The sequence below is a fragment of the Podarcis cretensis genome, assembly GCF_951804945.1.
Source record: "Podarcis cretensis genome assembly, chromosome: 4".
Classification (NCBI taxonomy): domain Eukaryota; kingdom Metazoa; phylum Chordata; class Lepidosauria; order Squamata; family Lacertidae; genus Podarcis; species Podarcis cretensis.
Window position 1 is genome coordinate 77181157 of NC_137173.1, and position 978013 is coordinate 78159169.

Below are 978013 nucleotides of genomic sequence, written 5' to 3' on the forward strand. Positions count from 1 at the left end.
GCTTGATATATTATGCCGGGCAGCCTCTGAGAATTTCCTTGTCACACAGTCCTAATGCTGTGGTTTGTGTGAATTACCGTAGTTCTAATCTTCAAAACTCTGAGTCCACTCCTAGTTAGGGAACTCTGCGCTCTGCCAAGATTGTTTGCCCTCTGGGACGAAAGAGGTTGTCAAACTGCATAGCTTGAAAAGGCCAGGACAGCATTCTCCAGTGAATCCAGCTGCACAAAATATTACTGAAGGGGGGGGGACAAAATAACTGTGGGAAATTCAATTCTTTGCTGCTCTAGCAGAATTGCACATCCCTTTCTCCTCATTTGTTCTAAAAATACCATTTGCAAGAACTTGTTTATTCAAGAGGGAGCGATTCAATATATTTCCAAAAGTTCATCGGGACATGCTATTTCCAGGATCCCATATGGTAAGGCATGTTTAGATAATGTGTTCCTGTGCAGATCAGGGTCTCCAAAGATTCCACAGAGAGAGAGAGAGAGAGAGAGAGAGAGAGAGAGAGAGAGAGCCTGCATACACATCAATAATAATAATAATAATAATAATAATAATAATAATAATAATAATTTATTATTTATACCCCGCCCATCTGTCTGGGCCTCCCCAGCCACTCTGGGCGGCTTCCATAAAAACCAAAAATACAGTAAAATATCACACGTTAAAAACTTCCCTGAACAGGGCTGCCTTAAGATGTCTTCTGAATGTCAGGTAGTTGTTTATCGCTTTGACATCTGCTGGAAGGGCGTTCCACAGGGCGGGGGCCACTACCGAGAAGGCCCTCTGCCTGGTTCCCTGTAGCTTTGCTTCTCGCAATGAGGGAACCGCCAGAAGGCCCTCGGCGCTGGACCTCAGCGTCCGGGCAGAATGATGGGGGTGGAGACGCTCCTTCAGGTATACTGGACCGAGGCTGTTTAGGGCTTTAAAGGTCAGCGCCAACACTTTGAATTGTGCTCGGAAACATACATCAAGACTATGGGAGAGGCCAGAAATGCATGATAGAACGGACTGGTTATCTGCACCAGAAGCTTGGTCAAATTTAAATGAGCTGGGCAAATAAAATACACTGAAGACACCAAATCTCAGTGGATTTTAACTGAATGGGCGCAGTGCATTGCAGAATGTGTTGATGGCTGCCACAGGTAAATGAAAGGGCTGCTTCAAACCTGCTGAAGGTGGAAGGAGGTTTGGCAATGATACATTCAATCCAGCAGCTGATACCTGGAATGATCTGTGTTAACAAGCAGTCCAGGGAGTAGGGAGGTGAAAATCAATTCCACCAAAGGAAGATGGTATTTAACATTAGCGCTGTGCAGAAATCTGTTCTCCGCTTTCTTCCTCCATTTTTCTGCCTTTATTCTCAGAATGCTTTTGGTGTGTTTGGATTTTGAGCTTCACATGTCGTTGAGAAGAGGCCAGGAATATTCCTCTGCCCTTTGCCATTAAACATTTCTCTGGCATTCTGATGCCTCCCCAGCTGTCCACACTGCTGTTGATTTGAAAAAGCATCCTAGCAGCAGTTAACTGAGGAAGCCTTCCTTTCAGACCGCTAGGGGCATCATTTGCAGAATGAAAGAAACAGCACTCCACTCACAAATACCCACCTCAAAAATAATGTAAGTGCAATGAAAACCCCGCACCTCACCCATGAGAATTTCACTGACATTTTATCTGCCTTTTGATAATGCTCAGATACAATTCTGTTTCTCATTAATTGACAGAAGAAAATTTTGGCACACTATTAAGAATTGTAGATAACTATTGTAGTTTATTATATTTATTTCTTGCCTTCTTTACACAAAAGCAGTGCTTTTTTCGGGGGGGGGGGCACAGGGGTACACATACCCCTAAACATTTTGTGAATCTAAGTCTGGCCTCATTGAGGGGCAGTATTTCAATATTGTATTTCAGTATTTCAATATGGAAAATGAGGAAAATTAGAATACCCCCAAACTTTTTTTTTTTTTTTTTTTAGAAAAAAAGCACTGCACAAAAGTGTTTCGAAGTGACGTACAGTGTGGCAACAAAACACTAAATCCAAGTATAGGAGCAGGAATAAAAACCTGAAATGCTCATCCATAAATATATTTTAAAGAGTAGGTCCAACTAACCCACTAAAAAAAAGTCCACAGATGGGTATTGCATACATCCAATATACTCTTCCAATTAAGGGCTGTAAACCCAGGTAAATAAAAATAAAGGGTTGCATTGAAGGAGTTGTTCCATTTGTGCAAGGACTTTCCCCCCCACTCGCTTGTGCAAATGAGCTATAGCGGGTTAGGGAAAACCACAAAAAGATTGGGGGTGCATGGAAGGAGAGGGAGGGGAAGTTGTGTTGCACCAGTGAAAATCCTTGTGCGGTTGGAATAACTTGTTGGATACAACCCATAGATTCCTATGTACGTACAGAAGTCATGCTGTTGGAGAGGAAGGATGACAATTCTGGCCTTTGTAGTTTCTTTCCACTGAATCAGTGCTGAGATTTAAGGGACCATAGGCATGACACATCCCCCACCAAGAAATATCCGTTGGGTAACATCTAACCCCTGCAATTCCCTCTACATTTCTCACAAATACTTCTCACACTTCTCACATACCTTTGCAGGATACTTAAGCAATATTCCTGCATCCTGTCTTGCCAATATAGAGTCGTTGAGTTTAATTGTCTTGCCACACATCTTGCCAATTGTACAATCCTATCTTAAGGGGCTGATGGTGCTTAACTGAAGCTTTCTGTACTATAAAGGTAGAGACAATAAAATGATTCTGGATCTTTGGATCAGACCCAGCAGGGATCTTATGTTTCTTCCCCCAGCTCCTGTGTGACCTTTTTGGGAAGTTGACATGGAGCCAGTCTTTAAATCTCCAACCCAGTCATGAGTATTTTCCCTATCGTTTTGTTTCTAGGTATAATCTTATTGCTTCAGGGGAAATGTTATTGTGGTTCTGTCTTCCTTCACTGATCTTTCGCTTTGCTTAATTTTTGCCTTTTAATCTTTAGTTGAATTCCCATAACTCTCCTATGGTTAATGGGTGATCAGTTGCTTCTGCAGGGAATTTGCTAAGCACCAATAACTCAGGCAACCACATGTTGAACTGGGAACATTGAACTGAGGAGGGAAAATGCCATAAGAATAGGAAAATAAATTTTGTACTACAAAATAAAGCTTGCACCATAAGATTATAACCTTGTTGATCCCTGCTTTTGCCTGTCACAATTAAGTTTCTACTTTCATGAAACTGATATTTAATATGCTCCAAGACATTGCTCACTTTGTTCTATTATACAAAGGCAGCCAAGACTTACCAGCTGCTAAGAGCTGATATGGAAAGCTCAAGTCTTCTGCTTCTCATCACCATTAAAACCTGCAGGTCAGAGACCACCTGATCATTGACTGGCCTCAACTTGAGTTATACCAGCACTATTGTGCATATGTTTTTGCAAACGGTGCAGAAAATTGTGAATGCTTGTCATAGATCTTTAATTTGTGAATAATATGTATGTATCGTTTAACCAGCCAATTAAAATATACATTCCCCAGAAATCAGGATATTTTAAATTTTAGTGATCTAGCAAGCATTTATTATTGGGAGAATTCAGACTAGTTAGCCTGTTCACCTTCCTTTTTATTAGTTCCAGCTGCTATCACATAATGAAAACCCCCTCATGATTTGGACCAGTTATATTCAGTTGCTTGAGGATGCTGGGACAATGCACTCTCGCGGCTCAGGCTGTTCAGGGACTAGACAGACACACGCAAAGCAGCAAACATTTTTACAAGCAATGCTAATATGCGTTCTGCATGTTATTTTCACTGTCAGTTTTTTAATGCACGTTTTCTCCTAATATATGCATTTGAATAAAGATTGCTTGGTGGAGAACTGACCTGCAAGATTCTGATAACTTCAAATTTTCATGGATGACTGTGCTTTGGTTCTCATACAGTTTTGAAATCTGCAGTTTTGAGAGAGCCACTTTTAAATGTAAATGGCATCAAATCCTTCCTCCATCCCTAGCTGGATGTCCCCTGTCTGAAACCCTGGAGAGCTGCTTGTGGTTGGCCACTATGTGAATGCTGCAGCAGACAGGCCATTGGCTTGGCCCAGCAGGCTGCTCTAATGTTATTCTGCCAGCCAGTGTAGACAATACTAGATGGACCAGTGCCCCAATTCAGTATAAGGCAGGCTTCCTATGTTCCTGTCCGTGGGGAAAGCAGACAGCAGTGATTACTTATGACAAATAAATGCCAGAGGTAGTCACAGCTCATGACAGAGTGAAAGAGAGGTTTAATGAGCTACGTGATTTCTCCCTAGGTGCAGAATCAGATTCGACAAGGAAAATGTTATAAAATTCTTTATTCTGTGGATACAGTTGTTCCACAGAACAGATTTCTGAGTCATTTGGAGTGGTATTCCCCCCCCCCCCCTTAGGAAGTCTTAAACTGAACCTTCCTGTTCATTTCAGGTTTATGGCAGACAATTTATAACCTTTTTGAAGAGGGGAGGAGTTACCTTTTACTTTTTCTTCCCATTGTTGAAGGTGGCTTTTTACTAAGAATATGTGTAGGGTTGGTTACACAAGACAAATTATGCAGACACCAACTGTAAGTTTTGAGGGATTTGTTTACAGCCAAGTTACCTTGTATGCTTCAGTATTTCGAAAGAGCATATCTCTTGTTTGTTTTTGGTACCAGGCAGTCTTGGAGGAAACCAGTTTTCTGGATCTGATTCAGTTTGGGTTTAACTTTGATTTTGGCACAGAAACTGCTTTGGCTTCCCTGTATAATGACCTCCCTCAGGAGATAGACAGGGGGAAATGTGTGCCTGTTAAACCACCTTGACCTTTCAGAGGTTTACAGTACCGTCAACTATGGTATCCTTCTGGAGTGGCCATAGATTATTGTGGGTGTTTGTGTTGTGGGTGTTTTTGCTTTGTTACTTTGTTACGTAGTTTTGTGCTATTATATTGTAAATTGTCCTGTGGTCTTCGCATGAAAGGTGGTATAGAAAGTTAATGAATAATAAAAAATTATTATATGTTATAACCAGTTAATGGTTATAATGTAGAAGATCAACTTAATTTCTTTTTTTCTGGCTGACAGCCCTACAAATGCTAACATTGTCAACTGACTGGCAACAGCAAAAAGACTTTTGTTGTCTGAGGTTAATTGCAAGTTTTTCCCTCCACTGGAAAGAAACAGCGTCATAAAAAAGGAAGTCACTTCCCCTTGCTTTGAACAAGTATTGGGTTTTTTTGTTCCCCATAGCCTCGAAACGCTGGAAAGGTGTACCTCATACCTCTTTTGTTCTGACAAAACAGAATTGGGTAACTTGGGAAAGTTTTCGTAAGTTTTTCTGATATATATAGATATATATAAGTCCATCTGCTGAGACTCTTCCATTAAGATAAAGTACTTTACACCTCTTCGAAAAGTTCCAAGACAAAAGATGGAGAGATCTGGGTAAGTGTGAAATGTTTCTTTATGGAGATAGCAAAGTAATAAAACATGGACAGTTTGATTGTTTATTCAAAAGTAGGGGCGGGGGCGCTAATGGACCAAGCATATGAGTGCTGATGGTTCTTGCAACTATTTATTGACTATAATATGTATGCAGAGGTCTTCACAGAACTGTATTTGGTGAAGTAAAACTCTGTAGGTTCCATGTGACTAAAAATTGAAACATTTTGTCAAGGAATGAAAGACTTTTGGTTTTGGTTTTGCTTTCATGCATGAAGGGCATGAAATATAGTCAACATTGGTCGGTTTGCAGCATGGGGCAATGGGTGGCCCTGTGTCTGTTCTGCTGAGAGGTAAATGGACACTGCTTGCCTCCTATAGCCCACTCCAAAAACTCAGGACTAAAACCACCCATTGTGGGGTGTTTTAGTGGGTGGTCCAGGGGCTCTTAGCCCTGGATCTGCTGCCCCTTCCTGCTTTTCCAACTTTGCTTATAGGACAGAAGTCAGTCTAAATTTGCATCTATGCATATAAACTGCTATATGCAGATTTGTGGCACATGGCTTTGTACTCCTAGTCTTCTAAGGACATAGAGTTCCATTGGTCCCTTTCCACATTCTGTTGCCTGTTCCCCCTTGACTTTATACCAAAGGGGACTGATTTGCATCTCAGCATTTCCCTGTGCATGCATGTACCTCTCTTTCCCACCAGAGAAAGATCCCCCTTTCCCTTGCCCAAATCAATCATGTATCCATCACTCTCACTGGGAGCCAATGGACCTGGGTTCTATCTGATGTCCCCAAGGATAGGAAAATCATTCTCACAATCTAGGGGGCTAAGGTTGGCCAGTGGCTGGAGTTGCTGCCAGAAGAACTTTAGATGGTACAGAAAAAGCTTGGTCAGCTATATTCAGAAGGTTAAATTTTAGAGAAATACAGTGTGCCCACTTCCCGTATTTTGATTTTGGCTTATATCCTGGTTTGGAGGACATGACTCACGTTTCAGATTAGAACCGGAAACATGAACTTGCACAAAATGTATTGAGTAATGTGTAGACCATGCATTTTCAGTGCTCAGATACCTAATAGTTGGTAACCATGAACTTAACTCAAATATCCTTCAGCAAGCTTCTTCCTGTGGAGTTTAGGAAACAGCAATAAGAAACCAGAATAATAAACCAGAATAATAATTTTAAATTGCTGAAAGTTGAGTTCTAGCCAAAGTATTTAAAGTAGCCATACTTTACATACATAAATAATCTAAGGAAAGATTTGGGTTTGCTCACAACACACCATAGAACCATCTCTTGTTAGCAAACAGTATCCCTTCTAAAGTAAACTTTGGTTGTACAAAAAAGATTGTGTGATGATGACAAGCTTAAAATACAGTGTTTTGGAAGCCTTTCAGCAAGCAATACTAGAAACACCTGGCTTTAAGTCCCCTGAATTTAGGAGGTCACAGGAGTTAAATGTGAATATATGACTGTGGAGAAATGTTGTGCCCATGATTATGTTTTGTGCTGGGAGGAGGGGAAGTTATGTGGTCTGTGTTGATGTCAGAGTGTGACTGTCAAAGTCACGACCTTGTGCTGTTACTATATTGCAGGCCTGTTTAGCAGTAGCTGCTTGGCAGCAGATTCTGAAAACTGAGATTATCACTTTTAGTATTTGTAGATGTGGCTTGGATCACGTAAATTCATTTTGATTGGTCTGGAAAACAATAAGACTTTGGTTGGCTGATGGTTCTAGTCAGCAGAGAAGAGCAGCCAACTGTCAGTTGGGAGAAATAATGTGGAGTGGAGAAAATTGAGGTGAAAATGGAATCCATATTACGAACAACCTATTAAGTTGTTCATCTCCAGTTGCACACAGCCCAGCTTCCAAGTGTTGAGAGACTTCAGGGGTGCCAACACATTTATTTTGATTTGTTATGTTTACTTGTCAACTTACAGTACTACAAAAAGAAGCCTCAAAGTGATTTACATTTTTTAAAAAAAGCATAGAATACTTTGGTCTTGGTTCATTGGTCATTGGAAGCTGTGGTGCCTTTGTGATATATGAGGGTTGTTGTTTTTTTACACACATATATACAGACTGAGCATCAGATGGTGTTCAGTGTTGTCCCAAACATCTGACAGGTACCAATTTGGTCACCCTGGTTTTAGAACATGCCTGGCAAATGTGCCACAGGCAGCTGGAGATTGTGGTACTTCAGGATGGAACAGGAGGGTCCCATGAGTTCATCTATGCCATAATCCAGTCTGAAGTCTTCCAGTCCAGTACTAGACTATCTGCTCCCAAGTTACTCCAAGCACTTGTGATGGAGCAGTACAGCATATGCACTTCACTGTCCACAACAGAGACACTGTTTTGTACTCTGGGCTTGAGTTGTTAAGAAGGTTGACCACCACTATGTAAAGGGAATCCAATCCATGTTTTCATCAGAGTCTGGAGCTATGCCAGTCCCAGTTTTAAGCCCAGGAGCTCTAGAGACAAGGCTGTCAGGCAGTTGAAGAGATATTTCTGGCGGGCTTTTCTCATGTCTTAACAGTTTGTTCTAAAAAAAGTAGTTTAGTCACCATCTCGTTTAGAACACTTCTGTTGTTATGACACTCTTCTTCTCATTCGCAGGTTCCAAGGTGTCATCCATCTTTCTTTTTCCTGTTTTCTACGGAATATGGTGCCCAGGCTCTTATGTATTTTCATTGCCAATACACTGGATACTTCTGCCTTCAGAATCCAGCGTACGGGAAGTGCAGGTGAAAGCAGTAACCATTAATAGCCAAGTCCTGGTTTAGAACATTCCAGTGTTTCTTTCTTCTTCTTTTTAATACAAAGCCATTCTTTTTTTTTTTTTTTTTACGTAGATAATTGCCACGATCGCACCGTGCATTTCAGGTCCACTTTTGTACTGGCAGGAGAACCAGTGGTCCTCAAATGCCCTCCTTTGAGATACAAACATATGGATGCTTTTGATCAGCCCTTGAATCTCACCTGGGGGAAAAATGGTTCAGCAACAATTATCCCTGCAGGATACAGAGAAACAAGAATTCTCTTACAAGATGATGCTCTTTGGTTTTTGCCAGCTTCCAGTGAGGATTCTGGGGAATATATCTGCACTCGAAGGTAGGCATTCTAAGACACAAGACTGTTAGCCTAGGCTACATAGGGTTAACCAGATAACATGCGTATTCACACATCACTGAAGACTTACTGGCAATGGATTTACAAGACAGATCTGGGGTACTGTTTATCAAGTGTTGGAGAAGGTAAGATGCATTGAGAAGTAAGAGTTCTTTAGAGCAGAGACTGAATGTATTGAATTTTTTTTGCTGCAATGTATCTGAGGCCAGGGACGTGGTGGCGCTGTGGGTAAAACCTCAGCGCCTAGGACTTGCCGATCGTATGGTCGGCGGTTCGAATCCCCGCGGCGGGGTGAGCTCCCATTGTTCGGTCCCAGCTCCTGCCCACCTAGCAGTTCGAAAGCACCCTTAAGTGCAAGTAGATAAATAGGGACCGCTTTATAGCGGGAAGGTAAACGGCATTTCCGTGTGCTGCGCTGGTGCTGGCTCGCTAGAGCAGCTTCGTCACGCTGGCCACGTGACCCGGAAGTGTCTTCGGACAACGCTGGCCCCCGGCGCGCAACCCCAGAGTCGGTCACGACTGACCCATACGGGCAAGGGTACCTTTACCTTTACCTTATCTGAGGCCATCTTCATCCACATAACTTCGGTGTACCAAAGGTACCATATTGTACCCAATATTGGTGTGTGTGGCATGTGGCGTGCATACATGTCCTATGTGCGACTCGCATCTTCAGGGAGAGGCCAAGCAGGGAACCCAACATGGAACAGCTTCCTCTCTCACGCTCAGGAGGAGCCACCCAGTGAACTGTGCTGTGCTAGGCCTCCTCCACCCCCTCAATATTAAGGGGACCTGATCCCCTGCCAGCAAATATTGAGGGGGCCAAAGACCCCTCTGCCCCTAGGAGTTGGGCACGCTTCAGTGTAACTAATCTTTCATTACTAAGAACAAGGCTCAGATCCTATAACTGAAGCTTGGTGTGACTGTCACGGGAAAACCAGCTCCCCCAAAGTCAGTGTTGCATTATAATACAGTGGTGCCCCGCAAGACGAATGCCTCGCAAGACGGAAAACCCGCTAGACGAAAGGGTTTTCCGTTTTGGAGGCGCTTCACAAAACGAATTTCCCTATGGGCTTGCTTCGCAAGACGAAAATGTCTTGCGAGTTCCTGCGGGGTTTTTTTCCTCCCCCCCTTTTTCTAAGCCGCTAAGCCACTTATCAGCTGATCCGCTAAGCCGCTAAGCCGCTAATAGTGCTAATCCGCTAAGCCGCTAATGGGCTTGCTTCGCAAGACGAAAAAACCGCTAGACGAAGAGAATCGCGGAATGGATTCTTTTCGTCTTGCAAGGCACCACTGTAATGTTTAGCTGCATTGGATCATGTGGCTACATCCAACTCAGGCATTATTGTTCCTGAGGGAAGTGCAGCCCTTGCAAGAGAAGGAACGACATGTTACATCCATCACCAGTACAATGTGAAGCCTAGCCACAACAGGGTATGGCTCCTCAGCTCTGGACATTATTATTACTACAATGGTGGTCGCAGAATGTGGAAGTGACTTACGCTTCCTTTCTTTGACATCCTTGTTTCTTGTGTGGAGTGAGGAGGACAGTCATGTTTCTCCTGCAAGGGGATGTCTTGAACTCTGTGTATGTCTGGCACTACAAGGGATGAGGGTGGCGCTGTGGTCTAAACCACTGAGCCTCTTGGGCTTGTGGACCAGAAGGTCGGTGGTTCGAATCCCCACAATGGAGCCAGCTTCTGTTACTCTGTCCCAGCTCCTGCCAACCTAGCAGTTCGAAAGCACACCAGTACGAGTAGATAAATAGGTACTGCTGTGGTGGGAAGGTAAACGGTGTTTCTGTGCGCTCTGGCACTCGTCACAGTGTCCCGTTGCACCAGAAGCAGTTCAGTCATGCTGGCCACATGACCCAGAAAACTGTGGACAAACACCAACTCCCTCGGCCAGAAAGCGTGATGAGCACTGCAACCCCACAGTCGTCTTTGACTGGGGTCCTTTACCTATTTTTTACCTTTACCTATGCATGTGGCACTTTGCAGGTGGTATGGAAAGAGGAAGGGCAAAGCACTCACTGAAATGCAACTAGTTGAGGGGAAGAACTTGGGGCATCTGTATCTTTTGCAAGGAGAGGAGCATGAAATGAGCTTTGAAGACCCTGCAATGTTTTGATGATTATTAACATTATCACTCTAGAAAGCACCATGCTTACAATTGTGGTTATTAATGGTCACATTAAGTGCTGCTTTGTTTTTAGTGTGGGCTAATGAATAGTCCGGGACGCGGGTGGCGCTGTTGGTGAAACCACAGAGCCTAGGATTTGCTAATCAGAAGGTCGGCAGTTCGAATCCCCGCAACGGGGTGAGCTCCCGTTGCTCGGTCCCTGCTCCTGCCAACCTAGCAGTTCAAAAGCATGTCAAAGTGCAAGTAGATAAATAGGTACCGCTCCAGCGGGAAGGTAAACGGTGTTTCCGTGCGCTGCTCTGGTTTGCCAGAAGCGGCTTAGTCATGCTGGCCACATGACCCAGAAGCTGTACGCCGGCTCCCTCGGCCAATAAAGCAAGATGAGTGCCGCAACCCCAGAGTCGGCCACGACTGGACCTAATGGTCAGGGGTCCCTTTACCTTTACCTAATGAATAGTCCATGATATGGGGTTGGAAAAGAGAAGCTTCCTTCTGGGCTTGATGAATGCAAGTAGCCAGGCAGACACCTTGCGGCAGCCTAACGTACACTTTCCATCTTTATTGGTGTGATTTTTATTGAAAATGGCTCAAGGAAAGGGAAGGTCAAGAAACCTCCCCTCCACGGCATCAATTTTCCTCCTCAAGTTATAGCCTCAGTGTCTGCATTTTGTTAAAAAGCGGAAGAAAAGAAGTAATTAAAAAACCAGTTCATGGGCGATAGGCACCAGCAGCTGGCAGGGTTTGGCCTTAAACTGTCCGTGATGTCTGTTCAGGGCATGCGTTTAGAATAGGAGCCTGTCTAGAGTGCAGAAAGTGGTGCCTTACACAACTGGTCTCTTGTGGTCCCACCTGTTGCCACCTGTTTGAACATCTGGATTTGTGTCATCCTTGTAGCAGTCAATGGCTAAAAGTGACATCTGCAAGTAATTTCGATCACATTTAGCCCTCCAGTAAGAAACGGAAGATGGAAGGGGATGGGCTTGTATTTTCAAATGTCTTACATTGGTCATTGCTAATAAACAGAAAATATGTCCCCCCCAAAATAAATTATCTCTGCTGAGAGTGATACTGATGCTGTTGAGCCTGATAGTGATGAAACAGCTCTTACACTACCTCTGTGCAATATTTTAGCAGTCTTGCACAGACAGAAAAGTGTCCCAAGGCAGAGAAACACAGATGTGCTCAGTGTCCTGTGGCGTTGGAATGTACTTAATACCAGAAGTTACTCCACTGAGTGGAAAGAGACATGTGCAATGAAAAGTATGCAAGACTTCCAGTATAAACCTCAGGGGGACTGGCATACGTGCAGAAAGAGGTCACTTATTGCAGAGGACATGTAAATGATTTTTTTCGGTGAAAAAGTCAGCGGCTGATGTCGTTTTCTTTCATAATGTCATTTCCATTATAATGCCTCTATATTAATCCCACAAGCAAATTCATCTGGAAGATATTATGTCTGAATGAAAAATCCAAGACAAACCTATGCAGTTCCTTGCCAAGTAATCATGAGTCGAACAACATACACCTTTTTCAGCCCGGTCCTCAGGTTGCAAAGGACTTCCCTTTATCACAAATAAAAAGGTAAAGGTAAAGGGACCCCTGACCATTAGGTCCAGTCGTGACCGACTCTGGGGTTGTGGTGCTCATCTCGCTTTATTGGCTGAGGGAGCCGGCGTACAGCTTCCGGGTCATGTGGCCAACATGACTCTGGCAAACCAGAGCAGTGCATGGAAACACCATTTACCTTCGCGCCATAGCGGTACCTATTTATCTACTTGCACTTTGACATGCTTTCGAACTGCTAGGTTGGCAGGAGCAGGGACTGAGCAATGGAAACTCACCCCATCACGGGGATTTGAACCGCTGACCTTGTGATCAGCAAGTCCTAGGCTCTGTGGTTTAACCCACAGCGCCACCCGCGTCCGTATCACAAATGTAGGCTGGTTTAATAGTTACAGCTTTTGCTCAAGGAACCGCAAACAACAATTTTGTCAGGGCTTCTAAGGACAGAAAATCTATGTGCAAACTAACTTATATTCAGAAGTTTTGATTCCACCAATATTAAGAAAAAATATATGGTGACGAACAGCATAAAATCAACCATACAATTACTTTTTTAAAAGAGAGAAAAAAAGAATTAATATACACCAGAATTGTATATAGCACATCAATATAGCTGGATCTTTTAGACAATGTACAAACCTGGGGCTATTTCAAACATTACACCAAAGAAGGGCCCCCATCAGTGAAAAAATTCCATACTCTCTGCGGTTGGTGACCCTGGCTTCTCTTCTGCCTCAGATAAAATATTTTAAATGTTTAATCTAGCTTTTAAATAACAACACACACCCTGAGCTGTATTCAATGGTGGCTTTGCATTACAGGACTGTTTATTTGTTTTTTAAGCGGATTTTTCCAACTGCATAAATTCCTCATCAGACCCTCCACACAAAACAAAACAACAAACAAATCAATGGAACGCAAAGTGTGCATTGCTCCTTGCTTACACCCTGGTGGAATCTAGACGCACACATATAAAACGCTGCGAAAATGCTTTTTTAAAAAAACGTTTTGAAAATATATATTGAATTTGACATAAGCTCACCATTGCCATCTAGTGCCACATTTGTATAATGCACTTAAAACACACTTAAAGCATTATATTTGCAGCTGCATAGCTGAGTCCCCAGTATACATGGCAGCTTCTCCATAGGAGTCATAGGTCATGTCTATTATACAGCATCTAAATGGCAACCCAATGGCCCTTGCATTGATGTGAATCCTATCTCTGTGACACTTACACTGGTGAAAGGGCCACTGGATCATTCTGAAGCAGCGGTGTAGCGTGGGTTGTCAGCACCCGGGGCAAGGCAAGTAATTTGCGCCCCCTAACCCGGGGCAAGGCAAGTAATTTGCGCCCCAACCCCTAACCTGCCGCCACTGCCAGCTTCTTCTTGCTGCTGCCTGGGCTGGTCGGGTGTGGTTCTCTCCTGCGCTCAGCGCTGCGCCGGGCGGCCGCTGCACTGCCCCTCCCCCAGATAGTCCCTCCCTCGCTCTCTCTCCGCTCCGCACGGCAACGCACGCCTGGCACCCTCCCCCTCCACAGTGGGCGGCGACCCGGCAGCTCGGATCGGATTCGCACAGCCAGCACTGCAGTGAGAGAGAGTGAGTGAGCCAGGTAGGGGCAGAGAGCTGCGAGTGCGAGCGCCCCCCCCAAATGTTGCGCCCGGTGCGGCTGGCCCCCCCTGCACCCCCCACGCTACGCCACTGTTCTGAAGGTTATCTGTCTATTGCTGCAGCCTGATCAAACTTGTGCTGCCAATATCGGTACCTCTCAAACACCTGGGCTTCTCCTATTTTCACCAAGATTGCCATTTAAGCGCAAGTCAGCTGATGGCTTTACTGATCCCTTTTATATCGAAGTCAATAAGGCAGATTTTCAGTTCTGGCTGTTTAGCTCACAAGAGGAAGCAGGACAACTCCCAAGTCCTGACATCATATGGCAGAGGTTTTTGGCCTTTTTGAGTCCACGGATCCCTTGACCAACTACAGTGCTACCTCTGGTTAAGAACTTTATTCGTTCTGGAGATCCGTTCTTAAGCTGAAACTGTTCTTAACCTAAGGTACCACTTTAGCTAACGGGGCCTCCCGCCGACGCCGCGTGATTTCTGTTCTCATCCTGAAGCAAAGTTCTTAACCCAAGGTACTATTTCTGGGTTAGCGGAGTCTGTAACCTGAAGAGTCTGTAACCTGAAACGTCTGTAACCCAAGGTACCACTGTACATTCTTTCTGTGGCACCCCTGTGGGGCTCAGGAGCCCAGTTATGTCACCCCTTGCCTGCAGAGCTGGCAGTCCCTCACCCTTTTTTCAAACACCCTCCCTTGTGGAGTGTTCCCTCAGCCTCCTCTCCCCTCTCCTTGGGAGTCCCCTGGACAGCTGCTGCTGGTCTTTGAGCTGCCCTCCCTGCCCCAAAGAGAGCTGCCCCCCAGAGGCAACATTCACAGGTGGAGCTTATTGCCAGGGCTGCCGCAACAAACAGCTGCACAAGCCTTTGAGAGGCAGAGATGCACGAGGGCATCAGAATAGTGAGGGGAGGAAGGAGTGAGGGACAGAGGCCAGAGTTGCCCACAGCACCCCTGACCATCATTCAAGGCACCCTGGTTGAAAACCACTGCCATATGATATTATTGTTTGTGTGTTTGTCGAGTTAGACGTACAGGACATTCATCTGAGTAAAAAAAAAAGGGTGGGGGGATGAAGCAGGTTCCTGCCTACAAACATCCCTGTACACTCTCAGATACAAACCTTGGCTTGTGCTTCTCCTCATGAGCAAGGAACTTTAAACAACAACAACAAACAGTCTCCAGAAGCAAAGGATCTCTTCTGTCCGTGAGTGTCTTCTTCCTCAGTCCTTCAGTCCTGGTTCCGCTAACTTGTTACTGTACAGTGGTACCTCGGGTTAAGTACTTAATTCGTTCCGGAGTTCCGTTCTTAACCTGAAACTGTTCTTAACCTGAAGCACCACTTTAGCTAATGGGGCCTCCCACTGCTGCTGCGCTGCCGGAGCACAAGTTCTGTTCTAGTATACTAAAATCTTAATAGATTTACCGAAGTATGTCTATAAAATACTTTCCAATTGTCTAAAAATACATTTGAATGACATGTATCTACTGATATTTGTCCTTCCACAGCTTAACACCCCCCCCCCACACACAACAAAGCAGAAATAAGCTCAGTACAATTTGTTCCTCCTGTCGGGAAGCCAAGCCAATCCAGTCATATTGCCACTTGTGTTCAGTGTGCTCTGAAATCAGCAGGGGGTGGGGTCTGCTCAGGTCCCTCAGCCAGAGTATTTTGTATTGTCTGCAGAATCAAGTTGCCAACCAATGATGCTTTTTCAGAGGGCGGTGATTTTAGTGTCCTGTGTGTACTTAATTGTTCAAAATGGTTACATCTGAATAACAAAAAGCAATGGTGTGTTATGGTGCAATGACAAATCTTCCCTTGTTGTGTATGAATGTCATGTTTCTTCTTCTCCCCCCCCTGCCCATTTGCCCTCTGCCTGCAGGAATTCTTCTTACTGTGCTGATGTGTCTGTTCATCTCACAGTTGTGGAGAAAAGTGCTGTTCGAAATATTTCCTATCTCCAGAAGGCTTTCACATTTAGTCCTGGAAAGGTTGTCTGTCCGGCCTTGGAGAGTTTTGTACAAAAGAATACAAACTACGAACTCAAATGGTACAAGGTATTATTATGGGTCATTTCTTCATGGCAGTTTGGGAATTTGAACTTGGACTTCCAGTATCCAAACCCACAAGAGACTATCATCTGCACTGCACTCAGAACGAAAGGCAGAATAATATAAGACGTTGACTGCATGGTAGAAATTGCACAGGGTCCTATGCAGGGCTATGACATGCCTAAGCCCATTCATTTGAATTGGCATCTTAGTGTAATTGTGGCCAACTCTGCTAAGGCAAGGGACGGGGCTGCAATGGTCCTCCAGATGTTGCTAGATTTCCACCATCTGCAGCTGGCATGACCAGGGTCCAGGATTATAGGAGCTGTAGTTCAATCACATCTCAAGGGACATAAATTACCCATCCTTAGCCTAGATTAATTAGCTGTAGCTTTGAAAAAATACCTTAGATTATGGTGGCCTGCAGATGTGCTCTTGAGTTAAAGCTTTGATACAATAGCCTAAAAGTTTCATTAGGTTGCTTTGTTTTTAGAATATTTGCATTTAAGATGACAAGCTGTTTTCACAAAGAAGAGGTCCATCATGAGCTCCCCCCAACCCCCCCCCAAATGTTCTTTATGTTCAGAGGCAGCATAGCCTAAGGTTACCAGATGTCCATGTTTCCTGGGGGCAGTCCCCGGATTTACAAATCAGTCCCCATACAAAATCCTATCATTCCTACTGAAGCTGAAAAGTGTCCCTGGATTCATTGAAAAAAAATCTGGTAACCTTAGCATAGCCCTGAACATCAGATACTGATGCCAAAAGAAAAAGGTTGCTGCCATTGTGCCTTGGTTATGTCCAGAAGCATGTTAGACTCAGAATGCTAGACTAGATACAACATTAGTTCTGATCCAAGAGAACCATGCTAAGTTGAGTCCAAAGCCTGAGGCTATTTTATTTTTTTGGAACTGCCCAGCACTTAATTTAGTTCGCCAAAACTATTTTCCTCCTTTTCTCTTGGTTAAAGCCATCCACTCTGTCCAAATTCTAAACAAACAATTTTCCACGTGTTAATTTTATTGAATTATGAATGTGCATGGTGCACATTCAATTTTGACACTAATGACTTGGGCAGTAGTTCTGAAATCCTGCAGAGCCCTGCTAAATTTATCTGTAGTTTATAGCCCTTTCACCAGAAACCAGGTCTGTCAGCAACTGACTAGACCATGAGTTTTTATTTAGTGATAACAGTGTCTGGCCAGTAATGGAAAGTGAAGCCCAGGATCACAATATCCTTTTACAAGTTATTCTGGAATCATGTCAAACTGACTTTGTGGTGGAGAACCATTTTGATCAGGTTTGCCTGAGGAATTTGATCATTGCTCATTCTGATATAAACTGACCTAATCTGCAGTTCCTGGACTGACTAATGTATGGATCAGAACACGCCCGTCAGATCTCACACTTCTCCAGCTGCTGTTGACATAATTTTCAGTTCAATATAAATTATCAGAACATGTTTAAAGGTACATACCTGGAGAGAAAACAAAATGCATGTTTTAAGAGAAAATGCAGTTAAGAACAAGCACTTAAATGTTGATTTTTGTTCAGATTTTAAATAAATAAATAAATAAATAAATAAATAAATAAATAAGGGATGGAAAAGTTTTCTGGGTGAACACATGTGAAAGTGATATGGACCAGAAACGGAGGCTTTTCCTCATTTAATCTATCATTGGTTGATCAATACAATATGGAATTTTCCACTTACGCTGCCACTACAACAGTTAGTCATTATTGTGTAACCATGTGGCTTATTGCAAGACTTTAACAAAGAGCTCTCTCCTTTCCTGGCACCACACGGAAACTGAAGAGATTCAAAGTGTAAACCAAATAGTCACACTTGCAAACCCTGCTTAGTTAAGGAAGCCAGCTTCATAATCCATGGTTTGTTTGTTTTTTAAGTTGGCCTGTTTTTAAACTGGTCAGAGCTTGTTTTAAACCACTGCCCTTGGTTTGAATGTAATAAACCAGGATTCGTGGAAAATGAAAATAACTCTTATTCCGACTCTGTGGGGGGAGAAGGAGGGGGAAAGGTGTGAGTCTGGTGCTTGCTGCAAGATCCTCTGTGCTTATGTACACAGTAATAAACAGTGGCATTTAAGCTTTATGTGGACATTGTGTATAAAAAGCTTATTTGAGGCACTTTTCTGCTTTGGAATCTGTCAGGAATCAGACCCCTACCGCAGTCTTCCCAGTGTTTCATGGCCTTTCCAAAATGCCATCATTGCTGCATCAATGGATGTTAAACTAGCTCAGTGACATTAAGAATTCACTGAAAAAAAATCACCTCAAGACTCCTTGGCACTGAAGCATTGTATTTCCCTACTAAATGTTCGGCTGCCCATTTTATTTGTGTACTTTTGTTTTTTTGTTTCTAGGACTCAATACCTTTGGACATTGACAATAAGAAATTTGCTGTTTTGAAGGGCACAAATTATCTCATCATAAACTCTGTGTCCTTGGATGATTCAGGCTACTATACTTGCCAGCTGAACTTTCGGCACGAAATGGGACAATATAACATCACCAGGACCATTCAGTTAGAAACACTAGGTAATGTTTACTCTTGAACTACTAAAGTACGCAATGACGAGCAGGACTGTACATACAGATGATCCACTTTTCTTTGATTAAAAAAATACAAATTTGGTATGAAGTAAACTTTATATTTTCCGCATGGATCAATTATACAAATGTGCATATTGTTGAAATATGCGTCACAAGGAGTCATTGCTCAGAACACAAGATATGCAAACGAAAGGTTAATTTGTGGCATTTCTTTGCAAGGCAGGAAAATACTGCAAACCTGGAGAGCCATTGCCAGTCAGTTTAGACAAGAGGTGGAGAACTTATGCCCCATGGACCAGATGCGAGCCATGGGGCCTCCCCATCTAGCCCCTTACCGCTCCACAGGGAGTTATTCAGACTTGAAAACAGTTCTCTGTTGTCAACAAAAGAAGGCTACAGTGGTACCTCGGGTTAAGAACTTAATTCGTTCTGGAGGTCTGTTCTTAACTTGAAACTGTTCTTAACCTGAGGTACCACTTTAGCTAATGGGGCCTCTCGCTGCCGCCGCGCCGCCGCCGTGTGATTTCTGTTCTCATCCTGAAGCAAAGTTCTTAACCCGAGGTAATATTTCTGGGTTAGCGGAGTCTGTAACCTGAAGCGTCTGTAACCTGAGGTACCACTGTATTTTTGAATCTCCTGTGTGGGGCTGAATTTTCTTGTATGGGGTCACTGATGGGAAGGAAACGGGTAACCCTCTTCTCCCCATGTATCGTCACAGCCCAAAACACTCTTCTGTTGAGGTCAAAAGAATGTCTCCCTCAGGGTCAGAAAAGTTGCCCAACTGCAGATGCACGGAATATGCACGTCCTGACTCTAAACAGCTTTCCTGGGATGTATTTTGGCAGCGAAAGAAAAGACTCCTACTCTTTCTCATCATTGCAACTGCCAATTGCTAAAGCCCTGAGCTTACCCAGCACAACATTCCAGCTATTTGCTTCCGATAAGAGCCTGAAATAGTTTCAGAAGAGAACTAAGATCGCTGGCTAGTGGCCAGTGGAAGTGTGAGGAATTTGCAGCCTTTGTGGGAGGTAGAATGCTTGTGGCTTAAATGCCTCCGCTTGCAAAACCAAGTAATTTTTGCCAAAAGAGAGCCCTGGGAGGTGATTTCCATTAGCTCGGGGAATGCAATATTTAACTAATAGCGGGAAAGGATAGACAAATACACCTATCTCACTCTCCCCTTTTTATTTTTAAATTTGTACAGGTTTCTTTGTCTGCTGCTCTGTTAAATAAATATAGATATATATGTTAATTTACCTGTTAGTCAGGCTGACCAGCAGGGGGTGGTAGTATGCTTAATGTGTTTTCAGATCAATGTATGAACTGCACATTCTTCCCCCATTTCAATTTATTTTAAACCAGCTGAGAACCTCTGAAAATTTCACAGAGCAAAGAGAGAGGAAAGAGAGAGAGAGACAAGATCTCTGAATGCACTGGAATTCTGGTCGATGTTCATTCTAGTGATAACAGTTACATTTCAGCCATGCCTTATTATTTTGAGCGAGGTTATTTCTTTATCCTGGTAAATAATGGAAACTATTGCTGTATCAGAAAAGCGGATGTAATTCTCTGCAACATGTTTTCTCTGAACTCTCACTAGGCCAAAAGAAGAGAAGCCGACCTGTGATTGTCTACCCAAATGAAAAGATTACATTAGCAGGTCTCGGTAAGGCCAACAAATTTATTCAAGTCGTTTCTGAAAACAAAGTACCATTATGTTACAAAATAAGAATTATAACTCAGTTCTAAATTTCTTACCAGTGGGTTTTAGTACTATATTAGTTCCAACCATAATAACAGCTAATGGTGGCTTTACTGACTTTGCTATAATTGTGGCAGAATTAATGATGTCTGTTGCATCCTGAGGAGTATCTACAATTCAGCCTTTTGCAAACAGGGCCAAACCAAACTTACACATCTTGTGTCATGTCATGATTCTCTCCCCCCCCCCCCCCGTCACCCCTTGTTCCTTCATGTCTTCAAAACTGAGGAAAGGAGTAGAGGAGCTGAACCTTTTCCTCGCCAGTTATTTGGGCAGAAACCAGACTGGTGTGATTTTGATTGAACAAACAGCTGGCGGGACATGGTGACCACTCAACCACCTACGGCTTCCATGTATTTTAAAACAAATGGAACAAGAACAACTTGAATATAGGAAAATAGGTTTTTGGCTCTAATTCTCCTTATCCGGGGATCTTTCGAAACTGGAGTTCTGTCTAGGGGTGGTGTAGGGGTCTAGGTGTTAGAGCTCTTAGCAGATCACCCTCATCAAACTACAGTTCCCAAGACATTTTGTTCCTTGCACTTGAGACACGGGGTCCCTTTTTTCTTTGGACAACACTTTAAAAAGTCTTGGCACTTTGTTCCTCTACCATGGTGTCAAAGATATGGTGTCATAGCTCTGTGAGAACCTATGCATGACACTTGAAGTAGAAAAAAAGATGATATTTGTGTAGTGCAGAAAAGGGTGTTCTGTATGCTTGGGGAAAAGTCATCAAAGTGGAACACTTATTTCTTCTGTTTAATAACTATTCCGGAAATGTAGGAATGTATGTGCTCTTTGGATAAACCAGTCTTGTGAAAGAAATGAAAAAGCCCCCCCATCATTAACCTAAAGGTTTTCACCAGACCTCCTACCAAAATCTTTTAATTTTTTTAAAATTTCTATATTGCCCTTCATTTGAGGATCACAGGGTGGTTTACAAAATAATGACACCGAAATGCATACTGTTGTAACAAAAGAAAACAATACTGTTGCCCTCCCGACGCAGTTTTAAAAGGCTATATATTGTTTAATTAGCCAAAGGTTTGGGAGAAGAGAAATATTTTTGCCTGGACCCTAAAGATATGTCATGAAGGCTCCCTGGGGAGAGTGTTCCACAAGCAAGGGGCCACCTCAGAAAAGGCCGCTTTGGTCCTTGAAGTATTGCAGTCCTGAGCAGTTTAAGGCTTCATAGATCAAAAATGGCACTTTGAATCAGACCTGGAAACTAACTGGCTGCCAGTTCAGTCAGGCCATGATTGACATTACAGTGGTACCTCTGGTTAAGAACTTAATTCGTTCCAGAGGTCCGTTCTTAACCTGAAACAGTTCTTAACCTGAGATACCACTTTAGCTAATGGGGCCTCCTGCTGCTGCCATGCCGCTGCCACACGATTTCTGTTCTCATCCTGAGGTAAAGTTCTTAACCCGTTTGTAACCCAAGCTACCACTGTATATGCTCATACCAGGGGATACCATGGTAAGCAACGACTGAATTCTGTACCAGCTGAAGTTTCTGAACCATCTTCAGAGGCAGCCCCATGTATATAACACATTGTGGGAACATTGTGGCTGGGATATGGAGCCCAGAACCTGATCTGAGATGTGTGCTTGTCTACAAATGGTCACATATACCAGGTCCTAAAAAGAATTGATGCAAGTTACAGGGACTCTGGGTAATTTGAACCAAGAACCTCATGGTCTGGGGCCTAGCCTAGAGAGCTACCATAGATTCTGTGTGAGCAAGTGTCAGGGGCTCAGGAGCAGAAGCACAGGGAAGAGGGGAGATGGGGAGCGTAGAAGAAGATGACAGTGGCCCAAGAGATTCCATGAGCCTCTCCAGCGAATCGGAAGATTCACAGAAGGGGGCACCAGTGGCCAGGGCAAGGGGATTCCCAAGGGGGACACTCCAGGAGCAAGGGGCCAGCAGGGACTCCCAGAGTAGCAGTTGGAAATCAGGACCAGCTTCCCCACCAGAGCATAGTGGGGGGGGGGAAGAGTCCCAGGTATCGAGGGCAGAGGATTCCACACCAGGGAGTGAAGATAAGTCAGGGCTGGCCACGCCTCCGTCGGAGAGCCAGACAACGGAGGGGAGGTCAGATCCGGGCAGTATCCCGGAAGAGGGAAGCAGTGACAGAAGCAGTGTGACGGTCAGGAGGAAGGTCACTGGGTTGGCGCGAGAGGCAAGTTCAAATGTACAGGAGCGCGGGACAGCAGAGAATGAGGATTGGGAACCGGGTCCTAAAGCCCGCCGGAGACAGGGGGAGGAGTCAGCCGACTCAGCGTCGGAAGAGTCCAGAAAGGGGAAAGCCCCGGCAGGCAGGAGGACCCAGAGGAGGAGAGAACAACGGAAAAGGTGGAGCAGGGCTAGGATCTTAAACTGGTGTCATAGGGGAGGAGACTCAGACGGGACTTCGCCGGTCTAGGGTTTAAGACGTAGAGCTGCGCGCTGCGGCTTGGAAATGGAAACTGAACCTCAATAAAGACTTTTGTACATAACGACAGCCTCGCGTTGGTCCTCTGTGAGCTGGGACCTAGGGGCAGCTCTGACAGCAAGTCTTCAAATGTAGAAGGAAATGAGGATGTCAACATGACCTCTGCAATTGATAGGCAGTAGGTTTCTAGGCTGGCCTCTATTGTCGCTAAACCTAGGCTGTTTTTTCATCTTTTAAAAAAATAATTTGTATAAATTTTAAACAAATTGTATCACCAGTCAGACAATTTTACAACAACATGTGTAATTTTATTGCATCTTGGTAATCATTCGGACAAGTACAGATGGTATGTATCAAAGGGTTCACTGTGTTCTCAAGTCTAACTTGGCATATTTGCAAAAAAAAAAAAAAAAGCGTTGAGGAAGTGATCTGTATTGCTAAATATTTGCACAAGTTTGAAAGTGATTTCCTTTCAAACAAAGTATATATTTTTATTGTGCCTTCATGGGAGAAGGATATTTTGTACCTAATGCCCTGTGAAGACAGGGCCATCTCCGGCTGATACCGTGCTTTTGAATGAGTTCCAGCAAATGTCATAAAAAAACCCAAAAACTTCTCTGCAGCAATAAAATATTCCATGTGCAAACAAGTACAGTGACTCATGATATTCTAGGCTATTGGAATGTTTGCCTTAGTCAAGAAGGATGTGGTTAAGCCGCATGTTGCTGGCTAGCATAAATAGAAAGGGTCATCAGCTAAACAAGCTTGACTCTTATTGCTTTAATTCTGTAAGAAGCTGTTCAGACTCTGCTCAAAAACTCACCTGCCATCAGCATCTCTTTTTGTGATGTTGACTAAATAAGTGTTTTTATTTTGAGGCTTCCGGCATCTCTGGGAAATGTTGCTTCTTTGGGCTGTTGTTGCTCATCCAGGGGATGCCTGAGGTATTTCACTCAGCCAGGACAATTATCTGTCACTTTTGCCTTGAGATTGTTGGGGTTGGTTGCATTTTATTGATCCTATTAGATTCTTGTTAGCTGATGATAAAAGCTCTGGAGTGTGGCAGTTGTTTATTGCAATGCTCTAGAACTGATCCACCTATTTCTTGGTTCCCCTACTAGGCTGGATGATTGGTCAAAAAAGGCTTGGTCAAATGTTGCCAAATAATACTCAAGTATTTTTAAAGCATTCTTTTTATTAGGACATTCAGTGCTATTTTTCTAGAAAAAAGAGGTGCTGGAACTCACCATGACTGCCTCCTTTGTTCTCTTATAATGGTGATACATTTCTTTTGTTGCGACCAACCCTGAATTGCTTGGTGATGAAAAGTGGGATATAAATCTTACAAATATATGAAAATTGTAAGCTGCTGTCTATACCGTGGCATTCCTGGCACCATGCAGTGTTTAATGACAATATTTGACTGGCGTATGCCAAGCGCTGAACTGGATGCCCAATATTTGCATTGGAAGTGGGCCAAAAACCAAGACATTTGCAACACTTTAAGTGTCCACAGGTAATCAGACTCCAGAAGAAGTGGTGTGAGAATTGTATTTTCTTCTTCCACCTGTTTTACTAAAAACATTTACATTTATTTACATGATGAATCTCCTGCCAACCTAGCAGTTTGAAAGCACGTCAAAATGCAAGTAGATAAATAGGTACCACTCCAGCGGGAAGGTAAATGGCATTTCCGTGCGCTGCTCTGGTTCGCCAGAAGCGGCTTAGTCATGCTGGCCACATGACCCGGAAGCTGTACGCCGGCTCCCTCAGCCAATAAAGCGAGATGAGCACCGCAACCCCAGAGTTGGTCATGACTGGACCTAATTTTCGGGGGAACCTTTACCTTTACGTGATGAATAATGGCTAATTGCTTCTCCGGGTAGACTTCTTGGTTTATTTAGTTCAGTTTCTAACACACCTTTCCCAAGGAGTCTGATTTGGTAACAATTAAAACAAAGGGCATGCAATAAAAACAAAAATACACCTACTGTACTTAATCCTGGCCGTTGAATGTCAGCTGAAATAAGAATTTATTGAGCTCTTCAGAAGACTTAAGAATTAAGGAGTGGTGATATCCATTATTGCTCAACATAGTACTCACCATTTGTTTGTTCTTACTTCCATGTTTCCTTTTCAAACTAGGTTCTCGACTGACAATGATATGCAAAGTGCTTACTGGAGAAAGCAGCCATTTTTATACTGAGGTTTGGTGGCTAGCCAACAAGACTTACATTGGTAGGCTATATCAAAAGGGCAGAGTTACAGAAGGAGAACGTCAGTAAGTATTATTATGCTCACCCCAATCTCTGAGCAGTGAGAGGTGCCAAAACATACCTTGTGTTTAGTTCTTTAAAATGGAGGTCACTTGAGATAGCAGTATCTTTGGGATATGTGGTTCTATTTACACATATATACACAAGAGGAAAAGGCTCACAGCATTAACAGATCTTGGTCCTCTGATAGGTTTCTAGCCACTACCGCCCTGCCATAACTTTGGATTCAGCAATGAGAAGAAAGCGTCTCTGTGTCTCCTCCCATCCCAGTTCAAGATCAGGCTGACCATTTTTGTATAGTTCTTTTACACTTCACTTTTGCATCACCTCCAGCTAGCCACCTAACTGTAGCATTATTTAGCTCACCAGCTTCTCCACAAGACTATCACGTAGGACTTTGTCGAAAGCCTTACTGAAATCAAGATGTGCTACATCTCCAGCATTTCCCTGATCCACCAAGTCTGAAACTCTATATAAAAAAAAGAAATACGATCAGTCCGGCATAATTTGCTTTTGAGAAACCCATGCTTCGTAATCACAACATCCTTTTCTAAGTGTTCACAGACAGACTGTTTAATTATCTGTTCCAGAACCATTCCTGGTATCGATGTCAAGCTGACCAGTCGGTCATTTCCCGGTTCCTCTCCCCTTCCCTTTTTTAATGCTTCCAGTCCACAGGGACCTCATCTGTTTGCCAAGAATTTTCAACGATTATAGACAGAGGCTCTGAGACTGTATCTGCGAGTTCTTTTAGTACTCTTGGATGAAGTTCACCAGGCCCTGCAAATCTTAATTTATTTATAGTAGCTATGAGGTCCCTAATACCTGTTTCCCTATCTTGGGCTGCAGCTTCCTTTCTACATCATTTATTATATTTTCACCTTTAAACCTCATTCCAAGCAGATTCAGTCACCACAGTATATTTCGTGGCTGAATGAGAATATGAATCTGCATTGTCCTGGTTTTAGTCTGAAAGTGCTTCCAGACAGGTGGCTGTTGTGGGATTGGTGCTCCTCCTGCATGCAAGTTTTTGCAGGGTCCATATGATGTTGTTGGCATCAAAATGGCAGCCCATATTCCCTCCCATTGAATCTGGATTTTTCCTTCTTGGGGGAAATCCAAAAGTTTAAGCATGCCAACACCTTGGTTGCGGTCTGGAAGCTCCCTGACACACTAACTGCATTACAATGGTTTACTACTGAGAGCCTGTCAAACCCACTTTTTTTACTATTTTGAATACAAAATATTCAAAATCAGGGTGTTGCAGTGAAATGAACGTATTCCCATGTGCTATAAAATGCTGTGCCCATAGTTATGCACCTCGCCAGCCACCCGCCACACAATGCTAGACTAAAAAAAATCAAATTACAGTGTTCTTGAAATGCTTTCAATTAAAAAAAGTGATCCTATAAATTACTGTTTCCTTGTTTTAGGGAACTTGTAGAAAATGATGAAAATTACATTGAGGTGCCCTTGATTTTTGACCCTGTGAAAGAAGCTGATTTCAATACAGACTTCACGTGCGTTGCCCATAATAGTCTCGGGCATGAAATACGTGCAGCACAAGTAAAGCAACAAGGTATGTGTCTGTGTACAAATACTATTATTGCCCTACTTGTTAATGTATGGTTCAGCTCTGCAAGACCTTTACCAGGGTTGAGAACCTGATTGTGCATCATGGCTGCGTTGGTAACTGCAAAGAGAATATCTAATTCTTCCAACTCAAGATAGGGCTAACCCCTTGTTTGAAAGCCTGGGGGGCGCGCTGTCAGTCAGTCATTTGGCTACATGGAACAATTCTCAGACAGTATAAGGGTATTTGTTGGGCTAAGAGAGAGTGGTTCCACGAGGTACAGTGGTACCTCGGGTTACAAATGCCTCGAGTTACAAACTCCACTAACCCGGAAGTAGTACCTCGGGTTGTGAACTTTGCCCCCGGATGAGAATGGAAGTTGCGCAGCAGAAGAGCGGCGGCAGCAGGAGGCCCCATTAGCAAAAGTGCGCCTCAGGTTAAGAACAGTATCGGGTTAAGAATGGACCTCCGGAACGAATTAAGTTTGTAACCCGAGGTACCACTGTATTATGAAAGAGGGATCAAGGGACTCCCTATCCACTTTCTTCAAATATGGCTGGCCTCTCTTGGAAATGGGATATTGGGCAAGAGTATACCGTATTGTCCTGAATATAAGCCGCACCCAAATATAAGCCGCACCTTTAAAATTGGAGTGGGGGGGGGGAAAGAAACAAAAGAAAAAATACCTGAATATAAGCTGCTCCCTTCCTCACTGCTCCTGGCTGCATACTGGGGGCAGGGTGGTGGGGCAGCCACACTAAGTTGCTGGCGGCCTTTCCTCTTCCTCGCTCTCTCCCTTCGGAATTGGGGGGGGGGGGGAGTGAGGCTTATATTCAGGCCAATACGGTATTTCCCCAGATCTAGCAGAGCTGCTCTTCTTTTATGCTGTTAAACATTTTAACTTAGTTTCTTCCATTTTTCTTCCTCAAATGTCATATGACCTTTCTGGGAATTCAATACTCCATTTGAAATATGTGGGCTTTATGAAATAACACCCCTGCTTTTTTATTTAGGCTGTGCAAAGTTTGACACCAACTTTTATTTTATTTTTATAGAACGTGATACGTCTTGGTACTTGGCGCTCATTCCTGTGGCTCTCGTTGTCGCGATTGCGGGAGGAGTGTGCCTGCATAAATGTTGTAAGAGAAGATCAGCAAGGGGATATATTGCAACCAAATCCTAAAGGACAAAATGTTCTTCTTTTAGCATGAAAACAAACCAACCGCTCAGTAATCTACTCCAATATATCAAGAAACCTTTTGGATGGAAACAAAAATCACCCAAGACATTTTGCTGGCAGAGGCAGAAAAGCCTGATGTAATTTCCCATGGTGGTAAAAATATATATTAATGAAATAAATTGCAAATTGTTGCCAGTTAATTTACCTCTCAAATCTGCCGCTTGAGGCTCCTCACACTAGTCAGAAATAAGATTGGGCCTTGCAGAAGCAGAAGGTGTGTCAGAAGGGCCATAGCTCATCTTGTTGTTGTTTGTTGTTTAGCCGTTTAGTCGTGTCCGACTCTTCGTGACCCCATGGACCAGAGCACGCCAGGCACTCCTGTCTTCCACTGCCTCCCACAGTTTGGTCAGACTCATGTTCGTAGTTTCGAGAACACTGTCCAACCATCTTGTCCTCTGTCGTCCCTTTCTCCTTGTGCCCTCCATCTTTCCCAACATCAGGGTCTTCTCCAGGGAGTCTTCTCTTCTCATGAGGTGGCCAAAGTATTGGAGCCTCAGCTTCACAATCTGTCCTTCCAGTGAGCACTCAGGGCTGAATTCCTTAAGAATGGATACGTTTGATCTTCTTGCAGTCCATGGGACTCTCAAGAGTCTCCTCCAGCATCATAATTCAAAAGCACCAATTCTTCGGCGATCAGCCTTCTTTATGGTCCAGCTCTCACTTCCATACATCACTACTGGGAAAACCATGGCTTTAACTATACAGACCTTTGTTGGCAAGGTGATGTCTCTGCTTTTTAAGATGCTGTCTAGGTTTGCCATCGCCTTTCTCCCAAGAAGCAGGCGTCTTTTAATTTCGTGACTGCTGTCACCATCTGCAGTGATCATGGAGCCCAAGAAAGTAAAATCTCTCACTGCCTCCATTTCTTCCCCTTCTATTTGCCAGGAGGTGATGGGCCCAGTGGCCATGATCTTCGTTTTTTTTGATGTTGAGCTTCAGACCATATTTTGCGCTCTCCTCTTTCACCCTCATTAAAAGGTTCTTTAATTTCTCCTCACTTTCTGCCATCAAGGCAGAATAGCTCATCTAGTGGGCTCTTAAAGTGGTAGAGCATTGGCCTTGAATGCAGAACGCCCCATGTTCAGTCCAAGTCACCTCCAGGAAGGACTGGGAGGGTCCCTGTCAGAAACCCTAGAGGGCCACTGCCAGTCCGTGTAGACAATATTGAGCTTGATAAACCATTGATCTGACTCAGTATAAGGAAGCTTCCGATATTCCTAATTGCAATTTCTTAGACTCAAACTAAATAGGACGATGATAAGCTAATGCCTTCAAATATTGCTCTTCCAAAGGGATGTGAGGCCGGGGTGTGAAACCCTCTGCTCCCTCACAGGTCTTTTATCCCTTCAACTAGGCTCTGACACTGGAATTGAGCCAGTTTGAGAGAAAAGTACACAGCTGGAAGGGGCTGTTGTTGTTGTTGTTTAGTCGTTTTAGTTGTGTCCGACTCTTTGTGACCCCATGGACCAGAGCACGCCAGGCACTCCTGTCTTGCACTGCCTCCCACAGTTTGGTCAAACTCATGTTAATAGCTTCAAGAACACTATCCAACCATCTCGTCCTCTGTCGTCCCCTTCTCCTTGTGCCCTCCATCTTTCCCAACATCAGGGTCTTTTCCAGGGAGTCTCCTCTTCTCATGAGGTGGCCAAAGTATTGGAGCCTCAGCTTCAGGATCTTTCCTTCAGAATGGAGAGGTTTGATCTTCTTGCAGTCCATGGGACTCTCAAGAGTCTCCTCCAGCACCATAATTCAAAAGCATCAATTCTTTGGCAACCAGCCTTCTTTATGGTCCAGCTCTCACTTGGGAGAAAAGCAATGACAAACCTAGACAGCATCTTAAAAAGCAGAGACATCACCTTGCCGACAAAGGTCTGTATAGTTAAAGCCATGGTTTTCCCAGTAGTGATGTATGGAAGTGAGAGCGGGAAGGGGAAATGGCAGGCAGAGGAAAGGGGCCCACAAATCTCTTTGGCGCTTGAAATTATGTCGTCTACTCTAGACATTATTGGAGCTCCCAGGTCATAGAATCATAGAATCATAGAATCATAGAGTTGGAAGAGACCACAAGGGCCATCGAGTCCAACCCCCTGCCAAGCAGGAAAAACTATCTGAGCACTCCTGACATATGGTTGTCAAGCCTCTGCTTAAAGACCTCCAAAGAAGGAGACTCCACCACACTCCTTGGCAGCAAATTCCACTGTCGAACAGCTCTTACTGTCAGGAAGTTCTTCCTAATGCTTAGGTGGAATCTTCTTAGCATCTTCTTAGGTCAGGCACCATCATTAGTTGTTTGGGCCTTTAAATAGCTTTGGAGAAGATGGGACAGGACATATTCCTTACTTAATCCTATTTACTTTTATCTAATTCATTCACTGAGTGAGGATCCTTGGTAGCCAAAATGGCACTGTCTATATACAAGAGGTGGGTATCAGGAGGCTTGGGATTTGTAAAACTACAAAAAACTTAAGGGGGGAGGGACCAATGGGGGAGGCAAACCATAAACAGCCCAATAAAGACTGGGCATGGTCAGTGGGCAAGGAAGGCTGACTGACACTTGTGGGGAGGTGGTGTGGAATGATGCATTCTTTAAAAATGCATAGCTGCAGGGACCCCGAATAAGAGTACTCCACATTGCAGCATTTTGTGAATAGGAGTACTCCACTCCCAAATAGGAGTATTCAATACTACTCTCATTTCTTGAAACTACTAATGTGGAATGAATAAAGACACTTTGATCAGTAATCGAAAGAACTGTTTGTGCAATCCCCATTAGAATGTCCTCATAACTTTGAACAGTTTTTCCTACCCAATATTCCAAACTGCTTTGAATCTCCCCTCAGTTCTAAAAGCTGTTCACCATGCGGCGTTGGAAGGCGCTGTCTAAACCTGTCAAAAGCTCTCTTGAAATGAGTTTCTCAGATATTTGGATGCTGGCAAATCTGTCTAATGTGACTAGAATATAATGTATGGATCTGTCAGCGTCTTACCTGTGTATGCATTAAATAAAAAGGGCTTACGAACAGTCTGGGAGCCAAGATATTTTTTCCAGCTCTAGTAGTTCTAAGCTTTGGAAAGCTTTTGTTCTGAGATTAGCAGCTGCACCCTAGGGACAAAGATAAAATCTGTGTTGCAACGCTTTTGCTGAAAGAAAGAAGTCAGCCTTTCTTCTTTCAGTGCCAGGAGCTGATGTCATAGTCACCGAAAATTGGCTGGTTTTCCAAAAACCTCTCCATATTTGTTCAGTGACCTCTCTCTGAGAGTTGCTTCATTTTCAAAGGATCCATTTAATGATTCTACATTAGTAGAAAAGAAGGCATATGTAACTATAATTACTTCCATAGGTGACTCTGTTTTTTGTTTTGCTTTTGTTCAAAGGTCGGTAGCTAGAGAATGAAAGGCAGCTGTCATGGTAGACGAGCTGTCTTTGGGGAAAATGGGAAGGGAAATGTAATATTATTACAGACCCAAGTTGATTTTCCAGAAACGACTTGGCTCGTCATTATCTTCTTTCCAGAAAATGATGTGATCAGCAACGCAACAATGCTTTCTGTCCCTTGTTGTAATCCCTGAAAGGATATTGTCTGTGTTGAGTTAACCACAGTGTTTCCAAACAATAAATTCTGTATGTAATTATGATTTTAGATTCTATTATCTTTTCCTTTTGGAAGGTAAAAGATAAAACACAACACAACAAATGAAGGGATCCAATGGGTAACTCAGAAGTTTTGTTTTATCTTTCACAAAAAAGTTTTGTGTCAGACGCCTTGTTAATAGTAGAGAGCACCATTCAGAGGTTTTGAACTGCTATTCCCATCTGTCCTAGCCAACATGTGGTGGCTGAGGCTGATGGGAATTGTATTACTCAACAGTTGGGGGGCACCAAGCTGGGGAAGACTGGATGATGATGATGGTGGTGGTGATGATGATTACCCTGCCCATCTGGCTGGGTTTCCCCAGCCACTCTGGGCGGCTTCCAACTGAGTATTAAAAACATGATACAACATTAAACATTAAAAACTTCCCTAAACAGGGCTGCCTTCAGATGTCTTCTAAAAGTCTGGTAGTTGTTTTTGTCTTTGACATCTGATGGGAGAGCATCCACAGGGCGTTCCACTACCCTCTGCCTGGTTCCCTGTAACCTCACTTCTTGTTTTGAGGGAACTGCCAGAAGACCCTCGGAGCTGGACCTCAGTGTCCGGGCAGAACGATGGGGTGGAGATGCTTCTTCAGGTATACAGGGCCAAGGTTGTTTAGGGCTTTAAAGGTCAGCACCAACACTTTGAATTGTGCTCGGAAATGTACTGGGAGCCAATGTAGGTCATTCAGGACTGGTGTTATATGGTCTCGGCGGCCACTCCCAGTCACCAGTCTAGCTGCCACATTCTGGATTAATTGCAGTTTCCAAGTCACCTTCAAAGGTAGCCCCACATAGAGCTCTTTGCAGTAGTCCAAACGGGAGATAACCAGAGCATGCACCACTCTGGTGAGACAGTCCATGAACAGGTAGGGTCTCAGCCAGCGTACCAGATGGAGCTGGTAGACAGTTGCCAAGGACACAGAATTGATCTGTGCCTCCATGGACAGCTGGGAGTCCAAAATGACTCCCAGGCTGCACACCTGGTCCTTCAGGGGCACAGTTACCCCATTCAGGACCAAGCAGTCCTCCACACCCACCCTCCCCCTGTCCCCCAAGAACAATACTTCTGTCTTGTCAGGATTCAGCCTCAATCTGTTAGCCGCCATCCATCCTCTAACCGCCTCTAGACACTCACACGGGACCTTCACTGCCCTCACTGGTTCTGATTTATTTATTTTTTTAAATATTTTTTTATTAAGTTTTCTATTTAACAATCCAATCATATCACATTAGTTATTCCAAATTATACCAATACATATCGAAAAGTCCAAATATATTGCCAAATTTTAAATTTTTGTTGGGGGTTCCCATGCTTCGAGTTCAGTGAGGGTCCAATAATCTCATATTTCTGCTGCTTTGGGATTCACAAGTCCCATATTTCAATCTTCTTGTTATTGTTTTTCTTCTTAATAACCTCTGAGTTGTTTCCACAAGCGAGTTAAGGCAGGCATTATTATGTTTCTGTGTGAATTATGTTTTTTTAAAAAAAGCTGGTAAGTCTTTTGTTTGCAGTAAATCATCACACACTGATCCAAAAGTCCTGCTCGGGCGGCAGGCGCCATTTTTGTCAGTTCCGATGAAATAAAATTTAAGCGTTTGCTCATTAATTTTCCCAGACCAGTTGCACCATAAATCAGTCTTTCCAGGGGAGATTTTGCCAAGTCAAACTTACAATCCAAACATGATAACAGAGCAATGGCTCACTTCCCCCTCTGACTATCAATCTCGCAGCACAGTCTGTCTCATAATGGTGGATCCCAATTAAGAACTGCGTCACAGGAGAGCCTTTCATTTTCTTTCCAGATCTTCCCAAAAAACAAAGCCTTTAGTTATTTCCACACAGTTTATTTTCCATTCTCACTTGCTATCAGTCATGTGACGGTTCTTCTAGGGGGGGTGGTTGTTAGGTAGTATCATAATAAAAAGAAGAAGAAGTCCCCCCTCCTTTCCGTTCCGTTTCAACATACCGACATAGCTGTTATTCTTTGATGTTATCTTCTGTACAGTCCATTCCATCACTCTTAACTTCTCAGTGGCAGGCTTAATTAGCAGCTGATATACCCTTTTCTTCGCTCGAAACATGTGCAATTACTTTTATATCCAATATTTTATCTTAAGTAATGCAACTAGCGTCGCTCTCAGAAGCAGCGTCCGGGAGATCCAAAGCTCACTCAAGGGCTTTCCGTTCAGTGCCCTCACCCGCTCCTTCTTTCGAACTCGGGGGTGATTTGTGGGCAACCGCGAACGAGGCTGCACCTTCCCTTTCCCGGGAAGAGTTTTGGGAGGCTGATTTACTCCCATATCAGCCTCTTAATTACCTCGTGTGAGCTGGAGAGATGGTATTGTCGGCCATCTTCTAAGGCGCCCCTAGCAGCCCCCCCTCACTGGTTCTGATTTAAAGGAGATGTAGAGCTGGTATAGAGGCTGTAAGTAAAACAGTATGTTCCCTTGGAGCTAATTCCCACAAAACAAGATTCTATATGCCCATAATGTACATAGTCTAGTATGTATTGTATCCAAAATTCAAGCTGTTCAGTACTTTCACACAGTTTTAATGAAAAAATGTTACTTGTACTGTAAGTTTTGTAAGGAAGTCAACCTTTCATATTTTTATAGGGTTTTTTAAATAGCTTTTAAAAAATAACATATGATTTCTAATGTTCAGAAACTGGCACAACAAGATCTTGTTTATTTCATTTAAAAAGCATATGTTCTGACATTGAACCAGGTAAGGCTGCTTACAACAGCAAAAGTCAGAGATGAAATTGGGCAACAAAGCTAACAAATGAATTAGAACAGTGCAATAGGCATTCATCAGTAGAACTATTGCATAATCATTGGTCAATAGTTATAATTTGCAGGCACCACACAGAAGCTTGGTTAAGAATATGTGCAGCAATACACCATTTCACTTCGTGCCACATTATTCCTCTAATCTAATTTTGTAAGTGTAAGGTGTATGGGACGCGGGTGGCACTGTGGTGTAAACCACAGAGCCTAGAGCTTGCCGATCAGAAGGCTGGCGGTTCGAATCCCCACAACGGGGTGAGCTCCCATTGCGCGGTCCCAGCTCCTCCCACCTAGCAGTTCGAAAGCACGTAAAAGTGCAAATAGATAAATAGGTACCTCTCCGGCAGGAAGGTAAACGGCATTTCCGTGTGCTGCTATGGTTTGCCAGAAGCGGTTTAGTCATGCTGGCCACATGACCCGGAAGCTGCCTGCAGACAAACGCCGGCTCCCTCGGCCAATAAAGCGAGATGAGCGCTGCAACCCCAGTGTCATCAGCGGCTGGACCTAATGGTCAGGTGTCCCTTTACCTTTAAGGTGTATAGGATTCAAATTAGATTTTTCCTCTGGTTGTAGTTGTCTGCCCTTTTTCTTCTATGTCAGGACTATGGAATAAATCTCAGGGACCCCCCCCCCCGCTAGTGGTTGTTGTTTTTTACATATAACATGCTTCAAACATAAGCAGAGGAAGTGGTAATGTGATATGTGCAGTATATTTACTCTTTGCGGTTAATCCCTACCTCAGAGATATTTTAGAGGTAAACTACCAGCTTCCTCACCCTCTTATTTAGTTAACTGTTTACAAGCCAAACCTTTTTTATAGCAGAACAAGCACACTTTATTTAATTAAAGCAGGCATGTCCAAAGTCCATTTTGGGGGCCTAACCGAGCCCGCCCTGTGGTAGTTTATTTTCTGGGGTAAAATCTTTTTAAAAAACCCCCCAAAACTTCAATCTTTTAAAAAGCTCAACAACTTCATTCCTAAAAAAGGCCAAATCTTCTTCAAATCTGGCCCTCTTTGAAAAAAGTTCGGACACCACTGAAATGAAGGAGAAACCTGTTGATCACACATATTGGGTTCCTGATTCTTTTTACTTTTTTTGTGTGGGTGGGCAGATTCCATCTAAAACTGCAGATGCATTTTCATTCCTTTCATTAATTGACCAGCTCTTTATTTTTTTGATTATTTTCTTTTATGATTCCTTCCTTAGGGATTACAGTAATGTCCTTAGGCTGCTCATAAGCCTTTCAAGTGTCGGGTTTATCTCTGGGAACAGAGTTTCCCTTTGCTGTTGGACGATGCTCAAGAAAGCAGCTGGAATCAGTTGTGCGACATAATTCCAAATCACTTGACAATTGTTTCTGTGTATCTGTCTTCATACGTATCATGTTATGAAGGCAGAAGGAAGATTGCCTCCCGCCTGTGGCATTTCCTCCTAGACGCTGTTAACTGTATCAGACTTCATTTATTTGTTTGGCTGCTTGAAGAGGTTTCCTTGATACATAAAAATCTGCTGAACAAGAGCGTGAACTGACTGAAATGCTTATGGGTGGTGAAAGTCAGTGTTTCAAAAACTGGTTGACCCAGGGATGTTCTAGGAACGAAAAACCAAACAAAGCCACAGTGTGGGCCTGATCTAGATGGGAGACAATTGGGAATCCCATGTGTGATCAGAATATAATACAGTAAGTATTCTAAAAGATTTCCAAATGATCAGGAAGTGCCTTAAAAAGGAGAAGGATTGTAGAGCATCTGGTTTGCATCTAGGCTCCAGGTTCAATTACCGTACTCCACCATCTCCACGCAGGGCTGGAAGTATTCATCTGAAGAATACAAGGGTCATACAAGTCTTGCCCACAACATCCCTTTGCTTGCTGGCCCAAGTTCAAATCTCTTCACTTTCAACACAAATGTCTAAAACTGGGAGCTCTCCAGTCTGCCTAACAGCCTTTTCCCCCGTGCTGTTAAAGGTAAAGAGTAAAGGGACCCCTGACCATTAGGTCCAGTCGTGGACGACTCTGGGGTTGCGACGCTCATCTCGCTTTATTGGCCGAGGGAGCCGGCATACAGCTTCCGGATCATGCAGCCAGCATGACTAAGCCGCTTCTGGCGAACCAGAGCAGCGCACAGAAACGCCGTTTACCTTCCTGCCGGTGTGGTACCTATTTATCTACTTGCACTTTGACATGCTTTCAAACTGCTAGGTTGACAGGAGCAGGGACCGAGCAATGGGAGCTCACCCCATCGCGGGGATTCGAACTGCCGACCTTCTGATTGGCAAGTCCTGGGATAGTCCTGGGATCTGTGGTTTAACCCACAGCGCCACCCACCTATAGATAACTTTCAGAGTGAGTTCTCTTCTTTAGACTGAGTTGGTTTTAAATGGTGGTTTAGAACACCTGATTGACCATTGGGTGGAGTTTATTTTGTACCATATGTCATGCTCCCATTGGTCTTTAAACATGGTGAGGGGATTTGTAGTGTCTTAGAGTAGTATTTTATATATTGTAGATACCATCCCTTTTCTGTGTCCCTCCGTTTTTCTTTGGTTAATGTGGTTGCTGGGTTTATGGGGTCTGGGGTTGTGACCATAAAGTTATCTGCAAAGAGCCCAAGTTTGTAGGTATTCAAAAGCATGCTTACTCCAACCTCAGAGACAAAGTACAGGCATCCTGGCTAGTAGCTGTGCTTTTCTTTCTGAATTCTAGCTGTAACATCTAAATTGCAATGATGTTTATATTAGTTAAACTCAGTGATAAATCTGCTGAAGAACATAGACTGAGAACTAACATGGGGAGGAAATTGGCAGGAGAAGAATGAGATCATGTATCTTTTTGTAATTTGTAAGGAAATACAGTAAATATGTTTCCCACATTCTACTCACATGTTCTTTTGTTAGAGCCAGCCATGAAAAAATGCCAGAATTATTCAGAAATCATCTGCCAAGGCTTGCTTACATTCTCATACTGTGATTCCTTCTGGGTGCAATTAAATGCATGTTAGGAAATGCATTCCCCTACAAACTACCACAAGCTGTTTTGCAAGCCACAGATCCCACAAAGCTATTTAGAGCTCAGGTAGAACATTTCGTTTTCTCTCATTGCAACTATTTCAGTGCATTTACATGCATTACACATGGCTAAGGTGGTGTGGCAAATCATGGCTCAGTGCAAATAGCAGAATAGTCGCTAATAGCTACTGCCAATAATATACACAAGGTGCCTTAAATTCTGAGCTGCACATTCCTATGAATATTTACCAGGATGTGATTTCCACTGTGTTGAGTGGGAAGTGTGTGCATAGGATTGCCCCATGAATTCCTAACATAAAGCAGCTTTTATTCTAGAAAAATTCACAAAACCTAGGCTGATAGAGCCAGCAATCAGAGCCATTATAAAACAGCACTCTTCTGTTTTCATCTTCTTATCAGTCACACATCATGCATATAATTCTTACATGGCTTCTACATCAAACCAGATTGCTTCTTGACATTTGTCCAAAACCAGGTCATTCAACCACATCACCCGGTGGGTGCTCATAAACATCTTTGTTTTCAGCTGTGCTCTTTGAAATCTTCCAAACAAATTGAAATGAACCACTGTTCTATTTTCAAAATACAAAAAGGAAACCTTTTGAAGAAGACTTGCTTTTGCAAATAAAGAAGAGCAACTAAAGGTAAATATCTTCTTCTTCTTCTTCTTCTTCTTCTTCTTCTTCTTCTTCTTCTTCTTCTTCTTCCACATTTTCCAGAATGCTTTATTTAGTCTAAAGTCTTAATACATTTACACAGAACAAACCCTATCTAATAAAATGTTGCCTCAAGCTAGAACTCATCTTGCTATTGATTCAATACTATCTTTGAAGTATTGCTTAGATGATTGGATGGCGTTGAAAGAGAATTAGACTCAACCAGACTCACCCAGCCCTGCTATGTTAAATACGTATTCTGTAGTTGACCTCCTTTGTAATGTTTTATTTTAAAATCTTTAAGATAATATTCTAGTTTTCTGTTATGCTGCTTTGACTATGTACTCTATATTTGACTTTCTTCAGATTGTTTTATTTATGTTTTATTGATTTAATATGCTGTAAACCGCTTTGAATTTTTTCTTAAAAATATAAAGTGGCATAGAAATTTTTTTTAGAGACATTTATGGAGAAAAAGGCTAAAAATGGCTGCTAGCCAGTGTTAAGTATAATCGTTTAATTGACACTGAAATGGAGAATGTCTGATTGTGTGTTACTGAAGGCTTTAACATGGGGGTTTTCTATATTAAGCTCACTGAACTTCTATATAGGTTGATAACTGTTACTGTTTTCTGCTAATTCTGATGAGATGTTTAACTTTAGATCACTTGGGAGGCTACTGAGTTGCAAATTCGCCATCTTGGAAGGGTGGTAGCTGTTGTCTTTTGTTCCCAGCCAGTGTGGGAGTAAGGTGCCTCTCCAGGAACTGCATAGCCTTTGTGGCTGGAATGCAGGCAGGCTAATGGAGCCTGTGTGAGAGAAGCTAGGTTTGTCAGCTCTAATTATAAGCGATTTTATTTTTTATAAGACGCTGAGCATGTATTTGGACAAGATATTGTGAAACTGTTTGGATGTAACATTTATTGGGTTTTGTTCTGTTTTGAAGAAAGTCATGCAAGGAAGGTTTTGAATAATATCTGATGGGTCTGGATAATGTTTTATTCCAAAAGGAGTCCGTTTTTATGCACCCAGTGGCTTCAAGCTGCACAATACTTTAATATCTGCAATTGCTGCAAAGGCTAGGTTCTACCACTACTGTTGGAGTTGATATGCCTCCAAATGTCAGTTCCTGGGAATCACAAGTGCTGTTGTGCTTAGCCTTCTATTTCCTTAGGCACATGGTTGGCTGATATGAGAAGAGGATGCTGTACTAGATGGACCACTAACCACTAACCAGACCACTAACCACTAACAGCATAGAATCATAGAATCATAGAATCATAGAGTTGGAAGAGACCACAAGGGCCATCGAGTCCAACCCCCTGCCAAGCAGGAAACACCATCAGAGCACTCCTGACATATGGTTGTCAAGCCTCTGCTTAAAGACCTCCAAAGAAGGAGACTCCACCACACTCCTTGGCAGCAAATTCCACTGTCGAACAGCTCTTACTGTCAGGAAGTTCTTCCTAATGTTTAGGTGGAATCTTCTTTCTTGTAGTTTGGAACCATTGCTCCGTGTCCGCTTCTCTGGAGCAGCAGAAAACAACCTTTCTCCCTCCTCTATGTGACACAGAGGCAGGCTCTATGTGACATAGAGGCAGGCTCTTCTCATCTTCTTATGCTGAGATTTCTGAGTCTACCTTTATTTAATTTTGGTGGGGGGTAGAAGAGAAGTATTGGTCATCTGCAATACCATTTTTGTTGTCCTTGACTACTTAGTTATAATGTTTCTTGAACAATACTTCAGATACAGACTATTTCAAACAGAGTATTTTATACTTTGTTTAAAATAGTTACTAACAGGGGGAGGCCTCAGTGAAACTACAAGCTGCATATTTGCTTGGCTCTGCCTTCCTCCTGCAAAAACATTTGTTTCACAGCAAAAACAACTCCTGATTCACTTCTAATTACTTGGTAGGTGTGAAGGGAACGTTACCAGGCATTGCCAAAAATAAAGATGGTGCTCTTACTGATTATTTCCATCCTCTGAAAAAGATGGGCCTAGGCCAGAATTGCGAATTGCAGCCAGACAAGAAGGCTCCTGGAACACAAAGGTTTGCCTGGCAAACTCAGACCCAAGCCAAGCTAGATGGCTCTGGCTTCAGGAAAGAATTAGGGGCTCAATTGCTCATTTTTAAGCACGAGCTCATGGAGAGCTGGAGCACAATGTTAAAACCTCTAGGAGCCAAGATGGCTGTGTTTGGCATGCATCTTGGTCACATTGCAACATCGACCTCTGAAACTCTAGACATGGGACTTCAGAACTCAGAGCAATTATTATTACTGTGTTGAGAAAGCAAATCGATTAAGAAAAATCTGGAGGCAATGCAGCTTTTCATCAGATGAAGAAATGTTCGTTTTTGTGGATTTTGGAAGGCACAGAAGACTGGGAGATTTTGGCTTTCATGTAAGTTAACATGGTTGATGACAGATATACTGGAATTTGAAATAATAGGTGCCCACTTTGAACGAGCACACAGCATGCATACATCTAAAGACACCACTCTTCCAATATACATTCCTTCTCACAATTCATTAAAAAAAGAGAATTAATTATGAAATTGAGAAAAATTAATGATTAATGAAGGAAAGCCAATAATGGTACTTCAAAATCCTAGCCAAAAGACTAGGTGCAGAATTCAGTGGCCAGGTTCTTCTTCTTTATCATCATCATCATCATCATCATCATCATCATCATCATTTTTGAGGCTGGTAATGGCCATGTTGCGAAAGGCAGGAATTCAGTACTGCTGGGGCTTCTGTTTTCATTTATCTGTTGTCTGAAATGGTACCACTCACTCTACAATGAGGAAGCCCTCATGATTTCAACAGCATGTGGCTTGGAACCCCCTGAAGCTACCAAAGTAGCTTGTTGAAGAAGGAGGAGAAGGAGAAGCGGGACCTTCACATTGACACATTGCTTGGGAGTGACAAAATGGCGGCTGAACTTCACTGAGGAGACCAGCTCTGAATGACAAGCCAGGCAGATCAGACAAAGGACACGCACCAGGACCAGCTCAACAAAGACAGATACATATAACATTCCAAGTATCATGATGCCTACTACTTTGCTTGATGTTTTCATCTTTATAGGCTATATTTCTAGGAGTCAATTTACTACATCTTCATATATTAATAACATGGGTTGAAGCGCGGGGGCGGGGGGGAAATGAGTCCCATCCCCATATTTTATAGTTCACTAAGAGAGAGGCGGGACGCGGGTGGCGCTGTGGGTTAAACCACAGAGCCTAGGGCTTGCCGATCAGAAGGTCGGCGGTTCGAATCCCTGTGACGGGGTGAGCTCCCGTTGCTCGGTCCCAGCTCCAGCCCACCTAGCAGTTCAAAAGCACATCAAAGTGCAAGTAGATAAATAGTTACTGCTCCGGCGGGAAGGTAAACGGCGTTTCTGTGTGCTGCTCTGGTTCGTCAGAGCCACATGCTGGCCACATGACCCGGAAGCTGTATGCCGGCTCCCTCGGCCAGTAAAGCGAGATGAGCGCCGCAACCCCAGAGTTGGCCATGACTGGACCTAATGGTCAGGGGTCCCTTTACCTTTAAGAGAGAGGCAGGAGTGGGGTTTCTTCTTGGTTTTCCTGAATTTGTATTAAATTCACTGTTACAGCAACTTCCCCCACAATGGAGTAGTTTTTACCTTAAAGTCTAAGTTCTCATTCTATGCTTAAGGACATAGACAAAGATTCTGTGAAAGTAATATAGCCTTTTTGATCAGACCATATACTTTCTTATCTATTTGATACGTCTTGCCAATTTGTTGTGAAACTGAGGACTAGGTAATTAACATTACAGCTTTCTGTTCTCTGTTACATCATTTTTTGTCCTCTTCTGCAAATATTCATGTCGTGATCGAGAAGGATCTATGTTCTCATACTACTAACATGCCCGGAGAACCCGAAAAATATATTTGTTTGGGGGGCACATGAAACTAAAACATGATGGGTCCCTTTTCATGGAAAACCTCCATGTAGAACCTCATAAGGTGATTTAAAAAAAAATATTGAACTGAAAAAAGCAGATGAATCACTGACTTCAAACTAATATATTGCTTGAATGCTTCACCTATAGCACTGCCATGATGTCCCTATTTTCACCAGAGAAATGTTGGAGGGTATGAAATAAACAAAACAGCACATGGAAGGAACTGGAATTTAGTCTAGCTCTGAGCACGTTTGCAGATCCTTGTTGAAAAGCTTTGAACATTAAATGTTTGGGATGTAATCTTAGGGAAGGTCCTGCTCTGTGGCAATGATATAATCACTATAAATAAAAGTGGGGAAACAGTTTTTGTTTTACCTGGAAGCATCCTCCCCACCCCACCAAAAAAAAATTGGTTCACCCATGGAGTCTGCTAGAGTTGGGCTCTATTTTTCCTAACTACTGCAGGAACTTACCAAATGATCTCATATGCTGTCTGCTCCATCCTAATCCCTGTCACCTGGAACTCTTACTAGAGTCATAAATCATGAGTGGGGTTGATAGTCATTTTGGCTCAGGAATAGCCTGTCAAATGCCTGTGTTGGCAGCTATGGTGGTGACAGCCAGAAAAAGGCCTATCAGGCATATTTCAGGAGCTCTTGCCAGACCCTTCCTTGAGAGTGGTATGCGCTGTTCTGGCAGTTTTAATTTTGGAGGGAGGGTCCCCCAATGAGAAGATTTAAGGATATATTACTGCATCTGTTCTGAAGACAGGGGTTTCTCCTCAAAAAACTTTGTTCAGACTGGTGTGTTTGTTCAGACACCAGTGCTGGTGCTAACACTAATACTGCATTAAAAAAACAAAGCAAAACCAAAAGTGAAACTGATGAGGCTACTGAAAGTCAAGAAGTAGCACCATGAAGGATAATGCAGGAAGGCAGAGTTATAGGCTGCCACCAAACAGGGGTGCCAACTTGAATAAAAATATGTGGGGGCAGGTAAGCCCCGTATCTGTTAGGTTTCCAGCTCTGTGTTTGCAGTCATGGGATTGTTGTCTATCACATGATGGTGTATGTTTTCATTCCACAGTGAATGTGACAGAGACAGGATGTTTGTATTACTGTGTTGTGTGAAGTGGGACTATTGTCCTTTGTTTCTTTCTCTTTGCTGTCTGATGAGAAAGAGGAAGGAGCTAAGTCAGAATGCTCTGAGTGTATTATATGTAAATAAAAGTAGATTAGCCAAAATGCTGTGCTACTAGGTTCTGTTACTCAAACTGCCAATAGTCTGCAGGATCGTAAGTGTGCTGATGCCTCAGTTGCTGTGATGTTCGGGCTGAAGAAAGCTTTTGAAGCTCCTGAACGATCGACCAGGAGGGAGAGAACATGCCAGTCGGGCATGTGTCTCTACCAGAGTCCTACACGAGAGTAGGATGATCCTAACAGTATCATCAATCACAAGACACGGTGCACGCACACCATTTGAATGGCAATGCCCATTAACTTGGGGGAGGAGGGGGGTGTCTCAATTTTTTTATTGGAGGGCCCGAAAGGACCTCAGCTCCTAGGAGTTGGCTCCAGAGCCACTAACCATGCCACTGCCCACTTCTCTGTGCTGGTTGAGACGGTAGTGCTACTCAGTTGTGCTGGAAGGCTGGAAAACAGGCAACAAAGCAACACTTTGGGGCAGGGGAACGGGAATATACTTGATGAAAATCACAGGAATGCACTTGTTTGGGAAGGATATTGTTTCGATTCTGCGGCACAAATCAGTCTGCAAATTTTGTCCATACCAGATGAAAAGGCTGCTGTGCAACTACCCCACATGGGATGTCCGTCCACCCATAGTGACTGGAAATGTATTCAAGTTTATTATCTGCCCTCTCTGCTCCAACATTTCTGTGTGATGCTGAGGCTGAAGAAAGGTGGGTGTGGGCCTGGCAGTTGATTGGCTCCCCATGGATGCAACTGTTCCCACCATGTGGAAGGGGAAGCAAGACTGTCTCCTGGTTGTGCTCCTCCCATAGTCTCTGTGCTCTATTAAATATATTACTATGTTACTCTTGCTGCTATAATTTGTGAATTTGAATAAATAAGGTTGTTTGGAAGAGAGAGAGAGCTAGAGCGCTACCTTGCCACCCAAAATGGCACCCCAATTTTTCCTGGGTGGGGGCTTGAACCAGAATTGAATAGGAAGGAAGTAAAATAAGCCCTTGACGGACAGTACACTGTCCTGGGTGCTGACCCAAGAGCTGCATAAGATTAATCTAGAAGCCGGTGAGGAAACTGCGTAGGACTGGTAGTTTATAGTATGTCTGAAAGAAAACCATATGCCTATTTCTACTTCAGTGAATAAAGGTCACAAGAAAAACATCTGGGACATGACTAGCTATCACACAACCTTTTAAATAATGCTATGGACAAATTAAGGGCATTGTGAAATTACCTTTTAATAGGCTATGTTCAGTCTGCGCCAAATCTTGATTTCCTGGAATCATTTTTTTAATCATCTGTTTATCATTCTTGCTGTGGAATCAAGCCAAGTGATGCAGCACAACTAGATACTTTGAAATCTAGTAATGTTACCACAATTTCCACTGTGTGTGCCTGAACAACTGACAGGCTGCCTTTCCAATTAACAAAATAGCACTTAGCTCGGCTTCCCCAGTGTGACTTTCCAGGATTTCAGGTATACAGTTCCTGTGGTGGCTGGATCATTAGGGCAAATGGGATATTGTTCTACTAACCTCAGTGTTGATTCCTCTGAGACCACCAGCCTGCATTCTTACTTAAAACCAGCCCTGGCTGCCTGCGTCCTCCTCTGTAGTCCTTGTACAACTGAGCAGGGAGGTGGATGGGGACAAAGTAATTAGCTGGCTAGTCCAGTAATGTCTAGACCAGGCACATCCAACAGGTAGATCATTATCTACTGGTAGATCACTGGACGTCTGTGGTAGATCACTGGTAGATCACTGGTAGATCACTGGCTCCCCTAAGAAAAGCTCAATTTTTTTTGCCCTGCACCCCCCAAAAAAACGGGGCTTTCCTCCTCCCCAAAAAAGCTCAACAACTTTGACTGAACCCCCCAAAAGGGGGTAGATCACTGCCAGTTTTTAACTCTGTAAGCAGTTGCTTGGGAGTTGGCCATCCCTGGTCTAGACTATGTAGAGCAGAGATAGACAGCAAGATGTTGCTGAACTACAACTTGCACCATCCCTCACCACCAGCCATGCTGATAGGAGTCATAGTCCAACAATATTTGGAGGGTGCAACAGCTGCTACCCTTGCTCTAGAGGGCTTATCCTTCTAGGTGGAGATGCCTAGATGGCAGACTAGCTGAGAGTTAACCTGTAAACTTGCAATTCAACTGGTTTCAGTACCTTGATCTGTGAAACTCACCTGGGCTGGATCTACACTGACCTGTTTAACATTATTTTCTGCTGTTAGAAAGATATGTCATTCGAAAATGCCACAGGGCATACCTGTTAATCACTTTGGCTTGTGTGCGGGGTTAAGTCTAAGTAATACCCGGCCACACCATTTTCCAAAATTCTTTTTCTTGCCCCGCTAGGATGGAAGAAGCAAAAAAACGGGAGGAGAAACTGAACACTGTCCCTTGAATACCATTGGAGAAGGGATCAGAGTTTGAATGCAGTAAAAAAAAAAAAAAGGCAAAACACTACATAGGGACATATGAGCAGTGTTTCACCTATATGGCAGCATAAAATAATTAAAAATTAAGTGATAGAAAGACAAGGTAATAATGCATTATGAATGTAAAAAGTAGGACGTCATGTGTCCATCTACACCAGGGGTAGTTTTAGGATTCCAGGTGGGCGGTAGGAGGTTCTACAGCACATGTTATTGCAGTACTGGGCGGTAAGGAATTTTTACCATCAAGAAAGTTGCATTAGTGGGTGGTAGGTATAAAAAGGTTGACTACCCCGATCTACACTATCAAAACCATTCCTTAACCTTTCCTTAATGTTAAAAACCATGAGTGTAGATCTGCCCCTGCTTTTAGCTGCTTGTGGCTTCCCCTCTGGAAAAAAATATATTTATCATAGCATCATATTGCATGATTCTCAGTGATGAGGCCAAGCACATAGGATCTTGGGTGGTACTTCAGACTGAAAGAAAAAACCCCTCATAGCATTCATTAAGCTCTACTTTGTATATTCTATACAAACTGACTGTTCCAAACCAGACAGTTACATAGCAGTTAAATAAACTGGGATGCCTGTGGTAACAAAACACAGTTGTCTCAAGTGTTCAGCAAATATTATTTTTCTCCACATTCTTCTTAAAGCAAATGTAGTGTTTTCCTGGAACCCTGCATGCCACATGCTGAAAACTTTGTTAATCCTGTACCATGCTAGGGAAAAGTTCAAGCTCTTGCTGAAAACTTCATTTTGTTAACTTAGAAACCACCAGTGTGGCAACAACTGCATTCCATTACTCAATCTGGATGAGAAAGGCATTTAGCACATTCTATGGTGCTGATTCCTGCCACTGTAAACTGGATCCTGAAGCATATTATATCAATTTAACCAGATTTTCAGTGAGTATCCAGTTTCAGAAAAGCGTGGGGGAATAAAGGGTACAAGACTTTTAGCTCAGGCTCCCATATTATAACCTCTCGTTTTGCTTATTTATTACTTCACAGGGTAAATGTGTCCAAGCCTCCAAAAAAAGGGTCAAGGGACAAGCTGTACAGCTGTTCCCATTATGCATATTTACTTAGGAATAACACCCACTGATTCCCATAAAGTGTGTATAGATTGTAAAATGCTAGTGTCACATTTTAGCATGGTGCTTTGCCTGTTCGCTTTATTTTTTGGTGAGAACTACTTGTTCGCATGAAGCCGTGAGTACTTGAGAAGTACATGCAGGGCTGTCGGTTGGATAAATACAAACACAGCCTCTCAGTTCAATTTGGTGCCCCCTCAGACCCACAACCCTTGCAACCGCCTAGTTCACCCACCCCTAAGGCTAACCCTGGTTAGGTAAAGGTAAAGGGACCCCTGACCATTGGGTCCGGTCGTGGCCGACTCTGGGGTTGCGGCGCTCATCTCGCTTTATTGGCCGAGGGAGCCGGCGTACAGCTTCTGGGTCATGTGGCCAGCATGACTAAGCCACTTCTGGCAAACCAGAGCAGCGCACAGAAACGCCGTTTACCTTCCCGCCGGAGCAGTACCTATTTATCTACTTGCACTTTGATGTGCTTTCGAACTGCTAGGTTGGCAGGATTCGAACTGCCAACCTTCTGATCGGCAAGTCCTAGGCTCTGTGATTTAACCCACAGTGCCACCTGCGTCCTTGTTAGGTGACACAAATAAAAAAATATAAATAACAGCACAGTCTGGTTGTGCTCGTTTTGCCTGCTTCAGCCAAGAAAAGGGGGCTTGCTAAGGGCCCAATTTGTTTGCATGTATTATTATTAAAAATAATAATTAGTTGCTTTTTTGCATGGCAGTTCAAAACGACTTATAATATTTTAAGCAAAAACCAAGCACATACATATATGGAAACCAGCATTTAAAAAAAGAATCTGAAAGACAATTCTATTTTTAAAAAAGGTAGATCAAAACAGCCCAACCCCACAAAAGGCTATAATTAAAAGCCGAAGCCTGATGGAATGAATGTACGATCTTCCCTAGAAGATAATGTAATTATGGCACCAAGCAGTGCTTTTTTTAAAAGAAAAAGAAAACAAAAAATGTCGGTACTCAACATGAAGTTTTTACAGTAAGCGCCACACTTTTAATATTGGGGGGTGGGGTGCTGGTACTGTGTACCCTTGAGTACTCCCGTAAAAAAACCAACACGGGCACCAAAGGAGACTCATTCTATAAACAGGGAGCCACCACTGAAAAGGCCCCTTCTCTTGTTGCTATCTTCTAGACCTCCTGCTCAAATAAGGGTCCTCAGATGATGATTGCAGTTTCCAGATGGGTTCACATGGGGAGAGGCAGTCCTTGGAGAATTGGGGTCCTGAGCCACAAAAGACTTTATAGGTCAAACCCAGCACTTTGAATGGTGCCAGTTTTATTAGAAGTGCCATCCAGTTAAAGGAGTCTTCAGAATGGGTTTGTAGTTATGCTCTCCCCAGGGAGGTTTGGCTGGTGCCTTCATTATACCCCTTTAGGCGGCAGGTGAAAAGGTTTTTCTTCCACCTGGGCCTTGGGCTGATGGACATGTGAAATATAGAATCCTAGACTTGGAAGGGACCCTGTGGATCATCTAGGCCAACCTTCTGCAATGCAGGAATATGCAGCTGCCCCATATGGCGGATCACACCTGCATCCTTGGGGTTATCAGACCATGCTCTAACCCAGTTTTTGTTGTTGGAGGGGGAGGTTATTGGTTTCTTTTAGTTCTAAATTTTATTATGCATTTTGTGGTTTGTTGGTTTGTTTTCATTCTTATTTTTATTCTGTTTTTCATACTGTCATGTTGATGTTGTGAGCCGCCCGGAGAGGTGCAGATGAAAGGCAGTCCACAAATTTAATACAAAATAGTAATTTTTAGTGATGTGTGGAATTAATAGTGATGTATGGAAGTGAGAGCTGGACCATAAAGAAGGCTGATCGCTGAAGAATTGATGCTTTTGAATTATAGTGCTGGAGGAGACTCTTGAGAGTCCCATGGACTGCAAGAAGATCAAACCTCTCCATTCTGAAGGAAATCAGCCCTGAGTGCTCACTGGAAGGACAGATCGGGAAGCTGAGGCTCCAATACTCTGGCCACCTCATGAGAAGAGAAGACTCCCTGGAGAAGACCCTGATGTTGGGAAAGATGGAGGGCACAAGGAGAAGGGGGCGACAGAGATGGTTGGATAGTGTTCTCGAAGCTACCAGCATGAGTTTGACCATACTGCGGGAGGCAGTGGAAGACAGGAGTGCCTGGCGTGCTCTGGTCCATGGGGTCACGAAGAGTCGGACACGACTAAACGACTAAACAACAACAGCAAGTAATTTTTATTCTTATCCTCGCTCAGTCCCTAGGGCTGATTTCTGAGGAGCCAGGCAGGTGAGGATCAAGCTCGCGAGTCTCGGCTTGTTCCCTGAGCCAGGTTCCGGGATCCGAGTCCATTCTTCCGCGCCTGGGTGATTCAGAGCAGCCCCGGCGCTCCTGGCAGCGACGACCCACCGCCTCCTCCGTCCCGCCCAAGCGTCCAGGGCCGCCAAAGGGCGGGCTTCGCCTTAACGGGCAGGGGCGGAGCTCCCCTCGGCCCTCGGCGCCTGAGGCGAGTCGTGGCGAAGCTGCCGGCCGGGAGAGTCCAGGTGAGGAGAAGGCGCTGGGCGCTGGGCGCGCGGGTCTGGGTCGGCTGCTGAGGGGTTGAGGGTCCGCGAGGGGGGACAGCTTGCCGCCGCCGCCTCGCCTCTGTATGAGGATTAGGCGCAGCCGTCTTGCGCGGCTCTTTCTCGAGCACAAGCGGAGCGCGCTGTGTGGGGAAAGAGTTTAGGCAAGTTCCTGGCACCGGGTGAGTCACGCTTTGGACCCGGCAGCGCGGCCTCTTCTTGCCCGCGAGGACAGGCTGGCCTGGGGCGGGAGGGGGCAGCAGGTTCTTCCAAGAGCCGCGGGGAAGAGACCGGACGGGTTCCTCTCGCCTCCGCCGCGGGCTTCGCCGTTGCCTTTCCTGGCGCCTTTGAGGGGGGCAGATCAGCAGGTGGAGAAAGGGAAAGGGAGCTTCAGCTGCAGTCGTTTCTGAGGAGCCCTGACAGACAGACAGAAGCCAACTGGGCATCCCTCTATAGAGGTGTCTTGTTTAGGCAGGTTGCTGTCAGTCTTGAATGTGTACCTTTTTTTCAGCAGCCTGCCTTGACGGACACTTTTCCGAAATGGGCTTCAGAGGCCCTTTATGAAGTTGACCTGAGTGGATTTAGAAACTCGCAGGATCCAAACAGGTTAGAAACCTAATCTGGTTTCCGACTAGGGCCTGTTAATATCCTCTAGAGTTCTCTACCTTGAACAAACTACGGTTTTTTACCTCTTTGAGGATTTTTCAGACTTTTTACTAAAGTGGGCAAAAGGACAGCAGGCAAGATACCTCCTTTTCAAAGAAGCACCTTCTACAGAATCAAGGGATCGCTTTTAACAAGCTGCTAGTCCCTATGATTTTCAGAGAGAGGGGAAGCACCAAAAATCTCAGTTTTTAAATTCCACTCCGTTGGCAACAACCCATCTCCAAATGGCATATTTAATTCTCCTAGATTTATGAATGCTAACTGATCTCCCCCAATGCAAGGCCTGTCTTTGGAAATGGCAGTATTTGGTATATGATGTATAACTTATTTCTGTCCATACCATACCTATTCCAAATGCCCTGACTCAATAGGTTTGGTTTAGTAATTTGGGAAGGGAGGCAGCTTCACATAGAGTTAAAAACATAGGATGGTATTCAACCAACTCAGAGTAGACTCATTGAAATTAATGCACTAGACCAAGGTCCATTAATTTCCATGGGTCTACTCCAAGTTAAAATCACTTGAATACCACTCATGGGGTTGTATCCGTCTAAGTCATGTGCTGGAAACTAATTGCCTTCCAGATGTTGCTGAATCACAACTCCCATCAGTCCTGGCAAGAATGGCCAATGGCCTGGGATCTTGGGAGTTGTACCTCAGCAACATCTGGAGGGCCAAAAGTTTAGCACATCTGATGCATTTCACAACTTAACCTAAATTCATTGATTTCAGTGGGTCTGTTCTGAGTATGACAACTTGGTAGGTGTGGGCAATTTAAATCCACCCTTCCCCAAACAAGAACCAAGTGATTATTGTCCTTGGTGGCTAGCATGTTAAGTCTTTGCTCGGAACTATTAAGTGATTCATTGGTGATGCATTGGCAATACATTTAAAGTTCATAAGTGATTGAAAATCCATGCATGCCATTACATTCCCTCTGGTCCTGGTGTTAAGTGTTTTCAGTTATATAAATCCAGTGAGCCTTGGCTTCTTTTGTTCCTTCGTGTCTCTCACAGAGTTAAAGTCCTTGTTTGCTATTTTGGTGCAATGTGTAAATGGGACATTGTTGACTTTGCTGCATATTTTCTGGGTGATGGTAACTATGAGGTGCTGAGTGAGCTTTCCCTGTTAACTTACTCTTGCCTTGCTTTTGACCACTCCTACATCTGGAGGGGAACCAGTTGGACCTATGGCTTGCCTTTCTCTTGAATGTGGCCTGCATAGATTGTGAATGTGGCCAACATTGTGTGTTGGACATTCTGAAGTTCTAGTTGCTAAACCAATGATTATCAGAAGCAGAATGATTTTTATTGGATTTCTCATTTGTCCTTAACCATAAGGTTCCAGGTTACAACAGTATTTTTTTTAAAAAAATATGTTTAAACAATTTGCAATCAGGATATATACAAAGGCCAGGGTAAAAAGGTGAAAGTTGAAAATACGTAGTATGGGGGTCTTTTGTGAGTTGCATTCCTGTAATGAATGTTCTTACTTCCAATTCTAAGATTCGATTATCCAGAATTGAAGTACAAGCTCTAAGCTTGCCGTGGTTTATTGCTCTTCACTTTTATGTTGCAAGTGACCTGCTAATAATGTTAATAAAGGCTTAAAAAATAAAAACAAACTTGTGACTCACTTGATAGTGATATTCATTTTAATAATAGTAATTGAAACTTTGTATGGGGGGTGGTGGTCCTAGTTTGCTTTTAACCATCACCTTTCTAAAAGAAGAATGTGTGCTTCTGGCTTATTTAGCATAGAGCACTGCGTGTGTTTTATGGAATGCTGGCTATCTCTTTCCAGGCATTAATAAATAAACTGCTGACGGAATAAATAACAGAAATAGCTAAGTTAAGGTCCAAGGCTAAGTGCAAGGCTATAATTTCTTGTAACTCCTTTGTAAAGTTTGCAGTTGGATTGTGTCTATCCAGCCTGGGCTGTGGTTTGTCTGCACGTGTTGGATGTAAGGAGGAATGTCAACTTAGGATGGGTTAGGTCCTCACATGACTCTGTGCCAGGTAATGTGGCTGTATTATTCAGCCTGGGCACGCTGGATTCTGTGTGCAGAGGTGCCACTTACATGTGATAGTCAACCATTGTAGATAAGCTGGGTGAGGTTTAGGCAATGTGTGTGGAAGGGAGCTGAGCCTGGTGGCTGCAATCTTGATGCAGTGCTGCACATTTGTTAATTTGGGGGAAAGGATTTGGTGCTTCCAAACTATTAACCCAAGAGCGCTGTTCTGAAAGTCAGTGACCAAAACAGCATAGATATGGATTGTTGCTAACATCTCCTGTTAGCTGCTTCCCAAACCAGCAGTTGGAACACAGTGGATGCAGAGTAAATGTGAGTATTCCAGAATTCCAGAACTTTTTTTTTTAATATAAAAAATCATGTTTGAAATTGTTGTGTCAGAATTTAAACTTCAAGAGTCAGTGCTGAAGTTGTAGGTGCTAGGCCTTAAGAATTGCCACACACACACACACACACACACACACACACACACTCTGTAGAGCTACATTTGGAAGAACACTGTGTGTGTTTCATGGGTGCCAACTCCCACAAAATCCCTATGAAGGGGCTAGGCACCCACAAATCTGGCTGCAAGGGCCATGCATGCTGCATGGCACCTATGACCCTGGGCACCCACGGTCGCAGGGCCAAGGTGGCACTCCTGGTGTGTGTGTGTGTGTGTGTGTGTGTGTGTGTAAGCTGAAGCAATAGTGGCAACTTTTCAGCCCCTGTTGAATACCTGCTTTGAAAAACATACTACCCTTTTGCAAAAGGAAGGCTGAGTGGAGTTAACCGTGAGCAGGCTGAGGACAAAATACTAACGGTGGCTTTTCACTTGACATTTTGTACTAAGTGTCAGGGAACATGGACATCAGGCCACTTGTGAAGGGCATTTGTACGTTTCATTTATTTACAACTAAATACTACTACACTGCAGTTTGATTTCAGGTGGCTTACAATCACCTAACATCCCAGTAACACAGCACAGTAAGCAAAACCTCATTATCCAAAGTTGACAAATTTTAACTTTAATCCTGCTTTCTGCCATTTTTTATTAGGAAAGAAATTAGACTGCAAGTCTTATAATTCCATCACGCCTCTCTTAAAAACTGGTGCCACATTGGTTGTCTTCCAACCCTCCCATGAAGATTTTGAGTTTAAAGACATTTTACATTTTTAGCATTAGATGACCAACTGCTTCACATTTTTTTGTTATTTACGAACTCCTGATGCTATCCAGACCGAGGGTTGGCTTTTAATGTGGTGTTTAGCCCTATGATTTTAATCTTATTTTTATCCAACATCCTTTGCAGAGAAATCAGACGCAAATATTCTGTTTCTCTCCAAAGTCCTTTTCAAAGTTGTTTTTCTAATGGTCTGATACTCCCAGGCTCGCTCACTGCTTGTGATTTTGAATAAATCCCACCCCCTGTGCCCCTAACAATATGCTCAAATATCTTCTCATGTGCCTCACTGGTAACTTGTGTTTGTTTTAGGAGAGCTTATTTTCTCTTTTTTTGTCCTCTTTATTTAGATGAGACTTGCACTTTTTAAAGAAAAGAGTCTTGGCTTTTGCAGCTCTATTGACGTGCATTACTAACCACACATCCTGTTGGGCTTCTTTCTTAATCCATGGTGTGCACTCCAGACGAGCTTCTGTTGTTGTGGTTTTAAATAACTTCCAAGACTCCTGAATACTTTCCCTTTCAACTTCCTTATGATGCATCTCCACCATTTGGAGGAATTTTCCTTTCTTGAAATTGAACGTGACCCTGTTGAACCTTGTTGGTGGCTTTCCACTTCCATTTAAGTTGATTTGATGGCACTGTAGTTAACTGTTCCTTCCTAGTTTGACAGCATCTTCATCTTGTACCAGATCCAAAGTATCTCCAAGAATGAAGGACCTCTCGATTTCAGCTGTATAGAATGAAACTTGACAGGAAATCTAATTTTGTTGATTATGGCCAACAAGAAAACAATGCTAGCAGAATTTATTTCAAGGAGAATAGGTCTTCCGAGTATCCCTATTTTCCAGGAACAGTCCTGGATTTACAGAAGCCATACTGGTTTCTGATTTGATCCTGAAATGTCCTTTTCCTTAGGACGTCCCTATTTCCATCAGAGAAATGTTGGAGGATATAGGACATGCCCAGGGCTTTTATAGCCAGAACTCACCAGAACTGAGTTCTGGCACTTCTCAGGTGGGTGCCATGGCTGTTCTAAGAGAACAAGGGGGTGTTCGTGGTGAGTTCCAGCACCACTTTTTCTAGAAAAATAGCACTGGATGTCCCTATTTTCATTGGAGAAATGTTGGCGGGGATGTATCTGTTTACATCAGAGAAATGTTGGAGGTCATGGGATCGTGAAGGGCAAACTGCCCAAAGTATATACAGCATGTTTAGCAGTGATCACTACTTTCCCCCAGAAAAAGCAAAGACTTGAAATCTCCCATGCAGCACATTTGCAGCTCTTCTGAATGTGGAATATTGGGTAGCAGCTAATGCAGGGAAGTGTCATGATCAGCTGTGGAATGTTGTTCGTGGCAGTACCATATTTTTCGCTCTATAGGGTGCACCGGACCATAGGGCGCACCTAGATTTTAGGGGGGGGGGAATAAAGAAAATTTTTTTATTTCCGCCCCAGCCCCAAAGAGCAAAGAAGCCAAGACATCCCGCTCGCTGTCTTGGCTTCGTTTTTAGCTGCGGGGCTGGGGTGGGGGAAGCCCGAGCTTCCCCCAACCCCAGCCCCCAGAACGGGTCTGGGAGCGGTGGCGAGGTTGCATGCAACCTCGCCTTCGCTCCTGGAGCTGTGGTGTAGTGGTTAAGAGCGGTAGTCTCGTAATCTGGTGAACCGGGTTCGCGGCTCCGCTCCTCCACATGCAGCTGCTGGGTGACCTTGGGCTAGTGACACTTCTCTGAAGTCTCTCAGCCCCACTCACCTCACAGAGTGTTTGTTGTGGGGGAGGAAGGGAAAGGAGAATGTTAGCCGCTTTGAGACTTCTTAGGGTAGTGATAAAGCAGGATATCAAATCCAAACTCTTCCCCCCACCAGACTTCCGGGTTAGCGCCAGTGGCAATGGCGGAATTCCTCTGACTCAGAGGAACCTGCTCTGCTAAAATTGGGTCGTGCCACCGCGGCGAAGGCAGAGACCCTTCAAAAATCCCAGGTGGAGGAAGCCTGGGAACGTGGGATTTGGCTCACACCAAGAGTGCCCCCCCTACCCAGACGGAAACCCCTTTTCGGGGGCTCCGAAGGGACGCGGGGTGAGTGGCGCGGTGTCTCGAATCAACTGCTATTTTCGCGGAGTGAAGCCACACAGCCGTTGCCGGAGAGCGCTGACTTCTTTTTGTGGACATTCGGATTTCAAACAACAACCCGTGAGTAGTACGGAAATTGGATTTTACAAAAAATATCTTTAAATTCGGTACGATCGGGGAAGGTCCAAACAGGAAGTCCGCCTCCCCTTTCTGTAAATAATTTAAAGCAAAGAACCTGTCAACTAAGGTCGTGGAGAGTTTTTCCTTTGTCTTTTTTTAAAGGACTTTAATTCTACGGATTGACACTATAAGAAACTTTATTTGGAAGCAGGGGAGCCTGCAAGATAAGAGCTAAATTTGGAAATTGATGGGTCACCCCCCCGGACCCGGGAGTGGTCCGTGAGAGCCTGTTGAGGAAGTATAGAACAATTTCACAGCTGTCAAGTTAGCTGTCAAGATGCAAGAAGAGGACTTTGTTTCTGTTGTCTACATTTGTTACAAGTTTGCTCTTGGAAAGAAGGAAGGACTGTTACAATTTAACTGGACTTTTGGATCTGTGCTGAATGGAGTAAAAAGAAATCTAAATTCCCCTAGAGGGAGCTTTGGAATACTGCAGAGAATGGCTCTTGGAAAGAAAATCCAGTTTGAACTGAATAGGTCTTTTTTTCTCTTGGGAAAGCTGCAAGGTCAAATTGGTGTTTTGACTACAAATGTCACAACTTTGGACACAAGTGTGAGTGCTATCATTGAACTTGATAAGAACTCGGCACAGGAAATTTATTCAACTGAACAAACAGGAGAATTGGAGAAGGAGAATTATGTTGCCTCTGAAGAGAAGAAAGGGGGAGACGTAACCCTGCAGGTGCGAAAGGAGAGCTGTAATCTGAGCTCTGACATGTTGGCAATAAGGATGGAAGTTTGGCCTGAATTGGAAAGTGAAAGATAGAGAGATCTCCTTATGGGGAGACCAGACAACTCTAGGATTATAAACTTGATTCAGTTGGAAGTTGAAGTTTTGGGGACATTTGGATCTGAAGGGAGAATGAAACAAGATTTGGAATACCCCATAGGCCTTACCTTTAAGTTCAGAGGCTTGGCTGGAAGGAATGTGGAAGCTGCTGGGTTGGAGCCTCCCCGAGATTTGGCTTTCAATATTAAGGACTATCAAAAAGACTAGCAGAGGGGACATGAGAGAGATTTAAGGGCCTCGGACGTAAGATCTCCAGGCTAATGTTTTTGTTTTTGTTTTTTTTTAGTTGATGGACTTATGGTGGGGACTGAAACCGGGAAGGGGGCATGGGTGGATTGGAAATGGGAAACTCAAAGGATATACAATATAATTTGCTTTTTTGCTTTTTATTGTTTTTTTTATGAGAATCGGGAAATTCGTGGGAATCGTTTTTGACCTTAGAGAAATGTCTTAAGAATAAATATTGATACATAGGTTTGAATGAGAGTTAAGATTGTATAAAGTAAAAGTGTTTTTTTTTTTAAAAAAACAATTAATTAAATTGCTTAAATGAAAATAAGGTTGGAAGGATTTGCAGAAATAAAGAAACAAAAATGGGAGGTGTGAGGAGGTCAAGGAAATAAATTAAGGAGGAAAGTTTTGTAAAGGTTAAAACTGTTTCCTTTTGGTTTTTTTTCTAAGTGAGTGTATTTTCTTTTTTGATGTTGTTATATTTTTTGTCTTTTGTCTTTTGTATTTTTTTCCTTTTCTCTTTGTAATTCTTAAACTTTGAATAAATATTATATATATATATAAAACCAAACTCTTCCCCCCACCCCAGCCCCCAGAATGGGTCCGGGAGCGAAGGCGAGATTGTGTGCAACCTCGTCTTCGCTCCCGGAGCTTGCTGCTATCTGCAAGCCTTCTGAGCCCGGTGGGAACTCCTGCCGTGCTCCGAAGGCTTGTGGATAGCTGCCTGAAGCCTGGAGAGCGAGAGGGGTCGGTACACACCAACCCCTCTCGCTCTCCAGGCTTTAGCGAAAGCCTGCATTCGCTCCATAGGATGCACACACATTTCCCCTTCATTTTTGGAGGGGACAAAGTGTGTCCTATAGAGCGAAAAATACGGTACTTCTTCCGAGGTAGTGTTTTTCAACCTGGTGCCCTCCAGATGTGTTGGATCACAACTCACACCAGCCCCAGTCTTTGGCTGTGCTGACTGGGGCGGATGCGAGTTAGCTTGGGAAAATCTGCTGTAGAGTATGTGGTCAGGTTCCTGTGTACCTAAACCACTCAGCGAAGAGCTAAGAAATTTCCTGTGTTTCTGTAAATGGGGTTTCAGTAGTCTGTTTTCTTGCTGAAAATGATTGTGGCAATGGTTGAGCTGTTGATGCAGCCTGGAAATTACTGATATATCTCAATTTGTGAATGCATATAGGTATGGCAGAAGCCAAGCTTAACATGAACTTTCAAATAGCCGTTTGCTTGGTGGGGAGTATCACTTTTTAAAAATCCTTTCAACCCTCTGATGTAAATTACACTGAGAGATGGTAACTGGTCTAAGGACACACAAAGGGTCCAGGATCTGAAACCAAATTCATTTCATACACCAGGTGATCAAATAGGGCTCTTTACGAAATGTTTCTTCTTTTACACTACTGATGGCTGGTAGGTAAGTGTAGCTGCGCTAGTAATTTTTGTGGACTTATTTTTGTGGTTTATTTGACTCTCTTCTAAATGCAATAGTCCTAGCATCGGATATGTCATCCTTCCTCCTTTATACATACTGTGAAAATTTTGGCTGTAGCAGAGAATTTTAGAAAGCTATTGCAGACCTGAATATCTTTCCTTTCCTTTGCCAGCAGAAGATGATATCTGTGTTGCAGCTCTTATGCTGGATCTGTCTGGCTTATTCTTCGTCCAGTATTTGTAAGTCAAATTTATGTTTCTTATTTGTTTGTTTGTTTGCTTGCTTTAGCTACACCACGGTGGATGTAATCATACTCCCATCTAGTTTCTCCACAAAGTTACACAAATATAAGTGCCACTTCCATGAGGGGCTGGTTTGTTTGCGTTATTCTGCAGATGCATAGCTCTTACTTTATTTCTCCCTGCTTGCTTAATTACACTGAGAATGCAGTGCATATGAGGGAATATGAAGGCTGTGTCTGTAGTCTGTAGCGCTTCACTTGTGTGTACATGCATCACTAGTTAACCTATAGTCAAGTGATGAACATCCATCACAGTTTTCTATCTCTCCCTCCGCCCACCATGATGTATAAGTCAACTGGGGTTGCAGTTTCTCAAAATGCAGCACTTTTCCCAACAAAAATGGGAAGAGCTGTTCTTAAACCCATTTATTTTTCAAAAAACCTTTTAATTTTATGTTTCATATATACCGTCATACTGGCTGTTGCCTGTATATACTTTGATACTGTAGTGCCTCTTACTTTGCTCAATGAATGCAATATTCAGAGGTGAACTTCTTATGAACCATTCTAGAAAATCTCAAGCAAAATTCCTCTCATCTGAAAACTCTTAAAGAAGCAGCAGATGCGCCAACACTCAAGATTACATTAAATTGCCGTATTTTACATCACCAGCGATTATATTTTGTTTGATAACGAATGGGGTGCGGAATTGGCTTTCTGGGCTCTTCTTTGTGTTTCTGTTAAGAAGCTGAATTGCATTCTCAATTAAATGTTGCCAGTTTTGCATTAAGAACGTATCAGATGTGCATTGCATAGTGTTACGCTTGCATTTCTAAAATTCTGAGAGCTGCGTCGCACAAGCTGTGATTTGCAGATACTCATATATGCACCCCCTCTCCTGACTCAGTAAACTTGACTTCTCTACATGCCCCCCCCCCTCGGCCAATTCCACATTAGGGCTCTGTGGCATTCTCTGTGCCTGCAATCCTAACCCTACTTACTTTGGAGTAAACCTTGCTCCTGAGTAGATGTGGTTAGGATTTCGCTGTTTGGGAATGAAACGGTCAAATAACAATCCTGCCCTTGCAAGGCTGCCCTATCTGTTGCTTGCAGTCTTCCCACGTTCCAGGCTAGCTAGAGGAAGGGAGCCTTTCTCAAAAGCCTCCAGTCAGATTTTCCAGCTGCAGCAGTTGCCAGATAAATAGAAGGAGACAGTTTTCCACCCTGGGTTTGGAGTGGGGAATACAGGGGAAGATGCAGGTAACCTGACAATGCACCACCTCAGATTCAATTGGAGCTGGAGAATGATTTGTGGCACGGAAGTGCTGTTAGTTTCATAATGCATCCGAGCATTCATGGGACAAGTTCATACTACTAGTTGGACGAGTTTGTGCCAGCTAGATAGTAAGTTTGGGCAGGGTTGCTAATTGCAAGGCGCAAGGAAGAAAGGCAAAGTTGGCACAAATGAGTTGGCACACAGTGGAATGATGGGGAGCTGTGTTGTGAATTTTCAAGCTTACTGCAAGTGTGTCTGTTTGCACTAGCAAAGTACACCATTTGTCACATATTATATGCAATTTACTCATTAGGTGTACGCTTAGCGACCAATGTGCGTGCAGGGGAGCCTGGGGTCATCTGCTGTCCGCTGCTGTTTTCCAAACAATCCAATTACTCTGTGACTTGGCACATAAACGGTAGTGATATACCCATAACTACGGATAACTACTCCAGGATCCATCAACGAGGAGACAGGCTTTGGTTTAGCCCTGCAATGATAGAAGACTCCGGATTTTATGAGTGTCGCATTCAGTAAGTTTCTGCAAAGTTTATGGTTTTTTTTCTCAATTGAAAGTAGCTGTTAGGTTCTATAGTTCTGACTTGAGTGAGTTCAGCAACGATAGGGAAACATAAATTTAGAATTTTGCCCGTTTTGTCTTAACAATTTTTGGGGGGCTTCAGTTGTGTAATGTTGAAGTGAGAAGCAATCTGCAGGCTGTGTATAAACCCTGCTGAGACTTCTCTGAAATAAAACATGCATTGGAGTCAACTACATTTCCCCCCCTATGTGTTTAGTAAAATTGATACAGGAGGTAAGTTTTATTTCTCTCCAGTCACTGTAGTTTCTTTAAAGCCTCATGCACACAGTTTGGAGATAACAGGGAACTGTTGCTGAATGCAATCCATGCTCTTTGCTCAGAAGGTAATAATAATAATAATAATAATAATAATAATAATAATAATAATAAATTTTTATTTGTACCCCGCCCGCCCTGGCTGGAGTCAGGCTCAGGGCAGCTACCATCATAAAACTAACACAGTATACAAAGAAGATAAGAACATAAAAACAGGCAATCAATTAATTAAAATACATCGTAAAATTAGTTCAAAGGAAATTAAAATCTGGACAGATGGGAGTCCATGGGTAAAATTAAGAGTGGTTAATATTTTCCAGGGCCAACTGTTACTACTGGTCTTATAAAGGACCTGTGAGCGGGCTAGGAGGCCTCTTTAATGCTTGTTCTTATACAAAAAGAAAAGAATCAGACTGAACCCCAATCAAAGGCCTGGCAGAACAGCTCCGTCTTGCAGGCCCTGCAGAAAGATGCATGATGCAGAGGGATAGGAGAAGGGATTAGCAGGCAGCCATCATGTTTGTATGTGGCTTCAGCCATGATTTGTGAAGTTGGCCATCTGAACATGACCTCAGCCTAATAACCTATCAACCTATAGTTTTCAGGCTATAAAATACAATTCTTGGAAAAAAGAGCAAAATGCAAAAGTAAGTATCTCTGTAAGTGGTGCACAGTGGGGCGACTTTTTTCTGTGCACCCCAAATTCTGCCCCACAGGGTCCACAACGGGAAGCTCTGTTGCACAAGTGGAGGTCTGTAGTGCATGTGAAATGGCAGCACTGGCTACAATCCAATATAAACAAAAGGATCATTTTTGTTTCCCCCCAGTAATTTTTTTAGAACTGTTACATCATGTTATTCCAGCTAATTCTGGCATTTTATGAACACCATGAAACCAAACCTCCTGGCCACAATGTTGCCTCTTAAGCCATCCCTTACACATTTTTATATTCTGTCCTTCATTTATTTTCTTCTTCTACTTCCTGGAACAACAAACTAACAATAAACAGCCAGACACTTCTAGAGTATTATTATTTTGAGTTGGTTCTTGTCTGCTGAATTGTGATCCAATTCCACATCTTACTATTCTAAAAAGTGCACCCAGATCTGGTTATTCTCATGATGTTTTTCTAATCATTAAATGCTAATATAATGCCAGTATCCTGTGGGTATCTCTTAATAATTAATAGATGTACTGATATCCCTTTTTTTCATAACAGAAATTCAACAAGAGATAGGAAGGAGCTCCGTGTTTTCAAGAACGATGATGGTTTATGCTTTAATAGAAATTACGTTTATCCACAAAGAATACATTTGCAGAATACTGGAAAGCTAAAGTGTCCCGACCTCCAGAATTTTGAAAGTGAAAGGACTCCACTTCAGTGGTCCAAGGTTGGTGTCTTTCTGTGTGATAACAGCCTTTTGAATGTTTTATCTTATTGGCGGTATCTTTTTTTCCTAAATCAGAGGTGGGGAACCACATTCAGGTGGTGGGCCATATTTGGTTGTGGAGAACCTTCTGTGGGTCTTGCATGAAACATTACAATTTAAAAGACACAGCACAAAAACTAGGAGGAGGAAGGCAGCAAACTAAAGCACTAGATATAGGCAATCAAGTTCCAACAACAACCAGCTGAAATAGGAATAGTTTAAGGCAGGGGTTGGGGAAGCTTTGACCCCTTAGGTGTTGGTGAATTGCTGCTCCCATCATCCCTGGCTATTGCTTATGTTTGCTGGGGTTGATGTGAGTTTGTAGTGTAACAACATCTGGAGGGCCAAAGGTTCCTCGTACCTGGTTTAAGGAAAAGATGAGCCAAACGTTGCTGATGTCTCAGTAGGGCCAGTGGGATAGTCCTGCTTCCCTTCTCTCCCTCTGCTGGTGAGAGATGGCATGGTTGTTGCTGGATGAGCAATTCATACTGTTTTCTGATACAAACTTCAAAATATGGTACATGTGGCTTTTGGCTTTTTGTGCTGCATGTTGGAATAGTTGGCGATAGGCCAGGGGGGTTAGTGGGAATGGGGATAATTTGCCTACTTAATAATAATAATAATAGTAATAATAATAATTTTTATTTATATCCCGCCCTCCCCAGCCGAAGCCGGGCTCAGGGCGGCTAACAACAATCAAATAATCCAACATTCTAAAAACATTTCATTATAAAAATTAATTAAAATCAAATTGATGGCAACCGTTAAGCAAAATCCTGTGCAGATTGCCAGAGGAGGGAGTCAGGCTGCGCCCTGAGCAAAGGCCTGGTGGAACAGCTCTGTTTTGCAGGCCCTGCAGAAAGATGTCAAGTCCCGCAGGGCCCTAGTCTCTTGTGACAGAGCGTTCCACCAGACTGGAGCCGCAGCCGAGAAAGCCCTGGCTCTAGTTGAGGCCAGCCTAACCTCTCTGTGGCCTGGGACCTTCAGGATGTTTTTATTTGCAGACCGTAAGTTCCTCTGTGGGACATACCAGGAGAGGCGGTCCCGGAGGTACAAGGGTCCTAGGCCGTATAGGGCTTTAAAGGTTAAAACCAGCACCTTAAACCTGATCCTGTACTCCACCGGGAGCCAGTGCAGCTGGTATAGTACCGGATGAATGTGATCTCGCAGCGAAGACCCCATAAGGAGTCTTGCCGCGGTATTCTGCACCCGCTGGAGTTTCTGGGTCAGTCTCAAGGGCAGCCCCACGTAGAGCGAGTTACAATAATCCAGTCTGGAGGTGACCGTCGCGTGGATCACAGTGGCTAGGTCAGGGCGAGAGACTGCTTAGCTTGGCGGAGATGAAAAAATGCCACCTTTGTTATAGCTGTAATCTGCGCCTCCATAGAGAGGGAGGTATCTAAGATTACACCCAAACTCTTAACGAATGGTGCTGGCACTAATTGCAACCCCGCAAGAGATGGGAGTTGCCCCCTCAATCCCATATCGTCCCGTCCCAGCCAGAGGACCTCTGTCTTCGAAGGATTTAACTTCAACCAGCTCCCACGTAACCATCCAGCCACAGCTTCCAGACATCTGGTCAGTGTGTCTGGGGCCGAGTCAGGATGGCCATCCATCAACAGATAGTTGGGTGTCATCGGCATATTGATGGCAACCCAGCCCAAAACTCCGGACAAGCTGGGCGAGGGGGCGCATAAAGATGTTAAAAAGCATTGGGAAGAGTATCGCACCCTGAGGCACTCCACACACCAAGGAGTGGCGCGATGACAATTCCCCCCCAAGCGCCACCCTCTGTCCCCGACCAGAGAGAAACGAGCGCAGCCATTGAAGGACTGTGCCCTGGATCCCCACGTCGGCAAGGCGGTGGTCCAGGAGTTTGTGATCGACCATGTCGAAGGGTGCTGACAGGTCTAGAAGAATCAGCAGCCCCGACCCGCCTCGATCCAGCTGCCTGTGGAGATCATACTTTCCCCTTCTATGCTTTAAACATGGACTGTGGGAACCTGTTCACTGTTGTGGGGATTTTCTTTAGTTTGTTTTGGAGAAATGGGTATGTTGCTTTGGGGATGATTTTGATGGCCTCTCTCCCAAGTGGACCCATTGTTTTGTCTCGTCTTCTTGAATATACGGGATTATGTGGTGTACTTGGTTGGTGATATAATATGATTCTATGTTGGGGATTCCCCATCCTCCTTCGGAGGAGGGGAGGTACAGGTACTTGGGGCTTATTCTTGGCTTTTTGTGTGAGAAAATAAATGAGTGCAGTTTTTTCTCTATTTTGTCTGAGAGGGTGAAATTGGTGTTGTTCCATTTCCTCAAGTCTCTGTTGATTTGTCACCACAGGGACTTGTAATTGTGGAGGTATAGTTTGTTGAGGTTTCTGGTTATTTGAACCACTAGGTACCTGAAGCCTGGGAAGGTTCTGAACCCACTCCATGAATGATAATGTTGTTGTTGTTTAGTCGTTTAGTCGTGTCCGACTCTTCGTGACCCCATGGACCAGAGCATGCCAGGCACTCCTGTCTTCCACTGCCTCCCACAGTTTGGTCAGACTCATGTTTGTAGCTTCGAGAACACTGTCCAACCATCTCGTCCTCTGTCGTCCCCTTCTCCTTGTGCCCTCCATCGTTCCCAACATCAGGGTCTTTTCCAGGGAGTCTTCTCTTCTCATGAGGTGGCCAAAGTATTGGAGCCTCAGCTTCACAATCTGTCCTTCCAGTGAGCACTCAGGGCTGATTTCCTTAAGAATGGAGAGGTTTGATCTTCTTGAAATCCATGGGACTCTCAAGAGTCTCCTCCAGCACCAGAATTCAAAAGCATCAATTCTTCGGCGATCAGCCTTCTTTATGGTCCAGCTCTCACTTCCATACATCACTACTGGGAAAACCATGGCTTTAACTATACGGACCTTTGTCGGCAAGGTGATGTCTCTGTTTTTTAAGATGCTGTCTAGGTTTCTCATTGCTTTTCTCCCAAGAAGCAGGCGTGAATGATAAGAATACCTTGCTAATAATACCTTTTGTGCATGGAGATAAATCCTTATTTGCAACTCTCCGTTCCCTCCCAACAGTTGTCCTTAGCTTTGTGAGTCTACATTCTGTGGATTACATTTCTCCGCTTTTTATTGTGCCAGTCTGTGTTTGGGTTCTGTAAATGAACTAAGTTTGTTGCCTTCAGCTTTTAATAATATTTTTCTTGCCTCTTTTTATATTTCAGGCATGCACTCCTGGATTACCTGAAGATGGGAGATTTAGCCATTTTGAGGATTTCCTTGCAATTAAAAATGCAACGGAGAAAGACAAAGGAGTGTATATATGCCAGCTGACATACACCTATCTGGGAAGACAATTGAATGTATCTCGTGCCATTAATCTAACTCTTTTTGGTAAGTTTGTGTAAGAGGGAAGCAGGGAAAGACCACCTCCCAGCCTGCTCTGGCTAGACTTTCCCTCCCCACTCCTACCAGTTCCGTTACAGCTGGTCCATTAGGGCAAATGGGACACTGTCCTACTAATTCAGCCTTCATTCCCTTAAGACCACCTGCCTTCCTTCTTCTCTGCATCCAGACCACATCCTCTGCTCCCTCCTCCTTAATCTCAGGGTTGACATTTCTTAGCAGGGGAGGATGGGGACAAACAGAATTTGTTGGCATTGCCTGTCATTGGCTTGTGGTTTTACCTACTGTTGGCCTTCATCCCTTCTGCTCCCTCAGTCCCAATGGGAGCTAGCTGACATTGTACAAGTCCACGTATCAGCAAATAAGAAAACTATTCCTTTTTGCCAGCTGCCCTGCGTCAAGAACCCTGATGACATCTTACATGCAGATATTTGTGGGGCTTTTAAAATGTAGTTTAGTTTTATTTGTAAAATGCTTTGGAAGAGTTTATATCCTGAAAGATGGGGTATAAAGAAGTTAATATATATATTTGCTTCTTGATACTTTATTGGTTAGGTCTGCCACATCTCCGAGTTTTCCTGAAAATACTATTGGTAAGCTACAGAATGTAGGTTATCTAATAATATCACAAATGCATCATAAATGCATTGTTAAGACAAACGTGATTTGTTCCAGAACAGCACTGGGCAAGATCATATTTTTGTTTTTGTATTCTTTTGTCCTTTTACTCCCATGCTGCTTCTGGATCTGTTGAACACTTAAAGTGGTATTTGACTCTGGCCGCTTTTGGAGTTAATGTATGGTTAAGCGTATCTATGTTAGGTTTCAAAAGTCCGTCTTTTCTAGAGAGGAGTCTTGAATCTTAACGAAAAGTATTGTGACATAAATGTGCAGAACGTTTGCATCAAGATAGTCTGATTTTGTTCATAGTCTGATTAATAGCATTAATAGCATTTGTGATGTACTTGCATGTAATGTCCGGTCAAGATACAAATATTTTGAATTGTAGCCAGCAATTACACAAGTGAAGGCAGTTTGCACCAATCAGTCTCCCACCCCCTGCAGTTCCTTGAAAAATCCCCTTCAGAGGGTTGTCTGGGAAGGCTTTTCAGGAGGTGAAGGGGAAGATTGGTTGTGCAAGCTGCCATCTGTTGGTTCAACCACTAGGTATAAACCTTTGTTTCTAGGCTGCCAATAAATGTTTTACTTGTATCTGGATATGCACCATGAAGCGGCTTTTTCCAATGAGTAGTGAAATAAATGGTTACTAATGGACGACAGTCCGCAGTAACAAGAAAATAATAACAAGAACTTCCTAGCAGAGCAACGTGTAATAGATTGTGCAACGATGATTTGTTGTTTCTGTTAACACTTCTTTCCATTGTTAGCGCCTCCGAAGAGAATACCGCTGGACATCATTTATCCAAACAATAATTCAGTTGAAGTAGAACTTGGTAAGCAACTACTGCACTTAATATGAAACTATTTTTTCATGGTCCTAAACTACATCCTAACAGTTTCTGTTATTTGCAATTATTCTTTCATGTTTTTAGGGTCCAGTATTGCCGTGACTTGTAATGCCTCGTCAGGTATTTGGGATGAACCATATGTATCCTGGAACCTTGAGGATAACTCTACTCGGGATTTAAAAGCAACACTCACCCAGTCTCTGTAAATACTAACTCAGTTTCCTTTGGTCTTTGGAATTAGGACAAGTTGGGGGTTACTTGATGGGACTAGACATTGAAATCATTGTAAGGCGGCATGGTATCTAATATGGTGCTTTCCAAATGTTGTGGACAGTGTCGCCCGACCAATTATCAAGGATTAATTTTATCATTATTATTATACTTTTATTTATACTCTGCCTGTTTTCCCCTGAGAGGGAAATACAGGTGGCATACAGGTAAAAATAAGAACAGCTAAAAACATATTTAAAAAAAACAACCATTAAAAACAATTAAGCATTGTTAGAATATATATTCTATTAAAATCAAACAGCTAATTACAATAAAAAAACAGCATGGCACCACAGCTCTTTCATTAAAAGCAGTCAATTCCCAATTCCCTTGTTGGAACAAGGAAGTAGTCACCTGATGGCAGAAGGATAACAAGAAGGGAACCAGTCTAATGTCTCTAGGGAGGGAGTTGCAAAGTCTGGGAGCAGTCACTAAGAAGGCCGTCTTCTGTGTAATTTGGATACTGGTATGATTCATAGTGAAACTGAAGGAACGTGGCTTTTTGCTGAAACCAGGAAATTTAATAATTCCCCTCAGCATTTAAGCACAGTTTCTCTATCTTTAATCCTTGTAGCTTTGTTCAAGAAAAGTGTGACACAACATTATACAAATCAGCTCTGTTAAACTTTCATGTTTCTTATTTTTTCCTGCATTTTTATGCCACCAGGTATAGGTCACCTAATGGAGAACTTCAGCTAGTGAGACAAAAGTTTAATATTTCTGTAGTGAAACCTAAACACTACCAAAAATACTTCTGCACTGTATGGTCTATTAGAACTGCTCCAAGAGTTGTATACATCATGCTAAAACCTCCAGGTAAGTTTTTTATGTATAAGATGGTATCATGCAGCCTCATGTTGTGTGGTTTTCTGTTGTACACACAGCTAGTGCAACAAGTGAAGGGACAAAGCAAGCATCAGAAACACGCTTGATAACATTTGTTTTAGAATTTTTTTAAAGAAATGCTTCTATTTGGGCAGGCGATATTACGGGAAACAATTGTAGTCATGGGTGTCCACAGGAATTTTTCTGGGGTGGTGGAAGTCAAATGCTGAAAGCATTTAGGGATGCGGGTGGCGCTGTGGGTTAAACCACAGAGCCTAGGACTTGTCGATCAGAAGGTCGGCAATTCGAATCCCCGCGACGGGGTGAGCTCCCGTTGCTCGGTCCCTGCTCCTGCCCACCTAGCAGTTTGAAAGCATGTCAAAGTACAAGTAGATAAATAGGTACCACTCTGGTGGGAAGGTAAATGGTGTTTCCGTGTGCTGCTCTGGTTTGCCAGAAGCGGCTCAGTCATGCTGGCCACATGACCCGGAAGCTCATAAGTCGAGAGGCTGGAGACATCCAATGAAGCTGAACATTAGAAGATTCAAGACAGAGAAAAGACAACTATTCACACATAGTTAAACTAAGGGACGCGGGTGGCACTGTGGGTTAAACCACTGAGTCTTGGGCTTGCCGGTCGGAAGGTCGGCGGTTCGAATCCCCGTGACGGGGTGAGCTCCCGTTGCTTCGTCCCTGCTCCTGCCAACCTAGCAGTTCGAAAGCATGCCAGTGCAAGTAGATAAATAGGTACCACTCTGGCGGGAAGGTAAACGGCGTTTCCATGCGCTGCTCTAGTTCGCCAGAAGCAGCTTAGTCATGCTGGCCACATGACCTGGAAGCTGTACGCCGGCTCCCTCGGCCAGTAAAGCGAGATGAGCGCCGCAACCCCAGAGTTGGCCACGACTGGACTGAATGGTCAGGGGTACCTTTACCTTTACCTAAACTATGGAACCTGCTTCTACAGGAGGCAGTGATGACCACCAAGCAGGATGGCTTAAAAGGAGGATTAGACAAATTCATGGAGAAGAGGACCATCAGGGGTTACTAGCCATGATTGCCATTCTTTGCCTTTGCAGTTGGATTCAACAGTGCTTCTGAATACCAGTTGCTGCAAACACAGAAGGGGAGAGTGCTCAAGGGCTTGACTCCTGCTTGCAAGTTTTCCCACCGGCATTTGGTTGGCCACTGTGAGAACAGGATGCTGGACTGGGTGGGCCATTGGCCTGATCCAGAGTCCTCTTCTTATGTGGGCACAAACTTCTTATGCAATCTGTCACCATGACACTGTGCACCATTGTTTATTCGCCTCGCTTTTTTTTTAACTTCTTGTTTTACCTTTGCCAATACAGCTCGCAACTTTCAGGGTTATTTGATTGGAGGTCTTGTTTCCTCGCTCCTTGTTATACTGGCAGTTCTGCTCATCTACAAGTTTTTCAAAGTTGACATTGTGCTTTGGTATCGGGAGTCCTGCCAGGTTCTTCTCGGTAAGGGAGGTAAGTTTGCTGCTGTATTTTCAATAGCTTGATGCCATCTAGTGGTCAATGAGAAATAAAAGGGTTTCTCCTCCCCATCATTTAAAATTTTTGTTGTACAGTGGTACCTCAGGTTACAGATGCTTCAGGTTACACACTCCGCTAACCCAGAAATAGTACCTCAGGTTAAGAACTTTGCTTCAGGATGAGAACAGAAATTGCGTGGCGGCGGCAGGAGGCCCCATTAGCTAAAGTGGTACCTCTGGTTAAGAACAGTTTCAGGTTAAGAATGGACCTCCAGAACGAATTAAGTTCTTAACCCGAGGTACCACTGTACAGTGTACTTTGGTTCTCAAACTTAATCTGTTCTGGAAGCCCATTCCAAAACCAAAATGTTCCAAAACCAAGGCGTGCTTTCCCATAAAAAGTAATGCCAAATGAATTAATTTGTTCCAGACTTTTAAAAAACAACCCCTAAAACAGCAATTTAACATGAATTTTACTATCTATTGTGACCATTGATCCATAAAATGAAAGCAATAAATGTACTGCAGTGACACAGTCAATCAATAAATCAGTAACTGAACTGGGTTCCACACAGTCACAAAAACAAAACAAAAAAGCCGCAAAAAACAAAAATGCAAAATAAATAGCAAAAACAGACAGAGCTCATTGTTACACTCAAAATGGAAGTGTGGCACTCAAATTGGAAGCGTAACACTCAAAATGGAGCACGTTTGGCTTCTGAAAATAGTTCACAAACTGGAACACTTACTTCCAGGTTTGCAGTGTTTGGGTTCTATGTTTTTTGTGTACCAAGGCGTTTGAGAACCAAGGTACCACTGTAACAAGGAGTCAATACTTGCAGGCTTCCATGAGGGATTATGTTTCACTCGCCATTTCTGTCTATGCTTTTTATAAAAAGGAGGGATTGGAATGCTTTGCCTAGTTTCAGCTGAGAGGCCATGATAGTATAGCAACCCTTATCATACAGCTGTGGTCGTCCAGACCTTGTTGGAATGCAGCTCCCATGACTGACCATTGGCTATGCTTGCTGTTCAGCAACATCTAGAAGACCATGCATATGTTTAATAAGAAGCAGATACTTCTTCTTCTTCTTTTTTTTAAGTACCCTGACTCTGGACCTTTGATCTTAAATCTTTTGGGATACTGAGTAATTTTGATTTCATTGGTATTATTTGTCTCTTGGTCCTTTTAACAGCTAATGGTATAAAAAAAGATATGTGAAAATTTCTCAGACTTGTTGGAAGCCACCCAGAGTAGCTGGGGCAACCCAGTCCAGTGGGCAGGGTACAACTAATAAATAAACGTTTCTATTTATTTATTTATTTGATATAGTCAAACACATAGTGGTGGTTCACACACTAAGTCTCCAGCAACAGGAAAGAATGAGATATTGTTTCCTTTAGGAAAACTTAGAAAGCACAATGTTTTAAAACTACATTTTCCTTTCTCTAGTTTCAGACGGGAAGCTCTACGATGCGTATGTGTTGTATCCCAAAAATTTAGCGAACTGTGCATATTCATCTGATATCTTTGTCCTGAAAGCATTGCCTGAAGTCTTAGAAAATCAATGTGGCTATAAGCTCTTTATATGTGGAAGGGATGATCTGCCAGGGCAAGGTATGTATATTAAAGAAGTGTGTTTACATTTGATAGAGCATTGTTCGGAGACAAACTCCGTGGTAAACTCCTTGAAATTATGATTGTATCTCAGCTGCTTGCAGAAGGTCCTTGGCGATCTCGATTTAAAAAGATCAGATACATACAAGCTATGGTCCTGAAGCAAGGTCTGAGGGCATACATTATTCAGCCACCTTGCTGAAGCTAAGCAGGCTTGGTTATGGTCAGTGCCTGGATGGGAAACCACTTAGGTACCCATCGCATGCCACTTTATTTACTTCACTTTAAAAGCTGGGGGCCATGCTCAACCATGTGTGGGTTAGAGCCCATACTTTGCATGCAGAAGGTCCCAGTTTCCATCTTTGGCAGTTCCATGTAGGCTAAGATTGCTGAAAACCTGGAGAGCTACTGCCAGCATAGACAAGACTGAGCTAATTGGACTAACGGCTTGACTCTGTATACAGCAGTCTCGTGTGTAGATTTAAATGTGTATATGGTTTTCCTCCACATTTGTGGTTCTAGATCATCATAATGCCCACCCCAATCCCTTCTCAATAATTGTTTCAGGCCTTTTCCTTGACCCACTTTCTTCCTTTTTCTTGACATTTCATCTCGCTTCTTGGATATTTCAGTGATAATCCCTCTGCCTTCTCTTGTGTCTCTCTGACCTCTACCTTTGGACAGACACTTTCATGTACTGCCTTGAGGACACCCTTTTGTCTTCACTTTAAAAAAAAGGGTTCTGTCCCTGACCTCTCGGCTGTGGAATTCCCCCGCCTAAATACCACTTTGTCTTAACCTTCAACAATGTTGTCCACTCTGCTTGTAACACCATCTGGTTATTTTCTTACCCATGCATTTCATACATCATTTCTTCTTCTGCTTTCCCTCTCCTGTGTCAGTCTGAGTGGGAAATACATAGCTTCTTCTGAGGGTTACCTGTCAGGTAAGAATTGTCAATACTGGCTGTTCTACCTGCCATAAGGATCAGGGACAAAGAAAATGAGGACTAAGGCTCGGTTTGCATAATTGACTGCTATAATAATACAGTGGTACCTCGGGTTAGGAACGCGGGTGGCGCTGTGGGTTAAACCAAGGAGCCTAGGACTTGCCGATCAGAAGGTCGGCGGTTTGAATCCCCGCAATGGGGTGAGCTCCTGTTGCTCGGTCCCAGCTCCTGCCAACCTAGCAGTTCGAAAGCACTTCAAAGTACAAGTAGATAAATAGGTACCGCTCCGGTGGGAAGGTAAACAGTGTTTCCGTGTGCTGCTTTGGTTTGCCAGAAGCGGCTTAGTCATGTTGGCCACATGACCCGGAAGCTGTTTGCCAGCTCACTCGGCCAATAAAGCGAGATGAGCGCTGCAACCCCAGAGTCGGCCACAACTGGACCTAATGGCCCAGGGTCCCATAACCTTTACCTTACCTCAGGTTAAGAACTTAATTCATTCTGGAGGTCCATTCTTAACCTGAAACTGTTCTTAACCTGAGGTACCACTTTAGCTGATGGCTGATAGCTGTTCTCACCCTGAGGCAAAGTTCTTAACTCGAGGTAGTATTTCTGGGTTGGCAGCTTCTGTAACATGAAGCGTCTGTAACCCGAGATGGTATAATAATAATAATAATAATAATAATAATAATAATAATAATAATAATAAAATAATTTATTTATACCCCGCCCATCTGGCTGGGTTTCCCCAGCCACTCTGGGTGGCTTCCAACAAAATATTAAAATACAGTAGTCCGTCAGACATTAAAAGCTTCCCTAAACAGGGCTGCCTTCAGATGTCTTTTCCTGAATTAGATGTTTCTTCATTAAAACTAAACAGTCTTAATGTTTAATTTATAAACATATTTAGTTGTACATATGATTCCTTAGTTAACCTATACTGATGCTTCCTTTACATGCAGCGGTGGTCAACGTTGCTGACGAAACTCTGAAGCAATGCAGAAGAGTGATCATCGTGTTGGTACCGGATTCATCCTGCTTCAGCACGCAGAGACTGACCTCTGAGCATGAAATTGCGGTGTACAGCGCTCTTATTCGGGATGGAGTTAAAGTGATACTGATTGAGCTGGATAAAATAAAAGACTATGACAACATGCCAGAATCATTAAAATACCTTAAACAAAAACATGGAGTGCTCAGGTGGGAAGAAGGCCTTTCGGAGAAATCTCAAAGGGCATCAACAAAGTTTTGGAAAAATGTACGGTACCAAATGCCAGCCAGCCGGAGACCACCTTCCTCGGAGTTTCATTTGCTGCCAGTACTTTTTAACTCTTCTTGGATACCAGAAGGGTCATAACAAGACCACACATGCACTGTTCTCTTGAACATCTTCAAACAAGGGGTGCAAGGCATGGTTCTAGGTGTGCTGCATGAATAACCCCAGAAAGCAGCTGTTGAGAGTTGCGGTCCCTAGGAATGTCTACTTTTGGTCACTTGGGAAGAGCCTTCTCTACCAGGATGCGATCAGCCATAGACCTAGGAAGTTTCTGGTTTGGTTCAGTGAGTTTCTTGGACAAATCGCAAAATGTGAATGCTTGAGCCAAAAATTGTTTTACAGAGGAAGGAAGCGAATGTGAAGGAAACTGTGTTTCCCCCTCCCATGTGCAGACTTTATACGTAGTCAGGTTTTAACCTGAAACATAAGGGCTCACTTGGAACAGCTTAAATAGCTGCTTCATTTGTCCAATACTTGTTCGTTCCCCTTTTAAAGGATAATTCCATATACTATGCATATTATTACGGTATCTCCCAAGGAGAAAAACAGTAAGAGAGCACCATATTTTTGGGGTGGATTGTCTTACCAGTGAGCAGATGCAAAAGCAAGTGTGAATTCTCTGTGATTTATTCACATTTTAATTAAATTGCACATTTAATTAATGCAGCAAAAAAAAAAAATCATATTTGTGACTTTAAGTGAAGTTATTAGATGGTAATTATTTTTTTACACTTCTGAAAAGATTATTTGCATGAAGTTTCAAAATGGCCAAACATTTGCAGACTCATGAGCACTTTACCTGTATCTCTATGATATGTAATGTTTCACATTATTTTTAGAGGCTGCGTGGAAGCCCAGATTTGACGTTTTAAATCTCAACCAAATATGTAAGACTAGAAAGTGGCATCAACTTTTTTTTGTACAACTGTGTAATTATTTCTATAGGTGAAATAATTTTGTTGTAATTATGTAATAATTCATTTAACTTGCACAATACATTGATTCCTATGAAATTTTTATATCTGTCTCTATTGTGGATGGTTTTGCGAAGCCCACATCTGAAGCATTGTTGAGGAAGAAAGCACCTGAGCAGCTATATCAGTTAGAAAACCAGAGAGGATGTTTTAGAGCTAATTGTCTAATTAACAAGATGCCATTCACCCAAGAGTTCTTTTAAAAACCGAAATGAGATATAGCCAACAAAAAAAGGGCAGTTGGTTGCAGAACTCTAGCTACTTTGCAATCCTCCAGGAAAGAGATAAGGTAACATCAATTTTAAGCAATCCATTAGACCTGTCAAAAGCTGACCGTTGTCCCACAGCCATGATCATTAATGCCTTGTTGACATCAAGGCTGGGCAACTCTTAACACACATTCTGTGGATTTGCCTTTGAAAATACTTTAGAAACTTGTCCGAAATGTGGCAGTTAAAGTTTTAACTTCTTGTTGTTGCTGGGTTTTTTTTTTTAAAAAAAGGTATACGGCTATTTATTTATTTAGAGTATATTTATTCTACCTTTTGGCTTTACATAATAATAATAATAATAATAATAATAATAATAATAATATATATATATATATATATATATATATATATATATATATATATATATACCCCGCCCATCTGGCTGAGTTTCCCCAGCCACTCTGGGTGGCTCCCAATCAAGTGTTAAAAACAGTACAGCATTAAATATTAAAAACTTCCCTGAACAGGGCTGCCTTCAGATGTCTTTTAAAGATAGGATAGCTGCTTATTTCCTTCACATCTGAAGGGAGGGTGTTCCACAGGGCAGGCGCCACTACCGAGAAGGCTCTCTGTCTGGTTCCCTGTAACCTCACTTCTCGCAATGAGGGAACCACCAGAAGGCCCTCGGTGCTGAATCTCAGTGTCCGGGCTGAACGATGGGGGTGGAGATGCTCCTTCAGGTATGCAGGACCGAGGCCGTTTAGGGGTTTAAAGGTCAGCACCGTCTTCCGGGTTGGTGCCATCGCCGAATGGCGGACTCCCTCCGAGCTCTGGAGGGAGCCTGCTCGGCAGGGGCTGGGTTCTACCGCGCCGGCGACGCGGGGACCCTCAAAAACCATGGGCGCTGAAACCCATGGGCATGGTGACTCGGCGGGCACCGTTTGCGTCCCCCCCGACCCGCGAAGGAGCCTTTTTAAAGGCTGCGGAGTGGGTGACAGGGGGGGGGGGTGGTGCTGTGAGTCCTCCGCTTCCCCTGCCGAGCGAAGCCGCATGCCATTCGACGGAGAGCGCTGACTTCTTCCATTGAAAATTTGGACTTTAAAAGAATAACCCGTGAGTATTTGGAACTTGGATTAAAAAAGGGGAAAAATTCTTTTTAAATTCGGAGCGAGCGGGGGAGGTGCAAAAAGGAAGTCAGCCTCCCCCCTGTTGTAGAGGAGCTAAAGCAAAGGATTTGACAACTAAGATCGAGTGCAACCTTTTTTTGATAAAATTATTAACTTCGCGATGGAAAATTATAAGACTGGGCTGGAGGAGAAAAGTGGAATGTGAATTAAAAGGCAATCCCCCCCCGGAAACCCCGGGAGCGATCCATAAGAGCGCCGGAAGAGGAGAAATAGAGGTTTTGACAGCTGTCAAAGGAGCTGTCAAAGCGGAAGAACAAAAAGAGAACTTTGTTACGAGGACTTTGCTGGTCACATTTGTTACAAATTGGATATAAATTGTTTAAAACAAGGAATAATAAGTTACTTTGACTGTTGGGTGTGATCGGGAAGGAAACTGAGCTACTATAATCCCTCTAGAGGAGCTGTGGGACACTACAAGTATTGTTGGCATCGAATTTGAATAGGACTTTTTATCTCCTGGGAAACTGCAGAAATGGAACACTATTTTGTCTACAGAGGTCTACACACTAAAGGAGACAATAGATTTATCTACTGAAGAATGGAAGGGACTTGACGTAATGTTTTGTTCCTGAATAACAAAGCCTCTGCAGAGGAATTAGAAGCTTTTTGGAATTAGAACATTTGTGCAGGAGAGCAGGAAAAAAAAAAAAAAAAAAAGAGGAGGAGAGAGAACAACAAGAACAACAAGAATAACAAGAACTGGACAAAGTTGGAAGGTAGACTCCTTCCAAGATTGGACATGTGAAATCAAAGATGACCAAAAGACAGCAAAGACTAATAAAAAGACGGCAAAGCGGACTGGTGAAGGACTGTGGTTTAGATGTGGGAGCTCCAGGATGACAGTAGATATTGACGGACATTGGGAACGCAACCGGGAAAGGGGGGAGGGAAATTTGGAATCCAAAGGGTGTTAAATTACATTTTATTCTTTTTTTCTATTTTTCTGTTTATTTTAATCTGTATTGCATATTAAAGAGGGGAACTCGTGGAAGGGAACAGGTCGATTTTAGGGGATGGGAAAATATTTTTTAAATTGGGTCAATGATAAATAATTTTAAAATTTGGGGTAAGAATTTCTTGAATCTATTTGAAAGAATTGGAATACAAGAGGGGGAGGGGAGGGGAAGTCCTGGAAGGATGCCAATGAAAATTAGGTTTTAAATTTGGATGTTTTTCTTTTTCTGTTATATTTGAAAATCTTTAATAAATATTATTTTTTAAAAAAATAAATAAAGGTCAGCACCAACACTTTGAATTGTGCTCGGAAACGTACTGGGAGCCATGTATGCCTTTTAAAACAACAACAGCAACAAAATCACATATACTATATTTGCCAACACATCCAATAAGACTCAAAACAATATAGATGGGTAATAAGTTATATTTATTAAACTATAACAACTAGAGAATATTCAGAATGATTCAACCAAATTAATCAAAACCAATAAGGTTCAGGCAGTGAGGTGGGTTGCTGGAGGTATTTCAGCTTTCCCATCTTCTGAGCCAGCTACCAGGCGCATGCTGTGATCACCCAGCAAGGCCTGAGGGAACTCCTCCCCCTCACTGCATACTCCTTGGGTAAGGTAAAGGTAAAAGGTAAATGACCCCTGGATGGTTAAGTCCAGTCAAAGGCAACTATGGGTTGCGGCGCTCATCTCGCTTCAGGCCGAGGGAGCTGCCATTTGTCCACAGACAGCTTTCCGGGTCATGTGGGCAGCATGACTAAACCGCTCCTGGAGTAACACAACACCATGACAGAAGCCAGAGCACACGGAAACGTCATTTGCCTTCCCTACCACATCAGTACCTATTTATCTACTTGCACTGGCGTGCTTTCAAACTGCTAGGTTGGCAGGAGCTGGGAAAGAGCAACGGGAGCTCACCCTGTCACGCAGATTCAAACTGCCGACCTTCCGATTGGCAAGCCCAAGAGGCTCAGTGGTTTGGACTACAGCGCCACCTGCGTCCCTTGGGTATATGAACATGACATGTACACTGTGACCCTCTCAGTGTGGTGTCGTGGTTAAGAGCAGTGGACTCGTAATCTGGTGAACTGGGTTCGCGTCCCCGCTCCTCCACATGCAGCTGCTGGGTCACCTTGGGCTAGTCACACTTCTCTGAAGTCTCTGAGCCTCACTCACCTCACAGAGTGTTTGTTGTGGGTGAGGAAGAGAAAGGAGAATGTTAGCCGCTTTGGGACTCCTTTGGGTAGTGATAAAGCAGGATATCAAATCCAAACTCCTCCTCCTCCTCCTTCCTCCTCCTCCTCCTCCCTCCTCCTCCTCCTCCTCCTCCTCCTCCTCCTCCTCCTCCTTCTTCTCAGCCAGTGTTGACCCCAATGCGCCTGACAGGCCCACACACTACTCTGTCTTTGATATTAGTCAGCTATGGAGTGGGCTGAAATAGCCTGTTCTCCACTTCTATAGGGCGCATCATCCCATGTGGTTGCCCACATGGCCCCTGTGGGAGAGTCCACCTCTCCTCATCTTGCAGGGGAGGAGAGGGTGGCAAATGCATCCCTTCCCCGTATTGAGAAGGAATGGAATTTTATCAACCCCACTGGCTTCTCTGTTCATTCTGAGCTTTCAGGGGCTTAAGACCAGGCTACTTGAAAGGGACTTTTAGAGAAGAGCTGTGGCTCAGTGGCAAGAGCATCTGCTTTGCATTCAGAAGATTCCGGGTTCAATTCCTGGCATCTCCCCAAAGAATCCTATATGAAACCCTGGAGAGCTGTTTGCCATTCAGTGTGGACAATGCTGAGTCAGGTGCCTCAAAGGTAACTGAAGATCTAAGGTAGGTTCCTAAGGACACTTCTCATGTGCTCTTGCCCACTCACTCACGTTGTTGGGGAGGCTCTGTTCTGTGCCTTATCTCTGGAGGTGGGGTTGCCAGAAACATGGGATATTCTTCCCTGCTTCAGTTTAAAAACTCTGGAATTTCCTGCCTCAAGAGGTGAACTTAGCTCCTCCCCGAGTGAGGTTTAAGGCAGCAAGCAAAAATATGTTTGTCTTGGCATGTCTGTGACTTGAATAACTCCTACATTGTTTTCTTGGTGTCCCTGATTATTGGCAGCAATCCTGGTTTGCTTACATTTAAAATAAAATAAAACGGTTGCATGGTTTTTTAATCTTCATCGATTACTTCCTTGAGTGCCTTATTATGAAATGAAAAGGCAGCTTAAAGCCTTGCCGCATGGCTTATGTAAAAGGAAGTCTTGCCACATGTTCTGGAGTGCTTTGAAAGCGTACGAACGAGCGTGAAGTCGGGGCTAATCTGGTAGACATCATCTATCTTGTTTTCCAAAAGCTTTGGGCAAAGACCTTCCCTTAAAGCTCCTGAATGAATTTAGCAGTCATGTGTTAAGACGAAAAGATTTCCTTATGCATTGGTGACTGATTAAACGAAGCAGAAGGAAGGTGCAAGCAGAATGTGTTGTGATGGCATTTATATTGGGACTTCTGCTTTTTAATTTATTCATAAATGATCCGGAATCAGATGTACAGTGATGATGGCTACATTTGTGGATTACACCATACTACTCAAGATTTTGAAATCTCAAACAGTCTGTGGTCATGAGATAGCAACCAAGTTCAGGAAGTGTAAATTGATTCATACGATTACCCCCCCCCCAAAAAAAACCCCCAGATCACATATGCTAATGAGCTCTGAAGAACTGGCATTGATTCATGAGGAACTAGATCTTGCGATTGTGGACACAACAATGACCGCTCCCCACATTAAATGGGGGGAGCCCTTTGCGTGGTCGCACGCAGCTCCTGAACCCTATGCGGCACCATTAGAACAGGCTTGGCTTTGCCTCCCCCCAGGTGGGATACCTGGAGGTCTCCGCCTACCTCAGTTGTTGTCCAATCCCGCTGGGGGAAGTGTTGCCAAGGTGATCAGGCCAGGTAGGGGGAGGGACCACCTGCCCACACAATAGAGGGAGGATCTTACCTGGGAATCGTCAGTTGGCTCCAGAGCTTCTCCCACCCTACCCACCCTCAGTTAAGATTTCTTTTGCAGTTTAACCTTTTCTCCACAGGTACACGGGCGCTGCTACGTCAAGGTCACTGTAGAAGGGCCGGAAAGGAATTTCCATGCATTGGCAGGTTTGCCTTTCCCATAGCAAAACGTCACGACTTTGGTGGTATCAGGCACTGGGCAGAATCCTTTAGTGTATCTTCCTTGAATGGGGTGGGGGCGTGCAGCAGTGACCCACTCCCCCTTCCTCTTTGCGGTGGCGATACCAGGGTTCCCTGTTAAAGGGGTTTTTGAGGGGAGGCTTTGACCGTATGCCTAGAGGTCGTCATTGCTCTCCCCTGCGACGGCGGCATAACGGGGGTGGGTTCTCTTTGCTTGAACATATGTTCTCCAGAGCCAGCCTATCCCCCCCTACACTGGATAACCCTGGTGTTCCCCAGATCCCCGGCGGGGGACTGGGAGGGATAAACGCCCAGTGCCTGAGCCAAGGTCTACCCACATCTGAAACTTAATAACGTTGTGGCCAATTTTAATCCCATAGCACATTGTCTTGAGTAGTTATTCCACATGGGGGCTGCCTGTCCACGCAATAGAACGCTGTCTGGCGTATTCTTGCTGGGTGAAGATATATTTCTGAGTTTTGCTTGTTGAGACCTATTTTGAACTGTGCCTCAGGAAATTAGCAAGACACGTATAGACAATTAAAATGGGCACATACCAAGGATGAACGCTGCTAAGATTGTCTGCATGTTTTGAAAGTATCTCTGAATTTCCATACCATGTTCTAGCCTAAGGATATGGTATACACAACTTGCCTCAGAAATTGTTATTTGTAAAACTTTGAAAGCTATGGAAAGTTCTGTCACCATCGCTGTAAATTCCTGTTGGCCTTTCCTTTTGTTTCTGTACTCCAAGGGCATTGAGGGTCTTGCAGCTAGAAGTTTGATTCACCCAACAGAAAGGTTGCTTACTTCTAGGTGTACTTGGGTTTGTGCAATGCATTGTGCTATGCATACTGGTGGGGATGTAGAAGTCGGGTTGGTTGCTTTGCGCTGAAAATGAATGGGATCTTCAGATATGCAAGTCCTAGACTACCTGCCCCATATGCAATGCACCCAAGCAGACTCCATAGAACGTTTCCAGCTACCCCAAATGTAATGGTGAAGGGTCACTCATTTGGGGTGATTACATATACACCCACTCCCTACAGTGACCAACAGAGGTCTACCCAGGGTCCCTTGCGCCTTTGACCACGAGCTGTATCAGCACTCCTCCCAATGAAAAAGAATCCCTTTACCACAATAGTCACGTTAGAATAACTACCGTATTTTTCGCTCCATAAGACGCACCTGACCCTAAGATGCACCTAGTTTTTAGAGGGGGAATGCAAGGAAAAAAATACTATTTTAAGGGAGCGCTGAGCAGAGCCTGTATGCATCCCTGAGGAGGAAAAATCCCCCAAGAGTTGCACACACGCTCCGCGCAGCTCTGTCCCTTCCCCCACCTCCCGCAAGAGCCGTGCACTAAGCCAGAAGCCAGGACAGCAAGCAGGATTGCTGCGCAGCGATTCCCCTTGCTGTCCTGGCTTATGGGATAGCTGTACACAGCCTCTCCCGAGCAGCTGGATGAAGACTCCCCCAAGAGCCACGCTCCCTTTAAAGAGCGTGCCGAGCGTGTGTGCGGCTCTTGGGGGCTTTTCCCCAAGAAGGGAGAAGGGCAGCCCTTCTCCCTCCTTGGGGAAAAGCCCCTAAGAGCCACACACATGCTCCACACGGTTCTTTAAAGGGAGTGCTGAGCAGAGCCTCCCGCCTGCATTTGCTCCATAACACACAAACACATTTCCCCTTACTTTTTAGGAGGGGAAAAGTGTGTCTTATAGAGCGAAAAATATGGTACATTTTGGAGTGAGGGTGAGGCAAGGAGGAAGGGTGGAAAAATTCACACACTTTTGACCTGTGGTGCGAGGAAGGTTCTCCCACATTTGATCTCACTGCGACAAGCGGCACATTGCAACACACATATGCACCAGACATGGTCTGATAGGTGATTTTTGTGCCCCTGGTTTCACTAACCCCTAGATACACCTCTGGTGACCAACAATAAGGATGAGGATGTGGTGATCACTACAGCAGAAGTGATGTGTAGACCAGGTGGCCAACTCTGTAGCTGGTAACCCCTAAGAAGGATGTGGCAATTTCTTAGCTCTTCTCCAAGTACTTGACAGACATTCTTTCCATTCTTGACTTGGTACTTTGACTTCCTCTCACACGGGTTTCATGATGCCATGCTCTTTACTTCTCTTGGAGGGTCCTTTTCAATGTAGAGTTGAAGAACTGTTCCAACTAGTTTTGCAGCAAGGGATCCAGTGAGATTTGAGAGAGTTTGACTTATCTTCTTGTCAATTACCACAGACACACATACTTGTGCTCTCTCTCTCTCTCCCCCCACTCCCTCAATTCAAAGTGAGGTGATAAAAATATCACCCTCTTTTCTGAAGCATCCATGATTTGAAACAGAGGTGCAGTTGGGTAATATTAGACTCTGGACTGCATACACGCCATACATTTTAAGCACATTTTCCCTCTCAACTTGTTTGGTCTGTCATACAGATGACTCTTACTCAATCAGGGGCCAGAAGAATTTCCTGCGTGAAATTCCATGTTTGTTTCAGATGAGATTATCTTTTCCAACTTATCTCTGGAGAGAGCTCAGCACACCCACATCACTACAAATGTTGGGAAGGAAGCCACCCCTTTCAGAGTTTTGATTTGTGCTGTTTTGAAGTTGGTGCATAATTGTTTGCTCTGCCCTAACAACTTCCTTGCCTACAACTCTGTAAACTGGTAAAACCCGTTTAAAGGAGAGGAGTGAAGCTCTTGCCACACATCTGCTTGTGGGTTTCCACTTCTATCCGGTAGGATACGGATTAGACTTGCTTCTGTAGCTTTCCTTACGCAGCGAGAAGTGTACACTGGCAAGTTCGGTATACACCAGGCATTCCGTACAATGGAACTACTCCACAGGGTGCTAAATTTCATGTTCTTCACCATCAGCAAATGTGCACACTTCCATAATGCCCAAAGCTGATTTTATAGAGGAGAAGATCAGAATGCAGCAACGGGTTTTTCTCTTCAACAGAGCTTCAAAAAGAGAGATGTGGTATGGCTGTTTTGAGCTCTCATCGGACATAAGGGTGTTTTGAGATATTAATGAGTCTTTTGTATTTCCATTTAAGGAGTACTGTAGACTTTCCAGCCTTTTTATATTGAACTGTTGCCAGAATAGACCCACACTCTATTCTTCCATGAAGGATTACAATAACAAGGGGCAAGGCAACTTTGGGGTGGAATTTTCAAGAAGATGTTTGGTGCTTCATCATGAGACACTACAGAGTTTTTGGACCTGAAAGGTGGTTGATTCTCTTCTGTCCCAGGTTTGTGGAATTAACTTTATAAAGGCTAACAATAAGTGTCCAATATTTGAGAAAGGTTAATGAGAAAATTCTTTAGTATTTAGAAATGAGCAACTTAATGTGCTGGTATGATCTGCCATTGTATACTATTGTTTTCTTTTTAAAGGAATGTACATTTCTTTATTAAAAATATTTGTATAGTGCTAAACCATGAACTGTATCAAAGTGGTTTACAACATTAAAAAAGATAAAAGCCATACAATGAAAGCATTAAAAAATGATTAAAAGCAGATGAGTTTACAATGGTTTACCATTGTAGGAGATTGCTTGCATAGGCGCTGGTGGAATAAAAAAGTTTTCATCAGGCGTTTTAAAAGTTGGCACAGAAGACACACACTGAATCTCTATTGGCAGAGTGTCTGGACCGATGACACTAAAGACTCAGTTTCTCATTGTTGTCAAATGTGACTCACAAACTCAGGGATGGACCAGCAATGCTCCTGAAGACGATTTCAGTGATTGTGCTGGGATATGAGAGTTCAGGTGATTCCTGAGATACCCTGGACCTAAAGATCCTATGAGATAGTAAGAAAATACTTTTAAAGCACTGATAATTTTAGCAGAAGCTAGGAATGGAGGCTAGAAATAATATTTCAGACTGTTAGAAACAACCATCTTTTTTAAAAAAAAGTAAAGTGGGAGACTTGAGCATCTTGGATTTTCACAGCTTAGTTGAAAATGCACTTTTTTCTTTTTTTTTTACAATCTCACTGTTAGATGACTGTATTATTAGAATAACTTCTTTTCTAGCTGCCATTGGTCAAATATAAATATTGCTCAGGAGATGCTCTCCATTCCTTCAGAGAAGCATTTCGGGATTTTTCTGTAGTATCTTGCCATTGGCCAAAGTTCAAAACTGGAATGTGAAAATCCTTCATGGTCTTCCCCACAATAACGAATAGAAGTAAAGTAAAATATTTTTTTTAAAAAATATTTATTGAGATTTTTTAAATACAAAAGTGCAAAAATAATAAACAATAAGACATGTTTCATAACATATTTTCAAAACTTCTTTGGACTCCCTCACTTCCCCCGCTCCCACTTGCATCGTCCCAAAACTTTTTCCAGCAATTTATCAACTTGTTTACATTCTTAAGTCTCATTCATTTAATTTAGTCTAATAATTCTCCAAAAAGAAAAAAAGTTTATATTTTCCTCGATCTCATTTATCATCCAAATTACGTCTAATTTAGTGGTGCTCAGTTGTTTATGATCTAGCATCCTTCTTAACACTCAACCAAATTACAGTGTTTTTGTAAATAAATCCTAAATTTCTTCCAGTCTTCTTCAACCCTCTCTTCTCCCAGGTCTCGGATTCTGCCAGTCATCTCAGCCAATTCCATATAGTCTATCAGTTGCATCTGCCATTCTTCCAGTGTGGGTAGATATTGGGTTTTCCAGTCCTTAGCGATGAGTATCCTTGCTGCCGTTGTTGCATACATGAAGAAAGTCCTGACCTTCTTTATCACCCTCTGGCCGACAATACCCAGGAGGAAGGCCTCTGGTTTCTTAGGGAAAGTATACTTAAATACTTTTTTCAGTTCATTATAAATCATTTCCCAGAAAACCTTCACTCTAGGGCAAGTCCACCAGAGGTGAAAGAATGTTCCTTCAGCTTCTTTACACTTCCAACATTTATTATCAGACACATGGTATATCTTTGCAAGCTTGACTGGGGTCATGTACCATCTATATATCATTTTCATTACATTTTCCTTCAAAGCATTACATGCAGTGAAGTTCAACCCAGTGGTCCACAACCTTTCCCAGTCCTCAAACATAATGTTGTACCCAATATCCTGTGCCCACTTTATCATAGCCGATTTAACCATTTCATCTTGTGTGTTCCATTTTAACAGCAAGTTATACATTCTTGAAAGTACCTTAGTCTTAGGTTCTAACAGTTCTGTTTCCAATTTCAATTTCTCCACCTGGAACCCTAACTTTTTGTCATTTTTAAAAACTTCTTTAATCTGAGCGTAGTGTAACCAGTCTCGCACTTTGTCCTTCATTTTCTCCAAACTCTGCAATTTCCAATTGTCTCCATCTTTTTCTAGTATTTCCCAATATTTTGGCCATTTGACCTCCATATTGGGTTTTTTTCGGGCCTTAGCTTCCAGCGGTGAAAGCCACCTTGGAGTTTTATTTTCCAATAAGTCTTTATATTTTGTCCAGACATTAAACACTGCTTTTCTGACAATATGATTCTTAAAGGCCTTATTGATCTTAACCTTGTCATACCATAAGTATGCATGCCATCCAAAAGCATTGTTAAAACCTTCCAAATCCAGAACGTCAGTGTCCTCGAGAAGTAGCCAGTCTTTTAGCCAGCAGAAAGCTGCGGCCTCATAGTACAACTTTAGGTCTGGCAGGGCAAAGCCCCCTCTTTCTTTCGCGTCAGTTAATATCTTAAACTTAATTCTGGGCTTTTTGCCCTGCCAGACAAACTTAGAGATATCTCTCTGCCACTTCCGGAAGCACTCCGTCTTGTCCACAATCTGTAGCGTTTGAAACAAAAACAACATTTTTGGCAATACATTCATCTTAATAGCGGCAATTCGGCCTAACAAAGAAAGTTTCAATTTTGTCCAACTGTCTAGGTCTCTTTTAATTTCAGACCAACATTTTTCATAGTTATCCTTAAAAAGACTCAGATTTTTTGCTGTTATATTTACCCCTAGGTACTTTACTTTTTTAACCACAGTTAGTTCTGTCTCTCTCTGAAACCGTTCCGACTCTGTATCTGTCAAATTTTTTCCCAACACCTTAGTTTTCTGTTTGTTTAATTTAAATCCCGCCACCCGACCAAAGTCTTGAATCAATTGTAACACTCTTTTCGTACTAGATTCTGGCTCCTGCAAAGTCAAAACTAGGTCATCTGCAAAAGCTTTAAGTTTGTATTGTTTCACTCCGACCTGGATTCCTTCCACCAACCGGTCCCCTCTGATCATGTTCAGGAGCACCTCCAGAACCGAGATAAATAGCAAAGGGGAAATAGGGCAGCCTTGTCGTGTTCCTTTTTCAATTTTAAACTCTTCTGTAACCACATTGTTAACTATCAATTTAGCTTTTTGTTCTGAATATATTGCATCAATCCCATTCTCAAAACCCCGTCCCACTCCCATTTCTTTTAAATTTCCCTTCATAAATTTCCAAGAGATATTGTCAAAGGCCTTCTCCACATCTATAAAAATTAACACTGCTTTTGTATTTATGTCTGTTTGCAAAAGTTCCAAAATGTCAATAATATTCCTTGTGTTAGCAAATAAGTGTCTACCTGGGAGAAAGCCTGCCTGGTCTTTATGAATTACTCCATTTAATACTTTTTTGAATCTACTTGCCAAAACGTCTGCAAATATTTTGTAATCCACATTTAAAAGGGAGATGGGACGATAGTTCTTAAGTTGTGTCTTTTCAGCTTCCGATTTTGGTATCAATGTGATAAAGGCTTCTTTCCACGATTCTGGCGCCTTCTTCCCCTCCATAATTTCATTGCTGACCTCCATCAGTGGTTGTATCAGATAGTCTTTTAATGCCTTGTAGTACTTGGAGGTCAGCCCATCTGGCCCTGGGGATTTGCCCAATTGCATGTTCTGAATGGCTTGTTCAATCTCTTGTCGTGTTATTTTGCAATTCAGGATTAATCTATTTTCTTGTGACAATTTTGTTAGTCCATTTTTTCCCAGAAATTGTTTAATCTCGACCTCATCTTGCGGCCCTTGAGTATATAATCTTTTGAAATATCTTTGGAAGCACTTTCTGATCTCCACAGGGTTCTGAATGTTTCTTCCTTCAATTTCTAAGTTTGTAACTGTATTTAGTTTTTGTCTCCTCTTCAACTGCCAAGCTAGCAGTTTCCCACATTTATTTGCCGATTCAAAAGTTTTTTGTTTCATTAATTTAATCTTCCACTCTATTTCCTGGTTTATCAATTTAGAATATTGTGCTTGATGAAGTTTGATTTCTCTCAGGGTCGGCTGTGACTTCGGATTTGATCTTAACTTCTTCTCCAATTCTTTAATTTTCTCCAATATCTTATCTTTCCTCTCATTTTGTCTCCTTTTCTTTACAGCATTCTGTTGTATCAAGAACCCCCTCATTACAGCCTTACTTGCATCCCAGATAGTTCTTTTTTCCACCGTAGTGTTCATGTTTATCTCAAAATAGTCCTTCAAGGCTTTTTGGGCCTTCTCAACAATCTCCTGATCTCTGAACAAATTGTCATTCATCTTCCATCTAAAGGAGCCGGTTGGTATTAGTGTCATGTCCATTTTTACTGCATTATGGTCAGAGCAGGTCTTTGGGCAGATTTCCACCTTTCTAACCTTAGGTGCCAGACCTCTAGATATCCATATTTGGTAAAATAATAGAATGCAAAAATTGATATTGAAACCAGCAACAAATAAATATGATAATGTTTGATCTAAAATGGCAGGTGACAAAAGAGGATCATAAATGATCTCAGGTAGTTAATTATCTTTAATTTAATATTGATGACAGCCAGGGCAAAATTTTTATTTGTTGTTGTTTAGTCGTTTAGTCGTGTCCGACTCTTCGTGACCCCATGGACCAGAGAACGCCAGGCACTCCTGTCCTCCACTGCCCCCCGCAGCTTGGTCAGACTCATGCTGGTAACCTCGAAAACACTATCCAACCATCTCGTCCTCTGTCGCCCCCTTCTCCTTGTGCCCTCCATCTTTCCCAACATCAGGGTCTTCTCCAGGGAGTCTTCTCTTCTCATGAGGTGGCCAAAGTACTGGAGCTGATTTTCTTCAGAATGGAGAGGTTTGATCTTCTTGCAGTCCATGGGACTCTCAAGAGTCTCCTCCAGCACCATAATTCAAAAGCATCAATTCTTCGGCGATCAGCCTTCTTTATGGTCCAGCTCTCACTTCCATACATCACTACTGGGAAAACCATAGCTTTAACTATACGGACCTTTGTTGGCAAGGTGATGTCTCTACTTCTCAAGATGCTGTCTAGGCCTGTCATTGCCCTTCTCCCAAGAAGCAGGCGTTCTTTAATTTCGTGGCTGCTATCACCATCTGCAGTGATCATGGAGCCCAAGAAAGTAAAATCTCTCACTGCCTCCATTTCTTCCCCTTCTATTTGCCAGGAGGTGATGGGACCAGTAGCCATGATCTTCGTTTTTTTGATGTTGAGCTTCAGACCATATTTTGCACTCTCCTCTTTCACCCTCAATAAAAGGTTCTTTAATTCCTCCTCACTTTCTGCCATCAAGGTTGTGTCATCTGCATATCTGAGGTTGTTGATATTTCTTCCAGCAATCTTAATTCCGGCTAGGGATTCATCCAGCCCAGCCTTTCGCATGATGAATTCTGCATATAAGTTAAATAAGCAGGGAGACAAAATGCAGCCTTGTCGTACTCCTTTCCCAATTTTGAACCAGTCAGTTGTTCCATATCCAGTTCTAACTGTAGCTTCTTGTCCCACATAGAGATTTCTCAGGAGACAGATGAGGTGATCAGGCACTCCCATTTCTTTAAGAACTTGCCATAGTTTGCCATGGTTGACACAGTCAAAGGCTTTTGCATAGTCAATGAAGCAGAAGTAAATGTCTTTCTGGAACTCTCTAGCTTTCTCCATAATCCAGCGCATGTTTGCAATTTGGTCTCTGGTTCCTCTGCCTCTTCTAAATCCAGCTTGCACTTCTGGGAGTTCTCGGTCCACATACTGCTTGAGCCTTCCTTGTAGAATTTTAAGCATAACCTTGCTAGCGTGAGAAATTAGTGCAATTGTGCGATAGTTGGAGCATTCTTTGGCACTGCCCTTCTTTGGGATTGGGATGTAGACTGATCTTCTCCAATCTTCTGGCCACTGCTGAGTTTTCCAAACTTGCTGGCATATTGAGTGTAGCACCTTAACAGCATCATCTTTTAAAATTTTAAATAGTTCAGCTGGAATACCATCACTTCCACTGGCCTTGTTATTTGCAGTGCTTTCTAAGGCCCATTTGACTTCACTCTCCAGGATGTCTGGCTCAAGGTCAGCAACCACACTACCTGGGGTATATGAGACATCCGTTTCTTTCTGGTATAATTCCTCTGTGTATTCTTGCCACCTCTTCTTGATGTCTTCTGCTTCTGTTAGGTCCTTTCCACTTTTGTCCTTTATTATGGAAATCTTTGTACGAAATGTTCCTTTCATATCTCCAATTTTCTTGAACAGATCTCTGGTTCTTCCCATTCTATTGCTTTCCTCTATTTCTTTGCATTGCTTGTTTAAGAAGGTCTTCTTGTCTCTCCTTGCTATTCTTTGGAAATCTGCATTCAATTTCCTGTATGTTTCACGATCTCCCTTGCATTTTGCTTGCCTTCTCTCCCCCGCTATTTGTAAGGCCTCATTGGACAGCCACTTTGCTTTCTTGCATTTCCTTTTCATTGGGATGGTTTTCGTTGCTGCCTCCTGTATAATGTTACGAGCCTCCATCCATAGTTCTTCAGGCACTCTGTCCACCAAATCTAAATCCTTAAACCTGTTCCTCACTTCCACTGTGTATTCATAAGGGATTTGACTTAGATTGTATCTTACCGGCCCAGTGGTTTTTCCTACTTTCTTCAGTTTAAGCTTGAATTTTGCTATAAGAAGCTGATGATCTGAGCCACAGTCAGCTCCAGGTCTTGTTTTTGCTGACTGTATAGAGCTTCTCCATCTTTGGCTGCAGAGAAAATAATCAATTTTTATACCTGCGGTTAATTCTGCATCGATAGCTCCCAGCCTGAGTCAAATTTTTCCTTTTAGTGATTATAACTGTTAGATTCTAATGTCCTTGTAGAAGAGCAGTTCAAGCAAAACTGGATGAAAGCAATAATAACTATGTAAGCAATAACAGCCTACTAAATATTCTGTGGGCATTGCTTGGTGCCAAACATACCGTGAGGCAGAGTGTGGCAGCTGCCTCAGGTATCAAATGCTGAAGGGAAAGGTGTGGACAGAGCTCTGTGTGTCATGAGGCACCCTAAACAAGCTTGCTAACCTCAGGTGCAGTGAAGGATGCGGTCCTAGTGCCTTTGCAAATATAAGATTCAGCTGCCAGTCCATTCAACTTCTGCATGTGGAATGGAGAGGGGGACGCCATCTTGTCTACTGCCCGAGGCAACAAATGTCTTGGCCCAGCCCTGACCTTACAAGCAGTGGCTAATGAAGGCTAGAGTCACAGTTACTTAACTATGTGGGCCAGGGAAGTGGGAAATTGCTTTGATTTCTCACTTTTTAGGTGTGTTGTTGTTGTTTATGTGTTGTAGCTGTACCTTTTGCCTTAATTGTCCGTGTCTTTTGGTCACTGAATAATGAATTTGCGGCAATCTTATTCCTTACACTTGAGGTTACTTCATATGCTTCATTTTTTAAATGTACCTGCTTAACCTCTATCTCAAAATATAATGCATGTTTGCAACTGTGTATATTAATACTGGGATGTGTGTTGTTGAGCAGGAATTGGCTGCAAACGCACGTGTGGAAATCAATGACTCTCTCACAAGTTTCAGCCACTTTCTTCTGACCCAACCGTGTGGTGATTCTGATAATCGCCTTGGGCTGAGACTCATCTCCTCATAAACATATCCAGCCAGGGAACAGGCGGCATCTCTATATCTAGCAAGGCCTAGATGTGACCAGGCAATGGTGTAGCAGTCAGGGTTGGACCTACAATGGCCCCTCAGGGGTGGGGCAGGTGCTGGGCGCATGGAGTAGCAGAGAGAGATGTAAAGGCCATGCTAAGCTAGCCTGTTGCCCTCAGGTGAAGTGGAGGAAGCGTTTTCCTTGGCGGCCTTATTAGGATTTTGTTTGTGGAATGAGGGGTTGAGGAAACCATCTTGTTTGACTGAGGCAGGTAGATGGCTTGGACCAGCTGTGGGAACAGAATGAGTTTTGTGTATGTACAGAAAAGCTTAACATTTGCTTGCTGCTGCATGAACTAACATGTTGTGCACTTTCAAAGGGATATGTTTCTCCGTAGAGAGCTATTTGTGTTACTAGAGCACAATAGTTATTAAGGTAGCTGCACCTTACTGTGGATGGTTAGCACCACAAAGGCTTCCCCATTCTCCATGTTGTAGGAGAATGATTTTCTCTTCATAGATGGAAAGATGAAAGGCTTTTCTTTTTGGTTTCTGTTGCATGAAGTGCTAAGAAACTTTTTCTTTTTTGAAAGAGGGAGAACAAAAAAATAGGAAAAAACTGCATTCTTGCAGCTGCAGATACCAGTTACTAGTAAAAATAATAATGAAAGTGTTTTGGGGTTACGTATCAAATTAAAAGGGCATTAATGAATTTTTCTCTCTCTTTCCTTTCATGTAGTAAAACATGAAGACCTCATTAGGGATTTCCTGCACTGTTATGCTATCATTCTTCTATGTACTCAAATCAGGTGGGTGATACAGAAATTGATTTTGTGGGGAATTTTCCAAATATTTAAAAGGGGGGGGGGGCAGACACGGAGCAATAGTAAAAACCAGCAATCTTTGTTAGATGCCCAAAATACTCTAGGATTAAAACTGTGGCTTTTCACTGCTGTGCTGCCGATATTTGCTTTGTATGTTCACGATTATTCAAGGGTAAGTTTAAACTTATTATTTATTTCTTACATTATGTATTTATTTAATACCTCTGTAGTCCACCTTGTTTTTACCAAGGAGCACAAGGTGGTATACATGGCTGTCCCCCCCTCATTTAATTCCTCACAACAACCCTGTGAGGTAGGTCAGGCTGAGAGGCAATCACTGGCCCAAGGTCACCCAGTGAGTTTCATGGCTTAGTGGGGATTTGAATCCTGGTCTCCCAGGTCCTAGTCTGACACTATAAACTAAGATTACCTAACTTGCAGCATTGTGGGTAGATGTAGTTGGCTCCTATCGGCTAGCCAAAGTTGATTTCTCCTTTAACAGTCAATAAAAAAACTCACTCGAAACTAAAAATAAACATTTCCTCTCCTCCTTGCAGAGAAATGCATTGTCCAGGATATTAAAATTGCTGACCCATATGTTGCTGAAGGAGAACCTCTAGGACGGCATTGTTTTTTTTACCCAACACCAGACCTTGAAAACACACCCTATAATTTCAGCTGGTATACAAGTGGAAATGAAACACCTATAACGAAAGACCCATCCTCCAGAATTCATCAGCGTGGAACAAAGCTGTGGTTTATTCCTGCAAGATATGAAGATTCTGGATTATATGAATGTGTTATACGGTCAGGACTTCCATTTAACTGTGGTGCATGTGTGTAAATGGCGGAGGGTGGTAATTCAAGCTATACCATGGGAAATCTGACTACAGTGGTACCTTGGTTCTCAAAATTAATCCGTTCCAGAAGATGGTTCCAAAACCAAAGCATTCCAAAACCAAGGCGCGCTTTCCCATAGAAAGTAATGCAAAATGGATTAATCCGTTCCAAACTTTTAAAAACAACCCCTAAAACAGCAATTTAACATGAATTTTACTATCTAATGAGCATAGCTGTCAACTTTCAGATTTGAAAATAAGGGATCAGCAGCCTCGAAAATAAGGGATCAGCAGCCTCACCTGTCCCAGGGACAGTCTACGGGATATCTAACCATCCGGGATAGCAGCGGGAAGCAGCGGGAAATGGCACTGGAACAAGGGAATTTCCCTCAAAAAAAGGGAAGGTTGACAGCTATGCTAATGAGACCATTGATCCATAAAATGAAAGCAATAAACAATGTACTGCAGTCACACAATCAATCAATCAGTAGCTGAACTGGGTTCCACACAGTCACAAAAACAAAACAATTTTTTTTTTGCAAAAACAAAAACGCAAAATAAATAGCAAAAACAGACAGACCTCAGCACAACACTCAAAACGGAAGTGTGGCACTCAAATTGGAGGTGAAACACTCAAATCGGAAGCGTAATACTCAAAACGGAGCATGTTCAGCTTCCGAAAAAAGTTCGCAAACCAGAACACTTACTTCTGGGTTTGCAGTGTTTGGGTTCCAAGTTGTTTGAGTACCAAGGCATTTGAGAACCAAGATACCGTTGTATTTCCCAGTGTAACAAATCTGAGATAAGCAGATACTGTTTAATTACTGCTTGAGGCTGTGCTTTGGAGAGAGGTTGCAGATCATAGAATCGTAGAATCGGAAGGGACCCCAAGGGCCATCTAGATCGAACATTCTACTCAAAAGCAAAACGAAAACAAAAATTGCATACAAAAGCACCCCAATTTGATTCCTTGCAAGTGGAGCAAGTCTGTGTTCACAGCTTGGTGTAAACAAAGACTGTTTGACTTCAACCTCAAGCACCTTCTCCTGCTACTCCCAGGCCCAGCAACTTACCTGCAGCCATAGGGAAGGCAGAAGGTGGAAGCTGGCTCTCCACTCATATTAGAAACATCCATTTCCACCAGGTAAGGTTTGGGAGTTCATGTTCCAGTATGCCCAGTGGTAACACAATGCTGTTTCCATTAATCTCCACTGGGAAGAAGGCCCTTGAAGCTATTTGCATCAATTTCCACAAGAGATGCTGGGCCATACTTTCATCTCCCTCCCCGACAAGAGTAGATGTCCCCCTGGGGAGCGGCAGTGCATGCGGTTACTTCTACTGCCTTCCCCATTACTGAGGGGAGTCCCTGGTTCCTCGAGGGCAAGGAAAGGGGGAGGTGGCTGAGGTTGGTGTTCCATGAGCACCACTAAACTTTTTACAGGTGCTCTAAATGGGCATTGGGACGCGGGTGGCGCTGTGGGTTAAATCACAGAGCCTAGGACTTGCCGATCAGAAGGTCGGCGGTTTGAATCCCCGCGACGGGTTGAGCTCCTGTTGCTCGGTCCCTGCTCCTGCCAACCTAGCAGTTTGAAAGCATGTCAAAGTGCAAGTAGATAAATAGGTACCGCTCCGGTGGGAAGGTAAACGGCACTTCCGTGTGCTGCTCTGGTTTGCCAGAAGCGACTTAATCATGCTGGCCACATGACCCGGAAGCTGTACGCCGGCTCCCTCGGCCAATAAAGCGAGATGAGCGCTGAAACCCAAGAGTTGGCCATGACTGGACCTAATGGTCAGGTGTCCCTTTACCTTTAAATGGGCATTAGAAGCTTGAACTTTTGCAAGTGCTCAACTTGAGTGGCTTTCAAAGTATCAGGGTTTAACTTGTATATCATACCTTGCATGCTGCCCCCAACGTTCATGTATATAGACAAAATGGCAATACTTGTTTTTGCCTTCAAAAGTTTGGCTGCCCATTGCCAGCTACACTTTCATTGGAAGTTCTTAACATAGGAAGAATCTTAACAGTAAAGACTCTTGTGGTACCTTAAAGACCAACAAATTCATTGTGGTCTAAGCTTTCATGGGCTGCAGTCCATTTGATCCGTTCCATGCAGCACTATCTTAAGTGGAAAGTATACGGTGGTACCTTGGGTTACAGACGCTTCAGGTTACAGACTTCACTAACCCAGAAATAGTACCTCGGGTTAAAAACTTTGCTTCAGGATGAGAACAGAAATTGTGCGGTGGCAGCGGGAGCTGCCATTAGCTAAAGTGGTACCTCAGGTTAAGAACAGTTTCTGGTTAAGAACGGACCTCCAGAATGAATTAAGTTCTTAACCGTAGGTACCACTGTATACACCTGTTAGTCTTTATGGTGACTTGAGACTTTTTGTTATTTTTGCTGAGTGATGACTGCCTTTTGGGGAATATTGTCAGATTTCATTCGAAGTTCTCATAATTCTAATTGACTGACACATGATTGTATAATAGCTCTGAATGTGTTTGACTCATACCAGTCAGAGCATCCCATTTCTTAGTATTTTCCAGCACTAATTCCTGCTCCCCCTTTTCCATTGCACAAAGCCATTCAGCCAAAATGGTATGCCATCTATCTTTGTCCTAAAATGACTGGTAATCTTTCGTTTATCCTCCCATCACCTAATCCTCAACTCGATGAAGTTCAGTAAAACTACACTCTCTGGATGAAAGCATTTCTTCAGGCATTCACAGTTATTTGACTGTGGAATGTGCACATTCCAGTTTATTTCAGTGTTTGTGCTTGCATTCCAGCAATATTGCCTAAGTCCAGGACAATCCGAACGTTTTCAAAACATCGTTAAAAAACACTGGTAAACAACTAAAGGGTTTTGTTTTGGAAAACCTTCAAACTGACGTAAGATTGGAATGACTGTGCTCTTCCATTGGGCAACCAGATTGAACTATTTTGGCAGAGATCTATTAGAAATGATTCCTTTGCAAATTGGGAGATTTCAGATGTTGCACCCTTAGGTATGGACGCGTCAGATTTAGGTCCTGTAATTTTAGTGGGTATTCGTTTATGACCATCTATTTCCCCATTTCCATTTGTTTACATATTTGGTCCAAGAAGTACAATCCTATATGTGTCTTCTCCAAGGGTGAGAAATCCCTTTTTTCTGCCCGAGGGCCGCATTCCCTCTTGCATAACTTTTCAAGAGCCACATGGGTGGGACCAAGAAGTGGGCGGATCACTGAATGTAAATTTTACCTTTTTACTGTAGGATAGTTTTTACACGCAGTCATGCATTTCTCTTTATCCCCCATCCAGTCAAGAAAGGCCTTCTTACAGTTCAAGTACACATTCCACCCAGGCAAAGAACATTCAAGGAGATTATGAATCAGGCCCAGTGAGGGGTCTGGAAAGAGTCCTGGGGGCCAGACAGAGAAGCCTGGAGGACTGCAATTGCCCCTCAGGCCTGACCTAGTCATGGGGGAAGCCAGGATTTATGTTGTGATGGGGGCAAGACACCTACCTGTCACCATCCTCTATCTGCCCCCGTCTGGCAGCTTCAGAATGAAACATTTCAACAACAGTTGTTTTAAAATTACCGTATTTTTTGCTCTATAAGACTCACTTTTTCCCTCCTAAAAAGTAAGGGGAAATGTGCGTGCGTCTTAAGGAGCGAATGCAGGCTGCGCAGCTATCCCAGAAGCCAGAACAGCAAGAGGGATCGCTGCTTTCACTGCGCAGCGATGGTCCCTCTTGCTGTTCTGGCTTGTGAGATTCAGAATATATTTTTTTATTGTTTTCCTCCTCCAAAAACTAGGTGCGTCATGTGGTCTGGTGCGTCTTATAGAGCGAAAAATACGGTACTTTCTTCTGATGCCAAGTTTTCAGAAAAAGCTGTCAAAAACTTCAATCATTTGAAAACTAAGTTAAATAAAAAATTGATGTCAGGGAGTACCTTTCATGTGGTTAACGAGTATATTTTTCAAATTTACAAAGAACACACAATTTTTATCATTTTTTAAAAAATCTAGACTAAAACAACTTTTCTTGGATTTGCTGAAAACCTTTCACAATATAATCCAAGTGGCCGCAGCGTGCATTTCAATTTCAAATATTCTGATTATTTCTACTTTTAGTTAAATATTATTTATTTATTTATTTGATTTAGGGGTGGGGGAGCTGCCTCCATGCCCCTCTGGCTACACCCATGCCCCTAGTCTAGGCTGAAGTACGCCCCTATGAGTTCAATGGGACTTACTCTGGAGTATAAGATTGCAGCCTCCATAAAGTAGACAGGGGTCTATTTGGTAACAAAAATGTGCTTGCTATTGTGTTGTCACTATGACAAAAGGTATCCAAGCACCTACCTTCCTTATCTTATGCTAGGTGCTCCTTTGGGATTAGCGATAAGGAAAGAGCGTAAGATAATAATTGTGAGGGTGGGGGGTAACACTTGGAATGGTTGTGTGTATGCTTACTCTGCAAAAGCATAAAACTGAAGTAATTTTAACTCTGACACTTTCATGTTTAGTTACCAGAATTCGACAATATGCTACAGAAATAGGATTAGAATACTGGTTGTCAATGACAGTGCCGCTCTCTGTTTTAATGAGAAGTCCAGCTACAATCAAACGATACCAAAAGGATCAGCTGCAAAGATTGTGTGTTCTAACACGGAGAGCTTGGGACGAGAGCTGGATTTTTTGTCTGTTCGTTGGTATAAGGTACAGACCCTTATAGGTCCCCCTCTTCTGTGGTACTTCCCCATTACTTCTTTTCTTCTAAAGAATACTTAATGTTAAAATTAATGTTAGTAATTTCTCAATGCCACATTTCTCTCACAACTGAAGTGCCAGGGCAGTTGGGGGGGGGAGTATATCTGAAGGAGTGTCTCCACCCCCATTGTTCTACCCGGACACTGAGGTCCAGCGCCGGGGGCCTTCTGGCGGTTCCCTCACTGCAAGAAGCCAAGCTACAGGGAACCAGGCAGAGGGCCTTCTTGGTAGTGGCGCCCGCCTTGTGGAACGCCCTCCCACCAGATGTCAAAGAGAAGAACAACTACCAGACTTTTAGAAGACATCTGAAGGCAGCCCTGTTTAGGGAAGCTTTTAATGTCTGATGTATTACGGTATTTTAATATTTTGTTGGAAGCCGCCCAGAGTGGCTGGGGAAGCCCAGACAGATGGGCGGGGTATAAATAATAAATTATTATTATTATTATTATTATTATTATTATTATTATTATTATTATTATTATTGGGAAGCATAGTCAGATGGGGAGGGAGCACTCACCCCTTCCATTGCCCGCTTTTTTTCTCCAGCAAAATCTCCCAGGCTACAATTAAAATCATTTATTTTTCCATCTGGGTTGTGAAACTGGAAGTGAGCCCAAGGCAGGCAACTCCCTTCATTCCAGTTTTCTCAGCAAGCGTGGAACTGCATATTCTCTTAGGCAGCTCAAACTAGACATAAATGGGATGGCACATAAATTTAGTACGTTGCAACTTCTCCACAGCTCATTACAGCATAAAGTATACAGGGCAGGCAGACACACGCCACTTTGCCTCTTTCTTCAAAACAAATAATGTAACATATATTAACATAATACAACCAGGTTATTTCATAAGAAAAAGTCACTAGCACCATTTTAAAGGTTGGTGTACAATATTGCTCTTCATGCTGAATGTTTGACTGAATAGTTATTGCGTACATTATATAAAACAGAGGAACATTATAATTTCTCTTAATTTTGCCTTCCTCTACAGTGAATTTGTTTAGCATAAGACTCTATACAGGGATTTGTTTAGGATAAACCAAACTAAGAATGAGCAAATAGTATGTACTTTTCACATTCTGTGTGCATTTAAACTGAACCTTTGTTTGCTTTTAGGAATGCAAGGCAGTGCAGCAGGATGAACGAGTTTTTGTCTTGCAGTCATATCTTGTAATAAACAACGTGAGAGAAGATGATGAGGGAAAATATGAATGTAAAGTAACGTACACTTATTTGGGGAATCAATATAATGTTTCAAGGAGCATTTTTGTGATTGTTAAAGGTAAATCTTTATGTTTTAGTTCCTTGGTAAAGCCTGTATTTTGTACAAATATTCCCTATGTAATGGGGTTGTATGCAATTTTAATTTTAAAACTTTAATCCATTTTAAGTTTTATTGTATGAGGTCTTCAGTACATCCCTTAGAGATTTCCTCACACCTCCATCACATATGGATTGTTGTTCCTAGTTCTTTGCCACATCTCCAACAAAGGTTGGATTTCAATTTATATATCTTTGCCAACTTAACTGGTGTTAAGTACCACCTATGGAACATCTTGATAAAATTTTCTTTGTATACAAGGCGGTAAATATAATATCTTCTCACCAGAGTTTCTCCCATTGCTCTAGATAAATAGTATGTCCGACATCTTGGGCCCATTTAATCACTGTTTCTTTCACTTCTTCATCCATCAATTCCCAGTCCAGTAAAAGATTATATGTTTTAGATAGCAATTTCTTATTGTTTTGAATTATTATAATATTGAATTTTGAATCCTCTTTTGCAAAGCCTTTCTTTTGATCAGAATTAAATATACTTCCTCGTTGTATATAATGCCATCTCTCAGTTTCAAGTTGGTGTATCTCCTCAAAGGGTTTTAATCTGAGTTTCCCTTGTTCTTCTTTCAATAGTTGTCTATATGTTGGCCAATTTGTTCTCATATTCAGTTTTTTTACAGCTTATGTAGCTGCCCTGTAAAAAGTTAGTGAGCAAAGCATGGCTATTATGCAGTAAAAGCACAGTTTGGAAGCACCCCTTGTTTTCTCTGGGCAGGCCACGAGATAGAGATGGAGAGTTGCTGTTGGATGTCAGATATGTAGTTATTGTCTTTTGCACTTGCAGGAAAGCACTCCCCACTTTTGAAAGTCCTTGTCCTTCGTTGCTGCCCTGTGGAGTTTGGGCACAGTTGTCTGAGTTAGGAAAAGAGAGAGGGGCTCTTTGAAATCCTTGAAAGGCAATCCTGGCTATCGTTCAGGCAGAATCCACCAACAGAGGGCAGACAAGATCCCCTGCTGGGGAAAATGGGAGGCCAGCTGCTGCAGAAAGCAGAGTCACCTGGTACCCAGAGCCAGCCCTACTATGAGTGAGGTAGCTATCTCAAACAGCCGACTTTGAGTTGCCATGAAAATACAGCAGACTGTTAGTTATTTAATTCATCATCATTTTACTCCCAGGGAGAGGTGGCTGAGTGATTTTCTGGATCAGGTGCTGAAATATCTTGGCCGGTCTTGGGTACTGTGTGTGACAGACAGGCCCTGGGTCAGCCTCCTGGGGATCCAGCAACCAGTGAGAGCTGGTTGGGCCATCAGCCAATCAGGAGGGATTGGCAGGTCAGAAATCGAGAACCTGGAAGTTTAACAGTCAGATAGAGACTGTCAGTCGGTGAGGGCAGATGGCAGGGACCTTGATCTGTCTGAGTGAGCTCAGATAGAGAATTGACTGCCAGTTAGTGAGTTAGATAGCTACCTGCTCTGTCAGGAACAAGTTTTAACCAGGCAGGGCAACCCAGTTTGATTCCCTGAGGGGGAAGGTGAAACCCTACAAAGGGTTGAGTGAGTGTTGCTGGTTTGTCTAGGTGGGAAAAGTCTATATTGAGACTTGATTTTAAAAAGAGTGTGGGTTAAAGCTCTTTGCAAAGAGTTTGTGCTTTGGACCAAGTTTTGTGCCTTGTTTATGTAACTGTCACATTTGGAATCCTCATTAAATGCCGTTAAATAAATAGTTTTGTTTTGTTTCAGAAGTGCATCCTCATACCAGTGGCATGTGGTCAGTGGACTAGCGGGGACTAGGCTAGTCCCCTAAATGTTCCCCTGGTGCCTCCTTCCCAAAGCCTTGGAAGCTTCTGCCCAGTTTAGGGAGGAAGGTGCTATGCTGTGCTCATGCGTGTGATTCCCCCCACCCCCATTACACTTGCAAGCTGATACCTCTGGCCCTCACTGTTCTCTTACAAAAAATTCACCGTATGCCACTGCCTCATACATTGAACCTCTGGGAGTGGGCAAGGGGCAGTCTTCAAAGAAGCACAATACCTTGCTTCTGCTGACTCACAAATGCTGCCACAAACAGTCGATTCCAGACCTCTCCTGTGTTAAAAACAGGAGAGTTGTGTCTTTTAACACACTCATAAAATTGGTCATGTTACCCAGTGCCCATATTTAGTGTGGGTGTCTGTCACACTGTTTGTGGGCAAGGCACTTGCTGTTCTGCCTCTGGCAGCAAAATGTCTCAGACCAGTCCTGATGGTAGTTCAGGAGAGTATCAAGTCAGGGCATTTGGCTTCTCCTCTGACTTTCTCCTTTCTTCTCTAGCAGACTTTGGCTTCCAGTTTCTGGGCTCCTAAGAAAGGAAGGAAGGAAGGAGTGGAAATTAAATAATAAACTGGGGTGGAGAGAGCTCTCTGCCATCTCCCTGAGGTGTGGCTGGGTGTGGCTACTTGCCCTGGAGCCTAGGGAACATCTTCTGTTGTAAAGACCTCTGGGCCATACTGAGGCCTGGACTTTCCCCCCCCATCATCAAGAGTCAAGACAAAATCTATTATTATATATTGACCATATCTATTACCTGAACTATTATGGAAATCCCATCCCCCCAAAAGAGTTATTGTTCTCTATCTGATCTTATAAAAATATTTCTGTCTTCTTCTGTTGCTAGCGAATGAACCAAAGAAAAGAACTGAGATTCTGTACCCCAGAAATAATACTATTGAAGCTGAACTTGGTAAGTCATTTAGTACTTTCATATTTTAAAGAGAACTGGCCGAACAAAAATGCCTACAACAACACAAAATGAACAAGAACCTAATCATTTCATTATTTCCATGAGTCGAAGGCACTGTTATCAATAGTTATCGCTAGCATTGCACTTTCTAAGTAGTTCCTTATTTGACTGTTCAGTGTCTCCCTGGTTTTGCTACAGAATTTCCCCCCTAAATATTTTTTGAAATCTGCAGAGCTCTGATAATTGTATTTTGTGCATGGTTTACTCTTGTTGTCGTTGGTATCTATCTGTCTCAAGAGGGGATGGAAGAGTTTGCCATCAGGGTAAAGTCAAACTGTTGGAGAGTTATAGTGGCTGTAGAGACCAATATAGGAGAGACATGTTTTATTGCAGATGGGGCAGATGAAGGCATCTGGTTTCACTGTTACAGATGTACCATGACATTTCTTCTCTCTGTGCTCCTCCCAGAGGTCTCTTCTGGGCACTGCTGTGGATACATGACCCCACTGTCTGTCTTCATGCCCTGCAGTCATCTGCAAGGGATACCCAAACATTGGGGTTAATGTTGCCAGCCTTCATGTGACATTTGCAGACATCTTTATAATACAAGGTTGGCCTGTCAACAGGCCTGGTGCCTGAATCCAGCTTTCCTGTAAAGCACATCTTTGAGGTTCCTGCCATCTTTCATTCTGTGTACATGACCAAGCCAGCGTAGACATCACTGAAACACTACATTAGCACAAAGACTGAGAGATTATATACCAGAAGATGTGATGACAGTCACATGATTGTACAACTACAATTTATTGAAAGTGTCTTATGGCCATTTTCTGATAATGAATTTTGCAGGCTCCAAAATATTTACGATGTGCAATGTGTCAAGTTACAGAAACTCTTTAAATAGCATCACCTGGAAAGTCAATAATACTCCAGTAAACTTCCTGTTTAAAGGTAGAATTGAAGAAGGATTCGAGTAAGTATATCTTTTTTTTAAATTTTAAACAAGTTTTTATTATTAAAATAATCCAGCATTAATACACACATGTTTCGAATATACAAACATACAGTGGTGCCTCGCAAGACGAAAAGAATCCATTCCGCGAGTCTCTTCGTCTTGCGGTTTTTTCGTCTTGTGAAGCAACCCTATTAGCGGCTTAGCAGATTAGCGCTATTAGAGGCTTAGCGGCTATTAGCGGCTTAGTGGCTTAGCGGCTAAGCGGCTAAGCGGCTATTAGCGGCTTAGAAAAAGGGGGGGGAGTGAAAAAAATCGCAAGACGAAAACGTCTTGCGAAGCAAGCCCATAGGGAAATTCGTCTTGCGAAGCGCCTCGAAAAATGGAAAACCCTTTCGTCTAGCGGGTTTTTCGTCTTGCGAGGCATTCGTCTTGCGGGGCACCACTGTACAAACATACATTTCATACAATCCTTAAAAATGTTCATACATACCCACACTCAATCCCACAGATACTTCCTTTTCCCATCACCATCCCTCACCCCTCACCCCACCTTTGTGTTAGACTTCCAATCTACTCAATTGCAATGTGTAATAGAGAAAGAAGCAGAAAATTGGTTTAAAGGTGTGTGAAAGAAAGTAATAGAAGTGGAAAGAAATTGCAATATCCATTTTTAACGTAAATAAATCCAGCATGATTTGTTTCCTCTCGTTGTGTACCCATGACAAATGGCATGGGACACTTCTGTCCTTCAGCTTTGTCCACAGCAGATTCCACACAGGATCTTGTTTAGGAAATGGCCATGTATACAATCTGCACAGCTGCATGACAGGGTAGATTGAATCGGCCCAAGAGTGAGTGATGTGACCTTGTCCACCAAACAGCTAGTTTAAATCTGGGCTGCAGTTTTTGCACCTGGAAACCCCTTGCTGCAACCCCCACAATACTCCCTTAGAACACATTTTCAGTGTGTACTTCTACTACTTTTTGAACAGAAAAGACTTCCCTGTTGAAGGAGCATGGGCTTATGTAGTCCCTCTGACCATCAATGAGGTGAAAAATGAAGATTATGACCAGCAGTTTGTTTGCCAGGCAGGCGAAGTTGCTGCATACTTCTTAATACAACGCCCATGTACGTATGTCATCTGGTATTTTTATTAGTAAAAAAATGAATAATTGTGAAGAATGCAAATGAATAAACACACCTTTCAAATTGCCTCTGGAGGGTTGAGGACCCTCAGGAATCAGCGTGTTTTTACATGAGTAGAATGTGTGCTTTTATTTAAAATGCATCTCTGGGTTATTTGTGGGGCATAGGAATTCATTCATATTTTTTTCTCCAAAATATAGTCCGGTCCCCCACAAGGTATGAGGGAGAGTGGACTGGCCTCCTGCTGAAAAAGTTTGCTGACCCCTGCTCTAGGATAATGGGAGTTGTGGTCCATCTTCTATTCTGCAATGCATCTAGCTGATGACCCTTCTGGTCCCTTCCAGCTCTATAGTTGTATGATTCTAACACCTGGAGGACCCAACATTTCCAATTCCTGTCCTAGTGGGATCCCAGTTGCATACCCTACTTTGAAATATTCATATATGCTTTGCTTGTCTGATTCTGGTACATCTGAGTGGCTCCATTTTTTTCATTTTCATTTTCTTTTCCATTTCAGCCAAAAATATCTTGGGACTGATTGCACTCGTATTGCTCATCTTTATTCCTGTGCTAATCTGCGTATTGTTCAAGATTGAGCTTGTACTTTGGTATCGGAAGTCATGCCACCCTTTTCTTCATAAAAAAGGTAATGGTATATTATTTACTGCAAAGTACTATGAAAGAGAAGGAATGCAGTGCCCGTATCTGCGGCCACAAAAATAAAAGCAAAGAAGGGGGTGCGGAAAACATGCCATAGCAAAGCAATGGGCAGCTGTAGTCATGTGATATCTACAGATGGAGTGGTTGCAAGACAGTTGCTAATGGTTGGGATTCAATGCCGATTATTTTGTTATCAGAGGTGCCATTCCATTGCACCTTCCATGCTGTTGCTGTAGAAACCAGATGGGCAGGGCTAGTAACGTGGCTCATCTCTGACTCATCCACTTCCAGGAGTTGACCATCTTGGCTTTAGAAGTAGCCACAATGCCAGGTCCTCGCGTGCAAACTCCTAGGATAAAAAATGGCTGGAGGAAGGAACCGAAATAAAGCTCACAGCCCAAGCTGCCCCTGTATCTTGTCCCAAAGCAGGCTTGCCCATTGAATGTCACTTAAAAACATGAGATATATGCTGATCTACTTGCTGATAATAGGCAGCATAAAAATAACACAGTATACCTAGCACCTTATGTTATTATTTAGCTCTGCCAATTACCTTGGTCTGTGGTGTTCAGTTTCTTTCTTTTCTTTTTTAAAAATAATATTTATTAAAATTCCATTTTAACAATCCAATCAAACTATATTATACATTCTAAATTATACAAATTATCCAGTAATCGAACACTCCCAATATTATGCCTAATTATAAATTTTTGGCTGACTTCCCATGCTTTGAGATTGGAGGGAATCCTAATCACCTCATAGTTCTACTTCATAACCATTACAATAATTCCCATAATTCATTCTGATGTTAATCCATTATTTTCAACAATCTCTGAGTTCATTCTGCAAATGAGTTAAGTCAAAACATTTCTGTGTGGATTTTATGTCTTTCTTCTTCTTTATGCTCCAAATCTGTAATCCAAGATTCCCCTCTGTAAATTCGCATAATCTCTTCACAAACTGGTGTTGCCTAATCAGTCCAGGAGTCTTCCACTGCAGGCTGCTGCCATATTGACACGCAGTCCAGATAGAATCAAATCATGGCATCTGCCCAATGTTGTTCCTTAACCAGCTGCTATTCAGAAATTAGCTTTTCCCGGAGGGGGTTTACTAAGTAAAACTGGAAATGCAAGTATCAAAGAGTAAAATATTAGAGGTTTACATGTGGTGTTCAGTTTCAGATGGCAAGATCTATGATGCCTACGTACTGTATCCAAAAACAGATACCCAAGATTGTTTTGCTCTGAAAGTGCTTCCTGAGGTTTTGGAGAAAAAGTGTGGGTATAATCTATTTATCCTTGGCCGGGATGACTTACCAGGAAAAGGTAAAAAAAGAAAAGAAAAAAGCATTCATTCATCATTGTTCTTTAAATGAAAGAGGTTGTCTCAGTCTCATCCATAAACTAATGAGGTGTTAATAACTTGCAATAACTAATAGACATCTTGCAGTTCTGTTTAATATGGAGCACGAACCTATCCATCCTGCTTGCTTGCTTTTGAGCCAAAGTTGGATACCCACACAGAGTTGAATACGTATTTCAAATCCCAAGGCATCAATATGTTATGTGCATATAGTCAGATATCTGGGATTTTTCCTCCTAAGAAAAATTCCTGCATCGATAAGAATCCATGAATATCACAAAAAGTAGGTGATTTACTTGCAGAAGCCCATATTTGATGTGGTATTTATCTTATTTATTTATTTAATTTACAGCTGTAGTCAACGTTATTGATGAAACCATTAAGCAAAGCAGAAGGCTAATCATTATTTTAGTACCAGGATTCCAAACCTACAGTATATCACAAGGTGTTCCTGAGGAGCAAATAGCTTTGTACAATGCCCTTATGAGTGAAAGTGCTGGAATGAAAGTCATTCTGATCGAAATGGGTAAAATAGAGGATTACAGCAGCTTGCCAGAATCCATTAGATACATCAAGCAAAAGCAGGGAGCCATTAGATGGAAAGGTGACCTTACGAAGAAGCATTCTTATTCTGCAAATACCAAGTTCTGGAAAAAGGTCAGATACCGAATGCCACCAGGACACCAGATTTCTCCAGAACTACCTTTGGTGCCAACCTCTCTCAATACAACAGAAACCCTCGTATCCTTTTAACAACTTCTGGCGCAGCTGTTTCAAAAGCCTACTTTGATGGATGATGCTGTTACAGCCACCATTTGTACATGGTAAACGGACTCTTTTGACAACATCACTTCCACTAGCATTTCTTAATGTACCAAATTCACATGGTGTTTCAAACAAAAAAATGATCAACTTGCAACGACTTATTTCTACTAATGAACGATGAGCAGGGTTTTTCATTTGTTTCTCTTGTTGTGGGAGGAAAACTACGTGCAGTGGCTACACTCCAACTGAATGCATGTGGGTCAGCTACACCCGTGTATCCTGTTTTAAAGAAAGCTGAAATGTTGACAACCAGCTGTTTAGTGAATCTAGACCACCACCTTCCTCCTCCTGCCAATCAGCCTTTCAATAGGATTTTAGCTTTGTGCAAAAGGTTGGCTCATAGAAGAAAATCACATCTGGAGCATAGGTCTTTGTGTCTGATACACCACCCGGCTAGAGACAGATCCATGGAAGCAGGGCTGCCTTACTTCAAAAAGTGAAAATCTGGACACTGTTCAGCGATTTCCACATGGACACTGTTTCCTATGACTGAATTCCAGCCATGTCCAGGAAATTCTGGATGTATGGTAACTCTAATGGAAGTCTCTTTCTGTGAACATGTAGCCCCTAGCTACATTTGACCAGTTGTTTCTTTGTTCTGCTGAAATTCAACCTTGCAGTTTTTTCATTGTTTACCCTTACTGTATTATGGTAGCACTTGACGAGTGACTTAGACGTGGCTGAAATCATTTGCAGCCTCTTATATGCACCATTTCATTTGAACTCACCCTATGCAATATTCAGGGAGTAGTTGGATCACTTTTGTTTAAGTTTTGATGTAACAGTCAGACTGTGTTTTTTATATTTTATTTCCCTTGCCCCTCACTGCTTATTCTTTCCCTGCAAATACATGCACACACCTGCCCCAAATTTGATTTAATTCACAAACACCATGGAAACGGCTATCCTTCAAAATCCACACTTCTCTGAACTTTGCAATGTAGTTTTCCAGACAATTAATTTGTACAAAAATGCATCTACTCGGGTTAAGTGTCCATAAAAATGTGCATATACATGAAAATAACATACATTTAGAGGAGGTGGCTTTGCAAAAATGTGTCTTAGGCAAATCACATATGAGCGTGTGTATAACAGGAGTAATTTGCATTAAAATGCTGGTGGATTTTAATGAGAACTCAAAAAAAAAAAAAAAAATTCACAAACTGATGTGGAAATGTGGACCTAAGATTGGAAAACTGGGAAAATTGAAATGAACAAGTTTGCATATCCTTGCTTATATCAGTGCTTCATACATTGAGTGAACAGGACTCTAGTTCATGAATGCTTATGTCTTAATAAAATAATTATCAGTGAATCCAACATTAGTCAGAGTAGACCCATCAAAAGTAATAAACATGACTGAGGTCCATTAATGTAAATGGGTTTACTCTGTGTAGTTGGGTACAACTCTCTGGCTTAAAGTACCATAAGAATGTTTGTTCCTTTGCAATATTTGCCTTCTGCGATTGTTGTTATGAATAGTAATGATTCTCAGGAAATACATTTATTTTTTTTAATAAACATGTAATGTTTCAGAGGTAGAGATGTTTTAAACTTCCAGTTCTTTTATTGATTTAGAAGGGGCAAAAGAATACTAAAAAGTAAAATGTGAAATATATTATTATTATTATTATTATTATTATTATTATTATTATTATTTATTGAATTTATATAATGGCCTATACCTGGAGGTCTCAGGCTGGTTCACAGAACCAGCAGTGTCAAACTGTAAGAAACTTACTTGTGAAATAACTCCAACCATGATAAATTGGTGAATGGACAATTATATACACTCTTTTTATTGACGAAAATGTTCAGGAAGGATGAAGTGGTTTGGACTTTATGCTGAACAGGAATATAGCAAAGCAGCATTACTTAACTAAACCCACAATAGTCATTATGACAATATGCTTCTGCTCTTCATATTTTACTCATGAAACTTTTCATTATCATTCAACATATTCAATCCACATTGCTTGTATTTACAGAGCATATTTTTTAACGTTGAGAGAATCTTGTGTTTGTGCCTACAGGAAAGCATAATTTCTATGATGAGGCGGGTCATGCTCTCAGGAAACAGTCTTTGATTCATAAAGGCTGTTGCACAATTTTAAAATAATCATGCTGTTTGGGTCTCAGTCTGGTGGCTTCCAGGTCACCTGTTCATTAAGCATTCAGCCTGATTTGTTTGCACAATTTTTGTGAGGAGGGGTGTCACATGACGGCTGTTCAGCGGTCATTTTTTAAAAAATTCATGACAATCTGTGCTCCTGATGCTTTTGGAGCAGTCATAAACAATCCCACTTTCAGTACTGTATATCCTGTAACTTACTGCTGAAATCCCACCTTTTTATCGCATAAATGTTCTAGTTTTATTGTATACCTGAAGGAGCGGCTCCACCCCCATTGTTCTGCCCGGACACTGAGGTCCAGTGCTAAGAGCCTTCTGGTGGTTCCCCCGCTGTGAGAAGCCAAGTTACAGGGAACCAGGCAGAGGGCCTTCTCGGTAGTGGCACCCGCCCTGTGGAATGCCCTCCCACCAGATGTCAAAGAGAAAAACAACTACCAGGCTTTTAGAAGACATCTGAAGGCAGCCCTGTTAAGGGAAGCTTTTAATGTTTAATAGGTTATTGTATTTTAATATTCTGTTGGAAGCCGCCCAGAGTGGCTGGGGAAACTCAGCCAGATGGGTGGGGTATAAATAATAAATTATTATTATTATTATTATTATTATTATTATTATTATTATTATTATCAGTTTTATTGTGTGCTATAGACAGCAATAATGCGGTACCATTGCGGAAGCACTGCAAAGCAAACTGCAAGCAGAATAAATCTACAACTAATGCACTAATGTTAAGAAGATGTTTCAGAATACACACACAATAAAACAGTAGTCTGGAGGAGCCCTCTGTTTTCTTTTAGGAGCAGCAGTCATTGTTGCCACAGAAGATGGTCACAGCATCAAATTAACTATGAAATCCAATCATCAGGCAAAGGAATGGGAGGGTCTTAACATCCAGCCTGGGACAGGAAGCTAGCTTACTGGTTTATGGCTTTTAGTTGATCCTAATAAAGGTGGTATTCTGTTTCTACTGCTGCGGCTGTATTTTCCTCGAATGAATCTACATGGCACAGCATTGAAAACCATGATGGGGGGCTTAATCTGGCCTGCCGGTCAGTTTAATGAAGCCCCTGTGGCAGTTTATTTCCTGGGGCAAAATCCAAAAAACCCCTCAACAACACTTCAATCCTAAAAAAAGGTTAACAACTTTGGTTGGCCCTTTGGTCGGCCCTCACGGTCCTTCACTTCATCAAATCTGGCCCTCTTTGAAAAAAGTTTGGGCCTCACTGGATTCATTCTGTTGGCTAACTACTTGGCAGTGTGACTCCCAGACCAAAGAGTTATGCCATTTTGCTTTAAAATAGCACACTTTGATATTTATATGATACGGGGTTCCACTTACGCTCTGTGAAGAGCCCACATGTTCCGGGGGGCCATGAAAGAAGGAAAGTAGCAAATGTCAAAGTAGCTGCACAATTTGTACTTGGGGTTTCTATTTGCAGTTTGAAATGGCATTTAAACAACCTTGTTAATGTATTTAATAAATTACTTTGTATTATATCAGCTGTAGGGATCTCTTACCAGGAGTACCTAACACATTGTGCCAGTCTTGTTTTAATCAAAATAGACCTCTTTCTTTGATGCTTAGGGACCTAGAAGTACCCAGAAGAGTTATTTGAGGTACCAACAGCAGAGCTTTTACTAGTACCCAAGAAGAATTCCTTGCGCTCTTCACTTGCTGCAATGCACAAAACCATGATCAGGTTCCATTTTAGATATTTCTAAATATTTAGATATTTAGATATTTCCTTCCTTTCTTTTCCGCAGTTTCAGTATTTCTAGAAACAAGTCGTTCATGAAATTGAGAATATAAGTAATCAACTTTAGAGCTGGATTGTTATTTAGATTTATTAGACATGTTCTTGAATAGGAATTTGAATTTGAAAAGTGTTGGGAAGTTGTGTTTTAGTGGCAGTGCAACTAATGATTGCACATTTCATGAAGAATTTGGAAGGAGCTGTGAAATACTATTGGTGTTAAAAAGATTTGGGATGCAGCTTTGGTTGAAATGAGCCCTGTCATCCTGGTCTCTGCTGGTGTTCTGCAGAAGCTTTCCTGCGTGCACACAGAATACTCTATGACCAAATGCAGTTCTTTTTTGGGGGGGAGGACGCAGGGGTATACATACCCCTAAACATTTTGTGAATCTTTGTACTTTGTCCATTTACTGCAGGGGTGGCCAACTCTCAAGAGACTGCGATCTGCTTTCAGAATTAAAAACTGGCAGTGATCTACTCCCGTTTTTGGGGGTTCAGCTCAAAGTTGTTGAGCTTTATTTGAGAAGGAAACCCCCTTTTTTGGGGGGGGATTCAGCACAGAGAAAGCTCCATATTCCCTTCCAGAGATCAAACAACAATGGAAGCCAGGGCAGGAGTCAGTTTTAGCAACGCTAAGGAAAGGGAGCCAGAGATCGACCGTGATCTACCAAAACCTCAGGGAGATCTACCAGTAGATCGCGATTGACCTGTTGGACATCCCTGATTTACTGTATTTCTTTTTCCTGATTTGAACCATAAGATAGTGATTTTCTTGACTCAAAATAAGAGTACCCCCAAACATTTATATTATTTTTTTGGGGGGGAAACCACTGACCAAATGTTTGGCTACCAAATGCTGCTTAACAACTGAAACTGCTAATAACAGAAGAAAGAACAGTTGATAGTTCTAAGAAGTTCAGAAGCTTCCTGAGGAGGTTCTGCTTACAATGAGATTTCCTTTGAAGCTGCTTATCTTGCACAATGTCTCGTTTTGTAGCAGATGCCATGGCTATTAATAGGTGTTCTTTCCCCATTCTTTGAAAGCACACAGTGAATTATTACATTCATACACATTTCAAAAATATCCTGATTCTAGTCCTAAATTATAACTACAAAGCAGTATTTAACTTTGCACGTTTCCCTCTTATTCTAAAAAGAGGATTTCTCCATGACATATTGTTATTAGTTTGGTGGTGAGTAGGCTGTATACCAAGACCCTTATAAATAATTAAGATTTTTTAATTGAGATTTTTCCATAATACAGTAAAACTGAAGCTACAAAAGATTCAAAGTAGAAAAGCAGAGGAAGAAAAGAAAGGGACAATAGAAATAAAGAGGAGAGAGAGAGAGAGAGAGAGAGAGAGAGAAAGAAAGAAAGAAAGAAAGAAAGAAAGAAAGAAAGAAAGGAAGGAAGGAAGGAGGGAGGGAGGGAAGGAAGGAAGGAAGGATGAGGTAACAGGCCATTAAGGTAACCAAGGAAGCGGATCTGTGCCAGACAACAAATGGGTGGCCCCCTCCCCTTAGAAAATACAGTAAAGGCTGAGTTGTTTGTGTGTAAGCTAGAAGCTGGAGGAAGAAACAGGCTGAAGCCTCTGACGGAGAGACATGCCTGATTTCTGCTCACATCCAAGGCTGTGGCTATGGGGGAAGCAAAACCCTCTTGAGATGTTAATGCTTTGATGTGCCCCCCCCCCCCCACCATTGTAGGCTCAGGTTGCATATATGTGTAAATAAACCATATCTCATAAAGACACCATAGCCTCCACTGTCCCTCATTCTGAAGGAAACACAAACCCTGGGGAAGCGCCTGGGACTCCTGGAATCTCGCAGCCCTCAGAGATTGGGCTGCTGTGTGACAATATTTAACTAGTTGCTATTTTCCATTATCTGATCAGTTATCTGTCTGTGCTGGTTTCCTTCCAGTAAAAATAGTTGTAAATTTGAATACTTAGTTGCTTATATCTCCCCTCCCCCCTGAAATGCATGATAGTGCTGTGGTTCAATGTTTGTATTTTAACCTGATGAGAAGGAGATTGTACTGCTGCTCTCAGATAGGGGCTTTGACCGGGTGAGTGTCTGCAAAAAATGCCTATAAACATATTATTGATGGTTTTTATTTCTTTGTTTAGCAAAGGAAAGTCTTCCTTTGAAATGTTTCTTCTTGAAATGCCATCTCAGCCACTCTTATTCAAAGGCAGCTTCATTTTTCAGTTTCTTCTGTTTCTGCATATTGCTCACCTCATGAGAAGAGAAGACTCCCTGGAAAAGACCCTAATGTTGGGAAAGATGGAGGGCACAAGGAGAAGGGGACGGCAGAGGACGAGATGGTTGGACAGGGTTCTCGAAGCTACCAGCATGAGTTTGACCAAACTGCAGGAGGCAGTGGAAGACAGGAGTGCCTGGCGTGCTCTGGTCCACAGGGTCATGAGGAGTCAGACACAACTAAACAACAACGTGCAGAAAAATGTATGAGTGAAGGAAGACAGAGCTTTCTTTCTTTCTTTCTTTCTTTCTTTCTTTCTTTCTTTCTTTCTTTCTTTCTTTCTTTCTTTCTTTCTTTCACCAACATGCTTCTGTTACCTTAATCTATAGGGTGATGGACAGACTGCTATAAGACAAAGTTGAATGCAGTTTACATTGACTTTGGACTTTCTTTAATGGAACCAATATATAATTATTATTACAATTCCCACTACTGCTGGTTTGGTCATCCAGAACTCTTACTTGGTGGCAAAGCATGGGAAATCCTCTAAATGTAGTTGCATCCCTGTAGTTGCAACAATGGTGAGATTTAAGTCTGAGCTGTTAGCTGTTAGAATGCAATTAAACAAAATTGCCTGCAACCTACTCTTTGAGTTTACAGTTAGAATTAGAGTTAGAGTTATTGGTTAGAATTCTGGAAGATGGGTTCGGGCTTACTTTGTAAGGACAATTGAGCAAAAAATTGCTCAACTAAATTTCCATAAATCAATGGACTAGAGGCTTAAAAAAATAAAATAAAGGGACTTCCAGGTTGGCGTCTCTGGCAAATGGCGGAATTCCTCTGATCGGGAGGAATTAGCCCCGTGGAAATCAGGGTCTGGCCGCCACGGCGAAGGCGGAGACCCACTAAAAATCACAGGCGGGAGAAGCCTGTGAATGTGGGATTTGGCTGGCACCTTTTGCACCTCCCCTACTCACGGGGAGACCCGGTTTCGGGGATCCGGAGCGATGTGGGGTGAGTGGTGCGGTGCTTCGAATTGACTGCTTCTTTCACAGAGTGAAGCCGCATTGCTGTTGTCGGAGAGCGCTGACTTTTTCCTGTGGACAATTTGATTTTAAACAACTACCCGTGAGTGGAACGAAAAATTGGATTTTTAAACGTCTTAATTTGGCACCGAAACGGGGAGGTTTCAAACAGGAAGTCCGCCTTCCCCTTTTGTAAATAGATTGAAGCAAAGAGCTTGTAAGCTAAAGTCTTGGAAAGTCCTCTGTAGATTAAACTTCCATCGGCTAAAATCATTAACCCCCCCTTGGAAGCAGGAGAAGAGGGGGGAAATTTTGGATCACGTAAGCCTGCAGGAGAGAGTGAAGAAAGTTAGATTACCACCGCTCTGAACCTGGAAACGGGCTGCTAGTAAGACTGACGTTTTGGGAAAGTTCATTGACTGTGAATAAAACGTTTGTTGACAGCTAGTTAAATAAGAGAAATACATTGCTTCCATTGTCTCCTTCTGCGTTTAAAAAGGAGTAAAAGTAACTGAAAATTGAAACTGGGCGTGGGCTGCACCACTTCCTCGATAGGTTCTTGGGAGGCATGCATCCCAAAATGAACAGCTCAGCAGAAGAGAGGAGGTGGTGCAACTAGCCTTAGAAATTTCTAGCAGAAATATGTCAAGTGTCCAGCATCAAGTTTGCTAATTAGACTCAGTAGCAGCTTGGTGGAATCACCCTCCTTCCATTTTTGATTATAGGGAAGATGACCGCCAAGCCTACCTGCCATTTAGCTTCTGCACTTCAAAGAAAGCTAGTCCACCCAGGAGAAGACCACCAGAGCCAGTGTGGTGTAGTAGTTAAGAGCAGTAGACTCGTAATCTGGGGAACCGGGTTCGCGTCTCTGCTCCTCCACATGCAGCTGCTGGGTGACCTTGGGCTAGTTACACTTCTCCCAAGTCTCTCAGCCCCACTCACCTCACAGAGTGTTTGTTGTGGGGGAGGAAGGGAAAAGGAGATTATTAGCCGCTTTGAGACTCCTTCGGGTAGTGATAAAGCGGGATATCAAATCCAAACTCTTCTTCTTCTTCTTCTTCTTCTTCTTCTTCTTCTTCTTCTTCTTCTTCAGATAAACTCTTCTTCCTCATGCATGCTAGCTTCTGGGGAGCAGTCAAGCACCGTATCCCTAGACTAGTCCTCAGCCTCAGAACATGTTTCTGGTCCAAGGTTTGGAATGCCTGGTAGCATGTGCTCGAAAGAGCAGCACCTGAATGACTTGTTAGTATGCACATAGATCCCCATCGCATGCTGCCCAAACATGCAGAAGGCATGGCTGGTTTGTGCAGCAGGAGCAGGGCTACTCTGTGTTAACCATGATATGAAAAAATAGGAGTGTGTGGCTTTTGCTGCCCAACTCCACAAAGAGACTGAGTACCCTAAGTCCATGATTGGTCAGAGATGAATGGATGGAGACAGGATGCAGTGAAAGCAAGGCAGATCTTTATTTTTCTGTTGCAACAGAGCTCTCTCCCCTTCTAGCAAGGAGACAAGAGAGACCAGGAACCAAGAAGAAACATCTCTTTTAAGGGTTTGCATTTTGGCGTGGAGAAGAAGGACATTGCATCTACAAACAGTCAGAATTTACATCACACACAAGGTGGGGTTACTGTGGCTCAGGCAGGCCAAGGTGTGATATTCCTGAGGATTTAGCAAGTTTTACATGTTCCAGACACAGTTTACACAAAACATTAGCATTTGATAAGACAATCAGGATGCCGGTCAGATATCCCTCAATGCAGAGCATCTGGGCAAACAATGGCAATTAATACAAAGGAGGTTCCTAGATATAGGAGAGGAATCCCTTCAGAAACTTCCTCTGACTGCTATCTGCCTTCATGTTCTCAGGCAAGGGGGATTAAGGAGGCAGAGGAAATAAGTCTTCAGGAGAGCCAAGAGGGTTTTTGGATTGCTCTCCTGTATTATTTTAGACATATGGTATATACAGTGGTATCTCGGTTCTCGAACATAATCCGTTCTGGAAGACCCTTTGAGTTCCGAAACGTCCGAAAACCAAGGTGCAAAGGGCTGTCTGCAAATTCAATTGAGAAAATTGAAAAACACGCAGCGGAAGCCATTCGACTTCTGAGGTGCTTTCAAAAAAAGGAAGCATTTACTTCTGGGTTTTCAGTGTTTGGGTTCCGAAATGGTCGTCAACAGAGACGTTTGAGAACCGAGGTACCACTGCATGTGTGTTTACCTTGTGCAATTATCAATATTTATTCTATATTTGAGATCTTAGAATTCCTATAACAACCACATGACTGCCTTCAGTCATTGAAGGTGTGTGGCCAGGACCTGAAAACAGCAGGATGAGGAAGAATCCTGCTTGTTCCTGTCTTCAGGAACGTGAGTGCCAGCTGCCAGGCTCAGGTGTTATTGTTAGGTGGCTACAGCTATTGGACAGTAGGCATTTTGCACAGGACTTTGTATCATTACTTTGTTTAAGCACCAACAAATTGTTATAGGTTTGAGGGACCACACTACCTGGGGTGTACGAGACATCCATATCTTTCTGGTATAATTCCTCTGTGTATTTTTGCCACCTCTTCTTGATGTCTTCTGCTTCTGTTAGGTCCTTACCACTTTTGTCCTTTATTATGGTAATCTTTGTACGAAATGTTCCTTTCATATCTCCAATTTTCTTGAACAGATCTCTGGTTCTTCCCATTCTGTTGTTTTCCTCTATTTCTTTGCATTGCTCGTTTAAGAAGGCCTTCTTGTCCCTCCTTGCTATTTTTTTTGGAAATCTGCATTCAATTTCCTGTATCTTTCACTATCTCCCTCGCATTTTGCTTGCCTTCTCTCCTCCGCTATTTGTAAGGCCTCATTGGACAGCCACTTTGCTTTCTTGCATTTCCTTTTAATTGGGATGGTTTTTGTCGCTGCCTCCTGTATAATGTTGCGAGCCTCCACCCATAGTTCTTCTTCTTCTTTTTTAAAAATAATAATTATTTAAATTTTTAAGGGTTACAAAAAGCAAAAGTAAAAGTAATAACACCATATTAAACAAAAACAAAACAACACATCACAATAAGGGAAAAAACAAAAACAAAAAAACAAAAACAAAAAACACAACTAATCTTCCCAACTTATCTTTCATTTGCTTGTTTCCTTGACCTCCTCACACCTCCCTTTTTTGTATTCTAATTCGATTAACTATTTCAGCAAATCCTTTCCATCTTTTCCAATTTTTGTTCTGTAATTTATCTCAATATAACGTAACTTTACTTTCCCTCCTTTCACCAATTTTTTAACCTTATTTTAACATTAAAACTAAAATACTTATATATGCTTAACTCCTTATAACATTTCTGCTAAATCCATAAAATATCAATCCACCATTTTTCTATCACTCATAAATTTTGCGATATTTCTATATATAAACTTTAAATTTTCCAATCTTCTTCCATCAACTCCTCTCCCTGGTTTCAGATTCTGCCAGTCCTTTCCGTCAATTCCATATAGTCCATCAACCTGGAGATCTTATGTCCGAGGCTCTTAACTCTTTTCCAGGTCCCTTCTGCAGATCTTCTTCATATTCTTTAATGCTAGAGAGCAAATCTCGAGAGAACTCCATCCTAACATTACTTTTATTCCTTCTGGACCGTTCAGCCAAATTTCCATAGTTGAAGCTAGGGTCTATACAGTGTTTCAGGATGTATTTCAAGATTCCTCCAAATCCAAAGGCCCCCAAAACTTCAATCTCCTTCAAATCCAAGTCCATGTCCCAAAAGTCAATTAATCCCTGGATAGAGAGATCTTTCCAACTTTCCTTCTTCAGTCCAAGCCGGGATCCAATCCTCAAAATCTGGCTTTTTCTAGATTCAATCATAAAAGGCCTCAATTTATAGTCCTCAATTTGCTTCTGTAGAACTAAGGATCCCGCTTGTGTTATTTTAGGTTCAAAAACAACGACTTTCTCCTTTTCCTCCACCATTTGTTCTGCCAAGGTAGGTTCCTGTGCCAGGTCCTGAATTATTTCTGTGTTGGTGCTCGCTTTTTGTCTCATATTAGTCACTTTCTGTTCCAAATTATCAATTTTAAAAGTCATGTCATCCATCTTTTTATGAATCTCTTCCAGCAAATAGTTTGTCTTACATAATGCAGTCAAAATAACTTCTCCTATTAACATTTTGAATGGTCCAAGGTCAATCTCTGGTTCTCAGAATCCTTATCTTGCAGCTGGAGACCTCCCAGTTACACTCCTATAACAATTTCAAAGGCTCCCTCTAGAGGGAAACAGTCTCCACTTGTATCAGTTCTTTCAAGCACAACTCAGGCAATAAACATAGTTTCGATTTTCAGTTACTTTCCCCTCCATTTTAAATGCAGAAGAGGACAATGGAAACAGTATCTTGCTCTTATTTTAGCTAGCTGTCAAATCCGTTCTGTCAATAAACTTTCCCCAAGCGTCATCTGGCAGCCCGTTCCCAGGTTCAGAGCTGTGGTAATTTGATTTTCCCCTCACTTCTGCAGGCTTACTAAGTTCAAAATTTCCCCCCTCTTCACCTGCTTCCAAGGGGGTTTTTGTATTTTTAACCGATGGAGATTTAATCCTTTATCAAAAGCTTTCAAAGACTTTAGCTTGTAACATCTTTGCTTCAGTCTATTTACAAAAGCGGAAGGCGGACTTCCTATTTATGACCTTCCCGCTTCGGCGCCAAATTAAGGTACTTAAAGATCCAATTTTCCGTTCTACTCACGGTTAGTTGTTTAAAATGCAATTGTCCACAGGAAAAAGTCAGCGCTCTCCAGCAACAGCAATGCGGCTTCATTCCGTGAAAGAAGCAGTCGATTCAAAGCACCGCGCCGCTCACCCCACGTCGCTCCGGATCCCCAAAACAGGGTTTCCCCGCGAGTAGGGGAGGCACAAAAGGTGCCAGCCGAATCCCAGGTTCACAGGCTTCTTCCGCCTGTGATTTCAGTGGGTCTCCACCTTCGCCGTGGCAGTCAGACCCTGTTTTTCACGGAGTAAGTTCCTCCCGATCGGAGGAGCTCAGCCATTGCCGGAGGCGCCAACCCGGAAGTTTCTCCATCCATAGTTCTTCAGGCACTCTGTCCACCAAATCTAAATCCTTAAACCTGTTCCTCACTTCCACTGTGTATTCATAAGGGATTTGACTTAGATTGTACCTTACCGGCCCAGTGGTTTTTCCTACTTTCTTCAGTTTAAGCTTGAATTTTGCTATAATAAGCTGATGATCTGAGCCACAGTCCGCTCCAGGTCTTGTTTTTGCTGACTGTATAGAGCTTCTCCATCTTTGGCTGCAGAGAATATAATCAATCTGATTTCGATGCTGCCCATCTGGTGATGTCCATGTGTAGAGTCGTCTCTTGTGTTCTTGGAAAAGAGTGTTTGTGATGACCAGCTTGTTCTCTTGGCAGAACTCTATTAGCCTTTGCCCTGCTTCGTTTTGAACTCCAAGGCCAAACTTGCCAGTTGTTCCTTTTATCTCTTGACTCCCTACTTTAGCATTCCAATCCCCTATAATGAGAAGAACATCCTTCTTTGGTGTCAATTCTATAAGGTGTTGTAAGTCTTCATAGAATTGGCCAATTTCAGTTTCTTCAGCACCAGTGGTTGGTGCATAAACTTGGATTACTGTGATGCTAAAAGGTCTGCCTTGGATTCGTATCGAGATCATTCTATCATTTTTGAGATTGCATCCCAATACAGCTTTTGCCACTCTTTTGTTGACTATGAGGGCCACTCCATTTCTTTTACGGGATTCTTGCCCACAGTAGTAGATATGATGGTCATCCGAACTGAATTCGCCCATTCCCATCCATTTTAGTTCACTGATGCCCAGGATGTCAACATTTATTCTTGCCATCTCATTTTTGACCACATCCAACTTACCAAGGTTCATGGTTCTTACATTCTAGGTTCCTATGCAATATTTTTCTTTACAGCATTGGACTTTCCTTTCGCTTCCAGGCATATCCGCAACTGAGCGTCCTTTCGGCTTTGGCCCAGCCGCTTCATCAGCTCTGAATCTACTTGTACTTGTCCTCCGCTCTTCCTCAGTAGCATGTTGGACACCTTCCGACCTGAGGGGCTCATCTTCCAGCGTCATAACTTTTATATGCCTTTTGTCTTTGTCCATGGAGTTTTCTTGGCAGGGATACTGGAGTGGCTTGCCAGTTCCTGCTCCAGGTGGATCACGTTTGGTCAAAACTCTCCACTATGACCTGTCCATCTTGAGTGGCCCTGCACGGCATAGCTCATAGCTTCTCAGAGTTATTCAAGCCCCTTCGTCACGGCAAGGCAGTGATCCATGAAGGGGCCCCTAAATCCTAGAAATTAATAAATGGTTGGCTTTTGATTAATTGGTATATGGATGAAAGTTCTAGCTGCAGAGGACTTCCGGGTTGGCGCCATCGCCGAATGGCGGACTCCCTCCGAGCTCCGGAGGGAGCCTGCTCAGCAGGGGCTGGGTTCTACCGTGCCGGCGACGCGGGGACCCTCAAAAACCATGGGCGCTGAAACCCATGGGCATGGTGACTCGGTGGGCACCGTTTGCGTCCCCCCGACCCGCGAAGGAGCCTTTTTAAAGGCTGTGGAGCGGGTGACAGGGGGTGGTGGTGGTGCTGTGAGTCCTCCGCTTCCCCTGCCAAGTGAAGCCGCATGCCATTCGACGGAGAGCGCTGACTTCTTCCATTGAAAATTTGGACTTTAAAAGAATAACCCGTGAGTATTTGGAACTTGGATTAAAAAAGGGGAAAAATTCTTTTTAAATTCGGAGCGAGCGGGGGAGGTGCAAAAAGGAAGTCAGCTTCCCCCCTGTTGTAGAGGAGCTAAAGCAAAGGATTTGACAACTAAGATCGAGTGCAACCTTTTTTTGATAAAATTATTAACTTCGCGATGGAAAATTATAAGACTGGGCTGGAGGAGAAAAGTGGAATGTGAATTAAAAGGCAACCCCCCCCGAAACCCCGGGAGCGATCCGTAAGAGCGCCGGGAGAGGAGAAATAGAGGTTTTGACAGCTGTCAAAGGAGCTGTCAAAGTGGAAGAACAAAAAGAGAACTTTGTTACGAGGACTTTGCTGGTCACATTTGTTACAAATTGGATATAAATTGTTTAAAACAAGGAATAATAAGTTACTTTGACTGTTGGGTGTGATCGGGAAGGAAACTGAGTTACTATAATCCCTCTAGAGGAGCTGTGGGACACTACAAGTATTGTTGGCATCGAATTTGAATAGGACTTTTTATCTCCTGGGAAACTGCAGAAATGGAACACTATTTTGTCTACAGAGGTTTACACACTAAAGGAGACAATAGATTTATCTATTGAAGAATGGAAGGGACTTGACGTAATGTTTTGTTCCTGAATAACAAAGCCTCTGCAGAGGAATTAGAAGCTTTTTGGAATTAGAACATTTCTGCAGGAGAGCGGGGAAAAAAAAAAAGAGGAGGAGAGAGAGAGAACAACAAGAACAACAAGAATAACAAGAACTGGACAAAGTCGGAAGATAGACTCCTTCCAAGATTGGACATGTGAAATCAAAGATGACCAAAAGACGGCAAAGACTAATAAAAAGACGGCAAAGCGGACTGGTGAAGGACTGTGGTTTAGATGTGGGAGCTCCAGGATGACAGTAGATATTGACGGACATTGGGAACCCAACCGGGAAAGGGGGGAGGGAAATTTGGAATCCAAAGGGTGTTAAATTACATTTTATTCTTTTTTCTATTTTTCTGTTTATTTTAATCTGTATTGCATATTAAAGAGGGGAACTCGTGGAAGGGAACAGGTCGATTTTAGGGGATGGGAAAATATTTTTTAAATTGGGTCAATGATAAATAATTTTAAAATTTGGGGTAAGAATTTGTTGAATCTATTTGAAAGAATTGGAATACAAGAGGGGGAGGGGAGGGGAAGTCCTGGAAGGATGCCAATGAAAATTAGGTTTTAAATTTGGATGTTTTTCTTTTTCTGTTATATTTGAAAATCTTTAATAAATATTATTTAAAAAAAAAAAAAGAAAGTTCTAGCTGCAGAACTGGGCCAGACAAGGAATCCCTGGCTGGCCTAGTGAAGAGCAAATCTGTTAACATGACAAAAAGTGTTGATAGGCTATCTGAGAGCAATCCTTTGGTCTGAGGAGACAGATGTTGCCAAGGTGATGGGGGATGTTGAAGTGACAGGAAAAAGGAGTCTGGTAGCAAGGGATTCTGGGAAGGAGAAGGAGAAAGAGTCCGGGATCCATCTTGGGAAGGCTGGCTGGGAGAGATGCCTTGGCTGCACTGCTGTGGGGGACAATTCTCTCTTGAAATGACCATGCTGTAAGATCTGGACTCCCTCCCTGAGACTGAAGGTGTAAATAGGTGATTAACCCATATTTCTTAAATCTACGACTATCTCTGCTGTGTCTCAATTCTCCAAAGAAGCACAGACCCTGGAACCCCCCTAGGCTCTTGCCACCGCTCAGCAGAGAGATGGGAAAGCACAGAACTTTTGTAAACAATATCAGTTCAGGAAATAATTTTGCAATTTGAGGAGGTGGCTGCTTTGCTTACGCAACAAAATCCTTATCTGCACAGCATTTCATATGACACTGATAGCTGGTAAGTTCACAAACCACACAGGAGGAGGAGCCTCAGCTATAGATATAATGAAAACCCTTTAGAGTTTTGGATCAGCTAAGCATCTCAGTGAAAGGAAGAGGAACAGGAGACCTGCCAAGTTTCTCCATTTCGCACTCTTCAGTCGGTGGGTCATATGCAATAATAATAATATTATAATAATTAATTAGGATATGTTGTATTCTGCCTTGTTATACTTTGTCGTAAAGAGCGGCTTATAAATTCATAAATAAAGAAAAACGTTGAGATAATCCTTGCACTCGGAAATGCTCGGATAAGATCATTACATAATCTTGTTATTTCGCTTTGCTATGTTGTTATGAACTTGTTTTGTAATGTTTCTTGGTTTGTAAGCTGCTTGGAGCATGAGTGTGTGTGTGTGTGTGTGTGTGTGTGTGTGTGTGTGTGTGTAAAAGCAGTATACAAATAAAATGAATGAATTAATGAAGGTGGTTTGCTTCAACAGCTGGCTGATGGCTGCACAACTTTCATTTCTGTTGTGACACCATGGACAGTAGCATTGCAATAGTAAGTGGTTGTATACGCATACTGTGCATTTAAAGCACATCCCCCACTTAAACAGTCCTGGGAACTGTAGTTTGCTATGGGTGCACTCTGAGGGGTAAGCAACAGTTCCAAGGTTTCTTGAGGGGGGGGGGATGTGCCTTAAATGTGGGGTGTGTATGCAGCCAGTGTACTGCGTTCTAGATATTCCAGCAGGACAGTCTCAGCTCTGGATATTATTTTCTTATAGCCAGATCCTATATTAATATCTGAATCATGATTCTGAATATTGGAACATTCGGTTCCAACATTCAGCTACTAAGCAGTTCACAAACAGATATTTTAACTTATTTCATAAAACGGAAAGTGGGAGGGGATTTCCACAAAGAAGATAAAAGTGCTACTGTGAAAGAAATGTGGAGGATGTTTAGGGAAGCTTTTAATGTTTGATGTATTACAGTATTTTAATATTTTTTTGGAAGCCACCCAGAGTGGCTGGGGAAGCCCAGCCAGATGGGCAGAGTATAAATAATAAATAATAAATTATTATTATTATTATTATTATTATTATTATTATTATTATTATCATCATCATCATCATCATCATCATCATCATTAGTTATGGAGCTGTCTTTTTTACTCGCTGTGTTGAATATCAGTCTCTGAGCTGAAACCAAAATGCTGTGCAAGTACGTATTCAATACAACAAGGCACAAGTTGTTCAGGTGCCAGCCGAATCCCAGGAATTTTGCGAAACAATGTCTTTCCAATTGAAAAAATGTAGATCTTTCTCTTTCAGCATGCTGATAATTTTGAAGAGTCAAATAACAGGGCTTTCTTTTTTTACTTTTTCTAATGTGTTTCCCTTTCCCCCCCAATTTAGCAACACAATGACTCTCTTGTATTTCATCTTGCTCATGGCTTTCTCTGCTATTGCTGGGAAACCGCAATACTGTAAGTCTTACTTTGCGCTGATTTTACTCACAGAAATACCTTGAATATGATTGATTCATTCTGTTGAATGAACTGCTGGTCACAGTTGTGTGTCTAAACTAGAATGATCTAGACATCCATTTGTCAGTTTTCATTTCTTAGTGCAGAAAGTATTAATCTGATGTGTAGAAATATTTCCTATTCTGGTTAGTTCAAGAGTGTTCTGGAAAGGTTTATTTCTATGTGGGAGAAACAGGAATAAGGTTTCTAATGGTTGGGTTATTTCTCTGGGAAGCTGTGTTCAGCTGTTTTAAACTGGTTCTGTTATGTTTCTGTCACGGTCATGCTGACTTTTATAGTAAGGCAATGAGGAGCCTGGGCTCCCATTCTTGCTTCATCTTCCTTTGTTCTTATGTTCAGTTCTGTATGCTTAGTGCTAAGGTTTAATCTTATTCTACGTTTGTAAGTTTATTTTAAATGCTGCAACTGGATTTTTTAATGGACTGTGCCAATCCTGATTGCATTGGATTTGTGACCATTATGTATCCAGGAATGGCCAAACTTGGCCCTCCAGCTGTTTTGGGACTACAACTCCCATCAACCCTAGCTAACAGGTCCAGTGGTCAGGGATGATGGGAATTGTAGTCCCAAAACAGCTGGAGGGCCAAGTTTGGCCACGCCTGATTTCAGTATCAGTAAAGCTCTGCTGGATGAAGTACAATTGCCTCTGGTCTATTTTTTGGAACTCTGCTGAACTCTGTTACGTGTTTAAGTTTTTCCCTCTTCCGGCGCTGACATAACACCATTACTATTGAAAAATTTCCTTAAAATATACATAAACACCCCAATCCAGTTTCCATGAGCATTGCAATTTGATCAATGAAAACCAGGTTCTACCAGTGCAGATGGATGCCTATCTATGTCACTGTGTTTATTTGGGCTTCATTGAACTGCTTTGATAGATCTTTTGATAGGGATGCACTTTGTACTGGGATGGTGGGAAGATTCATGAGCTGGATCATGTCCATGTCAAAAGTGCAATTCTTAATCCAGAAGAGCGCACATGTAGATGAATGTTGTTGTTGTTGTTGTTGTTGTTGTTGTTGTTGTTGTTGATTTGCATTTGTTTCCAAGACACAGTTACTGGTTTTAGTATGACATTACCAGCAGCATTAAACAAGCTAGGAAATCTCTCCTGATGTAGGTATGCAGAATGTTTTTCTTCAAGCCCCCATCACTTGATATTTTGCAAAGGAATTTTGAATCTATACGTATGTTTGCAGGGCTTACAATAGCAGGTGAGGCTTTTGTTGTAAAGTGCCCTGTGCATGACACTGCGGTCTGGAAGCGTGGTGATACAACCATCTCTACAGACAAAAGGGCCCGAATACATGCTTCTGGGAATGAGCTTTGGTTTCTGCCCGCATCTGTTGAGGACAATGGAAATTACACATGCATCCATCCTGAGTAAGTAAAAAATGAGCAAAAGCTTTCTGTGAGTATGTGTCATAGAATCATAAAATTGGAAGGACACCAAGGATCATCTAGTCCATCCCCCTGCAATGCAGGAATCTCAGCTAAAGCATCCGTGACAGATGGCCATCCAACCTCTGCTGAAAAACCTCCAAGGACTCCCACCAGCTCTCATGGGAGTCTGTTCCACTGCTGAACAGAAAGTTTTTCAGAATATTTAGTCAAGAATCTCCTTTCTTGTACAGTGGTACCTCAGGTTAAGAACTTAATTCATTTTGGAGGTTTGTTCTTAACCTGAAACTGTTCTTAACCTGAGGTACCACTTTAGCCAATGGGGCCTCCCACTGCCGCTGCGCCGCCACTGCGCGATTTCTGTTCTCAACCTGAAGCAAAGTTCTCAACCCAAGGTACTATTTCTGGGTTAGTGGAGTCTGTAACCTGAAGCATCTGTAACCTGAAGCGTCTGTAACCCGAGGTACCACTGTAACTTGAAGCCATTGCTTCGAGTCCTACCCTCCAGAGCAGAAGAAAACAAGCATGCTCCCTTTTTCCATGTGACAGCCCTTAAGATATTTGAAGATGGTTAGCATCTCCTCTTTTCTAGGCTACAGTTGATGGTTAGCATCTCCTCTTTTCTAGGCTTCAGTCTCCTCTTTTCTAGGCTAAACATACCCAGCTCCTTCAAGAGCTCCTCGTCAGGTTTCATTTCCAGACCCTTGATCATCTTGGTTGCTCTCCTCTGCACATGTTCCAGCTTGTTAACATCCTTCTTAAATTGTGGTGCCCAGAACTGGACACGGTACTCCAGTTGTGGTCTGACGGGCAGAATAGAGTAATACTATTAATTCCCTTGATCTGGACACTATACTTCTGTTGATGCAACCTAGAATAGTGTTAGCTTTTTTTTTGCTGCTGACTCATGTTAAGCTTGTGGTCTACCAAGACCTCTAGATCCTTTTCACATATACCGCTATTAAGCCAGGTGTCTCCCATCCTATGTTTGTGCATCTGGTTCTTCCTGCCGAAGTGCAGAACCTTACATTTGTCCCTAATGAAATTCATTTGGTAGCTTGCACCCAACCTTTTAAGGTCATTTTGAATTCTGATTCTGTCTTCTGCGACATTAGCTACCCCTCCCAGTTTGGTGTTATATGCAAATTTGATGAGCATCCCCTCAGTTCCTTCATCCAAGTCATTTATAAAAACGTTGAACAACAGACCCAGAATGGGCCCACCTCACTTGCACTTTTTCCCAGGATGACAAGGAACCATTAATGAGTCCTCTTTGGACTCGGTCAGTCAACCAGCTACAAATCCACCTAACAGGTACCCACATTCAAACCACATTTTACCAGCTTCCTCATGAGAATATTAAGGGGGACTTTGCCAAAAGCCTTACTGAAATCAAGATACATTATGTCCACAGCATTTCCCCGATCCACCAAGTTTGTAATTCCATAAAAAAAAGAAAAGAAATCAGATTGGTCTGGCACGACTTATTTCTGAGTAAATACAGCATCCTTTTCTAAATGCTCACAGACTGACTGTTGAATTATCTGTTCAAGGACCTTCCCTGGCATCTATGTCAAGCTCACTGGTCGGTAGTTACCTGGGTCTTCCTTTCACCCCCTTTTGAAGATGGGGGCAACATTTGCCCACCTCCAGTTCTCACCTGTTCTCCAAGAATTCTCAAAGATAATAGACAAAGGCTCTGAAATTACACCTGCAGTCTCCTTTAGTATCCTTGAATGCAGCTCATCAGGCCCTGGAGATTTGAATTCATTTAAAGTAGCTTAAGAAAATATATCTTAAGAAAATATATGGGAGTTGCTTTGTATTCACAGGTATGCTCCTAAAACGATGAGTGTCATAATAAATCCAAATATAGAAGGCACTTGTTATTATGAAGATGCTCTTTATTTGGAAACAACTGGAAGCCCTAGATCCGCTAAAATATTCTGCCCTTCCTATAATGACTATGAAAACGCATCTGATACGAAGTGGTTCAAGGTATGTATCATCGATATCTGGCTGTATGGTTCTAGAGAGACAGTGTTGGATTTGAAGGTTCTCTGTGTAGCATCAGCCGCCTCTAGAGCATGAGAAGGGAAAGTCTCAATTACCTGCTGAGATGCCATCTCCTCTGCCTGGAAGTAACTGTTGAACACAACCACTTTCGAATGTATTAATCTGATGTTAGGCTCGCGCACTCCCTTTCTGACTGTGCAGGTGAAATTTAGGACTTGGCATTGAAATTTTGGAGGACTTCAGCATTCATGCCCAGGCTGGCTTGACAGGTATAATTCACGACCATGAGACTCTCCGGCATATTATTGAGTGAGCTGTGTGGTGGATTTAGGGAAGTGCGATGGGTTCAGAGCCTCAGGGGTGCCAGGTACGATGCAACTGTGATTTGCAGTGGAGCACAAGAGGTGTAGGGCCACTAAATTTCAGACCCCAACATCCACCACTGAGGTCACACACTAGTTCTGTCATCCTTCACTGCCCTGGAAATGGCAGTGGTCTTGTTCATGGGTAGATCATTATTTATTTCCTCATACATATCCCGACTTCCTTCCCAATAAGGGACTATGCGGCTGTTGACAATATGGTATCACATACATAGCAGCACTCAATGTTAAAATATCATTTTATTGTTTGCTGTTACTTATTTGTGCACCATTTGGTTGGGTTCCTCGGCTATAGCAGTCAAGGTGTAAGATGTCCTTAAGATTATAATTTCTCATGGCCCCAAGTATGCAGATAGTATACTTGCAGAGGCATTATGAACTTCTGGAAACTTCGGCTTCTCTGAGCATGCTGATCCTTCCCTCTTGAGTCTCAGTTTTCTGTTCTGACTACAGTCTTATTGACAGAGGTGGCAGAACTCACCATGAACACTCCCCACATTCTCTTAGAATGGCGATGGTGCCTAACTGAGAAGTGCTGGGATTGAGTTCCAGAGAGTTCCGGTTGGGAAAAAAGGCTGTGCTTGCCAGCACGCAACACTGGAGTTCACATTTAGATCAGAAGGTCGGCGGTTCGAATCCCCATGACAGGGTGAGCTCCTGTTGCTTGGTCCCAGCTCCTGCCAACCTAGCAATTCGAAAGCATGCCAAAGTGCAAGTAGATAAATAGGTACTGCTCTGGCGGGAAGGTAAATGGTGTTTCTGTGAGCTGCTCTGGTTCGCCAGAAGTGGCTTAGTCATGCTGGCCCCATGACCCAGAAGCTGTCTGCGGACAAACGCCGGCTCCCTCGGCCTTTAGAGCAAGATGAGCGCCGCAACCCCAGAGTCGTCCGTGACTGGACCTAACGGTCAGGGGTCCCTTTACCTTTACCTTTAGTAATATTTAATAAGTCATTAAACAGTGGTGAAAAATGAATATATGTTCTGTTTTTTAGGACTGTAAACTTCTTCATGGAGCAAGGTACAAAGCGGTTAAAAACATCCTTTACATTTCTGATGCAATTAAAAGTGACAGTGGATACTATACTTGCCAGTTTACATACCACCATGGTGGAAGAGCATTTCCAGTAACTGCAACAACGCCTTTTACAATTACAGGTAAGATGATAGTGGACATTAACCAGTTTGAGCCAGCAGTGGTGTAGTGGTTAAGAGCAGTGGACTCATAATCTGCTGAACTGGGTTCACTTCCCCGCTCCTCCACATGCAGCTGCTGGGTGACCTTGGGCTAGTCACACTTCTCTGAAGTCTCTCAGCCTCACTCACCTTTTTGTTGTGGGGGAGGAAGGGAAAGGAGATTGTTAGCTGCTTTGAGACTCTTTAAGGGGAGTGAAAGGCGGGGTATCAAGTCCAAACTCTTCTTCTTCTTCTTCTTCGATAAACAAACAAACAAACAAATATTTCGTAGTGTGTTTGTACATACCAAGGTTGCTTTGGTTCCTAAAAAGATAGTGTGGTTCTATTAGCACAAACTGGTGTTGAAGTGGTATTAAATGATGAGCCAGTCTTTACAGTATTATGCTGTTCTATTCAATTAAACTTTTTATTGCACTAACCATAGGCCATGGCATCATTCAGAAGGAGAAAAAAAACAAACACACAACAATAACCATAAAAATCATTGGGCACCACACATACAATAAAACCATAAAATCATTTGTTGCATTAAATAGAATGGAATAGCAGAAGATTCTCAGGTAAGATGTGCGTAATTAAATATCCGAATCCCCTTTGCAGTTGACTGCTATTTTATCTAGTTCTTCCCTCCTGATCTTCTTAGCTGCCAGTGCATAGAGTGCTACTTTATAAGTAAAAAATGCGGGAATGTTCAGGGATGCAGGAGAGGATATATTGTCTGATTATATCCTTATCCAACTTGTGTTAACAAGTTCCACAATTCAGCAGAGTAACATTCCCCTTATTTTTAAACTTTGCAGTGGATGCGTTTGCTCAGGCTCTCTAAAGCCTCTATAATAACTGTTCTGGTATTTTCCCCTTATTCCCTCATAAAAGATAAGACACGACACAGTCTTCTACAAAAGTATAAAAAGAGTTTACTCACATTCTGTTCACAATCAGATCTCAGAAGGCAGACTTAGCTTAATGAAGTAACATACACTTGGAATCTATCTCATAAGAAGACAGTCCCTTTGTCCTCTCTTGGCTGGAAGCCAAGAGGGCATCTTTGGCTTAGTAGATGTTGTTTCTTCGATGCATGTGGTGAAAAAGAGAGAGATGGCTGCCCTGCCCTGTGCTTTTGTTGTTACCTGCACAGGTGAGGCCACACCCACATTCCTCACATGCAGAGGAAGTCTGTCCCAGCCCAGAAGGAATCAGGAAGTTTTCCTGCTGCTTGGACAAATATTCCTCCCCATGTACAAACATGTTCACTCTAGGAATGTTGCACTTGACTGCTCTTGTGTTTCACATCCTACAACAAAGTTGTCAGTGTTGCTCAGCAGCCATTTCACCCTTTCCACCCTATTCAAATGTCTTCCATTCATAAACAGGGGGTGCTGCAATAAATAATGGCACCGGTCCTAGACGCAGGGTTGTCCACGCAGACAGAGTCTCTCTTTCTAATTTGCTTTGCCGTACCATCCATCCAACACCGCCGAGGGCATCGATTGGAATTGTAGTTCTGTAAAAGCGATTCTTGGTACGGCAAGTGGGAGCTTTGTCAGGTATCTGGTTTGGGCATGCTCTGTTTTGATAAGTGGGAACCATGGTGAGCTCTTGGTAGAAGCAATCATGGTTAGATCTCTTTCTGCATCAGACCTAAAGAGACAGTCTCTTAAGTGCCTCTTATCCATCTTCATGGTCACCTGAAGATCTTGTAATTGGTATTGGGACAAGAGGTTTTGGATGCCAGCCTTCCAGCATTTGGTCTGTTCTTGTTCTGTGTGAGACATAGCGGAGAATCTCTATGCTGTTCTATATTTCTGTCTGACGTGATTATTCTAACAGTTGTAACCAGTTCTATTTTTCTAGGGGGGGGGGGAAGGTGTTGGAACTCACCATGAATGCCTCCCTTGTTCTCTTATAATGGCAATGGTGCCCACCTGAACTGAGTTCTGGCAAGTTCCCGCTGAAAAACAACAACCCCGGGTTGTAATTGTCTTTGCCGTGTAAATTGATTAGTTTGTGTGGTCAGCGCTCTCATCAATGGGAGTGTGCCATAGAAGTAGCCAGAAGCAGAGGGGTTTTCTGACTGGGACTGAAGTGCTTGAGAAGGAAGGTTTAACTCTTCCTTCCAGCTGCTACAATTTTGTTTAGACCACAGCGCCACCTGAGCCCACTGAGCCTCTTGGGCTTGCCAATTGTAAGGTCTGCATTTCGAATCTGTGCAACGGGGTGAGCTCCCATTGCTCTGTCCCAGTTCCTGCCAACCTACCAGTTTGAAAGCACACCAGCACAAGTAGATAAATAGTTACTGCTGCAGCAGGAAGGTAAACAACATTTCCATGCACTCTGGCTTACGTCACTGTGTTCATTGCTTCAGAAACAGTTCGGTCATGCTAGGCACATAACCCGTACAGTTGACTGTGGACAAACGCCGGCTCCCTTGGCCTGAAAGTGGAGATGAGCGCCGCACCCCATAGTTGAATTCAACTGGACTTAACCATCCAGGGGTCCTTTAATCTTTACCTTTACCTCGCTACAATTTTGTCCCAAAATGGCTTTGGAAAATCTTCCCTGTAATCTCTGAATGTTCTGGTCCAAAATTCAGCCTGAATTCTACTAGAGTTGAGCTCAGCAGTAATCCTAATTTATATTTGTGGGGTTGAGTTGTTTTTGGTTTGGTTTGTTTTTGAAAATAAGCAATAGGGATTACTCTTCTGATATCACACTGAAGTAATCTAAGTGATGCCGTATTTAAAATAACTTGGAAAATATTATGGATATAAGCTATAATTCTAAATTGTGAAATCACAGCTTAAACATTATTCTAATGTTTTCTATCTCTGTCTCTTCCACAGATTCCTTTTTACTGACACCTCCTAAAGTTTTATATCCAAAGAATGGTGATGTTATAGAAGTAGAGATTGGTAATGATACTATTTCTTCAGCTGTTTATTTTTGTTTGTCTGTCCTAAATCTCCACCCATTCGGTTTCATCAGATGACCTGGGGGGGCGGGGGGCGGGTCTAATTTTATGCTGATGATGTATGTATTCATCCCTCTAGGTTCTCCTGCGCAACTTTTATGTAAGGCATGGCTGGGCCACGGAAAGCAAGACATAGCCATAAGCTTTTGGGAATTCGATGAAGCAAACGATTCCAACCGCTTTGTTACATCCAATAAATCGTAAGTAAAAAGATGTCCATTGTTAGGAGGTGGGGGAGGGGAGAAATAATTTAATTAGCTAATTTTTTATGTTGCCAGAATTTCTAGAGTAGTTTACAAAAATGCATATTAAACGATAAGAGCTTAATATCACAAAAAATCAGTTGCAAGCCAAGTGAAGCAAATTCCACTTCTAGGTTGCCAAAGCTGAGCTGGTTCGAATGACATTCTTTCTACTAGGTATATGGTACCTGGCGAAGGACAGTTTGCGGAGGCTGAATTAAGCATCACAGAAGTGAGGGAAGAAGACCTCAGCTTAACCTTTAGATGTGTCCTGGCCAATGATCTGGAGTTTGAAACAACAGAAGTGACACTGGTGCCCAAATGGACAGGCGAAGGTGAGAAGAATTTTAATCCTCTCTTTGTTCAGCAACTGTCAAATCTCAAAGCGTAAGAAGGACGTTGTTCCTATCTTTCCCTCGGAACTCTCCCACCAGAACTCTCTCACCATCCCTGCTCTTGGCCTTCCTCGAGTGCCTCTAAGTGGCTGGAACAAGGCCTATGCAACTTGTTTGCCAGGGTACAGGGGTATATGTGTGCACAGTCACCGGGGCAGCTCAGGACATGTTGACACCTGAAGCGAATCAGAACATGCAGCCATCTCTGGCCTGGGAACTCTAGTTTGTGAAGAGTGCATTTGAAATATACAAGGAAGAGTCGCTCCCCTCCTTTGCCTTCTGCCATCCCTGCAGCCCCACCAGCAATGAGTAGCATCAGTGGCAAGCAAGCCCCCTGTCCAACGCTGGGTGGGGTGTGTGTGTGACACTGTGTAGTCACTGTGCAGATGAGCTGGTGGCCAAAGGCAGCAGGAAGGGTGGCAGCTGTGGACCACACACCCTGCCTCCTCTTCCTTCTCATAGCGGCTTCCATGGGGAAGCCAGAAAGCGTGCCAGGAAGTGGAGGCCATTGTTGCAGCTAAGCTCACCCAACTGGGGAGGACAGGCCAGGTCACAGGCTTCCTCAAATTTGGCCCTCCAGATGTTTTGAGACTACAATCCCATCATCCCCTCCACATATGTTTATAGTTACCCCTATCACTACACCCCCTCCAACAAGCTGCTAAAACATTCCTATAAATGTATGATAAGTTTACCAGGGTAAGCCACCACTTTTGCAATATCTTCAAATCCTTTATTGCTAATTGAGTGGGACGTCAGCATGGCCAGTAATCTGGAATGGTGGGAGTTGCAATCTAAGGGGCACCCATTCCCTCCTTGCTGTTTGTCTGATCAAAATCATGCTCTCCAAGTTCTCCTTGCCACATGGTACTTTGGTTTTTGAATGCCTCTGTAGTCGAACGTTTCGGAACTCGAACGCCGAAAACCCGGAAGTAAGTGCCTTGGTTTTCGAACGTGCCTCTGAAGTTGAACAGGAAACGCGGCTTCCATTTTGAGTTTTCTGTACTGAGGCTTGCGTTTTGAGGCTTCCGCTTTCCGAACATTTCGGTATTGCAACGGACTTCCGGAACGGATTATGTTCGAAAACCGAGATACCACTGTACAGCCAATTTAAGGATGCCAATCTTTTTTCTCTACCCTTTAGGCTTCTTGCATAGGCTAGATTAGTAGGAGTTCCTTTATTAGCTGTAGAGATGGTAAGAATCCCAGTCACCACAAAAATTAAATGATTGGCCTTGTCCCAAAATGGCCTTTGAGACTTGAAGGGTTCGATCCATTCAGAGATTTATTATTAAATCCTTGAATTTCACTTCAGAGACAATAGAGAATCATCAGTCAAGATACAGAAGCACTAGCATGGTGTGTTTTCTAGAGCAATCACTGTATGAAACAACCATTCAACAATCCAATATGACCCTACCCAGCCTGTACTTAGAAAATCTTTCTCAGAAGCTCTGTTTTGAGTTGTCCACCATCTTTTGGGTAGTGGAACTTCCTTCCTAAGGAGGTTTAACCTGCTCCTTATCTGCCAGTGTCAGCTCTGAGGCACCAGGCAAAGATGTCTCCCTGCCGCAATTGTGCTTTTGGACCCACTGATTATTTGTTGCTTTTATAAATATGATTTCCTACCTGCCTTTCATCATACGCTCCCAGGGTTACAGCAATTTAAGAACACATTTTGTGACAGTCTCACACAAATTGCGGTCACAATAACAAAGTGACCTGAAAATATGTATCTCAAGTGTCACAATTCAGGGCAAAGAGGTAAATCTTCACCATAGGCTGGAGTTTTAGGTGAAGATGGTGATGAGTAAGGCTGCTGGTCCTGGATATACATAGTCTGTTATAGTTTTAATTTGTTTTTTCCCTGAACAGTTTTAAGATTTTAAAGTCAGTTGGCTCAACATTTAATGTTAATTGCTATGTACAGGCAAGGAGCATATCTGTTTTATCTGTTTTTCTTCTATGTGGGCTTAAAAGTCATATATTTTAATTGGAGAACAAGCACTGGAGGAGTGGCTGTTTTGGCTCGATGTTTTTAACTGATAAGAAACACTTAGAATGCCATCTTGACCAGTGGATACTCTCCAGTTTTAATAGTTATGTATTACACAAGCCCAGACCTGCAGTGCTTTGGTTAAAGAGTCCAGAACTACATTGCCAAATGTCTTCCAGGAAGTTGCCACAGAACTCAGACCCCATTTGGTAACGTCTAACAGTTACTACGTACACAAATCAATACACCTTGGCTGCTTTGAGGGTCAATACGCAGTGACAGGAACTGAGACTAGCAATAATGGAACAGAGGGAGGACTCATTCTGGGAAGTGGTGGCCTGGGGTTTAATTGAAGTGAGGTCATCACAGGAAGTTCCTTTAGACAGGAAGTCAGCCCATTAGACCTTCTAGTATTGTCTGCACTGCAGAGGAACACCTCTCCCAGTTTTAGAGAAGGGCTTTCCCAGCAAAGCATGTGAGCTGGCTCTGAGCTCCAGCTCTCCCCTCCTCATGACACAAGACATCCCGGATAGTCTACTCCAGACTTATTATTCTAGCATCTCTACTTTCGCTGCTGCTTGGTGTGATTGAAAATAGAGCCCAGGATATATTTATATTTTTGGTAATCTTCTATATTTTCTTTTTGTCAGGTCATAGCAACACCTACGTGATTGTGGTGTTTGCTATTTTAGCAGGTCTTACAATGATCTTGGTGATGGTTTACCATGTTTTTCGTGTTGACATTGTCTTATGTGTCCGAAGGATATTTAACTGCAATAATTCCAGGGATGGTGAGTATGAATGCACAGTTACAGATAGGTAGCCGTGTTGGTCTGCCATAGTCAAAACAAAATAAAAAGATTCCTTCCAGTAGCACCTTAAAGACCAACTAAGTTAGTTCTTGGTATGAGCTTTTGTGTGCATGCACACTTCTTCAGATACTTCTTCAGGTATCTGAAGAAGTGTGCATGCACACGAAAGCTCATACCAAGAACTAACTTAGTTGGTCTTTAAGGTGCTACTGGAAGGAATCTTTTTATTTTGTTATGAATGCACAGTTTGTGCAAGCAGTAATGAGCAGTTACATGTCCCAGAGCCAAGAATTTATCCATGATCTACAGATGACTGGCTCCTTATGTAGCTGGATGTTCACCATGGTGAATTACCACTTGATAAAAGGTTGTATGGATCTGAGCGGATGTCACACTACAAGGGCCTTCTCTGTAGTGGCACCCACCCTGTGGAACACCCTCCCTTCAGATGTCAAGGAAATAAACAACTATCTGACTTTTAGAAGACATTTGAAGGCAACTCTGTTTAGAGAAGCTTTTCAGGATTGACATTTTAAATTTAAAAAACCATTGTTATTATTATACAAGAGGAATGCAAATTTGCTTTCCGGGAGCAGAGCAATGAATAGCTATAATGGGTGGGAAATGATGAACTAACTCTGTTTTGATGGCAGTACCAGGAGTGGCTTAAATTGGATCAAGTTGCTTCAGAAGGCACACAACATGTTGATTTTATCACTTGGCAGTTGCTTCCTTTGAATTTGGAAGTGTGTGGTGCAATGGACTATGACCTGGAATACCAGAGTTCCAATTCCCACTCAGCCATGAAACTCACCTGGGGCCGGTCACTGTCTCTCAGCAGAACATGCCTCGTAGGTTTCTTGTGAAGATCAAAAGGGGGGAGAGAATCATGTGCACCACCCAGAATTCCACATTTACAACATCTGTGCAACTCACTCTCAAACTCTGGGATTGTTGAAACATATACAACAAAAAATGAATCAATTCGAGTTTTGCAACTCAAATTGGGTCTACTAGACCTAACGATTTTAAGCAATGTGGACTGAATTTGCTTCTGGGGCCCCTCTGGCATTAGGGGCCCTGAGGCTTAAGCTTCATTAGTCTCCTAGTAGATCTGCCCTTACTAAGGACTGTGCTTTCAAGTTCTTGGAATTCATTTCCCCTCTTTAGCTTTACTAAGGTAAAGGTAAAGGTACCCCTGCCCATACGGGCCAGTCTTGACAGACTCTGGGGTTGTGCGCCCATCTCACTTAAGAGGCCAGGGGCCAGTGCTGTCCGGAGACACTTCCGGGTCACGTGGCCAGCGTGACATCGCTGCTCTGGCCAGAGCCAGAGCCAGAGCCAGAGCCGCACACGGAAACGCCGTTTACCTTCCCGCTGGTAAGCGGTCCCTATTTATCTACTTGCACCCGGAGGTGCTTTCGAACTGCTAGGTTGGCAGGCGCTGGGACCGAGCAGCGGGAGCGCACCCCGCCGCAGGGATTCGAACCGCCGACCTTTCGATCGGCAAGCCCTAGGCGCTGAGGCTTTAACCCACAGCGCCACCTGCGTCCCTACTGGACGTCACCTGCGTCCCTACTGTTCTCCAACTGGAGCGCTCGCAGGCCAGTGTTTCCCATTTGTCAGTGTTTATACTACTTTTTTTAAAGCTTTACTAATTTGATATAATAATCCTAAATACAGTGGTACCTCGGGTTAAGAACTTAATTCGTTCTGGAGGCATAGCTGTCAACGTTTCCCTTTTTTAAAGGGAGATTCCCTTATTCCGAATAGGACTCCTCGCAAGAAATGGGAAAAGTTGACAGCTATGCCTGGAGGTCCGTTCTTAACCTGAAACTGTTCTTAACCTGAGGTACCACTTTAGCTAATGGGGCCTCCCGCTGCCACCACTGCACGATTTCTGTTCTCACCCTAGGAACTATTTCTGGGTTAGTGGAGTATGTAACCTGAAGCATCTGTAACACGAGGTACCACTGTAGTATAACAAATATGCACAATTAATGCTATGGTGCATGCAACTTTATTCACATTCAATGGGCTGGTTAATTTCAAGTCTATCCGTGTTCTTTTCTTTTTTTTTTTTTTTTATAATAATTTTTATTAATTTTCCACACAGATAATAAACAGCAATATAACACAATATAACTTCATACTCATCGGTTCATAACCTTTTTTCTTTGACTTCCCCATACCTCCCCATCCCTGCATCCTTGTTTAATAATTCTTTAGCAACCCTTAAGTCCATTGTCTTAATTCCTTTTCGTAAATATTTCTTAAGTTTTTTTTTTTTGTTTACTGCTGCAATTCTTTACTTCTTACCCGCTGACATCTTAACATTCCTCAATTTTACAATTATTTTTAAGATATATTTTGAAATTCTTCCAGTCCTCTTCCACTGTCTCTTTCCCCTGGTCCCGGATTCTGCCCGTCATCTCGGCCAGTCCCATAAAATCAATCACCTTTGTTTGCCATTCTTCCAGAGTAGGTAATTCTTGCGTCTTCCAATACTTTGCCAGTAAAATTCTTGCTGCTGTAGTGGCATACATAAAGAAAGTCCTATCCTTTCTTAACACCACTTGGCCCACCATACCCAAAAGGAAAGCCTCTGGTTTCTTAGGAAAAGTCCACTTAAGGACCTTCTTAATTTCATTATAGATCATTTCCCAGAAGGCTTTAACCTTTGGGCAGGTCCACCAAAGGTGGTAGAAAGTGCCTTCAGTCTCATTACATTTCCAACACTTATTATTAGGCAAATGATAAATCTTTGCTAGCTTGACTGGGGTCATGTACCATCGGTATATCATTTTCATAATATTTTCTTTTAAAGCATTACATGCAGTAAATTTAATACCGGTGGTCCATAATTGTTCCCAGTCAGCAAACATAATATCATGACCTATATCTTGTGCCCATTTGATCATAGCTGATTTCATCGTTTCATCCTGTGTATTCCATTTTAACAGCAAGTTATACATTCTTGATAAATTCTTAGTATTGGGTTCCAACAATTCTGTTTCTAATTTTGACTTCTCTTTCTGAAATCCTATTTTCCTGTCCTGTTTAAACGTCTCATTTATCTGATAGTAATGCAACCAATCTCGAACCTTAGGTTTTAGTTTCCGTGTTCTTTTCATGCTTGTAAATTCTAAAAATTGTGCTAAGCATGCTGCATATATGGTACATGATTTACAAACAGGCGTGCTAATAATCTGTAATCCGGCTGTTTAACCTGTACAACCAAATGAATTCTGCATTTCTAGCTTGAAAAATAACAGCTTTCTAAAATTCATACTTCAGCTTTGCATCTATTTCTTGTTTTATTTCGCAGATGGTAAAGTACATGATGCATATGTTATCTATCCCACAAATGACACTTATGAAAATAATTTTATGGGCTCTTTTGTTCATCAGATTCTACCAGAGATTTTAGAAAAACAATGCGGGTATAGATTGTGCATTTATGGGAGAGACGTGTTCCCTGGAGAAGGTAAGCTGTTGTGCAATAAAGAAGCTGTGAATTACAAATTGCACTGCCATGATCTCAGCTACATACCACTACTAGCCTGAGAATAAAGGCTAGTCTACACAGAGCTCCAGTATGGTAGATCATGGATATGGAACCTGTGGCCCTACACAGGTGTTGTTGGACCAGCCTGATTCATGGTCAGATATGATGGGAGCTGAAATAAAATATAATCTAGAACAGGTCTAGGGAACCTCCAGCTCACAGGTCAAATAAGGCCTGTTTGTTTGGCATTCTTCCTTCCTCGGCTCCCAGCCACAGCCATCAAACTCTTCTTTCTTCTTCTTCTTTGGCGATCATTTGTAGTCAGGTAAGATTGTCTTCCATAAACACAGTTATAACAGTGAGTCTGTAAGTGGCTGTGGAGGCCAATTCTGGATCCACACATCATTCCGCAGTGGGAACATTAGTTTTTGGGCGGGAGTTGATCACTATGAGGGTTTGCCAAGCGCATTTCTCCTTTTCGTTCTGAGTTTAAGCGTCTTCAAAGCCCATGACACCTTTGGTAAAGGCTGTTCTCCAACTGGAGCGCTCGCAGGCCAGTGTTTCCCATTTGTCAGTGTTTATACTACTTTTTTTAAAGATTTGCCTTGAGAGAGTCTTTAAATCTCTTTTGTTGGCCACCAGCATTACGCTTTCAGTTTTTAAGTTCGGAATAGAGTAGTTGCTTCAGAAGTCGATAATCAGGCATCCACACAACATGACCAGTCCAATTAAGTTGATGTTGAAGAATCATTGCTTCAACACTGGTGATCTTTGGCATCAAAGGCGTGTTAGAGTGCGTTCCAATTGTTCCTCTGCAAGCAAGGCTTGCAATTGGCACTGAATTTATATTTATCACTGAAAGCAAACCCTGCTTGTGGTGGGGGCTCTTCCTTAGTAGACAAGGCTCAATTCAAGCTGCGCCAGAAATAGTCCAATTCTGGCATGGTAGGCTCTGGAGGTCTTCAAGCAGAGGCCCAGCTAGCCATCTGATGAGGACGCTCTAGCTTTCTCTTCCAAACTCTCTGATTCTAAGAGTCACAAGAAACCACTTGAAAAACCACAGACAGACTGCACTGCTGGTGCTCTTTACTTTAGATGCAGTGGCCAGTGTTGGTATAGTGGGTATATTCTGAGCCATAGATTTTTAATAGCCTTCTGAAACATGCACCATAGAGTTGGAAAGGTCTTGTGCTATTTCTTAACTACGTACTTTATACATTGGCAGATGCTATTAGTGCAATTGAAAGTAGAATACAAAAGAGCAGAAGACTGATCATCCTTCTAACAGAATGGCTGGCCAAGAATGAACATTTTGCATACGAGCATCAGATCGCATTCTACAACGTCCTCATCCAAAATAACGTGAAAGTGATTCTGTTGGAAATGGAGGAAATTGGGGACTACGAACGGCTGCAGGAGTCTCTCAGGCACCTCATTCACCAGCAAGGAACTATAAAATGGAGAGCAGAATACATGGCCTCTCCATCCTCACCCAACACTGCCTTTTGGAAGCACGTGGAATACCAAATGCCATGGAGGCATCGTTTAAAGAAGCCAATCACAGCAAATCCTGCATACGGTTTGCTGTAAATAAGCCCGCAAAAGCGACTAGCTTGCATGAATGTTTGCTAGCTCGCTGTGGGCCTCTTACAGCAGCCCGTTGCATTTCTTTGCTAGGTGTAAGGGGAAGGATGGAGCACTCTGGCTTGCGGCCTGCAGTTCCCTGTTGCTTGTGGCTATCAGGCTAGCACTTCAAAATACATTTTGAAAAGAAGAAGTAAAGCGTGCAGATCATTTTGCTGTCTTGAAATTTATTTTAAATGAAAGATTTCTTAATCAACAAAAACACGTGCATTGTCCCTTTTTTTCAAGCTGCATTTTCTACAGATCAGTTTCATTTGTTGTGAGACATTAGTGTTACATATCGTGTCAGGTTAGGAAGAAAAGGGGGAAAGAGGTGGAGGGGGGGAGCAGTGAGAGGAGTGGCGTCGAGTGCTTCTATTCTTCTACTGAGTGTATGTGTGGGGTTTTGTGTCAGCGTCACTTGTGTGGGTTCTCTTTACTATTTGCTTTTTGCATTTCTCTGTTGGTGAGAGAGGTTGGAGGTGCTTCTACTTCTGAAGGAATTTTCCGTCCCCTCTTTTTCAAATTATTGCACACTGTCCTGGATCTTTCAAAACATTCCTCTCTAACCCAGGCTTTCTCAACCTGGAGCTTTCTAGAAGTTGTTGGGCTCCAACTCCCACCAGCCCCCTTAGACAGCGTTGTAGGGCAGAGGTCAGTGGCATGCGGTGGCATTTTCGGTAGGGGAACAGTTAGGGCACCAATGCGGGCATGCACGCTCCATTCTAAATAATAGTTGTGGCTCCCCTGTGACACTCTGTGCAATCGAACTAGCCGTGCTCCCCTAAATCTGACTGGAGGGGGGCATAGGAGCCAACTCCTAGGGGCTGAGGTCCGCTTGCCTTCCCCCACGGGTGGCGCTGTGGGATAAACCACAGAGCCTAGGACTTGCCAATCAGAAGGTCGGCGGTTCGAATCCCCGTGACAGGGTGAGCTCCCGTTGCTCAGTCCCTGCTCCTGCCAACCTAGCAGTTTGAAAGCACGTCAAAGTGCAAGTAGATAAAGAGGTACCGCTCCAGTGGGAAGGTAAACGGCGTTTTCGTGCGCTGCTCTGGTTTGCCAGAAGCGGCTTGGTCATGCTGGCCACATGACCCAGAAGCTGTACGCTGGCTTCCTTGGCCAATAAAGCGAGATGAGCGCTGCAACCCCAGAGTCGGCCACGACTGGACCTAATGGTCAGGGGTCCCTTTACCTTTACCTTTAATAAAATATTTGAAGGGGTCACCCCCAAAATTGAAGGATATTGCCGTTCAAATAGTTTGTGTGTTCCGTGTCATGTGATTGATTATGTGAGGCAGGGTTTACTACCCCCCCCCCCCCCATATTTTCTTTTATTTTATTAAAGTTGGCGGGGGAGTTAACTTCTTCAAAGAGACTTACAAGCAACTGCTGGCTAGCTTGCAAGAGAACAGCGCCGTCGTGTGGTTTAAAGCAACACCTGCATTAACTAGAAACTGAAGGCAATGCATTGGCTCCCCCCCCCCGCCCGCCCGCCCCAGCATAGGAGACCAAGGTGCCGCGCGCTTCTCTTTGCATTGCAGCAGCAGCAGTTGAACCTGTCGTCCTGGGAATTTCCTCGCTTCGCAGGGCAACCCGAATACTTTCCTTAGCGTGTAACCAGCTGCGGTTGCTGCGCACACGCGCACGCATCTGGGTCACAGGGCGGGACTTCCAAGCAAGCCTAAACCTCAACACTGCCGCCTCTTCTTTTTTTAAAAAAAAGAAGAACCCCCCCCCCCAAAGATTTAGGACCCGATCCTTTCTTTTCCCTCTTCCGCCTTGATCACGGAGCCCCCTGCCGGCTTGCATCGCCTAGATACGCAAATCAACGGTTTGGAGGAGAATCAACCGTTTCTCCCTTTGCTGCTGGGGTTTTGTTTTTTGTTGCTATGTCTGCCTTCCAAGCGACGCGCTAAGTTTTCGGTAGGAAGGAGCTGGCCGCGTCTCCCTCGTTCACTCCCCATTCTCCAGTCCGGCTTGGTTCCCGCAAGGTAAGTAGTTCTCGCCGGGACGATTCCCCCCCTCTTGCAATCTCGGTTAGGTGGTCGCGCAAGTGGTAGTAGCTGATGTGTTGTGCGTTTTGCAATCAAAATGCTGTGCAATCCTGTACAGTTTTGAGTTTTTTTTTGGGGGGGGGGAGGTGGGAATTAAGACCCATTGAAATCTGCTGTCCCAATCCTAAACATGCTTACCCATTGCGCTCAGTAGGACTTTTCTTCTGCTTAAACAGGAAAGATTTGCATTGCTGTTGCTTCAAGACAACTTGCTAATTTGAGCATTTCTCCTGATTGTGCTTTTGCACAAAGTTTCCAGGTAGGTTACAAGGCTCCTGATATTTACTGAGTGTTTATTTTCTCTCAATTTTTTTTGCGGGGAAATGATATGTTGTGTCAACTGGGATAGAGGGCAGTGTGTTGAGATTTCTCTTTTTTCAGACAAATCCTCTTCAATTGAGCAGCCTGATTTTGCTGCTCTCTCCTCGACGCTCACTCACAAAACAGCGAGACCGTCTGAAAGCAGCCCAAGTTAGCAGGTAGAGGGGCTAAGGGTACTTCTAGACTGTTGCTGTCGTGTCCTGGGATCCAGGCACATCTTTGCAAATTACAGTATATCTAATTCTGCATGGTTCCTTGTTTTATTCCCTCCCCCCCTTTCCATCAAGGAGCTCGGAGTGCAATTTTCCACCTCCCCATTTCATCCTCAAATCAATCATGTGAGGTAGATTAGGCTCAGAGACAGTGACTGGCCCAAAGTTACCCATTGAGCTTCGCGGCTGAGTGGGGTTTTGAACCCTGGTCTCCCAGGTCCCTAGTCCAACACTCTAACCACTGCACCGCACTGCCTGTGTGTGGACATTGATATGACAGAAGATGGGAGGATGTAACTTTTGCGGCATGGAAAATTATTTAGCTTAAAGTGGGAGAATAATGAGTGGGCATTGTTAAAAACCCTCAGTGTAGATACACTTGATGCTTAGTATTTCAGCTTTAGGACCCAGCTGGCTTCCAGGTCAGTGGGCTTAATCTCTAAAGTCTAGAAGGCATATCTAGAATGTGATAGTAATTCACAGTATTCAGCAAAATCATTAAGCCATGAGCAATACGAAATGAGCCATACCCAAATACCCAAATATGCAAATATTTCCTTTTTTTATGTAGTAATAACTTTCCCGTTTTTTTTAAACCCTCCAGTTATAGTTGTTTCTCATATTACTCATATCCTTAGATTAAAACCTCTACTGACGAATCAGACGGCCTGCAAATCCAGACTCTGCTTTTTAAAATCAAAGCCTCTAGCTTTTACTTTTCTTTTTTTTCAGAAAAGAAGGTGCAACTCAAATTAATTTTGAAATGTATGTTGGAAATCTGTCTGTTCTCCTGCTGATGATTCTTAGCAGTGCCAGCCTAGGTAAGTATAACTCAATTTTTCCTCTCTTTAAACAAGGTTTAGCAAGCCACACACACACACACACACACACACACACACATAGTATAGAAGATAAGTCACTGTTTTTGGATCTTCATATAAAGCTCCCCAGAAACATTTCTAGACGTTAATTAAAAACAACAACTGTAAATGCAAAGTGGTTACTCAGTAATCTCACTGTCCTTCAGTGTGTTGGTTCTATTATTGGTAAATGTCATTTTCACTGAAAGCACATATTTTTATTTCTCAGGAATTACAGTGTGGGGTGTGATACTTAGAGCAGAATCCTTGAAATAAGTGGATTTAAATAACTTGAAGTCAATGGGTTTCTTTGGGTATGACTAACCTTTGATACTGAGTTGTGTGCGCTTGTCCCTCCAACCACCCTGCGTAGTTGAAACTTTATTTTTAAAAAACCTTGTATCCCACCCATCGTCCAAGGATCTTCTGGACAGCGTTCAACAATATATAAACCAATAAATAAATAAATGATGCAGTAAAGTAAAACCAATTTCCGTAAGCTATCTACTTCTACATAAAGATGCCCTATGAAAAAGGCAATGATTAGAACAGTGTTTCCCAAAGTTGGGTCTCCAGCTGTTTTCAGACTACAATTCCCAACATCCCTGACCACTGGTCTTGCTAGCTAGGGACGATGGGAGTTGTAGCCCAAAACCAGCTAGAGACCCAACTTTGGGAGCTACCGATGAGAAGATGCCTAAAGAGTTTTGGCACCAACCCAACCCTCTTGGGGCAATGGATTCCACAACTGTGAGGTTGTTACCAAGAAGTCCCTCTGGTGTGTTAGAGACCTCCTGGGCCTGGGCCTACCAGCTGGCCCTCCCAAGTAGGTCTCAAGCCATGGACAGGTTGATATATGGAGAAGTGGGTCCCTCTGGTATTTGGGAGTTTATTACCAGTGGTATTAGCAGTTTAGGGAGTTACATGTCAGGGCCAAAACCTTGAACTGGGTTTGGTAGTTAACTGGCAGCTAGCACAGATCTTTGAGGATTGGTGCCATGAAGTCTTGAAACATCAGACCCAACGTGACTCTGGTGGCTACATTTTGCGCTAGCTGCAAATTCTGAACCCTCTTCAAGGGCAGCCCCTCGTAGCGTGCATTGCATTGCAGTAGCTAAACCGGAGGTTATATGAGTGTGGATCACAGTAACCAGGCTACCCCTGTAATTTGTGTACATCAGTAGATCTGCTGTCCATGCCTGCTGTCCCTCTCTTCTTGCATAGAAATAGCCACGACTATCTTCCCATGCTCCTAAGTTAGAAAACACTCTAAGGCCTCACTCAAGAGCTGTCTCTTTCCCCAGCTGTTCCTTATCTGGCTCATCTCCCAGCTACTATTTATCAGCAGGCCCAGCTGTCCAGGGCCTGATCCTTCATGCAGGAAGGAAGCCTAGGGAGCAGTGGATCGGTCCCTAGTGGTCCTTTGTAAGTGATGAACCAGCCTTATCTGGCAAGAGAGACTGCATAGACTTCCAGGGACAAGGTGGAATTTAGGTAAAAGGTAGCCCAGTCAAAGGCGACTCTGGGGTTATGGCACCCATCTCACTTTCAGGCCGAGGGAGCCGGTGTTTGTTCACAGACAGCTTTCCGGGTCGTGTGGGTAGCATGACTAAACCGCTTCTGGCACAACGGAACACCGTGACGTAAGCTAGAGCGCATGGAAACGCCATTTACCTTCCCACCGCAGCAGTACCTATTTATCTACTTGCACTGGCATGCTTTCGAACTGCTAGGTTGGCAGGAGATGGGACAGAGCAACAGGCGCTCACCCCGTTGTGGGGATTTGAACCGCCGACCTTCTGATTGACAAGCCCAAGAGGCTCAGTGGTTTAGACCACAGTGCCACTTGCATCCCTACCTGCAGACTATGAAGCTATTCTTTCAGGGGAAGTGCAAGTGCATCTAGAACAGGTCACCTTCTACCTCCTGGATGTGGGTGCCACTGATTCACAGCACCTCTGTCCTGTTTATTGGTCCTCATGTAACCCATTACAACCTCCAAATACTGGTCAAGCACCTACACAGCTTCACCCCCCCTGCTAACCATATCTTCCGCACACTAGTGCATTTCCCCCCCTTCCTTAGAAGCTTCATGCTGCATTGCACAAACATGCAAGATATTGTGGATCCTCTACAAACAAAAACAGGGGCATGGACAGAGCTGCATTGCCATTGCCTTCTTGTTTTGTTTCAATAGTGCCAGCATACTCCGTTTCCTGTCTCAATAGTCAGGCCAAAGAGGTGGAACGACAGTCTGTGTTTCATGAAGCTAGGTCACATCAGGGCTAGTGTTAGCATAGCTCCAAGAATGAGATGTGCTCTTTTGCCCCCCTGTTTTCTAAGAAAGGCCACATTTATTTGTTTCTTTGTGTACACTTTGAAGGTCAGCTTTGCCCTATACGCTCGATCATTAACATTCCGGAAGGAGAATATTTTTCAATTTGCTGTCCCGGGGTGGAACAAGATAGAGGCTACGCTGTGCACTGGTATAAGGAAAGAGGAGGAGATTGGACATTGATTCAAGGAGACAACAGAACTGAGTTGAGCGGGACTTACTTGGAATTTTGGCCAGCTGTGCTGAATGACAGTGGAAACTATATGTGTAATTCCAGGTAGGTGGAATATGTACCAAGAGGAGTATATACAGAGATGTTTGGAGGCCTTGGCCTGTTTTGCCAGGTCTTCCTTTCATGTAAAGAAGATGTAAAAAGGTAAAGGGACCCCTGACCATTAGGTCCAGTCGTGGCCGACTCTGGGGTTGCAGCGCTCATCTCGCTTTATTGGCCGAGGGAGCCGGCGTACAGCTTCTGGGTCATGTCGCCAGCATGACTAAGCTGCTTCTGGCGAACCAGAGCAGTGCATGGAAACGCCGTTTACCTTCCCGCTGGAGTGGTACCTATTTATCTACTTGCACTTTGACATGCTTTCGAAGTGCTAGGTTGGCAGGAGCAGGGACTGAGCAACGGGAGCTCACCCCGTTGCGGGGATTCAAACCGCTGACTTTCTGATCGGCAAGTCCTAGGCTCTGTGGTTTAAGCCACAGCGCCACCTGCATCCCACAAAGACAGCAGTCCATATTTGCATAGGAAGCTGCCTTTCCTCTAGCTGGGTTTTCTCCCTGCTGTACCTGAAAACACCAGAGTTTGAACCTTCTCAGTGCTTTTTTTTTGGTGGTACTCTGTACCGGCACCTCCCCGCCTCCAAATCTTGCAATGACCCTTGTGGTCCCCTTCCATCTCTACGATTCTACTATTCCCTCTCCCACCCTCCCCACCCAGTTCCTAAGAAAAGGCTGGTTATGTAGAAAGGCAGGCATCAATGCTTTTATCCCCTTGCCCTTCCCAGCCCTGCTTTAGGGGTCCTCGGCTGTTGCACAAGCACACTGCCTTCCCACCCTTTAGCCGGAATGGAACAGTTTTTTTTTAACTGGTGCTGACAGTTCAGCAACATTGCTACTAGCTGTATCTTGGTGTGGTTTCAAAGCAGGAGTGAGACTTGCTACACTGTGAACATCAGTGAAAGGCAACAGTGTCAGGAGAGCCCTCACAGTGAGTTCCTTCACTTCCTTCTCAGTTAGTAAAGCACTAGCAGCTTCCCCTCTTCCGAAAGCGGGCCTTTTCCTGTTATGCATTCTGGATTGGGCAACTCTTTGAAGCAATATGTTTCCTGGATCATCAAGGGGATGACCCCGTTTGACCCTTAAGGTGAGCGTGGCAGAGACATGTGCTGCAAAATACAGGACTGAGAGCGTTGCAGATTGCTTATGTAGCACCTCTTTGGTGATCCACGTGCGACAGCAGCTGCATGGGTTCCAATAGAAGAGCTGGCTTCTGGCACTCACAAACCACACGAGGACTTTAGCGGTAAGAAGTGCCTGGAATGGTTGGATCCAGTACCAGAACTAATGCAGCACAGTTAGCTCCAGCAGGGGCCAAAGAGGCCCATGGCTGCTTCCAAACAAAGCTAAATGGGGATTTCTGGTTTAGTGCTACTCTCAATGCAAGAAGCGTCCATTTGGATGCCATTCTGCAACTAGTTACAGTGGTACCTCGGGTTACATACGCTTCAGGTTACAGACTCCGCTAACCCAGAAATAATGCTTCAGGTTAAGAACTTTGCTTCAGGATGAGAACAGAAATTGTGCTCCGGCGGCGTGGCAGCAGCAGGAGGCCCCATTAGCTAAAGTGGTGCTTCAGGTTAAGAACAGTTTCAGGTTAAGAACGGACCTCCGGAACGAATTAAGTACTTAACCCGAGGTACCACTGTATTTTATTTATTCATTTATATACCACTTAATGCCAAAATCGTCTCCTGTTAGTTCCCAACCTTTTTGCAATGGCAACCCACAAACCCAAATTTACATGGCATGGCGACCCATCAAGTTTATTGTGGCATGAATTTTAGATCTTATTTCTTTATTGCTCTGAGTTTTTGTGACTGATGCTCCCTCACCCAAATCCATACTGTGGAAAGTCCAGCTATCTCCCGTTGGTCCTGAATGTGCAGAGCAAACGATATTGATTTTGTACCACATACACACACTGATGATGTTGCTGCCTAGCAACAACACAGAACACTCTCCTGTGTGAATGATAGGACTTGAAAGCAAATAGATGCTATTGTCTAGGGTTGCTCTCAAGGGCTTGGGTGCCAGTCAAGAGAGGCATAAGTTTCCTTTCCAAAGTTCTTGGCCAATGAAAGCTGGGATGATGGTGCAGCAGTGACCAGAACATACTGAGGTTGAATCAGTCTAGGGAATCAGTCCAGGTCCAAACATAATCCAAATGCAGGGTCAATAATGAAGGGAGTCCAGGTGAGTTGCAGGAAGACTAAGGTGGAATCTCTACACACTTAAAAAACTGCTCTGGAAATGCATTTTGTAATAAAGCATTCTTAAAAATACACTGAATTTTCCATAAGGCTCACCATCACCATCTGGTGTCACATTGCATATTGCACTTAAAACACACTTAAAACATTTTGTTTGCAGCTGTATAGCTGAGTCCTAGGTCTGAGTTTAAGGAGCCAGAGACCTGGGTTGTTTTGAGCAACTGAAGGGCTCAAATGGGAGGCATCTTTGGCTACCCTTGCCTTATAGAAAATGCTTTATTTGGCCGTCTGGAGTCCCAGGTAATTTTCTCAGTGGCATCTATCAATTCAGTTTTCAGATGGCTTTTTTAAATCTAAAAATGACCCAGGAGCGAAAGTCAAGTTAGGTAACTGTTATCCAAAGATCTTGGGTTGGGCTGCTGCTTGTTGTTTTCTTCCTGCCCCCTTTACTGACACCTTGGCTCTTGTGGCTGTCGCAAATTAGGTCACAGAGACCTCACTCGAGTATGCGATTCTGTGCCTTGAGTGTTCCAGTTTGCAAACGTTCTTTGGAACCTGAATGTCCAACGTGGTTTACACGGCTTCCGATTGGCTGCAGGAGCTTCCGGAAGCCAATTGGAAGTTGTGCCTTGGTTTCCGAACATTTTGAACGGATTTCTGGAACGGATACCGTTTGACTTCCGAGGTACCACTGTATTGTGATAATGATGAGCTATCACAATCATTGCATTTTTATACCACCCTTCATCTGAAATTGCAGGACTGTTAACAACCTAATAACTCAAAATTACTACTACTACTACTACTATTCTTATTATTATAAAATAACAAATTTCCCACCCACCCCAAGACCTAATTTATGAATTATTTTGTTTGTTTTGGTTCATTGCTTTTGGTTTCCTACTTTCAATGGCCTAAATGCCTGATTTGTTCAGGAACTCTGCCCAAAAAACCATTTACAAATATGCAAATATGGTTTTGTCCTTGTGAGAGAACTGGGCTGCAAAAATGGCTTTTAATGTGTCATGGGTTCTAGGGCTGGCTCACCCACCCCATGAGGCATGATGGAGGGAGCAGAATCTGCAGGGGCAGCTGACCCAGCCTTCAAGGAATACATTTCTTGGAGCCCAGATCTGCCGCCTCCTTGGTGACCTCCCCAACTGCCACCTCTACAGCAGGTTCTTGGCAAATAGGAGGTGCTGCTGGTCTCCTCACACCCTTGTTCCTGATGTAGATCTTCACTCACCCCTTTTCGACTAGCCGGGGAGGGCCGCCATTTTGTGGTTTGCCTCAGGTGTTAAAATATGCCTTGGGCTGGCCTTGATGGGTTCACTCATGGAAGGAAAGCGGGATATAAATGTAAGAAAATATAGAAAGCCACCTTAACACACACACACACGCTTCTTCCTTCCTCTCAGCAATGGAAAACACAATCCAAAGAAATGGTCTTTGATTGTCCTCCAAAGAAGTAGAACAAGTTGCTTCAATGCCAACCACGTGTCATCTGCTATACATGGAATTCTTGGAAGAACCTATCAACTGAAATGCAATGATACATACCACAAGGCAACTGTTGCCAAGATAACATGGTACAAGGTATTTATTAACACAACATTCTATGGAAATTGAGTTCCTTTACCTTTTAAAAAATTAAATAATAATTAATATTTGTCGGGGGTGGGGCTGGAGGGCTGGAACGGATATGCGCTCCAAAATCCACCTATATCTGTAATCAATAAAGTTGTGGCCATTTCTTATCCAGTTTATTAATCACATCTTACATTTAGTCACTGCCTGGGAATTGGGGTAGGGTGGGGGTAGGGGTGGCACTGTTACTGGATCTGCAGCAAACAAACAAACAAACAAACTTTGTGGTGAGTTTCCCCTTCCTTTTCCAGAAAAAAAGCACTGCACACAACTAACTACAAGGTTGTGACAAAATATTTATCATGACAAGCAGTTTAGACTCAGGGGTCAGCAAACTTTTTCTGCAGGGGGCCAGTCCACTGTCCCTCAGACCTTGTGGGGGGCCGGAGTATATTTGGGGGGGGGGAATGAACAAATTCCTATGCCCCACAAATAACCCAGAGATGCATTTTAAATAAAAGGAGACATTCTACTCACGTAAAAACATGCTGATTCCTGGACCATCTGCAGGCCGGATTGAGAAGGCGATTTGGCCAGATTTGGCCCCCGGGCCTTAGGTTGCCTACCCATGGTTTCTTTAGAGCAAGATAATGAAGGCAGAATGGAAGGGAAGGGAATGGCTCACCACATTGTTTGCGTACTTGTTCATGTACTGTATTTTGAAATTTTATGTTGCTTCTAATACATCTTTTGGAACATCTCCACTTTAAACAGGACTGCAGGAAGCTCCCTCAAACAAAGGAGGAGTGGTCTATCGATGAGCTAACAGCGGGAGATTCTGGAAATTTCACATGCGTGAAGACATTTGTTCATGCAGGAAAGAGATACAATGCTACCAAAACAATAGGACTAACGGTGGAAGAAGGTGAGAGGCGGAGTGAAAAATAGGACGATAGTTTGCTTTGCATTAAAACCTCAGCACCTAGGACTTGCCGATTGCATGGTCGGCGGTTCGAATCCCCGCGGCGGGGTGCGCTCCCGTTGTTCGGTCCTAGCGCCTGCCAACCTAGCAGTTCAAAAGCACGTCAAAGAGCAAGTAGATAAATAGGTACTGCTTTATAGCGGGAAGGTAAACGGTGTTCCGTGTGCTGCGCTGGCTCGCCAGATGCAGCTTGTCACGCTGGCCACGTGACCCGGAAGTGTCTGCGGACAGCGCTGGCTTCCAGCCTATAGAGTGAGATGAGCGCACAACCCTAGAGTCTGGCAAGACTGGCCCGTACGGGCAGGGGTACCTTTACCTTTACCTAAACCCTTTAAATCTCAACTTACCCAGGAGCCCCTATACATATTAGCAGGTGTCAATTTTATGCCCATTTGTGGCACGTGGCTGTGCTCTGAATCTTTTAAGTGCTTAGCAATGCTGCTGTTTACTCAGTATTTGATTTTTAGGGTGTTTTTTTTAAAGACGTGATATGTGGATGCAGGCCTTACACAAGCACCTTCAGGTGTTATCCACATGAATGGGTCTCCCATGTGTAAAAACACCAAGGGAGCTGGGGCTCGCAGCTATAGTGGAGGCCATTTTGTGTGGATAATACATGGCAGGGGCCTACAATCTGACTAACGTTTGGTTTCTGGAGACCCTCTGCCTCCTCTCTGTAGGCTCAGCTGCCATCAACACTCTGTAGCAACACACGGCTAATAAAAAATGAGCAATAATCAATTATAATGTACTGTTTCACAATAAAAAATAGTATGTACGTGATGTTTCAAAGTACATTAAATCAAAATAGTAAGCGTAACCACTCACTATAACAGAACATCACAATTAAGGTCAGATACCTTTAAACAAGCGCATAGCGTTTAAGGTCCCATCGGTACATCAAATAACAAAGGATCACATATCAGTGTCTGCTGATCCTTTGTTATTTGATGTACCTGTAGGTAGACATTTTAATCGCTGATGAAGATTCATCTTCAAAACAGTACGTGTATCTGGAAAAACTGTTTTTCTGTTTTCTGCTGGAGCACCTACTTTTTTTGCAGGACATTGATTGACTGTTTAAAGGCATCTGGCCTTAATCGCTATGCGCTTGTTTATAAGCATCTGACTTTAATCACCATGTTCTGTTATAGTGACTGGTTATGCTTACTATTTTGATTTAACGTACAGTGGTACCTCTGGTTACAAACTTAATTCGTTCTGGAGGTCCATTCTTAACCTGAAACCATTCTTAACCTGAGGTACCACTTTAGCTAATGGGGCCTGTCACGCTGCTGCGTGATTTCTGTTCTCATCCTGAGGTAAATTTCTTAACCCGAGGTACTACTTCCGGGTTAGCAGAGTTTGTAACCCGAAGTGTTTGTAACCTGAGGTGTTTGTAACCCGAGGTACTACTGTACTTTGAAACATCACGTATGTACAATTTGTTATTGTGAAACACTACATTATTATTGATTATTGCTCATTCTTTATTAGCTGCATTTTGCTTCTGGTTGGTCTAGTTTTGTCTGTTCTGCAACACAGGGGATTTGCTTTGTTGCATCAACACTCTGTAAGCTGACAGGTTCCTATCAGGCACTTTTTGTCAACCCTGGATTTATGTGAATAATGATGATGATGATGATGATGATAATAATAATAATAATAATATTACTTTCAAATCATATAACAACAATTATAACAACAACATTATTTCACCCAATTTCAAATATGACAACATTAGACTGAACTGTTAGGGGAAAGGGTGGCTTATGTAACGTGCTGCTTTGCATCCCCCAGGTCTTGAGGAAATCACAAAGCCTGGGCTAATTGGATCCGAAAGTTATAACATCCTAACGGAAATAGGTACCTCTTCCTTTCTCTAAAATGAGAGAACATTTTCTAAGGCTAGTTGTGTAAGTGTGTGTGGTTTTATGGGCCGGTTGTGTGGCGTGCAAGTGAAGACAGCAGGCATTGCCACATTTGTCCCAAAATGTGTAGATGGGTAAGACATTACATCCTGAGATACACTGTGGTGACAGAGTAGATGTATTTCATGAACCTTGTGGACTGCCTATTGCATATTATGCATGCATGCATGTATTACAGGTAGAATTTTTTTACAAAATAAATTTAAAGTGACTTCTGTTGATTTGAAACACAAAACTGCCATAACATAAACAAACCATTATTATTTATTTACAATTCATTCATCACTTTGGTTGGCCCTGTAGAGTGCAAGTTTTCATAGCTGTTATCTGCACAAGAAGCTTATGGGAGACTTTTAACTGCATATTTAACCGAACAATGCATATCACTTCCATCTCTGTGGTAGATGGCAACCAACACCAGTTTCCTCATGAGGCAGTATCCTTCTGAAATCTTGAAAAAAACTTTAGCAAACACTCTTAAAACCTTAATATAGGACTACAAAATAATGGGAGTTGGAAGCAAAGCAACTGCTCCCAGGCCTTTGGGAAAGGGTGAGGATTTTAATGGAGCCATTCAGCTGGTATTGTTTATTGTCTGTTTTGATGCAGCCGGAGGACTCTTTACTTTTAAGGTGTGGGTTGTTAGTTATATTCAGAGTAGACCCATTGAATTCAGTGGACATGACAAACTTAAGTCCACTAATTTCAATGGGTCTGCTGTGAGCACAATGTGGTTGAACTTAAACCACTGTCATCAAGGAAACGCTGCTCTGAGTATGACTTAGCTAGATACCACCCTGTGGGGTTTTAGTTGTATAGTTTTAGGAATGTTTGTATTCCTGCCCTGGGCCTACATAGTGGAAGGTGGGCCAGAAATTTCACAAATAAATAAAAACAAATTAGGCAATCATTTCCGCTTTAATAACAATTGGGTGTATTTATTAAAGCCCCCCTAAATTATTAATTTTGAAACATGTTCTGCTTAGGTAAAAAGGAAATCCTCAACTGCACAGCTTTTTTAGGTTATTCTAACAATGTAGTTGGAGACTTTCTGCTTTATTGGTCACACCAAGATGACATGATAGGTCGCTGTGAGGACAACGACTTGCCATGTGAAATGGAATACCATTAGTAAGTAATGTTGGTAGAAAAATACTGTGTATCAATGTTTATATAGTGCAATCCTTGGCATTTTGGCATGTTGTGATTTCCTGTGCTCTCTGCCTTGCATTCTTACCTAACCAGCTAAAATAAAATATAACCATATGGCTTCTTTGTATGACAGACACAAACTGGTGTTTAATAGCCAGCCGTGTCCATGGCAGGATCTAGAATCAGTTTAGATTGAAAGCAGGACATTTACATGGATTGTTCCAGATTGACGAAAAACTACATTTTTGGTGCTACAAATGGGTTAGTGTGTAGCTAGCCTGAGCCTATGGGACGCAGGTGGTGCTGTGGGTTAAACCACAGAGCCTAGGACTTGCCGATCAGAAGATCGGCAGTTCGAATTCCCACGACGCGGTGAGCTTCCCGTTGCTCCATCCCTGCTCCTGCCAACCTAGCAGTTCGAAAGCACGTCAAAGTGCAAGTAGATAAATAGGTACTGCTCTGGCAGGAAGGTAAACGGCATTTCCATGCGTTGCTCTGGTTCACCAGAAGCGGCTTACTCATGCTGGCCACATGACCCAGAAGCTGTATGCCGGCTCCCTCGGCCAGCAAAGTGAGATGAACGCCGCAACCCCAGAGTCGGTCATGACTGGACCTAATGGCCAGGGGTCCCTTTACCTTTACCTTTAGCCTGAGCCTGGATTAAACCAAGTGTCTAGAGGATTGGGAAGGTGCATAACACAACAAAATTATCGCTTTCAATTTTGCGCTCTTCTCTGCAACTATCTGCCTATTTATGTTTATTGCATTCCTCTCACTGTCTCTTCCACCTTTCTTTAATGTTCATATTGTCTGCATTATCTGTGAACTGGTTTGGCATGTTATAGATTCCCCTCTGTCTTTGGATTGGATAAGGTACACTTCTTCTTTTTCCTTTTTCTTCTTATTCTTCTTTCAATAAATTTGTATACTGCTTGATTATGAAAACAAACAAAAAAAACCTCAAAGTGGTTTACAAAAAGATTAAAAAAAAAATATGAACAGCAACAATACTGAAAAGGATTTTTTAAAAATCAATATTATAGCATTGTGGCAGCGGTATCTCATGTTTCCTGTCTGATGGACTACAACTCCATCAGTCCTGGGCCAGCATGGCCAATGATAAGGAATGATGGGAGTTGTAGTCAAACCACAACTTGAGGATACCGTATTGGCTATCCCTGCATGGTGTTACTTCACTAGACCTCTCTCACTTCAGCTTGGCATTTTCCAGCTTGTGATGTTAACCATTATGGGTTTTAAGTGTTTTTGTTTTACTTTGGACTTTGTATGTAATATTCTGTATTTCCATTTTGCCTGGAAATGGCAATACGACGGCATACACGCCATACATTTAAAGCACATATAAATCAAATATCCCCCCTGCAAAGAATCCTGGAAACTGTACTTTACTCCCTTGCAGAGCTGCAATTCCCAGTACCATTAACAATTCTCAGGATTCTCGCTTTAAATGTATAGTTTGTAAGCAGTCCAAAACAGGTGGTATATAGGTTGTTTTTTTTTTTAAAGTCCATAAATACATGCTCAGGCTAAATAAAAGATCATAAAAAGGGTTTATAAAGCAGTGCCTTGCAAAGATTGTGTGAACTATTATAGGATCATCCCTCTGCATGACAGAACTTCACCCATAAACAGTGACTGAAGGAATCATAGAAAAGCCACACTAAATATCTAGGGTTGTAGCCAACATTAATCATACTGAGAGTGGGCCCCTTGAAATTAATAGATCCAAGTTAATCAGGTCCATTCGTTTCAATCTGTCTACTCTGAGCATTGCTAATTTTGGGCACAGCCTCTAGTTTGGAAGTACCCAATGAAGCTGCAATGAGAAGATTTATTTAGTTGGAGAGGGTGGCTTATTTCTCATATAATTACTGTAGCACACTGCATTCCTTGTGTTCTTCAGTCACAAAGGGCACTTCTTCTGTTATGGATTCTTGATCTGAGATTCCTGCATTCCAGGGGGTTGGACTACGATTCTATGATTCTAAGATTTTCTTCAGTGATCTGCCTTTGAAGATTTGTATCCTGAAATTAGATTACAAGAATCAAGCTGACCGATGAAAGACGTCTCACATTCTTTTCTTTTCTTCTAACAGTCAAGAAGAAGGGAAAAACTATTCTTTAAAGCAGTTGTGGATCAAGAGTGTTAAAGAGGCGGACATCAATTTTTCATACACCTGCAATTTTGTGGCAACTGGTTACCCTGAAAAGCAAATAGTTACACTGCAGAGAGGTACTGTATGGTTTTCTTCTAATGCCTGGCGCCCACAAAGAATATTAACTGGGGCCCGTCTGTGGACCAGATACAACGGAAGTGCAAAGCACTTATGCAAGGAAAATCAGAGCTTTTGTGTGGAAGCCTAAGAAGTAGTCCTCTGGGGGCTTCAAATTTTTGATAGTACAACAATTTGTGCAGTACTGCAGTACTTAGTAGTTCTGTTTCAATTGAGTGCTCCCTTCTTTTAGAATTAGTTTTACCTTATTTGAAAGGAAGTGGGAAATAGCAACGGCAAGGGTAGCTCAGTCAGTAGAGCATGAGACTCTTAATCTCAGGGTTGTGGGTTCAAGCACCATGCTGGGCAAAAAAATCCCTGCCTTTCAGGGGGTTGGACTGGATGACCTTTGTGGTCCCTTCCAGCTGTTCAATTCTATGATTCTATGTTTCTGCCCGCGGCTTTCTCTCTTAGCTGACAAAATTGGTGATAGTTCCCGAATTGGATCTAGCATCCTGGTGTTGGTGTGATCCAGGAAAAAGACTAGTGCTGGATCTCTCAGCACAGGTCAATGTTTGTAGTGGTAAATACATACAGGGCTGCTACTTTTTCTTGCCGATCTTGGTCTGAGATTGTAATAGACATGCTTTCCCCCCAGCTGGACATTTTGACTCCTGCAGTCTTGCTGTGGAGACAGCTTGTCAGGAAGATTTGGTGGGGAGGGGGAAAAGTGTTAAGCACCCACCAGTTCTCTCTTTCAAATGCTCCTCCTCACAATCACATTATCTCAACAAACATGGGGGGTTTTTTTGGGAGGGGGCACTTTGGTCGCCTCTTGGATGTTGAGTGTAAATGAACAAGAACAAATGGATTTCATGGGGCTCAGTTTGTTAGAGTTTGAGAGCAGATGAAGCATGAGCTCACAAATTGAGGATAGATAATCATCTTCATTAAGGGACGCAGGTGGCGCTGTGGGTTAAAGCCTCAGCGCCTAGGGCTTGCCAATCGAAAGGCCGGCGGTTCGAATCCCTGCGGCGGGGTGCGCTCCCGCTGCTCGGTCCCAGCGCCTGCCAACCTAGCAGTTCGAAAGCACCTCCGGGTGCAAGTAGATAAATAGGGACCGCTTACCAGCGGGAAGGTAAACGGCGTTTCCGTGTGCGGCTCTGGCTCTGGCTCTGGCCAGAGCAGCGATGTCACGCTGGCCACGTGACCCGGAAGTGTCTCCGGACAGCGCTGGCCCCTGGCCTCTTAAGTGAGATGGGCGCACAACCCCAGAGTCTGTCAAGACTGGCCCGTACGGGCAGGGGTACCTTTACCTTTACCTTAATCATCTTCAATATACTGTAGTAATAATAATAATAATAATAATAATAATAATAATAATAATAATAATATACTATTTATACCCCACCTATCTGGCTGGGTTTCCCCAGCCACTCTGATTGGCTCCCAACAGAACATTAAAAACACAAAAAAGAGCAAACATATTTTTTTTCCCTAAACAGGGCTTAGATCATAGGATCCTTCTTACACCTTGGGGCAGAAGCAAGAGGCATGACAACATGTGTTATCCCTTTTTCTGCCTAAAAACATACTGGGCAAACACTTAATAGCAGAGTGTTCTGGCATCATTATAGATCAGAGCCCCCCAATGTGGTTCCCTGCAGATTTTGTTGAACTCCAGTTCCCATCAGCCTCAGCCAGGGGGATTATGGGAACTGTAGTGAAGCAACACTGTGGCGGGAGGGGTATGTTGGCTACCCTTGAGATAGACTTATTGCAGTTTTTCTTGAGAAGAGTACTTATTTGGAGGGCTCTGTCTCAATCGTGTGTTGCCTCTGTTTGTTTTCCAGAAACGAATCGAGACTTACCCTTGCGGGTCTTTACCCCTGGAATTATCGCAGTGATCTTGCTTTCCCTTGTTTCTGTTCTTGTGGTCGTTCTGTCTGTGATATTCAAAGTTGACCTTGTTTTATTGTACAGAGATGTCACAGGGAAGGATGAAACGATTGGAGGTAAAACATAGTAAGGTTTGGTTTAGGGTGGGGTGGGTGGAGAGCTGTTTTGCCTGAGCAAAAATGAATTTTGTAGGTCTTGGTTGGGGAGGTAGACAGGGTTGTATTTGCTTTTTAAGCTTTTCTGTTGCAGCATTCCCCGGTGGCGACGGGAATGACCTTTAAGTTTATTAGGCTGCATGGAATGAAGGATAAGTTGCTACCTTCAAGAAATGCAGGAGGTGCACAATTAGTTCCAGTAATTGCACAAGGAATGTCTTTTTTAAAAACAGACAGAACACATAAATACTTCACGGGTGAATTAATTTTTTACAGATGGAAAAATATATGATGCGTTTGTGTCTTACCTGAAAGACTGTGTACCCATATGTGATGAAGAGAGAAAATTTGCACTGAACATATTGCCCACAATATTAGAAAAACATTTTGGATACAAACTTTGTATCTTTGAACGGGATATCTCTCCTGGAGGAGGTAGGTGGATGTGTTGTAACTGTCTTACTGAGTAGTTTTTGACAATATGCAAAAATTGTCAATAATAATAATAATATTAATAATATATTTACATGCCACCCAACTAACTGCGTTGCTCCAGCCACTCTGGGCAGCTTCCAACAAATTAAAACATCAAACACAGCAAACAACAAACCTTAAAAACTTCCTGATACAGGACTGCCTTCAGATGTCTCCTAAGTCAGATAATTGCTTATTTCCCTGACATCTGATGGGAGGGCGTTCCACAGAGCGGGTGCCACTGGTTCCCTGTAATTTCGCTTCTCACAATGAGGGAACCATCAGAAGGCCCATGGAGCTGGATCTCAGTATCCAGACTGAACAATGAGGATGGAGATGCTCCTTCAGGTATACAGGGCAAAAGCCATTTAGGGCTTTAAAGGACAGCACCAATAACCCCTTTTCATGGGTGTTAACCCTGATTCTTTTTTGAAAAATTAAAATGCATACTAAAATGAGGGATGTTTTGTAGCAGAAATTAGCCATGCAAGATGTACTTGAGCAGTTAGGAGCTATGTTAGAAGAAATCTGTTAATCTATTTATAAGTCAAATCTAGTTGCTCATAATTTTCAGATTTGTAATGAACTCTGACTTGGCTCCAACTGACTTCAGTATTTTCACAATTCAAACCAAGGTCAAGTTAATGTATATTTTTTCTACCTTATGGGCTGCATGACTAAGCAGCCAAACTCATCTTTGTGCATGCTGAGTTGTTTGGAAATAAACAGATTGCGTCTACAAAGGAATAAAAACAATATCATTTGCACGGGTGTGGGATGACTTAATATTGTCCCCTTTACTCATGTTTTGCCAAGGGAACCAATCATTTTAGAAGTCTGGACCTGAACTATCTCTTGCTGGAAGAAATAGCCTTATCAGCCTGTATGTTTTCAACTATCTGCTATTGGGCTTTGATTCACATTACTTCCCCCATCGTCCTTGAGGTCCAGAGAGAACGTTGGACATATGAAACCGCCCTATACTGAGCTGGACCACCCAGTATTATCAATTTTGACAGACAGGAGTCCCCTGCTACATTAGATCTGACAGATATATTAAAATTTTGGAGGAGAGAAATACCTTTTCTTTCTGCTGCATTATTCTAAGGCGCTTTTCAGATTGAGGAAAAATGGATGCTTAGCCCTTTTACCGGGTGGCTGGCCTTGACCGCCTGGGCAGCCGGCTCAAGCTCCCACCAGCTGCTTTAATTCATACTGGCCAATGGGTGGCCTCCTCTCAGTGGCGTAGCGTGGGGGGTGCAGTGGGGCCGGCCGCACCGGGCGCAACATCTGGGGGTTAGGGTTAGGGAGCGCAAATCCACGGTTAGGGGGCGCAAATCCACGGGTTAGGGGGTGCAAATTACTTGCCTTGCCCCGGGTGCTGACAACCCACGCTACGCCAATGTCTCCTCTTGGAGGTGGGGCAGTGCCTTGCTAGCTGAAAGGGCATTACAAATGTTTGTTATCGGGGGAGAATGTAATATCTTGTCCTTCTGTAATGGAAGGGGGAGGGAAGCCTACCAGAGAAGGGGCCTTGGCCTTGTTACCCTTAAGGCTGACACAGATGTTTGTTTTGCTGGAGAGCAGTGCTGGTGGTTTATTGCTCTGTGCCAAACAAGAATCTGTGACCATAGTAGGTGATGGTTTTATCGTTTGGTTAACAAGTGGTGTTGATTTAAAGGAAGAATGAGTTGCTTCTGATAATATTGCAGACCAGGTATGAGGTTCTGCCGTTTACATGCCCACATGCCTTCCTGCCTTCGTAGAAGTCATTTCCTCACAGTTTCTCAGAGACCTCAGAACATCACATTAGAGTTGTGCAGAGTTCATCAAGGGCAAAAGAAAACAACTGGTGTCCTTTAAAGTATTTGCAACCTGCCTTTTTCTTCTTTGACTCCAGGACTCTGTCCTGATGCTGAAAATAGACTTCTTAGTTGAAAATGGACTTCTGACTTTAAATTCTTAATTCTAAGTGTGGGATGGGGGGAGGAGGATGAAATTGCTTGGTTGTGAGTGAAAGGCATCCTGCACATGCCCAGAATTGCTCACTATTGCCGTTTACTGGAATTTTTGCTAAAGAATTCTTTGTCATGAACTCACTGACTAATTGTGGGCTAGTCACTTATTATTGTGCCTCAGTGTTCTCCAGCTGTAAAATGTGATACGACCCATAGTTATATAGTTATATTGTTACACACACACACACACACACACACACACAAAATATATACATAATCTGTATTCTAAAATTAGAAATAATTCACTTCAAACTTTTCCATGCTGCTTTGTGGCAGAAGAGACAGCATTAGCACATTTCCACAGGCCTCTCATGTTTGTAATTCATGTAATGTATTAATAGACCAATGCTATTTCAGATGTTTCCATTATAACTGCTCCCTCTTCTGCCTGCAGCTGCTGTCGATGATGTCCAGTCATATATTGACAGGAGTAGAAGATTAATCATTATACTGAGTAAGAACTACATCTCTGACAAAGTCATGTTTGAACTTGAAACCGGGCTTCACAAGGCCTTGGTTGAAAAGAACATTAAAGTGATACTAATCGAATATATGCCTATTTGTGACTTTGATTTCTTGCCCAAGTCTTTGAAACTTCTTTCACCAAGCCACGTGGTGAAATGGAAAGAAGAGAAGTCACTCGCTTTAAATTCCAGGTTTTGGAAGAAGCTCCGCTATGCGATGCCTGCTAAGCCCTTCTCAATGATGGAACCGGCTAGTTTGTGAGATGTACATTCAGGACAAAGCATGACCAATTCAGCCACCCCTGATGGGCTTCACTCAGCTTTCATCTTAGTAAGGCTACTAGCCTTATATCAGAGTCCCTTTAGAACAAGATGTTGCTACAGGCTGCTGACTGTTTGCAATTAGAGTGGCTATATTTGGGAAGTTTTGTGTCTCATATCCCCAAAACAAAATGTGTCAGAAAATATACCGTGTGGTCTTTAAGTAGATGCAGCACTCTCTGGAAGCCAACTCAACATAGGACTCAATAGAGAATATTTTGTCACAGATGTCATTCATAGGTTTGCTGCCTTCAGTGTTGCAGACCCTGTCCTGTGGAACTCCTTGCCAAGAGAGGATCAGCAGGAAACGCTCCTGCCTTCTTTTATAGTTCTCTTAAAATTGTAATATTCAGACAAGCCTTTGCCATGTGAAATTATTTTTACCAACCTATATTTATTGATTTTTTTAAAATGGTGTTTATAATGATTTTTTTAAAAAATATTATAGTAATTTTGTATGCTGTATATTGGCTTGCTGTATTTTTTATGAAACTGCAGTCTATAGATATTTCCAAAAAATAAATGTCTGCATCTATGTGCACACACTCCAACTGTAGTGCTATTTTTACTTTCAAAAGACACGCTGGGTGGGAACAAGATATTTGTAGAAATATAATATATGTTGCCTTGGTTTGTTATCTCACTTTTAAAACCAGATGTTGCTGAATCTGATAAGGAGCTACAATAAACCACAGTGGATTAGCTGTCTGTCTTCAGATTTATTGAATAATGAAAAGAAAATGTCAATAGTATTTTAAAGGTAAAGGTAAAGGACCCCTGATCATTAGGTCCAGTCGTGACCAACTCTGGGGTTGCTGCGCTCATCTCGCTTTATTGGCCGAGGGAGCCGGCGTACAGCTTCCGGGTCATGTGGCCAGCATGACTAAGCCACTTCTGGCAAACCAGAGCAGCGCACGGAAACGGCGTTTACCTTCCCGCGAGAGCGGTACCTATTTATCTACTTGCACTTTGATGTGCTTTCAAACTGCTAGGTTGGCAGGAGCAGGGACTGAGCAACGGGAGCTCACCCCGTCGCGGGGATTCGAACCGCTGACCTTCTGATTGGCAAGTCCTAGGCTCTGTGATTTAACCCACAGTGCCACCCGCGTTCCACAAATAGTATTATACTTGGTTGCAATAATACCTTGGTGCTGTATCAAGTATGCAGAGAATGACTAAATTTTCTACAGTTATCTAGTACTGTACCAACTCTCCTGTCTGATTTTCAAGTAGCAAGGTGTCTGCTGATTGGGTTTACTCGCTAGGAGGTATTCCATATTGCCACTTCAAACTGCAAGCCTTTTTCACTTGCCCATTTTTCGCTCTCTGTACATATACGTACTACAGCACTCCTGAAAAAAGCACAAGAGCAAAGAAGTTGAACGAGATGCAAGGTCGAAAAGTTTCAGGACTCTGGTGCACAACAAGTGAATGTGCATGCTCCGTTGGTAGGGCCACCATATTTTGAAGAGCAAAAAAAGAGGACACATTTTCTGACTTCTACTTTTAACTATGGGTTGCTATGACATCTCTCATGTTACATACCTGAGAGAAAGAGGACCTGTCCTGGAAAAAGAGGACACATGGCAACCCTGCCATTGGAGAAAAGAAATTGAAGGCTGGTGCAGGGAACAGGAGTCTGAATAGCTGGGGCAAGGTTCAAGGATGGGATTATAATCCATTGTCTGGGATGAAACAAGTCAATTAGTTTCCCTACTCTCTATAGCAAGCAGTTTAACTTTCCTCTTGATGAGAGATTGTTGTATTCACATTGCACCCATTTCCAGCTTCAACAGCAGTCTGCAGGGGGCAAGCACACAACATTTTACCTGATCACAATCATATAAATGCTGGGCTTTGTGGTTTTATGCTTGGTGCAGGAAGCAGCCTTCTGACTCATTAACCACAGCCTCCATAGGGTGAGGAATGCTTATCATGACTACATGTCATCTGGTAGTTTAAACTGTCGCTTCAACTGGACAGAAGTTCATTCTTTTCATATTCACTAGATACTACAATGACAGATAAACCATGGATGTAAACAATCTGTATATTCCGGTGCCAGACTGGCACCAACCATATACCACATTTGGGTGGGTGGGTGGGGGTTATTGGGTTGTTTTTATTTTGATTATGTGTTTTCTGGTTTTATCTTGTGATTTTTATCTTGGGAACTGCCCTGAGACCTGCAGGTATAGGGCGGTAAACAAATCTAATAAATAGTAATAAAATAATGCAAAATAATATTGAAGGGGCTAAAATGCTTTTGTTTGTAGTGCATTTATTTATATTCTGGAAGTGGCAACTGCCTGTAGGTGTTGTTTATAATGGATGAGCTAATCCAGGCTTCCTCAGCCTCGGCCCTCCAGATGTTTTTGGCCTACAACTCCCATGATCCCTAGCCAGCAGGACCAGTGGTCAGGGATGATGGGAATTGTAGTCTCAAAACATCTGGAGGGCCAAGTTTGAGGAAGCCTGGGCTAATCTGTCTTTTTGGATTCTGTTTCCCTTTTTTCCATTCCTAAATTCTCCACATTTCCACAGCCGTTTGCATTTTTTAATAAAAAGAAATCCTTGTGAAAATTCATCTGCATGTTTATCCACATTATCCCAATTTTGCCTAATATGCAATATTCTTGCAAAGCGGTTTCCCCTAAAATAATGAATTTTTGTGCTCTATTTTCACCAATATGTAGCATTTTTACTCCAGTGTATAGATTTTTGTAGACATTGCTTGGCTGAAGGAACTGCATTTCAAAATTTGGACAAGTGTGAATTTTAGTTTGCCTTTAAATGCAAACTGAATCAGATTTCTCTTCCATCCCTAATTTTCATTATTAATCCATATGACCGGCCCTCAATACATTTTTATGTATGGCTTACAAAACAATCATGCAATATCGAAAAATACAGAATAGAATTCTTAAAACAGCGCAGTAAAAATAGCAACATAAAACTTTCTCTAGTGAGGACAGAATAAATACTTTTTAGTTTGGCTTAAAATACAAATTTAAAAGGCCTGTGTAAATAAAAAGGTCTTCAGCAGGTGATGTAAAGAAGGTACCAGATTACCCTCTATGGAAAAGCTGTTCTATTACTAGGGTGACACCACTGAGAAGACCCTCTCTGTTGTAACCACCAGTTTCATTGACTTGATGGCAAATTGAGCTGCACATCCCGAGGGTATCTTGGGTAGTTATATGGAGAATTGTAGTTTCTACCCACAGAGCTACAGTGCCCAGTGCCTTTAAGAACCTCATGTTCCCATGATTCTTTGGGGGGAAATCATGTGCTTCAAATGTAGGCTGTGGGTCTTCAGTTTTTCTGGCTCCCTCTTTCACTTGCAAAGTCAGAATGATGGCACTGTTGAGATCATGCCCACAGACTCCTTTTATCAATATTGAGGCTCCCTCAGAGGCCAGAAGCCTCTCTGTAATTTGATAATTTATTGTACAAGGATGAAAAGGCAAGAGGGAGAGGAATGCTCAATACCTTCATCTTTTCCCACCCTTACACAGTTGTACCTTGGATCCCGAACACCCTGGTACTCAGATGTTTGGCTCCCGAAACCCAGAAGCGACTGTTCAGTTTGTGAACGTTCTTTGGAACCCGAACGTCCGATGGGGCTCTCGTGGCTTCCAATTGGCTGCAGGAGCTTCCTGCAGCCAATCGGAAGCAGCGCTTTGGTTTCCGAACGTTTTGGAAGTCGAATGGACTTCCAGAACGGATTCTGTTGGACTTCCAAGGTACGACTGTACATTGAAATAAAAATAACTGTGTAATATGCTTTTTGTTTCAGGGCAGAATTGCAAGGATCCATTGCTCGTGTGAAAGGGCAAGAGAGGATTCACTCAGTGCCTTTCCCAATTGTCAGAAATGACCAACTCACATCGTGTTTCACTTCAGAGGCCCAGAACTGGATGCCAGTTGGTGACCTAGGATGATGAACTGAAGGGAGAAGGATAGGGAGGGGAAAAGTGGGGTAGGGGAGAGAAAACACTGCAAAGGAAGCCTCTATTAGTCTACACCCTTCATTACTGATTGCAAATTTAGGAAGTGTAAGGGGAAGCAATGTTGTTGCAAACTTGAACCCTTTTCACATAGTAGCAGTGTGTTGTAACCATGTTTCTTACACTGTTTTCCCCTGCCCTTTTTACAAGAAAAGTTGCTGGAAATGTGTACTTGATGAAAAAAAGAAAGAAAGAAGAAGTGACGAGGCAAAGGAAATTCTGATTGAAAGGAAACTCACACGCTATATCCATTTGAGAGCTAACCACAGCTCTTAACACAGCTGCGTAGATGCAGAGGTAAGATAGTATTCTCAGATAACAGTCTCTTTTCAGAATGCAAAACTTTTAATACTATTGTTCTCTGATTACTTTTCAGCAAACCTTTCTATTTACTTAAGCTGAAGAGGTTTATTTTCTGAATGTCTATTTCTCTTTCCTGTTTTGCCACTGAGAATTATATTTCAGGGGTGATCGTGATCCCCCACTTTCTGTAAGTGAATGGAAAGAAATCTATAGGGTTTTGCAGAGGGAATATCACATAGTGTTAAAAGCCTCTTTATAATAGCTGATTTATGTGCTGGCATCCTTTATTACAAAATCTGAAGTAAAAGTAAGGCTCTCTGTAAATGGGTGATGTAAATGCTATCTGAACAGTCCCCTCCCTGAGTTGTTTAGTGGAGAATTTAAAATATAATCAAATTTACCTCCCCCTTTTAACATTCTACTCTAACGCTGTCTTGCAATAAATATTCTGAAACTGTAATACTGGCTTTGTATTCCAATACACCAGTCACATATGTTCATTTCACCATAATACCCTAATAGAGCAATTTGACGCATGTCTGTCTGAAGTTCAGAGGGACTTACTTGCCTGCAAAGGGGCAGGAAGTGTACATAGGGTTGCAGCCTAAGATTTCTCCAATACCTTTTTTAGTATTTTGAATGAAAGCTATAATACCATCCTATTTCAGAAGACAATTATTTATTATTTCATTTCATTTTATTTACTAGATTTATATACCGCCCTTCAACATAAGTTCTCAGGGAGGTGCACAGAATAAAATACAGGACAAAAACAAGTAAATAAGCTATTCAGTCTATTTATTAGATTTAGATATATAATCTTAAATGACAGATAAAGATGCCACTGGGTTCACCAGTGAAACATTTCCTTGTGATGTAGGAAGAGCAATTATTTACCTTAGTATTTTGTAGCACCCAACTAAAGTAATAAACATTGTCTTTCTCAGCAATCCCAAAGGCAACACAGTATCAGTGGTTTTTTCCATATTATAGATGGTGAACGCCAATTGACAGCAGAACCCAGAAAATCCAATGGCTAAACCAAACTCAGAACCCGGAACTTCCAGGTTTATAGAGGGTGCTCTTAATAACCACACCAGACTTGTACTTGTTATGGGAACATTGGTTCACCTAGCTCAGTATTCTTATTTTTTAAAAAACACAAATTTTATTTGGTTTTTAAATAAATACAAATACAATTGCCTGGTCTGAATGCTTTGCATAAGCCCCTACTTTTACATAAAGCTGTCTCTGGGTTTTTTGACAAAACGCTTTTCACAGTCCTAACTGGGAGATGGCAGGGATCAAACTTGGGAACATGCACCTAGCCTCCTATCAGCTGCAATGCTGTGCTTACTAGGAGGGGGAGAGGTGAAGTGAGAGCCACTGCTGTTCCTGCCTTGCATTGACCTTCCAACCACCACACCCTTCCTCCCATCTCTGCCAGAAAGCACTGTGTGATGCAGCCAAGGGGAGGTCAGGTGTGTGGCAATACACTTCCTTGCCTGCTGTCTGTGTTGGGACCTGCAGAACAGCTGCTCTGTCCCTGAGCTCTGGCACTTAATCTCTATAGGTGGTTCTACAACAATGTTCTTCAAGGTTTACAGCCACCTTCTCCTGTAATGTGCAGCTATGGTGTGTGTGTGTGTGTGTGTGTGTGTGTGTGTGTGTGTGTTCAGTGACTGCTGGGCCTGAGCCAAAACAGCAGCCGTACTTTGGGACATTCTGTTTTGTTTGTTTTTTAGAACTTTTTTAAATTAGGAATTTAGACAGAGCATATTATCTTAAACATATCATCCTTAATGACTTCCCTCAGTTCCTATCTCTGGTTACTCTATAAATGCTATTATCTGCATGTTACAAAATTGTATAAATCCTTAATTTGTCTAACTGGTTATTATCAATAAAAAGTTTGTGAGTGTTTATTCAAAGCCTGCCAAGGAGTCCAATTCACTTTGTTGGATCTTTAGAAACTTTGTAAAAGGTTCCCATTCATCTTTAAAGTCACAGTCATCCTTGTCCTGTAATTTATGTTACAGATAGGTAGCCGTGTTGGTCTGCCATAGTCAAAACAAAATAAAAAAATTCCTTCCAGTAGCACCTTAAAGACCAACTAAGTTAGTTCTAGGACTAACTTAGTTGGTCTTTAAGGTGCTACTGGAAGGAATTTTTTTATTTTGTTCTGTAATTTATGTGTCAGTTTTGCCAGTTCTGCATAGTCCATCAATTTCTCTTGCCATAATTCTTTACTCGGGATTTCCTCGTTCTTCCATCCTTGTGCTTTTAAGACTCTCGCCGCCGTTGTCGCACACATGACGATATTTTTCAACTTCTTTGGCATACTTTGGGACATTCTGGATATTTTTCAAGGTGGGCAGAATTGGTGAATTGCTGGGAGGTGTGGCTCCTTCCCTTCCCTTTCTGAAACAAAATTCTCTAGGGGTTTTGCAAAATGGAAAGCAGCTCCTGGGAAGGAGGAATCATGTGCAGGAGCCGAGGCTAAGAGCCAGAGATTCTGCTTAGCTGAGCAGGTCCAACCTGATATGATGGGGAGATTACAAAACTAAGCTGTAGCAGGTATAATACTTTCTTTACAGAAGAGGCGCAGAACCTATGGCCCTCCAAATGTTCCTGCTCTGCAACTCCATCACCCCTAGAAAGATCTGATGGGAGTTGAAATCCAATAATATCAGATAGACAACAGGGTTCCTACCCCCTGACTTTCCCCACCACAAACCCCTTTCCCATTGGCTATGAAATACTCCATTTTGCCTGGGCTATCTTTTCACCTAGCAGCCATCTGGAATGAGTTAGTTTCAAAGAGAGTTGGCCACTTATTGTTTTGTTTTCTTTTGTTATGTTTTTACAGCTGTAGAAAATAATCCCAGGGAAATACATCAGGCCATCTCTGCCATGAAGGTTCATTGCCAAACGAAGAAACACAGTTGTAGAAAGCAATGCTAATACTCTGTTATCTTTTTCTGACGTTAATGGAAAGAGCAGAAGTCAGAGGTTTTAGAGGTAAGACATTGTGTTATACTCTTCCTTAATATGCTTTAAATGCTCATTTTCAAAGGTGGTACAGTCCTCTCAGCCCACATTTTCATAGAATCATAGAGCTGGGAGGGTCCCCAAGGGATGCCTAGTCAAAGCTTCCTCAGACTCAGCCTTCCAGATGTTTTGAGACTACAATTCCCATTATCCCTGACCACTGGTCCTGCTAGATAGGGATGATGGGAGTTGCAGTCCCAACACAGCTGGAGGGCCAAGTTTGAGGAAGCCTGGTCTACTCCAACCCCCTGCAATGCTCACAGGCCATTGCATGTTTTATGCCTGCATTGAAAAGTTTGAAAACTGTCATCTTCTCAGTAGCAGGTTTTTGATATTGCACCCGATTTCTGCACGGGGAGGCCTTCAAGTAAATGACAACTCAATGTATTTTCTTTGACATTGACTAAGCTATAGAATCCCACAACTAGCAATGGCAGTAGCACAGCTTCCATATTCCACCCCCCTTAATGTCCCTTTCTGCAGGAGCAGGAAGTATGTTGGTTGCCTCAACAATTTTGCATCCTTCACATTGCCTAGGTACCAGTGGAGAATATTCAGATAAAATTCTGCAAAGTTTTCTAAAGGGGCGAGAAGAATAAAAAATCTCAGGGAGTTTACAGACCCCTCCTCCCCACTATTTTATGGTGGGATTCAATCACTTCTTGTCCAATTTAGGCTGCACAGTTAAAGCTGATTTGGAGCTGTTATGAAACAAACCCAGAATATTTTCTCTTTTTTGTGATAAGTGATGGGAAAATGAAGGCAAATACTTGCTGCAACATCATTTAATCTCCCCACAGTCAAATGCTTGTGGAACAGGTTGTCTGGAATTGACCCAAGAATGGAACTTTTACCTGATTGCACAGATCTCTTTATCTTTTCAGAATGTCTTCGCAAACAACCTGATGTGAAGTACCGGGCCATTAGTGGCCAGGCATTTGTTGTGTCATGTGACGTACCACCAGAGAACCCTGCCTCAATTTTTAACTTTTCTCGTCTTCATGAAAGCCAGCTTCAGTGGATCTGGCGATCAAGAGATGGGAGAGACCCAGTGCTTCTCAGAAAAGAAACCATCAACCCCAGACTACAGGGAAATGCCCTTTGGTTTAATCCAATAACAGTTCAACATTCTGGAACATATGTCTGCAAGAACAGGTCGGTTGCCATGACACATCTCAGTCAGACCTTTTGTGGATGTTTGCACTAGTATTTCAAGAATTCTACACAGAGCTTATTTTCTTCATCATGATTACTATTTATTTCTTAATTACATTCAGTGTGGTCTACCCAGTTAAACACTTTTAAGTCTTATTTGTTAATGGGGGAGAAATGTAAGCATCAACTTCATGTTTGGAAAAAGAGAGAGAATTAATTGTGCTTAATGAAGCCAGATCATTCATTTTAAAAGGCTTATATTTCATCTTTGTGCTTTCAGGGGCCTCTCAGGCTGTTATTCTATTAAGTACTATACATACGCGGGTGGCGCTGTGGGTAAAACCTCAGAGCCTAGGACTTGCCGATCGCATGGTCGGCGGTTCAAATCCCCGCGGTGGGGTGAGCTCCTGTTGTTCGGTCCCAGCTCCTGCCCACCTAGCAGTTCGAAAGCACCCTTAAGTGCAAGTAGATAAATAGGGACCGCTTTATAGCGGGAAGGTAAACGGCGTTCCGTGTGCTGCTCTGGTGCCGGTTCGCCAGAGCAGCTTCGTCACGCTGGCCACGTGACCCTGAAGTGTCTGCGGACAGCGCTGGCTCCCGGCCTCTAGAGTGAGATGAGCGCACAACCCTAGAGTCTGTCAAGACTGGCCCGTACGGGCAGGGGTACCTTTACCTTTACCTTTACTATACATAAAATATGAACTCTGTCTGCTTAAACACATTCCAAATCAAATAGCACTTGACTTTGTTGTTTATATCTTGATACATTCTCTGGACAATTTCTATTTAAAAAACCCCACTGTTATTTTAACAACATTTTACAAATGTTCATCATTCAGACTTTTTTTTAACCTAAATTTTACATATTACCTTAGTACCTTATTATCTGATCGTGACAAATTACATTATAGTATATTTGAAATGATAAAGGTAAAGGTAAAGGGACCCCTGACCATTAGGTCCAGTCGTGGCTGACTCTAGGGTTGTGGCGCTCATCTCGCTTTATTGGCCAGGGGAGCCGGCGTACAGCTTCTGGGTCATGTGGCCAGCATGACTATGCCGCTTCTGGCAAACCAGAGCAGCGCACGGAAACACCGTTTACCTTCCCGCCGGAGCGGTACCTATTTATCTACTTGCACTTTGACGTGCTTTTGAACTGTTAGGTTGGCAGGAGCAGGGACTGAGCAATGGGAGCTCACCCCATCGCGGGGATTCAAACCGCCAGCCTTCTGATCGGCAAGTCCTAGGCTCTGTTGTTTAACCCACAGTGCCACCCGCGTCCCTCTTTGAAATGATAGTTAGTGCTAAATTATTATTATTGTATTTTTGAACACATCTTCTATAACCATTTCCCCGCAAATTTTTGCTTTGAGTTTCCTCTGAGTTTACTAGTCAGTTGAGCCGTCTCCACCAATTCCTGTAATTGGATTTGCCAATCTGTTATTTTTGGAGCCTTGTGATCTTTCCATCCCTTGGCCACAAGTATACGAGCTGCTGCGGTTGCATACAAGAATACCTCTCTTAGATTTTTTGGGATATCTTTATCAAAAATACTTAATAGAAATGCCTCCAGTTTTTTAGTAAAAGTTATCCCCATCATCTTTTTTAATTCACCGTATATTTCCCCCCCCAAAAAAATCTTAATCTTTTCAGCACCTGCCAAAAAGGATTTTTTGTTTGAGCAAACCGACCCAGACATATAAATTTATTATATATTCTAACATGTACTTTTATTCTTTTCATGTATGTTTTTAAACTGCTGATATTATTTTGAAAATTGTTAGGCTAACTTGTTTTTTAACGTTGGATGTTATCAGCCATTTTAATGTATATTTTTGGTAAACTTTGTAGAGGTTTAGTGGCAAGTAAATAAATGACTACCGCTCCCATCAGTCCCAGCCAGCATGGCTATGCTGACTATGGCTAATGGGAGTTGAAGTCCAAACCATATGGAAGGCATCAGACTGGGGAAGCCTGATCACATATATCTAGTCCAATATATATCAATAAATTGATATATCAATATCAATATATCTAGTCCAGTATATATCACTTTTCACAATCTAGCTTTCTCTGTATGATTTTGCATGTGTTTTCTTTTCGTGTCACACAGGAAAAGAAAGTGTGCCAATATTTCCATAGATGTTCAAACAAGGAAGATGGCCAATTGTTCAGATAGTAGCGTGAGTAACTTGAACCTACTTGTTCTCAGAAAAGGAGTTATTCCTTGTCCAGGAAAAAGCTGTTACAGTGATTTTCAGCCGTCAGAGGTGAACTGGTACAAGGTACGGGTGCCACTATCTTTAGAGCACTTTGTTTTATCAATCTGAGTCACACTTACATGCAACAAATATACTTGTGGTGAGTGTGGGTGAGGGAAACTTGCTCTCTGGTAGTGCAATGAGTTGAAACTATTTCCACATAAGGTTATTTGATGAATGAATCACTCCGTTGCCTGGACTGGTATCTTGGTAAATGATGGCATGTTGAGAGCACAGTTACAATAAACTTGGAAAGACATTCCCAAGGGTGTTTGGTGAAGCGTGGATATGAAAATTCACCAGTCTTTTTCGTAAATATTTTTAAAGGCCTCTTTATTTCCATTTTGTAATTGTTTGCATTATAGATCTTGCTCCAAAGTTAATGTGCTTTTAAAAGACCTTTGAGTCACAGGCTACAAATAAAATTTGGAACTATAGATCTGTATGGGTATTTCAAGTCAATATTTGAGGTGGTTACCGTGTCCTCATAGTTCCCATTCTATGTTACCTTCAAATCCACGCACAACCCCTCAAAATGTTCTATTTAAAACCCTGTGGCAGGGAAGAGAACATGGGAAGGGATTTGGAGCAGAGAAATGGTGGGTAGACTTAATGACTTTCCAACAAGTTTCCTTTCCATCTGGGTTGTTTTACACTTGCAAAATTCATGGTAGCCCTTATGATAGGACTAGGGCTGTGTTGTTTAACCATGTACCCTCAGTCGTGCTTGGACTACAGGTCCCATCATCCTTGACAATTGGCTAGGCTGCTAGGGATAATGGGGGCTTAAATTCCACAGCTTCTGGAGATCCAAAGTTGAAGATTACTGGACCTGGGGAGGAAATGTAAAATTACTCTTGCAACATCACCCCTGTGACAGATGTTTAGACTGGTTCAGAAACTGTGGGAGAGGGAGGGAGATGGATTTGTGAAGGGAGGGAGCAACAGTGAAACAGGAAAAGAAGAATCTCCCTGGATCTGGGATGGGGGACATCTAGCTTTCCAGGCGTTGTTGAATTCCAACTTCCATCAGACACAGCCAGTGGTCCAGAGCTGATGGGAGTTGCAGTCCAGGAACATCTGGAGGGCTGCAGGTTCTGCACTTCTGCTCTACATCCTCAAACTCATTTAGCCACGCCTCTTTCATTTTCCTGAGCCACCCCCCCACTGAGATGGGGGAGAAAGGGACTGGAGCTATACCAACAAGAGGAAAAGGGGTGCCTCTTTCCCTCACATTGATTCTCCTAGCCATTTTAAAAGTTGTGGAAGATAAAGGGAAGGGGTTGGTAATTTGGGGGAAGGAGGAGTATAGATCAGCTCAATAGATTCAGCCTATGTCAGCTGCCAATTCCTGTTTTACACAGCATTGCAATGTTTGTTTGCTTCTCTTGCCCCTTAGAATGGATTAAGAGTAAGACTTCAAAAGGACAAAAGACCATCTCTGAGATTTGAGGATGATAGTATAGTATTATATCATGTCTACGATGCAGATAATGGTACTTATGTATGTGATTATACACTGACTGACAACAATACCCAGTGGACCATGAGAACAATAGTAAATGTAACTATCATTGGTAAGTCACTTTACATCCAGCTTAATAAATGGTTCTGATGTAATGCTTTATATTCTGGCAGTTGTATTATATTACATTGTCTCCTACGAAAAATATATATCTATAAATGCTATTTGTGTAGGTTGACTGAACCTGTCATATCAGACTACTGTAAATACAAGATTACATTAAATAACTTTACTTCGAAGTAACAATGTGCTTTGTGTCTATTCTATGATATACTGCATCATAAAAAATTCCTAAATCCTTATTAACGCAATACCTTTAATTTGGCCAACTAAAAGGGCACAAAATAGTTCTCAAGTCCTAATAAATGTTTTGGATTCCACCCCCCTTAAAAGCTGACGCAGCTGCCTTAACTGTTTGTGTAACTTAGGATATATAGAGCTTTTAAAATACGATGTGTATGCTAATGAATCACCCTGTGACCTATGTATGTGATTTTAAGTTGCTTCCAGGAGCCATAGAAAGCTTCTTTCAGTCTCCATGGAAATAACATGACATGCCTAATTGCACAGTATATCCATTTCTGGCTATTTGATGCCCTTCTCTTTCTCCACCAACAGAAAAGTATTATCTGCGATTTAGTCATTGATTTTCTCACAACATGTTTAATCTGGTTATTAATTCTACATGCAAAAGGTTCATTGGAAATTCCCTAATAGACCCCTTTTTTCATGTCGTAGCAAAAGACACTATCAATCACCCAGAGGTTCTGGATCCCCGTGGTGTGAGAATCCTTGAAGTAGAACTTGGTAAACTGACTACGTTCTTAATTTGTTTTGTAATGTTGGCAATAATCCAGTGCTATTATCAGTGCTATTTTTCTAGAAAAAGAGGTGCTGGAACCCACAATGAACACCTCTCTTGTTGTCTTAAAATGTCAATGGCGCCCACCTGACAGGTGCCGGAACTGAGTTTTGGTGAGTTCTGGATGAAAACAAACTCCTGATGATTATTATATCAAATATTATTATATATGACCACTATTGAGCTCATATCCTGCTTATGGGTTCCTCCTAAGCATTTGGTTAGCTCAGGCCTGGCATAGCAATTGGACAAAGTGAGGCATCCATCCCTCCAGCACATTGAAGGCAAAATCCATGATGCCATTTTCCCATTTTTCCTCACTCAAGGACGGCGGCCATTTTGGGTGCCATGATTGTGTGCAATTTCATGCCAAGTTCCCCTCTGAAAAAGCACCTTTTCCCGGGCACAATACCCCAAAACACACTTTTTTGGGAGGGGGGCGGATTGTGGCATGGAACCACGTGAGATCACAGCGCCCAAAATGGTCATTGTCCTCTCGTGAGGGAAAACAGAATGCCCCAGTTTTTCTGGGACACTTGCTGGGTATGGCAGTTGCCTCAAAAAGCTGGTGCTTTGTGTGGGTGGGTAAGGAGTGGGATAAAGCCTCTGGGCTCCATTTCCAAAAGGTGGAAAATGATGAAGTTGAAGCGGCTCTCCTGGTGAGGCAGAGCTGCAAGGCTAGCTTCTCAGCAGACATGTTGTTCCTACTTACTGGGGGGAGGGATGCAGTAACAGGCGCATTGGCACACCAGTGGGAGGGAGCACCAGATTGTCTCCATGGCAATGTTTCTCCAGCCTCTCCCCTCTCCCTCCCGATAAGTGGCAGTGACACACCTTCCAGTGAGTTAGGGGACTTCTCCTGCATGCAAAGTCAGGCTCTGGATGAAACCAACAGTGGGCCCAATGGTCAAAAAGGCGGTTTCTGCATGCACTATAGAGGGGCAAATGGGGCTTGTCAAACTGGGAAGGCAGCCCATCTAGAAGAAGGAAAACTCTGATCTGATCCTAAACCCCTGCTGCCTTGCAGAATATCTTCAGGAGGAGAAAAGGCTAAGGTATAAACCCTACACAAATCCAGAGTGGAGTCCCTAAGATGGTTGGATGGTGTCTTGTACGCCTCCTTCCAGCAACTCCTGCAGCCAAGCTGGTGCCAAACATATCGCTCTGCTTTCCTTTGGACCACATCAGCAAGGCGGCGGGGGGGGGGGGGGAATCTTGTTGTTTGAGCAGCCGAGGACCGCCATAAACACTGTTTAGGCTTGTGCCCAGGGAAGGTCATTTTTGTGTTGCCAGCACAGTGGTTTGACTTCACCCCAGAGGCCTACTCCATTGTCTCGCTGGACAGACGGCTTACAACAGCCAACAATATCGCCCTTCATCTGTAGATCTCAGGGCGGTTCACAACATGAAAATACAAGAGAAAACACAAAATGCACAGTCGACAACGACAACACAAACCAATAGCCCATATCCCCATGCTTCCACTTCAGATCTAAAAAATGTGCATACATACTGATTTTTACGTGTGGTTTTTCCTCAGGGCAACCGCTTCAGCTCAAATGCCGAGCACAGTTTGGTTTTGAACTAAATGCTTCCTCTTTGATGCAGTGGTACAGAGAAACCGGTGAAAGGAAGCAACTGCTAAAGCAAAAATGGTATGAACAGTCTCCAACTTGAAAACATGTATTTGTAGAATGTAAGCAGCTAGCAAAAGAACAGGAGAGCCAAAACTGTTATGTACTGAAGTTCTCACCCTGTGGGGTACTGTAGATAGTTATACAAAAAAGGGATCGAAAGTGACGTTCAGTGATTGGATAGTTTTAGAAAATTGTTACAGTTACGTTGTACTGGAGCTCTATATAAGCAGGCTGACTGAACCCTTCAGTTCAGTTCTGTTCTGGCCTGTGAATAAACAAGAGCTGTTTGAAGAATCGCTGTGTCATCTTGATATGTTCACCCACAACTTAACAAAAACAGTATTCTTGGAGTGGTGGGGGAATTGATAGGAAAAGTTAAAGATCTCTCGGTAAGAACTAAGGCTTTGGAGGACTCAGTGAAGAGGGTGCAAAAGGATACGAAAGATAGCAAGAAAGAGATGGACAGGGTTAGACTAGAAGTTAAAGAGATAGGAGCGACACAGGAAGAGTTGTTGGATAACATGGCTATGACGCAGATGCGACAAAATCAATCTAATCTAAAATTTAGAGGAATATCAGAGGATTCAAATGAGAATATTCGAGTTAAAGTGGTGAAAGAGTTGGCAACATGGTTAGATAGAAAAGAAGAAGAGATAAACCATTCCTTGGTAAACATATTCCGAATAAGAATAAAATCGGCCAAAGCCAGAGGGAAAAAACTGCCAGGAGATGTAATAGCCATGTTTAATTCATTGGAGATAAGAAATGAAATTTTGAAACAGAATTACGTTAAAAGGTTATATATTGAAGAAAACCCAATTATTATTTATAAAGAGATTCCTTCGAGATTTCTTCAAAGGAGGGACCCATATAAAAAATTAACAAACCAATTGAAGAAAAATGGGATCTTGTACAGATGGGAGTTCCCGGAAGGTATCTCATTTTATTTCAAGGAAAAAAAGTTTAAACTGTCTACCATCTCAGAACTTCAAAAATTTGCAAGGAGATACGAGAAGGACCTGGGGAAAATGATGGGGGAGGAGGAGGTGGAGAACCAGCAGGGGGAAGAAATGGGGGGGAGTGAAGAAGAAGAAAGAGAGGACAGTTCAATAGGAGAAAGAGAAGAACTAGAGAAAGGAGACAAAGAACAGTAGATTGTGTATAGGCCTGATAAGTTAATTAATATTACATAACAGATGGCGTTAAAAATACTAAACTGGAATGTGAATGGGCTGAACAATAAAAATAAAAGGAACCAGATTACACATGTACTATTGAAAAAGAACTGTGATTTAATATGTCTCCAAGAGACGCATATAATAAATAAGCATAAGAGATTATTAAGCAATAAGAGACTGGGACTAGATTTTGTGACATCAGATAGGGTGAAGAAAAGAGGGGTGGTAATTTATATAAAGGAAAAATATGACCCACAACTATTGTATAAAGATGATCAAGGGAGAGTAGTCATAGTTCAGATGGTGTTTCAGGGAGAAAAAATAATTGTTGTGGGAATATATGCTCCAAATGATAAAAAATCCGCCTTCTATTCTGAATTAGGAGACAAATTGATGGAATGGATGGACCAAAAAATGATAATAATGGGAGACTTTAATGGGGTGGTGTCTCCAAGCCTAGATAAGTCAATAAAAAAACAAGAGAAGAAGGAAGGTAAATTACCGCGATCCTTTTTTGATATGTTAATAACCTGGGATTAATTGATGCTTGGAGACTCAAAAACCCCACTATAAAACAATATACTTTCTTCTCAAACCCAAATCAAAGTTGGGGGAGAATAGATAGCATTTGGATTTCGAAGGAACTGATTCAGAATTTAACTAAATCGGAAATTCTTCCACGAACTATATCTGATCACAATGCGGTTTCCATTGAGTTAAAAGGTAAGGATATCAAAACAGCTAGATGGAGAATGAATGAATTTTTATTTAATGACCAGAAGATTGTGAATAAGGCAATAGAGACAATAGAAGATTATTTTAAATGGAATTTAAACGGGGAAACTGCTATAGAGACGGTGTGGGACGCAGGAAAGGCAGTTATGAGGGGCTTTTTAATACAGAAAAATAGTCAAGTAAGAAAAGAAAAAGAGACAAAGAAGGAACAGATCCTAACACAGATTATGGAAAATGAAAGAAAGTTAACTATCAACCCCAGTGAGGAGACCGCAAAGCAGAATATAAAGATACTACAAGCTAAATTTTCTACAATAATTGACCAAGAGGTAGAATGGAAAATTAAAATGATGAATCAGAGGACGTTTGAATCTGCAAATAAGATAGGCAAATATTTGGCGTAGCAAATAAGAGAAAGAAGAAAACAGGAGGCTTAAAACAATGTAAAGAGTGGCAGAGAGCCTTGGCGAAATATATTTGGCAGGGGAAAAGGCCACGGATAAAAATGAAAATTTTGATAGATAAAAAAGAAAGAGGGGGCATTTCTTTCCCGGACCTAAGTCTATACTATGAAGCGGCTTGCATACTCTGGTTAAAAGATTGGATAAAACTGGAGAATAGAGACCTATTGGACCTGGAAGGTTTTAATAATTGGTACGGATGGCATTCGTACCTTTGGTATGGGAAAGTGAAGGTCCATAAGAGCTTTTTAAATCATATTTTTAGGGGACCGATATACCAAGCATGGGAAAGGAATAAAAACCTCCTTGAAAGAAAGACCCCCTGGTGGATTTCACCAATAGAGGTTTTAATGGTCAAGAAAACAATCATGGAGGAGAAAAACGCCACCTATGAAGAAATGTTAAGAAAAACAGACCAAGGGCCCAAACTCAGACCTTATGAAGAGATAAAAAGCTTATTCACTGGTTGGTTGCAATACCACCAGGTGAATGATTTGTTAAAAGAGGATAAGAAGAAGTTGGGTTTTGATGATAAAAAATCAAAATTTAACATAGAAGTAGTAGAAGGCAAAAACAAAACCCTATCCAGAATCTATGATATACTATTAGAGTGGTATACAAAGGACGAGGAGGTGAAGGAGGCAATGATTAAATGGGCAATTGACTTTGGTTATAACATCGATTTCGAAAGGTGGTCGGAAGTGTGGAATTGTAACATCAAGTTTACAGCATGTATGGCACTGAGAGAAAATGTTTGGAAGATGTTATATAGGTGGTACCACACCCCTGTGAAATTGGCCAAAATGTATAGATTAAAGGATAAGAAATGCTGGAAGTGTGGTGAGGTGGAGGGTGATCTATATCATTTATGGTGGACATGTAAAAAGGTGAAAGGCTTTTGGGAATCAATTTATAACGAGCTTAAAAAAATACTTAAGTACACTTTTCCCAAAAGACCTGAAGCCTTTTTGCTGGGAATGACGGGCAAAGAAATCAAAAAGGAAGACAAGACGATATTCCTCTATGCCACCACAGCAGCGAGAATTATGTTGGCACAATACTGGAAAGTGGAAACCATCCCCAGCATAAATGACTGGCAGATTAAAATGGTAAATTATGCTGAGCTTGATAAATTAACAGGTAAAATAAGAGATCAAGATGAACAGAAATTTCTGAAAAATTGGAGCAAATACTGGAACTATATTGGAATAAATGTCTAATGTGAACTGGCGGGGTTAGAACAATACTACCAGCGAGTGAATTTAGGATTATAGATTAAAAATCAAATACGTAATGGAAGTAGATATTCGATACTTACCAAAAGAGTGGAAGGGAGTTCAGGGTTTTTTTTGTTTTGTTTTTTTTTGCATGATGTAGCTAAACTATTTTCTTTGTATAGTTGGAAAAAGGAAAAAGTTGGCTTGTATATCTCTGTTGTAGTGACCTCTTTTTTGTAATCTTTTCTGTATATATATATATATATATATATATATATATATATATATGTCTGTTTTGTGTATAACTTTAATAAAAATGTATTTAAAAAAAAACAAAAAAACAAAAACAGTATTCTTGTTTAGTTTCATACTACAGTTCCCTTCAGCCTATGCCAGCATGGCCAACGATAGAGAATGATAAGTTGGGGAAATCTGTTGTAGCACATGATCAAAATACTAATGTAACTGGAATAGGATTAGTGAAGGCTCTTCCATGTTTTCCTCTCCTGCCGTACACAGATGGGATTTCTCTCTTTCCATGTGATTCCAACCTTGGTCTTGGTAGCAGTTCCATAACTGTGAATCTTCAAGTCCTCTTTTTGGGAAAAGGATACAGGGAAGAGGATACAGTAAACTGAATGGGAAGCATAATGCAGTCCAACCTTTGCTGGAGATCAGCAATAATGTTTAAGGCAGCAGAATGTTTAAGGATATGAATTCCCTGGGAAGAGGGGTTGTTGTTAAAGCACTCTAGGAATGGTAGCTGTGTGAGAGGATTGTCTTCTAACAATTCCCAGTGCCCTTAACAAATTACAGTTCTACAGTTCCCAGGATTCTTTGGGGGTAAGCCATCATAGAATTGTAGAATTGGAAGGGATCCGAAGGGTCATCCAGCCCAACCCTCTGCAGTGCAGGAATCTCAGCTAACGCACTTGTTATGTACTAAGCTTAGATCCTAGAACAATAGGCAAGTAGGATCCTAGAATGCAACAACTGACTGGCTTGCAGGAGAAGACCAATCAGGCTCCAGGAGGGAAGCAAAATCAGCTAATCAGACAGGACTCATTGTGTAAATAATGTATATAAAAGCCTGATGTTGCGGGGGGGGGGGCAATTAAATCACTGTTTTACAAGCTGCAGTACAGAGCATGAAATCACTACAGGACTCAGTATGTTTCAGCATTCATGACAGATGGCCACCTAACCTCTGCTTAAAAACCTCCAAGGAATGAAAGCCCACAACTTCCTGAGGGAGACCGTTCCACTCCTTGAAGGGGAACATCAGCTATCCTTCTCTGGGTGTCCTCACCAAATGAGGTCCATAGAGTGGCTACTGAAGAGGTGGCCTTTTCAGTGTTGGCACCCTGCTTATGGAACACCCTCCCCAGAGAGGCTTTCCTGGAGCCAATGTTATGGTTCTTTTTCCTACCAAATGAATACCTTTTTTAAAAAAAATTCTGAAGAATTTTCAATGTTTCAAAGTACTTTTAAGATTTGCTGTCCTGGCCTATTTCCCATTGTTGGCTTTAGATTTTTTTTTTATCTTGCGTTTTTGTATTTGGTGGCACTATTGTTGCTGTGATTATCTTATTGTTGGGTGGACTATAGACAGGAAGAGTAAATAAACGGAAGCAACAAATGAATATTTTCTAAAGAGTGTGTCCATGGGCTGTGGCTCCTACATGGGTTCATCAGCCAGACTCCAGGGGAGACGTCGTAATCCTGTGTTTCCATGAGGCTGGTAAATATGCAACTGCCCTGATTTTTGCAATTTAGGTCATCATCACCTTTATAGAAACCAGAGCCATCACCTGCACAAATACGGGGTTGGTGGCACCAGGGACTACTGTAACTGTGAGAATGAATGCTACAAGTGGCTGACGAAAGCATTATTCTATTTAGGGTCAATCCAAAGGAACTAGAAGGCAGCTGCTTTGATCTTGCTTTCAACCTGACCAATTTAACTGAAGAGGATTTAAGCAGCCAGTTCGTCTGCCTGGCTCAAAACTCCATTGGGAACACCACTGGGGTGTTCAGATTTAAGAAGAGAACAGAAAGAGGTAAACTGGCAAACCACCTAGCATGCGGTGTTCTTTTATTTTTATTTATTTTACAAGTTACGTTGGGGATAACATCCCTGGTCTGCTCCTTGATTAAAATTGCCTTTCCATTTTCCGATCGTCAGAGAGGTTCTTTAAATTGTGACAGCAGGGAGGGGGAACAAGAGTAGAAACTCTGAGATTCTAAACCTGAAAACGATGGTGTCATTTTAATTTTTTTTTTACCTGGGAAAGACATTTGGCAGCTCAGTCTTCACATGCCCTACTCCAGAATCTCCTTATCTTCTTACAAACAAAATTTAAGAAGAGAACAAACCAAACCCCATCAAAAATAAACAAATGCTTCTCTTATTTTTGTTTCCTTTTAGCTCTTCACTTCTTGCTCACTTTGTGCTGTTCCATGACAACTGTATTTCTAATCTTTTTGGGAAGCATGGTGGTTTACCGGCACCGGATTGAAATAGTGCTGTTATATCGGCATTATGTGGCCAAAGGTGAAACTGTCAGCGGTAAGAGTTTGTGTTCTACTTTTCTTACCCTGGCGAACGGTCTGTTCTCTGTTTATTTATGACACATGTATCCCGTGTTTGCTCCAGGAAATGCACATTGGCGTATGAGGTTTCCTTATTTCCTCACAGCAACCCTGTGAGGTAGGTAAGATGGAGAAGTTAGTGACTGGGACAAGATCGCCAGTAGCAGTTTGTGGTGTGCTGCTCACTTGGCTTCCCAAAGCCAAGAGGTAGAGGGTTGAGGCAGCAGGGAGATGGAAGTGATATGGGAATACAGTGGTACCTCGGGTTACAGATGCTTCAGTTTACAGACTCCGCTAACCCAGAAATAGTACCTCGGGTTAAGAACTTTGCTTCAGGATGAGAACAGAAATCATGCTCTGGCGGTGCGGCCCCATTAGCTAAAGTGGTGCTTCAGGTTAAGAACAGTTTCAGGTTGAGAAGACAGACCTCCAGAACGAATTAAGTACTTAACCCGAGGTACCACTGTCGTGACAGGACTGCTGGATGAGCTCTGCTGCTGTCTGCACTGCTCTGAGCTCCCTGCTTCCTCACTTCTCTCACTCTAAGCAACCAACAGTGGTACTCAGCTTTGGGAAACAAGGTGCACACTGGTGGCGCTGTGGTCTTGGGCTTGCTGATCAGAAGGTCGGCAGTTTGAATCCCCACAATGGTGGTGAGCTCCCGTTGCTCTGTCCCAGTTTCTGCCAACCTAGCAGTTCGGAAGCATGCCAGTGAGTGCAAGTAGATAAATAGGTACCGCTGGGGCAGGAAGGTAAACAGCGTTTCCGTGCGCTCTGGTTTCTGTCATGGTGTTGCGTTGTGCCAGAAGCGGTTTAGTCCTGCTGGCCACATGACCTGGAAAGCTGTCTGTGGAACAACGCCTGCTCCCTCGGCCTGAAAGCGAGATGAGCGCCGCAACCCCGCAGTCGCCTTTGATTGGACTTAACTGTCCAGGGGTCCTTTACCCTTTTACCTTTAACATAAAACTTCATATGTTGTGAGTTTTAAAAATAAATAAATAAATGCAGATTTGGGGAGGGATGAGGCATTAAAAGCATCAGGTAAAAGGTGAACTCAGCTGGATAACGCCAAAACTTTGTGGACAGCAGGATCTAGAATCAATAGACTGAAAGCAGAATGTTGGGGGTGAACAATTAGGGATTGAGAAAAGCTACATTTTTGTACACAGCACCCAAGGCCAGGTCACTTATTCTGGCAGGTGAGGTAAAAAATTCCACAAATGCCTTTCTCCGCCCCCCCCCATGTCAGTAAAAATAACAATAAATTAAATACTATTAATTTTCTGCTCTTCTATGATGCCCTAAATCAACTGCCTGAGGTGATAACCTCACTCTGCCTAATTGTAAGGAACCTGAGAGGTCATGCAAAATTACTAGATAAGTTTGATTAGCTGTGCACTAATGCAAGTTTTGAGAGGATGTATATAGCAGAGTGTTGAGTGGGTGGAACACAATTAGTGGGATTTTACCATGGATTTAGCTTTTGGCTTCTGATTTTGTGCTTATTTTCTTAGAAATCACCCTGCATTTATTTATGACATTTCCTGAATATATAATTATAAACGACATTATATGCATAGTTGAAGATCTGGGCAATTATAAATTATGAAGTGTATGCTCTGGGGGATTTGAAAAAATACTACATGTTAAGGTCACACAATTGGGGACTCTTGATAATAATACCTTTGCTGTCACCTCATGACTCATCATTTGGAAGTGGCAGGGAGGAAAGAAGGGGAAAGTCCTCGGGAAAAGTTGTGTTTCAGTATGAATCAGGCAGCATGACCTCTCAAGGAATACTGCTCAAGGCAGACTCCTAATTTTGTGTGGTGTGGGTGGAGACATACCAGAATGATGAGCAAGATCTTGTTAGTATAGAAAGGCCTGTTTAGCCTAGCATAAAGAAAGCTGAGTGAAGAGACAATTAAGCTCAAGGACAAGGCAGGTGGGAAAAAAAATAAACCTCATGAAATAAAATGAGGTCAAAAAGCTAGAAGATTTGTAAAACAAAAAACCCTGAAATTCTGAAGAAGAAAGAACAGCTGGGAATCTGTTTTATTTTGAATACAGTTGTACCTTGGTTTTCAAACGCCTTGGGAATCTAATGTTTTGGCTCCCGAACGATCAAAAACCGGAAGTGAGTGTTCCGGTTTTGCAACCTGAATGTCTGGCATGGCTTCCACGGCTTCTGATTGGCTGCAAGACCTTCCTGCAGCCAATCACAGGCTGCACCTTGGTATCTGAACATTTTGGAAGTCAAACAGACTTCCGGAACAGATTCCGTTTGACTTTCAAGGTACCACTGTATTTTGCTCTGCCTTAATGGTTATGTTTAGTTCGGAGAAGCTAGGATTAAGAGGAGATATAGCCATCTTCAGATACTGTGTGTGGAGAAGGCTGTCCTGCAGAAGATGGAACAAATTTGTTTTCATTGCTCCAAAGGTGGGACCAGAACGAAGGGGTGGGTGCTGAAAAGAAGCCGATTGTGGTTAAATGTTAGGAGAAACTTCCAATTGCATTGGAAAGTGATGAGCTGTCCTTTGCTGTAGGTATTTAAGCAGAAGCTGGGTGGTCAGGAACGCTGTAGTTTCATCCTGCATTGTAGATACCGCACAGGGAATATGGATAGAAGGATCTGTCAGTTTAAGTTCTCTCCGTTTCTTACTTTCCCAATCTTAAATCCAGTTCCCCACATCTTGACATCAATTTGTTGATTTTTTTTTTCAATCCTCATGGAAATTATCTAGCATTTTGGTTGCAATTTCTCCTAATAAACACATTTTTGCATGCAGTTTTGACTTATGTATGCATTGCTGCTAGCAATTTCTCCTAACCTATACTATTTTCACTGATGTATTAATTTTAATGCATACTTTCTCATAATATATGTATTTTCTGGTTGGAGAACTGCATCACTAAATTCAAATAAGTGTGAATTTCAGAGGGAGGCTGTGTTTCAGTCCTCATGTTGTTTTGGGTAAGTGCAAACTTGATAAGTTCATCTATCTGAACTGAATTGATTTTTCTCACCAATTCCTAATCGGGGGTTGGACCATATGACTACCTCGCTCACTTACAGTATTTCTCCAAAATTCTTGCACAGGCAGCTTGTACTTATGAAAGATATTGAAGATACTTTAAAGTATCTAAAACACTCTCTGGAAGACTAGAAAGGTCACTTGCTGATGGACCAGATTATGTACAAAAGGGGTGGGTTCAAAGGGGTTTCAGGAAACAAAATGTTCTACTTAAGGTTGCAAGGCACATTATTAAAATAGAAATCGTTTCCATTTTGGGCACAGCATAGATTCCATATAATAGGTCATGACCTATGAAGATACTACATGTGTGGTATGTACATGTTCTGAAATATTGTGGTTGACCACAGTTTCCCAGAATGTGTGCACCATATGTACACACACACACGTCTGCACAGGGGGTTCACTCAGTTGTCTACAAGGAAGTGACTTTCATGTGAGAAATTTGTTAACAGGTGAAACTTACCTCAGTTTCTTGAACCCCAGCTTACACTTTGTAGTGTAAGAAACCGACAGTTAACACTCTCTTGTCTTGTAGTGGCCTCTGCTGGTCAAATTAAGAACCAACTATTTTTTGGTGTTTTTAAGGATTCATTCTGAAAGATGAAGATGCCGTACCCCTGATTTTACTGGGACATCCCGGAATCACAGAAGCCATCCTGGCTTCTGATTGGATCCCGAAATGTCCCGTCTTTTGGCCCTGCACTCTTGCGCGAGCCAAGGGGTCTTTCACAAGCCAGGTGAGGGGTGAGCGCATAATTTTGAGAACAGCAGTGTCAATGTTTGTACTTTTGTGCGGCAGATGGACAGCCATGTCTCATTGCATACATATGAAGAGAGGAGTGGGTGATTTTTTTTTTACCCTCGGTGTGACTCTTTACACTATGCCTAGCAGGGGTAGCGGGTGCTGTATTCTGTTCTTTATCCTGTTTAATAACATCAGCTTCATTGTTACACTTTGGAGTCTTGTACTTCTAATGAAAAATGTCGTTATACACACATCACTGTGTTCCATGCTTCCCTGCCATAGAAAAAACAATAGCCAATGGAATCTGCTCCATTAGGGTAAATGGGGCATTGCCCCACCAGCCTCAATCTGCCCTCTGCCTTCCTCCCACCTTCCTTCCTTCCTTCCTTCCTTCCTTCCTTCCTTCCTTCCTTCCTTCATATATTCTTTATAGAAAAAGGGAAAGTACAAGATTACAAGCGTCCAGATAAGACATGATAAACAGGAAGGAACAAGAAATAGTACCCATGTAGAAACAAAACAGAAGAAGAAGAAGAAGATATACATGAAATAGTATATGAGATGCTCTTATTTTGTTACATTGAGCTGCTCAAGGTTTATTGGCAACTGTGTAACAAATACTTGCAAGAAAATTGGCACGTAATTTTAAAATATAATTTATTCATTAAATTCATTTGCCACCTGCCAACAACAGGGCAGCGTATGCAAATCAAAGCAATGCATGCAATGAAACCATACAAATATATTGATTTTTTTTTAAAAAAATACTTCGCTTTTACAAAAAAACCCCAAACCCATATTTAATATTCAAGATCTCCAAGAGCAGGGATCTGGACTGTGCTGAGAACATACTGGCACCAGCCTTCAGGTGGGACATGGGGGAACAGAGAATGCCATCTTTCTTATAACCAACTCAGGAAGGAGCATTGCCTATCAGCTTCCTCCTCCTCCTCCTCCTCCTCCGTCCCAGGGATGCCCTTCTAGAACTTGGCAGAGAAGAGATTGAGAAAAAACTAGGACCAATTGGCCCCGCCTTGTTGTTGTCCCTGCCTCTGCCTACCATGGACCTTTGTGCCCTAAGAGTTCCAATAGGCATCAGCCACCACAAGCTTTATCAGGATATAATACAACCCTGGGCATTAGATATCCAAAGAGAGAAACTTTGAGTCAGATGTCAGTGGTGGTTGCTCGTGAGTAACCAGGCAGGACTCCGACCTGTCTTTAACAGGTTTTATTTTGGTGCAAAACTATTTACAGTGCAGAACCATCAGTTCATGTCTGCCTCAATCGCTAGCAGTATCCGGGAGTGGTCGTTTCCGGGTCCTCCCCCAACATAAGAGCTTAGTCACCCCCAGCCTTTTCCTTCCTTCTTTGAGTTTTACACCTCTGCGCAAGGTGGGCGACGGAAGAGGCGTGCTTCCCTCCTGGCTGGCTTGGCAAGGAGTCGAGGCTCCTAGCAGCATCCTCTAGCCCTTTCTCCTCCTTTACCTGGGAGGTGTGGCTTCCCCTACCCTCAGATTGACCGGGTACGGTGCTGGGGCTCCCAGCAGCGTCCTCTGGTCCCTTCCCCTCTTCCCCACTGGAGGTGTGGCTTTCCCCACCGCAGGAAGAGGAACTGCTTCTAAAGATTTTCGGAGGTTCCCTGTATTCCAACTGCCCCTCTGCCTCCCTTCCCTGTTCCGATGGCAGTCCCCTGACACTCTGTTGAATGGCAGATGAAAAAACAGAAGAGGAAGAGAGGAGAACAAAACAGGCATTGAAAAGCTACAGGAAAAACCTGGCAATCTCTGGGGTGGATCTAGACACATCAAGAAAAGCGATTCAGTTAAACGTGTTGTAAACTTCATACAGGGAAATCCCGTTGGCTAAAGATGGCACTCCACAATGCCATCTGGTGTCATGGTAAAAGGTAAAGGTAAAGGTACCCCTGCCCGTACGGGCCAGTCTTGACAGACTCTGGGGTTGTGCGCCCATCTCACTTAAGAGGCCAGGGGCCAGCGCTGTCCGGAGACACTTCCGGGTCACGTGGCCAGCGTGACATCGCTGCTCTGGCGAGCCAGAGCCGCACACGGAAACGCCGTTTACCTTCCCGCCGGTAAGCAGTCCCTATTTATCTACTTGCACCCGGAGGTGCTTTCGAACTGCTAGGTTGGCAGGCGCTGGGACCGAGCAGCGGGAGCGCACCCCGCCGCAGGGATTCGAACTGCCGACCTTTCGATCGGCAAGCCCTAGGCGCTGAGGCTTTAACCCACAGCGCCACCTGCGTCCCACCATGGTGTCATGGTGTTATAATGCAAATAAAGCGCTTTGTCTTGACGAATGTAGCGGAGTCCCTGCTCGGTTCAATATGGAATAACTAGCTGTTTGGGCAAGGCGTATTTGCATCTAGGGTACAGTTCACCCAGAATACCAGAGATGGTGGTTTGACTCAGAGAGGTTATGGCTGAAAGTGAGATTTGAAAGTGAGATGTGTCTGCTTACTGCTAAGAAACAAAGGGGGGATTTTAATTTGCCTTTCACTTTTTCGTATTTTCCATTGTGCTTTCAGTAGTACTTTTTACCATCTCTACAGCTGGTCTCCTTTAAGAGGAAAAATAAGGGGGATTCATCCGACTCGTCTTCCATAGCCATGCCCCACTATTTCAGAAAAATGTTGTTGCCTCCCGTCTTTTCTCACCTCTCATCTTTCTTTAAAGGATGCTTGCTTCTTCGCTGCTTCATTTAACTTTGTCCTTTAAATTTTTTTAGATGGCAAAGAATTTGATGCATTTGTGTCCTGTGCAAAACCAGATCTCCCTGAAGCAGATCACACGCTACTCAATGAGGAAACATTTGCTTTGGAGATTCTCCCTCAAGTTTTAGAAAACAAATATGAATATAAGCTATGTCTCACTGAGCGGGACATCCTTCCAGGAGGAGGTAACATCTCACATAATTGCATAATAATAAAACCAACTCTTCAAACACCTCTATTTGTGTTAGGAAACTTTATCTGCCCCTAATGTCCATGTGTAGATTTGCATACACAGCAAAATTGGCATTCCTTCACCTCTCGCTTTCTGTTCTGCTCGCTTTGCTACGTCATAGTTGTGGCGCCCTGCAGTGCCCCCTAGGCTTGGCGCCCTAAAATCCACCAGCGCTTGGGGGAGGGTGATTTTCAATGAGAAAATAGGACAAGGAAGCAGCCACCAAATTTGTGCCTTAAGTTACAATCCTCTACTTTTAATTACCTGGAAGTGAGCTTCATTAAACTCAGTGAGATTTACATTTTTTAAAATTTTTGTAATTAGCTTTGAGTTTTTTAAAACACACACACACACAACAACAACAACAACAACAACAACAACAACAACAAGGAGGAGGTATATATTTTTTGCGAAATAAGATAACTAATACTTCTAACTCACAGACATGCTTATTCTTAGTTCACATGGGATGGAGCAAAGGGTTTGCAAGCACAATTCCTCCCTCTTCCTAAAACGCTGTGAAACATTTTATTTCATGCTTTAAGAAAACAGAACAAGACTTGGGTTTGGTAGATGAATTGCAGGTTTTCAGCTTGGGGGGGCTGTTCCTTCATCTCTTTCTCAAGGCTCAAAGACTACAGCTGGTTCATGGTGGGTTTGGAAAAGAAACCCTTACTCTGCCCCTTACACAGCCCTTAGAAAAAGCCTTTTGATGGATTGGAGTGTGGCATGTGTGGCTAGAATGTCAGTTGGAAGTAGGACTGGAATGAGGAATAGGACTCTTCAACATTCCCTTGTCCATCAGGTTTAAAGCACATTCAAGCACATTCCAGTTTCTGCCGTTCTTCACCACAGATGTTTTTCATCATCCTTGCATTCAGCATTCTGTGCCAGGGTATAAGAATATCTGCAGGGAGGCAGCATGTTTTGTATGATAAGTTGGTAATAATATATTGTTATGTACTGAAGTTCTCACCCTGGGCCAGCAGGGGGATACTGTAGATAGTTTTCACTCAGGTCCACATATGCAAATAAGGGATTGAAAGTGACGTTCAGTGATTGGATAGTTACAGAAAATGGTTACTGTTGCGTTCTAGTGGAGCTCTATATAAGCAGGCTGGATGAACCCTTCAGTCAGTTCTGTTCTGTTCTGTGAATAAACAAGAGCTGTTTGAAGAATCACTGTGTCGTCTGATATGTTCACCCACAACTTAACATATATATTTTTTCTTTTCCCAGCATACACTGATGACATTGTAAATGCTGTCAAGAAGAGCAGACGGGTGATTGTGGTGTTAAGTCCAAACTATGTCAATGGCCCAGCCCTCTTTGAGCTTGAAACAGCCGTCAACACTGTCCTGGAAGATAAGGCAATAAAACTCATCCTAATTCAGTTCAAGTCTTTCCAGGAGCCTCAGTCATTACCTCACAATGTGAAGATAGCTCTCAGGGTTTTGCCCAGGGTTACCTGGAAAACATCTGCCTCTCCCACTGTGAATAAGCAATTCTGGAGAAAACTGCTGCATCACATGCCAGCCAAACATCCCAACGAAGCTGAGGACAAGTGGTGTTGGTTTTCCCACCTTCAGCTATTGGGCACGGATAAGAAAAACGCCACTGCAGGGAGGACAAACTGGACCAAAAAATGGAGGAAGATTTGGGAAAGAACTTCCCTAAACTGAAGACTTGTCAGGAGAGGGGCTGTAGCTCAGTTTTAGAGAACATGTATCAAATACAAAACCTTCCCTAGCCTTAAAAGGATGTTGGGTTTTGGAGCTGAGAGAAACCTTGAGCTGAAACCACAGAGAGCCATTGGCGGTTTAAACAGACTTCGTGGCCCAATGGTCAAACATCATATGTTAAAGTGTGGTTATCTTTCACTCATGGAAATATCCTTATAGAAGTCAGTATTTTTTAATAGTAAAAGGTGCTGAGTGCTGTTGAGCTGTGCCATGCTTTCAGAACATGACTATTTATTGATAATTATTACATGCATCGGGGGTTATGCCCACCTGCTGGAATAAACTTTGGACAAATAAGTGTTTTTGTACCATCTCTGATAACTGGAATGAGATTGTGGTTCCCAACTTACAGGCTGTGTTCAACTTACTCCCTAATTACTGCAGTTTCAAGACATCAGTTTGTATAATCTAACATTCCAGTTATATGCATGCTTAGTCAGAGGCTATATATGATCTGTGTAACCCCTTATTTTATGGGACGCAGGTGGCACTGTGGATTAAACGACAGAGCCTAGGACTTGCCATTCAGAAGGTTGTCATTTGTGGTATGACAAGGTTAAAGTACATAAGGCATTTAAAAATCATATTGTCAGAAGAGCATTGTTTAATGTCTGGACAAGATATAAAGACTTACTTGAAAATAAAACCCCAAGGTGGCTATCACCTATGGAAGCGAAGGCTCTGAAAAAACTCAATATGGAGGCCAACTGGCCAAAATATTGGGAGATTTTGGAACAGGAGGGTGACAAACTGAAATTGCAGAGTTTTGAGAAACTAAAGGATAAAGTGCGAGATTGGCTTCACTACTTTCAAATAAGGGAGGCCTATAACTTGGATAAAAAAATTGGCTTCCAGGTGGAAAAATCAAAATTAGAAACAGAATTGTTAGAACCCAAAGCTAAGACACTATCAAGAATGTATAATCTGCTGTTGAAATGGAACACTGAGGAAGAAATAGTAAAATCTGCTATGATAAAATGGGCACAAGATATCGGACATGACATTATGTTCACTAACTGGGAACAGTTGTGGACCACAGGTATGAAATTTACGGCATGTAATGCCTTAAGAGAGAATATTATGAAAATGATATACAGGTGGTACATGACTCCAGTCAAGCTTGCAAAAATCTATCATTTGCCCGATAATAAATGTTGGAAATGTAAAGAGACTGAAGGTACATTCTTTCACCTTTGGTGGACGTGCCCAAGGATTAAGGCTTTCTGGGAGATGATCTATAATGAAATGAAAAAGGTATTTAAATATACCCTCTTGAAGAAGCCAGAGGCCTTTCTCCTGGGCATGGTCGGCCAATTGGTGCCAAAGAAGGATAGAAATTTCTTTATGTACGCTACAGCAGCAGCAAGAATACTCATTGCAAAGCATTGGAAGACACAAGACCTACCCACCTTGGAAGAATGGCAGATGCAAGTAATGGGCTATATGGAATTGGCGGAAATGACCGGCAGAATCCGAGACCAGGGAGAAGAGTCGGTGGAAGAAGATTGGAAGAAATTTAAAATCTATCTACAGAAATACTGTAAAATTATTGAATGTTAATGACGTTGGAATGAAACGAAGTGGTTCTAGCAAATAAGGAAAAATAAGAATATGCATGAAGGGATTGATATTAGATGAAAATTTGAAGTTAGAATATGTGAGGACAAATAATTAAGGGTAAATTAAGAGGGTATGAATTTGCTGAACAAATTTTTAAATGGAATACAAAAAAGGGAGGTGTGAGGAAGTCAGGAAAATAAGTAAATGATTGTAAGATATCAGAAAGAGGGATTTTTCTTTTTTCTTTTTTCTTTTTTTGTTAAATCTTGGTTTGTGTATTGTATTTGTATTTTCTTTGTGTGTTTTTTGTTAATTGTTTATTTTCTTCTTTTTGTTAAAAACTTAATAAATATTATTTTAAAAAAAACAAAAACAGAAGGTCAGCGGTTCGAATCCCCGTGACAGGGTGAGCTCCCATTGCTCGGTCCCTGCTCCTGCCAACCTAGCAGTTTGAAAGCACCTCAAAATGCAAGTAGATAAATAGGTACCGCTCCGGCGGGAAGGTAAATGGCGTTTCCGTGCGCTGCTCTGGTTCACCAGAAGCAGCTTAGTCATGCTGGCCACATGACCCGGAAGCTGTACGCTGACTGGACCTAATGGTCAGGGGTCCCTTTACCTTTACCTTTAATCCCTTATTGTGGACACCTTTACATTGTTGGCAAATTTGACACCACATTTGCCCTGGCACCCTTGGCATTTGATTATCATTGAAAGGACTAGAATTTTGAGTAAAGACCTTTTAAGATGCCCTCTTTTCCCTAGGACTCATCTACACTTTCCTTTGTCCCACAATTTCTTCCATTTGGTCTGTGACTTCTAGGCATGCATCCAATAGGTTTTTATGCTGTGTTTGAGCAACTCTCAGTTATTGCATGTAGCAAATGCCAGCGCAGCGTTTGAGTGCTGGAATTTATTAAGGGCGATGCATGTCAGAGAAACTGCTGGAACTATCATTTCTCTGACCAGAAGGCTGTTCAGGACTGTTATGGAAGAAGGTCAGAGTTTGGCAACTCATCTTCAAACGCTGAAATCTCTGTTTCTTCAACTACAGCAGAGAGGTAAGTGTTATGATGAGACTGACCAAACATACATTATCCTTTCAAGTTTGCCTGAAAGCTGGTTGCCCGTGATTAACAGCATGGAGAGTATGCATCCCCGAGATCTGACCCTTGAGTATGTGGTTGGAAGATTGACCGAAGAAGCAGAAAGAAGGTCAGATAGACAGGCTGAACTCCAAGAGCAGAGGAGTTACAGCTGAGGGGGCCAGCAGCAGAATCTGCCAATGGAGCAACGCCAAGGTTTGGACCTGGCCATGGCAGTGAGGAGATGCTATAGATGCAACCAACCCGGGCATCTCCAACGTCAATGCAGGGCAATGGTTGGTTAGTGCTGGTGTGTATAGTTATTCAGTCATGTTTTGCACAAAGACTTTTAAGAATAAAACTCTGCAAGGATATTCTCGTGGACTCTTTTATGCAGACAAGGGTCCAAGGACCAGGCTGAAGAGACAAAGGGAGGTCAGAACCCTTTCCTTCTTTTTTTTTTGCTTTTTACAAACACTGACAATAATGATATGTATTTTTGATTTGATTGAATATCTAGAAGTGCATTAAGTCATTTATAATAAGATTTGGTTTGAATTATTATTAGTGAATATCAATATACGTATCAAGGTTTTGAGATTAGACCACTGAAGAAGCCCAGAGAACTACAGTAGTACCTCAGGTTACATACGCTTCAGGTTACAGACTCCTCAAACCCAGAAATAGTACCTCGGGTTAATAACTTTGCTTCAGGATGAGAACAGAAATCGTGTGGTGGCAGCAGGAGGCCCCCTTAGCTAAAGTGGTGCTTCAGGTTAAGAACAGATTCAGGTTAAGAATGGACCTCCGGAACGAATTAAGTATTTAACCCGAGGTACCACTGTACTTTGGGAGTGTGCTACCTGCAAGCCCCAGTAAAAGGGCCCCATCGGGGGTGAACAGCGGCTTCTTGATGACTTGGACTGCCAGGGCGAAACAGGTGCAAAACACCGGCACCCCGTCTACAACTTCATTAACATCCATCTACAACTCCACTAGCATCTCTCGGTATTGTGAACAACACTGAACTTACCTTTTGTTGGTATTTTGATAAACTTACCTAAAAAGATAAAAGAAAACAAAAAACTGAGTTAAGCATTTGAAAAATCTATTGAAATCAGACATTAAAAGTTCATCTTAGACTGGGTAGTTCGCAAGTTTCTGTGGCTTTGCACAAGGTTTTGTATTTTTCTCAGAAGATTGATAAAGAATGTATAATTATTTTGGTAATTATTGTGTGTATATTAGTCGCCAACGTGTTGCATGAATCGTACTACCAGCGGGGATGGGGCTAGCTGCCTGCCGGGGCGAAGCGAGCATCCCAGGGGGCTGGGCGGCAATGTCACCCCCCTCAGGGATGACACCTGGGGCGGCCCACACTCACTGCACCCCCTTCCTCCGCCAGTGCACATGATTGTTGTTTCCACTGTGTCACTGCATGGTTAAACCTCAGCTCTGGGTTTGAGACTCATCAGTGTGCAGTAAATATGACAGCAGATAACTGTGCGTCAGTAGAGACACTGCAATATTGATTTCAGTACCTGGCTAGTTGCTACAGGTAACCTGCTCCTCACATACAGTCATAATCTCACCTTGCTGAGTTTTACAGGGTTGGGCACCTGGTATCAAAGGCTGGCTTCAGTTCTGGCTAGTAACCACTAGATGTCTCTAGCATAGTAGTTGACACAGTTACATATGAGAACTCGTTTAGTACAAGGTCATAAATGTTTCAGCTCAGGTAAGTAGAGGAGGAGGAGGAGGACAACCTGTGGAGCAGTCTCGTGTCTTCTGGTTCCCAGGGTCTGAGTGAGTCCATCACACCAGCTCATTACCTTCTCAACTGACAAAAAGCTGTGTTACTTTCCTCGCAAATGGAGTGAGAGACTACAGTTGCCAGCAGCGGGTTGCAGAAGTTTGAAAAGTCCTGGGCTTTACAGGTGAACCTTACTTTCCAGTCAACATCTGAAGAAGATTGTTAATTCTGGACTACTAAAGCATCCGGACACGACATAGGCATATTGCTGGAGCCAACTGAAGCACCCAGGACTAAAATGGGCATTTCATAAATGTGCAATATAGTTGCCACACACTTTTTCAAACAGGAGACAGAGTTTTGCTCCTCGCCATGGGGATTCAGAGATTTGTGTGCCTGAGCTGGCTGGTATTTCTCTCAGTCCCAGAGAGTTCTGTTGCCACGTTGTATTTGAAATTGCCTCACAGGAATTCGAGCTCGTTGCAGGAGGCTGACCCATTTGACACTACAGAATCGGGGCGAGACGAGAGGTTGCATGTTTTCACTGTGGATTATGAATACGTCCAAATACCATATGAGGTCACCCTTTGGATACTCCTGGCTTCCCTTGCAAAAATAGGTGAGTGAAAATTCCTTTGGGAATTCCAGATGGGAGCTTAATTTTGGACGTGGTGATTCGTTTATTGCAAATAAGTCTCTGGCAACAGGTTTTGCAATTGTTTTTAAACTTGTCATGGGCACAGCAAAAAAAATATATGTTAATGCAGAGCATCCAACTCACAATATAAGCCTCTGGGGAGCTCCTTTACTATATTTTCTACAAATAGAGAAGCAATCCACCAATAAAATTACCATCAAAATCCCACATAAAATTTGTCATCAAGCAAACAACTGAGGTGCTTGCAAACAGGAGCTTATCATTGCAAATGCAACATTTAGATGCCACAAATGAGTTGATGGCAACAGGTTTTTTGATTTAAACTCATTGGATTTCTCTTCAGAAAGCATGAGTTAAGTGGGAGGGGGATGCAGGATTGCATTTTGATGTGAACAACCTTGTGTGGATGCTGTGGAAAGGCTTCATGCATGAGGAGCACTGTTGCTACCATAAACAGAGATTCGGTAGCATCCTTAGTGAGATGGGTTTGGTCACTGACATCCGCAGTGTTTATTCCTGGTGATGTGTGATGGTGGTAGGAACTAATACATTTGTTGTTTTAAGTGGATGATTCTGTTGTGCTTATACCCCAGCCTGGGATCAGTTTCAATGAAGCAGGCTTTAGAAATACTTTGAACAAATAAAAAAAGCACTTCTAAATTCCACAGATACCAGTGAGCGAGTTCAGCGAGTGCTTAAATTTGACTTGACTCTGTTGAAACAATTCTGGGCATTGTAACCACATTTTGGTTGCTCAGAAATGGTGAAGGCTTTGCACTTAGCCAAGATATGAGATGAGGAATAGCTGTAGGATTTCTTTTTCACACTCTTATCTTTATTCTTGTGTTTTGTTTTGTAAATATTTTTTATTTTATTTAAGCACTGATGGAAGGAAGTCATATTTTAGTTTAAAAATTGTTATAAGTATAAGTCAAGGTGGTGGGTGGGAAAGGGGGAAATATTTGGTTTGATCTGTGATTTTTTAAAAATATTTCTCTATTTTTATTTTTTTACTCTTCTTTTTCCATATTTTCTGCATTTTTTGGTATTTGGAAAATTAATAATTTTTTTTATAAAAAATGATTTTTTATAAAAACCCAACACTGCTGTGATTATTTCCCTGTTGTTGTTGCTTTATTCTTATTCAAGGATTCCATCTCTACCATAAACTGCCACACTTTATGCCAGAAAGTTGCCTGCACATTGCCATGGGAGTCTTGGTTGGCGGAATTATTTTTGCCACTGATCATAAATCCCCCCCAGTCATGACCACAAGCATTTATTTCCTGTATCTGCTCCCGCCCATTATCCTGGAGGGAGGCTATTTTATGCCTACTCGTCCCTTTTTCGAAAACTTTGGGTCCATTCTCTGGTGGTCTTCCATGGGGTCTCTCATCAACGCCTTCGGCATTGGAGTCTCTCTTTACGGGATCTGCCGCATCGCAGCCTTCGGCCTTGAGGACGTCAACCTACTTGACAGCCTGCTGTTTGGCAGCATAATCTCGGCTGTGGATCCTACAGCTGTCTTGGCCGTGTTTGAGGAGATGTCTGTAAACGAGCAGCTTTACATGATGATCTTCGGAGAGTCTTTGCTGAACGATGGGATCACTGTGGTAAGTACATTGCAACGCTTGTAGAAATGGGAAATTTTGGGGGCGGGGCGGGAGGCTACATAATTTAATTTTAATGAGTTTATCCTGTCGTTCCTCTAAGGCGGTCAGGGAAGAAGGGGTGTGTCAGATGCTGTTGTGGTTGCTCGAGAGTAACCAGGCAGGACTCCGACCTGTTTTTTACAGATTTTATTTTGGTACAAGTGAAGAGCGTCATAAGTTCATGTTTGGCTCAATTGCTAGCAGAACCCGGGAGTGGTCTGTTCTTGTACCTCCCCCAACATAAAAGTTTCGTCATCCCAGCCTTTTCTGCCCCTCCCTGCGCCTCAAACTACTGCGCAGGATGGGCGACAGCAAGGGCATGCCTCCCTCCTCTCCGGCTTGCTCAAGCGCAGTGTTAAGGATCTTTCTAGCATCCTCTAGTCCTTGCACCTCTTCTCCACTGGAGGCTTTCCTCTTCGGCAGAAGAGGAACTGCTTGGCAAGATTTTCGGAGGCTCCCTGTAACACAATTCCCCCTCTATCTCTCACCTCTGCGCCAATGGCAGTTCCCTGACGGGGTGCCAAATCATGGGGGCCGAGCTCTTCACCCACTCTCTTGCAGCTGCTACAAGCTACCAGCTGCTACAAGCTGCTACAGGCTGGCAGTGGCAGTCATGGCTAGACAACAAGATGCTTCCTCCTGGCCCAAGCTGTAGCTTCTCAGGACAAGTGTCGGCTCACCCTGAGCTTGGCGGTAGTGGCACTGCCGGGGAAAATAGGGACATTCCAGGATGAAATCAGAAGCTGGGATAGCTTTCATAATTCCGGAACTGTCCCTGGAAAATCAGAACATTTGAAGGGTATTTTATTCATTCATTCATTTATTGATTGATTTTATATACCACCCTATGCTTGGAGGTCTCAAGGCGTTTCACAGGAAAGATCACAACATATAAAACCAAAATAAAAATAATAACCCATAACACCCCCCCCAAAAGAGCCACATTTTAAAAAGGTATAGGATGTCCATCAGGTCAACCATAGACCTGGTTAAAAAGGAATGTTTTTGCCTGGTGCCTAAAGGTGTACAGTGGTACCTCTGGTTAAGTACTTAATTCGTTCTGGAGGTCCGTTCTTAACTTGAAACCGTTCTTAACCTGAAGCACCACTTTAGCTAATGGGGCCTCCTGCTGCTGCCGCACCGATGGAGCACGATTTCTGTTCTCATCCTGAAGCAAAGTTCTTAACCTGAAGCACTATTTCTGGGTTAGCGGAGTCTGTAACCTGAAGAGTATGTAACCCGAGGTGCCAGGCGAACTTCCTTGGGGAGAGCATTCCATAGATGGGGAGCCACTGCAGAGAAGGCCCGTTCTTGTGTTGTCACCCTCCAAACCTCTCGAGGAGGGGGCACATGAAGGAGGGCTTCAGAAGATGATCTCAGGGTCCGGGTAGGTTCATATGGAAAGAGGCAGTCCTTAAGGGTATGAGTTTGCCTGGCCACATTGTGTGATGGTCAGTGCCTGTGCGGTTTGTTCCAAAGTCACTGTGAATGAGGCTGCCTAGGCCTGTGCACACCATGCATTTAATGCACCCCCCCCCCCCCAAGAATCCTGGAAATTTATGAAGAAATCAAAAAGATGTTTAAACTATCTTTCAGTAAAAAACCAGAGGCATTCCTTTAGGTATAATCACAAACGATATTCCCGACAATCAAAGAAAAGTATTCCTTTATGCAACGACAGCTTCCAGGATGCTTATAGCAAAAAATTGGAAAGGGAGAAAAATTCCATCAATGAAAGAATGGCAAATTAAATATTGTGAATATATAAATCTGGCAAGACTCACAGCTTTCATAAGGGAACAATCAGACCAGAAATTATTAAAAGAATGGTGATGTGCTACAGAGTATATGAAAAAACATTGTTCTGGAGTAAGCATATCGGTACGTAATGAATGATGCCTTACAGGATTAAAGAAAAAGAAAAATGGTGTAAAAAAGTACAAAGATGGAAGTAATCTACATTAGACACAACAATACACTAAGAGTAAAATTTTTGAGGTCTTAGAACAAAGGAAGGAAGTCAATATGTGTATATGTATGTAATGACTAGATTAGAATGATGATATGGTTTTATTTGTAGATTTATGCTTTTTTGTTTTCTTTTTTCTTCTTTTTTCTTTTTTTGTATGTTCTGTTTTTCTTTCTTGTTTGTATAGTATTATTTTGGATTCAATGTTTGTAACTTTTGTTATGATTTTGCATTGAAAATAAAAATATTAAAAAAGAAAGAATCCTGGGAACTTTAGTTTGTTTAAGGTGCTGGGAATTGGGGTTCTGTGTGGGTGTAAATGACAGTTCCCAGGATTCTTGGGGGGTGAGGAGGAGTTTGCTTTAAGTGGGTTTGAATGTGTGGTATGTACAGGTGACGATGGTAATATTCATCTTTGAATAACCATATGAACCTGTTTTGTTTTGCTTTGTTTCCCCACTCAGGTCTTATACAACATCCTCATTGACTTTACCCGCATGCATAAATATGAAGAGATTGAACCTGTGGACATTCTGGCTGGATTTGCTCGCTTTTTTGTCGTGAGTCTCGGCGGGCTGCTCTTCGGCGTTGCCTTTGGGTTTGTGGCAGCCTTCATGACTCGCTTCACGCAGAACATTTCTGCCATCGAACCTCTCCTGGTCTTCATGTTCAGCTATCTGTCATACTTAGCTGCAGAAACACTGTACATTTCTGGCATCTTGGCGTAAGTACGGCAGCAAGTTCTGTTTATTTCTACACCAGCCACCATTGGCTCAAAACGATTCCCATCTCCCATCTTTTATACTCTTAGCTAATTGACTCAAGTGATAAGAAACAGTGTTCAAATAACAAGGGTGCTTAAGGAAGTATGCAATAAGCAATATAAACAGCAGTTCTGCTATAATTTTTTGCTGGTATTTAAGAACAATGAGCTCAGCACATCATACTGCTTTATATGTTTGCTAAGTGCTGTAGATGCTAGTACACTTCTGGGGCATATTTTCAAAATGGGTTGATTTTTATTGCCAATGTAGATTTAATTTGGCACTCCATGAACCCAAGTTACCGTAAACAATTTTTTGAAATGCTGCGGAATTCTAAAGAGTATTTTGAATTGCACATTCAACGATGGACCTACAACAAATAGTTCAGGTTTTTAACCAACCTGCCATTAGGGTTGCAGAAAACATTTCAATTTTGTTCACTTTTTAATGTGAAAATGCCTGATTTGCAGTTTATTGGTTTTTTTTAAAAAAAATTATTAACTTTCTTTTGTATTTTAACAAACATCTCATATCAATAACATACATGTTACAAATCTTCATCCCCATTCCTTCTGGGCTTCCCCCAGCTCCCATTTCTGGTTTGTTACCCCCTTATCATATACTGCTGTTTCAACCAATCCACCATATCGTTTCTTCTTTATTTTAAATGTCCTATATATAAAAAAGTGTGTATGTTTATTTAAATCCTACCATCAAGTCAATGTTCTTTTTTTGTTTTGTTTCTGCAAATATAATTTAAAAGGTTTCCACTCTTTTTCAAAGTCACTGTTGTCCTTTTCTCATAGTCTATCTGACAAATTTGCCATTTCTGGGTAGTTCATCAATTTCTCTTGCCATTGTTGTTTTGCTAGAATTTCTCATTAGAAGAAGCTACTAGAAAACTATGTTAAAAATAGCAGTCTCCCAAAGATAACAGAGGAACAAAGGAGGATTTTAAATGTAGAAATATTATCCCAAGAAATTATAGAAGCAATAAAGAAAGCAAAGGGAGGGAAGTCTCCAGGGCCAGATGGAATAACAGCCAAATACTATAAAAAACTGAGTGACCAGCTTGTGAACCCTTTGAGGGAAATGATGGATAAAGTTTTAAAAACAGGTGAAGTCCCAGAAACATGGAAAGAGGCCTACATAACCTTGATACTAAAACAAGATGCAGATGTAACATTCGTGAAGAATTATAGGCCTATATCATTATTAAATAATGATTATAAATTATTTGCATTTGTTTTAGCAAACAGATTGAAAATTTTTAAAAAGATTTTATCCATCATGATCAATCTGGATTCCTTCCAGGTAGACAAATTAAAGATAACATTAGAATTGTATTAAATATAAGAGAATACCTAGAAGTGAGAAATGAGAAGAAAGTAGCGCTGATGTTTATAGATGCAGAGAAAGCATTTGACAATATTTCTTGGGACTTCATGAAGAAAGCGATGGAAGAAATGGGATTTGGAACAAATTTTAATGGGGGATACAGGCTGTTTACTCGGTACAAAATGCAAAAATAATTGTCAGTCGGGTGGTAACAAATAGATGTAACATTCAGAAAGGAACAAGACAAGGATGTCCGTTATCACCGCTGTTGTTTATTCTGGTACTGGAAGTACTGACAAGGAAAGTAAGAGAAAATAAAGAAATATTGGGAATAAAAGTAAAAAGAAGTGAGCATAAATTGAAAGCCTTTGCGGAAGATCTGGCAATCACTGTGGAAGATCCGAAAATCTCCCTCCCAAAAGTAATGAACATAATACAAGAGTTTGGACAAGTGGCAGGATTTAAATTAAACAAAAATAAGACCAAATTGCTATTAAAAAACCGTAAAGAACATGAGAGGAAAGAAGTAACAGAAATGATAGGAATAGAAGCATATAAAAAGGTAAAATATTTGGGTGTATGGATAACAGCAAAAAACATAAACATATATAAGGACAATTATGAAAAACTGTGGCATGAGGTAAAAAAAATCGCTGCAATAAAAATGAATGTACTTCCAAGGATGTTATTCCTCTTTCAAACAATTCCAGTAATAACAGGGAATGCATGCTTCAAAGAGTGGAAAAGAGAGATTTCAAGATTTATCTGGAGTGGGAAAAGGTCAAGGATAAAAATATAAGATTCTTACAGATGTGAAATAAAGAGGCGGATTCTCACTTCCATATTTAGAATTACACTATGAAGCTGCATCCCTAACATGGATCTGAGATTGGATCAAGTTAGATAAGGAGGAAATAACGGAACTGGAAGGACATGACAATAGGTTTGGATGGCATGCCTACCTATGGTATGGAAAAGCAAAAATACCTAAAGGGTTTCATAACCATATTGTAATGGGTTAAGGGGCTGCTTGTGCGTAAATGGTTGAGTTCTCAACTCATGCAATCAGTTTCTAAACTCTCCCAGTCCGCGGAGCCATGGGTGCATGGCTACCTCAATCGCTGGCAGAATCCGTCAGTGGGCGCTTCCGGAATTTACGCCAACATAAGAGTTCCTTAACGGAAACTCTCCTTCTGGATTCTCTGCGTGACAGTTTCCTGCGCGGAGTAGGCGTCCCCAGCGGAGGTCCTGAGACCTCTCCGCTGTTCTCACTGGAAGTATCTTGGAGCCCTCCCTCCGACTGAGTTTCTGCGGGAACTCTCTCTCTCCTCCTGCTGGTTCCTTCCTCAGCATCCGAGGGTCTCCTAGCCTCCTTGAGCCCTTCCACCACCTGACTCTCCGATGGCAGTTCCCTGACACATATAATAAGGAAATCATTGTTTAAAGTGTGGGAAAAAATATAAAGAACTATTAGAACCTAAGGCCCTTTGGTCGTTATCACCTATTGGTGCACTATTACTTAAAACACTGGAAAGAAAGGGAGAATGGCCAACATATAGAGAAGTATTGGTAGAATAGGAGGGGAAACTAAAACTGAAAGAATATGAAGAAATTAAAGAACATCTTCAAAGCTGGTTGCACCACAGACAACTAAAGGATGTTTTTAAAGAGAACAATAAAAGAGGTTTTTCATATTCGGTTTCCAAATTCCAAAAGGAAGTGATAGAAGAAAACTCTAAATTGTTAAAAAAGGCATATAATATCCTTTTGGAATGGGAAACCAAGGATGAAGAAGTAAAGTCAGTGGTGATGAAATGAGCACAAGATATAGGTCACAATATACAATTCGAAGACTGGATAAAATTGTGGAAAGTAAATTTGAAATTTACGGATTATATATTGTTGAGAGAGAAATATATGTAGATGATGTATAGATGGTATGTATCACTGGTCAAACTAGCAAAAATGTACAAAAATGAACAGAAGAAGTGTCAGAGGTGTGAAGCTGAAGGTACTTTTTACCATATGTGGTGGAATTGTAAAAATGTAAAAACATATTGGGATTTGCAGTTTATTGAACTAATGCACAGACTGAAACATAATTGTATCTTAGCAGGAGAAAACGAATGAATGTTTATTATCATGGCCAAACAGCCAGCATACTAAAACCAGAATTAGGGGGAAATACGCATTAAAATGATATATTAGGGGAAATTGCCTGCAAAAATGTGTAGATTGGTCAAAACTGTATACAAAAATGTGGGGGTTTGGGGGGGCGGTGTCATACTTAAATGCTGACAAATTCTTGTGAGAAATTGTTGCAGAAGTTTTGAGAAGTGACTTGAAGGTCGGAAATAGGAAAATGTTTGAGTACTGGAACTGACAGGTCTGTCCATCTTGATGTGCCGCGCCTTCCTTTCAGGTGCTATAAGCTGTAATTAGCTGAAGCAGGGCTGTAAAAGCCACTTCCAGGGATGCGGGTGGCGCTGTGGGTTAAACCACAGAGCCTAGGACTTGCCGATCAGAGGGTCAGCGGTTCAAATCCCTGCGACAGGGTGAGCTCCCGTTGCTCAGTCCCTGCTCCTGCCCACCTAGCAGTTCGAAAGCATGTCAAAGTGCAAGTAGATAAAAAGGTACCGCTCCGGTGGGAAGGTAAATGGCGTTTCTGTGTGCTGCTCTGGTTCACCAGAAGTGGCTTAGTCATGCTGGCCACATGACCCGGAAGCTGTACGCCGGCTCCCTCGGCCAATAAAGCGAGATGAGCGCCGCAACCCCAGAGTTGGTCACGACTGGACCTAATGGCCTTTACCTTTAAAAGCCACTTCCAGGTAGTGTAGAGCCTGGGGGTTCCTTCCAGATGTTGCTGGATCCCTACCCTCACCAGCCCCAGCCAGCATGGCCAATGGTCAGGGCTGATGAGAGTCGAAGTCCCCCTGTATCTGGGAGGAAATGAGTTCCTCATCCATGACGGATAAACAATACTGAGCCAAATGACCACAAAAGACGTCTCGAGGTGATTGTGGGAATAATCATCCCTTCAGTGGGAAAGATGTTTTCTTTCTTTCTTTCTTTCTTTCTTTCTTTCTTTCTTTCCTTCCTTCCTTCCTTCCTTCCTTCCTTCCTTCCTTCCTTCCTTCCTTCCTTCCTTCCTTCTTCCCTTCTTCCCTTCTTTCTTTTTTACCTTTGCTGTTTCCAACGGCTCATACTTCCTTCCCTTTGTGAGCCAACAGGATAACAGCATGCGCAGTGACCATGAAGAAATACGTGGACGCCAACGTTTCCCAGAATTCCTACACGACAATAAAATACTTCATGAAAATGCTGAGCAGCGTCAGCGAGACCCTGATCTTTGTGTTCATGGGAGTGTCTACGGTCAGGCGGAACCACGAGTGGAACTGGGCTTTTGTTTGCTTCACGCTGGTCTTCTGTGTGGTTTGGCGGGCACTAAGTAAGAAACAAATGCTTTAATAATCGAACTAAACCAGGTGGATGAAAGGCCTTGCGTCACTGAAAGCATCGTTCAGTGCAGAGAAAGGCTAGGAAGTTCAGAGCTAACTGGTATAACCAGTTTAGCAAAGACTTTTCCGCAGGTGTGTTGTGTTCGACGGGTCAGGTCACTTCATACAAAACTGAACTTTGCTGAGAGAAAGAATTACTTATAGAAGAGCAACCCTAGATATATTGTTGAAGGAAATTATACCACAAGCATAATTACTTTTCATCGTCATTCAGGCAACCATTTGCATATAAGCCATTTACTGATAAATTTTAAAAAATCTTAGCAATTTTGACATTTTTTAAAAGCACTTCCAGGGAGGCTGGGTAGGATCATATTTACTTATTTATATCCTACCTTTATATCCAACCTTAATTAGCATTAAAACATGTCAAATTCTAGCAGTATAGGTGGTTTAGAAGGTTGTGTTTCTCCCTCACAAGATAAAATGATGATCATCTGTTGATGATAACAGGCCTTTTCATCTTTTATTTGAACATGTTAAGGATGGAAGGAGTGAGATTGCATGTGCCATCCCTGCTCCTCCCCTCCACACATTTATTTGGAAATTCAGAACAGAGCCTGTGGGTGTACAGTTGCATGGATATCTAGGGAACCCTGAAGCAGAAGGATTTGCAGTTGTACACCAAGACACCCCCCCCCCTTCTGATCTCCAAACAAACACATAGAGGTCAGGATAGAAGACCATATGGCCTCATTTCCCCAGGAGGGACAGTGTGCGTCAACATCTCCCCATTGTTCTAAAAATGTGCAGGAAAGACTGTCATGTATTTCCATTTTTGGTAACTACTTTTTCATACCCCCCCCTCCCAATTTCTTTCTTCTCCATGCTTAATACAATTTTATATCATCTCAATATCAGGGTTGTTGAAGTGACAATCTCTTGTTAATTCTTTTAGAGATTTATTTTCCACTGTTTATAAATAAAACGGCCAATCTCTCAATATAGGAGAACTACATGCCAGTCTACACATGTAAATACCTGTACTGTACATGTAAATGCTGGTTGTGTATGCATTCCATACTGATTTATCCTCAACCTCCAATCATGATGCCCAGTGTTCTTCAAGATCCCTAGCTATCTCACAGGACTACAATTCTCAGAGTATGCGATGTGTGTGGATTTAATCGGGCGCAAGTTTATGTATCAGTCTTCCCCAGTGTGGTGGCTCCCAGATGTTGTTGCATCATTCAAGACCCTGGGCTGTGCTAGCAAGGGCTGGTGGGAGTTGTAGTCCATCAACATCTGGAGAGCTCTACATTGGTGGAGGCTGTTATTGACAATATTATAGAGATGTTTTGAACATGGACTTCCTACATTTCAGCTGTTACAATGCAATAGAACACACTGTGGTTTGGGGGCAGTGTGTATGAAAGCACAAGTTTGCATCCTAGTTTGGTGGAAGTTTCCATTCCGTTACTTCTCTTTGTTAGTTTTGATTTTTTTTTCTTCATTCCTTAGGTGTGCTTTTCTTGTTCTGCATCATCAACAAGTTCCGGACTCACAGATTCACTCTTAAAGATCAACTCATTATCATCTACAGTGGCTTGCGAGGGGCCAGCAGTTTCTCCCTGGCATTCTTGCTCTCTGCATCTCTCTTTCCTAGAAAGAAGATGTTTATAACGTCTACTATTGTGGTTACATATTTCACTGTCTTCATCCAGGTAAGAAGATGAGTTACCTACCATATCATGGTATTAGTGCTGAAAGGGCTGTCTCTAAGGAGGTGTGGAGCTCAGGCCAACTCAAACTGTGTTGAGACCTTCACTTCCTCATCCCCCTGCCTTTGGCGAGAGAAGGGACGCTTTCACTCTTCCTTCACATGACAGTCCAGATGGGAAGAGAGGTGCTGTCCAATTTGGCAGTCTCAGTTCAATGAAGATTAAGCATGCTTCACAATTTCACGGGGAAATGAATATTGTATCAAAAGTTAACTCGCTTTCTTTGTTCCAAATGAAGGGAATCACCATTAGACCACTTGTCAAGTACCTGGACGTTAAGAAGACCAATAAAAAAGAGTCTGTCAATGAGGAAATTCACATACGAGTAAGATGGAGTTTTAAATTTATCTTAAAAATTATAATTTTAATTGAATGTCAGGGAACTATTTGTCCATGGTCTGTTCTGTCTGGGAGTGGGTTCTGAGTCCTAGGTAGAGATATTTCACATTGCCTCCTTCCAATTGATCCTTTTTAAATGGGAGATACAGGGGTGGTATTACGCAGAGTAAACCTGCTGAATTTAATTGACCTTACTTAGTCGTGTTGCTTGATTCCAATGGGTCTACTCTGATGGAAACTTAGTTGATTATTACCTCAGGATTCAAACCTGGGAGCCTGCATGCCGTCTAAGCATGTGCTCTGCTACTGTTATAAGCCTTCCACCTTAAAATGTGTTGGACCTTAATAACCTGGGGAAGAGTCATAGCTCAGGTGTGAAGCATGCAGAAGGTCATGGGTTCAACCCCAATTTTCAAGTAGGGCTGTTTGTGTTAAAGCTGCAGTCCTATGCATGGGATTAAGCTCCATTGAGCCCCATGTTAGGGATGGGGCTTCAATTCTATTCAGTTCACATTAATAGGCAAATCTACCTATTTTTCAGTTTTTGAAACCAGCTATGAACCGAAACATAGCCACCTTCTGAAATTTCCACTTCTCCCAATTTTGGAATGCAGTTCTCCAGCCAAGCAATGTGTACAAGGATGAATATTTTAGGGTTAACATGCACTAAAATGCACATAGTGGTGAAAATAAAAAAAGCAAAGATGCATTGTAGCTGGGCAAATTGCTTTGTAAAAATGTGTACAGTGGTACCTCGGGTTACATACGCTTCAGGTTACATATGCTTCAGGTTACACACTCCGCTAACCCAGAAATAGTGCTTCAGGTTAAGAACTTTGTTTCAGGGTAAGAACACAAATCGGGCTCTGGCGGCGTAGAGGCAGCAGGAGGCCCCATTAGCTAAAGTGGTGCGTCAGGTTAAGAACAGTTTCAGGTTAAGAATGGACCTCCGGAATGAATTAAGTACTTAACCTGAGGTACCACTGTATAGTAATCAAATTCTCAAACAAAATACGTATGGTAGGAGAAATTAGCACTCAAATGGTGGTGAATTTTCACAATGACTTCTTAAAGAAAACACTTGTAAACAGATGTCGAAATGTGGAGAGCTGGAGTTAAGACTGGGAAACTAGGAAACTGAGAGAAACTGAAATGGACACATTCACCCATCTCTACTCCTACGTAATTACATATACCTAGCTATGACATTTGTTAGATTAGGAAGTGGAATTATTTTTATCGCCACCTGGGACAATTAGAATCAGTCTTCTGACATCTTCTGTCAGGATGGCATAACTTGATGCTTGAAGAATCCTGCCTTTGGGCAGAAGAACTTTCTGGTAGTGTTATTCTTAATGGTGGTGCTGTCTTAGTTCTGTGCCATAGCTCAGTGGTAAGCACCTGTTTTGAATGCAGAATGCCCTAGGTTAAATCCTTGGCCTCTCAAGGAAGGGCCAAGATGTTCCCTGACTGAAACCCAGGAGAGCCACTTCCAGTCAGTGTGGACAGTACAGAGCTTAGATGAGCCAATGGTCTGGCTCAGTTTTTTTTTGTATTCTAGATTATGGCTGTTCAAAATTGTGTTGTCATCTTCTTTGCACATAAACATTGTTACAGCAGCAATGGCTTTAAAACGTTGTTCACACCTTTCTCCAACTTCCTGTATGTCTGCAGCTGATGGACCATTTAAAGGCGGGAATTGAAGATATATGCGGACATTGGAGTCATTATCAACTGAGAGACAAGTAAGATTGTGTCTGCCACGGTCAGGTAAAAGAAAATAACTGAAAATGTTACTCTAATAATAGTAAAATGGACCAGACTGAAAATACTCTACGGTTGTTGACTTCCACTTCTTTGTGTTCTCTTTGGCTTCGCATTATAAGTCTGAGAGCCAGGTGTTTTACTTACTTCTCATTGAATTTATTACAGTCATACCTCATGTTACGTCTGCTTCATGTTACGTTCTTTCAGGTTACGTCCCGCAGTGACCCGGAAGTACCGGAAAGGGTTACTTCCGGGTTTCGCCGCTCGTGCATGCGCATGCGCAGAAGCACAAAATGACATCGTGTGCATGCGCAGAAGCAGCGAATCGCAACGTGTGCAGATGCGCTGCTGCGGGTTGCGCTCTTTTCATGTTGCGAATGGGTCTCATTTGGAACCAGAGATACTACTGTACCGAGGTGCTGTGTTTAGCCCTATTCGCACAACTAGTGCACAACTGGGTCCCCTGCTTCTGGCTTGCATGTGTTCATCTGAGCTTTTTTTTGTTTAAAAGAGGAAATGGGGACTGGGGATAAAAATACCACATACATCAGTGGTAGCATGGTGAATTCGGAAATGTTAAGAAAAGTGTGTGTGGCATAGGCGCACAATGTATGTGAGTGTGTCCCTTGCAAATCCCATCCATTGTTTATAGGCTTTTTCCAGAGCACCTTCAGTACATCACATCTTGACCATTTGCTTATGGTTTAGTGGTGTATTTGCCAAGATAGCAAATGGTAGCAGTGGCGCTAACAGATTAAGTGTGCATAGCATTGCAACCTCAGTCTCTCTGTTCCCTGCTAAAAGAAAAGTGTAAGCAATGCTGATTGGAGCTAAGGCAGCCTGTATTTACCACTATTGGGTTGTTCTTTCTCCAAATTGTCCATTATTTACATAAACTTTTTATTGGTACCTTTTGAAATGCTGATGGACACAACAGACTCAAATGAACAGATCATTTAGAACTTTGCTGTGGTACATTATGACTTTAAGCAGAGCTATTCCTCTTATGCCTTATTAGAACACTCTCTTTCTACAAAGCAAATCAGAATTTCCCTTTCCCTTTACAGCCATGAATGCTTTCACCCTCTCTCTCCCATTACTGTAACTTGTCCTTGTCTTATCAGTTCAACACAGTGTCTTTGTTGAACTGCACCTCTTTGCTGTTTGATGTCTGGTCCTTAAGAAGCTCAAGAAGATGCCTTAGGCTTGTCCATTATTTAATTCTTGAGTGATGATCGAAATAATGTTTTGCTGTTGTTGTTGTTGTTGTTGTTGCTGTTGCTCTTACCAGATTTAAGAAATTTGACAACAGAGTCCTCAAGAAGATTTTGTTACACAAGCACCAACCTAAATCCAGCATTGTCTCCCTGTACAAGAAACTGGAAATAAAACAAGTCATTGAGATGGTAGAGCGTGGAGAGGTGAAGCCACCTTCTTCCAAATCATCATCTTTGTGAGTATCTTCTTGCAGCTCAGATAAGTGGCACTGGCAGAGGAAGAGGAGTGCGGGGGGAGCACACCACTCCTGGCAGCGCTGTCCTGGTGGGGTGCCATCACGGCTGCCCCCCATGCCTGGCACCATGCCCCTGCAGGCAGTGTGCCACGCCCCTGGGGGCGGCACACCACACCACGCCTCCAGGATGCACACCACACCCCTTCAGGCAACGCAGCACACCCCTGGGACGCGCACCAGCCCCACCCCTGCCTGCTCTCCACCCCCCAGTGCTGGAGCATGAAGCTCCGCCACTGATCAGTGGGATATGGACACGTACTTGAAAATAAGGATTGAGAGTAAGTTAGTCACACTAAAGCCCCACTAAAATTAATGTGAAAAGCCTGAGACAACTAACTTAAGCACTGCTGATTTCAATGAGACCTGAGGGCAACTTATTTTCTTTGGATCCAAACTCATTACTTTGTGATTCTGTGATACATATAAAACGCAACTGAGATTATGTAGGAGCCAGATTTGATTTTGTCCAGTCACCCCTTGGTGTATGGTGGCTTCCTGTTTATATTACTATCTTGTGTTAAGGAATAAATACAAATAATGAAACCTGATGTTTTGGACTACAATTCCCATGAGCCCCATGTCGACTGGAGCTGATGGGAGTTGTAGTCCAAAACACCTGGAAGGAACCAGGTGGATGAAGCCTGACTTACCAGATGCTGGAATACAATCACAGTAAGAGTAGAACATTAGGAGAAAGTTACAGCCTGCTTTTAAAGAAATCAAGGATGTTACCTCTGAAGCCATTTTTCTCCATGCAACTATAATACCTGCACTAACCTTACTATTTAAATACAAAATGTAATAAACAAGCAAAGGCTCTCAATAAAATAAACATTTTTATTGAGTGGTTAACAGGTCTCCTTTGCTTTACCTGAAAACAGGTAAACAGGTAAGTTGAAGCGCAAATGTAAAAGGAAGTGGGTTTATTAAACAGAAAGTTTCCTGCTTCTCCCTGAAGCAGATATGCTTACCATTATCAAGTTGCTTGGTTAATAGCTAACTTCATGAAAAGAGTTTTCCATTTTTATATTTGAGTTCTAGATGTATGACCAATTGCTTTCATAATGTTTGTGGAGTTGCTCATTGTTCACCTGAAACTAAGGTTATTTTAATTGAAACATCTAGAGAACTAGATTAGCACACAATTATTTCTTCTACGCACAAGTAGTCCTAACTCTGGACTAAGCCTGGAACAGATTTGCAGCGATATAGTTAACTAGACAATCCTCACCGTATCCTACAGCATTTCCCAAGATCGTGGCATTTAGAAAAAGTGTCAGTGACAATAATTGCTATTGGGTGTATCCAGTACTTTGTGGTTGTTGTAAAAATGAGGCGTCAAAACTCGTATCTTGATAAAAGTGCTGTGGGTGCCAGCACAAAAAAGAAAAGAAGAGGCTATTGTGCAGTGCACCAGTGATCACAACACGAAAAACACTGAATGTATCTGTGATCTCTGATTTTACAGTGTACATTACAAAAGAATTTGAGCTCAAGGACAGTTAGAACTGCTCTTGCTGTACAGAGATGTCATGATGTGTGAACTGTCCCCTAGAGTAGAGCTGTTTTTGCATGGTGGTGCATCTGTAAGGATTGAGTACCTATTTCTGCAAGTGATAGCTGTCGTGATTCAGCTCCAGTTACATTTGGGGAGTTTTCTAAGATTTGTTGACTGGTGATCTTGGCACATCTGTGCGAGTATCATATGACTTGAAAGTGCACAAGGCTCAAGCTAAGCCAACGGGGGAGAAAGGTGAGCTATAAAGAAAAGAGACAAAAGATATTAACATAAAGTCGATATTGCAATGTGTTTTGCAACTTGCGGTGATTTGCTTTCATCCAACTGCTCTCACATAAGAAACTGGCCACATGACTCAAAGGCGTTGCTACCACATTTTGGAGGAAATAGGGATAGGGTGGGTCAGAATGGCAAGGGAACTTAAACCAGCATTAAGGAATAAGCTGTTACAGTGGTACCTTGGTTCTCAAACTTAATCCGTTCCGGAAGTCTGTTCCAAAACCAAAGCGTTCCAAAACCAAGGTGTTCTTTCCCATAGAAAGTAATGCCAAATGGATTAATCCGTTCCAGACTTTTAAAAACAACCCCTAAAGCAGCAATTTAACATGAATTTTACTATCTAACGAGACCATTGGTCCATAAAATGAAAGCAATAAATAATGTACAGTGGTACCTCGGGTTGCAAATGCTTTGGGTTATGCGTTTTCAGGTTGCGGACTGCGGGAAACTTGGAAGTACCGGAATGGGTTACTTCCGGGTTTCGCCGCTCACACATGCGCAGAAGCACCAAATTGCGTTACACATGTGTGCAGATGCAGCGCTGCAGGTTACGAATGTTGTGGGTTATAGATGTGCCTCTTTCGTGGATTACGTCCGCAACCCGAGGTTCCATTGTACTGCAGTCACACAACCAATCAATCAGTTGCTGAACTGGGTTCCACACAGTCACCAAAACAAAAAGAGAGAGCTGCAAAAACTGAAGCACAAAATAGACACTCAAAACGGAAGCGTGGCACTCAAATCGGAAGCGTAGCACTCAAAATGGAGCACATTTGGCATCCGAAAAAAGTTCGCAAACCGGAACACTTACTTCTGGGTTTGCAGTGTTTGGGTTCCAAGTTGTTTGAGTACCAAGCTGTTTGAGAACCAAGGTACCACTGTACTAGGTTCAGGGTGAAGCAATTTCCAAGAGCAGCAGCAGCAACAACAACAACAACCTCCTTCCCTTCCTTGTCCCCAGCCTTGGAATGCTGGTTGGTATGTGTGCATTCCAATGCAATGGCATGAGCCAGAAAAAAAAAAAACAAAACAGAAAAATGGGGTTGCCATGCAGAGATGATTGCTGCAATGACATGTGATCTCCAGTATGCAGATGGTTACTGCAGCTTCCAGACAGTTGAAGCGACATGAGAAGAGTTCTGTAGAGACTGACCCCATCATGATTTTAAAGATAGGAATATACAGGAGGTTGCTTAATACTGAGTCAGACCTGCTGGTCCATCAAGCTAAGCATGACCTACCTGGACCGGCAGCAGATCACCAGGGTTTCAGGCCGGGGATGGCCACCTGTCATGGATGCTTTAGCTGAGATTCCTGCTTTGCAGGGGTTGGACTAGATGACCCTTGGGTCCCTTCCAGTTCTACAGTTCTTTGATTCTGTACTTAGCTAGTGGTGTCAGGGATTAAACCGGGGACTTTTCGCTTGCAAAGTTTATCTTTTACTCCTCAGCTACCGCCCAGTGGCTTACAGACAATCTGTAAATGTCCTTGTGATAAGATCCTTGGTAGCTCCCAGAATGGGAGAAGCACCCTTTTCCTGGAGACACCCTAGGATCTGAATCTGAATTCCTAAAAGAACTGGAAGATGCTTTTATTTGGATTAGCTCCTAACAGGCAGAGCCACACAGCTATAGGGTAGTTGGAATTATAGTACAGTGGTACCTCGGGTTACGAACTTAATTCATTCTGGAGATCCGTTCTTAACCCAGAACCATTCTTAACCTGAGGCGCACTTTCGTAATGGGGCCTCCTGCTGATGCCGCGTGATTTCCGTTCTCATCCTGGGGCAAAGTTCACAACCCGAGGTACTACTTCCGGGTTAGCAGAGTTTGTAACCTGAAGTGTTTGTAACCCAAGGTACCACTGTATTATGTTTTATAGTTTTGAAGATTTTTTTTTAATTGAATAAGTTCAACTAACTTTAGTTCTTCATTACTCAACTTCTGTCAGTTTTCGACAAAGCGACGCTTTCTATGTAGGTCCAAGACTAGAGATTTTATGTGGATTTCTTAACTTTTCTTTTTTACAATTGTTTTAACTTGCTTTCCTTTTGGACTTGCGGATTGAAATGCCAAAGGCAATAAAATAACATGAATGTACGCTTACTCATTCATGCGCACATTCACACTACAAAGAGATGGCTTGCTTCTTTGATTTATGAGTGATCCTTTGCTATCGCTTCTTGGCAAAACAGCCCAAGCGTAACTAATACATGCCAATATTAGTGTGTACATACAACCACTATGCAGGACTAACCGTTGGCCCTTTGACTTAGTCATTCTATTGTTTGCTTTCCTTCTCTGCAGGAGGTTTAGAAATCGAAGGATGCAGAGACTTTCGCCTGCAGAGGTGGATTCCATACAGAATATACTGGCTCACAATCTGTATCAAGTGAGGCAAAGGGTCCGTTTCTCTTTCTGGTAGCGTGCTTCATATCTATAGAACAAAAGATCATGTTTGCACAGTCTCTGAAGCCTTAGCAACGGTCAGCGAGAGCAGAAATGTTAGCGTTACTGGTTGCAGCTGAGCCACGGGACAACATTATGGAAAATATAGATTCAAACCCGCAGTTAATACATAGTTAAACAGTGGAATTCTCTACTTCAGGATGCAGTGATGGTCTCCAATGTGGATGGCTTTAAAAGGGGATTAGACAAATTCACAGAAGGTTAGATACAGTGGTTTAGTATCTATGATAGCCATGTTGTTGGAAATCCCAAGTGGAGGGAAAACGGTTGCACTCAGGTTTTAATTTTTGGCTTTCCATAGGCATCTGGTTGGCCGCTATGAGAACTGGAATGCTATTTGGGCCTTTGGCCTGATCCTGCACCCATCTTATGGTCCTATGTACTTGTTTTGTGTGTTTGTGTTTCGCTAAGGCGATGGTGTTTCCCGCAAATTCGATATCTGCACTCACTGGGCTGTTTCCCCAAAATACAAAAGAAAAGAAACCCCTGTCCTTTCCTTTGCGAATATTTGCTTTTGATTGCCACTACACTGCCAGATAGCAGGAGACTCCCGAGACTGGCACCAGGGGGCAGACATCCCTTGCTTTAACAACACAAATAGTACAAGTGTCTCTCTGGTTGTTTCTAAACAAGGGGGTAATCGTCTTAATCTGTCGCAGCACAAGCCAGCAAAGGCTCCTGTGGCACTCTGTAGACTAGCAAATTTATTATAGCAAAAGCTTCCATGGACTAAAGACTATCTTTGCAAAACAATTTCCAGAGGGATAGTTGCAGTAGTCTGTTGTGGCAAAACAGCAAGGAATCTTGCGACATCTTGAAGACAAACAGTTTTGTATTTTAATATCACAAGCTTTCACGGATTAGTGGGCAGTAATTCATGAATGTATATGCCACCGTAAATACAGCACCACAAGACTCCATTGTTGCTTTCTTAAATCTAGAGTTGCTTAATACTGTTGTTACATAACCGTAGCTCCTTTAGGCAGGGGTGGGAAATCTCAGGCCTAGGGACCAAATCATAGAATTGTAGAGTTGGATAGAACCCAAAATGTGGCCTTTCTGCCCGGCCCGCAAGACTCTTCCCCAATTATGGCCTTCCCCCAGACCACAACACTTCACTGGCCCATAGCTGTCAACTTACAGATTTGAAAATAAGGGACCAGCAGCCTTGAAAATAAGGGACCAGCAGCCAAAATAAGGGACCTGCAGCCTCACCTGTTCCAGGCACTCCAGTCTTCCTGTCCTCCTGCAGTCTGGTCAAACTCATGCTGGGTAGCTTCGAGAACACTGTCCAACCAACTTTGTAACCAGAGGGTCAACTGAATAGAATCTGAATCACATGCACCACAAGGCCTATGCAGCCTCAACTTAAGATGGCTCCCCGGCCTGGCTTTGCACTGCAAAGTTTGCAGCAGCACGTGCAACAAAATGGCATCCAGCATTCAAAAAACCCCTCAGCTTGCATTAACTAGCCACACACAAGGCATGCAAGCTCCACCCCACTCCCAGTTGTTCTTAGACTCCTTATTGGGTGAGCAACACAGCCAAGCAACACAGTTGGAGCCTCCCTCCTCCCTGGCTGGCAGGGAGGGAGGGAGAGGAGCTGCTTCCTTTGAAATTTAAGGGACATCATTTAAGGAACATTTAAGGGACATCCATCAATAAGGGACAGCAGCGGGACATGGCGCTGGAATAAAGGACTGTCCCTTCAAATAAGGGACACTTGACAGCTATGCACTGGCCCTCCTCTGTTTCCCCCCTCAGGTACTTTTGACTGGTTTGTGTCCTTGAGTATGGAGAGATTGCATGTAGCTCTCACTTCTGCATAGCTGGAATGCACTGTAAAAAAATGTCAGAGTCACATTTGTCATTCTGTTCACTTGTTGTTGTTCTCTGTCCTCACCCACCACGGCCACGTAGACTCCAAACATTTGTCCACAAGCAAAATGGTCTTCAGGCTAAAACATTGTTCCTACCCACGGCATACAGACTATGTTAAAATAATAATAATAATAATAATAATAATAATAATAATAATAATAATAATAATAATTTGTACCCCACCCATCTGGCTGGGTTACCCCAGCCTCTCTGGCAGCTTCCAACAAAGACCAAAAATACACTAAAATGTCACACATTAAAAACTTCCCTAAACTGTGCTGCCTTCAGATGTCTTCTGAATGTCAGGTAGTTGATTATCTCTTTGACATCTGATGGGAGGGCGTTCCACAGGGCGGGTGCCACTACCGAGAAGGCCCTCTGCCTGGTTCCCTGTAGCTTTGCTTCTCACAATGAGGAAACCGCCAGAAGGCCCTTGGCACTGGACCTCAGCATCCGGGCAGAACGATGGGGGTGGAGAAGCTCCTTCAAAAAATGTACATTGTTTGATCCATGTTGGTGGAAATGAAGGCAGGATCAAGTGCGTTGACTTGGGTCAAAACCCAAAAGCCACCTGCTCTAGAAAATCACACAGAAAGAATATCAAGTTGTAATTTCCTTGTTTTCAGACGCTGTCGTACAACAGGTACAGCCTTGCCGCAGACGCAAATGAGGAGCAAGCCAAAGAAATCCTCATTCGGCGCCAGCAGAGCCTGAGGCAAACCGTGAGGAAAGGATACAGCCTTCCATGGGGAGGGCAGGTACGTCTTACACAAGAGGTGGTATTGGTGTGGAATCGAGGTTTGCAAATAGCTGCGTCCCAGGCACTCTCTTCCTCCCTAAGAGTATCTATTGTTTTACAAAGGTGCATACACAACAAACAGCAATAGCCATGTGCCACAGTCTCCATGTGGGCTAGACAGCCATAAGAAAAGAGTGTGAAAGCTAGAAACACAGCTGCTCAGGAAAGTAAAACAGTAAAAAAGGTAGTTGCCAAGTTTTGTTGTTTAAATAGAGATGTGAGCAGGTGCCAGTAGACAGTGGCGTAGCATGGGTTGTCAGCACCCAGGGCAAGGCAAGTAATTTGCACCCCCTAACCCGTGGATTTGCGCCCCCTAACCCTAACCCCCAGATGTTGCGCCTGGTGCGGCCGGCCCCCCCTGCACCCCCCACGCTACGCCACTGCCAGTAGATAGTCCTCCTTGACATTTGTTTCCCCAAGCTGGAGGCATTGGTTATTGCCAAAAATCTATCTGCTGTATCTGATTTAGGATAGTCCAATTTGCTTCCTTTATTTGCAAGTAAAAAGGTAAAGGGACCCCTGACTGTTAGGTCCAGTCGCGGACGACTCTGGGTTGCGGCGCTCATCTCTCTTTACTGGCTGAGGGAGCCAGCGTACATGTGTCCAGCACGACTAAGCCACTTCTGGCAAACCAGAGCAGTGCACGGAAATACCGTTTATCTTCCCGCCAGAGCGGTACCTATTTATCTACTTGCACTTTGATGTGCTTTCGAACTGCTAGGTTCGCAGGAGCAGGGGCCGAGCAATGGGAGCTCACCCCATCATGGGGATTCGAACCACCGACCTTCTGATCGGCAAGTCCTAGGCTCCGTGGTGCAAGTATCTGCTTTAATTACAGGTTCCAAATATTTTGACATATGAGTACTTCACTCAACCCAGTTTTACAGTGGGGTTAGTAGACTAGAGCTGTGGTATAAGTTACGTGTGACATGTATACTTGCTTATTTTGCCCACAGTTGTGCTGGCCAGATTTTTCAAGCATAACAAACAAAATGAGCATCAGTCTGAGTGAGCCTTAGGCTTGTAGAACCCTCCTTCCCTCCCTCCTAATGCATGCTGTAAGGGATTGAAACATGCACTCTCACTTTAAAATAAAAGCTGCAGTTTCCTGTTATGTTTGAGCCAGGAAAACAGTGGTTTATTCTGATGCTGGTTTGTTAAAACAAGCCATGGCCGTCCCTGGGTCAGCTCAAACTACCAACCTTCTGATTAACAGCAAGACACACTGATCCATTGTGCCACTGGGACCTTCTCATTGTGCACATTCACCAGGCCTCATGCACATAAGCTTTCCACAAAGAGGGAATTATGCACATTTCTTGGTCAATATGCATAATCTCCAGCAGACCTTGGGGAATGTCCATGTATCAACTGAATTTTATGTGTTCTCCAGTTATTATGCATAATCCCAAACAGGCCTTGGGGAATGTGCATATCTCCACTTTATCTTGTACATCCTCCAGCCATTATGTATAATTCCCCAAAGGGCCTAGGGCAATGTGCATATCTTGACTGCAATCTGTACTGTACATACTCCAGGCAATACAGTAGGCATTTTTCTCAGGGCAGTATGCATAGTTTCTAAGAATCACCCACCCACACCCACACCCCTTTTAAGTTCATAAGAGTGTAATCTGTGCTCCCTGGGCTTCTTCCCACAGCCTATTCTCATATGGCCCACAATATGGCTTCTGCTAAGCAGCAGAAAAAAAGGGGGGGGGGCCTCCAGATAAAGTGGTTTTCTGCCCTCCAGCCATTTCACCACTCCCAGCTCTTCTTCATTTAGCTGAGCAGCATAAAGTGAACTGGAATGACAGAAAAGTTTAAACCTCCCCACACCACCACCACCACCACACACACACACAAGTTTAATAGTGGCAACACTGGGTCCATCAAATTTGCAGTATTGAAAATATTATGGGAAATCTGTCTCTGATTCTGAAACAAAGTCCAGTTTTGAAACCTTAATGCTGTATCTGTGTAGTCAAATGGAATTTATTTAGAGGAAAAACCATCCTTGCCTGTAAAGTTGCCATGACCAAGGTAAGATATTGTAGAGGCCTTTTTGGAAATGTTTAGGTTATTCAGTGTTCACTGGTTGTGAACTGCAACAAGGTACAATCATTTGCCATTCCTTAGGAAGCTTCTTCTCTACCTTTGCCTCTCTTCATGAAGATGTAACTTAGAGAATTTCCACTTTTCAATCCTTTCATCTGCTACAGACAAGTTACTTCCCATTCCTGTCTTCTCTTCTTGGAGGTCCCACTAATTATTTGCCCTGATTTCATTAAACCACAGCTATATTCCAACCTTCGAAAAGTTACTTCCCACAGGAAGCATTATTCTAAAATATGTGATTCTATGATTTGCGCCACCTTGATATTTTATGTGCGTGGGCATTATATAAATACTTCTATAGATAAAAATGACCTAAATAAATTTGATAGCATAAAGAACTACCGTGCAAGGTTTAGCATGAGTTCCCTCTGTTAACTTCTGCCTTGTAAAGTGTGCTTTGAATTGATGTTCTAGATGTTTCAGGTTTGTTTAAGCTACTTTTTGAAGGTTTTTTTCATTTACAATAGAGCAATACATTAATAACTCATTTCAAATGTAACCATCAATTCTCACTGACATACTTTCCCCCCAGAGTCACCAGTATTCAAATCTGTTGAAAGTATAACACATGACACACTGCACATTTGAATCACCTTGTCTCACACTTATTTGTCCATAGGCTGCCAGCAGAAGTATGCGCTACTTATCTTTACCCTTTGGTAATGCTCAAGCAACCAGAAGAGATGATGATGATCTAACAGGTAATTCTCTCTGATCAAAATAACACAGGGAAAATGCCGAACTGCTGCCAATTCACACTATTTATGAATTTGCAAATAGCTATGAAACACACATTCCCGCTAAGTGGAAGTTGGGACAAAGGATGGATGAAATGGTGTCCACCGGAATATTTGTTTTCCCTTGGAGAGACACACTCATCCTTTGCGATGACATTACTGTAAAGATATCACAAAGAATAGTAAACAGGACTGATTATTTTTTGACTTAGTCCTTTGACCAAACAAGATTGGAGATAGGGATGCCACTGTTTGCAAAGGTGAGAAAAATGCAGAACCCAACAGCGCCTTGTGCAAAAAGAAAGCAGTTGGGCTGGGCTCAATTCTGTAGCAGGTGTCCCCCTGGTGTTGTAGATGTCATTTGGGGTGGTCCAGTCCTTGTTTTGGGGTGCACAGCTGCAGACTCCTTATTCATTTATGGCAACTGTGGCCATTACTCTCATGGGGCAGTGCATTTGACAGTGTCTAGTGCAAAGCAAACAAACAAAAACAAAACAGCAGTGGGCCAGGCTCAAGGCTAAGGCGTGTGTTAGGGGACATTCTCCCAGTGATGTGAATGTTTCATTTGTGGTGGCTCAGTGCTTATTTTTTGGTGCACAGCTACAGATCCCTAATTCATAACTATGGCCTGGGATCATCATCCATAATGTGCCTTGTGCAAAAACAAGACTTTTCATTCCGGAGAATAACAACGCATCTCAAAAGAAAAGTGTGCTAGTGGTTGAGAGTATGTGGGGTATTGCAATTAATATTTTGTAGTAGTAGTAGTAGTAATAGTAATAATAATAATTTATTATTGATACCCCACCCATCTGGCTGGGTTTCCCCAGACACTTTGGGTGGCTTCCAACAAAATATTAAAAATCAGTCATTAAAAATACAGGGCTGATACAGGGCTGCCTTCAGATATCTTCTAAAAGTCAGATAGTTGTTTATTTCCTTGACATCTGATAGGAGGGCCATTACCGAGAAGGCCCTCTGCCTGGTTCCCTGTAACTTCACTTCTCACAGTGAGGGAACTGCCAGAAGGCTCTTGGCGCTGGACCTCAGTGTCCAGGCTGAACGATGGAGGTGGAGACATTCCTGTAGGATCTAAGAAACTATTTAAGCTATATGCACATCCTGGCTCTTGTGCTATGTCTGAAACAGTCTTCAGCCTTTTCTGACAAGAACCCACACATACACATCTTAAGGAACCATTTTTTTTTTTTTTTAGTCACATGTATGGTTGCAATGCTGGTGGTGCGACCAACTTTAGAGTAGGTTGTGACACCATCTATAAGATTGTATCTAGTATGCTCCCCCAATGAACTCATTTTTTATAATTAATAGTTCAAAGCATGATTTGGAAAAAGAAAGGTATAAGTATAAGTAGCCACAAATGCTTTCAAGCCCTAAAGCACCCAATGTGTGCCAAAGGGTCTGTGTTTCTTTATGGGACTGTATTATGATCATATGATGCTGATGAAAGACTTGCCCTCTGCAACCTAAGGCTTATCAAAGGCCCCTGAAGCTAAAATTCTTTGGTCTTGGGGCTTTTAAACCCTGGTGCCCCAAAACCCATCCTGTTTTTCGACACAGGATAATTAGAGACTTGCCTAACTTGGACTTTTTGGTCTTGCGTCATTTAGCCATGCCAAAAATAGTGAGCAGAAATTGCAGCATAAAAGAATATAGGTGGCAACGGAGCCATGTGAGCTGTGTAGCCACAGGAAAGGGGGTCGAAGATCTGGTGAACTAAAAGAAAAATGCTGAGGTGGGTGTTGGTGATATAATTTGGAGGAGAGAAGGATAAGTGAAGGCAGGGGCAGGAAGGGGAGCATGGCAGATAAGCTGGGCTGACATTTCTCATAAAGTATATGCTCATAGGCAGTGCTTTTTTCTGGGGGAATGCAGGGGTACACATACCCCTAAACATTTTGTGAATCTTTGTACTTTTGTCCATTTACTGTATTTATTTTTCCCGATTTGAACTATAAAATGGTGATTTTGTTGAGTCAAAACGAGAGTATCCCTAAATATTTTTTAAGAAAAAAAGCACTGCTCATAGGAATGGGAATGGCATTAGAAAAATCAGGTGAAGAAGACATCAAGTAGTTTAGAAACAGTTCTGATTTTTGTACAGTGAATATGCTTTTCCCCAGTCATGAGGGCTAAAGCCTTGCAGGTCTAAAACCGAGGCCTTGCCTTTGCGTAATCTATGAAATGGCCTTAAGTCTCCAAATATTGACCTTAACCTACCCAGATTCGCAGAAGATGTACATATCTAACAATTCAATCCTTTGCATTAAGTCCCATTAGGTTCAATGAAATGTACTCCTAGGTGGTGCTCTTTTGAGGGGGGAGTAAAAAAAATGAGGCGTAGGTACTTGTATCATGATAGAAGTGCTGTGGGTGTCAGCACAAAATGGCTGCCATGGGCAGAAAAAATAACAAGAGATTATGTACTGGTGAGAACCACCACAAAACAGCACTGCTTCTAGGGCATCAAAGAAGCGTTTCAGTTAAACGCATTGTAAATTTAAACAGGGAAAACAGGTAGAGAAAAACGGGACTCCACAGCGCCTTCTGGTGGCACAGTGTTATATCGCATATACAACATATACAAATCACTTTTTCTTTGCCAATCTAGCTGAGTCCTAGTTAAGCATGTATAGGATTGCAGTGCAAGCATAGCACATTGAGCAAATGCCCTCAGAGAGAACAAGTTTCCATATTATGCTGTGTTATGTCCATTTATCAACAATCTCTTTGTGTCTGAAAGGAGAAGGAGGTGTAGAAGGAGGCGGAAATGTAGGGGCTGAACCCCGCTGATATTATTCACTTGTTTCTGAATCCAGGGGAGTGTAGCAGCGACTCCGAGTCTGTGTTCATCAGGCTCCATTCAGAACCTCGGCCAGGTTCGCAGCGAAGAAAGTGGCAACAGCGGGAATCACTTCAGATGAAGCAGCTGCATTCAAGAGTCGAGCCAGCAGGTTTTAAAGGTCAGAGAAGAAGAACAAATGAATGGGTTGAAAGAGCCAGAATACAAGGGCCACTGTTAGGGTCGAAACCTCAGCTTACTGCAGTGCTTGAAACTGATATTATTCAGGAACTTGAGTCAGAGGACGAGGGGAACAGGGCATCGATACCATCAGCGTCTTCTAACAAATGGACAGCAGAACCCAAAGGTGATTTTTGTGAGCGAAAAAGCCACTTTACTAGAAGAAAAGAGTGATTCTTCCTCTTCATGGAGCATAACTGCCGTTTGAGCAATGGCATGATTTGTATCGGAATTTGATTTAAAACACACACCCTCTGAACTCATCCTGATTCCAGCTTAATGGATGGAAGAGGTCAATGCATAACAAAATGTGTGAGACCTGATTGGCAACAAGGTATACATTGCCGGGGCTGAAATCTGCAGGAAGTTTTGGCTGTTCATGCGGAAGTCTCATTATAAAATTAATTTACGTTTCCACTCTTTAAGGTGGAAAAACCTAGCCGTTGTAAATGTCCACAATGAACAGAGAAAGCTGGATAGGCGGTGTTAACTGAAGTATTGGCAAGGGTTTCAGTAATGCAAATAATCACTGGGAGTTGGCTTTAGGTGTGATTCTGCACACAGTGCTATGAAATGGGCTTGGTCACGTGCTCAGGGCCTTTTCCTCGGGGAAAGGTAGGGAAGAGGGGCAGGGGGGCAAGAAAGAGCTGTGTCTTGACAGCTGGGTGGTACCCAAAGAAACAGGAGGACCAGAAGGCAAGTGGGATGGCCAGAAAAATGAGACAGGCAGGTTGGAGGGGGCTGCCAATTCATCACTCCCATGCACCCGCAAAAGTGGTCTCATTCTACCAGATGGATGATTCTGATATATCTCTTTCCCATCACGGAGACTCACTTATGGGTCTGTTTGCATACCCTCCAAGTCTCCCTCTTTTCCAGAGACAACAGTCCCGGAATTACGAAAGCCACCCCGGCTTCTGATTTGATTCTGGAATGTCCCTATTTCCTCTGCTGGTGCCACCACTACTGAGCTCTGGGAGAAGGATGAGTTAACACTTGTCCTGAGCAATGGCAGCAGTGGCAGCAGCAGTGGCAGCTGTGAGGGAGCACCCTGTAGCCTCTGCATGGTCTCTCCATGGCCACTGCTGCTGGCCTCTTCTCTCAGGCAGCTTGTAGCGGCTGCTGGAGAGTGGGCGAGGAGGAGAGGCTGCCTCTGCCAGGCCCTGCCCCATGTGATGTGTAGGCTCTGTGGGGTAGGCTGAGGGCAGGGCCATCCTGGGTGGGAAGAGCATAAGGAGTCTTAATTATTATTTGTATTTTTTAAGCTCTGTGGGTCTGCATCTATTCTTGCTCCTTTCTAAAACGTATTTATTGGTGTGTTTCTCTTTTTGTAAATTGACCAAAGAATAAAATAACATTGAGATTCAGGGTTTTTCTCAGGAAAGTGGAAGGCGTGTGTGCTGTCTCCTGTCATCGTAGAGGTGTTGGCACTCACCCTTCTTCGATAGGAAATGCTCTGTGGGAGTGGGGACAGATAAAAATGGGGTGGGTGTGTCAAGGAATGAGTGAGAAATGTCTGTATTTTCATCTGAGGAATGTTGGAGGGTATGTGTTTGCCAACATTTGGGGCCCTGCGTGTCCAGTGCTGCCCCTCTTGTGAAATCATCCATTTTTGCTGAACTTATTTCAGTTGTACCTAATGATTTGTGTAGCCCTTAAGCCACAATTTTTCACTGGGGCTTTTTGCAAAAAAGAAGGAGAAACCTTCAAATAGAGCCTGTCAATTTGCAGTCTATCTGCCTACCCCTGCTTTGAAGAATGTTTAGTGTAATTGTTAATCATGCATCAAAAATTAGACTCATACCCGTTGTGCAAATAATGGATTAACTATTCATTGTTGCTTAGTGTGGCTGTACACATACTTCAGATTTGCCTCTCAGAGGCAAACCACACATTTTGAATGATTTCAGGGACATATGCCAGCCAGAGGTTTTGGACAGACTACAGTATGAAGCATAATTCATTGTCAGGTCAAGTCAGGTGTTCTGTTGAATTACTTCTTCAGGCTAGGCCTGGGATTCAATCCGATTGTCTCACGGAAGTCATGATATGTGGAGCGGTTTCTTATGGTTGGTTCCTTATGCTAACAGCTGCAGCAGTATGCAAGTTTTAAAATCAAGGGTGATTTGCTCAGGCAGGTACGGGAACCCTACACAGCCTCTGAAAACCACTGGGTCAGATTCAGAAATGGATTCCAAGATTGGCGCCAGCAACCAGATAAATATTCCAACATCCCACCTCAAAAGTGAGGAGGGATTCTGGCATTTGGAGAGAATGTTGGGGCTTAACCTCATTCTAAATGAAAAGGTGACGAAAGAGAAGGGGAAGCCGGTGCTGATACTCGTTGCTTCAAAACATTCTGTATACTGAGCAGCTTTGGAATCAGAAGATTTGGACTCTCAGCTTTAGAAACGCTGGAAATCGAGACCGCCCAGTGGCCTAACACCTTGCTTTCTGCTGAGACATTTTTTCCTGATCCTTAATTGCAAATGAAACTTTTCAGTCAGTTTCACCCGTGTAAAGTTTCAAGAGTCAACACTGCGTCCTTCTCACAGAACACTTTGTTTCTTTCAAATAGAAACAGGTGGGTGGGGAGATGATTTTGGAGCAGTGTGTCAAGGTCAGTAGCAATATATAATTCTTTGTCCCTGTATAAATTCGCACCAACTGTAACTGATTCACTAAATATTGCTAAGTGCTTTGCAAGTGGCCAAGCTGCTTTGGAGTAATTTAATAAGTAAAAGTTATTTATCAGAATTATTATCATATGTAGAGTTATACAGTGTGTCCCCTCTGACCCTGTTTTGTTCAGACTTTTTTTTGTTTGTACTGATACTTGTGAAGTATAAACCTCACAATTAACAAATAGGTCTGTTAGGGTTTGTATGTGTGTGCAGGCATCCCATTCTCTTTGTGACATTTTCTAGATGCAATTTGCCAGGGGGTGTTCAGATGCCATTGTTATTATTACATAAGCTTACTTTGGGTTTATGCCCTCGGCATCTAAAATGTTTTGGTGGCTCAGTCCCAGCACATGGTGTGTAGAAATCTAATTATTTAATTTATTACTTATTTAGTGATAGGTAAACATTTGTAAGTTGCTTGATCAAAAAGAAAATATTCTCCACGTGGTCTGCAGACCAAGTCTGTTTTTGATTACTCAGTTCATTGCCCAAAGAACTATAGTGCTAGCACTTCCATGTACTAACATTATATTTTTTTTAAATCCTTAGAACATCGGTGAATTAAGGATATGTGTATTTTATGTATGAATAAGGCATGTGATTTCAGAGAACATGATGTTTTTGAACTTTCATGAGGCATCCCAGAAGAAGCTAGACATACAGTTAAATACTTATATCCCCTTGCTTTCTGCAGGGGTGTCCTAAATTCATCTGGATTTTTTGTTCCCATTATTATTTTATGATTTTAAATTTGCAGAGTGCTTTTTCATTTTGTTTTCATTCATATCTTCAATACTGTGAATCAGATCATTCATAACCATGCTGAGATCAGTTAGGAAGCTGACTGTAGGGTTAGGAATCAGCCTCAACTGCCTAGCATGGGAGTCTCCAGGTGAACTGTGGTTTAAACTTGTGTTTCTGAGGCTCAGGGATTGTGCTGGACCAGGCTGAATCCAGCGAATTCTCTTGTGAAACCAGGAGTGAGATGCCTGCACTTTGACACACACACACACACACACACACACACACCCATTTGACATCATTCTTTCTTTTCCCAACCAAGCAAACAGGTTACGTACCTGAAGTAAAGCAGAGAAAAAGGTTGAAACTTGAACTCTCGAGGCAGTGAAAGTGGAAGAACTTGAATAGAAAGTTACTTCTGAGTTAGGCAAACACACCTCCAGGTCTGCTTTTATGAGGACTTCGCCTTCTTTCTTTTTTAAATCAACCACATAACCTTTACTTTAATGCATAAGTTGTAAACAGACCTCAGTTTACAACTTATGCATTAAAGTAAAGGTTATGTGGTTGATTTAGAAAAGAAAGAAGGAATGTAACAATTGCCTTCCTGGATCAGGGCAAGATCCATCTAATATATCCTGTTTGCAGGCTTCTCATGAACATTTGGTTGGCCAATGTGATAGGTAAGGTAAAGGTAAAGGACCCCTGGACTGTTAAGTCCAGTTAAAGGTGACTATGGGGCGTGGTGCTCATCTCACTTCAGGCCAAGGGAGCCGGTGTTTGTCCACAGACAGCTTTCTGGGTCATCTGGCCAGCATGACTAAACTGCTTTGGAACACCATGACGGAAGCCAGAGTGAATGGAAACACCATTTACATTCCTGCCACAGCAGGACCTATTTATCTACTTGCACTGGTGTGCTTTCAAACTGTTAGGTTGGCAGGAGCTGGGACAGAGAAATGGGAGCTCACCCCGTCACGGGGATTTGAACCGCTGACCTTCCGATCAGCAAGCTCAAGAGGCTCAATGGTTTAGACCACAGCGCCACCTGTGTCCCGGCCACTGTGATAATAGGATGCTGGACAAGGAGGTCTTAACCAGCAGGTCTCTTCTTATGTTCTTAATCCTTCATTCTTCTTCCAACAACAGTCAGCCAGAAACCTATAGATATTCAAAATCAGGGCACAAGCAAGCAATGGTATTTCTCCATTGTATGACTCCGTTATCTAGAATTCAGAGATACACTGGCTTTATGGAGTTTTTATATATTTTAATATCTATCAGGTGTTGAGTAGTGGGGGTACTACTGCACCAAAATGTTGCAGTGTGGAGTAGTCCTGCTCAGGGTTCTATCTAGTCTGCCATGGACACTTTCAGGATAATATATACCATGCCTCCTGCTTCCCACCCAATTCAGCCTTCTGTGGCCATTCAGTTCTTCTTTGGCTGTTTTGGTTTGTGAAGGTTTTCCCCACCATCTCCCTTAGGTTTTTGTTTCCTAAGTATATATTTTGGTACTTCTGCAAGCTTTGGGTTTCCCTCAAGCTTTCTGATACCACTACAGTCCAGCTAGGTGAGTTCCACTGTTAGAAAGAATGATAGATCTTTTTGTTCTGGTAATTTCATCCCAACAAAAAATGGATCAAAGTTATATAGGTTTTAAATACCCAGAGTTTTCTTTTCGAAAATGAAAAATAGACTGGGACGAAACAACAACAACAACGGAGAAATCTGTTGATTTTTGTCACTTGGGCGCTCTTTGTTCTAAACCTCAACTTTGGCCCTCCAGATGTTTTTGACCTACAACTCCCATGATCCCTAGTTAGCAGGACCAGTGGTCAGGGATGATGGGAATTGTAGTCTCAAAACATCTGGAGGGCCGAGGTTGAGGAAGCCTGTTCTAGCCCATGTTAAAGTATTGGGATAAACAAAACCAGAAACCAGGGAAACAAACCTAAATGCTCTTCTTCTGATGCAAAACAAGTGGATAAAATTATATCCCTGGTTCACTTTTCATTGCAGAATTTAAACAGAAGTCTACATTGTCACCTGCACTGCAGCTTTTGGACATTTTACATTGGAATTTTACCTTGGAATAGGGGGGAAAAACCCTTTCCAACCTGCTAATGTGGCAGAGCAGGGTCCTCATATTATTTGTACTGTAGATATAAAGAGGAAGGTGGCACTTTTAAAAGATCAGTTGGCTGAAATAATATTGCATTCTGCATATTTGGAGAGCTAGTGAGTCAAAGTAATCAAATGAGTCAAAGTAAACAGTATTTGAGGTAATGGATTTCCTTTGAATTTTAAGAAAGGTGTCTACTCTTATCTGTGATTAACCGAGATATCATGCATCACCGTATCTGCTGTGCAAACAACAACCACCCAGCAGAAACTCTAATATAGGGGAAATAAAAAGAAACACAGTACAAAATAGAATTATGAAATACAAATATTATATATATATATATATATATATATATATATATATATAACAGCAGTAAGGTAAAGGGGACCCCTGACCATTAGGTCCAGTCGTGGCCGACTCTGGGGTTGCGGCGCTCATCTCGCTTTATTGGCCAAGGGAGCTGGCGTACAGCTTCTGGGTCATGTGGCCAGCATGACTAAGTCACTTCTGATGAACCAGAGCAGCGCACGGAAACGCCGTTTACCTTCCAGCCGAAGCGGTCCCTATTTATCTACTTGCACTTTGACGTGCTTTCGAACTGCTAGGTTGGCAGGAGCTGGGACCGAACAACGGGAGCTCACCCCGTCGCGGGGATTTGAGCCGCTAACTTTCTGATCAGCAAGACCTAGGCTCTGTGGTTTAACCCACAGCGCCACCCGCGTCCCATAACAGCAGTAGCAATGTGCAAAAGCAGTCAAAAGCAGCATAAAACAAATTATTGATTTGATGCCTGTCATCAATGTCTTTAAAGAGCATCTGAAAACAGGAAGAAATGGAACCTGAGAGGTCTGACCCAGGAGCATGTTCCATAGTTGCGGTGTCACCACTAAGAAGGCCCTGTCCTTAGTGCCATATTTTCATTGGAGAAAATTTAGGTGTGTATTCTAGAAGTGCCTGCCTATTCACTTTCAGGGGTGGTGGTGGACATCGGGCAATTTTAAATAGTACCAGCATCTATTTCTTTTTAAACAATAATTCAATTTATTAGCCTCTGAAAAGCAAGGCTGTGTTTCTTTGGGGTTTATGAAAAGGTAATTTTTGTGACTGGTGCTAACAACCGACTTGGCTTGAGTGAACACATGCATCATAGTGATGGTTCACCCACCTGCTCTCTTGTCTCTAAGTTATACAAAGCAATTAGAAAAACCTACCAATTTGGTCTTGTGTGTAAAGACCCTCTTTTAAATTATGGCAAAGAGCTGAAATGTATAACTGTCCTGCAGTATGATTATTCGATTATTTATCAATATCAAGTGTAATTCATCTCCTTCCTATTCATCACAAATAAGACAATTTTATCGACACCAGTACCAATTCATAGTTCACCCTCAACTTTTAAATGTTTGAATCCAAGCCTGAGTCATTCCTTCTTTAAAAATGTAATGAAAGTAATCCACTCATTCATCCTTGGCTTCAAAATGAGGGAACACTCTGACTGATGCGTTTCATATGTCTGCCTCTCGCAAAATCTAATGTGATGTTTATTCCTTGCCAGAAAGACAGATGATCATCTAGGGGTTTGCATTGCTCTCAGATGCTTTCTCCTGGCATACACAGAAGAAATAGCAGGCAGGAGCGCTTAAAGTTCCTAATAGGAACCATGCATCACTGAAATTAAATTGAACGTGTCACTGGGGGGGGGGGGGAATCACACAGACTGCAGGCGGATATCTATGCATGGAGCAACCCAAATACAGTGGTACCTTGGGTTAAGAACTTCGTTTCGGAGGTCTGTTCTTAACCTGAAACTGTTCTTAACCTGAAGCACCACTTTAGCTAATGGGGCCTCCTGCTGCCATTGTGCCGCCAGAGCACAATTTCTGTTCTCATCCTGAAGCAAAGTTCTTAACCCAAGGTACTATTTCTGGGTTAGCGGAGTCTGTAACCTGAAGCTTATGTAACCCGAGGTACCACTGTAAAGAGATGGACTTTTTCTCTCCTCCTACACTATCCCTTCCTATAGATTCCACTCCTATGGATTCTACCCACAGTTTCCACTCTCTGGAGGCTAAAGGCAGGGGTGGTATAATGTGCCAATTTTTGTACTCTGTAATCACCCTCACCTATAAACCCCCAAATCCTGAGCTTTCAAGCAAAACAATTCCAACTGTTTCCCTCCCTCCCTCTCTCTCTCTCTGTCTCTGTCTCTGTCTCTGTCTCTGTCTCTGTCTCTGTCTCTCTCTCTCTCTCTGCAATGATTCTCATTCCATCTGTTTGTAATGGAATGTTTTTTACTATAGTCTCAAAGTGCAGCAGTGACCTCTGCTGATAACAGGTTGTAATGAACTCCAAAACCCACAGGTGGGCAGTACTTTAAAGGTAAAGGTAAAGGTACCCCTGCCCGTACGGGCCAGTCTTGACAGACTCTGGGGTTGTGCGCCCATCTCACTTAAGAGGCCAGGGGCCAGCGCTGTCCGGAGACACTTCCGGGTCACGTGGCCAGCGTGACATCGCTGCTCTGGCAAGCCAGAGCCGCACACGGAAACGCCGTTTACCTTCCCGCTGGTAAGCGGTCCCTATTTATCTACTTGCACCCGGAGGTGCTTTCGAACTGCTAGGTTGGCAGGCGCTGGGACCGAGCAGTGGGAGCGCACCCCGCCGCAGGGATTCGAACCGCCGACCTTTCGATCGGCAAGTCCTAGGCGCTGAGGCTTTAACCCACAGCGCCACCTGCGTCCCAACCAATTTGATAGGTTTTAGGCAACGACCTGTTTATTTTGCGTCTATTTTGTTGCAATTATAAACACTATATATTTGCATGCGTATCTGCGGAGAAAGCATAGCAAAACCCAGTTTAGTGGGAATTTACACCTCAGTGGGACAGTTTAGAGCCATTCCAATCTGGGTTTCAGGCCTGGCAATGGAACTGAGTCACCCTTGGTCACACAGGCGCTGAATTTGCACCCGACAAGTTCTGTAATGGATCCTCTGTTGCTTCATATGAGTGGCATGAGTCCAAGTATCATCCCACTTTCTGTGTGCAGGGAGTGGGAGTGGTTTTGGAGATTTCTGTTTCACGCCACTTCCCTCTGACTTGTTGACCTGCAAGATATTCAGACAAAATGAAACCTCCATAAGGCTTCATGGAGATTTCAGGAGATACATTCCAGAGGTTAAGTTGGTGTCAGTAGTTACCTAAACATGTGGCGTCATCCTTTAAATTAATATGTAGTATTCTTGAATTACCGTAGTCTTTCGCTCCGTAAGGTGACCTGACCATAAGGTGCACCTACTTTGGGCAGGGGGGGGGGAATTCAAGAAAAAAAAAATATATGGCTCTTGGAGGCTTTTGCGGGAGGTGGGGGAAGTGAAAGTGCCTTGCTCTGTGCCTTCCCCCACCTCCCGCAAAAGCCAGGGATAGCCGCATGAAGCCTCTCCAGGGCAGCGGGATGAGCTGCTCGACCCAAAGAGCAGGTCGGGGAGCAGCGGAAAGGCTGCACACAGCCTTCCCGCTGCTCCCTGGGGCTACTGGTGGGGGAAGCGCGGCTTTCCCCCACCGCCAGCCCCACAAGCTTGGGGAGCAGCCTTTCCGCTGCTCCCCGACCTGCTCTTTGGGGAAAGCCACCGCCAGCCCCAAAGAGCAGGTCAGGGCTGGTGATGGAAGCCCGGGTCTCCCCCCCCTCCAGCCCCAGGGACCACATATTCGCTCCATAAGATGCACAGACATTTCCCCTTAGATTTTAAGAGGAAAAAAGTGCGTCTTATGGAGTGAAAAATATGGTACATTATAGTCAATAAGTTTATCATCTCAGCAATGACATCCAGCGAGGATTTCTGTGGTCAAAAGGCAACTTCCCCCTTTTTCTTTCTCCCCCCTCCCCCCAACTAATCCCCGCATGACAGTGTCTGAGAAGAAAATGCTTGATTGCAATGGGGTGTTCTGGGATGAGCTGTAGCTCAAACACACAGAGTTACAGCTAACCTGTTCTAACTTCCTATAAATCCACAACATGAGAGTTCTGGAATACTATTTAAAAAAAAAAAAAATTACTCTCCCTGTACACATGCTCTTAACTCTGACATTTACTGACTGAAGCAACTTTGAGAGTGTGACGATAACCATGGGACGTTTTTCAATTCAGGCACAACCCACCATTAGTGTGGGAATTAAAACCTCACTCACTCTGTAATAGCAGCAACGTATGACTGAAGGTGCCCACAATCAGCCCCAAATCCACTCCTACAAATGTCAGATCAAACAGCAACTATAAAAGGCAAGTGTGGAAAGACCCAGAGCTTTTGAAGACCTGAGCTTTCCTGCCTTAGGCCTGCATTAAACTCTGATGCACGAAAAAGATCGTGCAACCTGCAGCCATCATCAACAATATGATGAACCACCTGTTTTTACTGCTTGTCTTGGATTGCCTAAACAGCATGGGGAAAGTTGTCAAGCAGCCAGCAGGTCTGCTGGAGGGCACACTCGGCTGGGAGAGATTATGAGCTGTGCAGACCATATCTGCTTAGGCCACCTTCTAACCAGGCATGGTAAAGTGAATTCAGCCTCAGCAAGCCAGCAGTGAGCATACTTACTTACGAAAGGCGATGCTGAATGTGCTCACAAAGCCTGCTTTGGTCTTTGAAACCACCTTGCTCTCTAAAAGCTATTGCTGAAGAGATTCACCTGAAAAGTTAAATGCATAGGCAGTGTGTCACTTCAAAACTAAGAACTCTTGGGATTAATGAGCATGTGAGGCAGAAACTTTCACTGAGGCTTTGCTGCTTGGGGTGATTTCAAGCTTGCTGTTTTGCATGAGCATTTTGTGATCTGTTTTCAGCAGGCTGTATTTTGCCTTATCGCTGAGAGATCAGTCATCTCCCTTATCGCTGAGAGATCAGTCACTTTCAGAAAATAAGGCTGAAGTGAAGTGATTGACACTGCAGGGCATGGGGCAGTGTATGTTTCATTAAGATAATGACCGCTCCCCGCTTAAAACGGGGGGCGCCCTTTGCGTGGACGCGCGCAGCCCCTAGATCCGGAGCGGCTCCATCAGCATAGGCTTGGCTTTGCCTTCCCTCAGGTGGGATACCTGAAGGTCTCTGCCTACCTCAGTCAGTTGTCCAATCCCACCTGGGGAAGTGTTGCCAAGGAGGCCAGGCCAGGTAGGGGAGGGATTACCTGCCCACACAATAGAGGGAGGATCTTACCTGGGAATCCTCACTTGGCTCCAGAGCTTTTCATGTGTTTCATTTGTGGACTTGACTGCCAGGACTTAACCTGAAAATCCCCCCTTATTTGAGCACAAATGTGGCTGGTTTGCAGGGATAAAAAAAATAAATGTGGGAAGGTACATATCTGATTCACCAAAATTTCATCAGGCAGAGGTATTGTGATCAATGATAAAGAAGGGAAGGAAAGAATAATGAATTCAACCAGACCACCAACATTATCATCATCATCATCATCATTATTATTATTATTATTATTATTATTATTATTATTATTATTAGCAAATGCATGACAGTAAAATGAATAGTCATATCAAGCTTGTGGTAACATTACATAATGCTAGATATCTCTTGAAAGAACTTGATGCACTTCCAAATGGGCAGCTTAGCCATACTTTGGATCAAAAATGCAAATCCTTTAATTGGTTATAAGCATCAAAATTCAAAGCTATTTCTACTTGGAAACAGATTTGTGCCTCATCCCATCATAGTCCTATGACATCCAGCTTCTGGGGATCTTGCTTATTCACATAAATGGGTTAAATAGAAAAATATGCATTTCATAGCATATAAATGGCTACTGGACTATGGGGAAACTGCAGAAATATAGAATTACAGCTGTATGCCACTAACTAAATTTTTATGAAAGTACAGCCTATAAATATTTCAATAAATCAGTTTTGCTTTGTTATTTATAGAGGCCTATCATTTTATGTTTTTAATAATTATCTTTTATGGTCAACCCAATCATGGGCTGAATAGGTTTCAAAAATAGCCATTGCTTTTGCACAATCACAATATGTCCTTGCATGTTTTTCACATAGATGTACCTCCTCAGAAAGATAAGGTTTCGCCAAAACAATCCTTCAAAAAAGGATGTGAGGAATAAATGGTAATTTGAAGTTGTAAGGTTGTCTTTACATATATTATCACACTGCTCTCTCCCCGACACACAACTATTGTCCTACAATTTCCTTCAATATTGCTTTCCCCACTTAAAATAATATTCTACTTGCAATACTGAACTAAGGGACTGAAGACTGTTGTCATTTCTGGAAAGCAATCACAGCTTTTTGGTCCATTTTATGAATTTTTTTTTAATTTTTTTTTTGCAGAATTCAGGGCAATTGGATAAATAATGCATATGTTTAGGCTTCACCCTTGCTAGGAAGCAAACACACAGAATAATCAGCTGTGCATTTGCTCCTAAAGACAAAGGACTCAGAATGGAGTGGCGCAATCTCCAAGATCACTTCTGTCCTCCAGTTATATCCATGAACAATGTATTCTATCGTACTGCGAACCCTACTCAAGATTAATTCCACGACTTTGACGTAGACAAATAAGATTGTGTAATGAGATATGCTTAGTCCAAGATTTCTTGTTTAACCAACTGAATTGTTTCAACACAGGAGATACAATGTTCCCCAGAAGAAATGAATCTGTTCCAGCTGCTACAAATTCAACAATGTGACGTTCCCCTTTACAGATCTGTCCTGCTTCAGTAAAAGCTGTCCACAGAGACCATGTAAAAAACATCTTTGAAATCAAATGAGGCAGTGTACTACAATGGTTAGGGTCCATGGGCATAGCCAAGAGGAGCAGGGAAGGGGAAGCTGTCCCCCTAAATCAATCAAAACAATACAAATCTGAGATTCTGCAGCCCCCAACAAAGTCTGCTCCCTCTAACACAAATCCTAGCTACGCCCATGTTAAGGTCCCACTCTGCAGATGGTGGGACTCAGCTTCAAATCCCAACTGCTGAACTCTGATACTTTCTGGTCCCTTTTGGTGCATATCAAAGAACCACCACAGAAGTATCATTTTTAGGGTTCCTTCTTTCCTAAGGAGCCGTAGCAGTTCAACAGGCCATTAGGTCCAGTCGTGACCGACTCTGGGGTTGCGGTGCTCATCTCGCTTTATTGGCTGAGGGAGCCAGCGTACAGCTTCCAGGTCATGTGGCCAGCATGACTAAGCCGCTTCTGGAGAACCAGAGCAGCACACAGAAACACCGTTTACCTTCCCGCCGGAGCGGTACCTATTTATCTACTTGCACTTTCGAACTGTGCTTTCGAATTAGATTAAATGTGTTGTGTAGACATGCTAGGAATCAAGCAAGCTTTGATTTTTCAGTGCCACATTCAGTAACCACCTAGCTGCCTTGTAAGTATGGTTTAACCAAAGTAAGATGGCCTATGCATCTTGCTACAATGGCACATCAGTACCATCTGTGGGCAGCTGCCGAGTCTACATGCCACTTGGGGGACAATTCTCTTTCTTCTTTAATTGTGCACTGGATTACAGCCTAGCTCAAATATATATAGTACATGTAACAAAAGCCTGCAAGAAGTCTAGAATGGGACCTTACCATGAGAATGGGACCTTACCACTCTTCTACTCTAGTATTAAGCACAGGAGCCCCTCAGGGGTGTGTGTTAAGCCCCTTCCTCTATTCCCTGTACACATTTGACTGCACCCCACTGTATAAGTCCAACACAATCATCAAATTTGCGGATGATACAACAGTGGTGGGGCTCATTAGTGAGAATGATGAGGCTGCTTATAGGAAAGAAGTACAGGGGTTAGTTCAATGGTGTAAAGAAAATAATCTTATGCTTAACACCAAAAAAACCAAAGAACTCATAATTGATTTTAGGCGAAAGAAAAGTGTAGTTTTACCATTGCACATAAATGGCGAGGAGGTGGAGAGGGTTGGTAGTTTTAAATACCTGGGCACTTACATCTCTGAGGACCTCTCATGGACTGCAAATATTAATATGGTTGTGAGGAAGGTGCAGGGGAGGTTGTATTTCCTGAGAATGCTCAGAGGATTGAATCTATCTCAGCACCTACTTCTGTCCTATTATCATAGTACCATTGAGAGTGTCTTAACCTATAGTATATTATCGTGGTATGGGAGCAGCTCTGAAATGGATAAAAAAGCCTTACAGAGAATAATTAAAATTGCCCAGAATGTTATTGGGCTCCAACTACCAACCCTGGATGAGATCTTCACGTCTCGCAGCTTGAAGAAGTCACACAATATCCTGAGAGATCCCACCCATCCTGCTCACAACCTCTTTGAACTGTTGCCTTCGGGCAGAAGATATAGGACAATGAAAACACGAACCACACGCCTTCTGAATAGTTTCTATCCAAGTGCTCTGATTGCACTAAACAATGATCTCAGGGCCAGTTGTAAGAAATAGCAAGCAGTGAGTAGTAAGGAATGAGATAGGTTTTAGGCTATGCTATGCTTCTAATAGGTTGTGTTATATTCTGGATTATGTATGTTTTAATAGATTATGTCTGAATAGGATGAGAGTGTTGGAGATACGTGCAAATGTGTATGTGAATCCGGTCTTGGGTGTTTGATTTTCGTTGTTGTGTATACTGTGTATATACGGACAATGACAATAAATTTATTTATCTATCTATCTATCTATCTATCTATCTATCTATCTATACTACTGTGTATTAAACACTGTGGCCAACAATTCTCTTAATCTGACATGTTTGCATAGGATTCACCTGGTTTGTGTTAAGAATGGTAAACATTGTTTACATTACTGCTGATACTTTTCCTCTTTCCAAGGGGAGTAAATTATTTTTAACACTGGTTGCATGCATGGCTGCTTCAAGGCATTTTGCTGCCTGAGGTCAAGATGACAACCCTCCCCATTCCATGTACAGAAGCTGACCGCATGGAGAGCTGAATCTTACTCCAATACTGGTGACAGGGTCGCATGCTGCACTTACTTGGAAAATCAGGCTAGTTTAGGGAGCTCGGAGCAAGCTGGTGTGGCATATTCTTCCAACAGAAAGGAATGATTGGATACTTCAGATGCACACAGCCACAGTGAAGCTGCCACTGCTCCTCAGGACCTGTGGCCCAAGTCAATCATCTCACTCTGCCTTTTGTGCCTATAGTAGAAAATATCTCAGTACCTGCATTTTGCAGAGGGAAAAGGAGGTTGGGATGGCCAATTAGGAAAACGGCAGAACCAGGAAAATGGCAGAAAGGAAAGGATTAAGCAGTCCCTTTCTTTCCACAGTTGTCCACTCAATATTGCAGCCTCCTGAGCCTGCTGTTGGTTTAAAATGAAACGGGGGGGATATAAACGCAACTGCTTCCCTAATGCAGTTTCAGTCTCAGAAATCTCCAAAGTGGGTTTTAAATATTTATGAAAATTATGCTTGCATTTGGAAAACGCCCAATGTGATATTGAATGCATCCTTTACGTAGTGTATAATATAGAAACCCGAAGTCGTGTTTCTTAAACCAAATGAAAATAAAAACATTTTTTTTTAATGCTACATTGTCTGATGTTGATTTTAGAGTCCAATCAATTGTTGTGCTGCAATTTGGTGTTTGCTTTTCCATTTTGAAATAACTTTTGTTTAAATATTAAGCAGGTAGTTCTGTATGAGCCTAAAAGGTTATTAAACATGGTCGAGATGTCTGTGTCGTCTCTAGTTTGGCTCTACATTGTCACATTATCTGTGATCTCCTTTTACCACACATGGTGTTCCAAATGGGGAACATCCAACAAGTCCATTAATAAAACACATTAGTGCCCCAATGGGGAAAGGATGATGAATTCCTAGTTATTTCTGTGGCTAAGAAAATACATTGTGGCAATAGCCAGAACTTCAAACACACCCACACTTCTTGGGCATGAGGTTTTCTATTCATTCAGTGGAATGTTGCTACAGTCCTCGAATCCACATATCATCTACCTGCCTAGGAGGCTTGCCTTCACAAGGGTGTGGGCTGATGGTGGGGTGAGGCAAGTGACTGTTTCAAATGGAGAGGGAGAAGTTTTTTATTTATTTATGTGCCTTTATTAATGTTGTGCTGTCACACACAGTCATTTAATCATTAATTATAAGTTGGTTTTTAATTGGAATTTGTTGTTTCCTACTTTTGAGTGTTCAAATCACACATTATCTTGTTAAAATTCTTAGAACAACTCTGAAGGGCAGGACCCATTTTAAGGAGGTGGAGCTGGGTGTTAGAATAAGAGCTCGCCTTAATACCACCCAGCAAATTCACTGTTAAAACCTGGGGCTTCCTGATTTGTCTCACAGTCCATTCAGCAGCTCTTATTATTTTATTTGCCACAAAGAGTTAATTGGCCACAGAAACAACGTGATAACCTGTCTGTGTACAAAGCTTACTTGGTAGCCTAATATTCTTTCATAAGTGGCAACTCCGTATCAGTTTTTCTAAAATATCAAAATAAATAAAAAGCCCTGGATAATTGAGTGCTGTGATAGAAAAAGACCTGATTCCACAGGACAATTCCAGTGCTTCTAATTAATCAGAGTAATCCAACCTGAATTATCCAGGCTATGAGAAGCTTGGCCTCCTAGTATCTAATTCTGCACTGACACAAAACTATGGCACCTAGTCATGGATATTATTGGAAGCAGAATTCTATTTATTCACAGGACACCGGGGTTGGCAGCATCCAAGACATCAACACTAATGTGATCGTAAGTGCAAACAAGTGCAAAGCTCTCAAGGGAGCCAGTGGCATGTCCTTTCCAAGGGCTTTTGAAATATTAAGCTTGAGATATATGTGTGCATGCATGCTGCTGAGTGAGAGATCCATAGCTCAGTCGTAAAGCCCATGATTTTCAATGCAAAGCACCCCATGTTCATTTTCCATCATCTCAAAGTATAAGGCTGGGAAAGAGTCCCTGTCTGACATCCTGGGCAGCCATTGCCAAACATTCTGGGTTGGATGGACGATGTTCTGGCTCTACAAGGCAGCCTCCTATATTCCTATGAACATTTGACCGTCTAGCTGTTGCTGGACTACAACTCCCATCATCCCTGATCACTGACCACGCTCCCTGATGGGCTGATGGGACCTGGAGTCCAACAACATCTGGCAAAATGCAGCTTCTCCACAGCCTACAGAGGGGCTAGCCTTATTCCGTTGCAGCAAGAATAGCCACGGTTAACACTTATGGTGGCACAAGCTTTGCTGGGCTGTCACTCACTTCATAGAATCATAGAGTTGGAAGGGACCCCAAGCGCCATCTAGCCCAACCCCTTGCAATGCAGGAATGTCAGCTAAAGCATTTATGCCATCCAACCTCTGCTTTAAAAACTTCGCAGAAGCAGAGCTCACAATCTCCTGAGGGAGTCCGTTCCACTGTTGAACAGCTCTTGCTGTCAGAAAGTTCTTCCAGATGTTCAGTCAGAATCTGAATCTCCTTTCTCCTAACTTGAAGCCATTGGTTTGGGTCCTAGCCTGTGGAGCAGGAGAAAACAAGCTTCCATGTGACGGCCCTTGAGATATTTGAAGATGGCTATCATCTCTCTTCACAGTCTCCACTTTTCCAAGCTAAACATTCCCAGCTCCTTCAACTGTTCCTCATAAGGTTTGGTTTCCAGACCCTTGATCATTTTGGTTGCCCTCCTCTGCATACATTCCAGCTTGTCAATATCCTTCTTAAATTGTGGTGCCCAGAATTGAACACAGTATTCCAGGTGGGGTCTGACCAAGGCAGAATAGAGTGGTACTATGACTTCCCTTGCTCTGGACACTAAACTTCTGTTGATGCAGCCCAGAATAGCATTAGCTTTTTTTGCTGCTGCATCACGCTGTTGACTGGTAGGATGTGAGTGGCACAGTGGTCTAAACCACTGAGCCTCTTGGGCTTGCCGATCAGAAGGCTGTTGCTCTGTTCCAGCTCCTGCCAACCTAGCAGTTTGAAAGCCTGCCAGTGCAAAGAAAGAAAGATGTTAATTGATTAAGTTAATTTTATTGGAAATTAGTATTGGAAAACTGCTACAATGTGCTACATGGAAACACAGCTTGAGTGATTTGAGGAAGTCATTTAATAATGGTTATAAAAGTATGATAACAGGTGGGATAAATGTTTGTATGTATGCTTTTTATATTGTAATGTTTTTTTCTTTTATGTTGCTTATGCTTGTTATAAAATTGGAAAATTAATTTGAAAATTTGAAAAAGAACAGAAAAGAAAGCATGCCAGTTCAAGTAGATAAATAGGTACCACTGAGGTGGGAAGGTAAACGGTGTTTCCATGCGCTCTGGTTTCTGTCATGGTGTTCCGTTGTGCCAGAAGCGCATACTGGCCACATAACCCGGAAAGCTGTCTGTGGACAAACGCCGGCTCCCTCGGCCTAAAGCGAGATGAGCGCCGCACCCCATAGTCGCCTTTGACTGGACTTAACTGTCCAGGGCTCCTTTTGCATCAAGTAAGCAAGGGGTTTCGCTTTCAACGTCACAGATCTGCATGCTTTTACTGGCACAAAGCTGCCAGCATTTAATGGGCAAAGCTGAGGAATCCGTTGTCGCAGCCAAACGCACCAGAGGGACTGTCCCAGCCGAATAGGCGCCCGCTTCCCGGTAAGCTTAGCTCCAGGAAATCTCCAAAACAAAATTTTTTTTTTTTCCCCAGCAGCACCTAAAGACCAACTAAGTTAGTTCTTGGTATGAGCTTTCGTGTGCATGCACACTTCTTCAGATACCTGAGCACACGAAAGCTCATACCAAGAACTAACTTAGTTGGTCTTTAAGGTGCTGCTGGAAGGACATTTTTTTATTTTGTTTTGACTATGGCAGACCAACCCGGCTACCTATCTGTAACAGGAAATCTCCAGTTACCGAGATGTGGAGTCTGCGCGGGCTTTCCTCACTGTCCTGCCTGCTCCTCACACCTCAGGTAGTTCGCCTGCCTCCCCCTTCGCCAAGAAACGGCAACTGAGGGAGGGGGTGAGGTGCCGGGCGCTCCACTCCCCCCGCCCCTCCCTTCGCCCCAGAGATTTGGCGCGCGCCGCAGCAAGGATTCTTCTAGCAAAGTATTGGAAGACACAAGAGCTACCCACGCTGGAGGAATGGCAGGCGAAAGTGATTGACTTTATGGGACTGGCAGAAATGACCGGCAGAATCCGTGACCAAGAGAAAGAGACTGTGGAAGAAGATTGGAAGAAGTTTAAGATGTATCTTAAGAATTATTATAAAATTGAGGAGTGCTAAAATGCTGAGGGAAAGGAAGACGTAGAATTGCAGCGGCAAAATTGTGTTTAATTTTAGGATGGAATTGAAAAAGAGAATGAATTTATATTTAATTGGTTAAGAAGGGTTGCTGAATAATGGTTTAAAATTAAGGATGCAAAAAGGGGAAGATATGGGGAAGTCCGGGAAAAGAGGGTTATGGAAATAAGGTAAAGAAAATATGATTTTTTTTTGTGTGTGTTGTTTTTATGTTGTTTTTGTCTATGTTAAAAATTTGGAAATTAATAAAAATTTTATTTAAAAAAAAAAAAAGAGATTTGGCGCGCGCCGGGAAGCGGCAGCCGCCGCCGCCGCCGCAGGAGCCGGTGTGTTTCCGACCGGCTGGGCGGGCGCGTGTCTATTTGCAGCCCTGCCTGTGCCTCGTGTGGGTGACCTTCGCTGAACCCGAAGCGGGTCTGCTGGCTACAGCACCTGTCCCGGCTGAGGGAGGAGAAAGAGCTGCGGAACACTCTGAGGCAAAGCTGGGAGCCACCAGCGGCCGCGTCCCTCCTCGGACCCTGCCCGGCCCTCCTCCTCCTCCTCCTCCTTGCGCCGGAGCAACCCGCCTCGCGCGCGCCCCGCCGGGCACTGAAAAGCGCCTGGCGAAGCGAGACGGGTTGGGCGAGGCGGACCCTCGGGAAAGGGGCGGGGCCAGCAAGCAGCAGGTGCGCGCGAGCTGCCCGCCTCCCGGCCGCGTGACGCCTGTCTCCCCCTGCAGGCGGCGAGCGCAGGACCCCCCGACGCCACACAGCGCCGCCGACCACGGCGCGGCTGAGGCGAGCGGGGAGCCGCGCCTGAGGGAGGGAAAGCGGCGGCAGCTCCGCGAGATGGGCGCTTCTCGGGCCCTCGGCCGGCCGGGCCCCTGGCTGGCGTTGTCGGCTTGGCTTCTGCTGCTTTTGCCCGGCGACGTCTCCTTCGCCCTGTCGGAAAGCGGAGCGCCCGAGCCGGCGGCGATGCTGGGCGTCAGCCCCACGCCCGGGGCGGAGAGCCCTGCGCCTGCGCCGCCCAGCGGGACCCCCTTCGAGGAGACCAGGCTGCACGTCTTCACCTTGGATTACCTGCACGTCAGGGTGCCCTTCGAGATCACCCTGTGGATCCTGCTGGCTTCTTTGGCCAAGATCGGTAAGGGGCGGGAGAACCCCACCAGGTCGATTTCGAGTTTTGCTTGCTTTATTAAAAGAGGGGAACAGGCGTGTTGCCCTCATCCAGCTTGCGGTTGATCTCCAAGTAGCCCCCTTTTCCCAGTCTAAGCCCTGTTCTGTGGGGAGGCAGAATGATAGAGTTGGACAGGGGTCGTGTAGTCCAACCCCAGCAATGCAGGTAGCTCAGCTAGCTCTCCAACCTCTGCTTAAAAATCTCCAAGGAATCTGAATTCAGATTGAAATTCCCAGGTGTCAAAAAAGGTTATTTATGGATGCAGTGGCGTAGCGTGGGTTGTCAGCACCCGGGACAAGGCAAGTAATTTGCGCCCCCTAACCCGTGGATTTGCGCCCCCTAACCCGTGGATTTGCGCCCCCTAACCCGTGGATTTGTGCCCCGTAACCCTAACCCCCAGATGTTGCGCCCGGTGCGGCTGGCCCCCCCTGCACCCCCCACGCTACGCCACTGTATGTATGCCACTACTGTGGCATCTGGTGTTTTGTTAGCCAAAATATGAAAAACTAGTGAGGTCCCAACCAAAGAAGAATGACAACTTAAGTTGGCAGAATATGCACAGCTTGCAGGCTTAACATATAGAATAAGCGAAGGAGAAGAACATACATTTAGATTGGGAAACGTTTATTGAATATATGGGCTGAAAATGTTGGCAGCATTAAGATAAATCCAACAGCATAAAAAAGTTTTGACGGATGTAATAACGGAATACTGGATTTTGTAATAGTTTTTGTAAAATAGGCAGGGATTTGTGATATGTAAAATGAACCACGGAAAGAGAAGAAGGGAACTCACTGATATCTTAAGGATTGGAAAAATGAGTACTTTAAATTGTAAAACAGAAATATATGCCTCCAAGGAAGGAGAGTCCACGTTTGGGAAGTCAGATCGCTGCTGCTCTTTTTCTTCACAAATTGCCACAAGAAGCAGGACAAGGAGATCCTGAGGGGGCTCAACTTTGCTGCCTCCTCCTCCTCCGCTTCTTCCCGTGGTGAAGATGTTTTTGCACTGCAGTTGTTATGCATAAGGGAATCAGGGTGGATGCCTGTCACTGAAGAAACAGTGAAGTAACAGGCATCTCTTTGCTTTCCTGACCTGACAAAGGTCTAGAGTGGAGATAAACATCTCTTGGGAGGATTCCTGCATAATAACTTGATGGTGTGTGTAACCTGAAGCCTTTATGCATTTTTGCTGGCAGGTTCTGTTTGTGTTTCTTCAAACAAAATGAGAGAAAGATAGAGAAAGGGGGAGGGAGGGGGAGGTAAAAAATATATTGTTTTAAAATAAATTTCATTAGAGTTTATAAAGAGAAATACAAAACTTAATCTCAAATATATATTTTTTGTCCAACATTAAGCTAAGTAAGATAAAAACACAATGAAAAATAAAGAGAGAGAGAGAGATGGAGAGATGAGAAAGAAGAAATAGAAAAGAGCTTTCAAGAGGAAATAGAAAAGATAAAGTTCAGAGATTTAAGAACTTCTGATTCATCATCTGCCCACTATATATAAACAAAAATCACTTCCTTTACTCTACTATAACACCTAACAAAACCACTTTCTATAAACAAACATTATCTTCAGCCTTCAAACCCAAATGTTATTATTTCTTTTTCACACAAAAAGTCTATGAGAGGTTTCCAATCTTTAGTAAACATGTCACTTTTGCTATCTCAGCTAAGTCTTAATTTCAACAACCATTCATTTATTGTTGGTACTGATGAATCTTTCCGTCTTTGTGATATAATATGTGATTCTTCACATATGGCAGAGGGAAGGGCATGCCATCTTGCAGTGAATGTATGCACAATATTGCATATTTCATAATCACTAGAAATCCTTTCAGCATTTCAACAGTTTTCATATAGCCCCTTTAGTAGTCCAGTTCCAGTGTAATCCCATGTCGGCATTATTCTCTTAGTTGTGCAAACTGTCCAATATCAGAATGTGTTTAATTCTCCCAATGAAGTTTAAATGAGATTTAAAAGTGCATAATTTTGAATGCATCCCACAACTGTTTTAAAGTACTAAGGGTGTTGCACTTACTTGGGAATAATCTCATTGGACTGATGGTGACAGTGGTCTCACCAGGATAAGATTTTGGGGGCAGAGATCCAGAACCTCACTCAGCAGAATGAGTGGGATGACTCTCAAAAGCTGGCTTGCTTGTTTATTTATTTCACTTAGAACCAGGACTCAAGGAGGCTCATGGAAAATGAAAGAAATGCAGATAAAACATAAAGGTAAAGGACCCCTGACAGTTAAGTCCAGTCACAAATGACTCTGGGGTTGCAGCGCTCATCTCGCTTTACAGGCGAGGGAGCTGATGTTTGTCCGCAGACAGTTTTTCCAGGTCATGTAGCCAGCATGACTAAGCCGCTTCTGGCGAAACCAGAGCAGCGCACGAAAACGCCGTTTACCTTCCCGACGGAGCGGTACCTATTTATCTACTTGCACTGTGTGCTTTTGAACTGTTAGGTTGGCAGGAGCTGGGACCGAGCAACAGGAACTCACCCTTTTGTGGGGATTCGAACCGCCGACCTTCTGATCAGCAAGCCCTAGGCTCAGTGGTTTAGACCACAGCGCCACCCATGTCCCAGATAAAACATACATAGCTTAAAAATATAAGAGATTATGGTTAAAAAGTAATTATACTGTATGTGGAATTAAAGTTTGAGCAGCACTATGTAGATTCCAATAATAAGAATAAGAATAAGAATTTCATTCTTTATATCCCGCCCATCTGGCTTGGTTTCCCCAGCCACTCTGGGCAGCTTACAGCACATAAAAAAATTGAAAAACGTCAGACACTGAAAATTTCCTGATACATGCACCTGAGCAGTTTCAGTTGCTCTTCCAAATAATTTTTATAAGTACTGCATTCACTTATCATTGTAAACTATAAAAGTGCAGAAGAGTAGTAAAAAGCAGCTCACAAGACACTAATGTACAAGGAAAGCTACGTTTTTAACTTTTATTCCTAGTCATCTAGGAAAGGCTACTGTGAAATTTTGGAGCTTGCCAAAAGTCAAGGGCACTTAAGTGTCATCGTAGGATGTACTTCAGAACATAGCAACTTATGACTTCTAGTTGAATTCAGTGGTGAACCACCAACGGCTGATTCTCCTTCCGTGAACAAGAACCATAAAGCTATTTGGGAGCGGTTTATTTTCTTTCTCCATTGGGTAGCTGTGTTTTCAGTTCATCAAGCTGTATAATTATATGGGTTATATATAGAAAAGGAGAGGTATGGGTCAAATGTGAAATGTGACCTTTAGTGCCTGGGGGGACCATTTCGACATGGAAAAGGAAAATGAGCCATACAAGAAATACTGCATGGGATTCACCATTGGGCAACATATTCTTAAGCATGTTTGCTCAGGGCTATATCCCATTGGGTTCAATGGGGCCAGCACCCTAGTAAAGTGCTCTTAGGACTAAGTGCACTAAGACTGCCATCTAGAGCACATTGACTTGGGAGCAAGCCATTTAACACAGTGAGTTTTACCTGGATGTAGACATGGATAGGACTATGTTGTAGAAAATTTGACCAAGGTCCTTCAGAGTCTAAGAACCAATGACTGCCTGTGAACCAACTTCTTGCTTTGTTAGGACACAAGCAATAAAAAGCAACGAGTGGGCCTTATGAGTCCTTGCATCCAGTTTACCCCTCCTAAACTCTCATCCTTTTGCCTAAAGTGTGTGGATCCTTATAGAGGAAACCTTCTGGCCCTAAGATGAACGCTTCTCCTTCTCTATGTAGCCTTCAATGTGGCACACTCAACATGCTGTTGTGGAAGATCAGACTGTTCCCTTTCTTTGTGTGCTTCAGATACAGGACCATTTTTAAAAATTTTTTTGACAGTCATGGTTTTGATTGGCACTTAAATTTTGCTGGTGAACATCAGCCCACTGCATGGGTGTAGCAACTGGGGCAGCTGCCCCTCCCCTGATCAAGTAAAACAATAGAAATACAGTGGTACCTCAGGTTAAGTACTTAATTCGTTCCGGAGGTCCGTTATTAACCTGAAACTGTTCTTAACCTGAGGTACCACTTTAGCTAATGGGGCCTCCTGCTGCCGCCGCACCACCAGAGCACGATTTCTGTTCTCATCCTGAAGCAATGTTCTTAACCCGAGGTACTATTTCTGGGTTAGCGGAGTCTGTAACCTGAAGCGTCTGTAACCTGAAGCGTATGTAACTCAAGGTACCACTGTACTTAACTAACTGACCAATCATGTTGGTTCTGCCCCTCCTAAGAAAAGTCCTGCTCCTTTCCCCAACAAAAACCCTGACTACACCCATGCCCCTCTGCATACCATGTTATCTGGATTTTCGCTCTTGGTTTATTGTATGATGCTTTCTCTCTCACCTGTATGTTGTTAGGTGCCTTCAGCATCCCTTCACTGAGGTGTAAATTTATACCAATAGATGCATAAGTAGATAATTTAAGGACAGCATGGCACTGGCTTTCATTTTGTGCACAAGTTAACCGTCTCTATCTCTCTCTCCCAACCTCCCATCTGTGCTTTCATTCTGAAGGTTTCCACCTGTACCACAAGCTGCCCCACGTAGTGCCAGAGAGCTGCCTCCTTATTCTGGTTGGATTAATTCTAGGTGGAATTATGTTTGGAGTACAAGAAAAGTCTATAACGGTGATGAACAGTGATGCCTTTTTCTTGTACCTTCTGCCCCCAATTGTCCTCGATGCCGGCTACTTTATGCCAACACGCCTCTTCTTTGAGAACTTCGGCACCATTTTCTGGTATGCGGTTGTGGGGACTCTTTGGAACGCATTTGGCATTGGCATTTCCCTCTTTGCCATTTGCCAGATTGAAGTATTCGGCCTGAGTGATATCACTCTGCTGCAGAGTCTGCTTTTCGGCAGCTTGATTTCAGCCGTGGATCCCGTGGCAGTGCTGGCCGTTTTTGAAAACATTCATGTCAACGAGCAGCTGTACATCCTAGTTTTTGGGGAGTCGCTGTTGAATGATGCCGTAACGGTGGTAAGTCACTTTGCTTAAGTGTTTCTCATTGTTTCAAACTCTTCCCACTTCCCACATTTCTTTCATTTGGATCCCTTCCAGTCGGGATTCAGGCCTCATCATGGGACTGAAACTGCCTTGGTCGCACTGGTTGATGACCTCCGGCGGGCTAGGGACAAAGGTGAGAGCTGTTTCCTAGTTCTGCTGGATCTCTCAGCGGCGTTTGATACTATCGACCATGACATCCTTCTGGACCGTCTTGAGAGGCTGGGAGCTGGGGGCACTGTCATACAGTGGTTCCGCTCCTTCCTCCTGGGCCGTGTTCAGAAAGTGGTGGTGGGGGATGAGTGTTCAGACCCCTGGGCTCTCACTTGTGGGGTGCCTCAGGGTTCTGTCCTCTCCCCCATGCTTTTCAACATCTACATGCAGCCGCTGGGAGGGATCATCAGGAGGTTTGGGCTGGGTGTTCATCAGTATGCAGATGATACCCAGCTCTACCTCTCTTTCAAATCAGAACCAGTGAAGGCGGTGAAGGTCCTGTGTGAGTGCCTGGAGGCGGTTGGAGGATGGATGGCGGCTAACAGATTGAGGTTGAATCCTGATAAGACAGAAGTACTGTTTTTGGGGGACAGGAGGCGGGCAGGTGTGGAGGATTCCCTGGTCCTGAATGGGGTAACTGTGCCCCTGAAGGACCAGGTGCGCAGCCTGGGGGTCATTTTGGACTCACAGCTGTCCATGGAGGCACAGGTCAAATCTGTATCCAGGGCAGCTGTTTACCAGCTCCATCTGGTACGTAGGCTGAGACCCTATCTGCCTGCAGACTGTCTCGCCAGAGTGGTACATGCTCTGGTTATCTCCCGCTTGGACTACTGCAATGCGCTCTACGTGGGGCTACCTTTGAAGGTGACCCGGAAACTACAACTAATCCAGAATGCGGCAGCTAGACTGGTGACTGGGAGCGGCCGCCGAGACCATATAACACCGGTCTTGAAAGACCTACATTGGCTCCCAGTACGTTTCCGAGCACAATTCAAAGTGTTGGTGCTGACCTTTAAAGCCCTAAATGGCCTCGGTCCAGTATATCTGAAGGAGCGTCTCCTCCCCCATCGGTCTGCCCGGACACTGAGGTCCAGCTCCGAGGGCCTTCTGGCGGTTCCCTCATTGCGAGAAGCAAAGCTACAGGGAACCAGGCAGAGGGCCTTCTCGGTGGTGGCGCCCGCCCTGTGGAATGCCCTCCCATCGGATGTCAAGGCGATGGACAATTACCTGACATTCAGAAAACATCTGAAGGCAGCCCTGTTCAGGGAAGTTTTTAATATGTGATATTTTAGTGTATTTTTCATCTCTGTTGGAAGCCGCCCAGAGTGGCTGGGGAAACCCAGCCAGATGGGCGGGGTACAAATAATAAATTATTATTATTATTATTATTATTTCAGCTGTATAACAGAGTGAAAATGAAGAAGCTGGGGCTTTATTGTGTTTTAGGAAAAAAATAATTAGAGCAGAAGAATGCTTGCGATACATACTAATGGATTTAGTATTGGATCTTTTAAGTGATTTGTGCACTTTATAACATTTTGGGTCATTTTAATCAGGAAGCAGAAGTGTCTTCGTGAAAGGGGCCAGAAGAGGTCTTTAGCACTGAATAAGTAATAGGACAAGTAGGTCTGCTGATCGAATGGCTTTTACAAACAGATGTTTCGGTTATCACTACCTCGTTGTGGATATACTGTACCTATCTGCTTGTAGGTGGACTGAGATTGCCAGTTTATTTTATGCAGCACACTTTGCAGCCGTTACATGGGAGCAATGTTTAATCATTAACTGGATTGGTTTTTGAAAGATCATAGACTTCATCCATCTACCAATTCCCCAAGCTATCCATTTCCATATGAATGAATAATCACACCAGGAACATTGCTAGACTTTGTACTTACCTCAGGTTCCTTTTGGAAAAGTATTGCTGCACTGATCGCTTCCTGCTATAATTGTTTTAATTGCCACTTTATGGGTAGTGTAAAGACTCGCACCTATATAAGTGCATGCACACCACACAATGCATGCATTCACACACCTGAACAAGCACACATAAGAAGGGGAAGTGTGTGAATGGGTGGTAGTTGTCGTATACCTCAGGGCAGGCTCATGGAGAGCTTGTCTGAGGCCTGGGGTTGAAGTCTTGTTATAAACTAAACTAAACTAAACTAAACTACACTAAAAAAAAAAAAAAAGCCAGTCCCTAGCAAGTCCCCTCACCGGCCACCTTAGCCCTCCGAGGCGCGGTTTGGTCAACCTCTTCTAGCTAGCTCTTACAACCCAAGATACACAACTACTGAGAGCACATGTGGCAGACTGAATGTTGTGAAGCATCTTGTCCACATCCTTACACCATAGTAACGGAAACTGCTCCTAAATAAATTTAACTAGACAGTGCACTGGACACTCCTCTAGAACTGCCCCGATAGTGAAGTCTACTTCAGAGTGAATCTGAGTAACTTTGCCCTTAAAGTGCTTACCACTGGTCTCCCAAGATTTTGAAGGCCCTAGCAATCAGCTGGATTCAACAGTCTGGAAATTTCTCATACGTTTTCCAGACCGTTTTCTACCAATAAGTGAGATAAAAAATTGCATCTGACAACAATCAAAGGGAAGAGAAAACTTTGGTGAAGTTCTCAGTGGTGAGGTACAGTTTTTTGTTTGATGCAATTGTCTTGAATTTGATATGTTCGAGGGGTGTCTTTCATTCTACAAATTATCTAACCTGCATTGCAGGGAGTTGGACTAGATGACCCTCGTGGTCCCTTACAATTCTATGATTCTAACCAGTGGTCTGCGCTCTGAGGCCTTCCTGGTGCCCAGGCTTCAGTCAAGGCCCAGGGGAAGACATCATGAGGTAATTCCACCTATGGGGCTTTTTCAGTGTTGGTGAAAAGTTTACCCACCCCAGTAACAAATACATTCCAAACCGATCCTTTTTTCTATGTTTAACACGACATTACCTGATCTTCTTCATGTTGCTGAGCGAAATTGCTATGGCCATGGCAATGTTCTGTATTGGAGATGATCAATAAAACCTGATCGGTCCAGGCAATCCCGTAAAATCAACACCCTGTGATGCCTTACTACGTTTCAAACCAATGTAGCATAATTCACAACATGCTAATGTGAGTCCTTCTTGACTGTACTCTCTTCAAAGTAAAAAATTAAAATAAATGAAAAGGACTAAAATATTGATTCCCTTCTTGCCCATATAATGTATCTGATCTAATAATATGAAAAGCGTATTTCACCAGCCAAGCTCTGGAGATTTATGGAATATTTATAAAATGTGCTAGTATTATTCTAGGGACATAAGAGCATAAAACGAGCTGTGCAAGATAAGACCATAAATTCATCTAATCCAGCCTTCTGTTTCCTACAGTAACCAGGCAGTTGCCCTTCCCTGATGTTTGCCTGTCAGTGCTTGCTGTTTGGAAACATGCTCCTTATGGATCTGGAAGATTCCATCCAAGTATCATGACCAATAGCTGCTGACAAACCTATCAGTGATTAATTTGATCTGAACTCTTTTTGAATGGTTATGAATTCCATATATTATTCAGACATAATCTTATTGGCCTGTCATCCTCCATCCCCAGTTTTCTTTTCCCCTCTTGCTTCAGGCCAGGGCCGGCTCACACATGAGACAGGGCGAGGTAGCTGCCTCAGGTAGCAGAAGGCCAAGAGGTGGTGCTTCCTTGGGCATCCCACTGCCTCTGCCAGAAGCTGCCATCATTGCCACTGCTCCACAGGTGCTACCATGCAACCCAAGCAAGGGAAGCTGTGGTGTTGGCAGGGCAGTGTAGCAGCATGGGTCACAGTGGTACATTCCTGTTTCACCTCAGGCAGCACAGTGTGATGTGCCACCCATGCTCTAGGCAATTCTTCCATCCCCTTGATCATTTTGGGTGCCCTTTTCTCCATGTTTTCTGTTGTATCCTTTTTGAGATGGGATCACCTCTCTCATTATGATGCAAGTTTGTGTTATTTTCACTAATATATTCATTTTTTTACACATTTCCCCCTAATACATGCATTTCTGTAAACACTGGAAAGAGAACTACTGCTAAACTAAATTTAGATAACTGTGAATTTTGAGGATGGCTGTGTTTTGGTCCTCATATTGTTTTGGAAAGTACAAGCTTGATAAAATTGCCTTTAAAGTATGTGTATTCAAACATGCAAGGTCTGCCTTCTGCAAACTAAAGTGGTACTGTCCAGGAAAAGCCTTGCTGCTTAGTTCTGCTGAGTATAAATTGGACTGATGCCTAGGTTTAATGGATATCATTTGATAGCATCAAGGAATGCCTGGGGAATGGAACAAGGAAGTGAGCTTGCTGCTTTATTGTGAGATGGGAATGTACTACTGAGAGTTCCATTTCTATCTTCTATATTGTGGATTTACATTGCATGTTAATATATTTTAAAATAAATGCTGTTCTGGGGCTTAAATGTGGTGACCAGTCTTTCAATTATGCAAGCGTCTTATCAAATTAAATCTGTTCAGGTGAATGCATCATGCTGTTGCATCCTTTCCAGGCTTTTTGCTTTTTCTGTGTCCCAATTCACAGTACTGTGATTACTGCATTTTTTTAAAGCAGCAACGTGGACATTGTTCCATGCAATGAGTCATAGCTTACCGTACATGTAGCATGATCCCTGGGCTCATGCGTTCCTCTATCCTCTGGTGTGGTCATGAGGAGGAGATCAGAAGTGATAGCTTCTGTTTTCAGTTGACTGCATGTGGTTCATCATGTCTGAATGAGGACAAATTGTGAGTAGTTTTAACTATGGTTTGTCTGAACAAGCCAACTTCAATCATGGCTAATTATCCTGTTGGGATAAACTACAGTTAATGCTAACCACAGTTTGTCCTAGTTCAGAAACTAGGTTGGGCCGGCAAGATAAAAAGATGAATGGAATAAGAGTCTGATGTATGCATGTTTCTCCTATATGAAGCAGCATCAAGTCAGCTACATTTTTAAGCAGTTACTGTGCTGCACTGTGCTGACTAGACGAAGATAATCTAGTCTGTAAACAGAGACCTCTGGTGTAATACCTTGTATATGGCTAGAAAGAACACAAACATACTTTGCATTATTTCAGGGCAATTGCTTGTCTAACTAATGGGATGAGTGACAGATCATTTTCACTGGGATAGTATCATGGTCTTCAGTTACATCAAACTGTACTATTGTCTAAAATTACATAGTAGCAATATTACATAATTTAAATTTTCCAATTAAAGCTACAGTGAGGATTCTAAAAGAAGTTAACTTTTTTTCTCCCTTTCATAGGTCCTGTACAACCTCTTCAAGTCTTTCTCCAAGATGCGTACAATTGCGGCTGTTAGCATATTTGCTGGAATTGCTAATTTCTTTGTAGTTGGAATCGGCGGAGTTTTGATTGGGATTGTTATGGGCTTTGTAGCAGCTTTTACGACACGTTACACCCATAAAATCCGAGTGATTGAACCACTGTTTGTCTTCTTGTACAGTTACCTGGCATACATAACAGCTGAAATGTTTCATCTCTCAAGCATTATGGCGTAAGTATCTATGAAAATATACTGCGCTAAGAATACCGTGGATATATTAGAAACATTAACCTTTGCTCTTATAAGACCACAGCCCAATGCTGACTCAATGGGAGCAGGACAATGATAGAGTTTTGTTCTGCATAGACATGCATAGAATTTCACTGTCAGTTGACTAACATCTTGTCATCGGTCAAGATGGCAACTGGAGGGGTAGGTGCATGCCAGAGTTCAAATTCAAAGCTGGGTTTTGAGCAGCTTTTTATCCAGATAACCTGAACTTCTAGTGCCTTGCTTTTACTGATAAAGCAATGTGAATTGGTCAGTGCAGGAACCTTTTTTGCTTTTGAAAACAACATTGTGTATGTACTCACTTTTTAAATTCTTGCATGGAACAAGCAGAACATCCTGCCCCCCCCCATTTACTCATGTTAAAATTTCCCATTTAATTTATTTTTCATTTGGATCCCTAGTAAAGTGACCCTAGTGAAGTGAAATTTAGAAGCACATTGAAACTTTTGCAAAGTTTAGTAGCAGGTCAACGAAACTTGATGACTGCATCCAGTGATCTAGATTTTTCCAGTCACCAGACAGAAACTGCCTTGTTTGTGCAAGGTGACTTGCATTACTGGTATAACCATGATGAAATGCAGTTTGTATTATCATCAAACTTTTTTCTTTCCCTTTCCTGCTGTAAAGATGGTTTTAGATAAGTGAATATGATTGCTTTAAGTGTGCTTAACCCAACTGAAATCAATAGAATAAAGTATGCCTGACTCTTTGTTTGATAACTGGGCACAGAAATAAAATAAAAATTAGGAGAGCAGTGGCATCTTCTTAGACATATGATATTATTAAATGCTCTGAGTCTGGTGCAAATCTTGAGTAATATTGATATATTCTAGCCCTTATAGCTGGAGTTCATAGTTATACTGTGACTAGCTAGCATTACGACGATCAGATACCATACATTGGCTATGTGGCTGATTTTCAACATTCCATTGCAAACTGCAAACACACAATCAAGCAGAGGTTATGTGAATGGGTGGTGATGTGATGAATTCTCCAAGAACTGCTTGGTGAATTGCTTCACATCTCTGTCTTCCCTCAGTGGAGCAACCTCCATGCAGTTTACTTGACCTGCAGTCACAGTGCTGGCTGTTGAGCTCTTCACACTTTAATTGGGAACCAGAGTGTGTGGACCATAGGCCCATGGCCAGGCCACACAATCGAGCTTGCAGACTCATGTGTCGTCTGCAGGTTTATGGTGCGTGCAACTGTAGCTGAAACAGAAATAATTGAAAACCATATAAACTTCCTGTTTTCTACCTGTCCCCAGCAGATGTGCCTTCTACTCACTCAAAGCATTCTTTGTATCTCAGCCTTTATGTTTTTAAAGTTATATGGCTGATTTAAGTATACACCCCAAAATGTGACATATAAATGTAACCATATAGGTTTGCTTCATATAGGTTTGCTTCTACAGAGCCAGTGTGGTGTAGTGGTTAAGAGCGGTAGTCACATAATCTGGGGAGCCGGGTTCGCGTCTCCGCTCCTCCACATGCAGCTGCTGGGTGACCTTGGGCCAGTCACACTTCTTTGAAGTCTCTCAGCCCCACTCACCTCACAGAATGTTTGTTGTGGGGGAGGAAGGGAAAGGAGATTGTTAGCCGCTTTGAGACTCCTGAAGGGGAGTGGAAGGCGGGATATCAAATCCAAACTCTTCTTCTTCTTCTACATGATGTTTTAAATGGCTGTTCGTGTGTGAATCTGGCCTTGGTTGGCAATGGAAGACATTTGATAGGTGAGGCCGTTCAACATCATGGAAAATACCTTAGAGTTCAAAATTAAAACAGGATGCATAGCCCTAGGTCCACCCACATAAGTTATCTGTTTGAAGTTCATCCTCTGTCATGAAATGGCATCTTGTGAAAAGTGAAATCATGACACGTTGAATCCCACAACGCTGAGTAACTAAAAAGGAGATAATTATAGCAGTCAGCTGGTGCCCATGATGCACTGTGGCAGCATGTAATGTCCTTACAGAACAGCAAAGGAAACAGAGTTTCCTCAAAGAATGATCACTTCGTTTTCTGCAAGTAAATTGAAACGGAGCCTTCCCTTTAAAAAAAGTTTAGGAACGAAGCAGTGTGTGCATGTTAATTTACCATGGCTCCCTGGCACTGCTTTGCAAACAGGTTTTTAAACTTCCTTGCATTTAAACATCAGTTTGTAATATGAAGTTATGCAAGAGACTTGCTGTTCAGGAACAGTGAAACAATGTCCTGTGACGCACACAGATCTCTCAGTCCCATTGAAGTCCATGCAGTTCCCTTGTATTTACTAACGCTGACCCACACAATCAACCGACAGCATGATCCTATCAAATGTCTGGTTGGAAGGAAGCCCCAATGAGTTCAATTGGATGTACTCCAGCGTGTGTATAGGATTACAGCCTAAATTCTCAGAGCTCTTCCTTCCTGTTCTAGCTAAAGTTGGTTCCAGCTTTCAGTCAATCGCTTTTTGAACCTCTCCATGTGTTTAATGCTTCAACAGCAGCTGGATTGCTGAAATGGAAACTTAAGCAGAATTTTGCTAATCTGAGGAACCGCCTTAAAACCTTCCTGGGATAACAGGCTATGCTTTTCATGTTGGGCTGTGTAAACTTTAAGTATTTTGGAAGCTGAATTAAAAGTTGCTTTCTTCTGCAGGATTACAGCTTGTGCTATGACCATGAGTAAATACGTGGAGGCAAATGTTTCTCAAAAGTCCTACACCACAATAAAGTACTTCATGAAGATGCTGAGCAGTGTGAGCGAGACCCTGATCTTTATTTTCATGGGCGTGTCCACAGTTGGAAAAAACCATGAGTGGAACTGGGCCTTTGTTTGCTTTACCCTCCTGTTTTGTTTGATTTGGCGTGCACTAGGTAAGAGACACTTAAAACGGTATAGATTGCACTTCAACATACTTTACACCTGAAACATGCTTATCCTTTATGGAAGAGTGTGCTTGACCAAAAAAAGAAAGAAAAGAAAGCTGCCATCAAGAGAAAAAGCAAAAACTGCTTGAAAGAAAGACATGTTCTGGACATGGAAGACTGTGGGTCTTTCCAGACAATCCTTCAGTGTTATTTCAAGTGCTAAAGTAAATCAGTCCAGCAGTCTATAAGCTATGTCAATTTGGTTGGCTTCTGTGCTTGGGAGTGGTGTGGTGTCTCACATTTCAATGGCAGCCCGTCTGCAACACCAAAATTAGGCGCCTCTTCCACTTCTCCATTTCCATTCTGCATTATAGTTGCAGCGCCCCTGAAGCTTTCATTTGACCAAATCAGCTGGCCTCCCATAAATCTGCCTCTGTTGGTGGGAATGTTGCTGTTCATTTCAGGCAGTGAAATGTTTTGGGCTGGCCCTGGTAGGGGAGCTTTTTAAAATTCCTCCTTTTGATTTCGGTTATCATGATACTTCCATTAAGAAAGTGTCCTTGGTTCAACCCCCACCAACTACAGTGAGAAAAGTCTCTCTCTCTCTCTCTCTCTCTCTCTCTCTGTGTGTGTGTGTGTGTGTGAGAGAGAGAGAGAGAGAGAGAGAGCGAGCGAGCGAGCGCAGGAAGTGCAGGAAGTGTGGAGAGATGTGCAGGGACACTCAGGTTGCTTGTGCAACAGAAGCCCTTGGGAAAGTGTCACATGTAAATAAAACTTCTGCACCTCTTTTTCATACAACATAAAATGGAAGATAACATTCTTACATTTATTTTGGAAACATTATTATATTTGTCTTAAATTTAAGGTTCTGAACCATGCTTGTCTTTCTATATTTTCCTTAGGAGTTTTTGCATTGACTCAAATTATTAATGTGTTCCGGACAATTCCTATAACATTTAAGGACCAGTTTATTATTGCCTATGGAGGCCTCCGAGGAGCCATATGTTTCTCTCTTGTTTTCTTGCTTCCTTCTGCCGACTTCCCTAGAAAGAAGCTTTTCATTACTGCTGTTATTGTGGTGATATTCTTCACAGTCTTCATTCAGGTAAGAATATCCCTCTTTTGTGATGGGACTAAATAGTTATTTGCACTAAAACCTGCAAAGAGCCCAGTCAATGTTCCAATACTTATTTTGGCCAGGGGACTAATATAGTATTGGCACTGACAGCCTGTAAGTAGCCTAGTACAAATGTCACCTGAAACTTCTACTGGAATAAGTACTTTCTTCCTCTTGTCCCCCAAATATCTTGTATGATCATATTTTACTTCTGTAATGAATATTCTGTAATTTGGAAAAGATATCTCACAGAAGGACCTATACACAACTTAGTAAATCATATTCTGAATTAGTTAACACATCTTGTCTCCAGCTTTACAGACAAATAGCGAAATCAGTTTTAAAAACAAAGATTGCAATTCGTGACTTGCCAGTAATATTCGTGACTTGCAATTCGTGACTTGTGCAACCTCGCCATCGCTCTCGGAGCTTGCAGGGCTGGGGGCGGGGGAAGCCCGAGCTTCCCCTGATCCCAGCCCCCAGAACTGGTCCGAGAGCGATGGCGAGGTTGCAACCTCGCCATTGCTCCCGGAGCTTGCGGGGCTGGGGGGATGGCTTCCTGAAGCCTGAAGAGCGAGATGGGTCGGTGCGCACTGACCCCTCTCGCTCTCCAGGCTTCAGCGAAAGCCTGCATTCGCCCCATAGGATGCACATGCATTTCCCCTTCATTTTTGGAGGGGAAAAAGTGCGCCCTATAGGGCGAAAAATACAGTACATAAAAATGCAAGGCTGTCATTATGCTGCAGTCCACATGGCCGCCAGTAGGAGACCACACCAGCTCCAGTGTGGTGGCAGTCTGTCAGCTGAAGCCGCAGTGTGGTTGACAGGTCACTCAGGTGAACTGTTTCATGGAGGGGAGAGCTTCACAGAGCTTTTTGACAAACCGCATTGTAAATTTGTTGTCTCCCTCTGTTAAACATGGCTGCAGCCACATGTAATGGAGAAGGGAGGTGCTTCATTCACAAAAGGTGGGGCAAACTGAGAGAGGAGGGGGAGGTGAGGTTTGGCTGAGCTGCGAGAAGGTGGGTGAGGTGTAAAGGGAGAAGGGGTTGGCCAGGTGTGGAGGAATCAGAACAAGCCGGGGTGGCAGCCCCTAGTCATTTATAAATTTGACTCAATGCATTTTACAGCTTGTTGACTTCCAGCCTCATTTTATCTGGAAATGTAGTGGCTCACAGAGAACATACTTTGCTTTTTGCCCTGTTAATACCACAGATAGAAATCTAGGAAGCTAGCTTATTCCAGAGCTGTGTATACACCACACATTTCATGTACCTCCCATCAGAATCCTGGCCACTGTTGTTTACTCCTCATAGAGCTATAATTCTCTGCACCCTTAACAAAATACAGTTCCCAGAATTCTTGGGGATGTGTGTGTTTACATATAAGCAGCCCCAGGTCAGACTGGTTCTCCACCTAGTCCAGCATGGTTTTCTGTGAAGGACAACAGATTTCTAGGGCCAAGGCCAGTTTTTCACAATCACCTACCACCTATATTTCTTGGGCAACTGGATTCAGACATCAGCAGTAGATCTTTAAGGCCTGTGCTGTCTGGTTTCGAAAATAAGAAAAAGAAAGAAAGCCAGGTACATTTTGGGGGACTTTATTTTGCTGTTATCTGAGGCAACATGCAACTGTTCTACTGCTTCTGAACATTCATTTACCAAGCTACACGCTGAACAGAATATGAGAGTGACACAGTGGAAAGGAAATTTTAGGGCTGATGTGATTTTCATGCTTGTTTTTGTGTTTCCTGAAAACAGGGAATAACAATTCGCCCACTGGTGGAATTTCTGGATGTTAAAAGAGCAAATAAGAAACAACCAGCTGTTAGCGAGGAAATTTATTGTCGGGTATGTTGGAGTTTTGGGTGAACAACATGTAGCATGTGCTTGTTACATGAATTACCGTATTTTTTGCTCTATAGGACGCACTTTTTCCCCTTCAAAAATGAAGGGGGAAAGTGTGTGCGTCCTATGGAGTGAATGCAGGCTTTCGCACCGACCCCTCTCGCGTTCCAGGCTTGAGGAAGCTATCCGCTAGCCTGCAGGAAGCTAGCCTGCAGCCCAAAGCCCGGGGAGCATGGCGCTGTGCACCCTGGGCTTCGGGCAGCTCTCCGCAAGCCTGTGGAGCCCGGCGGGAACTCCCCAAACAGCGAGACGGGGAGCTGCTCAGCCCTCCGTCTCGCTGTTCCAGCTTTGGGATGGCTGCGCAAAGCCTCCACAGGGCGGTGGGGTGAAGGCACCCCGCCGCCCTGTGGAGGCTACAAAGGATGTCCCTGAAGCCTCAAGCCTTTGGAGTGCAGCTGCGCACCAAAGGCTTCAGGGACCTTTGAGGCTGGCTGTGGGGGAAAGCAGTGCTTCCCCCCATCGCCAGCCCCACAAGCTCGGGGGGCAGCGGCAAGGCCTGCTCTTGAACGCACCTTGTTTTTGAGGGGGAGAACAAGAACCCCCCCTATTCTCCCCCTCTTATGGTCCGGTGCATCCAATAGAGCGAAAAATACGGTAATTCAATTTGGTACTGCATGTTTCACATACCAGTGTGTCTTTGAGTTTGTGAACACCTTTTTAGCCTGCAGTTCTGGCCTAGTGTCTTGTATCACATTCTCTCCCCCCCCCCCTGCAATCTTAAGATAGTGACTTTAAAACACACTAGTTAGGCACAACAATTTAATTCGGTTTAACCTTTATAGCTCAGTCCTTCATGTTTGCTTGGAAGTAAGTTTCAACAGAGCTCACTGGTTGTTAACTCCCAAGTAAGTACTGAAGCTCAGTTAAATTCTGCACATAATGAAAGCAGGGGTGTGATCTACTCTCTATAGACACAGCTGTGCACATGCGGCTCAGGGCAAGCTGCTTACTTCGCTTCCCTCTTTCCCCTGGAGCCTGAGCTACTGGTATACCAGGATGCTGGAGAAAAGAAGTTTGGCTTCTGATACATAGACGAGGCACGCACATGTCACCCTTTGAAACTAACAGCTGGTTAGGTACATTGTAAAGGTAAAAGGTAAAGGACCCCTGGACAGTTAAGTCCAGTCAAAGGCAACTATGGGTTTGTGGTGTTCATCTCGCTTTCAGGCTGAGGGAGCAGGCATTTGTCCACAGACAGCTTTCTGGGTCATGTGGCCAGCATGACTAAGCCACTTTGGGCATAACGGAACACCATGATGGAAACCAGAACGCACAGAAACATCATTTACCTTCCTGCTGCAGCAGTACCTATTTATCTACTAGCATTGACGTCCTTTCGAACTGCTAGGATGGCAGCAGCTGGGACAGAACAACAGGAGCTCACCCCATTGCTTAGATTCAAACTGCCAACCTTCCAATCAGCAAGCCCAAGAGGCTCAGTGGTTTAGACCACAGCGCAACCCGCTCCCCTGTGCGATAGTGGCCAAGGGTTAACTAGGGTGATACAGTTACACGAGCATCATACATTTAAAGTACATGACTTCCCCAGAAGACTCCTGAGAACTGTAGCTTACACCTCTCAGCACCATTAACAGACTATAGTTCCCAGAATTCTTTGGGGTAAGCCATATGCTTTTAATGTATGGTGTGAATATAGATTTAGAGAGAAGAAAGAAATACCATTTTCTCTCAGCTATTGTGTTCTTGTAACTGGGCCATTAGGTTACAAACATGGAATGACTTCAAGAGTAGCTTAGATAAAGAATATTTATATTGGTTGAAATTTTCCTCAGTGATTGCATGTGGCTTAAGTCTGTGGCACATACAAAAGCAAGTAATGAGTCTGTTTCCACATTTTAGTTCTTTGATCACGTGAAAGCTGGAATTGAAGATGTGTGTGGACACTGGAGTCACAACTTTTGGAGAGATAAGTAAGTGTACTGAAACATTAGTGGAGTGGGGGGAACGTGAGAAGCCCAGCTTGATTCCTCAGTTCAATAGTTACATTCTGAAATCTGCCAATGATTTCTATAAAGCATTATTTTGTGTGCCTTTGTGGATGAGATGATTTTAGCAAACCTGAATACTGATATATAATTAGTTTAAGCATTTGTACTCATCAAACTACATGAATTAAAAACCTGACTTTATTTCAAAAATCCTACATTCAAAATACAAGTGTTTGTTAATATTCATGAGGTAATCTGCTGGGACTTCGGTTTAGCTATTGGACCATTCTAGTTCAAATGTGTTGTTATGAATTGTGTCCAAACCTGCAGTTCTTCCATGCAAACCTGACACTCCTTTTTTTGAATCTTTTGACTTTGTGGCCCGAGTGTGTCCTGAAAGTGGTACTTCATGGAGTCAAAGAATACCACTGAGTATCATTCAAGCATCTTATCGGAATAACATGGATTTAGCATACAGTGGTACCTCGGGTTACATACTCTTCAGGTTACATGCGCTTCAGGTTACAGACTCCGCTAGCCCAGAAATAGTACCTCGGGTTAAGAACTTTGCTTCAGGATGAGAACAGAAATCGTCAGCAGCGGGAGGCCCCATTAGCTAAAGTGATGCTTCAGGTTAAGAACAGTTTCAGGTTAAGAACCGACCTCTGGAACGAATTAAGTACTTAACCCGAGGTACCACTGTATTTCTTAAAAAGGTGTTAATTAGGACTCGGACTTTCACAAACAGCACGGTATCAGTAGACTTAACCCCTAATGATTCAAGCTACCCATTCAATCAGCATCCATACAGGTATATGGGAAAGTTAGGATGTGGGGAAATTGGTCAGAGAATGTCTCTCTGTGTGTAGGGTAGCTGAGGCTAGAAGAAGCTTGTGGGCTGGACGATAGAGGCAGGGGGAAGAGAGAGGACGAGAGCAAGCAGTAAGCTGCTTGGGAATGTGAAAGGGTGAGGGGTTGACTTAATACCTGAGAAAAGGTGGCTTATAAAGGAGACATGGAAGGGAATGAAAAGTCTGACAGCTGAGGGACTTGCGACGAAACAGAGTATGTGATACCAATCCTTTACTTCTGTGAAGCTGGAGTTTGATGGAAGGGAAATGGCATGGAGGCCCTTCCACGCCAGGAAAAATAGCTAGAGGCATAAGAAAGAGAGAGACTAACAAAAACTAACAACCCTCCTTTCCTTTCTCATTGAAGTCAGGATGGGTACTACACCTGGATTAAGAAGTTACAGTATTGGTTAAAGGTCTTGTCCAGGCTTCCTCAACCTCGGCCCTCCAGATGTTTTTGGCCTACAACTCCCATGATCCCTAGCTAGCAGGACCAGTGGTCAGGGATGCTGAGAATTGTAGCCTCAAAATATCTGGAGGGCTGAGGTTGAGGAAGCCTGGTCTTGTCCCTTCCTGGGCTAAAAAACAGAAGGTGAAAATTAACGGTAACTGGGACCATCTCCTTCAGTTACTTCTAAGCTGGGAATTTTTCAATTTGCCAGGCAGTTCCAAAAAGGAACAGAGGAAGCAAAAGGATTAAGCTGGAAACTATAACAGTGGGCATAACCCAGGGGTGCTGACTGTGTGTGTCACATAGGAAGCATTTCAGAGTATGTCTTCCACCTGTCTTTTGGTTATAGCTCAGGCTGCTCCTAGTCCTGCCTTTGAGCAGAATTTTGGCTGCCATTCCCTGTGCAGGCTACCCATATCAAAAACTGAAAGTTGACCTCGTAACAGTGTTTAGAAGACACTGCAGCATTTTAGAATTTAATCTGCAGCATTGCTTCTGCTCCCCACAGGTTTATAAAGTTTGACAAGAAATACTTGCGAAGGCTTCTGATTAGGGAAAGTGAGCCTAAATCAAGTATAGTTTCCCTGTACAAGAAACTTGAAATAAAGCATGCGATAGAGATGGCAGAGTGTGGAATGATAAGTACAGTACCATCGCTGGCCTCTATAAGGTAAGTTGAGGGCAGTAGGGTGCAATATCATTGCTAGCTTGAATCCTGACTGTGTTGCATTTTGAAGTGTGCATTCTACAGTTGCCAAATCATAGCCAGAAGTGAATTAAACAGTATTTTCTACATCTAGGATTAACTAGTCTGTATATTTATTTCAAAGAATTATGTTGTGTCCAAAACATTAAAAACATCCTGATGGCTTGCAATAGAAGAAAAAAAAAACAGTTTACAATAAAAGAAACTTACTATTAAATAAAATAAATAAAAAAATAAAATTAAATAAAAAAATTATTATGTTGTAAAGCTAAATACATCAATGGCAGTACAATATATGGATCCAACACCAACAATAAAACATTTAAAATGCCTGGGATTTATTATTATTATTGTTATTATTATTGACAATAAAGAAAGTGGCATGTGAACTTCTCCCAGCAGAACATTCCATGACCAGGGTGCCACCACTGAAAAGGCCCCAAACCTGTTGTATCTACCCATTGTATCCACAAAAGTGGAGGCACTGCAAGAAAGGCTTTTAATAATGTTCTTAGTGAATAGGCAAACTCAATGAGACTTCAGTTGGTAAATTAATCAACCAGAGCTGCAACCCCTATACCCGCTTACCTGGAATAAGCCCCATTGAACTTACTTGAACTTTCTTCTGAGTTGAAATACAAGGGATTTTGGTATCAGACATCTAAGCTGTAATCCTACACGCACTTAGCTGGGAGTAAAGTCCATTCAACTCAATGGATCTTGCTTCTGAGGCCCATGATTGTGCCATCTTGCTCAATACTGTCTAAACTGACTAGGAGTAGCTTTCCTGGTTTTCAGACTGGAGTGTCACCCAGCTCTATCTGGAGATTTCAGGAACTGAGTCTCAGAACTGATGCATGCATAGCAGATACTCTACCAGTAAATTACAGCCCTTTCACAAACAACTGTGCTACCGTAATATGGAATGGAAACTGACTTCTCAAAGATAGTTTTTCCTTCTAACAATTAATGCATGCTTTTTACTGTGAGGTGCCATGATCTTTTTTACACTGAAATTCCTTGCTGTCTGATGTTTTCAAGTTTTCTAAGCAATCTTCAGTCGGTTGACATACCCACCAGTAACAAATGTGAACAAAATTCTATCATGGTTACATTTAAAAGAACCCATGGCTCCGTCCTATTTGGGATTTTGCTAGAATTCTATTTGTGTACTTGCATATATCTTGAAATTGTTTGAAATGTAATAGCTGTAGTTAGACCAGCCGGGACTTTTGTTATAGAAATTGTAAGGATAGGCATTCCCTGCCCTCCCAGCACCCCATTTATGGAGAAATGTGAGTAGCAGTGAAATTCTGTATACTCAGAAGTAGGCCCTGCTGAGTTCAGTGGCAATTACTTCAAGGTAGCTGTGGCCTTGGGACGTGGGTGGCGCTGTGGGTTAAACCACAGAGCCTAGGACTTGCCGATCTGAAGGTTGGCGGTTCGAATCCCCGCGATGGGGTGAGCTACCGTTGCTCGGTCCCTGCTCCTGCCAACCTAGCAGTTCGAAAGCACGTCAAAGTGCAAGTAGATAAATAGGTACCGCTCCGGCGGAAAGGTAAACGGCGTTTCCGTGCTCTGCTCTAGTTCACCAGAAGTGGCTTAGTCATGCTGGCCACATGACCTGGAAGCTATCTGCGGACAAACGCCGGCTCCCTCGGCCTATAGAGGGAGATGAGCGCCGCAACCCCAGAGTCGGTCATGACTGGACCTAATGGTCAGGGGTCCCTTTACCTTTACCTAGCTGTGGCCTTATTTATAGTATTGCAAGTTATTATGTATTTTCCTTTATATTTTGTTTCACCTTCTTACAGTGAACTTAAAGAAGAAGAAGAAGAAATAAGACCTTCCTATCCTGGCAAGATGGATGACATAAGATACATTTTAACAAAAAATCTCTATCAGATACGGCAAAGAGTAAGTAGAATACAGCATTAATGGAACACCCCGTGGTGAATGTATCTAGTTTCTCAGCTGGCGATGTTTTTTCCTCCCTTAATAAAATCACCAGGATGCCATCCTAAGCAAACTTACTTGGAAGCCATTTCCATTAAAATCAGTGGGACTCGCCTCTGGGAAAATGTATTTAGGATTAGTGTATGGGAAAGCTGATAAATAAACATGGTAAAGACAAAGAAGTATGAGATGTTGTACTCCAGGCTTTATAAAATGTCTTAAGAAGAGGAGTTTGTGAGAGTTTTCTAGAACACAAAGATGTGCCACTCAACACTAGGCACATAAATTCTGAATATTCTGAGCTACACACGCACACAAACATACACTTAATACATACACAGATTTAAGGTGCTGTGCATAGGTGAGTTTCACAGTAGCTTAAAATAGTTCCTTATCCGCTGGTCTAAGAGAACCCTGTGCGGCCAACCTCTATGTAAATAGGATGTTGAAGCTTATTGTAGCTGTTAATGTTCACGATCCTATTGTTTAAGCTGGAATTGATCACCCAGGGTTTCTGATGATTAAATACAACTCCACATAATGTATTCCACTGCATTTTACAGTGGGCCCTCCGGATACGAATTAAATTCGTTCCGGGGGTCCATCCGCAACCTGAAAAGTCTGAAAAGTCTGAAGGCAGAGGTGGTGCTTCTGCATGTGCATGATTGAGCACTTCCACCCATGTGTGTGGCGCACAGAGCGCTTTTGTGCATTCGCATGCAGCGAAACCCAGAAGTATACACTTCCAGGTTTGCCGCATTCGTAACCCGAAAGTTACGTATCCAGAGCAGTACGTAACTGGAGAGTCCACTGTACTGTGTGATAATATAGAAATGTCTAAATGGGCCATCTCTTTCACATTCCTGTTTGTACGATGCCCGTAATGGTGTCTGTCCTTAAAATCTTTATAGACATATATCCCATCAAAGCAGGGAATATATATTTTTGAAGGAGAGGGAACTTTTAAAAAATGAAGAATTATGTCCAATGGTTTAATGCATGGGTAGGCAAACTAAGGCCTGGGGGCTGGATCTGGCCCAGTCACCTTCTAAAACCGGCCTGCGGACGGTCCAGGAATCAGCATGTTTTTACATGAGTAGAATCTCTGAGTTATTTGTGGGGCCTGCCTGGTGTTTTTATATGAGTAGAATGTATGCTTTTATTTAAGATGCATCTCTGGGTTATTTGTGGGACATAGGAATTCGTTCATTTCTCCCCCCCCAATATAGTCCAGCCCCCCACAAGTTCTGAGGGACAGTGGACTGGCCCCCTGCTGAAAAAGTTTGCTGACCCCTGGTTTAGTACAAGTGAAAAGTAGCCTGTTCAGCTGATCTTTCTATTCCCCTCCTCCGCCTCTTTCTTGCCATCCTTGCAACCTCTGAAAGCCTTCTCCAGAGGATTGGGGATCCTCCTGAACAGGAGGGGGAGTCCTGTGGGGCTCCAGGGCAAGGGGGAAATCACCCAGAATGGAGTAGAGGGATATTGCAGTTGCATAAATGTTATGAACATGACTTGCAATGCTTAAAATTCTTATTTCTTGTATGCATAACAACCAAACAACAACCAAAGGTCCAAAGGCTGAACAAGCATTAAATCACACACCTTGGTTGCATATAATTCATTGTAAACATTATGCTAGTTTGAGTGTTGTGAGATTTCTTAAAGCACTGAATTATAGCTAGTTTGAAGCCCTGTACCACTCATGGCAGGGATGCGGGTGGCGCAGAGCCTAGGACTTGCCGATCAGAAGGTCAGCGGTTTGAATCCCCGCGACAGGGTGAGCTCCCGTTGCTCGGTCCCTGCTCCTGCTGACCTAGCAGTTCGAAAGCACATCAAAAGTGCAAGCAGATAAATAGGTACCACTCCGGCGGGAAGGTAAACGGCATTTCTGTGCGCTGCTCTGGTTCGCCAGAAGCGGCTTAGTCATGCTGGCCACATAACCCGGAAGCCTCGGCCAATAAAGTGAGATGAGCGCCGCAACCCCAGAGTTGGCCATGACTGGACCTAATGGTCAGGGGTCCTTTTACCTTTACCTTTTACCACTCATGGCATTAATATGGCCGTTGCTTTTATTCTCGTTTTAGACTCCATCATACAACAGATACAGTCTCGCTGAAGATGCAAGCGAAAAGCAGGCAAAAGAAATTTTGATTCGTCGCCGACACAGCCTGAGGGAGACCGTGAAGAGGGGCAGCAGCTTGTCAAGACAGGTACTTGTATAACACAGAACTGTTGAATTGTAGAGTTGGAAGGGACCACGGGGGTCATCCAGTCTACCCCCTGCAATGCTCAAACCCATGACCCTGAGTTTAAGAGTCTCATGCTCTACCAACTGATCCATCAGAGTTTGCACTAGGGAGTTGAAAAAATAACGGCCCCATCACAACTCACAGTGTAATATGTATTTTATACTCTTTCATTTGTCCGCAGGTACAAAATGTATCAGAAGCTGCCGTAATACTAATCATGCGTATATTTCACTTTGCTTGTACAGAACACATTTCATGTTTCTTTCTGCAGGTGGCAGCCAAACCACCCCGTTATCTGTCACTGCCTAAAAACACTAAACTCCCCGAGAGAGTACGGAAAAGAAATCAATCTTCTTATAAAGGTAATACAGTTTCTGAGTAAAAAGAAAAGTGAATTTGGCTTTTGTTTCATTTCGTTAATGAAGTGGTTGCCTGGAAAACAAGCAAATGTGCCAGAGAGGATTGTGGGTTATTTCCATACTTTCCAAGAAAACTGCTACTCCTCATGCAAAGGGGTATGATGGAGCCATATTTGCCTCTGCGGCACCCCCCCCCCCATCCTTTAGGCCTTATATTGTAGATCTTATCTCCACAAAAACCTACCAAACTGGTTTGGCCAGGGACAAAAGTGGAACATGGGATGAAGTGGCTCTATCACTACACCTTTAATTTTCAGGGAGGGTAAAAGAAAACTTATTGTCCACCTCTGACTTTATAGCCCTAGGCCTGGATCCAAAGCTACTTTAGACACGCCCAAAGGCTTCAACATACAGTACCATTCTTGGCTTTCCTCCTTTGCGCTGTAGATTCCCAGCCATGAACTGCTTTGGAACGGCTCCATTGTTGCCAAAGCAGTCAGGGAGGTGCCTGCTTGTAGAACCACAAGCCCAAAGGCCCGGGGTGTGAGGAGCTAGTTGTGTGATTCTTTGGATCTCAGCCATCGATTCACCACAATGTTGAGTTCCCAATAGCACTGCATTGTGTATTCACCTGTTCCTTTCATACCCTCTGCTTTAAACGGAACATCTCTTACTCAGCACATGCATGCAAAAGAAAAATAATAAACAAATAAATTGTTATGTGAACATCAGGTTCAAGCAAATGGCAACAACTTTTGAATGGTTACTTTGGTGACTAGGACACTTAGCCAGATTTTCATCAGATTCTCGCAACTGTCTAATGTCTTAGACTCTTAAGACCATGGGTAGGCAAACTAAGTTCCGGGGGCCAGGGCCGTCCCATTCGCCTTCTCAATCCGGCCCGCAGACGGTCTGGGAATCAGCGTGTTTTTACATGAGTAGAATGTGTGCTTTTATTTAAAATGCATCTCTGGGCTATTTGTGGGGCATAGGAATTCATTCTTTTTTTTTTTCTTTTCAAAATATAGTCCGGCCCCCCCACAAGGTCTGAGGGACAGTGGACCGGCCCCCTGCTGAAAAAGTTTGCTGACCCCTGCTTAAGACCTTGCTTGTTAGTTACATGCCGTCGCAAAAACAGCTTTTTTCATCTCAAAAGTCTGTCCTAAGATGTCATGTTCTCTCTCTGGAACAGGAAAATAATGACAGTGTTGTTGTTTATCTGCCTGTTGTGATTTCCCAAGCTTCATCATTATCATCATCATTTATTTATTTATTTATATGCCGCCCATCTGACTGGGTTGCCCCAGCCACTCTAGGTCACTTCCAACAAATTAAAACATCAAACACAGTAAAACATCAAACACTAAAAACTTCCCTATACAATCATCACCACCCAATGTTTTCTTTGTTTTTTCTCAGACCTGAAGTTCGGCAATTCTTTTTCCTCACAATGCAATTGCAGCACCAGCCTGTCCAGTGTGGGCAGGCAAATATAACATCTCAGGGCTTCTGTGCCTTTGATTTAATATCTCCTGTTTGCAGGTCTAACCTTGCAACTTCTTCTCCTGCAGAGAATTCCTTACAGATAGCTTTGAAAATTATGTAACTCTTACTTAAAAGTAAATAAGCACTCAGTTCCAGTGCACCATCAGTGTTTCCCAAACTTGGGTCTCCTGCTGCTGTTTTTGGACTATGATTCCCATCATCCCTGACCACTGGTCCTGCGACCTCTCACTTGAGAGGACACCAACAACTTTTCTGTCTTGATTTTCACTGTTTGAAGTCTGGCAACCCTGGTATAGGCAGCTTTGGGTAGGTAGCCTGTGCAATTTTCGCTACAGAGCTGGGGAATAATGTGGTATGTGACCCAAAGTTAAGTTGCGAGGGTGGTAAAAATCTCTGTGAAATGTCCTTCGCCAATCATTTTCCTGTACGGAGACTGACTGTGCCCTCATGTGGTAAGACTTGGTATTAGCAGTGGCAGCATGAACTGTCGTTTTTCATTAGGAACGCCCCCCCCCCCCCCCCCGCTGCTGCAAACCTTAAATTCCAAATAAAAACTTGCTGGCAAAAAATGACAGTGTAAGGATGTGTTTGACGATGGCAGGAAGCTGGACCATAGGTAATGAAATGTACCACAGATTTAGTGGAAACTAGTAATACATTAGCACCTGGGCACTGCTCCTTGCATGATTAAATACATGACGTGTGGGGAAGGATAGTGGGAACTCACTTTGTTGCTGCCCCCAATCTACATATGGGGGAGCAGACATGTGTAGGAGGGCACTTGCTTTATGCAAGTACAGTGGTACCTCAGGTTACAGACACTTCAGGTTACAGACGCTTCAGGTTACAGTCTTCGCTAACCCAGAAATAATACCTTGGGTTAAGAACTTTGCCTCAGGATGAAAAAAGAAATCGTGTGGCGGTGGCGCGGGAGGCCCCATTAGCTAAAGTGGTACCTCAGGTTAAGAACAGTTTCAGGTTAAGAACTGACTTCCAGAATGAATTAAGTTCTTAACCTGAGGTACCACTGTATGATCTTCCCCTACTGCATGGCGTGGAACCGTGATTGCACCGGAAAGCATAACTCTGTGCTCTCCTGATTCATATAATTGTTAGCGGTGTTAGAGAAACCACCCGAATAGGGCCATTGTTACATCATGGTACTTTGTGTAGTGAAGCATTGGGCATGCTGAGATTTTGTTTGTCTCCATTTTTTCTTCTTCCAGTGATGCATATATTAAAATATACTTTTAATTTACAGTAAAGGACGACAGCGATTCTGAATCTGATCAAAGCACAGTGCTGAATTTGAAATCCCAAGCAGGAAAAATTCTGAGAGACCAGAGGCTTCAACAGCAGCAGTGTAGGATGGAATGGAAAAACGAAACGGAGAGGAACAACAGAGAGACAGCAAGCCAGGGAAACAGAGGCTTCAGACAACCTCTTTTGCCAAGACCAGCATTTGGCGCACTGAACGAGGAAGAGTCAGTGGAAGATGAGGGACCCGCCAAACCACTCCCACCGCCTCGTTTAATCCGACAGGCTTCAAAAAGGCCTAGTGATAAATCCGAGAATAAACCATGTTGAAAGCAGCTAAATGGAGCCATTAACAATGAACAGCAGAGGGAGGCACTTTAAACTGGACAGATGGAGCCATTTAAGGTCATGGGTACTGGTTCGGGATGGGAGGGAAAGAAATCATGTTATTTCACTACGTGGAAAAAAAACAAAACTCTTCACCTTCTGTGGAACCAAATAATGCAACTATTTTGTTTTATATTTTGTTTTTAAACTTCTGCGATGAAGATAAGTTTTATCAGTTAGATACAGTACTTTTGAATGTAAATTGTGTTTTGTGTGTTTGCCAGTGGCAGGTTTGCAGTATAAGTTGCACTAAGAAATTGCACAATGCACTTCTTTTTAAAATAATTCATCCTCAGAAAGCAATTCTAAGAGTGCCTGATGCACTGAAACACAATTAGGTGTTGCAAACTGTGAAACTGAACAAATGCAAGAGATTAAGGCCGCAGTACAGCCTGAATCCCAAATTCTGAAATTCTGAATTTGGGTTTCTGAAACCCAAATTCTAACACTATGTAAAGATGTAAATGGAAAAGATTTTGTTTCTATTGCCATGCTTTTTACTGTAATAGAAAAGTGGTATGAGAATATACTGCTCTTATGCATTGTCAGAAATGCCCCTAAACTTGATAATTCCAAAAACTCTTTGGATTTAGTTGTTGAAGCTTATCACTTGAAATATATTAATTTATAAATATATATGCACTTTTCTGGAGCATTTTGTCATTTTTGTCTTAAACCTACAAAGTTTGAACAAATAAGTAAATGAGCTCATGATTGGATAGTCACCTCAATACGTTGTTTTCAGTCCAAAATTGTTTCGTTTATTGACTTCAAAATTGAATTTGATCCTCTCGGTAGGTTTTATGGATCTGAATTTTATTTCACGGAAAATACAGTTATATTTGCTTAATAAATGAAAAGATATATATACAGAATGGCAAAGTGTGAAATGAAGCATAAACTGGATGGGGCTATGAAAAAATATGATTTTGACAAACATTTCCCAAGCAGTTCTAATAGCATAATACATCTTAATTTGGCGGTAAAATGGCTAGTTTTTCCTGAGTTTGTGCTGCAGTAAGTTTATGGATGCTTTGAAAGCAGAACTGCTGAAGTAATACCTAATCTCTAGTGCCATCTGTTGGAAGATATAAAACACAACTTTCTTTTCAGTTTGCTCTGTACCAACACAGAATACTTCATGTTTATACAAAAATATCAGTCATCAGCTAACGGTGATTAAAAGCTCTGTGAGAAGAGTTGATCGTTTGGAGACAGAGTCCTGTACATACTTACCTTGGATTAAGCCCCACTGAAGATTGCTGAGTAATGTGGGTAGTTTATGCCTCGCATAACAAATATTTTAGGAACTAGGCACCGTGACAAAGTGAGGAAGTCCAAACTCTATAAAAAATGGAGATTCATCATTGGGCAATATACATGTGATGTAACAATTTATCATTTAGTACAAAAATGTCTGTGATTTATAACATGGCTAAACTACAAGGTTTGCTACCACCACAGGACTCTCGACACAATCACCTCAAACAGCCCTAGGAGTGGTTGGTAATGGTGTGAAAACTCCAATTGATAATCCATATAGCAAGTTGTTCTACAAGTGCCCTTTTAAAATGTGGGGTTTTTTTTGGGGGGGGGGTTATTGGTTGTTGTTTTTATTTTGATTATATATTTTTGTGGTTTTATATTTTGATTTTGTTCTGTGCACCACTCTGAGACCTCCGGGTATAAGGCGGTATATAAATTCAATTATTATTATTATTAATAATAGTGTAAACATTTCACAAGTGTAAATACTCAGCACATGGAAGCTGTTTGGAACAGCCTCTGTGTGGGATGTGCAATCTATAGACCAGCAATTATTTTGGCTGGAATAATGAGCAAATAGACAACAATAACTGAAGACAAGCAGAAAAGGTGGACATTCTTTTCCCTTTTATTTCCAGTTACCAACATTGTTATGTAACTCCAAGAGCTCTTAACTTTCAAGAGAACAATGCAAAGCCACTTTAAGCTGCCTTCAAACAAAGCACAATGCATCCCTGAGGGACTCTTTTTACAGATGTTCTTTGTCCCGAATGCTCCACAGATACGAGAAATGATTCCTAAATGTTTATTCTGCTACATCATGTAAGTAGTTAAGATTGTTTTCTGAGCTCGCAGTTTCAAAAGAAACTTTGCAGATCAGTTTTGAACTGTGAGCAGGTAAATGTTCATACGCACATTTCCCTAGGAATTGAGCCTCTTCCTGGACGGCACTAAAGCAAGCAAAGGTTCGCTTGGGCAGAGGTACTTAACCAGTTCCTGACTCACCACCTCTTTGCTCTGATCCCCATCTCACCACAGCTACTCTCACATGCTTTGAAATTCCAGCCTTAAATTTTATGACAAATGCAACTGGACTTTCATCTGGAGGGTGTGGAGAGTAAAAGCGGAAGAGGTGCAACCTGGAGTGCAGAAGCAGCAGGCAAGGAAAATGTTCAACATCATCCCTTGCCAACCGGCTTTTCAGGATGGTGAGGCCATCAAGGTTCATTTCCTTGCTTTTGCGTGCAATATGTAGTTAGGCCCTAAATAAATACGCTAAGAATTGCAGCCATAGTACAGATGACAGTTCTATCTTGCCTGTTTTGTAAATGTAACACATTTTCCCCCTTATCTGTTTTATTAAATGCTAAAAGATGCCTACACAACTTGTGACCCACTGGATTGAGTGCAGCCTACCAAGCGTTCTTTTTTTTGCTGCCTCCCTCAGATTGCGGTCTACAGTATGCATTCATTTTAATGGGACCAAGTTGTACAAGCCTGCACCAATGCCATTTTAACTAAAAAGCAGGTCATTATATTTCAGCTGGAGTTGATTGGACAATTGTTTCTATTTCAAGCAGCTGATCAAAAAGGGATGAATACAAAACAGGGACATCCCTATCTATGTATTTTTGAAGTGAGTTCCATCTACTTGTTTTCAAAAAGGCATACCGTTAGTTTATGGTTTGTGGCTCTTGAGGTTTGAGTTACATATAATACAGATTCCAGCTCCAATGCTCTCATGTTACATCACGTTATTACACTTGGTACCAAACCAAAGCTCCTGACAAACAAATGATCTCTCCTGACCAGGTAATTCCTTAAAGCCCCCAAACTCAACAACAAAATTGCCGCCAAGCAAGTTATAACTCTCTTCTAAATATGTGGCCGCTGTCACAAGCCTCCTTTAAGGATGTCTGCTGCAGAGAGCAGCCTTTCCCCATTCCTGTACTATTTCAAGTATAAAGTACACATGCATTCCTTGAAACACAACACTTCAGTAAACCATAATAAAGAGGAAAAGACTTGCTTAGAATGTCCTGTAGCAAAGGAGGAGGCAGGAAACTCCTTGAAAACCCCCAATATGGACTCTTCCTGCTTTTGAGTCTTTGCTGCGGCTTTGTAAACCCCACAGCTGATGACCCTGAGTGGTAGTATTCTTCCCAAGCCGAAAGCACATTCGTCATTAAGGTCCCCTTCCCCATTAAGTGTTCAGTGTTAGAATTGCTCCAAACCAAGATGGCACAACCAGTAGAACACCACCTTTAATAAATTGCATGTTAACTACAAATTCATTCCCTCTGCAAGCGTATACAAGGACCACAGCCCTGCAGAAAGTCCAAACCTTGCCCTGCATCTTCTGGCAACAATGTGTGAGGCTTGAAGGAAGTCTGCCCCACATTTTGAGATCTAACTGGACCACAGCAGAAACGGATAATATCTCTTCCATTCTCCTTTTTTCTTTTGGAATGACACCAGATACCTGGAGTCAGGTTCTAGTCCTATTGTCATACTTGTTTTAAAAAAAAACATACACCAGGATTTGAATCACAATTTAAAATTATCTGAATAGATGTAATGTTCAGCAGCTTTCCCTTTGCACTACAACCAGCAAGATTTCTTATTAGCTGTGTGAATTAACTCCCCTTCACCAGCCTCAAATTTACCTGTTAAGTTTACTGGTCAGGATGAAAGATAAGGGAACTGTTCTTTCCTTGACACTATAGTGTTTCGTTATAAAGCGTCCCAACAACAGTCATCCTGAACCCTTAACATTTTCATTTCTCTCAGTTGTGTTGCTTTTGTAAGTAGCAGCACTAACAGCTTATCTCATTTTAACTCTGGCACCCCTGATGACCGTGTATCGTGATTTGTTGAGGACCATGATGAGAACAGCTATAAATCCCAACAGGCCCCCGAGAATGGGGGGCCCACAAGGGCTGAACTCCTGGGCGATTCCCTGACAGAAGAGGGGAAAGTATGCGGCCGACGGCCGAGACCGACTGACCGACACCTATGAGCATACCACTGGCGTGGTCCCCTCCAAGGTCAGCTCGAGGTCAGTAATGCAAGTACGCCCGATGGTGGTCGAAAATGCTAAAAAGGTGGAGGACAGGACCACTGCCCATACGTTCTTCGAGAGAGAATATATCATCGTGAGCACGCAGGTGAAGATAGTGGACCGCAGTAAGATGGCGTAGGTGTTGTGCTTATATAGTCTTGTAATCGGTCCGAGCAGAAAGCCGGCAGCCACTCCAAGCGCGCTGCTGTAGCTTATGAGGTAACCGGTGAGTTTAGGTTTGATCCCAAACCTCTCTTCAAGTGCCAAGACAAAATTGCTATGGTAAAGCATGACTGCGATCGACATCAGTAGCCGTACCAGGAAGACGTCCCGCAGATCGGAACGGGTAATGCTGCGAATCCTCTTCAACACAGAGACAATCTGAGCCCAAGAGGTCTGGGGGTGTGTACTGTTCCTTGTGGCTTCGCGAGATAGAGGGTCCTTCTGCAAGCTGAGCTTTGCCACTGGTAAGGGACTGCCTTTTGCTGGGTTAATAATGCTCCAGTCGTTACCATGCTTTTTCTTTTCGAGCCATAGCAGTATCCAGAAAAGACCTGCAAAGGAAATTGAGACACCTTTACAAATCGAGGATGTGCTGCTGGTTTTCTAGAAATAACCTAGTGCCCATCGAAATGTATTACACAGGCCCGACGTAAGATGGAGCCAAACTTTGGGGGCAAGGCAGAGAAACTGTTGTGGGCAACATATGCATGCCACAACCAAGCGCACACTGCTACCTATTATATTGGAAATAAATACAAAAATTGTCCAGTAGCACCTTAGAGACCAACTAAGTTTGTTCTGGGTATAAGCTTTTGTGTGCATGCACACTTCTTTTTACCCAGAACAAACTTAGTTGGTCTCTAAGGTGCTACTGGACAATTTTTTTAATTTATTTTGACTGCGTCAGACCAACACGGCTGCCTACCTGAATCTATTACATTGGCTACAACAGAATGCTGCCTATGGAGATCTGACAATTACTTGTAGGGCAAATGGATGTCAATTGGCCAAAATGGCCCAGAGGACAAATGGAGAGGGTCTGTGAGGTTCCCCTTCCGTAATTGATGCAACTATTGCAGTTGGTCAATAAATACGCAAAAGACTGATAACAATAACAACATTTATATTGTAAAAGGAGGGGCATCAAGAGAAAAATATCAAGCAACATACCAGCATTCAAGATGAAAATGGAAGCACAGATGAAAGCTGTGATATAAAAGCCACCCTCGAGCTCTGTAAGGTAGCCTCCAACAACAGGCCCCAGAATGAAACCAATACTGGCAGCGGCGTTGAAATGTCCTATTACCCGGAGGCGGTCCTTCTCAGAAACCAAGTCAGAGATGAGAACTTTGGAAACTGAGTGTGTGTGTTTGAAAATACCTAGAAACGAACGAGAAATGTGTTTAGAGAAGAAATTTACTTAGAGAAGTGCAGATCCCAAACTGTCAAACCCATGTCATAAAGGCAGCAGAGAAGCAAAGAAAAGTTGAAAATGCAATAAATAAAACTATAATATCAGCCTTAAAAATATTGCAATTCATGGTTTCTATCACATTTTTATTCTGCCTTTCCCTCAAATCCTCACAAAGGCCCTGTGAGCAAGGTTCAGCTGAGCCTGCGTGCGACAGGTCCAAAAGTAACTAACCAGCCTCCTGACTGAGTGAAGATTTGAACCCGGATCTCCCTGGTGCCCTTTACTCACTAGGATGTACTTTTTGCAACTGACTGCTATTTCTGTTCTTGTTTAGAGATTTCCTATACCTTTAGCAAACAGCCGGCGGGAGATACTTTGCAATGTTGCTAGCTTTACTACAAGGCTGGAGGACAAGATGCTCCCACTTTGCTAACCCATGACGCCATAATGAAATTAAAAGGTTGCATTTTGGGAACTTTTGACTGTAACAACAACAACAAAAAATGTAAGCTACCCTAGGAAGGTTTTTTTGAAGGATAAAGCTATCCTAAAAGTAAGAACAGCCCTACACTGAATAATTCTATCACTCATAGCAAGAATGGGCATACCATGGCCCTCGTTTCAAATCTTGTCCCCTTAATTAAAATGGGAGAAATATAGCTTTCCCACTGGGGAAAAACGGTATTAAAAGTGCTTAACTGGCTCTATTACATATAATGCATTTAACTCTTCAGAATTTGTGCTTCTCAGAAGTAAGAGGAATGAACTATGCTATGATTATCCACTACTGATTGAAAGATGAACTGAGCTCGGGTATGAATAGCCAAGCAGCTACTTACCCACAAAAATCCGGGCAACAGCAAATAAAACCACATTGCTGGAGACACTAAGCATAAAATAACCCAATGCGCTGAAGATAATGCAGACAAGTAGGCAATAAGGTCTTCCCACCACATCACTCCAGGATCCCTGGATAATACAGAAGGAGCCTGTTCAAATCAACACAGCTGCCTACTTCCTATTTCCATGGAATTATAAATAACACTAATTAAAGGGGTGGGGTTGTTGCTCAACCCTTTTCATTAATGCGTTCTGATAATAATTTCACTCTCTTAACATAGTGTGACAATAACAGTTAAGCTAAATAAAGAAGTTGATATTTTAGATAGATAGTGGCACTGACTAGTACTGAGCACGGGTATGATTACAAACGTAAAAATGTGTTTTGTGATATCTGGTTTGAACAAGCAATTTCTGCTTGGGTTGGTGTTGGTGTTGGAGCTATAGAAAAGGAGGGGGAGACATAAACATTTGGTTATAGGCTGGGATTAAGGGGGGGGGGAGGAAGAACCTAAATGCCACCATTTAGGGACCCCATCCTGTAAAAGCTAAAGAACCGCATGGCATTTCCCTGATGTATTAGATAATTTTCTAGAACTGCAGTAACAACAATAAATAAGTAAAGTCCAGCTACAGAAAGGGCCGCTTCTTATTTTGAAGTACATGCGGAAATTTCAAAATTAATCTGAAGTAATTGTTTAATTACTCTGTTATCTCCAAAAATGAAGGCAGCCCAAGAGGCTACCTATAATGCACAACAAATTGCTTTTGAAATTGAGGAGTTTCAAATACAGTTTGCCATATGGTGGTCATTTGCTGAACAACAATGGAAGCTCCCCTACGTTTGTTTAGCAGACAGGGGTCCACTGTCCCTCAGACCTTGTCAGGGTCCGGAATATATTTTGGAAAAAGAAAATGAACGAATTCCTATGCCCCACAAATTACCCAGAGATGCATTTAGAATAAAAGGACACATTCTACTCATGTAAAAACACGCTGATTCTCGGACCGTCCACGGGCCAGATTTAGAAGGTGATTCAGGTGGATCCGGACCCCAGGCCTTCGTTTGCCTACCCATGGAGCTCTGTCACTATGCATCCCACTCAAAAAATACACTTTTAATTTGATCAGTTTTTATCACATCACATCACTTCCACAGCATATGTATGTATTGTCGCACTAACCTTATGGGACAGGCTCAGCTGAGAGATACTGACTTACTCACAGCGACCCAATAAGCTAAAGGGTTCAACAAGAAATTGAAGCTGGAATGCCTGTATTTAAATACAACATTCTATCTACTGCATCACACTATTCCAGACATTAAAAATGGTGACCAAACTTACCACTAAGGTACTGGAAATGAGCTGCAGAACGCCATATAAAGATCCTAAAAGTGAAGGAAGCATTTTTAAAAATCAGAGTAGAATTATAACTTCATAGACTTTCTTTTTTAAAAAACCTTTATGTATGCAGTTCTAACTTTTATTTACGCAATTTACCAGCTTTTATACACACATCTTATGTTATCCACCACTTAGCTCTTTTCCTAAGACTTCCCAATCCATCTCTCTGTGACATTCTAGGGAAATCTGGATCTGAGGCATATCCTGATATTTCACCCATTATCATCTCAAGTCTTCCTTTTTTGATGTTATCTGCTACTCATATGTTAACTCCTACTTGTAGGTTAAATTGCATATTGTACCCTCTAAAATAATCTCCAAAACACCTCCACTCTTCTCTTTAACTCATCCTTATTCCTTAGTTTCCTGGTCATGGTTACTAGTTCTATGTATTCTATCAATTTGTTCTGCCAAATTTCTTTTGTGGGTATCTCTTCTCCTGTTCCCCATTTGTTTGCATATACGGTACTATTTTAGCTGGCGCGGTTGCGTACAAAAAAATATTGAGTGCCTTTTGCAGATTTTCAATGAAGGGGGAAAATATATCCTGACTTGTTCCAGCTACAAACTTTGGCTCACTGACTCTTCCGGCTAGGAAATTTAAAAACAAAATAAAAAAATAGGAAAAATCCCACCATTTAGTGAGTCTGTGTCAAAGACAGATGAAAGAAGAGGTATGAAAAACTCACTGAAAGAAGCCAAGGTATGCCTTATATTTTCTGCAATACTTGGGATATGATGCCAGACAAATCTGTGTGGGGTTACCTTCCCACAAATTCATGTGGGAAACTTGAATCCACTGCTTGAGCCCAATGGAACTCTGCAGCCGTGGAACATTGAACCAATCAGGAACAGTCTATGAAGCAATGCCATTTTAACACACCTTTCCCAACATGGTGCCCATCAGATTTAGAGACAGCAACTCCCATTAACCCAGTTTAACATGGTCAAGGGCCAGGGTTGGTGGGAGTTGCAGTTCAACAACACCTGGAGGGCCACAACTTATCTGTCCTTGATTCAGACATGGGCGGCAGATGGCAGCTGATCTTAAGAGGCCACGACAGGATGCCGTTTGTACTGGGCAAGTACAGTGCATAGTTACATATACTAAAGGCCAGAATTGTGCACAGCAAAACTTCAGAACTTTCAGAACTTTGAGAAATAGCATGTTTCTAAATTTTACTAAAAGAAACGCTTCCAGATATATCATTTTTGTTTGAATTTGGAAAAAGGCCATTAAAGCGTATCACCTGTCTACTAGCAACAAGGAACTGCATGAAGGCAAGCACATGGAATTCCACAAATGTGAGAGCAAATTGGTGGAGGAGGGATGGAGCAAACATAGCACAAAACGAAGCAATCACAAGAAAAAGGAAGTCCCCCTTCTCTGTATGCAGCATACAAATCAGCAGGCTGCTGCAGGCTGGTAACTTTTGTAGGTTTATTTATGAGACAAGTTTAATTCGGATCAGAGTTCTCTTTGGTGGCAATGCAATGGAACGGTATAGTAGACTGGAGGTTTTACAGTAAAGTAAAAACTCATTGGCATGTATTTGAACACAATAAAGGCAAACCACTGACATTCTTACTGTGTAATTAAGTGATTGCAATGTGTTGAGTCCTTAGTTATAAACTCAGGGTTTGATTTGGGGGTCTCCTGATGCTGACATGCATAAAGTAGTTTGGAATAATTCACTTTGACTTGCACATGGGAATATAAATAGTGTGAAAACAGTGGTGAGAAAGAAAAAAAGAAACCGTCTTCAATAAGTTAGAGCACAGGTACATCAGTGCAAATTACTGGAATAGGTTCAGGAGAAAAAGAAGCATTTCTTCACATAAAACATACAAATTTCATTATCATAAGCTGTGGTGATGGCCATCAACTAAGCATACTCCAGCTGCGATGCTAAGGAAGGGGAGGCAAGCCCCAGAGATTGATTGCCTTAGACAAAGCTCTCATCAGGGCTCTTATCAGCAGAGTGGAAACAAAGGCAGAGGAGCACTTTTGCATTTTTCTGCGCTTTTTCTGGTTGTAGATTTTTTAAACCAACCAACCAACCATTTCCTTCCCTCTGGAAACTGTAAGAAATTCACAAAGTTTTCTAAATATCTTCCCAGTTTGGGAACATCCTGTGTTGCTAATATGGTTTGGATCCAGGCCAATTCTTGGTCTTGCCCAACATGCCCCCAAACTGTTTCCAACTCCCCCCCACCTGCCTTTGGCTCTACCAATGCCAGAGCTCTGGTGGTAGTTAGATGTTTCTACAAAAGGGAGGATCCAACATTGGCTCTGAAGTTAGAGGTGGAGTTCTGAGATATTATATGACTCCCAGCATGTTCTCGGTAGGATTCTTCCTTACAGATTTAATATCTAAACAGCAGTTGTAGTGGATTTACCCCCTATGGTATAATTAAGCCCAGCTTCTTCCTGCCTTACTAGTAACGTAATGCAAAATGTAAATGACAACTGGTTTAGTCATTAGACTTTCTGTTTCTTTTATGATAATCACAAAGGGTGATATCCAACTATGTAATGCTCAGAGAAGACCCACTGAAATAAAGGAACTTGCCCACGTGACTTTAGTGTGTGGGCAGCTGGTATGGGAGGGAAGGTATTCCTTCAAATACTTAGGTCCCAACCTATTTAGGGCTTTAAAAAGCACCAGCACTTTAAACTGGGCCCAGAAGTCAATAGGCAGCCAGAGAAGTTCTACGGTTGGCAAGAAATGATGCAAGTAAATAATCAAAACTCTGGTCAGCACAACCTGCACTAACTGAAGTTTCAGAACCATTTTCATAGAGAACACAGTGTATAAGAAGAAGAAAAAGAAGAAGAGTTTGGATTTGATATCCCGCCTTTCACTCCCTTTAAGGAATCTCAAAGCAGCTAACATTCTCCTTTCCCTTCCTCCCCCATAAGAAACACTCTGTGAGGTGAGTGGGGCTGAGAGACTTCAGAGAAGTGTGACTAGCCCAAGGTCACCCAGCAGCTGCATGTGGAGGAGTGGAGACGCGAACCTGGTTCCCCAGATTACGAGACTACCGCTCTTAACCACTACACCACACTGGCTCCCACACTGTATAATGCTTTGCAATACTTCAGGGGGGATGTAACAAGCGTATGGGTAACTATGGCCAGACTATCTCCGTCCAGAAGTCTCAGCTGGACACACCAACCCAAACTGCTGAAAGGCGCTCTGTGCTAAAGGCTTTCAAGTAAGTCAGTTGTTCAAGAGCCAGCCTTGTGATGTCACAGACAGACTTTCAAGAAAAGGCCCTCACTGCTGGCTGCTTAGCAGGGTATAGGGAAGTCTTTCATTTTCTACCCCCAGGTCCATTAACAACTGTTGCTAACTTAAATGACAACTTGCACATTTTTATACCGGAGGCTTCTGAGTGAGACCCTGCTGCTTCGGACTGGCTGGTTTCCACAGCCTTTTGCTGAAAAGGAGGGCACACTTCCTCCAATTGCTTACAAGGTTAGATGACGTGCTCACCTACCACTCCTGCAACTGTTGGGCTTGCTCCTATAGACTTGATGTGAAGGCTTAATAAGGGGACAATCATGCTGACACCAAAGAAATCCTGGAAACAGACAACACAGATTTTCAGCGACTTAAGCATATATATATACCCAGGCCAGTTATGCACTGTGATGTACAGTTATGTATTGTCACTGTAATTTCACACCAACTTTTGCACAACACAGAAACCTATTATGTTGTGGAATCACTTGCTTTTGCTTCACGTTCTATTGTTGCATCCCAAGGAAAAGACCTGTCCCGGTAATATAAAACAAATATGACTACACTTGCTTATAAAACTCCCATTTAAGGAACACCTCTGGACTATGGGGGTGGGGAGGGTGTGCGAATTATGTGGCATGGTTGCTGAATGTAGTGTGTACACCTAATGGTGTACGCCATTAGGATTTTAGGCCTGAAGGAACTCTTCAAGACAGCATTGTGCATCATTTCACTTACAGATGTGATAAACTAGCCCTACTGCATCTGAGAGCAGGGGGCTGTCCTGCTCATTCTGCAGTGGCATGGTCCTGGACATGTGCCCCCCAAATCATCCCTGGTGGTACCACTGTACCATTTGATTAATTTTCAGTTACAATCCAATAATACCCTTATTATAACACCATATTATAATACAATTACTAATACCAATCATTCAAATGCCGAATTACATAACTGAGGTGCCCCCCTGCCCCGCATGCTAGATTTGATGGTTTGATGACTTTTCTTTACAGTGGTGCCTCGCAAGACGAAATTAATCTGTTCCGCAAGTCTCTTCGTCTTGCGGTTTTTTCATCTTGCGAAGCAACGGCTTAGCGGCTTTCAGAAAAAGGAAACAAACTCTCAAGAACACGCAACACGTTTCGTCTTGCGAAGCAAGCCCATAGGGAAATTCGTCTTGTGGAACGACTCAAAAAACAGAAAACTCTTTCGTCTAGTGAGTTTTTCGTCTTACGAAGCATTCGCCTTGCGGGGCACCACTGTATTTCTGTGTTCCAAACGGCCGTGTACATTTGGTGCTCATGGTCATAGCTGTCAACCTTCCCTTTTTTGCGGGAAATTCCCTTATTCCAGCGCCGTTTCCCGCTGCTATCCCGGATTGTTAGATATCCCGTAGACTGTCCCAGGGACAGGTGAGGCTGCTGATCCCTTATTTTCAAATCTGAAAGTTGACAGCTATGCTTATGGCATGTGCGCATGCACACGAAAGCTCATACCAATAAACTTGGTTGGTCTCTTGGAAGGAATTTTATTTTTTATTTTGTTCCTAAAACATTGCCATCCCTAGCCAGCAGTCAGGGACGATGGGGGAAACTGTAGTCCAAAAGCAGGTGGGAGGCCCAAGTTTGGGGGAAGAAAAGACTGTTTTTTTAGTGGCAGGATTTATAGCTGGCGAGGAGCCAGCCGTGCAGTGCGCGCGCGCGCCTCTGAACATGTGCAGAGTGCATTCTCCTCGGTAGGCACGAGTTCAAGGGGGGGTGTTTTTTCTGAGAGAGGTCTCTCCCCGACCCCCTCAGGGGGCTTCGCCTGCCGGCCTCGGGGTCTCCCCCGGCCTCCTTGCCCGCCGAGGCCCAGCTCACCAGGAAGCCCACGGCGTAGAGGCAGAGGACGAAGCGGCTGGGCCAGGCGACCCCTCCGCCGCCGCGCAAGGACGACGTCGACGGCACCGAGGGCATCCGCAGCGGCGTCGCCGCCACTACCACCTCCTCTTCGGCCGACTCCGCCCCCGTCTCGGCCCCCTGCGCGGCGAAGGGGCCGCCCAGCAGCGCCGGCGGCCCCCGGTCCCTGCCGCGCCTCCCACTCGCCATGCGAGGGCGGAGGAGCCGCGGGGACCAGGAAACGGGGAGACACAACCGGCGCAGCGGCCGGGAGAACAGCGGGGAGGCTCCGCCGGGGAGCGGCAGCCGCTCCGCCCCGCCCCCGGGAGGCGGGGCCTAAGAGAAGTTCCGCGCCTACGCAGCGCTCGCTCGGCGTTCTGAGGGGAATCGTCATTCGCTTGTGAGGAGAGGGAAGGAGAGGATGGGCGGGGCATATAGCCTCGACAGGGCTTTTTGCCGAACTTGGGTCGCATAACCTCCCATCATCCCCGACTACCGGTCCTGCTAGCTAAAGGGACGATGGGAGTTGTAGTCCGGTGTTGCCTCAAACGTGGAGCTTCCCCCCTCGTTGAGCTACAACTCCCATCGTCCCTGTCCTGGTCGCTAGGGATGATGGGAGTTGTAGTCTCTGGAGAACCCCACGTTGGGCTAAATAAGGTTGGACTCAGTGACTATCGTCATCCCTTCCAGCGCTAAAGTTCTGTGACAGAAATACTTTCCCCTTCAGCCTTTTGTAAAATAATAATAATAATAATAACTCTCTCACAGCTTTGTGACATTTCGGCTTGATGACCTAATAAAGTTGGCTTTGGAGTGTTTTCTCAAATCCATTATCCTGATTTTTGATTAAAGAAAAAGGGAGTATTTATCCTCATGGATTATATATCAAACTGCAAGATTTTTAGTGGGGGCAATTAGAATAAGATCTATTATTTGATTGTGGATGTAAAACCCCAAAATGTATATTCTGTAGTTAAGTTTTTACCTCTGTATTCAGTACATTTTATTTTATTTTATTGCTGATGCAAATAAAGATTCTTATGATTCTGATTCAAACTGTGATCAAAGAAGAACCCCTTGTTCTTCTGGATGGTAATAGAAATGTGTTAAGGAATGTGGTTGGTGTGCATAGGTCATAGCTCTCTTACTAGGCATGACCTCTTGACATTACTGGTTCCTTTTCTGAAGCTTGACTCTGTCACGAGCTCACTGTATACATTTTTTTTTAAAGAAAGCACATTTAAAGTGCCCCCACCACATAACCCTAGCAATTGTTGTTTACCCTGCACAGAGCTACAGTTCTCAGCACCATTAACAAACCCCAGTTCCCAGGATTTTTGGGGTGGGGGTGAACTGGCTTTAAATGCATGGCGTTTAGGCAGCCTGGGCAATTGCAATCTGGGCCAGTGCCGGATTTATGTATAAGCTAAACAAGCTATAGCTTAGGGCCCCACTCTCTTGGGGCCCCCAAAAAATTAAAGAAAAAACAATAACCCTGGATGTACATTTCCAAAACATAAGATTAAAAAACAAATAAAATAAAATCTACATATAGCAACAGTGTTTTGTGCTGTGTAGGCTGCTATTTGTTATGTGCAAATAGTTTAGATACTAATTAGGTCCATAAATTGTTGTTGTTTAGTCGTGTCCGACTCTTCGTGACCCCATGGACCAGAGCACGCCAGGCACTCCTGTCTTCCACTGCCTCCCGCAGTTTGGTCAAACTCATGCAGGTAGCTTCGAGAACACTGTCCAACCATCTCGTCCTCTGTCGTCCCCTTCTCCTTGTGCCCTCCATCTTTCCCAACATCAGGGTCTTTTCCAGGAAGTCTTCTCATGAGGTGGCCATGGTATTAGAGCCTCAGCTTCACAATCTGTCCTTCCAGTGAGCACTCAGGGCTGATTTCCTTCAGAATGGATAGGTTTGATCTTCTTGCAGTCCATGGGACTCTCAAGAGTCTCCTCCAGCACCATAATTCAAAAGCATCAATTCTTCGGCGATCGGCCTCCTTATGGTCCAGCTCTCACTTCCATACATCACTACTGGGAAAACCAATGCTTTAACTATACGGACCTTTGTTGGCAAGGTGATGTCTCTGCTTTTTTTATATGTCCATAAATTACCATATAGCATATATTCAACACAAAAAACAGTGACAATTTCTTGTTGACAAAGGACAGCTGGACATATAAAGGACCTCATTACCTTCAGTCCTCATCAAACCTAAATCCGGTCCTGACTGGATGCCGAGCAAAGCGGTATTGTGAACATATCCGCAGTCTGGATACAATTTATGATGTTCAGTTGAGCTTTCTTCAACATAAGCCTGCATATAGGATTGCAACGGAAAGATAGGCACAATATGCCAGATCGAACCCCAGGAAACGCAAAGTGTGTGTATGGTTAACCAAACATATATTTGGCCCAGTAACTTCTCCATTAAGAAAAAAAATCTGAATCTTAAAAGATTTTATCTTTATCAGGGGAGCGAATAATTGTTTCCATAAGGCTGGAGGCCATGGCTGTAAAGGCTACAATTTATTTCTTACAATGAAACATCAGGGCTTAATTTTAGTGTAAGAGATGCCACTGCGAGATTTCCCACAAAGATTCATGAGGTGGGCAGTGTTTATTTTGTTAGTTTCATAAGCAAAACGTATGAAACAGCGACCTCTGAAAGTGAATTGCACAGCTTTCGAAGAATGGAATTCTAAAAGTTTTACAAAATGGCAGGACGTGGGCGGTAGGTAGAGGGTAACTGTGGTGGACATTGTAGGAGAGTCAAAGGAAGTTGTTTTGGTCCCCCCCCCCCCGCCACCGCAAGTTTATTGCAATTGTACGTTCCGTTTCCTAAAAGGTCTAAACTTTCACAAAGGTGAAAAAAAACATTACCATCACTTCCACTGATTCAGGGACACTGAATATGCCTGAAATTCTCTTATTTAGATATTCAATATATATATTTATATGTAACAAAGCAGTTAACACATGTGGGCCTTAGAGAGGTTTAAATTTGAGGCATAGTTTTGACGTGAAATAGAAAAAGGATTCTGAAATGTGGCTAAAAAGCTGAATGTCTTTGTCCTTTATATCAGAGGTCACTATTATGGTGCTCAGAAACCTTTGCGTCCACAGAGGTCTTCAGTAGCACCTACAGGGTCCCGCCTCTCCACTGTTTCCCTTCTGATTTGGCCTGAAGGAAGGACATTGCCACCAATGGAATAGCTTGTTGGGCATGCATGTTTGCCAATGACTGCTTCTCCTTTTTTTTAGCAAATGCGCCAAGTCTACTGGTGCTGGTTCTGCTGCTATGAAGTAGACTCTAGCTATGGGTTTGGGATTAAGGCATAAAATTTCCTTTTCTGGGGGTGGGGTGGGAGGGTGGGTGGAGCAAGAGGTTGATAGATTGTCACTTTTTAAAAATTTATTAATTTATTTAACATAATTAATGTAATCAAAATATTGCAATACATACAGACACACCGACATACATACATACATATTTCAGATAAGCACACACATATGAAAAAAGAACAAAGGAGACAAAAAAAAAAGAAAAAGAAAAAGAAAAAATGGAAAGAAAAAAAGAAGAAGAAAAGTTGGAAGAATTTCTTCCAAATTTATTCCACAAATATCTCAATATGAAAATATTAATAAAATTTCATTGATTGACTTCCATCGCTTACACTGCACTTCCTATATACATTTTAAGCAAGAATGTATCTGTTATTCCATATTTCCCCCATACAATCTCACACAAATATTCTAATCAATAAGTTTTCTAAATCTATTCTAAATTGTCACTTTTAACGGGTCAAGAAAGCTCTGTAACAACGCCTGATATTTGTCTGGGTGTGCTCGTCGATCAATGAGGCCCAAGCTTTCGGTGTAGCATGTATGTTCCTGGGTGTAGCATGTATGTTCTCAGCTTGGCTCTGTGCTTTTGTGGGCTTGTCTGCGATGGAGGCTGAGCCAATTCCTTGCCTGCTTATGGGAGGTAGATACATTGATTACATGGCGTACATGCTTGCTGGAGTTGAAACTCAAACCTGTGCCCAGTAACAAGGGCACGCAGTAACTTCATCCCTCTTCCAGGTCTGTTGATGCACCAAGTGCCACAATATTTCCAGTCAATACCCAGCTAAGGGAAGGTCAGCTATTTTGGGCTGGCCACTCCTAGCGAAGGGAAAGCCTGTCAAGTTCCTTCTTCCATGGAGTGTCCTAAAATAGAAGTCCTGTCTATTCGTTAGGCTGCACTTTAATGGAGCACTAATCAAACCACAGCACAAGTGGGAAACCCATTGAGAAAGATTTTTTTTTTTTTTTTTTAAAAACCCCAACTTCTTTCAAGACTTCAATTCTTTCGGAACAACTTCTGGTCCGGCAGTTTAATCCTCGATGCGCTGTTTTTCGGGGGAGGTTTTTCTTTCTCACTAAAAGTATATTATAAATCTTTCACGTCCGTTTTGTCAAAGAACAACAACAAATAAACAAACAAACAAATCAGCAATGAAATTGAGAGTCGCGATCTTTTTTGCAGGCTTATTCGGAGCTCTCGGAATCTTGTTCTTTTTGGTTGCCTTTGGAACGGACTATTGGCTTCTTGCTACAGAGGTTGGAAGGTGTTCTGAAGGCTTGAATGACACCAGGGTTAGTATATATTTTTATTCCTCTGAATGGCATCTTGCAGTAGGACCACAAAGGTGCTTGCTTCTTTCTCACCAGAAATATCTCTTACAGATGAGGAGCGCTCTGTATAGGTTACGGTAAGCCTCATCTAAATCCTATTAACATCCAGGAGATGATATTATGCGATTCTCATTTTGGTCAGTTATGTTCAGAACCAGCAGAGATATTAACCCCCCTCCCCATAATTTTGTAGGCGTCTTCAGAAACCTTTATTAACATTTCCCCCCTATTTCTTACTTTCCTGTATGTGTCTATATTTGCACAGGGAGTAGAGCTCCAGTTGGTGAATAGCAATTTACATGTTTCTTTTATACAGGAAGAGAGAGTAACTTTCCACCATGAGGGTTTTTTCTGGAGGTGCTGGTTTGATGGGAATGTCGAAGAGAATGCCCACAGTATGATAAAGTTTTGGTACAGTAAGTATCCCCCCCCCCTTTTATTTTGGCAATATAATTTTACTTAGAATTGGTGCTTTTATTTAAAGTATGTCTACATTTCCCAAAAGAGCACTATTTGTATAATGCCCTGGTTCTTAAAGTGGTGGTCATCATAGATGTTTGCTCACACATTAGGAGCGACAGTGCTGTGATGTTTCGCAGTGATCACAGAGATGCAATTCTGCAAATGCTTGTACAAGTACATTATTCAAATGTGTTTGCAACAGCTCGTATAAGAGTTCACACACTGCTATAGCATTTGTCAACAGCCAGGATAGATGGGGCTGATAAGAATTGTAGTCCAAAGCTCCCCCAGAGTCTTTTCTGTTGGGGATAATTCAGACTGAAATTTCCAGGTGTCAAAAAAGATTATTTATGTATGCCACGACTGCGGCCCGTGTTTTGTTAGCCCCCAAATGGAAAACGGGTGAGGTCCCAACCAAAGAAAATGGCAACTTAAGTTGACAGAATATGCACAGCTTGAAGACTTATAGAATAAGAGAACGAGAAGAACATACGTTTAGAGAAGACTGGAAAATGTTTCTTGAATATATGGGAAATAACTGTGTGCAGCTGAAAACGCTGACAGCATTAAGATAAATTCAACAGTGTAAATAAGTTTTGATGTATGTAATAATGGAATACTGAATGGTATAGTTTTTGTAAAATATGCAGGGATTTATGATATGTAAAATGAACCATGGAAAGAGAAGAAGGGAAGTCATTGATGCCTTGATGATGTAAAAATGAGTACTTTAAATTGTAAAACAGAATATATATATATATGAATTGTAGTCCAAAATATATGGAGGGCACCAGGTTGGCAAAGGCTCTTGCACTAGGTTTTATGTCATTTTGGATGTCTCTGTTTGTTCAAGAGGTTGAACAGGTAGGAGAATATACTTGGATTTGGGTTTACTTTCCTCATGCACCACTCTAGCCCCAAATATATTTGATTTTTATTGCAAACCCACAGGCAGGCAGGCAGGGTCTTTTTTTTAGTTTGTACTGCACCTCATTATCCTGGGAGCTTTAAAAATAACAAATCATAATGAAAAACAGGTGGCATGCAGAACAGGACAAATTAAATGATGAAGTATGAGCTGCTTGCAGTGCTTGAGAAGCTCAAATATGATAGCTGTTAATTATTTTATTGAAATATGCATGGCCCTCCTTTCAATATAACGCACAAGAACGCTTTGCAATAACATAATTTAGAACCATACAATCAGTAAACAGTAGCAATACTTTAGCCAAACAACAAAACTCAGGAACAGACACTTAGTGCAGGTGTAACCAATATGAAATAATAATCTGGGTCTTTTGAAAAAAATGTTTTGAAATTTGTTTAAATGTTTTAAATGTTTAAAACAAAGCAAAACATTTGTTTGTATTGCTTTGCAGTTTTGTTGTTGGCCACAGTAAGCCCATTTGGGAAGTAGAGCAGGATAGAAATTAAATCAAGAGGTAGATAAAGGAATATTGTGTCCTCCAGCTCTCATAATCTCTGCCCATTAGTTGAAGTTAATGGGAGTTGAGGTTTAAAATATCTGGATAACACCCCACTGACCACAAGTGGTACCTTGGTTTTCGAACATAATCCGTTCCGGAAGACTGTTCAAGTTCCGAAATGTTCGAAAACTCAAAACTCAAAATGGAAGCCTCAAAGTGGAAATCTCAATACGGAAGCTGTGTTTCCGGTTCGACTTCTGAGGCACATTCGAAAACCGAAGCATTTACTTCTGGGTTTACGGCGTTTGAGTTCCAAAACGTTAGTCAATGGAGACGTTCAAAAACTGAGGTACCACTGTACCCCATACTTACAAAAGCCTTCTTAATAAAACAGCAATAAAACATCCGTATCAATCACAATAGCTAGAAAGCTAGGAACTGATATAAACTGTTGGGAAAACCTGGAAAAGAGGCATGTTTTGAATTGTAAGCGAAAGCGTCCAACATTGATTGCCTGCCTGATGTCCATTGGAGTTTGTTGCACCATGGATAAAATCCCTGCTCTGTATCACTGTAAAGATTGACATGTCTAGGCTATGGTATGTCTAATGGCTTCCTCTGCAGATTCCAGTAAATGCAGGACAGTAGTTTTAATGTGTGCTGTTGCTGTTTTTCAGCAAACCAGTCGCCTACGAAAAACTGCACCCATGCCTATCTCTCTCCGTTTCCGTTCTTCCGAGATGAGCACAATTCAACTGCCTACAACTCAGCAATTAGTAAGTATTTTCCTGTTCACTGCTGTGTCAATAGCGCTATCACTTTCACGACTTGCTTGAGAGCTCTCCTGTTGGAAAACAGAATCCTAGGCTAAAAGGACCATGCTGCAATCTGAGTAAAGCTTAGTTCATGGGGAGGCAAACTAAGGCCTGGGGGCCGGATCTGGTCCAAGCGCCTTCTGAATCCGGTCCACGGATGGTCTGGGAATCAGCGTGTTTTTACATGAGTAGAATGTGTGCTTTTATTTAAAATGCATCTCTGGGTTATTTGTGGGGCATAGGAATTCGTTCTCCCCCCCCCCCACAAAAAATATAGTACGGCCCCCCACAAGGTCTGAGGGACAGTGGACCGGCCCACGGCTGAAAAAGTTTGCTGATCCCTGGCTTAGTTGATTTCCACCCACTATTTCATATGTTTCAATCAATATAATTTGCTATTGCTGTTTCATTAATGACTGCTATACAGCAGCACCTCCTAAATGTGTGCACTGAAACTGATTCTTATCTACCATAAGTGCTTTAATTGGAAAAAAAGTCCTACTTACACCTTGTTCCATTTCTGTCATGTAAGCTTTTGTGTCACGTGACTTGATTTGGCGTCATATACTATTTTATAAAACGTGTGCTGTGTTTATACATTGGTGATGTTTCAAATTGACCTAATCGCACCAAGACTTCAGTACTTAAAACATAATTGCATTATCTTTGATTTTAAATGATCCACAGAATGACCGCTCCCCGCTTAAAACGGGGGGCGCCCTTTGCGTGGACGCGTGTAGCCCCTAGATCTGGAGCGGCCCCAACAGCATAGGCTTGGCTTTGCCTTCCCCCAGGTGGGATACCTGGAGGTCTCCGCCTACCTCAGTCAGTTGTCCATTCCCACCTGGGGGAAGTGTTGCCAAGGAGACCAGGCCAGGTAGGGGAGGGATTACCTGCCCACACAATAGAGGGAGGATCCACAGAAATGTAGCTTCCTGACTGTTCTACTGCTGCCTCAAAGGCAGTAACAATTTGTTAACCCATTCTAAATAGTCGTGCCTACCTAAAAGAAAACATAAGAAATTTGATGTTATTTCAGGCTTACTTACAGACATTCTTAGGCTGCAAGCTCATTCCCACTTACATAGTAGGAGTAAGCGTCAATGAACTCAATGGGGCTTACTTCTGTGTAAAATGTATAGGATTGCAGTGTTCATGAGACTTGGAAATCACCATGACACAGAAATCTTTAATTTCTTCATATGGACCAATCTCATTGCTAACTACGATCCTAAGATTTTCACTACCCAGAGCAATAGGATTCAGTAAATGTTCAGATTTTAAATTGCTGTTTTCCAGAGACAATTGAAAATGTGGAGTTCTAAAATTTAGATCTAATATTCGCCATAAGCTGGCACTACCACATAACAAGTCAGTTCACAGTGAAGAAGTAATGCAACTACAGTGGTACCTCGGGTTACATACGCTTCAGGTTACAGACTCCGCTAACCCAGAAATAGTGCTTCAGGTTAAAAACTTTGCTTCAGGATGAGAACACAAATCGTGCTACGGCAGCGCAGCGGCAGCGAGAGGCCCCATTAGCTAATGTGGTGCTTCAGGTTAAGAACAGTTTCAGGTTAAGTACAGACCTCCAGAAAGAATTAAGTACTTAACCCGAGGTACCACTGTATTATTATTATACCGCATTTGATATATTGTTGTTTGTCTTTGGGGCCCTGCATTCTTCTTTTTAGAATCCCTTTTCGTGTCCTCAGCTACCCATTTCCCAAGGTAACTCTTAATTTCTAAGACAAGAAGTATGCGGCAAAGTATTTGTCACCTTTGCTTACAATGTGCGCACACTGAAGATTATATGTGTTCTGAGTGTTAAGCGCATTGCATTTCTCAGTCTATTTGTCACTGATGTATGCCTGGCATTCCATTTCTGTTAAACGTTATCTCCCATTACATCTTTTAATTCTAAGTATAGCATACTCGTCTACTGTCCCACTGAGCGGGACCTCCCAAACTTACAGGATCCACACTGGCTTCTGATGGGATCGCGGGATGTCCTGCTTTGGTTCCTGCAAGAGTGTGGCCCCCAAAGATCCCTGCTTTGGGGGGCATGCTCTCGTGCAAGTCACCTGGCTCCCACGGGAGTGTGGCCCCAAAATATGCACGTCCTGATTTTCTTCTGTGGGATGTTGGAGGGAGGGTATGCTATGGTGATGTTATGCATTTTTAAATGTCTTTTCCCAACTGGGCATTAAACAAGGACTAAGTCTAAGGGGGGACGCAGGTGGCGCTGTGGGTTAAAGCCTCAGCGCCTAGGGCTTGCCGATCGAAAGGTCGGCGGTTCGAATCCCTGCGGCGGGGTGCGTTCCCGCTGCTTGGTCCCAGCGCCTGCCAACCTAGCAGTTCGAAAGCACCTCCGGGTGCAAGTAGATAAATAGGGACCGCTTACCAGCGGGAAGGTAAACGGCGTTTCCGTGTGCGGCTCTGGCCCCTGGCCCCTGGCCTCTTAAGTGAGATGGGCGCACAACCCCAGAGTCTGTCAAGACTGGCCCGTACGGGCAGGGGTACCTTTACCTTTTACCTTTAAGTCTAAGGGACGCGGGTGGCGCTGTGGGTTAGACCACAGAGCCTAGGACTTGCCGATCAGAAGGTCGGCGGTTCGAATCCCCACGACAGGTCCCTGCTCCTGCCAACCTAGCAGTTCGAAAGCATGTCAAAGTGCAAGTAGATAAATAGGTACCGGAGCGGTGGGAAGGTAAACGGCGTTTCCGTGTGCTGCTCTGGTTCACCAGAAGCGACTTAGTCATGCTAGGCACATCACCCGGAAGCTGCACGCCGGCTACCTCCGCCAATAAAGCAAGATGAGTGCTGCAACCCCAGAGTCGGCTGCGACTGGACCTAATGGTCAGGGGTCCCTTTACCTTTTACCTTTACAAGTCTTCTAGCCTGACATATATGCTTACTGAAAGGTGAATCCCACTGAACTCAAGGAATCTTACTCCCAAGTAAACATAAGTAGGATTGCAGGCCTTATCAGGTGTTATTAATCCCACATGCCTACCCAACTATGATAAAACAGAAACATTATTTCTACCGCTTAAAGTTAGCAGTTAATTCTTTTCAGGCTGAAACTGCAGGCAGGCAGCTGAACCTGACAGATCTTCTCAGAAATCTATGCAAATGTGATCCTTCTATAGCTTGCACTTTGCCTTGTGCTGTGTGTTGATGTGAAGCGTTCCAGATTTTGTATTTGCAAATGGGAAAAAGCACCTTTAAAAAACAACAAACAAGCACCCTTGGTAAAGACAGTTGTTTCTGTTAGCTGTGAGCAACAGCAACTGAAAGTTGTGTGCCCCATTCTGGAAACTGCTCTTTGCTTTTAGAGACGTCGTCTATGAGATTTTCAAATAAGTGAGCACATATTGATTGAACAAATAATTGGTTAAGAGCCAAACAGTTGTCTAGAATATTGGTTTTTTAATAATAATAATAATAATAATAATAATAATAATAATACAGCCATAAAGAACAACTTTTCTGAACAATCATGAATTGAAAATTCAAAAAACCCGCTAACTCCTATTTGGTGGTGATGATGATAATAATAATAATAATAATAATAATAATAATAATAATAATAATAATAATATATTAGTTCTGGCCAGTGCTATTTTTCTAGAAAAAGTGGTTCCAGGATTCACTATGAACACTTTCCTCATTCTCTTAGAATGGAAATGGCGCCTACCTGAGAGATGCCAGAATGATATTGCTATTTGAGAAATCAGACTTGGGTACAGCCCATTCAGTTCTGTCTTCCTTGTCCTGTCCTGACTCAATTATATTTTTAGCTTTGGGTAACATTGCCAAGGCAAGTGCTGTGACACGATGAAGAAAAATGTTGCACAGTTAAGTTATGGAAACTATTCTCTGTCATCCTGTTGCAACAACACAGAGTAGCCAGACATGGAATACCAAGCCCTGGTCGAATTTCTCTGCTACTTTACTTTAGAAAGATTTTGAATGTAAATATTGGAAATAAAACTGATTTATATACAGTATAGGAGACATACTATAATATTTGTAAACTGCTGTTTATGTGCAGCAGTGGAAGATATAGTGCATTATGTACTGTACTGTTCCTGTAGTCTAAACCACTGAGCCTCTTGGGCTTGCCGATTGAAAGGTTGGTGGTTCGAATCCCCGTGATGGAGTGAGCTCCCATTGTTCTGTCCCAGCTCCTGCCAACCTAGCAGTTCGAAAGCACACCAGTGCAGGTACCTTGGTTGTTGAACGGCTTGGCCGCTGAACAAATCGGCTCCCGGACGCCACAAACCTGGAAGTAAGTGTTCTGGTTTGCAAAGGTTTTTTGGAAGCTGAACATCCGACGCGGCTTCCAGTTGAGTGCAGGAAGCTCCTGCAGCCAACTGGAAGCTGTGCCTTGGTTTTTGAATGGTTCTAGGAGATGAAAGGACTCCCGGAATGGATTAAGTTAGAGATCCAAGGTACCACTGTAGATAAATAGATACCGCTGCAGCAGGAAGGTAAACGGCGTTTCCGTGCGCTCTGGTTTCCGTCACGGTGTTCCGTTGCACCAGAAGCGGTTTAGTCATGCTGGCCACATGACCCAGAAAGCTGTCTGTGGGGAAATGCTGGCTCCCTCGGCCTGAAAACGAGATGAGCGCTGCAACACCATAGCTGCCTTTAACTGAACTTAACCATCCAGGGGTCCTTTACCTTTTACCTTTTATTGTTCCCAGGGATGGATTTCTCGAATGGATTCTTCAGAGAGTTTTCTTTTTTGAACCTTAGGGAGAAAATGTGCTACTTGCTGATAGATGGGGTTAACTGTACTACACAAAAGATTTCTGTGTTTGCTTTGGTAGACAAAATTTCATTGCACAATATGGGCCCCCCTGTGATAATGCTAGGTGGCACTGTGGGTTAAACCACAGAGCGTAGGGCTTGCCAATCAGAAGGTCGGCGGTTTGAATCCCCGCGATGGGGTGAGCTCCCGTTGCTCGGTCCCTGCTCCTGCCAGCCTAGCAGTTCAAAAGCATGTCAAAGTGCAAGTAGATAAATAGATACTGCTCCGGTGGGAAGGTAAATGGTGTTTCTGTGCGCTGCTCTGGTTCGCCAGAAGCGGTTTAGTCATGCTGGCTACATGACCTGGAAGTTGCACGCCGGCTCCCTCAGCCAATAAAGCGAGATGAACGCCGCAACCACAGAGTTGTCCGCAACTAGACCTAATGGTCAGGGGTCCCTTTACCTTGACCTTGACCTTGACCTAACTAGCCCCCCAGCTGATGACCAAAGTTTTTAAGCAAATAATTTAAACTGTCTAACTGATATATGGAAGATAATTTGTATCAGGTTGTATCCAACTCTGTTTAAAACTTCCTCTCCTCCCTCTGGCAGTCTCATGTGCCCCCAATATCAGCTCTGAAGAGTTGTGGATCCTTTTGAGCAGATCTTGGGAAGGCTGCAGGAGGCTGCAGGAGGAGGAAAGGAAGAAGACCCATTGCGTGAGTGGATTCAACCCATAGTATTTAAGTACAGTCTCATGATTGCACAGCCACCTGAAGACAACTGATAAATAGCCCAATTTCTACATGCATATGTGGGCAAATGGTAAAACCTTATAGAAAAAAATTATAGGAATTAATGAAGTTTAATTGGAGTGATATCTTATCCACGCCACGGTGTCAGAGCAGACAGCAATATATTAACTATCCTACCTTATCTCTATCTTGCACTATTCCTGGTAGTTTGAATGAACACGATCAACCAATAAAATTGAATGAAAAGCTCTTACACCATTTAAAGAAGGCATGCTTTGATGAACCACCAATGGAAAAGACTTCTAAAGTTGAGGACCTTCATGGTTCTGGATAATCTAAACAAATAATCTACGCAAAATAGGCATAAATGGCATGCCCCAAAATAGAAAGGTTCTCCACATTTGAACCTGCCTACAGTCTTCAGCTTTAAAAGGCCTCATTACATGTCCTGGTACCATCACAGAGCACAATGTTCATGGGCATCAAGGATTGGGTCTACTCAGTGCCAACCACATTGTGTGCATGTCTAACTTTCATGACTTCCAACAATTGTTTGGTTGTTGTTTTTCCTTATGGAATTTTTGTCTGTAGCCACAAATGAAGTTCAACAAGTAGCTGCGGAAAACAATTTGGCCAAAGTAATAAATTCCAGGGTGTGGCAATGTGGGGTGCTTGTCATGCAAGAATATATTTTTAAAACAATGGAATGACCTACAATGACTCTATCATCTATCTATCTGTCTATCATCTATCTATCTGTCATCTATCTATCATCTATCTATCTATCTATCTATCTATCTATCTATCTATCTATCTATCTATCATCTATCTATCTATCTCTATCATCTAGTTATTTAATATATTTTTAGAATTATATTTGCAGAATAGTTATAAACGAAGGAAACTAAAGGTCAATTTATGAAATGAAAATACAAATGTCTGCTTCCATTGAAGATAATATATACAGTGTGGATTTCTAGAATTCTCATATACTGTAAGATTTATGAGACATCGTCAGTCACATATGATTGGTTGAATGAGTATAGGTTGTCTTAGTTCAGTGCTATTAATACCAAAACCTGGTATTAAACTGTTTTTGATATCCACTTATTAAACTTAAACTGTCACCCATGATACATAGGCCTACACTTTCTTTCCTTATCTCCTCCATTTTAGCTCTAGGAAAACAGGCTATAAAATAATTTGTCTAACAAGAGGAATTGATATTCCCCTTTTTACAATGAATTTATTTCTGCAGCCACGGTCTTTAAAGTGTCTCCGAAAATAGATGTGTAATTAAGCAGCTAAATTATTGTGTTATGAACATTTTTTGGGGGCCACCATATGTCACAAAACTCTCAGCCCATTTATCACCAGCTGCTTCCATTAATTCAGCATTGCTTGCCCTTGGCTCAATGAGATTCTGTAGTTTTGCATTTTGAATTGAATAATATACAAAGAACAGAATGGCTATGGCGATAGGCAGACTTGACTTCCTCATTTGATATATTTCCCTCCCCCGGTTGTCCTGTTGGTGTTTTCAGTTTCATTTAAAAACCACACACCAGTGTCCTAGGAATGACCAAATGAGCTTTCTTTCTTGTGTCTGTTTCTACTTTGGTGAACTTGGCTGTTATCTAGCAAAACCGTATAATTATCTAGAAGAATCTTGGCTACAGTTCAGCACACCATTTTATGAACCATTTCCATTCCACAAGTAAACGAACTTATTAACCGCACACGTATACTGTATACTTATTAACCGTATACACGTATACTTAACGTTATTATATTCCAAGATCATCTGATAGGATTTGGCGTTCAAGTCTAATGAAAGACATATGGCGTCTTAGATCACTAAGGTACAGGAAGCCGTGTTAGAATAAATGATCAGCTTTGGTGATGAAGAAAATGAAAATGGGAGGCGGGGATGGGACTTTGTAAATGGCCTTGTGTTGTAAGGATGTTTTTGAAAAATCCTCTTTCTGTATCTTTCCTACCTTCCCCTGATAACCTCTAGTTTATCGTGGCTTCTGGTCTGTTCTCATGTTGGTGGGAGTGGTCACTGTGGTCGTGGCGAGCTTCTTCATCATCTGCGCTGCACCCTTTGGTAGCCACGCACTGTACAAAGTTGGGGGAGGCTTTTTCATCACTGCTGGTAAGTGTTAAACGTTTTAATCCAAATTCAACCACCCCTGCTCCTTTAAAAACAAAACGAAACAAAAAACTTGCAACATTCGGCCTAGAATTGTGGGTTTGGTTTTCTTTAAAAACAAAACAGAACAAAACAAAAATACACATCAAGGGAATTCTGCGTGCTATTTTGGAGGTTTTCTGGCAGAAGGCTCGCAGAAGAAAATGGGCACTGGGGAAGAATTGGGAGAGTTCATGTTGCAGCTATGGTTCATTTTAATAGGTCTAGACCAGGCATAGGCAAAGCCCGGCCCTCCACATGTTTGGGACTACATTTCCCATCATCCCTAGCTCAGGGATGATGGGAATTGTAGTCCGAAACATCTGGAGGGCCAGAGTTTGCCTATGCCTGGTCTAGGCTAGGGCTAATAATAATAATAATAATAATAATAATAATAATAATAGAATCATAGGATAATAGAATTTTAGAGCTGGAAGGGTCATCTAGTTCAATCTCCTGTAATGCATAATAATTTTATGTAATTATATAATATATGTGTAATCATACTAATAATTTATATAATGCAAGAAGGGCACACAAGATATTATTAAGTGGTAATAAAGTAGGATGGTCCTAGGATTGATCTAGTGTTCTCAATCTGTCTTCCAACACTGCATAAGACATTTATTCCTTCGTGGTTGGAAGGATTATAATGTCAAGAAAAGGGAACAGTGTCAAGGCCACACTGTCATGGAATCACAGAATCGTACATTTGGTAGCGACCATGAGGGTCATCTAGTCAAACGACCTGCAATGCAGGAATCTTTTTTGCCCAGCGTGGGGCTCGAACCCACAAGCCTGAGAGTAAGTGTCTCACGGTCTAAATCTGGGAAAGCTTCTTCATGTAGTTTTCTTGCTGGTCTGTGTGATTTGCCTGCGAGGACCAGTATGTCAAGAGAATGCTTGGCTTGGGTTTAGAACACCTGAACTGAAATTCCTACTTGCCCAAGGAAGCTTATTGCTATTGTCTCTAACCTCTCTTTCTTTAATCAATAAGATGGTAATAATAGTCAATATAAAGGTGCTACACTCAATATGCCAGCAAGTTTGGAAAACTCAGCAGTGGCCAGAAGATTGGAGAAGATCAGTCTACATCCCAATCCCAAAGAAGGGCAGTGCCAAAGAATGCTCCAACTATCGCACAATTGCACTAATTTCTCACGCTAGCAAGGTTATGCTTAAAATTCTACAAGGAAGGCTCAAGCAGTATGTGGACCGAGAACTCCCAGAAGTGCAAGCTGGATTTAGAAGAGGCAGAGGAACCAGAGACCAAATTGCAAACATGCGCTGGATTATGGAGAAAGCTAGAGAGTTCCAGAAAGACATTTACTTCTGCTTCATTGACTATGCAAAAGCCTTTGACTGTGTCGACCATGGCAAACTATGGCAAGTTCTTAAAGAAATGGGAGTGCCTGATCACCTCATCTGTCTCCTGAGAAATCTCTATGTGGGACAAGAAGCTACAGTTAGAACTGGATATGGAACAACTGACTGGTTCAAAATTGGGAAAGGAGTACGACAAGGCTGCATTTTGTCTCCCTGCTTATTTAACTTATATGCAGAATTCATCATGCGAAAGGCTGGGCTGGATGAATCCCTAGCCGGAATTAAGATTGCCGGAAGAAATATCAACAACCTCAGATATGCAGATGACACAACCTTGATGGCAGAAAGTGAGGAGGAATTAAAGAACCTTTTATTGAGGGTGAAAGAGGAGAGTGCAAAATATGGTCTGAAGCTCAACATCAAAAAAACGAAGATCATGGCTACTGGTCCCATCACCTCCTGGCAAATAGAAGGGGAAGAAATGGAGGCAGTGAGAGATTTTACTTTCTTGGGCTCCATGATCACTGCAGATGGTGACAGCAGCCACGAAATTAAAAGACGCCTGCTTCTTGGGAGAAGGGCAATGACAGGCCTAGACAGCATCTTGAGAAGTAGAGACATCACCTTGCCAACAAAGGTCCGTATAGTTAAAACTATGGTTTTCCCAGTAGTGATGTATGGAAGTGAGAGCTGGACCATAAAGAAGGCTGATCGCCGAAGAATTGATGCTTTTGAATTATGGTGCTGGAGGAGACTCTTGAGAGTCCCATGGACTGCAAGAAGATCAAACCTCTCCATTCTGAAGGAAATCAGCCCTGAGTGCTCACTGGAAGGACAGATTGTGAAGCTGAGGCTCCAGTACTTTGGCCACCTCATGAGAAGAGAAGACTCCCTGGAGAAGACCCTGATGTTGGGAAAGATGGAGGTCACAAGGAGAAGGGGGCGACAGAGGACGAGATGGTTGGATAGTGTTTTCGAGGTTACCAGCATGAGTCTGACCAAGCTGCGGGGGGCAGTGGAGGACAGGAGTGCCTGGCGTTCTCTGGTCCATGGGGTCACGAAGAGTCGGACACGACTAAACGACTAAACAACAACAACAACAACAACATAAAGCACTTTCTGGACTAAGTATTGGAGGAAATGTTTGGGGAATTCTGTTTGCATTGTGGCTCTGCTTTTGCAAGATGAGCATTTGTAGTTTGTGGCCGGTGTCTGTTTGCACATAATCCAAGAATTCATGCCCAATGCTGGCAGCAATAGTTCTGCATTAGCGTAGCAGTTTGGTACTGTTCAGAATCTACTTCTTTTCAGTTCCTGTTGGTATGTATTATTTCAAAGTATTTGGAGCATGGATGGGAGACCACAGGTTTATGGGCCAAATGTTGCCCTCCAGGACTCCATATCCGGCCCTTGAGCCCGGGCAATATTCCCTTCATAGGCCACACCCCTTTCCTCAGCCCCTCCTTGCCAGCCCTGATCCATGCCCACCCTGACTGCTTTTGCCTGACTAGAACGTGTCCTTGAGCTGTGGCAGTGCTTCTTGCTTGTCTGTGTTGAGGGATTTGCATTCCGCACGATGCGAAAGTCAGAATGGGGGAATACACTTGGGGGTTACACGGAGCAGGGAACCTGCCCTCACCCCAAATGCAACCAGGAGCTCTTTGCTATGGCCCAAGCCCCCTTGACAGAGTGGACAAGCAATAGTTAGCTCCCAATTCCTTTAACGGAATCCCTTGCAGCAGCAGCATTAGAGGGGCAGGCACAGCCAATCCATGCCCCTCAACCAACCAAACCATAAACCAATGCCTAACCGCGAACCTTACAAGTTGTGACGATTTGCTACACAGTAGGCAAAAACCAAATGGCCCCAGCCAATCAGCCAGATGGACAAAATTCCTACCAGGCCCCCGCTCCAAAGCAGACGACCCCATGACAGGCATAGCAAGGTCAAAGAGAACAACCCTATTCTAGGGAGGGAGGGAGGGACGGGCAATCCAATGCACGGGCTAAAAGAGGAAGCCCTAGCCTCGTGCAAGGAGTTTTACTATTTCTGGCTGTCAATCAATAAATGGCAACATTAACTTCTTCCCAACAACAAGGGAAGCCCCAATTGCATCAGTGGCCAACGATCAATTAGCCCGCCCCCCAACTTTGGAGTGTCCTGGTGGCCCCCACCGCAACACGTGCTCTCCATGAAGGAGAACACGCTTTGTGGGTAGAAACCTCCGACATTGGCATGGCTGAAACGTGGCCTACAGTACAAAAGTAGGAATCACAGCTGTCGCCCTGCCCTATGGCACCAGCCAACACTGGTATGTGACCCATGCCCTTCAACATTTTGAGTCCCAAAAACAGGACGCATGTCTTCTTGCCATGCTCCTGCGTGAGTCACATGATCTGCGCAAGGATCCAAAAGACACTTTTTTTCCCTGGGACGTGCTTGCATAGCACCCAAAAACGTGTTTTTTGGGGGGCATCACACAAGAACATGGTATTTTTTTGGAGCAAAATCTTGGTGCAAAATCGCACGACATGACAGCACTCAAAATGGCTGCCATGCTCTCTTGTGAGAAAATGGGATATCCTGTTTTTTCTGGGATGCTTGTGGGGTATTGTGCGGAGTCCCCCAGATTACTCATGAGGAGATGTGGCCCTCAGACTAAAAAAAGCTTCCCCCTCTCTGATTGAGAGGTACTCATTTAACCTCTGTTGCCTAGACTGTATTCAAATCTAGAGGGCCACATGCAAAGCCCTCAAACCAGAATAATCGTCAAGAAATTATCCTCTCTGCTCCCAACCATGACGATTGATTGTATGGGGCCTAACCCATTTATTCTCAGGGAGCTTCTGGTTTACAATTTGAATGCAGCAAGACTTGTACTTGAAACATTTCGGCTGAGATCCTATAGCCACTTAACTTGAGATTAAGCCCCATGACATTTAATGGAATTTACTTTCTGAGTTGGATAGTGTTCTCGAAGCTACCAGCATGAGTTTGACCAAACTGCGGGAGGCAGTGGAAGACAGAAGTGCCTGGCGTGCTCTGGTCCATGGGGTCACGAAGAGTCGGACATGACTAAACGACTAAACGACAACAACAACATTCTGAGTTTACCTGTACAGAAGTGCGCTGCGAGTCTCATGTATGGGGTGCAAACCACCAATACCCTAATGCCAAGCACAAACTGGAATATGCTCCCACAACAGGTGATGACGGCCACCAACTTGGATGTCTTTGCAAGAGGGTTGGACTAGCTGATGGACAATAAAGCTATCCAAATCTAGCCATGACAGCTGTGTTTTAACCCCGCGGTTGGAGGTACTTTGCCTCTGAATACCGGTTGCTGAGAATCAGAGATGGAGAGAATGCTGTTCTGCTCAGATCCTTCCTTCAGGCTTCCTGTGGATATCTGGTTGGCCACTGTGCGAACAGGATGCCACTGGCCTCATCCTGCAGGGCTTTTCTTATGTTCTTGTGTTCAAAGTAGAGACTTGAGTTGGCAGCAAAGGATCTTCAACCGTGCAAGTCTTCTGAGGTCGGTGCAAAAAACGCCTGCTTCGGTTTCCTTGCCTGCTGTTCCCTAGGCCTGTTCAGCCACTTGTTTGTGGAACACTTTGGTTCCTTCTATTCGTCTCTATCATTACAGAGACAGCTGTGCGGATGGGTTTTTCTTCTTCTCCTTTTGCTACTAAGCTCATGCTAAATTACACCCTCAGATTTTCTGCCAGCCTCTCGCTGCAGTAACTTGGGTCTTACGAAAAGTCTCAGCAGCGGAAAACTTCTCAGTTATTGACTCGCGTAGAGAAAGCATCAATACGTAGCCCGACGACACCTGCAGTGGGGGCAAAGTCTGCGAGGTAAACCTGTGAGCAAAACAATTGCTTACAAATCAGCATAGTTCTACATTTACCAGCGGCGCCCGCCTGAGGCTCCTGTCACTCTCTACAGCACCTGTTGACTTCTTGTCTGTGCAATGGAAGCTTTGTGCCAGAAACAGTCATTCACAGCTGAGGAGCAAAAGACATTTTGCTGTGCAGGAAGAATAAGGAAGGCCTGAAAATTGCTCTTGAATTCCTAGGCATTTATAAAGATTCTGTGTTCTTTTTCTCTTCCCGCAGTGAGCAGAAGTGTGTGTGTGTGTGCATGAAACAGATTAAAAAGAATAAATGTTAATGGCAGAAATGACTGACCTCCGAGGAGCCTGGGTCTTATCTCATTCCACAGTGCTGTGTATCAAACATGGGCCTCCTTTAAAAATAAAATAGGAAAATAGAAAAGGCATGGGGAGAGGGGAAAAAAAGAATGAAAGTGCTTATTTATCCTAATCTCTCTGAGACATATATTTTACTTTTTAAAAATAATTGCCCCCAGTCGCTTGTGATTCACTGCGGCTTTTTTTTTTTTTTTTTTTTTAAATCCTGTTTGACTAAACAACAGATATTTGTGCCCCAAGCAAAGGTCTAACAAGCTGAAAACGAAGAAATATGTTTGCAGCCTGAAATGTTTCTAAAAATGCTTGCTTCTTGAAGTTGATGGCAGGGATGAGGTTAATCTCAGCCACTGGGCTCGAAAACACGGCCCTTCCTGACAATTGTCAGCGTAAGAGGCTGAGAACAGCCTTCCCAAAATAAATGCATTTCGTTTGACACGTCCCGCTTCATAATTGACATTGCAATTAGACTTGTAGTAGATCCTCTCCTGCCTTTCAAAGCATGATAAATGTTCTGAAAGAAGAAAGGCAAGAAAGAAAGGCAGGCAAACAGAGATAGCTTAAGGTTACAGGAAGGGGCTTCAGCAAGTTATGATGTGACTGAATGTTAGTTCCTAAATAGTAGTTTTACAAAGATGACTCTGGATGCATGTCTGGTGGGATAGGACCCTATCACACGTGCATTTGCTCTGTATGGCACTTCATCTGAACTCGGCTCATGTCCATATTGGTCCCTATTCACCACATTTTTTTCCAGCTTTCAATGCTATTGAGGACACACCGATATCAAGCTGATTGTAGGGTGCAGTTTGACAGTGACTTATTGCAAACCTGCATGTGTGCGGGTTCCCAGAGAGATGATCACGGCTGCCGTTCTCCTCCTTTGGCCCTCTTGCTGCTGTTCTGCCATGAGCTGAGCAATGGTTTGGCTTCGTGCGGCCTCCTGAGCATGGGTGTCACACAAACCACAAGCTGTGAGGAAGTTTTGTTCTTGGGTTTGCAGCTCATGGTTTGTCTGGTGGAGACAAACCATTTGTGCTAAGGCTTGGTTTGGCTTAGTGTTAGGGGAAAACTTGACCGTTGTCCTTCACTGGCTATACCAAGCATTTCTCAAGCAAACTGAGCCATCATATATCTTTACTAAAACTTATTTTTTCCCTCCTTCCTTCAGGTATTGTCTTCACATTGGTGGTAATCCTTTACGTCATCTGGGTCCAGGCAATGGCTGATCTTGAAAACTATGTGAATATGAAGAAAATAGACTGTCCTGATTTTTCTGTCTATGTGCGTTATGGCTGGTCTTTTATACTGGCTCTAGTTGGAATTTTTTTTACCATGTTTTCAGGAATGCTGTTCCTACTGGTAGGGCGTACAATTTATCTGCACTCTGATTAATCAGATGTCGGCTGTTTGAAATGTTGGAATTATGGCGAGGTTTTGCTGAAAAGCTATTTTTATACATTATCCCTCTTATAGCCGTGTGTTTGCTGGTGCTATTCTAGATCTGCTTACGTAGCTTATGCAATCCCATGCATATCTACTCAGATGTAAGTCCTACTGAGTTCAGCGAAGCTTATATCCAGGTATGTTCTTATAGGATTTGCGGTCTCAGTTATATATCCTTGTCATAAAGGAATAGTGACATAAATTAGACTGTTCAAATTCCTTCAGATCTTGATGAACTGCATGCAACACATGAGATATTTTGCAACTTCACATCTCTGTGTTGAACGCACTGGGGGACAGATAAAAATATGAAATGATTCATATAAGAATTTTGTCTTAGGGCCAATTTAACCATTATCTTCTTAATGAAGGAATATACAATGAAACCACGCCTCCTGCTCATATATATTAGCCACAGAAGAAGGGAATGGGCAGCACAGGCTGTAGATCACCCTTCCAGTAGTCGCCTAGCATTCACCTTGTGCCAATATGCCATTCTTTTAGCAAGGCCAGAACTATTGCCCTTTGTCTGCCACAAATCTAGCTTCTTCAAGTGACAGTGCTTGGCTCATCTTAACAATGGCTACCTTCCCTTGATGTACGATTGCATTTCTCCATCCTCAGAGTCTCCTTCCAAGGGGAAGGTTTGTGTGCTTTGAGAGGAATTGTCATGGTCGGTAAGTGAGGTGCAAGTGTTAACACTGGCTAGGTTTGCGATGAGCGCAGGATCTGGTCGTGGCAAGGCAACGGGAAAGTGAATGCTGTAACTCCCATCTGCAAGCAACTGTGCTGCTTCCTGGAAGAATGAAACCTATTCCCATCTCCCTGTGGATAACCTAAGCAAAAGTAAACTCGGTCATGTGTTTTCCCTCATTAGGAAAGGAAATGTGTGAATTAGTCCTGGTTCTGCTTATGCAGAAGAAAGCAAGTGTCCACAGAATCCCTTAATCACCTGTTTCGGTATTTGGCATTAGCTTTAATATGAACAAATATTTCTGCTCTTAAAAATAGAGTGCAGTTGCCCATGTATTGCTTTAGACAAGGTGGCAGTAGTACAGAAGGCCAGGTCGCGGAATTAGTGCTGTGGGGCTGCTATGAATACAGAACTGTTTTTTTTAAAAAAAGCATTTATTAATTTTCCAATAAAAACATCCAATTAACATATCAAATCAAATCGAATAAAAATAAAAAAACTAAAATAAAAAAGGTCCAATTGTCTTCCAAATTGTAATAATTTTGTTTTGACTTCCCACGGTCTGAATTTCGAAGCACATTCAACATCATAGTCCTGCCTCTCATCATCCTCAATGTTATTCATAATTCCATGTCCGATTTCCCCCCTCCACAGTTTGACTCTGGTTCTACGATCCTCATTCATGTCAGAAAACAGATACCTTTTTTTTTCTATGGAGTGCAGATTTGTCCGTATATTGTACTCCTTCAGCTGTTTTTTTCATCGCACCGCTTCATTTAATTGCATCCAATTTCAAAGTTCTGTCCAGCTCTTTGAGAGTTGTTATTTTGGCAGCTCCCAGATCGTTAATCTTTCCCATCCAGGTGTTATCAAAGAAACAGAGAGAAATTTCCTTCTGTAACCTCCTTGTTGATTTATCTTAAACAGACTGTTTGCAATGTAGCCATATATCAGACAGTTAGCAATTGGCCTTTGGAATTCCCCCAGTCCCCCCTCCGGGCCCTAGAGGGGGCTGCCAGACATCCATTTAGCCCTCTCTCTCGCTCGTAATCAAAAAAACATCTTTTTGCAAACAGTTGTATATGTAATATTGTTTCCAGTCTTTATAACCAACCATCCGTTAGCTCCTGTTTCTCTTAATCAGGGAAGTATTTCAGATATTCAATAACGGCATGGTGGGAGAAGCCATTTTGTCCTTTGTCCTTTGTTTTCGTCTTTAACAGACATTTCCAGTCTTAGAAGAGAAGTGGCTGCGAGTAGATCCCAATTATATATGAAAGTCCATCTGAACTCACTTTCTGAAGAGCAATTTAAGTTCTTAATGAGGCTTGGCATGCATTACGGATTGTTGATATTAAGGATAAAAGAATGTTTTTTTACATACCAAGCCCCTCCACATTCCAAACGTCATGATGAGGATCTCTTTGAAGTTCGATCTTTTGCACCAGAGACTGTACATACTGCAGGTTTTTCCCAGCTTCTTCAATTCAGAGCATGTCTGATTGTTTTCCAAATCTTTATATTTTCCCAAACAGATGCGTCCGGCTATGGGGTGGCGTCGCATGAGTGTCAGCCGTTCCTAGCTCCATGACCCAGTGCCCCTGCCGTCTGCCACATCGGCAATCTGGGGCAGACCGCGGGTCGTTGAGACAGTGCTCCCCTGCCCTGGGGAGGCTGCCAGGGCTAATTACCCCCATATCAGCCCTGAATTATCAGAACGGCTGAGGTCCGATTGTGTGGGATCATCCATTTTCCACCGCCGGAAACAGGAAGTATGAATACAGAACTGTTGGTATGCTTTCATGTGGTCCAAGTCATAAACATTTAGTGTAATGGAACTGGGAAGTTTATGGGTCATTTAGTTCAGTTCTCTGCAATAGCAGATTTCCCCTCCCCACCTGGGCTTAACAAGAATACATGCTTTTCTGTTGTCCGTTATATATTTTTTATTATTTTTGCTTCCCTCTGTACTTTACGGCTTGACTTGTTTGGCCAGGTCACCTTGACTGGTGTCCATCAGTCACCTTCTTGCAGCCAGCCTGCTTTCTTCTTTTGACATACAAGGAAATCTGGGAACCATGCAACGGATATGTGAAATCTCACAATGTGAAAAGGGTATCTGAAACCTGCTGACAATGTGAGAAGCTTGCCACTCCCACCACACATGGATGCCTGGACCTCTGAAGAAGCAGGAAGTGTGGTAATGTGTGTCCTTCCAAATTAGCTGGAGACTATTAATAACTCTGCCCCTTTCACTTAATATCTATAGGACGCTGATGGAGAAATGGCCCGGCCTTTCAGCCAAGCCTGGTGTTGGCACCTGGAATCTTTGGGCAGTTGTCAGGGCCCAATTATCAGCCCTGCACCCCCATTTTTTCCTCGTCTGACACTCTAGCCACCTTTTTAATTTCCCATGATGCTTCTGGTGTAGCACTCTTCTGGGGCATTGAGAGAAAATTAAAGGCTGGCCAGGCCTTCTTGTTTGGTGCTGTTGGAGGGCTGCCATCACAAGCCCACCAGGGCCCACTGGCAGGGAAGGCGGCCCACCAGAAGCTACTTTATCCAAAGAGGAGTCATGCTTGCTGTGTTGAGTGCAACTACATGGCCCTGTATACCTGAAGGAGCATCTTCACCCCCATTGTTCAGCACAGACACTGAGGTCTAGCTCCGGGGTGCTTCTGGCAGTTGCCTCACTGTGAGAAGTGAAGCTATAGGGAACCAGGCAGAGGGCCTTCTCGGTAGTGGCACTCACCCTGTGGAACGCCTTCCCATCAGATGTCAAGATGACAACCTTTAGAAGACATCTGAAGGCAGCCCTGTATGGGGAAGACTTTTAATGTGTAATGTTTTATTATGTTTTTATATATGTTGGAAGCTGCCCAGAGTGGCTGGGGCAACCCAGTCAGATAAGCGGGGTACAAATAATAAAATTATTATTGTTATTATTATTATTATTTGCTCCCTTCAAATTATTGCGATTCTGTAGTTATCCCGTTTCTCGTTAAAACCATCCAACCAGGCAAAGACCTTCCATAAGTTTACTAAGCAACTTACACTTCTGGGTACTTATATATTTAGAAAACTGATAACCCACTTGATCAACAAAATCTCCTGGCAGTATGCAAATAAAATCTATGATGATGTACAATACGACTTACTTATAAACAAATTTGTGGAAGTCCTGTGACCCAGTCCAGGAATTCCATGCAGCTCCATTTCTCAGTCTCCCTAGAGCTTATTCCCTTTGGGGAATCTCCATGTCCAGAAGTTCTATTTGTGTCTATCAGAGCCAGAGAGAGAGAGAGAGAGAGAGAGAGAGAGAGAGAGAGAGAGAGAGAGAGAGAGCCTCAGATCCTCATCAGCTTTATATTTATTGCATGATCTGTCCCAGGAGGATGGGATTAACAACTCACAAGTCTGCCAAATCCACATCCTTAAAATATGAGCAGATTTTTCAAAGATAGACTCCTTCTTTCAGCAGTACATGATGACTGGATACCTTTAAACATATATATATATATATATATATATATATATATATATATATATATATATATATATATATTCGACATGTGTTTTTATGTAAAAATGGCTTGCTATGTTCTACTTTTTTAAAAAATAAAAAGTTAATTAAGAAAAGATCAGCACAAAGGAAGCTTTCTTCCCCACCACTCCCTCTCGCCAACCCATGAAGTTGAATTCCATTATTTTAGCACACTCTGTTGTTTGCTTCTCTGTGTACTTTGCTTATTTTAGTTGTTATGCTTATATTCTATCTTATCCCCCGCCATGGATTTCCAGGTGGTGTCCATTGTTTCCAAACTATCTCGCATTCAGTGACTGGCCACATCTAGACATACAGCACAATTCAAAGTGTTGGTGCTGACCTTGAAAGCCCTAAACGGCCTCGACCCTGTATACTTGAAGGAATGTCCCCACCCCCATCAATCAGCCCGGACACTGAGGTCCAGCTCCAAGGGCCTTGTGGTGGTTCCCTCACTGTGAGAAATCAGGTTACAGGGAACCAGGCAGAGGGCCTTCTCGGTGGTGGCGCCCACCCTGTGGAACGCCCTCCCATCAGATGTCGAGGAAATAAATAGTAGGTGTGTGGCAGACAGAGGGGAAAGGAGCATCTTGTGCTAGTGGAGCCAGACATTTTGCTGTTGGAGGTGGATTACCAAATGAGAAACCCATCTTCCACACTAGGGGTGGATCTACACACAGGAAAAAAACATGCTATAAATAAGTCTGAAATAAAACCATTATAACAAAAGAAAAAAAAAACACTATGGAAAATCGCATTGTTGTTTGCTTTTTTGCTCTCCAGTGTCGTCTGGTGTTGCATGTTTATGAGGTATTCGGGTGGCGCTGTGCTTAAACCAGTGAGTCTCTTGAGCTTGCCGGCTGGAAGGTCGACGGTTCGAATCTCAGTGATGGGGTGAGCTCCCATTGCTCTGTCTCAGCTTCTGCCAACCTAGCAGTTCGAAAGCATACCAGTGCAAGTAGATAATTAGGTATCGCTGCGGCGGGAAGGTAAATGGTGTTTCTGTGAGCTCTGGCCCTCATCACGGTCCTCCATGCGCCAATAGTGGTTTGGTCATGCTGGCTGCATGACCCAGAAAGATGTCTGCAGACAAACAGTGGCTCCCTCAGCCTGAAAAGCAAGATGAGCGCCACACCCCATAGTCGCCTTTGACTGGACTTAACTGTTTGGGGTCCTTTACCAGCATTCAAAATGCTGTTTTTTGACTAATGTAGCTGAGTCCTTAGTCATGGTACACAGTATCTAAGGTTGGTCAAGTTGTTGCAACCTATGAGGCAAAAGATCCTACAAGTATCTCTCTTCTTTCATTGCAGTAAAATATAATACAAATAATAATACAAATAATAATACAAATAATACAAATAATATAAATACAAATACAATATTGAGCAATCTGGTACCTTTTCATGACACCCCAAATCAGTTGCCCTTATGTACACTGAGCGAGTGAGTGACCATCACCACCTTATGAAGCCAAACCCTGTCCCCCACAGCTGTCTCTGGGCATTGCCAGTGCTGGAAAATTGCACAAGACAATGCAGGATACCAACCACCAGCTGGAAACATAGGTGCTGACTCCTACCGACCAAGGCAGTTTCAGTCCCCCGAATTTTATTTTTAGGGGACTAGGCCCCCTTAATATTCAGAGGACGTTGTGCGACGTCATGTGCGTGACGATGGTTCTGGTTAAAACTGAGCTGATCTAAAAATGTGATAAAGTTACACAGTCCGCATGATACGATGCTGGTTTTGTAGTGAACTCTGCTTCGTTCCACAGCTGTTCTGAATAGTGAAGTCAACGAAACAGCGACCACCTAAGAGTTGCGGTAAGCTAGCTGGGATCTCTCTCCCAACCGAGCACATTCTGCAATTGGGAAATATCTAGAACTTTCCCCTGCTGTTTATTCCATTTTCAAGATTAGCCCCTTTTGCTTTAGAACGCAGCTCAGAGGTGGTAATCGGAAAGTCCTGAAAATAATTTCACAGAGGCCTAACATGATTTTGCAATTATTCTGCTAACTCGGTGCAGCGCATGGCCATATAATATATCAAGGCTATTTGATAACTTTGTTATTCCTCATGCATCTGTTTCCAGCCACTTGCACTTCCTATAGACATCTGTTGAGCCATTGCAAGAACAAGGATGCTGGACTAGAAGGGCCATGGGCCTGATCCTGCAGGCTCCTCCTATGTTCTTAGCTTTGACAAAGTGGCAGGATCAGACTATGCCCTTGTTGCTAATTGGCTGGCGCTCATATTGTTTGTGAGCCATTATCTACTTAGCGCAAGTACTTGCCCATAATACTGCCTCTCTCTCCCAGTGGAAATAAGCTCTCTTAAATAGTTACGGATTTATTGATTCATAAGAAAGTCACTGACACCTTGTAGACAATTTCAAAAGTATTTCCCTTGGTTCATTAACTTCTAGGTGCTCTCCTGGAGTTCTTGCTGAGTCTTTCATTAGATTCCTGGTAATTTATTGAGGCGTAAGTGAAAAAGGTAAGGGACTCATCTCATTTAACAGGGAAGAAAGCTGGAAAGTTATTGTTTCTCAGTCTAACTTCATCAGGGTGTCTGTTAATTGTGGAACCCCCCCCCCCAAATGCCCCAGGTTATGCTACTCAACTGTTAACAGAAGGACTCCTAGTAGCGCAGCAATAAATCTGTTAGCACGTTTGGTAAAGCTAAGCAGGGTCTGGTACGGTTTCACACTGGAAGGGAGACCACATGTTGAGATCTCTCAGTGGACTAGGTGACCCCTGGAGTCTCCTCCAACTATGATTCCAATGATATCAGTGGTGTTTTTACGTCACACAGATGCCTTGCTTTTATTTATTTTTAACTAAAGTGAAGGAATAGCATCTAGAATTCCCCTCTTCTGGTTTTGCTTGAGTAAAAAATGCAAGTATTTCTAGCATTCTACTAATAAAGTCAACATAACCCCCCCCCCTTTTACTGACCCCAACACATCTTGCTTACAGACTTTGAAAGCACTCAAAAGTGCAGAGAGATGAGGGTCAAAATAAGTCAAGTGAAAAGTCCTGCCACATTCCCATTCATTGGTAAGACACAGCTCTGGAACAGTAAGGTTCCCCATCATCACTGAGGCTGCCTCTCTCCTCATTTCCAGTTCCAGCTACAATCTAATGTACTTTAACTGTTCTCTAAAGTACAGGAGCTCCAGTCCCAAATACAAGCAGTTGGCTTTGTTCCTAATGGGAACGCCCTGTGTATTTTGTTACTGGTTAAGCATGGCATGAAGCATTGAAACAGATGTCCCATAGTCCATCAGATTGCAGTGGGACAGCTTGAGCAGGATAGAGTCGGTTCTAATATTGTGAAACACTTAATCTCAAATCATTTACAGATTAACCTTACTTGGAAGTAAGTCCCATTTAGTTCCAGAATGCATAGGATTGCAGCTTTAAATCTTTTCTGTGGTCCAGTTCTTAGATACCCCACCGCAGAATTGTGGCTACTTCTGGGACCCTATGCAGATCCTCCAAGTGCCCCTATTTTTCAGGAACAGTCCCAGATTTACAGAAGCCATCCTGGTTTCTGATTTGATCCCAGAATGTCCTTCTTTCCTTAGGACATCCCTATTATCATTGCAGGATGCGGGTGGCGCTGTGGGTTAAACCACAGAGCCTAGGACTTGCCGATCAGAAGGTCGGCAGTTCGAATCCCCCTGACAGGGTGAGCTCCTGTTGCTCGGTCCCTGCTCCTGCCAACCTAGCAGTTTGAAAGCACGTCAAAGTGCAAGTAGATAAATAGGTACCACTCAGGCGGGAAGGTAAACGGCGTTTCCGTGCGCTGCTCTGGTTCGCCAGAAGCGGCTTAGTCATGACCCGGAAGCTGTACGCCGGCTCCCTTGGCCAATAAAGTGAGATGAACACTGCAACCCCAGAGTCGGCCATGACTGGACCTAATGGTCAGGGGTTCCTTTAGCTTTACCTATTTTCATTGCAGAAATGTTGGAGGGGGTGGCCATACTATTTGCCTGGACCATGCAAATCAGGTGGCTGATATGGTTTTCTTTGAAGGCAGGCAGCAGCAGACTGGCTCTCCTGGAGCATAGGAACTTGCATTATATAATGTCAGACACAATTTGTCCATTTAGTCCAATGTAAAAAGTAAAGGTAAAGGACCCCTGGACTGTTAAGTCCAGTCAAAGGTGACTATGGGGTTGCAGCGCTCATCTCGCTTTCAGGCCCAGGGAGCCGGCGTTTGTCCACAGACAGCTTTCTGGGTCATGTGGCCAGTGTGACTAAACTGCTTCTAGTGCAACGGAACACAGTGATGGAAGCCAGAGCGCACGGAAACGCCGTTTACCTTCCCGCCACAGCGGTACCTGTTTATCTACTTGCACTGGTGTGCTTTCGAACTGCTAGGTTGGCAGGAGCTTGGACACAGCAATGGGAGCTCACTCTGTCGCGGGGATTCAAACCCTGATCAAATCTGATCAGCAAGTCCAAGAGGCTCAGTGGTTTATACCACAGCGCCACCCGCATCCCTGTCTGGACAGGTACACTCAAAGACCCTACCTGGTCCTTTCAGCTGGAGATGTTAGGGACTGAACCTAGGAACTTTCTGTACGCAGTGTACATGCTCTATGCCTGTGCTGTGCAAGCTTTGTCCGACAGGTGGGAACTGAAGCCCAGCCCTGAGAAAAGAACAATTTGCCTGAATTAAATGGCCAGCTCTTGAGGGAGACTGAAAAAGTACAGGAGCGTGAAACTTAGGGGAGTTGCATGGAAAAACATTCCTTTTCTACACCAGCATGGCTTGATGTTATGTGGCTCTGCTTTGAAAGAGATCATTCGCGCTGCAACACATTTAATGGTGCCAGTCACCACATGGTATATTTGGCAGCTATTTTAAGCTCAGATCACATTACCCCATTGCAGCAGTTGGCACCGGCTTCCTCAACTAGCATGCGACTGATCTAAACAGAAATCATCTTACACATTTTTGTTCTCTGAAATTAAATTTGACGGCATGAGCCCTATGATCCTTCCCCCCCCCTTTCCTTTTCTTTTTGGTATGTTATTACTTTTTGGAACAGTGTTTTGCTAGCACCACAGGGGAAATTCCACAAGGTTGTCAGTCAGATATAGTGAATTATCAGATACATTAGCTTTTCCTCCCTCTTACATTTGCTTAAGAGCTTATAGACCGCAGAGAATAAAAAAAGAAGAAGTGCTAAACAGAATGAAATGAACTGTCAACGGTACAGTATTTGTGAATGACTTAGAGAATTCTGCCAGCTTCCAAACACACGGGTCTTGTATCTCTTAGTTTATATAATAAACATGGGTGGAGATCTTTGGGTGGTACAGTGGTACCTCTGGTTAAGTACTTAATTCGTTCCGGAGGTCCGTTCTTAACCTGAAACTGTTCTTAACCTGAAGCACCACTTTAGCTAATGGGGCCTCCCGCTGCCGCTGCGCCGCCGGAGCACAATTTCTGTTCTTATCCTGAAGCAAAGTTCTTAACCTGAAGCACTATTTCTGGGTTAGTGGAATGTGTAACCTGGAGCGTATGTAACCCGAGGTACCACTGTATAGATCGGGGGGGGAGGGGGATTGGGATGGTGGACTACTGTTTTAAAATGAGAAAGAAGTGTCAGAATTACATTTTGAATACTATGTATGCCATAACCACATGTTGTGTATTCTCCACATCGCAAATCATGGATTTGGTGAGGGGAAAGTACAGAAACAGACAACAGAAATGATTAAGGGACATGAGGATCTTTCCTACAAGGAAAGGCTATGAAGTCTGGTTCTTTTAAGTCTAGGAAATAAAATAGGATAGTGAAAGAGGGGGACACAAATGTGATAGAGGTCTATACAGTCGTACCTCGGAAGTGGAATGGAATCCCGGAAGTCTGTTTGACTTCCAAATTGTTTGCGGCATTCGGGAGCCAAAATGTTCAACTCGCAAGGCGTTCGGGATCCAAGGTACAACTGCAAAGCTATGTGTGGAATAGAGAGGGTGTACTGTGTGAAATATTATAAGTCCATGAGACTGATTGGTTCACCATAGACAGAAGGAGGACATACTTCACTCAGGGCCAGATTTAGGTTTGATGAGGCCCTAAGCTACTGAAGATAATGGGGCCCTTTATATGTCCAGCTGTCCTTTGTCAACAACAGATTGCAGCTGTTTTTGTGTGTTGAATATATGGTAATTTGGGGGGCCCCCCAAGAGAGTGGGGCCTTAAGCTATAGCTTGTTTAGCTTATATGAAAATCCGGCACTGTGTCTTCACCTAATGAACACTTAATTAGTGGGATCCATTGTGTTCACCACTGGTTTTGAGGATCATCACTGCCTTAGGTTGTTTTTTAAAAATGGGTTTCCGGTGGGTAGCAAGCAAAGGCATTTCAACCAGCCCCCTAATACTGCTTCCTTTACAGCAGCAAAAATAGAAGTTGCAGCATCTCATTTTCTTGGTGCATCTCATTTCCTCAGAGAAATGGGAAAAATGGAGAGATGGAGCAGGATCTGGCTTGAGCAGTATGGAAATAGCAGGTGAAGACGGTTGAAAGATATTTGGGTGCATCCCGCAACAGATTTCCACTAGGGTAATATGGCTTCCAGCCTTAAAAAGGCTCCTGATGGCTAGATCAGATGGTTTTTTGTTTTTTGATAATTGGTCTATCACTGACTATTACTCAAGACAGTTGAGTTAAACTTCTATGAACAGATGTTGTATAGCTCTGAGTAGCAGATGCTGAAGACAAACAATGGGTTATCGTACCCTAAAAAAGGTAAAAGGCAAAGGAACCCTGGACGGTTAAGTCCAGTCAAAGGCGACTATGGGGTTGCAGTGCTTATCTTGATTTCAGGCTGAGGGATCCGGCGTTTGTCTGCAGACAGCTTTCCGGGCCATGTGGCCAGCATGACTAAGCCACTTCTGGTGCAACAGGACACCGTGACGGAAACCAGAGCTCACAGAAATGCTGTTTACTTTCCCCCTGCAGCAGTAACTATTTATCTACTTGCACTAGTGTGCTTTCAAACTGCTAGGTTGGCAGGAGCTGGGACAGAGGAATGGGAGCTCACCCCGTCATGGGGATTCCAACCACCAATCTTCTGAGCAGCAAGCCGAAGAGACTCAGTGATTTAGACCACGGTGCCACCCTCTTCCCTACTTGTACCCTTCTTGTGGTTGGCCACCATTTGACTAGACTAAACCTGGTCTAATTGAGCAAGTGTGTTATCATCTCCTGGTGGAAATGTCCTGATGTTTATATGACAGTCTGCCATTTTGAGTGTTGAATCCAAAACTCTATATTTTGCCTCTGGTTGCATAGGGTGTTAAGGGAGGGGTAGTATTTTTGGTGGGGGGGGAAACGTTGTGCTCCTTCTGGGGTAGTTTGACCACCTTTGGTCCCTACCCTGAACTCAGCTCTCACCTGTGGCTCCCAGAAGCGTGAGACAGCCTGGGAAACAGCTTTGACTGGCTTGGTTTTTATATACAGTGGTAACTCGGGCTAAGAACTTAATTCGTTCTAGAGGTCCGTTCTTAACCTGAAACTGGTCTTAACCTGAGATACCACTTGAGCTAATGGGGCCTCTCACTGCCGCCACGCCGCTGCTGCACGTTTTGCGTTCTCATCCTGAAGCAAAGTTCTTAACCCGAGGTAATATTTCTGGGTTAGCGGAGTCTGTAACCTGAAGCGTCTGTAACCTTCAAGTTCACAAACACAATTGTGAAAAGAACTTCCTCTCTGTGTGTATGGTTTGTGTGTGTGTGTTGCATGAGTTTGTTCTGTCCTAGCAGGGTAGGAAGACATCACCAGCAACAGAAAGAATAAACAATCTGATAAAAGACCCCCTGCTTTAGAAATCTCTTTGGGTAATCCCTCAGTTTGCTCATACTTTCAAGACAATACATTTTCATGAAATTCCGTAACTGACAAAGCTTTCTTTCTGTTTACGTTTAACTGGTTTTCCCCTCGCCCCTAATTCCTCACAGCGAAAACAGATCAGATAAATTACTACCCTGCCAAGTGAAATCTATGGTGATAGTTGTCATTTATTTTAAAATACTTTGTCACTTGTCTCCCAAAGTCATCATTCTCCTAAATTAAGACGTAGTGCGCAGAGGAGGCGGCGGCTTTCGGTTTTGGTACACATGCTCTGCGTTTGCATCGACACTGACGCAGCGTTTGATCAATGTCCTCTCCTCTCCTAATGAACTCCCTGTCAAGGGGGCAACAGGACATCCTTCCCCAGGATTAACTGTGCGCAAGAGCGAAAATACTGGAAGGCCAGGGAACAGTTCAATTGCAAAGAGGAAATCCAGAAAAAAAACCATTGCAGCAGCACAGCAGTTAGCACAAAGGTTAAGTAGACAGCAGGGTAGTTTAATACAATTTGAAATTATAGGGGCTAGCCAAGCCTTTATCTTGCAGAAGGGCTTCATTAAGAACAACACCTGGGGCGCTCAACATGTCAGGAACCAAGACTGGAAGCCTATGAATCTAGGTGTGTGTGAGTGCGGAGCCCCGGGAGCTGTTTGTGTGTGGGATGAGTGCGGACTTGTTACTAATCTGAAAGATGAATAGTCCATCAGACAGAAGTCTTGCACCTCACTGCAGTGCTGGGTGATTGCAGTGTTTTATGTCTGGAAATCAGATCAGATTTGGGCATCTCAAAATCCTTTGCTTCCCATTCCCCCCTATGGTATGCTACCACCACAGTGTACGCGCTATTCCTGTTTTAAAACTTCCTTGTGTGTTGAACCTGCAGAAGCCAGCACTGCAAGCAGCCTCAAACAGGCCTCCCCAACTGGGTGTCCTCCAGCTGTTTTGGAGGACACCTTCCAGTAGCTCCTGCTGCGTATTGCTGATGGCAGGGGTGTTGTGGTCTAAACATCTGGAGTGGCCAAGGCTGGAGAAAGCATTGGGTGGAAACCTTAGTCCAGTGCAATGCGCTCTGTGTGGGGCTACCTTTGAAGGTGACCCAGAAACTACAACTAATCCAGAATGCGGCAGCTAGACTGGTGACTGGGAGCAGCCACTGAGACCACATAACACTGGTCTTGAAAGACCTACACTGGCTCCCAGTACGTTTCTGAGCACAATTCAAGTGTTGGTGCTGTCCTTTAAAGCCCTAAATGGTCTCAGTCCAATATACTTGAAGGAGCGTCTCCACCCCCATCATTCTGCCCGGACATGGAGGTCCAGTGCCAAGGGCCTTCTGGCTGTTCCCTCACTGCGAGAAGCCAAGTTACAGGCAACCAGGCAGAGGGCCTTCTTAGTAGTGCCACCTGCCCTATGGAACGCCCTCCTGCCAGATCAAAGAGAAAAGCAACTATCAGACTTTTAGAAGACATCTGAAGGCAGCCCAGTTTAGGGAAGCTTTTAATGTTTAATAGATTATTGTATTTTAATATTCTGTTGGAAGCTGCCCAGAATGGCTGGGGAAACCCAGCCAGATGGGCAGGGTATAAATAATAAAGGTAAAGGTAAAGGTACCCCTGCCCGTCAGGGCCAGTCGTGTCTGACTCTAGGGTTGCGCACTCATCTCGCTCTAGAGGCCGTGAGCCGACGCCGTCCGAAGACACTTCCGGGTCATGTGGCCAGCGTGACGAAGCTGCAGCTGGCGAGCCAGCACCAGCGCATCACACGGAAATGCCGTTTACCTTCCTGCTATAAAGCGGTCCCTATTTATCTACTTGCACGTAAGAGTGCTTTCAAACTGCTAGGTGGGCAGGAGCTGGGACCGAATGATGGGAGCTCACCCCGCCGCGGGGATTCGAACCGCCAACCCACAGCGCCACCCGCATCCCATAAATAATAAATTATTATTATTATTATTATTATTATTAACCTTAGTCCAGTGTTCTTCAACCTTTTGGAGTCCACGGCTCCTTTGACCAGCCACTTTATATCTGCAGCCACTTACACTGGGGTTCCATTGACAGACACAGGTAAGATCTCCCCATTCTGCCTCACTCCTTTTCGGCACCATTTTTGGCACACATGTAAGGGAGAGCACATGTTTTGATGGGGCAACGCCACCGCTCTGCAGGGCCAAGCTGACGCACTCCACTTGGCAGCCCCAGCCTCCCTTTCCAGAAATTGGTGTGCACATGGTGTGTGTGTGTGTGTGTGTGTGTGTGTAGAGGGCAAAAAAGGAGAAAAGATTAATATCAGAAGCAGAATTATCTTGTTACTGTGGGGAAGGAAAGCGAGGAACACACAGCACAGGAAAACACACGCAGACACAGACCTTTCCTGTACGGAGCTCACCACAAACTTCTCCCTTGTTCTCTTTGAATGGCAATGGTGCCCACCTGAGAAGTGCCGGAGCTGAGCTCTGGTGAGCTGTGAATGAAAAAATTAAAGCCCTGGTTGTGAGTTTTAAAAACTTGTTTTGTATTTCAAATGGTTATAACCTGCCCTGGGATCTTAGGATGAAGGGTGGGCAGTAATAGTAAAAATAATATCAGCAGTAGCAGCGGCAGCAGCAGCAGCAAAAACAATAATTCATACATATGCATTTGACCATCTCCCTGACCTATCAGCCTCAGACACAGGTATGTGACTGAAATATTTTCACTGCTACTGAAGACTGTGAGACTGTGCAGAGGGGAGTATTAATCATGCCGGCATAGATATTCTTCCCGTGTGATGAGAGAGCAAACTAAGTCTGGAAGGAAGAGAAGAGAATCAATCTGCTTGATTGCCCTGGCGTCTTTCCTTTTGCACTCCACAACCCCTTGCTGGGTTTAGCAGCGGGGGAGCCGGCGCCTGCTTCTCTAACATTTGGCCGCCAGGTGGCAGCATGGACTGAAGAAATGGCAAGTGTGGAACAAAACACATTTCTGGCAGAGCTGCGGCTTATTAAGCAGCGAATGGTGCTTTGAACCGGATCATTTCCCTTGTTGCCGTTGTTTTCAACCCTATCCTACAAAAGTAGAAGGAGGGGTGATGCTTCAACATTATCATTTTGCTTTGGAAACTTTTCCAGGGCGATCGTCCGCACTGCCCGTTTCCTCCTTTCCCTTCCCGGCAAGATGCATGCCACTAATACATGGACAAGTTGCAATTTGGGGCTTTTGAGAGCTGTTGCTCCTACGCCTGCCTTTGTGCCCTTTTGGCCACGAATCTAGGCCAGCCTGAGTTAATTGCTGGCGCTAATTATTCCTTCTGACGTGTTCAAATCTGGCCCATTTGATCAATAAGCGAGATCTTATGAGGGAGAAGTGTCTACTGCTGAGAGCAGCAGCCATGTGCCTCTACCCCCCGTCCCATGGTTAAGAAAGAAAGAAAAAAAGACAAATGGAAGAACATAATTGCAACCAGAGTTCGCCCACCGCCATTAAGGCCTTATCTGCACAATACATTTGAAACAATATTGCACCACTTTGAGCAGTCATGGGAATACTGGAGAATGTTGCAAAATTGGCACAAGACACAGCACACACGCTGCATTAGAACAGCAATGTCCATCAACTTTGCTGTGGCCTGGATGCCTCAAAATTTTTATGGGGGGGGGGCAAAGGGACCTCGGCACCTAGGAGTTGGCTCCTATGCTTCTCAGAGTGGTTGAACAGGTGATCCCTCTTCTGAGGGATCTCTGGCTTCCTGCTTTAGCTCCGACCTTCTGCTCATGTTTTCAGTAGGCCTCTATAATCCAGTTGTTTCCTCTGGCTCTCCCAATATTGCCATGTCTCTATCCCTCTGCCCTCTGTGGTGGTGCAGCTTTTAAGACAGCCACCCCTGGTTAATGGCTGTTTTTTTAAATTGTGGTTTCCCATTGTCGGCCGGAAAGGAAAAGGAGGATGGTGGCGCTAAACATTGATGAAAAAGCAGACTGCGAAGAGTAGGGCTTGGTGGTCGGTCATTTGCTCTGCATGCAGAAAGTCGCTGGAGGGACCTATCAGGATAGAATGTAGGCCACTGGTACTGAAATGCTTGCCAACAAACATAAACTAGCATGGGGACGAGCGATGGAGGATGCCCTCACCCCGGTGTGGCTCCCCTTTGTCACATATACAGCATGACAAGACAATGACGTATCCGCCTCAACAGTCTGTGAATCAATATGGCTAATCTGAGGCCCTCACACATACAAACAAACCACACTGCACCAACTGAATGCAACCAATCAAGTCCTGGATCCCCTAATCTCTTGCAATGCAAATACGAATAAATAAATGTATAAATAAAGGAACTACCCATGTGATGCTGGCTCAAGCCCTACACTAACACTATGAAATAGAATGAAAGAACATCACCCTCATCTCTCTCTCTCTCTGCTTTCTTTCTCCACAAACACATGAAGTATATGACAACAGTGTCTCTTACCGAACGTAAATGAACTTTGAATCGAAAATGGAGAGGCAATACAGTTGTACCTTGGTTGTTGAACGCCTTGCAACTCTAATGTTTTGGCTCCCAAACGCCGCAAATTCTGAAGTGTGTGTTCCGGTTTGCAAACTTTCTTTGGAACCCGAACATCCGACGCGGCTTCTGCAGCTTCTGATTGCATGGAGGAAACTCCTGCAGCCAATCGGAAGCCATGCCTTGGTTTCCGAATGTTTTCAGAAGTCGAACGGACTTCCGGAACGGATTCCATTCGAAAACCAAGGTACGACTGTATGTACTTTTCCTTGTTTATTTGTTTGTTTTGTAGCACAAGAAAATCTTTCATAAAAACTAAAAGGAACAGAAGGAAAATTCAACCCTGGTATCTCCAGGTAGAACAGGGCTGCAAATTCTGTCTAAAATCCTGAAAACCTGCCGCCAATCTGTGTGGACAGTTTTAAGCTTGGTGGGCCAATGGTTTGACTCTGTACAGTGGTACCTCGCAAGACGAATGCCTCGCAAGACGAAAAACGCGCAAGACGAAAGAGTTTTCCGTTTTTTGAGTCGTTCCGCAAGACGAATTTCCCTATGGGCTTGCTTCGCAAGACGAAGCATCTTGCGAGTTCTTGCGAGTTTGTTTCCTTTTTCTTAAAGCCGCTAAGCCGTTAATAGTCGCTAAGCCACTAAGCCGTTAATAGCCGCTAAGCCGCTAAGCTGCTAATAGCCGCTAAGCCGCTAATAGCCGTGCTTCGCAAGACGAAAAAACCGCAAGACGAAGAGACTCACAGAACGGATTAATTTTGTCTTGCGAGGCACCACTGTATAAGGCCTCATCCTGTGTTAGGCCCCCTTATCTATGGTGACATTGGCTCTTCAGCCTGCTTGCTACGAAGTTCCGAAGAGGTTTTCAAGGAGAACATTGAGATGTGCAGAATGTAGCGGGAAGCAATAAAACCTCCAGCAGAACATTACAAACCATTAGGAAAACCAAACTTTATTTATCTGACTGACGGAGGGCAATTTGGGTACGATTGCAAGAGCGAGACCTTGCTTTGTCCTCCGTCTGAGATTGCTGTGGAAAGGGTTTGGCAGAAGAGTTGCTTTTGTCTTGGCCAAGAGTGCTTCCGTTGTGGGAAGGGGGGGGGAGAGAGAGCAGCGGCTCCATCTTCACAATGTGGGCTCTTGTTAATTGTTGTCTCAAAGTTTCCCACAATATAAATTAAGGTAGTTTAAGGCTTCTATCTACGGCTGCTGATTATTTTGACACAGCCCCCATGTTAAACAGCGAGCAGCTTTTAAACCTCAAGTGAGAAGGGCACTTTGTTGTCTTTCGGAAAGCAGGAACAGCAGCAAAAGAGAAATACAAGGTGTGACCAGAAAGTTTGGTCAATGATCGCAGAAATCGGACAGAGAGAAATATTTGAACATACAATTGGCATCGCAAACCCACGAAATGCTCACAATTGTGTACGGAGATGAAGCTGTAACTCAAAAGACAGTGTATGAGTGGTTCAAGCATTTCCGTGAAGGGCGGCAAACCATTGAAGATGACCCACGGCCTGGCAGACGGTCGACGAGCAGAACAGTGGCAAATGTTGACAGAATTCATGAGTTATTGATGCAGGATCAGGGTCTGTCTGTCTGAATAATAGCGGAAGAATTGCATACAGTGGTACCTCGGGTTACAGACGTTTCAGGTTACAGACACTTCAGGTTACAGACTCTGCTAACCCAGAAATAGTACCTCAGGTTAAGAACTTTGCTTCAGGATGAGAACAGAAATCAGGCGGCGGCAGCGGGAGGCCCCATTAGCTAAAGTGGTACCTCAGGTTAAGAATGGTTTCAGGTTAAGAACGGACCTCCAGAACGAATTAAGTTCTTAACCCGAGGTACCACTGTATTTCGCATGAAATCATTACTGAGGTTACTGAGTAGTCCGACCCTCCATATTCTCCCGATCTTGCCCCACCGGATTTCTTTATTTTTCCAAAACTGAAATCTGAACTGAATGGGCACAGATTTCCCAACATTTCACACGTTCAAGCTGCTGTGACGAGGTAACTGAAAGCAGTACGAAAAGAGGACTTCTCCAGAAGTTTTCAACAGTCCTAAGAACGTTGTCAATGCTGCATTGTATCAGAGGGAGCCTTCTTTGAAGGCCTGTAATGTATGTATGTTCGAATATTTCTCGCTGTCCGATTTCTGTGACCATTCACTGAATTTTCCAGTCACAGAACTGTATATTGTATTTATACTGAAAGTGGAATGATTTGCCACATGATGATTATGAACGATGCTATTTTTATAGAAAAAGAGGTACCGGAAGTGACCTCGAACACTTCCCTCGTACTCTTAGAATGGCAATGGCACCTACCTGAGAGGTGCCAGAACTGAATTCCGGTGAGTTCTGGCTGGAAAGAAAGCCCTTATTATGAAGATGTTGCTGTTTATGGTGCCCACTTTTAGGCCTGGCTGTAATTCCAACCCTCATTCCATCCTGAACATCAGTACATTTTGGAATTTCCTAAATATGGAGAACCACAGCTTTTTTGAACAGAGAGGCACGGATGGAAGACTAGAATGTGCAGTGCCTGGGTGGAAGAGGAAGAATCAATATATTTCTACCATCACAGAGGAGTTTCAAAAGTCAGAGCAGAATGGTTACAGGTCGTTGCCACCTAATGAAAGCAACAATACTGTAATTTAAAATAATCAGACAAATGGCACCATTGGTTTTAAGAAACCTATGCTGGAATCAGCTAATTAATTTTTGGCCTCCTTAACTACAGGGTATTTGATGCCACATGTTATGAATCATTTTCAGTTGAGATATTAAAATCAGATTACAAGAGAAAAGCCTTGTAAATATTTGCCTTCAAATGAGTCTGAGAATAAATATATATTCAGTAATTCATCCATATTTAGCAGATATTAAAGAGACAAAGCATAGCTTTAAATTCAATTATCATTTTATACAAAGGGAGGAAATATGAAACTTGGCTTGATTAGCTTGTTTCTTCCCATGCTTTGTAATACCTTATTAAAATTTGAACTTTGAAATTGATATTATCAGTCAAATAATGTCAGAAGAAATATTTAATCTGTGGTTAGAGCCTCTGTTAATAGAAATTTTATTTGAAGTGTGTTACGTCTAAAAGAGAGAAAATATATGAAGGAGATCCAGACTTGATTTGGAAGGTTGATTTCACTACTGTAATTCCATTTGAAATCCTCCCAGACCTAAACAAATTATTTGGAACTCATCCAAATTAGAATTACAGGGTTTATTTAGACTTGTTGAGGAAAGCATTGGCACCCAGTCTGGCGTTATCCCTGAGTTAACCACTATGCTAAATATGTTGTAGGGTAAGGACTTGGCCAAAAGAAGCCCCTGTGGTAACAGTGCTTTGTCGTGGAAAGTGTGTGCTTCCTGTCCGCTTTGCTCACTTCCTTCAAAAGTACCTAGGCGTCCTGTAGGGAATGTAATACAGTGGTACCTTGGGTTAGAGATGCTTCAGGTTACATACGCTTCAGGTTACTGACTCCACTAACCCAGAAATAGTACCTCGGGTTAAGAACTTTGCTTCAGGATGAGAACAGAAATTGTGCCCTGGTGGTGCGGCGGCAGCGGGAAGCCCCATTAGCTAAAGTGGTACCTCAGGTTAAGAACAGTTTCAGGTTAAGAACGGACCTCCAGAATGAATTAAGTTCTTAACCCAAGGTACCACTGTACACCCGGGGAGTAGTAAAGTAGAAATTACCAAATTCACACTTTCTGAAAGAAACTGCGATGTCAGGGTCTGGGCAGAGGAGGAATGGTGGAGACCACATCCCCAGCCTGACCTTCCAGAAAAAAGGAAGACAGTTTAGATTTACAACAGGGGTTTGAGGCAGGTCACAGCTCAGAGGCAGATCAGGGGGAAAGCTGGGAAATCATAGGAGAGTGAGAGCAGCTGGCTGACAAGTTGTCATTAGAAAGCATTTCATGCCCACCATCTCCCAGAACTCAGAGAGCCTTGAAAGTAGGAGAGCAAAGAGCTCAAAGACACAGGGCACTTATCAGCACCCGTAGAGGAGGAGATGATGATGATGATGAATGAGGAAGTGGGAGAGACATGGGGTGGAGATTCACTCAGGACAACACCATTATCCAAGAGGCTGAGTTCTGTAGCCTCTCTCTGTAAAGACTGAAATGAAAAAGGACTGTAAGAAACTTTTCCTGGTCTTTATACTTTCCTGGGCAGCCAGCCAGGAGCTGCTGACAGCATCCTGACATGCAAACAGAACCACAGCCATCCGTTGAAATTCACACTTGTCTGAATTTTGCATTCAACTAATGTGTACCAAAACGCATATACCAGGGCAAAGTGTGCCTAGAAATGTATATATACAATGTATTGTACATGGGGTATGATGCTTTCCCACTAGGCTCCACCCCTCAAGTTCATGAGGTTCTGGAAGTGGGTTCCATTTTGCCAGAATGACTTTCCAGAAGGGTCCCAGCTCTTGAGAAAGTGAGGATGAAGACCACTCACCTATATTCAGACGCATTAGGGGTAGTCATATGACCCTCATCACATGCTTTGTACAGATCTTAAAGTCCTCTTTTTCACTAACACTGTATACAGTGGTACCTCGGGTTACATACACTTCAGGTTACAGATGCTTCAGGTTACAGACTCCGCTAACCCAGAAATAGTACCTCAGGATAAGAACTTTGCTTCAGGATGAGAACAGAAATCGTGCAGCGGTGGCAGCAGGAGGCCCCATTAACTAAAATGGTGCTTCAGGTTAAGAACAGTTTCAGGTGAAGAACAGACCTCCGGAACGAATTAAGTTCTTAACCTGAGGTACCACTGAGCATGGTCCTGAGATCAGTGGTCAGTGGGCATATCTCCACTTTCCTGTCATGTATTTGGTTGGTTTTTTTTTGGTTTTTTTTTTTGCTCTTCTGCTTCTTCCCCCATTTATAACTTTTCAAATCGACAATAATATGAGGAGGAATATCACTTACGCTAACCCCTTTCTTGCCCGCAAGCACAGCAGACTGACTGAAGGGCAAGTGTACCGAGTTCTATGAGAATATTGCTTTTGCTAAAGAGAATGAGGACGTGTTCTCTAACCTCAAAAAGGACAAAACTCAACGGAACCATTTTTTAAGGCTTTGTTTGACTAGCTGGCTACATTGATAGGAACCTAAGTGCCTGCCATTTAGAGCAATCCCTGCTCATGGACGTAGCAATGTCACTATTTTATAGTCTCCTTGTAAAATATCCTTCTCCCGCACCCGTCTCCACTGACACATGTATAAAATACTGCAGAATGTCCTCCTTCTAAAGAGATACACATGAGCGTGAGAGCATCAGGAATTCTTGCTGTGTGCTGCTTCCCCCTCTAACATATACAATCTGGCAGCTCAGTTGCTTATGCATTCGTATAGATTTCCCTGTGATAGACCAGGGGGTGTGGGCTGCCTGTGACCGAGATGGTGGTGGCAGTGATGAGAGAAAGAGAAAGGGAATGCATCACTCAGAATTCAGTGTCTCAGTGTGAGGTGAAAAAGCACTAAAATATAATGTTTTCTCGGAGAATTTAATCTCAGCACCACTCAGTCTTTTTCTTTTTTCTTTTAAATGAATGTCATTATTAATCAATATACACTTTCCAGTGCCATTTTGTGCGGGAAGGAGGGAAAGGAAATCAGGAGAAAAGATGACTTGTGGCCTTGAAATGTTGGCATTTCTGTTTCCTTTTCTATTTGCAACAGCCATGGTAAGTCTTCTGAGTTGCTTAGCCAGGGTATGACTGGAAGGGAGTGTTGTGGCGGTTCGAGTTTATTCTGCAGTGACATTAGGGAGAAAATGGAATTGCAGGACTCTTGTTTCCAACTATGGCCACTGTGGTCCATCTCGTCCCAGATGTTTTTAAAGACCTTCAGGAAACTGTTTGGAGAAGTCATCCAGAGGTTAGGGCTAAAACAAAGGGCGGTCAACTTTGTTGAGTCCAGGAAGTCTGAGAGAACCATCCCCTCTTTCTGTTTCTCTTTTCATACCCAATAGATAGAAAGAAAGCACACATTCCTGCACAACACACAACACAAACACAGATTGATTTTTCCACAGGGTGTGGGTGAAAATGGAATCCGGTGGAATGAAACCACATCCTTGTGAATTTGCATGATTTTACACACAGTCCTTAAAAAGCCCACTATAAAATTAAAGATTTCACCACAGCTTGCCAGCACCCAAAAGCTTTAATCCGAGGCTTTGTCCCTCACAAACCTTCATGATTTTGTTTTTCATATGACAACAAAATTACTAACAAATCACAGAACACATCTGTGAATACAGAGGTGACGTAGGATTGGATAGTGGCTTTGAAGAGATTCCTTGTAAAAATTATGGGGACCCTAATCTATATTTGAATCTCTATTTTTGTGCCATGGAAGCTCTGGAAAACACCAGGTCTGTGATTTTAATTGCTCATGAAAGAGAAGTGATTTGTGATGGTGGTTACGGGTAGTGCCTGATGAAATAACGCCCCCCTGCTCTTTTAAATGTGTTACCCATTTTGTGTTATGCCACAAAGCCAAGGTAGCCATTTTGTGTCATACCACACTCACCGTGGCAGCTATTTTGTGACTAGCGGATACAGCACTATTTCAAAATTCCAAATGTGCCCACTGGCCCCCTAAAGATTGGTGGTCCTCAGACTGGCTGGTTGCTAGGTGAGGGCACCTCTTAGGACACCCAGGGCCAGCATGTGCCACCAGCCCACCTAAGGGAGGAGGAAGAGAGTAATTCACAAGACTTTCCCTTCCCCTGTTTGTGGTTTCCGCTATGTTTTTGCCTATTACTTTTACGATGAAATACAGTGGTACTTCGGTTTACGAACTTAATCTGTTCCGGAAGTCCAAAACTGTTCTTAAACCGAGGCACACTTTCCCTAATGAGGCCTCTTGCCGCCGGTGCCCTTCCACCATTTGGATTCCATTCTTAGACTGAGGTAAAGTTCTCAAACCGGGACAATATTTCCGGTTTTGCGGAGTTTGTAAACTGAATTGTTCTTAAACCGGACTGTTCTTAAACCGAGGTACCACTGTTATAGATGGTTATTTCAGTGCTCTAACATTCCACATGGGAACATTTCTATCTACCCTTGTCGGACTCCTAAAGATCCACTCCACTCAGGGTTTTCAGACTCGTTGACCCAAGGATGGATGCTTTTTCTGCAGGCTCCAAGTTGCCTTTTCCGTGGCATGATTTCCTTTCCCCTTCTATTAGCTCCCACCTCTGTAAGCAGGAAAGGGTGCATTTAATTGTGGCACTTTGAAAACCAAGGTTAGGAGAAGCTGAGGATGTTGATGTTGGCTGGTTAAAACTGTTGTGACAAATACAGCTCCAGGGAACTCTCTAAATGCACTGGATGAATTATGGTAGCAATCTAAGGAAGTCTGATACAGTCTCGGCTGGTTTACAGTTCTTTGACTGCCCCTAGTCATCAGGTATTAGCAAGTTATGCTACAGAGTTTACAGCACAGTGAATATACTCTAAGGCCTGTTATAACCATAATCCTTTTTTAATGCTTTATGTCAGGCCTCCCTGCTGCACTCTAACCACTCTTTAATAATAAGACAAAAGTGATATTTTAAGGTTAATAAATAACGTGACTTATCCAATCACACCTTTCACTAAAATATTATTATCTTTTGACAGATTCATTACAGTGGAGGCATCGGGAGCTGATGAAACACTCTCTAATTCTACCACTAGTACATTTTCCGCAGTTGTCTTTCTTTTAATTTAATTCTCCTATTCTGAAAGCATACTGTCCATTGCAATTATCGAGTAAGCATTTAATCTAGCATAACTAAAGCATTTTAATCTTTTCTTATGGAAAAACGATTAAATGGTCATAACATCACTATGATGTGCATTCATTTACTCCTGACTTTTAGAAGTTTCTTGGAACCAAATCTCAAGTGAAACTAAACTTCTTTGCAAAAAGGCAGTCTGTGTGTGTATTTGCTTGCTTAGGAGCACATATACATACATACATACATACATACATACATACATACATCTCCTCCAATTTGCTCAGAATAATTTGCTTTTTTATATAGGCTACGAGGTGAGACACATTATTGTATAATTAATGGCAAACACCTAAGGTCTACATAATCTTTGTTCCATTATTTTTTTGGGGGGTGGGCCATAAAGCCACAAACCTTGGGTTAAAAGTTCTTCTGCAAATTTCCTTCCAGAATTTTGGTAGGACACATTTCAAAGAACATTTGCAAAATGGAATTTTGTACCTGGTTGGTTTAAGAGTTCAGAATGATACCTTTCACACCCTTTCCCCAATTTGGGCTCAAAGGGTTCACAGTGACCAGAACGTAGCTGCAGTATTATGAAAATATTTGTGGAGGCTTCATGGAAAAGATGCATGCCAAACAGTGCAAAACAGGCAGTGAAAAGTGTGTGTAGTATGAATATTCAATTTTTATTTTAAATTAAGGAAAAAATAGATTCTAGGGCACCAAGGCCTAGGCTTTCAACTCAGGATTGTACACCAAATTTATCTCCATTTTGAATGCAATCCAATCCATGCCTACTCAGAAGTAAGCTCCACTGAGTTCAGGTAATTGTGAATAGGTCTGCAGTCTAACAGAGCAATCCAGACTCTTGGTTTCAATATTCTTTCAGCAAGGATATGTTATCCATGGAAATTCTATCCTTGCAGTGTCTAGAAACATGTGCATTTTAGCTTATGTTTCAGTAAATATTTTCTAGAAGAAAATAGATATGCTTCCATAGCAGATACGTTTCCTTTTCCCCTCTCCAGAACTGTGTTTCTCCTCTCTGTTCCACCACTAAACAGCTATGTTATTTTTAAATTTCAGAGCACACGTTCCTCACACAGCCCCTCTGCGTCAAATATTAGTGGTCTGATCTGCCCCGCCCTCAATTTTCTTTTTTGTTTCGATTGGTAAAGAGGAGGGCAGTCAGAACTGGACAGCAGAGCCTGTCAGGACCAAAGACAGACAAAGAAAGCAGACTTGGAGAACAGGCTTCATCAGAAGACTTGGGCAGACCAGAGAAATGACCACTAGTGATGGGCGAATCCATTCATTTCGGTTTCTCTCAGTTTCTCATTTTTACAATCTTCTGTCCAGTTCTTGACATTTCCACATCAGTTTGCATTTTTAAAAATAATAATAATCAGCCCTTTAGTGTGCATTTCTCCCAAGACACACATTTTTACATGTAACCTTGCCTAATATAATCATTTCTGCAAAACAATTTTCCTTAATGCAATGTGTATTTTGCATGCTGTTTTCTACATTTTTATGCACACCAGCAGGTTGTTGTTGTTGTTTTTGTACCCGTTACTTGGATGGACAACTGTATTGCAGAAATTTGGAGAAGAGTGAATTTTGAAAGATGGCTGCAATTCAGTTTGTGTCATGTTTCGGGAAGTGCAATTTACATAGGTTCGCCTTTAAATGAGACTGGAAGCCAATTTATCCCCCATCCCCAGTGACAATGGCAGTATCAGGAAGGGAATTTAGCTGGGACGTAGTATCTGTCAAACCATAATGCCACTTAGGCTGAAATTTAGCCCCTTTGAACATCATGTTGTGTCCTTAGGAGTGTGCTCTTCATGTGCTCCACCGCTTATGAAACACCATGTTTCATTTTGACAGGTGTTAACCTTGCCCTGACAGGTGTAACATCACCCCCAACCACCAAGTGCATATGGACAGCTTCCTCAATCCAAATTATCTCTCAAGTGGCTTTCCCCTTCTCTTCCCCCTGTGGGGTTCCAAACACATGTTTATGAAGGTCTAAAAAGGTAAAGGTAAAGGACCCCTGACAGTTAAGTCCAGTTGTGAATGACTCTGCGGTGCTCATCTTGCTTTACTGGCTGAGGGAGCCGGCTATTGTCCGCAGACAGTTTTTCTGGGTCATGTGGCCAGCAGGACTAAGCCGCTTCTGGCGAAACCAGAGCAGCACACGGAAACACCGTTTACCTTCCCGCCGGAGCAGTACCTATTTATCTACTTGCACTTTGACATGCTTTCGTACTGCTAGGTTGGCAGGAGCTGGGACAGAGCATCGGGAGACCCCATTGCGGGGATTCAAACCACCAACCTTCTGATCAGCAAGCCCTAGGTTCAGTGGTTTAGACCACAGCACCACTCGCATCCCTGCTTTGTGAAGGTCTAAAAGGTAAAGGTAAAGGTACCCCTGCCCATACAGGCCAGTCTTGACAGACTCTAGGGTTGTACGCCCATCTCACTTAAGAGGCCGGGGACCAGCGCTGTCCGCAGACACTTCCGGGTCACGTGGCCAGCGTGACAAGCTGCATCTGGTGAGCCAGTGCAGCACACGGAAACGCCGTTTACCTTCCCGCCAGTAAGTGGTCCCTATTTATCTACTTGCACCTGGGGGTGCTTTCGAACTGCTAGGTTGGTAGGCGCTGGGACCGAGCAACAGGAGCTCACCCCGCCGTGGGGATTCGAACTGCCGACCTTTCGATCGGCAAGCAGTAGGCGCTGAGGCTTTTACCTACAGCGCCACCCGCGTCCCTGTGAAGGTCTACTGAGGCTCAATTAAATTTTAGAGTAATTTGTTGGGAATGTACATATATCAGACATTCAAAAGGCCTTCATTGTCTGCTAATTTGACGTGGAGGAAGGAGTAAAGTCTACCAGGGGTGGGGGGAACGTATGGCATTGACAAAGTAGAGAATATGAGCTTTCTTCACACTTCCTGTAGCTTTCCTTTTCTTTCTGCCTCATATGGTTCCTGAGATAGAAAACATTCTTCCTTTGCTTAAGGGGGAAATTTAACGCAACCTTTATAATTTGTGTTACGCGCAAGTATAATTAGCAATTGAATGCCAGCAGATAACTGTTCAGAAATCAATCTGCATGGCGGGGCGGGAGGAAAATAACAGTGAATATTGTAGTAAGTGAGGAAGGGAAGACATTATTCACAACAAATTTGTGTGATAAATTGTTTGCTCTGTTACAGTCTCAATACTGGCTCCTCTTCAATTGCATTGTTTGGTTTATAAAATGGCTGGGTCTAAATGCTCTAAATTCCTAAAAAGTGGAGGGATTTGAAACTCTGTCCAATTTTTCATCAGAAGATCAGTGGTCTGTAACTTGAAGTGTTTGTAACCCGAGGTGTTTGTAACCCAAGGTACCACTGTATTTGGTGTTAAATGCACTTTTGGTTTAATTCTGGTTTCTTCATCTCATACAGCTAGAAATGATACAAAAAAAGACTATTAAAATTAATGAGTAAAGACTAAAGAGTTTTGAGCATGTTAGTTTAGAACAGAGGAGGGGAACCTGTGACTGTCCAGTTTTTGATGAACTACAAGTCCCATCATTCCTGACCAGTGGTCATGCTGGCTGGGGCTAAAAGGAGCTGAAGGCCAACACCATTTGCAAGGCCACAAGTTCCCTGTCCTTCCAACAATGGTGAGGAATGACAGGTATTTATACACCTATGAACCTTGTGAAGAGAAGGAATTTGTCCCTCAAAATATAGAATGGTAACTGAAGCTGATTAGCAATAGTTCAGTACTGTCAAAAAGAAGTACTTCTTTACACCACTCCTAGGGTTGCCATGTGTTCTCTTTTTCCAGGACACATCCTCTTTTTCAGGGGTAAAATTTATGTCCAGGTGGATTTTTTATATTTGCCAAAATGTCCCTGGCTATACTTTCTGGATGAGACATAGACGTAACTGGTGGCCAAAGACTTGCTTTCCTCTTCTCCTCTTCTGTCCCCCTCAGCAATATATCTCAGCTTCTATAGCCTACATATAGTAGGGGTATTTAAAATGAGAGTTGTCATAGCGTCCTCTTTTTGCTCTTCGAAATATGGCAACCCCACTTAACCTATGGAATTCGCTATCGCAAAATGTTGTATGGAGTTCTTAAAAATAGGTTATTAAACATGACAGAATATACATGTGTACCCAAATGATATGTGTTTGGATCTTTTACTAAGAATTATAGTGCTTGTGGTAGAAATTGGGCTCTCAAGGGGATGAATTAACAAGCCAAGGTTTGAGAAGAAGAAGAAGAAGAAGAAGAAGAAGAAGAAGGAGGAGGAGGAGGAGGAGGAGGAGGAGGAGGAGGAGGAGGAGGAGGAGGAGAAGAATTCATTAGTTATACCCCACCCATCTGGCTGGGTTTCCCCAGCCACTCTGGGCAGCTTCCAACAAAATATAAAAAATACAATAAAACATCAGACATTAAAAACTTCCCTAAACAGGGCTGCCTTCAGATGTCTTTTAAAAGTCAGATAGTTGTTTATATCCTTGACATCTGATGGGAGGGCGTTCCACAGAGAGGGCGCCACTACCGAGAAGGTCCTCTGCCTGATTCCCTGCAACCTCACTTCTCGCAGTGAGGGAACTGCCAGAAGGCCCTTGGAGCTGGACCTCAGTGTCCAGGCTGAACGATGGGGGTGGAGACGCTCCTTCAGGTATACTGGGTAATCTAATACACACTTTATTAAATAAACAAAAAGCTCAATTAATTACATAGACAGCATGCAGACTGAACCCGTAAGTTAAATAACAGATTGGGAACCTGTGGCCCTCTAGATATTGCTGGCTTACAACTTATTATATTATTTATTTAAGCAATTTATATGCTGCTTAACTTTCACGATCCCTGAAAATTAGCCATACTGGCTGATCGGAGTTGTAGTCAAAGAACATTTGGTTCCCTATCCCTGAGACAAATCTATGAGGGGCAGTAGGAGGGGAAGTCAGAAGAGAAGAGCAGCTTACTTGTGATACAAATGAGAAAGAGGCCGATTCCAAATGGTATGTTTAGCATGGGAAAGAGGAGACTGAGAGGAGATATGATAGCCATCTTCAAATATTGCAAGGGCTGTCACATGGAGAATGGAGCAAGCTTGTTTTCTCCTGCTCTGGAGGGTAGGACTCCAACCAGTGGCTTCAAGTTACGAGAAAGGACAATCCGACCAAACACCAGGAATAACTTTCTGATGGTCAGAGCTGTTTGACAGTGGAACGGACTCCCTCAGGGAGTTGCGTACTCTCCTTCACTGGAACTTTCTAAGCAGAGGTTGGATGCCCATCTGTCATGGATGCTTTAGCTGAGATTCTTGCATTTGCAGGAAGTTAGACTAGATGGCCTTTGGGGCCCCTTCCAGCTCTATGATTCTGTTACATGCAAGTAAACATGCATGGGCTAAGGCAACAAATCTCACAAGAGTTGCAAATCACGCAGTGTGGTGTGAAGCAAATGCTATTGGTAGCACAATAAACAGGTAGCCGAAGGCAGAAACTGTTGTCTAAAATGCTGTAGCCATGCGAAAGCACAGAGCATTTTACAGAGGGCTTCAGGTAGCAAAATGTCTTGTATATGCACTGGAAATTTCTATTAAATTATATCATCCATTTCCCCCCACTTGAAATCATTTGGGTGAACCAAACATTTAAGGCCTTGCCAGACATCTTTTTAGTATTGTGCATACACGATCATTTGTGCTCATGATGATATTGGGGTGTTTATTTGGGAACCCAATGTTCAATGCTGTTTACACCTGCAAAATGCAATGTTGCAGAACATACCTGCAAAAAAGCCAAAACAAAGCCAAAAGTCTGAAGGGCACTTAAAATGTATGTATTTATGCTAAAGTGGCATTAAAGGTAAAGGTAAAGGTACCCCTGCCCATACGGGCCAGTCTTGACAGACTCTGGGGTTGTGCGCCCATCTCACTTAAGAGGCCGGGGGCCAGCGCTGTCCGGAGACACTTCCGGGTCACGTGGCCAGCGTGACATCGCTGCTCTGGCGAGCCAGAGCCGCACACGGAAACGCCATTTACCTTCCCGCTGGTAAGCGGTCCCTATTTATCTACTTGCACCTGGAGGTGCTTTCGAACTGCTAGGTTGGCAGGCGCTGGGACCGAGCAGCGGGAGCGCACCCCGCCGCAGGGATTCGAACCGCCGACCTTTCGATCGGCAAGCCCTAGGCACTGAGGCTTTAACCCACAGCGCCACCTGCGTCCCAAAAGTGGCATTAGATGCTTCTAAACTAGCCATTGTTCCTTCATTTGGGGGCTAAATTACAATAAATTAAGTGAAAAAGTTACAATTTATTTCCAAACTGTTTGATGGTATTCTTCTTTCCAGATGGAAAGCCTATGTAGCTTCACCTAGCCCAGTTTGGTAGAAAAATCTGATTCATCTAGTTATTTCATGCACTTTCAAACTGCTATTTTCTTGGTTAGTGGTTTTCTTGAAGACCTTTATATTTAGTATTAAGAGAATTCGTCCTGATTTGTGTGTGTGTATGTGTGTGAGTGCTGCTGGGCACTCCCCTTTCCTTCTTTTGTGCTGCCAAATTAAATTGATCCTATCTTGAACAGAATCTTAAATGGAATGTTAGCACGTATTAATTACATTTATGGTAAAGGAGACCCTCTGGATGGACATGCAAGTGCCTGATGTGGGCAGAGCCACAAACCATATGTGAGTCGCTACGTGCCTCTTGCTTGATTGTTATATTGTGCAGTAAAATATAATTAATATATATAAAAAAATCAAATTACATTTTAGAAACCCAGTAAGAATCATAATCTGTCTGATAATTAGACATGGGGATCAGGGGATCAATGAGCTGAACTTTAATTTTAGTCAACTCTTCACATTTGGTATTATAGAAGCAATGTTCTCTCGTTTATGCAAACATACTGTAACGGCAGCCACCCAAAACTGGGATCTGAAAACTCTTGCTAAAATGTTTGACCCTCTGGAGGAACCAGACTCCAGGAAACAAAACAAAACAAAAACCCTTTGAACGCTGCGAAAATGTTTAATTTATCTTGTTTCTTACTGGCTTGCATATTATCCCATAGTTTGCTATCGCTTCATCTTTGCCTTTAGCTTTTGTTTCAGAATACGGATTAAGGAGACCATCTGAGGTGCGAATGTGGCTGTCACAAATATCTGGAATTGTTTAAATCTGGTGCATGCATTTTAGAGGACAAATGAAGAATGTGTGTTATGTCTTTTTATAATCTTGCAGCTGGCAGGTAGGCATAAAAATATTTGATTCGGGTAGCTGTGGCGTTAGCAAAAGGATCCTGCATTTTACTGTTTTTCTTCCTTAAGTCTCACCTAGATATGCAGGGCACTTTGAGCGACAAAATAAATTAAAAAAACTTGCAATCCTCAAACTAATCCTTAATTTGGTGTAGTCCATTCAGGCTTACATGAAGTGAAGGGTTTGGAGACTGCAGCGAAACCTGACAAAATTCTTGCCCCCCCTCTTTTGCAGGAAACAATGTACAGTGGTACCTTGGGATGCGAATGGCATGCGCAGGTCGCGTTTTGCCACTTCCAGGCATGCGCGTGACATCATTTTGAGCGTCTGCGCATGCGCGAGCGGCAAAACCTGGAAGTAATGCGCTCTGTTACTTCTGGGTTGCCGCGGAGCGCAACCTGTAAGTGCTCAACCTGAAGCACATTCAACCCGAGGTATGACTGTAGAATGAAAAGTAATTGTGTAGGAAAATATGCAATTTGGAAGAGAAAGAAAACAATGCCTGGAATTTATGCTAATTTAACCTTTGAACTGGCTCAAACAAAGCCTGTTACCTTTTGCAACAAGGTTGTTGGCATCTGTAGGTATGTTCCAGGAGTGAGCCAGCAGTCAATCACATGAAGCAAGTGGAATTAACTCTTTATTAGGAAAAAAACCAGGATCTGCACAGGAATGTCAGGCCTAATGAACACAGCAACTCTTCTTCCGTAGGTCTTGCCCCCATAAAGCAGTTGCTGAGACTAAGTCCCATCCTCTCCAGGGTTTTCCCCAAGTGATCGTAGACTGTGCCTGTGTTGCACTAATTTCTCCTCCACCCTCTTCATGCCTCTCTTGGTCCTGGAAGACTAGAGGGAAGGGAAGCTTGTTGCTTGAAGGGGAGGCACCCATGCTTCTTCACCAGCTAGACTCATCTCTGCTTCTTGGCCTTCCTCCTCTCCTGCTTCTGCCTCTGAGTCTGGACTGCTCTCTGCCACAAACTACCATTGCTCACTAAGCCCTGTTACCTCTACAGCTTCCCATACCACCTCCTTCTAGTCTTCTCTCTTTTCTTCCTCCTCTGGTCACTCATGGTCATCCCACCAACACTTCCTGGGCTCTGAGCCTTCTACATTTATCTACACACCTTAGGTGTATAGGCCACTTTTGCAACAAGCTTCATCTCTGGACCACCCAAAACTGCTGCCTTCAGTTGCCAGGACTTCCTCAAACCACTGGGCTACATTCCTTTACAGTCATATGTACCACTGGGATACACTGACTCCACCATCATGCATACTCTGGAACCTGCCCCTAAATCCTACAATTCTGATTTTAGGACTCAGCAACCCTAGACTCATATGGACCGTAAAGATTTATAGAACCTTCTGCAAGGGATAGAGAGGGCCTTACTCACACATGGACCATAGTGCCCCCTCCCACAAGTACCATATTTTTCGCTCCATAAGATGCACCTGACAATAAGATGCACCTAGTTTTTAGAGGAGGAAAGGGGGAAAGCCCAATTTTTTGGGGGGATCAGCTCACAGTTGTGCAGCTTCTTTTGCAAAGGGGAAAAACCCCTTTTTTGAGGATCAGCTCAAAGTTGTTGAGCTTACTTTGCAAAAGGAAAAAAAATCCTCTTTTTATGGGGTTCAGCTCACAGTTCTGCAGCTTCTTTAGGAAAGGAAAGGGAGCCATTTCTACAGTTTCCAGACAGATAATCTAATCAGCTGAAGCTGAGGCTCCAATACTTTGGCCACCTCATGAGAAGAGAAGACTCCCTGGAAAAGACCCTGATGCTGGGAAAGATGGAGGGCACAAGGAGAAGGGGACGACAGAGGACGAGATGGTTGGACAGTGTTCTCGAAGCTACAAACATGAGTCTGACCAAACTGCGGGAGGCAGTGGAAGACAGGAGTGCCTGGCGTGCTCTGGTCCATGGGGTCACGAAGAGTCGGACACGACTAAATGACTAAACAACAACAAATCTAATCAGCCAGTCACATGTCACTGGGGAAACAAACAGCCTCCATCTGCAGAACATTCAACAATGGAGGCCTGGGCAAGGGGGCGGGGCCAGAAAGGGAGTCAGCAGTCGACCTCACATTCGCTCCATAAGACGCACAGACATTTCCCCTTACTTTTTAGGAGGAAAAAAGTGCGTCTTATGGAGCGAAAAATACGGTGATACATAGCTCATCTTTAGATAAAAGAAGGAGAAGGATTGCAATTCCTTAAACTTTGCAATGGAAATTAGTTTATTCAGTGCTGCTCCCATCCCATTTGGACAAAAGGTTGCTGACTTACTGAAAATTTCTTTTGGATACAGGTCTTTGGATGGCACAAATTACTTGCATAGAATTTGCTGGCAGTGCAACCCATTTCCCTGCCAGTGTTGTAAGAAACATCGGAGACCTACTGAATTGGGCGAAGAATCTTATTGGTTGCATCATTCTGCTTCCAATGTAGGCCAGCCAAACACTGTTGGAAAGTCTACAAGCAGGGTGTGCCGACAAAAGCTCATTCCTGCCCCAGTCTTGTTTGACCTCAGCACCTGGTTTTTCAGCTGTATGCTGCCATTGGGCATGGGGATGACATCACTGGGAAAGACCTCCTTAGGGCAGGAGATGACCTCAGCGCCTCTAGGGTTCTTGGAGGTCCTGCGGAGGCAGCCTAGAAATAGGCCAGAGATGTGCTGCAGGCAACATTGATTTCTCTAGTAAAGCTATTAAGGGGTGACTAGGGGTCAGCGGAGGAGCTGGTGTCATTATGCGAGTGGCCGTTTTCACCTGGCAGCCCGGGCAGGGGAATTGGCCCTTCCTTTGTGATGGCCACAATACCGCCGTCCGTCCTTGCTGGTCTCCCTGTGTGTGCCATTGTAACCCTTTTGCCTAACCCTTTCCCTTCATTAAAAGTCTCAAGTTAAGCACATGTCAGTTTCCTTTTGTGCTTATTGATCAGACGCTGTCATCTTCTTCGCCGTCCTTATCTGCAATTGAACCCTCCATACCCGGAGACTTCTCCCTCCCTCCCGCGGAGCACCCTCCTTAACCTGGCCTGTCAGCATAATGAAGGCTTGATTTCAATGCGACTCCCTCATTTCTCTGTTCACTGCTCTGCAGGTTAATGCAGATTCCAAACTTCAACAAGCAGCTGTTAAACATGTCATTAACACTGCTCTGGCTGCAAATGAAACTCAGCTACTGGGATTATTCTGGGAGCTCCAGTTTTGTGATGAGCTTTGTCAATCACAGCTGACCTGCTGTGTACAGAATGAAACTCAGATTATCTTCTTTCTTCCTCAGACTCTTGTCATTTTTTCTCTCCCCCCCCTCCACAAAGAATTACTATTCTACTCCCAGAAAGATTGATTACTTGCACAAATAAGAGAGTCGGAGACATTAATACAAAATTCCACAGGCTTTTCTTTATCTCAGACCTGCAACTCCCTCTACATTTCCCTCCTGGTAATTATATTAGAATTGTGTACACTAGGAATTGCCATCTGATTATTATGAAACTAGTTTTGTCATGACAAAAATGAGCTTAAGTCTTGTTTTTTTGGGAAATGATCAGTACAGTGCACTGGATGAGAGAGAGAAGGAGATTAAATCCAACTTGCTTTCATCCATGAATGCTTTCATCTCTTTTTCAAACACAGGAAATGATTACCACTGCTATAAGCTGCAGTTCATAGGAGTGAAAAAAAGGATATGAAAATATTGAAAATTCTGTAACCAGCGGTAGGACATAATATAGGTCCCTGGTACCCACTGAGAGACATGTGCTTTATTTTTCTATACTGCCAATGTCAAGGGTTTCTCATTTGAAGAGCTGCCTCACAACGAGGTCCCATTTTATATTGGGGAATATGTTAACCAGCTTGTGATTTTCCTAGGTTAGCATTTTTATTGCACAGAATACAAATATGAAAGAAGCTTTCATAAATGGCTCTTCTTGTTAGCCCAATAACAAGCCAGATGTTTTGTCCTGACAACATTCCAAGGTGCCATGCATAGAGAAACATAATTTCAAGAGGAATGGGAGGAGGGCAAAAATGTTTATTCGGAAATCTTCTGGCATGGCCAAAAAGGTCCAGAGATAGATTGGCAACATGACAACAAACAAAGGATATGGTGGCTTTTCATAGTCATTTTGAAACATTAAAATACTTGTTTCTCTGTTCCATTGCCAGACCACATAATCATATAAATCTATCTTTGTGGTACAGAAAAAATTAAAAAATTAAGAAGAATACAAAATAGAACAAAGAAAATAGAAAATATAATAAAATGCAACATGTTCACACAAGTCCACAAAAAATGCAATATGAGTAATATTCAAGAGAAGGTTTGCTGGAACAACCAAGTTATAATCTGGTGACGAAAACACATTGCACACAGGGGCAGTCCATAGTCTCAGTGCCACCATATTGAATGCACTATTTCTAATCAATAATAACACGACATTACATGGAACTGCCATTTGACTCCAGTTTAAAATTTCTGAGTATAACTGGCTTTGTTTGCGACTCTCGGAATTCTCACCGGTTTGTCATCTAAGTTCGCTGCATTTTCTTCTTATTTACAGTCCCCTGCCGACAAACTGCCAGTCCACTATTCTGCTACTCTTCTCTCTTTTTCCCCCTTCTCTTCTCAGGCAACTCATCCCCATCCCCCTTTCTCAAGCAAGGTTCTCATTCTTCTTGCCTTTCATCCTTACAGAGCCTATCTTCTTTGTCCAGTATTTCCCCAGTTCTGCAATCCAAAGTCCCCATGCCCAGGTAAGTGTGCTTGGCCTGGGTGGTGTAACATGCAATTGAATCCTAGTATGGATCGCAGTGTGAGCTGGGCAAGAGGATGTAGCTGAATTAATAGAGTAGTGAGAAGTGTTGGCAACGTGATGGGAGTGATTTGGCCTACAAAGGCCACTGAGATATAGATGAACATGTGTGTGTGTGTGTGTGTGTGTGTGTGTGGTCAGTCCACCTTATCTCTGCTATCCACATGGATTTGGAGTGATCCACATTATTCTGGATACCCAGATCATGTGTGTCAAACTTCTGGAAAATTAGAAATGAGGCCTTTTTTTTCTTCAGAGCTCACCTGAGCTCAGCTCTGGCGTCTCGCAGGTGGGCAGCATTGCCATTCTAAGAGAACAAGGGAGAAGTTCATCGTGAGCTCCAGAACCCTTTTCCCCCCTAGAAAAATAGCACTTGGAGTGACATGGTACATGGACTTTGGAATAAGCAGAATACATGCAAAGGAAAACTGTTTCTTTGCAACACAAACTTGCACTTAATTTTGTCATTTATTTATTTGATTTGAAAGCTCACACTTTATCAGTTGACCCTAGGGGAAAAAACCAACAACAATTAAAAAAATGGAACTATAGAACATTGGCTAAGAGTTACCACAAATGCAAATATACAACTGGCAGTGAAATCAAGAAACAACTGGTACCACAATAACACAATCCACAACAACAACAACACCTCACTCATCTGACTGGGTTGCCACAGCCACTCTGGGCAGCTTCTAACACATAATAAAACATTTAACATTAAAAAAAACCTTCCCTATAAAGGTCTGTCTTCAACCTTCTAAAGGTTGTATAGTTACTTATCTCATTGGCTCAGGGGTTGCAAAACTCCATACCCCCCTACATTTCTCTGATGAAAATGGGGACATCCTAAGGTAAAGCAGGACATTCCAGGATGAAATCAGGAACTGGGATAGCTTCTCTAAATCCATGAGTGTCCTTGAAAAATAGAGACACTTGGAGGGTCTGCAATAGGCAGGTAGGTAAAGGGAGAGGCATTCCTTCAGATATTTTTCTTGTTTAGGTGTTTATATGTCAGCATCAGCAGAGCTCAGAAACATATACGCAACCAGCGCTTCTTCTTCAGGACCAGTGTTATATGGTTTTGACTGGCTAAAACATTCAACATACTGGCACCTTTATTTGGCACTATCAGTTTTCTGCTGAAGATAGTAGTCTCCATAGCTACATTTTGTAAAAAAAGAAAGATTTTTTTTTGGAGGGGTGTGCTACATGTAGTTGAACATCATACAGTGGTACCTCGGGTTACATTCGCTTCAGGTTACATACGCTTCAGGTCACAGACTCCACTAACCCAGAAATAGTACCTCGGGTTAAGAACTTTGCTTCAGGATGAGAACAGAAATTGTGTGGCAGTGGTGCGGCAGCTAAAGTGGTGCTTCAGATTAAGAACAGTTTCAGGTTAAGAACAGACCTCCAGAACGAATTAAGTACTTAACCTGAGGTACCACTGTAGTTACAGTTTCCGAACTGTCTTCAAGGTGCAGACCCAGAGAGAGGACATTACAGCTGTTCAACCAGGAGGTTACCAGAGTGTGGGTTACTGTAGCAACGCAGTCTCTGTCTAGGTGCGCAAGGCACAGCTGATAACAGGCCTTCCACACCACTGACATCCGCTGAGCTTCAGGTGATAATGCTGGACCTAGGAACACACCCAAGCTGTGTAACTGCTCTTTGAAGTAGGAAAAACCCCATTTGGAAGATGCCATCTACCTGATTCTTGGATACTCTGGTCTTTGCTTTCTTAGTCCTACATTCAGGATAGGTCCCTACTAAAGAGAGACAGAAAAGCGAATAGGCAGAGAACAGACAGGATGATAAACCACTCACCAAACAAAAAAGAAGAAGATTCCCAACTATTAAAAGCTGAATGTTTCATATTTTGATTCATTCAGGCTTTGTGAGCCCCAAATAGCACTTTTACATATTCAATTTTTTTCTCCATTGACTTTAATTAAGCTTGCCCCAGGCTGGCAATCCTGATGAACATGGTGAATGTTTTTTTTCTAAAGGTGCAGGCTCTCTACCTAGGCAGAGTTTTCCCGCCTCCGTTGAGCTCACCCAGCTGCTATTTAAACCCCATCGCTTATTATGTCATCAAGTTAAAACCTATGAAATATAAAACACCCATGTATTTAACTGCCACCCCATAAATATTTTCCACCTGGCGACTTTGTGGAAATTATCATATTATTCCCTTATTCAGATGTGCCTGAAGATGCTAATATCTGTGATAAGTGATTGCAAAGTAGATATTGTAGCTTCGGGTAGGCTGGGGCTTGCATCTAATACTATGAAAGGGTAGTTCAGGATTTCCATTCAGAATTATCTGGAATTATGGGTCTAGCTTCGGGGTCATTTAGCTACCTCAACAGTATGAACAGAATGATAGTTCAGAGGGATGGTTCACACACGAACTGTTTGTATAGATTAAAGATGTTGCACAGAATATATGTGGTGTCAAGAATGTGCACTTCTTCACCTCATATGAACACAGGGACAATGGCCAATCTAGCTTAGGGCTGTCTACACTGACAGGACTCCAACCTGGAGGTGTTGAACCTGGCATATTCTACATGCAAAGGAGATGCTCTAACACTGAGCTATGCCACAATGTAATATGAACCGTGTTCCTATGTCCATAAATGCAGATGTGAGCAGCAAGCTTCAATGCATGCTATGAAGGCGAAACAATGTATTTATTATTATTATTATTATTATTATTATTATTATTATTATTATTGAACAAAGTCGTGATTTCGAGTGGAGAAGTAGGGGAAAGGAAATGGTTGATGAAGAAAGAGATGAAACCTCTTGCCACCTACAGCTCACCCCTTGAAAATAGCACTTTCCTGAACTACAATTCACAGCGTGGTCTAGCAATCAATCTCTCTTCCAAGGGAACTCCGTCAATCTGCGAGGGAAATTGGGGTCTTCTAACAGCTCTCAGCGCCCTTAGCAAAACACATTTGCCACAATGCTTACAGTGTTACAATACTGATTTAAATGTATAGGATGGCGATTACCTCAGCCAGGCCTCCTCAGCAGTGGCACCCTAGATTTATTTCTTGATGGCCATTCTGTGCTCATCTCAGTACCAAGATAAAACTGCTTATTTGAAAGACGTTTTAATGACAGAAAGTTTGAGGGTACATCTGCTGCTGCTTATATTTATTAAACTGTTTGGCGCTGCTTTTTGGGATCTAGCTGTATTTGGATCAAATGTAGTTTAGTATGCTTTTGTTTTTATTTTGTTTAAGGAGTGGTTTGTACCTGCCATGGTCAGAGTGTTGGACTAAGGCCTGAGAGACCAGGGTTCCAATTCCCACTCGGCCATGAAGCCTAACCTACCTCACAGGGTTCTTTTGAGGATAAAATGGTGAGGGAAAGAACCACGTAAATTTATTACTATTATCATCTATTTATCATCTATTGCATTTATTACTCACTTCTTTTTCATGAGAAGTGACCCAAAACAACTTACAAAGGTACATCACACTGAGGTACCTTTAGAACCTTGGAGGAAAGGTGGGGTAGAAATGGAATAGTAATAAAAATAATAAAAATAAATGTTGGTTTTCTTGTACACAGTAATGTGGAAATGTAGAATACTAATATTCTAAAAAACAAATGACTAAGTGAGTACATTGGGATTTGTTATTATGGTACTTAATAAATAAAGAGGTGCATTTTGGGGAAGAACTTACAAATCTATGGATCTCTCCCAGAGTGCACCCTCACTGCAACCTACGTATCTGGGGCATATGGGAACTGAACCTATAATCTTGAATTCTGCGAATGCAGTAAATATTGTGTATAACAATGCACTGTGCCCCTACTCCCATTTGATGGGAGCTGTCTTTCCCATTCAAGAGAATGTACTGCCACTCTCGCCCACGTCAATAATGATTATGTTAGGGTAACTGTCCTCTTGACTCCAGTCAATACTGAAATTTATAACAAAAAAGGAGAAAAGACATTAATAAGATTTTCCCCTTAACATAGGGTTTATGTTAAGCACCCTGGTTTTGTAACTATGTGGCGGCACTTTGCAATTTCTGCCCCACAGAACCGTCAGAGAGAGAATCTCTTGACTTACGCTATGAACTTGATGGCACTGAGACTTACAGGGGGCTGCACAAATCTGGTTGAACAAAACTGTGGTGCCTGCCAAGTCGATCGTGCATCAAACTCAGTCCTTTCCATGCAGTGACTGCAAAAGTCACTTAGACAAAACTGGGCTCTTAAAATCCCTCAAAGTTTAATTTACTTTGTCAATTACAGTCCAACTGCTTGTTCCAGAGAAACATTACTATGATCTAGGGATTAATCAGCCAAAGCTGTTAATCAGTAGGGCTGGAAGATAACGGCACACTTTCTTTTTCTTTTAAAATGCAAAAATAAAAATAAATGTTTTGCTATAGAGTCTTAATATAAGAAGGAATGAAAAAAACTGTTGCTGATGTAACAACAATGGGTCACTTACCTTTATTAAACTGGAAAGTATATGAGACTTTCTTCTGTATCGCCCAAAGATTTTGATAATATATGAATGTATTTAATTTCAACCGATCATTAACCAATCAGTGAAAAGACAGATAATGACTCAGCTACAAGTCTCAGTTGGTTAGAATGTGGTGCTGGTGCTGCCAAGGCTGCAAATTCGATCCCTGTATGGAATAGGTGCATATTCCTGCATTACAGGGATTGGACTAGATGATCCTCAGGACTCCTTCCAACTCTACAACGCTATTATTCTAAGTCTTTAATCCACAGTCTGCTCTACTACCACCCCATTGACATGCATTACTAAGGCTGCACCCATGTGCCTATCACCCAAATTGCTCTCTATGATACATGATTGTACTGAAGGTAGGGCAAGTCCTGTGCAATATTTGCTCCCTGCTGCATGGCATCTCACACCTGTCAAAATTCCATCTTCTACCAAGTATTTCTTTGAGGAAAAGGAGAGGGTTTCCCTTTTTACATCAGGCCATCCTTAGTCGGGCAAAAGCTCGGCTTTGCCGTTTTAGCGAAGCACAGCGGCCATGACCTTTTCACAGAAGCTGGACCGAAATGATAACGAGTGGGGGCAGGGAATAGAGATATTTGGATCAGTAGTTTAAAATATCCTGTCTATTGCTTAGTGGCACATTTGCAGTCATCCCTGTTAATAACTCTAATTGTGTCAAAATTACTCCGTGCCAACTTCTCTGACCATGCTCTCCCTTGAAAGGAAGCTTGCCTTAAAAGCCAGCCGCAGACAATTCTTTTCCTGCAGAGGGTTAGGGATTCTCAATGCACATTCCGAGCCACACGCCCAAGTGCAAATAAGTCAACTACCACAGCTATTTAATCAGGAGCGTTTGTTGATTTGAGCAGAGCCCCTATGCTGTGAAATGAAAAAAGAAAACCAAATTTTCTTGAGCAATCTTGCCGTTCCTGCTTCAGGTGCTAGGGCCATTTCACTAAAGCAGCTCAGACGAGAATGTCATTAGTTCTTAAGCCCCAGGTGAATTTGCCACTGTTCCACATGATTAAGCCAGATAATTGTGTGTTGATAGCGAATGTGGTTGGTAAAATACAATTTCTGGGACCTTCCTAAACAAACACAATGTAGAAGGGAGTCAAAGTGCTGTCATTTCAGTCCTTTGTCACAGGCTTTGCGCCCTGCAGACACATCTCTGGCAAGGACCGGCGAGGAATTCGACGGCACGTCGCCGTTCTCTTAAAGGTGACCCGGCTCAGAGAGTGGATCGTGCATCTTTTGGCATTCCGTTCCGGGGAGGGGGAAACGCCATCTCATTAAAGGCGTTTGTGCAATGGAGCTGTACTGCTTTTAGCTTGTCTTAGACAATAAATGTAAGTGCTCCTTTTAAGTTTGTCTGGCAAAGCAGTTGTGATCGCAGCTGATACTTAAAAAGAAAGAGAGAAAGAAAGGGGGGGGGAGGAGACAAATGCTCATTAATAAGCTTAAATAGGACGTGCCAAAGATCCAAGCATAGGAGAAACATGTATGAGGTATTTGAAACACAGAATATAGAAATATACAGAGGAATTCCAGTTTGGGGCTTGAACACACATAATGCTTAGATTGGATTTATATGTAGAATGAAAGTGACTGCAGGTTTTGATTATCATTATTATTAAGTTTTAGGAACGCCCACTAATTGCGTGCCAAGGCCCCGTGCCTCGTTCCCTAGTGGATAAATAAAGCACACGAACAAGCAGATTTTGGTTTATGGGTTCAAATAGGCCACAACTTTATTGGTTACAGATGTGAGTGGTTTTGGCTTAGGCATTAGGTGATACCAGACTATATCCCGACTCCCGTCTGTCTGCAGGGAGTCCAACTAAGGGTAAACCACCAGTAGGGGGAGCCCTATGACTTACATCAAACAGGGGCACCCCGAGGAGTTCCCGTTGGGGTAGTGATACGGGCCTAGCCCACATCCGGGCCTCAGATAGAATCCACACCCCCAGATCCCATTAAGGATACCCTTAATGAGGAGGGGTAGGCAGAGGCTACAGCCTCCCTTCAATCCAGACAAAGGCTTACCCAATGCCTAACATCACATCATCATCAAACCTTTTACTGGCATCACATCCAAACATCCAAAACAAATCAATACAGAATTGCCACTTCCCCAGTGGCACAAAACATTTGCTAAAGGAAATGAGGCAGAGCAGTCTATCGTCACATCTCTAGGTCTCCAGGGAGACAAAGTTGTGACGATCTCTATGAGATAGGTGAAAACCAAATGGCTGGAGCCAATTTGACAAGTGGAAAAATTCCTGCCCGGTCCCAAAAATATGGCGACTAACATTAGTCCACAGCAAGGTTGTAACGCAGGAAAGCAGAAAAAGAGGACAGGTGGGAGGTAGATTTGGCGAAGGGTGCAAGAGGATGATCTCCTCGCCGGGCAGTGGTTTAAATTCCCCACGGCCATGCCCCCGTCACTGCTCAATGGTCACTGGGGCCTGCCCCTTGAGCAGGGCCCTGCCCAGTGCCAACAGCATCACCGAGGGGCCCGGGGCCCGGCTGCAACGCTGCCCACCCAATAAGTTGAGAGGACTTGGCAGTATCTCAGAACTACAAGCTCCTATGGGGGGATGTCATACAATTTAAATTATAAATATAAACACAAAATACTGTTTTGGAATTGGGGTTGGGCTGCATGCCCTCCTGGGCTGTCCCTTTCAGCCCTGCGGTTTTATAATTTTAAAATGTAGGTCTTCAGAAGAAAAGGAAGATGATGGTGATGATGATTAATGGTCAGACTAGTTTCTTTTCTTATGTAGATAGCCCACACATTCCTTTTTGCTGGGAAACTTGGTCTCTGCATAACTAAAGAAATAGTCAAGTACAGGTGATTTGTTGCCATTAGAGCTAATAGCTGGAGATCCTTCTGGAAAGTGTCTTCCTTGTCTGCTCTCCTGGCCATATCACCTCTGTCACTGGCAGTCTTGGGAATGGACCTTGAAAAGGACAGAGACTTGGCTGTCCTCTAGAAACTGCATGGAGCATCTGGATCTGTTGGAGTGTGAATACTGTGAGTCTTCCGTCTTATGTTCAGCATGTAAAGGTAAAGGTAAAGGGACCCCTGACCATGTTCAGCAAAATGAAAATTTTGTATAGTCAAAACACATTGGTTTCAGTGGCAGGTAGGATTGCTAAAGTCTTTTCTCCTTGATGCCCATGCCCTTTCTGTCTTCTTCTTCTTCTTCTTCTTCTTCTTCTTCTTCTTCTTCTTCTTCTTCTTCTTCTGCCTAATGTGTAAAGCTGAATGCACAGAAGTTAAAGGTGCATAAGTTGTAGGCTTACTGTATCACAGAAAATGCTGCAAGCTTCCAGTGGCCTTCATTCCAAGGAAACAAAACCCAGAGTATGCACTGGCCCTCTGAAATCTCTTGCTGCTCAGAAATGGGTATGCAAGGTTCACTTAAAAATATAAATGTTAAACACGGGGAGCAATACCCAATGAAGTAATTTTGCTAGGGCAAAGACTCCTCTCCTGGTGTGCCCTGTGACCCCTAAAACTGCTCTGGTAACTCCCCCCCCCCAAACCTGCAGAGCAGATTTGGGAGGAAGAGGGAGGGAAGTTCTGTTGCACAGGCATAAATGATTGCACTTGTGGAATCACTTCATTGGACACCATCCACAGCTTGATAGTGTCCACTGGTGGGTTGGGATCTAAAATGGTTTTTTGATTTAATATACAGGGGGTGCATCAAAATTACTATTTCGGAAAATGGAAAGAGCAGAGAGTAGAATAAAGAAAGGGAAGGTAACCAGCAATCCTATATTGCTAACTTGGACCACTGTTGTTGTTGTTTAGTCATTTAGTCGTGTCTGACTCTTCGTGACCCCATGGACCAGAGCACACCAGGCACTTCTGTCCTCCACTGCCTCCCGCAGTTTGGTCAAACTCATGCTGGTAGCTTCGAGAACACTATCCAACCATCTCTGTCATCCCCTTCTCCTTGTGCCCTCCATCTTTCCCAACATCAGGGTCTTTTCCAGGGAGTCTTCTCTTCCCATGAGGTGGCCAGAGTACTGGAGCCTCAGCTTCACGATCTATCCTTCCAGTGAGCACTCAGGGCTGATCTCCTTAAGAATGGAGAGGTTTTGATCTTCTTGCAGTCCATGACACTCTCAAGAGTCTCCTCCAGCACTATAATTCAAAAGCATCAATTCTTCGGCGATCAGCCTTCTTTATGGTCCAGCTCTCACTTCCATACATCACTACTGGGAAAACCATGGCTTTAACTATACAGACCTTTGCTGGCAAGGTGATGTCTCTGCTTTATAGGTGAGTCTAAAAAGATGAATATTGCTATATTATTATTGTTATGTTACTTTTAATCATGTGTACTATGAAGTGGCAGGACAGTTTTACAAGCCCTATTTTATGTATGCTTATTTTACAGATGGGAAACTGAGACCTCCCTCCCTGAGGTGTGGCTGCAGTGGGACTTGGACTTAACGTTTCACAGATCCATATTTAATCTCCTATCCAATGATCCCAGTTTCACATGCTGGGAACAGCTATTCCTGGTTGCATCAAATCCAGGGTAGAGTTAGGATCTAGGGCTACCCTTCTAGGTTAGTTCTGGGGCAGTGAGTGCCTCATTCAATTGGACTGTGCTTTCCCCCCAATGTTCGTTGAGGTTTCTGATTGGTTGGAATGGAGAAGGATGTGGTCCAGTGTACATCTATGAATGTTACTGTAAACAGGACAGCAAGCTTGGCACTTCACTTATTGATACGATTTCTTACCTGCCCTTCACCATAAGGTCTCAGGTATGGTTTCAACAACATAACCATGCAATTTAAGACAAGCAAAACTGTTTATATAATTATATCGGTCATGCCATCTGTTTCTACTGTCCACAGTGCAAATGGTGGTAAAAGGATCATTAAGGCCCAGAATGAAGTATGCATGGCATGAAGAATGATGAGGCTGGAAAAAGGAATACCCACAAAATTCCACATAGTGCCAAATTTACTCTCTTGACTCAACCTTACCTGCCATCAGGGCAATCTTTAGTGACTCCACAGAGTTCATCATCATCATCATTAAAAGGATCAGCAACTGCAATACATGTTAAACATTTAGGTGAAACATTTTCCCCCATAAGGGTACCAGGGTTAGACCACGCAGCAAAAAAACAGCAAAGAATCTTTAGTCTCTTGTTAGTCTTTAAGATGACCCCAAGGCTCTTCAAAGTTTAACATGAGTTACTGAGAAGTGATGTACTCTTTGCATTCTTTCATTTCAAAATACGTTTTCCTTGCAACCAACCATATTTCATATTGCCAGCTATGAAATGCCATTACTTTTTCCCATCATGGGTGGGCAGGGGATGGATACAAAGGACAGTGTGCAGGTCTGTTTAAGCAAAATTCTGCTCCCTCCTCAAAAATAATAATAATAATAATAATAATAATAATAATAATAATAGGTAGGTAATATTATTTTCCAAGATGGGTTTCCCCAAGAGACAGCAGATGATTAGATTCAGAGGGGAGAGTGAGGAAGTTAAACTTAACATTCTCCATGTGCTAGGGTCTCTTTTTAAATCTCACTGCACAGATATAATAAGAGTAAACAGCTATACATAATATATTATCATGTGCCTTCAAGTTTCAAGCTCAGATCTTGCTGGCGCAATAGAAGAGGGGATGGTTTTTGTCCATCAGAGCATATTTAGACATGAACTTGCTCATTTTAGACCCCAATAAGAAGATATCCATGAAACACTATCATCTATCTATCATCTATTATCTATCACCTATCTTGCTTCATTGATACATTCTTATAGGAAGATGATAGATGATAGATGATAGATAGATGATAGATAGATTATAGGTAATGATTTTTTGGGGGGTGGGAGTAGGATGTATGCAAGATCTTCCTAACCCCTTGATCCAGCAAGTGTTTAAATATAAGCCAGGCTAGTTTTCTGTGTTGAGGTGGTCACCTGTGTGATGGGCCATTAAGGTTATAAGAGAGGGAGCAAATATTTCCTATATCCACTTTCTTCATGCCATATACAATTCTATTAACTTCCATCATGTCAGTTCTTACTTGCCTTTTCTCTAGATGAAAACGTCCGAAATGTTGCAACCTTTGAATTCCTCCACCGCCTTGATCATTTTGGGCTGCGTTCACATAGCAGTTTATTCCAGTTTATAACTATTCATTTCCACGTTATATCTGAGCTTTCACATGATGCAAAAGCCACTTCCAGAAAACTAACGGAATGTAGCACTTGTTGAGCAAACATTTCTGTGTTGCTTGAGTCCAGAAGAAAATCTATTCGCAGTCCCCTTAACCTGTAAAATTGTAGGAGTAAGGTGATGAAAGTTGGGGTGGTATTCTGGCATAGATTTCTTGGGTGACCCATGCGGTGGGGGGGACAGGATAGAAGCACACATGTGTCAAAAGAATGCAGGACTAGCAACATTGCACAATGCCATTCACTGTTGTGTTGCACCATACCCACTGGTGTGAGTGAAATTTAGTGTGACATGTCAGTATATTGGTCAAAAAGCCTCAGTTTTATAACTAAAATGAACATTAGAAAATGGGACAGAAGCAGGAGCATTATAATCAGGAAAATCTAATATCCAATAATCGGGAAAATCAGAAAAACTAATACAAGATTCCCCATTTCTGAATGCACCCTTGTCTGGCCTTTTCCAACTTTGCAATGTTTCCACTCTTTTTCACTTTGACAAAGAAGAATCTAACTTTTCGAGAGAGTGAATGGCCAATGGTAGCACACTCAGACACTAATTTGAGGTCATGCAGGTCTGGTCCAGAATTCTAGTCCCCACGGACCACATTCATTCTCATTTAGCAAAGCAGGTGCCACTTTCCAATTGTACAAAACAAGAACGGAATTAATTGGGTTATGGTCTCCGTGTGGCCAATAGGGCCTTAATTGTATGACTCAATTTGATTCTAATGAAATGGAAATTTTAATTTTAATGGGAACTCATAGGTCGAAATCACCAGACACCACACTAAATTGTTACTTTTTCATACTTAACCATGTTAACTGAAGACACCTGAGGCTTGGGGAAATTACTGAAAAGTTTCTGCATTTCTGATAATATCTTGGTTGCTCCTTAAACCCTCCATAGGGACAAGAAGATCCTGTAAAATAGTGATTGGATTTGTCATGCAGAGAACTGTCGATCAATTTTTTTTTCCTTTTTAAAAAGTGATTATTAGATCCCATTATGAAATATGCATTGTAGGCATATATTCCACTGAGAAAGGAGACAAAAAGTTGATATGCGGTTCCATTTTCACCGATGAATTGCAAAGTGGTGTCAGTTTTGTTGTTTCACTAATTAAATAGTTTACTTATGAGAGGTGCAATTGTAACGCACTGTTCTTCGGCAGGCGTATGTGTGTGAACCCTGTCAGGGGGGAAAATTCCTGATTCGGCAGTAAAATAATACAAATTCAGAACAAATAAAAATCAAATCTGTGATCTGAGTAATTCTGTGGGAAAAATTCCTAGGTATTGATCCAGGAAAAAACACACATTGGCTCAAAAGGGCAAAATGCACAGCTAGGCATTCAGGCCTGTGCTTCATGTCCTTCTTGTACTGGGTAGTTGGGTCTTTTATTCAAAAGAACCAAGTAGGAAATGTTTTAAGTAAGTATGTAATATATATATATATATATATATATATATATATCAAATAGAATCATAGAAGTGCAGAGTTGGACCACGAGGGTCAACTAGTCCAGCCCTCTGCAATGCAAGAATATTTTGCCCAACATGGGGCTCAAACCCACGACGCTGAGATTAGAGAGTCTCATGCTCTTCCGACTGAGCTGAATAAAACATGGATATTTCACCACAGCTTTCACCACATTCTGTGCAGCATTGCAGTTTCCTGTAAAAGCTCCTATTGAAAGTATCCATTTAAAATCTTACTGTACAATGAGCCAAATTTTACCGTGTAGAAGTTCGCTTCCGAGAGAAGAGTTAAAGGACCTCTTCTCTCAGAGCTGTCTTCGCACTCCCGAAATGAGCAATTGAGAGGGAAAGCAAAGGGAATTTTAAATAATATGAAATAATTGTGGCCAAATAGCCTTGCTATTCCCTTGAACTATTAAATCTTCTTAATGCCTCTGCATCTAAAAAAAGAAAGAAAAGAGACTCCAAATGGGCTTAAACAGATTTGATGAATGTGGAACTCATCTCAGGGGCTAGCAACATTTCTGGCAACTACGGTTAAATTGATTTTGTACATGAACACAAATCATTAGAAAATTGGACCCTTTGTGTTTCAAACGACTTTGGGTGGTGGTTAACCCTTGGTAAAATGAGCTGTTTCCCCTAATCATAGCTTTGAAAGGTGGGCTTTTTGAAGAGAGGACTGATTTCACATAATCTTTATGTATCATTTCAGGGTTTTCAAAGGTTCAACATTCTGGCCACTGGCATTTGCTTGTCCTGCTCTTAACTACGCTTAGTAGTTGCACGGAGCTTAAGAGCCCAAGGCAAGTCACTATCGCAGAGCCTCCTGTCTGCAATATGGGGAGAATAGTAAAAGCTGGACCAAAAGTTCTGCTGAGAAATTTCTATTACTATTATTTAATTCATATTCCGCTTAATTGGCAAGGCGGCTTCCAACTGGTTCACAAGTATAAAACAAATCACGGAAACACACACACACCATTAGAATGCACAATAAAACAATTCCATCAAAACATTAAAACAGAACTCTACAGTTAAATGTCCAATGAAACAAGCCCATAGAGAGAGAGAGGGAGAGGGAGAGGGAGAGAAACATTTTCAGAGGAATGGAGAGATTAATCAGCAACAGAGGTTTTCCCTTTACAGTGGTACCTCGGGTTAAGTACTTAATTTGTTCCGGAGGTCCGTTCTTAACCTGAAACTGTTCTTAACCTGAAGCACCACTTTAGCTAATGGGGCCTCCCGCTGCCACTGTGCTGCCGCCACGTGATTTCTGTTCTTATCCTGAAGCAAAGTTCTTAACCCGAGGTACTATTGCGGTACCCTAAAACCACTTCTAGTAGAATGGGCCTCATCCTTTCACCTCCTGGTAAGCAGCAGTGATCTGTTTGCCAGGAAGTGAGTGTAATAGCTCTGCCCCATCCAGCAAGCTGTTTCTGGTGGTTTCCTGGGCATTAGTCCTCTGTTGGAACAGAACAAACTCCAGGGATCGACATTTGAAGACATTTCTAAAGGTCCCAGTAAATTTCATTGCCAGTGGTGAACTCAACAGCAACGTTCATAACACGACATGCTTCCTCTAAATCGTATGCGAAGGTAAAGAAAGGTAAAGGTAAAGGACCTCTGGATGGTTAAGTCCAGTCAAAGGCGACTATGGGGTTGCGGCGCTCATTTTGCTTTCAGGCTGAGGGGGCCGGCATTTCTCCACAGACAGCTTTCCGGGTCATGTGGCCAGCATGACTAAACTGCTTCTGGCACAATGGAACACTGTGACGGAAACCAGAGCACATGGAAACGCCGTTTACCTTCCTGCCACAGTGGTACCTATTTATCCACTTGCACTGGTGTGCTTTCGAACTATAATAATGATGATGATGATGATGATGATAATAATAATAATAATAATAATAATAATAATAATAATAATAATAATTTATTTATACCCCGCCCATCTGGCTGAGTTTCCCCAGCCACTCTGGGCGGCTTCCAATTGAGTGTTAAAAACAATGCAGCATTAAATATTAAAAACTTCCCTAAACAAACTGCTAGGTTGGCAGGAGTTGGGGCAGAGTAACAGGAGCTCACCCCATCAGAAGGAATCAAACTGCCAACCTTCTGATCAGCAAGCCCAAGAGGTTCAGTGGTTTGGACCACAGTGCCACCTGCACCCTAAATCGTATGCAAGCCACTCCCTGCAAGCTGACTCGTGTGCAGATTTATGACAGCGGTCAGTTTCAGGCAACCATTTTGCTCATGAGGAGTTCCCTTTGCTACTAGAACAGTGTGTTTACTAACATTCAAGCTTTGAAAGACGAGTTCAAAATCTGAACTGCTATCAGTCTGGCAAGATGGAAATAGAAAATTGGGAAGGGGGTATATGTGACAGGTGGCTTTGAGAGCCTCAGGCCCTGTTTGGAAAGTTGCCTTTAATACCCATTAGGAATCTGGGTGAAGGTTAAACTTGTCAGGCGGTGAAAAATGGAATCGGTGTTGGCTGACCTGCGAGAAGGCCGTAAAGTTCTATTCTTCACAATAGCAAGATATATTATTGCTGTAACGCCATTATTCCGCTCCATCACTTTTAAACCTTGTTCCCATTATCTACAAGTTAAATATAACCCTATGTAAAAACAGGAAGGACAGAGCTAAGTTGTCCGGCTTAACAGCACACACTTAAAACATAATAGAGCACTTGTTACTGTATTTTATGGAACGGAAACTCCAAATGTAAAGACGTATTAAGGAAATATCTCAAAGTTATTAGGAAAGGATATTTACAATTACAGATTGCTTTATATTATGCTTTTATGAACATCTCAGGAAATGAAATAGCCCTCAGCTGTAGCGAGTGAAGAGGGAGGTAATTTTCCTTAATACGGGTGATAAAATTAATCTGATTGAAATCGCTAGCGATTATTTCACAGAATACTGAGTGGCAGTACAATCACTTACACTCTTTTATATATTTTTTTTTCAGTCAAAGCTCGTGTAGATGAAAGCTAATTACAAAGTAGTGATGTGAAGCGCTAAGGAAATAGTTTGTGTATAGCAGAGAACAGGCACAGCTAATTGGGGTTTGTGATTACACAGATTGTTGTTAGGGAGAATTAACTACCAGCAGTCTCTCCTGCAAAGCTCCTCATCAAGGAAAATAAAAATAGACACTAGATCTGTTATTTATCTAATTATGCCATGAATATTTTCAGTCATATGGTTTGTTGTTCAAAAACCTTCGGTCCCCACGCTGCTGGTGATCAAAAGTATCCATAGGAAGTTTTTGACATTGGGCATTCTTCCAATTACCTTGCCTTAAACCTCTTGCCTGAGGGTATTTTGCAGTTACTTCTATCTCCCCACCCCCAGTTGCATTCCTACTGTATTTTCAGCACAAGTGATGTTACTCCTGAAAAAACAATGCACAGTCTTCCATTGAGTTTTGTTTTGTTTTTAAGCCGTTTGTGTTTCCATCTCTCATAATGTGCAACGTATTCCCAGACGACTGCCCTAGAATGCTTCCCTGTTAACACATTTATTCTGGATTCCTCACTCTTCGCTCACTCACTTTTTGTGGGATCTCCACACATCATTGTCATCAAGTCATTCTCCTGTGCTTTTCTCCCTTTTCGATGGGGAGAAATTCGGTTTGGTTCACACTCGAAAGAGAACCTACCCACTTCACACTTCCTGAAACAATATGCAAATTGAAATGCAGCCACCTTTGAAATTCACACTTCTCTGAATTTTGCGGCATGAGTCTCTATCAAAAAAAGCTAAGGGAAATGTGTGTATCAGGGGAAAGTGTGCATAAGAACACACATGTTGCTGAAAATTACATACAAAATTGGAGTATATTGGAGGAAATGACGCGCAAGAGTGTGTACAACAGACAAATATTATTATTATTAATAAAAGAAAAAATGCATACTAAAATGCTGATGAATTCAGCGCTGTTGAAATGTGCCTGAAAATGCTGGTGAACTGTGAGGACTCCCCCCTCTTAACAAAACAGTTTGAAACCTGATGCTCAAACACAGTAGAGTAAACTTAAGATCAGAAAAAGAGGATCTCAGAGAAACCAGCCCTACACTCTGCTTCATTTTCTGATATGTTCATAAAAGCACAATACCATACTGGCCTGAATATAAGCCTCACTTCCCCCCCCCAAATTCCAACCGTGAAAAGTTAAAGTGTGGCTTATATTAGTGACCTTACGGTATGCAGCCAGGAGTGAGGGGCAAACAGCGCCAGGAGCACGGCGAAGCAGCGCCCGCCCCACGCATAGTCCCCCTTCCTCTCCCCCAAGGCCAGAAAGGGAGAGAGCGAGGAATGGGAAAGGCCGTCAGCAACACAGCGCCCCCCCCCCCCGTATGCAGACAGGAGCAGCAAGGAAGGGAGTGGCTTATATTCGGTTATTTTTTATTCCACCCCTCCAATTTTAAAGGTGCGGCTTATATTCAGGTGTGGCTTATATTCCAGCCAAAACAGTATAAAGCAATCTGTAGTGCGATGTTTCAAGTGGGGCCTGATAGCTACACACCTTCATTTCTGCTCCTGAACACACTTTCACTGTTACCTTTCCAGTCAGCAGCCTTGCAAGAACATTGCTTTTAAATCCGTTTATTATTATTATTGTTCTCAGTACCCTTTTTGCCCACATTAATTCAAAAGTTCATGCAGTAACGCTTAATGGTAACCGAGCCTTCGTTTCATTGAAGTGTAAGTGTGAAAATGAAAAATGAGATTTTTGAAATGAATAAATTGTGGGGTTAAGAAAACAAGCAATTCAAGAGTGGGAGGAGATTCTTTCTTCTCAGCGCCACCTGTGCAGAGACTCTCAGTTTGCATTTCTTAGTGCAGAAAGTATTGATCTGATGTGTAGAAATCTTTCATATTCAACTTAATTCAAGAAGGTTCTGGAAGCTTCTCTGCGTGAAAGAAACAAGCAGAAGGTTCATGATGTCTGGGTTATTCCTTCAGAGAAGATGAGTCCAGCTGGTGTAAACTGGTTGTCATCTCTTTCTGTCATGGTCATGCAGACTATAATAGTGAGGCCAGAAGGAGCCTGGGTTTCACTTTCGCTTTCTATCTCTCTTCATTCTGGTGTGGTGTTCTGCACATAGTATGCTTAGTGTTAAGGTTTAGACTTATTATAAGTTATTGTAAGTTTATGTTAAGTCTGCTGCAACTGGATCTCTTATGGACAGGGCCAGTCCTGGAGGCAATTGGATTTGTGACCATTATGCTCATTTGCCTTCACAGTAGCAGTAAAGCTCTGCTGGATGAAATACAATTGCCTCTGGTCTATTTTTTTGGGAATCCTTCAACGTGTTTAAGTCATTACTCTGCTAACTATACATTGGAATCTACTCTGGATCAATACTGAGTAGAATTCCAATGACAGAGACCATTCACAACGCCATCCCAGAGCCAGCCTATTAGATGGTGTCCCATGCAAGCTTACCACTTCTGATACAAGCCCTTGCCAAATTCATTCCCCTACATTGTCTCTGGGCTCCAGGCATTTTTTCTGAAAATAGGGACATCCTACCATACCCTCCTAAGGGACGCGGGTGGCGCTGTGGGTTAAACCACAGAGCCTAGGACTTGCCGATCAGAAGATCGGTGGTTCGATCCCCGCGATGGGGTGAGCTCCCGTTGCTTAGTCCCTGCTCCTGCCAACCTAGCAGTCCGAAAGCACGTCAAAGTGCAAGTAGATAAATACTTCCTGCAGCAGGAAGGTAAACGGCGTTTCCGTGTGCTGCTCTGGTTCACCAGAAGCGGCTTAGTCATGCTGGCCACATGACCTGGAAGCTGTATGCCGGCTCCCTCGGCCAATAAAGCGAGATGAGTGCCACAACCCCAGAGTCGGCCACGACTGGACCTAATGGTCAGAGGTCCCTTTACCTTTACCTTTAAGGAGGGTAAACAAAGCATGCATTAGATATAGCCCAGAAGATACAAGGGCTAGCCCAGAGCCCTAGCACAGTACCCAGACAACCAGAGTCCATGCAGCACAATCCGTTTTATTTTCTTTAAGAATAGTGGTTGAAAAGGAAATGTGCATTGTCTCAGTCAAAATTATGGGAAAACCACTCAATGCACTACAACTGTCTATCTGTCTGTCTGATTTCTTCTTCTTCTTCTTCTTCTTCTTCTTCTTCTTCTTCTTCTTCTTCTTCTTTTTCTTCGTATTTATATCCTGCCTTTCTCCCAAGTTGGAATTGAAGGCAGCTTAAAACATGTAAAACATTATAAAATACAAAGTATTAAAAAAAAACAAACTTAAAGGAATAATTAACACAATTCAAATCAATAATTAAAATCCAGTTTGCCCTGGCAGCAGCCCTTTTGTCACTTGAGGTGAAGGAGGGAAGTGCCGTCCTGCTGCTGCTGCCTCCACCTCCAATTTTGGGTAAGATCTCACCCGAAATTGGCACCAATACCAGCACTGCTTCTTCGCTCTTGGCGGAGGTGGCACGGCAGGCTGTGCAGGCTTCACCTTGGGGGGCTTGCATTGCCTGAGGTGGCGGCAGCACCCTGCCTGCTGGGTGCACCAGCCCTGGTCCCAGCCAACAGGGCCAGAAGTCAGGGATGCTGGAAGCTGGAGTCTAAGAAACATTGGACAGTCACAATTTTCTATGCCTGGGCTCAGAATTCCTTCCATTATATAAAATCACCTTCCTGGGGTCCCTTGGTAATGAAGATGGTTTTCAGTAAGCCTGAATGATTCAGCAAGATAACACAGTCTTTTCTCTTCCAGTGCAGAGTTAACCTTTCCATGTACAGTTCGGGGTCTGTCACAAATAATGTGTATTAGTAATATTACATCTGTTCATAGAAATGAGAGTTGATGACATCTGAAGGCAGCCCTGTTTAGGGAAGTTTTTAATGCTTTACTGTATTTTTGGTTTTTATGGAAGTCACCCAGAGTGGCTGGGGAGGTCCAGCCAGATGGGCGGGGTATAAATAATAAATTATTATTATATTATTATTATTATTGTGTTTTTAATATCCTGTTGGAAGCTGCCCAGAGTTGCTGGGGAGGCCTGGCAAGATGGGCAGGGTATAATAAATTATTATTATTATTATTATTATTATTATTATTATTACGTCAAACCTCTACTTACCACCGCCTCTTCTTATGGTTGTTCCAAGTCGCAACTGCGGCAAACCCAGAAGTAACCGGTGGGTTTGCCGCCATTCACGCATGCGCAGGAATGGCGATTGCCATTTGCACATGAGCAGAAGCGGGCAGTGGCCCCCCACGCCTGTGCACAACAGCACCTCTCCCAGCGACCCGTTTCAACCTCCGAACGGACCTCCAGAATGGATTATGGTTGCAAATAGAAGTTCCACTGTATTATTATTATTATTATTATTATTATTATTATTATTATTATTATTACGAACTACTAAACCATTTGGCTTAAGAGTTTTCACTCAGTTTGGTCTAGCTGACCAGAATGGAAGAGCTAATTTCCCCCATTGAAAACAATGGAACCTACAAGTACTTAACAATGATAGGGCAGGACCCAGTATAATTACAAAAGTAAATAATAATAATAATAATAATAATAATAATAATAATTTTATTCATTTATTCATTCATTCCCTGCACACTCTGGGCAGCTTCCAACAGAATTAATGATGATAATAATAATAATAAAGCATAAAACATCAGACATTAAAAACTTCCCTAAACAGAGCCGCCTTCAGAAGCCTTCTAAAAGTCAGGTAGTTGTTTATTTCCTTGACATGTGATGGGAGGGTGTGACGTTACCATTTATGAGAGAGTGCTGGAGGGGAAATAGTTAAATAGGCTGCACAGACAGGACCCAGGGGGGTGGAGTCAGTGGGTCTATAAAACTAGTTCTGGGCCACCAGGTGGCGCGTTGGAAGATGGCCGACAATAACATCTCTCTGACCCATATGAGGTTATTAAGGGGCTGCTATGGGAAGTATGCAGTCTTCCTACCCCCCCCCAGGAGATGGGGGGGCGCTGCCTTGCCAGCGGTGTTCACAATGCACCCCCTGATCCGAGAGATGGGGGTGCTGAACACTTGGCACGAGCCCTCGGTGAAGTCAGATCTTCCTGACGCCGATTCCAATTAGCGCGTGCTGGTTGCTTCAGCTCGGAATTATAATTGGAAACATATGATTGGAAATGAAGCTGAAGCACATACATCAAGTAATGCTCGAGAGATAAGACAGCTGATTAATGGATCTCTATGACCGGAAGTGACGGATGGATAAGTAAATCTTCTGATGAATCACCACTAGGAGACTGTATGTTTGGAACGAAGGGGGGGGGTGTGGAGGAAAAAACTTTTTTTTTCTTTGCACGATGTGATATTAATAACCCTTCACCCCAGATAGAAATAAGATCGTTGTGTTTTTATTAATCACAAGCAGGAATTTAAGAACTGTGTGGGATGGATTATAACAGGAGAGAGGATTGGTGAACGGTGAGAAAGAGGAAATTTTTTATGACGCAGTTAAAAAATGGCGTCTCGCCAAGATAGGCTTGCCGGAGAAAGAAGGACAGGGGGAGGAGAATCAGGATTGTTCGAAAGGGAAGGAATGTTGGAACGCAAGCTTGACCTGACAGAGCCCCGTGATTCATTTGATTTATTTGGCAAGCCTGAGAAAAATAAAGGACAGACCGAAGATTAATTTTGTTTATGGAAGCGTTGAACAGAGGCTGTCCCTGAGCGATATGATCTTTGAAGAGTACAAAACCCACACAGAGATGCCTGTTTTCAATCTGCTTGTGAAAATCATCAGAGATCGCAAAGAAAGGAATATACGATAACAACAAGAAGAGAAAGAAAGTAATAAAGGACTATCCGGATCGAACTGGATAGAACTGTCTAATTAAAGCAGTAATATAAGTGATGCTTGGACTTGTCCGGAGTTTTGGACTCATGCGGAGCTTGATGTATGGGTACCCCCAACAAAATTTAAAATTTGGCTGTATAATTTGGAACTAATGTGATTTGGATAATGTGATGTGATTGGCCTGTTAATAATTTTTTTTTAAAAAAAAAACTAGTTCCGGAGGAGTTCGTTGGGAGTTGTGGGTGGGTAGTTGGTTTGAGTGGGTTGGCTGGTTGGGAAAGGCAGTTGGCAATAGAGAGACAGTTAGGGCAGTTGGTCCATGAGTGTGGGGTGGTAGCAGAGATAGAGAGAGGAACATAAGACTAAGAAAGTAAACATGAACACAGTTTGGTATGCTGTAAAAGTTTTGTTTTATGTCTGAAATAAAATACACTCTTCTTTATTAATTGAAAAGCTGACTGAGACTGAAGTGATATTACCAGGGAAGACCTGGTTGGTGGCAGCGGATTAGTGGTGTACGGGTCAATAGTCCGTGAGATGACCGGGGGCTCCGTACTAACGCCACAGAGTTATTCCACTAGGCAGGCGCCACTATCGAGAAGGCCCTCTGCCTGGTTCCCTACATCTTTAGTGTAATATAACCTTTACTTTCCTAAGGGGTTTAAAAGTGTGTTAGGAAAAAAATGGTTTTGGTTTCAATTGGACTCACTGTCTGAGGTTCCTTATGTCGCCATAGGGGCATGGTCTGCACACCAGAGGAAGAGATTGTCAGACTTGGAGGAACCCCACATTGTGTAGGAATGCAAAGAAACGAGGGATAACCCCCAAAACAGCCTCGTGAGCATACAGAATGCTGGCTGACTATTGGAGGGGCAAAATGGGGTGGAGGAATGCAACAAGTGAAGTGATGGCTAGTTGGCAGGAACCCTGAATCGGATCACACCATTTAGTTGCAGGACCCATTAACCACTGCCCACCCTTCCAAATGGATACTTTCCCATACAAATGGCAAACACATAGCATGTAAGGGAGGCAGTGGGACCATAGCTCATCATGCACCTAGCCTGTCCTGGGGCCTAATTTCTGTGCTGTAGCAATAATGGAAAATAGAAAGTCTCTGTTGATGCATTGCAGGCATGAGGCTTGTACATGCATTGGGCCATTTTCCCACCACCAACTCCACTTGCTTAAGTGGTGGTCCCATAACCATTTAGCAGACCATAATATCATGTCTGTGCGAATGCTTATCCCAAACTCCAGCTAGGTTTGAATAGCTGGGTCCAGTGTTCGGCAGCCCCTTATTAATTCAATACTGCGATATAACTTAAGCTCGCACAGAGTCCTCAGTACACTTGGTAATTTGTAACCTACTATTTACCAAATAGATAAGTGCACAATTAGATTAAAATCCTGTTAGTTTTGCTCCTGACGGTACTGCTTTTCTAAGTCTCCCAGGGTGTTAATTGATATATTTCCCTTAACAGCTACATACAGCTCTCTGTTAGACCGATGAAACATGGCATTTTTCTGACAGTGCTTGCGATTTAGAAGCCAGCCTCCTCTTAACATGCATATGAACTGGGATATTCAGCCAGAACAGCAAAATATTAGTTTGGCTGCATTCTGAAACCTTCAGAGAACTACATTGCTTATTGTCGAGCTTTCTTCTCAAAATGTCTCAGTTGTTCCACATTATTAGAAGAAAGAGGTGGTGGTGAACACTGCAATTTGTTCTTAATTTGCAGGCCAGTCTGGTGTAATGGAAGGGTAGAGTGTTTTGGTTTAAAATGTAAGACAGCCAATTCTCTGCTCAATCATGAAGCAATACCTTTGACCTCATCAAGCTGCTAGTTCTCAACATGAACCTGGCACCCTTTTATTATGGGGATAAGACAATATCCCCATTGTAAGTCGTAAGGGTAAATTAAAAGGATATTATAAAAAAGCAATCATTATTCTGGGAAAATGAAATTGTTTGAATGTTGCATTTCTGTATCCTGCTTAGAGATTTTGAAATATTAGGGAGTTTAGCAATGCTTTTTGAAAAAAGAAACTTAAACCCCCACACCCTGGCTGAAACTCGATAGAGACCTTTGTCCACTCATTATGTAAAGAAAAAAATAATACTAAGGATTCAGGTCTAAAAATGCTTATCAGGAATGTAAATCTGAGGCCTCTGGGTTGGGGGGCAGGAAGGAGATTTATTTCTGAGGCAAACATGTCTTGGGCCGTCTTCCACGTAATGATGCTTCTGTTTTCATTTCTTGAAATTTTCATTTTCAAATCCATCTTATTCGGAGTGAAGAAGTACACGCAAAATGCAACCAATATTTCATACCACGTAAGTTCATGATGTAAATATTATGCCACACAATCCATTTGTCTTTAAGATGCTCTATTACTGTTACTACTGGAACACAAAAAACATCATGTCCCTTACGGACTCCTTTTAGCAATTGAAAAAGGAGGCGAGGAGCATCCTGCGGCTTCTTAAAGATAAGGCACATGGTGGCATAACCACTTACACCACCAATCTCACAAAAAATCTCACAGACAGGTATCTTTCTTCCTATGGGACACCAGAAGGACATCATACTAAAAGGACTGAAGTGTGAAATGTTGGAGTAGAATTTGTTGGCAAGTCTGAGTCTACTGTTTAGGAGCCATTACAGGTGTTGGGAAGCCAGGAAGATTGTGTGCTGATGATGTGAATCATTGCTCTGCTTACCATGTATACATTTGAGAGTCAAACAGAAATTTCACAGACTGTGCCTCTTACCTGCTCTTCTGCCCCTACTCTTTACAGCTTTATGCATGCCAATGAAGAATACACTTCATGCATAAGGATGGAAAAATCTGTCAGTTTCAGTTTCTCAGTTATACCAATCTTAAGTTAGTTTGCCACATTTCAAGATCAGTTTGCATTTTGACTTCTTTTTTTAAAGTCTTTATGAAAATTCACAAACTATTTAGGCTATATTTCTTCTAAATATACGTTCGGTACACAATTTTGCCTGACGCACATATTTATTAAATCAATTTCCCTTAAAATAATGGATTTCTGTATGCTGCATGCATTTTTATACACATTTTCCTTAATACACACATATTTTGGTAAGTTTCATGGTTGGAGAATTGCAAATCACAAAAGTGTGAATTTTCAAGGATTGCTAATGTTTTGGATTGCTTAGTGTTTTGTAAAGTGCAGATCAGTTAAGTTTGCATAAAAATGTGAACCAAAGAAAATTTCTTTCTCATTCATAGTCATCCAGATGATGGAGTAGGCTTTTGTCCATAAAAGCTTATACCACAATTAATCTCTATGTCTCTAAGGTACCACAAGTTTCCTTTTTATTTCCTCTCTTAAAGTACTACATTCAACAAAGCAGGATCTAGTCCACAAAACCTGGTGACATAATAAATCCACTGGTCTTTAATGTTCTCCAGGAATCTTCTTGGTTAAGGCTGAAATCCTGTGCGCACTTACCTGAGAGTAAGCCCTGTTGGAACACAGCAGAATTTCCCTGCGAATAAAATGCACAGAATTGTGCTGCATGTCACTTTCTTGTCCAGTAGGAGCCAAGTACCTCAGTAATCGAAATGGAAAAAGTAGTCGCAGGCAGTAATCTACCTAGCTAAGGCACCTTTTGCAAGAAATATCCAGCAGGGGAAGCTCTTAGCACACAAGTGGACTGGAAAACTTTAGTGAAAATTGGAGTGGAGAAAAGGAAGTAAAAGGGGAAAAAAATATAGACTCCACTTAAGAGCTATCCTTGCATATAATTAATGAGCACATATATTTGTTGAGTGCGATTGTATGTCTCAAATGCCATCTGTGGGCTACATAGTGTTTTGTCTGTTTAAAATTGATAAATAGAAGCGGTCTGCAAGGCCATGTGCGAGAAGGAATCCGTTCTTAGGGTGACAGCCTGCTTCTATGTCCCATCCCACCTTGTTCTAGCAAAAGCATCATTGTTATGTACACAAATTCTTCAGTGAGAACTGTGATTGTGCCCCATTCACCTTGGTGAGAGGAGAAAGAATTCCTAATTCCACAAATTCCATAAATGATAAATTCAATGTCTGCAGAAAGGCAGTCACCTAATTGCACACTGAAGCAGAAGAAAGCTTTGCAAATGGTATACAATTTTCAAAGTGTTCCAAGCCTTAGGCAAAAGCCTTTCAACTGTGTCTAAAACTGAATGATAAAATATGTTGTACAAATTATCTGTGAACAGGAAACATGTGGTAGTGGCAGGGGACTGAAATGTAACACTTGTAAAGAAATGGGAACTGCCAGTCATTTATATACCCTTTCCCTTTTTCTTTCGCTTACAAGTTCCATCATTTCCTTTTTAAATGCAAACTGACGTTCAAGTTTTTATAATAGGACGTTTATCAGATCTTGCTGAGCCAATTGCTGCTTTTGTATTTTAGAAAGAGAGAGAAAGGAAACCTTAAAAGGACAACAAGAGAAGCTCTGCATGGAAGCAAAAAGGCCTCATGGTGTCGGTCCCTTTTGCTACAAGATTTCTGATTTATCATTTTGAGAGGACGCAACTGAAATGGGGGAAAAAACGGTAACTCTGGAAATCATGCATGACATGCCAATCCACAACACTGAAGGCCAAAGTAATCAAAAGTTTGAAGAAGCTTTCTGAAGTCTTCTCTCTCCCCCCCCCCCCCGTCACACACACACACACAAAATGGAGGGAGGAAAATGTAATGTGCAATTGCTGTTCAACAAGAAGCTGAAAAGCAACTATTTGGAAAGATTGTTTCTGCTCCTTCACACTTTAAATTCTTACCGGTAATGGTGTATCGTATGATAGCTCCTTTTTAAAAGATGTAATCTTCATCACCAATACCGACCACTGTGCACTGTGGTCCTCATTGATGGGTTTTTTTTTTGATAGATTATGTTTCAAAAAATGCTTTCAGATAGGGAGAAAGAAGTCCTGTGTTCTCTGTTTCAACTTCTGAAGGCATAACTCTATTCATGGGGCCAGTAGGAATGAGCGCCTGAAATGGTCTTCCTTCTATGCACATAGGGTTTCCAGTTTAGGGACAGGAAGCCTGAGGCTGTTCGCATCTTGGCCAGTGGTGTGACTTGTTTTCATGTATATGACGGGGAGCGTCTAGTCCCACTCATTCCCCCTGGCCCTATTCATGTATTTGGAACTGATCACCTGAACTAGGCTCGAGAAAGTGTATGGAACTAGTAGATTTATTGCATCAAATCCTTTCTTTGAAAATAATTATAGCGCGGTGCTTCTCATGATTCACCGCCATGTCAATTTATTTATAAGCCACATTCCCCACAGCTACATTTGTGGTCCAAGCAGTCCACATAAAAATAAACCAAAACCAGTCTAAATACAACAGAACAATAATAGGTAATAAAAATATATAATATCACCATCACCACCACAACAGAACACTAGTCACAATTAACACTTCATTGAACATGCATCAACATTAAAGTAAGCATAAACCTTGGTTAAATAAAAATATCCATTCAAAAGTAGCCCCCAAACTGATAATATTAGTGCTTAGTAACACCCAACCCAGTCTTTTATGCCTCAACCCAAAAGGACAGAAAGTGCACTCAGTTCCCCCCCTCCCCTCGATGTAGCTTCATTATGAAGGTTCGTAGAGCTGCAAAACAAGAGCTATCCCCTAATGGCAAACACAGAGTCTCTCTTCCTTTTATCACACATACCTGAAATCATACCCACCAACCTTAATTTTTAAAGGCCACCATCCTGCTCTCTCTCTGTGTGTGGGGATGCCTTTGATGTGTCCATTGTGGTTCTTTTAACACAAAAACCGAGGTAGTAATAGGGACTTGCTCTTGATTATGCACTTAATTTTATCCATGCACTTAATTTTATCTCTGCTATAGAAATTATTAAGTTGTCTTAAGCACCATTTCACTCATAATTGGTAATTTCATTGCTGTCTTTGTGGGAAGGAGAAGACCTTAGATATCACAATGACATCAGCTTCGGAAATGTTGGTAGCAAAGAGAAGTAACAATTTGTTTTAAAAGGAACCCACGGTAGTATTAATGGATACAGAAATCAAATGCCTCTCTAGGAAACATCTACTCTTGATCTTACCATGGGAAAGAGCTAGTGCAGGATTGCACTGAGAGCCTCAGTTCCTATTGCATTGAAAGCCCAATGATATATCACATCTTTCCCCCTCTAGTCAAACTAGTATTGTAATGATGAGGGGTAGAGTTGGGTGAGAAATTCAATTCACTTCACATTTAAAAGCAAACCTACCCGATTCACACTTTTCCGAAGCAACATGAGAACAAAAACTGTCATTCTCCAAAATTCACACTTCTTTGAACTTTGCAATGCAGTTCTCCAGCCAAATATGCATATTTTGGGGCAGAATGTGCATAATAATGCAAGTATTAGTGAAAATAACATACAGATAAGCATTATAACCACAGAATTTCTTTTGCAGAAATAGATATTTTAGGCAAAGTTATAAAAGTGTGTATATTAGGGGAATTCCAGATGGATGAATTTTCATGAGGACTTAAAAAATAATAATGTGGAAATGTGGAGAAATGAGATTGGAAAAATAAGAATCCAAAATGGACAGATCCACCCACCCCTAATGAGGAGTGAATGTTTTCATGTATGTGGAGTGGCTATATAGATGCTAATCACCAGTACAGTGAACTTGTGCTAATGACACCATATAAATACGCTCATGGTGATATAAAGAAGTAATCACACTTGGGTAGAAAAATATTATATGTCTAGCATTTGTACCAGATGATGATGTCAAATGTTCTAGTAGATTAGTTTGGAGCATAGGAAAAATCACTTTGTCAAGTAGCACTGCGTGTTGAAAACTCTACCAATGTTAGGGAAATATAATTCATAAAATTATTGTGTTTTCGTTGTTCCATTCTAAACCACTATACTTCAAATCTTCCCATATAATTCCAGAATCTTCCATCCTCACCGCTTTGACTGTTATCTACAGGAATGGCAATTAAGTCAAAATCATTCTGGTACTGCTTGGAAGAGTAATAATGACTCTTAAGTTTGATGATTCTTCTTCTTCTTCTTCTTCTTCTTCTTCTTCTTCTTCTTCTTCTTCTTCAAATAAAAAAGCTCTACGTTTGAATCTTATGCTAAATCAGCATTGTTTCCAGTGAAATATCTGCTAATCAGTGTTTGTTACAGGATACCCAGCAGGAACATATGCTGGTACACAAGGATTAAGGGCAAAATTGATGCCTGACACATGACTGCTGCCAAAGTGGTAGCCCCCTTCTCCTGTTTCTCATTCTCATTCATAATATTTAATTATACTTATCCAGACCATTCCCCTACCTTCACCAGCAGACCATTCTGTGGAGCATGGATGAATTTCACAGAGAAGTCTACCAAAACAGAGGGAGGAAGATTCTGCCATGGTACTGCCATTGTTTCTCTTCCCCAGATGATTTGAGAATGGCCACCTAAGCCTTTACAACTTGGGAGAGATTGGGGCACATTTTACAAAGCTCCTGGACCTGATCTGAACAACAAAATGGCCTCTCCGTAGCATAAATATTTCAATTGCTTCCGTAAAGCAGCTAAGGATTGCCCAAGTGATTAAACTATTTAAAGGGAACTAGACACAGAGCTATCATTTTCGGTGGTAGCCTCTGCTGAGGGTGACACATCCAGTCTTGGCTCGCTAGTGCTGCCAGAGAGCTCATCTGTGTGAACACCAAATTTGCTGCATCGTTCCTTCCCCCCTGTTTTATTTTCAAGTTTGAACTTGACGGGTCAAGAAACGGGAACATCCATTTGCTCAGGGGCCAAACACAACTTGGATTACCTGCAGGAAAGAATTTGTAGCACTTCTCAGAACTGCACATTCTTTGTCCAAAGCCTTTGATGAATGTTTATGAGAATAAACACATTTGAAAGACTCAGGATTACTTCATTAATTATTTGTGAGCTAAAAAAAAGGAGGGGGGGAAGGCTATATTCACAATGAATATTATTTGCAGTGCATAATTCAGCCAGCTCTAATTATTTAACACCTGTAGAGGAGGCAGAGGCAAATAGATATTCAGATAGGGAACTTGCCTCTTTACTGCCTAACTATGACAAATCCACAAAGTCAGAGAGGGGGCAAGACTCTCCCCGAAATCTCTGATTGGCAGCCAAAGAAGATGGCTTAGCTTTTGCAATGGATGTTTGTGTGTGTGTGTGTGCGTGAGAGAGAGAGAGAGAGTGGCTAAACAAATTTAATGCATGGGTGACTGTGCAAAGAGATATGGAAGAAATCTTAAAATGGGTTGAACTGAATATAAGCATAATGAACACAATATAATATGATAATCAAATGGATAAAAAAATTCAAAAAAATGAAAGAAATCAGTGATGCAATAAAATATAACTCATAAATACACTATTCAAATGATACAAAAAGAGCACATCCAGAGCTGCAGCAACAAAACGTAAATAAAACAGCATTCTGAGCAGTAAAATATATTGGTTAAAAGTCTGGTGGCTTTTCAAAGCCATTTTAAATATTGCAAATGAGCAGGTCAGCTATAATTCTTTTGGGAGGGTTCTATAAGACAGGGGCCTCTGCTGAAAAGGCCCTGCCCCCCGTACCTGCCAATCTAACCGATCTTAAAGAAAGGCCAATGAGTAGGGTCTCCAATGTTGACTTTAAAGCATGCTTAAAACAAGTTTCCCTCACATTTAAAGTTTTTGTGTGTTTATATTTTTCAAAAACCTATGCCATGCGGTATGGATTAATTTCTAAATGATAGGTAAGGAACTCATTCTTGGGATAATTCTTGGGCCCTCTTATATGGAAACTCTTCCCCGATACACTTTTTTTTAAAAGAGAAGAGGGGACAATGGAACTCTGCACATGTGCAATGGCACACTTTCCTTAAAGAGTACAGTGCAAGTCCTACATTGGCTCCCAGTATGTTTCCGAGCACAATTCAAAGTTGCTGCTGACCTTTAAAGCCCTAAATGGCCTTGGCCCAGTATACCTGAAGGAGCATCTCCACTCCCATCGTTCAGCCCGGACACTGAGGTCCAGTTCCGAGGGCCTTCTGGTGGGTCCCTCACTGCGAGAAGTGAGGTTACAGGGGACCAGGCAGAGGACCTTCTCGGTAGTGGCGCCCACCCTGTTGAATGCCCTCCCATCAGATGTCGAGGAAATAAAGAACTATCTCACTTTTAGAAGACATCTGAAGGCAGCCCTGTTTAGGAAAGTTTCTAATGTTCGATGTTTTATTGTGTTTTTAATAACCTGTTGGAAGCCACCCAGAGTGGCTGGGAGGCCTGGCCAGATGGGTGGGGTATAAGTAATAAATTATTATTGTTTTTACTACTACTACTACTACTACTACTACTACTACTACTAATATTGTGATGAAAACAGCAAGGTTAAAAATTGCCATCCTACCTGCAAGTCAAAATGTTGGGTGAGTGGGCCAGGTTTGGTGGTAAGGAAATATTTCCTGAAGGCTGTTTGCTCCTCTTAAGGTATACTTTCTCCTGAAGTACCTGTTTTGTTCTGTTTCCCCCCTAAAATAGTGAACATATAACCCTGCCTTGCTCAAACCAATTTCTCGTCACCAGCGAAATGGCTACCTGCCCCCTCCATTATGCAGGCACAGCACATTCTGCTACCAGCTCTCTATACTTGTTAAAGCGAGCATAGCTTTATTAATAGGAAGGTGCTAAAAAAGATTTAGGTCATCATTAAAAACTCTCTGTTATATTGGAATCTTTCATGCATTGCATTGTGTAGAAAAAATGGAGCCACGTGTAGTTTGCTCGTTAGGATCATGTCGCTAATCTACATTGCTCTTACCAGTACAATGCCTTATTTATTTATCTGCTAGTAGTTTTTAAAGACCAGCAACAATGCCATATAACAGAGTTCTCAGGTTGGCTCATGATTGGGGAGGGAGGAGGCGGTGGCAGCAACTGTCAATCACAATATAAAAAATTAAGATATAAAATGACGTGAAACAGAGTTAGAAAAACAGCTTAAAGGTAAAATGTTTGGTTTGGCCATTTAATGGTGACCTACAAATATGGGGCGTATTTTAATGATTAACACTTATATATTTGAAATATAATGCATTCCTTAAAATGTTAAAAATAATGGCGATTGAATATTGACCAAAAGAGCAAACTGAACAGCAGTCATATATAATATATTTGTATATATTTTTTTTTTTTGGGGGGGGGAGTTGCAGTCATACCAGCCTGAATGGATAGTCCTCATCTCATCTGTTTTCTATTTTGTTACTCAAGTCATACGCACCTTAGTAAGTATAGATAACAGCTGTTTATTTTTGCCTACAAGGGAAAACAGCTGGCGGTGGGGGTTGTTTGTGAAAAAACATGCCCAAGGGTTATGAACTGCCATACCAGTTTTCTGCTGAAGATAGTAGTCTCCACAGCTACATTTTGTAAAAAAATAAAAACTTTTTTTGGAGGGGTGTGCTACATGTAGCTGAACATCATATATAGTTTGGTTTCATAATTTGCTCCATCTACCAATAAGTGCTCAGAATGGAACGGCTAATCTACTTACACAAGGTTATAAACCAACATGGTATTCCAGTACTTCAGGGACAATTTATCAGATGCTAGCAGATAGCAGTAGTAGAAGGAGTACTACTACTACTACTAATAATAATAATAATAATAATTCCCTATCTCAAAATAACTCATTCATTATGGATTACTGGGAATGTTGGGGTGAATACATTTTCTTCTTTCACATTTTCTCAGTAAATTTCAGTTCTTATAATCTGTCTGGATAATCTCTTAAACAGAGACAGAGCGGGGAAAGAAGCTAAAACCTTGATTGAAATTGGATCTAGAATAACTTATTGCAAACAACATGTTTATCTTCTTTCCTCTTGAGTCAACAAGAGCTCAGACAATGAACCCTAGGAGTTCTTCTCTTTTCTTATCTAGAGGCTTGTGAGGAATTTTTGTTTGTTCAATTGTGCAACGCAGTCTTCTGCTGACACCAACCCCTGCTTGGCTTTTTCAACAGAGCCTGTTCTGCTGAAACTGAATAGCTGAATGTTTCCCGTTGCTTTGAAATGCTCAGTATGTTTTGGCATTGATCCTAATAAACTACAAGTTGGGCATACGTCACTCCAGACTGTACTAGCTTTCTTGAGTTGGGCTCAGAAGTGTGGAATCTTTGGCCGCCCCAAATGACGCTGCACTACAACCCTTTCTTTCCTGGCCATGACAGGTGGGACCTGCCAGAGTTGTAGTTCATCAACATCTGGAGGATCAGGGGTTACCCATACCTGATCTAGATGGACCAATGATCTGACTTATGTGTTGGGAGCTATGAGACATAAGAAGCTACTTTATACCGAGTCAGACCATTGGTCTATCTAGCTCAGTATTACCTGCATCATGGTGGCTAACAAGTTTTTGGCCCTCATCCAGCCCTCCAAGAGCTGTATGCTAGCAGTGGGTGGGGCCGCTTCATACACTCCAGACACACACGGAGACACACATACTTTCCTCTTCCATGCAGATCAAGGAATTATCAACCCTCCTCTGCTAATCACATGATCAATCTGATGACTGATCATTTGCTGAGGTGGGAGCAGATCAGGCTCCCACACAAGCTACACACTTCCTCACAGTTGATCTAGAGGGGTGTCTGTCTTAGCTCTGTTTGGAGATGCTGGGGCTTCATCGAATCATTGAATTGTAGTTAGGAGGGACTAAAGGGTCATCTGGTTTCAGCCCCCTGCAATGAAGGAATCACAGCTAAAGAATCCTGGACAGATGACCATCCAACCACTGTTTAAAAACCTCCAAGGAAGGAGAGTCCACCTTCTGAGTTTGTCTGCTCTACTGTTGAACATCTCTTACCATTAGAGCGTTCTTCCTAATGTTGTTTCAGCATTGCCTTGTCATTCAGATCTGGTGGTTCAGGTCCTACCCACTTGCTCTACCATCCATGTGGCAACCCTTCAGATATTTTAAGACAGCTATCATATCACCTCTGGGACTGCTAGGGCAGAAGGCAGGGAGACCAAAGTTGGTGGAGCCAAGGACATTAACAGGCAAAGCCAATTAATCCTACCTTTGTTCCTGCTGAGTTCTAGGAAGGATAACACTGAGATTTAGGAAGAGGAAGCTAACAGGCAGATAAATTCATACTTACAAGCTGGTGGGATTTGGGTGATGGGAGACCTGAGGTTGATGGGGCAGTGCCCCATTTGCCCAAGTGGACTAACCTCACCTGATCTAAATCCATTGGGAAGTTGGGAAACTGAAAAATTCCATAGACACAGGGGATGGGGCAAGAGGAATGCCCTCCCTTGATTCCCTGGGTGCAATAGTCCTGATCTCTGCATGACAACAACAGCAGCATCCTGGGTATAATGAACTTTTCTTCCACCCTTGAAGATATTCAGTGACTTGCAGTTGCCCTTGTTTTTTTCCTACATACCTGGTAGGTTTTACAAGATGCATGTAGAATTCTAAGGCAGAAAAAAACACCTCGATTGCATCCTTTGTATGAAAGCAAGGACTGCATTACACCCATTTTGTCTTTGAAATTGCCTTTAAATGTAAACTTCACAGAGCAGAATTGAAATTGGAATAAGGTCTTAGCAGAACACCCTGAATAAAGCAAAATCCACATGAAATATTCCAGCACGGAAACAATTAAAGCCGCGGTACCATACATAAAGTGTACTCTATTTCTAAATAATAATAATAAAAATAATAAAAATCAGATAAAATCTGGAATAAAGTAATGTGTTGCTTACCACTTTAGAAGGCTTTGCTCCCTGGGGAATAAAAGGATAGTGAAGAGAAACATTAATACAAACTATGCTTTCATGATCATTTTACCTCCTTCGCTTTTTTCTTTCCATTGGCATATCATAGCTGCACGCTGTCCTCTTCAGATTTACTGAAGCTTTCATATGACTTTATATTTCAAAGCTACAGGTGGTCTACAAGTGTTGCACTTCAAAGAGTGTTTTGATTAAATGAAACAATGTTTGTGTAATACGGATCCCCAGATCTTTGAACTTTTCCCATTCAATTCATCCTACAAAAATTCAATTAGAGAAGATCAGAGGGACCCAGTGCCATCCCCAGTTTGCATCTGTCACTCAAGTTTGTCTTATCAAATAGCTTCGATATGAAACCCAAGGCCAAAAACATTGTTATGATACCATAATAATGATTATACTTTCCCCCCTCAACTAGCAGATTATCATTTATTCTAACAATGACAACTTGCAACAGTAAGGGTATTCGTCCAAGTGATACTAAGCATATCTTTTAGTCTCTTGGTCGTGTTCTGTTGCTAGTTGATGGTGTGTTGTTAGATTTTCTTATTAAATTTCCAGGCTTATACAAACAACCCCATCTTATCCTTGGTGTATTGACCCTCTACCCACCGGGACAGGATAAGATTACACCAGCGATGCTCCAATATACACTGATGTGTGGTGACCCCATTGTGTTCATGCACGTAGAACACCATCAATAGAAGGAAGAAATATGGAATAATGTAAAGGAGAAATGGATATCGTCATGGTCCTTGGCTTGCTCAGGTGTTAACCCCACCCTGATGCTGGGTTTGTAAAGAGGGAGACATGGGCTGGAAATAGTTGCAGACCCACTCAAAGTGACCCTCACCCCCAGGGAGCAACGCCTAGTCTATGAGGGTGTACAAACCAGACAAGACAATGTTCTGGGATTTTAAATTGGCCACAACTTTATTGATTCCAGATGTAGGTAGGCTTCGGCGTAGGTGTTGGGTGTATATCCCTTCCCAGCTTCCTGGTGGATGGCTGACGCAGGAAGAAGAAGAAGAAGAGAAGAGTTTGGATTTGATATGCCACTTTATCACTACCCGAAGGAGTCTCAAAGCGGCTAACATTCTCCTTTCCCTTCCTCCCCCACAACAAACACTCTGTGAGGTGAGTGGGGCTGAGAGACTTCAGAGAAGTGTGACTAGCCCAAGGTCACCCAGCAGCTGCATGTGGAGGAGCAGGGAATCAAACCCAGTTCACCAGATTACGAGTCTACTGCTCTTAACCACTCTATGGGTCCTCCACAAGATGTGGGTCTACTGGGGTGGCTCCCAAGCTGCTGGAGGAAGCTCTATGGCCCATGTGCCGCTCATCTTGGTTTGGAACAGAGACTTCCAACTAGACCCCTCTAACGGGGTACCCTGTGATCACACCTTTTTTGAGGTGGTGGTGATGCACCACTTCACCCTTGTCTGATATTAGTCTAAAAGGATTCCACCCAATGCCTGATCTGCCTAGGTTTGCTCAGGTGTTAACAACACCCTGATGGAATGAGCGATGTTAGATCTGTAAAGAGAGAGACATGAGCTGTAAATAGCTGCTGTTGAAGGCAATGCCTGTCTCTCAGTTCCCCCTATTCTGGCACCGTAGTAAGGATGTAAAGAAATTCCTGCTGATCTAGTCTAAGATTCTGTCCTCAGAGTGGCCAGTCAGATGCCCATGGGAAGCCCACAAGCAAGACAGTGTTTTTTCACCCAGAATCTCCACAATGGAAAGTAGGCTGTCCAGGAACAACATACTACCAGGGATATATAAGACTCAGCCAAGAACACATATTTTCTTCAATCGTTCATTTAAGGTTTTATATACCATTCTTCAAGAAAAATTCCCAGGACAATTTACAAGAATATAAAAACAACATCATAAGAACCAACATCGTAGGAACCAAAACACCACATGCCCATGCACACAGAGACAGAGTCAAACAGCACCGGCAGTGAAAACAGTTTGGAAACTCATGGGAGTATTAAGAAGGCATTTGCCTTGCATTGTCAAAACAACTGCGTAGATCACAGAAGAGCCTCCCTGAGGAGAAACTTCGAAAGACGAATCTTCTTCATGTCTTACTCATGTATATCTTGAAAGTATCCTCAGGGCCATGTTCTTAGCCCAGGTCTCAATGTCATGCTACTCCCCCAACATTGCCTTCGTTATGTTGAGAATGATGTCCATGGTAGGGATGGATAGACTTGTCCATTCCTGTTTCTCTGTTTTCCCTCTTTACATTTCTTCATCAGTTTGCATTTTAAAAAGTCATTATGAGCATTTATCATTTTGCCACAGCAAGATGAGTAACAGCTTTTGGTGGAAGACAAACTGGAGCAGAGTGGAAACAGTGCTGCTGCATGCAGTGACTACAGGGCAGAATGAAAAATGGTGCCTGTTTACATCTCTGGAGGTGACCAATCACCCCTGGCGTGTGACCATGAAAGGGTTGGGTGAGGGTGAATGTGGTCCTTGGGCCAAGAAAGGTTAGCTACCTGTGTCCTGCATAATGACATCATAACGTGTGTAAGCATTCGTAAACATTATGAAGGAACATGACTACCATTTGGGAAAGAATCAGAGATATCTATAATGTATACCATAATTTCACAGGAGAAGCAAGCAGTGATTTCAGTCTCCTAAAAGTGACTGGATCAATATACTATATTAAGTGAATAAGCACATTCCAGCTTCCTTCTGATTCATCATTTTGTTACTACTGCAAATCTTGCTGTTGTTAACACCCCCTTCCTGTCAACAAATGCACCAGTATCTGTGACTGAAGCCTCTTTAACATAGGTGCATCAGGCAAGGTTCGTCCTCCCATCCCCCATTTTGCCGCCAGCAAAAGAAAAACTGATCTTAACAGTTTTAAACTTGTTAATTCAAGCCATATGTCAGAAAGCCAGCTTCCATATGGTGTAGAAGTACCTGATACTGGGTGCTGCTTTTCAGGAAGAGTGTGTGTGTGTGTGGGGGGGGAACAATCCACATTTCAGAAACATCTCTGCAGAGTACAGGATGACATATCTTCACACTGGGACAAATTTAGCTTGTAGGATAATGTGGTCTTCGTTTGGTACTGAAAACAATAGCAACCTAGAGGGTCAGCCAAGCCTCTTTGAGGAGTGAACCACCTGTCAAAGTACTCTGGTGGTGGGGGCACCCAGTGACAGAGCAGCAGCAGATGATATCATTCCCAGCACCAGATAAGGCGGCAGATGTTTCTTCAGGTATCCTCATCCTGAGCCACATAGAACTTTGAAGGTAGCCACTAGCATGTCTGCTTTGAAATGAACCAGTAACCAATAAAGAATGAGTGCAGCATATTCTCACATATTCAGTGGAGGCCAATCTATAAGGGAGAATGGGGCACTGCCCCACCAACCTCACTCCATCTTCAACCAACCACTCCCTGCCTACCTTCTTATTTACAACCTTTCAGGGGGTGGCTTTGCCTTGTCAATGGCTCCTGTTCCACTGTTCTCCCTGCCCCACCAATAAGTGCTAGCCACTGCTGCATCTATTGATAATCATGGCTGCCTGAAGTTGAATGGCCACCATGACATGAGCACTTTGTCGAAGGAAGGGATATTAATGATGTTATATCAGTGTTCAATAACTTTTGCAATCCTCAGGGGCCAGAGACAATCCTTTCAGCCTCACAGATGCCTCTTTCAAGACAGAAGGAAAGGAAGCATTCATCACATATTGGACCCACTTGGCCAACCCTCGGCTCCTAGATATTTCATCAGCTGTGGTGGGCAAGGATTGAGCAAACAGGTGGTGGCCTGAACCTTCCAAGCACATTGCCTGCAACCTCAGACCACAATAACTGAAAGTCATCCAATGAAATATGACCTGGGAGTGTTATGATGTGGAGCCAAATGCAAACACAAGATGGCCCTGAATCAATAAAGGAAATGGCAAGAATTAAATTAAAGCAATTAGGTGTGCTCATTGCTGATGGGAGTACAATCCAGCTGTGCCTAGCCAGCTGTTTTCTACATGCACAGTGTTTCACCAGTGCACATTGGTAGAAAAATGTGTGGTAGAAAACAGCTGGCTCAGCTATGAAAACACCTAATTAATTTATTGTCATTTGCTTTATTGATGCAGGACCTCCTTGTGCTTGCACGTACCAGTTTGGGCCCATTCCCCTCTATATAAAATAAATCTTGATTTCAGGGGTTCTGCTTGTATGAGGCAATTTATACAACCAGAAACTTCTACAGGGAGTCACTTCTGCGTTTAGAGAAACACATGGAACCTGGTCTTGTGAACAAGTACAGCTCACGCTTGGCTGCCCGCTTCCGGCAACTTGACTTTTATTTTTTAGGAAGGCATGTAAATATACTTTCTGACAGATAGAAATAAAAAATAGCTTCTGATTTTGTCATTTTTTTAAAAAATAAAGAGCATAGAATCCAATTGCATTTTATGAATTAGTATCTCATCACAGTGAAGATAATACCAGGACATAAGTTACATTGAAGTCCCATGGACCTTACTCTGAGTGGATATGTATAGGATTGAATTGTTAGGTTGTCTTCTATACACACTTATCTGCGACTAAGTGTCATTGAACTCGATAGGACTTACTCTTGGTAGATAAAAATAAATAAATTCCAGTAGCACCTTAGAGACCAAGTAAGTTTGTTCTGGGTATAAGCTTTTGTGTGCATGCACACTTCTTTAGATACATGCACACAAAAGCTTATAGCCAGAACAAACTTAGTTGGTCTCTAAGGTGCTACTCGGACATTTTATTTATTTATTTCGACTGCGTCAGACCAACATGGCTACCTACCTGAATCTAGAATCTTGGTAGATATGCATTGATTGGCTTGTTTATATGGATAGCTCAATTGGTGGAGCATGAGATACTTAATCTCAGGATCGCGCTGTTAATTCTGTAAATATATTCTTGAGAGTCCCATGGACTGCAAGAAGATCAAACCTCTCCATTCTTAAGGAAATCAGCCCTGACTGGAAGGACAGATCGTGAAGCTGAGGCTCCAATACTTTGGCCACCTCATAAGAGAAGACTCCCTGGAAAAGACCCTGGTGTTAGGAAAAATGGAGGGCACAAGGAGAAGGGGACGACAGAGGACGAGATGGTTGGACAGTGTTCTCGAAGCTACCAGCATGAGTTTGACCAAACTGCGGGAGGCAGTGGAAGGCAGGAGTGCCTGGCGTGCTCTGGTCCATGGGGTCACGAAGAGTCGGACATGACTAAAAGACTAAACAACAGCAACATATTCAAAAGGCCACCTCTTATTTGCATCCTTCTCCATCTATCTATTTGTATGTCTTCTAGAACCTGTTGATAAAGATAAGGGTGACGGGGCAGTCATTTCATATAAGTACGTAAGTCCATGTCATTAATAAACTTTGCAAGCACATGTACACAGCTGTAGAGCATATGTGACTGAAGAGCCTTGGGTGGGTGGAATGATGCTGCATTTAATAAGCAGAACAGCATAAATGTCACTGTCGTAAGTTAACATTAAAGTTCTCCTAGAAAACGGGACCCATGCGAGCTAAATTCTGAAATGAAGAGGCACGAACAAGTGAACCAAATTGTTTTGCATCTAACACCACTGGTCACAAAGCCCCCCCAAAACAACAGCAACCCTATTTTAATTGATTATCTTCTGAAATACACACAGGTTGTTTATTTACAGTGTGCTTTTGTACATAGAGGTTTGCAGTTATACACACCTTCCTGTGATGAGATCATCTAAAGCATCAGCTACTATCGGTGTTGTCTGTACAAACACAGATGTTTTCAAACTAGGGTGCAATGGTGTTCTTTATTCGCCTCCCCTCAATTAGTGTCCACGCAGTTCTTTCAAAGTGAGGGGTTGGATACTGGTGTACAGTGGTACCTCGGGTTAAGTACTTAATTCGTTCCGGAGGTCCGTACTTAACCTGAAACTGTTCTTAACCTGAAGCACCACTTTAGCTAATGGGGCCTCCTGCTGCTGCCGCGCCACCGGAGCACAATTTCTGTTCTCATCCTGAAGCAAAGTTCTTAACCTGAAGCACTATTTCTGGGTTAGCGGAGTCCATAACCTGAAGCGTATGTAACCTGAAGCTTATGTAACCTGAGGTACCACTGTATTGATATTTTGATGTACAGGGAAAAAAGGAATGTCAGTATTGAGAGACAGCTAAGTTACTAACAGTAGTGCTTCCTATTTCATTCATAGACAAGTTAAACATGGTGAGTAGGCTGGAGTGAGGGTGATATATTGCCTATCATTTGAATACATTCTGTATAAAATGAAGTTTTTTAAAAGAGGGAGAAGCCTGTATTCAAGACAGAAAGCAAAGATTAGTGTTTATGACAGTCTTACTTGTTAAGACCATGCCTGGAGAGTCCACTACGTGATATAATGTCTTAGTCATTCACTGATGACCTCTTGTAAAGACTAAGGAAGAGTAATATGGCATGATTTACGGTGGCAGATTAGCCAGGTGATTATTTCAGTCAGGAAAGGTGTCCTTTCTGATAATAGCTCTGTCAAGTTTCTCCTTGTGCTGCTGAACAGAAATATATATTTTGCATGCAAGTTTTACTGGCTTCATTAGCAGTGAAATTAAGAGGTTAATGCTTGGGTCACCACCAATGGAAGCCCCAACTGACTCAGAAGTCTGGATGGAAATATATGAGCCAGAATAGCTTTCAATACAATTTTTAGGCACTTCTGGTATCTACCCTTCCTTTTCCAGGAGATCCTCATATGCCATTAATGGAAATAATGGGCAGTGGACCTTGACACTTAGTTGTTTGCAGCAGGCAGGTTTTGCTATTATAAGGAGAACAGTCAGATACCAGACTCAAGAGCAGGTTTCAGATGTCCTTGAAGAGGAATGTAAAAACACACACACACAAAACAGGAAGCTGCAAACAAGAAGGTCACTTGCCTCAAATACAGGCATCTCTAGCTAACCTTAGAGAATCGTCCTAGGCCACCTGTTTTGCACCCTAACTGTTTCCTACCCCTGTTCTAGTACCCCATTCTATGACACCCTTGGTGATGCCCTCAGTCCCACAGTTCTCCTGCACTAGCCCCATTGAAATGAACGGGAGTCCCTAAACTTGTCAACTTTCCTATCAGCTTCAAAGAACTAGTCCTATTGTCAAGGAAGCATGTACATGTGAGCATGATCGCATCTAAGACAGCAATCCTATACACCAGTGTTTCCCAAACTTGCGTCTTAGGCTGGAGTACAACTCCCATCATCCCTAGTTGGCAGGACCAGTGGCCAGGGATGATGGGAATAGTAGTCCCCAAAAACAGCTGGAGACCCAAGTTTGAGAAACACTGCTATACACACTTGGTTGGGAGTCAATCCCTTTTAATTCAACAGGACGACCAGACACACATGCTTAGGATTGTGTTGTACACTGCATTTTCATTAGGCAGTATTTTCCTCAGAGTTTTGGAAGGCTCTACAATGTGTAAAGCAGGCATCCCCAGCCTTCAGCCTTCCAGATGTTTTGGACTACAATTCCCATCATCCCTGACCGCTGGTCCTCTTAGCTAGGGATCATGGGAGTTGTAGGCCAAAACATCTGGAGGGCCGCAGGTTGGGGATGCCTCATCTAAAGCAGCCCCTAATTGGCAGAGTCGCCTAATACATTACAGATTAGGTTCATGGACCACTAGCATAGTTTCCTTCACAATTAATTAGTCACCCAGGTTTTTGCTTCTAATAAGAAAGGTAGTAGAACAGAAGTGAAATGTTTCTTTTCCAGCTGTATGAAATATCTTTAAATAATTTTTTGTTGATTTGTTTCTACATAAATAAAAGGAATAACAAATATTAATATTAATCAAGCATTTAAAATGTTTAATAAGAGATTGTGCCACTTTTTTAAAAAAAACACCTTTCGGCTCGTAGGCTGCAATCCTTAACCTCACTTACCTGGGAGAAAGTCCCATTAAATTCATGTGAGTAGGACTGCATTGTTAATGTGTTTTGCCCTATTTCTGTGATACTGCTTCTACGTGAAGTCAAGTCAAGTTATGTCAAGGGAGGCTACATCTTCATAAAAAGCTGGAAGAAATGTTACGTTAAATAACGAGGTTTTAAAATAAGCAGAATAGAAAGGTCACATATTTATTAATAAGCAGAACATCTCTGATTATTCTGGTAATATTATACAGCTGTCGTGCCTTCATTGCATGCCTGTTTAGCTATTTGCCTTTGATGCATAGAAAGCAGTCATGTGTTTTCAGGTATTCTTATTTACAGCCTGATCCAAAAGTAGACATTGAAGTGGAAGGGAAGGAGCTATGTTGCTCTGTGTAACAAACCATCTCCCTTTCTGCACAGTAATAACTATAGAAATATTTAAATATTAAATATTAACAATGTTTGTGCTTTTGGAGGAAAGTAAGAAATACTGTGGTTTGAAAATTGGGATAATGCGATTTCCCTGGTATAAGAGTTTGCTCTCGTGGAAATGAGCATAACAAATGGACGTTAACGTCCAGACCTGTTCAACAGCCCTTGTGCACCGTACAGAAGTAGATGTGGTGGTGCTGCTACCTCCTTTGGCTTCTGTAGCCTGAGACAACCACAAATGTACCCAGAGGCTGGATAGCACACAGCTCCTGTTGTCATCCTCATTCCAGTGACATTACTGCATATCCATAATTCCCTGTTCCCCATGGACCCTTTCCATCCAAGTAGTTGAGACACCACTCAGCTGTGATTGGGGAGAAAATGGCATCACTTCTCTCAGCAGCTAAGTTCTCTTGCCCCATGTGTAGAAGGAGAACAGCAGCAGGAGAAGAGCCTGCAAGCCTGCGACAATGACTGGGAGGAGAAGAGGAGGGATCAGATCAGTCTTCTGGTCACACATGGTCTACCTGTCCCCCTCCAAAAAGGAGAGACCAATCAGAGTCTCTTTCCTCTAGGAGGGGGTGGAGCAAACTTGCCTCCATCGACAGTGGGAATGCAATTCCTGAACTCATGCCTGTAGGCTGGCCAGTTATGCAATGCCAAAATGGGGGATTGACAGTTTCCAGGATTCTCTGGATAAGCAGTTGATTGAAATGTGCCTTGAAGGTATGCTTTAAAGGTAAAGGTAAAGGTAAAGGGACCCCTGACCATTAGGTCCAGTCGTGACCAACTCTGGTGTTGTGGCGCTCATCTCGCTTTATTGGCCGAGGGAGCCGGCGTACAGCTTCCGGATCATGTGGCCAGCAGGACTAAGCCGCTTCTGGCGAACCAGAGCAGCACACAAAAATACCGTTTACCTTCCTGCCAGAACAGTACCTATTTATCTACTTGCACTTTTGACGTGCTTTCGAACTGCTAGGTTGGCAGAGCAGGGACCGAGCAATGGGAGCTCACCTTGTCGCAGAGATTCAAACCGCCGACCTTCTGATCAGCAAGTCCTAGGCTCTATGGTTTAACTCACAGCGCCACCCACATCCCACAGAAGGTATGGTTTAGGTGTGACCTAAACCAAACTAACACTATTTCAATTGCACCCCAAGCCCAAATATGGTTTGGTGCAAGCACACAAGCCCGTAGACTTCTAGAGAGGAAATTGTGGTTGCTCTGCTCCTTCTCTGGTCCTGCTTCTGGGAGCTAAGCCATAGTTTGGCTCATGATGTCTTCTGAAATTGGGCTCATGACTTGAGGAAAGCAACAAATCCAACTTTTGATTATGTGCTAAAGGAAACCAAGGCTTAACTCATGGCAGTGCAGCAAAGTGCGGTCTGAGGAAGGAGCACAGCAGCTACAATATTCACTCTGGAAACCCTCATGCTTGCACATCCACACTAAACCATGGTGTGGTTGAGCATCACATCCACTCACTATGTAATTACATGGTTGACATTTAATCAGTTCTGCTGTTATTTCCTCTCAGTGCTATGGCTGTAATGCAGAAGAAGTCAAACACTTTCCTCAAAGAAAGAGACCTGTCTTCTGCATCTAGCATAATTCTACCTAAAATCTTACTATGAGAGTAAGGTCAGTCAGGAAGCTGAAGGGAAAATGAATTCTCTGAGGAAGGTATGAATCAAAATGACAGGGCTCTCAAGGGTAAAGCAAAAGACAAGATGACAATAGGACTTTGCTTTTCATGAGTTTCCTATGCTCAAGGAATTCAACAGGCTTCTACACTTTGCTTTTGGAGGGTAATAAGGACCCCCCTGTAATGTGACAGTCTGTAGGAAGAAGGCACTGGGGTATTAAATCTGCACTCATGGAGATCATGCTGGAGTGTTTGCCAAAAGCTACCAGCTGGGAAGGCTGAAGAATTGGAGGAGTCCACCCTTCCTTACAATATGTTTTTTACAATTTGAAAATGAATGAATGTGCATGGATGGGTGGCCTAGCCTGTCTTACAGGGTTGTTGTGGGGATTCAGTTAGAGGGAGGGAGGGCCATATACACCACCTGGAGCTCCTTTGAAGAAAAGGTGGTACAGTGGTACCTCGGTTCCCAAACGCCTCCGTTGTTGTACGTTTCAGTTCTCGAATGCTGAAAACCCGGAAGCAAATGCTTCCATTTTCAAACGTTTTTGGGAACCTGATCGTACGATGCGGCTTCTGCTGAGTGCAAGAAGCTCTTGCAACCAATGGGAAGCGCATGTCAGTTTTTGAAAGTTTCAGAAGCCAAATGGGCTTCTGGAACAGATTCCATTTGAGAATCAAGGTACCACTGTAAGAAATAAATAGATAGATAAATGTAAGAAATAAATAGATAAATAAAAAGTTTGTAGGACACCATGTTGTAGCAGTGTTCCCCCAGAGTTTCAGACCAGAGTCTGGGAACAGGGAAATGTGTTATGTTCACATAGCAATAAACATAGATCTTTCTGTTTTCACTCTCAGGACATTAGGAAGTGTGTCCTCCCTAAAAGAGGGCATGTGTTGTGGTCAGACCTGGAGACTGACCTCCTGGTTGTGGGTGGGTATATTGGACAGCCGCAACACCCAATTGGTAGGTCCCTAGTTGCTGGGTTTAATCTGGCCAATGGGGAGCTGTCTAAACGGACCGAGGGACATATATATCCCTCTGCACGTGACCCAAAGCTTCCTCTTTCAGCTTGTGCATTGGAACACCTGCCCACACCTCCCTATATTTAGGGCATTTTGTGATTGACCTTGCTTTGCCATCGTGTTTCGTCTGTCATTCGGCAGGAATTTCCCCCACTTGGCTGATTGGCTGTTGCCATTTGGGTTTTGCCTGCCACGTAGCAAATCATCACAACTTGTAAGGTTGCGGATAGGCACTGGTTCAGGTGACAGGGATGGGAGAACGGTCTCGCCATCCCTATGTGAAGGGTATTCCGTTAAAGGAATCCAGGGAATCAACTCGGTTTGGTCAACCCCCGAGATGGGGTTGTGCCTGTGCCTGAGTCCAGGGGAGCATCTGGGGAGTGGACATAGTCTGTTCCCAGGCTTTCCACCTACCCCAGGTGTTCACTCTTGGCTGACCTATGATAGAGCTCTGGGTCAGTGCTACCTGCAAGGGTGCAGGGAGCTAGTTGAACCAGAGCCTATGCAACCACTCCCTTTCTGCAATCAATAAGGTTGTGGCCTAAATTCTGCCAAAAAACAAAACTAAAATTTGAGTCAAATGTGTGTTTATTTAGGGGGGAGGTCTCTGGGTCTGAACATGCAACAAGGAAGAAATCAGTTTAAATTCTTGGACATATTTCCATACACCAGGTGTTGGAATTTTTAAATGTATTTTTGGAATTTGTGTTATCTTGTTGTTTGTTCTTACAAAGGCTTTATCTTGTTACTCTAACAGAATGGTGACTGATAGTAAATAGAGAGACTTGTGCACAGAAGAGCTCAAAAGGAGGCTGGGTGTGTACTGGCACATTTCCATGCAGGAAATATTTAACGTATGAAGTAGCTGTAAGGTACGTAATTTCAACCATATACAGTTCTACTAAACTAGAATCCACTTGGGGTTTTCACTGCTGGGGAAGAAAACTGAGATGCTACGACCTAACATTAAATCTGTCTCCTTCCTGCGCATTTTCTCTAACTATTGATTGGGTTAGCTATGTATTATGTTAATCATGTTAACAACAAGAATAGTAATCAAGTTGTGTGTGTTTAGAACAATAACAAAACAGGCACAGCGAGTTAGTGGGATAGTCACTGGAACCTTGTCCCACCACAATCATGATAAAGACTGCCTGATAGTTAGCATTAATCAGCATTAATCAGTATTTTTCCTAGAGCTAATTGTCATTTGAGGAAATCACATTATTAACATAACAGGTAGTTAGACCCTAATGTGTATTTGTACATGTAGCCTTGCTGAAGAGGTACATACATGCACTCTGATTCACTTAGGAATATCATAAGAACATAATAAAAAGGCTGCAGGATCAAGCCCAAGGCCCATCTGGTCCATCATCCTGTTTTCACAACGGCCAACTAGGTACCTGTGGGAAACCTGCAAGCAAGAACTATGGAATAACAAGCTTCATATAACCAACATGTTTAAGTCTAATAAATGCATGAAGGGGTTAAGACCATAGAGTAAGCGGTCCTGCCAGGCTTCCTCTCACTTTGGGAGGAAGGTAATCAAGCCTATTGTTCCCCTTCAGTCTACAAGAAAAGACCAGCATGTAAAGAGGTCTGAGCTGGTTGCTCCAAGCTCAGACTGCATGGCTCTTACAAGCCATTCTTGTGTTCCTAGGAACTTTCACCACCAGTGCAACAAACCCAAGTTTTACTGCCTGTGTTTTCTGACTGATGTATGGAAAAAGCACATGAATCTGACCTTCGGAGAGTTTATGAGTAAATAATTTCTAACTTAAGAAATGTGTGGTCTTTTTTATGCTAAGGGAAAGTTTTGAAACTCATAGAGGCATATTTTAAAGGTCTAACAGTCTATCTTTCCATGCTTAATTTGCTGCATATTTTGTGATTTAAAAAAAATCTCTCACCAGATTATTTGCCCCCAAATGTGGATCTTGGCATCCAGGGAATTTTTGATTTTTAGAAAACCTATTTTCCCTTTGCCATCAACAAAGAGCACATTCCCCTACTTTGGTTTTGAGCAATTGGCGTTAAGAAGTGTAACTGTTTTTGATTGTGGACATCCATGGCTAGAAGGGGCATAAAGCTCCAATCCTGTGTGCAATTGGAGGTAAATCCACTTAAACTGTGGGATTATTCTGTGAGTGGTGAGTGGATTATCCTATACAGTGGTACCTCAGGTTAAGTACTTAATTCGTTCCGGAGGTCCGTACTTAACCTGAAACTGTTCTTAACCTGAGGCACCACTTTAGGTAGTGGGGCCTCCTGCTGCTGCCGCGCCGCTGGAGCACGATTTCTGTTCTCAACCTGAAGCAAAGTTCTTAACCTGAAGCACTATTTCTGGGTTAGCGGAGTATGTAACCTGAAGCGTATGTAACCTGAGGTACCACTGTACTCAGCTTACTTATGAGTATATTTCTATATAAGATTGTACTGAAAGGCTTTGTAGAAAACATACTACGTGTTAAGCAAAGTAACTTTCTGGCAATTATAAAACATTTCTTTTCATTAAGAGATAAATATATACAGATATGTTGGGCGCTTAAACTCTGTTAATATGTGATTAAATATATATGAATTATTAGAAGTTAAACTTTACAAAAATAATATAAACAGGAAAGGGGAGAGAAATAGCCATAGGTTAATGATGAATATTTAACAAGATAGTGTTCAAAATAATAAAACAAAACTTTTATGTTCATTAATTACATTCATTGCCAAGTTGCAGAGGGATACGTTGGTGGGGTACAAAGGAGAGAAATAAAGTGAAAAACAATCAAAAGGAACAGTCTTGAAGTTATACTTCAAAAGAGCAAATGGAGCAGTCGAGAACAACGTATGTTAAATATATAACTAGGGGAAAATACTCTTTTTCTAAGGTTTTGAGGGCAGACAACGAAAGCTTTTTCATTATTGCAAAAGCAACTGAGCAGTGATATCACTGACACCATAATATTGAAGGGGCTTGAAGATATACCTGAAAAGAAAAGTGTGTGCTCTCTCACACACTGATGTCTACACCATGTACACACTGGCCATTAAAATGATCATTCTGGGAAGCCCATGACCAGGGAATAATGGCAAACGCCCTGCCAGAAAATGGAGAAAGAGAAATTGACAAGTGGAACCTACAACAAAATGTGGCTTTGTCATGTGTTCTGGTTCAGGATTCTAGCCATTTAATTCAATTCGCCCACATTTTCTCTCCTACTCACAAAATGCACATTCTATGGCCACATTCTCATTGGGCTGTTTTGGGGACTCCCCACCTCATCCCCCCTTTTTTAGTTCTAGAAACTTTGGGGTTCCTCTTAATACTTTTCTCTTGTGGAGCCATTTTGGCAACGCAAGTAACTCACACCTGATCACTGTGGCTGAGGGAATGACTTTCCCGCCATTAGCTAGCCTGGTTCTCCTTTAAAGCTATCTAATTCGTGGCAGTGGATTCCTCAGGACAATTCCATAGACCAGCCTAGTACCTGGGGATGCTTGGGAATTCTGAGATTCCAGTCTGACCAGTAAGAAGCCTCTTGAACAGTAATGGGCCACAGCAGGTCATGTGACAAGGCCTGAGCCAGGGGAAACCAATGAGGTGCCACCCAGATGTTATTGGTCTCCATTTCCCATCAGCCCTGCCCATGCTTGGGCTCATGGAAGACCAAAGGTTCCCCACACCCAATCTATACTATGACAACAGAAAGTAGATTCCCATGGCATACCCCAACATTTTAAGAGGGCAAATCAGGGCACCCCCCCATCCTGCTGACCCCACCACTCACCCCTTCTACCCTACTACCTTTGTCTGCTGATGTCTGCCAGCCTCCTCCTTCACAGACTCCGCCACCTTGGGAGATGCTCCACCGACTGGCACAGTCTAGGGCAGCAGTTCTCAACCTGTGGGTCCCCAGATGTTGTTGGACTACAACTCCCACCATCCCTGAGCTCTGGCCTTGCTAGGGGTGATGGGAGTTGTACAGTGGTACCTCAGCTTCAGGTTATATATGCTTCAGGTTACATACACTTCAGGTTACAGACTTCGCTAACCCAGTAATAGTACCTCGGGTTAAGAACTTTGCTTCAGGATGAGAACAGAAATCCTGCAGCAGTGGTGCAGCGGCAACAGGAGGCCCCATTAGCTAAAGTGGTGCTTCAGGTTAAGAACAGTTTCAGGTTAAGAACAGACCTCCAGAACGAATTAAGTACGTAACCAGATGTACCACTGTAGTTCAACAACATCTGGGGACCCACAGGTTGAGAAAGACTGGTCCAGGGGAAGGGGCAGTCTCCTCTTCATCCTTTTGTCTGCACTACAGATGTACGTCCGGATACCAGCTTCCAGATGAACCGCAATGGAAGGAAGAAGAAGAGTAGTGGGGTCAAGGTAAATTTCCCCCCGTTTTTTTGGTCCCATGCTCTGGTGTGAACCAAAATGGGACATCCCGGATTGGGATCAGAAGCCAGGGCGGCTTCTGTCAATCTGGGATGTCTTGCTTAAAGTGGGACACATGGAGGGAATGCCATATTCAACATCAGTCTGGTGCCCTCCATCTGCCTCAGACTTTGTGACCATGCTGCTGTGGGGTGATGGCCTTTGTAGTCCAAAACATCTGGATGGGACCAAGTTGGGGAAGGCTGATATATGGGGACAACTTTGAAAACAACAGCACAGACTTGAAAAAGACATCTGTTCTTCAATTGTGTGAACAAAACCCAAGCTTTGACAGCCAAACGTTTCATTCGACTCCTATCTTCAATAATCCCCCCCCCCTTGGTAATTTGTCCCTCTGAACTCTCTCCCTCTCTCTTTAAGCACAGGAAGTAGTCTTTCTCAGCAGTATGATATTTGGTTGTAGATGACGATGAAGCAAAAAGCACACCGCTATTTCATATCGCTAAAAAAGAAATTGCTATTATATTGCCGCACGATAGGCTACAAAGAGTTAGTGTGCATCATTAAAAGAATCAGGGAGCTTTTGATTTTAATTGTAATTGTAATCCTCTCCACTGAAGCCTCAAATGCGGCGTTTGAAATCTAGCAGGGATGCGAGTTTCCACAGCAGCCACTTTACATCGGTGAGACATTAAAAGGTGTAATCCAAGTGAAATGTAAATCACTGTTCTTGAAAACAAATTACAAATGAAGATAACAGGGCAGCCGCAGCACAAAAACATCCGAGGAGCCATTGGAGGAGGTTTCCCTTTCAGGACCAAATTGCAGCAGCCCCTGTTATCACGGCTAATAGGGTGCTGCTAAGGCAGGTTGATTACAAGCCTATGGTAAACAATCCTTTCAAATGGAGGCCCGGGATGGAAAGGCGCCCACAACATTAATCAATGGAATTCAAACAGAACCGTGAGGGGGAAAGTAGCTTCCTTGCCCTGTTGCTTTAACTCACAGTAAGTGGTCAAAGAACGATGCCTGCTTGTTAAAACACTAGTGGTTGCTCCTTCATAATCAGCAACACACTTTTTATTTTTTATTTTTTGGAGGGGAAGGGACATACACGCTTAATTGCAGACCCTGCCCACCACAAAATGAACACTTTGACTCCCATTCTTATAATAAATTGGGATTTGCTCCTGGAGATTGGCATTTCCAACAAACAAAATAAGTGGGGGGAGTTGTCTCACAGTGTTTGGCTGGCATGCAGGCTTTAGGAAGTACTTAAGAAGGTGCAATAAACAAACTCTTATAATGCGATTTGGGTTTGTGTACCTTGGCACCCTGACTTCGCAACGGTTAGATGATGTGCAGAAGAAAGGACAAGAACATTTGCTCTTGTTTAAAGCAAAGGTAGAGGACTCACGGCTCTGCAGATGTGGCTGGACTATCATGGGCAGTGCCCCTGGGCATTGGCTATGTTCGCAGAAGGTTGGGAGTCCAACCACACCAGGAAGCCACAGGTTCCCTATGTCTGGGAGTGGGATCGCACCGAGGGAAGGATGAAGGGAGAGACAAAGCTAGTGATGGATGAGTGCAGCCTCGTGACATTGTAAGTACTTCCATTTCATTTCAGTTGGGAGTGAGGAACAAGGACTTAGGCTAAAAGGTGTTACAGAAGTAATGGCTTTGTCATGGCTGCACCTTCAAGCAGTGACTGGGGCATGGATTTGGGTTACGGAAACGCCAGATACAGGCTCTGACGACACTCGAGACATCGTTTCCCAAAGCCAGAAAACTCCAGAACTGGAGTCTGTCCAAGCCAAAACACTCTGAATTGGCACACCCTCCTCCTACAGATTACTGCTGTGTTCATCCAGATTCAACCATCTCGCTATCACCGATGGAAGATGAAAATGTGCCTAGCTTGACACAACTAAGCGACAAAGTTATCAGCCCACAACTGTTCAAAACCCTGCTGTCCTTGACTGACTGGGTCAGCTACCAACAAACCTATGTATGGCTGCTATCTGTTTGAAGGTCTATGACTCAGTCTGCTCCCTGCTCCTAAAAGTTCCTCTTGGCTGTGGTTAGGGCCATGACAAGACAGGTCTGAAGCTGCAGAGTTCAAAGGAGCATTTCAGTGTGGAGGAGGAAGCATTTATTACCTCAGGGAAAAATGGAAAAACAAGTGAGCAGCATAGATGCAGTTGGCAGAGAGACAGACTGAGGGGCAGCCTCATTTCCCCCCCATTTCATAACTATTTTTAAACCTGTTTTTATTGAATTTTCAAACTCTCCAAGTGTCCCTATTTTCCAGGGACAGTCCCAGATTTACAGAAGCTTGTCCTGGTTTCTGATTTGAAATGTCCTGCTTTTCCTTAGGGCATACCTATTTTCATCAGAAAAATGTTGGTGGGTATGGAGTTATGCAACCCCCGAGCCAAAGAGATAAGTAACTATACAGCCTTTAGAAGACATCTGAAGGCAGCCCTGTCTAGAGAAGTTTTTTTATATAGTATGTTGTAAGCCACCCAGAGTGGCTGGGGCAACCCAGCCAGATGGGCAGGGTATAAATATAATAAATCTACTACTACTACTACAACTACTACTACTAAATAGAATAGGATGTCCCTATTTTTATCAGATAAATATTGGAGGGTAAACATTTTGCACATTGCCTTGAGATGTGTATATGTAAGGCAAAACAACAACAACAACAACAACAACAACAACAACAACAACAACACTTTGATTCATATCAGATCAGCCAGAGAAAGTGGAAGCTGAAACATTTTCCTATTTAAAAAATAATCTTTGTTTTGTTAGTTACTGCATTATAGGCAATGCTTTTATAAAACAAGCAAAATCCAAAGATCAATGGATCTGTGCATATAGATCTGTGTAAAGGTATCCTCCGGCAAATTCAATGCCATGAATGAAGGTCACTGACAGCACAAATTGGTAACAAATTGAGCAATCTAAGATGCCGCTGTAATCAGGAGTGGCATGAAACACAGCCATTCATTTGTGCAAAAGGGGTTGGAAAATATTCACTGTGCTTCTCTCGCAACCCCCCTTGCTAGTGATCATAATCATACACCGAGGCTACAGGATAAGGCCTGCTTTCTCGGTTCATGACCATTAGGAAACAACTCCCCCATTGTTGCTTTGCATGTGGAGAGGCTGCAAATGGTGGGCCGCGCAGGAAACAATGATGTGGGAATCATTTAGTGCAACCCTACACTGCGACAGGTGCCACCATGAGACGTTTTAATTGATCTCATTTGTTAACTTATACCTGTAAATCGTGCTGCTTATCGTCATTGAACAAGCCATGGAAACCAGAATTTGTCACCGAGTAAAGATAGCAAAGTAGGCCCCCAAATGGACTAGTAATATAGTTTTACTGGCTTAATTTCACAACAGTACATTAGATTGAAAGGGGATCCTTGGAAGAATCCAAATTACACGCAGGCCTCTTGTTTCTTTATGTTACATTGACACAAAACAAGATTCAAAAGGTACTGCCAAGAGGACAGCATATGTTATAGTTTTCTTCTTTTATATGGAGGAGAGAGAGTCAGTCATTCCTGAAGTTGTGAATGGATCTCTGTTACTAAGAGCTAAAATGAATCTTTAACCTTATCTGAAGCCGTGGAAGATTGCAATATATGTTATCATGCCGGATATACCATTAACAAGGGCATTATAGATCTGGTGGCTGAGAGACCTGCAGATGTGCTGTTCTCAGATTCTCAGAAAGGGGAATTATATCTCTCACAGTTCTGTATTAAAGCATCTCTCTAACCACACCACTGTGTCCCAGCATCAAGAGCTACTAAGTGAAGTTCTTCTAATATTATAAATACGAAAAGTGTGCTTAGGGAGAAATGGTCTTTTGGGAGCAAGCATTTTCACAAATGATGACAGGAAACCAACACAGCTTTCTTGGAGTCAAAGCTCTGCCAGTAGTGAATCTTGACATGAAGGATGTTTCTTCCCATAGAAAGATATTCCCCATTTCTTCTTCCCAAAGGAAATTTGAAATCTGGAAATATTGTTTATACCCATGATTTCCTAGGGATTGTTAAGAAACTAAACAGGAAAACAAAAGCATAAAATATGCATATAATAACAGGAATTACAACACTGCAGCTTCAAAGTCCTGAGAGGTACCCTTCAAGATGTGGAAATAAATCAATAGATATTAAAAGCTGAATGTGCTTGTGAAGTCAGTGGTTTAAAGCTGTAAGGCTCAACATGAAAGATTGCTGTGGAAAAATCAGAACAATCTGTTATAATGCAGAGGGGGCAATGCATTTTAAAGCAGAGTTTGGGTTGACCGAGAACCAAAGTGAACATGGGGAGAATGTCAACAGACATTACCCCATGATGGAACTGAAAAGCAACAAAAGGGAGTTGGGGTCTTCTGCTGTGCTTCTGTCTTCACGTTGCCATGGCCAGCCTTTTCTTGCTCCCTAGACATGGAAAGGACTGAGTTTAACAACAATAGATGTATGAACTTTGACTGCTTATTTAGGTCTTTGGGCACATTGAATTTTAGCCAGTCTTGGCTGATGGCAACATACAAATATGGGCAGAGCTTTCATATCACTCAAAGACAGTATGCTTGTGTTAAGCAGGATAATTTTTGCTTTGTGTTTCTTAGGCTACTTTCTTCTTGTCTTTCAATCTCTCCTCCAGATGGATTTCTGTCTTGCCTTGTGGCACCCATAGGAGCCAACTCCTAGGGGCTGTGGGAGCTTTGGCCCCCACAATAAAATATTTGAGGGGGCTGGCACCCCACAAAGTTTATGGGCATTCCCATTCAAATGATGTGTTTGCACTGTGTCATGGGATTGATTATGCAGGGCAGGGCTTACCTGGGCCCGCACAATAGTTTATTCAAGTTGACACCCCTGGTGTCACCTGCCCCTTCCACTCTTCATACTCAGTTGTTACCGTGACATTTCTCTTCATTTTTGTATTGTCTACAGTATCCTTCCTTCCTTCCTTCCTTCCTTCCTTCCTTCCTTCCTTCCTTCCTTCCTGGTTTTCAATTTTATACATTTCAATAATTTTACAGTCATTTTAACATTTCAAGACTTGACTGCCTTCTCCCTCTTTCTGCGGTTCCTTTAATTTATTTTTAAATATTTTCTGCATATCCAAATTAACTCAATTTGTTCATTTATTCATCTACTTTAAATATATACCCTCATGAAACTGCAGGTTATTACAATAAACCTGCCAATGTTCTTAGCTGTTTATAATTAAATATTCAATAAACCATTTCCATTCTTTTATAAAAAGTTTGTTATCTTGATTTCTTATTTTTCCCCCAGTAAGTTTCACCAGTTCTGCATATTCCATAAGTAACGTACAGAATACATTCTAAATCCTCTGCGTAGGACTATACAGTTCTGTACAGGCTACTGCATTGCACTTAGCAGCTTATAGGGAATTAAACCTCAAATTACTGAATGACTTCTATTGTAAGAGGGCCTTCACAGAGAAGCTCATCTCATATATTCTGGCTTTTGGAAGGTCCCCTTTGTTGACTGTAATACACAAAAAGCACCACGAAAATTTCACCCCTGTGGCGCATCATTCATTATAGGTTCACATGGGTAAGATCCATAGGAAAGGACTGAACTTAGATGTTCTTCAGTACACACAATAAGCTGGTTTGTTAACAGCTTGTAAAGTGTCCCAGCCTGAAGGGGAAAGGACTGTAGCTCGGTGCTGTGCACACACTTTGAATACAGAAGATTTCAGGTTCAATTCCAGCCATTTCCAGGTAGTGCTGCAAAAGACCCATCCCTGGAATTTAGAGGCTTCTAAGTTGAGACAATACTGACCTAAATGGACCAATCTCAGATTTCTCTGTTTCTAAAGTGACTGTAAGGTATGTGAAGCATTTGGAAAACTTTGACAAGCACCACAGAAATGCTAGTTACATGAATATGAGCCAGGGAATGTGCAAGAACAGGAATTTTGCCAGCTCTGCCAGTGAAGCAACAGTTGGTTGAATGTATACAGTGTTTTTCTTTCTCTCTTCAGGACATCTCAGTATCTTACATTAAAAGCCTAGTGCTTTATTTTTCTTCAAGGACAAGGATGGCTGATGCTTTTTCCCTTGGACACTATGCATTTCAAGAGTACCAGGGGATTGCAAGTCTCTCTCTAAAAACTGATGTGGAAATCATTGCTCTCTGGCACTCTGCTTCTCACTGCACAGTTCTTTTCCTGAGACCCATGTGCAATTACCCAGTGTGTTATTTTATCCTAATTTCCTAATAAATCACATCACTGTTTTTTCCTCTTGTATCCATCATCCACGTATCTGCCTGGAAGACAAAATGGATCCAATGATTAATCAAGGCCAATGGCACCCGCTCTGGTACAGGGGCACCATGTTTCAACTGTCAGGTGGCATCCATCCCAGCCCCTCTTTGTCAGCAATAAAGAAAATGAAATTGGACTAATATGAGTCTTACTTCTGCCCTGATTAAAGGCCTATGTTTTCCCTAGGCACTGCCTGACCAGGTCTTGACTTGTGAGATATTCAATGTTCTTGTAATGTCATTCGGACAGAGTGCGCTTGTCTCCTTAGGTCATCGTTCTTCAGATTCACTTGTTTTACACGGAATATAGGCTAGAAAATCTAGACTTCCTTTGGGGTGTTAATTAAGAGGAGCATCCAAAATTAATCAGCAGATTCACTAGGGCGAAGGGGAGCTGTCTGAAGGCCTTGATATAAAAATGTGCTTCTAGTGCAGAGAAATGAGCCTTCGGCTATTGACAAAGAGAAAACAACTGCACAGACGGCAATCTGACATAAACATTCATATACGTATACAATTTTACATTCATTTTTCTTGTCAGCTTGTCACCTTTAATTATAAAGGTTGATTCGCTATTTGGCAGATTTGAAAATTGTAAACGCTTGGCTATTTGAATATGATCATATGGTCAACGTCTTCAAAAAAGAATGACACCGGAATGCGCCCAGACAAGAATGTTGAGAAACCCAGACCGAATGGAGAGTTGTAGACTGACCATATTGAAGAAGAATTTCACATACAACCTCATGACAAGTGACCATGGACTCTGGCTCAAAATGTCAACACTTGGGATGTGGCATATATGTACAAGTTGCAGAATATGTACAAGTTGTACATTCTTTTGCATAGTCTTTTTCACGTTCTATTTCCTCTATTAGCTCATTCTAACATTATTAGTGTTTCATGTTGTGGTTTTGCTTGGCCTTTGGGCTAGGAATGATCTTTATCCTGTGTTTTGCCCATTAAAAAAAAAAAAGACTGCAAGACACTGCTTGTTCATTCAACATCTCCAATGAATGCTTAACTCCTTAATGCCGCTAAGTCTGAAAGACATTTTCTGTATCTCTGCAGATGCGGTTGTGGAAGTTCCCATAAATGATAAGGGAGGTTATGTGATTTAGTAGCTATCTGCCATATTTATCAGTTCATTGAAGCCTTCCCCTCTACTGAAGATGCCTTCTGTGCATCATTTCTGGGATTTGGGAAATGTAGGGGGTATCATGAGGTGACAACAAATGCAGCACATTTCTGTTCCAAACCTGTAGCATGTTTCTTCCTCAGAACTGTGAATATCTGCAGAATTCTTCTTCTGCCATTACTAACAAAGAAACTGTGCAAAACAAATATCTCAATGAGGTAAGAAGACAACTCAGTTGGAGACCCAAAGAGCCACGTATCAGAGAGAATCCAAGGTTGTTTAATTGCAATAAATCTCAGATTGGAATGAACTTACATGTTATTATCAAATATGAGGATACAGGCAATTTGCAACATATATTTTTTTTTTGTATTGTAAACCAAGGTAATCTCCTTTTTTAAATAGCTATTTCATAGATAGGAAAATACTGATAACTAGTTTCTTAAAATCCAGGCTGCCCAGTATTCAAAACTTGACTCCACAGATTAAATATCATAATAGTAGAAATAACAATAATGAATAAAATCAGTAGTCATCCATGTTTGGCTACATAATTTTATGGATAGTTAAAGTCTACTGAACCTCATAGATGGTGGAACTATGGCACCAGGCCTGAACCTCATAGATGGTGGAACTATGGCACCAGGCCTGTAAGTGGTTTACAGAATAATAAATTCCTCCTTTTATTTTTTTTTTTGCTTCTACAAAATGGGCAAGTAAAGATAGACTAAATCAAGTTCTGTTAAGAATGATTTTGACCAGTCCAAAAGTGAGCCATTTTCTGCTGAGGAAATTTTTAATCTTTCAGTTGAAGGATCTGTATTCATCCGATGTGTGGTGAGTGTCTTGACTTTCTTTTCAGAACTTTATTCTGTTCATCAGTGAATGCATCCAGAAAACTCCCTGAATACTCAATTGCAAGTGAAAATTTTGAGAGCAATAATTAATCAGTAATTAATTCAGAGTAAATTAAAATTTTAGTAACTCAAGGCATTTCCCCAGCTATTTTTTTTTAACCTTCTTGAGAACTTCACAGGAGAGTTTTGTTATGGTATCATGTAGTGAAATTCCCCAAGCTTTTCCTGATGTGATTCTTCCAAATAAAGAGAGGGAGAGAGAAGACTAAAATAACTCACGTATTCCATGGAATGCAGGTTCGTAAACAACCTGAAAGCAGCAGGACACATCTGAATATTTTTTCACATCTGAATATATTTTCCCAGAGCTATCTATGGTTAGCTTCTAACAGAAGTGCCTGGCATTAAGAAACTCAGAGAGTTGCAATTTCCCCTGTCTAAGCAATTTGGGTATACTGCATTTCACAAATTGTTGCGGACTAACCACATAAATCTGCTATGGAGAGAGATGGAGGTGAGGAACACCTGGGCTGGGTTACTTGCTTTTCCTCTTTCCTTCTGTAGTAACAGCACTTCTTCGTTCTTAGGTGAAGAAGAGTTGCTGCTACCATTAAGAGAAGCAAGAATGGTGAGAAGCCTTGCTTTCTTCTTGCATCTACATCCTTCAGAGATCAGCCCATTGGTACCCACTCTTCTGCAAGTAATGACAGTGGTGCAAGTGCAGAGACATCATATCTTTCCCCCTCTGCTTAACTTGACCAAAGAAGTGAGCCCTTACTCTGGCTGTTGTCACAGGTTCCCTGGCTATTTAGGAAGTGGTTCCATATACCCCACTGTCACCCCCATGTTGCATCCCCCCATCTTTGCTAAGAGTTTGTGGGTGACCAGGATTCGATCCAAATTGGGTGAGCAGGAGAACCTCTCATCCACCTCCTTTCCCTCTCTGCAACCTCTCACACCCTTTGAAACAGGTGCTCTGGAGTATTGAAGACACTTCATAATGGTGTCAGATGTGCACCAGAGGGGTGGGGGAATCATAGCAAATGAAGTGGGCTCTTCTTGCATGAGTGACACTCTTTAGTAGGAAAGACCAATCAGGAAAGCCCCGTGGCCTAAGCAGAGTTTGGCTCAGACAACCCTGGTTCTACCCTAATTTGCTGATAATGGAAATGCAGCACCATTTTTTATTTTTGCAAAAGCCTGTGGTAGAAGCAAATCAATGAGGCATTTCATCAAGAACCGGGGTGGGTGGGTTTGCCTGGGAGCCTGACAGAGACAAGGCATTGTCACCCACTCTCTGTTTTTCCCCAGTTGTGTTCAGAAGTGCAGAGTAGGGAATTTGAATCATAGAATCATAGAGTTGGAAGAGACCACAAGGGCCATCGAGTCCAACCCCCTGCCAAGCAGGAAACACCATCAGAGCACTCCTGACATATGGTTGTCAAGCCTCTGCTTAAAGACCTCCAAAGAAGGAGACTCCACCACACTCATTGGCAGCAAATTCCACTGTCGAACAGCTCTTACTGTCAGGAAGTTCTTCTTAATGTTTAGGTGGAATCTTCTTTCTTGTAGTTTGGATCCATTGCTCCATGTCCACTTCTCTGGAGCAGCAGAAAACAACCTTTCTCCCTCCTCTATGTGACATCCTTTTATATATTTGAACATGGCTATCATATCACCCCTTAACCTCCTCTTCTCCAGGCTAAACATGCCCAGCTCCCTTAGCCGTTCCTCATAAGGCATCGTTTCCAGGCCTTTGACCATTTTGGTTGCCCTCCTCTGGACACGTTCCAGTTTGTCAGTGTCCTTCTTGAACTGTGGTGCCCAGAACTGGACACAGTACTCCAGGTGAGGTCTGACCAGAGCAGAATACAGTGGCACTATTACTTCCCTTGATCTAGATGCTATACTCCTATTGATGCAGCCCAGAATTGCATTGGCTTTTTTAGCTGCCGCGTCACACTGTTGGCTCATGTCAAGTTTGTGGTCAACCAAGACTCCTAGATCCTTTTCACATGTACTGCTCTCAAGCCAGGTGTCACCCATCTTGTATTTGTGCCTCTCATTTTTTTTGCCCAAGTGCAATACTTTACATTTCTCCCTGTTAAAATTCATCTTGTTTGTTTTGGCTCAGTATTCTAATCTAGCAAGGTCGTTTTGAAGTGTGATCCTGTCCTCTGGGGTGTTAGCCACCCCTCCCAGTTTGGTGTCATCTGCAAATTTGATCAGGATGCCCTTGAGTCCATCATCCAAGTCGTTGATAAAGATGTTGAATAAGACCGGGCCCAAGACAGAACCCTGTGGCACCCCACTAGTCACTCTTCTCCAGGATGAAGAGGAACCATTGATGAGCACCCTTTGGGTTCGGTCAGTCAGCCAGTTACAAATCCACTGAGTGGTAGCATAGTCAAGACCGCATTTTACCAGCTTCTTTACAAGAATATCATGGGGCACCTTGTCAAGATTGAGATTGGGTGGCAATTAGCAAGCATAAGTTCTCAGTCTTAGGCTCTAGGCTGGACTGACCACCTTCTTCTTCAGTCACACTGTTTTTCTCTAAATAAAAGATATTTAATAAATAATAATACTAGAAAAGAATATTTATGTTGTATTTTGTGCTCAAAGTGCTTTACACACATTAATGTAGCATTTCTGACAATGCCCCTGCAACATAGGCCAGTGTTGTTATCCCCAAATTACAGGTGTGGGTCTCAAGCTAAAAGAAAGTAGCTTGTTGAATACGACCCAGTATGTTTATAGCTGAGGGCTTACCTAGCTCCTAGCTTGTCCTCTTAATCATTATGTCACACAAGCCATGATTTCTATTTTCAGTTCTGGTTTCCCGTATTTACATCCCTTAGTTGGAGGGCAAAAGAACTTCACAATTTTACATATAGTAGTATGAAATTTCACATTCAACAAAACCCTTCAACAAAACCCATTTCCATAATATTCTCCTTGTGTGTGTGAGAGAGAGAGAGAGAGAGAGAGAGAGACTTTACACCACATGACTGTGTGTAAGTTTAATAATAAACTTATTAAAATAATACCAAAGCAGGCCTGAACTAATATGTGTGATATTTACTGTACATTATCATTTAGATTCCGAAACATGGATGTAAAAAATAAAATAAAAATCAACCTGCTTCTTGAGTTATGTTGCACTTTCTTTGTTTGCAAAGCCTTTAAAGTCCGACTAACAAATATTTTATCGTTTGGATGACAAATGTTTTTATGAAAGATGTGTGCAAGAGTTCATTTCTCCTAACATTATTTTTCATGGTTTTCTCCTCTTAGATTAAAACTTGCTTGTGACTACAAGAACAGTTGAATCCACTTAATTGGTTGTTAAGTGGCTTTGGATGTGCTAAAGGAGCAGGGAGACAGGAAGCGCAGGTGTAGTAGTTCCTGTCACTAAGCTTTTTCACGTAACATTTAAAAAAGGAATATGGGAGAGTTGAGAACGTTTAAGCTTTTCTTCACACATCTAAAACTTGTGAACCCCATTCCTGTGCAAATCCTTTTCAGATTGGCACCTCAAGAGAATGTCCACAGCCATTCTGTTCATTATTTACTTCTTTGCTAAACAGGAGCATGGAAAGCTACATCATACCATGTGGGACCACTGGTTTATGTCAGAGGTGTTCAACGCTTTTAGTTCCATGGCTCCCTTAACCAACTACATTCTTTCTGTGGCACCACTGTGGGGCTGAGGAGCCCAGTTATGTCACCCCTTGCCTGCTGAGATCTCAACCTCTCACTCTTTTCCGGACACCCTCCCTTGTGGAGTGTTCCCTCATCCCCCTCTCTTCTCCCCTCTCCTTAGGAGCCACAGTTGATACCCCTGGTCTCTGAGCTGCCCCCCCAAAGAAAGGTGCCTCCTCACACTGCCCCACAGGGGCCTGGAAAGCACACACTCCCCCGGCCCGGCCCGGCGGCACCATTTGCCTGGGGGCTTGTAACCAGGGCTGCTGCAACAAACAGCTGTGCAAGCCTTTGGGAGGCGGAGATGCAAGAGGGCATCAGAGGAGGGAGGGAGGGAGGGAAAGAGGGACAGAGGCCAGTGCTGCCTGCGGCACCCCTGACTATCATTCAAGGCACCCCAGGGTGCCTATGTAGCTTAGAATTGCCTACAATGACTGGGAGCAGCTGTCAGGTTTCAGACAGGGCTGCACCCCAGCCCTACTGGGGGATGCTGAGGATTGAACCCAGCATACAAAGTAATATATTACCGCCACGGTATATTTCCATGTATATTTTCACCTGGGTTTTAAACAAACTAACAAAATCAAAGCAGTTTAAAACACAACGGAACATTCAAAGATCTTGCTACTAAGAAGTGTTCTTCTGTGGATGTTAACAGGTTTGGTCTGAAGCTTTCCTTTCTAGGCTAATATGTTTAGAACTGGGAGAATTTGGCTTTTGTCATCAATAGCCACATCAATGCAAACATTTCTGTCTCCGTCCCCTGCCCCAAAGTCACAGTTTCAGCTTTATACAGTTAGAAGGCAAATTCAACTGAGAGAATTATTCCAAGAAATGTATTTTCTCATTTCAATATTTATATGTATGAAACTAGGTAGGGAGGGGAAAAAGTTGCACAGACACAGATTTCAGAGATATATCTTCCTAGTTTGAGAGAAAATGGCATATGCTTAACAATGTATATCAGTCAGAAAATCATAGTGCTAATACATGAAAATAGCAACCAGCAGGAATTGCCTAGTTGTTAACTGTTGCTTAATTCTCATTCTTTAACCACACACACTTCTAAAACCATTATGCCCTAAATGAATCAGAAAGAGCATTCTGCCTTCTCTGAAGTTAACATTGACGGTACATATATTGACTTTACTGGATTGCCGCAGAAGAATCTCCTATTTCTTTCCTTTTTAAAAAAGTTAATGAATTAACAGTGCAATCATGTCTACTCAGAAGTAAGCCCCATTGGAGTCAATGGGATTTAGTCCAGGAGAAGCTTGCATATGATTAGAAAAGAATTAGTCTAACAGAACAAGCCTCTGTATGTCTCCTCTGAAATAAGCCCCATTGGATTAGCAGAGATAGGCAATGTGATGCTGCTCAGATGCTGTTGGACCATGTTCAATGGTCAGAGATTATGAGAACTGTAGTCCAATGGCATCTAAAAGTCACCACATTGACTACCCCAGGATATGGGATTGCAGCCTAAGATACTAACTGTACTGTAGTTCTCATAAGAGATGCAAGCTGGGGTCCAAAGAGACATTTAGCCTTACGTAAGAGGTGTGAATGCTCCCAGTCAATTTCTTAAAATATTTTTTCTTTGCAGAGCTGACCCATGCCCTTTCAGAAGGAGTTTGCTGTTCAAGGGGTGGGTGGGGGCAGTAGTCTAAATCTCATTTGGATTCATGGAACAAATTTTGTATTTCTTTTGATCCTGACACAGAGAAGCAAACATAAAAACATGTTGGCAGAATTTGCATAATCCTGAACATACTTTAGAGACCAACATTTGGTGCTTTTCTATGCACTGATGTGCAAGAGCTCTCCCAAACAATTGTGCACAAACAGTGAGGCGTGCACGGGAACGAATTAGTTCTGCAAAATTCATCCTCTCCTGGAAGTTGGATTTTCCTTATGTGGAACAGGTTCTCTGAGTGAGTCTTGGTTTTCTTCTTCAGCATCCTTGATGGTCTTGCTAACAGTCGTTAGGTCTGATGTGTGCTGAATCGAGAGAACTAAACTTTTCGTAGAGTTGGATGCACACACAAATACTTCATAGGAATAACTGGTAGGTCTTTTGATCCCATAGACTGAAGAGCACTCCAAATTCTGTACAGCTTCTGTCCTCTGAAAACAAGTGGCTAATCTGATCACATGTGTAGTGCCTATTTAGGAACGGAGTGATGCTATCAATATATATAAAACTGTGTTTGCCGACAGAGTGTTGCTGTCCAGGCAAAACAAATCTAAAGCCCACTTGGCATGTAAAACACATCACCTCAAGTTAACCTTGTTGTTAGCCACCCTGAGCCCGGCTTCGGCTGGGGAGGGTGGGATATAAATAAATTATTATTATTATTATTATTATTATTATTATTATTATTATTATTAACATGGATGCATTTTCACCTACCCTGAATGATGATATCTTTTCCTATTTTTATGATGTCACTTTATTTTTTAATATTTTATGTAAAATTGCAGCACTTGGGGACACAATCTGTGTACATTGGGGGGGGAAGGAATTAAAATAAGATCCATGTGTATTTTGTATCAAGAGGAAGTATTCAAAAAAGTTGGGTTTGCTCTTTAAGTTTGGAGTCTTGACACCATTTTATGTTTTTATAACAAATCGGACAACATGTATTAAACTAGCTGGCACTGGCTACATTGCTTTATTAAATACATCTGAGTACAGATATTTGTAAGCACTGCTTACATTTGTGAAGAAATGTATCAATACTGATGGCATAGTTCATGCTTGATATAATTGTAATAAATTTTGCATTTAAAGTGCATAATGTCTGCATGAGAATTACAAACACTTGCAAGCATGTATGAAAAATATTATGACCTACAACTGTGTGAAGAAAACAACTTCTAATTTTCTGACATGGCTGTACAGCTGATCGATTCTGCTTTATTATCCTTGTTAATTTTATTTAAATTGAATTCTGTACAGAGTGAAAGACAGACTGGGGTGCCATTTTTGAAAAAAGAATAGAATAGCATAAAACTATGGCGGGCAGTATTCTGTTCTAAATATATTGTTTCCCTACAACCCCCGCTCTAAATATTCGCTTTTTAAAACCACCCCAATAAAACTTTAAGCCAACCGTTTTAGTCAAATAAGGCCAATAGAGAAGATACTTTTTTTAAAAAATTGCAAAAGTAATTCATAAAATAGTTGTTGCACAAATGACTGAAGGCAACTTTTTAAAACAACAATAAAAAGTGCGCTTTCATTTTATGGTAATATTTCACCTATAAAACATGAGGATAACAAGTTTGTATTCATACAAAGGTGTTAATTAATGAAAGACAAACCTTTGCCAATTATTGACACATTCTTCTGTAATCCTGTTAGGTGGGACATTCTAATGAAGTCATAGTTTATTACTAATGATCTGGCTTGATTTCCCCCCTGAAAAAAAAAGACGACTGTGAGAGGGGCGTTGAAATAATTTATTTGCTTGGGTGTATTTTTTTATCACAGCAGGTATGAAGGCAGCATTTTGACTGCCACATTATCTCTGACAAGAAGGGGTATGACCCCAGGAGCAGGGATCGAGAACTGGCTCCTTCACACTTCACTACACACCGCTGTGATCCCACAATTTGGTCATATTATCCCCTGCACCACAAAGCTGGCCACTAATTATCTCTGAAAAAGCATTTGATTGAACCTTAATTTTCAGTAATGGGCCCTGATAGTTGGCAAAGAAAGACAAAGGAGGAATTCCTTTGTCTTTTCTAAACAATAACCGCCTGCCGCCGAAGGATGGCAGAACTCATTAAACGCAACACGCTAAAATATGATCGCATTATTTCCTTCTTCTCCACAAAACAGATTGTCCATCTGCCTAGAATAGAAAAAAAAGCACATTACACATGGTCTTCCAATGATTTCTTTCCTATCTAGAAGCTTCCTACTTGTCAGGAGATAAATCTTTGCTTCCACTGTCCAGGCAAACAAGTTTTGCCTAAATCTTGCATCCGAGTAAGGAAAGCATCCCATGAATAAATAAGGTTCCCCTTTTCCAAATTATCAATTTCTTCTGGCTTGGTAGGAAAATGGCAAAATATAAATATAAACTATGCCTAAAAGAGATCTACTCAGTGTAACAGCAGTAATGCACAATATTCATATTGCAATGCACAATGGAACGTAAGAAGCAACTTTCTGCAGTTCAGCAAGGATGGACATAATTTGTCTGAAGGCATCGTTGCTTCTGGGGTTTCGTATTGTCTTCAGCCTTCTGAACACATCTTCTTTTAAACAATGTGATTGTAAAAGATTTTGTCCCCCCCCCCAGTGAGTTTGTGAACCTGATGCATTAATATTGATCTGCTGTGATGAAGACCGAGCCTATTTTATCTCAATACAACAATGCAACTCAAGAAGCAACTTTTTGCAGTTAAGCGATGGCAGACATAACTTGTCGGGCTTAACCATGTTTTCCATGTTTCACAAGAATGAGGGACAAATAATTGTGTGTATCCAAATATGGAGGCCAAATGGCTGAAATATTGGGAAATTTTGGAACAAGATGGAGACAGAATAAAATTGCAGAGCTTTGAAAAATTGAAAAATAAAGTGCGAGATTGGCTTCATTATTACCAAATAATGGAGGCATATAGTTCGGACAAAAAAGTTGGCTTCCAGGTGGAAAAATCAAAATTGGAAACAGAATTGTTTGATCCAAAAATTAAGAATTTGTCAAGAATGTATAACTTGTTGCTGAGATGGAACACTCAGGATGAAATGGTGAAATCAGTTATGATTAAATGGGCACAAGATGTTGGACATAACATAATGATGGCAGACTGGGAACAGTTATGGACCACAGGTATGAAATTTACGGCATGTAATGCCCTAAGTGAAAACTTAATGAAAATGATTTACAGGTGGTACATGACACCAGTCAAGCTTGCAAAAATTTACCATTTGCCCGATAATAAATGTTGGAAATGTAATGAGATTGAAGGTACATTCTTTCACCTTTGGTGGACATGCCCAAGGATTAAGACATTCTGGGAGATGATTTATAACAAAATGAAAAAGGTATTTAAATATACCTTCCTGAAGAAACCAGAGGCCTTTCTCTTGGGCATGGTCGGCCAACTGGTGCCAAAGAAGGATAGAACATTTTTTATGTATGCAACAACAGCAGCAAGAATACTCATCGTGAAGTATTGGAAGATGCAAGATTTACCCACCCGGGAAGAATGGCAGATGAAGTTGATGGACTATATGGAACTGGCGGAAATGACTGGCAGAATCCGAGACCAGGGAGAAGAGTCGGTGGAAGAAGACTGGAAAAAGACTGGAAAAAGTTTAAAGACTATTTACGGAAATACTGTAAAATTAATGAATGTTAGAAAAATGTTGGAATGAAGTTATATGGCTTTAGTAGAAATGTTATAAGGAATTAAGGATAAATAGATTAATAGAGTATTAAAGGGAAAATAAGGTTAGAATGTGTTAAGATAATTATAGGATTAAAAATAGAGGAAGATGGAAAGGAATTGCTGAAAGAATTAATAGAAGTGGAATACAAAAAGGGAGGTGTGAGGAGGTCGCGGAAATAAGGGAATGAAAGATAAGATATTGAAATTATTTGATGTGTTTTAAATTGTGTTTGTTTTGTTTTGTTAGTTTAATGTTAGTGTTTTGTTAGTGTAATGTATAGTTGTTGTTGTTTTGTATTGTATTGTATGGTTTTTATTTTTTGTAGTGTTTAAATTGTTGGAAAAGGTAATAAATATTATTTTTAAAAAATAATAATTGTGTGCATCCATATTCAATTTAAATGAAAGGTATCCAGAATTCTCCTGTTTCCCCTATTTCTATACAACTATACAAGTCATCTGAAGACAGCTCTGTATTGGGAAGTTTTTAATGTTTGATGTTTAATTATGTTTTTATATGTATTGGAAGTTGCCCAGACTGGCTGGGGCAACCCAGCCAGATGGGCAAGGTATTATTATTATTATTATTATTATTATTAGAACATTTATCACTCCACCCCCCTGTAATCTTGAATACTCACATTTTGTCCTGCTAGAAATTTTCTTCCACAAATAATTGGTTATTGAGAACTACCATGCTTGTTATGCAATAATCACAGAGTCAGTTATGTAGCCAAGTAATACATCTCTGCCCATCATCTGATACCACACAGCTTCATGGCAAGTGTAAATCTGAGAGCTCAAAGCTCAGTAGTTCTGCATATGGTTTTCATGAGTAAGGCCCTATGTTCATTCCCAATGACACTCAGCTAATACAGTTAGGGAAAGTCTGTTTCTTGGACTTTGGAGAGCAACTGCTGGTCGGAATTGACCACAATGGCGTACATGGTCCAACAATCTGAATCAACCACCAGGTAGATTTGTAATTTGTGTCATGCAATCTCTCTGGAGAATTCATTGGTTTGGAGAAGCTTCCAGAAGACTAAAACACAATGTTAATGAAACCAATAAAACAATGATGAAGGAGGAAAGAAAGCCCAGCATTCAAAATTCAAGTGGAAGCAAGTAAGCTTAAACATCTTAAGCAAATTCACCATGCCATGAGATCAGGATGGTAGCAGCCAATCCTCAGTGGGAAGGTTTTTCCAAACACAGTCAAAACTCCCTCCCTGGCTTCTTGCCCGCCTGATTACTGATAGGGGGAGGTTGCAGAGAAGGGTCTCAGAGGATAAATACTCGGGCAGATTCATGCATTTAAAATTCTGAAAAAGATCATGCTCCGGTTGCTTCAAGACCATAGGCACAGTCGATCTATTAAGGATGGCACTAGGGATGAGGATGAAAGGCAATTCTGTTTGAATTTAAAGGCGAATCTGTCTAATTTGTACTTTCTGAAACAATAGCCAAACCAAAACACTGCCATTCTATGAAATCCAGAATTCTCTGAATACTGAATTTTGCAATGCAATTCTCCAGCAAGAAAGAGGTTTAAAGATGCACATTGTAAGGTAAAGTGTGCATAAAAAAGCCATAGATTAGTGAACATAAGATAAAAATATTACTGTGAAGCAAAATATAAATATTAGGGGAAATATGCTCCGCAAAAATGTGTTTATTAGGCAGCACTGGGTACCAAATTTGTATCTCCTGGGAGAAATTTGCACTAAAACGCTGAATTTTCAAGAGGAATTTTTAAAGGAGTATTTGCAAACTGATGTGGAAATGTAGAGAATTGAAGAGTGGAAAAATGAGGAACCAAAATTGACAGACACAGCTCTGTTCATCCCACTTAATCTTGTGTGGAATTCCCACTCAGGATTCATGGAAATGGACTATCCATTCTTTCTTCCATTCAACTTATTTTAAGAAATGCTGCTTCTTTAACATTCTTTTGGCGAAAAGAACAAACACACGATTTCCTGAAAAGATCCATAGCCTTAAGTTTTCACTTCTTATTCCCACTCCATCCCACAACCTCTTCCTTATAAAAACAACAACACTTTTTAGAACAAAAATGATAGCAATGCACATTAAATGGGGCATGATCCAGTTAAAGCAGGATCCATCAGTTGTGTTCCCATTGATCTCAGTGGGAGAGTTGAGTATGTGGGGTGCGTAACTTGGACTGGTTTGTGCACCTCATTAGCTACATCCTGGAGAGCCTTTAAAATATTATAATTCACAAAGATGCAATTGGTTGGGATTTAGGGGTTGTTGGTTTTTTTAATGCATCCAGAATGAGCACTCATCACTTAGTGCCATGAGGGCTGCCATAAGATGCAGATTGCAAAAGGAAGCAACTTTTTGACAACATAACTTACGTTCTCTACAGAATGGATTCTTACATGTTTAGGTATCCTGTGACTGGCGGGGTAATTATTTGTCCCATTTTAACATCTATGCATATGATCTCTTGCATTTTCTTTAAATGATTAAAAATATATAAGTTTTAAAAGTCCTAATGGTACACAGGGAAAAAAGCAACTGGTTATATTTTCTACATATTTGTCTTACTCGTTTTCGTTATCAGGCTGAGGGAGAGAAGCAGAGTAAGCCTTCTGAACCACCAAGAATCAGGAAGAAAACTAGTGCAAGGCTTATAATAGCATATGTTAATAGCTTTGGTTTTACAATGCAATTTATTAAAAAAAATTGTTTGTTTGTTTAGAAGATTTCAGGTAATTTTGTATAAAACCAGGACTCTTGACTTGTTTCTGCCTGATTTTTGAGGAGGGGAAAACCCCCCCAAACACCTTAGCATCTTTCTCTCTCCCCAAAAGAAAAACACACTTAGGAAAAATTAGTTAGCATGCAGCTGATCACAGTGTTGAAAAATGGGTTCAATAAAATCTGATGCAAACATTTTTAATACCACTGGCCCCTTTGATACTTCTGTCAAAAAGCTACTTGCATGTAAAAATTATACCCCTTAAAGAATTCATATTATTTGTTTGCTTGATTATAGTTTCAGATATATATATAACTAAAAAAATAATGGCATCAACAGATTATCCTATAATGCAGTATGTGCACTAATAGGTATTGGATTACCATTGTGTGTACATGTATTAACTGGGCAAGAGTAACAGAAGAGAAAGTATTGTATATTCAAATAGCTGCATTAGAAAAACTGTAGCTTTCATTTCAACTATCACCACCTTGCAGTATTAGAGTTCAAATTTTCCAGCATTTAGAGATGTAAATATATTAAACAATACATCTGTTTGTGCAAAGCCTTTCTTATGAGCAGCTTTTAATCAGTTTCATGCTGAGTGAAGGAAAATTGCAAAACTATGCATTAAAAGAAGATTTAGCCAAAGTTATTTCTGCAGTATCAACTGCATTCTAATTCACTGCTTCTTTCTTTTGCTTTCAGTGATAATGTACGTAATCTTCTCGCAACATTCATGAGGAAAGTTTGATGTGGATTTACACTAGTGGAGCTACATTACAATGGGTAGATTTAAGGTATTATAAAATGAGTTTGTGGATTTGTTACAGAGGTATGAAACCCCTAAGACATAGGCAGATAGGTTTTTCCAACATATGGCAACCGTTCTGATTATAAAACAAAACTGTGTTAAGTCAAAGTACCTGATTACAATTCGCTAGTGCAATGTAGCTGTGATAGCCAGGCTTATATTTAATACCCCAGAAACAATATCATTTATTTTTCTGTCTCTTCTTATCCTTTAGTTATTGGGTATGTGGGCTTTGAAACCTTAAACAAAAAGGATAAATCCAAATTATAGAAAACATCAAAGTGTAGACAAATCACATTATGCCACACAATCCTAACCAAGATAGGGGGAAAAGATGTTGTTATATTGATAGATATAAGATGTATAGACAGATATCTTGCTGTTACGAGAAGAATTTAGTTGCTGTAATTAGAAATCTTGTAGGAGCCACACAGTCACACATTTATATGTTTTGTTTTTAATGTTGATTTCCCAGCTTTTAATAAACCATGTGATTAAAAACATTTCCTCAGATGTTGACCTGTCATGAAAGACGGCTTAATAAACTCCGAGGCTGACAATATAATGGTTTAAATAATAATAAAAAATAAATAAAAACAACACTGTATCTGTAATTTCATGGTAATCTTGTGATGGAATAAATCCATTTTTATCAAAGGAGCTCTATGAAAGATGTTGGAAGGCACGTGCTGTAGGTGCATATTTGTAACGGCCGCGGTTAAGGCAACAACGTCCACTTCTAACGAGCAACATGTTGTGTGACATGTTAAACGAACGAGCTGTTAAGAGAGAGGGACATGTATGCACCTTGGATTCAGAAGTATCAAATAATGAGATAATTTATCCCCGTTCCGAGTTAAAGCCATGCTTGCCTGCGTTGGCCTCTAGTTCCCAGGCACTGCGATCTTATTAACAAGACTTTAATTCTAGTAGTGACAGGCCAAAGTGTTGCACTCTAATGAACTGTCTTCTCCTTGCAGAAAATCTGGTGGTAACGTATGATGTTAGTTACAATAATGATAATCTTTAGTATTTTCTAGCTTGTCAGAACCTGCATAGGCAACAACAATGAGTCTTTTACTAAAACTCCACCTCATCAAAGTAACTTAATTAGCAATTCAACTCCTTATTTTTGTTTTGGATTCCCCTCTGGCTACTAATTAAAGCTTAATCGAAACTGCTGAACTGAGGTTGTAAAGAATTCATTAATATTAAAATTAGCCCCAACAATTTTTTGGGGCTGGTGCAATTTGTATTTGTTACTGTCAAGGGTTTAAAACTCAGTCAAATGGCTTCGGAAAGCAGTACCAGAATTCTGTTGTATATTCATATCAGGAGCTGAGCAAATATGATGAATGCCAATGGTTGAAAGCACATTTCACTTACATCACTGGTGTCATTGTTTAATAAAAATAGACATAATAACATTCTGCTTGCCCCCACCCCCAAAATCTCCCACATTTTCTTTATCCTCCTCAGTGCTTTTGTACTTTGAATAAAAGTGAATAAAAGGGCTATGTGAAAATCAAAAGAAAGGCAATGATTTATTTTATATATTGTCTTGACAAGAATAATATGTTTGAAAAATGACCAGATTTAGCACTTCACTTTGATTTTTCCACTTTTCTTAACATCAAAGATTATTCCAGCTGCAATAATAGTGATTTTCAAGACTTACATCAGCAGAAGCTAGATCCTTTTGCTAAGCACACGGAGCTTGTTGGTAACATCTCTCCTCAGAATCTTTTTAAAAGTAAAATATTACTTTTGAAAGGCATGTCAGCATGTGATGCTGTATAAATACATTCCTTTCTGAAATAGTGTTGATTCTGTGTAATGAGTTTAAATTGTGTGTTTTTAATTAAATTACTTTCGTTCACAATAAGACATTCTTTTTTAATATATATCTGAGACCTGTTCAGTCCTCTCCACAAGAAGAAAGAACAGTTCAACTGAGTTTATTAATTTGAAAAAAAATAAATTCCACGAGAATGTAAATAAGGAAAGCAACCTTTTTATAGAAGATTAAAATAATTTTCATAATTTGAGTTCACTTCATTTTAACTTTTAGATTTGATTTTTTTTTTTCCAGAGCATGTATATTTATTTTACCCTACAGGAAATTTTTTCAAGTATGTTGGTAGGAAACAAACTTGTTAAGACTAAAATATACAGCAACCGGTACCATTTATCATATTTTATTAAATATAAAGATTACCATACATTTGAAGCTAAACTTTTAAAAAATATACAGAAAAATTACATATGCATCTAGGCTTCATTTAAATAACATTTATGACAAAACAATCATGCGCACATTTAAAAAATCAACACATGTCCATTTTTTACTCACTGACTAAATCAACAATGGCATACAAGGCACACAATTTAAAATCTTGGTGACAATTTCCGTGAAGTTATTCAAATACAATTTGACTTCTGACAAGAGGATGTAATTTATAAAACAGAACATGCCTATCAGTGGGACCCAAATTTGCATAATGAGGATACTTTCATTTCTGCAAGCACAGTTTCTGACATCCCAACTTGGAGCCCTAGAAGATTCGAGTGGAAAATGTCAATATACATAAGTAGAAAAATGATGAATAAAATACCCATAACATTTATCTGATTTGAACAAACAAAATAAAACTTGGTTTTCATTTTTTTTTTTAAAAAAATAATAATTAGTTATTATTTTCCCCAAACTACAACAAAGTGCTTCTTAAACATCGCAAGGCTTGGCATTGCCTCTAGCTGCAATCATCCTTGCGAAAGCAGAGAGACGGTTTGAGGTTCTCAATACTTGACAAACTCAGTGTTGCGACATTAATGTTATGCATTTTTAATCACTGTTTTGATTTAATTCTTTTCTGCACTTCCTATAAATACACAGCATGGGAACAATAGCCTGAAAAAAATTGCCTTACTAATTCCCCCTTGACCCACCCCCTCCCTATTTTGTTAACTTGGCCATCTGGGTGAAACCAGAAGTTATAATTGTATCTGATAAAAGACACTGTGAGTCTAAGGGAAAGGGGGAAAGGAGAAATATTGTTGGAAATATTATGCTTTCTAAACCATTTTGTTTTTTAAAAAGAAAACCCTATGCACACAAGAAATAACATCATAACATTTTCCTCGATTCTACGCAAGTTTTTTCTTTATAAAACGCAAATCTCAAACCAACTGATCTATGTTCCATTTGATAGTATATTTTAGAAGCAAAATTTTCTCTTACCTAAAGCATTTTTAAATAAGTTTTCAGCTTATTATCTATATACTGTATTTGAAAATAAAGAATAAGATAACAACTAATTCTACAAGCATTTTAAAATGAAGGTTGATAGAGAAAATTGTCTTTTACCTCAAAAGTATACAAGCAATATAACTACTTGCTACAGGCTCACTTGATTTAAATGCACATTAAAAGATATGGTCAATTAATGGAGAAAGCCTGTTTACTCAGAAGTAAGCCCCCATGGAATTGATTCAGACTCACTCCCTAGTAAGTCAGTGTCATCTACTGAGAAGCAAGTCCTATTTAATTCAATGGGCCTTGCTCCTGAGTAAATGAGTTAGGACGGGGGGGGGGGTGAGGGAGAACAGATGGGGGAAGCATGGGGTCATGTGGAGAGTAGAAAAGGAGAAGAAGCCCCATTGTACACGCAGAAGACCTTGGACTAATGGGGCAACTTTGTTGGTTGCAGCATGCAGTCCTCAAAAACAAGAATTCAAGGCTTCCATGGTTTAAAAACTCATCTCCATAAGGACACACACAGCTGCTCTCCATCGTTCATAATTAATTCTACTGTAATTATGATAGCTAAGTTATGTGGAGGATTCATATATATATATATATATATATATATATATATATATAATTTTTTATTAAGTTTTCCACTTAACAATCCAATCCAATCATATCACATTAATTATTCCAAATTATACCAATACATATTACATAATCTGAATATTTTGCCAAATTTTAAATTTTTTGTTGGGGGTTCCCATGTTTCGAGCTCAGTAAGGGTCCAATCATTTCATATTTCTGCTGCTTTTGATATTCACAAATCCCATCTTCCAGTCTTCTTGTTGTTAGCATTTTTCTTCTTAATAGCCTCTGAGTTGTTTCCGCAGGCGAGTTAAACCATTGTTATATTTCTGTGTGAACTTTGTAAGGCTCTCCTTAAATCACCACACACTGATCCAACAGTCCTGTTCAAGCGGCAGGCGCCATTTTAGTCTGTTCCGATGTAATAAAGTCTTAAGTGTCTCATTAATTTCCCCAGACCAGTTGCACCATAAATTAGTCTTTCCAAGGGAGGGTTTGCCGACTCAAAGACACAATCCAAACATGATAACAAAGCAAAGTTATGTGGAGGATTCTTATTGGATAGCAGAGTATAATTATTTTGTTGGCACCATGGGAGCATAAACACTTGTTGTTTAGTGTAGATGATGACTGGGGTTTGTGTGTGTGTGTGTGTGTGTGTGTGTGTGTCCAGATTCAAATCCTTCGCTCCCTCTCAATCTACCTTGGCCCACAGGGATGTTACAAGGATAAAATGGAGGCAGGGCATGATTTATGTAGCCCTGAGCTCCTTGGATGAAGGGCAAGGTGGAACTTATAGGGCTATTCCCCCACCTCCACAATTTGGTCCCAATTTGGGGCCCCTCATTCTTTTGCTCTCGGTCAAACTAGGGGCCACCAGCTCTACCCTAGATCCTGTTCTGAATTAGTTTGGGGGCTTTGCTAATGTTTAATTATGGTTTTTAAAGCAACTAATGAAACAGTTGGCAGGGGAGGGGAGAAGGTGCTTCATCTCTTCAAACACACGCACACACACCAAGAGCAGAGGGGTCAATTCTTTGGGGTGCTCCTTCACAAGTGGCTTTTCTGCAGGGAAGCTGCTTTCAAAGGAGCACCTTGCAGGGTTGATGTCTCCACTGAACAGCTGTTGCACCGCAGCATCAATCCTGCAGGGGGCTGTTTCAGCAATGGACCATCAGTTGGAAGGGGAATCTGGCCGTGTTGGGCTCATACCTGAAGGAGCGTCTCCACCACCATCGTTCTGCCCGGACACTGAGGTCCAGCTCCGAGGGCCTTCTGGCATTCCCTCACTGTGAGAAGCCAAGTTACAGGGAACCAGGCAGAGGGCCTTCTCAGTAGTGGCACCCGCCCTGTGGAACACCTTCCCACCAGATGTCAAAGAGAAGAACAACTACCAGACTTTTAGAAGACATCTGAAGGCAGCCCTGTTTAGGGAAGCTTTTAATGTTTAGCAGACCACTGTTGGAAGCCGCCCAGAGTGGCTGGGGAAACCCAGCCAGATGGGTGGGGTATAAATGATAGATGATGATGATGATGATGATGATTCTGTCTTATGGAAACATACATTTGTTGTTGTTTAGTCATTTAGTCGTATCTGACTCTTCGTGACCCCATGGACCAGAGCACACCAGGCACTTCTGTCCTCCACTGCCTCCCGCAGTTTGATCAAACTCATGCTGGTAGCTTCAAGAACACCATCCAACCATCTCATCCTCTGTCGTCCCCTTCTCCTTGTGCCCTCCATCTTTCCCAACATCAGGGTCTTTTCCAGGGAGTCTTCTCTTCTCATGAGGTGGCCAAAGTATTGGAGCCTCAGCTTCACGATCTGTCCTTCCAGTGAGCACTCAGGGCTGATTTCCTTCAGAATGGAGAGGTTTGATCTTCTTGCAGTCCATGGGACTCTCAAGAGTCTCCTCCAGCACCATAATTCAAAAGCCTCAATTCTTCGGCGATCAGCCTTCTTTATGGTCCAGCTCTCACTTCCATACATTACTACTGGGAAAACCATGGCTTTAACTATACGGACCTTTGTTGGCAAGGTGATGTCTCTGGGAAACATACATACAAAGAACAATAGAACCATAGAATTGTAGAGTTGGAAGGGACCACAATGCAAGAATATTTTGCCCAACGTGGGACTCAGACTCATGATCCTGCTCTACCGACTGAGCTATCCAACACAAAATATGTTTTGCATTGGCTGGGAATCGAACTCGGGCCTCTTGCATGGCAGGCGAGAATTCTACCATAGAACTACCAATGCATACATACATTGTTTTATTGGTATGCTGCCTTCCCATAGTTAGAACGCTGCTCATGACAGCTTACAGCATGAAAAAAATCACATAATTACGATCACAACCGAAGTAGTCCTAAACAATAAATAAAACATCAAAAGTACACTACCAAATGAAACGATTTCCACATAAATGATGATAAGATCTAAATTAAAGGTACAAAATATTAATACTGAAAAGAGCAACAACCCTCCTCCCATTGGCTCAACAAACCCCCTACTAGGTCATCATGGATAGAGTCTCCTGAAGCTCTTCACAAGGTGGTGGTGAAATCGTTTCTGCACTAAATATCTCATACGGCACCTGAAGCAAAAGGAAGATTTAAAAATTTCAAAGCATTGGACTTTTGTCTCAGTCCCCAAACAGTTTTATTGCTGACAGTGCCTTAGTTTACCCAAAGAAGAAAGTCAGAGTTCTGTGTTTTTTGTTTATTTCATATTTAAGGGCAAGCCTGTGATTTAGAAATTCACTATTATCTATTTGCAGGAATTATTGGTACAATGCAGAGGGAGAATACAAACCATTTGTATGATTTAAGAGCAGATCTTTGTCCAGTGGCTTCAAAAGTTATGCTATAAATGGCTTGTTTTATTGTGGTGACACACCAATAAAACTAGGTACAGAAAGTTATGTTAAGGGGGGAAATCATAGATCTCTGTGACATAAATGTTATTTATTTACTACAGCTTAATAATGGAACTGTGGTCTAAACCACTGAGCCTCTTGGGCTTGCTGATCAGAAGGTTGGCAGTTCAAATCCCCGTGATGGAGTGAGCTCCCGTTGCTCTGTCCCAGCTTCTGCCAACCTAGCAGTTCGAAAGCACACCAGTGCAAGTAGATAAATAGGTACCACTCCGGCAGGAAGGTAAACAGTGTTTCCATGCGCTCTGGTTTCCGTCATGGTGTGCCATTGCACCAGAAGTGGTTCAGTCATGCTGGCCACATGATCCAGAAAGCTGTCTGTGGACAAACGGTGGCTCCCTCGGCCTGAAGTGAGATGAGTGCCACAACCCCATAGTCGCCTTTGACTGGACTTAACTGTCCAGGGATCCTTTACCTACATTTTTACCTTTTTAATAGCAATAACAACAGTAACCGAAGACTGTTCCTGCTATCAGGCTTACAGTATACAGGACATGACACAAAGGGGAAAATGAGTGGTGAATGAAGGGAGTGGGAATCAAATTTAGGCACCATTGCTTAAAGCTATAGAGTTCTCACAAGGATCATCTGGGATGGGAATAGTTCAGAGGGGAAAAGATCCATAGCCAGCTTGCCTCTCCTGCTACAGCCTGACAGAAGTGCTGCTGGCAGGTGGCAGCTGAGGGAGGGAGGACTCCAAAAAACATTTGACCAACTAACAAAATGTTGGCTGAAACATGTTCCTTTCCTGCCGCGTCTGTAAATAACAATGCAGTGCTGAAATGCTCTTAATAGGAGAACAATGTGTTCTATGGTGTGAGACTGAGTTCAGGTTTGTGGGGGTGCTGGTGGGTTTTGGCCACCTCTCTGAGTAGCAGTCAGGCCCTGACAATAACCATCGTTCCTCAGTCTAACCATCTGTTCCGGGAGCAGATGTGTCATTGCGTAAATGCTGTTCGTGCATCAAATCCTTTTTTATGCATGGATCTGGGATAGGTCAGTCGGTAGAGCTGGAGACTCTTAATCTCGGGGTTGTGGATTCGAGATGCATGGTGGGCAAACAATTCCTGCGTTCCAACTCTAAATCTCTCTCGGTATGCCCCACGGAGGACCTTAAGGTCCATAAATAGCAACACCCTAGAGGTCCCGGGCCCTTAGGAAGTTAGATTAGCCTCAACCAGAGCCAGGGCCTTCTCAACACTGGCTCCAACCTGGTGGAACGCTGTGTCTCATGAGACCAGGGCCCTGCAGGGTCTGATTTCTTTTTGCAGGACCTATAAGACAGAGTTGTTCTGCCTAGCCTTTGGCTTGGAGCCAATTTGATTCCCTCCCCCTCTTTCTTTTTTCCTTTCTCCTCCTGTGATGAGGCTGCATTTTAATGTTTTAATGTTGTATTTTAATCTTGTTTTTAAGTTGTATTCATTCAACTTGTTTTTATTATTGCTTGTTAGCCGCCCTGAGCCCAGCCTCGGCTGGAGAGGGCGGGGTATAAATAAAATTTATTATTATTATCTATGATTCTCCCACTAATGACATGAAGGGGATGCCCTGGCATGCAACCCTGAGTACTTAGGACAAGTATCTGCAATAACAATAGACAAGCTTGCTCTTTAAGTACAGAAGACGAGGTCCTATTGGCTATCCCTTTGCAGTATGAAATATGTGGTGTAGAGCAGGGCTTGGCAATTTTTTTTAGCCACGGGCTGGTCCGCTGTCCCTCATACCTTGTGGGGGGCTGGAGAATTGGCACCGCGGGGGGGGGGAGCTGGAAGAAGAGGCGAGGGGGGGCAAGTAGTCCTTCTCCCCAGCCCCAGCCACTGCCCTTATCTCCTAGGGACTGCTGCCACCACCACTGCTGCCACTGCTGCTTCTCGTGGATAGGCAGAGTGAGCTTGTCCACTCCACTCTGGCCCACAGGAGACCAGGGTGGCGGCAGCAACGGGAGGAAGAGGCTGAGTGGCGGCGGCTCTGCCAATCAAATGCCACGCCTGGTTTACCTCAGCGAGGCGTGAGGACGTCTCTGCCAATCAAACACCGCTGAGGTAAACCAGGTGTGGCGTTTGAGTGGCAGAGCCACCGCCGCTCGGCCTCTTCCTCCTGTTGCCATCGCCGGGAGTCTCGGCTCTATGGCAGGTTCTGGCTTCGCGGCCCGGGAAGGATTTAGGACCCAGGTGGGCCTGATCCGGCCCGGGGGCCTTAGTTTGCTGACCCCTGGTGTAGAGTCCCAGGAAAAAAGCCTTTTCCCCCTCAGTGGCAGTTCCTTATATGTGGAGCTCTTTCCTACTGAGGTGTTCATTTAGGCAGTTCATTACAATGAATCCTTTTTTGGTAGCCATTTGCAGGAGGAGTTACCTAGTTGCTGCTGCGGCTGTAGTAATTGGTATTCAGTGGCTTTTAAAGGATGGTGCCATTTTGATGGATTTTATGTATTTAAACCATTTTGTTGTGAACAGGCCTGTGGCTTATGCAAAGAGTGGTGTTTTAAATCACCTAAATAGAGAAACAGATATATAAATTAAATGTCAGGTTTAAAGAAATATCCTAGAAGGGCATTTCTAGGATTGTGCATCATATTCTTTGTTGTTGTTGTTGTTGTTGTTGTTTAATTCACGCATTCCCCCCCCCCCCATTTTTTAAGGGCATACATTTTAAGGACATACATTTACTCTATAATGGAGGAGTGCATGTGATTATTTTTAGAACTGGAAAAAAATGCTGTAATATTTCTATTTTGGTTTCTCAGTTTCTTGCATGAAGAAGGGGTTGTTATTTTCTGGTCATCTGCAAGTTTTACAAGGAAGTATTATATTACCATCATTAGACCACAGAGAAGAGAGAGAGAGAGAGAGAGAGAGACTCCAGTGGTTCCATTGATTTGTTAATCATTAAAAGAGTTGTCAAGGATCGTTAATTATTCAATAACTGATAATTAATTTGGGACAAATGATCTGAGGCTCTGGGGTCTATTTCCCCCCCTTGACTCAAAGACAGAGTGAAATCTGCTTTTTCTTAAAAAAAAGAAAGAAAAAATAATAATAACATGCTACATGTCACTTAATATTCCTTTTCATTTTGCATCAGAGGACGTTTTAAACAACCTAATTAAATGTTGTAAAACTTCTAAGGCAAACCTATCATTAACAGAAAACTTAAATACCGAGTAAATGGAATTCCTGCCGTCTTTTTAACCTTTTGTCTTAACTGACAACTAGCTAGCAATCAAATGTGAAAACACTTTTTTAAGAAAAGTCTATAAATTTATTATTATTCCCCATAGGTTTTCTAAGGGTAAATGCAAGCTTTCACATCTACGGGGTTTTCATGGCATTATTAACAGTTGAAGGCTCGCCAACCTGCTCTTTTAAATGCCATTGACTTAAAAGGTACAGCCTTGAAGCATTAACAGAACATTACAATAATATAATGGTCATTTCACATTGTCAATAGCTTCGCTTGCTTTAACTTTTGTCGCATGACCGTGTCAGTATATTCTGAGCATAGAAGCGAGGATCCAAATGACCGCTCAGCTAATTCCACATGCCCAGATGGGCTTTTCAAACAGCAATGCCCCATGCTGCATGGCAAACTGTTTTTGAAAGAGCGAAGAAAGCGGCTCTCATGGCATGGCTGTTTGTTGTTCAAAGTAAAAGAAAAACAAGACTCCACTGGCTGCATGCAAGCCTGGGGGTGCTCTGCAGCAATAACAGGTTGAGTTTAGAGTCAGTCGCTTCCATGATTGAGCTAGAGAGAGACAGGAGTTTCAAAAGGGCACCTAGAAAACTGAAAGGAACTACTGAGTGCACCACAATGGCTGGAGCTATTTGTTAAAAAGTATTCCTTGTGTTTAAGGGACACGGGTGGCGCTGTGGGTTAAACCACAGAGCCTAGGACTTGCCGATCAGAAGGTCAGCAGTTTGAATCCCCGCAACGGGTAGAGCTCCCGTTGCTTGGTCCCTGCTCCTGCTGACCTAGCAGTCTGAAAGCACATCAAAGTACAAGTAAATAAATAGGTACCACTCCGGCGGGAAGGTAAACAGCGTTTCTGTGCGCTGCTCTGGTTCGCCAGAAGCGGCTTTGTCATGCTGGCCACATGACCCGGCTCCCTCGGCCAATAAAGCGAGATGAGTGCCGCAACCTCAGAGTCGGTCACAACTGGACCTAATGCTCAGGGGTCCCTTTACCTTTATTCCTTGTAAGTGTTTGTACTTAAATATTTGAAAATTATTGAAGTCAAGAGTAAATTTCGGTGCCGTTCCAATGGGCATTTTACAAATCATCTTGCGGGGGGGGGGGGGGGGGTCTGCTATGCAGCCTCCCTGGGCACCCACACATCCCTTCCATCTCTGAGGAAGATGTCATGAGGTAACTTTTTCAGATCAGGAAATGTGGGCAGGCAAGGAGGCTGTATGTAGAGAGCTGGAAAAAGTGCTTACAGGAAAGAAACACACATACAGCATTCTCAATGGTAAGGTATGGTAAAAATTAAAAGGTGACTATAGGGAGCGGCACTCATCTAGCTTCAGGCCGAGGGATCCAGTGTTTGTCCACAGCTAGCTTTCCGGGTCATGTGGCCAGCATGACTAAACTGCTTCTGGCGCAATGGAACACCATGATGGAAACCAGAGCACATGGAAATGCCGTTTACCTGCCCGCCGGAGCGGTACCTATTTATCTACTTGCACTAGTGTGCTTTCAAACTGCTAGGTTGGCAGGAGCACGGACAGAGCAACGGGAGCTCACTCTGTCATGCGGTTTCGAACCGCCAGCCTTCTGATCGGCAAGCCCAAGAGGCTCAGTGGTTTAATCCCATTCCCTCCATGGTAAGGTAAGCACCCACTGAAATTCTCAAGTGCCATGAGAATGAGGCAGGTTTCTCAGAGGAAGAGAAGTTTTGAGAAACAGGTGGACGGATTTCAGAACAGCATTCCTTAAAAATGCTTATATTTTAAATGGATCATGCCCAATGAAAATAAATAAAAATACAATAGATGTTAAGTATTAAAAAAATCACATGAATGCAATGTAATTCTATACAGCAATTCTTCCCAATTCTATACTCATATAAATGGTTGTGTGACTGCAGTTGAAATCATTTTTTCTTTCTCTCTCTGCTTACCTTTTACAGGGGTGTGTACTTATTTATATGAGGTGGGATTCAAACAGCTACTTCTCATAATTGTCAGTCTGCTTAAATGTAAATACTTATGGAAGAAAAAAGACTAACTTCTGAAGTCTCATTTTCTGACACCACCTCTCTCCGTAGCTCAGTTTCTTCCAACACATTTTTGTTTATGCTTTCTGCCTGGATTTTTAATTTCCTGGAATTGTAACTCAAGCCAGTTTCCCAATTTGCTGCTCTTTTTCTATCCAACATTATGAAAACAGATATTTTCAAGTGAATGGCGATGTGACCTTGGGACGTAGGAGCTATTAGGTGAGTCTCATCCACCTTGTGAAGTGATGGTTTAAAATTTTAACTACATTGCAGGGGGTTTCACTAGATGGGACCTCCTTCCAACCCTACAATTCTACACCAGAGAAGTTAACCTGTCTCTAATTCTAAGTGAATTTTCAAGCAAGGGGAAGAGAAAATAAACTAACTGAGCTCTCCACAATTGTACAATACTCATCCTTGTGACTGGGTGGTATAAATACCTCTTACATCTACAGGTGTACCTAGAGCACATGTGATACCTTTCAGCTTCAGGGGATGGGGGAGTTCTTGCCATATGCTTTTGCTATGAAAGCAGTTCTTGTGATTCTCCAAGAGGTTGCTCTGAAATGTGACTTCTGTGTTAGGTCTAATTGAACATGCTGCATGTGGTCACCAGAGGTCAGTATTAGCACAGAGAGAGTGGGGCCCAATGTCAGAAAGCAGGGCATAAGGTCTTATACTTACTTGAATTTCCCCCCACCATGTGCAATATATTTTTCACAAAAATGATTCTTTTTTCTTAAGGTGGGAGTAATTGACGTGATTGCTGAGAGTCCAGGGGATGCAGGAGGAACAGAACACTAAAAAGCAGCAAGGAACAATTTACACATGATTGTACATTACTTAATTTCTCAATACATGTTTGAATGTGAGAAGTGATTTCACGAAAAGGTATCGTGTTTGAATGAATACGCCTTTAATTGAACCGAAGTCATCAAATCATGAAGTTGTCTATACATAGAAGTTCATTTCTTCCTGTGAGAGATTTGGCTAACCAGATGAAACTCATATTGCCTGTCAAAATTATGTGGACTCCTACACTGTCAAAATCTTTAATTACAACTGCACAGAAAGGTACAAGGAGGTGAAGTTATAATGTGAACCACCTTAAAAGCTGGACAATGTAATAAATCAGTTACAGGGCCAAAGTTACAATTGATTACTGATTCTATCCAATGTTATGATGCTGGAATGAAAACTGATATTTTCAAGTTCAGTGCTTTTTCTTTTCTTTAAAGAAAGGTGGTGTGACTTTTGGGAGTAGGAGCTATCAGATGAGCCTTATCTACTTTGTGAAGTGATGGTTTAAATTTTCATCTATCTACATTGCAGGGGTTTGGACTAGAGGACTCTTGATGACTGCAGTAAAAGTTTTGGGTGAGTTTGGAAAATTAAAAATGCTCCCTATCTAAAGCTAATGAGTGATCCCATAAAGAGCCACCCTGGACTTCTTTGGGAGGAAATGCAGGATATATATTTAATAAATAAAAAGAAATGAATGAAGTAGGTTCCTTCAAGGCGTTGACATATTGAACCCAAAACTAAAATGGATTTTCCACTCTGTTGCATGCTAGCATATTGGGGCACCCTCCACAAATTGAAATGACAGTTTAGGACAAAAGCATGGTCTCTTTCACTTGGCTTAATAACTCTTGCTCCTCCAGGATGTTAGGATGCAACTCTTAGATCATATACTGCTTCATTGATCTTCTTAAAAATACATCTGTCTCAGCTTACTGCACATTCCTATGGAAATCTACTCAGAAGTAAGCCCCACTGAATTGAAAGACACCTATTCCCAGGTTAAACCTATTCCCAGTTTAGTACTTCTGGTGAAAATTTTCTATACACATGATAGGTGAAATATTTAAAATCAAAAGAGGGGAAGTCTTGTTTCATGTGACAATGACTGTGTGTGTATATGGCATAAATGAAATGGTTAGACCTGTTTTTAAAGGGGAATATTTAAATACTCTACAATAAATTGTAAACATGCGATCAGACTTCAGGATGCAAGACCTATCTTGCTGTTCCTCTTTATGGACTTGTAATTTACACAGTTGTAATTGTTATATAAAAGATACAGATAAGCAATTTCCACTTCTCGGGTGATAGAAAGGGTGTATTCTGAGATGGCTGGACAACAGATTTCTAGATTCCAGAAACTTGCAGGAACAATTCTTTCCTCTCTTAAAGAAATATATACCTAATCCTACCTGAGTGTTGAGATTTTATCTAACTGTATCAGCTGCTTCAGGTTCACCTGAAGGCAAAGTCTGTATTGTTCTGAGAAGGGGGGAAACGATGCCATTCAAAATGAGTTTTAAGCTTTGAGTTTCAAGATTCAAAACGAACTGGACAAGCTGAAACAGCAGGCCAAAACCAACAAGATGAAGTTCAACAGAGATAAATATACTACAGCCAACCCTACCAACCCCTCCAATTTGCTTTATACCTCACCTAAACCTCCATCCCCTCACAGTACTTTCAAGCCAGCTGGCTAGCTTAGTTGGTTACAGTGTGGTGCTGATTATGCCAAGGTTTCAGGTTCGATTCCCATATGAAACTGCTGCATTTCTTTCAGCATTGCAGGGGGTTGGACTAGATGATCCTCCAGGTCCCTTCAAACTCTACAATTATATTATTCTAAGCCCCGCATCCTTGCAGCTCCTCTGTGTTCTCCAACCCTGTTTTATTCAAACCTCTGAAGTTGTGTAAACCCGACCTCTTTTGCTCCTCCCTCCTGCCCAGACTTCTCCATGCAAATGCAGAAATGTGTTGTTGTTGTTGCCAAGCACTCCTGTCTTCCACTGCCTCCTGCAGTTTGGTCAAACTCATGTTAGTGGCTTTGAGAACACTATCCAACCATCTCATCCTCTGTCGTCCCCTTCTCCTTGTGCCCTCCATCTTTCCCAGAATCAGGGTCTTTTCCAGGGAGTCTTCTCTTCTCATGAGGAGCCTCAGCTTCACAATCTGTCCTTCCAATGAGCACTCAGGGCTGATTTCCTTCAGAATGGATAGGTTTGATCTTCTTGCAGTCCATGGGACTCTCAAGAGTCTCCTCCAGCACCATAATTCAAAAGCATCAATTCTTCGGCGATGGCCCTTCTTTATGGTCCAGCTCTCACTTCCATACATCACTATTGGGAAAACCATAGCTTTAACTATACGGACCTTTGTTGGCAAGGTGATGTCTCTGCTTTTTAAGATGCTGTCTAGGTTTGTCATTGCTTTTCTCCCAAGAAGCAGGTGTCATTCAAGCCCCTTCGCCACAGCAAGGCCGTGATCCATGAAGGAGAGAAATATGTTACAGCACTGCAAATTCTCCAATGGGGGCATGTCCTATGACAGCCTGACATAGCATATAGAGTAGGGGAGACCTGGCTTAGCAGCACTGCATGCAGAAAGTTTCTAGGTGTTTTTTGTAGATCACAGGTTGATCAGCATGTGCCAGCCCTATGATGTAGTGGCTAAAAGGTTAATACAACCAGGGGCTTGTGCAACACATTGTGCCACCTAAGTCAGGCTGCTGCCACTGCTTCCTCCTCCTGTTCTCCCTTTGTGGTGGAAGGTGGTGGGCCCTTGTTCACGGGAGATGTTTAAGCAGACTCTGGGTGGTTATCATTCAGGCATGCTGTAGCTGCAAGATTCCTGCCTTCCTGACAATGCATTTGGACTGTATGATTTAAAAGATCCCTTCAAACTCTAAAACTCTATAATTCTACACATAATTTCAGACAATAGCATAGCGGATATTTTTCAAACGCTATAGCCCATCAAATTAGGATGGATTCTGCTTCCCATTGCAAATGACAAATTGATTTCAGCAACAAGTGAATATCAGGTCATTCAAGATAACAACTAATCAGGGATATATAGCAGCCACGTTGTCTTGACGTATGATCAGAAAAATAATTCCATGTATTATTTGCAGGATATCCTCTTTCATCTCAGGCAGATCAAATATATGTGTGTCACAAATCCATTGCAAAGTAAGCAAGCACGCTTTTACTTATTTCTATTTATTGCTCACTTTGTTTTTGGCCTTTCGTTATATATATAGATGACCCATCACGCTGTGCTCAAGCTGTGTGGCATCTGCAGACATGTTTTCCAGAGAACCTTAATTATTCATACCCCCCCCCCCACATTTAGCAGAGGAAAATAGGTGCAATTGGTGTATGTTTTGAGGGAAAGGGGCTTGTAATGAGACTGCAGTTTCTCTATTTTGCATATTTATTTATTGAATTTAGAGGCTGACCTTCCAGAGCAGCAAATAACAAGTGATAGATAAAACAATAAAAACAATTCCAGTGCAGAAAAAATACTGGGAGGGATCTCAGCTTAAAAGGCTTGTTGAAAGAGGAAGGTCCTTAGTAGATGCCAGAAAGATAGCAGAGATGGCACCTGTCTAATGTTCAAAGGGAGGGGATTCAACAGAGTAGGTGCCACAACACCAAAGGTCCACTTCTTACCTTGTGTGGTACAGCCTTCCTAATAAGATGGTCTCATCCCTTACACACCCAATCTTGCAAAAGAGTGTACTACTCTATAGATCTTGGGCCATGCTGCCACCAGATAATCTTTTAAATATTAGCTTTAGAATACACTTCCCTTAGAACTTTAGAAAACAAATCTCCATGCAATATCATGAGTGTATGTATTTTGCTAAAATGTTCACAGCTTCAAAAGTCAATACAAATTGAGAACAGAGTTACCATGTAAGGAACAGTTCTCATATTCCGAGAAAAAGGAATTTGCCACTTCAAGGAGACTACCCCACACTGTTCCAGTCATGTTAGAAGTCAGGTTGGCTCAATATCCACTCCCTACTTTCACAGATGCATTCATTTCACTGGAAGTGAAACGGAGGAATACTGTTGACTTCCAGGGGAGAAGCTGAACTACTTCCGGGTGGCTTAGCTACCCCAACTGCCTGGTACCATTCACTTCTAAATTTGGGTCAAAATGCCCTTTGGAACAGAGCAACACTACATTATGATGCATGGTGCTGGGCTTGAAGTGACAGCACCAGGCTTTTTTGTTGTGAAAAGGAAGACAAACATTGACCAACCCAATCAAAATGTTAGAATACTCAAGTTACAAAGGAAGGGACCATGAGAGTTGATTCATTCCCAGTGGGCAAAGAAGGAACCACACCATTTGATCTCATTTCATATGTTACCAAAGGGCCTTGATGAATGACAATACAGGATCAGTTTTAAGCCTAACAAATAAGGATGGGAGAATCCTACATGATTTGTTCCATACCATTTTCGGAAACTGTGTTTTCCAACCACCTTCACTGACATGCTGAACATTTCTTTTAAGCTCTGTGGAAAATATATCTTAATACTGATTAGTGAAACTTCAACTCCCTTGTGGAATGAAGTGTAATATTGACATACAAATAATATAATTACATGTAACGTATGCATAATAACATTATATTAATTAAATGTAAACTTGTAACACTATACGGTCCCAAGAGTGAACTTCTTAATATAACTGAAGACATCATTGCTCCTCGTCCTGTGGTCACCTTTTCTTTTTCTAAAATAGGCAATTGCCATGAAGTTGAAAAGTATTTGCTACCATTAAAAAAAATGGGCTAAATATGTATGATGCAAATATATATAATTTAAGTTTGTAAAAGCACAGAAAATAATTATTTGCAAATCATTTGTTTTCTTTTACATTATTGGCACATGCTTTGCTCTTGAGGCTGATGTCAACTGTGCTACGAATAGCCTGACTTTGCTGCTGTAATTAGAAGGAAGGTAAGAAGTTGGGATGGTGCTCAGATTCTCTGAGCAGAATCAGGGCAGGTGGTGCAGCCCATCTTCAGTATGTTGCCCTGCTCAGTTTTGTTTCCAGGCCCCACCAGTGTCACCCCTATACTAGAATAATAAGAGCTGTATTTTGTTACTTTGGCAAAAAAAGGCACTACCAGCACAACAGCATTAAGTTTACTTGGTGGGAAGGCAGGGACCTTCTCTCCTCATTGGAGCAAGACCTGCTGGGAAGAGTGGCTGTGATCACTAGCCCTGAGCTGTTTTGTTTCTTTGAAGAAAGAATTAACCTCGCTGACACTTTCTGATTTATTGCTGACCTGCTCCCGGTTCCTGCCTTGACATATGTACACCAAATACTGACAGCTGCCAACTGAATGACTTGAGACCCACATATATGTGAGAACTCCTGCTCACAATTGGACTTGCCTGTGCACTGAGATCCAGAGATGAAACTCTCTTGGGGGTCCCTATGTTAAATGAGGTGCATAATGCAGGTGTCTGGAGCAGAGCCCTTCTGGTGGTAGCCCCATAGTTTCAAAAGGAATGCCTCTCCAGAAGTACTGTACATATTGTCCCAACTTGATATTCATTTAGATACCAGGTTAAACACACACACACACACACACACACACACACTTTTTATGCTTTAGAGGCTAGCAGGTTAATTTTAAATTATGGTGCTGATGATTGGTTATTCAGGTAGTTTACAATATTTTTTATGTTTTAGCTCATGATGCCTTATGTTGACTTATTTTGCTGCCCTGCAAAATATCCTGTGACCATTTATGCTAAAAGGTGCTATTTCCTAATGATATATCAGTCAATCAATCTGCACCTATTTATCATTTGGTGTAAATAGACTTCTTTATTTCAAATTGACGATGTGGTTATTGCAAGACTGGGAGGCAACAAAGATTCTCATTGGATGCCCCACCTTATAGTCAGCCATATAGTTTAGCAGCTGCTATAGCTACTGTGAGGAAATGGAGTTAAAACATTTTATTTTTTTTTACAGGACCTTCAGAGAGATGGGCAGGGAGCTAATGTTATTCCTTACCAATATACATTTTCCTGTGGTGTGCTGCAGACTGTTAGTCTTACTTTAATGTAGTTTTTTGTTTTGTTTTGATGTGAGCTGGTTTATAGATATGCTTGAAAGATGCCTATTAGATAAGTAAGTAAGTAAGTAAGTAAGTAAGTAAATATGCTTGGGTTATCAGGGTGGAAATATCTCTAGGACAGGAGGAACTCTGTGTTGTGGAGTAGTAACTTGATGCAAAGGTTCAGTTCGGCGGTTCATAGCTGAGTTGAAAAGAGAATATCAGCAGGTGCAACTTTCTGATCCTGGCATGAGAAGCCTCACTGCTAATATTCTTCCTCTGGCATAACTATAGAGCTGCAGGAGTGCTGCTTTCCTTTGTATTTGGTCACTCCAGTGGGCTAGTTATTGGTAAGAGGCATGAACATGTAGGGAAAGGACTGAAATTCTGGAGGACGGGAATGCCAAAGAAGTATACCTGAAGGAACATCTCCACCCCCATTGTTCAGTCCAAACACTGAGGTCCAGTTCTGAGGGCCTTCTGGGGGTTCCCTCACTGTGAGAAGTGAGGTTACAGGGAACCAGGCAGAGGGCCTTCTCGGTAGTGGCACCCACCCTGTGGAATGCCTTCCCATCAGATGTCAAGGAAATAAACAACTATATCACTTTTAGAAGACAGAAGTCTTTTAGAAGACTTTTAGATGTCAAGGAAATAAACAACTATATGACTTTCAGAAGACATCTGAAGGCAGCTGTATACAGGGAAGTTTTTAATGTCTGATATTTTACTGTGTTTTTATATTTTGTTGGAAGCTTCCCAGAGTGGCTGGGGCCAGTCAGTCAGATGGGTGGGGTACAAATAATACAATTATTATTATTAAGCAGGGGAAATGAATTTGTCATATTGATTAAAGAGAATAGGCCAAATATTTGACCTCTAGTACCTTTCAATATTTACATTCATTCAGATCAACTTCCTAAATTCATGCTTAAATAAAAACTTTAAGGCTGCACTCCTATACACAATTGCACTGGAATCCCACTGAACTCAACAGGGCTTACTTTGAGTAGACATGTTTAGGATTGCCCTGCATTTCTTGATTGTTTTTAGAGTGGGGTGAAATTTCTGAGATTTTCCCACCCACCAAAATTGCAAAGACTACTTTGCAGAATTTTTATATGAACAGCTGAGTATTCCCCGCCCCCTTTTCTTGGTTCCACTTCCAGATTACAATATTCCAGAATCATCCTATGTGTGGAGCGTTGTACAGATGCAAAATGGTGGCCAGACTGCTAACATAGCCTCTGCTAAATAAATAAATAAATAAATAATCCTTAGGAAAAAGGAAAGAAACTGAGCTACTGTCAGTGATGACGGTGAACCTCCTCTTAATAAACTATTGGAGAATTTTGCCATCCTCTTGAAGAAATTTGCTAAAACGGTCTCACCAATTTCTTTGCTCACAAGCAGGTTGGAGAATATAGAGAGGCTTCTGTGTGCAGCTCGAATTATTTTACATAACATCACAAGTTCTAGGTTTTTGGGTTTCTTACTAATTCTAAGTTTTCCCAGCCCAATATCTGAGGGATAAAACTAAGGACAAATATTTATTACCCTATTTTCATTAACATTCACATACGCCTACCTTTGTGAGAGTTTTATGATAATATAGAGACACTTTAAAAGGCTGCCTTGGAAAGCTTCTAGATTTGCCCAAGAAGAAAGAAAAGGGAAAATATAACTAGATCCCAGTGCTCCTCCTATGTCTCAGAGTTTCTATGTTAATATGTATTAATTATACTCCTGCACACTACTTTCCAGAGTTCTGACATGAAGATTCAATATTGTAGTATGAGATTCATGTACATTCTTTGGCCCTCTGACACTACAGTAGTTTCTAACAGTTTAATGTATTTTATTACAAATGAGATTTAATTAGAAATACATATACTAGACAATCTAAGGCTCTGATCATAGAAAGGATTAACATATACCTGCTGCATTCAGAAACCGCCTCACTACTTATGGCAAAAAGTGGATATGGCAGAAAATTCGCTCGTACAACTCCTGGCTTACTTTTTCGCAAATAAAAAGTTCCATAGCTTGAATCGGTGCATATATTATGAATAGAATAAATCTCTCCTGTCTCCTTCTTATGTATTAGAAACATGCGTGCTTTCATTTGTATTAAAGAGGAGCATGGTTTGATTGGTCATGAACTGAATATTCAACAAACGGAACGGAGACAATAGTATGCTTCCAACCAGGCCTTTGGGGGGAGGCCTAATGGTGAATTGGCAAAACATTATACCGTCTCCTTGGGGCTTTCAGGCAATGGGAAGAGAACCACAGGAGACAGTCAATTCCTTTAACCCCAAGGGAAGAGCATCTGGTGTTTCTCCCTATCACCATTTCTAGATGACTGAAGACAAGGATGTAATGAGCTGCCGTTCATTCCAGAACCAGCCTTTCCTTCAGGGGACAAAAGTCCCAAACCCCTCCTTGCATTTTGATGGAGATGGCATGTTTTGCTTCTCACTTTCCTCTAACGCTCTGTTTTACCTCCAAACAACACTACCACTCACAAATTTTCAGATATTAAATATCTAGGAGTCACTGCTTAAGAAATAACTACGCCTGAACATTTGACTGAGCAGTTCGTGATATATTGCTGATCCCATTTATAATCTGGTTTAAGGAATTGTGAGGGATTTGGAAACTGGAAAGCTGGATGATTGACTGCTGAGAATTCTAGGTGCAGGGTACTTATGAAAGGTTTTCGTTTTTTTGCCGCGGCACATTCTGATCAATGTGAATAATAGCATTTTTGTTCCACAAATTTGTTGAGACTAGAACATGGACTATGCAGAGGACTGAATTGAAATTGTGAGGGAAAGAACGGTGGATGCATTTAAAAGGTCTACCCGAAACATTATTGGGTTACACATAGTAATGTCAAGTAGAGGAAGTAAATGTTGAAAAATTCACTCTGCTGGAAAGCCTCTTCGCTTAAAGCCTTATTCTTATTTAAATGGGGGGGGGGGATTTCAATAATTGTTTGAATATTTTTACCTAATAACCTTCATTTCCAATAAAAAACTCTGTAGCCCTTTTCTAGGCGGGTGTGTGTGTGTGTGTGTATTAATTGGTTCGGAAAAACTGGCAGAAAATAAATGTTCAGGATTTCTGTGGGGACACTAGATGGAGCTGTAGCTTTATCAAGCAGCACCGGGAGGCCAGTTTAAAAAGCTTACGATTGAAAATATATATATATTTTTTTAAGGCTAGGGCTAATAAATTATGTATCTTCATGGTTACAAATTCCAACATACTTTGAAGGAGGGAAAAGTAAGGAGTGGGAAAATAAAACCAAATGCTCAGATATACAATTGTCCAAGTAAATTATTATTTTAAAAAATATACCGATGCTTTAAGTCTTGGAGAATAACTGCTTAATGTTAAAAACCACATGCTGAAAATGCACATACATTTCATTTTATTCACATACCAGTTGCAAGCTTCTGCTATCAGCAGTTAGATGCAAACAGATAAAAACTACCTCAATTTCAAACTTCACCCAGTGGAAATGTGCCAGCAACTGGCAGATTCGAGGTATGTATGTGGGATCAAGTTTAGAGAACTGTTTCTCATTAGGGTGTCTTTCCCCCCCAGCTTTCTCATTAAATTCTTGTATAAGAAATAGTTCTGTGCTCCTTTTCAGCTGCAATGTAAAACCGAGCGCAAGTTACTTTTTCTGTTTTGTATTTTGCACTGGGCTTCCCCCCCCCCATGTATGTCTGAAGAAGCAAAATAAGCCTTCGTTTATTTTGATTAACACCGCCCTCCACACAGGAAGGGTGTTCACACATTCAGTGAATGCACAATCTGTGTACACAATTTGGGTACCTGTGCACACAAATAGTTGAACTGCAAACTCATACATTTATTCACAGGTAAGGTTCAGTGAGGGACGCGGGTGGCGCTGTGGTCTAAACCACAGAGCCTAGGGCTTGCCAATCAGAAGGTTGGTGGTTCGAATCCCCACAACAGGGTGAGCTCCCGTTGCTCGGTCCCTGCTCCTGCCAACCTAGCAGTTCGAAAGCACCTCAAAGTGCAAGTAGATAAATAGGTACCACTCCGTCGGGAAGGTAAATAGTGTTTCTGTGTGCTGCTCTGGTTTGCCAGAAGCGGCTTAGTCATGCTGGCTACATGACCTGTACGCCTGCTCCCTCGGCCAATAAAGCGAGATGAGCGCTGCAACCCCAGAGTCATCCATGACTGGACCTAAAAGTCAGGGGTCCTTTACCTTTAAGGCTCAATGAGTGGTACAGTCTCTATATCAGTGATAGTTGAGCTGCACAAATCAACAAGACATGTGTAAAGACAACTTGTATATATAGTCACTGTATTGTGCGAACAAGCCTACACTGTTTCTAACTAAACTCTTCTGAGCCTTCTTACCTCTCTTGTCCCATAGGTTTCAGTCAGATTAAAGCCTGACTTAGCCTGGAATCAACCCTCTGATTCCCACAATTTCCCCTTGCTTTATTTGTGACCACTCAGCTCACTGCTTCAACATTCATGTTTGTCTACATTATCATGTAGCCAGTTATTTATTTATCTATTATTTATTTTCGTTTCATAAATTTTATACACCGCTTGATTGTAAAACAAAAGCTGAAAGAGGTTTACACAAGTATAGTGAGCATTACTTATGTGGACGAAACCCAGTCAGATGGACGGGGTATAAATAAATTATTATTATTATTATTATTATTATTATTATTAATGAAACATAATAGTGTTTAGATCAAACCAAGGATTCACACACAGCTATTCGGGAGGCAGTTAAAAATACATCCAATGTTTGTTTTTCTTGTGATTCTCCACGGGTTTTAGGTCCCACACCTTATTCATTCTTTGCACCAAGTTAAATCAAAGCGATTTCTTCTGTGTTCTCTCAGCTTTGGCACTTTCTCCTGAGATTGGATCCATAAAAGACATAAATATTTGTATTTTATTCCTACATTGCAGGGGGTTAAATTAGATGATCCTCGGGGTCCCCCTCAACTCTACAATTCTGTGATTCTACAATTATCAAGCTTCAGAATTAAAGTGTTTTTCATGACCTTAACTTATTTGGTTGCAGTTGATCACATTATGTGATTTTATGCATTCCAGTTTTGAAATTTTATTATATTCTGGTGTGGGGATCAAGTATGGGTTTAAATGGAGTAATTTTGTTCAGAATATAAATACATAAATACATTTAATCCACACTTTTTAGACTGTACCTGGCCTTGCATCTTTTTGCACCACAGAAAGACATGACTGTATGAATTAGCAGAAACTGGTATTAGTGTAAGGATTTCCTGGACCCCATAATACCTGCTTTGTTAGGTACGCTTCCTGTAGTTCTGTTATAATATTTGTGCACCAAGTTTTGAGGGCAGGAAGCCCTCATACTGTTATGCAGTAAGTTCCTTCTATGCTTCTGGACTTGAATGTAATTCACATTTTTTTCCTGCAACTGGTCCAGCACGGTCTACCTACAAAATAACCAAATCTTCTCAGTGAAGTCTATAGCCCAGATCCTATGCAAACAAAGCAGCTGAGGATTCATAGATCTTAGGAAGTCACATTAGTCTATTTTTGTGCTTTATTAATCTTACGAGAAAGGATATCCTAATAAGCACATTTTCTGCACAGACTATTCAGAATTTGCAATAGATTTAAGAATGATTCTCCCTTTTTCAACAGTCCTTGGAGATCGTCTTGCTTTTGGCCCACTGAGAAACATCTGCAACACCATTTTGTATAAACTCTGAGAAGTCTAACCCCCTGGTCCAAAAGATATTTACTGCAAAACTGTATTTTAGCAGAACCTGCTTTCAAGTAGATAGCTGTGGATTGAACCTCATCTTGTGATCCAGTTGGCGGTGGAAATGTAACATATTGGTTAATTGTTTTTCATTTCTGAATTTTAAATTGGTGTAACCTGCCCTGGGACCAGCTGGTGGAGGACAGGTAATGATGATGATGATGATGTCTTGATTTCTTGTGAAGACTACTTGTTTTGCTGGCAACACAGCGAATAATATTTCAAAAGTAAAAGCAAGTTGTGGCTGGATTCTCCCCCACAGTGGTCAGGTAGCTATTTCCACAATTGAGGGGAATTTTCTAGTGCCACTGGGAAAGCAAACATGGATGGCAGCAACTACATATTTAGGGAATATGTTTCGGGAAGCTTTTAATATCTGAAGGACTGTTGTATTTTAATATTTTGTTGGCAGCCACCCAGAATGGCTGGGGAAACCCAGCCAGATGGGCGGGGTATACATTATTATTATTATTATTATTATTATTATTATTATCATTATTATTACATATTTGCACTTTCAGGTAAAGTAACGTAAAAGATGGCAGAATGCCTGGCATTTGAAAAAGAGGGGGAGATGTTAAATGATCCCAGAATAAAAACACATGTCCCCCGTGACGGGAATTGCTGTGAACAGTTTAAAGAGGGCTCTTCCATGATTTAAAAAAGGGAAACATCAGAAGATAAACAATAACAGAACCCCCAGGAAGATCCACCTTTCTTGCCAATAAGCATTCTGGTTTCTAGAAAGCGGATCCCTGCCTCCAGACAGTAATGAGATAGCATTATATAGGCATTGCCAAATGCTAAACCAGGATATAGGTGTTGGGTCTATTGGCTGTAGTCTCTATAGAGTGCGCCTCCCAGGTAAAATTACCATGAGGTAATTTTAGCTTAGAAAACACACTTTTCTCAGGGCAATGACTGCCCCAAGCAGACACATAAGTGAGGCACAGTAGGAAGCTTCGTGTGGAAGGAGAGGACGTGAAAAGAAACATTCAGAAGTTGAAAGTAGAAAATAAAGTTTTGTCAGAATTTTGAAAGACATTGGATGGTCATTCTTCAAGTTGACTTACTGTGTTCCGGCAAACAGTGACCGGTGTGTTGTTTCGTACTGTTAAGTAAGCTTGCTCTCTCTTGTTCTTCCTCCCCAAAGGAAACACATCTTTATTTCTGAATCCAGCACTGTTTTTCTCTCCCTCTGTATCCTCACACACTTTAAGCAGGCTGTCTGCCTTGAAAAATAAAATAAATTCATGTGCCTCACAGGTTTTCTGACTGACCCTTCTGTACCTTGCTTATTTTTAATCCATTTTTTTAAATGTAAAACAAGCTTGAAAAATTGCTCTGTATCTTTGTGCTTGATGCCCTTCTCCCAAATACTTCTTGCATTAGAGCCGAGTTTGACAGAACAAGGGTAGGACTTCTTTTTTACATTTCTTTCTTTTTTTGTAGAAGTTCCCCAACTATGAACTATTATTATTATTGTTGTTGTTGCTGTTGTTGTTATTGTTAATATTATTTCCCCGGTATTCTAAAACATCTTTTCCTCTCTTGAGTAATTAACATTTAGAAGACATCTGAAGGCAGCCCTGTTCAGGGAAGCTTTTAATGTGTGACATTTTAATGTATTTCTAATCTTTGTTGGAAGCCGCCCAGAGTGGCTGGGGAGACCCAGCCAGATGGGCAGGGTACAAATAAATTTATTATTATTATTATTATTATTATTATTATTATTATTATTATTATTACTCGCCACTTTTTAATTCTGCTTTTTCTATGTATTTATTGTTCAAAGTTTTGTAAACCACTTTGAAATAATTGATTAAAAGTGGCATGTGATTTTTAAAAATAATAATAAATAAGGTTCAGCCTATCAGCACTGTGCAAAGAGAGTGGACCTACTAGATGTGCTGTTATTCACATGTTTACCCAGGTGTGTATGATGTTTAAAACATAACCAGCATGGGGGACCAACAGCTCGATCGGGACTGTGGCATGGAGGAGAGGGGCTTCAATTTATGGTCACAGTGGTGGTCCCAATCCAAACCAGGAGGTGGCGCGTCAGCTGCCTGCAATAGGAGGAAAGCTCTCATTGGTGCCAATGGGAGCCTCTTTGCATCGTAGATAGCACCCATGTTTGGCTGATGAATGAGCTTATCCTGAACTTGGTGCATCAAAGAAATGGGAAGAATTACATATCCCTGGTTGCAATCTTGAGATACTCTTTCCAGGCATAAGCTACGAAAACATGAATTCTCCCATCTTCTGAACCAACATTTAGACTGAGAATTTATTTCATCCATCTTTATTTGCCCAGTTAAGACAATCCATATCTATTCTCTCCTCATCAGAGAATATGTCCATTTATTCATCCTACATTAGCTCTGCATGTCTCCTAATCATTTGCAACCTAACTGGCTTTTCTTTCTCACGTGATGGGAGAGGGGGAACTTTTTTCTCCTTAAAAAGCTTGTCCTTTAACCCTCCCTCTCTCCTTACATTTACCACCAAATGTTTACCGCAGTATTGGGAGTTTCTGAAATAAGCATTTCAGAATCAACATGGTTTTCATTCAGTTCTCATGGAAAGATCTATCATATCTCCTGCCGCCGCCACCACCAATCTCAGCTAACAAGGCTAGTAATATATAAAGTGATTTCTGGCAGAGTGATGATTTGCCACTGCTGGCCAATAATTCCTCCCCATCCCTCTTAACTCCTTCTGTGCTGCTCCTTTGAGCCACACCTTGCTTGTGCGTCCAATAAAAATGGGACAAATTGCATCTGAGAAAGTGACTGAAAGAGGCAGGAGTAATTCGTTTAGCTTCAGTGCTCAGCTGGCAGAACAATGACCGTTGCCTGTCTGTGCAAGCAAGTTCACAATATGCCCCTTTTCTTCCAAGCACCCTTCTCTTCAGACACTTCAGCGTCCGAAGAAACAAGGTCTGAGGGAATGAATGCACCTCCCTTAAATTCTCTTGAGACTGAAACTACACATATGTTATATCACATACATGCTATGTTTGTGTATCACAACCTAAAATGAATTTGGGAAACTTTGGTCGCAACCCATACACACTTATTTGTGACATAGTTGCATTAAATACAGTGGTACTTACTTCTGAGTAAGTGGACTGCACAGTTTTTGCCTCGTCCCACAGATGCAGTAGAGCTGTACAACCCAATACTTTATATTCTCTCTCTCGCTCTTTCCTAGGGCAGCTCTCTCTTTCAGAGGGAGGGAGTTAATTTAAAAGTGTGCATGTGTGTGTGTTTCTAATACAAATCCATTGTTAACAAGGCAAAAGGGCTGGGTGGGATTTTTGTCGTACTTGCTAATCAGATCTCAGGAAGGGAAAAAAAGAGAAATTTGCCTCACTTTGAAACACTTTTTGCTCTCAGCTGAGAATACATTTTACCAAAACACTGTGCCATTCATCTTATGTGGCTGTTTGTCGATCATAGCTCCTGGAAGGATAAGCAAACCCTATGGAAAGACATTTATCTAAATTATCCTGATAAAATGCTATCACTTCATGGGAAAAGAAAAATGAGGCAGAGTGCTAGTTTGTACACAAATGTTCTGCAATTATACCAATTGGCGGGGAAGTAGGGAATAATGTGGCTTGAGCGACTTTTTCTTTCTTTCTTTTTCTTTCAGAAGTTGACGGTGCAAGAAACAAGGGGATACTTTAATATTAAATAAAGTGAATATCAGTCGCCAACACGGTGCTAACGACCTTCTTTGTGCAAACAAACATACAGTTAGTGTTTGTGACTCTGTCCCCTGACAAGCAGATAAGAAGATAAATGTGTGGTTTCTCTTAATTAGCCTTTCTTAATTAAAAACACCAGAGGTATTGTAATCATAATGAACTCTGCTGAGAGGATGGTCACTTTGTTCTCCAGGATGTCACTTCTGGAAAATTAGATTTTTTCCCCCCTCCTCAAACCCAAACAAGAAAGGAATAAATTCTGTGTAGGAGTAGTAGAAATAAATGATGCCTGCAAAGCAGTGTCCCTTTGGTTTTTATCTGAGTGAGATGGATGTGCATCTTGTGGTTTTCAGAATGGTGTGGGGCAGTATTAGCCGTCATTAGCACCCCAGTATGGATCCAATTCACTAATTACTTATGCTGTCGTGGTTCACTGAGATTTAAGTACCAAGTCAATCCCATTATCTGCACTCTCCCAAGCTTGCCAGAGTCATCCGTCTTTTATGGAAAAGAAGCACAAGGGTTATCAATAGGACCCTGAAAATACTTGGGATTTTCCCACTTCGGGAGGAGGCAAGATTAGTTGCGAGCAAAGTCACAGATGTCTAAGCTGCTAGTTTGGATGCGATAAAAGTGAGTGGTGACAATTATCCATAACGGAGAGAGAGAGAGAGAGAAGGGTGTGTGTGTGTGTGTGCGTGTGTGTGTAGGAAATGGGAGGCAAGAGAAGAAAAGAGGGAAAAAAGAACAGAAGAAACCTTGCCGTCGATTTCTGCAGCTGCCCTATGGTTTCGGGCAGCTTTTCATATCACCTCGGAGCTACAAATTACAATTCGTCTGTTACAAACGCATGATAATATAGTCAGAAATCAGGAATTAAAATATTCCAAAGGCCTCAGGCCTCCTCTGCAAGAGAGAGGTGGGGAGAGCGGGAGAGCGAGAGAGTACATGGAGCCTGCAAGATCCCTGTGTTGTCTGTGCCCTCCTTCCTACATGCTGCATGTTTAATGTCTGCAGCGGCCTTGTCTGTTTGGGATGGTTGATTGACATCTGCTCTGCCGAGAGGAAGGCCCTGGCAGCTATTGGCAGCACTGTCACGTTCATTTGCACACTTTATGAAGCAGCAGTGTGGCTACTAATACAAAAAGAAATCTTCTAAGCAGCATGACATCTCTTGGAATGGAATATTTGTCTTTACAAATGATTGCACTGCTGCCAGTACTTGACATAGCGCTCACAAACATGTGTAATTGTTGGAAGTGTAATGATGATTATTTGCATATTTAATGTTCAAACAAGTGCTGGAGAAGCAACTTAGACTAAACCTTTTTATGAGGAAGATTTAAATACGTACAGCATCGCCCTGACTGAGTTTCAAAAGTGGATTCAAAAGCTAAGGAAGCAGTGTTGCCCACATGAAGGAGAATTGAAGGGAAATTGATATGGTTGGGATATGTTTAATCTTCATTGACAGTTCTTATTTGTTTATCGGGAGGTTATTTGATAAGCATCCTGATTTGCTTGCAGTGTGTTTACAATTCTTCCCATTAATCAGTCATTCAGCCCACACTTTTCTTTTCTTTTCTTTTCTTTTCTTTTCTTTTCTTTTCTTTTCTTTTCTTTTCTTTTCTTTTCTTTTCTTTTCTTCCTTCCTTTTTTTTTTGTAAATGATATGTGTGTGTGTGTGTGTACATATATATATATATATACATATATAAAACAAACATACAAATCCAATAATTTCCCAATGGACATGTATATCCTCCATACCTTGCAGTCCCCCCCCCACGCTTTTTAGTGAACTATCCCAACATTTTCCTAACTACAAATAATAATAATAATAATAATAATAATAATTATTATTATTATTATTATTATTATTATTATTATTTGTAGTTAGGAAAATGTTGGGATAGTTCACTAAAAAGCGTGGGGGGGGACTGCAAGGTATGGAGGATATACATGTCCATTGGGAAATTATTGGATTTGTATGTTTGTTTTATATATGTATATATATATATATATGTACACACACACACACACACATATCATTATATATGTATGTATATATATATATATGTACACACACACACACATATCATTCTTGCTAACCTTGTATGTGTTCAAAACCAGTAGCTTAATCTTTCAGAATGTCACTTTCTTGACATTTTATTTTATTGCTTCCTTGCTTGGATAGATTCCATATGCAGCCAACAGCTAATGGGTCCCTGGGATGGTTCACATAAATACAGTAACGATAAAACCAACTCAAATTCAAATATAAACCAGTGCAAAGACTCTCCTCCCTGAAAGAGAGGGGAGTGGTTGTGGGCGGGAGCCTGAACACCGCCCCTAGCAGGGGGCATAGCCCCCTGCCTCCAGCTCACCTGGCTGGCGCTCACGCCCCCCGGTGGCCGTCCAACCAGGTGCCGTGGGGGGGCGGGTCCAGCAGGCTTGATGCTGCAGCGTCAGCCTCTCCCCGGCCTCATTTCTCTTCGTCTTCCTGTGCGAGTCAGGAGTCATCGTAGGGAAGAGCTCAGCCACGAGGTTTGGAGTTGGGGGGGTGTTTGTGTGTGTGGAGGCTGTCTGGTTCCTGGCTTGCCTTTTTAAATTTAGGAGGCTTGCATGTGCTCATTGCTTTACTGCTTTTAAAAAACCTACGCACCCAAGTTTGCCTTGCTGTCTTGCTGTGTCCTCTTTTCTGTGTAAAAACCTACATTTAACCTTTTATTTCCCCCCACTCCTGGTGCTGGATTTGTTTGGGTGTTTTTAAGTGCGAATTACCATTCTTAAGCTGCAGCTTGTTCCTTTGCCCAGCACATGGTCACTCCACCAGCAGCGAGGTCTGAGTGTGAATGCCATCTTACTATCTCCCTTGTCTCCTCACTTTCCTTCCCTGGCCTCTGCCTTGGTGGCTGTGCGTTTTATTTTAATTTTGGCCAGTGTGCATGTATGTTTTTTCCCTTCTATTGCCCTTGCCCGTCCGATTGCCTGGCTGGTCTGGGTGACTGAGTGGGTTTGCCTTTGGGTTTGCCTTACATTTTAATTTGTTGGCCAGGGTGCTTGTACGTTTTCCCCCCTCCCTTGCCCTTGACTGTTCCTCTCTAATTTTAAGTTGTGTGTGTGTGTGTGCTGGCAGCGTGTGTTTGTGCCTGCCGTTTGTTGATTTATTACTCTTTTAGTGTGGGTTTGATTTACCCTGCCATCCATTGGTACCACTTAAATCGGGAGCCCCCTCTGAAATTTTAAATGATGCTGGGGCTTAGAATAGACTGTGCATTTAAACCTCACCCCTCTTACTTTATCTAAGCCACCCCCCCCTTTTCGCTTGGCGTTTGGGGGAAGAAATAAGGCAGGGCTTGGGGGGGACAATTCAGGGTTTCTGACCAGGGAACCATTCCTCAGCATTGTACATTTATATGTTTAGAACCTTTGAAGGTGTACCTTTGCCTGGTTCTTGTCATTGGCTTCACTTGCCAGTACAGGGTCCCTAAAGAAAACCGCTTTTAAACAAAACAAAACAAAACAAGACAAAACAGGTTGCGGTTTATATTTCCACTTCATTTTGGCTTGCTGTAAAGGACAGCTATTTTCCTATTATTCTAAACTTTTCCTTGCCCGGCATGTTCATTTTACCCCCTCCTCCCCCCAACTCCCCCCAGGCTTTTCTTCTCCTCCCTTCACCCCTCCTCCCTCCCAGCACCCCCACCCTTTCAGAGTTCCCTTTGCTTCTGGCCTGAGTCATCACAGTTACCAGACAAGTTTTTCAACTTGCTTGCCTGCAGGCTTGATTGCTCTCTGAGTGACCAGCAGTTTGTTAGGCATTGTCTTTAAGCACCTGGCAGTTCAGCAGCTCTAGTTGCATTGTCACTTTAACTAACCAGCAGTTTGACCATTTGCAGTCTTTTGTCTGTTTAAGCACTCTCATGGAGCTGACCTTGTGGCCAAAATTTTACTTTTCTTTGTTTGACAAAGTTTCCTTTGTTTGGTAGACATTTTCCCAGTAGTGAAATATTCCCCTTAAGAGCAACCTCACCCCTCCTTTTCAGAGGGCCATTGGTGTGGGCCTGGAATCTTGTTGATTTCCTTTTCTCTTAATTTGGCTGCAGCTTCTGGGCATTTCCTAGTAAGCAGTTATTTTCAATCCTGATTACTTGGTGTTGCTATGCACCTAGATTTGCCTATCATTTAAAAGGGGCAACATTTAATTGTAGGCAATTATCTTCCAATTCTGTCTGACTGCAGTTGAGGTTTCTTTGTGTATGGGTCTGTTCCTTGGAGCCAGGTGCTAACAACTAGCTGAGCGCTGCTGCTTGAACTCTTGCTGGGTTGTGATTTAATAAATATAAATAAATACAAGCGGTGCATTTAAGTGACGTATAGCTTATTCTGTATGGGACACCGTGCATATTCCTGCATTGCAGAGGATTGAATGAGATTTTATTTACTGATTGATTTAAAAGGCTCACTGTTCTGCCGAAATGCTGGTAGAAGGACCATTTCCTTAAGTGTATTTTCCTACATTTTCATTTGATAGCAGTTCCTGTGTCTGTTGTTCTCTGATTGTTCTATGGTACCATCCCTCTAAATCACTAGGAGTTTTACCTGAGGAAGCAGCTCTATATAAGTGATTGTGTGCATCTGCCTGAATTGTATATTGACTAACAGATGCATAAATTAATAAGGAAGTACGTTCTGAGTATACTATTGCATGGAATTTGCACAGTGTAGTTAATTCAGCTGATGTTAAGAATTTATATAGCCAAGCGTTAATAATCAACTCAAGGAAACATTATATAGCCAAGCGTTAATAATCAACTCAAGGAAACATTGTTTTTGGCAGCATTTTCCTTCTGCTGGGCCTCCAGCATTACCTTTTGTTTTGCAAAGTGTTAGTTAAAGGACATTTCCCTGAGAGCGATTTTCTTTGATTCCATTTGATTGCAGTATGGGGGCTGCGTTGCTCTGCTGTTCCTATTGTTTCATCACTACATGCTTGTGAGTTGCTCCTCAGGAGGCAGGTCTATCCACCTGACCCATTTGTTTGGTGTCAAATAAATTTATAGACATATACAAACAGAACAGTCAAGTGATGAATAATTATTTCATATCATCGTCACTTACGGTAGACAATTGATAGTATCAGTAATTAATTCTACTTACAGTGGTAATTGATTGAACAAATAATTGGATTAGATTCTAGTAAATAACAATAATAATAAATAATAAGAACAATAAATAAATAAATAATAGATAAATAATAATAGAATGATAATAATAATAATAATAAAATAAAACATTAAAATAAAGAATATTAATAATAATATATAATAAAAAATAAATAAAGAGAATAAGTGGAATGGCATCACATAACAAGATTAAATTGATTAATTAATTAAGTAAATCTAAAGATAAATATATAAATAGACAAATAAAACTAATAAAAATAAAAATAAAATTAATAATAAATATTTGACATATATTTCGGAACCCTCAGTTGCTTAGATCATGGTGACAATAATGCCAAGGTTGTAGGTTCGATCCCTGTATGGAAAACTGCATATTCCTGCATTCCAAGGGGTTGGACTAAATGACCCATGGGGTCCCACACAATTCTAGAGAGCCTGGATAGCTCAACTGGTTAGAGCATGGGGCTGATAATGCTTGGGGATCATTGTTTATTATAAGTAAAACAATCATTAATTAGTATATTTGTTCCAGAATCAATAACATGTCCCTGTACAACTGCTTGTAAGCGGTAGCTCATGTCTGTGGCAGTAGCTTTAGCATGTTATCCATGGCGCCTAAGAGGAAGCGCTCTGCAACGGAATCAGCTCACACCTCAGGCTGCATGGGTGCCAATAGCCGTAATTCATCGGGAGTGCCACATGGACGGGATAATAACCTATTTTACACTGCCTAAATGCATTTAGATCGTTCATTGATGATTATGAGCAGCTTTTTTTCCAATCAATCCCCTAACCCCATGCCCTCCACTGCTACCCCTGATATGCTCTTGGACAGTAACTGCAGCAGTGCAAACTAGGTCTCGGGCTCACTTGGCATCATCTGGTCCTCGGAACTGCATTGGGTCGCCTGCGAGGAGGCCGCCGGCCTGTGTCAATAACCCTGTTGTGTCCAGTTCTTCTAGTCCTTCGCAGAATAAGCAGCCCTGGGTCCAGCTTCCAGAATTGGGCACCTCGTCAGCCGGTGAGGAGGAACAGCAGCTGGAGGGGGAACTTCAGACAGCTGAGGGGGACAAACTGTCAGGCAAAAGACGCACCAAGAAGAAGCACGTTTGTAAGAAGAGCAAGTTGAAAACGGGCAACACGGAAGAAGAGTCAGAACAGCCTATGTGCCTTATGGGGGGCCGCCACCGTTAGCTATGATAAAAGTTCTGAAGGAAGGCTTCCAGGATCCCGCTAGCATGCTGGGATCAATTTGAAAAGGGCATCTGGTCGGTGGCGGTCATCCCGTATGTTGAGAAGAAACCATTAGATTCTCATCGCATGGGTAAGCCGGACTTAAGAAGGGAGCCAAAGCGCAAGGTGTGTTGGAAATTCAATAAGGGGTCATGCCAAGGCAGTCTGGTAAGTATCCGCACGAATGCGTGAGGTGTGCAGGGGTACACCCAGCTGCAGCGTGTTACAAAGAGAAGCAGCCCTTTCGGGGAGGTCGGGGGTTCCATCATTCTAGCTCCAGAGGAGCCCCCGCAGCAGGGAACAGACGATAGGGACCCTCCGGGTCTAGCATTTTCACTGATCCAGCTTCCTCCTCTCCGCAACCTCTTGTCTAGCTATCCAGATGGAAGCGCAGCATCCTTTCATTGGAAGGGTTTTGTCGGAGGGTTTCAGAATACCAGTAACCGACTCTTTAATTGCAAAGGATTTCCCCTAACCAGATGTCAGTAAGGGAAAGGCTTGAGGTTGCAGAAAAAGAAAATAGCTAAGGAAGTAGCCGCAGGGAGGGTGGCTGGTCCATTCGTACACCCCCCTATCCCAAACCTGCATATCTCGCCCCTTGGTATTGTACCCAAAAAGACCCATGGTGAGTTTAGATTAATCCACAACCTTTCTTACCCTAAGGGTCTCGCTCTCAGATGTCTCGCTTCCGGTGGCTAGCACCTGGAGCTCATGGGCTTCAGGTCAGGGATATTGGGGCTTTTGCCTAGCGTGCCACCCACCACAGATTACATTCTGCAATACCTTTCCCATCTTGACGATTTGGGACGGGACCCCAAATCTTTAAAGATACACGTAGTCGCCATCAGCTTCTTTGTTAGAGCCATGTTTTCCTCTGACCTGTGCAGTGACTTCCTGATCCGCAGAGCTATTGAGGTTTGGGGCAGGCTACAACCCCCCTAGAGCCGTAAGCCAATTTCTTATGGGCTGCTATCTCAGATACGCACAAAGCTTAGGTCAATCTGCTGGGCCAAGTTCGAGGCCCACCTCTTTTCCGCAGCATATGCGATCGCCTTCTTTGGCGCCTTGAGGGTTGGTGAAGTGGTAGCCGAGGTTAACGCAAGTGGGAGGAACTGCAGTTGACCGAAGCTAGCATGACTGTGCGCATACGTCAATCCCAAATGGACCAGGCAGGTAGGGGTTCCCTCGTAAAACTTACAGCTTCAGCGCAGCGGGGCCCATGCCCGGTCAAAGACACTAGATGGTACCTTTACCTCAGACTGCCCGGTCCTGGTTCACGAGGATGGGTCACCTTTGTTGAGACACCAATTCACAAGGGCACTCCGCAAAGTTATTGATGCCTGTGGTTCATCTTCCCAGGATTATGCAGCACACTCATTTAGGATTGGCGCCACCTCAACAGCGGCACGCTTGGGCCTGCCAGTGGATAAGATTAAGGAAATGGGCCGGTGGAATCCGACGCTTATAAAGGCTACATTCGTTAGAATTCGCCCTGCTCCTTTACCTCTACTTATCCGTAATTTTCTTTTCTTTTTCTTCTCCTTTATTTTCAGCCGTTCTGAGAAGTGTCTGGATTTGTGGCCAAGGTATAGTCCATTGGCCCACGTACGGTCAGTTAGCTGTGGCCTCACCCCTAACCTTGGATTGCTACCTGGAGTGCGAGTTTCCTGGTTTTCGAGACGAGGCATTGCTTATGCCATTGCTGAGAGGGGGAGTTGCCACGTTTGGCCCTCCTGATAGCCACCTGGAGTGCGAGTTTCCTGGTTTTTGTGACGAGGCATTGCTTATGCCATTGCTGAGAGGGAGAGTTGCCACGTTTGGCCCTCCTGACAGCCACCTGGAGTGCGAGTTTCCTGGTTTTCGAGATGAGGCATTGCTTATGCCATTGCTGAGAGGGAGAGTTGCCACGTTTGGCCCTCCTGACAGCCACCTGGAGTGCGAGTTTCCTGGTTTTCGTGACAAGGCATTGCTTATGCCATTGTTGAGAGGGAGAGTTGCCACGTTTGGCTCTCCTGGCAGCCATCTGGAGTGCGAGTTTCCTGGTTTTCGAGACGAGGCATTGCTTATGCCATTGTTGAGAGGGAGAGTTGCCGCGTTTGGCCCTCCTGACATCCTTATCAGCAGAAGAAGTGTGGACTTGTCGTGGCACATAAAGAGAGATTTGGATGAGGTGGCTGCCTTGTGTCCCGGAACAACGGTGTTCTGGTCCTCCTTCCTGAAGAGAATTGTGTGACGCAGTGTGCAGAACTGTATGGCCATTGAAAAATCCAGGAAACTCTTAAATTGTGCAATAGCCCGTTGGGTGCACTTTTTGTATGGCCGAGTCATTTATCATGACCGTATCCGGATCGGTGTCCACTTATCGGATCTGGGGAACGACAGTTGGTTAGCTAGTGTCAGCAAATGCATCTGGAATTGGTTACAGCTTTGAGGGTATTGGCGGCAAGCCTTTCGGCTCAGGTGGCGGTTAGGCATTGGAATAATGTGCTGTGGTGTGTCGAAGTGCTAGGTGTGGCCATCGCCTATGCCTTCAATTTCTAGGGGTATTCCGTTAATGGAATCTGGCGGTCGTATATTCCGTCCGAAGCCTGCTTGGCGGGAGGCCATGGCACGACCCTCGGTGACAGCAGGGGTGAGCCTATAGTTGGATTAGCATCAACAGGTGATGAACCCCTGGTGAATAAACCCACTTGTTTCGCGATCCAATGCCTAAGCCAATACCTTTTCATTGCTGTAATCAATAAAGTTGTGGCCTTTTCTAGCCCATTAACCTTATATCACGTGTCCCTGTGTCTTCTTTTCATGTCGCGGTGGTTGGGTCCTCGAACCACAACTTATTTATCTGTATTAACCGCATTGAATTAAGTAGGAATTGTGGAAACACATTTTCTGTTTACTTCAGTCAGTGGTTAGAGAGCTCACAGTTGCTCAACTTGCAATTACTTCAAGTTCCTCTGGACTTTTTCTGGCAAGAAAATTCCCACTCCCATCATGTTGATGCATCCGAGAAGGCTTCCTTGCAATGAAACCCATCAGCCATCTTTCTCCCAACTTTCCTTTCTGTGGGCATTGTTGGTGTGGAGGGTTTGCAGCAGTGGCAGACCTCTTACTTTTAAGGCCTCTGTTTTTGTGAGGTCTGGGGTATCATTTTCTGATGGGAGGCTTGGGAAAGGGAGTCCCCCATGGCTCATGATTCAATTAAATTAGCCAATGAAAACTTGGAATTCCATTTTCCTGGTTGCTTGGTGGCAATGGACTCTGCTGACAACTTGAGTCCCAAGGCTTTAAAAACGTGGTCTCCACTGCTGCTGCAAACCTTTCCTACTCCGGATTCCACTACAAATATATGTAGGTTTGGGTGAAAGAACAGGCCTGGCAATGGAAGAGGTGATTTATGGTGTCTTGGGCTCAATTATTCATTTCAGTGCCATCACTAATTTCAGTGTGGTATATATATGGGAAGATACTTTAGGCAGATACTTCCCATTATATTAAAATCACAGTGGGTACCCAAAGCTAAGTGGCAAAAGACATGCTTTGCATGCAAACATTCCCTGGTTCAATCCTGGCATCTTCAATTAGGACCAGTACTTTTTTTCTTAAAAAAATGTTTAGGGGTACTCTCATTTTCTTTCTCATATTGAAATACTGCCCCTCAATAAGGCCAAACTTAGATTCACAAAATGTTTAGGGGTATGCGTACCCCTTCGACCCCCCAGAAAAAAGCACTGGTTAGGACTTTGAAAGACCTTTGTCTGAAACCTTGGAGAGCTGGGATGATGCCAATGGCCTGACTGAATAAATGACAATTTCCTATTTTCACACTTTCACTGGCAGCCCACCCTGAGGCGAAACCAGTTTCCTCAGCAGAAAGTCAAGATATCACATATGAAAATTGGGGCACTTATGTGACATCAATTTTTCCTCTCCCCTCATTCACAGGGTGTTCAGTGTTCAGTGACTTTTCAATAACCGTACATAAAGGTAAAGGTAAAGGTACCCCTGCCCGTATGGGCCAGTCTTGACAGACTCTGGGGTTGTGCGCCCATCTCACTTAAGAGGCCAGGGGCCAGCGCTGTCCGGAGACACTTCCGGGTCACGTGGGCAGCGTGACATCGCTGCTCTGGCCAGAGCCAGAGCCAGAGCCAGAGCCGCACACGGAAACGCCGTTTACCTTCCCGCTGGTAAGCGGTCCCTATTTATCTACTTGCACCCGGAGGTGCTTTTGAACTGCTAGGTTGGCAGGCGCTGGGACCGAGCAGCGGGAGCGCACCCCGCCGCAGGGATTCGAACCGCCGACCTTTCGATCGGCAAGCCCTAGGCGCTGAGGCTTTAACCCACAGCGCCACCATGTTATTTTTTAAAAAAAGAAATAATAATGTAGGAATGCTTATTCTCACCATGGATCTCGCTGTACTTATGCTAGAAAGACCACCCCTTAATTATAATTACCAGCATTTATTATTTGGATAGGAATTTACAGGTGGAAATGAAAGAGGAACAGAGATCTGGCATTTTGTGGTCATATGCCTGTACTATTTACATCAGGAATAAGGAACCTTTGCCCCAGATGTTGTTCGATTTCAGCTTTCATTAGCTGCAGCCAGCAATGGCCAATGGTCAGGGATGCTGGAAGCTGTTAATTCAACAACATCTGGCCAAAGGTCCCCATCGCCAAAATAATCATTGAAGTGCAATACATCCAAGGCCCACCCCACTTAGATATTTCAGTGAAAATCTGAAGAACTCTAGTGCATCTTGTACAATTCTTCTTCTTCTTCTTCTTCTTCTTCTTCTTCTTCTTCTTCTTCTCCTCTTCAAAAAAGCCATAGTCAACATACGGTAACTACAAAACTATGACCAAAGGACAGTATCACTTGACCAAATGCAAGTATAGAAGTTCCTTCCTTGACACCAGGCACTTAATAAGCACTAAAATACTGTGTTGTTTAGTAGCACAATAAACTTCACTCAGTGATCATGTCATAAATTGACTTTTTAAAAATATACTGACGGATGAAGACGGAACATCTTTGTCTCTGACCCTGCTGTATGATCAGCAATTCTTTGGCAAGACTCTCGCTTGATAGACAACACCGCTAATGAAAACTGTCTTAGGCCATGTAATGATTTACCTGCAACGAACAAGGTTTGGCAACACTACCTTTGCATACCTGTCAGACAATTAATTCCTCAAAAAATAGATATATTGTCTTGAACCCTGACAGGGTCTGGAAATTAATAAAAATGTGAAGCGAAAAGATTACTACATGGTAGCTCATTAAGCTAATCAGGTTTGCTTCACTGTTCACCTTGTCCCGTGCTGAAGTACACCCCTTTCCATCAATTTGTTCTCCCCACCTCCATGTTTCGTCAGCCCTTGAAGCCTTTCAGAGGTCGCTGCACAAAATTTACCCTTTGCCATGACACACAGAAGAGGATTAGACATCTTGGCAGAGGGTAAATGGAAGCTGCTATTGTCCTAATTGTCTGTTAGAATTTATATGAACTTTCTTTTTGGAACATGAAAGTATAACATAAAATCATTATTATGATTATTATTGACAAGTGTCTGTCCTGAACTTGGGAGACTAAGAGCACACTCCTCAAGTCACTGGGCTGGTGTCCAAGAAGCTGTACCTCTGTGAGGATCTCTGTGTGGGTAGTCCTTGTTGCAGCTGAGGAAATCCCCACAGCTCTTCCTCTTCTGCTATTGGCACAGAGAGTAGGTAAAAAGGGGTGTTTGGGGCATGTGTATGTGTGTAAGAGAAGCTCAGAGTCTGCTAGATTCCTGGAACCAGCTTGCCGAGATCATTCCCATTGGGAAGCACAGAAAGAAAATCCATGTGCCTCATTGGAAAGAAATCAAAGATTCACTCACAGAAGAAAAGATACAGCCCTCTCCTCAAATACCTTCCACCTTGCTGATGTGAACCTAGCAATGCTTTGGCTTTAAAGGTTCTACCATGTTTCATTCTCACCCCCACCATCCCCTTTGGATTGATCTGTGACAGTGCAGTCCTACATGTCTACTCAGAATTCAGTGGAGCTTCCTCCCAGGTAAGAAGGTATAGGACTGCAGGCGGAGATTCAGATCTCCACACAGCTATGAGGGTCACTGTATGATATTGCACCACTACCGTTTCTTGGCCTAACAACCTCATAGGGTGATTGCGAGGCTAAATTGCTCCCATTGTACACTTTCTAGGAGGAAGAGCAAGACAGAAAGATAATAAATGGATCATTACTTTTTGCTGCCCAGTGGTACCTCGGGTTAAGAACTTAATTCGTTCTGGAGGCCGTTTCTTAACCTGAAAATGTTCTTAACCTGAGGTACCACTTTAGCTAGTGGGGCCTCCCGCCATAGCCGCACGATTTCTGTTCTCATCCTGAAGCAAAGTTCTTAACCCGAGGTACTATTTCTGGGCTAATGGAGTCTGTAACCTGAAGCTTCTGTAACCTGAAGCGTCTGTAACCTGAGGTACCACTGTATCTCTCAATGACCTGCTGGCAAATCTGGCATTTCACTTGATATTATTTGATTGTCTTAGAGTTCTAAACACTAATTCAGAGGAGAGCATGCAATAATATACTGAATTTTAAAATGATTAAAATGACCTCAAGAATGCTGTAACTCTTCACTTCACCCCTGAAGGCGCACTCTTCCATTGTCTCCCGAAATTTTACACTGTTGTTTCCTGGCCTTGTGGTGAAGGGCATGTAACCTGGGAGATCAGGCTTCAAATTCCACTTGGCCATGAAGTTCACAGGATGGCCTTGGGCCACTCACTGCCTCTCAGCCTAATCTACCTCACATGGTTGTTGTAGGGATTGAATGAGGAGGGAGAGAACCATGTACTCCACCTTGGACTCCTTAGAAAAAGAGTGGGGTATAAATGCAACAGATAAATACACCCATGTCTTCAATATATCGCTTCTGCATTTCAGTGCAAGAAGGATTAGTAGAATAGCAACATTTAATCACTTTAATTGGCATATTAATCCATAGAAACCAGTTGATTAATCCATGTACTCTGTTTTAGTCAATGAGATTAAGGGTACACTGGTCATTTTTTGGGAGACCATTTTTGCTCCAGTGTGGTCTTTGTAAAAGTGAATGAAAAAGAACATATCAACTTGGCACTTCCTTCTAACAATCAATGGCAAAATGTGTTATCTCACAGTTTGTTGTTATTTTTAATACACTGAGATTTTGATAAAATGCTCTTTTTGTCATATTTAGTCAATAAATTCATTGGCTGGTCAATTAAATGACAAATGATTTATCAACTAAAATATTTTAACTACCTTAAGCAAGAGCCATTTTAAAATCAAAATCACTCCCTGGTCAACATTACTATTTTCTTTGATTTGCAAATGTGGGAAACAAAAAAATAACCATTTTTTGAGTCATTCACAAAGAATCCCCTTGGCGTGCCATTATATTTATCCAACCTAATTTATGCATATGTTCTGAGAGGGTTCATCTTGAGGGTTACTTAACTCACCATCACCATCATAATCACTACCACATGCTGGAATGGGCAAGCATTTATGCCTATTTGATGTGTATGATATGCAATGCAATTAGTTTCTTAACACCAGAGAAGCCAAATTCTATTTTCTATAACTTTCCCATCTTCTACAGAGGATGTTCAATAACCACACTTTATTCCAGTATTGTATGAACATCTATAAAACAGGTTCAGCAGGTTTCCAAAACTTCTGGCTCACTATTGAAAACCTTTCCCCTGCTTCCATCTCAGACCATATTTTTGCTCTCCTAGGCAGGCTGAAAAAAAAGGAGATTTCTCAAACGAATACTGGGCCACCATACATGGCCAGAGGGATGTGTTTGGTTGGGTAGGTGGCAAGAAATGCAGGCCTGAGCATTAATATAGTATTGATGAGATGTTCTTGAGAGAATGTCAATTTTGTGAAGGAACGTGGTTTTATATATTTATTCTGATAATTGCATTTTTGATGCCAAATGTTCTCTCCTAACCTTGAGACCCACCAGGTTACCTAATGAAAAGGCAATCTAGCTAGTTAACAGAAAAGGCTGGAGCTGCAGGACCTCAAATGAACCCAAGGGTGCAAATTGTACCAAGAAGATCTGGAGTCCAAATGAAGCCTTTTTCTCTTTCTTCTCTTGATGGAAAGGGATGAGGTGGGTGTTCCTCAGTCCATCTGGTTTGCAAGGAGAAGGTTACTAATCTTTGGCATAGCAAAACAACCCGTTGAAGAAGTTAACATGCAAGCTAACACAATGAAACTTCATGTGGTGATGACTTGAGGGCAGGTATGGGACATCGTGAAAAAAAATGTTTTAATGGCTGGTAGTGGCTGAGTTGGAGTAGCCCTCTTGTAAATGACTGCTAGTTCAGATAATAACAGGAGTAAATTAAAGGCATTTTGTGGGGACACGGATAAAACGATTTCATCAGCTGGTATAGTCATCTTATGAAGGACAGTGAGTTTGGATCAAAATAACAGGGGTTGGTTACTTAGAATACGAATCGTGTACTGCAACCAAGAGATGAAAAACTTGCACATTTGTTTTCTTCTTATGTTTCCTGTTGAAGAGTAGATGAAAGAACCATCTGATCATGTTTACACTTCTTTGTCAGGCTATGTTGAACAACTTCTATAGGCTTTGATTGCTCGACCAGGAAGTCACTTATAGGATGCCAATTGTCTGAAGTGTAGCCTCGCAGTGTTGATACCCATGTAAAGAGATAATTGCTCTCAAACAACTTGGGGGGAGGCACAGGAAAGTGCACACCATAAAAGGAACATTTGAGCTACAATGCAGAGTTTTGTTCTTTTTAAAATTCTTTGAAGGAAAGTGTTTAAAAATATGACAATAATTAGCCATATTTCTTTGGGGATTTGTTTGACCTTAGCCTCTTAATCTGTCAAATATGCTAATAAACCTTAGAGACGGAAAGATAAAGTGAAGAGACAAGGGGAACTAGCATTAGTACAGTGCTGTATACACATGGATGAAGAACGGAGCTCAGTTGCGTGTTACCTTCATTGCACTCTAACTACTGTTAATACAGGTGGATACAGATCTGTGCAGTAGGTCTGTAATGCAAAATGAGGGAACTTTGTAGATTTCACTCTTCAGAATGAGAAATAATGGTGTGGTGGATGTGTCCCAAGGTGAAAGACTTCTGGGAAAAGATTTATAATGAATTGAAAAAAATGTTGAAATATACATTTATTAAGAAACCAGAAGCCTTTCTACTTGGAATAATAGGTCTGGAATTGCCCAAGAAAGATGTCAGATTGTTTTTGTACACGACAACTGCAGCTAGAATTTTACTGGCTAAAAATTGGAAATTACAAGAAGTACCAACAGTGGAGGAATGGCAGATGAAGATAATGGATTTTTTGGAGCTAGCTGACCTGACTGGAAGAATCCGCGACCAGAAGGAGGAGGAGTATCAAGAGGAGTGGAAGAAATTTAAAGACTATTTAGTTAAATAAGTTAAGATAACTTAAAAAGAAAGACTTGTGAGTAACAGATTGGCTTAGGATTTAATTATTTGGAATTGTATAATACCATGGATAGAAGTCAAAATGAAAAGAAAGAAAGATGTTAACTGAACAAGTAAATTTTATATGAAAATAGTGTTGGAAAACTGCTACAATGAGCTATATGGAAACTCAGCCAGAGGGATTTGAGGAAGTCATTTAACAATGATAACAAAAGTTGATTATAACAGTTAAGATCCATGTTTTTCTGTTTGTTTTTTCTTGGTATTGTAATGTTTCTTTTTGTTGTTATGTTTGTTATAATATTGGAAAATTAATTTTAAAAAATTTGGAAAAAACCCAGAATGAGAAATAGTGGAACTTTTTAAATGTTTGATTGAGCAACAATTCCTCAATATTCACTAACTGGAACTGTGATTTGTTATAGTTGACCAACAAGTTGTTGAGCAAGGCCAGCAATTTTATTACTATTGTGTGGATGGCTCAGGGCCAATTCAAATTATGCATCCCATCTGTCATTGCCCGATACGTCTTCTTCATGGAGACAATTCAGAGGACTACGCTGGCTGAGGTTGATGGGACCTGAGGGGACCATGGGTTCCCCACCTCTGGTCTGTAATACAATATTCACTACCCTCAGGGCTATACAACAATAGCATGCAAATGCTCTAGGGGTTTAGACCACTGCATGTGCTTGGGGCATTTAAATATTACCTTGAGCTTCATGGCTCACCTGCATAGAAAAGCTTTTAGGGAAACTATAAGAGTAACATATATTGAATTACATCATGTATGTGACGAGGGACCTGTTTTCAGAAAAGCATGATAGCTGAAACAGTATTGTCATCAAAGCTGTGATTATATTAGTGGGGTTGGTAATTTTTATTTTAAAATAAAAGCAATGCAATGGAGGTATGATGAATATGAATACTTTATCTAGTACTCTCAAATTTTCCATGCCCTTCAGAAGTGCTACATAACCTCCATTAGTTGAAATCATAGAAGCATACCGGAAACACATTCGCACAAAACATTTAGCCCAATACCCACATTATATGACAACGAAGAAAAACACATCCAGCACCCTACCAACTCAATGACAAATCATTCTACAGGAGAGACGGAAGGATCTGCCAATTTTGGTTCTCTCAGTTTCTCATTTCCCAATCTTATATTCAGTTCTCCACATTTCTGCAGCAAATGGCCTTTAAAAAAACCCTCAAGAGAATTCACCTGCTTCTTAGCGCAGATTTCTCCTTATAAATAATTTTTTTTTTTGCTAGCAACTTTCCATAAGATAACACATTTTAAAGTTATTTTCACTTATATGTTAATTTTATGCACACTTCCCCCTATTTATGCATCTTTGATAAAAAAAAAGATAATGGTTGGAGAACAAATACAAAACTTGGATAAGTGTGAATTTTGGAGGAGGACTCTGTTTGGTTCTCATATTGTTTTGCAAAGTGTGAATTTGATAGATTTTCCTTTAAATGCATTCTGACTTGAATTTCTATCCCCATCCTTATTCCACACAAACAAACCACCAGCAGAGGGCTGGTGTCATGCAGAAAAATGGCCACAGCACGAAGCTTTCCAAATGGTTCAAGCAAATAAATAACCCCAAGAAAAGACCCCTCTGAAGGTCATTCATAAAATCATCTAGGGATGGTTTTTAATTGTGGCCATGACAGGTAGCCCTATAAAAGGGTTCTACAGAGATATCTCTTTCTTGACCATATGGTGTCCTTTGTTACAATAAGACATTTAATATGGTGTCGTCGTTTAGAGTGTTTGGCTAGGGGTGGAGATAAAGGTAAAGGTAAAGGGACCCCTGACCATTAGGTCCAGACGTGGCCAATTCTGGGGTTGCAGTGCTCATCTCACTTTATTGGCCAAGGGAGCTGGTGTACAGCTTCCGGGTCATGTGGCCAGCATGACTAAGCCGTTTCTGGCAAACCAGAGCAGCACACGGAAACACCGTTTACCTTCCCACCGGAGCGGTACCTATTTATCTACTTGCACTTTGATGTGCTTTCGAACTGCTAGATTGGCAGGAGCAGGGACTGAGCAACGGGAGCTCACCCCGTCACGGGGATTCAAACCGCCGACCTTCTGATCGGCAAGTCCTAGGCTCTGTGGTTTAACACACAACGCCACCCACGTCCCACAGGGGTGGGGATACCAAACTTTAAATCCCAGCTCAGCCAGGAAGATCATTGGGTTATCTTGAACAAGTTACTATGTCTTAGTCTAACCTACCTCATAGGATTGTTTTGAGGATAAAATTTGGGTGGCAGAACCATGCATGCCGTCTTGAGCTCTTAGGAACAAAGGCAGGATGGAAATGTAGTAACACAAAACAACCATGTCTATGCAATTCCACACATGAATGGAAATTGTGCAGCCATATAATTCCAGGGGTTGTCAGCATTGTCAGATATTTCGAACATAAAACAACACAACCTTCTGTTGACATAGGCTCTGACACAAATACACATACAGTGCTAAAAAAACCAAACCACGGTTCCTTCAAAGTGCAAAGTTAGGCTCACAAGAATTGTTTCAGCTGCCAGAGAGATAAGAATGATGGAAGTGGCTGATGTCACTTAAATTGACATGAGTGTAAAAGGAAAGAGAAAAAGGGGAGGCATTTAATGTTTTGACCTCTTTGTAAGTCTTGCCTGTGTGGGCTCTCAAAAAATGAACTAAACCCCGAAGAAATAAATTGTAGCCAGTTCCTAGGAAGGTTCATTTGCATGACTGTGTTTTTGTCAAATAAAACATTTTGCTTATTATAAAGTTCTTATTCTTTAAGTGAAGCTCACACGTCACAGTGAAGCTCATTAAAAACCTGTATTTTCCTGCTGCAGCTTCCTTTGGCCTCAGTGAGTAACCTCCTAAAAATCCACATCTGTCCTGCTGTGTGTCTCTCCTCCCTCCTTTCTAGAAACTGGCACGGCAAATGTTTAAACGAAAACGTAACAATTTATGTAAGCTGAGTCAGCATTGTCATGGTACAAAAAGCCATACAATTTATGCCATTTTAACATTTAAAGGTTGTCCAATGTAAATAAAGGATACAGTACACTATTTGGTTCTGTTGTGTGCATTGCCCTCTGTAATGAACGCAAGTGCCTTAATTTCAGTGAAGCTTGTACACAAGGATTGCCTGGTGAATTTTCCTCATAGTGCATCTGAAAGTAAGGCAGAGTGATCGTGAGGAAACATGCACACAAACACATTAAGAAACCAATTTGGACAATTTGTTTCAAAGCAGACACTGCCTTACTCTTTCCCACAAACAACGTACAGTTCATTTGTACTCAGGAAGAAGATGCCCCCATAGAGTCGGCCATTGTATTCTGTGGTTCTGTAATGGGATTATCATTACCCAGATAGTGCTGGGGGGAAAGACTTTGCCTTTTCATCCAGGCAGCATTCACCTTCCTTATCTTCTAACTTAAGAAGTTCACACAGCTGCCTTGGAGTTATTGGCCTATGAGCCCATCATAATGCATACCAGCCATGATTATGTGATGTCATCTTTCTGGTTCTGTTGTACTGATATTGCTGCTGATGGCAATCATTTGTTGCTCATTGATGCCCCTGTCATGCCGCAAAGCTTAGTATGGCATTGTTGTTTTTTGACTCGCTTGTGCTCTACAATTGGCTTATGAACAAACAAGGAGAGCTCACTTAACGCTGAAACATAGAACACTCTTTCAGGAAGTCATTGAAGAAAGATACGGTAAATGATTATAAAGACACACAAACTCTTAAGTAACTTTAGACCAGCTTACAGATGGCTCCCGATGACTCCCAAAGAACTGAGGAGGTCCACACCCATTTAGCCAACAGTGATGCAGCTTCAGGTGCCGCCAGGCTGTACACTGGAAACGACCCCATCATTCAGGTACCTGACACAGGGACTTTCCCAATTCATTCAGCTGAGCCTCAGTTCTCGGCTGATGCCTTCTCAAAGGCCAGGCCAATGAGCAAACAATGCTCCTTGCCCATTTCCTATTATCCCTTTCACACACACACACACATGCTTCCCATCCCTCTCTTTTCCCCTTTTCGCCATTGGCTTTTCTTCAGCCTCAAATAATAATAATAAAAGATTTTGAAAAGTGCAATGTAGTTAAGTTTAAATTTGCAAAGCCTTAAAGGGAGGAGGTCCCCTTCTCTGTGGAGGTAGGCTAGGCCTTTGAAAGAGAGGTGGGGGAGAGACTGAAAGATCTGAAGTTAGGGAGTCTGAATGAAAGAACACTCAGCTAACAAAACAGTACGCCACAGAAGAAGCTTCATCTGGTCTGGCCAAATCCCTTCTTTCTTTCCATCTTTTCTCTCCTAATAACAGCTGCCCTCTCATTCCCTGTTACTCCGCTGTGAAGAACAAAACCTCCCTCTGACTATCTGTTTTTCTTTTCTTCCCCAGAGTAGGTCTCATTACTGGTGATTAGCAGATGATTAAAACCAATTCAGCTTCCCCCAGTAGATATTTTCTCCCTGTTTGTGACTAACGCGTCAGTCTTCAATGAACGTGCTCCTAAGCTTATTAACAGGCTCAGAGGATTAGCTGCCACAGAGCTTCGTGGCTTCGATATTGTGATGCAGCGAGTGACATGGAACCATTTGCCGAGCACAGACGGGACCTTGGGGACTAAATATCTAAATCGCAATTTTATTTCCATGCAGAGTGTTGGAGCGGGCCGTGGTGGTGGGGGGCTATCCTAACAATAATTACTGAAATCAAACATTTGGATAAGTACGAAAATAGCCTTAAATTGAAGGGCAGCAAAACAAGCAATCGAAAGAAACAGTCGATCGTGTGTCTATACGGTGCTTTGCTCAAAGACGGCTCTGTAATATTTAGTTACGACACCAATGAAGCCAGTGGAGGCTTGGCTAGTCTTCTGTGACTTGGTAGCCTTACTCCAAAAGCTGAAACAGGCAAGTTATTCCTCAAAGATGACAGCCATCCCAGTTTGCGAACAACAATTCCAGTTGCATCAACTAGGAATGCAAAGATACAAAGCCGCTCTCTTCCTGTAACCCTGAAGTTGCCCTCAGAATCACTTTTCCTATACAAGTAGATGCTCCTCACCTTTCATAACTGTTTTTGACTTCAGGGACAGCTTCTCCTCACACGTCTCTTCCTCTGGAAATCCATAAGACATGCACTCCAACTTTCTTTTCAACTCTTTAGGTCACTAGATATATGTTTGTGGGCCCAGATTGTAATCTAAGGAGATTTTTTTATTGATTTGTCTTCCTGTCTATGGTATAGCCTTCCATCTGTGTTTGCTTATATGTTACAGTGAATGTGCAAAATGAGGTGGATGTTCACATGTTCACATTTACATGTGAGACAATCTTGGGAGGAAGCTACCATTTAAAGAGAGCTGTACTTCTTGTATTCCTGTGTGATTCTAAAGCGGTATCTCAGTGGGAGATGATCTGGCAGAAGGAGCAGTCACTTGCAAGATTTCACTTCTTCCAATAACCACTCCATAATTGTGTAAATAATTATAATTGGACACGAGCTATTTGTTTGGCTTGCTGCAATTTGGATCTGGAGACTTTTCACTAACAGAATATGCCATTATACTGGAAACACGTGGTTGCTATAAGTCCACTGCAAATAAATAAATAAAAGGGAATGCTTTTTTTAAAAAATTGCTGCATCAGAAGCATTAGTTTTGTCCTAAGAGTTTGCATCTGAGTGAACAAATTCCAGAGCAGTAGCTGTGTTAGTCTTGCAGCAACAACAGAATGAGTCTTGGAACATCTTAAAGATTCAACATATTCATTGTGGGGATTGATTATATTATTAATCTGGCAGATTTATACCCCACATTTCCATAAAACATAGCCAAGGCTGCATTTATTATTAAATTTCTGTTCCACAACCTTTGGCACTAATGAGCACTCACACTTTACATTGTAGGTGCCCTTTGCGGGATCACGTGTGGTGCTACAGTTCCCAGGGAACTTAATGGCAAACAGGGGCTGGCCTGCCTCTCAGTGTTATTATTGGAGGTTCAGGCCCAGGCCCAGTAGTCAAGTTTCATTGCTGGGAGGTGGGGCCAGTCCCAGTTATATATAGGGGGTGGAGCCAACAGTAGCCAGGCAGTCGGCTCAGGAGATTCACCCACCCTACCCTCCTTTAGTTTAATGTTTCCTTGTTGTGAAGTGGTGACTCACCCCCCTGCGGCGGCGATTCCAGGGTTCCCTCTTAAAAGGGGTTATATAATGGGTCTCACTGGCCATACACTGAAAGGTTGTCAGTGAACTACCCTGCGTGCGGGGATATGGGCTGGGCTGCCTTCGCATACCTACATCTCGCAGTGCACCCCCATATCCCATTTACCCTGATGTGCCCCAGTTCCCCCCGGCTGGGGGGCTGGGAGGGATACACGCCCAAGGCCTATGCCAAGGTCTTCCTACATTCGGAAGTTGAATAAAGTTGTGGCCTAATTTTAATTCCATAACACGTTGTCCGAGTCTTTATTCCTTTCTTATGATCCCTGGGGGCTGGGGCTGTCGCGGCCTGGTCACGCAATACTCTCAGGTTGGCTAACAACAAAATGCATTTTTGGTGGGATTGAAGTGGTTATTCTAAAGTACCTGTATAGAGAAATAAAATTGTCAAGAGTAGGTCCAGAACTAAGGTATACAAGATATACAGTATGCTGATGACCTTTCTTTGGAAAACTCAGATTTTCAACCACAACTGCAGTAATGCTCAATGACACAATCTTAATTGCTTTGCTATGGCAGTTTCAGAACTGCAATGGGATACAAATCCTTGGTTCTAATTAAGACTGGAATCAGCAGAATCAAATTTTCTGATAAATTTTAGCTGTAACCTTTCTTTAAAACATGTTAAAGTATGGAGTATGGTAGATTTCCAGGTCAATAGCAGAGTGTTGTGATACACAGAAATATTTCCCCACTTGTTTCTTGATTGCTGACACAAACAGATTTGTGACTGTTTAGAGATTTTGATGAGATATTAGTTTTGTAGCTAAATACAGAAGGAAGGAAATCTTTTGCATCCGTCATTGCAGACCTTCGGGATCTAAGTGTTAGAGTGGGAAAGACACAATATATCAGGAACATAGACATATACATGGCTTCAGGCTCAGCTGAAAGCCCATTTATTTGATGAGGCTAAATTGTAAACCATACTTGAGGATGTTCATGCAGACATTTTCCTTGCAGTGTTGTATTGCTAGTCAGTGCCTAGATCATATAAGGTTTTTGCAAATGAAACGAAATAAAAATTAATTGATAATGGTGTGGCAGTCCATCCCAACAGAACCAAAATGATCACTGCCATAGCTCCAGCAATAAATAAATAAATAAATAGGTTTAATAAAAATGTAGGGGCGGGGGCTTCCGGGTTAGCGCCTCCGGCAATGGCGGAGCTCCTCCGATCGGGAGGAACTTGCTCCGTGGAAAGCAGGGTCTGAACCGCAACGGCGAAGGTGGAGACCCTTGGAAATCACAGGCGGAAGAGCCTGTGAACTTGGGATTCGGCTGGCACCTTTTGCGCCCCCTTACTTGCGGGGAGACCCGGTATCGGGAATCCGGAGCGACCTGGGGTGAGTGGCGCGGTGCTTTGAATCGACTGCTTCTTTCATGGAGTGAAGCCACATTGCTGCTGTCGGAGAGCGCTGACTTTTTCCTGTGGACAATTGGATTTTAAACAACAACCCGTGAGTAAAACAGAAAAATTGGATTTCTAAATACCTTAATTCGGCATCAAACGGGGAAGGCTCAAAACAAGAAGTCCGCCTCCCCTTTTTGTAAATAGACTGAAGCAAAGTATTCATAAGCTAAGGTTTTGGAAAGCTTCATGTAAAGGATCAAACTTCCATTGATTGAAACTATTAAACCCCCCTTGGAAGCAGGGGAAGAGGGGGAAAATTTTGACCAAGCGTGCCTGCAGGAGAGAGTGGAAAACTAAATTACCACGTCTCTGAACCTGGGAACGGGCTGCAAAAAGGAAAAAATAGGAAAAAGTCCATTGATGGTGAACAGTACATATTTGACAGCTAGCTATAAGAGAAAGATACTGTTTCCATTGTCCGCTTCTGCGTTTTAATAGAAGAAAAAGTAACTGAAAATTGATATTCTTTTTCACCTTTGGAACTGTGTTGGAAAGGACTGAGTTGTTGAAACTGTTACAAGAGTGGAGCGGAGGCATCCAGCTGTAAGATAAGGACTGTGAGAAACCAGAGCTTGACCTTGAACATCCCAAGAATGTCTGTTAGGGAAGATTTAGTGTCTGCATTTTATACAACAAACTATTTGCTGGAAAAGCTTCATAAACAGATAGATGCTATGGCTATTAAAATTGACATCTTGGGATCAAAAGTGGGAATTAACACAGAAGTTGTCAAGGATCCGGCACAGGAATCTATCATGACTGAACAAATCGTTGAAAAGGAGAAGGAGAAAGTTGCTGTGGTTGAACCTAAAGTAATACAAGGGGGAGCCTTAACCTTACAGATGCAAATTGAGGATTACAAATTGAGGCCCTTTATGATTGAAACTAGAAAAAGCCAGATCTTGAAGATTGGAGCCTGGCCTGGTCTGGAAAAGGAAAGTTGGAGAGATTCCCCCAATGCAGGGATCAATTGACTTTTGGGATATGGATTTGGGTCAGGAGGAGATTGGAGCTTTTGGGACCTTTGGTTTTGGAGGAATTCCGAAACAAGATTTGGAATGCTTTATGGATCCTAGCTTTAACTATGGAAATCTGGCTATCCTGTTAAGAAGGAATAAAGGCATTGTTGGGATGGAGCTCCCCCGAGATCTGCTTTTTAGCACTAAAGATTATGAACAAGATCGGCAGAAGGGACGTGAAGAAGAGTTAAGAGCCTCGGATATAAGATCTCCAGGTTGATGGACTGTTTGGAGTTGACAGAAGGGACGGCAGAGGCCAAAACCAGGGAGAGGAGACGGTGGAAGAAGTTTGGGTATTTAAAGTTTATATTTGGAAATTTTGTAAAAATTTAATGAGGGAGAGAAAAATCGTGGAATGAAATTTGTATGACCCTAGAGGAAATGTTTTAAGAATTTAAGTTCAAATAGATATATTAATTTTAAGGAGAAATAAGATTAAAAAAGCAAAAGCAAAAACGGATTGTTAATTGGTGAAAGATGAGAATGTAAAATTATAGCGTATTAAGATAGAGTATAAGGATAAAATAAAGAGGGAAAGGATTTGCTGAAATATTTAACTGAATTAGAATAAAAAAAGGGAGGTGGGAGGAGGTCAAGGAAACAAGCAAATGAAAGATATATTATGTGAAGGTTTGATGTGTTTTTTGCTTTTGTTTTTCCTTTTTCCTTGATCTTTTTTTTTCTTTTTTCTTTGTATGGTATTCTTTTTTTCTATTGTGATACACTGTTTTGTTTTTTGTTTAAATTGGTGTTTTTCTGTTTTATCTGTAACCTTTAAAACCTTAATAAATATTATTTTTAAAAAATAAAAATGTAGGGGCATAGTGAACTTTGTTAAATAACGCATCTCTAGTTTAGCAGTTCACATGGTTAATTCCAGAGCCCTGCTGGGTAGAAATGTCAGTGGACATAAGGTGCTATTCATAATAAAAGTGTTAGAAATCCTTAAACAGCTGCTAAAGGCAGGGCCCATTCTGAGAGCTATGCCTTTATACAGTTCTGCCTGTTCCAGATTAAAAAGGATATCACCTTTACAGACTTTGTAAAGGTGCAGTAAAGAGTGGGCAATTAAAATAATCAAATTAAAATAAAAAGCAGTAGGGTTGAAGCATTTGGGACCTTTTGGTTGGAACAAGGGAAATAAAAGGGGTTGGGACACGATAGAAGTTTATCAAATTGTGCATTCTGGAGAGAGCGGGCAGGGAAATCTTTCTTTCCTTCTCATACTAGGATTCAGGATCAGCCAATGACATTATTGGGAGTAAATTCAGACAAAAGAAAGTACTTCTTCATGCAACACTTTAAGTCACACATAGAATTTGCTCCCACTAGATGTGGCGATTGCCAAGACGATGTGACAAGTTCATTGAGAAAAGGCCCATCAGAGGCTATTAGCTATGACAGCTAAGTGGAATGCCCATATCCAGAGACTGCATGTCTTTGAATAATAGTTGCTGTCAATCAGATGATAGGGGAGGCCTATAGTATAGGCCTCATGCCCCACTTCTGGACATCTCAAAAGTAGTGGGCTGGCCACTTTAGAAAACAGCTTGCTAGTCTAGATGGCCCCTTGCCCTGGTCAATCTGGACTCTTCTTATGTCCTTAGGACAGCAGACTCCAAATTATTAGGTATAAATTGAATGCACTATACAGCAAAGTGTACAGTGGTACCTCTGGTTACGAACTTAATTCGTTCCAGAGGTCCGTTCTTAACCTGAAACTGTTCTTAACGTGAGGTACCCCTTTAGCTAATGGGGCCTCTCGCTGCCACTGTGCCACCGCCGTGAGATTTCTGTTCTCATCCTGAGGTAAAGTTCTTAACCCGAGGTACTACTTCTGTAACCTGAAGTGTTTGTAACCTGAGGTGTTTGTAACCTAAGGTACCACTGTATAAGTAGAAACCCCCCCCCAAAAAAAAAGATGGGGCAAATGCTGTGTAATCATAATCTAGAACGGCATGTGACAGTGGCTCTCAGTTTTCCATCTTCCTCAACGCAATGGGATAGCTCAGAAGATCCCTCTCTCCCCGCTCTGGCCTAGTGTGATTGAAAAGTGAATGCTGCTGCTGCCAAAACGACGTGTCAGGTTTTAAGGAAATTGGGGAAATTGTCAAAACTACAATAGGACAGGAAAGGTGTTTTCTAATCTACTACCCTGAGCATGAAGTATAATGAGTGTGTGAAACACTTTTTCAAAAATGGATGTCACTCTTAAGTCTTCTAATTTAGTGCCTTCTTTAAACCGTTTCTTATTTCTAATGCTTATCTTCACCCAAGGATTATAAAATCTGTTCAGCCAGCTGGCTAAGGAAGATTGAAGATTAAATGTGGTGTCAGTCTCAGCATAACTAGGAAACTGTAGCCCTGTTAAGGTGTTATGAAGTAGCGTTCATAGAGGGGCTGTGGGGTCGTGTGCACTGCACTGATTCCCTTTACCCCCAACCACTGAGCCTGGATGTTACGAAGAGGGATTGCTTGTTTGTCTCAATGCAATTACAGTACTCTCCATGACAAGAGATGGAATGATCAGGGTTCCAGAACATAGGAAGGACCTTAACCGTGTTCAGCTAAATATACTTACAGTCCCCCTTCTGACCTTCCCACCCAAGGGGGATAGGTGGGAGTGGAGAGGAAATGACCAGTACATGCAGTCATAGGAGCATGGGAAACAGCCTAATACTGAGACAGACTTTCCTGGATTTCAGGCACGAGTCTCTTGCAACCCTATCTTGAAGACTGAACCAGGGACCACCAAATCACTGTGTGTCCTCCAATTCATCCACAGACACCATTTCAGAATGCCTGCATAGGACTTGTTCTATGGTTGTGACAGTGTTGCCTACCCAGATCTTTCAGTATAAAAGGAGCTACAAATATGTAGATAATACCTTATTGGACCATAGGCCATTTAAAAAATGTAATAAATTGCAGAATCAGATTCAGAACAAGATGATTTTGCTATGGTGATGGGCTGTCAATTTTAGTTTCTCATTTTTCCCATTTTCAGTTCAGTTCTCCACTTTTCCAAATCAGTCTGTGAATTTTTGATTTACGTCCACACGAAAACGCATCAGCAAATTTCTCCTAATACACATTTTTTTTTGTATACAATTTTTGTATACACATTTTTGCAAAACAATTTCTCCTAATTTAATGCACTTTTGCATGTTTTTTCAGGGCCGTGTGCCTTTATAGGCACACTTCAATGAATTATATGCTTTTTTTGTTCATATTATTTGGCTGGACAACTGCAAAGCAAAATATAAAGACGTGACAGTTTTGAATGATGGTTGTGTTTCAGGTTGGTTTTTTCTTAAAACAAATGCATTAACTATCCTGTTCTGATTAATATTTTTCAGTTATTTTCCACCTTTCTTGCCCAAAGTTAAGTCACTTAAAACTTGTTTAAAGAAAGTAGTTACATTTGGTTTGTAGGATGATTTAGGAATGTGGGGAGCTGATCATGCATTTTGCTTGGGTCAAGTGTTAGCTCATGACTCTGCAGATGCTGCCTTCAAATGGGCAAATGCAGTATATCTTTTATCCTTATCCTGCTATCACGTGATATTAATGTTTAACAATGTTTTACAATCACATGGTGGAGTGTAAAATAATAATTCTTTATTGTCTTCCCAGGCTTGCAAACAATGTAAAAAAAATATGGCAGAAACATTAACATCTGTCTGGTTAAAGGGTCAACAATTAATAGCCTTATTTTTGTTAGATTTCTTATAAACCGTAATAGTGATGCTAAATTTTCAGTCCCAGAAATAGTATCTGAGAAATTAATGAAATCAAGTAGTTTGCAAGTCAGAGACTCACAAGTCTGTATTATTTTTAGTAAGTTCAGCAGATATGCTGTCTTTTGGAGGATCATTATTATTTGCAAAAAATGTGAACAGCTTAAGAATCTCCTCAGCAGTGGCTGGTGACCAGGGGCTAAGAGCCTCAAAACGTTTCCCTTCACAATAGAACAGATTATGTCACAGAAGAGAGAATTAAAATGACTTTCCCATGCTTCAATTGGAATATAGTTAACCAGTAAGTTCTGGTCACCACGATTACACTTTTCCAATTTCCAGAAAGTCACACAATCCTTTGATGCAGCACCATCCAGGATTTTACCCCATTTGTGCTTCTAGAATGTGTGTGCTTGTAAGCCCTTAATTTCCCCTTTCAGCAAGGCCAAAACCACATCCTCTGTATTGCTGCATTTTATCCTCCTAGCCACTTGTTTTATGAGCCTCTTCACTTGTTTACATTCATTGTCAAGCCACCCAGTTTCCTTCTAATAGTTTTAATAGAATGTCGGGGAAAATAAACATGGCCTTGACTTCATTTATAATTTGTAAGCATAGCTCAGTAACAATTGCTGATGATATAGCAGATGATAAAAGCAAAGCCCTTAGACAAACTAATTTGGGTGGCAATAATTTATCATAAGTGTCTGCCAATAACTTTGCATTCCATTTTCTTCTTCTCGAAACTCTTGGTTCTGATGTACAAGTGGGATCCAATATAAGACTAGATGTTGATATAGGGGCTACAAAATTCGTTGTAATGATGGTCACTGGGCCCAATTCAGATATTCCCTCAGAAAGCTGCTTATGAGACTTGTTCTTGGCTACAGCTATGCTTAGTGGAGATATAACTTTACCATGAGTCCAGGTGTGGACTTCTGCCTGAGTAGACATGCGTAGGATCGTGCCATTAGGGTCCTACGGTCTTCACCTTTTCTTTGCATGGCTGTGCTGATGGAACAATTGGGATCAAGTTAGAATTCATGATCTCCATATGTTATGGTTTTCAGTAGTACCACTACCAACTCCTGGGATCGAAATCTAGTTATTTTTTACCCTGTAATTCATACCAGGAAATTTAAGTTCATCAAAATGTGTTAAAGATGTGTTTAGTAATGGACTGAGAAAAAACCGATCTCTGGCTACGGACAGAAGTCACTTGGCAACCCCCTCCCTTTTCAGTCATTCCTCAGCATAGCTCCCATTTCAAGGCCATGGCTCTGCCAGAGAAGTAAGCCACTCTGCACACCTTGGCAATAGAATTCAAGGGAATTCGATGAAAGACTACACAATTAGAAGCAATCATTTAATTTTAAACTGTCTTTGTGAGCAGTGAAGACGGAACAATATTCTGACATAGAAATTTAGTATTTGACCTTATGGGGATGCCTTTTCAAGCTTTCTCCAGTATTCTTTTCTGCTGAGAATGATTGACAATCGGGAACGAGCTTATTAGCCTTTTCGCTATGAGGTGCTCTGTATCGTTTTTTCTTGGAGGAAACCTGTTAGTCATGCACATAGGTTGATCATTAGAGTTGTTAATTACATCCACACTGCTGGAAACATGGCTCAGTGACAGTGAGTCCCTCTTCTCCCCTTGTGCCTGTTGACTTAGCATGGTACTGATATTTTGGTAATAGCTCTAGGCCTCCAGCTTGAAGTAGTAAAGAGCAAATCTTTTAAACAGTGCAGTCCTATGGAAACCTTCCAGAAAATAAGCCCTATTTGTAAGTATGCACTGTAAATGTATTGTGCAAAAAACTAACTCAGTTATTAGTCAGGGGATCCTTAGAAAATATCAGAGGGGAAAAATACTTTCCCTATATTGCAAATAGTTGATGTCCATATTGATTATCCTAATTTGTCCCAAACCACCTCCCCAGAGGAGAGTTGGTTGGTTAACTGCATTAGTTGGAAAGGTTCCATTAACATTCCTAGTTGCTTGAAATAATTTCTGTACTGATTCACTATTTGCACACTTAATGCTTCTAATGCAAAAATATATATTAGCCAAAACATGATCATAGAAAGCTATCCAGTCATATAAGTCATTTGGCCTGATGAGTGGCATCCATAGGCATTGCCATTTTCCTAGGTGGGTAGTTTCTTATGTAGACTGAGCAAGTGAAAGACTTCCAGACTAGAAGGATGCCAGTTCTCCTTTTGAGCAGATGGAACACACTCAGCCCAGCATGTAAGTTGGTATCTCACTAGATGCGAGCCAGAGACAAAGAAATACTAAGCACCCATTAGCCCATTGTTTATGCAAAGGAAGGGGTGGGGCTACATGCCTGAGTCAAAGTACTCTGTGATCAATGCGACAAAATAGTTCTCCACCATCTTTAAATATTTTCTTGGTTCCAAGGCTGAACTAGAAATTGATATAAGGAATTCAGAATTCTAATATGGATATTAGAAAAAGATATAATAATTTCTAATTATATAATAATTATATTATTTGTATGCCACCCATCTGACTGGGTTATGCCAGCCACTCTGGACGGCTCCCAATACAGTATTAAAAACACAATAAAACATCAACCATTAAAGACTTCTGTGGCGATCACACAGGGCCCGCAGACGTTTGACGGTCTATTGACCCTGTGCCACCACTGTGATTGCTTTTTCTGCTGCCACCACCCCGTATCTCACGGGGACACACGGAGTCCAGTCAGTTGTTAACATTAAAAAATAATCAAATTTATTTTTAAATGCAGGAACAAGCTTATGGTTACAGTTATTTTTTCTTGGCAGTTTCTTAATCTTAGTTCTTAACAATTTTAAACTGATTATTCCCAACTATCTATCTGACTCCACCTAACAATTCCTCTCACTCTCTCACAATACAACTCTACCAACCCACACATAATTTTCCCTCTTCCTTCTTCAACTCCCAAACCTCAACTGACTTTTAAAACCTCCCACTCTAACTTTTACTCTTCCCTTGCATTCCCAGTGGCCAATCACATCACACACTCATTTAACCCTTTCCTTATGACCCACCTAGGAGGCAAATGCCACAACTTCCCTTAACAGGACTGCCTTCAGATGTCTTCTAAAAGTCAAGTAATTGTTTATCTGTCTGACATTGGATGGGCGCCACTGCTGAGAAGGCCCTATGCCTGGTATAGATACCAGGAAAGGTGTTAATGATACTTAAAAAAGGGGATACAGTGTGGAGTAAAGTGTTTGAGCTAGTCTACAAGAATCCTTCTCAGAAAAGTTATCCAGTTCAATAGAACTTCACCCAGCTGTCCTGTATATAACCTGACTCACAACCGTGTGTTGTCTTGTGATAGTGAGCAAGTTCTATGGCTGAATGCAAGCTCTAGCTATTGCACCACTTATTTTCTGTTATCTATATACCGTATTTTTTGCCCTATAGGACGCACTTTTTCCCCTCCAAAAATGAAGGGGAAATGTGTGTGCGTCCTATGGGACAAATGCTGGCTTTCGCTGAAGCCTGGAGAGCGAGAGGGGTCGGTGCGCACCGACCCCTCTCGTTCTCCAGGCTTTGCGGACCTCTCCGCAAGCAGCAGGAGCGCTCCCGCTGCTTGCGGAGAGTTGCCTGCATGCCGAAGCCTGCGCGCGCTGAGCTCAGCACGTCCAGGCTTCGCGGACCTCTCAGCAAGCAGCGGGAGCCAGCGCTGGGCTCCCACGGCTTGCAGAGAGCTGCCTGTTTGGGGACTGGGGTCGGGGGAAGCTTGGGCCTCCCCCGCCCCAGCCCCGCGCCTGGGGGAAAATATTTTTTTTCCCTTTATTTCCCCCCCAAAAAACTAGGTGCGCCTTATGGGATGGTGCGTCCTATAGGGCAAAAAATACGGTACTTTACACATTTCTGATATTTCATTGCCATGAAAGAGAATTCAGGATTAATATTCTGATTATGGGATACAATGGTCCTGAGAAACTTAACACAATTGGCAAATCTATCAACTACAACTCAGGTTGGAAACAAATTTGGTGGCCATGGTTGTGCTCTTGGAGAAATTAGGTCAGTCTGGAAATCCAGCTGCTCCGAAATTGAACTAAGCTCCTAATACCAGGCATCCTTTTTGGATGTTACAGTTCAGAAAGGATTACTAACCCAACAGACATAATCCTGGCTGAATTTCGGTTGATTTCTGTGGGGTAAGGCAGAGCATTTTGTAGAAATATTTGGCAATAAACCTCTAATGCAAAGGTGTGCACACTGAATCATTTGTGTACAAAATGATACCTTTCCTCTCCGATTCCTTATGTTCCTTCCATTTTCCATTTGTCCTCCTTTCCACTGCAGTTTAATTCTGGGTGTGCTGAAGCTTAAAATGTAGCTTCCGATTTATAATAGCAACAGGGCATGCAGCAAATGTCAACAAATCCCATGGCACCTTGGAATGTAGGAAATGTGAAAGGTAAGTCGCAGCAGTCTGTTCCAGCAGCTGAAGAAAAGAGGGGGGAAACCCTTACAGAAAATAAATCATATGAGTTTGAAGGGAATGCTGGAACGCTAACTTCCCACCATGAAGCAAGCGTTTATCGACCAGGCTCCCCTAACACACAAACACACCAGATCAAGTCCAACAATCAACACCTGAATATTTCAGAAGTCAAAGGAGATACACTGCCAGGTGCTTCCAAAAAAAGTTGGGAATATAAAATTACAGGAGTTATGTATGTATAATCATCTGTTAATCTGCATTTGGATAGACCAACTTGTTGCCATTTCTAAAGGGTGTAGCTACCACTGACTGTTCATTGTTTTCTCTTGAGATGCTGAATTCGCAGTGGACAGGAGAAGCCCAGGTTTGTCCTGGCAAGCCTTGCCCTATATCCTAAACGAGGAAATCTCTCTTAAACAAGGTTATGCTTGTGCGCACCAATTTTGCAGCCACATTTTCCTATCAATTTGCAGTCATGTCTTTTGTTATGGATCTTCAGTTTGGGCTTAGCAGATTCCATCGTGTATCTTCTCCCAAAACAGCACACAGCAACTTTGATTTCTGACTCCAAACTCTGTGATTTTATTGATATTTTATAGCCGCATAAGATATAACCAGTCCAATGGTTATTGAATATCAGCTCCTATCAACCCCAGACAGAATGGTAGATGAATGGTCAGGGATTAGTTATTTATTTAAAAGCATTTACAAACCACACACACATTCAATCTAAACATGGCACACAACATAAAACAATAAACAATTGCATAAAAATACAAATACATTACTATAAAAACATATAGAATAAAAAAGGAATTCTTTTATTAGCTATTAGTGCCAATTTGCATTAATGATTTTAATTTAACTTCCTGTAGCTTACCTAGAAAACTCAAACCATACAAAATAGACAGTCATGGTAAAGACGCAGCTGGGAAACCTGTCAAAATAGATAGTTGCTAGCTATCATATCTCAACAGGAATGCTATTGTGTGGACAGGCGGAGTCCCCCCAACCCCAGGTGACCCCTGAGCAGAATAATGACTCAAGACAACGTTCTATGGGATTAAAATTGGCCACAACTTTATTAAGTTTCAGATGTAGGGAGACCTTGGCTCAGGCATTGGGCGTTTATCCTTCCCCGTCCCCAACTGGGGATCTGGGAGACATCAGGGTTATCCAGAGTGTGTGGGGATTGGGCTGGCTCTGGAGAACATATGTTCAAGCAGAGAACCCGTCCCCTGTTTCGCTGCCATCAGAGGGGAGAGCAATGACAACCTCTCTGTGTATGGCCAATGCCTAAAGACCCCTTTAACGGGGAACCCTGGGATCACCACCGCAAGGGGGGGCGTGGGTCACCGCTTCACCCCCCCTCCCGTTTAGGAAGATAGACTAAAGGATTCTGCCCAAGGCCTGAAACCGCCACCTGATGCCGCAAAATCACGGTCTTGCCGCCAAGGCTACCTACACCTGGAAAGACCCTTCTCCATCCACCATCTATTCCAAAAGGCCATGCCTAATGTGCTCAGCCAATAATCATTACCAATGGCTGAGAGATGCACTCTGTCGGGCCTGAAGAGTTCCTTCCTGTAGATTTTGATGCTGGAATGCTTCACAACACGACCCCTGATGTGCGAGGTTGCCAAGCGCAATGCTGGGAAACCTGTCAAAATAGATAGTTAGCTATCATATCTCAACCGGAATGCTATTCCACTGAACAGGGGAAGCCACATTAAAAGCCCTGTTCTAAGTTACTGCAGAGTAAGCTTCTGAGAATTTTGGAACTTGCAGGAGAAACTCCCACAGACTACAGCAATCTCCTGAGTCTATAAGGGATAAGGTGGTTAACTTGGTCCTGAGCTGCATAGTTTAAGGTGAAAAGGAAAAGAGCCTACGTACAATGACATCACTTCCTTTGTGCATCTCCACTGCTGTTAGAGATATATGCTATAATTACATTTCTGTTAGTCATTGTGCACTGCTCCACAATTGCAAATGGGGCTACATTTCTCCTAACACTGGCTGGATCAAGACATGTCAAAGAAGCGATTCAGTTAAACGCGTTGCAAACTCATACAGGGAAATTCAGTAGAGAAAGACAGGACTCCACAGAGCTATCTGGTGTCACAGTGTTATATCGCACATACAACACATATAAAACTTTTTTTCTTTACCAATCTAGCTGAGTCCACTATTGAATAGTGACCTTCCTCTGCATCCTAAGTTGAAATATAGCCAGACCCTTAAGATTCTCCTTAACCTCAGATACATTAATTGCTATAACTCCATGCCTCTCCTCTACAAACTTCCAGCATTGTCTTGGTCAGTATATTTTTTCCTAAATACAAACTGGGAAAGCAGTTATTGCTGGGCCATCCCAAAATGCTCCTTAGCCGCCTTACCATCTTTTGCAAGCAATGACCTCACAAGATCTCTTGTGTGTCTTTTTTATTTATATTAAGTACAAAATCTCTTGCTATTTGCCTCTCTGCTCTGTGCGAGATTGAATTCCACTTGGCTTTTAGCCTGTGAAACCCCAGGCTAGCCTCCAAATCAAAATCAAAATTGACACAATAGGGAAAATAACAGGAGCTCAGAAAATCTCGGTGTCAACTGCTGGAAAAGCAAACCAACAATTATCCGTATAATTTATGCATATCTATTACACAGCTATGTCACATTATGCATATAATCTGAGCTAATTAGGCATACATGCCTATACACATGTGTATAATTATAGAGGGTTGTGTTGTGGTTTTTTTTTTTTACCTATAGCTTAGTGAACAGTGAACATGAGATTCAAAATGGAAAGCAAGATAGGAGAGAGTAGAGGGAGAACATTCTTATGAGATAAATTGGCCATAATCAACAAAACGTAAAACTACTTCATTGACCTAGACTGACACCAATAAATAGGCAATTTCTAAAGAATCAACTCCCTTGTCACAAAACAATGGCCACAAACTAAGTACAGAACAGGTAATCAAATGATGCTGGAGGGTACTATGGGATTACAGAGCAAAAATAATGGTCTAGGAACAAGGAGCCAGGTTACTATCAAGGCTGTTTTATAAAGCAAAGAAATGCCTACATTTGCTCTAAATTGAAAAGCTCAAGGGAAAAATCTCCTTGGCTTTAGATGGAGTGATAAAGAAACTCTGCTTAGCCAAAACTTTGTGAAATGCAACTCAATGCTTCTGTGTTATTAGTGATGTGTGTCACTGGCCACCAGGCCCACACAACTCTGGCGTAGCTGTTCCTTAATGATGAGAGTTGCAAATGACAAAGAAGAGAGGAAGGGCTATTACTCAGTGGTAGAGCATACAGAAAGTCTCAGGTTCAGTTCCTGGCATTCCCAGGCAGTGGAGAGCCAATGCCAATCAAAGTTGACAACACGGAGGTAGATGGACCAGTGGTCAGATTCTATAAGGCAGCCTCCTATGTCCATTACATTTTCTGTAGCATCCAAGTGGATAGGAATGATGTATTTGTGGTGATTACCAGCTCTCAGTTGTGCATGCTTGTCACACTGGTGAAGCAGCTGTCTCCACAGCCCCCCTGTTATGCGCAATGGAATAAGGTCCTTGGCGCATGCAGTGGACATCCAGGGCAGGCAAGGACAGAGGACAAGTGGCTAGAGCATCTGCGGACATGTGTATAAATGTGTACATGCAAAGGAGGCCAACTGTGGCACAACAAGCCAATAGGTCCAATGAGATGGGTGAAAGGATGCTCAGACCCCAAAGGGGTAGAATTCAGCAGGAAGAAGATGCTATATACGGGGAGAGGAAGTGGATAACCTTAAAATGGAAAATGACCTAAGTCCTATTTCAGGCATAAGCAAACTCCAGCCCTCCAGATGTTTGGGACTACAATTCCCATCATCCCTGAGCACTGGTCCTGTTAGCTAGGGATGATGGGAATTGTAGTCCCAAACATCTGGAGGGCTGGAGTTTGCCTATGTATGCCTGTCCTATTTGAGTGATGCAGGATTAGAAGCACATGAGGGAGAATGGGGAATGCACTTCCTGACCCCACACCTTCCATTGCATCCCTGTTCCCACACCCTTGTACTCTACACATTGAAGGATGACCATCTGCCGTGGTGTCAGGGCTGGGTTATGGGCAGCAGATTGAGCTGGGATCTAGGAGACGTGGGATAGACAGGACTGAAGGGCATACCAGAAGGAAGAGAAGAGGAGCAAGCCAGAAGTCACAACCTAATAATAAAACCAAAGTTACAGGAGCACATCATAGCTCAGGAATATGTTGTTGGTTCATTTGCTTGCGTGAGACCCAACTACAGCAGGAACTGGGTTAAAGCTCTTTCATGCCCAGGAAGAGCTGATGAACAGATTGAGTGGGTGGAGTCAGCTCAGTTTCACAAGTTTCTCCTCTACCTAGAGCTCAGTTATTCATCACATAGAACAGCCACATAAAGATGCAGCAGTCCCTCACAAGTGGGGAGCTTGCTATATTCCTGGATGCTTCTTTTGTGATTCAGAACCTTGCACCATCAGGGTTCTAAATCGTGGGGGAAGCCTGCATAAAAATAGCAAGTCCCCTACTGCAGACACTTGCCCTCCAGGATGTGGAGGGGGCATTGATGGGGCTGGAAACAGGGCTCAGCAGAGGTAGAGAGGCTATTTGTCAGGAGTCCAGGTTCCCAGCTTGATAACACAGTAAGGTAAAGGTAAAGGGACCCCTGACCATTAGCTCCAGTCGTGGCCGACTCTGGGGTGCGGCACTCATCTCGCTTTATTGGCCGAGGGAGCCGGCGTACAGCTTCCCGGTCATGTGGCCAGCATGACTAAGCCGCTTCTGGCGAACCAGAGCAGCACACGGAAACGCCGTTTACCTTCCCGCCTATTTATCTACTTGCACTTTGACGTGCTTTCAAACTGCTAGGTGGGCAGGAGCAGGGACCGAGCAACAGGAGCTCACCCCATCGTGGGGATTCAAACAGCCGACCTTCTGATCAGCAAGTCCTAGGCTCTGTGGTTTAACCCACAGCGCCACCCGCGTCCCATGACCGCAAAAGCAAACAGATAGCTCTGCGCGGCTCTAACAAAGCCTCCAGCATCATCATTCAAGATGACCCTTCTGACTCCTTCCGGTTCCTACAGAAGTTACTGAACTTTCACACCTTACGTCTCTTGTTTTGTTTCTGGTCTAGCAGCCCTCCCATTTGCCGACTTTTCAGAGAGATTGGATCAGCTCCAACCTCTTCTTGTTCTGACAGACTGCTTCTCTCTCTGTTCACTCCTGTTGGAGCTTCCTGAGAGCTTTGGCTATGTTCCAGTCCGCTTTCAGTTGTTCCCTTGGCAATTGGCATTTCCAGGTCCGTGGGAATCGGCTCTGGCCGCTATCCAGCCTGCATGAAATTTAACTTTCTCTGTTCTGCAGCCAACTGCAAACCTTCGCTAGGAACTGGCTCATTCCTGACACTATCCAGCAAGTCTCTGCTCTTCCTCATTGCCTCTCATTGCATGGTGGAACTGCATGCCGGGGAAACCCAACCAAATGGGCGAGGTATAAATAATAATTTATTATTATTGGACTAGAGTGAAAGGCATGCCAAGCTTTTGAAATCCTTAGCTTCATTTAGGCATTCTAATTCTGAATTAGAATGGTGTGTGAGGTGGCCCAAAAATGGAAGCAAGAAGAGTTACCGTCGATTGAAGAATGGAGGATGAAGTTAATGGACTATGCAGAATTAGATAAACTAACGGGAAGGATTCGAAACCGGTGAGACCAGAAGTTCATGGAAGACTGGAGTAAATTTACGGACTATTTGAAAAGTAATTGTGAAGAACAGATGACGTTTGTAGGGTTGCAATAAGTTTTGTGAGGAGTATTATTAGAAGTATTGTAAAAATGGACAAGGGGGAGGATGATTTGTTAAGAGATGTAAAGGCAATATGAAGTTAAGAAATGCATAAGAAGTGGTTAAAACGGTGGATCATCAGAGGTGCTGATGGAAGTCCAAAAAGATTGTATAAGTGATAAGTTTTGTGGTACATTTTATAATTTATATGTTAAAATTAATAAAAAAATTATATAAAAAAAGAATGGTGTGTGAGGGAGGAGGGTGAGGAAAGCATTTTTCAACCCACCTGCCACAAACTCTGCAAGTCGGAGAGGCTTGTGTAGGCTATTTGTACAATTTAGAACCTTGGAATATCAGAGCTGTGCATCATGGGAAGCCACATAAGTAGAAAATGCTTCCCACTGTAGAAGCTATCATTGCAATTCACAAAGGGTGATGAGCCAGGGGGTGGAGGAAGCATGTTCATCCTCCCTCCCCTCCTGCCCCACATTGCATGTTGATTTGACTCAGAAACAGAAGGCCTGAAAAGGGCTCCTATGATGAGATGTGATTCCCTGACAACTATCAGATTGCAAGCCACACTTCAAAGACAACCCCTATCCCAGCGATCATATTTCCTCCCTCTTAAAAAAATAATCAAAATCAAAAGGATGCTCATGCCCCCAGACTTAAATCTTCTAGACACCTAGGCACTTGGATAAAGCAAGCATGGATTAACCAGGTCTCACTATTTAAAGGGACTTATGTTTAGAGGCTTCTACCTACACTAATTTTAAATGCGGTGCTCTTGATTAGGGGAGCCAAGTCTTATGAGCTCAATGAGCTTACAGGGCTTTATAGCCTCTCTGCAAGCCTTCATGAGCTTAAACGATGATAAGAATATACAAACTCGCTGCATTGGTGTGAAAAGAGAAATGGACGTGTGAAGAATGTGGGCATGACTGGCCAATCAGAGAAGCAATTTCATCACGTAGTGACCTACGCTGCCTCCTTCCCTTTGCAATTAACGTACATTAAGTACAGTGGCTGATGAAATGGAATGCATTGGAATAAAATGCTGTCCCATTTTCTTTTGTTAACAGTAGCACTAGGCGATCAAATGTTGGTTGTCAAGTGCTTAGATATTCGACAAGCCTCCAGTGTTTCATGCTACAAACTAAAATTAGCATGGCTCCTCTCCAGGGACTGTGGGGAGTGTGTTCTTTGGAATGGCACGGGAATCCCTAGCTTTGCAAAGCTAAATGGACAGCTGTGTTGGTTATTCACGTACAATTGCCCTGTTCACACCTAAAGAGGACTTGGGGTGTACCAGGAGTGCCGACGTGACTAAAATATTGGGGGGACCCAAGTAAGCCCTGCCCCACATAATCGATCACAAGATGCGGCACATATACACACGCCATTTGAATGACACTGCCCATCAACTTGGGGGGAAGGCCCCCTTAAATATTTTATTGGGGAGCCAAAGGGACCTTGGCCTCTATGAGTTGGCTCCTAGGGGTGTACATTCTTCCTTTTAAGCACAAAAAGGAGTGCATGGGTGAGAGGAGTTGAACTGTCCCCTGCCTCATCTCCCCACATCCCATTGCTCCACTTCCATTTCACTAATTCAGGTATCCCCAAATCCCAGCTGTTTTGGGACTACAATTCCCATCCCTGACCACTGGTCCTGTTAGCTAGGGATGATGGGAGTTGTAGTCCCAAAACAGCTGGAGGGACGAGTTTGGGGATGCCTGCACTAATTGATACTACTGGAGCCATGTTGGGGTTTGTGTGTGTGTGTGGAGGAAGTGCCTGAAGCAGCAGAGTCTAGAGTTCAGCCCTCCTTGCTCTCCTGCCATTTCTCAGGTGGAAGGAAGAACAACAAATATGATGGTTCCTGTCACACTTAGACTGGCCCCGAGCCAATATTTGCATATGGGTAATTTCTCCCCTACCCTGCACATGTGAGTAGACAACTTACATGGTTAAATGTGCATCGGTACTGGTGCATGCGGTGGAACAGAGATGCCCGCAGGTGTAGCTGCTGCTTCACTGGATGGGACTGTGATGAAGTGGTCGGAGAGGTCAGGCCATGAGGATGCACTGCAGGTATATGGTGGTGGGAGTCCCACCAGCACAAAAGCACATTCCCACCATTGCTGCCGTCCTGTCCAGTGAAGCAGCTGTGATTCTGGTGCTGTGGTCCATCCACTGCTACTGGTGCTATCCCAACCTAACTCTCATTGTGGGGCAGCTTGAGAGTGATTTGTGAGGGGAGCATCCTTTGGGCCAGGATGCTTCTTCCATCCAGTTGCTGTCCACCAAGGCGGATGCCCTCAGCTCACATTTAAAGTGAGCCATGAAAGACATGGATCAGTCCATTAGCTGATCCAGTGCATAACCAGGTTGGTGTTGCCCACATGAGGAAACAGGCAGAACTTTTTACACACACACACACACACACAGAGAGAGAGAGAGAGAGAGAGAGAGAGAGAGAGAGAGAGCTAAAGAGAGATTGAGATTAAGGTTTGGATGGAGTTACCTCATTACAGGGTCCTGCTTTGTTAGATAGATATTCCAAGTGAATTTTTATTGTTTTCCTTACATATTCTTTTCCAACAAATTGTAATAACACCATACATTCCCTTTGACTCTGTTGAGTCGTGACCCCTCTCCCTCCCCACAACTGGTATATTTATCCTCTTTCCATCGCACACATCATTCTCATATTAGTACTATTATACATTGGAGGTATTATGTCAATCCTGCTAGTGTCTTGACCTCTTTACAATTCTTCTTTAAATATTCAATAAATTTACTCCAGTTATTTTGGTATCTTTGATCTTCCTGGTCCCGGATCCTCCCTTCCTGGTCCCGGATCCTCCCTGACAGTTTGGCAAGTTCTGCATATTCTGTCAACTTCGCCTGCCACTCCTGAATAGTTGGTATATCTTGTACTTTCCATCTTTGGGCCAGAAGGGTTCTCGCGGCAGCTGTAGCATACATGAACAAATTTTGATCTTCCATTTTAATTTCTGTTCCTATTAAGCCTAATAGACACGCTTCCGGTCTTTTGGGGAAAGTATATCTAAATATTTTTTTGAGTTCATTATAAATTGATTCCCAATTTTTTTTTTTACCTTATCGCAGGTCCACCACATATGGAAATAGTCCCCATCTGCCTTTTTACATTTCCAACATTTCCTTTCTTTTTTCCTATACATTTTAGCTAATTTTACTGGCGTCAAATGCCATCTATACATCATTTTTAGCAAGTTTTCCTTTAAAGCCATGCATCCTGTAAATCTCGAACCCTCCTTCCATAACTGTTTTGTTAGATAAATAAAGTTGTGACCCTTAAATCCCTCTTGTTGAGTGTCTTCATTCCAGGATGTGTGGGCAATATAGAGAGAGATATTTGTCTTAAAATGAAGGGATTTCTTTCACACTTCACTCAGTACGTTACAATTCCTTGTTGGGTTAGCTTCACCTAGGATAGTAAGCATATTGTCGTTTAGACTACAATAATAATAGTCTTGAACTGAAATCCACACTTTCTGAAGGATTTATTTTTTAAAAAATTAATTCAGTAATTAACGAAATGAAACCCTCCAAATGCTCATCCACTATTTTTATAAACAAGGTGGGCAGCTCACCTGAAGCATGGAAGAGGGAGAAGACAGAGAAGTGAGGCAGTGTTTGAGTTGCTAGCATGCAAGTCTGTCATTTCAGTTGAAAAACTGGGAGGGAGCCAGCTTTTAAACAACTTGAGAAATTGCTGTGAATTCTGTTTTCATCTTATGTGTGGCTTCACCTTAAGTTGGTGAGAGGCCCACATCTCAATATTTTCACATTAAGCAACAGCACTTTTAAGAAACCTCACCTTCAATAATTATCATAACCAGGTTGAAGTCTACCCTCACATATGTAAACGGTAAAGTTAACTTCTGTTGCTCTTCTTTTGGGATGGAAAACAATCGCTCACCCATACCCAGAATTAGTCACACTAGAATTAGCCCTCAAAGGCAGGAGGATTGTTTTTTCAATATCACATCTTTCCTCACCCCTTTCATCAGGGGTGGCTCATCCCATTTTGCCGCTTGAGGCAACATGGGAAGTGCCATCCGGCCCTGCAGCCATCGCCTCTACAGGAGAAGCGTTTCAAGCATTGGCACCGATTTTAGATGAGATTGTGCTGATTTCTGGTGAGCTCGCGCTGAAATCACACAAGATTTATTTTCTTATGTGATTTTGGCAACATCTTGATGATAGTGGAGGCAGCACACCCCGCTTAATGACTGCACTGGTTCTGCCCAAAAAAATCTATTTGACTCTGTGAACTGTCCTGTGAACTATCTCTCCACATCTCTCAGCGTGGAGAGATAATATCAGGGCAGAGAAAAATAAATACTTCTTCACACAGAATATAACAAACCCAGGCCCTCTTACTACCACAAGATGTAGCAATGCCCACCAGCTGGACAGGTTTAAAAGGGGATTAGACAAAATATTTGAAGGATAAGACCACTAGTCATGATGGCCATGTAGTACTTCCAGAATCAGAGGCCTCTGAATAGCAGTTGTTGGAGCTCATGTGTGTTGCATTTATGTCCTGTTGTGGGCTTTCCATAGGCATCTGGTTCATAGCTGTCAATGTTTCCCTTTTTAAAAGGGAAATTCCCTTATTCCGAATAGGATTCCTCACAAGAAAAGGGAAAAGTTGACAGCTATGATCTGGTTGGCCACTGTGAGGCTAGTTAGACCTTAAATTTCAAAGCTTTCTGCAATTACAAAGCAAACCAATATGGCCTCCTGCTAGCTGCTCTTGTTCCAGTTTCCAACACTTCTGCCTGACATGCGAGAAAGATGATTTAGAACAGGGCGGTCCAACTTTTCATACCAAGTGAGTCGCAAGAGTCCTTAGACATTGAACCCACGGGCTGCACACTGCCTTGTGAGGGACAAAGGGCAAAATATGTCCCCTCAGCCCTTGTGCTGCCTACCTAAAGCTGGGTAAGCAAGGCACCAGGCTTTGGGAAGGGGGTGTGAAGCTCTGGCAGTGTCCTAGAGCCCTCCCACATCCTTCCTAAAGCTAGGACCACCATGCTGTAGAGGAAACTGTTTTGTTGTAGCTGAAGACCTCTTGAGGAAGACCAATGGCTGAAAAACAGTCAGCATTCTTTGTCAAACAAATAACTGTTTGAACCACTTGAGACTAGACTCTTCTTTTCCATTTCTGTTGTTTGCGCATAGCCTCTTGTTCTCTCCAACCTTAGACTTCACCATACGTTTGAGACGCAGGATTTATCTAGATATAATAGTGGCCTGACCAACATCTGAAAATGCAGACCAGGCTGCACATCTGTAAAATGGGCTGGTGGCAAAAGAGATATAAATTCTTCTGATTGTAGGATTGTGTCCTGGTATACCATATCTGGTTCAAATGTGTGGTCTGCCCCGCCCAGTCTCAGAATAATCATTGCTGTCTTGTTTCCTTTCCCTCCCCTCTCTAGTTTTTAACCAGAAGGGAGTTGTTTACCAACGGATTCAACATCGAGAGTCTATTCCTGCTGGATTTGATAAAAAAACACAATTAAAATGTTGTGCAGGAGGGTTAGGCCAATTTGGCCGGCATCCTGGAACACACTCCAAGTGAAACCTGGAGGAATATACTGTACACGTAAAAAGAATTGTCCTCTGGGAATCCACCCCTCTTCCATTAACCTGATATTTTGCTCATCCTATTAGGAGATTTCTCTGAGGAGTGAAAATACTAGATTGCCTCATTAAGACTCATCATTTACAAGTTGTTGACAAAGCCTGGCATTTATCCTGTTGTCATAATAAATGTGAGAAAATGACCATTTGGCAAATAAATAAATAAATAAACAATTCTCCCGTGCAACAGTAAATCACATAATCCAACCATATTCAGGTCTGGAGAGACAAGGTGTTACTATCTCTATGCGGCTCTATTATGTTGTAAATTATAGACTGCAAGAACAAAATACGTTACATTAAAAAAAAATCTAATCTTTTCTCTTAAAACAAAACAAAACAGTGTGTCTTGATTTATTTTGCCATTTTGACAGTTCTCTATCAGAGGCCGAAGTCCTGTACTCATTCATCTGGGAACAAGCCCCATCGAACCCCTGTGCAATGACACAAAGAGGATTGCACTGTGAATGTCTGAAATATTAACCTGAATAATTTATTCCCAGATCAGTTACTAGGGAGAACATACACTTAGCCTTTTCAGGAGGATTCTACTAGATGGGAGAGGAATTTGGTTCAGTTCATCTTTTAATGCGAAACCTCCCTAATTTGCACTTCCTGAAACAATGCATAGAGCAAAACGGAGGTGTCCTACAAAATGCCCACTTTCCCCAATTTTACAAGTGCAGCTCTCCGACTAAATAATGTGTGGAAAGAGGGTATGTTAGGGGGGAAAGCATGCACAAAGATGCTTACATTAGTCAAAATTTGTTTGTTATATTAATCAAAATTAGTTTGCTAATGAGAAACATTATATTGGGGAAATTTGATTGGAAAAATTCACGGTAAAATGCTGGTGAATTTTCATGACAACCTTTGAAATAAGAACGAAAATCTCAAACCAAGGCAAAATTGTGAAGAACTGAACTTAAAACTAGAAAACTTTGAAATGGAAAGAACGTGAAACCGAAGATCCACCCATCCCTTTTCCATTTGTCATGTCATTTACCAATGAATTAGACCGCATACATGGGACTCAGTAAGCTCTGTTGAACACAGAGGACCTTCTGATGAAGCATGCATATAATTGCAGTGTGTATAACCCTGCAGTTACAACCTGATCCATGGCCTGGCAAGTGTTAAAGAGGAATCTGGCTTCGCTGTGCTTCTCAGGAAATCCTCTCCTTCTTCTTGCAAAATATAGCTGGCGGGTATTGGTATGAGCTTCCTGAGCACCTTCTGCCATACCGGCATAACACGATACTATACTGATCTGTAAAGGCTCTTTGCAAATGCCCTTCCATAGAGTAACAAATATGTGATCTAGTAGGTCCACAAGACCTCTAGAGGAACAGAAAGCCCTTTTTACGAGACTTTCTTTGAGCCAATCAACTTGAGAAACGGGCAGAAAATATCATCATTATTGTTTTATCCTGCTTCAAGAAACCAAGGAGCGTGTATGTCATTGCGTTTTTCATTCCCATGTCCATTCTCTATTCCACCACCATTGCTCCAGCCTGCTCTGGTGAGATGAGAAACAGTTACTTTTTCCACCATTACTGAGGGGGGGAGGGAGATAGTAGGGAAGGGACATTAACACTGTGCAGTGGTACCTCGGGTTAAGAACTTAATTCGTTCCGGAGGTCCATTCTTAACCTGAAACTGTTCTTAACCTGAGGTACCATGTTATCAAATGGGGCCTCCTGCTGCCACTGCAAATTCTGTTCTCATCCTGAAGCAAAGTTCTTAACCTGAGGTACTATTTCTGGGTTAGCAGAGTCTGTAACCTGAAGCGTCTGTAACCTGAAGCATCTGTAACCCGAGGTACCACTGTATATAACTTTCCTCCCATTTGTCATCACATCAACTCTGTATGGTAGGTCAGGCTAGGAGATGGTGACTAGCTAAGATCACCAGTGGAGCTTTACAGCTGAGGGAGGATTTGAACCTGTGTCCCCAGCCCTAGTCCAGACAATCTGTGTCACTGATTTTCTGATTCCACCCTGATTTCTCTTTGCCGGCAGAGCGAACCGCTTAGAAAAAAACATGTCGGATAAATATTTCCTTTCTATTTCTTGTGGATCCCCTTGTGGATGACAGGCACTTGTTTTTATTTCTGTTAATTGCAGATTTCCTGCGCAACATTTCTCAAGATGAGATGAAGATGTGCTGAGAGCCTGGTGTCAGATGTACATTTGACTGGCTGTGTTTGTTCAACTCTGGAGCCACCCACAGAATCTGGCGGAATGCAGGAATTCACACCCGGTTTAAGGTGGATTTATCGACTACTGTATGCAGTACAACAAATAAGAAATGGAAGGGGCGAGTGACAACTGCAAATGGTACATCAAAAGGCATAAAGATGCAGATGTTCTACTTCTGTCATGAAGCTGAGGGAACAGCTCAGTCAGTAGAGCATGAGATTCTTCATCTCAAGGCCGCGGGTTTGAGCCCCATGTTGGGTGAAAAATTCCTGCGTTGCAGGGGGGTCGGACTAGACAGTCCTTGTGGTCCCTTCAACTCTATGATTCTATAACAACCTCTGTCTAAGACATACTTCTGAACAAGGAAGAGAAACAAGAAAACCCTCCCGAAAGTACATAGACTGGTGGAACATCACGATGGGCTGAAGCATGTACTTATGGTAGGGCCAGCACAGGATATTTTACTGTGTGAAGTGAAGGACAAAATGGCATCCTCTCCTTTCATATACAGAAGCTGACAGACCAATCTGGTGATAGACACTGGTGATTGGACAGTGTTCTCCTGGGGTCATCAGTCTTACTTTGGTGGTGCAGGGCAGGTTGTGTAGCCCACACAGTTCCAACACTATTCCACTATTTGTCAATCCTGTCCCTCAAACTGCCTCACCCCCAGCACCCATTTTCTACCCAATGGTTGGGACAGCCCTGGCAGAGGTGGATTAAGGGCAGAGCAACTGGTTCCGCCACACTGTGACCGAGCCTAGGGCACTAAAGGACGCTACAACTATGGCACAGTGAACTGAGCAGAACAGAAGGTGAGAGGTGGGATGGGGGGCATCAATTGTTGGCCTTGCAAGGGGCACTGCTGAAACTGGAAAATCCAAAGCCCTGGGGTTAACAGGTGGAGGCCCAAGCATGAAATCTGCCATTTAAGAAGTAGATTCAGCACCCTCCCCAGTTGCCGGCACAGAAGAAAAAAGTTAATAGAAGGGGAGTTTAGAAGTTGTTGCAAAGAGGTACGCTTGCACTCTGCTAGGGCAGATAGATGGTTGTCAAATGTATTAGCATTCAATAAAGGCACCGGGAAATACAGCTTAAGGCAGTTGACATCTCACACCCCGAAGATTCACTCTTTGCGAATTCTCTTTTCTTCCAAACTGGCAGCAGATGTTCTGAGGCATACCACTCTTGTTAATATTCTTTATTCCAAAGTACCCTGTTGAAATAAGTTGCACTCAACCTGGAATTCTTTTCTGAAATCACAAGTTTCTTCTGTAAACACCTATAAACCAAACAAAGAAAGTGCACACATGCGCACACACACACACACACACACACACACACTGCTGAAATAACTGTTACAACAGCCAGCAAGAAGAATGAAAATAAAAAAGAAAGTTAATCAACCATCTGGAGTTGCGTGAAGGTTGCTTTGCAGAAGTTGAGAATAATCCCCCCCCCCTTATTGGGTTACCAGCGTGTTAAATAGGAACAAAAATCCTGTGTGTGTATGTGTGTGTTTTAGTTTTGTTTTTCTGTGCAACTTTTCTATTCTAATTAAAAGGGGAAATGGTTTACTGCCCATGGAGGAGAAATTTCCTTCATCCACAATAGGCTAGATCTCTCAAATACTTTCGCGCCGTAATGTATCTCAGTGATTATACGAAAACCACAGAACAATAATAATAAGAATCAGAGCAAATGTTAACTCTAGATGGGTGCAATTAGAGGCCACTTCTGCGAACGGAATTTCAGCTTGACTTGTTTTGTGGTTTAGGGTAGTCTCTATTAAATATAGAAAAATCTCATTAATTAGACCTTAGTGTTAAATGAGTTTTTTAAGCCCGAGAGACAAGGGGAATGTGGGATTTGCAGGGCCCTGACAGTGCACAGTTAATGATGCTAAACCCAAAGTGAGTGTTAATGTGGGCTACAATATCTTAAGTGTCAGAAATACACTGGTAGATATGGATGTGAATCAAATGCTAGAGATTAATGAGAAGTAATAAAAGGTTAATTCACCATTGATCTGCAGATTGTCCTTATTTGCTTCGGCTTTGTGGCATTGCTCTTCTAGACATTCCTGTTTTCTGTTCACTGTCATTAAGAAACCTGATGGGGGGGGGGGAACTTCACTTGCCTGTACTTAAACTGTTCTGCCCTGCCAGTCCTTAGGGTGAAGGGTGGGTTAACAATAATAGTAATCATCATTGTCCAAGTGATCAGTTTTGCAGACTCAAAACAATACTTTTAAATTTTCTTTTAATATTTGAATTTTTAGGGTTTTGTACCTTGAATATAAACATCCCCTGTAGCCTTAAAGAGAATGTTTGGCTTCTCCCCTTTTCACCTTTTTTTTTTTTTTTGAGAGCACCCCTTTGTGAAATGATGCCAAACTGTTTGGCAGCAGGAGTTTTGGAGAGGAGAGGCGAAGTTGGATCAACTTGTGCTTATTTGGTCACATGTATCTGAGGAAGTGTGGGTGCATACCTGAATGCACATACTAATTCACGTGCTGCCCCAGCTAGTCATGCATAAGTATGACTAGAGTTGACTTATAGCAAAAGCCTTCCTGTTACAGTTTGGGATCTTGATAGACCTTTATTGGTATCCGATGGGCCTTGCAATGTGAGGCTGCCTAGAATACTGCCTGCCTGCAGAGTACACAGTCTTGTAATTCTTAACATATAATGGCTACTTTCAAGCACAGCACATTAATGAAGCATGGACTAGAATGAAAGCTTTTCCAAAGTTGATTAATAATAATAATAATAATAATAATAATAATAGTTCTCCGCCCATCAGACTAGGTTGCCCCAGCCACTCTGGGTGACATCCAACAAATATAAAAGGATAATAAAACATCTAACATTAAAAACTTCCCGATACACGGCTGCCTTCAGTTGGCTTCTAAAAATTGTGTGGTTATTCATTTCCTTGTCAACTGATGAGAAGGCATTCCACAGGGTGGGCACCACTACTGAGAAGACCCTGTGCCTGGTTCCCTGTAACTTCACTTCTTGCAGTGAGGGAACCGCCAGAAGGCCCTTGGAGCTGGACCTCAGTGTCCGGGCTGGACGACAGGGGTGGAGATGCTCCTTCAGGTACACAGAGCCGAGGCTGTTTAGAGCAATGCTTTGAATTTTGTTTGTAAACGTACTGGGAGCCAGGGAAGATCCTTTAGGACTGGTGTTATATGGTTTCAGCGGCCGCTCCCAGTCACCCAGAAAGTCCTATTAAACACCAGCAATGACCTGGTTGTATGTATCTGCCTAGGGAGGGAGTTTCAAAGATGTGGGGCTGCCACAGCAAAGGCCCTGCCCCTGGTTTTCAGTTAATAAAACAACGCTCATCTAGGCCCCATTGACACTGCAGGATGTGTCTGCTATCATTGCCAGTAGGCATGTACTCTATATCACTAGTCACAAGCATCACCTTGTTGCATGCAACTGTAGCCAGAGTGACACATACACACACCTGTTCACAATCACTACATTGCACTGAATGTGAGTGATTTTCATCCCCCAAAAGGTATGTAGAAGTCCTCTAATGAATTGCTATCCTTCGCAGAAAATGTGAATAATTTGGATAGTGGGGAAGGAGCGCTGTGCATTTATGGGATATTATAGACATCACTGACAGCCAGTTAGAAAGTTCTACTTGTGTCATTTCATAATAAAGAAGAAAGACTATTTCAACACTCCTAGCATCAAAGAACGCATGTCACAGAGATTTGCACAGAAATGGGTTGATTAATTTTTAATGGATTATGCCATAAAAAAGTTTCCTTATGGAAATTAGAGTGAGAATCGTGGCGATAACCAATAGGTTAATAAAGAGATTTCCAGAAAGCTGAATGTGTGGGACTGCTAAGAAACAGCAATCAGTTACAAAGGTCCATTATGTACGCTTTAAACCCCAGTTTATTTGCGTTTCTAGAAAGCATCACCGTTAATATTCCCATTTCCTTCCTCGGCGTCTTCATTCATAATTACCAAACTGCAAATCAAGCAAAGAAACCAGTGAGTCACAGCATTTATGAAAGGGTCTGGACAGTATAGTAAAGAGAAGCTACACAATTCACAGGCCTGTAGCTGATGTTACCTTTTTAAAGGTGCTCTTTGATTGAAAAGCGACTTAGGCTCCAATTCTATACTCACTTACCTGAGAGTGAACCTCATAGAACATAGTGAGACCTTCTTCTGAGATGATATCCCTTGGATCACATTCTTTCTATATTTATGGAGGGGTTGTTGTTGTTTTTTGCCATAGATTGCTATGGTGCAGCCTGGTCCACATGTGTCTGTGGAAACTTCTGATCAATGTGCAGCAGTGTGCAGGGTCCCCTCACCCCACTGTTATGGATTAAACAGCTCACAGATCAGGCATCAAGGTGTAAAGAGGGCACTAACACATAGTAAGTACATTCTCCATATAATATGATGGAGAAACACCATAACCTTCCGACCTGCAGCATGGACATATTGTCACAGGAAAGGAAGACAGTCCATGCAAAGGCCACAAGTGATGCTTGATCAAATGGTGTACATACATGTGTGAATCAGACAGAGGTTAAATCAAATTTCTCCTTTAAATGAATGGGGTAAAAAACAGCAACAGATGTCACAATCATAATCATGCTAATCAGAGATGTTGTATCCCTGAGTACTAGATGTTGGGGGAAGGCCATGTGAAGTTGTTGTTGTTTAGTCGTTTAGTCGTGTCCGACTCTTCGTGACCCCATGGACCAGAGCACGCCAGGCACTTCTGTCTTCCACTGCCTTCCGCAGTTTGGTCAAACTCATGCTGGTAGCATCTCGTCCTCTGTCGTCCCCTTCTCCTTGTGCCCTCCATCTTTCCCAACATCAGGGTCTTTTCCAGGGAGTCTTCTCTTCTCATGAGGTGGCCAAAGTATTGGAGCCTCAGCTTCATGGTCTGTCCTTCCAGTGACCACTCAGGGCTGATTTCCTTAAGAATGGATAGGTTTGATCTTCTTGCAGTCCATGGGACTCTCAAGAGTCTCCTCCAGCACCATAATTCAAAAGCATCAATTCTTCATGTGAAGTAGCTATCTCCATTTTGCTCCATATTCAAGAGGAATCTGTTTAGTCATGGCTAGACACAAAGTGCTGAACTATATCGACCCCTCGTCCAATCCAGGTTAGATCATTTGAGAGCCAGTGGAGTGTCATATTGGGATTGGAGAAACCCATATTCAAGCCAGCCATCAAGCTCATTGGGTGATTTTGTGTCCGCCATCTTCTCTTTCTCTCAGCCTAACCTATTTCACGGGGTTATCGAGAGGAGAAGGAGGGATGCTACCTTGAATTCCTGAGAAGGAAGAAGCGATATAAATCAATAAATAGTTCTTATGCTCTTAAGCGCCGACAGACTTCAATCTTAATCAAATTCAACTGGCAATCCTCAGGATGCGCTAGCTTTAAAATAGTTTTGTGCTTTTAAATATTTACTCTCTGAGCCTAAAAACAACTTCTCTGTTAGTCTCCTGTCATATGGATCTGGGGTTTATTATACTACTCAAAGACAGCTTGGTGAATTTCTCATAATGTTGTTTCCGATGATCAAGGGAACGCCAGCAAGGAATCCAAGCTCATTCTAATTGATCTAACTGGTATGAATTTTCATGGTGTTTTCCCATTCCATGTGAAGATAGCTTCCTGCTTCAAGAGCTAAACACATAACAATGCAGAGCTAAAATGGAAAGAAAATGTAGGTTAAATGTACATAGAAGCTTATAAGCAAAACTAAGGGTAATGAATGTTAGGATATTTGCCACATCCCAACTGGCCTCATTCCAGCAGCCAGCAGGGTTGGACACAATGCTAAAGCTTGAAGATGTGCAGAAGGCTTGTCACAGTCCTATTCCCTAGATCCTCTCCTATTTTCCAATGCAAGAGGTGCTTGGTGGCAATGGACAAACCATGACACAAGAGAATAGGCCACAGCTCTCTTCTCTCCCATTGGGCCTATCACCTATGAGGAAATGGTTGATCACCCTAGAGAGGCTGCTAGGGCAGTCTTGTCCTTTTCAGATTAGAAAGGCAGGAAGTGAAAGGCAACTCTCTGGAACTCCTTTTGGTCTGTCCACCACCAATCTACTTGATGGGGGCAAAGGAAGAGAGGAAGGGCAGCAGTAGAACAGCAGCGGCCAGGGGGCCCCGCTAACACCATGATTCCCAATGGCTTGTAAAATCTGAGGGAGCCCTGAAACCAAAGCAGGTGGCAGCTGACTCCTGGCATACCAGAGAGATCTGAGGAAGGAAGAGGCAGAGGAGGAGCGAGAGGAGGAGAAGTATTACTTATAACCCACCCATCTGACTGGGTTGCCCCAGCCACTCTGGGCAGCTTCCAACAGAATATAAAAGAACATAACGAAACATCAAACATTAAAAACTTCATGATACAGGGCAGCCTCCAGATGTCTTCTGAAAGTCATATAATTCTTTATCTCTTTGACACCTGATGGGAGGTTGTCCCACAATTTGGGAGCCACTGCTGAGATTGCTTAATACAGTGGTGCCTCGGGTTACATATGCTTCAGGTTACAGACGCTTCAGGTTACAGACTCTGCTAACCCAGAAATAGTACCTTTGCTTCAGGATGAGAACAGAAATTGTGCTCTGACAGCGTGGCAGCAGCAGGTTGCCCCATTAGCTAAAGTGGTGCTTCAGGTTAAGAACAGTTTCAGGTTAAGAACAGACCTCCAGAACGAATTAAGTCCTTAACCCAAGGTACCACTGTACAGGGATGAGGGCCTGTGACTCTCCTGATATTGTTGGACTGACTCCAGCTCCCACCAACCTCAGCCAGCATAACTAATGGTCAGAGATTATGGGAGCTGGAATCCAACAACATCTGGAGAACCACAGGTTTCCCAACCTTGACCTGCTGAGACTGGTTTGAGCAGTCACATTGCAACATTCATCCAGGAGGTGAAAGCTTATTGCTAACTCAACCAGACTGGACCAAGAATCTGTTTCTCCATCTTCAGCAATAACCTTGACAGTTGTGCAGCCAACTTCCAGGTGTGCCTGTGATTTTATGGAGGTTGAAGACTTCTGTACACAGACAAAGGGAAAACATATTAGTGCAGTGCAGCAGGATTGTGGTCTGTACCCATTTGTCACATAGTAAAAGCAAGACTATGGAGGATATAGAATATGCTGAATGCAGATGAGATCAGCACTTGCAGCAACTGCTACTTTAGATTCAACTCTCTTTGCTGCCAACAGTAAAAGAATTTTTGATACGGCAAACTTGCCATTTTTTATTTCACAATTATTCTCTATAGTAAGCTGATGACTTCTGTTTAACAGTGTTTTTACCACAGGGGAAAAAAGAGATTTATTTGACCTACCTATATGCCTTGAAATATGTATTTAGCACAGCTGTTCTTTTGTGTTCAAACTCATCACCAAACACCAGCTTAAATGTAACCCACCATTGATCTGCAGTAAGTGGAAACAAAATCTCTTCTTAATTAGTATCATCCAATCACTTTTTTACATTTCTACCGAACACACACTGTGAACTGTTTAATGGACTATTATTTAGAAAAGTGGAAAAGGGGCTCGGATGCACACACACTGCTAGTGAAAATAAAAAACTCACCGTGCCAATGAAAAATGTGTTGCAAAATAATGGGGGGAAAAAGATGTTTCGTTAAGATGGGCTTCGCTGGCATTTTACTGTATAGATGAACAGCGCTCCAATTACTGCCAACAATGGAGAAAGAGATAGAGAGATATAGATTCATTACTTTCAACATCCTTAACTGTCTACCACTGAATTCACTTATCTGCTCCCTTTTTCTACAGGACCTGAGGAGGGAGGGGGAAAGAGGAATAAACAAAGAACTGAGTAGAGTGAATGTGTCACAAATTACCACAAACACACTGTGACTCAATGCACTTTTCATTTCTCTCCTCATTAACTGTGTCTTGCTCAAAATGAGAGACTGGGTCTAAACATAATCAAGTCCCACAGATAACAATTGACTTGACTGCTGGGGCAGTCATCACCTTCTAGCTACTGGGAAATAAATTTAGAAATAAAATGAGTTAAAATAAAATTCACTCTGCTCTCTTTTCTGTGCTCAGATAATTTGAAGGCCATCACGGCCTACAGAAACAATCCATCTCGCACTGAAAAGGAAGGCAGCCTGTGCCAGTACCAATAAGGCATGTCTTTAGTGTTATCAAGAGTAAGTATAATTACACAGTGGAAAGGCCATCAAAGTGTCTTGGGCTTCTGGTATTTTTTTTTCCTGAGGTCTTCATCAATACGGATGTCTGAATGAAAAGAAAAAGTGGGGAGCAGGGGGAGAAATATCCTCCAGTTGGTCTGAGTGACCTGCAATCTAGTAAAGCACATTATAATTTGAGAGCAGGAGAGAGATTCAATAAAAAGAGAGAGAGAGAGAGAGAGAAGTATCTACTATCTCCTACTTTAAACCAGGAAGGATTAATTTTGAAAATCGTTGTGAATGTTCTTGTGGGGCTGCTCTTTCAACGCAGCAGTTTCTTGATGGAGCAGCCAAAGGGCTTGTTGATGATGGCATTGGCAGTGACCATTTGATTCTTGCCCCCCACTACACAACACACACTTGGTGGCTCTAAATGGTGGCTCCCTTCTGCAAGACTGATTTCAGCCAGCTGGTAAACTAATACTCCAAACAAAGTTCCATTTCTTCCTGTGAAAGCAAGGATATCCAAACTTACATGTCTGTTTTTTAAAGTTACAGTGGTACCTCGAGTTACAAAAGCCTCAAGTTACAAACGCTTCAGGTTACAAACCTGGAAGAATTACCTCGAGCTGAGAACTTTGCCCCAGGATGAGAACGGAAATCGTGTGCCAGTGGCGAAGCGGCAGCAAGAGGTGTTGGGATACTGCCAGGGAGATAAAGCCCATCATGACTCCACGTCGCCTCTGGACGATCCATCGATCTCCCGTAGTATCAGCAATTAGCGACACGAGCTCCAGAAATAGCTTGCCACATTCCAGAGCTGATGCACGCTCTATCAGCAGAATTCGCACAGCGAAAGATGCACGCAGGAGAGCATTATTTAGAAGTTTATTCAGCGTTGGTCAGAACAAAGGAAAAAACATGACTGCCTGCTTGCGTGTTCAGGCACAGAGAAACGAAAGCATAGACACTACAGAAACATCCTGTGAACAGGAAATACGCAGACTCTGTGACTCACAAAACCTGCTCCCTTTTAAGGTGGAATGGAAATATCCTAACAAGAGGCCCAATTAGTGAAAGCACGCCTCTAATTAAGAACAGTTTCAAGTTAAGAACGGACCTCCGGAATGAATTAAGTTCATAACTAGAGATACCACTGTATTGGCAATTAGTTCTTATTTAAGGTGTCGCAGTGTCTTCCTCAAGAGCGCTGGCATTAAGAAAATGCCTAGGTCCACTTTTACCATGAGTCCACCTCAAACAATGCCCAATTCATTTGATGCTAACAATTTTTGTCATTAGAGGAAAATGGCTGGAAATGTGTAACAGTGGAAGTAGTTTTCCCAGAATGTGGGCCAGTTAGGTTGCAACACAAAACACAGGAACAAGGGTGCATATAGCACTAAATGAGAGTTCTTGTCTACACTATGAGTTACAAGAACTAACTCTTCCCCTACCCTCATTGGGAATAATTTGTGGTCACTGCTGTAACTAACCTTTGTATTATCTAGGTGTATATTCCCTGTTTTAGCTAAGGGTTCTTCAAGTAAACAAGGGTTGGAATTACTAGGACCTATGGTTCAAAATTATGAAAAAGAATTGTAGTTTTATAGACTGTGTAAAAACTCAAAAGTTATGCTTGCACATTAATATTTCCTGCAATGTGGTAATTTTCTTTGATATGGTTTTGCTGAAATTTGTAGAAAGAATGAGTTGCACAAGGCATGAATGTTGCCATTCTGGCAATCTCAAATCGTGCCCTACAATTTCCTTACCAAAATCTGGCATTCTGTTGGTGTGAATCTTTTCCACATATGCCCTAAGCCAAGATGCCTCAGTGAGATGACATTAAACATAAGCAAACATGATTTTTGAGGGTGGGGAGGGTGGTAAAACTACAGTCTCACAGTTTACTACCAAACTGTCTGCAGGTTTAATGCTAAAATCTCTTATGTGTAGCATGTATTCCATTTTCCAGGGGAAGCATTGAAAAAGCATGCACTCCATCCCCCTGGGACCAAAATGATATTGAACAATAGAGAAGGCAGCGGCTTTCTAGAGCATGCACGAATTTGGGAGAATTTCAATCTGGCCAATAGATTGCCTACAAACATGGATCCCTTGCTCGCATCTCAGAAAACAGAAAGTCAACACAATTCTTCTAGCAAGTTTCAAATCTGACTTGCTCTTAGCTCTAGCCATCATAATACCTCACCAAAAGGAAGAGGATATTGTTGTTGTTGTTGTTTAAAACCTTTCCCCCTTTTTGTAAACTGTTTCTAGGCTGTTGTTGTTTCAATCAAGCGGTGTAGAAATTTTATGAAATAAACAAATAAATAATCCAGCCCATTGCTCCCACGTGGAAATTGAGTGTGCAGGAAGAGTTCCTGGAGAAAGGAGGCCTGCAGGATGAAAGAATTTGGCTTCCAAGGTATTGTTGCAAGTTTAAGCATTCAAAATGATTCTTGATGCTTTGAAGTCAAGGGCAATTAAGAACCAAATATGTGTGTGTGTGTGTGTGTGTGCATGTGCACACTTTTAAAGGCAATATCCTAATTTCTACATTTAGAAATTGCAATTTCCAGCAGGAAAAAAAGTGCTTATGTAGAGCAGTGACTTTTTAAACATTCTGTTAAAATAAAAAGAAACCCTCAACTTTCTAAACAATGCTAAGCTAATTGCATAAAGTTTGACTTCCCATCCCCTACTTTCTAAATATGATACTATGGCTGCAATTCTGTACTCGCTTGCCTGGGATAGAGTAAATCCAATTTGAGTGCACTAAAGTACAGTTTGGTGCATAGTAAGTTGAGGTAAAACATCCGCTTTCAGCACATGTTCCAAATGTCTCTGATTTTCAAGGACAGCCCTGATCTGAACCAATTTCCTTAAGTTTCCCCTGATTTTAATTGTGCCTTTGGAGGCACTCACCCTTGGGTGACTGGTACACAGTTTATTTGGGGACTATTGTACATTCATACTATATGAAGTCTCCTCAGGAAATCAAGTCACCAGCACTTTATTAATATAACCTATAACTCTTCTAACTGATCCTGCTGCCCATTTTAAGGTGATTTATTGCGTTCAAGCTCTGCCAAGTACCCATTGATTATGTTGTATGATTGGGATCAGCAGTTCTGGTTAGTCTAAATGCATACTCTTCATCTGTCCTTATACACCAGGGCAGGGACAGCCCCTCTTTTCCTGCTTCCTGTCCTCAATAAATCACTGCTCCTATTCAGTCCCTAACGTTGCTTCTCCTGAGGGCAGATTTCGAAAACGCCTTGTTGAACGAAGTCAGTGAGACGCTGGAGGGTATGCTCGCTTCTTTCCTAGCTATGCAATGTCAACAGAGGAGATAACTTTGTACTTTTCAGTGTGATTTAGATACCAGTGCATTTTGAGACATATCCCAATGATGCCAGGAGTCCTGGTTCTATGGAGGGGCTTGGCTCAATCAATCAAAGGTCCATCTGGAGCCAAGAACCAGGACTCCTGGTGTGATGGCCTGGGATTCGGACTCAGATGCGGAACCTGAGGGATCCCAGCCTGCACAGGATTCCCCGCCTCCAGAACCAGCTGAGCCGGGGCTGGGGCATGTGCCTGAAGGGTCCTCACCTGTGCTGGATCCTCAGGTGCAGGCACCAGCTGAGTCTGCTCGGACTCCTAAGGGGGTGGAGGACCCATTGCCTGCAGGTGCTCCACTCTCAGCCCCGTCAGGGGAAGCTGAGGTTGCCTCTGGGTCCAGTAACCCTCCAGCCTCTCCTGAGCTGCAGAGGCTCAGGGCAGAGAGGCGGAGGGAACTAACTTCCCGCAGGAGGAGTGCTCGCCTCCAGGCCAGGAGAGGCGAGTCACCTGTGGACCGGGGCCGCCCTATGCCTCGGGGCAGATAAAAGCGGGCCAGCCCCAGTCCCAAGTTGTGGGAGCAACATTATTGGTTGCTAGTTCCTGCCTGAACCCTGTCCTGCTTTTTTGCCAGAGCTCCTGACATGCCCTGGCTCCCTGCTTGCATGCCTATTCCTGACTTCACCCGACTCCCTGCTCTGCACCCACCTTCAGCTACTACGGACTGCTTCCATGTTGCACCTTTGACCACGGACCGGACTTGGACCTCACCTCTCGGGTAACCCACAGGACCAGCACACCTGGCAACAGTGGGATATGTCTCAAAATGCACTGGTATTGGGGGGAAGGAAAAACCAGCAGCCATGCAATGAAGGAGAAATGAAATATAGTGAGAACAAACCAGTTGTTGGGGCAAGGGACCTGCAGTCCTTCGGGGGCTTGGTAGAGTGGCAGAAGCATTTTTATATCTGGATGGCGAAGCACTGGGGAGATGCTAAAAACAACAGTGGTGTTGGAATTGGTTCCGGTCGTGATCTACCCTCCTAACACAAGAGTTCTTGTGCTCTGTTCTTTCCTTAGATGTCTCAGTTGTGCTTGCAGAATGCACTAAAGGTAAAGGTAAAGGTACCCCTGCCCGTACGGGCCAGTCTTGACAGACTCTGGGGTTGTGCGCCCATCTCACTTAAGAGGCCAGGGGCCAGTGCTGTCCGGAGACACTTCCGGGTCACGTGGCCAGCGTGACATCGCTGCTCTGGCCAGAGCCAGAGCCAGAGCCGCACACGGAAACGCCGTTTACCTTCTCGCTGGTAAGCGGTCCCTATTTATCTACTTGCACCCGGAGGTGCTTTCGAACTGCTAGGTTGGCAGGCGCTGGGACCGAGCAGCGGGAGCGCACCCCGCCGCAGGGATTCGAACCACCGACCTTTCGATCGGCAAGCCCTAGGCGCTGAGGCTTTAACCCACAGCGCCACCTGCGTCCGCAGAATGCACTGGTTGCCCTCAAAAAGTGGACATTTACAGAACATTGTAATGTTGATATGAAAAACGAGGTGCACAGGAAGACATACTGAGCTAGGCCTGATTTGGGAGGTCTTCTGTGAAAATGTCCATGTCAGTTTCTCTCAGTTTCACATTTTTCCAATCTCATTTTGAATGATGCACACATTTTTTAAACAACTTTCTCTAATATCACACATTTTGTATGTTATTTTCACCAATCCATGCACACTTTCCCCCAATATATGCAATTTTGTATACACTGGTTGTCTAAATTTGGAGAAGTGTGGCTTTAGAAGGTTAGTGTTATTGGTTCACATATTGATTTGAACAGGGCAAATTATAACATTTCTCATTAAACAAAATTAAAATGTCCTATCTCTAGAGCTCATATGCTACTCAGGTAGACAAACACTGAATTCCTAATTCCTACCTCACCACAGCATTAAGAGAAAATATCAGTCCTACCTAGGAAACTCCTCATTGCTTTGATCTGGGACATGGGGAGGGAGTAGAAACCCTGGATATCTGTGTCTTATCTATCACGGACTTCCTTAAAATTATTTTCTGCCAAGTTTCCATCATTACTGTCCCTTTATTCCACCATGCACACAAGCCTGTCTCATTGTGGAGATCTGTGACCAGTGATAAGTCTTTTTTCAGTTGTTGCACTTGGATGAGAGGAGACAAAGAGGAGATATGATAGCCATCTTCAAATATCTAAAGGACTGTGGAAGATAGAGCAAGCTTGTTATCTCCTTTGTCCAAGGGTGGGACCTTCAGGAGGAACTTTCTGATGGCGAGAGCTGTTCACCAGCAGAATGGACTCGCTCAAGAGGCTGTGGGCTTTCCTTGGAGGTTTTTAAGCAGAGGTTGGATGGCCATTTGTCAGAGATGCTTTAGCTGAGATTCTTGACCCCGGGCTCTTTTCCAACTCCACAATTCTATGATTCCAGTCCTGGAATGCTCTCAGAGGAGAGAGCTAACTATATTTGCAGTGCCACATGATAATCCTTTAATTCTTCCAGGCTTTTAAAAAAGTTGAGTTTTATATTGTCTATTTTCTGTTGCTCTTACTGTCTTACTGTCGCTTTTTGTATTTATTGTTGATTTACTGCTTACATTTTGTTAGCTGCTCTGAGAGGTATTTTACCTTAAAAGCAACATAAAGATTCATAGGAGAAGGAAGACGTGAGATTGATGTGCTGCTGCTGTTATATTATTATTGTGGTTGTATTATTATTATTATTATTATTATTATGCATTAGTCACTAGTTACACAAAAAGGTTTCCAAGAAATATCAACACATTTTAAAGCATAAGCACATTTACACAAAACACTTGCCATTTATATAAAAAAAACACACACACAGCAATTACCCAATAAGAGCGTCAAGAAGCTTCGGTAGTACAACCAACAACAAACATTGTAGTGCTGGTAGATCACATCTTACACTGAGTTCACTTATGTGATCATAGCTTTATACAAATCTTCAAAATATAAATAAATTCAGAAAGTGGGTGGTAAGGGGGCAGGAGAGTTGGGGAAAATGGCCAGCAATCCCAGCAGCCATTGGGAGAGTGTTTGGATTGGGTTGGAGAGTCAGTGGTGGGTGGAGAGATAGTTGAAGAGGTTTCACAGAGTTTTGGAGGTGGCTGGAGAGAGAGGAAGATGAAGAGAGTTGTGGAGGAGTTTGGAGAGCTGCGGAAATAGCTGGAGAGAGTTGTAGAGGAGGTTAGAGAATCACAAGAGAAGGGCTTTGCTGTGTTTCTAGGGGGTGTTATATCTTTACATGTCAGGGACTGGTCTGGATCTGAAGACTGGGGGATGCAGCTGCAGGTAGATCAGCTTCTCAGAAGAGGAGGGAAATATTTGTGCCCCACCCCCTGCCTCCAGCGTTTTCAGAAGCAGAGAGAGAGTATACCTCGGTCCAGTATACCTGAAGGAGTGTCTCCATCGTTCTGCCCAGACACTGAGGTCCAGTGCCAAGGGCCTACTGGCGGTTCCCTCACTGTGAAAAGCCAAGTTACAGGGAACCAGGCAGAGGGCCTTCTTGGTAGTGGCACCCGCCCTGTGGAACACCCTCCCACCAGATGTCAAAGAGAAAAACAACTACCAGACTTTTAGAAGACATCTAAAGGCAGCCCTGTTTAGGGAAGCTTTTAATGGGTTATTTTATTCTAATATTCTGTTGGAAGCCACCCAGAGTGGCTGGGCGGGGTATAAATCATAAATCATCATCATCATCATCATCATTATCATCAGCTGAACAGCTTAGAGAGGAGCTACCCAGCTACGAGATAATGACAGGGGAACCAGAAGGGAGGGAGCAGTTAGGAGAGACGTCAATCGAGAGTATGGTGAACCCCCATCTCCCTGGACTTGGAGGTCTGAATGTATCAGAGAACAAAGTAGGCAGAGGGAGGGAGGGACTTCTATGGCACCTTTCTTGCTGCAGAAGTTGGAAGCAGGGTTTAGAGTAGGCAACTGCCCTCCTTGAGGAGAGCTGTGTATTTGTGGTCGCAACATGAAACTGTAATAAAAGGACTACAAATCTATCAACTTCTCGTTAATTCTTATCTGTGAAGCTGCCAAAGGAGGGGAGGACTCTCCAAGCTTGACATTCCATGACTTTGCTGGCAACAGCCAGGAACACAACCCCAATGTAAGATGAGATCCACCTGTAGATCAAAAGCCCCCTTGGCTAGTCTAGACTCACATTGATGTAGGATAGATGCCTCATGTATAGATCTTGTCTCCACATATTTTACTAAGGAGAGTCAGTATTATATTATTTTTGGCAAGTGAGCCATCCAACAAACCCTATAGTTTCTCCTCTTTATTGGCATCTGTATACATCACAGCTTATTTCCTCTACTGCTGGTGACTTGGTGAATCACCACACAATATGGCCTCTTATACACTTCACTGGATATAGTAAGTGCAAAGCTCTTCTCTCTCCCCCCCCCCACATTTGCATAATGCAATATTCAAGACAAAGAGGTCTGGTTTGTATGGTTTCCCCCCTCAAAGCTTTATAAAGTAGGAAGGCGAAGCTGAGGATCAAAATATATTAATTTCTATAACACGAGTTTTCAGATGTTGAAAAATAAGAAGATAAAGAGAAAGGGTACAAGTAAAGATTAGATGGGTTGCAGAGTAAAGAATAGAAGAATAAGGAGCAAGATTTATAAAGACAAATCAGAAAATAGGCTGTCACAACTTGAGAGGTAAAATAAGATAATTACAGCATGTCTTTTCCTTCAGTTCTCTTATGCTTTTCTTCATCTTTCCACTCTTCTTTTACTCTTTTTACTTTGTAAACAATGCATTTGGTAGTGAGAGTTCAGAAAATCAAAACCAGGCTACGTTCCTGTTTCAAAAGTGATATAAAATAGACATTGGGTTGTATTCAGTGGTTGCATGAGCAGAAGAAAGCTCTCACAACTTATCTCTCTTTTCCTATCCTCCATCATCCTGCTCTCACAGAAAAAAAAAACGTCTCAGAAAGGTCAGGGTCTCTACTGAACTGTGAGGACTCTGTTGCATGGGTTTCAGTTAGCTGGAGGCAGTGCCCAAAAGAAGGTGGGTGGATGTTCCATCTGTGGAGCTTCTGCTGGTGCCAGAGCCCTCTGCCAGATTTTGGTGGTTCTCCTATCCTGCTGCAACCCTGCATAGCACAGCCACCACTGTTCAGGTTCCCCATCAATGCCCTGAGGAGGGTTTTTGGAAGCCCAACCCAGGGCTCTGCAGGAGAGCAAAAGAAAAACAAAGATCAGTTGTGCAAGGTACTTTCTGCTCACACAACCACTTGATTCCTTATCTCTAACTTACAATTCCTCAGACTGCAGTATACAAAATTAGCAGGGAACTAATATATCTGCAAAAATAACGCTAACCTGACTACAGGTGTGTCTCACCAATATTCCTATAACATTTATTGCAAATCTCACATCCTTACATTTGGTCAAAACTTTTTCCTTTTTGTCAAACGCGTGGCTCTGTTTTGCCAACAAAACATGCGGAAAGAGAAGGCTCCATTCACATTCATCTGTGGGGGATTCAGCAATTAAATCAATTTGATTAACCAAAGACCCATTCTGCTGTGTATTTACATACTGTAATTACGAATTGGCAAATAGCGGAAAAAGTGGGGGAATGAGAATGTTGTACTGACAGTGGTTTGAAGGAAGGAAAAAGAACTTGCTATTTTAGCATCCCAAAATGGAAAAGTGGACAACGATAGGTTTTCAAATACTCATGTTTGCTTGTTTGTTTGTTTGTTTAGACTTCTTTTTTCACTCATAGGCTCTTGCAGCATTTTAACAGAATTAAAAATAGCAATTTAAACAGTAAAATGCCACCATCCAACAAAATACCCAGCAAACTACCCTCAGGCAGCTGTCACCTGCCTGCCTTCTTATTTACGACCAGACCAGAGGGTGGCACTGCCTGTCTGCTTTCTCTCTGTCACTTTCAGTGTTGCCCTTGGAGACCTTAGCCAGTGAGGAAAACGGGGACAAAACTAGACTGTGTAGGCTCTGTTTGACATTGGCTCTGTCGCCACCTACTGTTGGACCTCCTGCCATCTGCCCTAACAATCCCAGTGGGCACCAGCCACTACCGCCAGCAGTCAATATAACGTGCCAAGCTAGCGTAGTTCACCTTGTTGATACCCAAGTGAGCGAGCGACAACATAATCATGGACTCCTTAGATCTCAGAGAATACAGGTAGACAATGCCCATTCACTGAGTTCTGCAGGAGAGGCCTTTCTCTCCTGTCTGTCTTCAAGGACAAAAGACACAGCTTTCTTTTTGTAATGGCACCTCAGTTGTGGAACACCCTCTTGAGGTACAGGTGGAATTATCATTGTGTAGCTTTTTTAACTAGCTGAAGATGTACCTCTTCTCCAAGGCTTTTGCCAGAAGCTGCTTTGATGTATCAGTTGTAAACCAGTACAGTGGTACCTCAGGTTACAGACGCTTCAGGTTACAGACTCCGCTAACCCAGAAATAGTACCTCGGGTTAAGAACTTTGCTTCAGGTTGAGAACAGAAATCATGCTCCAGCGGTACGGCAGCAGCAGGAGGCCCCATTAGCTAAAGTGGTGCTTCAGGTTAAGAACAGTTTCAGGTTAATAACGGACCTCCAGGACGAATTAAGCACTTAACCCGAGGTACCACTGTGTTGCTTGCTTGTGTGATGATTATTGTTTATCAGCTACTTATTTCCAATCTCCCCGCCCCGCCAAATAGGTGCCGGAACTCACCATGAAGTTGTTACAGTAAATCTCTGGGTGACTCGTGTCAACCCAGAGCAGATGCCAGTGCCCCTGGTTCTGAGATGGCACAACTCATGACTATTTCCCCCGCCTCCAAATAAGTTCCCCTAATAGTCTAAATTTCACATAAGGTCTAAAGAGTTTAAAACTCTTGGAGTTCTTTTGGCTGGATGAACAGGAGCTAAAAAAAAGCATAATAGAATTCATCAGGGCTTGGAGTCACCTTCTTGACAATTTGCTAAGGGTCGGACGGGGACGTTTTTGTACATGATATATAGAAACATAGATCATTTCCCCGTCTCCATCATCAGCTTTCTCTTGTAAAATATAACGTTGCTTTGCATCGCTTTCTGCAAGCAGACAGCTCCAGCCGCTTTGCCACCGTCCCAATGTTATGTAGTGAACAGATGACTAAATGTGACGTGATTTTGGATGGCTAATGCCAGAACTATGATGGCACTATTTATCATGAGCCAATAACAGTTCTGTTACAGCTGCAAGGAGCTAAATGTTTCGACGATGTATTAAACCTCAGTCATCACAAGCTGAAACATGGCCGAGAATGAACATCCTTCAATCCTCATGCTATTATCGCCATCCCCATGTGTGACTTGCCAAATATAAAAAAACGAGTAACCTTTTTCTTATGGAGCTGAGCTGAAATTTCTCAGAAAAATATTTTTTAAATGAAAACATCTGAAATTTTTATTTTTCTCACCCAAGGCCACTTTGCAGAATTTTCTCTTAATATCTTCCACCATATTTTCTCTCTGTCTGTGTGTGGGTGGTGACTCCCTCCCCACCTTGCCCTGAAACAATGCTAGCTCTGGGGCATTGCGCATAATGGTGGTTCGGCTGCCCACACAGTTGCTGATGTAACACTTGCACCAAAAATATTAGGGGTAAAGTAGGAAGCTGTGCTGCTGTCACTACTAACAGTGAGCCCCACTTTCCACCCAATACATTTTAGGAAAATTTCTCTTCCTCTGGAGAAATTTGGTGACACGGTTGCCCCAATTTCTCTGTTATTTCTGCTGCCTGCCTGGCATGACAAAAATGGAGGCATTTGTCAAGCTCTTGGCATTGTATTGAGCTTGATGGGTTCCTTTTGGTTCTTGTTCACCTGCTATTTTCTTTCTGTTCTTCTGGGTGACTTCATCTTACGGCTTTCAGAGGTACATATCCTGATGACACCCAACTCTTTAGCCACATGTTTCCCACTCCATCCAGACTTGCACATTTGTCTGCCTTTCAATTATCCACAGGTATGATATCTTCCAATTATCTTCCATGTTTAAGATTGTACTCAGTAGGATTGCTTTCCAGCCTTCATCTCTGTCTCCACTAAAAACATCACCCTCCACGGTTTTGACCAGACATGTGAACTTGATACAACCTGTCTTTCTCCCATCCAAGTACTAACCAGGCCTGACCCTGCTTAGCTTCCGAGATCAGACGAGATCGGGCATGTTCAGGGTAGTATGGCCATAGACGATACAACCTGTCTTTCTGTCCTTATGTTCACTACCTCTGCTACCTTAAAGGCCTTTGGGAAGTTAAAAAAGCTCTTCATTTTCTCCCTGGATGCTTCTTAGGCCCAGGTCTTCCACCAGAACAAATATGCACAGCCACCTCTCCCCTTCAAATCCCTCCACAAACACCACCTTTTCTGTGATGCTTATGGCTTTATCCCTGATAGTCTTTTATCTGCAGCCAAAGCAAAGCCTATGCACACACAACATTTGTTCACGTTGGTCACAGAGCCAAGGAAGAAAGTTTTTACCTACTTAAGATGGGGCTGTGACTAACAGTCCTAGAATCTGAAGGTGGAAAATGAAGAGATTCCCATAATTTTCCTCAGAGGCCCCAAGGCCTGGATACATACCAGAAGACATCATTGGATTAACTCCCAAGTCTGGTGTCTGATTGAGAATTAATTCAGGATTAATTCCTGCTTGGACTGAAGAGAATTTGCCCATCCTTTCTTCTCCTACATAAGACTATTTTTATAGGATGCCAAACCTCTCTCCCATATTTATTAGGCAGGAGTTTCAGGACTGAGGCTGAATTTGGAAGTGGACAACAGGGCATCAGGAAGAATCTGCTTAATACTTTCCCTTCAGCATTGCCTTCAGCTGCTTTCTAACCAACCTCTTACGCCGTGGCGAAAAACAACCATTTAAGCAGCAGATTTTGAGCTGCCTGGGGGTGGAGTCAATGAAATCCGGGAAGAGAAGTGTGAAGTTGCCTTTCATTCTGCCGGTGATTATGCTCCTCATTTGAACTTCCAGGAGGTGCTTACAACAGCAACAACCACAAAATCCAGAATGCTGTGGAAGGAGGATTTGCAGAGCAGCCTAGGATGCGTTGTTTGGGGCAGCGTCTACCCCTTGTTGAAGGCTAACAAATGCGAAGCACCCTTTTGCAAGATAAATCTCCCATAAGGGCTAAAGCAGCACATGCAAACATCATGCCAAGCCGGGTGGCAACACCACCTGCACACAGTGCTCCAAAACTGCCACAGACAACATTCAAAACCAGCTGGAATGTTAATGTTTCAATTAGATCATCATAGGCGTGCGTTAAAACCGAAAACACTATTTATTTATTCAAATGGCACTACATGAAATTTTCTGTTTTAATATTTGTTTGTTGTGCAATAAGATACAATGAACTGTTGACTTACTTATTTAGAGCTTATTTATGCACGCCTTTGGTTGAAATGGGTTTATTTTAGGCTTTGCAAAATAAATCGGATCCGTGTGGGTTTCCCCTCCCTCCCCACCCTTTGCACCCAGAATATAGAGAGGACTGGAGTGCAATAAGCTTGATCACATGCTGCCAAACTGTAAACTTTAGAATAAGTCTGGTGGGGTGAGTCTCGTCCTCTCCAGCTGTTGTTCCCTGCTTCGCATGTCCTTCTGCTTTCATGGCTTTTAACAGTGTGGCCATTTGGGTCACACATACACAGTCCATGGCTGCTCTATGAAAAGAAACACAGGAAAGCATGGGAAATAGCTCAGTGGCAGAGTATGGAGATGATATCAAGTTCAGCACCCAGCATTGTCAGGTAGGGAAGACTCATGCCTAAAGTCCTGAAAAGCCACTGCCAGTCAATTTATACCAGTAGCCTTCAACCTTGGGTTCCAGATCGTGTTGCACTACGACTCCCACCACTCCTGATCCTGACCACTGACAAGCTGGCTGGAGATAATTGGAGTTGTGGTCCAATAACGTCTGGAGACGCAAGATTGAAGAACAGTGGTGTAGACAGTATTGAGCCAAGAAGACCAATCAGTCCATATAAGGCAGCCTCCTATGTTCCTAAAGCAAACAACAGGTGGTATCTTGACCCAACAACAAGTACCTAGACCAGCAGGTGAGGCCACACAGACATTCAGTGTGAGTGTGAACTTGGAATCTTTACCATATTTTGGTCCATAACATCCAAGTGTTCCTCAGTCATCCTCCCAGGGAGCTTGCTTCCTAACTCAAAAGATCACAGTCTCCCTCATACCCCCCAAAACATTTAGGTTCCTCCCTGCATTTCTTTCCAAAGCAAAGCTCTGTCTGTGTCATTTCTCACCATAGACCCTCCCCCCATTCTTAGGACTTGCTTTGTGCCTGTCAACTCTGTTTCTATTTCCAATACTTAGGCTAAAATAGAAATATTCTCTCTCTCTTACTTCTTTCTTTCTGACATTTTTTATCCCATCTTTAAGAATATTTTCCTTCCGCCACAGTGTATCTCTCAAAACGAATAATTATACAATATCTAACAATATACAGTGTCAAAAACCGCGTACACATCAACATACACATCAAAAGCACATCAGCAGAAATAAAAGAGTCAGCAAGAAGAATAGCAGTGATCAACAGCATTTCGAAAACTCAAAATTACACCATATTGGTTCGAATATAAGTGGTTCCCAAATATAGGTCACACCCCTAAAATTAGATGTCTTTGAAAAATATATATACAATAAATGTCTGGCACCATCTGGTGCTTTTTACAATCTAAAAAATACATAAAACCTCCAGATTAGCTGCACAATGAGTAATTCAATGGGCCAGTAGTACTACCTGTTGAGAAGTGGGTGAGTCTACCAACGGGGAACCAAAGTTACACACCTTTTCCAACTAAGAAGGCAACTGCTTTTTATCTGTTATTGAAAGAGGAAATAGGTGGGGGGGGGTGAAGAAGGGGTTGTGGGGAGGGATCAAGGTGTTATGGAAGGTGGGCTGGCTGGAGCACTGTGGGACGCCACACAAAATGAGAAGTATCAACACAGGGGCCATTTGCAGAGTGTGTTTTAGAAAATGGCATTGATGTCAGTCAATCAATTAGGGGCGTGCTGGGCCACAGCAGACTTATTGACGCAGCAGCAGAGGCTGGTCTAGGCATGTGGATTAGTTGCTTAGCACGGCAAAGAAAAAAGAGAAAAAAAATTAAGCAAACTTCTGGATCCTTCATTATGATCTCCAGAATTCAATTCATGGTGACTGTAGTGATCATTATATGTAGGCTCTAATTTTCACCCCACAAATGAAGCTGTAGTCCATATGTGCCCAGGGGGGGACTTTGGTCTTTCAAATTTCAGTGGTGCCCTGTGCAAAGACAGAATTTAGTGCCCTCACACTTTCCATTCTGTATTTTCCCATAACCTTCCTTACTGCCAAAGGTCTGATTTCTGGGGAGGGTGCAGGTCTATTGCACAAGAGTGCTGAGTCCTCTCTAATGACGCAACCTGAATCTGCCTGTATGAGATTGGGTCCCACCCTCAAAACAGAGACAGTCTGAAAGTGCACTACAGCTTCTGTGTTTGGGGGCAGTTTCCATCCATTTTGATTAATGAAAGGCACATACAGAGGCAGAATTAGGGCAGTGTGGTCATTGCCACCACACTGGGGGCTGAGCAACGCCATGCTCATTTATGTAGGGTAGCCGTCTTGATGTATGCACAGTCTTAATGGTGCAAGAGTGTTGGAAGTGAGAGGTATGGCTGCAGAGTAGGGCCGGGACTGCTAAACTTGAGTGTAGGAACCATTGGGTTCCTGAATTCATTAGATGAAATACGTTCATTTGGCTTATACATAGTTAAAACAGCACGACATTGAAAAGGGTCCTGTTTACTAAACTGAAGGACACTGGGCATTTTGGTTGTTGGGTTGGTACCTATATATTCCAAAAGGAATATCAGTAAAAGTAGTAAGCACCACTACCCCCGGTACGCTAAAAATATTACACTATGAATGCAGTGCCCCTATTATTTATTTCCTCTGCCCTGGTGAGGGTAATATCATCATTAAGATGGCTAATATTAAGGCTCCTATAATATTACAGCTTCTATGCTCCCTCATTCAATTGAGTCTCCAGAAAAGATTGTTCTGTCACTTCACTAAGATATAAAATCGTACCTTGGTTTTCAAACAGCTTAGTTCTCGAACGTTTTGGCTCCCGAAAATTGCAAACCCGGAAGTGACTGTTCTGATTTGCAAACTATTTTTGGAAGCCAAATGTCTGACAGGGCTTCCACGGCTTCTGATTGGCTTCAGGAGCTTCCTGCAGCCAATCAGAAGTCGCACTTTGGTTTCCGAACATTTTGGAAGTCAAATTTGCCTTCCAGAACGGATTCTGTTCAACTTCCGAGGTATGACTGTACAAGGTCAGGTTTATTGAACAAGTATAAGTTCAATACTTGCCTGGGAATTGAATATAGGAATGGTAAACTGCCATCACTCAATGTACAATGCAAATATAATATAGACAGGTCTTGCCAATCATTTAGAGGACACTTAAAGGCTTCTCTCTCTCTCTCTCTCCAAACTTTAAAAACTCCTCTTCTGACTTTATTTTTGCTATAGACACTTTGATCTTCATGATTCATGATGCTTTCCTAGACACTGCTATTATCTATTAAAGCATATTGCCTGAGAACTAAACCAACAGCACAACCTGATGTATAGTACTCAGTTGCTGAATCAAAATAAGAACAGATCAGCCCCTCCATAACTTGGTGCAAAAGCTTCACAGTTAATGAATGTGTGAACTAACAGTGCAATGTTATAATGTCTGCTCGGAAGTAAGCCCCATAGACTTGAATGAGGTTTTCTCCCATATGTGTACTAGATTAGATCCTAAGACAACTTTACCACCCCTGAGCTGTTAGTTAGGTTACATCTAAGGTCTTGCCTGCATGTATTTCTCACATTTAGATATGAGCTTTGCTTAGCTGCTTAGTTCCACCCAAGTTTATTAATCAATTCTTAACTTTTTGCCAGCATGGTAAGCCAGCGATGCCTTGAGTAGAATGCACAGAGTGTGGTGGAATAATGCATTAATGCTGTTCAGTCTCAGAGACACAACAAAAATGAAAAGGGGCTGGGAGGGAGTAGGACAAATAAATAAATAAAGTCAGCTCAGGCACTAAGTCAAACTTACAGAGATCTTAATGGCCATAGCCTCATTTGCTTCATTCATTTTTACACAGAGCACACACTCCCTTTCCCCCCTTGACTTCTCAAGGCTGTTATTTCGCTTCCCGGCTTATCTGGAGGCAATATTGCTGTGGTCATGTGTTGTTCTGCTTGGCCCAGGACACAACCTCGTTCAGCTGGGGATCAATTACCTGACCCACTAGGAAAGAAGTAAGTTTATGCTACCTTTCCAGCAAAGCTGCGAGGTTATGACCCTGGGTCAGCTACTAGAGTTCTTCAGCACTCCAACATAGGAATATGAATGCGCACAAAGAAGGAACGGAGGACGTCAAATTACATTGCCACATGTACCGTGTATAGAAAGGCATATGCCCATTGCATACTAAGCACCGTTTTTATTTCAATCTTCATTTCTTGTGGTCGAGATTTATGGACCCAAAAACGTTGCAAGCATCTTGCTGGGAATTGGGTATCCCAGAAGCATTAAAAGTTTTCTAAAGTTATGCCAACATCAACTGAGTCAGCCCTCCGCTTATAATGAAAACAGCGCTGCCTGAACTCATTTTACTTGTGACCTTTTGTAGTTTATCTGGGACAGCTATGGCAAAGGCTAGGATGCAAGAGACGTGCAGCCACATCTGCTTTTAGAGACGGCATCTGCAATAGGTGCCCCTGATCTGAACAAAACCAGAACGCATACAATCATAGAATCATAGAGTTTGAAGGGAGAATGAGCATCATCTAGTCCAACCCTCTGCTATAGAGGATTCAGGTGGAAGTCTCCCATCGTGTCAGAAATGCCCCGATTATAAAATGTGACCACGATTAGGGAAATAGAAACTAGCTTAACTTTGAAGGTGACCCGGAAACTAATCCAGAACGCGGCAGTTAGACTGGTGACTGGGAGTGGCCGCCGAGACCACATAACACCGGTCTTGAAAGACCTACATTGGCTCCCAGTATGTTTCTGAGCATAATTCAAAGTGTTGTTGCTGACCTTTAAAGCCCTAAACAGCCTCGGTCCAGTATATCTGAAGGATGTTCTACCCAGACACTAAGGTCCAGCACCGAGGGCCTTCTGGCAGTTCCCTCACTGCGAGAAGTGAGGTTACAGGGAACCAGGCAGAGGGCCTTCTTGGTAGTGGCGCCCTCCCTGTGGAACGCCCTCCCACCAGATGTCAAAGAGAACAACGACTACCAGACTTTTAGAAGACATCTGAAGGCAGCCCTGTTTAGGGAAGCTTTTTATGTTTGATGTATTACAGTATTTTAATATTTTTTTGGAAGCCGCCCAGAGTGGCTGGGGAAGCTCAGCCAGGTGGGCGAGGTATAAATAATAAATTATTATTATTATTTTTCTATGATTATGTATGTTGTTATTATAGGATTTTAAATATGTGGTTCTTCACTGGGATCTTACAGAACTAGGGGTGCATAAACAGCATTGGAGCCCTAATATGTTTAATCTGGCGTTACCTATAGCCAAGGGGTCAGCGGGTTAGTGACTCCCTGCACACATTTTGCTCAAGTGTTAGTAGAGGTCAATTTTTCTAGTACCTGACTCTCCTGATGTGGAATTTTCTTTATGACACACGTCTGCATATGCTACTGAACTTTAAGAAGTACGCAAATCTTCACAAGAAAAGTGATAATGCAATAAGTGTTCAAATATGTGTGTGCTTATATCAGTGGATGGATGGTTGGACAGATGGGTGAATAGACGGCTAGATAATTCTTGTCAAATGATCCTGAAAATGTCCCTGTAGAATTAGAATACATTTGGTTAGTTCTCATCCTTCAGTGATTAAGCAGGCCCATCACTCCCCGAAATTAGTGAAGTTCGGACTCTTAATGGCAATTGCAAATCTTCCAAATCAATCCTTCTGTGAAATCACGGCATGTAAGGATCTGCTAATTACAATTATATGTTTGAAGCACCATGCTACACATACACAAACCTCCACACCCTCCAACATTTCATAGGTGAAAACAGGGATGCGTGAATTTGTAACATCCATCTTACCTTTCTAAGAAGTTACTGCATGAGCTCATTCAGCTCTAGCCCATTGCTGATGGTTCTTGCCCTGATTCTAGGCAGCAGTCTTCATTTTCTCAGGAATAGCCTGTTGCTTCAAAAGCACAACAAGCATCTTTAAATTTTAGTTAAATATATATGGGATATCCTTTAATGCAGGGGTCAGCAACCTTTTTCAGCCGTGAGCCAGTCCACCGTCCCTCAGCCCATGTGATGGGCCGGACTATATTTTTTGGGGGGAAATTAACAAATTCTTATGGCCCACAAATAACCCAGAAATGCATTTTAAATAAAAGCACACATTCTACTCATGTAAAAACACCAGGCAGGCCCCACAAATAACCCAGAGATGCATTTTAAATGAAAGGACACATTCTACTTATGTAAAAACACGCTGATTCCCGGACCGTCCGCAGGCTGGATTGAGAAGGTGATTGGGCCGCATCCAGCCCATGGGCCTTAGGTTGCCTACCCCTGCTGTAATGTGTTCAACCAGGCTTCCACCATGTGAAGCACACAAAATGTCAGGCTGTATGGCGGTGTCTTAGTATTCATGCTTTCGCAGTACAGTCAATATGCATCTTTTTCAGAGATGTACAGTACACCGCTAGGCATGCCTACTCAGAAGCAGCCTACTCAGAGTTCAATGTGACTTACTTCTGGGTAAGTGTATATTGTTTTAGTAAAAAATAAAATAAAATAGAGAACTCTCCAGCCAATCAACAAAGAAAGGCACAGTGGAGTGTGAATACTTTTCAAACCATTTACAAGATGGTAGGCCTACAATCCAGAGCACTTTGAGAACTCTTTGGCCCTCCAGATGTTGCTGAACCTCAACCCCCATCATCCTCAGCCATTGGTCATGCTTGCTGAGTCTGATTGGCAAGTTCAACAACATATGAAAGGCCAAAGGTTCTTCTATCTTGGTCTAGACCAGGGTTTCCCAAAGCTGTTTTTGGACTATAGTTCCCACCATCCCTGACCACTGCTCCTGCTAGCTAGGGATGATGGGAGTTGTAGTCCAAAAACAGCCAGAGACCCAAGCCAAAAAAAACCCTAACCTAGAGACACAGAGGAGGGGAAGGGATAAGCTCTGCAAAAACCATCAGCCCAGGAATTCAGGCTTATAAAAGGTCAACAGGATGTCACAAAAGCATGTATCCAAGCACAAACAGAAGGGAAAGTGTAGCTGCTGCCTTGTAAATGGATGGACTCTCTGTCCATTCAGGTAAGAATGTTCTGCTCTATGTAGCTTCAGTTATCCTGGGTCTCAGGCAGAGGGTTTGGGGTTTTTTGCTCCATTGGAAAGTAGTGGATTTTCCTTTGATAGAGGTTCTTAAGCGAAGCTAGACGGTTACCTATCTGGGATGCTGTAGTAGGTAGGGGGTTGGGCTAGAAGATTGTTGTAGTCCCTTCCAACTATGTTATTCTAGAACAAGCCTCCTGATTGTTTACAAGCCTGATCCTTTACAGAAGCTGAACCTTTCTGCATGTGGTCTACAACTGACAGGATGTTGCAACATAGAACGATTGATATACAGGTGGAGGTAGCGAGGATGGGGTGGTGGTAGGAAAGACAGCCGTGGTAACAGAGAAAACAAAGAATCCTGAGGCAAATAGGAATCATTGGAACATATGGACCAAGAAAACTAGCAGAATATTGAAATACAAAGCCAACACATATCCATCTTACTCCCAAGCATGTCAGATGTTCCTCACTGGAAGAGACCTAAAATAATAAAAAATGAAATCAAAGTCCCATTGAACATAATGGAGGCACCTAATTTTGCCACACAATGTTTTGACGTGTTCCTTATTTTTGAAACTTTGATCTGGTGACTTTTACTTATCCCTGCCACTCTTGCAAACAAGTCACTTTTCAACTTCTGACCCTCTGGATCCTGTGATCTTTTCCCTTTATTTTCAATATTAGTTAGAGGGAAGCTTGTGCTTTCCTCTTTTACTTCCCCTTCCCTTCCTGGCACAGGGAAAACATATGCCACTTTTAATAAGCACGTAGGAATGATACAAGCACTGCTGTTGCCATGGATTTGAGATAAACACATATTACAAGTTACAACTCATCTTAAGCATTGCTGGAGCTCATTTAAAAACACAGATTTGGGTAAGCGGTTTTTTCTCTCTCTTCCTCCTAATCGATCACAGATCCCTTATAAATAGTGAGGGTTTGTGGCCCTTGATTCAATCAAAACAGATGCCTAAAGTTCAGGTGCCAAATACCGCAACATATAAGATGCTGAGTTGTTATCAATGATGCCAAACAACACACAGTGACTTATTCTGCCTGTAGAGACTGCAGGCGCATCAAAGATTCACCAGTGCCAATTTTTACATGGCTAAATGTAAATTTCTGAGGAGTAAAACTATTTCCTGAAATTTTTTGTGTGTGCGTATTGATCCTTAGAATGCGGGTGAGAGGGGAGGCAATTCTGTTGGGGGCCATTGTTTCTGCTAGTTGCTGCAACTGCAGCACAACTCTATCTTTGTGGACGATGCTTCTTTGCTCTTTGAGGCTTAATCACATGGGCGTTCCCAGCCAATCACAAATCATTTAGTGGAAGGTGGTATTGTCACAGCATGCCTAGCCAATCAGATTTGCCTGCTGGATGACAACACAGCGAGAGCAAATTGAGGGAATAGAGACTGCTGTAGGTGGTAACATTTAGGTGGACATGTGGGGTAATGCATTGACTGTTGTGAAGTCTATCAAATTTGGTTGTATAAGGTAAATGAAGTCCAATGAAATAGGATTAAATGAAGCTTCCTTAACCAAGTCAGTGCTACCTAATATGGTTGTGACATCGACTTTTAACTGTTTCTCAAGCAGATAATTTCCCCTAGATCTCCTACCTCTTTCAACTAAAGGTGCTGAAAGGACCTTGTTCAAACAAAAATGCTTCAGGCTGGACACAAGGTAAGGCTTGGGCGGAGCTCTGAAGTTGTTCCAACAAGATCCATAATTGAGAAGATCTATTTTGGGGAGCCAAATTTTGACCTCACTTAGGGCACCAAATATTACCAGAGTTGACCTATTGCTGTGGAGTGGGAGGAGCTTCAGGTCTTCCTGGGTCTTCTACAGCTAAGTCTTCTCAGCCAGAGGATAGGTAAAGGTAAAGGTACCCCTGCCCGTACGGGCCAGTCTTGACAGACTCTGGGGTTGTGCGCCCATCTCACTTAAGAGGCCAGGGTCCAGCGCTGTCCGGAGACACTTCCGGGTCACGTGGCCAGCGTGACATCGCTGCTCTGGCCAGAGCCAGAGCCAGAGCCAGAGCCGCACACGGAAACGCCGTTTACCTTCCCGCTGGTAAGCGGTCCCTATTTATCTACTTGCACCCGGAGGTGCTTTCGAACTGCTAGGTTGGCAGGCGCTGGGACCGAGCAGCGGGAGCGCACCCCGCCGCAGGGATTCGAACCGCCGACCTTTCGATTGGCAAGCCCTAGGCGCTGAGGCTTTAACCCACAGCGCCACCTGCGTCCCCCAGCCAGAGGATAGCAATGCCTTATTCTTGGGCCACAGGGAGGGTGTTGTTCCAACAGATTCATCTGATAACCACGCTGCTGGTGTCCTTCCTGTTGAGGTTTGGAGTCCTTGTTACCATTGCCTGATGGAGAGGATCCTGACTCCTGCTAACAAAAACCCACAGTAACAATTAGACTGGTTATCTAGGAAGGAGGTAGCTTTGCATATTGGGCTCTCCTTTGTTCTGTATTGAAACTCACCTCACCCTGATCCAGTGTGGTAATTTACTTTTTCGCAGATTTCTCCTTTGTGTAAAGTTTTCCTGTTCATTGAAACAGAAGGGCCAGGCCTACTTGCTCAGAAACAGGGATCAGGAACCTATGGCCCCTCCAGAAGTGTAATTCTTTCACCTCTGATGCCCTTCACCCCTGGCCATTGACTATGCCTGGGAGTGATGGGCACTGGAGTTCAACAACATATGGCAGCCCAAAGATTCCCCATCCTTGTTCAAAAGAATATGTGCATGGATCTAGTTCACAGACTTAAATGAACGAGGCAGCCTGTGTATTCATCTCAGTGTATACAGATTTCTCAACAACAGTGTCTATCTACTTGTAAATTCTGAGGACCTGGTCATATTAATATGGTCATATTCAGCTGAATTCTCTCCACATGCATTTTGTCTCACGTATACACACAAAGTACAATATTTTGTAGCATTTTTAAAAATACTTTTTTTGCACATTAGTGCAAAAGTGCACAAGTATTACCACTTCCGTGGAAATCTCTACATATGAACCCCAAGGGAGATCACTAGAGAAGGTTTTGCAGTGAAAACGCATGCGTGTGAAACAGGTATTTAACAAGGTCTTCAGTTTCTGCATTTTGCAGCTTGCAGACTTGGACCAATAGATCTTTAACAAATCACCACACACAGAGCAGCATGATTACTGAGATTGGAAAGCTTTGGGGGGGGGCATTGTTCACAGATCTAAAGGCTGGCAGAGTGTGGGGGGGGCACTCTGGATAAAAAGATGGATTTGATAGGTTAAGAAGTCATAGAACTTTGACAAAGCATAACTTTACTAATACAAATAAGCTCTCTGAGCTACATTTGAATTCACATCACACCACACCTGGTAAGAATTAGTCTAGCACAGCATCATCAATCATAGTGTGGTTGTCAGTTTTGACATCCTTTAAGTCTATGTTGTGTGCTTAATGACTACATTACAGAAAATGTAAACAGACACCAAACATACAGGTATGCCCTATTTTTTTTTAATCCCTTTTTGATTTTTTTAAAAAAGTCTCTTGGGTGCAGGGATCTATGCAAGTTGTGCTGAAAGCTACACTACCACAAACAGCACGAGAGTGAGGTTTCAAACTGAATTGAATAAAAGATAAATTTCTCAAGTGTAGGGATCTGGTTACAAAAATGTATAATTCATATTTACACAGGGTTCTCTCTTCTTTAGAGAGAAAGAGAAAGTGGGAATACGCCTTATTAAAACCAGTGACAAAACGCCCATTTATTTGCACGCAACACATATGAACTGCATTATATTTGCACAGTTTCTTTATTCTTAGCCGTGATGACATGTCCACTGCGTACTACCAAGGATTCAACGGTTAGTGGCGAGAATGTTTCATGCTCTTCATCAGACATATATGGGAAGAAAATGTGGGAGAAATGTTTGCATTTATAATGTGGAAACAGAGCTGCTGCCACTACCCGCCTCCTGCCGCCCAAATACTAACTGAGTGGATGTACTCTCTGTCGATTCCCCCCCACCCGGCCACCGCCTCCTCACAAATGTGTATGCAGGGATTCCAGATACAGAGATCCTGCAATATGTTTCCACATAAAGGTCTGGCATGGTTGTGCTTGCTTTCAGGCCCTGCAAAGGTAAAGGGGTGGGGTGGTGGCTGGGTGGGTGGGGTGAGGAATACATGCTCAGGAGAAAGTTTGTAAAATCCCAATGTAAGAAAGAAATAGGCAAGATCTTAAATTAGACCAGGCTTCGACTTTTGGAAACAACTCTTAAGAGCAAATGTGCCGTTTGGCTGAGACGGTTTGTGTGAAGTGTGCAAATTTTATTTCTAAACTAGTATTTCATTAAATACTATTAGCTGATTGAATGTAAGCAAGTTGCAGTGAGATATCGTCAATTTATGCAAACTGCCAATTTGAACCCAAACTTTAGAGCAGCATTGCTTATAAGACTGTGATATTAGTTGTGGAAGGGTTAACGGCAATAATGCATTTTTTTTCCACATCTCAGCATTAACGTGGCTTTACGTTATCTCAGTAACGTTTACAGCAGCCTTGTAAGGTAGTCTAGCATTCTTATCCCTGAAATTCTATGACGAGTAGAAACCATAGTTACCCATTTCTCTGCCTCTCTCTCAAAAGCAGCTCTGAGCATAGTAAAAAAAACAACGTAATACTTTTTTTTAAGCATACAAATGTTATATTACACAATGGACTGCTTTACAAAGGGTAAAGAAGGAGTGGAGTTAAGTATATATTGCAATGAGACTTTTATTTTCCAAAGGATCAATGGGATAAATTTGGGCATGTTATGTAAATATGAATGTGTATGTGCGTGTGTTCAATTTCCATCAAAGAGAAGAATCAGTGCTGTTTGATAAAACTATTTTCATACATCTTTTGCCTGGTTCAGGCAAGCATTTACATGACTTCCCTAGAGCATCAATTCCCAAAATGCCACAGTTCTAGGAATGAAACATAATTAATAAGTCGTACATTTGAAATGTGTAATATTATATTTTTAAAAGAGATTTGTTTTGGATCAAGCATTGTCTTCAGTACAGATCCTATGGAAAGGTATCTTCCCCCTATGACCCATGTTACTTTTGCACAATGCCATTCAAAATTCACTGTCAAAAACATCAACACATATAGGTAACCAATAGCCCAGTTATAAAACAATTTCCATTTTGGGATGGTTTTACCTTTAGCAACCCCCATCCATTGCAAGATCGACTTCTGCCCTTGTAGTAATTCTCCCCCATTACTATATTTGCCAAGAATCCTGGAGAGGAAGAAAGAGTGCAAATCTAGACTGAAAGAACAGCATATATCAGTTTTTCAAGAGAAAAACTTTATATAAGGAGAAGGGAAAAGATAATCTTTTCCTGTGATCTCTAAGCATACTATTTTAAGGGTTGCATGCGCTCTTAAAAAAAACACAAACGCCTCCTGATTCTGATTCCTTTCAAGCCAAAGTTTCAAACCAACTCTGCCTGAATCCAGAATATAACTGACTGCCCTTCTTAGAGTGCTAATAAAGGGTTACACTGGCTTTAATGAAAATGTACTAGGTTCACATAATTCAGTAGCTAATTAAAAGCGCGGCTGAAAGCCGGGAGCACAGATATTGTTTATATTGATAGCTATTGTATTACTTCGGTATATAATGCAAGCCTCTTCAGCTGACTGATGCCCAAAGGAGGGACTAACAAATCGCTCAGCTGGTGGTTGACATTGGTCCTGAAGAAAGCTAGCAAGGAACACTCTGTTGCCTTTTCAGAGCCTGAACACCAGCTGTCACCCAGCTATGGGTGCTGAAAAGCCGCTGTCACTTCATCCAAAGGGATTTACTTGGTCAGAAGGGAAAATTTAAATACAAAGCATGCAGCTAAGAAGCTAGTGAAAAGGATTATGAGTGCACAGGAGCACATGTGTATAAGACACTAATACATCTTTAGGAAATTTCAGATTCCCCCAAAGCCTGGATTAATGCCAGAGGCAGGGTGGTATACGTAGGCAAGGACCTTTTACCGTTAAGTTATTATCTCTCAGCTCATTCAGTGTTAGAGGTCTCTCATTTAAGGGGGGGGGGAGAGAAAACGTTTCCCCTGCCCACCACCCCACACATCATCCTCCCCTCATCCTTCAAAAAAGCTGAGCAATTCCTTCCTGGCCTGCTCTGAATGAAAGTGATATGCAACACCTATGAGCATATACCCTGTTTCATTTTTATTTTTTTTTACCATCCGTGGCTTATTTGGCACACATGGCCCTGAAGCCTCACAAAATTGTGGCACGAAAGAAGACAGGTGTCTCGATTGCATACAGCAAATGGCGTGCGAGCATTAATGGTGGCAACAGAGGAGAGAGGTGCATTTTATTACTGGAGCTCTGAGGTAAATATGTGGCGGGGTGGGGTGGGGAATGGCAATCCTGACTGAATCCATTGCTGGTATTCATAAATAAAATTGCACAGTGGACAGGGATCGAGCGTTGTACCCTATAGAGCCTTGGGAGGCGAGTTGTTGTTTTGTTCTTTCTTCGAAACGGAAAAACAATAATAAGAATAATGCATTTAACAATTTGTGTATTTAGCCGGCTAAATGCACGGCAGTGGGTTTCAGCTCAACCCCACATTGCTTCGCCTGGGGTGAGGTACTTTTCTTCCTGCTGTGAATAGAGCTTCTGGCCTGCCCTGCTGGCGGCAGGAAACTGAGGAGAAGAGAAAGCGCCAAGCTGTTTATAGAGGGAGGAATGGAGAAAGGCGACCGTAGTAGAAGATTCAAGATACAAATACTGATCCCTGTGGGAAGAGTTATAGAAGACATTATTGCAGTCGGTCTGAACATGCAGTCTTGACCTTGCCTCCAACATAGGCAGTGTTACTAATTCTAGAATGAGGAAAAAGTGGTGGTGGTGGAGGTTGAAGGATGGGCCCTGTGGGAGACACGGAGACTTGGAAAAGGACCATGAAATAATGGTAACGACAATGACGATAACCATCAAAATAAATAAATAAAATGTAATATGACTGCATGTGGGGTTTTTATTTTGGGTGGGGGAGAGGCAGAAGGTGGGAAGCAGAGAAATTCCTGTTAACAAGTCCATAAGGATGTTAATGACATGTGTGGCACAAAGCCTTGAGATTTAACAAAAGTGCACACAGCTCAAAGCAGCTGCCTTTAGAGGTCAGTAGAACATCGCTGCAGTATTTACAAATTTTCCACGAAGGATTAGAAGTTAGGCTTAAAACCTTTATAGAGATACACAGTTGTACACACAAAATCTCTCTCTCTCTCTCCCTCCATATATATATATATATATATATATATACGCACAAACGTAAATCATTCCAGAGGATGCTGTATTACTGTTATCTAAATTTCTTCACATAGACTATCGTGTATCTGCCCCAGCAAAGCTGATTAGAGAGCAGCTTGATTCTGACACATCCTTTATGCCAGCCCCAAGCCGCCTTGCACAGCCACCTTATTCACTGTGGAGACAGGCCTGAAGCAAGATTGTAACACAACATATGCAAATGAGATGAGCCTCACACCACTTAAAATGAGATGGCTATAATATGTAACAGCTTAATGTGCCCACGGACGTGATTGATGCCCTTTCCCCCATCTCTAAAGAGCTTTGGGTTTGGCTTGAGACACCCTTTCAAGCCATATATGTTTATTTCTTTTTAACATCATCTTTCCAGTGATGCGTTCCCTTATTTTCTTTAATCCTACATGTTGCATGCGCCCCTCTATAGATTCAAGTAACGTCGGATAGCAGATCCTATGCATGTAAAAAATAAAAAATGGGAAGGCTTCGAAAGTAACTTCCTTAAAAAGTTAAAACAGATTAGGATTATTTCCACTTCCAAAGAGCAATTATTAAATCGAGACAAAGCGTAGTTTCAATTAAAATATACTGCTTGAAATCTGGCATGGCGCCTCCCATTAATAAACCACCCTGCTCTTAGATTTCAAAATAGTGTTGCAGAACTAGTGCCTTGCAAAAAATAAAAACAAAATCCCCAAATAACCAAATGTTGCCCAGCTCAACTGCCTGTACACTGCTAATCAGTATTCATTTCCTGTCCTTAAAGTAAACAGAAAACAGATTTCTCCATTTCCCCTAAAATCAATCTCTCACTGTATGTCAGTTGCTTTATCCCAATTAGTATTCCAAATTCATTTATTTTTGTCATAAATTAGATTTTTTTTAAAAAAAACATACCTTGGCACAGCTTTTCATTCACTACTTATATGTAGTGTGACAGACCTAACGTCATGTAGCTTAGTGGGAATTAACAAAAACAAAAAAAAGGTAACTTGTTAATGAATTGAGATGAATTGGAGGGGAAAAGGCGTATTAATTATTGCTTGCCTAGTAGGTTAAGCTTTGGCTCTTCACCTCAGTGGCCCAGAGTACATTTCTTGCCTTTGGCCATGTCGGAGGGGCTCATTAAAACATCTCTTGGGAGGAGACAGAAATTGTTAGTGAAAAGCATTGGTCAGTGCCTCTACTAGAAGAACCCAGCAGGGGAAAGAATCCCTGATCTCGGAGAACTAACAAGACTGTGTATATTACACCTGTAATCAAACTGCTTAGAAAATGCCAAGAGACCAAAGTCTTCTCTTTTTTGACTGGAAGAGTTATCTGAAAATGCTGAAGCTCACCCGTGATTGATGTGCAGATACAATTACAAGCCTTCATATATTATACAACATTGTGGCTGTAAACCTTAAAGCATAAAATGAGGCACTGGGTAATATTATACAGGTGACTGCTGAATGCAAGAACGTGTGTGTGTGTGTGCGCGTGCGTGTACACACATCCACACTCACACACTTTTTAATGGTTTGCTAACCAGTACCAGCAAGAGATAGCGTAATGGCTAGATGTTGGGGCGTGCATTTAGGAAGACTCGCTGACTTATCCTGCTCATTGCTTGGAGAAGTTCCTAATCAGAGATTGGTGTAAAGTTTATATGCTACTCTAAGCAATTTGGAGGCAGGGTGTACATGTGACAAAATAAGGACTGTGTTTATAAAGGCTAGAGCCCTGCTAGCTAACAGGGTGCATTACAGATGTGATGGACTGAACTCCCATCATCCCTGACTATTGACCATGTTGGCCAGGGTTGATGGGTCTTGTGGTTTACAATATCTGAAGGGCAACACTGAACCTGTGTTGCATGAGTTAAAATGAGTTAAAATGATCGGGTGACAGTGGGCAGAATACATTGCATACAGAAGATCCCAGGTCTAATTCCTAGAATCTCTCATTAAAGGATCTCAGTTTCTTGGTGCGCCAAGTGACTACTCTGCATACCATTATGTCAGACTAATAGATATTGAGGCTTCAGTGGCATCAGGGTCAAGTAGGAATGATCCTGATGCCTAGCTTGAGATCAGTGTTCACAATCTGTTCACATAAGAAGTCCTCCAATTCATGTGATTGCTAATTAATGCACGGTGTCAGACTAAAGATATATGCAGGTAAAGTCCTGAAAACAAAGCGATTGCTGAAATAAAAACATGTTGTAGCATCCTGTCTGAATTCTTTGGCTTGAACATGCCTAAGCAGAGGCAAGGAGCATTAAATCTGCCAAGTATCTGAGAATATTTCCCTATGTGTGGTTGCCTTTCATATTTGACACTCAGTGGGTGCTATTATGAGGCCATTCACACTGCAATAATAAATAGATAACAAGATATTCTCTAAGATATGAAGGGCCCAAGATGCATTACTGTATTACTTAATAAGAAGGCTACCCCGAAACAATATTAGACCTGTTCTGTAGACCTGACTGGCAGATTCATATGAAAGCCAATGTGTTTTTCTAGGCTAAATATCTACAGTCCACGATGTGGAAGATCCTGAGCTGTGCTGATGTCACAGCTAACTTTACGCTCTTCACTCATGTGAAGGAAGAATATCACAGAATGTTGACGGTGGAGCTCCAGCCGAGAGAAGCAGAAGGTTGGCTCAGCTGGAGGGAAGACTTCACACTGGGTCCAGGAAGAGAAACAGCTGAACCTTGGGTCACAGATCTTTAACAAATATAGTATGGGATAAATCTACTAGGTGTTGCAATAGGGAATGTCTTGTTGATAGACCTCTAGAAAATGATGGGTGTAACTAGATTTTAGGTGAGTGAGCAGGTAGGTAGATACATAGACAGACAGACAGATATTGCAGTGTTAAATACCAGATAATTCTTAAAGAAGGCCAGTTGTGTTGATTAATGGTCTTATCTATTTTCTAAATTTATACCCCACTCTTCCTCCCAGGGTGGCAAACAACACAAGCAATGAAATGGTTAATTTAAAAAACAACAACAATTCCAATATAGATTGAGATTCAAGCAGTGCCAAGACTGTCCTAAATTCCAGGCTCTATACAAATGTTATTGAAAGTACTTTGGATGCCTGGACTGGAATGCCAGATATTGTGATACGGTTTTGTGACATTTGAATCCATCCTTATTTCAGATCGACTCCCCTCCCTGCCCCAAACTGCTGTCCAAAACTGTCATCTTTGAGCCACTTTGTAGAAGGGCACATTTTAAAAGAACGAGAATCCTTGAAAGATGACAGCACTTTGTCATATGCATAGGCATCCATTTGATGACTAATTTATATAAGAGAGTATTATACCTTTAGATTGGTTTTGGGACCGATGATTTACATGGCAGTTCTAGATAGCTTTTCTGGGGCTGCCTCGTGTTGAATTGTAGCCCTTCTTGAACTGGCAGTGTATAATATGAAGTGTTTTTGTTGTCACCTCCCAAAATCTTTGCCTAGTAACCCTGATGCTCCTTGTTCTGCTGTGGACCAGTTTATACATTCAGCAGAAGTTAGTAGTAGAAAACCCCCAAGACTTTAACACTTCAGGATGCAGATCCAGTAGTCATGTTTGAAGGCTCCTCTAGCTAATACACGTTATTTGTTTTGTCTGTCTAAAGCAGCATTCCCCAACCTGGTGCCCCACAGATGTTGATGGGCTACCACATCTCTGATCATTGACCATGCTGGACCAATGGCCACAGATTAGAGGAGTCTAGTCTAAAGAATTAATCACCTTTCCATTACCATACAAACACCCCAAGTTATGTTTAAAAAAATGATTTTGTAGTACAGAGTCGATACTTTGTACAGCTGCCCAGTACACCAAACACCCCCCCCCCCTGTTAATTCTTCCTCAAACAAGATATTTTTATTTACTACACCTTTCATAAGAGCTGGTTTCTGGGGGCTGAGGCACTTTGCACCTCCTCAAAAAATTGTTTAGGGGGCTGCCCCTCCCATTGTTTAGGTGGGCACAGAGCGACAGCACAATGTTGCACGATATTGTGTCTGATCCCCTCAATGTTCTTCAGAAGATGGCACCTCCAACACCATCACAACTAGAAAATGACAAATTCCAAAAAAATAATAATCACAAATGCTAAGCTCAATATTTTCATTTGTCTTGAAAATGAGACCACAAACTAGCCCTCTAAGGGAGTACATAGCCCAGAAGGCCCACTCCTAGGCATACTCTTTGTTCCTGGAAAGATGGCATTTGGAGCAGAACCTCATCAGCAGATCTGCAGGTCTTAAAAAACTCTGGTGGAGAACTTGCAGTGGTGTAGTGTGGTTTTTTGGTGCCTGCAGTGTGTGCATTTGTTGCACAACATAGTAACAAAATCAATAATTTTAAAAAGCCATAGATTGTTTAAGTAGTCAATGGCCCAGGAGGAGAGGAATCTTTTTGCCTGGCTAAATCCTATTAGGCTTTTGGATATGCCCACTATATCTATGTTTCCTTATACTGTGTGCGTCATGTACTGTAATGCCTCTATCTTGGCTTGAAGGCTTCTGGCATTAGCATATAAATACCTTTACATCATATCTCTTGCCCAATGCAATTGTGTTTGGTTTATTTATTTTTAGTAAGACCCTTTTGTCCCTCTAGCATTTCTGGTTTCCACTCCTGTTGCAGGAAAATGTGACTCAAGTAATTGTTTGTTTATTTACAATATTTCTACGTCACCTTTCTTGACAACGCTCATTTGCGATAGCTTATGACAACAGGAAAGTTACAAGGCCAGCAATACAAGAGTAATTACCCTTAAATGTTTTTAAGTGTTTTTATTTATACTTTTAATGTTCCCTGTAAGCTGCTTCGAGGTTCTACTAAAATCAAGTGGGATATATATTCTGCACATAAATAAATATATTCTGTTCTACTGCCTTATTGTGCCTGCAAATGTAGACCCTCTGAGCCTACCTACATTTAACTGATTTCTGTCCCCTGCTACTGAGAATGAGTTAGGTGGTGTGTGTGTTTTCTCCATAAGGAAAGTCAAGGCATCCCCAGATGCTTAGAAAAGTTCGGCTAGCACCTCGTGAGAACAACATTTCACTTCCAGCCATTAGGATTTGCCCCCTAGCTTATTAGAGAATGCAGAATTGAGTCATATTTTGCTGCCAGGCAAAAACAGCAATATTTCTCGGTTTGTAGGTGTACCTTTTTGTTTAAAGTATATTAGGCAAGTGTGTGTGTGTAGTGTATATGCATCTCATACCTATTTGCATATACAATCTATTTCCACACAAGGATGCATATATGCCCCATATAAGGACGCCATGCAATTTAATAATAATAATAAAAGCTACCCCAAAGCAGTCTCACAAAAGTGATCATTCCAGTAAATGATGCTTCCAGCCTGTGGTCCCTGCTCTGAATGTAAGCAGGTGAGGAGTGGTGCTGCTCTGTCCTTTTGATGTTGCCAACTCCCATTTGCCACCCAACTTTTTTCTCCTCCAAAACCTCTTAACAAACTTCAAAGGCCTCCTTGCTTCTCGCCTTAATCCAGTGCACTGAGACCTCTAGTTCAAAGAACTTTCCTTAAACCCTCTTCTTAAACTGCAACCAAAACTTTTCCTTTCCTTTCCACAAAGTAGCAATTACAGCTCTCTTGCATGGTGATTGGGCTTGGGCCGATCAGCTCCTGCAATTAATTAATCTCACAAAGGAGACTCATTTCCTGGCATTCAAACTGACAAGGGACTGGAGAACAGAAAGCCCTTTCAAAGCAGTTCCAGTTAACTGAGGGAAGAGGTATCGCAAGAAAAAGGCCCACAGTATTTGAGGTAGAGGACATATTTGATACTGCTTTAACTCGCTTGTTGATTGAATGATTTTGTTAAAGAGAGTCCCTTTTTTTCTAATCTTTTACCTGCAAAAAAAGCACGAGCGTGGGTAAACGCCACACAAATATCGCTAAACTGCAACAGAAAAGCCTTTGCTGGCCAGCCTTTCAATTTCCCTTGTACAGTGCATCTTTCTGGAGCATTATACTAACTTTCTTTAAGCGGAAAAGTGTTCCCTTACATGGCAAAAGCTCTTGGAAGAGAGGGAGATGAAGAGAGGGAGAAAAAAGAAGAAGAATAGCCGACAAGAGATTAAAGCTTTTTATTCAGTATCTCTTTCGTATTCAAATTGTGCTAAGAGCTCTGTGAGAGTTAGAAGCAAGCTTGTTCAGGAGGGCTTCTAAAGTGTGTACACGGATTTCATGGGAATAGAAAAGAAGCCATGGGCTGGGTAATGAAAGAAAGATAAGATGTCCTCTATAAAACAACTTGAGAGTCATTCAATTACTTCAGCAAGCCATCAAGGAACGCTTTGAAGATTTGTGAAAACACGGTTAAAAAATTTAACAATTCCCCCCTTACTCTCTCTCTCTTTTCCCTGTTGCAGGTTTCATATCAATAAATGTTTGTATACAATATGAATTGCTTAAGCTATATTCCCTGTAGAAATATTGTTTACCTTATTCGGTGGTTCTCCCCCCTCAGACACACACACAAACTGGAAGAAGTATTTTGGCTATGCTTCATAGCTATGGCAAATGAGGCATTCAGGGTGGATAGCTGCCTTGTAGCAAGGGGTGATGGCATCAGCATTAAAGCATCGTTTATGAAACTAAGCACTTGTTTGTTGTTATTCTCATAACAACAACCCTTGGCAAGGGTTTTACATGGTATAAAGCCATGGACACAGGCTACGTTTGAGAAAGAACTGTAACTGCACTTGAGATGGACAAGTAAGTTGGAGCAAAAGTACCACACAAAACACAAACATAGACTGTGTTATACCATGCCAGACCACTGGCCCATATACTCTAGTGGCGTCTACTCTGATCAGCAATTGCTGCCCAAGATCTTAGGTGAGTGGACTTTGCCCCACAGCTACATTGAAGACTCAAGAGAGAGGAATATGGCTACAGGTTATATATTTGCAGATGATGTGGAGACAAAGGATGAACAAGTGAAATTTTCAGTGATACACTGGGCAATAGATGTTGGTCATAATGGAAGTACGGTAATGATTATGGAATACGCATATAAAATTTAATGCAAGTTATGGTTTAAGAGAAAATTATATGAAAATGCTATATAGATTGTACCTACCACCCAGTAGATTGGCAAAAAATGTATGCATCCAAGTCAAATAAATGTTGGGAATGTAAAGAAAAAGAAGGCACCCTTTTCACATGTGGTGGTCTTGTAATAAGGTTAAAGCTTACTGGGAAATGATATATAATGATATATAAAGTAACATTCATAAAAAAGAAGCTTTTCTCTTAGGAATTATAGGATTAGAACTACCCAAACAATATATAAATTTATTTATGTATGCGACTACAGATGCAAGAATGTTATTTGCCCAAAAGTGGAAGGATGAAAAGGTCCCAACGAAAAGAGATTGGATGCAGAAACTAATGGAGTGTGCAGAAATGGTGAAACATACTGAAAGAATAAGAAATCAAGACTTTTAAGAAATAAGAAATCAATAAACTTTTTAGAAAGGAATGGAAGTGGTTTATTGAGTATTTACAAACTGTAAACAGATCAAGACATTGGCAAGATTATTGTAAAAACCTGCAGTTTTAAAACTATATATGAGATATATATCAGAATAGATGAATAAAAGAATAAGTTAAGACAATTTGGACTATGCAGAAAAGGACGAAAATAGCACCACAACAAGGAATTCTCCAAGCCAGACAGCTATGGAGGCTGGTTGGCAGTGTGTCCTCCACCCCACATACCTCAGGGTACTGGCCATTACCATATTTTTCCGTGTATAAGATGCCCTCATGTATAAGACGAGCCCTATTGAATCGAAGTCAAAATTAAGAAATCAATATTTTACACATTAAACAGAACAACTTTGATATTTTATTAAATATTCAAAGCACTGGCACTGGCATAGCAGAGTAGGGTGTGCCCACCAACACCCGAGATTGCCCAAAGTTGTTCAGCTTTTTTTGGAGATCACCTAAAGTTGTTGAGCTCCAGCGCCCTGTAGCCCCATGATTGGTGGTTCTGGCAGTTGTGGGAAGGTAAGTGGTGTGTTGTTGTTTTTTTAACATGTGTGCATTCACCATTGGTGTATAAGACAACCCAGAATTTTTGATGTACAATGTTTTTTGCAAAAAAATAATAATCTAATGCATGAAAAAATACGGTATCTAAAGCTTTTACCTGTCTGTACTCAATGCCAAATAAACCAAACAGCCTATGTTTATTTATTTTGAACTCCCACCTGACCCAGTTATCCCCCCCCACCTTTCCCTTCCCTGTAAGGTAAAAGGTAAAGGACCCCTGGACAGTTAAGTCAAGTCAAAGGCGACTATGGGGTTGCCGCGCTCATCTTGCTTTCAGGCCAAGGGAGCCGGCGTTTGTCCACAGAAAGCTTTCCGGGCCATGTGGCCAGCATAACTAAACTGCTTCTGGTGCAACGGAACACCGTGATGGAAGCCAGAGCACACGGAAACGCCATTTACCTTCCCATCGCAGTGGTACCTATTTATTTACTTGCACTGGTATGCTTTTGAACTGCTAGGTTGGCAGGAGCTGGGACAGAGCAACAGGAGCTCATCCTGTTACGGGGATTCAAACCGCCGATCTTCTGATTGGCAAGCCAAAGAGGCTCAGTGGTTAAGACCACAGTGCCACCCGCGTCCCTTTTGTGGTAATATATAACTGCATTTAAAGGGGATCACACATTTAACTTGTTCCTAAACTAAGGCAATCTTGTCTGAGGCCATTCCTTCTTTTCCGCTGCTCTGTGAACACTGCTGTGTCAACCCCAAGGGTTTGATAGCTTTATGCAAGAATCTATGCATCTTCCAAAACAGGTCCAAAAAGATATCCACCTCTTCTTCAATATCTGACTAGCCCGCCTGCCAGTATATACCAATATCAATCATGTATGGCACATAGTATTTTGCTTACTATGGGTGTTATTCCAGCAGCAAGTAATAAAAAGGGGCAACCTCAGAACCCAACCACAAGGTGACATGCAAACCTCCAGCTTATATGGCTTATTCTTGTAGAATATAAATGACAATGAGCTCAATACGCTCTGATTAAAACCTTCCTTCGGGGCAAGTGTGAAATATTAACAAATAAAATGCAGATAAAAGCAAACACATATAAATAAATCGGTGTAACAAGAAATGTGCATTTTAAACCCACCCACAGCGTCTAAGGGCCAACGTGATTTCAGTGAAACATAATGAAACACAGTGACATGGGATTTTAGTTTAAGTTATTGGGCAAAATTTAGGCCACAACTTTATTGAATACAGAATGTGAGTGGTATTGGCTTAGGCATTGGCATCATCCGAACTATATCAGACTCCCACCCGCTTTTGGGAGGAATCTGATAAAGGGTGAACACCGCCAGTGGGTCCTGACTGGCGCTCAACCCCAGTGGCCCCGTGGGTTCCTGGTATGGCCCTAACCCCCTCCTCGGGGGTTTCGGACAAGACCCAGGCCAACCCCTAGATTCTTTTAACAGAATACCCTTGAGCTTGGAGGGGCAGGTGATGGGCACACCTCCCCTCCCCACCATTGCTGATCCAGTGCCTAACCGCCAAACCATACAAAGTTGTGACGATTGCTACAGTGGTAGGTGAAAACCAAATGGCCCTGCCAACTTGCCAGATGGAAAAATTTCTACCAGGCCCCCATTACAAAACAGGCAACCAACGAAGTCCATAGCAAGGCCAGACGCACCTAAATTAAGGGTGGTTGGGTGGGTGATCCACTGTGCGAAGGCAAACAGAACCAGCAAACAGTGTGCAGGGCTTAAATATTGTTTCGCATTCACCCCCCCAAGCCAAACGATAGGCTTTAGGGTCAAAGTGACTGTGAAATGGCCAACCAGAGTGGAGCAGGGCATAGTCCTGCCCATGCCGGGAGGTGGGCAGTGCTTAGAGATCCGATCACAACGCGCTCCCTCCTTTAAGAGAAATCAATTTGTTGAGGGTATCTCAGTGTGGGTGAATGTTTTGCAAGTGTAGGGTCAATTGAAGAACAGGTGTGTTAGTAGATGTGGATGTTGAGTGAGTATAAGTGTATTGAGTGAGTGGGGTTCTATGTCATGGAGTTTGGTGTTTTACAAATTGTGTTATTTTTGGATGTTTTTTTTTTATACTGCTTGATTTTTTATAGTTTCACATTTCTTTCCTGCTTTCCCCCTGTGAACTGCTTTGTGATATTTTCTGATGGAATAGCAGTATATAAATACTTGAACTTCGGTGAGTCACCTTGGCAAAAGGCGGCGCAGAAATAAGCTATAACAATAAGGGTGGCCGTTTGCTTCTGCCACAACGTGACAAAACAATCCAGACCCAGCAATTAAAAGCAACGAAATATGATAAATATCATTTCAAAGACATTCTAAAGCTCCTCTTTAGACTGCTAAGGTGCAGAAACCCTTGACTGATATAGAATTCTTTATAATCAGCAAGACTATAATGTTCTCTTCATGAAGTCACTGCACTCCCTCCCTCCCCCTGCACCAGTCTTCCCCAACCTTGTGCTTTCTAGATGTTTTGGACTACAATTCCCATGATCCCTGACTTATAAGCCATGCTAACTAGAGATGGGAGTTGTAGTCCAAGAACATCTGGAAGGTACTAGGCTGGCGAAAGGTATCCTACACTCTTTTTTAAAAGAGATATTTCATAGCATTCAGGTTCTTTAGTGCAAGTTATCAGCCTAAATGTGTTCCAGTCTCTTCAGAATCCTTAAACAGATTCAGTTGAAAAGTGAGCCCCTTTCCCATTGTGCTGCTTGAATAATGAAACCTGTGGCAAATATCTTAGAGACAACAGGCATGGCTACTTGCTTTTAAAAGCATAATTTACTGATTAAAATTTGCCTGGTTGAACCCTTATACACTTGGAAGGGACTCAATGTTTATTAAGGAGCCTTGTTGAATGGTCTCTGGAAACAAATGTCTATGAATTCCCGGCAATGAAAGACATGATTATTTCAGTCTCTACTTCTTTTACTGACAACAAAGTGTAAATGGTGGCAAAAAATAGAATGTCAGCGGAACACAATGAACTTATTAAACAATCAAAGCCCATTCAGTAAGATGCTGAGCACCTCTTCTGAGCCACCGTCTTCAAAATGCTTATTTTAGAGAAGTCTTACTGATGGGAGCGTTACTCTACTTGATCTGGATTACAGACTTCTAGTTTAGTAGGAAATTTTTTTGGGGGGGCAGTTCCTGCAAGAAACAATCTAGGGTAGCTTGACCGACAAAACTGGGATATAAACATTAGCCATAATTTAGAAAAAATAGGAATATTATAACTCCTCCACAGAAAACAATGGGTGTTTTTTTTTTTAATGGAGTGAAATAGTTTTTCACTTAATCCATGATACTTTGATTAAGGAAATGTGAAAATTTCATTGAAACAAAGTTTCCTGTTCAGAAGAAGACTGTCTCCCATCTTTGCAAGGCCTTCTGTAGCATAATTCAGTGACTTCATCTTACTTTGTGCCTAACTGCTAGCTGTTGGTGACATCCAGAGTGAAATTCAGAGTGAAATGCATGGAGGATATGAGATTCTGCTAGTGGAATCTAGTTGGTGATCTTACACTCATCAAAGGGCTTTTGACCCAGAGGTCACATCAGTTAATAAGAAGATAGGAGACTTCTTTTTTTGTTGTTGCCAATTTTGCTTTCCCCCCTGTAGCTCACTGTACTCTATTACTCCATACTCTATTACTCAGCCCAGACCTGGAGGATCTCCCAAGTCTCTCAAGCCAATTTTTGGAGTTGCAGGGTGGGGGGATTTCCAAAAAATAAAAATAAAAATGGCTTCTTCTGTTAGGCATTAATTGGATCAAAAGTCTATTGGTGAGTGCAAGATCACCAGTTGTATCCCCCCCTCTCTCCCCCGTCTCATTCTGTGTGTCTTATTGTTGATATTTTTGCAATAAACAGTTTAAAACCTAGATCCACTATTTTGCTATCAAATTGTTCATTTCATTGAATTGTTCTCTCTCTCTCTCTCTCTCTCTCTCTCTCTCTCTCTCTGTGTGTGTGTGTGTGTGTGTGCTTTAATGGATCTCTCATACATCCCACACCAAAAGAAGCCAAGGCTTCAGTCGTTTCTGCACACTTTCTGCTGTCATAACACATGATCAAAGAAGACTAGGTTGGGGAAAGAAGAAGACTGCATTGTACAATAGGTTCTCTATGAATGGCAGATGAAAAGCAGTAGGCATTGGAATAAGATGGAGAGTCAAATATGCAAACACAGGGAAGAAAGTTCATTTTGAGGTTGCCGGCACTGCTATATTTTTCATATGATGGAGTGTTTAAGTAGATTGAATGGTGGCACTGCTCTGAAACCGGACTTAGGTATTTGATTTGTCACCTTCTCCTAGGGATGAGCTCGGGAAAAATATCTGTATGGGGCACTGATTGTCCCATACATTGGCTGGCTTATGTTGTCATTGTACACCTTGCCAGGCATTGAGGGAAGATGCAAGAAAAACAACACAATCAGCATTTCCGTTTGCTAAAGGCCAGAGTATTATGAAGTTTGGGGGAAGCTGGGGAAATGCACTTTGACTGAAAAAAAAAGGTGGCTCCTCTTTTTAAGATACATCTGCCTGTATCCCTCCAGTCTGAAGTTCTAAACCTGGACAATCACAACAGAGAAGTCCAATGTGCATATGGGAGTTAGCGTGCTCTGTGCATTTGCAAGTGTATTCCAAATACAGAGACATCTCCAGAATAAATTTGCGTTGACCTACTGTGAAAATACTTAGTGTTCAACAGCCCTTAAAATTTCTCATTTCTCACCTGTGGTGGGGCGGTCCAGCTCGCTGCTGCGTTCTGAAGTTCCATAGGCAAGGAGAGGCCAGACAAGAGGAGACAAGGCAAAGTTGCAAGAAAGGTTTGCAATACGTAACTCGCAAGGCATATCTTACTATTTCATTTTAAAAGATTAACACTGTTTTATGCTATGTTTATTAGTTTTATACCAGTTCATTTCAGACAAATATCTGTTCAATAGTGCTCCAAAATCTTAAATATATTTAGCGAAATGGTTGCGCTAATGGAAGCCACCACAACAATTCCCACTAGTGCGATTGGACATTCGTCCCTCTCCTCCCCCCACTCACCCCAAATCTGCTCTGGAGGGTTGGGAAAACCCCTAGAATAGTGCATGAGGGCTGAGAGGGAAGATCATTTGGTCAGGCCACCAGGAATACAACCCTTTATTTTGAGCTTGAAAGACGCAATAACATCGTGATACCACAAAATTAGCAGATCACAACACCCAAAACACACCAGTGGCTTATTTGCACACGATTGGTTGTTGGGATGGCAATGAGTATGTGTAGTGGTTATAGGAGATGAAGTTGATAGCATGCCAAACACTTTACTGGATTATGGGCTGTAGATTTTTATGTTTATCTCTTTTCTCTTAAAAAAAATAAATATACTATTTCACTATAATAAATTGAATATTCTTAATATAGATTTAGTATCATTGAAACATCACATGGTACTACAAACTTAACAAAACAGCCTTAAGTGTTGTTTATTATTATTATTATTATTATTATTATTATTATTATTATTAAATTTGTATACAGTGGTACCTTGGGTTACAGACGCTTCAGGTTACAGACGCTTCAGGTTACACACTCCGCTAACCCAGAAATAGTACCTCGGGTTAAGAACTTTGCTTCAGGATGAGAACAGAAATCGTGTGCTGGTGGCACAGCGGCAGTGGGAGACCCCAGTAGCTAAAGTGGTACCTCAGGTTAAGAACAGTTTCAGGTTAAGAACGGACCTTCAGAACTAATTACGTTCTTAACCTGAGGTACCACTGTACTGTTCTACACCCATAGACCTCAGGGAGGTTGTCAGGCTTTACAAACTGCTAAATGAAAAGATAAGTTGGATCTCAGCAGGCTTGCTTTTATTTGTTTGTTTGTTTGTTAGCCAACATCCGGTTGTAGACTTGCTTCAATTCAACCCTTCCTCAGGTGTGCTGTTATTTATGAACATGTCAATGAGTTCACCTGCAATAACACAACAAGGCAAACACAAAGAATTTCCTTGCTGCATAGATCTGACTAACATCCATCCAGTTTGGGCATCCAGGGAACATGATCACTCAGTCGGTAGAGCATGAGACTCTTAATTTCAGAGTTGTGGGTTCGAGCCCCACATTGGGCAAAAGATTCCTGCATTGCAGGGAATTGGACTGGATGACCATTGTGGTCCCTTCCAACTGTGATTCTATGTAGATCGTCTTCCAATGAATTGCAACAAGCAGCTGAATCTTCGGTAAGGAGCAAATCTGGTTATTTTGCCAGCTCAAATGTACTCACTAGCTGCTCTGCTGTTCCATCATACTGTAGGTACAATGTGAGGGCGCATGAATTGCACCCATCAGCAAAGGAAAGAACCAGCCATTTTGCTGAGTGATATCCAGTTGTGGCCGCAAGGACCATTTTACTAATGGGAGCCTCATTCTGAGCATAGCGCAATAGCCAGATGTTCCTCTGGGTCTCCCCTTCTCTCTATGGCATTATTTTGAATTGTATGCTGTGTACAACACTTGTCTTGATACGAAATAAATGTGTAACGTTGCAAAAGAGCTAAAAAACAAGCTGCATATTCAACACACAGTGGAAAACAAGGCTAATATAGATAGACAAATGATTGACCTTTGGGCAGCTAATGGGAACACAATCATAGCTTAAACATGGTGTGTTTGTGGAATGCGAAAGACAGAGGTCAAACGCAAGTATGTATTTTTCATTCTGAATGAAGTCCAGTGCTAACCAAGATGAATGCATAATCCTGACTGAGTATGATTGGAACTTCCTGCTAGCGTTTATACATAAGTTTAAATCCATTACAATGCTCCTATCTAATATTTGCTTTATATGCCTGAATAAATAATATTTATAAATGCTAACAATCAGTGGCCATTCTACACAAATCACCTCATTAAAATACAAATACTGTATGCACACGAACTCTTAATTTATCTTATTTTAACAAATGTCACAATGCACGTTGCAGTGAGAAGTTGGAAACTTTTTAAACACTTTCCCTCTCCATTTTAAAGAACTGGACCAACTACTTTTTAAACAAGCTACCTTAGATTGGACAGGCTACTGCATGCTCCTCCACATGCAGCTGCTGGGTGACCTTGGGCCAGTCACACTTCTCTGAAGTCTCTCAGCCCCACTCACCTCACAGAGTGTTTGTTGTGGGGGAGGAAGGGAAAGGAGAATGTTAGCCGCTTTGAGACTCCTTCGGGTAGTGATAAAGCGGCATATCAAATCCAAGCTGCTGCTGCTGCTGCTGCTGCTCCTCCTCCTCCTCCTCCTCCTCCTCCTCTTCTTCTTCTTCTTCTTCTTCTTCTTCTTCTTCTTCTTCTTCTATGAGTAAATGGTGGATGGTTAAAACAACTACCAAAATTCAAGAGAAATCTTGAACACAGATGGGAAAATACTGGCTGAATAGAATATAGTGTTATTACACACCTGTGTTATATGTGTGTTTAAGTGTTCCTACTAAGCAGGAGGTGCATACATTCCTCCCCTCATGGACAGATTATGTGCACATATTCCTTAAAACATTGTGAATATGCACCATGGCTAGTTGTTGTACACATTAGCTGTTCAACTCACGTCACTCCTAACACGTATATCACCCATATACACATGCACATGACTTTTACTCTGCTTCCTGTGTGGTTCATTTCACATTTCTTGATTTCCCCAGCAGTTCAGCTCCCCACGTATAAATGACACCTCAGCTGCTCCTTCAGAAAATAGTCGATAGAGTAATTATTTGCAAGCAGAAGTGAATAATCCCTAGGAACCTTCCTGCGACTATGCTTTGAAATTAGTATTTTTACACAGGCATTTGATTGAGTTTTAAGCTTAGCATACACGTTTGGCTTGAGAAGCCAGAACTTTCTCCAAAAGTTAAATATTTGATCATGCCAGTCTGTGAAAAGAAATTTTCTATAACTGGTTCTAGTTGCTCTCAAAATAAAATATGGCCATTTTAATTGATTTTACTTCTGTAGTGTTTTTAATATTAGAGTCTAGAATTTTTAGCCTAGACTCTAGTGAAGAATGTGGTGGACAGACTGTTGGTAGATACAATGAAATGGGATCACAGTTCATCTATTCCTCCAGGATCAGCACTGGCTCCCTATTTGCTACAGTGCCCAATTTAAGAAAATTAAATTGGTCTGTAAAGTCCAATACAGTGGTACCTTGGGTTAAGAACTTACAGTAATTCGTTCTGGAGGTCTGTTCTTAACTTGAAACTGTTCTTAACCTGAAGTACCACTTTAGCTAATGGGGCCTCCCCCTGCCACCGCACGGTGGCACGATTTCTGTTCTCATCCTGAAGCAAAGTTCTTAACCCGGGGTACTATTTCTGGGTTAGCGGAGTCTGTAACCTGAAGCATCTGCAACCTGAGGTACCACTGTATATCTTGGGTCCCATCTACTAAAGAACCACCACTCCCTGGGAGATGCCCGATTCATTGTTCCCCTAATAGCTGTAGTCCTTGATATGACAGCATGGAACAAAACCTTATCTGTTATGCACTCCAGAGATGGAATTGTCTCCCTTTGGCAGATGTTCCTCATCCCACCCATTTTAACATTTCAAATTAATGCTTATCTTTTTCTTTGGGGCTCTGGAAATGGCTGGTGTGAAGGCTGTGGAATTTCTGTTTTATAATGTCGTTGGTTTTATTAGTTTTCTACTGTCTTGATGTCATGTATTTTAATGGACTGTTGTCCATTAAAATCAAACCTTCGGTTGAAAGGTTAATTATAAATCTAAAATTATTATTATTATTATTATTATTATTATTATTATTGACTGTCCAGCTGCTCTCCTTAGTAAAGGCTTCCCCTTTCCCCACATATCTGCCTGTGTGTCAAAAACTGCTTCGGTGAGGTGGACAACACTGGAGGCCATTTTCTCGGTATAAGACAGCGCCCATAAAAACATCTATCATGCCACTTTATTTGTTTTGACAGAGTTTTCAGCAACAATTTCCAAAGGCAAATTAGGGGTGTGTGTTTGTGTGTGTGTGTTTTAAACTGAATTAATGAAATCCTTGATTCCCCACTGAAGTCTCTGAGAGATTTAAGAGTGAATTCAAGGGATGTGCCTTTCTCGCATTTGGAAGCCACAGCTCCAAAGACCTGACACCGAAGTCTCACATCACTCCCTTCATTTCGACTAAATATTTGCAAATTATGTAAATAGCTGAGCGCACCCATGAAATGTGATATAAAGAAGACAAACATTACTGCTCATTATCATATTCATGTTGCTGGGACTGTGCTTTCAAGCCGGAGGAGTTATTGTGGTCTTCAGTCAGCAGAACTAGGCCTACATATCAACCCTTCAGCTGGCTCCTGTTTGTGGCACACTTGCTTATCTCATTTACAAAAATGATCTTTGCTGAGAAGATCGCTTTGATCAGCAGATGATTGGAATAAAAGATTAAAAAAAGAGGGAAGTCAACCACAGACATGCAAAAAGAAACAAATGTTCAAAGGATCACTGTATTGTTGATTTGCATAACATTTTCAGATTCATTTAGGACGATGACAAATCACTCTTGAAAGCCCACTCAGTCAAAATATCACGAAACATGTGCCAGGGCTAGATGCAGAGCTCAAAACTTAATATGACATAATTTGAAAAATCCCAATCATCCCATTAATAATGAAAAGATGCAAAGTTGGGATCATATAACATTTAGCTGAAAATAAAATACTCCCATTGAACCAGTAGGCAGTCTAAATTCTTGGATCTTTACAACAAAGCAGAGAGGCAGGGAGGTGAGGAAGAATATTAAATATAGATGCTAAAGCCCTTTTCATTCAAGCTGAATTCTCCTCCTTTCGGCACTTGTGTATCCACTGAACTTGCAATATGTTGGCTTTGGTTTTTCTAATGAGGCTTACTTTGGGTAACTAAAGGTACAAAAGGACAATACTTCTTTACCTTTTATAGTTAGTAGAACTGCAAACTTCAGCAGTGGAAGTTTTACATCTGTGATTGGTAAGCTGTAAGCAGTAAGCAGTGGTGTATTGTGTGGCGGGACACAGGGGCAGTTGTCTCAGGAGTCCAATTGTTAGGGGGCACAAGATTTCAACACCTGGTGCTGCCTCAATACAGCTGCACACTTCCGTTGCTGGAGTCTGCTGAAAATGGCTTCTCCATGCAAACCAGGAAGTGACTTCTCCAGACAATGGAATGACTCTTCTTTTCTTATCTCTTCAGCTGCGATCTCCTGGGTGACACAGGCACATGTGTACTCCATCTGTTTCCCTCCCCTGCTCCATGTGGCCCCGGGCACTGGCAACCCATGCTACACCACTGGTACTAAGATGCCCTCCCTTCCTGGCTTTACATAGCTATTGAAAGTTCTGAATGCCCATTCTACTTTGCATCTGGTTATCCTAGAATTCGCTACAAATTCAGGGCAGCCAGTTTTCTAGCATATAGTTCAGGGGTTGTCAACCTTTTTCGATCCATGCACACATTTGCAAATGGAATAAAACCGATGTGGGCGTGCCGCACACACAGCACATTCAAGTGTGTATGAATCAAATTTTTGGTTACAGTGGACTGCTTCTTCCTTTCATGCCTATTTACAATGGAGAAATAGACCCTGCAGCTGCCAGGGAAAACTTCTACAGGTGTGACACATTGGTGACCCCTGATATAGTATGTGCCACTCTTTCTCAACATGATCCCCTCTACAACTTGCAAATTCTTGATCATTAGTCATGTTGGTTAGGGCTAATGGAAGTTGTCATTCAATTCATCTAGAGCACACCAGGCTGGAGGAATGCCACTAAATACTAATGATGAGTTAATTCTCCAAGTAGGCAGAATGGAATACTGTTGAAGACGATATGGCAGGCTGGCTAGAATCCTGAACAGAAGTACTCAGCACCCACTAATGCATAATAATAATAATAATAATAATAATAATAATGGATAAATAAATAAATAATCCTACTTATCCCGCGTGCTAGTCTCCTGGCACACACACCTATTTTTACGCTTACTTAAATACAGTTGCTGAAATATATCTCAGCACTTCTTGAACATGTGCTGCTTTCGCTTTAAGAAACGGCACTAATTGGAGCGCAAAAAAAAAAAACAACCCACACCAGATCGGGAAGCATGAGATTTGTTAAAGATACAACATAAATCCCAGTTTTATTGCTTCTTCTGATAGCAAATCTAAACAGAAGTCCTGGAGAAAATCTTCAAGCACCTAAATTTAATGTGTGCTCCAATAGCTTTTTCTCTTCCCCTGGGGAAAGAATGATACCTCTGTATGAGCATCGTGGAGATCCAGAAACTCATTGCTCCCGCTAGTATAAATCTCTTAGTTTATTTATTTATTTGACAGGACTGGAAATCATATCAGAATCAATATATATATATATATATATATATATATATATATATATATATATGTATATATATATAAAATCTGCAAACAAACAAGGACTGTTTCATAAGTTTTCCAGGTCTTTGGGCACAAGCTCTCTACCACATGCACTCATTGCTCTTAGGCCTCTCCCATTCATCTCAATGGGGGGCTGTGCCACACAGCTTGTCATTGGATTGGGCCCAGCCATGTCTATCCATTCCTGTAACATAGGGATGCTGGTGGCTTGCGGATCGAAAGGTCAGCGGTTCAAATCTCTACAACAGAATGAGCTCCTGTTGCTCTGTCCCAGCTCCTGCCAACCTAGCAGTTCGAAAGCACACCAGTGCAAGTAGATAAATAGGTACCGCTCTGGTGGGAAGGTAAACGGTGTTTCTGTGGGCTCTGACTTCAGTCATGGTGTTCTGTTGTGCCAGAAGTGGTTTAGTCATGCTGGCCACATGACCCAGAAAGCTATCTATGGACAAGCACAAGCTCCCTCAGCCTGAAAGCGAGAAGAGCGCCGCAACCCCATAGTCACCTTTGACTGGACTTAACCATCCAGGGGTCCTTTACCTTACCTTTTTATTCCTGAAACTCAGGATAACATTTCATGCATCTGATGAAGCGGATTGTATTCCGTGGATAATTATGCCATAATATATTTCCTAGTCTTTAAGGTGCCACAAGACTCTGTTGTTTTTGCTGCAACAGTCTTTAAGAGACAGTGGAAACTGAAGGTCAAATGTTCAGAACTATCTATGCCTTGACTAGAGTTAAAGCAATCGAGGATCATTTCACACATTACTTGATGCAAATGTGTGTATCAGCTAAGAAAGTAAACAGATCCTGGTGCTGTAATGAATTATATTTGTATGCTACACATATTTGCATATGCGTGTCTTCTTAAAACACCTTAGATGCAAACCTAAATAGAGGCCAGGTATCACAAAGATTGTGACCTAAGATTAAGTTCTACTAACACCATTGGGTCTCAAATCTATCTGTTCATTACTCAGAGAGTATTGTATCAAATGATGGCTTGCATTATGGAATGGCCATTGTACATTAAATACCACAGGCGGAATTTCATATGGTGCTTGAAGGCAGCAGGGAGGAGCAAAGGGCTTCAAGCAATCAGTCTCTTATATCTTACATCCTGTGCCCCCAGTGCTCTGGTGATGAAGGGCATTTTTTAGGCTTCAGTACCAGGCCGCCTGCATACCCCAAACCAATCAGGATCCCCACAAGTCCTTTAAGCTTCACCAGGACCCATAAAGTCCCAAAATCCCAGTCAGCTCCTCAGTCTGAGCCAAACACAACCTTGGTGCAAGCAGCTGGACTGATTTGGCCCTTACCTAGCCTTGTATCCTACCCTGCACCTCCTTCCTGCTGGTCTACTCCAAAAACTGTGCCCTATCACATCTTAGAATGCATCGTCTGCCTGTTGCCCTTTGGGTCCTTGTCTGCCGGCTCCAGAATCTGATCACTGCTTTGTTTTTGACCACATCCTTTCCTACTAACCCTTTCGACCTCAGCTTATAGTAAAGCCAGACCCCAGCCGCAGGCTGACAGCACTTCGCTTTTGTAACAACTCCTGTAAAACCTGCCCGCTCTTCAATACACACTTCAGATGTCTTTACGATTCAACAATACTTTTCAAAATATGCAACGTTGCACATTCAGCTTTGATTCACTCAGACTGCATACACACAAGGCATTTGAAACACAATGCTAGGACTGTGGTTTGTTAAAAGCAGACCCTCTGAGTGTCCCTATTTTCCAGGGACAGTCCCAGATTTACAGAAGCCATCCTGATTTCTGATTTGATCCCAGAATGTCCTGCTTCTTCTTAGGACCTCCCTATTTTCAGCAGAGAAATGCTGAAGAGTACACAGTTATTTGACCCTGACCCCCAAGCCATCTGAAGGCACCCCTGTATAGGAAAGTTTTTTTTAAATGTGAAATGTTTTATTATGTTTTTAGATATGTTGGAAGCTGCCCAGAGTGGCTGGGACAACTCAGTCAGATAGGTGGGTCATCATCATCATCATCATCATCATCATCATCATAGAATAGGACATCCCTGTCTTCATCAGAGAAATGTTAGAGGGAATGTAAGTGTGCTGGGAATTGCAGCTCTGAACTACAAGATTATATGGAGGAAACAATATGGGAAAATTAAATATGCTTTACATGTATGGTGTATATGCAGCCTCAGTGAAAAGTCAGTGAATGATGAGATATTAGTGGCACCACATTTTATGACACATATAACGCTTGTTCTTTAACAATATCTGTGAAGCTTATGGAACTGTGCAGGACGCACATAAGAACAGAAGAAGACTCCTGCAGGATTAGGCCAATGGTCCATCTAGGTCAGGATCCTACTCCCACAGTGGCCTACCAGGTGGCTGTGAGAAAGCTTGCAAGACCACTTACCGAAGCCATTCACACAACACTGAAGAATTCTCTATCAGGAAGGGTCAGTGGGTGGATGTGGATGTTGTATAAGGAGACCCATGAGACTGATGTGATACGTTCCCGTACTCTGCTTGAGGTCCTATCTCTTGTTAACACAATACTTGGTGACTGACTCTGACCTGGAAAAGAAGCATTGTGTTTGAGGTAACGTGAGATGATGCACCTTCTGTCTGCAAGGCTTGAAGGATGATGATAACCCAATACATTCACGTATACGAATCATCACTTGATCCTACTGAACAAGATGGATGTGTGAACTAGCAGGTGATCTTGAGCTTGGGAGAGGGGGCACTTCATCCATGAAGGAAAAGACTGTGGAAGCAAAAAGGAAAGATAAGGCAGCTGGGGGGGGGGTAATCCATAAAATCATCTCTTGGAATCCTTAACTTCTGGAATGCGGCTACCTTTACCTTTTATAATTGGTTTTGGGCTTTGTGACAGGTAGTCAGTTTCTAAATGAGCTGTTGTCCTTTCGACTTCCCAAGTGCTTCCTGATGCTACTCGACTACCTAGATGTATTTCTTTGGGTGGAATTACTTTCGCTCTTGATGGTTAAAAAGTTGAACTTCTGGATAACCTCCAGGCAGGCAGAAGCAGGCTAGCTTAAGTGTGAATAAGTTCTCCCAGGCTGCCAATGACCTCAGCCCTGACCCAGATGGACCACACTCTACAGAGCAAAGATATAATTATACTTCTGTGCTGTTTCAGTCATGAACTTATCCTGAGGCTGTCAACTGTGTGCATTGGTGTTTATTTCAACATGATACTTCAGTGTTCTTGGCTGCTGGGTAATTGGAAAAGATACTTTTTTTGTTCTTGCCTGTTGGGTAATTGGAAAGGTAAAATTTTACACACACACACACACACACACACACACACCTTATCTCAAATTCAAACAGGTGAAAGGAAGGAACAGACAAATGTTAGCTCAATAAAGTCAGCTTTATTAACATATATTTAAAGTGCACACCTCAAGAATCCTGGGAATTATATTTTACCATTCACAGATCTATAATTCCTAGTACCCTTAAGAGTCTACATTTCCCAGGATTATTGGGGGGGGGGGCAGAAATGTTCTATAAATGTACAATTTGTAAAATCTCTTAGGAGAGGCCTCTTCATGGTTCTGGGAAACCATATTCTTTTAGTCAAATATTAAAGACTGGACTAACAAGTACTAAACAATGAGTAGAAATAGAATTTGGATTTTAAATATTGCATTTCTTATACTTCTGAATCTTCACATCAGTGTTCTGCTGGATGTTCCAAAATCACATTTAAATTAACAAGAATTATGCGTTCCTACATTTATTTATTCATTCATTCGTTCATTCGTTCGTTCGTTCGTTCGTTCGTTCATTCATTCATTTATATTCCATCTTTCCTCAAAGGAGCTCAAAGCAGTATACATGTTTCGCCTCCTGTCCGATTTGATCCTTACAACAACACTGTGAGGTAGGTTAGGCTGATAGGCAGGGACTGCTCCAACATCACCCAGAGAGCAGCATGGTTGAGTAGGGACGATCGTGATAGTTTGGTCTTTTCATACTTCATGTTGTCTGTACAACTTCTGAACTGCCTCATACTGCTGGGAGTGAAACATGGGTGCACAAGACCAATTAATTATTTGTGTTGCTTGAAAACTTTCAAAGCCCATGATGCAGCGTGACTGCAGGCAAATGTGGGTGCTTGAAAATATCCAGGGCCTAACTGAAGTGAGAAATTGAGAATATGGAAACGTAAATGGACTGTCCACATTTGACTTCCCTCCACAGCATGTACAGAAACAACCTTCTTGACTGTTGCTTTTGTCTGCTCAATCCACCAAACTCGGTCTCTGCATGCAAAGATGGTATGGTACAGTGGTACCTCGGGTTAAGTACTTAATTTGTTCTGGAGGTCTGTTCTTCACCTGAAACTGTTCTTAACCTGAAGCACCACTTTAGCTAATGGGGCCTCCCGCTGCTGCCATACCGCCACCACGTGATTTCTGTTCTCATCCTGAATCAAAGTTCTTAACCCAAGGTACTATTTCGGGGTTAGCAGAGTCTGTAACCTGAAGCATATGTAACCTGAAGCATATGTAACCCGAGGTACCACTGTACAAAGAAAAGCCAGGATATTCTGTACACATTCTGCTGACGTTGTACCCAACTGCACAATGTGACCCATTTCCTTGTATTCCACTAACTGTTTTCAACCCTACCTCCGAAAGAGCATTACAATTTGAATGCCATGGTATGTTGTCCATTTACCTCAGCGTCTTGACACTTTGCTGTGCAGCTGACAACATTAACGACTGTTTTTAGCTTAATGTATATGATAACACTCCAGTTGTTCTAACAAGCAAAATGATTAGTTTACTAGGATACCTCAGAAAGCGGAAATTACAATGACATGTATTTTTAACTTGTAACTTTATGCTGTGATTTCAAAATCATTGCTTTGCCTGCAATTCTTTTGTAGCTCGAGCTTGTATTTGTCCTATTATTTGGAGAAAGACTGACAACTTTTCACTGAAAATAATTATTAGTTAATGCTCATGCACTATATTAAGTACAAACACTTAAACCCTACAGCTTCGTGTGCGACTCACGCAAGCGTTTTCAATTGCTGGGGCGTTTATGGAGCCTTGCATTTCAACATCTGAGCCCTGCTCATCAGCTCTGTTGGGGATTTACTTTCTTAAAACTTGAGGAGGTGCAGCCATACCATAAAATCTTTAGATTGTTCTCTTCCTCTCAGATGTTATAAGGAGAAGGCATATCATTTTCTGTTCCAGAAAGGGTGGAGATTTCTTGTACAACCCCATACCATTTTAAGGTGCTTTTCAAATAGCGTGGTGTTAGTGGGGTTAAAAAGGTAAAGGGACCCCTGACCATTAGGTCCAGTCATGACCGACTCTGGGGTTGTGGCGCTCATCTCGCTTTATTGGCCAAGGGTCATGTGGCCAGCATAACTAAGCCGCTTCTAGCGAACCAGAGCAGCTCACGGAAATGCCGTTTACCTTCCCGCCGGAGTGGTCCCTATTTATCTACTTGCACTTGACGTGCTTTCGAACTGCTAGGTTGGCAGGAGTGGGGATTCAAACCACCAACCTTCTGATCAGCAAGTCCTAAGCTCTGTGGTTTAACTCACAGCGCCACCCGCATCCCTTATGTTAGCGGGGTTAATGCAGACTAATTTGCTGGGTGTCCTCCAGGTTACACCAGCCCAGCTTGTTTATTTTTTTATTGTGTGGTATTATATTTTTTGTATCGTTGTAAACAGCTGTGCTCTATTTTTATGTTGAAGTAGCCTTTTAAATATTGTATAAATATTTTTTTAATTGCTCAGTGTGAATGCAAAAAAGCAAGCCTATCTATATCTAAATATCTCTCTATATACTGCTCATTCTACAACTGGTAGAAGCCCACTGCAAATCCAAGCTTACTCAGCTACAATGCATTATTACCTTAAGCTGAGGGCCATGTATTAATTACATTATTACATGGCCCTCAGCCTCAGATAATAATGTCACAACCTTTTTTTTTTAGCTGGTTGATTTTTATTTTATCAGCCTTTAACAATCAGATCCTGAAATTCTTATTCATGGATAATTTTATTGATTTCTTTCTTTCTTTTTGTGTCACTTCTATATGCCATTAAATATGTTTAGCAACTGAGCAATTGTGCACTGAGCTAAGTTATGTTTAAGGTTAAAATGCACATTCTTATCTATGGCCTCAAAAAGGGGCGGGGGTCAGTTATGATACTCTGAGAAATAAGTGTTTAATAATAGAGGTGCTAACTTGGTATTACTTGGAGTGCTACTAACATCGGCTTGGTGAACAGAAGCAATTGAATCAATAGAAAGAAAGAGGCACTATTTGCTGATAAAACAACTTGTGATGTACCTAACAAAGATTTTTTTAAAAAAATGTAAGAATGGGGGAAGTGCTTGGAAAAACAAAATATACAATTATTGTGAATAATAGTGCAAATTAACAGATTTAATATAGCACCAATCTATCTGTATTTGTAAAAAGCAAATGATGCAAATATGCGTTGTGGGGGGAAAAAATCTAAGTGGTATTAATGGTAAGGCAAGGTGAACAATACTGATAATATTAAATTAACCCAAGAGAGTCCTAATCAGGACCCCAATGTAGGAAATCTGCCTGCCAACTGTCGTTCTTTTTCCCATTGGTTTAGTTAAGGGTTGAAGTTCTTCTTGAAGTTTCTTTTTTTTAATCATTAGATCCCGACCTTACAGTTTTCTCTGACTACTTTCCTTCAGGCTGTCTTTGCTCCTGTCAATTTAGGATTTCCAGGGAATTATTCTTCTTTGAAATGCATATTCCAGGCTTGAAATGCTGGCATATGTACACTGTAGAGTAATTGTGGAGGCCAAATGTTTAATTACACATGACAGCTGGAGCTGTAGGAGTCCGAGGCATGTGGAAAACAACTCATGCCCTATGCAGTCTTAGAGAAAGGAACAAAATAATATATATTTAGTTGGTGTGCCACATGCTAGCCACTGTGCAGTGTCTGTTTCTCGATGGAGCCGGGAGTTTTAACTGCTTGTTTTCTTCTTCTTCTGAGAACTGCCTCGTAATTAATATACACAAATTATTTCCTTCTCCTTCTGTCTTGATCTGCAGTTCCAGGCACAAAACTTTCATCTCACAGACACCATCGCACAGTGAAGCCTCAGCAATTCTGGTCCTTGTTCCTCTAAGCCAGGGGGGAAAGTTTCTCTCTCTCTCCCCCCTTTAATACAGAATTGTCTGTGGCATTTCATTTTTATCAGTGCTTAATGAGAATTGGTACTGGAGAAGCCATTCCAAGATGAATGTATGGTTTTGAAAATAAATAAATAAAATTATATAGGATGGAGAGAGTCTGTTTTACCACCATGTATCTGGCCTGCTCAGAAAGCTAGCCAATGGAAACTATCTTAATGTTATATTTTAAAGAAATACAATATTCTTCCATTTTTATATTAACATACTCTTTCTATATGTTTCCATTTCAAAGAGTACTAAAACAGACCCTCAAAATGTGTCTCCATTTTCCAGGGGCGTCCCTAATTTAGAGAAGCCGCCCCAGTTTCTGATTTGATCCTGGAATATCCCACTTTTCCTTAAAATGTCCCTATTTTCATTGCAGAAATGTTGGAGGGTATGGAATTATCCGACTCCCAAGCCGCCTGAAGGCAATCCTATATAGGGAACCGTTTTAAATGTTTAATGTTTTATTATGTTTTTATGTATGTTGGAAGCTGCCCAGAGTGGCTGGGGAAACCCAGTAAGATGTGTGGGGTATAAATAGTAAAATTAACATTGTGTAATAGGTCTGCCATATTTTCGTTGGAGAAATGTTGGAGGGTCTGCTGAAGGTGGTTTATGGAGAGCAGACTTGGAAATTGTGGAGACTGCGGATGGAATGACATATTGGCTTAGTTTTTGAGCAAAACATGAATCAGTTGTACATAAGGCAGTGACCATTTTATGTTTGCAACCACTCAGACACTCACTGCTGTAGACCCAGAAGTGGCCCCAAAATGCTCCAAATGGTTAGAAACAAATTAAAACATGGATTTCAGAGGATGTCAGTACCATGCCATGCTCTTGGGCTGTTTGTTCTGTCTCTTTGTTACTGTGTCACCAGCCCACGCAGAACAACTCTCAGTGCTAGGGTTGCCAACTGACCAGGGGGGAGGGAATGTTCTGGGCTGCTCTTGTGTCTTTAACAGTTGTGTTTGAAGGCAAAGCCCTTCACAGCATGGAATCAAACATTATGATCTGCTAACTGTCGTTGGAACAGCTAAAAGGGCTGGTTCAAAGTTGTCCCTTCATTTCTATTGCACAAGGATCAAAACAGCTAAAGATTCAAGGCCTGGGGAGGAGAACATCTCCTGTCTCCAGCACAAAAGCAACCTTCAGCTTTCAGAACTGGCCAAACCATTCTCACTTTCCTTTGTTCTCCAGCCTCTTCCTGGTTTCACAAAGAGCCTTCTTCACAGATAGCTCCCTCTAACCACTGTCACTGGAGATCTAAGGACCACACATTGCACATTCCTCTTACAACACACCCTCCATCACTAAAGCCAACTAGGTCTTGATACATTCGAACAGGTATTTTAGCTGTGGGATCCTGGTGATACTGAAGAACATGAGTACAGGTGTGTCCCATAGCTGTGGTTCTCCTGCAGGTTCCTGGCATTATTTTATAGAACTCAAGCAAATGACTTCTTTGACTTTTGTGGAGCAAGGAGAAAGATATGCAAAGGCAGGAACGAATTAGTGTTAGGATGGCAAATCATCTCCTCCTCCTAGTGCCCAAGATCCAAGTCATGGGCAAGCACTATCCATGTTGCCTTGCTCCTCTTGTGGGTGCTCTGTGCATATGAAAGCTGTCCCACAGCTTCTCCCGCTGCTTTGATCCATCTTTTCTTTTCTTTCCTGGCTACCATGCTTCGTCTCTTGTGCATCAAGAAACCATGATGTAAGATTTAATTTCTACAGTATTTGACACAGAGCTAACTAATGTTGCTTTAACCTTTCAGTGATCAGTCTTATAGTCAGGAGGGGTGGGGGGGAAATGCTAGCAGTGTGAAACAAACAAATAAATAAATGAATTTTTCCCCTTTTCCAAAGTTAATGAATGTCTATAATGCTCTGATGTAGAAACAAACAAGCAAAGAACACTTTTCTTTTTCTCCTGATGACTTCACTTTCCTTTTGCTCTCACATAGAATAGGCTTAGATTGGTTTGACAAATGAACTTTAAAGGAATAGATTTCAGTGGCGCTGGAAAAACAACAGCCACCAACCACAATAACAGAGCTTTGTACAGCAAGTTAAGAATGAACATTCATAATTGACTGAAGTTGAAAAAGAAAGTCTGGCTCCCACTAGTAAACAATTATAGGCACTTGGAAATTAGTGCCACGCATCAGCAGGGAAGACCAAAGCGCTCCTAAAAATGTGATACAGAACATTAATTTGAAACTACTGTGCGTTTCAGGATCCAAGCAGTGTCTTTATTTCTGATGTGAGTTGGCTTGTGAAGGATGCAAATGATGACAATAAATTGATACCACTGCAGTCTTCTCTGCCCTGGTGTCTTTGGAGATCTTTGAAATGATTCTAAGATTCTGGGCATTTTAACAAGATGTAGTCCCCTGGGAATAATTGAATGTGTGGATTTTGGAGTATACCTCTTGTGAACATTAGCACAAGGAAACACATAAGTAAAAAAAAAAGAGAGAGAGAGAGAGAGAGAGATAATTTTTAGGGAGTGCTTCATAGATTGACTATCTTGGCTCCATTGAATCTGAAGGCACATTTTGCCCTTAATATTACTGAACCTTCTGCATACCCAGTTAACTACAACCAGCGGCCTCATTCTGCATTGGCTGTGTAAATATTCCTCAACTGATTCTACTTCTACTCTGATTCTACTCTAGTGGCAGTAAAGGAGGGGAAATGACCAACTATTTCTGTGTAGAAACTTAAGTGGAAGCAAATCCAATTGAACTCAATAGGACTTGCTTTTAAGTAGACATGTATAGGACTTCTCTGTTGATATGCCCAAATGGTGGTACTCAAAGCTACTTCCCACATCATAATCTCAGAAAGGTAATGCAAATTCATGCCTTTGTTGTGAGTATTTTTGTCCAACTTGCCTCCACACATGTCAGGAAGCTGGTCCCTGTTACTTCTCCATGGGCTGGATGGAGCCCATTTTCCCAGACAGAGCCAATTCCCCCCAGAATTAGAACCCAGCTTGCATTTTGCAAAACTAGAAGGCTTTTCGTGCTTTTGCTCCTTTAAAGCTGGGACTCTTTTTCCTGCCAGCAAACCATGTCAAATCTTCAATCAGAATATTAATGAGTTTTAAAAGAAGTGCCACATAAATTCCATTTTTGCCCAACTTGAGCTGCTCCAAGTTCAATGAATGTAGACATCTCTCCCCGGCTTTCCTTGTTGTTCATGTTGTGGATTTTCCAATTACATCGAATGTTCATAATGCAAATGCCCAGGAATGGATGTCATTCAAAGCAGTAAAAACAGTTCGGAAGAGCCTAGATTCATGTAATATGACTTTTGGTCATGCCTAATAAAGGATCTTGAATTGAATTGAATTGACTTTTGGTTGTTTCCAGGGCAAGGGAAGGATTGTTATTTGTTGTGGACATGCCAATATTACCTGTAGACAAATAATGAGAAGATAAAGGAAGAAGATGTGCTTATTGTTTTGAAAACTATGAACAAAAATTAAACTCACCCCCCAATCCCTTGGTTTGGTAAATTAACCCCCCAAAAATTAGGCAGCAGGCCTATTTATATGTTGCTAGTATTATTTATTTTTAAATAACTACAGTGGTACCTTGGTAGTTGAATGGCTTGGGTCCCGAACAAATCGGCTCCTGAACGCCGCAAACCTGGAAGTGAGTGTCTGGTTTGCGAACATTTTTTGGAAGCCGAATGTCCAACGTGGCTTATGCAACTTCTGATTGAGTACAGGAAGCTCATGCAGCCAATCGGAAGCCACGCCTTGGCTTTTGAACCATTTCGGGAGTCGAACTCCCAGAACGGATTAAGTTCGAGAATCAAAGTACCACTATAACATTGAAATTGCTTACATACATCATTTGTCAAATATCCAAAGAAGCACAGGAAACTGCCCTCCACAGAACCATATGATTTGTCCATCTATCTCAGCATTGTTAATACAAACCAGCAGCCCCTCTCCAAGGTTTCAAACTAGCTGTAGCTTGGAGAAGCCAGGAATTGAATCTGGGACCTCCTGCATGCAAACCGGATGCTCTGTGGCCGAGCTTTGGCTCCTCCCCTACAGGAGTACAGCATAAGCAACAGACACATTCATTCAACTTCAGCCATCATAATATTGTCAAATAATTATTTAATATTTATGGGTAATCCTTTCAGATTTTGTTTTGGGGCCAAATCTGGTGCCCTACTGTGCTATCTGAACAAATACTGCCTAAATGGGAACTTCCAAATTTGCTTCATATTTCGTACGGAAGAGCTGGTGAAGATATGTGGTTGCCAAACCCTTACTGCAATTCATTGCCTTCCCTAGAAGTTCCTCAGATTATCTTCAAAATACATTTCACATTTCTCTGCATGCAAAATCCAGTGGCAGGACTTGAATCATAAGGTAATGGGGAAAATTCCAAAAGTGCAATCCCACACACATTTACCCAAGAGTAAGCCCCTCTGAAGTGACCAGAACTTACTTCTGAGTAGATATGCCTGGGATTGCATAGACACCAATACATTCATTTGACCTCAGCCATGAGAACGTTGTGAAATAATATTCTTTAATACTTAGTGATCTTTTTCAAAGTATTTCAATTCCATTTAGGTTGCAGGGCGCACAAAAGCAGAGAAATGCTGAAACGTTTTTGTTACTGTGGGTAATATTTCCAGGAGCCCGCAAAGAAGCGATTGGGAGTTAAGGCAGTTCTCAACTGGCTTTTAATTTAATGCAGACTTCGAAAGACATATGTTGACCTATGGGCTTTGCCAGAGTTTAAATAAGAGTGCAGGAAGTGATACCCAGAAAGAAAGCTGGAACACCTGTATAGGTCAATGTTGGTCCATCATGCTTAACTAATTTTTAAGTGACCTCTGATCTCGATTTCCAGAGGGCCATGGGGATTTGTATCTTTCATCCAGAAAATCCTACACCTGCCTTCAATTAATGAAACTCGACTTAACTTTGTTATCTGATCAACTGAACTCACAGTGCTGTGGAAACAATTGTTTTATTATTGTACTGACAAATTATCCTATTAACAACCAGCTACTATGAAAATCAATTAAAATCTGGCTGAAATACTCAAATATCATTGGAGGTACAACTGGGAATAAACTGGTGAGTTAATGTTATTGTGTATGCAGTAAATAAATTAAATGCAACCAGTTTACTCCAAGCAATTCGTATTGATAATTAGAATGCTAAATTATTATGTAATATATAGAGAAGCGTAGTGTGTGATTTTGGTTTTTATTTATGGACTGCATACCTGTGTGAATCATTTCCAGTACATTTCAAGTTATATTTCACAAGTTTCTCATTTCCATACTTATATTCTCTCTTTCTCTCTCTCTTAATATTTATATATTCTAGGCTAGATTTTGTTCACAGTTTTTCCTTTTTAGCCAAGTCATTCTGAAGTACCAAATCTCACGTTCCACAGTGGATCCCACAACAAAATGTCACAGTGGGGGTATTCCTGCCCAGTGTTCAAGAAAGCAGCTATGTCTTCCTTCTGGATTTCACCACGACTCCCAGTTTTTGATATCCCCCCTCTTGCCAACAGAAACAGCATTCTGCCTTCTTCCCCATTAGGTTCTCATTCATTCTCTCTCTCTCTCTCTCTCTCTCTCTCTCTCTCTCTCCCAATCCCTCTCCCTCTCTCTCTTCCCCCCTCTCCCTCTCCCTCTCCCTCACACACACACCCAATCTATATGAAAGAACTTGGTCATCTCCTGAAACCTTCCTGTCAAAGCAGCTAGGAGACCTTGATAAGCACTTTGAGACTACTTCCTTTAGGGCTTCCCAAGACATTTTACCGCCTGAAGCAAAAAACAATATGACATCCTCCATTCCATCTGCAGAAAAGCCAGCCGAACTAGCAGTTTCACGGGACGAAGGAACGCTGCCTTATACTGATCACCTGTCCATTGGTGGCACTGACTGCCAGTGACGCTGGGGCTTCAGGGCTGGTTCCCTCCCAGTCCAACAGGAGATGCCAGGGATTGAATTTGGGACCTTATGTATGCAAAGCATATGCTGCATCACTGAAGTATGGCATTTTCCTATTCTTACTTCAATACTGGTGATGGAATAGCTTCCTCTGCACCTGAGTGCAGCAGGTTAGTTTAGGAGAGGGGTAGAGAACTGAGTGATACCAGCAGGGCAGGTGGTTATTTCTCCCATTCCTGGCAGGCCAAGTTTGACAAATGGGTGGGGCTAGTCACCTGTCAATCACCTGATGCCGAAATGGTGCCAGGTGACCCCCCTTTTTTTGTTCCCTACAAAAGGTCTTTCAAAGCATCCTGCAAGATGCCAATTCTCAGGTCTTGTGAAGCCCAGTTGCAAGCTGCTGAACAATAATCTATCAGATGATTAGAGGGCCTGGTGAAGTCTTTGGCACAGGGCTTTGCGTGTGCGCTGCAAGCCCCTTTTGGCTAAGCCAGGTAGTTACTTGACCCAGGTATGGCTGGGGGCATGGCTTGGCCAAAATGGCCTTGTGGGCCAAATTGGAAGGCCTATCAGGCCTAATTAGGATTGTGGGATGGAGCTTCCTCACTCCTGATTTAGGGTTTTGCAGAGCAGACTATGTGCCACAGGCAGTTCTGCCCCCACAAGAGAGGAATGGCCAGGTGACTTTCACCAAAGCCTCCCAACATCTACCGCCTGAGGCAGTCACACCACTCTGCTTAATGGTAGAGCAAGCCCTGATCTTTCTGTAAGATGGCTCCAGATGAGGAGGCTGCAGAATTGCAGGTGAGAAACATACAAATGCCCCGGGGACCTAGGAGTACAGAAAGCAACAGATCCAAATAGATGTTAAAGATATAAGTTTAATGTGCATGTTTGTATGCATTGTATTTGAAAACATATGCAGAGGTTTGCATTTTGTAAAGATAGGTTTGCATTAGACAAAAGAAGTTTAACTGTAGCTGATGCAGCAGGAGAGGGTGCAGGTTTCCATTGAGCGTTTAAACTAAATTATGATCTGTCCCTGGAAACCCAAGTAGTGATCTCTCTCAGCAGGAGATGAAGCCAGTGATTCAGCTCAGCATTGTTCCATCAGCAAGTTGCTTGCATATGCTCTCTCTCTCTGGGATCAGAGAGAAGATTGTTCTTTGGCTGCATTAAGGAAGTAAAGAAGACTAGACTGCATTGCTAGTTTGTTAAGAGCAATGTGCTACTTTGTATTTGGAACATTTCTTTTGTAACTGGTTTAAGGCAATTTGTAGCAAAACCTTTCGGAACCCTTTCTCGTGGGGGAGAGCATATTCATTTCTATTCTGCACAAGGATCAGGGATTCTGCTTGCAACAACTCTCACAATAGATGCTAAGACAAGGTGTCACCCAGAATGAGAAGCTTTCTATTCATTATTACAATATCTCACACATAGGACACTAAGTGTAACTTCTCCTTGCTCTACAGTTTCATATAGCTGATGACACACTAATTATGCACATCTGATTACACCTTTATATAGCAGCTTGCATCAGAGCTCTCCAGCATATATTTGACTATGATGACTTGATTGGACCTACACGTGCAACAGAACGAGACGGTAGAGTTCGAAGATGGTAAAATGAACTGCAATGCTTCAGAATACAGATGGGGGATTTTTATATGGATATAGTCCTGTCTCTTAAAAAAGAAATTTGCAAGGAGAAAAACAGCACAGTTAGGAAAGAGCTGGGTAAAACTCATTCTCCCTGATGTGCTTCCTCCCTCCCTCCCTCCCTTCCTGTATTTTCCACCTGAAGTGTGTAGCAAGTGGGGGTGGGGAGAATTTGGTTCGATTTTCACATTTTCATGCAAACCCACCTAATTTGCACTTACAGAAGCAAATTACATGAACAAAAAATGTAGCTGTTCTTTCAAATTTGCACTTTTCCGAATGTTGTGGGGCAATCAAATAACATATATTAGGCAGAAGTGTGTGTAAAAATGCATATCTCAGTGCCGAGAACATACGAAAATGCATTATATTAGGGGAAATGGCTTGCCAAAATTTATGCATTAGGCAAAACTGCATAGGAAAATGTGTATAATGGGAAATGTGTGCAATATAATGCTGGTGAATGTTCATGAGGACTTTTTTAAAAAAAATATATCACAAACTGATGCAGAAATGTGGAGAAATGACCTTATTACAGGACAAATGAGGGAGTGGGGGAAGCTGAAATTGCCATGTTCATCCATTCCTAGAAGTGGAGTGGTCTTCTCTCTCACCTCAAGATCTTGCCACGAAGGAGGCTGGAGCTCAAAGTTGTATTCAAAATGAAGCAAATCACTTCCCAATAATTTGTGGGTTTTCTGTATTATCCATTGGTAACAGTTACCACCCAGTGTTAAAAGAATCAATCTATGTACATTTTCAAAATCAAAGGCTTGCTTTGACACAAATCTTTTTAGAATATCTGTCTCAATATGTGGCGTGGGGGGGGGAAGGGGGGATATACTATTTATATATGTCCCAGTGATGCTTTTTCAGCTAATAGGTGCTTATAAGTGGCCTCTCAAACACCCATCCTGCACTTTACGCAAAAGTAAGTAAAATTATACATACAGTATGAAAGTGTACATTATTCCCTGGAATGATATTCAACTCGTATAACTTAAAATGGGCTTTCTGGAGGCACCTCAGCAAAAGAAACAATGAAACTTTTAAGGCATATCTATACTTTCTCTCAAGTATATTACATTTAATGGAATCTATAACCCTTTAAGCTGATATCTGCAAGGGAAAAAAAAATAAGATTCCACTTTATCGCAGAGGAATTTCAAGCCGATGCATGTTAAAAAGGGGAGGCTGGAAATGTTTTTGTTCAGTCAAGTGTTTTTAGAGAATTAATTTTATGCATTCTTTGTCATTTGATGCTGGATTTTACAAATTTACAATGTTTTAATGAATTTTTATTGAATTTTTTAAATTTGGTGTATTTTTTAAATTTGGTGTATTTTGCTGCAATATTTTATTATGATGTTGTGTTTTTTGTTATGGTTATTAATTGTTACTATTTGTGTAGCGAGTTCCCGCCTCCCCCCATAGAAATAAAGACACAGGACACAAGAGTTCAAGTTAATGGGTCAAATTAGGCCACAACTTTATTGATTGCAGGAATTGAGCAGTATTGGCTTAGGCATTGGTCCTAACAACTAACCGGCTTCAGCAAGTATGCTTGAAGGCCGGTGAGGGTTAACCACCAGTGGGAGGAGTCCTGCTGAGGCACGTCAACTAGGACCTCCCCCCGGTGTCACCGCATGGGGGCGTGCCGTGGGCCCACACCTCCATAGGCTTAGGACAAGACCACGCCCCCCAGAATCCTTTACCAGACTACCCTTTCGTTTGGGGGGAAGGTGATGGCGCTCCTTCCCGCCTTCATCTGCATAACAATAGAACAGTACCCCCACAAATGCCTAACCGCCAATACCGTGGAGTTGTGACAGTTTGCTACGAGGTAGGCAAAAACCAAGTGGCTGGTGCCAATTTGCCAGCTGGAAAAATTCCTACCAGACCCCTTGACGGCGACCGACCGAAGCCCATAGCAATGTCAGAGAGCCTAGCCTAAAGGGTGGGAGGGGAGGGAAAACCAGGTCAGCTGTGGTGCGGGAAAGAGGAAGAGCCTCAGGCGCGCCAGACCTAAGTAGGCGAGGCCACGCCCCCCCGAGCCAGCTGATGCGTCCAAGGATTTCCCGCGTGAAGCCCGCAACCCCACCTCCTCCCTAGCTCGGAAATGGCTTTATATTTATTGGTCAATTTACTCACAAATGTGAGACAAAGCAACTTACAACACAGTGTTAAACCCTTAAACCAAATTACAACAAACAAATACCATATGAGTACCTTTTTAAATGAAGATCTTTTGGCTTCTGACACCTCTCGTTTCCCAGGCAAATGACCCCGTTTCAAACTAACACATGTGTCTGATTTCTTTAGCCCTGGGTTCAGTCACAAAGTGTTGTGTCCAATGTAGTGCTAAGTTAAAGTTACTAACAGGTGAGCTTGTTCTGGTGGATTCCTCTGTTGCGCAACGTTAAATCTCACCCATCTGCTAGTGCTAGAGCCCTGGTGCTACCAAAACCAGAATGTTGGAGACAGTCTTGGAGGATTTCTCTGCCTCCTGGAGAAATGTGGTGAAACTGTTCTTCCAATTGATCTGTCCATGAGGAAGGTGTAGAATTTCAAGAGGCCTTTGGTGTGCAGCTCTTTCCATGAAAAGGAACATGGAGGGAGGACCAGTTTGGGTGAACAGAAGCAGAGAATTGAAACCTAGGAGGGCATCTATTTTGAGTCCACTTGGAGGAAGGGCTCCAGAAGCATTGAGGAAAGGCCCACACTTCAGCCCTGAATGGAATAATTCTCCAAAGTTCACAGCAGCAAATATTACCACTGCTGCAGGGCACACTGCAAGTTTGTGGTATATTTACAGGTTCACTTGCTACAAAGCCAAGAGCTGAAAGAGAGAAGCAGGAATCTGTTTATTGACAATGAAGGCTATAGAAATGATAAACACTGTGAACTAAAAATAGCAATGGCCAATAACACTTCCCCCCACATACTCCCCATATGGAACAGTTCCTGCAAAAGCTTTTTTTGCAAAGATTTTCAATTGCACTTTATAAAGGCTCCATTGATTTCTTTTATTTGTTTATTATTATACTACAAAGCGAATGGTTCACAGTAATGCAGAGATATGCATCACTATGTAAAGTTAAACAATCAGCCATTTAAAAACACACACATCCCCCCCCCCCATTTTGCCTGGTGACTCCTTTTAATTTAATGTAGTTATTTTAATATTCTACACTTTAACTCCCTATTAATAATACATAGTTGAAATAATTGTTAAAATAACCTATCCAAAACAACAAATAAGCACAGTAAAGCAGCAAATACCAATCAACCGCCACAAAGGAGGCTTGTAAAATTATGCACGGTGGTTTGAGAGAAGTTCATCGTACTAGAACTTGGTTAAATTGAGCAAAGCTGAATGTGTGAAGACTTAAGACAATAAAATGTAGTACAGTGCATAGTTAAAACTATGAAATTTGTTGCCATAAGATGTAATGTAACGAGGACTAGACAAATTCAAAGAGGATCAGGGCCCAATGAAGGCATTTTGCTGCCTGAGGCAAAATCCCTCCCCACACATTCCACATACAAAAACTATCTAAACCAGGCATCCACAAACTCGGCCCTCCAGATGTTTTTCGACTACAATTCCCATCATCCCTGACCACTGGTCCTGTTAGCTAGGGATGATGGGAATTGTAGTCCCAAATCAGCTGGAGGGTCAAGTTTGGGGATGCCTGATCTTAACTGACACCTGAATCTTATTGGAATGTGGTGATGGGATGCCAACCTCCACTGTACCTGAGGGCAGCAGACTAACTTAGAGGGCGCAGGGAAATTGTGTGATACACACAGCTCTACTGGCACCATGCCTCTTAGCTAGGGGTAGGGAAGAATTTTGATTTGGTTCATGTTTAAAGGCAAACCTGTTTACCCTGTGCATCCTAAAATAATATGAGAACCAAACCATAGCCTCCCACTAAAATTTTCCCATCTCTGAATTTTGCAGTGCACTCCTCCAGCCAAGTAAGGTGAACAAATATGCATAACCTGGAATAGTGTCCGTTAAAATGCATATATTGGTGAAAACAACATACAAAATTCCATTATTTTAGGCAGAACCCCTTTGCAGCAATGTGTATATTAGTCAAGAAGGCATACAAACACTTGTGTATGAGGAGACGTCCATACTAAAATGCTGGTGAATATTTCTTTCTTAAAAATCTCAACCTGGTGTGGAAATGTGGATAACGGATGAGTGGAAAAAATGAGAGATCTAGAGATATAGATTCACCCATCCCTACTCTTAGGATCTGCTCCCTGAAGTGGCCACTTCTCTCTCTGCCTAATGGAAGGCTTGGATTTGGATCCGTCACCATCTTGATGATATAACGCTGTATCTCTCCGTTTCAGCTGATTCCAAGGGGACATAGAGGTCCTGAACAGTTGCCTAGACATAGTAATGGATCAGGCGAGGACTAAAAATGTGAGGTTCCATCTTGAAGAGCAAGAGGTTCTGTTGGCTAATAGACAACTTGATCGGCAGTTTGTCAGCACAGCCTGCTCCAGATGGGGTTGTACTCCTTCGAAAGGGCCAGGGGTGTTTCTGGGTGTCAGGATGCTGCCAGCAGCTCCACGCTGGTTGCCCAGGAAAGTATAAAGACAAGGGAAAGTTTCTTACAGTTTTTCTTTATTTCAGTCTTTACAGAGAGAGGCTGTAGAACCCAGCCTCTTGAATAATGGTGTTGTCCCAAGTGAATCTCCACTCCACCTCGTCTCGCCCACTTCCTCATTTGTCATCATCATCCTCTACACATGCTGCTATGTACCCTCTGTCTTTGAGCTCTTTACTCTCCTACTTTTAAGGCTCTCCGGGTTCTGGGAGATGGAGGGTCTGGAATGCTTTCTAATGACAATGTGTTGGCCAGTTGTTGTTCTGGCTCTCGCATGATTTCTGAACTTTCCCCCTCATCTGCCTCTGAGCTGCGACATCCCTCAAACCTCTGTTGTAAATCTATACTGTCTTCATCTTCCTCCTCCCTGGAAGGGTCAGGATGGGGAGGCGGTCTACACCATTCCTCCTCTGCACAGTCCCTGACACTGGATCCAACGTTGCTCCAGGATGCTCAAGTGTTTCAGCTGGTGCAGCAGTTGAGTACTATCCTGGAGAAGATGAATCTGAAGAGAAGAGTTTGGATTTGATATCCCAGTTTATCACTACCCAAAGGAGTCTCAAAGCAGCTAACATTCTCCTTTCCTTTCCTCCCCCCACAACAAACACTCTGTGAGGTGAGTGAGGCTGAGAGACTTCAAAGAAGTGTGACTAGCCCAAGGTCACCCAGCAGCTGCATGTGGAGGAGCGGAGACGTGAACCCGGTTCTACCACTCTTAACCACAACACCAACCTAGCCCTTAGTCAACTCTGGTTTCAGCATGTTCTACATGGGACTGATCTGTTCAGAATTTGCAGCTGGTGCAGAATGTTGTGACCAGACTGCTTTCTAGCGTTCGTTTTGCAGAACATGTAAGAACTCAGTTCAAGGTTGTGGTACTTCCCTATGCATCTCTCAATGGATTGGGACCAGGATAAATCATATACACCTGAATGATAAATATCTTCTTCGAAGGCCCTGTTTTATGTCCCAGCACCAGAGGTTGGTGGAAACCTGTGACAGACCAATTACAGAGTGAAATTCCATTTGTCCTTTCATTGCTTCACTTTGCACAGGTGGCAGAAACATCTCTGTTTTCCTCAGCATGTGATGGTTTTTAGTTAAGCGGTTGATAGCTGGTTTTTGCTACTGGGCTTTTATTTCTCAATGGTTTGTGGTTTATATATGTTTTGCTGCTTACAATTGCTTTCATGTGTGCTTTGTAAACCTTTTGGAGTCCGTATGGACAAAATACCATCTGTAAATATTTTAATGAAAACCTCTTTCTCTCCCACACATACACAACCCAGAAACTCTTAGTTGTCTGGCCTTTGGGTGCATGAGAGGGGATCAGGGCAACTGCAATTAAATCTCAGATCTTCTCCACACGAAGTGCACACTTGGCCACTGAGATTCACACACAAGCAAAAGAATTTCACAAAATATTTTCCATATGACATCTTGCACCTAAATAAGTCAACAGAACTGGATTTGTCTCTACTGTGTCCTTCAGCAATAAGCAAACAACCAAGTTGCTGACAGAGGTAGGTTTTGTTTTCTTATTTTGGAGTGATTCCGATCTACAAAGATTTGTGCATCGTACAAAAAACCTTTGGTTTGTTTTTAATTCTTTATTCATATTTATTGCATTTCTTTATGCATTATTTATTTTCCACTCTCTCCTTTTAGGCTTTTTCTTATCATAAATAGTGCGAGAAGTTTCTGGTATTCACTCTCCCACTAAGCCAATCATTTGTTATGAGCAATTGTGAATTTTATATGACATTTATATAATGTATATTTAACATTCACATAGGCAGCAAGAACACCATAAGCCAAATTTACATTTCACAGTTGAAATCATCATTCCCTACATACATCCAATATGATATAACATCAAAAGAACAATGATATATCCTGTCCCTGGAATATGAAATACTGTACATTATCCAAGACGATGCATAATGATGAGTTCAGGGATGCACCGGCAGTGAAACACACCAATTTGTCTCCCTTTGTAAAAGCAGCAAATTAAGTGAGGTAATAAATTTGGGGAAACTTTTGAGTTCTCAGGACTCTGTGATGATAGCCCAGCTTCACTGTACTTTACAACATGAGAACACTTTTTGAGGTTCAAATCAACACATACCTTTCTTGATTGTAATGTGTGTGTGTGTGAGTGAGAGAGAGAGAGAGAGAGAGTTTAAAAAAAATAATCATTTGGACTTTGTAGAACACTGTGTCTCACCAATTATCTCCCACCGTCTCAAATTATACTAATAGATTTTATATATATATATATGGTATGTTATAATTAAAACTATCAAATCTACAATCCTAAATGCACTTTTGGAGGAGCAAATCCCACTTAAGTCAAGATTGTAATCTAGCCATTGGCCTGGATTATTCAGCTGGCAAGAGAAAAAACTGTCAGGCCACTGGTCCATCTAACTCTATTGTCTACACTGGCTGGCAGCAGCTCTCCAAGGGCAGGTAGTCCCTCCCCTACTTGGCCTGGTCTCCTTGGCAATGCTTCCCCCAGGCAGGATTGGACAACTGACTGAGGTAGGCGGAGACCTCCAGATAGCCACGCAAAGGGCGCCCCCCGTTTAATGCGGTGAGCAGTCATTCCATTTTTTTTAAAAAAATCTTTTTTATTGCGTTTTACATTGACAATTCAAGTTCAAACAATAAACATCATCATCATCATCATCATCATCATCATCATCATTATTTAGGATTCTCTGAATCCTTTGACTCCCCTCCACCTTTCCATAGTTACCATTTTCAATCTCTTTCCACTGCTTCACTTATTTTCTCTGTTTTTCTTATATAATCCAATTTTACCTTAGCTTTCAGTACATTACAAACGCTACCCAATTCCTGCCAAAGTTTTTATTTGTTTACAGTGTTCTCTTAAGTACAATGTTAATTTTTCCCATTCCTTCTTAAAATTATTCTTTTCCTGGTTTCTCTGGGCCAGTAGTATCTGTGCTGCTGTCGTCGCATACATAAATAATTGTCTCTGCTCCTTTGGTATCTCTGCACCTAAAATTCCTAGTAAAAAAGTCTCTGTTTTTGTCACAAATGTTGTTTTGAACATTTTTTCCCAACTCATTCTATATCATTTCCCAGAATGCTTTAGGGTGTGGATTTTCCAAGCCTTTCCTGGTGATGCTGTAGATTGAAGCTGGGCATTCAAAACAGAGGCTTGATCGCTGAGGAACAACCTTGCTTTCTTTAAGATAGCATAGTTTTTGGAAGGAACTTTCCCATGTTCTCCTCCTCCTCCAGCTACCTGCCCAGTGCTGGATTTATGTATAAGCTAAATAAGCTATAGTTTAGGGCCCCACTCTCTTGGGCCCCCCCCAAAAAAATTTAAAGGGAAAAAACCCTGAATGTACATTTCCAAAATATAAGATTAAAACAAAAAACAAAATAAAACCTACAGTGGCAAATGGCTTTAGATACCTATTAGGTCCATAAATTACCATATAGCATACATTCAACACAAAAGACAGCGACAATTTGTTGTTGACAAATATAATTAATTGTGGACATATAAAGGGCCCCATTACCTTCAGTAGCTTAGGGCCTCATCAAACCTAAATCCGGCCCTGTACCTGCCGCCCTGAAAAGCTTCATGGAGCCCTCCTGAATAGTGTTGAACAAGGTCTGTGTGGGGTCTCCTGGAAGATAGAAGATCCAGCTTCGATCTTAAGATGTCAATCTAAGGGAGCTCAGGGAAGTGACATTTTCTGTCTGTTTCGCCACACAGCCAATCTCTACACCATATCCTACATTGTCCAGGAGGAATCCCTACCCCTGGGGAGGCTTTCTCAGGAGGCAGGGGAGATGAAGGGACTTCCATGAACTTCCTTAAGTTAAAAGAATGACCCTCGCCTTAGAGGGGGAGAGAAAATGCTTTCCCCTCAAATTGGAAATGGTGGCCATTGGGTGTTGAGGAATGGCATTGCTTCCTCAATCAAGCTTAAACATATATGAAGGTGTTTAGTAGAACTGGAGGAAGACCAGTTAGGGTGGAAGGATAAGAGAAGATGGTGAGCTTCCTTCCTCCTTTTGTCATACCTTCTGTACCTACCACAGGTCCCCATGTATGTTTGAGTGTGTGTGTGTGTGTGTGTGTGAGAGAGAGAGAGAGAGAGCCATATGTTCCAGCCATCACAATTAATTGGATTTTTGCTGCTTCACACTAACACGAGATGTTTATGAAAATATGTAACAAATAATTACAATGAAAACAGTGTCTAATAAAGATGAAGAGGATAAAAACCCTCATGCATTTTTAATCTGAAAATAAAAGGCCATTATCAGGACTTAATTATATCATCAAATATTTAAAATTGCCTCCCATACTAAATTCTATTTGTATTTTATTTATTTATTTATTTACTTAAAAAAAAAAAACCACACACACACACCCTATCTCTAACATTTTCATAAAGTTTAAAAAGAAAGAAAGAAAAGTGCTTCGCGCATTGGATCGTGAGAAAAGCATCGGAGCTGAATCAATAGCCTTTGTCAACTTCATAAAAACTTTATGTAATGCTCGAGAAACCTGATGAATCGGATATTAAAATTGTTTTGGAGCGATTATCTGCACATGGGAAATGTCTTTGAAATGACAAGGATCTCCCCATTTTTAAAGGCACTCAGGGTCGATTTGATCGGGATGGCTTCCATAGAGGGGCTGCAAAAAAGAAAAAAGAAAAAAAAAAGCCCTTTGGTTGTTCCTTTGATGGAATGCATAGATCACTTCAGTCTGCATAGCTAAACGTCTGATAATATAATCCTGGCCTCACATACTGCATACAGTTGAGGGTAGGCCCATGGTAAGAAATTTTCAAATATTATGCAAATATTATGAGCCAGTGTGGTGTAGTGGTTAAGAGCAGTAGATTCGTAATCTGGGGAACCGGCTTTGCATCTCCACTCCTCCACATGCAGCTGCTGGGTGACCTTGGGCCAGTCACACTTCTCTGAAGTCTCTGAGTCTCACTCACCTCACAGAGTGCTTGTTGTGGGGGAGGAAGGGAAAGGAGAATGTTAGGGTAGTGATAAAGTGGGATATCAAATCCAAATCCAAACATCATAGATCATGCTCTTCAGGCGTTTTCCTTTTTCCTTTTTAGATTATCCCATCACCCTATTAAGGTGTATGTTACTCATGAATGTGTGAAGGGGCTCTCTAGAACATGCAAGCTCTCCCTGCCCCTTAGATGCCCAGCTAGAAGATGGAGGCTAACCCCCCACTGTAGATTGCCCCTTTCTGCATTTGGTACCCACATGAGTCTCAAACACCTGAATGATACAGTCTCATGGGTGTTGGAAAGAGCTTTATTGGAAGCCGGTCTCAAGGCAAATTTAAAATCCCAAGTTTTTTAAAATGTAGTATAAACACCAACAATTGGGAAACACTTGCCTGCGAGTGCTCCAACTGGAGAACAGCCTTTACCAAAGGTGTCATGGGCTTTTAAGACGCTCAAACTCAGGACGTAAGGGAGAAATGCACTAAGAGAAAGACACACTTGGCAAAACATCATTGTGATTCCCGCCTAGAAACCAATGTCCCCACTGTGGAAGGACGTGTGGGTCCAGAAGTGGCCTCCATAGTCACTTATGGACTCATTGTTAAAACCATGTTTATGGAAGACAATCTTACTCAGCTACGAGTGATCGCCAAATAAGAAGATTGGAAGCAAGCTGGAAATCACAATTCAAAGAAGAAGCACAGGTATAAATGGCGGACCCAACATTGGCTTTCAATGTATGGAAATGTAGTTCAGAAAGAGAAAGAGAAATAAGAAAATATCAGAGGCTGGAGCCATGCTCAATATATATTCTTCATTTTGCCATAGCCTACCTGAAAACATTTTTATTTCCGCAAGTTTACCCAAGCATATAATCTAGGTCTCTGTTATTGTTTTACTGATTTTGACAGTGTTTTATTGATAATTACCTCATGTATACTTGTATTTTTTAAAATAAAAAAACCCTGATGGGTTTTAGTTGTGTTTTACCGATAACTCTAATATTTATTTACCTAAATGTCCCACAGTTAAGGTGTCTAAATAAACATACAAAAAAGAAAAGAAAACTGAAATTCCAGTTAGAAACAGGTAGCACCCATTTCAGTGCAACCCTTTGTAGATTTACTCAGAAGTATACCACACACAATGGAACTTACAGTACTCCCTTGAATGTGTAGCCGAAGTAAAAGCTTAAACCGATTGGTTCCATGCTTATGATCTGCCCTGGCTGAAAATAAAAGTGAATGAACATACGTTTTTGTTTTTAAAGCAAAATATACGCCTATGTCTCTCTGTGTGTGGGTTTATTGAGCTATCTAATTGGTATATAAGCATTTTACGGAAATAGAACTACTGAATAAACATGGGAAATATGAGGACTTAATAAGCAGAATTTGTATTTTTTAAAAAAGAAAAAAGAAGAAAGACGAACCAACAAGCCCAAAGTTAATTCATCACAACTTTCACATCAGCCTTTGTTGGTGAATCTGGCCAGGCCCATCACATTATCTGTTTGACTCACTGAGTCACTCTAGCTAATAGAATTTTGCCCTATGTTTGTTGTTCCCATGGCAACGCAATATTATCAGGCATGTCATGTTCACAGATCAGTAGCAGCAGTGCTGCCGCAGACACACAACAGCTTTCAGCCTTTGACCATAAACAGGAATTCACTCCACAGTCAATCTGTCAAAAAGGAAGTCGGCTGTGGTGAAGAAGCACTAGTGCCAGTAACTACTAGCCTTTTCCTTTTCCCTTTGTCAGGGAGGGCTATTATCATTAAAATAACCTTGAATCGTCATGAATTCATTCATTCACAAATATTGTCAAAGAAGGTGCAATAGTTCAAGAGAATCCAAAGGGTCAAAGGGAGGACTAGGTTTAAATCTGTGCCTATTGAACCTGGAAATGACATAGGCTGTTAGATATAATCTTATTCTTACCATAGCAAATCAAGCTGTGTTGACTGGCACCAATGTCCAAGTCCATTCAGGGGCATGAAAGGTTACTAAGAGTAAAGAGGTCATATCCTTTGTGGCGTTGCTTTGAGAAATAAAATTAGGGATGTGTGGGAATATTTCACAAAGAATAGCCATCGCCCCCCCCCCCTCAACAAAAGTGAAAAGCAAATCCTGTCAGGAGGCCATAGAAAATTCAGGTAGTTTTCCTTCTGTAGGGGGAAGAAATGCATTTATTACAAATGTAGAATAAGAAACGTTTTATTTCTCCATAGTTCACCTTTCAGCAAATTATATCGGTGTTTTGTCTGAAGGATTCTGGATGATAAATAAGTTTTCAGTTTGATATTTTGTGTATAATCTTAATATAGATTTTAATTCATTATAGCAAGTATACTCATTATACCTATATAGATTTATTTTAAAACTTTTAAACCTGTGCATTCCTTTTTTCTTCATCGAAACATGCACTAGAGCTTTCTTAAAACCCATTTAAAATGAGTTCTTCCAGATTTGCATCATTATTTTTTTTAAAAGGACAGTAAAGTAGTTTCATCAAAAGGTTTGAGGAATGGCATTGGTCATCCACAATCTTGATGCTAGCTTGTCACAAGTAATCCCATTTATTTGAGACAATTTAAGAGTAAATTGCCTGGGATGCTGGGCATAGTATATTAATAGTGGCTAATCCTTTGAAAGGATTGTGGTTTTTTTTCCTCTAGTACAAACCCTCAACTGAGCATTGAGAATTACTTTTTTTTTTTTTTTTTTTGCTTTTGACTCATGATGAAATTGGACTCGCTTGAAAAAAAAATGATTTTTTTAAAAAATGAAATGTTAAAAGACAAGAGTCTGAAAACTGATTTACACTTTTTTAATACAGAATTTAGGGTCTTCCATGCAGCCCTGCACCAAGGCAGGCTAATCATATAATTCTATTCATAATTTTAACTCTGCCAGTAGGTCTTCAGGGACTGAGCTCAGGTAGAGAGGTCTCCCCCTTTTGACATATTTTAACAGAAGAAGCCAGAGATTGATCAAACATCAAGAAAGAAGACTCAAGGTAGTTTCAGAAGAGTTTATTGTGGTGTAAAATACTGCAGTCAATATTCTATAAATCTAGACTACAATTGTTGACTTTGTTGTACCACTGGACCTTCCTACTGAAGAAGCCACTCTTTTTGGCATCCAGTGTTTATCATGAATAACATACCACTAAATAATAGTGATCTGTAACAAGCAAGTCTCAAAATCACTTAATCACAAAATCAAATCCTTCTCAGACAACATGAACGATTATGGTTTGCTTCAATACAGCACTAATCCCCCCCCCAAAAAAAATAATGTACCCCATATTTCTTCATCCACTGTGACAAGACAGATCCATGTGAGGCATCTTCAAATACTATAGACCATTACGTTTTATCCGCAGCATACCATTGTTCTTCACAAAAATCTGGGTTCCGGTGTGATCACATGAGCTCCCATTAGAAATGGTCGAGCAGTAGGTTTGTGAATGGAATCACCAATTTATTTAGGAATTTCTTATCCAGAAGACTGATCCAAGTTCTCTCAGATGCTGCAGGTTTGCAGCTTGGTCATGGGCATGCTTACTCAGAAGTCGTTTCATAATGCTAAATGGTGACATTGCAAGTATAATCAGAATTGCAGAAGTGTACTCCATTTCTGTTTGTTGGGAAATAAGTCCCACTGGTTTTATTGGAGCAGAGATGCAGCCACAGCCATAACTCTGCAAAACCAATGTGGTTGAGGGCTGCATATAAATGATGCAGCCATCTGAAAGGGCAGATCTCTGGATCTTTCCCATGCATTTACACCCTAAGAGGAGGAGGAGAAGCCCCATGCATTCTGTCAGGTCCACATGGTTGTACCATTCTAACGCAACCCCATGCCATATGGGATCAATGCATAAAAAGTGGGTCCCATGCGGCCATGGACGTAGATGAAGTAAGTTCTACTCCTACACCACGAGGTATTGGATTAGTCAGTAGATTAATTGCTATGTTTGTAGCTACTACCTCAATATGCTGTTGACGGTGCTATGTTCTCTTTTTCTGCTAACTCAGCAGTGAGGGATGTCAACCGACAAGCGTTATTGTCATACCGTGGAACCTGCACATTTCAACTATATTTCTTGTAATGTAAAAACATGATTATGTGCACATTGGGCTGCAGACAGGACCTGTACCTGTGGAAGCCACAGAAATAATTTGTTGGTCGACAGTATTACTGTAGAAGCAATCATGCTCATCCAGAGAAAACAGCAAAGTCATGTTGCCCATTGCCAAACTCCTTCGCTTGGCTGTTGCTACTCAAACAGAACCTTTTAACGGAAGCAATTTTAATATCCTCTTTCTACATCGCCTCCACACCAAAATGAGCAGAGCTAGAAATGTAAAAAAGAAAAGAAAAAAGACAATTGCGTTTATTTCAACACCACTGCAAAAGTGATACATGCCTTTGTACAAATCTAAAGTTCAGTATGGTTGTGAGCCAAGCTATTCCATCCAAGCATGGCACAACATGGTAGTAGACAGGGGAGTCTTGGTTAATGAGTCATTAGCTGCCTATTGTCTGAAGCCACTCTGGCAAGGTGCATAAGAGCCCAAACCTATGAATCAACTTTGGTTCACATGAGTTTCAGCTTTGATGTGTGTTAAGCTCAAACGACATGTTACACACCTGCAACCTGAAGGGTCCCTTTTATTTTAAACACCACTTTCCTGTTAAATTTATTTTACCACCATTCTATGGCATCTGGGAGGGGGATGTGGTGCCACAAAAAATGGCGGCCTCCAGTGGCAGCCACCAAAATACCCTGGGATGACACTATGATTTGCAACATTTCTCTTATTCCACACCAGATCATTGGCTGGTTGGTGGTGGGGATAAATGCAACATTATAATGTCTCAACAAAGAGAAACATACTTAAAGAGATTGTGAATACGAGGATCCTGTGTCTGTTTTCACTCTGAAAATGTCCTGGGCTTCCCACTCTTTGAGGAAGAGAGTGAAGGTCTAGTCTAGCAAGACATGAGTAAGGCCGCTGCTCTGAATCTGTGTAAAATTTTATGCTTATGCTTGCAGCTAGCAAGAGTATTGAGACAGGTGGGATTTTTAGGTCATGTCCTGATTGGATGCTGACAAGGCAGAATTAATTTGAACTAAACTAAGAAGAAAAGAACCTTACGGAACTGGCATAATTTGGAAGAAAACTAAAGGCATTTGGGGGCAATGTTTGGAGGGTGATGTGACAATATTTAAGCCAGATGATTTGGGGTGTTAGTAAAATATTTTAACGAACGTGGCTTTGTTTCATATTTTAGGCAGACTTCCACTTTCATCCGGATACACCCAAAGACATTTTACGCAGGCATAATGCTGCTCATGTATACAGCTACTGTATAGCATGCAGTCAAAGAAATAAGACCATGAGAGCATTAATTAATTTTGCAAGCAAAGGGATGGGAAAGCCTTGCATAAGGAGGAAGAGGGGATATGAAAAGGTGGATAGAAATAGAGGAAGGTGAGTGAGTGAAAATGATGTGATACAATTAAAGCCATCTGTGTCAACTGCGGAAAAAAAGGTCAGAAAAATGACCTCCCTGGACAACTGCCTGTGGGATAGCCTGCCTCTTCCGTTGGTGAAGCCTTGCTTTGGCCAAACTGGTCAAAGGCTTGCTTCTGCTTGAAGATCTAAGGTCTTCGTCTTTGTTGGGGTTCAGCTGCAGTGAACTATCTTCAGTAGGTAATTATATCCCTTTTCGTGGCAGAAGCCTTGTAGGCATTAGTTTTGAATTGTATGGTAGCCTTGTGAGTATTTACATTACATCTGCAATCAAAAAATTAAGCTGTACCTCTTCCTTTTGTGGTCCGGATTTCTCTTCCTGATTTCACAGTCCGCATAAGCCTGGTAAACCCTCACATTGACTTGCACCAGGACTTAAAAGGGAGCATAGAATTAGGAAAATCTGAATGAATATTTTCTTGGATTAGTTAATATAATTTTTGCACCAATTGGAGGGCGAAAGTTCTATAATTACTCTGAAGTAAAACACCTGAATTCAGAAATCCCAAGCTGAAATCCCAACAAACTTTGGGGATGAAATAAAGGGAATAATGTCCCCAGGTTACAGTTGGAAGGTGTATGGAAATATGTGGAAGCATGCTGCAATCACGAGGAGCTAGGTGGCACCCAACTATTATCTCCTTGATAATTCAAGACCCATGTAGGGGCTTGAATAAGCTTGTGTTGGACCTTTTAGGTTGTGACCCTTAAAGGGTTAATTTTACATAAGATTGTATTAGATGAATATGCATTGTGTCATATAATGGAATGTGAGTTTAAATGTCAAAGAGATAAAGCTTTGACGTGGTATGACATTGCAAGTGAATGAGGTCAGTCTGAGCTGATTTGCCAAATGCCATGGTTAACTCATGGTTTGGGAGGTTCAAAGCCATGTGAATGATAGTGACTAGTAATCTCATGCTAGTAGAGAAGAGAGGGCAGCTTGTCAACCCTTTTATGTACCTGGAAATTCTACGTGATGATGCCATTGCCATTTTCTCGTGCTGACCACAGGGCCATGGCTGTCTGCCATATTCCCAGGCCAACAGTATAAATATGGGAGGCAGTGGTGCCAACTTGAATTAAAACATTGGGTGGTGGAGGAGGACTTCCGGTGCACCGCGATCTCAGCGCAAGCAGGGTTCTCACCGGGAGGGAGAACCCAAGCTATTTTGAAGGATAGGGGGCAACTCCAGGGCGCAGAGACCCCCCCAAACCCTTCTGAAGGGTGTTCAGAAGGGCTGGTTCCCGGCGTGGCCAGAGAGCGACCAACCCGGCTGCCAGGTAGCCTCGGAAGAGGTGAAGAGTGCGGCGGTGAGGTTCAGCGGGTCGAGGGAAGCCATTACTCACCTTCAGATAGCGAAGCCCTGTGCTTGCAGGGAGAGCGGTGTGCTCTCAGTTTAAAGGACTCCGAACGCAAAATACTTGGATTTCTGTGGTTAAAAGAACAAGGAAGTCTCGGAGCAACAAAGAGAGGTAAACGGAGTTTAGCTGACAGCCAAAATCAACTTAAACGCGGCGTGACACCAGTGCGGGAGAAAGTGACAGTGAGTCGCCTTAGCGGTTATGTTGTTTCTCCTTAAGTATCTTCCCCCATCAGAAAAATACGAACGCTACGCGGAAAGAAAGGAGGGGAGAGGAAGGGGCCAGAGACAAAGTATCGGGACTCGGCGTTCTTGGTGAACCGGAGGGCGTGAAGAGGAGAAGGGGCGTTTCTCTATCTCGGCGTTAGAACACAAGAGATAGCAAACTCGGAAGAGAAACCTCCGCCATCATTAGGAATCTGTTGTGCGTGGGGACGGTGAAAAAGAGGACAGCTATATATATCTATATGGTGACTCATATGTATATGATCTCTACCTTTCCTCCCTTGGTTTGAGACTGGGACTTGAAATTTGGGGATTTCTAACTTACAGGAAACGCTAAGAATTTGGGGAAACAAGATGTCGACACATTCCAAGAATGCTAATAGTTAGAGATTTGGTGACCTCTAGCGATAAGATGGAGTTTGTGTGACTCACGACCGACTTCTTCCCTCCTGCTCTCCTCCTTTCCTTTCTTTTTCTCTATTTGTCATTTTGTTCTATCTCCCTCTTTATTAAGCCCCCCCGTATATCTACCCAGTAATACGGATTAGCCTGATTGAAGGCGGGAAGAACACCTGGTATTGAAGCACCCCGCGTTGAGAGGACAACTTTGTAGCAAGAACCTTATACTGACTTTCTATTTAGACTTTTCGGAAACATATATACATAAAGGATTGGTAACTCTGACTAGTAATATTAAAGAAAGTAAGTGGATTTAAGGAAAACGGATAAAGCGGGAGGTACAAAGGAAGGTATTAGAAATAACTACGGTGGGAAAGATACTATCTGGGATTGGGGGGGATATAAGTGTATAAAATGTCACTCCCCGGGAAGAAAGGGACGAATGGTGGGACTCCTGGGGATAGGAGGGGTTCTAAACAAGAGGTAGACTTCAAGTCAGACATTTTGAAGATGTTTGCGGAGATCAAACAGAGCCAAGCCAATTTAGAGCATAAACTAGAGCAGGTGGATAATAGGACTGGGAAAATGGATAAAAAAAAAGATGAAACTGTTAACGAACTTAAGGGCCAAATGAAAGAAATATTTAGGAGAACACAGCTCACGGAGGAAGGATTAAAGAAGACAAAGCTGGAACTAAAAGATATCAAAAGGGATAAGGAAAGGATTAAAGCAGAAGTGATGGATTTAAATAAAGCACAGGAAGAGATGAAGGATATTATAGCGATGAATGAACTGAGACAGAGGGAGATTAATCTGAGGTTTAGAGCTGTGCCAGAGACACAAAATGAAAATATTAAAGAGAAATTGATAATGGAGCTAGCGGAATAGCTGGGTTTACCAGCGGAGGAAATGGCCAATAACATACAGAACGCATTTAGAATGCGCGTTAACACAACAAGAGTAAGAAAACTCACAGGCGACTGCCTGATTATATTTAAGGACAAAGAAATGAGAAATAGGATCCTTCAAAGGAATAGAGAAAAGAGGTTGAATATAGATGGGAATTATATAATTATTTTTAAAGATGTCCCAATCAGATTACTTAAACGAAGAGACTCTTATAAATCTCTGGTACAGGCATTGAAGAAAAATAAGATCGAGTTTAGATGGGAATTCCCGGAAGGGGTTTCATTTATGTATAGAGGTAAAAGACATAGATTATTAAACCAGGAAGAAACCGGGAAGTTTCTTAGGAAATATAAGGAACTAAGAACGGAAGCGAATGGAACCGGGGGTGCAGAGGGAGGACTACCAGGAGAATCAGGAGTAGGGGAGGAGGAGGAGGGGGGAGGAAGCGGACTAGACGAAGAGGCAGAGGAAGAAAAAGAGGATTTAGGGCACCTATAAAGGAAAGGATAACATAAAGAAAAGTTAAGTGAAAGGTCAGTACTATGGGATTAAAAATTTGGAATTGGAATATTGACGGGATGAACAATAAAAAACGGAGAAATAAAATTGAGCAATATCTGAAAAAGAAGAATTTGGACATCATTTGTCTTCAGGAAACGCATGTAGCTAGAAGGCATAGAAAAGTGCTAATTAATAAAAGATTGGGAAATGAATTTGAATCCTCAGATAAGGAAAAGAAAAGACGGGTGGTATTGTATATTAAAAATAAGATGGAAGCTAAAACACTATTTAAAGATGAAGAGGGGAGGATGATAGGGGTTAGCATTAACTGGCAAGGAGAAAAGCTGGTGGTAGTAGGGGTATATGCCCCAAATGGTAGCAAAACCGAATTCTTTAAAAAATTAGAAGAGAAGCTATGGGAATATATGGACCAAAAAATAATTCTAATGGGTGACATGAATGGCGTCGTCTCGTTAGAAGTGGATAGACTTAGGGATGGAGCAAATAAAGAAGGAAAATTACCAAAATCCTTCTTTTCAATGGTAGAAAACTGCAACTTGACGGACATCTGGCGCCTTAGACATCCATTAGATAAACAATTCACCTACCATTCTGAGCCCAACCAATCGATGTCACGTATAGATCAGATATGGGTTTCAAGTGAATTATGCCCAAGAACCAAATTAATAGAAATAAGACCGAAAGTAATTTCGGACCATAGTCCGATAGAGCTGGAATTGGAAAGCTTAGAGACAAGAACCTTTAGATGGAGACTGAAAGACTAGAAGATGACCAGAAAATTGTCGAAAATGCAAGGAAAAAATTGTCAGACTACTTTGCGGACAATTGTGATAAAGGAACAAAGATTAGCGTAGTATGGGACGCAAGCAAGGCGGTAATAAGAGGATACTTTATCCAACAGAACGCAATTAAAAACAGGAATAGAGAGAAAAATAAAGAGGAAATTCTAAAACAGATAATGGTAAACGAGCAAAAACTATCTCAAAAACCTAATTGCCAAAAGGCAAAAGAAAGAATAAAAATGTTACAAACTCAGTTTGCTACTATAATAAACAGAGAGGTGGAGTGGAACATCAAAAAATTGAGAATTTTTTTTTTTTAATTTTCAAACAAACCAGGTAAAGGGCTTGCCTGGCAAATCAAAAAAAGGAAGGAACAAGGTACAATAAACAAAATAATAGTGGGGGGGGGGGAGAAAGAACAGATCCCAAAGGAATTAGGAATGAGTTTGTTAACTATTATAGAAGTCTGTCTAAGGATAAAGAGAGAGTTGGGTTAAGGAGAATAGAAAGATTTCTGAAGGATAAAAAGGTGCAGAAAATCTCAACAGAGGATAAGCAAAGATTGAATATACCAATTGGAAATGAGGAGATAGAAGAAACAATTAAAGATTTAAAGAAGGGTAAAGCACCAGGTCCTGATGGATTCACTGCTGGTTATTATAAAGAGATGAAATCTATCTTAGTGGGACCGCTGAAGGAGACTATGAATAACATCTTAAAGAAAGGAGAAATCCCTGGGACTTGGAAAGAAGCATATATTACGTTTATCCCCAAACAAGATGCAGATCCAACTCAAGTCAAAAATTATAGACCAATTTCATTGCTAAATACAGACTATAAAATATTTGCAGGAATCCTTGCAAGAAGGTTGAAAAAGTTGTTATCAGAAATTATTCATAAGGACCAGGCGGGATTCCTGCCAGGTCGGCAGATGAGAGACAACACAAGAAGCATAATTAATATGTTAGAATATCTATCTGTCAGGATTGACAAACAAGCTATTATGATGTTCGTGGATGCTGAGAAGGCATTCGATAATGTGATATGGGACTTTATGTTGAAAAATCTAGAATATATGGATGTGGGCAATGATTTCTTCAATGGGGTAAAAGCAATATATACAGAGCAGAAGGCTAAACTGATTATAAATAGTATGGTGACAGAAGAAATAAAGATACAGAAAGGCACAAGACAGGGCTGCCCACTCTCCCCGCTACTATTTATAATAGTTCTAGAAGTACTCTTGAACTCAATAAGACAAAATGGAAAAATAAATGGAGTATCATTAGGACGGAACGTGTATAAGACCAAAGCCTTTGCTGACGATGTAGTAATAATGACAGAAGAACCAGCAACTGCAATAGAAGAAATATTAAAGGAAATAGAAGAATTTGGAGAAATAGCAGGCTTTAAATTAAATAAGACAAAAATGAAAATGATAGGTAAAAATGTGGACCCAAAAACAATAGAAATTATCCAACAGCATTCACAGATAGAGATAGTCAAAAAAGTCAAATATCTTGGTATTTGGTTAACATCTAAAAATATAGACTTATTCAAAAACAACTACGAGCCGATGTGGAAGGCCATAAGGAAAGATCTAGAAAAATGGGGAGGGCTGAAACTGTCATTCTGGGGAAGGATTAACACAATCAAGATGAATGTTTTATCAAGACTTATGTTCCTATTCCAGACCATCCCTATAATTAAGGGGAGCCGAATCTTTAAAGACTGGCAAAGAATACTCTCAAGATACATATGGCAGGGCAAAAAACCTAGAATTCAGTTCAAATTATTGACAGATATAAAGGAAAGGGGGGGCTTTGCCCTGCCAGATTTAAAGCTGTACTACGAGGCTTCATGCTTTTGCTGGATAAAGGATTGGGTAAAATTGGCGAACACGGAGCTACTCGATTTAGAGGGCTTCGACAATAGATTCGGCTGGCATGCCTATTTATGGAAGAACAAAAGGAAAGTACATAAGGTGGGACGCAGGTGGCGCTGTGGGTTAAAGCCTCAGCGCCTAGGGCTTGCCGATCGAAAGGTCGGCGGTTCGAATCCCTGCGGCGGGGTGCGCTCCCGCTGCTCGGTCCCTGCGCCTGCCAACCTAGCAGTTCGAAAGCACCTCCGGGTGCAAGTAGATAAATAGGGACCGCTTACCAGCGGGAAGGTAAACGGCGTTTCCGTGTGTGGCTCTGGCTCTGGCTCTGGCTCTGGCCAGAGCAGCGATGTCACGCTGGCCACGTGACCCGGAAGTGTCTCCGGACAGCGCTGGCCCCTGGCCTCTTAAGTGAGATGGGCGCACAACCCCAGAGTCTGTCAAGACTGGCCCGTACGGGCAGGGGTACCTTTACCTTTTTAATCGAAATATGGGAAAAATACAAAAACCTGTTAGAGCCGAAAACACCACATTGGCTATCACCTCTTGAAGTAATGAGCATAAAGGCTATTAATATGAGAAGCAACTGGGCAACATATAGCCAGTTGTTAACTAAGGTCGATGGGAAATGGAAGCTAAAACCGTATGAACAAGTAAAGGAGTATGTCTATGACTGGCTACACCATCTCCAGGTGAATCAGATGTTTAGCAAAGATATTAAAGAAAGAGGATATGCAGAAAAAGATTCCAAATTCCAAACGGAGATAATAAATAATGAAGTGAAAATTATATCTAAGATGTATAGGATGCTGCTAGACTGGAACCTAGGCGATGAGGAAGTTAAATCAGTGATGATTCGCTGGGCAAGGGATGTAGGTCATAGCATACAATTTGAAGATTGGGAAGAACTTTGGAAGGAGGGGCTAAACTTTACGACGTGTATAACGATAAAGGAAAATGTCATGAAGATGTTTTATAGGTGGTATTTAACACCGATGAAATTATCAAAAATGTACAAGGTGGATAAAAAGTGTTGGAAATGTAAAGATGAGGAGGGCTCCTTCTACCATATGTGGTGGGAGTGTGGAAGAGTGAAACAGTTCTGGGAGAAAATATACATTGAATTAAAGAAGATCCTAAAATATACGTTCAGAAAGAAATCAGAAATTTTCCTGTTAGGGATATTAGGGCAGGAGATAAAAAAAGAAGACCGTAGAATAGTATATTATGCAGTTGCAGCAGCAAGGGTAGTACTAGCCCAAAAGTGGAAACAGCAGGAAATACCAACGGTGGAGGAGTGGAGATCTAAGCTGTTGGACTACGCAGAGCTGGATAAATTAACAGGAAAAATTAGGTATATAAGAGACCAAGTGTTCATCAAGGATTGGGGAAAGTACGTGGATTATCTGGAATGTATTAGTGAGGGACAAACAACGCTAAAGGGATTCAGAGACGCACTGTGAAAGACTATGAGTTATTGTGCAAAGCAAATAGGAGACAGAGATAGGTACAATGACAATACAAGCAGAGAAACGCATGACTCTGATTACTGCTTCGAATGATTTATGGACAAGCTGAAGGAAGTCTTGAAAGGGATGGTTATGTAATAATGTTGATGGGAAAATTATAAGTTTGTGTATCTCTTACTTTCCTATTTTCTGTATTTCTTTTTTCTCTACTTTCTGTATTTTGACTTTCTTACATATGTGTTAGTTTTCATTTTCTTTTATGGAATTTATTAATAAAAAGAATGGGGAAAAAAAACATTGGGTGGTGGTGGCAGGCAAGCCCCACCCAACACGATCAGTCACAAGACATGGCTCAAACACATTGGAATGGCAATGCCTATCAACTTGGGGGCTGGTGGTGTCAAATATTTTATTGGGGGTGGGGCTGAAGGGACCTCAGCTCCTAGGAGTTGGCTCCTATGATAGGATCTGTTAAGCTCAGAAGCCAGAGATAGTTAGAGATCCCAACAAAGGCAAATGTGACCCTTTGCTGTCATCTCTAAGGATTGTCTAACAGCAGATAAAACATAAGAATGAAATAGCCTGAGAAGGGATGGTGCTTAAATACTTAGCAACTTGCATTCATGTACAGTGGTACCTCGGGTTACATACGCTTCAGGTGACAGACGCTTCAGGTTACAGACATTTCAGATTACGGACTCCGCAAACCCAGAAATAGTACCTGGGGTTAAGAACTTTGCTTCAGGATGAGAACAGAAATCATGCTTTGGTGGTGCGGCGGCGGCAGCAGGAGGCCCCATTAGCTAAAGTGGTGCTTCAGGTTAAGAACAGTTTCAGGTTAAGAACGGACCTCCAGAACGAATTAAGTACTTAACCCAAGGTACCACTGTATATGCATTTTATGTCCAAATAGTTGCAATGTAGCTAATCAACTTCACACTAAAGTGTGATTATCACCTCCAAATCCAAAAGAACAACAACTGCTTTTTAGCAGAACAGAAGGCAAATGAGGGTACCACTTGCTGAAGCTAAGCAGGTCTGTGTGTTATCTGTACTATGGATGGGAATCACTGGTGTACCATGATGAAGAAAGGTGGGCGAAAGTGGCAGTTGTTGATAGTCTCTGCACTGCTTCTCAGTTGCCTGACTAGTAGGTGGGATGGGAGGGCTGGAGGTGGAGCAACAGAATGAAGACATAGAGCTAGAAACTCTCAGAGACTCACCACAGCAGCATAAAAGATCAGCTGTAGACACATCAGAGTGCAACATGGAGGGTGAGAGAGGAGACAGAGGAGAGGGTTGTTCACCTTAAGTTCTCCTTCTGGGCTTCCCAGAGGCATCTTGTTTGGCCACTGTGGAAAAGCAAGACACTGGTAAGACGCTGATATTCTCACTAGACAATAGCTTCTGGAATGCCACCCCCACCCTCCGCAATAAATGCTCTTATCTCTTTCTATTTTGTAAAACTATTCCGGAGTGTGACTTACACCACATTGATTTTAATAAGCATTCTCTGCAGACCAACGTGTATAATGCTGGAAATTGTATAATACAATTGTCCACAAGTGAAATGCTATAGAAAATTGCACATTTTATACTGACATGTGCCCCATCAATAAAACAGTTTTTATATCTTATTTGTAGCTATTGATCTCAACAACATAATGAAAAATTGATTGCAATGAAGTGCACTACTTCTTAAGTATAAATTTCAGTGTCACATTATTTTATCTATGCTTCCCAATCATGGATGAAATGTATATATATTTATATATGTTTTCTTTTACCAAACTTGGGGAACCAGCAAATTAGATAATAAGACAAGATTCCGGCAGGTCAATACAAACCTAGCTGTTTGTGCTAAAATATAATTCCAGCATTAAATAAACTAATTCAACTTCTTCATTATAAAAAGAATTAAAGCCTCGATGCCTATGATCACCTTGCTGGGGGAAACAATTTAAAATAAAGTAATATATCAAAAGAGGATACAGGTATACTCATAGAATAGAACCATCCAGGGGTATGAAACACAAGAAGCATAATGATAATAACTCTATAAATTTTATTATGTAGTCAATTAAAAAATAAAAAGTGTTTCTTTGGTACTGCCACAGAAACAAACCCTTCAACCCTTTGCATGTGAAAAGCATGTAGCCTTGTGTCTTTGTTGTTGTCACCCGCCTGAAAAGTTCCACCGCCATCCCACGCTCATGGTTACACATCGCTGAAGGATCTTATATGAGTTGAGTATGCCATATTTAGTCATCTGAGTTTGACACACAGTGTAGTCAGGGGTTTAAGGATCAGCTTCAGTTGTTTCAGATTGAGGAAGTGGACAAGAAGCTCAAATCAGTCCATCTGATCATATTGGCTTTCAGCCCTTGCATATCATGGCTGATGGGAGGATTGGCTAAGTACATCCAGAAAGGTGCTTAAATGCATTATGTTAGGGAACGATGCCTTCCCCATGAAAGAGGTGGGATTGCACCCTTTCCTGAAAGGCTCCCTGAACCAGGAAGTGTATGAGAACTACCATCTCACCACGAATAGGCACCTTATTGGTCATAGTGCCCAACAGAGTGGTAGCAGGTCATCTTCAGACATTCTTTGAGGAAATGGATTATCTTGCTTCATTGCTTGCTTCAGAATGCGGCAGCTAGACTGGTGACTGTGGCCACCAGGACCACATAACACTGGTCCTCAGAGATCTGCCTTGATTCCCAGTACGTTTCCAAGCACAATTCAAAGTGTTGGTGCTGACCTTTAAAGCCCTAAATGGCCTCGGTCCTGTATAGCTGAAGGAGAGTCTCCACCCCCATCGTTCAACCCGGATATTGAGATCCAGCGCCAAGGGCCTTCTGGCAGTTCCCTCATTGCGAGAAGTGATGTTAAAGGGAACCAGACAGAGGGCCTTCTCCATAGTGGCGCCTGCCCTGTGGAACGCCCTCCCTTCAGATGTGAAGGAAATAAGCAGCTATCTTATCTTTAAAAGACATCTGAAGGCAGCCCTGTTTAGGCAAGTTTTTAATATTTAATGCTGTATTGTTTTTAACACTTGATTGGAAGCCGCCCAGAGTGGCTGGGGAAACTCAGCCAGATGGGTGGGGTATAAATAAATTATCATCATCATCATCATCATCATCATCATTGTGATCCGGTGTCAGCATGTAGTACCTCTGAGTAATATGGCCCCTGACATGTAATATGGTCCTGATCCCTCCTTCTTTTTAAAATCATCATCTGGCACTCCAGTCAGCACCATGCAGCTGGGTTAATTTCCTGCAATGACAGACTTTCCAAGTGTCCCAATTTTCTAGGGACAGTCCTGGATTTACAGAAGCCCGTTTTCTTCTGCTGTGCAATATATAATATAGGCACAGATAGAAGATGTCTTCTGCATGCAAAGGAGAGTTCAGGATCCTGCCCGTTGTGCAGGATTAATAGTGCTGCTCGCTAAGCAACAGAAGCCACTAATGGCCCAGCCATTAGTATCCCAGCTCTCGAGAGCAGTTTGATTCAAGATGTTCATCTGAAGTTCATCTGATGCTGTATGCACAGCCCAGGAGAACGCAAAGCGAATCACATTTCTAAAGGGGCAAAAAACGCAGAACAAAAATCTACATCTCCTTAAGCAAATACTGCATCTTAAAATTATTTTCCCTGTTCTAACACTGTCACTAATTTAGAAGAGGGGTACATATTGAGATTGGCTGTGCTGCCTGCCCCTGGCTTGCATCTCAAATGTATATCTTATGCCTGTGAGCATAATTCCAGCTTTACACGTAACACTCACATCTCCAAAGTAAATTTTGCTATGACAGCAGCTTGGCTAGTTAATTTCACTGTATCTCAGCCTTGCTGGTCACTTAGGAGAAATTAATTGAAATCCACATTCTGTGTGGGCTGCGTAAATTTAGGGGAAGCTAAAAGGGGGAAAAATAGTATTTGATTTAAAATAATACGGCAAGGCAAAGCTGAATCAAGGGTCCTCAATCAGCAAAGGCTTAAAACAACAGTTGCTTTAATCAAACAGGTTAACACCCACATCTGTTAATATAATCATTAAGAGGCCAGGCTGAGTGAGGAATGAAAGTATAAAATGCAGGTTCTGGCAATGGACTCTTTTGAAGAGCGGTAACAAGGCTGCTTGTAATTAATTTTGTTTCCTGGACACACAGAAAAGCAGTCTTAGGTTTGTATAAATACGTTAATTCCTTTGTGGTTAATCTTTGTTTTTTGGAACATATATTTGACTGTTCTTATTATATATTCTAACATAAATCAATTTAAGAGCCTACACTGAGTAGCTGGAGAGTAATATCCTATTTGGGGTTGGAAAGAAATCAAGTACAACACAGTTTCAACTACGTGAAATTCTAACTAGAGAGATTCTTTGGGGATTTAAATTTTATGAGATACTCTGTGTGTGCATGTGCATGTGTGGTAATGTATTGGGATGTAATGAATCACATGGAAATGTTTTTGAGCTTCTCTAAAGAATTGCAAGAGATGGGTGACTCATAGACCATAGTGGGAGGTTGGGGGTGAAGGAAGTTGGGAGTCCAACAATATTGGGGAGGGAAGACCACATGTTCTCCATCCTTGGTGCAGTGAAATAAACTCTGTGGACCGACTGAAGAGACAAAATATCAGTACCCCACCAAGGAACTGTGTCAAAAACAGTGGCATTATCACCAGTGTGGTGTAGTGGTTAAGAGCGGTAGGCTCGTAATCTGGTGAACCGGGTTTGCTTCCCCGCTCCTCCACATGCAGCTGCTGGGTGACCTTGGGCCGGTCACACTTCTCTGAAGTCTCTCAGCCCCACTCACCTCAGAGTGTCTATTGTGGGGGAGGAAGGGAAAGGAGAATGTTAGCCGCTTTGAGACTCCTTCGGGTAGTGATAAAGCGGGATATCAAAATTCAAACTCTTCTCTCTTCTCTTCTTACAGAGAAATCAAGCTCAACTCTAGAAGATTAATATAGGCAAGGCACTTGGTATAAGAGGTCCACATTTGAAGAGATGAACTTTTATCACAGAGTGTTCTTAGAATTATGATTCTTCTTAATATCCCCTGATGAAGAGCACTGCAAGTATCTGGTTGCACTGAATGTACTCTTTATTTCCCTATGAAAAATTCAAGGAGCACAGAGTTCTGGAAGACATATTACCCTAGGTAGGGACCTTAGGCTGGCAAAGATCAGCTTTGCACAGAGTCTGCCACAAGCCAGCACCCCTGGACATGCTGGTCCTAAACTAGGAAATTAAATCAATTGAGTTTTCATCTTCTTTATTGCATTTATGAAGTACACAATATAGGAGCTTGATGCAAAGGGAATGTAGTTAGGCAAGGAATTACTAGCTGATGCTTTGAGGATCTGATAAAGGCAGTATTCTTGGGCTTCCTCAATATAACTGCTTATCACATGTCTTCTGCAACCACAATATATGGTTTGACAGTATTTTCAGAAAGGGCAAGGAGACCTTAACCACCTCTTAACCAACTTATCTAAAACAATATTGACACTTTTATCTCATTTCCAATGATCTAGAATGCCAAAAGACAGAAATTAAAGTATTGATAGGTCAACCTCAGCAATTTTGGAGGTTGATATCATTTGGATTAGATTGGCAAACTTGATGATTCTGCAGTGGAATTTGTTTTATACAAGAAGTTACCTGGCACAATTCTCTTTCTTTTGCCTCTCCGCTTTCAACTGTTCACACTAGTAAAGACGGTATTGAATGTTCTTACCATGTATGTAAATATTAACCTGAGGGGAAACAACTTGAAACCTCACTTTTTAGTGACTAAAGAGATTTTTGCCTTTTTCAGAAGGTTTCGGAAAAACTATATTTTGTATTAAATAATAATATATTCTTTGTACGGCATTTAAACCAGGACTCAGAAATCAAACACTCTTGTCACTAGAGATAATAATAATAATAATAATAATAATAATAATAATAATAATTTATTATTTATATCCCGCCCATCTGGCTGGGTCTTCCCAGCCACTCTGGGCGGCTTCCATAAAAACCAAAAATACAGTAAAATCACACGTTAAAAACTTCCCTGAACAGGGCTGCCTTAAGATGTCTTCTGAATGTCAGGTAGTTGTTTATCGCTTTGACATCTGCTGGAAGGGCGTTCCACAGGGTGGGCGCCACTACCGAGAAGGCCCTCTGCCTGGTTCCCAGTAGCTTTGCTTCTCGCAATGAGGGAACCGCCAGAAGGCCCTCGGCGCTGGACCTCAGCATCCGGGCAGAATGATGGGGGTGGAGACGCTCCTTCAGGTATATTGGACCGAGGCCGTTTAGGGCTTTAAAGGTCAGCACCAACACTTTGAATTGTGCTCGGAAACATACTGGGAGCCAATGTAAGTCTTTCAAGACCGGTGTTATATGGTCTCGGCGGCCGCTCCCAGTCACCAGTCTAGCTGCCGCATTCTGGATTAGTTGTAGTTTCCGAGTCACCTTCAAAGGTAGCCCCACGTAGAGTGCATTGCAGTAGTCCAAGCGGGAGATAACCAGAGCATGCACCACTCTGGCGAGACAGTCCGCAGGCAGATAGGGTCTCAGCCTACGTACCAGATGGAGCTGGTAAACAGCTCCCCTGGACACAGATTTGACCTGTGCCTCCATGGACAGCTGTGAGTCCAAAATGACTCCCAGGCTGCGCACCTGGTCCTTCAGGGGCACAGTTACCCCATTCAGGACCAGGGAATCCTCCACACCTGCCCACCTCCTGTTCCCCAGAAACAGTACTTCTGTCTTGTCAGGATTCAACCTCAATCTGTTAGCCGCCATCCATCCTCCAACCGCCTCCAGACACTCACACAGGACCTTCACTGCCCTCACTGGTTCTGATTTAAAAGAGAGGTAGAGCTGGGTATCATCTGCATACTGATGAACACCCAGCCCAAACCTCCTGATGATCTCTCCCAGCGGCTGCATGTAGATGTTGAAAAGCATGGGGGAGAGGACAGAACCCTGAGGCATCCCACAAATGAGAGCCCAGGGGTCTGAACACTCATCCCCCACCACCACTTTCTGAACACGGCCCAGGAGGAAGGAGCGGAACCACTGTAGGACAGTGCCCCCAGCTCCCAGCCCCTCAAGACGGTCCAGAAGGATGTTATGGTTGATGGTATCAAACGCCGCTGAGAGATCCAGCAGAACTAGGAAACAGCTCTCACCTTTGTCCCTAGCCCGCCGGAGATCATCAACCAGTGCGACCAAGGCAGTTTCAGTCCCATGATGAGGCCTGAATCCCGACTGGAAGGGATCCAAATGGTCCGCTTCTTCCAGGCGTGCCTGGAGTTGTTCGGCAACCGCTCGCTCTATCACCTTGCCCAAGAATGGAAGATTTGAGACTGGGCGATAGTTGGCCATTGTGGCCGCATCTAAAGATGGTTTTTTAAGAAGCGGTTTAATAACTGCCTCTTTCAGCGGGTCTGGGAAGGCTCCCTCACGGAGGGAAGCATTCACCACCCCACGAAGCCCATCGCCCAGTCCTTCCCGGCTAGCTTTTATAAGCCAGGATGGGCAAGGATCCAGGAGACAGGTGGTTGGTTTCACTCGTCCAAGCAGCCTGTCCACATCCTCGGAGGTAACAGATTGGAATTGATCCCACTCAACTTGACTAGACAGAACTCTAGCACTCTCCCGCCCTGGCCCTGCTCCCACGGTGGAGTCTACTTCTTCCCGAATCTGAGCGATTTTATCTGCAAAAAACTTTGCAAAATCATTGCAGGAGAACATGTGGCCCGTACTGGGCCCCGATGTCGCAGGTGGTTCCGCTAAATTGTGAACCACCTGAAAAAGTCTCCTGCTGCTGTTTTCTGCAGATGCAATAGAGGCGGTGAAGAAATTCTTCTTCGCCGTCGCTATCGCCACTTGGTAGGCTCGACGTTGAGCTCTAACCTGTGTCCGATCAGATTCGGAATGAGTTATCCGCCACCGGCGCTCTAGCCGTCTCAAAGATTGTTTCATTGCCCTCAGATCCGTGGAAAACCACGGGGCTCTCCGGGCTCCATGCAATCGGAGAGGGCGCTTCGGAGCCAAACAGTCAATAGCCCTGGTTAACTCCGCATTCCAGCGGGCCACCAGGGAATCAGCTCAAAGGCCATCAACATGGGATAAAGCATCCCCTACCACTCTCTGGAAACCATTTGGATCCATTAAGTGGCGGGGGCGGACCATCCGAATTGGTCCCACCTCCCTGCAGAGGGGATGGGTCGCAGAGAAGTCCAGTTGCACCAGGAAGTGATCTGACCATGGCACTTCTTTTGTTTCACTTTTACTTAGTGTCAGATCACCAACATCCATAGAGGTAAACACCAGGTCCAAGGCATGTCCGCGGCTATGGGTTGGGCCAGACTTATTCAGGGACAGCCCCATGGAGGCCATGCTTTCCACGAAGTCCCGAGCTGCCCCTTGTAAGGTCGTGTCGGCATGGATGTTAAAATCCCCTAGGACGACCAAGCTAGGTGTCTCCAGGAGAACATCCACCACGACCTGAAGCAGCTCGGGCAGGGAATCCTTGGTGCAGCGGGGAGGTCGGTACACCAAAAGGAATCCTGTACTGCCCCTATTGCCCAACTTCCAGAACATGCACTCAGAAAACTGGGTCTTCCCAATAGGACGCCTGGTGCAAACTAATGACTTTCTAAAAATCACTGCAACCCCCCCTCCCCGCCCACATGACCTGGGTTGCTGTGCGTAAGAGAAACCTGGTGGACAAGCAGCGGCAAGGACAGGCCCATCTGCTTCATCCAACCAAGTCTCTGTTACACATGCCAGGTCAAGTCCTCCATCCATGATCAAGTCATGGATGGCAGTGGTCTTATGAATCATTGACCTGGCATTGCACAGCAGCACCTTCAGGTCATGTGGGTATCCCTTGCTGATTCTAGTATCCATCCGGTCAGGACCAGACCCGGAGGCAGGAATAGTCCTCAGACAACGACTAAACCTGCCTCCTCTGTAATGACATGGTCTGGTCTTAGCGTAACTCCTCCTCCTACCCGTGATCACTGAGATCGGTTGTCCCAGTGCATCCCCCCCTGTGGAACATGCCCCAGTCATTTTGTGGGCTGGGGCCCACTCCCCGGCAGCCCTGACCCCTCCCCCTAAGAACAAAATAACAACTTATACAAACAAACAAAACCAATAAAACAATACAAACAAAAAAATTTAAAAATTACAAAAACATCAAAATAAAAAAAATAATTCCCCAACCCAACCAAACATCCATCCCACCCCACCCCCCACATACAAAAAATCCAAAAGAATTTTTTAAAAAACATTTTAAAAACACTCTGTGCCCCTCCTGCAGTAACACTGTCCTAGTGAGGCCTGGCAGGCCCTGCCCTGGGCCAGGTGGTAAGTGGCAGGAAGGAGCAGGACCCTCAGGCACTCACTCAGGGGAGTCCTCCTGGGCAGCAGGCAGCAAGCACCACCCAGTCCTTATGAGGCTTCAGGCCCCGCCCCAGGCCAGATGGTAAGTGGCAGAGAGGAGCAGGGCCCTCGGCACTCACTCAGGGGAGTCCTCCTGGGCAGCAGGCAGCAAGCACCACACAGTCCTTATGAGGCTTCAGGCCCCGCCCCAGGCCAGATGGTAAGTGGCAAGAGCAGGGCCCTCAAGCACTCACTCAGGGGAGTCCTCCTGGGCAGCAGGCAGCAAGCGAGATGGAGAGGAAATTGAGATGGAGCAAGCGAGATGGAGGGGAAATTGATTGTGTTTGCATTTTAATTAGAAACTACCTAGTTCACTCTTCTTGAACAAATATGCAAACTAAAACAGAACTATCCTGCAAAATATGCACGTCTCCAAATTTTGTGATTCAGTTCTACAAACAATATGTACAGGGTCAGGGGTCCCTTTACCTTTACCTATGTATAAACACACACACACACACACACACACACACACACACACATGAAAATACCACACACAACTGCACTGTATAAAGGAAATTGCTTTCAAAAATGTGTATATTCCAATCCAAATAACTTTATTGTACTAGCTACTTTACAAGTAAAAGGGGTGCCGCACCACAAACGAGAATCTCTATTGTCAAAACTGAATATCAAAATAGGCCAAAATAAATAAATAAAATGCACTAAAATGCTCAGAAATGGTTCTTTATAAGCCCCTGTGGTGGCAGCTGGGAGAAAGATGGACCATTGCTAAGTTCTTGATGATCAAAGCTCATCAAGCTATCTCTGTTTCTTCTGTCCTTCCCTCAGATCAAGAAAGAATTTGGACATTGTTTATGGCTGCAGATGGAAAATTACAGGCAGAGTTAGAAAGAATGTTTTTTCTTGTGGGAAAACTGGAGGAGCAGACTACGGTCATGAGTAAACAACTCATAACCTTGAACTCTAAAATAAATGACTCTGCTGAAGGTACAATGGACTTGACTGGGGAAAAATCTGCAGCTGAATCAGAAGAGATAGTTTTGGAACAGGGGGAGAGTGAGCAAGGGCTAGTACAGATGGAGACTACCAACCACAAGCCTACATTGTTAGAATACAAAGAAGAAGACCCTTGGACTACAAATCTGCGAAAGATGCGAAAGAGGAGGGAGGAAGCACCTGGAACATCTGGAATATCTGAATTTAAAAGAAATAAGAAATATGACTGGGGCTTCCTATTTGAGTATGGATTGGTTGATCTTCTGCAGCAGCTGGTGTCAAGTACTTTGGATGGAAGAAATTCTGATGAGACCGAGCTGGAACTTCCCCGAAACCTGAGGACCAATGAGGAGGGCTACCAACAAGATCGGCAAAGAGAGACTGACAAGGACTTAAAGGCCTCAGATGTGAGGAACCCAGGCTAAAAACTGTTGTTATGGATGTGGGGACATTTGGAAGGGACAGAAACCGGGGCTGGGGGGGGGGAAAAGGAGAACTTGTTTTTAAATCTTTATGACTTTTGTGTTTGATTACTATGACCTATTTTTAAGATTAAAGGGAAATTCGTGGAAGGAACTCGAGTCGACCTTAGAAAAGGCTTTAACATTTATAAGAAAATTGGATAAGTAAAATCTGGCCAAGTAAATGGTTTTTTTTAAATATATATATATATATATATATATATATATATATATATATATACACAATAATAATATGCAAAGGATGAGAGATATGAATTTGCTGAGTTAATTTAACTGAACTAGGATGTATGAAGGGGGGGTGGGGGGAGGTCAAGAACTGGGGTTAGGAAAGTAAGGTTATGAAATTTTATACGTGTTGTCTTTGTCTATGTGTGTGTATGTTTGTCTTGATAAAATGTGAAAATTTAATAATTTTTTTTTTTTTTTAAAAAGAAAGAATTTGGACATTGTTTAAGCAATAGCCTCCTCTCTTAAAATTAGTTTTATCTTTACAAAATTAAAAGTAATATGCTTTGGTGACTTGATATGGTTCAGTTCTTGTTTAAGAAGTCTCAGGGAATAAGCTACTGCTTGTGTCAGCAAGTCAAGGAATTTCATTTCATACCCTGTTTTGGGCCAAATCACCTCTTAAAGTGTGTGTGCATATGGAGGGATGTGTTGAGAAACAATATATTTATTCTTCAAGAAAGGATAATAGCTCCAGTACTTCAAGCTGCTCTTCTTCTTCTTCTTCTTCTTCTTCTTCTTCTTCTTCTTCTTCTTCTTCTTCTTCTCTGTTGGTGTTTTGATGTTCCAAATCTCAGGTAAACAAAATGCCTTCCTTTCAAATGGCTCAAGTGTATGAACCAATACTTACTAGGAAGTCACTAGGGATTCTCTAAAAGCTTGAAGAATTCAAAACTCACTTTCCCCCTCTCTTTGAAAATCTTTCCTAGCTCTATTTTTGTTTAATTATGTTAAGTTTCATCAAAGTTGTATTTATTATGTTAAACTGTGCACCAGATGTTCCAAACTATGATATCTTATGCAGTTATTTGATATTTTCCTTGTAAATGTTAACCTGGTTGCATCAAGAATTTTAAACAGAAAACAGGGCTGTATGGTGATGAGACTGTAGGTCAGGAGTAGCCAAATAAATGCCCTCCAGATGTGGTTGGACTCCTCCCATCAGTCCCAGACAGAGTGGACAATAGTCAGGGATGATAGAAGTAATGGTCAAACATCATATGGAGGACATTGTGGTAGCCATCCCTCTGGTAGAGCATTACCAAACATATATACTAATGAATAATATTGTTTCCCCACCCACTCTGGGTGGTTCCCAACAAAATATTAAAAACACAATACAACATCAACCATTAAAAACTTCCCTGAAGGCTGCCTTCAGATGTCTTCTAAAAGTCAAATATCTGTTTATCTGTTTAACATCTGGTGGGAGGGCGTTCCACAGGGCGGGGCATCACTACTGAGAAAGTCCTCTTCCTGGTTCACAGTAGCTTCAAGTCTCACAGTGAGGGAACCATCAGAAGGCCCTCGCAGCTGGATGATGGAGGTAGAGACACTCCTTCAGGTATACAGCACTAAGGCTGAAATCACCCTTGAGCCTCTCTTTTGGTGCTTATGCAAGTGTCTGATTAGTCTAAAGGTGGGAGAGGAATCGGAGGAGAGGCATTTGTAATCTGAAGAAGCATTCTGCCCAGTACTGGTGTTTACACTTGCATTCTGAACCAACTAAAGCAAGAACCACTTTAAGGGGTTGAGCAGCTTTCAATAGTTAACATGAGTGTATGGATTCAAGTCCTCTTCTAGAGATTCCCCTCATGCTGTTACTATTGCACAAGGGAAGAAAGCGGAGGGAGGAAAGCACACTCCATGGTCCCATCACATCTCCATTACTACTTCTACGTTCTCTCCCTCCTGACCCCTCCCCTGTGTTACCATTAGAGATGGACGAATCAGTCAATGTTGGTTTATCTCAGTTTCTCGCTTTTCCAGTCTTAAGTTCAGTTATCCACATTTCTATATCAGTTTTTGATTATTTTTATTTTTAAAGAGTTCATGAAAATTCACCAGCATTTCAATGAGAATTTATCCTAATAGATTTCTGTATGCAATTTTGCCTGATATACACATTTTTGCAGGGCAATTTCCACATCTATAATATACCGTATTTTCCCATCTATAGGGCACCCCCATGTATAACATCCCCCCCCCCAACCAATCGCCAGTCCACCCTCGGCACTATCCATTTATAAGACACCCCCTAATTTTTGACATTATTTTTAAGGAGAAAAAAACCTAGTCTTATACACGGAAAAATATGGTACTTCTCTATGTTGTTTTTATCTGTTTTACAAATTTATATGCACAGTTTACCTTAATATGTGCATTTTGATACACATGACTTTGTGGAGAACTACACTGCAAAATTCAGAGAAGTGAGAATTAGGGTGGCTGTTTGTTTATTGTTTTGGAAAGTGCAAATTAAATAAGTTTTCTTTCAAATAATGCCACATAGTTAAAAGATGTATGACTCCTATCTGATCTGATTTGGCTTTCAGAACTCTTTGATATTTTCTCACAGCCACAGAGTCCATCGCGAAACATATCTAAAGAGCAACTCTTCCTAGATATCTTAGAGAAGGTATTTCCAACCTTTTCAGACTCAGAAACCATTTTTAACCCAAACATGCATTTGGGAACCCATTTCTAGATCTGTTTGCATGACGGTAATGCTCCTGTTGCAACCAACTTTGACTTCAGTTAAAACCCACTAGTGGGTTCCAACCTACCAGTTGATGACCAGTCCCTTAAAGGATGAGGAAGCGAGTCATGAGACTCCAATGCAAGAATGGCAATTCAGTGAGAAATTTGAGCTGCTACTACTATTTAAACACTTATCTTTTGTCTTATGTCAGGAGCTGCTGGGGCTCAAACCAGGAACTTTTGGATTTGCTCATAGTACAGGGTGAGCTTTTATATGCCTGCTGTCTTTGTCCATGGAGTTTTCTTGGCAGGGATACTGGAGTGGCTTGCCGGTTCCTGCTCCAAGTGGATCTTATTGGGTCAAAACTCTCCACTATGACCTGTCCATCTTGGGTGGCCCTGCACGGCATAGCGCATAGCTTCTCTGAGTTGTTCAAGTCCCTTCGCCACAGCAAGGCAGTGATCTGGAAGGACAGATCGTGAAGCTGAGGCACCAGTACTTTGGCCACCTCATGAGAAGAGAAGACTCCCTGGAAAAGACCCTGATGTTGGGAAAGATTGAGGGCAGAAGGAGAAGGGGACGACAGAGGATGAGATGGTTGGACAGTGTTCTCGAAGCTACCAGCATGAGTTTGACCAGACTGCGGGAGGCAGTGGAAGACAGGAGTGCCTGGCGTGCTCTGCTCCATGGGGTCATGAAGAGTCGGACACAACTAAATGACTAAACAACAACAACACAGGGTGAGCTGGTGAGCACTTCATTCAGCAGCCTTTGCTTAACCCACCTAAAACCACCAGGCTCTGGTCATTGGACCAACATGGGCAGTTCTAGCTAAGCCTTGCTTGGATAACAAGACCTTTCTGAGCCCTGGAGTGTTCCTACAGCAATTTGTTGATTTGGGTCCTGGATTTTAGCTCATGTCTTGATTGTGCCCCCTTTGTTTCTCCTTTTAAACCCATCTATTCTTCAGTCCACAGGTCCGCAGGTGGCGCTGTGGGTTAAAGCCTCAGCGCCTAGGGCTTGCCGATCGAAAGGTCGGCGGTTCGAATCCCTGCGGCGGGGTGCGCTCCCGCTGCTCGGTCCCAGCGCCTGCCAACCTAGCAGTTCGAAAGCACCTCCGGGTGCAAGTAAGATAAATAGGGACCGCTTACCAGCGGGAAGGTAAACGGCGTTTCCGTGTGCGGCTCTGGCTCGCCAGAGCAGCGATGTCACGCTGGCCACGTGACCCGGAAGTGTCTCCGGACAGCGCTGGCCCCTGGCCTCTTAAGTGAGATGGGCGCACAACCCCAGAGTCTGTCAAGACTGGCCCGTATGGGCAGGGGTACCTTTACCCTTTTATTCTTCAGTCCATGGGACGCAGGTGGCGCTGTGGGTTAAAGCCTCAGCGCCTAGGACTTGCCGATCGAAAGGTCGGCGGTTCGAATCCCTGCGGCGGGGTGCGCTCCCGCTGCTCGGTCCCAGCGCCTGCCAACCTAGCAGTTCGAAAGCACCTCCGGGTGCAAGTAGATAAATAGGGACCGCTTACCAGCGGGAAGGTAAACGGCGTTTCCGTGTGCGGCTCTGGCTCGCCAGAGCAGCGATGTCACGCTGGCCACGTGACCCGGAAATGTCTCCGGACAGCGCTGGCTCCTGGCCTCTTAAGTGAGATGGGCGCACAACCCCAGAGTCTGTCAAGACTGGCCCGTACGGGCAGGGGTACCTTTACCTTTACCTTTTTATTCTTCAGTCCTGCCTCCAGGATTTTCTTCTGGCCCTTTGGTCCTGTCTTCTGTCTGGCTCATGGTCTAGATTCAGATTACTCTAGGGAAAAATATAGGTTGAGGTTGTTTCCCCATTCATTTAAAATGAAACCATCCCATTTCTCCTAGGCAGTACCTGCAGACAGAGGTGGATTGCTTGCTGATAAGTAAGGGTCAGCACCCATAATTAAATTTGTGTCATCGCTTTACATGATCAAAAGGAAGGTTTCCTTTGACTTCATTCGAAATCCAAGCTAAAGAATCAAGTCAGCAATTCTAGCTCTTTTAAGAAACAAAAAAGAAAAGAAAACACCCCATAGTTTACTTGGTTGAGAACTTGGCAATTCCCTAGTCATCTTCCACCCCCTGCTTTAAAATGCCTTTGGCTGCCATCTAACTGCAGATAGGAATTATGTTAAAATGAAGAATCTTTGTCTCTCTAATTCAAATATTGATGGAATCCAAGGCCTAAAATACCTTTTCATATTTCAATAATGTTCAGAGTCCATGCCTGAAACCAAAATGAGCTCAATTGAGAAGCAGTAAGTTTGGCAATAAGATTTAATCTCTATGGCAATCAAAAGAGGAGGTTCATTTTTATTGTTTGATCTTAATTGAATTACGGGGGGTGGGGGGAGCTCCAGAGTAATGATATTATTTTATATTTTCCACAATCCCAGTTCTTGGCTTAGGGGAAAAAAATGAAGTAAGCAAGCCATGGTTAGTGGGGAAAATGTGTTTGTTTTAGCTGTCTAATAATTCACAGCTTTGAGGAGAAGCTAATATGTTCTAAGTAAAAGACTAATATCTATCTATGGGAGTGCTTTTCCTGACCCATCTGGTTTGTCAGAGAAGTCTCCTACCTCTGATATTTATACAATATCATGCAAATGTCAAAATCTGAATGTCATCTTCAAAGACCCTTTTATGTCAGGCAACCCCTTTATAGGGAAAAAATAAACAATTTTATGTATGCATGCTTGATGCCAGTCCAATTAATAAAAGCCTTTTTAGCTATGCTTGGCTACAAGCAAGTTTCTCTTTTGAAAATGAACAGAGGGAGAATGAGATAAAAGGTCTGTATTGTTTCCTTGCAAATTTTACAGTTTCATTTTTAATTTGTGTTTGGATGTGAGGATCTTGGTGCAGATGGTGTGATAGTCCACAGTATGTTCTGAGAACCTGAAATGATAACAAAGATATGCAAATCGAGAGGGTGCTTTGGATGAAAGCCAGGATATCCAATTTCACAATAGCTGAAAACAAATTGATGTGCCCGGCAAACTACTCAGAGTAGCACTAGGAAATGTAACAGTGCCAAAACAAATTATATTAATGATCCGAACAGTTTGTTGAATTCTATTGGCTAGCTTAATGTTGGTTACATTTGTCTGCTTTGGCACTTCATTTACCGCACAAAACAACGTTGCTAAATGGGGGGGGGGGACACAATGAAAAATCAATCTTGGTAATTGCAAAATAAAGTTATACAAGTATTTATTTTATACCTGAGAAACGGCCAGCGGATTTTAACTTGAAGCAAAATTGAAATACGTGTGTGTTTGACAATTGCAAATAAGTGATTAAATTGTCATACAAGGAAACAACAATCCCAGCTCCCCTGTAAAAATTTCCTTTAGCAGCCAAATGTTTTGTCTTTTAATATGAAAAGTGATAACATTTTGCTGCTATCAAGAATACACTGAAAAAGAATGAAACAACATTTTCACAACAACCTTAGATTTGAATCCATTGAAATGCCCCAATCCTGTGAACCATCTCCTGGAAATATGTATCACTGACCTCCTTCCTTCCAAGTAAACATTGAAAGAATTGAGTTGTATATCGCAAAGCTGAAACAGTGTAATTCGTATTTTCATGGGCAAAGTTAAAGTCATGTCTCTTCGATCTAAGTCGAAGACAAACTTTACTGTCTGTAAAACACTCCAGAGAGAGCCAGTGTGGTGTAATAGTTAAGAGCAGTAGTCACATAATCTGGGGAACCGGGTTCGCGTCTCCGCTCCTCCACATGCAGCTGCTGGGTGACCTTGGGCCAGTCACACTTCTCTGAAGTCTCTCAGCCCCACTCACCTCACAGAGTGTTTGTTGTGGGGGAGGAAGGAAAAGGAGAATGTTAGCCGCTTTGAGACTCCTTAAAAAGGGAGTGAAAGGCGGGATATCAAATCCAAACTCCTCTTCTTCTTCTTCTTCTTCTTCTTCTTCTTCTTCTTCTTCTTCTTCTTCTTCTTCTATGTTTTACTTGTTTTCATCATGATCTGGGAGAAACTGATTTCTCTTCTGATGTCCACTGAGTCACAGTTGTACCCCATTGGCTAGCAACATAACATTGTCAACATCCCAGACCCCAGAACAAGTAATGGGGTGAGTGTACATATAGCTCTGGCAAAACTATATAACTCTTCAGCTTGCCATCTTCAGGTTCTACCCATGGGGCTTTATGGCTGCAACATAAGGTAGGGACTGGGTGATGCATTGATCAGGGGCTGGTGCATTGATCAGGTCCAGATTGGGCCTGTTGGTGACCAGCAATGGTTGTGGGACCAACCACTGCTGGTTACCATCAGATCTCTGGCCAGCTGAGCCCCAACACTTCCCTGCCCCCAGAATGCCTTGTCACTGGGTTCCACTGCTGAGGATATTGCAAGTGAGCCTGCTGTGCACCTGCATGTTTGGCAACCAGTGGAAGGCTGGCTCAGCCTGGAGAACTGAGCAGAGAGATGTCACAACTCAATCCAAATTCCCCACAACTTACCATGGGGTGTGTGCATGTTGGATTGCTATGCCTGAAAATGAAAAGAAACCCTGTCTGAGGCATGAGACAAATTCATGAACAATATTATCTCCTCATACAAAATATATTATTTTCTGCCAAAAGAAGATTTGTAATCTTTATGTTTGAATGCAGACATTGTAACAGCATCAGGGCACAATATCTGCCTGCAGGGCAAACCCAGCCGCCCAACAGTTGGTAAAATCCCACTATTTACCATACAGTTGCAAGATTGGTAAGATATATGCTAATTCCTCAAGGATGTGCAGGAGCTTTGAAATGTTTGCACAGAAAAGTTATTTGTGTGTTAGCTAGATGGTTTCCAGTGGAATGTGGCCTATTGCTGTGGCATCAACTGCCAGTATTGGAAGGTGTCAATAGCGCAAGGGGGCCCTAAACTATACAACCACCATTGGATATATACAAAATGGTGAGCAGAATATGACATGTTAAGAACAACAACAAATCTTCATGCAAGGGCATGGATAGTAGTGATCAGCAGCAACACCATGACTACAGAGAGCAGAAAGTAGGCAATGGGATGTGAGGGTTTTATAATATGTATTTGTGGTGTTAATTGCTATTGTAATGATAGTGATAATGAGTTGTTTTCCATGACAACCAGTGGTAAGCACAACTCACTAGGATCTTCAGCTGACTATTGCTCTAGATGTCATGCTGTCAGATAGATCTTTGTTGCCTCGATTTTGGTCCTCTCCTATGAATCCCTCAGAGCTCCCTTACTTCACGTTCCACCAGGTGGGTCCTTTAATTCCCAGGGATTCAAATAAATTTCTCAGTCACAGATTCCTTTATCAACAAGCACTTTCTGCCTATCCTTCCAGGCTTTCCTGGCTTGCAACTCTCTCTCTCTCTCTCTCTCTCTCTCTCTCTATATATATATATATATATATAAAGCCTCCGGCTGAGTTTCTAGTCTATGTAAAGCAGTGCTGGCTTATAATATTCATGGATTGGAAAAAAATAAATCAGCAGAATTAAGACCATCTCATAGTAACTAAAGCTCCACAAATCTAGGAAACTGGAAGCTAAGGTTAATGCGTTAACAGATATGTCCCATTATCTGTAATGGCATTGTGCAATGTCTCACCTCGTACTTGTGTATAACTTACCCATTATGTGTCCATTATTTTCCTTGGTCTTTCAGGACCAACTCTAGATGGTGAGGATGGAGTTCCTGGGACTAGCAAAGATGCCTCAAATTTTCTGGTCCTGCATTGCCTTATGAAGCACTTGAGCCTTACTTCACTGGAAGAGGAATCCCCCTTTGAGTTGACTCTTTGGAATCTTGGACAAGAAGTGCTTTCTTGATTCTGCTCCGGTTCATTCACCAGAATACGCCATGGGTTGGAAATGCAACACCTGAACGCCATACCCTCCAACATTTCTCTGATGAAAATAGGGACATCCTATTCCATAATAATTATATAATGATTTTATTATTTATACCCCACCCATCTGACTGGGTTGCCACTCTGGGTGGCTTCCAACATACAAGAAGAAGAAGAGGAGTTTGGATTTGATATCCTGCTTTATCACTACCCTAAGGAGTCTCAAAGTGGCTAACAATCTCCTTTCCCTTCCTCCCTCACAACAAACACTCTGTGATGATTACAGAAAAACATAATAAGAAATTGAACATTACAAAAACTTCCTCATACAGGGCTGCCTTCAGATGTCTTCTAAAGGTTGTATAGTTACTTATCTCCTTGGCCTGGAGGTTGCATGAGTCCATACCCTCCAACATTTCTCTGATGAAAATAGGGACATCCTAAGGAAAAGCAGGATATTCCAGGATCAAATCAGAAACCAGAATGGCTTGTGCACCTGCAGTTCTTGTGTCCCTTAGCCTGAAATATGGATCACTTTAGGGGGGAAAAGCTCCTATCCAACTAAGTCAGTGTAAATAAGTGAAATCAATGGACAAATCAATGGGCAGATATATTTCCCTGTCTTCCTCTTCCCTATATCCTGCACTTCCCTATCTATTCCACTAGTTTACTCATCAATGATACAATCAAGCAGAAAAGAAATAGCTGCACCATTTATTTCTGGAATATTCTTTAATTGTAGCTATGTTTTCAGTTATGTCTGCGACAGTGTTTTAAAACATTTTTTTTTAAAAAAAGGAAAAAAGATACATGGGAAATAGATTTTAACACGATACACCAAACACTCAGCATGCAACAGGCTCGGCTCTAATTACCAAAAGCCAGCCTAAATAAATGTTTCAGAAATATGCTCAGTGTTTCTTTGGCAAGCCTCCAGGATCGGAGAGTTCCACAGCTGTGGGCTAGCTACCGAGTGTGCCTCTCTGCACGCTCTTGTCCAAACCTGGCACACAGATGGTGCAGTCAAGAAAGTAAGATTGCAATGGGGCATAGGGAAGGTGATGATCTCTTCAGTTTTTTTCTCTCCTTTTTTTTGTGCGTGTGTGGATCCAAGCTATTTAGGTAATGACTTGGATTAGCACTTTGCAACTTGCAGGTGGGGAGAGCCTTGTAAAACCTGCTCTGAAACAGTTTCTGCTCTTCGTAGTATCATTAATTAAATCACACAAAAGTATAATGGGGTATATCTTCTTGATCGCAGGTGACATAGGATCAAGACTTCGCATAACGGAACTTAACTCGAGAACGCAAAGGACTAACCCCACAACCCGATGATTTTGTTGTTTCCTTTGCCTATTGGTGTCTGGTACATATTCAAAGGAAATAGTGGAGAATATATTTTGCCCTCAGGAAATCTGCAACATGCAATGAAATATTTAGATCCCTTTTTGTTAGCCTCATCATCAATGAGGGAGGGGGGATTTGATTTAGTGAGTCGGCATTTTCCGTCCCCTCTCATCTTCCACCGACTTTCCAAGTTAATATGTTAATCTATCACCATTATTATAAGGTATGTGTTACGCTGGTAATGTTGTTAATTGTTCTGCTGAAACAAAAACATCCAGGGAACAGAAGTGTAGTTGTAATTATGCACAGCACTATTCTAAATAACTGCTCGTTTTGGGGTTGTTTTGTTGTATAAAAAAGATAAGGGTATAGATATGATGAACTCGGTTATTTTAAAAAAGCAACGTATTTAAATCTTGCTTTAAAGAGATACCTTCGAGCTGTCCATCAGTTCCACAGACACACACAAATCCAGAGCAATGAGGCAACGTGCTCTCTGCCTTCATGCATAATACATACAAAATAGGTGAAGTAGTATGTAAAGTGAATTTTAATTGGTTATAATTGTCATTTCATTTAGTAAAGTATTATCTGGAGACCAGGATATCAATTAGCACTCTATGGACTCTGTTACTTGTGAAAATATGCATATACAGAGACGATGTACTCTCGTCGTAGATATACTTTAATTAAGAAAACGGTACAGTAAATTAAAGACCTTTAAAGTATTAATTAATTGCTCTATAGATTGGTTTGGAGTATCAACTTAGGGAAGTTACAATCACTGGGTCTGATATGAATGAGATAAGAGAAGTCCTGTTTGGGATTCCTGATAGGATTTTTCTTTTTTCTTTTTTTATGCAATGCTGTTCAGTTGCTCAGGAACAGCCCAAGTTCCACTTGAGGCTAAAATAGTTTAAAGGTATCATTTGAATGTTATATTATTACCTAAAGCCTAGCTAGTCTGAGTTTTTATCCTTCTTCAGGTATCTTACCGCTGCCTATGTTATTCTTTACATATGTCCTTCATAGCCCGGGCACTTAATAAACATTCCGGTATCAATAAAAGTAAAAGAAAATGATTGACATAAGCTGCTATATTATTAAACTGTTGGTTACCAAGGCAGTTTCACTTTTTTTTTCTCCATGGGGGATGAAGAAGGACCTATCCCTTTTTAACCACTTGCACTGAATGACTTTTACATCCAATATATAAGGGAGAGGAGAGGATGAATGTCACCTCTCTCCTCTTCCTGCTCCTGCCGACACATACTCCTGTCTTTGATTGACAGCTACTAATAACCTTCCTGCCCTAAGTGCCATGGAGACACTTTATTAGGACAAACAGCCAAGGAAATCTAGGAATGAAGCCAAGTCTGCAGTGAGTTATTATCGGGCTTGTATTTATCTCAGCTTTGTAATTTTTCCCAGTGATATGCAAATCCTGAAATAGATCTTCTTCTCTTGAAGGACAGGTCCCTCTGTTAATTGATCCACTGAGATTCAGCCTAACCTCTTTTAGCTATCAGCCAGGGAAACATGCTACATAAAAGAATCTCGACACTGTATACAGTTCACATAAATTCGCTGTACGTATGGCAAGGAGAAATATTGCATAGAAAAATGCAGTTTGGGGGCTGTCCCACCCCCCACACCTACAGTTTCCATATCTGTGCTATCTGCATAACAAATCAAAATGATTTATTTATTTCCTTATTAGGTGCTTTGACATTTATGCTATTTATTATAAACAAATACGATTTCAGATGAAGCTTGCAAGCTTCCTTGAAAATCCCACACCAAACACGTATTGCAATGACATTCAGACTTAACCAAAATGTATTTGATCTGAATTTTAAAGAAACACTATATTTAGAAATGTGGGGTTCTTTTTTTTAAAAAAAAATATCCCATGTTCATTTCCAATAACATATGCTTTGAGAGTCTGTAAAGGTTTTCATTCATTGCTTTCTTATGTAGATTGGCTTCAGAAGGGAATATAATTTCAAACCAATACTTTAATGGCATTAGTAGTAACATGGACATAAATGATTTGTCTACATTGGCATGGAGGTCTATTTATTTAAAAGGTAATGCATTTTAAAGAAGAGTAGTACTGCTAACAAAGGGAAATATTCAAGCAAATAAAATTAGCAGGGAACAGCCCAAAGCTAAAGGATGATTGTACAAAGTAATAATAATACTAATGTTTGAGAATAATACAGAGCCCTTTTGTCCCAAGAAACCGAAATCTCTTCATTAAAAATATTACTTTACCTGATCCATAAATCTGTATGGTTGAAGTACTTGGATCTGAGCCAAAATAGTTCTCCAAAATCCATGCGACAAAACTGTCATTTTAAATACAAGTAATCTGGCTTTTCTGGTTTTGGGGTGGATTCAAATTACTATTGCAAAACTGCCTGTGGCCAAGAGTAGCAAGCAGCTATGAAAAGGGACCTATTTGACTATGGATCGTATTCTTACGAAAAGCCCCCACAGAGGGGCAGACTACACATTACACAGAAATGCAAGTAGCTGAGCCCCAGGTTTTTTTGTTTTTTTTAAATGAAAAAGCTATTTAGCTGCTGCTTGTGTGGAGCTCAGAAACAAAGGGCAAGTAAAAGATATGAATTTAAGGCTCACACCATGTGTAAATACAGCAGGCTTGGATTGTCCATGAGGTGCATTGAAGCAGCCATTTTGGGTAATGGAACCCCACAAGAAGTGGTGCCCTCATGGGCACCCCACTTCCTCTTCCACTTCCCTTTACCTCCAGCTTATATTCAGGGAGGAAGTGAGAAAAGAGCTATTTAAAAAGACACAACCAATAACAACTAAAAGTCCCATCAGCGATGGGGCCATTTCCCAGGAGTGCCATTTCTACTGCTTCTGGAGCATAGAACTTGATGCTGTCAGACTGAGCTGTTCAGTGTTGTGTGCTGGCAGTGGCTCTCCTGTTTTTCAGAGAGGGCTCCATCCCTACTTGGAGATGGATTGGATTGGACCAGGGACTTTTGGCACTGAGCTTCACGCCCTTCCTTGGAAGTGCAGGGAGTCCAAAGTTGGGAGTAAACACACTTCCTCATAGGCCGGACTCACTCATTTCCAGGCCTCTGTTGCATCTTGTGTCTGAAGCTGTGCTATGCAGCAAGAGCAAGACAGGCAGGTATCCCTTGAGGTCTTTGAGGCCTGAATCACCATCTTCCCTGGTTCCATTGGTAAGGTTTGCTGTGCCTGCAGAAGGACCAGTTAGCCATCAGTCTGCGGAGATAACAGAAACCCCAGGCGGCCAGCTTTTCCTCCCCTCACCCCTTCTCCTTGTCTAACATCGCCTAGTCAGTATTCCAGAGAAAGTAGGAGAGATGCTGCTATCTTTCAAGAAAGTTAGGCTTTTCTTCTCAGCTGGATACCGTACAGTGGTACCTCGGGTTAAGGACTTAATTCATTCTGGAGGTCCGTTCTTAACCTGAAACTGTTCTTAACCTGAAGCACCACTTCAGCTAATGGGGCCTCCTGCTGCTGCCACACCACCGGAGCACGATTTCTGTTCTCATCCTGAAGCAAAGTTCTTAACCTGAAGCACTATTTCTGGGTTAGCAGAGTCTGTAACCTGAAGCGTATGTAACCCGAGGTACCACTGGATTATCATTTTAGAATCCTTTCCCTAGAGAATAAAGATTTCTCACCCCCACCCACAGAAGTAGGTGTGCCAGAGCAAACGACGGGGCGCTCGAATTCTAGTTTCCTTCCAGAACTATGAAGACGAAAGTTTGAATAGACCAGTAGCTGCAAACATAAATGAAAATTAAGTGAAGGATTAACATCGGAATGGTTTATTGGCTAATTAAGAAATGCAATGGGATATTAGATGATTAGCACTCTGCGAAATTCAGAGCATGGGAAGTCACCCAAAGATATATAATTTGGCAAGATATTTGGCTTTTTTGATTGTATTGTAATTTGGAATGTTTTAATGTGGTTCTTATTGGATTATTAAATTGGAAAACTCAACACACACACACACACACACACACACACATCTAGTTTCCTTCTTCAAGGTCAGTGCAAGCATCTGTGCTTCCTCCTTTCCCCACCTTCCTCATTGGCTCTTCCACTCCTCTTGAGTTCTGCTCAAATGCCCTTATGACTGGGACACTGATTGACATCAAGACTACATCTGCACTATATGCTTAAAGCACTATTATACAGCTTAAAACACCCATGTCTTATCCTAAAGAATCATGGGAACTCTAGTTTATTAAGGGTACTGAGAGTTGTTAGGACACAGGGGAGGCTGGTCCACTAGCACTAATGGGGCACAGCCCTCCCAAGGAGACTGACAAGTAGTTTTTAATGCCGCTGGCTGTCTTTGAATGAAAAACCTCCATCTTTGTCACCCCACTCCCTTCTTCAAGCAGTTTAAGTGGGAAGGAATTTCCCTACCTTAACCTCTGCTGCCATTATAGGCCGTATTGCTGTGGCGAGGCTTTCCTGAGCCTGGTGACATCTGGAGCTTTCTAGACTACAACTCCCCTCACCATTGGCCATGCTGGCTGAGAGTACAAAAAGGGACTTGCAACTGGCACATGACATTTTGGCACCTGAGGTAAAACAGAAATTGCTGCTGCCACCGCCATCACCCCTACCTCCATCTCCAGAGGCGACTGGAGGCAGCCCCAGTATGCTGAATTTGGTGGGGAAGGGGGGGAGAGGCTGGAGAGGAGCAGACGGGAGAGTTGGTTGGAGGCAGGAGTGGTGGGGAGTTGCAGAGGTGGCAGAGGTAGTGGGCAACAGGAGCGGGAGGTGACAAGTGGCATGCTCATTTGCCACCTAAGGCAACTGCCTCACTGAGCCTCGTTTGCAGGCCTGCCATGATGACCACCATTGGTTCTTGTCCACAAACTTTAATCCTTGTATGCCAGTCAGTATTCTGTGCTCCTGGCCCCTCTAGAACTCTCCTCAGAACATGAAGGACAAGCTTAAGTCTGCTACATGATTGGCTCTCAGGCATGTCCATATCAGAGAGCCCAGCATAAGCCAATCTTCATTGGCTTATCCCTGGGCAGTCGCATGTGCATCCCACAGACCAATCTTTGTCAGCCTGGCTCCTTCCAGATGTTTTGGATTACGGCTGCCTTCCGGCCCAGCCAGCAAAGCTGTAGTAGCTAAGGCTGCTGGAAGTCATGGCGTCAAACATTGGGAGGGTGCCAGTTTGATGAATACTGGTTCAGATATTTTTTTAAAAGAAAAGTTGAAACAAGCCAGCTTTTAAAAGAAATAAACACCTGTGGTTTCACATTTGCTTGTGTGTAGCGGGTAGGTTGCAAAGCTGCCTATAGGACAAATGGTCTTCTTCTTCTTCTTCTGCTTCTGCTTCTGCTTCTGCTTCTTCTTTGCCAAACCTTTATTAAGCATTACAAGTATAGGCCATCATAAAACATCATAAAGTATCCATATATATATAACACAAATAAACAGCCATGTAAAATATAGAATAACGAGGATTTTCACTGCTGAAAGCCCTGTTGAGGTACTCTTTGTTACAATCTAATTCTAAAGAGCAGAACACACCCACACACAAACCAAATTGCCATGCCATCTTTTTATTTTTATTTATTGATACAGTCTTTTGTGTTTTATACATGACAAGAACAGAGAAAATGACCAAAAAAAATATTGTCTCTTTTAAAAGCAGGCACTAGGCGACTCAGCTTTCCTTGGTGGACAAGGCAAGGGGCGAAACACTCAGATCCTGAAAGGAAAAAGGAAGTCAGGGTATCTCAAAGTCAGGGCAATACAGCAGGTGACAGAGAGTACATTGCCTGGGGCCATTTTGGTAGGCTACTGCCATTTCCCTCACACATTTTTTAGTGAATGAATGGTTTTCTCCCGAGGCAATGCTACACAGAACGAGTTAAAAACCACTTTGGAACATCAGATGCCATGTCAGAATGCTTCAAGTACACCGGTGCAGCACCACAGTGCATATAATAATTTTTCTCTGCTTCATTTGACAGATCCAAAATGTACATGGAAGGCCTATCGTTGCCCACTCAAGTCCCCAGAACTTCTCCCCCTCACACACATCAACATCAAGATGCTTTTTTGATCAGAACTTAAAATAAATACACCTTGCCAAATAATGTTGGAAGTTACCAAAACTTGTAAGGATTTTAAAATAGCTTTTTCTTGCCTGTCCTTGTGGGGACCACCAGAAAAGCTGGTTAATAGCTGCAGTTTATGGTAAACACCTTGAATTCTTATACCCAACTAACTGTGACTCAGAACTGTCTAAGATCTTGCTTCCATCACAGTCCCATCTGCACCTAAGGGTGGCCATGTGTCCCCCTTTTCCAGGACACACCCTCTTTTTCAAGGGTGAAATTTCTGTCCAGGTAGCTTTTTTAAATTTGCCAAAATGTATCTGGCTATACTTTCTGGATGAGACATAGGCGTAAGTGATGGCTCCCTTGGCCTGAAAGTGAGATGAACGCTGCACCCCATAGTCACTTTTGACGAGACATAACCATCCAGGGGTCCTTTACCTTTACCTTTACTTTTACCTTTACCTATCATATACTGGGACAATCATATATTATAAAGAATAAGCTAGTTCCAACTGGTCCCTCACTCTACAAGAACAAAACTGAGGTAACCAGAGAAACATATAAATCAAAGGGTGTTTCTTAAGCAGAAACCCTTTTATTTTCCTATAAACTTAAATTAAAGGACCGTACACATGACAGACCAACACACCTATTCCCCAGTGCTGGCTCAACCAACTTGCTGCCAGCCACATATTTGGACACAGGGCTAATGACCCAAAATGCGCAGATGTAATAGAAAAGACTTTTGGAAGAGCCCTAGTTTCAACAACAGAGACACATTGTGAGGTTTATACCCCACAGTGCTGTAGCTGTTGTGAGGTATAAAAAAGAAACCTCAAAAATGTTTCAAAACATACTGCTAAAAAAATAAAATTGGATGTGTTTAAAAATGAGCTTTTAAGTTCTGCTAAGAGACTCTCCACGTGCCGCTCCACACAATCCCTATAATCTCTACAATCGTGATCCTGAACAAGTATGAAATTGTGTTCAGGCAGGAATAACTAAATAAATAAAACAAACCTACAGCGAGACCTCTCCCCCCAAAGAAACCAAACTATCTGTGCATCTACCTATCGCCACAAATAAGCATAAGAGTTTGCCTGCCTCCCACTGATGGGGGGAAAATGCTCTCGCGTGCCGTCCATTGAAAATCTCTTCATCCTAATCGAATTGTAACCCCTTTAATGTGGTCAAGGTCAGTGTCAGTTTGTGTTACATCAAGCACATGCTGGCTGGTAAGGTGAGCCTAATGGGGGCACCTTCGCTTTTCGAAAAGGTTGATTACCAATGCTTCATCAACACAGTGTGTTCTCCTTTTGTTTTTTAAAAAATGATTCCATTACTTCTTAATTCTTCATTTCTGCATTTTATTTCCCCTCTCCCGGCTCCCATCCCTTCTCGAGCCATTCCTCATTTCCATCCTGACACCTGTGGTCTTGAATAGCACTTTGTTAAAAATATCCGTCATGTGCATGGCACACGCTGTATGATTTTTCAGTGTACCTACCCAATAATTGACCTCACATTGACTATCAGTTATTCATGGCTCTTGCCTTGAAGAAGATCCTAAACAGCCAATCTCAATTTAAAAGTATATTATCCTGCCTTAAGCACATTTATTCACAGCCCCTTTCACAAGTTATTGGCTATTTTCTTTCCCGGAATTAAGGATTATTGAAGCATATGTAAGAAGAACTTTGTTCTTCATAACTCATCTCTCTCTGGCTACTTGCTTATGCAGCGAAGCGCTGTTATTTGCAAGTATCTGCTCTGGAGGACCCGCGACTTCGCCGCCTCTTCAAAGAAGAGGACAAAGACAAGTCAAGAGGAAGAAAAACATTTACAACATAATGAGAAGGTAAATCAACTTACATTTACTGCAAATAGCTTGATGGGAAATATCACTAATGCTACCTTTTAACTCTGAGGATAAGGCACCTCTACATGTTTCCTTTTAATAATGATGCAGTATCTTTGCTTTCTAATTTAAAGAAATCAGAAAGTCCTTGCCTAACCCTTATTTCCATGTTTTATGCTGATATCAAAGGCAGTGGCGGAGGCAGTGGCGAATTCATTTGCTGCTAATAACCATCCACACATAGGTGTAAAGAGAAGGGCCGTTGTGTGAGGTGCGCCACAACTTTTGTGTGGACAATTTCATTCCGCCCAGGCATTTTAGTCAGACTGGCAAAACAGATCTTTATTCCGTCACATTTGTATTCTTCGGAGAAAGCCAGCGCAGAAACAAAATAGGGCCCACGTCCCATTTGATCCTCACAGCAAGCATGGGAGATAAGATAGGCTGTGAGGCTATGGCTAGCCAAGGTGATCTTCCTGGATGTTGAACCCAGGGTCCATCTGTTCGAAGACCAAGACTCTATTCACTTTTACACCACATTGGCTTATTTCGAGCTCACAATTTTAGAAGTGTTTCAGAAGCCACCAGGACATCAGAGACACACCCACCTCTCTTTATCCTCCATCTAAAGGCAAAACTAGACAATACTTTAAATCGGTGTTTCCCAAACTTGGGTTTCCAGGTGTTTTGGACTACAACTCCCATCATCCCTAAGTAGCAGGACCAGTGGTCAGGAATGATGGGAATTGTAGTCCAAAAACAGTTGGAGACCCAAGTTTGGGAAAGCCTCTCCTCCTCCCGGAGGGGAGGGGTTGCGATCTGGAGCCGTTCCAGCGCTTCACAGGGGGCGTTCCAGCCCCTGCTTGCCGTCATCGCTGCCGTGCCATGCTCCCCAGTCAGTCTTCCAATTGTAGGGAAGCTCGGGGGTGGGGTTTAGCTGCTCAAATGGGGCCGCGGCAGCTCTTTCCTCTCATTGTGCTCGGGTGGCGGTTAGGCCCTGCTGGTGGCTGGGGGCCATGGCACGACCCCCGGTGACATCAGGGGAGAGCTTACAGTTGTATTTACATCAACAGGCTCCCCCTACTGGTGGTTAACCCTTGTTAGACTCACCCCTCCCTGAGGGGGTGGAGTCAAGCTCTGCTGTTTATCCAGTGTCTAAGCCAATACCTCTCACATGCTGTAATCAATAAAGTTGTGGCCTTTTCTAGCCCATTAACCTTATATACTGTGTCCTTGTGTCTTTTTTATCCCCAAGCAGGGGGGTGGGTCCTTGAATCACAACACTACTTTAAATGTATGTGGGCATTTAAGAAGTCTTCTTCTACTTTTTTTTTTTTTTTTACTTTCTTAAAATTAGCAGTTCTTGGGGGATCAGGACTACTGCGCACAGGAGTAGGGCAAAACTCTTTCTTCCTACTCCACCATCTCATTGGAAACTTTTTCTACTGAAGCTGCTTTTTCTCCCAGGAGGTGCCTGATGGCAATGCATTTCACCAGTCAGCACAGATGAGTACAACAGATATACACAGCCTTCCCTAGTTATCCTCAGTTTAAAAACCCTTGGCCTCCACGCTTTCATATAACTGTATGCTGTGTTTTAATATGGGGTACACAAAGCCATAGAGAGACAGCTGTTTTAACCCACGGAAAGTTAAACATGCTTATCTCCATTGAAATCAACAGGACTTAAGTGCACACTTAATTCATGTGTATCCAAGGCTAAAAAAAAATTAAAAATTAAACTTCCGTGCTCCAAAAAGCGGAATTCAATGATTTCTATGAATTATGCAGATTGAGCAAATTTACATATTTTCTCTTTTTAGTATGCTTTCTCCCTGCAGTTTTGCTGTTTTTGCATAATATAGTCTGCTTGTACTCTTTATGTGTTCCCACAGAATTGCAGTGTAATACATACAGTCCAGAAGCGACTTTAACTGGAATGTTCACTGTATGACTGCACTGCAGAGTGATGACTGTTGTCTTGGGCTGAAGACCTGAATGCAAAGCACTAGGGCCGAGCTGAAAGGTAAGGGTGGTGCTTTTTGCTAACATTTCCCCCCCTTTAGTAATGGCAGAAATCAGCTTTCCTTGCAGATATGTTTCAGACCCTGCATTAAGGAGGATAAAGGGTAAAAGTAAAGGGACCCCTGACCATTAGGTCCAGTCGTGACCGACTCTGGGGTTGCAGCGCTCATCTCGCTTTATTGGCTGAGGGAGCTGGCGTACAGCTTCCGGGTCATGTGGCCAGCATGACTAAGCCACTTCTCGCGAATCAGAGCAGCGCATGGAAAGCCGTTTACCTTTCCGCCGGAGTGGTACCTATTTATCTACTTGCACTGCGTGCTTTTGAACTGCTAGGTAGGCAGGAGTTGGGACTGAACAACGGGAGCTCACCCCATCGTGGGGATGTGAAATGACGACCTTTCGATCGCCAAGCCCAAGCGGCACAGTGGTTTAACCCACAGCGCCACCCGCGTCCCTGCATCAAGGTGGATATAAAGCATTAATTCACCAATGGAAAGTAAGGACAATGCTGCCTTGCTCTTGGTGAAACCAACATGAGGCAATGCTGATTGGTTACATGCCATTGTTACATCATTATGTTTCCTATATAATCCCTAGTTAGCTAGGATCACCTCTCTGATTATCCTTAGGAAGAAATAGACTTTTTGTATTTAAAAAGTGCTCCAGCAGCTGATCGGGGGAAGCCACAGATTACCACCAGATCAATATGCCCACCTAGCCAAGAGGGCATTTTGTTCTTCAAACCTGAAGCCATTCCTGAGCTTGATGCCAGCCAATAAGTTATAACAGATGTCGAGGATGAAACTAATTTACTCTGAGATACTGAAAATTTTGTTTATTATTATGTTGATATCACACTTTTTCCTTCAAGGAGCTCAAGGTGGCGTACAAAGTTCTCTTATTCCCATGTTATCTTAACAACAACCCTGTCATGTAGGCTAGGCTGAGAAACGGTGACTGGCCAAAAGTCACCCAGTGGGGTTTATGGCTGATTTGAATTCTGGTCTCCCAGCTCCTAGCCAAACCACTATGCCATAATGGCTTTCTGTTGGGGAAAAAGGTATGTGATCTTTCTTCCAACATAATCTGGTATCTATAATTAAAAAGTGGCCATAAGAAGCAGTTATTCCCCGCCCCCCTTCCTGGTTATCTTATAAAACGACTGTTCAATTTTAATGGACGTTAATCATATTATTATTTTTATCCCTGTATAACTGCCCCAGATATTTGACTCTTTTTCTACCCCAGCTAACTGTTATCAGGACAACCCATTATAACAGCAGCACATTAAGAAAAAATAGATAATATCTTACACAGAGGAAAATGCAGCAGCAATTTCCATATCAGATCCTTTACTTTCTTGGCTGTGTTCATCTAAGTGACCCTTATGTGGTAGGATCAGAAGGAATAATATATGATTAATTTCTCTTTGGAATCCCTGTTTGAAAGGTGCTTTATTTGCATTAGCATTCCTAATTACTTAATGACAAATCAGATATGGTTCATTGCTAGTAAGTGTAGAAACATGTTGTCTGAAGGATGTAGTTTAATTAGTATACTCCTAAAAACACGTCCCTCATGACCATTGGATGTAATCATTATTTTATGTATTTAACTGTGAAATTTATATTTACTCAGCAGGCTAGAGACCATCTTTTCTCTCTCTTCTTCTTCTCCAGAGTGACTTAATGTAGCACATTTAGACTTTAAAGGAATCCACAAAGTCTCAACAGCAGGTACTAAATAATAATAAAAAAAGAAATTTAAATAGCTATTATTGCAATGAAGCAGATGTATACTTTCAACAAAAATATAGCAAGGATAATATTGCATCCATAAAACACAGAGAATGGAATACATATTTAGGGGAACTCATTTTAATTCCTCGGTTAATAATGTAGAGGCAGGAGATGCACGCATTTGCCTAGATCAATGAGGCAATTTGGGCATTCCTTTATTCTTGATTAGCAAATCTGAGCATGACCTCATTCCAAGGGCACACAGTGGTTTCCTTGCTCCTACACCCCTGCCGTAATATGAAATGCTCCTTTGAAAACACTTTAACACAATACAGAATCAGAGGCTTTCTTTTTCTCAGAATATTTCTCAGCAGTTGGAAATCTTTGATATAATATTCACTGAGACTTCAGGCCCCAGTAAAGAGTTTGACTTTGCTTTGCTCAGAATATTTGTCAGGAACAAATGATGTTCATGGTGCTGTATAGAAATAGATAGGTCCCTGCCCCACGGAACCTACAAGCTAAATCGAAGCATTTCATTTTTTTAAGGCATTGCTTTTTTCTAAATCTGAAGGCTCAAGTGAAGTAGTGCTATTTATTCTAGAAAAGGGGGTACTGGAACTCACAGTGAACACGTCCCTTGTTCTCTTATAATGGCAATGGCACCCACCTGAGAGGTGCCAGTACTGAGTTCTGGTGAGTTCCAGCTGAAAAAAAAGCCCTGCTACAGTGGTACCTCTGGCTACAAACTTAATTCGTTCCAGAGGTCCGTTCTTAACCTGAAACTGTTCTTAACCTGAGGTACCACTTTAACTAATGGGGCCTCCCGCTGCCGCTGCACCGCTGCTGCACGATTTCTGTTCTCATCCTGAGGTAAAGTTCTTAACCTGAGGTTCTACTTCCAGGTTAGCGGAGTCTGTAACCTGAAGTGTTTGTAACCTGAGGTGTTTGTAACCCGAGGTACCACTGTATTACTGAGTATTTTTTATATAGCAGCTCAGCTTGCAAAAAGCACTTGTGCAGGCCTGCTGGAAGGAAAAGGGGTTTCTTTAAGACAGAGTCCTGGCTCACTGTATCCAAATGTGTGGTTCTAAATGACTTTGGGAACTTTTTACTTACTTTTCTAGAGAAGCCTCCTCATGTCCCTTCAAAAATTACTCCTGAGGGTTAGGCAGGGAGTGGGGGGTGGGGGTGGAGGAAGGAAAGCACTTTAAGATGTGTGCGTGTGTCCCCCCCCCCATATAAAATCGTATTGAATTATGACAGATACATTTCTGGTGATCCACCTGCATTGAACAAATACCAAACCAACAGAATCATGAAGCTTCCTTAAATTCAAAAATGAGAGAGTAGCAAAGGCAAGTCGGCTGCTTAATCTGGACTTTTACACCAGGCTTCATAAAATGGATAATGCATCATTTGGTACTGGCTATGAATTCCAAAGGGACGCGGGTGGCACTGTGGTGTAAACCACAGAGCCTAGAGCTTGCTGATCGAAAGGTCAGTGGTTCGAATCTCCGCAATGGGGTGAGCTCCCGTTGCTCGGTCCCTGCTCCTGCCAACCTAGCAGGTCGAAAGCACACGGAAAAGTGCAACTGGCTGTGGCGGGAAGCTAAATGGCGTTTCCGTGTGCTCTGGCTCCTGTCACTGTGTTCCGTTGTGCCAGTAGTGGTTTAGTCATGCTGGCCACATGACCAGGAAAAACTGTCTGCGGACAAACGCCGGCTCCCTCGGCCTGAAAGCGAGATGAGCGCCGCAACTCCAGAGTCGTCTGCCACTGGACTTAACTGTCAAGGGTCCTTTACCTTTTATGAATTCTGAGCCTTTGAAATGTATAGCACATGTTGAGCAAGTGCATAAAATGTTGCCTAGTTAGGTAGAGTGTATCAGAAGGTATGGATGATGAACAGCCTGTGCAATTTGGACCAAGCAGCATAATTGCACATATTTGCTACTTCCAGCAAATGAACAAACATGATCTTGTTGACATCTGTCTGTGTCAGGAGACAATGGAGTGCATCTTTGGGAGTTAAGTCAAACTGCTGCGTGATCAATTAGTGGAGCCTTTCAGAATCAACCCCACAGTTAGCGACATAGCTTCACCTTGCCTTCTGTTTCTTAGCTATGCAGAGCACAAAGCCTGTGTAACCTGCACACAATCTCCAAGCCATTTTGAGATTGCTTCTACATTGGGTACATGGCACCCACTCCTTTTCCAGTAAGGTAATGTAAAGGTGAAGGACGGTTGTGCCCAGTCGGATTCGACTATGGGGTGCGGCAGTCATCTCTGCTTTCAGGCCAGGGGAGCTGGCCTGACAGCTTCTCTGGGTCATATATATAGAGATATAAAGACACAGGCCAGACTCCACATATAACTGGTCAGTAATATTCAGCCTGGTGAGAGAATTTTGCAGACCTATGCTAAGAATATATGTCTGTGAATGTAAAGGTAAAAGGTAAAAGGTAAAAGGACCCCTGGATGGTTATGTCCAGTCAAAGATGACTATGGGGTTGCAGCACTCATATTGCTTTTCGGCCGAGGGAGCTGGCGTTTGCTTTCCGGGTCATGTGGCCAGTAAGACTAAATCACTACTGGTGCAATGGAACACTGTGATGGAAACAAGAGCGCACAGAAATGCCATTTACCTTGCCGCTGCAGTGGTATCTATTTATCTACATGCACTGGCATACTTTAGAACTGCTAAGTGGGTAGGAGCTGGGACAGAGCAACGGGAGCTCACCCCGTCATGGGGATTGGAACCACCAACCTTCTGATCAGTCCAAGAGGCCTTAATAGTCTCGACCACCACTGCCACCATCAGAAAACTGATAATGCTTTTTTGTTCTTAAAAATCCACAGCTAAAGAAAATGTTTCACAGAACAATGTGCCTGCATATTTATCCTTGAGCAGGCATTTCACCATTGCTTTCAAAAGACTTGAAAATCTGAGCTCTCTGACTGACCTCTAGCCACAGAAGGCATCTCATAAGCAAGGGCCAGCACAGACCGTGCACCCTAGCTGATTAGCATGTTTCTTTTAAATTTGAACAGGGCATGACCAAAGGAACTCCAAGGTTTTCTTATGCTGCTGGGTGCTTGTTGGGGAAACTGCAGGGAGCGAAGGTGAATGAAACCTGAATTGCGAGAGAAATATCCTGCATTATATCCATGCTTTGGGCAATAAGAAGTTTCCAATCACCTTCTTTAACAAAACGGCCTTAGCCCCTCAGGATCATCCCAGTTATCTACCCATCAATATTTGTTCTTCTCTTGTTGCTGGTTGCTGAAGGAAACAGGGAAGTGTATGAGAGCTAATGGGAACGTTATTTCCATGCCATTTTTTTCCTGCTGCAAAATTGATCCGTTGAAAATCCTGAAAGCATCAGAGGTGCAAACTTTAGAAAGCATGGTGTGAAACTAAAATGTATATTCTTGGCTACTGTGTTCAGAGGGTCAAAATGGGCAACTGGAAAGGTCAGCTGCGTCGCCAGTGAAGTCCCAGCTGCAAGAACTACGGGGGATTGTTTGCATAACAATAAGGCGTGCAATACTTGCTTTTCTGAGTCGTGAAGTTCTGTTGTTATTTGCTTGGTTGGTTTGCAGACAAAGTGGAGCACATATGCTGAGAGAGAGAGAGAGATTCATAAGCAGAAAGAAATTTCCATTTGTGGATGTTGTAGTGAAGTAGGGTGTTTGGTCTGCATATGTGGGTGGTATTGTAAAAAGAAGAGAAGGTAGAAATGAACACTGGATCAGGTCCAGATGATCCATCTCCAACCTAATAATAATAATAATACAGTCATACCTCGGGATGAATACGCTTCAGGTTAAGCATTTTCGGGTTGCGCTCCATGGCGACCCAGAAATAACAGAGCATGTTACTTCCGGGTTTCGCCACTCACGCATGTGCAGACGCTCAAAATGATGTCACGTGCATGCGCAGAAGTGGCGAAACATGACCTGCGCACACGCAGACATGCAGATGCGTGTTATATTCACTTCAGGATGCGAACGGGGCTCCGGAACGGATCCCGTTCGCATCCAGAGGTACCACTGTAATAATAATAATAACCATCTAAAAGATGGCTGGCATTGGCATTCCTGAGAAGCAACCTTGCCCCAGTCCTAGCTAGTAAGATTTAATATTTCTCTGCTCCAGTGACTCCTAAGCTTTTTTCAGAGAATCAGTGTACTTACAGTGTATGCAGATGATGGAGAAAGATCACAGTGCTGAGCCCCCTGTCTCCAGCCCATGCACATTCTTTTAACATCTATGTGATCCCTAAATGAATTCCATCTTCATAGCCTAGGAAATGTAGGTGAAGTCCTGGGCCTGTGTAGCACTCTGTACCACTTTTGTACAGAGCCTAGGCACAATGAGGTTATAGGAAGTGTGTGTAAATCAAGGTTGGAACATACTACCACAATCCCACTCCCCTCTGTGACAGTAGCAAAAAGTGCTCTAGTCCCACATTGCATTCCCATTATCGTGTTGTTTCATCCGGTTGTGGGAAGACCTCGGTGGCCTCTTCAGTCTTCTGTGCAGTTATTTTGCTGGACCCCTGGAGGTTAGGATGGTACATCTTTCAAAATTCAGGCAATTTCCACTGAAAAACCAGCAGCTTACAGTCTGCCTTCAGTCCACAAATAATATGCAATTGATTATGTCACCTCCACACACACACACACCCAGCTGCATTGTGCGTCCTTTGCACTGAAATGAATGAGATGGAGTAACAGAATGACAATTATATAATTTACGTAAGTTGTGTAATTTCACCATTGCAGACAACAAGGCGAAGAACGTTGCTTGGGGGTGGAAGACAAACTGTAGTGCTGCCTTAGGAGGAGCGGTTGAAGGAACTGAGAATGCTTAGCCTGGAAAAGAGGAGACTGAGAAGGAGATATGCTAGCCACCTTCAAATATCTGAAGGGCTCACGTGGAAGATGGAGCTAGCTTGTTTTCTCCTGCTCTGGAGAGCAGGACTTGAACCAGTGGCTTCAAGTTACAAGGAAGGAGATTCTGACTAAAGATCAGGAAGAACATTCTGACAGTAAGAGCGGTTTGCAGTGGAACGGACTTCCTCTGGAGGTAATGGACTCTGTTTCACTGGAGGTTTTGAAGCAGAGGTTGGGTGGTCATGTGTTATGGATGCTTTAGTTGAGATTCCTGCATTGCAGAGGGCTGGATTAGATGACCCTTGAGGTCCCTTCCAACTCTATGGTTCTGTGTGACCAACACACAGTGAAAGGGAGAGTGGTGCCTTTCTTGCCTCCCTAGTTGTTGGTATCTGCTCCTGTCCTTTCTGATGACTCCATTCCACCCATGGTAATCAACATACAAATCATACACAAGCAACAAGCAACAGCTGTTTCATGCTTTCAACTTAATAATTAGGCTATAGGGCATATTTCAAAATAAAACCACAACGAAGTTCAATGGCTCAAAATATTTCAGATTAATTTGAAATATGTAAGTTAGCACATACAAACAAAGCATGTCATTTCTTCATTTAAACATAGCTAATCAGCAGTGTTGTCTAATGGCAATCAAATAATGGAGACTCACCTTAGGACTGTGGCCTGTGCTCAAGAAAGAAGAATTGATACCGCTTTATAATTTTATCCTAGCTAGTGTCACAGCAGATGCTCTTCTTGCTCATATAATAATTGCCTAATCCTTTTTTGAGATTTGCTAAGCAATTCTCCATTATAATTCAATAATAACCTGAAGCAGTTAGTTCAACAGGTTAATTATATGATACATTGCAATAGAAAGTATTTCATTTTATCACTTTTGCATTGGGTGGCATCCCCCTCCACTCCCTCCCACTTTGATTGAAAGCTCTCATCATTCTAATGTAGGACACAGTCAATGTGACTGGTTGGCTGGTCTTTTCTGTTCCCAGTTATTGTGCATCAAGACAACCCAACAGCTAGCCAAGTCTGCATGCTGCACTTGTTGTGGTTTGGTCTGAGGATAACAGCATAGGGATTAGTCTAATTTTATCAAGTCTAAGCTGTCAGTTAATATAAAACTATCGTTTTTCATCAGTCATTTGGACTGGAGCTTCTGAGGTCCAGGAGCAAAAGCCACAGAGACATGATTGGATGAATATAGGCCACAAATCTATCTTTGTCTCACTAATTGCAGCCATAGTCCAGCCAGTGTGGTGTAGTGATTAAGAGCAGTGGACTTGTAATCTGGTGAACCGGGTTCGCATCTCTGCTCCTCCACATGCAGCTGCTGGGTGACCTTGGGCTAGTCACACTTCTTTGAAGTCTCTCAGCCCCACTCACCTCATAGAGTGTTTGTTGTGGGGGAGGAAGGGAAAGGAGAATGTTAGCCGCTTTGAGACCCCTTCGGATAGTGATAAAGCGGGATATCAAATCCAAACTCTTCTTCTCTTCTTGCAAAGGATATACAGTTGTACCTTAGATCCTGAATGCTTTGGCACTCGGACGTTTTGGATCCCAAACGCCGCAAACCTGGAAGTGAATGTTCCGGTTTGCAAACGTTCTTTTGGAACCTGATGCAGCTTCCGATTGGCTGCAGGAGCTTCCTGCAACCAATCGGAAGCCGCACCTTGGTTGCTGAACGTTTTGGAAGTTGAACAGACTTCCAGAATGGATTCCATTTGACTTCTGAGGTACGAGTGTATAGGCAGGATCGTGATATGAGGCAACCCACCTGTTGGTCAACACCACCTTTTGCAGCCCACTGGCAAGGGAGTCACAATGCATCAGGGACCATTCTAAAGTAAACCCCACCTTAGTCCATTCTAAAATAAACCCCACCTTAGTTCAGTCCTGAATCCTAGCGGGCAGTGCCCAGACTTGAAGGGCAGTTGCCACCTAAGACCCCTTATGGTGGTCCCCCTGTATGATTAAAGATCCTGCCCAATGCCCCTCACCCTCCAACAAAGTTGTGACTAAAATTGCAAACAGACACTCTAGCTCCTTTCTACAAGGAAAGCAAACACCCCTCCCCAAAGTGCCAAGAATGTGAAGCACAAAATTCCCTCTTAGCTTTGTGAAACCAGCAGCTGTCATTAACCAAAACAAGAGCCATAACATGGCGAGGGTGAACTGGGAAGTCACTGCCAACAGTGGTGCACTGTGTTTTTAGATTTTAAACACTTCCCCTTCCAACTTTGCAATTCTATGATACTACATTTTATGTGCGGCTTTGAATAATGTAATGCGTTTGCATGCATAAGTTTCCCTAATAGAAAGCAGGTTAAAGTTATTTTCACTATTATATTTATTTTTATGCACACTTTCCTCCAATATGCGCATTTTGGTAAACATCATTTGGTTTCAGGACTGCAGCACAAAATTTGGAAGAATTTCAAAGGATGGCTGTGTTTCAGTTCTCATATTTTTCCAGAAAGTGTGAATTTGATCGATTCGTCTTTATATGTGAACAGAACTGAAGTCCCTCCACTGATGTCACTGAGGCACAAACAGATTGCTGCCAAGTGACAAAGGTGAAAAGAAATCAGTTTAACAAGACACACATGAAACCTTGTTTAACTGACCTATGTATGAATTCTTTTAAACACAGGAATAACTCCATAAAAGGTCTGACTGAAAATTTTGACATCGGGATTGATTGTGTTTGAAATTAATGATACATTTAAATAAATAGCTAAATTGCAATGGAATTCTATGTTATATCTTCATTAATAATACCCAAAGAATTATCTGTGATTAATGTTATAGGGAATACCAAATGAATTAATAATGACTGACCACTTATGGCTAAATGGGCAACCCTTTATAATAAGTGGCAAATCACTCTTCCTTCCTTTGGTATTTCTTGCAATAACTTTAATCATGATGAATTCTTTTGGTATTCAGGTGGATATAATACATGATTCCATAGAAACTCCATTATAATTGAATGTAATATTGCTGAAACGATTTTCATTTAAAGCTCACTAATAGATGTGGTGAAAGTATCAAGAAGTTATACTTGAATCTGAGAGAACAATGAGGATGAATGAGGGGACAAAATGCAAGCTCCCATATCAACCACTGGGATTTTTCTAAGAGCATATTTTAAATATTGTCTTGGAATGACATTTTTTTAAGCTCATCTGGTATGGCTACTATTTTTGTATATTTTATCTGTAATCATGAGGCAATTTATTATCATCAAAAACCACAGCCACCAAACTTACATAGGAATGTTTCAGTCATCAACTTTTCAGTAGAAATGCCACGTTCAGTTTTGCAACTGCCATGATGCCTTCATTCCGATAGGTTGCCATTTGAAGCATTGCACATCACAGTTGTGTCCTGACCCTACTCCAAGGACACCAGGATAGAAAACATAGGCTACCCTGTTTCATGAGCAGAGAAATTAGGTGGGGTACTGAGAGACTGGATGCAGGTGGCGCTGTGGGTTAAACCACAGAGCCTAGGACTTGCTGATCAGAAGGTCGGCAGTTCGAATCCCCGTGACAGGGTGAGCTCCCGTTGCTCGGTCCCTGCTCCTGCCAACCTAGCAGTTTGAAAGCACATCAAAGTGCAAGTAGATAAATAGGTACCGCTCCAGCGGGAAGGTAAACGGCATTTCCGTGCGCTGCTCTGGTTCGCCAGAAGCAGCTTTGTCATGCTGGCCACATGACCCAGAAGCTGTACGCTGGCTCCCTCGGCCAATAAAGCAAGATGACCGCCGCAACCCCAGAGTCAGTCACGACTGGACCTAATGGTCAGGGGTCCCTTTACCTTTACTGAGAGACTCAATTCAAGTCAGATGTCACTGCAAACCATGGCTTTTGAAGTGAAAGTATGGTTTGGCTTGATGTATCACCAAGGCAAGGCAATGAAATTTCTCAATGAAATTAAGAAGCTTGCAAAATAGTTGGTAGAAAACAGTAAGATATGTAACAATATAGGTAACCAAAAGCAGTGCCCCGGCTTGAATGAGCAGAAGTGCTTCTCATGAGCACCAAGCCACCTTTGAATTTTGTTGTAATGTACAGTTATTGGCTTACACTTGTGTCCCCAAAAGTGTTAACCCAAACCCAGAGCTCAGGTATTAAGTGACTACAGCTTAAAGCTCTCAGCAGCCTCTGCTACTCCCTTCTCAGTCTGCTTCTTTGTGCTTCCTGAGACAATCAAGGAGCCGTGCAGCCAATGGCTTCCTGCTGCAAGAAAAACCAAGTGAATATCTCCAAAATGAGATTTTATAGCCTGCATCTTTGCTAATGTAAAAATCCATTTTGTAAGGAAACCAAGTACTTTTCTTTTTAATTCACTTGGAACCTTTTTTATTTTTGTTTTACTGCCAGCAGATGGAGGCTTGTTTGCTATAACTTCTAGAAATTCTCTGAGGAAAACATTCACTTATTTGCAAAGCTAAGGGTCTGTGATTTATTCTAGCCTAAGTAATTTTTGTGGGGAATGTTTGTTTAAAGGTGGTGGAGGGAGGATGTAAAATCTAACCAAGTTTTAACGTGCTTTGTAGCGATCACCATTGTGCTTAACTCTGCTATAGGAGAGTAGGGATCTCTCTTCCGAACCTCTCTCTCCAACAGACACAACCCAAAAGAACCAACCAAAAATTTGAATATGCACTGATCCATAATATTAGTCCACAGTCAGTTCAAAATTGGCCTAATGTGATGGTAGACCTGCTTTTGCATCATAGAGTGAGTGTGCCTTGGATATACAGTGGTACCTTGGGTTAAGTACTTAATTCGTTCCGGAGGTCCGTTCTTAACCTGAAACTGTTCTTAACCTGAAGCACCACTTCAGCTAATGGGGCCTTCCACTGCTGCCGCGCTGTCGGAGCACGATTTCTGTTCTCATCCTGAAGCAAAGTTCTTAACCCGAGGTACTATTTCTGGGTTAGCGTATGTAACCCGAGGTCCCACTGTATATGGGAGAATTCACCAAGCCCATGCATACAGTTCTCTATCACTGTTCCTTCCACCCTTTCCAAAGGGGCTTGTGTGGGAATCCTGCACAAGATCCATATACATGAGTAAAGGTTAAGTGGCAACAACTGGTGAGGCATGTGGGGCACTTACTTTGGAACCTAATAATATACCTCTGTGCTTTCATGATCAATTCTCTCTTTCTCTGAGGGTTTATTTTATTTTTGAATTACACTCTTTAGAAAATAAAGCTTTGCCATTTTTAAAAAGGAGAACGGGCTCTTCTGTGTAACTGAAGCAAGAGAGGGGTTCTGCTTCAATGGAACTAACATGACCTAGCAGGGGCAGCAGAATAATTTAGAATGCAGATTTCTGAGATTTCTTAAAAAGAATATCCCCAGAAACTCTAAAAATGTTAATGAAAAGTTCTCTATTCAGAGCCACCAGTGACATTGGGGGGCAAAACCTTGTATTCTGATCCAATAAGGTCAGCAAATGCTCTCTTTTACTCTGTATTTCCCCCGCCCTTTTCTGGAAAAGGAGCACGACGAATGATAATGCTCTTACAGATACAGCTTTATATATATTCTCCTTGAGATTCTTAAGTGAAAAAAGAATCTTAGTCTTTCCTTATAATTTGTCCATCCCAGGGAAAAAAAAGTGACTGGTAATATCTAGGTATTTCCCCCCCTTTTTGTCATCAGCGAAGCCTTGAAATCTGAACGCTTTCATATTTATTGTCCAGCAATGGTTACAGCTATTCATTAGGAAAAGTATCTCTATTACCCTGACAGAAAGGTGATAGCCTTGCCTTCCACTGGCCCAGTTATTTATTAATGACTCCCAGATACCATTTTCCAGTTCTGTGCACTGCAGTATTTTAATTTAATGATACAAATTAGGGGCCATCCCATGCCCTCGATCTGTGCACATCGTTCTCATTGATATCAATGTTGGCTGCGTTTTATCTATGGACAGAACTGACGGCCTTAGTTACTGGTAACGCCCAATGTAATATCTACAGTATTTCCAAAGAAGGAGAAGGAGATAAGCAAAAAGGCAATTCAGGCCTTATGGGATCAGAATAAATTCTGGGTGTATCCAGCTGAATACTGATAGCCTCTGTTGACATACCTGCTCTCTTGGCTATTATGCAGACATTCTAGATTGTCTTAAGTAGAATCATCAGCCTTTGTCTAAAACTCTCATTCAGGTTAGGCACGTGATAGATACGTGTGTAGGCTAATTTCATCTAGCCATGCATCCTACGATCTCTAGGACTATATGTGTGTTCATGTATAAACAGAGAGAGATATAATGAATGAATATTAAAAAGAGAGGGACATTTATGGGGCAATGTTGAAACACACACACACACACACACACACACACACACTTCTTTTGATGTAGGTTGGTACACTTTAATTTACCCCAGCCTGGCAAAACATGTGGCATAATGCTAGGCGTTAAACAGAAGTAAACATAGGTTCTAATGGGATAAACTTACCTAAATTCTACTAAATAACTGGCTTCTTTTCTGGAATCAAGTATAATAAACAACATACTATATTGAATCCACTGCATAACTGCTGACTTTGGGCAAAACCGTACCACCTTCTTCATGTCGGTAAGAGATCACTAAAGCCAGATTAATTTAGATAAGAGGGATTATGCCTGCTCATACTAATTTTTGCCTAGGTTGGTAATACTTAACAGTAAGAAGAAAATGCTTGGAAAAACATGACATTGTATTTTCAAATTGTTCTCCTTGGGTAATCAAAGGAGCAAGTGGTCACATGAGCAATATTCTGGTGTGGCCAATGTATGCTTTATGAGCGGATAATTTTATGAGGTATCAAGTTGTTTTACAGGCTGGCTGCTCATTACAGATTGACTTCCTGCTCCTCCCCGGCTCGGTTGGCGAACCTATTTGGGCTCGTCCGCGAAAACTGATGGATCCTGATAGATTCCAACAAGCCTTGCGGGACCCTGCTCCTCCTGGCGACTCATTAGATGACCTTGTTGAGGACTGGAATAACCGGCTCTTGGCAGCCATTGATGAGATCGCGCCTAAGCACCCTCTGCGACCCCGTCGAAACCGGGCCCCTTGGTTTACTGAGGAGCTCTGGAAAATGAAGCGGGATCTCAGACGGCTAGAGTGAGTATGGCGATGGACTCGTGATGGAGCCTCAAGAACATCTTATGAAAGATGGACGCGTATGAAAGCCTATGAGATGGCTATGAAAGCTGCTAAGAAATCTTACTTTGCAACTTCCATTGCATCCGTTAGCTCTCGCCTGGCACAACTTTTTAGAATAATTAGATCAACAACATCCTTAGGAGTACAACCAAATTTAAGCACAAATTCGACCCACAGCTGTGAGGCATTCACGAGCTTTTTTGTGGAGAAAGTCCTGTTGCTCCGCCGTGACCTCCCTGCCAATTTAGATACAGTGACTGAACTGGAGGCCCCTCGACTGACTTCAGGTCCAGTGTTGGACCATTCCGATCGAATACTCCCTGCTGATGTGGATAGATTCCTCCAAGTTAGTAGGCCCACCCCCTGCCTCCTTGATCCGTGCCCGTCTTGGCTGATTAGGGAGTGTCCAGATGTTGTGTGGACCCCCCTGGTTGAAATTATCAATTTGTCTCTTGACACGGGGACATTCCCAGGGGAAATGAAGGAAGCAGTGGTATGTCCACTCTTAAAGAAAACTTCATTAGATCCCTTAGACCTATCCAATTACCGCCCAGTTTCAAATCTTCCATATCTGGGTAAGGTAATTGAGAGAGCGGTTGCTGAACAGCTTGGTAGGTTTCTGGAGGAAACATTGGCTTTAGATCCATTTCAGTCCAGTTTCAGTCCTGGTTTTGGGACCGAGACGGCTCTGGTTGCCCTAACAGACGATCTCCGTAGACAGCTGGATCGAGGCAGGTTGGGACTGGTGATCCTTTTAGATTTGTCAGCAGCCTTTGACATGGTTGATCATGATCTTCTGGACCACCGCCTCACAGACATGGGGATACAGGGCATAGCCCGTAACTGGCTGTGCTCTTTTATCTCTGGTTGGGGACAGAGGGTGGCACTAGGGAGGGAAATGTCGTCACGCCACTCCTTGGTGTGTGGAGTGCCGCAGGGCGCAATCCTCTCCCCAATGCTTTTTAACATCTTTATGCGCCCCAGATTATCCAGAGCTTTGGGCTGGGCTGTCACCAATATGCTGATGACACTCAGCTCTGTCTGCTGATGGATGGCCACACCGACTCGGCACCGAACACACTGACCAGATGCTTGGAAGCTGTGGCTGGATGGTTTCGTGGGAACCGATTGAAACTAAATCCTTCGAAGACAGAGGTCCTATGGCTGGGTCGGGATGGCATGGGGATGAGGGACCAACTCCCTTCTCTTGCGGGGGCCCAGTTAGTGCCATTGCCTTCCGTTAAGAGTTTGGGTGTAATCCTTGATGCCTCCCTTTCCATGGAAGTTACAGCAACAGCCAAGGTGACATTTTTCCACCTTCGCCGCATCAAGCAGTTGGTCCCTTACCTTTCCCGCCCCGACCTGGCCACAGTGATCCATGCAACGGTCATCTCCAGGCTTGACTACTGTAATTCGCTCTACGTGGGGCTGCCCTTGAAGCTGTCCCAGAAACTCCAGCGGGTGCAGAATGCTGCAGCGAGGCTCCTCACGGGGTCTCTGCCATGGGAGCATATTCACCCAGTGCTTTTGAAGCTGCACTGGCTCCCGGTGGAGTACAGGATCAGATTTAAGGTGCTGCTTTTGACCTTTAAAGCCCTTCACGGCTTAGGACCCTCGTACCTACGGGACCGCCTCTCCTGGTATGCCCCACGGAGAGCCTCAAGGTCCATAAATAGCAACACCCTTGTGGTCCCGGGCCCTAAGGAAGTTAGATTGGCTTCAACCAGAGCCAGGGCCTTTTCAACTCTGGCTCCGGTCGGGTGGAACGCTCTGCCTCATGAGACCAGGGCCCTGCAGAATCTGATTTCTTTCCGCAGGGCCTGTAAGACAGAGTTGTTCCACCTGGCCTTTGGCTTGGAGCCAATTTGATTCCCTCCCTCTCTTTCTTTTTTCTTTTCCTTCTCCTTCTGCGATGAGGCTACATTTTAATATTTTAATGTTTCAATATTTTAATGTTGTATTTTTTAATTTTGTTTTTAAGTTGTAATCATTTAACTTGTTTTTATTATTGCTTGTAAGCCTTGGCTGGGGAGGGCGGGGTATAAATAAAAATTATTATTATTATTATTATTATTACAGCTGTGGAAAATATTCTCAGATGTTGATATTTGTGTCAACAGAGGCACCTTGGATTAGCCAAATGAATCCTTTCGGCACTGGCATTTTAGGATTTAAAATAAGGTACTGTAGTGAGTTAGTTGTAGATCATGTACACTGGCGTACAATATTTAGGGTGCTAACTCTGGACGTCGGGTAACTCCATACTGTCCAACATTTCTCCAAAGAAAATAGGGACGTCCCATTCCATAATGTTAATTTTACTATTTATGTCCCACACATCTTACTGGGTTGCCCCAGCCACTCCAGGAAGCTTCCAACATATATAAAAACATAATAAAACATTAAACATTAAACAAAACTTCCATATACAGGGTTGCCTTCAGATGGCTCGGGAGTTGAATAACTCCATACCGTCGAATATTTCTTCAATGAAAATAGGGACGTCCTAAGGAAAAGTGGGACATTCTGGGATCAAATCAGAAACCGGGACGGGTTCTCTAAATCAGGGACATCCCTGGAAAATAGGGACATTTTGAGGGTCTGTAGTTTAAATCCCAGCTCTGCCTAGATAACATGTCACAGTAGCTCATCTTCAGTTTTCATTGTTCCGATGAGATTTAAGATGAGCTTAAAGCTACATGGAATTGAAAGCTGAAGTATAATTTTTTGTAATTTTGACATGGTTCCCCTCCCCGGCCACAAGCAGATTTTCATCCACGTGGGACAGCGTTTCCCAAACTTGGATCTCCAGCTGTTTTTTGGACTACAACTCCCATCCTAGCTAGCAGGACTAGTGGTCAGGGATCATGACGACTGTAGTGGATCCTGGACTACCAGGATTGACTTAACACGTTTCTGAAGTTATGTGAAACCAGTGATTTACCAGTTCTGGGTGCAATTGATTACACTACTTCAAATATTTAGAAGAACTGTATAGGTCCTTCAAAAACAAACAAACAAAAAACTATGCTCATGGGAAGAATATACAATACTCAGACCCTCCAAGTAAGCAATTATCTGACCCCCGAGCCTTCTGAAGGCAACCCTGTATAGGGAAGTTTTGTTTAATGTTTTATTATGTTTTTATATATGTTAGAAGCTGCCCAGAGTGGCCAGGGCAACCTAGTAAGATGTGTGGGGTATGAATAGTAAAAATATCATTATGGAATGGAATGTTCCCTATTTTCATCAGAGAAATGTTGGAGGGTATGTAACCTCTTGCACCAAGTAATTTTGATTATTGGTGTCGCTCCAGATTGGTAGCACAAGCGCTGAGCAAAAACTGACTGCCAAAGCCGGCAGCAGGCCACACACCCTTCATAAATGGAGTCTGCTTAGAAAACGTTAAACATATAATTAAATATTGCAACAATCTCGACCACTCCCTTGGTGATCACAGCACCCCCCAAGGGAGCCATTACAACCTAAATATCAGCATTAAAGAAAACATTCTTCTTTGCACAGCCTGGGTACACTTATGCCCTTTGTTCTCCCATGTAAACTGATTACTGAGGAATTTAAAAATCTATTTTTCCTTTGCTCATGCTGTCGCTTGAAAACGTTGCATGGGAATATTCATATTGCAACTCATATAATATATTGGCTGGGAACTAAGACCTTGCATTTGCACAGAGATGCTATGCTAATAAGAGTTCCACAAGAGTGTACACTGTTCTTTTCTTTTTTTCTTTTTGGACTAGATGCAAAAGAGGACAAGGATGCTGTTTCTTTAATAATTGTTCATAAAGTGGAATTTGGGGTGGGCTGGGGATGAGGAAAGCTCCATTTGCTTTCAACTCTTAAAGGCACAGGAACCCTTTGCACGGCCACCTTTGAATGGTGGTTTTCCAGGAGTAAGGAGCTAAGAGTAAGAAAGGATTATTACAAATACTTGTGGGCTCTACCATAATCAGAAGGGTTAAAGGGAAGGCTTGGAATGCAGCTCATGTGAGGCCGTACTTTGCCCCCTCCCCCCTAAAAGAGGAGCCCCTTCAATATCCAGCGGTAATGTTACGACATTGCATGATGTTGTGTACACGACGTAACAACAACAACAAACCTATGGTTACGTGAAACATACTCAATAAACACACAAGAAGTAACCGGCTGCACTTTTGAATAAATAAGGTATACTATTCATGGTATCAAATTGTAGATTTCAACGGAAGTCTCATAAAGTTCAACGGAAAAAGCAGAAGACCCAGAGGATCAGTTCATTCTCTAGTCAGTTCATGCATAAAGGTATCTATTCTACCTGTCTGTTCAAAGAGTCCAATAATCCACATGAAGGGTTGTTACAGTTCCACAGAATCCTTTTATAGAGTCTAAGACAAAGATTTCCAGAATATTAGCCTTGTTTCGCCAGAACAGCCTAGGATGGCGAAACAAGGCTAATATTCCGGGAATCCTTGTCTTTGTGAAAGGATTCTGTGGAACTGTAACAACCCTTCATACAATAAATAGTATACCTTATGTATTCAAAAGTACAGCTGGTTACGTCTTGTGTATTTATTGATTATTGTTGCGTACATGACAACACAACATTGCATAGGATGTCAAGGTGTTGTGTGTGTTTCACATCACTGTTGCATATGACGCACGTCGGCCCCCTCAATCACGGGCGCAAGCCAACATCAATGAGCCTCACCAACATGAGGAATGATCGACAGTGCTCCTGCAGATAACCCCAGTAATAACTGGGATATAAGGGTTAGGGCAATCTCTGAGGTACCCTGGTCCTAAGATGTTCAGGGCTTTGTAAATTAGGACAAAGTCAAACAGGAAAACCCCCTTTAAAAAACAACAACATTGGGACAGGCCCAACGGATTTCATTGGATAATATGGTGGTGCAGGATCTGTGTGTGAGCCCTTTCACTGAAATCATAACATTGTGGTCTCATTGCCCTTACGATCTAACTCCAATACCAATGTAATTAGTTTGCGAAACAAGTGTCTCTCTTTTTGCTTTCATGTGCCCTAATCTCTGGGTATAACTTTCCCTGCCACATATATTTTCCCTCCCCGAAATACAGTTGGGGTATCTGTGTCACAATACAAAGACTACAAGAAGAGAAAGTCAACTTTCAATGTGATTTAGATTAAAGCCTCACACCATAAGTCACTTCATGCAGGGTTAAAAAAAAGAAAAAAAGATAAACTGAGGGTCACCTAAGGGCATGTGGATAGAGACAGATATTTTTCAGCAAGGAAGAGACTCTTAAAAAAAAAAACCTGGTTAAAAACAGCTGTCAAGTGTCCCTTATTTGAAGGGACAGCCCCTTATTCCAGCGCCATTACCCGCTGCTGTCCCTTATTGATAGATGTCCCTTAAATGATGTCCCTTAAATTTCAAAGGAAGCAGCTCCTCTCCCTCCCTCCCTGCCGACCAGGGAGGAGGGAGGCTCCAACTGTGTTGCTTGGCTGTGTTGCTCACCCAATAAGGAGTCTAAGAACAACTGGGAGTGGGGTGGAGCTTGCATGCCTTGTGTGTGGCTAGTTAATGCAAGCTGAGGGGTTTTTTGAATGCTGGATGCCATTTTGTTGCATGTGCTGCTGCAAACTTTGCAGTGCAAAGCCAGGCCGGGGAGCCATCTTAAGTTGAGGCTGCATACGCCTTGTGGTGCATTTGATTCAGATTCTATTCAGTTGAACCTCTGGTTACAAAGTTGGTTGGACAGTGTTCTCGAAGCTACCAGCATGAGTTTGACCAGACTGCAGGAGGACAGGAAGACTGGAGTGCCTAGAACAGGTGAGGCTGCAGGTCCCTTATTTTGGCTGCTGGTCCCTTATTTTCAAGGCTGGTCCCTTATTTTCAAATCTGTAAGTTGACAGCTATGGTTAAAAAGCAAAATGCAAAGGACAAAAGCAGAGAATGTTGTGACAGGATTCACTTGCACACTGGTGAACCCAGATACCTTTTCCTTTGTTGCCCACTCTTTTGAATATTGAGTTTAGCATCTCCAAATGAATGGTGGAGCAATATTGTGCGTTTATTCATTCATTTATCTGTTCTTTCAGCACCATAATTGTCAAAGACAGGATTTTCTTAGGAAGGAGAAAGAACAACTCCTGCAGGGAAAGTTGTGCAGTTTGTGTGTGTTTGTGCGCATTTGTCAGTGATATCATAGACACCAGCTTCACACACAGCCAGCTTCTACTGCAAACTCGTAGAGTTGTTTTGCTGTTTTGCCAAGGACTGAATCTTGGAAAGAAAGTTACATTTGGCCTGAATGTGTATGTGTGTGTGAAATTTCCAAATCACCCTCACTGATCTCTCGAAAGTATTAGGGCATCTATCTTCACTGTCAGCTTGCCAAGAAGAGCAAATGGGCACACTGCATCGAAGTGCTGCTAGCGGAAGGAGACCTTGAGATGACTTTAGCAGGAGACCCCAAAAAACCACTATAGAAGCAGCCACAGAGCAAGCCGATCGGGCATCTGGGGCGGCGCATGTGCCCTGCACCCAGGGGTGGGGCCAGGCGCTCATGGGGCGGGGCCAGCCGGGGCAGGATGCTTCGCAGGGCCTCTGAGGAGTCTGCCTGCCTCCTCCCATTTACAGCTGAGAGGGAGGTGGCGGGTGGACTGTTTGGGGCAGCGCAGAGCCTGCGGACACCCAAGCCACTGCATCACCCCCAGGAGAGATGCGTGGATCGGGCGCGTTGCAGGCCGCATGGTGAGTGCCACCCACCATTTTGTCACCCCCCTCAGTGGTGACACCTGGGGCGGCCTGCCCCTACCACACCCCCTTCCTCCGCCACTGCATAGACCTAGGCACAGTGGTTCTCAACCTGTGGGTCCCCAGATTGTGGGAATATGGTCATTTGTCCATAAGAGCATGGGCAAAAGTTTATTATCGCAAGGATGATTTCATAGCAGAAAGCATTGCTTGGAGCATGATCAACGCGTGAAGAGCTCATGCTGCCCGATGATTGGCCTACGTAGCATAGCCTGATCAAATACGTGGTCTGGTGTGAGAACATGAGACTAATGTATTGTATTGTCTTTTATCTGCTGACTGAGGCAAAAGCTCTCTCTCCTTGAATTTGTATCTTTTCGTGAACACACAATAAAAGGTTGGGGCAGCAGCAGCTTCGGGAGAGCTGCGGCCATTTTTTATGCAACTGATCTTGGTGTGAGACTGATTATTTACGGATGGCGAGCGGGTTCTCGTCACCAGATGTTGTTAGACTACAGCTCCCATCATCCCTGAGCTCTGGCTTTGCTAGCTAGGGGTGATGGGAATTGTAGTTCAACAACATCTGAGGACCCACAGGTTGAGAAAGGCTGGAAGAATGGAGCAAAGAGCCATCCCATGGTAGTTAAAGAAAGATAGGGATAATGTTTCTGATATTTAAGCAAGGAAAGTGTAACAGGAAGAAAATGGTTAGAATTATATTGTGTTTTGAGACAGGGTGGAGGCAAGCAGGGAGCTGAAATATGAGATGGCAGGAAGGTGAACATCTCTTGTTAAAATGTAAGCGACAGAAGAAAGATGAACATTTAAAATTGGTTCTTTGCATCACAGAGGGAAAATCAGTGAAAAGATGTCCCCAGGCACCCTTCTTTAAAAAAAGAAAGCAAAACAACAACACCCCCACAACTATACTTCTATGGAAGTAAAAATTAATCTGGAACAAGAGTACAATGGCTTTGGGGTTGATATATACATGTGTTTGTTTGGATCCTGGATAATGCCATGCACAACAATTCCATTTAGCAAGGACAAAGCCTTTTCTTATGTGTAAAGATAAAAGTATGAAGAGTTCCTTTGCACTGCAAAGAAAATGCATATCCTTTACATTCCTATCTGAAAGCATTTCATCTGGAAGTGGGTGCTGCCATGTCTTTTAAACAGAATCCCTTCTAATTTCCCTCGTCTCGCAAACACTTTGGGTAGTGCGGCTGCGTGCAAGAGAGAAACAGAGGGAGAATTGCAAATACACATTGATATGTAAGAATTATTTTGGACTTGGATCAACATGCCCCTTTTTTTTGAAGGCGTTACAAATTGGAGCCCAGTTGTTGGTGTCCTCCAAGCTACATTTATAAAGCCAAGTACAAGATATTCATGTGGAGCTATAAATATTAATCTGAGCCTCACGCCAAGGATATCCACTAGCAGAGATTCAGCAACCTAATGCAGATTTATGGCTTGCTTTGTACACAGCTGTACTAATTTAATTACTTACAGTGTAAGTAGGAAGACATACAATAATTTAAAATAATCCACATGCTTTGTGGATGTCTGTTTCTACCACCACTAATCACTGCATCTTGAGTAAGGGCGAATAATGCAAACAGCAGGCTGCTCTGGAAACAACCTCACCGTATTCAGCCCAAAACGAACCTATTTCTCTTCAAGGTCAAGGGTGTTTTTTTTTGGGGGGGGGGGTAGGAATAGAGATCTGCAAGTTTCAAGCTGAGCACCTTGCTAAATGGCTGCTCCTCATCCCCCGTCAAATGATGTCCTGGTATCACCAAGAAATGAGGGATGATATGTGCATGCCCTCCCCTCAAGATGCGCTTTCTGTCTATGCACAGGAGATATATGCCTCTCTCCCCCTACCTTTAATACGAGTCCCAGAAACAGCATCAGAGAAAGTGTCATCAATCATGATTCCTCTGGCATTGCCTTGGAAGAATGTTGGTAGCCAGCGATCATCCAGCTACAGTGTAGGGCTGGATGCAGTAGAGTGAACTGTTTAGGTAAAGGTAAAGGGACCCCTGACCATTAGGTCCAGTCATGACCGACTCTGGGGTTGCGGCGCTCATCTCGCTTTACTGGCCAGGGAGCGGGCGTACAGCTTCCGGGTCATGTGGCCAGCATGACTAAGCCGCTTCTGGCAAACCAGAGCAGTGCACGGAAACGCCGTTTACCTTCCCGTCAGAGTGGTACCTATTTATCTACTTGCACTTTGATTTGCTTTCTAACTGCTGGGTTGGCAGGAGTAGGGACCGATCAATGGGAGCTCACCCCATCACGGGGATTCGAACCGCCAACCTTCTGATTGGCAAGTCCTAGGCTCTGTGGTTTGACCCACAGTGGTGGACAAAACTGAAATGGTAATTGCTATTGAGGTGAAGATGTGCAAGCTTAAGTGTCAAGTGTTGACAGAAGTGCAAAACCAGGGCTCACACATGCATCCTGTCTTAGTGGTTGTTGCAGCATGCAAAAGCAATCTCCGCACCCATATTTCAGCACCATCTGTAGCTCTCCTCACTTCCTGCTGTCCAGAGGAACATTCCATCTGCTCTGAAGAAGACAAGAGTAATCCTGGCAAAGGGAGTGTATAGGATGAGTGGCCGCCACACCAGCGCGCCAGTCAGTAATCACAGAGTTCGGAGATGGAGTTAACTCCTTATTAGCAAAAACACAACCTCCACAGACTTGGTTGAGTATCAGGCCTAATGAGCAGAGCATCTCATTCCTGGTGGTCTTGCTCCATGCAGACTAGTTGCTGAGAATGAGAGTCCCCTTCTCCTCACCAAGGCTGTTGTTGTTGTTGTTTAGTCGTTAGTCGTGTCCAACTCTTCGTGACCCCATGGACCAGAGCACACCAGGCACTTCTGTCCTCCACTGCCTCCCGCAGTTTGGTCAAACTCATGTTGGTAGCTTCGAGAACACTATCCAACCATCTCGTCCTCTGTCGTCCCCTTCTCCTTGTGCCCTCCATCTTTCCCAACATCAGGGTCTTTTCCATGGAGTCTTCTCTTCTCAAGAGGTGGCCAAAGTATTGGAGCCTCAGCTTCAGGATCTGTCCTTCCCGTGAGCACTCAGGGCTGATTTCCTTCAGAATGGAGAGGTTTGATCTTCTTGCAGTCCATGGGACTCTCAAGAGTCTCCTCCAGCACCATAATTCAAAAGCATCAATTCTTTGGCGATCAGCCTTCTTTATGGTCCAGCTCTCACTTACATCTCACCAAGGCTATTTCCAAGCAATTAGAGACTTTGTATGCAGCTAACCTTTCCTCTGCCCTTTTCATGCCTCCTCTGGTTCTGGGAGACAAAAGGGGAGGGGAGCTTGTCACAGTAGGAGGGGGAGACATCCGTGCCTTTTCACCAGCCAGACTCACCTCTGCCTCTTGGCTTCCCTCCTTCCACTCCCCTGCTTCAGCTTCTGCCTCTGATTCTGGACTTCTTTCTGCCACAGACACTCCCAGCTTGCCAAGCCCTGTTACCTCTTCAGCTTATAAACCTCCTCTTCACAGCCTTTCCCCTCTTCTCCCACCACCATTCCTCAGGCTCTTAGCCTTCTTCCTTGGTTGTTCCTCCTACCATTCCAACCAGCCAATGACAGTGACCTTCGTGGTCCACAGAGAGACTGCCAACTACACACTAATGCAGAAAGTCAGATACTGAAATGGGAAATGTATTAATTCAGACCTAATGCGAGCACACAATTGCTGTCAATGCATAAATAGAACAGGTATTATAATTTTGCGTACAAATTTCCATTCACATTTCCAAATGTCCATTTACATATTTAATTACTTAGCTTAAGTGCTCAGTAGTAGTAAATGCATACTAATAAGGTAGGCAATCACATACATATTTTAAGTATTTAACCACACATGCCCAAGTTTAACTTAGATTTAATGTATGTATATCTATATATCTATAAACACATTAAACAATATATAAACAAAAACATCCTAGTGACTTAGTTGCATACTAATTGCCTAAATTGTTGTTTTGCTTAACAATTTATTCACTAATCAAAGGAAGTGCTGACTGTAATATTTCCTGGTTTGTGAGACATAAATTTATTTATTTTTAATTTTTGTAGGACAATAGCTGGCAATTGAACCACCTCCAGTTTTTAGATAATTGGTGCCATTATTCTCATCTACAATGTGATGGATCCAGACCTAGCCACTGTTTAGAGTAGACCCCCTGAAATTAGAGTAGTTCTGATATTCAGTTTATACAACTATAAGGAAAAATAATGCAGGGTTCAGGTTCTCATCATGCAAATATTTTCCAGTACCTGGAGCTGAATATTGATAATTGTATCCTATTAGAAATTGTGCCCCGTGAGATTTCTGAGGTCTTTGAGATCTAGCTATTATACCTCTGAGGACCCTGCAAGCAGGACCTGAGCTCAACAACATTCTCCCCATTTGTGATTCCCAGCGGCTGGCATTCAGACGCATACTTACCTTTTTAATTCATGAAAGCCACAGCATGAACATCGCTGTCCGCATGCATATCATAGCCATTGAATCACAGCCTGTAACTACACCTGAGCAATATAGAAAGGAACTAGCTAGGTTTCTTCAGATTAATGGTGCTACTGTAATGTTCTTGAAATGTGGCCAGGAATTGATTGTAACTTTGAGGTTAGTTGTGCCCAAATTAGATGCTCTGGGCTAAAACAAAACCAAAAACAAAACCCCGAAAGCAATATGAAAGCTTTCGACTTAAAACACAGAAGGATGAGTCTTTTTATATGCTTAGGTTTTTGCCTTATCTACCTGAATGCCTTTGTTATTATTTATTGTTTACTAGTCATTTGTTTCTAATTGATGTCATTATCACCTGCCTCTTTTCTTGCTGCTTATCCACCCCACCTCCCCATTTCCTTGGCTAAATTACCAGTTATTCCAGAGTGACACAACCTATTAATTGGCATTAACCTCAAATTCACCCCAGTATCCATCATACTAAAAGAGTTCTGAGGAATCAGAGATGTGGATGCACAGCACGAAATGGGTGGGCCACATAGATTTTTGTGGTATCTAGAGAATATAGGAGACTCACCATTTCATACTGTGATCCTTAGCATGGAATTGTTGCATTTGTAGGTACAGTGGTGCCCCGCAAGACGAATGCCTCGCAAGACGGAAAACTCGCTAAACGAAAGAGTTTTCCGTTTTGGAGGTGCTTCGCAAAACGAATTTCCTATGGGCTTGCTTCGCAAGACGAAAATGTCTTGCGAGTTCCTGTGGGTTTTTTTCCCTTCCCCCCCTTTTTCTAAGCCGCTAAGCCGCTTATCCACTTATCTGCTAAGCCGCTAAAAGCCGCTAAACCGCTAATAGCGCTAATCCACTAAGCCATCAATGGGCTTGCTTCGCAAGACGAAAAAACCGCTAGATGAAGAGACTCGCGGAAGGGATTCTTTTCGTCTTGCGAGGCACCACTGTATATCACTAACACACCTGTATACTTTCCTTAGCAAATGCTGTTTGTAATCCACACAGCCCACTCTTATACAATTTGTAGTGTACATGTCCGTTCAGGAGGAAGATCCATTGAGTGCAATGGAACTTACACCCAGATAAGTTTGTATAGTACTGCAGCTTTTAAGGTCTTAATGTATGGCTTTTAATGAGGTGTCTTTCTGGATAATTTCTCAAATCCACATTTTGCCCTCAGACTGTGAATCATCATCAAAAAAATCACCAATATAGTCATTCTGATGTTCAAAATTTGTTTCTACATTGCAAAGTAAAATACATCCATCCAGATATGTGCAGCAACACATAATAGTATCACATTTGTTTGGAAGGTCATTGGTGTTGGTTGGCTGCACATTTTAGGTGATCAGATGATGTGGCAAAATAAAAATCATAATAATCATAATAATTTATTTATACCCTGCCCATCTGTCTGGGTTTCCCCAGCCACTATGGGCGGCTCCCAGCAGAAATAATAATAATAATAATAATAATAATAATAATAATAATAATAATAGAAGCAATAAAACATCAGATATTAAAAACTTCCCTAAACAATGGGCTGCCTTCAGATGTCTTCTAAAAGTCAGATACAGTTGTACCTTGGTTTACAAACTTAATCCATTCCGGAAGTCCATTCTTAAACCAAAGCCTTTTTAAACCAAGGCGTGCTTTCCCATAGCAACGGGGGACTCAATTTACAAATGGAACACACTCAACAGAAAGCGAAACATGTTCTTATTCCAAGGCAAAGTTCACAAACAAAAACACCTACTTCCAGGTTAGCAGTGTTCTTAAGAAGAAGAAGAAGAAGAAGAAGAAGAAGAAGAAGAAGAGGAGGAGGAGTTTGGATTTGATATCCCGCTTTATCACTACCTGAAGGAGTCTCAAAGCGGCTGACATTCTCCTTTCCCTTCCTCCCTCACAACAAACACTCTGTAAGGTGAGTGGGGCTGAGAGACTTCAGAGAAGTGTGACTAGCCCAAGGTCACCCAGCAGCTGCATGTGGAGGAGCGGAGACACGAACCCGGTTCACCAGATTACAAGTCTACCGCTCTTAACCATTACACCACACTGGCTCTCCACATTGTTCATAAACTAAGCTGTTCTTAAACCAAGGTACCACTGTAGTTGTTTGTTTCCTTGACATCTGATGAGAGGGCATTCCACAGGGTGGGCGCCACTACTGAGAAGGCCCTCTGCCTGGTTGTAACCTCATTTCTCACAGTGAGGGAACCGCCAGAAGGCCCTTGGAACAGGAACTCAGTGTTTTATAGTGCAATCCTAATCATGTCTCTTTAGCCTCCATGGGTGCCCATGCTTCCTGGGGATCCCATGGCATCCTTGGGTGGAATTTCCGTAAGTGCAGGAATGTGGAAAACCTGCCTAACACATGTGTGACAGCAGTTTGCTTGTCTTTTAAAAAGAGGAACTCTGGGCAACACAGTCAGATGAGTGAGGTATAATTATGATATCTATGTGGAAAGTCGTCCCCAACAGTAAAATTATGGACTTCCAGATAAAATTAAGTAGCTCACTGATCTCAGGTAGTCAGCCTCACTGAAGTAACTCCTTCCATGAGGCTTTTTAAAATTAAGAAATGCAGGCAGCCAGGAAGTCTGAAGAGTGCTAGAGAAATGCTCAGTGGAAAGGGAAAAACAAAACAAAAAACACCCACTGCCTTCACAACAATAAGGTGAACTTAACTCTGTGGGCACCAACATTTTAATGAAATTCTAAAGTGCTCTGCAAGTGAGGCCGAAAAATGGAACTCTCTTCCACAAAGAGGGGAAAAAATATTCAAGGTTTGACAACAGCTCTGTTGTGGGTACCAGAAGGCAATGTTCTAATGGGGATTGGTTACATTTGGAGCAGCCTTGAACAATTTGCCATGTTCATTATCCACATTTGTAATTTATCTGTGGACTATTTATCTGAATGGCTACCCATCTTTTTTCATCAGTTCCTCAACCCATAAACTAAATCATCTGCCATTGTCTTTCTGGAAGGATCCAATTCCTACTGATTGACTTGATCCAGAAAGGACTTATACTTTGACTTTGACTTACCTCTGCAAGCACCAAACTCCCATGGTTTCTTTAACCAAAGAGCATGGACACCAATAGGGTGAGAATTTTACAACTGTTGCCAATAATCCTTGAACAGATAATGTTGAGACCCAGGCTGGTATATCAAATAAGATACTTTTATTCTCTTAATCTCTCCTCCTTCCAATGCCATCACCACATTTCTCTCTCTCTCTCTCTCTCTCTCTCTCTCTCTCTCTCTCACACACACACACACACACCCTACACTATTAAAAGGAATGGGATAGAAGAAAATCTCAGATGAAGCTTTATTGCAATTCCAACTTTGCCTCAGTTTTAAATTTAAATTATTTGCTTCTTTCTCCAAGACATCAAAGTTTTATTTTAATAAAGTGTAAAATATGTACACTCCATTTTGGAATACTTTTAATGGCCCTGTAAAGAGGCTGTAGCTCCATCAATCAGTTTTCAGTTATTCAGTTGCTAATCAGGTTTGAAAAAACAGCATTGCAATAAACTAGGCAGCAGCCATTAACTATTCTAGCAGACACCACCGTCTGTTGAATGGAATCAAGATGCAATTAATCATGAAGCTGCCTCTGTTATCTACAAGGATAGAAGATCACTACAACTCTGGTGATTTGAATGTACTTACTGTAAAGTCATTGGGACATTTGAGAAAATTACTTTGCTTCAAAAGTGGCTGCTTTCAGCAGAGTCAATTGTTTTTGTTATATTTTAACAGAGAACATGCTCCTAAGGAAATTATATCACACTTTTTATTTTATTTTTTCTAAGCATTTTTGAATCAACCTCTTCTCACCTTGTCACAGTTTCTAGCAAAGACACATGCAACACGTATGCCTCTCAGACAACATTCTAGCATATATATATATTGGTTCTTGTAGCGTGATTCTCCTTATTACATGCTAAGAATTTCTTTCTACTGACAAACATGGCATGTTCACCAGCACTGAAGAACAGAGCAGTGAGAGTTTTTCACATTCTAAAATCTGGATATGGGGAAGCCTTCCTTCATATTTTGAGAATGGCCTCTGAGGGCAATGAAATTAACATAAACGTTATGACAATAGTTCCCACATGGACTTAAATATAAGTTTGGATCATTAGCTTCCATGAGTGGAACACATGCCTGGAATGGCATTTTCTACTTCTCCCTTCCTCCTATAGCCTGTGCATCCGCTAAAAAAAATCTGCTACTGCGGTTTGGGGTGTCCTTGGTTATAGGGCACAGGTGATGAGAGTGGCACAGGAAGTCCTCTGCATCTTGCTTGTGAAAACGAATAAGCATCTGGCTAGCTGTACCATTAGGCAGAGCGAGGAGCCAGCACTGGTGTCATAAGGGGGCAGTAAGTTATTGGTTATTTAATAGATAGATAGATAGATAGATAGATAGATAGATAGATAGATACCTCAGGTTACATACGCTTCAGGTTACATATGCTTCAGGTTACAGACTTCGCTAACCCAGAAATAGTGCTTCAGGTTAAGAACTTTGCTTCAGGATGAGAACAGAAATCGTGCTCCGGTGGCATGGCAGCAGCGGGAGGCCCCATTAGCTAAAGTGGTGCTTCAGGTTAAGAACAGTTTCAGGTTAGGTACGGACCTCCGGAACGAATTAAGTACTTAACCTGAGGTACCACTGTATATATAATTTTATTTTTACTGCTAGAGAAAGGTGGTTGTGGGTTATTCTGCCTCATGTGTTAATAGATATTTTGTGCCTTAACGTATAGGATATGGGGTGTCATTTGCTGTTCCGCTTCGGGAAGCAAAACATCTTGGACTCACCCCAGGGACCCAAGCCATAACCAGACTGCAAAGTGTGACAAAGAGACAAGAGACTCAAATCTCTCTCTCTCTGTGTGTGTGTATATGAGTGTGCTGCTTTAAGAAGATATGACAGAATATTTTGCCTTCTTGCCTTCCTTTTGAAAACCCCAAGAGAGCTAAAAATTATACCCTAGACAGCCACCTGATTTGTATTAAGTTGAATGTGCTGTGATGTGCTCCACCAAAGTCTCAGATCCAGTAAAATTTTCATGCTTCTAAGGTACAACCAACCCTCTTGGAGACTTTTCCTCTCCGCCATGCTCCCGCAGCACAGGGTTAGTGGGGCAATTATCAGATAGGATGCAAAACTCTCGAGTTAGACAACTCTGGCAGCCAACATCCTCTGATGATGGTTTCATACAACCACATTTGCCACATGATAGCTCCAGCTACTTTACGACTCCTTATCTGTATAAAATGTCTATCACAAATCAGCTCCCACAAACAGCACTTTCTTATCATGTGAATACAGCATCCATCAATGGCAATGAGCTTATCAGTGATAACGTTATCACTTGATACATACCATTCCAGCTGATCATGGGAACTGACCTCACATTTGCAAAGTTGGGAGTTGAGAAAATGGAGAAACTTCCTTGGAATATTTAGTTGGCTAATTTTAACGAAGTAGCAAACCATACATCCCCTGTTCACTAGCTTATTGAAATAGTGTATCATAAAGAAGTTTAATTTCACTGGAATTACACTTGTACAGAATCATGGTGCTTGTCCAATTAAAATTATTTAGTGGGAGATGGCCTATGCTATATCTCTGTGGCTCACCATGCCTTTCTTGCTATGGAAACACTGCCACATTTGATTTATAATTATGTAATGTTATGCTGCAAAATTGCATAAGAATGGAAGGATTTTATTTCCTGCTATAGTGTAAGATGTTTATATATAAGAAGTGCTATTGCCTCTTTCTCTCCGCAATGGGAAGGGACAAATTGAGTAGTCATATTTCTCAGCTGGGTGTTAAGAACATCATGGACATACTAGGATACTTTTTGTTATTGGTGTTTTGTTGTTGCTTAAAGGTAAAGGTAAAGGGACCCCTGACCATTAGGTCCAGCCATGGATGACTCTGGGGTTGCAGCGCTCATTTCGCTTTATTGGCTGAGGGAGCCGGCGTACAGCTTCCAGGTCATGTGGCCAGCATGACTAAGCCACTTCTGGCGAACCAGCGTATGGAAACGCCGTTTACCTTCCCGCCGGAGTGGTACCTATTTATCTACTTGCACTTTGTGCTTTCGAACTGCTAGGTTGGCAGGAGCAGGGGCCGAGCAAGTGCTATATTTCAAAAAGTAAAAACCAGGACACCCTGAAAGTGTTTTGTTTTGTTTTTAGGAAATCACCAAAATTGTTGTGCTTTCGGACATTCCCCCTGGACATCAATTCTGCCTGTGAAATGCCATTAATGTCTGGAAAAATCCATTCCTCCTGTAAAAAACAACATGATAAGCTCTCTTTGCCACACCACCCCTCATTCCCCCATCCCTATCCATTTGAGAAAAGGGGGGACCCAGAGGGGGATACATACACAGGGGGAAATCCAGTTTTTATCTAGTAGAGATATCAGCTACTATAAGAAAGGAGGTGTCAGTTTTATCCGATTCCTCTTTCCCCTGCTAACCACTGCATGCAACAGGAAGGGAGAATGAGCAAAGATTGCATCCCCTCCTTTTAAGTTAGTGGATGCCACTGGGAAGAGGGTTTGGCTGTTAAACTACCCTGAGGATTCTTTGTGGAAAACAATGGTTGTTTAAAGTGGTATGATACTGCTTTAAATGAATAGTGTAGATGGGCCCTAAGTGTAAATTTGATGATGTAATAAAGCACTCTAAATAAACTAAGCACTGCTCCAAAATGGGGGGGGGGGACGACCCACCACAAATTCCCTTGCTTGAACCTTCCAATGCAACTACAGTGGTACCTCGGGTTAAGAACTTAATTCGTTCCAGAGGTCCGTTCTTAACCTGAAGCACCACTTTAGCTAATGGGGCCTCCTGCTGCCGCCACACCGCTAGAGTACGATTTCTATTCTCATCCTGAAGCAAAGTTCTTAAACCGAGGTACTATTTCTGGGTTAGCGGAGTCTGTAACCTGAAACGTCTGTAACCTGAAATGTCTGTAACCCGAGGTACCACTGTAAAATTGTCATCCATTCTTTGTTTCTGAAGCTTTTAAGCTTCTCCTTCCTTAAAAAAAAAAGCATTTAAAAGAAGGAAAGTGAAGAAGGCAACTGCAAGGACTCGGCAAAGTAAAAGGGAGTTCAAGGAAAACCAGGCCTGCAGTCGGAAATGGTTAATTGATACACATTTTCCTTGCTTTTAGACAATGTGCAAAGGGTTCGTCACTCATGCGCTGCACACTTGCTGTAAAGAGGAACTAGGTAAATCCCCAGCCACCCTGATTCACCCTTGGACATTTCATGACTATTTCTTATCGCTCAGTTGAGCATAAATTCATAGATTTTACGGTTAAGGGAGCTTGAGATGGGCTGCTGTATTTTCTGCACTTAGTCCTGCCACTTCTTATTGGACCATCTGCTGTCACCTTAAAGAGACAAGTGTATATTATCAAGGTAAACATACAAATCACTCCTGCATTTGATCTGGGGGGGAAAAAGCCCTCTTAAATGTATTGATTGGAAAGTGTCAATAATGCTATAGGGAAGAGTCCTTGAGAAAGAAAACAGCACAAATATTGCTCTCGTGAGTTCAGGCTGGAGAGAGAGAGAGTCAGGCCTGGAGAAATAGCTGCTAAGCATAGAGATTTCTATTTACTATTCTTTCATGGAGAATACATTACTTGGCTCCAGGTTCCTTTCCTTTCTCTCTCCTCTGAATCCCAAGGAAAGCAATGTAGATGTTGTTCTTAATAAAATTATTACAAGTCTTATTTGGAATAGTTAGCATATTACTAGAAAATCAACTCAATGACCTCAGCAGTGCGGTGTAGCTCAGTGGTTGAGCATCTGCTTTCTTGGGTTTAATCCCAGTGGTAATTGTTGATGTGGATAACTTAAAGGCTCCAGCTCTCTATTCATATGGTCCTTTGTGTTTAAACTGGGCTTGCCCTGGATAGTCTTTCGCATGAAGGACTTCTTCAAACAAGAGGACTGTCCATACTAAAGTAGGGACCATGACAACTCTATGCTGTTCCTTCAATGTGCCTCTTTGTTTCTTCCAAACTTACTTGATAGTGACAGAAGGATGCGTGAATATGTCAATTTTGGCTTTCTGTTTCATTTTTCCATTCTTAAGTCCAGTTCTCCACATCAGCTTATGATTTCCTCCCTCCCTCCCGCCCTCCCTCCCTCCCTCCCTTCCTTTTGAAAGAAAAGTCCTCATGAAAATTCAACAGCATTTTAGTGCAAATTTCTCCCAATAGCCACATTTTTGGATGCTATTTTGCATAGAATACACATTTTTTTAAAAAATTATTTTTTGCAAATCATAGTTTTCCCAATGTCTCTATTTTCCCTAATATAATACATGTCCATATGTTATGTTTACAAATGTATACATTCTAGGCACACTGTACCCCAGTATATGCATTTTTGTGTACATATTACTTGGCAGAAGAACTGCATCGCAAAATTCAGACAAGTGCAATTTTCAAAGCATGGTTGTGTTTTGTTTTGGAAAGTCCAATTTAGGCAGGTTCATGTTGAAATGTGAACGGAATAGATTCTCTCCCCCCCCCCCCCGTGCTATAGCCAGATAGAAACAGAATCACTTTTGCTCTCTCCATTTGAGATGAAAAAAAAGGAAGGGCAAGAAACAGAGATCTCCAGAATGAGCTTATGAGAGGAGTGGAGAGAATGAGATCTTTCCACCACTGCTACTGTCCTTTCCCCATCACCAAGCCAGTTTAGGAAAAGGTGGTCCAAATGGATGGTTAGGACGCTGTAGGAGAAACCACCCTATCCTCTCTCTTTTTGCAACACCTTGTGGAGGCTGGAAGAGACAGGTTTTGGTTTCATTTGATGGCTCACAAGGAAAATAATCACAAAAGTACGGGGAAATAATCAAGATGAGCCAAAGTTAATTCACCAAGTACTACAATCATACCTCGGGTTATGAACGCTGCAGGTTGTGCCTTTTTGGGTTGCAAACCACGCCGAACCCGGAAGTACCGGAATGGGTTACTTCTGGGTTTTGGCGCTCGTGCATGTGCAAAAGTACATAATGACATCACACACACAAGTGCCGAATCGCGTCACGCACGTGTGCAGACACGGCGCTGCAGGTTGTGAACATGCCTCCCGCACAGATCATATTCACAACCTGAGGTATGACTGTACTTTGTGTGCATGTTTGTGTTTTTGTCTGAGAAATTCAAGATATGTTCCTGACATGAAGGGGCTGGTCTCTGATTCAGAATATGTACACAGGTTGTACATTGACAATAAAGGTATTATTATTATTATTATTATTATTATTATTATTATTATTATTATTCTCTGAATTGAATTGAGAGGTGGAACCCACAAATAGTTGAAAACCCTCCATTCAGTTAGCTAAGAGATGTCACAAACTAAAATAAAAGTAGCCCTTTTGTTCTGTATTTGAAGGAATGTTGCATCTTATAAATCAAATAATTTGAAAATTCTTAGCCACAACACTTATTTGATATAGTTTTACTTCATATCCAATGCACAAAATCTACAAAAATATTCTCTTGTTCTTGTGTGCTACATAATTGATATTAGTGCATTTTAAGTATATGGAAACCTCATTCCAGCAGGGTTTTCTGTATAATTTGTTCCCCTGTGATAATTACAGTTTTTGTTTGAGATGAGAGACTTTTCTTTTTGTTAAGCTTCAATACTTCAGTGTAGTCCAACTGTTACACAGAGAGGCAAATTAAAAAGAGACCACTCAAAACCAGTCAGAAAAGGATCTCAGTCAATACCTACAGTTGAAGCTTCAAGTTCACAATGGAATTTTAAAAGCAGACATGTTACTGGACAGCAATTCATTGAGGCTGGCAATTGTTATTGTCTCTCTATTGAATTTTTGTTATTCTAAGTACTTCTCAATTATTTTTAGCTAACTTCTGCATTCATATCATGTTTAAATGCAGCATTGGGTGTGGCAAAGCTATTTATAGATATATATATGTATTTCATTTATAGATGAAAAAGTGAAACACTATGTATGTAAACCACTTAAAGGCTTTTGTGGTTTAAGCAGTATGTTAATATTGCTAAATAAAACAAATAAATGTTCACTAAAATACATGGCTGCTTCACCCCTGACTCTTAATTCTCAGACTATTTTGACTTGCCCTCCTAGATACTCCTTCCTGCAGAGGTCCAGCAGGCACTTTTATTATAAAGTGTTTGGTGTATGCTGAAGATGCACCTTTTACCTTATCTTTGATTTTTGAGATATGTATTTAAGAACACACCCTATTGTCTTCATTGTCAGCTGTTTTAACTGCTGTATTTTTAAATGGTTGTAACTCACCTTGGGTAATAATAAACCAGTAAATTCCTTTACAGAGGATATTGCAGAGGTGAATGGACTAATATTAGGAAGGCACTTTTTTCTTCAGCAAGTCTTGAAGTAAGTAAAGGTAAAGGGACCCCTGACCATTAGGTCCAGTCACGGACGACTCTGTGGTTGTGGCACTCATCTCGCTTTATTGGCCGAGGGAGCTGGCGTACAGCTTCCGGGTCATGTGGCCAGCATGACTAAGCCGCTTCTGGCAAACCAGAGCAGCGCACAGAAACACCGTTTACCTTCCTGCCGGAGCGGTACCTATTTATCTACTTGCACTTTGACGTGCTTTTGAACTGCTAGGTTGGCAGGAGCTGGGGCAGAGGAACGGGAGCTCACCCCGTCGCGGGGATTCGAACCGCCAACCTTCTGATCGGCAAGTCCTAGGCTCTGTGGTTTAACCCACAGCGCCACCCAGGTGGGAAAAGCTTGCTGGAAATCCAGTTATAGAATTGAACACTGAGCACTGGTACTTTATTGACCGGCTACCCATTTACACTCTGCATGGAGCTTAGACTGGTACCTAAATATGCTTAGATTTCCAAAACAGGTTAGGAATTGAGATAAGCCTTCTCTTCCCAGCTCAGCTTCTGCCAGCTGTTGTACTATGAGCTCTACTGCCCCTTTCATTATCAGTATTTCTTTTGATTCTTCTGCATGGTAAAGGCTTCTAATGCATTGTTTGTACAACAATGTATTGGTGTGGTGCAATGGTATAGAATCAAGGGAAAACAGAGCAGGGGCCACAATGAGAAGGTACAGATTCTTCATAACCCAACCATCTTTCCCCAACACCTTAACCAATACGGCATTAGCCACTTACAATCGGCAGAGAAGCTCAGGAGATTTATTAGAACATTCTTAGCTAGGAATCCCTTCCCCGGAAACATGTGTAGCCTCTTAGGTTTTTTTGGTAGTTTGGATAATGTCTTGCTCATTCACCAATTAGTCAGGCCCATTTAGCCTGGTATTTAGCTGCCAGCTATTGAGGGATTTGGTCGCTGGCTTCCTAAATATTGCAGCAAACACGATTCCTTCTGCAGAAACACCCTTTTTCCATCTCTCTGTTTGCATGGGGTTGCCAGAGTGCTTCCTCCCAGTCCTAGCGGCACATGGAGAACAATGAGCAAATCAAGATGTGTGGACTCGTTCACAGCTGAAATAAATATCAGCAAAACATTTATAGAAATATATTTCTACATAGAAAAATTTAAACAGGCCAAGAAGACGAAGGAGAGAAATCATTAATCAACACATTGCAGTTTTCACCATCCTACTTTTGCTGCAACAAAAGGCTGACTGCAATATATATATATATATATATATATATATATATATATATGCCGGTATTAACAGTATGCTGGCTTTATATTATGGGGTATAAAGCAGGCATATCTGACCTGAGGAAGGAAGGAAAGCAGAGCATTGCTACAGGGGGAAAGAGCAGTAGCTTTGGTGGGGATAGCCAGCTGATTATTTCCCTTCTTTTAAAACAACTATACTATTGTTAATATTGATATTAATATTTATAATACACAATTACAATGTAAAACTATAAGAAAAATTAACAGAACAATCAAAGTAATTTATTGCAATAGTTTAAACTAACCAGATATGTGTTTAAATGTAATTAGGAACATAGAAAGCTGATTTGGAACAATAGAGCCACCCAGCTCAGTATTGTCTAAACCAGGGTTTCCCAAACTTGGGTCTCTGGCTGTTTCTGGACTACAACTCCCATCATCCCTAGCTAGCAGGAGCAGTGGTCAGGGATGGTGGGAACTGTAGTCCCAAAACAGCTGGAGACCCATGTCTGCGAAACCCAGCTCTAGAAGTTGGAGAAGTTCTTCAAGAAACCCTGGTCTAGAATCATAGAATCATAGAATCATAGAATCATAGAATCATAGAATCATAGAATCATAGAATCATAGAATCATAGAATCATAGAATCATAGAGTTGGAAGAGACCACAAGGGCCATCGAGTCCAACCCCCTGCCAAGCAGGAAACACCATCAGAGCACTCCTGACATATGGTTGTCAAGCCTCTGCTTAAAGACCTCCAAAGAAGGAGACTCCAGCACACTCCTTGGCAGCAAATTCCACTGTCAAACAGCTCTTACTGTCAGGAAGTTCTTCCTAATGTTTAGGTGGAATCTTCTTTCTTGTAGTTTGGAACCATTGCTCCGTGTCTGCTTCTCTGGAGCAGCAGAAAACAACTTTCTCCCTCCTCTATGTGACATCCTTTTATATATTTGAACATGGTCTAAAGTGTCTAAAGTGTCTAAAGTGACTTAGCAGAGACTCTCTAGGCTTTCAGAGAAAGGCTTCCCAAACTCTATCTGGAATTGCAAGGGATTAAGCCTGGGAACCTTCTGCCCATGAAACAGAACCTCTACAGCTGAGCTATGATCCTTTCCCTGAATAATTATTCCATCACCATGTCTCTGTGCTACCAGTTTAGGATCAGCCCTGATATGATAAGCATCTTTATGGCATATTTAAAATGAGAGTTTTATAAATAGAAAGCGAAAACGTGGTTTACTAGAAAGTGCTTAATCGGCTCCCATGTAACTTGGAAAAAGATTCCATAGAAGATTCCCTCCCTCACCACAGATAAGTGAATATCCCCATGCTTGAACAAGTCACCACTAACAAGTAAACCAAAAGGGAAGGTTTACTAAGATAGTTTTTTAAAAAAGCATTGCATGGATATGAGGGAGAGTTGTACCATTTACGGCTTCCATAACTTTCATAAATTTTCAGAATCTGCTGGTGGGTGCTATTGCTTAAGCTGGGTTTTTTGAATGATGTAAACCCTGCAACCTTCCATAGCAGCAGCGATCTTTAATTTTTCAATCGGGTCGTTTGTGAGATAGAGGGGTGTGGGGAATTTAAAAGCTTCTAAGGAATCTGTCATGGTCCTGAACCAAAAGCTGAGGTCTCCAGCAGCAGCAGCAGTTCCAAATACAGTGGTACCTCAGGTTACATATGCTTCAGGTTACAGACTCTGCTAACCCAGAAATACAGTAGTACCTCGGGTTAAGAACTTTGCTTCAGGATGAGAACAGAAATTGTGAAGCAGCGGCATGGCAGCAGTGGGAGGCCCCATTAGCTAAAGTGGTGCTTCATGTTAAGAACAGTTTCAGGTTATGAGCGGACTTCCGGAATGAATTACAGTAAGTACTTAACCCGAGGTACCACTGTAAATTTCAGATGTGATCCCTAATACTTCCCATTTAGAGTCCTTCACCTTGGATGCTGTACCCTGTCCACTAAAACTTGAGAAAATACCATTGCATTCAGATTCTGAGGAGCGGATCTCAGACTCTTTTAGAAAGCAGAAAGAGCCTCAAGATAGTTCCCCAATCAGCTTACCACTAAGTTAAAAACATTCCTCTCTAAACAGACCTTTGGTTGATTGACATTCAATGCCCTTTTAAAAATGTGTTGGGGGGTGTTACTAGGTTGTTCTTGTTTTTATTTTGATTATGTATTTTGTGATCTTATCTTGTGATGTTACCCTGTGAACCTGTGGGTATAAGGCGGATTACAAATAAATAAATAAATAAATAAATAAATAAATAAATAAATAAATAAATAAAAATAGATAAATACCAATACTCCAATCAGGATCCTTAAGAAGGAACTAGCAACTGTCAAACAAGGCATTGACCCTTTAAGACAGCTAGATATAGCGTTTGGGCATTAGGTGGCAATTTCAGAAGAAGAAGAAACTCTCCTGGGCAAGCTATCAAACCCTGGCACTAGTTCTAAACTGCTGCTGGAGCGATCATGTATCATATATCATTTGCTGGGTTGCTAGCCATGGTTCTGAAGTTATGCCAAAAAACTCTGGGGCAATACCTATTGTACTGTCCAGGGTCTTGAACCCTTCAGAGAAGCTGCAGCTAACTGTCTTACTTAAATGGTTGTTGCCCTGGTATGATTGCAATCCCTAATGGATCAGAACAGAAGCCTATAAGATGTAGGCCTCCCCAGATGTTGAAAAGGTATTGGTTCCATCCTTTGCCTTCCATTTCAAAGATTGGTCTGGTTCAGAAATATATATCTCAGCTCATTAATCCAAAGTAAGCACAAGTTTGGCACTCAGAGAGAACCGAAGTGGTGGAGGACCTTGATAGTTGATTTTCGAATGTATGAACCATGGGTCTTCTCTTTCTGTCCCCATAGTGGGATTATATCAGGGCAGCATATCATTAAAAAGCCATAGTCATAAAGCTGGAGAAGAAGGGTGTGTTACCTGGGACTACAGCCCACCAACAAGCAGCCAAAGGTAACCTATCTGAAATGTTCTGCCTATGCCCACCTTTATTTTATTTAGAAAGATTTCTAAGCCACTTAATCAAAGAGCTCTCTAAGCAGTGTACTTAATAAAATGTTCTATAGGGATGTGCGTTGCAGGATAATAACAAGGTAAATGATATAATATAAAGTCAGGTAGGGATTTGCATGATCCCAGCTGATCATGGAAGAGCAGCACTTTAGGTCTCTAGGGTGGAAGAAGCACCCTTAAATCTTCTCTGTGAGCTGATTCAGATTGTGCTGTGTAAACCCTGATGAGAGCCAGTGTGGTGTAGTGGTTGAGAGCGGTAGTCTTGTTGTCTGGGGAACCGGGTTCCCGTCTCCGCTCCTCCACATGCAGCTGCTGGGTGACCTTGGGCCAGTCACACTTCTCTGAAGTCTCTCAGCCCCACTCACCTCACAGAGTGTTTGTTGTGGGGGAGGAAGGGAAAGGAGAATGTTAGCCGCTTTGAGACTCCTTAAAGGGAGTGAAAGGCGGGATATCAAATCCAAACTCTTCTTCTTCTTATTCCCATGCTCAAAAGTCCCATTTGAAGCAATGATTTGTGCCTCCTGTTCAGGTGGTGTGTGTGTGTGTGTGTGTGTGTGTGTGTGTGTGTGTGTGTGTATCTGTATGAGAGAGAGAGAGAGATGTACTACAATTGAGTAGAAAAGCAACTGAAAAGAGCATGCATGTCAAAATGCTAGGTGAGTCCCTGATTCTGCAAATGAACCTTGCATTTCAGAGTTCAAAGGACAATAAGAAAGACACAACGAGTCATGTAATTTTTTTTTTAAAAAAGATCTTCACCCTGATAAATGGCAGGTCAAGGAGGGTTGTATTTAATAGTATATTCCTCAATGAAATGTCACTTTTCCCTCAATGTGTCCTCTGTGTGAGCTAATTAAAATGATGTTTTACTGCAACGTCAGCACACCAAGTTGCTGAGTTTCTTGTTGTCTTCTACATAGTGCAAAATGAATGTTGTCATTTGATACACTCAGGATCTTAAAGGCTGTCTCTTATGGGGCCTAATGTATACCATTTTGTGTATGCTTTGATACTTGCATACTGCTGTTTTCTCCTTTCTCTCTCTCTTTGTTTTCAAATGGCATGTGCAGTTTATGCTCTGCTCATTTTATTTTCCAGGGTCCTTCTCACTGCCTACGCATCAAGAAAGCAACAGAATTATATGCCGTTTGGAGCAAATATTAGAGATGCTGAGATACCATAAAGTTTGAATGAAGATGCCTGGTGAATATTGATGCATGCATTCAATCAAAGCTTGAGGGCAGCTGATCTCACTGGACTTTTATCCTCTCTGACTGCACTGCTGACTGCATCCAAATCTGCAATTATGTAGATCAGTCCACACACCCCGTAGGCGCCATACCCTACTGCAGGGCTGCGGAACCTTGTGCCCTCCAGCTGTTCTTGGAATGCAGCTACCATCACCCCAACCACAATGGCCAAAGGGATGGTGGGAGTTGTAGTCCAGCGATAGCTGGAGGACTACATATTTGCCACTTCTGGCCTAGATGGCCTGGTCAGGTTATCACAGTGACTTTCTTCACCCTCATTGTAGTCCACATTTGTGGAGGCTCCCTGTTTGATTTACAGTGGTACCTCAGGTTACATACGCTTCAGGTTACATACGCTTCAGGTTACAGACTCCGCTAACCCAGAAATAGTGCTTCAGGTTAAGACCTTTTCTTCAGGATGAGAACAGAAATTGTGATCCGGCGGCACGGCAGCAGCGGGAGGCCCCATTAGCTAAAGTGGTGCTTCAGGTTAAGAAGAGTTTCAGGTTAAGTACAGACCTCCAGAACGAATTAAGTACTTAACGTGAGGTACCACTGTATAATACTTTATGCTCTCTACTTCATAGGTTTGCCCTCTAACTGAGGGCTGTAAAAGGGGGGTTGGAAGGTGAGGTACATGGAACTGGACCTTGCTGGGCTTCCTGCACTGGAAAATGCCAGGCAGATGTGTTCTCCCCCACAAGCGACCCTCGGGGTGATTTATCACTCTTCTTTCCCGACGTGCTTCTGCGACATATATCCAAAGATATATGCACGCAATACAAAAGCAGGGTCCAAGCAGAAGCTAGGCATTGGAGGTGTGGATTTCTAAGCTACTTCATTATGTACAAAACAGAACAAAGGAGATCATGGCTCCTCTCTCCTTCTTCATCTCTGAGAGAGCAGAAAAGCAAAAGTACAACATAATGGAACAGTGTAACTGGACTTCTGTTCTCATGACTCCAGTAGTATGGAAGGTCAACACAGACATGTGATGAAAACAATCACACATCCTGCAACGGGAGGAATGAAATCCCAGCAACCGTAGGGGGCAGGACTTTCCAATGAACCCCCACTCTCGCTCCTTGCTTAAAGAAAGAGAGCACATTAAGAAGACTACATAAATATATGTAGAGAGATTTGAGAGGCAACTAATTTTTGTTTGATATTTATCTCTTTCCCACTCAGAGGCAATGTTAGTTCAGCACAGGGATTTCCCTTTAACCACTTTTCTAGTCCATACCCATCAATGAGAATTGGAAGGGGACTTGTTCTCCTCAGGGAATGGGAAGTTATTTTGATGCTCCTTCACCACAGAAATAGAAAGGTGTAGCTGAATCCAGTGCCAACATGGGTTTATTCAAGTTTTTTTCCTTCAGTCTTTTTAGCTTATGTAGTTCTTTATCCTGCTGGTTGTTGGTATTTTTTTTTAAACTTGTTAGAAAATGCAGGTGGTTGTTGTGTCAGTGTTTACAGCAAATGACAAAGAACAAACAGCTTTCTGGGCTCAAATGGCCTGGAGGCACATAACCTTTAGCTGTGATCTTGACAGGTTTTACAAGCTCTGGCCTGGGTTAGTTCTTCAGTGGAAAACTCCAAAAGTATATCCACCTGAAAGTACATTGGGATTTCACAGCAAAACAAAACCACACTGAGGCAAACAGATACTTACTACTAATAGATTTTGTTTAGCTCTGTCAATTTTTAAGGGGGATTGTCTTGAGACTGAAGGCATAGAGCATTCCTACCTGTGCAATATTATGGGGGTGAAATGCTACTGGTGGATGAAGCCAGAGGCAACAACATTGGATATGACTCAAGCTTCGTTCAATAGGCTACATTCCAGCCATGAAAATGGGATGAGAGTGAGACATATCCCCATTTGTTTAACTCTGTCCTCCTTCCCCCAGCCCCAACAAAAACTGCCTCCTGCTAAACTGCTACTTAATCCTGGGAGGAAACCTCCAATTGGTGCAACAATCCCAGAATGCCTCTGTGTTGCTTTCTGCATGTTTTGTTTTTTTAACCCCAAGACTTACCCACTAAATTCACAAAGAAGCAAACTGAGCTCCCTCCTCTCTCCACTGGCAGCTTGGGCCTGATCCCTCAGGTTACAAGACTCTTGATTACCAAGGGCATCTGACTGGCCATCCCTCTGAACCAACCAGGATTGGATCCCATGTCAATGATCCATACCCTGGAGCAAATCTGACCTTTCAGAGATTGAAATTTCAGAGCCAGCTGACTGTACTGCAGCCAAAGTATTGCTCTGTGTAAATTATATTTCCATTTTAAAACGTTAGGGTTTGTCGAGAGTATGGGTTTAAAGTAATCAACTGTGAAGCATGCACCAACAATGACTGCCAACTTTGAATCCCTTTTCTGATGAATGCACACCACAGAAGTGTGAAATATTATATTTGTATTATTCGTGACTTAAATTATGAGGGGGTAAAGAATACCAGGGCAAGGATGTTCTTTTGGGTGTGTATCTGGTAAAAAGGATAGCTCAGTCGGTAGGAGCAGGAGACTCTTAATCTCTGGGTTGTGAGTTGGGCAAAAATATTCTTGCATTGCAGAGGTTAGACTAGACAACCCTCAGGGTCCCTTCCAACTCTACCATTCTATGATTCTAAATCTGGGCTTGGGAACCCTTTCAGTCACATTCCCCTCTGGGTAACCTTCAAAGGGCCAGATGGGTGCAGTCTGAGGCAACTCATGTAAATTGCACCTTTGTACTTTCCATGTGCTGCTCTGGTTCGCCAGAAGCAGCTTAGTCTTACTGGCCACATGACCCGGAAGCTGTATGCTGGCTCCATCAGCCAATAAAGCAAGATGAGTGCCACAACTCCAGAGTCAGTCACAACTGGACCTAATGGTCAGGGGTCCCTTTACCTTTACCTTTTTACTTTAGGCTAAGGGACATGAGTGGCACTGTAGGTTAATCCACAGAGCCTAGGACTTGCTGATCAGAAGGTCAGCGGTTCGAATCCCCGTGACAGGGTGAGCTCCCATTGTTCGGTCCCTGCTCCTGGCAACCTAGCAGTTCGAAAGCACATCAAAGTGAAAGTAGATAAATAGGTACCACTCCGGCGGGAAGGTAAACGGTGTTTCCGTGCACTGCTCTGGTTCGCCAGAAGCAGCTTAGTCATGTTGGCCACATGACCCGGAAGCTGTATGCCAGCTCCCTCGGTCAATAAAGCGAGATGAGCGCCTCAACCCCAGAGTTGTCCATGATTGGACCTAACCGTCAGGGGTCCCTTTACCTTTTTACTTTACACTAGTTTTTACACAGGCTCTCACATCCCTCTCTATCCTCCATGCAGACAAGCAAGACACATAATTAGAGTACAGGGGCAAGTTCTAGCAAGGCAAAATGCCCTGAGATGCAAAGCAAAGCAAAGCCGGCAAGGCATGTGAGCCTGGAGAGAGTTATGCAGACCAGGTAGAGAGCTCTGAATGTCACATTTATCCCTTGTGCCTGGAGTTGCCGACCCCGGTCTAAAACATTATTTCCAAACTGTGGTGATATTGCTAGCTATGATTCTCAGTAAGAAAGCATTCAGCTCACACATAATATAATACTGGGGATATTATCAGACAGAAAAGTAAACTTGCTGTGGAGACTTTTTTAAGGGGGTGGGTTGCTGTGCCAGATTTTACAAGCCATATGCTGCTGTGCTGTCAGCCCTATTTGCATCTATTAATTATATCTTGAGGCTTGATAGCATCATAGGCCACTATCCCTTTCTGACTGGAGCAAAGCTTAAAATGTGGCTATTGAGGACAAGGTGACATTTCAAAGATCTGTCTATTGTGGTACATTTTGCATGGAATATCAGATTTCTCTCTTTTGTACATATGCACAATCCCCGACTTCAACATTTAAGAATAAAATCTTTGACATATTTTCTTTTCCAGCTGTAATGAACTGCAAAAGAATTAGCAGTTTGCATTCCTCTTTATCTGTTAAAATTGGGGAAGAGTCACACTAAGCAGGCATGCCCACACAACTTGTGACCACAAATTTGGATGCGGTCTACCAGCTGAAATCTATATTATTTCATTCTAGCTTATGTTGTTTTTCTCCTGTTTTATGCTCATGCTTCCGAACGACAAACACTTGGAATTCTAGTCCCTTCTGAGCTCATTCATTTGCTTCAAACAAAAGGAGGAAACGCTTTAAGAAGAAATGCTAAAAATGGGCATCATAAAGAAGAGAACTATTTAGGAGGAGGAGTAAACCCCAAAGCTAAACTTAATGCTTCTGTGCTTGATCTTACTCCAGTGAAAGCATAAACAATAGCACATTGGAACAAATTACTATGTTTCATTCACACAGTTTATGCTTTTTATATAACTCATAAACTTGAGCTGGGTGCAGAAGAGGGAGAAGTAAGTGAAAAAAGGGAAGTTTGTACTCTTTTGTAACCCTAAAACCACGGGACACCCAATGATGTTGACTGTTGTAAAAGTCATGACAGACAAAATAAAGTATTTTGTCACACACCACAGTTAAACTATGGAATTCGCTCCCATGCAAGGCAGTAAACATCTCCCATCTCCTGTTGGGGCTTGTCTCTTGGAGGTACAGCTGGTTAAGGGACGCAGGTGGCGCTGCGGTCTAAACCAATGAGACTCTTGGGCTTGCCAATCAGAAAGCGAAATGAGCACTACAACCCCATAGTCGCCTTTGACTGGTGTCCTTTAACTTTTCTTTTTTCTTTTTTACTTTACAACTGGCTAGTGATTGCATCACACATTGAAAGCACCCAAAATGGGGCTGTGGGGTTGCGACAGGTAGTCCTGTCCCACACTGGTACATGGGGTGGCTACCTGAAGAGGCCTTCCATGTGTACAGATGTACATGTGTAGAGTTCTGGCACGTCTATATGCTGATAATTGGAGAGGGCTTCTTCAATATCCAGCAATTGCATAGATGACAGGAGGCAATGCCAGCATGCCAGTTCAATCTCATGGGTTTCCTCAACGCATGAGAAAAATAGTATGGATGAACCCCCAACACAGGTTTCTGAGATACAGGGAAAGGCACCGGAAGGATAAATACCATGAGTAAAATTTGTGATCTGCTCAAGAAATATCAACAACCTCAGATATGCAGATGACACAACCTTGATGGCAGAAAGTGAGGAGGAATTAAAGAACCTTTTAATGAGGGTGAAAGAGGAGAGCGCAAAATATGGTTTGAAGCTCAACATCAAAAAAGCGAAGATCATGGCCACTGGTCCCATCACCTCCTGACAAATAGAAGGGGAAGAAATGGAGGCAGTGAGAGATTTTACTTTCTTGGGCTCCATGATCACTGCAGATGGTGACAGCAGCCACAAAATTAAAATACACCTACTTCTTGGGAGAAAGGCGATGGCAAACCTAGACAGCATCTTAAAAAGCAGAGACATCACTTTGCCAACAAAGGTCCGTATAGTTAAAGCTATGGTTTTCCCAGTAGTGATGTATGGAAGTGAGAGCTGGACCATAATGAAGGCTGATCGCCGAAGAATTGATGCTTTTGAATTATGGTGCTGGAGTCCCATGGACTGCAAGAAGATCAAACCTATCCATTCTTAAGGAGATCAGCCCTGAGTGCTCACTGGAAGGACAGATCCTGTAGCTGAGGCTCCAATACTTTGGCCACCTCATGAGAAGAGAAGACTCCCTGGAAAAGACCCTGATGCTGGGAAAGATGGAGGGCACAAGGAGAAGTGGACGACAGAGGATGAGATGGTGGGATAGTGTTCTCGAAGCTACCAGCATGAGTTTGGCCAAACTGCAGGAAGCAGTGGAAGACAGAAGTGCCTGGCCTGCTCTGGTCCATGGGGTCCTGAAGAGTCGGACACGACTAAACGACTAAACAACAACAAAAAATTAAAGCCTCAATCATCTCAACACATTCTGAGGGAGCAGCTCTACCTATTACTCCAACTGATTTCTCAAATTGCAGCTGCCTGCTGCGTTTCCTAAAGATGGAACGAAAAGAAGAGGGCAGGGAATAAAAGGAAGTAGACAAAGATTAGAAGTGTTAGTTATGATGCTTTATTCTGTTAGACATTCTGGACAAAACAGAAACAAGCTCTGAAAACCATACCTGTAGTTTGGGTTGATGAAATAATGCTTGTTTTCAGGCTTACATGTTGTGACTAAAAGGCTTCATTAAGAGAATTTAAAAATGGAACTTCCGCCCCTTTGTATAGATTATGTACTCGTGTGGAATATAAGGCAACCTGTTCCTTCCATTGCTAACATGTGTCAATTGGAAAAAAGAACCAGAGCTCTCAATAAATTTGTTTCATGTCTTCAGTCTCTTCCATGATAGCTTAAAGTTCTGCTCATAAAGTAGATTTCACCTTATAGACCAATCTATTTAATGATTAAGATTTTTCTTCTAACATATATCTGTCATTTCTACCTCTTTTCACTTGGTATTGATGACTCTTTACGTGTGTCTTTCAACACATTTTGTCTCCTCAATGTAGTTAGGATCAATTAAGCTAATTCCAAAGAGTCTTTTCAAGAAGGATGTTAGCTGAATAGAAGTCCTCCTGGTATTCTATCTGAGTGGAAAGGAATTCTATACATGTGTACTCAGAAATACACAAGTATAGGATGTATAGGGGGTTGGGGGAGGGGATTATTCTTTTGATTTTCTTCTTGTTTTTCTTATGTATTTTGTCTTGAATTTTTATTCTGTAAACTGCCCTGAGATCTACATATGGAGGGTTCATTCATTCATTCATTAAATAAATAAATAAAGAATAAATAAATATAAATAAAAAAAACCCCACTTGGTTCACTGGGTCTTACCCCAAGCAAGAGCATAGAATTGCAGTTCTAGAGGCCTAATTTTAATATGTGGCATTATAAACTGAGGATATATAACAATCTGTATAAAAATAATCCTTCCAGTAGCACCTTAGAGACCAGCTAAGTTTGTTACTGGTATGAGCTTTTGTGTGCATGCACACTTCAGATACACTGAAACAGAAGTCACCAGACCCTTATATATAGTGAGGGGGGGTATTACTCAGAAGGGTGGTGGGAATGGGTGATTGGCTGATAAGTGTGGTAAACCTGTTGATGACTGTTAACAACTGCAATTGGTCTTAAAGGAAAAAGCAAGGGGTGAGATGGCTAAAGATAGCTTTATCATGTCTAATGAGATAAGAATCCAATGTCTCTATTCATACCAGGTCTCTCCATGGTTTTAAGTTTGGCAATAAGTTGCAATTCAGCAACTTCTCTTTCCAGTCTATTTCTGAAATTATTTTGTAATAAGACAGCTACTTTGAGATCTTGTATAGAATGTCCTGGGAGATTGAAATGTTCTCCTACTGGTTTCTCTGTCTTGTGATTCCTGATATCAGATTTATGTCCATTTATCCTTTGGCGTAGGGTTTGGCTGGTTTGTCCAATATAGAGGGCTGAAGGGCACTGTTGGCATTTGATGGCATACAGAATGTTAGAAGATGAGCAATTAAATAGTCTTTAGATGGTATGTTTGATATTATTGGTAATGGTATTGTCCAGGTGTATGTGGCAGCAAAGTTGGAATCTGGGTTTATTGCAGGCTCTGGTACCAGGGAGAGAATTCCAGAGACTTGGTGAAGCAACAAAGGAGGCCTTGATATAGGTAGCCTCTGGATATACCTTCTAGATAATGGATGGATAACTTACAACCCTCTGGATGTCATTAAATTCCAACTCCCATCAACTCCAGCCAGCGTGGACAATAGTTAGGGATGATGGGAGTTGTAATTCAGTAAGATCTGTAGACCTGCAGGTTTCCCATCCCTAACCAAGATAGTTGGAGCAAGCTGTAGGATCTCCCTAGAAAAGTTCAGCAGGAATGGAGGTCTGCAGGTGAAAAGATATTCCCTCAGATATGATGGCACCATACTATTTGGGGCTTCAAATTTTCTTCACCCATCTAACGTCGGTACATAAACTAATTGTTTTCAGCACAAGTGGCAGGTTGTGGAGCTCATTCCTATTAAAGACGTCAAAAGAGATTGCTCCTTACTATGAAGGGATGTTGGATGTTGTCCAATGTGGGTTATAAGTTGGACAACATATCTGTGCATTGAGGTGTGCTGTTCCATTCCATGTGTGCTGTGTAACCATGAATGATAGTGAACACACACACACACACACACACACACACTAAATGGGATACAGCCAGGCAAATTGCTATGCATTTGTTTTTCCAACTGTGTGACTGAGCAGAGATGGCATAAAAGGATGATGAGGAGCAACAATGCAGTTGCTTCATTTGGCGCGGAAAAAATTAATGCTGCTCATAACATTCCTCAAATATCTTTCGATGAGTTCTCTGCCACTTTGTTGATGCTCCAGGGTCTTTTCTCTAGTGTCTCTTTTGTATCAGAGCACCATCTGGCACAGAGATTATGGACACTCCAGTCTCTCTATCTCTGTATAACACTGAAAATTGCTTGTACAGAACAGTTGCTGAGGACTTGCATAGGCAGGAAATAAGATGACAGGGAGTGGAGTGCTGAGGTTAAGTTAGCTGGTTAAAGTGGATAGGACTCATTGAGTAGGTTGCACTCCTATATGCTCCTACTTGAGAGTTAACCCTGTTAAACTCAATGAGCCTTACTTCTGAATAGCCATAAATCGGATTGTGCTGTTAGTCACCATTTGTAAATGTATTCAGGCTAGAGATTGGCAGATCTATCAGCTTCAGTTTCTCTTCTGTTTTTCATTTTTTCTAATCTTAAATTCCCTTCTCTGTTGGTAGATCTCAAGATCATCGGTTTGAGCCCCATGTTGGGCAAAAGATTCCTGCATTTTAGGGAACTCTACAATTCTATGATTCTATATTTCCGCATTGGCTTAGGGAGCAGCTCCTCATGAAAATATGTCAGCATATTAGTGTGAATTTCTTCTAATATATACATTTTGTATGCAGTTTCTGCTAATACACATACACACTCTGCAAACCATTTCCCTTAATGTAGTATATTTTTGTATGGTTCCCCATCACCACCACTAATTGTACACTCGGTGGCAGAACCATATCGCAAAAATGAAAAAGGTTCTAATTGCATAGTAAAAAGAAAAGAGACACGTGGATTAACAAAAACAATTCATGAAGCTGATGGCTAGTTGATGAAGGGCCCAGTGTAAGAGGCAGAGAAGGGAAGATATCCCAGGGTGGGAGGATGAGAAAAGACAAGGAAGCTCTCAGGTGAGAGCTGGGAGGAATCACATTTCTCTGTGTGGAAGAAGTTAAGATTTACCTGTGCATTTTCTCTTTCTCACTCTTTGTTTTTGTTTAGATTGATTTGCTTTTTAAATAACGTACAGTGGTACCTCGGGTTACATACGCTTCAGGTTACATACGCTTCAGGTTACAGACTCCGCTAACCCAGAAATATTACCTCAGGTTAAGAACTTTGCTTCAGGATGAGAACAGAAATTGTGCAGCAGCGGCACAGCGGCATCAAGAATCCCCATTAGCTAAAGTGGTGCTTCAGGTTAAGAACAGTTTCAGCTTAAGAACAGACATCCAGAACTAATTAAGTTCTTAACCCGAGATACCATTGCATTATGAAAAGTCTTAATAAAAACCTATTTTAAAAAACCTTAAAGGGGGGGAGGGGAGAGTAACAATAATAATTCAAGGTATAACATGACCCAAGGAACCTGCTGGCCTGGGTACAAAAATGTATAGCAAAAGCCAAAGGCTGGAGCAAATTTGGCTCACCCACTTGCGATTCTGAGGGTCTGAGAGTGGGTGCTTTCTTCACCCAAATGGGTGTGGCTTAAGAGGGGTTAGAGTAAATCCCACCTCTTCTTGAGGCTTGTATAGTTTACCCAGACTGGCATTTTTTAGCTACCTGTAGAAGAAGAAGAAGAGAAGAGTTTGGATTTGATATCCCGCTTTATCACTACCCTAGGGAGTCTCAAAGCGGCTAACATTCTCCTTTCCCTTCCTCCCCCACAACAAACACTCAGTGAGGTGAGTGGGGCTGAGAGACTTCAGAGAAGTGTGACTAGCCCAAGGTCACCCAGCAGCTGCATGTGGAGGAGCAGAGATGCGAACCCGGTTCACCAGATTACAAGTCTACAGCTCTTAACCACTACACCACACTGGCTCCCAGTGTAACCCCGCAGAGCCTTGTTTATAACTTGAGTAAAGTGGCCCATGTTTTAACTGAATTCAGCTAGGGTCCTGTTGCACGTGGTTACAGTTGACTATGCTTTACCAATTAGTTCTGCTGAGTGGGCCAGATTCTGTTTGTCTAAGGGGCATGTGTTGATCAGACGTAAGACTGCTTGTGCTGACAAAGGCTTTCAATCCTACTCACCCCTAACTTTTAGATGTGTAAAAACATTTCTGTAAAGACAGGGCAAGATACGAGGAATTCCCTGGGTGTTCCGCTGCTTTGGAGAAAAAAAGAAGCAACACAGCAAGATGAATTATAATACAATGTCTCTTCCGCTACACAGCAATAATCTAGTTATAATTTATGAGGAATCTCTCAAAGCCCATTCACATTCCTATATATCTGGTGCAAGGCTCCCAGATGTATGGCTTTCAGGAAAACATGAGACCTGGAATCTTTAATTTGGAATTTAAACGCTGCTCACATAGAGTGTAGTTGCATGAGCAATGCATGATGTCGGCTGGTTATTCCTACATCTCACAGTAATCTCAAACAGTCGGAAAAAGCACCCAAACTGCAGAGGCCCCTTCAGTCAAGATCGCGTGACTTTGTGTGCAGCACCGCAAACAGGTGTGTCAAGAATAAAGTGTCACCAGACAGAATGTGTGCCCTGACTCTCAAGAGCAACTTATCTAGTATTTTGAAACATCAACGCCTTATTTTCCTACAGATGCCTTCTGTTAAAACGGTTTTGCACCTGGGTATGTCTGCCTGGGGGTGGGGGGGATGAGAAATAAATAAATAAAGGGAACAAAATCCACCATTCGGCATGGACTAGCTATCAGTATAGCTCAGATTTCGGTAGACAGCAATCTGCATGCTGTCTAGGAGGTCACGCCGGGATTTTTTTGGTGGTGTTTGTAAACAGATGATAAAGGCTTTGGTTATCTCCATGGATATCAGGTTGTTCATGTGTGTAATTGCTTCATACAATGCTCTAATCCTCTATGGCATGAGAAAATTGGGAATAATGTAGCACTTTATAGTGGTTTGGTTTTTTTTATATAAAAAAATAAAACACACATACACTTGGATCCATGGGCTGACAGTAGCCATCATTTACTCCCTAAACGCCTCCTCTCCAGTGATTATAAGGAAACAGAAAGAGACAATAGTTGCAGCAATAAAATGATAAAGGGGGAGGAAGGGAGATTTGGTGGTGTTGTGAACAACCCTCCAGGATGCTAAGTGATGCTGCTTCAAAGAAGAAATAAAGAGCTAAGTAACGTGCAGCATTTTTTCTTCAAAGTAAACACTAGCAACCTCAGTAAGGAGATGGGGGGGGGGGGAGGCCAGAGGGAGCTGGTCCAGCTGAAGAAAGCCATTAAAAAGCAAAAGGAGGAGAAAGAAATCAATTTAATTTGCCATATTAAACAAACAAGACAAAGGCAGTGCCAGATTTAATACAGCTTTCCCTTGCAGGACAATGAGAAAATGAAGACGTTTTTAAAGGAGAGAGAGCGAGGGGGGGGGGGGAGAGAGAGAGAGAGAGAGAGAGAGAGAGAGAGAACGAGATGCTTTCAAGAAGGAGAGCCTAGGAGTGCTTAGATCAGGAGGCACTGTTTGTACGAAGGGCAGGCTCTGTAATAGTATTGATTGGTTCCAAGGCCATATTAGAGATGAAGACAGGCCTCCAGAGGGAAGTTGTTGTCACCTTGACCTTGGGTCAAAGCTGGACTACTGACCCCTGACACCCAGAACTCCGGCGCAGAGATCCGTGATATCTTTCATGCCTACTGAGTGTGTCAGCGGGGGGGGGGGGGGGGGCATGTGTCGATGTGGCTGTTGCCAAACCAGAATTGACCGGCCTGCAGGAAGCTGGGAGAGCAGTGGGAAATGTGGGTTAAAGTATGTCAATAATGTTTCACAAGAACAATTTCTCCCAAGAATTGTAGCTGTTGGAATGTTTTGACATTTATTCGGTAGAGAAAATGTAGCATGTTTTTGTCGAGGCACTTCAAGGGGGCTGCTGCTAACTGCTGTGGTGTATTGATCTTTCTGTTAAATTGCATGGGCACACTCGGGAGATCATTGAGATTCAGGCTACAGGACAGAAAGGATCGGCTGCACCCAATGGTCACTAATGGTAATTGGTTTCGATCCTTGCACTTGACGAAGCCATGATTTACTTGGTTCACAGATGAATTGTAGTCACTAAATATTTTGAAAAGGGGGGGGGGATACTTTGATATCTTTTTTCCCCCTTGTCATTTTACAAATTACTGCCTCTGCTTCTTGGTTTATATAAAAGGGGGACAGATCTATATTACAGAATATATATATATGTAAAAGAACAACATAGATGATACAGAATTTTAAGAACCTCATCCTCTGAGCTCAGTCCCAGCAGCAACATAAATATTATTTGTTAGTGTTAAAAATGTAAAGCAGAAACATAGAAATGAGAGGGTCTTATGTGACTTGGAACCTGTTCCTCTCAGGGCTGTCACAAGAAGTTCGCAAAGACTGCTACACATGAAGTTCTTTAGCAGGCCAAAGGAATTATTCCTCCTGTGGGTTTTGTTTTTTTTAATTGTTTAACAAATAACAATGTTCCCTCTTCCCCTATTCCAATGCAAGTTTAGGTACAGACAAACAGAAGCAATTTCTGTGGATAACTGGATGAAAGCAGGGACAGATTTTGGCAATACATTGCCCTGCTCCCCTGCAGTATTTCTTACTTTCACAATAATTACTTTTGGTACAGTTGCTTTTTAATGGATCCCTTTAATGCTTTTTGATGGTGCCCATATAAATATAGGCGTTGTTGTTGTTGTTGTTTTGTGCCCGTTTGGCTTGGCACTCTATGCAGAGGAACCGCTTGCACCACCCTAAATCCAGCGCTGATTGAAATACTTCCCTGATCTAACTGTTGAGAGGGTACAGCAAATCCCAGTCAGAAAATCGCTTATTTGGCTGATCAGCTGCTGAGGAGAGGAAGCAGGGAGGCAAGGTGATTGAGGGAGTGCTTGCTGAACAACTCCAGGCACGCCTGGAAGAAACGGACCATTTGGATCCCTTCCAGTCGGGATTCAGGCCTCATCACGGGACTGAAACTGCCTTGGTCTCACTGGTCGATGATCTCCGGTGGGCTAGGGACAAAGGTGAGAGCTGTTTCCTAGTTCTGCTGGATCTCTCAGCGGCGTTTGATACCATTGACCATAACATCCTTCTGGACCATCTTGAGGGGCTGGGAGTTGGGGGCACTGTCATACAGTGGTTCCGCTCCTTCCTCCTGGGCCGTGTTCAGAAAGTGGTGTTGGGGGATGAGTGTTCAGACCCCTGGGCTCTCATTTGTGGGGTGCCTCAGGTGTCCGTCCTCTCCCCCATGCTTTTCAACATCTACATGCAGCTGCTGGGAGAGATCATCAGGGGGTTTGGGCTGGGTGTGCATCAGTATGTGGATGATACCTAGCTCTACCTCTCTTTCAAATCAGAACCAATGAAGGTCCTGTGTGAGTGTCTGGAGGCGGTTGGAGGATAGATGGCACCTAACAGATTGAGGTTGAATCCTGACAAGACAGAAGTACTGTTTTGAGGGGACAGGAGGCAGGCAGGTGCAGAGGACTCCCTGGTCCTGAATAGGGTAACTGTGCCCCTGAAGGACCAGGTGTGCAGCCTGGGAGTCATTTTGGACTCGCAGCTGTCCATGGAGGCGCAGGTCAATTCTATGTCCAGGGCAGCTATTTACCAGCTCCATTTGGTACGCAGGCTGAGACCCTATCTTCCCGCAGACTGTCTCGCCAGAGTTGTGCATGCTCTAGTTATTTCTTGCTTGGACTACTGCAATGCTCTCTATGTGGGGCTACCTTTGAAGGTGATTCGGAAACTACAACTAATCCAGAATGCAGCAGCTAGACTGATGACTGGGAGTGGCTGCCGAGACCACATAACACCAGTCTTGAAAGACCTATATTGGCTCCCAGTACCTTTCCGAGCACAATTCAAAGTGCTGGAGCTGACCTTTAAAGCCCTAAACGGCATCAGTCCAGTATACCTGAAGGAGCGTCTCCACCTCCATCATTCTGCTTGGACACTGAGGTCCAGCGCTGAGGGCCTTCTGGTGGTTCCCTCACTGCAAGAATCCAAGTTATAAGGAACCAGGCAGAGGGCCTTCTTGGTAGTGGCGCCCTCCCTGTGGAACGCCCTCCCACCAGATGTCAAACAGAAAAACAGCTACCAGACTTTTAGAAGACATCTGGAGGCAGCCCTGTTTAGGGAAGCTTTTAATGTTTGATGGACTATTGTATTTTAATATTTTGTTTTGTTCCCCAGAGTGGCTGGGGAAACTCAGCCAGATGGGCGGGGTATAAATAAATAAATAAATAAATAAATAAATAAATAAATAATGATAATTATTATTAAATGCCGCCCCCCAATCTGAAACACTTGCCAGTTTTCTGACAGGCCTCTGTCCGCACTCCTAGCCACAACATGCATGCACAGGTAGATCAGGGCAATTATTTTGTGATGCATTTTCTACAGTCAGTAAATTGTTAGAAGCGGGAGTCTCTTGCAGAAGGTAATTAGAGAAGAGGCCAATTGAAAGAGGTTGTGAGCATTAGTGTCAGATGTAAGTGTATCTATTAGCCTGGTGCCTTGATCCTAAATGAGTTTACTCTGAAGCAAGTCCCATTGATTTCAGCTGGACTCACCATTAAACTTGTACACTTAGCATTGCAGCTTTAAATGTAAAGGACAAAGGCTACAACCTCGACCATGTTTATTATGGAGCTAAATGCCATTTAATTATGGAACACATCCTCGAAGCAACCACACACTTACTTGGGAATAAGCCCCTCTGAAGAAATTATGGGGATTTAATCCTAAACAAACATGCACGGGATTGGGCTGTACATTATATTCTCAGCTGTTTTTGTAAAGGGTTGGATTGAATTCTTTAGCACACGTCTATTTAATAGCATGACTCCCAGTATTTATTCTCTGAAAGATGTCCGCAACAATATTTGGTACAATTTTGCAGTTCCATGTTACATCCATGATTTATTTTTACAGACAGACCCCATGAAAAAATATTGTTATTTTTTACTATAATAGTGTGAGTGTGAGTGTACACACACACACACACACACACACACACACACAGAGAGAGAGAGAGAGAGAGAGAGAGAGAGAGAGAGAGAGAGAGAGAATGGAACTCTTTTAATAATATCATTTGTGGTCTCTAACTTGGACTATTGCTTCCGTCTTATTTTTGTTTATGGAAGAGAAGGGAAGAGAGGGTATTGCCATTTAAACATGGGGTGGGGAGACACAATATTTTCACATGGACTGTTGAATACAACCCATAGGCTTGCCTGACAAGCAGCAAAGAATGCCATTCATCATAATGTCTCCTAATGCTTATTTGTTTGCCAGAGTCAGTTCCGCTGTTCTGTTTAGAATGGCTGTAAATAGACTGTGATTTCAAATTATAGTAAATCATGCATTATAGGATTTGAATCACTGAGAATGGTAATAGAGAAAATAATGGTGACTAAATGCTGTTGCACCTAGGTATAATAGCTGTAGGTGGCTTTTGAAAATGATTACTTGCACTCCAAGTAGCTGAAATATTTACAAATGCTCAACCTCTAGAGGAAATCTGGACTACAGAATGTGTGCAGGAGATAGCCCAAGGCAATCAGCGATGAGGTCAGACCTCGACAGTATGTGTGCCCTACATGAAAAGCTTTCCACTAAAAATGCCTTTACACGTGGTTATGTGGTATAGGGATGCAGCAGCAGGCAGTCATTAGGGAAAGAAGAGGGTTTATTTGCTAGGATCAGGATCCAGCAAGTCCATATTGATGCTGACAAAAGGTTATAATCTTATCGCACATTAAATTTACCGCAGTGGTTTGACAACTCTCCTAGCAGCAGAGACCATCCATAACCATTCAAAGCAATGTTTCAGATTAAAGTTCACACGAATCCCTTAAAGAACTGCCCAAGACATTTTGACACCTGAAGAGAAGCACAAAATGGCACCTTCCCCCAACCAGGGAAGAAGGGGGTGGTGAAGATCTGCATTAGGAACAAGGGGTGAATAAAGACCTACATTGGGAACAGGGAGGAAATAACCATCTACATCAGGCACAATTGGGGTAATCAAATCAACCTTACCTGATGGTTGAAATAGGAATGAAGGGCTGTTGCAGGTGAGGGGGAAGGGGGCTGTTTTGAATCATGCCAGGCAGGTGCAGAGCTCAGGAGACCCCAAAAGGCTGCTCTCACCATTTCCTCCCTATGGGTGGGAAGTCACATTTATTTATTTATTTATTTGTTTGTTTGTTTGTTTGTTTGTTTGTTTGTTTGTTTATTTATTCATTCATTCATTCATTCATACCCCACCCATCTGGCTGGGCTTCCCCAGCCACTCTGGGCAGCTTCCAACAAAATATTAAAATACAATAGTCCATAAAACATTAAAAGCTTCCCTAAACAGGGCTGCCTTCAGATGTCTTCTAAAAGTCTGGTAGTTGTTGTTCTCTTTGACATCTGGTGGGAGGGCGTTCCACAGGGCGGGTGCCACTACTGAGAAGGCCCTCTGCCTGGTTCCCTGTAACTTGGCTTCTCGCAGTGAGGGAACCATAGAATCATAGAGTTGGAAGAGACCACAAGGGCCATCGAGTCCAAGCCCCTGCCAAGCAGGAAACACCATCAGAGCACTCCTGACATATGGTTGTCAAGCCTCTGCTTAAAGACCTCCAAAGAAGGAGACTCCACCACACTCCTTGGCAGCAAATCCCACTGTCAAACAGCTCTTACTGTCAGGAAGTTCTTCCTAATGTTTAGGTGGAATCTTCTTTCTTGTAGTTTGGAACCATTGCTTCGTGTCCGCTTCTCTGGAGCAGCGGAAAACAACCTTTCTCCCTCCTCTATGTGACATCCTTTTATATATTTGAACATGGCTATCATATCACCCCTTAACCTCCTCTTCTCCAGGCTAAACATGCCCAGCTCCCTTAGCCGTTCCTCATAAGGCATTGTTTCCAGGCCTTTGACCATTTTGGTTGCCCTCCTCTGGACACGTTCCAGTTTGTCAGTGTACTTCTTGAACTGTGGTGCCCAGAACTGGACACAGTACTCCAGGTGAGGTCTGACCAGAGCAGAATACAGTGGCACTATTACTTCCCTTGATCTAGATGCTATACTCCTATTGATGCAGCCCAGAATTGCATTGGCTTTTTTAGCTGCCGCGTCACACTGTTGGCTCATGTCAAGTTTGTGGTCAACCAAGACTCCTAGATCCTTTTCACATGTACTGCTCTCAAGCCAGGTGTCACCCATCTTGTATTTGTGCCTCTCATTTTTTTTGCCCAAGTGCAATACTTTACATTTCTCCCTGTTAAAATTCATCTTGTTTGTTTTGGCTCAGTATTCTAATCTATCAAGGTCGTTTTGAAGTGTGATCCTGTCCTCTGGGGTGTTAGCCACCCCTCCCAGTTTGGTGTCATCTGCAAATTTGATCAGGATGCCCTTGAGTCCATCATCCAAGTCGTTGATAAAGATGTTGAATAAGACCGGGCCCAAGACAGAACCTTGTGGCACCCCACTAGTCACTCTTCTCCAGGATGAAGAGGAACCATTGATGAGCACCCTTTGGGTTCGGTCAGTAAGCCAGTTACAAATCCACTGAGTGGTAGCATAGTCAAGTCCGCATTTTAAGCATAGTCAAGTCCACCAGAAGGCCGTCGGCGCTGGACCAACAAAATATTAAAATACAATAGTCCATCAAACATTAAAAGCTTCCCTAAACAGGGCTGCGTTCAGATGTCTTCTAAAAGTCTGGTAGTCCACACTCGACATCTATCTATGCAGAGAACAGCTGAATTCCTTATGGTGCAGCACCTACAACAGGGATAGGGAACATGTAGCCTTCCAGATATTGCTGGACTACTAATCCCACCAGCCAGCCTGGCCAATGGTCAGGGATGATGGGCGTTGTGCTCTACCTAGCAACATCTGGAATGTCACACATTCCCCATCCCTGTCCTAAATAATATAAGACTGATCCAGTTGCCTGCTGTGTCCAATGACTTCCCACCAGCAGATAGATGAGTTCAGAGGAGGTTCTGTGAATGTAAGTGATGGACAACTAGATTGACTTCTCACAGTACTTTTTTAAAAAGAATATATATATATATATATATATATATATATATATATATATATATACTATTCCTAAATAACTTGTGGACTTTCCAGATGCATAAGGTTCAGCACTGTAAGAAACAGAATATACAACAATAGCTAAAATGAATGGGAGGAATCAAAAATGATTCTGGTTCAAATTTTATCCCAGCAATTCAGTTGTATTTATTTATTTCAATATTCCCAGTTACAGAGCCTATGGGGGTTAGGGAGGAGTAAAAGCACTGATGTTGATCATTACATATTTAATTTTATTACATTTGCTTTCATTAAAAGGGGGGTCATCCACACTTTGGTTTGTGCTGCAATTTCTAGGCGCCAGGCCACAATTTGTAGACATGGGTTTGAGCAATTTGGGGACCCCCCCAATTGCTTTCCCTGGGAAAACCCTGCTGCCAAACATCAATCAGATCCCTCCCTGCCCCCACTCTTGCTCAATAGAATTTTCAATGGATACAATTTTGTCTTTAAGAAATAAAATTCCGAACTGTTTCTAGATTTCAAAATGTTATAAATATGTGCTTTCACTTCACTTCAATAGATAGAGGGGGAGAAGGGGTTCTGCTACCTAAATATATAATAATTTGTCTGCCCTTTCCTCTTTCTCTCACCCTGACACTGCTATCAGTGTCAGAATGAAATGACCAGGGAGCAGTTTCTGTACATAGGTGCTTGGCTAATGTTGTGAGCAGAACACACACAAAACCCATACCTTCCTAGGGTTGCCATACGTTTAGAATTTCCCAGACATTCCCAGAATACTGTAGTCGGAAGCAGTGTCCGGGCGGTAATTGACAGAATGTCTGGGTGCATGGGAAAATTTTTTTTAAAAAAAATATTTTTGCCGATTTCCAGAAAAGTACCTCAAAAAGTATTTTTGAAATATGGCAGCCCTAGATAAACAGGAAAGCAGGATCACATATAATCACCTTGGGACCATTACAGTGGTACCTCGGGTTACATACACTTCAGGTTACAGACGCTTCAGGTTTCAGACTCCGCTAACCCATAAATAGTACCTCGGGTTAAGAACTTTGCTTCAGGATGAGAACAGAAATTGCGCGCAGTGGTGCGGCAGCAGCAGGAGGACCCATTAGCTAAAGTGGTGCTTCAGGTTAAGAACAGTTTCAGGTTAAGAACGGACCTCTGGAATGAATTAAATATGTAACCAGAGGTACCACTGTATAAGCAACAATGTTGTTGTTGTTTAGTCGTTTAGTCGTGTCCGACTCTTCGTGACCCCATGGACCAGAGCACGCCAGGCACTCCTGTCTTCCACTGCCTCCCGCAGTATGGTCAGACTCATGTTTGTAGCTTCGAGAACACTGTCCAACCATCTCGTCCTCTGTCGTCCCCTTCTTCTTGTGCCCTCCATCTTTCCCAACATCAGGGTCTTTTCCAGGGAGTCTTCTCTTCTCATGAGGTGGCCAAAGTACTGGAGCCTCAGCTTCACGATCTGTCCTTCCAGTGAGCACTCAGGGCTGATTTCCTTCAGAATGGAGAGGTTTGATCTTCTTGCAGTCCATGGGACTCTCAAGAGTCTCCTCCAGCACCATAATTCAAAAGCATCAATTCTTCGGCGATCAGCCTTCTTGATGGTCCAGCTCTCAGCTCTCACTTCCATACATATATGGAACAATACTCAGGATAAAAAGGAGGTCCAGAGAGCCTCAGGAAGCAGGAAAAGGATGCTTCAGAGAAAGGAATGGGTGCTCTTGCCTCTGTCTGCTCTCTATGTCCACATTATGTAAATTGGACAAAACCAACAGAAATACAAACTGAAAACTTTAATTCAATACAGTGTGTGTGTGTGTGTGTGTGTGTGTGTGCGTGCTGCTTTTGTTGCACAGTTTAGCTCCTTTTCTTTTTGACTACGGGCAGCAAGGTTCAAAGTTGGAAGAAGCCAGTCAGTTAAATTCTATGACCAGAGTTCTGTTATGCTGATGTTGAGATTAGGTTGTTGCAGCTGACGCCCAGCCTGAGCAACGGCAGCCTTTTGAAGCTGAAAAGATCCTGACTGTACAGCTATCGCACAATCTATCCTCACAGCACCACCTGCTTCAGCCTTCAAGAGCAATATGGAATAACAGCCTTTACTGGCAGGAATGCATCAGGAGGATACTAATGGCAGTGGAAAAAAAATATCTTTTTTAAAGAGAAAGTGAGAGAAAAATTGAGCTTGAAAGAGAATGCAGTTCAAAGGGGAGGACATGCTTACTTTGATGTTTCCCTCAGGTGCACATCCATTCATAATGGTAGGCCTTCCAGGAGAGGTCTCTTTTTTTGTAATATTTAGACAGCAGCTTTTACACTCTCTTTTTTTCTTCAGAGAAACAGTTGAAGTTCAAGTCTGAGCCCGGTATCACTTTTAAATCTGTTTCAAAACAGCAGGGATCTACAAACTGGCTTAGCTAAGTCATTTCCTTTTTAACACCCTCTGGATGAAATCTGGAGATGATCTGTCAACCGAGTCAAGGTAAACTGATAAAAAAGAAAAAGACTTCTTGACGCCAATTCACATTACATCGTTTCCAGATACAGGTGATTCCCGTGACTGGGTAAACATGAAAAAGGTGTTACACAAGTGAGTCACACAAGCCATTTGATCTCAGATGATCCTATGAATGGAAGCTCAGCAGAATGGGAAGGAATAAATACCATGTAATGCAGAGCAAGGACAGGTCTGTAGAATGAGCACAAAAACTACCAGCCGGAAACATGCTGGACAGATCAGCTCTCTTCAGTTCTGGTTCCAATGAGAGTCATGACACAACCTTTGGTCCCCTGAAACAATGGTATGTCCAAGTGGCAAAGCTTTTCCTGGACTGTGCCACCTTAGGCAGCAGGGGGGAGCTGGGTCCATGAAAACAAACATGCCCGTATAAAATGAAGATTTGGTTTAACCATATACAGTGGTACCTCTGGTTACGTACTTAATTCGTTCCGGAGGTCCGTTCTTAACCTGAAATTGTTCATAACCTGAAGCACCACTTTAGCTAATGGGGCCTCCTGCTGCCACCGCGCCGCTGCAGCACGATTTCTGTTGTCATCCTGAAGCAAAGTTCTTAACCCGAGGTACAATTTCTGGGTTAGCGGAGTCTGTAACCTGAAGCGTATGTAACCTGAAGTGTATGTAACCCGAGGTACCACTGTATATGTCTTGCAAAGGATAACTCATTGTGGAACATGTGAGCGACATCTAATTCTGTAACTCACCCAAGTGTTGTGTGCATCTTTATGTGGGGTGGGTATTGCAGTCCTCATCTAAGAAGAAAACTTTTTTCATCTGTCATGTCATTTGTAGTATGCATTTAAGTAGCAAAACCTAAAATCCTAGAAATAAGAAAATTGCATGTTTTGTTACTCTGGGATTAATATGAAACAGCTCGTTCTTGGAACAATTTTAAATACAGAAACATGTAAAATCCTAATAAAAAGGATCTCTGAGCGTATGCAGAATAATTGCAGCTCATCCTCTTGATGTTAGCTCAAGGACAGTGGACATATATTTAATCAGCTTTTTCTTTATCTTCTCTCAAATTTCCTTTGATGTTTGTCCAAGCAAGCACCTCTACATTTCACTTTCAGGCGAAAGTCAGTAACAATTACTCTCTGAAACTCGTGTAGTTCCGCTGAAATCAATCTGGTAAACTACTTTAACTCAACTCTGATAGCTTAAGCATCTTGTGCATTATGGCTTGACCTAGTGGTTTTTAAACCCCAGTTCTCATTAGCCCCAGCAGGCTGGCCAATGGTAAGGTATCATGGGAGTTCGAGTCCAACAACTTCCAGAGGATAGCATATTGGCTGCCATTCTCTTATAGCTTTAAGAACCTGTGAACTTAGGCTTCAAGCGGCTAGTAGACCTAGAATTCACATCCCAGTGTCCATGTTTAGCAGGCTAACATGGGTTTCCTAAACCTAATTGTTGTCATCCTGTTTGGGACAACAAATAAAGGGGCAAGGCCACAAAACACGATTGCTAGTCTGTGGTAGGCGTTGAAGGCCACCACAAAGGGTGCAGGTTTGGGCTAAAAGACAGTTACTTTGCGAAGTACAGTGGTACCTTGGGTTAAGTACTTAATTCATTCCGGAGGTCTGTTCTTAACCTGAAACCGTCCTTAACCTGAAGCACCACTTTAGCTAATGGGGCCTCCTGCTGCCGCCGCACCACCGGAGCACGATTTCTGTTCTCATCCTGAAGCAAAGTTCTTAACCCGAGGTACAATTTCTGGGTTAGCGGAGTCTGTAACCTGAAGCCTATGTAACCTGAAGCATGTGTAACCTGAGGTACATCAATGACTTTAATGGTTCAGCAAGACTTGGAACACTGATCACCCCTGCTCAAAACACTATGTTGTTTTTACCACACAGAATCAGGTTTCAGCTAATCCTAAAATCACTCTGCATTATCAGTACAGAGACTCACAATTAATGTAAGTATCTAAGAGCAAGGCCAACTGTCCTATTGGGCAGGGTAGCGCAGCCCCCTCAAGCAGCTGATTTGAGGTGTTGTTTGGGGTACTGCATTTTTATTACCAAGGAGGAGGAGTGGTGCTTGTGTGAATAGGAAGCACAATATCTGAAGTACTAGGAACCTTGACATTTTATTTATTTATTTATTTGTAGCAGGAGGTAGAGGCATTTTGCTGCTCTGCTTCAGGCGGCAAAATGTCTTAGACCAGCCCTGTCTATGTGCTTTTGTATCTTTTAATTCCGTTTGACCATTCAGTTGCCACAACTAGCAAATGAAGAAGCCAAAGTTCTTGGGTCGTTCACCGAGACTCCGTTTTCCACATCATCTGAGCCTGAAACACTGAATGCCTTGTTATTTTTCAGACCAAGACTTTCTGCTGGATTGCATATCTCAAGGTCATTTTCAATTATTTTCAAATACTTGGCTACTTATACTTTCTCCCCGCCCTACAGTAAGTCCAACAAAGGGCTAAATTATTATTTTGAAGAAAGGAGATGGAAGTTAGATGAACCTTGACATAGTACTTTGGGTATAATTCAGCCGCAAATTCATATCAGCAGGATTTAGAAACTAAACAGTTAACCTAATCATCTCTTTTTTTATTGTTAATTTAGAAAGCTTTCTTCCCTTAAGTACACTCTCACTTTGCTGAATTCACGGCATGTGACCTCCACCTTTTGTCCACCACACCATTACCAACAGCTAATCCCTCTTATTTATTGATAATTGGACCAAACTGAACAACATGCCAACTCCTGAAAACTGAACACCACTAAGGGGTTCTATTCAGAGTTCTCCTTAAAAAAAAATATAAAAAATCCCACATTGGTTTCCAAGTTTTGTTCCATTGTGGAATATCAATGGAGGAAAGAGTTGGCACTTTTCTCATTGCTTAGGAATTCCATTAAACCCAGCCTGCGCATTACGTCACGATTTGGAAAGTGGGGGAGCAATGTATAGGGTGCTCAGAGTGCGCTCTGGACTTTTTAAAATGTTCATGCAATTTGCTGCTGCAAAGTGACTGCTAAACAGAGGGTGTTGGATTTCCCCCTGAAAGGACCACATTTGTTTTAACGTCCTTTGCAAGGCATACACCAGCGCAAGACAAGAGCCGGCTACATTTGTATTCTGTTCCTTATCTGCACAGTTTTAATCAAAACTAAAGTTGCAGCCGAGAGGAGGCCTTGCCAGCATCACCTTCACCCACTGAAATTAAATATAACATCACACATGGTTATGCGGAACTGTTAATCACCCAAAATTATGGATTTACTAACACAGCAGACTGCAGGTGGGACTGTCTCCTCGCCTTCTAACAGAACTTCTAACAGGCTTCCAGTCAACCAGCCAAACACTTTTGGAGGATATTTTATTACGTGTGTGTACACATTACACATGAGTTTTCAGTTCCTGCAGACACTCTTATGTTCTGCATCTCCTGGGAATGTTCTTTCCTCATTGGAATGTCTTTTCAGAAGGGGGCACCCATTTAGTTTTCATTAAATAGCAACTGTACTTCTGCAAACTGGTACCATCAGGATGCTGATGAGGCATTTGAAGCCCTAAAGAGTTGTTTGGGATCCATACTGGATTTGACTGGATCCATACTGGATTAGCTGATCCTGGAATTGGTGCTCTCTTTTCTGGTTAGGTTTGCAGCTCTGGTTGCTACTGGACCCAGCTCTGCTTCTGGATGTTTGGGTAGCATTCACATGACCAGCAACACCTTTAGTAAACCATTGTCAGGTAAAGGAAGAAGATGTTTTAGCAGATGCATTGTTTATTGTATTTTTTCCTGCCTTTTTCTAAGCCGTTTTGATTCCGATTTTTAATATAAAGGTACTACACATGTGTACACCCACCCACCCACACCAGTTGGTTAGTCAGTATATTCACATCTAGATTTGATGTACAAACTCTTCTACCACACTGTTTTTCTATGAACTACAATGGAGAATGATGAAGCATGAACAACTTCCCTTCTTTCCACACACAATTTCAAGCACTTTTGAAGGAAATTGGGAAACTATTATTCTAAAATTACCAAATATTTCCCCTTTTCATTTGTGGGCAGTACAGGGAGCAGGGGGGAGCAGGCAGTGCAGTAAAGTAGGAAAAAGCACTTACATTCAAGCCAACACTGGAAAAAAAACCCCAGAGTAGCAGAGAGGAAAGCAGGGAGTCTATCAAAACTTCAAGTGGCTATGGATCAATACAGTGCACAACACACTAGCAGAAAATGTACGACACAAAATCTGGCACACATGCTTTCTGGGCAGGATACAAAGGCAACACAACAAGAATGAAAAACAAAGCAAAACTGGGTGTGTTCCATAAGATAAATTCCAAGCACAGAACTAGTTGTTACTGAAACCAATGAAATAATTGCATGAGCACAATGACTTCTGCATTTGCAAAAGCATGTCATCTCACTGTCCTATCCCTATGTGCTCCTGCAACCCGTAATCTTCTCTAAAGGGTATATCAGATGTGAGTGGAGTGCGGGGACATGCAGAGGGGAGGTCTCTTTGCATGAGCTGTAGTCTCTTTACTCACTCATTGATGGTGTTGGAAACCACCCAAGATGCCCTCCATGCAAATAGTTCCCTATCTGCATTTCCCCTTCCTTTCCACTATATAAGGTGTTGATAATAACAACAATAATTTTATTATTTATACCCTACCCATCTGGCTGGATTGCCCCTGCCACTCTGGGCAGCTTCCAACAAATATAAAAGCATAATAAAACATCAAACATTTTTAAAATTCCCAATACAGGGCTGCCATCAGATGTCTTCTAAAAGTCAGGCAATTGTTTAGTTCCTTGACATCTGGTGGGAGGGCATTCCACAGGGTGGGCACCACTACTGGAAGGTCCACTGCCTGGTTCCCTATAACTTCACTTCTCTCAGTGAGGGAACTGCCAGAAGGCCCTCGGAGCTGGACCTCAGCTGAAGAAGATGGGTGGAGATGCTCCTTCGCGTATACAGTGCTGAGGTCAATTAGGACTTTAAAGGTCAGCACCAACACTTTGCGTGTTGTGTGGCGTTGTGCATCCACCCCGGCACTCTGTGCCACTGGCCATGCCATGTCGAACATCCATTGCCACACATTATTTGCCACGCCACCTTTCCCATTGCTTCGCATCCCATAGGAAAGAAAGGGTGGTAGAGGAGATTCTGTGTTTCGCTAAGTGTCATGATGAACTTTGACAGCGCTCTTGCTAAAGCATCCCAGAGACAAAGGAATAAGGATGCCGCCACAGGCGAGCAAAGCCACATGCCGCTTCCAGTTTGGGGCTGAACGAGTTAAAGAAGTAAAACTGTTTAACAGGGTTGCAGAACTCCTATTAAAATGGCAGTACTATAAATGTTCTAGTATTGTCAGGAATGTTCTGTTGGATGACACTAGACTGTGATTTGTACACACAGCGGACCAGAGCTGATGGGTGAATGAAATGATCCATAACCCTCCCTGACACATTTAGAGCAGTTCAGCTGCACACAGAGAACAGTCCATCATTTGCACCCTTCTGTGAAAGCTGGCTTTACCAAGTGTTTCAATGAAATATGTGCAACTTCCCATTTAAATTAGTACCACATGAACCATGAAGAGCACCACAGGTATCTGTTGTAGTACCAGCCTAATGCAAAAGTGGCCTGTCTTGTAATGCTCTAACAGGAAAGACATACAACCATTCATCTGTAACATATTAAAACCAGAAGAAATAAATTACTCTATAGATGAAGAATTATGGCTCGTGGAGAGAAATGTGCAAAGGTAGTTCAAAAAGCAGCTTTTACTAAAAAATTATTGCAACAGCATTTGAATTCCTAATGCATATTAAACCTCGTTTGCATAACCGTAAATCATCATTAAATATATATATATATGAAAATGTGGCTCAAACTTTTTAGACGGCTGGGCTACTTCTTTTGAAACCAGTTTCGGTACTGGTATCTGGGCTGATTCCAGGAACAATGAAATGTAAAACCTAACCAGTTGGCCAAAGGAAAACCCCAAAGCACCATGTTTCATAACTTTTTAGGGAAACCAAGAGCCAAAAACTCAGAAATAGTTGTTTGGTTATCTAGATAACCAGATCATTTCCCCCTCTACAGATAAAGCGGTTTATATTCAACATGCTTCCCTCAGCTCCTTGAATACAAACTGCTTTCTCTGCAGAGGGATTTTTTTTAAAGGAATACCGTATTTCCCCCTCTGTAGAGACTTTAAAGGGGCTCCATATATCAATGAAGTTTTTAATGTTTGATGGCATATTGTGTTTTAATTTGTTGGAAGCTGCCCAGAGTGGCTGGGGGAACCCAGTCAGATGGGTGGAATATAAATAATAATAACTTCTTCTTCTTCTTCTTCTTCTTCTTCTTCTTCTTATTATTATTATTATTATTATTATTATTAAATTAATTACTAGGCAATCACATGATCCTCAGTTACAAGAACTCTGTTTATTTGAGGGTGCCCTCCCAGTACAACACAGCTGATTGGTGCTGAAAGGAGATAGCTGTAACTGATGATCAGGTGATTGGCAGTCATAGCAAGCTCCTTTCAACTTTGGCTGGTGTCAGTTACCTGCTGGCACCTGTCAAAACTGTCCCATGGGAGAGAAGATAAGGATTGACCTATCATTTGGATCCAGTTCCCACCCCAACCCCAATCTGAGAGCCAGTGTGGTGTAGTGGTTAAGAGCGGTAGATTCGTAATCTGGGAAACCGGGTTCGTGTCTCCGCTCCTCCACATGCAGCTGCTGGGTGACCTTGGGCCAGTCACACTTCTCTGAAGTCTCTCAGCCCCACTCACCTCACAGAGTTTTTGTTGTGGGGGAGGAAGGGAAAGGAGAATGTTAGCAACTTTGAGACTCCTTTGGGTAGTGATAAAGCAGGACATCAAATCCAAACTCTTCTTCTTCTTCAATCTACCCAAATTAAAGAATAGAGTTTTCATCCTGGCCTCTCTTTGCCACGAATTGCTCTAATTATTAATGATGGCATCTAGAGCAGGGGTCAGCAAACTTTTTCAGCAGGGGGCCAGTCCACTGTCCCTCAGACCTTGTGGTGGGCCGGACTATATTTGGAGGGGGGGGGTGAATGAATTCCTATGCCCCACAAATGACCTTGAGATGCATTTTAAATAAAAGGACACATTCTACTCATGTAAAAACACACTGATTCCCAAACCGTCCGTGGGCCAGATTTAGAAGGCGCTTGGACCAGATCCAGCCCCCGGGCCTTAGTTTGCCTACCCATAATCTAGAGCAGTGGTGTCCAAACTTTTTTCAAAGAGGGCCAGATTTGATGAAGTGAAGGACCACAAGGGCCAACTAAAGGGCCAACCCAAGCTGTTGACTTTGAAGTTTTTGAGCTTTTTTTAGGGTTCACCCATCTCCTAATTTCTTAAAAGAACTAAAGAAAGCTAATTTTACCTCTGCAAATTTAAATATTCACTTTCAAAAACACAGTATTTAAGAGCTAACACTTCGGCAGAAGACAATCACTCTCAAAATATTAGTGTCTCCTCTAATATTATTATTAGCCATGACCCAGTCAAAATGAAATGCATTTAAGATCCACTGTTCTCAGTGGGTGAGAGTTATGCACATACATAATACCCCATTGAATTTAATGGACCACAGAAGGGCTTAACTTTGGCCACTTTGCAGCCATTATTTTCCAGCTGCTGCTGCCCAACAGCTTTCAATAAAAATCACAAAACTACAATAAAATCCATTAGCAGTATCATGGACATACAATAACATTGCAAAATAGAAGCATTTATCACCAAAGACCATCTCTATCAATCATCTATAGCTTAAAATCATTTAAATGTGAGCCGAGTTGACCAATTATCCAGAGAAAGAGTTCCGTAAAACAAATTCAAGAAAATGTATAAACTGAAATGATGTGAAAACTGAACGGGGGAAATCAACAGACCCTCTGCTAGGGATGCCTAATGTTAACCAATGGCCAAACCTTCAGAGGACTCTAAGTGGGTGTGGCCAGAATATAAAATTGGGTGTGGTCCAATGCTTCCTACCCTTTTCTATACTCTGTTATTTATAAATCCCTCCTGTTGAGTTCAGTGTGGTAAGTGTGTGTAGGATAGCAGCAAATAAATAAATAAATAAAATTGCCAAATATAGATATAAAATTCAGCACTCAATTATTATTTTTTTGCATATTTGTAGGCTTATTTTAATTGTTTTCCGCAGTGAAGGAATCACAATGCACACACAAAACCCTTTCCCATTCAATTCAATGGAGTCAGTAAGATGACTATGTAATATATAATTCTTTGTGAATTAAAACTGGAGTCAGAGTTGTCAATTTTTATTGGGGTCATGGTGCATGGGCATGTGTTAAAAATTATCTCCCCAACTGTGATTATGATGAAATCATACCTGCACTGCTGTTGGCCTTGGGGGAGGGTGGGGAAATTGGTGCCAATGGAATTGTGGCTGGTGGAGGAAGAGTTAAACCTCCCTTCTCCTTCTGCTGTGGTCCAACTGGAAATCCTGACCCTGTCCAAGAATTATCATGTTTAAAAAAAAAAAAAAAGATCCGCCCTCCGGCATGCTTCTAGTTTGGATCAAGACCTCCAGAAACTGACAGTTTAGTGATCAATGCCCTGTCCCCAGCAGAAACAATTCACTCAAATTAACTGAGTAAACAGTGGATTTTTCATGATCAATGGCAATGGTCTCCAGTGTCTCGAAACCACCATATTCAGGATAATCACAATCCATCTGGCTATCCTGGCAGCAGGATAGGGAGAGGACATGGGCTCACTGATCCTGGAACCATGAACAATTTGCCTCACTATTACAATTTATTAGACTGAAGGGAACCTGAGACAGGGCCTTCTCTGTGGTTGCCCCATATCTTTGAAATTCCCTCCCCAGGGAAATACACATGATTCCATCAATTCAGACATAACAGCCAGGATTAATGCGGACATTCCTTTAAGACATTTAAGAAAGGAAATAAAAGAACTTGCTCTACGTTTGGTAGATCTGTTGGTTCTTGAACTTCATTTATTCTTGGTTATTAACTAGATGATTGTTCAGAAATTTCATTTTTTAATTTCATATGATTTTATAAAATCAATAAACAACATGAACCACCTTGAAAGAGCTATGCCTGAAGGCCAGGTGAGATCAAGGTTTTATAATTTAGAATCATAGAATAGTAGAGTTGGAACAGACCCTGAGGATCATCTCCAGCGGTTCTCAACCTGTGGGTCCCCAGATGTTGTTGGACTACAACTCCCATCATCCCAGAGCTCTGGCCTTGCTAGCTAGGGGTGATGGGAGTTGTAGTTCAACAACATCTGGGGACCCACAGGTTGAGAAAGGCTGAATTCTAATCCAACCCCTTGCAATGCTGGAATATGCGGCCATCCCATACGGGGATCGAACCGGCAATCTTTGCATTATCAGCACCATGCTCTAACCAACTGAGCTATAGCTCAGGGAGGCAAGAGTCTTCATGATGGAGCATCATCTTGATATGGAGCTTTCCATGTGATTCAGCTCACAGAGACCCATGCAGCTTCCTTGGACTTCCAAAGGAACACTATACTGAGTCAGATATCTACCTATTCTCTACACTGACTGGCAGTAGCTTCCCAGGGTTGCAGGCAGGAGACACTCCCAGGTATGCCTGGAGATGCTTGGGGTGGAATCTGGATCTTTCTGTATACAATTCAGATGCTCTGCCACCAAGCTATGTTCCTTCCTGTAGCTGAGGCACATAGAACATCTCTACACCAGTGATATGGGACGCGGGTGGCGCTGTGGGTTAAACCACAGAGCCTAGGACTTGCCAATCAGAAGGTCGGCGGTTCGAATCCCCGCGATGGGGTGAGCTCCCATTGCTTGGTCCCTTCTCCTGCCAACCTAGCAGTTTGAAAGCACGTCAAAGTGCAAATAGATAAATAGGTACGCTCCGGCGGGAAGGTAAACGGCGTTTCCATGCGCTGCTCTGGTTTACCAGAAGCGGCTTAGTCATGCTGGCCACATGACCTGGAAGCTGTAGGCCGGCTCCCTCGGCCAATAAAGCCAGATGAGCGCCGCAACCCCAGAGTTGGTCACGACTGGACCTAATGGTCAGGGGTCCCTTTACCTTTACCTTTTACATCAGTGATGGATACAACAGCTGCTGGTGCTACAAATTGCATCTTTGCTATTTGCTTTGTGGAATTCAAGTTCAAACGCATTTTGGGCAAAATGTCACTTTTAGGTTGCATGCAGTGTGTCAAGGAAAGAAGCACCCCAATGCAAAATTTAGAGTCTCCTGTTTGTTTCTGTGACCACTACAGCCGAAATAAAATACGATTCAATGGCTGCAATAAACTCAGCCCGTTTATATTTTGTCCCACTCGGTTTGTTTTCCTCACCGGCATAAATTAAGGATTCCATACATTTTTAAAAATGAAAAATCCCCCTGGTGTTTCTGTCTTTTCTAGCATATCATTATTCCAAATGATAACAAATGTTGGCATTAGTCATTTTGGCCTCATGGCCTGTGGGCTTTTACTGTTACTTGGTCATATTCAAATTTTTATTTGAGTTTAAATTGGAGGCAGAAATCCTTTGCCAGACAAATTTCGGGGCAAACCACACATTCCAATCACAGGCAATTGAAACAGAGAGGCAGGAATAAGGTTTCAGGAAGAAAAAAATAAGTGTATCATTTCATCTTTATAAAGGTTGTTTCTCATAAAGAATTTTAGAGGAAGGAGGAATATCATTAATAACCTGTATTGGATATATCACGGTACTTAATAATAATAAAAAATAAGGTTCACTTTCCAACGGCAAACAATGTCATTACTCAAATGCATTCTGAATCTTTTTTGGCTGCTAGCTATACATTTTCACCTAGCTGCAAGTAAGTCCCAGGTAGCACATATGGGACTTACTGCTGAGTGGTGGACATGCATAAGATTGTGTTTGTAGGGTTCAAAAGTGGTTATTGGCGATCCCCTTTTTAAAATGTGCAGCTAATGAGTATGCTGCAAGGACTAAAGATGCAAAATTTAGACCAGAATCCTTGCAAACAAGTTGCAAGTAACCCCATGTCACCTGGCAAACTTCCTTCGAAGGACAGGGAGAAGTCTGCTCACCTTATTTGGCGGGCGGTGTTTTGGCGGGACCACAGACCCTGTGGTGATCTGGTGAAGCGGCCAGGGTTTGACTGCCTGCCTGCTGGTGATTAGCCGGAGCTGGCAGGTACTGTATTGGGCAGACTTTCCCCAGGGGTTGGATCTGACCAGGCAATTAGTGCTGTTTGGGCTCACTCCGGGGCAGGCAGGAGAGGGATAAATTGTGGCCTGGCTTGTCTAGGGAAACTGCAGCCTTCCAGATGTTTTTGCATAACAACTTCTGTCTGCCTCAAGCAGCCTGAACAATAGTTAGGATGATGGGAGTCGTAGTCTGGCAAGATCTTGCCCCCAACTTTAACTCTTTGACTCGTAGTCTCTAATCTGAGCATGAGATCAGAAAGCGCTGTAATGAATGGACCTGCTTTTGAACTAGACCAGGCATAGGCAAACTCGGCCCTCCAGATGTTTTGGGACTACAACTCCCATCATCCCTAGCTAACAGGACCAGTGGTCAGGGATGATGGGAACTGTAGTCCCAAAACATCTGGCGGGCCGAGTTTGCCTATGCCTGAACTAGACATTCTAGAAGAACCCTTTTTAAGTGAGTCACTGCAGAATTTTTCCTGAAGCAAAATTCAAAATGAATTCTGGATGGTCCTGTGGAGATGATCCATTTGTAGGAATATCAAGGAAGATGAAATTATCTTTGATTAGCAGGATTATTTGGGTGGTTGTATATTTGTTTGTTCAGTTGTTGTTGTTGTTTCAAAAAACTATTCAGGTTGCTAGAAAATTCCACGCAAAGTAAATATGGTGAGGGATGCTTAGATAAAATATATAAGAGATGATTGATGGAAGCAAAAAATAAAATGCAATGAAAGTATTAAAAAAGAGATTACTAAAATTATTCAATGGGTTTCATATATTTCCAGTTCAGTTCCCATTCCCTGCTCTTTTGTAAGCCTTCTCTTTCTCTTTCACTCTTTCACTCTTTCTCTCTTCCTCTCCAACTAACATCGGGTTATTTATTTAGTTGTTTATTTGCTCAGAAGTGCTAAAACCTACTGAATATGCATTGACTTAAGGGTATGAGGGCATCTCATTATTTTATTCAAGGACCTCTACAGAAATCTCCCTGGGATCATTGTTAGGAAGGATTAAACTTCTCTCCCCCCGACCACCACTTGGCCAGATGAGAGCGCACTGTCATACCAATGAAAACAGCTTTGGAGGCAAGTTGCCATAAATATAATTTGCCACAAACAAAAACAAACAAGATTGGAGATTGGAGATCAAATATTGGCAGGAAAGTGCTAAGTTTGCTGAAGATGAGCAAGCTTCTCCCAGAGCCCTTCAGATCATCTGAGTGCCAAAACAAACAGCAAAATATCCACATGAAATGAATATTGCTGGGCATTTATTTTACATTTTCAAAGTTAAAAATAAGGTGACCATGGAGACTGTACAGTAATTAAGAATAACACTTTGGAGTATTAAATAAAATAGCATTGGTGAAAATACTGGCTGTCTGGCATACAACTGGAACAAATTAGGAATACACTGCATTTCCCCCCTATACTAATCACTGCAAAAGAAACATTTTTCTATTCTTTGCTCTCCCCTCAGTTTTATCACCCATACAATGGGCTTCCTTTATCTGTTATCTGCTTTGGAGCAGCTCCAATGCAGTCACATAAAGAAGGCTGATCGCCGAAGAATTGATGCTTTTGAATTATGGTGCTGGAGGAGACTCTTGAGAGTCCCATGGACTGCAAGAAGATCAAACCTCTCCATTCTGAAGGAAATCAGCCCTGAGTGCTCACTGGAAGGACAGATTGTGAAGCTGAGGCTCCAGTACTTTGGCCACCTCATGAGAAGAGAAGACTCCCTGGAGAAGACCCTGATGTTGGGAAAGATGGAGGGCACAAGGAGAAGGGGGCGACAGAGGACGAGATGGTTGGATAGTGTTTTCGAGGTTGCCAGCATGAGTCTGACCAAGCTGCGGGGGGCAGTGGAGGACAGGAGTGCCTGGCGTTCTCTGGTCCATGGGGTCACGAAGAGTCGGACACGACTAAACGACTAAACAACAACAACAACTCTTCCCCATTCACTTCAATGGAGCCAGTAAAATACCTATGTAATTCATTCATTTGCACACATGGTTGCATCCTCTATTGAAGTGAATGTGGAGACTGAATTCTGCAGTTCCTCTGTGAGCATGTCAGACTGCCTATGGGTTGGAGATAAGACCCATCACTTTAAGATACCTGAACCCACAGCTTGGTCCAGCCTGATCTCATATCCTTTGTTCTAAGAGTAGCAGCCACTGACCTGACTCTGCCCATACAATGTTGTATTTTCTTATTGCTATGGCTTCTTATGCCTAACAAAAACCATGCAAGCTTGAAAGCTTGCAAAATTTAATGAAATTTCATCTCTCTTTTTGGTGGGATAAATTTTGCTGAAGACCAGGTTGTTCATCCAGGCTTTGGTGTTGGGAAACTGTGTACGTGCAGCTACTCACACAGAGTCAATTAAGGTTTGGCAGACAGCCAGAAGGCAATCTGAAGGAGTAAGTCTGCCTGGTGATAACAGAGGCATGGCAACAGCTCCCTGATTGGTCAAGCTCTCTCAAGGGAGTGATAATTAATGGCCTACTAACTGGAATGTGTTAGTTCAGTGTTCAGAGTTCAGAGGTTCAGAGTTCTGTGTGTCAGTGTAGGAGTTGTGAGTCGTGTCAGAGAGAGCTAGCTAAAGATCCATGTTCTGTTACTGTAAATAGTCCACGGTATATAATAAACACCTAAGTATAAGTTCCTGGTTCCTGCTTCATCTATCCTGTCTGCAGCCAAGTTGCCAATTGCTTCCATGGATTCTGTGTTTACTCTGCTAGGTCTGGCTAAGGTCCAGCAACTAGTCGGAAAGTTGTGAAACACCAATAGTTTTTACCAATATTTGGGTGGAGCTAAGTGCCGGGACTGATGTTCATCCTAGCTGGCTAATTGTAACATATCTGCCTCGTTTCTTAGTAACTGTATCACAGGTGTGGATTTGTTCTAAGTGTAAGCCACTTTGGAAGTGCATTTGCATAGAAGACTGGGTCAGGAATGTTTTAAATAAATATAATAAATAGATGCTGACACTCTGATCCAGTGAATAATAAGTTGGATTGGTTTCCACCAGATACAATGCAGCAACCAGGTTCCTGAGCTATTGGGGCACTTCGTATGATTTACGGCCTACAATTGTCTGGGGTGGTTGAATTTGGCACAATCATTGGGCCAAAATATTGATATTAGTTGGAAGACTAGAATAATCTGCCAACAGTTTGGGAGAGTGGCAGAAAAAGAGGATGGTTTCTATGTGATCAACAACAGATATACGGTATACGGCCTCGGTCCAGCATACCTGAAGGAGCATCTCTACCTCCATCATTCTGCCCAGACACTGAGGTCCAGCGCCGAGGGCCTTCTGGCGGTTCCCTCACTGCGAGAAGCAAAGCTACAGGGAACCAGGCAGAGGGCCTTCTCGGTAGTGGCACCCGCCCTGTGGAACGCCCTCCCACCAGATGTCAAAAAGAAGAACAACTACCAGACTTTTAGAAGACATCTGAAGGCAGCCCTCTTTAGGGAAGCTTTTAATGTTTAACAGACTACTGTATTTTAATACTTTGTTGGAAGCCGCCCAGAGTGGCTGGGGAAACCCAGCCAAATGGGCGGGATATAAATAATGAATTATTATTATTATTATTATTATTATTATTATTATTACTACTACTACTACTACTACTACAGATATGGCTAATGTTTAGACCAATGGAACTGTCTAAAGAGAAAAAACCTGATGTAGACTGCACCAGTTAGAGGAAAATAAAGTAGAAAGTAGTTCGAAAAAGCTAATAAGCTTATTGACTTTCAATGGGAACTATATTAAGAAATCTCTCAGTGTGTTGTTGTTGTTGTTGTTGTTCTATATATATATATATAGAAATCCCCATCAGATAAATTCACTGAAGAAATAAGAAGATAACTCTGAAATTTGTTGGGAATTTAAACAAAAATAAAAAGAGGGGAAACAAACCCATAGTATTTGTTAAAAATGAACTTGCTTATGCAGATGAGTTTCCTTATGGGGAATGTTGACTTCTTTTTAAAAAAATGATATTTATTAAATTTTCCAATAAAGACATAAAAAAAAACCAACAACAATAAAAACAGACACAAACAAAGACAACAAGTATAACTTTCAAACCTTATTTTCTCAACCTAGTTTCACCGACTTCCTCATACCTCACCGTTCTGTATTCTAATTTCATTATCCCTTCAGCAAATCCATACCCTTATTTCCCAAATATTTTTTACCACTTCCATTCTTTTTCATACTCGTCGTCTCTGAAAACCACGTTATTTTAAGTCCATGTCAATCTAACATTCATTAATCTTATAATATTTATTAAGATAGTCCTTAAATTTCTTCCAATCTTCTTCCACTGTCTCTTTCTCCTGGTCTCGGATTCTGCCCATCATTTCTGCGAGTCCCATGTAGTCTGTCATTTTCATCTGCCATTCTTCCAGAGTGGGTAGATCTGATGTCTTCCAATACTTTGCAATAAGGATCCTTGCTGCTGTTGTGGCATACAAAAATAAAGTTCTGTCCTTCTTTAACACCACATGGCTGACCATACCCAGGAGAAAGGCCTCTGGTTTCTTCAGGAAAGTGTACTTAAACATCTTTTTCATTTCATTATTTATCATTTCCCAGAAAGCCTTAATCCTTGGGCACGTCCACCAGAGGTGGAAGAATGAGCCTTCACTTTCTTTACACTTCCAACATTTATTCTCTGACAAGTGGTAGATTTTTGCAAGCTTGACTGGGGTCATGTACCACCTATAAATCATTTTCATAATATTTTCTTTCAGGGCGTTACACGCCGTGAATTTCATACCGGTGGTCCACAACCTTTCCCAGTCAGCAAACATAATGTTATGACCAATATCTTGCGCCCACTTAATCATAGCTGTCAGAGCTGCCTCTAGGTCCCAGCTCACAGAGGACCAACGCTAGGCTGTAGTTATGTACAAAAGTCTTTATTGAGGTTCAGTTTCCATTTTAAAGCCGCAGCGCGCAGCTCTACGTCTCAACCCTAGACCGGCGAAGTCCCGTCTGAGTCTCCGCCCCTTCCACACCAGTTTAAGACTCTCGCTTTGCTCCACCTCTTCCTAAGTTCCTTTCTCCTCTGGGCCCTCCTGCCCGCTAGGGTTTCATCCTTTCTGGACTCCTCTGACGCTGACCCTGATGATTCTTCCCCCTCCTTCCGGCGGGCTTTAGGACCTGGTTCCCTATCCGGGCTACCTTCTGTGCTGCTCGCCTGTACATTTGAACTTGGCGCGCGCGCCCAGCCTGCAACTTTCCTCTTGACCGTTCCCTCGCTCTCCGATGGAGGCGTGGCCACCCCTGACTCATCTTCTCTCGCTGGTGGTGAATATGTGGGCTCTGATACCTGGGACTCCTCCCCCCCCCACTACGCTCTGGTGGGGAAGCTGGTCCTGATTTCCAACTGCTGCTCTGGGAGTCCCCGCTGGCCCCTTGTTTCTGGGGTGTCCCCCTTGGGTCCCCCCTTGCCCTGCCCATCGGCGCCCCCTTCTGTGAATCTTCCGATTCGCTGGAGAGGCTCACGGAATCTATCGGGCTGCTGTCATCCTCTCCTATGCTGCCCTCGGATTGCTCCCCCTCGCTCTCCATCTCCTCTCCTCCCTGCGCTCCCGCTGAGTCCCTGACAATAGCTGATTTGACTGTTTCATCCTGTGTATTCCATTTCAGTAGCAAGTTATACATTTTTGATAAATTCTTAGTATTGGGTTCTAACAGTTCTGTTTCCAATTTGGATTTCTCCATCTGGAAGCCAATTTTCTTATCCATCTTATATACCTCTAGAATTTGATAATAGTGAAACCAATCTCGCACTTTATCCTTTAGTTTCTCAAAACTCTGCAGTTTTAAATTACTACCCTCCTGTTCTAGAATTTCCCAATATTTCGGCCATATACAATCCATATTAAGTTTTTTCACAGCTTTTGCCTCCATTGATGAGAGCCACCTTGGAGTTTTATTCTCCAGTAGGTCCTTATACCTAATCCAAACGTTGTACAATGCTTTCCTGACAATATGGTTTTTAAAGCCTTTATGAACCTTGACCTTGTCATACCACAGATATGCATGCCACCCAAAGAAATTATTAAAACCTTCCAAATCTAAAATGTCTGTGTTCTTAAGAAGCAGCCAGTCCTTCAACCAGCAGAAAGCTGCTGACTCATAGTAAAGTTTCAAGTCTGGCAGGGCAAATCCCCCCCTTTCCTTTGCATCAGTTAAAATCTTAAATTTTATTCTGGGTTTTTTGCCCTGCCAGATAAATTTAGAGATATCTCGCTGCCATCTCTTGAAACACTCCATCTTATCAACAATTTGCAATGTTTGGAACAAAAATAAAATTCTAGGCAATACATTCATCTTAATAGCTGCTATTCGACCAGACAAGGAAAGCTTCAAGTTTGACCAGATTTCTAGATCTTTTTTCACTTGGTTCCAACATTTCTCATAATTATCTTTAAATAAGTTCAAATTTTTAGCTGTCATGTTAATCCCCAAATATTTTACACTTTTAACCACAGTTAAACCTGTTTCAGTCTGAAACCTCTCCTTCTCTCTTACTGTTAGATTTTTCTCTAGTACCTTTGTCTTAAATTTATTTAATTTAAATCCTGCCACTTGACCAAACTCTTGAATTATTTCCAAAACCCTTTTCGTACTAGATTCCGGCTCTTGTAATGTAAGTACCAAGTCATCTGCAAATGCTCTCAATTTATATTGTCTCGCTCCGACCTGAACCCCTTTAACCAGCTGATCTTTCCTTATCATGTTCAGCAAAACCTCCAGGACCAAAATAAAAAGTAGTGGGGAAATTGGGCACCCCTGACGTGTCCCTTTTTCTATCTTAAGCTCTTCAGTAATTACGTTGTTTACTATTAACTTTGCTTTTTGTTCAGAATAAATTGAGCCTATACCGTTTTCAAAACCTTGGCCTACCCCCATCCCATGGAGATTCTTCTTCATAAAGGTCCAAGAAATATTGTCAAAGGCTTTCTCCGCATCCACAAATATCAGAACAGCTTTTGTGTTAATATTAACTTCAAGCATTTCCAAAATGTCTATTATATTCCTTACATTATCTGATAAATGTCTTCTCGGGAGAAAGCCCGATTGGTCCCTATGGATCTCCCCCATTAAAACTTTTTTCAGTCTTTTAGCTAAAATGTCAGCAAAAATTTTGTAATCCACATTTAATAGAGAAATTGGGCGGTAGTTCTTAAGTTGAGTCTTTTCAGTCTTTGTCTTCGGTATAAGCGTGATAAAAGCCTCTTTCCACGTGTCAGGTGCTTCTTTCCCCTCAAGAATTTCATTACAGACTCCCTTCAAAGGTTGTATTAGCCATTCTTTTAACGCCTTGTAATATTTGGAAGTCAGTCCATCAGGCCCCGGAGATTTGCCCAGTTTCATGTTTTGGATGGCATCTTCTATTTCTTGTTCAGTTATTTTCTGATTCAGAAGCACTTTGTCTTCACTTGAAATTTCCTTCATCCCATTTTTCTCCAGAAATTGTTCTATGTCAATGTCTTTTTGTGGCCCTTGTGCGTATAATTGTTTAAAGCATCTCTGGAAGCAGCTTCTAATTTCAGTTGGATTATTAATGTTCTTTCCATACACTTCTAAATTTGTCACTGTATTTAGTTTTTGTCTCTTCTTTAATTGCCAAGCCAAAAGTTTCCCACATTTATCAGCAGATTCAAACGTTTTCTGTCTCATTTGTTTAATTTTCCATTCTATTTCTTGATTCATCAGTTCCATATATTGAATTTGGTGTAATTTAATCTCTCTCAAGAGCTCCTGAGACTTTGGTTTTGATCTGAATTTCTTTTCTCCTTCTTTAATTTTTTCTAAGATCTTATCCTTTTTCTCATTTTGGCTTTTCTTTTTTATTGCATTTTGTTGTATCAAGAAACCTCTCATAACTGCTTTGCTTGCGTCCCAGATTATTCTTTTTTCCACGTTGGTTTATTAACATGAGGATGTTAATCTCAAAGTAGTCTCTTAATGTTTTTTTGGCCTTTTTACAAAATTCTTTGTCTCTGAATAATGTATCATTCATCCTCCATCTGAAAGTGCCAACTGTTGTTTGATTCATCTCCATCTTCACGGCGTTATGGTCGGAGCAAGTTTTTGGGCAGATTTCCACTTTTTTTATCTTCGATGCCAGTCCTCTGTTGTTTAGTCGTTTAGTCGTGTCCGACTCTTCGTGACCCCATGGACCAGAGAACGCCAGGCACTCCTGTCCTCCACTGCCCCCCGCAGCTTGGTCAGACTCATGCTGGTAACCTCGAAAACACTATCCAACCATCTCGTCCTCTGTCGCCCCCTTCTCCTTGTGCCCTCCATCTTTCCCAACATCAGGGTCTTCTCCAGGGAGTCTTCTCTTCTCATGAGGTGGCCAAAGTACTGGAGCCTCAGCTTCACAATCTGTCCTTCCAGTGAGCACTCAGGGCTGATTTCCTTCAGAATGGAGAGGTTTGATCTTCTTGCAGTCCATGGGACTCTCAAGAGTCTCCTCCAGCACCATAATTCAAAAGCATCAATTCTTCGGCGATCAGCCTTCTTTATGGTCCAGCTCTCACTTCCATACATCACTACTGGGAAAACCATAGCTTTAACTATACGGACCTTTGTTGGCAAGGTGATGTCTCTACTTCTCAAGATGCTGTCTAGGCCTGTCATTGCCCTTCTCCCAAGAAGCAGGCGTCTTTTAATTTCGTGGCTGCTGTCACCATCTGCAGTGATCATGGAGCCCAAGAAAGTAAAATCTCTCACTGCCTCCATTTCTTCCCCTTCTATTTGCCAGGAGGTGATGGGACCAGTAGCCATGATCTTCGTTTTTTTGATGTTGAGCTTCAGACCATATTTTGCACTCTCCTCTTTCACCCTCAATAAAAGGTTCTTTAATTCCTCCTCACTTTCTGCCATCAAGGTTGTGTCATCTGCATATCTGAGGTTGTTGATATTTCTTCCGGCAATCTTAATTCCGGCTAGGGATTCATCCAGCCCAGCCTTTCGCATGATGAATTCTGCATATAAGTTAAATAAGCAGGGAGACAAAATGCAGCCTTGTCGTACTCCTTTCCCAATTTTGAACCAGTCAGTTGTTCCATATCCAGTTCTAACTGTAGCTTCTTGTCCCACATAGAGATTTCTCAGGAGACAGATGAGGTGATCAGGCACTCCCATTTCTTTAAGAACTTGCCATAGTTTGCCATGGTCGACACAGTCAAAGGCTTTTGCATAGTCAATGAAGCAGAAGTAAATGTCTTTCTGGAACTCTCTAGCTTTCTCCATAATCCAGCGCATGTTTGCAATTTGGTCTCTGGTTCCTCTGCCTCTTCTAAATCCAGCTTGCACTTCTGGGAGTTCTTGGTCCACATACTGCTTGAGCCTTCCTTGTAGAATTTTAAGCATAACCTTGCTAGCGTGAGAAATTAGTGCAATTGTGCGATAGTTGGAGCATTCTTTGGCACTGCCCTTCTTTGGGATTGGGATGTAGACTGATCTTCTCCAATCTTCTGGCCACTGCTGAGTTTTCCAAACTTGCTGGCATATTGAGTGTAGCACCTTAACAGCATCATCTTTTTAAAATTTTAAATAGTTCAGCTGGAATACCATCACTTCCACTGGCCTTGTTATTTGCAGTGCTTTCTAAGGCCCATTTGACTTCACTCTCCAGGATGTCTGGCTCAAGGTCAGCAACCACACTACCTGGGGTATATGAGACATCCGTTTCTTTCTGGTATAATTCCTCTGTGTATTCTTGCCACCTCTTCTTGATGTCTTCTGCTTCTGTTAGGTCCTTTCCACTTTTGTCCTTTATTATGGAAATCTTTGTACGAAATGTTCCTTTCATATCTCCAATTTTCTTGAACAGATCTCTGGTTCTTCCCATTCTATTGCTTTCCTCTATTTCTTTGCATTGCTTGTTTAAGAAGGTCTTCTTGTCTCTCCTTGCTATTCTTTGGAAATCTGCATTCAATTTCCTGTATGTTTCACGATCTCCCTTGCATTTTGCTTGCCTTCTCTCCCCCGCTATTTGTAAGGCCTCATTGGACAGCCACTTTGCTTTCTTGCATTTCCTTTTCATTGGGATGGTTTTCGTTGCTGCCTCCTGTATAATGTTACGAGCCTCCATCCATAGTTCTTCAGGCACTCTGTCCACCAAATCTAAATCCTTAAACCTGTTCCTCACTTCCACTGTGTATTCATAAGGGATTTGACTTAGATTGTATCTTACCGGCCCAGTGGTTTTTCCTACTTTCTTCAGTTTAAGCTTGAATTTTGCTATAAGAAGCTGATGATCTGAGCCACAGTCAGCTCCAGGTCTTGTTTTTGCTGACTGTATAGAGCTTCTCCATCTTTGGCTGCAGAGAATATAATCAATCTGATTTCGATGCTGCCCATCTGGTGATGTCCATGTGTAGAGTCGTCTCTTGTGTTGTTGGAAAAGCGTGTTTGTGATGACCAGCTTGTTCTCTTGACAGAACTCTATTAGCCTTTGCCCTGCTTCGTTTTGATCTCCAAGGCCAAACTTGCCAGTTGTTCCTTTTATCTCTTGACTCCCTACTTTAGCATTCCAATCCCCTATAATGAGAAGAACATCCTTCTTTGGTGTCACTTCTATAAGGTGTTGTAAGTCTTTATAGAATTGGTCAATTTCAGTTTCTTCAGCACCAGTAGTTGGTGCATAAACTTGGATTACTGTGATGTTAAAAGGTCTGCCTTGGATTCATATCGAGATCATTCTATCATTTTTGAGATTGCATCCCAGTACAGCTTTTGCCACTCTTTTGTTGACTATGAGGGCCACTCCATTTCTTTTACGGGTTTCTTGCCCACAGTAGTAGATATGATGGTCATCCGAACTGAATTCACCCATTCCCGTCCATTTTAGTTCACTGATGCCCAGGATGTCAATATTTATTCTTGCCATCTCATTTTTGACCACCTCCAACTTACCCATGTTCATGGTTCTTACATTCCAGGTTCCTATGCAATATTTTTCTTTACAGCATTGGACTTTCCTTTCGCTTCCAGGCATATCCGCAACTGAGCGTCCTTTCGGCTTTGGCCCAGCCGCTTCATCAGCTCTGGATCTACTTGTACTTGCGCTCCGCTCTTCCCCAGTAGCATGTTGGATGCCTTCCGACCTGAGGGGCTCATCTTCCAGCGTCATAACTTTTATATTGCCTGTTGTCTTTGTCCATGGAGTTTTCTTGGCAGGGATACTGGAGTGGCTTGCCGGTTCCTCCTCCAGGTGGATCACGTTTGGTCAAAACTCTCCACTATGACCTGTTCATCTTGGGTGCCCTGCTCGGCATAGTTCATAGCTTCTCTGAGTTCTTCAAGCCCCTTCGCCACGGCAAGGCAGTGATCCATGAAGGGGGCCAGTCCTCTAGTAACCCATATTTGGTCAATTCTAGTCCAGGTCATTTTGGCTTCAGAAAAAAAGGTTCCTTCTCTTTCAAGGGGATTTTTTAATCTCCAAATATCAACCAAGTCCATATTGTCAGTCATTTCAAGAAAGGTTTTTGGTAGTCTTCCGTCCTTAGAAATTACTTGTCTTTGTGCTTTGTAGAAACAACCATGTTCTGCCATGTTTGTAGAAACAACTCCATTCATATCTCCCATCAAGATTACGTTGAAGTCCATATAATCCAGCAAAGTCTCATGCAACTTTTTGAAGAATTCAGATTTGCCTTCATTTGGTGCATAGATTCCTAAAATCAGAAATTTCTGACCTTGAACTTGAATTTCAATTGCCAAATATCTTCCTTGTTCATCTTTAAATATTTGTTTCGGCATCAATCTGTCCTTTGCATATATAACCACTCCTCTTTTTTTCACTCTGTCAGATGAAATAAATTCTTGTCCTAATTTCTTATTAATAAGTAGTTTTCTATGTGTTCTTGTCACATGTGTCTCTTGCAGGCAAATCAAGTCCAGTTGTTGTTTCTGTAAAATATGAAAAACGTTATTCCTCTTCCGAGGAATATTCAGGCCATTGCAATTCCAGCTCAATAGTCGCAGAGCCATGATGGGGTTATTTACTTACTCCTCCTACTGCTCCCAACCGTTGCTCTTCCTCTGTTGGTGGCTGTAATCCAAATGATAGGTTTGCTAGATCCAGTAGTCCTTTTCCTGATGTTATAGGCTCCTCTCCAGATTCCGCTTCCTTCACCAGGTCCTCTTCGTGGTCTCTCAAAAATTTATCTTTGTCACTCGGTGTCTTTATTCTGACTTTCTTTCCTCTGTATTTGAAAGATAGGACTTGGGGGAATTCCCACCTAAAGAAGATTCCGCTTTTTTTCAGTAGCACGACCAGATCTTTGGGGAATGTTGACTTCTATTGCTGGTAGGGTATCCTGGGAAGGGGCATGATTGGAGCAAATGTCTGCAACCCCTTGAATTTTCTGTGGGAAATTTTCACTGGACCCACCAAAGGAGCAGAAAAGAGTTGGTCAGGTCACAAGGAGTCACATGGCCTTGCAAAACTGGGGAGGAAGTTATGACCCAGCAATCGTTCTAGAAACATTTCCCAGTCTTTCAGCTCTTAATTGATTCTGCCATGCCTTCAGTGTTAAAGGAATAATAAACAGTAAATAATGTTATGTATATAATATTCACATGAAATTACACTGTAACAAACAAACCACAGGAACTGTGAAATAGCTCGTGGTAATAAATCTATTTCGGATTTGTGATGAATTTTTTAAAGGTGTAGCATGTCTTCATTGATACATGTAAGCAACTGGGAGATTATTATTTATTACTAATTTTGATAGGTTTTTTCTCTTATGTAAATCTGATGTAAATGCCGAGCTTCTTTCAAAATATTAACTAGCTGGAAAATAATTCACATACATTTTTGTGATGTTTAATAAATATAAAACAAAGCACATCAAACCATTTTATGTCTTCTTCAAAGCCTCTTCTAATTCAATAATGAAAGCAACATTACAGCAATATTCATTAAACACTTACAGGTTATTGACCTCCATAGCTGAACAGAACTGAGGCAGTCAGCCTTAAAGGACAAATATATCTTAATTTTTGTCATGGTTGGATTAATGGCTTGCCTTTATATGATAACATTTTCTATTCAGCTGTACGGGAGATGTACAAAACAGAGCATAAGACAAGGACTAGAAAACAAAGCAATAATAGGACTGACTGGACACACCATTCATTCAGTTTTACTCCATTGTGGTCTATAAGGCACTGTGTGTGTGTGTGTGTGTACACACACATACACACAATATGTTTAAGAAACAGAGTAACATATAATGATTCCCAGGCACTGTTGATTGTCCTCCATAATGTGGTCCAAAATAGAAGGATAAATTTAGTATAAGTGATCTTGGGTGTGTCTGGCAGAGTGGAAATGAAATTGTTTTGTTTTCCATGTCAATTAAGAATTCCTCATTTTTTGCTTTAATTTCTGTTAAAAAATTGAAATGTCAAGGTAAACCTTTTTTTTCTTTTCTTTTAAGATCTACCGGTGTGTGTGAGCAAGGCAAGAAAGGAAGTGGAAGCAAGAGGAATTGTCACTCTTCCATTCAGAAAAAAACAGGAAATGTGGGCAACCAGAAGGCTGCAGGAAAAAATATATTAATGGGAATAAAATCACAACACCCTCAAAAGTATTTAAATATACCTTCCTGAAGAAACCAGAGGCCTTTCTCCTGGGCATGGTCGGCCAACTGGTGCCAAAGAAGGATAGAACATTTTTTAAGTATGCAACAACAGCAGCAAGAATACTCATCGCAAAATATTGGAAGACACAAGATCTACCCACCCGGGAAGAATGGCAGATGAAGTTGATGGACTACATGGAATTGGCGGAAATGACTGGCAGAATCCGAGACCAGGTAGAAGAGTCGGTGGAAGAAGACTGGAAAAAGTTTAAAGACTATTTACGGAAATACTGTAAAATTAATGAATGTTAGAAAAATGTTGGAATGAAGTTATATGGCTTTAGCAGAAATGTTATAAGGAATTAAGGACAAATAGATTAATAGAGTATTAAAGGGAAAATAAGGTTAGAATGTGTTAAGATAATTATAGGATTAAAAATAGAGGAAGATGGAAAGGAATTGCTGAAAGAATTAATAGAAGTGGAATACAAAAAGGGAGGTGTGAGGAGGTCGTGGAAATAAGGGAATGAAAGATAAGATATTGAAACTATTTGATGTGTTTTAAATTGTGTTTGTTTTGTTTTGTTAGTTTAATGTTAGTGTTTTGTTAGTGTAATGTATAGGGGTTTTTTGTATTGTATTGTATTGTGTTGTATTATATGGTTTTTATTCTTTGTAGTGTTTAAACTGTTGGAAAAGGTAATAAATATTATTTTTTTAAAAAAATAAAATCACAACACCCTCAGCCACCTTGCAACAATGCGTCAAGCTGTGTGTTGCACCCCCTGAAATTCTAAAATGCCCTGCAAATGAGGCAGGAAAAAAAAAGGAACCATAATTTTCAAAGGAAGAAAACTTTCAAGAAATTGATGGACAGGTTTTTAGTTATTTGCTTGGTCCACCAGTCTGCATTGAAAAGCACCAGCAAAACCTGGGTGAAATGCAGCATAAGTTATAAGGTAAGTGTACAATATGTTTATTTGCTTTCCACACAGCACAGCAAGGCTGAAACAAGAACGTGGGAACAGGCTCGATATATATCTTTAACTTAAAGGATGGTTTGCTAGTACATACACTTGCCTCCACTTGGGCTGAGTTCACATTGATCTGCTGTTGGAAGCAAAGCTCATGTGGCCAATCAGAGAAGAAAGGATAGAAAACCTTGTACACTATTGTGAGCTCCTGGCGAATAAATAGCATTTTAAATACTGTATTGCATTCTTGTAAAAGTAAGGCTAGATTCTATAGTTTATGTCAATCCTATCTATTAATAGCAAGCTCATTCTGGATCCTTATATAGCCAAAACAGTGCCACCCATAGGTGCCAACTTCCTTGGGCCCTGGGTGCCCGAGCACCCAAAAAATTCCTCATGAAGGGACCAGGCACCCACAAATTTTGGTGCCAGGGACATGCACATTGCATGGCACCCACAGCCCCAGGCATGCACATGGCCAAGCTGGCACTCCTGGCACCACACACGCACAGTAGGCTTAGGTGCATAGCTGTCAACGTACAGATTTGAAAATAAGGGACCAGCAGCCTCGAAAATAAGGGATCAGCAGCCAAAATAAGGGATTTTCTGGGCACAGGTATGTTCAACTTCTGAGCCCCTCCGAGCCAAAGGCAGAAAGCCCAGCCAGCAGCCAAACGAAGCCTCAAGTGATGGTTCCCACAGCGCAGCAACCCAGCAAAGGGGATGCAGCAAGGAAAACCATCGTCACCTCTCCACTGGGAAGTGCTGAGCAAAGGCGAGTCCCCAGGCAACGTGGCCGATTTGATTGGCACGAGGCATGCAAGCTCCACCCCCCAGTCGTTCTTAGACTCCTTATTGGGTGAGCAATGCAGCCAAGCAACACAGTTGGAGCCTCCCTCTTCCCTGGCTGGCAGGGAGGGAGGGAGAGGAGCTGCTTCCTTTGAAACCTGGGAAATTTAAGGGACATCATCAACGGCGCTGGGATAAGGGAGTTTCCCGCCAAATAAGGGACAGTTGACAGCTATGCTCAGGTGAATTCCTTGTGAATTCCCTCTGCAAGAGGGAATGGTTTTGTGATGAATTCATCTGATGTCCTGGGGATCCCTAAAAACAAAATGGCGAGGAGTGAGCCTGCTTAATGGCCTGTGGGAAGATAGACGATTCTTGGAAGAGATGAAATGGAAAACGGGAGGAGGAATGCAATGAAGAATACAGGATCCAACCATTTCATACGGGGGTTCCATTCTCAGCCCCTGCACACATCAGCAGAGTGCATATAAGTGTGCCCTCCCTCATTCTGCCCCTCCCTGCCTCCGTTTTGCCTCACTCTGTTCCACCCCATTCTGTTCTCCCATTTTGCCCTCTACCAGGTCCAAAAGGACCCCTGTGTTAGCAATAGCACGTCAGTTGGCCACACCTAAAATTGACGCCACCTGTACTGCAAGAGGGAATGGTTGGTTGCCTGGAACTTTGAAGAAGAGGCCCTGCACGCTGCAACATTTCTGTTGCAGGCCCTGCTTCCACAAATCTACTGGTTGTGCAATTCAAGGTCAGCTCCACAGCATGTATTTAAAGCACCATAATACCATTTTATATGGTATATTATAGGGCAGATCAAGGGTTCTGGGAAGGGTGCACCCTTAACAAACCATAGTTTCCAGAATTCTTCATTTGTATAATAGTGCTTTATATGTATGGTATGGATGGAATTCCTATTCAGTTGGCTTAAGGCGAACAAGAAGAGTCACCTCAGCAATGGGAGGTGGTTTATATGCTGCCTTTTAATGCTTTGTAAACAGGCATTTTTGAAACCTTGTTCTAGATGTACGCTGCTGCATTCCTACTCTGAAAGTCCTTTCTAACCTGGGTCCTATAGCAGCACGATTATGAGGTTCTGATGCATGTATTAAATCACAACAAAACGCTTTGGCATTTTGCCTGAAATCAGGCAGGTTGAACAAATCTGAATGCCCTTGATTTGAAATGCAAGGTCAAACTCTTAAATTTACTTCAGTGCAGGTTTCTGTATATGAAATTTCCCTCTTTCTGGACCTGACCTACGAGAGTTCGCCCAAAATTGCTTATATTTTTTACTTGGTGATCGACGTTTATGGCTTCTTTGCTGTGTGAGCTTTTAAATATATACAGTATTTAGGCATTTTGAAAATGAACCAAGATAGAAACTGTCAATTTTTTATGCACCTGTGTATTTAGGAGCACTTTCCAAAGGAGCTCTTTGACTTGATACAACTTAATAGCTCTGTTGGAGGCTGGGAAGATGATAAAACTCTTGGAGCTTTTAGGGCCTGCAAAGTCTGTGAAAGCCATACATAGAGGAGGGACTCTCTGAAAGGATTATTACTATGATAACCTTTAATAGCCCTGAAGGTTTTACTGCTGCGGGGGAAAAAAAGTTTGGTCCTGATTCCTCACCCATTAAAATTAATGGGAAGAATCCCATTTTGTTCAACTGGAGTTGAGCAGTCCTGCGCTTAATATACAGGAAGTATAAAATGTTTTTTTTTCCCCCTGAGAAAAGAAAAGGATGTCCAGGTTTTAATCTTAACTAGTTTATTTGTTGGAGGAGAGGATAAAGTTGACCACTTCTCCTCCACACCACATACAGTGGTACCTCGGGTTACATACGCTTCAGGTTACATACGCTTCAGGTTACAGACTCTGCTAACCCGGAAATAGTGCTTCAGGTTAAGAACTTTCCTTCAGGATGAGAACAGAAATTGTGCTCCAGTGGCGCGGCAGCAGCAGGTGGCCCCATTAGCTAAAGTGGTGCTTCAGGTTAAGAACAGTTTCAGGTTAAGTACGGACCTCCGGAACGAATTAAGTACCTAACCCGAGGTATCACCCTACATGCAGATATGTCAAACACATGCACAGTAGGCTTAACTGTGTTCAGAGTCCCACATGGAAAAATGCTCCCACAGATTTGTAGCTAAATGTTAAGAGGCCTGTGTTGATGGTGCTAACTGACATCCTTTCATATCTTTCCTGCCCCTTCAAGCCGCAGCCAATGGATATGATAAGGATGCAGGCTGCACTGGCTTGGGTCCTGAGATAACTGATTGAAACAAAGTTGTCCTAAGGACTGTGCAAGCAGAATAGCTACGCAAAGCTTAATGTAACCATAACATGCTTGCCGCTGATGTTGAATCACGGAAGAACTAAAAGCATCTAAGTCTGAATTAGTGTGTCTTTTCACTTTCTGTAATATTTTATTTCCATTGCCTTACAACAACAACAACAACAACAACAACAACACCCTGATGAACATTTAAGCTTCAAATGTGCAGAGGTGAATTGCGAACCCTCGAAAGAAATGTTTTGCGATAGCCATCTGTTTTCTCTGGCCAACTGAATGCCAGCACCAATCAACAGTCCTTGAAATACATGGAAGTGAAATGTTATTGCAAGGAGTTTCTGATATAAAGGGCATTTATAACCAATGTCAATGAAGGGAGAAGTTATCATTCAGTGGTCTTCTATTACTGGAAATCAGATTGTGGAGTTTCTGAATGCGAATGAACTCTGTCCTTGCATAGAAGCAATCAATAAGTAGTGCCCCTGACTGGAACTCTTCATACTACCTTTAGACATTCTTTTCAAGGAAATAATAATTATAATGTTTATGTGATCGGATTTACATGGACGCCACTTTTTCTGAGTGTTTTTTTTTGGGGGGTGCGGATTATTATGCCGAAACAAACATTCTCATTGCATTTAACAAAATAAATTGAATCACATGGCATAGAAATCATTACAAATAAGGTGTGCACAAATAAGCCAGCCTGCAATCACCCGAGTTTATTTTCTAAAATGAAATTAGTCTAGCTAAAAGTAATAATGTGGCTAAATCCTTGATACAACATCTTCTACAACTAATAAAGTCCTTTCTCTTAAATCAATAAAAGTGTCCTGATATAATTTAGTCAGGAGAAAGACTATTTGTATATTGCACACAGATTTTCCTGATTCTCATGTACCCATGATGACATTGTCTTTTGGCAAGTATTTGAGATGTCGTAACGTCTTCATTCATTCCCGCCCCCCCCCCCCCCGAAAGGACGGTCTATTTCAAAAGTCTAGAGCAGATAATGTGCTAAATGTGTGGACTGTGTCAGTCATTTGATGTATGCTGTAGACAAAGGCTGCATGTGCCTGCAATGCTAAGCCATAGTTTAGGGTTTCATTCAAGAGCCTTGAACTGGTACTGCTCATCCTCCCGCCCTCTCTTCTCCTCGGGTGCACATGCAAGAAGAGGACTGGAAGCTTCCCTTTCCAATTAACTGCATTTTCTCATTGTGTGTTTGAACTCAAACACACTGTCGCAGACGTTGCCAGTTTAAGAGACCAACATCAAGCCAGCGGCTAGTGATCTTGGCTCAACAAAGCATAGTTAACACTGGGAAGCACAGTCCCCAGACCATATATATTGAGAAACCATGGTTAGATGAAAAGGGAAGTGATAGCTCCCAGCTTCTACTTTGCAGCAATGATGAAGGAAGAGAGGGGATGAGGAGGCTCACAAATGTGATGGAGAATTACGGCGTAGCATTATGTGCAAACCAGGTAAAAGTGTAGAGCCAGTGCCCAGTTCAGATAAGACATTTAGCAATGTGATGCAAAAGGCACTGGAGGATCCTTTTGCACTGTGAAATGACTACCTAGGGCAACCCCACATACAAGCTTCGATGTAGACTTTTGTTGTTTAGTCATTTAGTCATGTCTTACTCTTTGTGACCCCATGGACCAGAATACACCAGGCACTCCTGTCTTCCACTGCCTCCCGCAGTTTGGTCAAACTCATGCTGGTAGCTTCGAGAACACTGTCTAACCATCTCGTCCTCTGTCGTCCCCTTCTTCTTGTGCCCTCAATCTTTCCCAACACCAGGGTCTTTTCCAGGGAGTCTTCTCTTCTCATGAGGTGGCCAAAGTCTTGGAGCCACAGCTTCAGGATCTGTCCTTCCATTGAGCACTCAGGGCTGATTTCCTTCAGAATGGATAGGTATGATCTTCTTGAAGTCCATGGGACTCTCAAGAGTCTTCTCCAGCACCATAATTCAAAAGCATCAGTTCTCCAGTGATCAGCCTTCTTTATGGTCCATGTAAACTACCTCAGTCCTATGTTGATTTAGGTATATGCTGGAGTGAAGCCACTGGAGTGAAGCCACTCTGCTCCATTCATTATTTATCTAAGCTGAGTTTGTGTCACTAACACAACTTAGAATGACAGAATCATACCCTAAAAGCATACACACAGACACAGACACAGACACAGACACAGACACACACACACACACACACACACACACACACACACACACACAATGAAACAAGTTAGCATTATATAGCTACTGTATGGTTAGGAGAAATTGGAGTTTAAGGGTGTTAGAAGGTAATGAGCAATTCATTAAGAGATCTCAGTGAAGCATCCTAACATTCTTCAGGTATCCTAATTTCTGGCCAGACAAACGTCTGATTTCTAAAGAGGTTTCAAATTTTATTGCAAGTTGATCAGCCTAGGTTAAGACACTCAAATGACACTTAAAAAGATTTGTTAGCTATTGGCTCTTGCAAACTGTTTGCTTGTGTGGCAAAGTCCCTTAATTCTAACGGTATTCATTCCATTATTATCTCGAGACCATTCAATTTTTCATCATGGTGAAAAGCAAAAGAAGAAGAAATAAATAATTAAAATTAACCGGAAATAAAAAAATTAATAATACTTCAGCTATTACCATACATATTTTACATTGACCTTTAATATCGATTCTTCTTCTCACATAGCGTTCATAAGGTTTATCTGCATATGAGTAAAAAGAAGTGCTGTTTGTACATTTTTGGTTCAGTTTGGTGATAAACAGGTTGAGGCAGGGACGTAGGAAGGGGGGCGGTGGGGGCAGTGACACCCCCCAGGCACCAATTGCTGCACCAATTCCCCCCCCCCTTGACGCCGGTCGCCACATTGATTGCCCTCCTGAGCTAGACAGACCAATGGTCTAACTAAATATGTTTCCTATGTTCTATCACTCTAGACTCCATCTATACAGGTCTTGGAGAGCTTCCCCATCTTCTAGAGCTGGGTTTCCCAAAGCTGGGTCTCCAGCTGTTTTTGGGATACAATTCCCATCATCCCTGACCACTGGTCTTGCTAGCTAGGGACAATGGGAGCTGTAGTCCAAAAACAGGTGGAGAACCAAGCTTGGAAAACACTGTTAGAAGGTTCTTTCTCTCCAACATGGGAATGGGAATAATATGTTTATTACTACCATGTATGCATGGAACATCTTTAGCATGAGATATGTTCCCCATTGCAGCAAGCTTCCAACTTTTTGTAACCTCCACGTCTCCTTGCTCTCTTCTAAGGCTAGAGCTGGGCTCTCTGGGTCTAGAGTTTTGAGTCGGTTTTGTGACATAATTTCTAGGGCTCCACAATAATGAAACAGCTTCATACCTATTTATATGTGAAACCACCAGAGGGAAAATATCTGTCTGATACATAGAACTGCTCAATCTTCGCTGCACAGCCCTCAAACTACCATCAAAGGTCTGGACTGAATGTGCTATTTAGAAAGCCTGAAGCCACAGAGAGGCCTATAGGAGCCCACCCTCCTAGGGATATTTCAAACCCTCTCTTTGAATTTGTGGTTCAAAAAAGGTCAATCTTTTACCTGCACAGATAAAAGGACCATATCGTACCAAATTGATCAGTAAGAAATAAAGCTGTGCCCACCTTTCAGAGTTCCAGCCAGTGAGCACAAAGGCACTGGGAAAGCTGACAGGCCTTCAAAAAGAATTAACATGCATTGAATATTTTATTAATGCTGGCTTTTTAATGAGTTTGAGTTAAAACTGAACGTATTTGGCTACCTGTACCCAGTTCCAGATGTTTTGTAGCAATCCTCCATGTTCTTAGGGTTCTCACAGATGATCTGTTGATTCAGCACTCATCCTGATTTGCTTGCACAAAGCTTATGCAAGCGTTAGATTCTGTCCAGTCGTTACTGAGCTTTTGTTCTGATTTGTTCACAGGGCAGTTATACGACAATGAGGATGAGTCCTGTTTTCCTTGCATACTATTTGTACATCTTCCCATCATTAACCCCACATGTTTCAGTGCACTTCCAGGTCACTTTCCTAACCACAAAAAGTCCAATTGTTGTGCATGGGCAACAGAGTGCTTGAGTCCACTTGCATTGCATGAACCTACATTTCTGGCATGTATCCACACACCCCTGATACTGGTGCTGCTGCCTCAGCACCAACATGTTTAGCAACAGACCTGGAATCAGAACACTTGGAGGGTTTAAAGGCAAGATCTGGAGAGTTCTGTAGATCTTCCAACATACTTCCCTTGCTCTTTAGAAGCTCAGAGGATCACCACTCCACCCTCTAGACCCTCTAGGTTTTTGTGTGGTCTTGAAGCTGAAGATGTTTACAGACACTGCTGTGAAATGTTGAGAGTGCCAGGTTACGGCCAAGGAGATATGGGTTCAAGTCATCAGCCATGACAATCACTGTGGGCACTGGGTCATTATCTCTCAGACTAACCTACCTCTAGGGGTGGCTGGGAAGAGATAAATGTGGGGATGCAAAAAGAAAGCCACGTTCACCACCTTGCTTCTTCTTCTTCTTCTTCTTCTTCTTCTTCTTCTTCTTCTTCTTCTTCTTATTTTATACCCCACCCATCTGGGTATTTATACCCCACCCATCTGGGCGGCTCCCAACAGAATATTTAAAACACAATAAAACATTAAACATTAAAAGCTTCACTAAATAGGGCTGCCTTCAGATGTCTTCTAAAAGTCAGTTGTTTATTTCCTTGACATCTGATGGGAGGGCGTTCCACAGGGTGGGCGCCACTACTGAGAAGGCCCTCTGCCTGGTTCCCTGTAACCTCACTTCTCACAGTGAGGGAACCACCAGAAGGCCCTCGGAGCTGGATCTCAGTGTCCAGGCTGAACAATAGGGGTGGAGACGCTCCTTCATGTATACTGGGCCGAGGCCATTTAGGGCTTTAAATATATAAATAACTCCTTAACACAATTGCCCCAAAGTCCAATGAAGCTCACTGGCTTTGCCTATAGCTGATAGACTGTTCAATTGCTCCTCTTTTCCTCCGGCAAATGCCATTCTACACTACATTGCCTGCTCCATTGCTTGTCACAATGTCCCTAATCCATGCCTGCCTATGAGTAGAGATGAATAATGGTTCTAGTCAGCCCAAAGGACTCAGTGAAGTGACTGTCTCTGGCATGTGCTGATTTGACAGGTATTGCTTCTTTGTTTCCTCCTAGGAGATATAATGACATAAAGCTTTTGTCTGAAAATGCTATGCATTAAGGTCACTCCACACTTACATGGCAAATAAAGTGCAGCTAGTGAACAGATGATATAGATGATGTCCGTTGTTGTCATAAGCGTAAGAGGAATCCATGGATGGGTGAGAAAGGAAGGGAAGGATTGATGTATGTCATTCTGCTTCATAGAAAAGCAATATTTAGATGCAATAAGGCTTTGCCATCTTCATGAATGGTTTCCCTAGATACATACATGTGGAAAACGTTTGCAGAGCTGAAATGTTTTATGCATGTGTAAGCTTTAGTTGACTCTTTTGCCTAACCTTTGGCCAGTTGATTTTGATTATTCCACAAAGTCTGGTTGTGGGAATAGGCTCCCCACATGCCTGGCAGACAGTAGGACCATCATCATGTGCATGAGAGACAGGAAAGTATGCTCATGTTTTTATGTGTGTTGTTGCATCTGCGTTGTACTTTGTGTTTCCAAGTGTTTTCCCATCCAGATAGGGCCAGACCTCCTTAGCTCCAGCAACAGAAACTACATCAGAGAGGGATGCTTCTTTTCCTTCTTGCCTTGCCACAGAAATTCAGTTCCCATGGTTCGCAGTGACCCTAGATACTGCACTGAGCATGTTGGGCAGATACTGAAAACCATGGGAACTATGTTTCCCATGGGACCCAATGGCTACCCTTGCTTTTAACTGGGAAGCTAAGGAAGGCACAGCCATGGAACTCTCTCCATGACAGGCACAACTAGGTGACTATCAGAAATTGGAAGGCAAATGAACACAGGAAGCTGCCTCATACCTCAAGGCCCATCTAGCTCAGTATGGTCTACAGTGACCGGGATTTTAGAGAGGGGTCTACCATGAAAAGGATGTCATGCATTGAGACTGTACTGGATCCATTTCTGGCCCAACCTGGTGGAGTTGTCCAAATGTGAGTAACCTGAGCTGAAACATCTATAAAGTAATAATTACAGCAGAGGAACGCGGGTGAATTTATCAAAAGAAAAGGGTATACAGTGGTGCCCCACAAGACGAATGCCTCGCAAGATGAAAAACCCGCTAGACGAAAGGGTTTTCCATTTTTCGAGGCGCTTCGCAAGACGAATTTCTCTATGGGCTTGCTTCGCAAGATGAAAACGTCTTGCGAGTCTTGCAATTTTTTCACTCCCCCCCCTTTTTCTAAGCCACTAAGCCACTAATAGCCGCTTAGCCGCTTTGCCGCTTTGCCGCTAAGCCGCTAATAGCCACTAAGCCGCTAATAGGGCTAATCTGCTAAGCCGCTAATAGGGTTGCTTCGCAAGACGAAAAAACCGCAAGACGAAGAGACTCACGGAACGGATTCTTTTCGTCTTGCGAGGCACCACTGTACTTAGATGATGGAATACCCAAGAGGCTGAGTGGATTTTTACATGTTAATTTATTTTAAGAAGCAGTGTATTGTTGCAATACTGTTTCTGGAAATAAATGTGTGCCATGGGGAAGGTCTAATAAAACAGAAGTGCCAAATCAAACCCACTCCACAGAGGAGCAACTGAAGCATAGTAGTACAAGCAACAAACACTGGAAAAATCCAATACTCTTTTGCAATTTAAGAATAAAGGAATTCATGCCTTCTCTCCTACTACCGTGGCCACAGTCACAGTCTGAGTCAAGATGGCAAAGGTTAATAGCCTTCTCAGATGACAGCAGCTATTCCTGTTTTCACATGGACTTCAGGAGCTGCTCTTAGAGTTCACATTACATGAAGAGTTTGTGTACTGCTCTTTACATCGTATGCCACCTCTGGCTCTGAAAGTACTGCCAACAAGAAGACACTCTGCCAACATCATTCACTTCACGTCTGGGCTATGAACTAACTAGTTAGGAGGGAGGGGAGAGAGAGAGAGAGAGAGAGAGAGAGAGAGAGAGAGAGAGAGAGAGAGACAAACCTCAGGCATTGGTTCAGTTCTATATGAAAGAGAATCTGAATTACCAAAAGCAGAATTCCTTTACTGAAATTAACAATAGCAATATCCTTCAATTAGGGATGGAGAAGAAATTGGATTTTGTTTCTGTTTGAGTGAAAAATTATGCTTTTTGCACACCTTGAATGAGTGGGCAAACCAAAACTACCCTGCAAGATTCACAATTCCCCTAATTTTGTGATGCAATTCTCCAAATAAACAATATGTACAAATATGTGTCTATTTGGAGGAAATGTGTGCAAAAACACATATAGTTATCAAAATATCATACAAAAATGCATTATATTAGGGAAGTTGCTTGCAAAAAGTGTATATTAGTCAGAAATGCATAGAAAAAAATGAGCTTATTTGGAGAAATGAGCACGAAAAAGGTCATGAATTTTCCTGAGGATTTTTTTTTTAAAGGCAAATTGAGGCCAAAATGTGAACTCAATTTAAGATTGGAAAAATTGGGGGGGGGATGATAGATTCATCCACCCCTAATTATAATAGCCAGCTCCAACAATCTTCCTATTTGTCAGAGTTGCCACAGAGAAAGAGAAAGAGAGAGAGAAGACACCAAAGATACATTGCCTCCCTCAGTTAAGAAAGAATTTACCAGCTAGGAGAGCAACAGAGGTGAGTTATGCTCAGTATTTTGACAGGGACTTGGGGAAGAATATCTGGACGCATTGGTTCCTTCCTACTCATCTCTCAAAAGGTAGGTGGAGGAAATTCAGGAGCATAGGAAGACCTTATACTGAGTCAGACCACTGCTTCATCTTGCTCAGCACTGTGTACACGGACTGGCAGAGGCTCTCCAGGGTTCCAGACAAGTGTCTTTCCCTGTTCTACCTGGAGATGCTGGGAACTGAAACATGGACCTTTTGCTGGTTTCAAGGTGGTGGAGGAAAGCAGGCAATGCAACAGAGGTGAGTAAGGATGGTGAAGAAGAAGAAGAAGAAGAAGAAGAAGAAGAAGAAGAAGAAGAAGAAGAAGAAGAAGAAGAATAGTAGTAGTAGTAGTAGTAGTTCGGATTTGATATCCCGCTTTATCACTACCCGAAGGAGTCTCAAAGCGGCTAACATTCTCCTTTCCCTTCCTCCCCCACAACAAACACTCTGTGAGGGGAGTGGGGCTGAGAGACTTCAGAGAAGTGTGACTGGCCCAAGGTCACCCAGCAGCTGCATGTGGAGGAGCGGGGAAGTGAACCCGGTTCACCAGATTACGAGACTACCGCTCTTAACCACTACACCACACTACACCAGAAGAGGGAAGGATGGAGAAGGGGATCAAGATGAGCATGTCTGAAGGTTTGGATTCCACCACCAGTCCAACATGGCCTCTCCTGCTTGTGGGACCATTCATCATGCATGCCATTCATCAAGGGCTCATCAGGTGACAGTTGAAGAGTAAAAGTGGGACGAAGTAGGAATGTTAGTTAATGTGGGACAGAATATGACAAAAAGAGACCTTTAAAATGAGCTCCATGGGCTTTTAACTAGCATATGAGTGTTGGATTGGGATGTGAAGAGATTAAGGGTCAAATCCCAGTTTAGAAATGTGTTTGCCATATGGTACAACCAAATATGCTCCAATCAATCTGGAGGCTCCCCAGTCCAGCTATGGTGTCTGAGTCTAGTTTGCTCCCCCCATCCCATTTACTGCTGGATTATTATTTTTTACAAGGTATAAGTTTTCCCCCTTTTTACAAAAGTTAATCAAATTTGCAGGTATGTCTCATATATCAGTATGAGACATTGAGTTGTGGATTGGGATGCGGATTCTTCCAGGAAAGGAACAAACGGGTTTCCCTTTCTTTTTTCAAACTTTTTTTTCTTCAGAGGTTGACAGCTGAGCAGCTAGAACTTCACTGTGGCAACTCAGCATGCAAAGTTCTTTTTTAAAAAATGGGAAAGAGAAAGCCATTCACAGTATTCCTGATGCCACTTGTAAGCGTGGGCTGGAGCAGCAATTGGGGCGGCCAAGGGGAATAGAATGTGGAGTGTTGGAGAAGCCAGGATGGCATGAGTAGCATCTGGCAGTGCCACTGTTTAGATGGATTTGTAGTTATCACAAAACCAGAAGCTTGAAAGCCATTTAAGCCTGTTAGGTAAAGAAGAATGAGTTTCCTTCACCAGATCTTCATTGCTATCATGTGCAGATTAATCTTTTCACCCTCAGCAAACAAAATCTGTGCTCTTTTCTTCTGCATATTGTGAAATGCAGCTCAGAGGAAAGGGGAGGAAACTATATCTCTGTTATCTCTAAGCATATTTTTAAACAAGAATTACCAACCATTTGGGGTATGTGGGAGCATCTGCAAAACAGAGAAACTACAGTGGTACCTCGGTTCAAGAACAGCCCTGTTTACGAACTATTCAGTTTATGAACTCCGCAAAACCGGAAGAAGTGTTCCGGTTTGAGAACTTTACCTCGGTCTATGAACAGAAGCCAAACGGTGGAAGGGCACTAGCGGCAGGAGGCCTCATTAGGGAAAGCACGCCTCGGTTTGAGAATGGTTTCGGTTTAAGAACGGACTTCCAGAACGGATAAAGTTCTTAAACCGAGATATCACTGTATTGTAGACACCCCACATATTGCAATCTAGGTTTCTTTCATGCTTTTTCTTTTTGTCAGAGGGAGACACTGAGTGTACCTAGAAAAAGCTCTGCAAGCACATGTTTGCCCACAGACCCCAGATTGGCAACCCCTGGTTTAGAGGGTAAAATCCTGGTGTGACCTCCAATGTCCCAGGCAACCAGACTCATTCAGGAATGAGAACTCTCTTCATCACTTACAAGCCTCTACTTGTTGCTGAAGTATATGGGAACTACCAACAAGTATCCCAAGAAGGAGAAGGGGACTGTGTATTTCTTCACTCAAGGCTTCACTCAGAAGCAGGTCAGGGGTAAAAAAGAAACAGTTTGCTTGGTCTCTTCTCAAACTCTGCAGACACTTCCTGTGCTTCTCCTGTTGGCCCAGCTACACTCTCTTCTTGACTTCACCCCTTATAGGGGAGTCCTTGGTTTGTTTGCATCGAGGTACCAAGTGATCCTCCCTGGAAAAGACCCTGATGTTGGGAAAGATGGAGGGCACAAGGAGAAGGGGACAACAGAAGATGAGATGGTTGGGCAGTGTTCTCGAAGCTACCAGCATGAGTTTGACCAAACTGCGGGAGGCAGTGGAAGACAGGGGTGCCTGGCGTGCTCTGGTCCATGGGGTCACGAAGAGGCGGACATGACTAAACGACTAAACAACACCAAGTGATCCACAGGATGCAGCCCCTCACACATTAGGATGTAAGAAAAGACCAAAGGCCTATCTAGTTTGGTTGTCTGTTCACACAGTGGCCAACACATATTAATAGAGTTGACTTTTGGGGGCTCTCCAAATCAATTATCATTTTGTGTTTTGCTTTAAAAAAAAAACAAAAACCCTCTCTGCGCTTTGCAAAACATCTTTGACTGACTTTCATCCTTGTTTTCTTTGCCCTCAACACACCCAGACTGTATTGATGATGTTATGGGAGAACATCCAAATCTTGGAAAGGGTGGGAGGAAGACATACTGAAAAACGAAGATTTCTTCTCCAAAGTTTATTATGTGTCATCAGTGGCTCAGGCGCCAATATCCTTGTGCAATGAACACTACTGGCAAGCATGAAACAGTGGGATGGCTCCCAAAAGCAGATGGAAATGTCTAAGTAATGATGGAAGAAATCTGGTAAATAACTGAACAACTCCAACACTCATTCACTGGCTTAGCAACCAGAAATATTCTGCCTCAGATGTAACTAGTGGATTAGATGGAGGGGTGATGAGAAGGAATCCTGTAAAGAAAAGCTAATGTGCTAGGGACCAAGTAAGTCTTCCTCATGCACAAAACTGCAAAGCACACAGGCACGCAGAGGGGGGAGAGGCAACTTTTTGTGTTTTCTACCTGTGTCTCAAACTTCCTGCATGGCATTTAGCAAACGCTTGCTGTAACCAACAGGCTTAATTTCGATTCATTTAGCTAAAACAAAGCATCCGTGTTCAGCTAGTCCAATTACTCTTTGAATACCGAAGTGGATTATAGGGGTCGGTAGAGGCACAGGCAAAAAGTAAGGGGCACAACCGAGAGAAAATCAAGTCCCATTGATTTCAGGGTGAAACAGGAGTGACACATAAGGAGGAACAAGGAGGAGGGGAGCATAGCCTACCTTGTTTCATCTCTCGGTTGATTATTCTTCAGGAACACTTTACATCTTTGATTATTATTGTAAGACTTGAAAAAAGTAATCACCAACAAATGCTCTTTAAAATCATAAGGTGGGTTTCTTTTTCCTTTTTGAAATTTAATCATGTGTATATTGTTACATGGCTGACCATTTTCCTTGTTGAGGCAGGGTGCTAGCTAATAGCCCATGATGGTTTTCACAAGGCACTAGAAGCCGTTTGCCACTGTGTGTGTGTGTGTTTGTGTGTAAGGCTCATTCTCTTTTTGAGGATCTTTTGTGGAATCGCAGAATTTCCGTCTTGTAGGTGCACCTGATCTTCACACTCTCCACTTGTAAATTTATAAATAGAGCATATATTAACCACCACTACCACAAGTATGGCAGCCATGTGTCCTACTTTATCTCAATTTCAACAGTCACCAGCCACGGTAGCTGTGCTTTGTCTCCACTACAGTGGTGCCTCAGGTTAAGAACTTAATTTGTTCTGGAGGTCCATTCTTAACCTGAAACTGTTCTTAACCTGAGGTACCACTTTAGCTAATGGGGCCTCCTGCTGCTGCCGTGCCACCAGAGCACAATTTCTTTTCTCATCCTGAAGCAAAGTTCTTAACCCGAGGTACTATTTCTGGGTTAGCGGAGTCTGTAACATGAAGCGTCTGTATCCTGAAGCGTCTGTAACCTGAGGTACCACTGTATCTGAATTGCTGGGAATCACAAGCATTCTCTTAGAATGGCAACAGCACCCACCTGAGAGGTGCCAGAACTGAGTTCCGGCAAGTTCCGGCTGAAAAAAGCCCTGCCTATGAGCAACAGCAGGAAGTGGACATTCATGAGATCTTTCCTATTAATCTCAAGGAAATCAGGAACAACCAGTACGTTGATCAGATACTTCCCCAAAAGCCCTCTGTTTCAAAAATCCCTCTGGGCTTCCAATTCCTTTGAAAATCCACCCAGAGGTTAGGTTTCATTGTACAAACCTATTCCTGCCCTTTGGAATGCACACTGCTTAAAAGAATCTAATTCTTAAAATTATTTTTTTTAAAAAAATGCCGAGATACCCCACCCACTTGCAACATATTAGCAGGAAGTTTTTCTGTCTATCCAAGTGGGAGTTCTGAATCAAGTTGAAGGCTGACTCAGATCAGTGGTTTGGAATGCTGTAGTGATTCCTGGCTCATCTCCAGATTTCGTAATAGAGTCTGCCAACTTGGCAGGCTGGGGAGATCACAGTGGCAATTTTTCAAATGGGGAGAAATGGTCCAAGGAGGAGCTGTAACTCTATATAAACTGTCTAGAACTGATGACAGGAGCCTCTGCTTCAAAGGGCCTGGCCAAGAACAGAGTGAACTGTTGTGTCTTGCTAAAGATGGACAGGCTGCTCGTATGACATCAAGCACCTAGGGGCACTCAGCTCCGAAGCACTAGCCAAATTGGTAATGGAATTGCAAATCTCAATACTACTCAACAGTGCATGCTAATTTATCGTATATTCTATTAGACATAAGGGGCTGGAGCCTCTAAAGGGATTCCCCCCCCTCTCCTCTCCCGGTCCTCACAAATACATCAAACAAACAAGCAAGCCTAAATGTTTAAATAAGATAAGAGGGATGGCCCTTGCAAGATAGGAAGCAGCTTCACGGTGAGTCAAACCACTGGCCCACCCAGTTCAGTACTTGCTGCACTGAGTGGCAACAGCTTCAGACAGCTTCTGGAGACCAGGAATGGAACGTGGGACTGTTCTACATGCAAAGAAAGTATTCTGCTACTGAGCTGCAGCACTTCCCCTCTTGTCAACTATATCATGTGATTCTGCTTTATATGTAGATCAGCTCTATTGCTCCGTACAGTGGTACCTTGGGTTAAGTACTTAATTCGTTCTGGATGTCCGTTCTTAACCTGAAACTGTTCTTAACCTGAAGCACCACTTTAGCTAATGGGGCCTGCTGCTGCTGCTGTGCCGCCGCTGCACGATTTCTGTTCTTATCCTGAAGCAAAGTTCTTAACCCAAGGTACTATTTCTGGGTTAGCGGAGTCTGTAACCTGAAGCGTATGTAACCTGAAGCGTATGTAACCCGAGGTACCACTGTATTGGCTCATACAGCCAAATCTGATTATATCAGTCACAGCTGCTAAACATAAGGTCAGGCTCCTCCAGAAAGTCTTCATATCTCTGGTGTTGTGGACAGTAGATGAAATTTGTCATTTAACCAGATTTCACAACTTGTCTGAGAGCATGCTTAACTGCACCTTTAAAACGTGTGTGTGTGTGTATGCTTAGTTTACGCCCATGGAAATTTTGCCCCACTAAGCCAGTGGTGGCCAAACTTGGCCCTCTAGCTGTTTTTGGACTACAACTCCCATCATCCCTAGCTAACAGGACCAGTGGCCAGGGATGATGGGAATTGTAGTCTCAAAACAGCTGGAGGGCCAAGTTTGGCCACCACTGCACTAAGCCATTTGGAACTTCCCAGACCAATGGGAAGTAAGCCACCAAATACTTGATAAGCTTTCTGATTTTGCTGCTTCCTTGTTCAGTGAAAGAGCTCAGGCACCTGAGAGGCATGCTGTCATATGCAGCTGGTGGTCTGTGCGATCCCAAGATGTATAGGCCAGCCAGCTCAGCCCAGCCCAGCCCAACTGGGTTTATGGCTGCAGTCCTGTATCTCCTTACCTGGGAGCAAAACCGACTGGAGTCAATGGAATTTACAACCGAGTAGACATGCCCACCTAGCAGTTCGAAAGCACTCTTAAGTGCAAGTAGATAAATAGGTACCGCTTTATAGCGGGAAGGTAAACGGCGTTTCCGTGTTCTGCGCTGGTGCCGGCTCACCAGAGCAGCTTCGTCACGCTGGCCACGTGACCCGGAAGTGTCTGCGGACAGCGCTGGCCCCCAGCCTCTTAAGCGAGATGGGCGCACAACCCCAGAGTCAGTCACGACTGGCCCGTACGGGCAGGGGTACCTTTACCTCGACATGCATAGACTTGCACTTTAAATCATTTTGAAGTGCCATTTATTTACTTGGAGAAATTTAAGTTTGGATCAATTTGAGCCTGGATCATGTCCAGTTCAGTAAATAAACCCATACATATAACTGTCCATTATGTTCTACTTCAGCAGCATATAGTCAATTGGTCGATGCATCGAAAACCCAGGGAGGTGGGCATTTCTTCCATTTTTGTCTTCTAAATTTGCAAGAGTTTGGGTGTTTCCATTAGTACCTTGTTGTTTGCTAGGCTAGTCTGCATTTCTATATTGGATATATATCTTCCTTTTCTGGAATTCTGGGCCACTGTGAGAATTTCACATGTAACTAAAATAGATGCAGATGTGTTTGGCAAACTTTATTCTCCAACTTGACTTTGTGTCCAATTAAGGGCCAGAGTTACATAATCACCCAGTGGAGCTTTGTTAAATGGTGTTTCATAAATGTCAGTAGAATACTTGTATGGTATAGAATTTGTGTGTTTACTACTGCTTAACACCATCTTCACGTTTTCTAGGCATAGCAAAATCCCTGGCTGAGTGAACTCTAGTGTATTCCAGACTTAATTGATTTCACTGGGGTTGCACACATTCACATATACAAACATACATGCACACTTATGGGATTGAGGATGCCCTCTGAATTCCAAATGAATGTGTCTTTGCCTTTCAGTGTCCTTTATTCATTCCCATATTCACACACCTGCTTCCACATCATCCATTCGATTTTAAGCACTGATAATAGAAATATACTAATTTGAGATACTTTGAAAGTACAGAAATAATTAATGCTAAGTGCTGCCTTTCATGATTACACTGTCATTGTTACCACCAACACAAAACAGATTTCGTGAAGAGATTGTTGGCTAATAGAGGGGATCCAAGAGGTGTTCAGGTGGTGCTTTTGACAACATTAGCTAATGTATCCAAGCTGGATGAAGTTCTAGGTTGTGCCAGGTTGACTGGCTTGTGAATCACACCAGCATTCAAAATTGTGAGAGGGCTTTGTGACAAAAGCAGAGTTTTGGAGCTTGGAGTTGGCATGGTACCTATTTATCGGGAGATTTTGTGTTGTTTCATTTTAGTGTTTTTTTTAATCACCCTGGTATTGGAAGAACTAATGAATCAGAGTTTAAAGTTACATTTGCAGCATACATGATACAACTTTAAACAGCCATGGCTTCCCCCAAAGAATTCTGGGAGATGTAGTTGTCAAGGGTTCCAATTCTCCTCTCAGAGATACAATTCCCAGAGAGGTTTAACAGCCAATCTCTCTTCCCATGGAACTACGGGAATTTTAGCTCTGGAAGGGGAATAGGGACCTCCTAACAACTCTCAGCATCCTTAACCAACGCCTTCTCCATTCCCACCAAAACAGATATGGCCCAAGGAAATACCAACATGGAAAAACCTGAACCATGCAGAATTATTTGACACGTGTTTTTTTGCAAGCACATGTTGTTCATGCCTGTTGAACACAAACCCCTAGACCAGGCATGGGCAAACTTGGTCCTCCAGCTGTTTTGGGACTACAACTCCCATCATCCCTAGCTAACAGGACCAGTGGTCATGGATGATGGGAACTGTAGTCCCAAAACAGCTGGAGGACCAAGTTTGGCCATGCCTGACCTAGACCAGCTCCCCCAGCCTGACGCTGCTGCCTGGGAATGATGGGAGTTGTAGTCTAAACCAGCTGGAGGGCACCAGGCTGGGAAAACTGACCTTGGCAGCTTGCTGTTTTCACATGGTATTGGGTCTTCCACAGCCTTCTTTAAATTCTTGGATATGTTGCAGTGAACATGTGCTCGTCGCAAGACCTTTTCACAATCTCCCCCCCCCCCCCCGCCCGATCCCGAAATGAAGTTAAGCCTCTAATCAAACACCTGCATAGCAACACAAGGTACTGGAGTAGTTTTCATCTGAATGTTTGGACATTCTTCACGCTCCCTTTCCAAGAGCATCCTATAAATATTATTTTAGTATCCACAGTGGACAGATGTGTCCCAGCACTAAGGCCTGATAGATTGGTGAGATTTTTTGGTGACACAATTACAGCTTAGTCAACCTCTGCTATTATGCATCACTGTGTGCGATAAACATTACTTTGCCATGGGTGTTTTAGGAAAGTCATTGAGAAAACTGCAGTTCTGTAAATCACCTGCTAAACAGAACTGTAGCAAATGGTTCTTCTTCGGAGTTACAACCTCAGGCAATCCAGTACTCTAAGCCTTCTGAGATAAGTCCAGTTCTGGTTCTGTTTATTTATTTTGAGCAGTCATGGGGGAAAAAGTGATGTCAGATACTTTTCTACACTGTTCCTAGTGTTTATGTATATATGCATGTATGTTTATCTATGCAGCCAAGAAAGGTATTGGTCCAGTCACCAATGAGTCTGGTGCTGTTGCAAATAAATTGATTTAGTAAGTCTACTACCCACGATTTGTGTGGGGATTGTGTTCCGGGTCATTGTGCACGCGTGTGAAATCATGTGAAATTGAAACATCCCGTTCCACTCCCGTTCTGCCCCACACTGCCCCTGCTCTGCTCTGATTTGGCCAGTCCCCATTCTGCCCTTTTAGTGACTCCCCCCCCTAACATTTCTGGGTCTGTGTATGTGTGTGTGATCATGCACATATTGGCTGTGCCTAAAACAGGGGTTGTTTGTACTACAAATGCATCTAATCTTTTTTTTCCAAAAGTGCAGTGACAATAATGCAGGGACTTTCTGGATTCCACCATCTACCAGCCAGTCCAACATTCTGTTTCTACTTCTGGTTAGCCAAGTACCTCTGAGATACCCACAAAGCAAGGCATGAAAGCATCAACGTTGTCCCATAAATTTCTCTCGATATGTCAAAGTATCTTGCAATTGAAAATGGAAGTTCCATTTGGCTAGCAGCTATTATGCTGTCAGCCACCCAACCCACCTGGAACTCTCAAGAGACCCCACATCCTCCCACAGGATCTTGTGAGAGCCAACTGGGAAAGCCATGGTTTCTCCTCCTCTAACCACCCGGAGCCACTGGGCTGCTGGGCATTTGACACGCTCCTCACAGAGTGCATGGGAGAGCTGGCAAACACTGTAAAGAAATGTTTTCACTATACTGAGAGTACTGCAACGAAAATCCACCATTTGCATATATATGCGTTATCGATTGCCATTTGAAAGCACGTCAAAGTGCAAGTAGATAAATAGGTACCACTCCAGCGGGAAGGCAAACGGCATTTTCGTGAGCTGCTCTGGTTTCACCAGAAGCAGCTTAGTCATGCTGGCAACATGACCCAGAAAAACTGTCTGTGGACAAACGTCGGCTCCCTCGGCCTGTAAAGAGAGATGAGCACTGCAACCCCAGAGTCATCTGCGACTGGACTTAACTGTCAGGGTTCCTTTACTTTTGGCTTTTTATAGCCACCTTGCAATGAGTTCTCAGGGTAGCTAATGAAGCTGAACACAAAATGAAGATATATAAAATGCAATATGCGATACGAAACACAAACACAGCCTCAGAATTATAAGGTGTGGACTGAACCTATCTGAAGTGTAGACATGCTAAAAGGGATCCAAAAATAAAAATCAATGAAAGGGTTGGTCAGGGGAGTGTCTCTAGGGAGGCCATCCTAGAGTTGGAACATCACAGGTTTTGTTTTGTTTTTGTTTTTTTTTAAAAAAGGCAATTTTCCTGGTAATTACCAGTCGCACCTTACCTGTTGGTGAGGGCTTTGGTGATCCAGTTTCCAAGCCATGAAGATCTTTAACACAACTGATGTAGGTTTGCAAGCCTAGTTAGAGAGCTACATGAGGGTCAATGGAAGCCTTGTTCATTTTCCCCGCAGCATCCTATGTGTTCTGCAGGAACAGCCTATAGTATTTTTGCTTATTTCTAGGTCGCTATGGGGGTTTAGGAGCTTGCTTTTAAAACAATGAAAATCAAGACAGCTAATTTCTGGTATAAAGCTGCTTTCAGGCAGATGGATCACACACAGATTTGAATATAAAAGCTATTAAAATATATTTACATATTTTTAGCAGCGTACAGAGAAAGGTTCTGAATCATTTTATTAAAATTACAGAGAAGAAGAATTTCACAAGTAGATGACTTGAAGGATCTTTTTATATGCCTTCCGACACTGTTGACATGTTTAAAACCTACTTCCGTTATGGAGAATACTTACTTTTCCTAATCAGCTGAAAGCTGATTGCCCATACTCTCTGTGAGAGGCTATGGAGAGCACAAATGCCCACAAACTGCAGGTTTACTTCTGCAGTTCAGCTTTGCAGGATACTGTTATGCAGCAAACTATCTGCGGTGTCTCTACATTTGGGGTGGGTGGGGGAGATGACACATCCCTATCCATATACCCGCTCTGTTTTATGTAGATCTATTTTATTGCAGGTGCAACACTATATGCATTTTATTTTCCTTCCCAAATTGCTTCCCATGACAACTCAATTTGATGAGCGTTTCAAAAGAGCGGCAGTTCAGCCTGTAGAGACTTGTAAATAATTTTGGTGAATTCCAAGATTCAAATGGTGCACAGCCTCTCCTTTGGCCTCCAAGAGAGCCGGCTGACCTCAGGTGTGATGTCTCCAACATTGACAACCTGGATAGCTCAGCGAAGATTTGTGTCTGTCTGTGTGTGATTCAAAGGTTCAGATTACCTCTTGTGCATGCCATAGGCAAGTCTTCACCTAAGTTAGAAAAGCCAGCCCAGTATACCTCTGAATTTGGAAGTATTACTACCTCTGACCATGGAAAGCAGAGCATAGCTATCACGGCAAGTAGCTAGAGCAGGATTTCCCAAACTTGGACCTCCAGCTGTTTTTGGACTACAACTCCCATCATCCCTAGGTAAGTGGTAAGGGATAATGGGAGTTGTAGTCCAAAACAGCTGGAGGTCCAAGTTTGGGAAATCCTGAGCTTAGAACGCTCTTTTTAGCTGAGGAAGTAGAAATGAAAATCAATGTCTGGTTTTGTTTTTTAAAAAAGATATGCAGTTCATTTTAATTGAGCGTTTCCCACCCGTCTCCAGCTAATCTCCCTTAGTACAAATTCCTTCTTATAGATAAGAGTTTAGTTTAACTTGAGGCCTACTGGGTAACAAAGAACTGAGCAGCATCTGTATGGTTTGGCAGACAATAAATTTAGCAGAACATGTTATTTGCTCACATATGTTGCATTGCTCTTTCATGGAGGCGGTGTTGGAGGGGCTGGGTTTCTCTTCCAAAAGAGAAAGAAAAGAAAGTAAGAAGAAAAAAGAGGGACGAGAAGGAGGAGGAAAGTTTCTGAGCAGGTTCCAATTTATTTATTTTTTTAAACGAAAGCGCTCGGAGGAAGGGAATGGCCTGCAGAGACAAACGCAAGTTCAAACACCAAAGTTAGAGGATTTGGGATTAATTGAAATCCTCAAGTGGTGCGTGGTAAGTGACTGCCTATTTAGAACCAATAGATAGGTTTCCGTGAGGTTAAGGAAGCGAAAAATCCCATACGAAGCTAGTGAGATGTTAAATTCTAATTAGAAGTGTTAATTAAAAAAAAACATTTCCAATTTCATCAGCGAGAGTGCCTTTGTTGTTCTGATTCTCTTTGCTACAGTGAATCCTAAGTATCTTAACTCATTTTGTCCCAATATTATTTACCGCTACCTGACATAATGTTACATTGAGCTCTATAGGGTATAAAAAGTAGACGCCGGCTATAGAAGCAGGGATTATTAGACTGGCACCTGGTACCGTACTGGTGATAAGAGGGCAAGCAGAGCTCCTCTGCTACACCATCCCATTTCCCGGGGTTTAGAAATCAGTCATACAAAATTCATGCCAGATGAAAACTTTAGCATATAAACACGTCACATGGTAAAAGGATGCTCTATAAATCTTGGCAAAGACCGATTGCTTGGTCATCTTCAATTAAGCAGGGCCCAAAGTTCCTCTTGCACTGAGGAATTTTGTTGTGACATGCTGTAACTAGAACTGGGATGGCATAATGTACTCCCCCTTGTCAGCCACCATCCTTGGCTGATAGTCTGTAGTACAGGAATAAACACACTGGAGCGGGTCATTTTCTTGATAAGACATATGGCTGCTGTCAGGGAGAACTGTGGGTACCCAACACCCTTGAAGATGTAGGTCGGTGCTGCCTGCAAAAATGAGCTGCTGAACATATGGAAGGGAATCGTCATCTAATTAGGAGGCTGGGCGGTGGAGGCCTCATGGAGGTGGAGGCACTTTTCGGACTCCAGGCATCCGTGCTCCATCACTTGCGCCATTTGACTTGGTCGCAAGACACTTGAAAGCTTGAGGACCACAGTCTGCATCCCAGACTGACGAGAGCTGGCATTATGCAGAGGAAATAAGGTTACTGTGTGCCCTGAGGCTGAGATACACTGAGCAGTCCCTGGATATCTTCCTCTGGCTTTTCCCCCACCCACAATAGCACATAAAGGTTTAAACAAAACTTATTTTGCATTTTCTCGAGCTTGCCATATCATACATTTTCCCATTGTAATTTGCATGCTATACAAATTAATTACCAATGGAGATAGAATGAAAAATATGGTACTGTCGCCAACATCGTCTGCCCTGTTCGAGTAACAGGGGCAGTGACTGAAAGGAGCAGAAACAGGCTTTTTACCCATTCCTCAGTGACAAGAGGAAGGGATATGCAGAACTGAATGGAGAAAGGCGTAAGTCCACCTCTCTGTGCAACTCCACTGTTGCTGCACACTAGAAGCTAAGGACATCTGCCAATATAAGCCCCAGGAGGAAACAGATGAGTTTTCCTATTAGTCCTGTTTTTGGTGCAATCCAAATCCATCACCCAGCTGTGCCAGGATCCACCCCTTGAATCCATGAAGGCTTAGCAGTATAGCATCAGTGAATGAATAGCATCGTACCTACAGGACCGCCTCTCCTGGTATGTCCCACAGAGGAACTTACGGTCTTCAAACAAAAACATCCTGAAGGTCCCAGGCCACAGAGAGGTTAGGCTGGCCTCAACTAGAGCCAGGGCTTTTTCGGCTGTGGCTCTAATCTGGTGGAACGTTCTGTCACAAGAGACTAGGGCCCTGTGGGACTTGACATCTTTCCGCAGGGCATGCAAGAAAGAGCTGTTCCACCAGGCTTTTGGTCAGGGCACAGCCTGACTCCCTCCTTTGGCAATCTTCACAGAACTTTAGCCTAATAGTTGCCATCAATTTGATTTGAATTAATTTTATAATGAAATTATTTTAGAATGTTGTACTATTTTATTGTTGTTAGCCACCCTGAGCCCGGCTTCGGCTGGGGAGGGCGGGATATAAATAAAAGTTATTATTATTATTATTATTATTGAATGGGTAGGATTTTTCTTCAAAAAATGAATATTTGGTTGGGATCAATCAGGATACATGCTGGAGAACTCTGGAAATATATTGGTACAGGAAAAGCATGCCAGGCCATAGGCAGAGAACCTGTAGCACTCCAGATATTATTGGACTCAACGCCCCATCAGACTCCACATCAAAAACGTCTCAGGGAAATGTGGCAATTTTGTTCAGAGCATGTCCCAAAGACCTATTTTGGTGGTATCAGTTTCCCCAGCAATCAATAATACCCAGGGCTTTATTTGCTTATGATGTAGCTGGACCATCTAGTCAGCCTTTCTGTGTAGTTTACTTTTCCCGCTACCTGACATAATGTTACATTGAGCTGTCAACTTTTTCAGATGGTTCCATTCCCCCTCCCCCCGTCAGAAGGTTGCTGTTTCTCACTTCACAAAGAGCAAGAAAAGCTCTTCTAGAAATCGTTGTAAAGACCAAAGTTCAATAACAGACAGGTATTAGGCTGTATTGCACAGCCACCATTTTGCTCTGACGGAAAGGTCAATAATATGACAAAAAGGCTTATCCTTGTTGGCCAGTCAAATGAGTCCGAGGCTGCCCTGATCAAATTAGTCATATGCTAATTAGAAATATCTCAAATTAAGAAACTTCACATTTCTCCTTAATAAGATTTCTAATCTGTAAAATACAAGAGATTATCTACAGTATCACTCAGAGGAGGCAAATCAGTTTCCAACAAACAACAACAACTTCCAGATATACATATATACAAATATTCATAAGTATTCATAAATACAAAACCAATGTACATGTCTACTCAGAAATAAGTCCTATTGAGTTCAGTGGGTCTTAGTCCCAGGGAAATGTGCATAGAATTGTAGCCTTAATTCGTTAAAACTTTAGTGTGGTGTAGTGGTTAATAGCGGTAGTCCTGCAATCTGGGGAACTGGGTTCGCTTCCCTGCTCCTCCACATGCAGCTGCTGGGTGACCTTGGGCCAGTCACACTTCTCTGAAGTCTCTCAGCCCCACTCACTTCACAGAGTGTTTGTTGTGGGGGAGGAAGGGAAAGGAGAATGTTAGCCGCTTTGAGACTCCTTCGGGTAGTGATAAAGCGGGGTATCAAATCCAAACTCTTCTTCTTTTACACTTCAAAATTGAAGAGCACATTTCCCCCAAAGAGTAACATATTTTTTTATCAAGTATTACTTGATTCATAACTCATCAATTCATTAATTCTCTAGTTCACCAATTCAATAGCACCATTCACATTAACTTTAAATAATCATTATTAGCAGATACATTAGAAGAGAACAAATTAATTGCTCATAGAATCTCCTCCTTTAATATATATTTTTAAGGAATTGTATGGAATTATCCGTGTGCTGGCAAAAAGTGAAGCTAAGCAAAGAACTCTTTTATTTAGCATGAGGATTCCCACAATCCCCGTCTTCCAGTTTCATAGGAGAAAAGCACACATGCATTGGCCAGCAAAGGTGTGTGTTGGTTTATGATTTCAAAAATCAAAATTTTGTTATGGTTACATTGATGACTGAGCTACTTTTCAGCAATGGGCAAGAAATGAAAATTCTCTCATGTTAAATATTAGGCTGATAGCAGAATCTAGACTTTTCCATTAAATTCAGTCTCATCTGAAATAATGCAGATAGTACAGAAGTGATTATATAGATAGATAGATGGATAGATAGATATAGATAGATAGATAGATAGATAGATAGATAGATAGATAGATAGATAGATAGATGAGAGAGAGGGGGGGAAGCGTATAACTCAGTAACCTGTAAGACAGGCAGATAGCTAGGTATAAAATCAATACCTTATAATTCAATAACATGTAATAAATAAAAAGGAGGAAATACAACTGGCAGTCCTTTACATTTGCAGTGGATAATTTTGGTTGTAAGGGAGGTGTGGGGAACTGGATCAAGCCCCTGGGCCAGTTCCTTACCTCCCCTGCCCAGCTTCTTGCAGAACACTCTGATCCCTGAGGAAATTAGGAAGCAGCCCAATAGGCACTTGAGTGACCATCAGTCCTGGCCCGAGTCCTGCCAGCTTGTCTCACAAGCCAGTGAAGACACACTAAACTCCACAGAGTTATTTTAAGCTGCCCAGCCAAACCAGCTCCTCAGTTTGGCCATTCAGTCAGTAGTGGCCAGGGAGGCAACATGGGTAAAGCACCATTACTCTCACAGCTTCCCAACACAGTGGGTCACTGTGGCTTACTGAAAGAGAGTGGGGAGCTTGGCCTGATGTAGTGCGTGATGGCAGGAGCATCAGATTGGCTCTACTGTGGTGTGCCACACCACACTGTGCTCCCCACACTTCACTCCTCCTCTCTTCCTCTCAGAAAGCACCAGTGACCTGCTGTGTGGAGAAGCCAGGAGAGCAAGAGTGCTCCATCCTGTGTTGCATCACCAGCCACTACTGAACTCAGTTGACTAAGTTAGCAGTGCAGACCCCTAACTTTGACTCACAACACTTTGTATTGCCTTGCCTGTGCCCCCACCTTCTGCCGTGGTTGCTGGTTCTCCTGATGTGCCGCCCGACCTCCATCCCACCCACAACCTATCTCTGGCTCCTTTGCCTATTGCCTCCCTCTGCCTTGGTGCAGCCCCAGGACTGGCATTGAGCATTGCAATCAGCTGGTGGCCGACATCTGTAAAGTGTTTGACCCAGCCACATCTTTCCCTGGACCACATCTGAGATTGTATATTGTATCAGCTGTAGGACATGGTCAAAACAACCTCAAGGTCCCACTGGAGAGTTGTGGAAAGATCCTGATTGTGGGGAGCAATCACTTCCTGTTTGGAGACCCTTAGATTTATTGATTTTTTAAAACAGACTTAGCAGCATGGATCACATGACCAGGTTTCGTTATTGTCCACTGAGGCACTGCACGTCACTATGAAGTGTATTTTCAGAGTTCATGGTCACAATCACCTGGGGAACGACAAGAGAGATTTCTGAGACATTTCCCCTCTCATCCTCCAAATACACTCCTCCTCCTCCTCCAGTCCTGCTACAGCAAATGTTTCTTTCTCCCTACTGAACTGTGATCATAGAAATACAATTTATTGTTAAACAAAAACCTAGGAGGTTTTGGTAGGTTGTTTTTTTTATCATCTGGAGCAGATAAGGAAAAGCATTAAACAAATATTTCATTAGTTGTCTGCAAACTCTACAACATCAATATTGATCTCTCTAGATTTTCTTCCAGACTTTTATTTGGATGTAATGTCAGTTACTTAGTACAAACAAAACCATCTTATTTAAAAAAAATTTTTTTTTAGTTCTTATCAAGAGCTTTGCAAAAGCTCTTGAATCAGCACTTCTGCCTCAGTGATTACAGATCCCCCTGACAGATCCCCCCCGAGGACTGTGTGCTATTCCCATGTGGGCATCTTATTCCTGTGCCACTCATTCCTTAATGCTGAATCAGAGGATCTTGCCTTATGACACAAACAGTTCAGACCTCGCCACTGGACCTCCGCTCCCAAAGAACTTCTTTCACAGGTCCTATAAGGAAGTGGGTCTTATCCACATCATAAAATATATTGTGTTAAATAAAGCAGAGGGTTTCTTGGTGGAATAACACTTCCCAAGTTCAGGGTCAAAAATAAATAATTATGGAAATATGCCAAGAATACCTTGTATAGGGACGCGGGTGGCGCTGTGGGTTAAACCACAGAGCCTAGGACTTGCTGATCAGAAGGTCGGCGGTTCGAATCCCCACGATGGGGTGTTTCTGTGCGCTGCTCTGGTTCACCAGAAGCGGCATAGTCATGCTGGCTACATGACCCAGAAGCTGTATGCCGGCTCCCTCGGCCAATAAAGCAAGATGAGCGCCGCAACCCCAGAGTTGGCCACGACTGGACCTAATGGTCAGGGGTCCCTTGACCTTTACCTTCTTGTATTGGGGGAGACCAGTTATCTCCCAAGGAATGCATGGAAGCCCACAGAAATCTGAAGGTTAAGCCTATCACATCCCTTAGCCATGCCCTCCCCCATAATAAATGCATATGGCACATGCGAGAAGAGGCTCAGACATATGAACATACGTGTAGAGAACCACATCAGTCTGTACAAGTCTTCAAAGGTGTGTAGTGCTCATTTATGTGCACTAAATGAGCAGGTGGTGAAGTCGTGACTGCTGAGTGTGATAGCAAGAATCACCTTCATATATGCCTCACACATTCTTTGAACATGTGGACAACACCTCCCTCACACCAAGTGACAAGATGTTATTTCTAGCATCTGGGCCTGCTATCGCTTCCTGGAGGTAAAACTTGCCCGCATCTTTATGTTTGGTACACATGAGAAGAGGCTATGTGCATACCAACAAGTACAGAGATCCTTGATGCAAGAGGGGGCTCTGGTAGAGCCAGGAAAAGAAGTAGAACCTGGAATGGGTGATCTGTCCTTGGACCAGGAAAAGGCTTCACAGTGCAGACCTTGCTTGAGCAAGTTACTCATTTGGAGCTGTCCATGGTTCTGCAAGTCTGCTTTGCTATGTTGCAGTGCCTGGTGCCTCACTGTGCAATGTGCCCGTTACATGGAGGATCTCTGTGTACACACACCATTCCACACACACATCACGATGTGTGTTACATCCACAGACAGCAGGGACCACGGACCCAAGTGTACTTGTTGCAGCCTGCAGGTCCCCTGTTGTGTCCATATGGCAACGCATCAATGCAAACCAGAATTACATGACTTCAGAAAACTTCAAGCGCATGTCAGAAACCATTGTCACATGGTAATTGTATCCTTTCAGGGGAAAGTCTTCCAGATTTGGCCTGGTTCCACTCAGTCAAGTTGGGCGCTGATTTCTTCTGGGGGGTAAGAAATATAAAGTAGGGCTGGGCAGCAGATCTGGGAAATCCTAGATAAAGAACCAAATTGGGCTGATTGTGGTTGACTTGGGATTTAGCCAGATTGGATTGAGGCAGACTCAGATCACTCCAGGTTGTATTGGGTCCATTTACAGCAATCTGGGGTTGTCAAAAGGGGGGAGTGTCTGTCTTGTAGTGAGGAAAAGAGAGAGGTGATGCGCCCACCCTTTTGAGGCAATAGATTTTCTTTAACTTCATGCAAGTCAATAGAGTCGGGAAGTCAGAAATGGCAAGCATTTACTCACAAATAGATTCAACACTGAAATCCCCCACTTACTATTTAAATCAACTTGTGTGCTTGAGGCAAGCTTGCAGCAAGTCAGTGTGTGTGTGTGTGTGTGTTAGAGAGAGAGAGAGAGAGAGAGAGAGAGAGAGAGAGAGAGAGAGAGTCATGTGGACACTGATCATGGATCTTTTTTGAAGCGTCTCTCACCCACTTTGCTTTGTTTCCATGCCTGGGATAAACTCCAGAAAGTGAACATAGAAGCCGCTTGTAAGGTAAAGATCAGGCATAAAGGGAGAGGGGAGTTGTATGGTATGGCATTGTATTGTTTATTTAGTAGCCACATTCTAGCCTAAAAAACTTCCAAAGCGGCAGAGAACATGAATGCATGTTATTCTATAAATACAGAATAAAAGTGCAATACAGAAAATGAGCAATCGAAACAATATAACACAGTGGCAGGATTTTCAATGGTCAGTGCTGCACCCATGGGGCAGGGAGATGTTCCACTAAGAGCAGGACCAAGGAAGGTACTCCTTACCAGAAGGTACTGCATTTCCAGCAGACTTAGACAACCACTTCATTCCTGCATCCCCGCCCTTAAGTACCCAAGTAGAGAGCAAAGGCTGGACAGCAGCTGTCAGAAAGACAAACAGAGGGCAACAAACAGCAGCCCTGCACGTTTGGTCAAGCTAGATACTCATTTTACATAACTCACAAGGCTTCGTGGGTCATCCAAAATTGATCCCCAGCTTTTCTGCCATGTATTTTTCATTACTTCTGCTCTCTGCCTTACAAGGCACTTTTGTGTTCCAACTGGGGAAAATAGGGATGCTTAAGGAATCTTTTTGAATCCCAGCACAAACAGACTTGATCTGCTTCTCCTAGGCTGTTGTGCAGATTCGGAACGTCATTGTCCATTAGATTTTCATACTTCTCTGAATGTTGCAATACAGTCCTTAAGAAATATTTTGAGATGAAGATATAACCCTAACCCTCCCCAAGACAAATCAAGTTTTTGAGCTATTTTTAAGGAAATACACCAAAAAAATCAACATTTCTGACATACATTTCTTGCAATACACCCGGGTTTCCCCGGACATTTTTACCGATTTTCAGAAGTTCCACCAGGACACTATTTCCGACAGGCAAATCCCAGATATGTCTGGAAAATACCAGATGTATGGTAGTCTTTCCAGTGGTGTTTAGACCTTTTCCCCAGCCCTACTACAAAATACCAGGGCTTGAACAAGGGACCTTTTGCCAATTTAGTATTACTAAGAAATAAGACAGAGGTTTGCAGAAGTACAACACACACATTAAAAATGTGCTGCTGAAAACACACACACACAGCATCCAAGGAGGATTGATCACGGTCAGTATCCATAGGACCCTCAGTAACAGTTGGAATCTTGAGTAAAACAGGAAACTGGGTTGAGGGACATATCTTGGAGTAAGGCATGACTGGCTGGAACCCTGAACAATTCTGAGCACAATTCAAAGTGTTGGTGCTGACCTTTAAAGCCCTAAATGGCCTCGGCCCTGTATACCTGAAGGAGCATCTCCATCCCTATCATTCAGCCCGGACACTGAGGTCCAGCACTGAGGGCCTTCTGGGGGTTCCCTCACTGTGAGAAGTGAGGTTACAGGGAACCAGGCAGAGGGCCTTCTTGGTAGTGGCACCCACCCTGTGGAACGCCCTCCCATCAGATGTCAAGGACATAAACAGCTATCTGACTTTTAGAAGACATCTGAAGGCAGCCCTGTTTAGGGAAGTTTTTAATGTTTAATGTTTTATTCTGTTTTTAGTGTTCTGCTGGGAGCTGCGCAGAGTGGCTGGGGAAACTCAGCCAGATGGGTGGGGTAGAAATAATAAATGATGGTGATGGTGGCGATGAACAAGAACACTTCTGTTTAGAGGTGAGGCTATATTGCAGTGTTTTGTTCTAAGCCCCACTTGTAAATATTGTAGCAGTCTCTGAATTGAAATGCAGCACCTGCATTTCATCAATGTTGTGAATTGCCTTGTATGCATGTGTGTGTGCGCGTACGTACACACACACACACACACACACACACAGAGAGAGAGAGAGAGAGAGAGAGAGAGAGAGAGAGAGAGTTTCTGTAACAGTACCTTTTTCTCACAGGATTTCGCTGTGTAAAGGGCACTAATTCATTACACTTCATAGCTTTTTTCTTGGATCACACAGAAAAGTGCTGAACTATTGTAGCAGAGCCAAATTTTCTCTACAAAGAAATCTCTGCCGCTAAAATAATTTTTTTTTATTGTATGAAAATAGTAGGGGTGGTGGATAAGAATGGTCTTTTAAGAAAGGTCACTTCTGCTGCAGTTGGTGAAACATGAAATCTTTGGTATGTTACTCACATAAACCACTGTTCTAAAATGCGAGTGGATCTGTAACCTCAGAGATTAATAATATAAAAAATATTCTCTTTCTTTGGTTTGTTTGTTGTGGTTGCTTTTATTCGGGTGATGAAAATAGAACAAAGCAGACCATGTTCAAACAGCAGTTATTCAGTAGTCTTTACAGATATTGTCTGAATCTAATTGGATTTTAATGAAATGATATTTCCTTTGTGATAAGTACATAAAAATTATGTTTTTAATTAACATCACAAGGTATAAGCTATAGATACCAACCCTCAACTGAAATAATATTACTTTAATGTTTGCTTCATTATAAAAAGGACAGAAGTAATAACAACATAGCAAGGAACTTGTGTAAACTGACTGGACAATGATTGCTGCAAATCACTTTCCTTGCCAGGGACAAGTAATGTTGCCAGTGATGGCTACCTGCCCTCCATTTCCTGTGACTTGTGGCCTGATCCTATGAGCTACTGTGGAGGGGAAAAAGTGGGGTTAGGAGCTTGTAACCTCACTTGCTGCAAAATTGCAGAAACTAACTTCTCCATTCCATTTTCTTGCACGATTGCTCTGGGAGGGCTGCTCATCGTCCTGTTTAGCAGGAATGTCAAAAATATTTTCTGTGGCGCACTGAAGGGCTCTGGGTTGTTTTAAAACACAAGGTTTTGGTTTTTTTTTAAAAAAAGTGAAAAGTTTCTTTTAAAAACACTTGCACTATTCTGTTTTCACAAGAGCAGCAGAATGCAGAGCTCACCACAGCTCCACCGGCAACATTTTGGACAGTTCTAAGGCGCAGGTGGCGCTGTGGGTTAAAGCCTCAGCGCCTAGGGCTTGCCGATCGAAAGGTCGGCGGTTCGAATCCCTGCGGCGGGGTGCGCTCCCGCTGCTCGGTCCCAGCGCCTGCCAACCTAGCAGTTTGAAAGCACCTCCGGGTGCAAGTAGATAAGTAGGGACCGCTTACCAGCGGGAAGGTAAACGGCGTTTCCGTGTGTGGCTCTGGCTCGCCAGAGCAGCGATGTCATGCTGGCCACGTGACCCAGAAGTGTCTCTGGACAGCGCTGGCCCCTGGCCTCTTAAGTGAGATGGGCGCACAACCCCAGAGTCTGTCAAGACTGGCCCGTACGGGCAGGGGTACCTTTACCTTTACCTTTAAGGCATACTGGAGACCTGCAAGGACACAAACAACCCATTATGTGCCTGTGCTGGCACAATGATGATGAAAGCAGAAACTGCAGAAAATCTATGGACAGATGAGTATACCTCAGGTTAAGTACTTAATTCATTCCGGAGGTCCGTTCTTAACCTGAAACTGTTCTTAACCTGAAGAACCACTTTAGCTAATGGGGCCACCTGCTGCTGCTGTGCCGCTGGAGCACGATTTCTGTTCTCATCCTGAAGCAAAGTTCTTAACCTGAGGTAATATTTCTGGGTTAGTGGTGTCTGTAACCTGAAGCGTATGTAACCTGAAGTGTCTGTAACCCGAGGTACCGCTGTAGTTGGGATTGCACCTCTTTTTTCCATTGTACCCAACCCCAGCCAGTGGGGCATTTTCACCTGCCTGCCCCAGAGACGTTCCTTCATGGCTTTTCCCAGTGCCTTCATTTAGCGCTCGCTTTGACTCCCATCATTTATTCATAACAATGCACTTACCATTAGACATCTTGTGGCATCATTATATGAGTTCGGTATAGCTAAGACATTTTATAAACTGCTGTGCCAGTGACACTTTTATTAAGTAAAGTGAATGTTACTTTTTCAGGAAGAGTAGTAGCAGGCTCTTGTAATTACTAAGACTCTGTCCTATTGAGAGGGCAAACCTGTCACCATTGCAAGGATTTGGAGAGTAACAAAACAAATGTTATACAGAGGCATGAATCACGAATTGTCTTGTGATGCGCAGATTTCCAAAGACGCTGCTAAGTGTCATTGTTTTTTTCAGTCTTTCCGATTTATAGCAGGAGTTAAGCACTGGCCTGTGGAGGCATGGAAATCAGATATTTGATTCCAGTTAGTCAAATCGAAATTGTCAGGGAGGCAGGCTCTCTGTGTGTACACTGAAGCCAGGAAATACAAGGGTCTTCTTGGAATGTGTTTCAAGACAACTGATGGGCTCCTATGCATGTTTACATAGAAGGTATTCCCGCTGTTTGATAAGGCCTGCTCCCAGGTGTGGGAGAAATTTGGTCCAGTTTGCATTTAAAGGCGAAACCCCCACTGAACTGGCACAAAAATACAGTACCTGGAACACAGTGATCCTTCAAAATTCACACCTCTCTCAATTTTGCGATGCATTTTGGAAGCAATATGTACAAAAGTGCATACACTAGCGTATGGCTTGCATGAAAATGCAAATATTAATGAAAACAGCGTATATTGAATTCAAGAAATTGCTTTGCAAAGGGTCTATAATAGGCAAATTGCATGCAAAAAGGGGTATATTAGGGGAACTGTGCACTAAAACATGGATTAATTTCCATGAGGACTCTTTTTTATCAAATCGGATGTGGAAATCTGGAGGTCCAGCAGTTACCTCCACTTATGGAAGAGGTGAGGAGGTAATTTTGCCCATTTCCCTCTTCTTACTGCAGCCCAGCTCACTGACACCACCCCCCATATCCAATGCCATTCTGGAAGGTTTTTCAACCTGTTGTTGTTGTTGTTGTTGTTGTTGTTGTTGTTGTTGTTGTTGTCGTCATCATCATCATCTTTGCTTTTTATGGAGCTCCACCTTTTATGGAGCTCCACCTTCCATTAGCACCCTTGCAGAGGCACTACAGGAAGGAAGGAAGGAAAAAGGAAGGAAGGAAGGAAGGAAGGAAGGAAGGAAGGAAGGAAGGAAGGAAGGAAGGAAGAAGTCTCTGGCCAGAGTACTGCTACTGTACCAACCACTGAAGTCACTACTGGCATCATTGATCCACATTAGCCTGTTAGATATTGGCAAAGGGCAAGCAGAGACAGAGATCACAGGAAAGCTTCAGGAGGCAGCAGAAGTTGTGACTTATCTGATAATGCCAGCCTGGATGGAAGTCATCTGGATACAGTTCATATCCCCCTCGGATGACCAATTCATTATCAAAAACACTCAGTGGCATTTTGGGCAGTCTAAGTCTTTCCATATGTTTGACACCTGGAGAGCTTAGAAGAAGTAATGTGAATTATTTGTGTCCCTGGCTGCACTGTTTCCATGAGATAATCTATTTTACGAGAACTTCAAGAGTTAGATAAAAGTCTGTCCCTACAAGGCACCTCAAGGGACTATGATGCTAGCACCACTCATCATAACTTTGCTATCTCTGTGATTATACATTCCATGAAATGAAATGAAATGTTGATGATACAATTTCTATTTTTTTAAGAAAACGAAAAAACACACACCTGGTATCCACAATCAATATTATGCTTTGCTCATTTCAAAATAGCACAGTGCTTTCACAACTGGCAAGTTCAGCTCATTTCTTGACTGTGGTGAGCTTCTTCATCTTTTACTTTGCCATTGAGGTTTAAGAGTACTTATTTTTCAGATTGCTTTTCTGGTTTAATCTTCAGTTTAATACTCATTGAAGCATTAACCCTGATTACTTTTATTGATGTTTAGAACATTCAGTCACAAGGGACCTATCTGCTTAAAATAAGAGCCCCACCCCCATTCAACAGATGAAATAAAGCAAAATCTTAAGAAATCTACACATTTTGGGGGGGGGATAACCTTGGGCCCAAATACATTGCTCAACAGCACAGAGCATGTAAAGTTAAGCTCTCCCTAAAAATGTATTTCAGATTTTTCAGATGAGCATGTAGGCATCTCATCCACATTCTTCCACAAATGGTGGCTATGGGTGGCACATGTTGGTTTGTTTTCATGCTGTGGCTGACCATGAGAGAAAAGGGCATATAGAGATGTAAACTTGTCTGCAGGCAATTCCTTTACACTCTTATAAGCAAACAATTCAAAAATCAATATATTGACTTACAGATAACTAATGCAGTCATCTGCATGCTAAAGCAATCACAATACATTTCTTTAGCTCCAGCAGATAGAGGGATCCTGAAATGCTAGACTGAGCAACATTTCTGAAACCTACTAACCATCACTGAATAATAGTATTTCATTCCAAAAGCACTGGACTCTTGCTTCAAAAATAGCAGAGATTTGAGACACTTTATAACTAGAAAAACTTCATTCCCATCTTATCTGGCTACTGAGTAGCTGTTTTAGGAGAGCTAGAATTGAAATTCACTTAGAAATGTTATTTTGATATTTCAGATTCCCTAGCCCTGTTTAGGGGACAATAGTGAGGAACTTGTGGGATACACTGTTTGTCTAGTTCATCTGAATTTCTGTTATAAATGACAAAAAGACAACTCCTGGGAGACTTATCAAACAATTTAACCTCTTTATTGGACAGGCTGAATGCATTGATTTCAATAATTCACAATTCACTTTTAAAAGATGCCTTGAAGGGTCTTCCTATTAACAATTAAATAAATTAGAATTATTTCTTCCCACCATACAGCATAACAGCAATAAGCAAAACCCTTTGAGCATGATCAGCTGAGAATGTATTTTGCAGAAGTCTCATTGGAATAACTATTATTTTCAATGGGATTGAAATCAAACATTTTGCTTATCTGAGAGTGGATGTCGTGGGGCTGCCTCTGTGCTCACTGCTCTGCAACTGTGAGCTCTGGAAATAGGAGGCAGAAGGCAGTCAGGCCAAACTGACTCTGAACCAGACTTTATATCAGAAAGGTGTTCATTAAATGAATCAGGCAAACATATGGAAATTCTTCATACTGGGGCCATCAAAAAATGTGGAGTTAGCATGAATCCTCATAACATAATCAAACTGAGAAGTCAGAGCCATGGTGGACTTGAACCACAGGAGCCAGATGGGAGTCCTGTTCCTTGAGCCACTGCATCCCCATGAAAAACAAGATGTTTCCTCATTATAAACTGTGTCCAATGGAGTTTTGTTCTTAGTATGTTCATGGCTAAGTAGAGATTCAAACCTAGATCTCCTTAGTCCTAGTCAAGACACTCTAGCTATTACACATTGGTTCTTTACCTTGCCCTAGTGTTCCCCAGCGTAACAGATCATTCACCTTTTCTTGTCCTTCATATACTTTACTCACCAATAGCAGGCTGTGCAGGAAAGTGGCTATTGCATGCAACTTACAGTCTCCCCTCCATGGTCTGGTCCTCTCTTGTCTCTGTTTTCATTTCCTGATGCTGTAATGTAAACCTGTTCCTGGTTCCTTGGTTCCACCAGTTTTGCTGTTCACATCTCTTCCCACACTTTCCTTGCCTTCCTGGAATTGTCTTTTTTTTTTTGGAACTTGCCTCTCTGGCAACTGTTTCACCTTAGAGTTTTAATCAGGCACCTGACCCAACAAACAACAAAAGCCTCAGACTTCTGGAACCTTCTCCAATTCCTCTCAGAGGCTCTGATCCTATGGAGTGGAGGCCATAGGACCCCCTATTCAAAGCCATTTCCAAGTTATATAGCCCCATGAAGAGGTGCCCTTCCTCCAAAGATGCTTTTTTTTTTTCAGGAGAGCTATCATCTGTGAACTGTCCCTGACTTCTTCTTTTTATAAACAACTTCTTTGTTGGCTCCATCTTGCAGGCCTAAAGCTCTGGCTCTGTGGTACAGAATGGAACCTTTGGAAGTTTTGCTCTGTAAGGATTACTTGCTGACTAAAGGGTGCTATAATCGGTTTACACACTTAGCTATTGATTTAATAAACCTTGAGACCTTCTGCCAAGTTTTCTCACAAAGTGTGTGTGGCTGTTCATTCGGGCATGTCTTCTGCCATCAGAGTAGCTAACAACTGGAGATGAGCCACTTTTCAAAAGCCATTCGCTTCCCCACTCTTTTTATCCATGATGGGCGCCTTGCCCGCTTGTTCTCCAAAGCAGGATATTCCTATCACATTGCCAGAACAGGAAGGAGATTAGGGTGCTCTTTTAACCAATTAATCCTTCAAATATTTCCCCCCCCCCCTCTCATTTTCAAATCTCTCCACTATAAAAAGTTCATTGAAGGATGGGTTCCTTTTTATAAAACCGCTATTGTCAACCACCATGCATACCTCCGGAAAAAGAAGAGAGAGGCAAAGGCTGTGATGCTGTAACAGACGGCACCTTCCTCCCAGAGACTAGGGACTTATCTTTGTCAGCAGCTAAAGACCTGAGGTGAAAAGTGTTTTGCTGAACTGGGACCTCAGCACTGAATGTCATGGGCTCCAACCCCACAGTTCATCCAAGAAGGATTAGTCGTATCAGCAACAGTTTCAGAACCAAAAATAGAGAGTTAATTTAGAAGACAAGGGGAGCTGATAAAAAGCAGGCAAATCTACAAAAGAGCAGTTGTAGAAGTGACTGCTACTGTGCTTGGCCTGTTCCCCCCCCCCCTTCTCCTTCTCTGCACATGCTATTAAATGCTCGCAATTAACACAAAACACTGTGTTGAAGGTTGAGGTTGTGACTTTCCACAAAGCCAGAAATTACAGAGGTAGGAGACCGACTGTAGTCTAAGGAAACAGTGAAATCTGAAGAGAATATTCTCTCTAAGATTGCTGATCTTGCTCAAGTGGCATGCATTATAAAATGGAGATTTATTTTATTTTATTTTTTTGAAAAAAAGGAAAAATACAAGAACCACTGTATAAAAAAATGGTGTTCATAGAGTGGTTTGTTAAGCATATAAAAGTATTTCTGAGGTCTGCTAATTCTCAAGAGAGTCAGCAATGAAAGTAGAATCTTTTCAGTGGAATATAAACAGAAGATGATGAGGGAATTAAAGGGGCTGGGAGGAAATTTAAAATCTGGCCAAACAACTCTTTTGACTGAATATTACTAATACACCCCCAAAATAAAGGCCCAAATGTATTTGCTAGGTTTTTGTGTGTACACACACACACTGAAAGGTAAATAAACAGAATATAACCCATCTATGATAAGCACTATGTTGCTCTGCTCTTGTCATCAGCATCAATGCAGATCAGTCACTATAGAAAGAATGCTTATATTTCCTGGTGTCAGTTTGTTTCCCTGGAAGCACTTCACGTGTTTGGCTCAGTGTCACTAGGGGCTGCATGCATGAGTGTACTAAGAGCACATATCAGCCTCCTGTGTGCAAAACTGGAGCCACTGAAACCAACAATGGGGCCACCACTGACTTCAGTGGGCTCTGGATTTCATAGAATCACAGAACTGTAGAGTTGGTAGGGACCCCAAGGGACATCTAATCCACCCGAATGTCAACTGAAGCATCCAAGACCTCTGCTTCAACCTCCAAGGTAGGAGAGTCCACAACCTCCCAAGAGAGTCCGTTCCACTGTCGAACAGCTCTTACCATCAGCAAGTTCTTCCTGATCTTTAGTTGGAATCTCCTTGAAGCCATTGGTTTGAGTCCTACCCTGAATTGGATCATTCAGATGTGAACATTATTTCATATGCAACCTCTATAATTATTTCCTATGCAAGCTGGAAAGAAGGTCTGTTGGCCCAGCGTGGCTCATATGTTCAGGTCCTGCTTCTCATAGGCATCTAGTTGGCCGCTGTGCAGACAGAAAGCTGGTATAGGTGGGTCTTTGGTCTGATTCAACTAGGCTTTTCTTATGCACTTATGGACATGGGACAGAATAGAGTGAACACATGCAGAAGTGATATGAACTGGAAATAGTCTGGTTTGCTCATCCCTGGTTTTAGGAATAGCACAAGCACCCCTAGAATTGTGTCATCCCACTTGGATGGGCCATTGTGCTTTCTATGGGCAGCAATCCATGAACAGCACTTTGTGTTCGAGAGCAGTATGAAAGCTAAGGTTTTAAGGCTGCAGCCTTAAGAATAAGAGAGATGTGCCAAGTTTGTGAGAAAGTGATGAGCAATGTTGTTAAAACTATGACATAAACAAAGTGCAGAGTAAGACAAACTGTGGAAGAAATCTGCGATAGAACTTAAAGCTTGCAGTTGCATCACTCCAAGCATGTTTCCCACCCCCCCTTCCTGAGGAGATCCAGAGAGTGGTTCCTCGAAAACTTCAATATTTACCACCAGCTTTTAATATAAAAATAGCTGTGAGTGGCAACAGTCTGTCATCAAACTTTTCCAAGTTCAGGGTGGAAAGCTGCAAACTTTGACACCTAGTTAGCGAGGTATATTTGCAAGCAGTCAAAACTGACTGGAAACCAGCTGGATCTGTCAGAATAATTCCTGCCATCAAACATCATTGAGTTAACTACCAAAGCACTTTCACAGGGTGGATTTAAACATGAATTTACCTCCCTACCTTTAAAAAGATAAAGCATGGGGTTTTTTTGTGTCACAGTGTTTGGTGCACCAGAAAGGCACAGGGACAATGACAGGACTCAACCCTTTGAAAAACACTTGCTGGTTTTTTTATCTGGACAAAAAAAATTAAATAGGCATATTTCATTTCCCAACTGACCCCAAAAGTGTGTATATTTTGTGTTGATGGGCAAATCGATACTGTTGAAATGAGGAAATTTGGTGGCTGATTTAAAAATCAAAACTGGGTGGATGTGGGTGTTCCAATAAGGAAAAGTGATAGTCTTGGGTGATTTTAATAGAGGATAAAGTTATCAATGGCTGCTAATTCTGATGGCTATGCTCTACCTCCACTCGGAACGCAAGTTGCTGGAAACAGCAGGAGGGGAAAAAATGTTGCTGTTCTCAGTTCCTGTTTGCATCTAATTCCACAGGCATCTGGTTGGCCTTTGTGAGAACAGGTTGCTGGACTAAAAGGGCCACTGGCCTGATTGAGCAGGGTTCCTCCTATGTTCTTAAGTTGCATTTCTTTGTTTAAACAAATGAGAGAGAGAGAGAGAGAGAGAGAGAGAGAGAGAGAGAGAGAGAGAGAGAATTATCTGAAGACAGTCCTACAGTAAGCACATAACAGGACATAGGTTACAGAATACACTTCTGCCAGGCTGATCTGAAAAGGCGCATTATCAAGAGATCTACACTTCACTGCTCTCTTTCTCTTTTTTGTTACCATGTTTCTTTTCTGTGAGTAAGTGGACTTCAAAACAATGACAAAGGAATATTCACAGAATCATACAGTATTACATATAATAGACTATTCCAGCTAACTGCTGGAACGGCTGTTAAGTTCTTATATTTCTCTAAACTGTCTTTTTAAAAAAGGGTTGGGTGGGAGGGAAGAATGTCCTGTTGTTTCCCCGTCCTTTATCCATTCCACCACATGCTCAGTTACTCCTGGATAAATACATGAAAGACCATCGATCTGAAGGAACTTGAAGTTTTCAAGAACTTAAAAGATAGGAAGGACTGAAAGTGACTTGCTCTTTGATTTGCATTTGAATTGCTGCTCTCTTAGGAAGAAAGCGCTGCTTTCTGATATCATGTGGAGTAAAATAGCAGTTGTCATATCTGCGCATTTCTAATTTGAAAATAAATATTCCCCCCCCCCCCGGCACCTAAGAAGAGGACTCATCAGTAGCAATAGGAAAGATGCAAGGATATTTTTGCCCCCAAAATGCCTGCACCAACTCCCCACCCTGCAAACTTTTGGCCTTCCAGATATTGTTGGACTGCAACCCCCATTAGCTCCAAACAGCACTGCCACTCCAGGATTATGGGAGTTGGAGTCCCAACAACATCCAGAAGTTCACTGGTCCCCTACCTTTACCACATGATCAAGTGTGGTGTAGTGGTTAAGAGCGGTGGACTCGTAATCTGGTGAACCAGGTTCGCATCTCTGCTCCTCCACATGCAGCTGCTGGGTGACCTTGGGCTAGTCACACTTCTCTGAAGTCTCTCAGCCTCACTCACCTCACAGAGTGTTTGTTGTGGGGGAGGAAGGGAAAGGAGATTGTTAGCCGCTTTGAAACTCCTTAGGGTAGTGATAAAGCAGGATAACAAATCCAAACTCTTCTTCTTCTTCAATGCTGAACAAGCTGTTACATGGTGGATTCTGAAGCCAAGCACAGGATCCCATTTGGGAAGTGAGTCCTCTTCAGAAAAATCTGGAAGGTCAGCTGGAAGGAGGATCCAGGTGCCAAACTCGGAGTCAAGCCAAAGGCAGAAATTCAGTCTGTGGAAAAGAGTCTGACTCAAAGGAACATGGGAAGAACAGTTGGAGATGCAGAGACAAGCTGGGTTGGAGGAGGCATGGATATCCAGGAAGTAAAGCAAAAAGACACGCACTGTGGGAGGAAACAACACCTGTTGCTTAGAGCTAAACAGCATGTGAAAGGGGAGGTCTACTACCAGTTCTCCTGATAGTTGACTAGATTAAAATATACCTATTTGCTATAGACTCCCCTTTGCTATATATAAATGCAATGCAAATAGAAATATTATTTTAGAATTTTTCATAAATTCCCCTATACCCCCCACTCCCCTTCACCCATGTGTGATCTCAATATTTTTTTACTTCTTCCATCTTGTTGTGTTGTTACGTGGGAGCTGGTTGAAGTTAAATCCTTCGAAGACAGAGGTCCTTTGGCTGGGTCGGGATGATATCGGATGGGGGGGCAACTCCCATCTCTTGCAGGGGCGCAATTAGTGCCAGCACCGTCTGTTAAGAGTTTGGGTGTAATCTTCGACACCTCCCCTTCCATGGAGGCGCAGATTGCAGCTATAACAAAGGCGGCATTTTTTCATCTCCGCCAAGCTAAGCAGTTGGCCTCTTACATCTCTCACCCTGACCTAGACACTGTGATCCACACGATGGTCACCTCAAGACTGGATTATTGTAACTCACTCTACGTGGGGCTGCCCTTGAGACTGACCCAGAAACTCCAGCGGGTGCAGAATGCCGCGGCGAGACTCCTTACGGGGTCCTCGCTGCGGGATCACATTCACACAGTGCTATACCAGCTGCACTGGCTCCCTGTGGAGTACAGGATCAGGTTCAAGGTGCTGGTTTTTACCTTTAAAGCTCTATATGGCCTAGGACCCTTGTACCTACAAGACCGCCTCTCCTGGTATGTCCCACGGAGGACCTTACAGTCTTCAAACAAAAACATCCTGGAGGTCCCAGGCCACAGAGAGGTTAGGCTGGCCTCAACTAGGGCCAGGGTTTTTTCGGCTGTGGCTCCGATCTGGTGGAACGCTCTGTCACAAGAGACTAGGGCCCTGCGGGACTTGACATCTTTCCGCAGGGTCTGCAGGACAGAGCCTTTGGCCAAGGCACAGCCTGACCCCGCCTTTGGTAATTCTTCACTGAACTCTAGCCCAATGGTTGCCATCAATTTGATTTGAACTGATTTTATAATGAATTGATTTTAGAATGCTGTATTATTTTACTGTTGTTAGCTGTTCTGAGCCCAGCTTCGGCTGGGGAGGGCTGGATATAAATAAAATATTGTTGTTGTTGTTGTTGTTGTTGTTGTTGTTGTTGTTTAATAATTATTCAATTGATTTTTTATTATTTCCTTGCTTACCCCTGCATGTTTTACACATTATCTATTAATATCTCCTGATGTCTTTTTGGTCCAGTTTGAATAAGGACTCCAACACTGGGAGGTGGGGTTGGAGAGAGGATTTTAACTTTGGTCCCCACCCCGTTTCCTGGCTTAAATTGCCCAAAACTATTAGCGAATCCCTGCGGCGGGGTGCGCTCCCGCTGCTCGGTCCCAGCGCCTGCCAACCTAGCAGTTCGAAAGCACCTCCAGGTGCAAGTAGATAAATAGGGACCGCTTACCAGCGGGAAGGTAAACGGCGTTTCCGTGTGCAGCTCTGGCTCGCCAGAGCAGCGATGTCACGCTGGCCACGTGACCCGGAAGTGTCTCCGGACAGCGCTGGCCCCTGGCCTCTTAAGTGAGATGGGCGCACAACCCCAGAGTCTGTCAAGACTGGCCCGTACGGGCAGGGGTACCTTTACCTTTACCTTTATTAGCTACAGAGGGAATTTGACTTGAAAGTGCTAAAAAGAAGTTATTAATGGTAACAGATGAGGTACAGTTTCAAACTGTTGTATGGTTTTATGTTCTAATGTTGTAAACCACTTTGATTTTTTTTTAACAAAAAAAAGACTAGTGGTATATAAATATTTTTATAAACAATTAATTTTTTATAATCAATAAAAAATAATGAGCTTATGTAGCAATCCGATACATACCTTTGAGAAAGCCTATTACTGAGTTTTAGTAAAGGGCTGTGCCATAACTTCACCATTTCCAAAAATGCTTATCTCAGCTAGCTAACCACAGAAATTCAATCATCACCTGATAAAAATGATGAACTCAGTGTGCTTCTCCGCCTCCCAATTCTTCATCACAATGACCCTGTGAGGTAGGTTACGTTGAGAGGCAGTGACTGGCCCCAAATCACACAGTGAGCCTCATGGCTGAGTAAGGATTTGAATTTTGGTTCATCAAGCCCTAGTCCAGCACACTAACCTACTAAAACACACATACATTGTCCCAAAAGTTTGCCTTAAAACAGGAACACTTTACTTCAGAAACCAGCAGTGGTTTGCTTTAAAAAAGAAGAAGAGGGAAAGAGCTGTTTGGATTTTTAAAATAAGAAAGCTTTGCAAAAGAGCGCTACTCTAAATTATGTTGAATACGCCTGTCCTCACATTTTGTCCCTTAAAAAAATAAAATGCTGGAAGTTGCCTTGCATTCATATCATTCAGCTAGATGGGAAATAAATAAATAACACTCTCAGTGCTGTGTAATCTCATTTTCACTCAGGCAGCTATATTCTGTGATATGTTTTTTTCCGCCCCTCCCCTCTGCACTCTCCTCTGGTATATTAACAACAAAGTTTTCTCAGGCCAAAGTTTATCAAGAATGAATAAACAGACCTCACTCCTGTATAGTTCCTGGGTCTAATTCTCATTAACTGGGAAGCTGCATTAACCTGTTCTGGCAATGTAAAAGGGCCCCAAGGTGAGAATAAATGCAATTTGTACCCACTTTAAGGCACTTTCCCATTGCCAAAGTGGTGTCACGTTGTCTTAGCATAAATGAAAATTAGACCCACTTTGGAGCTTTTAATGTGGTACTACTCATGTTTCAATATAGAACATTTTCCCTTTTTAGTAAAGTCAGGGTAATAAGGGTCTGAAAGGTGTGCGAAGCATATGGCAAATAAAGTAATTTCCCTGTGAGTCTGCGATATTGCCATTTCCCTTAACAGTCTTGAGTCTCTTTCATAATAGAAGTTGCTGAGGGCTTAGAGTACTAGAAAATATAAAATACCTATGGGACATATTCCAGTACTGTACATTAAATTTGAGGATTTTACATGTGATAAAGTATGTCAGTGTTGCTTACAGGGAATTCCAGTGATACCTCAGCTTTCTTGGACTTATTATAAATCCTTTGTTGGAATTATTGCGGCTGGTTCAATAATTCAGATTAGCCCTCATGTTTATTAATGCTCTACATCTGTGCAAACAACATGTCAAGCAGAGAGTTTATTGTAATTGCCTGAGCAAACAGAACCTGAAAGAAGCAATTTCCAGTTACAATGTGCTATGACAAGTAATGAGGTAATTGGCATTCTGTCCTGATTACTTCCACCTTCCTTTTCATCAGGTCTATATTGTGTGTGATAGATAGTTTTATAAGAAATGAAGGTGTTTGATAATATGGTTTGCTGCTGCTTAAGGTTAGTGATTAAAGACAATCATCATTTTCTCTCAGAGATCTTATTAGCTTTAACATTATTTATTCATATGTGTAAGATATAGGCCCCAAACCTATCTTGTGGCACTATAACATAGAGTTTAAAAAAATAAATGCGAAACTCAAGTGCAAACAGCGGATGTAAAAATAGGTTCTAGGTTTCCAAGGCTGGAAACAACAGAGCAACTTTTCAGTAGTGGGGAAATCTCTATAGTAACAGGAGGAGATAGAAAGAGCAAAATAAACGTGTTTACAAGTACAGTAATGTGATGTGTTTTATGTGGGTACACTCTTTTGACATGCTCAAAATTGTAAGCGATTTCATTCATTCAAAGCCTGACTACCTAGAATTTGTCAGATGATAAAACACATTTGATTTTTATACACTGGGAAAGGAGAGGGGGGAAACTTTTGAGGTCGACTGCACGATCCTGTTCAAGTTTCTTCAGAAGTAAAGCCTAGTTGTGTTCAGTGAGGCTGACTTCTAGGAAAGCATGCATAGGCTTGCAGCCTCAGTCTATTTGCAGCCTGTGTCACCTCTCGCATCTGTTCACCCGTAAGTTCACCCAGCCTCGTCCTGTTTAAATGCATTTTAAGCCACTAACTGCACCAGAACATTCCGGAAGTGTGAAATCGAGTGGATAACTAAATTCTGATCCACACATTCATCTGAGAGGTGCAGAGCAGGGTCAGCTGATACTGGAATTTGCAGAGATTGAATTCGTGCCTCCTGAATGTTGTGAGAACATTGAGCAGACACCCCTTTCATACTTAGTCATTTCCCCCTTTTTATACTGGAAGAGTCTAATAGATTTTAGTCTGATCACTGGGGGGGGGGGGAGAGAAGTTTGGAAAACATGCCTACAGTCTTTTATAATACATAAATGTGAAGTTTTGGGGAGACCGCAATGTAGCGCTATGACAACCATTCTGTCAGTGCAAGCATTTAATCTTGCCTGGGCATCCACAAACTCGGCCCTCCAGATGTTTTGGGACTATAACTCCCATCATCCCTAGCTAACAGGACCAGTGGTCAGGGATGATGGGAATTGTAGTCCCAAAACATCTGGAGGGCCGAGTTTGGGGGTGCCCAATCTTGCCAGACTGAACCACCCCCTCCTCTCCTCCCCTTGTGCATTGTTCTAGTGGGTCACCTGACCCCCCTGAGCCAAACTGGGTGGGGGCACAGAGGGACTGGAGGGAGGAGAGCACAGGGGACATTGAAAGTGGAGCTGAAAGATGTACTTTGTTTGTTTTGTAGCACAAGAAAAAGTTTAATAAAAACTATCTTTTTAAAAATGAGCGGCATTACCTGTAGTAGAGTGGGAAGAATGTTCATGTGGCAAAGTTAAGGGAAAGGGACCCCTGACCATTAGGTCCAGTCGTGACTGACTCTGGGGTTGCGGTGCTCATCTCGCTTTATTGGCTGAGGGAGCCGGCCTACAGCTTCCAGGTCATGTGGCCAGCATGACTAAGCCGCTTCTGGCGAACCAGAGCAGCGCACGGAAATGCTGTTTACCTTCCCGCTGGAGCGGTACCTATTTATCTACTTGCACTTTGACGTGCTTTCGAACTGCTAGATTGGCAGGAGCAGGGACTGAGCAACGGGAGCTCACCCCATCACGGGGATTTGAACCGCCGACCTTCTGATTGGCAAGTCCTAGGCTCTGTGGTTTAACCCACAGCGCCACCCGCGTCCCGTTCATGTGGTACAATTCCACAATTTTCCTGGAATGTGTGTATGAAGGAGCCACATGGGTAGGACTCATGAACTAAACCCTTTCATTCCCATGCTACCACCAGGATGGGATTTCTATGCTCACACTCCTAGAACAATGCAAATTATACCTTGGTCTTGCTCAGGAATGAGGAACCTGTGGTCTTCTATACATTGTTGAAACTCAGTGCCCATTAGCCTCAGCCAGATCAACTGCTGGTTGAGGATGATGGGAGCTGAATCCAACAACATCTGAAGGATTGCAGGTTCCCCATCCCAGGTGTAACTTGCTTGCACATCAGATCAAGACGAAGTCACCTGCCTACTTGTGAAAGTACCTGACTTTAAATTCCTAAAAGTGCTTTTCTTACTACTAACACGTTTGTCCTTTTTCCATTCTATTCATGTGGTTCAAATCAGTTAAACCTCTTCTTGAATGTTCTTTAAAAGGCTGCTGTGCTTGGATCCTGGACCATGGTTTTGCAGTGACATACAAATTTAGGAGTGCTCCTTTGAGCATCTCTATGGACAGGGTTAAAAACAGTGACATGAATAAAAGTGGGGAGGGAAACTCATCAGTCTTGTATAAGGTTCAGAATCTGTTGACAGAATCTGTCCAGAAATCATTTGTTGCTTATGGAGGGATGTTGCAATAAGGAAAAGAAAATGTTACTGTAAGAACAGTGCTTCTCTCTGCACGTATTTTACTTACCTTTCTGACTCTCATAAAGTCCAAAAGGTCCAATTTAGAAACTTGCTCTATCATGTTTTGATGGTGAGCATTTAAGCATCAAATCTAAGTTGCAAGAAACTCAACAAGAATAATACGAAGCCCTGATTGCTATGCAAAATGTAAGATAGCATATGTTTAAATTCGACATATGCTAATATGTTCAACAAAATGTTGATATTTTTCCAAATATTGCTCGCAGCAAGAACTCACACAATTTTTATTCCATTTCTATTAAGCGATTGTTGTCTTACGGAACAGAAGTGTTCCTCCAGAAATATATATATATATCATGAGGTTTATTTGTATGGGTGTTTTTTGTTGCTTCTGTTCTGTTTTGCATCGCTTTAAAAATAAATAAATAAATAAAATCCAAAGGGAACCCAACTGAATAACCTTCCTAAGCGCAGGTGTCAGCTTTCCACATTTTGAGAATGGCCCTTGGAGATTATTGATCAGAGCTTTGGGGAAGGAAATAGGAGTTTTCCTGCTTGTAGATTCATTACTGAAAGCATGCGAGACGCCACCAGAAACATAGCTGTACCTGAACTACTGTACATTATGTGCATCCACTGGGATTTGCTCCCTTTTATTATCAAAAGCAGTAGGCATTTCCTCAATTGGTAGCAAGGCTAAGGCTTGCAGGTAATGGAGCTTCAAATTGAATTCTGGATTTAATCCATGCTGAGTTGCCAATCCAGCTCTTTGTATCCTTTGCCAATAGCTTTGGCTCAAGTGAAAGGAACAAGCTTTGTTCTAAACTGGTGCAAATTCCTTGGTTGCTGCGATTGTAGCTTGTTCAAAGTCAGTGATCACATATGTGAGTCTTAAATAGTGCCGGGCAGAACTTGGCAGATTCAGTTCACAAGGGGTTTAGTGAAACTTTCTTTGGCTTCAGCTCATGTGGGCTTTGGATTAGGGATGCAAAACTTCAGTAATGTCAAGGAAGATGTCATTTATATACATGCATATCTTAGGGCTCTGGAAAATACTCTCTCATGTTGATATTCACTTCGAAAGTAGCACGTTAAATGGAATTAAGCATATTACACCCCCCCAAATGCTCACAATGGGTGGTATCCAACTCAATTTTACTCAGGGTAAAAGGTAAAGGTAAAGGGACCCCTGACCATTAGGTCCAGTCGTGACCAACTCTGGGGTTGCGGTGCTCATCTCGCTTTATTGGCCAAGGGAGCCGGCGTACAGCTTCCGAGTCAGGTGGCCAGCATTACTAAGCCACTTCTGGTGAACCAGAGCAGTGCACAGAAACGCCTTTTACCTTCCCGCCAGAGCGGTACCTATTTATCTACTTGCACTTTGACGTGCTTTCGAACTGCTAGGTTGGCAGGAGCAGGGACTGAGCAACGGGTGCTCAACCCGTCGCGGGGATTCGAACCGCCACCTTCTGATTGGCAAGTCCTAGGCTCTGTGGTTTAACCCACAGCGCCACCCGTGTCCCTACTCAGGGTAGACCCACTGAAATGAATGAACATGACTATTTTAGGTCCTTTCAGTTCAATGGGTCTACTCAGTTTAATACCACCCATTGTTGTCTTTTCCATTCCAGTCTTGGTCACGTGTGCCTACACTGGCATTCAGTCTGGATGGATACAATGAACCATATCTCTTTGTTCACAAGTGTTCATAGTTCTGTCATCATCATCATCATCTTCATCAAGAAAGCACCATGTCATTGTTAACAAAAGTCACATGTATTGCCAGAGCCCATAAGAGAACATGATATGTTGGTGAAAGAGGCTAGAGGGAAAGAAGAAAGATCCTGCATGCATTATTCTAGGTTCTGCCTGTGAGCATGTGTGAATTATGCTGGCAGCCCAGGAAGATCAGAGGTAGAGTGACAAAAAGCCCTCTGGCTTCTGATCTGCTGCTAAATGAATGGATCTAGTTCACCTCTGGGGTGAAATTTGAAATTGGATTGGAAATTGTAGGTATAGGTAAAGGGACCCCTGACCATTAGGTCCAGTCATGGCCGACTCTGGGGTTGCGGTGCTCTTCTCGCTTTATTGGCTGAGGGAGCCGGCGTACAGCTTCCGGGTCATGTGGCCAGCATGACTAAGCCGCTTCTGGTGAACCAGAGCAGCGCACGGAAACGCCCTTTGCCTTCCTGCCGGAGTGGTACCTATTTATCTACTTGCACTTTGACGTTCTTTCGAACTGCTAGGTTGGCAGGAGCTGGGACCGAGCAACGGGAGCTCACCCCGTCATGGGGATTCGAACCACCGACCTTCTGATTGGCAAGTCCTAGGCTCTGTGGTTTAACCCACAGCGCCGCCTGCGTCCCACTGATTGGAAATTGTAGTCCAGTGTTTGCCCCAAATGGACTTTTCCTTGACATACCAGCTTCCAGGGTGGGTGGGTGATATGAATTGGAGCAGTTATGTGCATGCATGTACATGTGTGTGCTACTTCCTGGGCTGTTTCTCTGCTTCACATCATCTGTTCCAATACAGTTGTTTTTTTTTTGGGGGGGGGGTGTCAGTGCAGGGGGAGGCTGCTGAATGAAAGTATGCAAATATATACAGTATGCATTTCAGCATAATTTCTAGATCAGCATCTAGATCAGTGTTTCTCAAACTTGGGTCTCTAGCTGTTTTCAGACTGCAATTCCCTTCATCTCTGAACACTAGTCTTGCTAGCTAGGGATGATGGGAGTTGTAGTCCAAAAACAGCTGAAGACCCAAGTTTCGGAAACACTGGTTTAGATGTGCCAACAATTATGGGGGAAGCATGGAGAAAACTGTAGAAAAAAAATGTTCCCTAGATGGAGGTTTCTTATGTGATGCCTCTTTCCCAGTTGGGGAGATTGAGAATGTAGCTATTTAAACATGAACAATGTGGTGAGCAAGACAACTCGACGATGATGATGCTCCAACCACAATCACACCCAACTTCAGGTCTGAATGAAATTGAGGATCTGATATACCCAAACCCGCATAGCAAAGTGCAGGTGATAAAAGAAGTTACTCACCTAATGAGTAGCCAATAGCTATGGATTTGTTCTAGTGCAGATTAATGATGGGGGATAAATTCAATTCAGCTTGTACTGAAAGCTGAACCTACCTAGTTTGTGCTTTCCGGTGCACTACCTGAACCAAAACACAGGCATGCTTTAAAATTTGTAGTTGCCCGGATTTTACAAAGCAGTTCTCCTGCCAAATAATATTTACAAAATTGCATACTAAAGTATGCATTAAGATGCATTTATTAGTGAAAATAACTTACATACTTATATTATGTAACGTTTCTCTGCAAAAATACTTATACCAGGGGAAATTGCATTAAAAAAACTCAGAGGTGAGAGAACTCCCGAAATAGTGGGCATACCTAAGATTGCTGGGGGGGGGGGGGAGGGGGAGACAGAAAGCCATGATGGGGGGCTAATGGAATAGAGAAACAGTGGCTGGTGTCCACCAAGATAGGTGAGTCAGAATGCAGGGAGCCCAAGCAGTAGGCAGAGCCTGAGCTAATAACAGGCAGAGCCAACTAATTCTGGTTTGGTCTCCATCCTCTGTCCTACTGAGTTCTACATGGGCAACACTGACACTGAGAAAGAAAAAGCTGTAAGGCAGCGCCACTTCTTGGACTGGTTGCAAGTAAGAAGGCTGGCAGGTAAGGGTAGGCTGAGGTTGGTGGGGCAGAGCCCACTTGCTCAAATGGACCAGCCCTCGCTGGAACAGAGTATTCTGAACAAAAGCATGGCTCAAGAGCATTCTATCCTGTAACATTTTGTTGCAGGTCCCACTTGTAATATTATAATAATCATTTCCTGTGCAGCATTTAGCATTCCAGTTCTCCAAGAAGTTGTTTGAAGCTCCGTTCACTTACTTTATTCATTCATTCATTCATTCATTCACCATGCTGTATAATTATTATTTATTTATTTATACCCCACCCATCTGGCTGGGCTTCCCCAGCCTCTCTGGGCGGCTTCCAACATAATATTAAAATACAATAATGCATCAAACATTAAAAGCTTCCCTGAACAGGGCTGTCTTCAGATGTCTTCTAAAAGTCTGGTAGTTGTTGTTCTCTTTGACATCTGGTGAGAGGGTGTTCCACAGGGAGGGCGCCACTACCGAGAAGGCCCTCTGCCTGGTTCCCTGTAACTTGGCCTCTCTCAGTGAGGGAACCGCCAGAATGCCCTCGGCGCTGGACCTCAGTGTCTGGGCAGAATGATGAGGGTGGAGACGCTCCTTCAGATATACAGGACTGAGGCCGTTTAGGGCTTTAAAGGTCAGCACCAACACTTTGAATTGTGCTCGGAAACGTACTGGGAGCCAATGTAGGTCTTTTAAGACCGGTGTTATATGGTCTCGGCGGCCGCTCCTAGTCACCAGTCTAGCTGCCATGCTCTGAATTAGTTGTAGTTTCCGAGTCACCTTCAAAGGTAGCCCCACATAGAGCGCATTGCAGTAGTCCAAGCGAGAGATAACTAGAGCATGCACCACTCTGGCGAGACGGTCCATGGGCAGGTAGGGTCTCAGCCTGCGTACCAGATGGAGCTGGTAGACAGTTGCCAAGGACACAGAATTGACCTGCGCCTCCATGGACAGCTGCGAGTCCAAAATGACTCTCAGGTTGCACACCTGGTCCTTCAGGGGCATGGTTACCCCATTCAGGACCATTGATATTTGTTCTGCTGATATACAACACTGAGCTGCAACCTAACAGCAGATAACCGTCTTTTCGCTCTCTTTTTTAAGTTGAAATCCTTTTTGATGGAAGATGTTGGTTCTATTTGGGTCCTAACAATGCAAGGAAGTAAAAAAAAAAAAAAAAAAGGTGGGCGGAACAAACCATCCCAGTGTAATATGAACCTATTAAGTTTATGACGAGCCACTGAAAATCCTTGCTGGATGGAATGAAGGCAAGAGAGACCAGTGTGATGGGGCAGAGCTCCTGACAGAGGCATCACTGTAGCAGCTTACCTAGATGGCTGTGAAATGCGAGCAATGTGGGAAAGTTGGGACTACGCTGATGCACCAGTGGCAGCACAGGATTGGCTGTGCTGGTGCATCTATGAAAGAAAATAAAAAATACCCCTCATCCCCCAAAAAGATAATATACAAAAGTGACATAATTTATTGTAAGCAGGTCCAAAGTATAAACAAATTAACTGCTTCATCATAAAAATAAACAAAACCAAATGACGGTAAGGACAATTAGAATTCTCTACACAAACACCTGTGTAGAGAAAAGAGGATATCAACTGACCGAAACAACCAAATGGCCTCAACAACATTTCCTGACCCTCATCTCTCACGTGGGGCAGCCCACTGTCTCAACTTCTGTCTCTCACATAACAAGGGCAACATAGCATGTTTCACCACCACCCTGCTATCCAACTTACTCAGGCTCTCACCTCTTGGCAAGCTTCCCTAGCAAAAAACCTCCCAACCACCTTTTTCACAAAAGCAACAGAAAGAGGGGGCGGGACCTGGGTTGGTTGATCATGCATTGGATATGGCAACCATTCTGCCAGTGTAACAGTGGCAGATCTCCCCTTCCTGGCATAATGTGAGTACATAGGATTCATCTGTCTGGTGGTTATGTATTTGCTATGTTTATCAGCCTCATCATTGGGGAATGGCTTTAGTGTGTAATGCCAACACATTTTCAAATGGATTTTCAAATGGATTGGTGTAATTGTTTTTTTACAATTTGTACTTGAAGGGCAGGATATGACATTTACAGTGGTACCTCGGGTTACATACGCTTCAGGTTACATACGCTTCAGGATAAAGACTCCGCTAACCCAGAATAGTGCTTCAGGTTAAGAACTTTGCTTCAGGATGAGAACAGAAATTGTGCTCCGGCGGCATGGCGGCAGCGGGAGGCCCCATTAGCTAAAGTGGTGCTTCAGGTTAAGAACAGTTTCAGGTTAAGAACGGACCTCTGGAATGAATTAAGTACTTAACCCGAGGTACCACTGTATATACAGAGCATACAAAATATTTCAGCTAGAATTGCTATTGCACCAGATTCCCACAGCTTGGAGGCCTTTCATTTCCCACACACGCCTTCCATTGTGGGTTTCCCCTGTATTTCTTCTTCTTCTTACAACAATGAGATCAGTATCAGATAAAAGGTACACCCTGTAATTTGTGAGGACCGGTGCTACCTTTCTGCCTCAGGCATAAAGGGAGTTCATGCTTGGATGAAAAGGATCTTTAAACTATGAACTTGAGCTGCTGGAATCACCCACAATTATCCCCTTTGCCATGCAGCCTGCCTCCTTATAACAGCAGGCCATGTTATAATGCGTATCAACATTACAAGCTCACAAAACAAAATATCTGATAGTGCCTAGCCTGAGGACACAGGGTGCAGTCATCTTGCTGAAGCTGAGCAGGTTTAGGTCTATACAGGAAACGCCTAAATGGGAGACTGCCGAAAAATGCCACATATGTTGCCGTGACTTCCGTGAGGGAAGAAAGCTGGCATATCAAATATCAGATACTTTTCATTTAGTTCATTAACACAAACTGAATGTAAAAAAAAGAGGAAAAGAACTAACCATAATGCAATAATGCAAATAGTATTTGTTGGATCAAGTTATTTGAGAAATCTATAATCTAGAAATCTGATTTCAGTTGTTGAGGAAATGTTCTGATGGAGTGAAATTAAGCCAGCCTTAATCATTTTAACGCACCAGTCTCTCATGATTTGTTCCTATGATACTGCTAAGTAGTTTGATAGGTTGCTGAAGAATGTTCTGTTAAATAAGTAATATTTACAAGAATTTCTCTCCATCCCTGCAGGGATAATAGAACATTATAGCAGTTCCCACACAGGAGAAAGCTCTCTACTTTTAACTCCTGCTTCTGTCAAATCTAAATATCATTTTACCTCTCTAGAAATATCAGCCTATTTATTCAATACAAAGTGGTTATGCAACCAAAAAGCCTGTGGAGAAGAACTGAGAGGGGATGTATATTTGTTTGAAAAAGCCCTCATGGAACATTCCAGAGAGACTTCTTTCTGCTGTGGGAAATACGGTTGCTCTTTTAATCTCTGGACCTAACGCTATCTTTTGAACCATGTCTTAGAAACTACTTATCACAAGAGGTCTAAACACCTAAGTCATCTACTTGAAAGGCATGCTTTCATTTAAAAAACAAACAAACACCAACAACACATATATAAAAATGTGAAAACTCTTAGCTGTTTGTTTATTCTGTTGTAACAGTAGGAATAATGGTGACACTTGTTATGTTTATAGCATACTTTGTAGAGAGCAGTTCTTGCACAATTTCCACTCTGCCTGTTAGTCTCTGGGACTGAATTTTATTTATGTTTTAAGTGATCCTCTTTGCATGTATCTATGGATAAAATCAATTACTGTAAAAATGTGAAAAATAAGTTACATTTTTCAACCCTTAAGAGAGCAAGCCTACAGCCAGATCTGCCAGGGTGAGTGGTGTTAGGGATCCAGTGGATCTCTGGCTACACCGGCTTCACACCCTCATCCTCAGCTCCAATAGAGATATGCTGGTGTGTCTGTCCTGTCCCCACACAGCCAGCTGATCAGAGTTGATCAAGGCTGCAGTCCTAACCTCAGTTACCTGGGACCTGAGATGGGAGAGAAATTTGACTGTTTCCCTAAAAGGACAATGCTGCCTTTCTGCACCGATACAAGAACGGAAACACAGCCACAGCCATTCTTGGAAATCCTATGCTCCACATTTTGCAATCTGCTTCTTCAGCCAAGCAATGTGCACAAAAATGCATATACAGTGGTACCTCGGGTTAAGTACTTAATTCATTCTGGAGGTCCATACTTAGCCTGAAACTGTTCTTAACCTGAAGCACCACTTTAGCTAATGGGGCCTCCTGCTGCTGCCGCGCCACCGGAGCACGATTTCTGTTCTCATCCTGAAGCAAAGTTCTTAACCTGAAACACTATTTCTGTGTTAGCAGAGTCTGTAACCTGAAGCATATGTAACCTGAAGCATATGTAACCCGAGGTACCACTGTAATTGGGGTAAAATGTGCATAGGAATTCATATATAATAAGAGTAGCATATTAGAGGAAATTGTTTTGCAAAAAAATGTACATAGTTAAAATTGCAAACAAAACAATGTATATTAGGAGAAATCAGCACCACATTTTCATGAGGATTTCTTTTACCCCCCCCCCCAAAAAAAGGGCAAACTATATAGAATGTGGAGAACTGAACTTAGGAGTGGAAGAATGAGAAGCTGAGATAAACCAAAATAGATGGATTCTCCTATCCCTGCTGAAGAGAAACCCCATTTGATGCAATAGCTCTTACATCTGAGTAGACAATCTGAGAGGCAGGTATGCCCTGAAAGCCTTTGAGACTGTGTATACTCCAAGGGAAAAAACACAAAACCCTTGCTCCCACCATCAATCCTCCTTCCCTGGAAAAATACCTTAGGACAAGTAAAGGCTTATGGCTGAAGTTCCTGCCATGGCCCTAATATGAGGCAGCTACAGGGAAGCAGATGTTGGGAAGTAGTGGTGAGGCATCAGAGGACAGAGTTGGATCTGCCATGAGGCCTGATCTGCACTCCTTAACCGAGCCTCCTGCCCTCTGGTATAGTGGAGGGTGTGGTCCCATTTGTCAGTGTTGAACCAAGATTTAACTGCCAGTCCAGTCAGCTTCAGTATGTGGAATGTAAGAAAGGGACACTAACAGTTGCCTCAGAAAGCAAAATGCCTTCAGTCAGCCTTGGATTCTAGCATCCAACCTGGCAACCCCATGAGGGAGATATCTGAGGGTCTTTGCACACCTTTCAGAAGTTCTTATGAGGAGGAGAGCGCAGTTCAGTAATGAAGCATAAGCTTTGCATACCAGTTTTCTCAGATCCACTCCCCAGTATTTCCAGTTTAAATGACCTGGGCAAGATAGGTCAATAAATTCAGCTTAGTACAACACATTTTCATCCTCCCCCCCCCAAAGGAAGCATTCATTGCACTGGTCCCACTACAGATCCCTGAGGGACCGTCAAGTTCTCACACGCCTCCATTTTGAAAATTGCCCACGTATTTCTGCTCTTTGCTTTCTGATCTTTAACCAGTTACTGATCTGTAAGAGGCCTTCTCCCCTCATCTCATGAATGCTAAGGTTTTTTCAGGAGGCTTTGGTGCAGAACTTTGTCAAAAGCTGTTTGAAAATCCGAGTGTCTACAAAACAACCCTGTCCATCTGCTTGCAGAGTTCTCAAAGACCTCTAAAAGATAAGTGAAATGGGACAGGGGTCAACATATGTTCCAGAGAAGGGGATCACACTTATATAGATCCTAACACATGATCTCTGAATGTCCTGGTACAGTTTGTACACTGGAATTGGCTGTTACGTGGTTATTCTTCTTTTCTTTTTTGAAAAATGCTATTCCCAACACCTATTTTGTGGCATTTCCTTTTCTTCTCTTGGTGCCCTTAAATCGTCAGCTTTCTTCCAAGTTTTGTTTGTCACTACAGCAAGTGGGTGACATCTCCCCTTCTGCCAGTGCCTTGCTTTCTTTTTACTCTTCTGGAATATGTTTCATTGCTTCCCTCTTTCTTGTTTAGGCTAAATTAGCCAATGAACAACCTGACCCAGCTGCTCAGCTGTTCCCTGATCTGCATTTTACTTCTTAATGAGCTCAGAGTGACAAGCTATTTAGGCTGCTTGTTCCAGCATCAGTTCTGACTCCATCTGTAACTTTAGCACCACTTCTTTGTCAGCAACGCCAATTTCAAATATGTGCCTTTCTCATTTGCAGCATTTGAGCAGTAACACCCACACTGCACACTGTATGTTCTTCTCTGCCTTGTGCCGCTTGTAACTGTTTTTGAATGCCTTAAGATTCTTGCTTGCCAGCATCTGCTGAAGCTTTGCCACTGACCATCTTCTTCTGCAAAAGTGATGCCCTCTTTGGGTAAAAGGTAAAGGTAAAGGTAAAGGACCATTAGGTCCAGTCGTGACCGACTCTGGGGTTGCGGCGCTCATGTTGCTTTATTGGCCAAGGGAGCCGGCGTACAGCTTCCGGGTCATGTGGCCAGCATGACTAAGCCACTTCTGGCGAACCAGAGCAGTACACGGAAACACTGTTTACCCTCCCTCCCTTTCAAACTGCTAGGTTGGCAGGAGAAGGGACCGAGCAACGGGAGCTCACCCCATTGCAGGGATTTGAACCACCGACCTTCTGATCAGCAAGTCCTAGGCTCTGTGGTTTAACTCCCAGTGCCATCCGCATCTCTCTCCTCTTTGGGTAGCCCGCTACAAAACAACAGGGACTTATATTTGTCTGTTCTCACTTATCTCCTACATATTAACCGTATAACAGACACTCTACTGGTGCTTCTATATTTCTATAAAAACTTTAAAACTTCTCTACTGGGCATAATATTGAGTTGGAAGTGTGGATAAAATTATGGAAGGAGGGTTTGAGATTTACTGGATGTACGGCTTTGAAGGAGAATGTATTGAAAATGATGTATAGATGACATTTAACGCCAACAAAACTGGCTAAAATGTATAGAAAGAGAGATAGAAGATGTTGGAAATGTAAAGAAGTAGATGGTGATTATTTGCATATGTGGTGGACCTGTGACAAGGTTAAAATTTTTTGGGAATCAATCTACAATGAACTTAAAAAGATATTTAGGTACACCTTTCCCAAAAGACCAGAAGCTTTTTTGCTAGGTCTAATGGGAACGGAGATTAAAACCAAAGATCAGAATTTGTTTATGTATGCCACAGCCACTGCAAGAACCCTACTGGCCCCAAAGTGGAAAACACAAGCTGTACCAACCATTCAGGAGTGGCAGGTGAAGATGACAGATTTTGCAGAACTTGCCAAATTGACAGGGAGGATCCGGGACCAAGAAGACCAGAGATACAAGAACAATACTTAAAGGAGAACTGTAAAAACTTAAAGACACTAGCAGGACTGGAATAATACCTTCAGTGTAAAATAGTAGAGATACAAGAATAATATATATGATAAGAATGTGATAAATATACCAACTGTAGGGAGGGAAGTCAAGACTCGGCAGAGTCAAAGGGAATATATTGTGATAATAAGGACTGTTGGAAAAAGAATATTTAAAGAAAATAACAAAAAATTACTTGAAAAAAATAAAAAATAAAACTTCTCTATTGTACTTTTAAAAAACTGTGTGAAGGGCTTTGAAAGCCATATCTCTTTAGCATCACAGCAACCCTATGAAAGGGGCCACAATTGTTCACATAGCTGAAAGGGTTGTCACCCATTTATAGAGATGAAGCAACAATAACATGCAATCCACTGGATACTGAGGTGCTAGGATTTGCAACCTGGGTACTATCGGGGGCTGTCCAGTCATTTTTGTTTGTTTGTTTTTGTTTTTTAAGCAACTTGAATGCATATTGCTGTTCATGGGAGGAAGGTGGTAGTTGACTGGAACCAAAATACCTGTAATGAAACCCAGAGTCAAGTCACTGAGGCTAGCCTAGATGTTTTATTTCCATGCTTGCATCTCCTGTGATAGTGTCACAAACCCATGTGTTCAAAGTTTGGCCTTGATAATATTCCACTTCTATGTCATGTCACGTCCACTGCATGCCATTGTATAGGAGCGCCTTATAATACAAAACCTGGAGCATTAAGCCAGGGAGCGGACTTTTTCATTTCAGTGCTCTGATCTGAGGTGATTGTTGCTTTCATCTCCATCAGTTTTCTCAGTTTTTAGCCAAGCATCTTCTTTGTCCCACTTCCTTTGCCAACCATACTTCAGCCTGACTTCTGAGGCCACCTTCTTCATAGCACACAAGCCCTTAACGTTGACACGTATCCCTGGTTTGATATTAGATTTTTCTCAGAACCCCTCTTGTCTCAGTTTCCAGCCTTTGTTCATGATCTTCCAGTGATATCCCTCCATCCCACCCCAGACAGTTTGGGATGTTCAGGAATTGGAATATTGCACCAGGTTAGCCAATTAGTGTTCGCCAGTCAGCGTCAAAGACTTCCTTGAAACAAACTTAATCTAAAATAGATACTAAATAACATCACACCCTCTCTTTTGTTCCCAAACCCACTGTGTTGTTGGTATTTTTACTTTTACAGAGAGGTGAATTGGAAGCTTCATAGTATAGCTGGCATCTTCTCAGGAAAACTATGAGGAAAATTATGTTGTTTTCACAACTGGTACAAACTGAATATTTAATGTGAAGCTTATGCCAGGCCAATGAGAAGCCCAAATCCTGCAACGTTGGACATGTAAATCTTATAGGTAAACACTTCGATATTCTTTGTTCATAGTGATAAAGAACCAGTCTCTTCTGTGCATGTTGTTTTGCCTCTGTGTTTCTGGGGCACACACACTTTTCACTTTTGCGGCCATATTTATTTCTATCTTGCTGAGGTAATTAAATACAAGCATGGTAAGTGTAAATTGACATGGGCTGAAGTATATCCTAACTCCATGAGCATTCAGGCGTGATGACCGTGGAATTTATTTTTATTTATTTTATTAAATTTCTATATAGCCATCCATCCAAGGATCACAGGGTGTTTTACAATATTAAACACAAAAATACACAGCACAGTAACAAACAATAGCAATACCCCCCCCCCAGTTGCTATCAGTTCACAGTCATCTTGAGACATCATGACTTCAGTGGCCACCCCCTCATGTCCTCCTTAACTCTGGGAAGACAGAAGTACCGAGGAAACTCCCTGCCAGTGCATGAAAGACTTAAAAGCAGAGATGGGGGAGAAATTTGTTTCAGTTAGCATTTAAATTTGAATCTACCTAATTCAAACTTTAAACAAAAGATCACAAACCTACGTGGAGAATGGAAGAATGGAAAAATGAACAACTGGGAGAAACCAAGGGTGGTGCTCAACTAACTTTTATTCAAAGTAGACCCATTAAAATTACTGGATCTGACTCGGTCATATTCATTCATTTCATTGTGTCTGCTCAGGGTATAGTATAAGTTAGTAGAGTCCCATCTGAAAACTGAAAGAGGTTCATGAAGCTTGCAGTCCATGAAGGATAGGGAAGTGTGAAATGGCACAATCAAACCTTTGCTGTCATGTAAAATGGACCCTGAAAGAGAAGGGCATTTCTTCACAATAACCACCAACTAGGAATGGGGGACAATACCTAATTCACACTTCCCCCAAACAATATGCAGACTGAAACACATCTATCCTTCAAAATTTGCACATCTGATTTTTGTGACGCAGTTCTCCAACCAAGTTGTGTGTATGAAAATGCATATGTTAGTCTGATTAATTAAAAAATGCAAACTAATGATGAACTGAAGACTGGGGAAAAAATATGAGAAGCTGAAATTAAGAGACTTCACCATCTCTACCACCAACCCATAATCTTCCCCCTCAAATCCACAGAAAAGCAGAGACTATTTTCAAAATAACTATGCACCAAACACTTGGTAACAGATCTTCTTCACAAGCCATTCTTCATAAACTCCACGAATTCTTTTTCTCAGCTGAGAAGGTCTGAGTTCCAGGTATGCAGCGCTGGGTCATCTGCAGGAAAGGAACCCTCAGTGAACTTTCCTGGAATAACCTCAAGCTGAGATGTAGAAGGAAAGCAGAGAGTTGGCTCAAGCTATTAAATATATTCTAAAACCTTTAGAAGATGATTGAGAAGGAGATATGAATATTTCAGCGTTAACACCTTAAGTAACACTAATCGTTAGAATTAAAAAGGTCATGCCAGAAGAAAATTAATGCTCAAAAATAGGCCAGTGTGCCAATGACAATATGTTGCTTATTACTGAGTTTTTGTTGCTCTTGCTGCTGCCTTTTCCCCTGTGGTGAACAGCCAAGTCTCATGGTAATGTATCAGAATAGCACAGGAATGGAAATAGCACTCTAGAAAGGATCTCTGATCTGCAGGCGTCCACATGGGTGTAATTTTGAGGGATCCTTGAACACAGTTCTGCCTCTCCCAGCCACATATGAGAGGGTACCTGAGCTCAAACTGGAAAAAGCAACAAATGCCAATGAACGTGTAGGAAGCTACATTGGACTTAAGGCATTTGCACAGCAGGACTGTGGTTGAGAGCACATCCTTTGAATTAGGCTCCAGCTTCAGTCCCTGGCATCTTCCACTGAAAGTTTTAGCTCCCCAAAAGAACCCTAACCACAAAGGATTAAGCAGGCAAAGAAACAAATAGTAGGAAAAAAAGTACTATATCTACAACGTAATGGTTTAAGGAAAGAGAAACTGGGAAAAGAGAAAAAAAAAACATGTAGAAACAGGGAGGGATATGCAACAATATTATGCTTGGAGCAGACCCAGGGGAAACCAATGGCTGCTTTTTTGTATTGCTGTGTTTTGAGATTTTTATTACTGTTCTTAACTGATTTCAGTGTAAATCAATTTGGGTTATTTTGTAAGAAAAGCAACTAAACAACAACAACGGTGATGATGGCTACATTCTACTTCTCCAGTCTAAGGCAGTGTGCCTTTGTATACCAGTTGTTGCGAATCACATTTGCAGTGCCTGCTATCGCATTCAAGTTCTGTTTGCGGTGTTCCCAAAAGCACCTGCTTATTCTGGACTGGATGAGCCCTTGGCCTGATCCAGCAGGGCTCATTTTTGTCCTTGTGGACTTAAGGAAATTAAATCCATTTATTTAATGGGGTCTACTCTGAGTACAACTGAGCAGGATATAACTCTAGGAAGTGTGCAGTAGCTAAAAGGTAGAGAACATTTGTGTGACTTTGTGCTGAAGTTGCTCTTACTGGCAAATTGATCCAGACGGAGTGATTTCTGAGCCCAGGTCAGGAATTCTACATTAGAATACAAAACAACAACAACAACAAAACAACCCCTCTGTTGCTGCTGATGTTTTAAGTTTCAGGTGTTCTTGAAAAATTCAAGGATTTGAAGAAGGAAGACAGCACCTTCTCAGTGAAAGGCAGAGAATCTCAGAATCAATGCCAGGGTCATGCCAGATCTATGAAGCTACTTTCTTTTTGCATATCACAACTTCTGTTCCACAATGTTTTATTTCATTTATTTTTAGATTGGGGTATCTGCTGCACTCTTGCCTTGGAGTTTTCAAAGCATGTTCCAGTACCAACTAGCAAAACTGTGTGACCGCTCAACTCATATAGGGAACATAGCAAATAGGGATGCTTCATTAGTAAGGTGGAAACAAACTTGGATTGTGGGGAGCTACCAGAATTCAAAAATATGAAAACCCGCATGCAAAAGAATGTGTTAATCGTACTGCATATTTTGCAAAGCCATGCATTTTTGCAAACTTATATGCAGACAGTTCATAACAATCTGCTCTGTAGCAACAGAATTTGACTTGAAAACACAGACAGAAGAGAAAGATGGAAATTTGTCCACCCTTAATGGCAAACACATTTTACTGAAATTAAGTCCTAGGAGTTCATATGAAGGCATGCTTGCAGCAAGCCCTGCAGTTGCCTCCTTTCCAAAACTGACAGTCCGGCTGACTTGTGAATTTGAGGCTTGTGTTTTGCAGGGCTTTTCAAATTTGGCTCTGTTTTTGTAGCTATTTGGGAAATTTAAGTAATTGTTCTGAGTAGCTAAGCAAGCTTTTTTTGGAGTACGGAACATTTTCAGCCACTCCTAGAATTGCACCTTCCTCTTGCACCAAAGGGGTTGCCTTGCTGATCTGATACTGTGGACAGGTCTGGTATTAATTTCATATTGCTTGGAAAAGATGGATATATAGCCCAAAAGTGATTGGAAACAATTGTTGGTGGTGAAAGTGGATAGGTTCAAATCTGAATGCTTAAGACACTCCTTGCATGCTTGAATTTTCTGTCCAAGCGAAGTTTTCAGAGCTCAGATTTCATTTCGAATCGTCTGGAAGCAAATGTCCGTGATATGGGACATTGAAACATCTAGGTTGTAATGCTAGATGCTGAAAGCTACTGTACTTTGATGCTGATAGATGCTGATAGCTACTTTGATGTTAGGAATGATGCTTAGTCACTTAACTATCAAACAAGTGCTTGTGCCAGAGATATCTTTATTCCCATCTAGCACTGTCACATGTTACATGAATGTAGTTGCTATCTACTAAAATGCAACATGGCCTGGTATTTATGCAATCTGGAAACAACGCTGAATTGTCCTTAACAATGCATTTTTCCTCTGTGGAGCCACATTATTTAAAAGAGTTTAAGCGAGTTTGTGCTTCCAGCCCCTGAAAAAAAAAAAGATAATAGTTTGACTTTGTTTTACTCTTATCAGTTTGCAGACAACAGCTCTGTTACTTGTGAAAATTTAGCCACATTAGTCCAGTGACCAGGCCTTGACTTTATTTATTTATTTTAAGCATTGCAGCATAAATGCATATGCAAAATAAATGCATTCCCAGTAAGGCCTCCTGGCATTTTCCTCTACTTTTTTCTCATGCTATTACAGCCAGGGAGCTTTGTAGGGGAAAAAATGGTCTTCTGTGTTGTTTTATAGTCCTCTTGCATTAGTCAGTTCTTCTAATAAATCAGATACAAGTTGTGACACGTTGCTAATTCGATCACTAATAACCTGCTCAAATTGCAAATCTATGTCAGCAGGTTGGTGTTGATTAAGTTGTAGTCCTCACTAACATATTGTTTTAAATGACTGATAATTTTTATTTGCTGCTGCGATAGGCTGCCTGGTCTATTCTCTCTCTCTCTCTCTCTCTCTCTCTCTCTCTCTCTCTCTCTCTCTCTCTCTCTCTCTTTCTCTCTCTCTTGTAAGCTTAGAAATTACACAAATGCCCCAGAGGTGGTCTGCTGTAGGCCTTTCATTTTCTGTGTTGTTGCAAATAGAGCCGGTAGCCACTAGAGGGGAGGAGACTGCTGGCTTTCCCCAAGCGCTTCCACCGTAGAGCATGAAGGTGAAGAAGCTGTCACAGAACCGGTTGCCCAAGAAAAAGCTTTTAAAAGATGGTGGTTTGAAGGTTAGTACAGAAAAAAGGTGTTTTTTCCTTAATGTGTGCAGTCATTCCTTTCTCTTAACATAGGATCTTTTAAAATATCTCCTAACCTAGTGAAGCAACATCTCCAGTCACGAAAAATGCTCTCTGCGAGAAAATGCTTTAAATATAGAAAGAGATATTTCAATGCGTCCATGTTTGTTTGTTTCTTCGCACATATAAAAGATTAAACTGAAGAGTTGCTTAACAGGCTGTAATGTTTGGAATTTGATAGGAAATGAGAACTCTTTCCCAACTGTTCAGTTATAGCCTCACTTCCCTTCACCCAGAGGAGGAGGGGAGAGTTTTGAAGCTGTGTAGAAGTAATAACTACTTCAGCCTGGTGAAAACTTCACTGCCTTTCTCAGGATCCTTATTAATCTTCTACCCTGCGATACACAAGACCTCTCTAATGCAGTACTCTTAATTTTGTCTTTGCCTCATGCTTATAGATAATTGATCGGCAGTTTGACCTTTTATGTGTTTATTTGTGAAAAAGAAGAATGCTATTCGTCGCATTGTTAAAGAGCTATAATGTAGAACTGTGGCTTGTTACATTTACTCTCCTGAGTGTAATTGCACTAAGATCATTCAGTTTCCATTTGGAAAGCCAGTGGCAATTACTGGAATACAATGTATCATGCATTTGCTCACTGGATATAAAACGTATATACTAATTCGCAATAAAATGTAACAGCTGTCAGTGCATTTTCTGCTCTGTTACTTCAATAAATTGGAACTCTGACTAGAAAATGGGAATATTGCATTTTTACACACTCCGTAATGTGTTTGCTTTTTGCAAATACAATTTATTTTTTTCTTGGAATGAAGAGGGGAAAAAACCAAACACCCCACGTAGCTTTGTTATTACTGCTAGTGGATAAATATTCTTACATCAGAATGAATTACATATAGAATCTGTAAAGAAGTGATAATATTTCCTGTATTTTACTGCACCCTGTCTCCAGTAAACAATATGCACTTAACCAACTTCTGTCATATGTTAGGTTTATTTTGTTTATATTGTAGTGGCAGAGTGTGTGTGTATGGGGGGGGGGGGGTTATTTTACCATACTTTCACAGGTGTTGTGAATAGCTAGTTACCATTTATTACATGATGCTATTATGTGTGAGTGCACACTTAATAAGTACAATTCTTTAATGAAATAAAATGGTTGAGGACTTCTCTCTCTGTGTGTGTATATGAGTGTGTGTACATGCATTGCCACACATATATGTATATGCAAATCCTTCTGCAAGCTAGCTAACGAGAATTCTTGATACTCTTTTTTTAAAAAAAGACTCTTGAGTTTTGTTTAAAATAAAATTCCTGCACATTTGTGTGATTTTGTTACTGGAGGTCAGACTTTTCACAGATAATTAGCCTTTTACACACTGTGAAATCAACCTGCATTGGTTTATTTGGCTAGACTCTTTGCTTCTGTTCTTTATTTCCCAGAAGGTTAACATGCTGAAAATCTAGCTGCAAACTCAGAGTACTGTCTCTTTGTGTTGTTAATTATCCCGTTGCATAATTATTAATATCAGGAGCAGGAAGAGGAAACAAGTATACCAAATAGTCGTGAATGCTAGTGTTCTGGCAGGAAGCAAGCCTTGCATTAATAAAATGTGCCTCTGCCAATATCAGAGAAGATAGGGAGTGTTCCTTGTTAAGGATCATTTATTAACTGAGATCATCTTTTAGTTCGCCTTGGGGTAATGACTAATGTCAATGGCAAATTTCACAGTTGTCTAGAGAAATGAATTAAATTTGTAATAAAAAGCCCTTCGGCTTGTAGTACATGTTCATTTATTGGAGTAGTTGAACTAGGAGAACTGTAAGGCAACCGAGAACATCGGCTTAATTTTCCTTACATATAATAGTGACCTTTCGCTCTGTGTTGGGAAAAGTTGCCTATTATAGGCGGGCGAGTTAAATGAGAAGTTCTCTCAAATGCAAGATCAACTAAGTAACTGTGGTTACGTTAAACAACCCTTGAGCTTGAGAGATTTTATTATTATTATTTTTTTGGCAGGACAAGATCCTCCTCTGTGTACATTTCTTCTCCTTTTTAAGCCTTTGCTGAGGTGGTTTTGAGATCGGGCCAGGCCTAGGAAGATCCCAGAGAAATGTGGAAAAAAGTTGCCAGTATTGATTAGCTATCCTTTGCCATGTGGTGATCTGCTTCTCTCAATCTCTGTCTCTTTCTCTCATAGATTCTGTGTTACAGCATAGCTGAGGGTTGAAACCTTTACTGCCTCACAATAATTTATACCAAAAGCCTATTTGATTGACTGAAGGCTTACTTCTGAGTAGACATGCATAGGAATGCATTGTAAATGAAGACATTACATTCACCCTGCGTAACAAGATTTAAGGTTGTGAGATTGTGAGTGATGCCTGACACACTTTCCTGGAATCACATGACAGCAAAGGGAACTTAAGAGTTATCCTTAGAAGTACATATAGAAAATCTATTGATTTTTTTCCCAAAAAGAAATGATAGGAAGGAATTTATTTGTATGAATGTCAACCCTCAGAGTGATTATGGTCCCAATGATTTGCTATGATCAAGATCCAAGCCATCTTTATATGTATTTTGGTAACTTTATAAAAAAGCTTGAAAGTACAATCCTAAGTATCACCTGAAGAATGTGAAGCACCAGTTGAGTCTATTAATTTATTTAACTCGAGTGACACCAAATAAAGGTGAATGGAAATTGATAAGTGTTTTTTAAAAAAAGAAAAGAAAAATGCATTTCTATAATGCTACAGTGATGCAGAAAGGTCATATTTATTATCTATGCAAATATATTCATTGATTTTCCCCCACCCCATCTTTCTATAAAATCCAGATCATTTATGAAAGATGTTGGACCCCACTTGATTTTGCACTTTTCTGAAGACATGAAATAACATTAGTTTTCCCACATTTTATGAGACCCAAAAGAGTCTCAAGTTTTGCACCCAGATTTATTAAGCCAAAGATTAAATAAAGCAAAATAGGCTGCACAAAGAAGGAAGAGTTTACACAGATAATGTCTACAAACTTACATTAAGTTGCAGTGACTTTTCTGGAAGGAATTGGTTTGCTGTGATCAAATCAGAAAGGGGTCAACTGATATATATATATATATATATATATATATATATATATATATATATTCCATCTTGTGAATCATGTACTTACTAGATTTTCAAAAACAACTTTTAAAATGAATTTTAATGGTTTTATTGCAGACCTAACCATTTACAGAAGACTAATCTTTTACAGGATAAAGTTCATTGTTAATGTAACTTACCTTTAAAACAAAACACAAGGAGAATTTTACTTTTCTGAATCATTGGGGGGACTTTTTGAATTGAGCACCTGAAGAGAAATAGGCTCATGTGTTTAAAAAGAACAAAAAATATTTGGTGTTGTGAAAGGGTCATATATCTATACCTTTATGAGACTTGGCAACAGACCCAGGAAAAAAAGAAAATATATTAGGATGCCAACCTGGGTATGCTTACAGAGCAATAATTTCCAGTGGCCTCAACAGGATGTACCTGCATGCCATTCCTTAAGCTTAGAGGGTCACTGCATTATAAACCTCTAAAACGAAACCCAAACTGGATTAATGGTCCACATGATCATTAATATTTAATTCAAAAATTTCTTCTAATGTATTCCGTGTTTGACTAACCAGAAATGCATCCTGAGTACTTCCCCTCCCCCATTCTTTCCAGAATGGAAATCCCATACGCTCTCCTTTCAGAATGAATTCTCATAAATTTTCATCCTCAGCAGTGGTGAATTTCGTACACTTGAGACTCACATCCTTGTGTTGCCTAAAACAGAGGATGCTCTTAAAAATATATCTGAGATGATGTAATTTTACAATATTGTCCAATTTTGGAAAACACAAAAACCAAAATCAATCACAGCATCATTCACTGAAAATAAATCTTTTATTCTTTCTAGATTTTAAAATAAGCCTCCATATGTGTCTTCAAGAATATACATCAGTATGTCTGACAGGGATGTGAGCTTTTTGTTTACTTTTTTAACAGACGGAAAACACACATACAGCCAATGCTTCCTTTCCCCAGCTCTCTCTGGTAGTTGTGTATCTGTTCCACTGACCCTAAACACGTTTGGGTCTGGATCCTGTTTGTCTAAATAAACTTATTTCCTGGCGTATAGTTTTTAGCCTTAGAGCCCTCTTTTTCTTTTTCTTTTTCTTTTTCTTTTGCAATCCCTGAAATGCTTTATTTGAGGGGGTGGAGGGGGAAAATAAAGCTGGAAAATGCATTTGATCGACATGCATGTGTGCACCTCTTTACTTATAACCGTGGCACCCAATTAATATTAATTTTATGGCATGCAGAAGGCATATTCAAGCATGCTGAGACTTCTTGCAGTACAAGACCAGTAATCTGCTGAAGTTCTTAGTTCTGTTACATCATCTTAAATTCAGTGCAAGTTGTGAGTAGTGGTACCTAACACCTGTCATTCATCTGTTTATCTGAGTCATATATCGATTTTGCTGATAGCTAGTTTTGAGCGATGCCATAGTGCAGTCCTCAGAAAATATTGAGTTCATATTTTATTTCAGCGGGTGTAACTCTATTCCTTTTTGGCATGAATGGAAAAAAAATATTGATTTCAAACAAGCAAGAATCTGAGTTGCAGCTCTTTTGTATTATGGAATGGTAGATATCATTTAAGGGATCTAAAGAACCTGGAAGACCATTAGACAGACACTGAGTCTAAGTGGGCCCGTTAGATCATCGTTTTCTCCTCTCGATCTGGGCGAAATTGTAACTGACAGCATAGACTTGAATACTTTGTCCTTTCCAATTTTTAGTATCATTTGTTGGTGTCTGAAAAATCTGGCCGTGAAAGCAAAATTGGTCATTTATATTGTGGCAACACCATGGTCAAAATGAGCTTTCACCTCTCCTCCATCTCCCAATTTTCACACACTTTTATAGATAAAAATGCCATGCACCTTGTGTGGAAATTGCTTGTTTTTCAGAACATTTCCCATAAAGAATCCATATGTACAGTATCAAGCCACGAATGAAAGCAAAGTGGGTGGAGCTGTCCCAAATGATCCTCTCCCTCCATCCCTCCACACACACACACCCCGTGCTGGTATACAATTCCCATTTATTCAGAGAGAGGCAGTTTTAGAAATGTTTTGAAAAATGCAGATGTGCAATGCATTCTTAATAAGAACAGGAATAGAGTTTGCACTCCCCTTTTAACCACTCTCTCACCTCGGCCCTTTTCAGCATGTAACCTTATTCTCTGTGGTATTACTTGGATGGAAACCAATTAGGGAACTGCTCAGACAATATAAATGCATACAGATTAGTACAGATTGAACAGTACCATTGCCAACTAATCATACAGTATATAAAGCCTTAAACAATATAGATATTAGGGAGTGATGGGGAACCGGATTTATATTGTCAGAAAACTGAGCACAAAAATGCAAGCTGTACAAACTATTTATTTAAGTAATAAATAAAGTATGGGTCTGTTTTCCTTGTTTGCTCTGTGGCAATCTTCCCATAAGTAACCAACTTTGCATTCTGCATTGCTTAATATTTCTACAGCTATTTTCTCTGCCTTTTGTGTGTGAGAGTGTGTGTGTGTGTGTGTGTGGTGCGGAATCACTTTTGTTTTTTTTTTAAAGTGCCTGTCTATTTCTTGATTCAGACATTATGTTTCTGGCATGTTATGCTGGTGTTGGAGTGTGTGTGCATGCATGCGTGTGGTTGCATTCCCTGTCTATCACTGCAAAAATGTTACCAGATGTGGTCTTCTTCCGTGTCCAAACCCTATTACTGATGTGGGCTTTCATTCACATATTGTACTGACATGTTGTAACTGTCATATGTTTGGTGTTGTGGCAAGAAAAGACACATTTTATGGCTTATGTGGTCTTCCAAGGTGTTACTGAGTCTGGTAAGAGTGGCATGCCCTATGTATTTTTCTAAATCGCTTTTCGTGTGTGCAATTGACTAAAGTCGGTTATGATGCATTTTTGCAGCAGGAGTCTGAAGTTGTTTTGGTGGGGAAGCAAACACATGCATGCATGAGCATTGCAGGTAGCTCTTTCTATATGCATGCAACAACACTGGATCAAAATAATACATACTTGGAAATGGGCCACTGCTACAAGCTCCTAGCACCATGGGGCAGTTTGCAAACAAACCACATGATAGCACCTCTTTGGTCTTTTCCATCCTCACGTTTCATCTACTTCACATCAGTGACTGTATGTATGTCTCCCTATGTTTTAGCATTGTTTTCCTTGTTGAATGGTACCCAGCACATTCCAGATCTGTTGTCTGTCTGAATCTAGTCTGAGGAAATGCAGTCCTTGGAGCAGATTCCTTTGGACTTTGGCACCATTGGGGGCATTGCAGTGTTCCTGCTTCCTGAATCTCCTAGTTAACATGAAAAGCCCTGGACCATGGGAGAAGATTCTCATTTGTCTTTCTGGGGCACTTTTCCTTTGCCCCATACCACCACCAACTCTCTAGAAACTGGGGTAATGGCTGATGCTGGAAAGAGAAGAATGAGCTCTTCTCACACTGCCCATGGCTTCCCACATCAACAGAGTGCATCAGCAAAAAGAGGATAAAAGAAGGCAGAAATTTAATTTATATAGATGTGCCCAGAGGTGGAAAGAAGAAAGAGTCCCTACCAGAGAGGAATGGCAAACTAAGCTGATGGGCTATGCCGAAATGGCAAAGCTGTCTGGAAAGCTCAGGAACCAAGAGAACAAAAACTTTAAAAAAGAATGGGAAAAAATATAATTTACTTAGGAGACCACTGTAAGCAGATAAAAACATTAGCAGGATTTTCATACAACTTGTAATGTAACAGGTATTATGGATAATATGGATGAATACAAAATATAGATTAGGAAATAATATGTAGCTGAAAATGTTCACATTAGGACACATGAAAGGGATGGGGAGAAGTCACAAGATTCAGAGAAATCTCTTTATACGGATATTCATTTGGCACTGTTATAAATTCATTTTTGTAAAATCAAATAAAAATGAATTTAGAAAATTATATAGATGAGTGGACATATAGGGAGATACAAATTTCTACATAATTGACTACAAGCTAAGTAGAAACACAGTGCATCTCATTGCAATGGGAGAAGACCTGGTTGTGAGGTGACCTGGGGGTCTGCTCTGTCTGCTGCCCAAGTGCTGTTGATGGTCACTTTCTCCGTTCTTGTAGTTCCTTTTGATTAAACCAGACTTGGACTGGACAGCCCTTGAAACAGAGGGCACCTTCAAACAGAGAACTGTCCTTTGTAAAATGATATGACCTCCCTAGTCTAGCAGTATGGGAAGTGGTGATGCTGTACCAGGTTCTGATGCCACTGAGGTATAATTCAGGAATAGGTGGAAGACTCATAGCATATTGAGGGAGCATCTGCTTTGCATGCAGATAGATGTTCTCCGGTTCAATCTCCAGCATCTCCACACAGAACTGGGAATGTGTCGTACCTGCCAGCTGGTGTCAACAGTTCTGCACCAGAGGGACTAATATTTTTTTACTCAGTATAAGGCAGCTTTCAATTTTCCAGAAGGACATCGCAGCCCACATTGCTTACCTGGGGCTCGTAGACCTGTACCACAAGGCGTGGCGCCATCACATCTATCTTTCCCAGTAACCAAGGGTTGGGCACAGTTTGGGGAGCTGAAAGTCCAAGGCACAAGCTCCAGATTCCAAGTTGCATCTCAACATGATCAGGGCACCTAAACAACCATGCACCATTACTGCGCAGAGGCCCTACACATCAACAGGAGCTCATGTATTGAACTATCTGCTCAAAGAACAGCACACAATGCATAGTTGCTGCTGTTTCTAAGTGACTTCTGGGGTAGGGCTAAAAGGACAGACCCACTATCATATCCTCCAACATTTCTCTGATGAAAATAGTGACACCCCATTCCATAATGAGAATTTTACTGTTTATACCCCACACATCTTACTGGGTTGCCCTAGCCTCTCGGGGCAGCTTCCAACATATATAAAAAACATAATAAAACATTAAACATTATATTTAAAAAACCACTTCCCTATACAGGATTGCGTTCAAATGGCTCGGGGGGTTGGATAATGCAATACCCTCCAACATTTCTCCGATGAAATTAGGAACATCCTAAGTAAAATTGGGCACTCCCGGATGAAATCAGAAACTGGTACGGCTTCTCTAAATCAGGGACATCCCTGGAAAATAGGGACACTTGGAGGGTCTGTGACTCCTTCATTTACCTGCTTATGCCTTACATGTGAGTAACATGTGAATTTGATATGAACTATTAATACTTTCAGATGACCTGAATAATCATTTAAATGATGTAAGCTTCCTGGGAGCAGAGGACCAGGGAAGTGGGCATTTTCACTTCTTAAATAAGTGTCATATTTAGAAGGGGGGGGGAACAAGCTGTGTACTCTGCAGTGTGCTTCCACTGCTGGTGAGCTGTATTCCCTATCTTTCCTGTCTCTAGCCTGTTGTTTCTTATGAAATATGACATTTTGATGCATTTCCCCCATACCAGCTTCGATCCAATTTGAGAAGAAGAATGATTTAGCTGCATTTTAAGAAGTTATATATATATATATATATATATATATACACACACAACCACTGTTTCCTTCTCTCTTTTAACAAAATGTGTTTGTTTATTTTTTTATAAAAAAATTCTGTGCCCCTTTTTTGAATATTGGTTAACCAACAGGGCGTTGTTGTTGTTTTTGCACATTCAACACAGGATGCGTCAAATTCCTCTAAGCGTGTGGCAGAAAGATAACCAGAGTAGATAGAGATGAACTTTTCTTTTCACAAGTGGCAAATTAGCAGAGTCTGCCCGTGATCCTATGGTAAACTGCTTCTCTGTAATTTCTGGCCAAGTGGTAAGGAGCATTTTCTATGCATCAAGTGCAGATGTGTGGTAAAAAGAAGGGGGGGAGAGGTCCCATGTATCTGTGAGACAGAGGCCTACAAAGTGGACTCTTCTCATAGTTTTCGCTGCTTCAGGAATAGCTGGAACATGTGAAGCAAGGATTCAGCGATGATCATGGACAGATTCAAAGAGCAGAGGGATATTAAACCTTGACCTACTAATGCAGCTGAAAAGGGGCGTCTGAAAGCTACCCATTGCTCTCCTTCTGTTTCTGGCTTGCAATCACATCTTTATTTCTTATTTTTGAAAGCAATACATTTCTCCTGCAGTGGCTACAGCCTTATTTCCCATGCAGGCTTGGAGATATTTCTGTAGGAAAAACTGCAAGCCACCTTCAAATGGAAGCTATCATGTAGCAGCAAGCGCTGAGCATTATAATTAGTGCACAGGCCTGCATGAGAAAATACTGCAGTGGAGGGTTTCCTGTTGCATTACATTTGATAGGAGTGAACGCCTCAGATGGGATATTAACAATATGACATCTCTTTAGATTTGATAGGACCGTGGTTTCTTTTTCTTTTTTTAGCTATTTATTTTACTTTGCTGTGCATTCTGCTTCATATTATTTCATATCTGCATATTAAAAGAGTCACAATTTGGAGGGATGGGGGGAGATAAGCTTTGGTCATGTCTCCCTTGCCTTCATTAAATTTGCTTTCAAATAATATTTTGGGCTGATTTGGGGAGGCTTTGGTTAAGCTGCCAGAGGGCTGCGGTTTAATATTTATGATGTTCTTAACTGTTTAATTGGATCTTAACTTCCATTTTAATGGGCTGTAGTAATTGTTTTTAATCTACTGTTACCCACCACGAGCTTTCTACATGGGGTGTGGGCTATAAATTTTAAAGGAATGCTATTGTTCTTTTCCCTTTTCAAAAATAAAAACACCATAAGAAAACATGGCAAAAGCTTGAAAGCCCATAAGGAACTTGCAGCATTATTCATAGCCAGTCACCATTAATATTTCAGAATTATTCAAGTAATATCTTAGTTTCTTCGTTCCAATGCCAAATTCTTCATTGTTTCATAAACGAGGCGCAAGGTTTAAAATAGGAATTACTTACTTTTAAAGGCTCATATTATGCTTCCGAAAAATAATTTTCTATTAGCTACTCATACCTCCAGTTAAAATGATTTTTAAAATGAACTCATATATTTAAAAGTTTCAAATTTTAATGGCTGTGTGTCAGTGCAGTTCTTTAACATCAAAGCCCAACAGCATATATTCTTTTAAGTTAGAAAGTAGTAGTTTGTTTTTTGTGGGGTTTTTTTGAAAATTGTATTTCAATTCAACCAAAGTAGAAGATGTGAACAAAACAAGATGAGTTATAGCATGGAGAAAATCTCTGTCATCTATGAAAACAACAACAGCAAACTACTCTTGTAGGAGTGTTTTTGAGAGAGAGAGAGAGAAATGAAAATTGTTTACAACAGCATTCAGGAAGAGGCTGATTACAGACTATGTGCTACTTTGGAGTCTTTTAAACTCCTGCTTCAAAAAAGAAAGGAGGGATAAGTAACTTGTAATGTTACATTTATATTACTTTTTTGTTTTACTTTAATTATATTTTGCTAGAGAGGGAGATTGATGCCTGTAGTCTGTTGGAGAGGAATAAGCCGCAGAAAAATCCACAATACCTACTAGATCCTGTTGGCCATTTTATTACATGACAAAAAACACTTAACTTGAAGAAGTTATGTAGTGGAATTCTGGTCAGTACCGAGTAATGCTTGTCTTGACTTTCTCTGTGGTAAAAAATCAACAATTTGTGAAATTCTGAATATTTAGCTCTATGTGCAGGCTGTAGGATGGGCTTTATTAATACATCACCTGCAACTCATATGGCACATCTAACACCACTCTAAGGGGTACCAAAGTCCCTGGAGTGGTTTTTGAGGGGAACTGTGGCTGAAGCTGCAGAAAAATTCTGTGACCTGACCCATGTGTGAACCAATTAACTTTCCTCATGCATGGGGAATCTTTGAATCAAGGCTATTATTTTTGGTTAATTTATTGGGGATGTTTAGGTAGAGGAAATAAACTGATAATGTAATCAAGTTACCTAATCTATATAAAAGAGCTGGCAGAGCATTTATATATTTAAAAGTTTCAACCCGGACACTGAGGTCCAGCTCCAAGGACCTTCTGGTGGCTCCCTCACTGCGAGAAGCGAAGTTACAGGGAACCAGGAAGAGGGCCTTCTCGATAGTGGTGCCCGCCCTATGGAACGCCCTCCCATCAGAGGTCAAAGAAATAAACAACTATCTTACGTTTAGAAGACATCTGAAGTTTTTAGGGAAGTTTTTAATGACTGATGTTTTAATGTATTTTTAATCTTTTGTTGGAAGCCGCCCAGAGTGGGGCGGGGTATAAATAATAAATTATGATGATGATGATTCTTAAAGTCCAGTGATCCTTTGACTCATTTTAAACTTTAAATCCCCTTTTGGGATCCAAGCGTGGCCTCTTTCATCTGGGCTGGTGAAACAGAAGCTCTGTGTCATAGTGTAGCATTATACAGGGAACTACAGAAGGCTTGTGTACATAGAATTTAGAAATAGAGATGCATACCCTCCAACATTTCTCCAATGATAATAGGGACATCCTATTACATAATAAATCCATAATAATAATCATTTATATCCCTCCCATCTCACTGGGTTGCCCCAGCCATATATGTTGGTGTCTTCCAACATATATAAAAGCATAATAAAGCATTAAACATTTTTAAAAACTTCCCTATACAGGGTTGCCTTCAGATGTCTTCTAAAAGTTGTATACCGGTAGTTGCTTATCTCCTTGGCTCAGGGGTCGCATAACTCCATACCCTCCAATATTTTTCCAATGAAAATTTACAGCTTCTGCAAATCTGAGACTATCCCTGGAGACAGGGGAGCCAATTGGCTCCAAGCTATGGGTACCCATTTATGTGACATCATGACGTCACATTGCAACATGATGTCATGCACACCCCCTGGCCTCGGAACCTGACATCCGGTGCCACTGGAAGTCTGGTTCCGAGGTCTCGCAAGGCCTCGGACAACATCTCTGAGGTCTTGTGAAGCCTTGGACATGACTTTCAGTGCTTCCCAAGGCACCGGATGTTGCGTTAGGGGCCTGCGGTGTGGGTGCTGAGCACCCACAACAATTTTTTGTGGGTGCTCTTCACCCAGAACCCCCTATAGTTGGTGCCCCCGCCTGGGAAATAGGGACACTTGGAGGGTCTGCAGAAGCAAACATCAAATTTTGGTCTCAAAACCTAATGCTAACTCTAGAAATTTCTCAAAAGTTGTGGAAACTCTAATTACAGCAGCAAAGCAAAATATTGTATTTTTATTTGCCCTTACACTGTACTGATGTGCCAGCCTAAAAAAAAATGGCTTGGCAATGCCAAGGTCAATGCAGGCTACCAGACCCTTTTGCAGGGCTTGCTATGTTAAATGGCAACCCCCTTGTTTCTGCCATTCAATGAAGGAAGTAAAAGCATCAAGAATAGCAAGACTCTGCTTATGTGGCTGGCAGACTGGGTTGGTCTGGTGGTTCACAGCTTGTACAGATCTTCCTAAGATGCCTTTTAAGCTTAAACCTATGCAGGTCTATTTCAGTTCAGTAGGGCAATGTGTATAGGATTGCAGTGTCCATCATGTTGTTTTCACTGGTGAATGCAAGTAAATAGTCCATTCAAGAAAACGTTCGACCCCAAAATGCTTTACTTCCTGCCGAAGATGAAAAACTATTCAACAGATTTTAGCATTCCTTTTCATGTATTACTATGAGGGGGGAAGAATATCTGCCACTTCCGGGGCAACCTAGGACCCTCGTACCTACAGGACCACCTCTCCTGGTATGTCCCACGGAGGACCTTCAAACAAAAACATCTTGGAGGTCCTGGGCCACAGGGAGGTTAGGCTGGCCTCAACCAGAGCCAGGGCTTTTTCGGCTGTGGCCCCAATCTGGTGGAATGCTCTGTCACAAGAGACTAGGACCCTGCGGGACTTGACATCTTTCCGCAGGACCTGCAAGACAGAGCTGTTCCACCAGGCCTTTGGCCAAGGCACAGTCTGACCCCCCTCCTTTGGTAATCCTCACAGAACTCTAGCCCAATGGTTGCCATTAATTTGATTTTGAATTGATTTTAAAATGAAATGATTTTAGAATGCTGTGTTACTTTTATTGTTGTTAGCCGCTCTGAGCCCGGCTTCGGCTGGGGAGGGTGGGATATAAATAAAATTATTATTATTATTATTATTATTATTATTATTATTATTATTATTATTATTATTTAACAGAGGTGTGTACCATCCCTCTGCTAATATGTACTGGAAGAGAAGAAAATATATAATATATTTCAATATGTGAAAGGTTTTAATAAATCAAGATTTCTGACTTCTTACTGGTGCTGAACATTCACATATGTAAAGCCAGACTCTAGCACCTCACCATAGCTCTTGGCATTGAAATCTGACCTCATTGCCATCTTGCCCCATCCCTATCTGCCACTGCACTCTCTCACATGCCACTGTTGATTAAAACCCAATGAGAGCATTCATAATTTGCTCATCTTTTATGTGAGGCACAATGAGGTTATGCAAGGGCATTTGTGCTATGCATCTGAGGGCAGAGAGCACAAGGGGTTGATGTGAGCATCCAAATGGGTTCTGAAGCTGCAGATGGAAACCATAGAGGACTCTGCTGGCAGTACTTATTGAAGAAGAGACTATTCCTCTAGTTGTGCAAGTGGAACGTACAACTAGTTTGCTATGGCTAAAATGCTTCTGTATTTGTAGTATTTGTCTGAGCCCTGCAATTGCTATGGTTTTCAGAAACAGCCAGAGTATAACGCTGCAATGATTATATAGACGAGACCCCAAAAACATTTTGGCTAATATATCTGAACTAACCCAACTAGGGATGGGTAAATCTGTCAGTTTGGGTTTCCACATAGGTTTGCAAAAGAAAACCTCAAGATAAACCACAATTTTGTATGCAATTTTGCCTGCTGTGGTACATTTCTACAGGTTATTGTCCTCTAGTTTTATACATGCTTTCCTCTAATGTGCTTGGAGAACTGTATCATAAAATTCAGAAAAGTGCAATTTTTGAAGGACTGCTATATTTTCATTTTGCGAGCTAGGTAGCATTGCATGAAAATGTGAAGTGGACAAAATTATTCCCCAAATCCTAATTAGATCTTAACTGTACATATTAGTTTAAGGCATGGTGGACAGAATCTAGTGTAGTGCCTGTAGTTCACATATTCTTTCATACAAAATTTCCTCCCCCCATAGCATTTATTTTTTTTATTAACTACATTTAGGGTGAGAAGGAAAGCCTTTTCAGTTGCTGCTATTGTTAGACATTAAGAATCAGGGAAACTTTGCCAATCTACAGTAAACCCTCCAGAGATCTATTAGCAGATCACAGTCTATCTTCTGCACACCACCAGAAATGGCTTGCTAGGGCTAGGAGAAGCAGAGCTGCTGTGTTTGCTTCCCAGCAGATGGGTTGTTATTGCCTACTTAGAGGTGGAAGGAGAAGGATGAGGTAGTGGGGAGGTTGGCATGGTGCAAACACACTGGCGGAGCCAATCTGGCACTACTGCCAATGTATTTTGCACCACACAACTCTTCCTGCCACCTCATGTTATCTCTCCCTCCCAGTAAACAACAGCAACCCATCTTCCAAAGGATAGCATAGTGACTCCAACCCACCTAGTGAGCTGATTCTGGTGCAGGGTGTATTTCTGACACAGTTTGCATGGTTGTTGATCAGCTTTGCGAAGAAAACCACCTTTTATTATTACTGAAACACAGGCACCACTCATTAGGTTGGGTTATTTTGAAGCAAAAAGGCAATTAGATCTAAGGTTACCAATTAATTTAAAATACTCGCTTAATAATTGTAGGGCAAATGTATTTCTAAGCCAGTAAATTCCAAGTCATGATGTTATGCGTAACCTTAACTCTGACCTTGAGTGATAACTCCTTCTTTCATTCATCCCCATGTAAATCAGGGCTAACTCCGTTAAACTGTCAAAATGATGTGAATGGAGATTCACCCCTACACCTTGAGTGTTGCAGGCATGCTCCAATCATTTTAGAGAAGTTTCATATCTTTGACAGCAAATGAGGAAGTAGTATGTTCTAAACATCTGCTTCAGTATATTTCATAGACTACAGTATTTTGACATCTGTGTCTAATTTTTGTAGCAAAGACAAGGTAAATTTGCATGTTGCATGTTTGGAAAAGAATGCATGCTAGATAGTACTATGGGTCAGGAAAAAAATCCATACTGAAGAGCAGATTTTTGGCATGCATTCTGAGAGAGAGAGAGAGAGAGAGAGAGAGAGATCATATATGTTTTTGGAAACATTGTTTAATTTTGCAAAACTTGATTATCTGGTAAACAGAAGCAATGTTGCAAAAGGCAACCCAAGAGACTTGTGTATTTAGTTGTAGAGACAAATTAAAAGCAAATGTTAACACCAATAAATGCCTTGAAAAAGGAAGGTGTAGCAACATTGAAACTGAACATATGACAGTACAGCACACAGTTGAAGTTCAGACATAGATTTTTAAAAATCTTTTCTCTTAAATTTGTGTTTGCATTCTATCATCAGCATCATATTTATATCCCACCTTCTCCTCTGACAGGAACTTAAGGCGGCTTACAGATAAAATAGAAATAGCTAAAACCACCGGCGGGGGGTGGGGGACACAATCATTAAAATAAATATATATTAAACATTCTTCTCTCCTAAATGATGAAATTATCCACTAATAAGGTATTTTAATTCTGGGATGAAGATCCTTAGCAACTATTGTGTGGACCCAACTGAATTTCATCATGAAAATAACAAGCTGGGATTTCATTTTAATTGGATTCTTACTTTCTTTTCACACTGCAATTCTAAACATTCCTGCTTGAGAGCAAGTCCCAATGAAATCAATAGGACTTACTTCTGAGTAGACATGATTTTTTTTGTTTAATTTCTATCCATTATTGATATCTTGAATTGACATTAGAATTCAGAGATAATAATTTTTATCAGGCTTTTGGTTTTTCTTTTTAGATACTGAATTTTTTTCTACGTAGTAACAATAATGACCTCAGGAATTTTGTTATATGTGTGCACCAAATGTTATTCCAAGCAAAATGGAAAGAAGAAATATGGGGATAGGCCTGGAATCTAGTATTCCAATGAACCATTTTTGTATAGGAACAAGGGACTATTGCCAACATTCACTGTTAAAAGCAATACTTTGGTTTTGATATTTAGAAAATGTTCTGATCCCTGTCAAGTTATAGTAGAACCCTGCCTCCCACACTTTACCCATCAGATTACATTTCCCTTTCCTTTTAGATCATATCCCATCCATGTAGTGAAATGTATCATATTTCTATCCTTGATCCCAACATGCCGTTTTAAAGCACGCACTAGTACTTTCAAAACGATTATAAAAGGGTCATCTCCTCCATAAAGAGACTGACCGAGAGAAGACAGAGCTGCTTGCAGAAGAAAAGGAAGATCAAGAAATAGGTCTGTGACAATGGCTTCTTTCAACCAAGCCACCAAACAGGGTTTAGATGATGAGCAGCTTGCACCTGCCAGCAACCTCTTTCCCTTCCCTCTTCAACGGTTTGTGATCCCAGTATGTGGGCAAGCTATGGTTTGCTTAACCCTGGAAGTAATTAGTTAAGCTGTTTGAGAGGTAGAGACAAGGGGAAGTACAGAACATGTCCCCTAGCCTCCAGACCATGGTATGGAGGATCTTCTGAACAGAGCCACTAGCTTTTGGTAGACTGAAAGCAGTATAACAATGCCTTTGTTGTCCTTAGTACACATATTATCATTCCCATTTCTGTTGTGGCCACAGTAGAAACAGGTTTTGTAATGTGGAAAGCTTCTTTAGCTAGAGACCAGAGAGGAACAGCTGAAGAATTATTGCCTTCCATTATTTGTTGGTCTTCTCCTTCTATCACGTCCATGATATATGTGTAGAGGCACAATAAAGATTTGTGCTGGGGAGTCGCATTATATCATATTTGACTATCTCCGTATGGTAGGGCAATGCACCAGATCCAGCTGAATCCTGGATCCCAAACCAAACTGGGCTAATTTGGGTGACTCTGAGATTTGCCTGGATTGGATTGAGGCACACTGGATTGGATCCACCTAGAGCAATCTGGGGCTGTCAAAAGGTGGGAGGGGAAGAAGATGTTCAGGGATCCTGTGTGTCTCTCCTCTCCCCCACCTTCTTGAACCAGTTTGGGGTCCAGATCTGGGTTGGGTTTACTCCTGGAACATCCTGAGTCAGATTGGAGCCACAAATCACTAGATCAGGCCCCTAATTTTTGGTCAGGGGCCCTGACACAGCTCTACCATCTAATCTGCTATTGTCTACTCTGACTGATGGGCCTCAGGAAGCTTCATGCAGAGAGTCCTTATCATCTACTGCTGCCTGAACCTTTCCCCCTCACCATAGCTGGAGATGGCTGGGATTGCATCTAGAGCTTTCTGTGGGAAACATGTATGACCTACCAGGGAGCCATGGTCTCTCTTCGAGGAGGGATTGCTTCTGTACTACAACATGTGGTGAGGGGAGGTACTGAACCATTTTAGAACTCATTCATTTTAGAACTCACCCTTTCCCAGTCGGGATGCTCCATTCTCTAGTACAGTGGTACCTCGGGTTACATACGCTTCAGGTTACACACTCCGCTAACCCAGAAATAGTGCTTCAGGTTAAGAACTTTGCTTCAGGATAAGAACAGAAATCGGGCTCCGGCGGCCCGGCAGCAGCAGGAGGCTAAAGTGGCGCTTCAGGTTAAGAAGAGTTTCAGGTTAAGAATGGACCTCCGGAACGAATTAAGTACTTAACCTGAGGTACCACTCTATTCCAAGTTGGGTCTTTGTACCTCATTGTGATACTGGGAATGTGGAAAGGAAGAGCAGTGACATATTTTTATTTGGCCTGAAATCTCCCTACATTTCCAAACTGTTCAGGAGAAGAGAACTGCAAGGTGGGAAACCCCTTTCAGGAATATTGTGCTGTGAAATACGGTGCCACCGACTGAAAATAAGGTCAAGAACCACTGGAGAACTTGATCAATACAGAACAGCTCAAACCATGCTTCATAATATCTACAGTGTTGTTTGTTGTAGAGAAAAATAAATAAGAGCCAGGTCAGAGAGTGAATAGCTTTGTAAAAAGGAATTGGTGTTGTCTGAGTACCTTTTGCCCTCGCCTGAAGCTGCTTATAACAGGAGGTAATTCACTGGCTGGTTCGGCATTGATTACTTGAAGGAAGTCTTGATTTTAAGATATGGCTTTTATCATTTGTGCATTAAAAATATTATTCGGACAGTGGTAGACCAGGCCCCACATTTCCTGGCTGTGGAACAGGAAATTGAGGGATATTATTATTTATTAATAATATTTGTAACCATCACCACCCTGACATGTGCACTCGTATAAAATATCAATGCAGTGTACAGATACAAATGAATTAAACACAAAACAGGATAAAAACAATGGCTCGAATTTTTATTAAATTTTAAAATCTCTACATATAAATTCCAGATTTCAAATTTATTATACCTTTCTCTTTAAACTTTGACTTCCCATTTTCCCCAAACATTTATATGAATGGCTTATCTTAAGAAAATTAAACATGGACTATGCAGAATTAGATAAACTAACGGGAAGAATTTGAAACCGGCGGGACCAGAGATTCACAGAAGATTGGCGTAAATTTACGGACTATCTGAAAAGTAACTATGATGATCAGATTACATTTGTAGGTTTGCAGGAAGTTTTGTGAGGTGAATAATTTGAATTATTGCATAATTGGATGAAAAGGATGATGTTAGTTAAGATAATTAAAAGCAATATAAATTTAAGAAATGTAGAAGAAATCATAAAAATGGGGGATCATCAGAGGTGCTGATGGAAGTCCAAAAAATTGTATAAGATGTGAAATTTTGTAGTATGTATGACAATATGTTTTAAAATGAATAATATATATATATATATATATATATATATATATATATATATATATTAAAAAAAGAAAATTAAACACCTGAATAGACCTGCTGGCATAAAAAAAGATCTTCAAGAGATGCCTAATGGTTAGTAGTGAGGAGGCCTACTGAATCCCTTTTGGAAGGGCGTTCCATAACATGGGACTGGTAATACTACATGCCTGACTTCTAGTAGACACAGGTTGCACTTCTAATATGAGGTGTTTCATATGGGAGTCCTTCCATCAATTGCAGTGTTGTCTTGGTGGACTAAGTCGGGGATCATTTATTTTTATTCTGATTTTGTTAGGGACATGGGAAACTGCCTTATATTGAGTAAAACCATTGGTCCAACTAGCTCAGTATAGTCCCACTCATTGGAATCATATTTCCAGGGTTCCAGGCAGGAGATACCCCCAGACCTTAATGGAGGTGCTGGCGATTCAACCTGGGGTCTACCGCTAAGCTACAATTCTTTCCCAACTTTACTAAATGCGCACAGTATCCTTATGGCATTTAATGAGAAACAGGAAAAATGCAATGGCCATGAAATATCTCCTTTAAGTATTTTCTTTCACTATTTCAAGTTATAAATCAAGTTATTGTTTGTTTATGCATCCACTTACAGACTTCAGGGACAGAAAATGCAGGAGTGAGGTGCTGTCTATAGCCACAGAAGACTTTGCAGGGATTTTGTATTCAATTATTTCACTTCCTCCAGCATTTCCCTTGGTGAGAATTTGGATTTAGCTAAGGATCAAATTATATTTCTTTCCCTCCACGTTTAGATCGCACGGAGGCATGGAATGGTAATTTTTGCTCCATCCCCGATCCCACATAAAGTAACCTCGTCATATGAGGATGGCTTTGTCATTTTGCTTTACTTTATTTTTTAAAAAGGAATTTGTCAAAAAAAAATATGTGACACACAGGTCAAAATCAATATGTATCCGAAAGCCTTTGTGGCAACAAAAGATGGAAGAACTGCTTTGAGACAAAAAAAAATTAAAACAAACACTGCAATTAGCTTTTATTTAGTCTTTTTAAAAGAAAGACAATGATTTTCATTTCATATGGAAATGTAGATTTCTTCAGAGTAATTTCATGTTCTTTTTGGTTTAAAGGAACTTTTCTCCTTTGATTACTGAGATATGCAGTTCTCTCTGTTTAACACGTAATACAAAATCAACGTACTTCCCCCTCCTTCCCCCCTGCAAACAGTCAGCAGAAATTGTCTTCTCAAATGCCCCGAGCACAATAGCATCGATCTCAACTTAAGTTGAGAGTTTGTTTCGTGCCACCTTCTCCTTGTCACTTTCCACTGTCATTTGTTAAGATATCAGCTCTAAATTATTAAACCATTTTACGAGTATAAATAATTCACTAGTCAACAAATAAAAGTGACAGCTAATTAATCAGGGTCTGTACATGTGCTAAGGTGTCATGTGCTAGTCCGTGTTGGGGCATGAATCCTGCTGAGGTCCACATCTTTGCCATTGCCACCTCTCGTCTTTTTCCTTTCACCTCTTAAAAAAAAAGAACCTTCATCGTTTTCCTGTGGGCTTCCTGATTAGCTGGAGGCCTTGCACTTTCTTTTCCCCCTGCTTGCTTTATTTGTCATGATCTCAACATGTAGGCCAAATCTTGGGATGAAGGGGGAGTTAAGGGGAAACCGTAATTGACAGTTGGGATTTGTATAATCTTTGAGGTACTTGTCACAACGTTTGGCAGAGGCAGGTCTTGAAAGGGAAAAGGTTGGCAAGCATCCTAAGGCATCTCCTAGGGCAGTGTTCTTCAAGCTTGGTCCCCAGATGTCATTGGACTACAAGACCTATCCTTCTCAACCAGCTTATCCAGTGGTCAGAAAGGCTCAGAGCTATGGTCCAACAAAATCTGGGGACCCAAGTTTGAAGAACATTGTTCCTAGGGAGGTGCAGTCCTACAGGCTAGTGTAGCTTGCATGTCCTCCAACATTTCTCTGATGAAAGTAGGGATGTCAAACAACAACAACAACAACAACAACTATAACATCCCACTCATCTTGGATATTCCAGCTTCCAATAAACATAATAAAAGCTTAAGCATTAAAAGACTTCCCATTACAGAACTTCCTTTAGATGTCTTCTAAAGCTTGTATAGTTACTTATCTTCTTGGCTCAGGGGCAACATAACTCCATACCCTCCAACGTTTCTCTGATGCAAATAGGGTCATCCTAAGGAAAAGTGGGACATTCCAGGATCAAATCAGAAACTGGGCGGGCTTCTCTAAATCTGGGACAGTCTCTGGAAAATAGAGAAACTTAGAGGATCTGAGCTTGGGATTGGCTGCTTTAAAAGTCTAGTGTTTAGTGGGTTGGGGACACTTGAACTGGTTAGATATCCTTACTCATTTATAGGATATGGGCAAGGGGAAGCAGGATGTAGTGTTGGTTTAAGGCCACATTAACTTGGTTTAGGAAGACTGCCTTTATTATTATTTGTGGTTTATATAGGCCACTTTAATATGCTTTAAATTTCTAATTTACTGCTTCAGTGTGAGCCGACCTGTCTAAAATCACCGGTATGATTTTGGCCTGAGCAGAAATTTCCCCCCACCCCCTCCATACATTTCAGAGTTCCTTGTGTCTACTGTATTAATACTGGCCTCCATGGTTTCTATTCTGTACATCATAAATGTGGTGCACCTACCAAATGGAAAAATGGGAAAGACTCATACTGCTAGCTAGTTGCAGTTGATAAAGATTTTATGGTTACCTTTAATGATGTTGTTGAGTCGTTTAGTCGTGTCCAACTCTTTGTGACCCCATGGACCAGAGCACACCTTTAATGATAGTGCCTAGTTTTAGCCACACTCGGGAGATTTAGGAAGATTTTATTTTGTGTGTGGCTTATTCAGTGGAATAGCTTCCACATCATCCAGAACAGCAGTATGGCCTTCCTAACTGAACCATTTTTGTAGTGCAAACCTATTTGTATCTACTCATATATAAGCCCCTTAATTTCTATTATGACTTACTCCAGGACAAGTGCTTACAGAGTTGTGTCATCAGTGATCCGAATGAAGCCTTTTCAGGATAGTTTTAGTGCATTGTATTTCAAACAGAAATGGGTATTTTACTTTACATTTTGGCTACAAGATGTACCATATATTTATTTGTTCTGACATCCAGTTTCAACTGAATTTTGCACACTAAGGGTTCCTACCCCTAGCTGAACTTTATTTTGACTCTCAAACTTTTCAGCACTCAAAGCCCCCTAAAATAATGGGAATTGCCAAGGTTACCAGATTGGAAGATAGGTTACACTGTAGCAAAAATAATCAGCAATGTGTTGGTTGTTTTAGTTTGTTTGTGTTTACTGTCATGTTTTCATTGTGGGTGATCAAATTATGAATTTTACTAATCTCGTTCACGGCTTTCTCAGCCACAGTGGGTGACTAAGGTTAAAGTCTTATGTGGAAGTAAGTACCATTGAACTTAATTAGACTTGCTTCTGAGTAGACATGTATGGGATTGTGCTAGAATTTCCAAAAAATACTTCCTAAAATCTGTATCTTCACCTGCAGTACACAAACTTGGATTAATTCTAACATTAACTTTGGAGTGTGGAGGGGATGCTACTATTAATCTTTCTTGTATGCGTTTGCCATCTCTAGAAGGATTTTAGATATTTGCATGTTTACTGAATGTGATGATATGCAAATTTACCCAGCACATTGCCTCTAACTTTGAGGGTGTTTTTGTAAGTGACGTTAAGAGGGCCCGTTTTGACTTTAATACATCACTGTTGATGTAGAATGTAAAGTAGGTATTTTTCATTCAAACCATGCTAAACAGAAATGTGTCTAATTTATAAATGATATGGTGGATATAATGTTTTCCTATTCCTTAAGTGTGTGTGTGTGTGTTGCAGTCTTTGTAAAAAGAATAGCACAGCTTCTGGGCACTCCCATATGATAAAAAATTGAGAATTTTCTAAGAAAAAATTTCTTAGAAAAGTTTCTAAGAAGATGAAATTATTTTTGAAAATGGTGTCGGAGCAACCAGCATCAACAACATGCTGAAAAATATAGAATAATGTGTTTTTTTGTAACAATCTGAAACTGAGCTAACAAAAAGCAGGTATCTCTCTTAATTCTTCAAATATTCTCTGCAGCCCAGAGATGCTACATGGTTCTTCAGAACAAACTGCAAGTGTGAATATTAAAAACAACAACATTTTTTTGAACACTGTTTCAGTATACTGGCCTATTAACTTTCCACTGTGAAGTAAATCTCTATATTAAAATAGAGTTTATCAACCACAGCCATGCAAATACTGAATTCAAGCAGAACAAAAAATATGGTATGCCTTTATTTATTGAATTTTAAAAATATTATTTAGTTGTGACAATTTGGAATAAAAGCTGCATCAGATGCCTGGTAAACGCAATGAAAAATGAAATATTTTCGGCATTTGTACTGCAGGTGAGAAAACCCCAAACCAACCCCATTAGTGAGTTCACAACTATGGTGTTAAAGTTATTGGGCAGAAAGCAGCTAAATATTCTCATCCAATTCCATTGAAATGAGTGGGCTTTGCACTGCGGAAATTCTTGGTGGATTGTGCCTAGTGTGAATATTTTTTAAAAAATATATTTTAATTTTTTTTTTTAAAAAAAATGTATTCACATTTTTATGCTTTGCCACTTTGGGAACATTTCGATATTTCTGTTCTTGTGAAATGCATCTCTGAAACACACCTAGCTGCTGCCTTGTTGTTTTCTGTAACTCTGATGGAACAATAAGAAAAATCTATCTTACATCACGTTGCCAGAACCAGTATGCAGACCTTGAAATCACCTCCAAAACCAGCTTCTGCCTTGGTTCCATATGTCAATAGCTTCATTTGTTAATTCAAAGCTCTAGCACATGAGTAATGGAATGTTCATTTATTATATTTCAGACTGCTTCTTCAATACATCAACATTATAGATAGCTTTTGTAATACATATGGCGTGTTGCTTTTTAGCTTTTATTCATTAGACATTTATTTTACATAAAATAATCATATATCCAGGTTTCTCTTATATCCCAGAGATTTCAGAAGACCTGAAATGCCTTGGGTTTTGTTTTGTTTAAAAAACAAAACACCACACCAAACACAAAATCAATCAAAAGTTGTGGCTTTGCTTTGTTTCAGATATAAATGCTAAGTTTGTTTAACTTTCTTATACTGTACTCAAGAACTGCATGCTTCAAGAATTACACTGTGATGAAGAAACAATATAATAATCAGGCTACTAATACTATCAGTGACTATGATAATAATGCTTATGATAGTAGTATGAGCAGCAGTAATACTGTGGTTCCTATCAACTTGAAAATTGTGGTTCCTAACCACTTGAAAATTGTTAAGGGTCTTAGCATATCACTTAATGATTTTTCTACCTGTTGTAGCCATTGTAATGCACTGTGCTAGATGCTGTGTGATTTTTAATTGCATTTTAATTGCTTCCAGCATTTCTTACATATTGTACTTTATTCCATTCGAATTCTAATATACTAAAATACAATAAAAAACACAAAAGAAGCAAGAATGCAATTAAAAACCAGTAAAAATATTTAATGATATAGATCTGCTGCCCTGCCGTCTTCAGCCGCAAATTCACAGGTGCGTCGTGGACCATGCCTGGATTTATCTTATTTATTTATTACATTTATATCCTGCCTTTCTCCCAAGGCATCCGAGGTGCTTTACAAATTGAATGCTAAAACAAAGAAATGGTATAGAATGTAAATTTGGGAATGTTGGTGGTAGAGGTAGTCAAGCAGAGACAGGAACTGATGTTGTCTGACTGCCTCTCCAACTCCTTTTCTCTTCCCATGGGATGAATGTCATGGAAGACTTTTAAAAAAAAATTAGGTTTGACCATTGTGGAATTGTACTGGACAACCAAGTCACATTTTGTGGTCAAATCCTTATTCCATACAGGATTTTTTCGCAGGGGCAGACCTTGGTAATATGCCGCCTTGTAAGAGGCCAACATTTGATGCCCTTCCCAAACTGAGCTTTGGGAAGGAGGCATGAGGCTCTGCCTGGGTCCTCAAGCCCTTCTACCTCCTTCCCAAAGCTCAGTAAGCACTTCCCCAGTTTTAGGAAAGAGGCAGGAGAACTCCAGGGCCCTGTCAGAGCCCTCATGCCTCCTTCTCGATGCCAGTCAAGCACAGCCAGTGAGGTCCAGTGAGGCTCACACTGCCTTAAATCCCCCTATGCTTTTCGTTCTTCATTCATTCTTGCAGACAGGCCCTACTTTGACAACCACTTATATAATATCCATGGCTTTTTTTTCAGCCAAAAGTCACTGGAACTCAGTTCGGGCCTCTCTCAGGTGAGCACCAGTGCCATTATAAGAGAACAAGGCAGGAATAGAATCATAGAATCATAGAATCATAGAATCATAGAGTTGGAAGAGACCACAAGAGCCATCGAGTCCAACCCCCTGCCAAGCAGGAAACACTATCAGAGCACTCCTGACATATGGTTGTCAAGCCTCTGCTTAAAGACCTCCAAAGAAGGAGACTCCACCACACTCCTTGGCAGCAAATTCCACTGTCGAACAGCTCTTACTGTCAGGAAGTTCTTCCTAATGTTTAGGTGGAATCTTCTTTCTTGTAGTTTGGAACCATTGCTCCGTGTCTGCTTCTCTGGAGCAGCAGAAAACAACCTTTCTCCCTCCTCTATGTGACATCCTATGTGGCACTAATGGCGAGTTCCAGCACCCCTTTCTTTCTAGAAAAATAGCACTGATAATATCTATAATTGGGTTGCACACAAAGCTTCCACAGCCAGAAGGCATCTTATGCTCGCATTGCGTGAAACTCTAAATCCAAAGATGTTCTTCCACTTGAAAAAGAACTTGCCAAATCTCATGCACAAGCAGAAGACTGCTCTAGAAACTACATCTTCTAATATTCTGCAGCCTCACGTCTTGTGCCAGCTGCTGCCCAAACATTTGTAGTACTGTGTTAGCAGCTATTTTTGTTAAGACTCCAACCTATACAAAATAAATTCCCAAGTCAAACTGAATGTTACGCTGTTTCTCCTGAGCAGAGAAGCTGTGGTAGCAATATTTGATGGAGAAAAGATTTGGAGTACTTAAACATCCTTCTCACATTAATTTTTTTGAGATGGCGTACTGCACACTGGCACGGGAGTCCGCAGATGTTCCTAGCCACAAAACATTTACTGGATTGCCTATTCACAAATATTGGTTGCCAGACATTTGTGGCACTTTCTTCAATAGCCTGGGAATATTTTCCACTTTACAATAGCTTCCTTATGTGCTTGCCTGAAGCCAATTCTTAGTCACCATGTAAAAGGCTGCTTGCAGCAAGCTTGGAGTTTTTGTCACTTCTGCATGGGTGATTAAATGAATTTAACTCCCACATCACGAGATCCATATTTAGCCTATCTTGGAAAAGTTTAGTTTTCTGTAATTTTCCAGGACATGTTAAATATCTTTCACCATTTATGTCCCTATCCAGAAGATTCAGCTATGACAGATAAAAGTCCTTTGGTAGTGACTATTCCTTATGAATCAGTTTACATGCTACATAGCAGTGCAGAATGAATAAATACTTCACACACTACCCCTTCAGAGTACTTTTTATGTATATTCCCAATTACTATTGCATTTCTATGCCACCTTGCCAACAAGAAACTCAAATTGACATACATGGCTCCTCGTCTCCACATTTTATCCCACAACTTTGTGAGGTAGGTAGGAGTGAGTAGTCCAAAGTCACCCAGTGAGCTTAATGACTGCATGGGGAATTGATCCCTGATCTTCCAAATCCTACCTAGCACATTAACCATTATGCAACACTGTCTTAGAAAAGGAGCAGCTTCCTAACCTCTTGTGTATACTGAATATGCATGCTAGTCTTGTTTCAGTGGGACTTCATCCTCTTGCAATCAGGCTAATGAACTGAAGCCATTTCCCCCCATTGTTTTAGTCAGTAGTACTTGCCTCTGTTTGCCCTAATATGTGGTACTGCATCTTTAAATGTTAATTGGTAGAACAAAATATTTGCATTTATTTAAACATTTGTCGTTTTCCTCCTTGTTTATTTTTTATAAGCGTACTGAGCGGAAATACATAAATTCCTAAGGACAGAAGCATTGGAGGTGATTTTCCACCTTATGGACCCTATGAAAGGTTATGACACAAGGAATTTCTTATGCATTTCAGGTGCTACAGGACTCTTGGTGCTTACATCATGAGTTTCTTATTTTGCCTGACCTTAGGATGCAGAAATTTTGGACTTAGAAACTAAGAATTAACAATTGGACTTAACAAGGACTTTCCAAAAGTGAAATCATTGCATCAGAGATGGGGAACCTATTGCCTTCCGGACATTGTTGGATCCCAAACCTCAGTCACCCCCAGCCAGTGGTCAGGAATGATGGTAACTGGAGTCCAACAACTCTGGAAAACATGTGTGTTTTACAAGGTGCTATTGAGAACCTCAGCTCTGAACCAAACCTTTTCATCTTCTTTGAATCGATACACTGAAATTCAGCACTGCAAGCTAGCCACTTAAGAAAGCTAGTGATATCACATACACAGAAAACAGCAATGCCAACCTAACGTCAAGCTGTAGCATTTGAAAGTAGCCCAGTCTGGTTTGGATCTACTCTGTACTGTGCAATTCAATTCATTATTTGGGTACAAAGCTAAACTGTTAAATCCAAAGCTCTGTTATCCTGCAAGGGCAGATCTCACCATTTTGGGGTGGGAAACCAGAAATCTCATTTCTTCTCCTCCTCATTTCTATTATTAATAATTTTATCGTTGGCCATCATTTTGAAAACTGGTGGCATGGCTAAGAAACCTTCCAAAAATTCAAAGAAATCAGTCCGTGGGATATCATGTGAGGTGATTTTTACCCTCATTATAAATACCTGAGAAAGTCACAGGTTTTTCTTCACTATCTCTCCCACCCTCTGTGAAGAAAAGAGATAGAGATGATTTTAAATTGTTTGTTAGGAAAAAGAATGATTGGGAGAGAAGCAGATCACACCAATAGTCTTATTCTGCCATTTGTGCCCTACTCTAACAGAGATAACTCAGAGGGCAATGACAACCCACAGGAAGAAAAACTCCTGTTTTATTTACTCTACCATCCCCACCCCAAAACCACTGTGATAGAAGTGCCCTCAGACACAATCCAATGTGATTGAAAGCTAGACATACCTGTCAAAATGATTCTCCCTCCACCTTAGTCCTCTCTCCTCTACACCCCTCCTCTCTGCTCTTTACCCCTTCGTCTCTCGAGCTCCCGGTGTTTTTCTAGCCAGCTTGGTTTCATTTCTCAGAAAATAAAGGGGGCGGAATAAAGGTCATTTAGCTTTTTGGGAAAACCTGAAACCATGGGGTAACTTGGAAGTTCGGAGTCCTTGATCTCTCTTGCTAATGGTGTGATCCAGTTCATGGACTTGAATGACCCCGATTCCCCTTGTCATTCAGGGTCACACAGAGCTAGTGAAGACCCCCAACATATCCACCATATTTTATCCTATAGTGTTAAATTCAAATTCCGTTCTCCAGCATCATAAAATTTCCCCTCAGCGCAACCCTCTAGAGCAAAGCTAATAATTGTACAGAGGTGTGCATCCCGGTTCAAGAGATCTTCAAAACTGGAGCATATTCTGGTTATAACTTTGGTCCTCAGCAAAGTCTAGATGGTCAAGGCTTTCATTATTGTCTTTTCCCCGAGTTTAGAGTGGTACTTACTCATGCAGCAAACTGATGCTGACATCTGCAAAAAGAATTTCATAGAGAATTTTTTTTTGCAAGCTGACACTGCCTTTTTCCTTCAGACCTACAATATGTGCTTTCATTGTTCCCATACCAACTTATGAATATGTTGATGCCTTTCTCCCTCTCCCTCTCTCTCCTATTTTTTTTTAAAAGCTCCCATCTGAGTTCTGTTCATCACAGATGTTTAGAAACACAGCTGTCCATCTACAGTGGTTCTGCATGAAAGACCATGGCTGTTGAGTACAAAAGAGGGGATTCAAGCAGATATGCACTATAAATAGATAGCATTGTCTGCCTCCTCATTTTCCACTACAGTCCTAAATTTTGGCATCGGAAAATGTACTACAGTGTCAAAGCAGTTTGTACCTCTTCCTTGCTCGGCATCGTGAAAATTGAAATACGAACCAAATCAGTGTTGTTGCTATTGTTTCGTGACCAATTAATCAAAACGTGTGTTCCCTCTATACCAAGAAGAAGATGGTCATTCTTCAATAGCCATAAATAGCAAGTACACAGGATTTTTTTTTAAGCATATGCACCAAACACAGCAGCTTCACTGAAGCTCAGCAACAACCTCAATTTGAAAATCAATTTGTCCTTGAATTTGCCTCAAACAAGTTTCTAATTAATAAGTGACTTTTGTACTTAAAAAAAGAAGAGGTCTTAAGTTATGACTATCCATGATTACAAATCTGTTCTAAATGAGAGAGTGGAAGAGATGGTATCCTTATGTTTTCTGTCAGTTGCATCCAATTCTGGCCTGATTAACCACAATAACGTTGCAGGATAAGAAACATTGTATTATTACATTAAAATGGCAAGTGAGCAAACTAGACTATATGTAGCCCATCTGGATCCTGTGCTTTTGGGGGGAGGGATTCTTTTGCTTCATTTGAATCTACTTCCCATCATTTTCACTGAATAGCCCAAGTTCCAATATTATGCAAGACTGAGTAATGCTTCTCCCGATCTGCATTCACAGATCCTATCCATAATTTCAGAAACTTCTATCATATTCCCTCTTAAGGCATGTTGTCCCTCAACTAAGAAGCCCCAAACATTACACTCTTTCTTCAAAGGATAGGAATAGTCTACCTTCAGTTGCCTATGCACTGGTAACCTCTAGGTTAGATTGCTGCAATGTGTTATATGTCGGGTGACCTTTCAATGTGTTTTGAAAGCTCCCGTTGGTTCCAAATTCATTGGCCAGATTGCTGATAAGGACATGGCAATCTGAAACACTAATATTGGCATGACTGCATTGGCTACCAATGTTGAGCTATAAAGCTATAAAGCCCTAGGTGGCTCAGGACCCAAATAACTCAAAGACTGTCTTTTCCCATATAAATTAACCCAAACCTTACATTTGCCATCAGAGGACCTTCTCCATGTGAACCCTTCTGAGGAAGGTGTGGAGGCTGCCAATGCAAGAACAGGCCTTCTCGGTGGTGATTCCTTGTTTGTGGCGTGCTCTCCCCAGGGAGGCAGTCTTGTTGTCATCATCACCTGTATTTAGGCAGACAAAAACATTTTAAGGGCTTTGGGCCCTTGATTTGGAGGGTATTTGGGCATCACCCCCTTCTTCCTCTTTTGTGTTCATCAATTTAGTCAGGAGGGTTGGGTCTGCTCTTCTATATATATTTATGGATAAGCACTTTTGGTTCCTATTTTATTATTGCTATTATACTTGGCTATAATGCTTTGTTTTTATGTTTCAGGTTGCTTAGGGAGACTTTTGTGAAAAAGCAACAGATAAATAATAATGATAATAGGGTAGTTGGTTTAGTCCAGGCATAGGCAAACCCGGCCCTCCAGATGTTTTGTGACTACAACTTCCATCATCCCTAGCTAACAGGACCAGTGGTCAGGGATGATGGGAACTGTAGTCTCAAAACATCTTGAGGGCCGAGTTTGCCTAGGCCTGGTTTAGTCAATATGAGTAGTCAATGAGATGCCCTTCAAATGTTGTGGACTACAACTACCATCATTTCTGACCATTGCTTATGCCGGCTGGGCTGATATGTGCTATAATCCAAAACATATGGAAGACACCACATTGGTTATACCTACTCTAGCCCCTTGATCATGTTGGTTCCCCTTTTCTACACTGATTCCCAATCTCCAATATCTTTTGTGAAGTGAGGTAACCAGAACTCTACAGAGCATTCCAAATATGGCCGCAACAAAAATTTGCATCAGAGCATTATAATGCTGTAATTTTTATTTTTACATTTGTTTACCATGTACGGAGCTCCAGTTCATTCCAACTAGCCAATGGAGCTAGAATGCATATCCTCCATAAGATCTGGCTGGCATTGTATATAATTCCACATCCTAATAGCGCAATATGACAGCATTCAAAAGTGTTTCTACTATACTCACACATGGGAGATTTAACTTGAGAATTGGCTGCAAGTGTCATGGGAATACTGTTCTATTTGTTGCCTTCTGTCTTTAAAATGCATTATATATCTAAGATTTGACCCAGTGGTCAAGAGTTGGCCTAGAGTGAAACTTGGAATTAATTGCTGCTGCTGCTGCTGCTTATTTTAGAGGGAGAGAAAATCTAAAATACAGTCATATACCTTCAGCACATATATGACTGTCACCGGACCAAAGAAACAGAAAACACCTTTCACTTTATCATGATATCACTCATTCAAATACGAACCATGATCAGTTTTCAACAAATTCAACCATTACACTGTTCCTTTATTTTCCTTACGTAGGGGTTAGGTTCTGTTGATGTTTGTCCCTTTAGCAATACTAATTCTATATAACAAAGTAGTTTATTCCAAATCATAGTCTTGCTGCATTGAGGATAATAATATTGTTCAAATCTTTATACCACTTTTCTTGAAAAAAATTGCTTTGACTTGAGCTTTTTCAGATCTAGTAACATACAGACCCCCCCCCCAACAAACCCTCTAACTAGTGCTGTTACTTATCACTTATGGTGTCTCCCCCCCGCTTAAGTGTTATTGCTTTCTATCTATAATGTCTAACAGTTTGGGCCAATGTTGTTGGATCATGACTCCTATCATGCTCAACCACTGGCCATGCTGGCTGATGGAAGTTGGAGTCTGAAACATCTAGAGGGCATCACGCAGGCTATTCATGCATGTTTACTCAGAAGTAAATGCTATTGTGTTTAATGAGGCTTGCTTCAATGAAGCATAGGAGTAACCACTGCTTTTTTTCTTAAAATGTTTAGGGGTACTCTCATTTTCTTACTCATATTGAAATACTGCCCCTCAATGAGGCCAAACTTAGATTCACAAAATGTTTAGGGGTATGCATACCCCTGCGTCCTCCCAGAAAAAGAAAAAGCACTGGGAGTAACATGGCAGCATGGAACATATCACAGTATATATAGGGATCGCAACCAGAATGCGTTAATTGAAGCTATTCATAGAGTGGAAGATAGCTAGCTCCTCATTTCTATAAAGATCTCCTAATAGCTCAGGAGTAAATTGTGGTTCGAGGACCCGACCACCGCGATGTGAAAAGAAGACACAGGGACACGTGATATAAGGTTAATGGGCTAGAAAAGGCCACAACTTTATTGATTACAGCAATGAAAAGGTATTGGCTTAGGCATTGGATCGCGAAACAAGTGGGTTTATTCACCAGGGGTTCATCACCTGTTGATGCTAATCCAACTATAGGCTCACCCCTGCTGTCACCGAGGGTCGTGCCATGGCCTCCCGCCAAGCAGGCATCGGACAGAATACACGACCGCCAGATTCCTTTAACGGAATACCCCTAAACATTGAAGGCATAGGCGATAGCCACACCTAGCACTTCGACACACCACAACACATTATTCCAATGCCTAACCTACCCACCAATACCACAAAAGTTGTGACGATTGCTACGAGGTAGGCGAAAAAACCAAAAAGCCTAATGCCAAATGGAAAAACTCCTACCAGGCCCCCCGTGCAACCGGGGCGACCAACCTAAGGTCCATAGCAAGGCCAATGACCTAAGCCCTAACTCAATGGGAGTGGAGGGTGGGTGACTCGCACAGGACGACGAAGAGAAATGAGGCCGGGGAGAGGCTGAAGCTGCAGCATCAAGGCTGCTGGACACCCCCCCCCCACGGCACCTGGTTGGACGGCCACCGGGGGGGGGGCGTGAGCGCCAGCCAGGTGAGCTAGAGGCAGGGGGCTACGCCCCCTGCTAGGGGCGGTGTTCAGGCTCCCGCCCACAACCACTCCCCTCTCTTTCAGGGAGGAGAGTCTTTGCCAATTGTTGATCACGTTATTAATGTGACATATAGCCTATATTGTTTTCCTTTATCATGCCCTTATAATCAAGTGATGGTAAGGGAGTTATTCCAGGAGATTGCTTCTGTCGAAATACTTCCAAGTTTTTAAAATGGCTGATACCTGAGTATCTTTATGTATCTCTTTCTGCAGTTTGTTATCCCGGTACTAAATAACATGTCTTAAAGGCATTCTGCATGACAATTGTTCCAGTAAGACCACCTTATCGATATTACACTGATGCACAGTAGCTGCCAAATTGGCAGTGTGATCATTGCATCAGGAATACGCAACTGGATTCCACAATGTGGTTCAAGATATTCAGTGCTTTTTTCTGGTGGTACTCAATGATACCAGCAACTCCACGCACACACACACCCCACCATCTTGCTCCCGCCCAGGTAAGCAACCTTAGGAGCACAACCTTGAGTATCAGAAGTCAGTAGCATGTTCTGCTCTTCTAATTTCTTTCTATCCCTATGCACCATGGAGGCGTACACTTCATGCCAGACACCACCACACCACAGTCAACAATAACAACAATGATAATAACAGAGAAATCACTACAGTTCCCAGGATGCATGGGGGAGAGAGAGGCTACAAAGAGTACGGCACTAGTCACTCGGCCGCCTTTGCTGCAAGGTGCCTTCTAGGAATATAATTCTCCCAATTTGTAGCAAGTGTAGGGTTTTACGGTGGCCCCTTGGGAGAGAAAGAATCTATGTCTCAGCATACACAGGGAGGATTGTGCAGAATACGTCAGAAATACGTGGGAGGAATTTGGTAGAGCGGTGTGGAGGGTGAGGAGAACTGACAGGGGGGGGAAGCTGATGCGTTGGCAGGATGGAGGTAGAAAGTTTGCTGCTACATGGTGAGTACTGGCACCATTTTTCCTAGAATAAAGGCACTGAAGATATTCATGTCTTGTTTCCTTTCCATATAAAAGTTTAATGCTGTTTTCAGTTGTTGTTTTTTGCTGGTTTTGCAAGATAGGTCGGGGGACTGTGACTGAATGTGCGGAAAACAAAAATAATGGCTTTTCAGTAAAAGTCATTTTGACTCTATTTCTTCATCCTGTCTGTGATCCACAGAGATCCGTTCTGCAGAACCCTTTTGCAGACTCTGATAACTGTGCATAATTGATATTTACCATTATTTCAAACTCTATAGCTGTGCATTTATTTATATGTGCCTTCCAATTTGACTGTGTAATCTGGTTTGCGAACTAATTCCTAGAGACATGTGTTTGATTTCTCAATGTGGCTACTTTATTTTTTTTGAGCTGAATAGGTTTAAGCTACAGATTGCTTTCAAACAAGAGAGAATTTGAGGTAATTGTGTAGATCATTTAGTGCCACATTTCAAGCCATGACTCCAGCAGCAGGAGTATTTTTGAGGCAATATAATCTACTTAATCCAAGGTGTTGCTGAGTTTCTACTTCTCATGTATTTATCTCTTTTAAATTTAGGCATAAGATTGTGGGCATTGGATCCAACTAAGTTCTCGTCAAAGTAGACTCTTTGGACTTAATGGACCTAACTGAGTCACGTCCATTGATACTCAAAGTATGATGAATGTTGAATACAACCCATCCTGTTGTAATACTACACATCTGTATACACTTGTAGAGGAGAAAGTCCCACTGAACTCAATAGGACTTAATCAAATATATCTGTTTATCTTTGCGACCTCCTGTAGTCTATTTTATGAAGCAGACAATGCTCTTGGGAGGACTGGAGATGTAGTTGAGCATAGTTGAAACACCCCAAGTTTAGAAATACATTGAAGGGACTAAAATTCAATCAGATGCCCCCTCCTGTTATCAATATATTATTTATATTGCAACCTAAGCAAGACTCACGGATGTGCAGATATCAGAAATTAAAATGGGATGCTGTATACCCAGTTATTTGTTTCAGATGCACTGCACTTCATTTACAATTGTTCCATTGCTTACTATCAGGGGCGTCAACTGCTAGGGGCTGAACCCCTTTGTTAGTGTGGGGCTGAGCCCCCGCAATGAAGAAGCGTCTCCACCCCCATCGTTCTGCCCGGACACTGAGGTCCAGTGCCAAGGGCCTTCTGGCGGTTCCCTCACTGCGAGAAGCCAAGTTACAGGGAACCAGGCAGAGGGCCTTCTTGGTAGTGGCACCCGCCCTGTGGAACACCCTCCCACCAGATGTCAAGGAGAAAAACAACTACCAGACTTTTAGAAGACATCTGAAGGCATCCCTGTTTAGGGAAGTTTTTAATGTTTAATAGGTTATTGTATTTTAGTGTTCTGTTGGAAGCTGCCCAGAGTGGCTGGGGAAACCCAGTCAGATGGGTGGGGTATAAATAACAAATTATTATTATTATTATTATTATTATTATTATTATTATTATTAATAATCTGGGCATCACAGTGTTGCCCAGGATGGCTAGGCGTAACACAGTTGCACGAGACAGGAACACGGTGGGTAGGTACTCCTTCTCTTTCTGCTGCAGTGGGAAAGCAGCCCCCAGCCCATAGTGGTGGCAGGAGAGGAACTGCCAGCCATGGAGGCCAAGCTGCCACACAACGCCTGCACGACGTCCTGCTGGGAGCTTCCAAGTGATGTCTGATTGGCCACTTTGAGAATGAGATGCTAAATTAGATGGGCCTTCCGTATGATCCTGCAGGGCCTTAGTTTTTTTTTTTATGTTTTCTTCTTCGACTGTGCACCATCTTGCTTGCACCATCTTGCTTGTTGATATCGATATAGATAAAGTTATGACTGAACTCTCTACATTATACAACTATGCACAGACAGAGAGATCTGTCCTTCAGAACTCTGTGGAAATGATTTCTCAACAGTCTTCACCCCTCTTTCCGGGCACACAAACCGGGGTGGAATCTACACACATATGAAAAAAAACAACGCTATGAAAATGTCTTTTTAAAAAGTTGTGAAAAATACATTGAATTTTGCATAGCTCACTTTCGCCACCTAGTGTCACATATCTATATTTCACTTTACAAGACATTTAATTTTTTTTGTTTTCAGCTGTGTGGCTGAGTCCTAAGATGACCATTTCAATTAATTTCGCCGAGGAAGGAGAAATTCTCCCCCAGTTGTTTCAGGGCGGTGTTCACCAGGAACAGTGGCAGTAGCATAGCTTCTTTTTTGTAGTTTGCTTTTCTTTTTTTGCTGCCTCTGCAAGTGAAAGCTGTAGCGATTACAGGGGCAGCTGGCTAGAATTTTGCATTCCTCACAATGCCCTGGACCTAGCAGAGAAGAGGAAGGGAGGGGAAGAACAGCCACTAACAAACACAATATGGAAACCTTCAAAGAAAATCTGCAAAGTAGCCTTTTTTTTCTAAGGGGGGGAGGGGGGGTCCATATATTTTCTCAAAAAGAAGTCTTCAGGAATTTTCTTTTGGCTCAGCTCAGTTCAGTGATTCTCATCAATAAATATGAATTCTAAATATGGACTGATGGGCTTATTCATACAGCTGGATTGTTCAAATGGATTGCAACTATATTATTGCAAGTACTTTCTTGCAACTCCTGTGAGTGAGGAATAAGAAATGATGAGTCCTTCCTATGTCTATTTCTCTGTAAGTAATGAATGTCTACGGCAAGTATGAGGGGTTGCATGCTGCAAATATTCACTATTTCCCACTCTAAATAAATATCTAGCACGGTCAATAGGCTTGTGATCAGTTTTAACAGTGGGAGAGAAAACAATCAGTGATTCATTGTGCAAGATATTGTACTAATTAACAACATTTGTTTCACATTGCGGTCTGGACATTTAATCAGGGAACAAGATACAATAAATCCTAGTGACTGTTTTTGACTGGGGAACCCAGTGCAAAAACTAATTTGGTGTTTTTGAATGGGTAATCATGTACATTCCCATGCAGTTTTGCAACATTTTGATTTTTTAAAAAAAAGTTAAAATTCAATTCATATTTATTTATTAAATTTCTAGCTTGCCATTCCTCCCAATGGAGCCCAGGGGAGCATACAGTCCAATAGCAAAGCAATTTAAGCATTAAAAAAAAAATACATTATGCCCTTCTATGCATTTTATAAGAAAACTACCTGCTCATTTCCTTACTATCTGAAATCCAAACATCTCTGTGCCCACCTGCCTTAAGGAAGCTCTTGCACTGAACAAGGTACTTTTTAGTATGTGCATGCAAAGTGAAACAAGGATTATTATGACAAATTATGAACATCCCAGGGATGCTAAAACCAACCCATGTTTGCAGAAAGATGCAAGGGCATCGTTAAGAAAGATGGAAATTTGGAGAGAGAGAAATTGAAAAGTTTCACATATGCCCCCATATTATGATGCTTTGCCATCGGACTGCAGAAGATCCAAAACTCAGAGTCAGGATCAACATTTGTGCTGCAGATGTGAACAACCAGTAAAAGAAAATGTGGTTTCGCATCCATTTCTAATATATGTGCGCATAGGAGGTGAAAGAGAGAAGAGGGAGGATGTGTATTGTTTTGAAAGTGTATACAGTCCAGAATGATAATATTTGACAAGATCGAGTGTAGCCCCAGAACAATCTGGGTGAGACTAGATGATCAAAAACAAAGCAAAGAGAAAAATTCAATCAGCAGCTGTTGCAGACCCCCCCCCCCAGGACAATACGAAAAAATATTCATTGAGCAACAACTGAGTTGTTCAAAACCACAAAGCACTTTCCCAGAGGGGACTTTAACTGTCCAAACATCTGTTGGATGACAAATAAAGCTACTGTAAATATGGATCAGCAAACAGATTCCTGGCCAAAAACAGGGGAGGAAAAAACAACCACAGACCCAGGAAAGAAATCCTAGTTGCTGTGTTTTGGAGAAAGCTGCTTTATAGCTCAGAGAAGGCAGTGCTGGTAATGCTTCTTAGGAAAGCAGGTTCAAAAGCATTGCTTTCCCTTAATGGTGGCAGCATGGCTGAGAATATATGAAGGCATCTAGCAAGCTTGCTTCAAGCAAGATGCAAAATGAAGGCACGGCAAAGATGCAACACAGATGGCAAGGAGGCACATATGAAGGAACCCAAGAGAGCTTTGGCGGAGTGCAGGAATTGGGAATCAAAGGATTTGGATGCCGGAAAGGTTTGCTAACCCATGCCCTGCCTGATTTGTCTTTCTACTCGCAATCCAAGCATTACATGCATTCCTAAGTAATCCTACATACTCACAGCAAATTCTTTCTCCAAGTGTGAATCCTTATGTATATGAACATTTAAGTGCTGGCACGATTCATGCACAAGAGGAAGATATAAGCTGAATCGGGGAACTCCAAGTACACATTTTAGACAGAATCCCTTGGAGGGGAGGGGAGAGGATGCCCACCCCCCAAAAAAGCAGTCCAATGAGGGTCGTGCAAGATGGAATAACAGGGCGGGAAGGGAGCTGGAGTATCTAAGAAAAGGCATGGCTGGCTGGCATCCTTGAAGTGTGGCCTCCTGGATTCCCATCACAGAGATTGCTGCTGGCAGCTGACAGAGGGAGGTGGCAGGGAGGTCAGTTAAGTGCAGACCCAGCAGCGGGAGGGTAGGACTGGCCCTGCCTCTGTGCCTGCACTTCACAGACCACCCCACCCTGTCACCTCACTCTTCCCCCTCTCAGTTACTGGCAGCAACTTCTGTGTTAGGAAGTCAGGGGAGCGACATTGCCCCACTAGCTGCTACCGATTGAGGCTTCCTACCTGTGAACCAGGCAACCTACAATATAACAACTATCTTATTTTTTTAAAAAAAAATTATATAATTTTCAAGTTTATAAAAAGGTAAAGGTAAAGGTCCAGTCGTGGACGACTTTGGGGTTGTGGTGCTCATCTCACTTTATTGGCCGAGGGAGCCAGCATACAGCTTCTGGGTCATGTGGCCAGCATGACTAAGTCGCTTCTGGCGAACCAGAGCAGCGCACGGAAATGCCATTTACCTTCCCGCCGGAGCAGTACCTATCTATCTACTTGCACTTCGTGTTTTCAGACTGCTAGGTTAGCAAGAGCAGGGACCGAGCAGCAGGAACTCACCCCATCACGGGGATTCGAACCACCAACCTTCTGATCAGTGGTTTAACCCACAGCGCCACCCATGTCCCTTTCAAGTTTATACATTTCACTAATTTTACAACCATTTTGATATTTCAAAACTTGACTTCCTCCTCTTTCTGTGGCTCCTTAAATTTATTTTTACTACCTTCTGCATATCCAAATGAACTTAATTTGCTCACTTACTCATCTTCTTTAAATAAATACTCTTATGAAACTGCAGGTTGTTACAGGAATCCTGCCAATGTTTTTATCTGTTTACAATTTATCTGTAAATATTTAATAAACAATTTCCATTCTTTTATTTAAAAAACTGTAATCTTGATTTCTTATTCTTCCAGTAAGTTTTGCCATTTCTGCATATTCCATAAGTTGTTGGGTTTTTTTAATTCATTCTTCCTTTGCTGGAACTTCTGTTTCTTTCCATAATATAACAACAATCTAGAGGGGAAAGGAGAGGAGAGGAGGAGGTGTGAAAAAAGGACATGAATGTGAAAATGGGGATGTAAAGGAGGGGCACAGAACAGAAGAAACTTTAGAAATGGGGAGATGACAAGTGGGATTAGTAATCGCATCAGAGGGGAGTTCTAAGGGGTTTTGTGGAGTCTGTGTACAAGAGGGTCACGAAGGAAGGAGGCATCACACAGGAATGGGGCTGAAGGTGAAAATGAGGGGCGAGAGGGTAGTTTGTGTGCAAGAGGGTGACAGAAAAGGAGGGAGAGGAAGAGACATGGCAATGGGGTTGGAAGTGGCAGGGTAAGTTGCAGAGTGGTGTTCTGCAGAGCCACTTCCACCCTGCAGAGGAGGTGGGGTGCTGTCGGAATCTCCACTCAACCGAGCTGATAAAGCTCATCCTCCTCTGGCTGAGTCCTCCAGAATTGCCTCCGACATGATTAACGACCTGAGCCTCTGATAAGGCTCCAGGCACATCCCCCATTCAGCAGAGAATCCAGCACAGGGAAGAGACAAGAAGGTATGAGCTACATGCTAGGTTTTATTGCTAAGCTATGCAGACAGAAAAGAAATACACATCCTCTCTCTGTGAGAGCAGAGAGCAACCAAACAACAAAGGAACAGGAAACCAGTAACATCACATCCATCTCCTGTCTTTGGTGAGACTTCGAACAGTCTGGAATCCCAGGAATGTAAACAGAGACCTGTGACTCCAAGAGCACTGCAGAGTGGCAACACACAGAAACCAACAGGTGCGTGATTGGGGGAATTCCCAGCCGCGTCACCCCCTGGCCAGCCAATCGGCTGGCTCTGGGGGCATGGCCTGCCCTATTTAAGGCAGGCGTGACCGGGGATCTCCCTCTTTTGCTGTCTACCAGCCATTTTTCTGTAGATGGAAGAGGGGAGGAAGTGCCATCACCTGTCCTGCATATTGAAGGGTAGTCCGATAAAGGATTCCAGGGGCCCTGTCTGAAGCCTATGGAGGTGAGGGCCTAAGGCACACGCCCTAGTGGTGACCCCGGGGGAGTTCCTAGTTGATGTGCATCAGCAGGACTTCCCCCTACTAGTGGTTAACCCTTCCCAGACTTCAAGCGAACAGGCTGAAGTTGGATATAGTGGGTTAGGACCAATGCCTAAGCCAATACTGCTCATCCCCTATAACCAATAAGGTTGTGGCCTTATTTAGCCCACTAACCTTAATAATTGTGTCATGTGTCTTTTTTTCCACTGGGGGGGGGGCGGGAACCTGCCACGCAACTGAGTGGTGCTGCAGAATAGAAGAAAGAAGCAGTTGCAGAAATAGGGTTGGGAAGGGGCAAAATGGGCTTAGTAGTCCATGAGCTGGGAAGGGGGAAATCTAGGGAATTCCCATGGTGGGGGGTGGCAGGGATTGGCAGCTGGACTAGAGGGGCAGAGTCCCCTCTCCTCCCCATGTCTCTCTGTGTGTACACACACATACATTTGAAAGTGCTTCCTTGACACAGATAATTGAATTCTGTCATATTTATCCTTTGAGCCTTCCCACCAAGGTGGTTTCAAGAAGGACGGAAACGGGAAAGTGCCTTTTAAGGTATTACTGTATTACTTTTCAGTCTGCAGGGAACACTTACTGGGTTTTGCTATTGTCTTTCGGTTTAGAGAAATATTTACATGTGCAGAAAAAAAGAGCTCTCCAGCCTCACAGATAAGAACATTAATGCAACCACTTACATGCTAGATTTATGCATGTCTTTTGAAGCCCATGCCTATTATACTCAGTGTAAATACACATAAGATCTCCAGTGTATCCATTTTATTTTATTTTATTTTATTTTATTTTATTTTATTTTATTTTATTTTATTTTATTTTATTTTATTTTATTATTTTAATGTAGAATGGGCCCTTTTAGGGCTAACAATGTCTTGATTTCACTGGCAATATCCAGCACAAGGAGCTTCTTTTCTACAATTTTAGGATTTCTATCAAAAGTAGGAGGATTTAGGCTGCAATCCTGTATATATGTAATTGCAAGCAGTGAGGTGGCCAAGCTTGCTTATGATAGCAAATTGTACAGGCTGAACAAAAGGGGATTATCAGGAATACCAAAAGTATATTTTCAAACTGGGTGAAAAGGCATTAAAATGACTAATGCAATTCAGTGTAAGTAAGTATAAAATCCTGCCCCCCCCCCCATTTCATATTTGCACTCATGGTGTCTGAACTGGTGGTGACTGACTGGAAGGTGACATCAGGATCATAGTGGGTAGGTGACCGATGAAGATGTGGCCAAAGGGATAAGAGGAAAATTCCTGTTAGGGATGACTAGGAAAGGAGTTGAAAATGAAACTGCAAATATCATAATACTGAAAATACCAATCTATGATGCAGCTGCACTTGGAATACTGTGTATTGTATAGTGCAGTGGGAAAGGGCAACAAAAATGATCAGGAAAGTGAGGAAAGTCCTTTTGACAAAAAAATTGAACTAGTCCTGTTTAAGATCATCCAGATGAACTTTTTAGTTTATTAACATTTTATCCTTGGCAATAGATAGATGATAGATAGATAGATAGATAGATAGATAGATAGATAGATAGATAGCAGATAGATAAAGATAGATAGATGATAGATAGATGATGATAGATAGGATCGATGATAGATAGATAGATGATAGATAGATAGATAGATAGATGATAGATATAGATAGATTAGATAGATAGATAGATAGATAGATAGATAGATAGATAGATGATAGATAGATGAGAGAGAGAGAGAGAGAGAGAGAGAGAGAGAGAGAGAGAGAGAGAGATGATAGATGGAGCATCAGTAAGGCTGCTGTGTTTAAGTCTGTACTTCAAAATAAATCAGGATGATACACAAGTAATAATACAAAGATAGTCGTCAGGTGAAGTTCGACCCATAATTGTACTTTAGTACTAAATAGGCTTCCCCTGTTGGAAGCTGCTCCTCTTGGAAGAGAGCAAATCTTAGTTCTACACAAAAAAGCTAACATTTTGATAAAGAACAACTAAGTTGCAGCAACATTTTTAACATAAATGTACCTGTATAAAAAATAATCAAAAGTTGCACAACGCTCCTTGACATAGTGTGTCATTTCATGGGATCAACAAGGGATTTCATCTCAAAATCCTATTTACAGTAGAGTCTGAATCTGAAGAGGAGAACCTTGCTACACTCTTGGTTCCCATTAGACCACAGCTTGCAGGACTCATGTCGGAAGTGCTCAGTTTTGTAAAATACCCAATAAGACAACAACAAGAAGAAGTTGTTGGGTTTTTTAAAATTTGGCCCCTGTGAAGCTGTATCTCATCAGAAGCTAATGAAAGTGTATCTTTTTATTATTATTTCAGTCGTTCTTGAGTGACTCCAACTTTCCCTGGTCTCTAGCCAATGGAATTCATCTCCGTGTGAATGTCTGCATAACTACAACCACTAAGGTGCGATTCATAATTCTGGAGGATCCTGATGTGCTTGAAGAAGCTCTGTTCTCTTATTTGCCAAGGCAGGCATCCCCAAACTCGGCCTCCCAGCTGTTTAGGGACTACAATTCCCATCATGCCTGACCGCTGGTCCTGTTAGCTAGGGATGATGGGAGTTGTAGTCCCCAAACAGCTGGAGGGCCAAGTTTGGGGGTGCCTGTGCTAAGAAATGATCTTTTCAGGTACTGGGAGGTCTTGATTCCAGGCAACACTAATTACCTGAGATATTTCCTAGTGCAGCCACTGAACCAGAAGTAGAGTTGTCAACCAGCCATATCTGGAGTGCACTATATTGACTACCTCTGCATTAAGCATAGACCTTGATATCCTTGGTCATGCACCCAGGAGCTACCAATTCATTATGGTGGTGTGTGAAGGCAAAGAACACAGGTTAATCCTTTGAGCTGAACAGCTTTTATTCTAATTCCTTCGGTATCTCCCATCTCTGTGAATCTTTCTGCCTTTTCCCCCAATTTAGCATTATATTTGGGTGGTTGGGAGGTGGTGGTGCTGGAACAGGTTAGTTGCGATATTCATCACGCAGGGTAAGGATTTACATTCCTTTTGTCAGCGAGTAAAAGGTTCCAAACATCTGCAGTCAGAGCCCAGCAGCTTAACAGTTTCGTCCCTGCCCTGACCGCATAATTGTTAAATTGTGCATGTAAAATGGCTTCGGGATATTCTCTGCTTCTTCCAGCAGGTTATCAGGGAAAACCTGCCAAAAAACATTGCGGTGTTTATATATCCTTTAGGTTAGGAACTCAAAGGTCAATAGTTGCCAAAAGCGTTTTTTTGCTGGGCAACTGCTACTTTTCTCAAGCTTCACAACCCGCCTCAGCCGCAGTGATCCTTATAATACACATAAACACACAAACACACATCTTGCAGACCTTTCTGCTATGTCCAAGCAATTTTGGTTTACTCAGGTATTCTATCCCTCTTTTTGCTCCAATTAATCATGATGATTAATTAGCTGCATAAGTGGGTATTACATGCTGCTCCAGTCAGCTTACATCCTCTAACATTACTAGTCTATTTCTTTTGGCTATAAACATCCCCACTGAAACTTATTTTTACATGTAACAATGCAAAGATATAATTACCTTTCATGGGGCACGATTCTCACAGTATATGCATAATGTATGTACTGTTTGTCGTTTTTGCTCTACAGGTAATTTATTGTTTAAAACGGGCAAACGGAGGATGGCTGAGCATTCTCAGATGCTAGTCTAGTGCAAGTCTTGAAGTCCTCCGTCTTCAGGGAATCACTTCCACAGAGTTGTTTAGAAAGACAAACACAAGACTTTCCCAAGTTAAATAAACGAAGAGCTCGTCTTTAAAGTAGCGCCGGCTCTGTGTTCTAGGATTTATTTCTATCGAACTACCCGTGCAAGGGATAAAAACAACCTCCAGTTGTTATTTTTTAAAGCACTTTTATCACCTGAAAACCTTTAATGTAAAAATAAATGGGTACAGAAAAGTTTTAGAAATCTCGGCATATTCCAGTTACTACTGTGCACAAAATCTGTGGACACTGGAATGAGATGACCATTTATCCAGATTTGTGCAGGGGGAATAGAAATTATCCTGCTAATAGGCATGTCTTCAGAAAATGGCAGAAATTCAGGTGTCAGACACACTTCTGTGGGGAGGGAATTACACAACCTAGGAGCTGCCGAAGATAAAGCTCTGTCCTGGGCTGCCACTTCCACCTCACACTTTTGAGGATGGTGAACCATCTGCTATCTTAACACCTAAGTGGGGTCTCTAGGGAAGGAGGCACTCTTTCATATATTTGGAGCCTAAGTGGCAACAGCAGCAAATGTGTTGGCAGTGTTCTGCAGTGTTGGAATGGAGATGGTGTTCATCACAAAAGATGGTAGATATCATGCCCTCTGACATTTCTCCAGTGAAAATAGGGACATCCCATTCCATAATGAAAATTTTACTATTTATACCCCACACATCTTATTGGGTTGCCCCAGCACTCTGGGCAGCTTCCAACATATATAAAAACATAATAAAACATTAAACATATAGGATTGCCTTCAGAAGGTTCAGGGGTTGGATAACTCCATACCCTCCAACATTTCTCCAATGAAAATAGGGACATTCTAAGGAAAAGTGGGATCAAATTCTGGGATCAAATCAGGGACGTCCCTAGAAAACAGGGACACTTGGAGGGTCTGGCATATATATTTTTGTCTTTCTCTACTATCTGGATCAGGAGAAGCAGAGGAGGTGCCAAACCAATGTCTGCGGGGGAGTAATGGACTGGTTGTTTCAGGTGTCTCTAACTTCAACACTTTTATTTTGTTTCTTTCTTTTGTTGTTAGGTGAAGACACATCTGTTTGTCCAGGCCTTTGGGGAGCCCTGAGGTGCATTGGATGCTGAGAGTAATCTGCATTTGCTGTTGCTGCTTTTTGGTTTTATCCCTGTGATTTAATTTTATTGTGATTTATATTTTTCCACCTGTCTTTTTATCCATTTTCATATTGCTATTTTTCATGTATCTGTATTTTGAGCCCTGAGACACTGAAGCAGAGGGCAGATTGCAAATGATTTTAATGATGAAGTACAATAAAAATATTTGGAGAAAAGTCTGCAAAGAGGCCTTCTTCTAAGGGTTTGAGGAAAAAGAAAAATCTCAGAACTTTTCTCAGAAAAACATCTTGACCCAGTTCTAGTTTTAATGACAGATGCCTGAACTGTAACCCCTGCCATCCCCTCTTCTTTCCTGCAGTGTGGATTATGAATTTGAAGTGACACGAGTACAGTGGTACCTTGGGTGAAGTACTTAATTCGTTCCGGAGATCTGTACTTAACCTGAAACTGTTCTTAACCTGAAGCACCACTTTAGCTAATGGGGCCTCCTGCTGCTGCCATGCCGCCGGAGCACAATTTCTGTTCTCATCCTGAAGCAAAGTTCTTAACCTGAAGCACTATTTCTGGGTTAGTGGAGTCTGTAACCTGAAGCGTATGTAACCTGAAGCATATGTAACCTGAGGTACCACTGTACTTAATTTGTACAGGACAGGTTTGCTGAAAGACTAAATACATAACTTACGCTGATATCAGCTGCAGTGGCACAAGACTGTTGTGGCTTGGTTCTTTTGGCCAGATCTCCCCATTGGCCAGATAGCAATGAAGCTATGTTGAAGAGCTTATCAAGATCTGAATTGCAGTGCATCTGTAGTATTCCATGAAACTGGATTTTGCCTCAGATGACCATGGTTTTAAGTATGTCATCTGGGGAATCTGTGGCTCTGCCCTTCATTTCAGCGGATTGTCGTGTGGTGCCCAAACTAGGATCTTCACTGGTTGGAAGAAGGCTCCTCAATCTCTGGAGACCCAGGGGGACATTTGGAAACCTGAGAAACTGTTGAGGGAGACCTCAGTCTATAGCCACAAATGTAGCCCCTTCTACACTGCAACTCCTCCTCATCCCATATGTCAGTGTTTAGATGAGAGGTCACCAACATCTCTGGGAACATTTGGAAACCTGAGAAACTGACTGTGGGAGCAACATCATAAGGCAAAACAGGACCAGGACAATGTGGGGAATCTATGTTGGCCCCAGGCACTCCATGCTCTACATCTGGATTTGGGCTTGAACAATCAAGGACAAGTGTGGATGGATGGAGGGTGAATTGAAAAGCACAATTTGTGAAATTGCACAACATCATTACCAGTCATGGGTCTGCTAAGGCATTAAATGTAGCTTCCAATATACCAGCTTTGTGGCACTTGAGCCTTATATACGTTGATCACTGAAAGCATCTCTATATAAACACACACTAAAAGAATGTGAGCTTTTTAAATACAATTTTAAACTTTTTATTTGATCAGCCTCTCAGAAAATGCTTCCAGAGCCATTTAAAAAAGATCTGTTCAAACAAAAATCAGTTCAAATATATTAGGATTTTGTTTCTCTTAATTGCAATGATATCATCAAATCAAATAATATAGTTGATGAGCATTAAAGCAATAAAGTACAAAAGAAAACAAATGGATTGTGATGAGAAAGCTATAGCTGCAGTTTTGTTTTGTTTTTTAAAAAATATGAATCTAAGGAAAGCAGATGAAATGCCCTTCAACATCTGAAAGAAATAAAAAAATGCCAACAGATTGTCATCAGATATATTTGGTTTATCTATTAAAAAAAAGTTTTATACATATTTCTTTGGGGAATAGTTTAACAAATAATACATAGGATTTGTGCAACACAACTGTAAACAGACGTGTAATTCACCTGGCTTGTAATCTGCTCTTTGTTCATGCTTTTTTCATGCTTAAAGAACAAAACCAAATGAAAAAGTATGCAATTTGTAACAGAGCAGAAAAAAATAGATTCAAAGACTGATTGAAATGTGTTTTATGAATCTTCTTCACTTGTACTTAGTCCATTTATTTCTGATACTTGCTTGCATTTCACATGTGTTCATTAGCATAAATGAATACCTTCAGAAATATTTTCTCCAAAGAATATTTCAATATGTGCACCTGAGTCTGTGCATGTTTACTTAGGATTAAGCCTTGCTATGTTCAATAGGTCTTACTCCTGAGAAGGAAATGTAAGACTTTTAGGGTTTGAGTACCTTTCATTTTTTCCATTCTTATTTGCTACATTTCCTCATCAGTTTGCATTTTTTAAAAATGCTCACAAAAATTCACCATCATTTTAGTATACATTTCTCTTAATAAACACATTTTTGCAAGCAATTCCCCAGATTCAATGCATTTTTGTACGCCGACAGAAATGCAGGCGTTTTATGAACATTTCCCCCTATTAGTTTGTATGCTTTTGTTTGGTCATAGAACTGCTAAATTTGGGGGGTGGGGATGCAAATGTTGAAGGACAGCTGAATTTCAGTTTGTGTATTATCTTGTGAAGTGTGAACCGAAACCTAATTTCTCCTCTGTTCTGACTCCCAAGTAAGCATGCCTTAACTCACAGCCTTCAATACACAGACATGCGTATTGTGACAATCCTTTGTCATCCTACTGAACTGAATAGCATTCTTCCCTATATAGAGGCTGCAATCCTAAACCCACTTACAAAGGAGCAAGCCCTGTGGAACACAGGACTTTAATCTAAGTAAACATGCATAGGATTGTGCCGTAAATCTGTCAAAAGGGCGGGTGGGGGAAGTCATCCTTCTGTAGTGGTTAAAAAAAAACAACAGCAACCCTCAACCACCCCATAATGTATGGATGCCTGAAACATTAACTAGCAAATTTAGTGTTTCTGATATCCTCTGTTGTTGAGCACATGTTGCCCTCGGGTCTGTAACTGAGCTGCACTCAGGCTTTTATGACAGGCCCTGTCTTCCCTTTCACCCAAAGGCAGCGTGCATTGCGGTCTGTGTGAGTGACAGAGAAGGAGCACCTTTCCAGAGCTCCCGTCGGAGCCTGGGAAAACAAAAAACCCCATCGTTTCTATTGCTCTTGTTCCACCCCACTTCATCCCTACGCCGGCCGTGCACGGCCACTTGTCACTGACCCTTGCCTTGTCCCATTTTCTCTTCGCCCTTTGAGGTTGCACATGTGCGACAGTGCCGGGCGGCCTCAGGTTTTGAACCTGATTGTACAACATTGTCCAGCACAAGCCATGCAGAAAGGGACTGGCTCAGACTGCAGAGCCGGGACTCAGAGAAGAGGGGAGCCTCCTTTATAGGTGGCCAGCACAGAGAGGCACAGTTCTCGACAAGCGTTATTGTGTTTGTATCTGGCTACAGAGTCACTGGAGTAGAAATTCGGGATGTAAAGCCTAGCGGGAGGGGAGGCAGAGGGGAGAAAGGCAGGCGATCAGATCACTTTTGTTACATATATTTCCTTGGTGCTGAGGTGCAGTTTGACACCACGCTCACTGAGTAGCTTTCGGAAATAAAATCCGCACCTGATCTCTGTTGTTGCTTCTTGAAAGTAGACTGGTCCTGGGTTTAAGATTCAAGCACCTCCTCTTCCTTATGGGGAGTTGTATTTTCTTGTGTGGGAATCAGGAATTGCAGACTATCAATTCAATTCAAAGTGTTGGTGCTGACCTTTAAAGCCCTAAACAGCCTCGGTCCAGTATACCTGAAGGAGCGTCTCCACCCCCATCGTTCAGCCCAGACACTGAGGTCCAGCGCCGGGGGCCTTCTGGCGGTTCCCTTGCTGCAAGAAGCCACGTTACAGGGAACGAGGCAGAGGGCCTTCTCAGTAGTGGCACCCGCCCTGTGGAATGCCCTCCCACCAGATGTCAAAGAGTAAAATAACTACCAGACTTTTAGAAGTCATCTGAAGGCAGCCCTGTTTTGGGAAGCTTTTAATGTATAATAGGTTATTGTATTTTAATATTCTGTTGGAAGCTGCCCAGAGTGGCTGGGGAAACCCAGCAAGATGGGCGGAGTATAAATAATCGTTAGTGGTAAGCAGGGCCATCCCGTTCATTAGGCAGGCTGAGACAGCTGCCTCAAGTGGCAGAATCCAATGGGCACCGTCTTGGGTGTCTTCCTGCTGTTGCCTCCACTGGAGAACAAAGAAGAAGAAGAAGAAGAAGAAGAAGAAGAAGAAGAAGAAGAAGAAGAAGAAGAAGAAGAAGAGGAGTAGTAGTAGTAGTAGTAGTAGTAGTAGTTTGGATTTGATATGCCGCTTTATCACTACCCGAAGGAGTCTCAAAGCGGCTAACATTCTCCTTTCCCTTCCTCCCCCACAACAAACACTCCGTGAGGTGAGTGGGGCTGAGAGACTTCAAAGAAGTGTGACTAGCGCAATGTCACCCAGCAGCTGCATGTGGAGGAGTGGAGACACGAACCCGGCTCCCCAGATTACGAGACTACCGCTCTTAAGCGCTACACCACACTGGAAGGTGCAGCGGCTTCCGGGTTCTGGTGAAATCTTGCACGATTTTGCAAAGCTCATGTGAGATGTTGCCAGAAGCCACACCTGGGTAAGTGAGGCTTCAGAAGGGGTGGCAAGGAGGGCAGGGGCACATGGAACATACATTGGGTGGAATCTTCCCATGGCAAAACAGGATGGGAACAAAAGTCATTTGGGGAAATGTAAGTTATGGGGTAAATTGAGTATTTAGAGCTAATCATGAATGCCTCAGGGTAATACATCACACATCTCAGCCTGTACATGACTTTTACCAGCGAAGACAGAGCCAGGCCGCAGTGACCCATGCTTTGGTAACCTCAAGACTAGATTGCTATAATGTGCTATATGTGGGGCTGCCCTTAAAGCTGTTTCAGAAGTGATGGCTATTACAGAATGTGGTGGGTAGACCACTGAGTAGTCGCCCATTTCGCCAATTTTGAAGGTGCTGCGCTAACCTCCAGTTTGCTACCAAACTATATACTAGGTACTCTTGCTGATATTTAAACCTTGGGCCTAGATATCTGAAGGAATACCTGACCCTGTAATAGACTCGTCCATATGTATCAGAAGAGGCTCTGTAGGCAGTGCTACCATTAGCTGACAGCAACCCACAGTCTATGTTGTGCCTCATTCCAAAGGAAACACAAACCCTAGGAAAGCGCCCGGAAATCCTGGAATCTCTCACCACTTGCAGATTGGGGTGGCATAGTACATGCATAAAGAGCTCTGTGAACCCTCTTACCGCTTTTTGAACAGTCCCCACACATAGAGGATTTAACCCACGAGTGTACCGGGTTTTAATATCATGGCCGATCAAAACTCCTCCAAGTTTTGCATTTGCAAATGGAAAATCCAAGTAATATTCGAACATTTGCATTGGCAACATCCTTCAAATTATGCCCCCGTGCCAAGGCATGGGCGCTTAACCCAGTGAATTCACATAAAAGAAAATCAAGACATTGTCCAAATTAAAACGAATAGCCTAAGTTTACGTACTACGGGGAATAAGGCCCTCGTGGCATTTGACCTTGGGCAGGATCTGATGAATGGAGGTTTCTTTCCCCCTCTGCACAGCTGGAATTTGACTTTCACTCTTCCTTGCAGCAGCAGTTCCTTCCTACTCCCAAACAGACATGCTGCTGTTCCTTTTTTAAAAAAAAAGCTGTTTGCCTATTCAGCAGTGGGAACTATTGCAGAGAAAAAATAAAGGCAAAGCTCCAGCTTGTGCCTGGGAGAGAAGGGGGCATTCTTATACCATTATTTGGTGGGCAGCCCCCATTTTCCCTTCTTTCCCCTTGCTTTGCCAACCTAACCTTTTATTATTATTATTATTATTATTATTATTATTATTATTATTATTTTGCCCACAACTGGAGAATTCTGCTCAAGAAATGTGCACCTCAGCATTCTGCCAAATGGCTCAGGGCAGCATACATCCTATTTTATGTCCACAGCAACCTTTAGAGGTAGGTTCGTTTAATTTGGCCGACAGATGTGAGCGGCCCCTATCCCCAAACAGAACAAACGGAAGTGAGAGAGAGCTCCAAATGGGATTCTTATTCCTGCCCATCCTTGTCCTCCGGTCCTTCATTTTTGGTACGGATGCAAATTGGGCCGCCTTTGGGGCAGTTTCCCATTTGTACCAAAATGAGTGCACAGACCCTCGCCGTGCATTTAAATAGGAGAGGAATTGAGAAGATCATAGGTCAGAAGAATGGAAGTGTCATGTTTCAGGTTATTTCTTAAATGAAAACTGGATAAAGATCTTGATTGGGTTGTCTTCTGTGGTGGCTTTGCCTTAGCATAAATGGGAGTTGCTTCCATTTGCACAAGTCAGAACATAATTTTCACCATTCTCTCACTACCCTCTTCTCCCTTCCCTGCATAAATTCCTCCTAAGGATTGGCAGGAAGGGAAATATTCTAGAACAGAATATCATACAGTGCAGAGGGCTGGAGCAGGCGGAAGGAACCCACAGCACTTGAATGTACTTATATTTATTTACTTACTTTGCCAAACCTTTATTAGGCATTATAAGTATTGTTGTTGTTTAGTCGTGTAGTCGTTTCCGACTCTTCGTGACCCCATGGACCAGAGCATGCCAGGCACTTCTGTCTTCCACTGCCTCCCGCAGTTTGGTCAAAGTCATGCTGGTAGCTTCAAGAACACTATCCAACCATCTCGTCCTCTGCCGTCCCCTTCTCCTTGTGCCCTCCATCTTTCCCAACATCAGGGTCTTTTCCAGGGAGTCTTTTCTTCTCATGAGGTGGCCAAAGTATTGGAGCCTCAGCTTCAGGATCTGTCCTTCCAGTGAGCACTCAGGGCTGATTTCCTTAAGAATGGAGAGGTTTGATCTTCTTGCAGTCAATGGGACTCTCAAGAGTCTCCTCCAGCATCATAATTCAAAAGCATCAATTCTTCGGCGATTAGCTCTCACTTCCATACATCACTACTGGGAAAACCATAGCTTTTACTATACGGACCTTTGTTGGCAAGGTGATGTCTCTACTTTTAAAGATGCTGTCTAGATTTAAGATGCTGTCTATATAAGTATAGGCCATCATAAAACACCCATATAATTTAAATATATATATATATATATATATACAAATAAACAACCATGTAAAATATATTATAACCAAGATATAGGTGTGGACAGAAGTACTTTTTTCCTGAGGCAACCTGTTGGTATTGCAAAATACTGCATGTTTTAGGTTGAGATTTTCTGCTTCTGATTTATTTATTTTTATTTTAAATCCATTCTTTGTGCTATGATAACATCAGAGAGAAAACTTAAATTGTTTTTCTTTTTTTTTAAAGCCACTTATAAACAAATACTATTAGCAAACCATTTTAATTACCGCACGGGAATGTAGTTTCAACGTAAGCATTTATTAATACATGCTAAGCACTCATTACAGATTTTCATGGAAAAATGATAAAATATTATGTATGAAATGAATCATTAGCATGGACCATTAAGTCCTCTATTTTCATTTAATTGAATTTGTCAGTAGTCCCCTCTTTAACTGAAAGCCAGTCATAACCACAAAATTAAATAATAATTAAAGAAACAAGTATTCAAAGAGTTGCTTGGTAGCTAAGGTGCCATTTAACCAAAACATAGCAATTTAATGTAAATTGCCACCCATCTTGGTGCCACGCAGAAAATTATACATCCTGGGGTTCATATATGCCTTATGCAAAGTTTTCTACAGTTGTGGGTATAGGTTCCTCTACAAGCATTGCAGATGCTGCTTTCGTTTGCATTCCTGCAGATCTGTAGGATATTTTCATTCCTGAAAAGCTGCATATCTGCATTTTACCACCCGACTTACATCTATGGTGAGAACGCCTAGGGTGAGAGTACTCCTGGAATACATACTTTTGTCTGAGATTGAAATTTTTCTTTTGCCACACGTGTTTCTGGTATACTGGTATTTGAAGGACTCCCATATCTGAAAGATCTGCATGTTCACTTTGTAGGTTCACCCCAAAGTATTCCAAGAATGCATGCAGAGGAGAGCAGGGTCACACACACTTGATCCCCACCCAGTGTCCCCATTGCCACTGGTTTGGAATGTGCCAAGTAGAAAGTCTGAAGGGGGAGCCCATGTGTGTTCACGATAATATGCATAGGTGCCTCCATGTTGGAACTCCAATCCACAGGTCTCCTGACCGTGTGGGGTACCCTATATACTTGAAGGCACGCTTGGCAAATCCACACTGTGATTAACTCCTGCCCGGTAACCAATGTCCCCACTGTGGAAGGATGTGTAGATCCAGAACTGGCCTCCACAGTCACTTATGGACTCATTGTTAAAACCGTGTTTATGGGAGACAATATTATTTGGCTATGGGTGATTGCCAAAGAAGAAGAATGCCTGACTACCTGGGGGGCCAATGGGGTAGAGACAGGGGGACATGAAGGAGGCAGGTCCAGTGTGCAAGGCTCCTCTCCACGTTTTCTTGGAAAAGTTGTTGTTGTTGTTATCTGATTTATTATCCATATTATGCCCTAAGATCCCACGGCAGGTCACAGCAATTTGAAATACAATAATAACATAACAAGACTAGAGTGTATAAAATATACACTTAAAGAGGCGAAGAAGTATGTTTTCAGCATAAAACAATAACTATATACAGTGGTACCTCAGGTTAATTCGTTCTGGAGTTCCGTTAATTCATTCTGGAGGTCCGTTCTTAACCTGAAACTGTTCTGAACCTGAGGAACCACTTTAGCTAATGGGGTCTCCTGCTGCCGTCACGCAATTTCTGTTCTCATCCTGAAGCAAAGTTCTTAACCCGAGGTACTATTTCTGGGTTAGCAGAGTCTGTAACCTGAAGTGTCTGTAACCTGAAGCGTATGTAACCCGAGGTACCACTGTACAGCCAAGGTGTCAGAGGAACTCTGTGTGTAGGGAGTTCCACAACTTAGGGGCTGCCACAGAACATGGCCTCTGCTGAGCCATCCCCACCTACAAATTTCTGTAGGTGGTGGAATTACCAAGAGGGTTCCCTCTGTATGGAAGGAGGCAGTCTTTCAGACATATGCATTGACTGAATGTACTGAGTATTTGGGTTGCCTTTTCAAAAACTGTGCTCAGTGTGACATTTCATAATCCTGAGGAGGCAAACTACCACCAACATATAACATCCTGCTTGAGAGATTTGCACTGGCTGGTCAAATTCAAGGTTTTGGTACTATCATATATGGCAATATGCAACTGAGAACCAGGTTACTTGAGAGACCACCTTATTATCCTTTATATACCCAGAAGACACTGCAGTCTGTGGGAGAGCTTTTCCTGCAAGTTCCACAGATATCAGACAACTGCTCCATAGTAAATCGGAGCAGCGCTTTCCATGTGGGACATTTCTGTTGAGATATGACAGTCACCCACAATCTGTAATTTTTGGAGACAGTCGAAGATGTGATATGGTACTGATCCTTTTACTGTTGTCATTGTGGTATTATGTTTTTATCTTTTATAGCTGCCCTTGGTATATTTTAAGTTCATTTATAAATATTAAAATAAATAATGCTTCATAGTAAGTACGTACTACATTGGGATGTCAGTGCATTTATCCATGAATGCAACACACCTGAGTCCATGAGATGTGCCATTAAATATCAATGGACTGAGGGAAGATAATTGTTAATATACTCAGAAAACAGTGTGTGCATACACAGCTCCCACCTTGATCCCCAAACCAGATTGAGCTGAAGATAGACAGCTATGTGAATGTTGACCACACCTGCCAATCAATATATACCACTTTAAACACTGCTGTCTGCAATGTAATTTTTTGTATGTTACAGACAGATTTTCTATATGCATATAGTTTTAATTCTATGAATGTTCAATTGGTTTTTCAAAAAGATTACCTTTTCTATGGTTTAAGCGAGTCTTGTTTCTGCCTTGAGTCCTGTGGCGTATGTTATGTATGTATGTATGTATGTACAAATAAATATTAAGTCATGGTTTCCTCCAAACAATCCTTTGACATGTAGTTTGTTAAGGGTGTTTAGAGATGTTAGGAGACCCCCCATCCCAACTTTTCCCTTACAGAGATACAATTCCCTGAGTGGTTTAGCAATCAATTCCTCTTCCCAGTGAATTATGGGAACTGAAGTTCTGTGAAGGGAACAGGGGTCTCCTAAGAACTCTTGGTGCCTTTAAGAAAAGTTCTCAGGATTATGAAACATGACTGTTTCAAGTGTTATAAGAGTGCTTTAAGTGCATAGCACAGATGACACAAAGTGTCATGGGCCTGACAGATAGCATCTCATCCCTGCATTCAACACCTTCTCCTCCACCTTCAGATCTGAAGCTGAGCAGAAGACAATTTCTGGGCCAGGAACTGCTTCTTCCACCCAGCTCTTCACTTGGCAGAAGACAACTAAGGAGCACTAAGTGAGCCAGTTCTGAGTTTCTTAGTTCTAAGGTAAACTGCGGCCATTTGTTAATTTGGCTGCTTTTATTTAGACTGTATAAATTCCTTCTTGCACAACCAGCAGGGGGAGGCAAGGTGTAAGGAAATATATCTAAAACATCACAGCAGCAAGGTTTTTTTTTAAAGGAAAAAGAGAGAGGGGAAAATGTAAACTGACCTATCCAAGGTATGAAATGTAATATGTTTGTGTTAGAGTTAATATTTTGGCTCTCTGTATAGTATCTGTTTAGGAGACTGCAGTGTACAGTTGCAAGATGGCTGTAGCTTTTAGGCTCATTTTATTTGTGTCGCTTTCCCCAGTTTGAACACAAAACTTCAGTCAACATTAATTTCAAAGTGAGTTAAAACATTATAAAGCCATGCAGTTTCACCTTGGTGAGTTTGAGCTTCACCAAGAAAATTATTTGGTTTAAAATAATAATTCAATTCTGCTTCCATTTGAAGGCAAACTTATCTAATTTGAACTTTGCAAAGCAATGTATGAAACAAAACACAGCCAACCTTCAAAATTCACACTCCTCTGAATTTTGTGATTCGGTTCTCCAAACCAGTGATATGTAGAAAAATGCATATACAGGGGTAAAGTGTGCATATAAATATGTTAGTGAAACTAACATATATTAGGGAAAGTGCTTTGCAAAAATGTGCATATTAGGCAATATTGCATACCCCAAAAAATGTATATTAGGAAAAAATTGTACTAAATGCTGATGGATTTCCAGTAGGACTTAAAAAAAAAAACCTCTGCAAACTGCTTTGGAAATATGGAGAATTGAATTAAAGATTAGAAAAAGAAAATGAGAAACTGAGGGAAACAAAATGGAGAAATTCACCCATCTCCCATGATCAGAAATGTTTTTCTAAAGGTTGGGGTAGTTAATAAACCACATTCCACTGCAGACAAATATCTAGTAAAAATGAAACTATGTCAAGTAAGGAAACTTGCCAAGTAAGGAAAGCACAAGGAAGAGTGGCCAGCTTTGCAAAATGGAAACTTAAATCTCTAGAGCATGGGTAGGCAAACTAAGGCCCGAGGGCCAGATCCGGCCCAATCGCCTTCTAAATCCAGCCTGCGGAAAGTCCGGGAGTCAGTGTGTTTTTACATGAATAGAATGTGTGCTTTTATTTAAAATGTGTCTCTGGGTTATTTGTGGGGCATAGGAATTCATTCATTCTCTGCCAAAAAAAAATATAGTCCAGCCCCCCACAAGGTCTGAGGGACAGTGGACCGGTCCCCTGCTGAAAAATTTTGCTGACCCCTGCTCTAGAACTTATGAAGTGTCTGAATTGCAGGTCCAAGGGCTGTTGTGAGGAAGTTTCCTCCATTATCCAGATTTCGGCAATACCTTTATTAGCTCAACTAAAATTCCGAAATCCATGTAAGTTTCACATTTTATGGGAGAAAGTGGGGGTTTCTCTGTCGCTCTTTCTTACCTTAAAACCATAGCTGTCAACTTACAGATTTGAAAATAAGGGACCAGCAGCCTTGAAAATAAGGGACCAGCAGCCAAAATAAGGGACCTGCAGCCTCACCTGTTCTAGGCACTCCAGTCTTCCTGTCCTCCTGCAGTCTGGTCAAACTCATGCTGGTAGCTTCGAGAACACTGTCCAACCAACTTTGTAACCAGAGATTCAACTGAATAGAATCTGAATCAAATGCACCACAAGGCCTATGCAGCTTCAACTTAAGATGGCTCCCCGGCCTGGCTTTGCACTGCAAAGTTTGCAGCAGCACGTGCAACAAACTGGTGTCCAGCATTAAAAGAACCCCTCAGCTTGCATTAACTAGCCACACACAAGGCATGCAAGCTCCACCCCCCCAGTCGTTCTTAGACTTCTTATTGGGTGAGCAACACAGCCAAGCAACACAGTTGGAGCCTCCCTCCTCCCTGGCCAGCAGGGAGGGAGGGAGAGGAGCTGCTTCCTTTGAAATTTAAGGGACATCATTTAAGGGACATCCATCAATAAGGGACAGCAGCGGGTAATGGCGCTGGAATAAGGGGCTGTCCCTTCAAATAAGGGACACTTGACAGCTGTGCTTAAAACAACCAAGTATTCCTACTTGTTTCTTTTTTTAAAAAAAAAAACATTAACAGCTTCACATCAGCTGGCTTAGTTTTCCAGGCACTTGTTCATGATGGGAGGGGAAATCCTCTACCATGAGGAACCCTGGTATTTTCCTTACACTGAAAGGTTGGAGACATTGTTTCACTTTTTCTACATGCTTGCCTGCAGCATTTTTTTTAAAAAAAATGTCTGGGTCACCATGAACCACTTCAGTGGCCCTTGATTCAACTCATCCAGCATTGTAAAGATCCTGATTTGACTTGGATAAACCCCAGATCCTTCAGAGGCACCCCAGATCACCTCTTCTAAAACACACACATTCACACAGAGAGAGAGAGAAAATATGGGAAAGATTAATCCAGTGAGCCTCCTCAATAGAAGCCCCTCACAAGAACGTCCACTTCTACAATGGGGCTTTCTCTCCCTCTCCTCCTCCTTCCCCTGAAATTGTCTGGTGGAGGGGATTGGGAGAAGCTTGGGAACAGCACATGGGGAGAGGAAGGATTGTTCAGTCTGGCAAGCTGAAATGCTTGCTGTGATGGAATGATCACCTTAGCATGACACTGAATAATAATAATAATTTATTATTTCTACCCCACCCATCTGGCTAGGTTTCCCCAGCCACTCTGGGCGGTTTCCAACAGAATATTAATAATAATAAAAAAGCGACAAAACATCAAACATTAAAAACTTCCCTAAACAGGACTGCCTTCAGATGTCTTCTAAAGGTCATATAGTTTTTGATTTCCTTCACATCTGATGGGAGGGCATTCCACAGGGTTTGTGCCACTACTGAGAAGGCCTCTGCCTAGTTCCCTGTAGCTTCACTTCTCAGTGAGGGAACTGCCAGAAGGCCCTGGATGCTGGACCTCAGTGTTCAGCTCCTTGAGGTGCCCTGAGCCAAGGCTGTTTAGGGCTTCAAAGGTCAGCACCAACATGCCAAGCCCATGAACTGTGCTAGGAAACATGCTGGGAGCCAATGTAGGACTTTCAGGACTGGTGTTATATGGTCTAAGCAGCTACTCCCAGTCACCAGTCTAGCTGAATTCCTCCTTATATACATGTGTATATACTATTTTATTATGCAAACATTCAAATGTCTTTTGACTGCATAGATATGATTGGAGAGGTGGACTACATATACTGAAGCAGGACAAACTGAACTTGAAGATCAGCAATATGAGAAACTGAGAGAATCCAAAACTGACAGACTCGTCCAACCCTAGCAAAGACTGATGAGAAGGAGATACATACAGATGAGGGTTCTTAAGAGATTCATTCAATCTTTACAAATTCCCCTATGAAATCACTGGCTAATGTGTGGACTGAAACTTAGCTATCCACTGGGATTTCACACTTCTCTGAATGTTGAGAAACAGTTCTCAGCAGTTTCAGAACATGAGAATGCTTTCAAATATGTATTTTTAAAGAGGACATATATTTAGATATCTATTTGCAAAAAAACCACACGCACACAGGTGTGCATTTTGATAAAGAATGCACATTTAAATATGTATTAAACTTTTGGAGAGAGAGAGAAATTCTCAAAACTTTAAAATTCATGAATCCATGCAGAAACTGAACAGAACTATGGGTAAAAATGTGCAAAAGTGACATGGAGCTGAAAGATATATTTGCCCAGCCCTAGAACAGAGTGTGAAACATATCAAACGCAGCATCTTCCTCTGCACTTTAGGCTTATGGAACTCGTAGCCTTTGCTATGATTCCCATAAATGCATTTCAGCTTCAAATGTTGCTCACTGAGCAAAGCCCTTGGGAGCAGCCTTGCTTAATGACACAGAATCTGACCCCATGATTCTTCCAAGCCAAGATTTTGCCTGCGTAATTAATTCACTGGAACTTACAACAGCTTTCTTATCGTCTCAGCATATCCCAGAAAATCTCACTACATGATCCTAAACCATGCCATTTACTAAATTTATGCACATAAATATAACATAAAGAAATCAAATGCTATTATATATTCCCTTTGTTCCTTTATGTTGATACACTCTATACAAAAATATTTAATACACTTCTGAAAAGTACGATGCCAGTGATAAAGTCAGTTTACAGCTTCATAGATAATTTATGAAAGTTTTTAACAGTGATCTTTAATGTCATAACAATGTGACAATGTGAACATTCATGTTTGCATAGTGTCCACATACAATATGAATACTGAATATTAATATGAAATGAGAATTTGATTTCCCCCCCCAAAAAAAATGTGCTGAAAAAGTTACAACTTGCTCTATTGCCTATGCATATTACACCATGAAATGCTAAAGCCTTTTCCTTAATGCGGATTGTTTCAGTATATTAATAACAAACTCTTGGCATACTTGGAATGCAAATGGAATGGTAGTTGTTTGGTTTTAGGTTTTGCGTGTCCATTTTCATCTTAAAACAGTGGGTGATTAAAATGGGCAGCATTTTAAAATACAGACTGCCTCTACTGCCACAGACACATGGCATGTTTTGTTTTGTTTTTGATTCAAACCACACATTGCCATGCTTTTAAAACACATGCTCACAACCATCCACCATCTTTCTTTCATAAAAAGCAGCAGAGGCTGATCAAAAATCAAGATCATGGCACCAGCAGAGGGGTTTTTTTAAACCCTTCTTTCCCATTCTGTTTTGTGCCAAAAATCACCCACCAAGATGTTGCTGTTTTCTCCAAATGTGTGTTGTCTTTGCTGCATTAGCAGCATCAAAGTGACCAATCCAGGGCTCAAGCAGTGTGTATGGAGGCCCTGGGCTGCCCAGATGACCTACTTGATGTGACCCAAAGGAAAGCAGAGCAATATGTTTGGCACCAGCTTGGTTGCAGGAGTTGCTGGAAGGAGGTATACAAGGCACCATCCAATCTCCACTCCAGATATCTGTAGGGTTTATTCCGGGCTTTCTCAACCTCGGCCCTCCGTATGTTTTTGGCCTACAACTCCCATGATCCCTAGCTAGCAGGACCACTGGTCAGGGATGATGGGAATTGTAGTCTCAAAACATCTGGAGGACCGAGGTTGAGGAGGCCTGGTTCACTCCTTAGCCTGATCTTTTCCCAAAGATATCCCACAAGGCAGCAGAAGTTTAGGATCAGAGTTTTCCTTCTCCTAGATGGGCTACCTTCGATGGTTGATGAACACTATCTGCCCCTCATTTCCCTCTGCAACATGTGCATTAGTCATGTTCTTGACCACTGGACCCACAATTGGACTCTTTTGCCCAATCCACCAGAGCGTTTCAATGGAGGCAGCAAATACAGCAAAGTAGTGTGCAGAATGCAGTAGTGCAGAGTGCAGTAGTGATGTATGGAAGTGAGAGCTGGACCATAAAGAAGACTGATCGCCAAAGATTTGATGCTTTTGAATTATGGTGCTGGAGGAGACTCTTGAGAGTGCCATGGACTGCAAGAAGATCAAACCACTCCATTCTGAAGGAAATCAGCCCTGAGTGCTCATTGGAAGGACAGATCCTGGAGCTGAGGCACCAGTACTTTGGCCACCTCATGAGAAGAGAAGACTCCCTGGGAAAGACCCTGATGTTGGGAAAGATGGAGGGCACAAGGAGAAGGGGACGACAGAGGATGAGATGGTTGGGCAGTGTTCTCGAAGCTACCAGCATGAGTTTGACCAAACTGCGGGAGGCAGTGGAAGACAGAAGTGCCTGGCGTGCTCTGGTCCATGGGGTCACGAAGAGTCAGACACGACTAAACAACAACAACAACAAGTGTGCAGAAAAGTTTCCGGAAAATAAAAGTTGGTAATCTTCTTAGCTAACATGGCTGAAAGCAGGAGACTTAGTCATCCATATCTGGCCAGCTTGGAGAGAAAAAGCTAACATGCCTGCACGGGCCACTGAAGGACCAATCTTTAAAAAACCTTGACAATCTTTGCTTAAAGCAGCCCAATCAGTTTAAAGCAGCCCGCCTTTAATTCTGTGTTGGAATAAGGATAGCCAGTGATTGTCATTATTGCAAGGATTGCAAATGGAACCTGCATGCAGAAAGAATCAAACAGGGCTGATTTCGGCAATACGAAATCTTCTTGTTCTCAACAGATCTACATGAGCACCACTTTTCTCAGAGTTCTTCACTACTAACATAAAGCAGTTCTCCAGCTCTGCTCCAAAATGATCAAAATGACTTACAAATAAAATTCCTCTTGTTAGTGTTGAGATGAACTGGGCATGAAGAAGCAAGGTGATGACACCATCGCCCTTCTATAGATTTCTGGGTTCAAAATTGCAGTTGACTGCTTTGAAAAATGGAACAGTTCATAAGCTGGAAAAGACTTGTGCCAAATAAAATACAGGTAAGAGGATTTATAGCAGAAGCTTAAGGAAGGGGCCTTGGAGTCTCTTATTTCTTAATGCCACATGTGTACTTGATTCCTCCTGTTTATTTCTTGCAGCTGCAGCCTGTGCAGAAGAACCCAGGTCCTCAGTGATCCTTGTTCCTTGAATTCTAGTTGGCTTACAAAAAAGAGGAAATGACTGGTAGCCATGCATAAAAAGGTAAAGGCAAAAGGACCCCTGACCATTAGGTCCAGTCGTGGCCGACTCTGGGGTTGCAGCGCTCATCTCACTTTGTTGGCCGAGGGATCTGGTGTACAGCTTCTGGGTCATGTGCCCAGCATGACTAAGCCGCTTCTGGCGAATCAGAGCAGCGCACGGAAATGCTGTTTACCTTCCCGCTGGAGTGGTACCTATTTATCTACTTGCACTTTGACATGCTATCGAACTGCTAGGTTGGCAGGAGCAGGGACCGAGCAAAGGGAGCTCACCCCATTACGGGGATTCAAACCGCCAACCTTCTGATCAGGAAGTCCTAGGCTCTGTGGTTTAAGAAAGCAAGGCTATTCCCAACCCCCTGTATTTTCCATATAGCTTATCTTGTTGAACATACTACCACATGCAGTCTTCAACTTCAAGCCTGCATTCACCTTAGATGGGAAAGAATGAAAAGATAAGGTCTGAGTGCCCCATTGAGATACTTGACTTACCCATGGGAAGTTCAAAACACCACTTTGCAGTGCCATCATGGGCTGGAGTTTTGCATGTGTTAAAGTATGGTTCATATGGTCCTTTTAATAGTTACTTTTTATTGCCTTTCCTCTTGTATTCATACTTTTAATTGTCCAGCTCAAAAAGAGGATTTCAGACTGAAAAGACCACTTTATAGCTTTATCTGAATGTCAAAATTCTTTCCACTGAGAGCTGTCCTTTAAACTGAATGCAGCCCTATTTGGTGATAGAGATGGTATTTATTTAACATGCACAGCATAGTGTCCTCCATCTGAATGGATTGGGGAATATTCAAAAATGTTCAGATAATTTAGAAGTTCAGATGAATGATGTTGCTATTGAGGTCCATGAAGGACACGGCAAATTGGTGACCGTTTCCTTCATTTATTACTGTTAATTTGTAATGCTGAGGTTTTTCACGAAGTCAAGTCACAAAGCCAATGCTCACTTGATCATTATGAAGCTATACAAATATTATCAAGTAGGTCAAAAAACAGCCACCGAGCTTCTTTCTTGAATATATCCTGATGGCCGAAATCCAACAGAGATTTTTTCCCATTGCTACATTCTGTATTAAAGCTACACCTACTGGTTTTCTGCCCATTGGACATTGCTAAAGGCACTAGGAATCTCTCAGAAAATTGAACAGTGAAAAGATCTGTGGGATTTTTGAGACATCTTGTTCTCTGTGAGAAATCAGATGCTGGGCATTTCGATGGACCTATAGTCTGTTCCATCAGGTCTGTTCTCAAGGAAATGAGATAAACAGTGGCAAATGGTACACTAGTGGTAACTAGAAAAATAGTTTGCACATACATGAAGGATTTGAATAGACTTGGGATGAGAGAGATCAGCAGGCAATGGGACCAACAGTACCTTGGGTCCAAAACTTCCAGCCATTCTGCTGGGACAGCCTAGCGGAGACTTAATCCCCTGCCTAAAGAGAGGTTGACTGTGTCACTGGGACATGTGCTGTGTTTGTGTGTTGTGAGCCTAGAATCATAGAATTGTAGATTTTTAAGGGACCCCAAGGGTCATCTGGTCCAAGCTCCTTCAATACAGGAATTTCAGCTAAAGCATCCATGACAGATGGCCATGGATGGATGTCTTGTCATGAGTTGATAGGAACACAGTAGCCTGCTTTATATGGAGTCAGGCCATTGGTCCAACTAGCTCAGTAACATTTGCAGTGAGTGGCAGCAACTCTCCATGGTCTCAGTCAGGGGTCTCTCCCAGCCTTACTTGACCTTGCTTGGGATTGAAACAGGAACCTTCTGCATGGAAAGCAGATGCTGTACCATAGAGCTTTAATCATTCCTAAACTCCCTCCACCTATGGCTGTCATCATCAGCCCAGCCTCTGTCTGATGAGCCTTTGGAGATCTTGTCACTGGGCATTTTTGAATGGCATATTCAAATGAGCAAGCATAGGATACAGCTACCATCCTGCTGAGAAAATGGCAGCATCTCTTTCTTTCTTTCTTTCTTTCTTTCTTTCTTTCTTTCTTTCTTTCTTTCTTTCTTTCCTCCCACCCTCCGCTACCAGTGAACTGGGAATAAAGGATTGTTCTGTTGCTATCTTTGATGCAACACCATCAGAAGTGTGAGGTTACCAAATCATCATCATCGGGTTGATTTAATAGCAGGATAATTATTTCTTTCACTTTGGGGTGCAGAACTTTTAGATTCTTGCAGACTACAAGTGGCCTTGGAAATCTAAGGGGAAACTTCTTAATTATGTACAGTGGACCCTCTGGATACGAATTTAATTTGTTCTGGGGGTCTGTTCTCACCCCAAAAATTACGTAAATAGAGACACACTTCTGGGCATGCGTGCGGCGCGATTGAGCGCTTCTGCACATGTGCAAGGCAGACACAGCGCTTCTGCACATGCATGTGGGGCGAAACCCGGAAGTATACACTTCTGGGTTTGCCGTGGCTGTAACCCAGATATTCTGTATCCAGAGGGATATGTAAGTAGAGGTATGACTGTATAGGTATATGCATATGTAGCATTTCTACTGTTGGCATTATGGTGGGAGTTGCTGGCACACGTCCAGTTCACCACATGAAAATCTAAGCTGCCTGTATAAGTGCAGAATTTAGCACTGGTTCTTAAGGTTTTGCTTGGCACTTTGCCAGAGATGTTATGTATTTAGCTGGGAAAATTGCCTAGGAGTTAATTGAGAGGAAAACACTAATATACATCCTCTGCCACCAAAAAGGGAGGGGGAAATGCAATGGCTAGGTGTGCGTTGTTGATCCTTGATAAGAGCAGAGGCGTGCCATCAAGAATCATCATGAAACTGATCCCAAAATGGAACAAACCCTTTGAGAAATACCAAACTGGAGCCATTTTCATTATTGTTCCCTTTTCACATTTCTTTAGCTTCCCTTATTAGCACTCTACTGAACAATCTCCTCTTCCATAAATATATCATGGCCGTCTGTTTAGAAAAGAACAACAAACAGGGGAAAGAGCTAAAACTCAACATTTACTTGCATGATTGCCACACACACAGGTTGATATGAATTATTTCGTGGTCCATGAAATTAATTGAAGCATGTTGTTGTTGTTGTTGTTGTTGTTGTTGTTGTTGTTGTTGTTGTTGTTGTTGTTGTCATTTCTACTACACTTGTAAAAGAAACTTTTAAAAATCTAAGCTGTGTACAGATATTAAAATATAAGATCCTTCTGTGCCCAAGGACTCGCAATCTAATAGGCGATGTATAAAAGGAAAAAAGCATGAGGAGGGGAGAGGAAAGCTAACATCAGGGCAGCTCTTCTCCCAACATCCAAAGGAAGGGGACGGATTTGTCTCTCCCTTGTCATGATATTCTTTTTGGGAAGCAGGAGCAGCAACCTCCTCACAGCCCTTGGTATCACAGCCAGTGATATTTAGAGAGAGAGGTCAGCCTTGCAGGGCAACATGAACTTTTCATCACCAGGCTCCCCACATGTCTACTTAAATTTATTATTTAGGGACCATCCATAAACTAAGTAACATTCATTTAAAAGCAGATTTTCTCTCTCCTCAACGGCAAGGCCTCAGCTGCAACTCTGTCTGGTCCTAAGTCCACACCCTCTCCAGCCCTTCTCCATGGTCTCCTTGAATTTGCCTGGCTTGAAATACAGTGGTACCTCAGGTTACAGATGCTTCAGGTTACAGACTCTGCTAACCCAGAAATAGTACCTCATGTTAAGAACTTTGCTTCAGGATGAGAACAGAAATCACGCGGTGGCGCAGTGGCAGCAGGAGGCCCCATTAGCTAAAGTGGTACCTCAAGTTAAGAACAGTTTCAGGTTAAGAACGGACCTCCAGAATGAATTAAGTTCTTAACCCGAGGTATCACTGTAACAGTGATAGTGGCTAAAGAATAAAGAGGTGTGTGTGTGTGTGTGTGTGTGTGTGTGTGTAGAAACCATACTTTCCAAGGCAAAAAAACTGAGATACTATATTCCGGGGCCACACTACTGTGCAAGACCACAGCCCCGCAAAAAATGCTTTTTGGGGGTGAGATCACAGCACTCAAAATGGCTGCCATGCTCTTGTGTGAAAAAAACAGATGTCCCAGTTTTTCCGGGACAGTTGAGGGGTGTGGTAGAAACTAGCCAATAATGGTAAATGTTACATCCATTGCTCTGTTCAATTTTGCCTTTGACCTCACCCATGTAGACCTACCACCACCACACAGAATGTGGGTGAAGAGAATGTGGGGAGTACGCAAACCTGCTCCACTACTCTCATTGAATTTCGCCTCTGTGGGAATCATGAAAAGCGTATACTTTTAACTGTGCTATTTTTCTGACCTACTTCAGCTGCACTAGGGATGGTCTGAGCATTTCAGTCTTCCTGGTTCTCAACTGTAGGTCTATCTATCCCATTCTGCTCCATCTGCTGGCCTCCTGCTGTGTCTCAACCAGTTGTACACATTTTATGTGCACTTTTTGTGTACGATGTGGGGTTTTTTTATGTACAATACGTTTCAATGCATTCGCTTGTGAAATAAGCCCTTTGCACATATCTTTTATGTAAAGTGTATATGTATATTTGTGTGCACTTTTGTGCAGCAAGAATGCATTGCAAAATCCAGAGAAGTGTGCAATTTGTCTAGGAGTTGTGTTCCGTTCCACAAGCAAGCTTGGAGCACGAGATCAGGTTGGTCCACCGCACAAAGTGAAGCAAACAGATTCCATACCCACCCCTCATCTGGACTTCAACTTGTGTCTGACTTTGGCTGACCATGTTGACACATGCAATAATAACAAAGGGGCAGGGAGATATCATGCCTACTGAGCATGCTTAGTATTTGTGGGGTTGTTTCGCCCCCATCTTGCAATTCCTTCCCTTCCCCCAGATATTTTGTTGAATACCCTGAACCTCCCTCTTGTGGGTGGGTGGTGCTGTTTTGGCTACACAAAGGTCCACACTCAGAAAGGGTTTGCTGTTAGTCTATGAATTGGCTGTAGGACCTGTGGCTCTCTGAATGACACAGGACTACAATTCCCATCATCCTTGACCTTTGACTGACTGGCTGGGGCTGATGGGAAATGGAGCCCAGCAACAAATGAAGGATCATGGTTCACATGCAGTGCCCCCTCCCCCAAAAAAAGAACAGTATGACCCATACTGGCTGAACCTAGGAAAAGGACCAGCAAGCAAACCTCATCTCCCCACTAGCCCCCACAAAACTAGCATGATATGCAGGGATATACAGTATATTGGCATAGCCCCAAGTGCAATAATGTCAGGAGAGAAGAAAACCAGCATGTCTAAAAATGCACAGCTGAAAAGGATTCCGGCAGTATGATGAAGAATCTGCCGTAAGCATATGGGCCATGCTTCTATGCTGCCCCACTCACAGATTACAATTAATGGAAGATGTGTGCCTTAACTCTGACTGCTAGCAGTAGCTATCTATTCTCCTCCTATGTTTTAAACTCCTGTTTAAATCTGCAGCAGCATTAACTACAAGAGATTTTACATATAACTCTGCTGTGCAGAACAGCCTCGGACTGTGCATGGTGAATCAAAATTTTTGCAGTGGCTTTAAATCTGATTTTACCTTCTCTCTCTCTCTCTCTCTCTCTTTCCTTTGGCAAACTCTTCCCTCCCCCTCTCCCCGAGTTTATTTAAGCTCGGTAAGTAAAACGGCTCCTAAGCAGCGCCGAGCCAGCCTGCAGCAAGCGAAGCCTTAGTAGTTAATGACAAAGCACATCTGTAAAGGGGAATCATTTTGTATAGCGGCTATTGTTTCCTCTCGGTGGAAGGGGCTTGGGAGCCTAGGGATATAAAGAAATAAAATTGGGAGCACATGACATTTTTCTTATATTTCAATCATGACCAGCTGTCTCTCCTCCCCCACCACCACCTTGTACATGGACAGTGTGGTTTGTTGCTTTTTGGCTACAGCAAGGTTAAGAAGACAAAATCAAAGTGGAAACAATGATATTTTGCTACTGTATGAAATCTCCCTCCATTCACTTAATCCTGCTCTTATGGGGACCTTGTGCTGAAAGCTGATCATTTAGGTGGGCTCTAAATAGAGCCAGGAGCTTGAATTCCTGCCACCAGCCCTTTTTTATAATGAAAAGGCCTTAATGAATGCTGGTAAGTGGTAGGAATGTGTGACCAGCTGCATCAAGGCAGGTAATACAGCTTGGATTTAATTGGGGGCAGGTATGGGAAGGCTGTATTACTTTAATTGGTGAGAGGGGTTTTCTAAATGGAAAGGACAAAGTATAATGGATAAATTGTGCCGTACAATAGCACTTAAGCCGGGATTGTATGCATTTGTTAATCTGTTGAGGAATGAGGCAATTCTAAACAATTTTCTCAGTGAAACCAACTCCAGAGAGCTCGTCCCCTTTTTGTCCTCCCTTGGGAAAATGCGAGATTGAAACAGAAAATACCTTTACTGAGGCAATCATTTGCCACGTGTGGAAAGCGGATACAGCTGTAAACGGCGAAAAAGGGATCTTTGTAGTACAATAAAGGATGGAAAAAGAGATAAAGTTAGGGATAAGAGAGGGCCTGTCATTGCGTCCAAAGGAGGAATAAAATGATGACATTTACAGTGACAGATGAGACTGTAAAGAGAACTCAGGACAATTTAGAAAGGGGAAATTTGATATTTAAAAGAAAGGGCTCTGATAATTAAAAGTAGTGTTACATTAAACTGTTACGCATGTCATTAGTGACAGAAGGGAACTGGTGCCTTTTGAAAAGTTAATGATTCGCATAGACCTGCTCATGAAACTTTGTATTTATAGAGAAGTTCATCTGCACACTGAATACATAGAAGCTGGTTTCATCCAACCCCATCATTTTTTTAAAAAAAAATTAAAAGCCATAGGAAGTGTCTCCTGTCATCTCTACACTGATATCAGTATGTATGAGGTCTTGTGTGTGTTTTGTAAGTACTACATTTGCCCATGTGAAAACAAGAGAGGCATGACATACAAGGAAGATCTCCTGCACATGACCCATCAGAATAATGCTCTTGCATAATCCTCACTCATTTTAACTAATTGTGCCTGAAGCAGGTTCTCCTCACATATGGAAAGAAGTGCCAATCTGCTCATTCCCCAGCTAGTCAGCGTTTTAGAATCAGCAGCACTTGTGACTGCGACACACAAAGTATAGAACATTTCTCTGACTGCTGCCGTGGTTTTGCTACAACATACCGTACGGGATTCAGAACCAGTTGTTATGACTCTTCCACAACGATGAATTAAGGAAGCACTTGTAACCGAGTTCATCTAATGGGACATTTGCTCCTGTATATTTCATTACAGGTGGGGAAGCCAGGGGGAATTAGATACCCCTTCAGAGTTCATGCAGGCCTAGCAAGGGGAGGAGAAAAACAAAACGAAGCATAACGTGAGTGCCGAGTGAGTTTTTCCCAGGATCCCCAAGTGGGTTTCATGTATTGCTTAATGCTGAAAATGAGACAGATTCAGCTTTCTCTGCAAGTTGCAAAGGCTGAGTTATCTTACCATTGCTATTGTTTGCGGCTACAAGGGAAAGCACAAAGCTACAGGCATTCTTTATCCGAAAAAGTCTGATTTGCCCCCCCCCCCCCCGCCACCCCTGTGTGTTTCAAGGGAGGGGGTGGAGCTCCAGACAATGAAATCTGGCTTAACTAAAGACTTGTTAACTTATCCTGTATAGGAAGCACAAGTGACTATGCTTGTTTCTTTGGAATTTTGCTTATTTGTTTACTTAATGTCTTTGTATCTCATCTTTCTCCCAAGTTGAGATTCAAGCCGGCTTCCAACATTTTAAAGCAGCACCATAAAATAAAAAGCAAACTAGTCAAAAGCAACAGTTCGAAATACATCAACATGCATTTAGAACCAGCAAAAGGTAAAGGTAAAGGTACCCCTGCCCATAAGGGCCAGTCTTGCCAGACTCTGGGGTTGGTGCGCCCATCTCACTCAAGAGGCCGGGGGCCAGCGCTGTCCGGAGACACTTCCGGGTCACGTGGCCAGCGTGACATCGCTGCTCTGGCCAGAGCCAAAGCCAGAGCCAGAGCCGCACACGGAAACGCTGTTTACCTTCCTGCTTGTAAGCGGTCCCTATTTATCTACTTGCACCCGGGGGTGCTTTCGAACTGCTAGGTTGGCAGGCGCTGGGACCGAACGATGGGAGCGCACCCCGCCGCAGGGATTCGAACCGCCGACCTTTCGATCGGCAAGCCCTAGGCACTGAGGCTTTTACCCACAGCGCCACCTGCGTCCCTTAGAACCAGCAAAATGCAGAGCAAAATATCGTTTGCTTTGACATCAGCCCAGTGATCAGCATCATCTGCACCTGGGTTTTCAAAGGCCTGTCTTAACATGAAGGTATTAGCCTGTTGGTAAAAAGATAACAAAGAGGGAGCTAGTCTAACCTTTCTTGGGAGAGAATTCCACAATATGGGAAAAGCCACAGAAAAAGCTGTCTCTCTCTTGTCGGCACCAACCATGCATCTGATGCTGATGGGAGGTCTTAGCACCTGGGCAGGTTCATATAGGGAGATACAATCTTCCTGGTAGTCAGGGCCAAAGCCATATAGCATAACCCACAAGTGTCCCAGAACCAGGACATCACATTTTTTCTCATGAGAGGACAGTGACCATTTTGGGGGCCATGATCTCATGTGATTTCTCGCAATCTCATGTGATGCCCCAAAACATGTGCTTTTGAGCGTTGTGCCCCTCAAAAAGCAGCTTTCTCAGGGGAAAATTGTGGCACAAAATTGAGCTCCTACCATATCTTAATGGAGAATCAAGCTATGATGATGGTGTTAAATATTCTACCAGAAGATATTTATCAGGTGTCAGAATACCATGGCATATTCACAGTGGTATATTTAGGTAATTTTAGATTCTGGGCAACAGCTTGGGTGGAGTTTTTTATTTTTATGCATTCCTGCTGCATTTTAGGGTCCTCTGGCAGCTATAGTGGAATTCTGTCTACAAAACCTGTTGTATAGCTCTTCTCAACCCTTACAAGGAGATTGCCTAGTAAGCAGGAATCATGAGTGTTTTCATGGACTCAGTTACGCAGTCAAGCAGGTAAGACTTCAAGCACATCTGTGGATCTTGTAAAATTGTGACCATCAATGTGTCTGATAGCAAACGGCAGATACAGCAGTCCTTGACCTCAAGTTAAAGATTGCAGCAAACTACAGTTTGAGGTGCAGAAGGTGTTCAGAGGAAAAATTGAATATGATTCTTATCCAGCTATATTGTCGAATGCTTGTTGCTCAGTCCATGCAGGTCTGAGCTAGTAGGGAAGATGGTCAGGTGGCCTGGGCAATGCTCACCTAACAAGTAACTACGGTCACCAGATAAGAAAGGCTGGATCCCAACACTAAAATAAGAGCAAACTTCTAGATATCAAGCAGGAAACAGGGGTAAGGTCCAAGACAGGTTCTGGAGCACCTAGAATGCTTTGGAGACACAAGAGAGAATGGTCTCTGATCAGAACCAGACTAAAGGATTTCACAGTTGAGGGATCAGAATTAAGGTGGTCGAAAATTCTCCCACAGGTGTATTCATGCCCGTCAAAAGGGGGAGGGGGATTTTGGTAGTTTTTAGAAAAGCAGGCTCATTCTTTTGAAGGGTTTTTATTTACTTTTGTTTTAGTCCAGCAGTGGGAAATCTCCAGCTACATGCCAAATTAAACTCACCAGGCACCCCCTTTGAGTCTGAGAGGCTATTTCAGCAAAGCCCTACCCAACTGCCATAAACCTGAAATATTTATTTATTTATTTATTTATTTATTTATTTATTTATTTCCCACTCATCTGACTTGGTTTCCCCAGCCACTCTGGGCAGCTCCCAACAGAATATTAAAAACACGATAAAAACATTAAACATTAAAAACTTCCCTAAAAGAGGGTTGCCTTCAGATGTCTTCTAAAAATCAGATAGTTGCTTATTTCCTTGACATCTGATGGGAGGGCATTCCACAGGGCGGGCACCACGACCGAGAAGGCCCTCTGCCTGGTTCTGTGTAACCTCACTTCTCACAGTGAGGAAACGACCAGAAGGCCCTCGGAGCTGGACCTCAGTGTCTGGGCAGAATGATGGAGGTGGAGATGCTCCTTCAGGTATACTGGGCCGAGGCCACTTAGGGCTATAAAGGTCAGCACCAACGCTTTGAACTGTGCTCGGAAACATACTGGGAGCCAATGTAGGTCTTTCAAGACCAGTGTATATGATCAATGATGTCAGTGGTGGGACAGGTAAAAACAGAGGAGCCAAGAGGCACAATTCAGGCTCTGCGGATCAGCACAGCCTGCAAAACTCAGAGCCAAAGATTGGGTCTTGAGAAGCCCACTGCATTGAGTTCCAGAAAGCATTGATGATCAGTCAATGAGGTGGCTCTTAACGTTTGCTTGCTTGCTTCTGTTTGTTTAACACCCCTGAGACAGATTGTGGGCTCTCCACCTATTCCCCAACTGCATTTTGTGTGCTGGAATGCAATGGGGAAGTTTCTACATTGCCCCAATGTTCTCCCACGAGAGGAATTTCTTTTATGTTCTTTTGGCACTAGGCAAAACACTCCTTTTATCTTCCCAAGCACTTTAGAGACAAAAGATCCAGCCAGTCCATGACACCAGGCATCATGGCCAATGTAAAGGATGGTGGAAGTTATAGTCCAAAAACTGCTAGAGGGCTACAGGTCCTCCATTCCTGTTTTAGATGAATAGCCTAAGCCAAATTGTATGTAAGCCAATTTTCCCGGATAATTATGCAGCAGACATGGGATGGGGAGTGTCCTGCTCATTTTGAACTTTTAACTTGTCTCAAGTATAGCAGAAGAAAAAGCACTTAATTTTCAAACTACACTTTGCGTGGCACAAGTCGAAGCATCGATAACGATCTTGTGCTGCACCTAGAGATCATCAAAGCAGGAATCTCGGATGAGGATATTTAAACAAAACCACTTTTGATCTCTTCTGAAATGTATACTGCCAATTTTAAAATGAACAGCAGGCGATCCCATCAAAACAGACGTTTCCATTCTCTTACACAGCCACGTAGAGATGCATATGCACTCACACTTTTTTCATTCACAATATTGCAGACACTTGCTTACAGGTGGGGCTCTTTACCAAATGTAACAGAAGGAAACTGTTATATTTATTTTACCCTGAGATGTACAGCGCAATTCTGTTCAAGTTTATTCAGAAGGCCCACTGTGTTCAGTGTGACTTACTCCCAGCTCAGGATGGGGGGGGGGGGGAATTGGATTCAGGTGATATTTAAAGGTGAATCTTCCAGTTTTGCACTTTCAAAAAACAATACGAGAACCAAAACACAGACATTCTTTGAAATTCACATGGATCCGAACTTTGGGATGAGGTTCTCCAACCAAGCAATGTTTACCAAAAAAATGAATGTTTTGGGGGAAAGTTTGCATGGAAATGAAGATATTGAGGAAAATAACTACCAGACTTTTAGAAGACATCTGAAGGCAGCCCTGTTTAGGGAAGCTCTTAATGTTTAACTGACTATTGTATTTTAATATTCTGTTGGATGGGCAGGGTATAAATACATTATTATTATTATTATTATTATTATTCAGAAAAAATGCATAGCATTAGGAGAAATTGCTTGCAAAGATATGTCCATTAGTCAAAGCTGCTTGTTAGAAGAAATTTGTTCTGAAGAATTTTCATAAGAATGCATTTTTTAAGTTGTGAATTGCCGCAGAAATGTAGAGAGGCAAATTTAAGAGTTAAAGAATGAGGAATTGAGACAGCGAAGAAAGTCAGGCCCTTGCATCCCGCATCCCAGGCTTGTACACATGGCCTCAAACCCCACATACATTTACTCAAAGTAGCTCCAGCTCTCCATGACTGGAGGCTGATTGTCCTAACAGGAGCATGGAGAGCTGCGAACCCATAAATACTTTCATCCTATTTTCTTGGTGGCATTTTCTTCTCCTGTATTCATCTCTGTGCTGGCGTGAATTGCTGATTGTGCTGTCTTCTACTCAGCCATAAGCCTCTGAAAAGCCCTCTCTAGAGTCGGGAGCCTTTTGGCACCATCTCTTTAGTTTTTGTGAGCACAGAAGACCTTTGAGTTTTGAGCCTCTGTCAGTCACCTTTCACCAAACGCAGTTGCAATGCTGGAGAATATGGAGGCAGCCATTTCCCACTGCAGAGAGCAGCAGTGCCGGGAAGATGACCACATTTGCATAGTGCTTGGGGTTTTGAAATAGCCCTTTTTCCATTTCTTTGATTTTTTTGGTTTTGTAAAAAATCTAACTGTATGGTGGTTTTATACAACATATTTCCTCCGGAACTGAGGCTTAAAAAAAAATTAAAGTTGTTAGGGGCAAGGAAGAGTAGAAGACTCTAGAGTCCTCGTTGGAACAAGCATTAATGACACCTATAGGCCTGAGCACAGCCCTGCAGAAATATGGCTTCTAACTGCAAGTCTTAACACACACAAAATAGTTAGGAATATTCTGGAGGAGACCCAACTGCCTGTCAATAAGGCGAGCAGTAGTTTCAGATAGACAGCACACTTCAGACTTTCTAATAGGGGAGGATAGGAAGAACGAACTGCCTAGCATTGGGCCTAATTAGTCAGAAAGCAGATTTGAAAGAGCTGAATTCAACAGGATGCAAATTTCTCTACCAAACTTCAGATTCAGAGCCGAGTCCTTGACAACAAATATCCCAACCAAATAATGCGTCTGGTAGAAATATATGAACTTTAATTTCCTTCCTCCTTGTTTAAAACCAGGGTACGTGTGATTTAAAGTAGTTGACATGACAGATGGAAAACTCCAGAAATGTTGCCTGAATAATACGCAGTAAATTTGTGTGTGTGTGTGTGTGTGTGTATCACTGGGGAGTTCAGAATGCAATAAGATTCCTGCCTGGCTCTGCTGCTTATACAAGGGACAGGGGGGGAAATGTATTTATGCTGTTTCCCTCGGAAATGTATCAGAATGTGCCTTGCCTTTAGCACGCTGCGGTTTTATAAACAACCAGCACACTGCAGTTTATTAACAGTTAACACATCATCTCTCCAAATGGGGCTTGTTGCAAGTGGCAATGTGCCCTGCACGAAGCTAATGAGCAAACCCCTGCCTAATATTGACAATTAATCAGGCATAAAAGCTTCTAGGATCAGGACCCATTGCCAAGCAAAGGAAGCTCATGGAGACTTCAATGAACCAAGATAGGTGAACAAATTTGTCTAATTATATAACCGTCTCATGAACAAATTTGCCACCAAAACACTTAATTATCTATAGCATAAGCAGCTATGCATCAGCCTTGCGAACAGAACAAGGGTGTTTATTTCCCAGAGACTTCTCCCCCCCCCTTTTTTCCCCTCTCTCTCTTTTTGTAAGCCATCTACCGTGAGTAATAAATTGAAGGAAGTGCTATTATGTTTCCTCAGCAGTCTTCCTCTTTTAATTGGCCTTGTATAATGAAGCCAAAGTTTTAGCAGTGGCTAAAGTAAATGAATAAAGTAAATGAATAATGGTTACAGACTAAAAAGTGACTGTCAAAGATGGGATGTGAAATTATATCATCACTGTTGAGATTTCTCATAGCATTTTTTTTTTTTTAATTAAAACTTGGGACACAGCTTGCTAATATCAAATTGCAAGGATGCGTTGTATGTTCAAAACCCATTTTTTAGAGAGGTGCCCCTAATTGTTATTTCTAGATTCATTCCCTGGATGCTGTCTCAAAAGGAAAAAAAAAAAAAGCTCTTCCTTGCTCCCCTGCCATCTTACAAGATCTGGATTTATTTGTTTTTCATGTCTCCTTCCAGTTAAAATCATGGTAGCAAGTCTTTTTTTCCTGGACTCGTCAGCACAAGGTCTGCTATGTTACAAATGAGTCTGTGATGACACCAAAGGGGGAAAATAGTTTGCACCAGAACTGCTGTTTGCTAGAGAATAAAGATTTGTGCAAAGATGTGATGGTTTGGCGTTGAGTCTCATACAAGTAAATTGGCTGGTTTTCCCAAGAAACACTCTTGTTGACTTGTTTTCCCCCCAATGTATCTGGTGACAGCATGAATCTATCGTAGATTTGTTGGAACTGCTGTGTGATAAAACACACACATACACACAAACCTGTATTATGCTCTCAGATGTGCTGTTTATACAGTCACATTGTTCAAAGTATTGTCTTAGAGTTCCCAAACACATGAACTAGCCTTGCGGTATGTGTGCTTTTTTATTATTATTGGCATTCACAAAGTGATATTTGAAACAGAATGCAGAACAGCCGTACGTACACCCTACTGGCGATATAGATCGACACATCTATTTCATTCCTTTGAAATTTATTATAATCAGGTTCCAGGTTATCAGCAAGATAAGTAAACCAATTAAGATGGATAATTTTGCCTTAAAAAGTGAAGTCCCATTAACAAAGGCCAAACTGGATGTGGCATTAAGCACATCATCACCCTCTTGCGTGATTATTTTGAAAAATAAATAGATGCAGCAGGAGGGATAGAGGACTAAATGGAGACCATGATATGAGGAGGAGCTTTGACCTTTTGCCCTGCCATGGTCCTGATCTACTATTTTACTCTGGGAGGGGGTGATTTGGATTAGTAGGGGGTGATTTGGATTAGAACCGTGGTGAAGTCCAAGAGCTAATGTCCCTCCATAATGCCACAGTTCCAATTTGGACACAGACACATATACACACAATTTGTTTGTTTTTCAATAATTTCACAAGGCCTATTGACATGACTTACATTACATCCAGTTTTCCCCTACAGTGGTGCCCCGCAAGATGAACGCCTCGCAAGACGGAAAACCCGCTAGACGAAAGGGTTTTCCGTTTTGGAGGCGCTTCGCAAAACAAATTTCCCTATGGGCTTGCTTTGCAAGACAAAAATGTCTTGCGAGTTCCTGCGGGTTTTTTCCCTTTTTTCCCTCTTTTCCTAAGCTGCTAAGCCGCTTATCAGCTGGTCCGCTGATAAGCCGCTTAACAGCTGATCGCTAAAAGCCGCTAAACCACTAATAGCACTAATCCGCTAAGCTGTCAATGGGCTTGCTTCGCAAGACAAAAAAACCGCTATACGAAGAGCCTCACGGAACGGATTAATTTCGTCTTGCGAGGCACCACTGTAGTTTAGCTGAATTCCAGGCATATGCAGTGGTACCTCAGGTTAAGAACTTAATTCGTTCTGGAGGTCCATTCTTAACCTGAAACTGTTCTTAACCTGAGGTACCACTTTAGCTAATGGGGTCTCCCCCTGCGGCCCCTGCCTGATTTCTGCTCTTATCCTGAAGCAAAGTTCTTAACCCAAGGTACTATTTCTGGGTTAGCGGAGTCCGTAATCTGAGGGAGCACTGTAAATATAAATGGCTTAAATAAATTTAATGGACAACTGCTCTGTCCTGTGGATGCATGGGATCTGGAGAAATCAACAGCATAGCTGTTGCTGGAGAGTACTAATGGGAGAGGGCTATTTCTTTCCAGCCTTGTTTTGGGGCTTCTTGCTTTCTACTGTCAAGCCAGATCTGGTAGAGAAACAGGTATCGAGCTTTGATGCCACCCCAACCCTCTAGATGAAATGCTGTCACAATTATAGGTGGCACCTGGAGCTGAGTCAAGTAAAAGTCACCTTGGACTGACAAAATACCCCTTCCTATTGCTTATTAATGTTCCATCGAATGATTGTGTTTTGTTTTCCATTACAGCCAGCCAAAGGTAAAATTAGGGATGGAGTGAGAAGGCTAATTCCACCCCACTGCAGTTTCTTTCAGGCTCATGTTGAGCTGTTTGATTCTGCAAATTTGTTGAAAGAACACACACAAAGCCTGCATTTAAAGTGTACTCACTATTTATGTCAAACATGCAATTCTCAATGCCTTTCCCCATAAATTATGCACATTGTATACATTTGTAAATGCAAAACACTCATTTTTATGTATAATGGGTTTTTTTAAAATGTAAAATACTTATTTTTTATGTACAATACTTACCTTGGGTGCACTTTTTGCACACTTAATCTGCACTGCAAAATCCGAAGAAGTGTGTCGTCTGACTGACTGTTGCATTCTGATCTACAAGCAAGTTCAGGAGTGTCAGGCTGGGTTGGTCCATTGCAAAAGGAGGACCAAATGACTTTCTTCCCCATCATCCCTACTGTCATGCAATATACCTGACAACCCTCTCTGCAATCAGGACAGGATGGCAAGCCGCAATCTTTACACTATGCATACCTCCAAGTCAAGTAACGATAAAGTGACTTGACTTGGAGATTAGGGTTGCCATATTTCAAACAGTAAGGGACGTGGGTGGGGCTGTGGGTTAAACCACAGATCCTAGGACTTACATATCAGAAGGTTGGTGGTTTGAATCCCTGTGACGGGGTGAGCTCCCGTTGCTCATCCCTGCTCCTGCCCACCTAGCAGTTCGAAAGCACGTCAGAGTGCAAGTAGATAAATAGGTATCACTCCAGCGGGAAGGTAAACAGTGTTTCTGTGCGCTGCTCTGGTTCTCCAGAAGCGGCTTAGTCATGCTGGTCACATGACCCGGAAGCTGTACGCCAGCTCCCTCGGCCAATAAAGCGAGATGAGCGCCGCAACCCCAGAGTCGGTCAGAGTCGGTCAGGGGTCCCTTTACCTTTACCTATTTCAAACAGTGAAAATCTGGATGGTAAAGTTGTTGAGCTTTCTGAGCGAAGACACACACACAGACAGACACCACTTCTGAGGTATTTTTATGGGGAAACAGCAAAAACGGCACTACAACGGATTTTCCCAGACACTTCCCCTATTCCTGCCCGGACCTTGCTGCCGACTGCTGGACATATGGCAACCCTATTGATAGTATGCATAGTATATGGTATATAGTACAGTAGGCTAGTTTCTACACACACTCACACATCCCTGTCTCTTCAAGGAAGCAAGAAGCTTTATCAGTACTCAGGGACACATTCCAGCCAAGCAAAAACACTCAAGAAGGGTAAAAATCAGAGTTGGTGAAAGGTATGACTTGGGGAAAGGTGATCTGGCTGAGGAAATGCTGTGGTGAGAACAGAGTCACTGGCAGCAGTGCCAGGTATATGGAGCAGAGGGGGCTTCAGTTTCCCCAATATTTTTTGGCAGGGGGCCACCAACCCCTGCCACTGCCAGGTGCTCTCTGAGCGCCCAGCCGCAACCTCCGCCCATCAGCCCAGGGGCCAGGCTGAGGCTGGGACGAGTGAAGCAATGATCGCTTAGACTAATCCCAGCCTCCGTATGACTGGGACCAGCGTGGGCAATCTTTGCTTTGCTCATCTTAGCTGCAGCCTGGCTCCTGCCTGACGCATGCTGAGTGGCATCCATGTCACATGACACATCACATGACTGCACCCTCTCAATGTGGGGGCAAGTCAGTGTTTCTGGGACCAGATTAAAAAGGGGTGGAGGCCCTGAGGTTCCCCACCTCTGGTGTAAAGGATTCTTTTCCATCTTCTGAGACCCTTTAAAATACATGCCTCTTACAGTACAATCCTGTACATGTCTGCTCAGAAGAAAGTTCCACTGAATTTAATGGGTCTTCTTCCCAAATTAATATAGGACTGAAGTCTTAATCCAGTAAGTAATATCTTCTTTCTTTCATGTTTCTAAGGATTGTTTAAAGGCCCCCTTTTGCTATCTTTTGTCTTGGCTTAGCATAGTCTCATTGTTTCGGCCTGTCCTTTACAGGATTTACCTTCCAGACCCCTTATCATCTTTGCAATTCTCCTTTGAATCCTTTCCAACTTGTCAACATCCCTCTTGAACTGTGCTGTGCAGGGTAAACAGACAAACCTCACAGCAGAACAACTGGGCAAATAAGGAATTTCAATGATGTGATAAATGTTTGAATAGAATAAGGTGGCTGATAGAGGGCGTAAATCAAAGCACACCACAAAGAGCTCGGCAACATATTAGAACAACCACACTCACTGAAACATGTTTGCAACATCCAGACTGAGTATAATTTGAAAATAATGACTCACATTTATTTCAAGCTTGGCACCATTTTGGAATGGCTGGATGGATCATCATTAAAGAGAAGGAATAACATCAGCAGTACAGTGGTACCTCAGGTTACGTACGCATCAGGTTACAGACTCCGCTAACCCAGAAATATTACCTCAGGTTAAGAACTTTGCTTCAGGATGAGGACAGAAATTGTGCTTTGGCGGTGCGGCAGCAGCAGGAGGCCCCATTAGCTAAAGTGGTGCTTCAGGTTAAGAACAGTTTCAGGTTAAGAACGGACCTGAGGTACCACTGTATATGCTCCAGGCTCCACATGCAGAATGGGTAGAACTGTGGCAGAGGAGACACATTTGACTCATGGGCACCACAAATGCCCCTCAGGGGTGTAATTTTATACCTATTTATGTGGCATCACGTCCTTTGAACTTGGTGTGGCTTACTTCTCAATAGGCACGTCTAGAATTGCATCATAAGAAGAAATGCTATCTGCCATGTCATCTCTTGAAGTTACCTTCTTGGTCTGAAAGTGCTTGAATGTGTTTCTTGAAACACAAGCAGCTGTCTAATGTGTTAAACATGACAACTTTTCACTTGTAGGCAACCTTTAAAATGAAGGTGGACACGGCTTTCCAGTTGTTGTTGGACTATAACTCCCATCCTCCTTGACCATTGGCTCTGGTAGCTGGGGCTAATGGGAGATGGAGTCCAACACTATCCAAAGAGCCACAGGTCCCCTTTCCCCTCCTTTAGGAGATAAGGGGAGCAACAGTCTTCAGATGACTTCAACTATCAAGTAGATAGTTTCAATACTATTACTTTCTTTACTGTAATCAGGTGGTTCAGCTAATTGTGGGAATTAATGAAGCACTGATTCCATGATCAACTGACAAAGCAGTTGAACAATATCTGGAACTGTGCGGAAGATGTATCCATTGTCTGAATATGCTTTCAGTAGGTTCTCATGAAGAGATCTTTCTTGACCTATAGCCACCTGGGATGTCAAAGCCGATAGTTTTGGTTCCACATGAGCACCCATATTCACATGTGGGGCTAGGAGCAAAATTACTCAATACAAGTATCAGCAAGCCACCAAGTGATGATTTAGGACCTACAAGATTATAGGAATTTTTGGATAAGGTGCCTGACCAGCCACTCTGGGCTGCTCTCAACAGAATATTAAAAACACGACAAAACATCAAACATTAAAAACTTCCCTAAACAGGGCTACCTTCAAATGTCTTCTAAACATCAGATAGCTGTTTATTTCCTTGACATCTGATGGGAGGGTGTTCCACAGGGCTGGTACCACTACCAAGAAGGTCTTCTGCCTTTGCAACATTAGTGTCTTACAGCTCAATGATTCTCCAATTGAGAAGCTCATTCCGATACGTAGTCACTACAACACACTGCTTCTTAATGTGGTTAAGCCAGATGTCTGCAGTTGCTTGCATCCTGCCCAGCCAAAGAACAACAGCTATTGGATAAAAATTCAGCGAGAAGTTTCTGGATGTAATAGAGAGAAGGATATTTCTTTCCTTCTCACTTATTAAAAATGTCTAAGTCAAGTTTACTTGTACTCTTTCCTTCTCTTTCTTAAGTCACCTTTCGGGTTGAGATAAGAAATGTAAAAATTTAGCCCCTGAGGAATGGATGGATGAAGTTAGCAACTGAAAATGGAATACAGAAACCAACTTTAACTAGAGCTTCCTTGGTCTGTAAAGACAGAGAGAGGGAGAGAGAAAGATGTGCTTCTATATGGCCTATATATAGCCACTGAAGTTATTAGAATAGTTATGTCATATCTATTTAGCCTCTCTTTATAGGAAAAATATTATGGGAACCCTAAATGGTATGGTACACAAAATATAGAACTCCGAGCTTAATGTCGATTAATTTTTAACAAGAATTCCTATGCAGTAGGCAGATAGTTCCCACATTCCATTGTGATTGACAAGCCTGACATATGGAATAGTTCACAAATTCCCAGGTGACTGACAGATGGAGAATAGAAAGGCGGATAAAGTTGCCTAGAGAGCTGAGGACGATTTCATATTCAGCGGTTTTGATCAAAAGGATTCCAGATCTCACACTAAATTTAGCACCGCTGGCAATTAGAGACTGATTTATTCCGTCCTTTCATGTGCTGGTTGACAAATGGAAAACAAGCACAAAATTAAAAAATAAGTTTATTTCCAGCATTTTGGATATTTAAAATGTGTGTGCCTTTGTTTGTACATAAATTAACATGAGATGAATTTATAGTGAAATTAAATCTGAAATGGAGATGCGAGCAATAAATAAGAGCTTTTTATGTATCTTTTGGGCAGAACAGGTGTTTGAATTAGGAAATACTAATATGTTTAGCAGCATGGCTCCACCTTTAGCATTAGGGAGTTAATGCTTCCCTAAATTTAGAATAATCTTTCCACAATTTAGGATTCTCTTCATGTGCTTCCAGCATAGGTGACCATCTGTAAGAAAACACTAATGCCTTTTTCTCTAATAATGATGAAAATCAGTCAAGCCCTACCCTCATGTTTTGCTAAACATACAGTGAGGCAGGCATTGGTGATGTGTGCACATCAAAAACTGGATTTATTCCACAACACGTTCTGATAGACATCAGCTACCAATCCAATACAGATTTAGGTGTGGTTTTAAACCTATTGGAATCAAGATATTTGATGAAAGCTGCACACAGAGATTAGTGCATTAAACCTTTCAGTGCTGATGGGGAAATACAACTTTCCAGATATCTTTGTGTACAGATTTCATCAAATATATTGATTTCAATAGGCTTAAAACCACACCTAAATCTGTATTGGATTGGTAGCTGATGTCTATCAGAACGTGTTGTGGAATAAACTCCATTCCTCATTAGTCCCACCAAGCATGGTCAATGGTTAGAGAAGGTGGAACACGTATTCCAACAACAACTGGAAGGCCATTCCTGCCCTATAATGATAAAACAAGCTCCAATTCTGCAATAACTTTTGTTGTTGTTTAGTCGTTTAGTCGTGTCTGACTCTTCGTGACCCCATGGACCAGAGCACGCCAGGCACTCCTGTCTTCTACTGCCTCCCGCAGTTTGGTCAAACTCATGCTGGTAGCTTTGAGAACACTGTCCAACCATCTCGTCCTCTGTCGTCCCCTTCTCCTTGTGCTCTCAATCTTTCCCAACATCAGGGTCTTTTCCAGGGAGTCTTCTCTTCTCATGAGGTGGCCAAAGTATTGGAGCCTCACCTTCACGATCTGTCCTTCCAGTGAGCACTCAGGCAATAACTTTTACTCGAGGGTTTTATCCAGCCTGGTGGAAGCAGAGGTAGATTTAGGAAAGTACAACTGGTTTGGTTGCACTGGGCACAGGATCTTGGGGGCACCATCGGGGATGCCACAACTATGAATTAAAATGGAGTGCAAGAGGTGGAAGGGGGTTGAATTATGGCATTGCACAGGGCACTACTGAAATTTGAGGGCCCAAGGTCCTCCCTTGGGGGGAGATGGGGGCAGGGAAGGCCCATTGCATTAGTGCTAACCATCATGCTAGTACATTCATTTAGTTGCACGTCACCCAAAACTTCCAGAATCTGTAAAAAGAAGTCAGATAAATAATATAAGCTCACCACAGAACAAATACACTGAGCAGCAGAGAAGACAATTATTAGATTTTCCAATTTAACCAAATACCTAGTTAAAGAAAACAGGACAGCCAGCCAACTAAAACAACCAAGGGGTTTTAGCAGCAGCTCCTGCCTCATCTCCAACCTAGGGCAGCCCACTCACTGCCCTTCTGTCCCTTGTCCAAAGAGGTCCCATTCTGTGCCAACTCTAGGGCTTATAAGCAGCTTAGCATCGTTCATCCCTGCTCTCCAGCCCACCCAGGTCCTTACCCTGAGTGGCATGAAATGTCACCTTTAAGCACCCACAGCAAAGGCTTCTCAGCCTCCTTTCCCACAATGCCAGTGATGCATTTGGTGTACCAGTTTTGAGCACTTTTAGTAGATTTCTTTCAATTTAATGGATTTTTTTATTGTATATTTTGTAGGTTATTGTCCCTGCAAATTGCTTCAGGGCTCTTTTTGGCAGTGTGACACAATACATAAAATGAACAAACCGAACAGAATGGATCTGAAGAGTGTTGCCAAATGCGTGTCTTGAACTCTCGTTCTGCTACTCTCGTGTTTGAAAACAAGGATGCCGTTCAGACTTTTTCTGTTGGCTTCCCTACAGGTTTTGCGTGCTAGCGTAAGGAAAGGTCACATGGGGAGTGGCCCTTTGGAAAGTAGAAAGCCTTTTTCTTCTCTGGACCAACTCCTATTCATTCCAGTTTCCATTAGCTCCAGTCCAATTGACCAATGGATAGGGATTATTGAAATGGAACAGGTTAGCCACCCTGCTTTAAGGAAATCCTCAGCTATCATAAGCATCGCAATATCGTCACAAGAACCAGCAACTTCCCTACCCTTTATTTGCAAATGCTGGCACATTCTTGACCAGTTTCTGAATGGTTGAAAAGGGAAGGGAGAATGAATCTGGAACCACAACACCGCAGTCCATTTCTAGCAACAAATCAGTTCTGAGTCAGATCATTAATCTGTTTTTCATTATTCAACCAGCTGGCATTTTATAGTTGCTCGCATTTGAGCTTCCGCGGAGTCCCACTGCTTCACTTTGTTTTGGTTAAACTCGGCAATCCTCACTTGGCTATCAGATATTCTGCTATCAGTTATGTCAATAGAAAATGGGCAGGACGCCATTAAAGGTAAAGCATTTAATACCAGAGACACAGAGTTTCTTGGCTCCCATACACCCTTGTATTTTCATGTTTCTGATCTTTGCATTTGTTTACAGACGCCTCATAATTTTCCTGAGAAGCTATCCTGCCTAGTTTCACTGTGTGAATTGGGGGGTGGGGAGAGAAGGGGGGAACATAGGGAAGGTTACTCTCAGCCCTTCCTTCCCTCTTAGCCCCTTTATTTTTCTCTCTAGACATTATATTGTCTATTTAACTACTTAATATTGTTTCCTCCCTGTCCACCCATCTGTTTATTTTACTTGCTTCTTCCTCTCTGCTGGCTTCTGTATAGACTTCCCCCATATGCCTGCTGACGATGCGAGCGAAGATGAATAACTAACAATCACTGAAATGCACAAATAACATGATATTCAGAGGCTTGGGGGGGCGGCGGCAGTGGATTCTGCATGTGCTGGTTATTTCGAAATCCAGGTCCACTTTGTGAGATGCACAATCGATTCGTTCATTTCAAGTATGCAGAACTGGTATAGTTATGCATGATAATGAGAGAATTTCTCCCTGCCTGTGATGGAAATAAGGAGGTGCTTCGAGTTGGTGGGGTATCGGTCCTTTTCTTGTAACATCGAATACAAATACCAGACTGAGTGCCTTGTACTTGCAGTATCAGTTGGTCCTTGGGGAGCCACTTGTTTGCACATCAAGCGGACCTTGGGAAACAGAACGTGGCTACATATCTTCCCCTGCTGAAAAAAGTTGGGCAAAGAGTGATGCCTACAAGATAGAACGTGGCAACTCTGAGACATGGGATTCCCCAACAATGTACTCCTGCCAATGCAGGAAGACCTGTTATAGCGGCATTGCGGGCTGGTGATGCCTCCTTTTACCAGGATCCAATGTGGGCCATCATTGCTAGAATCTGCCCGGCTGGCAAGGGGCCTTGTCGCTCTCCTTGCCAGTCAGGAAAATGGTTCCAAGCCTTCCTGCAAGATTGGCCAAAGGCAGGCAGGCTTGCAGGCAGGGCCTCCCATGTGGTGGGCCTGACAGAGCAGGTAGGCCTCCCTCAGGTCCCTTCCCAGAGTATTTGAGACAGCCTGCACTGGCCCTGGTACCTGGAATCTGGCCATTTTCAGACATAGGCTTCCCCAACAATGTACCCCTGTCACTAGGGGAAGCTAAACACTGATGCTTCCCCACACAAACACACCTGTGGAATATGTCAGCCAATAGGATGAGGCTATGCAAATGAGCTACTAATAAATTTGGCTTGACTTGTTTGAGTGAACCCTGATGTCTCAGTATCTTAAAAAAAGGGGGTGGGTATGATTGCCTTTTTTCCTTGGAAAAATGTCTGTGTTTGCTTGGTGGCAGGCAAGGATGCAGCTGAATAGCTACAACTTTATAATTTGGGGTTGGGAAGCCATGCAATTCAACGTTCCCCTAAGAGCCATTATCCTTTGATTTTCCTTTGAACCCTAAAGATTTTTTTTGTGAGCTCGAGCTACACAACCGACGAAGCCAACAAATCTTGGCAGTACCTTTAATCTGTCATAGTCTATGGATTGTCGACTAATCAGACACACAGAAATTGCTTGTTTTCTGAGGGCCATCGCACAGTTCGACAGCAATTCCTTAGGATGCAGACACTCCTACCCTGAATATACTGTTATGTCTCCCGTGGCTGCATAAACGTTGCTTTATATGGCAGGTGCATGTATGGGCTTGCACCCCGACATGCATATGAGATTGCTAAATGCAACATGAAGAGCCTTAAATCATCATAATGTATCAAATAAATGGAGGTATAGCTAATTGCTAGCATGGTGTACTACTTAGTTCTGCACTAAATCATTGCAATCAGTTTTCGTAATACACACTTTTAAGGATGTAAATGATGGATGCGTAAATTATGTAAATAAGTAAATTTTGGAACTTGGTACATCTTCATCATTCAGAACCAGCAAGGAAATAATATGGGCATCAGACTTTGCCTTGGAGGCAAAAAGCCGCCTCAGACACGCCCAAGGGCTTGAACATGCCTGGGGACGGATTTGATTTCCTTTCTTTAAATACTACCCCTCTTTGACACAACACAAACTCTTTTTCTTCTTAAGTGTTCTTAATTAAAAAGTGGTTTGTCATGTGACATGAAGAATTACCCTACTGGAATCTTGTAGATATGCCAATAAAGGTTCGAGAATTTGAGAGGCTACTGGCTTCTCATTCTTCCTGCTCTTTCACCCTTTCATCATAGGATGTGTTTTCCACACCACCAACCCTTCTCTGAAGTCTTTCCAATTTGTCTCTATTTTTCAACATCTGACTGGTCTGAATAAAAGGAAAATATAACATAATTTATCCCCGCATTCAATTTTATCATTTTGCAAATGTGTGCATTCAGAATAATACCTTGCCGGAGGATCTGCTGGAGTACAAAAATTATAGGCCTCTGTTTCAGGAAACCTCTTATTTGAAAAAAAAGAAAGAAAGAAATCCTGCTATAGCTTTCCTTTAAAAACAAAACAAAACCCTTCAACAGAGTTAAACAAAGTGCATACTGTTAAAAAGAAGGGGGAGCACAATAAATTGTTTTCACGCTGTGGCTATGTACACCAGGTTTCATCCCTGAATGGATTTTTAAAGGCTGGTTATTTGTTTGTCATAGAAATGATGACTGAGGCTGAGCTGCAGTAGACAACACTATAATAAAGTGAGCAAAATACCTCTGAAAGATAAGGCAAAATTATTATGGTGCTATTATGGGAGAAATAAAAGGAGATGCGGAAAGTGAACGGTCTCTGTGCAGGTGGTTTGTATCTGAGCATTTTGTGGGCTTCAACGCCACGAGTCAGCTGGCCTCTGATTTGGAGCTGGGATACAGAAAAATTGCAGACATGGAACTTTAGCCCAGTGTCAAAGCATTCGGATCCTCAGCTAAAGGGGCAAAACACAAGATTGTTCTTCAATTTCAAAAGTGATTCAGTCATCGGATGACAGCTGTCATCATCCACTGTTTTTGCTTCTTCCTCACAACCTTCCTGGCACTGAGAAGCAACTAACAGAAGGTTATTATGATCTATGGACCACAAAATAACATTAATGCAAGGATTTGTTTTTTTAATCAGCAGTGTTCTAATACTGGAAGAATAGAGCGTGTTTTTCTATAAAAAAAAAGAGAGAGGAAGAAGATTTGATTATATAAATAGCTATTTCTAGGGTATTTTTGGCACGAATGTTGTTCTCTCTAATTTTAGGCAGAAAGAAATCTCAGCTGAGAATACATTATTTTCCATCGGCAGCCAGAGCTTCATTTGAGCACTGATGTTTTAGAGCTCAGCTCAAGGCAGCAGCCTAAGAGCATTACATTCTGGAACCTCAGCCTGGGCTGAGCTGTCAGATGCATATGTTTCAGAGCATGTGTAGAGTGCTTTCACATCACACAGAAACTACAGCAACCCACCTTAACATGGTAGGTGGTTTGAGCCCAAAATCTTCTTCCTCTATCAAAATAACTCTTCCCCTGACAGAAGAACATGTTCGGGAGGAAATCCAGTTATGGAAACCTGATCTATGCTGACCGGTAGTGGTACTTTAAAGTTTTGTATGCAAATCATATGTTCTACCACTAAACTGTGATATTTTTCCACACTGTATATTCTTTATAAATCTCTCTAATGTCCTCACTTGAGCTTTGTGTTTCTTTCGTAAAGAAAAATGTTTGAAATGCTTTTGGCCTTTCTTCCTGCAAAATCTGTTCCATCCCCTTGATAATTTGGGTTACCCATTTCTTCACCTTTTTAGCTCTACAATATCCTTTTTTGAGAAGGGTGACATAGTGTTTCACACAATGCAGACAGGTGCTACATAACAGGTTTTTTATATATAAAAAGGGAGAATGATACTGGAGGTTTTATTTTCAGTTCCTTCCCTAATAAACCTCAGCACAGAACTGCTTTTTCCATCACTTCTGCACACTGTGTGGAGGCTTTCATCGATAGAGCCTCAAGATCTATTTTCTTGGGACTCACCCCCAGTTCAGATCCCATCAGTATTTATGTGAAACTGAGGGATATATTTGTTCCAAAGCGCATCTCTTTGTACTTAAAATTTGCTTCACTCTAAACTTACTCACACATTCCTGGTAGTAACTATCATTGCACTCAGTGGGGCTTACTTCTGAGTCAAGATGTTCAGGATCCTACTGTGAATCTCCTGTGCTGTCTTGTTATCCATTCACCCAGTTTGGATAGATCCTTTTGGAGTTCTTCACATTCTGCTTTCAACATCCTGAATAATTCATTGTCATCCAGAAATGTGGATGGCCTCACCATGCAACTCTGATACCAAATCATTTTTTTTTTGTTCTGTGACAGCAGTTCAGGAAAAAGTCCCTTGAGGGAAGCCTCCCTGCTTATTTCTCTACATTGTAAAAACTGTCTATTTTTTTCCATCTCCCGGCTTCCTTTTCTTTCACAATCACCCAATGCATATCGGAATCTGTGCTCTCATTGCACGATAATGGGCAGCGCTAACCATAGGAGACCAGCATGAGGTAAATTATGCCAGAGTAATTTACTGTTAGTCCAAACTCCATTCAGGAGTGGGGCTGCTGCCAGTTCAGCTATCCAGAGCCTGGCACAGGGAAAAGAAGTTTTTTTTAAAAATAGTGGGTGACTAGCACCACCTTTTTTTCCAGTGTGACTTCAGCCAGGTTGCTAGGTCATATAACCTAGATTGGAACAGGGGTTCCCCCTGACCATCTCTCCCTCCACACTGCTTTTTTGAGACTGACCCTGGCCTCAGCTCAGCTGGCAGTGGCAGGGCAGAGGACTTCTGCTGGTGTATCTCCAGCAGAGCTGTCATGAGGGCTCAGCCAGAGATTTGCCTGCTCTAAACTCTGCTCATCTCAGCAGGTCTTGAGTTTGGATTGCTCCCTAAGTTTTTTCCAGAGTCTTTGGTGAGAGATTTAGCCAAAACATGCCTACAAGTTTACCTCTTCCTATATAGAATCATAGAATTGGAAGGGACCTGTTCATTCTCTCCAAAGAATTCTATTTATATATATATATATATATATAATATTTTATTAAGTTTTATCCAAGAAAGAAATTACATGAAAAAAGACAAAAAACACAGAACAAATAAACACTCAAGCAAATAAAAATTCAAGCATAATACAAGAACCAAACAATTAACATGTATGAAAAACAGAGAAAAAACAAGAAAAAAGAAAAAGAATAAAACACTAAAAAGATTCAAAAAGTTAAAAATAAAAACCCCTCTCTTTAATTTCTTACTATCCATAAACTTATTTCTTTGACTTCCTCACACCCCACTTTCTTGTATTCCAGTTTAGAATTAATTAGCAAATTCCTTCATTATTTGTTCCTGATTTTTATCTGATATCTATCCCTTCTCTCATATTCTTATTTTACCTTTTTTACTAGAACCTCTTCCTTTCATTTCAATGTCATCAACATTCAAAAATTTTACAATGTTTTTGTAGATAGATTTTAAATTTCTTCCAATCCTCTTCCACCAACTCTTCTCCCTGATCTCGAATTCTGCCCATCATTTCTGCCATTTCCATATAGTCCATTACTTGCATCTGCCACTCTTCCAAGGTGGGTAAGTCCTGAGTCTTCCAATGCTTTGCGATGAGTATTCTTGCTGCTGCTGTAGCGTACATAAAGTAAGTTCTATCCTTCTTTGACACCAATTGGCCGACCATGCCCAGGAGAAAGGCCTCTGGTTTCTTCAGGAAAGTATATTTAAATACCTTTTTCAGTTCATTATATATCATCTCCCAGAAAGCCTTAATCCTTGGGCACGTCCACCAAAGGTGAAAGAATGTACCTTCCATTTCTTTACATTTCCAGCATTTATTGTCGGGCAAATGATAGATTTTTGCAAGCTTAACTGGGGTCATGTACCACCTGTATATCATTTTCATAATATTCTCTCTTAAGGCATTACATGCTGTAAATTTAACCCCGGTGGTCCACAACTGTTCCCAGTCAGCAAACATAATGTCATGTCCAACATCTTGTGCCCATTTTATCATAGCAGATTTTACCGTTTCATCCTCAATATTCCATTTCAACAGCAAGTTATACATTCTTGATATCAAAGAATTCTAAAGTTTAGTGAGTGAATAAGGACTTCTCTTTATCAAAGGCATTTTGATTTTTCCCTGTGCAAGGCTTACTGTTCAGGCAGGGGAGATACCTTAATCATGAAGGACCACTTACCTGTAGATGAGGTGAAGTGGCAATTGCGGTCTGGCTTGCGATTCCTCTGACCCAAAGTGGTCATTGAGGGAAGATATCCCCTCCTTCTCTGGCCACACAGGTTCCCCTGAGGACTACACTTTAAACAGACCAGTCACATGCCCTCCAACATATCTCCGATGAAAATAGGAATGTCCTACCATACCCTCCAACATTTCTCCGATGAAAATAGGGACATCCTAAGGAAAAGCAGGACATTCTGGGATCAAATCAGAAACCAGGATGACTTCTGCAATTCCTGGACTGTCCTTGGAAAGTAGGGAAACTTAGAGGGTCTGCAATCACAGGCTCTGCTGGATTTAAACAGATGAATCCAAAATAGTTTATGAGGGCTTGGCTTGCTGGCAGACCTGGATGAGGGCTTCAGCCCTTGCTCTTCACTCAGGTCTGCTCGCTAGGGATAAAAGGAGGCCTCACATGGTAACAGCAGCTCAGTTGGGGCTGAATTCCCCATCCTCCCACCCTATGTAGCACAAGACCTTGCCCAATGGTGCACAGGACCTTGCTTTGGAGATATTCAGCCACCGTATTCTGGGCTAGGGAGGAATTTTCCTGAAGACAAATTGGGCCTGTCTAGACGTTTAGCAATTGTCACAACTTTCTCGCAGATGAGGCATTGGGTTGGATCCCTAGTCTGTGTGTGGGAGGTGGTTGGGAGCCCATTCCTGTTCACTACAGGGATTCATGGGTACTGCATTAAGGATGTCCGGGAGGGGGTCTTCTGTCCAGAGGCTGATGGGGATTGATGTGCCATAGCACTCTACCCCAAAATTGAGGTCTTGAGGGATCAGCCCTGCTTAATGTGCATCATAGAAAAATGCTTCACCCAGGATCGACCCTGAAAATATCAACCAAGGAGTTGGGTTGATTGATTCAGAATGCGTACCCAGTGCCTATGCCAAAACATCTGTAAGCAATAAAATTGTGGCCTATTTGAACCCCAAAACAATGTCCAGTATGTTTATTGCATCTGCACATTCTCTGAGCCCCAGCCTGGCCCAGTTTCCCTGCGAGTGGGACTGCAAGGCAGTTTTCCCAGAGTGCAGCTCATTCTGAGGGTGCCAACCCTTTGAGATTTCCCCAAACATGGGAAGCTCAACCACGTAATATTAGCTTTCGCAGTCCTTTCCACTAATTTACCCAGGATAGAAGATGGTTGCAAGCATGTAATTTCCTCATTTTCCAGGATCCTTTTATTTTAAAAAAAATGGTGTTGCATTAGCTACCTCTCAATCATCTGGTAAAGAGGCCAATTTTAGTGACAAGTTGTATATTTTTGTTAGAAGAGCAAAAAATTTAGATTTGAGTTCATTTGTAATTTGTCGATGATTTGTAATTAGCTGGGGACGTTTCTCTGTTTGCCTCTATTTGCCTAAATTCTTTAGAGTATTATTATTATTTTCCTAACTGATTCAGTTGTGTGTGGTGCTCAACATCTTCCACAGTGAAGACTAGCACAAAGAATTTATTTAGCTTCTCCACAACCACCTTATCTTCTTTCAGCTACTTTTTCATACTTCTGTTGTCTAACAATTCAACAACCTTGCTAGCAGATGTATTTAAAGAAACCTGTATTCATTGCTTTCATGTTTTTAGGCATATGCTCCTCAAATTGTTCTCCTTCTTCTTCTTGCCTCTGCATGTCCCCTTATATTTATTTTGATTTGGTTGGTGCTCCTTTGTTTTCCCCTCAGTTAGTCAAGTCTTCCACTTTTCAAAAGAAGTCTTACTGCCTATTATAGCTTCATTGACTTAGCTTGTCAACCACACTGGCATCTTCTTGGACTTCCTAGTGGTGATACTTTACCTCAGAGGACTACATTTCCATCTAAGGAAACTTCTGAGCCTGAGGAGGACACATACCAGTATGGTCAAAGGCAAATGTGGGTGGAGCCACAGGTGTGACACTTACCTTTGTACAGGAGGCCAAATTCCAGCCATACAGATGTCAGAGGTTTCTACACATGTGTGCGTAGGAATGGAACACACTTTCATTCAGGCAAAAGGTATTGAGGAGGGTATTGAGGAGCGTTAACGAAGACCGTATACTGGAGAAGGGGTGTGGCCCAAGGAGAGTCCTGCGGACCACAGAGAGACGGGCACATTTTTGGCATGAAGTTCCCGACCCCTGCCTTATCTAACCTGTGGCATGTCTCTTTCCTTTAACACTCTGCTACAGAGTAAGCTTCTGGTCATGTGCAAGATACCCAAAACACATTTTCTTCTACATCAGTGCCACGCCAGGACACAGGATGAATGGCACTGGTGTTGAGAAGTTCTATATCAGGCATAGGCAAACTCGGCCCCCCAGATGTTTTGGGACTACAACTACCATGATCCCTAGCTAACAGGCCAGTTGTCAGGGATGATGGGAACTGTAGTCCCAAAACATGCCTGTTCTATATGTCCTATATGATCTCAGGCTTCCAACAGCACTAAAGCACTGCAGGAAGGTGATATACTGTGGCAGCTATCATGTCACATCAAGAGGGAGCTCCTCTGTTTCCACTGTCTGTAAAGTTTCCATGAACTATATCAAGTTTCTGGAGCATTCCAAACATGGTGGGTGAGGCAGCAACATATGCAAAGGTTAATCATTTAACCTGTTATTAATTCTCTTTTTAATAAATTTGTTTTTTCCCCTTAATCTGCTATTCACTTGATCTCTAATCCTACTCTTGAGACCCCTTATTGTTGGTGTGTAAAAATTCCCTCCCTCCTCCACCCTCCTCCCTTTGCCATCTACACTGTGATCTTGAAATTAAACGGCTTGAATGGAAGATACATTAAATATGGTTTCATGGGATTTATTATGAGAAGCTGTCTTTGCAAATAGCCCTGTTTCATTTGATTCTGAGGAGTAATTGGAAAATGAGTGAATAATTATTTTGTTCAGATCTGATTGCCGAAGAAACATATACATCCATATGTTCCCCAGTAATGAGAAACTCTCAGGTGAAAGGGGGCATTGAGAAGGCTAATTAAAATAGCTGGAAAATATTGTCTACCACATAGCACATAAAAAAGAAATTGTTAGCAAACATACTTAAGGGTACTATTTCCATCACCAGGCATAAAAGTTCAAAATGCTAAGTATGATTTTCAAAAACAACTGCAACTCGCAAGTGATGCAATCTAATGAGACCGCCTATGGCCAACAGGGCTTTCATCTTTTCAACCGCTTACTGCAAATTTCTTTTGATAGCCCATAATATGGGCAGGTTGTTGATGGAATGATGGCCCACTGGAGCTAGCCACCTTCCTCTCTGAATTTGGCCAAGCTACTCCTTATGGGAGGGATGCGGGTGGTGCTGTGGGTTAAACCACAGAGCCTAGGACTTGCCGATCAGAAGGTTGGCGGTTTGAATTCCCGCGACGGGGTGAGCTCCTGTTGCTCGGTCCCTGCTCCTGCCAACCTAGCAGTTTGAAAGCACGTCGAAGTGCAAGTAGATAAATAGGTACCACTCCGGCGGGAAGGTAAACGGCGTTTCCGTGCACTGCTCTGGTCCGCCAGAAGCGGCTTAGTCATGCTGGCCACATGACCTGGAAGCTGTATGCTGGTTCCCTCAGCCAATAAAGCAAGATGAGCCGCAACCCCAGAATCGGCCATGACTGGACCTAATGGTCAGGAGTCCCTTTACCTTTACTCCTTATGGGTAGGTGTTATTCACATTAGGATGGCCAGTTCCAGGGAGTTCTTGGACTGCTTCTCCCATAATCCCCATCTGGAATGCTGGGAGCTGTAGTCCAACCGTTTTTGAAGGAGGTTGGCTATGTGCATCCTCACTGGTGCCACAACAGCAAACCGCCTGTGGTAAACCTACAAGCACAACATTTTGTATTGTTTTAATATTATTATTTAACACGAGCATAATAGTCCTCTCCCACTGTTGTTTTCCAGCAACATGTATTCAGATGGATGGTGCCAATGGTATAATAATAATAATAATAATAATAATAATAATAATAATTTATTTATACCCCACCCATTTGACTTGGTTTCCCCAGCCACTTTGGGTGGCTCCCAACAGAATATTAGAAACACGATAAAACATAAAACATTAAAAACTTCCCTAAACAGGGCTGCCTTCAGGTGTCTTCTAAAAGTCAGATAGTTTTTTTATTTCCTTGACATCTGATGGGAGGGAGTTACACAGGGCAGGTGCCACTACCAAGAAGGCCCTCTGCCTGATTCCCTGTAACCTCACAGTGAAGGAACCACCAGAAGACCCTCGGAGCTGGACCTCAGTGTCGAGGCTGAACGATGGGGATGGAGATGCTCCTTCAGGTGTACTGGGCCGAGGCCACATGGGTTGCCAGCACTCAGGGCTGTGTAGAGGGGTTGGGTGGCAGAAAAGGAAACAAATGGAGTACACATGCACATTAAACTACCTAACAGCGTCCGCATCACCCAGCAGATCACAGCTGCAGAGATAAGAAAAGAAGGGTCATTCAGATAACACAGTGAAAAGAAGGAAAAAAATAAAGGAAGTCACACACGGGTGGGGGGAAGTCAAGATTTATGTTTTTATGTTTAGTTTCTTTTGTAATTTAAGTTGATATTTCTTTTGGTTAATATATGTTTCATTGTTTTCTTTTGTAGGAAAGAAGGAGTTGTATGTATAATAAGTACGTTTTGTGTTTTGTTTTGTTTTGTGTTTGTGAGTATTGCATTTACCAATAAAAAATTAAAAGAAAAAAGAAAAGGAAAAAAGGGTCGTTCCATTGTCTGGAGAACTGACACCCTGGTTTGCATGGAGAAGGCTTTTTCAATGGAGACCAGCAGTGGAAGCGCGCAGCTGTATTGAGGCAGCACAGCATATTGAAATTTTTCACTCTTAACAATTTTGCACCCAGGGCAACCGCCCTTGTGCCCCCCTCCCAAGTTACGCCACTGGATGGTCCTCTGTTCCTGCATACAGCCATCATGATGGCACTGGCATGGTCACGGCACCCTATTCTGCTTTAAGCAGGTACATTCTGTCACATGATAAGTCACGCCATGGCCACTCCCCTTTGCCACGGGTGTGCAATCGCGATATCTGTTTATTTACAATATTTATTTACAACTTCCGGGTATTTCTTTCAAGGCAGTTTTCAGAAAATGAAAATGACAAGTGAGGAAACAATACGTGCATATGTTCCAAACAACAGCCGATAAGATGTTTTGAATGCCAAAAAAAAAAAAAGGTTTTACATGACTCAGTGAATTAGAAATATGAAAGATAACAACATTTGATTGGGCACATCTCTCTGGAGAGGGCATTCCGTCACCAGAGCACCATGGAGAAATGAAAACATCTCTCTTCCTTGCTGCAGCAAGCCTTACCTCTGGAGTAGATGGCATTTGTAGAAGGGCATTAGCCAATGATTTAATGTGCACTCAGCTCTTAGGAGGAAAGGGGATCCTTTAAGTACTTGGGACTTAAACATTTAGGGTTTAAATGGGTAAGCACTAGCAATCTGAATTGGAACCATATGTGACTACACATATGGTGGTATCGTTTTTAAAGTTGGTGGGTTATGATCTGAGAAATCAGTGCAAGTCCCCCCCAAAAACACACACACACACACACACACACACCAAAAACACACACCCTCTGGCCACTGCATTCTGCCCTCAAACTTTTGAACCATTTTCAGGGCTAGCTCACAGCAGTCATCCAGACCGGGCTTGAAATGGGTGAAATCTGTCAAATTGTGGATTCTTGTTTTTCAATTTTCAATTTATTTTTAAATCTTTTTAAATCTTTTATTTTTAAATTGCAATTTTGCTTTGCAATTTATTTTTATAAAGAGCTCATGAAAATTCGTAGACAATGTAATACAAAATCTATCCTAATACAGTGGTACCTCTAGTTACGAACTTAATTCATTCCGGAGGTCCGTTCTTAACCTGAAACTGTTCTTAACTAGAGGCGTGCTTTCGCTAATGGGGCCTCTTGCTGCCGCTGTGCTGCTGGCACATAATTTCCATTCTTATCCTGGAGCAAAGTTCTCAACTCAAGGTAACTCTTCCAGGTTAGCGGAGTTTGTAACCTGAAGCGTTTGTAACCTGAGGCGTTTGTAACTCAAGGTACCACTGTACACATATTTTTGTATGCACTGCTGCACAATTTACAGTTGTGTACAATTGTACACTTTACGTGGCTGGAGAACTGCAGTGCAAAATTAGGAGAAGTGTGAATTTTTAATGGATGACTGCGTCTTGGTTCGCACATTGTTTCAGGAAGTACGAATTGGGTAGATTCGCCGTTAAATATGAACTGAACCAAATTTCTCCCCCCATCTTAATTTCTCCCCATCTTTTATATTCCTTTAGATTAAAATTACCCTTCCTCATTTGACAATTGCCCTGCCTCTCAAATGACTATGGGGAATTAGGCTACCAGACCTGTGGGAAAACAGGGACATTTTTGGACAGTGATTTCGCAGCCTAGCCCCAGCCATTCCACAATACTTAGGTTTCTATTGAGACTTAAAGAATGCGCACATCCGGCACTTTGTTTCCATAAGGAATTGTCTGTACTCTGGCACTGCAAAAGTCAACAGGGAAGAAATGTCCATTCCCGGCAAGGTTTACCTTCTGAGGCAAAGGTGGGCCAGAGGAGGCAGGAGATAAACAGGCCAACAGAGGTGAAGTGATGGGTCTCAAAGTCACACAGCAGCTGTATGTTAAGCCCTCGGCACGAGCGCCTTGAGAACCATTTCCTAGCAAAAGGCTTCAAGCGCCGTTTTTGTTCTCTTCCTTTATAGCCAATAAGTCTTCTCATTGAGCTTTTACTAGGGGCAATCAATATCCAGAAAGAAACTTCATTCAGTTTTGCAGGAAAATTTATCTCCCTTTTTGTTAGCGCTATTGAAAGCGTTTGCAGCTATATAAATCCCCAGGTAGTTAGATCTCAAACAGTCAAATGTAAAATTAGCAAACGCAACATCTGTTCAAAACTATTATTTTATAATAACATTAATTGGCAGATGTCTTCAGATGACAAAGTGAAATGTATCTGCCCTAATTTGTTCTTTTCCACTGAGGTGACCTTGCGATCGTTGAAGGAGGTGTTCCTAGTCCTCTACCCTTCGACTCAGAAACAAACCCCATTGAATTCAATGGGATTTATTTCCAGGTAAGTCTCCACAGGAATGTGTTCTAAAGCAGCAGAAGGCAACAATTCATTGGATTCAATCCTGTGGGTCTGCATGATAGGAACTCAGATACAGAGACTACCAACCCTCTGAATATGATAAACCCAGTGTCCAAAAAGAAATCACATTGTGGAGAAAGTTCCTGTCTCTTCTGCCAAGTTTGGTATTTCACAAGTCACATACAGTTTGCACAGAATTCCTGTGCCAATTCAATTACTGCCTGATTAATGAAGTGTTTCAGGTTTATTTCAGGGGTACTGCTAGCTATTAATTAGTACATGGGGGCCAATACTCTATCCTGCTTTACCCTGATATGATTTGAAAAATCCCAGTGCAATTAAATAAGCTCTATTATGCTTTAAATAGTTCCTCCCCAAAGAAAAGGAAAGTTAAAGACTAGCATGTATTTTAAAGTACACACACACACACACACAAATAAAATAAATAAATAAATTTGAATTATACAGTGTGGCCTTTTCTATACTTCTCAGCAGAACAAGACAATGGCTGAATCTAGACACATCAAAAAAAGTGTTTCAGGAAAATGTGTTGTAAACCACATAGTGGGAATCACGTTGGTGAAAGACGGGACTCCACAGCGCCATCTGGTGTCACAGTGGTATAATGCATATAACATGCTTTTTCTTTACTTACGTAGCTGAGTCCAATGTCACAGTTCGCTACAGGATATCAGTTCCCTACCAGCAGGGAATGTAAGAAGGCAGCATTTTCTGTTCCTACCTGACTTCGTCACCATCAGACATGTTTCTGTTCTGCTGCAGTTTGGCTTCCACCAAATTCTACGCTACTCGTCATTTAACATAAGATACGTAATTGTTCACGTATTTATGCGAGTTATGAATTTAACATCATTAATAGTGTATTTCCCCACCATTCGTCTCAAAGCAAACAGAACAGAATCTAAATAGGGGGCGGGTGTCATCGATAATGTAGCATTCTGGGCAAGAGACAACTAAGCAGACGTGGAAATTTCAACTCATGTTTCCATTTTCATCAGAATTCTCCATTTCCCCTAGCTACAAGTCATCTGCTCTAAGAATGAGATTTGGGCATTCCTTCGGCATAGGCGTTCCTGCAGCAGCACCTCTCCTTCCTACGTCACTGGGGTAGCATGTATTGTAAAGTTGCGGGCAAAGGGGAAGGAGACCATGCAGCCACTCATCTGCTTTCCTGACGTCTTGTTGCTTCATGAGATCAATACAATAATTTTGTCTGTTTCATTTTAAAATGCCCCTCCCATGTGTGTACTCAAATCCAAAAACAAAAAACCCTCTCTACTTCTCCAAGGAAGGAAAGAAGGAAGGTGAGTCATGTAAAAGCAATTAGGGAAGCCATCTATAAAGATCCAACTTTAAAAAAAATAAATTAAAAAAAATGGAGTCCACTTTGCTAAAGGGTGTGAAAGAAAATGAAATTAATGTTGATAAAGATGGAGGCTTTTGGTTTCACTTTCATTGACTGGAGCAACAGAGTGCAACTAAGGAGGTTGAAAGGAAAGCCCTTTACTTAATTAAAATACATTAGATACATGAATTTATTTGAGAGTTCATGTTAAATAAAGACAAATGAAATGTTTTATGGAAGGCGATGAAATACATTATTTACTCTGGATAAGTAATTCTCTTCTGTCAATACACCAGAATATATTTAAGTCTGTGCCATATACCTACACCGTTAGGTGTATTAATTATTCTGCTAAGCAATGCATGTGTTTGATTTGTAATATTCAGAATGATTGCTGTGGGGATGATTGCCAGCAAAAGCCCATGATCTGGAATGCTGGCAATGCATATTCTGTGAGTCAAATCAGAATTCTCCTTGCCATATGGAGACTGTGCATAATATGGAACACTCAGTACCATGTTCAGGAATTCGCTGCATCTTTTCCGGTTGTTAATTGCCTCTCTTGCCACTTTACCTTGCCGCAGCGCAAAAATAAATCGGTCAAAGAGATCCTCACAGCATTCTCAGGTCACTGCCAGGATTTTGTGGGGGGGATTCAATGACATACCAGAAATTTGGATTTGCACAATGAATGTGGATTAAAGTGCTCTGTTGACCTGATGCGACAAGTCTACTTTAGAAAAGAAGACTTTTGCAGCTGCAAGAATGATGGGGAAATATGCTGAAAAAGTGTGCGGCTGAACACCTGATTAGCAGGAAGATGCCCACAAGCAAACCAGGATGAATGTGTCATAGAACCTCCCAATAACAAATCAGTATAAATGTCCTAACCCCGGTGAAATCTTTTCTGATTGTGGGATTGAAATTGCTCCCTTGCGGCTTGAGTTCAAGCCAGTTATGGATCAACAACTGATCTGGCACATGTTGGTTCCTTTTCATGTGGGGAAATGTAAACAATATTACAGTGCTGATCTCCCTATCTGATAAGGTGATTAATATCTCTGTCATGTTGTATTCTAACCTGACAGCATGCTAGTTAAACATACTAGAAAGAAAAGCCCGCAGTAAGGACAGGAAGTTAAAACATGGGAGGAAGATAATATGAAAGAGGGAGAACACAAGCGAAACTGTACGCTGAGCCTAAATTGTTACATTTCAGTGAAACAGGCATAATAAGAATTCCTATCCTCATTTTCTACTAGGAGTGGATGACCGTGTGTCATGGACTGGTTGGACACAGAGGAATGGTGGGAGGAACTAACTGGGGTACCCCAAGGGAAGAAGGCTCATAGCCGGGGGTGTGGTGGTGGGGCGATGATGAGTGGTCAGAAGAAGAAGAAGACCAGGAGGAAGAGGTGTCAGAAGCTGAAGAGGTACCAGGGCTTAGTGAGCAGGGAGAGTCTGTGGAAGACAGAAGTGAAGACAGAGGCAGAAGCTGAAGCAGGAGAGGAAGGAAGCCAAAAAGGCAGGGATGGCTCAGGCTTTTGAAGAGGCACAGGTTTCTCCCTCTCCTGCTGCAGCAAGCTCTCCTCACCCCTGGTCTCCCAGAACCAGGAAAGGCATGAAGTGGGAGGAGCAAAGAAAGGCAGGCAGGCATAGTCTCCAATTGCTTTGGGGGGGGGACCATGGAGGGCTGGCTGTGGGAAGGCGAGGACCTTTAGTTTTGGCAACTGCTACATGGGGGTAAGCTGTGCTCATTAGGCCTGACGCTCCTGTGCAGGTCCTGTTTTGCTAATAAAGAGTTAACGCTAGCTTGCTCAGTGTGATTTACTGCTGGCTCGCTCCTGTCGCTGTGTCGGTTTCAGTTTCTCCCAGATTTTTGGGTTCCCCCCCCCCCAGTCTTAAGTTCAGTTCTCCAGATTTCCACATCAGTTTGTTTAAAAAAAGAAATGTCTTCATGAAAAATTCATCAGCATTTCCATGTGAATATTTGCTAATATACACATTTTTGCAAAACAATTTCCTCTTAAGTAATGCATTTTCACTGATACGCTCATTTTTACGGACACCTTGCCCCATTCTTGTATAGGTCTCTTGGCTGGAGAATTACACTGCGGCATCTGGAGAACTAATTCAGGGTGTGGCACTGCCTGGAAGCGTCAGTGTTGCTATTGCAGCACTTGGCAGGGAGGAGAAGCTAGAATTGATTGTCTCTGCTTGTCATTGGTTCTGGTGCCACCTTCTGTTGACCTCCCTGCCTTCTGGTCCATCAGTTCCAACAGGCTTCAACCACTACCACTGCATATAGAGAAATAAACAATACATTTCACCCCCTGAAATCTGATGGATAAAGTTGCAATAAACTAAGTAAAATCTAGGTCTCTTGCTTTTCTCCCTCATCCACCCCCCCCCACTGCAATATTCCCTCTCTCTGATCTTAGAGTTACCCCAGGGTTTGGACACTGAGAGGCTGTCTTGTTTTGCCCAACCTGGGACGATGTAGCTCTAAACACCACAGATGCTGTTGTAAGGAAACTCGCTTTTTAACAGCCAGTACTGTGGAGATCAAAGGTTATAAAGCAAATATTTCCTCAACAGTATGGGGGAAGGAACTCTCCTGTGCATTGAAACCAAGTCTCTCCCCTGCCCCATCTTCCACCAGATTGTTTATCTTCATATTTAATCCTAAATCAAAACTTTTTGCTTCCTTTGAAATCCCCTGGATGCTTTGCCGAGCCAGGAACTCACAGATGCCCCTCAAAAGTTTGCATTAGGCAAAACTGGGTGGCACTTGTTCAGCGGAGTACAGGATTCTGGAAAACAGTGGTCAAATTACAAGGGGAAGAGGACAGCAGCCTTCTCCGTTTTCTAATGGCTTCCTTAAGTACTGTTTTTAGAAGACTCTGGCGGTCGGGTGTCCTGTTTTCTTTACCCAGGCATTGGGACACACTAGAAATGCTAATTGTTGTCCTCACTGCAGTATGTTTTTGCTTCTTTCATTATGGATCTGTTAATTTGCTTATGTTATATACTGGACTTGTTTTTTGTGGATTCTGGAGTTTTTGTATATTATATTTTTCTCCTGTATATTTTTTATTCCTCTTTTGCTTCATTCTTCCTCACTCTGGGGAATAGTCGGTGAAGAGTGGGTTAGAAATATATCATCAAGATACATGTTTTCCTTATTCAAAGCATTCACACCCTACCTTTTAGCCCCAAAGGCTTCCAGAGTAGCTTATACGAAATGGCAGTAAGATAGTCCTTGCCCTCAGGCTTAGCATCGAAAAGAACAAGGAAGAAGGGATTGTGTGGGAGGAAGGAAAAGGCTAACTCAGGCAACATTATATAGTTTTGCCTACATAGATTCTGGCTTTCTTGGTGAGCAGCCCCTGCCCAGAAAATTGTCTCCCCAATTAGACTTAGGAGCAGAGCACACTCCTATTTCCAGGGCTACCCTGAATCTTTTGTTATGCATGTAGGATGAATAAAGCTGGCGGTTGCTCTGCTCCGTCTTATCTTCTTTCAGTTTTCTCATTCACCTCGGTTTTTCACATGGACCATATGCAGGTGAAGCCTTTTGATCTGTGCCCCATAGATGCCATACATACAAGGTGTGACCGGAAAGTTCAGTGAATGGCCACAGAAATCAGACAGCGAGAAATATTCAAACATACAAACCTGTCAGACCTTCAGGGCCCCCTCTGATACAATGCACAATTGACAACGTTCATAGAACTGTTGGAAACTTCTGGAGAAGTCCTCTTTTCATACTGCTTTCAGTTCCCTCATCACAGCAGCTTGGACGTGTGAAATGTTGGGAAATTTGTGCCCTTTCAGTTCAGATTTCAGTTTTGGAGAAAGAAAGAAATCTGGTGGGGCCACAATGGGAGAATATGGAGGGTGGGACAACTCAGTAACCTCAGTAACTATTTCCCGTGGAATATACAATTCTTCCACAACCATTCAGATGGACAAACGCCAATCCCGCATCAATAACTCATGAACTCTGTTGACATTTGCCGCTGTTCTGCTCGTCAGCGGTCTGCCAGGCTGAGGGTCATCTTCGATGGTTTGCCGCCCTTCACGGAAATGCTTAAACCACTCATACACTGTCTTTTGAGTTACAGCTTCATCTCCGTACACAATTGTGAGCATTTCATGGGTTTCCGATGCCAATTGTACACTTGAATATTTCTTGCTGTCCGATTTCTGTGACCATGCACCGAACTTTCTGGTCACGCCTTGTATTTCCGCAATACCCCTCCCTACCAAGACGAAGTCCAATATCTCTTTTCTGACCTATCAGTGGTAGTTGGAATTCTGGAAAGGAGAGAGGGGTGATGTGCTACTAGCCTCCACTGCTGCCACCATTAATTACAGGTGTAAACTGCTTTGAGGTATGCTTGTTTGTTTTTTAACAATCAAGTAGTGTATAGATTTTATGAAATTAAACAAATAAAGAGGGTTTAAATCCAAGCTGGAGAAGAAGGTCAGAGTTTCAAGAAGTCATTTGAAATTAGGAATGGGTTGATTTGTCAGTTTGGGTTCTCTTGATTTTTCCTTTTTCTGATCTTCAATTTAGTCCTCCACATTTTTGGAGCAATTTGTGTTTTGTTTCTAAAACTCTCCTGAAACTTCATCAGCATTTTAGTGTGAATTTATCCTAAGACAATGCATTTTTGTAAGGTACTGTCACCATTACATTCGTTTTTGTGCAAACTATTCCCCAATACACCCATCTGTTTTTGTAAACATTGAAAACTGCATCACAAAATTCAGTTACAAGCAAATTTTGAAGGGTAAGTGTGTTTCAATTCACATATTAGTTTGAGAAATGCAAATTAGGTTGTTTTTCATTAAAATACAAACAAAATCAAATTTCTCCCCCTTCCATCGTTGAGACTAGCTTGTTAGAACCCTGCTCCCAATGATTTTCAGGTCTGAGTAGCAAGCATTCTTGGACTTAGTGGGCCTTACTTGTGAGTAGACATGCAGAGGATTGTGCTTTTAGCTACTAAGTTACACAAACTCTCATGTCCAATTACAAAAAACAAAGCTTGTGTCAAGAAACAACATTTATTGGAAACACTATTTAATAATTGGTCCCTGAATTTTTAATAACAACAGTGGAGTTATTATTCCCAGGAAACTCTGTGTATATGTCTGCATTCTCAGTATTCACTTTCCTAGTTGGCTGTCGTAAGCCAACTTTTAAACAAAGAAGAATGTTTATGATTGAGATATGAGGGCAATAAAGCAATAGATGCAAACACAATGTTAAGTACAGTATTGGAAATGCTACACTGTAATTTTATATGGTAATCTATCCACACATAGTATGTGAAAACATATGCTTACAGACCATGACAGACATGTATAAATGAGGAGGATAAAAAAAAACCCCCACTATCTCACTTGCAGCTAGGGAATTTCCATCAATTTAGAGTGCAGTCAGACTTTATTGTAAACCTACATACATTTGGATTTTACTGCTTGCCTGTAACAAGTTTGCTTTTATAAAAATCTTTACTGAATTCATGCAATTTACTAGACAGATAAGAAAAGCTATTTTAGAGAATCTCTCCAGTGTGCAGAACCAAAACAAACAAAATATGTTGTAAAAACTGCTAGAAGACAGCAAGGAAACAGATCAAATGTTTCTTGTTTGAGAGACAAGATCTCTTTCATACTCAGGTTATGGGAGGGGGCACCAAGTCTCTTTTCAAAGACAAAGAGGGTAGACTGCTGTTCAGACATTCTCCCCCCCCCCCTCCATGTGGTTGCATCCATGGGGATCTCCCATGTGAAGAAAGGACACACAATGCAGTGTGATCTACTTTCCTCACACAAACTACTACTGGAAAGTGGCGCCTGTCATCAGTGGTTCTTCGGACAGATCAGACATTACTTCCACAGCGCAGTTGCTTCAGATATGTTGAGTGTTTAGCTCTGGGGGTCTAGGACAAGAAATAAAATGCTTACGAAAGAGGCATGCACACTTGTGAACTTTTTTCCATGTCTATCTCCAGTGCATTTTTTTCTTTAAAAAAAAAGTTTAGGGGTACTCTCATTTTGACTCAAGAAAACCACCATTTTATAGTTCAGATCAGGGGAAATGAATACAGTAAATGGACAAAAAGTACAAAGATTCACAAAATGCTTAGGGGTATGCGTCCCCCTCCATCCCTCCAGAAAAAAGCACTGTCTATCCCACTCCACATTAAAAGTACATGATGCTAATTTTGCCCACCCCAACTTTGCTTTTATTTTAGCCAGGAATTTCCATTATCAGGGTTCACGTGCTCTCACTTTGTCTGGTTCCCAAAGTCCTTTCATTTATCTATTCCAGTGATTGATATTCAGCTATCAATATTCAGAATTAATAGGCAGTTCTTTAAAGAAAAATGTCCTATGCCTCTGCAAGAGAAAGAAACAACAACTTTTGTGTGGAACCCAAAACCATCTCACAATACTCAACGGCATGGAATATTGAGTGAGTGAGGGGGCGATGACGACAAATGAAAGGTCTGGAAGAGGAAGATATTATATACAGTAGGGGGGAAGCTATCTTGTTGTCTAGATAGCTTACTTCCTGGCTCATCCCAAGAGCCATTTTTGAATGTCCCCAGGAACAGAAGAGAGCTGCCATTGCTCACAAATGTGCCACTTCCCCACCAAAAAGAAATTCCACAATGGTCACAGGGGGAACCCCAAATATATGGATGACGGCTCAGTACATTTGGTGGACATGGAATGCTGACTGACAGGAGAGGGGAGGAAGGGCAGAAACCAGGAAGAGGGATGGAATACTAAAGTGATACATATCATTTGTTGTTTAGTTGTTTAGTCGTGTCCGACTCTTCGTGACCCCATGGACCAGAGCACGCCAGGCACTCCTGTCTTCCACTGCCTCCCGCAGTTTGGTCAGACTCATGCTGGTAGCTTCGAGAACACTGTCCAACCATCTCGTCCTCTGTCACCCCCTTCTCCTTGTGCCCTCCATCTTTCCCAACATCAGGGTCTTCTCCAGGGAGTCTTCTCTTCTCATGAGGTGGCCAGAGTATTGGAGCCTCAGCTTCACAATCTGTCCTTCCAGTGAGCGCTCAGGGCTGATTTCCTTAAGAATGGAGAGGTTTGATCTTCTTGCAGTCCATGGGACTCTCAAGAGTCTCCTCCAGCACCATAATTGAAAAGCATCAATTCTTCGGCTATCAGCCTTCTTTATGGGATACATACCATACACCTATACATTTACAGCATGTCAGTATGTCCCGAAACATTTGGTATAATCTGATAAATAGGTTCTTTTTTTTTTACAATTTAATATGTTTTTTAATTCTCTTGGCAGGCTTCACTGAAACTGCTTAGCCAATATTACCAACATTTAAAAATATAGACAGAAACATTAAGGCGAAGGTCAGGTATTCGCTGATCAGTAACCAGTCTTTCGGAAGGAAAACAAAACACTTGTTAGCACCTGTCTCTTTGGCAAATTAAATTACTGCTTTTGTTGGCATACACCAACCCAACTCACAGTTGTTGTTTTTCCTGTTGTTTTTCCTGTTATAACTCTAAACCGGAACCAGCAAATGTTAATTCATGTTTATTTCCTCCCGCAGAGTAGGAGGACAGAATTAAACTGCTAGTTTAAACTGAAGCATTGATCACATTCTACTCCTACCTTAAAACATGATCACTTGAAGGAACTCCTACCTGGTGGAAATCTGAGCTTGAATGTTGTGTAGCATTGGGGAATTAGTGTTACATGGTGGGTAAGAGTAGAAATTGAGAAGGTATGGTTCAGATTTCACCTCAGCCGTAACTGAGTAGCCTTACAGCAGCCTTTCCCAACTTGGTGTCCTCTTCCAGATGTTGTTGGCACCCAACTCTCCTCGTCCCTGGCCACTGGTCATGCTGCCTGGGGCTGATGGACAACATCTGGAGAATTCAAGGTTGGTGCTGGTTGCTTTAGGGCCAAACTGAACGTGACAATGGAGATATGTGGTGCATCTCTTTAAATGATCTGATATGCTTCATGTATTGCCATTTCTAGCATCAAGTCTGGTCTGGTTCCAAGCCTTCATGAACCTTGTGCTCTTCAGATGTTGTTTGACTGCATTTTAAATATCCCACAGGAATAATAATAATAATAATAATAATAATAATAATAATAATAATAATTTATTATTTGTACCCCGCCCATCTGGCTGGGTTTCCCCAGCCACTCTGGGCGGCTTCCACAGAAGCCAAAAATACAGTAAAATCACACATTAAAAACTTCCCTGAACAGGGCTGCCTTAAGATGTCTTCTGAATGTCAGGTAAATGTTGATCGCTTTGACATCTGATGGGAGGGCGTTCCACAGGGTGGGCGCCACTACCGAGAAGGCCCTCTGCCTGGTTCCCTGTAGCTTTGCTTCTCGCAATGAGGGAACCGCCAGAAGGCCCTCGGTGCTGGACCTCAGTGTCCGGGCAGAACGATGGGGGTGGAGACGCTCCTTCAGGTATACTGGGCCGAGGCCGTTTAGGGCTTTAAAGGTCAGCACCAATACTTTGAATTGTGCTCGGAAACGTACTCATTTGGAGAGTACGTACTCATTCTTCAAAGACCTCCAGAAGTTGCCACATTACAGCTTGATGGGAACTGGAGCCCCCCACCATCAAGGGAGCCACTGGTTCCCCTCCCTTCTTTTATAGAGTGTCATAAGTGAGTAGGAAAAAAGAAAGTGAGAATTAGCCCTAAATGTGTATCTCTACATTTTTTAACTTGAGCAGCAGTCTGTTTTGCTAGGACTTGAGGGGTGCATGGAAATTGGCACTTAGGTGGCAAGGTTCACTTTGAGCCATGCTATATTGTGGATTTGGCCGCAATGCTCAGCAATTGGATTTAATTGGCTTTGGATTTCACTCTGCTTGTGGTGGCATTTCAAAGTCCGCAAAGCGCTTTGGGATCCTTTCCAGAAAAAGCAATTTCAAGAGAACTGGCCTTTATGATCCATGCAGGAGTTTCCTTTTTAAAAACTTTTAAGAGAAACCAGGCAGAGTGCCTGGCAGACTTTCAGAATAACTGAGGCAACGTTGGACTAGTTATTCTTGTCAAATGCCTTCTGTGTCTTCTGAAGCCAATCCAGAAAAAGGAAAGAAAACCGGGAGGGAGGGCAGCCAAGTAACAATTACTCTACTGCAGTCTAGAAAGCAATCGGCAATCAATTAAGCCAAACACAGATTTTCTCCATTGTATTAATCTGCTAGGACTTTGCCTGAATTTACTTGTTAATAAAACCTAAACAACTGATGGCTTTAAAAACTGGGTAGGGGTATTGTTTCGTTTGTTATTATGCTACGTATTTTGGGGCTTTTTTATATTGTAAACTGCTCTGTGATCCTCAGATGAAGGGTGGTATATTAATTTAGTAGTAGTAGTAGTAGTAGTAGTAGTAGTAGTAAAAAGCAGAATATTTTCAGCATAGTAAACTTCTGCTCTGTTGAACTAACCACAGAGATTTCTTGGTTGTGGTGCCTTAGAATTCCCTTGCCAGGGTGGTTTTCTAAGCATATTCACTTCACAGGTTTAGGTAAGTGAAAACCTTTCCCAATATGGTTCTTGGATTGGCCCAGAAAAGTCATGCAATATAGTTGGGCCTTTTCTGGGGCCCTTAAAACAGTAAGGGGTCCATGCAGTCTCTCTATATTACTTCTGATTAGGCCACACGGAGGAGGAAGCAGCTTTCCAGGATTTCAGACGGGATTCTCTTCTGGTCCTACCTGAATATGCTGGGGATTGAATCTGGGGCTTTCTGCATGCAAAACAGATCTTCTACCACTGAGCTATGACCTTTTCCTCTGCTGGTGACAAGAAAGAGGGTGAAGAATAGTCCCTGCCTGTTTCACTCTCCTTCTGGGCTCTGTCCCTGTGTAGCAAGAAGGAATACCAGCAGTTGCTACTGCCAGGGGTATCGAATGAGTGGAACGAGCCCTGCTTGGGGTCCACTGGCTAAATATTCTTAATTCCACTGTCATTCACTGTATTTCAATCATGTATCTTCTTCTATTTTAATAATGATTTAATTGGGTTTAATTGTTCAATTTATTTGTCCTATAACTGTAAGCAGGGCACATTTCAATTAAAGTTTAATGAAATTGAGTAAGTCAATTTTTCTTCTCTGGACACATGCTGGCCATGAATTGGTCTTCTATGCGGGTTTGATATTCTGTCTTGCTTTCTTGTCATTTAATTGATTTTATTGAGATTTTGAATGCTTTTAACTTGGTGTGAGCTGCCTTCAGAGTCCATTTATGGACTAGATTGGTGGAATAGAAATTGTAAATAAGTATCTTAGATTTACGCATGTGAACTCAGTGGCTACTAACACTTTGATATCCCTGAAGTGTTAAAACCGTGACCTTAATGTGCATAAAATACGTCTGTATACATTTAAGTTAAAACTTATGTAGAGGTGTGCATCTTGTAAAGAGAGGTTTACATTAGGCAGGAGCTTTAGATATTGAAAATGCAGTAAATTTGAGCAGCTATTGTCAGCAGGAAGTTGAAACTTGAGAAGCCAGCATCTCTGTGTCATGGGGAGCCATCAGAGAGATCACCATCTCCATGCTGGGAGGAGGAGCTTCCAGCATAATGGAGGATTGTTTTTCAGGAAGTCTCTCTGGGATCAGAGAGTGAAGTTCTTGGACTGTATTAAATGGATTTAAATTACTGCACTGCACTGCAGCCTAAGAGCAATATGTTACCTGTAACATTTAATGTTATTAGTTTTAGGACTGTTCTTCAGTAATGCTTTGAAACTCATTCTTGTGGCGGAGAGCATTCGTTTCTACTCTGCACAAGGTCCAGATCAGGGATCCCATTGTAACAACTCTAATTTGAAGGACATGCCATGCATTCCAGCACATTGTTAAAGCTCATGGAAGGTGACCCTTACATATACCATATTTTTCAGTGTGTATATATAAGACGCCCCCATATATAAGACGACCCCTGGGTTTCTTTTAACCCAAAATTAAGAAATTAAGTTGTTTAGCTTTGGGGTGGGGGCGGGGGAGGTCACTTCCACCAATCATTCAACTGCCTGCCTGCCACTGACGATCACTTGCCACAGCCACTGCCAATTGCACAGCTTGCCACCACCGCCAATTATCTGCCCGCTCGCCGCCACCAACAGCCCACCTGCCCACTTGCCACAGCTGCCAATTGCCTGCCCAATTGCTGCAGCCACAGTCAGTCACCAGCAGGCCTTGCTGCAGCCACCAATCACCTGCCAAATTCCCGCTGCCAATCTCCTGCTGCCATTAATCGCACGTCCCCCCTCTGCATTCACTATCCGTGTATAAGACGAACACCCATTTTTTGCCTAATTTTTTTTAGCAGAAAACATCATCTTATACACAGAAAAATACGGTACTTCCTGTTACAGAATAGTCTAAACCAGAGCTTTCCAAACTGCATGTCGCAACATGTTAGTTTGTTGGCTGCAGTGTGTAGGTGTGTCTCGCAAACACTCCCTCAGCTCCTCCCGGGGCTGGAAAGAGGTTAGTTTAACCTCCGGTTTGCTAGTAAAACTGAATTACTGTGTTGCTAAACGATGCACGTCTTAAATGTGTGTCACCAATATGAAAAGTTTGGAACGCTCTGGTCTAACACATGGGTGGTGAACCTCAAGCCTGCACCTGGCCTTCAGGACTCTCTCAAGTCTACATCTTAACCTCATCCACATACTTCTCCCCAAACCACACCCATCACCAGACATTGAGTGTTTGCGCCTGGTTGGAAGATGTCCTTGTACTCCATTCATGCCTCCTGCTTGCCTAAATAGAGGATAGAGAGAGGCATGCAAATGTGTGTACAAAACTAGTCTTTGTACAATTGCAACAAAAATCAATATTTTAGTGTTCAGTCTGCACTTCAGACATCCCTCCCTGTTGAAGCATCTTCACTCTACTCTTCTCAGTGCCTCCCCAGACACCGAGATGCTGACCTGTTTTAATCTATTTTACTATTAATTTTAAAGTAAAAGAAAAGAAAAAGTTTTACATTGTTTTCAACCACTTTTAAAAATGGATTGTTCCAATGTTTCTTGTTAATCACATCGAGGTTTTGCGACGATCACAAGTATATAAATGTTGCTAAATAAAAGTAAAGTAAATAAAAATGTAAGGTTCACATTTGTTGCTCCATTCTCTTAGCGGTTTCAGGACCTGCCCCCTCCTGGCAATTGGAGATTTGCCTAGAAGGGAACCTAGCCCACACTCTGAAAAAGTTTCCCTCAAACCTGCTTGAAGCCCTAAACACCAATTTGACCTAAAATTCTGAGAAATAATATTGCAAATGACAGCTTGAGACACTATCCACGGAATTAGGTTGATGGCTTCCACGGAATACCTTTACTTCTCCCTTTATTATAAGCCTGGCATGTGATTGGATTGGACATGATAGTGAATGATGAATGACCAAGGTGGCCAATATTTTCCACTGGAAAGCTCTTTTTCCTATCCCTGTAATCTGCTCAGAGAGACCCAGGCAAATAGCTCAGTGAGGGCCATTGTATTGCTCTCCTACTAGGAGTCTAGAGCGTGTGTAGTCTTTCTAATGGGTATCAGCTATCTGTCAGTCGTATCAGTCAATCTTCATCTTTATTCAGCTCCTGGGTATTGTGTTGAAATTCATTTTGATATTCATCAAGTTTTCAAACAGTAGATAACAGCAGCTGGGGATAAAAAAAGGCATCTGAGTCAGCACTATTTCCCTCAAAGGCTTGAGCATGGGTCGCGCAGATAGTTTCATTCTGGCACCGGCAGATAGTATAATGAGAAGATTTTTGCAGAAATTCAGAGGATTAGATGCAGATCTGGGACACAAAGCGGCAAGTCCTACTCCTGTGGAAGAGTGAAGAAAATGCACAGTTGGAGATGAGAAGATCTTCCATGGAAGCGCTCCAAATGAAACGGAGTTAAGAGAAAGTTCATCCCACCCTTTATCTCCATGGAGATGAAGAACCCCAAGAAAGAAGGTGTGCTTCATACCTGTGATGTGTAAGATGTAGCCTTGGCACAAAGGAGGGTGACCAAAATGCTTTCTTTATAACAAACCCAAAGAAACATAAGGCATGAGGAAAAGCCCACCAGAAATAGATGCCTTCAACTGTCTCAAGTCTTGGTTTCTCTAGAGCAATGGTACTCAATCCGGTCTGTGAATCCCCAAGTCTGTCCATTGGCTTCATCCAGGGGGCTTGCAGCACGTCTACATTACATATTCATTGGTTTTTAATTGTGTCTCTATTGCTTTTCTCACATCGTATGGCAGTTAGGAATGGCAATGCATTAAAATACAACATTAGAAATAAAAGAAGCAGTAAACATAGAATCACCGAATTGTAGAGCTGGAAGGGACCGCAAAGGTCATCTAGTCCAAGTTCCTGCAATGGAGGAATCTTTTGCCCAATGTGAGGCTTGAATCTATGAATTTAAGATTAAGATTATCCTGCTCTAATGGCTGAGCTCTTTTGCTCTCTCTCTCTCTCTCTCTCTCTCCCTCTCTCAACAATTAAAAATCATACAGCATCTAGCCCAGTGGTTTCCAACCTTTTTTCTTGGCCATGCCCCACCTAAGCATCTCTAAAATCCTGGTGCCCCCCATGTGACATATAATTCTTATTATTGAAAAAGAGAACTCTTATTCATGTGGAGGAAGCCTAAAAGGCCATTAACTTAGTCTAACTCATTCTCAAATTGTCCCCCTTAAAAATCAAATTGCCCCCCCTGTGTGGTATGTGCCCTACGCTGGGAACCACGGATCTAGCTCCAATGGATAGACAGGAGGAAAAATCATTAAGCAATCAGCCAAACTCACCAGCAATTGTCAAATGGTCCATGGGGAGAAAAAGTTTCTGAAGCCTTGCTCTAGAGCTTATGTGCAAGACCTGGACTGGGGCTGTTTCTGACCCCAGCGAACCAAAACAAATCTAAAACATGGACTGAGCTCTCCAACATGGCATCCTGCTTGTTGTTTCATAATCTGTTACTCACACTTGTTGCTGAGTGAAAAGAACCAAGTTCAGAGGTTTTTAAAAGTGCTCTTTCTGCTGAATTGTTTGCAGCGAACACCCTTGAAATTGCTGTAAGAGTCTCATTGCCCCGAAGCTGGTGATCAGCCATATGCACCAGCAGCAGAAGATGAAATAAAGTCAAAACTAGAGTTTAGCCTACGGTCTTTTTCACAGAAGTTTTTTTTAAAAAAAGGATCAAAGTAAGGGGGGGAAACAACCATAGCAGACAATTTCAGCTTCTGGAATGAGACAGCGTACTAGGTTAACCAACTCTTAATATAATAATAAAAAATACATAGCATTTATGTAGCACTTTTCAGCAGCCAAAGCACTTGCATAGATTCGCTTGCAATAGAGGTGGGGAAACCTGAAGGCTGTATTCACTTCTGGTCAATCTTCCGGAGGCCCCATTGGTGGCAAAAGAGGCCAGAGGAATGAAGGCAAGTTTTAACTTGTGTATTGAAGGCTAGTTTCTCATTTATCCAGCTCTAGCCCCCATCTAGGCAATCCAGAAGCTTGTGTTAAAGGACGGGTAAAAAGACTGAAGGAGGATGTGAAGCAGAATTGGTGAGGGATGTGATTCAGGACAGTATGGCATCCCCTGCATGTGTCACGGGAAAAAGGGACATCTGGTTTTTGTGTGTGAGAGCTTGGTGGCCATTTTGTGTGCTATGATATCACATGATTTCACACTGAAGTCTCAGCCTGAAAAAGTACTTTGTCCTAAAAAAGTGCTTTTGGGGGGGCCTGCGATCTTGCACAGTGACCCAAAACACATTTTTTGGGTGCTGTGCATGCATGCCCCCCCAAAAAAATGTCTTTTGGTCTCCATGATCTTGCACAGTTCACATGACTCACATGGGAGCACAGGTGGAAAGACACATGTCCCAGTTTTGGGACTCAATATGTTGGAGGGTATGGTATGGGGAGAGTCCCTAAGGTAGGACTGACATTTTATATTTATATTTTTGCAAAGTTGTGTGGTGAGGGGCAAAGTGGTTGAGCAGTTTTTGAGAAATTTTAAAGGCAATTTGCCAAAATCTAGACTTCTGACATGGGTCGCCATATGTCCGGATTTTCCTGGACATTTAAGCAAGTTCATCTCGGACACTGTTTCCGACTGCCATATTCTGATTATGTCCAGGAAATTCCGGATGTATGGCAACCCTACCCTAAAGGCAAGATAATTTGTCTCAGAGGGGCACAATGGGGCCCAGGATGAGATTCCTCATTCCTACTCACAACAACCATGTAAATCAGGAAGGTATTTAAAAAATACAGTCATTCTGTAGCAAAGGTCCCCCAACTTATTTGGCCTACCACCCCCTTTTTGGGGGAAATAATAATAACTCCGTGCCTCCCTGGGAATCTGAGTACTTAAACCTTCTTTAAGCGAACAAACAGAAAGACGCAGTGAATTTGTAAACATGAAGCTTGAAATTATAGTATTATTGATTAAAATCAACCACAGTAACATTTAACTCTTTGCTAAATTTTTATTCAATGCCTCCAAGGCACCTACTACCCCCATGGATCATTCCAGCATGCCCCACCCCCAGTGGGCAGAAAAACTGTACTGGACCTAGAACACCTGTTACATAGAACCTGGACTTTCTGAAACAAAGAGCTTTTATTTTTAGGGCTACATAGGAATCTTCTTCTCCCATTCCAGTGTGATGTCTCAGTGGGAGCACAGTTTGGAAGTTGGAGGAAAGATCTGTCTGAGTCCCTCTCTCCCCCCCTCTACTGCCCCCTGTACACATCCATCACGTTCCCAATAGATGGCTGATGTCCGCCTGGCTATAAGAAAGCAGAGCTTTTAAGTATGCTCAGTGTTCGCCACAATCACAACTGGGATGGAGTTGTGTCCAAAGACTTAATCAGACGGCAAGCCCTATAGCCGGCATAGTGAATAAATAATGAACCAAATCAAAATCAGTCATGCATCTAATTGGGACATTTACACCGCTTGAGGCATGCCATGCTTTTTTCCATGCTAGATATGTGCTAAGGAAAATTAATCAGCTAATCAGTTTCCAGTGTCACTCTGAGCTTCAAACTTTTCTTTTCTTTTCTGAAAAAAGAGCTGACATTAGAGGGGTGATTGGTGGCACAAAACAACACCGGTGCCAGGACTCGGGGAAATAGAGGCCTCCTCCTGCTGCTTCGTGATGGCAAGCAAGGCTCCGTTCGGGGTATTGTGTACAGCCCTGGATGTCACAGCGGGGAAAGGAGGTTTGCAATTTGGGGAGGGCTCTGAGGAGAACCGTGAGAATGGCAAAAAGGCTCAGAAAGCAGAAGCAATGGAAGGAAAAGAAGCAGCAAGCACGTCATCAGTCTGGAAACACCTTAATAGTCTCTCAGGTGTGGAGACCGGCTGTAGTTGCTTGGGGGGGGCGGGGCAGGGGAAATTGCGCTCTGCTTAGGCGTATTTCCATTTTCAAATTTTTTTTAATGGAGAACCTTTTGCAGCTTGAGGGCCACATTGACTTCTGGGCAGCCTTACAGCAGCCACATGTCAGTGTGGGTGTGAGGAGTCGATATGTTGGCTAGGGCAACCCTAAAATGGCTAGAGCAACCCAATCAGATGGGTGGAATACAAAGAAATAAGAATAAGAATTTCCAAGATTAAGGGGCTATGATATGCGTTGTATGTGAGTGACGTCATGTGCCCTGTGCACACTGCGCACATGTGATGTTATGTGTGTGAGACTGCATGGTTTGGAGTAAGCCATGGCTCCAACGTTCGGTGGTTCTTCCTCTCTTGCACTCAGGAGTAGCCAGCCAACGAAGCCATGCCACACTAGGCTCCACACTTGGCCTCCTCCACCCCCTCAAAGTTGAGGGGGCCCAGCCCCCTCCCAACAGTTATAGAGGGAGCCAAAGTCACCTCAGCCCCATAGAGTTGGTGTACATGGTTGTGGGTGGAGCAATGAAGATGCACATTATGCTGTACAGTAGGCTAGCGTTGAGACACACACATTCCCGCTCTATCATCTATCTGGACTAGTGGTTCTCAACCTGTGGGTCCCCAGATGTTGTTGGACTACAACTCCCATCATCCCTAAGCTCTGGCCTTGCTAGCTAGGGGTGATATGAGTTGTAGTTCAACAACATCTGGATACCCCAGGTTTAAGCTCTGGCCTTGCTAGCTAGGGGTGATATGAGTTGTAGTTCAACAACATCTGGGGACCCACAGGTTGAGAAAGGCTGATCTAGACCAAAAGGAGGTGTCATTGTATCCCAGATAGGTGAAATCAGATACTGAAAGCAGATGATAGGGTTGAACTCAACGAGTCCTGGGGTGGACTATTATTTTGCCAAATGTGGGGCCTCTTCACCTCCCAATTTTGACAGTGAGGATAAAGTGTCATGGATTCTATGTGGAATATGTCCGTTCAACACCAAAAACTATTTCACTATTGCAAACTTAGTAATTTAGGTTCTCCTAAAATCATAGAGTTGGCATTTCCTCTTATTCTGTCCCAGAATTAGAGTGCAGATAGTCCTGGTCCTTAGCTTCAATTACTACTTCCAAAAATTTGTTTGAAAACTCGTAACACTGGAGAATTTATTGCGCCTGCTGGAAATCATTGTATAACTGCTGAGACAACAAGCTGTACAAATTCAGGCTGTGCAATCAGACCACAAATGCAAATCAATAATACCTGCAGAGGGCTCGTGACATCATCCTAAAATAAAATAAAAATAAAAAAAATTGTGCCATGATTAAGTTTTCTTAGCCTAACCCATGCTGTGGGTTTCAAAAATCCCCCAAATGTCATCTTTCTGATACTTCCAAAAATTCAGTTTTGGTTTTTATTTCCATGATTTGAATTGATTTTTCTACATTATTTCCAGTGTCACTTAATATTAACCACATGTTTCTGTTAGGAAATAAATATTTTTTTTTGTTCTTTGATGATGGGATGAATCAGATTTGACTTATTTTTTTGCAGGAGCATTCTTCTCCATGATTATGAATAAAGAACTGAATGGACATTTTATGATCTTTTAAAGTGTCTGAGGCTTCTATTTTTCAATAGTCGTTCATCTGGAGGCCACTGAGAGTGGCAAACTGCCTTTTCATTGCATTGCATGTCTCCAGCCACTGTTTAACCCAAAAGATACAGGTAGTACCACAGCTAGAAAGATAGCTTAATATACAAAATATGAATAGTTCATGAAAATACTGCATTCATCCTTGGGCACTAAAGAAGGGGTTAATGGTGGATGCTTACAGTGGTGGCCTTTAGGTCTTTGAGGAGGAGGATGCAAGTCTTTGATCACGATACCGCCTTGTTCTTATATTCCAGCCTTTTCCTCTAGATCAGTGGTTCTCAACCTGTGAGTCCCCAGATGTTGTTGGACTACAATTCCCATCATTCCTGAGCTCTGGCCTTGCTAGCTAGGGGGTGATGGGAGTTGTAGTTCAACAACATCTGGGGACCCACAGGTTGAGAAAGGCTGCTCTAGATCTTGTATAGCTCCTTGACACTTAATATTACCGTACCTAGTCAACACAGTGCAATTTATATACATAATAGTTGCCTGTTAACATATTATCCCTCTGAGCCAAAAAACCCAGACTTGACTGTTATGATGGGTGGGAGTGGATCTTCTTCACCTGTACTCATTCAAAAAGTAGTTCTAGCCTGTTTGTGCATAAAAATCTCCATGGAAATGTGCACATATTTATTTAAATACTTATTCCTGAAAATGTCGTTTTCTCTCAAACAATGCACTTCTAAATGTATTTTAATCAAACGTGCCTTTAAAATGCATTTTGATTGGGTCCCCCCATTTTTGTTTCAAGCAATGCACTGCAATATTTGGAGAAGGATGAAATCCAAGGATAACTGCAGTCAGGTCTGCACTTGCCTTGGTGAGGTATGGATCACATCAACTCATACCAGAATTTGCAAAAAGAAAAGAAAGAAAGAAAAGAAAAGAAAAGAAAAGAAAAGAAAAGAAAAGAAAAGAAAAGAAAAGCATTCCACAGTCATTCCGAACCATGGGATCCCTACGCCTGCTTAAATATTTGAAATGCCATGCACATCTGTATAAGCACATGAGCCAGACTATTCATGAAAAGAGATAGTAGACCAATGGCATGTCCACCCACTTGGTGGAAATTGCTGACATTTTAACCCTACACACAAATGGAATGAATCATAAGGCAAGTCAGTCTTCCTATGGCAAGCGTGGAGAATCCATGGCCTTCTAGATGTTGTTGGACTCCAACTCCCATCAGTGCCAGTATGGCCAATGGTCAGGGATGATGGGAGTTGTGGTCCATTTGAAGGATCACAGGTTTCCCACCCTTTTTTCAACAGGATGGGGTACATGCAGTATGTTTCCATCAACAAGCGGTTTGCCTGCGGTCACTGTCACACCAGCCATATTCTGAGTGATTGCGCTCAAGCCGTAGCAGGCAGCATGGTAGTGTTGGTGGAGAGATGTTTGCCTGACCTTCTAACAGGTAAGTCACTGTCACTTATCAGGAGGGAAAGAAGATGGGGCAAGGTAGCAGGGAGCTCAGATTGGTGGAAACACACCGGAAGGAGCACTGAATTGTCTCTGCTGGTGTATTTGCAACATGCTGATCTCAATGCTGCCTTACTACACCACCTCCCTGTAATCTGCAGCAACTCATCTGGTGGATACCCAGGTAACTGCCTGCCCCCCCCATAACACCATCCACTACTACACTTAAGGTATGGGGAACAGGGAAGGCATTGTAATGAAGTCTCAGACCATGTTTTAGAAGAGACAAAGGCATCCTACATCACAAAGGCCATATCCAGCTGTGTACTGAGAAAAACTGGAGGATATGACCAATACCATCTATATTATTAGGATATATCCTGCCAACCTAGCAGTTCGAAAGCATACCAGCACCAGTAGATAAATAGGTCCAGCAAAAAGGTAAATGCCATTTCTGTGCACTCTGGCACTCGTCACAGTGTCCCGCTGTGCCAGAAGCCATTTAGTCATGCTGGCCACATGACCCGGAAAGCTGTGTGTGGACAAACATTGGTGCTCTCAGCCTGAAAGCAGAGATGAGCACCGCAACCCCATAGTCAAATTTGACTGGACTTAACCATCCAGGGGTCCTTTACCTTTTCACCTTTACCTTTGTTAAAAGGTAAAGGTAAAGGACCCCTGACAGTTAAGTCCAGTTGCGAACGACTCTGGGGTTGCGGCACTCATCTCACTTTACAGGCCGAGGGAGCTGGTGTTTGTCCACAGACAGCTTCCGGGTCATGTGGCCAGCATGACTAAGCCGCCTCTGGCAAAACCAGAGCAGCGCACGGAAACACCGTTTACCTTCCTGCCAGAGCAGTACCTATTTATCTACTTGCACTTTGACGTGCTTTCGAACTGCTAGGTTGGCAGGAGCAGGGACAGAGCAACAGGAGCTCACCCTGTCACAGGGATTCAAACTGCTGACCTTTTGATCGGCAAGTCCAAGCGACACAGTGGTTTAACACACAGGATACAGTTTAAAAATGAAATTCCAGCTGAATTGTAGAACAGAACATTTGACGTATGCCAAAGCAAACACATGCACCATTTACAAGCGAAATGAAACTTTTTGAAATCTGATCTGATTTTAGCAGAAACAATATGCTTCTGAATACCAGTTGCTGAGAATCACAAGTGGGATGAATGCTCTTGTGCCCATGCCCTGCTTGTGGTTTCCCCAAATAATAATAATAATAATAATTTATTATTTGTACCCCGCCCATCTGGCTGGGTTTCCCCAGCCACTCTGGGCGGCTTCCAACAAAGATGAAAAATACACTAAAATGTCACATATTAAAAACTTCCCTGAACAGGGCTGCCTTCAGATGTCTTCTGAATGTTGGGTAGTTGTTTATCGCTTTGACATCTGATGGGAGGGCATTCCACAGGGTGGGCGCCACTACCGAGAAGGCCCTCTGCCTGGTTCCCTGTAACTTGGCCTCTCGCAGTGAGGGAACCGCCAGAAGGCCCTCGGAGCTGGACCTCAGTGTTCGGGCAGAACGATGGGGGAGGAGACGCTCCTTCAGAGGCATCTGTTGTCCACTGCCAGAAAGAGAATGTTTAGACTAGACAAGCCTTTGGTCTGATGCGGCAGGGAATCATCACCTGCCCTTAAGGAAGTCTGCCATCCTCAAAAGCACATTTTTAAAATAACTCCAAAAGATAGAAACACATTTTCCTCTCCCACAATCCACCACAATGCTACTTTTTTATTTGTTACAACTTAGATTTTAATGATGACATTGGTCTGTCGTTAAAAATATAAACTAATCTAAAGATATAAATGGTTACTTCTGGACAGAGGCTGTTGCTAAATATGCCGTAATGCTAGGTCTAAATGAGCTATAAAACGAGCAGCACACACTACAAAGCCTTTGTGTGTGATTTCAGACTGTTATAGGTGGAGAAAGAGAGATTAGTTTGCTTTTGTTTTCCTCTTCAGCAAGAGATTGCTTATTCACAAATGTGTTTGATGAGCCCAAACTTTTGTGATAATATCCAAATGGAGACTATAAAACAGATGTGGAGTTGCTTCTGGTTTCAGCCACTAGACTAGCTCATGTTTCAATTAAAAACAAAATTATTACATTCTTTGGTTCATGCCGTTTTTTGATAGAATAGTACAATTATATGTTAATTTCACTAAGATCAACTTTATTTATCTACAGGAAGCCATTCCAAAGATTGTTGTATATTTTCTTCGCTTCTGAAATGTTATCACGTTTAATTGCCTGATCTTATTTGGGTTGCAATCATAGTCATTAATTAGAAGGAAGGTGAGGGACAGCATCATATCTAACTATCTGTTATGGCTGCTTTAATGAGGAAAATACCTGCCACCGTTTTAAAGGCATCCTGTATACTTCACAAATACAGCTTGCTGTAGCATTCTCATTTAGACTGTGAACATCAAAGGAAATTGATGTCAGGTGTGAACAGAAGCTGTTGCATATATCTGTTGGAGAAGCTGAATGGTATGTCTGGCTGAGAGAGATGAAGGGCAGCTCAAAACATTAACAAAACTACAGGTAATTAGTGTAAACTTTCAAGGGTAAGGTATGCTGGAGGAATAAAAATGTTGTTTATAGCTATTCCCCGTTGCGCCATGATAGCTAAGGGTCTGTCAATGTTTTCATTTATAAAGCCCTATTTTTATGAGATTGTGAATTAATAATAAGAATTTGCTTGGGGCTAACCTTTGACAATTTAAAGGGGGGAAATGCTTTTTGTTTCTCTGCATTCTGTAGCCATATGAATAACACCCCTGTACCAGTCCAACTCTGTTACTTAAATACCAAATCCCAGCACATTCTGCTCTCAAAAGTGAGGTGGTAGTGGTTTGGTTTGGTTTGGTTTGGCAGGTGTGTGTGTTTTGTTTTGTTTTAAAAAAAGAGGTCCTGATTGAGGTGTGTCACTGGTAGAGAAAAGTCAGGAAATCAGAGAACTTAAATCATGGGTTGGCAGACTAAGGCCCGGGGGCCGGATCCAGCCCAATAGCCTTCTAAATCCAGCCTGCGGATGGTCCAGGAATTGACATGTTTTTACATGAGTAGAATGTGTCCTTTTATTTAAAATGCATCTCTGGGTTATTTATGGGGCATCGGAATTTGTTCATTTTTTCCCCTTCAAATCATAGTCTGCCCCCCCCCCCCCAAGGTCTGAGGGACAGTGGACCAGCCCCCTGCTGAAAAAGTTTGCTGGCCCCTGAGTCTTAAATGAAGTTCTGTTGATCCAGACAATGTGATGTGAAACATCACAGAGAAAGCTGCAGTGGCCCATGCCACTGTGGGGAATTTGCCATAGCAATCATCACAACTTTGGCAGTTTAGGCACTGGGTAGACCTTTGTCTTGGGTGGAGGGGAGGTTGTAGTCTCTGCCTGCCCCTCCAAAAGATAGGGCATCCATTGAAAGGGATCCGTGAAGAGTCCCCCTATTGCAGTGGTGGCCAAACTTGGCCCTCCAGCTGTTTTGGGACTACAACTCCCATCATCCCTAGCTAACAGGACCAGTGGTCAGGGATGATGGGAATTGTAGTCCCAAAACAGCTGGAGGGCCAAGTTTGGCCACCACTGTGCCTATTTGATTTAAGTCATAGGACTTCCCTTCTGCCAGGTTGACCCTTCCAGTAGGCGGGTCAGGAGTCAATGGTTATGTCCAGTGCCAATGCCAAACTTCTTGGGTCTGTAGTCAATAAAATTGTGGACTTATTTGACCCAATTAAACTGTGTTGTATCTGTTCTTCCTATCCGCCGAGAGCCGGTGGAGGTGCTGTACCTGGGCATGCAAATCGGCAGCTCGGTGAGGATCCTTGCCCATGTGCACCTATGTCAGGAGGTGCTGCACTCAAACATCATTTTTCTTGTCTAAGGCATCCTGTCACCGGACTTTGTTCTGATCTGGATGTTGTCCCATTCCTTGGCCAGTGGGTGGGACAACATGCTGATGCCAGGGGAAAATGCTGGAAGACGGCAAGCCAGGCCAATCAACATCTTCATCTCCCTTCCTATCCTCAGCAACTGCTTTTGAAGCTTTCTTTCTGAGTGCACGGCAGAGTACAGAGACAAGATATTGGAGCATTGGGTAACTAGGTCACAGTTTTTAAGCTTAAAAACAGCAGGATCTGCAGCTCAAGCGTGGGAGGGGAGTTAACTAAATTACAGAGTCCGCTACGGATTCAATTTACTTGTGGACAGAGAAACTCACCTGCCCCCTGCATTGTAGGGGCCGTCGTACCACTTTATTCCTTGACACTAGCCCCACATATTGAGGATTTCCCTCTGGCCCCCAGGTGGTTGAAATTGGTTGGCCCCAGGTGGAATCCTTATCCCATGTCATGGATCGCACAGCCCTGAATGGCAAGACTCTGATATTCTTAGTCTGCTTAAGTGTACTTTGGGATGCTCACCAGATTCTTTCTGCACAGTCCTGTGAAAGGTGACCAACTAACTGCTAGTTAAGAAAACTGCCCCATTGGCACTAACTGCTATCAAGTGGCATTTTGGAGTTTGTTCTGTGCTCCAAAACTACAGTGTGGTGCAGGCAAAAAGAAAAAAGACAGGATCTATCTATCATCTCCTACTTGGCCCAATAGGCAGCCAGATAACCATGAAGCAGGATAAGTGCATGCCAGGAAGGGCAGAGAGCCTCATTCTGGGCTAGGAAAATCCCTGTCCCTGGCCAGTGCAGGTGAACCAAAATGCTTGTTTACAAAGCTATTGTACTACCAACCTTACTATATGCTTGTGAAACATGGACTACTTATAAACACCATCTCCAACTCCTTGAAAGATTCCATCAACGGTGTCTCCAAAAAATGTTACACATCACTTGGGAAGACAGGTGAACTAATACCAGTGTACTGGAAGAAGCAAAGACCACCAGTGTTGAAGCAATGATTCTTCAACATCCGCTTCATTGGACTGGTCATGTTGTGTGGATGCCTGATTAGCGTCTTCCAAAGCAACTACTCTATTTCAAACTGAAAAATGGAAAGTGTAATGCTGGTGGTCAACAAAAGAGGTTTAAAGACTGTCTCAAGGCAAATCTTTAAAAATGTAGTATAAACACCAACAATTGGGAAACACTTGCCTGCGAGGGCTCCAATTGGAGTACAGCCTTTACCAAAGGTGTCATGGGCTTTGAAGACACTTGAACTCAGGACGCAAGGGAGAAACGTGCTAAGAGGAAGGCACACTTGGCAAATCCACACCCTGATCAATTCCCGCCTAGAAACCAATGTCCCCACTGTGGAAGGATGTGTGGATCCAGAATTGGCCTCCACAGTCACTTATGGACTCATTGTTAAAACCGTGTTTATGGAAGACAATCTTACTCTGCTACGAGTGATTGCCAAAGAAGAAGAATACAGGGCTAGCAATTTGGGTATTTCTAGGTGTTGTGGACTACAACCCTCATGATGCCTAGCCATTGGCCATGCTGCCCGGGACTCATGGGAGTTGTAGTTTACAGCAGCTGGACAGCGCAATGTTGACTATCCCAGGTGGCTTGTGTGGATGCACATTAGCATGCCAATGTTCCTTATCTCCATCGGTGGCACCCTCAAAGCCACTCCTGCCCACACACTGTGATAGGCAGGTAAGTCTGCTTCTCCTAGCGAGTGCTGTAAGTAGCTGGTATTTGGGCAGTCCTCCAGAAGGGCTTTCTGAGGCTCGAAGAATTCCCATCCCTGCCTGTGGATGCAGCTGGAGCAGTCTGGCCAACACCCCATGCACAGTGTGAACGGCTAGCAACCATTTCATTTGTAAGAGCAGGTGAAATAGCTTGCGTACTATGAGGTGTTTGTTCTGAAATAGCTACATCTACCAGTTACCTACTATTGAGAACTCTTGTTGTTAATCCCAGCACTTCTGACATTGGAAAGGAGGTACTGGAACATTTGGGGTTTTCAACATGGATGCGAGCTAATGTAATCTATGAGGATGCAAGAGTCAGCCTGGGTTGGCAGAGCCAGGCGAGAGCCCGAGAAGCCTGCCCAGGTAGATGCCCTAATCTGTACACAGCCAAATAACTCTCTAGCACATCCAGCTCCTCCATTGCTCCCTGGTTCTGCAATGATGAACTGCTCCACTGGCTTCCTTGCCAGGCGTCATGGCTGTTGATGAGGATGACCTCATTGTCATGCGACATCACTGACACCGTTTCTCATATTTGGCAGGAGAGAAGGTCACAAATTCTAGAAGGCAATTAATGCAGCACATGCTTGGAACAGCCTTCTTTTCATAGTGATGTCAGTGTCGTCCCTATTAATAAACCTATGAGGCATCTGTACTGAAATAGCTACATTACCAAGTTGCCGGGTATTGATAACTGTTGAAATGAGAGAACGGCACAATTTAGCGTATTTCCGCCTTTCAGCATCTCCCCATCTTTTCAAAACCAAATTATATTTGACACTGCAGCTCCTTCATTTGGCCTTGCACAATAATTTGCCACGTGATTTCTAATTAATAATAATATCAATGGAACTATACTAAGGTTTGTCAAATGGTATTATTATTATTATTATTATTATTATTATTATTATTATTATTTAATTTAAATATGATTCAAACAAAAACAATGTGGGATAAATCATTGTTTAACGTTCTTATTATCAAGCATTGGAGTGAGATTTCAAGAGCCGCACTGTTGTGCTGACATTGGTTTTCAGTGTAATAAAAAAAACATGACGATAAAGACGTTTCAAGGACACAACGGGCAGGGAATAATATTCCCTCTATGGGTCATTCAGCTATTCTGATTGCATAACTACTGCAGATTCACACAGATAGCAAAGATGAGCACAGAAGAAGCCATAAGGAGGGGTTGCCTATTGTTTAACTTCACAGAGCCCAAAGATCATTGTCAAGCGCCAAAAGCTTTTATTTCAGGCTTTGCATGGGATATCACTAATTTGTCAATCAAAGAGAAAATTTCTAACACTGCAATTTGTTACTGCCATGTTAAGATTAACATATCTGTTATTCAATAAAATGCCTTTGACGTATGTTTTCCTAGGTCAGTTGAATGGATGCTGGGTTCCAATATTAAACCCGTGCTAATATTAAACCCATCTTTTGTTCTTTTTTTATAATCTTTGCTCTGAGTCCTTTTTCAACGCCAGAGTTCTAAATTCTCAAATATAATATAAAAAATGGCTGTGAAAATAGTGTGCTGTGGGCTTTATGACTCAATATGGCAGGTGTTTAATGAACCCAGTGCAGGTTTTTGTGCATATGAAAAATGGACAGGTGGCAAGGTGCATTTTAACAAATGTGGCAACATTTAGAGCAAAAATACAGCGGTGTTGCTTGCCCCACTTTTCTGAAAATTGAGAAGTTCAAAGGGCAGTTTAGATGAGAGAGCACTGAAGACTTAGGCCTTTGTTTAGTATTTGTTTTCTTTATCACTATTTGTACCAGAATATAAGTCGAAGCATTATACTAGCAGAGCGTAAGTGGAAGCTAAGATGCACATCTCCTGCAAGATAGCAGAGCTGCTGCCCTGCATCACAAATCCAGAGAAAGCCCACATGCTCATATACTGATGTGCTTCCGCCACCCCAGGTTCATGTGTGTCCACTGGCGGAGGAAGAGGGGGCGGGGGGAGCGCAACACCCCCGGCAGCGCGATCCCGGTGGGGTTCCATCACAGCTGCCCCCTCCGCCTGTGCTGGGTGCCTCGCCCCCGCAGGCGGTATACCATGCCCCCAGAACACATGCCATGCCCCTGTGGGCACCGCACTCCACCCCCAGAACACACGTTCTGCCCCTTTGGGCGGTGTGCCATGCCCCAGGAAATGCGCCAGCCCCTCCCCCACCTGCTCTCCGCCCCTGGTGCTGGAGCATGAAGCTCCACCACTGTATGTATCTCTTCCTAAGTGGAAATAGATGTTTTTGAGAGCACACAAACACCACTGTTGTCCCTTTTCTTTAGTTTGGTGTGTGTGGGTGTGACACTTTCCCCAAACTCTGATGGGTATATTATTCTATGTTCATATTGTTGGATCCCAGCATTCCCTGGTCATTGTTCTTTTGTGCAAGCAGAATTGCCATGGACTTTCCACACTTTGCCGATAGGTCTCAAGTGGCTTTTGTTGTGTGTGCCCTGCCGTTTGTGTATATATCCTGCTATGGTCATACAAAATAGAAGACATATCCAGGGGGTTGGAAGGGCAATTAACCTGAGAGGACCATATACACAGAGCAGAACCTGGAAGTGACCAAAAACATCACCAAAAAGCCACGAAAAGATTGGAATGGGGGCAAGATGGGGGCAGAGCATAATGGGGTGGCGTGTGCTTATATGCGCTCTGCTGATGCGTGCAGGAATCAGGAACTCCCATATGAAATGGTAATCAATTCTATATATATAATTAAACAACAACATTAAAGCATTTTTAATTTGAGATTTGTTACGTCTAAATCCAATTAATAATGTACCTGCTGCATATTATTCAGTCACTTTCTTAAAATGTTCTGAAGCATTCTAGGGCAAATTAGAAAGAGGGACCACGATAACAAAATGGTTCTGACAACAAAGAATGGACAAAAGCGGCATGAATCTGTGCTGATATACAACAAAGATTGGGCTATAAAGACTGTAAATAAATAAACTAATGAAATCTTCTGGGGATTTCGGTTGGAGAGCTGGCCTGGGACACAGATCTCTACTCCTGGCATCTCCTGGTCGATACCAGTGGGTGTGTCTCAGTTGCACCTAGATAACTAGTAATGAAAGAATGTCATGGATTAACGTTCCCTGATATATTGCTGAACACGGCACATGGCCAGGAAGGTCTCCTCTAAGCACTATTTCTGGCTCATTGATCATGCACAGAATTTGCCAAGAATCTTAACGAGACTACGTAGCAGTAGAGTATAGCTACAGTAGATGTGCTCATATATGCCTTAACGTCCAATGACTTAACGTTAGAAATGGCCTGATTAACCCCATACATTGTCAACTTGTCTTCCTTGTGGTGATGTACTCACCAGTTAAACCTGCCTCCCCCCCAAAAGACCAAGTATCCAGCCACGGCATCAGAGAAAGGGAACCCGTCAGTCCTCTAGAAGTTGCTGTTCCACAATTCCCATCATCCCTGAAGCTGCTGAATGAAATTGGGCAAAACTTTGTTGATTACAGGTGTAAGTAGGTTTTGGCACAGGCGTTGGGTGTGTGTCCTCAATCGACCGAACCAATTGCTGGCTGGTTACTTCATCCAAATTGATCCTGGGTTAATCCTGGCCTCCCATGATGCATATTAAATAGGGTGATCCCTCCAGGAAACCATGTGAACAGAACCTTCCCCCTGGACCTCTTTATCGGGGGACCCTGATACTTCGTTTATGAAGAGTAGGGCTCCTTCCCACCTCCCTTTGTTTAGACTGAAGATCCAACCCAATGCCATCTTCCGCCAGCAAGTTGAGACTGTTGCTATGAGTTATGCTTAATCCTCCAGACTGGCCCAATTCGTCTGCAGGTGAATTGCTCCCTGTTCCCCATTATGGCGACTGATAAATTCCATAGCAAGGTCATGCACAAGGGCTGCCCACTTACCTTACAGCAGGACCAAAACATACAGTGCAGGTGGGTTCATTGCTGACTGTGCTGCTGGCTCCAAGCACAGTCTGTTTAATCAGGTTTGCCATATGTTGGGGAAATTCCTGACATGTCCTGATTTTCACATGTAAAAATGGCGTCATGGGGGATTTTGCAAAATGTCTGGGGAAACCCAGATGTATGGCAACGCGAAGGGAAAAGCAGCAGAAATAGCTTCAAAAGTTTCAAAATCACTATTTTGGAGGGGGGGGTTGGGTTTGTTCCCCAAAAAAGCTGGTGGGTTTCTTAAAAAATCAGGAATTTAACTTTTTGAAATATGGCAACCCTAGTTTAATTCTACACACACACACACACACACACACACACACACAGACATTTTTATTGATTTTTTAACATATCATTTCCAACAATCATTTAAGATAAATTCTTATCTTATACAATATTTTAGGCTTCCATCAACAACCTCTGAAGATTTCCCATTCTTTATCACTTATTCTGCATTTCTTAATTTCTCTATTACTTTTAATTATCCTTAACTAATGATTCTCTTCATAATCTTCCTTGCAATATTCACATAATCCTCTTTACAGAACTTCTTGAAGTCCTACTAGCGTAATCTGTTTATTACAATTGCTTTTTAGATAGTTCAAATATTTACTCCAGTCTTCTAAGAATCTCTGGTCCTGCAAGTTTCAAATTCTTCCTGTTAATTTGTTTAATTCTGCATAGTCCATTAATTTCATTTGCCACTCTTCTTTCATTGGTAATTCTTCTTGTTTCCATTTCTGTGCCAGTAATATTCTTGCTTCCAGCAACCCTAGTTTAATTCAGTTGGAGGCGGATCTGAGAGAAGCCAGGCTCTCCTCAGGTCTGCTCCAAGTCCCACCTTCTTAACTGGCCATGATTCGCCCATTTAAATTAACATTGTAAAAAAGCTCCAATAGTCACCTGCGGCCACACTGGACCTCAGCTGCCACTGCTACAAAAGCAGTAAGCAGTCTTTTTCTTTAAAGCTGTTGAAAAGAACCAAAATAAATAAAACAAAAAAACTTAAAACAATGAAAATGAAATGAAATAGGACTAGAGGAAATATGTAGCAATTGTAGTAAACATCTAAAATTAAAAATAAATGAAGGAGGACTTTTTATCCAGCCTTTCATGGGTATTGGTGGATGGTGAGGCGACCAAAATACCAAGCATGTTAAATGCCCATCCTTTTTCCACTGGTCACATTTACTCAGTCAGAATTTTAAAAATTCCACACGCATGTGTGTTCTGAGGAAAAAACCTTTAGGTCAAGTCTTTTTGAAAGAATGCCAAATGTCTTTGTGTCCAGTTATTTATGGTTTCAGATAATTGTACAGAAAATATCAAATTTGCATAGTGTGATTATTGCTGATTATTTATCCAGCAGTCAAAATGTTTCAGTGGTTCCTAGGATGACAGATTGACAAGTACTTAAAACTCATTCATTTTATGAAATTTGCATGTAATTAGGCAATAATGAAGGGGATGTTTGTGGACAGCGGATTATACTACAATATGCTGGAAGGGATTCAAATGCTTGACAAAGTGTTAACACTTATCTTCGGTTTCAACTAAGTCTTGGATGTTCGGTTAAAAAGGGACCAGAGGGAAACGGAAATGGATACAAGGACTGAAAAATGCAAAAATGGAATGAAACACCTTTTCTTACCGGGTTCCCCTTATATATATTCCTAAGAAATTAAATTCTTCATTTAAAAAAAGAAAGAAAGAATCATGCTGCATTTATGGCAGCACATTTGTTCAAAGCATGTAGTTGTGATTTTGGTGAAGGCTCATGAAATATAATCTCCCTTGCTTGCTAAGATGCGGTTTTCTAATTTAAGCTGAAGCTCCTCTTGAGATTTATGCAGATAGAATATGTTGCTCAGCTTTTATATAAAAGCCAGTCTGAGCAAAAATAAGAGAACTCAGGATGAAGCCATGCAGAGACCTGTCAATGTAGCGTAGACGAAACTGGGTTGGATAGCCAATTGTCTTACCATACAATAGGTATGTTCCTCTGGATCATGTTGCTATGTGAGAAAAGAGTTCCTTCAATCATTCGTTCATTTTATTTGCTTTTCCACACACAAGAATCATGCTCAAAATACCTTGCAAACTTTCATGTGTCAGTTTCTTGTTTGGGGCTAAAGGGTCACACTACAAATTTTAAGCAAGCTCCCCCACCCCCCACCCCGAAAAAATAATAATCATGGGAACTGTAGTTTGCCCTCACAGAGCTGCAGTCCCCAGCACCCTTAACAAACCACAGTTCTCAGGCTTCTTTGGATGGAGGGGAGGGGAAATACACTTTAAATATATTGTGTGTTTACAGGTTGGATGAAAGTGCAGCCCGAAGTGGGGACTACTGCCTTCGTTTTCCTGGCTATAATGCTAGCGCTTCTGCCCCAGTTTCGACTCTGCGTTATCTGCTGCATTGTGGAACTGCGGCTTCGTGATTGATATGCTATCATGTCAAGCTAAGTTAATTCACGCATGGTTTGACCAGTGGCGGAGCTACCTGCTCCGGCACCGGGAGTGGGGTACATCCAGGGGCATGGCTGGTGGGCATCACAGGGGATATGGCACGCATCCCAGGGGCATGGCTTGTTGCCCGTGGGGGCATGGCACACACCATGGGGTGCGCGGCAAGGGGTATGCGTTCTGGGGTGTGCCCGGTGAGCGCTGAGTGGCCCAGGCGGTGGGGGTGGGGGCAGCCATGATGTCACCCCCTGGGATGGCACCCGGGGTTGGCCACTCCCCCACCCACACCTTCGTCCGCCAGTGGGTTTGACACAACAGCAGACATTACCAGGCATGTCACCACCACCCATCCTTTAAGCACATATGCCAGGGAGGAACTAGGTTTTATTTTACGAGGGTCAAAGACTCAGTTTGGTACCCTCTCCCATGTGCATTTGCATACACACACACACACACACACACACACACAACCCCATAGTTATGGCATTGCATGTGTGTTTCTGTTTCCCTATGATTCCGCCCATGTGTCAGGAACCAAAAGGGTATTGCTCTGAGGACGAATGATAAGAGCCCCCCTATCCATCTGCTCAGGGGCCTGATCCTGAAGCTCCTCTGGAGCAGGGGGGTCGTATTGACCTAGAGCAATGGTTTGAGGAAGGGCACAGTTTGGAAACTGACAGTTGGGCTGAGCTGGGAGAAGAGCAACCAAGGGGAGAGGAACGGGAAGAGAAAGTATGCAGCCCATGAGCCCTAGGGCTAGGCATCTGGATAGGGTAGCCTCTCAGAAGGCTCAGTGGTTGAGGGATCACGTGGTGAGGAGACAGGAAGATGGAAGCAACTAGAGGGAAGTGGGAGGGACTCAATGGGAGCATCTGCACGATGAGAATGGATGCTGAATGTTTGTGCTGTGTTCAATAAACCTCTCTGTTACTGCAAAAGACTGCTTTCTCTTCATGCTGTTATCTACAGAGAGGGGGGAGGTAAGCCTTGCCTAGCAGCCTGACACCATGAAAACAGCAGGAAAGAACTGTATGCCAGTATAGTACCCTAAATTTCATACCACGATTTCTTGGTTTAATAGGGTTGCCAATAGATTCTTTTTGGGGGGAAGCAATTAACACAGAAAGGAGCCCTTAACTTCCACTAGATTTCCAGAAGTGGCTTTTTGTCTCTCTCTCTCTCTCTCTCTCTCTCTCTCTCTCTCTCTCTGTGTGTGTGTGTGTCAAACTTCATATATATATATAAAACATATCATTTTCAACAATTGTAAAACATACTTTTATATCTTATACAATTTTTTGACTTCCGTCAATCACATCTGAAAATTTTCAAATCTTTTCCACTTAATTTACATTTCTTACTTTCACTATTACTTTTAATTATCATAACTAATGTCTCTCTTCTTTATCTTCTTTGCAATATTTCATATATTCCTCCTTACAAAACTTCTTGTAGTCCTACTAGCATAATTTGTTGATTACGGTTGCTCTTCAAATAGTTCGCATATTTATTCCAATCTTCTGTGAATCTCTGGTCCTGCAGGTTTCAAATCCTTCATGTCATCTTATCTAATTCTGCGTAGTCCGATTTCCAGAAGTGGCTTTTATATCATGCAGAAAGGTGACATAAAACACACAAATGACCAGATAAGAAAATATTGGGGGAAAGGAATAAAGCGCTGTCTGAATGCAGCCACATTCAAGTGTCTTGCAGTTACCTTCACCAGCCCCTGATGAAAAAGGATGAACCGCGTACTGGTTTTCTCTTGCCTGTATCAAAACCACGAAAGCCAGTCCCCTTCTCTGACCTTTTAGCATGATCCCTACAACGCTTTATTCCAGGAAGCATTGTTCACTTCCCAAAGCACACGGATCATAAACAGGTCATCATAAACTTTGCACACCAATTGTGGTCCATTGAAAAAGCTTTCTTTTCACATTTTGAATAGCATGTTTTAGCATAAAAGATGTTATACTGACTAGGCGGGAGGGAAAGGGAAAACAATCTTTGGTTCCCTGATGGGCATTTCTCAATGAATTATATTCATAGTATTCTCAATAGCCTTATGTAATCTGAATTAATTACTAAATCTATTCCCTTCGTTCCCTAATTAACTCATCCTACGGAAAGTAATTCTCCTCTTTAAAATCGGCTCATTTAGATTTCGGCATATTCTTTAGATATGGGGTCTTGAGATGTATCAGCCAGAACGTGAGGCGCTGTCTCTACAGAAGACACCTGAATTCTCCAATCTTTCTTTAACTTCAGGCACTCACTTAAACCACCAGCTCTTTGTTTAACAGGTTTTTCTAGGTTGTACCAGCACAATTAAGTTAACAGCTAAAAGACAAGTGCTCCCCTTCTAATGCTGCGATCCAAGGAGAACGTGAACTATAGTCAAGATGAGAAAGTTTTTGCAGGAAAATTAAAACTGGAATGCACCTCTGCGCTGCAGTCTGTGTGCCAGTACTACATTATATCCTTATTAGTGGCAATGTAACTTCAGAATAATTAGGTGTGTATCTCTTGGAATGGCCAAGGTGCGCTTGGTGGCAATATTTTCTTCCCTCCACATCCCATGCTTAAATGCTTATCTCAGCATTGAGATGCCACACGGAACATGTGATGCATCTATCAACAACTGAAACAGTTGCTTACTGGCACATATGATCACTAGCTTTGCCAAAGGCCCCTCCCTACACCCTCCCACCCTGTCAGAGCTGCTGTGCCTTTGACATCTTCATGAGAAGAAGATATTCAGCCGTTTAGGCATTTCCCAGCATGAAGTGAACAGCTAAACCTGCCGACTTTCTGTTTCACTGTGCAACTGTGAAAAAGCACAGGCACTTTGCCAGGACCAAAAGTTGGCAACCCAAGAGAACTGCCCACACAGCCAGTTTTCACAGCTGTAAGTACCACAGCTGAGGAGGCAAGCTGCGGTAGGATTTTTAAATGGTTTCCTTCCCAACAAGGAAAGCCTCACACACTGTTATGTACTGAGTTGAATAGGATCCAAAATGCAGCAGTCTGATTGGTCCTAGAACAATAGGACCCAGAATGCAGAAGTCTGATTGGTCCACAGGAGCCACCCAATCCAGCTCCAGGTGGAAGTGAATCCGCAACCTGATTGGCCCACAGGAGAATCCCAGAATTAGCCAATCACATGGGGCCCATTGTGTAAATAATGTATATAAAGCAGACATTCTGGGGGAACTTCCATTCCTCCTCACCACTATGAGCTGAATAAAGAGCATGAAATCCACTCTCGACTGTGAGTATATTTCACACACAATCCAAGCTCCTCCAGGCATGTTTCCCTTACATCAGGGTTAAGAACTTGAGAACATAAGGGGAGTCTGCTAGATCAGGCCAGTCGTCCAGCATCATGTTCTCACAACAGCCGACCAGATGCCTATGGAAAACCTGAAACCATGATTTGGGCACAAGAGCCCAGCTGTGGAGGCAGAACAAAACCATTATGGCTAGTAGTCATCAATAGCCCTTTCTTCCATGAAGAAAGGAAGCCATCTAGGTTGGGGGGTCAGCACTGCTTCTTGTGGCAATGAGTTCCATAGTTTAACTGCATGAAGAAGTAGTGGATGGGGGACTTCCAGATGTTGATGATGCTTAACGCACCCAGAAGTTGTAAAACAGAAGACAGAAGGCAGTGGAACTGAGAAAGCACAGGAAATGTCAGATTTAATGAATGTGACGACGAGAATGGTGGGATTGTGGGAGAGCAGAAAATAGGAAGGAAAAGCAGATGAAGAAGAGGAAGGTGATTGTAATTCTTATGTGTCATCTTGAAGGAAACATAGTATTCAAGGATGGGAGCGTTGTGCCATTTTGACACAATTTCTGTCTAAAAGACCTGAGTAGCTTTCATGAATCTGTCTTGGGGTTTGTTTGTTTTTTTGTTAATATGTGGTGATTATTCATCTCACCACCATCAAACTTAATGATGGAGAATGCTATGCTATTCAGTGTTCCATTCATTTATTTTCTGTTACTGTATTTCCTACTTTAATTTGCTTCTAAAATGCAAAGAGGTTTAGCATATTGTGTTAGTCACTCATTTCTGGGCTATTCAGTTACAGCTGGTGTTGTTTACTATTGCAGCAAATGTCTCCTGTACAAACCTGATTGAAATGAATGAGAGCTTGCGGCAGTGGGTAGGCGCAGTTTAGCAGGATAATGGATTCTGACCCATATTGGTAAAGATTTTATGCTTGTGAATGAGCTTACCCTTATTGTGCATTTCCTGTGTGGGGTGGGTTTCATGTGTTTGATTCCCTTTACAATTAAGTTCTAGAGATCTGGACCAGCCAGTGCTTTTGCTTTCACCCAAGAGAGCCTTACAACTTTCCTCTGTTGGCTGTCATTCAACAACTAGTTTAGCCTTCCACAATGTGACACCTTCCAGATGTTTTGGACCACAGGTCCCAACAGGGCCAGTTGGCATAGACAATGATCAGTGGTGTTGTAGCCCAAAACATCTGGATGGCACAAGGTTGGGGGGAGGCTGAACTGGTGCATGGGAACATTTTTTTGGTCACTGAGTAGTGTGTATGTGTGTGTGTGTTATTTTTAGTTGTTGGCTACACACTCCAAACTGCTAGCCTGGGTTGAGATAGAAACTAAACTAAGGAAATCTATTTTAAAAAAAATCTATTTAGGAGGCCTTTATGCACCATCAGAAGTAATGATGACATCTACAAGACATCTCCATGAGATGCACATTATATTTTAGACCATGGGTAGGCAAACTAAGGCCCGGGGGCCGGATCTGGCCCAATTGCCTTCTAAATCTGGTCCGTGGACGGTCCAGGAATCATGTTTTTACATGAGTAGAATGTGTCCTTTTATTTAAAATGCATCTCTGGGTTATTTGTGGGGCCTGCCTGGTGTTTTTACATGAGTAGAACGTGTGCTTTTATTTAAAATACATCTCTGGGTTATTTGTGGGGCATAGGAATTCATTCTTCTTCTTTTTCAAAATATAGTCCGGCCCCCGACAAGGTCTGAGGAACAATGGACCGGCCCCCAGTTTGCTGACCCCTGTTTTAGACCTACAAATCTGGATGCATATCCAAGCATTTTTCTTTATATATTTTCTTCCAACTGTGAAGCATCTATGTCTGTTCAGCAGAGGAATGGGGGATTGCAAAACAAACAGCATGCCATGCTAGGGATATGGTGCCCCAACGCATGGAGAGGCCAACATTCATAGCCTTTCCCCCCAGTGCTTCATGTCTGATGGGATTCAAAGCTGGTGCATATTATATTTGGATATATTTCAGGTCTAAAAGCATTTACAAGGTAACTAAACCATTAAAAAAGATTTGTTTTGCCATTGTCTATTTTTCGTTGCTCCAAGACTGTGGCTCTCATAATTCAACTTTTAAGTGGACATATACCACAAAGGGTTAAGCAGTATGCTCAACGGTATGGGACCTGAGGTTAATACGGTGTAAAAATCTAAAATATTTGGCCTAGTGCTCGACAGCAGCTTATTTCTTTTTTTTAAAGAATTAAGCAAGCAAAGAGGAGGGATGTATAAATGGAGGTATTGAAGTCGGAGGAAATATCCCAGCAGTATGCATGAAGTTAGTGAAGCAACATTTGTTAACACATGTGCTATTCTGGAGAGCCTGTACAAAAGGAATATTAAAGAAATGGCGTGAATAAGACAGGAACTAAAACCGACCTGCACATTACAGGCTCCACATGAAGGCCACTGCAAATCATTCCACATGGCGGGGATAAGATTGTCAGCTCTTGAAATATGAGATTCTGGCACATCTGGACAGAGCCCAAGGGTGGGGCCTGGGGCAGGTCCCACAAAAATCTTCTGTTCCTAGGTGTACAATTTGTGCTTGAGTTTATATAAGTTCCTCGCCACCGAGCAATATCAAGTAACGCCCTGCGCACATGGCGACAGGCCCTAAGAGATCGCAGCACAAACCGGCCTACAGCCCCGCTACTGTCAGCAAAACAAGAAGCAATCTATGTACAGAGGAGAGGTGGAAGATGGGGCAAAATATAGGGGTCAGGGAAAGAGCACCCAAGATCATAAAAACAAATAAATGAGGAATCATTTACTCATACGAGACATTGAGGACAAAGCCAGACTATGTACATTAAAAGCACATTCCCACACGCAGAATCTCAGGAACTGCAGTTTAGCCCTACAGTTCAAACTACAGTTCCCATGACCTTTATGTGTGGGTGCTTTAAATGTACAGTGGTACCTCGGGTTAAGAACTTAATTCGTTCCAGAGGTCCGTACTTAACCTGAAACTGTTCTTAACCTGAAGCACCACTTTAGCTAATGGGGCCTCCTGCTGCTGCCACGCCACCGGAGCACGATTTCTGTTCTCATCCTGAAGCAAAGTTCTTAACCCGAGGTACTGTTTCTGGGTTAGCGGAGTCTGTAACCTGAAGCATATGTAACCTGAAGCATATGTAACCCAAGGTACCACTGTACTATCTTTTGCCACTCTGCAGTGTCTTCTGAGTGAGGAGCCAGGCAGAAAGCCAGGCTCCTCTTCTCAACAGCTGCTGCTAGGAGCCCTTTTAAATTTTGCGCATGTTCACAGAAGTCATGCATGCAGCACAGGCACATTCTTGGCAGTGCTCATGATGGGCACGCCAGCTATTTCCAGCCCATTCATTCCTACCTCCATTCCAGTTTCTAAACGAATCTGCCATTAAACACACACACCAAAAACCTGGACAAAAATGTCCAGGTTTTTGTTCCCAGAGCAAACAAAAATTGACAATATTCACAGAAATAAATTGAAGTTCATGGGTGAAATCAACTTCCCATCCTGGAAACTGGTTCAGATACCTCTCCTCCAAACCAACTGGGTATCACCTCCTTCCCCTTTCAGTTGCCAAGTCCATGTAAGGAAATGCTGGTAATAAAATGAAGATTTTCCCCACTTCTATGCTAGCTCCAACTTTTCTTTATGGGGGCTGTTTTTTGTTTGGTTACTGCTGTTGAGAAAATCACCCCCAAACTGCATATGCAATTGTGTATTAGGAGGTTGCGTGTTTAGATTAGTCTTATGTTGTGTGAATGTGTATGTGCATGGTTTTGATACTTGTATATATGCTTGGTTTCCCCCCACCCCTTAATATTTAGGATATGTTCATTATTATAGACATGTACTGTTGTTACATTGTATTTTGCTTTGATTTTATGGTTCTTAGCTGTTTTACTTATATATGTTGTTTATTGTTATTTATTGTTACTGTGTTACTTAAAATATGGACGTGTTGGTAGCCTTGCTTGGTTTTGAATGCAGAATTTGCATTGCATTTCTTATATTGATTCCTTTTTCCTTGAGATGCTATGTAGATAATAAATAAGCTAAATAATAAAGAAATAAGATGTGATGTGATATCTTCATGAAAATTTTAAAAACACGATAAGCTGCTGATCTGCAGAAGAAGATAAACTATCCTGTCCCTTCCTGTCTACTGAAGTGGTCATGAAGTATGAACTGACTTTCAGATCAATAATAATAATAATAATAATAATAATAATAATATTTTATTTATACCCCCAGCCAGAGCCGGGCTCAGGGCGGATAACACCAATAAAATTACAGTAAAAACATAATGGGGGGGGGGGGGGGGCAATTTAAAATACAGGTTAAAATATAATTTAAAATGCAGCCTCATTTTAAAAGTAGCCCATAGATCAAAACCATAAGGGGAGGGAAACATGAGGGTCAGACTGAGTCCAAACCAAAGGCCAGGCGGAACAGCTCTGTCTTGCAGGCCCTGCAGAAAGATGTCAAGTCCTGCAGGGCCCTAGTCTCTTGTGACAGAGTGTTCCACCAAGTCGGTGCCAGTACTGAAAAGGCCCTGGCCCTAGTTGTGACCAATTTAACCACCTTGCAATCTGGGACCTCCATCTCTGTCATCCCCTTCTCCTTGTGCCCTCCATCTTTCCCAACATCAGGGTCTTTTCCAGAGAGTCTTCTCTTCTCATGAGGTGGCCAAAGTACTGGAGCCTCAGCTTTAGGATCTGTCCTTCCAGTGAGCACTCGGGGCTGATTTCCTTCAGAATGGAGAGGTTTGATCTTCTTGCAGTCCATGGGACTCAGTGTAGACATAGTCAGGATTGTATTGTTAATCAATAAGATTTCATGTATGTAAGTGTACCATAATTCTACTGGCTTTAGTGGTAAGTGAGAGCACTAAATATTTCAGCTGATTAACATTCTATGGCTTTTAAAATGTGTTTGTGGAAGGGGTGGTGGTTTCTATTTGTTTTCATTTTATTATGAATTTTCTATTCTTGTTTTGCATTTTTCTGTTGTGAATTGCCCTGGGATCTTCAGATGAAGGGCGGTATATTATTATTATTATTATTATTATTATTATTATTATTATTATTATTTCTTCCTGCTTTGTTTGAATGTATTTGATTTTCCCCCAAGCAAAATTACTTCAGAAGTATCATTTTCTAATCTCTCTTCCTCTGAACCACATGCTTTATTCATTTCTTCCAGGTTATTATTATTTTTCTAGCCATTTGTCATTTACATAATACTAAGCAACCAGTCTTGTGAATATCCAAAACTACAAAAAAGCTTCTATAGTATTTTATTTTTATTTTTTTTATTTTTTGACACAGGGGACTTCATGGAGAAACCCTCAGCTGCAGATTCATTACACTTTCTGTTTAGCTAGCCATTTCCTAGTGGAACAGTGATATTTTATTTGGCCGGTAACCGCTCCTAGTACAGGAGAACAGTTGTCTTTTTTAAACTAGCTATTGGAAGGGATTTTCCTTGCTTATTTTTCCTGAGTGTGCATGTGTGTGAACAAAGATCTGTGCACACGTGTATTTTAATTCCAACTTTTTGTTCTGAAAAAACAAAACACATTCATATTTTCTGAATACTGAGTATCATATGCTCCTCAGTTTATTAAATCGCTTTTCTGTTTGCTACCTGGATCTATGAAATTACTGTTAAGCCTGTACTAGGTTTCTCAAAACTTTCATGTCTGGGGTTAGATTTTCTTGCTGATTACTGGAACTTGCAGCAGGTCACATGATATAGTATCCCAAGTAAAATATGAATGACAATATTCTGGAGACACAGGGCAGACTATTTCCTAGAATAAGGTATCTGATTGCTAACCTCACAGGAGCTAATAGGGGGATGAGTCTCTACTGATAGCCTCTGCAGCTTGCCATTACAGAAATAAAATAGGGTGTCAACAAAATGGAAAAGAGCTGGATTCTGAGAGCACCCCCCCTTTGGTGTATTTATCAGAACATTCAGAACATTCATGGGTGGGTGTTGAAAGTGACAATGCCATCCAATAATACTTTGCTGTCCCATGTCCCAGCCCACAGTCATTTTTACTTTTTATTCTTAATTCTTGTTTCCCTATTTTCCTTGATTTCCAAGAGATCGCAGCTAAAAGTGGTGCATTTTTTAAATTAAAGAATGCATGAAATGCTGTAACTGTGGCTGTATTCCTGTGAAATTCTTTCTTTTTATACAAAGAGATGCAAGCTTGATGTTCCTTCCAACTCTACAGTTCTAAGATTCTAAGAAAAACAGCGGTCAATAAGGATGCAAAGAATCTTGCAAGCTGGCAGTTAAAATTACATGCATGCAAAGATCCTTGGGATTTGTATTCATTAAACAACTGCTTGTGCTTTCTAATAAACCATTTTTGGAACTGGCCGTCATTTTCAGAAGCATTTTGAGGTATGAGGAAAACAAGGGTTTATATCCAAAATTAGTCCTACTCTGAGTATACGCATTGACAGTAAAACAAACCTAAGTGGGTCATGCTCATTAACTTCAGCGGATCTACTCCGAGTAGGACTAAAACCGGAAAGAAATAAAAATTTAGGAAAGCTCACCTATAATCCTTCTTTGTCAAAAATGTCCATATTGGTAGATCACAGGCGTTGTCAGCAGCAATTACTATGACTATTGAACTTGAAAACATTTCTGCTATACTTCCAGGAATTTCTGCTTATTATATGTATAACCCGCTGGATGATCCCCAATTAACTTTCACCACATCATAAGCATGCACCCAGGAAGGTTTGGCCTATTTACCTGTTCCAAAGAGATTCACAGTCGAAATCGCTGGAAACCTTCTTTTAATTTCCAATTTGTTGTCTTTCATTCTTGAACTGAGTCTTTAACCTAAACCTCCTCCTATCCCACCCTCTCCTTCACATCCTTTTATCTTTCTGATTTTTCTATATTTTATTTAACACAGTTACTTTCCAGTTAGTTCCTTTGTAGCAGTACTTCATTTGTTTTTTTTCCCTCCCAATCAGCTTCTCAGCTTATGATTTTTAACTTTACTTAGCTGTTCCCTGGTACAGTTAATGTGCATAACTTACATAATAGAATGTGGCGCAATTATGGTTTACTTAGCCTGGTAATGTGTTCGGCGATATCTTTGTTTTTACATGAATTGAGCATGTGCTCAATGAAGTCCTTAAAGTCATCATTTTAGGAGATTAAAAGCTTTTCTGTGTTTAATTTTGTGGGGAAATTCCCTACTAACTCTATATGGATCTGTGTGATGTTCCTTTGCAGAGCAAAATAAAGGAGAGAGATGAGTTTTGACCATCTTAATGCTGTGGAACTTCAGATGTTGTTGCCCACCCATCAGCCACATCAAGCTTGGCCAATGGTTGGGGATGCTGGGAGTTCAAGCTCAGCAACATCTGGAAGGATGCAGGTTCCTCACCCACAGGAAAGGGAGAGAGGGAGGTAATGTTTTGTGAAACTATATGTGTAGTTCTGTTGCAAGGTCTTAACGCTAATTTCCTATTTGCACCTGAATAGTCAACCTGCGACACTTTGCCACAAACAGCGCAGGTGGCAGGAGTTGATGTGGGGATGTTTAGGGAGGCAGGAGAGGCTATATTATTTGATGATATCCTTCCTAACTTGCATTAGCAAGTTCTATATCTTAGCAGAGTTCCAAACATTTCCCCTTTTAAAATTTGCACAGCGGTTAGCTTGTTGCAGGCTCGTCTGAGCCTCTCAATATAAGATTCCTGGTAAGATCCCTTCTTGTCCCTCTTAAAAAGAATAGACACAACAGTCTTATTAAAATCAATATAAAAGTAGTTTACTTACTATCATTCAGTTCACAGTTGGATAGAAGAAGAAGAAGAAGAAGAAGAAGAAGAAGAAGAAGAAGAAGAAGAAGAAGAAGAAGAAGAAGAAGAATTTATTTGTACCCCACCCATTTGGCTGGGCTTCCCCAGCCACTCTGGGCGGCTTCCAACAAAGATTAAAAATACAGGCAAACTTGGGTTACAAAACTATATACACATGTGGAACTATCCCATAAGGGAGTTAGTTCCTAAGTGACCTCGAACAGGCAGTCACTTCTGCTAACACTTGGAAAAGCAAAATGGAGAAGAGAGAGGAGCAAAATAAGATGGTGTGCTCCTGTCCCCCATATTAGGCCACACATAGCCACACAGGCCTCTAGCCACATGCAGAGGAAGTTTGTCACACCTCTGGAGGAAAACAGGAAGTTTTTTCCTGACTGCATACAAAGCATCTCCTAGCATGCTCATTCTAGGAATGTTGTACTTGACTGCTATGTGTTTCACACTCTACAGCTGATGCCACACCTGGAATGGTGCAAAAGGCCTTCAGGCCTGGGTTGGTCCTGACATTCCTCTGGATTGCAGGCAATTAATGGATAAATAAGAATGACAGTGGGAAGGAGATGGGGAAGCTCCAGATAGAAATTCACTAATTTTTCTCTCTGCTGCTATGAGGTGGCTGTAGTTATATTCCATACTAAGGAAGGTTTTACTGTTAAGAGCTTCATAACAGCTTACTTTTGTGAATTAGCTTATTATTATATTTATATAGCCAGCTAAGTTTTTATATTTATACATCGCTTCATACATGCAGACGCACCCCAGAACAATGTTTACAATAATAAGATATGAAAATACATTTAAATGAAGTTCAGTAATAATAGAAAATACTGAAAGTGCTCATCCAGAGAAAGATATCTTTGCCTGGTGCCAGAAACTTTTCAGTCAGTGCCAGATAAGCTTCCCTGGTGGGAGGATTTCAAAACTGAGGGGCTACCACCAAAAAGGCCCGTTGTCTCATTGCCACCCCTCAAACATCTCTCAGAGGGGGCACACATTGGCTGTAAAAGGAGGGTTGCAGTGATGCTCTAACTCAGAACTAAATCAGAAATGACCGAAGAGCTCTTTAATTGGATCTCACAACTTTGTTAAAAATAAAGCCACTTGAGAGGCTATGATTTTGATTGGAGTAGCAGTGCCACACAAGGGGTGTTAAAAGCCTCCCGTCCACACAACATTCACAGACCTGCCACTTGCACACCTCAGGGTGGAAAATAGGGGCAGGGAAAATGAGTGTTCGCTAACACAAGCTCCAAGACTAGCCCAGCAAAAGACATCTGGATTGGGCTTATTGCTGTCACATAACAGCAGCGGGTTTTTGCTTGCTGCCCAGCTCCATCTGCTCCCTGTTCCTGAAAGGCCCAATTTCATGGGTTTCTGTTAGCTACTGCTGATGGGAATACTGCCAGTGGCAGCTTCTGCCTGCTGTTTGGTCAATAATATTGGCATTAAGGCCAGCAGGGCTTGAGGAATAGACACCACCACTTCATCCAGGCCAACTCCACGTCAGCAGACTTAGGGGTTTGATTGCTGTGCCCCTTCTGAGTAAGCAGGCATGGGATTGTATAGTATAGTGGTACCTTGGTTTAAGAACGATTTGGTTTACAAACTCTGCAAAACCAGAAATAGTGTATTGGTTTGAGAACTTTACCTCAGTCTAAGAAAGGAATCCGAACGGTGGAAGGGCACCGGCGGCAGGAGGCCTCATTAAGGAAAGCGTGCCTCGGGTTTAGAACGGTTTTGGTTTAAGAACGGACTTCTGAAACGGATTAAGTTCGTAAACCAAGGTGCCAGTGTACTCATAAAGAAACAAAACAAAAAGCCAAGAGATCTCATCATCATTTTCCCATGTCACATCTGTTGTGACCTTAAGCACCCTTTCTTTTTTCAGCCTTTAGCAAATTCTCCATCGCTTGGGTAGTACAATGCCAGACAACATTCCTCTGCAGTAAGAATTTTGAGCTAAAGCTGTTTAGTGAAACATATGGGTTGAAATGACATCTTGTGACTTTTGAACATCATCTTTTAACGCACAGCAGTCCCTACTCCTCTCTCTCAAGAGCTCTTTCATTAGTCCTTCACAAAAGGAAACGCTTGAATCAAAAGAGCAATACCCTCTTTTTGATTTGCAATTCGTTCATTCTCTACTCGTTCCAAATAATAGAAATATACAAAGTAATAGGTACGTAAAGTGATTCACCCATCATCATCTTAATCTTTTTAAAAGTCTTGCGGAGATAAGCGCAATCTGATTTATTTTGACAATGGGTTGTAAAAAAAAATTAAGAACAATAGTCTACTAAAAACGTTTTAAAAGCCTGTTGCTCTGCTCTAAAAATGGTCGTTTCAGGTGTATTTCGAATTTCAGAGAATGATTATATTAATAGCCAGCTTAAAGTGATTATGAGGACTGTGCTGTGGAAACTACTTAATTTTCTGTTCTTGGAAGCTATATTTTTTGTGTTAAAAATGCCACAGCTTTCTTACACGTCTGTCATTTTCCTGCTTTTGAATTTTAAAAAAATATTCTTCAATCAGATGGGTAGTGGTATCAGTTATATGGGACCAATCAATTTTGGACCTTGTCCAAAATCCAGTGAAGTCAACGAAAGGATGTTGTTCGCTACTCTATGATTGAAATCAGGTTTCCATAAAAGTTAGCCAATAAATATCGTCTTTTCTTGTGAACACTGTCAACAATACTATGTGAAGAGTATCATGAATGTAGAGCTTCCACAGAATGCAGCCTCCTCAGAATCCTCCTCTGTAATTTTAATGCTGTGTATCTGCTGAATATCTGATCTCTGATTATTTTAGCTCTGTTTTGATCAAACATCACAATCACAGGTGTAACTCATAGACCATTATCCTACAGAAATGATGATCTGGGAATGGGATGGTTATGAGAATGCTGGTCTAGGATTGGGAAGAATCAGAATCACTGGACTCTTGGTGGGAAGGGGTCTGTAGCCATCATGTAGGAAATATTTTGATTGGGAGGGGAAGGCAAGGAGACAGAATGTGGACTCTGTGCCATAGAATAACCAGATACAAGCCACTGTGGCTATGCCTGTCTTGTCCTTTGCCTCCCCCCCCCTCACAGCTTTCTCACTGGATACCTTACTTACCTGATAGCACAGGTGCTCACCAAACAAGGTGGTACATCACCTGAACTAATAGGCACAGTCAGAGAAAGCAGAGCTTGACAGACGATGGGTCAATCACCAGCTGTTTGCAAAATATGTGGGCATTTAACATTGCCTTTGTTGTTGTAGTTTGTCGAAAAGATTCACTCCATGGAAGTGGCCACTGTCAAAGACATCCCATAATTTAATTGGTATTGCTCACACGATTGAAAGGCTTGTTTACACAATTAAGATTCTGAGGTTGTTGTCTGAGGGTTATTACTCCAGGGTTCGCCAAGTGGCCTCGACACCTCAGCAGCAGCGGCCCTTGATGGCATTGCTTTAAAACCAGCATTTCGGTTCAGAGTTCACACTGAAGGCGCAGCAGTATGCAAAATTCAAAACAGCAGTAGCTGATGGTGTGCGTGTGCGAGAGAGAAACCCTTCAGTCTTGTTTAATATGATATTGGGGCCATGTTTCACTATTACATGCCAAATTAATATTCAGGCTGTAGCCTAGCAAACCTCCCCAATCAGGAAGCGCTGGAGGAATTTTAAAAATGCTGGAAGTTACACCAGAAAGCAGTTAGTGCACAGGATTCGGCAGACAACTAATAATGACTATATAGCTTACTTAAAAAAAAAATGTTATGAATTAAAAGGGTGAAATGGGAGCTTTATAAGGAAGGTGAATGACTAAAATACTTTGGTGTGGGTTCCCCCCTTCACCAGAGCTTGAGAAAGAATGATTACATCCCTACAGCAGTCTTCAAAGTCTTGGAGTCACAGAGTGGAATAGGAAATGAACTGCAGTTCAGTGACCCTCTGTGGCCTGAACAGTGGGAGCTGGGAAGCAGCAAACAAAACTTTCCACTTTATTCACTTCTCTCTCTTTAACCACCACCAGCAAAAGGCTTTCTTTTTATTTCCGCTTCCCCACGGTTCCTGGAAAATAATCTGTGGCTGAAGATGTGCTGTACATTAGATGCGTCACACACATTGCATTAATTTCTAGCCATATTATATGAGCCTTTAGTCTGCCGGCTGTCTTCCATATTTTAATATTTTCAGAGATCTGTAATGGTGATCACACACACACACACACACACACACACACACACACTGACCTCATCATATTGAATCCCGTGAGGTGATATCTCAAGGACAGTATATACTGTGGCATGCAATCTTCCTTGCCTTTCATTCCGTGATACAGAACCGCAAGCTGGCCAGTCAGCTCTGCTTGGCGAGTGATATAAAGTATAGCTTTCAGCCCTCTCTATAATTTTCTCTCTTATGGAGGAGCATCTTTTGTCAAAATATGTTAGCAAAACATGCTGGCTTTCAGGGAAGCAGGAATTATACATGGCAGCCATGTTGTGATGTCACACAAGAGTGCCTTGACCTTGTCATCTTGATTGGGTTCCTTTTCAGTATAGAAACATGTATCCTGCTATTTAACAAGGTGAAACGCTCACCATATATTTGCCCATAATAATACTTATGTGATTTCATTGCCAGATTAAATATAGATATATATGATTTTTTTAAAAAAAATCATGGCTGCAGGGTTACAATATATTATGATTGTATGTTCCTCTACACTCTCCCATACTGTAGATGGGCCACGTGACTGCTCATTGGTGTTGTTAAAAAGGAAAAGAATAAATCAGAGAACCATTCACCTAGAAGAGAACTTATTGGGTTGTATTTAGCATAGTGGTGAATCCACCATTTCCTTGTGCCCAAAAAAAGTTCTTCCCCTCATCTCCCTCTGCACATGTGGACTAATTGTTGTGGCTGCCTCATTCCTCCTGCAAAATAGAAACATAGTCTTAATCGCAACTAGCTTTGTAATTTTATATTAAAAAAAATTTAAGACCAAAGAAAAGCTAATATTTAACTGTCATTTGACTTTGAGAAGCTCATTGACTTGGACAATAAACCTGCAGATTTAATGCTAATTCTAGCAGAGATGCCAAGGAGATTATGGAAGCACAAGAAGTTGGTGCGAGTTGAGCTGGTACAAAGTTAGACCAGATCCAAACCTTGTTTAGCAGTGGGCCTGCCACTGCTACCTAAAGCTGGCAGAGGCGAAACAAACCTCTAAAATTGTGTTCGATGCCTGCTTGCCAGGCCATGTGACTGAGCAGAGGATCCAGCCTAATCTCTGGTCTCACCCCTGCCATACCCCCAGAATGCCCCTTTGGGGGACTTACACTGGTTCGGCCAGTTGAGACCCAGCTGAGCTGGGATTTGTAGGTTATGCCAGCATATTTTGGCTGATCCAGGGTTGAGGACTTAATGTTGGCTGAGCCCAGATGAGTTTGTAATTAGCTGGTTGAACCAGAGATCTGCTGGCCTCCTAAGTTGCTCAGTTGTGTGGATCTTGCCATAGGATTTCCACCTAAGGTCATTTAGAGATAGTCTAACTGTGTGGAACAAAATGTACATGGGTAGGAGAGACAGTATCATTTTCTACCACCCAACTATTTCTGTTCATTTCAGTATCTGGAATGAGGCTGGGTCTTTCTGTGTTATTTGGGGACCTTGCAAAGACATTTCACACCCTAATAATTGCTGTAAAGGGATTCAGTCTCACAGACGTCAGTCCAATCCACAACTTCTTTCCATGGCAATAGAAGCCAACGTGATGTTTCTGGAGAAAAGCAAAGAATCAGACTACATTATGAATGGGAATTTAATAGTTACCATTTATAAATGTGCTCAGTGTCTTTGGAGTGACATTGTCTCCTCCGTTTATGACATTTCTGTCCTATAGTTACCTGTTTTGCCTTGTGCCTTTTGCAGCTCAGAGAAGCAATTGCCCATCCCAATGTTTTCCTCAAACAGACGGAAAAGAAAGCCTACTCCGTGGAAGGCAAAAAGAAAAACCACACACACATCAATCTGGTACTAATATGAACAAGCATTAGCACTTAAGACACAAGAGGAAGATTGTAAAGCCCTCCGCCTGTGTTTTATTGGAGCACTTTCTCTCCCTTCTTTATGTTGAGTGGTTTTGAACATACGCTTGCAATGTTAAATGTGTTAGTGGGTGCCTAGTGCTTCTGCCAAGCACACATTCAAATCCGTGTGCAAACCAAGTCACACAAAGGCAGCTGTATTTCAGTAATGTTTGGCATTTCAGGGTCTGAAGCTGATGCCTATCCTGAGCAGCCACTGTGGGTTATGTGTCATATTTCTTCATAGAACCCTGTTGTGCTGCAAAGCCAAAAGTGTGCGAGGGGCCAAATCTTGCTCTTGGCAGCCAGCATGTGGGTTGGCCTGGTCTGGTACAAACATGAGGAACCTGGTCATTGCTCAACAGGACACTTCTTCTTCTTGTGGCACTTCAGAGCCCAGCTTCCTGCGTAGGCCACAGGCCCTCAGAGACCCCGAATACACCTGCCAGACCTGGAATAGGATGCTACTGTTGACAGGTTTAGCCAGATTGGCCTGAGAATTTGTGTGTTTCTAAGTACATCACCAGAAATTACAATTGGTGCTCTAAAGGCATACTTGTATTAGTGGTGAGCATGACCAGCATGGATTTTTAACTTGCCAAGTACATGTCCAAATTTGACCCTTGGCTCATCCAAGATGAAAATAGATATCTCTCTCTCTCTCTCTCTCTCTCTCTCTCTCTCTCTCTCTCTCTCCTCCTGCATTTAAAATGCTTGGTACCAGTTGTTTCTCCACTAAAGGCAACAGATACTTCAAAGGCTGACATATTTCCTTTGGGGTTTTTTCCCCCTGTATTATTTTTGAGATAAGTAAAGAAATATAATTATTCCATTTGCATATGAGAATCATGTTGGAGGACTGCATTATTTTCTAATGCTTTTGATTTATATTTTTAGCATTTCTGTTTGAGTGTTAACTTTGAAAGACTGAGAATTTTTTAAGATATGGATGCCAAGAATATTTATATGAAAAGAGAAGTCCATGTTTTAGAAGCTCGTTTCCGAAAGTGGGAGAGGAGCAGCGCAAATTACAGGTTTCGTCTTATTTGCACATCCGTTTCAATCTGAATCCTCAGTAGTTTCACAAAAGAGCCCAAACCTTCACTCTTCGTACATTCTAAATATCTGATTAACAAAAGACATTCCTAATATAGCACTCATGGGAATCCAACAAAGCAATTCCTAAATGAATAATTAAGAGGTGAATTAATTATTTTTAAAATGATTCAAATTCTGGGACTATAAACGGAAGGGTGTTGCGTCACCACGTGGGCCGCAAGCGAAATAATTGGTTATGTTCTGTGTGCGCTGAAAATAGAAACTTTACCTTTTAGAATACTTTGTTCAAGTCAACTTTATGGTAATTACTCATGTCTGTTTCTAAATCCCATCTCAGGATCCATCTCTTCCCCTTACCTTGGGGACTGCCATTTGCATTAATTAAAGACTCGAAACCAGCTCCCAGAACTCTTCTTGTCCATCAGCTCCACTGTTATTACTAAAACCTGCCCATACACTTCCCTCATCATTTGCATACTAATACCGAGATTACTTTGTGTAACAGGTAGGTGAGCTAGTTCCTTTGCATTGCTGTGAGCATGGCTTGTTTACATGGCTGTACCACTCGGTGGTTCATATCTTCCATTTCTTTTTTGTATTACCAGTGACAGCATGGTGCTATTTTCAATTCAAAATATTGAACTGCATGTCAAATACATTACAGGTACTGAAACTTGTTTATGGTGTGTTCATGCATTTTGTTTATGGTATGTCCATACATTTGGTTTATGGCGTGTTCATACATTTATAGGCCGTATTCATGTTGTTCATACATTCATAGGACTTTCCCACACAAACACAGACCCTCCAAGGACTCAGTTATACAGCCGCAAATAAAATGTTTTAAGTGCAATATACAATTTGACACTATATGCCAATGGTGAGCCTTATGGAAATTTTTTTTTAAAAAAAGGATTTTTAGAACATTTTTTATGTGTGTGTAGATTCCACCCAAGTGTTCTTATTTTCCAGATTCTGATTTGATCCCACTTTTCCTTAAAAAGGTAAAGGACCCCTGACAGTTAAGTCCAGTCGCAGACGACTTTGGGGTTGTGGCGCTCATCTCGCTTTACAGGCCGAGGGAGCTGGCATTTGTCCGCAGACAGTTTTTCTGGGTCATGTGGCCAGCATGACTAAGCCGCTTCTGGCTCAATGGAACACCAAAACCAGAGCAGCACATGGAAACACCGTTTACCTTCCCGCCAGAGCAGTACCTATTTATTTATTTGCACTTTTTGGCATGCTTTCGAACTGCTAGGTTGGCAGGAGCTGGGACTGAGCAATGGGAGCTCACCCCGTTGTGGGGATTCGAACTGCCAACCTTCTGATCGGCAAGTCCAAGAGGCTCAGTGGTTTAGACCACAGCGCCACCCATATCCCTTTTCACTTTTCCTTTAAGGCATCCCTATTTTCATCAGAAAAAGTTTGGAGGACATGTTGTTATCCAACCCTGGAACCATCTGAAGCTAGCCCTGTATAGGGAAGTTTTTTAATGTTTAATGTTTTATTCTGCTTTTACATATGTTGGATGCTGCCCAGGGTGCCTGGGGCTGCCCAGTCAGATGGGCAGGGTATAAATATAACAACAACAACAACAACAACAACAACAACACCGTATTTTTCACCCTATAAGACACACCCGACCATAAGATGCACCTAGTTTTTAGAGGAGGAAAACAAGGAAAAAGAAACCAATGCAAAGCCTCTTGAGCGAAGAGGCAGGAGCGCTCCCGCTGTGCTCCTGAGGCTTTAAATGGCTGTCGCTGAAGCCAGAAGAGCAAGAGGGATAGCTGCCCACCGATCCCTCTTGCTCTTCTGGCTTTAGCAATAGCTGCGCAGCCTGCTTTCGCTCCATATGACGCACACACACTTCCTCTTACTTTTTAGGAGGGGAAAAGTGTGTCTTATAGAGCGAAAAATATGGTAATAAGTGTCCCTATTTTCATTGGAGAAATGTTGGAGGGTAGGTAAGCATATTCATTGACTGCAGCAATGAAGGGATGCCATGCATATGAGAATGGGCCGTCACAAGTAAAACCAAAGGTAGAACTTTCATTCCACCTCATGTTACCTTAAACCCAATGGACTGGATCCACTGGCTAACCTAAGTCTCATTGTTGTCAGTGGGTCTCCTCTCGTCACAAGGAGAGAACCCTCTTGCACTTGAACCCTGCATAAAGCAGGAATGTCCCTGTCCACTCTGCTTATGAGCTGATGTACAAGGAATTCAATCTTGCTTGGGGCGCTTTCACATGTTCCCATATCTTGCAGAAAATAGCATTGAACTCCCCGCATATCAGCCTGTGTGTAGGGAACTCAATCCTATTGGTCACTGTCTCCAATCCTTTATGATATCAGAGGATTTACAAACAGGTGGTCCTGCCTACTTGTCAACATATGCTTTTACTGTGTCCCACACTTACTAAGTTTGGGAGAAAATGGATTCTATGCGCCCTAATGGTGGCCAAGTGACTGATACTGATGAATTGGCAGAATAGAGATATGATTCCCTTTAATCCAGTGATGGCCAAACTCGGTCCTCCAGCAGTTTTTGGACTACATTTCCCATCATCCCTGACCACTGTTAGCTAGGGATGATGGGAGTTGTAGTCCCAAAACAGCTGGAGGGCCGAGTTTGGCCACCACTGCTTTAATCAATAGCTTGACAACATGCCAACACTAGCAACATATGAACTTATAGATGCAGACTTTCTTTGGTTAAATTCAATGATATTTGGAATGAGTTTACACAGAATATACTATGTTACAGGCAATTAAATGTGTATTAGGATAACAATATTATACAGGTCTGTATATTAATGTATGGCCATGTAACAGTATTATTTCTTTTTCCACTCTTATGGTTTTTTTTTTTTTCCTCACTCTATCTTTTAAAAATGAAATTTTCTAAATAAAATATTAATTATTATTTTTTTTAAAAAAACAAGCAAACATTGGTTTCCAGGGTGAGGGAAAAGAAAAGATCTGTGCCACCAGGTCAAAAAGATTCCCCATGCCTGGTTTAGCTTGAGCACATTACGAAATTTAATCAGCTATAGCCACTAATTCCAACTAGTGAGGTAAATTGTTAGTGAAGTTTATTCATTTATTTATTATTTCCAGTTATTGACTGCTTACTATCCAAAGATCTCAAAGCAACAAAATGTGTCCGATGATGAGAGATCCCTTCTGATTATGTAAGAATCAGAAGTGACTTCTCTTGTCCTTTAATCCTAATGCAAAGAGAAGCTGGGGAAACATTTTTGTGGTGACCCCCCAAAAAACTCTCCCTCCCTGCTCTTTGCAGGCCCCATGCTGCTCTGCCTCCTGTGTGGCTGCTATTTACATAGCAAACAAAAAAAAATCCCCTACACATAAGTTGCATTAACACAATTAATGACACATCTGGTTTGGCCCCCTAAGGAAGAGAACTGCTGAGTAATCCCCACGCATTGCAATTATTGAGAATAGCTTCTAAAAAAATTTTTTTTAAAAAAGCCTGACTTCAGTCAAGTGGAGCTCTGGCTCTTCTAATTTTAGAAGTTAAATACTTTTACCTTCATGTACTACATGATGAAGTGCTTCTAATTTTCAATATCAGCTCTCTTGTATGGGATGTGTTCATCACGAGTCTTGGGAGAGGCCTGGAAGAACTGCATTGCGTTTTCTTCTCTGAAAAAAACCTGACAAGTTTTTGTTTTTTAAAAAACTTGCTTCTTAAACCATCCAGAGCCTTGAGAATTGTTATTTTCTGCCCCTTTGATGTTTCAGTACTATGGAAACATTGCAGCAGCCTTTGCAACTCCAGGAGGAGGAGAACCAGTTTATTCGTTCCTTTCCCATTTTTCACTCCTCTTCGCTTTCTTTTCCAGAAAGCAGCCTTCTTTTCTGTAAGAAACTCAGAAGGATAAGACAGGAGGTCACTTTTGTATGTGGCACAACACCTTCTCTTCCCTGCTGGAGGCTGATGCACATCAAGTGCCTCTGCCTCAGATTTAATATGGCCAGGGGTTGGCCTACAGTAACCTACAGGGTGTATTTAACCCATTTCACAATCTTCTTTTCTTTTCTCATCTTGTGCGCACAGATTTCAGCTTTCTTTGCTGAGGCAACCAAAGTTATATCTTACTACTTTGAGCGTTTCTCCTTCTGATGGTTTGGATTGTGCGAAAGAAAGTGTGTTGTGGATGTGAAGATAAGTTGGAGAGTTGTCCGGGTGTGGTGTATATGTTGAATTGCTGGAGATATTTTTCCTTCACACATCTTCTTTTGAGTATGAGAATTAGGGAGAAATAAAAATTAGTGCAGTTCTTGAAAACTCTTTGCCTTCCTCCCACCCAACTGAAGTTGTTGTTGTGGTGGTTGTTGTGGTTATGTATTGAATTTATATACTGCCCTATACCCTGGGGGTCTGGTCTTTTGTATTGTAATAGAAGGGGAAGCATCCTTCATTTTATCAAAGGTAGAAAGGGGGTGAGGGAGGGAAAGTGTCTTCAGTGGTGATGCAACCAACCAGGCTGATGTTCCCTGTTTTGCCTTTTTGCCGTGGTGGTCAATAAAGTCATTGTGGTGCTATCTCGGCATCATACTTAGGCTGCAAATGGAAAGAACTAAAGCAAGGATGAAGAACGGCTTCCTCATCCCTGCGGGCCACTTTGATAAGTGGGCAGGGCTTGTGTTTGCGGCCAACCACCAATCAGCTGAGGCAAGGTGCCTCTGTGGAGCCATCTCCCAGCCCCACATGCCTTCTACTTACCAGAACGCTGGAGGGAGGGGACAACCTATGACTCTCAGTTCAGTTCTCCACACGTCCTGTGATGAACGAAAAGGTCCTCATGAAAATTCATCCCTATTCTACTGCAAATTTCTTCCAGTATACACATTTTTGCAGGGCGTTTTGCATTAACACAATGCATTTTTGGATGTGATTTTCACAAATGAATGCATTTTTAATGCACAATTTACCCTCATATATGCATCTTTGTACTTGTGACTTAGCTGGATAATTTTGTATTGCAAAATTCAGAGAAATGTGAATATGGAAGGATGGCTCTGCTTCAGTTTCCACGGTGTTTCGGGAACGGGAAATTATGTTTACCTTCAAATACGAACTGCATTTAACTTCTCCTCCACCCCCAGGGACAAGGCAGACTGGCAGCAAATTTGGGGCAACTCAGACACAACAGTAGGAATGCCAGATTGCCTTTACTGGTTCACCCTCACCACTCCAGTCTTGCTGCTGTCCTACCTTGTTCAGGTAAGCTGCAGTAATGCTATCACTCTCTGGGCACATATTTTGCCTTGAAAACTTTCTTGGACATATAAAATATTTCTCACAACCCTAACTGGAATGCTTTTCTTTGGAGCATGACATTCACCATTGTCGAAATCTGAATAACGCAATGCACATTTTATTCAGCTGTGTAGAAGAGTGGCAGTATACTTTTATTGGGATATTATTTAGAATTGGCATGGGCTAGACCAAATAAATAAGTCATCCAATTTTGCACAAGCAGACTTCTCCTTCCTCTCCTCCCTCTGAAGCCCTCTATGGTATCCCAAATCTGCTCAAGCTGATCCCTCCAACCAAGATGTTGGGAGCACAAGGGATGTGATGGAGGGGAAGACTGATTATGTGAGAGGAATCATAGAATTGGAGAGTTGGAAGGGGCATCCAGTTCACCCCCTGCCAATGCAGGAATCTTTTGCTTAACATGGCGCTTGAACACACATCTCTGAGAAGTCTGTTCCATTTACACAGAGCAGAGACAATATGAGATGTCACACATATGACACATAAACACTTCAGATTGACATTTAGCCAGGTCATAAATACCTAACAAAAATGTGAACCTTTTTGGAAAGTTACTCATAACCCTTTCATATTCCACCTTCTTTCAAGCAAAGTACACCAATTCCGTCTAAGTTACCATTTCCCTTACATGTAAGTCCCCTGACATTTTACAGATTTAGCTCAGTGGAAATAAGAGCAATGGCCTCATTGGGTGAACTTGTTTTTTTTTAAAAAAAAAAAAAATAATACTATCTTTTCACAATTGCCAGAAAACCACTGACTGATGGGTGCCATTGTTAACTGCAATGCTCTCTGTCTGCACGTTGTAGACCCCGACTCGGTGTACAAAGGCTCTGCTCTTAGCACATTCCCAAACTTTTATTCGCTGACCTTAGACCAGTTAGATAAGTGACCTCCCTGAAGAACTGCTGGAGATTTGTTGCTTTTCTGTACAGTTCTGATGAGAGTACTTAATTCTCTTCCGCAGCAAGATTTCCTGTGCCTTGGCAAGCAAAGCCTCTACACTTCACCATCTTGCCAGGCCAAACTTTGATAAGTACTAAAGTCAGTGAAGATATTATGGAACTCATAAAAGAAGCCAAGATAAAGACCCAGTACAGCTCATATAATTTTATGTTACTGGCAAATCAGGAAAAAAATGGACTGCTCTCTTTCCCCCAAAAAAGATGGCAAAGGGCTATTTAATTATGAAAGGTTTGCCACTGTCAGAAAGTCCAAGCTCTCTGATGAGTGTGCCTGCATGATTTAGAAGTCTGGGAACAATCTTTCCTGCATTTACACACTGCATTTTTAGGACAGTGCCTTTCCCAACTTGGTACCCTTCAGATTATTTGAACCACATCTCCCATCAGCTCCAGCTTACATGGTCAATGGTCAAGGATGATGGGAGTTGGAGTCCAACAGTATATGGAAGGGACAACATTGCAAAAGGCTATCTTAGGTGAATACTGAAAATTGTAATTATTTTGTTACAGATTGCAAGCCCCCTAGGTGGGAGCCTAGCCTCTTGTGCTTTGTAACATGTCATGCACATCCATGTCAGCACCACTACCATCATAATAAAAAATAATATGGGAAGAGACCTAAAGGTCAAAAGACAATAATCAAGCTACTGGGCATGAACAAGGAATAAGTATTTTTCCTGGATAGAAGTAAATAGAGAGTGTTGTTTTGATAGGTACTGTTTCACTGACAGAGAACATATTGCAATACTATTTCAGAGTATTGGCTAGATTACAAGAATTGGAAATCTTTACTTACTGGGGCATGCAATGACCATGAGATTCATTTGGATCTATATTTCTAGCTTCATGAAGTGACATGATCTGTTTGGGATCTGATCTGTGTCTTCCCAGTTTGACTTGCTCTTCAGGTCCAAGTCTGATTTGTTAAAAGGGAGGCTCTGTTTCCCCTTCCCTATTCACTATGATGGGAAAACGAAAAGCAAATATTTTCCTTTTCTGAGATTAAATTTTCAGGAATCAAACTTCCTCTAAAGTGGGTTCAGGGTGCCCATACTGTGGGCAGATACATTTGGGGGGGTTGTTTTGTTTTGTGTGTGCAAGGGCACCTTTAATGTATGGTTTTTTAAAATATAAAAATCCATAACTTAAAAAAATAATAATTCTGAGGGATTCGGACGTAGTCAGCAAGCAGGGCTCCCCCTTCTGAGTCGGTGAAGCTTGCCAATTTCAGAATGATAGCTCCAGTGGTTCTCACACAAAGTGCCCCCCAGCAGAAGGTTCCTGAGCAGCAGGAAGGGTCAGCATGGGAGTTCCAGTTAACCACTGCCAAACTGTAGAAATAGGAATCATAAAAATCAATAGAAATAGGAATCATAGTAGGTGGGGTGGGATAAAAGACCATGGATCCCCAGGGAAGACTGGGGTGGGAGTAATGTCACAACAATGAGCTTGTTACCCAAGGTGCCATTGATGTGGGTGGGTTCCTGTGCCCCAAACATATTTGAGGGGGATACTGTCTCCTCGCTGTAAGATCTCCTCATAGTGGGAGGGTAATGGTGGGAAAAGAACCTGGGAAAGACTGGAGTGGGGAAAGAGCCCCCGTCCCAGCAAGGGCATAGTTCCCTCAATGGTTGTTTGTACAGCCTGGGCTTCTGCTCTGTCATAGGTTTTGGGGACTATAATGGAGATCTCTCCATTGACTTGTGTAGGGGAAGGTCTATGTGGAAAAGAAGCACAGTTTTAATCCCTCCTCCAAATCACTGCTAAACCTGTCAGTCAAAACTAAAGATTCATCCACCCTTTCCATTTCAAGCTCTGGGTACTTTTCCAGCTAGCGTGGTGTCATTTCTCTGGGAGGAAAGCAATGGCCAAGTGCTGTTTGGAAAGCCGTCTTCAGAATGTTATTGAATACTTCAAGATGGTTTGTAAAAGGTGCGGTCCTACTCAGTAACATGGCAATCTCCCCAAATCACCTTGATTTATCTCATTGTTTGGGGTACACATAGAGGTGTTGTACACCCCATTACATACCAAAGACTAGAAAACCTGGAATTATAAAAACAAAACAAAACAAAAAACTCCTGATGATGCCCCTAGCCCCACAATGTTGAGTTTCTGTCTCTTAAATAAAATCAAGGGTTTTGAACCCGGGTTTCACTGGTCCAAGTACATCACTCACTAAACCGGACCATGACTCTCAGTACATGCTGCATCAAAATGTAGTTCTCCAAAGAAAATGCTGGTGAAATGAGCGCAAAGAATTTTAAAGCAGAAAAAGGGAGTTCATTAGTATCTTATTATTTCACCCCATCCTATTTCTTTGACACCTGTGCTTCAGGCTCTGCCGTAGAAGAGTGATGATCTATTGACAGCCTGTCTTGGCTGTGATAGTCATGACACACCTGTTTCAGAAATGTAGCTCTTCCTCACAGTTGCTGATGGTGTGTTATCACTTTTGCTACCGTAATCAAAAAAAAGTTGCGTTCATATCTTGATTTAAATATGATCAATGAAGAAGAAGAAGAAGAGTTTGGATTTGATATCCTGCCTTTCACTCCCTTTAAGAAGTCCCAATGCAGCTAACATTCTCTTTTCCCTTCCTCCCCCACAACAAATACTCTGTGAGGTGAGCGGGGCTGAGAGACTTCAGAGAAATGTGACTAGCCCAAGGTCACCCAGCAGCTGCATGTGGAGGAGCGGGGAAGCGAACCCGGTTCACCAGATTACGAGTCCACCGCTCTTAACCACTACACCACACTGGCTTTGAATCGCGTAAGATAAAGTTTATACTCAGATGTGCTCTTGAGTAATTCTCAAAGCGGTTTCGACTTTTTAATTTTATTCTCACAACCACGCCGTGAGGTAGATTAGACTGAGAGACAGTAAGTGACCCCAAGGCCACCTCGTGAGCTTCATGGTCAAGCAGGGATTGGAAATTTGGCCCCCCAGAGCCTAGCCATAAAGGTAAAGGGACCTCTGACCATTAGGTCCAGTCGTGGCCGACTCTGGGGTTGCGGCACTCATCTCGCTTTATCGGCCGAGGGAGCTGGCGTACAGCTTCCGGGTCATGTGGCCAGCATGACTAAGCCGCTTCTGGCGAAACCAGAGCAGCGCATTTAAACGCCGTTTACCTTCCCACCAGAGCAGTACCTATTTATCTACTTGCACTTTGACGTGCTTTCGAACTGCTAGGTGGGCAGGAGCTGGGACCAAGCAACAGGAGCTCACCCCGTTGCGGGGATTCAAACCGCTGACCTTCCGATCGGCAAGCCCTAGGCTCTGTGGTTTAGACCACAGCGCCACCCGCATCCCCCCTCAGAGCCTAGCTATAGGTAACTTTAATTTGGAAACTTGTACGTTTGTGACACCTTATGGTAGCCCTGCTTGTTCAAATAGCTTGTCCCTAGATAGGTCCCTTTTTATACAACGCTGCATATTAGTAGCCCTGATAGCATGACTCTGCCCTACGCACCAAAGGTGATTCCTCTGAATGTTTTTTGTTGTTTTTTTGTTTTTTTTTTTGTGGTGAGGGTTTCTGAAGTACTGAGGCAGGCTGGAATACTGTGTTGCACCTGTGTTCATGTGAGTTTTATTTCCCCCGAACTTAAACCGCGTGACACAGTAGTATCCCCCAATGTCGTTTTGTACCTAACAGTGCAGCTGAATGCCATTTTCAAGAAACAGAACTTAACTTTTTTAAAAACAGTATTTGTTTAAGAGGGCAGCCTTTCATCTAGTATTCTGTCCTTGGCTTACCCTGGTGCTTTGATGTAATGGTGTCGCGCGGCAAAAAAAGTGTTCTCAGATCAACTCTGGAATGCCTTTAATTCAGCACAGCTGAGTTACTTGTAAGTAGAAAATCCTGGTGGAAAACTAAAATGTTTATTCTATGTGTGTGTGTTTTTAACAATCTTTGCAAACGACAGAGAAGAGTATATTCTACTCACCTAGACATAAACACTTGTGTATGGGTAGAAACATTAAAGTAGAGAAGTGAACAGAAACGGCCAAAATTAAGAATTATTTGTCAGTGGTCTGTACACAGAGTGGAAAACACCAGGTTCCAATCCTATTAATATATGTGCCTATCATTAGCATGGTAAACCAGAATGAATCTTTTGGAGCTGAGGTGTACATTTAACGCCCCCCAATCTAAATTTTTGTTTTTGCAAGGGGGGGTTGCCATACCAGGAATGATTTGTTTTAAAGGGGTGAGATCACAAGGGGGGGGGGAATGTGGTTTAGGGAGGAAAGGGAGAGGAGAAGGGAACCCCCTGGTACCCTGTGTCCAAGGGCGCCCCAGAAACCTAGCGCTGGCCTTGCTAGTAGTCATGAGGCTCTTCACCCTCCTTCTGGGTTATTCCCCCCACGGAGTGTCCAGAAGGATGCTACCTGGCCAATCCAAAGATACACAGGAAAGAGGAAGCATGAGCCCGCTTCCTGTCCCTCCTGTGATACCTAACACCAAGAACTACAATGTCTCCAGCTGTTTCTACAACTATTCCCATTCAACTACAAAAAGAAGATCTAATTTAGAGGGTACTGAACATTTGGTTCTTCTAACAACAGAAAAGCAATAGGAAAGTATGCATATTAAAAACCATGTCTTGGTTTTAATGTGAATACTGGTTACAGATACTCGAACGTAGGTATGAAAAGAATGACCAAAGGATGCCTTTGTTGTTTTTTTAAAAAAATGCCTTTATTCTTTCATATTAATGGAAGCTCGTCTTCGTTTTTACATGGGGCTAATTTACTGATATTTTAAAAGTAGTACATTAAATTTTTACAAAAGTATTAAAACATTATTCAGCTAATGAACCATGCTAGTTTTAGTTTTACATTTTAATGTACCATCCTGCAGTTAAAAACAGTAGAATTAATTACATTTGAAATAAGATAAAAGTAAGCGCCTGACTCTCTAAATTGCTTATTACAATGTAAAGTACCTGTGAGAAATGTAATTCAAACTCTACTCCTGCTTGTAAGCCCCTTTCCAATTTCACTTTATATTTCAGAACTTTTACATTGCAATCCTAAGGATATTTAATTTGTGGCAATATTTCTTGGTTCCAAAGTAGTCCAATTTGCAACAGAAAGCTGTATTCTATTAAGCATCCAGTTAAACGACCTTTCAGTTTGCAGCCTCAGAGCTAGTCTATAGATTTCATTTCTTTATTTGTTAATTTTCATTTATAGCCCACATTTCTGATCCCCAGAACCTCTGTTTATGAGTTCTGCTGCTCTGTTTAATTGTGATTTAAAGTACTGTGTGGTGTGTAACCCACCCTGGGAGACTTTTGAAAGATAGGTGGGTAAGAAATGTAATCAGTTAAATCAAATATACTTTGACGTGCTTTTGAACTGCTAGGTTGGCAGGAGCAGGGATTGAGAAACAGGAGCTCACCCCATCGTGGGGATTCGAACCACCAACCTTCTGATCAGCAAGTCCTAGGCTCTGTGGTTTAACCCACAGCGCCACCCGCGTCCCTATATAACCTTTTATACCATGTGTAAAATTCATTACAGCAGCTGCTATTTAAAGTGGAGGGGGTGGGTTCCCCGATGGGCTGTTTTTTATTTTTTTTTAAATAAATAAAATATGGTTTTTTTCATTACTTTTATGTCTCTGCCTGCATCTCTCTCAAGCAACAGATTTTTCTCCATGTAGTATTTGATAAAGACAGTTTAGAATCCCCCTAGAATTGTTCAGTTTGGAAAAAACATCCTATAGACATAATTTGCTGGAGGCAAGTTAACACTGCAGATTAAAAGTTTACATGAAAACAATAGACAAAGCAAAGTTACTTTAAATTAAACTGAAAGGGGGGAAATCCCTTTTATTGGGCCTAGAAAGACTTGTCACAAACTAGAGCGTATTATCACATAACACTGCAAAGTATTGATCTCTCCTTCATTGTTATGCACAATGTTAGCACTTGCTTGTCAAACTGCTTCCCACAGATTCTCAAAAATTCCTTGCACATTCGCTAGAATCTGACTGTTGGGCAATAGATGTCATCAGCTGGGATATGTAATAAACAGAAAGACCGTCACTCAACGTTTCAAGACTGGGGAACCTTTTTCAGCTTGAAGGTCGTCTTCCAGGGTCATATGTTTGTGGAGGATAGACTACTTTTTTGAGTCATGCAAGATAAGAGGTTTCTACATGTATACCTCTCCACCCAAGAGCTTTGTCATACTTCAAGGGCACATTCTAGCCAACCCAAAGCACTTGAAGGGGGTGCAGAGCATGAGCAGTTCGGATTATGACCTGTGGAAAAAATGTGACATTGGGAGAGTCTCAAAGCACAGACAGAGAGGCCTTGAAGGGCTGCCTTTGACCCTTGGAGACCTGAGAGGTTCTGTCTCTTTTTTCATTGGAGAAATGTTGAAGGGTATGGTTCCCCACCTCTACTTTAGCAGAAGCCTGGCGGGTGAAGCAGTATAATGGTCATGTGGCCTAGCAAAGGATGTTGCCATGGTAGCTTCTAAAGAAGGCTGCCATTGCTCTTCTACAGTGGCACTTCAGGCAGTGCTGGATTAACCTGTTGCCCGGTTGGCATCAACCGGGAATTGTTTGGCTCCAATTCCTTGACCAGCTGGTAAGAAAGGGAAGGCTTGTTGCTGTTTTGTATACAATACATAGATAAATCTAGGGCTGGGAGTGAATCCAGTCCGTTCATATTTCAACTGCAGCAGAATTAAATGACAACTGGCAGATTTTGGGCTGAAGGTGTTAAAATGGCTGAGGCAGGGGAAAATGCTAAGCCGTTCAAGGCATCAGGGCAGAAGAGATTTCTTTTCATGGAAAGGGGCGGTCTATGGACTCTGTGCCCTGATAGTCTCCAGAGCTAATGAAACTGAAGGGGCTTGGTAGGTATGCCTATAAGTTACATAGGCTGTGAAGAGGATGAAACAGTTGTATTCACTGAGCTGAGGCCTCAAGCCAACCCGAGCAAAGTGGGCAGTGGGAGATAATGTTTTAGCTTTCATACTGATGGCAGAAAAAACAGCACTGAATTACTAGATAATTATGATGCATAATTACGATGCATTTCAGCCATGCAAAATAAAGTTGCTGACCAGAATTCAGCCTGCCCTGCAGCTGGGTGAAGAGTCCAGCATCAGATGAAACTACCAAGATGGGGGGGGGGGGGAGAAAATTTGTGCTTCATATATTTAAGTTTCATATTCATATATATATATGTTTTTGTTTAGTCATTTAGTCGTGTCTGACTCTTCATGACCCCATGGACCAGAGCACGCCAGGCACTCCTGTCTTCCACTGCCTCCCACAGTTTGGTCAAACTCATGCTGGTAGCTTCGAGAACACTGTCCAACCATCTTGTCCTCTGTTGTCCTCTTCTCCTTGTGCCCTCCATCTTTCCCAACATCAGGGTCTTTTCCAGGGAGTCTTTTGTTCTCATGAGGTGGCCAAAGTGTTGGAGCCTCAGCTTCAGGATCTGTCCTTCCAGTGAGCACTCAGGGCTGATTCCTTAAGAATGGAGAGGTTTGATCTTCTTGCAGTCCATGGGATTCTCTAGCACCATAATTCAAAAGCATCAATTCTTCGGCGATCAGCCTTCTTTATGGTCCAGCTCTCACTTCCATACATCACTACTGGGAAAACCATAGCTTTAACTATACGGACCTTTGTTGGCAGGGTGATGTCTCTGCTTTTTAAGATGCTGTCTAGGTTTGTCTTTGCTTTATATATTCAGTGAGGCAGGGATAAATACAAGAAATCAGATCTACATTTACTTAGTAGGATAGAGATGCATAGATTTGGATGAAACATCCTCCGTCTAAGCTTGAGGACAATGCCATTATGTGAAAACATGCAAGACTCCCAGAGTTATCCTGCTAATAACAGCTTTGGACAACTGAGTTAAGCAGTTTTTTGAATGAAAATATAAAACTGACCAATCTCCACAGGACAATAGCAGCGTAGAATTCTCGTTGTGTTTTAGCATATTGTGGATTCTGTGCAGCTGATAGTCATCACTTATGTGGACATTCCGAAAGCCTTTTAGGAATCAATTTCCACCCATTTTCCTTGCAGAGATAACCTCAGCTTTAAACCTCCTGCAGTCACTGTTGAATCAATGAGCAGCTAGGATCCACTCCTGAGTGGAAGAGACTGAGATATTTGCATTTAAAATGGCTTCACGTTGACTTGACCCCCCCCCCCAACTCACCTTCCCTTATGTTGGGTACTCCTAAAGCTTCTGTCCAGGTTTACTTATATGGCTTGTTTGCTAAACCCTTTTTCTTTCTTACAGTTCTTGTCTGGGGCACTTGGCAACTAATTTGTTTCAGGATCACATCCTTGTATGTATTCTTGTATTCCTGTAGTCTTTTGCCAGGAACAAGGAGCATTTCATTTGTCATTATACAAGACTGCCTTCTGCTGAGTCCATTTTGCCCAGGACTCTTTCTTCTGACTAGAAGCGATTCCCTGAGGTCTCAGGCAATAGTTTCCCCAGTCCTGCTTCCAGAGATCCTTTTTTAATTGGAGATGCTGGGGACTGAATCGGGGGCATTTTGCTTTCAGAGCAGATGCCCTCCCTCGTGTTTTGCTATCTGTCTTGATTGCTAAATGGAAAAACCCCCCAATAAAAATGCTAATAACTAAACAAAACAAAAACCTTTGTTTATTTAGATGTAAGTCCTGCTGGGTTCAATGGGACTTTGTATTAATTATGCTCCAGATTATAGTCTTAGACAGGAACGGGAATGGAAAATGTGTCGGCTTTTTGCCTCATGTGGTCCCAAACTCATAAAAGAATTTGCTTGTCATTTTAAACAAACTCCAAAGCATACATGCTGTATTGTTTTTGTCCCTGGTTTGGTGAGTAACACACTTTCCCCTGGGGGGCAACTGTGCATTTTCTTCATGGGAAGGAAGGAAACTTCCAGACTTCCAGGCCTCTCTTCTTGACCCTTGGGACTCTTCTCAGGCCATGCCCCTCCCCTGGCCACACCCACATACCAGGCCACACCCACTCCACCTTCCTCAATTGCTTCTGCCTGGCTAAAGAAGGTGCTTGAACAGTGGTACTGCCTATTGTTTGCTTTGGTATGTGTGTCAATCTCTGCTTTCTATTCAGCTGGAATGCTGCCTACTGTACAATGGTAAAAACCCCACCTGTTGCCCTGGACAGTTTTGCAGGCAGCCTCCGAAAGGCTGACCATTAGGAAATGTCACCCTTGAGCTGTAAAAGGTTCCCTGCTTATAGTTAAGGTCCTATAACCAGTGGCTGGTAGTGTGGTGGGTGGGGCAGCAGCTTTGCATCATTGCTGCCTACTGGGAGGTCGAGGGGGGTGGGCTGAGATGGCAAAATCAATGCAGTGCAAATGTGCCATTGGCAGTGCCAGATTGGAGGTCAGGTGAATGTTGCCAGATGTCTCCCCACTCTCTCCACTTGCATGTTCCATGTGAAGAAGCAGCTTGGGTCCTTCTCAGACTGAAAAAATTGGGTGTCTAGTCTGCCTACGTTGGGTCAATGCCATCTTTGAGGTCCAACGTAATCATTCTATACTAATATAAGCATTCCATAAATAGTTCCAAGCTCTTTGTTTTGTGTGGTTATTGTATTGATTTTGTGTTGTAAGCTGCCCTGTGGTCTTTTGACCACGGGTGCCATATACTTTTTCCTCCCTCCTCAATCAACTTGAGGAAACCTAGTTGGGGAACTCTCCAGAACAGAGAGAAGATGGTTGAGAGGAACTGCAGAGGGGCGAGGAGGAATTAGCAAAAATCACCTCCCTTTGATTAGCATAGGTAGCCACTGGATCAAAAGACCTTCAGTGAGCACAAGGTTACCAACTCGATTCCTTCTGTAGTTTAATAGATGTAACATCTGATATGTAAAGGAATTCACACTTACATTTCTGGGAAGAGTTTTGTACCTTTCTCGTGAGCTAGAGTTCTAGATTTGCTGCTTCTGGTAGATGTGGTGTTACAGTCAGAGAAAAACTGTGTATAGAAATAAACCATTTCATTTGTTACCATCATCTTGGAATTTTTAACACTACACTGCAAGTTCTCAAATTCTATCCTTTCTCAGAAGTGTAAACACATATATGTTTTTAAACTAAAATCACTTGGCAGTGTGATATCTTATAATTATATTTAGCTTTTGTACTTCACCATGGAGCATAATATTTGCTTTAAAGGGGGGTTGGCACATGTGTTGCAACCAAACAGACCTAATGCTTAGTGAAAATAACAATGTGAGGCTTGGGCAGAGTTGGTGCTGGCTGCTGCTAACTGGTGTTGTTAAGTAGTCTTTAGTGATATTGTGCTCAGTTGAATGACAGCAGGTGCAAGAATAAAGTTTGAAACCTTCGGCGGACAAAACGTGAGGGGGGGAACCCTATGGTAACAACCAGTGCTTTTTTCTTGGGGGATGCAGGGGTACGCATACCCCTAAACATTTTGTGAATCTTTGTACTTTTGTCCATTTACTGCATTTATTTTTCCAAATTTGAACTATAAAATTGTGGTTTTCTTGAATCAAAATGAAAGTACCCCTAAACGTTTTTTTGAAGAAGAAGACAAGAAGAGTCTGGATTTGATATCCCGCTTTATCACTACCCTAAGGAGTCTCAAAGTGGCTAACATTCTCCTTTCCCTTCCTTCCCCACAACAAACACTCTGTGAGGTGAGTGGGGCTGAGAGACTTCAAAGAAGTGTGACTAGCCCAAGGTCACCCAGCAGCTGCATGTGGAGGAGCAGAGGAGGAGTGGAGGAGCGGAGACACGAACCCAGTTCCCCAGTTCTATTGCTCTTAACCACTACACCACACTGGTAATGACAATCAACAACACAGCATGCAAAAAGTAGTCATTGCATTAAAATGATAAAGTAGCCTTAACGGAATGTGAGATGACTGAAAAAAATCTCTAAGTACGGATTTACGAACCTGGTTTAGATCAAACACAGGCCCCACAGAAATCCGTTACCTGCGAAAGCTTTCCATTAAATGCACTTACCTCATGTGCTGGCTGATTCATATCTTCTCTCAGCGTGGCGAGTGGTAGGCCCAACTCCATCGAAATCCTTGCAGCACCATTAATATCGAGTAGGACTAAGCACAGCCCCCTCTCATCTTCTCCATGGATTCAATTCAGGAGTCCAAAATCGGGATGACCTCTTGTGAGCCAACTTGGGGATCACTCATCCTGCCCTGGATCTGGTCCCAAAATAGTAGGCAGGGCTTATGTTTAGATTATTATTTTTTTTTTAAAAAAAATGAAACATACGAGTAGGAGCAGAGAGGGAGGAGGAAATGTTGCTCTCCTTTCTCTACCCACACCTGAGAGCGGTGGGGTCAGTTCTGCTGGGTGCTCCTTTTCACCAGGCAGAAAGGAAAGTCAGGTAGCAAGCTCCTACCAGTAAGGTCTCTGCCTTTCTTCGGGGTTTCCTTCCTGTTGGCTGTGTCTCCTTCCTGCCTGATGCCCTGCCCCAACAGCCCTGAATCACTCACTCTGGGCCATCGTACCTGACCTAGTGATCCCTGGCTATCTGTACCCCACTGTCTGATGCCCAAGTACCCTTTCATAGACCCAATTTAGCTCTAATATAAAGTACCATTTCTCCCTCTGATCATAATACTACTTTGTTGCTGTTTAGTCATTTAGTCGTGTCTGACTCTTCGTGACCCCATGGACCAGAGCACACCAGGCACTCCTGTCTTCCACTGCCTCCCGCAGTTTGGTCAAACTCATGCTGGTAGCTTCGAAAACACTGCCCAACCATCTTGTCCTCTGTCGTTCCCTTCTCCTTGTGCCCTCCATCTTTCCCAACATCTGGGTCTTTTCCTGGGAGTCTTCTCTTCTCATGAGGTGGCCAAAGTATTAGAGCCTCAGCTTCAGGATCTGTCCTTCCAGTGAGCACTCAGGGCTGATTTCCTTCAGAATGGACAGGTTTGATCTTCTTGCGGTCTATGGGACTCTCAAGAGTCTCCTCCAGCACCATAATTCAAAAGCATCTACTTGATAGTAAATGATAGAGTTTATCACATTTCTTTCTCTTTAGGATTTCAAGGTATTTTTTCATGTGAGTGAAATCCACCACTATTATGTTACTGGGATAGAGTGGAGATAGTATTCATTATGAAGATTTTGTTTTCAAAACTATACTCTGGCAGAGAAAGGGGGCAGGGTTTAGGGGGCAAGATTTCTGTTTCTTTTGGTACATCCTTCCTCTAAGCACTCATCCTAACTTGCTGCCCCCACGACCTCCTCGGTAGCAGATGCAATTCATTTTTGTGCAGGCTGACAACGAAAGCTGCATAGTATATGGGGCTGCATATCTTTACTTCATTATTTCCTCATAGCAAAGACTTGAAACTCTAATGTGTCAGAAAGAAGAGGTGCCAACATGACATTTACCGCTGCTAATATGAATCTGATTAGTTTCACAACAAGAAACATCATCTTAACTCTTTGCATTCTTTTGGTATTGTCGGCGCAGAACCAGGAAGGAGCGTGGTCCATTTGAGCTTAGGATCCTTGCTTAGGATTCCATGAAAGGACTGGAATCTCCCCTTTGCTTCAGTTGAGCAGGAGAACTTACTGGTGGGCGGCACCCCATTTAAATCAATCAAGCTTGCATCGGGGAATATATGGCATCTCAAACAATGCATCTTACATATTTTTTAAACTGCCACACGGATCGAGAAAGTGAAGGAGTTCTTCCTTAGTAATGTAAGATCAGTGCATCTGAACCACAATTCTCAAACATGGCAGCAGGTTTTCCTAGGAGGAGAGGGGCATTGTGATGTTATAAATATTGGGCTTCTTCATGAGGTCCTAGGATCTGGAAGTATCACAGAATTGGAGTGTTGGAAGGGAACATGAGGGTCCTCAAGTCCAACCCCCTCTGGAATGCAGGAATCTTTTGCCCAACATGGGGCTCAAACCCACAACCCTGAGATTAAGAGACTCATGCTTTTCCAACTGAGCTGTCCCAGCTGCCTTATACTGCTGTTTACCAATAGGGGGTAGGAGCCAGGAGCTTGGCATAATGTGGGTGCAGCATCAGGAGTGTCAATTGGCTCTGCTGATATATCTGTACCACACCAAGCTTCTCACTGCCTTGCTCCTCTCCCTCATCCTCTCACTACCAGGCAGCAACACATAACAATGGGAAATCAAGAGAGCCTTGCAGCCCCACCAGTGCCACCCTGTTGGCCGCTGCTGGTACCCACTCTGCACTTCAAACACATGACTTGTGTTTGAAGTGCACAGCATGCAGAGGAAGGAAACCAACATGACAAAGGGTCTGTAAACCGAGCCTTATGAGGAACAGTTGAAGGAGATGGGTTTAGCCTGGAAGAGAGGAGACTGAGAGAAGATATGATAGCTATCTCCTGAGGCTGTCACATGGAAGAGGGAGCAAGCTTGTTTTGTCCTGCTCTGGAGGGTAGGACTCAAACCAATGGCTTCAAGTTACAAGAAAAGAAGGTTCCGACTAAACATCTGTCATGGATGCTTTAGCTGAGATTCCTGCATTGCAGGGGTTGGACTAGATGACCCTTCCAACTCTGCAATTCTATGATTCCATCATCAGTATCATCAAACCTTTTATTGGCATCACATGTTGTTGTTGTTGTTTAGTCATTTAGTCATGTCCGACTCTTCGTGACCCCATGGACCAGAGCACGCCAGGCCCTCCTGTCTTCCACTGCCCCCCGCAGCTTGGTCAAACTCATGCTGGTAACTTCGAGAACACTATCCCACCATCTCATCCTCTGTCGTCCACTTCTCCTTGTGCCCTCCATCTTTCCAAACATCTGGGTCTTTTCCAGGGAGTCTTCTCTTCTCATGAGGTGACCAAAGTACTGGAGTCTCAGCTTCAGGATCTGTCCTTCCAGTGAGCACTCAGGGCTGATTTCCTTAAGAATGGATAGGTTTGATCTTCTTGCAATCGATGGGACTCTCAAGAGTCTCCTCCAGCACCATAATTCTAAAGCATCAATTCTTCGGCGATCAGCCTTCTTTATTGTCCAGCTCTCACTTCCATACATCACTACTGGGAAATGGCATCACATACAAACATCCAAATATCCAAAACAAATCAATACAGAACTACCAAACTATTGTCAAACATCGGGAAATTGTACGCCAAACATCTGTCATGATTCCATGATTCTATGGCTTGCCCCAAATAACCTTGGAAAGTTTAGCTTAAGAATGCTGGGAGTTGTGAGGAGTAAAGTACAGTTCCCATAATTCATTGGCGCAATCAGTGTGCTTTAAATGTACAGTGTGTATGGAAGCTAAGTCAGTGGCAGGAAACTCCTTGGAGCTGAGAGGAAGCAGACGAGTCTGTCTTGTGCCCTCGGGCAGTTTAATCATTGGTGGGCCACTTAATTTTCAGTAGGTGAGCAGGGAGATCAATACTGCAGGCCAACTTTTTATTGGACTTCCTCTTTCTGAAAGGGTTGGTTGAAATGTCAAAATTGCGAAAAACTCCTGGAGAATGTGCCAAGGTATGTACTTGTAATAATAAAAAAATGTTTTTCATTAAGGTTTTCTTTTTTCAAAAAAGCCAACCATAGGTTAGAGGGAACCAAAAATGCATTTGATCTATATATATAATGTTTCCCTTATGTATAGCATAAACATTTATAAAAAGGTAGAGAAACAAGCCACAAGGCTTTGAACGCTCTGGTATTTTTTAAATGCACAGCGACAAAACATCAAGCTCAGATCTTTGATGACCTTGCAAGTGCAACATTCTCCTTGGAATAATTTCAGTTTATTCCTTTATTGGATCAAATTTAAAATGTCTATGGTACCATTAAGGTGGATAAAAATAGTCTAGCTACAGAAAAGCTCAACTGTCTTCATGTAAAATATGGAAAAATGTAGAAAAATATATACATTTCAAAAACACGAAAGAGGATAAATAGCCTTTTGCCAAAGTTCATCAGCCATTAAGAAGCAGGTGAAGTGGCTGGGGTTTTTGTTTTTTTCCCATTTTTGTAGGGCCATAACAATACAAATGACTTTAACTGCCAGTAAAAATGACACACAAGGTCAGGGCCTTTAAAAGTGAGTGCATGCTTTGGAGGAAAACTATAGAGGAATTAAAAATATATGTGCCTGTTTTGTTAGACAGGTTTCTGAAAGGAGCTTTTGTGTGGCAAAATGTAATACGACCCCCATGCTTTGGAATCAGTTTTGCCCTGAGTCTGGAGAAGGTTGTGTTCTTTCTATCCTCCAGTGGGATGGATTTATTTTGGCTTGGTGTGATTTAGTTAATTATTTCATTTCCAAAAGTTCCCCCTTTGTGAGGGGCAAAACATGAGCTCAACACAACACTCTCAATCTCTCACACACAAATAATAGAAAACAAGACATTTGAAGACCACAACCCAGCCATCATTAAGCATGTTCAACAGTGCAATCCTATGCAAGTGTTTTCAAAAGCCCTGAATTCAATGCAGGCTACTCCAGAGTAAGTAGATACAGGACCACAGCACTGCAGTGGTAAATAATTAATCATATTCTTCTTTTTTCTGTGGAAGTCAATTGGGTTGCTGAAGTCAACTGAGTCTATGATTCCCTGCTAGAAATAGTTTTCACCAGAATCATAACAGATCACTTTTGAGTGCAATCACAGACATGTCTCCTCAGAAATAAGCCCCATTGAGTTCAATGAGAGATGTCCCTAAGTTTGTGTCTGTATGCATAACAGACACCACATAGGATTGCAGGCTTTGTGGCATAGAGTCTATCATACTTCTGAAAAAGTTGCTTTTTAAAAGAAAAAGAAAAAGAAATTAAAGAGCATTTCTGTTTCTAGCATTATGAACTTCTGAACGCTCGCTCTCTCCTTTTTTTGAATACTGTCCAGATCTCTGCTGGTTTAATTTCTTAGTCCCATCTGTTTCCCTCTCACTGACTATATTTGTTAGTGTTTCCTCAAGCAGCAGGCTGAACTGCCCTTACTGTGCTGGGGAGGGGCGTTGAGGGCATAGATTGATCATTTTATAGGACAGGAAAACGTTTATTTTGGGCCAGGGTGTGCAGTGCATTTCTCCCCTTCCTGCCCAGTTATAGAAGGCTGGGGGGCGGCGGGGAGAGAGAGAGAGAGAGAGAGAGAGAGAGAGAGAGAGAGAGAGGAATACAGCAGAGACTGTTTGGGTCTAAGAGGGAGAAGAGGAAAAAGGTAGCTATGTCAAAAGGGCCATTAGCAGGCTTATCTGTCTTTCTACCTTGGCACGTGAAAGCTCCCAGCTCAGCATGCTTTGTGTCAAATCTATCATTTGATATGTCAGGGACCATTATTCCCTCTTTTGTCACCAGTTTTGACCAAAGGATGAAAAATTGCTGTCTTACACAGACAAAATTATTGCTGGAGAGAGAGGAAAAAAAGGGCAGCTCCGGCACTCAGGCGTAGGCCAAGGTGAAACACTGGGAAACTCTCCTTAGATTAGGTCTGGGTTAAGAGAATATTGATCTGTGTGCTAAAAACTGTTGATCTCTCTGAGCAGAGGATGACAAATGGTGGCAAACAAAAAAACTGAGTGTCTCCAAGGACATTCAAGCAGCATCGTGAGGCTGCGTACGTGGAAGTTATTTGTTTGCCCAGTGGGTTGTCCTCGAGAGAATTAAACTAAAATACGTAAATATCTCACAGAACGGAAACAGCCTCACGAAGAGATAAAATCTCATTTATTTTGCTAGATGTATATAGCCCACATTTGGTTGGGTTGCTTTTGAATGAAATAATACAATATAATAATAATAATAATAATAATAATAATAATAATAATAAATGAACCAGTAAAAGCATATAAAAAACAAAGGTCTGGAGCAAGAGAACTGTTTTCATCTGGTGCTGAACAATGAGCTGTATCGGTTTCACTTGTACTGCTGCATTCCACAGACAGGGTGTTGCCACCACCAAGACCTTACTCAGAGCTAAATTACCTTGGGTTTTTTGTGTGCATGCAATAAAATGATAAGAAGGGCCTTTCTGGCAGATGTTAAAGCCCAGGCAGGACAATATTGGGAGACGCATTCTTTTGGGGAGGTGAATCCTAATTCATTCAGGGTTTTGTACTTAAATGCTGTCAGTCATTGCACCCAGCTCCACCCTTATTCCTTCTACCCCAACAGACCCATTGGGCACCAGCATGTGGTGCTGTGGTCTAAACCACTGAGCCTCTTGGCCTTGCCAATCAGAAGGTCGGCAGTTCAAATCCCCGTGACAGGGTGAGCTCCCGATGCTCTGTCCCAGCTCCTGTCAACCTAGCAGTTCAAAAGCACGCCAGTGCAAATAGATAAATAGGTATTGCTGTAGCGGGAAGGTAAATTGTGTTTCTGTATGCTCTAGCACTCGTCACAGTGTCCTGTTACACCAAAATTGGTTTAGACATGCTGGCCACATGACCCAGAAAGCTGTCTGTGGACAAACGCTGGCTCCCTTGACCTGAAAAGCAAGATGAGCACTGCTGCAACCCCATAGTTGCCTTTGACTGGACTTAACTGTCCGGGGTCCTTTACCTTTCACTACTGCCATACAATGACTTGTCCTGGTCCATTTTGTTAATTCATTCCTAGCTGCCTTTAAGTGTCTTCCTTTCCAAGGCTTTCTCTTACAGTCACACCATCTTCATGACACCACTGTGGGTTCCTCGAAAGGAAGGAGAGTCCACAACCTCCTGAGGGGAGACCATTCCACTGCCAAACAGAGAGGGAGAGAGCAAATGGTGGATGGAAGCAGACAGGAGGGAGCAGCAAAAACTATCTCCCCCAAAGCCAAGTGGCGCTCCTTGTTAGCCACTAGGTGGCAAGGTCCAACAAGGGCTAAACAAATATTAACCTTTAAAAAGGAAGTCACGACAGACTGCAGTCTTTAAAAAAAATATTTTTGGTTCATGTTCTGGATGTATTAAACAAGTCACAAGTAGTGAAGACCCGACACACACACACGCCATTCTAGTAAATCAGGCTCAGGAACAGGCAGTAAAGGAGAAATGTTGGCTTGATAGGATATATGAGCTGTATGCTTCACACACACACACACACACACACACACGTATTTTGAAGTGAAAAGCTGCAACTTGCAAGCAACTCGTGTGGCTTATCTGTTCTCTGCAATGAAATGCTCCGCTCTGCTAGCTGGCTCCACCCTGGGATATTTCCTTCGTCTTTAGCTAAGGTCACATTTTGACTAACGGAGTAAAATGTTCTCCAATTATGGAGACTAGCTGCACTGTATACAAGTGAGCAGAGGCGGGCAAACATTTCCGCCATCTTGATTTGGGGCCTTCCTAGTTTGCATTCAGATGGCAGTTTGTTCCATTTTCACAACGTTCCCCCTAACTGTTATATTTGAGCTTTCGTGTGATATAAAAAGAACACCGTGAAATATAGCACAGGTTTAGCGCTTTTTTCTGTGTTATTTGCTGCTGGATGAAAAAATCGTTTGCAAGTAACATGAAATGAGCATTAAACTTGCACTATATTCCTCCATATTTCTGGAGCCGCCTTTTATGTCACGTAAAAGCTGAAATATAATGCGGAAATGAACAGTTAGGGGAACGTCATGGAGATAGAATGAACTGCCATGTGAACACAGCCCTGATCTTATTTGGGGGTTTACTTAGAGAAAGCTCAAGCTGTTCCTAGGAGTTTTTAAGGAGGTGATTTCCCCAATAGCTCTCTTTCTTATCTGGATTTTTCTATAGCTGCTTTGCTTCTTCCCCCATTTCCAAGGAGCAAAGTGGGGAGACAGTGGCTGAGAAATCAGGTAACTGCTGATGCCAAGGAGAACTCATTATGAGGTAAGCTTGACTTCAGGGAGGGGCTAGCCTGCCTTATAGCGGCACAAGTTTTAAAAACGGAGGGAGACTTAATTTCAACATTCTTGTTTTATAGTGCTAGCATGTTCATTAAATCAACAGATCTTTTGTCCAGGAAAACAACTCCATGCCTCAAAAATGACTGAAACCCGTGATTACTTAAAAAACCATTGCTAGCCATTTTATGAACACAGCATAGTCATTTGTTATTAGCACAGCTTTTATAAATTGCAATTGTTGCATACAAAATGGGTTGAATTCCAATCACCATGTTCAAACGAAAGCAAATTGTATCATAATATTCAACGCCTGCCAGAGTGTTTTAAATTCTTTGCCATGTATCTTGCAGAAACATAGGCTTCAGTCCCCATGAAGTGCTTGTGTGCGTACTGTACCTTTTAAGCACATTCAAAGCACATCCTCCCCACTCCATACACACAGAGAGAATCTTGGGACCTGTGGTTTACAACCTGCAGAGGATGCAACACAAAAGCTTAACAGGCTCTAGACACTGGTTCAAACTAAACCAGAATGATTGCACCTTGGTTTACACATCATGGTAAATTAAGATATGGCTTCCTGGGTCTGTGCAAACATGGTGGCTCTCAGAGAGGGGATCAGATCCACTTTCCTCCTCCCTGGTCCTTAAAGTTTAGCAAAGAGCAGTTAAGCCAGGGTTTGGCTTAGTGTATCATTTGAACCCAATATCATGGTTAAGTTCTCTCTTCCTTAACCATGGTTGAGAGAGAGAGAAACCACCTTGGTTACAGATCATGGTTAAGGAGGACAGAGTTTAACCACGATCCCAGCTTCAAACAACATGCTAAGCCAAACCTTTGTTTAGCTACAGTGCTACACTGAACTAAAATGACTGGGAAGGAACAAAGAAGATACGAACTGCTCCCTGGGAGCCAGCATATAATATGTTCATTGTGAGCCATGGCTTGGCTTAGTGGTAGGCCCAAGCGATGAATGGTGCTACTAAATTCCTTTTGCGTGTATGTAGGCATGAACTCAGGGAGTATGTTTTTGTTCCAAAAACACATATCCAGGTCACACTTATCATCACATCCTTTTGATAGATCTATGTGGTACAGTTTTGTTTTAATCCCATGTTTGCTATTACACTGGCAGCATGGTTGTAATGTGACCTTCGTAACTGGACCCAGCACCCCCCACCACCCGAAAAAGAAGAAAATCCAGATTCTTGTAAATAATCTTTTTTATTTTGACAGCTGCTCTCAACACTTAATCTGTCTCTTAAAAATGAAAAAGTACAGTTGTGCCTGATGTTTCTGCTGAATTTTGGATATGATCTTTTTTTCATGACTCTCATCCTGCTCGGTGTTCAGTTTCTATCTGCAGATATCCATTCTATTAAAAAATGGAAACAGGCCACTTTTGCAATTTAATGGCATTTGCAACTCTTGCAGCAGTAGAGTGAAGCCTTTCAGATGAGTCTTCTAGATTTGGGAGAGTCATTTGCCTGAACGGCATCAGAATGGTTATGGCTCAGTTATTCTTGTATTCGCATACGGAATGCAGGTACTGCTGGGGTGGCAAGTTGTACATTGAAGGAAGAAAGGAGGACTGAGTAAATGGTTTGTGGCAAACAGCATACCAAGATACTCCAGCAGAAGCTCTGGCCTTCATGCATCTTCTCTGCCGGTGACAGATGCATGCATTATAATTCTCCTAGCACCTTGCAGGTATCTCCCCAAAAGTGCTGTGGAGGAAGAAAATGTGAGAAACGGGCAGGTCTGAGTACCTGAATTCACAGCAAAAGAATCTTTCAGGTGGTTTTATTTCTCTCATTAAGATGCAAATAAATAAGGATCATTGGGGATTTGAGGTTTTTGGCAAACACAACAGGGTGAAACCAGAGAAGTTGTTAGCTCTGTGTCTGGGTCCCGTGTCTGGGAAACCACAGTTGAAGCAGAAAACTGGAGAATGAGGTATGTGCTGGGTAAAAGTGAGGGAGAACATCAGTTCAGTTTAAAACTAAAGGTGAACCTACCCAATTAGCACTTCCTGAATTTTATTGTTTGAAATTCACACATCACTGAATTTTGCAATGCAGTGCTTCAGCCAAGTAATGCGTACAAAATGCATATTCTAGGGCAAAGCGTGCATTAAAATGCATACATGGGTGAAAATTGCATGCCAAAACTACATTGTAATATGGAAAGTGTATTGCAAAATTGCACACAAAACTGTGTATATTGACATTGGTGCTGAATTTTCACAGAGACATCTGTGAAATAAATGAATCCGAAACTGACATGGAAACATAGAGAACTGAACTTTGGATATGAAAAATAAAGATCATCCCAAACTGACAGGTGCACCCATACCTGAAGTCGAAAAGTGGCTTTCTTAGCTTTCTCTTAGCGCTTCTCTCCCATTCTAAGAGTGCCTCATCCCATTTCTCACTTTGAGTCCTATAGTTGACTCTATACGGGCATACTTTTGCATACCATTGTTTTAGTAACGAAGAAATGGGATTCTTTCCTTTCCTCCATCTCCTTTTAGCTACTCAGCACAAAAACAGAGGACACTTGAATCTGCATGCCTAGGAGAATTTGCTTTCTCTCCACCACCACCACCCCCGCCAAGTTCACATATACATTATTCAAGAAATGTAAAGCCTGATGAGAGAACCGCACATATATCACTGCCATGTAAATGATGGAGTGCAGCTGCCCATAGATTGGTCACTTTGTGCTATTTTGAGTTCAGAAGCAGGAAGGGAAGGAATATCAGCTGGGCACATTTCTATGATAACATACCCAATTTCCAAACACAGAAGGATGGTCTTTTGATAAATGTGCATAGATTTGTGTAGAGAAAGAGAGTCCTGCAGTAGACTTTGAATAAGGCCCAAAGAGAAATGTGCAGGGGAGTGTTTAAAGAACAAAAAACTTCAAATGAAGCTCTGCATCTTGACCACTATGAGATCCAGTTCACACATATATGCGCATCACTTCCTTTTGCAATCATCAGAAGTACATATGTGCATCAGCTGATCCTGAGGACCTCCATGTTTTCCCCTGTGGTGAAAATAGCAGCTCTCTGTGTGTGTATTCAACAGGAAAATTCAAAAAAGATTAAACCTTACCTCCCCTAGTGCTATGTTCCCAATTGAATTCAGCAGGGGCGGGTGGTTGCTATAATGCTTCTTTTAAAAAAACAACCAGTGGGAGATCCAATCATACATCTCTCAGTCCCATGTCTCCTTGCATGCAGAGTTTTCTACTTTAAGAGAGAGCTCATGTTCTTTCCCAATCTTGGAGTCTTATACCGGACCATGTCAAAGGATTTCGGACATTAAGGCTGCAATCCTGTACACATACCTGGGAGAAAGTCCAAACCCACTGAACTCAATGCATCAGATTGCCTGGGTGTTACACCTCATGCAACTCAATGAATAAGGATTTCTAGTTAAACCCTATGCTCATCTTCTTAGATGTCAGGTGCATTGAGCTCAATGAGGCTTGTGCCCAGGGAATCCTGTGCATGCTAATTTGGGAGTAAGTCCCATCATTTGTAATAGTACATTTCCAAAATATGCTTTGATTCTGTGTCTATGGTTGGCTTTATGATGGGTTACAACTGATTGGTTAAAGTCTCGAAAGACTATTAGACCAGCTGGGTATTGCTAAAGCACTGTTGGGGTTTTGACTATGTGCACTGTACATCCCTTGTCAAAGGGAAGTACAACCCCCCAGCTCATATACCAGTTGAGCTATAGTACAGCTGTTTGTATTCTTAACATGCAAAAAACAAAAAAACCAGGAAAATGAAATTCTGTAACCTAGAAAATCAAATACAATTGAACACATGCAAGTCTCATCATTACGCTTAAAGAGTCTCAACTTGCATACTTCTTTACTCAATGGCTGGATTTTTGCACAGTTTTGCATTGCATTTTGTGGGAGAGGAAGAGAATGTGGAAGAAGAAAAAAGAAGGGTGTACAGGTAGAGAAAGGGAGAAAACATGACTAGGAAACAGGAACAGAGAAGTGCATGAAAGTTGCGTGTTCAGAAGACCGAAGCCTTCTGCAGACATTCTCGTTTGGCTTCATAACCATAGTTTCAGAAGCCATAAGAATGTTGAGGCTCTATGCTCCTCCATCTCTCCTACTGTTATGCTAGCATCAGTGCAGGGATCCTGGTTTGCAATAAACCAGAGTTCCCCTTATGACTGAACCAGGAAACTCTGTCTTAATATTGGCTAACATACCCAGATTGTAAACAAATTAATTGCATTCACACAATTTATTTACTTTATTCATTTATGCTTTATGTATTTGCTTAATACTCTGTCCTTAACCCAAAGGCCCCAGGGTTGGAAACACTTAGATTTTGAAAGCCAGGCAACCCATGCTTAAGCTAAAACAACACGGACACAATCTGTCTGGAATCTGTGAACTTACAGAGAAGGAGAGAGACCTAAAGAAACCAGAAGTCAGACAGACTAGAGCTATGTACCTCTTTTTAGGGGGGCAGGGATAGTCTGCAACGTTTTAGTGTGGTGCCCTCTTGCAAAACTTGAAGGATCAAGCAGTATAATTCTGCTATATGCATTGGTGGCAAAAGCCAAGCCAATACTAGCAGCAACTGCCAATTGCCATTGCGGCTAAACCTATATTGTGGCTGAACCTATAAGCTGCAGAGAAAGGAAGATTAGCTTTGGGCATTACGGTACATTTTGAGTCAGTTATTGTACAAAGACCCAAAGGGGCAATTATTTACCTTTGTTTCTCGGTGCTTTTCCCCACCCCATCACCGCTTCTGAGAACTGTATTAGCTGCATTTGCAACAAAGACAGCTTCTTTCAAAAGGCATCTCGCCCTTTCCTCTTTGCCTACTGGTGTAGTTGCACTCCCTAGCTGGGAAGCGCATTATCCATTTAGCAATCCCTACTGTAATGACTGCTGCACCACACAGACAGGATAAAAGTATCAAGGGGACTGGGATTCCTAAATTATTCTCTGCTCATTTTCGCCGCTGCCTGGGTAGGCACTTGGGCAAGTGTTAAGCTGTGAATGCCTTGAGATCCTCAGATTATAGGTGCTGTGGGAGTGCAAACATTATTAATTTGATAAGCGTGCAAGCGCCACACTGCTCATTGCGGCCCACCTCTGAAATAAATAACCCAACCAAACGCATGCCAGTTTGATGTTCGTGGAGAAAGGATTCAGAGGGGCTAAGGAGATTTGGTGTGCCTTTTTCTTGTTGCTTTTGCCATAATTCTTTTCATTGAGTTAATCAACAGGGTAAAAAGAGAAAATAAATACAAAAGAGAACAATCAGCCGTACATTAATAAAGAGAATGTTTCAAAAACCTATCGGTTTGGATTTCTGAGTGAGTGTGGTGGGCACCACTTATCTAAAAATCCACAGTGCCCACAAACAACACTGTCCAAGTCACATTTAGAGCTTTGTGGTGACATCAAATATGAGTTGAGAGCTGGCGTATGGGGAAGCGGCTACACAATGGTCTCGCCACATGCCCAACTCAAGATGAACCTGCAGTCTTGGTGTGTTGGTGAGAATCGGCTTTTGTAATGGGAACCTTTGAACTGGATGGCATTGGCCTTCTAGGAATAGGGAGAGCTGTGCCCAGAACAATTGTTATTATGATTATTATTTAGTGCATTTATATCCCACCTTTGTCTCTAAGGAGCTCAAGGTGGCAAACATGGATCTCCCTGTCCTCATTTATTCTCCACAAGGTTAAGCTGGGAGACAAGTGGCTGGCCCAAGGTCACCCAGTGAGCTTCATGACCAAGTGGGTATTTGAACCTTGGTCTCCTGGGTCCTAGTCCAACACTCTAACCACTGCACCACACTGGCTTCAGCTACACAAGTGTTGTTGCTTGTTAAGAATGAACTTAAGAGCATGGGAAGAACCCCTGTTGGATCAGGCCGGGGGCACTCTGTTCTCAGGGTGGCCAACCATTGGAAGCCCACAAGTTCATAGAATCATAGAATCATAGAGTTGGAAGAGACCACAAGGGCCATCGAGTCCAACCCCCTGCCAAGCAGGAAACACCATCAGAGCACTCCTGACATATGGTTGTCAAGCCTCTGTTTAAAGACCTCCAAAGAAGGAGACTCCACCACACTCCTTGGCAGCAAATTCCACTGTCGAACAGCTCTTACTGTCAGGAAGTTCTTCCTAATGTTTAGGTGGAATCTTCTTTCTTGTAGTTTGGAACCATTGCTCTGTGTCCGCTTCTCTGGAGCAGCAGAAAACAACCTTTCTCCCTCTTCTATGTGACATCCTTTTATATATTTGAACATGGCTATCATATCACCCCTTAACCTCCTCTTCTCCAGGCTAAACATGCCCAGCTCCCTTAGCCGTTCCTCATAAGGCATCGTTTCCAGGCCTTTGACCATTTTGGTTGCCCTCCTCTGGACATGTTCCAGTTTGTCAGTGTCTTTCTTGAACTGTGGTGCCCAGAACTGGAGACAGTACTCCAGGTGAGGTCTGACCAGAGCAGAGTACAGTGGCACTATTACTTCCCTTGATCTAGATGCTATACTCCTATTGATGCAGCCCAGAATTGCATTGGCTTTTTTAGCTGCCGCATCACACTGTTGGCTCATGTCAAGTTTGTGGTCAACCAAGACTCCTAGATCCTTTTCACATGTACTGCTCTCAAGCCAGGGGTCACCCATCTTGTATTTGTGCCTCTCATTTTTTTTTGCCCAAGTGCAATACTTTACATTTCTCCCTGTTAAAATTCATCTTGTTTGTTTTGTTTGTTTGTTCATAGGAATAAATGGGTTGCTCTGTTCACTGTGCATATTTGCTTGGTCTCTTCTGAGGAATTACTGCAAAACCCTCCAAGTGTCCCTATTTTCCAGAGACAGTCGTGGATTTACAGAAACCGTCCTGGTTTCTGATTTGATCCCGGAATGTCCCACTTTTCCTTAGGATGTCCCTATTTTCATCAGAGAAATGTACAGCCTTTAGAAGACATTTGAAGGCAGCCCTGCATATGGAAGTTTTTTATAAAAAAGTTTAATGTTTTATTATGTTTTTATATACAGTGGTAACTTGGCTTAAGAACACTCCTGTTTACGAACGATTCGGTTTACGAACTCCGCAGAACCAGAAGTAGTGTCCCAGTTTGCAAACTTTACCTCGGTCTAAGAAGGGAATCCGAACAGTGGAAGGGCACTGGCAGCGGTTTTTTTAAGGGAAATTCCCTTATTCTGAATAGGACTCCTCGCAAGAAAAGGGAAAAGTTGACAGCTATGGGCGGGAGGCCTCCTTAGAGGAAGCACTCCTTGGTTTAAGAACAGATTCGGTTTAAGAACAGACTTCCGGAACGAATTAAGTTTGTAAACCGGGGTACCACTGTATGTTGGAAGCCGCCCAGAGTGTCTGGGGCAACTCAGTCAGATGGGTGGGGTATAAATAATTATGTTGTTGTTGTTGTTAAGGACTTCCCTATTTTCATTGGAGAAATGTTGGAGGGTATATTACTGAGTAGTTCAACTAGGTAATTTCAGGCCCTAGTTTTAATTTTCTCATCGGAAAGGGGGGGCAGTTGGTCAGGGCATGTAATGCAGCACGTTCTCCTCTGTGAAATTCCGTGCCAATAGTCCAGCAGGAGTCAGCCCTGTTTTGTTTTAGACATCTTTTTAAAACTGCATCATTCAAACATTCGAACTTGACTATATATATATATATATATATATATATATATATAAACTCAACCAGTTATATTGCTATGCTAGTGCTACTTTTACTGACATTACCGCAATGTTACGCTTTCCTGTTGTGCACCAGGAAAAGTGTCAACATTTAAATAAATACATATTTAAATAAATGTGCATTGCTTCAGTTGTGAAGCATACAATTAATTCACATTTTTGTCTGCGTTCCACAACCATTCCATGCTTTACAACTGCTTCATATGCTAGAGCAAAAAAAACAAAAACAAAAAAAGTTTGCCAACCTTGATTTTAAAAAAGAAATATTCTGAGTATATGCAAATGAGCATATGCATACCCACATTTTAAATTTGCTTAAATTACAGCAAGCAGCTATAGGACTGCACCCTAAATAAAGTTAACCCAAGAGTGGTCATATCTGTTGTCTGAAACATATACTTCTTTCTCTAATTTTATTAGGCTGCAAACCTATACAAACTTCCTTGGGAACAAGTGCAATCCTATACATGTAAACTCAGAATCACGGGACAGAATCCTATACATATTTCTCAGTTATTTCTACCTTTTTCTCCCATTATGTTGCAAGATAATAGATCTAAGACTTAAGACTTATCTCATCCAGTTTCTGGAATTCCCCATATCTAAACCCTCACAAGTTAGCTATCTTCCTTTTCAGATCTCCTGTTAGCACGAGGTTGTGATCTGTCTCGTATTAATTTTAACCCAAAATAAATCCTCTACTAATAATCCACCGGCGAAATTCCGGTTGAAATTTTAGTGCCAGATTCCAAATATAGTACAAAATGCTGCTTTAGCTCCTGGAATGTGCATGTAACTGGTAAGAATGCACTTAACCATTTTTTTTTAAAAAAAGGGCAGTCTCAAATATAGGTTAGGTGTTTATATTAGTAGATGATTCAATGCAATTAATACTCATGTCATGAGCAAGCAGTCTGTGCTCTGTGGTTTTACTTCGATTCAGATCCTTTGTCCCTGTAGTAGTGACACTGCGAGGAATAATATTTATTACATTTTCTATTATGACAGATAGTCTAATTCAGCAATCATTAGCATTATATCCTACAAGTTCAAGCCTTCTATTGCCCTGGGGACATTTTCCTCCCCTCCCCATGCCTTCACATTGACAACTGTGCAGCATTTTGATAGCACTTGCTCTTCGTAGAGGATCTAACAACTTTGTTAATGCATACAGAATTCTGAGCTTCTGAAATTGACTGTTTTTCAAAACTATTATTTCTAGGAAACACTGGCACCTATATCTGCTTTCTCGATGCTATCTATAAAACAATAAAATCAAGGAGTCACGAAACTACCTTAGCTTTATGCTACAATCCAGAATACAAAGTACAGTACACATGGGCAGGTACACTGTACACTGGTTTTGGGTTGACATCTGCCTGTCTCAGGAGACAGATGAAGGCGTCTGCTTGTGATGAAGCAGGTGCACCATAGCATTTTAGCTTTCTGCGCTCCCCCCAGCAGTCATTTCTCCTTTGGTCCCTGCTGTGGATACCCAACCCGAGGCGCTGCAGTTGTCTGCGAGGGATTGCAACATGGCGGGATTAATGTTGCCAGCTTTCATGTCATGGTTGCAGACATCTTTGTAACACAGAGTTGGTCTGTCCACAGGCCTGGGGCCTGAAGCCTCCTCCACCTGAAGCACAGGGATGCCAAGTTGGGGGGCCAGGGGGCCAAGCCCCCCACAAAAAAAATTCCCAATGAAAGGGCAGGCCTCCCCCCAAGGTCCATGGCATCCATGTCCTGCGGCATTTGCAAGTGACATTAGCATGCTGTGGGGCATGCTGACATCATGCGTGCACATGGCGGGGCATGTGCACACGGTGTGCTGATGTTGCTCAGCCCCTGGCACCCCTCAGTCACGGGGGTCAGGCGGAGCATGTGGTAAAGCACAGGAGAGCCAGTGTGGTGTAGTGGTTAAGAGTGGTAGACTCGTAATCTGGTGAACCGGGTTCGCTTCCCCGCTCCTCCACATGCAGCTGTTGGGTGACCTTGGGCCAGTCACACTTCTCTGAAGTCTCTCAGCCTCACTCACCTCACAGTTTCTTGTGGGGGAGGAAGGGAAAGGAGATTGTTAGCCGCTTTGAGACTCCTTCGGGTAGTGATAAAGCAGGATATCAAATCCAAACTCCTCCTCCTCCTAAAGCACATCCTTGGGGATCCAGCCAACTTCCATTCTGTGGACGTGACCAAGCAGTGGTGGAGCTGCATGCTCTGGCACTAGGAGCAGAGAGCTGATGGTTCATGGATGGTGCGCATCCCAGAGGGCATGGTGTGTGGCTCGCTGCCCGCAGGGGTGTAGCCCGCATCCTGGGAGCATGGCACCCAGTGTGGTTGGGAGGTGCGTGTCACACGTCGGGGGGCGGCCGCAATGGTACCTTCCCTCCTCGATGGTGCCGGGGGCAGTGCGCTCCCCTTGCCCCCCCCCATTCCTCCACCAGTGTGACCAAACCAGCATGGAGGTCAACCTGTAGAGTAGATGTCTCAATTTTCAAGAAGAGGGGAGGGAAAATGGCGCTCCTTTTCTTTCTTTCCCTCCCCAAACATGCTTAAGGCCTTCCTCATGACACTATATAGCTGCCATTCCCAAACCTGGGAATTTATATCTATAACTTCCTTAGCCCATAAAATGTCACACAGGGGACAGTTAGAGATAACATTATACCATGCTGGAAGTGGGAAGGAATTGATGACTGATGCGACAATTTTCGTGCGGCAGGGCTAGCTTAATGCCAGCACAAATGTTGCCTCTTAGTCCTAGGTTATTTTTTAGCTTCTTCCAGAGCATGTCATTTTATAGGATCAGGCCTTGAGATTATTCCTTATACTAATTGCCTCTTATGCATTCGGTTACGCTGAATATGCATTGATGTGCATTCGTTCTAGTATAAAATAGGGATGAATATATACGGTAGCATAATAGGAAATTGTTAAGTCTAGTGAATTTTCACACCCTCCTCCTCTTTCCAGATATTCCAAAAGTGTCAAATTTTTCATTAATAAAATGAACCCTTCCATATGCTGGAAGGTTTAGTTTCATTTAGTGTCTCTTTTTGTATGCATGCTTGTGTTTGTAGAAGCTAACATCCTGTCTTCTGTGCTGCTGGGAATTACTACTGGCATGTTTCGACTCATTATCATGAATCTTAATCAGATGATGGAAAAAATTAGTTCCATCATCTGATGAAGGTTTGGGGCAAATGAGTCAAAATATCCTCATGAAGCATTTCCTAAAATGTTGAATGAAACCATTTCTGGCAAATATCCTGAGCGGATCAAAACTGACCTCTTGTATACAGTAAACTTATCAAAGGCCCTGAGAGACGCCATCAACATGTTATCAGAATTATCTAGTCCTGTGGTTTAGGATTCTGATGCTTGGTGATCTGCTTCTGTGAATCGGTTCTGAATAAAACTTTATCTATATAAAGACTCACCAAAAAGCAAGTTTTTGAAAGGTTATTTCCTTCGACGTTTAGAACTGGCGACTGTGACTCAAACCTCTATAACCTCAGTATTTGATGGCTATAGAGGAAATGATATGAGTTTATCCTTGACAACTGGCACAAATCTCAAACTCTCCCTTCCAAATCAAGAATGGGTCAACGAGGGTTTATTATAGCATGTTCAAAGTCCTCATTGGAGTCCAACTGCCAGTTGTGTAGTGGAAGGGGATCATAGGGAACAAAAAGGACTTTTTTGAGACTTGGAGTGATGACATCATCTCCTGGTGCACCAGGATAATGAATGCGTCTTCCTTGCTCTAGAAAGTGAATTTGGTGATAATGAGACTTTCAAGTTCAGGCGTGGTCTGTCTAGAGGAAGTCAGAAAATAAAGTCGCCTCCTATGACAATGTAATTGGTCATTATGCTACACACTGTTGCTCTGTGGTGGTTGTGTTTGTAGGGAGGTAGACAGATCAGCACAGGTGCCTGCTTTTTTGGCTCTTCTTGGGGGCGTGGTTATGAGGGCTATCATGGTAAGCTCCTGCACTTCAACATTTACCATTACACCACTGCCTATAGCTACAAATGAAGTCAGACCCTCCAAGTGTTCCTATTTTTCAGGGACAGTCCCAAATTTACAGAGGCTGTCCTGGTTACTGATTCAGTGATGATGATGATGATGATGATGATGATGATGATAATTTATTATTTATACCCCACCCATCTGGCTGGGCCTCCCCAGGCACTCTGGGCGGCTTCCATAAAAACCAAAAATACACTAAAATATCACACGTTAAAAACTTCCCTGAACAGTGCTGCCTTAAGATGTCTTCTGATTTGATCCCAGAATGTCCCGCTTTTTCTTAGGATGTCTCTATTTTCATAGGAGAAATGTGGGAGGGTTTGGAGTCATCCAGTCCCTGAGCCATCTGAAGGTAGCCCTGTATAGGGAAGGTTTTTTTAAAAAATGCTCATGTTTCTTATGTTTTTATTTATGTTGGAAACCACCCAGAGTGGTTGGAACTGTCATGCGACAATGGTATTTGAGAGCAGAAGCAGTAAAGGAAGCAGTAAAGGAGTCTAGAAATATTATGAAATGCTGGAAAGCTGTAGAATCATTTAGCACAGGGGTCAGCAACCTTTTTCAGCCATGAACCGATCTACTGTCCCTCAGACCATGTGGGGGGCCGGACTATATTTTGGAGGGGAAAAATGAAGAAATTCCTATGCCCCACAAATAACCCAGAGATGCATTTTAAATAAATGGACACATTCTACTCATGTAAAAACACGCTGACTCCCAGTAAAACTTTTATTCTTTTACTGAAGAAAACACTGCGTTAATTTACGCTGCGCATCAGGAACAACCCAGTCAGTTGTATAAATAGTGTTGTTGTTGCTGTTGTTAGAGGATAGGATGTCCCTATTTTCATCAGAGAAATATTAGAGGGTATGGGAAGTTGGTAGTAAATTATATAACCCCCCCCCCCGTCACCATTTTCATGTTATGAGTAAAAAAATCTATTATGAACCTAATTTATAGTATGTAGTTCAAATGCAATAACTTAACTAGTGGGTTACCAGTTTTCAGATTGTGGTGCCAGCTCTAATAAGTTTGCTAATTCTGCAAATTTTATGCTGAAATGCAGAGGGACGGGAAGCAGTTTGGATTTCAGGGTGACTTAGTAAAAGCAGACAGCCTATAAGAACATGGGCATCCAGGTACACCTTTTGATTTTCAGTGGATAAGCAGTGCTGTGATCCCACTGGTGAATCTTGAGGGCTGGGTTGATGCCTCCATTTTGAAGGCAAGTGTGCCTTTCATTAGAAAAAGAACCTTGAACCTTAATGGTGCAATTCAACATGGAATTGGGAATGCTTCCATCCATTGATTTCAAAGTAATTCAGTACACTTTGATTGTGATGGTATATATTTTTGTTCCATGTGCAACCACTCTTCTTCTAGGTAGCTTCTTTTGCTGCACTGCTTTGAGTGCAGGAGTGGGCAAGGCAAGGCATCGGGCAGACAGGGATAATTTACACAGCTTCCTGCACTGTCTCGTATACAACCTGCTCCCTTTGCAGTTCTATCTGCACTGTGGGGGAAAAACACCTAACCTGGCAGTTGCTGTGGACACTATCAGTAGGCGTATTAGAAAGCAGGAGCTCCAACTATTGTGCCATTTACAATGCACACTTGAAGCTGAGCAACTGTCACGCAATCTATAAAAGGCCTTCTCATAAACGTCTTCAGAGAGGGTCTTAATTGCTGCATGATTTACTACATGCAGAATACCTTCCCTTTTGTGCTGGGAAGTATTTTGCTGCAGGAGACATCTTTTTCGTCACACTTTTATAGGCCAGCCTTGCATGGCTGGCGTGCATTTACTGGCGGCATAATTGGTGGCACAATTCTACCCTCATAAACATTGTTATCAGTTAATTAAACTTGAAATGCATCTTTGTTCCGCAACATGTTTTGTCAGATTGTTTTCCTTATTTATTTATTATCATAAATTTTTTATTTTATGACTGGCAGCTTCTCAGCCCTCCCAATAATAATGTAAATCAAAACATAAGATTTTAGACTTCATGCAATTTCCTTTTGGTCTGAAAATATGAAACCAGATGTTTCTGGCACGCTAAAGATGCTTTTCATCTTTTTTTAGATTTGCTCGGTGCAGTCAAAGTAAATGCATTTTTAAAACCAACTTATGAAAGTTAAATTTCCTTTGTTTGCCTGGTTGTAGTCTGGTTTGCATTGCTGCAACATCAGTGAGAGACCTTTCAGATAACAAACTGGATGCCATTGAAGAATTAAACATATGTGCCTCCATCCTCAGAAACCAACAGGAACTGTATTAACAGCAGACCAATGGGTTTATGATATAATTTAAGGCATGATGAACTATAAACTCTATGACTTAGCGAGAGAGCTACTAGAAAGATGTGTGGCAGTATAAATGTGTACAGTAAGTAGCTGACTAGATGTTTCTGTCCTCTTTATTTTGGCCTCCAATTTTGGTCAGAAAGAATTGTCCTTGCTATTTTTTAATAGTGAATCCAATTTCAACAGACATTACATCTAGGCCTTGGGCTATCACTGAAAGACCTAAATATTCCCAGGTGGGCCTTCCTTCAGTAATAATAACAAGACCGAATGGATTTAGTGATGCTGTAAAACATATAAAGCAATAAATGAGAACTGGAGAAAAGTAAGATGCTCACTTGGCCCATTTACATGCCAGCACCTGGACTTAACCACCAGCTTCACTGGAAGTTCAAAGCACTTCCTTTATTGTAATGTTAGTAGACAGTAGTCACTTAAGGACTCATTGTTAAAACCGTGTTTATGGAAGACAATCTTACTCAGCTATGGGTGATTGCCAAAGAAGAAGAGTAGACAATAATAATACATTCATATGCATCCATGCAAAATGCAGTTGTGGGTGATTAGCGCTCTGCATTAGAACCTTGATTACTCCCTCACCCTGGGAAAAACAAAAACAAACGAAAAAACAAAATCCCCACACAAATCCAGTGGAGGATTTCCACATTTCTCCAATGGAAATAGGGACGTCCTAAGGATTTGTCAGGGACATGGGTGGCGCTGTGGGTTAAACCACAGAGCCTAGGGCTTGCCGATCAGAAGGTCGGTGGTTTGAATCTCCTTTACAGGGTGAGCTCCCGGTGCTCGGTCCCTGCTCCTGCCAACCTAGCAGATCAAAAGCACGTCACAGTGCAAGTAGATAAATAGGTACCACTCCGGTGGGAAGGTAAACAGCGTTTCCGTGCACTGCTCTGGTTCGCCAGAAACGGCTTAGTCATGCTGGCCACATGACCTGGAAGCTGTACACCGGCTCCCTCAGCCAATAAAGCAAGATGAGCGCTGCAACCCCAGAGTCGTCCAAGACTGGACCTTATGGTCAGGGGTCCCTTTACCTTTTCCGTTTAAGGATTTGTCACCATTATCTGCAGTTAAGTCCCACTGATTTCAACGAAACGTACTTTATATCAAACTGCTTTTTCTTAAATAAGGCCTCTTAATGCCACAGGTTTTTAAAAAGAAATATGGAGCTTTTTTGAAAATGTGTTAGTATTGCTAGTTTACTGGACTCCGCACTGCTGTTTTAGTCATTTATTTTTTTAATTAGCCAACCTATGTGTTTAAAAATTGTATGCTGTTGTGCTGGTTTTTCTAATTCTTAAATATATTTTATTTAATGATTATACAGGCCGCCTTAAAATGGTTATATGCAAAAGAGGACATCATCATCATCATTATAACCACACTTAACTATTTTTTTTCTTTAAAATGAATTAGTGGATGTAAATACATCTTTTCCATTCCCTATTCATTCTAAACAGCGGTCTTGCTAAGTGTGTGGACCTTAGGCAGAATGAAAAAGTTACACAAACTGTAGACTTATACAGTGGTACCTCGGGTTACATACGCTTCAGGTTACATACACTTCAGGTTACAGACTCCGCTAACCCAGAAATAGTACCTCGGGTTAAGAAGTTAGCTTCAGGATGAGAACAGAAATCATGCTCCAGCGGCGAGGCGCTAGCAGGAGGCCCCATTAGCTAAAGTGGTGCTTCAGGTTAAGAACAGTTTCAGGTTAAGAACGGACCTCCAGAACAAATTAAGTACTTAACCCAAGGTACCACTGTAATATGGAGTTAGAGGGGGGAAATGATTAATTTTAGATATTATTTGGCATTTAATCATAAAGAGTGATATGCACGTTCATAAAAACACAATATACCTCTGAATATCAGTTGTACAGTAAGTTCAAGAAATGCTCCCTTAGACTTGAAATTGAGATTGATCCAGCAAAAATCAATATTCTGAACATTTTGAAGGTATTTGTATAGGAAGGAACTGTCCAATATAGAATCATAATAATAATAATTTTATTATTTATACCCTGTCCACCCACTCTAGGCGTATCTAAAAACATAAAACATTAAGTGTTAAAAAATCCCAATACAGGGTTGCCTTCAGATGTCTTCTAAAAGTTGTGTAATTCTTTTATCTCCTTGACATCTGAAGGGAGGGTATTCCACAGGGAGGGCGCCACTATCGAGAAGGCCCTCTGCCTGGTTCCCTGTAACTTGGCTTCTCACAGTGAGGGAACCAGCAGAAGACCCTTGGAGGAGGACCTCAGTGATGGGCTGGGAGATGGGGGTTGAGACACTCCTTCAGGTATACTGAGCCAAGGTGTTGGTGGTGTAATGCTGAGAATGCCCATTGAGGCATATGATGTGGACTTCTCCAGTGATATGTTCTTTGTGGTCCAAGCTTGCTATCCACATCATTTTTGCACTCACAAAAGCCATTTAAATTTGCAGATAAATTCATTAGCCCATTGTCAATGGAATTGCCAGCAGTATTGCAGAAGTGACTAGCACACAAAATCGAGTCAAGGCGCTTGAGAGAAGAGGGCAGGAATGTTGAGGCAGAGACATTCTAAAGGTCTAGGGACCACTCCTTTCTTCTTCACACTCTCCAGCCATGGCACCTACCAAAATGCACAGCACAGGAGGTTGGAAGGAAGGAAGCAAGCAAGTTGGAAGAACAGGACAAACCCCCACTGAATGACACTACCCACTTGATTGCAATCCATGTATCTATTATAATATAATAATAATAATTTATTATTTCTACCCTGCCCATCTGGCTGGGTTTCCCCAGCAACTCTGGGCGGCTTCCAACAAAAGATTAAATACATTCAAATATCAGTCATTAAAAACTTCCCTAAATTTCCCTATCTCTCAGCAAAGGATAGGTTGAAACCTCCATATTCTTCAATGCATCTGAGAAGTTCTGCCCCACTTCTTTCTCACTGACTGACCCCAAGGTGTGCTGCTACAGAGTCCTGTATATTGGAGTGTTTCAGACCCATTACTGTAAGTGATTATTAAGGAGTAAACACCAGAGTCCCTGAATGGCAGCAGGATGTAAAGGAGTATGCCTTGACTGTGAAATGTTCCACTGACATCCTGGTTAAGCACCCCCTGTTTAAATTAGCCTCATTCGTTCATCGTAAACACACAGCTTTCCCACTTAAAAAACAATTTCAATCTGACTTTTTATTTTAAAAACGGTTGTTTATCTTGCATGTGTGACATATATACTGAACATATAATGCACATATCAGAATTGGTTCTTAAAGTTTTGAAATACTCCAGAACATAGACATTTACCATTCTTTCTTTCTCTCTCTTTCTCCCCACCCTTCTCTTTTTCTCTTTAGCAAAAGTCAAATACAGCATAACAAATGCATCCTGTGAAAGGCTTGCTGTGGTGACTGGCGAGATACCTGCATTATATAAATCCTTATGTTGAGGAGTTTATGACATTTTAGTTAAGAGCTTCATTCAGTTTGACGATTTTGGCAGCAGCCAATTATGACATTAAACAGGTCATAGAGTTTAACCTAAGGCCTTAAATTATTTCTTTTTTGAATGATTGATTTGTCTCTCCTTCCACCACCACCAACCACCCAGTAGGAACAGAGTTTGAAAGACTCGCCCTTTCTCGCTGCCCTCTTTATACATGTAAGCAGTGATGCTTGTCTTTCATTTCCCAAATGTCTCTGGTTATGTAAAATAATCAATAAAAAACCATCAAGACTTCTATGAGTTGATACAATTGTCTGCAATGCCACTATTGGAATACAGTCTGAATAAAAATTGCACTTGAAAGCAACAGGAACTGGGTGAGAGCTAGCTTAGTCAGAGTAGACCCATTCGCTTCTCCTAATGATTATATTACCCAGAGATAGGGATGTGGGTGGCGCTGTGGTCTCAAGGCCTTGTCGGATCCCCGCGGCGGGGTGAGCTCCTGTTGCTCTGTCCCAGCTCCTGCCAACCTTGCAGTTTGAAAGCATGTCAAAGTGTGAATAGATAAATAGGTACCGCTGAGGCGGGAAGGTAAACAATGTTTCCATGAGCTCTGTCTTCCGTCGTGATGGTCTGTTGCGCCAGAAGTGGTTTAGTCATGCTGGCCACATGACCTGGAAAGCTGTCTGTGGACAAACACCAGAGCCAGTGTGGTGTAGTGGTTAAGAGTGGTAGTCTCGTAATCTGGGGAACAGGCTTCACGTCTCCGCTCCTCCACATGCAGCTGCTGGGTGACCTTGGGCTAGTCACACTTCTCTGAAGTCTCTCAGCGCCACTCACCTCACAGAGTGTTTGTTGTGAGGGAGGAAGGGAAAGGAGAATGTTAGCCGCTTTGAGACTCCTTCAGGTAGTGATAAAGTGGGATAACAAATCCAAACTCTTCTTCTCCCTCGGCCTGAAAACTAGATGAGCGCCACAACCCCATAGTCGCCTTTGACTGGACTTCAGCATATACAGGAAGGAAAGCCAGCAATGGGCAGCTATAACATTTCCTGAATCATACCAGACACCCCCTGCTCATCCTAGAAGGCTACCAAATACATTCTGTTAAGATCAAAGGAGCTACTAGACTGCCATCAATGACTCAGGGAATGCCATATTTTCAGGTGTCTTTCCCATGAGTCCAAAACAGACCCCTATTCAGCCACTTCCCACCTTGTTTCACCTGCCAGCTCGGAAAATAAATACAGCTCATATTAATGGATCCTTATAAAAAGACAAATGTGAACATTTGATGGGGGGGGCGCAACACACTGTCATCTTCAGCGATTGTATGTAATTTTTTTAAAAGGAAACAAAGAAAAGCTCTGCCGGTTTCTATTTTGGAGGAAAAGATAAACAGTGCTTAGCATCTCCTTTTATTAAAACAGTACAAACTTTAATTATAAGCAATATGGTTAATTGTAATCACATTCTTCTCCCCACCCTTGCCCTTGAACCTTCTGTGCACACCTATCCCCCCCCCATTTCTCTCTCTCTCTCTCTCTCTCTCTCTCTCTCTCTCTCTCCCTCCCTCCCTCCCTCCCTCCCGCTCTCTCTCTCTTATTCTTTTTTTACGGACAGTACAAAGCATGATAATAGATGCCTATAAAAGTAACTAGTGAAATTTTGCATTACGATAATCTGTCACCCATTTCCATTTTTTTCTTTCCTGTGGAAAGAAAGCGTAATCAAAAGCCTAAATGACAAAGAGTTGACAGTAAGATTCTGTAGTAAATGATTCCAGAGTCGCTGGCCTGCGGAGATGCAGAAGAAGTCCCCAGCAGACCTGATTAATTCCAGTTTCTCCAGCTGCCAGGGGAGCAGAGGCTAAGCAGTTTCACAGAGAGGAGCCTATTACCACTACTAGGCTGAAATAGATCTAATCAACTCACAGCCGCTCAAAAGAAAACTTTACAGGTTTAGCTCACTAAGGCAGTGCTTTAAGATGACTACAAAGGATCATGGGAGTCTGAAATCATTTAGTCCTTATTGCAGCTTAAGGAAATTTTTTCTTCTGCTGCTGCTGCGTGGTGAGGCCATGCTAATTTACCGAACGTGACAATGCCTTCTCAGCTGTGTGACATCACTTGGAGAGAGCGCCCCCTTTTTTTACTTATTTCTAATGTTACTTTTTATCCTTCACTCCAAAAAAAATACCAAAAAAAGCCGTGCAAAGTTGATCATCATTTGTGTTGGGTATAGCTAAGCCATTTCAAATCTCTCAGCTAATTTATTGGTAAAGAATGATTAGGTGGACCAGCAATAATGCAAAGCAATTTGACAATGCTTCAGGTACACCTTCTAAATACAAAATATGATACTCGCATTAGCCAACCAAAGACAAAAACATTTAGGCTGCAGCCCTGTATCCAATGACCTGAAATTAAGCCTCATTAAACTCAATGGGACTTACTTCTGAGTAGGCAGACATGTATAGCATTGAACTGCTAAGTTCTGTTTATTTTAGTGGGAGAAGAACCTCAATCAACACCAATCAAGGTGCTTCAATTTTACTAGATCATCTGAATAGATTTAAAATAGCATGCATGCTATTTTCCTTTTCCACACTGACCAAACAGACTTTTGAAGAATGCACATTGCCAGATGAGATTTGAAAGGGAATATTTTGCGGTAACAGCGGAAGCAGGTGCCAGGAATAGATGAGGGCGAGCATAGCAAAATATCAGCTGAAGCGAATAAGATGTTTGCAACCAGTGGTTTCTAAGTCTTTGGAACTTCACTATTTGGTCCAACTCATTAGACTACTAATTTTTCATAAGCTTACCTTTGTTCTGAATCCTATCCTGGTGGGGAATGCTTCAATACCACCATAAAATCAGTGAAGGCTTTAACACAAACACACACATCTGCCAAAGCCCTGATGTTAGATGTGAAGAGATAGAATCTCAATTTGGTGAGGGGAATGGTGTCCTGTAAGGAGGCAATATCTAGCCCCATTTTCTCTCAGTTCCCAGATCTGAGCCACAACACTGGAAATAAGAGACAAATACATATATTCCATTAAACTACAGTGGTACCTCTGGTTATGTACTTAATTCGTTCCAGAGGTCCATTCTTAACCTGAAACAGTTCTTAACCTGAAGCACCACTTTAGCTAATGGGGCAATTTCTGTTCTCATCCTGAAGCAAAGTTCTTAACCCAATGTACTATTTCTGGGTTAGTGGATTCTGTAACCTGAAGCATATGTAACCTGAAACGTATGTAACCTGAAGCGTATGTAATCCGAGGTACCACTGTAGTTTTGTACTATCCTAACTCTGCCTCCCACCCCTTTACCAAATGCCAAAGCATTATCAGTCCTCATTCTTACTGCATTCATGATGTAGGTCATCATGGCGCCCATTGGCTTGCAATCCTCACTCTCATCGTGCGTGATGAGGAGGGAAATGGAGTAATGGCTCTTCTGGTTGCCATGACTCTGAGAAGTGCCATTTCCACCTCTGCCAGGAACATGAAGTGAGCAGTTTCACAAAGCATACGCTGCTAGTATCCCCTAAAAACTGGGACATCCCAATTTTTAATCGTGAGATAACAGTGGCTGTTTTGGTTGCCATGATATCACGCGATTTCATGGCATGATTTCCCCCTGGAAAAGTGCTTTTTTCAGGGTTACAATCTTGTGTGGTGCCCCAAAATGCATGATTTTAGGCCCAATGCTCCCCAAAGCATTTTTTTTGGGGGGAAGAGCACAAAATCGTGCAAGATCACGGCAACCAAAATGGCCACTGTTCTCTCACAATAAAAAATGGGAAGATGGCTTCTGGGAAAATGGTGTCCCTGGTTTTTGCTTCAAAGTGCTGGGAGGTATTCAGAAGCTTTCATCCCTGGTGGCCCTGTATTTTACTGCAAAAGTCTGTGTGGTGCACATAAGAGTGTATGCTGTATGTGCAATGCGGGGACACATATGTGTACGTACATCTGAGCATGTGCATTACTGGCCACACCAGTCACTGGAACACAGCCCTTGCTAGGATAGCTGCATGTCAATGCAGTCCTCAGACCCAAAAGTTGAGCCACTCATGATCTAAAGGTTAAAGTAGCAATCTGTGGTCGAGGGTGCAGTAAAAAGAAAATGGATATTGCTAGGTATACAACATTTTTCATTCTTTTTGTCTGGCTAGATGATAGGGTTTGTACTTCAGTTCTTGGGTACATGTTTGCAATGCTTTGCAATGTTCGCTATTAACAACTATCCATATTTTGAAAAAAGTCTTCAGATGTTTAGGAAATAATGTAAAGACAATAGTAGCTCAGCAGATTCGGAAATATATATATACACTTTTAAAAACAAATCTCCTTTTTTCTGTAATATACAATTCAAAATTAATTTCAAATTAGCTCCTAAAAGTGGTCGCGCGCCTTTAATTATGCAGAATGTACACAAATTTAATGAGTTTTTAAATATTAAAACTATTCTCTGTTGTCACTACTGTGAGCTCTTAATTTACAGAGCAATTAAGTCAGGACCCTCATTTATCAGTACATGTGTGTTTGTTGAAAACGTAGTCAGTTTTTATTAATTGATGCTATAGAAATACTGAGGTAAAATTAATGTGTGTGCTTCAGAGGTCATGCCGGCAGTAGTGGGTAGCTATCAAGGAGCAAGACATGAGATAAATAAGTAACTGCTGTTCCCTGATTACACAGGAGATATCTGAAATATTAAGAGGTGCAGTAGGCACAATTTTAGCCAAAATACTCACAAGCACAAACCCCCAAAGCTTTTTCTCTGACAAGCGTCTGCCATGGCAGGAACTGAGAAACTCCCAAGGTTTGGTTTCTGGTTACTAAGAGAGTATGCAGTGTAATGTTTTTAATGTAAACGCTTTTTTAAATAGCTGGGTGGGATTGTTTTTTGGGGTTTTAGGGTGTGTATTTTAAAAAATAAACATTTTGTTCAAATGCTGGCCCAAGACCTTTTGCTGCCTTTTGCTGCAAAAGTCAAGATGGACTCCTCCCAAATTCCTCATACAGAAGCTGACTGTACTGGCACTTCAGACTTAGGCCACATCCACACACGGTACATTGAAAGCATTATTATACCATTTTAACCATCGTGGCTCCCATCAAAAAAAGAATCTTGAGAAGTGTAGTGTTTTTTGTGAAATTTTAGAACAAGATGGTGAAAAAGTTAAATTACAGAGTTATGAGAAACTAAAGCCTAAAGTACGAGACTGGTTACACTATCATCAGATATATGAGGCATTCAAACAGGACAGGAAAATAGGCTTCCAGAAGGAGAGGTCTAAACTAGAAACAGAATTGTTAGAACCCAATACTAAGAATTTGTCAAGAATGTATAATTTGCTGCTAAAATGGAATACACAGGATGAAACGGTGAAATCAGCTATGATTAAATGGGCACAAGATATTGGTCATGATATTATGTTTGCAGACTGGGAGCAGTTATGGACCACCGGTGTTAAATTTACGGCATGTAATGCCTTAAAAGAAAACTTAATGAAAATGATTTATAGGTGGTACATGACCCCAGTCAAGCTTGCAAAAATTTATCATTTGCCCAACAATAATTGCTGGAAGTGTAATGAGACTGAAGGTACTTTCTATCACCTTTGGTGGACCTGCCCGAGGATTAAAGCCTTTTGGGAAATGATCTATAATGAAATTAAGAAAGTCCTAAAGTGGACTTTTCCTAAGAAACCTGAGGCTTTTCTTCTGGGTATGGTTGGCCAATTGGTGCCAAGGAAGGATAGGACGTTTTTTATGTATGCTACTACAGCAGCAAGAATTCTTCTCGCAAAGTATTGGAAGACACAAGAACTACCTACTCTGGAAGAATGGCAGACGAAGGTGATTGAATATATGGGACTGGCAGAGATGACCGGCAGAATTCGTGACCAGGGGAAAGAGACAGCGGAAGAAGATTGGAAGAAATTCAAGATATATCTTAAAAATTATTGCAAAATTGAGGAGTGTTAGATGTCAGGGAATAAGAAATAGAGAATTGCAGCTGTAACTAATAAGTTAAAGAAAAAGGAATGTAATGAAAGTGAATTAAATAATTAATTATTGGAGAATTGCTAAAAAAAATGTTAAAAATTAAGGATGCAGTAAAAGGGAGGTATGGGGAAGTCGGAGAAACAAGGGGTATGAAAACAGGATTATGAAATTATACATGTTGTATATGTTTTTGTTTGTGTATGTGAATGTGTTGTCTGTTTTTATTTGTGTTGGAAAACCAATAAAAATTATTTTTTTTTAAAAAAAGTGTAGTGTTTTTAAGAGAGCCGAGAGGTGTTAGGAGACCCCTATTCCCTTCATAGAGCAATAATTTCCAGAGTTCGCTGGTTAGAGGGATTGCCTGTTAAACAACTCTGAGAATTGCAGTTCTGTGAGGGGAATGGGAACATACCCCCGAACACATCAAGATTAAAAACTGGGACGCCACATATTTTGGGTATGTGAGTCATGTGATCCGCACAAGATCGCATCCCTCGAAAAGTGCTTTTTGGGAGCAGACTGCAGTGCTCAAAATGGGTGTCATGCTCTTGCATGAAAAGAAGGGTTTTAGCAGGACCGTTGAGGGGGATGTCGGAGTCTCTTAACAACTCTCGGCACCCTTAACAAACGACAGTACCCAGAATTCTTTGGGAGAAGGCATACCTGTTGAAAGTGGTTTCATAGTGCTTTCAATGTATGGACCTCAGCATGCTTAAAAGACTTAATAATCCCAGGATTATTCGTTGGCGGTGGGGGAGCCATGACTGCTAAAGTGGTATAATAATGCTTCAAAATGCAAGGTGCAGATGTGCAGCGGCGTAGCGTGGGTTGTCAGCACCCGGGGCAAGGCAAGTAATTTGTGCCCCCTAACCCGGGGCAAGGCAAGTAATTTGCGCCCCTAACCCCTAACCTGCCGCCGCTGCCAGCTTCTTCTTGCTGCTGCCTGGGCTGGTCGGGTGTGGTTTTCTCCCGTGCTCAGTGCTGTGCTGGGCGGCCGCTGCACTGTCCCTCCCCTAGATAGTCCCTCCCTCGCTCTCTCTCCGCTCCGCACCGCAACGCACGCCTGGCACCCTCCCCCTCCACAGTGGGCGGCGACCCGGCAGCTCGGATCGGATTCGCACAGCCAGCACTGCAGTGAGAGAGAGTGAGTGAGCCAGGTAGGGGCAGAGAGCTGCGAGTGCGAGCGCGCGCCCCCAAAATGTTGCGCCCGGTGCGGCTGGCCCCCCCTGCACCCCCACGCTATGCCACTGCAGATGTGGCCTAATTTCAGTGCTGCCAATGGGACAGTTTCTTACACCATACCTCAGGGGAAAAACCAGGCTAGTTTAGGAGGGGCAATATATGCAATAGGAGGTGGGGCACATGAATCTCTGGTATTTTGCAGAAGAGAATGGTTGGTGGGCTCAGGGGGAAATAGCTGCTGATTGTCCCTTCTATGCAAGGCTATCCTGCGTAAGGTGGTCACCTCACTCTGGCTAATGGTAGAATTTGTTCAATTCTCTCTTGTCGGGAATATCTGCAGCAAAGAACCTTCCCCAACTTGTGGGTGGGGGTGTTAGGAAGGGAAACTTTCTCACCAGCAATGGGAGACCGTCTTGTCCTGTGTTTTTCTTTATTATTTACAGCTTTACTTCTGGAGGACTGATCGCCGCTCATTCCCAGATATGCTTTATTGACATTTATAGGTTAGCGATGATAAATGATCGATAACATCCATACCGGTTGTTTTTTGAGGGCTTTAAACCAATTTTAATGATAAATTGTGTTTACATTGCTGGTTTCAGAAAATGCGAAGGGAATTAATGGGAGTGGTTTGGGATGGGTTGCAGCTCAGTAGTAAACCACATACTTTGCATGCAAAAGGATCCAGGTTCAATCCTGAGCACTTCCAGGTAGAGGTGAGAAAGACCCCTGCCTGAATCTGAAACCCCAGAGAGCCTCTATCAATAAGTGTGCAATCAATGTTCCTAAATCTCCTTTCTCCCACCATCCTAACATCTCAGTGGGAAATTCCAAGGTGATCTTGTGCAATTTTATGCAGTAGTTCCCCCCCAAAAAAGTGTTTTTTTCATGCCACAGCACCCAAAACCACATGCTCTGGGGAGTGTTTTTTGGAGGGGAATTATGTGAGGTCACTGCAACCCAAATAGCTGCTGTTCTCTCGCAATAGAAAATAAGATGTCCCGTTATTTTCTGGGGCATTTGCAGGGTATGACGTCAGTTTTCCCCCTCCACACCTTGTCTGGCCTTGCCCTACTGGTGTCAGGCCAAAACCAGGGCAGTTTGAGGTGTGTGCTGGGGCTGGAGCCAATGCCTTCACAAGTATTCAATGCTCCTTTAAACCAGTGAGTAAATCACACCAGCTTTGCAACTGGCATAGTTAATTCCCTTTTATTTCCCTCCAGTTGCTCCTGAATAAAACCAAACACGCAACAGAAAACTGCCACGTCTTAGACAAGTGGCTCAGCAGCCTTCTTCGGTTCTTCTCTGCCACCTTAGGATTTTCATTCCACAACAATACAATGGGGGGAGGAATTAGAGAGAGCCAATGCCATCAACAGCATGCATCTTTCAAGAGAAGACACTTGAAAGTGAGCAGTTGGACTGCTTAAGGAGATACCGTCAATGGTCCTGCAGTTTGAATGAAGGTCAAGCACTGGTGCTGGAGGTTTCTATGGTTTGTAGGAGCCCCAGCTTGAGACATGCACTCACACACATATACACATGTATCAGTGCCTGAATGACCAGGAATATCTAGGACCAGGAACAGGTTTCACAAACGTACACACATTCCACAGATAGTTATGCACAATGGACAGAAGATCATGGGAATATGAGATACCCTCACAGGTGCCTGGGATGTAATCACACCCAAAAAGGAATTTTTCTCAAACATATAACAGGAAAATGAGACATTTCATTAATGTGCACGGCATGAATTTGACCCTATATTGTGACACCCCCCCACCCCCACCACCTTCTTTTTAGATATGGAGACACACTGATTATGAACTGATTTCTGGTGTGAATACACCATAAAGCAAAACAATTTCTTGAATTAATTTTGGGACATATACGCACCTCCCTTGGAATACGGCTTCTCGGTCCATTATAAATTTCCCTATCTCCTCCGAGTAGGATGCAAAGGCCCTCCCTGTAATGTCTTTTCGGTGCAAATGAGTTCTCGACTGCAGAAATAAAGTGATCCTCTCCATTCCCAGCAGTTAAGGTTAAAGAGAATGTGCCAGGTTCTAAATCTCTGCCGCTAATGCTCTCTCTTGACCTTTGACCCGCCTGAGCACCACTAAGTTTGATGGGACCATGCCAAGCCATCTTGTGTAACCCATAAGATGGTTAATATACTCCCATTTCTCATTCAGACAGCCAACAGAGGCAAAAAAGGCAGCAGGGCAACAAATGCTGTCTCCAGCAAATGCTCCGTAATAAATTGCTCTTTCGGCAACGCAGAAGACAGATTTTTCTTTCTTTTTTTCCTTCTATACTCCTTCGCTGAGGTGTCACCAATGGGAGGCTGGCTTCCCCACCTGGCCCTGGCTGGCTGTGCCCATAAATTTAGCCTATGCCTATGCCTGCGCCTGTTTACGGGTCGCTGATGGAATACTAAGGAGAGTGCATTTTTAAAGCACCGGGTTGATAATCAGGTAATTGATGTTTGGAGCTCCTCGCTCCTAGGAGCATAGGGGTCTATTTCTCCCAGTGAGGCCCTGCTCCATATTATCAGTCCATTCCATAATTAAATATCACTCTTTTACAATATGTTTCAGATTCCTTAATGAGTCTAAAGCAGGAATAGCCACCTCATTCCCCTCCGAGCTTTATTTGCTTGTTATTAAACAATGTTATTGAGCTGCCTCCTCTCTCTCTTGTTGCCAAATCTGCAGCATTTCCGTTTTATAATTGTGCAATTAGAGTCAGTCTTTGCTTTCATACATCAGCAGGACCTGAGAGTGAGTGAGTGAGAGAAGGAAGAGAGGGAGGGGAGGGGAAATCAGGTGTTCACAGACAACTCAAATGCATCTTATTTTCATTAACTACCAGATTTTGCAAAATGGGAAGCTATTCATCACGATCTGTTCTCTACCTCCAGTCATCTACACTTCCACCCTGCTCTCGTGACTTCTGCTGTGACCTTGCGTCGCGTTGTTGAGGGCCCAATTTGCTTGTTGATGTTGTCGTTGTTGTTGTTGTTGCACGCTTGCATAATTCAGGACGCCTCCCCAATGATCTTTCGTTCCCCCCCACCCTCCTACAGCAAAATCCAGTCATTTGTATCGAAGATTAAATAGCCTCCCTCCCTCAGACCCTCCCCTCTCAAAGCTGGAAAGCTGTATAACACTAGTAACTCCAAATATGCCCTCCCCACCCCACCCCCAATGCACACTCACATACGTTCACACACATCTTCTCTCTGTCACGCACACACACACACACCCTTAAGCTGGTCTAAGCAGTGTATTAAGTAGCTGAAGAAAATCCATTCACATTCTGCTGTGTCGCTTTCTTCTCAAGTCATGAACCCATCACAGACTTTCTCTAGCTGTAGGTTGCCACGGTGAAGATTTACAATGCCAGTTATTCATACATCTGCCTTCTCTCTTTTCCCCCCTTATTCTTAAATCCCCTGGGCGAGGGCAACCTTGATACTGAGACTCGTAAAATTCATGCAGGCTTATCATCCTTGGTGAAGGCTTCAGGCATGCATTACCGTATCCAACTGCCTGCTCACCGCCATGACAGAACTAGGCCCATAGCTTTTCTTTTTAACAGGGTAAAGAAGAAGAAAAAGGTAGCATTGTGTTAAAATAGACCAAGAAGCTTGGATGTGTGTGGGGGGGGAGGGGTGTTAAAAAAAAGTTTTATCTCTTTCCCTTAATGAATTTTAAATTTGTTTTAATTACGTTACTCTCTGTGGAGTGGCATAAATTTAAACACAAGCTGTGTTGTTGTCGTTCTTGTTTAAAGTAGCCTTTAAATTGTGCGGAATAGTATTCTGAAAAGTCCAATTTTTTTGTGTGTGCAATGTGCAAAATACATTATGAAGGCAGCCTCTGAAGTCCACATCAAAGTAACAAATGTAACAAACCTGGAATGAATTTTCACAAGCACATTTTAAAGACTTTTATTTTATTCAGGGTTTTTTTTTTCCTTTTAAAAATGTTACTGATCCTTTTGTTGGGGAATTAAAATAGCTGTCTTGGAGCAGGGAATATGTATTTATCCTTCTATATTCTGTAGTCTGATTGAAATAAATTGTTAATTTTTTTACTAAATCACAGTTGCATAATAAGCTTGTAATGTGTATATACATATCATTATCGCATTGCTAAAATGTGATTTTTTAAAATGTTTGCTTTTGCGTCTATCCAATTTTTGTCTAATGCGTGGAAGTTGAGCAAAGCTCTGAGGAACATGAGACCATGGGTTCTTTGCCATTGACTTTGGATTTTTGGAAGTATTTTTGGAGCAATAAAAGGAGGGCCCTGAAGTCTTGCAAAAGTGGTTAAAATTCAACAACTATAAGTCATTAATCTAGATGTCCTCTGATAAGGCTTCCTACATGACAAAATGACTATAATTTCTCACCCTGATGCTGAAATCTGTGTTTAACCAGTGTAATGCATAACAGGGGCAAAACTAGACTTTATTTCACCCGGGTCAAAGACCCAGTTTGGCAGTTCCCCCCCCCCACAGGCTGGGAGCCTCAATGGTGCCCCTCTGGAGGCTTCACTCAGGGCAAAAAACTTGGCTAGCCCCTCCCCTCCCAGTAGCTACACCAGTGATGCATACTTCTCAAGAGCACAGGATAGTCCCCATTCATTTCAATAGGAAGAGTTGATTTGTGTGTGCAGATGGACTCCTTCAATTCAGCAAGCATGGAATAACTCATTTCAAGCAATCTTTGTGTATCTAATGAATGAACATGGAGGACACCGCCACTGCCCAGCAGACCCTACACCAGTCTATACCCATAATTAGCTGGCCAGAAGATACTGGGCCAGTAAAGCGTGTTGTGAGGATGAAATTGGGAGTAAGAGAGCCATGTGTGTCACCTTGAACTCCTTGGGGGGGGGGGAGACATGGGTTGCAAATGAAAGAATCTGAAAAGATTTTTGCAGCTCTAAGAACAGCAGGTCCTGTCCATATGATGTGAAACTCTACTTTGCCAGTGTTCCCAATCATCATCATCATTAGTTTTTATTAATTGAAGTGTGTATATACTAATCACCCTTGATCCTATTAAGATTCCAGGATGGTGTACAGCAACTTGCATTAATACAAAGAGCAGTAATGAAACAACATAAAATAAATAAATGATAACAATAATTTTATTATTACCCCACCCATCTGGCTGGGTCCCCCAACCAGTCAGTTTCCAATAGATAACATAACAACTCACTTCAAAAAAATTAAAAATAAAATACAAAAATTCCCATGGCACTGGAAAGGTTTGAAATGTAGCCACTTAGTGAACCTCCATTGCTGAACTCTGCCTCCCTCCTTTGGTGGAAAACAGTATAAGAGGCCCCTGGAGGAAAGGACCTCTGAGGAAGATCTTAAAGCGTGGGCAGATCTTTTGAAATTTGCACTTATCTGAAATTTGCTACCCAGCTCCAACCAAATAGTGTTTACAAAAATGCATATAAGTGTGTATAAAAATGAATATAACAGTGAAAATAGCATTTAAAAATGCATTATGTTGGGAGAAATTGCATGCAAAATGTGTACATTAATCAAAACTGGATTCAAAAACGTGTTTATTGAGAGAAATTTCTACCAAAATGCTGAAGGATTTTCGTGAGGATTTTTTTAAAAAACAAAATTTGCGAATTGCTACAGAAATGTGGAAAACTGAATTTAAAATTGGAAAAATAAGAAATTGAAAGGACCATAATTGACAGATCCTACCATCCCTAGCTGACGGTGAAGTTATGGAGCCTGCATTTCATCACAGACCTAAGACTGAATGGAGGAAGATCTAGCAGACCTTAGTTAGCAGCTACAAACACTGGAGAGGAGCATACAGTGTTGAACCTTCCATATTAGAAAATATAAAACTCAACTCTTCCACCAGTCCATCTCTCTCCTTAGGTGAAACACAGTTTTCCTGGTAGGTAGAAAATATTGGCACATTTTAGGTGGCATGCATAAGTTTTTGTGAAACTGGGCTGGTCAAACTTTAATTTTTTGAGGTGGAGGGTCATCAAAGTTGATATCCTCATCTACTAATTCACCTCAGAACAATTGTGAATGCAGTTATTATCCTGCAGAAAGGTGGACAGGTTTTCCTGTAGGACAAAATATAGGAAGCCAGTTATATGGGCTTCACAGGCTCTACTGGACCCATGCCCAGTCTTTTCAGCCATGTGGACAAGCAGAGAACAATGGAGCCATTCTGTAATTCTCTAGGCCGTAGGGGCACTGATACATAGTTCCAGACCCCTGAAATAACATATTTCTAGAAGATCCTCTCATGCTCCTATTGCAGAACCGCAGAACTTCTGCTTGAGCTGCATTGATATGAACATAAGGGGTCACCAACCACTTCCTGCTGATTGTTGCATATGCAACAGTTCTGCAGTTATTCCCATAAATGAAAGGAATAATCCCATGGATTGGATCCAAAGTGTGCAAGTAGAAGGCTGTTCATACATTACAACTTCCCTGTAATATCCTCCCCACTCTGTCCTCCTGCACACCTAAATAAAAACTGCTCTAGAGGACCAGATGACTCTCTTGAAAAGCATGGGCCAGAGTACAGGGGCAGCAACAAGAAGGGGGAATAATTGCAAATACAGTGGTACCTCAGGTTACAGACACTTCAGGTTACAGACTCCGCTAACCCAGAAATATTACCTTGTGTTAAGAACTTTGCTTCAGGATGAGAACAAAAATTCGGTGGCACAGTGGCAGCAGGAGGCCCCATTAGCTAAAGTGGTGCTTCAGGTTAAGAACAGTTTCAGGTTAAGAACAGACCTCCGGAACGAATTAAGTTCTTAACCCGAGGTACTACTGTAATGCAGAGCATTCTTTTGCAAGTAGATTTTCTGCAATACACTCTTCCCACCACAGTAGGGTAAAGGTAAAGGACCCCTGGGCGGTTAAGTCCAGTCAAAGGCGACTATGGGATTGCAGCGCTCATCTCGCTTTCAGGCCGAGGGAGCCGGCATTTGTTCACAGACAGCTTTCCGGGTCATGTGGCCAGCAAGACTAAACTGCTTCTGGCGCAACAGAACACCATGACGGAAACCAGATTGCACAGAAATGCCATTTACCTTGCTGCCGCAGTGGTACCTATTCATCTACTTGCACTGGCGTGCTTTTGAACTGCTAGGTTGGCAGAAGCTGGGACAGAGCAACAGGAGCTCACCCCGTCATGGGGACGCTGACATTGTGATCAGCAAGCTCAAGAGGTTCAGTGGTTGAGACCACAGTGCCACCCTTGTCCCTTTACCTTCCCTCCACTGTAACCTGCACCTCACATCCCATGCTTCTTGGAATTGTGCAAGGACACTTCCACTTGTAGATCCAGCCTTGTCTGTGTGCGTACCGGAGCATTATTCAGTATTGAGGGTCAAGAGGCAACATTTTCAAAGAAAAAACCAGCATTAAGTAAAAAAAAATGCCATGGGTCACCACTGTCACAGCCACTAAAACAATCAACCCATCAGTAACAAAGTGTTGTTGTTCAGGATATCTATTATAACCCCCCTCCCTTTTGGGAGGGTAGCTGTATATATTTTTTACAATATATAAATAAATGTGTGAATTAAAACCATTAAAATGTACTGCTTTGGGGGATCATTTTCAGCAATGTCAATACTGTCAGTGTCTTCACAAGTCAACCTGGATAGCTCAGTTGGTTAGAGCATGGTGCTGATAATGCTAAGGTTGCAGGTTCGATCCCTGCAAGGGACAGCTGCATATTCCTGCATTGCAGAGGGTTGTACTATATGATCCTCAAGGACCCTTCCAGCTCTACAGTGATTCTATGATCCTATGAACTCACCCTGATGAGCATTTAGCCAGCATCTAGAGGGTCTTGAGGTCACATCAGCTAGCCCTTACCGCACTCACTGTGCTTGCCAACCCCAACACATTCAGCCACAGTAAGGACTGACATATACCTGTTTGGGTGTATGCGGCAGCAAAGTTGGAAGTGAGAGCTGGACAATAAAGAAGGCTGATCGCCGAGGAATTGATGCTTTTGAATTATGGTGCTGGAGGAGACTCTTGAGAGTCCCATGGACTGCAAGAAGATCAAACCTATCCATTCTGAAGAAAATCAGCCCTGAGTGCTCACTGGAGGGACAGGTCCTGAAGCTGATGCTCCAGTACTTTGGCCACCTCATGAGAAGAGAAGACTCCCTGGAAAAGACCCAGATGTTGGGAAAGATGGAGGGCACAAGGAGAAGGGGACAACAGAGGACGAGATGGTTGGACAGTGTTCTCAAAGCTACCAGCATGAGTTTGACCAAACTGTGGGAGGCAGTGGAAGACAGGAGTGCCTGGCGTGCTCTGGTCCATGGGGTCACGAAGAGTTGGACACGACTAAACGACTAAACAACAACAACAACAAGGACTGACATGTGCACACAGAGAGAGGTCCACACCAATGGCTCCACACCATTGGGGATCTTTGGCCAATCAGATCCTCCTCAAATCCTCCTAGATCACTTGCAGAGTTCTAGACATGTGAAGGGACTCTTGACATGTCTGCCAGGTATGTGGCAAGTGGGGCAGAGATTGGCCAGCATGCACATCAGCCACATGAAACCTTCATGCCTTGGACAAATGCATAGGGGGCTCATGGCTATGCCTCTTCCCTCCAGTGGGAGCCAGTGTGGTGTAGTGGTTAGAGCGGTAGTCTCGTAATCTGGGGAACAGGGTTTGCGTCTCCGCTCCTCCAGATGCAGCTGCTGGGTGACCTTGGGCCAGTCACACTTCTCTGAAGTCTCTCAGCCCCACTCACCTCACAGAGTGTTTGTTGTGGGGGAGGAAGGGAAAGGAGAATGTTAGCCGCTTTGAGACTCCTTCGGGTAGGGATAAAGCGGGATATCAAATCCAAACTACTACTACTACTACTACTACTACTACTACTACTACAGTGGTGCCTCGCAAGACGAAGAGAATCGCGGAACGGATTCTTCCGTTCCGCGATTCTCTTCGTCTAGCGGTTTTTTCGTCTTGCGAAGCAAGCCCATTGACGGCTTAGCGGATTAGCGCTATTAGCGGTTTAGCGGCTTTTAGCGGATAAGCGGATAAGCAGATAAGCGGATAAGCGGCTTAGCGGCTTAGAAAAAGGGGGGAAGGGGGGGGAAACCGCAGGAACTCACAAGACATTTTCGTCTTGCGAAGCAAGCCCATAGGAAATTCATTTTGCGAAGCACCTCCAAAACGGAAAACTCTTTCGTCTAGCGAGTTTTCCGTCTCGCGAGGCATTCGTCTTGCGGGGCACCACTGTACTACTACTACTCTTCTTCTTCTTCTTCTTCTTCTTCTTCTTCTTCTTCTTCTTCTTCTTCTTCCAAATAATAGCACAAAAGCAACAGCACCCCTAGATGGATGAAACAAATCAAATAATGTTACAAAGGAATAGTAGAAGATTTGACATAACCAGGAAAAAACCTTTCTGTGCCTTCCTTATGATATCTAAAAAAGAAAAAAAAAATTAAATAATAAAGCAATAATCATTGTTTTAAAACACTAAAAAAAAATAGAACCAAATATGCTGGGTAGAGGTAATATTCTTACATTCAAACTGTTTTTCGGGAGATATTTTTAACCTCCCCAACTCGTTATTTTTAGCCAAACGATTGAAAAGAGAATCTATTTTTATATAATCTTATAATGTGGGGTTTTCAATTGCTGTTTAGATGTGATAAATTAACAAAAAATGGTGAGAAACTGAGAGGCACTGTGATAAAATTTCTTTTCACATTTAGACCCTCAGCATATACACAGACACAACTAGCTTATTTTTCCCCCTCCTTCCAGTTTGCAGGCATTTAAACTTTATGCCAGATGGAGAGATTGCGTTTTGACACAGTGGAAAAGAATTCTGAAAAATATGGAATGTCCATCCTTGCTTCTTTGAGAAGAGGCATGAAGACAGCACTCTCCTACCCCACAGAAGTACCTCAGGAGCCAAGAAAGGATACTAAAAGGAAATGAACATTCCTGGATGGCTGCTGATCACTCTTGGAGCATATTTTTCTCCAAGAGAAACCACTCCTGCTTTGACCATTCCTTTCTTTCCCCTACCTTTCCTTCTCTCCTCTTGCTATAATCCTTCATTCTATTCCAGGTTTTCTTCCTCCTGCTGCTACTGAGTATTCTGGGAAATGTAGGCACCAGAGTCTGAATTTTCTGGGCAGCACAGTCATCAGACTCTTCTGAGGGGTGTTCTTTTAAATGTAAGGAGGGCAGTGGCTGGAGTAGGGGGAGACAGAGACATGTACCAAAGTCCCTCAGAACAATCTGCTTTTCACAGCCATAAGGGAGAGTAGAAATTAATGGCAGCCAGTCTAAGGTTGCCTTAAAGAAGCAGTCTGCATGTTCATTGTGTGGCTTTCAGGAGCATTGATGCATTGTTCTTCTGATTCCAGACAACGGAAGTAATGTTTGAAGTGCAACTCACCAGTTGTGCCCATATTGACAGCCATGAGCTTCAGGCAACCTCTGCAAGGCGCTTCGTCCTCTGCAAACCCCTCTATCGAAGCAATGCATGAACTAGTTCAACCAATGATTAAGCCCACAATATGAGGGACAAGGTTTCCTTTCACATCCCTGTTTTGAGCAGATAGGCTTGCTGATGTAATGTAAACTTGGAGCTTCACGGTTGAAGTCTTTGCATCTTTGACTTTAGCATTTTGCAGTGTCTATAGAACAGGCAGCAGAAACACATAATGGAAAATCACAGAAACAATGTGCATATCACAAAGATATAAAAAGCCATACCCTCCAACATTTCTCAGATGAAAATAGGGGTGTCCTATCCAATACAGCCGTACCTTGGTTCTCGAACAGAATCTGAAAATGTTCGAAAACCAAAGCCGGCTTCCAATTGGCTGCTGGAGCTTCCTGCACTCAATCAGAACCCATAGAAGCCGCGTCAGATGTTCGGCTTCCAAAAAACATTTGCAAACCGGAACACTCACTTCTGTTCAGGAGCCAAAACATTTGAGTCACAAGGTGTTCCAGAACCAAGGTAGCCTGCCCATCTAACTCAGCCATTCTGGACGGCTTCCAACATATATAAAAACATAATAAAACATTCAACATTTTAAAACTTCCCTATACAGGGCTGCCTTCAGATATCTTCTAAAGGTTGTATAGTTACTTATCTCCTTGGTTCGGAGGCTTCATAACTCCATACTCTTCAAATTTATCTGATGAAAATAGGGGCACCCTAAGGAAAAGTGGGACATTCCAGGGTATCAAATCAGAAACCGGGACAGCTTCTGTAAATCCAGGACTGTCCCTGGAAAACAGGGACACTTGGAGGGTCTGAAAAGCACATGTCCTTAATTATTAGGAAGCTCTATGTGTTCTTCCCCACTAGGGCCAGATTTAATAAGGATATGCCTTTTAAAAATAACAATTTAAGAAGTGTTCTGCTACAGGCAGGAAATTATATGAGTAGATGTGTTGTTATCTGAAAAGAGATGTGGAATGGAATTGTGTCCATTTCACAGATATGCAATTGATGGGAAGCAAACATACCTGTGAGCTTGTTTGGTAAGATAATGTATTGCCCCACTCTTCTACTGCAAGAACAATACTGGGGGGCAGCTCTGTTTATCGTATAATGGATAGCTCTATATGTTGTCCTTCCCAGCTGGGCTCTTTGAGCACGCTTGCCTTCTAAGCCCAGATTCTCCTTGAAAGATGTGCCTGGATTCTTGCTGACATTTCTTTATTTGCAAACACAGCGAGCCACCTTAAGGAAATGCCGGCATATTATATAGTTGCCTTTTCCACTGTATTTCCATTATTTTTTGGAAAGAAAAAAAAAAGTGCTGTTCTCCATAGAAGGCATATTTAAGTCGTGAAGGACTTGCAGCACTAGCAATTAATAGGGTCCCATTATGTTAACTATCATGCAAGTTTAGGACATCTTAGATGCAAGATAAGAGATGAATAATTTGAAGTAATTTTCCTGTAATCATGCCAATCACTTCAGCAAAGTAGTTATTAAATGAAACAGTAATATGATGAATTATAGGACATCGATTGAATGCCTTTCCTCACAATATACTTCCAGCGCCTTATGCCGGAAAGTGGCAAACATGTGAAATCTCTTTCCCGGGAAAATATGCACACTCCTCGCTGTAAATAATAGTTTGTTTAGCAAACCTTGATTTTTAATGAGGCCTGGAGACTGACTTCTTCAGCTCGGCCTCCTCACCTCCCCCTCCACTTCGCAGGAGGAGCTGCCTGACTCCGTCTTCTCTTTAAAGGTAGATATTAGCAAGTATGAGTCACCTTTGATGACAGCAAATTCTTCTAGTTCAAATTTGCTGAAGTGATTAAATATTATTTATCTAATTAAATGCTCAAAACACATCATTATTGAAAGGAATAAATTTAGTGCATTTGTTGAACAGTGTTAACTGAAATGTAACTGCACATCATTTGACTTTTTAACATTTATTATATCTAATAAGTCTTTCTGTGCTTAATTAAATCAACTTATTTTTACACTTAATTTAACATGATTCCATTTTAGTTACAGAGTCTGCATCGGATATTATGTAGGAAACTGAGTGTACGCCCATATTAGCCCTGCTGCCCGACTTTTCAAGGTGCTCTGTTGCATCTCTGAATAATCTAGTCAATCTCAAGCACTGGGACCACTTTTCATTATCCATTCCACGGGGGGGGGGGGGCTGCCACATTCCTTGGTTTAATTTCCATCGTAGAACTGAGAGTAAACATTCAAAACACCAATAGAGGAAAAGCTTATAATTATATGTCATACATATTGCAGTCGCATTGGCTGGGGAAAGGTTTTGAATGGTAGATAATGAGGTGAAAGTTCTTCCCCCATGTTCCTCTCAGTCCTATCAGTGCAAAGGCGTATGGGAAATGTGTGTTTGAGAGGGGAGGAAACCCTCATCTATTTGGGTATATTCTGATTTTATACCCGGATCCTGAATGACTTCTCTTGAATGAGATGCCTATTGTTTTTAAAGGAACTTGCAGAGTCATGACTAGGGTCGGGCATAGCAACTCAGGCCTGGGATCCTGTCCCCTGAGCCCCCCAAAGGGTGCCAGGGTGGCATTGGGTCAATGGCAACAGCCAGCAGTAGCAAGCTGTGGCACTCTAGGAAATATTGTAGCTGGCAGTCAAGGCTCTGTGACCCACCAAAGTTGGCATCTGTTTGGCTGAGCTTGCTGTTGGGTTAAATTTCTGTTGAGTAGTTAGTTAAATCAAAATGACATTGAAGATCTGCAGCCATAGCTGCTAGTGCAGGCAGCCTTGTCCCCTTGCCTGCCTGATCCAGCAAGCCAGCCAGCCTACTAAGTGGCTAGGCTAAAGGGCTACAGTGGTCTCAGCTCCTGCCAATCTAGCAGTTCGAAAGCACGTCAAAGTGCAAGTAGATAAATAGGTACCACTCCAGCGGGAAGGTAAACGGCATTTCCATGCACTGCTCTGGTTTCTCCAGAAGCGGCTTAGTCATGCTGGCCACATGACCCAGAAAAACTGTCTGCGGAAGTGGACAAACGCCGGCTCCCTCGGC

The 978013-nt window shown here is 42.4% G+C and overlaps 9 protein-coding genes and 6 long non-coding RNA genes across 20 annotated transcripts; 10 read left to right on the forward strand and 5 right to left on the reverse strand.

The window, feature by feature from the left end:
• Positions 1–5334: 5334 nt before the first annotated feature.
• IL1R2 (interleukin 1 receptor type 2) lies at positions 5335–28089 on the forward strand. Its single transcript, XM_079972901.1, has 9 exons — positions 5335–5471; positions 8099–8226; positions 8335–8593; positions 15823–15997; positions 18376–18550; positions 20166–20231; positions 24908–25043; positions 26472–26617; positions 27667–28089. Exons 1-9 carry the CDS (start codon positions 5458–5460, stop codon positions 27792–27794), a joined length of 1227 nt encoding a protein of 408 aa, XP_079829027.1. The 5' UTR covers positions 5335–5457; the 3' UTR covers positions 27795–28089.
• A 1447-nt stretch (positions 28090–29536) lies between these two features.
• Positions 29537–31487, forward strand: LOC307214577. The gene is made up of 2 exons (XR_013838225.1): positions 29537–29869; positions 30120–31487. It is a non-coding gene; the product is annotated as an uncharacterized lncRNA (long non-coding RNA).
• Positions 31488–57340: 25853 nt separating this feature from the next.
• Positions 57341–107771, forward strand: LOC307213917 (uncharacterized protein). Its single transcript, XM_079972148.1, has 20 exons — positions 57341–58011; positions 59603–59822; positions 61365–61536; positions 64792–64960; positions 66361–66426; positions 66526–66643; positions 67379–67527; positions 68886–69029; positions 70488–70652; positions 72561–72953; positions 91024–91089; positions 91662–91911; positions 96464–96656; positions 97823–97988; positions 100638–100703; positions 101553–101676; positions 102651–102787; positions 103323–103451; positions 104641–104790; positions 105180–107771. Exons 1-20 carry the CDS (start codon positions 57951–57953, stop codon positions 105578–105580), a joined length of 3339 nt encoding a protein of 1112 aa, XP_079828274.1. The 5' UTR covers positions 57341–57950; the 3' UTR covers positions 105581–107771.
• Positions 107772–119075: 11304 nt separating this feature from the next.
• Positions 119076–139565, forward strand: IL1RL1 (interleukin 1 receptor like 1). Of its 2 annotated transcripts, XM_079972805.1 has the most exons (13): positions 119076–119157; positions 120803–121503; positions 121843–121904; positions 122764–122834; positions 124097–124280; positions 126131–126296; positions 127690–127852; positions 130735–130803; positions 130942–131062; positions 131282–131439; positions 134146–134286; positions 137636–137794; positions 139041–139565. In XM_079972805.1, exons 4-13 carry the CDS (start codon positions 122771–122773, stop codon positions 139403–139405), a joined length of 1590 nt encoding a protein of 529 aa, XP_079828931.1. In that variant the 5' UTR covers positions 119076–119157; positions 120803–121503; positions 121843–121904; positions 122764–122770; the 3' UTR covers positions 139406–139565. The 2 variants fall into 2 exon arrangements, with proteins under 2 accessions (XP_079828931.1, XP_079828930.1); XM_079972804.1 differs by lacking the exon at positions 121843–121904.
• Positions 139566–140959: 1394 nt separating this feature from the next.
• On the forward strand, positions 140960–161636 carry IL18R1 (interleukin 18 receptor 1). 3 transcript variants are annotated; one of them, XM_079972784.1, is made up of 13 exons: positions 140960–141433; positions 141674–141751; positions 141874–141971; positions 142758–142846; positions 145269–145497; positions 149134–149311; positions 150077–150227; positions 152085–152150; positions 153202–153346; positions 155485–155621; positions 157455–157616; positions 157932–158090; positions 160542–161636. In XM_079972784.1, the coding sequence occupies exons 4-13, from the start codon at positions 142789–142791 to the stop codon at positions 160871–160873; spliced, it is 1617 nt and encodes a 538-aa protein (XP_079828910.1). In that variant the 5' UTR covers positions 140960–141433; positions 141674–141751; positions 141874–141971; positions 142758–142788; the 3' UTR covers positions 160874–161636. The 3 variants fall into 3 exon arrangements, with proteins under 3 accessions (XP_079828910.1, XP_079828912.1, XP_079828911.1); XM_079972786.1 differs by lacking the exons at positions 141674–141751; positions 141874–141971 and having other exon boundaries at positions 142763–142846; XM_079972785.1 differs by lacking the exons at positions 140960–141433; positions 141874–141971 and having other exon boundaries at positions 141574–141751.
• On the reverse strand, positions 157408–169290 carry LOC307214337. Its single transcript, XR_013837932.1, has 3 exons — positions 169151–169290; positions 162191–162284; positions 157408–157543 (listed from the first exon to the last, which is right to left on the reverse strand). It is a non-coding gene; the product is annotated as an uncharacterized lncRNA (long non-coding RNA).
• Positions 165027–190710, forward strand: IL18RAP (interleukin 18 receptor accessory protein). Its single transcript, XM_079972745.1, has 11 exons — positions 165027–165239; positions 168115–168266; positions 169181–169451; positions 171565–171736; positions 173112–173289; positions 173976–174044; positions 175640–175754; positions 181230–181387; positions 181756–181896; positions 188454–188624; positions 189911–190710. Exons 2-11 carry the CDS (start codon positions 168203–168205, stop codon positions 190351–190353), a joined length of 1782 nt encoding a protein of 593 aa, XP_079828871.1. The 5' UTR covers positions 165027–165239; positions 168115–168202; the 3' UTR covers positions 190354–190710.
• A 3914-nt stretch (positions 190711–194624) lies between these two features.
• Positions 194625–223688, forward strand: SLC9A4 (solute carrier family 9 member A4). Its single transcript, XM_079972616.1, has 12 exons — positions 194625–195427; positions 196616–197079; positions 199552–199811; positions 204420–204637; positions 206169–206371; positions 206667–206753; positions 208442–208512; positions 209826–209987; positions 214152–214248; positions 216821–216952; positions 219731–219812; positions 222689–223688. Exons 1-12 carry the CDS (start codon positions 195181–195183, stop codon positions 223063–223065), a joined length of 2400 nt encoding a protein of 799 aa, XP_079828742.1. The 5' UTR covers positions 194625–195180; the 3' UTR covers positions 223066–223688.
• Positions 223689–242501: 18813 nt separating this feature from the next.
• Positions 242502–271680, forward strand: SLC9A2 (solute carrier family 9 member A2). Of its 2 annotated transcripts, XM_079972615.1 has the most exons (13): positions 242742–242831; positions 245051–245106; positions 247406–247869; positions 253185–253435; positions 256135–256352; positions 257249–257451; positions 259227–259316; positions 261234–261304; positions 263133–263294; positions 265145–265247; positions 267371–267496; positions 267807–267897; positions 270662–271680. In XM_079972615.1, the coding sequence occupies exons 2-13, from the start codon at positions 245079–245081 to the stop codon at positions 270985–270987; spliced, it is 2133 nt and encodes a 710-aa protein (XP_079828741.1). In that variant the 5' UTR covers positions 242742–242831; positions 245051–245078; the 3' UTR covers positions 270988–271680. The 2 variants fall into 2 exon arrangements, with proteins under 2 accessions (XP_079828740.1, XP_079828741.1); XM_079972614.1 differs by lacking the exon at positions 245051–245106 and having other exon boundaries at positions 242502–242831.
• Positions 256656–822452, reverse strand: LOC307214442. Its single transcript, XR_013838095.1, has 3 exons — positions 822270–822452; positions 821919–822221; positions 256656–256846 (listed from the first exon to the last, which is right to left on the reverse strand). It is a non-coding gene; the product is annotated as an uncharacterized lncRNA (long non-coding RNA).
• Positions 272923–284446, reverse strand: MFSD9 (major facilitator superfamily domain containing 9). The gene is given in 8 exon segments (XM_079972852.1): positions 272923–275269; positions 275271–275356; positions 275359–275925; positions 276545–276754; positions 277628–277757; positions 278975–279018; positions 282535–282622; positions 284142–284446. Coding segments are annotated over 8 exon segments (1488 nt in total). The 5' UTR covers positions 284370–284446; the 3' UTR covers positions 272923–275134.
• On the forward strand, positions 288331–307354 carry TMEM182 (transmembrane protein 182). The gene is made up of 5 exons (XM_079973078.1): positions 288331–288810; positions 289166–289265; positions 291416–291514; positions 299087–299224; positions 305969–307354. The coding sequence occupies exons 1-5, from the start codon at positions 288670–288672 to the stop codon at positions 306190–306192; spliced, it is 702 nt and encodes a 233-aa protein (XP_079829204.1). The 5' UTR covers positions 288331–288669; the 3' UTR covers positions 306193–307354.
• Positions 307353–310456, reverse strand: LOC307214324. The gene is made up of 2 exons (XR_013837913.1): positions 310032–310456; positions 307353–309992 (listed from the first exon to the last, which is right to left on the reverse strand). It is a non-coding gene; the product is annotated as an uncharacterized lncRNA (long non-coding RNA).
• On the reverse strand, positions 520738–523626 carry LOC307215363. Of its 2 annotated transcripts, none has more exons than XR_013838487.1 (3): positions 523485–523626; positions 521349–521428; positions 520738–520790 (listed from the first exon to the last, which is right to left on the reverse strand). It is a non-coding gene; the product is annotated as an uncharacterized lncRNA (long non-coding RNA). The 2 variants fall into 2 exon arrangements; XR_013838488.1 differs by having other exon boundaries at positions 521349–521458.
• LOC307214371 lies at positions 764300–810260 on the forward strand. Its single transcript, XR_013837997.1, has 3 exons — positions 764300–764572; positions 807528–807614; positions 809993–810260. It is a non-coding gene; the product is annotated as an uncharacterized lncRNA (long non-coding RNA).
• Positions 822453–978013: the final 155561 nt, after the last annotated feature.

Bases quoted from the DNA above. Each gene is read 5' to 3' on its own strand.
- IL18RAP (XM_079972745.1), top strand. From the start codon at position 168,203: ATGCTAATACTCTGTTATCTTTTTCTGACGTTAATGGAAAGAGCAGAA. The intron at 174,045-175,639 runs GTAAACTGACTA...GTTTTTCCTCAG, and splicing joins AATCCTTGAAGTAGAACTTG to GGCAACCGCTTCAGCTCAAA. The intron at 181,897-188,453 runs GTAAGAGTTTGT...AAATTTTTTTAG, and splicing joins CAAAGGTGAAACTGTCAGCG to ATGGCAAAGAATTTGATGCA.
- IL1RL1 (XM_079972805.1), top strand. From the start codon at position 122,771: ATGACTCTCTTGTATTTCATCTTGCTCATGGCTTTCTCTGCTATTGCT. The intron at 130,804-130,941 runs GTAATGATACTA...TCATCCCTCTAG, and splicing joins TGTTATAGAAGTAGAGATTG to GTTCTCCTGCGCAACTTTTA. The intron at 134,287-137,635 runs GTGAGTATGAAT...TTTATTTCGCAG, and splicing joins CTGCAATAATTCCAGGGATG to ATGGTAAAGTACATGATGCA.
- IL18R1 (XM_079972784.1), top strand. From the start codon at position 142,789: ATGTATGTTGGAAATCTGTCTGTTCTCCTGCTGATGATTCTTAGCAGT. The intron at 152,151-153,201 runs GTACCTCTTCCT...TGTTCTGCTTAG, and splicing joins TAACATCCTAACGGAAATAG to GTAAAAAGGAAATCCTCAAC. The intron at 158,091-160,541 runs GTAGGTGGATGT...TTCTGCCTGCAG, and splicing joins GGATATCTCTCCTGGAGGAG to CTGCTGTCGATGATGTCCAG.
- SLC9A2 (XM_079972614.1), top strand. From the start codon at position 242,537: ATGGGCGCTTCTCGGGCCCTCGGCCGGCCGGGCCCCTGGCTGGCGTTG. The intron at 253,436-256,134 runs GTAAGTATCTAT...TTTCTTCTGCAG, and splicing joins CATCTCTCAAGCATTATGGC to GATTACAGCTTGTGCTATGA. The intron at 267,898-270,661 runs GTAATACAGTTT...TTTAATTTACAG, and splicing joins AAATCAATCTTCTTATAAAG to TAAAGGACGACAGCGATTCT.
- TMEM182 (XM_079973078.1), top strand. From the start codon at position 288,670: ATGAAATTGAGAGTCGCGATCTTTTTTGCAGGCTTATTCGGAGCTCTC. The intron at 288,811-289,165 runs GTTAGTATATAT...TCTTTTATACAG, and splicing joins AAGGCTTGAATGACACCAGG to GAAGAGAGAGTAACTTTCCA. The intron at 291,515-299,086 runs GTAAGTATTTTC...GATAACCTCTAG, and splicing joins TGCCTACAACTCAGCAATTA to TTTATCGTGGCTTCTGGTCT.
- SLC9A4 (XM_079972616.1), top strand. From the start codon at position 195,181: ATGGGGATTCAGAGATTTGTGTGCCTGAGCTGGCTGGTATTTCTCTCA. The intron at 204,638-206,168 runs GTAAGAAACAAA...TTCATTCCTTAG, and splicing joins TGTGGTTTGGCGGGCACTAA to GTGTGCTTTTCTTGTTCTGC. The intron at 214,249-216,820 runs GTCCGTTTCTCT...CCTTGTTTTCAG, and splicing joins TGTATCAAGTGAGGCAAAGG to ACGCTGTCGTACAACAGGTA.
- LOC307213917 (XM_079972148.1), top strand. From the start codon at position 57,951: ATGATATCTGTGTTGCAGCTCTTATGCTGGATCTGTCTGGCTTATTCT. The intron at 66,644-67,378 runs GTAAATACTAAC...TTATGCCACCAG, and splicing joins GCAACACTCACCCAGTCTCT to GTATAGGTCACCTAATGGAG. The intron at 104,791-105,179 runs GTAAAAAAAGAA...TTTAATTTACAG, and splicing joins GGATGACTTACCAGGAAAAG to CTGTAGTCAACGTTATTGAT.
- IL1R2 (XM_079972901.1), top strand. The intron at 8,227-8,334 runs GTGAAAGCAGTA...TTTTTTACGTAG, and splicing joins CCAGCGTACGGGAAGTGCAG to ATAATTGCCACGATCGCACC. The intron at 15,998-18,375 runs GTATTATTATGG...TTTTGTTTCTAG, and splicing joins ACGAACTCAAATGGTACAAG to GACTCAATACCTTTGGACAT.